The sequence below is a fragment of the Cydia fagiglandana genome, chromosome 13 (assembly GCF_963556715.1).
Source record: "Cydia fagiglandana chromosome 13, ilCydFagi1.1, whole genome shotgun sequence".
Classification (NCBI taxonomy): Eukaryota; Metazoa; Arthropoda; class Insecta; order Lepidoptera; family Tortricidae; genus Cydia; species Cydia fagiglandana.
The window spans coordinates 233352-1386784 of NC_085944.1; the positions used below are offsets into that span (position 1 = coordinate 233352).

At 39.6% G+C, this 1153433-nt stretch overlaps 30 protein-coding genes, 3 long non-coding RNA genes, 1 other non-coding gene and 1 pseudogene across 52 annotated transcripts; 16 read left to right on the forward strand and 19 right to left on the reverse strand.

Moving 5' to 3' along the window:
- Positions 1-44231: 44231 nt before the first annotated feature.
- LOC134669758 (ecdysone oxidase-like) lies at positions 44232-47192 on the reverse strand. The gene is made up of 3 exons (XM_063527390.1): positions 47099-47192; positions 46477-46607; positions 44232-45863 (listed from the first exon to the last, which is right to left on the reverse strand). The coding sequence occupies exons 1-3, from the start codon at positions 47190-47192 to the stop codon at positions 44232-44234; spliced, it is 1857 nt and encodes a 618-aa protein (XP_063383460.1).
- A 10778-nt stretch (positions 47193-57970) lies between these two features.
- LOC134669763 (uncharacterized) lies at positions 57971-59713 on the forward strand. The gene is made up of 2 exons (XM_063527391.1): positions 57971-58954; positions 59328-59713. The coding sequence occupies exons 1-2, from the start codon at positions 58127-58129 to the stop codon at positions 59343-59345; spliced, it is 846 nt and encodes a 281-aa protein (XP_063383461.1). The 5' UTR covers positions 57971-58126; the 3' UTR covers positions 59346-59713.
- A 15065-nt stretch (positions 59714-74778) lies between these two features.
- On the reverse strand, positions 74779-77857 carry LOC134669837 (ecdysone oxidase-like). The gene is made up of 3 exons (XM_063527457.1): positions 77770-77857; positions 76872-76984; positions 74779-76380 (listed from the first exon to the last, which is right to left on the reverse strand). The coding sequence occupies exons 1-3, from the start codon at positions 77855-77857 to the stop codon at positions 74779-74781; spliced, it is 1803 nt and encodes a 600-aa protein (XP_063383527.1).
- Positions 77858-93146: 15289 nt separating this feature from the next.
- On the reverse strand, positions 93147-105238 carry LOC134669943 (ras-related protein M-Ras-like). The gene is made up of 5 exons (XM_063527570.1): positions 105103-105238; positions 99323-99476; positions 97939-98092; positions 97379-97541; positions 93147-93245 (listed from the first exon to the last, which is right to left on the reverse strand). The coding sequence occupies exons 1-5, from the start codon at positions 105139-105141 to the stop codon at positions 93162-93164; spliced, it is 594 nt and encodes a 197-aa protein (XP_063383640.1). The 5' UTR covers positions 105142-105238; the 3' UTR covers positions 93147-93161.
- A 154-nt stretch (positions 105239-105392) lies between these two features.
- LOC134669942 (rab9 effector protein with kelch motifs-like) lies at positions 105393-160635 on the forward strand. Its single transcript, XM_063527569.1, has 7 exons — positions 105393-105407; positions 146884-147045; positions 155905-156056; positions 156159-156351; positions 156430-156576; positions 156801-156959; positions 157235-160635. Exons 2-7 carry the CDS (start codon positions 146889-146891, stop codon positions 158143-158145), a joined length of 1719 nt encoding a protein of 572 aa, XP_063383639.1. The 5' UTR covers positions 105393-105407; positions 146884-146888; the 3' UTR covers positions 158146-160635.
- Positions 160636-164640: 4005 nt separating this feature from the next.
- On the reverse strand, positions 164641-173737 carry LOC134669838 (double-stranded RNA-specific editase 1). The gene is made up of 11 exons (XM_063527458.1): positions 173584-173737; positions 173253-173311; positions 171951-172022; positions 171063-171170; positions 170397-170508; positions 169721-169842; positions 169192-169294; positions 167299-167430; positions 166831-166994; positions 166054-166279; positions 164641-164759 (listed from the first exon to the last, which is right to left on the reverse strand). The coding sequence occupies exons 1-11, from the start codon at positions 173597-173599 to the stop codon at positions 164641-164643; spliced, it is 1233 nt and encodes a 410-aa protein (XP_063383528.1). The 5' UTR covers positions 173600-173737.
- Positions 173738-191765: 18028 nt separating this feature from the next.
- Positions 191766-204610, forward strand: LOC134669839 (uncharacterized; annotated as a pseudogene).
- Positions 204611-206577: 1967 nt separating this feature from the next.
- On the forward strand, positions 206578-208176 carry LOC134669933 (uncharacterized). The gene is made up of 2 exons (XM_063527548.1): positions 206578-206986; positions 207224-208176. Exons 1-2 carry the CDS (start codon positions 206653-206655, stop codon positions 208147-208149), a joined length of 1260 nt encoding a protein of 419 aa, XP_063383618.1. The 5' UTR covers positions 206578-206652; the 3' UTR covers positions 208150-208176.
- Positions 208177-245983: 37807 nt separating this feature from the next.
- Positions 245984-454856, forward strand: LOC134669938 (mucin-3A-like). 7 transcript variants are annotated; one of them, XM_063527556.1, is made up of 20 exons: positions 245986-246145; positions 290976-291030; positions 293500-293614; positions 295089-295211; positions 295822-302627; positions 302715-303885; positions 311564-311781; positions 311909-312188; positions 313530-313634; positions 314291-314533; positions 315178-315320; positions 335582-335674; positions 340520-340595; positions 341000-341068; positions 344547-344639; positions 344909-345002; positions 345696-345834; positions 348521-348672; positions 350520-350848; positions 350950-351708. In XM_063527556.1, exons 2-19 carry the CDS (start codon positions 290977-290979, stop codon positions 350641-350643), a joined length of 10098 nt encoding a protein of 3365 aa, XP_063383626.1. In that variant the 5' UTR covers positions 245986-246145; position 290976; the 3' UTR covers positions 350644-350848; positions 350950-351708. The 7 variants fall into 7 exon arrangements, with proteins under 7 accessions (XP_063383632.1, XP_063383627.1, XP_063383630.1 ...); XM_063527557.1 differs by lacking the exon at positions 341000-341068 and having other exon boundaries at positions 245985-246145; XM_063527558.1 differs by lacking the exon at positions 295089-295211.
- Positions 351709-356443, reverse strand: LOC134669941 (E3 ubiquitin-protein ligase MARCHF3-like). Of its 4 annotated transcripts, none has more exons than XM_063527565.1 (7): positions 356153-356442; positions 355953-356063; positions 355778-355862; positions 355236-355375; positions 354622-354854; positions 352911-353131; positions 351709-352416 (listed from the first exon to the last, which is right to left on the reverse strand). In XM_063527565.1, the coding sequence occupies exons 1-7, from the start codon at positions 356339-356341 to the stop codon at positions 352166-352168; spliced, it is 1230 nt and encodes a 409-aa protein (XP_063383635.1). In that variant the 5' UTR covers positions 356342-356442; the 3' UTR covers positions 351709-352165. The 4 variants fall into 4 exon arrangements, with proteins under 4 accessions (XP_063383635.1, XP_063383636.1, XP_063383638.1 ...); XM_063527566.1 differs by having other exon boundaries at positions 356240-356441; XM_063527568.1 differs by having other exon boundaries at positions 356167-356294.
- On the forward strand, positions 358220-359400 carry LOC134669934 (eukaryotic translation initiation factor 6). Its single transcript, XM_063527549.1, has one exon. It carries the CDS (start codon positions 358351-358353, stop codon positions 359086-359088), a length of 738 nt encoding a protein of 245 aa, XP_063383619.1. The 5' UTR covers positions 358220-358350; the 3' UTR covers positions 359089-359400.
- On the reverse strand, positions 361104-372909 carry LOC134669935 (ubiquitin carboxyl-terminal hydrolase 30 homolog). The gene is made up of 9 exons (XM_063527551.1): positions 372329-372909; positions 371595-371767; positions 370860-371049; positions 369915-370084; positions 369346-369433; positions 368354-368466; positions 367990-368121; positions 366066-366244; positions 361104-365127 (listed from the first exon to the last, which is right to left on the reverse strand). Exons 1-9 carry the CDS (start codon positions 372597-372599, stop codon positions 364926-364928), a joined length of 1518 nt encoding a protein of 505 aa, XP_063383621.1. The 5' UTR covers positions 372600-372909; the 3' UTR covers positions 361104-364925.
- Positions 376573-411659, forward strand: LOC134669937 (GATOR2 complex protein WDR24). The gene is made up of 17 exons (XM_063527555.1): positions 376573-376910; positions 377611-377727; positions 379809-379924; positions 380400-380506; positions 380624-380837; positions 382800-382888; positions 384278-384437; positions 384762-384937; positions 385656-385869; positions 392731-392858; positions 395151-395281; positions 396421-396558; positions 396840-396934; positions 397061-397236; positions 398712-398814; positions 410256-410429; positions 410651-411659. Exons 1-17 carry the CDS (start codon positions 376811-376813, stop codon positions 410777-410779), a joined length of 2367 nt encoding a protein of 788 aa, XP_063383625.1. The 5' UTR covers positions 376573-376810; the 3' UTR covers positions 410780-411659.
- On the reverse strand, positions 411653-449851 carry LOC134669936 (ras-related protein Ral-a). Of its 3 annotated transcripts, none has more exons than XM_063527554.1 (6): positions 449709-449851; positions 437171-437257; positions 426174-426359; positions 422814-422974; positions 421202-421376; positions 411653-412489 (listed from the first exon to the last, which is right to left on the reverse strand). In XM_063527554.1, the coding sequence occupies exons 2-6, from the start codon at positions 437195-437197 to the stop codon at positions 412370-412372; spliced, it is 669 nt and encodes a 222-aa protein (XP_063383624.1). In that variant the 5' UTR covers positions 437198-437257; positions 449709-449851; the 3' UTR covers positions 411653-412369. The 3 variants fall into 3 exon arrangements, with proteins under 3 accessions (XP_063383624.1, XP_063383622.1, XP_063383623.1); XM_063527552.1 differs by lacking the exon at positions 449709-449851 and adding an exon at positions 449203-449677; XM_063527553.1 differs by lacking the exons at positions 411653-412489; positions 449709-449851 and adding exons at positions 413130-419540; positions 449203-449666.
- On the reverse strand, positions 451096-453145 carry LOC134669940 (uncharacterized). Its single transcript, XM_063527564.1, has 3 exons — positions 452675-453145; positions 452451-452570; positions 451096-452355 (listed from the first exon to the last, which is right to left on the reverse strand). The coding sequence occupies exons 1-3, from the start codon at positions 452808-452810 to the stop codon at positions 451151-451153; spliced, it is 1461 nt and encodes a 486-aa protein (XP_063383634.1). The 5' UTR covers positions 452811-453145; the 3' UTR covers positions 451096-451150.
- A 439-nt stretch (positions 454857-455295) lies between the features above and the next one.
- On the forward strand, positions 455296-475558 carry LOC134669970 (GATOR2 complex protein MIOS). Its single transcript, XM_063527616.1, has 19 exons — positions 455296-455544; positions 455803-455997; positions 456203-456346; positions 456748-456909; positions 457205-457397; positions 458412-458514; positions 458870-459020; positions 459129-459301; positions 459774-459867; positions 460126-460261; positions 460722-460902; positions 467990-468160; positions 468338-468370; positions 470353-470491; positions 470981-471107; positions 472649-472751; positions 473013-473120; positions 473874-474061; positions 474293-475558. Exons 1-19 carry the CDS (start codon positions 455418-455420, stop codon positions 474363-474365), a joined length of 2601 nt encoding a protein of 866 aa, XP_063383686.1. The 5' UTR covers positions 455296-455417; the 3' UTR covers positions 474366-475558.
- LOC134669969 (histone deacetylase 4) lies at positions 475451-603752 on the reverse strand. Its single transcript, XM_063527615.1, has 20 exons — positions 603619-603752; positions 602183-602235; positions 511537-511652; positions 506522-506593; positions 504527-504634; positions 498398-498595; positions 497991-498061; positions 497384-497532; positions 495230-495334; positions 492870-493030; positions 492304-492510; positions 491577-491764; positions 491064-491184; positions 488881-489113; positions 488199-488337; positions 487589-487831; positions 486911-487051; positions 486342-486530; positions 479214-479377; positions 475451-477129 (listed from the first exon to the last, which is right to left on the reverse strand). Exons 2-20 carry the CDS (start codon positions 602217-602219, stop codon positions 477069-477071), a joined length of 2703 nt encoding a protein of 900 aa, XP_063383685.1. The 5' UTR covers positions 602220-602235; positions 603619-603752; the 3' UTR covers positions 475451-477068.
- Positions 603753-610457: 6705 nt separating this feature from the next.
- On the reverse strand, positions 610458-613237 carry LOC134669967 (transmembrane protein 222). The gene is made up of 4 exons (XM_063527611.1): positions 613016-613237; positions 612481-612691; positions 611847-611977; positions 610458-610926 (listed from the first exon to the last, which is right to left on the reverse strand). Exons 1-4 carry the CDS (start codon positions 613147-613149, stop codon positions 610848-610850), a joined length of 555 nt encoding a protein of 184 aa, XP_063383681.1. The 5' UTR covers positions 613150-613237; the 3' UTR covers positions 610458-610847.
- Positions 613238-613654: 417 nt separating this feature from the next.
- On the forward strand, positions 613655-647635 carry LOC134669944 (structural maintenance of chromosomes protein 1A). The gene is made up of 25 exons (XM_063527571.1): positions 613655-613793; positions 614570-614690; positions 614818-614917; positions 615652-615800; positions 616271-616439; positions 616796-617008; positions 617455-617583; positions 618206-618325; positions 628532-628690; positions 629558-629665; positions 633296-633457; positions 634108-634319; positions 635236-635410; positions 636338-636592; positions 637197-637262; positions 637600-637733; positions 638636-638757; positions 640065-640246; positions 644270-644392; positions 644581-644690; positions 645255-645399; positions 645696-645875; positions 646247-646425; positions 646791-646968; positions 647493-647635. The coding sequence occupies exons 1-25, from the start codon at positions 613682-613684 to the stop codon at positions 647550-647552; spliced, it is 3663 nt and encodes a 1220-aa protein (XP_063383641.1). The 5' UTR covers positions 613655-613681; the 3' UTR covers positions 647553-647635.
- A 593-nt stretch (positions 647636-648228) lies between these two features.
- LOC134669945 (rab GTPase-binding effector protein 1) lies at positions 648229-669875 on the reverse strand. The gene is made up of 15 exons (XM_063527572.1): positions 669696-669875; positions 669517-669615; positions 667707-667844; positions 666005-666114; positions 663402-663479; positions 662718-662813; positions 662302-662362; positions 661158-661273; positions 659569-659801; positions 658161-658254; positions 656978-657153; positions 656592-656694; positions 655832-655948; positions 654447-654557; positions 648229-651123 (listed from the first exon to the last, which is right to left on the reverse strand). Exons 1-15 carry the CDS (start codon positions 669724-669726, stop codon positions 650956-650958), a joined length of 1731 nt encoding a protein of 576 aa, XP_063383642.1. The 5' UTR covers positions 669727-669875; the 3' UTR covers positions 648229-650955.
- An 867-nt stretch (positions 669876-670742) lies between these two features.
- Positions 670743-723286, reverse strand: LOC134669960 (uncharacterized). 2 transcript variants are annotated; one of them, XM_063527600.1, is made up of 4 exons: positions 722819-723286; positions 674346-674451; positions 673178-673328; positions 670743-672195 (listed from the first exon to the last, which is right to left on the reverse strand). In XM_063527600.1, exons 1-4 carry the CDS (start codon positions 723196-723198, stop codon positions 671873-671875), a joined length of 960 nt encoding a protein of 319 aa, XP_063383670.1. In that variant the 5' UTR covers positions 723199-723286; the 3' UTR covers positions 670743-671872. The 2 variants fall into 2 exon arrangements, with proteins under 2 accessions (XP_063383670.1, XP_063383668.1); XM_063527598.1 differs by having other exon boundaries at positions 674322-674451.
- LOC134669959 (uncharacterized) lies at positions 701895-706539 on the forward strand. The gene has a single exon (XM_063527597.1). The coding sequence runs from the start codon at positions 701924-701926 to the stop codon at positions 703166-703168; it is 1245 nt and encodes a 414-aa protein (XP_063383667.1). The 5' UTR covers positions 701895-701923; the 3' UTR covers positions 703169-706539.
- A 2529-nt stretch (positions 723287-725815) lies between the features above and the next one.
- On the reverse strand, positions 725816-731129 carry LOC134669859 (uncharacterized). Its single transcript, XM_063527477.1, has 5 exons — positions 730975-731129; positions 730058-730694; positions 727460-727727; positions 726792-726935; positions 725816-725986 (listed from the first exon to the last, which is right to left on the reverse strand). The coding sequence occupies exons 1-5, from the start codon at positions 731018-731020 to the stop codon at positions 725816-725818; spliced, it is 1266 nt and encodes a 421-aa protein (XP_063383547.1). The 5' UTR covers positions 731021-731129.
- A 1390-nt stretch (positions 731130-732519) lies between these two features.
- Positions 732520-740772, reverse strand: LOC134669946 (protein-S-isoprenylcysteine O-methyltransferase). Its single transcript, XM_063527573.1, has 6 exons — positions 740416-740772; positions 738246-738504; positions 737667-737776; positions 736968-737075; positions 734201-736034; positions 732520-733585 (listed from the first exon to the last, which is right to left on the reverse strand). Exons 1-5 carry the CDS (start codon positions 740629-740631, stop codon positions 735825-735827), a joined length of 903 nt encoding a protein of 300 aa, XP_063383643.1. The 5' UTR covers positions 740632-740772; the 3' UTR covers positions 732520-733585; positions 734201-735824.
- An 860-nt stretch (positions 740773-741632) lies between these two features.
- On the forward strand, positions 741633-752190 carry LOC134669947 (uncharacterized). Of its 4 annotated transcripts, none has more exons than XM_063527574.1 (6): positions 741633-742281; positions 742884-744719; positions 745626-745814; positions 747399-747520; positions 748285-748370; positions 749960-752189. In XM_063527574.1, exons 1-6 carry the CDS (start codon positions 742192-742194, stop codon positions 750025-750027), a joined length of 2391 nt encoding a protein of 796 aa, XP_063383644.1. In that variant the 5' UTR covers positions 741633-742191; the 3' UTR covers positions 750028-752189. The 4 variants fall into 4 exon arrangements, with proteins under 4 accessions (XP_063383644.1, XP_063383645.1, XP_063383646.1 ...); XM_063527575.1 differs by having other exon boundaries at positions 741634-742281; positions 748285-748394; positions 749960-752190; XM_063527576.1 differs by lacking the exon at positions 748285-748370 and having other exon boundaries at positions 741635-742281.
- A 1032-nt stretch (positions 752191-753222) lies between these two features.
- Positions 753223-766972, reverse strand: LOC134669954 (ubiquitin-like modifier-activating enzyme 1). Its single transcript, XM_063527586.1, has 9 exons — positions 766038-766972; positions 765492-765899; positions 761999-762257; positions 757168-757343; positions 756377-756598; positions 755892-756062; positions 755354-755434; positions 754695-755000; positions 753223-754276 (listed from the first exon to the last, which is right to left on the reverse strand). The coding sequence occupies exons 1-9, from the start codon at positions 766770-766772 to the stop codon at positions 753503-753505; spliced, it is 3132 nt and encodes a 1043-aa protein (XP_063383656.1). The 5' UTR covers positions 766773-766972; the 3' UTR covers positions 753223-753502.
- A 571-nt stretch (positions 766973-767543) lies between these two features.
- Positions 767544-857738, forward strand: LOC134669972 (protein real-time). The gene is made up of 15 exons (XM_063527618.1): positions 767544-767888; positions 798002-798151; positions 798426-798557; positions 807789-807918; positions 817550-817726; positions 846132-846247; positions 846433-846622; positions 847098-847186; positions 848348-848606; positions 849121-849239; positions 852970-853095; positions 853609-853738; positions 854636-854766; positions 855036-855157; positions 856312-857738. Exons 1-15 carry the CDS (start codon positions 767826-767828, stop codon positions 856397-856399), a joined length of 2022 nt encoding a protein of 673 aa, XP_063383688.1. The 5' UTR covers positions 767544-767825; the 3' UTR covers positions 856400-857738.
- Positions 801546-802537, forward strand: LOC134669764 (uncharacterized). The gene is made up of 2 exons (XR_010098975.1): positions 801546-801761; positions 801979-802537. It is a non-coding gene; the product is annotated as an uncharacterized LOC134669764 (long non-coding RNA).
- Positions 857739-857890: 152 nt separating the features above from the next.
- LOC134669981 (uncharacterized) lies at positions 857891-861229 on the reverse strand. The gene is made up of 2 exons (XR_010098997.1): positions 859412-861229; positions 857891-859308 (listed from the first exon to the last, which is right to left on the reverse strand). It is a non-coding gene; the product is annotated as an uncharacterized LOC134669981 (long non-coding RNA).
- LOC134669979 (uncharacterized) lies at positions 858760-862352 on the forward strand. The gene is made up of 2 exons (XR_010098995.1): positions 858760-858875; positions 859112-862352. It is a non-coding gene; the product is annotated as an uncharacterized LOC134669979 (long non-coding RNA).
- A 15075-nt stretch (positions 862353-877427) lies between these two features.
- On the forward strand, positions 877428-927800 carry LOC134669976 (protein halfway). The gene is made up of 10 exons (XM_063527621.1): positions 877428-877787; positions 910711-910815; positions 911812-911995; positions 914488-914613; positions 921099-921296; positions 921749-921924; positions 922503-922682; positions 923379-923537; positions 924182-924292; positions 924918-927800. Exons 1-10 carry the CDS (start codon positions 877758-877760, stop codon positions 925194-925196), a joined length of 1548 nt encoding a protein of 515 aa, XP_063383691.1. The 5' UTR covers positions 877428-877757; the 3' UTR covers positions 925197-927800.
- A 24-nt stretch (positions 927801-927824) lies between these two features.
- LOC134669974 (DEAD box protein 52 homolog) lies at positions 927825-964724 on the reverse strand. The gene is made up of 13 exons (XM_063527620.1): positions 964585-964724; positions 964272-964508; positions 962204-962389; positions 961728-961876; positions 961350-961453; positions 960960-961032; positions 955236-955448; positions 953172-953284; positions 952250-952350; positions 950713-950858; positions 943974-944054; positions 930181-930327; positions 927825-928047 (listed from the first exon to the last, which is right to left on the reverse strand). The coding sequence occupies exons 1-13, from the start codon at positions 964660-964662 to the stop codon at positions 927846-927848; spliced, it is 1830 nt and encodes a 609-aa protein (XP_063383690.1). The 5' UTR covers positions 964663-964724; the 3' UTR covers positions 927825-927845.
- A 9775-nt stretch (positions 964725-974499) lies between these two features.
- Positions 974500-978306, reverse strand: LOC134669949 (broad-complex core protein-like). Its single transcript, XM_063527582.1, has 2 exons — positions 978168-978306; positions 974500-977599 (listed from the first exon to the last, which is right to left on the reverse strand). The coding sequence occupies exon 2, from the start codon at positions 977580-977582 to the stop codon at positions 977250-977252; it is 333 nt and encodes a 110-aa protein (XP_063383652.1). The 5' UTR covers positions 977583-977599; positions 978168-978306; the 3' UTR covers positions 974500-977249.
- On the reverse strand, positions 977622-1008796 carry LOC134669948 (broad-complex core protein isoforms 1/2/3/4/5). Of its 4 annotated transcripts, XM_063527579.1 has the most exons (7): positions 1008748-1008796; positions 991155-991371; positions 988467-988649; positions 987658-988137; positions 984893-985070; positions 984724-984771; positions 978557-982587 (listed from the first exon to the last, which is right to left on the reverse strand). In XM_063527579.1, the coding sequence occupies exons 2-7, from the start codon at positions 991338-991340 to the stop codon at positions 982232-982234; spliced, it is 1431 nt and encodes a 476-aa protein (XP_063383649.1). In that variant the 5' UTR covers positions 991341-991371; positions 1008748-1008796; the 3' UTR covers positions 978557-982231. The 4 variants fall into 4 exon arrangements, with proteins under 4 accessions (XP_063383651.1, XP_063383649.1, XP_063383648.1 ...); XM_063527581.1 differs by lacking the exons at positions 978557-982587; positions 1008748-1008796 and adding an exon at positions 977622-978473 and having other exon boundaries at positions 991155-991390; XM_063527578.1 differs by lacking the exon at positions 1008748-1008796 and having other exon boundaries at positions 991155-991390.
- Trnal-uaa (transfer RNA leucine (anticodon UAA)) lies at positions 990710-990793 on the forward strand. Its single transcript has one exon. It is a non-coding gene; the product is annotated as a tRNA-Leu (tRNA).
- Positions 1008797-1153433: the final 144637 nt, after the last annotated feature.

A 1153433-nucleotide genomic window follows, 5' to 3' on the forward strand; every position in this document is an offset into this window, starting at 1 on the left:
TTGCCCATCTTATAAAATTTTTGTTTTTGCGGTAGACGTTTCGACATCATCACCGCATCATCAATGCATTTATGAAATTCAAATGTATTTATAACGATCATCGCAGCGAATAAACTCTGTGTTTATAGCCGAAAATAAGTTATATTTGTATTAATACTTTCGGTTTTTTTACTTTACTCTTGTCTATTATGATAGAAAACAACTGAAGGGAAACAGGAGAAGAGATTGAGTTGTCATGGTATAAAAATGTAAGTTTTGGTGGAGCTGAAATAAATTTATTTTAAAACAAGTTGCAGTGAGTTGTTTTAATGTGGAGACACGGTCAGCACCAGGGCCCATTTAAATTGTCTCGGATACTCTGGTCGTATTTTTCATGGCCGCCAACATCAAGTTACATTAATTTGAAGAGCTATACATACTTATATTGCTTTAGCTGGGCGCTTATAACTTGCGCCACAAGAGTGCTTGTTTTGGGGATGATTTCGTATAAATGCCTTTCATATTCCCTTTTTCTGTGAAATTCACTTTTTGATTGCTTTATGTTTGTCAGACAAGTAGATTAGGGCCTGTCGCTCGCTGTTATCATTCCGAAGGCTTACCAAGTCGAACGTACACTGACAACAGAATAATACTTAAGTGTGTATTATAGTGTCATGCATGTTGAAATCAGTTTCACGAAAGTAGTTTCGATATATGCGAAAGTACCCAACTAACATTAGGCGCTAAATTTAAGGGTTAGAAGAGATTTATATAAGCGCCTATTTACTCTTTAGGTGTTGTTAGTACTCTAAAAATAGGAGTTATAGCCGGCTATAACCCCGTTTTAACCCCGGATTGGGCACAAATTTTATCACCATAAGATTTATAACAGTGCTACAGTAGGGTTAGCGGATAAAAAAAGAGATATAAGAGCGGTATAGTGGAGCTACAATAGTGTTAATTAATTCTTTAGGAGCTATATGGGTTGCATATAGGTGACTACAAACTGTTGTAGTAGAAGAGCGCTAAATTAGTGCTGTAATAGCGTTGATTAACAACTTAGGATTTAAAAGGGTGCCAAATAAGCGACTACTACTCGTAACTGTTTGAGTAGTAGTGTAGAGCTATATAGAAGATACTTTCAGCTTTAGATGATATTAGCATTTAAAGTCAATATTTGTAACACTCAAGAAGATAATTGCACATTTTTTCCTTATTCCTGCCTGCTTTGGTTGCAGATGTTTCCATTTTGTATTATTATTTGTAAGCTTGCACTGTGACAGCTTGAAGTGAAATGTAATGGCGGATAAATAAAAGCAAATAATTATTTTAGTTCACTGATGCCGGTGTTATCTGCGGATTTATGATGGCGAAATTAATTACACTGTCAATAACTATATGTATTACTAACAAAATTTTAAAGGGCCTCTGATCCTTTGCATATTTATCTGAATATAATATTTTTTAAATTGTGGTCCACCGTATTTAATTTTCGCAAAATTACACAATATACGTGAAATCCGGTTTTAAATAAAACAATACTAACATTATGTCTATATTGAGTAAAAGTATCGATTTTTATTAAGTATTTACGTTCTAATTAACAGTTTTTGTTTTGCTTATTGATTCATCGGTCATATTAACATGGCGCTACAGGCTTAGGTTGTAAGTAAGACTCTAATGACACTATAAGATCTACTAAGGTATTGAATAACGCCCGTCTGCGACTACATGATCTATAAAAGTGACTCATAACTTCTCTTTTCGACTGTAAGTTAGACAATAGAGTTAAGAAGCGATTGCGGGTAATGGAGCTATAAAAGAGTTTTTATCGCCTGTTTAGAACCTTAAGTGAAAATTGCAGCTGCTTATTACTCATATAGATGTTAAGGTGGTAGTATTCACTTTGAGCTATAACACTAGCTGCTTAAGATCCATTATAGCCACCAAAACGGCTACTGTGGATCTTAAAGCTATACATGGACCTCTTAAAGACCTTGATGTCACCAGAGCCTGTAAGCTTAGAGTATATAGCTATTCTACAGCCGTTATATGTCTTTAGGTGATAGAATAAGTGCTAAGTGTCGCCTAATTGTTTGTTGGGTAATTTCGTGAAAAAATTAGTACCGTGAAATTCACAGTATCGCAGTGACCATGGCACACATGGTACACGTCCGCACTGCGCTGACACTTCCGCGACACTAAGTTTTCACGTCGCATTTGCACTGCGAAATTAGTTGCATGACGCTAATTTCATCAAAAAGCGTCTGCGACGTTTTTAGGTTAATAATTCTTTAAGTTTAGGTTCTAAGTCAAGTTTAGTATCATTTTCAACTAAATCAAATTTTCAACTAAAACATAGATTTAATCGAAATCGGTTCAGCGTTTGTTGCATGATTTCCCATACAATCCTACACCTTTTCTTAAATTTTTAAGGTATTTTTTTTTTGAATAAAATCTATCCTATGTCTATCCTGGGACTCAAACGATCTCTATATCAAATTTTATCTAAATCGGTTCAGCGGTTATTGATTCCCCATACAAATTTCCTCCTCCCTTTTCACACCCTTAAGGGATGATTATTGAGATTAAAAGTATGCTATGTTATTCCCTAGGACTCAAACTATCTCTGTACCAAATTTTAACTAAATTGGTTTAGCAGTTTAAGCGTGAAGAGGAAATTAAAAAAAAGTACTTTTTCATATTTTATGTGATTTTACTTCGGAATGGTGTCATTATGATATCAGAAATGAATTCGGCACCTCCGATTTATACGGAAACGATACCAAACTTGACCTAGTAGCTTAAATGATACAGATATCAAGATCAATGAGACCCCCCCTCCCCTAAAAATTTACATCAAAAATCTCGGTGGCTCAACTTCTTGAATCCATCTCTGGGTCCTAAGGACCAATCCTGCCACATTAAATCTCTTGTTCATGCAACGCCGTATATTAGCTCCAGCGCCATCCGCTACTAGACTCCCAGGCACCTTAAGGTCCAGTTATGTAGGCTCAACGGAGGATTAGACTCGCATCAACTCGGCAAATATAATGAATACAATTCATTCGCTCGTTCATTTCAAAATGAACATTCCTTCACTCGTTCACTCGCTCACTCAACGGCGAAATACGAGCTCGCTCGCAGCTTGGTTTGATTATGGGAAAAGAAAATATGAAATATGTATTAGCATGTCTGTATAAAATTTAACTTGATGATGATTATCACAGATCGACCTAGTCCCACATCACACCACAGCTCATTAAGGCTTGTCCTGTGGGTACCAGATGACTACGATAATATTTGTGATAAACACCCAAATCAGCGCCAGGATTTCCTTCTTCGTAGGAAAAGGGTCACTATTACCAACTAGGCTAGGAGGTCGACAAATAGGTACTACTCGCATCTTAATTAAGTACCTATAGCATAATTACTGCTTGTTCGGAATAGAACGAAAGAATATCAATATTATTATGTCATTATTATGAACTGTCTGCCTGTATTATTCTATTGTGTTCAACAATAGATATACGAGTACCTAATGCGGAGAGAGCTTCTCTTTTCCCGAGCTACTCATTAAAAGTGCAGTGCAGTGTCTGCCATTAAGCAAAGAGTAAAACTCGCAATTACCGTAGCTTTTAATGCAGTTGCCTACTGCTATTGCAGTTGCATTTTCTATTATTGTTGAGGTCTAGGATCCTTTCTAGGTAAAAGAATTCTGCAGGAATACCTAAGTGGATCTTCAATGAAGACTTGTTATTCAGACGAAATAAAATGATTGATTTAATTTTAAAACTGTAGAATTTACAGTACAACTTCGTGCTTTTCGTTCCATGGATTTTGTATCGTTGTCGTTGGTTGCTAAGAACTCTGTAAACGATTACTCAGAGCTTATTTAAGACATCCTTAAATATTTTCATACAATAAAATATGTAATAACTCCGAAATTGGCCTTTCAAATTGCAAAATCAAATATAATTTAGCTACTTACCTTTAATAGTTTTTTGTAATTCTATTATTATTATTCATATTGATAGGTAATAAACCTTCTTTAAAAGTACATCTTTTAACACTATCACATGTCATTTTTACTCATTTCTTGCAAAAAAAATGTTTTGTTTATTTAAACTATTTAATCATTAAGTTTGCCTCAACACCCACAGACATAAAAACCATCTATAAACTCATTCAATTGTGTACCGTATTTTCGTGCAATAAATTCCAAATTCAAAGTGATTTTCTAATGCTTAATTATGCTTGGAGGGTCAAGACTGCTGTGATTGTCATTAGACGGAGAAGTTGCAATGGCGGCCAGTGTTGCTGCCACGTTACGTTGCTGCTTTTAATTAGTCAGAGACAGACATAGTGGGAAGGAAAGACAAGTACGCTTCGTTTAATCAGCCTTTAACTAATTTTTTTGACTTTTGAAATAAGCATACCTAGTTATACTTTTATACAAATCAAAAAATATTTATTTATAAGTAGGTCTACCGTTTTACTGAGACGGTTGGTAAGAAATTATTATGGTCAGCTTAGTTTGCTGACTTTGAAGTCATCTAGATTCAGCTAGCAATGTTCAAGCTGTAGGATATTCTCAAAAATGTGGGCACATTCTCGGAAGTTTCCATTCAAAAAGATTCTTAAAGATTTTTTTCAAACAGGTATTGAAACGTGCTATTTTAAAGGGGTTAAATAAATTGCAAAGCTCCGGCTTGTTCAAAGAAAGCTATAGCACGTTAGCACAATAAAAAATGAAATTAAATACTTATTAAAAATGTGGTGTCTAAAATTGCTTGCTATAGGAACCTAATTTGGGAGATGAAAAAGCGAACACAAATTATATTATAGAAACTTTATTAAACCTAAGATCTTGCCAGTGGTAAGTTTGTGATTTAATCCTAACCTGCGAATCTGTGTGAACCTTTAACTTGATTTGACGACACCTAATTTTAGAACTTAGCTCAGTGGAAAGCCGGGCCGCTTAACAGGTCCAGAATAAAGCTTCACACAGAATTCTACTTATTTTAAGAACTAATTTATTTTTATACTAAATACTATGTACCAGGATTTTCAAATGTCTTTATCTTACTTTAGTGGTTGCTCAAAATTCTAAATTTACTCTAAACTTTGCAGCTGGCGGTGATGCCCTACTAAATTAAATCATGGAAAGGACCGACCTCAGAATTTAAACGTTCCTCAGATGCAGCGGGGTGACAGGCTGCTTTCCCCGGTGAAGCTAGATGCTGAGCTGTGACATAGAGCTCAGGGGCCGCGCACGTGGTACCAAAATGACGTGGCAGAGGCAGATGGCGTGCTTAAATTCCTCGCTCCAGGAGGTCTCCAAAACTAAATTGACTTCTAGGATTTTGAAGCTTTTGAGATAAATTACTCAACGAATGAAATAAATGAATGAATAAATGAATGAATAAATAAATCCCGGCTCCTGAAAACCGAGAAAAGGTTATATTAGCCTACGCCCTTTATGGCCGCTAGAAAAGAGATGAAACCATTTGAAATTTGGCTCACCGCACTGGTAGCTGCTAAGCCTTCTGGCGGAGCGCTCCCTTCCCTCGAGCAGGAGTCTCTCTGCAAAGAACCAAAATCTGGTTAAGAACAAACCCACAACGTCTCGCGCCATTGTGGAGTTGATCACCACGAAATTTATTTTCTACTCACTCAGTGGAGCTTCCGAAGGACTCAAGCCGTTTCCATCTTTCAGACCACCATGCCGAAAGTGTGGTCTTCCCACAAATTGGGCTCTTGCGAGCGAGTGTCCCCAGAGGGGTTCCCAAATCAAATGTGCCTATCATTCTCGAATGATCTCCAATATGGAGTCCCTGAGAGCCCTATTAACAAAAGGTAGGGTGGCAGTCCCTTGAAGACACAAATCCTTCGAAAATTCTGTCTGAATTATTTAGACAATTTCACTCCTGAGCCTAAGAAATATATTTTTACCATTTAATCTAATATTGTTTCATTCCAGAGCCACTTTGTAAGTCTGTAATTTCTATGTTTTGTTTTAAATCAAAATTGTTTTTTATCTTATAAATCATACCTAATTCATACAAAGTTTTCCTGGAGTGACAACATAAATATCTCAAGTTTTAATTATTTTTAGTCATATGACAACCCCGACAACAGATAAGCATCGAGAGGTGCATCTGAATGCAACAGATTATGCATAGAAATGCAATCAATGAGGTTTGTTTTGGACACCGTTAAAAACGTTGAAATTAGAAGAGGTATTTTTCTTTTAATTATCAATCGACCCAAAATATTTATTTCAAATTTAGAAAAATGTACTACGTTACAGTATTACTTATTAATAATATCACATATTTAGGGCAGAAATAATATCAAAGAAATCCCATATTTACGAGTATTAAGGTCCTGACATGTTTTCATTTTTGCTAAATTTAATTTTGTGAGGACTTTTCTTTTAGAAACTTCTGGCAACGATGTAAACTTCTCTCTTCCCTAGTCTGAGCCAACAAGTCTACAAGTAGATAGGTACCTACTCGTACCTACTTAATGATTATTGTCGAAGATACGAAGATACTTTCACCAGTTCCTTTATTGGCTTATAATATGATGGAGTCTAGAGATAAATAATAAATAATAATAAATAAATATTTTAGGACATTCTTACACAGATTGACTAAGTCCCACAGTAAGCTCAAGAAGGCTTGTGTTGTGGGTACTCAGACAACGATATATATAATATACAAATACATACTTAAATACATAGAAAACACCCATGACTCAGGAACAAATATCTGTATCATCATACAAATAAATGCCCTTACTGGGATTCGAACCCAGGACCATCGGCTTCGCAGGCAGGGTCACTACCCACTAGGCCAGACCGGTCGTCAAAAGAGATACTAATCATTTTACTCTGGCAGACACTAGCTAGCTGCAACGGTCTAGGGCAGCGGTCGGCAACCTTTTAGCAGCCAAGGGCCAAATAGTAGTTACTAAAGTAGACGCGGGCCGCAATTTGTTAATATTCATGACTTTATCTGACATTGTCGTTTGTCAGTATTACATACAAAATAGCCAGGGAGGCGCGCGCGCCGCAAGTGAGAGGTTCGCGGGCCGCATGCGGCCCGCGGGCCGCTTGTTGCCGACCGCTGGTCTAGGGCATCGTAATTGCTTCATGTTGAAGCAAAACATTTATAAATGGAACGTGAGGTTATTAGAAAAATGTAAGCATCACAGTAGTGGATATCCTGTATGTGGCCTTATAATGTTAACATTTAACATGAAACATGACTTTAGTTGTTATGTTTATGGTCGTTTTTAGTATTTTTTTATAGAGAACTATCAGACAGCGTTTGAGGGAATACCTACTGGTATCTCTTATGAAACATTGCGAACATTGATATTGTTACTTACAATAATAAACGCGACTTCATTAATTTAGAAAAATAATTCATTAAAATTTTGCGTGAAATTTGAAGTTGTTATATGATAAATGAAGGTAATTATACAAAGAGTTTTAACAACTTGCAAGGTAATTAAATATATTACGTAGACCATAATTAAGACAAATAACTTTTACTTTCACTCAAAGTAGAATAATTATGCGAGGATTTCTACGATAAGGGCTAAACGAACTTTGCTACCGAATGAATCACATTTGTTTTTAAACACTTTTATTTAGCTCCACTGCGTATTAAGTACCTATCTCTTTGTATTACCTATGGTGCTTCAAATCTTGTAACTTAAATTTAAACCACTTCCGGGTGTCTGATTGACCTGAAACGCGTACTTCCATTTTTCTGATGACAATACAATAATATGCTAACATGCTAACACTGATTAGGCAAACAAACACAGTTTAGGCTCATTTGAACGAGAACTTGATAGACATGCTGAGAAAGTACAGTCGGCAATAAAAGTGTGTATCAAAAATTATTTTTGACGGTTACTTGTTGTTAAAAACAGACACAATTTTACAGGGTTTTGGTCACGTTTTTTAAGCTGGTTCGAACAATGGAAGCTCGGTAAGCGTTGACAATCGAAAGAGTGCCAATGATCTGGAAGTTACTATTATCGATATACCATTACAATCCTCCGTTTCATGTCCTGTTGTAATTGCGCCCCATTTTCCCACCATTGGCCACCCCTATTTACCCCTTTTATTTGTAACATCTACAGTGACCATCGATAGACGTTATCTCGTTGAAATAGGATCTAGAATGAATGATAACTGTATCGAAGTTCAGTTGTTTGTGATCTCCGATCAATGTAGGACCCCCGTCCATATCAAAATATTTGGGATGGGTCACTGACTCAATTTAGGTCAACATGTTTCGATCCATTAGAAGGCGATTGACGAATCCAGCACCATAAAAACTAGTTTGATGTATTCAAAAGATACTTAAATACAAAATACAGTACGTAGCCATCCCCTTTTTTAAATATTTTTCGTAAAATTTAAATATTCACGATTATTTAGCAGTGGCGCTAGTGTGCACACTGATAGGCTTTTAAAAATAATTTGTCTGAGAAATGAAACAACGCTTGTGGGACATATCATTATATTCGCGACTGGCGCATGACATTGCATACTAACATAATAGGCTACATTCCTATTAGTCAAATCAGCTTCTTTTTTAGAACTGTCAAAACGATTTGCTAATATGGAATTTATATGAAAACGAATATAGTGACGTCACGGTAAATTCATCTACTTTTTATATTTCAATCAGATTTATTAAATACAAATTGTATTTAAAAATAGCTGTTATCCATGTTTTACTAATAATTATCTTCTTTATTTCGTGCACGGTTTGAAATAATTTATTTTAAGTACAGGAAACATCCCTATTATCTGAGTCTTCCCTCTATATATATATATAGTATACCTACAATACCAAAAACGACATGCTATATTTACATGGAATCTGGCATGAACATTTAGCTGGCCACCTACTACAGTACCGCTAGCGCAGATAAATTCATCTACTTTTTATATTTCAATCAGATTTATTAAATACAAATTGTATTTAAAAATAGCTGTTATCTATGTTTTACTAATAATTATCTGGTGCTTTATTTCGTGCACGGTTTGAAATAATTTATTTTAAGTACAGGAAACATCCCTATTATCTGAGTCTTCCCTCTATATATATATATATAGTATACCTACAATACCAAAAACGACATGCTATAATTACATGGAATCTGGCATGAACATTTAGCTGGCCACCTACTACAGTACAGCTAGCGCCGATAATTACAATATATCTCAGTCTTTACTGGTGACTGGTCGCTGGCGGTAACAATTCGCACATCACAGGTATTAGAACCCCACGAATGCTGTATAAGGGGTCCGCATCCCAAACACGCGCTGACACTAGCACGACCTTTGCCCTGAAAATTAATTCCAAATCAGACCCTTTATAAGCAATATCAGACCTTCATAAGCGGGATATCATAGCGGACTACAGATATAATTTCAATAGATCACGCATGGTCACAAAAATTTGAATGGAACTCCCTAGTGCCAGAAAAGAGATTTAAATTTTCAAACAGGCTAATAGTTATTTAAAGTGAACTGTGTAAAATCTAGTAGGAAAAATATAATTATGACCGTCTTGAGGTTCTATGGACAAGATTGTGTATGATAATTGATATTAGAGTAAATTGAAAGTGGAGGAATTAAAAAGTAAACTTTCACATCTCATGCTCGTTGGTGTTTCAGTCGCGTGTAGTGTAAGCGGCATAAAGTTGCATTTGATGTTCTAGTGCATAAAGTAAAATCAATTACGATCCTTATTAACTTAGTAATAAAGTCTATAACCTACAATACAAACTGCCATTACCACGGCTTCGGCGGCCGGCCACTATTAATTGATTTATTTTTATTTATTTTATTTATTTAAACTTTATTGCACAAAGTATATACAAAAATGTACAAATGGCGGACTTAATGCCAAATGGCATTCTCTACCAGTCAACCATAGGGCCAAACAGACATCTACAATTGGTGCAGAGAGAGAAATATACTTATTCAGTGAATAAAAAAAAAGCAAACTATACATATAAACTACATAAATAAATAAAATATATATGAACTTCTACATATTTATACAATACATACTATAAATATAATAATGATGGATATTATTCGAACTCTTGTTTTAGCAAATGCTTACGCAACAACCGCTTAAAGGAAAACTTACTTGGAGCTTGTCTAATATTTAGTGGGAGTGAATTCCAGAGACGACTAGCCTGGACGGCGAAAGAATTAGTCATAAAACCAGTACGGTGAGAAGGTATGGTCAGTTTGAGAACGCGGGAGGTACGCAGCTCACATCCTGGACGAGGAGTATCGAAGACGAATTTACTTTTGAGATATCCAGGAGCAGAAGGCTCAAACAGGATCGAAAATAGGATACAAAGGATCCGGAAGGACCTACGACGACGGATGGAGAGCCAGTTGAGCTGCCGGCGGTAAAAGGAGACATGATCGTATTTACGAAGTCCAAATATAAATCTAATACAGTTATTGAGTAGACGGTCTAGTTTATTGAGTGATTCCTGAGTGGCATTAGTAGTACACACATCCCCGTAATCAATTATTGGTAACACTAAGGACTGCACTAACATTTTTTTCGTGCTTACAGGCAGAAAGTTTTTAAATTTATATAGTGTTCTAAGTGTACCTGTGACCTTCCGACTTGTCTCCGAGAGTTGACTAGACCAGGAAAGGTTGGAATCTAAAACTAATCCGAGATTCTTAACCCGACTGCTCACCGGAATTACAGCATCCTCAAAAAGGATCGGAGCAACAGGTACTGTACTCAACCTAGACATTTGCCACTGGCTACCTAAAATTATGGCTTGGCATTTAGCTGGATTTACACAAATGCCAAAGCTAGCAGACCACTCGGCGATGTAATCCAAGTCAGCATTTATTGATGAGATAGCCGTGTTTATATCTTCCACGTCAACTTGCGAGTACAGCTGAAGATCGTCTGCGTACAAATGGTAAGAGCATCGAATCTTGGCGGTAATAAGATTAATAAAAATTGAAAAGAGAAAAGGAGAGAGAATACCGCCTTGAGGTACTCCAGTACTCAGTTCAGACCAATCAGATAAGGAGCGGCTGGCACGGACTGCCTGGGCTCTATCGGAAAGATATGAAAAGAACCACTTTGTGGCATCTGAAGAAACCCGCAAATGAGTAAGAGTAGCCAAAAGTAGGTCATGGTCTACCGCATTAAAGGCGTTGGAGAAATCTATCAGCACTAACACCGTAACTTTGGAAGATTCCATACCGAGTCTTATGTCCTCTGTAACTTTAAGTAGAGCGGTGGTGGTGCTGTGTCCAGACCGGAAACCAGACTGCAGCGGTGAAAGGAGACTGTTGCTATGAACAAAGTGTGAGATCTGTTTGTGGGCCGCGGCCTCTAGTATTTTGGACAGAAACGGGAGAATAGATATGGGACGAAAGTGGCTAAGTGAGCTTGGGTTATTAATTTTGGGGAGTGGGATGACAAACGCCTTACGCCAGCATGATGGGAAAACGCCAGTGAGTAGAGAAGTATTGACTATGTGAGTAATAACTGGCAAGACGCTGTCCAGAATGTGAATAATCATAAGACGACTGACTTTGTCATGGCCAACGGCCTTAGATTTAATTGATACTATAATTTTGCGGATTTCTTCAATGGCGACAGGAGAAAAAGTAAAAGGAACGATATCTGGAGAAGTAAAAGAGGCAATGAGAGATAAAGTTTTGAATTTGGTTAATGGATTGAGAGTTGATGCTTTAGAAAAATGCGAATTTAACTGGTTTAATGTAAAAGAAGAAGAATCTATATCAGGTTTACCTTTACCAATGCCAAGCGATCTCAAAAATTTCCATGTGTCAGCAAGGGATGAGTTCAAGACATTTTCGTGGATATGCCGACGCTTTGCTGCCCTTACCATTTGGTTACAGCGGTTTCTAGCAGCTTTAAAAAGACCCCAGTTACCCTCACTCCGATTCTTCTTGTATTTACGAAACGCTTTATCCCGTTTACCCATCGCCATCCGAACATCTCTAGTGATCCAAGGAGCAGGCGGTCGCTTCAGTCTCACTGCGCGAACCGGCGCGTGTGCATCAAATAACTTTAGGAGAGAGGAGTTAAAATTGGCTACTTTCTCATCTACAGTTGATGCACCCAACGCGGCAGCCCAATCAGCGATTTATTGTATATGCAGATTTACATATACAATACATTTTCCTATGATTTCATAAAGTCCCTTTTCCTGATCTTTCCCTGATTTATGCCTTATACCTGATCCGATTACCCATGCCATCTATTCATACACATATCTGTGCAGCAGGGGAGGGGGTGGGGGGGTCAATTAACGTCCGAAACACAATGCCCCATCATCATTGAACGAACGAAGTGAATGGAATAAAATACCATTCACGTCTGAATGATAGCCCTATTATTGTGGAAATCGCAATAACATTTTCATATAGTTTATTATGAATTTCGTAGATTTGTGGCTTTATTCAATGTTTGGACAGTGATTTGAAATATTTAGTTAGTAAACTGTTATCTCATTTGCGATATTTCGCAAAATAAATCTTATTAGAAAAGGAGGCCAATTCGAACGTAGGTACATTATTTATTGACATCCAAATGATGTTGCTTGTACACGTACTCGTATTCGTGTAAATGAGACTTAGGTACTTATGTACTACTTATATAACTATTTTAGCGTAGGTGTCATAAACCTTGACTCATATCCTTATAATCGTTACACACAATCACTTTATACATTACTTATTACTTAGTGGGCTCTGAACAATAATATATAATATAATAATACTACTTTACAGTATTTTTTGTTAATATTATGGTAAGATATGAGGAAATACCTTTTTAAGCGAATAATATTAAAGAACGAAAACGGTTTTATAAATCAACATTTTGCGGCACAATGCCAACCCACTATTTCTCTCATTCGCTCCCATTTATAATAAATAATAAATAATAATAAATAAATATTACAGGACATTCTTACACAGATTGACTAAGTCCAACAGTAAGCTCAAGAAGGCTTGTGTTGTGGGTACTCAGACAACGATATATATAATACACAAATACTTAAATACATAGAAAACACCCATGACTCAGGAACAAATATCTGTATCATCATACAAATAAATGCCCTTACTGGGATTCGAACCCAGGACCATCGGCTTCGCAGGCAGGGTCACTACCCACTAGGCCAGACCGGTCGTCATTTATCAAGTCGCTTTGTTTCAATCCTCTTAAATCAGCTCGGAGTCGTTAATTCTATCCACAATCCGCCTTTAATAAGCTTACGGCTTACCCCTTTTCCCGTCGCTGTCGTGAGAATCTGTGTTCTTTTGTGTTGCACTCACTTCTCGCCCGTATATATACGAAAGTTTTCGACAAATAAGCACTACTGTGTCAAATAGTAGGGGGATAGAATATTCTGTACGGATATGATGGTCGTTTTTGTCTACCTACGCGACAGCGTGATAAAACGGTGTCCGTCACTTTCTATCCCGCGGAGTTAAAAAGTAACAGTTATTTTATCACGTGGATAAATGTGCATATGCACGTTTCTAGTAAATTTGTACAAGGATTGTCCTATTTGAGGAGTGATTTTGTAACATGAACTGATCAGAAGCTGAAGTTAAAAAAAACGAATTCTAGTTCTTAGCAGTTTACCTACATTAAAAAGAAGTCAAATCGCTTAATGAAAATAGCACGTTGAGAACATAAGGATGCATTCACTCACACCTTAACATCCGGTGAAGGGGGAGGAAAGTGTAATTAAATTCTGTAAAACAAAAAGAATTCTAAAACCTATCGGATCTGTGGAACTGTGATCGAAGCTCCAGTCATTTGTTTTTTGCGTCCGTCTCTGCTACAAATCCAATATTGTTAGGAATACTATAGACCATCTCATACAGACTACGCATTACCAACTGAGATCATATTAAATAGAAAGGTTTGCAGATGAGCAGCACCGCTCAGCTCATATTCCATTACCACTAGAATGTTTAATGATATTATTGTGTATTAAGTGATCACAAAAGGAGGTGAAAGAAATAAGCAATATGCCTTATGCCCTCTTGACTATTGAGATCATTTAACTAAGTAATGACATTTTTTTCAAACGAAGCTGCCTTCAAAGAAAACTCGATCATTACGTATGCATCAACTGTCTATCTTGAGTGGTAAGACCATAACTATTAAGTGTAATGGTGGCCGCAAGCTGCCTTACATGTGTGGCGTCTCCTCTGGTCCCCTCTGTCACTGTCAAATTCGTGCCAAAATATCTCACAGATGTGGTTAGTAGATCTATTTTTACGCAAAGATTGCAACCTTCTATGAAGCGCCATACATTCCTTACATCGCGCTTACGGAGTTCCTAATATCACTTGCAATCTATGCAGCTCCTAACCAACTCTCATTAGACTTCGGTCCCCAGGTACAATACTCGCCTATAGAGTATTCTCTATTGCCCTCTCTCTACTTCCTACTCATGTATGCTCCATCTGATATGTGACCTGTGTGTTGATACTCGTATAGTTGGTTGGAAACGGCATGTTTTGCGGCCGCTGGCTACGGGTAGTTAATTGGGCCCGTAGATACACTAACGAACAGATTCCGCAAAAATGTACCGTCGCATCGTTTGATAATATCTATACAGTGTTGCCCAGCAATGTTCAGGTTGCAGAACATTCTCAACATTTTCGTATTTTGTATGAAATTGAATGCAGCAGAATTTAAGTAATCGGCGTCAAGCGACTCACAACTCAAAAAATTACGCTTGTCTGGCTGTACCCTTAAATGGCCGTCCATATTTGCAGTAGGTACCTAATAAAGTACGTCTCGCCGCTCGCTGCTAATATTTGATCAGTTTATGATTCAGACTAGACGACAGATAATCTTCGTCTCGATGACGTTTAGATAACGTTGGCAGACTTGTTTTTCTATTATGATATAAGAGGCAAACGAGATATGAATGACCGATTACCGTCGCTCATGGACACCCGCAACACAGTCGTAAGGGCGTTGCCAGAATTTAAGATGCTCCCATCTTATATTCCGGTTCAGTTACGCTCTTATCTTGATGGTTTGAAGACTTTGAAGGACGTATAGGTCCATAAATATCGCAGACATCAGTTAGTGGTCGGCTTAAAGTGTTCGTTCCACACTTTAAGCCGACCACTGACTAACAGTCCGTCGGACGTAATCGGCCGGTCAGTTGTTCGGAACTGTCAAATTTTTGTTCTGACAGGCCGATATCGTCCGGCGGCCTGTTATCAGTGGTCGGCTTTATAGTAGTGCGAGGCAAGAAGTTTCTGAACAAACGCACACAGGACCGTCAATCGTCTAAGTGGTGAAGATGAAAATTTTGTTGTACTGAACGCCGCTTTATTATTTCCTCTCATTAGCCAGGATTTTAGCGAAACAAAGCGAAGATAAATGGCTATCGGAATTAAGTGTCGCAATTAATGGATTTTGTTGGGGAAGTAATTCAATCCCGTTTGATTCTCGCTGTCAATCCAAGAGGGATCATTTAGAACTCTGACAAAGGCCGCTTTAGTCTTGCAGGCTTTTTATAAGAGTGCAAAGAGGGATCTTTTTGCATTTTGACAAGCAATTGCGAGATGGATCAAACTTATTTGAAATACGATATTAACAAATAGATTTTTTAAGCAACAAACTGAGTCAAAATTCTTTTCATTGTCTTGTTCTTTGTACCTAAAAAAGTGACGGAGTGACTTTTTGTCAAATATAAAAATTAAGTTTTTAATTTTTCTCATGGTAAAGTATTCACAATAGTTAAAAAGACATGCAATAGCACTTGATTTTTTGATTTATTTGATAGAAGACACAAATACATACAACCGTGATCTAGTAGGTACATACAAAATGACATTGAGTTGTAAGTCCGTATCCCAACGCACCTGTGCGCCTGCTACGAAACACTGTAGCTTGTGCTACAACGCCACGTAGCATTTGCTACGAACGAACCGAACGTAACCACTATGTTATCGTACTAATATTTTATAATTTAATACCTACTTTTCCTATAGATATATCACGTAAAACTTATCCATTGGAATGTAACATGTCAGCGACAATTTACTTTGGCTTTCCGCCAATAACAGATGAAAATTATAAATTATGTTATTTACATAATTATCTTATACACGGCAAATAAAACTGGCTAGACATGATATTTCAATATTTATGAAATGTAAGTAAATTCCCGCCGTTCACGAGTAAACCAAGGAAAAGTAAAACAACAGCAAAGACTAGGAACTCGATGCAGATTTGCCAAATTGTTACAGTGTCTATCTTATTTTGGTACGACTTTCTAGATCGCTCACGCTTAGGGCCGATTTCAATTTCAATTTCTTTATTGTGAGTTATATGTAGGTAATACAGATGTTCTAAAATATTTATGTCCATTATAACCTGCCTTTAAGGCGTACAATATTCTTAAACTACACGCATAATTAAAAATTTAAACTAACATAACGTCATCAAAACATAACAAAAACATACAATAATATTAATTTACAACGATACAGACGGACTGCAATTTTTATAGGAACGGCATGTCAACTGCAACGTCAGTGTGCGTGAGATGCGCGCCAACCAGCAAGACGATGGTCAAGGTCGGGTCAAAACCAGTTTAAACCATTTGTTAAGGGGCTCACTGATTAACAGTCCGCCGGACGGCATCGGCCTGTCATTAGAACAAAATTTTGACAGTTCCGAACAACTGACAGTCAGATACCGACCGGCTGACTGTTAATCAGTGGGCCCCTTTGCATTATAATCGACCTTAAGTTGCCTGTTTAAACATATTTACCCACTAAAGGTATTTATTTGTTGACGTCAAATACTTAATGATCATAAACATCATAAATGTTTCTATAATGGTGTTAGTAACAAACATGAATGTATTGTGACGTAAAATTAGGGACCATGTATGTACAACATTATAAGAAGTATAATGAGTATTTACCTGAAGTCAAATGTCATACCAAAGTCAATATTATACCTATTTTAACGAGCATGTTACCACCTTTTCTTCGAACAATATAAACTTTACGATACTAACTAACCTTTAAAAAATAATTCAAGTACCTACTTGTTTAGAAAGTAAACAAAAAGCTCAATTATTTGTGGTAAGTGCGCCATAACTCAAACAGATTTACGTCGCGATTTTATCAAACAAACTTTTATTGTATCGTAAAATTGGAAACGTTCTTCAAACCACAATACAGTTTGATAAGCCGTGGCGGTGGAGCAGCGTGTGTAATGCATACAGGGTGGAATTTCAATCTTAAATGTGGTTCGTTTATTTTTTTAAGAGCCAGATGAATCTAACCGCCGCCATACAGTGGAAGTTACACTCCCATTCTAGAACTAAATTCTGAAATAACATTAAATTTGATATGAAAGTTCAAGTCACAAGTACTAGTTTTCATTGGTAGAAATTGCAATACAAAGAATTTAGAGCGAGTAGAACTTGTACATACAAACATATACAATTTCTTGGTATTCGGAATGGCGCGTATCTCTGGCGACTCTTAAGCGGGATTTACATTACGAAATTGGTGGAGTGAAATTGATTTAATATATTCGTAATAGAAGCATTAATTTCATGAAAACAAATCTATTTTGTGCCCTGCGCGATTTTTTGGTGAAATGTCATGCAACTAATTAGTACGGTGTGCGGATGTGTAGCTTCGATGCTGATGGTCACTCCGATACTTGTGAATTTCACGTCACTAATTATTTCACGAAATTACTTTCACTAATACCGAAACTAGTTTCGTGAATCTAATTTGACACTAATTTGGCAATGTAAATCCCGTTTTAATTGGCAGATTATAAATGAGCTAATTCACTGTGCTTTGAAATAAAAACTCTGCGTTCATTTTAGAAAGCTTTAGCGGATATTCTGAACGGGTTTGATAAAATAAAAAATAAAATTACCCTGTTTATAGATACTCACATGTGTGCTAGTGAATGTGTGCACGACGTTGAATAAAAGAGCCCGGCATAAAAAAGCTTAGGTACTTGATGTGTTTACATTGTAGCGGGCTTGTGGAGACAGCTTATTTATGTTATTAATTAAAATCTCTTTTAGATTAATTCTCTTATGTTTCGCACATCATCGCTACAACCGTTACTAAAAATACTTTGAGCGTTTTTTTACAGCTAAGATATAACTCTGATAGAACATTACCTATTTAGTAATTATCAAATGTTAATAAGTAGGTAAATAATTATCAAACTAAACAATTAAATACACCTTACATCTACACTAGAATACACTCGCAGATCCATCATTGTCAGAGTTATCATTTGTGTCAGATGTTTTAAGCAGCATCCTGGTTACGACACTTGCGTTCGTGGCTGTAAAGCCCTATACGAGAGAGGATCCCTCGGCCTCACACTCAGCAGCCGAGGGATCCTCTCTCGTATAGGGCTTCACAGCCACGAACACCTTATATTACACCAAGTAATATTGATACATTTTTCGAGGAGTCCAATGTGCAAAACATTGCAAATTCAAATTGGCTTTCTGAAGCGTATTGGTTCGATGAGCTCCAACCGACAGATATCGGATTAAGGCCTGTTTCCTCTCATCGCTGAGCCGAGCCGAGCCGGGCCGGGCCGGGAGGCCGGTTCTGACTTAGCAATTGTTTAACCACTTAGATGGTTGGCAGCCTTCAACAAATTTTTTATTCAGGAAAAACAGGGTTTTGTGGTCTGATGCTCCAAACCTTCAAAAAAGATCGTACTAGGCCAGCTACGTAGTTACAATCTCTCTTGGTGTTGCGTGTGTTGCGATTCATCTGCTGGTTTGCCTTCTAATATCATTAATAATACAAAATACCTTGAGTCATGCATGTCGTATTACATTTTACACGCAGTTAACACTGGGAGCAAACTGCCTTTTATAATATAAGTATTGGAACTTCTGATTTTAATTCGTCAGCACCAATTACCGTGAGCCGCAAGGAACGTTTTCACATTGTCTGATTCGATATCCTGGAATTTTATTTTTTTGTGGTCGTATCCGACATGTGATATCGAAATTTGAAAACACTTGGTGTTAGCAGCCAAAGTCGTATCAAATAAGATGAAAACCATTCAACATTGCTAAATTAAAATCAGCCACCGGGTTACGTTTTCGACCTACTTACTTTAGATTCAATTATTAATTTCAAGTTACTGCTAATATTGTATTACGCGTTAAGCCGCAAATTTAAATCTTGTTTAAATTAGACTTGTCAGTTTTAAAGGCAGCCTTTATTTTCAGAATAGCTTTTTGTAGAGTAAAATATAATTATGTTTTTTTGTGTTCTCTGATAGGTAAGGTGCCTTATATTTAGTTGTTACTAGTTGTACTGGCTGGCTAATCGAATCAAATGTAATAATCGGTTCAATTGTTAGACTTTCCAAAAAGTATACATTTTTTCCGCAAAATATGATAATTTTCCAAAACTTTATAAAAATTATAATGAAGAAGCCAATATTCAGCGGTTTATAAAATACGAAGAATCATACCAGCGAAATGACATCATCAATTTGCGTCGCTCGTAAATGGCGGTTAATTTATTTCCCTCCAGGTAGGGTTTTTGTAGATAATCAGTAACAAAGTGGCTCGCTGTAGGGCCTGCAGATAAACAAGGGGATATTCCAACTGTTCAGCGCACGGTTGGGGCTGAAAGTTAGAAACCAGTGTAAATTGCGCTCTAGATTTCAAAATATAGAATTAATTTATAATGTTTATTTAGTTAAGAATTAGAACTAATATAATGTTTATAGTTAAGAACTAATATAGTTAAGACTCTCTAAGCAAACAATATGCATTCTACAATATTTTTAGAGACTGCGCTGTCTTACTGACTGCAACTGTATTACTGTTGCGACACTGCTGTTGCGGCCTTGACGGTGATGTAACAGTGCCCGCGTCAATCCTGCAGTAGTAACGTCGGAACAGTAATGCAGCTGCTGCCAATCCGAACGTCACCTCAAAGTTTAAACTTGACTTTCGGATCAAGATCAGATAATATCTAAATATCTTTCATACTTTTCGTAGTCACATTTCAATGGTTCGTATAGTCACATGACTCCAAGTAAGCGCAACACTCCTCTCCGTACCGGTAAGCAGGTCAAACAGCAATTTATTCCGAGGATCGTCTACTCCGTGCTTTATTTAATTCTTCGCTGGCTGCATTCACAATAGACTTGAAACTCTAATCTCGCCCTTTATGGGTAAGTTAGCCTAGGTTCCCCATAAGTTCACAAAACCTAACACATTAGGTATAGCACTAATTTAAACTTTCACGAATTTACTGTTTACTGACTAAAACAGGACTCAGTTGCGTATAAAACTCAGAACTAATTTAGTGAATAGGTATCATTTCTCTTAATTTTTAGGGTTCCGTAACTCAAAAGGAAAAAAACGGAACCCTTATAGGATCACTCGTGCGTCTGTCTGTCTGTCTGTCCGTCTGTCACAGCCTATTTTCTCCGAAACTACTGGACCAATTAAGTTGAAATTTGGTACACATTTATGTAAGTTTGTGACCCAAAGACGGACATGTAACGTAAACAAATGAATTTTAAACATGGGGGCCACTTTTGGGGGGTAAATGAGAAAAACAAAAAAAAAAAGTTTTTCAAACTATATCGTGTTACATATCAAATTTTAGAATAAACAGTCTAGAAGTAATTCAAGAAAATAGGCAAAAAATGACCATCCCCCCCCCCCCCTTTATCTCCGAAACTACTGGGACTATAATTTAAAAAAAAATACATAAAATAGGTCTTTACCAATAGATGACAGGAAAACCCATTAGAAATATGTAGTCCAGCGTGAGTCGGACCAATTACTTAGTTTTTGATCCGACCCCTACGGCTTTTTAAAGGCAATTCACTCGCGTTTCACATATGTAAAAAAATATATTGTTAAAAATTTAGTAATGTACGGAACCCTTGGAACGCGAGTCCGACTCGCACTTGGCCGGTTTATTTTGAAAGCGATTATAATATTTTAATATTCCTTACGTTATAATTTTATCGACATCAACTTGTAAGTATTAAATTCCACTTGTCCTCGCACTTTTTAAACGTCAAACCAAATTGCAACCGTCAAACCAGGGTATGGTAATCAAGGTTCACAATTCACCGGTTCTTTTAAGGAAAGGCGCATTATACGTACAAAGAACAGTAGGTACAGTAATAGTTACAAAGCTTTGTGTAAGTATAGCTTAGGTAAGTTAAGTATATTTTATAAAATAAAGGTGGGATAACAGCAGGTAGAACGTCCGGGCGCACGCGACGCTCAATCTTGATTAGACTTGGGTGCCATTGTGTATTGTATTTTAAGGTCCATGACAACGCTAATCATAAAACCTTTTTGTTATGTCCACTTTAACTGTCTTGATATTTTAAATTGGTAAAAAATCTCTTTCTTATCTTTTAAAGAAAATGTCATAAAGTAATGAGAGTACAAACTAGCTACTACCCGATTCTGATCTGTACACATAGGGACGATATTAGCAGACGTACTTACTCGTAGAGCCATTATGGATATGGAGGTCATATTTGTGTACGTGACAGGGTGATAATTCATCTCTTTCAATCACGTGGTTTAAAAAAGTGACCGTTATTTTATCAGGCGGTTAATGCCATCCCTATTAATACGCCTGCAGAGTGCTGGTATATGTATACACAGAATTTTTAGATTAGATTTTTTATCTAACGGTATAGTTTATATAACCATTTATGAACATCGTTGGTACAGAAATTTTGTAATAAATTCAATATTTTTTAAATGCCTTCATACGACAATTGAATCGAAACGTTCGTAAATCCACCTGAGCCCATCCTAGAGGTTTAATATATTCGTTTCTTGGAACTCGTAACTCACCGAATTAAGTTAGGTCTGAATTCGTGAAGAATTTAGTTCCTTGGAACAAATGGAAAGCACGTGTGGAACTCGGCACTTGACGGCACTTAACCAACTGTAAGTGCAGTCAGGGCTGCCAAATACTATGTTTAAAATGTATTTTTTAAATAGGTAATGTTTTTTTTTGTTATTTCGTTGTGATAGCTATAAAAACTTTTTATCTCAAAAGAGGAAAATTGGGCACACAGCCTGATGCAATACGCCTTTCAAAATTTTAAATCATACACTGAAAAACAATTTAGCAATAATCGCGAATACCAGTGGCGCAAGCTTTGGATACCTGAAGCCATATCACATTTTCTGCAGGTACAACACATTACGTATAAAAGAAACAAACATAACTGCAATGAATATCCCTAAAATATATTCTTGTCTACAAACATCCTGTCTTTAATTTTTTTAATGCAGTTATTAAAATAAAATAAAATATCGGTACTACTTACTTGCCTTAGTAAATTTTAACTGGTGTTCTTAGTAGTCGTTTTTACTAGCCTTTTGCCTTTAAAAATGCCTTTTTCTAACAGGATACAACTCTTAATACCTACGTCAGTAAAATGTTAAAGTGTGTCAACCCTGCGCGCAGCCGGTGCATCGCATAAACCCACTCGCTCTTAATCCAGCCACAACGGGCGCACTAAGTACTTAAAAGCCGAGAAGTACCATAAAGTCAGGTAACAACCAACAATTCACAACCAACAACTGTGGTCGAAATTCAGGTTCATTTAAAATATGTAGGTATTTAAATAAATAAATAAAATAAATAATAAATATTATGGGACATTCTTACACAGATTGACTAAGTCCCACAGTAACCAACGTATACACACGTATACGTGTGTAGTATTTACATTATTATTTCGTCATAAATGTTCACGGAAGAAAGAATGAGCCCGCCGCGCTCTTAAATTTTCTATAATGTTAAAATCCAGAGAGGAACGTAGTTCTTTCATCTTAATCTGCCGTATACATAAAAGCCGTTGAATAACCAGATTGAATTTGAAAGTTACTCGAGAATAAATTTTAAATAACTGAATTTTTCAAAGGCCGTTACGGCTGACATTTGATAGGGTAGTAATAAAGAAGGGATTTTTGTTCCACCGCGGCTTAACCTGCCGAAATAAAGCCTTTTTTTCAGCACAATAGGGAGGCAATTTTTATTTAGCGAGCCTTATTCAGCCAGGATTACATACATGGCCGGAAGTAAACTGGCTTCCGGCTAACCGGACACGGGCTGGCCACGTATTAACATCCATCCGGATCTAGAGGCGTATTCAGATTTGTAGAAAATTTAATAAAGACATTTAAATTTCGAACATCTCTAAAAAGAAAGAAATTTGACCTCAGTGCTAGTGCGAGTCGAGTTGACATTTGTAATAAAAGAGTATGTGATCAAATGTCGCAATGGTGGTTGGAACATGCGGCTCCAAAGCATATCATTATTAGTTAGAGGGCTTATAATATGTGTGTACTCGTGTGTATATCCTAAAGCAGTGTATGTAACTGAACATAATATATTTATTAGGCATTATGAGATTAAAACAATATTAGTATCACATTTTAATTTAATATCAGAATAAGCCTGCAGGCCATCATTTTAAATTATTGTATAAAATAAACAGTTGTAGTAAACTATTTATTCCCAACCGTTAACTTTTGTATAGGTCCTAACCAGACAGGAATTTTGGGAACAGTTAGGGAACATATCGATTAAGTTAACTATCGATACTTTACCCATGAAAAACAACAACAAATACAATTGTATTAAAATAATAAAAAATAAGCAAAACTTCTAAATTTTATTTAATTCTCTATTAGGATTTTTAAAATTTCATGGGTATATCATGCCGTTTCTCTTCAGCCTATAGTTCCGAATAATGTATGGATGTATGTATGTATTTACTTTATTGTACATAGAAATATAAACACGAGAAACACAGTTACAGAGTCAATTAAATACAACAAAGGCGAACTTATCCCTGAATGGGATCTCTTCCAGTTAACCTTTGAGGAAATATAACTGAATAACTGTTAGTTAATTATGCTATTTTTTACTATGTTTATTAATTAAGTAGTATGAATTCAATATACGCGATATAATTAGTTTCAGTAGTTTTATTACATATATAAACTTAATCAAAAAAATTTAAATATTATACTCGTATGAACAAATATGATTTCTATAATGTTACTTTTACTCACATAATAAATTACATTTTTATGTAGTTATTTGTGTACCAGCCAAGTAAATTAGATATGTACAGTAAAATAATTTAAGTTCCGTACCATTTTGCACCTTGTCACAGTGACAATCAATATGAAAGTGGCTATAGGGACTAGGGACCTATACCGGGTGTGGCCTGTCATATGAGCAAAAAATTAAACTGTAGGCTGTACTCCTCATACTGACCAACATTTGTTCAGCGACTTTTAAAAATAACTTGTGGTTTGATTTTTAATACACTTTAAAGTTTATTCTAAGACGCAATGTATTGCGAATTTTGTTATGTTTAAGGCGTGACAAGCAAGGTCAATCACAATGATATGGCGTGGCGATGACGTCCATTGAAGATAATATTTATTTTGTATGAAAAATAGGGAGTCTAAATACCTACTTCATAATTTTTAAAAGTTGTTGAACAAAAGTGTCACCGTTTGAGGAGTACAATCTATGTTTTAATTATTTGCTCGTGTTCCAGGCCACACCCGGTATAATGTCACTGATACTATTGTCACTTAAATATCTTGACTACATCATAATGTAAATACGACGGGTTAAACAAATAATAATTTGAAATAACAAAACTTTCTACCAAACCTACACCTAGTAAGTAAATATAAAAGAAAAAGAGAAAAAGTTACATGATTAAAGTTTCCATTGGTCAGTGTCCCAACGGGACGAGTTTCATTATCGAGGTAGGTCACATTCCATGTGTACATATACTACACTCTAAATCAAAGATATAAAATTAAGTACAATCATGGTAGGCGTCAATAACGTATTTCTAATTTAATTTTGAATATTTCAAATTAGTAATATTTTCGAAATACGATGATATTAACCACTGCTGTGCCATGCCCCTTTCGTATGATTTTATTTGATATAATTTGTATGTTTAATCTATTGTAATCTAAACAAGTATACATATTACCAAATAAAGTACCTTTGATATATAAATTATTATATGCTTAATATTTAAGTTTAAAAAAATTAGTTATGTGCTTAGGTAATTGGTTTCTTGCTCGTTAATTGGTTTCTCGCTCGTAATTCTTAACATAATCAAAAAATCGACGAAACAGTCAAACGAAGGAGCATAGCTATGGTTTTGCTATGGTTAATATAGTATGCAATAAATTGTGTACAAATATTGACTATAATGTCAATATCTAAGGACGAAAATGGGGATTATGTTTGTATAGAAAAGTGGCTCTTAAAGCTCAATATATTTGTGTGGGTTATTTTCATTTACGTTTAGGTCTCAAAGGATCGGAGTAATTGAACCACCAAAAACATAAATGTAAAAAAGGAGAGCCAAGTTCAATACAAAAATTATGCTTGGCTGTGGGGCTCGCCGCAAAAAGAATGGAGATCTAAATGAGTGCCACTGCCAAGTTCTATGCAAAATCCAAATATGTATTTATAGGAACAAAATAACATTATAAACAAGTATTAAACTCTATTTCTTTGCTTTATTGGATACCTATAACAATTGCTGTTATTTAAAAAAATGTGAGATCTTAAAGTAGGTTAGATTTGACTTGGCCAGTTTTCATTATATCAATCATTTTATATATATTGTAATTCTGATAAAACCTGGCCAAGCCAAATCTAACCTACTTTAAGATCACACATTTTTTTAAATAACAGCAATTGTTATAGGTATCCAATAAAGCAAAGAAATAGAGTTTAATACTTGTTTATAATGTTATTTTGTTCCTATAAATACATATTTGGATTTTGCATAGAACTTGGCAGTGGCACTCATTTAGATCTCCATTCTTTTTGCGGCGAGCCCCACAGCCAAGCATAATTTTTGTATTGAACTTGGCTCTCCTTTTGTACATTTATGTTTTTGGTGGGATATCAATACTTTTTGTAAAGAAAACTAGGCAGGTATTGAGATTTAATGTTTTTTCTTGTGTTTCCGCTGTATGGTTTTTACTTCTGTTCTTTGTATAATTATGTGGTGCCGCGCGCCGCCGACGACACACCGTTGGCCGGTTGTTTAGAGCGTATTACAAGTTTTTTGTATGGGGACACCACTTATTTTTTGACTAACTAAACTTTATTTTAATATAGCAAATATAATAATACATATATTGGGGTAGTTTCAAATATCTGCTTGTAACGGTTCCAACGCTACAATAAAAAAATATTTTTTTGTATGGGGACCCCCCCTATTTTTTAACTTTTTTTTATTTTTAGATTTTTTCCTACGTTTACACACAATAACCGAGCTGGATTTCAAATTTCATCCTTCTAGGTCATCTGGAAGTAGGTTAGGTTTAGGTACTTATATGTCAGTCCCAATAAAATAGTACATTTCGATGCTAGTGCGGAAGGTATGTCATTACTTCACGAGTACCGAGATATCTTGCCACGAGCCGCAGGCGAGTGGCAAGACTCGGGACGAGTGAAGAATGACATTTCCGCACGTGTATCGAACGACGTTTTTTAATACAGTTGCGAAAAAATAAGAAAAACATTGTTAATCGTACACTAAACAAAAGTGGTAACAGTGACAGCTCGGTTAGACGTCGTCTTTAAGTATATTATATCTATGGGCGTTTGGCAGCTATTCCGTTCCATTCAGTCAACTTATTAAGAACGGAATTTTCAATATTGAATATTAAAAAATAAACGTGTTATAATGATGAAGAGGTAAGTAATTAAATATGAAATATGTAATATTTTTCGTATTCTTACATTAACGGTAGGTTTTTATGCTGATTACGACGTTTAAAGGAAACTAATATTAACACTCATCAATAAGTAGTCGTGAATTGGAACAAGTATAAATTTAAAAAAATTGGAAAAGTAAAAAGCACTAGTTCGAGATAACCAACTTTCCGCACGCTAAACAGCTACGTAAAGTAGCACTTTTTGAGCAACTGTATTAAAAAATGTTTTTTTGTATGGGGACCCCCCCTATTTTTAAACTTTATTTTATTTTTAGATTTTTTCCTATGGTTACACACAATAACCGAGCTGGATTCCAAATTTCATCCTTCTAGGTCATCTGGAAGTAGGTTAGGTTTAGGTACTTATATGTCAGTCCCAATAAAAAGTGGTTTTTTTGTATGGGGACCCCCCCTATTTTTTAACTTTATTTTATTTTTAGATTTTTTCCTACGGTTACACACAATAACCAAGCTGGATTCCAAATTTCATCCTTCTAGGTCATCTGGAAGTAGGTTAGGTTTAGGTACTATAAGTCATAAGTCAGTCTTAAAATTTACGACTTTTTGACCTTCATACCTTTATAACCGTTTGAGCTAGCTTCATGAAATTTGGGCTTCTAGATATCCTTATGGATATAATTAAACACACGTAGTTTTATGTGTTTACGTCAAAGATGTTTTGAGTTATAGAAGGGTCAAAAGTGGCACCAAGTGGTTCGTGTAATATTACACTCGGCGCTGGCTAGCCAGTTCCTTTGCTTGAACTTGGCTTGACACGCTGCCGCGTGTCTAGATTTGACAACCCACTTATTTGTAGCAATTTAGTTTCATTTAGCTTGTATGTTATCCCGTGGGGCCTAAATAAATTATTTATAAAGATTCAGTCTGTAATACACCTTCGCAATATCACCCTCGCACCGAGCAATTATATTACAGGGAGCCAATTCAGATTTTACCATTAGATATAGTTACCTACCTACAATCAGAATTTACAAGCAGCGGTGGCCGAGTGGATATGAAGCAGTGGTGGCCGAGTGGATATGACTGATGGAACTGATGGACTGATGATGGAACTTATTTACGAAATATCATTTGATATTTACCACTAGCTTTTCGGTGAAGGAAAAACATCGTGAGGAAACCTGCATACATCTGCGAAAAAATTCAAAGGTGTATGTGAAGTCCCCAATCCGCATTGGGCTAGCGTGGGGACTATAGCCCAAGCCCTCTCGCGCATGAGAGGAGGCCTGTGCTAAGCAGTGGGACGTATAAAGGCTGAAATGATGATGATGGTGATGAATCAGAATTTGGCCTCAGAATTAGACCTTGAAGATCGCTCACGCTGATTGGTGCATGCGAAATTAAGTGAAATTCGTGCTTGAGATGCGCGCCAATCACCAACACGATCGTTCAGGTCGGATCAAAACTAGTTAGTTGAAAACCGTAAAAAATGTATAAATAAGAGTCCACCTCCATAATGAGTTTTCCAATGACTGCTGTGGCTGTTAAGTGTACTGTGTAGTTAGTACGGCAGTTTTGCATGGTGATGTCTAAATATGATCATTTAATAAAGTTAAAATCTCTGTAAGCCCCCAACTTTCATAATTCTGGAATATCTCTAGACTACCTATCTGGCTTGAGGCGTCGTTGAAACTGGTAATATAACTTGAAAAGGGTTCACCGTTGAGTTAAAATCGCTATCTACATAAACTGAGCCTGTAGAACACCATTCTCCATATTAATTATTATTAAAATCAAATGCTTGTTGAATTAAATGGATAATAGAAGGACTTAATTATTACTCGTATTTGGCCCAGTTATGTCAACTGCAGGTTATAACAAACAACGTTAACGCTCCAAGTTACCCGTGACTTATTAACTCATCACGCACACGGCCTGAGTGTGTTTACTCCAGATACTTCACCTAATATAGAGGGAACGATGCAGTAAATGTATATCATTATGAGGTCGTAACATACATAAATAAGTAGGTGGTAAGTAGGCACGGAAAGATAAGTACATACATATTATTAATGGAGAGATTTTTTTCTAAATAAAGATTTGTAACCCGTAACAAATTGTATGTTTCTTTTTTCTGACGAATAAAAAAGAAGCATTTTTATTTGTACAATGTGCCAATAAAATAGCCACATTTCGGGCTCGATACCGATTACCTACCTGTCATTCTGTCGAAGTAAATAGTCTCCCAGATAGACAAGAGATGCCGTCTGGAGCGTAAGTGGGAATTGATATTTACATTGTAAGATGAAAAGATGTCTCCCGCCGAGTTTCTTACTAGTCCCATATTGGGATACCCTCTTTCCATTAAGGGATTATTTTAGCGATTAGTTATGAGCTTCACAACACGCCGCCTTTCTTACTTATTTATTTTCGCAGATTATTTATTTATTTATTATATCTTATTTTCGCAGATTAGCAAAGCAGTAAATTTGTTTTAAATATTGAGTCTATCTCTGCGCCAACTATCACTAAGCAATGTGCAAAAGTGTCTGCCTCATGGTTTCATAAAATATGGCGTTTATTTACTCTCTGAAACAAAAAAAAATGTTACATGAATTCACTGACTGAAATTAAGTGATAAGTAGTGGTATTACTTTGCACTCGGAACGACGCAATAATGTGAATATAGATATAGGTAAGTCCTGTAAATATAGTTGTAATATAGTTGTAAGGTTATTCAGTTTGTATGTCTGTAATAGGCCGAAAATGGAGACACTGTCTATAGAATAAGATCATTTATGTATACTCATTTTTATACAAATAAATAATTTCATTTCAATTTCATTTCATTAAGTGGTAGTTCATAATTTGTCTTTATTGTAATTAAGGATTTATTAAATTAATGTAGTAGTAGTAATGTCACAGAAGTTCAATTATTTTCATCGCTCGAGAGTGTAACTGCCGACGTCTGAGCAACCTTTACCAGGCTTGCTTCATTTACGGGCCTCAATAACCCGACAACGCCGGGTCATGACCCCTTCCTCTCGTCTGCATGATAAAAAGATAGAAGAGATGAAAGAAAAGGAAATAATAAAGACTACAAGACTGTAAGAACATACAACTTGAGTTCTTTTCGAGACCTGAGTATTTTGTAAAGACTTGAGTTCTCGACGTTCTTAACGAGAACTCTAAAATTATCTACAAAGTTTTCTCAAACGCATTGTCTCTACAAGAAATACATGGGTATAATTACGGTAATCATCATTCAATAACGTCTTGTTTCCAGTGTTCATTTAGATATCAACCTACAAACATTTTGACAAAGTCTTTATCCGAAAGCTCGAGACTCAGTAAAGGACGCGGCTCTGAACTTAAAAGACTCAAATGTTTTTTAAGCTCCGAATCGCGTAAAACTGAGTCGATTTCTTCAAATTTCGACTCAATAGACTCGAATTCTTACTTAAAACTTATCGCTACTCCCTTTTCTAGCTAGCACGCGTTTCAAATAGCAATCTCTCTTGTTCTCTCGTCTGTTTTATGAATATTTATCAGCCCCTGTTTACGGCAAAGAATTATTAAAATGCAAGAAATCTCACGGGCACGAAGTCTAAATAAATACAATTAAGCTTCGCAACGACTTGCTTTGAGATGAGCAGCTCGAATAATCGTCGGTTTATTATCATAATTACTGTAAAACTTTAACGGGCAGACTATAGAAGCACATCTAACTTGTATTACTTATACCTACATAGTATTACTAATTAACGGCCCGTTTCGAAAAATGCTTATAAATATAGGTATTCATTTTCATTTATAAGAAGTCACAGCGGTAAGATAGCGATCTGTCCGTATCAAAAGTGACGTTTTTTGGTTGATAAAATGTCACTTTTGACACCCTAAACTACCCTTACTTACCTTGTTACCTGCTTACATAAGTAAGCAAATCTACTGTATAGTCACCTGCAATAATATGTTACACAACGAAGGCCGCAAGAATATCTGAGTCGATCTTAGTTTTAGAGCCATAAGAGCGCGGCATATATTTTTGCGGCCTTCGAAGATATTATTGCAGGTGACTGTACCTATGGAACCATAGCTTGTAAATATGTTTGTAAACTCGACTGTACCAAGGCGCTAATCTACTCCGCAGAAGCTACTCGTAAGAGGATTAGATGGACTATTCAATCTTGTGGAATCAGAGCCTGCGGCGATCCGAGCCCGATGAGGCGGCGAACGAACGGATATGAACTCTGTTTGCCTTGCTTTAATTGATATCTGAATCCAATTCAATTTATTTGATAATAAAGATTAATGGAAAGTTTATTTACAATGTTTACTGCCAGTGCTGATTTGTCATCTTCAGATTTAAATAGGTAATTTTTCTTTACTGTAATAAAGTGATCTATCCTACATAGTTACCTACTTACCTAATTAAGAATAGCACTTATTAAATTAAGAATAGTAGTAAAATACTTAAGTACACACACAATGTGTGACAAATAGTCACAATAGTTGATAAATAAAAAATAATAATTACCTATCGAGTTGTTGTCATTCGAACGAAAAGTCATGTCCTTATATTATTATAGTTTCGATCGGCGTTTTCTATGTACATATACTTAAACGATTAGTTCCTGTAAGGTTTATTTTGTAGGCAGTGAAAAATGCATAAACATAGAATTGAGATCAATTTGAAATGTTCACTTGCCGCTGCTGTAGACGGCTCAATCTCGGCGAATGCATACTTAATGCGTACGCGCTGGCGCCGCGCATATTATATAGCGGCGGAATAACCCCCGGCGATGATTAAATATTTCTGTACTTCACTCAAAGAAAATCATCATTTATATTATTAAACGGTGAGCTTTAAGGATGACTCACGTTAGACCGGGCCGCGTCCGGGCCGGAGCTTCCAGCGCTTTCTTTTCTATGACATGATAGGTGATCACGTGATGCTTTTCATTAAAAACGATGCGCCGGAAGCTGTGAGTCATCCTTTATGTACTCACATCATACCTTAGGGCTTTTTAATTCATTTTGAAAACAAAACATACACTATATCACGGCTCGATTCTGAAAATGTATTAGATCTCTACTAGACCTCAACAAGTTACGATATGGATAATTTAAAGATACTTTGTAAGATAGATATGTCAAATTTGACGTTTCCGCGATTCTGGAGGCCCTCTTGAACGATTTTGACAAGTTATGACTTCGATATCCAAGTCACATCTAGTCGATATCTAATGTAAATCTAGTTGATCTCTATATCGTTTCTAGATCTTGTGATTATCTCGTTTCCCGAATACGCGTGTCAGAGCTAGTGTGGAGCTCTCTTAAACATTTTCCCTCAAAATATTTCTTCGCTACCTGAACTATGGCATATACTGTCTGCTCAAGTCTTCTAGACAGGTAGTAGGTACGGAAAGGAATTTAGGGTAACATTCCATTTCCAACGACAGCTGCACTACTGTCATTTTTACTATGGAAATTGACAATGACAGCGACGCGTTCAGTACCGGTAGTGCAGCTGCGGTTAGAAATGGAATGTTACCATAAATTTCAAAACTATTTCGTACCTTATCACAGAGACAATAGTCCCTAATGACCTTGATTGTCACTGTGACAAAGTACGAAATGGTACTGGAATTAACCTCTTTGACTGGACAATGATTTAAATAATAGCACTAGTACATCTGACATTTATATCGTAAGTTAAGTGCTAAACTACCAAAAGCTTTAACCTTAAATAGCTAAACAACAACCACCGCACGGCTGACGTTGAAATAATTAATTTGAAATGTGGTTTGTAAAATGTGTAAAATACACATTATGAGTTAACAATTCTGTATCCGTATTAATTATTTCCCGAGCACCTGGTACAGTCAGCTGCAGAGATAATTGACCGCCTCCACTGTACAGAAGCTTATAAAAAGGTAGGGGCGGACCAACTATTTCCACGCACATTTCCTGACACTGCTGATATATTTCAAGGTAAAGTACCGAGGTCCATGTATTAAACTTCGAATAAATTATTAATTGAGAGAATAATTAATTAAGTGGAATAAAGAAGAATTTGTTTAATAAAAAAAATCCAAAGATAGTCTACCATTTATATGAAAGTTCTTTTTTTTGGGCAATAAAATTGAAAGAAATTAACTACGTTTTATACAATACCAAACAACGGGACGCTGATTATATGGACAATCAGTCAGATATTCATTTAATAAACTTATCAGCTCCAGAGTTAAACTTATTTATACAGAAACTTAATTAAACTTTGCCCACGCAAGGTATTAATTACATAGAACGATTGAATAATTAATTAAAACTTGTTTTGGTACTAAACTTTACATTAAATACAATTAAAGAAAAGTTTTACTTAAAGTAATTAATTGTTGTGAATGAGTTTACGTCGTTCTTGACTTAAGTAAAAGCCTGATTACTAAATAATTTAAGGCTCCGGTAGCTTTAAAGTTTTGTAGGAATTCATTCAGATATCAAAATGATGTCAATTTGTTATCATTCCCCCGTGCATTTTGCTCGCGCCAATACATTTAAGCCCGCTCCACACTCGTGCGCGAATCGCAGCTTCGCGTGAGTGTGGAGCAAGCTTAACGAACCAGTAAAAGCGAATTAACAAAATGATCAATTTGATATCAGAATACATTCGAATTGGCCTTCATGAGAAAACATTTTTACTTAATTATATTTTACCGTAATAATGCTATTCGTTATTCCATTACAGCAGCAATCAAATATTTGTTTTCTGTATTTTATCGCTCTCTTTTATTTCTTGCGTAAACAGTGTCTCGAATTGTTTGTGTAAAAGAAATTAAAACAAATATTTGAGAGTGTTATCGGGATATTACATCAAGAAAAACAGTCCGTCGTACGTAAAAATATAAATTATTACAGAACTGATTCGTTGAAATTTATAACAAAAGGTAATTCAAATCGCTGATAATATACCTATTTTTATTTATTGTTTCAGAATATATTCGTATCAGATACAATTTGGGAAAATATCTAGCTTAATCAAAGCAACATTATAATAATAAAATATCTAACTTATCAAACAATGTCACCTTTTTATAATGTGTATACATATAACGATAATACATTTTAACTCAGTTTATTAATTTTGCCATTTGAATGTTACAGACTGATACCTACCTAATCAAGTTGTAGATAAGCAAGTAATTATTTCGTATTTGATGTATAAATATAATCAAGTAACTCAAGACAAGAGCATGGAAAAGGGGGAACCTTCACATTTGTACATTACAGTTTCAAAGTAGGTATTTAAGTAGTAAGTACTTAGGTACATACATCAAAATTTAACTACTACATCAATTCTCTTACCTGGCCAATATCATAGAAATGTTATTCCTCAGACTGCAGACTTTGATTTTACTTCAATAAATATTTAAACCCGTCCAGACTTTACATCTCCCTAGAGTACCTACTTTATCTAGAATATCCGCCGTAAGTGCATTTCAAACCTAACTCAAATATTAACTTTATAGCCAAGCAATAAGGTACATAATTGAATGAGTTTCAAAATGTACATACAACATAGATTTTAATATGCTAAACGCGATAGAATCCTAGAGGTCAATTCGAACTAATACAATTTTATGAAATTGGTTTCATTTTGTTCCAATCGCTAGTGTGAACGAAATCTAGAAAAATCCATAGAGACTCACAATGTGTAACCCCCCTATTCATAAACGCGCTTCAAACCTCAATTAACTAATAACCGTTTGTCTTCATCTTTCATTTTAACTTATGTATTTGTAAGAAAGGGATAAAACATAATTTAACTAAATCAGGTCCGTAAAGTTTTATGAATATAAGGGAGTAAGAGTTTAAGGAGACCAAGATAATGTTGCCCAGTTTTAAAATTATCTACATGTTTCATCCCTAAATCGTAATACTATCTGCAAGCTTACTGATGTCCCAATTTACATGAATAACCCAATCCCTACTGAGCTGACTGTGGGACTAGGCTAGATCGATATGTATAAATTGTCCTATAATATTGATTTATTTATTATTTATTAAATAACAATTTTCTTGTTTCGAATGCCGCTTTGGTATGCGGGAAATCGTCTTTACCTACATTATGAGTGCACGTTATGTTACTCAATAAGTTTTCAGGCTTCAGTGGCGTGAAGTCATACTGTATTTAATTTCCCAGTGGACGGAAAGGTTACAGGAAGGGTAGGTTAGGGTATTTTTACAAGGAGAAGTTTAGTGCAGGTGCAGAGGACTAATAAACCAATATATCATAAATCATCAATGGCGCCGTCTCTTAACCGACTTCATGATTTGAATTGTACTACCCGTTCGCTTCAAGCCGTTACGTATATAAAATTTTACAGGTACAATTACTATTACCTACCGTCGACAAATAATAATTGTGTTCTTTATTTTTTAACTCTTACTGATTTTTGTGATTGTGTTAAATGTACGTAAGTAGGTAAGTAATAATAAAAGTAGTTGTAAAACTGTGGTGGCCGAGTGGATAAGGCATCAGAGGGGTAGCGTAAGTAACTGGCGCGGGAGGTAACGGCCGACTTGTAGCTACTGGTTGTAGGAGACTGCAGGACAAAGATAACAAAGTCTTAAACAGGGTTAGGCAGCAAACACTCCTAACTATTAAACCAACACCGGCGCGGCATTTTGAGTCGAGGGTGTTTGATCAAGAGTTAAACTTTCACGCAATGTTTTCACTACATTTTACTATTACGTAGTTATAATATAATAATTTAATGTAATAGTAGTGTGACTACTTAAAATCTAAATATTTTATAATACATAATTTGATTTGTTCCCAAAGTTGTGTGAACCTCAGAATTGTATACTTAATCACGAATTAAACTTGTGGACCATATTAGTTGTAGTTAGTACAGATACCTACGATTCGAATAACTAATCTCCGAGTATCGACACAGTTTGCAGACAATGCATCTCTGCTATATCCCCAGCTTGTGAACGGATTGATATAGAACAGCGACAATATAGCCTAGGGACAACATCCATGCAGTCGAGTGCCCGAGGCAAAGGCTCAATTTCCGGCTGCCCCGCCATGTTCGACGGTCTTCTTTTTATATTAATTTCGCGAGTAAATAAGTTTTTGGCAAAAATTTCATTTTTGGTACAATGAATGAAAAAATGGTTTATCGCTGACTGTACTTTTCTTTCCACAGGCAACTAATACTCATCGAGACAATTCTAAAAACCCCAAACACATTAAGGTTTCGTTGTTTTATCACAGAGTTCCTATGACCACCTCCGGTCTCCATCATCAGATCAGCTCAATGACACCATAGTATTGCATTGTCAACCGACTTACATATCTATGCAAAATTTCAGCTCAATCGGAAACCAGGAAGTGGATCAAATTTAACTTGCAAGATTTGATTACACACAGACACAGACACGGTTTCAACGGTCAGGTGAAAGTAAATAAAAGCTTGTAAAAAATAAATAAATAGCATAGGTCAGCCATTCTCAAAGTGTGTTCCGCGGAACCCTAGGGTTCCGCAAAGCCTCTGTTGGGGTTCCGCGAAAATACTTCTAATAATAAGAAAAAAACCAGCACTTCTATAGGTATATGTAGCTCTACTATGAGTTCCGTGAATGACAGTGAGAAGTGAAGATAGTGAGAAAGTTAAGGAAAATGTATGGAGTAATTGTACAGTGCCTCTACCGGTCACGTAAAGAACTAAAAATTTCAATTTGTACCATGAGTTACAAACGTTTTTACGCGAGTTTTCCATACTTGCCTAACTTCACACCTAAAACGCTCTCTTTCTAATTATATAATGAAAACTGAGCTAGAATTATTCTGCGTAAATACTTTACGCGAGTAAACGTGACAGATGTTATGGAAAAATACGTGCGTTTCCAACGTGACATTTCTGTCAACTTGTAAACACAACAAATACGCAGATTTTTCACGAATATTAATGCAATTTTCAACGTAATATGTATAAATTTATAACAGTATGTGAACTTCAAGCAAAACTTTAAGGGATAAATCAATTAATAGTTCGATAAAAGACTGATTTAGTACAAAGGTAATGAGTTATACTTGATATCATATTTTCCTATTTCTACTGCTACATTTGCGAAAATCACATTGCTTACGAGCAGTTTTTGGTTTTAGGCAAGAAGCTGATTGAAAACAACATTTCCCTGAAAACCCGGATTGCATCATGTATGCATGCGTGCGTATGCATGTAGAAGTTACATATGTATTAAGAATTAAGGCTCAATACAAGGAGCGGTACATAGACATGTTGCTGTTTTTGTTGCTGGGTGCACATAACACATAGTAAGAATATTTACACAAGAATTGCTATGTATTTTATTAAGCATTATTATCTTAAATAAAATAAAACATACAAATGTTCTGTGAGTTTATTTATTTTTCTTTACTAAGTAAGTATTATTTTATTTTCCGTTGTTCAAATTATTGTGTTTGGTAGGTACTCGTTTTTCATGTCAACTTGGTAACAGGAAATATAAAACTTTCTTCAAAAACTTTTGCTGGTGGTTCAGAATCTGAAAATTTAAAACACATTTATTGCCAAAAACCCGCTGCGTGGGTTCATTTTGTATTGGAAATGGGGCGCTTGGCACTGAAATATACTCGAGATCATATAGGTACTATAAAATTAAGATCGCTATTAAGGTCATACGTAGGTCGTAGGGTCTGTGCGGAAAGAGAAGACTCGTAGGTATAATGTATGGGCTCCCCTAAATTTCACGACTCTTCTCTTTCCGCACACTCTATTAGATAATGTTACTTAGCAGTAGGCGGTGCGGACTGAAGCGGACCATTATAATACATACCTATTTTAATATTTTAAGATTTCTTCTCATGTGTGTACTATTTTCATCAAACGTAATAAATATGTAGCCAAAAGTAGCCTGTATAATCGCGCCGTATACTTTGCTTCCTATTTTTTAACACGCAAAGTCATAATTTTAACTCGATTATTAATGATGTTTACGTAATTATCATATTTTGCAATTTTTGTCTTGAATACAATATATTTTAATTTATACATTGTTTACTAACATTGATGTGTTTATTATTTTCGTAACTATGGCAACGTCAAATCTTTAAAAATTGTAGAATGAAGGTTGAGTCAGTAACAAAGTGACAAAATTGGTCTTAGAGCATTTAATAACTGGAGTGGCCATTGAGTGCTTACTGTTAGGATTTAGGATTAGGGTTCCAAGCAGGAAAGAAAAGCTTGTTTTAACACCATATAGGTAATGTTTATTAATCTCAAGCAAAACTACATAGTAATGGCGTCTCATACGGGAAGAAAGAACACCTACATTTGTTTTATATTGACAACCGAATAAATCAAATATCATAGTCGTAGTAGTCTCGTAGGTATACTCTTTATTTTTTTGGTGACATTATTACTTACCCCTCTGCCGAAAAACACAATTGTGCAAACTTTTGTATGGACTGACATGGCTATTTGTACGTTACGTACAAATCATGTAGAAATAGCAATACATTTGACGTCCCCTCCCCCGCAAAAATCGGCAGACTGTTTTGTAAAGAAAATGACAGCGATGACATGTCCCTTCTAAATGCTCTTAGTGGATGGTAGAGGTAAGGAATACAATCTCCATGTAATTAATAATGAAAAAGTGGCCGTCAAAAACCTTAAGAGGGAAGTATACTACGTAATCATCCATACAAAAAGAGAAAACGTTTTTCCACTTGTAAATACGAGTATCTTCCATTCTCCATGATTTTTAGTACGGTATTGATACAATGAAAAACTAGGTTTATGGGTTTTCTTTTTTTCGCTACTCTGAAGAGATTTAGAAAAATTATAATAGCTGACAGCGTGCCCACTTTTTGCAAATATTCTCCCATAAAGGAGTTTTCTCATAAAGTCATAAAGGATTCTCCTTACCTCTACCCTCCATATTCACGGCTACCATCAGTATATGTAACATTACTTTCTGTGCATCTCACTTGCACTAATTTGCGAGAGCGAGATGCATAGATAGTAAATTACGTAGAAATGAGAAAATGTGTCAATTTTGTTATTTAGTTCTATAGGTGAATCCTAGAGGCGCTGTATAAAACTCCGATATAACTCTTGCTCTGTTTTATAGTATACTTAGAAAGGGACAACATCGTTTGGAGTGGAGTGAAGTTAGGTACATAAGACCGTAAAGAAACGTAAAACGACGACACACGGCACGTTTATTCACTGAAAGTAAGTGAAAAATACTCTGCCAACTGATAGTAGAGGCACTGGTCCGCAGTGACGAACGAAAATTTTTAATTTGGGGTTCCGTCAAATATTTCGCTTTCCAAAAGGGTTCCGTCACCAAAAAAAGTTTGAGAACCGCTGGCATAGGTGTTTTCACATATCTACCTAGTCCCACAGTAAGCCCAAACGGCTTGTGTGGCGGCTAGACGACGACATATATACTTGTAACGTACAGTCAGTGATAAAAGCTCGTATCAAAAATGAAATTGTATACAAAAATCTTATTTATATTATGTAACACCTTGGACCTTCGTATTGGATCTATATCTGAATCCCTAAAATCTTTTCTCCTATCTTTGCATTCCCTAATATTGTTTGTCATAATGATCAATTGTCCTAACACTCGTATACCCTAATTTTGGTTTCAAACATTACATACAATTATTAGGACAAACCAGTTCAAGTGACTTAGGACAAATGTTGTTAGGGATTCAGAAAGACACCCTTCGTATTCATGCAAATAAACGTTTCTATTCTATTCTCAATATGCTGCACGGTCGTGGTTAGCTTATTATAACTGCATCTCACCCATTTCACATGCACTCAAGTTATTAAAGGTAACACATTGTTTGTTGAAAGCCCCGCTTCATAAGCAGACATGCCACACCCACATTTTAGATTAGTTTAACTCCAACTGGGCATGGTAAACATCCAGAAAAGTAATTTAGTCGCTAGCTCAGCTTATTCAAACTCGAAACGAAACTCGTTTAATATGAATGCATTCTCTGCAAGCTGAATACCTGGAGCATGATTCAGATCAGAATTGACAACTTTGTTTTGAATTAGTTTTAATATGACCTGGGCGATGCATTTATTAATATATTGCCAAAAGACATAAACAGGAATATAAAACTAAAAGTAACTACACTTAAAATAACTAAAACTAAAAATTCAAAATACCTATCAAAATTGTTGGGGCGATTGTCTCAGTAATGGGTGCACATCTCACGCACGACTTAGAGCCCGATTCGCATTTTGAAATAGATATCTTTTAGACATCACCAAGATACGATAACGATATGTTTATGATCTAACCCGTCTAATTTGACATTTGCGCGATTCTGGAGATACTCTTGAGCGATTTCCACAGGATACGACTCAGAGATCCTATTCACATCTAATAGATATCTTACTCTATCTAACGTAAAAGTGACATTGGTTGCCCGAATTGCGCTGCAAAAGAGAACTAGTTGATATCTAAACTATAACGTATCTAGAATGGATCTAGTACGTGTCGTCTCTTGCGAATATCTTGAAGTTCGAATACGGCAGTTACACTTTATCTTGCACCACGGAAAGCCATAAGCCGCGCGTGGCGCTGTCGCCACCTAGCGGCCATATCTGTGCTGATCGTAACAGACGCGTTTTGTTAGAGAGTGAGTCTTCTGTACATAGTGCTATTATTTATTCTGTGCCTATTTCTGTTTCTTTTAATCCTTGATCATTTCAGAGCTCTGAGGCAACCCTCAGTGCAAAAATTACAAGCAGATATTTATTTTTCCCACGTGAAATAAGTAAATTGCTATAAGACAAATAATGGAAGGCGTCGACGTCCAATTACTTCACGCAGACGGATTATACATTTCCACACCGAGTCTTTCGGTGTTATATTATATTTACACATTCATCTCCACATATCACATTTCCTAAACAAATGGGTTCCTGTTGACTCAAGCCAGAGCCCGTTACGCTTCTGACTTTATTACTTAAGGTGTCAATCCATTTTCCACTAAGAGCAGCAACCGAGACTGACTGAAATAGCAAGACAGGTTCGTACGTTTCCGTGAAAATACGAAGGAAAATAGTTATGCATAACATCTGTACTACTTTCTCTGGTGCTGCAGGTGTCCCTAAAACGTGGAACGTTCAAGGTTGCACCTATTGCCGAAAAAATGTGCGAGAGCCGACTGCGCTGGTTTGGCCACGTGATGCGAAGAGACGACCACCACATGACTAAGAGAGCCCTAAATAACATCCCCGAAAGTAGGAGGGGCAGAGGCCGCCCCCCTACGACATGGATGAGCACAGTGCCGATAGATTTGAGGACGATAGGCGCAAGCTCTGACATGACGCAAAATAGAGAAGAATGGCGCAAAATGATACGGAGAGCCGACCCCAAACCCTAGGATATGGGATAAAGGCTAAGATGATGATGATGATGAATGATGGTCTTTTACCTGTACCTACTATGTATTTGTAAATGTTGAGGTGCATTAATTGACACCGCAGGATAGTCCAATACACCGTGTGTGCAGATGCAGATGTAATGTAAACAACAACAGTGAACAGACACAATAATGGCTCTAACGCTATCAAAGGGGAATAATATTTGCACAAGGTTTATATTATAAATGAAACCTACAAGCGTATTCTTATTTTAATAACAAGTTATGAATTAGATCTGGATCAGTTATGGATCTATAATATTTTAAACTTTCGCGTTTTGAACACAGTATATTAACTCACATTATAGACGGGTCTAACGCGAATTATATTCAATTACCTTGATTTACCGACGTTTCAACACAGGTTTCACTGGTCAAGTTATGGAGTGGTGAAGTTTGGATCTGCAGATTGTTTTTAAAATCGGAATACGCATGCTACTTGTTTCGTTAAAATTCTCGTAAAAACAAAATTGTAACATTATTTCATTAATTCTAGTTTTGAATTTCAAAAAAAATCAACATTTTTTTTCAATTTACTTACATATTATAATTACTTACCCTAATTTTCTTCAACCTTTAAACATTTATTAAATCGAAATCCATATTTCGTAACTAACTGATTATCTATTAACCCTCGTCAGTCAAAGGTTGGCTATCTCTAACCTGATTAGAACAAATGGTCCCCGGAGGAGCAATAACGGCTTATCAAAAGCATCCCGATTTTTTTGTAATTTGCCGAAATCCCGCTAGATGGCGGTGGTTGAAGGTACTTTATTTTACGTGGATTTAATACAAGTGGTGTAATTCCTATTGCTTGTAGAATGTTGCCAAGTTTGAATGCTCTAACCAGGACTAATACCTAACACAATTTTGAAATACGAAAAATGAATGTCTTAGTGCCACTTGTTTGGGGGTTTGGGGTTAACCGGTTAAACCGTTAAGCCAGTGTCAAATTGTACTGGTAACCATGGTAACTCAAGTGCAAGTGGCCCTCGCTATCGCTCCAGCAACATAATTCGCGCCAATGTAAATGTGTTATATGAATGACATCTGCAACTGCACTACTGAAGCGGCGCGGCGTCGTTGTTGCTGCCATTGTATTGGACCGTGCGCGTTGGAGAGCCTGCCATCTTGTGGCCTGAATCGGAAACATAATATGTGCACATGTCCATTGCCAAATCAAGGTGCTACCATCTACAGTTCTCGTAGGTACGTTTCCTTGTGCACAGTAGGTTCTGCCATCTTGTGGGCTACATCGGAAGCATAAACGTCACATTTACGCCTCGCGCCAAAAATCTGACGGCTACAATGCTGCCCCCTATAGTTCATGCACGCTGCCTATAAAGATAAAGTGAGTGACGGTATGAACGTCATAACCAGCAGTAATTCAGCTGCAGTTGACATCGGAACGCCAGCGCTACCTTAAAGAGTGTTCTCCCTGCGTGTGATGAATGTACATTTAGTTCCTAGCACGTCATTGATAATTTGCTGTTTTTAATGTGTATTGCTAGTTTCTATTAGCAGCTACAGCTACCTTGGTGTCACTTTATACAGATTGCAGAAACACATGACTCGCTCTCGCTCGCGTAACTAATAAGAACAGGAAAACAGCAGTTACCGAGACTTGAACTGCCAGGAATTTCATTATTGCTGGCCTGATGAATGGCTCAGCAGTGGGACGGCAATCCTACAGCTTTATAAAGGGAGATAATAAAAATGCAATTTTGGAAAGTTTACCCATATTTCGTAGTTATACTTTTAAACTCCATTTTTTAATCGTGAGGGGCTACCCAATGAAACATTTTTAAACAATAAATCCTAATATTGGTTAGAGAGACGATAGTATAAATAAAAGAGAGTCAAACACAAAACTGTGTTCGCGTCTTTCCTGTAGACATACACAAAAGCCCTACGAGGGGCGGCGCGCGAGGCCGTGGCGGGCCTGCTGGCAGCGGCCCGCGACCCCGGCGCGGTAGTGGCCGCGCTGGACGCGCGTTTCGGCCGTCCCGAGTAGGGCGCGTGATAACCTAGCTAAATTTTCAGTAGGCGAGAAACTATCTGCTTTAATAACTATGATAAAATCATTACCTACAAACTGTTATCTATTGTCCACAGGAGAGAAAACTGTACAATTCTGACGAACACACAAGTTAATTATTAAACAAAATAACCATTACAATTTGGTTTAAACCATGACTTTAGATATTACGTTTGTGCTATGGGCTTGTCTGTGATTCAGTTATTTACCAACCTCACTATATGAAAAGAAATCGTATTTAAATAGAGAAATCGTATTTGAAGCTTTACCTTTAGCTTTACCTTTCCTTACCTAGTTCGTTTGTTCAATTCCAGTTTGCTAACAATTCCGCGAATATGGAAATCACGCGCGAGTTCAGTCGAAATGAGATACTGAATTATTTCGGCAAAGCCTATACCTGCAAGGCTGGGTATTTCATATTCTTTCTCGTTATAAAGGAGTTGCTTTTCAAAACGTAATTGACGTATATTTTCTTTTTTGTTTCCAAGTATTGGTGTATAACGGTACCTAAATAAGTATGATGAATTAAAGTTTTGCAAGTATGATTTGAGATGAAATTGCCAACTTCTCGCTAAAACCCACTTAGCTAGTTTAACCATATATTTCAAAGGGTTATTACTTCAAACAAAAGGCTATCGACATGATCTAGAGTCTAGATCTAGATTCTAGACGAATGAAATTTGGTTGATAAGCTTGTCAATGGGCAACCCTTAATTATGGTAAAATCTTACGAGTATTCTAACGCAAATTGTATGTCACCTGAGGCACAAGTATTTTTTTTCTTTCATATCATCTCGATAGCGATATAAGGAAGCAGTTCATTGAAAAAATTAAAGAATTCATAACAGGTTTTATCGGACAAATTTATTTTTCTGCTTCGCAATTCAAGATGAAGTCAGCTACGCGTTCGCCGATGGCGATGGCGGAAGCAGCGGTATTGGCGCGGGGCAGCTCCGGCAGCGCGCTGAGGTCGGCCACGCGCAGCCGCTCCACCCCTCGCACGCGCAGCTGTTCATCTAACACAGCTCCTAGCCGCGCAGTCCCCACCGCATGGAACACCGAGTACGTCATATGTCTACAGTAGCACGTCCAGTACCCTTCGCGGTCATCTTCATACTCTGGACATCCATCAAACTTCAAGTGCAGAAGAGACGCGTTGTGCGCCTTATATTCCGGCGTTTCAGCCAGATGCTCTAGAATCGTAATGCTACGGAGCATTTCCTCTATATCTCTGTCGTCGCTCAGGTAATTTGGGAATATAGCAGGATCATCAGTAGGATCCGTGCTCTTGAGTCGTATAGTGCCACGAGAATACGGCCGTAGTACCACAGGCGATACAACGAGTAGGGCTTTGTGGACGTTAGCGGCACTCAGCTGACGAACGACGTCTAATTTCAAACCGATCGCTTGTTGAACGACGAGCTCGATGCTCTGCAACAGATTGCGGTCAATAAAGGCATTGATTATTTGCAGCGACGGGAGTTCGCAGTCGGAACTGTTATGAGTGAGTTTCCGCTGTTCAAAGTCGTAGCATTTGGTGTTTATCAGCGCGGTGGCGTCTGTCAGACCGTCGGAGGCGAGAGGTCCATCTTTTGTGGCCAGCCACTGCACGCCCTGCGCGCCTTTCGTTCCAATGACGAAAGGATTCAGAACGGGAATGCCGAGACCCGGATCAGCTTGTATAATACAGAGTGGTAAAACGTGGTCGCTCATGTTATCGCCGACAGGCAAATCGACGCGCACGGGGATCCTCAAGCTTTTCAAATGGGCGGCGTGTCCTATACCGGACAACATTAGTATCTGAGGGGTACCGATCGCCCCCGCTGAGAGAATTACTTCTTTCCTTGCGTAAAGACTAAGTTCCTTTTTGACTAATCCCAGCAAATCCAGTTTGTTTTGAGTTATGACCGTAATTCCGATTGCGCTATTGTTCTCATCCAGGATGACACTAGTGCAACGTGTGCGTTTCGCCACTTTCAATGCTTTTTTGACATCTTTGTGTGTGAGATATCCACGCGCAGTGCTCATACGTACGCCTTTGTGCACATATCCCACCACTTGAGTCACCCCAATTTGCGATTTAGCGTTTACATCTGGATTGAAAGGGATATCTAAAAGTTGAAGACTTTTAATTATTCTCGAATGCCACGAGTTTTCGGAGTCGGCGAAGAAACCTACCTTCATAGTCCCGTTGGTGTTGTGATAGGGAATAGAAGTGGGTGGTAGCTCGTCCAAGTCCTGCAAGCCCTCGTATTTAAGGAAGTACGGTTTGACGTCGTTCCAAGCCCAGCCATCGATGCAGAGATCGTCGTAATCTCTTGGATTTCCTCGCGTGTACATCATGTAATTGATGCTTGTGGAGCCGCCGAGACACTTGCCGCGGCTGAAGCGGCACGCGTTGTTATCTCGTGCAGAGAGGCAGGAGACATTATTGGGTATAGTTGGGTATTGCCAGTCTATGTTTGAACCGAGCAGTCCCATGGCAGCTCCGGGGATCTGGGGGGGTAAGAAAATAAGTAGCTATTCAAATAAAATTGTTTTAAAATTATACAGGTAATAAAATATCTGGCTAAGCTGTTTCCAAATGGGCACCCTTTTTGGCAAGCTGTTTCCCCTGTGTAACAGGTTAATAAGCCCCTAAGATATGAAGGCTGGACGTTACGAAGGATGCGATGTCATTGCGATTCATTGGTCGTTATTGAACATGCTAAGAGGAGGATGAAATGTCGGAAAGCAACTTTGGTCACTTGTCTCCAGAGTGAAACAGATTATTAAGTCGCGGTCATTCCTGCAGCTGCAGCATCCCTGCTGCGCCGTGTGCATGGCAGTCCCAACAGCATCCTTCGCATGATAGCGGAGAGGGTTGACTGTCCCTACTTGCTGCACTGTGAGGGATTGCATTCCCCCATCAGTGTTGTTTTGTTTTAAATTTTCATGTACCTACTAACCCCTTAGTTTGTAAGCTCTACTAATAAAATAAAATGTGTCCATATGTTACACGAAATAAAAATATTCATTCATTCATTCATTACACATATTTTTTGTATTTTTTGTATGGGAGCGCGATCCTTTACGTCAGTAGCGTCAAGTGGGATGACTGTAAGCTTACATCACTGAGCAGATTGGGGTCATCTCCGGCTTCCACCAGCAGGACGTCGTGGCCAGCCATGGCCAGCCGCGACGCTGCCGGGATACCACCTCCGCCAGCGCCAACCACAATGTAGTCAAACTTCTGCCCATCTGTAAGAAGGGAATGTCTTAGCTCCTTTGTCTAGAATGAATTCCTGAAGAGATCTGGGGGCCTAGCCCAGATGACAATCGTACATCAAAAACGCCTAACGAAAAGAAATAATGTATCGGGATGACAGATGCTACGAAAAGTCACGTGACTGCTTCTATACATTGGCGTATCCATCAGAGATTGTCATCTTGGAGACCTCCTGGTTTCTATGTTGTGGTATCAATTGAAATGTTCGAGGTTAGATTTGCTGGTCCACATGGATTTGTATGACACCATGGAACGTGCCCATCATTCATGACATGGTAGCATCTTTCTCTTACATGACCAAGTTACATTTCAAATGCGTCTACAAAATTCTTTCTTCCTATTTATTACAACTGACATTCGAAACAAGGTTGCGCTTGCGTTCTTTGTATGGAATTCGCCCTACTAGCGCCATCTGTAAGATGCTGTGCACGACGTTGACAGACACAGAGGAGACGCCACATACCCCTTAGGTTAACGGAACGGGGCAGCGCGGTAGCGACCAGCGCCAGACTGTCCCCCACCAGAGCCAGGAGGAACCACGGCAGCAGACGCAGCATGATGACCCTGAAGGAATATTGAGAACACTTAGGTACATTCTGACAACATCAACGCTCTTAATTGACCATGGGTTAGTTGATCATGTCTTAAGAGTCGAGAACCCGCCGCCAAATAGCCGCTCCCATACAATCGAAGTTACGCTCTCATTACGACGTAACATATGCCTTTTTACGCTTGGTTTTTTTCGTTTCTAATAAGTGTTACACACAGAAAATATAGCGGGTAAAAGCTTTGTATGTGAAATTTCTACTCGCTCTAAATTCTTTTTATTAATTCGGTATTATTTCTACTAAATTCAATTTTGTTGCTCGCTACAATTAAGAACTTTAAAAGTTCCATTGGTACCTACTATAAAGACTCGGTCGAAAGATTACCGACTTAAGTATAAAACTTTTAGAAAAATCGTCTTTCGACCTCGTAATAAATCTCGAGTCCATTAACGCGCCCCTTTTCAGTGACTTGACAAAAAAGGGGTTAACCTAAGGCTAATTCTACTTATAATTACATTTAAAAGCTTCTGGCTTTCTTATCTAAGTAAATAGAGTTATACAAACTGAAGTTTCAAAGTCCTCAAACAATACGGAAAGAATCTTTGTAGCTTGATAAAGAGGGGTCAGACATGAAAGGGTTAAGTTTGTTTGAGGTAAGATCTATGAGGCTCGGGATTTTTTTTACTTTTCATTGCATTTTTTTATTCCATTTGAATCCTGTAAGCTGTCTATCTTTGACATTTAGCTGGAGATTGTATCTTTAGTAGTCGTGCGTGGTGCGATATCATTTGATACGCCCATTTCAACTGAGCCTTCATCCTGACTCTGTATGTATATTATGCATAGTTCTAGCTATTTAGATGCAGATGTAGGAATTACGCTCACATGAGTAAAAAGTTTGTAATAGAAGTGAGAATTCTAAATTTAAAATGACACTAGAGTTAGACCAAGATAAGTCTACGACGATTTTGATAGCACACGCAGCGCAAGTGTTATTTATACATCATAATTTCATAGAAGTCTGACGCTTAAAATAACACTTGCACTGCGTGTGCTATCAAAATCATTGCAGACTTAATCTTGGTCTATCTCCAATATTTTCATCCCTTTACACTTGCTCTTTGGTGTAAAGTGGGTCGGGTTTAAGGTATTATTTCCACCGGCGTGAGGCATTTGTCAAAGACCTCATGAGGGCGTAATGAGGCCCTTTATTTTACGGCCCGTTAATGCCGACAATATTTATTGCGGAGCTAAAAATGTCGTCAGTATACCGTCGCATGCTCGTTATGTTGTTATGATGAAAGGGCGAGTCAAGCACTAGGGAGACACGCATGCTTAGCGAATATCACAACTACAAGCCATTCACTTGTGATGTCAAAGATATATACATGGTGGAACATTTCTAGAGACTGAGCTGAAAGGATAGTGCAGTTATCTAAGTGATATACAATCGAGTTATTATAATCGTAAAGCTGGATTAAAAATTAAAACAAAATCATTAAAATGTAATAAATATTTTGAATAATTTTACGGTTTAGACTCACTTGTTTCTCACTTTTCGTTGTTGAAAATATTTTGTTTGGCCCACCCTCCTGTTTCAAAGATAGAGCAAACTTTTGTAATATATCATGTTCACTTGAATGGCTTTAGGCTTTGTGGAGAATAAAGAAAACTATAAAAACGTCACAATTTTGGTCTTAAGAATTCGGGAAAAATGAAAGATATAAAAACCGGGCAAGTGCGAGTCGGCCTCGCGCACGAAGGGTTCCGTACCATAAAGCAAAAAAAAAACCGGAAAAAAATGCAAAAAGAAAACGGTCACCCATCCAAGTACTGACCACGCCCGACGTTGCTTAACTTTGGTCAAAAATCACGTTTGCTGTATGGGAGCCCCACTTAAATCTTTATTTTATCCTGTTTTTAGTATTTGTTGTTATAGCGGCAACAGAAATACATCATCTGTGAAAATTTAAACTGTCTAGCTATCACGGTTCGTGAGATACAGCCTGGTGACAGACGGACGGACGGACGGACGGACGGACGGACGGACAGCGAAGTCTTAGTAATAGGGTCCCGTTTTACCCTTTGGGTACGGAACCCTAAAAATGACTCATTTTTGGTCATAACAATGGCCACTTTTTAGGGTTCCGTACCCAAAGGGTAAAACGGGACCCTATTACTAAGACTTCGCTGTCCGTCCGTCCGTCCGTCCGTCCGTCCGTCCGTCCGTCCGTCTGTCACCAGGCTGTATCTCACGAACCGTGATAGCTAGGCAGTTGAAATTTTCACAGATGATGTATTTCTGTTGCCGCTATAACAACAAATACTAAAAACAGAATAAAATAAAGATTTAAATGGGGCTCCCATACAACAAACGTGATTTTTGACCAAAGTTAAGCAACGTCGGGAGGGGTAAGTACTTGGATGGGTGACCGTTTTCTTTTTGCTTTTTTTTGTTTTTTTTTTACATTATGGTACGGAACCCTTCGTGCGCGAGTCCGACTCGCACTTGCCCGGTTTTTTACACTTCAGCGCACCACTAAAAGTGATCGATAAGGCGGCTGATGACAAACGTGATCCTGTTTTGACGTACTTACAGTGGCCCAAAGGATAAGGACAAAGAATAAGGAATAATTTTCTAACTTACTTCACCACTACACGTCTTTTCCAAAATGCCATTAAAAATAAAAGTGAAACATATTTTCCTTTAAAATATTTTCATTCGGCATTGATACACGAACTTTGTGAAAAATATCAACAAGATCACATTTTTTTTTTCCAGACTTCTTGTAATTGTACGATGAAACAGGTGCTTTCGACATTTAAAAAAATAAGAACTTTAAAGGGTTTCGTTATTGAAACCGATACCTTCAATTTCTAAACCTGGAGTAATCCTGCAAAATGATCCTAAGACTTAGGCACAAAACTTTGGACCTTAGTTCATAATGAGTCTAGATAAATGAGTTCATTAAGGAACGCTGGAGCGGAGGTGCCCTTTCAGTCTCAACGTTTTCTAGTGTCTCGACTTACGGCCCGATCCGGATTTTGAAATAGACATCTATTAGATATATGTTTAAAATCTAACCTGTCAAATTTGACATTTGCGCGATTCTGGAGATACTCTGGAACGATTTCTTCTTCTTCGATTCTTACGCTATCTAACGTAAAAGTGACATTGGTTGCCCGAATTGCGCTGCAAAAGAGAACTAGTTGATATCTAAACTATAACCTATGTAGAATGGATCTAGTACGTGTCGTCTCTTGTGAATATCTTGAAGTTCGAATACGGCAGTTAATCTCGTCTAATCAAGGCGTCTCGAAGTGTCTTTACAAAGTACTATGCTATTGGAGAATAATCTTGGAAGGGTTCAGTTGATTGTGCTGCTGAACCCGGCAATTTATACTTCAATTTTACTGAAAAATAAGATGGTAAGGTCACAGAATAAGTAATAGTATTATCATACAGAACGGACACGCACCGCCCCGCCCCGACTCTGATTACCTCGCCCCGCGACTGAGTTCTGACGGACACCTGACGTACGCTCAGTTCGGCTAGCGACGCCGCGACGCGATGACGCAACGTTCAAAATGCCGGTGTATTCTGCGATGTACGGGTAGTACGGATACCTACTTATGGTAGAAATGAATAATAATATAGTTTTCCAAAGAGACGAAATATGTATCAGTAAATAAGGCTATACCTACTTTTGCGTAATAATAATAATATCATTTGAATTAAAACCCGTTCGTTGGATTTGTGAATGTTAAGCCAACATTTAATATTTAAAGTACCAAAGGTAACTAGACCTTCTACACAGATATTCCTCGTAAATGTTTTATTTTTAGTTTAACACTCTTTTCACAAAAAAGAACTTGTTGGTCGCGGAACATTCGCGTTTGATTTTTAAATTAATTTTAAGAATTTAAGAAATAATTATGTATGTTATATAAAATAATCAATAGGCATCAACAATACATCATCATCATCTCAGCCTATATACGTCCCACTGCTGGGCACAGGCCTCCTCTCGAGCGCGAGAGGGCTTGGGCTATAGTCCCCACGCTAGCCCAATGCGGATTGGGGACTTCACATACAACTTTGAATTTCTTCGCAGATGTATGCAGGTTTCCTCACGATGTTTTCCTTCACCGAAAAGCGACTGGTAAATATCAAATGATATTTCGTACATAAGTTCCTAAAAACTCATTGGTACGAGCCGGGGTTTGAACCCGCGACCTCCGGATTGTAAGTCGCACGCTCTTACCGCTAGGCCACCAGCGCTCATCAACAATAAGGTACATTTAATAATGGCGTGTTGAAAGTCCAAGTACGTGCAGGACTATAAACTGACAAAGCCAATTCAACAATTGGAGCGAAATAAAACATAAACCTATATTTTGTTAAACATAAACCTATATTTTGTTTTTTTACGTATTTCGGTCGAATTATGCAACGCAGCGGGCCGCTCGTCGTGTCCTTCGGCCGGCCTCGGCAAACCTCGGCTTCACCTTCCCCGCGCGCCGCACGAGTCAGCCCTAAGCCACTTACCCACACAATGACGCGTGTACAGACGTGCCGTGCACACATATAAACGCAAATGATTTTCGATGTATGGCGTGTCCGCCCTGTGGTAAGGTTTACTCGGGTAATTCCGAATGTCGAAAACTGTCTGATAATTCCGAAATTAGACTTTTATTATGATGGAATTAAGGGTGATTTTCATCTGAATTTCGGAATTATCCGACATTCGGTATTACCCGAATACACCTTACTTACCAAAATATGTACAAAAATTGACTCATTTGGAAGAAAGCGTTAAACTCATTTAGTTTATTTAAATAGTTTTGAATAAAATAGTAGTAGAAACAAATCGTCAAATCTTGGCGATAAATATTATTTCCATAGAGCTTTTAATGGACCAGTGTGTTTTCCTATGACAGCAAATCACTATATTGAAACGATTGTAACAAACTATAATCTGAAAGTTGTATTTTTATAGGTATCCATGGCACCCTTTGGTCTCCATCAAATGTTATTTTCATCGAAAATACATAAATTGGTAAATATCTGAACTAAATTTTATGTTAATTCGTTTTAATATTTACTTGCACCATTTGATATAAATAACTAGAAAAATAAATCAAAAAAAGCATTGCAATTTATATATGTTCAGTTTTATAAAATAACTAATCTATTTATACACCGTATACATATAAAAGACTCAGAGAGTTTTACTAACGTACTATATTTATCCAATACTTACTGACAGGTCAATTATCTTTATACCATCAACGTGCGGTCACGTAACGAAATAGGTCACAATATTTTCCGTTTTCCTTTACTGAGCCTTTCGTCTTCGGCCATAACGCGACATGTTGTTATTTGCGATATCAATCCTGGAGGCCGATGCTGATATCACAATTTGTTATTGATGTTATTAGGCATCCCACGTGCATTATTATTGATAATATCCATAACAAATAAATGCCTTACCAGCATTCGAACCCGGAACTTCCTGATTCGTAGGGCTACCGACTAGGATAGGAGGCCATCAAATTAGTCGATAGGTAAATAAACGTTACACTGCTGTTTACGTAGAAAACATTTTAAGAATCGAGTATTGCGACCTCAAGCTCACTGTCGATTTGGGGCTTAGTAAACGGACAGCTAGGGTGACAAATTGGATTGTCCCCAAGAAAACTGTCTCCCGAATAAAGTGGTGACATGTTTTCGTTTAAGAAGGTTATTTGCTGTGATGTGGCTATCATATGGCTATATTTATGTGTAGGTTTTTCTCATAATGGCCGCTCGCTTGCTGCTCGCTGTGGATGGCAGTTCGCTAAAGGACATTAAATGCAGAATTCGATTCTATTCGCTAAAACCAACATGCTTTACTGCGGGACCAAGGACCAACCAAGAAATCACAAACAACACGGTGACATTTTTTTTACTGTGGCATATTGTTGATAATTTTAATAAAACGTATCTTAAAACTAAATGAGAATATCTTACAGAATATTATAATATAATAATAAAAATAACATTAAAAAACGTGTAAGTAAGAAAAATATCTGTTTCTTTTCAGCGTATGTTTGAATGAATTAATTAATGAAAATATTTATTTTCAGGCAACTATTGGCCCATAGATGAATACCTTAAATCTAGCATACATATTATTACATAATATATTTTAAAACTACAAACACACAATTATTATTATGCTTGAGTTTTCCTGTAGGTATATTAAACACCTCCATATATGTATAATTAATACTATAGATACACATAAGTCATATAGGCAGAGATGGTAATAATTGTTACATTGTAAAATAAATGTAAGCTAACTTATACCTTACACCTACTTCTGTAATGCTTCAATACTGACCTTATTACACTTTATGTGAGGACGAAAAATTCATAGAACACGCATTTAATATCTATCACGATCTCATAATTACTGTAACTATACGATACTTAATACGATGACAACCACTAATTTGACAAAACAAGAGCTAAATGCCGCAGTATATGGCAACATACATCTTTTGTACCTACTATTTATGTCGTGAGGAACCACGGTCGTCTTCCGGGGGTCGGTATAAAAGGCTGACCATTTTGACGAAATCAATGGGACTGCCTTGAGCTTGTTGTTGAAAACTAAACAGGCCAATTCGAACGTACCCTGACATCACTCATCATTGGCCTTTGCGTCTGTTGCAGACTATTTATAGTGTAACATACATTACACCGCCTGGGACGGAATTAAGGAAACGTAGGGATGCCCAGCAACTGCATTATCCTCTCGCGGCTCGATTCGGGAAATGAATTAGAGACTCACTAGATATGAAATAGTAAAGATATGTGACGTTCCACGGAAAAGGGTACCTTATGGCGGCTGGCGCCGCTATTCGGGAAATGAATTAGAGATTCATATGAAATAGTGAAGATATGTGACGTTCCACGGAAAAAGGTACCTAATGGCGATCGGCGCTTACGTCGTATAGCGCCGCAATAATATTAGAGCGGCGTTAATAATAGCGTAAGCGCCAACCGCTATACCATACCAGTGGGACGTCACATATCTTTACTATATCGTATCTAGTTAATCTCTAATTCATTTCCCGATTCGCGCCGACTGTCTTATCGCACAGGAAAGGCGAGCCAATACTTGTGGAGACAGGTCGGCTGCAGGAATCTGCGGCTTATTTCAGGTTGGACCCTACTCGCGCCTACTACACCTACTACACCTTATAAAGTCCCTTGTCCCGTCTGTCTGTTTGTGTGTATGTATGTTCGCAATAAACTCGAAACTACTGAACGGACTTTATAGTGATTCTTGAGGAAGGTTTATGTGTATAATTATTTTTTTGAGGTTTTGTGTAACCCGTGCGAAGCCGGGGAGGGTCGCTAGTCAGAATTATATTTGAATCATGTTATTTAGCTAGTTTGTATAACATATTTGGTTTGACAAATGTACGAGTAGACTAGACAAAATATCTTGTTTTGTATAAATAAACTTTTTAGTTTTTAACTAGCTTTTAAGAACAGTGCTACAACCTTGCAGGGTGACCAACCCTTTATGTAACACCTTTTATATCCATGGTTTTTCGCAGGAAATAAATTAAATGAAATGAAATGACTTTGAAATCATGTATATGTAGTTTTACAGCTCCTATAATGGGATTGGGCCAAATACCACTATTTTTTTACATCTGTGGAGTCACAACATAGTGTGTTGTATACCTTATCTCATGGTAAATTCAATTAACAAAACACATTCTAGTTTTCATCAAGTATTAATTAATTGAAATTTAATAAATTAACTCACCTCTCTTAGCGAAGTTGTTAAGAATTCGTAGTGGTATTTTTTTTCAGTGGCAGGACAACTTTTGGGTTGACGCCAATTTCTTAAAAAGCAACAAAATTTAATGAAACTTCAAACTGAAACAGCTCTAGGACTCTTATTTATTTATGATAATATACAGCCAGTGTTTATAAACTACTTTTAGATACTTATTTTAGAGGAATTATGTTTTTTTGTCCCATTACTGGTTCCACGCCCATTATAGGGTATACTACTATACCTATCCTTTAGACATTCATAAAGTAAATTTATAATAAGTATATAAAGAAAGAGCGGTGTCTTCTTTTCACGATTTCTAGGTATATTGAATGGGTATAATTCTTAGGTTTTACCAAACCTTTAAATTTAAAATCCCAGTTCCAATAGCCGGCATTCTGTAAACCCGTGACGCCCGGAGCTGGAATATCGCAAATCTTCCCGACATATTTACACAGATGAAACTTGTGCCGTGTCACGTCCTCGGTCCGAGGGAATGCAGCTTTGAGGGACGCGGACGTGAGATTGGAAATCACATACTTAAGGAGGCATTTGCGGGCATGCCTAAGTATACATATTATGTAGGTATCGATCTCATCCCTGAGCACTGAACGGCTTCATTAGGTACTTTGACTTTCTTATATGTAATAATATATTTCTTAGTAGGTCGAATTCCGCAGTGAGATAACCATAACCTTCGCAGTAGGTTTGCGATATACCGTCGGCTTATGGCGCAAAATAACCTCCGAAAATATATTTATATCGATGATGTAAAATTACAAGAAAAGTAACATATATGAGGCGTATTGTATTGTATTGTATGGATACCCATACCCATACGGGTATGCCCAAATATGTTACCGGGCGAAGTTTTGGAGTCAGTATGAATATAATGGTCGTTCTTGTCTACGTGACAGCGTGATAAAACGGTGTCCGTCGCTTGCTATCCCACGTTGTTAAAAAGGCACAGTTATTACGTGGGTAAAGCTAATCCACAATACGCCGGCAGGTTTTAAAAGAGCCACTTGAATTACGTAGGCGCTTAAATTTGTAGTTTCGGAACGAATACACGTGCCATTTCGTAGTTACCTGTGTAAGCAAAGTGATTAATACTCTAATAACGCAAATAAGGAGTTATTTCACGCTGAATAACTTGTGTGCGCAGGTGATATGATGTTCGAAAGTCAATTTTATAGTTAAGACTCATTAAGACGGCGCGCATTGCGGACTGTTGGTTCCGTCCAATTCAACCGACCGATCAAAACCCGCAATGTAATGAAACTCGCATGCGAATTCTCGCATCGTCTAAATGAGCCCTTTTGGTCAAGGTTTCTGAAACGTTACCACCGGCACACGTGTAGTCTATTGTAATTACCTGCTTTGTGATAGCAAATATTTTGTATTTGCTCTTACTATTAATTATTAAGGTATATTTATTATTTTTTCTATTTTAAATTAACCTTGACATAACTTATAGGTACCTTAGGTACAATATAATATCCGATATTTTAATACAATAGTACTTATGCTTAGTGCTTTTTGGTAATGCTGTTGTAAATTACCAAACATGTTTCAAAACCCCGTAAATACACTTATAGAAAAAAACGAATTCATATTTTTAAACACGAGTATTATCCTGTGATATTTTACTAATCTGTATTTTCATAGACATAGCGACGTAGTTTTAAGGAAATAAATCACTCCATATCGGAATAACCCAATACATTTATTCTCAAGATAGCTCGGTACTCCCCTGTTGAGTGCCAATACGCCAAAGATAATTTTCAAATATTGCTAACTAAATTTTCAGGAAAAGTTCATCGTATTTGTTCTGCACGATTATTGCCAATCGTTCTGATAGTCTCGATTTCGATGCTACTTGAAACAGATGCCAATTTATGACGTAAACGACAGATTTCTATAACAGTCGTTAACTATTTAGTGCATTAATAATCCGTAATCAGAAAGAGAATGTTCCAAGGAAACTTGCAGAAGAACTTTCTCATGAAATTTTCTAGAAATTAGCGGCTATTTTGAGAATGGTTTTGCACCGCCCATTGCTACCGTTTGACGGTCGGACGGATAGAGGCCGAGACCCACATCTTTACCTACGCAAATATTTCAGTATTTTTATCAGGGCTCGGATTATTTAATGTAATAAAAACGGAGTTTTTCGGCCTCAATCCATCATCTAGAACCCTTTGCCCTGCAATTTATCAATATTCCGTGTCAGACAGTTTTTACTGGAATAAATAACGCTAATCACCGCGAAAATGTCATCTTTCACGTACAAAAGGTTTTATGATTCGTGCCTTCACGAAAATTACGGAGATATCTCTTTAGATGTCTCCGTAATGTTTAGTCAAACGAAATCGGCTTTACATAACGGTATTCTGTTAAATCCCGATTTTTAGGGTTCCGTAGCCAAATGGCAAAAAACGGAATCCTTATGGATTCGTCATGTCTGTCTGTCTGTCCGTCCGTTAGTCACAGCCACTTTTTCCCAAACTATAAGAACTATATGTGATATACTCGTGTATGTCAGCTTTAAGTGCCTATGGTCGCTCTTATCTGTGGGCTGTCTCGCTTCTCTCGAATATGGCGTCTTGATTGTAATATCGATAAATTAGTGTTCCAATAAAGAATACAGCATTAATTAATTGCGTGTTATTCCAAGTTATCACAGTGGCGACGAGATAGACGAACCAACAAAAAAAATCACAGTTTTAATTAATAACAAAGTGTAAGAAGTGATAAAGTTGAAAAAGCAAAATTGCAAAATAGACGCAGTCGATCTGCTTTTGTTTTTGCATAATGGCGGCCGCTTGACAAAAATGCAAAATCTTCACAACGTGTGCCACAATAATATTTGTTTAAAAAGCGACGAACTTGACCTTGAATTAGATGTCGGACGCCGAAATCAGTGACACTACGGACGTACGGACAACAGGATGGATTTACAAACTGTCAAAAATTGAATTGCAAGAATACTTGAATAAGCTTAAAATCACATTCGATGAACAGCAAACCGTCGACGAATTGCGACAAATATTGGTAAAATATTGCAAAAAGAAACAAAATATAAACGCGAGCCAACCCAAAATGTCACACGCACACATAACCCATTTAAATCTTCAACCATTTGATGGCACTAAATGGGAATGTTTTGAACAACAATTAGAATGCTATATTGCATTGAATGACGTGCCACAGGAGAAAAAAGTGCCCCTGTTGTTAACAAAAATAACACCTCAGGTTTTCGAAATTTTGACGTCTCTGTGTAACACAAAAAAACCTGCAAGTCTCTCTTATGTTGAGCTTACTACAATTTTGAAAAACAAATACGTACCAAAAAAGTCTATTGTTTTGGAACGTGCGACGTTCCGAAGTCGGAATCAGCTTCCAAATGAAAAAATAGAGGATTATGTTACAGAACTTCGGAAGTTAGCTAGCAAATGTCAATTCAAGGACTCCGAGGATCAATTAAAAGAAAAGTTCATCGACGGTGTGCATTCCAAACTCATTAAATTTGAATTACTAAAAGCGGATACAAGTCAGACATTAGAAGATTACATTACTTTGGCTAGAACGGTAGAAGCGGCATTAAAAGAAACAGGGCAGAAGGCAGAAGTGGAAGCTAATGTTTACTATCAGCAAACTAACAGAAACAAATCATTTCAAGGTAGACCAACAAGAGGGAAGCCAAGCATGAATAAAGCTACTAGGTGTTTCTGCTGCGGTGGTCACAATCATCTGCGTTCAGAGTGTACGCTGCGCCAAAAATATTGTTCGGAATGTGGTCAACAAGGACACATTTTTAAGGTCTGTCCCAAGAAGAAGAGTTTCAAAATTAACTGTATAGAAAAAGAGGAAACCGAGGATATCTCAGAAAACCAAAAAATGGATGAGTACCAAATGTACTATGTAAATGTAAGTAAAGTGCCTCCTCATATGTTAAGTCTTAATGTTGAGGGTTGTATGGTAGAATTTCAGCTGGATACAGGGTCTGAGGTTACCGTTATTCCATTAAAACAAAAACAAATGTTATTACCTGATAAGGACATTAAAAAATGTAATGTTTTATTTAAAAATTTTGATCAAAAGATATCACAACCATTAGGAATAATAGATAACTTGACAGTCACATTGAATAATGTAACTAAACAATTAAACAGTTTTGTAACTGAGAACACACCATGTATTATAGGGAGAGACTGGCTACAGGAGTTAGGATTATGGCCGCCCCAATTTGTAATGTCAAATGAAGCAAATGTAGTAAATAAAAATGTTAATAATGTTTCAGAAGCCAGAGCTGCAATAAAGGAAAGGTTCGCAGAAGTATTTAGTGAAGGATGGGGAAATTTTAAAGGTGAAACCATCAGCCTTAAATTAAAAAAGGATGCCAAACCAAAAAGCCTGCCGGTACGCCGAGTTCCATTTGCACTTCAAGACAAGGTAAAAGCTGAAATTTCTAGACTTTTACAAAATGGTAGAATTGAACCCGTGGAGACCAGTGAGTGGGGTACACCTGTGGTTCCAATTTTAAAGGGAGATGGTTCGGTAAGGTTATGTGGAGACTACAAATTAACCGTCAACCCACATTTAGAAGTGGATCACTTTCCATTGCCTCATATAGAAGAGATATTTAATTCCCTTAATAATGGAAAATACTTCTGCGAGCTGGACCTGAAAGAGGCGTATCAGGCACCATTAGACGAAGCCTCAAAAGATTGTACAGTTATTGTTACAGAAGTGGGCACATTCAGGTATAATTATCTTCCTTATGGTGTGAGCACAGGACCAGGGTCATTTCAGCGGCTCATGAGTAAAAAATTATCAGATATTCCAAATACTGCTGTATTTATAGATAATATTTATATTAGTGGTAAAGATATCCAGGATACAGTAGACACTTTATCTAAGGTTTTAGAGAGGTTACAACAAAGTGAATTTAAGTTAAAAATACAAAAATGTAAATTCTTTGAAAAAAGCATTGACGTGTTTGGCTTTACGATCGACAGCAATGGTATTCGGGTAAATAAAGAGAATATAGAACCATTACTGCAGGCCACACCACCCACAAATGTAACAATGTTAAGGTCATTTTTAGGCAAAGTTAACTATTATTCTCGTTTCTTAAAAGATATGGCCAGCATATTGACACCATTATATGAATGTACTAAAGAAAATAAATTCAAGTGGACGCACCAATGTGATAATGCTTTTGTTATGATAAAAAATAAGCTGGCTAACATGGATAATCTAACTCATTACGATCCTAATTTACCTTTAATTTTAAGTTGTGACGCATCAGAGACAGGCTTGGCTGCAGTAATTTCAAATAGAGACAGAAACGGGGTCGTAAAACCAATTGCTTATGCAAGTAAAAAACTGAATGAGACAGAGATTAAATATTCTACTATAGACAAGGAAGCTATGGCAGTAGTGTTTGGTGTGACAAAATTCTATAATTATACATATGGTAGGAGTTTTGAGTTAGAAACTGATAGTGCAGCTTTAGTACGCATTTTTGGCCCAACTAAAGCCATTCCTAAAATGGCGGCAAAAAGGTTGCAACATTATGCAATTTTTTTGTCAGCATTCAACTACAAAATTCGACACATTAAAACTGATAAAAATCCAGCAGATTTTTTATCACGGACCCCTATGCTAATTAATAAAAATCAAGATGCTATGCATCCTATTTGTACCGATGCAGAGATAAGTAATATTTATTACATTCAAAATTGTGAAATTAATAACTTGGACTGGAAATCTATACAGGAGGCAACCAGAAAAGATGTAACATTAGCCAAAGTCATAAGATATACCATGGACGGATGGCCTGACTTAATGATGGACAAAGAATTGTCAACCTACGGTAATAAGAAAACTGAAATAAGTTTTGACAGAGGTTGCCTTTTCTGGGGTTATAGAATCATCATACCGGAGTCATTAAGACAGGCAATCTTATTTGAACTACATAAAAGTCATTTCGGTACTGTACGTATGAAGCAGCTGGCACGCTCTTACTTCTGGTGGCCAGGCATAGATGCAGAAATAGAGAAAATCACAAATGATTGTCTTACTTGCCTTTCAGTTCGGAATAATCCCACTAAGGAGCACCAGAAGTCGTGGCCAGTGGCTCCATCTGTATGGTACCACATTCATGCGGATTATTGTGGACCATTTTACAATAAAATGTACTTAGTGGTGGTTGACAGTTATAGTAAGTGGCCAGAAATTATAGAAATGAGCTCGATAACCTCATCTCGTACGATCGAAGTTTTCAATAGTCTCTTTGCACGTCATGGCTACCCTGTCCACTTGGTACCTAACTGACAACGGGCCGTCCTTTACATCGGCTGAATTTAAAGATTTCTGTAAGCTGAAAGACATTAAACATACCTTTACTCCTCCATACCACCCTGCGACCAATGGAGCAGCAGAAAGATTCGTGGATATATTTAAAAAACATGTCTTAAAAATTAAAGAAAGCAGAGGAAATACAATCCAATCTGCAATTAACTTATTCCTTTTCGATTACAGAGTAAGACCACATAGTACAACAGGAGTGACGCCTGCTTCGCTCATGTACAATAGAGATCTCCGGTCCCGGTTCGCTCTGCTACGACCGCCGCCGGTTACAGAAAGAGCTCAACATATGTTAGAAAAGCAGAGGGAACTGGCATCGGGGAGTAGAAGCATAGAATTTGTGGTGGGAGAAAAGGTAATGGTTAGGGATTATAGGAAAAACAGACAACCTTGGATACAAGGAGTTATAGTGGAGGAATCGATTCCTAACACGACGTATATCATAGACGTGGAGGGGTGTAAATGGAAGCGACATGTTAATCAAATGTTGAATTGTAGCCTTAGTTTATTAGAATAAGATACTCGCAGGCCATCCTAGGATGTGCACGTATGTGTGATGCCAAGAGTAAACGTAGCAATAAGAATGTTATGTGAAAAGTTAACTACAACTATATAAAATAGGTTTTTATAGTTAGCGAAAGAAGTTGTAAACTTAAGTACAGTCATTTTAAGTTTATATTGTTTTAGGAATAAGTCTAGCGTAAGGTAAAATGTAACATTCCAGAGAACTGTTTAAAACTGGTGGGGGAGAGTGTGATATACTCGTGTATGTCAGCTTTAAGTGCCTATGGTCGCTCTTATCTGTGGGCTGTCTCGCTTCTCTCGAATATGGCGTCTTGATTGTAATATCGATAAATTAGTGTTCCAATAAAGAATACAGCATTAATTAATTGCGTGTTATTCCAAGTTATCACACTATATACTGTTGAAACTTTGTAAGTAGATGTATTCTGTGAACCGCATTAAGATTTTCACACAAAAATAGAAGAATAAACAATCTATTTTGGGGGTTCCCCATACTTAGAACTGAAACTCAAAATTTTTTTTTCATTCAACCCATACGTGTGGAGTATTTATGGATAGGTCTTCAAAAATTATAATGAGGTTTCTAATATATTTTTTTCTAAACTGAATAGTTTGCGCGAGAGACACTTTCAAAGTGGTAAAATGTGTGTCCCTTCCCTGTAACTTCTACAAGTTACAGGGAAGCCTGTAACTTCTACAATAAGAGAATGATAAAACTAAAAAAAATATATGATGTACATTACCATGCAAACTTCCACCGAACATTGGTTTGAACGAGATCTAGTAAGTAGCTTTTTTTTTAATACGTCATAAATCGTAAACCGCAATTTTATTATGTTACTTGCTGTTACGGAACCCTTCATGGGCGAGTCCAACTCGCACTTGGCCGCTTTTTTATATGCTCGAAATATCGAAATTACGACTTTGAAAACCACGAAAGAAGAAAATCACGACTGTGTTATTTCCGAATACTTAAAATCCGATTTTCATATGGACGAAAGCTTAAAGTTCCGATTTAGAAAAAATCCGAAAATACTTATTTTTTCCGAATTCGTCTATTCCGAAAAATCATTGACCGATCGGAAATAAAGTAATTCGGTATTCAGAAATTCCATCTTTTGTAAACTCGGAATAATGAAATTCGTGATTTTGAAAATAAGACTTAAACGCACTTTTAAGTACATATAACTTAGAACCAAAATCCGAATCGGAGCACCCCACTATCCACGTGGTCTTGTCTGTCCTACCCCTACAGAATATGTAAAATACCTACTATAAAACACACAACCTACACACACAATACCTATTATAAAATAAAATAAAAAAATAAAAATAATTTATTTCAGAAGACAGGTTCCATGATATGGCTAGTACTATGCCTACCCACTCGTACCTACACCTACCTCGTCGGATATACACCTACTCGCAATTGCAACGCGCAAGGAAACATATATTAGTAGGTACTTAAAGAGTAGTACTCCTCTGAAGATAAATTATCCCGTAACTACGCAGCACTCAACCCTTCAGGGTTAGTACACTTCACCTGACGCAGACAGATGGGCCTCAGACCGGACCCTTATTCTGATTGTCTTCATCTGATCTAAATTTTATTTAAATTCAATCCGATTATATTAAGGTTTTTTAATCTATCAAAAATGTCGTGAATATTTACATGGAAACTAGACTAGGCACATCAGGGGCAGACTTGAGCTTTTATTATTATTTATTATTTATTTTAAACTTTATTGCACATACAAAAAGTACAACAGGCGGACTTAATGCCGGTATAGGCATTCTCTACCAGTCAACCATAGGGCGAAACAGAAAAGCGTCCATGTGGGTGCAGTGAGAAATAAACAGAAAAAAAAAACGTAACTTTTGAGCGAAGTAAAATATCAACATTCTAAATACCTACTATATACATATATTAATTATGTTATACCATAAGACTAAGAGTACACTAAATACATAGATAGATATATATATATACACAAGGATATATACAAATACATATAATTGCACATGCGTTAAGGGTTACCTACCTACTAATTCCTACTGTGCCTGCCTTAGCAGGTGGTTATAAAGCAAACGTTTGAAAGTTAACTTGCTTGGAGCCTGTCTGATCGTCAGAGGGAGCGAATTCCAGAGGCGGATTGCTTGTACGGTGAAGGAAGAAGAGAGAAAACCACTATGGTGAGGAAATACCGAAAGTTTAAGAGAGCGGGAGGAACGAGCTTTTGGCCCTTAAAAGGTTAAAGTTAGCTCGATAGATTTTTTTTCATTAGGGTATTATAATACTGTATTTAAAATCATACAAAAGTAACTTAAATATATCTAAATATTAAAATATTTTAATCTAAAAGGCCTCCGCGGGCTGTACCGGGTGCAAAGGTGCCCATTATACTTGCCGCGTTACCACGTTGGATAGCGATGGCCAACCTTTGCACCAGGTACGAACCCGCGCGAGCGTCAGAGGTCCTTTCCCTGATTCTACCTGATTTTTCATTTACTTTTAGTTGCATCTCATTACCCTGCATAACATAGCAGTATAATTTTAAATAATATAGCCGAATCATCTGAGCAGCAAAATTTTAAATAACAGTATATTTTCAGAGTAATTTAGATAAAAGGTAAAATAACAACCACGCGATGGCCATTTCTACCGTCGCAAGTCTCATATGGCGTGCTATATCTTTTATCCCCTTCTAATTTCCTGGCTTCACGCTCCCTTTCAAGCGGAAACGGGCGCACCAATCAACCCGATACGATCAGCATCGTTTACGAACGAATCCTGAGCCTGTTATTTTCGGGCCATTTCCCAACTCTATTATTTGCGGCCACAAATCGCCTTATTTTGTAATTAGTGGCCGCTATCACCTGCACTCCCGTTTTCCCCTTTTGGGGTAGATGCAATAACTTAAAAAACAGATACACCACTTTCTTTTAGTTATGAATGAATCAATAAATGACTGAATATATTCACAAATCGTGAATATATCATTCACTTATATACATTTTTGTATCTAAGGGCCGGTACAGTCGGACTGCAACTTGTATGGGAACTGCACGCCGATGTTTGCAGTTGGGTTGCAGTCCTTCTGTATCGGCCCTAATATGGGTTGGAAAGTTGACAGTCGCTTTATTAAATACAAAGGAAATGTTTGTTGGCTCTGGTTTCCAGGCAGGGTATGTAAAATTCAGTAAACATCAATTTGAGTAAAGGTACCGTTTGGATTCAGACCACGCGGCAATGGCGGTACCTCAAACACAAGTGACTTAGAAAATAGAATGATCAGTTAAAGAATTTAAGGTAAATGTTTCATATGTTTGCATTGAATTATAGTTTGAGACACCGCTAATTGATTTAGCAGGGCAGTGGAGTATCTGCAATTGTGTTATGTAATCTTCAATTTTACCCCCTAGGTCCGGAAGGAGTTGATTGTTTGGCGTCTGGGGAGGCCGGGATTGTTTACATTGCTGCTCGGCTGATCGAGTCGTTGAGTAACAGGTAACTTTATATACGAGTAGCGAGAGGAGGTACGTTTTATGTTTGTTTGTATGTGTGGCTTACTAGTTATTTTAACTAAGTTTATTAATATTACCTCTATTGTAGTTCTTCATTATATGTATATACTTACTACCTATATTTAATATTTAGTACTTATAAATGCGAAAGTAACAATGTCTGTCCTTTTATCTAATACAGTTCAGCGGCTTAAACTTGGTAGAAGGTTTCCATGGAGTCCTCGGGACCTAGCCAGTATGATGATCGTTAGGGACTTAAGTAATGTATGGAAATAGTCATATGACTCGTAGTAGCATCTGTCATTCCGATACATTTTTACTTTTCGATTATCGTTTGTCTATAAACGATTGCCATCTTAGCTAAGCTTATGTTTATGTCCTACATATGACTAAACCTAAAAAAAAACCTAAAATCTATATCTAAAGAGGGCCCCTGGGGCATAGTGCCAAGGATGCTGGCAGCTTGTCCTCGCTGAATCGCAACGCTTATTCGTTGAACGAGGGCCAGCTTTTTTGTCCCCGCAGTGACCTCAATTAGCCGTTTGAACAAATCTATGAACAGACTCTGAGCTCCCGGGCCCCGAGGACCGAGGGTCTCGACACCGCAGGTATGATAGTTTTATCACGGAAAAATATCATTCTACTCTGTGCGGACGAAGTACCTACAATATAAACATAAAGCCTTTTCCGAGCCTGGCTCTCAGTTTGAACGTTCCATCGTTCGGCAATCTCGTCTTGATGGATTCAAGGCAGACAATTAGCGAAATATTTCTCGTCTAATGTAACAAGGGCGTCTATTGGCAGGCTTTATCCCGAGTTTAACGAAATTGAAGGAATCCCGCCTTGGATTAATCAAATTGCTTGGAATAATTAATGACAAGATAAAAGCTGTCTAAATAAGTATTCGGACTAGAAATGTGCCAAATAGTATTTTCAAAAATTGGAAAGTTCCCATGAAACGTTCTCGGTATTTTTTTCTGCACGTTTATGCCAATTTTTCTTAAAGTTAGTTTCGATTTAATTGATATGACAATTGAAACAATCTTCAACAGTTACGAACATTGAGTAATAATCCCTAATCTGAACGGGAACGGTGTTCTAAGTGGAAACTTGTATGAGAATTTTCTCATAACAGTTTTCAGAAACTTTGGGAAATTTTGAGATGGTCTACCATTTGGACATTGCTAATTGGAACTACGATTAGATATCTTATTATATGAGTATGAAACCTGTAAATGCTCGTGGTTTGACAACTGGATTGAAACTTTTATAGAAAAATGTCGTGATGTAATAACAGACAGAGCAAATAAATGGTAATATGGAATTAAACTCATTATATACGAAAATAATAAGGAAATACTTACTTAACGAGGGGTCGCAGTTGTTGTCCCAAGAAAGCGAAAGATTCTAAATATAACTTCAAGCTTAGCGAGTGGTTCGAAAGTGGATTTTGAACGTTGCGAGGGTTTCAAGGCACGTGGATTACTATAATTGTCACCGAGTGTAAACACAACGTTTTTCACCCCACCACGCGACGAAAATACTAACTGTAAAACTTTGCAAATCAAATAGAAAATAATATTTGTGTCATTCAAAATCAACATTTAAAAGTGAAGTTTGTGAACTCCTCAAAATTTGCATCATATCTCTGCCGTTCTTGTGGAAAAATAAAATACAACTTTATCATTATTTGTTAAAAAGAATAAAGCGTTCATGGAGCGTAAATATACGAGCTGGTGTGGGGAAGGCATAGGAATTTGTTCAGCGGGCGTAGCACGGTTCCATTTTTATCGACTATCACTATGCGCGTCCCTTTCGCACTTACATACTTGTTAGAACGTGACAGGTATGGTGACAAGGGATAAAAACGCCACCGTGCTAAGCCGCCAGATTTCAGATCGATGTTAAGGTATCGTGACTACTAATGACAATAAAGAAATTTTACGATTTAACTTACATGTTCTAGTCACTCGCAAGACACGTTTCGGAGAGCCTAGGTCTAGGTTTAGTTCGCGGCGCGCGGGTGGCTAGCCAAGAATAAACCGTAAAATTAGTTTAATGATTACTATGACGTCATTAGGGTTTTTATGTATATTGATGGACACGGTAATGAATACTACGAACATAAATTCGATAGTTGTTTTTCTTTCTTTTGTTACTCTGATAATGCAAGATAGATAATAATATGGACAAAAACTTCCAGCGAATTACAATTTTCGTGGTAATCGCTATGGATTAGAACTTAGTTTACTTAAGGTGACAGGGGAGCTGAGCCCCTTCGCAGTTTGAAAATAATTTAGGTCATAGGTGAATAAATAAAATTAAAATTAGTGCGATAAGGACAATTGCAGCTTAGGCGAAATAGCCTGCGTAAAAATCCCATCAAGAACTGAGGTTTCGTACACGACTGTTTCCTCCTCCAAAACTTAACCAATCGTAACGACATTTTGAAATCTAAGTAAATGGTAATGAAATTATCATAATCATAATTTTGTTTTTTGGGCCAATTGATATCAGTTTATAACACCATGCTTTTCTTTACGGCCCAGTTTACTAGGCCTTTTTTAGCGATGTTTGAAGTGCTCTAGCGGTAAAAAATATCAAGAAAGCAAAACAGTCCGACACAGGTATTGATAATATGAATGTATGTTGAAAAAATCATTGTTCTAGGGTCAGAACCCACGGAGGGAAGAGTCGAGAACGTTTTTATTGAGAAATGGCTACTCCCCTGTCCTCTTAAGAGTTGCGAGCGGAATGTTAATTCTACCTAGATTAGATACTGCTACTTTAGGGCTGTGAAACCTAAATAAGAAATATAGCCTGAGATAACTTTATCCCTGGATTTAATTTAAAAGGTTGTGTTGAGTTTTAGGCCTCGTGCAGAGATTTAGATGCTGATTGTCTAAATAAAAAAAATAATGACAGTTAATTTTACTTAATATTGGTGCCTTAAATGTAAAATATATATTAAGAATAATGACAACGCAAGGAAATATCGAAGTTACACCTGTTTATATTAGGTACTAATAATTAATACCACCAGACCAATAAGTCTCCTCCCAACGATATCCAAGGTATTTGAAAAAATCTTCCTAAGAAGATTAAAACCCATACTAGAAGTAGAAAACATCATCCCTAATCATCAATTTGGCTTCAGGGAACAACACTCTACAGTCGAACAGGTTCACAGAGTTGTAACAAAGATAAGAAACACACTGGAATGCAAGGAATATTGTGCTGCCGTCTTCCTTGATATCCAGCAAGCCTTCGATAAAGTATGGCATGAAGGACTGTTATACAAGTTAAAAACAAGGCTGCCCAACTCATACTACATGGTCCTTAAGTCATACCTACTAGAAAGAAAATTCCAAGTCAAATTTGGCGAAGAGACATCAAAACTGTATGACATTAAAGCATCAGTCCCACAAGGATCTGTCCTCGGCCCAGTATTATATTCAATCTACACTGCTGACCTGCCGGTCTCCGATGAAGTGATCACAGCAACATATGCGGATGACACAGCTTGTCTTGCAAGTGACAAAAAACCTGAAATCGCATCACAAAAACTACAAACACATTTGAAAGATATTGAACACTGGCTCGAGATCTGGAGGCTCAAACCCAGTGTAACAAAATCTGTCCAAATAACCTTCACACTACGCAAGGGAGACTGCCCACCAGTGACTATGCGAGGCGAACCCCTTCCTAGCCAAAGCTGCGTCAAATATCTAGGACTCCACCTCGACAGAAGACTTACCTGGGCCAACCACATCAAAATGAAAAGAAAAGAAGCAGATATCAAATGCAGGAACTTATACTGGCTAATTGGAAGACAATCAACTCTAACACTTAACAACAAACTACTGATATACAAATGTATAATAAAACCGATATGGACTTATGGAATACAGCTATGGGGATCAGCCAGCAACTCAAACTTAGAAATACTTCAAAGATTCCAGAACAAAACCCTAAGAAGGATCACGTGTGCACCATTACTGGTCAGAAATAGTGAAATACATGAATACACAGAAATACCAACAATAAAACAAGAGGTAAACGAATACTGCAAAAAGTACAAGGAAAGACTTCAAAACCACTGCAACGAATTAGCCAGAAACCTGTTAAACGAACAAGACTACACACCGAGGCTAAAAAGATGGCACATCCTAGGGCTAGACCAGAGACAATAAGCCCCCACGTAAACTGGTGATGGTGCTCAGTGGAACACCACCCTAAATAACAACCTAAAAAAAAAAAAAGAAACAAACCATCTGATTATGGCTAGAACAGCCGATTGCAGATTTAAGTTGAGAAAAAAAAAAAAAAAATTAATTCATACATTTGATTTGTGATCTTTTTTTAAAGATGGGGGACATGCACACAATAATATTTTGAGTACAGAAATCATCATCATCTTCCTTGCGTTATCTCGGCATTTATACCACGGATCATGGGAGCCTGGGTTCCGCTTGGTAATTAATCCCAATAATTGGCGCAGGCACTAGTTTTTATGAAAGCCACTGCCATCTGACCTTTCAACCCAGACACTTCACTTTCATTATCATTTGAATTTTTAATATTCTATTTATAAATAAATATAACTGGTGTGGTTCCAAAGCAGTTTTTAAATGAGAAAATCTGTACCTAATTAGGCACTTTTAGCTGAAAATTATTAGGTAGGTACTTACAGCTATTATGGCCGCGATGAAAATGTAACTACATATAACGTCGTCGAAGACAGAATACAATATGCTGAAAATTGCCATTGCCAACACTTTTAATTTCACTTCAGTTGATTTAACATATAATTTACTCTGTTTGTAAACGTACTTATGACGATTTCAAATGTACACAGGTGCAAAGCACGGAATAAGAATTCATGTACAGTCACCTGCAATAATATGTTACACTACAAAGCCTGCAAAAATATTTGACGCGCTTTTATTGCGCTACAAATAACATTTTGACAGATATTGCTGCGGCCTTCGTTATGTTACTTTTTTATTGCAGGTGACTATACCAGTTTTACAAGACTAATTATTTGGGAACATTATTTACATTATTATCATTAGTTGATATTGAAAAGTTACGCTTCGGGTTTGCATCGAATAAAGGTATCACCACACCTTATAAAACAAAGTCCCCCTCTGTGCTTGTTTGTCTGTATGTCTGTTTATTCGCGATAATATCAAAAACTACTGAACTGATTTTCATGCGATTTTCACCTATTTATAGAGTAAGTACCTAATTAAATATGTATACAAAACGCGAGAGATTTTAAAGAGTTATGATATAACTCTTTAAAATCTCTTCATATTATGAATAAAGTGAGTCTCGAAAATTTTGGTGGGTAGTTTAGGTGGGTGTTTATTAAACACCCACCTAATGTTTAATTTGATTACCTGCGCGATTCGAACTTTAAGATACGTCAATTAATAGATCTAGAAACGATATGGATTAGATGTGTCAGTGTCAAAGGTGACGTTTTTGTTTGAAGATACTTCACATTTGACACTGACATATCTAACCCATATCGTTTCTAGAATTATTAACTGACGTATGTTAGAGTTCGAATCGGGCCGTACGGTAAAGGTTTCGTGTAAATCCGTGCGAAGCCGGTGGGATCGCTAGTAACAATATTGTTCAACGATTAACATTACCTAAACATATAGTAGGTATAGTGCAGTCAAAGAATTTACGATATCCATACAACATAGACTAGGAATCCTCTAGACCGAGTTTAGAGCAATTATTTCATGCAAACGATGATGCCAAAAATGCGGGGGTGCGCGGGACGAGGTGAGCGAAGTCCAGTGCCGTGATTGGTCCGTTCAAAGACACGGACGTCACACAAAGACACTTTCGACTCGAACATGGAGTAAAATTACCGTATGCGTGCCAGAGGGGGTAGCGGGACTATGCTCAGTCTGGAGGATGTTTTGTCTGTGCCATACAATGCAGTGCGTCAGTGTTGTAGCAAGTTATTTATACAGTTGTTTTTAAATCGTTTTGTGCATATAAATACTGTAGTTCACTCAATATCAATCAGTCAGTATCCAAATATAGGAGTACCTACATCTTAACGCTAGATTATCAAGGCATTAAAGACTTAAAGAAGTAGTAAAACCTTGTCTTCAAGCAAATTCAACCGCAAATAATCGTCGGTCGAGTCTCGCGTATCACGAGTCGAGTATCACGAACTACTCGAAAATTATCTCTGTCTAAGTCACTCGAATAATGTATGATAGAGATGGATATAAACTTCGAGTTTTGATTGTCAGCAAGGTAAAGGATAAAGAATCCCTGGTAAGGGATTAGAACTTTGGTTAGAACTTTGTGGGTTTACTTAAGAGTTTGCGTAAACGTTGATTCTATTGCGGCTGCGGCTGTGTTCTGCATACAATTTTAGGGTTGTGAACTTGTGAGGGCCAAATACAGGGTGAAATTTTAACCAACCAGCCATAGCGTAGCGGCTCTATATTATAGACCATACTAAACTTTTACTACGGGACCAATTCCGAAATCGAAAAAGAAATGGGATGTCCCAGCCAATTTTTTTTTCGCGATTTCTGCATTATTCAATTTGTGTAAAAACTCCTAAAATAATATCAAAATAAATGTATGACTGTTTGTTCCTGAATAAATAAATAAATAAACAAAATAGTAAAAAAAAGTGAGAGATGCTTCTGGCGCGTTGTTTTAAAACGCTACCATTGCTGCTGACTATACATTGAGAGTAACACAATATAACGTATTCGCAATACGTCGATACGCTTTTTTATACGCGACTCCGCAACTCCGCAGTCCAAAAGGGAATAAAATAAATATGTTAGTACCCACGGAAATTGAAAAGCTTTTGTTATTTAAACGAATCGATTCTATACGGATCCTATCGAAATCATTTTATTTTCACACGACAATGGTTCGAATTCTGTGTAGCGTTCGAGACCACGAGAATTGAATAAATATAACATATTATGTTTAATTCATTTTATTTTGGAAAAATAACTACACATATGATCCACAGTTTGTAGTTAGAAACACTTACAGTCGCCATCAGATATATCGGAGCGGCCAAGGCGCTCACAAATATCTGAACACGCCTCTGTTGTCAAGGCGCTTGTTCAGATATTGTGAACGCCTTGGCCGCTCCGATATATCTGATGGCGACTGTACCATAAATATTTCTAAGTATTTGTAACTACAATTTAATCTAAAACACAGAATACTTATACTCATAAATGAGATGAATTCTGGCTACCTGTAAACAATCCTTCCTTTGTTTTAAACTTTACATTTTAAACACGTTTTTGTACCCAGAATTATTTCATTAATTAAGTTGTGTATCATCTGGCCCGCGCATACCAAGTAACATTGGTAAAGCATTGAATTTGGGCTTTATTACATGGAAATATAGTACACAATCAAATGATTTTAGAATGTTACTTACGCTTGTATTGTAAGGTAAGGTAACGGTAGATTCTTGCTAGTGTTGGTCAAGACTCCGAGTCCTTTGAGTCCTCTGACTCCTCTTCTAAGACTTGACTGTGTTTTTTAGACTCGTATAATTAAGTCGAACCTCGAGTTATTTTCGTGATTAAGTTGTTGATGCTAAAACTTACTCGTATAGTTAATAATTTACGCCTAGCATAATTGTAAACTCAGCGCGTAGGAGCCGTGTTTGTTCTCTTAGCTTACCACAAAGTGTCTTCCTCACTTAATTTAAAAAAGAGGCACCAGTGGGCCGATTATTGAATTTCGAGCGTTCGATTTCCTCACTCAAAAATCGGTGGAAACCAGCTAAATGCTAGATATGGAAATACGACCGATGAAATTGGGAATCAAGTGCTATTGACCGCTCTTTTTCAATTCTATTAGTAGAATTTAAATGCTTGGTACTGGAGATATTGTTGAACGAAATTCTAAAATCGCCCCCCAGGGCAGATACTGTTACTTGTTTAAGCTAAAAGAAAGTTAAGTCTTCGTGTAAAAGTCATGGGTTAGGTTCGTATTAGTAAGTACTTAGATAAAATCAACAAAAGTGTTGACGGAATTTTTATTTGGAGGTTGAGACTATTGAGAGTCCTTTTGAGTTGCGCTAAAGAGTCAATAAACTACGTTAAAAAGAGTCATTAAAGGACCCGATGCGGGCCTTAAACAACTACAAATTTTTTTAGTGAAGAGTCTCATATAATCGAGTTCTTCAAATTTAAGATTCATTTAGACGGCGTCCGCGACGGCGTCATTCATTTAGTTAGGTACACTGTGAACTATTGAGATTAAAAGTACCTACATCCAATTCAGCCACTCATGAAATACCGCAATGTAATGAAACTCGCGTGCGAGTTTGTCGCGCCGTCTAAATGAGTTCTTAAACTCAAAAGACGAGTATCTCCCAACACTATCTACCATTGTTACCGTAGGCAGGTCACGAGGAGACCCTGGATTACGGGTGAACCTGACTGACTAATTATCACGGAATCTGGATGCCGTAATCTTGACTGTAACGGACAGGTATAAGCTTCGGCAAGATAGTTAAGCTGAAAATGTGTAGTTATATATTTCAACATATTATTACCTATAGGTATAACTTAGGGGGACAATAATATTAAAATAAAATCAATGAATAAAATAATTTCATAAAATATTTTGATTTGGTGTTTTTAAGTAGTCCCACGCACGACTATACATTTATATTTATATAAGTAAACGAATCAACTGAAATAGATGGCATAGGTATAATATAGAAAATGTGACCAAGCCCTCCAGTAATCCGTCCTCCGCCACCGTAGGGCTTGGTTATTTTTTTTAGTAACATCATTACCAGTTTAAATAATTTAATTTCCAAAACCTATTTCTGCCTGCTTTTTACTAAACAAGCGGTCAACTGGTACATACGTATTTTTCATTTTTTTTTAAGTTTAACTACTTTTACCATATGTCTCATTAACCTTATTCTCTTTATTCATTTTAGGTCTCAGATTAGGTATTTCACAATATGAGTATAATAAAATTAAAATAAAAAAACAATACAAAATACTTATAAACACATTATAAAAAACCTAGGGCGCCGCCAGCAGCAGGGCAGGGCGCAAGCTGCCGGTGGTCAGGGTCGCAGAGAGAGGAACCGAACGGACTATCCGTGCCGTCCTCCGTCCAAGACCACCGTCTTCTGTAACTAACCCTTGATGCAGCCACCTCGCAGGAATCTCTCAAGATCATACAACGTATTGTTGTTAAGTAAAGAAACTACAACAAAAAATTTCGTTCCAGATGCTTTCAACCCTTTTTTCGCCAACTTAGGGAAAAGGGATTTTAACGGGGCGTTATGAAGCAGCATCTTGTAAGATGAAGTCAGCAACGCGCTCGCCGATGGCAATGGCGGCAGCAGCAGTGTTGCCGCGCGGCAGCTCCGGCAGCGCGCTGAGGTCGGCCACGCGCAGGCGCGCCACGCCGCGCACGCGCAGCTGCTCATCCAGCACGGCCCCCAGCCGCGCGCTGCCCACCGCGTGGAACGACGAGTACGTCATGTGACGGATGTAGCAAGTCCAGTACCCTTCACGGTCACACGAGAAATCCGGACAGCCCGGCAACCTCAAGCGCAGGATAGACGCATTGTATGCTTTATACTCCGGAGTTTCAACCAGGTGCTCCAAGATCTTAATGCTGCACAGCATCTCCTGGACATCCCGCTCGTCCGACAGGTAGTTTGGAAAAATAGCTGGGTGCTTTAAAGGATCGGCACTGGCCAGCCGTATGGTGCCGCGCGAGTACGGGCGGAGCACGACGGGCGAAGTCACAAGTATAGCCTGGTGTTGGTTTGCGACTTGAAGCTGTTGTATTATGTCCATGCTTAAGCCTGATGATTTCTGAACTTGAACTTCCAGACCCTGTATCTGCCGGTGTTCTATGAATGCATTTATCAGTTGCAGGTTTGGAAGTTCGCAATCTAAGCTATTGTGAATGAGTTTACGCTTATCGAAATCGTAGCAGTGAGAATTGAACATCGCAGTGACGTCGGTAACGCCATTGGAGGCCGCCGGTCCCCCGCGCGAGATAAACCACTCTACCATATCCCTCACGGGTTTGAATAGATCCCCGCTCCGAGCGGCGAAGCCTGGATGTACCGGAATGTACATTAGCGGCAGCACGTGATCGCTGATGTTTTCGCCTACGGGTAGGTCGGCGCGCACTGGAATGTCTAAACTATTTAAATGAGCCGCCGGTCCTACGCCAGAAAGCATCAGAATCTGTGCAGTTCCAATCGTCCCCGCTGACAGAATGACTTCCTTCCTCGCGTAGAGTCGCAATGTCTTATTTCCTTTCCTATTCTTTGTCACAACCTTTATTCCTATCGCATTATTGTTGTCGTCGAAGATGACACCGGTACACTGCGTGTCCTTCGCGATCTTCAGTACTCTCTTGACATCGTCGCGTGCTAGGTATCCACGGGCCGTGCTCATGCGCTCGCCTTCGTGCACGTACCCAATGACTTGCGACACTCCTATTTGCGAGTCACCATTCATATCGGAGTTGAACGGAAAATTTAAAGCTTTGAGACCTTGTATTATACTTGAATGCCAGGGGTTTCCAGATTCTGTAAAAAAACCTAACTTCATAATACCAGCGGTGTTGTGATGGGGGATAGAAGTAGTTGGAAGTCTGTGCAATTCTTCCAAGCCTTCGTAGCGCAAGAAATAAGGCACGATATCATTCCAGGACCAGCCTTTGATGCCTAGGTCGTCGTAATCGCGTGGGTTGCCACGGGTGTACATCATATAGTTGATAGTGGTGGAGCCTCCGAGGCACTTGCCGCAGCTGAGGCGACATTGCTGGTCCAACGAGGACCGGCAGGAGATGTTGTTGAGAATGGTGGGGTACGCCCAGTCCATATCTGATCCCAGCAGTGTCACGGCCATTCCAGGTATCTGTAAGAAAAATTAAGACAGCACTAAGACCAGGTTGCAAGTACAGACAACTAAAGTTATTTGTGCGTAAGCCAAGTCATCAAATAGGCAAGGCTGTTCATTATACATTCTACGTTATTTGACGTATTTAAGAACATAAATTACGTACGCTCCGGTTTTTTTGTGTGCTCGTGCAAATTATGCACTCGAAAGTACTGGTGAGATTACCACACTATTCTTAAATAACACTTTGTCTTTATTTTCGAATATTTTTTTATTAATTGTACTTCGCTTAATTGCCCGCCTAACCGGTCGCATGCAGTGAATGTGTTAAAGGAACATTCCCGCTTGCTACATCTATCAAAATAAATATTATAGTTGAGTTGGGAGTCCATGTACAAAGTACGCAATTATAGTTTGGTTTACGAAATCTTAAGTCACGAGAAGAAAAATATTTTCTTGTTAAAAAAATCCGTTTGTAATAAATATGCGACCTTACTAAAGTAGCTGACGTCGCCTCCAGCTTCGACCAGCAACACATCATGTCCAGCAAGCGCCAACCGAGCCGCCGCTGGTGCCCCAGCTCCTCCGGCGCCTACGATGATATAATCACTGGTGTCACCATCTGAAAAACATTATTATTATACGATTACTATGATGTATGTCCTTCTTATTATGATGTAGAGTAAATTAGACTCAATTTGATGCAATTATTGCTCAATTTAGTCTACTTAAAACTTTCCTTAGTGGCTTTTGCCGTATAGTCTAATCTACTTAAAATATGAGAATGGGTGTCGATAATACAGGGTATATCGTTAAATAGTACGACGACTTACCCCTGAAAGAACGTCGGTGTCGTCAGAGACAAAACTGCTCGAGATTCATTATTTGCGATAATAAACTGTAATAAAATAATAAAACTACCGTTTATGAAATAATAAATCTAACATTTATTTTTGAAGGAAGTACATTTTGTGTTTACAGTAGTTTCTCAAAATGACGCCCTTCTTATGCGATACATTGACGGGCCCTCTTAAATATTTCTAAAAGAACTTTTTAGAATTAAAAAATAAAAGTTAGATTTATTCTTTCATAAACGGTAGTTTCATTATTTTATTACAGTTTATTATCGCAAATAATAATGAATCTCAAGCAGTTTTATCTCTTGCGACATCAACGTTCTTTGAGGAATGAGTCGTCGTACTAAATGTATGAGAGGATTTGAAGTTAATGTTTGGGATATTTCTGCTTTTATTTTAAAAAGTTATTAATGTAATTTTACTCATTGGGTAACGCACTTTCGACATCAATTTGAAGTTTTCTGATATCTGTTTTATTTACGGAATTATAACCTGGCTACACTTAACGATTGCACCCTGTATACTGGTACCTAAGATTTTTTTTTATTACCTTGAAGTAAAGTGGTATTATAGATGTCGTCTTTGCAGTAATATATAAAAACCACCAGCATCGTAAGGAGCCACGCCAACAGGATCATTCTGAAAAGTTAGTACAATTATATTAAGTATATTAAGTTACCTTGCAAAAAAAATTACATTCTTGCCCTGAAATGCAGTATTGATGCTAATAACTGCATTGCTGCATCAAATAAATAAATCTCAGTTACTAAAACTTTGATGTGGTTTAAAAAATCTGTAACTCGAAAGCTTATGTAGATTTTAACAAAAAAATACATCAAAAAAACAAAACAAAATCTACGTAATATAATGCCATCGTTAGGTATGTAGGTAATTGGAGCGTAAAATACTTGTCATTGAGGAGTTATTTTCTGGAGGCCGGTTCGAATTTTCATGCAAGTGACATCATTTTGATATCAAAAGTTGTAAGTTTGGAGTTGCCTCCAGGTCTTCATCAGTAGTTCTGTTTCACCAATAGCACGGTTTAAGGCAGCGGTTCACTAACTTTTTTGGTGACGGAACCCTAAGAGAAAATTTACAGTAACAATAATATCCTTGCTTGCAGAACTGTAGTACCTACCTATCTCCACGTGTGATTTTGTACGCGATGGGCGCGCGGCGTCAAAAGCAAGTAATCTCAAAGAATATTATTATTATTTTAAAGGTATTGATTGTCATTTTTTTGTGTATTCTGGACAGCTAAGAAAATGTAGGTAGGTACCGTAAAATTCGTGATAAACTTAGAAAAAATTAAAAGTCAAGGTAAAGTTGTAAAATATTATGAACAATGTGTTTTGATTCATTATTTATAAGACGTATTATTATTTAGTAGCTACCTATTTATATAAGAACGGCTCCACAAAGCAATTTTTTTTTGTTTACAATAACGACGAATTGTCTTTTGTCACTCATGTCTATGTCATTCAATAAAATAAAGTGAATATTTACATATGTTTTTATTAATATAAACAAAGAGAATTTGAAATAGAGAGTTACTGTCATGGTCTCATGGTTAATTATGTAGCTACAGTATATATATACATTTACGTAACGACGACGACGACGATTAAAACTGTTATGGCTCCTCTACACGTTGGCCATACGCTCCGCCAACGCTTGGCCCATGAGTTGGCCGTGCCTTGGTCGGAACGCTACTACACATGGCCACGTATTCGTCATTTTTAATTTTAAAAAACACAAAAAGCATGAACGTCCACCCTCGACCGCGTCCGAGCACGCACTGCCGATTGGGCCACGTGTAGATGCGTACTGCAATCGGTTGGCCAATCCCTTTGATGTGCGGCCGAAAAACCGACACCGTGGCCAACTCATCGCCATCCCGCGCGCCAAAAGCCAACCGACACCAATACCCCCTCTACACGTTGTCCCAACATATTGGACCAATAGGTTGGGCCAACGTGTAGAGGAGCCATTAAACGCCATTTGACTTTGATCATTATTCCTTCACTGATATGTGTTAACTTGTTAAATATTAATATTTACGCCATCTACTCGAGAGTAGGCTGAAGGTTATGGCGCCATCACTCGAAAAGATTGCGCCATACCTTTGGCCTATTATAGTAGAATAGATGGCTTTATGGGATGGCAAAAGGAGCTATGGCGCAGCTTCAAAAGATATGGAAGGACAGGAGCATCACCCTGAAAACCAAGAGCAACCTTGTGCGCACTTTGGTGTTCTCCATATGGCGCAGAGACGTAGACCTTAAAGAAAGCCGACCGTGACCGCATTGATGTTTTTGAGATGTGGTGCTGGCGCAGGATGCTGGGAATTCCCTGGACAGCACATCGCACCAACGCATAGTCTAATAAAACATGTTCTTCTCTTCCCAGAGTGACACAAGCCTACGTCACAATAACATGGCCGATACATATAGCGGTATCGCATATTATCATATAGCGCTGTCGCATGATGACGTAGGCTTGTGTCAGTCAGGTGACCTAGAAAAGACGGGAAGAGAGTACCAGGCGGAGTATATTATTATACCATGACACCAACGTATCGATTCTGCAGGAGCTCAAGATCCAGACGAGGCTTTCTACCACCTGCCTACGAAGGATTCTGGAGTACTTCGGACACATAGCCAGGAAAAGCAGCGATAATCTCGAAAAATTAGTGGTCACTGGCAAAGTGGAAGGAAACAGACCTAGGGGCAGAAGCCCGATACGTTGGACTGACCAGGTCCGCACCGCCCTGGACACCCCCGTACACGACGCTCTTCACGAGACAGCAGATAAAAGTAGCAGTATTTTGTAATAGTATAACGACTAGATGGTCACGACCCTCAGCATTGAGGAAACCGACGCGAGGAGGAGGAGATGGCTTTAATAGTAATATTTAATGAAAGAATAAGGATCAAAGTCAAATGGCGTTCTAGCAGCTTGAATGTTCTGTTGTGGGACTCCTATTTTAGGATCAAAGAAATAATTAATCACGTAAAATTAAAGCGTATTAATATTTATTCTGACATTACAAGAATCAATCTTCGACAATTAAAGTGACACCTATATATCATTGTTGACTTAGCGGCCTGCTTCGCAGGCGGAGGTAAGCAACCGAAAAAGGTTCGCCACACTGTCGAAAGATGTCAGTAAATTTACAGTGCTAACATAATCTGGGGGCAACGCAAACGCAGTGCCCCCGCCAAGACGAGTAATGCGAAGAGCACGGGCACTACACTCACCATTACCTTTTCTCGAAGCGCTTCGTCGTTTTTTTGAACCCTCATAATTTGAGTTTGGATTATATTTATTATTAGCCACATATATTATTTTGACTAAGGTAGAGTTTGTGAAGCTTGTAGAGTTAGGAGCTTGGCTCTACAAGAGATCTGATAACTTTTTGATAGTGCGAGCCTTATGGTTTCGTCTTGGCAACATTTACATGAACATGTTTTTGGTGGGATTTACTTTGTCTCTAATAGATTTTCTTTGATACATACTCGTACTTATGAGGGACTCAGGTATAGCACGTGATCCATACAAAAAGAGAAAACATTTTTCTACTTCTAAATATTTTCCAGTTTCCATGATTTTTAATCCATGATTTAATATAATAAAAAATAATAGGTTTAGGTACATATAGGTTTTCCCTTTTTTTTAAAGTGAAACCTGGAATATTATGATGAAGCGAATGACATCAAAATCAAAGTAATATGTTAAAATTTAGTTAGTGGAAAAGTTATCTCCCAATATGGAAATTGTATGAAAAAAGTACCTTTTGTCAGTACCTACTACAAAAGTTTTATCAATACACACACATTTTTTTACTAACAAAAAAATAAAAATCAAACTAAAGTTATCAAATATAAACCAAAAATATCACAATGTTCGTGTATAAGACCCTGTGAAAATCGAGACAAAACGACCCCCCGCTAGCGCACCACTTGGCACCACTAATAGCCGACTGACAACTTATGTTTAGTTGTCTTAATATAAATTCAGGCCCATACGCATATTATGTGTGCGTGTCAGCTTAAACCCAGGAGGCGCGGCCATGTTTCTAGCCTGATGGGTGCGTAGCCAACGTGCAATCGTTGGATGCTTCGTAGCGAATGAAATGCAACTGTCACTGTCGCACTAGTATGGAAGAGTGATAGAAAGAAAGAGATATCTAAGATACGCTACGGAGTTCAATGTATGTACTTGTAATATTATATTAGCTTTGGGACAGAAAAAATGCTCATTTGAAAATTGACCCTGTACGTCAAGTGCCATTGCTCTGGCGGGGAATTTAACAATGACGAATTGACAACTAATTGCATAATTTGCATAATTTAGTTTATATTTATGCCTATTACTTTGGAAAGATGTTTTTAAACTCTTTAGACTAAAACAATATGATAGGGTGACAATACATTTCAAATAATATTAAATATCAACTTAAAAATTTGGTACTTACTTATGATATAAAATAAGCTAGAATTATGTTAGTGTAGCAATGTGATCGCCATCGATGACTGAATTACAAAAAATGGTTCCAAAACATCATTTGATATGTATGCATCCTATCGCAACTTCGCCAAATGCTTATCAGCTTGCTTGCTTTGGGATAATTTCGAAAACGTAGTAATTTTGAATATTGCTAATATATAGGTATCGCGAGTTTAACGAACTCGCACTTGACCGGTTTTTTTTAACTTCAACCCCTCAGTGTGGGGTGTCTTTGATTTATCGGCATAGGTTTTTCAAAAATAAAAGGGGTGTATAAAAGCGATTTATGATAAAGAGTTCTTAGTCTGAAAAAAACAAGTTATACTTTTCTACATTTATTGTATGTTACAACATATAAAACATAGATTAACAACAATGTACAATATTTCTGTGCTACGCTACTTGCCTAAATACAGGGGTTATGCGTTGCCATTCAAACTACATCCCTGTTACAATGGGATAAGTCTTGAAATGGCATTTGTGCTTAACGTACGTACAGTAAGCCGGTCTTTGAGTTAACTTTGACTAATCTAAAGGACGCATAGGTATGCGTTAAAACTGTTGCTGGTACGGCACTGCCACAAAACAAACAATAACAAAAAACTACAACAAAAATAAAATACTTTTGAAACATTGTCATTGTTAGAGGACATAACCAAACGGAGTAGCTAATTAACAGGCGTTCCCCTCCGTCGAGAATAGGCGTCCAATGGTCATACACATTGCATGGACTGACGTTTACCTGACATAGCTATTTTACGTATACATTTGACGTGCCCCTCCCCCGTAAAAATCGACAGTTTTGTACAGATAACTACAGACAAGGCCTCTTCGTTTGGTTATATCCTCCAAGGGCTCTTCTGCATAGTTGCGTCCGTTAGATCGGCCAGCATTGGCCCAATATGTACAGGCTTTCAGCCCTCGAATGCCACGGGGTTTGAAACTTGCCAGTCAAAAAACAACCTTAAAGTTTACAGGTTAGATTCTAATTTTGAATCTCTTCACCGACTCTTTGGGCCTCAAGGTTTAGTAAAGCTATGTGCAATGGGGTGTCGCGGCCTCTACCCTATTTACGCGATAAGAGTCCGGCTAAGCTAACTTTGCACCATGAATAGAACAAAGTGAGGGAGGAACAAAGTGAGGGAGTGTCATTATAAACGTCATACTTTCATAGAAATTTGACATTAACCTTTTGAATGCTATCTGTCAAAAGCAAGAACGCCATGCATACGCCAATATCTCTGGCTTAAGGCAGGCGTGGCTCACTCCGCGATTTCGTCGTTTTGCTACAGGTAGCTAAAAGTCCATCCGTTCGACCCCAATTATGGGGTTTGCCATAAGCCGCGCGTGGCGCTGTCGCCACCTATATAGCGGCCATATCTATGCTGATCGTGACAGACGCGTTTTGTTAGAGAGTGAGTCTTCTGTACCTAGTACTATTACTACTATTATTTATTCTGTGCTTAAGGTGGCAAATATACATCGTACTGGAAACGTTGAAGGTTACTTTAACAACGTACGCGCACTTATAAGTGTTCTTGGCGCCACAGGCACGACTTCTATAAGGGTTATTGGCATTCAAAGGGTTAATGACACTATGTCATTGCAAATGCTGCAGAGTTAGCTTGGTCCGACTATATCACACTGATACGTCCGCTTCGGTGTGTGAGCGAGACAGCGTTACGTATTACGTCTCGGACGCACACTGGAGCGGATCCGTATCGAATGTGAAGACCTTACTATCCCGGCGTTCGGCCATCAGATATATCGGAGCTGCCAAGGTGTTCACAAATATGTGAACAAAGCCTCTATTACCAAGACGTTAAAGTGCATGCTCAGCTACTTTTGCGCACCATGGCCGCTCAGATGGCGATGGCGATTGTGCAGGTATTTCTGAGGAGAGTGGCCGCTCAGATAAATCCGACAGCCGCCGGGTACCTTAACTAGAACACTTAGTCACTTATTAACAATTTCAATTCCTTTTCGTTTTAATTTATGTGCTACATGTACCGTGCGTGGGTGGTACCTACCAAGAGACGCACTACTCGCACTAAAGAGAACTTAGACTAGAGGGATATTGTCAAAGTAAATTATGTAGTCAGTACATTTATACTGCCATCTTTCGACACAAATGATTAACTTTTCGAACGCCATTTTACTTTGATCCTTATTTTTTCACTCAAATAGGGTAATTCGCCAGTAACTGGCCACCAAAAATCATAAATGAATTCTATTCACCTATAAATAGAATTCATTTTAGTATACTAGTTATTGAAGGCTCGCCAGCTATTGAAACCTTATACTAAAATGAATTCTGGCTATAGGAGAATTGAATTCATTTTTCGTTTAGGGCGGCCAGTTACTAAAAGTGGCCAGTAACTGGCGAATTACTCTATGTTAAATTTGTAAAATGTCAAAAAGTATCGCCATCTGGTCGAGGGGGTCTCCAAATCCCGGCCCGCGTGCCAAATCCGGCCCGCAGCGCGTTTCAGTCCGGCCCGCCACTAACAGCAGCAACCAGACACCATTCCCCCTGCGCAAAAGTTTCAGAGGCGCAATATGGCCCTCAAATAAAAAAGTTTGGAGACGCCTGTTTTAGAACGATGTCACCATACCTTTGGCCTATTCTCGAATTTACAAATTGTCAGTTCACACTAGGCGATGGTACTCTTGGCAGGTACTTACCCACGTTTATTAAATGCTCCCAATTTAATCCTAAGCTTAGCAAATAGTTCGGTGTCTACACGTCTACTGGCATTAGTTTGTTATTTATTGAGTTAATTAATTAGTAGTGCTCGCTACTAGATGTCGCTTATTCAAAGTTATACACACCCCATGTTAAATTTGAAAATGTTAATGTTATTTCTCCCCATAATCACGCTAGCTCATCCGATCCATTTTTTTTTTCAGTCCGTTATCATTTTAGATAGATTTTGTATGATATTATTTTTTCCTAAACCTTTTAACCGCCAGCAATTTTTGATCGAGCTGGCTCGTGTCGCCACCGACAGTAATTGTACCACGCAGAGTAAGGTTGGCATAGTTACGGGAGTTATAAATGTGCTGTAAAAACCAAATCAGATCTTTGTCTTATTTATCAGACTGTGGCAAAATGAGCTGGATATGTAATGTCTTATATATCAGACTCTGGCGGTTAAAGGGTTAAAATAGTGATGTGTATTGGGTACAACTGAAATAACCCGTATTACATTTTTATAGACTTTAACGAAAATCTATTTTTTTTTCTTTATAAAACATACCAGCAGAAGTGTAGACATCTAAGTTTTACTTTTTATCTCTTTCACTCTCGCAGCTCCAAGCTCAGAGCGAAAGAGCAACACTCAAACTATTTACTCGAATGATTTGTCAGAGATCATCATTACATATTTTTGGTAATTTCAGCCTTGGAGTGATACTTTGTGCAAAAAAACTATACAAACATAATTCATTTCTATCTGTAACACATATCTTTACCTGCTATATTGCACCAATTGTATACTAAAATGACAGGGCACTCCAAGAAATTAGAGAAAAAATATATACATACAAACATGAACGCTGAAAACAATACACTCTTTTTGTTTGAGCAGTCGTGTAATAAGAACTGTCATTTTAGTATATCTGGAAATAAAAACTAGGTTTTAAATTAATAATTTGCTTTGGTCTGACATCTACTGCCTATACATACAAACCAATTTGTTCTTATACATTAATAATAAATTATAGGAACGAAACGGTATAAATGCAATAAATATCTAAAAAATACATTTTCAATAAATCCTTTATATAGCTTACAGACTAGACTTTGGACAGAGACAAGTAAAAAACAAAGATTGGTAGTCGCCATATAAAGTTCCAGCGTTTCAATTGTTTCCATCTAACACATTCACTGCCCCCGACGCACATGTGCGAAGTGCGTTCACCGTCATACAAGTAAGCCCCGTGGCAGTGAATGCGATATTTCGTAGCAATAATTCAATACCCATAGACAAACTATTACTAAGGGTGGTATTATATCTGTCCAATATAATGAGAGAGTGACACTGACATTGGACCGGTGGAATACCACCCTAAGACGCGTGTAAAGTAGTGTTAAATAATAAAGTACAGTGAGCTACAAAAAAGCCTGGACATGTAATGAATAATTAATGAAATCCATTCATAAAGTGGCGACTGTGGCCAGACAAATTTGCAGCTTGGTGTACATTGCGATATTTTCAAGAAGCGCAACTATACGGACATTGTCAATCATTATTCTTTACCGGTCTCTGCATTGGATAAATAAATGCTTGGCATTTGTGACTACGATCAACCAACAAATACAACTACAACGGTTTTACGTCTCTCCGACTCGCTTACATAAACAAACACAACTACACATAGAGTCGGACCAAAAAAAGTCTGCAGCGGATTTGATAGCCCACGCAGTGCAAGTGTCATTTATTTAAGTTTGACGTTTAAAATAACACTTTCACTGCGTGGGCTATCAAATCCGCTGCAGACTATTCTTGGTCTGACTCTATTGACAAACTCTTATTTATGTGCAGTTTCATTTTTTTAAAGTTTTCAAAATAAGGAATCTCTTTTATTTGTTTAATTGGAAAACGACCTTAAGCCTTAGCAAATTAGGTCTTGTTTCAAATAGTTTGGTCTTGAACTTCAGTTTCAAGAAGGTTCTGTAATTTTTTATTCTATAATGTTACTTCATTTTAAAGGTCTGACTAAGGGTGGTTGTTAAGGATTGTAGTCTTAAAATAATTTCGCCTGGCAACATTATCGTTCAAACTTTAAAAAGAAATATATTCCCTTTTTTTCCCTTCTCGTATCGCAAATGTAACATGTCGGGCGCATCTCGCTGCGCTAGTTATTATTTTCGAATATTATCGTCTCGGTTCATCTAAAAGATTCAATTTCGTCTGTAAACTGTGTGTACTCATTGTGGAAGGCTAATCAGTTGAAGAAGCACTGCTCCTGCTCCGTTTCGGTGTCCACGCTGGTCCAGGTAACTCGGATTCGAGGTAAGTCTAGACGAGCCGAAGGTCTGAGAAGCCTGCGCCAGCCTCCACCGAGAGCTGCACCGTCATCTACAGCTCAGCAAGGTGAGTGCTTTTACCAATCGACCTAGCCTGTCCTAAGTTCCACGGTATATCGTTTCGTATCTCGTCTCGTATTTCGTTTGAATACAGTCCACATAATTTTTAAATATCGAAGTAAAATAATCCCATTAACATTTTTTGGTCCCACGATCCGGATAACTTGTAAGGTGACCGTGGTTATTTTCGCTTTAAATATCAATTTTCGTCAATAAATTGTTCATTGTAAAATCATAAAAACATTGGAGGGTAAGATTGAAACACTTGGCTTGGGCGTTTTTCCGTTAGTTAAACTATCGAGCGTTTGGTTCATGGACTAAAATTGTGTGTCGAATTAATTACGTTTCTGAACGCAACTTTTAGCTGTCATTTTTGACAAATTGTCAATTGAAAATCATAACCTATCATTGTTATCGAATCAAATAGTTTTGTTGTTGTTTTAGTGATTCAATATACATATTTTTACAAAATAAACATGACACTTGGTGGGGATTCGTCCGAAAGTTTCGACAAGAGCCGTGTAGGTCGGGATTATGCGTTCGTGCGGATGGAGTATATAAAGAGTTCCGATCTGCAAGGTTATTGTTCACAAGATGTAATTAAACTTGAAAGTGAATTTCATGCCTTTCAAATTGAATTGCTTTCGGCGATTCCAGCTGGTGATAGGTCAAGTGAATTAGAAATATCATCACAGTTCGAACAAATGGTAAAATCCATAAAAATACGTTTAGCAGAAATAAAACCTGAAGTGTTAAATAAAAGTGACAGTTGCGGTTCAAGTTCGAGTGTTAAATTACCTAAAATTAATATAGTTCCTTTCGATTCGAAAATTGAGAATTGGGTGTCGTTCATCCAGATCTTTGACTCGCTGATTCACAGTAAAAATATCCCGGCAGTAGAAAAACTGCACTATTTGCTGTCGAGTGTTACCGGCCATGCTTTCGACTTAATTAAAAATTACCCATTATGTGATGAAAATTATTTAATGGCCTATAACACACTAAAATTACATTTTGAGAAAAAAAGGGTGATTGCCAGTATATTTTATGAAAAAATATTAAATTGTGAGGCGGCGAAGTCCAAGACTGCATCGGAATTAGTTAGAGTTTGTCGAACCTTTAAGGAAAACTTAGAAATTTTATCAAAGTATCAATTGCCTGACAGGAACTTTATGTTATTCCATGCACTTTGGTCAAAATTAGATGTTAGTAGTAAGGAAGCTTTTGAGTTGCAACTTGAATCAAACACAGAAATTCCCAGTTATGAGGAATTAATTTCGTTTATTGAAAAGCGGAGCCAGGCATTAGAGAACAGCGTTGGTAAGTCGTTAACATTATCTAGTAAACCAGTGTATACTAAGCCAGTGTCGAATAAGGCTAAGCCTGCTCTCCTTGTGCCGCCAGTGAGCAACTGTGCTATGTGTTCCGCACCAGGACACAAATTGGATAACTGTACTAAATTTTTGGAACTGCAGCCATTGGAAAGGTTTGCTCAGGTTAAGGAGAGGAGACTTTGCATACTTTGTTGTAGGCCATCACACTCGGTTAAAAATTGTAAATCATCGGTGACTTGTGGCATCTGCAAGCGCAGACACCACACATTATTGCATTTCGAAAAAGATAAGGAGTTGGAACCAACAGCTCCGCCGACCCAAGTGGCATTGGCTGTGCATAATGCAAATGCACCAAGTTTATTCTCGACAGCTATCGTGATGATAAAAAATAAATTGAATAATTTTGTACCAATTCGAATGCTGATGGACAATGCCTCGGCTTGTAACTTTGTAACATTGAAGTGCGCTCAAAAACTTGGAATACCAATTAGAAATAATTCACCAACGGTGAACGGTGTTGGTCTGTCATCGACTGACACTTTTGGAATTGTCGATTGTGAGATAGTCCCTTCGAATGGGGACTCCTCATGCAAATTTTCGTTTGAAGCGTTCGTGCTTCCCAAGATCTGCCATGATATGCCACCAGAACCACTGAATGTGTCTTCTTGGAGGCATCTGAAGGATTTAGATCTTGCTGATCCATCTTTCCACAAATCTGGACCAATAGACATGTTGGTTAACGTCAACCTTTTCGCTGCTGCACTACAATCTGGCGTTGTCAAGGGCAACGCAGATGAGCCCATAGCTGTCCGCACTGTTTTCGGCTGGTTAGTGATGGGTGAGTGCCCTATAAACGTTAACACTTCTCGTTCTCGTTGTCATAAAGGTTCAGAAGGTGATACTCAGAGGTGCTATCTCGTGTCGAGTCTATCATTAGACAATAATATCAAGCGCTTCTGGGAATTGGAAAGTGTAGATCCTCCCAAAAATATCGTTTTGTCGAAATTAGAAATGTCGTGTGAAAACCAAATGGAAACTTCATATTGTCGCACTCCCGAGGGTAGGATGGTAGTACCATTAACTTATGTCGACCCTCAGGATAAACCCAGGTTTTCAAATTCTCGTGAGATAGCTCTCAAGCGTCTCTTAAATTTAGAGAGGAAATTCAAATTGAATCCTCAGTTTCGGACAGCTTATGTCAATTTCATGGACGACTACCTTCGTTGTGGTCACATGATGGAAGTTGATCCTCCCTTGTCGTTTAAAGGTCAACTTCACAATGTCGAAAACGTCCATGATTTATCGTTATCGTTAAAAATTCTCGGTTTGTCGTGGCTTCCCAAGGAAGATACTTTCACATTCAAGACCTCCTTGAATGATTGTCGTTGTACGAAGCGATCGATCCTCTCGGACATCGCTCGTATTTTTGATCCTCTGGGTCTATTGTCGCCTGTCGTATTTTTCGCAAAATATTTAATACAACTTCTATGGGTTTCTGGTGTCGATTGGGACAGCGAGGTTCCTATCGCTATCGCTCAAGAATGGCGTAAATTCAAATCGCAATTGGCAGAAAAGAGCTCGTTGTCCATTCCCCGTAGAATGGTTGTATCTTTCGTATCGTTACAGCTTCACGGGTACTGTGACGCCTCGGAGAAGGGTTACTGTGCTGTCATTTATTGTCGTGTCGTTCAAAATGACGGATCCGTTGTCGTGCGTCTTTGTTGCGCTAAAACGAAAGTGGCCCCACTTCGTAAATGTTCTATCCCGAGATGTGAGCTGTTAGCTGCTGTCTTGTTGTCGGATTTGATTGTCTCGTTTACAGAAGCTCTAAAAGATTTTCACACTTTTGATGATATCCACGCTTGGTCAGATTCTACTGTCGCGCTGACTTGGATTCGTTCGTGTCCATCAAAGTGGAAAACTTTTGTGGCTAATAGGGTTGCGCACATACAAGAGAACGTCCCCCCTGAAAATTGGCACCACGTGTCTGGTTCGGATAATCCAGCGGATTGCGGCTCCCGCGGTTTGTTACCTGCTGATTTAATCCAGAATACGCTATGGTGGGCGGGGCCTACTTGGCTGTCTAATCCTCAAGAATCTTGGCCACAATCTGAGATCCTTTCAGATCAAGCTGCTTCGAACGAGCAAACAATCTATAGTTTGTTCACAGACTCTAATATATCGTTGATTGACAACATCTTAAGCAGATTCTCGTCTTTACAACGCATATTGCGTATTTTCGCTTATTGTTTTCGGTTCATGCATAACTTGCAAAAATCATTGTCGAAAATCACAGATCCGAACCTGTCGTCTGCAGAAATTACGAAAGTTCTTCACTTTCTCGTGAAACATGTCCAGGAGCGAGCTTTCGCTTCAGAATTGCGGTGCTTGTTGACAGATAAGTCACCCCACTCTCTATCGAAGCCCATGCGGAAATTGGCGCCGTTTGTGGATGAGCGTGGAATGCTAAGGGTGGGCGGTCGCCTTTCTAAAGGAGACCTGTCGTTCGATGTGAAACATCCACTATTATTGCCTCGTGATCACAGGTTGACTACGTTGATCATTGAGGATTACCATCACCGGTTTATGCACCCTGGATTGCAAACATTGCAAAATTTATTAGCCCAAGAATTCTGGGTTCTATCGGCAAGAAGGGCTATAAACTCGGTTATTTCATCTTGTATGAAGTGCTTTCGCGCTCGGCCTAAAGTGGCATCTCCTCCAATAATGGGCAACTTACCATCGTTTCGAATTAATCAAATTAAACCATTTTCGTCAGCGGCAGTAGATTACGCTGGTCCCTTTGATACTTGTTTGGCCCGGGGCCGTGGTCTACGCACATTTAAATCGTATATTTGCATTTTCGTATGCACTGCCACCAAAGCAGTACATCTTGAGCTGGCCTCAGAGCTCACCACAGAGGCATATCTCGCAGCTCTGCGCCGTTTCATTTCGCGCCGCGGCCGGTGCTCTAGGCTGATCTCGGATCAGGGTAGAAACTTTATTGGCGCATCCAATATGCTCCAAGAAGTCATGGCCAAGGCTTCACGTGCAGAACAAATAAATTTCGTTTTTAACCCGCCCGGCAGCCCACATTTCTCGGGGTTAGCCGAGGCTGGTGTAAAGTCAGTAAAGACACATCTCGCTCGCGTCGTGAGCTCTCAGCGCCTTACATTTGAGGAATTCTATACCATTTTGACCCAAATTGAGGCGATGCTGAACTCACGGCCTTTGTCCCCGGTCAGCTCGGACCCAAACGACCTGTCAGTTTTGACCCCCGGACATTTCCTTACTTTGGAGCCGCTCACCATATTGCCTGAAAGCAACATGGTAGATGCGAAATTAGGTCCACTTCAGAGATGGAAATTATTACAAAAGATCCATCAAGATTTCTGGCGCAAGTGGCACCTCGAATATTTGCACACATTGCAGCAACGCCACAAATGGTTCGATGGTCAGAAAAACATTGTCGTCGGGACGCTCGTGCTCATTGTCAATGAGCAATGTAGCCCCATGAAGTGGAAAATTGGCCGGGTGATACAACTCCATCCAGGAAGTGACGGGATTTGTCGAGTTGTCACAGTTCGCACAGAATCGGGCGAACTTAAACGTCCGATAGTTAAACTGTGTCCCTTACCTTTACAAAACTAGTGTTAATTCACTATCATATAGTCATAAGTATTAATTTTATCGTAGATTTAGATTAAAGTAAAAAATATATAGTAATAGGAAAATAAACCCTGAGCCATATCGATTCTATTTTATCCTCAGTTGACAATAACAGTACAAACTTGTGGAAAATACGTTGTATTTTGGTGGGCGGAAAATGTTAAGGATTGTAGTCTTAAAATAATTTCGCCTGGCAACATTATCGTTCAAACTTTAAAAAAAAATATATTCCCTTTTTTTCCCTTCTCGTATCGCAAATGTAACATGTCGGGCGCATCTCGCTGCGCTAGTTATTATTTTCGAATATTATCGTCTCGGTTCATCTAAAAGATTCAATTTCGTCTGTAAACTGTGTGTACTCATTGTGGAAGGCTAATCAGTTGAAGAAGCACTGCTCCTGCTCCGTTTCGGTGTCCACGCTGGTCCAGGTAACTCGGATTCGAGGTAAGTCTAGACGAGCCGAAGGTCTGAGAAGCCTGCGCCAGCCTCCACCGAGAGCTGCACCGTCATCTACAGCTCAGCAAGGTGAGTGCTTTTACCAATCGACCTAGCCTGTCCTAAGTTCCACGGTATATCGTTTCGTATCTCGTCTCGTATTTCGTTTGAATACAGTCCACATAATTTTTAAATATCGAAGTAAAATAATCCCATTAACAGTGGTATTCCATCTTTGTGTAGGTAATGTGTATTGCGTCTCACATTTTGCTTAATGAGAGAGTGAGACGTAATGACATTGGACAAAGAAATTGGACAGGTGGAATACCACCCTTAGGGCACTTGAACCGAGAAATTATTAAAATTATTTTTAGCCGGCTACTCACGTTATTTTAGAGCCACTTGCACCATCCCACTAAACCGGGGTTAACCGGTTAAACCGTTAACCCTGTGTCAAATTGTAATGGTAACCATGGTAACTCCTGATTTAACCGGTTAACCCCGGGTTAATAAACGGCGCAAGTAGCCCTTAGTCGAATAATCTCTGGACATCTTATGTTATGTAGTCTTGTAACCGCCATGTTAAAATTTCGGGTGAAATTACTTTCAACGAATTAAGCTTCCAAAATTGCAAAATTTCCTCATGATATTATTTCGGAAAATTTTAATATTACCGTGGAAAAGAAATTTTTCCACTCCCACTTTCTTTATTTCTTGTGCAATTTTCGTAACATTTTCGAGAATGAAACATGATTCTCTTTTTGCTTTCCGCGTCTTGCACATTTGTTCTGTGCTCGCACTCACAGCTTGAAGGTAGCAGCGAACGGTGTCTGCGTGAAGTTAGCCACGCGTGGATCTCAGAGCAGCGAACGGTACCTGCGTGAAGTTAGCCGCGAATGGATCTCAGAGCAGCGTACACTTGCCGAACTTCCGGCGCCGGCGGTCTTTCTCTTCCTGCTGGGGGTGCTTGCGGATGATTCGGACGAGCTGTGGACAATGTTTTCATTTTAATCTAATTAATTTTAAATTAAGGACTATCTTAGAAAAATAAATTCTACCAGTTTTTAGTTAGTTGTTTTAAGTTATTTATTTTTATTTTGGATTGAATTTCGGTTTTCGTGGCCGTAGACCCTCAGATTCGTAGACGCCAATACATTACACGACTGTTTTCTTTCCAAACAGACTCTAGTTAAAAAAAAATTATCTATATGGGGGAGCAGCTACGTTTATCCCTCCCTGCCCTCGACCCTCGTGGAAGGCCTGCTCGATGTTACCGTAGCGCTGGTTTCAATGTACGGCATGTTGAGGTGAGCGAGCGAGATCTCACTATTTCATAACAGGCCGCGCAATGTACCAACTCCAGGTCACCACTACATATAGATTGTACGTCGACACACCGTTAGCGCGATGTAGACACCGCCTTGACCGGTCCAGCGTCATCTAGCGAACGTCTCGGTAAGCTGTACCTCGTGGAAGGCGCGCTCGATGTTGAGCGGCGGCTCCTTGGCGCTGGTCTCGATGTACGGCACGCCGAGCGCGCGCGCCAGCTCGCGGCCCGCCTCCTCGCTCACGGCGCGCACGTGCACCAGGTCCACCTTGTTGGTCCAGCGTCATCTAGCGAACGTCTCGGTAAGCTGTACCTCGTGGAAGGCGCGCTCGATGTTGAGCGGCGGCTCCTTGGCGCTGGTCTCGATGTACGGCACGCCGAGCGCGCGCGCCAGCTCGCGGCCCGCCTCCTCGCTCACGGCGCGCACGTGCACCAGGTCCACCTTGTTGGTCCAGCGTCATCTAGCGAACGTCTCGGTAAGCTGTACCTCGTGGAAGGCGCGCTCGATGTTGAGCGGCGGCTCCTTGGCGCTGGTCTCGATGTACGGCACGCCGAGCGCGCGCGCCAGCTCGCGGCCCGCCTCCTCGCTCACGGCGCGCACGTGCACCAGGTCCACCTTGTTGGTCCAGCGTCATCTAGCGAACGTCTCGGTAAGCTGTACCTCGTGGAAGGCGCGCTCGATGTTGAGCGGCGGCTCCTTGGCGCTGGTCTCGATGTACGGCACGCCGAGCGCGCGCGCCAGCTCGCGGCCCGCCTCCTCGCTCACGGCGCGCACGTGCACCAGGTCCACCTTGTTGGTCCAGCGTCATCTAGCGAACGTCTCGGTAAGCTGTACCTCGTGGAAGGCGCGCTCGATGTTGAGCGGCGGCTCCTTGGCGCTGGTCTCGATGTACGGCACGCCGAGCGCGCGCGCCAGCTCGCGGCCCGCCTCCTCGCTCACGGCGCGCACGTGCACCAGGTCCACCTTGTTGGTCCAGCGTCATCTAGCGAACGTCTCGGTAAGCTGTACCTCGTGGAAGGCGCGCTCGATGTTGAGCGGCGGCTCCTTGGCGCTGGTCTCGATGTACGGCACGCCGAGCGCGCGCGCCAGCTCGCGGCCCGCCTCCTCGCTCACGGCGCGCACGTGCACCAGGTCCACCTTGTTGGTCCAGCGTCATCTAGCGAACGTCTCGGTAAGCTGTACCTCGTGGAAGGCGCGCTCGATGTTGAGCGGCGGCTCCTTGGCGCTGGTCTCGATGTACGGCACGCCGAGCGCGCGCGCCAGCTCGCGGCCCGCCTCCTCGCTCACGGCGCGCACGTGCACCAGGTCCACCTTGTTGGTCCAGCGTCATCTAGCGAACGTCTCGGTAAGCTGTACCTCGTGGAAGGCGCGCTCGATGTTGAGCGGCGGCTCCTTGGCGCTGGTCTCGATGTACGGCACGCCGAGCGCGCGCGCCAGCTCGCGGCCCGCCTCCTCGCTCACGGCGCGCACGTGCACCAGGTCCACCTTGTTGGTCCAGCGTCATCTAGCGAACGTCTCGGTAAGCTGTACCTCGTGGAAGGCGCGCTCGATGTTGAGCGGCGGCTCCTTGGCGCTGGTCTCGATGTACGGCACGCCGAGCGCGCGCGCCAGCTCGCGGCCCGCCTCCTCGCTCACGGCGCGCACGTGCACCAGGTCCACCTTGTTGGTCCAGCGTCATCTAGCGAACGTCTCGGTAAGCTGTACCTCGTGGAAGGCGCGCTCGATGTTGAGCGGCGGCTCCTTGGCGCTGGTCTCGATGTACGGCACGCCGAGCGCGCGCGCCAGCTCGCGGCCCGCCTCCTCGCTCACGGCGCGCACGTGCACCAGGTCCACCTTGTTGGTCCAGCGTCATCTAGCGAACGTCTCGGTAAGCTGTACCTCGTGGAAGGCGCGCTCGATGTTGAGCGGCGGCTCCTTGGCGCTGGTCTCGATGTACGGCACGCCGAGCGCGCGCGCCAGCTCGCGGCCCGCCTCCTCGCTCACGGCGCGCACGTGCACCAGGTCCACCTTGTTGGTCCAGCGTCATCTAGCGAACGTCTCGGTAAGCTGTACCTCGTGGAAGGCGCGCTCGATGTTGAGCGGCGGCTCCTTGGCGCTGGTCTCGATGTACGGCACGCCGAGCGCGCGCGCCAGCTCGCGGCCCGCCTCCTCGCTCACGGCGCGCACGTGCACCAGGTCCACCTTGTTGGTCCAGCGTCATCTAGCGAACGTCTCGGTAAGCTGTACCTCGTGGAAGGCGCGCTCGATGTTGAGCGGCGGCTCCTTGGCGCTGGTCTCGATGTACGGCACGCCGAGCGCGCGCGCCAGCTCGCGGCCCGCCTCCTCGCTCACGGCGCGCACGTGCACCAGGTCCACCTTGTTGGTCCAGCGTCATCTAGCGAACGTCTCGGTAAGCTGTACCTCGTGGAAGGCGCGCTCGATGTTGAGCGGCGGCTCCTTGGCGCTGGTCTCGATGTACGGCACGCCGAGCGCGCGCGCCAGCTCGCGGCCCGCCTCCTCGCTCACGGCGCGCACGTGCACCAGGTCCACCTTGTTGGTCCAGCGTCATCTAGCGAACGTCTCGGTAAGCTGTACCTCGTGGAAGGCGCGCTCGATGTTGAGCGGCGGCTCCTTGGCGCTGGTCTCGATGTACGGCACGCCGAGCGCGCGCGCCAGCTCGCGGCCCGCCTCCTCGCTCACGGCGCGCACGTGCACCAGGTCCACCTTGTTGGTCCAGCGTCATCTAGCGAACGTCTCGGTAAGCTGTACCTCGTGGAAGGCGCGCTCGATGTTGAGCGGCGGCTCCTTGGCGCTGGTCTCGATGTACGGCACGCCGAGCGCGCGCGCCAGCTCGCGGCCCGCCTCCTCGCTCACGGCGCGCACGTGCACCAGGTCCACCTTGTTGGTCCAGCGTCATCTAGCGAACGTCTCGGTAAGCTGTACCTCGTGGAAGGCGCGCTCGATGTTGAGCGGCGGCTCCTTGGCGCTGGTCTCGATGTACGGCACGCCGAGCGCGCGCGCCAGCTCGCGGCCCGCCTCCTCGCTCACGGCGCGCACGTGCACCAGGTCCACCTTGTTGGTCCAGCGTCATCTAGCGAACGTCTCGGTAAGCTGTACCTCGTGGAAGGCGCGCTCGATGTTGAGCGGCGGCTCCTTGGCGCTGGTCTCGATGTACGGCACGCCGAGCGCGCGCGCCAGCTCGCGGCCCGCCTCCTCGCTCACGGCGCGCACGTGCACCAGGTCCACCTTGTTGGTCCAGCGTCATCTAGCGAACGTCTCGGTAAGCTGTACCTCGTGGAAGGCGCGCTCGATGTTGAGCGGCGGCTCCTTGGCGCTGGTCTCGATGTACGGCACGCCGAGCGCGCGCGCCAGCTCGCGGCCCGCCTCCTCGCTCACGGCGCGCACGTGCACCAGGTCCACCTTGTTGGTCCAGCGTCATCTAGCGAACGTCTCGGTAAGCTGTACCTCGTGGAAGGCGCGCTCGATGTTGAGCGGCGGCTCCTTGGCGCTGGTCTCGATGTACGGCACGCCGAGCGCGCGCGCCAGCTCGCGGCCCGCCTCCTCGCTCACGGCGCGCACGTGCACCAGGTCCACCTTGTTGGTCCAGCGTCATCTAGCGAACGTCTCGGTAAGCTGTACCTCGTGGAAGGCGCGCTCGATGTTGAGCGGCGGCTCCTTGGCGCTGGTCTCGATGTACGGCACGCCGAGCGCGCGCGCCAGCTCGCGGCCCGCCTCCTCGCTCACGGCGCGCACGTGCACCAGGTCCACCTTGTTGGTCCAGCGTCATCTAGCGAACGTCTCGGTAAGCTGTACCTCGTGGAAGGCGCGCTCGATGTTGAGCGGCGGCTCCTTGGCGCTGGTCTCGATGTACGGCACGCCGAGCGCGCGCGCCAGCTCGCGGCCCGCCTCCTCGCTCACGGCGCGCACGTGCACCAGGTCCACCTTGTTGGCCGCCAGCAGCATCGGGTACGAGTCCCTGCAATTCATATTATGTATCAATTAATTAAGGCTCATTATCGGCTCCTCTCCGTCATCATCTCTGCGCCATAAAAAGGCAGATGACGTGACTCGGATCCGGGACATTTTGATGCCTCGGGGGCTATTCATAAATTACGTCATTTCAAATTGGGGTTGAGATCTGGACATCGGATGATGGTGTCGTAGGAGGAAACGGGGTCATTCGAAGCATGGCTTTTGGATGATTTTAGGGGGGGAGGGGGGTCAAAAATCGTCAGTTTTTAAGTATTATTTAACTCCGAGTCCCAGGGATCTAAGTTGGCCAGCCAAAAACTACCTTGACGGTTTACATTTACAATTTAAATGTAATTGTTATTGCTGAGCCTTGATCGCTATATGCTACTTCCGCGTGTTACCTGTCCTTGACGCGCAGGATCTGCGTGTGGAACCGCCGCAGGTTGCGGAAGGACTGCGGGTCCGTGACCGAGTACACGAGGAGGAAGCCGTCGCCCTTCCGCATGTACTGCTCGCGCATCGCGCTGAACTCCTCCTGGCCCGCCGTGTCCAGTACTGGAAAATAATAGGGGAATAAGTTCTCACTTTGGACATACATATGACCTAAAGAATGTGGTATTGTATTTGGATAATTTAAAATAAGTCAAGGCCCTGAATTTGACAACAGACGATGAGAATCGGCGCCATGTTTTATCGTCACCGAATTGTCAAAATGTCAAAACCAAAGAATGTCCAAATCAAACACCGAATTATCAAATGACAATATTTTTAAACGTCTTTTGAAAGGGGTCCCTTTGTTTCACATAAAGTTTTAAGTCATAATCTCATAATGTATTGTTTGTCATATTATCGTTAGTCATAAAACTGAAACCGTTAAGTTTTCAGGATTTTCGTAATGTCATTCTGTAGGTAGGTTAGGTTAGGTTAGGTTTGTTTTATGGCAATCCTGAAAAGTTACGCGTTTCTGAGAAAAATCAATTATGACTTACGAAAATTCGGACAAACAATATATTATGACTTAAAACTATTTGGGAAACAATAGAGACCCCTTTTGAAAGCATAAAGTACGGATTGTAACCGTACAGCAACATCTAAATTAGCCTAATTTAGATCTAATTAACTGTGCCATTTGAACCTCATAATCTGGACTAGACTTAACATATTGAACATTCTCAGCGCCGTAGAACAAACGAAATTTCTGTTATGGCAAGCCATGTGGGCAGCAGTGTGCCGGCCGTCCACGTAAACAGGCTGCTAAGATATTTAAAAACTTTACTTAATTGGAAGCCATTGCGTCGGCACGCGACACTCACGGTTTTCAGTTTCTTGCTACGCAATTAAGTCGTGTTTGTTATTAATGAAAAACCGGGCAAGTGCGAGTCGGACTCACGTTTCTAGGGTTCCGTACATAAGTCCGACTCACGCTTGACTGCACATTTCTAATAGGTTTTCCTGTCATCTATAGGTAAAGAACTATTTTGTGTATTTTTTTCAAAATTTTACACCCAGTAGTTTCAGAGATAAAGTGGGGGGAATGGTAATTTTTTGGCAATTTTCTTAAATAACTTCGTTTCTTTTGTATTTTAAAATTATAAAAAATGCATGTCCATCTTTGGGTCACTAATTTACATATGTGTACCAAATTTCAACTTAATTGGTCCAGTATTTTCCGAGAAAATAGGCTGTGACAGACGGACAGACAGACAGACGCACGAGTGATCCTATAAGGGTTCCGTATTTTCCTTTTGAGGTACGGAACCCTAAAAAGGAGGAATTTAGTCTCACCATCGAGGATGCACCATTGCCCGTCGACCTCCGTATGTTGTATGTAGGAGTCCTCGATGGTAGGGTCATAATCCGTCACGAATAGCTTCTGGAAGAACTGGATGGTAATGGCGCTCTTGCCGACGCCACCATCACCTACCACCACCAATTTTACCTGGAAAGTCAGATAAATAAAAATGAAAGACCTATCGTAAATACTTTGTTGTTAACAACTGATTGTAAGCCTTAGTGCAAAGAGATAAGGTCAGTTAGGGGCCAGTTGCACCAACCGCAATTATCCGACCGATCAACACCACTCAGCAGTGAACTATAAAGTATTTAGTTCACTGCTGAGATTTTGCTTTATTAATTATTAAAATTCCAATAAAATTACATTTAGCCAATGATGTAATGTCAGTGGGGAGACACTCCTGGCTTCGGGCATTCTCAGCTCCGTTCGGCTCAGTATTGCTCCGAGCAATTATTAGGGTTGACACAACTTGAAGTCCTTTTACGTGCACGACCACAAATAAGAAAATGACTTGAATTTCGATAACCCTAAATAGCCTGGGTATAGGGATAGTGCCATACATTAGAAAGCGATAGCATGATTCGTCCCTGAATCGCTGTCAAACTTCGGTTTTGTAGGAAGTGTCCTTTCTGTACGGTAGTACTATTATTTATTCTGTGGTAACGGCGACAAATGGCTCGGTGCAACCGACCCTAAGTGTTCTGTCGGTATATGGGTCAAATAAAGAGTTTGTCTTTCCTGCTTCATCGTTAAGGATAACAACAATTTTATTATGATCGATAACTATTAGTACTAAGTATAGTAAGAGTATTTTATTCATAGGCACACATTTGGCTTTCCAAACTGTGATTGTTTAAAACTTTTATGAAGAAGGCGACAATTCTTAGTTGTTAGTGAATCTTAAGTCCTCTAAAGGCTAAAGGGAATTCATAAAATGAAGCACATCATTTAACATTACCACACACACACACACACATACATACACACATATTCTTCCATCTCTTACATGTGACAGTGATTTCACATTTGAAATTAAATGAAAATCTTAATTTCAGGCAACTAATGGCCCATACATAAATACCTTAAAACTACTACTTATTTGAGCAGTATACTTGGCTCTAGTGATTTCTAAAGGGTTTTGCATATTTTTAAGCACAATGCATATTTAAGTTAAGGAAGGCTCGAGCGAGAGAGGAAAATTCCTAGTATGGTGTAAATCATGCTAGTATTTCACCCAAAGCCCATCAAATATCAAATGTACAAGCTTAGGAAGAATATTTTTATACAAACACCCTCCCTTTTAACTTATATTGTATATTACCGAATGACTTGTAAAATGTACCTTTTTACCAATAAAAAATCTGTATCTGTATTGGTAGACTTTATGCCCTTTGTAATAAGGTCCACTAATGTACAGTTAGGAGTGTTGCTGTTTGTACAATAGCAGACACTTTAATCGTGGAAAGTGCCCTAGAATCACCTCCCCCCCTCCCCTCCCCCCTCCCCTCCCTCCTTCCCTTTGTTTCCCATAAAGTTTTAAGTCATAATGTATTGTTTGTCATATTGTTGTTAGTCATAAAACTGAAACCATAAACTTTTCAGGAATTTCCTAAGTTTATTCTATAGATACGAGTAGGTTAGGTTAGGTTTGTTTTATGGCAATCCTGAAAAGTTACGCGTTTCTGAGAAAAAACCAATTATGACTAACGAAAATTCGGACAAACAATACATTATGAGTTATGACTTAAAACTATTTGGGAAACAATAGAGATCCGCCATAGAAATATAATACACTATTGTTTTATTGGAGCAAAAATTTATCACTTCTACTATTCTTATATTCTACTGATAAGATGAATCTTTCACAATAGTTTTATATCATTTATTATACAGTATATTTTCAAAATCAATGGACTACTTCGACAATCATACTATTACACAAAAAAGGTGACAAAAACAACATTAACAACTACCGCCCCATTAGCCTGATGTCAAATATATACAAAATCTTCGCCAAAATTATCCTCAATAGAATGACCAAGATCCTCGACGAAAGTCAACCGAGGGAACAAGCAGGATTTAGGAGCGGATATTCAACCCTGGACCATATATATGTGGTTAAACAACTCTTTGAAAAAGCAAAGGAATTCAATATCACCCTTTACTGCTGTTTTGTGGATTATAGCAAAGCCTTCGACTCACTTGAACATGACAAAATCTGGCAAGCCCTAATAAACCAAGGAGTTGAAATCAAATACACCAGAATCCTAAAAAACGTTTATGAAAACAGCAAGGCCAAAATTAAGTTGGACAGAGAGGGTGAAGAAATTAAAATAGGAAGAGGAGTCCGTCAAGGCGATCCAGTGTCACCAAAACTCTTCACGGCTAAGACTTAGAAGAGGTATTTCGTAAACTAAATTGGGATGAATGCGGATTATCAATCAATGGCGAAAACCTCTCGCATTTAAGATTTGCGGATGATCTGATAATAATCTCACCATCCAAAGACAGACTGAACGAAATGATATGCGACCTAGATACAGAAAGCCAAAAAGTAGGGTTGTGTATGAACACTCTGAAGACCAAAGCCATGACCAATGGAGAACAGGAACCCATTTACGTCAACAACAACAAGATCGAATATGTAAACGAATACTTATACCTAGGTCAAATTATATCCCCACACGACTTGACTACGAAAGAACTAGACAGACGTATTGGAAACGGGTGGAAGCAATATTGGAACCTAAAAGAAGTTATGAAAAATAAGGAAATGAGTATGACCATAAAAAGGAAATTGTTCGATACCTGTATTCTTCCTGTTCTAACTTATGGTTGCCAAACATGGGCACTAAACAAATCCCACTACAAAAAGCTAGAAATTTGTCAAAACGCTATGGAGAGAAGTATGATGGGAAAGCGACTATCGGATAAAGTTAGAAATATAGATATAAAGAAATGTACTAAAACAAAAGATATTACTACAACAATTAAGAAGTTAAAATGGAAATGGGCAGGTCACACAATTAGAGGGAGAGAAAAGTGGTCTAAAGCAATAATGTACTGGTTTACTGGAGACAAAAAAAGGAAGCGTGGCCGGCCAACAAGAAGATGGGATGATGAGATTAAGAGCGCAGCAGGAGGTTGCTGGACTACAATAGCAAAGGATAGGGATAAATGGAAAGAGTTAGGGGAGGCCTTTGCCTACAAAAGGCATACAGATATAAAGTTAGATTAGATATATATATGTTAACAACAAAATGAAATGTACTACAAAATACTTATCTGAAATAAAGGCTATTTCAATTCAATATTTTCAAAATAGAATTATGTAAAACTGCATGGGTACTTGCAAGTCACAAGAATTATGATCATAATATTGGTTTTACTAAGTGCTAAGGGCTTGCATTTTGCACTATGTTTTAGATAATTTAGAGTAAATGCATTGAGAATTTTAGGTCATCACAGGTTAGGCAATGCTACATTAGTGAGGGCTATTTCCTGAAGAATATGACTAGGAAATATAAAACATAACTTTTTAAAATAACAAAGTATATCTTCTAGCCACCTAGAAACCTATAAAATGGTCTCCCATTCTATTTTAATTTTAATCTTCATTTAACAAATCAAAAATGCATTGAAATTGACAAGTTTTGATGTCTGAGTGGCTAGAGGGTATGGGTAAAGAAGTTAACCAAAGCCCCCATTGCATGTGCTATCAAAGCATTCAGATTGATATTCCATATTTTTATTAACTAAACAGACATTAATTGCATATCAATAAGCTTGTAAATTACTTTCAACTTTTTGAGATCAGGGCCGTGTTGCATAATAAACTACAACTAATATTACAAGCGGAACTCCTTTTCTAATAAGTCAAATTAGAAAAGGAGTTCCGCTTGTAATATTAGTGTAGTCTATTATGCAACACGGCCCTGATTGATCTTGTGGTCCGAGAGACAACTGTCAATTATTGACACCAACATTCCACATTGCTAGAGCCATAATACCCAAAGATTGATTGATTGACACCAACATTTAATTGTTATCAATATTAAGCATAAATGATTGCCAATGAAATGATAGTAATTTAACTAATTTATTATAATTATGCTTCGATGTAAACTACACACACATGCAATACAGACTTTATCTATTTTTTTTATCATCACATCCATCAGGAAAGACCCTCACACTAACATATTAATAATCCACGTACACTGTCACTTCCCAGGAAAATCGTCATGGCCTACGAGCGCTGAAAACAGACCACATACTGCAGCCAACAAGCCACCGCCACCATCACTCGGTGACTCATGTTGATATTGTTTATTTATTAATTATTGTCCTTTGTGTTGTGGCTTGATTGTTAGTGTTGAATAATAAGATAACCAAATATAGAAACAAGTAAGAATCAGCATTGCGATATACAGTGTGGAAAGATAAGTCGGGCCCTGGAGGGAAACTACCTTAAATCCTTATGCTGGCTCATTTTACTTAAAGAAGACATTCCTTTATTTTTAAAAAGAAACAAAAGTGCATTCAAAATCTTTTTAATTTTTTCTTAAATTTGGCTTGTCTAGAAAACATTGACTACTTATTAGATTTTATGGATATTTTGTACGACAGACGAGTGTAAGACCTAATGTTTCTTGGAGAAATGTTATCATAAACATTAACTGTACCGACTAGTAGAATAAAATTGCATGTGTTTATTTTTTTGAATTTTTAGTCGGTTCGAGTCCCGGGCGAGGCAAGTGAGTTTTAGAAAATCTTTGAATGCAGTTTTATTTCTTTTTAAAAATAAAGGAATGTCTCCTTTAAGTAAAATGAGCCAGCTTAAGGATTTAAGGTAGTTTCCCTTCAGGGCCCGACTTATCCTTCCACACTGTATAGTTGCAGTTCTAATTGTAGGTGGTTTAAGTACAGTCAAATCCGCTTAATATGATCACTTTTAATACATTTTCCCGTGTAATATGTTACTAACATTGGTTCCTGAAACTAGTTTTATAACAGTTAATATGCCTTTTCACTTACATGTTTTTAGAGGGTTACCTGGAATGAATTCTTCTCTGAAAGAATTCTCATACTGTATAATGTATTAAAAAAACGCATGCATGCAAAAAATACGCAAGCATAACGGGTTAGCACTGATTGACTAGCACATTATCTTTTCACAGATTAGCAGTGAAATTTTGGTATTCATTAATATCGTCAGGTGACAAGCAAAAGTCACTAAGTACTATCAAAAAATTAAAGTAACAATGTACTTTATTACACTTCTAATACAGTTTATTGTCCAATAATTTCAATGGTGTTAGTGACTTTTGCTTGTCATCCGATGATATGGATTTCCACAAAGTAACGCCTGATTCTATTTACTGTATAATGTATGAAAAAGATTAATAATACCTACTTTCTTTTAAGAATACAATTTAATTCTGAACTCTAAGTGTTCTTGTAATACATATACTGTTAGGATGTATCTTTTTTGCTGTCATAAATAGAAATACCCATTAATCATCAAGAGGAAATATCTCTCATTTGTTTCTTATTTCTTCAGTACTTCCTGCTGAAGTCTTGTAGCTGTCGTGTTAACACGTAACAATCGCAACATGGTCAAATACAGAATTTTGGACGAGAATTGTGAGTACAATGTTATCTATTAGAGATAAGATAGCGTTGTTTTTGTCGGACGCGGAATGTAATAATTAAAAAAAAAATTATAGCGTCCGATTTTTGTTATTAATAATCAAAACGCGCTACGTACCGTGGGCAAGTTCTCATTGGGAGGGCCTGGGCGCGTCATGGTCGAGCGCGCGCCTCCGATCCCAGCCTCCAACTCCGATGCTCATGGGATATTATCTGAAACGCACCACGGTATAAACAACTATTTCCTATTGGCAACTCGCAGTGACCCCACGCCCGCGGCCCAAGCACGGGTCCCGTGACGCGTTATCTTTTTTAATTATAAACGAATTACCTCATTGTCGCTAAAAGCTTTTAATGTGCGCGCCGGTGGAATTATAAGTAGTGCTCGTGATGAGGATAACGTAACTCAAGTCAACGCAAAAGGTAAAGCTTATTTTCCCATTTTTACTTTCCCCGTCCCGACCCCGTACACTGACAGATCGATATCAAACGAAGTTGGAAGGATTTTTGACATTGACAGCTGTCAGTGTCGTGATGAGTCTGTTCAAGTCATATCTTTAAAAGCTGGATTTTATTTCGTTTTCAATGCTTGCATGTTTTCAGGGGATTCCCCTGCATGTTGTGTTTTTCTGAGATGTCCATTTATTATTTAATAAAATAAATATTGAAGAAGCACCTATTTTGATTGATTGATTATCCAAAAAAGCCAAGAGCTTATACTTAAAATAATATGTAATAGGTAATAGTAATCATGTTTAAACATGATAACCTGATAACAGTCGGCGAATTACAATAAATTGTCGTGCTTAGGTACTTTAGTCCTTTTTAGGGTTCCGTACCCAAAGGGTAAAACGGGACCCTATTACTACGACTTCGCTGTCCGTCCGTCCGTCCGTCTGTCACCAGGCTGTATCTCACGAACCGTGATAGCTAGACAGTTGAAATTTTCACAGATGATGTATTTCTGTTGCCGCTATAACAACAAATACTAAAAACTGAATAAAATAAAGATTTAAATGGGGCTCCCATACAACAAACGTGATTTTTGACCAAAGTTAAGCAACGTCGGGAGGGGTCAGTACTTGGATGGGTGACCGTTTTTTTTGCTTTTTTTTTGTTTTTGTTTTTTTTTTGCTTTATGGTACGGAACCCTTCGTGCGCGAGTCAGACTCGCACTTGCCCGGTTTTTTTATCTTGTGAAGTAAGGGAAATATTTAAATATAGTTTATGGCAAGTTATTTCCATCAATAGAGAAACGCGGCAAATTTTTAAAAATGGGTTGGCCAGGGTACCGGGTTCCTATAGATACTTAGAGGATGGAAGTGGAACTAGGGTTACCAGATGACAGGAATTTTCCTGACATGTCACAGGAATTTAGGCCTTTTGTCAGGAATGGGGACGGAACACGAAAATGTCAGGAATTTTTTGAATTCATAGTTTTGTGTAAAGTACCTTATTAATCTTATTATGTACTTAAATTAATACAAATAATAAATTTAATGGGTGGCCATCGCTAACGGCTAGACCCCCCCTCCCCGTCATATCAAAAATATGAATGTCAGGAACAATATTCAGAAATCAGGAATTTTGTCAGGAAATTCTAAATGTATATCTGGTAACCCTAAGTGGAACTCTTTGAAACTATGGAAGTCGCCAACTTTGATTTTTGTTTTTAGCACTAGTTTTAATTCGATTTAATTTGTAACCCAAGTTTCTGATATTTTGTAATCCGAATTGATCACTATTATATTTTAATACCATAAACCATTTTAATATTGAACAGCATTTTTTATCTCAGTTACATATTATATTCTTCCCTAATAATCAAACATCAATCTCGCAGATCACGTCGTTAACTTACCTTACCTGTCACAGCAACCTCCCCCTGGGTACTCCGGTACTCAGCTAGGGGCTCCGGGACTCAGGTGTGAATTTATGAGCGCGCTCCATCCATCACGGGGGGCTGGAACAAATTGCACGGTGCATGCTTTAATAAGAAGCGATTTCAGAAAAAATACCGGTACCTATATCTGTCTACGTGCCTATCAGGAATAAAAAATAGTAGCAGTTGAGTATTGGTATTAAAAATAGGTCTAGTCATTTCAAAATTTAAGAAACATGTCTTATTGTAATTCAAAGTTTAAGGTATGTGAAGGTCTTAATTGGAAGGTCAGAGAGATAGAATCCTATGATAAGATTTTTTATTCAAATTAAAACTTCTCGGTAGGTATAGGTGATGAACTGATGATTGTTAAAACTGATACATAGGTAGTACATACTCGTAATATATTATAATTTTTATGTCAACTTGCCTTCGTTTTCTTATTACTCCTAAATTGTGCAACTTTTATTCCATCACGACGCCGCTAACGATGAACTAAAACTGGCCATATCATTCGTCAATCACAGCTCGGTCAATTAAGTCCATCAAATCATACGAGCGAATGATTTCGCTAGATCAAAGGCCCCGCCGTTCTAGTGCTTGCATATTAATTTTATCTACTCGATAGTAGTGATAGTAGGTACCTACTCGGTATTTCAGCTAGCCACTTCACTCATAAAATGTTTGAAACGACCTTGAGCATTTATTTGTGGAACTGCGTAATCATTACGAATAGGATTAGAAATCATTCGAATATAGGTATTCGAATGATTTCGGGATAAATAATTCAACAATTACGATTTAGATACGATTTAGTTTCAAATACCTAAAGGAAAATGAAAAAAATTATATCCTACGCCAAGATTCTAATTTGTGACTTGGGGGTACCTGAAGAGCCTATCGCCAACATCGAATAATCGTTAAGTGCTTCTGTATGCCCTCGCATAGGTATTCATTATGAAAATCGCAAGTTTTCACTATGAACTTATGTGATTAGCTAATACTTAGTTATAAGAATGACTCAAGACTAGTTCTATACTTAATATTGTATATAATCAGTACAGCCAGCTGCACATATAATTGGGGGGTATTTCCCTTGTCTAATGTTACCCCGTCATGGACCGGGTTTACCCCATTTGACAATATTTCCTACACAATATGCTACACATAAGCCATGCGTGCCTTTAAACACCAAGCCGCACCATGCATTCTGCGTGCCGCTTATCAAATTCACCATCACGTCCGTTTCCGGAGGCATTAGAACTTAAACATCTGACTTTGATTTGATATGTCTTGAAATAGGAAATCTATTCAGTTTGAAAGTCAATGTCTAATCGTGACATCGTCATCTTCCTAGAGTTTCCCGACATTTTTGTCACGCCACGACACACTTTAGGGCCTAGGATCCGTTCGGCCAACCCCAAGAATTCGCAAAGGCACTATAGTAAGCGAAAACGTACAAGGCCTTATTCCTTATTGAGACCAGTACCTAAATATTCCGTCTAGTCCGATTTAATCGCGATGTCTTTCTTCATGGTCTAATTAATCTTAAAAATATAGGTATTCCTATAGTAATGTACTTACCTTAAAATTTCAGTAGAATTTAAGTACTACCTATATAATACTAGCGACCCGCCCCGGCTTCGCGCGGGTTAACAAATTTCACAAAAACCTTCCTCAAGAATCATTCTATCGATAGGTGAAAGCCGCAGGAAAATCCGTTCAGTAAGTTTTGGGTTTTATCGCGAACATATACAGGGTGCTTCCTGTAACAGGAGCAATAAATTAAACTAAAGGCTGTACTCCTCAAAGTGACCAACAGTTGTTCAGCAACTTTTAAAAATTATAAATCCTTTAGACTTCCTTTTTAGGGTTCCGTAGCCAAATGGCAAAAAACGGAACCCTTATAGATTCGGCATGTCTGTCTGTCTGTCTGTCTGTCTGTCTGTCTGTCTGTCTGTCTGTCTGTCTGTCTGTCTGTCTGTCTGTCTGTCTGTCCGTCCGTATGTCACAGCCACTTTGTTCCGAAACTATAAGCACTATACTGTTGAAACTTGGTAAGTAGATGTATTCTGTGAACCGCATTAAGATTTTCATACAAAAATAGAAAAAAAACAATAAATTTTTAGGGTTCCCCATACATAGAACTGAAACTCAAAAATTTTTTTTTCATCAAACCCATACGTGTTGGGTATCTATGGATAGGTCTTCAAAAATGATATTGAGGTTTCTAAAATCATTTTCTTCTAAACTGAATAGTTTGCGCGAGAGACACTTCCAAAGTGGTAAAATGTGTGTCCCCCCCCCCTGTAACTTCTAAAATAAGAGTATGATAAAACTAAAAAAAATATATGATGTACATTACCATGCAAACTTCCACGGAAAATTGGTTTGAACAAGATTTGGTAAGTAGTTTTTTTTGAATACGTCATAAACCGTAAACCGCAATATTATTATGTTACTTGCTGTTACGGAACCCTTCATGGGCGAGTCCGACTCGCACTTGGCCGCTTTTTTTCATACAAAATAAATATTGCCTTCAATGTACGCTGACATCAGTGTGTTTGACGCTACTTGTCACGCTTTTAACATCACAAAATTTGCAATACATTGCGTCTTAGAATAAACTTTAAAGTGTAATAAAAATCGAATCATGAGTTATTTTCAAAAGTTGCTGAACAAATGTTGGTCAGTTTGAGGAGTACAGCCTACAGTTTAATTTATTGCTCCTTAAAGTGACATTCCATTTCCAACTGCAGCTGCAATACTGTTCATTTTACTATGGAAATTGACAATGACAGCGACGCGTTTCCATAGTAAAATGAACAGTATTGCAGCTGCAGTTGGAAATGGAATGTCACGCTGATACAGAAAACACACTGTATATTACAAATACGCAAACAGACAGACGCAGCGCGGGATTTTGCTTTATAAGGTGTTTCTCTTGTGCCCAATAGCACAGAATAACTAATAGTACTTACTACCGTCCAATAGTTGAGAAATGTCAAATCAAGCTCTTATTTTTAAGCTCTAATACCCCACCTGGCCTTATTACGCAACCACCTCTTTCAGCATCAGCTGTTAGAAAGAGCAAGCAATCATGAATGGGTACCTACCTATGGTTGTATTATAGGTGTGTTATTGTATTGACCAGTCTGTGTCATTCACCTTATGCTATTCCGGGCTTTCCGATTTCTAATGCTTGTATTAATAGACCGCGGTCAAGCGATGAACTTGACTGTGGTCTATCTCTTATATGCAGTTTATTAATACCAAAAGGTTTTTATACAGGGTGATTCAGGAGACGTGAGCAGAACTAATACTGCGCATTTTGTAAATTATAAGCAACTGTTTCGTATCAGTATTAGTGAGATTAACGTTAATTTTCTATTTGTGTTGAAAAAAAATTAATAAATTTATTTACGACATGCATGGTCACCCTAAAATTAGAATACTAAACTACCGATATTCTGTGTCAAATTGAATGTCATCACTGTCATCACGGTCTGGTTACTTTTGAAAACTCGTATCTCACTCAAGTTTGACAGTTTATTTTCTTCGTAATCAAATTCTGTCATTACAGTTAAAGAGGTTTTATGTTTATTAATTAGGTCTTGTAGGGTAACCATGATTGTAGAGAGTTAAATTTGCCCTCAGCAGAAAGTTAAAAAATAGGAAAAAATGTCGTTGTTTCACCTAAATACGACGGTGATCGATCAATTATCAGTTACTGAGTGTGCAGGATTAGTCCTACTAACCAAATAACCTACATAGCTACTGCCCGCGACTAGTACTAACATAACAGGCCAATTTGAACGTACACTGACATTAGAACAATATCTAAATGATGTCATTTAAGTAACCGTGCGTCTCGCGGCAGTGCGTGTACGGACTTGTAGGAGCGAAATCCATCACGTTATTTGAATGACATCATGTAGATGTCATTCTAATATCGGTGTTCGAATTGGCCTAAATATCCTTCCCCGGCTTTCAAATTATCTCCTTACCAAATTTCATCTATAAATCGGTTCAGTGGTTTGAGAGTGAAGAGGTAAGTAACAGACAGACAGGCAGGCAGGCAAACTTTCACATTTATAATATTAGTAGGGATCAGGGATAAGTTATTCCCAGTTTACCTTTTTCACAAATCGTAAAAAGATCCACCGATTCATCATGAATCTCATCACCTAAGTGACGCCCCACAGGACGATCCCCTAGGCGCCCGGCGGCAGGTACTAACCGGAATACTTACAGGTAGATACGCACTAAATCAAGAGGGCTCACGACTTCCCCTTATAGACTCCGCTTTATAAAATGTTTACATAATAAACTACGAAACCCTACGAGGTCAACTCACTTGTCTCAACTACACATTAAGCTCTCAATTTTAAAGATAAATTACGCCTATCTGTTATTTAATATATATAGGTATGGCATATTACGCGGTACTATGCGAGCTGCACCCTCTCAGTTTCATCGTCCATATTATACCATGCACAACCTATCCTTACATTTAGTTACACCTCAAAACTAATATTCTTATTAGTATTTCTAATTGGCCTGATAGACTCGTCTTGTATAATGTCTAGGTACAGCTCATATATTGCCGTGATGCCGCATCCCTATTGCACCGCCACGCACAATGTCCATGTCGGCGGCCGATCGTAAGATCAGGCATATCGTGAAATTCCTAGGCATATCGTGAACCGTGAAAATCTTTGACTCGTTCCCTGAGTCGACGGAGTCCCTATTTATGGGCCCCTATTTATATTTCTGGGCAGTTTGCCCTTCGGGCATCTGAAACAACCTAACAAACCTATCCTACCTATACATTGGTTTAATGTCACTATCGTCAAAACATTACACAGGAACATTACGATCTGCCTGATCTTACGATCGGGCGCCGACATCCACATTTTTGAAGCCCCTATTCTGTCAGGCAAGTGATCTGTGAAACACGCTAAGCAGAGCACGTGTCGTGTGAGGTGCAACATTAATATTGGATCGTTCCATATGGAACAAGCAAAGATTAAGTGCTCACGTGATAGTGAATTGGAAATCGATGTTGCGCGAATTTTAAGTATGCAGATATAGCAGTTTGGTAGAAGAATGATTGATTTTGGTATAGGTAGGTACCTATATGTCACATGTGAAACATTAGAATTTTCACTAACTTTAAATTAAAAAATCTATTTTTTAAATGTACGTGCGTGTAATAATTGTATTGTAATATTAGGTCGTTCAAAGAAAAAATATTGGAAAGGAAAGTAGTTAAACTTCATTGCTTATTAATTATTGTAGTTAAATATATGTAGTATAATGAGCAATTTAAAGTTGCGTCCAATCCAATGAAAACCCTAGTCCAGCGCGTAATTAGTGCGTAAATGGAGGCTTGCCCGTCGCCATGGCGACGCCCCGGCTTCCCGCGTTCCCGGTTCCCGCGCTTTTCGATCGATACCGGGGCGCGTTCTGAAACCCGCTCCTGAGCGCTTTGTACCTACTCGGGATATCGGTACCGTACGGACACATCCATTTACTTAGCAGGAGGACTCGCCAAGATGACAATCGTTCATATAAAGCGCCAATCTAAGACATTTTAAATACTACGGAAATAGTCACACGACTTTTCGTATCATCTGTCATCTCGATAAATTTTTTTCGTTTGGTTTTTGTGGTTGTTTATGTACTTGTACGATTGCCATCTTGGCTAGGCGTCTAAAATTATGATTTTGAAAAAAAATAACGAAAAAATTATAGGCTTTAGCGAGTGTTGACTATTTCGATTGCTCCAAAATCATTTAGAATAAACATAAATCCTACTATTGGAATAGGATATAAGTCATATAACCCTTTACCCAACTCTTACATGAAACATAATACCATATCACACGTACGACGAGCTGCAAAACTGCATGGACAAATTATGAATGAATTCATTTATAAGGCAGCCATGCAAATTTGCAGTTAGGGTAAAATATGGTTGTGTTAAAAGGCATTTTTTTCGAATCAATAAATATCTAGAAACATTAAACAATACAACACTGTAGCGTAAGTGAAATGTTTTTTCTTTAAGCATGTGCAGTTTTCCACTTCGGTTTTGATTTGACCCAAATCACGCAATAAGTGTTTCCTACTATATTTTATTAGTATCCGCATCCTTATTAAGTCTACCGGTACTAAAAATATAGGTACTCAAGCTAAAATCAGTTTTTTAAATTAGATGGTAACACATGACGTCACGTCATTAATATTCAATTGCCAGCGTCATTTCGCGAAGAAACAACGGGTTTGAGAGCATATCTACAGTTCATTGACCGCGCAATGACCGCGACCTTTTTATTACGTAAGCGCTGTTTAATTGTCTAGACTTTAAATTTGTTTTTTTTTTTACACAGATATCCGAATGCCAGGTCATATAAGTGGCGCCTTCAATTCATTGTCAATTCATGTTCCGATATAGTAGTATGATTCGCGAAGCAGACGACATAAATTTCAGTAGTAAAATTTACGTAACTGAACGCGTGGGGATCGTTCGGAACGCATCACGCCAGTACGCTTCCGACCGCCGCGCAGGCCGCGTGCGTCCGCCACACTTCCAGGTTCAACGCACTTGCTCAAAACAATAGTTACTGTGCTTTTGCATACGGTGAGTTCAGTGAACGAGTGTTTTAGTTTCGGTGGTGTGTCGGCAAATAGAGGGTGAAGTGAGGGGTCGGCACGTGCCGGGGTTTGCGAGCTGTCGACGAATTTAGAAAAACAGGGGTGATTCCTGTTTACCTACTAATCGTTTCTTGTACTAGTGACTTGGATATCGTGGTTTCCCGTTGTGGTAAAACGCTTCTGGTTGTTGTTTTGATGGCCACTATAATTTTTACGAGTATGAGTTCATGTCATAGCATTGTAAAAACTTAACGAGGTCTTGGAATCATAAAAGTAGACATTAAGCATCGTACGTTAATGATAAAACATAAAATTTTATTCCCGCTTAAATTTCATTTAAGGTTAAATTTAGTGCCATTTCTCTAGTTCGTTGTGTGCTAAAATAAGCTCATGCTATAAAAGGACACAATTGAATAATACTACCTACTAACGATTGTCAATGAATTATTGGATTAGAAAATTGTATAAAACTGGCGCCCAAACGTGGGGCCTAAACAAGCTAGTAATATTAAGTGGTTAATTGACATCAAAATATAAACAGTATTACCAGTATCGAAAACAAGCTATCACTGAATCCTATTAAGTGATTGTTTGACACGGTCAATACGGGTAATCCCAGTGGGGAGTCTCTTACTCTGATCACAGGGCGGACACGCCATACATCGAAAATCATTTGCGTTTATATGTGTGCACGGCACGCCTGTACACGCGTCATTGTGTGAGTAAGTGGCTTAGGGCTGACTCGTGCGGCGCGCGGCGTGGGGAAGGCGAAGCCGAGGCTTGCCGAGGCCGGCCGAAGGACACGACGAGCGGCCCGCTGCGTTGCATAATTCGACCGAAATACGTAAAAAAACAAAATATAGGTTTATGTTTTATTTCGCTCCAATTGTTGAATTGGCTTTGTCAGTTTATAGTCCTGCACGTACTTTGATTTTCAACACGCCATTATTAAATGTACCTTATTGTTGATGCCTATTGATTATTTTATATAAAATACATACATAATTAATTCTTAAATTCTTAAAATTAAATTAAAAATCAAACGCGAATGTCCCGCGACCAACAAGTTCTTTTTTGTGAAAAGAGTGTTAAACTAAAAATAAAACATTTACGGGGAATATCTGTGTCTAGAAGGTCTACTTAGTTACCTTAGGTACTTTAAATATTAAATGTTGGCTTAACATTCACAAATTCAACGAACGGGTTTTAATTCATATTATATTATTATTTTTACGCAAAAGTATAGCCTTATTTACTGATACATATTTCGTCTCTTTGGAAAACTATATTATTATTCATTTCTACAATAAGTAGGTGCCCGTTAGAGCTGAGCGTTTTTTTCCGTAAGTGTTTTTAAAAACACTTTCTTGTGCTGTAACGAAATAACAGTTTGTGGTAGGAACGACAAACTGTTTTTATAAAAACGATGACAAAGAGGCGGCGCGGCGACATACGATAACATAGTCGCGCATAACCACGCATAACGGACGCAACTATCGCAAAGCAAAACGCAGCTCTAAAGTAGCTAACACACTACCGCACCGCACCAAGGTCATTGTGGGACGCACCCATAAGTAAAAGGGAGAAAGCGATATCTCTTTCTCCCTCTTACTTATGGGTGTGTCCCACAATGACCTTGGTGCGGTGCGATAGTGTGTTAGCTACTTTAAACTGTTTTATTCGTTTTCCGATGAGCAGGGACAGATATAGGTTATCGGCTAACGAAAGAGCGAGATAGAGATAAAAACGAAACGAAACGTATTGAACTTTGTCAGGTAGACGCTAATCGCGCTTTTTAGCAGGCATTATTTTCAAAAACTTCAATGTTCGTTAGATAAATAAGTGCTCTATTTTCTAAGCATTAGGGTTTAAATTAAGGAATCTTTTAATGCGTAAAATTAAAGCAAGTAGCGAAATTGGCAAATTGGCGCCAGTTGGACTACGTTAAAAATAATTCACGACGCTTAACAAACACTCGCTAGCATCACGAATCGAGGGGCCATTTTATGTGTGACCTATCGATTTATCTTTACAAAGTACTGAAGTTAGGGGTTAAGTTATATTAGACATTTGTGAGACGATGAAAATTAGGTTTTTTTGAAATGTGAATTGCAGATCGTTTTAGTTTTGGTTTCGCGACTTGGCGGGAATTCGTGACAATAACAAACTAATGTGATTGTATTTGTCGAGTTACTCGACTTTGAGTATTGTGATAGTTTTGTTTTTATTCAAAAATATTGACCTTTTTGGATACATGTGTATATAAACTTGTGAAGTGTAGGGAACCTATACTATCAAGTTTTAAGTACGCCTGTAATGTAAAAACGCTTGCAGTCAGTCCTAAGCCTGAACAAAGTACGAAGGGAAGTTGATTGTATAATTTTGTTTTAAAAACTAGTACGTACGTTTCTAAATTCAATGCGATTTTGTTTCGTTTCGTTCGACACACACTGGGAATCCAGTTATTTTAGAAACTGTTTTTGAAAACAGTTACGTGATTTAAAAAAACGGTTACGTTTCGTTTCACGGAAAACTCGAAACGACCCAGCTCTAGTGCCCGTACATCGCACAATACACCGGCATTTTGAACGTTGCGTCATCGCGGCGTCGCTAGCCGAACTGAGCGTATGTCAGGAGTCCGTCAGAACTCAGTCGCGGGGCGAGGTAATCCGAGTCGGTGCGGGGCGGTGCGTGTCCGTTCTGTATGATAATACTATTACTTATTCTGTGCTCTGATTAACACTTCGTAGATTGCGAGAATCATCTCCAGGCTTGATTCATTGGTAGGGTGCGTAGCAACCAGTCCAATGGCTAGGGTATTGCTCTAGAAATTGGGTATTTATGCAAACATTACGGATATTAGGCTTTATTCATCACTAGAGCTCTAAAGCTCTAACATTTGAAAAATATGTATTTATATTTTTCAATCATTACCCAAAACTTTCCTTTCTTTTGTGAAATAAGTTACTACATATTTAGGGAGTATAATAAAACATTAACTTTTAGACAATAAGGGCTTCGCACAGAAGAAAGCTGTTTTATTTAATACGGTTCTTCCAATACACTTAATCCTCACAAAAAACATGCGCGATGGAGGCTACAAAAAAAGTGACACTAACCTATTTCTAAAAGCCGATTTTCGAAAATCCCGGGTTTCTTTAGGATCCAAGGATAATTATGATTCACCCCAAAAGTTCAATTATTCTCGAAAACGACCTCTTTACTCTTCGACGCCCATAGATGCGTAAAAGGATAGGCTGTTAAGGGTCGAACCTCGTAACTAACTCAGTGAGTGCCGGAGGGTCGGCGTCTTGTAGGAACCCGGCACCCTAAAGTTCTCAAGTCAAATACGATTGTAGATATTATTTACCAAATCTGTACAACTTTCTGTACTTACTCGTACTGTATGATTTTGGCTTCTGGTGGGAATTTTAAAATCTTATGCGGCGCCGATACTAGTGTTTGTACCATATGTAGGTATGTAAATATCAATAAGATTAACACGATAACTTTAAATATTCAACTTTTTATTTAATAAATGTCATTACTCGTACTTAACATATTTAGTGACAGTGTCCCCCTGCATTTTTAGGGTTCCGTACCCAAAGGGTAAAACGGGACCCTATTACTAAGACTTCGCTGTCCGTCCGTCCGTCCGTCCGTCCGTCCATCCGTCCGTCCGTCCGTCTGTCACCAGGCTGTATCTCACGAACCGTGATAGCTAGACAGTTGAAATTTTCACAGATGATGTATTTCTGTTGCCGCTATAACAACAAATACTAAAAACAGAATAAAATAAATATTTAAATGGGGCTCCCATACAACAAACGTGATTTTTGACCAAAGTTAAGCAACGTCGGGAGGGGTCAGTACTTGGATGGGTGACCGTTTTCTTTTTGCTTTTTTTTGTTTTTTTTTGCATTATGGTACGGAACCCTTCGTGCGCGAGTCCGACTCGCACTTGCCCGGTTTTTTATTCAGTACATCTCTCCCACTGATTGTTAGGTAGTTATTTATTTTTACAGTAAGTACCAAGCGTAAAAAGAATCATATATTCTCATCATATATTCCTTGTGCTGATTGTATTAAATTGGTAATTTTAACATTAAACGTTAAAACGTAGCACCAACTGAATTCTAGTTATTCAATTCCATACACATACCTACACGTAAATAATAGTAATAGGAGGGATTCCAGTTGTAACTAACCTCTCATTTTGTTATCAACAATTGAGCAATATAAAACACAGACAGAAAGTTATATAGGTACCGGATCCCTATTCGAAATCCCAGGACAAAAGGCTATCCGAACGGCACTATTCACGAACACAATCGATCAGTACAGGCAGGCCAGTCTAGTCTCCCACGATATAGGTACCCACGTACCACATACAACATACGACAACACATACTACGTACAACATTATTACCTGTAGGTATTGTAAAACCACTCAAATATAATTAACAGTGAATTTACAGTACATAGGTGCCTATGTCAAAAATTTAAAGGGCCATATGTACTGCCATACGTGCGAAAAGGTAATTCTTAACTCGGGTCGATTTAAAACACTCCCTTCTGTCGTGTTTCAATTTATCGCCACTCGTTGCGAATTTCCAACTTTTCGCACTTGTATCGTAACATACTATGAACGTTTTATGAACAGACGGCAGCCATGACTGTTCGCCATTGTGGCGCACGCCTGATTGCCTCTACTCTAATCAGGCCGTGCATTCTCATTGCTAAACAAGATCTAGTTTCCTAGCCAAGCAGCAATCGTTGATAGAAAACGCCAAACGACGACACTCAAGCCCTTTAGTTTAGTCTTAATATTGACAATAGCTTTTCTTCACTATTTTTTGAAGTCAAAAAATGAAGGCATAAAATTATTCATATTTCATGTTATAATTTTATGCCTTCAACAATCTAACTTCGGAGCCATGAGTATTTCATCCAATACATAGGTACATACATTGCACTGCCACGGTCTTCAAAATAGAATGAATATACCGGGTGTGGACTGTAATATGATAAAAAATTAAACTGTAGGATGTACTCCTCAAAGTGACCAACATTTGTTCAGCGACTTTTAATAATAACTTGTGGTTTGATTTTTAATACACTTTAAAGTTTATTCTAAGACGCAATGTATTGCGAATTCTGTTATGTTTAAGGCGGGACAAGCAACGTCAATCACAATGATATGGCGTGGCGATCAAAGAATATAATACTCACTAGGAGAAGAACGGTAGCTCCATACAAAAAAATGTCCCCAACCGTTTATACGTTTATACTACTGGCGCCCTCGATGTGTACCAATGGAACTAAAGTTGACAACCGGTTTAGCCTGGCGGGTATTGGTATTATAGGTATATAGTAATTATGTTGATAAACATATTTGTTATCTTCATATCACGAAATATATGAAAGATGCAAATTAAATATTACCCCTTGTTTGTGGTATTATCTATTGATTTAAATAAAAGGCATATTTATGTTTATAACATTGTATTATGTTTTACATATAGAAATATACACTGAAAATTAAACCCTGACAACTTAATAAAAATAGACATTAATAAAGCTCATTCACAAAGTTTTCAGTATTATACAAATAACATTAGGCATGCCTACCTATTACACTTTACACACAGATACACTACACTTTACACACGGCATTTTACACAGATTTCTAACTTGTATTCATTCATACATTTCTTCACGGTTAATTAATACGCTTTCCAGATGCGTTATGACTCGGTTCCTTCTGAACCCACTAAAGCTGTATAAATTTCACTCTGGCTGCTTCAACAGCCGTTGCTCCGCATTTAGCACATTTTCTATGTGCATTGCTGTAATCTATGTAGGTACAGACTTACAGTCTTAAGTGGTTGTACCGCTACGTTGTATTTATTATTTAAAGATTTAATAAATAAAATTTTCGTTATGAACTTTAACCACAGCAGTTGGACAGAGTCATTGACAAATATATTTTTTTATTATGGTGGGTAGACGTACCTACCCTCCATATATTTTATGAATATTGATAAAGACAGTTGGAAGCAAATATTCATTATAAAACTTAATCGCGTGTAATTAAGTTTTAAGCGTTTTAAGTCCCGTTTTATGATTAATTATGTATGAAATTCGTGATAATTTAAATCAGAGTTGGGAGCAATGTTGCTGTAGAAAAATGTTTTTATTTTTATTACTCGCAACTTTTTCTCGGAGGCCAACGCACACATAGAAGCTTCAGGCGCACACATGCGCAATTATTTGGGGACATAACTTTCTTAGGAAGTGAACAGGCCTTGGTGGCGATGGCGTCCATTGAAGATAATATTTATTTTGTATGAAAAATAGGGAGTCTAAATACTTCATAATTTTTAAAAGTTGTTGAACAAAAGTGTCACCGTTTGAGGAGTACAATCTATGTTTTAATTATTTGCTCATGTTACAGGCCACACCCGGTATACATACATAATCCAATATTTATTTATTAACAATATTTTGAAGTCCATTGCCAGTTGACAACCCCTTAACCACTGTAATAAATAGAAGTATCATCGCGCGTTTGATAAGCCACTGGAATGATCCAGCCTCCGCCCTTGCTTTGTCCTATATAAATATAATCTGAGTGCGACCTTAACCTGTCTAGTCTGGGCATACAAGTATATAGCATGTCAATATATTTACGAGAGTTTATTGGTTTTCTCGAAGGTAATACAGAGAAATAGTTAGAAACATTGGTTCGTCGTGTAATTCAACTCCCATCAAAAACATTACTTGTATAATATAATGTATGATGCAAGTCTCGCAACTCAGATCTTCTACTATTTAACTGCAAAAAAGTTTTGAGATGTAATGTTAAACCTAGTCGGTTATTTAGTCAGTACCGGGGAATGTCCACAGAACTCTACTTCCATTCCACTGACATGCCTATTTTAAAACCGTATCAATGTAAGATATCTTTATTTTTGGCCACTTAACTTGGCCAGATTAAAAAATAAACGTAAAAACTTTTATAATCACTTATGCAAAACTGGGTCGTCTGATCGTCTGCCAAGCCAGTTCCCTACAACGGAACCATTCTCGCAAAACATCGGGTTCTTGAACCACTAACAATGCAAGTCTACAGTCACAGACTAGGAATTGGACTAGACTAGCAATCTCGATCGTATGAAAATCAAGCTCGTCGAACTGTTGTGTCGACACAGTATAACGAGAACCCGATTCAGACTACAACTCGTTACGATTTTAATCTTATTTTGATACGATCTTGAGAATCACTCACACTGATTGGTGCATGCGAAATTTAACAATATTAACAAATGTTTGGCTTTGTGTATTATGTAGGTATCTAAATAAAGTGTGGGCCTCCCATAAAGTAACAGGTACCTTGCGGACATTTAGGATCGGTTGCACCAAACTGTTCGTGTCGATAAAGAGTTCGCTAAATTTTTATGTACTTATGGAAAGTTTCATAGTAAAGCGCCGGGGCGCGCCGGCTGACGTTGATCAGTCTGTCAAAATGTGGTTGGTGCAACTGGCCATAATGCGTCTAGGCTAGCAATGTGCTAAAGAGAATTATCAAAAATTGCAAAGTTCCCATGAAATGTTCTCGGTATTTTTTTCTGCACGTTTATTGCCAAACCTTAAAGTTAGATTCGATTTCTATGACACTTGAAATAAGACACCAATGCACTCATTGGTGTCTTATTACTTACTAGCTGTTGCCCGCGACTTCGTCCGCGTGGAATCTTATATCTTCAACATTTTACATCTTTAGTACCTATAATTTTCATATCAAAGCAATGTTTAAATTAAGTACTTTTTTTTTACAAGTTGTATGAAGTTTTAAGTCAAGTGGATTTTGATGTTGGTTGCTGAAATTACTTTTTTTGTATTCTCATAATAGGTACCTATGCCCTTATACAAAGATTCAAGTTCCGCATTCCGCACTCACAAAATATCTGATCTCCATACAAACTTTCAACCCCTTTCTCACCACCTTGGGGGATGATTTTCAAAAATGCTTGAATTAGTTTTCATGTTTTTTAATTTAAACCTTTTTTTTGCAAAAAGTTCAAGTTCCTGGCTTAAAATTAAATTTACACCCCAAGACGAACTTTCATCCCCTTTTTAACCCCCTTAGGGCTTGAATTTCCAAAAACGTTGCAATTACTTTTTTTGTAATCGGCTAATATGTCTTTCTAAGAAGTTTCAAAGCATTTGTAATGGATTCAAACGTTGAACCCCATTTTAACCCTGCTAGGGGATGAATTTTACAAATCGCTGAAGTCACTTTTATTGTCATCTAATAATATCCCCAAATACAAAGATTCAAAACCCGCGCTCGAAAAAATGTATGATATCCATACAAACTTTCAACCCCGTTTTCACCACCATAGGGGATGAATTTTCAAAAACGCTGATATTAGTTTTCTTGCATTTCAATTTAAAACGTTTTTACAAAGTTTCAAGTTCCTTGCTTAAAATAAAATTTGCACCCGCAGACGAACTTTCATCCCCTTTTTAGCCCCCTTAGGGGTTGAAATTCCAAAAACGTTGCAATTACTTTTTTTTGTAATCGGCTATTATGCATTTCTAAGAAGTTTCAAAACCATTTGTAATGGATTCAAACTTTCAACCCCTTTTTAACCATGTTAGGGGATGAATTTTACAAAACGCTGAAATGACTTTTATTGTCTTCTAATAATATCCCTAAATACAAAGATTCAAGTCCCACACTCGAAAAAATGTTTGATATCCATACAAACTTTCAACCCCTTTTTCACCACCTTAGGGGATGAATTTTCAAAAACGCTGAAATAACTTTTCTTGTATTTTAATAATATATCTTTTAACGAAGTTTCAAATTCCTAGCTCAAAAGAAAACTTTAACCCCATACAAACGTTCATCCCCTTTTTAACCCTGTTAGGGGATGAATTTTACAAAACGCTGAAATTACTTTTATTGTCTTCTAATAATATCCCCAAATACAAAGATTCAAGTCCCGCGCTTGAAAAAATTTTTGATATCCATACAAACTTTCAACCCCTTTTTCACCACCTTGGGGGATGAATTTTGTAAAACGCTGAAATTAGTTTTCTTGTTTTTGAATTTGATACGTTTTTACAAAGTTTCAAGTTCCTAGCTCAAAATAAAATTTGCACCCGAAGACGAACTTTCATCCCCTTTTTAACCCCCTCAGGGGTTGAATTTCCAAAAACGTTGCAATCACTTTTTTTTCTTATCGGCTATTATGCCTTTCTAAGAAGTTTCAAAGCATTTGTAATGGAGTAAAATTTTCAACCCCTTTTTAACCCTGTTAGGGGATGAATTTTACAAAACGCTGAAATTACTTTTCCTGTCTTCTAATAATATCCCTAAATACAAAGATTCAAGTCCACCACTCGGAAAAATATTTGATATCCATACAAACTTTCAACCCCTTTTTCACCACCTCAGGGGATGAATTTTCAAAAACGCTGAAATTAGTTTTCTTGTATTTTAGTAATATATCTTTTTACGAAGTTTCAAATTCCTAACTTAAAAGAAAACATTAACCCCATACTAACTTTCATCCCTTTTTTAACCCCCTTAGGGGTTGAATTTCTCAAAATCGCTTCTTATCTCTTGTACACTTTATAAATGCAATATGGTGTGCAAATTTCAACTTTCTGGCTTTTGTAGTTTCGGCTCTGCGTTGATGAATCAGTCAGTCAGTCAGTCAGTCAGTCAGTCAGTCAGTCAGGACACTTGCATTTATATATATAGATTGCACTTATTGGTGACGTAGGTGAATGTTAAATGAAACAGGTTAAGAACATTGAGCAGGTAATAATCCCTTATCTAAACGGGAACTTTCTAAGTGGAAACTTGCATGAGAATTTTCTCATGAAAGTTTTCAGAATATATCGGAAATTTTGAGAACGTTATACAACTTGCTCATTGCTAGTCTAGTCAGTAGTTGGTCTATTTCTTCAGCAATTACTTACGTCGAACGTTTGACCCGAAAGCGAGGTTAAGTCGGATCATCGAATGCTTTTCAGCATATTGCCATTTTGGTTATATGGAACTCTATTACCCGGGTAATAAGGGCGGTGGTAACTGTAGCTGCCAAAAGTGAGTGAGTGTGAGTGTCGTGTGTAACCTACTTTAGTTTCATTGTTGCGACGGTTTCACGTGCCATTTAACCATCGCAAAGTGCAGTTTAGCCATAATAGAAAAAAAGTGGAGTTTTAATGCTACGAGTTGAAGGTAGCTATTTCCTAAGGCCCACTTGCACCATCTCACTAACCCGGGGTTAAACGGTTAAACCGATAACCTAGTGTCAAATTGTACTGGTAATCATGGCAACTCCAGGTTTAACCGGTTAACCCCGGTGTTAAGGATGTATATGTAAATAGTTTTTGATAGGTTTATATTATTATCTACGTCTAGTCTTAAGCTCTTTTTTAATTCCATATTTAAATTTTGATGTATGTTTGACTGTTTATATTTTTGTATGTCAGTTCGCAAAATAAATCCATCGCATCTAGTCGACTTGCTTGGTCATTGATTATTTTCCACTCTAGCTATCGAAATTCCTTCTTCTTTACCCGGGTTAGTGGAATGGTGCAATTGGGCCTAAGAGTGCAATATTATCAGAGTTAACTTCATTAAGCGGCTCACATAAGAATAATAATAATGTAGCTTGGGCCTTGCCCCGCTGCTGGCGGCACCCTAGGTTAGGTTTTTTATAATGTGTTTATATGTATTTTTTATTGTTTTGTAAGTGTTTTTATATTTTACTTTTATATTCATATTATAAAAACCCTAGCCTAAGAAAAATGACGAATAAAGAAAAATAGAATAATGATAAAAACTTATCGAAAATTACGTGAGTGAGTCCTTTTTTAAATATAAAATAAATTATAAGAAATGGGAATATATGTATTTATATTTTAAATCTTCCGATGTTTTATTGATTAGGGCAACATTTTGCATGTCATCGGCCCTAATCAAAAACCTCAACTTCATACCTGTAACCAATAAATACAGCCAATGTCCAATTACAGTCAAAACCATTAGCACCCTGGCTTGTCGGCTGCACCGGGGGTCGTTCACCCCCCTCCCCTCCACACAATAATGAATAATATACTTTGAAATACTATTAATAAAGTACACTTTCCCCTGTACCATTCACATTGTTACTGAAAATAGACCTTATCGCAAAGATATACGATTCATCAATAGTTAGTTAAAAATTGCTGTTAGTATAGAGGGGCCATTTCTATACAACTAGACCCTTTAAGAGGGCGCGTAAAGCCAGGAAATCAGAAAGAAACAAAAAATATGTCGCGCCGCGCGAAACTTGCGACGGAAGATTTGACGATCGCGCGGGTTTTAACGTTTTTCCTCAATGTCTCTAAAAGCATACTTCTGTTTTAAATGTTGCTGGTCAAAACCCCAGGCTACATTAGCTATTTTATTATAAAATTAAACAGCTATGGTATGTAGGGTAACGATATAGGTACATACATTTGAAAATAAATGAAAAGTAGACGTTTTCGTCTCAAAACAAAAAAATTTTTTCTGTCGAGCTAACTTTAACCTGTTAAGGTTTTTCTTAGTCTGCCTTCGCAAATGTAGTCTAGTTTCCGAGTGATTTTTTTCATGGCATTTGTCCTTGAATAATACGTATATAAATTGCATTTTGCGGGAGCCCCCTCTTAAATGGTCTATAATAAGGCATAGTTTCCCCTGTAGCCAGTAATCAAGCATGTTGGAATAAACCCTGGTGTAGGGGAGTTTCGTTTGAGGGATGGTTTCAGGGTGGTCGATGCAAAAGTTTGATGTACAGGGGCTGGCCGGTGTTTGTTGTAGAAAGTTGCGTGGCCATTGTACTAGGGCGCCATTTTAACAAACCGCTTTGTAAGCAAAAATTACCAGGACTATAACAATAAGAAGCATTTAAAAGAAAATAACAAGTAACAATAAGATTTGTATTATATTTTACACGATACATCTCTCTTTATTTTCAAGAAGCAAAATAAATAAAGAGATGTGTAAAATACAATACAAATCTTATTTAAATCAAGTATTTGCATGAGTATGATTTTTTAAGTTTACCTTTTGTAACATGCCTCTCGCTAGCCATCACATTTTGACCCTGAAATTTTGTTTTTAAACATTTCAAAGCTATGACTATTTAAGTTTTATGTAAAACACTAAACAAAAAATATCTTTAAATTTTAATATTTATTCACCATTGGTCCTGTGCACCTGTAATTACTGTTTTCCCACCGTGCAGATATTTAGTACTAACCTAAATTAAATCCAGCTTTGTTTATTCAACAAAAAACTCTAATCTTAATGTATTTAACATTAAAATAAAACATGAATCATCTATTTCGGCGAGGATTTATTCGCATTTTCCCTTTTTCACAAACATTATTCAACCTACACCGCGACAGCCGCAGGATTGTCACAAACGTGAATTGAATAAAAAATACCTTCTTTTCTACGTTGTGTAAACGCCACTTTAAAATTTAACGATAGTTCTTTTTTATAAGTAAGAAAAATCACATATTTATATGAAACTTACATAAAAAACTCTGAGAAGAAGCAAATGAAAGAAACATTTGAAAGTTGTGATTGCTGATTATGCATGATGTTAAACTCGTCAACTCCCATTTCAATGGAAACTTTTCCATTTGGAAATAATCGAATCCTTCACGGCTTATTGCCTGTTTAAATCTTGAATCTTCAGTAATCATCAAGACATTTTTCACTCTCTAAGTAGCGCGAGTTCTTTTTTAGTGTAAGCACACAATAAATGTGTCATTGTCTAAGTTTACAAAAAGAGATTAGAGTATATAGGTATATATTTTTCTGTTTATTTTAAGGTACCTGTTAAAAATAACTAACTTATCTATAAAATAAAACACGATTAAGTACTAGACAAAATTAAAATACATTTATTGATTGTTATCAACTTATTATTGTAGTTTATACTATTTTTGAATTCCTAGACTCTATATTCTAGAATATGATTTACTATTACTCAGGTCTAACGTTTTAAGTGCCTATTCTAAAGTACATAATGTATAAGTTACTAGATAATACGTCTATCCAAACTTTCAAAAGGAAAGTTTCTTTCAAATCCATCTACTTCAAGCCTGAATAGTATTTTGATCAAAAATAGACAGATTAAGGGGGGCTGCCCGTCCCTCCCACTAGAGGTGAATTTAAACTTACATTTTGATATGTAAATGATGTCATTTTGCTATAGTTCGCACGTGTATTTCGCTCGTACTTGTTTGTATATGTATTGGCGCGAACGAGACGCAATGATAACATAATAGCATCAGGAGACGCTTGCAACTAACTTCAATGTTACACAGAATGGGGATGTTTAAAAAATACGGTACGAGCAAGTCGCGAACTGAATTCAATTTGCTCCCCTCGTCTATCCCCGTATGTATTGAATTTAGAATCATGTAGGTAGCAATTTGCAAGCTAAGATGCATGGTGAGACATAAGGAGCTTACCTCCCTAGGGGTGTAGTCGCAAATTTCACAACCAGTTGCTTGAACTTGAAAAATCTATCACAATATTTTACCGTTGTTGTTGGATCAAACAGCAAAAGTAGCCTCTGGTACGGTTAAAAGTCATAAGTTGTCGAAATCGTTCAAGAGGGCCTCCAGAATCGCGGAAACGTCAAATTTGACATATCTATCTTACAAATATCTTTAAATTATCCATATCGTAACTTGTTGAGATCTAGTAGAGATCTAATACATTTTCAGAATCGAGCCGAATGATCATATATTAGGGTCATACAGATCACTGTGTTACGTCTTTCCTGTAGACATACACAGAGTTAAGGGCTACAAAGGTTAATTTTCTTATTTAACCCTTATCCACGTGAAGAGGTCCTCCTTTTATTTACAGAACTATGATAAAATCATTACTTACATGCCCACAAGCTGTTAACTATTGCCCACAGGAGAGAAAACTAGTGTGTTCGCGCGAACTGCACATTTTTCTCTCCTGTGAGAGAGGAGGATCTTTTCACAGGGATAAGGGTTAAATAAGAAAATTAACCTTTATAGCCCTTAACTCTTGTGTATGTCTACAGGAAAGACGTAACACAGTGATCTGTTTGACCCATTACTGGTCATGCTTTAGCGTTAAATCGTATCGTAGCATGTAATTTCTTGTTATATAGCATAAGAAATATTTGCTACGCGCTACGAGCTACGACGTAGGTGCTCGTAGCGCTACATACGTGTAGTATTGCGTCACGCGTCACCAGTATTGGGTAAAACGTATGTAACGCGTAGTCTGAATGCGATGATCAAAATTAGATGCTTTTGTTCATTCATACAATTACATCTAACAAATAGCCGACAAGCCATAGCGACACAGTCCAAAATTTTTAAAGCGAAGCGACCATTTGCCTTGAAATGAGGCTTGTACGTTGATTAATATTTCAATTGAATTATTTTTTATTGAATTACTAATATAGTCCCAATGCGGATTGGGGACTTCACATACACTTTTGAATTTCTTTTTCTTTTTTTGAGCATGGGGACTATAGACCGAACCCTCTCGTGCTTGAGAGGAGGCCTGTGCCCAGCAGTGGGACGTATATAGGCTAAATTATTATATTATTATTTACTAATATAGTACAACAGATATATTACTCAAAAAAGTTGGAATCGCTTGGAAACCACCACAAACTTGACGGCAAATGTAAGCCCAGTGAAGACGGTCGATTTGCATGCAATGCCGTGCCGGCGTTATGCAATTTATGCACGCCGGCTCGCCATTAGGGAGATCTGTCGAGATATGGCGGGGTATAGAATATACAGGATATACAGGGTACTTTTTTGACTTTTAGCCATATTGTGCAAGCTACCTACGATATTTTAAAGAAACTTTTTTTACGTCCTTTCTTTCTTTCACTGTATAACGTAAACTTTAACCAGACCTGTATCCATCCATGTTGGCTATTGACGCAGAGTTTTTGACTTCAAAAAGTAAGTGACCCGTTTTACTAAAGTTAATATCTGAGTCTCACGAAAATTTTGTTTATTCTGGCAAACCTACTTTGTCAGTAGAGAAAACCGCGAAATTCATATTTTGCATGGAAAGGCAACCCTACGCGCCTACATTTTTTAATCTTGCCGCCTATTTTACTGACGGAAATGGCTTGCCAAACTGTAGGTACTTAACTATTTAAACATTTTTTAAGGTTCCGTACCTCAAAAGGAAAAAACGGAACCCTTATTAGGATCACTCGTGCGTCTGTCTATCCGTCTGTCACAGCCTATTTTCTCGGAAACTACTGGACCAATTAAGTTGACATTTGGTACACATATGTAAATTAGTGACCCAAAGATGTACATATTAATAGCCATAAAATGACCCTTCCCCCCTTTATCTCCGAAACTACGGAGTCAAAAATTTTGAAAAAAATATACAAAATAGCTCTTTACCTATGGATGACAGGAAAACCTATTAGAAATGTGTAGTCAAGCGTGAGTCGGACTTATGTACGGAACCCTAGAAACGCGAGTTGCCGCCTATTTTACTGACGGAAATGGCTTGCCAAACTGCATTCTGGAGGCTTTAGTCACATTTTCTTCGTACCTATTTATTTCTATTTGTTATTTCGATTTATATTAACGTACTCAGTAAGATTCATAACTTTGGACCCCTAACCTCTTTAGCCACTTCTGCTGACAGTAATCTATCTAACATTTATTGTACTTGTAGTTCAACTTGTAGTATTCTCTCGGCCGAATACCGAATATTCGGCATGACACGCGTACATTTTGAGTCACAATTATTACGAAAACTGTTCGCCAACAAAGCACGTTTGCTAAGATATATTTCTATGTTGAACAGAATTAATGAATGTAGTTAGACTCAATCAAATCAGACCCATGATGAAAATAAAATATTTAAGAATCAACAAATGCTCGAAAACGTGCCTTCGTATTTAGCCACTTTCCAAGAGTACATTTTAAATATTAAATATACCTAGTTTTTGATTAATTTTTTGTGATTTTTTTTCTTTTTAGGTAGGTGCAACAGATATTCGGTATTCGGCCGAATAGTAGGCAAAATTCGGCGGAATACCGAATATTCGGCAAAGTGGCCGAATAGGCCGAATACCGAATAGTTGCCGAATATTCGTGGCATCTCTAGTAATCAGTATGCATGACGGAGGTTCAGCAATCATACGCTACGTCGTCGTAATGACGGTTCGTTTGACTTCATTATTCTAGCCAGTGGGGAGACACTCCTCCTTTCGGCCAAACTCGGCTCCGTTCGGCAGGAATGCTCCGAGCAAATATTAGGGTTGGCACCACTTGACGTCGTTTTGCATGCACGACTACAGATAAATTAATTACTTGAATTTTGACAGCCCTAAATAGCCTAGGTATAGGGATAGTGCCAGACATTAGAAAGGGATAGCATGATTCGTCCCTGAATCGCTGTCAAACTTCGGTTTTGTAGGAAGTGTCCTTTCTGTACGGTAGTACTATTATTTTATTCTGTGTTTTAGCTAAGGGGAAATGAGATGGCAATACTCCAGAGAATAGTTCCTCTCTCTAATCCCTACCCTACTACCCATCTAGTCCATCTACCTACCTTCCTGACCACAATTTAAAATGGGGGGTTACTCCTTTCCTATTCAATTATTCGGCCTTACTAATTATTGGAGTGTTGCCGGAAAATAATTAAATAATAAGGCATGATTTTATTTTGTGGTAGCTGACAAGTAGATGATTTATTTTCAGTTTAGGTAAGGCATTGTTTAGGTACAAATAAACAATGAACAACTATATTATAGAAATAGCGTCAAGGGTGACTACATGTTACCCTTTTCTTAATCATACTTTGTTTAATTTTCATTATTTTTTTTATAAATTAATGAGCCCAATAACAGGTATCTATATCTTATAGACAATAAAACTTTATTTCAATAATAAAGGGTAAGGAAGCACTTACGACGACTTTAGACGTCCTAGATATATCCAAGGGTTAAAAGCTGATCCATCCCAGCCAGCAGACCTCACTCCTCCGTGTCAAGTGACAAACACGCTAAATTACCAAACACTCGCGCCTCGAGCCGCTCGAGACGATAACTGCCTCCCTCCCCCCCTCCCCCCCACCTCTACACCCCCTTATTCAACACTTGTCTATTCACAAAACAACTCGTCTCATATCTAGAATAACTTGAGCCCTGTAGAAGTTACAGGCGAATAGAGACAACACTTATTGTCATCTTGGCTATACTGTTTTGATTCAAACTTTATCTTAATATTAATTAAGTTAAGGATGACTCACGTTAGACCGGGCCGTGTCCGGGCCGGAGCTTCCGGCACATTGTTTTCTATGGAAAGCATCACGTGATCACCATTTCATATATAAATAAGCTCCGGCCCGGACACGGTCCGGTCTAACGTGTATCATCCTTTAGTCTCATATTTAATTACATAAACGGGTCTACCGCGATATAATTTCATTGTTTTTAACTTAAATTTCGAATTTTCACCTGAGTTGTTCCAGCTGTGGTAACGGAAAGACTAACTAACTTACTACTAGTACTAGTAGACTTTTGTAGTAGACTTTGTGTAATTAAATATGTGTACAAAACGCAATAGATTAAAGTGTTTAATCCCATAGAGACATTAAAACTTGAGACCTCAGAATATTTAGGCTAGGCTAGACTAGCAACCTATTAGTTTCATAGAACGAACCTGTTGTATATTGTAACTGACCTGTGTATCTGATCTTGTTTACTAAAACGTAATGGATAGTCCTGTAGCGCTGGCTATATTTTGAGCCCTAACTTAAAGTAATATTAAAGTCAAATTTTTTTTCGCTTACGAATGCTGTTTTAAGATGTTAATCTTACATTTTGTTTTGTGTCACAGATATTATTTGCTTTTTAAGTTATTTAATAATTTGTGGTAATTATTTTTATTTTGAATTATTTTGGAGAAAAGAATATTCGAGAGAAAACATGTAACTGTGTCGCATTTAGGATAGTTTTTTTAATGTGAAAACATAGTTTGTGTCAATTACGTCCATTGCAATCGGATACTATGTCATACTATTCAAAATTACTCAAAAAATAATTAAAGTTAAAAAAAATTGCTGACGTCGCATTTAATCGTGTCAATATGTACATTACATGTTTTTGTGTCTTATTGAGGCACAGCTTCATAAGATTTTTGATAATTTTGTTCTAACAAGCTATTACCATAACAAAAGAATATTAAGGTTACTAGAGTTCACATCTTATTAATATAAAAGGCGGGATAAATAAGAAATATGAAGTTGTGTCAGTTTCATCCACTGCATAAACAAATAATACAAAAATAATGTTCGCGTTCATACGACGCTAGCGGGTGGCTCTTAACGGGCAACGCGGGCCATGCACGGGGAGCGGGCGCGGCGGGCGCGGCGCGACCTTGGCGTGACGGTGGGTAAGGGCCTCTCTCTAAAAACCACACGTTGCGTACGCAACGCATGTTTACTTCGCCTGCGTGCCAAATTAACGCAACTTATGCAGAGTTATACTACTACAAAGAGAACTTATAAATATTGTACAATGTCACCATTTAGCAAAAGAACTGTAAGTAAGTACATCTTATTGCGAGAATTAAGGTCTGTTTATATCTATACACATTACGGTTACGCATCATATACTTGTGACAATGACAGGGAAAAGGTACCACTTGAGTAAAATTTGCTTATTAATACCGTGACTTGAGGTAACTTTCATTCTTTGATAAAAATATTATTTCTTGAACTTAATTTATATTAATGTTATCAATATTTTGATTTCTATATCTAATATCTAATCAAGTCTAACTTCAATATATCTTAATTATATGGACTAATAAATTTGAATATAATCTTTTTTTTTTCATTATAAATAGCACAAACCAGTCTTTCCATACTTAATGTCAATTATGCACATTATTTTTTTAATGTATTTTTTGTTCTTAGCATTTTTAGGGTTCCGTAGCCAAATGGCAAAAAAACGGAACCCTTATAGATTCGTCATGTCTGTCTGTCTGTCTGTCTGTCTGTCTGTCTGTCCGTCCGTATGTCACAGCCACTTTTTTCCGAAAGTATAAGCACTATACTGTTAAAACTTGGTGAGTAGATGTATTCTGTGAACCGCATTAAGATTTTCATACAAAAATAGAAAAAAAACAATAAATTTTTAGGGTTCCCCATACATAGAACTGAAACCCAAAAAATTTTTTTTCATCAAACCCATACGTGTGGGGTATCTATGGATAGGTCTTCAAAAATGATATTGAGGTTTCTAATATCATTTTCTCCTAAACTGAATAGTTTGCGCGAGAGACACTTCCAAAGTGGTAAAATGTGTGTCCCCCCCCCCTGTAACTTCTAAAATAAGAGAATGATAAACCTAAAAAAAATATATGATGTACATTACCATGCAAACTTCCACCGAAAATTGGTTTGAACAAGATTTGGTAAGTAGTTTTTTTTTAATACGTCATAAACCGTAAACCCCAATTTTATTATGTTACTTGCTGTTACGGAACCCTTCATGGGCGAGTCCGACTCGCACTTGGCCGCTTTTTTATAATAGATATTATTAATTATGTACTCGTATTGAGGTTATTTAATGCCTGTTTATTCTGATGTTTTGAATACATTTACCTTAAATAATAATTACCAACACTTTTGATAGTTCAAGCTTCTTGGATAATAATTACCTTTGGGTTCAATTGGCGTAAAGGACATTTTGGCGAAAATGAGTTATATCCACTACCGTAGCCTCAAAGGGCTTAACTGACAAAACGCCAGGATATCTTTCCAGGAGAGCCAAAAATCAGTTCTATTTTGAGAAAAAAATCAGACCTTTTTTGTTTGTTTGAATTAACTGATGCCTGTATGTGGCTTATTCCTAACTTTTTGAGGTCTTTTAAACTGATTTCTTGAATACAATGCTTATTTACAAAAATAGCATGTCCGTTACGCCAAAAAAAACAACTATTTTTAAAAAGGCGTCCCTTACGCCTCTTCTTTAATGTTTATCTTATCAGGAAAGGGCGTAATGTACTAAAAATTAAACTGTTTTAGTACCAGTTGGCGTAAATCCAACAATTTCGTTGCAATATTCGCAACTTGCATTTAAGGAACACTATCAAAATCAAAATCAAAATATTTTTATTGCTAAACAGTACAATTTATACATAAAAGAAATGTCTGGTGGAACCCAAACTAGGCTGAGCCTGTATCATGGGGCCCTGGAGTGCAAAACAAGTTTGACAATAAGATTATTATGCTAGATAACTATACTTACACTTAACAAGAGAGCATTAACTATATAATTTATAAAGTAATATGTATAAAGAATAAACGCGCATGCAACTTGTATGGTGTGTGAGCGTGTGCATGTGTGTGTGTGTGTGTGTGTGTGTGTGTGTGTGTGTGTGTGTGTGTGTGTGTGTGTGTGTTTGTGTGTGCGTATATGTAATTATGTACATATATGAGAGTTAGTACCGGCAGATCAACTGGCGAGAAGAAGAGACTCCGCATCCTCATAAGTTACAGACACGAGCCACTTTTTTACAATTGTTTTTATTTTCCAAGGGCTGATTACTGTACTTCTAAGTACTATAATTTACTTTTTTTTTCTGAAAATTTATAGAGATGTATGTATTTACTGTCAAGTTTTCCCCATTTTTGTTATTTTGGATACTTAAACGTGGAAAAGGTCGTTTTTAAGAAAACAATGTTTTTTTACACACTACAAAAACAATGTTTTTTTATATTACTTCAAGTATATTAATTAAATTAATTTTGGTAGGTGAGAAGAGATCTCTGCTAAAAACAATTGAAAACCGAAGGGGAAACATGTTGGGGCACCTGATACGTCACGATACTTACATAAAGTCTATAATTGAAGGCAGAATAGAAGAACAGAGAGGCAGAGGAAGACCGAGACGTGCATATAATGACCAGGCCATAGAGAAAATTAATGTAGTGACGTATCAGGAGCTCAAAACAGTGGCAGAGAAAAGAACCGAATGGCGAATACTCTACCGACAAGAGCTAGGCTCTTAAAAACAATGATGATGATGATTATTTCAACAGAATCACTGCTGTCCTACCATTTATACAGGGTATCCAGTAATTAATGGACAACCTTCTAACCATCGACACCTTAGGCTGGTCCAGAAAATGCACTTATAGGTTTAGTAAAAGTTTCGTGGTTTTCGAGATAATCGCACTTTTCTAATTTTGGTTCCTTGTTTCACTGTAATGATCGCTTAGGACATAAATGAAAAGATTTTTACCTTCTGTTTTTTGAAAAATATTCTCAAATAGGCCTGCTAACCGAACCGATAGGCAATACAGTTTTTCCACAGCCAAGGTGTATTTTTAGAAGACCTTAATCCAAAAAAATTGATTGTACTCTAACATTTTTAAGAAGTCTGATCGCTTGTGGTGAAAAAAAAAACGTATGGAGAACAGAGTCACAGGGCGGACACGCCATACATCAAAACTCGTTTGCGTGTATATGTGTGAACTAGGGCATGCAGTACCGGTCCCGGTACCAAGAATTTCATTTCCCGGTTCTGGGCATTGCCGGAACCGGGATTCCCGGTTCTTCCCGGTTTTCAAGGCATCTTTTGATTACTTTTAAGAAATTGTTTCTGTTAGCGTACAATCTTTATGAATGACTTATTTTCATATGAATAATTGCGTAAGAATTAATAAATGACTTATTTTATTATAAACAAAGACTTATAGTAACAGCACCAGTCATGGGACATTTAAGAGGAAATTTGGAGTATTTATGATATTTCCCTTATACATGTAAATGGTCTACCGCTTAGCGTGTTAAAATATGAAAGTCCTATCCGTCTTTCATGTTTAAGGCGTGTTGTATCAAAGACACTGCAATTAGTTTACCACATTACATGTTTACATGTTTAATTTACATTTACGTGTTTAGTTTACATGTTTAACAAATTAAAACTATGCTTTTTTTCTCCAGTCATGGACACCAAAGTTCCAGTAATGGGCCCCCGGTAATGGACGTGGATCCAGTAATGTGCCCCCTATAATGGACATTGCTCTATCAGTATAAAATATTGAAATGGGGAATAAATTACGGCAAAATAAATTCAGGAGTAAGTCAAGGTAGTACACTGGGACCTACCCAGTTTCTCATCATGATTAACGATTTGCCTAGCGTTGTAAGAGCGGCTACTTGCCTCATGTATGCGGATGACTTGAAGCTTTGCTTAGAGGTAGGACACAGCGAGGATTGCATTAAACTCCAAAGTGATATTGATGCCGTTGCTGAGTGGAGCGTGAAAAACAATCTGCACTTCAATGTTTCCAAATGCAAAGTCATGACGTTTTCTAGAGTCAAATCACCCATTACTTCTACTTATGTTCTCCAAGGGATCCAGCTTGAGCGGGTTCATGAAATCCGCCTGACCATCAGCCGAATATCCGGTATCCGGCCGCCGAATATCCGGTCAGAGAAACTATACCTACGTTTCGGTTTTTCAGGTGCGCATTCTGCAGGTTTGACCTGTTTCCTAGTAAACGTTCGCGCCCACTCATTTCTAGGTTCGAAATGAGTGCGCGTACAAGTCAGTGGAATGATTAAATTGTTTTAAAATAATAAATAAGTACGATTATGACCGTGTCTGTTTCTTAAATCCAATTTTATTACTCCGAAATCAAGCAATGTTACTATCCGGTATCTGGCCGGATAGTAAAATAATAGCCGGATAGGCCAATACCGGATAGTAACCGGATATCCGGTGCATCTCTAAAAAGTACCCACTAGTTCAGTTTAAATTGTCAAAATTTTGTAACCCTATAAATAAAGCAATGAGCACATGAGCAGGTAATGCAAGTACCTACTTAACAAAAAAAATTACAAGGAAAGTAGGTATAACTAGGTCATCCCACTTAAACACAAAAAAGCAACAATTATAAACCCGAAATTATACATAGTATGGGGGCGCGGGCGTATCTCTTACATTTAATCTCTCTCTCGCATAAATATACAATAGTTGTACATTTTTTGTAGATTAGTTGTGGGCGTAACGTACATTTAGCATTCAAAAATTTCCGATGCAAAGGGGCGTATCGTACACAAAGTTGGGAGTTACGCCAAATAGTCTCACAACATTTTTTTGAATTGGCAGATAAGGCCAAATGCGTTGGAAAACTGTGTTCAAGCATTGATTTTTCATAAGGCTTAACGGACATTTTTTTCAAGTTATCGATATGTTAAATATACTAAGTAGAAAAAAATACTGAGTATAACAGCATTTTTGCAATTTTGTCCCTTACGCCCTTTGAGCCTACGGTAGTCGTTATATACAGTTTTGTTCAGAATTCCAAGCGCTTTCGTTCTGTATAGTGAAAATTTTTATATCTCTTAAAAAGTTGCCTTTACGACCCAATTTTTGCACTATGAGCTTGCAAAAACAGCTTATCTCAAGGGGCGTAAATGACCAATTATAAATTATAAATTCATAGATATTATCGTTAAGGTTACCGCTAAATATAAATTTGATTGTAAATGACTTACATGTCTTTTGTCGTCCTTTAAGCCCTTCATTTGTCTTGATGATTTTTCATATCGTATCTCGTATGGTCAATATGGTCGTAAAGGACATATTTTACTATTGACAATTATTATTTTACTTGCCCTTTATGACCCGCCCTAAAATGTTTTTACCATAAGTATAGTATGAAGCGAACAAGGTTGTAAAGGACTTTTCTAATATTTGTATCGTTTACTACCACGAATTAGTTTCTAAACTCTACATTTAAAACAAATAACATGGACTTAGCGGTGTATAATAACAAATAAATATAGTCCGGTGGCCGGCTGCATGAAACAAACCTCATCAAAAAATAGAATATACCTACCCTGTAGAGGTACCTGACATTTAGTAGCTTCCAACGCACTTGGTCGGCCTAGGCTTAACCTGACAGATTTTGTACAAATGGCAAAAACGTTGGACAAAAATTCATCAAAAAAAACCTCATCGAAAAATAGAATGAAACTTGTATGGTAGGATACCTGACCTTGAGGACAGTAAAAAAAAAGTGGTCGGCCTCACCTTAGCCTGGCAGTTTTTGCAGTCCGACCAGATTTATTGGGTCACGTGAGAGCTACAATTTACCTGATCGAAAAATAGAATGAAACAAACGGATTATAATAGCTAAAATAAGCCTGTTGACGTATGTCTTGGTCGGCCTCACCTTAACCTGGCAGTTTTTGCAGTCCGACCAAATTTATAAAAAAAATTACACGCTTTATAAATCACAAAATTAGCAATACATTGCGTCTTAAAATAACCTTAAAAAGTGTACTAAATATCAAATAAAAGTTATTTTTAACAGTCGCTGATGTGACATTCTCATTCAAAAGGTAGGGACCACTTTGTCCTTTACCATAAAGACGAAATTTTATTGTATCTTTATACAAATAACCTGTCAGAGAGTCCTTATGGCAAGGATAAAGTGGTACCTTTTGATTGCGAACGTCAAGAATGTTGGTCAGTATGAGGAGCCTACATTTTCTTTTTAAATATACTTACAACATACCTACTCCCACACTATGAATAGACTTAATATAATAATTATGCCTCCGAATGAAATAAATACACTGTAATGGCTCCTCTACACGATGGGCCAACGCCGGCCACTCCAAGGGACGCATTTATGTGTTAGAGGGAGCAAGTAGCCGGCGTTGGCCCATCGTGTAGAGGAGCCATAATGTTCACCTAATAAGCACCCTACCCGCGTAGGTAGCCTTCCCCGCGTACGCCGTTCATGCAAAGTTTTATTTTGCCAAATAGTAAAAAACCGTTGTTGAAAATGACCCAAATTATGAATGTTGTCTCGATGTGGCATTATAATAATGTAGACGTAAACTTAATAACATGAATTTTTTTTTGTGGCAGATACATGATTTTTATAAGAAAAAAAAAGATTAAAAATAAAAGCGGTGGATGAATTTGACACACATTTGTTTGAATAACATATTATAATATCCTGTGAAGTACAACACTTCACTTACCGACTATAATTTTATTTTAGGCATTTTAGGTTCACTATTAGGTATTTATTAAATGTCATTATACCCGTGGATGAAAATGACACAAAATGCGTGTGTACGTCGGAAGCCACTTTGCTTTTACAGGGAAACAAAGAATTTCATCTCGAATATTCTTTTTACCGAATGCTGTTTAAAAAAAGAAATACCTAAATTTCTACCTAAGCAAATACCTAGGATGACACAAATTATTATTATTAGGTTTAGTGTGTGGTCTGAAAACTATATGTAAAAAATAGGCAACATTAATAATCTTATAACTTCAAAAGTTATTGCTATCGGACTAGGAGTAAAATAGCGATAAGTGGCTTCACTATACTTCTCAGACTCAACTTCTAAACTATACGAGTATGCTTTGTACTAGTAATTTATTGTAATGTATTCTTGACTAATTGCTATCTTTGTCTTTTGTATTCTTATTACTATCTTTGTCTTGTGTATGTATTAATTTTGTTGTTAATTCTCTTGTTATTCATGTTACCTGTCGTGATTGTTTCACCGGATGGTCTTATCGGAAGATCAGCGCTGGAAGTCGCCAGCAACATGCTGAGGTGAGACCATTTCGTGGCACTTTCTCTTTTTTATGTTTCTCTGTTTAGTATAAGTTTTTATTTTGTGTTTGTGCTTACGAATACAATTATTTCTTCTTCTTATTTCTATAAAAGTTAACAACAACAAATGCTACAAACTACTTATACAAGCTAAGTAGGTTGGGCAAGTCTACAATAACGTTCGGCAAGCTTCGAGAACTATATACCTTCTGCTCTGACGACCCCCGTTGTATTCATCCATTCAGGGCCTGGATCTGAAAGGGGTAGATTCTTTGCGCTTTTTGTCGCCAATCTAGGTTTCAATTTCAGCCTGTCTAAGCGATGTGGAAACGTAGTTTTCGTTTATAACGAATAACATGATTGTTTAGAAACGCTTTACGGAACCTCTTTTGTTTTTTATTTTTACCGATCTTGAGTGCCTTTTTTCCTTGGTTCTTTTAAAAATGAAAACATTTCGCAGATTTGCTCTAATGCTACACATTTTTCGTTATTTTAAAACGCAATTAAAATTACGGTTTTAGAGAATAAACGTTTTATACAAAACCCGTACAAAATGCGTTAAGGGTTTGAGCATTTTGCTAGTAACGTTTTAAAAATAAGAATCTTTAGAGATAATTAGCAACAACGAATAAGAATCTAATAACTACAACTAATCTGTGAATAACTATTAACCTTATATAATATTATTTGTAATTGACTAATATTTCCAGTCCAATCTACCAAAGCTAAATCCTTTATTATGACATGAACCAAATCCGTAACCCTTCGCCCCACACCAATAATAAAAGTCAACCCGCACACTGAGTGGCGTTTAAACACGACTGAGATAATTGGCCCGTCAGGTCAGCAGACGAAGGGTTGACCGCCGACGAATGAAGGGTACTTCTCCGTACCATAATCCTTATTATTAATAAGTTTTGAATGAGATTTTTTTTGGCTCGATTTGGAACTCTTTTCAAGCGCAATTTTTTGTCTTATTTTGGGCAGACAGCAGACGTAGACAGCAGCGATACAAATTACAAATGCAGGTCAGAGGGGCTACCGCCAAAACCGAAATTCGCAAATTGCGGGGATCTTTCTCTTTTACTCCAATGAAGGCGTAATTAGACTGACAGAGAAAAATGCCCGCAATTTGCGAACTTCGATTTTCGCGGTTATAGCCCAGTATAGAAACACGCTGCACTGTCATCTCGGCATCGGCACCCCTTTAGCCAAAAACCCTTCCTTGGTAATTTCGAACACATACAATCATACATAAATCATCATCATCATTGTTTAAACAGCATCCATATTAAGAGTGCGGCACTTCCGCAAATGACATTCATCATCATCATCATCATAGGCCTTTTCGTCTATATCAGACGATTTATGGTGTAACACCGTTTTTGATGGCTGAATAGACCGATGCGAGATCGACATGGTCTACCACAGGTCTGACAAGAGAAGTTTGCGGAAAATTACATTATGTACAATAATATTTAGGTAAGTACGATATAGGTAATTTCAATGGAAAAGCAAATCTTGAAACATGCAGTTAAAATGAGTATAAAAGGTGGCTTAGTGCGATGACTCTTAAGCTTTTACAACTCTAGCACACGAGGGGTCCTAACGGGTCCCGCAAGCTAAATATTCCCTTCCCTAATGGGGCATTAATAATAAAGATAGGAAGCGTATAAACGAGTCATAAATTCGGGCCATTTGTCGGTGTTGGGCACGAGACGGGCCAGATCAATCAGGAAGAATGATGCCAAAAAGATGCTGGAAACTCGGGAAAATATAAGAAGAAATCTGTAGAGTGATATCGATTTGGAAACTTCGAAACCCTCGTTTAGGACATTTTTTACAAAGAGGACTCTGCAGTCAACGAGGAAACGTTAATAGTTCCGCCGTGTCTTTTTGTCTGTCGGCTGTTTAGCTATATAATCCTTATAGTACTATTAGTAGAGAGCTGTAATTTAGTATGGCTATACGTATATAAGTATATCAGTTACACCGAGAAATTGTAAAATTATAACTTGAAAATATAATTGAGGCTACCCCAGTAAGTTTTTTTTTCCTATATTATGTTATGACGGACGCAGTAATACGGAACCCTACACTAAACTAAACATGGCTCGATATGCCCTATCCAGATTAATAAGCGGTTAATTACTTACTTCTAAGTCAAACTTCGATTAATGTTAAAAACTCCATCCTACGCGTTACATTTCAATTTAAAATGCTGTAAAGCTAGCAAAAACGCTTTGAAAGCTTTTTGTGCTAGAAATGGCGCAGAAATACGAGCTGTGTGATTAAATACGTCGTGTTTGTATCTCGTAACTGGGTCGGAATCCTCTTGATTGATGACACTAGATCGCTGAAGCGAGCGAAAACTGCTTTTTATGCCTGTGCTCATGATATTATAGACGTCTACAATCCAATTTCGTAAATGATTGATATTTTTCAGTGACCTCTATTATTATGATAAAATAAGGGTCACAGCTGGCAACTACAGTTGCCAAAATCATGTGAGTGGATAACAGAAAAAAGCTATACTTACTCATACTTACGTTTTTAGGGTGCTAAAAATAAGTTGAGAAAAAGATAATTATTGCCAAATTACAGTGTAGATAGTTGATTCTGCCCACAACATCGTCTGCTTGGATTGCTCGGAATGATGACGATTAATAAAAACTACCCTATGACCGTATTGTCCGTCCTCGCGCCTCAAAGGTCTAGTCATTAAAGACACCATAGATTATATAGATATTATCCTTCTTTCTTCTTTTTAAAATCCTTCTCTGATTATCTAACTTATATAAGTTATTATCGTAGAGGGTAAATGTGTCCATTGAAAATTCATGAACAAACCCCATTAGGTCCATGTAAAATTGGGTCGGAAGCATTTATATTACCGCGTTACCCCAACACTTTGTCAAACGAAGTTATCCCGAGTATCCTTCCGGTCCAATATCCCAAGCCAAAACGATTTCATAAGCATCGGCCGGCATACCTGCCGATATTGATCGTTCTAGCACAGTTTAAGGACTAGAGACAGAAAGCTAACTGCTTCTGAATATTTCTGCATATAGGTCTCCTTTTCAGCATGGACAAAAATCTAGTGGTATTGACCATTCGATTTCAAATTCTATTAGTAGAATTTAAATGCCTTAGTAGTGGAGATATTATTGTACGACATACATAAAATCGGGCGGTTGAAATTAAAAAATCGGGCCCCTGGCTCGATGATTAAATATGTATTTTTTTATTCGGTTTTAGATTTTTTTGAAAATGGCTGAGCTCTACATTTTATTTCAGTTTTAAGTTTATAAGCTCAGGAGGTCTACAGCCTACAGAGCCACTAGTTGTTATTCAGAATTATTTATGTATTCATCATCATCACTATATTTAAGTAACTCTAAATATTGTCGACTCCAAATATATACATATTTTTACAATATGCAAATGCACCTTCGATTCGGACACTTTACAGCTACGATAATACGATTGATGATATCATTTTTTGGTTCGAATGCCTTCTGGCCCCGAGCCAACAGTAATGCCTGAAGCGTCTAACTTTGAGGCACTCTTCGTAGGTATATCACAATTCGTGCTGGAGTTTTAAAAGTGCGGTTTGTAGCGATGCTACATAATTTCCTATACCAAACATGTACTTTCTCATACAATGTGACCTGTACAACATTAGTGTCGCATTTTGGACAGAATAACATACACCAGAGTATGACACTTATGTAAAACTATAATGTACCTTCTCAGCTGTAGGTTGATTAGCATATCCTGCCTCCTGGTTAACTGGTTTCGAAGAAACAAGTCTAAAGAGTATGCTACTCGAACGGAACTTGTCACCCAGATTGCGCAGAGGTTGTTGAACCAAACCTGGCTTCACGTATATCAAAATGATCCTCGTGATTTACCCTAACTGCTCAAATAGGTCACATCCTAATTTAATTAGTATTTTAGAATCATTTTCGGAATTTTTATGAAACATAAATAGTGATTATGAAGGTGTCAAAAGGTTGAAATTTTTGACAGGAGAACTGTCAGAGAGTAGACTATGCGTTTAGTTACCGCATCGGAAAGAAGGTATTCTGAATGAAACAAGGTAGAAAACGTACGATAAAAATATAATTATTAGTAATTATTATTAACCACTTAAAGTATTACAAGTATTAATGAGCATTGATATTTTTTCGAGAATCATTCGATTTAAAAAAGATTTAAGTTGGTTTGACGTTTAATGTGTTGATGTGAACCGAAACGCAACGTGTCCGGGAGGAGATGATTTCGAACTGTCACTTCACTTGGGGGGTGGGAATTGGCTCGCTAGCATTGATATCGCTCCTAATCATGTAAAGGTTGAAATAAACCATTTTCGTCTCCTTCCGCCGCCTGGCTCGGCCGGGGAGAGATTGGGATGTTAAGTTGCGCGTATCGCCGAGTGTGTGTTGTGCGCGAAAAGTGCACAAGCTACCGCGTGCGTTCCACGTCATCGGCGAGCGCAAGCATGGCCGATGGCCGTGTTTCCCCGAGCGTCGTTGCGCGCCCTCGCCTTCGTTGAGCGTCATGTTGGCGCCACCATCAAGCCGTAGGGCACGGCTTTGACCCGCGAGCCGTGTGTCGGACAGCCTTGCCGCGGTCCGACGACCCCAAGGTCTCATCGCGCGGGTCCTTCTTGCGGAACTTCCGAGCGCCGCGGGTTGTTCTCGCCCGGGCTTGCCAAAGCCGGAGCTTGAGGAACGCCCGTCGCCCACCGTCAGCGATCCGCCTGCTGCGTTAAATACCAGCGGGCCTGTGGATGATAGCTACGTTCGGTACCCGTGAGTGCACTAGACTTTTATCCTAGGTTTTGGCCAAAACTCCGCGTCTCGTCCGTCTCGCGACCGTAGAGTAAGGTTTACTATAGTGTCACCCCATAACCGCCGACAGTTTAGAGAAACCGATTGTATTCTGAGCAGCGCCCGCCCTAAAGCGGAGTGCATTGTAGTAGTTAGCGAATTGTATTAAATTGCATGTCATATATTTGGTTTTATCTTTTCAATATCCTACCAAGTTCCCATTAACCAGGTTAGAGTAACAAGAGGACCCTTGCACTCCAATAGTCCAATGTTTTACTGCGGATCTTATCCGAGGCATCACTCCCATTAATTATTTAAACATTTAAAACCTTATTATTTTTTATTCACTACAACACACTTTAGAATCTAATTATTTCTTATACACAACAATATCATTTTTATATACGACAGGTTGCAACAGTTAAAAATGGATGTATAGGTACGTTGGTTAATGGCTGAAGTTGAGAAGGCTTCTGCCTGCATCCTTTGCAACTTTTACAAGTCTTTTCTTTCACAAACTTTTCCCGTAGACCGCCAAACGTAATAAAGTGTAACCAAAAACACGTTCAATTAATTGGAAATGGTTCTGAATTTTAGCATAGTAAGTATTCAGGCATTTCAAGCTCCTGACGAAAAAGTAGTATTTTGACGAGACCAACTTTGTATTTGATTTGCTTTCTTCATAGACGAAGTGTCGGACGCCTCGGCCTGAACCCGGGCCGTTCTAGCGTGAGTCATCCCTTAACCCTCACATACCCCATTGACAGTAATGGCAATCGAACACCCCATAAACAAAAACATCATCCAAATCATCACTACTCATTACTTATTACCGAAGCCTCGACCAATATTTACATGTTGTAAAGCGATAACACGACAAGAGGGAAGGAACCCCACGAACAGTAAGTAGTTAAGGGAGCATGGGGAGCATTTCATTTACCCCCCTTGTGGACGTGCACCCCAGGGGTGCAGTAAATGCCTTTGATGCGGGGAATTCGTAGAATATTGCAGGGGTTGCATTGCGCTTTATGTGGAGATATTTTTCATTTTTCTGCTGATATTGAGAATGCGATTTGATATCGATTTATTTGAATGCAAGAAAACTGGTACCGTTCAGCAAAATCGTAATAATATAAAAGGCAGGATGATACATACCCGTTTTCCTACGATTTGTATGTTTAACCCTTAAGGCAAAGACGAGATTTTTAAGTTTGACGAGTGGCATTGTAGGAAATTTCTAAGGGAGAATTGAGTTCAACAAGTTTAATTGCTTTGAAAAGTGAGTTTATTTTCTCGTTAAGGATGAGTCACGCTAGACCGGGCGTGGGCCGGGCCGGAGCTTTTAGCGCTTCGTTTTATATAGAAAGCACCACGCGATCGCGTCATAGAAAATGACATGTCGGACGCTTCGGCCTGGGCCCGGCCCGGTCTAGCGTAAGTCATCCTTTCTACCTACGTAGATTACTTTTATCTACATTAGGTATACAAAATATTAAAAAAGCACTAACTTCTCGTACATAAGATATTTACCTACCGTCATCAGTTTATTAACAATTGTAGTTCAATCAACAATAAAATCTGCTGAAGTAAATTAATGATAGAGATCGTTGACGATTTTAATACTGGAATAAGATAATTTATTCTATATGATATAGCAGGTAGGCATTATCGTTCCCTTACGGTCCCCTTCGTAGGTATTTATAAATCTGACAAAGGCCCCATTTCATAACCGGGATAAAACTCTCATGTTCAGCTCACGGCTGAATTTATGCGAGTTATGAGAACCCACAGAGCAGAATAAGTAGTTTTAAATTGGAGCAGCATGGGGATTTTCGAAACTTATTAGTGGATTACAGTTTACTGTATTTTTTTAATAAAATAATATAAATATGTACCACCCCACACTCCTTGCTTTTTTGCGCTTTTTAGGCTTTTTGGTTGCATATTAGACTACAGATAAAATATGTTTTGTAATTCATTCATTCTCATTTATAACCGTTTTTTAAGGTTTTTCCATTCATCTGCAACATCCTCGCTATGGACCGCCTATTTGATGTAAAGATTCTAAAATGCGATACATCAAAGCATATCTATTTTATATTTGCCTAAAAATAATGCTTAACAACATTATAATTTCAAACAAAAAGTGGAAAATATAGTGCTCAGACCACTTTGCCGTTACATCAAAGCGAACCAAGAGTAACGAGATAACTCCACAATCCACATGATACATATACCTAGGTCTAGAGGTATATGTAGCCTATGTCCTAACTCAGTTATGGCCCACTTTAGTTTCAAGGTTTTACCCAACCGGCCACTTTGCTTAGATCAAGTACCTAGTTTACTTGTATCACTTTGCTAAAGTGTAATGTTATGTCTCTTCGTGGCCTTTCTTGTTTATGATTACGACTCGTCATATTATCTATGGTGTTCGACCGTTTCTTTGAACGCTACTATAAGCAAGACTTTTAGAGATTAGTTGGTAGGTATAATACCTACCTATAGGTACATAGGTATGTAGTATAGCGGTAAATTATTTTTGTTTTAGAGTCACACATAAATAATCGGTCGCTGTATTTGTCATTGGTTGTATCCAGATTTCTCCTTCGTTATAGACTTTCATACGGTTTTGACGGTGGTCATTTTGTTGACCATTGGAACGAAAAATTCCGTGACAGTTGTAACTTTAAAGGTCCGTTCTGATATGGCAAATGCATCGCTAGAAAATGCAATTGCGGTATCTTTGCCGTGATTGTCTGTATCTGTGTGATCTTTATTAGTAAATATCATGTCTGATTTTTAATTAATTTGTTGCAGATGAGATGTGGAGTTCAGTGGACGGCAGCGCGAGCGCCGGCGCCGCGCCGTGCGCGCGCGGCAAGCATTCTGCCACGTTGCTCGGAGGCTACGTCTACGTGCTCGGGGGCAGAGGGGGAGGCGGCTCCGTGCCGCTGAGGGACTTCTGGAGATACTGCTTGGGTGAGTTATAAACCAGGGTTTAGGGAGGCCTTCTGCCATTCGTGGGAGGAATGGTACAAAGGGCCAATACCTATACTTGTACTAAGCTCACTAAAGGATGACGACTCATGCTAGACCGGCCCTAGCCCGGGCCGAGGCGACCGACTCGTCATTTTCTATTATGATCACGTGGTGCTTTCCATAGGAAACGAAGGACCCGGTCCGGTCTAGCGTAAGTCATCCTTAAAGGAAACATTGGGAAGAATGTCTACATGCTAGCTAGGAAAAATAAAAAGTGAGGTAAGGCTTAGGTGAGAATGAAAGGCATTCACTGGGGTTATTTTCTGGAAATCTACATATAAAGTAACTAAGCCTACAATATCCAACAAGATAACAAGCAGCACTTAGGCTCGGGCCGTGTGAGTCGATCGAGTTTAACGAGGCTCGAGTAGACGAGAGCCGACTGGGCCGAGCGCTCCGCTGGCTCGTTAACATCCATGTTATGACCTACCCCACCCCGTTTATATTATGTTTTATACGTGTTCGATCAGGGTATATTTTTTTAACATATTTAAAATCCAGCTGATGTATGATGGCTTCGCTACATATATCATCGTAGCCATCCCCTAACACAATACAATAGAATGAGCTGCGTCTGCCAACAAAGCATATTTAAGTATATTCGGCAGAATTATACCTTCTATGTAAACTTATTTCCTGAATAAACATTGGTATACATAATACAATAAGTAAAGCCCGCCTCCATACATCAGTCATCCTGAAACAATAGGTACATACCTATTTGTCTGAAGCCGACTGAACCCATTTACGAATACGTCACTCAAGTCACAATACGTTTGGGGTATTGACATCATGTTGTTTATTATTATAAACCTCTATACTATTTTACGTTAACCCGCTCCGTGCTACCATGTCAGCTGTCAGCTATAGCGGACGCCCTTAAGGGGGCCCACTGATTAACAGTCCGCCGGACGGTATCAGCCTGTCAGTTAGAACAAAATTTTGACAGTTCCGAACAACTGACTGGCCGATACCGGCCGGCGGACTTAATCAGTGGGCCCCTATACTGAGTTTGCTGTGGGGTTTGGTCAGCAATAATTTGTCCTATAAAAAAGTATTTTTCACCACACCAGCTCGGAAAGGCTTACTTTGCACTTCAAAAACTGATAGCAAAGTTGCATTTTATTCACATGTGAGGCAAAATAAACAAATGCAAATTTTGAGTTGTTTTCTTATATTTACTGGTAGACTTGAATTGACTTTTAAATGATGATTGTGGATGATAAATATTTATAACATTCATTTGGATTTGATTTTGTTTGATATTTTACATTTAATATTTGCTTAGGGGTTGGTGCGGTGAAAAATTTTGTGTTTCACTCGGGGGCAAATTTTGTTTAACCCTCGGGCTTTGAAACCCTCGCACCGCTCAAGATTCCATTTTTCGAACCACTCGCAACGCTCGTGGTTAAATTTTGGAATCTTTCGCTTGCTCGGGTATCAATATTTAGCACGAGCGGTTAAACAACAACTTTGCCCCCGAGTGAAACAAATAACTATCTATCTAATATAAATAATCGCGAACCGGTTTAACGGTAGACCTAAATGAAATTATGCTCAATCGAAAGAGCTTGAAAAAATATCACTTTTGAATCGAGAACATGTATCCGCAAAATTCGTATTGTCGAGTATTTTGCATTTAAAAGTGAAAAAATTTCGACAAAGAATGCAAATGTTCAATTTGTTGATTGTCATTTGACAGCGTTTGTTGCGTTTAGAAACTGCAAACATGCTTACAAGTTAGGTTGGTCGTTTTTTTTTTTAAATAAAAACCAAGACGAATATTACTGTTTATTTGATGACTCCGGTATGTATAATGGTTATTATTTGCATTAAGTTTCGTTTCATATGGATATGTATACCGGTATAATTATTACATAATTTTTGTTAAGCCAGAACGTGCGATAGTCTGTTACGGCTTTTAAGACGATTGCAACACTGCCTAGACGTGATCACTATGTGACAGATGCATTATTGATGGGAATTAAAACTTATTTTTCAGTTTAAATGTTTGTGACTACAATACTAACGATGACACGGCACCAACGCGTAAAACAAATATATAAACCTATGCCGAAAATCGTGAGTATCTTCAAACCACATAATTGTTTCAACTTTCATTATTGTTTTGTTGTTGATACATAATTTCTCACATTTTGGACAAACCTTGCCACAATTGTTGGTTTATGACAATAGTTCCCATTGTATTCCATATGTGAGACCCATTACATGTTACAAAGTTCATAGCTGATAGCGCTGAACGTCTCTTTGGAAGTACTTAAATACATAGAAAACATCCATGACTCGGTAACAAATATCTCGGCTCATCACACAAATAAATGCCCTTACCAGGATTCAAACCCAAGACCTTTGGCTTTATAGGTAAGGTCACCACCCACTAGACCAGACGGGACACAAATTTTATATACAGTATACTCAGTTGTATTTATACATTTCAGAATGGAAGGAAGAACCTTGAAGGAATGTGCTTGACAAACTAAAGCGAGATGAAAGTGAACTTAAGTCACAAAAGTAATTCAAAGAAACTCTTGAGTTTAAGAACCAGTTGACTCCACTCTGATTATATGATCCAGTGTGAACCAGTGCGAACAACTACAGTGTATGGTGGACATATTTGATATTTGTGTTTTAGACTAACTTCAAAGAATCAAACTTGAGGCTTATCAGTGAATTGAATGAAGCTAATTTTTTAATAATAAGTAATCTGAGTGATGTGAGTGGATGCCGAAGACTGGGCAAAGTGGAGACGACTGAGCAGGAAAGCAGACCCCGGTGCTAGGCCGGGAAAACACAAGGTTTAAGACGAAGTAATCTCTGGAGTCAATGTAAGTTGAATATAAGATTAATATATATATATATATATATATATATATATATATATATATATGGTATATATAAAAAGATATATTTTATGCTGATTCAAATAAAAGTGTAAAATAATAACTTCAGAGTTTGACTTAAATAAATCGTCAGGTGACAACTAAAACAAAATTAATTACTGCTACAATTTCAGAGTCATAGTGAAGCTTAGTACATAGTACCAAAACAAGGTTGATTTTTAGATTCTGCACCCAAAGGCTAAAAACGGGACCCCTATTACCACATTACTAAGGGTTTAGTCTCATTTCTACAGATTCCTATCACAGATTACCAATTCTACAGATTTTCAATTTTACAGATTCCCAAATGTACATAATTTCAATTTTACAGAACTTAATTCTACATAATCCCAATTCTACATAATTTCAATTTTACCTTAGGGGTGGCCAGGTGGAACGCTGGGCCTTCAGTAAGAAGTGCATATACTTGGAAAAATTCGACCTATGCCGCTGGGGTCCGGTGGCCAAATGGCACAGGCACCAGCGGCTATAGCAGAGGATGCTGTTTCGATTCCAGCCTGGGGCACTGGAGCTCTTGGTCACTTTTTAGGGTTCCATACCCAAAGGGTAAAAACGGGACCCTATTACTAAGACTCCGCTGTCCGTCTGTCCGTCCGTCTGTCTGTATTTCATGATCTTATGAACCGTGATAACTAGACAGTTGAAATTTTCACAAATGATGTATTTCTGTTGCCGCTATACATACTAAAAAATTAAATAAAAAAAATATTTCAGACCCAATATATATTAAAGCCAATACTAGGCTGTATATGACCGATGAAATGAGTAAGTTTTTATTAATATGTTTTAAATGCCATGTTGGTGGCAAACAAGCATACAAGGCTATTAGTCACTAGAAAGACTAGATCTCTGCTGTGTTACAAATCTATACACTTTATTAGGGTTCCGTACCCGAAGGGTAAAAACAAGACCCTACTATTACTAAGACTCCTCTATCCGTCTGTCTGTAGGTTGTATCTCATGAACCGTGATAGCTAGACAGTTATAACAACAAATAAGTACTAAAAACGGAATAAAATAAATAAAGTGGGGCTCCCATGCAACAAACGTATTTTTTTGCCGTTTTGTGCGTAATGGCACGAAACCTTTCGTGCGCGAGTCCGACTCGCACTTGGCCGGTCTTTCTTAGTAGGTATATGACATTTATTTCAGTTTACTTCACTGTTCGTCTGTCTGTCTGTCACCAGGCTGTATCTCATGAACCGTGATATGTAAGTAGCAACAGAAATACATAATCTGTGAAAATTTCAACTGTCTAGCTATCACGGTTCGTGAGATACAGCCTGGTGACAGACGGACGGACGGACGGACAGCGAAGTCTTAGTAATAGGGTCCCGTTTTACCCTTTGGGTACGGAACCCTAAAAAACCTAACGTGGGTTAGATTAGGTTTTTTAGGGTTCCGTACCCAAAGGGTAAAACGTCCGTCCGTCCGTCCGTCTGTCCGTCTGTCTGTCACCAGGCTGTATCTCACGAACCGTGATAGCTAGACAGTTGAAATTTTCACAGATGTTTTATTTCTGTTGCCGCTATAACAACAAATACTAAAAACAAAATAACATAAAGATTTAAATGGGGCTCCCATACAACAAACGTGATTTTTGACCAAAGTTAAGCAACGTCGGGAGTGGTCAGTACTTGGATGGGTGACCGTTTTTTATTTAGCTTTTTTTTGTTTTTTTTTGCATTATGGCACGGAACCCTTCGTGCGCGAGTCCGAATCGCACTTGCCCGGTTTTTTATTACATACATATTTGTTTTAAGATATATCGGAATAGTACGTTTAGAGTTAAACTGGTGTACTGCCATCTCGCCGAAATATTTTTCGCCTAATTTCACTTCCCAACCAACTTATTGCAGTACTTTTAGTTGGCAAACCAATGCTTAGCATATTATTATTTAGCATAATTTTTATTTGACCACAATTTTATTTAGCAGATGTTCATTTTACCACGATTTATTTAGAAAAATAGTCACTAAGCAAATGTTTTATTATACCTAACTATTTATTGTTACATAACGTTTGCCAAAATTGAAACTTCGCATACTTTTTATTTGATCACAATTTTATTTAGTAGATGTTCATTTTACCAAAATTCATTAAGACAAATAGTCACTGAGCAAATGTTTCAACTTAGCTAACTCTTAATTGTCAAAAAACGTTTGCTTTATTTATACTTACTTTTCATAATATATTTTGATGGCTATTTGACTTGTTGGTGGCTTTTTTTTAACAAACGTATCTACATATTTCCATGGACGGGTGCCACTACGCTAATAGATTTGATGACTGTACCAACATGTTTTAGGTTAGATGACTGCAATCCCCAAGAAAACGAACTGTTGCCAGAAAAGTGGGTTAGGTTAGGTTAGAACTGCGACCCCACGAAAACAAACTGTTGCCTCAAAGGTGGGTTAGGTTAGAACTGCGACCCCCGAGAAAACGAACTGTTGCCAGAAAAGTGGGTTAGGTTACGTTAGAACTGCGATCCCACGAAAACAAACTGTTGCCAGAAAAGTGGGTTAGGTTAGGTTAGAACTGCGACCCCACGAAAACAAACTGTTACCTGAAAGGTGGGTTAGGTTAGGTTAGAACTGCGACCCCCGAGAAAACGAACTGTTGCCAGAAAAGTGGGTCAGGTTAGGTTAGAACTGCGACCCCACGAAAACAAACTGTTGCCTGAAAGGTGGGTTAGGTTAGAACTGCGACCCCCAAGAAAACGAACTGTTGCCAGAAAAGTGGGTTAGGTTAGGTTAGAACTGCAACCCCGAAGAAAACGAACTGTTGCCAGAAAAGTGGCTTAGGTTAGGTTAGAACTGCGTCCCCACGAAAACAAACTGTTGCCTGAAAGGTGGGTTAGGTAAGATTAGAACTGCGACCCCCAAGAAAACGAACTGTTGGCAGAAAAGTGGGTTAGGTTAGGTTAGAACTGCGACCCTACGAAAACAAACTGTTGCCTGAAAGGTGGGTTAGGTTAGGTTAGAACTGCCACCCCCAAGAAAACGAACTGTTGCCAGAAAAGTGGGTTAGGTTAGATTAGAACTGCAACCCCCAAGAAAACGAACTGTTGCCAGAAAAGTGGGTTAGGTTAGGTTAGAACAGCAACCCCCAAGAAAACGAGCTGTTGCCAGAAAAGTGGGTTAGGTTAGGTCAGAACTGCGACCCCACGAAAACAAACTGTTGCCTGAAAGGTGGGTTAGGTTAGGTTAGAACTGCGACCCCCAAGAAAACGAACTGTTGCCAGAAAAGTGGGTTAGGTTAGGTAAGAATTGCGACCCCACGAAAACAAACTGTTGCCAGAAATGTAGTAAACAAAATTACTACCTCAAGATAAAGATAAAAGATAAAGATAAAAAATAGTTAATTCAAGTAGGCATATTACAATGCGCTTATGAACGTCAAATAAATTTACCGGCTCCAACCGTACACCTCTGCCTCTGCCTCCATCATTGAACTGCACAAAAACATCTCGAAAAAACTACCTACGTAACGAAATAAAATGCTACTGTAATTTGTACCATGAGTAGTTGAGTACTATATTATTAGGGTATTTAGTAGTATGCATCACAATATTAGGCGAAAACTAATTTATGCCTATCAATACATTCGACATAACAATAAAAGACATTTTGAAACATGACCAACTAAATATTTTGCCATACAATAATATTGTAAATAATCATTTGCGACTTTATATATGCGAAACATTGGTTTGCCATCTGATAGTTTTGCCAAATGATACTATGGGAAAAATAGTTTGGGAAGTGATATTTTGCCATACAATTTTCGGCCACATATTAGTAAACCAGTTAAACTGTATGTTATGGATTTAAAGTTATCGGAGATGAGATAGGTATGTAACTGCCTTGATGAAGGTTTGAAGTCTTAAAGTAAATAATTACTCAATTCAAAATTAGTACCTATTATTATAATTTATTTTACCCGAGCGAAGCCGGGTTTTCATCTAGTTACCAATAATCGACTGACTGCCCGACTGAACCCGTTTAGTCAAGAGCCATAGACGATCGAAAGCCTTCATCCCTTCGCTCATTAACGTAAGTCCACAGATCGGTAACCTTAGATGGAGCATCGAAAACTACTCGCGATCATCGATCATCACGATTGGATTAGCACTGCAATTGTTTAGTATGAGATCAAGAGCGATCATTTTATGCTGACTACGAAAATAAAGGACGTGCGTATAATCCGTACATAATGATAGTCCCCACGTTGGCCTAATGCGGGTTGGATGTTTCACATATACTTTTAAATTTCTTGGCGGATGTATGCAGGACCCCTATTCGACAAGCGACGTTTGACGTATCGTGTTGATCTCCCGTTGATGTGGGTAAAATCATGAGTTCTCGAATACGTACAATGTCAAAATTTGACAATAACAATCCACAGTTAGGGTGACAAGCAAACCAAACCGAACCACCCTTAGTTTAGAGTTGAGTTTTGGTTGTACCAAATGATATTATCCACCGTTGATGGAATCAACACTTGATAGAATCAACATGCAATGAAATCAACTGTTGATTTGACGTGGATGCGAAGTCTGACAGTTGTACATGTCGAATTTGGCCCCAGGTTTTCTTACGATATTTTCCCTCACCTAATACTTGTGGTTAAAAAGTGTTCAAAATATTTTGTACAATAAGTTCCGAAAAACTCATTGGTACGAGCGAGTACATATGTAACCGCCGGATTGAATTTATAGTATTGTAGGTAAGATAAATCAAATATAAATTATAAAAGAACATATTTGTGTAATCTTGAAGTGTTAGTAAACGTTTCATAATGCGGTGTCTATGTAGTCTGTGAGCCTAATCAGGTCGAGAGCGGCTGCCGAGCTCGAATCAGCAGCTTTCCTGACGGCTCGGCAGAATTAATCGGTGGTTGCCATCTAGAAACGTGTCTCCTTGAAGTTCTTGACTCAGTTTAGCTTCGCGCTGCCTCTTTGTGTGTCTATTGTATCTGAGTTTCAGTAGTTTAATACTTAATAATAGGCTATTTAGTATAACTGTATTTACAGAATAGCTAGCAGAGGAAAGAGGAAGTTAATCGACGACCAATCAAAACGAAGATAAAACTCGTTTTCACTACAGCTAAGAAAGAAATTTGAAAAATTCACATTTAGGTACAGAATGTACAGATGTAGTGCATAATTGTTTACCATCGTATTTTCTCGGAAACGTTCGTATTTTTCATGCTATTTCAGTCGACATCAGTACTTTTTGTACCGAGATTGACTGAAATAGCAAGACACGTTCGTACGTTTCCGTGAACATACGATGGAAAATAATTATGCTCTACATCGACAATACTTAACATCGACATGAAAATACCTATAGGTACCTAATATAAAAATCAGATTCAGATATTATGGTCTATCTCGTAATGTGAATCCTGCTGAAAATCAGCTTTAAAAAATCCATAAAACTGAACAGAGATCGCTTTACGAATAATAAAAACATTTTCCGTATTTGATAAATGGGAAGTAGGATAAATAAAGACATCACACGAGTCAGCGGAGGCACAAATCCTAACGATGTCATTAGTAACGGCGACTGAACCGAGATGCCGGCCTTGCAATTATATTTATGCTTTAGAATTACGAGAGTCTTATTAAAGTGAGTATTATTTTGTTCGTTTATAAAGAGCCGTCATTGAGAATGCTATTAGTCGTATCTTGGCTTAGTTATAGGATGCGGAAGTTGCAGAAAATTCTCATGCAAGTTTCCACTAAGAAAGTTCCCGTTCAGATTACTCAATGTTCTAACTCTTTTTAACAGGATGCACAATAGTGTGTAGAGAAATCCGTAATGATTAGAGATTATTTTATAAGATTACAACAGTGATTGTTCTTTTGTTACAGCCACAGGAGAATGGGAGCGTCTAGCATGTCGCGGCGAGCCACCGCCATCCTTACAAGAACACTCTTGCACCGCACACGGCAACAAGCTTTATGTTTTCGGTGGCGAAGCTGGTGCGCTGGGCGATACGCCACTTTGGGTGTATGACACAGAGGTAACTATTTACAATCGCCACTTTTCATTGCATCTAGTTCCGGGACCCAACACGTACTACGGATTTTCAAAGATTTTCACTCGGTTTATTTTGTCATTCCAGCTCGGTTCATGGCGCAAGCTGCCCGGCCAACCGGCGCCCCCTGGACGCCGAGGCCCACGAGCCCGTGGCGGAGGGGCCGGACCTAGAGGCCGACGTGGACATTCTGCTCATGCGTTGAAGGATTGTCTGCTGGTCTTTGGTGGTTATAAGGATCTGAGGGGGTCTACTAATGAACTGTGGGCTTTTCACTATGGTAAGTTTTATAAACATAAGCACAGCTGGTCAAAAACCTTTGTTAACCTTACGGTATTCACCCTTATTTTTGTTACAGAATCGGAATCCTGGCACCAAGTACGAACAGCCAATGCGGGCCCGGCCCGGCACCGGCATGCGGCTGCCCTGCACGATGCAAGGCTCTACGTGCATGGAGGACAGAGCGATTTGAGAGCTTGTGCTGATTTGTGGCATTATGACACTAGTAAGAAAGAACATCTACTTCTCCTCCATTAATTATAGTCGATAATATTTTTTAACCCTCTGGTACTACTTTTGGATCCTAGGGTTGTTTCCGATTATTCCTTCTCCACTTCGCACCATATCGTAGGTATTTTTTTTAACTAAAACAGAGATGCCTTACTCGCGTTCGCTCTCCCTCGGTAAATGAAACAGGCGAAGTTTTCTAGGAAAATATTTGTTTTCCAGTGTCCCGAGTATGGACGGCAGTGCGCCCCGCGCGCGGCTCCCGCGGCTGGCCGGGCGCGCGCGTCGGCCACGCGGGGCTGCGCGCCGGAGCCCATCTTTACATCTTTGGAGGGGAAGTTGACGGTCATGCCTGTAACGAGTTGTGGAGGTTTCACTTCGGTATGTATACGTACCTGCACCTACTACTTTTAAATACTCTACGACAAAGCTAGTGAAAGAACTCACCGATCCCTCCAGGGCAGCGTTCATAAATCTTTGAGAAAGCTCAATTCGAATTTTTCCAAATAATTATGCATCTATCAAAAAGAGCTCAATATTTTGTCATCCTGTTACATATCGCTAAATCTCACTATTTAGATAAACAGTAAACATTAAGCTTCATGATTAGGTTTTCATATATATTTCCTGTCTATAATTTGTCTTTAATCTTCCAGCGACGGAGACATGGGAGCGCATCGTCCAGAGCGTAAACTGGCCCTCACCTCGCGTGGACTGCTGCGCGCTCCTCGTGCCCGGCGCCCCACGTCGAATCCGTTCCGCCCCAGCACCTACCCCTGTCGCACCCCGTCCAGACCCCCCCGCAAGTCTTCTCAAGGAACTTTCCCGACTATCTTCCATACATATGCGACGAGCCGCCCGCTGTAGTTATTCCGCCCTAGGCCAAGACTCCACGGAAAGCTTAGCCAACTCCCAGCTATCGAAATCCCATTCCTCATACGTCATAGAACGCTCGAGCGATGCCGGCCCGAAGGAAGCTGACGAGGCCGAACGCTTCCGTTCTGATATCTCTCGAGAACCTATCTCAGTGCCAGATTTCGCCGATATGGTCCTTCCAACCCCAGTTTTATCCCCTATTGAGGCAGCTAAGCTAGTCTATCTAGACTCCGATGAAGAGGAAGATATGAAGCGTGAAATAGAGAGCATGCGCAAGAAAGATGACGTTCAAATGCGACGCCTCGATACGCCGAAAGTTGTGGCGATTCCTAAGTCTGCATCAGTCAGGTTTAGTAAAGACGTGACTACTACCGAAGACGAGGAGGGTGAGCTGTCAACATCAGATTACGCTAGTGCTGAGCGAGTTAATAGACTATCAGGGGCATCGCTTGGGTTTTGTAATCCTCACTACTTAGGGCCTGACGTTCGAGCGTTGGCAGCATTGACACCAGATTCAGGAGTAGGCGCGGGGGATATCGAGCTGCACGATTTAGGGGAACGCCGCGCTCGGAGCGCTCAACGCAATGGAGGAGATTCCCAGCTACATTTACTACTGGTGGGGGGTCGAGAACCCCCCCATGTGGCTCGACTCCAAAGCCCCCTGTCCCTTTGGACTTACAGGCTGTTGTAGATTCGTCCGTTCTTTGTGCTAGACTTAAATATATTTTTCTTGTAAGTGAAGTTTTTGAGATGTATCGAGTGCAAGCATTGGAGTTGCTATTTTTGATGTTTGTTGTGTCATTAATTAGTTAACATAAGGTGTAAAACGTATGAACGCGGCGGCGTTCACCGGCGGGTTTCACGCGGTTTCTAAAAAATCTACCAAATCCATAAGGTAGGTAGCCGTCAAAAAGCAACTCCTAATGCAGAAGCACTGTAGGTATACTTCTAGCGACTCAAGAGTGTAAAACGCGTTTTCTTTTCATGACGTGTTGCATGTCCAAACTTCAGTTAGGTAAATATTGTTGTGTTAATTTTCTTAAAGGGTGAAGGGTATTTTAACGCGTTTTACGCTATTGAGTACTTCTAGCGTTGGCAGTAAGCCTCGTCGTAGGATAACTTAGGGATCTGTAACGTCCAATTCTTCTATTGATTAATTACACTCAAGAAGCTTATATTAAGACTGGAGTTTTCACGTACTTATACATACCTACATAGCATATAGCTGTGACATATTTTAATGAGGCTACTAAGTAGGTGTAGGTACACGGTTGCCAATGAGGCTTCCGACCACTGCAACCTTGATAGGTGCCCACCGTGTAGAAGACAATTGGTACCCAGCGATTGGTATCTAACCAAATTGTTTTGTGCCACTACCTAAGTCAGATTGGCGTTGGGCCATGGACTAGGTTATGGTCCTTGCATTGGGCCGAACCTTGAAACCTGACCGTCATAGGCTTAGTTGCCAACTGTGTTAATGTGGGTTTTATGTTGTGTCTTGTTTGGGAGAATTCCAATGCAAGGGAATTGCTACTTATAAGCCCTTTAGGGCATCCCATAATGATTCAAAGCGATAAGCTTCAATTTTGTGTAGGTAGGTAATTAATATCTGACACCCTTATATATACCCATCTAAGAATTAAAGAGAATCACCGGAGTATGAGTCGTATTTCCTTGCCCGACTTTCCTCAAATAATACTCGTAGTTCTAGGTACAAACTCCAGACTTATTATAAACCTACAATACGCTAAGGCGTAGCCAACTCAAGTATTATAAGGAATACCTCTGTACATTAAGTTGTTCGTTGTTTCCGTTGTTTTATACTGTTTTATTTGTAGATCGATATTGTTTTTACTCAGTAAGCTTGACTATGTTTCAATGTTTAGTATGTATGTATATAGTCAACATGGAGCAGGGATCTGACAATCCTTCTTTTGCTCGTTTTTGGCATTTTTAGAAAAAAAATTGGCAGTTAATATGCTCTGGCACGCCCACTTTGTCAGTAGAAAAGGGCGGCAAATTAAAAAAACCGGGCAAGTGCGAGTCGGACTCGCGCACGAAGGGTTCCGTACCATAATGCAAAAAAAGGCAAAAAAATCGGTCACCCATCCAAGTACTGACCCCGCCCGACGTTGCTTAACTTCGGTCAAAAATCACGTTTGTTGTATGGGAGCCCCACTGAAATCTTTATTTTATTCTGTTTTTAGTATTTGTTGTTATAGCGGCAACAGAAATACATCATCTGTGAAAATTTCAACTGTCTAGCTATCACGGTTGGTGAGATACAGCCTGGTGACAGACGGACGGACAGCAGTCTTAGTAATAGGGTCCCGTTTTACCCTTTTGGTACGGAACCCTAAAAATTTCGTAGCTGCCTGGTAACCTGCCATAGAAAATTTAAATTTCGCGCCTTTTTCTACTGACAGTGGGTTTTTACAAAAAAATTGGTTCTAAACCTAGATGCCACTTATACCCTGTACTTTCTTTAGCTTACATGTGCAAAATAAACTAATTAGGTAGGTTTTTAGACTTACGGTACAGGTCTGTTTCATTTCAACATTTAAGCTTAGGCAGAGCATGAGCCGGCTTAGGCTGGTATTACCTATATATTAAAATAACAATTTTATATAGATAGATTCTGTATCTAATCTCACCCATCATTCAGGCCTTTAGCATCTTGACAGATGATTTATGCAGCGTCTGTAAGCGAGGAACAACGTCTCTAGTGGCTGTATAAGCCAATGCGGGACCGGCATTTGCGACCGCATTTGTGGCAGGTGAAGCTGGGAACCATGTCGGCATCATCAGGTGGATTGTGCCTGCGCGTTTCTGATGTCAAGACTATAATAGCATAGCCTAAGTAGCTAGCCTACAAAACATTCTATACGTACCTATTTTCTATTTTGCCAATTGTGAAACGGGAGAATTCTTGTCAGTCTCAGTATCCTCGTTGACTAGACTAACGGTGGCCGCACGTCAACCGCAAGACTGATAGCGTAGTGTAGAGTGTGGTACTGTTTCGTCTGTTCTGTTGTCCGTACTTTAAGTTTGTGCACAAACTTCGATGATTCGAGGGAAAGGTGTAAAAGGCCGTCTGTTTTGTTTCGTACGTAGATGTATCCACATTTGTGATGACTTGTCCATTAAGTACAATTTGAGGTTATTAAACGTATGATGTCCACACTTTGGTTTTATTGATTCCATCTTCGGCTACGATTCATAGCCCCAAACAATAAAAAGTAAAAAAAATATTAAATGCGCCAATGATCTCACATAAGGTTACAAAGCACAGTCGTCTTGTACACACACACCTTGGGTGTTGTGTAAAATTACGTTGATTATTGCCAACAAGTAAATGTCATATTTCCTTGGCAAATTTTTGAAAAAATATCTGGTTTTCCGACATACAATAATTACATACAATTTCTACTTTTAGATTACTTTATATGAATATATTTTAACCGTATATATAAATATATTATAACCGAAAAAATGTCATATACGAAGGAAAAAATTACCAAGGCCTCCATGTTTATAAAAAGTCTAAATGTCATCAAGAATTTATGTTTATGTGTAGGTTGTGTGTAGAGTACTAAATCCGTGGGTTACAGATAGTATGTGGGTGCAAGTAAAATAAGGTTTTGAATACATTCATTTATTTCCATGTACTCATTACAAGTTTTAACGCATTGCCAGGCGTTATACTTAACCCTTTCAAAACCAAACATGCAGTCGCAAAGGTAACTCTCATGCTTTTACGGCTTATTGTATATGCGGGCGATGGAAAGGCTAAGAAATAGACGTCATTAGCCGACAATGTGTTAAGTGTACAGCTACTCTTAGGAAGATGAACTAGCTAGTCTAAAGTAGCTATCTAACGATTTCACGTAGACTTACTTCGTCTACCTTAACCAATACTCTTAATGACTACTTATAGCTATATAAAAATAAATTGAAGTCCACAGATAACTACAGATTTTAAAGATTAGTTGATTAATATTTATTTGGTCTAGTCGGGTTAAAAAAATAATACATAACATTGATCATGCATATTTTGCAGTAATTTAAATATACAATATAGAGGTATCATGACAATTTAAAGTATATTTTGATGAAAGGATTTACTAAACACATTGCGTGATGAGAACTTCTCTGTTCGTAGTCGCTTTCCTCTACAAAGCTGGAAAACGCTGGAATTGGGTACGAGCGTAGCGGTACAAAAATGTTGGCAATGAATGTGTTAATTTATATCTATTCTGTATATTTAATTTAATGACATCAATTAGAGATGAATACACGAATACTCAATATATCTCATCCACTTTTTTCATCACATTTTCAAGTCATTTTTTTCCTAAAATCCTCTCTTGCGTTATCGTGCTACGCGATGTTCACCTATATCCCCATATATACATAAGTACTGTGTACCGTGCAATTTGATATTTAAATTAGAAATATGATAGTTGATAAATCTTGTTACCAATAACTAATGAAAACTCACGAGATTCATACTCTGGGTCATTAGTGGTGTGAATATTAATATTTAGAAGAATTACTGAATATAACTTTAAGTTTTTCCATACACAGATATACAGAGAGAATGAATTTTATAATATAATATGTGGGCTTCACGGGTCGGGCGTAAAACTGATCCAATCTACAAAATAGTTGCCCACATTACTATATACCTATTTATTCAAATTGTACAGACATCTCTTATGAAGTATTACTAATTTTCAATATTAATGTTCATATATTAAAGCGGCATAAACAAAAATAATAATATTAATATGCATATTGGTATTGTCGCCGTTATTGAGAAGCGTGGGCTCGTTTCAAAGTAATATTTCCGAGTAAAATGGCGTCCGACTATTGTGTAAAGTGGATCTTTTTCGTGTTACTGCCCTCGAGGAGGGCTCGGGCAGCCTACTGCTGCAGCGGCGGGGCGGACGCGGGCGGGGCGGGCGCGTCGGGGAACGTGACGTTGAAGAGCGCGGCGCAGGCGGCGTGTTACTGCCCTAGAGGAGGGCTCGGGCAGCCTACTGCTGCAGCGGCGGGGCGGACGCGGGCGGGGCGGGCGCGTCGGGGAACGTGACGTTGAAGAGCGCGGCGCAGGCGGCGTGTTACTGCCCTAGAGGAGGGCTCGGGCAGCCTACTGCTGCAGCGGCGGGGCGGACGCGGGCGGGGCGGGCGCGTCGGGGAACGTGACGTTGAAGAGCGCGGCGCAGGCGGCGTGTTACTGCCCTAGAGGAGGGCTCGGGCAGCCTACTGCTGCAGCGGCGGGGCGGACGCGGGCGGGGCGGGCGCGTCGGGGAACGTGACGTTGAAGAGCGCGGCGCAGGCGGCGTGTTACTGCCCTAGAGGAGGGCTCGGGCAGCCTACTGCTGCAGCGGCGGGGCGGACGCGGGCGGGGCGGGCGCGTCGGGGAACGTGACGTTGAAGAGCGCGGCGCAGGCGGCGTGTTACTGCCCTAGAGGAGGGCTCGGGCAGCCTACTGCTGCAGCGGCGGGGCGGACGCGGGCGGGGCGGGCGCGTCGGGGAACGTGACGTTGAAGAGCGCGGCGCAGGCGGCGTGTTACTGCCCTAGAGGAGGGCTCGGGCAGCCTACTGCTGCAGCGGCGGGGCGGACGCGGGCGGGGCGGGCGCGTCGGGGAACGTGACGTTGAAGAGCGCGGCGCAGGCGGCGTGTTACTGCCCTAGAGGAGGGCTCGGGCAGCCTACTGCTGCAGCGGCGGGGCGGACGCGGGCGGGGCGGGCGCGTCGGGGAACGTGACGTTGAAGAGCGCGGCGCAGGCGGCGTGTTACTGCCCTAGAGGAGGGCTCGGGCAGCCTACTGCTGCAGCGGCGGGGCGGACGCGGGCGGGGCGGGCGCGTCGGGGAACGTGACGTTGAAGAGCGCGGCGCAGGCGGCGTGTTACTGCCCTAGAGGAGGGCTCGGGCAGCCTACTGCTGCAGCGGCGGGGCGGACGCGGGCGGGGCGGGCGCGTCGGGGAACGTGACGTTGAAGAGCGCGGCGCAGGCGGCGTGTTACTGCCCTAGAGGAGGGCTCGGGCAGCCTACTGCTGCAGCGGCGGGGCGGACGCGGGCGGGGCGGGCGCGTCGGGGAACGTGACGTTGAAGAGCGCGGCGCAGGCGGCGTGTTACTGCCCTAGAGGAGGGCTCGGGCAGCCTACTGCTGCAGCGGCGGGGCGGACGCGGGCGGGGCGGGCGCGTCGGGGAACGTGACGTTGAAGAGCGCGGCGCAGGCGGCGTGTTACTGCCCTAGAGGAGGGCTCGGGCAGCCTACTGCTGCAGCGGCGGGGCGGACGCGGGCGGGGCGGGCGCGTCGGGGAACGTGACGTTGAAGAGCGCGGCGCAGGCGGCGTGTTACTGCCCTAGAGGAGGGCTCGGGCAGCCTACTGCTGCAGCGGCGGGGCGGACGCGGGCGGGGCGGGCGCGTCGGGGAACGTGACGTTGAAGAGCGCGGCGCAGGCGGCGTGTTACTGCCCTAGAGGAGGGCTCGGGCAGCCTACTGCTGCAGCGGCGGGGCGGACGCGGGCGGGGCGGGCGCGTCGGGGAACGTGACGTTGAAGAGCGCGGCGCAGGCGGCGTGTTACTGCCCTAGAGGAGGGCTCGGGCAGCCTACTGCTGCAGCGGCGGGGCGGACGCGGGCGGGGCGGGCGCGTCGGGGAACGTGACGTTGAAGAGCGCGGCGCAGGCGGCGTGTTACTGCCCTAGAGGAGGGCTCGGGCAGCCTACTGCTGCAGCGGCGGGGCGGACGCGGGCGGGGCGGGCGCGTCGGGGAACGTGACGTTGAAGAGCGCGGCGCAGGCGGCGTGTTACTGCCCTAGAGGAGGGCTCGGGCAGCCTACTGCTGCAGCGGCGGGGCGGACGCGGGCGGGGCGGGCGCGTCGGGGAACGTGACGTTGAAGAGCGCGGCGCAGGCGGCGTGTTACTGCCCTAGAGGAGGGCTCGGGCAGCCTACTGCTGCAGCGGCGGGGCGGACGCGGGCGGGGCGGGCGCGTCGGGGAACGTGACGTTGAAGAGCGCGGCGCAGGCGGCGTGTTACTGCCCTAGAGGAGGGCTCGGGCAGCCTACTGCTGCAGCGGCGGGGCGGACGCGGGCGGGGCGGGCGCGTCGGGGAACGTGACGTTGAAGAGCGCGGCGCAGGCGGCGTGTTACTGCCCTAGAGGAGGGCTCGGGCAGCCTACTGCTGCAGCGGCGGGGCGGACGCGGGCGGGGCGGGCGCGTCGGGGAACGTGACGTTGAAGAGCGCGGCGCAGGCGGCGCGCGCGGCCGCGCGGCGGGCTTCTTTCTTGTTCGACGCTGAAACAACACACAAGTCTTACACCTTTGACAAAAGTCTTCAATTGACGTGCGCGGCTCCAGCCCAATTTCAACTTTCGTGCATTTCAACCAGGCTCACGTTATATCGCCTCCTCATAGGGAAAAAGCCCTGTAGTTTTACCCTGATTATAAGTCTTAAAGGAAGAAGGTTTTAAGGGGGACATATTATTAAGACACTTCACAGAACGTGAACAAACTAGGTTGAGAGATGGAATCCGCTCAAACATAAAACAAAAACTGGGCAAGTGCGAGTCGGACTCGCGCAAGAAGGGTTCCGTACCATAAAGCAAAAAAAAAAACAGAAAAAAATGGAAAAAGAAAACGGTCACCCATCCAAGTACTGACCACGCCCGACGTTACTTAACTTTGGTCAAAAATCACGTTTGCTGTATGGGAGCCCCACTTAAATCTTTATTTTATTCTGTTTTTATAGTATTTGTTGTATTGGCGGCAACATAAATACATCATCTGTGAAAATTTCAACTGTCTAGCTATCACGGTTCGTGACAGCTAGACGGACGGACGGACGGACAGCGAAGTCTTAGTAATAGGGTCCCGTTTTACCCTTTGGGTACGGAACCCTAAAAATCAATCTACCAACGGAGCGGCAGCTGACATTCACGAACATGTGGCGTCATCATACCGAGTCATAACGACTTACCGCCCGAAAAGAAATGACTAAATAACGCTTAGAGCATTTTGAACCTTATTCAATTGTGATATAACCTATATATGTAACGGTGCGTGTAACGAAGCGTTACACTATCGACCTTCATACTATTTCTGGCACCATACAAATTCTAAATTCCCTTTTGAAATTCAAATCCTATTCCAAATTCCATTCAATGATTTTTATTTTCAGTTCGATCACATACTTTGATCGATAAACATCATTTTATCTAACGGACTGTACTTCCCAAGTTTCTAAACACGACCGTTTAAGTGTGATTTTTATTAGTAAACGTAATAATTCATAAGTGCGTGCAGTTCAGTATAGTGCTCGTTTTGTGGCCCTGCACACCTTCCAGATATATATCTACATCATCACCAAGGCACATATTGTAAGTTATTTGATTTCTAACCTTCTGAGTTACGAAAGTGTTTTTATACATACCCATCTGTTAACACGTAACCTGTATTGTTACAGGTGCCTTTTTATTTAAATATTAAATACCCCTCATCGCTCTGGATCCTGACTTTCATTCCCATCATCCCCGTGAGGCTCCTCTACCTGCCCCCTCACAATATATACAGTATTATCAGTCGTACTCACCTTTACCGATGTACGTAGCACCGTCTACATCGACGCCCATAGTGAACAGCATGGTCTGCGGCTTGTCGCCGCTGATGGCCAGCTCGCGGTACTCCAGGCCGGGCCGCATGTACGTGAGCAGCATGCAGGGGTGCAGCGTGGCCGCGTTGGGGGGCAGCTCCTTGCGCTTCATGGGCGGCTTCGGCTTGGGCGGAGGGGGGGCGATGCACTCCATAGATTCTGATGTCTGCGGGGGGAAATATATTGAGAGAAATTGAACACAAGGAGGACACTTCGAACTTTGTCTGATATCAAAATTATGACATTTTGTTATCATTCGTGCATAAGATTTAGCTCCTATTTGTTCGCACAAATAAACTAGGTATATGTACCTACGAATACAGTCGCCGTCAGATATATAGGAGCGCGGAGCCGAGGTGTTCAAAAATATCTCAACACGCACTCTCAACGCCTTTACAATAGAAGCGTGTTTAGATATTTGTGAGCACCTTGGCCGATGGCGACTGTACACGCCGCGCACGAAAGCACATTTACATATTTTAAATATGAAGTTACATAAATCTTCCAGACTTTTTAGTGTCAAAAAACCGGCCAAGTGAGAGTCGGACTCGCGTCTCTAGGGTTCCGTGCATAAGTCCGACTCACGCTTGACTGCACATTTCTAATAGGTTTTCCTGGCATGGTAAAGAACTATATTGTTTTTTTTTATTTTAGACATAGTAGTTTCGGAGATAGGTCAAGATTTTGTACGTAAATTTTAATAAAATATCAACTCACGCTGTTCCCCTGCTGGCCAGTAGGCTTCAGCTGCGGCACCTTCACTCCCTCGTACTCCCACTCGGAGAACAGCTTGTGGAGAGCGAACGACGCCAGCTGGATCATGGGCAGCGTCTCCTCGGTCTCGCCGTTCGCGTTGTCACCCTCTGCAGAATCAGCATTTTCTGTATAGTAAAGTCGGGCTTAAAACTTAAAGAGAGTTGTCCAATGTCAACATTTTAATGAATATAATAGTAACATAATATTGTTTACCTACCCAATATGGGTTGCCGTTGTGACTGTATGTGTATAACATTGTATTCCATATTATTGTACTCACGGTAAACGATAAATAATTTCTAATTTATAAGGGGTAGGCACTGTTAGTGTCAAGTTTAAGGTATAAATTAGGAATTAATATTAAATGAAATTAATGATGATAAAAATGAATTGTTCCGTAGCATTGTAACATTTTTCTTGTATACTTACCAGCATTGGCGGCATTGGCGGCATTGGAGGCATTGGAGGCATCGTTGGCGAACACCTTGGCCATGCGCTTGATGATGAGGTCACGGATAGCCTTCTCGGCGGCCGCGTTACGCGCAGACAACTTGTTCTCGCCTGTACACAATATACACATTTAGTTACAAAAACAATGGGGGTTTATTAAATAGAGCTAATGCCCAAGATCTGCTGTAAAATAAAGCTGGATTTTTAAACACTGGAAATGAAATGAAAGCAATCGCATGCCACATGAAATTATCAATTTTTACTCTAGGTAGGTATAAGTTGCTAATGTTGCTATGCACCACCCACCAGATGTTTAAAATGATGTAAAGGTTCGTCAGATAAACCGGTCTTGTAATTTAGATAGCAATTAGCTTTGCTTGTTAGAAACAAAATGTAATGCACAAACATTCATTCATGAAACAATGCATATAAATTAACAATGTACATATACAGGGTGGAAAGGCACGACGATCCTTCCCGGAAGTATTAGGTCGTTTAAGTGATACAGAGCAGATTGGTAATGCTAAGAATCGTTAATTGAGTAAAAAATAAAAATACCAAATTTTCTACTTTTTAATTGTGGTGATAACCCTATAGCATGTGCACATGACGGCTAGATTAAGGATCTCCGTCGGGAAAGCTCGGGACTTTACGCTTTTTTCCGATCGTTGACAGAATCGCACTGATGTATGAATGACGCATAAATGACAAATTTACTTTCTTAGATAATTACTTTTTGCCAATATTTAACACTATCTTCTCTTCACATACGGTGTTCAAATGTTCCTCCGTGTCTTAATAATGTACGCCGCAGCCCGCACCCGAGCCCGCGCACATTGCCCATGCGATAGTGTACCTATATGCTCTTAGTCATTTCCTCCGCAGATTGTCAAAAGCAGCAATTAGCCTTTAATGTCTCATTTCGTCCGCAGTTTCACATTCCGTTTGGTACACCATATCTTTTACACAGCCCCACAAATTTAAATAACCACGAGCATCTAACAACGGCATTTTTAATTGAAGAATATGACATTAGATAAGTAAAGTTCAATGACAATTTAATTTCAAACATCAGACGTCTTGTCTATTTCCTACCACGCAAGGTTTGTTAGTTAGGTATTTAAGAAGTATTTATTAATAATAATAATAATATTCTTTATTGTGCACAATGATTGAATACAGCAAATTAACAAACATAAAAAAAAAAACTAAGCAACAACAGGCGGTCTTATCGCTAAAGAGCGATCTCTTCCAGACAACCAGAGATTCTTGATTTATTCTTAGTATTTCATTTTTGCAAGTTCATTTGGTGCATCCTACACAAGTAACACAACCTACTTGTATTTTTTTATTATTTTAGATAGTTTCCAATTATTCGAAAATAATTTTGTGAAACGGAAACTAAAACCTTTTTATCAGTGAAGGAATCCAGAGATATTTATAAGACGATTGCGTACTTTTGAGTGGTTGTCAATGTCATTTGGACTGTCGTTGTAAACAATGTTGTGGTTAGTATTATTAATATTAAGGAATAACATAACTACTTCATTCAAGTATTAAACAAGTGGAACCACTAAGAAAGCGAAAATCCTGCAACGATACTTACCGTGTTGTAAGCAGACCTAAGAATGATCTAACCAACAAATTAGCATAATTTCCTGTCGTATACTGATTGTTTACAAGTAAGTTCATTGACCCTGTCACCTGTTAGGGTTAGAACAAAGTAGTTTTTTGCACGGATGTTTAAAAGGGCATAATTTAGAAACGGTTGCCCATATTAACATAGTTTCTATGGAGAAAATATAGAGCTTAGGCTAAACAATCCCCCTTTTGCGGAAAGGATCGTCGTGCCTTTCCACCCTGTATACTGACCATATCCCTTGTAAACGTTGCCATCGAGGGTGAGATCCGCACAGAAGCTCTGCTGGTTGGCCGGCTTGTAGAATTGGTTGCCCGCCGCCTCTACTTTAAATTGCTGATGACAAAAACCAGCAGTTTACTTGAATGTTACAGGTATAGTGAATAAATCTTTCCATTCAATCCGAAACAAAGACATTCTGCATACTGCCAATTTATGAAACATATCGAAATATTCTTCATAAAAAAATCCAAGTATTAACTAGAAGTGTAGCGGATTTTTTATTCTTGCCGGATTACATTGAACAAGCCTGCATTGTGGGCCAAAACAGTAGGTTCATAATTTTAAAGCATTGGGTTGGGCCTTCCCGTTCTTCATTGGGTTAACGCGTTTTCTCGATCGATCTTACGTGTCAATTGGATTATGAACCTTAATATTATGATTTAAGGTTCGATTTAGATTCGATTGTTTTGTGTCTTAAATAGTTTGTAAAACATTCTAAGTGACCTGAAAAAGGGTAAAATATAAAATATAATTTATTACCGTGGCAAGCTGCTCGTTGGGCATCATCTCGTTGAGCACCATGAGCGCGTTCTTGGGCGTGAGCAGCTTGCGCAGAGTCTCGTTCTGGCGGCGGCGGCGCTCCTTGTTAGACACCTTCTTCACTGTTAATTAAAACAATCATAAGCATTCCATTGCGTACATCGGTCGCCATACAACTGCCACGGTTCAAACGTTTCGCGCGTCGAAATAAAGGTAAATAAACAAAATAAATACGCGGCAGACCCATTGGAAATAATGTGCTCAAAACGCGAAAGTGTTATGTTAGAGAGCCCACTGGTGAATTGCATTGCGTCGCGTCACGTCGCGTCATCGCAACGCATTTAATTGAGCATGTCATAAAAAATATGTGAACATAGAGTCAACGTCAAAGATATGGTTACATTTGGCGACAAATACAAAGGAGTAAGGTGCAAAAGTGTAAACATATCTTTGACGTCGACTGTACACATACGACGACGGTTGCAATAGAACAATACTACGCAACGCACTAGTGGAGCCGGGCCCTTTATGGTGCTTACACTGTTGTGTATATAAACCAGTATTTTTACCACCTCCTAACTTGTTCTCTAAGGTATAGGCACCCTCACTGTTCCCTCCCGTGCCAGGCTCAGACGTCATCTCCAGGTGTTCTGTTAACGACCATGTGGAGACTCACCTCCTCCCAACTTGTTCTTCATCCAGTGGGGGCGGCCGCCACCGGCGCCGTTGCCGCCCTCATTGTTCCCCTCAGTCCCTGGTTCAGTTTTCATCTCCACGTCCGTGGAGTTCTGCATTTAAAACATGATGGCTTCAATCATAACATATTTATAGGTGTATAAATTCACAATAAGTACAGCAAAGTTAGTTTGAAAGACGGTTTTAACCAATTGGATTTGCTAACACTGTTCACTGATAATTTCTAAGAATTATTGCAAGACGTATGCCTCGGCCACGCTCAGGGCGTCAGGAGCATGCGTTTCGTGGCCCTAGGTTTAGTTTAAGGCCCGAGTGGACGCTCGAAGCGGAGCGTTCGGCGGGGCAGGGAGCGTGGCGTCAGGCTCAAGTGCTTTGAGCAGTGCACTAAGGCCGCTCCTATACGTTTGCATTTGTTTAACATGCACGCCGCACGCCCCGCCCTGGCTGCACGCTCAACTCGAGCGTCCACTCAGGCCTTACATTTAGGCTGCCTTTCCACTGAGGAAGAAGTGAGGTCATGAGGTTGTAATCCAGCAGAGCCGAGAAGTTGTGCGGATTATAACCAATGTTATTAGTTGGCTCCCATCTCAGCCTCTGTGGTCCACTGATGGTCAGTTAAGATAAGAGTGTTTTTGTAAGTACGGACCTGTGGTTGAATGGGCACATTCTGCAAGTTCTGCTGTTGAGCTTGGCGGGGCTGCTGCGGCAGCGGCGGCTGCGGGGCCGGCGTGAACGACTGCTGGTTGAATGGTTGCTGCACACCGTACATAAATATGTTAGACCACACTTTCGACAAGGCTGAATAATCACTTTTGTCCTTGCTTCCCACTGTCGCCATTGCGAGCAAGACGAGCGAGCATCAAAATTCAATTATAAGTTAATTTAGTTATGGCTGGCAAATCGACATTTGCGTTCTGTGCTTCAGTTAACATTTGTTGACGTCTCTTCGAAAGTCTTATTTATTATTGAATAAACGAGAATCACGAATTCTACTCGTTAAAAAATAATCTTACAATACATAAACCAATCAAATAAACCTTTATGACTCTTTTGAGATTCCTTAAACAATTGATTTCTACTATGGTTAGCCTTTCTCATTACTAGTGAATAGAATCAGGCGTTACTTTGCGGGAATCCATATTAATTAAAACCAAAATATTACTTTGCTAATCCGCGTAAAAGATAACGTGCTAGTCAATCAATACTAACCCCATTATACTTACTTGCATATTTTTTACATGCAATTAATGTTCCCACCCTCCCACCGCAGCGATGGGAGGCGAGGATGGATGGGGATGGGATGGGAGATTGGGAGGGGAACATGTTACCGAGAACGAGGGAACGAGTTAGCATTGATTGACTAGCGCGTTATCTTTTACGCGGATTAGCAAAGTAATATTTTGGTTTTAATTTCTCATTACTCGTAAAAGTTTACTTAAGTATATTTTCTTATTCTACAATCAAATGACAATATTTGTCATGAAACATCCTCCCTTTTGGCTGATATCATGAATAATGGTAGAAAGCTACTTACTCCAACAGCGAGATTGGGGTTGGTGTGCTGCTGTCGCTGGGCCCCGCCGCCCGGCGCCGCGCCTCCCGCCAGCTGGCACACACAGCCGTCAGGCGATGCCGTCCACCCTCACACATTCACACACACACATACAGACATGCTTCACACATGTATGACTGTCAGGTAGATTAACTAATATCCACCTTTCATATCCTACCCTTATATACCACTCAGAGACCCCCCACACTAGCGTCTTTTGATCGTCAGCGTCTAGTCAGCGCTATGGAATGTTGCTGCGCACTTGTGCCAATGTTGGTCGAGCAGCAGCCATATAGTTGACTAAACAACCATGCTTGGAAGATGCTATTGTGGGATCCCTTTGATCTTCAGAAAGAGTAATTTGACATGTAAGTACTTAATGAAATTATCACATTATATTACAAATCTCATTGTTATAAATATTTTCATGAACAAATTGCTATTACGTTAGGAGCAACTAATATTATATTCAGTTCAGTGTACATTTCACTCTCACAATACCGGACATACTACACAACAAAGTCTTATACCTACTAATTTTTAACAGATGTTTTGTGAAGTTGTGAAATGAAAACAGGCAAAGGGGATGATAAAGATGTCATTTCATCTTTAAAGAGGAGCGAGGAAGGTTAGAATAATTAATGAGAAATTTCATACATCCACAGTCATACCAAAGGGTGATCTTGCATCGCCCAAACCTTCCATATTCCTATCATGTCTTTTACCCAATGAAATTGCAGCAGTTTTTTTGCATTTAATATTGAAAATTCAACTCATTTGTTGATGTTTTCAATCAAAGTTGTCAACTACAATTTCAGTGGGCTATCAAGATGCTAGGAATCTGGGTTAGCTTGTCTACTTAAGTCTAGAGAACCCCGTATGTGCACGAGATTTTGTCTCGTGATCATAATGCATTCTCAACCCCTAGCCACCCTCGGAGAGGCCCCCGCCTACATCTTAAGTGTCTCACCACAGGCCTAGTGACTCGGTAAACCCTTGGTGTGCCATTGGTGGGGGCATCATTGCAAGAGATTAAAGAGTGTTAGTTCTCATCTCACACAATGATGGCAGACAGATGCTCAAGGATGAAGCTCAGTCAGAGAGTGGCTGTTGACTTTGTGAGGCCAGTACCAGGGCTTTGGAGGCTCCACTTTGTGCTGGCAACAGATGCTGTTGTTAGCATATACATACATACAGCAGTTTATTAATAGTTATTCCATGAATGAGGTTATTTTATACATTATTGTTCCTGATTAAGAATAACTGGTAGTTAAAGATAATTACCTCTCCGGCAGGCACGAACTGACCCGGGGTGTTGAAACGACCGGAATGGCGTGTGTTATCTGGTGGAAAATCATTACATGTAATGACTTAGTTAAGGATGGCGGCGCCATTTTTGCTGCAGCTACCAGGGAAAATCGATACAAAGCCGGGCAACAGCGGCCGGTAACAAAAAACCAATTACTATGCTAAAAATAATAACTAAAAAAAATGGCATTGTTTGTTACAGCCAATAGACACGAAACTAGAATAATTTAGCAAATGCCAATCGGCAAAATGGTCTCTTAGAAAGTAGCCATGCCATGACGCATTCTTTTCAACAAAGTAAACTTACATTTGTTGTAGGACATCTCGGATTTGAGCAGCACTAACAGGCGGTGAATGGATTAGAAGAAATCAACGGCAGAATCGTTGATATCTTAACTATTTTTTTAAGAAATTCTGCAAGAATATGAAACCAAGCGGCGGACCGGATCAGTTCATTGACAGGTATTGAGAAAATGCAGTGTTGCCAGGGCTCTGGAGTCCTAAGTTACGTTTCGTTTCCCTAAAAGTCACGTTTTTGCTGCTTAAGTCACATTTTTATATTATTGTATTGCATGGGTAGGTATAGCTGGTCAAGCAAATCTTGTCAGTACAAAAAGCCGCGAAATTGAAATTTTCTATGAGACGATATCCCTTTGCGCCTACATTTTTCAAATTTGACGCCTTTTTCTACTGACAAGATCTGCTTGACCAACTTTAAATCGATTTTCAGATTCAGAAAATAATATGTTTCACAAAAAAATCGACTAACTTTATATGATTTTTCTTTTTGAAACACACATTTTCATACTTAATGCTATTTGTGATCGATTTCATAAATTTTAAGGCAAATTTTTCGCCAATCTGATTAAATTGCCCGATCGAATCAGGACGTGCGGACGCAAACGCCAATTTGGCTCGCCGAATTAAATCGCCGATTATGACCGATATTACCGATAAAACAGAGTACGGGCGCAAGAATACCAATTTGTGACGCCAGTATTTTCTTTTTGGGGCATTTTTTCTATTTAGGTGTACTAATATAATATCACCATAAATCTATTGATATTTTTGTTCCTGAAAATAATCAATTCTACCAGCAAAATTTGCACTTGATTACTCTCACGTGTGGATAAAATGCAACTTTCTTATCAGTTTTTGAACAATCACGAGAGCCTTTAAGCGATATCCAGACGGGATGAACAAATCAACTGATTTGATCAGAAATAAAATTGGCGTCAATCTCCGATTTAAGGCGTATTCAGATTAGTCAAATTTTCGCCAATCTGATTAAACTGCCCGATCGAATCAGAGGCCGCCAGAGGCGGATAGATAACTACTAGGTATACTATCAAACTAAATAACACCGTCATGTCAAGGTAACAAGTCTCATTTTGCCACGACTATTATAATAAACGTGATGGTGGATGTAACGTCAAAGTGCCAGTGTAAGTGTCAACTTGGGTGCGTTCACTGCGTTCCTAAATAATACGAATTGCAGAATTAAACTTGTCCAAAATTCGACTAGCTTAAAAAGTCACAAAAATTGCCTCATGATCGAAAGTCACGCACATGTCACACGAGAAGGCTAAAATTCACGAAAAATGTGACTTTTGTGACCATCTGGCAACACTGAGAAAATGGCGTTGTTCGTGTTGCCATCACTGAATTTAAATATATTTATGCCTTTGTATTTATTTTATTCTCAATCATTTGATTCATGATTTATAATTTGTTGGCAAATAATAATTGATAAATGTCTAAAACTTTTGTTCTTATATCACTTTTTCCATATTTTAAGTATTTTTAAACTTTCTTTGTGCGTTTTCAACATGTTTTCAACGAGTACACAATAAAAATAAAAAAAACCACCAATGAACATGCAATGAACACTACTCGTATTGACTCGTATCAAAAAGCATTCATCTGATTGGTGGAATGAACAAATTCACAGTTAGCTTAGGAATGAACAGAGAGAACAGTTTTGTTTATTGAAAAAAAAGTAAAGTTTTTGATAACTTCCTCTCGTTGTAAGTTCAATTTATTTTATTGAATGATTTATTATTTTTACACTCACAAGCTTTAAACAATGATAAAGCTCGTTTTAATTACTTCTAATTGGTGATGTCGGTGTTTTGTGACGGTGAAGACGCTGTCGATCTGTGTTGTTTACAATACATACGCCTGGTTGTGACCAGTAGCGTGTAGGTACTAGTTGAATTTGTTATAAAAAAATGTGATGCATTAGTAATCGAGCCCTCCAGAGCCAGTGTTTAACCAAAGAATCGAGTATTTACACAAGACTAGTGAGTATTGACTTAGCTTATCGTGTTTTGTAAACATTCTTGAACCTGGTGAACTTGTGGTTGGCGTAGGTGTGTCGTTAGTCAGGAAATCGTACAAGTGAATCAATTTGGGTGTTTTACTAGTCGTTTTGGTCGTTTGAATTAACTTAAGAAGGCTTTTGAAGGGGATTGGCAAGTGGGTAAAATGGTGCAAAGATAATCTCATCAAATAAGAAATAAGACTCGTTTGGCGGCTTGTCATACCAGTTTCTGACTACATAATTTACCTTGCATTACTTAGCGTAACCGTCTTTGGCTTAAAGTTTATGGGACCTATTTATATTCTTATCCAAGTTTCTGTCTAACTCATATACTTCTTGCAAAGCCTTCTGTAAATGAGAAAACTTGATATGAAATTACTGCCAAGTTTTAAATAGGTAAGTAATCAGTGTAAATAGTTGAAAACTCTCCAATTATTAATGTCAATCATCCTCCTAATCCTTTTGAAACCCTCTCAGTTTCAACTCAGAAAGGTAAGCTTATCCTATCTTATTTTCAGGACATGCCAAGCTAACAATGTCTTCCGTGCACTGTGTGGTGGTGTGGGAGTGGCAGTGCGAGGACCAGTGGATCCCACACACACCGAGTGTGGCACGGACATTAGAGAGGGCACACGCCAAGAAGCTGACCCGAGTGGTGCTGGCCGATGCGGACCCGGAGCTCAAGGGGCACTATGTCAACTTGAGGACACTTACACAGAGCTCTGATGCTAGTGGTGAGTACTTAACTACTTACTATGACAGCTAATACAATGCAAATACTTAAACTCTGTTTTTATATCCCATCAAAATTAAATACTGAAGTGACACTGATTGACCATGCAAACTACGAGGTACTACTAGTAAACTATTAATCTGGATTTTTACTAAAATCACAGTTGGTTGGAAAAATATGGTTAATCTATAAATAGAACCAGGTCATTTTAGTACTCTAGCAGAAGCCAGTCAGATATAACTGAGAACTGGCCTAAAAAAACTAAATTTTTTAAAAATAGTTACTTGATAATGTACAAAGAGCACATAATTGGTGTAACTAAACACCTTTATTACTATCTATGTTAATAATATAATATAATTGCATCTTAAAATAATAAAATGAAATGGATCTATTACAATCCTGTTATATTATACACTATCAGCCTAAGTGATTGATCAGAAAGTGGGACAAATAAATTAGTCCCCACATAATGTTCAATTGCACTTCCCTGGCTCATACAACAGACAATACTGTTTGCTTTTATAGATACTGAGTTGATTAGAAACAATAGTACGTATTAAAAGGCTTTTTTAATACAATACTATGATTCAATTACAATAAAAAAAAAAAACGTAAAAAGTAAAAGTTCACGTTCAATGTAACATTAGAAATAAGGTTATTCTCAATAAATTATTCTTATTCTTAATTTAACTAAATTACACTACCTATGTGACATTATTGTTTGGAAAAGTAGCAAAGCAAACACCCATTATTATTTATGCTCTAGTGATAAAAATTATGATTTTTTTAGCAGACTGGTAAGCCTGTTCATTATTATCTAAATTTATTTTCCGAATTATAATTAGATAAGTTTTGAGCAGGTAAGTCGATTGATTATACTGGCATGAACTGACCGCAAATTGTATAAATATATTTAGCCAGAGGAGACCTCGAACAAGATGGAAGGATGAACTCAAACTCGCAGCAGGCCCGAACTGGACAAGAGTGGCCCACGACAGACCTCAATGGAAAGAGCTAAAGGAGCCCTTTGCCAAGGGCACACTGAGCTTAGAGATATACTCTAACTCAGAACAAAGGGGCTAAATAGATAGATAGATTTAGGGAAGAGTGCCTGTTCACCATATACAAGTAAGGAGAAGATTTAAGCCATTAATTTGTTACAGAAGGCGAAGGCGGCACGGAGGCGACGTGCCGCGTGCGGCGCGCGTGCTACAGCGTCACGTCGGCGGGCGGGCGCGGCGTGCGCTGGGAGTGGGCCGCGCGCGAGGGCTACTACACCGCACTGCCTATGGAGGTACTCACAGTCATCATCACCATCATCTCCCTAGCGCTGTCCCGGCCGGCAGTTATGCCACTGCTCATGGGAGCCTGGGGTCCGCTTGGCAACTAATCCCGAGGTTTGGCGAAGGCACTGGTTTTTACGAACACGACTGCCATCTAACCTTCCAACCCAGAGGGTAAATTAGACGTTATTGGGATTAGTCCGGTTCCCTCACGATGTTTCCTTCACTGAACAGCGGCTAGTAAATATCAAATGATATTTCGTACATAAGTTCCGAAAACTCATTGGTACGAGCTGAGGTTTGATCCCGCTACCTCCAGAATATATAAATGACTATCAGAGAACCTTGTGTTTTAGGATTACGCAATAACAATCAATGATGTAAATGATGGTAATCCATAATTATGTTTGCGAGAAAATTGCCGCGCGAAGTAACTTGGTTTGTATGTATACTTGTCATAGACATGTTTACAATGTCTCGGACGAGGCATGTCTTCACAGACGGAGTTGCTATAGTCTACAGTCAAAGTTGGCAGCCTATTCACATTTTATTCATACTCTTGTCAATTTTTTATTTTTTTATAGGACATTTTTAACACAAATTGACTAAGCCCCACGGTAAGCTCGAGAAGGCTTGCGTTGCGGGTACCCAGACAACGATATATATAATATATAAATACTTAAATACATAGAAAACAACTATGACTCAGGAACAAATATCTGTATCATCATACAAATAAATGCCCTTACCAGGATTCGAACCCGGGACCATCGGCTTCGTAGGCAGGGTCACTACCCACTAGGCCAGACCGGTCGTCAATTATCGATCGACGGTCGTGTTTGTATAATTTACTCATGCCAGTACCAGTATGTGTTTGTACCCTCATACTAAAGTGTAGCTACAGGCAAAATTTAAACACTTATACTTTGTAGCAGATCTGCCCACCGGCTTTAATGTTACCAGTCCTTTGAGCTCTGTTTCTATTCTCTTTGATGGTTATCTCAGGATGAAATATGAGTACTAGTAATAGTATGTGCAGGAAGGCGTTTACGCGATGTTCTTTTAGTAATTGTTTATATGTAATTTTGTTTCAGTTCCAATGCCAACTAGAGGAAGCTTGGAGCTCCGGCGTGGAAGTGGTGTGGTGGTGCGGCTGGGCGGCGCGGCCGCGGCACATGTCGGCGCGCGGGCCGGGCGGCGCGCGGCGCGTGCTGCACCGCGCGCCGCAGCCCCCCTACCCGCTGGCGCGCTCGCAGCCCGCCCCTCCGCCGAGAGCAGGTCATTTAATTATCGCCAGTATATTGTTTTACGTATTGTGTTCCCACGATAAATAATGTAGATTTTTATAATACAATATTGTTTTCACCACACCAGCTCGGAAAGGATTACTTTGCACTTCAAAAACTGATAGCAAAGTTGCATTTTATTCACATGTGAGGCAAAATAATCAAATGCAAATGTTGAGTTATTCTCTTATGTTTGCTGGTAGAATTGACTTTTAAATTATGATTTTGGTTGATAAATGGGTCATTCTAAGTTAAGAGGTAAATCGCTTGTATGAAGAAGTGGCACAATGTAAATGTTAGTATTTTGATCTAATTATACAATATTTTTATTGAAACAACTCTTTTATATGTATTTGTAAGCTAATCAGTCATTTTTTTTAATTTTTTACCATTTTAGAAAACACCAGAGGAGATACCATACTTTTTCTATGTAATAAAGAGAGAAGGGTCTCTCCCCTGATCTCTTTAAAAACAAACAAAATCGAAATTTTGATCAGCCGTCTTAGAAATTCGAGCAAATTATTCATTTCAACAAGAATTCATACCTCCACTATACATTTTGGAAAATTATGCGCCAGGGGAAAGACGCCAGGGGAGGGACTTTTTCATGTCAAATCAGATATAATTCTGCAAGTATTTATTGTAAATAATAAAATTAAAGTATTTATATAATCTATGCATAAACTATAGTAAATACACAAATACAATTAAGCATTTATATCAATAATTTTGAAATAAAACTGACCAGGGGAGATACCACTTTCATAAAACAACACTGTCAAGTATAGAGGTCAATGATCAAAATGACTGACAATCGGAACCAAAAGATGACTGTCGCAGGGTTGGTCGTTAGTATTGAATGAAATGCATTTCTATTGGGATTAAAATGGCAATAATTAAAGCTATAAACCCAATATTTTTACATTTACATAATGGCCAGGGTAGGAGACATAGAATCTGGGGGACAAAATTTAACATAAATATTTTTTATGAAAAAGAAAAGTTTAAAGGATTTTATTAATAACATTTCAGTCAATATTTGTTTTAGTTTATGAAGTATATCACATTTAACGGATTTATGGGAAATACATCTGGATAAAATTACTGATTTATTGAAAAACCTGCAAAGGGACAGGCCAGGGGAGGGGACTTTTGCATGTTTGAGGTGCAATTGTGACAAAACTGAATTAATTAATAAATTGAAATTAACTGTATATAGAGGAAATGCAATCTTTTAAGGGAAATTACCATAATTAATTTAAATTGTTTAAGAAAAGTATGGATATGTATCATGGACACCGTTAATACCTCTTAACTTAGAATGACCCAAACATTTAATGACATTTATTTGGATTTGATTTGGTTTGATTTTGTTTGATATTTTACATTTAGTATTTGCTTCGGTTTGGTGTGGTGAAAAAATTTGTGTTTCACTCGGGGGCAAATTTTGTTTAACCCTCGTGCTTTGAAAGACGCAACGCTCAAGATTCCATTTTTCGAACCACTCGCTACGCTCGTGGTTCAATTTTGGAATCTTTCGCTTGCTCAGGTATCAATATTAGCACGAGCGGTAAAACAACAACTTTGCCCCCTTGTAAAACAAATAACTATTCTGTTCACAGTACCAGCCCCCCGCACACATATTCCGCAACAGCACACGGGATCCAGCGTGCACTCCACGGCCTCTCTAGCGTCCCTAGCGTCCACAATGTCAGTCCGCTCCGCCCCGCCCCAGACTGTGGTCCGGAGCGGCCGCAGCGCCTCGCCGAGCAAGGAACGGAAGCCTGGCTTAGCTAGACAAATCCTGCACAATTTAAATATATTCAGTGAGTTACATATGTCTAATTAGATACTGAATAGTTCAAAGATATGTATAGAGCTCGGGGTCAAAGCTCCGGGCCTTCCGCCTTACACCCCAAAAAAATTACTAATAAGTACTTCTTATTTCACCAGGTCATAACAGCAGCAAACCTGGTCTAGAGAGCCAACACAGTACCGACTCGGAAGAGCCCCGTGCGTCGCTCTCTCACGGCGGCCGGCGACACAGTGTCGACACCGTGTCGACGTATCTCAGCCACGAGAGCAAGGACAGTCTGCAGGTGCGTGTCCCTTACACTTAGTGTCGGTTAACACTCGAGTCCGTTGAGTCCTCTGCTTTAAAACTTGACTCCGGTTTACAAACTCTTTTAATTAAATCACGTTTTAAAATTAAGTATGTATAAGTATGTTGTATTGTAGTTCGGGCGATTTTCCGCAATTCGACGTCTTGCGCCTATTTTGCGTGATAGGGGGTGGGCTAGTCCTGCCAGCTCAGCTCCTCGAGGAATCCTCCTACTCAACATCAAACCTTTGATATTGAGCAGGCTGAGGTCTCTCGGGGATCCGAGATGTTTGCCCTGTATGGGGCCAATCCGCTGCATTCCAACACCACGTGAGAGGCTGTTTCTTCTTTCTAAATGCATCCACGGCATAGGGGACTGTCTGTGACACCTGTTATAAAAAGATGTCTGTTAAAAAGTCCACGGCCTGTTACACTGTGACTATGACACTGGTTACTATACTCAGTCTAACATTTCCTAGTTGAAGGAGCGCCCTTGTGAGATTGTCCTTTACGTAAGACGCTACGGCGCTTCTTAAATAAGTAGAATTCTGTGTGAAGCTTTATTCTGGACCTGTTTAAGCGGCCCAGCTTTCCACTGAGCTAAGTTCTAAAATTAGGTGTCGTCAAATCAAGTTGAAGGTTCACACAGGAATCACAAGTTCAGATTAAGCCAATAACATTCAACAGGCAAGATATTAGTATTAAATAAAGTTCTATAAAATAATATTTGTTCACCTTTTAACTCCCAAAATAGGTTCCTCCAGCAAGCGTTTTAGACACCATATTTTTACAAATTTTAATTTCATTTTTTTCTGTGCTAACGTGCTATGCTTTATTGAACAAGCCGGAGCTTTGCAATTTAATTAACCCCTTTAAAATAGCACGTTTCACATGGCCAAGATTACCGTTGACATAGGTATGTTATTTTGCCACTGTTTTGTAATTGTTGTTGTTATCTGTGCAGCAAGCGTCAACGGGCTCGCTGCTGAACTGCAGCGCGGGCAGCGACGACGTGTTCGACGCGCCGCCGCCGCCGCCGCCGCCGCAGCCCACCGTCGGTGAGTGCTACAGCTACACGGGGCTTCCAATACCATTGGCAGGCCGAAGTCTTTTACAGATAGTGCCAGCATAGGGTCTCCTCAGTCAGTCCTACGAATAAAGTATTTTTTTGATCCATTAAACCAAAAAGCCACAGAAAGCAACTAGAAACAGGGTAAACCTATTCTGGCGGCATCATTGGCCACACATTGTATACTGTTATAATATGCTTTTACCTTGGGACGCTCAGAATATGTCCCAAGGGGAATATAAAACACAAGATCATCTAGTACATAGTAGACTGTCTTTGAAACGTGTGTGAGAGTTATCCCTGAATATGTTAATAATGTAAATTCCCTATTTGTCAGGTATGGAAGGTTCTGGCGGTGTCTGCGTGTGGGTAGGAGCGGTGTCGGCGCCGCTCCGAGCCAGCAGCTGCGCGCGCTGCCGCCGGCCGCTCGGCGCCGGCGCCGCCGTGCTGCCGTGCCAGCACATGCTGCACCTGCACTGCCTCGACACACAGCTCACACAGCGGCCGCAGGTATGTCTACACTAGACACGTGTGTGTGCCAGCAGCTGCGCGCGCTGCCGCCGGCCGCTCGGCGCCGGCGCCGCCGTGCTGCCGTGCCAGCACATGCTGCACCTGCACTGCCTCGACACACAGCTCACACAGCGGCCGCAGGTATGTCTACACTAGACACGTGTGTGTGCCAGCAGCTGCGCGCGCTGCCGCCGGCCGCTCGGCGCCGGCGCCGCCGTGCTGCCGTGCCAGCACATGCTGCACCTGCACTGCCTCGACACACAGCTCACACAGCGGCCGCAGGTATGTCTACACTAGACACGTGTGTGTGCCAGCAGCTGCGCGCGCTGCCGCCGGCCGCTCGGCGCCGGCGCCGCCGTGCTGCCGTGCCAGCACATGCTGCACCTGCACTGCCTCGACACACAGCTCACACAGCGGCCGCAGGTATGTCTACACTAGACACGTGTGTGTGCCAGCAGCTGCGCGCGCTGCCGCCGGCCGCTCGGCGCCGGCGCCGCCGTGCTGCCGTGCCAGCACATGCTGCACCTGCACTGCCTCGACACACAGCTCACACAGCGGCCGCAGGTATGTCTACACTAGACACGTGTGTGTGCCAGCAGCTGCGCGCGCTGCCGCCGGCCGCTCGGCGCCGGCGCCGCCGTGCTGCCGTGCCAGCACATGCTGCACCTGCACTGCCTCGACACACAGCTCACACAGCGGCCGCAGGTATGTCTACACTAGACACGTGTGTGTGCCAGCAGCTGCGCGCGCTGCCGCCGGCCGCTCGGCGCCGGCGCCGCCGTGCTGCCGTGCCAGCACATGCTGCACCTGCACTGCCTCGACACACAGCTCACACAGCGGCCGCAGGTATGTCTACACTAGACACGTGTGTGTGCCAGCAGCTGCGCGCGCTGCCGCCGGCCGCTCGGCGCCGGCGCCGCCGTGCTGCCGTGCCAGCACATGCTGCACCTGCACTGCCTCGACACACAGCTCACACAGCGGCCGCAGGTATGTCTACACTAGACACGTGTGTGTGCCAGCAGCTGCGCGCGCTGCCGCCGGCCGCTCGGCGCCGGCGCCGCCGTGCTGCCGTGCCAGCACATGCTGCACCTGCACTGCCTCGACACACAGCTGACACAGCAGCCGCAGGTATGTCTACACTAGACACGTGTGTGTGCCAGCAGCTGCGCGCGCTGCCGCCGGCCGCTCGGCGCCGGCGCCGCCGTGCTGCCGTGCCAGCACATGCTGCACCTGCACTGCCTCGACACACAGCTCACACAGCGGCCGCAGGTATGTCTACACTAGACACGTGTGTGTGCCAGCAGCTGTGCGCGCTGCCGCCGGCCGCTCGGCGCCGGCGCCGCCGTGCTGCCGTGCCAGCACATGCTGCACCTGCACTGCCTCGACACACAGCTCACACAGCGGCCGCAGGTATGTCTACACTAGACACGTGTGTGTGCCAGCAGCTGCGCGCGCTGCCGCCGGCCGCTCGGCGCCGGCGCCGCCGTGCTGCCGTGCCAGCACATGCTGCACCTGCACTGCCTCGACACACAGCTCACACAGCGGCCGCAGGTATGTCTACACTAGACACGTGTGTGTGCCAGCAGCTGCGCGCGCTGCCGCCGGCCGCTCGGCGCCGGCGCCGCCGTGCTGCCGTGCCAGCACATGCTGCACCTGCACTGCCTCGACACACAGCTCACACAGCGGCCGCAGGTATGTCTACACTAGACACGTGTGTGTGCCAGCAGCTGCGCGCGCTGCCGCCGGCCGCTCGGCGCCGGCGCCGCCGTGCTGCCGTGCCAGCACATGCTGCACCTGCACTGCCTCGACACACAGCTGACACAGCGGCCGCAGGTATGTCTACACTAGACACGTGTGTGTGCCAGCAGCTGCGCGCGCTGCCGCCGGCCGCGTGGCGCCGGCGCCGCCGTGCTGCCGTGCCAGCACATGCTGCACCTGCACTGCCTCGACACACAGCTCACACAGCGGCCGCAGGTATGTCTACACTAGACACGTGTGTGTGCCAGCAGCTGCGCGCGCTGCCGCCGGCCGCTCGGCGCCGGCGCCGCCGTGCTGCCGTGCCAGCACATGCTGCACCTGCACTGCCTCGACACACAGCTCACACAGCGGCCGCAGGTATGTCTACACTAGACACGTGTGTGTGCCAGCAGCTGCGCGCGCTGCCGCCGGCCGCTCGGCGCCGGCGCCGCCGTGCTGCCGTGCCAGCACATGCTGCACCTGCACTGCCTCGACACACAGCTCACACAGCGGCCGCAGGTATGTCTACACCACAGACAAGACATCGTCCAGACTGAGCATAGTAGCGCTACCCCCTCTGCCACAAATATACTGTAGTCTTACTCCAATTTCGAGTCAGTGTCTTTGTGTGACGCCCGTGTCTTTAAACGGACCAATCACGGCTTGGCACTCGCTCACCTCGTCCCCCGCACCCCAGTATTTTTGGCAGCATCGGTTTCATGAAATAATTGTTCTAAACTCCGTCTAGAGGATTCCTAGTCTATGGTGTACACTAGACATTAAGCGTGTGTTTCGGCTTTCGCGACCGTTTATAGCTCACCGTCGTCTATTGAGAAACTCGGGGAGGATCAGTTGTTCGCGTGGCGAAGAAGTCTGTTAGGTGACACTCCACCTTCAGGCTTTCGGCCGTCGCGGAGCCCGGTCTTCAGTTGTCACAACCGTGGCCATTGAGGTGGGTGAGGTAAACACACTCAATGGATGGATTACTTTACCCGTGTTTACTCGGGTAGGGGCGAGTCAATTACGGACACTTTGAACTGTACGCTTTTGATATTTGGCTTTCACAGGCCTTGACGCTCGGCCCCGCCATCAAGCGTTCGCGTCTCTAGCTCGCTGTCGCCCGCGACGCTTTTCGCGGGCAAAAGCTAGCAACAGTTATAATTTAAGAAACTTAACATATTTTATTTTGTTACCCAGGAACCCTTATTCATCGAGTGCCTCGTGTGTGGCCGCGTGTACGGGCAGGAGAGCCGCGCCGCGCCGCAGGGCGAGCAGCCGGCCGGCAGCATGGCGTGGCGGCTCGAGCCCACCGCGCTGCCCGGACACGACTGCGGCTCCATCCTGGTCACGTACAAGTGAGTCACACACCGCACAGACACTACATTATCAAGCCTCTGCAAATATACCGCAAGCTAAATTTCCTCGATCATCGCATCCCGGGTGCCACTGTCGGCTGATAACTCGTTACGCAATGAACCCTCGTGGACGTGCCGCTCCGTTGGCGGGTCTAGGAACGGCAACCACCCAAACATTACTTCATAACTTGTCTCTAGGGATCTCATAATATTATAGATACGAAATGGCATCAAATCAAATATCTTATCCTATCTTATCATATCCTATAGTCCTATACCATATACCATACCTTAGACTTTTTATTGATTTGGTTCCAAATTAAAAGACTAGTCTAGCATAGCCAGCCTAGGCCTTTTATGATATTTAAACCTAAAATGTTCCCTTGCAGTTTCCAGTCGGGTCGGCAAGGCCCGCGGCAGCCGGCGCCCGGGGCTCCGTACTACGCGGTGGGCTTCCCCAGACACTCGCTGCTGCCAGACACGCCACTCGGAAGACAGGTATTGTAATTGGAATAAAATCATTTTGTTTCATAAAATATTAATTTATATCTCTCGTAGGTGCACAATTTTTGAAGTGAAAACTTCTTTAGCGGCGCTGTGCACTTTTTGTGATGGGGTAAAAATGTTAAACTCGCGACAGGTTACGTGACCGGCAGATTCGACAGATTGATAATTAGTAAGACGGACACGTGACCTGATCGAAAAACTGTTACAATGTCATTGAGTTTTCACTTCTGCCGGCACTCCCGGAGTGCAACCCGTTGTGTTTTTATTCAAATTATCTCTATTTTTTACAAAAGGACACCGGGAATTAAGCGCCTAAAGCATCCATAAAAATGTGATGGTTTCCCTCAGGTCCTATCAGCACTCCGCACCGCATGGGAGCGTCGCGTGCTGTTCACCGTGGCCACCAGCCTCACCACCGGCCGCGAGCACGTGGTCGCCTGGCGCACCACCCCCCCGCCCTCTGACGCCTCCCACTACCACACCGACGCACACAGGCTCCTAACACAAGCACTAGACAGGCTGCACGCTCTCATCAACGATCACTGATCGTCACCACACACTGAACAGGCGCTGAGCAGGCTATATCGTCAGGTGACAAGCAAAAGTCACTAATTACTTAAACAAAAATCGACCTTCTTTTAGTACTAATATGGTTCACTATAGGTATGAACTTGTGGTAGTACTTAGTGACTTTTGCTTGTCACCCGACGATATACGTCAACAACCACGTTGGTAGTCCTCCACATTTCTCCATAAAGTTCCTGCCTCGCACAGCTAAAATGTGGAATTTCCGAAATGGAATTTTCAGTATGTATTTACAGTATTTTTTACATATGTTCTCAAAGGACAGTATTGAATGTACCAGCATTCCTTATATAATTAAGACAAAGATGCCATTGCATTTGATATTTTATTTTATTTTAAACAAAGATAAGTTAACATTGAAGAGACAAACTAAAGATATGTTTATTCACTCGAAAGAAATTGCTACTGATGTGCCGTGGGAAAGATTCCCAGATTGCGAAATCGGAAATCTGCCATGGGACGGGACATCCTGTATTATTGTACGGGGATCGGTTTTTTTTCGTTTCCATAATGAAAATTACCGTTATGAAATTTCCGAGTATTGTTCAACTAAGTTAGGTACTAAACTTTTGTACCTACCAGTTTTTAATAAAATTACAGATCGGTAATCGAATAGGGACCGTGCGCGTCGGAGGTTCTGCCATCTTGTGGCCCAAATCGGAAACATACTACACGTACATTGCCAAAGCAAGTGCTACCATCTACCATTGTCGTACATTTTCTTGTGCATACTGGGGTCTGCCATCTTGTGGGCTACACGGAAGCATAAACTTTACATTGACGTCACGCGCCAAAAATCTGACGGCTACTGTGCTGCCCCCTATAGATGCAGGCTTCCCTATTGGGGTACTCGAACTGTCACTTTAGTATTTGAAGTTTGAGGCAACTATCCCTACGGAATATAAGTTGCTGTTTGACCGGTAACGATCAGCGCGCGTTTTTATAGACGCGAGTGTTTACTATTACGAAAAACTTCTCGCCCAAAAAAATAAACACTAATAACGCGGAATCTAGATTTACATACCATTACGTACAATAAAATAGTCGATCACAAGCCTCTTTATCCTTGGCGACCTGTCAGCTGCCTATATATATATACATATATATTTTAATCATGTGTATTATAGTAATTATAACGTCTTCCCATTGTTATCGAATGTTATTGTGATATTCGTCTTCCTCGTCTCTCTGACCATATTTTGGTAGCTATGTTAAGAGACTGATAGTTTATTATTATATATTTGTAAAACGCAAGTCGATTCACTGCCTTAGTTAATCTGTTTACATATTTATAATCGACTTGCTTATTTTGTAAGTGGTATTTTAGAGAATTTTAATTAAGACATAGATTTTAATAGCGTATAGTATGAATTATATTTTGTAAAAGGATATATTTATGAAAAGTTCCATTAGGAATCTTGCCAGTAAGTGCCTTTATGTTAAACTAAGTTATATTTTGATTAGATTTTAGTACATTCCACGCGATATATATTTGGCCAAAACTATCCACTATAATATTATGGTTAACCATAACAAGCTTAAGCTTTTGATCGATTGATATAGCAATATAACAATAGTAAAACAACATTTTTCAAGTTCAAGATTATTTATTGAAAATGTTATTAATTTATGGTAATTTCCATTGTATAATTAAATACATTTGAGTGTGATGACTGTGATGTGCTTTAAATTTATATACCTACACTCGCGCTTCTACATCTTGACATTGTATGGTATTGTTAGATATTTGTAGCCCTTTGCCCGTCATAGTATTTAGGCCAAAGCCGACAAAGTACCAGTATTAAATGAAATTTTACATATTCTACTTTAATAATCCATGTTATATGAAATAATTGTAGAGGTCAGGATATCCAAATGCTATGATTGCTATGAACATTTGTCTTGCTAATTTTATTAAAAAAATCCTCTTAAATAGTAACATTTGCACATCTTAAAAATTTCTAACTATGCTTTGGTTATATACAGTGTGTTTTCTGTAACAGGAGCAATAAATTTAACTGTAGGCTGTACTCCTCAAACTGACCAACATTTGTTCAGCAACTTTTGAAAATAACTCATGTTTTGATTTTTATTACACTTTAAAGTTTATTCTAAGACGCAATGTATTGCAAATTTTGTTATGTTAAAAGCGTGACAAGTAACGTCAAACACACTGATGTCAGCGTACTTGTATCTCCGTTTTAAAACTCTCGGGTCTTTCGAGCCCGGTCATTTATAAGGCGTGCGTGGGGATATATTAGCAACCTTTGTAGATATAGGTTATGTCATTCAATAGAAATTGCAAAATGTGTAATGGTTCGTGTACACTTTTACATTTTCTATTAAATCGCAATGTTTTAGTAAGTGTATGCCATAGAAGTCTTCCAGAGGCAACGAATCTTCCATATAAGCTTTACTATGTAATGAATAGCTAGGATATTTATAACTGTTACTGTTTGTAAAGATTGTTCAAAGAAAAAAATCTTTACTCATTGTCTTTTAAAATTACGCTATCAAGGTACTTCAATTATCTTGCTTGGTATGAAATGAGAAAATTAAATCCTTTTCGCCAGGGGGCGCCATAAAGCCTTCAGTAAGCAGTGCATATACTTGAAAAAAATCGACCTATGCCGCTGTGGCCCGGTGGCCGAATGGCACAGGTACCTGCCGCAATAGCAGAAGGCGCGCTGGTTTGATTCCAGCCTGGGGCACTGGAGGCCTTGGCCACCTTTTCTTAGTATATGACATATATTTCAGTTTATAAACATATGAAAGTTAGCATGATATGCACAATTTAATTGATTGTCTACAATATTATCTGAAAACAAATACTTTTGTGCTATAAATACACTGTTGGTCTATTTACTCACAGTCTCACAAATTATACCTTTTGTTTGACATAATACTATGCAATTGAAGCAAGATATGTAGTTTCCAGTAGAGACATGATGTGTCATTGTTTTCAACAGTTCTGAATTCACATAAACCTAGTGTAAAATGTTAAGATTTATATTAAATGTTTATATTATTCTACATTTAAGCTGTTTTTTGCTTATTTATCCGCCACTTAATATCTAACCCTCTTGATACGTGTTTTAAAGTTAATGTAACTAATTCTTCTTTGTCCGTGTCTCGTTACTGAGGATGGTGACCACTGACTGGGTTTTGTATCCACGTGACTAGTCTCTAACCGGTCTCGATCTCCCGTAGCAGCCCGTAGCCTTCACCGCTTGATGGTATGCCTGAAGTGGCCTTTTTAACTTGGTCGGACCATCTAGTTGGTGTGGAGCCCTGAGGTCTTTCACCTTCCACTTTTCCGAGCAACCGATTTTGGCATAAATCCACAGACGTGTTTTGATGCAAAGCTGCGAGAGAATGGACGCGCATTTGTGCGGGCCGTCCAGTTTAACTAATAAAAATATAATGATTATGTCATATTCTATTTTAAATATCAAGGCCCATAACCTGATTTTGGCTAGAGACAAAAACTAGTTGTCTGCAAATATTATGTAACATTACAATATTGCATTTTGTTAAACAACGACGCAAGCGTTTTAGAGAGCCAGAAAATATAGTTTTAGTGACGAAAGATAGTACCATACCTCTAAAATTATAGTTAAAACTGTTAAAATTTCTCAATCCCAATTATAAAGTTTAATTTTAACCCGAAAATAAGTACCTAACTAAAGCCCGTCCACGAAAAAAAGTGGTCGGTGTTACAACGACAAATTAGAAAAAAAACTAAGAAAAACAATTTCATGGGCTATTTAAATTAAAGTTTTATTAGTGTTCTTTAAAATTAATAAACCTCCTGTTTAACAAATTAACACTGGTAAAATGCCCTGACTTTGCTTCGGACTCCTTCCATCAATCTCTGTACATCACTTTCGGTCACCTTTTTACATGTCGTATCCCACATTCTTTTGAACTGTTGCTCATTTGTAGCAATTTTACCACTATTTTTCAATTTTCTTTTCATTATTGCCCAATAATGCTCTACCGGCCGGAGTTCTGGGCAGTTTGGTGGATTTGCTAATTTCGGTACAAAGGAGATATTATTTTCAGTGTACCATTCTAAAACAGATTTGGCATAATGTGAGGACGCTAAATCAGGCCAGAATATGACAGGCTCGGTGTGGTTTCTTATAAACGGCGATAAACGTTTTTTCAAACACTCTTTCGTGTAAATGGATTGGTTAATCGTACCCGTAGTAACAAACGATTTGCTTTTTTGACCACATGTACAGATGGCTTGCTAGACAAGGAATTTTTTTGCAAATTTATCAAGTTTTTTTGTTGTAAATTTTTTATCGGCATTCCCTCTTTGATTTGCCACATAGAACTGCAAACCTGGTAATTGCTTAAAATCTGCTTTCACGTATGTTTCGTCGTCCATCAAAATACAACCAAACTTCGTCAAATATTTTGTATACAACTTTCGAGCCCGGGTTTTACATAATTTATCCTTTGTAGCATCGCGATTAGGAACTGTAGTTGCCTTGTACGATCGTAAACCTGCACGCTGCTTGATTTTTTGGACATACGATTTCGATACCTTACATTTTCTGGCGACGTAACGGACAGAGAGAGAGTTGGATTCTTCTTAAAATGCTCGATTACTTTTTTTGCCTTAGTTTTATCAGCAGGACCGCGTTTTCTACCCGAACCACCTTTTCTTGAAACAGACAATCTGGACTGATAATTAGCCAATACCTTTTGCACGGTTGACTTCGGAACTTTTAATAATTTGGCTAAGTTTCCTTGCGATATACCGACATTTTGGTTGTAGGTGTACACGATCTTTTTTCGGATGTCCAGTTGGCTAGACGACATTTTATAAATGTTACGAATTTATAAACTCCAAATAGCCCTAAACGATAGTTTATTCTTCCCGCTATTTAACAATCAAAGTGACAGATGTCAGTTGTCTTTTATTTTATATATTTTTTTTATTAAATGCTGACCACTTTTTATCGGGGACAGACCTTACATGTAAAATGGGTGACAAAAAGTCCATAAAAATTGAGGATGTGTTATCAGAGCAGCAGCTACAAGAGATTGCGAGTCGGTGTGTGGGTGGTCAGGTGGTAGGCAGGGTGCTGCAGCCGGCCAGTGAGGGGTTGGGAGGCTTTCTTGGCGACCACTTTCGACTGAGCCTGGAGGTGCAGGTGAGTACAATGACTTATGACCTGGAGTGGTCGGGTGGTAGGCAGGGGCAGGGAGGCATTCATCTGACCATTTACGTCTAAGCTTGGAGGTGCAGGTGGGTTACATTTATGTCCTGCAGGTTTGTTGTATCTTTTCTGATTTCAAATGTTGAGAATTTTGGTACCTACAACTTATAAAATCTGTGCCTACAGCCACAGTAGTTGCAGATTGGACACCAATAGGTTAACTTGAGAAACGGTAGAAACAACTTTGTTTATGACTCAGGTGGATGGCCAGCGCCGTACGCTGCCGCTCTTCGTGAAATGCGCGCCGCTTCATAACGAGGGCAAGTTGGCGTTTGTACGGGAGAACGCCTTCTTCGAGCGGGAGATGACGGTGTTCAAGCTGATGGAAGATATGGAGACTGGTGAGTGTTATTCCGAATTTAATGTTTATACTAGAGAAAAAATTCACCGCTTTACCGGAAATTGTGACCTTTTAGAACCGGTCTGATCGCTGCTTCCAACTCAGCCACGGGAACCTTCCAGAAGTGTGCGAATCTTTTCATTCCTTTCCTTATGCTTACACGGCTTAGGGAGGGATTAGAGGAGGGAACTTTAGAATAGGTACCTACTTAACACACAGCAAACCTTGGTATGTGATTTAACATTTGTTGACAACACAAATGTAATACCTTCCTTACATTACGAGTATTGTAATGGTTGTTTACTCAATCGTGGGATAGATGGCGTTATGGGTCTCGGAGATCGCTTATTCTTGTCGATATTTTACGTCAAGTTAACATTTTTACAAAATGAGGGTGGCGAGAAAAAATATCCGATCCGGCGAGTGAATGTCACTGTGTCCGCGGATAAAATTATATCGAAATAATTCAGTTTTTGGTGCAATTTGGTTGTAAACTTATTAAAATCGTGTACATTCCTTATTGAAATAAGTGCATAAACGTTATCCAGACAGGGGCCTTTGAGGAACGCCCCTTATGCATATGGTGGTAACCATATTGCGTGACAAATCATATTTTGATCAAAAAAGGCTGTTACTACGGACCTTGGACGAACTTGTAAATACGGACAATCATAAGATTCGTAACTAACCGCAACGGGCTCGTGGTCCAGTGGCTCTGCATTCTTGTCAGCTCGTGATCGTCACCAAAACTCCCCAGTTCGATTCTCACCGCGCGAGTTCTTTTTGTTTTTATTTTATTTTTGTTTCTTTTGTTGTTTTCATTTCTTTTACTTGTTCTGTTTAAATACAACTAACTTCACCGCTTATTCTGCCTTTGCCAACGTATAATTATCACATAATTATAGTTATGTTATTGTAAAATTATGAAATAAGTATTTGCAATATAAGCTCAAATTTCATTTATCTCTTTACTCAAGAACCTGACTCATAACATTGGCGCCCATAGGGTACGGTAAATAGAGATTTGAGCTTGTACTCGTACTGTTTAGCCGTGTTTGTTTTAGTAAATAAGCTTTACCACATAAGACTGTGTTATTGAACATTTGTATTTTGTTGAGTTTTTGATTGGTTTGATCAGTAAAAATGGAGGTTATCTTTTGAAGGACGAGTTGATGTTTGAACTCGCGTGTAGAGGGATATGTGACATACAGACCGTAGAGCCTATGCGGAAGATACTTAGGGAAATATTCAACCGAGAATCAAGGGGCGAGTCCTCAATCGCGCTTAAGGTTCCCCAGTTTTGCGTCGACAATCCCTTGTCAGAAATAACGATTTGCGAGTGTAAATACAAAGCACTATCGGCGGCGCTCAGCGAAATTTCGGGTAGTTCGGATCGGTCAAATTTTCGCCGTATTTTCACTCGCCTCTCTCATTTGTTAGGTCGCGTTAAGATGATCATTCCCACGGAACAAGAGCATACAGAAAGACATTTAGCTATTTTGAAGGATATTCAGGACGCTTTTAATACGTTGGAAACGTTGGAGAATGTGGATGATCAGGGAGATGGGAAAATATCGGATAAGGACAAGGAGATCCTGCAAAGGTCGTTAGGGGCGGAGGCTATGAAGATTATTGAGAAATTGGAAAAGGAAAGTGTACCGAGCCAGGGTGGATCAGCGGCAGGGTCTGGCTCGGGCTTGCCGGCTATGTTAGAGTCCGGCGATAGGCAGAATGATATAAGGACCGTTCAGTATCCGCCGTTCAGGAGCTGTGAGGTGCGGCATGCACAACTGCAGCGGACGTCAACTCTCGATATAGAAACTACCAAGAGGAAACTGATACCTCTCAAAAATTGGGGTGTAAAGTTTGATGGCAAGGGCACGTTGAGTGTTAACGCGTTTTTAGAACGTGTTGAGGAGTTGAAGGACGCACGTAACGCTACAGACAGTGATTTTTTTTATTTTTTTTTTTTTTTTATTATTATTATGCATGGGTTTACTCATGGCCACAGACTAGCCGAGGCGTAGACGTGGCCTACGATGGAGCGAGCTCGCCCAGAAGGTGCCTGTTCACTCTTGATTTGAAGGTTGCCGGGTTATAAGAGCACGGAAATATAGACGCCGGCAAGGAATTCCATTCCTTGGCAGTGCGCACAAGGAAAGTAGAAGCAAAGCGCTTAGTGCGAATTGGCGGAATATCTACCAAGTAAGGATGGAAACCGGCCGTGCGTCTAAAAGTCCGATGGTAGAATGGGGACGGTGGAATGAGCTCGTGTAGCTCTTGGGCACACTCCCCGAAGTGCAACCTGTAGAATACCGACAGGCTGGCGACTTTCCGCCGATGGGCCAAAGTCTGAAGCTTCGCCGTTAGCTTCTTGTCGCCAATCATCCTCCTGGCTCTGCGCTCCACTGAGTCCAAAGCGGCGAGTTGGTATTTAGCTGAGCCATCCCACAGGTGGCTGCAATACTCCATACACGACCGGACTTGAGCTTTGTAAAGTGTTAGAAGCTGTCCAGGTGTGAAGTATCGCTTCACCTTATTTAGGACGCCCAGCTTTCTGGCCGCAGTTTGTGCTTTAGACTCAATGAAGCTGCCGAAGCCGAGGACTGAACTCAGCTCCATGCCGAGGAGTTCCAGGCTGTCGGTAATAGGTACAGATGCACCCCGGAAAGAAGGAGTCAGGTCGAATGGACTCCGTTTAGCGGAAAATAGACACGCCTGCGTTTTGGAGGCATTGAACGTGACCAGATTGTCATCACCCCACTGGGAAACGAGACTAAGGGTCAAGTTCATTCGCTCAACCATGGCCTCTCTCTGTGAACGTATATCCTCCCTGCTGTCCCTTGCACTAGCCAAATATCTCTCAACAACCGTACTGTCATCTGCATAACCTACAATGCTGGGTTGCAGCATGTCGTTAATGTGGAGCAGGAAAAGGGTTGCGGAGAGAACAGACCCCTGAGGAACACCGGCGTCAATGGCCGTGAGGTCCGAAGAGCAGCCATCAATAACTACTCTGATCGACCGTTCACTCAAGAAATCAGATAGCCAGCTACAAAAATCAGCTAAGGAGACTTGCGTGCCAAACCCTGTCAAAGGCCTTCGAGATGTCCAGTGAAACAGCAAGCGCTTCACCGTTCCTCTCGATGGCCTCGCCGCAGCAGTGCGTGACATACGCTAAAAGATCCCCAGTAGACCGACCTCGGCGAAAGCCATATTGACGGTCACTGAGCAGATCATTTGCTTCGAGGTATGCCAGCAGTTTGCCGTTAAGTACCCTTTCCATGACTTTACAGAGCATGGAGGTAATGGCGATTGGTCGGTAATTGCAGGGATCAGCACGACTACCCTTCTTGGGTACTGGCTGCACGTTTGCAAGCTTCCAGGATTTCGGCACCGTTCTTGTTTGGAGAGAGAGGCGGTACAGGCGTGTCAGTACAGGAGACAACTCAGGCGCACACTGCTTTAGTACACGTGCAGGGCCCAGTTTTATAAAGTTACAAGTTACAAGTTTACAGGCGTTTACTGGCAACACTTGCTCCGTTTTTTACAATTTGCGTTTTATAAAAGTACTATGTTACAATTTTACAGGTTACAGGTACAAGTGCCTGTAGCTCAACCATAGACGAAAATACGGGAGTTTTATAGTTTTAAACTCATAATCGAACAGGCGTTTTATAAAAAAATTGTAAATTACAAGTGTAGATTGGTACACTTGTAACAAAAACTTACATACGTCTTGAGTCCTGTAACAGCACAACAGCAGTTACTTGTAGACTCGTTTTCTGAGAGATTTGAAACTTTACTCTTTATTGTTAAGCACCAACGCCAACGATTGTGCCAGGGCATGCATACTTTTCCATGCACTGACCTTATCAGTTTTTGTTAATGTATCTGAAATATATAGTAAATAGGAAATAAAGTGACAATATGTTTGATATTGATTTTATTGACGATTCGTTTTATTTTATCTACTAGGAAATGGAAAGGGATTATTGCCGATATTTGTCGTTGATTTATTAGCATTCGTCTCTTTATATAAGTATAGTGCATTCACATTATGGTAAAGTGTACTATTCATAATTTTTGATACACGCCGTATTTATCTTTGAGCCGCTACTGAAACGATACATTTTAATGTAAGAATGTGAAAGAGTACTTATTTACATGTTATTTACTTATTACGTAAATATTTCATTAAATCTAACTTAATCTGAATCTGAAAACGGCCCAAAAAGTATATCCTTGGCATGGAACGCCGCTCTCAACCACTCGATTTTTCCTTCATTTCTGGCCATTTTTCCAGTAATTAATATTTTACAGCAAACAAAAACACATAATTTAGTAGAGAACCGAGTATTTATGACACACGTTTTTTTTAAAATAGTGATGTCCTTCACACCTGTAGATTTCACATGTAATCGAGATTGACCGTGGTTCTTTACAACTGTAATTATTTATGTGTATTTATAAAACACCTGTAGCCGTTCACAGTGCATTACAGGTGCCTGTACCCTGTACTCTTGTAACCTGTAACTTGTAACTTTATAAAACTGGGCCCTGGTATACCGTCTGGTCCATTGGCCTTATTCACGTCAAGATTCAGCAGAGCTCGGCGTACCTCTTTTTGATGTATAGCAATTCTCTGCATAGAGGAACTGCAATGAGATAGCGTAGGTGGAAGTTTTGAGCCTGCATCTAGACGTGAATTGCTCGCAAACAGAAAAGCAAACAAGTTAGCTTTCTCTGTAGCGGAGTGGGCCAGTGTCCCATCAGGTTTCTGCAGAGGTGGCAATGTGGGTCGGCAGAAGTTGGATTCGACCGCTTTCGACAGGGACCAGAACCGCTTGCTACCAGGAGGGTAGGAGGCGAGTTTGGCCCCTATTCGACTGACGTGGTCGAATCGAGCCTTTCGAAGCACCCGTTTGCAGGACTTGGCAGCTGAGTTAAAGGCTTTTTTCTTCGCGCGAACCCTCTGTGCTCCAGCTTTGGTATCGCGGGCTAGTACCCAAGCCTGGTATGCAGACTGCTTAAGAGCCTCGGCTCGAGCACAGTCCGAACTGTACCATGCTCGGGTCTTGTGATCGAGCGATAGGTCGGAGAACGGAATGAAATATTCCATTCCCTGCCGAATCACATCCGCAACAGCCTCAGCAGAACACGAGGGGTCACTTGTTGTTTCGCTATGCAATTGATTTATTTGAAGATGACGCCCTAATTTGGTTTCGAGCTAATAGGGACCAGGTGTCGAATTGGGATGAGCTGGTGGAACTATTGTTAAGTTCTTTTCAGAGGCCATATTATGAGGAGGAGCTTTTGGACGAAATCAGGCAGCGCACGCAGAGCAAGCATGAAAATATTTTGATTTACATATCTGTGATGCAAAATATGTTTAATCGCCTGCCTACCAAATTATCTGATCGTCAAAAGTTGTCGATTTTACTTAAAAATATTCAACCAGAGTTTCAACGTGCAGTTTGCAGAGATCGTTTTGCCACAGTTTCCGAGCTATCAGAAGTCTTAAGGATTGTTGAACATACTAGGGTGAATTGTGAAAATTTTCAAGAGCCCAGTCAAAGCCGAGGTTTGGTGGAACCCGATTTGGCGTTTCGTGGAAGGGAAATAAATGCGATTGCACGCAACGCGATGCAGGCCGGTCGTACCACAGGAACTATGAAATGCTGGAACTGTCGGAATACGGGACATGGGTTTAGGGAATGTCCAGCCGAGAAACAACGGTTGTTTTGTTACAAATGCGGTAAATTCGGATCTACGGTAAAGAAATGTCCTTGTTCGGGAAACGCCAATTCGGAAGACAAACCTGCCGTGGGGCTTCCGAAATAGATCGCGCTGGTAGTGAATGGCAGGATTGGCTCAAGCGTATCAATTCGTTTTTTGTATCGGGAGAAATTAACGTCATTGATACAAAGCCTCATGACAATCGTTATTATGGTTTCTTCAAGGTCTTGGGAAAGTCATTTTCGGGACTCTTAGATTGTGGTGCGCAATCTTCATTTGTTAGACCGGAATTTTATAATAATAAATTGTCCACTCTTGGAGCGCAGGCGCAATCTATTTCGCAGAAAAACTTCTCCACGGCAGATGGGACACCTCATGCCGTTGACTTTGTTACTTACTTGCCAGTCGAATTTTTAGGAAAGTACAGAGTAGTTAAATTTCATATCATGGATCAGCTGAGTCATGAAGTAATTTTAGGCATGAACTTCTTTAAGCAGTTTGGGTTGCGTATCACTGAAACTGGCGATCCTCCGAACATTCCGGACATATTAAGCCGTGAAGATTTTGAAGAGGTATGCGAGGTTGAGACAGTTCGGCCAGTCATTTCTCGGGATGAGCTGACGGCAGAACAGAGAACGTCCTTAGAATCAGTCATGCAAGAAATGCGTGAGCAGCTTGGTACGGGCATCGGCAGGACAAATTTAATTAGACACCATATTGACACGGAAAGTAGCTTGCCTGTATGCCAACGCCAGTACCCCTTTGCTCCTCCCATTATGAAGGAATTAGAAGACGAAATAGATGATATGTTAGCTAATGACATCATTGAACCCTCTAATAGTTCTTGGCGTTCTCCAGTACTCCTAGTGAAAAAAGCTTCGGGTCAGATCCGCTTGTGTCTAGACAGCAGACAGCTGAATAAAGTTACCAAGAAGGATTCGTATCCTATACCTAGGGTTTCCGTTATTCTAGATAGTTTAAGAAATGCACGCTACTTGTCTACTATTGATCTTCGTTCTGCGTTCTGGCAGATCCCTTTAGATGATATAAGTAAAGAAAAAACTGCGTTTGGTTTACCTGGTAAAGGCCTGTTCCAGTTTAAGGTAATGCCGTTCGGCTTATGCAATGCATCACAAACTCAGCAGCGTCTCATGGACAGGTTGTTTCCACCAGAACACGAAGGAAAAATATTCACTTACCTGGATGATATTGTGATCAGTAGTAGCACTTTTGAGGAGCATTTGGCGTCGCTTAGATGAGTTATTAATCAGTTGAAGATGGCCGGGTTAACTGTGAACACGGAAAAGTGCGAATTTGCCCGACCCTCCTTGAAGAATCTTGGTTATCTCGTGGACAAGGAGGGATTACGAACTGATCCAGGGAAAGTAGATGCCATACTGAATTATCCACGACCGACAACATTTACAGAACTGAAACGATTCATAGGCATGGCAAGTTGGTATAGGCGTTTTGTTGAAAAGTTTGCAATGGTGGCCGCGCCATTACATGAGCTTACTAAAGGGGGAAAGAAAGGCAAACACATTACTTGGAGTGATGAGGCAGAGGTAGCCTTCACCAGGTTAAAGACCGCGTTAACATCCACTCCAGTTTTAAGCGTTCCAGACTTCAGTCGCGAATTTTCTGTACAATGTGACGCTTCAAGTATGGGCACGGGAGCGGTTTTGTTTCAAATCGTTGGCGGAGTGGAACGGCCTATCGCCTATACTAGTCGCAAACTTACGGATCGTGAGAGTAAATACTCAGCATCGGAGAGAGAATTACTAAGTGTTCTTCATGCTGTAGAACAGTTTAGGCCATATATAGAGGGCAGTCATTTTAAGGTGATTTCAGATCACAGTGCGCTGCAGTGGCTCCATAAAAACAAAGATCCTCACGGAAGGTTGGCAAGATGGGACATGCGTCTGCAACAGTTCGATTATGAAGTCGTTTTCCGAAAGGGAAAGCAAAACATCGTGCCAGACGCATTGTCGAGGGCATTGGATACAGAGGATTTAGCCATGTTAGAAATTAGGCCAGAGAATAAAGATGGTTGGTATATGTCACAGGAGGAGAAGGTCCTCAGCGGACAACATTCAGAGGATTGGCAGCTTAGCCAGGATCGTCTATGGAAATATTTGAAGTTAAAACAGTTCCCCGACGAGAAGTTCAGTTGGAAGTTGGTAGTTCCCGAAGCGCTCCGCAATCAAGTTTTAAAAGAGTGTCATGATGATCCATTATCTGGACATTTTGGGGCCAAGAAAACGATTAATAGAGTCATCAGGCAGCAATATTACTGGCCCTCCCTTATTGGGGATGTGAAAAATTATGTCAGAAAATGTGAGGTCTGCGCCAGTCATAAATCTTCACAGTTGTCACCATGTGGCATGATGGGACGCCAAAGGGAGGTAACGGGTCCATTTCAAATTGTTTCCATGGACTTGATGGGTCCGTTTCCACGCTCTAAACAAGGAAACACAATGTTATTAGTGGTATCATGCTGGTTTAGCAAGTTTTCTTTGTTATTTCCTTTACGCAATGGTAAAGCATCCAATATCGTAAAAATCTTGGAGGAACAGGTAATATTACTCTACGGTCCACCAGATGTCATTATATGTGACAATGGTAAACAATTTGTTTCAAACCAGTTCAAAGAAATGTCCGAAAACTACAACATAGACTTATGGTACACACCCTATTACCACCCACAGGCAAATCCTACTGAAAGGGTTAACAAGGTCATTGGGACGGCTATAGCCTGTTATGTAAAGGATAATCATAAATAATGGGATAGGTACATCCACCATATAGGACATGCCATGAGAACTGCAGTTCACGAGATTACGGGAAGAACGCCTTCGTACTTATTCTTTGGCCGGGAAACCTCGGTGCAGCGGGATAAATGTAGACATTTCCAAGAGAAGGCTCCTTTGCAATGCAACAGACAGGGTTATGAGGCATATATTAAAGCAAGGGACGAGATCTACAGAGATGTTCGAGAACGACTCAGGAGAGCCTATGAAGTGAATTCCAGTCACTATAACAAACGGCGTCGTACCTGTGAATACACAGAAGGTGACATGGTGTGGTATCGCAAGAAGCTTCTCTCTAACGCTGCAAAAGACATAATGGCAAAACTGTCGCCGAAATTTGATAAAGCCATAATAGCTCAGAGGTTATCAACGGACGTTTACAGATTGGTAAGCTTACGAGGCAAGGACTTGGGAAAATGGCACTCATCTGACCTTAAGCGTATGGCATGAATCCGGGTCGGATTCTCCCGAGGAGGGAGGATATTGTAATGGTTGTTTACTCAATCGTGGGATAGATGGCGTTATGGGTCTCGGAGATCGCTTATTCTTGTCGATATTTTACGTCAAGTTAACATTTTTACAAAATGAGGGTGGCGAGAAAAAATATCCGATCCGGCGAGTGAATGTCACTGTGTCCGCGGATAAAATTATATCGAAATAATTCAGTTTTTGGTGCAATTTGGTTGTAAACTTATTAAAATCGTGTACATTCCTTATTGAAATAAGTGCATAAACGTTATCCAGACAGGGGCCTTTGAGGAACGCCCCTTATGCATATGGTGGTAACCATATTGCGTGACAAATCATATTTTGATCAAAAAAGGCTGTTACTACGGACCTTGGACGAACTTGTAAATACGGACAATCATAAGATTCGTAACTAACCGCAACGGGCTCGTGGTCCAGTGGCTCTGCATTCTTGTCAGCTCGTGATCGTCACCAAAACTCCCCAGTTCGATTCTCACCGCGCGAGTTCTTTTTGTTTTTATTTTATTTTTGTTTCTTTTGTTGTTTTCATTTATTTTACTTGTTCTGTTTAAATACAACTAACTTCACTGCTTATTCTGCCTTTGCCAACGTATAATTATCACATAATTATAGTTATGTTATTGTAAAATTATGAAATAAGTATTTGCAATATAAGCTCAAATTTCATTTATCTCTTTACTCAAGAACCTGACTCATAACAGTATATTACCTAAAACCCTCAAGATTTTTTTCATTCGTTTCCACATGAGAAAACTCTTTATTTCTATTTTCTATTAACTTGTGTTGTTAACAACTGTTAAGTATTTTAAAGTGTGATTAGGGCGAACATATGTAAAAATAAGTATTCAAAAGTGTCTCTAACGACGACGAGGTAAAGTTGGAAGACCAGAGTTTTGTCAAGCACTAAAGATGTAATTTATCTAGTTAGTTGTACGCGACTTATTTCAAACCAGCCCGAGGATATAAGTCTCACGTGTAAAAATTGCTCCATCTAACCAGATGTATTGACCTTTTACTTAGGTACATTATTTCAGGTCCAGCGCCGTGGGCTCCTAAAGCGCTATTCTACAGCGACAACGTGCTTGTGATGCCCGACCTCGCCCCTGAGGGTTATATCGTCCGAGACCATCTTCAGACCTTAGACCTATCCCACATTATGACCACTCTGGCTTCCGTGGCGCGCTTCCACGCTGGCTGTGCCAACCTCGAGACTAACCGCGGCCTCGCTCTAAAACGCCCCTACTCAATCATGGAAGACCACGGCAATATCATAGTCGAAAGCAACCTCCAAGACACACCCTGGATACACGCTGCTGCTAAACTTACCGCTAACATCAGCCGAAAATTTACGAAGTATAACTATGAAGAAGCTGGCATTTTGAAACAGTTTCTTGCGAGCTTTAATGACCCGGCAGAGAGTAAGAGCTTGAATGTGATAATACATAAGGATCTTTGGGTGAACAACATCATGTTTAAATACGAAAATGAAGTCCCGATCAATGCGATTTTATTGGATTTTCAATGCGCGCGCTACGGCCCTCCAGCTTTTGACATCGCTGTACTTCTATACCTATACGACTACATCTCGAAGCTTCCGTGAGCAACATGAAGACGCAATCCTTCGACATTACTTTAAAATCTTTTCCGAATCTCTGAACGCCGACACAAAGGCTAGACTGAACGGTGTCACCCTATTTCACAGACAGAAATTTCATAGAATGTGGTTTCTCAGAAATTCTTTTATATATTATTTGGTTCATATACTTTTAGTTCCAATATTATTGTTTCATAGACTATTTACTTGGTTGAAACATATTTCACAGAAATTCAGTTGAATGTATATTACTATCAAACTTTTTAAATTTAGAAACTTATCAAACAGTAGAGTTATGTTTCGTGTATTCTTGTTTCGTAGACACAGATTTCATAGATTGTTGTTTCATAGGAACTGTTGATATAATATTTAGTTCGAGTATTTTCTTTCAAAATATTATTATTTCAGAACTTATGCACTTCATTTAGATTTATTGAGAAGAAACTCAATGCAAAGAATTGTAATATTAGAACTGCGACCCCCGCTGAAACAAACTGTTGCCAGAAAAGTAGGTTAGGTTAGGTTAGAATTGTGACCCCCGCAGAATCAAACTGTTTCCAGAAAAGTAGGTTAGGTTAGGTTAGAACTGCGATCCCCGCAGAATCAAACTGTTGCCAGAAAAGTAGGTTAGGTTAGGTTAGAACTGCGACCCACGCAGAAACAAACTGTTGCCAGAAAAGTAGGTTAGGTTAGGTTAGAACTGCGACCCCCGCAGAAACGAACAGTTGCTAGAAAAGTAGGTTAGGTTAGGTTAGAACTGCGACCCCTGCGGAAACAAACTGTTGCCAGAAAAGTAGGTTGGGTTAGAATTGCGACCCCCGCAGAAACAAACTGTTGCCAGAAAAGTGTTAGAACTGCGACCCTCGCAGAAACAAACGGTTGCTAGAAAAGTAGGTTAGGTTAGGTTAGAACTGCGACCCCCGCAGAAACAAACTGTTGCCAGAAAAGTAGGTTAGGTTAGGTTACAAAGATCTATGATTTATTTTTTGACAAAGTAAGTATTGAGTTACTGAGCCTTCTATGAAATGTAAATATTAAGTTTAATAAAATGTGAAACAAAATTCTATGAATATGCAGGCTTGGAAACAAGTTTTATATAAATTTAATATTATAAGGAATAATAACATACGACCTGAAATTTTATGACATGAATTTCGAAACATTAATTTTCTGAACTATAAAAAATCTACAAGTACAGCTTCTACAATGTAAGTGCACTGGAAGTTGATCATTCTATGAAATGATAATATGAGAAACATTTTCTATGAAGCGCAATTCTACGAAAATGTAGTATATGAAACAACGTACAACCAGACTGAACAAGTTGGGGTACGATTTTGAAGAGCTTTTACGCTGGTTTGAAATTAGTCGCCGGTTCGGCATGGTGGTTGCACTAATATTGACCCCATATTTCCTTATGGATCCGGTGACGGCAAATGCTGCTTTTAACAATCCGTTGACGTTTGAGCGGGTGGCATTTGAGGACCGAACTCCAGAGGTGCTGGCGTATATAGAGCGCTGTCCTCAGTACGGGGACCGGATGGTGGAGGTTACTGAGGAGTTTGTCGAGAGATGTCTGCGGCACTAGTGAACTTTCCAATGAGTAATCTGAGTGGACACTCGAGCGGGTCGACCAGCGGAGCGTCTGGCGTCCATGTTTTAAACAATTGCAATCGTACGCCAGCGGCGTCAGTACACGCTGTTCAAATCCCTTGGAAGCTCGACGCCATGCTGCACTACACACTACACGCCCCGTCGATCGCGCCGCTGCACTGCACTTTTCATATTTTTAGCTTTTGTGCATAAATTGTTACAACTTTTTAAACTGCGTTTTAGCCCTATCTTCGTGATTTTTTTTCTATTGAGCGAAAGTCAAAAAATCAGGATTTGAATCGATGAAGCTTCTAGAGAAAATCCTTAAAATTGCTTATTAATTTTTTGGTGACCGTATTGAGATCTAAAAAAGCGGTGCGATTTTTCAAAAACTTAGTTCTTTGAATCTACGGCACCTTAATCAAAGAAACAACATATTAAAATGTATGCTACCTATTTCTCTATTAGAATGCGTCTAAGCTAACTTTGCACCGTTTTGAATAGAAGAATATATGTGAGGCCGTGTCTCTATTTATAATCGAAAAATTTTCATAGAAACTTCTCATAAAAGATGACATTGAACTAAGTTTTTGACGGCCTCCTAGCCTAGTCGGTAGTGATCATGCGTACGAAGCAGGAAGTCCCGGGTTCGAATCCTGGTAAGGACATTTACAAATATTTCTTCCTAAGTTATGGATGTTTTCTACGTATATAAGTATTTATGTATAATTATATACCTACCTATTATATATATCGTTGTCTAGTACCCACAACACAGGCCTTATTGAGGTTACCGTGGGACTAGGTCGATCTGTGTAAAATTGTCCTATAATATTTATTTATTTATTGCCACACTTTGACATTGCAAATGCTATGAACAGTTATCTTAGTCCGACTCTACTTAATATTATTTATTAGTCTCCGACAGATTGCGTAGCTAAAAATAACACTTGTACAAAAACCGCTCAGTTGTAAAACGTCTAAAGAACAAATAACGAGCATAGATCCGTTGTCCCTCTTCATTCATAAGACATATGAGTTCCTTGTTAAAGGTATGACCTGATTGTTATTATCGTGTGGAAACAAATTGCGGCTGGAGTCCTGAGAGCCACTCACGCGCAGGACGTCTTCCAATTGACAAGTGTTTAGGTATACATATATATAAATTTTTAACAAACGGTATCACTCCTGTGGACAATTGTTGACAATTGAAATTACAAAACTAACGAAAGACTCGGACAAATATATCAACATATAATCTTCAATAAGATGTGAGTAAATCGAATTCATTTATTAAAATTTACGTAAATTAATAGCTTATGGGCATAATCGTATGTCATGTCATTTATGCTTAAAATGTCATGATACCTACTCATGATTTTCTCAGTTACCCCATAAAAGTAAAATGTAGAAAAGTGTTTTTATTTTATAATTTTACATGTTTTATAAATGCTTATTGGTTCCAGGAAAACATTAATGCGGAAATAAAAGGACTAGCCATAGTTCAGTAAGTTATAAAGTTAAGTAAACCCCCCGCCCTGCATGGAAATATGTTTGCAGGGGTGGCCACTTAAACTCTGCAGCTTACTGGATGATACTCTCTAGCAAAATTACCTTCCTCCATGGGTTATCTAACATCTCTGAAATGTCTAGAACACCATTCTTCCGTGATGGGCTGATGGGTAAAGACATTTAATTAGGCTATATAGGTAGTAGCTAGGCATACTCCATTTGACAATAACTTTTCAAAACCAAATAAATCCACTTTTGTTATGTTATCACGCAGCAAACAGTATCTATTGCTCTGAATGCCTGTTTGTCCTCAGAATCCCTCAGACAACACTGAACTCAACACGAGACTCTTATCACAGATATAACTTACAGACGCCTGTCTATTTACCGGAACGTGTCACGCAATAACCGCATCTATTCCAACCGTTGACAGTCCAAATGCTTCAATGAAGCTACTATTTAGTTCTTCATTGATTGACAACACAAAGAAGGGTTAAGAAAACAATGATCTTCAAAACTTAGTATATAATGGTGTCTAGAATTAGCGACGACACAGTCTGAACCATTAGCAACATGGGTAAAGATCGCAGGAGCTCAGTTCGAGTAGGAGATATCTTGAACGACAGTCAACTCTGTCATATAATAAAGAAATGGGTTGGAGAAGGAAGCTGGCAGGTGGTGAGCGCGGAGCTCAGACCAGCAGCGGTGGAAGGTATAGCAGGTTTTCTCGGTGACCACTTTAGACTGACCGTGCGAGTCAAGCTGGAAGGACGGCTGGTGACTATCCCCTTGTTCGTCAAGTGTCTGCCGCTGAACAATAAGCCGAAAGCGGATTTTATTAATGAGCATCATTTTAACAAGAAGGAAATGGCGATATTCAAATTGATAGACGAAATGGATATAGAAGGTGAGTATTTACCTAAGTATTTATATCGACTTAACCCTGTCCTAGTTTAATAATATACCTAATTTAAGATCACACTAGTAATTCCACTCTCGCAATGTAGACGGTCATGTGGATTTATTTTTGAACATTTTAATAATCAAGCGATCTTACACTTAGTACAAAATTGGTAAATGATGATTTGATTGTAACTAAAGTTGAGTTTTTTATGCTGATTGCGCGATTTATATTCGGTTTCAGGTTCAAACCCGTTTGTAGCTAACGCTCTTCTCTACAACGAATCCATCCTGGTGATGCGCGACTTGACTCCCGAGGGTTACACCACCACCAACCAGCTGGAGACCTTCGACCTTCCCCACGTGCTGGTCACCCTCGCCTCTGTAGCACGCTTCCATGCCGCGTTTGCGAACCATGAGACCAATAAAGGCCTCGCTCTTCAACGCCCATACTCAATCTTAGAAGAGCATGGCACCGTCACTGTTGAGAACAACTTTAAAGACACGCTATGGATCCACGCAGGAGCCAAACTTAGCGCCAACATCATCAAAAGTTTTTCAGATAAATACAGATCCGTCCCTGATCTAGAAGCTAAATTATTGAAACAGTTTTTAGAAGCTTGTGATGAGTTAAGAGAGCACAAGGACACCTTAAACGTGGTGCTCCACAAGGATCTTTGGGTCAATAACATCATGTTCAAATACGAAAACGGCGAGCCGATAAATTCAATCTTAGTGGACTTCCAGTGTGTGCGCTACGGACCGCCCGCTTTCGACGTTAATTTCTTCATATACACCACTACCTCGCGGAGCTTCCGCGACCAACATGAGGCTACTTATCTTAAACACTACTTTGAAATATTTACAGAATGCTTAGACGTGCATACCAAGTTGCGTCTTAAAGGTTTAGGGTATGATTTTGAAGAGTTTCTCCGCTGGATAGAGTTTAGTAGAAGATTCGCAGTTCTCGGAGGGCTTATGTTGGGTCCGTACGTCCTGATGGATCCAGAGTCGGCTCGGGTGAACTTCGATGACCCGGCCACGTTCGAGAAGTACACTAATGAGGACCGTTCGGAGCCTGTGTTGGCGCATGCGCGCCGCTGTCCAGAGTACAAGCGGCGGCTGGTTGATGTAAACGAGGAATTTGTGGAGAGATACGTGCGGCCTTAGAGCCGAGTATGAAGAGTTAAAAGGTGATAATTTTATACTATTACTATATTTGTACTGTTTTAAACTGTTCTCCAATCTACGGTTAAATTATGAAACTTATTTGATAATTGAGTTATGAAACTTTAACACGAAGCGCACAATCTAGGTCATTGGTCGATTTGTACTAAGACATACCTACTAGGTAGGTATAGGTATTTGTATATTCTCAATTAGAACTTTAGAAGATGTGATGGGTAGCTAGAATGTAAATAATTTAAATTAAGTACTAATCTATCAATAATCAATATCTAAATAGCTATATACCAATGATGTTATCTATATTTTTTATATTTTAAATAGCAGCGTGTTTTAGTTGTTATTTAAAGTGGTATCTATAGTTATTAAATACACTACCTAGTAAATTTAATTATGTATTAATAGTTATAAATATTGTAGTAAGTAGTTAATCTATAGATATGTGGGTACCTAGGTATAGAGCTATTGAGCACCACTAAGTTATACGCAGTCATATTTGATGCAGTTCATTTTTCATTTTCAATAAATAGATAGATAAATAATAATTTACATGAAGAATGGCATGAGCAATAGATCAAAAAAAACCGGGCAAGTGCGAGTCGGACTCGCGCACGAAGGGTTCCGTACCATAATGCAAAAAAAAAACGAGAAAAAAGCAAAAAAAAGACGGTCACCCATCCAAGTACTGACCACTCCCGACGTTGCTTAACTTTGGTCAAAAATCACGTTTGTTGTATGGGAGCCCCATTTAAATCTTTATTTTATTCTGTTTTTAGTATTTGTTGTTATAGCGGCAACAGAAATACATCATCTGTGAAAATTTCAACTGTCTAGCTATCACGGTTCGTGAGATACAGCCTGGTGACGGACGGACGGACGGACGGACAGCGAAGTCTTAGTAATAGGGTCCCGTTTTACCCTTTGGGTACGGAACCCTAAAAAGTACAAATATTTTTCAGACGCCAGATGGCAATGGCGCTAAAACGATAAAAATTAGCCTACCATTTGTTTGTTTATAGTGTATATCTACCCCTACCTCTAACCGGTGCGTTGTGCATATGGTGTACCTACTGATCTGTGTCACAAGCCGACCTAGGGTTAGTCCATGATGTCTACGAATAATATATTGTCGTTGTAGCAAACATGTTGTTTGGTGTATGGCAGGGTTGGCAGGGGAACCTAGCTCCAGGTAATTGCGTCAGCGTCCTTACCGGGCGAGCCGAGCATATGGTGTTCGCCGATCTGTGTCAACGCGCAGCAGACCTAGGGTTGGCCCATGACCAAATTGCTATGTGCAAAAAGTTTTTTTATTGACTAATAGTAATTATTCTACAGGATAAACCTTATATCGCCTAAAAACTATAGGTACTGGTATTCACAATCGGACAAAACATGTAAAAATTAAAAGGCGAGGCGTAGAATTATGAAAGTAAGCTATAATTTATAAAAATGTATGTAGAGTACATATATTGCACCGATCTATTCGATTACTTGTATGGCGAATCGGTGCAAAATACATTTCGTCAACTACCTATATTATACGGTAAAATATCTCATTAACGTACCCTCACGATCGTTAGTTGATTATATCTAAATTGTAAGCACTTTTGCAAATATTGGTACAGACATACAACAACATAATGAATATATTTATGTTTACAAACAGTTAAAGTTACAAGTTGATAAAAGAGATACCATTATCACAAAGTATGTAAACAAATGAGAATAGCTACTGAAGATTATGAAACTTGTTTGCGTTTCCATGGAAAACCTACAAAACATGTAGCATAACACCCAAAAAGTTACCTAAAATATATTCGTGAAGACTACAAAATCATGAAGCGTTTACAAATAGGAGCAATTTTAATTGTAAAATGTTGCGCCGACAGGAGCGCTATTAGTTGCATCATAGACCATTAAATTGTATAATTTCATTTCATTTATTTATTTCATACATAATACAACAGCCTATGGCCCTTAAGACAAAATTTTTGTACATTATGTTCAGTCACCACACGAGATTGTTATGCCATTTAGGGTTCTTGCTAAATTAGAAATTCTATAGCGTAAGTATTGAACAACCAATTTAGCTAAGACCCTAAATGGCGCAACAATCGCGGACCGTGATGGATATTTTTTTTTATTATATGTATACCGGTCGTAAACGTGCATACAGCTGAAATAGGTTAAGCAGTAGCGCTTCCATGATAAATCGGTACGGGAGCGCCTATCTGCCGTGACGTGACCACAAGTTTTCATAGAAGCTCCATCTAGTAATTAAGGTAATTTCTGTTGAGGACAAACAGTTTTAGCGGTGTAGGTATCTTTGACATCAATTTGAAAATAAAACATCTAAAATATCACTCACCAATGCGCCTTCGTGACAGTTCATCCAGGCGTGTGTGGCAGCCCTGATCATATGGTCACGACTACAGCTCTCCATATCGAGAGAAAAATGTGGAATGACCAACTCCGAACCTCGCCCGGTGAGGCAATGGAGGTTTGACAGACAGATGAATCCTTGATGAATCTGATGACTTGGATGGATGTCTTATAGACTGTTTGTAACATATTTCATTACATAGTTAGGATATGGTCATAGTCAGACAAGCACTTACAAGTCTTACAAGTTGTGTAAATAAGATAAGATAAAAGATAGTTTAATTCAAGTAGGCATACAATGCGCTTATGAACGTCAAATAAACCTTTACCGGCTCCAACCGTACACCTCTGCCCCGAGAAGATTTAAATCCCCCCTCAATTGGAGGAGGGTATCCCAATATAAGACCGGCAACAAACTCGGCGGGACACATCTTTTCAAAGCATTATTACATCTTATAATTAACATGCATTACGAGTAATTAAGAAAAATACATAAGAGATACAGATTATACTTCCTAAAATTAATATACCTATCTACATATTCCATGTTGATACATTACCTACTACACAAAGTTGACATGTCGCACATTCTTTACTTGTTGTGCAAACAAATGCCGCCGCGCGCCGCTGATTCAGATGCATCTCAATTTCAAACAATAACCAAAACAAATGAAAATGAAAAATGCGGCGGTCAAAGGAGATATATAATGTTCACAATGTTGTTCATGTCCCACAGTTTGTCAAAATAAAATACAAACAAATAAAAATTATTTTTTCGTTTTTTTCAATAGACTATTTGAGTGTCTACGGCTAGGCAAAAGGTCCTCTGGTTCACCATAACTCCTTCATCGTTTACCAGTTCTTAAAATAAGTTTCATTATTGGTAATAGATACAAGCTTTTATCGCTGACTGTATAGGTACATGTTTTTCCCAGATTGCGTTGTAGACAGACACACAGATAGACAACGGGACAGGTGAATCTAAAAAATAAAAGGTTGTAAAAATACCTATACCTAAGTAGTGAGTAGTTAACGATATATGCCACCATTTACACCGTGTTTTTTTTTATTTCCGTTAATTTCAGGGGTGCATTCTTGAGCTTAAATCAAGTAACTTTCTCAAAGACACCGATATTCTAATTAACTCCATTACGGAGATAATTAATAATTTATTTTTTTCCTATAAGGCCTCTACAAGCGTGTACACTTGCCTTAGGGCCGGTTTACATATTGATTAGTGTTTAGAATGAATTCATGCATTTGCTACTAAACTTAAGTACAATTTCGGTCGATCGATGTTCGAAATGACATTGATATGGCACAGATTTAATTGTTTGGTTGAGTTAAATGTAATGCCCGTGTTACAACAACGCTATATGCTACATTTAATTACTTTTTAAACTTAATTTTTTTTTTCAAAACAAGCAAAAAAGAATATTTTTTTTGTTAATTAACTATGCCATTTAGTTCTCTTAAACGTACTTAGCCATACCCCGAAGTTAACGGAATTCAATAAAAACACGGTGTATTGATACAACGATACATTGTTGGCCGCTGCAGGACACCATCGCAAGCGCGGACTTCTGGCCGAAGGGTGTGGTGTTTCGGCGGTACCGGGGCAACCTGCCGAATCCTACACCAAGTCAGACGACGCAACGGAGCCACGCTGTTACGTCGTCGCCCAAATCTTATGTTTAATTTGTCTTTGGTTTTTATTTGTTTTTATTTGTAGTTTCTTTGTATTGTATTTTTTTTTAGTTTCACAGTGCCTTGGTTTTACTGTAATGCTGTGTTACTTATTTGACTAATAAAATAAAATAAATAATATGCGCTTTTTTCTTCGCATGTGAGTTTACCTCTTACACAAGTATTCGCCGGCCAAGCCTACGATCAGTCTACATTTCTTGCTCGAGAAAAAAGTCGATCACTCATCGCATAGCCGCTGTCGGACAGTTGCTTTAAGTCAGTCATAGTTATTTACGGTAGAGTTGCTCTGTGTAAGAAACCGAGAGTTGTCCGTATAGGGCGACACGCCGCCCTTGCCCCACTGCGTGAGTCTCCAGGGTTGATCGGTAAAATATGGCAAGTGTCCGTAGGCAATTTGAAAACAAAAATAAGACGTGCGCATGTAGTGTCCATAAATATACTATAGCAAATGTTAGCAAAAAGATTATTATGTTTTAATATTATACTAGGAATAGGTAGGTAACTATGCTAAAACTAATCTCTTATGGCGCTAATGGTTCTGCAAGTGGATTGATTTGTGCAAGATTATCGCCAAATATTTGTTTATTTATTGAAGCCAGTGTCCTGATATTTATTTTATTATTAATGTACCTAAAGTTAATTTGTATATTTTTTGATATAATAACTACTTCGACCATTTTCCTTAAATTTATCCTTGCTTAACATAATATAAGGTATGTTGTCTTAAAAATATTATTTTCCTCGTACATTCAGACATTTACCGTGTTATCTCCCATCAAAGCCCAACTTGGGACTTGTCGCAATACTGGCAAAGAATAAAACCATTTCACACTCCCTAAAACAGCACATAATCGGCAATTTGAGTTGAGCTGACAAAATATCATTCTCGAGTGTAAATACTTTTCCATCAAACTTGGACCCGGATTTATTAACAAATACGTATAATTAGAGATCAGATTTACACCGGTTTGTGGAGAAATGGACGGTATGTATAGTGAATAAAAACATGTTAGTAAATATGGCGCCTGCGAGGCAGTACTGCGCAACACACAACAGCTGGCGCGAAAGGTCTTTTTGCTACGATCAAAATAGTCACCAGTATTTTGTTAAAAACATTTTGATGTGCTGTCCTGAAAGAACAGCAACGGGCTAAGATAGGCGACGACAAGAAAGAAATAGCTAATTATAGGATATTTCCACTTCACTTTACCCAGTAGCTGTATACCGCTCGGACAGACAGGACTGAAAATCTAATAAATAATCAAAGATCACAGAAAACCGTCGGATAAAAGTCCAGCGCTCGGCCGGTTGTTGTGTAGATTTTTGAAGATCTATGTCCAGCATATAACGTCATTCGACTGATGTTATGATGCTGACGAGTGCGGCGCCCAACCTAAACGTTCGTGACGCTAGATTTTAAAAGATAGCAGTGCGCCAATCGTAATAATAATATAACCAACGAGTGCCAGGAATCCAAACATCCCCAACTCTACCCCACATAGATAGTAGAAGAGCCGGCCGCAAATTTTTTAACCGACTTGATACCACGATGAAATACACAATGGGAAACCATAAAAGTGATGCTAAGTCCGAATTCGATAGTCTGCCACGGCGGAACTTGCCGAAAGTACGAAAAAGAAGGCCACTTCCGGTGCGAAAAAAGGGGGCTGATTTAACCCATCTGATACCGAAATAATAATTATGGCAGCAGTTAGAAATTTACATGTAGACACATAAAAGCGAAGTCTGCCAGTATTTTTTTAGCCGGAAGTGCTTGGCAGACGCTCTCAAAGGTGGCCAACGGGACCCCTAATTTAACCCATCTGATACCACCATGAAACCAATTCCAGTCGGTAGGTATGAACCCTCATGTCAGGAATATATAAGTCTGCCAAGGCTATTCCTGCCGAAACACCTTGGCAGACGAGATTATGTAAGCAAGGTCGGCATCGGTTACCCTACACTAACCCATCTGATACCACCATGAAACCAATTCCAGTCAGTAGGTACGAACCCCCATTTTAGGAATATATAAGTCTGCCAAGGTTTTTCCTGCCGAAACACCTTGGCAGACGAGATTATAAGCACGATGACCATCGGTTACCGTACACTAACCCATCTGATACCGCCATGAAACCAATTCCAGTCGGTAGGTATGAACCCTCATTTCAGGAATATATAAGTCTGCCAAGGCTTTTCCTGCCGTAACACCGTGGCAGACGAGATTATGTAAGCAAGGTCGGCATCGGTTACCCTACACTAACCCATCTGATACCACCATGAAACCAATTCCAGTCGGTAGGTATGAACCCCCATTTTAGAAATATATAAGTCTGCCAAGGTTTTTCCTGCCGAAACACCTTGGCAGACGAGATTATAAGCAAGATGACCATCGGTTACCGTACACTAACCCATCTGATACCACCATGAAACCAATTCTAGTCGGTAGGTATGAACCCTCATTTCAGGAATTTATAAGTCTGCCAAGGCCTTTCCTGCCGAAACACCTTGACAGACGAGATTATGTAAGCAGCATCCGCATCCGAGGGATCCGTATTTTGGAATTATACAGATTACGGACATTATTAATAGCTGTAGGCTTATTTATTACTTTATGATTATACATATTTGTATATTATTATGTTATTAATAAAATATATTTATAATTTATTAAACCTAAACTTAATACATTGGGAATTCATTACCTGCTTACGGCAGTAGTAGGGATTAGTGGGTGAGTTCTGGCTCACTGAGCCAGGCCAACATTACAGTCCCTCCCCCTTTTTTCCCTTGTTGAGGCCCTGCAACCTTGCCTTGAACCCAAACTAATGTCATTGTAGCTCGAATCTAACCTAATCTATTTTTATTGCTTTTAAAATATTTCAATTATCTACTTTTGCAAAGTTAAATGTTGTAATCTCTATTTCGCAAAATGGAATTTTAATGTGACTTTAATGTATGTGCAGTCTACTTAGTAATTGGGTTTAAAGATATAAAAACACACATTTTATTTCCTATCCTAAGTATCCTATCCTAAGTTTATTCAAATAATATTCTGAACATATATAGTAACATCATTACTTATTCTGTGTACAGTGGAGAAAACGAATGAAATCATGCAATTTGATTTTGCTATTTTTAAATAAAGAGTAACCAAACAGTATTTTCCACAGTTATTGGTAATGATACCATCTCTTACAATTTCTCTTCATGAACATTTTATGATACCTAACCTAACCTTCCAGTTTTCGCCCGAATTAATCAAAAAATTCACCAACACCATTTACACCAACCAAATAGAAAACGGGTCCGTGTCCGAATTCGCGATCTCGAGTCCGGGTCCGCGTCCGGGTCCAGGTTCAGGTAGAAGTCGAATTCAAAATCTTGCTTCTTTTGCCAGTGGGGTAACTTGCTTAACAATCAATTAGAAAAAGACAAGTCGTCGAGGAGTTCCGTTCTGATCACCATCAGCAATACCACTTCATCAAATGCCACTGTTCTTAATGTAAATCCTTGTTTGCCTGATGAAAATACAAAAGTCACTATACAATGCCATTCAGATTTGTAGAGTTCCCTCGATTCTTTATGTGTCCCATCATTAGAACTTGAGCTTGACGAAAATGTGACTTAAAAACCTAACGTGCTTAACAAACATAACGAAGAGGACAAATCCCCAAACATGAGCTATGCGTCGTTGAAGAGTTCCATTCTGATCATCATCAGCAGTTTCACTTCATCAAATGTCACAATTTTGAATGTAAATGCTTGGTTTGTTTATAAAAACACCAGTATCACTATATGTTAGGGTGGTTCAAAAAACATTTTTTTTTCCTAAGGGGCACCCCCTTATTTAGTTACACTTATTATGTTGATAAAATACACCAAGTTTCGTAATTTATCTCAACTACAAGGGGACGCCTCACCACGTTGAAATTTTGTAAGTTGTTTGAAATCCAAAAAAAAGAGTATTATTCAGAATTTTATTTAAATATCTGGTTTCACACTATTTGCACATGTGATGTATAAGTTTTGAAGTAGAAAAACATTTTCTTTCAAAATAATATCTTTTAAATCACACTTTCAAATAATGTGAAAACTACTACTTACTTAAACATCTACGCACTCAGGTATACCAGCAATTTGGAACGCCTTATCGTGACCGGTAAAATAGAGGGAAAAAGGCCTAGGGGTAGAAGTCCCAAACGATGGTCGGACCAAATAGCGGAGGAACTAAAAATACCTGTCAGCGACGCACTCCACCAAGCTACAGAACGGGACCGATGGAGACAACTAGTTGACGGAATCAAACGGAGTCACGATCCTCAGCAATGAGGGACCGATTGAAGAGAGAGAGACATAAAGATCTAAAAAATAGTAACTTAATTTTTTTGGATTTCATACAATTTGAAAATTTCTAAGTGTTTGAGCACCCCCTTGTAGTTAAGATAAGATTACAAACTTGGTGTATTTTGTCAACATAATAAGTGTAACAAAATAAGGGGTGCCGCTTCTTCTAGCTAGAGTTTGAATTTTTCCCATACAAACGTGAACCACCCTACTACTATATGTATACCTACAAGATTTGAAGAGTGCCCTCGATTCCTCCTTAATCTCACCCTCAGAACTGGGTTTTGACAAAGACGGAACCAATCTGTATGTATATACTTACAAGTTACAACTCAACTAAAAAAAGAATTTTCAAAATCGATCCCGAAATGACGGAGATATCAAACATTAAAAAAAACCGAATTAATACCTCCTTTATAGGGTTTCGTAGTCAAATGGCAAAAAACGGAACTCTTATAGATTCGTCATGTCTGTCTGTCTGTCTGTGTGTCTGTCCGTCCGTATGTCACACCCACTTTTTTCCGAAACTACAAGAACTGTTTAAACTTGGTAAGTAGATGTATTCTGTGAACCGCATTAAGATTTTAACACAAAAATAGAAAATAAATACAATAAATTTTGGGGGTCCCCCATACTTAGAACTGAAACTTAAAATTTCTTTTTCATTAAACCCATACGTGTGGGGTATCTATGGATAGGTCTTCAAAAATGATATTGAGGTTTCTAATATAATTGTTTTCTAAACTGAATAGTTTGCGCGAGAGACACTTCCAAAGTGGTAAATTGCGTGCACCCCCCCCCCCTTTAATTTCTAAAATAAGAGAATGACAAAACTAAAAAATATATATGATGTACATTATCATGCAAACTTCCACCGAAAATTGGTTTGAACGAGATCTAAACTAGCCTCTAGACTGCTTGAGTCTCTTCAGCGATACAATATTGACTATCGGTACATCGAAGTGTTGAAGTGTTTGTATAGTTACGCCACCATGTCGGTCCGAGTCAGGAGCAGAGTGCGAAGGTGATTCTATTGCAAAGAGGTGTAAGGCAGGGAGACGTTATCTCTCCGAAACTGTATACTGCCGTAATGGAAGACGCCTCCAAGCAAGGACTTGGCATCAACATCAACGGCGAATACATCACTCACCTTTGGTTTGCCGACGATATCGTATCATCGCAAATATGCGCGCAAATAATCGCGATATGGTATCGTAGTCATGGCAAAGTCGATGGAGGAACTCAGCATGATGGTCGATGACCTCAACCGAGTTTCACAACGGGTGGGCTTGAAAATGGACATGGACAAGACGAAACTTATGTCAAATGCCAATGTTGTGCCCATCCCAGTCTCTGTTGGGAACTCGGTACTCGAAGTTGTTGACTCGTACATCTACCTAGGACAAGTAGTCCAATTAGGTAGGTCCAACTTCGAGAAGGAGGTTAACCGCCGAATCCAACTCGGTTGGGCAGCGTTCGGGAAACTACGTAATGTCTTTTTGTCCGACATACCTCAGTGCCTCAAGACGAAAGTCTTTAATCAATGTGTGTTATCAGTGATGCCTTACGGCTCCGAAACGTAGTTTTTCACTATCGGCCTCATCTCAAAATTCAAAGTCGCTCAACGAGCTATGGAGAGGGCTATGCTCGGAGTTTCTCTGCGTGATCGAATCAGAAATGAGGAGATCCGTAGACGAACTAAAGTTACCGACATAGCCCACCGGATTAGCAAGCTGAAGTGGCAATGGGCAGGCCACATTGCGCGCAGAGAAGATGGCCGATGGGGTCGAAAAGTGCTTGAGTGGAGACCACGGACTAGCAAGCGCAGCGTAGGGCGTCCACCCAGAAGATGGACGGACGACCTTGTTAAGGCCGCCGGAAGACGCTGGATGCGGGTCGCTTCCAACCGGTACGAATGGAGGTCCAAGGGGGAGGCCTATGTTCAGCAGCGGACGTCTTATGGCTGAGATGATGATGATGAACATTGTCCGTCACCCATGACGTCAGCGTGTTACGCGTTACGCTGTCTCGTCGTATCATTTTTTCCCCACCTTAAAAAGTGCTCAGCGCCGCTAAAGAAGTTTTCACTTCAATAATACAAAAACAATAATAAAGCAAACCCAAAAAGCGGCCAAGTGTGAGTCGGACTCGCCCATGAAGGGTTCCGTAGCAGCAAGCAACATAACAAAATTGCGGTTTACGATTTATGACGATTAAAAAACACTACCTACTAGATCTCGTTCAAACCAATTTTCGGTGGAAGATTGCATGATAATGTACATCATATATATTTTTTAGGTTTGTCATTCTCTTATTTTAATATAGGACCATTTATCAACGAAACCTTGCGCACTCAGTTAGTTGAAGCTCTTGTTCTTTCCAAATTAAATTATATGGATTTAGTGTATGGTCCACGTCTCCTATCAAAAACAAAGCGACTTATACAGAGGGTGCAAAATGCTTGCGCCCGGTTCTGCTTCAATATCCCACCTAGAGGCCATGTGACTCCTTTCTTAAATAAACACAGTGTTCTTAAAATGCTGCACCGTCGAAAGCTTCATCTAGCTTTCTATTCGGCATTGTAAAATACAAATCTCCGTCATATCTTTTTGAGAAGTTGTCTTGGATGTCCACTCGTAGATCACTTGGCGCACGTAATTGCAGCGTGCAGTTGGTAACTCCTCGACATGCTACAGCTGCCTTCCGTGGGAGTTTCAAGTACATGGCCACCCGTTGCTGGAATAACATTCCACCCCCTCTCAGGAACCTAGAAAGTATTATAAGTTTTAAAGCCAAACTCAAAATATTCACACTACAACACCAGCGGCAACAGGAAACTTTAAGGCATGACACTAGTTGCTTTTAATACGGCCCCGACACTATCATGGATACTGACATTACTTTGACGGAATGACGTTTTTAGTGATAGTGTAGGGAGTGTCATGAAGGAATGACGGCAAGTAATGAAGTTTATTTTAATAATTTCCGTCAGTATTGGAGTTATGTCAAAGTAATGATACTAGAAATGACATTATACTGACAGTGAAATGATGGACGATAATGAAGTTATTAAACATTTTTAATATTTTTGAAGAAATGTCAAAATAATGACATTATACTGATAGTGAGTGGAGCGCATCACTCTAATCCCTCATTCCGTCATTTAAAGTACTTTAGAAGAAGGTTTTATACTAACAAGAATCATTACTGGCATTTAAATCAATAAGTGAAGTATACCTACTCTATTATCATTGCTCTAAAGTTTATTTTCACTTGACTCTTAAGAAAAAAGGAAAACATGCAGAATACGATGCACAAAGAAAATCTCTGTCCTTTTCTAAAAGTTTCCATACATGAAATAAAAATTAAAAACCTTTTATTTTATGTTGTTTACAACAATTTAATTATATTTTTACCGGGAAACGCGAAAATCTAAATTTAGTTATCTGCCTCTTTATCGTTCGAATATGCAAAAGTGAGGATGATGATGATGAAAGTGATAGAGAGGTTAGATAACGAAATTTCGTGTTTCGCGGTAGACCCCCAGATTGTGATGGATTGTGGTAGTGGCGTCCCCTACGCAGAGTTTCGAGTAATATTCCCTATTCAGGGAAATAGAATAATATTACGCAATACTCTGCGTAGGGGGCGCCTCTAGCACATACCGAGGGCTTACCGCGTAATTTCGTTTTCTGCCTCTTTATATCACTCTTGAGTATTCGAGCGTTAGAGACTGATAACGAAATTTCGATTTTCGCATTTCGAAGTAGACCCTCTGAATTTGCTAGTGGACCCTACGCCGACTTTTGCGTAATATTCCCTTTTGCGTTTTATTTCGTGCATAGAGTTCAATTTTTTTTTAAATATGGCCAACATCCCTATTTTGTATATTCTGTATATGGCCTTATATAATAACATGTTGTAAGTATGCATCTATCCTATAAGTAAACTCTCTGGTTTATGGCATTATTTATAAACGCGTTACTGGCCTGAATTAGCTATGAATAGTTTTGATCTTCTCGTTTTGGTCTTTATCTCTCATTTTGACTTATGTATTTGTAAGAAGGATAAAACATATTAACTAAATCAGGCCTGTAAAGCTTAAAAAGTTTTATGACTAATTGAGAATGAATAGTTAGTGTTTATGGTTGAATTTTCCATATAAGACTATCCCGTTTGAACTTGCTTTATGACGGACTCTTTTTTTATACCTCCTTACTTCGAACCTCCACAGATATTGTTTTTACTAAACGTCAGGTCAACCGCAGAAACCCCGACTAGTTTTAATCAGCAAAATCCTAACCACTTTTTTAATATATAACATAATTATGTACAAGTATTAGTATTTCGGATACCCCAAAAACCTGTGTCTTAAAGTGGGCTATAATGGTTTGTACAAAATAAAACGAAATAACATGTACATTAAATTACAATGAAATAACACAATAAATTGAATATAAACTAATCCAGTACTTACGGTGCACGGAAATCTCAACGCTACGACTACACATATTTCGTCGGCTAGAAGACTTGCGTCAACTAACAAACAAGTTGTTGTGTTGCTGTTTGCGAGCGAGAAAATTCGAATATTGGCGAGAACTTTTAAATTTTAGCAGTGTTTTAAGCTGTTATTTTATATTTTAGCGCTTTGATTCACTTTACCGGATCCAAGACCGGATCCGGTGAATTTTGCCGGATCCGGTATCTTGAAAAATGTGCCGGATCCGGCCGGATTACCGGATCCGCCGGACCGGATTGCAATCCCTACATATCAGGTACCTTTTTTCTTAACCAAATTATACATTCTTACATAACAGAAGAATCCAGTAGGTACAGTCAGCGTCGCATAGTAGGTAGCATCCAAAGTATTCAAATAGTTCGGTTCACCATATAATAGGTATGTATGGCGTACCGAACTATTTGAATAGGTACTTTGGATGCTACCTACTATATGATGCTGATTGTACTCTAAGAATAGTTTAATTCCCGGTTCGTGGTAAGAATAAAAAAAAATATTTGGATACATTTTTTAACTACCAATCTTTCACACAGTCACGCACGCACGAAAAGGTTGAAACAAATAAATATTCTTATTAATTAACTATTTCTTTTTCTACATTTTTCTGGCTCATCGGGCATAGAGTTGCCACAGTACATAGTATAATTACGAGAGGTTAGAAATATTTGAATCGATGATTGATTGAATAATGTCTTGGTTTTGTGTTCTTCAAAACGTACACTACAACATAACTAAGAACGGTTAGGAAAATAATAACTTAAAATTCCCCGTGAAAGGTAATGATGAAAATACTGATAGAAATACTGATAAGTGTGTGGGGAGATTTAGGAATGTCATGACCTGACTGGACCAAACGCTGGAGCGTCATGAAATTTCATGTCATTGCTAATGATAGTGTCGGGGCCGTATAAGGTAATTACTGGCGAATATAACTACTCGTCAATAATTATATTAAGGTAATTATAATTATAAATAGAATATTTTTAGATTGAATTTTAATATGTATGTCCTAAATAGCAAGCAATTGTATAATAATAAATACCTGTTTTTATGTCCTTTCCTCACTGTAAGTAACCCAATGCGTCTGTATGTATAGTTTTGCTGTCATATCCCTTCTTTATCGCTGTCTGTTTGCGCGTGTGTTTTATCTGCCTTTTATGTAAGAGATATTTTCTTGATCTCTCCTTCACTTCTCACTTTGGTAAACAGAATAAACAGTGTGTTTGGTAACCTTTTTTAACGTTAATCACGTGTGTTCTTATTTATTTATGTTGTTTGTTTGTATCCGAATATTTGTAATGTTTTCACAGTTATTCCATGTGTTTTATGTTTGAAATGTTCTAGTATTCTCAATTGTTATTGTTAGCACCCTGTCTGCGCGGCATTGCCTTTTAGGTTATCTGTCATTTGTCACACCCGTAGGCCAGATGGCGCTGGCAGCCGCCGCATGATTGCGTTCAGTTCTACGAGGCCGTGCCGTACAGCTGCGATCGTGGCCCACCAAAATGGACTCGCCGGAAGACCAGCGCCGACTCTCGGGTCAGCATTATGCTGAGGCGAGCCCATTTCGTGGTAAACAATTTGTAATTATGTTTGTATTAAAAGCCTTGCATGTTACTTTTGTATGTACACTAAGTTTATCACGAAAAATAAAATAAATGATTTATGAAAATGTTTTTTTAATGTTTGATATCTCCGTCATTTCGGGATCGATTTTGAAAATTCTTTTTTTAGATGAGTTGTAACTTGTAAGTATATACATACAGATTGGTTCCGTCTTTGTCAAAACCCAATTCTGATGGTGAGATTTATGAGGAATCGAGGGCACTCTTCAAATCTTCTAGGTGAATGAAATGATGATGATGATCCTTCCGGCCGATTTCGACCATGGCGACCACTTCGACTCCTAGTTAGCTCGGCACTCGTGCGCCCGAATATGGCTGACATAGCCGATCTTGGAGGTGAACCTCCGCGCACATTGAGGGCACGTGAGAACACCAGCCACATAGTGGTAGTGAACGGAAGCAGGCTGGCGCGCTTTCAGATCATCGCGTTGTGTCGAGGTCAACTTTACGTTGCTTCTCGAAATCGCGCACTTTGTCATGCACCAGCCTGCGCCACTCAGGACGTTGTGCTACATATAGTAGTAGGGTGGTTCACGTTTGTATGGGAAAAATTCAAACTCTAGCTAGAAGAAGCGGCACCCCCTTATTTTGTTACATTTATTATGTTGACAAAATACACCAAGTTTGTAATCTTATCTTAACTACAAGGGGGTGCTCAAACACTTAGAAATTTTTCAAATTGTATGAAATCCAAAAAAAAATAAGTTACTATTTTTTAGATTTTTATGTAAGTAGTAGTTTTCACATTATTTGAAAGTGTGATTTAAAATATATTATTTTGAAAGAAAATGTTTTTCTACTTCAAAACTTATACATCACATGTGCAAATAGTGTGAAACCAGATATTTAAATAAAATTCTGAATAATACTCTTTTTTTTGGGTTTCAAACAACTTACAAAATTTCAACGTGGTGAGGCGTCCCCTTGTAGTTGAGATAAATTACGAAACTTGGTGTATTTTATCAACATAATAAGTGTAACTAAATAAGGGGGTGCCCCTTAGGAAAAAAAAATGTTTTTTGAACCACCCTAACATATAGTGATACTGGTGTTTTTATAAACAAACCAAGCATTTACATTCAAAATTGTGACATTTGATGAAGTGAAACTGCTGATGATGATCAGAATGGAACTCTTCAACGACGCATAGCTCATGTTTGGAGATTTGTCCTCTTCGTTATGTTTGTTAAGCACGTTAGGTTTTTAAGTCACATTTTCGTCAAGCTCAAGTTCTAATGATGGGACACATAAGGAATCGAGGGAACTCTACAAATCTGAATGGCATTGTATAGTGACTTTTGTATTTTCATCAGGCAAACAAGGATTTACATTAAGAACAGTGGCATTTGATGAAGTGGTATTGCTGATGGTGATCAGAACGGAACTCCTCGACGACTTGTCTTTTTCTAATTGATTGTTAAGCAAGTTACCCCACTGGCAAAAGAAGCAAGATTTTGAATTCGACTTCTACCTGAACCTGGACCCGGACGCGGACCCGGACTCGACATCGCGAATTCGGACACGGACCCGTTTTCTATTTGATTGGTGTAAATGGTGAATTTTTTGATTAATTCGGGCGAAAACTGGAAGGTTAGGTTAGGTATCATAAAATGTTCATGAAGAGAAATTGTAAGAGATGGTATCATTACCAACAACTGTGGAAAATACTGTTTAGTTACTCTTTATTTAAAAATAGCAAAATCAAATTGCATGATTTCATTCGTTTTCTCCACTGTACACAGAATAAGTAATGATGTTACTATATATGTTCAGAATATTATTTGAATAAACTTAGGATAGGATACTTAGGATAGGAAATAAAATGTGTGTTTTTATATCTTTAAACCCAATTACTAAGTAGACTGCACATACATTAAAGTCACATTAAAATTCCATTTTGCGAAATAGAGATTACAACATTTAACTTTGCAAAAGTAGATAATTGAAATATTTTAAAAGCAATAAAAATAGATTAGGTTAGATTCGAGCTACAATGACATTAGTTTGGGTTCAAGGCAAGGTTGCAGGGCCTCAACAAGGGAAAAAAGGGGGAGGGACTGTAATGTTGGCCTGGCTCAGTGAGCCAGAACTCACCCACTAATCCCTACTACTGCCGTAAGCAGGTAATGAATTCCCAATGTATTAAGTTTAGGTTTAATAAATTATAAATATATTTTATTAATAACATAATAATATACAAATATGTATAATCATAAAGTAATAAATAAGCCTACAGCTATTAATAATGTCCGTAATCTGTATAATTCCAAAATACGGATCCCTCGGATGCGGATGCTGCTTACATAATCTCGTCTGTCAAGGTGTTTCGGCAGGAAAGGCCTTGGCAGACTTATAAATTCCTGAAATGAGGGTTCATACCTACCGACTAGAATTGGTTTCATGGTGGTATCAGATGGGTTAGTGTACGGTAACCGATGGTCATCTTGCTTATAATCTCGTCTGCCAAGGTGTTTCGGCAGGAAAAACCTTGGCAGACTTATATATTTCTAAAATGGGGGTTCATACCTACCGACTGGAATTGGTTTCATGGTGGTATCAGATGGGTTAGTGTAGGGTAACCGATGCCGACCTTGCTTACATAATCTCGTCTGCCACGGTGTTACGGCAGGAAAAGCCTTGGCAGACTTATATATTCCTGAAATGAGGGTTCATACCTACCGACTGGAATTGGTTTCATGGCGGTATCAGATGGGTTAGTGTACGGTAACCGATGGTCATCGTGCTTATAATCTCGTCTGCCAAGGTGTTTCGGCAGGAAAAACCTTGGCAGACTTATATATTCCTAAAATGGGGGTTCGTACCTACTGACTGGAATTGGTTTCATGGTGGTATCAGATGGGTTAGTGTAGGGTAACCGATGCCGACCTTGCTTACATAATCTCGTCTGCCAAGGTGTTTCGGCAGGAATAGCCTTGGCAGACTTATATATTCCTGACATGAGGGTTCATACCTACCGACTGGAATTGGTTTCATGGTGGTATCAGATGGGTTAAATTAGGGGTCCCGTTGGCCACCTTTGAGAGCGTCTGCCAAGCACTTCCGGCTAAAAAAATACTGGCAGACTTCGCTTTTATGTGTCTACATGTAAATTTCTAACTGCTGCCATAATTATTATTTCGGTATCAGATGGGTTAAATCAGCCCCCTTTTTTCGCACCGGAAGTGGCCTTCTTTTTCGTACTTTCGGCAAGTTCCGCCGTGGCAGACTATCGAATTCGGACTTAGCATCACTTTTATGGTTTCCCATTGTGTATTTCATCGTGGTATCAAGTCGGTTAAAAAATTTGCGGCCGGCTCTTCTACTAAGAGCAGCAAGACCAAAACGGCCAAAACTCACAAGATGATTAGATAGCATGAGATGCACTTGGCTTAGGCCCGTGCATTTCATTAATACCAGTTCTCCCTAGAGCACTGAGAAAAACAAAGAACCAAATATAATATAATAATTATAATAATTTTTATTTCATTCAACCTAAAGTAATACATAAAACAAGGGGTCGAGACCTTCTAGTAGGTATAGTGTACCTGTATCAGAAAGCCTCGCTCTTCCATATTGTTAATTGGTAACTAATTAGAATATTGTAATACATTGTAATATGAAAATTAGTATAACTATGTTACATTGAGTATCTTAAGAACTAAAACTATAGAACTAAGTTACAATCTATGCGTGTGTGTATGCGTATGTGTGTGTGTTTGTGTGTGTGTGTGTGTGTGTTTGTGTGTGTGTGTGTGTGTGTGCGTGTGTGTGTGTGCTCACTTTAGTAGTTGGGGTATTACATGTATATATATACATATATATATATATATATATATATATATATATATATATATATATATATATATGTATATTTCAGTGCTAGTGTAAATTATTACATGATAGAGGTTTTATCCTTAATTACATGAATTAAGATCCTCCTTTATAAATATTAGTTATTTATATGAATCAAATTTTCAGTCTTACTGTAGTCTAGTTTGTGTAACCAGTTACAAACTATTTGTTTACATTCGTATACATTTTTCGAGTAAATATTTAGTTCCCTATTTATTTTATTGTATAAGATCGCGGATTGTACCTCATACTGTCTCCTAGCATAAGCTGATTTATTACTGGGTACAGGGACAACTCTATATTTTCGTCTTCCAATTTCTGGCCGAGGGTCGAATTTTATTGTCCTGTGAAATCGTACGATTGCTGAGACGATGTAAAGTTTACGTATGCTGAGCAGTTTGCACTCCGCGTAAAGGTCTGAGGTTGGATACCTATACTGTTTAAAGAACATCGTCGTCGTTCATAAGTCATAATTCATAATGTCATTTTGTGACAATCTAAATAGATCTAGATGATCACAAAATGACCCTATGACTAATGTACAATTGTATATAGATCATATGTATTATAATGTTAAGATACTGGACATTCTAATCGAGTTGTGTCCTCACCTTATCTGAGGATAGAATGATCGCACCAAATATGGTTTAGCCGACTTAATTAGAACTTAAGCCGCAAACAGGAAAACACATTTCTAGCAATTTGTCGCAGGGCCCTGACCTCATTGCGATGCATAAAAATGTTTTAATAATACTTGTATAGGTATACGTATGTGGTTACCGCGAGACAAAACAACTAATTTAGAATGGTGATACTATTTATATTCTAACCTGGAACACGATTCAGACGGCCTGCCGCTAACATCGAAGTTCGCAAATTCCGGGCACCTCTCTCTCTCTCTTTTATTTCATTTAACGCGTAATTAGAGAGAAATTTGCCGTCAAATTGCGAACTTCGGTGTTCGCGGTAAGCCCTCAGCACAATTTAACAAGTTGTTTCGGATTAAAACTGGTTTTGATACGACCTTGCTGTTTGTCTTTGTGATTGGCGCGCATCTCACGCACGACTTTCGCGTCATTTCACATGCACCAATCAGCGTGAGCGATCTTCAAGGACGTGTCAAAGTAAGATCAAAACCGTAACACGTTGATAAATCTGAATCAGGGCCCTGGTTGTTCAATCTTTGCCGTCTTAAATTAAAATTCGTCTAAGAAATCAAAAATCAGATTGGATTATTAACTTCTCAAACTTCTGAGTCGGCATCATTTGTGTCATATATTTCGAATTTTAACTTAACGGTCATATACATCGCTTACAATTCCGGGGTTATAGGTAAATTTTAAGCATTTTTCATGTCAAACGGGGGTTAATTATTTACATAAGGTCAAGGCTAAAGGACTACGAATAAAGACAAGTGAATACAATTTTATCCCTTATTGGGCAAAGCCAGATGAAGAGACTGCGGCGTATGCACATGTCGCAAGCGCAGCCGCAGGGCGCAGCTAGTTTCGCCACAACACCTCGTGTTACATTATTGTTTTCTTCGATGCCTCATATATTGATAGACTAGTCCCTGAAGCTTATAGCTATAATTATATACCTAAAATTTCACGTAAAAGTATATTGAACAAAAAAATTATTTTAAATTCAATTCATTTAAGATTCAATGATACCCTTGATCTACTTTACCTCACTCTCCCCTAGTATTATTTACTTTAACTAGGCTTAAAATCTCGTCTCGTAATCGTGAAAGTTTAAATCAGTGTTTACCTACCTACTACTATACGCATAGTGAAATTTAAAGGATGAGTAGCATTTGGGCAGAAGTAGACAATTGAATATTTAAAATTTCATACACAGATACATTTTTCCTTTCTCGGCATTTGGAAACAGAAAACTATTGCGGTTCTGACTTAAATAATAACTCACATTATAGAAATGATTAATTGACAACGTGCCGTATCTATTTAAGACAGCAGCAGTAACACGAGCCGCCGCACCGCCACCACAGCCCGGAAGAGTTAGGAAATAATACCTGCATTTTGAAACATAGGTACCTAATACCTACCTAAAGTTTTAGGTACCTACGAGTAAATCTAATTAAAGGTTCTTTTTATTCAAGTTTAGTTCGATTCGATTAAAGTTTTGTCAGTATTTTGATTTGGCGGATAGAAATTCCGAATAGGATCTATAGGATCTTCGTTATGAAGATATGAGAGCCCGTGGTCGAAACTATATTATTTTAATATATATAGTTTATGAATTCATAAATTAATTACCTACTCAAGTTTTCTAGGTGTATTCCTTGCAGGTGATAAAAAAATCATAAATTAAGCTATATTTTATGTGTTATTTAATAGCAGTAAAAGTATGATTAATCATAGCCACACCTAAAATCGATGGACCAACAGCTATTAAGAAAAACCACTTATCGCCGTTATCGCCAGGATACAAATCGGAACAGTTTCTCAAAACGAGAGATTGTACAGCATCACTCACCCCCCATAGTTGAACCTTAATGTCTTCACAATAAAGTTTACAAATCGTCAGTTATTTGTGGATGACGGTATATAAATCAAACATGGAGTATCAGCAACATACAACTGGATTATTGGTCGATCTTATATCCTTAAAACAAGGTTTACATTCGTTCACTTATTTGATTGTAGGTAGTATCAAATACGCTAAGTGCCGTTACATAAATGATTGTTTACGAATAAAAGGGTATGGAGTGAATATAAGTAATATAATAAATCACTTTCTAGGCGAGAGTGAGAGTGACAACGTTGACAAATAGGTTCGTTAATGGATGGCAATTTTTGCAAATTTTATGGTAGTTTTTAAGCAAAAAGCTGATAAGTGATGGGGTTTTAATACTTTCGCTGCGGCAATTAGTTGACATCGCAGTTGGCAATATTTTATTGCAATGAACTGAATCCACTGAACGTTGTAACGACTTTTTCATTGTTGATTGTGATTATAAAATATAAGAAATTATAGATTATAAAATATAAAAAATAAGAATTTTTACAAACTACTAACACAAATTGTTTCAAGCAAAATCTACCATTATTTCCAAAAACATGATACGTACAACTTGTGTAAGTAGTTTTAAGAAATTTCCAGGTTAATGTCACCCCCGGTTTTTATCCTTATTCAATCCGAGATTCCTATTCACCCCGGTCGATGGTATATCAATTATGAAAACATCACGTCTAAATCAATAACACGGAAAACACCGACTGCGTGCACGAAACGACGACAAAACTCCGTCAAAACAATGCTGCACTGTCCTTTTTACTCCCATCTTCCAAAATTGATTGGAAAGAGACAAATGCACTTTCTATGTTACTTTTTTAAAGGAGTTTGTTGAACATATCATGCACGCGATTGTTGAGTCATGACTCACGCGTCGCTTCCTTACGACATAGATTTTTATACACCGTGAAGCCGCAACATAACCAATTTTACTAAGGTAAATTTTACAAGTTACATGTTACTTAATATCAGGATTTTTTTAAATCTCTACCTATGTAACTTAGTAATAAATATCTATGTTTAATTTAAGACTCTAGAGATTGTTCGAAAAGTGTATACATGTTTATGATACTGACTATGTATTAACAGTATAAGTGTCTTGGCATCCTGCAGCTGTAAACTTATACCTAGTGTTTGTTTGAATACTTTGAATAAAGAATAAAATATTTGACCGTAATGTGGGGAACACGCTGTATTCCCTACGCCTTATAAAGCTGCATGCCGATGCATGTCTGGTGCATCGTAACGTCACTGTGACGTCATCACCATTGTTCCACAGCAAATGCAACCTAGTCTGTTTTGTTTTAGGGAAGTGGCCGTGACGGGTGTAAGATATCTGCTACAATATATATATGGCATATAGATATTAGTGCTCAAACCATCTTACAATCAGTCTAGTCTCAGTAAATTTTCCTGTAATAAAAGTAATTTGAAGTAAAAAAGTAATTTCCTGTAATGTGCGTCTTTGAAACTCCCCTTATGTTTAACGGTTTAGACTGTGCGTTCAGTATTTATACTGTATGTTTCGACTAAAGTCATAGATGGCGTACTATATCCGGCTCGAAGGACCAGTATACGATTAACGCATATTCAAACAATTAAAATACATAAATGGATATTTAAATGTAGGTAATCAATGAAACGCTGCCAATGAGTACTCAATACTACTTGCAACGAACCTACACAATCAGGTATGTCACCTGCGTGGGCGCCGCGCCGTGACGTCACCTGCGCGCGCATCCCTTATACGGTCATAGCCAGAGGTGTCATTTTAAAGTTTACAGAACACGGCGAGTAGAAGGCTTAACTCAGCCAGTATAACTTAAAGTTACAGTTATAAAATATATAAATGGAAAAAATCGGCCTTTGTCTGACTTGGGCCGAATTCAGCCGTGTCACACACTCTGTTAACCAAGCTATACAATTTTTTTTTTAAATATATTGAAACACTATTTATAAAGTTGAACATAACTGTAAAAACAAGGGGCGGGGGGAGGGATTAACCTTTTGGTAAATAATATAACTTCAATCTCTATTTTTTGTATAATTTTATTAATTTGCCAATCCTATCCTTTCCATAATATGAGCTACAAAGTCAGACTATCATATTATGGATCTCGCTACACTGGTTATGCTTTAATTTGCTTCGCTTGCGCCTAAATCAATAAGAATACAGGGACAATTGCGAGCGATTATCCTAACTGTGCTTCTCTATATGTCCGCATAATTGATCTCATCGATGGCTGTTGATTGGTCCAAATTTGAAACGGAAATCTCTGGAAAATGACATGGTGGTTTTTGCGACATTTAATTCACGAACATAATGTACCAATTACAAACAATCTCACAACATGAGGAGCTCATAGTTATTCATCATTGGCCACAGCATCTTGACAGATGATTGTTGCAGCGACAGTTTATTGAGAAGAGGTCTGTGCGCCGTCGGAGACCGGGGGTGCGGCACACCTTTTCCTATGGCTGTAAAGTCCAATCGCAGCACGACACTTCCTGCCACAAAGATCGCAGGTGAAACGCGAATCCGTTGATGGTTCCTGTGAAGCCCGAAGTCTTTTCTGTTTTAAATCATCGAGCCAGACTTCATCATGCTTCGCTATGCCGTCATGTAAGAGGTTACGCCACTCCGCTCTTTTAAGGGCTTCCGTTTCCCAGGTGTTCGGGTCAATGCCAAAGGACAACATGTCCCGCTTGCAGGAATCCTTAAAGCGAAGCAACGGGCGTCCGACTGGACGTTTGGCGTATGCAATTTCACTCAGCATCACTGCCCGGGGAAGTCTATCTGAGTCCTTACGTAAAACATGGCCCAGCCACCGCAGCCTTCTCTGTTTTAGGGTAGCAGTTATGAAATAATTTATTTATTAAAATAAACATTTTCGTATTTTGGAACTCTTAATACGAGTGAATAGTCCTGTGAACTTTGTCCAGTCATTGTATATATAGATATAGTTTTAAAAAGTATTTTGATAGGCCTGTGACCTGCCGGCGATCTTTATCCACGTGATAAAATAACTGTCACTGTTTAACACCGTGGGATAGAAAGTGACGGACACCGTTTTATCACGCTGTCACGTAGACAAGAACGACCATCATATCCGTACTGGTCGTTTCATATTTGCCTAATGCAAAACTTATCTAGTGACCTATGCATATAGATTTGTTCAATACATAAAATAAAATGCATGTATTTAACATATTTTTTAATTTTTTTTATTATATACATACATGGAAAACCAACAGCTATAAACATTTTTAAAAACTAAAATAGATTTACAGAGCCAGTTACAGGTTCTCACTTATAAAAATTAAGTAGGTATACAAAGAATAATAATATAATTACAAATCAGTTACACACACAAGTATCAACAGCACAAGCCAAGGTTCATGAGTACAGCAAGCTGCAAAACTGCATAGGCACATTAAGAATGGAATACATTCATAAAGTGGTCACGCACTTCCACCGCCGACTGCACAAAATTTCACGAAAAAACCGAAATACAAAAAAATACAATATATATATATATATGTTATTTATAATCCCGACATATATAAACATTTAACACTAAAATCTATGCTCCAATTAAATCGCAATAAACATAAACTTTAACATTAACAACATTATTCTCTTAACCAAGCCCGTCTTACCTATAAACGTCTTCAATAATTTATGAGATGCAGTCAAAATATCCTTTTACGCGACCGCATGATTTGCTATATGATCCGTCAAAAACTATTTCAAATTATACGACGAAACTCCATATGATTTCAATAAGGCTTTCGCCCTTCTTAAGACGTTTTCTGTCGTGCCCACGCGCACACTATGATCGACCGCAGATCGCTCAGATAGCAACGCGAGAGGCGTGGGCGGCGCGGAGTCTTAGTAAACAATATTAGCAAGTGACATCGTCGTTTTGGCTTGTTATCCTTGATTATTGTGAATATGAGCAATACTTACTTACTAATCAGTTACCTTAACATGTAGGTTTGTAGGTAGGTAGTCGCTTTATTCGTAGTTATATGTGAAAATCAGAAAAGATAGAGCTTTAATGCTGATAATGCTAAAAATATTACATATTTGTATTGTGTTCGAGACTTTATTAGTAATAATATAGTAATTACAACAAAAATGTTGTCGTTCCTTCGTTCATTTCATTTTATTCCAATCATTAACTAATAGCGCAGCCGGATTCACATATTACAATTTGTTACAGTTTCGATCTTATTTTGATACGAGCTTGAAGATCACTCACTCTGATTGGTGCATGCGAAACGAAGTGAAACTCGTGCGTGAGGTGCGTGCCAATCACCAAGACGATCGTCAAGGTCGTGTCAAAATCAGTTTAAAACCGAAACAAGTTGGCAAATCAGAATCGTGCTCGAGATCATTACATTGTTAATATGAATGTCTCATTATTACTTAAAGGTTGTATGTACCTACTTTTAAATAGATGATTATATGAGTAACCGATAGTATCTGAACCACATACTAATTCATTTTTAAGAGTTCTATAAACTTTTACCTTTTCTACTTTCTAAAATTATCTTTTTTTGTAATGGTCTGAAATCTAATAAAAATCTAACTTCATAGGTATATGTACTCATCGATTAAAGTACCTATTTACGTTAGTGCTTGTATATTTTTATCATCGGCACTTAATAAGTCGCCCACGTAACTAAACTGCGCCTCGATATGACTGTTAAACAACAGATAGGTCAAAGGGGTTACAAAACATATTTATTTACGACTACATATCGAAAAACAACCCAACTATAAGCTCCCAACTGCGGTCCAAAATTAACTCGAAAATCAACTTGAAATAAAAGCAAATTAAAATATAAAAAAAATATTTTGTTTCCTTAATCATTTTCTAAAAAAAATTTCTATAATACTTTAATTGACTCGAATATCTTAGTTCAGGTGTGACTATTATGTGAATGTCGGAGTTATAAATATTATCATAAATTGAAGAAAAAAATCAGAAAATACCAAAAAGAAGATTGGTATTGCTAAGAATTACGGATTGAAATTATAGGTATATCCTATCATAGCAGACCGGCCGACGAGTTTCACTATTGATAGCTTTATTTGCTGACTTTTATATAACACCATTGTAACATCTACATCTATTGACGTATTGCATTTGCAAAGTATAAGTGCTGATTAAACGATGAAAATAAAATGAAATTGATTTAAAATTTCACAACACAGTGTAAACTGTACTAAGATAGGCTACCTAAGTAGGTACATAATGTATTTGCAAGCTCCAAGACGATATTGTGAAGACGCTTGTATTATGAGATTATGACACAGTGGCACATATCCTATTGTCAGACCGGCGGGACGGGTTGTGCCGGGTATCAGGTTACGAACTTATGCTAGGCTGACATGACATGATAACTTGGAGGATTTAGAGTAAGGACATTAGGCATATATTATTTTAACCTCGTGGAACCCTGCCTGCGTTGGAATACCCAACCGCAAAAGTGCATACACACTCTATGAATGAATTCCATCCATAAAATGGGTTTGAACAAATTCAATAATGAAACAATAGCCCGTAAATTAGCACCTGTTCCCTGTAGGTAATTTCGAAACGTGTTTCATTGTACAATATTGTGTTTTTTAGAACGATAACAGCTAGGTAGTCTATTAGACTTCAACGAGCGTCACAACATTTTTAATATTTATTTACTTTTTTTGCAGAAACTTCGTGCGACCTTCTTCCAAATACGTAGAATCTAAGTATTATTTTGATAGTCTAAACATCTAGACCTAGAGCCGCCCACATCACATGCCTAAAGAATCGATATTACCCACCAATGCACTCGCCCACCGTATGACTTCATTCACTAACCTTCAATGCTATGCAAAAAAGCCGTATCCACACGATTTTTGTACTGAGATACGTTGTTTTAGCTTCAAACGTTGGGTGACGTTATTAATTTGCATTACAATACGTTTACTCCAAATCTGCCGCGAATTGCCGAACGCAGCGTCTTACGTAGGCGACGAACGCGCGAACGCGGCGCGGCGCGGCGCGGCGCGGCGCGGCTAAATCAATCCTTTGATGCACATAGAAGTGTCTTACGTAAGCGATCTCGTTGCGAACGCGGCGCGGCGCGATTTGCACGCGAATGTCGGGCGGCGCGGCGCGGCGCGGCGGCGGCGCGGCGAGAGGCGGCACGAAAAAAACAAACCGTTGTTGCAAGTGTCCTAGGTGAGCGATTTTGACGCGATGGCGGCGCGGCGCGGCGGCGGCGCGGCGCGGCGCGGATCTGGCGCGATCAATCTATTTGATTTTTAGACGCGAATATGACGCGGCTAGAGGCGTGGCGTATATAGAATTACCGGCTTTGATTTGATTAGTCGACTCCCGTTTGATTTCTTTATAGGTTTTCCTGTAATCAATAGGCACAAAACTAAAAAATATTCAAATTCGCGGAAATTGGTATAAAAGACGTAACTCCAGTAGCGTCTATGGCACTTACGATCCTATCCCGTCGTAAAGCCAATTTTTGCCAAAACGGAATTAATACCTAATAATAAGCAAATTAATTAAATAACCACCCGGGTAATTGTGTACTTAGTTTTTGAAGGCGGTGCCAAATCAAAATGCCAGTAAACCAAAATTTCAGACAACGAAGAACGCTGCACGTACTTGCATAAAAAGACATAGTTTACTCATAATTTAAATACGAATTTTCTAATACACCGTGTCTGCGTGCGGCCAAGGCGGTCGGACTCGGGAGTGTCTCCCTAGTCGGACAAGGCCGCCGCGCCGCGCCGCTTCGCTGTGGGAGTAGGACAAACCTATACGTATCAACGTTTTGTTTCTTCCTCACCGCGCCGCGCCTCGCCGCGTGTTCGCCGCGCGTTCGCCGCACCGCGCCGCGCCGCGCCGCTTCGCGAAGTGTGAGTAGGACACACCTATACGTATCAACGTTTTGTTTCTTCCTCGCCGCGCCGCGCGTTCGTCGCCTACGTAAGACGCTGCGTAAGTGGATTGACGAATAATGTTAGCATTTAATGTTCTAATGGAGTTCTATCTACATACAGTATGTAAGGAATCATGAGATTAAATTTCAATAACATGAATCTGTTTTATTAACTTAAAATATATAAATAAAATATGTATAGGTACCTACCCTACCTACTTACATAGGTACTTAGGTAGTTTGTGAGCCTTTTCATTCGAGGTTTAGGACGTTTAAGTAGATGCGTTATTTAAAAGTCATAACTATGTATAACCAATGAAATTTTTAAAAATAAAATATACGCTATTGAAAGTAAAGACGAACGCGTCTTGCAGATTGCTAATTATTTTCATACTTCTCGAAAAATGGTTCTTACCAAAAAAAATAAGAATACGGGTACAATGTATACGAATAATTAGGTATCGACTGAACGACTCAACTAAAAACTAAATATAAAAAATGTTGGTTTAATTAATGGTTGACATTTTTATTGCGGGTAAGTAGCAAGTGCGGTTTTACTTAACAATAGACAATAGGATTAGCCGTCGGGCTCAGCTCGAAAACTACGAACTGTACTATAACTTCCAAGACTGTTCTACATGCCTAAACTAGTTTGTCAGGGATAAGACCAAAGAAGGAAGTGTTTGATAGTGTATTAAGATAGCCGAAATCGATTTAAGGTGGTTCGCCTAGGTTACTCAAAACTTAACTCTCGCTAGATGGCACCACTTTTGCAAAATTTCAGATTTTATTTTTTTGTGAAATGGTCTTGGTATTTGTATACTTAAAAGTATGTTTCGCGCACTCTTTAAGTAAATATTGAACTATTAAAATAAACATTGAATACTTCATTGTGCAAAAACCACCTTTTTAATTCGACGGAGTGTTGCTGTCACGCTTTTTCCTACTATTACTCACACATGCAAACAGTGTTTCCGTGATCCTTGTAGTAGACAATTTCACACAACGTAAGTATGTTGCAATAGCGTAATGGTATGTTCGTGGAAATACGTGCAAGAGGATTGGGGTTCAAGACTGGTGCGAGTAGGTAATTTCTTTTTGTTTCTCCTTTGTGTTATCTTACCTTTAAACGAGCAATTATTAGATATATAATTATTTATTTATATATTTGGATGGTATCAGAAACGGCTCTAACGATTTCGATGAAATTTGCTATAAGGGGTTTGATCTCTTAGCTAGGTCTATGAGAAAACGCGCATTTTTGAGTTTTTATGTTTTGTAAGCTTTGGTCGGTCTCCCAGATATTCAATCTCCGCTTGGTAACGAATCCCAGAATTGGCATGCGCACTTGTTTTTACGAAAGCGACTGCCCTGACCTTCCAACCCAGAGAGTAAACTTATTTGGATTAGTCCGGTTTCCTCACATTGTTTTCTTTCACCGAAAAATAGGTATCGGTGTATAAATAGGTAGGTATCAAATGCTATTTCGTACAAAAGTTCGAAAAATCATTGGTACGAGCCGGGGTTAGAACCCGCGACCTCCGAATTGCTTTCTGCTAGGCCAGCAGCGCTTCCCCCACATACTCAGTAGGTCAAGAAATGAATGCTCAAAAAACGTTGTAGAGGGAAATGCTAGGAACACAATTTTTGATTCCGTAACTTTGTTTGGACTGGTTAGGAGGTAAACATATCAAAAGTCCCCGGCTGTAGCCCCGCTGCTGGGGGGTAGAGGGGGGTAAGAAGGTCGAATTTTTCGGTTTTTCATTGATATCTTGGAAACTTTGCGTCTTAGCGACATGACTACTAAGACAAACCGAAAGCTGATAAAATTAGTTACAAGTTTTATTCTGTCAAGTTTTTTGATATCATGAATAGTTTTTGAGATACCCGCTCTTGAAAGTTTATTTAGGGATTTTAATTTTATCTTGATATCTACGTCAGTGAAGCTGTTAGGCCATGTTTGGTATCATTTTCGTATAAATCGGGGGTGCTGAATTCATTTATGGTATCACATTGACACCATTCCGAAGTAAAACAAAAATTTAAAAATAATTATTTTTTTAAATCCCTCTTCACGCTTAAACCGCTGAACCAATTTCGTTGAAATTTGGTATAGAAATAGTTTAAATCTCGATACACGACATAGGATAGTTTTTATAACCAAAAGCATCTTTTGAGGGTGTGAAAAGTGGGGTGGAAGTTTGTATGGGGAGTCAATAACCGCTGAACCGGTTTAGATGAAATTTAGGACGGAATACATCTGTGATTTAGATGAAAGTAATACCAAACATGACTTCAAACCTTACCTTGAGCAGTATTAACCTCAGGAATTCAGTTTCGTTGACGAAGTTGAATTCCCCCCATACTCCATTTCACAACTTTAAAGGATGATTATTGAGATAAAAAGTATCTTATGTCCTGTCTTGGGATTCGAAATATCTGTATACCAAATTTCAATTAAATCGGTTGAGCGGTTTAAGCGTGAATAGGAATTTAAAAAAAAAGGTATTTGTTTAAAGTTTATATGTTTTTTCTTAGGAATGGTGTCAATGTGATACCAAAACTGAATTCAGCACCCCCGATTTATACGAAAATGATACCAAACACGGTCTAGCAGCGTCACTAATGTAGATATCAAGATAAAATTGAAAGCCCTAAATAAACTTTCAAGAGCGGATATCTCAAAAACTATTCAAGATATCGAAAAACTTGACTGAATAAAACTTGTAACAAATTTTATCAGCTTTTGGTTTGTCTTAGTAGTCATGTCGCTAAGACGCAAAATTTCCAAGATATAAGTGAAAAACCGAAAAATGAGACCTTCTTTCCCCCCTCTACCCTCCAGCACCGGGGCTACGGCCGGGGACTTTTGATATGTTCACCTCCTAACTAGTCCAAACAAAGTTACGTAGTCAAAAATTGTGTTCCTAGCATTTCCCTCTATAACTTCTTATTGCTCGGCCAAAATCAAAAATGATTACTTATGAAAGCAGAAGAATATAAATGATCGTATTAGATTTATAATTGTTACATATTTGACGTAACTTATTTTTAAAATGTGTTTTTCAATTAAAAGACACGTCAAGACTATAACTTCTACTAACTACACTTATTTCTAATGCTAAAAAAAACAAACTATAGTAATAATTGTGTTTTTCATTCATAGACAAAATCCATTATTTTTCACCACAGGAAATTTTATACACTTCTTTTTAGGGTTCCGTACTCAAAGGGTAAAATGGGACCCTATTACTAAGACTTCGCTGTCCGTCCGTCCGTCCGTCCGTCTGTCCGTCTGTCTGTCACCAGGCTGTATCTCGCGAACCGTGATAGCTAGACAGTTGAAATTTTCACAGATGATGTATTTCTGTTGCCGCTATAACAACAAATACTAAAAACAGAATAAAATAAAGATTTAAGTGGGGCTCCCGTACAACAAACGTGATTTTTGACCGAAGTTAAGCAACGTCGGGCGGGGTCAGTACTTGGATGGGTGACCGTTTTTTTTTTTGCTTTTTTTTATTGTTTTGGCACGGAACCCTTCGTGCGCGAGTCCGACTCGCACTTGCCCGGTTTTTATTGCAGTGAGGATGTGGAGATTAGGAAGAGTATAATTTCTAATTATCTTTGTAAAAATAAAAGAATACGTGTAGCCCATACTTAATAATGTATTTATGATAATAAGAAAAATTAAATAAAAATAAAAAAACAATACGAAATTCAGGTGTAACAAAAATACAAAAAGTTATGTTCCAGCATACAATGACTGGGGATCGAACCGGGAATCTTCCGTTTGCAAGCAAAAAAGCAACTGTTTGCATAACACGCCATGATAGTTCTTAGCTAAGCTGACGAACTTCTCGCTTAGGTCAATTAACTACCTGTCAAATATCAGTGTCAACAAAATTGCACTAAACATGACGGCACTCCAAATTCGAGCCGTGGTCAGCCCGGCAACGTCGGAAATAGTATGGCAACGTCGCAAATGTATCTGTACACGACATTTGTGACACACACATACGTAAAATTGATGAAAAGTTAACTATGATTTTTGCATGATTTCTGTATGAAACATTGTTTTCCTGTTAATTTCGCGCAAACGAATATTCGAAAGAAGATAAATGGGGAAATATTTGTGTACTAATAGTGTGTAGTTACTTAATGAGCTTTGATTGAATTTTGTATGAAAAGCGAACCACCTTAAGTACCTACGTTTTATGAACATCTGTGACGCCTAAAATAAATAAACAGAGATACTTAAAGATATTAAAGACTAAATTAAATGCTAATACTAAAAATAAATAAATATTTTTTTTTATCTCACCATATACGTCCCAATATTTTAGGTTCCAAGTTTCAAGCCATCAAAATCTAGATTTAAGTAAAACCCTAACCAAATACAGCAAAGCGATCCATTTAAGTGTATCGCAGACAGGACTTTAGGTCTTGCTTCAAAACAGGTTTTTAACAGTTTAAAATGCGAAGGACTCACGATGACTCATACCGCAAGTTCTAAAACCTCATCTATCCAAATAAGGTGTTAAACACCAAGGTTGTGGTCCCAATATAAACAATATTTATGACTTTTGTACTTTTGAGATTGAGATAAAACAAAACTCGCAGGATTAAGTTGTTCAGAAACTAGGTTATCAATCTTGCGACGTGTACCTATATGGCTCGAAGGCCATGGACAGGAACATAAATATAATACAATATTGTCAATGAAATAGTAATTATGTTGTTGACTCACACGCGAACCTTCTAGATTTAACAATCATATGCATTTTCCTCGAACACAAACAAGTATTCAATCATAAGAAGCGCGGTTATGTATAAACTGTGCTAAATGCTATACATAAAATGTACTTATCACTAATAGTGTCGTCATAGAAATTTATGGAATAGTTCACAATTACAAATAAGGTGATTCTTCTTGTAAAGAATTCGGTCAAGTGCGGGGTGTGTCACGTTAGCCATGTTATTTAAAATCAAATACTTATGTCTTCATGCATCTCCTCACAAACATTTCTCCGTCTCCGTCTTCATCCTGAAGCGAGTCTGAAATTGAATACTTACCAATAGGTAACTTTTTTTACTACACTTTTGTAAGAATATATTTGTTTTTATGGAGCGACATGTTCGCCCCGGTGACAAGCTCTAAAAAATAAAGAGAGAAAAAAAATCCAGTCCCGTCAAGACAGATCTTACTTCAAATCCACGAGGGTTTACGACATAGGTATTTTTATGGATCTTTAAATGTCGTATGTCCTCCTTGCATCATCTTTTATTGTTTCTGTTGGGCCCTATGGTTGACTGGTAGAGAATACCTTTTGGCATTAAGTCCTTTATTTATACATAATTGTATATCTTTGTGCAATGACAACAAAGTTGAAATAAGTAAATAAAAATATGTCACTCAATCGGTTCGCGACTGGTTCGAGCAGTTGTTATGAAAAAAAATCATTTTAGACAAGACACGATTGTGGTCACGAAATAGTCCCACCAAAGAATAAATGGTGCTAATAGCCTATTCCGTCGGAGTCAGCCATGAAAAACGAGAACGCCTCATGCGTTAGGGAGGGAGAATATGATTCGTGAAATCGTGACTCTACGGTAAGGACTCTATGCTTACCTAAGTTCTATTATCTACTCTGTGTCTTCTGTGTGCCTGTGTCTTTATCACGTCTTTACAATACTTTTATATTACATTCACACGAGCTATGTTTAATATGTTAAGTTAAGATTGAGACGATGGCTCTGTAAGCAACGGGAACAGTGCAGACCAACTTGTAAACAGTTCTTGGAATGTATGTGCCTTGATGACTCCTATTTTGGTTCTAATCGTATACAATAAGTACGTAAAAACCGCTTAATATCCAGCATTTGCATACACTTATACTTGTAACTGAGAATTTACTCTATTTATTTCAATGTGATCGTGACTATGGGTACAAAATGGCTTATTTGGTTTCCGCGATTCTACTCGTTTTTATATATTTCAATTAAACCATTTATTTCGCTCGATTTGACCCGTACCATCCCTTACAAACATACTGCCGTATTCGAACTTCAAGATATTCACAAGAGACGACACGAGCTAGATCCATTCTAGATGGGTACGTTTAGATATCAACTAGTTCTCTTTTGCAGCGCAATTCGGGCAACCAATGTCACTTTTACGTTAGATAGAGTAAGATATCTATTAGATGTGAATTGGATCTCTAAGTCATATCCTGTGGAAATCGTTCAAGAGTATCTCCAGAATCGAGCAAATGTCAAATTTGACAGGTTAGATATATCGTTATCGTATCTTGGTGATGTCTAAAAGATATCTAATAGATGTCTATTTCAAAATCCGAATCGGGCCCATAGTTACATACATTGCAAGTTGCATTGCAAATAGAAGCTAGTTACGTCCCTTTTTGTTGCATCGGTCATCCCGATCACATCCCGACGCATTTTATGTTTAGTGTTTATCGAACTACGATTGTTATTTACTATATCTATGTAAGTATTGTTTGAGGCCCGCGGTTTTAGGTTGTCTTCGGTTGCATTTAATTGCAAACCGATTTTAAGTAGCGAAGTTACTTAATGTCTAAGATCCGGCAGCGGTGTCCCGGACAATAGCATTGTCAATTGTGCAAGCTGTTTCGGCGACTATTGTCTGCCTGACCACTTTATCTGGCCGTGATACCATCGCACTAATTATTAGAAGCTGATTCTAATTTAGCCACTACCACTACTGATGTTCCGTCGGAAAATTTCTAAAATTGCGGAATTTCCACATAGAAGAAATTCGGAACCTACTCATATTTTTTATGGATAACGAAATTTTCCAGTTCCGAAATGAAAGTTTCTTTTGTTTCCTGCTACTTACTACGCCATCGCCATCAAAATTTTTAAATCGGTTAAAACTCAGTGAAAAAAAAACATTGCATTAGAAAAGCGGTAAGTACTAATACTCAAGTTATCATTTTAGGAGGCTGTAATATCAGGAGAAATGCCACAATTCGTGGTGGTATTACCACTGCGCCAGAGCAGCGCCGCTCTGAGGGCGTATTCAGACTCGTTAAATATGACATCAGTTTCTTTTTATATAAATTCATCCATGTCCTGCCTTATACTCATTATTACCAATAAATACAAAATAAACAAAAACACATAATATGGTGAATTTCAATTTCATAAGTAATTTAAACGCAAAATTTACATTAGACTGCCAAAATCAAATTATGTCCTACTACTTATTTTCGAAATGTCAGAACGATCCAGCAATATGAATATTATGAATTGGTTACGTATTTACTTACGTATGTTGTCTTAGTTATCGTATATGTTATTCACAGTTAAATATTGCAGAAACTCTGTAACGCGACATACAAATATTTACCAATCAAATTGGTATTCTATTTTGTGTCCGAATCCGCTCTAAGAACACGCGGTATCCATTTCATTCGTAATCATATTCATAAAAAGTAACTGGTAAAGAGCCGAGTTATCTCATCAAAATAAATAATGCACTTAGACTAATTAGTGGAGTGGAGAGTGGATCCGGAATGTGGCTTATATGGGATTGTATCTTTATACTTATTGACTTAATGAAAAGTCCTCTCTAAGTGGGGTTTTAATTATTAGAGATTTTAATCACAGTAACAAAGCATATTTATGAACGTTAATAATACGTACAATTACATAATTATTACAATGACACCGATACCTACTCGTAAGAAAACTTTCGAGGGACCGGCAATTTTGTGTCAATTAACCAGGTTTTCCATTCAAGCAGGTCGTAGGTACAGTTCGTTTTTTTAGCATTAGAAAGAACTTGCAAGAAGGTAAGCGATCTTGACATGTCTTTTAATTAAAAACGCTTTTTAAAAATCAATAACTATTACTTATGAAAGCAGAAGAATATAAATGATCGTATTAGATTCATAATTGTTACATATTTGCCGTAACTTATTTTTAAAATCTGTTTTTCAATTAAAAGACACATCAAGATTGTTTACCTTATTTCTAATGCTAAAAAAAACGAACTATAGTACCGTAAAACCTCCAGTCTCAACCAAAAGCTCCCAGCTATGGTCCAAATTTAACTCATCGTCCTTCAGATGTGACTTATATTTTATTTGATTTTAATTTGTAAGGCAAAATAGTTGATTACAAATGAAAATAAACATTCATACATAGCCAAAAACAACATTAGTATTGATGCTTAATTACGTATTGAACTTGTGCACCATAGTTGCAGTGCTGGACGGTTGAGTGGTTTTACGATCCCAAATATTTAGGTTCAAATTTATTTTCAAACCTTGTCTCATTTATACAGGCTGGTCAAAAATAAGTGCATTCCCGTTGCCAGGGAGGTTTTGGGATTATACTGAGCAACTTTTACTATGGGACCAAAAATATACCCTCCCATAAAAAATGGACCAGCCAAAATGTATGAATTTTTTTTCGCGATTTTTGGGTTGGTCCCATAGTAAAAGTTGCTCAGTATAATCCCATAACCTCCCTGGCAACGGGAATACACTTATTTTTTGACCATCTTGTATATAGGTGTGTTGGTTTAACAGAGGTTGCGAATGTTGCGATGGAGGTGCATAAAAGTAATAACCATTTCAAGCAGTTTCACAATGTTATAATATTCTGGTTTTTTGACCTTTGGTTGCAATGAATGAGGTTTCCCATTTATCTAGGCCCCAATTAACCAGGTTTCACTGAATAACTTTTCCGTCACCTGTTAGCTATTTGACCTGCTTACACAAACATATACATTTTTCAAAGTCTATTACGAAATTTTTACAACCTGTGTAAGTGTTTGAGTGGAGTGACCTTAATATTTGTTCATTAACCTACCTGAGTGGACTTATCAAGCAAGTACTTACCGACAAGTAAATAAAACACCTGACTGATTTAAAAACGATTAAGGTAGACGCCCATGCGGTTCGAGTGATCGTCACTGCCCTAGTAGGTACTAGTACATGTCATCTTTAAGGATGATTCACGTTAGAACGGTCCCGGTCCGGGCCGAGGCCAGTGGGGAGACACTCCTGATTTCGGTCAAACTCGGCTCCGTTCGGCTCAGCATTGCTCCGAGCAATTATTAGGGTTGACACCACTTGACTTCCTTGCGCGTGCACGACCACAGACAGATAAGATAATTACTTGAATTTTGACAACCCTAAATAGCCGAAGGAGATAGTGCTATATATTAGAAAGGGATAGCATGATTCGACCCTGAATCGCTGACAAACTTCGGGTATGTAGGAAGTGTCGTTTCTGTACGGTAGTACTATTATTTCTTCTGTGTCGAGGCATCCGACACTTCTTTTCTATAGAAAGTGTCACGTGATCACCGGTCACCTGTCATAGAAAACAAAGTGTCGGTTGCCCCGGCCCCGACCCATGCCGTTCTAGCATGAATCATCTTGTAAACTTATGTCATTAACAATAGAGGTGACGGCAGGGTGTCGACTATTGGGCAACTCGAGAATAGGACGTTTAGTCTTACCTATGCCATGTGTCGTCATGTCTTAATAAGGTATGTACCTAAATGTAACAACATTATAGCTATGATTAAATTTTCAGACCGTTTGGGTAGGTATAGAAAGCCAGAAAACAACCATTTCTTCTTCATAAATACATTATTCCTCCAAATAATTGGAGTCAAATGAATCATTTGAGGGGTAGGTATAGAAGCAAAAACGCCTAGCTCTGTCTATATTATGGACAGAGGTGTTTTCGCTTCTAATATGCTTGTGAGACCAACTGCCTTATAATACCAGTACATACTAAACTGAATGCGTGCTTCACTATGTAACAAAACAGATCGCAGTGTAAACCAGCCTTTAGGGCACAGGCTGCGGGTCACGGAGGGTTGAGGAGCCGACCGGCGCTCGCGCAGCCAGTCCGCGCGCACCTCGCTCGGACGCCGCACGCTCCGACACGACCCGAACGCGATAACACTACTAACACGCTTGTGAGCTTAACAATACATTAACATACGGTGAAAACGAAAAGTGAAGTGGAATTTAAATGGTAACGGGCTAGCAGACAGGTGAGTCTTATTACATCTAAAGTAAATAAGTCGGTTGGTCAGCTGAGCGCGACGTTACTGTCGTTACTCATTCAAAACTTTTTAAACGTGTTTGCGCATAAAAATAAGGCTTGATTCTTTGATACGTTGATGCGGCTTATTTATATTTAAATTTGAATAGCTAGTGTTAGTTGCTGGGATGTGTAGTACATATACAAGTTACAAGCAAAGAGACTGCGTGAGGAAGTTTATTGTAATTGGAGTGACATTTACTAGACCTATCGCTTCCAATGGCTCTCCTGGCTTGAGTACCAATTATAAACCATGTTAATTTTGTTTTGGAATAATCTTTTCCTTCATAATACTACTACAAAATGTACCTAGATTCACTTCACACAATACCATTTTTTTTCATACATATAAGAATCCTACTTTATTTACATGTTATTGACTTAAGTGTGACATTGACATAATCCGAACCGGCAAACTTTAATTCCTTATGGAATGTCACCTTTATTGCCTTTAGGTAGTATACGAGTATTATTATTATTACCTACCTAATTTATTTAACATGAATCTCATTATATTCTATGAAAAATGAGAGTAATTATGTAATAGTAGGTACCTAGATATTGTTTTCATTCTTTGAATTGGGTGACGAAGCCCGAAGGTATGTCGGGAGACGCTCGCTGTTTGTGTTTGCTCTCGATTGTTTGCATTCCACTGCAGCTTTGTTCCCACTGTTGTAATGTAATTCCATATTTGTACAATTGGGCCTGGATCCCAGGTAGCCCCACTTCAACGGACAGAGTTCGACGACTCAGTGACTAAACTTCAAAACAATACGGTACCTACCTCTTTAGTTATTCATATTTTTTCTACGGCCCATGAATCTTGTGTTGTAACTGGATAAGGCATGATGTATCTGATCTTTCAGTAGGAGTAGCAGCGAAAGCGCTATTATTGTTTGTCCTTGTCACTGTATCACATTTTTTTTACTCCCCAACATAAATTAGTAAGGGTTATGGTGGGGAACAAATAAATTCGACCAATCATAGTGTCGCATTGCCTATGTTTTGTCCCTCACGGAGGCACGCGTAAACTACTTCTATAGGATCCTACCTTCTATGCTACGGCACAGAATAAATAATAGTACTAGGTACAGAAGACTCTCTAACAAAACGCGTCTGTTACGATCAGCACAGATATGGCCGCTAGGTGGCGACAGCGCCACGCGCGGCTTATGGCAAACCCCAAAATTGGGGTCGAACCCCAGTTTTAGCTACCTGTAGCAAAGCGACGAAATCGCGGAGTGAGCCACGCCTGGCTACGCCCTAAATCTTTCTAAATCGTTTTTGAGAATGTTATGTGAGTTACCTACATTAATATTGAATTCTGGTTGACTACAAACTTGAACTTGGCCAGTCTGACAGAGCACGTAAATCTATCTGATACAACCTTATTTGCAAAACTGTAGGCGTTGCGCGCTTTGGAGAGTAAGATATTGATTAATTTATAAGTGACTGTGTCCAATAGTTTCCTAAAGACAGAGATGACGTCAAAAACAATACGAACACATACAATGAAATAAAAGAATAGAAGAGTGCAGCGAGCCAAAAGCGGAGTTATGTGACCGGCGCGGCGGGGAAATAAAAGAACTCTTTAAACGCTTTTAACTGGCAAGTCTGCGAACCTAGATGTGTTTTACCTTATAAGACATACAATAAGTACATATGTTTAACTTATTAACCGGTGAGCCAAATCTCTGACTCATCAGGTATCTCATTAAAATGGGTTAGCAATGATTTATATAAAATTATTTTATACAAAAGTAAAAACGCTTTAAGGTGCAAACGGGGAGAATTAAGAAATTTAATATTGGTTTAGTTGGTGGTATTTAAATCTTAGCTCACTGTCGACAAAAGTCACAAAAAAAAAGTACTACTTACTCTTGTAGATGTTTGACGTTTAAAATAATACATGCACAGTCTGAGCTATTAAAATCGCTGCCAACATAGCTTGGTCTATCATATTAACCTAACAAACTAGCCTACTTCTTGATCAATGATCAGTTAAGCCCCCAAACGACAAGTCATAAAAGCCAATACAAATCCTTAACTAACATATGAAGCAGACAAATTAATTAATCAACATAATCAGCAGCTGTATCTATCGACCTCCCACAACACCTCATCATTACTAACCACAATCATCAGTGTAATAGCCCGTGAAAACCGTAGAGCGGTATTTGACGTGCCGTGACGTCTGTTGACGCGTGTGACGTGTGTTGACGTGAGGCGTGTGTTACGATGTCAATTCAAATTACTTTCTTCGGTGAATCACTTTGTGATCTTGGCCTGAATATAACCCTTGCCCCAGTTTAAACCGAGAATTAAAAGTGATAACTCTACTATTTAATTATGTGAACCAGACTATGACATTTACGATAGTCACGAGCTGATAAAACAAGAAGTTGAATACTGCTTCCTTGGGAGAGATTACAATCTAATTAACGAAACTTGTCAATCGGACCTCTATTCGACAAGCGACGTTTGACGTATCATGTTGATCTCCCGTTGATGTGGGAAAAATCATAAGTTCTCGAATACGTACAATGTCAAAATTTGACATTAACAATCCACAGTTAGGGTGACAAGCAAACCAAACCGAACCACCCTTAGTTTAGAGTTGAGTTCTGGTTGTACCAAATGATATTATCCACCGTTGATGGAATCAACACTCAGTATGCAATAAAATCAACTGTTGATTTGACGTGGATGCGAAATTTGACAGTTGTACATGTCGAATTTGGCCCCAGATGATGGAAAATGTCAACCATAATAGATTTCAACCACCTTCCGTCCGTTTTGTCTGCGCCATCGCCAGTTGCATATACTGGAATCAGTTATGTAACGCTGCCATACATGACCCAAAAAATTTTTATTAAGCTATGAGCTTCATCACATCTGATATTTGAGTAATTCTAAGCATTTCTAGCCTGGGGTGGGGGGGAGGGTGGGGTACAAAGACGGCCGCCACCCGTCATCTTTAAAAAAAATCTATTCTGATCCTGGTGGATACTAGGGCAAGTTTGGTATCATTTTCGTATAAACCAAAGACCTAGAATTCGTTGCTGATATTTGTTTTTTTCAGTTTCATAGTAATTTTACAAGAAAAACGTAAAAAGGTGAAAAATTTGGTTGGAGATTTTTGATACGCGGAGCCGAAACTACAAAAAATAGAAAGTTGAAATTTGCACACTAGATTAAATTTATAAAGTGTACAAGAGATAAGAAGCGATTTTGAGAAATTCAACCCCTAAGGGGGTTAAAAAGGGGATGAAAGTTTGTATGGTGTTCAAGTTTTATTTTAAGCTAGGAATTTGAAACTTCGTAAAACGATATATTATTAAAATACAAGAAAACTAATTTCAGCGATTTTGAAAATTCATCCCCTAAGGTGGTGAAAAAGGGGTTGAAAGTTTGTATGGATATCAAAAAATTTTTCGAACGCGGGACTTGAATCTTTGTATTTGGGGATATTATTAAAAGACAGGAAAAGTAATTTCAGCGTTTTGTAAAATTCATCCCCTAACAGGGTTAAAAAGGGGTTGAAAGTTTGAATCCATTACAAATCCGAGTAGACACACATTTCTTATCGCCTCCCAGGCTTGAAATGCTTAGAATTACTCAAGGAACATATGTGATGAAGCTCATAGCTTAATAAAAATTTTTTGGGTCAACTTTATAACTGCTTCCGCTAATACTAATCAGTGCAAAAAAAGACATAATACACACGAAATCAATAAAAATAGTCAGTTTCTATAAAAACATCCGTACAAAGCAACCTGTTTTCTTCTTAAATGTAATATTGTTTATTAATACCATGATTACACTGTATTAACTCCAATGTTTATTTACATTTATCTACAATTGCGCATAATAGGAAGAAAGATGAACAAGATAGCGATCAAAAGATAGTAAAGTGTATTGTGCAAACAGTATACTTACTTAACTGCGTATTAAATTGAAATGGCTTAGCTACATTTGTTTTTAAAAAACGCATGGGCTTTTTATCATTGGTTAGTATCTAATTTGTTACGCTTTTTAAACTCTGTATGTTTAACTTTGTAGAAATTCAAAAAATAAATCGCCACTCATTAGTGCTTCTCTGTTCTTGGAAAGATAATTGGAATCTATTTGTGTTTGCCATATCATATTTTGCAAGTCAAATATTATTAACAACATTTTTTTGCAACTTCTACGTGTCGCGAACTATTAGTAGTAGTAGTAAACTCTTTATTGTACAAAAAGACATATTAAAAATAACATACAATTAGCAAGAAGTACAAAGGCGAACTTATCCCTTTGAGGGATCTCTTCCAGTTAACCTTTGAGTAGATGAGAGGAGAGAGTGAAAAGAGGGTGACAAATGCAGCAAAATGTACAACAAGGTACCAGAAAGATAAAGGATATAAATACATACAAAATTTATAGGATAAACATACATATATTACACAAAAAGGAAAGGGGAAAATACACTAAAAATTGGAAAGAATTAGAACGATATAAAGCAACTATACAATAGAAATATAGACAAATTAATCAGTCAAATCAGATAACCATAGCTTCTTTAACCTCTCCTTGAACGACGCAACCGATTGTGCCTGCCTGAGCGACACAGGCAGCTCATTCCACAGCTTCACTGGACGCACTGCGAAGGACTTGTTGTATCCTCGAGATTTGTGAGGAGGGATGGCAAGTGATAAATTCGCGCTCGAACGCAGACGGTGGCCACTGCCTTCAGCCAGAAATTGAAATTTTTGAGAGAGGTATAGCGGAGAAGAAGGTGTAAAAAGAACATTAAAGAGAAGAGAAAGAGTGTGAAGATCTCTACGGCGGCGGATTGGAAGCAAATTGAGTTTTTGACGGTAGTAAGACACATGATCGTACTTCCGTAGTCCGAAAATGAATCTTATACAGACATTATTATTATTAATTCTTTATTTCAGATACATTTTATTCATAGAATTAATATAGGTACGCCGCGCGTGCGTTATCGGCGCTGCGTTGCGCATTGCATGCGTGCGGCGTCAGCGTCTGTTGTAATGTTTGATAGGCTATCGCATAAGTCACACACAAGTTGTTAGAGATACATCGGACGAGATGTCTTAATACTTAGGATTCTTGGAAATTACGTTTCATACACTTCTGATATAATCTTAGACAGATACTCGTATGTTTAATTTTAACAAAATTTGTTATTTTTCTTTTATTATCAAAAGGTTTAATTAAAGTAAAACAGTTTTACAGTTCCCTGCAAAACTCTGTTTATTATTCAACGGCACTGCATCATTAATTTTTTTTTATAAAAAAGAGTTAGGTCATACTTATATTATGTAGGTATACGACCTAGGTACACCTAAGTGACCTAAAGTGTCGTGAAGCTAGGCTCAGCTCAAGTAGGTAGGCTCTTATGTAATTAGAGAATATCTACCTACGAAACAATATTAAGCTTTAACATTGTTGCGGCAAGCAAGAAGAGTTTACCCAATTTCATGGCAGATGGCGCTGCGCTGCACACATCGCGTGTTTTGACGTCTCGGCAATCTATATAAGCGGCGGCCATTGTCAAGCTTTTTATTTTTGCAATATTCTTTATCGAATTCACATGTATACGCGTTAACCTAGAATATATAATTTTATTGCAAATTGGCGTCTCAGTTCTTATTTTACATCATTGAGTTAGAGTCTTCGCACAAACATACTTGGCCAATTTCCTTTTCTTCATCCCATAATATTTTTTCTGTTATTAAAAAATAGCAACACAATAAACTTTATTCTGCATTGGGAATATGAGTAGAGTAAACTCAAATCTATTGTACTCGTATATTTAATTCTGGGAACGCAGTACCTGTCGGATTCCACGGCGAAGTGTCATGACCCACTCTTAAAACTCATATTTTGCTATCTATAACTACTATATCTGATTTTAAGTTTTGGTGAAGTTCCACTCGATTCGTCTCGCTAATTCGTCAATGTGAATATGTATAATCGAGTGTAAGTGCCTATATGACTTTTCGTATTATACCGGGTGTGGTCTGTAATATGAGCAAAAAATTTAACTGTAGTCTTCACTCCTAATACTGACCAACATTTGTTCAGCGACTTTTAAAAATAACTTGTGTTTTGATTTTTAATACACTTGAAAGTTTATTCTAAGACGCAATGTATTGCGAATTTTGTTATGTTTAAGGCGTGACAAGCAACGTCTATCACAATGATATGGTGTGGTGATGGCGTCCATTGAAGAAAATATTTATTTTGTATGAAAAATAGGGAGTCTAAATAATTCATAATTTTTAAAAGTTGTTAAACAAAATATGTTGGTCGGTATTAGGAGTAAAGTCTACGGTTTAATATTTTGCTCATATTACAGGCCACACCCGGTATTCTATTCATGTAATTCTATATGTCATTGGAGCATTTCTCCAGAATGTTTGCATGCTTAGTATGCTTACGAAAGGCGCTATATTACTCATTAGATTTTTCTATAGACGGTAACAATTCAGGTTAAAATGGTTTATTCGATCGATTTCACAGACAGCTTTTTCAAGCCGACGTATCAAAAATATATTTACACAAACGTATTTTCATTGTTTTAGAGACGTTTATTTATTCATGCATTCCTTATATTCCTCACATCTTATTTATTTTTGTATTTATGATTTAACTTGTTCCAATGTTATGAATATTTTCTATGCTATATAGGAAATAAGTACATATTAACATAACCATATATTATTTCAATTTATATCCCTATATTATGCTCCTGGCTTACGCTACGTCTTACGTAGGCGAACAACGCGCGAACGCGGCGCGGCGCGGCGAAATCAATCCTTTGATGCCCATAGAAGTGTCCTACGTAAGCGATCTCGTTGCGAACGCGGTGCGGCGCGATTTGCACGCGAATGTCAGGCGGCGCGGCGCGCCGCGCCGCGCCGCGTTCGCGCGTTGTTCGCCTACGTAAGACGTAGCGTTATAGTTAGAGTCGATATCTTTTCTTTTATTCATTCACCCATCCATCCAAAGATGATGAACATCATTACTGGGTCTTCTCATGGTCGTCTTTTTTCAATTTCTCTTTCATATCTTTAAGACGGTAGAGTCTGTGCGGAAAGAGAAGAGTCGTGGCAGAAACGGGAACTAACATTTTAAATTTTATATGGCAATCAAACCTTTGACACCGGTCTTGTAAAAAGTAAACAAACTTCTGTCATTGTATATTTTTATAACCAAAAACCGCAAGTTTTATGTATAAAATATTTTCAAAACACGATGAAACCGTACATAAAACCACAAGAAAAATTATATTTAACATTGTTCGGTTTTGTCAGCGGGAAGAAAACGGCTAAAAGCCGACTATCGACTTACAAAAAGTCGCGGAACGTGTTTCCGCTATTCACGGGTATTGATGTTGTATTTAATATTAAATAATTACCTATTTAATAAGCCCCCCTAAGTAACTTGTCTCCGGTACATAATCGGTAAGTATATTCATTCAAAATATATGAATTTTCATAAATATGCAGGTCATTCATGATCTTTAAAATAACTGACAAATAGTCTTGATACTTGCCATTTTATGCATATTTATATGTAATTTTTTTTTCAGGATTGTGTAAAAGTACCTACGGTATCTCGAATATAAGACCGCTAAGTAGGTGATATGCAAGAATTCGTAATCTACGTGCCGGATTCAAGCACATCCAGTTCCTCACATCAGTCCCTGGTTGTTCTGAAGCTAGCTCAAACATAAGTGACATTTTAATTCAGAGTTCGATTACAAAGAATAAAACTTTTTCATAAAAATATTTCTTTATTTGTAAGTTCGTTTACTAGGTTCTGTTAGTTACGAAATTATAAGTATTTCATATTTAGCAGACTTTTCGGCGAAGTAAAATATCGTGAGATGAGAGAACCGGACATATCCCAATAAGGCCTACGTACTTATGCACTATTTTTATTCATATTCATATTTATTATTCATAATGTACACATACATTACAAGTCAAGTTTACAATGGGTGAAATATATCCCCGATAGTAAAATTACAGTTCTAATGCCCAATTTCTACCCGATCTACCCGGTTTTGTATTAAAATAACTTTTGGACTGCACAGATTAGGTAGTACATAAATGAGACTCTATCTTGTTGGGTACTAAAATTACAGTTTTATTGGGCAGATTCTTAACTAGTTTTAGCAGTTTTGTCAATCGCACTGTCACTTTTTAGTATCTGAGACATAAAAACAAGAGTGTGTTTTAAAAAGAAAACTAGTGCCTGCGCTAAATCAGAGGATTGATTTGACGAGCCGACACCACCACCAGGCTCCGTCTAGTAAGCCGTGGTAAAAAACCGGAACAAAAGGGATATAAGTATCATGACCTTTAGTGTCGTACTATAATCACGTGACCAGTGTTGTCAGCATAGCAAAAACCATAAAATAGCACTGGCGCGCCCTCAAATCCCACGACTCTTCTCTTTCCGCACAGACTCTATTAATTAATATTTACACAAAACTTCTGTCTCTGATAACCGCGCGCCGCACCGCTGACTCACCGGCGCGGCGTTGGAGCATTCCTAAATTATAATATATGCTTGTTTTGCTTGATTGTTTATTTGCTGAGTTTGCCGATAAGATTATTTAAGTTTTTATTTGCACGAAAAGTAGCGGGAATCTTGTTTACATATTGTTTGTGTTAAGCTGATTCAGAATGGAGAATGCGGCATGGACCTAAAATGTTTTCAAACGATAGTTAAATCGAATATGAAAATTTCAAAATTTGCATGTAAGGCTCTCAAAAGCGGCTTTTTAACCTTCCTTTAAAATGTACAACTATTACCATTCGGCAAAGTACATAAATAATTATTGTTTCTTATTTTCCAATAACCCCGGTCGGTGTTGACGGTCGACAAGCCGACCTAACTGACTCAGTCATTATTGCATTTGCCCGTGCTCCCACGCAGCGTAGGCTTTATTATAACCAGACATGTTTTGCGGAAACAAGCTATTGATTTTTATTCACAAGACGATATACTTTTCCTGTAGCCTTACTTGAGAATTGAGACTGGCGGAAGGTTTCTTAAAGATACGGCATACTAAACGTCCGTCAACATCATCGTAGTTTTAAAATTGCCTTGTATGAAGCTGCTGTTACCTTTTTTACTTCGGTGAGTATAGTTCGTTAATTGTGGCATTAATTTTTACAAGCAGAAACGTCTGCGAACGATGCTATTAAGCTTAGAATAAATTTAAAAGTGGAAAAATTACTGTCTTGAGTGAGACTTGAACTCACGGCCTCTGGATCGATACTCCAGCGCTCTGCCATCTGAGCCACCAAGACCTCATCCCTAGCCAGCAAATTTTTCCACCATATTATAGGTCAAGGGACCCTTAGCGACATCTACCGCAAGAGTGTGTGTGTTGTGGCATTAACTTTAACCTCCCGAGACTAAATGTACATTACAATGTACATAATCGTGCAATCTAATTTGAACCTTTTATGAACCAAATAAAGTAGCATTTCTTTTGTTTCACTGCATTTTGAAACAAACGTAATTCGTTCCAATTTACATTAAGAATAAGGTCCAGAGTAAAAATATGATAACTTTATATGCTGGGTCTTATTACGAGGATAAATCACTCGAAATAAACAAAACAAGGAGCCCGCTTCTGATTTATCAATTTGCTATGGTTGGTGGTTTTGATACGACCTTAAAGATCGGTCATGATTGGTGCATGCGAAATGCAAAGTTAGACGCGTAGTGTGAGATGCGCACCATTCACCGAGACGACTGTCAAGGTGGCGCACCTGCTGGACTGGGGGCTACCGCGAAAATCGAAATCCGCAAATTGCGGGGATCTTTCTCTTTTACTCCAATAAAGGCGAAAAAAGATACCCGCAATTTGCGAACTTCGATTTTCGCGGTATAGCCCTGCACTCCTGCTCTGATTTTGACCTGAGAGATGCCTGTCAGCACCGTTGCTATTACTAGGTAACCACTGTTTACGGAAACCTCGACACGAGAGAAGAAGGTCGTATCACAACTAGATCAAAACCATAACAATTTTTAAAATTAGAATCGACCTTAAGGACATGTAGTATTTATAACTATACTTATAACTAGCATAACACAGACCACAAAACATAAAGAGATTAGTCAGTTATTTACATACCACACAAGTTATTAAAGCTGTAGGTATTGGCGTAGGTTCGCTGTTTTTCTACATCGTGTCGTCATCAACGCAACCGTCAACATGGCTTTTATTATTCTCACGTTGATTTTTTGTAACTTTTATAATTTTATACACAGCGCTTCACCATACCATACCAGACCGGTCTTAGTACTTATAAGCTTATAACATCCAAAAAAGCGCAGTTATTAGGTACTTTTTTTGGACCCGGGTATGTCCTTAAACTACGTCCAAACCAGCGGTGGTAGGTCCCGCAAGGGGCCGCCTGGTTTGCTACCACCCTCCCGCCGGAGTCAGGCGCCAAGCAGCCTTGCTGCGTTTCGTCTATGTGCGGGAGTACCAGTGCCTTTGGGGGATGATTGGCTGTCAGTTGTGTTGCATAATGCCGGTTTTTGGATTCTTGAGTGACGTCGGGCCGAGCGGCTCACGCTGGAGGGTAGCGGGATCCGAGGCACGGTCTTGCCGGTGGCCGACCGCAGGAAGTTGGGGGCCCAATTGTACGACAGCCACGTACGAGAGGCTGCCCCGCCACCTAGCGAAAAATCCTGGAATAGCTCCACCGTGCCAGATGGCGACTGGACGGGAGGACCCGGTGGGTTATTTCAGGGGGGCTCGGGCGTCCCCGCAGTCTCCAAGTGAGCTCCTCATTGTCCGGATTAGCTCAAGTGATCCAATTGGTAAACGCAACACCTCGACAGGCATTTTTTCCACCCATCCCACACTCCACAAACATGAAGTCGAAAAGGAAAAAGAATAGGGTTAAACACCGGCTGCACTTCCTCCCACTGAAAGTGCACCTCACCAACATCAGGGGGTTGCACTCAAATATCGATCCGGTCCACCACCATCTTGAAACCGAAAAACCGCACCTATTCTTTTTGACGGAGACGCAAATCAAAACCCCAGCGGACGCGTCGTACCTCAACTACCCAGGCTACTCACTGGAACATAAGTTCAGAGCACGTGCTGGGGTCTGTGTGTACGTCCGCGATGACATTTGCTGCAAGCGTCTCCGTTGCTTTGAGGCTGCCGGGTTTTCCACTTTGTGGATTATGGTTGACTCGGGCTCAGAGAAAACTCTGTATGCCTGTGTCTACCGATCGCACAGCGGAAACCAGGAGACAACTAGGCTCTTTGACCACCTTACTGAGATGGCAGATAGATAGATAGATAGATAGATAATATTTATTTCTGATTGAAAATTTACATGTTATTCTTCCTTAAAAATAGCAGAAATTCACAAAAAGATCGTCAAGTGTATACAAACAAAATTAAAAGAATAATAAAAATAATAGTAAATTGTGAATCAATAATGTCAAAAATAAAATAGAATAGAAATCAAATTAAAATGTCATAAAACTTAACTAAAACCTAAAACTATTTTGTATATAATACTAGGGCTTTCCTAGGTCATATAATGTCATATTCCATAAATTAAATTAAATGTCAACAATCAATACAAAAAACAATATGAAATAAAATAAAAACAATAATTTCAATTTAATACCAAGTAAAATTATTAATATTTGTATTGTTCACTGTACTCTTTAACAGAGTACAGCGATGTCGTTAGGAACAGTTCTTTTAGTCGGCGATAAAGCCCAACAGCGGTACCCTGCGGCTCAACTCGTATTCCTTGGGGACTTTAACGCCCACCACGAGGAGTGGCTGTTCCCGTTCAAGAATACCTGCCACGCTGGGAGGGAAGCGCGCAAATTTGCTGTATCCCTAAACCTTACCCAGCTGGTAAATGTTGCGACGCGGATACCGGATGTTACTGACCATACACCCAATTGCCTTGACCTTCTGCTGACAACTGATCCAGACAGGCACTCGGTTTCGGTCTCAGCTCCGCTAGGATCGTCCGATCACTGTCTAGTGAAATCCGTGTCGATCCACTCTCCTCCTGATCTCTGCCCTAGGGGCACGAGGAGAGTATGGCGATACGAGTCAGCGGACTGGGATGAGATGCGGCATTTCTTTGCGTCTTTCCCCTGGGAGCAGGTCTGTTTTTCTTCGGGTGACCCCTCGTGTTCTGCTGAGGGTGTTGCGGATGTGATTCGGCAGGGAATGGAATATTTCATTCCGTTCTCAGACCTATCGCTCGATCACAAGACCCGAGCATGGTACAATTCGGACTGTGCTAGAGCCGAGGCCCTTAAGCAGTCTGCATACCAGGCTTGGGTATTAGCCCGCGATACCAAAGCTGGAGCACAGAGGGTTCGCGCGAGGAAAAAAGCCTTTAACTCAGCTGCCAAGTCCTGCAAACGGGTGCTTCAAAAGGCTCGATTCGACCACGTCAGTCGAATAGGGGCCAAACTCGCCTCCTACCCTCCTGGTAGCAAGCGGTTCTGGTCCCTGTCGAAAGCGGTCGAATCCAACTTCTGCCGACCCACATTGCCACCTCTGCAGAAACCTGATGGGACACTGGCCCACTCCGCGACAGAGAAAGCTAACTTGTTTGCTTCTCTGTTTGCGAGCAATTCACGTCTAGATGCAGGCTCAAAACTTCCACCTACGCTACCTCAATGCAGTTCCTCTATGCAGAGAATTGCTATACATCAAAAAGAGGTACGCCGAGCTCTGCAGAATCTTGACGTGAATAAGGCCAATGGACCAGACGGTATACCTGCACGTGTACTAAAGCAGTGTGCGCCTGAGTTGTCTCCTGTACTGACACGCCTGTACCGCCTCTCTCTCCAAACAAGAACGGTGCCGAAATCCTGGAAGCTTGCAAACGTGCAGCCAGTACCCAAGAAGGGTAGTCGTGCTGATCCCTGCAATTACCGACCAATCGCCATTACCTCCATGCTCTGTAAAGTCATGGAAAGGGTACTTAACGGCAAGCTGCTGGCATACCTCGAAGCAAATGATCTGCTCAGTGACCGTCAATATGGCTTTCGCCGAGGTCGGTCTACTGGGGATCTTTTAGCGTATGTCACGCACTGCTGCGGCGAGGCCATCGAGAGGAACGGTGAAGCGCTTGCTGTTTCACTGGACATCTCGAAGGCCTTTGACAGGGTTTGGCACGCAAGTCTCCTTAGCAAGCTTCCTGCATACGGCATCCCTGCTGACTTTTGTAGCTGGCTATCTGATTTCTTGAGTGAACGGTCGATCAGAGTAGTTATTGATGGCTGCTCTTCGGACCTCATGGCCATTGACGCCGGTGTTCCTCAGGGGTCTGTTCTCTCCGCAACCCTTTTCCTGCTCCACATTAACGACATGCTGCAACCCAGCATTGTAGGTTATGCAGATGACAGTACGGTTGTTGAGAGATATTTGGCTAGTGCAGGGGACAGCAGGGAGGATATACGTTCACAGAGAGAGGCCATGGTTGAGCGAATGAACTTGACCCTTAGTCTCGTTTCCCAGTGGGGTGATGACAATCTGGTCACGTTCAATGCCTCCAAAACGCAGACGTGTCTATTTTCCGCAAAACGGAGTCCATTCGACCTGACTCCTTCTTTCCGGGGAGCATCTGTACCTATTGCCGACAGCCTGGAACTCCTCGGCATGGAGCTGAGTTCAGTCCTCAGCTTCGGCAGCTTCATTGAGTCTAAAGCTCAAACTGCGGCCAGAAAGCTGGGCGTCCTAAATAAGGTGAAGCGATACTTCACACCTGGACAGCTTCTAACACTTTACAAAGCTCAAGTCCGGTCGTGTATGGAGTATTGCAGCCACCTGTGGGATGGCTCAGCTAAATACCAACTCGCCGCTTTGGACTCAGTGGAGCGCAGAGCCAGGAGGATGATTGGCGACAAGAAGCTAACGGCTAAGCTTCAGTCTTTGGCCCATCGGCGGAAAGTCGCCAGCCTGTCGGTATTCTACAGGCTGCACTTCGGGGAGTGTGCCCAAGAGCTACACGAGCTTATACCACCGTCCCCATTCTACCATCGGACTTTTAGACGCACGGCCGGTTTCCATCCTTACATGGTAGATATTCCACCAATTCGCACGAAGCGCTTTGCTTCTACTTTCCTTATGCGCACTGCCAAGGAATGGAATTCCCTGCCGGCGTCTATATTTCCGTGTTCTTATAACCCGGCAACCTTCAAATCAAGAGTGAACAGGCACCTTCTGGGCGAGCTCGCTCCATCGTAGGCCACGTCTACGCCTCGGCTAGTCTGTGGCCATGAGTAAGCCCATTCATAATAAAAAAAAAAAAAAAACTAATCTCGCGGTTAAAATACCAAACTAATGTAGCTCCTACCGTACCGTGTTAAAGAAAATTTCACGTTAAAAATATCTAGCGCTCATTACGTCTGTACGGCAGGAATGGCCTGGCCATGTTCGGTAGACAGGCCTTACGGGAAAAACGCCGATCTCAGACAGGACAGGACACGGACAGAACACCACACTCAATTACACAAGAAAGCCACAAGGAGGGCTTTCTATCCTCTGTAGCCTGTAGGCGGTTGTCCCATTGCCGGTAACTAGCAACAAGCGAGGCAAGGTAAACGTCTCAGTATTCGAAGGTGCTAGTGCCTAATAGATGATATCCCATGTTATCACGTTGAAGGAAGTTTAAACATTTTAAATATACTGGGACAGTGACAAGGACTTGTTCGTCTACCTTAAGTTTAAAGCATTTAATAACCGGAGTCGCATTTTCTAAGAGCTTTTAGCAAACTGTTTTTGGATTTGCAGGATCATCTAATAACAAAAACATTCATCATCTCAGCCATAAGACGTCCACTGCTGAACATAGGCCTCCTCCTTTGGGGGGTGAATGCCATAATCGCCACGCTTGGCAGGCGGGTTGGCGATCGCAGTCGAGTACACCGAATTTGAGGGACGCTGCTGCCCGTCCACCGGTGGTCTTGGACGTAGTTTAAGGACATACCCGGGTCCAACAAAAACATTAAATATTACATACTAGTCCTTTCCCGATTATCATAACCATTCTAATTTCCACTTGTATTGCTTATAATGTCATCATATCTCAAGCAAGTTATCTATTTCCACAATTGTAGATTACCTGTTAGAAGGTTGCAACGTCGTTGTGCTTAGTGATGTGCTGAAATTTTGAATCAAACTTAGTTACTTAACTGTATGTTATTCATTAAGAAACCTAAGCGACAGCTAACATGTGATTTATTATCTTGACTACAGGGTCATTTTTGGGCCGTTAGCCATATTGGGCGAGGTGATTAGGTAGGCCATACTGAACAACTTTTTCTATGGGACCACAACCCTGAAATCCCAAGTCGTCTCCATAAGTACCGATTCCAGTACCTATTCATAGGATCAGTGAAGTAGGTAGGTAGCTACTACTCCTAAGAATAAGTAAGTATATTTTCACTGTTTAATCAATCTAACAATAAACCAATCGTTTTAATTTTACTCTATTAACTGCATGACCGTACAACAATTATGTCATTTGGTTTAGCCCATGGTTGATTGGTAGAGAATGCCTATTTGTACTTGTCCGTGTATTTATGCAATATAAATAAATCACATAATTATTATTTGCTTGTCCTTTCCCCTTTTGTATCATGTTGTTTTCTTCCATAATCCATATCTCGGTCACTCATCGTGTTATGATTAGGTACATCGTCTCTTACTTAGTCCATCATTTCCTTGGTCTGCCTGGTCACATCACTAGTTGTGTTATTAGCAGCTAGTGCATTAGTAATAATGCGCTTTCAAGTGATCGGTGTCGGTATCCTCGCCCACGCGCCGCGCCGCAGAACCGGCGGTGACGCGATGCGCTGCGCCAGGGCTTTCCACCTCCATAATAGGCATCACAATTTATTAATTTAATACCTACCTACTAATAATTGTCTGCTATAGGGTTCTATTACCTATTTGTATTGAAGTGAAAAGCAAAATAGCCCCTGTTTATTGGCGCGAATTGTTAATGTGAAGCTCCAGTGTCCGATTTAGGCCACAAACAGATCCTTTCACGGGACAGGTTTTCTAAAGTCTAAACCTAGACCTAAACCGAACCTTGACATTTGCAGAGCAACACTAAGTAAGGGTTTTTGAAATTCACGGGGTTCAAATACATCAAAGTACATAATGTAAGTGTATTTGAAACTATTGCTCGAGGAAACGTATTTGAGTACAAAAATTCAATGATATATCATACAATTAATTATTTTAGTAAATACTTTTTACAATACACTTAAACAATTCAATTAATTTTGCATCAAGCAGAAACGTCTGTCATGGATGCTATTAAGCTTAACTTATTGTGTTTTTCATTACTCTAGTTATATTGTTATTTATTTGTACCCTCTTTGTACCAGTTCTCATCGGTTTGAATATTTGTTTTAAACAGTAAAAGCCTCGTCATAACATTACCCTTGGTTTACAAGTTGTAGAAAAATAGCCTCAGCCGGAACCAAACCGACGACCTTCCATTGTCAGGTGACGAGTCACAGGCGAAACAGTTGTTTAAATATTTACAGAGACGTACAACTTGTAGGTGTCTAATTGGTTATCCGAAACCACTTTACAGTTACACTCCAAATGGAAGTTTTGCGATTATTGCGAAAAAAAGATGCAATTATTCCTTTGATGCTTAGTGACAAGAGGATACTATCATGTTGGTTCCTATTATACTCGTATCTCGTACCTACCTACTAAAATACCACCAAAACATTTATCATTGGCTCCTGCCTTTTAGGGCCGGTACAGACGAACTGCAACCCAACTGTAATAACATGTATGCTAACTGCACGCCGACATTGCAGTTGGCGTACGGCGTGCAGTTCCCATACAAACTACAGTCGGGTTGTAGTCCATCTGTATCGGCCCTTAACCCGACCGGAGATTGCGGGCTCAAACCCTGGCTCGTTCACTCGTACCATGAGTTTTTTGGAACTTAAGTATGAACCCACAGAATAGAATATCATTATTTTGATATTAATAACTAGCTTTTCGGTAAACCTGCATTCCCACCGGATTGCCTGTTTTTGGACGTTTTAACAGAGTTGTAAAGGAAATATGTAAGCCAAATTTAGCCCCGGCTTACCTATGGATATGTTTGACGCGCCGCCACTGCTACTTTGTACTAAAAATCCATTTGTATCCATGTTTGTATCATGTGACTGTTTGTGTTCGAAATAAATAAAATATATATATATATATATTGGATGCGTCGGTCCGGACCCAGACTGTGAAAGCGTGAGTCATCCTTAACCTTTTGAACGGCATCTGTCAAACCCAAGAACATCATGCGCACGCCAATATCTCCGGCGTAAGCTAGCAAATTTAAAGCGTACTGGGTGCAAACGAAACTCAACTGTCACTGTCGCACTAATGTGGAAGAGTGGTAGAGATGACTACGATACGCTACGGAGCGCTAACGATTGGCACATTAGCTACGCGCCCTGGAAACATTGAAGGTTACTTTGACAACGTACGCCATAGCACTTGAGCGTTTTTGGCGCCATCCACGGGCATGACTTCTTACGACGTCTTTAAGGGTTCTTGGCGTTCAAAGAGTCAAATTTGTGCAGAAATGTCTACATTCCTAGATCTGCATTGCTCTCAAATTCTCTGGGACAATAAGAAAACACTTGTACCTTTGATGACTCCTTTGTAAAGTGTGGTAACCCTAGGTATTGGCATCAGGTGCAGAGGAGTCTTGTCGCCACAGGATAGCATCTGACCGAAAGATGCCGTCATCACCGCACCGATCCGTATTGATCCTCTTAGGGCATGTGGCACTCGGCGGTTCAAGCGCTGCGTTTAGAACGACTTTCTGTTTTATGCGCTGGTTGGACGTTGGACTGGCGACACATATATGCGTTTTAAATTTTGATCTAGCTTCTCAATCGATAAATTTAAGTTTTCACGAGTTCAGACCTTTACCTTCCACAAAGAAGCCAGTTCGATTTTACGGGTGCATATGAAATATGCTGTTAATATGGCTTTAAGGTATGAAACTTTTTATTGTTAATTTTGTCAGGGATTAAAACTATAACTTAGTCGTTGTTTATACCAATTTCTACTTATTCACAGTCTCACAACAGTGACTGAGCGAGGCTTAGACTAGCAATTTACGTTACATTGCCGACTACTAAGGTAAACTGCATTCAAAAGTTTGATCATATACCGTAACGTAATGAAAATTGCATGCAAGTTCTTGCTAGTCTCAACCTAACTTTAGTCCTAATACCGTAGAGTTAGACCAAGTCTGCAGTGATTTTGATAGCCCAGAGTCCTAGCCTGTGCAACTTGTGCAAGTTTTATTCTAAACATCAAACTTCTACGAAATTATGACGTATAAATAACACTTGCACAGGTTGTGCTGTGTCGTTGCAGAGTTATCTTATTCTAACTTTACCAGCGTTTCCCCGCTCAGTGTAAAGCTGACATATGCCAGGGTCTAGTGGGCGAACGGATCCACCCGCGCGCGCGCCGCTCGCGTACCAGTATTTGCGCGTCCCCTTACATTAACACTAGTGCCTATTGGATCATTATTATTATGAAATTGGTGAGTCTTAAGATTATAATTGTATCAGTTGTGGGTCAAAAACTTATTAGTATATTAAAGTTATGGGTTTTTCCTGTGGACGTCATATAATTAAACGGACTTGAAAGCCTAATCTTCGGACTATCCTAACAGGCATGTTAGAATCTTATAATTTTTAAAAGTATAGGTACCTAATGAAAGTCTTCGAAAAATGTATCCAAATCGTTAAGTTTTGTAATGTCCACAGGAAAGACGCCGACTGTCCCAAACGTTTTTGACTCTTCTCCTATCAGTTGTACTTTGGTGGTGTTGTTTTAAAAATACATTTATTTGTACTATTTGTAGTTCAATTTTTCGCTTTTCCGGAAAATTATATTTTTACTTGGATTTTTAAAATGCACTTTTTGACTCAAAAAAATTACTTATACTCGCAGTACCTGTTCGTGATTTTTCCCTATTTTGTGCAAGCGGTCTGTTTAATATTTTCCTTGATTACAATGCCAAATATATTATACGTTCAGAATTTTAAACAAAACAAGACAACAGCAGATATAGAATTGAAAGTACAAAGGGAACCCTCATCCCTCTCTCTGAGTTAAGTGTTAAAATTTTACTTTCTCCACCAATAACCCTCACTGTTGAAATACGTGGCGAATGTTAGTAATTCCCAGGATCGAGTAACGTTCGTACGTGTAACCGTAACCCTCGTTTCGTAAACCAAACCGCGTGTTTTGAGACCAGCTCGGGTTGCGTGCGACCGGCTAGGCCAACTCCAAAACATCGCAACTGACAACGTGTTGAGGCATCAGAGGTAGGTGTCTAAAGAAAATCTGGAATTGAGTCATCTAAGCTTTATACTACCCAAAATTGGGCATCCAATATCCTACGATTCTTAATTATTTTCCGAAATTAAGAGATGTACTTACAAAAGTATAGATTGGTCCAGCAAACCTTGTCAGTAGAAAAAGGCGCGTAATTCAAATATTTCTATGGGATGATATCCCTTCGTGCCTACATTTTCAAATTTGCCGCCTTTTTCTACTGACAAGATCTGCTTATTAACCAACTATATCAACCTTTAATCCATTTTATGCGGATTCCATTTACGTAGTTCCATTTTATGTGGTTAATTTATTAACCAAATATTTAATTATATCTCTACGCCCAACTAGCAAAAAAGTCTCAGATTGCGCTTTTTATAAGAGTAGTGAGCTTATAGCGCTCTTATTTTTGTTTTGAACTTATCATCGCTCTTATATTAGTCTTAGACAAGCTAATACGCACTTTAGTAAGTTTAGTCTTATTACCTAGTCTTATATATGTATATAAGAGCATTTTATAATACCATTATAAGCCTCTCGCTCTTACAATAACATTTACTAAGTCTCATTGAACTTGAGAGTACCTGGTCTTATATCCACATTCTCTAAGTTCATTTGATCTTATAATAGACTTTCTAAATGCTATTATAAGAATGTAAGACTAATATCAACATGGCATAATACTATTATGAGCCTCTCGCTCTTACAATAACATTTACTAAGTCTCATTGAACTTGAGAGTACTTGGTCTTATATCCACATTCTCTAAGTTCATTTGATCTTATATTAGACTTTCTAAATGCTATTATAAGAATGTAAGGCTAATATCAACATAGCATAATACTATTATAAGCCTCTTGCTCTTACAACAACATTTACGAAGTCTCATTGAACTTGAGAGTACGTGGTCTTATATCCACATTCTCTAAGTTCATTTGATCTTATATTAGACTTTATAAATGCTATTATAAGAATGTAAGACTAATATCAACATAGCATAATACTATTATAAGCCTCTTGCTCTTACAACAACATTTACGAAGTCTCATTGAACTTGAGAGTACCTGGTCTTACATCCACATTCTCTTAGTTCATTTGATCTTATATTAGACTTTCTAAATGCTATTATAAGAATGTAAGACTAATATCAACATAGCATAATACTATTATAAGCCTCTTGCTCTTACAACAACATTTACGAAGTCTCATTGAACTTGAGAGTACCTGGTCTTATATCCTCATTCTCTTAGTTCATTTGATTTTATATTAGATTTCTAAATGCTATTGTAAGAATGTAAGACTAATATTAACATAGCATAAGAACACTGTAAGTACGTACTTTTCTGATCTTACTAAAGCTATAATAAGATCAACAGCAGCACTTTAGTAAGATATTAGAGTGATATAAGATCAAGACACTTATATCACAAAAGAGAAGATCAATATAAGATGGTTTGATCTTAAATCGTTTTTGGGAACACTATTGTTAGTATAAGTAAAGCAAGGAACCGTAATTTATTCAACATGGCCACATCATTTGTATTCAGAATGCTTAAAATACTCTAATAGTGCGCTTGAAAAATGCACCTACATCAATGGCTGACTATCAATACAAAATAAAGAAATAAAATAATTATAAAAATATTCAAATACCATATTTGAGTAGGCGCATAAAGTTTGAAGTGTAAAACAGGGTCTACTTTACAATAAATAATATTTTCCCATGTGAATACTTACCCTGAAACATAAACAGACGATGATAAACAGCACGTTATTATATTTAAACATAATTCATAAAAAGTTTGATAAACACTTACACTAATATGTTTTTGTCATGTTGCAGTTAATTTCACCCGTATATTTATACTTCACAAATAGAATGTTTCAAACCAAAATAAGCTTATTTAGGCTTACAAGATTCTAACGTTCGACCAATATAAGCCTATGTAGGCTTACAAGATACTTACGTTCGACCAATATAAGCCTATGTAGGCTTACAAGATACTTACGTTCGACCAATATAAGCCTATGTAGGCTTACAAGATACTTACGTAAAAGCGATATTAGCCTAAAGCAGCTTAATATAGTTTTGAAAAAGATTACTGTGAATGCAAACAACATTCAATTAGACTGATATTAGAACGATATTAAAATAAATACGCTTATGCTTTGTGCCCAAACCCGGGCTTATACGATGATATAAAATCAATATAAGAGCGACAAAATTGTAGTCTAGAGACTGTTGTTAGCGCGATTTTGCTAGTTGGGCGGTTACGTCCTTTTGGCATATAATATCACAGGAGTTTCTTGGAAGAATCCCTCGGCCACTTCGTGGGCGACACCAATGGTGTGTTTGCGAGCCATTTTTGCACAAATCAATATTGGGTTTCCGAACTTGGCACAAAGATAATCTTTATCATTGGTGAGAACTGTGAGCTTTATGTCGATGAAATAAGGTACACATTATAAATTAATATTTGGTATGCTTAAATCACGAAGGAATGCATAATTTGTTATTTTTTTAAGTTTACACAAGTCTATGGTTTAACTTATACAGCCACGAGAGACGTTGTTCCTCGCTTACAGACGCTGCATAAATCATCTGTCAAGATGCTAAAGGCCTGAATGATGGTTTAACTTTAGAGTTAAATTTTCAAGCCTTGAAAACTCGGGTCATTTTTACCCGACTGCGCGACGCAAAGGAGGATAATGTGTTTATATCTTATAGGAATGCTGAATGTAATTGGGCATTTCTCAGGAGGGCCGTTTTTACGTGTCCGGGGCAGTAATTGATCGAATTTACTGTTCAATAAATCTGAATTAATTTAGGCATGATCTTCAGCTTATATTCTGTCTGGAACACTATCAAATTATTTATTTATTATTTATATAATACAAGAAAAATAAATCCAAATGCCAAAAATGATGTTCGGTGGGCGTGTCCCGCACCCAGATTTTATGAAACAAAAAAATATTACTCAAGATGGGGCATTAGATCGGAGTTATTATGGGTATTCACGCATAGGGTATTAGTTAGCTTATCATATTCTTTATATCACAATAATGTGTTTGCTCAACACATTGAATAAAACCAAATTTACGATGTGTCCCGGGCTAGTGACTGATATCGGTGTAATTTACAAAACATGTCAGTACTCCTTCAAAGTTGTAGACCAGGAACTCAGTGTCTCAAACATAGTATGCTTTAGTTGTGCCTTAACCGTTGAATAAAGTAGAGGTACAGTCACAGTACAATAAAGTGATTTTTTAAATGTTTCTCCGTCCTTCGCTGGGTTTGGTCCTATGTTTTTTTGAGATCGGTGGTGCAATTTACTCCGAAAGTTTTAGTGCAATTATCGTTATGTGAGTGATTAAGAAGTCATCGAAAGTGCGTAAATCCACCATTATTACATCTCCTCTGTATCGTTCATGCTATTTCTGTAATCGCTAAAAAGCGATTAATTTTGATATCGCTGGTGTTGATTTCCCTGGTTTCGGTGGATTTTTTGACCACCGATATCAAAAAAGTGATCACTGAATTCAAATCCTGCTTTGTAAACTAGTTTGTTGTACTAATTTATCATGTCTAAAAAGTGAAAGATACGTTGTACAAACGTAAAATTATGTTCGTAAGTAAATTATGTCATAGTAGGTACACAAAATCACTAGTTCATTATGAGTAGTTTTTTAAACCAGACGTATAGACCCAATGTTTCTTTCTCTGTCTTGATATTCTTTTCCAACCAATTAAGTAAATTATGTTCGTCGTCCTCTGTATCACCGGAGGTCCTACACCTCGATACCTTTAAACATGTCAGCCATGTTAAATAAATGTAGTCAATTAGATCCCACTTCTTTTAAAATAACTTGTGTATGTAAAGTACTATGCAAGGTGAACCCAAGGGACAGGATGTACAGAACAAGGGATTAAAAATAAAATAGCATTCTAATGTCGAGATCGCTTCAAAGGCACTGAGCGTACCTACTGATCGATATTTCTAAAGGATAGCCATAGACACAAATTGAACACAGCAAATGTTTTAAACGTCCTCAATGTCTTATGTCTTTGTCAACAACTTTGTTACAATTTAGCTCAAGTGTTTGAGGGTGCTGGAGATCATAATTAATTGGTAATTGGATCTTCAAGCATTACTCGACTACTTCAAATATTATAGTTTTAAATTGACGGAGTTCACGCTTTTAAACTCTTTTATTAAAAAAATACTTGTTTTCCGTATTGCATCACATTGCTTTATAAGTACATTAAATATTTAATGAGCATTGAACACCACTCAAGAGTGTATTGTTTATCGGGTGCAGGTAACATAAGTTTTTTTTAGATGCGTGTGCGGTCGGATTGCGTGAAACAAACATCTTCTCCTTCATGGATATAATAATGCAATGAATAAATGATTATACCTAATGTGCGAATTTGTGGTCGACAATGTCGACATGTCTGAAACTCGTTTCAGGGCCACACATCACCCTATTATATGAGGCCAGTCATATAGTGTGGGATATCTTCTAGAGATGTTGATTTACAAGCCATAATTTGGTTATTTTAAAATCTTGAGTCTATATCTATTAAATTTATGTAAGCTTTCGAGATCATTAGCCTTGTTACATCGCTTATCAACAAATAGGATTGAAAAATATGATTAAAATAATTATATAATTGATATATAAAACCTAAATGTGATTTTGGTGTAAGCATTATTGAATTCGGTGACGCAAATTGATTTCAGTGCCTGCACATGATTTCGGTGTTTTTTAAATCTCAAATATCTTGAAAACTATAAGGTTCTAATGGAGGCCTCCACTACCAATATTTTTTATATTAAGGGTAGATTTTAGGAAATAAACTTGCATATTATATAAGTTAAAAAAAAAATTTGGCACCGAAGTCAGGCACCGAATGTCATCTCTGAGAATCGCCCAATTGTAAATAAAATGTATTACTCGAGTCCAAAACTGCGAAAAAATCAAGTTTTAACATAACCATAATACCTACTCAATTCAATAATAAATAAAATGTAAAATTAACGAGATCATTAAATTTCACCGGAAGACAATGTATAGGGTAATAAATGTATCAACAAAATAAATAATAATAAAGGGGGCAATTTTACAAATTTTTAAGTAATAATTTATAATATAATTATTGTACTAATGTAAATCTGGGAAAGGCCGTCTAGAAGGGTAGACCGTCTACAAGCTCTTTCGTAATTTGTACACATTAGAGCAGAAGGAGTGAAGCCCTTCCCTTTTGACTACCCATGTCTATAATAATTGTATATCCAATTTTATATACCATTAAAGTATAAAATCTATTTTATGTAACCTACACTCATCCAACGTTAACGAGGATAAGAAGTGAAAACATCATGTTTGTCCGTATTGTCACAAGAACAAGCGATACATTTGTTAAATTACAAATGTAAGTACAGTTAAATTAAATCCATACAGCCTCAGTTCCGTTAATCAAAACATTTTGCGTTACATTTAACTTTGATCGCCTTATTACGGACCGGTTTGCATATTGCCAATGTTGGCGCCGTTTTACCAAACGTGCCATGGAGTGGTACCTATACGAATTTAACCAAAGGCCTATTCCACATTGAAATATTCTGACATTTTTGAATAGCACTATTTTTCCAAAATGAAAATTTTCTTAATTACCTATGAAATTTTCCTGAAATATCCGAGTTTTCCCAACTATTTTTAAACTTTCAGCAGATTACAAATCTGTAATTTGTACCATAATTCATATCAACATTGTTCAATTTAATCAAACACTGGCCCACTATTGTCCATAGCCGTACCTTATTGGGCCAAACGTTGGGGGTTGGTGGACCTTGGCCGTGGGCCGCCAAACCAGTCGGCCGGGGTGTTGTATCGTCCACGCTGTTCACTGACGACTCTTGAACCTTATTACGAAGGCATAGGGTCCATCGATGATCAGTTAATGTTGTTAGTATGCAGCTGTTGGTTTTATAGCGATGCTATCCAGAGGCTTGCTCCTCTCAGGACTCTTCAGGAGCATTTTTCTTTTAATTATTTAAATATAAATATTAGTGAGATATGTTCTTTTGGACGGCCTACTAGCCTAGTTTGGTAGTGACTCCACCTAAGAAGCAGGTGGTCCCGGGTCGAATCCTGGTACGGGTATTAAAATATATTATTATGTTTGTTTTGTGTGCTGTTCCACTTGCGCCAGTTCTTTGCTTCCTTCCTCCAATTTGAGTACTTTCACATTTTTCGAAGATCCTCTTCCACGCAATACCCACCGTTTTTTGTTTGCGTATTGGTCTCTTTTAATGGGATTTTCACTTGGCTATTATTTTAGCCGCCCTTGAATCTGGCATTCTTTCGCCCAAACGTAAACATAAAACTAGTCGAATAAAGGATGTAGAACACCTAGGTATTAAATAGGGGATAAGTCGAACAAATCGGGCAGGCGCGCGGATGAGCAGGCATTATGAACTATTACACCCTCTACTTACATAGGAATTTATATTACAAGCACCTCGTGCCGGTCTTCTGACCTAAGCAACGTCTAATATATCTAGAATATACCTATTCGATGTAAGCAGTTCCGTTTGTTCCTGAGTTTCTGCAGTTGCTCTCTGCATCGTCAAAACAGAAATGCTTCAGATCAGATTAACACTAAAAATAGAATCAGATCTGTAACGACCATGTTCCAAATCCACAAAAAAAAAACATCTCAAAATTTGGAAAACTCACCCAATTACATTGTGCCTTAGGGTAACAGCACCAGTGGCCAGCCAGGGACCAGTGGTCAGCCTTTTCAGTCGTTTATTGGTCATAAATATCTGGTATATTCGTTAAAACAAATCGCGAGTACTCAAATAGGAGCTTTGATTCCTTATTGGTTAATACGTCACACGACAGGTGCGGTGAGGGAACGGGGGGAAGAAATATACCCGTTCATACAGGTGCTGTTTGTCGACGAGTACAAAAGTGTCATGTCCGCCATATTTTTTACTGCACGTGGTGTTCTCTTAATAGGCAAGAAAAACTATGTTTTAATGTTATAAGTTATTATTTTTGTTAATGATTGGTTTATTTATTAGTTTATCTATTAACTTGGATTATGTTTTGATGAAAATATCAATATTTCACTTATAAATTGAGGGGGCTGGCCACTGGATAACACTTTTTTCCAAAAAATCCAGTGTTCAGCTGACCTTTGGGTTATTCGTTTATTTTATTATTTTCGAGCCAATGCGACCGTTAGGACCGTTAAAGTTACATTTTCAAATTAAGTTAGGCATGCCCTAGTCAATTTTAAGTAAAATCCAGTAGTCAGCCGCATTTGAAATAACGTTATAATGCGGCTGACCACTGGAACTTCTTCACTGCACTTCGCGGATCCAATACTCAGCCATTGACGATGCTTGGTACGTCGCCGCCAAAAATATGTCCACATTTTTAAACCCTATCTCATTGAAATAATGTTCAATAGTGTATACATATTTATGACTTTAACTATACATAACTATCATTTTGCTTTTTCCTGGTAGGTATACGACTTTGTATATTAATGATAATTAGATCTGCATAGAATCGTTTCATCATTTTTTACCGAATCCTTCTTCTTCCTCGCGTTATCCCTGCATTTTTGCCACGGCTCATGGGAGCTTGGCGTCCGCTTAACAACTTTTTTAGTACATAGTACTCAACTAACAAATTTCGTGTAATAAGAATTGTATGTATGTACTTATAAGAAAAAATAATGATAATCATATTGTTGGTTATGATATAAATATAAGTGATTTTGATCAAATTATTATGAATATTATAAAGGCTGAGTACTGGGTACACAGAGGCTGCTTACTGGATTTTGGAGGCTGACTACTGGAGAAAAGTGCCACTTTTTGTTTAAACTTAATTAGACATATTATAAAGAGGATTGTTATTATTTAAATATTTTGTTTTAAAATTATGATAAACAATTGATCTAACTATGTCATTTGTTTAATTATCCGACTAATCCTGTAGAAATGCCGAACGTTCGAACTTAAAAAAGTCGTTATAAGGCTGACTACTGGTGCCTTTACCCTATATCACCCAACGAAATCAATTAAACAAAGTAGGAGGTGTCTATTGGCGGGGGCGGCGTGACTCACAGACAAACACTGAGATCACTTGTTCGATATAGAGAAATGTCCTTCCATGTATCGATACATTAGTCTTGGTAGTAACCTGTCGAACGGGTCAACTAAGATAAGATAAGGTTAAAACATTAACGGATGTCTGTTTGGTTTTTTTGTTACGATGGACATGTTTGTATTTTAGTTAGACAAAAGATCCATCGATGGGCAGTAAAGGCTGTTATTCACTGTTATTCAACTGAGGCGGAAACCAATAACATTGGTTGTTATCCACGTCTATTAATCATTTATTAATTTCGCTACCCAAAGGTAGTCTGGAAGAAATTGCATTTTTGCGATAAGACCGCCTGTTGTTTATTTCTGCTTATGTTTCTGTTTTCTTTTATTGAGGTGTGCAGTAAAGAGTATTTGTATTGTATTGTATTGTATCTACCTATTCTCCGGTCCGCAGGATTACAGCCAATGCTTTTGCTCTTAGTACTCACGCATTATTTAGTTGCTAGAGGGTACACTCTTATCTTAGCGACTGCTACTGTAGCATGTCATTTTGTTACGATATGTAGTAGGTATAATTTTTCTTTTTTGCACCATTCACGCTTGACCGATCCTATCAGCATGGCAACCGACGACCGATAGCTTGGGAACCGGTCTGCGCAAGCGCAAATTTATTGTTGCGCTTATTCCATAAGCCTTCCGACTCTTCCTACACGCGAATCACGCGATGCAGGCGATTCACAAAACATACAGCAAATTAAATATGTCGCGGTGAGAACCACTATACCCGTCTTTATCTAAGGGCCGATACAGATGGACTGCAACCAGACTGCAATTTGTATGGGAACTGCAAGGCGACTGCGCGCCAACTGCAACGTTGGCGTGCTATCCAGAAAAAGAATCAGGTCGCCTAGTATATTCTTAAATGTCTTAACTATGTAATAAGCTTTCTTTTACATCCTCTAAATCCATTATTCAAACACATTGAAAAGTACATCCGTTTAGAAATTCGTAATCTGTTTCACTTTCTCGCATCCTCAGTTTTCCGCAAAAGCAAAAATAAGAATGAATCTTGCACATGATCAAACTGCCAATGCAGTCACGTACTGACAGCATACTTAACTGACCAGTGGTGATCTGGTGATCCTTATCACGTGGAATTAAAGCTTAAAACTAGTCGAACGATGGCACAACATAGCTCTTTGTGAACTGTCCCAAGTATAACTTAACCTTGTCAGACAAGACAGTTAAACTTGAAGATGTTAACACATTAATTTTAAACAGACAAATGCAACTGTTAGCCAATATAAGTAAGTACTTTTTTTATGACCATGGATAGTCCTTCAGACATAAACATGAAATCCATAAAAAAAAACAAGTTTTCAAGCCAGGGTTGCCATACATTTTCCCTGATTTCCCCTGGCATGTCTGGTTGTTGGTCCTTTGTCAGGATTGCAGAACTTTTTTTAGAAACCTCAAATAACCCCAAGAAGCTAGCTAATAGCTTGGAGTTGGGCAGAGGAAAATTTAAGATTGATTTATTTGGTTTCAAAGGGTACTTATGCTATCAGTTACTTATCTAATGAAATCGATTTGAAAGGGCTAAATTTATCGTGTAACAGTACTTAGGTTTTGTACTTAAGTTTTTGATACGAAACTATGAATTGAACTAGACGTCACATCTGAAAGCAAACGATTACCGAGGCCTCCGGTGCCCGGGACTGGGAACGAATCTGCGTCTTCTGCATTTGCGCCGGACGCCAAAACAAAAACTGGTCTTCTGGGTCACAATCATATTTTAAAAACTAGTCATTAATTAAAGTTGCAACTTCACACAATTGATCAGAGTATTAGAGGCTATATTTTCACAAAATTTAAATTTATTCAATATTCAAATTTAATTTTAATGTCTATGCACCTCTAATATAATGCACCAAGCACGGGTGTAACACGCTTCACGCTTTTCACGTTCATAAGACATTATAGCATAAGTTGTTGTGGTATATACCTAAGTGACGATGAAACACCTACCTCCGTGCTTTGAAGTTGAAGTGGTGTTATACGATGTTAATTACGATGATTAAGCATAACGATCCTGTTTTTAAAATGAAACAAAGCCCAAGTTTATTTATTTAAGAAAAATATTTTCATGACAGTAGGCCAACATGAGTGTTATGTATGATTGTTTTCTCTTCGTTAATGCTTATAAAAAATAACGAACGGTGAGTGGAATGGTGAGGTGATGTAATCGCTGCGAAACCGACTTTATTTTAAGGACCGAGGATGTAAGAGAAGAACTGACTGAGCAATTAAATTCATTTCAATTTTGATCACCTGGAAGGTGGTGAAAGGTGATAGATACACATCGAAACAATTCATGCTTATACTTACCCACTGTACTTAAAAGTATGCTCACGATTGGTTAGGGACAGGAGCAAGTTCGCTTGTATAAGTTCGTTATAATTAATATTTTATGAATTCTATCGTTTTAGCTGTGCCGTTCATGGATTATCTTTAATTTATCTGCTCCCCGTCATATAGGTATATATGGCAACCCTATCAAATAGATATGTCTGAAGAATAGTGCTCCGAGAAGTGAATAAATCCACCATCTTGGTTCATTAAATACTTAGCATGATTTCGTAGTAGTAAAGGTTGACCTTTTCTACTGGGATCCCAAATGCAATGCATTTAAATTGCCTACCTGCGTACCTGTGTATGCGTTGATAGTAGACACAACATTCAGTTAGTGGAACTCTTGATAGCGTCCTGGTTTCATCGATCAACATAGTCGAAATCTGCAAGACCAGACGCATCCTTCAAGTATTTTGCCAAGGAACCCTAACGGCCGCCGTAACGGTATCGGTCTTAAATCTCTCAATTAAAATACAATGTCCCACTTTTATTAACTGAACACAATGCGTTAAGGAAGCGTATTCCGACACGGCCATAACATTATACCGATCTGATTGCGATTACAATCTTTGAGTATCACGGTTGCACAAATAGGTTAGTTAGCTTCAACGATACTACAAATTATACAATTAAGGGAAAACATGGAAAAATTCACCGTTTCGGCCAAGATTCGAACTTGCGATCTTCTGAAACAACGGTCCAATCGGTCAACCAACTGAGCAACCAAAGTTTACGAGAAGCATACGAATTTTCCATTCCATCCTTTTGTTTACACGTCTTATGTTTTTTATATTTCCTTTAATGTAATAGATTTAGGAAATACAGGGTGTTTGGTACATCGTTTGCCAAATTAAAAAGGCAGATAGGTTGAGTCATTTGCTATCTTCTCAGGCCTAGAAATTTTTAATTTGGTGCAAAAAAATGTTTTCACTTCTATGACAGTTTTTCGTAAATTTCAAATTTTTACTTGCGTAGTAGTAAAAAAAAACCATGGCCAATTTTGTTTTCATAGGCATGAGAAGATAGCAAATGACTCAAGCTATCTGCCGTTTTAATTTGGCAAACGATGTACCAAACACCCTGTATATATCTTCCGCATTGGGGGCACCCGGACAGGGAGCCTTTTTAATCTACAGTACTTATCCATAAAATTGAAAATCCTTAACCCTTTAAATTGTGTGCGTGTAAAGTATTTCAGGGAAAGCGGGACGCACTAGCTGAATTGAATTTAAATCATTATCATATTTTACAAATCTGAATAAGCATCAAGGAGAAACGATCGCATATCATATGATATGATATGGCCATAATGTTCACCGTTCAATGAATATTGTACTACATTGCGATAAGCGTCAGTCAATGATGTCATGTCACGCCGGTTTCCTTCATAAACAAATTGACTGATGGTTACTAACTACATGAACTAAAGTGGTGATCTAACACTGAAGTTTTGATGTAGGTGTTGTAGGTGGGTTGTTTTCTGTAATATGAGGCATTATCTATGAAAAGGGGCGTAAGCGCCATCAACAGCTTACGCCGCACAGCGTCGCGCGGCATTGTATTTATATCGAAGCATCGTTAATAATGGCTTAAGCGCCATCGACAAAAAGGTCCCTTTTCATAGATAACGTCACATATGTTTTGTAGGACTTTAACTTTTAATATGTACAAAAATCGTGGGTTCACCTTGGTTGTGTACATAGGTAATATAGGTATTTTACTATAGGTATGTATTTGTATATGTACCTTAATCTACAGTGTGGAAAGATAAGTCGGGCCCTGGAGGGAAACTACCTTAAATCCTTAAGCTGGCTCATTTTACTTAAAGGAGACATTCCTTTATTTTTAAAAAGAAACAAAACTGCGTCAAAGATGTTTTTAAATTCGCTTGTCACGACCGGGAATCGAACCGAGTAAAACTTTCAAAAAATAAACACTTGCTATTTTTTCTACTAGTCGATACAGTTAATGTTAATGATAACATTTCTCCAAGAAACATAAGGTTTTACACTCGTCTGTCGTACAAAATATCCATAAAATCGAATATTTAGTGCTCATGAATATTTTTAGACAAGCAAAATTGAAAAAAAGAAAAATCTTTGAATGCAGTTTTATTTCCTTTTAAAAAGAAGGTAATGTCTCCTTCAAGTAAAATGAGCCAACTTAAGGATTTAAGGTAGTTTCCCACCAGGGCCCGACTTATCTTCCCACCCTGTATATCGTCGACTAGTAACCATGCTGCCCTCCTAAGCTAAAAAGCGGTATTTGCATTAAGTTTTCAATGAAAATACGGCCTTTTATGGCTCCTCTACACGATGGGCCAGCGCCGGCCACTACAAGGGACAAAGCCATGCGGTAGAATGAGATAGCAATATCACTTGCTCCCTCTAACGCATAAATGCATCCCTTGGAGTGGCCGGCGCTGGCCCATCGTGTAGAGGAGCCATTAGCTTAGGGGGGCAGCATAGTATACGAGTACAAGCTTTGCTTAGTCCGGGGCTAGGTCGATCTGTGTAAGATTGAACTCAAAACCCGCCCGACCTTTACTTAATTACTTATAATATTAAAAAAGAGGGATGACAACATTCAATGATATCATGAGAGTTTATCGATAAAGCGACTTCGCGGTCTCTTTTACATACACTCAAGCGTATAAAAACGGGACATTTTATATATATAGTTTTTATACTAATGTGACACGTTTTTGCACTTGAGTGCAGATGATGTAATCGCTACACAGGACCTCTGTTGGCTAACCTTCAGATCCTGACTTAGTTTATCACAGAGGGTTCTGTTCGCGAACCTTGTAGGATAAGAGATCAAAGAACTGGGGGCCTAGCCAAGGTGACAAACATACATCGACTAACGCGAAACAAATAGCAAAAATATATGGGGATGATTGAATAATCACGACTATTTTCATACATTATTTAAGTTTCGTCTGGCCACAAAATAAATAATAGTACTAGGTACAGAAGACTCGCTCTCTAAAAAAACGCGTCTGTTACGATCAGCACAGATATGGCCGCTAGGTGGCGACAGCGCCACGCGCGGCTTATGGCAAACCCCAAAATTGGAGCCGAACGGATGTACTTTTAGCTACCTGTAGCAAAGCGACGAAATCGCGGAGTGAGACACGCCTGGTCTGGCGTCAGTTAGCTCGGCCGGTGATCGATGCGGCTAATACCGATCGGCTATTGGATAATACAAAATTAAAAATAAATAAAATAATATAATAAATTATTGTTTGGGAAAAAGACAGTAGAAAAACAAATATAAACTTATGAACTAAATACATCTATAAATAATACTAAATTAAAACTAACAACCCTAAATATATCTAAAATAAAATAAGGAATATAAAAACTACTCAAAGAGGCCTCCCCGCGCTACCCCCGGCGCAAAGGTGCCCATCACACAATTATTGTTTTGGTTTTGTATAATACACAGTTTATACATACATACAGGCTGACTAGTTAGCCCCTGTTCTTAGTCCCTGTTGTTCGTAGACTAGTTCCCCTGAATATCAAAAATGCCCCAAATTTTGCGTTCAAGAAATCTGTACGGTCTTTCTTTGCTGTTAGAATGAAGGATTCCTGGTAGTGTTAAATTAGTTTATATAAATTATTTATTGTATGTATTATGTGTATTAAGTATATTATATTAATTGTATGTAGTATATGTATATATGTAGGTGTGTTAAATTTTAGATTAGCTTTAGTGATTAGTAGCACCGCCCACAATCTCTCCGCTTTGCCTTAAGGTTGACTGGTAGAGAATGCTTTTGGCATTAAGTCCGCCTTTTGTACGATAAGTTTTCTTTTGTGCAATAAAGTTTAAATAAATAAATGATAATCCGGTAGGGTCTGATAGTGCGCGGACGGCAGTCGCGCTGGCACCGCTTGCCCATGCGCATGCGCGAGGTCAAGGCCTTGAGGGTCTGGTCCCACGGACGCATGACCCCGGGGAAAACGAAAAAAAAAATACTCTGACTCCACGGGACTCCGGGTTTGTAAGGGGAACAAGTTAACGGCGGTCAGATAACATAGGAGTTAGGACGTTTGACTTACGCGTCGGGATGTTAGAGATATGTATTTAAATATTATACTTATTACTATCAAACAGGGTCCTCATTAAAAGTAACTTTCACGATTTAGTTGGAATTTATTTTGTAAATACCGTACCTATCTATTTGCATGACTAAATTGTGTACCTACCTATGTATATAATGTTGTATATTTTGAATTACAAAAAGACTTAAAACATAAAACCATAATGTAATTTTAAATAAACTCGAGGAGTAATATCAGCGTTATCAATTATTATTACTCCCGATATACCTACATATGTATCTGCGATACGACTTTTAATTTAAAGCTTTAGCTCTTAACTAAAGTTTTTTTTTACCTGATCCTTAATCTTTAGATAAAGACTCTCAAATCTAAACATCCACTCAGATTATGTCAGATCCATGTGAGACATTGCATCAGAAGCAATGTTTACAAAAATTCTCAACTGCCTTCCTCATAACGTAACCTGATATCACTAATCCCTGTTATCTAGATGGTGACGTCACACTTCGCGGGTGGCCAGTGCAATACATTCGAAAATCGAAATTCCTGTATTTTCATCTCTGTCACTCCAATAACACAAGAGCTATAGAGACAGACGTCACAGACGGTCTTCGTTTCGTTGTTCGCCGTAGGAGCGTTGCGCGAATCCTGCGAAAAACAAAAGAACATCAAACAACACAACATCTATTAACGCCATTCAATTTCAGACCGTAACATAGCGTGATAAAGTGCATTTTTGACTAACGTAACCTAAAGGTTGCCTTAGGTTATATCACATTCAAAATAAGAGGTCATGTACACACTTATAAGACACGTGCAGAGGGCTTACCGCGAACCACGTTCGACGTGTTGCCTCTTTATCGCACTTGTAAATTTGTCCGTAAGGTTGACAGGGAGGCAACACTTCGAACGTGGTTCGCGGTAGGCCATGAGATTTAGACTCCATTTTACGGTGATAAGGTAGAAATGTTGTAGAAGCGTTTTTGTTTTATCGTAATGCGTTTTAGCTTTAAAGCGGTAAGCCATTAGCTTATCACGGAACTTCACTAATTACCCGTGAAAAAGGGTTCTTTTCAATTACGTTTTAAGGGTCATAATCGCCTTTTAACTATTAAGAGAAGCTCACTGAGTACTTAAAGGTTATTATTTTAGCCCCTACACCGGCCCTCGATTTATTCCTACACAGTTCTTTTTAACCAGCTGTAATGAAGTGGGAGATTATTCATTCAATTGAATGTTTTTTGATATGTAGGTATCTATAGTTCTACACTTACATATTCTAAAAGATAAAAGAGGAATATTTTTAATATAGTTCCCGAATAATCGAACCTAAACAACTCTAAACATGGAACTATATTTTTTTTTATAAATGGTGCCTGTGCCTGTTGCTATACTATTTAAAATCAAATCGATACCTAATTGTAGAAATTATATTAGTTTTTATTATCCATTGAAACTTATTACCTAGGTATTTCTAAGGATAAAATTAGATGCAGGAAAGGGTACCTAAGGGAAATGTTGATAGATTTTTATGCGAGCAATTAAATAATAAAATAAAACAATGTTTATTGCAACTGCTGTACAAGCTCATTTGCCGTACTTGCTCAAAGAGGATATAATCACTAGTACTTGCTGTAGTAGGGTGGGCCTCAAAGATTAATACACTTTTTACCATATACCCTTGTAATAAGGTGCATTTTTGTGTATACCTTTCATGCCAATTGTATTATAAAATTAGAAAAATAAATTGTAACCTTACGACCTTGTAATAAAGTGCATTTTCGTGTACATTAGAGGTCTGTATAAAAAAGTAGTAATAGTACAGCGCATTAATTGAAGAAGGTTCACAGGTGGTGTTTAAACGCTCCGCTGGTGCGGCTAACCGCGTGTATCTAATTCATATTTATAAGTAAGAAGACCTAAATGCAGCCAAAGTATTGACACAGTACGTTGACAATTTTTTTTCAAAACAGTATGAGCATTACGATTAATAATCTATCAAAAGTTTTGAGTGACGAGTGAGTGAAGATTGTGCCATAAAAGTGATCTCAAATAATTGAAATTATTTAGGTGACCTTTATATATTTTGATACATAATCCAATCGCTCATTACTTAATCAGTATTCGAATTGATTAAGATTAATGACAACACGAAACAAATTAGGAGTCCTAATTTGTTTCGTGTTGTCATTAATCGCGATTGTCAAAAACAAGGAATCCTCATTTTCTTTTATTTGCTAAAGAACACTAAGATACAATTTTAACTCATAAATCGAATAAACAGCTGCGAGTTTTTATATAAACGTGCTATTAAACTGGACAAATTACTTACCTAAGTAGGTAAGTGTAAAAAAAATTACATTTATAATCTGGGTCTATAAAAGCTCATAACTTATAAGATAAAACCTGTAATTCTCGCAGAATTATGAAGATAAGATAAAATAAGATAAGAGATTGATTGAAAAGTCAATTTAATTTTTTTACATTGTGTCCGCTTAGTCTCTTCATGTTGCAGGCGAATTCGCCCCCCTTGACATTTTTATTGGCGTCAAGTTAACATACTGATCCCACTTACACCGTGTAAGTGTAAGCTAATGGATGCGACGTTTCCGTCTGTCGTCCAATACTAATGCTGCTATGATTTACTATAGACCTGCGTCTGCGCAGGAGATTAACGGACCACCAACGCAGCAGGACTCTTGAGCATCGGTGGGCCTTATGTCGGAGCAATATGGTTCAAGATTGGTCAGTTGGGTAATAGGGTATTATAATGTATTTAAAATAAATTATTTTACACCATGCATGAAATAAAGCACCAGATAATTATCCGAAAAACACAGATAAATAGAAGTTATTTTTAAACACACGCCCGATTTAATAAATCGGATAGAAGTAAAAAAAGTAGGTGAGTTGACCGTGACGTCACGATGTAATGTTTCATACACGTTTCATATAAATTCCATATTAGCAAATCGTTTTGACAGTTCTAAAAAAGTAACTGATTTGACTAGTAGGAAAATAACCTATTGTAAATTGTAAGATGGAACAATTAGGTATAACTTTTCGATATTATTTGTTGACTTAAATAGGTCGGTTTTATATAATTTTAGGCTTGTAGTTACGTTGAAGGTATGTACTTAATTAATTTCATGCTATTGCAAAAGATGTCGTTTTAAAATGCGGGCGCAACTTCTAGCGTATGGCGGCGGCTAAATGCAAACGACTCTTAACAGTCTTAGCTTACCAATATATGTACATATGTAAACCATAATCTCTTTGAAATAAGCTTTAAAAAAATACAGTGAATACGTGGCACAATCGTCCGTGTACCACCAATACGCGTCAGTAACATGACATCACCTTTCCAATGGACCTATTGATTGAGGTCCATTACCGCACGTGGCTTATCGGGACACTATCGGTACATTAGTGGTGGCCTGGTGGGACCTCAACGAGGTCACGGGGACGGAACGGGACACATTGTCCCATTGCTCGTTCTAATCAAGTTGGGAAATACGATACGATCAAAGAAATGAACGCCAAAGTAGATATAAGTACCTATAGACATAAGATTGTATAAAGAGATATAATCTTGACATAGAGGCGTAAAATTAAAATAAAAGCACCTAAGTTTATAGAAGGTTAGGTAATCATTGGTTGATGTAAACAATTATTCGAATTAATATTTTAACACAAGATCTACATCGATATCTACTGTGTATTCTTTTTTTACTTTATGGTGCACAATAAAGTATATTTACTTACATACATTCATTCACCACTCACGGCAAAATAAAGATACTCACCACATAAATAAATGCATTATTGGAGACTACACTATCGAAACGTGAATTTTAATGTTAATTACTAATGCTAAATATTACTTTATTAAGTGTCTTGACTCGTATTGTGTTACTAACATAGTTTAGTTGTAAGTTTTGTGTAATACTAATAACCCTATGGACAACAAAGTCTGAAATAAAGATATTTATTTATTTATTAAACAACATTTTTACGCTTGTTGCTATGGCAACGTCTCTTGAGTCACCCTTGAACTTTGACATAAAAGTTTAATTCCACCTGAAGCATGGGTTTAAGTGAACAATAACAAAAAGTTGAACGACCCAACGAACAGTCTCGTGAGAATACAAAACAAATACGACTCATTATGCTACTCTGCGACGGGTCCGTCTTTACCACAGAGCACCTCAACTATTACCTCTCGTGGCTGTCGTGTCGAATGATCGTCTCCAAGACAGTTCATTTTTTCGGTGTAAGTGTGACGTAAAATTTACGGAGTATTTTTTTGAATTTAGCATAATTTATTTAAAATTGTAATTCTTTTTCACGTGATTAATAATAAAAAAAAAATAATAAAATTGTTTATTCATTTTAAGCATTCGTTTACATTGTACAAAGTTGGTACCTCTTTTTAACCGACTTCCAAATCCCAAAGGAGGAGGTTATCAATTCGGTTGTATGTTTTTTATTTTTTTTATTTATTTTTTTTATTTTTTATGTTTGTTACTCCATATCTCCGTCATTACTGGACCGATTTTGAAAATTATTTTTTTGATTGTATGTATATGCATACAGATTGGTCCCGTTTTTGTCAAAATCCAGTTCTGATGATGGGATCCATGAGGAATCGACGGAACTCCTCAAATCTTAAAGGCATACATATGGTGATTTTTGTGTTTTTATCAACAAATCAAGCATATACATTCAAAAACGTGACATTTGATGAAGTGGAACTGCTGATGATGATCAGAACGGAACTCTTCAACGACGCATAGTTCACCTTTGGCGATTTGTCCTCTTCGTTATGTTTGTTAAGCAAGTTAAGTTTTTAAGCCACAATTTTATCAAGCTTGAGTTCTGATGATGGGATCCATGAGAAATCGAGGGAACTCCTCAAATTTTAAAGGCATGCGTATAGAGATTTTTGTATTTTCATCAGAAAATCAAGCATTTTCATTAAAAACTGTCGCATTTGATGAAGTGGAACTGCTGATGATGATCAGAACGGAACTCTTCAACGACGCATAGTTCACGTTTGGCGATTTGTCCTCTTCGTTATGTTTGTTAAGCAAGTTTAGTTTTTAAGCCACATTTTTGTCAAGCTCGAGTTCTGATGATGGGATCCATAAGGAATCGAGGGAACTCCTCAAATCTTAAAGGCATACGTATAGAATGTTTTGTATTTTCATCATAAAATCAAGCATTTACATTAAAAACTGTCGCATTTGATGAAGTGGAACTGCTGATGATGATCAGAACAGAACTCTTCAACGACGCATAGTACATGTTTGGTGATTTCGAATTTCGATTTTGACTTGGACTGGGACCCGGACTCATACCCGGATCCGGTTCGGACCCGGACTCGGACTCGGACTCGGACCCGGACTCGGACCCGGACTCGGACCCGGACTCGGACCCGGACTCGGACCCGGACTCGGACCCGGACTCGGACCCGGACCCGGACTTGGACCGGGACTCGGACCCGGACTCTGACTCAGAGACCCGGACCTTGACCCGGAAAACCACTATGATACCTAAACTAAATAAACCACTATGATTACCTACCATAAAATGTGGGTATGATGATGCCAAACCCCTCCCGCTCAAACTCCCGTACACCGCACCGCATGCGCCGTTAAGTGGGTTAGGTTAGGTTTGAACTGCGATCCTCACAGAACCGAACAAAAGTGGGTTAGGTTTGGTTAGAACTGCGAGTCTGACAGAAATGAAATGCTACTAGAAAAGTGGGTTTGATTAGGTTCGAACTGCGATCCTCACAGAACCGAACTGCTATCAGAGAAGTGGGTTAGGCTAGGCTAGATAACTACGACCCTTACGGAAACGAAATGCTACTAGAAAGTAGGTACTGGTTTTACCTCCTTTTCTACATAGTGCACCATCTACCATAATCTTTCACCGGGCCCCATAGAAGTCGGTTTTTTTTTCTTAAAAATTATTAAGTATCAAATACCTGTATTAAGTAAGAGGCACAGCTCTTCCTTAGTCAGTAATTGAACTGTACAACAGTAATTTGTTACAATATTAAATAGAATAAAAAGTAATAAAATTAACGTCTTATAAATCGATGAACACCGGTAGCATGAAGGAAAAAGTGTCACGTTGTGGACAGATCTCCATGGTAACGTTGTGGACAGATCTCCATGGTAAAGTTACGGCCACGTTTTCTTATGACGCTATCACGCAAAATTATCGTCCATAAACCGACTTTACAGTAACCATATATTTATTTAAATCAGTTGGCAGTAATTTTGCGCTGAAATACTGCTGCAGTAATAATGCAGGTGTAATCTGGATCCGAACGTTGAGGTACAGTTGTCTAAAAGAGATCGGTTATGGCAATAAAACCTTTATTTACATTGTAAATCTGTTTTTGAATTTGTTTTCTTATTGGTGCAATAAAAAATATATTCTTAGTTACCTTCACGCAAAATGCGGTGTCTATTTTAGTATTTCTTTCCACAATAACTTATTCTATGACACAGGCTATATTTCAAGTGGTCCCAAAAAATGTCTTGGTGTCGTAATCAGTGGGCCTCGCCTAATGGCCACTAAATCTCGTGTTATCCGGACTCGGGATAAAACTAGTTGCGATATGTTAACTTGTCCCAATTTTGGGCGCAGCGGGTTTGATGTAACATGGTTCTTTGAAATTGAGTTCTTTCTTATTTTTAATTTTAATTTAAAAGTATAACCTCAACGGAAAGTTAGAAGCTATACATAAATTTAACTTTTGTACATGTGTGTCTGTGGCATCGTAACTCCCAAATGGAAAAACTAATATTAAGTAGTTTTTTTTAGTTCTAATATAGCTACTCGTATATTTAGTAAAGAGTATATTGTTTGATTTCAATTTCTCAAAATCTTCACATCGACGATTTAATCTTGATGAGATCTCAATTCTCAATCCCATGCCCTCCTCCATATACATAATTATGGTAGAGAGCATGGGATACCTAATCGTATTCCTACATTATATTACCTATTTCAAATCGGCCACTATGAGTTCTTACACCTTATTTAAAATAAATAGGTAATAAAGGTTCATTAAGGCCCTATAGTTTTTAGTTCTTATAGTAATTATATTTCGAAAATGTGTATCGCACTACATCTGCCCGATACATACTTTTCTGTGACTGACCTACTAAACCAGTTTCTTATTTTGGTGCTGTGTTTGACATTGTGTTCTTTGCGTACAATACCTTATATGGAACAAGTGTTTTATTAGCCGTGTTACTTTGAAAAGGTACTTAAACAACAACAGCAGCTGTAAATGTCCTAGTTCCTGACACAGACCCTTTAATTTTAATTCAAAATAAAGTGGCGATAATCTGGGTGTTATTCTTTGTAATATAGTGTCAAGTACTGGCGTGTTTGATCTATATTTACGTAATGAAAGTAATAATCAGTGCAATACCCGGTTATAAAGACATATCGATTGACTCGATCGAGCTGATTTTCGATATCGATCAATTGATATGCTCAGTGAATTCGCTGCGACACGACACAAACACAAATACATTTAAATCATAATATATGGGTTATAATCCTTCTAGTAGTCTGGTAACAAGTGAATCGTTTAAATAACTATACCTACTCTACTACCTACTCTACCTATCTTTATCGTAGTAGTACTTTCCTACTTACTTTTTTATCGAAGATAAAATGTAGTACTTTGTACGCGTTATAAAAACGAATCGATTGACACCTCCAAACCTCCATATAAATGGACTAAGTACTAAAATCATAACTTTTTAGGTAAAAGTAAAACCGCCAAACCCCCGACCTCCAATTTTTAAATGTCAACTTATTTAACCCTCAAAACGAGTTTCAAGTAAAAACGCTCCAAAAGCAGGGCAAGGCGTTCCAGGCCGTACGTAGCACCATACATGGACGTACATGAACATTGTAATATATATAGTACCTTTAGCGAGAAAAGGACACAAGGCTAATTGCGCAGATGAAATTATTGACTCATTGATAGATTGTGATGCAGCTGGTGCAAGTGGTGCAACTGTTCGTTTAGGCGAGGAAAATGCTTCAATTGGATTGTTCTTATATATTACACGTGGCTTGGAAGATCTAATTGCGTTTCTAAAAAACAATATACTTATACTTGGTCAAGCAGATCTTGTCAGTAGAAAAAGGCGGCAAATTTGAAAAATGTAGGCGCGAAGGGATAGCGTCTCATGGAAAATTTGAATTTCGCGCCTTTTTCTACTGACAAGATTTGCTTAACCATCTATAAAATTTATTTTATTTCTGGTTGTGTATAACGGCCTCCGTAACCTAGTCGGTAGTGACCCTGCGCACGAAGCTGGAGGTCTAACACATGAATTTTACATGAAAATTACCTAAATCTTAATTTTTTTGGGAAAAAAGAGAGTTGTCAACTTCTCTATAAATGACTTAAGTCTCTACAAAAGACTCCGGTCCCTAAGAAGATAAAAGCAAGTCTAGTTTTGACTTCATTAGGTATATAAGTGTGAGCCTAAAAAGAAAAAAAAATGGTCGAGTCGTAAAGCAGAGGACCCAAAGGACTCGAATCTTAAATAATCAACACTAGTATACTTAGTATAGACTGCTCAATTTGCAACTAAATACTATGTTTTACTATTCTAGCCATATTGTTAACAGATATAGGTATTAAATTAATTACATTAATCTATGAGCAACGATTTCCATTAACCAATTGTGTTAATCAAAGATAGGCAGTACTTTTGTGATGATCAATGACCATGCTTATCGTTCTATTATGACACCGGCAGTGACGAGGCGAAAACATGCTAAAATACCTACGTCTGACCCCCTTGCATAAAAAGTTAAATAACTTCTACGCTAGAGGTAGAGATTAGATTTCTCCACAACTGCCGTGAATGCCATATTGTCATTTTAAATCAGTCTTACGTGACATGATTACATACCTATTGGCAAAAAACCGAACTGTCAACTCATCACACCATATGGTATGTCACTGTCACATAAAGAATACATCAACATGTGGTCAAACAAAACGGCCTAAAAGGCAATTCCAAAAATGGCGCGCCGGCCGACCAATCCCGTGGCCTCGTCGGTAACAGATGGCTGACAGACAGCCCCGATTGGCTGGCGCGGCCTTAGCTGTCACAGATGAGTTATCATTGGCGGATTACTGCGAAATCTGTTTTTGTGATTGGTTGCATTACCCTAAAAGTACAGGCTGTATAAATCGCATTTATTTGTGCCACTTAGTATTATTCGTCTATTTCTAGTATTCATTTTTGTGGGTGTGCAATGCATTTTACTTATAACTTCTTGCTGGCGAGCAATTGTCAATTTTATAAATAAAAAAAAATCAATGCAATGAAACGGTTAACCGATTTTAAGAACTTATGTCAGGGGTGCGAAACTCCTGACTTCGGTCAAACTCGGCTCCGCTCGGCTCAGCATTGCTCCGAGCAATTATTAGGGTTGGCACCACTTGACTTCCTTTTGCGTGCACGACCACAGATAAGATAATCGTTTGATTTTTGACAACCCTAAATAGCCGAAAGGGATAATGCCATATATTAGAAAGGGACAGCATGATTCGACCCTGAACCGCTGTCAAACTTCGTTTTTGTAAGAAGCTTCCTTTCTGTACGGTAGTAAGTACTATTAATTATTCTGTGCTTATGTCTAAGGAGCATGCAGCTCCAGAAAACCTTACTTTCCAATAAAAAAACACATCCAATTGGTTTGCCGGTTTAAGAGCTAAGGTGCCACACACCCTCACACACACAGCGGTCAAACATCCACCCCTCTCTTTGCGTTGGGGATTAAAAAAGAATATCTACTTATCAGCGTTTTAATCGTAAACTTTTAACAAACAACAAAACTCTTAACTGATAATTGGTAGACCTTAACGTCTTTGAAATAAAGTTCCAGAATCGTTAGTTAACATTGAGGACGATCAGATGGTAGTCGAGTTCACAAGCATATTTACAGGCCAACTGTCCAAAAATATGTTTACACGCCTCTAAGCCACTGACAATAAGGTCGTGTAAATATATTTTTGTAACGTCGACTTGTAAAGATGTTTGTGAACTCGACCGTACAGCATAATGACTAATAAGATATATACCACATAATATATAAGATAAGTGTCTGTTAACATCGCCGTTCGACATTTTGCTTTATTGTTATGGCTGAATGGAAGCCTTCATGTTCACTTGCAACGTACGCTGATAATATATAAGTATTACGTACAGTATGATGTCAAGTGGTTAACATTGACCCGTTTGACCCGATTGTAATCAAGACAAGCTGTAAAAAATGTCTCTGCACTTGCAAACACAAATATAGCAAGCACAAGCAGCAAGGCACAAATATAGATTACCTACCTATTGTAAAACTGGGATTTTTCCAAAAAAACTAAAAAGTAGGTGCCTTTAAATCTAACCATTACAAAAATACGTTTTAAGCTTGAATGTTCCATTGCGACCATTTGCGACGTTAGAGTCGGACCAAGATAACTCTGCATGGTATTGGTATTTGCAATAACAAAGTGTGGATTGTCCTCTATAATTCCAAATTTCTATCAAAACATTACGTTTATAATGCACTCCCTCTCATTGTGCATTTCAAAGTAGTAGTTAGCTTAGACAAACTGTATCAGTCCGTAATAATGTTATAAGTCCTACCTATATTGAACATGTGTTTGTTTGTCCGCAGGATGTCTGAGGGTGACGTGTCGCTGATCCACGACGAGGACCTGCTGCGCCGGATGGTAGGTCCCTCAGAACAGCGGTCGTAAGAAGCACTAACTATAAACAAATATCTAGGAGCTTTGCTCGGAAAACATATAAAAACTCAAAATTATTTGACCCCGAAAGACCCTATACAGCAAATTTCATCGAAATTGTTAGAGCCGTTTCCGAGATGCCGGAAATATGTACTTCAATATAAACAAGAATTGCTCGTTTAAAGGTACTAGATAGACAATTAGATGAATGTGCGACTCCGAGTGTGCAACGCTGGTGGAATAAGGACTTTTGTTATCATCCTATGATAACACGTTACCTTACCTACAAGACGAGCTCCATGCGCTATCGTCGCTGTCTTTTCGACAGATAGCCACGTCAAATTAAGCCGAATTTGGGCAAGCTGCGGAAATAATTCGTGTAGTTTTGAAAATTGGTACAGGCATACCTTGTGGTGTCTAGATAAACATACTAAAAGTCCTCGAGGGTAGGGGGTGTGCTGGGGGTGTAGAGGGGGGTTGAAGGTACCTTTTTTCATATTTTTGCTCATATCTCGAAAATGTGTACGAATTGCATTATAATTACTTCGAACAAAAGTTTTAACATAAAATTTACTACAAATTTGGTTATGTTTATTTTTACTCTGCGATCAATACTTTAGGAGCTACAGGCTGTTAAAGTTAAATAAGAGATAAAAAATAGACGGTTTAAAAAAACGTCGTATTTTCATAATTGTTCATTATAAATAAAAATTTTAATTGAGAATAAGCAAGCTAAATGACCTGCTGATAAAATATAAAAAAGCCGGCCAAGAGCATGTCGAGTCATGCTCAGTGTAGGGTTCCGTAGTTACCCGTCCGTCAAAATAGACTATTTGCAAAAACTCAAAAACTGCTTAATCGATTAGGTTCGCTATATTTTTCTCTGAAAGTCTTTACTAAGTTTTACTTTCACGATTTTTTTCATATTTTTTGGACCCATGGTTCAAATGTTAGGGGAACTAAAGTGGAAAACACAACTTTTTTTCTTTCAGATCGATTATTTCCGAAAATATTAAGCAGATCAAAAAATGGTTCTGAAAGACCCGTATTCGTTTTAAAAGACCTATCCAACGACACCCCACACTATAGGGTGGAAGCGAAAAAAAATTTCATCCCCTTTTTAATGTACGGCAGCCACCCTAAAAAAATATTTTTTCTAATTTATATTTTACAACTTTGTCAGCGTAACTGATTTATATATTCGTGTCAAACTTAAACATGAAAACTAGAAAAAAAATATTTATGGTGGTTGCCCTACATTAAAGTGGGGATGAATTTTTTTTTCGCTTCCACCCTATAGTGTGGGGTGTTGTTGGATAGGTCATTTAAAACGAATAAGGGTCTTCAAGAACCATTTTTTGAACAACTTAATAGTTTCGGAAATAATCGATCTGAAAGAAAAAAAGTTGTGATTTACCCCTTAGTTCCCCTAACTTTTGAACCATGGGTCCAAAAAATATGAAAAAAATCGTGAAAACATAACTTAGTAAATACTTTCAAGGAAAAATATAGCGAACCTAATCGGTACAGCTGTTTTTGCGTTATGGCAAATAGTCTATTTTGACAGACGGGTAACTACGGAACCCTACACTGAGCATGGCCCGACATGCATATGGCCTATTTTTTTATATTTTATCAGCAGGTTGCTTAGCTTGCTTACTCTAAGCTAATTTTTTTATTTGTGATGAACAATTCCAAAAAAACGACGTTTTCTTAAACCGTCTATTTTTTATTACTTATTTAACTTTAACAGCCTGTAGCCCCTAAAGTATTGATCGCAGAGTAAAAATAAACATAACCAAATTTGTAGTAAATTTTATGTTAAAACTTTTGTCTTAAGTAATTATAATGCTATTCGTACAGATATTCGAGATATGAGCAAAAATATGAAAAAAAGTACCTTCAACCCCCCTCTACACCCCCAGCACACCCCCTACCCTCGAGGACTTTTAGTATCTTTATCTGGACACCACAAGGTATACCTGTACCAATTTTCAAAACTACACGAATTATTTCCGCAGATTTTTCTAATTTGCTCAGGCTAAGAGTGCCCCCATTAATCTAGGTACTATGTATACTCTACAGTTCTTGTCAGTAGAAAAAGGCGGCAAATTGAATAAATTTAGGCGCGAAGAGTTGACTTCTGATAGAAAATTTTAATTTCGCACCTTTTTCTACTGACACGTTGGATGTGTTTCATTATTATGTCTCTCATTTTAAAAGCGTCAGTATCCTACGGATACATATGACAGAATTTATGGCACTATAAATCTCCTGTTAGATAGTATCACATAAATATTTAAAACTTGAATTATCTTGATTAAACAACAAACTTATAATATGTTTGAATATCGCCCACATTGCTACGAGAAAAGTTTCAGGCGCAACAACAATACACAAAATGCCTCACCCTGAACTCAACCCTACTAACTGCATATAACGTTGCTATTCCAGTGGCAGCAGACGGAGGACTTTTCACGCAAGAAAGAGATCCGCGCGCACATGTATCGCCTGCGCGAGGAGCGTCTGCGCAACCTTTACTCCCCCGAGCCCACGCTCGATGCTAAAGGTAAATATATGTACACCACAATTTACTACAAAAATATAGTTAAAGATATTAAAAATGGATAAAATATCAATATAAACATTAGTATGTAGTTAGAAAGCTATAAACGCTAAATGTAAGCCGTCAAAGCAACCTTCATGTTCTGAATGATTTCCAAGTTGTTGTTCCAATTAATGATGTTCGTTTATGTTGGCATCTATGTTCTATGTTGGCATTCAAAGAAATTAAAAGTTGCGGTCATATCATGTGATAAAGACAGGATAAGACATCGTTTTACAAGTGTACCTAACACCAAAATGGAACATAATGGAACTTTGGTTTTATCATGCGATGAACATAAACACCAGAGGTTTATATCATGATTGCATTTTATTTATCACCTAATAAAATCAAGGTGGTGTCAGAAAAGAGCATCTTATTTTTATCACCTTGATGATCGCAGTGATGCAATGCCACATAAGTATAATAGGTATATGTCTGATACCCATTTTTATTTTGTATTGTTTTTTGCCAAAAATAGTTGTATCTTTTTATATGGCACGTCGTTGTTATGAATTCTAGTACTTTATTGTTATTTTCCACAATTATTTGATTCATGTTATTTTGTTAAACGCGCCCTTAATTTAACATATTTTAAAACTAATGTGAAAGTAGTTAGATATTTGAATAATTTGTATGTATGTAGACTTGTAGAGAATGTAGAGTAGTTATTTAGCATGACACGGCTAGCCGCTTCATATGTAGAGGTACTAGCACCTGTTACAGCATGATAAAGTTATTTTTAGTTGTAGATTAGAAAGCATACAGTTGGTGAGTAATTAGATCATTTAAATCACTTGCAAAGTATTCTGTTTATCACCGAATTTGCATATACAACGATTAATCTGAAATAATTCAATTCCACTCGGCTAAAGTGAAAACTACGTGTTTCGTTACTGTGACTGATATTAAGTGTAAGTAATTTATTTCTAACATGAGCCATTAACACCTTCACTGCGATAGGGGGTCAAATGCCCCATGCAAAGTATCTATCGTTAATTAATTTCGAATTTCGATTTACAGCAAAGGTGTTAAGATATAAATTCCAAAAAATAGGAATAGGTAATTGCTACATATTACAGTATAAATAATAGACCTATAAAATGCCTAAATTAAAATAGAGTTGAAAAGTGGCTAACCTAATATTCGTTCTTAGTCTGCACACCAATACCTACGTCTATGTAATAGGTTGATAGATAGGTAATCCGTTGTAAATGCAAATAGGAAATGTAGTTAGCGTGGTGTCCGTCGATCCCTTCTGCTTGTCTATTTTAAGTTTAAGAGAACGTTCTCAAAAACAATTATATTAACTGATTATATTATATTGACTGAAGCATATAAGCTAGATGCACTGCCACAAGTAGGTTTAATTTATGTATCGTCTATCCCTATATGTGTAGCGAATCGTGCACAGTTAGAGCGGTTATGGATTCCCCAGGTTGTGAGTTCGGAGCCCCGCGGAGCCACGGGCGCTCCTTCGCCGACCAGAGCTTCCAGTCCATCAAGAGCAAGGAGGTCCGCGACGCGGGGTCGCCGCCCAAGGACTACTACTCCGGCCAAGGTGCAGCCCACAGATTAGCTAGATGGAGCGAGGTGGCTCGCGGTCACCACACATTGGTGGACCCGTATTAATCAATGAAAGTGGAAGCACCAATTTCAGTTGATTACACATTTACGACCGGACTTATGTAAATTATAGACATAAACAAAAAAGTTTTGGTGGTAAACGTGGGTTGTTGTAGTATAAAATGGGTAAACGAATTTTACAGAAGTGTCACTTTTCTAACTTTTCTTCTTTTTTAATACTTCTGAAAATGCTTGAATGTAGAATATTGGTTCGATGCTGGCATATTTTAAACCAAGCCATGAAACATTTCCAAACCAAAAATCGGCTTTCAGGTATTTGCAAAAGTATGTATTAAGATAGCGCTGTCGATAAGCGACACTCTGGTGGAATCTTTGATAAAATGCAACTGTGTGGTCGCAAGATTTCATAAGAAAAAGAGCGCCTATGTGTGTGACCACGAGCCTTCATAAACGCTTCACAATGCGGTGTCTGTGGGAGGTCAATGACCCAACCTAACCTTACCAGTAACCAACTAATGCTTCGTTAACTGGTGACAGATGGCCAACAACCATCACAAGTTCTACAGTATCTTCTTTCTTTACAGATCTCAAGGAGCTCTCGAATGCCGGATGGAACGTGGAGTCAGAAAACAGAACGACAGACGACGGCCACACGCATGTCAAGTCCATCAACGCCAACATCGAAGGACGATACGATGTCGACGGTGGAAAGGGACAGTTCGCCGCCGTCGATCAGCATCGACAAGCCGTGACGGAACACCACGACGACCATTCCAGTTTGAAAAAGAATGAGAGCAGCTCCAACACCGCCGCCCACGAGCAGGTGGTGCGGCAGACTGACGACGGCTCACATTTCTCTTCTTCTTCAACCAAGACTTCGAGCTCCTCTTCAAAATTTCAACAGCTCTCAACGAAACAAGAATCAGTGCCATATGTTACCAAGGATGATTATAAGTCGACTCGACAAAACGATGAGATTACAAAAGTCACAAAGACAAGCGATTTTGAACAGAATTTGAGGAGCCACGACGGCGAGCTGGTCTCCAGGAAGATTGACTATCCTGACAGCAACACTAAGGTAATAATAGAAACGCGGGAACTAGCTGATGGAACGCGAGTCACCAGCACGCGGCGAGAGTACCGCGCTCCTGCCGTCTCCTCCACGCGCTCCGAGCACTCTTCCACCCAAACCAGGAGCGAGAACAAATCCTCTTACACATCTCAACATGACGTGAAGGAAACTTCAAGGAAAACTAGCGAAGACTTTGACAACAGGATCACGAACATTGTCGATTCTCAGAGAAACATTGACGACTACGATTTCAAGAGAAATTTACGTAGCGATTACTCTACCACGACACAAAAGGACGAACATGTCGAAACATCTCGACAAAAAATAAATCAGCAGCGTTATGAGAATGTTGACAGTACCGATCAACGCGAAGTGACCTCTCAAGATACTCGACGTGCATTCAACACGAACGTGGACGCCACAGATAGGAAAGTCCTGATAACTTCTCATGATACAAGGCGTGATTATGAAACAAATATTGACAAGACCGATCGACGCGACATTCACACTTTTCAAGATACTCAACGTGTCACCGATGAAAGAAAGGTAGATAACATCACAACTAACGGAGAAAGAACTCATCACGTTACGAAAGATAAGAAAGTAGACGAAGTGGTTGAGAGGAAAGTTAGTTCCGATCAATATCAGACGACGTATCAGTCTGAATTCACACAGAAGAAGATAAGCCAAGACCTGAGCCCGACGCACCAAGCGTGGGCGAGCACGCTTCGCGGTGACTCTCCTTCTCCCTCACGATCCACCACCAGGGCCTCGTCGCCAGGCAGCAGGACTTTCCAATCTAGCACTTCCTCACTGAGAAGTAGCGTCAGCCCAGACAAAACCTACAGAAAGCCTTCAAGCCGCGGCGGTAGCCCTAGCAAAGTAGACAGGTACTCACCATCTCGTACCGTATCTGACAGATACTCCAGCACCCATTCCACCCATTCAGTGACGGAGACCAAAACGAATAGATTCACTAGCCCAGACCGGAAACCACCGCAGCATACGTCCCCAAGACATAGCGCGAGTCCTGACCGCAAGCCAACTGACAGCTATCGCAAAAGACCGAGTGCCAGCCCTGAAAAGCGACCACAAGATACCACATTCAGGCCTAGTATGAGTCCTGAAAGAAAACCGAGTCACAGATCTAGTCCAAGCCCTACTGAGGGCCCCCGCTACACTAGTCCGTCTAGACCTTCACATAGAGAAGAATCTCCAACTAAGCCATACAGTCATAAACCTTATCAGCCCTACGAAACTGATTCTAATCCAAAATCACCTTTTGACCATCCTTCCCACGTCTCGTCCTCAAGACCGAGTCAAAGCCCTGATCGCAAGCCAGGGTACCAAATACCTCACTCATCAACCCGGCCGAGCGCGGAGAAATCCCCGAACGACACAACTCCAACGAGGACAAGTGAGAGCCCCGACAGGAAGCCCGGCTACATGAGACCAACAGCCAGTAGACCGACTTCACATTCGACCCCTACGAGACATGCGCCTTCTCAAAGTCCGGAGCGTAAACCTTTTGACCATACTAGGACTACGAGCAATGTTAAGGCAGACCACTATAAATTCATTGACGAGGAAACTAAAATGTATACACGCACTGATAAAACCAATATAGACTACTCAAGGACCTCTCCTGATAAACCAGTACATGGAAAGAGCCCATCGCCAGTCAGGAAGGTCCCAGGAGAAGATACCCCAGATCACTGCCGCCCTGAATCTCCATCCCGCTCCACATTGCGCACGGACTCTCGCTCGCCTTCTCCTCCCAAGGGACCGGTGACGTTCCACGATCAAGTAGATAAGACCAAGTTTGTGTCAACTCACACCACTACCACCGATGACTATTCAGTTGATAAAACTACTAAGACTGTTCGCAGTGATAAAGATACTCCAACATCGCCAAAACGCAACACTCCCATGAGAGAGCCGTCACCTTCTAAGTATGGCACATACGATAAAACTACTCCTGTGAGAGAGCCATCGCCTACCAAATATGGGACGTACGACAAAAAAACGCGACGCTCCGAAGAGTTGGAGGAAACCACAATCAATACAAATACTACAAACATTAAATATGACACTCTCACGAAGCGAGACACATCAACCAAAAAAACTAATGAGTTTGATAAAATCGAAACATCAAAAGTAGCACGTAGTAATGAAAAAGATACACCAGCAATGCCTCAAAGGAATACCCCAGTAAGAGAGCCGTCACCTTCTAAGTTTGGAACATACGAGAAGAAAACCCGCCGTTCTGAAGAAATAGACGATGTGAAACATGTCACAAAGGAAACCAGAGAAGACAAATATGATTCGTTGACTCGTCGGGAAAAAACTACTTCAAGAAAAACTCCGGAAGTGCCCAGTTCACCGACTAGAAAATCTCCTAGGGAAAGTATTTCCCCATCAAAATCACCATCTAAAGATAACAAGTACAAACACACCACTGATTTCATCACAACCGAAAGAACAACAGAGGAAATAAATAAGAAAACCATTGTTAAAGACCGCCCGCGTCAACTGGTCACCCCGTCCACCAGCCCGACTAGGAAGCCGAAGGCGGTCGAAAAAGAACCATCTACTGGTCAGAGTTCCCCTACAACATCTGTTAGTGGCTTCGTATATTTCAGCTCTCCACCACTGCAACAGACTATCGTCACAGATCTCGATGACGCTGAAAGTTACTATGAAACTATAACAACAGATGAAACCACAACTACACATAAAAGGCCAGAAAATCTTCCTCTGGAAAGGTCTACATCTCCTTCCAAGATTCCTTGTCGATCACCGTCACCTGAAAAGAAAAATTCTCCTATCAAGGAAGTCCTTCCTAGAAAAAGTTCTTTGAAAAAGCCTTCGGCAGGTACAAGCCAAACATCGCCCACTGAAAAACCGCCGTCGACTTTCAACGTATCACCTACAGTGGAAATAAAGGATGTGCCGGCACATAAAATCGTAAAGAAAGATAATCCAGATAAACCCGATGCAAGTCCTCCAGCTAAAGTAAAACCACCTTTTGAAAGAAGGGAGACTTATGAAGAAAGATGTCGCAAGATTCTCGGCATGATGGAAGACACCAACAAAACTACTTCAAAAGTAACAGTTACTTCCGATAAAACATCTTATCTAAAGGAGCCCGAATCTAACCGTAGCTCTCCAAGCGTATCGCCATGTCGTAGCCCAGGCCCGAGGGAAGGATCCCCTCTGAGACAAAATATTTACGGACAGGAAGTAACGGATACTAAGAAAAAAGTGACTGACTTCATTTCCCAAGAAAAGGACGAGCTTACCAAAACTACTCAGGTACGTCGTGAGAAGACTCCTGTAAGTGATAGAAAATCAAAAACACCATCGAGAGAAAGTTCCCCAACTAAACTGCAAGATATTATTTCTGTTAGCACTGCTGATGATAAAACAACTACTACAAATGTGAAGAAGACCGTGGAACGTGCTGATTCAGAAATGTTCGAAAACAAATTTCAATCCGCGAGGTCTTCACTTTCCCCTGTACGTAAAACTCCAGAGCGACCATCCCATTCGCCAAAGCTTGATTCTCCGTCAAAAATACCTCAACAACCCAAGTCTCGAACTACTTCGCCAGTCAAAAAAGTAACTTCTATGACTGAGACCAACACCGATTTCATTACGTCTGAGAGAGAGCAAAATGTATTAAACAGAGTGCAAAAGTCTCTCAGAAAACTGTCTCCTGAACGTAAGTCACGATCACCAAGCCGAGAAAAGAGTCCAGGCAAAACTACAACCAGCCTACATGATCTTGATATAACTACTGAAAATCTGCAAACATGTAATTCAGTCATTGAAGAAGTAAAGACGACAAAACAGCAAAACGTTATAAAAGACAAAGTAACGCAGAAGAAAACTGAAGTTGAAATTAAGGAGAAAACTAAAGAACGATCACCAAAGGGGCCAAAGGAAACCGGAAAGCCTCCGTCACGAAATGTGTCTCCTACCAAGAAACCATCGTCAGCACCGACAACTCCAAAAGCAGAGAAGAGTCCAGAAACGCCGCTCAAGGCTAGAAGTACGTCTCCGAGAAAACCCGTAAGTTCTGTTGAGCGCCCTCAATCACCTCAAGTTCTTAAAGGAGGAAAGGCCGCACCTGCTCAGTTGACTAGAAAACCAACACCTACGACAATCAACATAAAAACTGAGTCAGTATTTTTATCCGAATCAAAGAAGAGTGGGGTTACAAGACAGACTAACACTGGTAAAACATCTCCGACTAAAATACATCGGATAATTCCGTCACCTACAAGAGTACCTGAACCGGATACTAAAAGAACTCCGGCTCACAAGAATGACCTTAACAAGGAAAACGTTAGTCCTAAGAAAACTGAAGCTAAAGTTACACGAACTGCCAGTGATATGTCTATCAAAGCGAAAAAGCCATCGCCTCAGAGAATGAAATCCAAACCAGAGATACAAGTAAGTGACATGTCAAGCAAGACAACTAGACAAACTGTTACAACGAAGACACAAAAGTCTACAATCAAAGAACCCCAAATGAAGCTTGCTCCGAAGCCCAAGTCAGCAACGTCGTTAAACATGGCAACAGATGACGATGATGTACTCATCGATGTCGAGCAAGCGAAGTCATCACGAGAGAATTCTCCTGATCGCATATGTCCAACCCCAGTTAGTTTTATGGATGATGTTCAGACCCCCAGACTTCCTGATGAAGTTAGTGAACCAGACGATGAATTCCGACGAAGGACTCATCACACTATTCACGAAACTGAGTCGCTTGTTGATGATATTATTGAAATATCTGAAGATGAGGAGCTTTTCGTGAAGAGAACTCAAGACGACATAGTCGAAGCCGACGATTGCCTTTTGAGTGTTACTGATAAAGTTTCTAAATTTACAAACAAAATTGATACTGTTACCAAGCCTAAGGAAGCAGCAAAACACTTTAAAGATACAGAAAAGCGAGTTCATTCTGATTTTGTCGAAGAAAACTTGAAATCTGACGAGTGCTTGCTATCGGTTTCAGAGAAGGTAAATAAATTTGCCAAAGGCCCAAGGGATACGAGAGACAAGAGTCCAGCGCGCCGTGTCACCGATGAATATGATGTAAACACTGTTTATCAAGATGATTACACAAAATTGAGTGTCAATGACAAAGCTCATCTCTTTGTAGAGACTGCTGAAAATGTGAAATCACCGAAAACAAAACCAGCTCAAAAACTTCAGCGCCCTCATCTTAAAAATATTGATGAATCTTTGAAGAGTGACGACTGTTTACTGAGCGTATCTGACAAGGTCAATAAGTTCGTTAAAACAGCTGAACAGTTTTTGAATGAGTCACATAGCACCGAAGACAAAGAAAGGAAGATCAAAGAGCAACACGATGAAATTATGAGGAAAATTGTTGAGAGTGTAGATGAAGAGACGGACATAAAAGACACTAAAACTGTCACAAAACAAGACTCGACAGAGATACGTTTACACTCCCGAGATCAAAGGCAGGGATCATTCTCAAAGGAAACTACGTCATCCCACGCCAAAACTAAGGACTACGCCAGTCCTAATGTCAAACCGGTTGAAAGAATACCTGCAGTAAAAATAACAACTCTACGCAGTAGCGAGGCTGTGAAGAAGGCTAAAGCATTATTTGAAAATATTGCAACAACTCAGAAAACCAAGGATACTGTTGATACCAAGACTACAAAGACAGCAAAGCTAACAGATATTGGCGTCATTAAAAAATCGCCGAAAACTGATTCGACCATAGTTCTTCATCCATCTCTTGATGACGGTTTCCCAACAGAAGTAAACGATGTTCCTAACGCTCCTACTGAGACGGATACCACGGATCGTCCTTCAAGCGGTTCATTGACTCGGCCGCAACGCCCTGGTCATATTCGCGATGACAAGCCTAGAGACAGCCCAGCTCGTCTCGCCCCGCACTCACCGCAAGTCGCACGCACTAAGTCACCAATGCGACAAACAATCGAAACTGCCACTACTACGAGGACAGTTATTTCCAGGCATCCGACATCACAAAGACCCGAATCTCCAAAACCTCCTCAACCGGAAATGGAAAAGCCGCAAGAGAAAGTTCCTGGTTACCAGAGGCCTACCAAGACAAGTCAGATCCGAGATGAGACCAAAGCGGAGGAAGTAGAAGTGAGCAGCCGCCGCGGGAGCGGCAAGTTTGGTGTGGAGCTGCGGCGCACCAGCATCGAGCGCAGCACCGTCAGCAGCGAGCGGCGCCGGTCCAGCCTCGATCACCACCAGCCCTGCATCGAGGACGTCTTCGACCTCGACCTGTTGGAACAAATGGTCAGTAAGCACGCCATATGCATGATTATAATTTTTATCTGTATATTCGTTGCCAGCCTAATCTTACACTAACTTTATCCCTTTCAGTTGGAAAAGGTCGTGGGTTACGAGCAGAGGCGGCGTATCAGAGCTCAGATAAGAGTAGCTAAGAAGAAGATGGCGACCGAGCACGTAACGGATACTAACACGTTTACTAAAACTGCGAAGCATACATTTGTGAGTACTCCCAAGAACAGATCCCCTGAACGGCAGACTAAGCCCAAATCTCCAGAACAGCGCCTCAGACCAGCTTCGCCTGAACACCATTTGAGGAACAAAACTCCGGAGCTGCAAAGAGTGAGATCTCCTGAGCGGAAACCAAAGTCAGCACCAGTCAAAACAGTGTCCCCAGAACGTCACATAAAAACGGCGACACAGAAAACCGTATCTCCTGATCGTAATCATTCCAAGGAACATACGAAGACAATTTTGAACGGACATGCCAAGGAACCTACTAAAGTTTTACAAAATACACACCATAGGCCACACAGCCCTGAGAAGCCCGCTCTTAAATCCACTCCAGTGAAAACCAGAAGCCCCGTCCGCCAGCGTAGTCCAGACAAAAAGATGCGACCTCTATCACCGAGCAAAACGGCTTCACCCAAACCGAAGCCCAACCGCTTCAATGAATACGCTTCGGCTTACATGAAAAAGGTTGGTCTCAACGAAAATGACAAGCTAAAGTTCTCGGAGGTGACCAACAAAAGAACCGTTGAACAAGAAAACCAAAAAAACTTATCGCAATCTCAGAAATACGAAAGCAAAGTTACTACAAAATCGTACGAGCGTAAAACATCTAACGACACCATTGAAATGCACTTGAACGGTAAAAGGTCACCTTCACCTAAGCGGAAATCTCCAAGCCCTGTCGAAAGAATGCATCAGCGATCGCCGAGTCCCGAATGGAAGATTCCAAGAGAAACAACCAAAAAGGAAACTATAATCAAGACAACGATTGAAGTGGACAGGAAACCAAAACAAGAAGAGAAACCATCTTGGGTGACGAACCGTAACCTAAAGAAGACTACATCAGAGATGAGGACGTTCAGCAGCAAGAAGATAGAGAGTGAGAAGGTGCGTCGCGCGCCGAGCCCGTCCAAGGCCATCGCCAGACCGCTGGACGTGATCACGTCGAGCTACGGACCGGGGCCGCTCGATGCGGACGGACGGCCGCTCTTCGGCATCAAGGCGCTGAGAAATGGCGCCTCAAATTATCAAGGTAAGCATTATATGGTGCTTTGATTTGCATTGAACTTTTTACACTTATTAGGTTTGGCAATCTGGGGACATTGACAAAATTTTTAAAATGTAGGTACTTATTACTTACATAAAGATGGATAAATACTTCAATCATTATTTATTTGTCATCGCAATGACAAACTACTTTTGAAATTGTATACAGGGTGTTACTGACCATCGGGCATTAAATCCAGGGCTCGATTCTACTCGCTAAACTGAGCTACTTTTATTATGACACCAACCCCGAAATCCCGAAAAAATTTTTTACGTTTTCATACATTTTGTCTGATCAGATGTCGACGTTTTCTATGGAAAAGCCAAAAAAAATTCCCCGATTTTAAGGTTGGTCCCATAGTAAAAGTAGCTCAGTTTAGCGAGTAAAATCAGGCCCTGGAATTAAAGCCCCATGGTCGGACACATACTGTATAAGTGGCAGTACAATGTTTTTTCGGAGATTTAACTTTTCACAAGCAAAGCTGTTTTAATATAAGTGTACCAACCTTTACTTTAGAATATAACAACTATTCCCTTATATTAACGGTAGGTAACATACCTAAGAAATAATCTTCTCATTCTGGGAACCCCTTAAAGCATCTTCTCTAATTTCGATAAAACTACCTTAATGTACCCTAATAGCATTAATTTTATTTTTATAAACAATACTTTGCATTAAGAAATAAAACCGAAAACGTATAATTAGCGGTCACACATGTCAATAATGAACATGCGTGACCTCGTTACTCAGATCGGTGACAATTCCATCGTCGACACTGTTAACAGACCATTCTGAACCCTAATGCAATGTAATAAGGTCTTCCAATGGTCAAAGAGAGTTGCTGTTAGTAACCTTAATAACTGTTCGCTTGATTCACGATCACTCACTACGCATGTATTTATTCAGCCGGGTTGTATTGTCGTTGCACCAGCATAATACAATTCAAATCTTAAAGCTAACCAGCGTAACATGAGCTCTAGGACCTATAAGAACTAGTATAGTAGAAAAAGGAATTCAATTTAGTTTTACGATATTCTATTAGGCTGTTCACGCGTGAAGTTCAGTGTTTTGAATCGAGTGGCGTTTTTCGAGATTTCAAACTATATATATCTCCGCGGTCATGTCCTAGGCTATAAAACAGGGGACTAACACGTCTCACTCGTATGTTTAAAAACATTTTAATTGAGATTCCCAAAAGTTTAAACTAATCACTAAAGTCTAAAAAACTGAGTCCTCTTCAAAAACATGAGGAATCCAAAAACTGTGTGAGATTTCTCCGAAAATTGTATTTATTATCGTTGCAAACACTACTACTAAGTATGCTACTACTATAACTGCACATAATCTCATCGTACAGCGATCTTATATTTGTTGGTCCACCAGGCCGGTCAACTCGCTAAGCAATCAAAATAATCAACAGTCACGTCTCAACATCTTATTCACCGGCACGTTACTGTAAAATAGGGATTTAACTACTGAAATAAGCACGAATGTAAAATAGCACATGTGAATATATTGACGACTTCCGATTGACAGACAGTTTATTTTTCTATACGTAGACAGCCTACATTGCACTCCTCCACAATAAATTATTAATAACACATCAAACTAAAGGACTCCCTTAATGAGTACAACAACAAAACTATAGATCTAACCTAGTAATTCCCTTAAGGCGGCATTGCCTAAAAGGACGAGCCTGGGGCGGTGACGGTGTGTTCGGTGAAGAAACATTTGGCGATGGTGGCGCGCTAGGTAAAGCATCTTGAAAAATAGGCGACCCAGGTGGTGACTTAGAGGGAGAAACGCTCGGTTGAGACGCATGCTCCGGAAACACCACCATGTCTGACGTCGATCCCACCGACCGCCCGACTGAGTCCGTCCGGGTCTCCATTTCAAGACCGTCATCGTCAGGGTCATTTATTACATTAAGTTTACGAACTCTTTCATTATTAGGATTTGTACGGATATCAGGTTCTAAAGTTTCTGGAACGGGATATACATGAGACTGTCTACCCGATCGCCGCTTTAATTGATCGACATGTCTATGTACCACTGACCCATCAGCCCCCTTGACGCTATAATCACCCGACCCGGTTCTATGCACTATTTGACCTGGGGCCCATTTTTCCCCCTTAAGGTATTGCCTGTACCAAACCTCTTCTTGTAACCCTAGTTCCCTATGTGCTCCTCCCGCAGCTAACTTCTGCCGTTGCTGCGCCTGACGCACCACGGCCCTAGTGTCGGGCTTCAAAGTGTCGAGCTTGGTACGAAGACTCCTACCCTGAAGTAATATGGCTGGACTCTGGCCGGTAGTGGGGTGAACCGTATTTCTATAATATAACAAATAAGTCCATAGAGCCTTATTTACATCATTTTTTTCATAAATAGCTTTTTTGATTACTCTCTTTAGAGTTTTTACCGTAACTTCAGCCAGACCGTTTGAAGCTGGATGATAAGGTGCAGAAAAAATATGTTCGATACCGAGTCCCTGGCTGAAATTTTGCATTTCGGTACTAGAGAAAGGTGGCCCATTATCTGAAACTATTTGTTTGGGTATCCCCCACCTGCTAAATAATTCGCACAAAATGGCAATCACAGCGGTAGCTGTGGTACTAGTCATGTGGAATATTTCCACCCATTTGGACATCGCGTCAATTACTACAAGATAAGTCTTTCCAGTAATTGGACCCATAAAGTCGAGATGAATTCTGGACCATTGTCGATCCGGCCAAGGCCACATGCAAGGCGCTTGCTTTGGGGGAGCATCCGCTTGTACTGCACACGCGTCGCACTCGCGGCACATGCGCTCTACTGCCTCGTCGACCCCGGGCCACCAGACATAACTCCTAGCTAAAGCTTTAGACTTCACTATACCCATGTGAGGCTCGTGGAGCATCCGTAATACCCGATCCCTGCATGACTCCGGAATCACTAACCTGTAACCCCACATAACGCAACCCAGCTCTTCGTATAATTCGACTTTCCTATTAAAAAATGGTTGTAAACCAATTATGTCACAATCGGCGGGCCAACCCTCTCTAATGTACCTTAAAACCCGTGCCATTATGGGATCCCGGGCAGTCTGTGAACAAACCTCACCATAGTTGAGCAACAATGCCTGCTGAATAAAATGTAAGTATGTCTGCTCGGGCGCCGTCGGGCTCGTTTCTCCGCACTGGACTACCGGTAACCGAGACAACCCGTCTGCTCCATTTTCGTTTGTACGAACATACTCGATAGTGTACGTATATGCTGATAAAATCAGAGCCCAGCGTTCCATGCGACTAGCGGCCATAGCTGGTATTCCTGTGTGCGGCCCGAAAATGGATACCAACGGTTTGTGATCAGTCCTAAGTGTGAAATGCCTACCATAAAGGTACTGATGAAACTTATTGACACAAAAAATTATTGCCAACGCTTCACGGTGTATTTGAGAGTAATTTTTCTCTGCGTCCGTTAGCGTCCTAGAAATGTAAGCGACTGGACGTTCACCCCCTCCACTCTGGTTTGGTTGCGACAAAACTCCACCAATTCCCCGTGCTGATGCATCACAAGTCAAACTCAGAGGACGATCTGGGTCATAGTAAGCTAAAACCGGCGCAGTGGATAACACTGTTTTAATTTCTACGAACGCCTGCTCACAATCCTTCGACCAGTGCCATTCAACGTTCTTCTTTAATAAATCATACAGTGGTACGAGCCGTCCACTTAAGTGCCTAACAAACTTTGCATAAAAGTTAATCAACCCAAGAAATGACCGCAACTCTGTGACATTACTCGGTCGGGGTATCTTGGTGATTGCTTCTATCTTATCCGGGTCCGTCTTGACCCCGTCCTTACTTAGAACATACCCCAAATATTTAATCTCGCTAACTAGGAATACACATTTCGCAGCCTTCAATCTTAACCCGTTTTGACGTAACCGATTGAAAACTGTCTCTAACGCCTGTATATGCTCCGACACATTCTTGCCCCCAATTACTACGTCGTCCAAAAACACTTCGACGTTGGGAATTCCGCCTAACACAGTACACATAATTCGTTGGAAAATACCTGGGCTAGAAGCAAGACCGAAAACAAGCCTGTTGTATTTGAATAAACCACGATGAGTATTTATAACCGTGCAATTGTTAGACGAATCCAACTCTATTTGATTATACGCTTGTGATAAATCGATCTTTGAAAAGAAACGTGATTCGCCCAATCGAACAATTAAATCGTCAATCTTTGGCAGTGGATAGCGGTCTACTAATAATGCCGGATTAACAGTCGCCTTGTAATCCGCACAAATCCTTAAAGAGCCGTCTGGTTTGTTTACCGGTACCAATGGAGAGGCCCAGTCGGAACAGTCGACGGGCTCGATGATACCGTCGCGTAGCATGGCGTCCAGCTCGGCGTCGACGCGTGCGCGTAGCGCGTACGGCAGCGGACGCGCACGGTGGAATACCGGGACCGCGCCGGGCCGCAACTGCAACGTCGCTTTACCGCCCGTGTACCGCCCCAAACCGCCTTGAAACAACTCCTTATACCTGTCACATAAAGTTTTAATGTTATCATTTAATTTCGAATTTTCATTATTTCCACCTACATGATGACAGTTATCAAAAATCGGAATGCCTGTTTTTAATTCCACTAACCAATGTCGACCTATTAATGGGGTTTTACCACCCTTAATCACAAACAACTCTAACTCTTTCTCTGTAGCACCATAACGAACCTTGGGCTTTATCATTCCGGAAGGAGTCAGTGGTGTTCCGTTGTAAGACGTAAAGGAAGCACCTGGTGGTTGTAAAGGAATATCCTTGAAATAGGTGTTGTAAGTCTCACTACTTATGCAGGACGCAGCCGACCCCGTGTCGACTTCCATAGTCAGTGAATGATTATTAATGGAAACAGGTAATCTCACCGGTGGATAGTCACTTAAGCATAAGTGATGAAAATCTTCCTCCTGCAAGGCCTCCAACGCGCGATGCTCTACTCCGTCATCTTCCGTTTTCCCGCATAGTTGATGTAAATTAGTCCGTCTATCGCGCGACCCTTCTGCTGTCAGTTCTGGACAGACGCGACGCAAATGGCCAATGCGCCGGCACCGGCTGCACTCGTAACTCCGGAACCTGCAAGTCTGGTAAGTATGGCTGTTCGCACCGCACCCGCCGCAGTGGTGGGTGCCTCCGCCCGAACTCCGCCCTGGTGAACCACCATGTCCGCGCGATCCGCGCGTTCCGCCACGTCCTCCGTGGCCGCCAGCGTTGATACGCCGACCGTATGCCGTGGTTATAGCGTGTACTGGGTCCGCTCCCGCTCCAGCACCCTCGCCGTTAACCGCTCCCGCCGAACCGTCAACCGCAGCCGAATCTTTGATTTCGGCCTCTAAAGTCGTCGCTTTCTTAACCGCGTCCGAGAAGGTCAAACCTTCATCTTCGGCAAACAAACGTTCTCTAATCTGATCGCTTCTGATACCACATACGAACTGGTCCCGCAGATCAGTGTTTAGATTAGTCGCAAATTTACAAAAACGGGCTGCCTTCTTCAACTCCGCCACATAATCGCTAATACATTCCGTGCCCTGTCTCTTTTGCCTAAATCTGTAACGTTCCGCTAAAACTGACGGAGTCGGTTGTAAATGATCTCTGACTAATTTGACAACTGCATCGTATGTTAGCTCCGATGGTTTCTTCGGACTCGCGAGGTTCGTTATCAGCTCATACGCCTCGTCCCCGACTGTAGCTATCAATGTAGGCAGTTGATTCTCCGGTTTGATATCATTTACCTTAAAATACATTTCCATTCTTTCAATGTAAGCCGACCATGTTCCGTTTTTAACGTCAAACTCTTTTATTTTACCAATCGGCATTTTCTTGCCCTATTTTATATATGTATGGTGAGAATAAATTACCGCAAACACGCTTTTCCTTATTTCCTTTCGTCGCCAGTGTAAAATAGGGATTTAACTACTGAAATAAGCACGAATGTAAAATAGCACATGTGAATATATTGACGACTTCCGATTGACAGACAGTTTATTTTTCTATACGTAGACAGCCTACATTGCAGTTACAAAAGTAAGCCTCTATCACAAAAGATTACAGCATTCGTTGCAACCCATAGTTTTTCTCGCGTTCTGAAACTTCACTTTCTCTTGCAACTGTTGCAATGTTTCAGACCTTAGCGCCGGCCATTCGCGCGTTATACTTGGTTTGTGAACGTGGTATCATTGTCGCTGTGCTGTGGCTACTGTTTAGTTATTCTGCGGTCGTGCTACGGTTGTGTCTTTCACTGTTGGACTGGGTATTATTTATTGTTGTGCGTGGTAAAGAGACTTGTGCTATGGTGTCCCGATTTACCGTGAATTAATAGTTTCGATTTGTATTGTAGGTAAATGTTTTACAGTTATTGTTTCGTTTTCTACGGTGATTTATTTAATTACCTCAAAGTGAGGTAATTATTTTAATATTATTTACATACATATAATCACGCCTATTTCCCGGAGTGGTAGGCAGAGACCACGGATTTCCAATCAAATTAGTTAAAACTTAAAAATCCACCATTACCAATCAAATTAGTTTTTACCCACTTGACGACTGTGGTTCGTTTTATGTAGTAGGTGGTAGGTGCCTATAAATGGACCAAGAATTGTTCGGACTAGTCTTACTGGAAAATAGCTACAGAGTCTAGGATATTTACTCTTACTGTTATTTAGATAACCCGTCACCCATCAGCCTTTGGCTCAAAAATAAGTTAAATTGTTTTAAGAATAATGTTCTTACATACTTAGTTAGGTACACATCTTTTACAAAATGTCTACTACAATCATTTAACTGACACAAAATAAAATAATATTATCTTCAAGATATTCTCCTTCGGCTTTGATATACAAACGCAAAACTTTGGTAAAAATTAGGTACCAACAACAATAATGTACAACAATATGCACTTCGAAAAATTCATCAACATATTTTTGTGCCTTCCTGTATACAGACGAGGGAAGTTGTTGAAATTCTTAGAAGTCCGCGTTACGGATAACGAAGTAAATTGCTTCGTTTCAAAAGATAACGGCGACAATCTAAGCTAAGGGTCCGTTCGCTGCAATCTTCTGCACGTTCAGTGAAAGAACGGGGAAGTACCGAATAGTTTCTACCTAAGTACCTGCCTAAATTATAAAATATTTATGCACTAAATCCCGTTAGTATGATTGTGTAAGGGGCATTACCTGTCAATGACGCACCCTATTCCTTCGAAAACGTTATCTATTTAAGATAAGATCTACGCGACTTTGGATTGAAACAGTAGTGACTGGCTGTCCAAACAACACTCGGCAATCAATAGATTGAGCCTCGAGGACTGGTGAAATAGCAAACTCATTTTATGGTAAATTGTAACGCCAGAATTATCGACTTACTGCAAAGTTGTTCACTTGGCCGCTGTTTTATTGCTACTTCCATTTTAACATCTGTATGTTTGTTTCTAATAATCGGTGCCCTAACATAAGCATTAAGCATCCACTTTTCTATACAGCTAGCATGGCCACTTGAGGCACTTAGGTACTGTAGGGTATGACTATATAGCATTGAAAAACTTAACTATTTAAAGCTTGTGTGCAATGTAGGTACTTAACTCACAGGCGTTTTTCTTTACCGACCCTAATGCTGTTATTACTTCGCAGTAAAAGGCACGGTCGTCCGCCAAGAGTTCCACTCACGTAACGGAGGCGCGCCGGAAGGCGAAGTCAGCGTGACGGCGTACGCATCCGACCCGGCGGCGCTAGAGTCTCTACTGAGGGCTCAGGGCGAGCCCCCTTCAAGGCTACACGGCTTGGCGGCCATTACTACCACGAAGAGGTTCGGAGGCGACACTGGATCGAGCTATAGCGAGGCACATACGGTGAGTGACAAACGGTGGCGCTAGAGTGCCTCCTACTTACTCTGTATCTAAGTTATAAACCCAAGCCTCACTTGTACGGCTTCCATACTTTAATATGCATAACTACGAGTATTCGTTTCTTTTACAGAAAGAAGAGCGAGCAACTTTAGAACAGTTTACGCATAGCGACCGACGCGAGTCAGACACATTAGGCGGCGTCAGTATCAGTGACGTCACCAAGGTCAGAAACGACCAGAAACAGAAGATTGGCAGGATGGAGAAGACCGACAGCCAGCGGAGAATCATGGATAGGAGTGAGAAGGTCGACCGGGTGGAGAAGACGGAGAAGAAAGAAAGGAGGGAGGATAGGAAGACCGTCCGACAGAGCTCCGTGAAATCGCTCACGGAGAAGTACATTAAGAGTGCATGTAAGTTACGTTACGTTTTAATTTTTTTTTCATAATTAGATACGTAGGTATAATCGGTAGAAGCTGCTATGCGGGATAGGTAGGTATTCAAAACTATCTGATGACAAATATTTGTTAAAATAATTGCTAATTGCTATTTAAGAGCAGGTAATTTTGAACGCTTCTCCAGTTTCCCGCTTAGCTATTCTGCTGCTGACTGTAGTACAATCAGCATAAATAGTAGCGGATAAAGCAATGCGAATATAGTATCTGCCACCCAAGAATACTTTTACAAATGGGGATATATCGCGACATAATATCTGCTTTTGTCAAGTTATTAGAGAATGGAAGATGTTTTTCACGCGTAGTCTGATCCGCTACTTTTAATGCCGACTGTACACAACGCGAACAGAAGTTTTTTTTAAGAATAGAAACGTGATTTATAGGTAAAATTTGGAAATAGCAATAAATTTTCTACCAAGTTTGCTTGGTAAGTAGTACCAGTACCCAGTACCAATATTGCCGATTATAAAAAACTGTACCTACCTAATAACGTTGAATAATAGGTAAGACCAGCATAACGAAGTGCTATAAATTTTAGATCTTAATTAGACACGCATTTGACGCATTATGAGTTATGAACATGATGTCGTTTCTCTGCACCAATCATGCTGAGTATGCTCGATGTCAAAGGTATATCAACACTTTCGCACGTTATTCAGTTGTAATAAAAACCAAAATTGTATACATATTTAAGACATTGACCGTATACGGAACTCGCCAAAAGCAAACGCACGTAAGTATATCGCGTGCTAACCGCAAAATTATTGGTTCCGTAATCAACTTTCTGTCTTTAACCAATCTATTCACGAATCATTTGTTTCTAGTAAGCTCGCTTTTATTCTAACTCACTAAGATTCGTAGTAACTTTTTGAAGCGTCTATTCCACTAACTTGAAATTACGGGCATCTTTCTCTTTAACTCCCATTGAGGCGTAATTAGAGTGACAGAAAAAGAAGCCTGCAATTTGCGAACTTCGGTGTTCGCGGTAGGCCCTCTGACGCTCTGCCCTCGTAAGCCTTTATCACTTTGTCTTTAGTAAGTATATGACATTTATTTCTGTTTAAAATTTATAAATACCTAGTAAGTTTCGATTTACATGTAAGTAGTAGTGTGACTACTTAAAAACACAAAGATAAACAATATTATAATGGGATTTGTGATAATGCGTTGTATGTGGAAATTAAAAGACTGGCACAAGAAAGAAATGATTGGCGACTGCTCCACCGACAAGAGCAAAGTTATGATGATTATGATGATGATTTGTTCCCTAGTTATATTAATGTTTATTTTATTTATCAGCTGATACATCAAAGAGCGAGCGGAGCGCGTATCCGAAGGCCGGTCTGATCCTGCGCAGCGCGGGCCTGCGCGACAGCCTGTCCAGCGACTCCTCACAACACGCTGGTTGGTCTACAGTATACTTTATAAACCGTTACCAGTTAAGGTGACAGTCCATTTCCAACGACAGCTGCATTACTGTTCATTTTACTATGGAAATTGACAATATAACAGCGACGCGTTCAGTACTAGGAGTGCAGCTGCGGTTAGAAATGGAATGTTACCATTATAGACCCACCGCTTAAATGAGTCCTCGCCTGCGCGGTACGGGGGCGACGGGGAGGGACGACGTGCGGCGGCGAGGAAGGTGCGGGCGCCTGCCGTCACTCCCCGTCACCCCCCTACCGCGCAGGCGAGGACTCATTTAAGCGATCGGTCTATAAACGGAAGCCGTTTAAGAAGTGTAACAGTCTTACGGTAGATGTCGCTAGGGTTGACCCATAATATGGTGGAAAGATTTGCTGGCTATGGATGAGGTCTTGGTGGCTCAGATGGCAGAGCGCTGGAGTATCGATCCAGAGGCTGTGAAGTCTCACTCAAGACAGTAATTTTTCCACCATTAAATTTATTCTAAGCCAAATAGCATCGTTCACAGACGTTTCTGCTTGTTAAAAATTAAAATAACTTTATAAAATTTTCACAACTTGCACATGTGTAGACGTGGTGTGGGTGTGTAGACGTTTCATAAAAAACAAATGATTTTATTAAACTACTGCCCACAGGTCTAGCGCGCACGGACAGCGAGCACAGCCTCGGGTCCGTCGAGGACGCCATCGTGACCACCAGCACTGACCGCAACGGTGGCCGCACCACCACCACCACCGAACGCCACGGGGGCCGCACCACCACCACCACCACAACCACGAGAGTGGGGGGAAAGACGCAGGAGCGCTCCTTTCTTGACAGCACGACGAAGGTCACTGGAGTTCAGGATATTTTGACTAGGATGAAGAATGCTGACATTGGTGAGTTTCTTCGCGTGACTTGAATCACGCTACGAAAAGAAAAGGTTAATTTAATACAATGATTATTTAAAACCTTTATACAATGATACCTTTTTTATAGCAATGGTTTCTGGAATATCAGTTTATTAATTTGATTTTTATTACCTGCTATTAAGATAAATAACGACTTGGGTTTTAAAAGCTCTATCCTAATGGCGATTTGCCAATGTCAGAAATCAGAGCGATCATTGCTCGAAAGTGCACTGTAAAAAGTGGCTTATTATAAAACGTAAAATACCTACTTTTATTTAGTTCTCTCATTTTACCTTTGTTGATATTTTTTTAGGGACAATAGTGACACAGATTGAGAAGAAATTTTGTGTCTCTTACTGATAATAATATGTTAAGGAGATGGCCCATTATGGCTTACCTATATGTAACTACCACAAAAGTGTAGGTATGTTTGGTATACATTTAAATTCCAAAATATCACTAAAAAGTTGATTCTACCCTTTCCATATTGTGCTCAAATAATCTGAACAACTTCAAATTTTACTGTATATAGGTACACGAAATTAACGAAACGTTTATGTATGTTATTAACGAAAGTATGGTAAGTAACGAAGAACTGTTTTTGCATTAGTTGACCGATATGTTTGTTCCAGTGATCGAGCAAGGCGACACGAGCGAGGACACGGAGGCGCGCGCGCTGCTGAACAAGTTCCTCGGAGCCACCGTGCTCATGGCCGGCATGAAGAACTACGTGGCGGAGGCACAGAACCAGCAGCGGCCAGTACAGCACACGAAGGTAGGATTAGTTTAAGGCAGGATCACAACTAAAGCTGCCTTTCCAGGAGAAGATGAGCCGAGATTGATCATAATCATTTATTTTTGATTCCCACACGTCTCCACTCATCTGCGCCTCATTGGAAATGCAGCTTTATAGGGAGGGATTTAATTTCGTTGACTGGAATTTTTAACTTCTCTTGCGTACCATTGCCCACACACTTAACTGTAATTCGGTGGACCCTATGTCTTTTGTAATAAGGTCCGTCCGATGTACAATTGTACAGTAGGAGTGTTGCTGTTTGTACAATAAATTGTTGAATATAATTATGCTGATGTATTTTGTCCGTGACGAATAGGTTCCACGTTAATGTCGCTTGGCTCACTTATCTGCAAGTGTCTCTTAAACTATTTCATCATAATACTTTAAGCCCATATGTGAAAAGCTTTAAAACGGACAAGAAAATTATTATTTCACTAATCAGGACTAATCGACAAACGACAAAAAAGATATGACATGCATATGTGTCCCTATGTATGTAATTTTCTCAAATACAGACCCATGGGATGCTTATTTGGCGATAACGTTCTGAGATCTCTCAATAAACTCTATTCTAGTGTAGGAAAATGCCAACAGATGGCAGCGCACGCACCGATCGTAATCATTGTCGGAAAAACTTGGAACGTCTGAATGGAAAATAAAATAAAGAAGTGTGACTAACACGCAAGTCGATGTCCGTATAATCCCAGAATCGAGTATATTTTCCGTTTTATACAGTTTTATACAGTTTCAGTTTATTTGTATCCTTTGTCTGTTTTTTCCGCAAGTAGCACCAAAAATAAATTAAAGAATCGCTTCTATGCTTAACATAATTTTTTCGTTACTGAACCCCAAACAGAGGTATTTTTTAACATCTCATAATATTTTTTACAGTACATATGGTCCTATTTTTTCGCACTAGTGCGTAAAGTAAAATAGCACTTTTCGTGCGATGTCAAAAGTTTAAAGGGCCATGTAATGCAAAACGTTGTACGATACACATGCGAATAGGTAATTCACATTTCCTCTTTTCCGCACTTGTATCGTATCGTAAATAACTATTTCCATATAGTTCTAGCATCGATTAATTTTATTTATTTTCTATTCCAAACAGCAATGCATTAACCTTCTGTAAAAAAGCAATATGAATACAAACCCTGGCCACACCATAAAATTTCCATTCATTCGTTTGAGCACTAATTCCTATCCTGTTTTTGCATCTAAGATTAGAACGCTATAAAAATATTCAAACACAGAACGAAGTAACGCTCTTTACTGCCTATCGGTGGACCTTATGCCTTGGTAATAAGGTTTAAAATCGTTAGTTTACAACGTGGACGATGAAACTAATATGCACACTCTTATGAGGAGGGATAACGCAATAATTTAATAGCAAATGCCGTAAATCACACGGGAAGTAGACTATATTTGAAAAGGCAGACTCCGATCAAGACCTTAAAAGGGTAACGTGCTGAATAGACAAAAAACATGCAAACATGGCAAAATTGGGGTCCCTTTGTTTCCCGTAAAGTTTTAAGTCATAATGTAACGTTTGTCACATTTATATATTGTTACCTACCTACTCTGCTTACTAACTATAGCAAATAGCTTGTGATATATAGTCCAGAGAACTGACGAGAAAACTTTTAAACAGAAGTATATTTTCAGAATAATTAAGATAAAATGTAAACCCGCGTGACAGCCATATCTTCCGCCGCAAGTTGCGCGTGCCATATCTTTTGTTTCCTTCTAACTTCCTGACTTTACGCCCCCTCTTAACAGTGTGGACGATACGCACGGCGCTATCTGCTAAGGATAGCACAGGAGTTTATTTCTAGAGCAAGTAGATGGCGCGTCATGCTCTTTGTTTTATTTGCGCGGTAATTTATTACTTCACTGTAGCTTCATTAGCGGGTGTACTTAATGAAAGGAGACCTAGGTTCTTCCTAGCGTGCTAATTTCTTAGCGGATATACTGAAATAATAATAGGTATTATTTCAAGTCCCTGAAACAAAGCTTGTGTATTTAAATGAAAAATTGTGGAGTGTACTCTAATAAAAGTAGAATTTAACTTAAACATATACAAGATATATGATATACACTAGATATACAAGATATGTATACTAGATAACAGACCCGTTAAAATAACGGCTAACGTTAGAACAGGTTAGGTTTTAAGAGTGCCTAAATCATCATAGAATATTTCTAAGTTCAAAATTGAATACTAATAAGTTAATAGAAGCTTTCTATAAAACTTTTGATCGTTTATTATTTACCTAATAATTAGCATAACTCGATAAAAACCGCGCCATCATCGCTTAAAAGCTAATAAAGCCCATAACAAACCCAAAGCGAATACACATTGGCGCCCGCGCCGCCCGTATTGCCGTTTTAAGGCACGCTAGCCCGCGCGGAAAAGCGACGAAAATCGCCGGCGAAAATAACATCGGCTCCACATTTCACCACCAACCCACCTAAAAGGACCTAAATACCTAGTAAAGTCCACAGAAAAAAGGACCTTATAGACAGGGAGAGAGTTAGGGAGGCATGTGAAGATCGCTTGGATGGTGGAGGTGCTATATTGGGCGCGGTGACGTCAGAGGCGGTCGGAGCGCAGTCCACGCCGCACTCCCGCGCCGAACGCGCGCCAACCGTTATGTTCAAACAATAAAGCCATTATATATGGTATTCTTGTAGTAGTAGTGTACTGTAGTCTAGAAGGCTAACGTATAGGCTTTGGTGTTACTTCCGGATTGCGCTTTCGGCTGAAGCTTTTGCGTAAGTTCCTTTTGACTTTTTTTGAAGATTGATATTTTGATCCTTCCAGAATAACCTATATATTGTAAAAAAAAAAAACTTTCTACTTCACGATTTTGAAATTATTTCTCTAAACTTGGTAATTTTTGTGGATTTTATTTTTAACCTGAATAACATTTTATATGATATACGTAATATACCTACCGAATGTCTAATGCCGGTTTAAATTAATATTTTCCAATTTATTAAATACTTAGAACTTTTCGTATTTTTAAATTGTTGTTTTAATTACAACATTCATTTATGAAAACCTATAGTTTCATATTTTTAAATTGTTGTTTTAATTACAACATTCATTTATGAAAACTTATAGAACGTTTTACAGAATTTTCGTTGGAATTAGATAATCTCAGTAACTCTCTAACTCAGTATTTATAATTTGTCTGTCTGCCGGATTCGAACTTTAAGATACGTCAATTAATAGATCTGCAAACGATATGGATTAGATATGTCAGTGTCAAAAATGAAGTATTTGTTTGAAGAAACGTCACATTTGACACTGACATATATAATCCATATCGTTTGCAGATCTATTAATTGACGTATCTTAAAGTAAGAATCGAGCCGTGTGTCATGTGTTTGTATATAAACTGCATGTGGAATTGACGGTGACAAGTAATGTGCTCCAACCTATCCGCTCGTAAATTCCACTATTTATGACTTAGAAATTATACAGGTGATGTCCAAGAATACAAATATTACTTTAGAATACATATCGCTCAAAAAAAACTGAAAACTCAAAATATACTTTATTCATGTAGGCCTGGCAACAAGCTCTTATGAATCGTAATCAATCTTAATCTAATTATCAGAGCAATTTATTTATGTTAATATTAATCCATAATAGCATTTAACATGTGTTTCAGAGGTACTAGAGGACTATTCAAACATCATTTGACTTTTGATTTATGTATTCGAACTTAAAACTAGCATAATTACACATTCTTTAAGCTACATTGACCTTTCCTAGATGCTACTCGTAATCAAATATCATGATTACTTCTAGCTCTTCAGAACCGTCCAATACAACTACATACAACAAGGCCTCTGCTAGTCATTTATCAGGATCATAAGGATGATAGGAGCCTCAGCAGTAGATTTATCATCATCGACTCATTTCCATTTGTTACGGTGGACACTTTGCACATTGACAGGTAGATTGACTGCTTCTGAACATGACAAAGCTGCATTTAATCTTGGTATTAAGCCTTGTTTTTAGTATTATTCAGCTAGCTTCAATTTACTATTCTTGTTGCTCGCGTTATCCCGGCAATTTGCCACGGCTCATGGGAGTCTGGGGCCCAACTAGGTCTAGCTTCAATTTAGTATATTAGACGAAACTCAAAATTTTCACATTGTTTTTGAGATCTCCCTGTGTGAAGTATAGTTGGACTAAGCTATTAACTCTTGGCTCTCACAAAGACAAAGTGTGGCAATGTCAACATTAATGTCAAATGTTTATGAAAATATGACACTCGCTCACTTTGTTGTGTTCAAGTCGAATCATTTCAATATTCAGGAGAAATAAATACATGAAAGTGTACGCGTAGTTTATTTCAAATAAATAAATGAAAGTGTACGCGTAGTTTATTTCAAATAAATAAATGAAAGTGTACGCGTAGTTTAATTCAAATAAATAAATGAAAGTGTACGCGTAGTTTATTTAAATGAAAGTCTACGCGTAGTTTATTCCAAGTGTTCAAAAATCGAATAGTTCGCGACCTACGCCGCTGACATTCGGCCATCGCGTCTCGAGCGAGGCCGGTTGCGACACCACTCACTGAAAATAACTGAAAAATATTTTATTTCTAGTTTTTGTCGACCGCGAGCTTCGCATAACATGCATTCTCTTGTGCTCTTGTAGATAATTAATAAGTGTCACTATAAACTTTGCTTTTAACTAAAAAATTTTATTACAGATAAATATCTATATTACGTATCGGGCTGTATGTACTATTTAGGTACCTTATCACACACTGATTTAACGCACTTAACTATCTATAAAAACCCACCAAAACTTTTGCATGTAAGTACATACCTACCTAATTACCGTATTACTCACAGAAAATAAACAAAATAGGCATACAAGTATAACCAACCTATATAACTATCACGAACGCATCTAAATAAACTTTCCATAAATCCTATTTGACAGTAGACATACAATAGCGGTCGACTTTAATCGAAATCATAATTCAAGTCTGAAGCGGAATTAATCCATAAATTCAATAACATTCAACAACTAATTGGTTTTCAAAACTGAACCGATACCGTTACGAACAATTAGTTATCTTTTAATTGAATCTTCTAAGCTTTACGGTAGTTCTATTAACCGGAACACTTGTCATAGTTGGGTTAATATTCGTTCAAGAAGAATTCGTGGGCAGAAGTTACAACCTACATAGGTACACTATTAGCTGTACATATATTTGTATATCTATTATGAGGTGTATCTATTGAGAAAAACAAACAATAATCTAATTAGATACACTTCTACCGCTCACGCACGTATAATTCAAATTATGATGATAATTCGTACTGTCTGGATTTCGAGTCAATTATAATATCATTAGCTCATAACTCTATGTAAAAAACTCAATATGTAACAAGCAAAAATCAATGAAGCTTTGAAATTGAAATAAATTACTTAGGTATTGTAATTTAATTTAATTAAAGTACCTATACTTTACAATACCTAATATTACAACATTAGCCTCCGGACGCAAGTTAATCTATGTAGTGGTCGTTGAAAACTTTCAACCCCCTTGTTGATCTCTGTCAAAAAATTATTGAAATTCAACCGCCAAGAACTTATAATGCCTACTTGTGGAGCTCTACAATATTTGAAGACTATTCGAGTGACCTATGACCTATTCAATTACACAAACGGGTCTACCGCGATATAATTTCATTGTTTTTACCTTTAATTCCGACTTTTCAGCTGACCCGTTTGTGTGTGTTTTAGTAGACCCGTTTGTGTAATTGAATATGTGTACAAAACGCGAGAGTTTAAAGTGACCTATGACCTGTCTTAAGTTGTTCTAAATTTGAATTTTTAAGCTCTACTTTCAATCGTTTATGTCTGGCTGTGCGTTGTTTGTCAGTATCTACAGATATAACGCGATTATATTGTAATAATTAGTAGTAACCTTACTATTACAATAGGCTATAAGACTGTATTTATAATAAACTAGCTGTTGCCCGCGACTTCGTCCGCGTGGAATCTTATCTTCAACATTTTACATCTTTAGTACCTATAATTTTCATATCCAAGCAATGTTGAAATTAAGTACTTTTCTTTTTTAGCAAGTTGTATGAAGTTTTAAGTCAAGTGGATTTTGATGTTGGTTGCTGAAATTAATTTTCTTGTATTCTCTTAGGTACCTATGCCCCTATACAAAGATTCAAGTTCCGCATTCCGCATTCACAAAATATCTGATCTCCATACAAACTTTCAACCCCTTTCTCACCACCTTGGGGGATGATTTTCAAAAATGCTTGAATTAGTTTTCATGTTTTTTAATTTATTACCTTTTTTTCCAAAAAGTTATAGTTCCTAGCATAAAATTAAATTTACACGCCAAGACGAATTTTCATCCCCTTTTTAGCCCCCTTAGGGATTGAATTTCCAAAAACGTTGCAATTACTTTTTTTTGTAATCGGCTATTATGTCTTTCTAAGAAGTTTCAAAGTATTTGTAATGGATTCAAACTTTGAACCCCATTTTAACTCTGTTAGGGGATGAATTTTACAAATCGCTGAAATTACTTTTATTGTCTTCTAATAATATCCCCAAATACAAAGATTCAAGTCCCGCGTTCGAAAAATTTTTTGATATCCATACAAACTTTCAACCCCTTTTTCACCACCTTGGGGGATGAATTTTCTAAAACGCTGAAATTAGTTTTCTTGTATTTGAATTTGATACTTTTTTACAAAGTTTCAAGTTCCTAGCTTAAAATAAAATTTTCACCCGCAGACGAACTTCCATCCCCTTTTTAACCCCCTTAGGGGTTGAAATTCCAAAAACGTTGCAATTACTTTTATTTGTAATCGGCTATTATGCCTTTCTACGAAGTTTCAAAGCATTTGTAATGGATTAAAATTTTTAACCCCTTTTTAACCCTGTTAGAGGATGAATTTTACAAAACGCAGAAATTACTTTTCCTGTCTTCTAATAATATCCCTAAATACAAAGATTCAAGTCCACCACCCGAAAAAAATTTTGATATCCATACAAACTTTCAACCCTTTTTTCACCACCTTAGGGGATGAATTTTCAAAAACGCTGAAATTTGTTTTCTTGTATTTTAATAATATATTTTTTACGAAGTTTCCAATTCCTAGCTTAAAAGAAAACTTTAACCCCATACAAACTTTCATCCCCTTTTTAACCCCCTTAGGAGTTGAATTTCTCAAAATTGCTTCTTATCTCTTGTACACTTTATAAATGCAATCTGGTGTGTAAATTTCAACTTTCTGGCTTTTGTAGTTTCGGCTCTGCGTTGATGAATCAGTCAGTCAGGACACTTGCATTTATATATATAGATTATTTTACATAAAGCATGGTGCTAGAAATATATCACCAGAAGATTAATAGAGAAACGTAGACAGCAGTTATTTTTAGACACAATTTCAATTTTAAAACCGTACTAAACTATAAAGAATAGGTGATTTGATCGTGACGTCACACATGCTAGTGTTTCATATAAATTGAAGGGTTATTTACAAAAACTGCATAAAGGGTGAGTACTATTAAATTGTCGCTAACATATTCCGTTTTTTTTTTCTAGACTCTCAACCTTTTTGGTAAAACTTATTATATATATCAAAATTAGAATGTATTGGCATCTTTTATTCTTAAAAAAAAACATTCACTTGTATTTGTCTTTCAAGATGTCGTCAAAAGAAAAAAGCGTGCGCGATTTAATTTTGCAAAAATTTACTATGAATCCCTATATATCTACTTTGGAACTTGCAAAATCGTGCAATACAACTCGGAGAACAGTGCAAAGGACCATAAAAAAGCTAAAACGAGGTAAAACTACTGAAAGAAAGCAGCGAGAGGGTCATCCGACAAGAAAACGGAACAAAAAGTTGGAATCAAAGGTGTGTAAGCTGTTTGATCAAAATCCGGCTATTTCGTCCCGAGATGTGTCCAAAAAAGTTGGAACAAGCCAAAGCAATGTACAAAAAATAAAAATAAACTGCGGTATTGTTACATACAAAAAACAAAAAGCTCCGAAAAGAACGGTTGATCAGTATAATCGAGCAGTTCGACGTTCTAGATTATTGTACGCCTTGTTTGTTCAAAATACAGCAGGTTGCTTAATCATTGATGACGAAACGTATGTAAAGGCTGATTTCAATTCAATACCAGGCAATCAATACTTTTCTTCCCGCAACGTCTCGGGTCTGCCTGAATCAGAAAAAGTGATTCCAGTCGAGAAATTTGCCAAAAAGTTCCTCGTGTGGCAAGCGATATGCCAGTGCGGTATGAGAAGTTCGCCTTTTGTAACCACTGGCACAATTAACACAGATATTTATATATCCGAATGCCTAAAGAAAAGGTTGTTGCCACTTATTAAAAAGCACAATTGTTCGACATTATTTTGGCCGGATTTGGCAAGTTGCCATTATTCATCTAGAGCTATGGATTGGTATAATTTGAATTCTGTCGATGTTGTACCAAAGGGATTAAATCCGCCAAATTGCCCAGAATTACGGCCGATAGAAAAATACTGGGCAAATATAAAAACAAAATTGCGGAAAACATGCCAACCGGCCACATCATTGCCCGATTTCAAAAGGAAGTGGATTAAATGTACTAAACTTATCACAAATGATTCCGTGCAAAATTCTATGAGTCGGGTCAAGAGTAAAGTCCGAGAATTCTCACGTCGTGCTTTAGACAAACAGTAAAACGGTTTTAGCTCGCCTATTTTATCATAAACTTACCAATAATAAACATTTTTGAATTTTATTGTATATTATTGTATAAAATTTTATTCAAATTGCGACAATTTAATAGTACTCACCCTTTAACTGACTACACTGGTTGACACCTGAAACGATTAACAATGTTCTTAAAAAGTGTCAACCGCTCTAAGCAGTTATGTTGTTTTTGTGAACATCCCTTCAATTCCATAGTAGCAAATTCGTTTTACAGTTCGAAAAAAGAATTTGATTTCACTAGTAGTCAAATACCCTAATCACATGGTAAGTAAAGGTAAATGAGAGTAAAATCTCTTGCGCACTTTTCACTTCCTCAAAACACTCTCTACGCACATGTTCGCTATAAAAGAATAATCAAAGGAAATTTCCCACAAATGTCCGCGGGTCATTGATACGATCCATCTGTTTCATCTCGACTATTTATTCAAGAGTTGAACGAACAACTACTGTCACAACAGAAGTGCAAAAATAGTGAGCCAATGTACCGAACTACTGCGTACTCGAGTTCAATGAACTTGCATTTCGGACTTAAAATGATTTGCGTCACATCGTTTTCTGTTTGATTCCTTGAAATTGGTGTAATTATAAATGCACTAGCGTCTGCATGCGACTTCGTTGATGATGATTCACAAAAAATATTTCGATGTTCTTCCTCGGGTCTCAAACTATTTATCCCCATACCAAAGCAGCGGCAGTAAGCCATACAACACTTTAAGTGTGAAAGGTAACAGACAGACAGACAGACTTACTTCCACATGTATGTTATTAGTGTACTTTTGTCAGTCTATAATATTTACTTCAATCGTTGGTGTCAAAAATCCACATAATATATGCCTAATAGAAAACGCCCATTGAAAATTAAATCAAATTGTACCTATAGAAATTAGTCAAGTGAATTTTCATAGGCACGTTTGTCGATGTACAATTGTCACCTTGGCTACACCCCGAGGGCTTATTTGTACTACCAAATATATTTCATGCCTCTGCTTACACTAATACACGACAATTTTATTTTAAAGACTACGAATTTTCATTTTACTTGCACAGACATTTATACTATAATTTCGAATTTAATTGCAGCAGCATTTCTTGTGGCCACCAGAGCACAGACTGCGATGATATCTACACAGTTTTATTACGTGTACTAACTAGCTTTCTAATTAATTTAGTCAGCAAGCAAGCAAGACACGATACACTAATGGTATAACCTTACATTCAAACACTTGCACTAAATGGAGCTGGACGCAATAAATATTGGGTACCGTTTAACGGTTTAAGCTTTGCTGTTTGTTGTGGGATGACGGAACTGTTTTATATGACTAGGCATTTAGATAGTCTTTCGATAACGATATAGATCCTATAGTGACACAATGATGTCATCGGATTAACGGCCGTCGATAGTGAAACCGGCACGCTGCCATGGATCGATGGATCTATAGATCGTATTAGGTCACGCAGAAACCCGAGCGGAGTGAACGCCCGCGCTAATTTTACCGCGCGCGCGCAAGTAGGTCAGATCGATCGATCGCGATCGATACAAGTGCATCCCAAGTAATGGACAGATAGTGCAACAAGTGTATCCTCATGCGATATTATAATCTTGTCAGAAAGCTGACTCTCTTAATTCCATCTCAATATTTTACCAAAAAAAATCTATAGTCGCACCAAGAAAAGTCTGCAGCGGATTTGATAGCCCACGAGGTGTAAGTGTTATCTATAGGTCATAATTTCATAGAAGTTTGACGTTTAAAATGATACTTGCACTGTGTGGGCTATCAAAATCGCTGCAGACTTTTCACGGTCTGACTCTAAACACAATTTAAGTAGTCCCCCGAAGAAATATCGACGGTACGCTTCTTCTACAGCCTGAGTAAATCTCTACTTAGGTTTCCCTACTGTCCAAGGGTTCAAGTTCAACAATCCAGGAAAAATGTCGTCTACAGACGGTTACAACCGACCATATATTTACTAAAGAACTATTGATTCTGTGAGCTAGGCCATGTTGACAGTACTACAGTCTTGAATAATTTTACGGTTTAGACTCACTTGTCACATGTCGCGCGAGTGACTAAACCGACAAGTGAGACTAAACCGTAAAATTATTCAATGTTAATATGTCTCACAACAGTTTAAATTCGATTCCTATAGTCTACATGTATTGTCAACATGGCCTAGTTCATAATCAGTAGGTACTTTAACTGTAGTTCTGCAGATACACTTTTAATACGAGTATCTTCTGTTAACCTCCTGGTTTAAACATCCAGCATCCATTTGGCACCAATCCAACTCTCACCAAAGTTATAAACTTAATTTCTCTACAAAAACCTTTTGAATTAGAACTCTTCCGGGTGTTGTATTTAGAGTGTATTTACAAACAAAGATGTGTGAAGTGTCAAGACACAATTAAAGCTGCGCGTGCGCTTCCTGCTGCCACTGCCAACTCTAGCGCTCGCAAATTAGACACTATTTGTAGAAACAAGCGATGTAATCATGATCTCTCCGAGTAGGTATAGTATGAAGAGAGGTAGATATGGAACTAATAATTAATTTCGTTTAGTAGCACCTACCACTGTATATATATTGTATGTAAATAAATGATTTAATAAATGAAAGATTCTAAATCTAGAATGAATATTGGAAGAAATACGTAACTTTGACAGTTTTATTTACTGTTCGCTATAAAAAAGCAAGAAACCCCATAATTATCTTATATTCCAAAAAAATTTCCTAATAAAAAAATAGAATACTCCAAAATTTCCATAAAAGGTTTTTAAACATTTTAAATTAAATATGCTAGTCACCACTTTTTTCTTCTTCGTTCATCTCGGAAACTATGTAAATACATGCGCTACAACAAAGAACTAGATTTGAAACCTGTTTGTAAACATACTCCGACGTCACATCACCAGCATGATCTTGTGAAGCTTTGTTCGGGCATCCAGCGCTGGCGCGCCGCCAACCTGCGCCCGCGCATCTATCAGGAGGAACGACCTTCCTCCCTGTCTGCACTTATATGGCAGTTGGCGAGTTCCCCGAAAGGGCTCGGCCTTGTCGGACAAAGCGCTTTTTGTCCGTTTCTGCGAAATACTGAAGCAATTGAACTAATTTGTGAACAGAATCCTTGGAACTCGGAGTTTTCAGAAGACACTTGTATTGAGTGAGTTTATTGATGTGTTCAGCGTGTCTTTAAGATTAAATGGACTTGGAATTCTGCTTGCAATTCAGGGTAGTCTTTTTTATATAACAGAATAGGTACAAGATTTTCTTAAATGCATATATATGGATATTGAAGAAAACCTAGTTACCACAGAATGTGAACACAACGTGTTTGAAAGCGATTGACAGTTCGCAATTTTGCTTGGATTTATCGATACCTAGTTTTTATCGATATAATCAGACAAAATCTGGAACTCGCAGATGATTCTATCTGAAGACATGATAAGAAGACAAAAAGGTTACATTGTTAACATACTTAGCTTGGAGTATTGTCGAGACGTTAAGTATACGGTTTTTTACGTTGTATCGTAGACACACCTGCTCTCCAAACTTTAATTACTGGATTAAAGAAAGAGGAATTAGCTTCAGTAAATAATTAGGTTAAGGATATTCCTGGTTTTGTTTCTAAAAATAAAAATTGCCTATGGAATTGTTTTAACCAACAAATGCTCGTTCAACTTGATATAATAATTTGAGTCAGTTCCTACTTCAAATACTTCAATGTAGAAGTAGTATTCCGATTACGAAAGAGACCCAGAAGCACTTGTTTTATTTTTGAATTTGGAATCGTCAGTTATTACATAAAAGTTTCTAAATAGGTTGCACGATATATACAAAAATGTATACAGGAGGATAGAAATAATAACATCATAGGATAACTGGTAGCAAAATGTTTAATTATTAAACAGGTCTACACACTAGTCTATAATGTACATCTAACAATTTGTAAGCTATCTATGGGGAGAAACCTATAAGCTCATTATAGCGTCTCGTGCGCACACCGTACAGCGCACAGTCGCGCACGCATCCGTCGATTTCACGCGAAAGCTGACCACATGCAGTAGAAACGCTGACAGTTGTCATGTCATCGTGATTGTTAGATTTCTCTGTCATGATATACGCGTTCGAATAGTAATTTAGATCCGTATAGGTATTATTGTGTACTATGATATACCTAACAGGTATTTTGTAGGTACACTATTATTTTGGACCAACTTGTTAACCTACGAATCCAGGCACAGACCAATCCAGGGAAAATCCTACGAATGACTTTGATTTTTATGAGTAGAAGATTTAGATAGACTTAATCGCATGATCTTTCGTGTATGGCGTTGTTAGCTTGGACGTGAAATTTCTCTAAAACAATACAGTTTACATGACAAAGTAAATCAATACAGTTTCCAATTATGTTTGTTGTACCAACTCGCCCTAATCTGGTAGTCCCCCATCAAAGACACATAATGTGCGTATGCTAATGTTTCCCGACGCTTAGAAATTAAATTCAAGACTACAAGTAGATACCTAGGTATCTATACTAACTATGGTAAATAAAATTGACAGAAAGTGACGCTTATAACTTCAATCCGCGGGCTACAATTACAATGCAATATTCATGCAGTAAATGTTTCAGAATCAGAAGACCTTAATCAATGACTTTTATAAAACAGCATACGAGTCATACTGTGACTGTTATCAATTAACATACAACCGTGACTTTTCAAGATTGTTCTCAATTAAGTTAATTAAATGAGTCGGAAGCCAAATTGGCCAATTACATAAATTACACGAATTACTGTTTATTTCTGCAGTGCGATAGAAAGTCATGCGCCGCTACCCGTCTTTCTTCGGGCCTTAAAAGGAGATCGCTTTATGCAACTTTCTTATTTCAGGGAGCCGGTAATATTAAATATTACTATAAAAATATAATAACTTTACTAATGCAGCATTAAACTCAAGAGCAGTAAAAACGGGATACTTTATGAACATATATTATTTATCTCTCAATCCGTTTGAAATCTGTTCAAGTTCATTTCAAATGCGCAGATTTTTTTTTCGAGAAACTGTAGGATGGGATATTGGGGACTATCATAAAAGACGAATCATCAACAACCACATGCTGCAAGTTGCATGTTGCAAGTACTCGTAGGTTACGTAACCAGGTTTTTTTGGCAAACAAAGCGGCATAAAAATACAAAAACATGACAAATTCATTCCATAAGATTTTAATAGAGCGTGTTTCCCTACATTTGTTTACTAATGAGTTAATTCGTCCGTTCTAACACGATTTGTCACGAAATTAGAGCAACCGTCGGGCCAACTGACCGAATCAGTGTCGCCACGCGCCACCTCCTACAGAATTATAACAGACTTAATTGTAATGAAAATAAGGTCTATTATTCAGTTAAACGTTTCTTCCATAGATCACGCAAAAACTGATCACAATAATAATGATCGAGAGGCCGAATATTTTAACAATGTGACACGGTTTTGATACGACCGTTAAGGTGACAGTCCATTTCCAACGACAGCCTGCACTACTGTTGCGACGTTACTGTCATTCATTGTCTTGTCATTCATTTTACTATGGAAATTGACAATAATGGTAACATTCCATTTCTAACCGCAGCTGCACTACCGGTACTGAACGCGTCGCTGTCATTGTCAATTTCCATAGTAAAATGAACAGTAATGCAGCTGTCGTTGGAAATGGACTGTCACCTTAACATCGACGTGTCGGAGCAGTAGTGCAGCTGCGGTCAGAAATGGAATATTACCTTTAATCAACGTATACGCTGCTGCACCACTCAGTGTGAGCCGCTAACCCTGATTGGTGACAACGAAAAAAACTTTGTACGGCTCGGATCGACTCGGCTGAAGTCATGACACGACTCCAGGTCGTAACGAAATAAGATCAAAACCATATCAAATTATTGCAACAGAATAAGCTTCCGCGTCTTCCACAGATAACACAAAAACTGATCGTCAATTATAATGTAGGAGGTGATAATAGGTATCGCATGCGCGTGCGATCATGCGGCAGCGCTACCGTTCCGGTGAGATGCTGCATTCGATTGGACCGCTTTGTGCGCTATTAAAAAGTCCGGTTGTAAATGTGTAAGTATGTAGCTTGTTGAGGTTGAGCATGTGTTCCATATAGGCGGGAAAGGACTAATTTTTATTTTATTTTCGATTGGGAATTTATTTCGTACAACGACGACAATGATACCAAGGAGACAACCGTCTATTTTTAATCGACTTTTATAAAGGAGGTGGTTCTCAATTAACTTACTTAATGAGATTTTCATAGTACCTATTCCTACTTACAATGTTATGTTTTTTTTTTTCGATAGAAATAGTGTGAATATCTTCTTTTTTCAATAACTCAAAAACATTTAGATATTTTGAGCACTCTTTATATCGCACCTAACTACAGTTTTCAAGTAAATACCGCTCAGACTTATCTATATGTAAATGTATATACGTGATAAAAATAATTTTAAACAGAATCAACAACAGAATATTCAAACCAGATTAATCCTTTGCATTCCTCGTGCCTTCGTCACGGTCCCTGTTTGAATACAGAGACAATCCGCAAATTCCCGAGTCTATTATTAAACCGCCCGGATGAACCACAGTTTACTACTAACATAAATGTTTGAAAATTTTAAAATAATCTTTATTCATCAGGAATACAGATTATAATAGCTTGAAGTGTCAGATTTATCTGTGATAGAAATTAAGCCGTTAATCGACTGCACTTTCTCGTGCTTATTGCAAAGCGATCAGTGATTAAATAGCTTCCATTGATCAAGATATAAATAGAGTGATTATATAAAAACGTTTTGCGATTAAATATCAATAAATTGAGAAATCTGTTTACTTTGTATGGATCTCTTTTAAATCGAATTCATTTGAAGCTCACGATTATTGAACGTGATGTTAATTCAGACGTTTTCGCGATTCATTATCACTCGATTATTATTTATCTGCTCGTGACATGAAGTTCGAAGTTTTATTGTAAGATGTTAAATCCTAGGTTCAAGAAATATATCGCGTTCGGAACGAATGCTGCAAAGAATTCGAAACATCGGGATGTATTTTCAATAGTTTTATTTCATGAGTAACTATCGCGGTAATCGAAGACAATATTTTCACTGATAAATTAACTTTACGTATAGATATATTATATTAGTTACACTTTTCGTGTAATTTCATTAAATTTAGTATTTATAACGTGACTTTTACATCTAATATTGTTTCCTCAAAAGTATCATAAGCTCAAGAGCTAGCTGTTAACTAAATTTAACTTTTAGTCAACATAAAGAACTTTTAGAGAAAAAATGACATGGATCTATAGACAAGTTTTTTTTGGAGAAAGAGATGTCCACCAATACTTAAGAAATCTTTCTTTTTGATTTGTTTAAAAAATGTAATATAGCGTCTGTCCAAGATGTAATATTGTCAAAAAAAGTAACTTTCGCAAACGTCAGTTGAGTGGAATGCTTCAGTTACAGCAACAGTAACTACATTTAAATACTATTTAACCTAACAAACACTGAATGGCACGTTCGGCACGTTATTTCGGTGGCGGTTGGCCTGCCAAGCATCTGTCCCACTGATCTTCTGCAGCCCTAATTATAGCGGCCGGAAGACTGGAGAACATTGACATACTGACATGGTGTCTTCTGGGATGTTGGTTCAAAGTAAAATTACGACAATATTGTAACAAAATGGGGCAACTAAACTGTCTGAGTAAATTTTTCTGTCTCTTGTTTCGGAGGATAAACGTATCCTCTATATATCTTTCAGATAGAAGGAGGAAGGATAATCTAATATTAAAATTATGTATTTGAAAATATATTCGCTTGTGTGTGTTTTCGCTTCATTTCAAACATCATATTAAAGATAGAATAAACTTCGAAGTGCAATATAATTCCGTGAACTGAATTCGTTACAATCCCCTCATGTAAATCCGCACAGTTTAATTCGGACCCCAAAACGACAACGTCAACAACTCAGACTCACTACCTAATCACCGTAAACGACAAGCGATACATGTCACCTGTCACGACATAAACACGATACAGAAACATAAGGCGTATCATGCTGAAGTCGTATTTTCGAAAGAACACCTGTGGATGTGTTATGCAATGTGAACTGACTGAGTCATTGCTTGGCGTTTAACGAATACAAACTGTGTATTGAATTATACAGATGGTGTGAGTTACGGTAATTTGTGGTATAAACTATAAATTGAGTAAAAACGTAAACAACGGGTAAATTTCGTGTCCTTGATTGTTTGAAAAAACGTTTCAGTTGACTAAATATTTCCCTGTAACCATAAAATAAAAAAAGTTACAATTTACCTGAAGCTTCTTCATGTAGAGTTCTTCATATTTAGAACAATCCCATAAAATATGTAATAGGAAAAAAATCTACTTAATTACCTAGTTTAGTAGTAAGTAAAGTATCGTTATTTCTAAAGTTTTACCCACCGATATTTAACGCAATGTTTCATTTAACTAAATTTTCATAGTTAAATGTATCATTGTTTGAAATATCTATAGAATACTTTAAAAATTACTGTACATTGCTAAACTTGGTAGGATCAACCGTAGATTTTTTTCGTAATGACAGCCTCATCGTTAATTAGTCGTTTTCTATTTAACTAAAATACATGAAGGACGTAATGAAGCCGACGAAGTTGCGGAAGCATTAGGTATCTTCATTTATTTAATCTCAATCATAGATGTGGTAATATTTGCACCGTATATTTACACTGTTAATGTAGTTAGTAAACAAACTATCATCATTCATCAGTATTGAGCATTTTTCTACTTTACACGATGACACTTAACAAATTCTTGCGAAAATAGCATTTGTTTATGTGTCGACAGCTTTGCCAAAAGATAGTCCCGCTCTAAAATGTACAGGGTAAACCAACTCTTTTCTTATTGTGAGTACCGAGTACTCTCCAAGTCGTGTCATATATGTAGTTAATTTAAGTCATAAAGTCAGTACCTACTACGAGAATAATATTTATCGATTTCGAAACTTCGGGGGCAGATTCAAGTTTATTTTATGCGATCGTAAACCTAATTGCAGCGACACGCATAATGTCCAATCGACGACGATCAGTTAAGACTATTAAGAGTGATGCTGTAAGTATGGACTTAGTGTCGCCGTGGGATCTGTCGCGTCACTATGACATGCGTACGCGCACGATGGACGGATCTTGCCATTTCTAATCCAAATTGCTTCCGGTATCCATTATACAGCCATCTGTAAGTATATAATGTAGGTATGTGTTTCTTTTACAGACGAAGAATAAATAAGTACCTACCTATTTTGCTAAAATGCACCGCTAGGTATACCGGTACCGCTTTTTGCAAAGGAGTTAAACATTAAACTTACGATATCAAAATTGCAAATTGTTATCTACTAAATCTAGAATACTTTATTTGGTGTAAAACATAAACGTTTGGGGGAGGCCTTTGCGCGCATAGCGCCATGCAATTAAATAATTTATATATTATTATATTATTATATATAAATTATTTAATTGCATGGCGCTATGCGCGCAAAGGCCTCCCCCAAACGTTTATGTTTTACACCAAATAAAGTATTCTAGATTTAGTAGATAACAATTTGCAATTTTGATATCGTAAGTTTAATGTTTAACTCCTTTGCAAAAAGCGGTACCGGTATACCTAGCGGTGCATTTTAGCAAAATAGGTAGGTACTTATTTATTCATTATTTTAATCATAATTAAAATGGTAAAATTCACTTTTATTAAAAAAAAAGCAATTAATATACATATTTCCTAATAGACAGCTGTAAGAGTAAAATTATTACTTATAAATGTTTATAAATAAGTGGATAAGTAGCATGTTACCTGTATATAATTAATTGTAAATATTGTAACGTTATTTTAAATTGCATGAAATAAGGGGCTATATTATTATATTATTATAAAACATAAACCTTAACCTATAACATCTTATTGTAATATCTAAAATCGTCTACCGTTTTATAAATCTGACCTTTTTTTGTCTAATAGGGCTATATTTTTGGATACATATATTACCTATATACATTATCTCCGTGCTCATTGCGTCTAATTTCATTTCATTTTAATCGTAGTTCCGCCTAAATGTAGAGCAATTTATTTTCAATCTACAAGCGAAAATTATAGAGGACATTATACGTACTTATACCAACATCATTATGCCCGACAACTAACAATTTGACCTACGCGTGTGTCCTCAATATTGTACACATTTAGTTTACCTACATATTTGTATACTTGACTTCTAAATAACCATAGTTCAAACACCAACCCGAGACATTTGGGCAGATGATATATTTGAATTGATGATAGTATTGACAGTATCAATATTACCTCTACTGTCATCAGAGTATGTAGCACGCGGTTGAATGAGTGGTTAGGAAATCATATAGGACCTACCTACCTATATATGTGTACTTGTGTAGCGTGTCAATTGACAAAAGATACATCAATATTTGCTCATATGAGGTTATAGGGTTTGAAGTCTACAGTCATTTTAATTATTATTACTCCGAGTCCGTAACTTGACTAACACTGGCTTGAATAGAATAAAGTAAGGAAACGTCAAATTCATAATAATTATCAACTTTTATTTCTAGGTTAGATACCTATTAATTTCAAAATATTAATGAATAATCATGATTAACCAGTAGGATAGATATAGAGGTGTAGGTTATTTATGTAGGTATAACTCAAAAAAAATATTACACATTAGCTTGCACAACGCACCGCTGCTCTGTTTCGGCATCGCATTGAAACTGAAAAAGCTCACATCGGCTATAAACACTCCATTATGAAAAGATTATAAAGTACGAACATTACAACACCCGCCAATGATTCAGAGGGCTATGAAAATAGACGAAACCGGCCTCAGAACAAGGTCTTCCCGTACTACAAGAAATACTACGAAAAGATAACAGAGAAAGAAATTATCGTGACCTTATTTTAGCGAATAGCGAAAGTTTATTAGGTTTTTGAGAGCTATAAATTACAAAAGATTTGTCAGGGTTATATATTATGTAACTTTCGCGACGCAGTATTTTTGTTTTAAATACATACGACGGAAATTACAGTTCAAGACGTATTAATGCGATTTGGCAACCTTGATTTTCGTAGACCCGAGCCAGAAAATCGAATAAACTTCATTTCATATTACTGTTTGTTAAGAAAAAAGATGTCGCAAGTATATTCGTTTTAAATGTTGCAAGTTTCATATTATAATTAGGTAACTAAAACAAATTAATAAGATTATGTCTCGTTTAAGTCAATCATTTTGTGTAAACATCGTATAAATTTAAATCAGGTATATATTTAGTTTCGTTTAGAGGTTTGACTCTGATCTCTTGCTTAGACTTTTTACCGTCACTTTCGAAATATCAATAATGTGTTTATTTTGTCTGGCAGGTGCAAGAAACAGTCCGAACGAGCGTAGTCAACCAGCGAGCACAGGACTTCGATCCCGACCACTGCTGGGACGAGCGCGTGCTCAAGAAACATGTATGTAGAACTCATACCTCTCTCTGGTCACTGCCTTAATTGTGGTTGAGGATCGTGATCATGCCATGAGTTGCCTCAATCGGCTTGTGCTCATCTCTTTCTTCTTCGTCTTCTTTGTCGGTCTCTCAATACGAGTAGTACCTAAGGATCGTGGCCATTTGGTTTTGCAGTTCCTGTGATTTGTCTCAATCGGTCTCGTTCTTCTGTAGCACTCACCGCTTGATGGAGTTTGCCTGAGGTGGCCTTCAACTTTCATCTCTTAAAACTGAGAAAATTTAAAGGAAGTTGACTCCTTCAATGACGTTTCCCCTTCCAAGAATTCTATTTTAAAGAGATTTTTCTCAAATAAAATAAGAAAGTGTTGGACTGGAAAACCCAATTTCCAGTTGGAAACCAAACGCTTGAAACTTACGTGTCTTTTTGAATGAAAAAATATTGTACGTTTGCCAAATACATAGTCCAAATTCTGTTACATTTCCTGGGAATTTTAATATAGAATTTCTTTATCTCTTTTCCATTCAATATGAATTTGTGGCATATATTATTTTGGAACTTTGAGAACACCAAGGTCTCTTTAGCAATTCATGGACAATAGTGGATAGAAAAATCTTAGATTAATATTTTCATATCAAACTATACAGACATTGGGCTAGGAACCCTTGGGTTGGGCAAGGCCCATAAAATCAATAACATCTATTGGCCGTGCGGCGCCATCCTCTTCCAAAGACTTTACTGCGTTCCTGATTTTGGTTTAGATCGTTTGCCTTCCCCGAATGAATGTTAAATCTCTCTAGCCCTAGAAAATTGCCCTGTGGTAGCCCGCAGCGGCTGCCCAGAGTACGCTTAGTGCCTATATTTTTTCTCCTAAGATGAGAGGAATTAGATCTTACCTTTTATTTGTCCATGTTTCAATGAAGCTAGACGCTTCCGTCTGTAAGATAATGGGGAATTAGCGAGCCGTGAAGAAAGCCACTGCAGCGCGTGCTTAACTAGCTTTCGCTTTCGATGCGCGCGCAGCGCGAACTAGCCGTTACCAACAGGGTTGGCACATTTTAGCGCTTTCCTGTTTTATCCTTGCTGCCCCAGGCCACAGGACTCATCTCATGCGCTAGAGGGCTATTAGTCCCTACCCAGCTTTTTGTTTCATGTCATTGTGATTTAAATTGCAACAGTTTCGTAAAAGTCACCCTGCCTTTTACGATAGTGAATATCGTCTGAATCAGATCTAGTCCAGAGGGAACTGGAAGAAAACCGATAAAATAGGGATTAGTCCGATTTCCCCGCGATGTTTTCTTTTACCATATATCAACTGATACCTAAGTATTCAATGATTAGTAAAAAAGCCCTGTGAATACATTTGCGTATGAATTCAAAAGTTTACAATCATCACTGGGCTAGCTTGGGTACCTAAATACTACCTATAGCCCAAACCCTTTTGTACAAAGAACTGTGGTCAGCAGTGTGACACATAATAATAGGCCATCAATAAGTTAGAAGCGACAACCCTAGTCCTGTGGGCAATCAGCCGAGTCAGCGGACCGAAACATCGCGGTCGCTAGCTCAATGCAGGTGGACTGCACCTATTTTTTGCCACCAGATCAAATGAGATATCACATTCAAATTTTAAGTTTTGCTCTGCTGACAATTCTCGTGTAAATCATCAAACTGCCCCTCTTGGTACTAAATTGTAACCCCCATAAATTTTGTTTTAAGGGATCAACCATCGAATCTACTTTGTACCTACCTACCTAATATTAGTAGTATTTACTTAATATTAGTAGGTAATATAATTAGCAAAATCGGAAATATAATACGTATTTTTTTTATAAAGCCAAAAGACCTTATTAATAATGCTGAAAGCACTAAGTTTTGAATAATGAATAAAGCGTAGTGGCTAGTTAGCTTATTTATTCCACAGAACAAGTCTCAGAAGCGACAAATTGCATCGGCTGGAAAGTGCCGCGGTACAAGCGACGAACTGCCGCGGCCGCGATACAGGCCTCGTAGGCAAGACGTAGACTAATGGTAACATTCCATTTCTAACCGCAGCTGCACTACCGGCACTGAATGCGTCGCTGTCATTGTCAATTTCCATAGTAAAATTGACAGTAATGCAGCCACCGGTTAGAAATTGAATGTTACCATTAAACGGCTATCGCTACGTAGCGAATGAAACGCAACTATCACTGACACTCTAGTATGGAAGAGTGATAGAGAGACACAAAGCGATTCGATGTCGAATCGCAAGGGATCGTCACCAAATCGTACCAAAGGACAATGTAGTAAACCCCAGCATATAAAATTTAATGCTAAGAACACCGTCATAGGGCCAGAACTCTCGTATTTGGATACTTAGTAGCGCTACCCCCTCTTAAACACGCGGTAATTTAACTCCATTTTCGAGTAAAAGTGTCTTAGTGTGACGCCTTTTGAACCGCGTTTTGAACGGACCAATCCCGGCACGGGACTTGCTCACCTCGTCCCCCACACCCCAGTATTTTTGGCAGCATCGGTTTCATGAAATTAATTGCTCTAAACTCCGTCTAGAGAATTCCTAGTCTATGCCTACATCGCTCAGACACAGTCGGAAAGAAGAGCTTCGCCCCTTTTCGGGACCCTATTACTAAGACTCTGCTGTCCGTCCGTCCGTCCGTGACAATCCAAGTCCGTGAAATTTTCACAGATGATGTATTTCTGTTGCCGCTATAACAACAAATACTAAAAACAGGATAAAATAAAGATTTAAGTGGGACTCCCATACAACAAACGTGATTTTTGACCGAAGTTAAGCAACGTCGGGCGGAGTCAGTACTTGGATGGGTGACCGTTTTTTTGCCTTTTTTGCATTATGGTACGGAACCCTTCGGGCGCGAGTCTGACTCGCACTTGCCCGGTTTTCCCACGGGCGCGCCCGCGCTCGCTCGAGTCTAGTGCCGCCGTGGGAACACATGCGCCGTGCGTCCATCCCGCTGCATGTGAGCGTTTCACTCGTGTAAGTCCTCGTGTGAGCTTATTAGCTTTCTATGCAAGCCAGTACCTAATCGTAGCCGGTGGGCACACTTGAAAAACTAACGTACGAAAGCCTACCCACAACCACATATACTACGTATCTACTTTACATAGAAGTTTGCTGCATAAAATACACTCATGGATAAGAGGAACGCAAAAAAAAGGTTAAATACTAATTAATTGCTAATTTTGTTAAGTTTTATTTCTAAGTTTAATTACTAATGGTGCTGTAATTCATTAATTAAACCTTTTATTTGCGTTACTAAATATAGCCTCCTAAGGCCCAGCCATACAAATGAAAAATGCAAAATTAGCCACAGAAATTTGAACCTACAGTGCAGGAAATAGAGTTGATTTTACGTTGTTGAAAAACTGAACGAAACAGAGCAAAAGCAACTCTGTTCCAATCGAATATGATTTAAATTTTTTTGAACTGAATAAGTACTATTGGTAGGACCTTGGGCCTTAGGAGAATAGTTAGCCAATGTGGCTCTTTCGAGGTTCCTATTTGCTTGCCGTTATATATATTACTCAAAATTCACAAAATAAAAACATTATGCAATTTACTGTAGTTTTGTGACAAATTCGAACCCAAAACTCAACTACATAATTCAGTCTGTATCCTACTTATCTGTTGCCAAACGTAACGTAATCCTTTAAAAACAATGATCTAACTACGTTCCCCACATTTTCACACGTTTCGTTAATTTAGCGCGCCCTGCAAACCGAGACACATAACGACCTGTAACTGTTGCTGTGTTGTTTCGGCTTCCGTCGTCGCCTCTATTTTTACGTGCAACGTAAATACCAGACTAGTACGACGACACACTTAACTGACCGAAAATAGACTTTATCACTTTGCAATAAGGTACCGTAAAATCACCCAACTATATGGTCCATTATATGTATTACAACTACCTATTTATTCACTATGGTCTACCTAAAGGTTTAATTTTACAAGTATGTAATGTATTTTTTTGTTAAATCCGAGTTATTTATATTATTTATGAATATGTCTTGTCTAATACCTAATAAGAAATTCGTTATCAAATAATTTTTACCCATGAACAATAGTTATTTACGATACAAGTGCGGAAAGTAGGAAATTCGCAACGAGTGGTGATTAAATCCACACGAGTTGAGAAATCACACGTGTATCGTACAACATTTTACAATAGGTACATATGGTCCTTTAAATTTTTACATAGGCACGGAAAGTGCTTCTTCCCGCACTGGTGCGGTAAAGTTGCACCATATAATGTAAAGATACAGTTTAATTTTGAACCATAGTTAATTGGGAGCATTTGGATATATTTGGTCGTTTTACGAAACGCAAAAGGTCAGTTAACTGTGTCAACGAAGGTACTGACAGCAACACATTTAACTGAGCATAAACAGACCTTATCTCGTAGCCATAAAGTTCAAAAAAGTGTTAACTGTGTGATAAGTATATGGAGCGCTTGGAAACACCATTATTCGATGGAGAGTATTTCCGGCGCGCCCGTTTCCGATGCGTATGCGACTGTGAACTTGATACGCTGAAGTTCACAAGGGCATGGCACACACGAAAGGAAATGTAGTCAATATCAGCATATTATTCTATTTACTTACCTACTTCGTGTTGAAATTAACATCAGGCAGCGTATAAGTAATACGCTCTAAGTGGAAACGTGCCCCTGAACGTGAGGCAAATAAAATTATATTTGAATTATGATTTGTTGTGTTGTTTGTCCATCAGTTTACCACATAAGAATAAGCAGACATTTACGTAAATAATTGTTTGTTATTGCTTTACAAAATAATAGATAATAATGTAAAAAAAATACAATGTTGCAGTTGGAAGAGTGCACCGACTACGAGCAGCGGCGACGCCTGCGCGCACGCATACGCACACTCATGGCCGAGCAGGAAGGTGAGCTCTTCCATTCTAACACTTTACTGCTTGCTTTTGTGTAAATGAGTTTAGATTTCAATTTTATCAAGAAGTTGTTTGACTTGGAAGTTCTTTAGACTACACACATTTGGAGACTCACGGCCTTGCACAATGATGATCTCCTATTTCATTACAATGAAGTATGAAGTCATTACATTTACCCTTATAAAGAAATGTTATTTACACAACACAATCAGCCAGTAATCGATACATAGAACATAGACTAGTAGAACAGGCCGTGTCAATACGATGTACTTAAAACACGTAGAACCCAGAACCCAGATGGATAACATTCTGCATGAATGCTCGGTCAGTTCTGCTAGCCGTACAGACAGACACAAAAATACATTAAGCATTCTATTTTTATTTCCATTACATTGTAGCATGCGCGAGCGCCGTGACGGAGGCGCTGGCGGCGGCCGGCGAGGCGCCGACGGACTCCGAAGCGCGCGGTGAGTCTCTTCTACTCCCGTTGCTGCAGGGCCTGCTCGGCGGCGGCGGTGAGCGCCTGCTCGCCGGGCTCGGCGCGGCCAGCGCTGACGTCGTCGCCGACGTACGCCGCTCCCTAGGCCGCCTGCGGGCAGCCCTAGCCCCGCCCGCGGCTCACCCCCAAGCACGCGCACTCCTTAACCTCACTGAACGTCTAGAAGAAGCCCTCGATGCCGCTGACCGCCTCGATGGCTGCAAAAAACGCCATCGACGCCGATCACGCGCCGCCAGACATACCGTCGGCGTTACCCATGAGGAACTCGAAGAAGCGCGCCGAATGGTAGATAGAGATCAGCTGGCGCTTGCGCCCGAACCGGTCACCTCTGCTTTGCCTTCCAGCACCGCGTCAACGGCCTCCGTGCCTAGCGTAGATACCTCGACCCCCGAACGGCGGCAGAGCGTCGAAGAAGAAGTGAGTTTCCATGAAGCGGTGCCGGCGCAGCAGAAGCGAGCGCCTATCGCGCACTCGGTCAGCTACGAGGCCGCACCCGTTAGTCGCGACGCGCAGGTAGTAGAACGCCGCGCATCGGGACCCATTAGTCATGAAGAACAGGTAGTTGAACGCCGAAGTTCTGGTCCACGTAAACCGGAATTCCACCGTCACTCTATAGCTGACGCGCCGAAACCAGTCCAAGCAGCGCCAGCGCCCGCACCCTTGCCTGCTCCTGTCGCCGCTCCACCTCCGCCGCGACCTCTGTCCAACACTAAGAGCGGCATAGCTAGAATAGCCAATAAGTTTAACGCCCAGATAGAACGAGAAGCACCGCTGCCCATCCGTCGTGTTCCGACGAGGCAGCAGCAACCAGTAACCGCACCTACCGTGCACACGCGTCCTCAGCCGGAAGAACGAGCATACCGCGCTCCTCTCTACAAACCTCTTCCTCCAACGTACAACTTTGCAGCACCGCCGCCCGCTGACGACTATTCTAAACCGCTGAACCGGTTCAGCAGCAATAAGAAGCTGCGTATGAAGCGTGCCAATACCATAGACATCGGTAAACCACTCACTGGATATCGACTCGATAGCGACACGGATGACGACGTGCCGCGACGCGGCCCAGCCGTGCCCGAGTTCCGCCCACAAACAGATAATGACAGGAAATTCTTAGCTTTCATGAAAAAGAACGAAGAGAATGGAAACGGGCATGTAAATTGGAGCAATAGGTTCGGTAACATTAAAAACACCTTCGAGAATCGTGAGGACCGCAGCAGGTCCTCCAGCTCGTCCTCTGCCAAGCGGTTCTGGCAGACGACGGAGGAGGCTCCATCCTCTCAAGTCAGACCTAGGAAGGTGTTAGGTGACTTTAACTCGGATAGACCCCGTGTACCCTGGGCGGCGGAACGAAGGGAAATCTCCCCGCAAATCCCACATTCACATCCGCCTCTCCCGCAGGCACCACCGAAACAGTCTCACTACGCCCCGCCCCTGCACCACCAGTCACCACAAACAAACCACTATGTCTCGCCTGTAAACTACCAACCCCTACCACCACCGCACCATCAGACTCCTCCCCCGCACCACCAACCCCCGCCGCCTAAGCCCGTGCATCACCCACCCATACCCCAATCCCCAACGAAACCTATCGCGAAACCATTCTTGTCCAAACCGATCCCCGTCAATCAGTTCTCGCACGCCCCAATGTCCGCGTTCAAACCTCCTAAAAAGATTACTTCTCCGGTGTCACCATCGGCCCTCGTATGGGTTCCACCGTCGGCCAATCAGGCACCAGTCCTGTCTCCTACAAGCGACACTATACCCTACAGCCACAAGCAGGCGCCGAGCCCGCCCGTGCCTTCCGCGCCCTGGGTCCAGGCAGTCGAGAACAAACCGCGCAGAGTGCTCAGCCTCGCTGCCAATAAATTTGAAAACCCCTCCCCCCGCTCTACTCAAATGTCCCCTCAGAGAGATAGGCCCTACGCCTTCAACCCGCCCACACCGCCGACTTACGCGCCCCCGCCCACACAGAACTACCCGGTCAAAGCTATCCCGAGCCAGAACGACCTGGCCGCTCCGGGTCTCGTCCATCGCGTCGGCAACCGCCCGTACGAGGACAACTATGTGCCTAAGGTGGACGCTCAAAAACTGCAGATAGAGTTTTACGAAAAACAGATCCGCGAGAAGAAGCTTAGGGAATCGATGAGCAATGGGCACTACAAGCCGCAATCACAAACCCAGGTACAACCGCCTCCATATACTGTGACCGACTTCACGCCCGCTAATGTAGTTTCAACGTTCGTGCCGCTCCAGCAAACGCCGGATATAGAAAAGGCGAGGGCACATAAAGTAGACTACTTGCCTGATGTCGTGCTTAACGAAGCCCATGAGCCCGCTCCCGCGCCAGCTGCGCCCCAGCATAGCCACTACGCGCAGAAACCGAAAAGTCCATACACACACAGCCAGCAGAACGGCACCCACAACGGCGACGTTGCTTACACAAACGGGCACGGGCTCGATGAAGAAACCACAGAGCACAGCAGCGTAGTAACTCGCGTGATGCGCGGCCCGGTCGGGCAGACCGCCACCGTGACCGCCGGCGCGCGCACCCGCCACGACCCGCGCGGGCACGGGCCGCACGCCAGCGCCGCTGACAGCCTCAAGAACTCCCTCGACAAGATCCCGCGCCACCCGCGGCGGGACAGCCGCGCGCAGGTACGGCCGGCCCCTGTACAGCCCCAGTCCTCGCTCGCCCCCTCGCCCCGCCCGCCCGTCATCAAGTCGCCCCTCTCCCCGAGCCCGCGCGAGTTCTCGAGCGAGTCCGCCGCGAGCCGCGACTCGAGCCCGGGCCTCAGCCAACTCAGTCGCTCGGGCTCGTGGCAGCATATCACCGAACGCCGCAGCCCCGCGTCACCTCGTCGCGTAGTCGCGCGTGCTAAATCCATGCACCTGCTCGCCGTGCCCAAGATGTTCGAAGGCGGCATCCAGCCCGAGGCCCTGCCTGACAAGAAGCGAACGGTGGAGGCGTACTTCTCCGGGCAAGCGAGCTCGACGACCGTGGGCGCGCGCGCGAAGGTCCGCGCGCGGCAGAGCCAGGGCTACGGGCTGGGCCGCAGCCGCACCATGCCCAGCGTGACTGAGCTGCAGTTCCTGGATGAGAGCAACGCCGACGACGCGTTCGAAGACCTGGTGTCGGCGCTGGCGTAGCCACACATTCCACTAGACTAGGCGGGAGACGAGAGACGCGCGTGAGTCGTGTGTGTGTGGGCTGCCTGTCGCTTGTGTCGCTCCCCGCATGCCCCCGCACCGTGACCGTCGATGTACATATACATACTCGCAAAATCCGTAACATGTCGACCGATGCCATTTCACCGTTTCCAATAACCGTGTTAATTTGACTAATAGCTTAAGTATCGTATTGTTTTGGCTGTTATTGTTTTGGAGATGCCCTTAGATTTTGCCGAGCCATTTTTGGCCTTGACTCTAATCTTGTTTTCCGTTTGCAGAGGAAGAGGAAGTAACGACTGTGACATCGAGCGAGCGGAGGAACTCCTCAGAGAAAACCGTTAGCAGTAGCACCACCACTAAAACTTCTAAAGGTCTGTTACATACTTTTGTATCTACTGTAGTAGTGTGTGCATGACATGTTACATAGCGATCCTGCCAACTTAATCATATAGGTTGGTACATTTTCATCAGACTTGTACGCTGGTTAAAAACGAATTATAGCAATCGCATTCATGACTTCTTGGTCTTTATACACTTGCCATTACACACGAATAATTCGACGTCTTCACTCACATCTCAACCTGGCTTTTTGCACTTTGGTGTGCTGCATGACAATAATCTGTCCGTTCTTGTGTTCCAGTGATCGAGAGCATGACGCGGCCGGCTCCCAAGCCCGTGTCGCCGTTCGCCAAGTTCCGACAGCTTGAGAAGCAGAACTCTACCACCAGTCCCAAGTAAGCATCACCCCCACTCCTAACCCCTCACTTTAGAAATCCCCTCCCAATTGGCTACAACTGCCGCAATAGGTGCCTAAAACACTTGATCTTATCGTAGATATTAAAGTATATTTAATTTATTATTTATAGTAGTTTGGCTTAATAAATCTATATTTTATTTATTTTTTAGCAACCATATCTGTGGATACGGATAAGGAATAGGTACACGTAAATATTGAATTAATGATATGCATTTATAACGCGTTATAGTAGCTTCATTATAATATTTATAATCACTCGCTAAGGCTGAGTGCACACGGATTGTTTAACACCTGTACAGTTGACGAAATAACATAAGTAAACAAAGGTTTCAATCACTTAAATTATATTTAGCCTTTGTCTGCTCAGAACGCGCATTATAGTCTTAGTATATTGGGTGATTTAGACAGAATAAAGAATTAGTTTCTTTCCATAGCATGTCTAACTAAATTATAACCTCAAAAATAATAATTTTATAGGTTATAATTTCGCCAGACAGAAAGCAGAGATAGAAAGCAACATGTTTATCTTGTTTTCATCGCACAATTATCGGGACAATCATACGCGTACCAACTGTACTTAACCAAACCATTAGTTAGTCCATCCTAACGTACACGCGTCGTGTAAATAATGTCACCAAAGGGCTCCAGACTAACGTTGCGTCCGTTATAGCTCGCCCAAGTCACCGCAGAGCCCGGGCTCTCCGTCGCAGCCCCTCTTCAAGTTCACCGACCCCGCGCTGCAATGCAGCGCTCTCACTATTAAAGAACGGTTGCTGCAGTGGTGTCGTGACAAGACTCGGGACTACGAGGTACACGCCGGTTCCTGGCAACTGGGGGTTATAAGCGCTCTGGTTGTTTAGGAGGACCCCCCGCACACCCCACTTTTACACAGGCGAATGTATATAGCTGTAACGCAAACACGTACATATAGTCAAAATAGATATTTAGATAAGCATTTCACCTTCAATTGAGAACAATTTATCGCAAATACTCGTAGAAAAACACAATTTGTTTCACTCGCAATACTCGCACTTAGAAATTATTAGTACTGTTCCATGTCTTTTAGGTACTGGTGCAAAGTACAATTCAGAAACAACTGCACACTATATAAATCACTGGCACAATCACTAAGGCAAAATATAAATTCAGTAAGAACTTTAATCCATTGGATCGTTTTCGACCCACTGAACCCACTGACTCCTACACATTGAAATTAGTAAGTAGGGGAGTGAGCCTGTAACCAAAGGAGTGTGGGTGGAAACTTCGAAAGCACCCAATGATCATATATGGGTTAAGGACTCAAGGGAAAGGTATTTTTTTGTAATAAGTGGTTAAAACTGACCAAAACAAAAGGACCCCGCAGCAAACATTGGGAAAAAGTGGTTTCAGTTAAATCTCACGAAATTTTAGTATGATGTAAATTCGGCTCTCCTGATTATTTTTTTGTATGGGCGTAACTCTCTCAGAAGTATACTTTTAGAAATAATCAATGTAATTGTTTTGTACAAAATATATGTGTTTGTTAACCATTTTTACGTAATTCCTCCTCTTGACAGTTGGAGGCTTCACCTTATAACGGCAGTAACTGTCAGTGCGTGTCATAACAATACATCGATTTTAGAAAACATGTCGCGGAAATAGAAAATTATATACTTGATTATTTCAGAAAGTATACTTCAGAGAGAGTTGTGCCCATACAAAAAAAATATTAGGAGAGCCAAATTAACATCATACTACAATTTCGTGAGATTTAACTGAAACCACTTTTTCCTTATGTTTGCTGCGGGGTCCTTTGGAGTTCATCCCGTATGTTATATTTGTCCTGGCATTACGAACGAGACGCTACGTCTGTAACGTACCATTCAAAACAACAACATGATCTGACAATATCATTCTGTAGTTTTACGACGTTCAACCAATCTAGTCGGATATGCAGAGTGGGGGGTGGGGGGTCAGGAGTCGCCGGTAGCTAGAGCATGTCCCGCGCACGCGATAACTCGCCGTCACAGCACGCACTCACACTTGGGGTTGCCAGTTGTCGAAAGAAGCAAAAATTTATGTGGGAACATATATTCTGGCAAACCCAGTTTGTCAGTAGAAAAAGGCGCAAAATTCAAATTTTGTACCATCGCGCCTACTTTTTCAATTTGCCGCCTTTTTCTACTGCCGGAAATGGCTTGCCAGGCCTTGCAAATGAATGCCTGAAATCACCCTCAATCCTGCAAGAGCGGGTCCTCCAGCTCCAGCATCAACACATCATTGAGATATAAGGTCCACCGATGGTTGGATTTAAGGTAGGCCGAAGATGAAGCAGCGCATACATTACTCGTGATACACTAAACTGTACTTTTTTCGATAAATTGGCAACCCTAAAGACAAGCTTTCCGTCGCTTTATATGGCTAGTATTTTCTTACTTTATCCATGTATCACGGTATTTACTTAATTGTATATATATTATCCATTCATCCGTAGGGACTTACTACTTCTGAGCGTTTTAACCTAGTTAACAAACAAGCACACAATTAAAATATTCATGTGACCGATATTTTAATAAAGAGTTACGTTTTGTCAAATACCTAATTTGTTCTCTAATCAAATGAAATTAACAGCCTGATACTGATTAAATGAGTGTGGATATTTTTTTCAGATAAATCTTTCGTTGCGTATCATTATCTTTTTTACTGTTACATATCGACTGTAACATGACTGAAGGCCTAACATCCAGCCCGATTCAGTTAACAACTTGTTATGGCTTTGATCTTATTTTGATACGACCCTGAAGATCGCTCACGCAAAGCCGTGCATGAAATGCGCGCCAATCACCAAGACAGCCGTCAAGGTGGTATCAAAACCAGTTTAAACACATAACAAAATGTTACATTAGAATCGACGTTAGGGTGAAAAAGTGAGTTGTCCGTGTGATCGATACTTTTAATGTCGTCGAGTTCAAAGCATGAGCCCAAAGAGTGTAAGTACTGTTGCTGTGTGAACAGTGCATGGTGTTCTTTGTCTTGAAATAGATTTATCTCATTTTCAATATTCCCCGGTAGGTAGGTACTCGTACCTACGTATTTTCAGTTTTTTTAGGTCTTTGAAGACGTCTGTAATACATATTGTATCAGATCATATTTCACATAAGCAGCCGTTTATATCTACCTATACCTACCATGATGTGATTTAGATATCCGCCAATAGTTAAGTACTGATCTTTTCAACATGTGTTTTATTACTAAATTAAAATGTCCTACCATCCTACCCAACAGCCCCATCTAGCGTTAAACACGTTATCGACAAAAATATGAACATTCCATGCCTGAAAATAAACTAAAAATAATGCCCCAATATAAACAACCACTCGCTCGAAAAAGGCTTTTAGACGTGCCCGCCGGGTAGATAAGGTACATTCATATGAATCGTCCCATCTGTCCCACCCCAAGTAGGGCAGCGTTTACGTGGGGCGGGAACAAATGGGAATAAACCCATGTTTTGCGCAGAATGTGAAGCTGGAGAACTTCTCGACGAGCTGGGCGGACGGGCTGGCGTTCTGCGCGCTCGTTCACCACTTCCTTCCCGACGCGTTCGACTACTCCAAGCTCACGCCGGAGAAGCGTCGCCATAACTTCACACTCGCCTTCAAAGTCGCCGAGTAAGTAGCTTATTTATCCCCTGACTTAAGGAACACATCCGCGATAAGGCACCACTTCACTGCAAACGCGTCCGGTCCAAGCTCACTCCAGATAAGCGTTGCTACAACTTCACGCTTGCCTTCAAAGTCGTCGAGTAAGTAGGTATTTATTTATTTTAAACTTTATTGCACATACAAAAAGTACAACAGCCGGGCTTAGCGGGCTTAGGTAGCTTGTTTATCCTCTCATGTCTGACGTAAAGAACACATCGCCGATAGGGCACCACTTCATTCCGAACGCGTCCGGTCCAAGCTTTTAGGTACTGGGGAAATGTCGTCAAAACGTCACGCTCGCCTTCAAAGTCGCCGAGTAAGTACCGCTAAATCTTGTTTGTATAGTGCTCCCATCAGTTCTGACGAATGGGACACGCCAATAGCGGATCGTTCACGCGAATGTAACTAAGTATAAGTACTTAGTATGCTTTTGCTAACAAAGGCGTTCACAAGAACTTTCGACCATCTCATCACATAGCACAACATAGTGCCACAACTATACAAATAACACGGAAAAAAATAAGCTCTAGCAAAGTACCAATTTGGCTTCGTTAAAATTTATTCAGTTGGATACAACAAAGACTTATTTAGAATGCGGAATAAAGCTCTGTAATTGACAAACAAGCAATTATTGCTAAACGTTCTTGGTTGTTTTAACCAAGTACTAATCTGTTTTCAAATAATGCCTTAGTCAATATAAACGCGTGTTATTTACTCTTAATAAATTTATTTGCGTAATTTTACCAACTTACGTTAACCTAGTTGACTTCTTTGATTTTAACAACGAACTTTGCAGGCTCCCTCCGAGCTAAGTCACTCGGTTGTAAACAGCAAAACCTTATTTATTTCTAGCCATTTCATTTTCTCAGTGAAGAAATAAGATTCTATCAGATACAACAGTTCGCAATTCGCAAGCCAATCTTCGCAACACGGTACTGACCGATGACTCATTGACAGTCCGTCAATCGTCAGCACTGACCAGTCATCACATCAACAAACGCGCAGTATTTCAGGGCTTGATGTCACCGCCAACACATATACTACGTTCTACACTCAAGACCAATTGAAACGTGTAATTTTATATAGAAATTGCCTAACAAATTTGCGTGGTCTTGGGTGTAGTCAGCGCGCGTGTCCGCCCACTCATACGCAGCGCATCCGCGTCGGAAACGTCTATTTTTGACCGCAAGCGAATCATTTATAATTTATAACTTGTAAATATCAATCTAGAAACTGATTTGAACTTTACGACCTGACGAATCCGGGAAGGCCAGTTTTGGTTCGCAGAATTTTTTTTATTACATTAACACCGCGTGTTTGTTGCATTATAAACTAGGATTCCCAGAATCGGTGTTGAATCTATAATTGTAATATTTTAAATTGGGATAAATTGTAATACAAATACGAGTAGGCTTTGGCTATGCCGTCATTGGAATTTCCTGCCTCAATTTCTATTATACTTACTTAGTAAATTATTTCTATCTTAGCAAATGTGCCCTACCTATCATGCATCTTTAAAGATCAGTTATTTTCCTTGCATCTAGATTCTAGATTATGGGCAGTCAAAAAGCTTTCAAGGATGTTAGGCTTACTTTAGACGTCATCCTTTTCTTCCTGATGGTATTGTCCCAGCTTTTTGCCGCGGCTCATGGCAGTCTGGGGTCCGCTCAGAAACTAATCCAAAAAATTGGCACAGTCACTACAGTTATTATGAAAGCGACTGCCATTTGACGCCCCAGCCCAGAGGGAAACAAGACGTTAGACATGACATGACAATTTAGTCGTGTAAATAACGATGTTTATTCTGTTTCCAGTGAGAAGGCGGGCATCTACCCCCTGCTGGACGTGGACGACATGGTCGCCATGCGCAAGCCGGACTGGAAGTGCGTGTTCACGTACGTGCAGTCCATCCACCGCCGCTTCAAGGATGAGCGCTGACCGGCGCTTACGCACGCTGTCTTTTTGGCCACACTTACGTAAATTAAAATAGAGTCGAAATTCGCACCGCAGATAATTGGATTGATAGTCGTGCGAGGAACGTTTCGAGGATTATAGAATGGATATAATTTTTGGTACGTCTATTGATTTAATTGTCTTTGGTTTAATAAAAGAAAAAAACTGTACGCAAATACCTTCTATTTGCGTGTCGATAGTATACGCTATGCACAAGACAATACTTTTCACAATTTCTGAATTGTAGGTATACTTATCTATGAATATTTATGTGCAAGTGAAGAAATATAGGAATAGTGATGCGAGTACTATCGATAAAAATGATATCTGTGGCCAAAAATATAGCGTTAGTGTTAAATATAAGTAGTCGAACGCTAAAGTCACAAAAGTATATATTTTTTTGTATATCGAAGTGTATATTTAGAGTCCAAAGAGCGTATGTTGTTATCGAATTGTTTGTTTGTGTTAATGTTTGTCAAATGTTTATTAAGTCCGCCCAGCTCGTTGTATCTCCAGCGCCGTCTCGACAGTCCTATTTATTGTAATCTCAAGATGTATGTGATTTTTATATTAGCTCGTAAGCTTGACTAACTGGTATGAGTACCGACATCGTAGGTTAGTCCGTAGATTTTTATACATTTGATTTTCACCTTTGCGATTGGACCCCTGATTGCAAGGATCGCTTTGACTTATTTATCTACATAAGGAAGTAGTATCCTCGCGTCGCTCAGGCGTTCATTTCAACGTCAATCCATTAACTTACTACTTGAATTCATTCATTATCATTACAACTTGACTTTTATTAATAATCGCGGCTTAAATAATCGCCTACTGATTTTATCAAATATACTTGGTCAAGCAGATCTTGTCAGTAGAAAAAGGCGGCAAATTTGAAAAATGTAGGCGCGAAGGGATAGCGTCTCATAGAAAATTTGAATTTCGCGCCTTTTTCTACTGACAAGATTTGCTTGACCATCTATAGATCATATTATATTACAATAATTTATAAGTTAATTTATATTGATATAAAATAAAATATTATTAACAAAATTGTTTGTATTATTTTTATTCAGTGGTTATACATGCATCATCATATCTTGTTTTGGAGAAACGGATCAGCACTATTATTGAGAAAATGACACAAAACGCGATCGTGGAAACTATGAAGTAAACAAATTTCGCTGACATGTCATTAACATTAAATTAAAGTTTTTTGCTGCAATTTTGCATATACGTGTGAATAAAACAGTCCACAACCCTATAAAGTCCCCGCAATGTGAGCGCTGAAATGTATTTCGATTTTTTATCTAATCTAAAAATTTACATAACTATAAGTTCAGCTTCTTAGAAGTTTATTTTTTATTTCGCTACCTATATTCATTTTTTATCCATCGATATCGATAAGTATCCAAAAATATTGCCCGTCACTATTTGTGGCACAATTTTTAAGGGTTTGGTAGGACTATTTTTAAAAGTTACCCATAACACTGTATTTTTGGAGGATCATTCAGGGATCTGGCAAAGCAAAGGGCATGGCGACCATAAACGGATCAGCGACATTCGTGCTCCTGTCGATCGTCGGCGGGTCGTCGGTGCGCGCCAGCAGCCTCTCGTCGTCGTCGGGCGGCGCGTCGTCGGGCACGTCGTCGGCCAGCAACACGCGCACGTGCAGCGTGCTGTCCCGCCACGCTTGCCAGGACATCTGGTGCTCCTGGATCTTGAGCAGGATCCAGGTCGTTAGGAGACCGTTTAGGGCGCCTATGAAAAACGCTAGTTCAGGATTAGATTGTTGTGGTGTTCGCGATTATACAAGGATCGTGTTCTAGTAATCGTTATACCTAAGTTGTATAGACAGTTCGGAAAACTGTGGATTTGTTGACGGAGAAAACGGAGGTGTATGTTACGGCGGGACACCTAATACCTGGTGCTATTTTCGAGTGATGCTTATACAGGTATAGGTACCTATTTATGACTGTTGAAAAATTATAAACTGAAGCGATGTCACACGGAAGAAAAAGTGTCGAGAAAGAGAAAGTGGCTGAAATCAAACCGGCTTCTTGAGCATTCGCGGCTGACGCCAAAAGGGCCCTTTATCTTTGCAAAGTTTGCATAAGTTCGGGTATATATTTGGACAGGTACTGCCGAGACCCGATTCGCCTAGCGGGCGTCAGCTGTAAATGCTGAAAAAGTTAATTTCATTCCAGCCTCAAACACTCGGTCACTTTATTTCAATTTATAGGTGTCACCAATACCAATGATACCGATGAGAAGCGAGGAGAACAGGTTGGCGGCCAGCGCGGCGGGCCCGCCGGCGCGGGCGCCGGCCTGCAGCGCGCGGTCGGCGGCGTGCAGCGCGCGCGCCGTGCCCAGCACGCTCGCCGCGCCCAGCGCCGCGCCGCGCCACGCGTCCGCCGCCAGCGCGCGCCCGCGCCCGGACCGCGCCCATTCGATTAGAGAACGCATCCAGGACCATCTGAATCGTTATACGTGATTATAGGCGCACCGCGTTATTTTAAAGCTGAAGGCTAATCGCGTGCCATTTGATGCACCGTTTGCTGCTGCAAAATAAATCGAATCAAATAAAATGATGGCAAGTTATTTTGAATAACTTCCTGGCTAAGTAGGAGCTAGCTAATCTATCGCATGCGATTATTGATGACGTTTGAGGAAGCTATTTACGCGCCAATATTAATAGTGTGGTCGATCGCATGTGCATCGATACGAACGGCGCGTTAAATCCTTCCAAGAGAAAGAGTTTGAAGAATAAACTAGGGTTCTTAGGGGTTTAGGGGGAGGGAGGGGGGGTCAAGAAAATGTGACATATTGTGACATGGGGGAGGGGGGAGACACAAACTTTGTGACGTCACTTTAACTTCATCAGTAACCGAAAATTTATTTAAATTATTTTATTCTCTGTACATTTAAATGACAAGTTTTTAAAACGAGAATCGTTTTTATTCGTTTAATTTTCTTTCCTAAGCAGTTTTGGGTTATAAAATTACTAATATTTATATCGTCAAAAATATTTTGATAAAATATTAATAATACTTAGGTACTTACTTAATTCGATTTGGCGATTTCGTAGAAAAAATGTGACGTCACACTAGGGGAGAGGGGTTTGCCAAATGTGACCAAGTGTGACAAGGAGGGGGGGAGGGGTCAAAAAACCTAGAAATTCGTGTGACGTAATTAATGGATGACCCCTTACTGGTGGCACTAACAATGGGCTTTTTTATAGAAAAAATCTGAAGTGCAGAATAGATGCGACTTTCTATAAACTCTAAAGGCTACAGCGAACATCAAATTTCGCATTCTTTTGGTCGATTTCAGCAGGCACCATAGTGATGGAGTTGGACTTTCTTCGAATTTTGATTTTCGCAGTAACCCAAACTATATGTATAGTTCCTTTATGCCCAAACCCAGACCTGCGGGCGCAGCACGGTTCCATTTTTATCGACTATCACTATGCGCGTCCCTTTCGCACTAACATACTTGTTAGAACGTGACAGGCATGGTGACATAAAAACGCGACCGTGCTACGCCGCCTGGAAGTCTTGTAAAACAAAGCCTGATGAATCTGCCTGCTCATGATTTTAATTAATCCCTGTTTAATTGCATATTTACCGTAAGTGCTGATCGAAAAGTTAACTAAAGTGACATTTTGTAAAAGTTGTTGAAATTAACTGATATACAGGGTCATTTTTGGACCGTTAGCCATATTGTGCGAGGTGATTAGGTAGGTTATACTGAACAACTTTTTCTATGGGACCAACCCCGAAAACCCAAAAAAAATGTTGGCCTTCCCATAGAAAACGTCGACATCCACTCGACCAAAATGTATGAAACGGCCAAAAAAATTTTTACGATTTCGGACTGGTCCCATAGATAAAGTTGTTCAGTATGGCCTACCTAATCAGCTCGCACAATATGGCTAACGGTCCAAAAATATCCCTGTATTTGTACTTGTGACTCCTGGTGACCACGTAATGGTGCCGGCAGAGCTCGCAGTAGCTGGTGGCTGCCTGCAGCAGCCAGCGCTCGAGACAGGAGCGGTGCACGGCGGCGATGGTGCCGCGGCAGCCGCAAGGGCGCTCCAGGCGCTCCGCTGATGCCCCGCCGAAGCAGATGCGGCAGATATTCTCTGAAGCTAGGCTGCCTGCTACGCTGCTCACTTCTTTTGGCGCTGACGGCGAAGCCTACAGATAGTTTTTGTATTAAAAATGGGGAAATTATTGTTCTAATGGTGATATGAGTTCGTAAAAAAAACGACTTTAATAAGTTACTTACACTTAAGTATTAGGTACGAGTATACATATATCATTAATGCAGCGTACAAATCATAATTTTTATGATTGCTGTTAACATTTCCCTTGCTGCAAGTCAGATAGGACAGATAGCATAGATAAGTAGATTTCAGGGGCGTAAGTGACTATATGGTGAGGCAAAGTGAACAAAGTGCCTCCGGCTCTTGGCCCGATTAGTGCCCTAATTTGACGGAGAGGCCCTGAGCATAGAATCCGATTGCCCTGGTTCGACTTGGGATCTGGTTACTGGTTTTCGACTTATTGACTTTTTACCTGTTTAGCAAGAAGGAGAGCGCAAACAGAACCGAGTATAGAGCGCGAGCGCGCCGCTCCGGGCGGCGACAGCCCCCCGGGCGCTGTCAAAGAGTCCGCTACCACGCGTATCCGTTCTCTGGCTTCTTCTGTATCTGACACTGTTAAACCAAATTGAAGTTATTCAACAACAACATAATCTTCACACAGTGCCAAAGACAGTTTGATGCTAAACATTCCTAAACCAATGTGCCAGCTTCTCTCCGGTCGTCCATCAGATTTGATTGACATAATATCTAGGGCTAATGCAAGTCATTTAATACCTACACCAATATTAAGGGCTTAGGTATTACACTTTACTTATCCTGCTTTAGGACAGCGAACGATAGGCCGCGACGTCGGCCCTGATATCGGGCCAAAGGATCATTTTCCGTTTCACGAAACATTAGCACATCGTTTACAATATTTCTTGATGATTGATCAATGTTACTTGGTCGGCCACGATGGTAAGGCTCTCGACGGCAGGATAAGGTGGAGGTATAATAAGCTCTTAAAGTACTTACCTGGTGTGCCCATGCCAGCAATGTAACGGCATGTGATATCGGTCTGCTGCGCTGAGCTACGCAGCTCTCGCTCAGCGTAAGGGTTCTGAAAAGTAGTTAAGTGTCATCATTATTAAAACTGCTAGAGTACCTGCTACTATAATACTAGACGACACGTTTTGTTGTTGGTACTTACGGGAACTATCGAAGAACAACTTGAGGCAGACATGCTTACAGTGACACCGCTTTCAGAATGCGCAGGACGCCAAAACATCAACAGAGTTCTCCCTTCGCCTACATGACATTCCTGCAGCACAAGTTACACGACCACTTTTAAATAAGGCGCCGCTTTGCATGGGAAGAAACCGTTAAAAATTGCCAGGAGTGAAAACTTACTCTTAAAATATTACCGTAACTGCAAGTTCTATGAAACTGAAAATTGGTGTGTTGAAGAGCCTGCTGGATTCGCGGCTGATACGTCACATGTGATAACAGTGCCTGTCTCAGACTTTGTACATTGTTGTAGGTAAATGTAGTAATGTCATTGGAGTCCACTAAACAATCCAATGTTGCAAATCTTCGCATTTTACATTGTGACTGATCCTTTGTAACTCATTGATTTTGAAAACATTTTTGTAGCTTTAAAATACACATGGTGGCCGAGAAATGGTGACAGTTTATTGTGACAATGTCAGACATATTTTGAATTTTTCATGTAACCCCTTGGTTTGGCACACAAAATAAATTGGAAATATTCCCAATATTTCAATCAAAATATATTTTAATATATATATTAATGTAAAATAATATAATTATTTTGTTCGAAAAGAATTTTATGATCCTTAACTTTTGCAATTTTATGGATATACCTACTTTGGCCAGGGACTGTCTTATTTCAATCATAGATCGAGATAATTATACTGTCTTTTTCTTACGCTAGTACTAGCACCCAAAAAAAGGGATGAGTATAGTATTTTCTTTTTATTTACTGTTGGCTTTGCCAGACTATATTGTGTTGAGTTGTTTTCGAACGTACCGAAGTTTGCTAGTAGCTTTTGCACACAGTGTTGCCAACTTGGCATAAATGATGCCAGATCTGGCATATTTTCACTCGCTTTGGCACTAAAATTTTCCATTTAGCATCTGGCATATTTTTTAGCATAATTTGGTCTAAGCCAAGTTTGCACCAACTTGGCAGCTACAATATGCGCCATCGCCTTATGTGGTTCATATTTTCATATGAATTTTGACTTTTGTGGACGGATGGACGTCAACGGACTATATAAAGTTGGTAAATCAGATCTTGTCAGTAGAAAAAGGCGGTAGGTAATTTTGAAAAATATATGTGTTTTAAGTGTCTAGTCAAGTGATATTTTAGCATTTTTAGAATAGGTGTTTACAAAATATTTGGCATAATTTTGGCATAATCTAGACATTCATCATCATCATCATCTCAGCCATAAGACGTCCACTGCTGAACATAGGCCTCCCCCTTGGACCTCCATACGTGCCGGTTAGAAGCGACCCGCATCCAGCGTCTTCCGGCGACCTTAACAAGATCGTCTGTCCATCTTGTGGGTGGACGTCCTACACTGCGCTTGCTAGTCCGTGGTCTCCACTCGAGCACTTTTCGACCCCATCGGCCATCTTCTCTGCGTGCAATGTGGCCTGCCCATTGCCACTTCAGCTTGCTAATCCGGTGGGCTATGTCGGTGACTTTAGTTCGTCTACGGATCTCCTCATTTCTGATTCGATCACGTAGAGAAACTCCGAGCATAGCCCTCTCCATAGCTCGTTGAGCGACTTTGAGTTTTGAGATGAGGCCGATAGTGAAAGACCACGTTTCGGAGCCGTAAGTCATCACTGGTAACACACATTGATTAAAGACTTTCGTCTTGAGGCACTGAGGTATGTCGGACGAAAAGACATTACGTAGTTTCCCGAACGCTGCCCAACCGAGTTGGATTCGGCGGTTGACCTCTTTCTCGAAGTTGGATCTACCCAATTGGACTACTTGTCCTAGGTAGATGTACGAGTCAACAACTTCGAGTACCGAGTTCCCAACAGAGACTGGGATGGGCACAACATTGGCATTTGACATAAGTTTCGTCTTGTCCATGTTCATTTTCAAGCCCACCCGTTGTGAAACTCGGTTGAGGTCATCGAGCATCATGCTGAGTTCCTCCATCGACTTTGCCATGACTACGATATCGTCGGCAAACCGAAGGTGAGTGATGTATTCGCCGTTGATGTTGATGCCAAGTCCTTCCCATTCCAGGAGCTTGAAGGCGTCTTCCATTACGGCAGTAAACAGTTTCGGAGAGATAACGTCTCCCTGCCTTACGCCTCTTCGCAATGGAATCGCCCTCGTGCTCTGCTCCTGTACTCGGACCGACATGGTGGCGTTACTAGACATTAGTCTAGCATTTTTTCAAAATCCCAGTTGGCAACACTGTTTGCACAATCTGTGGACTCTACTGTCAAAGTGACGTGTGCCCTTCAACGAGTGTTTTTCTCATTTCCCTCCCCACGTGAAGATATATAATCGTTGTGAAATAAATTGAAATTCAAAGTTAATCGCGCATCTAACAATCATGGCAGTCCGTGTACAATTCGAGAATAACAATGAAGTGGGGGTGTTTAGCAAATTGACAAATTCCTATTGCCTCGTTGCTATCGGAGGCTCAGAAAACTTCTACAGCGTGTTCGAAGCCGAGCTCGCAGAAACGATTCCCGTGGTGCACGTCAGTATCGCGGGATGTCGTATCATCGGCCGGATGACCGTAGCCAACAAGAACGGACTTCTGGTGCCAGCGGCGACCACCGACACAGAGTTGCAACACATACGCAACAGTCTGCCGGACACAGTGAAGGTGCAGCGTGTAGAGGAGCGCCTCAGCGCGCTCGGAAACGTCATAGCGTGCAACGACTATGTGGCGCTCGTGCACCCCGACCTGGACCGCGACACAGAGGAAATTCTCGCAGACACACTAAACGTAGAAGTGTTTCGGCAGTCTGTGGCCGGAAACGTTTTGGTCGGTTCATACGCCGCGCTCAGTAATCGCGGAGGCTTAGTTCACCCTAAAACTACCATACAAGATCAGGACGAGCTCTCATCTCTCTTACAAGTTCCGTTAGTTGCGGGTACAGTGAACCGAGGCAGTGATGTAGTAGCAGCGGGGATGGTGGTTAACGATTGGTGCGCGTTTTGTGGCATGGACACTACGTCGACAGAGATCTCAGTGATTGAGAGTGTGTTCAAACTGAATGATGCCAAGCCTACAGCCATCACCTCTACAATGCGTGCCTCACTCATTGACAGCATGTCCTAGGACCTGCAGGAAATGCAGCTAACTATGAGGTCCACTTGTCATTCATAAATAGCAATGCCCTGCTAAGCCGAGTGTGGCGCTCTCTCAAAAGAAAATGCATTGCTAATTTATACTTTAGTTTCTATAATTGAGAGTTCCATTTTCAAAATCATTTGTTTTTGAGATAGCGCTTTTCGGCTTAGGAGGGCAGATCAGTTCTGTTGTGTTTTGCAAAAAAAAGATGCTTATTGAAAGGTGTTCAATAGAAGTGACCAAAAATGTAAACATTGTACATATAAGGCATAACCTCAATTTTGATTTGAATTGTTTAAAATTTAAACTTAAATAAACAAAAAAAGGTAATATCAGATTTAAAATTAAGATGCATACATTATAAATGTAATAAATCTAATTTTAAGGTAAATTAAGAAGTAAAAATATTGTTTTGTTTACATTTTTACAACTTCTAATGAAAGTAATGTTATGACAATTGATACCAAGTAGTTGTGCTATCCCAGAGTTGCAGAGGATCTTATGTGATATGTTTATTCAATTTTGATAAGTGGTGCACCTTTAAAACTGCACAACAGATTGTGCATTCATGCACTGGCAATGTCCCTCAATTTACATATGTGTATGTACCTATACATAAGGAATAAATTGTAAACCTTTAAAATTGTTTAATTTTTATCACATCTATTTTGACATCATATTTTCTCTTAGGGTGCAATCACAGGTAATGACCTAATGCAAATGCAATTGCAATGGCTGCAATACATTAAATTTCGTTTATTTTACATGTTCACTGCAGGAGGGGGTTGAAAGACTCCATACACAGTATGATTAATTAGTTTACAAGTTAGACTAATTGCCGCAGCGAAAGTGTTAACACTAAGGATCAATAGACCAGGGGCAAAGCAAAGTGTGAGGTTGCCAAATGCCAGGCAACTGGCATTGCTTTCATGGGTTGAAACATTGATCATAGACAGAGTAACTTCTTCTTCTTATCATGTAAAGGGATCATAACTAGATAATATTTTTCCAATATCTACCTCTAACCCCGGGGATAGGTCTCATGAGGTCTTCTGCATGATTCATATACAGTGTTATTTCCCATTTTAAGAATTTAAATTCAGCTGAATAATTTGAACTTGAGCCACATTTCAGTCTGAGTAGGATTTTTGCTAATACATACCACCATACTAATACTAATTCATAAAAATACTGCTTGTGTAACCACATAACCTAAAATAACAGTTGTGTAGTTGTTTGTAAACATACATGACTCATTAGGATACCACCAAACACCACACCACTTGCCAAACTGTTGCACCATGGTGTTAAATGTTCATTCAACTTTGGCTATCTGTATTACCCATTACACAATATAATAAATAAATAAATTACACAATTTGAAACCTTTCAATGAAATATTAAAATTGCACAATAAGCTTATTGTTTTATTTTTTGTTTATGACTCTTATTGGTCAAATGTAAACTGCTAAAGTGGCACTTTTATGAATCACCATTTATTATTAACATCAAAGTTATAAAACTTATAAATTGTTCACTCTCTACTCTACCCCAAAGATAATTAAATCACTACGTTTCTCTACCCCTCAAGGTGACGACCCTAATGCCAAGTACATAGGTACACATAAACTGTTATGACATACAATCTCATCTCAGAGTAACCTACTTAATACTGGAAGGTGCATGGGGAGTACCCCCCTCATTATTGGCGAGAAATAACGATTCAAGTTTAACCCTTCGAACGCTACGCCTATCGTGTGCGGCGTGTCATCCTGAACCTTATCGTAACGCGTGGAGGTTGATGTTGGGCTGTAGCCGCGCGCGTCAGTTGACGTCAATGGCGGTCAAAGAGAGAGTTATCAAACTCCAACGAGCAAGGCCAGCAAGGGTCATCTCTATTCTCTAGTATATTTATAATTGCTAGCTTGTACCAATATTATTAATGTTTGAATGACATGAGAAACGACAGCCTAAAGGTTAAAGTTTTATAAATAAAACAAGAGTTCCTTATAATGATAAATGTAATTTTATAAACATGTCTACACCGGGCCCGCCTGGCGAGCCTCTACAGTTGCTCTGGAAGCCTCTTCCTATCAATATTACCACTAACGGTGCCGGATTAGACCGTGCCATGGACGCCATGGCCCTGAAATCCTAACAAACCAGATTGTCTCAATCCGGCACTGACCACAAAAGGACAATTACTTTGGTTTTCAAGAGACAAAATTTTAAAATAGAGATAAGAAATTTTTTGAGTTTTTTAAAGTTCTTTCATAATTACCAATCAATTAGCTTAAAATTAAACAAAGGCACAAACATTTTTAACACAATCACAAATCATACGAACAAAAGTTTAGTATTTTCATAAGCACTTCTAGAAAAAGTGATCGTATTGCACTCAGCGAGTCTATTCAGGCATAAAATGACATAATATATTCTTATAAAGTTTACATGATGAAACAAAATTCAAAATATTACTAGAAGTATCATACAAAGATGCATAAGTATTATGCAATCTAAATATCACGATGGGAATCTATTCCTAAGACATATAGCTATAACTATGTGCGTATAGTCACCCAAAAATACACATCTGGAGTCAATAGTTAAAACGAGGTAAATGCCAGAGCTAAGTACGATACAGGGTTATTAAATTCGTGAGACACCCTAAAATGTATTGTGGTAACTTGCCCACGGAAACTTTGGTTAAAAAATATTATACAAGATGTGCTAAATGAGTAGTAAAGCAATTTAAAATACATAACACAACATTGTTTAGAACATACGAATTTTTCATACAGCTTGGATACGGTGACACCTGCCAACACAATACAATTTTGCGTTTTAACCCGTAGAGAGCGCCCCAATATCACAGTAGTATGGAGTTATGACACGTGTGATACTAGGGCGCTCCACGGGTTAAGGTTATAAATTGTATGGAGATGGCAGCTGTCACCGTTTCAATCTGTGTGATAAATGTTATAGCCATTAATAAGTTAAATATTACATGAAAGTTAACATCTAAAACGTGATACCCACGTTTCCATTTACACTAGAGATGGCACTTCGAATATGCAAGTACTGCCGGGCTAGCACATGACTGGCGCGACAGTATCTCGTCCCTCTTTTAGTAACATAGTTAGAAAAAGACGGTAGTCTATCTCGCCGCGAGATACTGCCGCGCCAATCAAATCATGTGCTTGGCCTACAGGTACCTTAATCTACTACCTCAACATTCTGCTGTGTATAGTTAAAATTATTTGAAAAGAACATAAGTTACACATGAAGCGAATAATCATTTGCCATCGTATTTTCTCTGAAACCTCAGTACTTTTAGTACTGAGACCGAATTAAATAACACGTTTCCGTGAAGATACGATGGTGAAGAATTATTCACTACTGGCGTTATTCATGAACGCGTTACAAGCCTGAATTAGCTACCTATAAATCGTTTGTCTTTATCTGTCATTTTGACTTATGTCTTTGTAAGAAAGGGATACAACAAAATTTAAGTAAATCTGGCCCGTAATGTTTTATGAATAAGGGGGTATATCTGTACAACAACTAACAGTAAACCACCTTGCTTAGCTTAGGATCTAATCTACGTCAGATAATTTAAACTATACCACCAAGTCCTTCTCTTTCAAGTCTTTACGAGTGAAAAGGATGTACAATACAATACAAATGTACAAGGGGACATTCAGTTAGTATTGAGTAATTCTACTAGTGGAGTTTTCTAATACATACAATCTTTACATAATTTATGAGTCAAAATGTTTAGTATTTCGGTCAATAGCTTACGTTACGATGATACAAAGTTTATCGTTTAGATAATGGACAGTTATTAAAAAATTACAACCAGGCGGCAAGTACACCTACTGTAGAAAAACAAGACCGGGTTAGAGCTGTTACACACTAGCAGCGACCGCTCGGCGTTTTGCCGGCGGCGCCATACTAATCGGCACGCCGCGCCACGTGGATATTTTGTATAGAAACGTTGAGAAAACACGGGGCAAAAACGTTAGTGTGTACACGCCCTTAGGGTAGAGGTACTTGTAGGCATTATGCATTTTTGCCATTTGGGATAAGTGACCGAGTTCAACTTACCCTCGACCTGTATTTATAGAAGAGGTGCACTTGCCTTATGTAAAGTTAGGTTAAAACTTGTCAAAAGCATTCGTGCGAGCCGATATGTTCCGAGAGTAAATGCAGTAGAAAATACAGTCAGTAGAAAACTAGAGAATGAAACATCGTAAATGCAAACACCAGTAGGAAATTAACCTTTTGGACGCCAATGACCGATATATCCGCACCGCAGGTTCAACGCCAAAGGCTTACTAATCGGTCAATGATCACAGAGTAAAATAGACCTACGTGCACATGCATAAAGTTCAATTTCAGTTTTGATACTTCAGTGATGTGGCGTCCGCTTGACAGCTTTTGTGTTTGACACGGCGTCGAAAAGGTTAAAGATACCAATTCTTTATAAACAGTAAAATCCTTTGAAATTGAAGAGTGTGTTGTGTTTCAAATCCTTCTCAGTCCGATACATTTTGTATAGTTAATCTGACTTTGTGTGAAGATTACCAGTCTATCATTCAATTGTCTGTGGTAGAATATAGATTTATTTATAAGGACGAATCAGATCTGATAATACTGAGTCGTAATCTACATCAAAATGGACAATTACAGTCAAACACGAGACGAAAAGTCAAAATAAAAATGTTAATATTAAAAGATTAAAAAGCAGGAACTATAGAAGATCTCACAGAATTATAAATAATTCATTCATCAAGTAATCTGAGCTCTAAAAGCATTTATTCAGCCTACAAGCAAACATTCAAACAAGCAACATAATTTTAAGATTTAATGGCTCTCAGGACCCTAAAACGCTTCAGGCCAAATATAAGTAGTATTTTCAGTAAAATATCACTGATATTATTGGTCTAAAATACACTGTACATAAACTAACAACCAGCTAAACTAATAGAAATGCGTAACAATCGAAACAGTGCCATCTATTGTAGGACGGCACAAACCCTTTTTTGATTTTGAATTTTCTATTAATTCAGATGTGTGTGACAAAAACCGGAGTTAGTCACGCCAAGTATGGCTCTAGATCTAAGTCAAATCCAAATTATATACTCAATGCTTTGAGCTTAGTATACTTAAGCTGTGTGTTAATTTAGTAATTATCTAATTATATTTTAAATTATGGCAATTGGCTTAACAATTATTATAAAATTGGTTGATTTTGGAATCAGGATCAAAAGTGCAAGATTTCTTAGATAAACAGTAGATTTACATTATTATTAAGATTTGTTCTAAAACTCGTTTTGACGACTGTACAGACAGGCGACACAAAAGTCATTTCGAGTTCATATTTTAAACAAAACAAGGACATTTCAACATTTGTATTTTTAAACTCTTGAGTTTATGCCAAACAGGAAAATTGTGTAGTTTGTCAGGGATAGACCAACTTTTTCAGTTAAAGTGTGGTTAAAGGGACCTTAATAACGATATAATATTAACGTCATTATCAACGAAGTTTAAATTTAAGAGCCATCGGCGAGGTTCCTTTTCATTGATAACGTCACATATTATAAATAAAGCAGTCGCAAGTCGCAAAGGCTCCATATACCAACCATAGCCCACACCGTTAACTGACAGTTAGTAAACCTTATTACAAAAGGCATAAGGTCCACCGATGAACAGTTAAGTGTGGTGCCGTTTGTACAAAAGTTGACTCAGTACGGACCGAGCGGTCTACAATTCAAACGATCAGACAAATACCTAGGGAGCGCAAACAAGGAGCTCGCATCAAATCATATATGATGCGTATTCGCGTCGAGCGACGCCGGCTGCTGGTGGTGCTGGTGCGCCGGCGTGCTCGGCGCGTGCGCGTGCGCGTGCTGCGTGCGCGCGGCGTGCGTGGGCGCGCGCTCGTAGAACAGCATGTAGGCCGCGCAGCGCAGCACCTCCGTGAGCGACACCTCGTGCACCAGGGTGTCCGACGTGTACCACCATCTGAGAACGTTTGACGATCATTAGATGAGTTTACATAGAACTTATCTGTGGCCCTGCGTATTTAGTTGTTTGTAAATCTCTAAACCATTAAGCTACTATTAATTAGTTAATTACACATAACACCAAATAATTTATTTGCACAAATAAAAAGGTAAGATAAGAAAAAGGGCTTTCCTTAAACTGAGAAATTAGTGTTACACAACATTTGACACAATCAATAACCAAGTCCTCACTGGTATCACTGCCAAACGAAATGATGTCTTCTGATCGGGTCTCTATTGTTTCCCAAATAGTTTTAAGTCATAATGTATTGTTTGTCCGAATTTTCGTTAGTCATAATTGGTTTTTCTCAGAAACGCGTAACTTTTCAGGATTGCCATAAAACAAACCTAACCTAACCTAACCTATCTACAGAATAACCTTACGAAAATCCTGAAAAGTTAACGGTTTCAGTTTTATGACTAACGATAATATGACAATCAATACATTATGGCTTAAAACTTTATGGGAAACAAAGGGACCCCCTTCTGATCGTATATTGACAGTTATTAAATATCTTTATAATCAGGGTTGCCAAACAAGTGGGAGTCAAATGGACTCGACAAACTTTTCGTATGACTCCCAACTCAATCGAATATATCGCCAGCATAAAGTGTCTTTATTAGTATTAATTATACCTGTGTGTTTTAATATTAATTTTAATTGTATTTTAACACTTATAGGTATTATTGTGATATATGGTTATTATTGCTTTTTTATTTGTGATTTTATTTAAATTTATCATGTATGGATCATAGTTATCTGAAATAATGTATTTTGATTTTTTTGATTTGATTTTTAAAAGCCAAATGATAACGGCTACCTCTATATTTAACGTAAATCAGATATTAGGTATTTTGTGAGTTTCAACCCGCGCATAACTGCACAGCAAGCCATACCTGCGGGCCTCGAACCCGTTCCCCCGGCGGTAGGTGGCGAAGTGTCCGGACCTGGGCCCGCCCACGTGCACCACGACGGCCGCCAGCCGGTACAACGCGCGGGAAGAACCTTCGCTCTGCTCGGCCTCCGCCAAGCTCGCGCGGAGCCGCCCGCCGCTCATCAGAGAGACTAGGTCCGTCTGGGAACATTTGTTATAGAAATAGAAATCATGTACTCGTGGCGATGCGAATGGGGTCCCTTTGTTTCCCATAAAGTTTTAAGTCATAATGTATTGTATGTCATATTATTGTTAGTCATAAAACTGAAACCGTTAACTTTTCAGAATTTTCGCAAGGTTATTCTGTAGATAGGTTAGGTTAGGTTTGTTTTATGGCAATCCTGAAAAGTGACGCGTTTCTGAGAAAAACCAATTTTGACTAACGAAAATTCGGGTAAACAATACATTAAGACTTAAAACTATTTGGGAAACAATACATGCCGGTATTTAATCGAGGAAACGTTATGAAGATAAAACTAGAGAATTAAGGCCAGAGCACACCGGCTGCGTTCATGTAGACCGTCCACGTGCCGTTGCGTTAAAATATCGAAGCCGTGCACGCACATGACACGCAATCAGAGCAATCGCAATCCGTGGTAGAACCTCAGTGGGACACACAACAGGGCTAATAAAAATACAAAGGGCGAGTTTAACCTCGTGCCGCCCAAGAAAAAAAACGCAAGATCAGCTAAACGCCCAGTGTGCAATATATGAGCCATAATATTTTGAAGTCGTAACTGCCCACGTACATCAACTATTTTTTTTTTGCAAAAAACTTGAGCAGGATTTTTTTTATTTATTTCTGGGTATATGTGAATAAAAATGAATACAGTAAACTGAATTCCACCTTCGTATCTTTTGTTCATTTAAATGCACATTGGGTTTTTGATTGATGTTATAAGTAATATAATATATTTTTTAAATCAACTTTAAGGCACGTAATAGCGATAACGTAGCCTCTGAATATTATTATTCTGCTTAAATAATTACATAATAAGCAACGTGAGACAAAAATAATTAGTTTTTTTTTATTTTAGTATTGGTATTTTTATGTATGTTAACATTCATTTATTTGACACTGAAATGCTTTATAACAAGGTCTGAAAAATAGTTAATAAACTTCCTTAACATAAAACTTAATATCCTTCTTAATTATATATAAGTTATAGTATTTTTGCTGTGTTTCAGTATGACTTTCTTCGAAACTTTATTTTTCACTAAGACTGTAAATATTTGGTTCATCACCAGAAAGTTGGTATTCAGGATCACAAATTTTATCATGTGAAGGCAAAAAGTCTTCCAGCTCGTATTCAACATGTAAATCATCATGCAGACCCAAAAATAAACTATCAAAAAAGAACCTTCAGTTGTAGGTTATATTATGTATTTTTGTAACAGTAGCGCCCAGTGTGCAATATGATAAACATAATCTTACGATTAAGAAAAAAATATATTTATTTATACCTTTGTGCAAAAATAACAGTATATTTCAATAAAACAAACATTTACGATGTTTTTTATGTCACTCTCTAAACGAAAAGAGCCATGATTAATTTAATAACTCAAGATTATATACCCATGTGTCGCGCATGTTTGAATAATTGCGGAAGTACAACACTTGTGTATGAATATCTGTCAAACGTCAGCTGTCAAAATGGTCGCCACTGAACCGATCATTCACGACCTCTCGGTAAATTCCAATTATGCGCGAAAATTTAAAACTGACATCTGATAAACTTTTATGTACAGCGTATTGCACACTGGGCGTTTAGCTCTGAATTTAATTTCTAAAGTCTGGGCAGTTATGCTGAGTCTCACTTTGTACAATGTATTGCACATTGGGCGGCACGAGGTTAAATTTCGTGCTAAGGCCACGCTTGACATACCGCGGGTGGCGGGGCCTGCGTGTAGGGCGCCATGGCCACGGTCTCGGGGAAGGCGACCAGCTCCGTGCGCTTGCTGAGCGCGCCGCCCGCCCACTCCACCCGCCCGATGTGTAGGCAGAGACAAGCTGGTAACTGAAAAAACAAACAAGCCAAACGTCTTGAAAAACGAACTTCGATTTTTCGTATAAATAAAAATCCTTCAAAATTGGGTAAGAAAATATCCTGTTCGTGTCATAAGTGTCATCGTGTTATGACACCTCAATCAATTAAATCGGCTACCCCGACACACAACACATACAAAATGAAAAAACTTGCCAAATTAAAAAATTAAAAAGAAAATTTGCCGAAAATAAAGGACTGGTACCTTTCCAAAGTTGACGGTACGGATATGTTGCGTGTTAAGTGGCGTGTCGGGCGAGCATTTGTTACAGCGGACACCTTTCACCATCTCCGGAGCCGTAAACGCACGGAGTAACCCTGGAGAAATAACATTAATGTAAAGAGAAAGTTCAAGATATTTGTAGAGTCATATGTACAGCAAGAGCATATCTTTTCTGAATCTAACTACTGAATACTACTGAATTTGCGTCATATAACAAGACAGATTTTTGTACCGAGACTGACTGTCTTGCTATTTCAGTCAGTCTCGGTACCTACAAATAGTTATTTGTTTTACAAGAGGGCAAAGTTGTTGTTTAACCGCTCGTGCTAATATTGATACCCGAGCAAGCGAAATATTCCAGAATTGAACCACGAGCGTAGCGAGTGGTTCGAAAAATGGAATCTTGAGCGTTGCAAGGGTTTCAAAGCACGGGGGTTAAACAAAATTTGCCCCCAAGTGAAACACAAAACATTTTTCACCACACCATTCCGAAGCAAATATTAAATGTAAAATATCAAACAAAATGTAACCAAATCAAATTCATATGAATGTTATTAAACATTTATCATCCAAAATCATCATTTAAAAGTCTATTCTACCCGCAAACATAAGAAAACAATTAAAAATTTGCATTTGATTACTTTGCCTCACATGTGAATAAAATGCAACTTTGCTATCAGTTTTTGAAGTGCAAAATAAGCCTTTCCGAGCTGGTGTGGTGAAAAAGTACATTATCTGAACTAACATGACAAATACGACCGTTTCCGTGAAAATACAATGGAAAATAATTATACACTGCATCTGTACATTTACGAGTGCATCAGACATGGCATCAAGCTCCCAAGAGGTTTATCACGAGCCGTTAAGGCAAGTGCAAGACCTAAGACGAGTGATGATTTAGTTTAGAAAGTATGATCATGAATTTATCAGATTATTTTGTTACATGAAATATACTACCAGTCACGCCAACATACCAGCAAGACTGTAGGTGCCTGTGTTACCGATGGCTGCGTTCGCCATTGATAGCGAGATGCTGTCAAATTTGTCATACCGGATCGGACTCTGAAAAACAAAAAAATCTGTCTAATAGTTCTTTTTTTCAAAGTTCTACTTTGTCCTATCGTCATCATTCTCTTGTCCTTGTCCCATTCACTTGGGGTCGGCGCAGCACGTCTTTCTCTTCCTTACCTCTCTGCCGGCCGTCATCTAATCATTCACTTGCGTTCGTTTCATATCATCTCTCACACAGTCCATCCACCCTTTCCTCGGTTTTCCTTTCCTCGTACTTCCCTCGTACGACAGGGTGGCCTGACCATAATTTCGGGGACAAATGTTTACAGACCCCAAAAAAGTTTTCGATTTTATAAAGAAAAGTTTTCCATAGTTCTTCTTACTGTAGTTTACTGTTTCATGTATGTTTCTGTGTTGTTTCCTTGATAAATAAATAAAAGTGAATACCTGCCTTCCAAATGAGGCAAAAAATTTACAACGAAATATTTTTAAGTGATCGTCAGGCGTATATCGGGGAAGGATAATTGGTTACCTTGGTGCCGCACACAGTGCACTGCAGGCGGGAGGCGAGCGTGCCGCGGAAGGGCGGCGCGGGCGCGGGGCGCGCGGGCGCGGCGGGCACCCAGCGCCGCCCCACGGAGCTGAGGTGGCAGAACGACCGCGACACGCCCTTGGCCAGCCGGCGCGGCGCCGGCGCCTCCTCTGGCATACAAATATAATATTTTGTAAGGAAACCTCAACTTCAATCAGCTGTCATACTAATGCGGTTCAAGATAATTACAATCGCCCAATCGGCCCATAGATAGCTCTGCTTACACCCAGTATACCGTTTCAATACGGATTTTCGATAAAGACGATAAATACTTGATGGTCTAAGTATCCTTCGTTAACTTCCACCCGGAAGAATTTGATGAATATAATTTGCTTAACAATCAAATGAATCGCCAGACTAATTCGCGTCGTCAGTTGCGTTCGGGTTATCATAAACAGATCAGATTTACCAACTGTTGCTTTTTCAATGCTTGAATTATAGTTGACAGACAAACGAAAATCAATATGTGCAGGTAAATAAGATTTGAAGAGTTTCCTAAATTCTTATCCAGTCAACATCAACTATATGTTTACATTTTTCGCCTTATTACAAAGCAGTAAGGTGCAAAAGTGTAAAACTATCAATGACGTCGACTGTTCCCCAGTACCATCACCCAAACTGTTAACCGTATGCCTATTGTAATAAGGTCCACCATGGTCATGGTCATGGTTGTGGTAAGGTCAGGTTAGGAGTGTTGCTGTTTGTACAGTCACCTGCAATAATATGTTACTCATCGAAAGCCGCAAAAATATGTGACACGCACTTATAGCTCTACAAATAAGTTCGTGTCATATATTTTTGCGGCCTTCGTTGTGGAATATATTATTGCAGGTGACTGTACTGCATTTTCTTGCCAAATGTGCCGCATTGTAATAACATGATCACCCGGGTCAGGGTCCGCTAGAGCAGGCTCGTCCGCGGCCGCGGACTGCGGCCTGGCGGCCGCGGGGCCGGGGGTGGGCGGCGTGGAGTCGGCGCGCGCGCCCGGGCCGGCGGCGGGCGGCGACGCGGGCGACGCCAGCGCGGACCAGGCGCGCCCGCCGCCCAGGCCCAGCGCGTCAGAGAGGCAGCCCGGCTGACAAAAAATTAAGAGTTAGGCCGATAGGGTCATACTGGTCACAGTTATGTTTGTCAAAAATTACTAAGCACACTAACGTCAATGTGGAGAATACAGGTGCTGGCAGCCAGTCTTGCATCAAGCCTTCTCAGCTTAGTAACGAAAAAAATTGTGGTTGTAAAAGTATAATTAATTGACAAGTCACAGGCCCAATCATCCTGCTTTTGTACCATACTGGCATTAAAATGAGAGATCAGTTGAGCCAACTGCAACAATCAAATTTTCCTTTTAAAAATTTCATTTTCGGTACCAGCTTTTAATACTTACTTATCAAGACAATTCTAACAACCCCAAACACAATTAGGCTGGGTTGTTTGTTTTATCACAAAGTTTCCATGGCCACCTCCTGTCTCCATCAACAGCTCCATGCCATCAGAATATTGTATTTTAATCCAATTTACATTGTATGCATAATTTCAGCTCAATAGGAAATCTAACTAACAAACATACTAAAATGGCAAGTTAAATAAAAGCATGTAAAAACAAAGTAATCCCTCTTGTACCTTCTTGGACATGGCAATGGTCTCCTCCTCAATGCAGGAGAGCAGCACATGCAGCAGCTCATGTGCATCCTGCTGGTCGGCCGGCACCACCCAACCTGCTGCCCTCAGGGCTTGGAGCACTCCCAGGGGGCACACTGGTGTGCCGCGGGCTGCCTCGTGAGTGCCATTCACAACTGTGTAAAGTTATCGTGAAGTTGAAGTGTTTTACCTATTACCAAGAAGTTATGAGTGTACTTTGTAGCTTTAGCAGCAGTTTAGGTTAACACAAAAAAATATCTACTATACTACACCTTGTACAACTTCAAATCTTTTTATTGTTATTTATTTTGTGATTTAACCTGTAGGCTTATCATACCTGCTCTGTGACAGTATCACGCTTCATGCTTGTGAGATAGACAACAGACAAACAGAATAAATGCTTGAATTTTAATTAATATAGTGTAATTAGATTCATATAAAATGTTACAGTTTATGCACCAGCTTCTTCAGATTTACCTTTTCTTAAATAAACTGAACACAACCATTTAATAAAGGCATAAAAAATATTTTCTAATATAAAACTCTACTTAGTTTTAGTTACTTCATTAACTATGATTTTCATAAGCCTTTAGCATAATGGCTGAAACAATGCTAAGTGTAAAATTATTCAAATGAAGCAGGTTTAAACCTCACCTTGAGATAAAGAAAGTGATAACAACTGTTGCATGTTAGCAATCAATCACACAAGTGCAAACCTTCAATGACGGTGTAGAGCGTGGTGATCATGCTATTGTGGCTATCGGCCTTCGCGTACTTCTTCAGCCAGTCGATGAACAGCGGACAGGCCGCCAGCGCCTGCAGCAGGGTGTTCAAGAAGCACGTCCGGCCCAGGTTCTGGAGCCCCGCTATCTGCCCGCGCCGCTTCCGCATCTTCGGAGCACCCCCTGGGCCCCACAGCACGAACGCACCCACCACCACCGCGGCGGTCAGCCCCGCGGCCACCAAAATCCTGTCCCCGCTATCCATTGTGTCGTTATTCGGATAGCAGGCGAGCACAATCACATGTTAATTTTAAATACACATTCGAGTTGCATAAATTATTGTAGAACTCTTTTTAGTCTTTCTTGATTTTTGAAAACAATGTCGTCCAAGAAAATCGCGATTTCACATACTTTTCAATATTTTTTCTTCCATAATTTTTTGACGTTTGGTGTGCAGTGTTGCCCGCACAGAAAAATACGAAACAGGTTTTCCTAAAATTTTGGTAAAAAAGAATTTAGTGTCACCAATAATGATAAATAAAGTATCCTATTCCTAAAAGTGCGAGGGCACCCCCAAAGCAACACATCAGTATATAGTCTCCGACTCCACATTTCAGCCTGATCATGGATATGGCGCAAGACATATTGCTTGATTGACAGATTACTATTATGTATGACTGTAACTTTTCTAATATTTGAAAACAATATTATTTAACGATAATCCTTTTCCAGTAATAGTGAAAATATTTTTTTCACAGCTAAATCACTCACTTCAAAAAATAAAGTTCTGCTTTCCTGATTTTTGAAAGCAATGTTCACCCGCGGGAAATTTGTTTGATATCACCAATATTGATATAAGCAATATGCAAGGCCAAACGTTAAAATGGTAATTAATACGGTTACAATCAGGCACCTATCATAAACATTAAAGGTGGACATGTTTAGATTATAACAGGTTTATCAACTGCTCTAGAATAATCATTTATAATTTAAAACTTAGAAATCAACATCAAAGAGAAATCCTTTTACACCCTTTACAATAATTTCAATATATATTTTGACGTTTAATGTCAAATAGATCATAATATCAAAAAAAAATTATATTTTTTTCTAATCGCAACTTTATTCGTTTTTTAATTAGGCCCCATAAACACGAGAGCTTTTTCAAAGCGCGTTAAAAAAGCGTTTGAATGACACAAATAGATATAGCGGTGGCGCTTTTTATCAAGCATTGGATTTTCGACTTTAAGCGTTGGTCATTAAATCGAATTTAGCGTGTAGACACAGAATAAATAATAGTACTGCCGTACAGAAAGGAAACTTCCTACAAAACCGAAGTTTGACAGCGGTTCAGGGTCGAACATGAATCTAGGATATACCTGGATCTGGCATGAGTGGTGGGGGTAACTGACAGAACGGCATAGTCTTATGTATCTTTCAGTAGGAGTAGCAGAGAAAGCGGTATTATTGCTTGTCCTTGTCACAGTCTCACTTTTTGTTTGTTCCCCACCTTTTTATTAGTATGGAGAATGGTGGGCAACAAATGAATTCGACCAATCACAGTGTCGCATTTGCGTATGTTTTGTCCCTCACGGAGGCACGCGTATACCACTTCTATGCGATCCTACCTTCTATGGGGTCAAATCTTGCTATCCTTGAATGAATGAATGAATGAATGAATGAATGTTTATTTGCTTCAAACAAGCGTATATATAGGTGTTACATTTTGTTTTTGTACGATCCTTGTTTTGCCATGACTGGCGTACAAATATTGTTTGTACTTATACTAACTAAATTGACTATGTACAAGAATAAACCGAAACTTATAGACTACGATTTTAATTTTAATTTCATGCAATTCATGCAATTTATATACAATAATAATTCTCCAATTCGATTTTATAAAATTAATGAATAAGTAGTACCTACAATTGACAAATATCTAACATTACAATTTACATTTGTTTATGAATTCATCGACAGAATAATAACAATGTTCAATTAAATAATTAAATAATTTCTTCTTAAAAATATTAAAAGCCATTTCTTTAAATGTATCTGAGAGAATATTAAATATCTTAATAGCCATACAATATGAATTTTGTCGTGATAACGCTAGATTGGTTTTCGGTAAGTTTAACTTAATCCGATGTGTCCCTCTTTTAGAGTTAGTGACTCTTACATCAAACAGTTCCATATTTTTCTTTACAAAGATACACATTTCAAACACATATAAACATGGAAGTGGCAGTATACGTTTGGATTGGTAAAGTGGCTTAAAACTTCTAACACACTATCGCACCGCACCAAGGTCATTTAGGGACGTACCCATAAGTAAGAGGGAGAAAGAGATATCGCTTTCTTCCTCTTACTTATGGGTGCTTCCCTCAATGACCTTGGTGCGGTGCGATAGTGTGTTAGCTACTTTACAGTGGTCTAAGAAATCGGCTCCACATAAAGTGCGGATGCATTTTTTTTGTATTTTAAAAATTATATCAGCATCCGTCGTCCGTCCTTTTCTAATATATGGCACTATCCCTTTCGGCTATTTAGGGTTGTCAAAATTCAAGTGATTATGTTATCTGTGGTCGTGCACGCATGAGGAAGTCAAGTGGTGCCAACCCTAATAATTGCTCGGAGCAATGCTGAGCCGAGCGGAGCCGAGTTTGGCCGAACTCAAGAGTTTCGCACCCGGTGTGTCTACACGTGTTAAAAAAGCGTTTGAATCCAGACGGACAGAAAGCTCTCGTGTGAATGGGGCCTTCGGATAGTTACATGAGGATCAAGGCCTGTTCACTTCCTAAGAAAGTTATGTCCCCAAATAATTGCGCATGTGTGCGCCTTAAGCTTCTATGTGTGCGTTGGCCTCCGGGAAAAAGTTGCGAGTAATAAAAATAAAAACATTTTTCTACAGCAACATTGCTCCCAACTCTGATTTAAATTATCACGAATTTTATACAATATTAATCATAAAACGGGTCTTAAAACGCTTAAAACTTAATTACATGCGATTAAGTTTTATAATGAATATTTGCTTCCAACTGTCTTTATCAAGGTTCATAAAATATATGGAGGGTAGGTACGTCTACCCACCATAATAAAAAATATATTTGTCAATGACTCTGTCCAACTGCTGTGGTTAAAGTTCATAACGAAAATTTTATTTATTAACTCTTTAAATAATACATACAACGTGTACCGCTACGTACCACTTAAGACTGTAAGTCTGTACCTACATGGATTACAGCAATGCACATAGAAAATGTGCTAAATGCGGAGTAACGGCTGTTGATGCAGCCAGAGTGAAATTTACAACTTTAGTGGGTTCAGAAGGAACCGAGTCATAACGCATCTGGAAAGCGTATTAATTAACCGTGAAGAAATGTATGAATACAAGTTGGAAATCTGTGTCAAATGCCGTGTATAAAGTGTAGTGTATCTGTGTGTAAAGTGTAATAGGTAGGCATGCCTAATGTTATTTGTATAAAAGGTACTGAAAACTTTGTGAATGCGCTTTATTAATGTCTATTTTTTTATTAAGTTGCCAGTTGCCAGTTTTCAGTGTATATTTTTATATGTAAAACATTTTTTAATAAATAATATATATAATGTTATAAACATAAACATGCCTTTTATTTAAATCAATTGATAATACCACAAACAAGGGGTAATATTTGCATCTTGCATATATTTCGTGATATGAAGATAACAAATATGTTTATCAACAGAATTACTACCTACCAATACCCGCCAGGCTAAACCGGTTGTCAACTTTAGTTCCATTGGTACACAAAGAGGGCGCCACTAGTATAAACGTATAAACGGTTGGGGACATTTTTTTGTATGGAGTTACCGTTCTTCTCCTAGTGAGTATTATATTCTTTGATGAGGATGCATAGTGAGGATGTTATTCTATGATTATGAGCGTGTGGAGAAAATAATTATCTTTTGGCAACACTGACAATTTCCTACGTTCGGAACTCTATTAACTATTGAGTTAAAATCAAAAAAATTATAATATATTTTATTAATTAAAATACTTTCACGATAAAATAAAAAAAACCGATAACATGTAACATAACATTTTTAGATTGAGCGTAAAGTTTCTACAAAGAATTATCGCCAAGAATTATAGCCAAAGAGAATATAATCACTATGATTGTAGCTTCCGAACGTCGTAACGTCAGTTTAAAAAAAAAGTGAAGATGAAGTGAAGTGATTCAAGTGATTTTTTTTCTATCAGTCCGTCATGTCAAGAAGATAGACGGAGACGGAGCGGCAAGATACCTATTTTTTGTGTATAAATGCGGAATCTTATCATTTTAGCTATAGTCCTCAACCTGAAGTTGACTCTAAAGCTCTGTCACCAACCCAACAATGTGCTGACGAACATGTAATCCTTCACAGGAGCGATTGAAGACGACTGGAATATGAGCTGAATTTCAAGAGTAGTGTTATTGTTTTTATGACCCAAAAATGATTCCATCAAATACCATTTGTGTATCGCAGGAGGGCCCGGCGAACGCGCTGGCTCTTAATAAAGATGCCTCTCAAGTGGTCATTGCTGGAAGAAACGGTAATTTAACTAATTTATTTACATTCCAAGACATGATAAAAACACAGCATGTTGTTATTTTTGTACCTGCAGCAGTGAATGATATTGACGTTTTTAATTGTTACTTCCAAAGTTAACATTTGTTAATTTATTATTGCTTTAAAAAAATCAATGTTAAAAAGTATTGGTTGGTGTTTAAAGCATGTTGATAATAGTTTGTTAATTATTGACCTAATTAAAGTTTATCAAACTATAAATTGCTAACAATTGAACAGTGAACATTATAATGACAATGTATTGAATCAATTTTTTTGCCATGTGCTGCTTTGACTACTTGCTACTATAGCAAGTTAGATTCTGCCAATATTGAAGTGTAAAATTTTGCAATGTGATATGGATATACTCTGACCACGCTAACTTTGGTCAAACTTGGCAGTAAGAATAAAATTGCATACATATACCTGTAATAAACTTCATACTTGATATTATTATAGCACTTGGGATGTAAATTTAGACTCTATATTCTATTCTATTAAGCCCTTTTATTCTGAGTTAGAGTATGTCTCTTGTGTGCCGCTTGGCCAAGGCCTCCTCCTCTGTCGTGGGCCACTCTTCTCCAGTACAGGCCCGCTGTGAGTTTAAGTTCATTCTTTCATCTTGTTCGAGGTCTCCTCGAGACTCTAGGGAGAATGTTAGGTTTGACGAATTATTTATGTTTCAGTGTTCAAAGTGTTTGCTATTGGTGAGACGGAGTTTACAGAGGTGTGCAATCTACGGGTCGGCAAAAACCTAAACCTCAACTTCTCTTCCATTGATGTGGCTTGGAACTCTATTGAGGGTAAGCTGTTTTTCATATTGTGAACATATATTTTCTACTAACCCTTTATAAGGCATAAGGATGTCAGGGATAAGCAATATTGAACCCTATCAATTTGAAATAAAGTTCTAAATTAGGTGGGAAATATATTCCCTCTGCCTTATAATATAAAGGCTTTACTTACTGCTAAAATATTGACTCATTCATATTTATGTAAAAATATTATTAAAAAGAGATGGTATATAAAACTAACACAAATAAAATAAATTTAAGGCATTGCAATTAAAAGCTTTTGTTTCAATAACACAGTAATCTTATGAAAAAATATATATTCACTTCTAATTCTGCCAATGGATACCCATTCTACAGATTAACAAGATAATTTTGATTACCTATGAAACATTTATTTATTTATTTAGCCTTTTACTCGGACAATACATTTCTTAATTCCATTTTTTTTTGTGTGTCCGTTTGCCAGGTGGCAAAGGCCTCCTCCAATCGTTATGTTGTTGTTGTTTATTTCTTTATCTTAAATGAACCTAAGAAACATGAATGTTAGAAAGTAAAAAACAAAATATGAAAAGGATTCCTATTAGAATTTAATTCCCAGAAAGTAATGCAAAATTCAATCTTATGTCAATGTCATAAAGACACTTTGTCTAACGTTATATAAATAAAGGTAGACATATTTAGAGCACAGCCATTAACCCACTATTGTATCTCTAACACTGACCAAACATTCAGTTCACACATTAGTTTATTTAATAGCTTTTCTGATAAGAGCTCCTCTTAAAACATTATGGTAATGTGCATTGGGGTAAGTTTGAAAACGGGGTAAATTTCAAAATGGCTAAATATCTACTAAACCGGAAGCACTTCTTCTTCTTCTTTATTAGGTGCTATATAATGCTCCAAAGCCTATGTATCACTGCGACCATTCCTGATCTATTGTGATCGCCACCTACTACAACTCTCGATCCAACCCTGCAACTTCAAACAGCTGCAGGATCCTTTTGGTCTCGAGAGACTTTACCTCCTCCGGGCGCAATATGTGTCCGCCCAAGATTAGGTCACGAGTGGAGCATGCCACGGGCTGACCCGTACAAACGCATTGTATTTCCTGTGTTGCGACTTTTTTCTCGGCATTTAAAGCAGGCGATTATTTTTCTGTGCGTATTTTTGACCATTTGTCATAGAAAAGGAAACTCTTATACCTTTAAATCTTCAGAAACTTCGCGTTTGTACGGGACAACGGTAGACAATTTCATGGAATGCTCCGAGTACGCATTAGGCAAGGGCACTCTGTGAGGATGTGCAAGGGCGTCTCCTCTGCCTCCATGCAGAGTCTGCACCGCCCTATGTCACGTTTCCCCATTTAGGCCGCACTTCTTACTTTAGCAACACTTACGCTACTACCATCATATATTGGAGCGGTTGAGGTGCTCAAAAATATCTGAACACTCACTCTCCCGCCTTGACAGCAGAGGCGCGTTCACATATTTGTGAGCACCTTGGCCGCTCCGATATATTTGATGGCGACTGTACAACGCTTGTCATGGCATCTTGCATTCTGCTAGAACAGAGAGTGCTTCTATTTTAGTAGACATTAGCAATATCTGCCGGGCACTCACGGTATCGCGGGGGATTTTCCCTCATCAGTGTGCGCTGGCGTAGTGTTGCCATATGGAAGGATTAAATGTCCTGATAAAAATCCGGACATCACCCTAAAAATACGGACATTTCTTGTAACAGAGATTTGGCTGCTCGCTGCGGTGTACTGTATCCTGGATTTACCTTTCTTTTTCCCTACGCCCGACCCCATAGCCCCCTCCCCGCGCGCGCACGTCCCGCGCCCGCGCCGCATCGCATTCGTTACGCAGTATATAAGGTAAACATTTTTTTTGTAAGGCCATTCCTAAAAATCCGGACACTTACCAAGTCCGGCCGCAATCCGGACAAAGGGTCAAAAATCCTGACATGTCCGGACAAATCCAGACGTATGGCAACCCTAGCTGCGCGTAGCAAACCCTGTTCAATGATCTGCACTCCGGTATTATACAGATTCTGCTTTAAAATTAAATATTTAACTATTTTTATTGTAGAAAACACGATAGCCACTGCTGCTACCAATGGAGCTGTCGTGGTGTGGAACCTCGGGCGCTCCGGGCGCTCCAAACAGGAGCATGTGTTCTCTGACCATAAGAGGACTGTTAATAAGGTATGTAGTTCGCAACTGAGTACACGTAAGAGTTAATAATTTGGAATGAACCTAGTATTATTTGAAATTATCATGGCAAAATTAATTAGGTTCTAGATAATCTAAACCTGTGTGCATCAATCGTAAGCGGGGACTTATAAGTACGTATTTCATAATTCATAATTCTTTATTGCAACCATGGTACATTTAGAGTAGTAGTTCAGATCGGACTTATAATTATCCAATAATTACGTCACACGAATTTAAGGATTTTCTGACCCGTCCCCCCTCTAATGCTTCGAGGTTGGTCTCAGCTCAGAGCATTCAAATTTATACCTTAATGTAATTGATATAGGAAAAAATATGAATTGAATGTGCTCTGCGCTGTGTTCCGCGGGTTTGCGCAGGCCTATCATATTGTTTGAATAGTATTACACTTTAAAAGTTCATAAAACTTGACTTTAAAAGTTTTTTTAACTATTTCCGTGTTTTGCAGGTGAGCTTCCACCTAACGGACCCGGCACTGCTGATATCCGGCTCTCAAGATGGCACCATGAAGTGCTTCGATCTACGGATGAAGGAAGTCGCCAGAACTTTCATTAGGTAAATGTTTTGGCTTCTGCTGAAATTTGGCATAGTTAATTACGTTACAGCCCAATTATACAGAAAAGTACAGCCTGCAATAGCTTGCTTTAAAAAAACTCAATTGTCCTTTTCCAGTAATACAGAATCAATCCGGGATGTCCAATTCAGTCCACACCAGGCACATACATTTGCCGCCGTGTCCGAAAACGGTTCTGTCCAGTTATGGGACGTACGTCGCTCTGAGCGCTGTGTGGTACAGTTCACCGCGCATTCTGGACCGGTGTTCGCCTGCGACTGGCATCCTACTGCCCCTGCGTTAGCCACGGCATCGAGGGATAAAACCATCAAGGTATATACCAGGAACCAGTACCAGTATTGGGACGTTTTTAAGCACTGCCTGGTGGGTCGATCAACTATTTCTTGTTGTTATTCTGTCCCATCAGCGAGGAGACGATAGTAGCATAGTTTCTTAGAAGAGCTGCTGTACCATGATCTACAAACGTGCTTAGATGTCCCATTATGGAAAGGCCTTATAACTACCAAAAAAATCAAGTTTGGTTCATTTAAATAAGAAATACTAGTTATATAATAAATATTTTAAGAGTGACTCAGGAGACCGTAACCATGGCAACTAGTGACAAGAAAAAGTTGATTCACCCTGGTACAGTTCACCGCGCATCGCGGGCCAGTGTTAGCCACGGCGTCGAGAGACAAGACCATCAAATATTTACGTTGTACATCATCAATAAATTGTGAGCTTTTTTATCTTTTATTTTAAATGGAAAAGTCGAAAAGTCGAAAGTGGCCGAAAAGGGCTCGAGTGGATACCACGGATTAGTAAGCGCAGCGTAGGACGTCCACCCACAAGATGGACGGACGACCTTGTTAAGGCCGCCGGAAGACGCTGGATGCGGGTCGCTTCCAACCGGTACGAATGGAGGTCCAAGGGGGAGGCCTATGTTCAGCAGTGGACGTCTTATGGCTGAGATGATGATGATGATGATTTTAAATGGTTGTCATCTTTGAAATCCCAATAAAATGCATATTGATACGATTGTGACTAAACATTTCGCACTTATCATTATCACCCAGAAACGAGGTCCAGCACAAAAATACCACTCGCGTCCGTATTTAGTCTCCGTAGATCTAAATAATCAAACACCTACATTCCAAAACCCACCCAACACCTTTGTATTTACAGTTCAAAACCACTCGGCTAAAACTATAGATAAGGGTCATAGTTTAAATCGGTCACAATAAAGACAAACGCGTACGATTTTGAATCTTATATCCTTAACATACGACTCAAAATATAAAGTTAAATATGTTGATATAATTTGCATAATCCAACAAGTGTCTGCGGAAAGTAGGTCGCGATAAGCGCCTCGTGCCATCGTCCACAGCCAACTGATATAACGTAAGCCTTATTGCGTATACATAAGGTTCATCGATGGCCAGTAAGTGTCGGTGTTAGTATTGTGAAGTGATCGGTCAGTCACCTTGTATACTCTATTGTCTAGCCTGACGAATCAAGGGCATGTACTTGTACATGAGTAGGTACGTCTGGTAGGTAAATGAGTCTGAAAGTATGATATGATACCCGAGCCTCGTGTCCAACATCCGTCATATTTATACCCAGCTACGCGCAGTATTGATCGCTTTATATTTTTATTCTCTCGTTGGTTTTTGACGCTTATCTGTTTGTCTATGTGATGGCTATCTATTTTGCAAAACGAAATGTGAATATTATCCAGCTATTATATTGAATATCTAGGAACAACATTGGCATATATTGTTGGCTTGTTGTTATTTTCACATCATAAGATCATTATGGCTCTTCTACACGATGGGCCAACGCCAGCCACTCCAAGGGACGCAGCCATGCGGTAGAATGAGATAGCAATATCACTTGCTCCCTCTAACGCATAAATGCGTCCCTTGGAGTGGCCGGCATTGGCCAACGTGTAGAGGAGCCATTACATTCATTACACGGTATATGTATGTACATGTCCAGAGCAGTAGCTGTCAATTAGTTTTAAAAGTTTCAATCAAAAGGTTTTTTGCTTGAAAACGTTACCGCCTTCGTCGCTTATCGTAAGGACGTAATTTGCTTGTATCTTTATACCCTGCAAGCGACAATGTGACCTTTTTCCTAAAAACGACACATTTGTCTTAATGGGGTATTAAACCATTAATAATTAATTACTAAAACTAATTACAATGAAGTAGATAATAACATCGTGACTTAAGTTTATTATTATTTTGTTTTGAATCTGTCTTCCTTTTATCTTAAGATGAGTAATTGTTTCAGGTGTGGGACATACACGGGAAGCCTACACTAGAGCACACGATATACACCATCGCGTCCGTCGGCCATGTCAAGTGGCGCCCACATCGCAAGTGAGTTCGGTTGTCTTCGAAACCAGGCTGGCTGAACTGATTTATAAATGACGCCTTACTTAGTTGGTTTTACTGGGCATTTGCCGTAAATGGACAATTATTGTGCCTCTCTAGCTCTTTCACGAAACCTCATCATCACAGGCCTTTCCGTCTATTGCAGACAGAGGTTTATGCATTGCTGTTTAGACAACGGGTTTGGTAACTGTGGAGGCCAATGTGTGAGCGGCACAACCTCCCACATTTTTGGCAGAGAAAGCTCATGCCATTTGAGGTTCCAGGCCCGGTTTGCTTTCGGCGACACCTGCTATCTAAAGCATTAAACCAGGCTTGGTCGCATAGCCTTCTCCCCTCCACAACACGCTTGCGCCATCCATCACGGTCTTCAGCTAAGGCTTCCTAAGCATTGTGGTCGATTTCAAATGCAGACATGTCTCGCTTAACATAGTTTTTAAAGCGCAGCATCAGTCTTCCAAGGTTCCTGCAACTGCACCAAGCAAGACACGTCGAGGTAGTCTAAAGGGTTCCATCCGGTGCACATGCCCCAGCCACCGCAAGCGTCTCTGTTTGAGAAGAGCGGCAAGACTGGGCAGCTGTGCTTTTTCAAGAACCCTCTGATTGGTCACTTTGTCCTGCCAAGTTATGCCTGAAATGTTGCGTAGACAACACTTTTCACGAAATCTACCAGGTTTCTAATAAACTGCCTCCGTTAGTGTGCACGGAGACCCTAAGTATAGTTCCTAGCCGGCACTCAGTAACCGAAGTGCTGTACTTTTTATGCAGGTGATTATAGCACGTGGCACGAGCGGTTTTACTTAACAATAGACTATAGGATTAGCTCGGGCTCTATTAGAAACCTACGAACTATTACTTCTTTGCTACTGAACATCCTGAAATATTTTGTATACAGTGTGGAAAGATAAGTCGGGCCCTGGAGGGAAACTACCTTAACTCCTTAAGCTGGCTCAGTTTACTTAAAGGAGACATTACTTTATTTTTAAAAAGAAACAAAACTGCCTTCAAAGATTTTCTAAAATTCGCTTGCCTCGCCTGGGACTAGAACCGACTAAAAATTCCAAAAAATAAACACTCGCAATTTTATTACACTAGTCGATACAGTTAACGTTAATGATAACATTTCTCCAAGAAACATAAGGACTTACACTTGTCTGTCGTACAAAATATACATAAAATTTAATATTTAGTACTCAAGATTTTTTTAGACAAGAAAAATTGAAGAAAAAGAGAAAAATCATTGAATGCAGTTTTGTTTCTTTAAAAAAAATAAAAGAATGTCTCCTTTAAGTAAAATGAGCCGTCTTAAGGATTTAAGGTAGTTTCCCTCCAGGGCCCGACTTATCTTTCCACCCTGTATAATACTCGTCATTTCAGACACCACGTAGCATCTTGCGCTCTAGTGCTAGACTGCGCCGTCCACGTGTGGGACGTACGTCGCCCCCACGTTCCCCTCGCCACGTTCGCGGAGCACAGAGACGTGGCCACGGCCGTCGCCTGGCTGCCGACGTTAGACGCGTTCCTGTCCACCAGCCGAGTGAGTACTCTACTGTACGTGTGGGACGTACGTGCCCACGTGCAGCCACGTGCACAGAGACGTGGGCACGGCCGTCGCCTGGCTGCCGACGTTAGACGCGTTCCTGTCAACCAGCCGAGTGAGTACTCTACTGTACGTGTTGGACGTACGTGCCTACGTGTAGCCACTTACACAGAGACGTACTTAAGTTCCGAAAACCTCATCGGGATGAGCCGGGGTTTGAACCCCCGACCTCCGGATTGAAAGTCACATGCTCCTACCACTAGACTACCAGCGCTTTTAATTCATGATATAGGTTCCTAATATAGTACATTTTGTCCGTAGGACTGTTCCCTATACCGTCACCGCTTCAACGAAGCGGCTCACCCGGTCCTGTGGGCCAACCCGCAGGGCGTGAGCATCTCGGCGCGCGGCGAGCTGGCCTCCGCCGTGCCCGAGGCCCCGCTGCCCCCCCTGCCCACCGCCCCGCTCCCCGACGAGAGGCACCTCCCCGGCTTGGGGTGAGCACCGACCCCCACGCTAATAGTTTGCGTCCGCTGTGCCGGCAATTTTTCGTACATTTTCAGCCGATACACAATCGTGAATTTTTTATACAATCGTGATATAATAGAGAGCATTTCAGTTGAGTAGTAGTAAGGTACGAGATTGAAAAGTTTGATTATTTCACTATTGTATACAATATTTTTTCTACGAGTCAATAAAAATAATACTTTAAACTAGTAGAATCATATAGGTAAATAATCCAAAAGTATACAGCCAAGATACGTGAGCAGCCGCGATACCTTCATACTCGTCCGCGCCCCCGCCCCGGCCGCCACAGCCCGGCGGGTTGATCAAGGACATTTTCTCGTAACTCATGAGGCCCTGGTACTTGCTCCGCGCAAAATTAAATTTTCAGACAGTTTTTTTCTCGATTTTGGCCACCGTAGTCTATGGATGTTGCAATGTTAAGGGTGTCGCATGCGAGTTTCTGACTTATGAAGCAATTGTTTATTATACAACTATGGTTTTGTTTCGTCCTCTTGATCGCGGCGAGCTGTGATTGGTCAATTTCATTATAGTCGGTTATGCCGTTTCGAAATGAATATTATAGTCGAGTTGGGACCCTATACATTAAAAGTACCCGATTGCAGTTCGGTAGACGAAATTTTAATTCAACAATTATAGTCGACGAGTAGAAAAAATCGTATTATTTTTTACCAATTGCCATTTATTTAGTCGCAAGCAGCCCCGCGCGGGCTCGCTGACGGCGGCGGCGCAGGCCACGCTGGAGCGCGCTTTCCCGGACGGCGCCGCGTCCGTGCTGCGGCGCGCGCGCGCCCCGGCCGCGCCGCTCGTGGCCTGCGCCGCGCTCTACCGCACGCACGGCGCGCGCCCGCACGAGCTGGCCACGCACAACGCCCGAGTGGCGCGCGCTCACGACCGCCACATGGTGAGTACCACCTGGCAGCGCCGCGCCGCGCCCCGGCCGCGCCGCTCGTGGCCTGCGCCGCGCTCTACCGCACGCACGGCGCGCGCCCGCACGAGCTGGCCACGCACAACGCCCGAGTGGCGCGCGCTCACGACCGCCACATGGTGAGTACCACCTGGCAGCGCCGCGCCGCGCCCCGGCCGCGCCGCTCGTGGCCTGCGCCGCGCTCTACCGCACGCACGGCGCGCGCCCGCACGAGCTGGCCACGCACAACGCCCGAGTGGCGCGCGCTCACGACCGCCACATGGTGAGTACCACCTGGCAGCGCCGCGCCGCGCCCCGGCCGCGCCGCTCGTGGCCTGCGCCGCGCTCTACCGCACGCACGGCGCGCGCCCGCACGAGCTGGCCACGCACAACGCCCGAGTGGCGCGCGCTCACGACCGCCACATGGTGAGTACCACCTGGCAGCGCCGCGCCGCGCCCCGGCCGCGCCGCTCGTGGCCTGCGCCGCGCTCTACCGCACGCACGGCGCGCGCCCGCACGAGCTGGCCACGCACAACGCCCGAGTGGCGCGCGCTCACGACCGCCACATGGTGAGTACCACCTGGCAGCGCCGCGCCGCGCCCCGGCCGCGCCGCTCGTGGCCTGCGCCGCGCTCTACCGCACGCACGGCGCGCGCCCGCACGAGCTGGCCACGCACAACGCCCGAGTGGCGCGCGCTCACGACCGCCACATGGTGAGTACCACCTGGCAGCGCCGCGCCGCGCCCCGGCCGCGCCGCTCGTGGCCTGCGCCGCGCTCTACCGCACGCACGGCGCGCGCCCGCACGAGCTGGCCACGCACAACGCCCGAGTGGCGCGCGCTCACGACCGCCACATGGTGAGTACCACCTGGCAGCGCCGCGCCGCGCCCCGGCCGCGCCGCTCGTGGCCTGCGCCGCGCTCTACCGCACGCACGGCGCGCGCCCGCACGAGCTGGCCACGCACAACGCCCGAGTGGCGCGCGCTCACGACCGCCACATGGTGAGTACCACCTGGCAGCGCCGCGCCGCGCCCCGGCCGCGCCGCTCGTGGCCTGCGCCGCGCTCTACCGCACGCACGGCGCGCGCCCGCACGAGCTGGCCACGCACAACGCCCGAGTGGCGCGCGCTCACGACCGCCACATGGTGAGTACCACCTGGCAGCGCCGCGCCGCGCCCCGGCCGCGCCGCTCGTGGCCTGCGCCGCGCTCTACCGCACGCACGGCGCGCGCCCGCACGAGCTGGCCACGCACAACGCCCGAGTGGCGCGCGCTCACGACCGCCACATGGTGAGTACCACCTGGCAGCGCCGCGCCGCGCCCCGGCCGCGCCGCTCGTGGCCTGCGCCGCGCTCTACCGCACGCACGGCGCGCGCCCGCACGAGCTGGCCACGCACAACGCCCGAGTGGCGCGCGCTCACGACCGCCACATGGTGAGTACCACCTGGCAGCGCCGCGCCGCGCCCCGGCCGCGCCGCTCGTGGCCTGCGCCGCGCTCTACCGCACGCACGGCGCGCGCCCGCACGAGCTGGCCACGCACAACGCCCGAGTGGCGCGCGCTCACGACCGCCACATGGTGAGTACCACCTGGCAGCGCCGCGCCGCGCCCCGGCCGCGCCGCTCGTGGCCTGCGCCGCGCTCTACCGCACGCACGGCGCGCGCCCGCACGAGCTGGCCACGCACAACGCCCGAGTGGCGCGCGCTCACGACCGCCACATGGTGAGTACCACCTGGCAGCGCCGCGCCGCGCCCCGGCCGCGCCGCTCGTGGCCTGCGCCGCGCTCTACCGCACGCACGGCGCGCGCCCGCACGAGCTGGCCACGCACAACGCCCGAGTGGCGCGCGCTCACGACCGCCACATGGTGAGTACCACCTGGCAGCGCCGCGCCGCGCCCCGGCCGCGCCGCTCGTGGCCTGCGCCGCGCTCTACCGCACGCACGGCGCGCGCCCGCACGAGCTGGCCACGCACAACGCCCGAGTGGCGCGCGCTCACGACCGCCACATGGTGAGTACCACCTGGCAGCGCCGCGCCGCGCCCCGGCCGCGCCGCTCGTGGCCTGCGCCGCGCTCTACCGCACGCACGGCGCGCGCCCGCACGAGCTGGCCACGCACAACGCCCGAGTGGCGCGCGCTCACGACCGCCACATGGTGAGTACCACCTGGCAGCGCCGCGCCGCGCCCCGGCCGCGCCGCTCGTGGCCTGCGCCGCGCTCTACCGCACGCACGGCGCGCGCCCGCACGAGCTGGCCACGCACAACGCCCGAGTGGCGCGCGCTCACGACCGCCACATGGTGAGTACCACCTGGCAGCGCCGCGCCGCGCCCCGGCCGCGCCGCTCGTGGCCTGCGCCGCGCTCTACCGCACGCACGGCGCGCGCCCGCACGAGCTGGCCACGCACAACGCCCGAGTGGCGCGCGCTCACGACCGCCACATGGTGAGTACCACCTGGCAGCGCCGCGCCGCGCCCCGGCCGCGCCGCTCGTGGCCTGCGCCGCGCTCTACCGCACGCACGGCGCGCGCCCGCACGAGCTGGCCACGCACAACGCCCGAGTGGCGCGCGCTCACGACCGCCACATGGTGAGTACCACCTGGCAGCGCCGCGCCGCGCCCCGGCCGCGCCGCTCGTGGCCTGCGCCGCGCTCTACCGCACGCACGGCGCGCGCCCGCACGAGCTGGCCACGCACAACGCCCGAGTGGCGCGCGCTCACGACCGCCACATGGTGAGTACCACCTGGCAGCGCCGCGCCGCGCCCCGGCCGCGCCGCTCGTGGCCTGCGCCGCGCTCTACCGCACGCACGGCGCGCGCCCGCACGAGCTGGCCACGCACAACGCCCGAGTGGCGCGCGCTCACGACCGCCACATGGTGAGTACCACCTGGCAGCGCCGCGCCGCGCCCCGGCCGCGCCGCTCGTGGCCTGCGCCGCGCTCTACCGCACGCACGGCGCGCGCCCGCACGAGCTGGCCACGCACAACGCCCGAGTGGCGCGCGCTCACGACCGCCACATGGTGAGTACCACCTGGCAGCGCCGCGCCGCGCCCCGGCCGCGCCGCTCGTGGCCTGCGCCGCGCTCTACCGCACGCACGGCGCGCGCCCGCACGAGCTGGCCACGCACAACGCCCGAGTGGCGCGCGCTCACGACCGCCACATGGTGAGTACCACCTGGCAGCGCCGCGCCGCGCCCCGGCCGCGCCGCTCGTGGCCTGCGCCGCGCTCTACCGCACGCACGGCGCGCGCCCGCACGAGCTGGCCACGCACAACGCCCGAGTGGCGCGCGCTCACGACCGCCACATGGTGAGTACCACCTGGCAGCGCCGCGCCGCGCCCCGGCCGCGCCGCTCGTGGCCTGCGCCGCGCTCTACCGCACGCACGGCGCGCGCCCGCACGAGCTGGCCACGCACAACGCCCGAGTGGCGCGCGCTCACGACCGCCACATGGTGAGTACCACCTGGCAGCGCCGCGCCGCGCCCCGGCCGCGCCGCTCGTGGCCTGCGCCGCGCTCTACCGCACGCACGGCGCGCGCCCGCACGAGCTGGCCACGCACAACGCCCGAGTGGCGCGCGCTCACGACCGCCACATGGTGAGTACCACCTGGCAGCGCCGCGCCGCGCCCCGGCCGCGCCGCTCGTGGCCTGCGCCGCGCTCTACCGCACGCACGGCGCGCGCCCGCACGAGCTGGCCACGCACAACGCCCGAGTGGCGCGCGCTCACGACCGCCACATGGTGAGTACCACCTGGCAGCGCCGCGCCGCGCCCCGGCCGCGCCGCTCGTGGCCTGCGCCGCGCTCTACCGCACGCACGGCGCGCGCCCGCACGAGCTGGCCACGCACAACGCCCGAGTGGCGCGCGCTCACGACCGCCACATGGTGAGTACCACCTGGCAGCGCCGCGCCGCGCCCCGGCCGCGCCGCTCGTGGCCTGCGCCGCGCTCTACCGCACGCACGGCGCGCGCCCGCACGAGCTGGCCACGCACAACGCCCGAGTGGCGCGCGCTCACGACCGCCACATGGTGAGTACCACCTGGCAGCGCCGCGCCGCGCCCCGGCCGCGCCGCTCGTGGCCTGCGCCGCGCTCTACCGCACGCACGGCGCGCGCCCGCACGAGCTGGCCACGCACAACGCCCGAGTGGCGCGCGCTCACGACCGCCACATGGTGAGTACCACCTGGCAGCGCCGCGCCGCGCCCCGGCCGCGCCGCTCGTGGCCTGCGCCGCGCTCTACCGCACGCACGGCGCGCGCCCGCACGAGCTGGCCACGCACAACGCCCGAGTGGCGCGCGCTCACGACCGCCACATGGTGAGTACCACCTGGCAGCGCCGCGCCGCGCCCCGGCCGCGCCGCTCGTGGCCTGCGCCGCGCTCTACCGCACGCACGGCGCGCGCCCGCACGAGCTGGCCACGCACAACGCCCGAGTGGCGCGCGCTCACGACCGCCACATGGTGAGTACCACCTGGCAGCGCCGCGCCGCGCCCCGGCCGCGCCGCTCGTGGCCTGCGCCGCGCTCTACCGCACGCACGGCGCGCGCCCGCACGAGCTGGCCACGCACAACGCCCGAGTGGCGCGCGCTCACGACCGCCACATGGTGAGTACCACCTGGCAGCGCCGCGCCGCGCCCCGGCCGCGCCGCTCGTGGCCTGCGCCGCGCTCTACCGCACGCACGGCGCGCGCCCGCACGAGCTGGCCACGCACAACGCCCGAGTGGCGCGCGCTCACGACCGCCACATGGTGAGTACCACCTGGCAGCGCCGCGCCGCGCCCCGGCCGCGCCGCTCGTGGCCTGCGCCGCGCTCTACCGCACGCACGGCGCGCGCCCGCACGAGCTGGCCACGCACAACGCCCGAGTGGCGCGCGCTCACGACCGCCACATGGTGAGTACCACCTGGCAGCGCCGCGCCGCGCCCCGGCCGCGCCGCTCGTGGCCTGCGCCGCGCTCTACCGCACGCACGGCGCGCGCCCGCACGAGCTGGCCACGCACAACGCCCGAGTGGCGCGCGCTCACGACCGCCACATGGTGAGTACCACCTGGCAGCGCCGCGCCGCGCCCCGGCCGCGCCGCTCGTGGCCTGCGCCGCGCTCTACCGCACGCACGGCGCGCGCCCGCACGAGCTGGCCACGCACAACGCCCGAGTGGCGCGCGCTCACGACCGCCACATGGTGAGTACCACCTGGCAGCGCCGCGCCGCGCCCCGGCCGCGCCGCTCGTGGCCTGCGCCGCGCTCTACCGCACGCACGGCGCGCGCCCGCACGAGCTGGCCACGCACAACGCCCGAGTGGCGCGCGCTCACGACCGCCACATGGTGAGTACCACCTGGCAGCGCCGCGCCGCGCCCCGGCCGCGCCGCTCGTGGCCTGCGCCGCGCTCTACCGCACGCACGGCGCGCGCCCGCACGAGCTGGCCACGCACAACGCCCGAGTGGCGCGCGCTCACGACCGCCACATGGTGAGTACCACCTGGCAGCGCCGCGCCGCGCCCCGGCCGCGCCGCTCGTGGCCTGCGCCGCGCTCTACCGCACGCACGGCGCGCGCCCGCACGAGCTGGCCACGCACAACGCCCGAGTGGCGCGCGCTCACGACCGCCACATGGTGAGTACCACCTGGCAGCGCCGCGCCGCGCCCCGGCCGCGCCGCTCGTGGCCTGCGCCGCGCTCTACCGCACGCACGGCGCGCGCCCGCACGAGCTGGCCACGCACAACGCCCGAGTGGCGCGCGCTCACGACCGCCACATGGTGAGTACCACCTGGCAGCGCCGCGCCGCGCCCCGGCCGCGCCGCTCGTGGCCTGCGCCGCGCTCTACCGCACGCACGGCGCGCGCCCGCACGAGCTGGCCACGCACAACGCCCGAGTGGCGCGCGCTCACGACCGCCACATGGTGAGTACCACCTGGCAGCGCCGCGCCGCGCCCCGGCCGCGCCGCTCGTGGCCTGCGCCGCGCTCTACCGCACGCACGGCGCGCGCCCGCACGAGCTGGCCACGCACAACGCCCGAGTGGCGCGCGCTCACGACCGCCACATGGTGAGTACCACCTGGCAGCGCCGCGCCGCGCCCCGGCCGCGCCGCTCGTGGCCTGCGCCGCGCTCTACCGCACGCACGGCGCGCGCCCGCACGAGCTGGCCACGCACAACGCCCGAGTGGCGCGCGCTCACGACCGCCACATGGTGAGTACCACCTGGCAGCGCCGCGCCGCGCCCCGGCCGCGCCGCTCGTGGCCTGCGCCGCGCTCTACCGCACGCACGGCGCGCGCCCGCACGAGCTGGCCACGCACAACGCCCGAGTGGCGCGCGCTCACGACCGCCACATGGTGAGTACCACCTGGCAGCGCCGCGCCGCGCCCCGGCCGCGCCGCTCGTGGCCTGCGCCGCGCTCTACCGCACGCACGGCGCGCGCCCGCACGAGCTGGCCACGCACAACGCCCGAGTGGCGCGCGCTCACGACCGCCACATGGTGAGTGAGAGCTGGCAACGCCGCACTGCGCCACGCCCGGCGCTCGACACTCGTACAGATACTTTTCTAGGCATTCTAGCTCTTCCTTGTTCACGATTAGGTTTATATAGTGCTTTTCTCAAACGTTTCTTAACCCTTTGCCTGCCAAAAACGTCAACTGACGCACGCGTCAGCCCAATATCAACCTTCGTGCATTCCGACAACGTTTACGATGACGAGTCGTACCCGAGAGGCGTGGCGCTCAACTTCAAAGGGTTAAAACCAATATTTTATAACCTAAAAATTCAAAAGGTAAGTATATAACCAGTACTTCGCTTTAAAAGTTCAAAAGGTCTATAAATGTTCCTATGTTTAAAATCGCGATTACTCGAAATGTTAATATGAATGACTAGACATGTTCTTTTCGTTGATGTAAGATGTTGTCAGGTGGGTCACGTGTGGGACGTGGTGCGCTGCGTGTACAGCTCGCGCGCGGCCGAGGCGCGGCGCGCGCCCGCCCCGCCGCCGCCCGCGCCCCCGCCGCCCGCGCCGCCCCAGGCTCGCGAGCCCTACAGGTGACGTCACACACACACACACACACACACACACACACACACACACACACACACACACACACACACACACACACACACACACACACACACACACGCCGCGTGTACCATCGCCCACAATGTTCACTGACAGATCGTAAACCTTATTACAAAAGGCGTAAGGTCTACCGATGGACAAATTAAGAGTGTTGCTGTTTGTACAGCTCACACAGACACCGCATTATAAAGCGTTTACGTAGAGCACGAGATCACTACACATACGTGTAATTTTACTTGTATTGTAAAATGCTACGATTTGAGCACGACCGAGTTGTAAGACTTACACCATCCCACTAACCCGGTGTTAAGAGCCCATCAACGTGCACACTAGCGCCACTGTTAAGTAATCGTGATTATTTGAATTCAATGAAATATATTTAAAAAAAGGGGGCCATTTAATTACCTTTTGAATACATCAAACTAGTTTTTATGTTGCTGGATTCGTCAATCTATGTACTCAAAACAAAAACGGTCATTTTAACTTTGGACGCACGACACTGGATCACTAACCCAGTCTCTATAGTAACAGCAGGAGCAGGACTAGTCCTCATTAACTAATAATTGATTGATCACCGTCGTATTTAGGTGAAAAAACCACACTTTTTCCTATTTTTTAACTTTTTGGCGAGGGCAAATTTAATTCTCTACAATCATGGTCACCCTACAAGACCTAATTAATAAACAAAACCTCTTTAACCGTAATGACAGCATTATGATTACCAAGAAAATAAACTGTCAAACTTGAGTGAGATACGAGTTTTCAAATGTAACCAGACCATGATGACATTCAATTTGACACAGAATATCGGTAGTTTTAGTATTCTAATTGTAGGGTGACCATGCATATCGTAAATAAATTAATAGCTTTTTTTTTTCAACACGACTCGAAAATTAACGTTAACATCACTAATACTGATACGAAACAGTAGCATATAATTTACGAAATACGCAGTGTTAGTCCTGCTCACGTCTCCTGAATCACCCTGTATATATTATATTTGTCGGAACGTGACTCTAGAAGGACGTATTGCAGCTTTACAGTTCATAGTTTTAGACGCCTGTATAAAGTCGATTAGCAATGTTTGGCTACGTATTACTTGGTTGTACCGAAATTCATAATGTTGCGTAGAGAGTAACGCCGTCTATTGGCGTGTTGTTGAACTAAGATGACGGGTTGGAACGTCAAGTGGTTTAACTTGGGTGAAATTCGGTACGAGGTGGCGGTTTTGTAGTTATGTTGGTAGACCGGTCGAGCAGGTTTGCCAACTTGACTTCGAGGCGGGAGCGGTGAGGCTCAGCCGGCAGAGTTGATCGGACTGTGCGAGAGATCGGACGTTAGCCAACGTCGTGCCTAATTCGCCACGTTCCTGAAGGCTTATAACCATTTAGCTAAGTGTTATTTTGATTTCTTACGTGTGATTAGGAGCTTACCTTTGTAAAATAAAGAGAAGAAGTGTTGTTTTGAAAAGATGTGATGTGTCCCGCCGAGTTTGTTGCCGGTCCCATATTGGAATACCCTTCTCCAATTGAGAAGGATTTAAATCTTCTCAAGTCAGATGTTTAGGGTTGGAGCCGGCCTAGCTTGACTTGAATAAAGACCTGAAAGATTTTATGTGATCCCTTTATTTGAGTTCAATCAAAATACATAATACACAATAGTGATTAGTTGGGCACTGGTATGGTATGGTTAACCAGTCCGAAAGTTTATTTCATGTACTGGTAGCATACTGAGTTAGCTGTGAAGTACATATATCATCGAGGTACTGCGCCCACTACCATCCTGCACACCCATGCCCTCTGTCATATTAGATAGATAAACACTTTATTCATTTCCACAATATACATGGTAATTACAAAGAGAGATTTATTAAACATTCACATGCAGCTTAAATTAAAAGAAAAACTATTATAATTTAATTACACGATATGAACAAAAAAGGGCATAACCATGTGTCGTGACAGAGAATTGGCGCTGGCTCAGCATGATGATGCGGCAAGCCACATCGCTGATATTTTGCCAAGACCTTACATAAGGTGCAACGCTTTATGATGTACCTTATATATATTAGTATAGTAGCTGAGTGTAGTCTCGGTGGTGGTCCAGTGTATTGAGTTCGAGTCCACCCAAGACAGTGAATATTCCACTTTTAACGCATTCACTGCCAGGGGGCGTGGCATAGGAACAAACTTGTATGACGGTGAACGCACATGTGCGTTGGGGGTAGCGAATGTGTTAATTATTATATTTGATTATAGTGCCGTAGAAGAGGAACCGATGGAGGAAGTAGAAGAATGGGCAGAGAACCAATTCCACAACAGCGGAGTGCTAGGGCTTCCCACACACAGCATCTACGTGCCACCCTCCCGACTACTGCGCCGCGACGATGGTAAGATTCTCATTAGATATATATGTAGTGCAAACTAGGGACACAGATTATATAATAGTTCTTACGAACAGATACTTATCTCTCAAAGAAAACGCAAATACCTACCGTTTTGATACCTAAACAATAATACAATAGAGTGACCTTCAGCGCGCCGCTCCCCGCACCGCGCGCACCAGCACAACGCTAGGGTTGCTGACGCTTAGAAATGATAAACAAATACCTACTTAAACAGCGGAATGAAATAAAAGAAAGCTAAATCTTAAAATGTATCTAATATTCCGTTTATGAGTTAGTGTTTGCGAAATACTAATTTTAAAAGGTCATATGTCCCTGCAGTAACCGCAGTGTTTACGCCGTTTTATAAACCGCGCAATGATCCGAGCAAGAATTTAGTTTTAAAACTTCGTGTAATTTAAAACCAAATAGAGGTTGATGTTACACAATAAAGAAAAATAATAGAAAACCCATGAATATAGGTAATTAATTATAAGTTAACCAGAGCATAAATGTGTAAACTTAACTTACTGTCTTTAAAATAAACATTTCCCAATACCTAAATTAAAAATTTGCTACCAATTCAAATATATAGATATCAAACTATACATTTGTCGTAATAAACACAACATGTTTCACTAAAGAAATTCAATTGTATCTACGTAACTATCGTAAAAATTGACAGTGCGGCGCGCGGTGACGTGCGTGCGTGAGCGCGTGTGGCAACCAACTGGCTTGCTTATCTACCGTGAACGGGAGCAGATTCGTAGGTATTAATCCGAGCTCGCGCGGAGAGTTCCATAGGCCTGCTAGGGATTTATTTAAAATTGGCTTTAGCCCGCGACTTCGTGTGCGTATAATTTGTAATTTGGGTAGCTTGTTTTTTATCCGACCTGCTTTTTTACAAAAACTCATTGGTACCAGCTAGGATTTTGATTTGAATCCGCGACTGCTGGATTGAAAGTCGGACGTCAATTCCACTCGGCCGCATGATAATTTACTCGTTGTATAAGTGTTGTATAATAAATTAATTACAGTCGAGTGTTGTATAATAAATTCATTACAGTCGAGTCAGGAGGTCTATAGACAAAATATGCAATTGTAGTCAGGTCTACATAAGCACTATAAAAATTGTTTGTGCACAGAAACAGCGGGTTGGGTGTCGGCCGCGTCAGCGCACTACGTGGACGTGGAGGCGGCCAACTGGACGCTCCCGGAGGAGGCGTTCCCGCTGCGCGCGCCCGCGCACGCCGTCACCCCGCCGCCCGCCGACGACCACGCGGGTGAGCGAGACACACTGTACACAGCGCGCGGGCGCGAGCGGGACACACTACACAACTGGACGCTCCCGAAGGAGGCGTTCCCGCTGCGCGCGCCCGCGCACGCCAGCACCCCGCCGCCCGCCAACGACCACGCGGGTGAGCGAGACACACTGTACACAGCGCGTGGGCGCGAGCGGGACGCACTACACAATTGAGCAAAATCAATATTTATTAAGACCGATCGAATCGAATTATCAGATCAAATCTCACTGATGAATTTCTACATTGCCCCCTGATTGTAGGTACTATGGCGGGCGGAGCGTCGCCGGGCGGCAGCACGTCCACGGGCTCGGGGCCCGCCGCGGAGCACCCCTACACCCACCAGACCTCCGTCCCGGTGAGTGAGTGATCCAATAAAGGTTCAGTTTTTTCCTTTTGAGGTACGGAACTCTAAAAATCGCAGTTTTAGCGTCCTCTACTGGCTCTGAGCATAATAAAGTGTACCATTCCTATTATCCTGCAGCTGGAAGACACGTCGACGTCCGGGTCGGGGTCGGAGGGCGAGCTGTCGGTGCGCGCGGAGGCGCCGGTGTCGCGGCCGGACGCCGCGCCGCTGCTGGCCGCCGCGCTCAAGGCGCACGCGGCGCTCGGCGACGTGCAGACCGCCGCCACCGTCTGTCTCGCGCTACAGGAGCACAGGTAACTTTGTTAGGTCTCGGCAGGGTCGCCATGACTCTGACTGATACGAGAAATTGGTTGTGTACTGTTGCTCGCCCGAATGGCTCATGGTTACTCTAATGTTGACATGGACATTCAGAGGTATTTTTTTTTCTCTGTAAATCATTCTATAATATATGTCGGAGTGTGACTCCAGAAGAACGTATCGCAGCGTTACAGTTTTACAGTAGTTAAAGACGCCTGTATAAAGTCGATTAGCAATGTTTGGCTACGTATTACTGGGTTGTAACGAAATTCATAATGTTGCGTATAAGAGAGTAACGCCATCTATTGGCGTGTTGTTGAACTAAGATGACAGGTTTTGGAACGCCAAAAGGTTTCTCTTGGGTGAACGTAGGCACGAGTTGGCAGTTTTGTCGTTATGTTGGTAGACCGGTCGAGCAGGTTTGCCTACTTCACTTAAAGGCGGGAGCGGTGAGGCTCCGAAAGCAGACTTGATTGAGCTGCGCTACAGATCGGACGTTAGCCAACCTCGTGCCTAATTCGCCACATTTCTGAAGGCTTATACCTGAAGGATTATTCTGAAAGCTTATAGAATCCAACGTTCTTTGACCATTTAGCTAAGTGTTTTATTCCAAGTGTTCTGACGTGTGATTAGAAGCTTACCTTTGTAAAATAAAGAGAAGAAGTGTTGTTTTGAAAAGATGTGTCCCGCCGAGTTTGTTGTCGGTCCCATACTGGGATACCCTTCTCCAATTGAGAAGGAATTACATCTTCTCGGGTCAGAGGTGTACGGTTGAAGCCGGCCTAGCTTGACTTGAATAAAGTCTTGAACGATTTTATGTGATCCTTTTATTTGAGTTCAATCCAAATACACCCCAATAGTGATTATAGTAGGCACTAGTATAGTTAACAAGTCCGAAAGTTTGTTTCATGCACTGGTGGCATACTGAGTTAGCTGTGAAGTAATACATTGAGATACTACGCCCACCCGCCATCCTGTACACACCACATGATGCGCCCTCCGTCATATATATAAACGCCTCGATGGAAATGCATAACTATAACCTACATTTGGACAAACACCCCGATGAAAATACTGTTAACCCACACACAAAAGTAATTAATTCCACAGCAAAATAGCATTCTGTTGTGCAAATCAGAAATTTAGGAAGATTTTTTTTTTTGTGGGACGATTAAAATTATTTCTTCATTTGATGACCAGTCTGGCTTAGTGGGTAGCGACCCTGCCTGTGAAGCCTGGGTTCGAATCCCAGTAAGGGCATTTATTTGTGTGATGACACAGATATTTGTTCCTGAGTCATGGTTGTTTTCTATGTATTTAAGTACATATTTACATGTAACATATGTATATCGTTGTCTGAGTACCCACAACACAAGCCTTCTTGAGCTTACTGTGGGACTTAGTCAATCTGTGTAAGAATGTCCTATAATATTTATTTATTTATTTTATTTTTTATTTTAACTGTTAACAGATCGGATCTGTTCCCTTACATCGACGAGGCGCTACAGGAGCAGTGGCTGCTGGGTTATATCGAGTTACTACATAGGTACAAACTGTGGAATGTCGCTACTGAGGTGAGTCTTGCATATTGGTCGGATATTGAATTACTCAGGCCTTTCATTTTTATTTGACACCCTTGGCCGCCTAAGCCGTCAACTGACGCGCTTTTATTCGTATATTCCGACAAGTATTACCACGCGCCGCATAGGATAGGCGTAGTTTTCAAAGGGTTAAGATTTGGAATTGATTGCATTATTTGTATTGATTTACTAGTTTTTCTCAAACATGCAATATTGATGTTATATTCCTTATAATAGGCTGCGAAGTATGACGTTTCAGGTGCGGCTAGGACAAAAGGTCGTTAATGGAATTTCATACACATCTTGCAGGCCTAGGCCGGCAAAGTTCTCTTTTTTAATTTTCATTTCACAGATATTTGTGACACAGCATCGTGGCATTCATCCATTAAAAAAAACTAGAGGCAGTATTTGCTTTATGGTTCGTAATGACACTCTGCCACTACGCCTATAAAAAATACGCAATACGCCTATATAATTTGCAGTTTTATTTGTATAAAATCAATATGAATGTGAGTGTTAGGCCCTATCTTCGTGTGTCGCAGCGGGGGTGCGCAGGGGAGGGTAGAGAGTGGACTGTAGAATTCTCATAGGTAGCAGAGGATGGAATGAAACACGCAGCTGGCTTATTCAGATGCAGGAGGGTCGAGGTTGGAGAGGTTCCTTTTTTCTTCTTTAGTTGTTTCCTGGTCGGCTGCTGGCTTTTGACTGACGCGGAGCGGGGCGATGTACCGGCTTTTATAACCACCTATTTTATGCGCCTCGTCCCCCGCTCCCCGCGGGGCGCGCATGCGCGGATCGTGAGAGATTGGCGCATGCGCGCGGATCACCTATCTACCTATCTCTCTCTAATTAGGGAACCTCTCTTTCCTCGGCCCTCTGGCACTTATTTATTTATTTTATAAATACATTTTATTAAACTGACAAGTCTTATAAGCTATCCTACCTAATCTATTCTTATTAGGCTCTAGCCTATCTTAGTAAACTTATTGGAAAGGCGCAAAGTGTGTGTCGCCCTCGGCGACCCACACTTTGCCCCCCTCGTTAAGCAGAGCTACGTAATGAAAAGACAATAGGGTAATATTTTATTATTCACAAATTTCGAACTTAATCTAAATTATCACTTAATGAATTTACTTATCTAATTACATTGATGACTGGGACGCGCGTCGTGTACATTTCTCCCGCCGTCGCTTCGCGAACCTACTGGTAGCACGACGATCTTCTTGGTCGGCCTCCTCAGCACGTGTCCCTTGCTCGTAGAGACGTCCACGACTCGAACCACGCCATCCTTGCCTGGGTACGTCTGCGTCACTATCCCACGCGGCCATGTGTTGCGGGGGAGGTTGGAGTCGCAGATGATCACGACGTCTCCGACGGCCGGGGCGACTCCTTCGTCGTAGGGCTCCCGCCGGTGTTGGAGTAGCGGCGCGTACTCGCGGACCCAGCGCTGCCAGAAGGTGTCGGCGAGCTGCTGGGCGCGCTTCCAGTGTTGTCGCGCGTTGGTGTCGCTCTCCTCGAAGGTGCCGGGTGCAGGTGAGTAGCAGTCCGGCCCTAACAGGATCATGTTCGGGGTCAGGGCCGGCGGGTCCTCTGGGTTCACGGCCACGTAGGTCAGCGGTCTTGAGTTGACGGTCGCCTCCGCCTCCGCCAGTAGGGTCTGTAGGGTCTCGTCGCTCGGGTACTTCTCGTGCAGCGTAGCCTTCATCGCTTCCTTGACGGTGCGCACCATACGTTCCCACACGCCCGCCATGAATGGGGCGGCGGGGGGAAGAAAGCGCCAGTTGATGCGGCGTGCGTGGGCGGCGTCTCTCATCGCCTCCGCCAGCTCTCGGTGTGCACCTCTGAAGGCGGTCCCGTTGTCGCTCCACAGCTCTGTAGGGCACCCGCGCCGAGCAATAAAGCGGCGCAGTGCGTTGATGGCGGAGTCGGTGCTAAGTGAGACGACCATCTCCAGGTGTACGGCCCTCGACGTCATACAGGTGAACAGCGCGACGTACCTCTTCTCTCTATGGCGGCCCACTGTGACTTCTTGCGGCCCGTAGTAGTCTAGGCCTGTGTAGGTGAAGGGCCTAACGTGGTGTGCTAGGCGCGCCGCTGGCAGGTCACCCGTAGATGGCGCCGCGGGCTTCGCACGACGCAGTCGACGCCGTGGGCACTGGGCGATCACTTGTTTCACTGTCGGCCTTATCTTCACTATGTGCACGCGCTGTCGTAGATCGTTGACCACTATTTCGGTGCTGCCGTGATGTAACTGTTCGTGGACGTGAGAAACATATAACTTCGTATAGTGATGTTTACCGTGTAGCACTATAGGTCGCACTGTCTCCTCTTGTAAGTCGCCGGCCGCTATTCTGCCCCGTAGACGTATAATGTTGTCTTCGTCCATATATACGCTCAGCTTGGCTAGTCGGTCGTCCTTGTCTGGCGCGCGGCCGCTCGCTATGCGCCCTCTCTCTTTCTCGTAGCTATCTTCTTGTGAGGCGCGTATTAACAGCTTCTCGGCGGCACTTAGGTATTTGGCTTCTAACACTAAGTACTTTTTCTCCTCTGGCGACGATGTGGCGGCGATCTTGGCTGGCACGCGTGTGTGAGTGGCGCGCTTATTCCAGGCTCCGTCTTGTGACTCGTTTGCGCGCGTTCGTTTGCGCCTGGCCGCCGCGATAAGTTGTGTCGCGGGCCGGGCGGGTTCACGGGGTCGAGGGCGCACGAGGTCGATGAACTGTAGCACGCGCGCGGTCGCTCGTAGTAGTCGCGTCCACTTGGAGAAGCGCTCGAACTTAGGTATAGCTGCGTGCTTATCTAGGGGCACGGCAGCTGTCGCGGCGCACGTCTCCTTTTCTTCACCGGTCACGGGAACTTCGACTTTATTCTCACGGGGCCAAGTCGATTCTTAATTGTACAGGAACGACGGGCCTACGAACCATCTGTGGCTCGTATCGAAGTCAGCTGGGGTGGCGCGGGTCGCGTCGTCGGCTACGTTGTGTGCTGTCGGTACCCATCTCCACTCGTTTTTCTTAGTGTGATCTTCTATCTCGGCGAGTCTGTGGGCCACGAACGTCTTGAATGTGCGAGGCTCGGCGCGTATCCATGCTAGCGCCGTGCGAGAGCCGCTCCAGTATGTTTTTGAAGCGATCTCGAAGTCGTGCTCTTCTATCACTGTTCTTGCTAGCCGTACGCCTAGGACGGCCGCTTGTAGCTCCAGTCTAGGTATGGAGATAGGCTTCCTCGGTGTGACGCGGCTCTTGGCGGCGGCTAGGGCTATCTTCACTGACCCGTCGGCCCTCGTCATCCTCCAGTATACGGCGGCCGCGTATGCTTCTTCACTAGCGTCGACGAAGGTGTGCAGGTCGCGTACGGTGGCAGGCGTCGTGATAGGTGAAATTAGGCCGAGCGGGTCGAATATTGACATGATGATGCTTAGGGCTTCTCTCTTCGTCGGTGGCCGGAGATCATTGATCACCTCGGGCTGAGCTCTTCTTGTGTTGAGGCGAAACCGGATGCTATCTTCGTTCGTGTCCCACAGCAGGCCGAGTGTTTTTTCTATCTCGCTCCCGCCGATAGGGACTGTGTTTCCCTCTCGCTCTTCGCTGCCGACGACGTCCCTTATTGCTTCATATTCGTTTGTAGCCCACCCACGCAGTTGAAACTTGGCTTGTTTGTGCACATGATCGACGTCTCTTGCTACTTGTCTCGCCTCTTCTATTGTGTTGAAGCTCTGGAGATAGTCGTCCATGTAGTGGTTGCGCTCTATCGCTCGCGCAGCCTCCGGATACTGTGTCGCGTGTTCTCGTGCGTTTCTATTTTTGATGTATAGAGCGGTGCACGGCGATGACGACGCGCCGAATATAACTGAAGTCATGCGGTATTCTTCTGGTTCCCCCTCGCGGCGGTCGCCCCTCCATAGGAAGCGGAGCGCGTCCCGGTCCTCCTCGCGTATCTTGATCTGCATAAACATCTCTTTCAGATCAGCTGAGACTGCGATGCCGTGTTGACGAAACTTCATGATGACGCCGGGCAGCGATTGCAGAAAGTCTGGGCCCGTATGTAGCATGTCGTTGAGGCTGCGGCCGTGTGAGGTGGCGGCAGCATCATGGACCAGTCTTATCTTCGGCTTCTCTGGGTTGCAGACGGCGAAGTGAGGTAGGTACCACGTCCTTCCGCTAGGCGGCGTGGTCGCGCGCTCGGCGTAACTTGAGGTAAGTAGGTTGTTGACGCGCTCGTTGTATTGTTGTTTCAGGTTGGCGTCTCGATCCAGCTTCCTCTCGAGCGTGTGTAGCCGCTTCAGTGCGTCGTTGCGATTGTTAGGTATTGTTTCTTCTTGATTGCGCCACAGTAGCCCCGTCTCGAACCTGCCGTCGGGTAAGCGGCGGCTCTTCTCTTCTAGTATGCGGAGCGCTTGTTGCTCGGGATCGCTGCTCGGTCGCCTCGGCTCGATCGCTAGGGACTCGAGAGCGAAATATTTCTTCATTGTTTCTTCTATATCTTCAGTTGACTTGGCCCGCGTGAGGTGCGCACAGCAGTACGCGATCGGCTCCGCTCTAGTGGTGCGACAGCCGTGAAGTACCCATCCTAGTAGGGTTCTTGAAGCGACGAGTTGATCGCGCCGTCTTCTTCTTATTTCTCGCGACACGATTAGCTCCCAGTTGTCTTGACCGATGAGTATTTGTGGGGTTGCGCCGCGGTAAGTTAACTTGTGCTTGAGTCCTCTGAGATGTGTGCAGCCTTCTATCTCGCTCACACCTATGGATTGTGTGGTGAAGCCCAGACTGCCGACGGTATGCGCGTTTGATATGCGCTGCTCCTGCCCGCCGTACTTGTTGCGTATGTAAACCTCGACCCTCCTGCTCTGATTGTGTTCCATCTCTTTTCCTCCTACTCCCTGCACCCACATTGGTTCGGTGGGGCCGTCGAGCCCGAGTGTGTCCGCCAGCGCTGAGTCGATAATTGTCACGGTGCTGCCTTCGTCGAGTAGAGCGAATGTGTCTGCTTCCGCCCGCGGGCCGCGTAGTGTGACTGGTACTATCTTCAGGTAGGCGCGTCTTGTTCGTGCTGTCGCGCAGGCGATCTGGTTCACTGCCGAGGCCACGACTTCTTCAGGTTTGTGTGGTGGGGGTGGCTCGGCAGCGGCTGCAGCGGCGGCCGCGGGTGACGACTTCTCGTGGTGTAGTAGGCGATGATGTCTCATGGGGCAGCCTTGCTGGCCGCAAGGCTTCGCTCGGCAGGCGAAGCGTCGATGTTTGCTGACGAGGCACCGGTAGCAGATATTGTTTTTCTTGGCCACCTCCCAGCGCTCGTTCGTGTCGATCTTCATAAATTGCGGGCACGACGGCAGTTGATGCGTAGCGTGTTCACATAGCGGGCACGCTGGCTTCTCTTCTTTTGGCTTCTTATTTGTCTCGACCGCGGCGGCGTACGTTCGCTCGGGCTTCTTTCTTGCGCTTCTTACTTCTTTATTCTCCGTTGTATTCTCAGGCGGGGCGTAAGGTGTGCACTTGTCGGCTTCATTGTTCAAAAAGTCGGCAACTTTCTTGAGCTCGGGCGTCTCTCTCTCGTAGCCGCGTAGTCGTACCATTTGTTGCGAATTATTGGCGATAATTTGTCGACTATCGACCGCAGTAGCTCCGGGTTGTAGAGGTACAGCGGTTTCTTCAATATCTCGATAGTCATCACAGTGTTCGCGATCCGGCTGGCGAATATGCACAGATCGCGCGGGTTGTCGGTGAGGCGCGGCAGTCCCTTAATCTTCTCCAGTTCGTTGATGAGTAGAGCGTCTGGTCTTCCGTATCTTCTTTCTAGTGCTCGGATGACGTCCTCGGGATGTGGCTGGCTAATTAGGAGGGCGCTGACGGCCTCCGCGGCGACACCTTTCAGACTTCTTCTTATACGGGCGACGTTTTCACTTGCAGAGAAACTGGGCGCGGACTCGTTGTACGCGGCCTTAAATTGTAGCCACTCGGTGCACAGGCCACTAAAGGTCGGCAGGTCGGGTATGTACTTCTTGTAGGACTTGCTGGCTTGAATGGCTTCTGTGAGGGCGGCGGTTAGCGACGACACGTCCATCGCACGAGTGTCTTCGTATGTATCCGGCCGCGCGCGACGTCTAGTAGTGCGCGCGGCGGGCTCTTGCGTTTCTTCTATATGGACGGCCTCTTCTATCTCTGTCGCTTGTTGTGGTCGGCGATTGAACCAGTCGGCGATGCGCTGCGGCGCGAGGTCCTCCTCCTCTTCTTCAGACTCCTCTCTTGATGACACCAGTTCTATTCTTTCTTGACGTATTCTTGCTAGTTTGGCTTCTGCTTGTACACGCTTCACCTCTAGCTCGGCCAACCTCTCCTTGGCCTCCAACTCCGCGAGGAGTCTCTTGCTGGAGGCCTTAGATCGGTGTGACCGAGCGGGCTTCGCTGGTTGTTTCGGTGGTGGCATCAATTGGGTGGGGTTGCGTTCGACGATCGTGTTGGCTAGGCTGGCCGCAGGCGTAGCTTTGATGCCCGACGTGTCGGCGGGGTGGACGGCGTTGCTCGGCCCGGGTTGATTTTCTGGTCTGGGACGCGTCTTCCTGATGGCGCCCGTACCCGACGATGCAACTGTGTCCAGCGTCTCCGCTGAACCCAACGTAGCGCCGGTGCCCGACGTAGTGCCGGTGCCCGACGTGGTGCCGGTGCCCGACGTGGTGCCGGTGCCCGACGTAGTGCCGGTGCCCGACGTGGTGTCGGTGGCGCCGGTGCCCGATGTCGTGCCTGTAGCGCCGGTGCCCGATGTCGTGCCTGTTTCCCCGGAGCCCGGAGATTTTTCTGACGATTCTTCATCTTCTTTGCTGTGGTTGTTTCTTGTTTTCGCCATCTTGCTGTCTTCTTGCTTCAGAGATCCGGCTTCGACGAGGACCAAACAATGTGAGTGTTAGGCCCTATCTTCGTGTGTCGCAGCGGGGGTGCGCAGGGGAGGGGAGAGAGTGGACTGTAGAATTCTCATAGGTAGCAGAGGATGGAATGAAACACGCAGCTGGCTTATTCAGATGCAGGAGGGTCGAGGTTGGAGAGGTTCCTTTTTTCTTCTTTAGTTGTTTCCTGGTCGGCTGCTGGCTTTTGACTGACGCGGAGCGGGGCGATGTACCGGCTTTTATAACCACCTATTTTATGCGCCTCGTCCCCCGCTCCCCGCGGGGCGCGCATGCGCGGATCGTGAGAGATTGGCGCATGCGCGCGGATCACCTATCTACCTATCTCTCTCTAATTAGGGAACCTCTCTTTCCTCGGCCCTCTGGCACTTATTTATTTATTTTATAAATACATTTTATTAAACTTACAAGTCTTATAAGCTATCCTACCTAATCTATTCTTATTAGGCTCTAGCCTATCTTAGTAAACTTATTGGAAAGGCGCAAAGTGTGTGTCGCCCTCGGCGACCCACACTTTGCCCCCCTCGTTAAGCAGAGCTACGTAATGAAAAGACAATAGGGTAATATTTTATTATTCACAAATTTCGAACTTAATCTAAATTATCACTTAATGAATTTACTTATCTAATTACATTGATGACTGGGACGCGCGTCGTGTACAATGAACTTAATAAATAATACATTCTATAATTTTATAATTTTAACTACACAAATAAAAACATTTAAAATATTTCATCTAAACGTTAGCGGTGAAAAGGTCTACTCAAACACGCGTAGTTATATTTTTTTAATTGTTATGGCGGTAAAGTTGAAAAATATTCATTCTGTTTTATTGGATTTATGGTGCGTTGTTGATTTTTTGACTTTAATATGAGTTCCGACGAAATAATGAAATTAATATTAATTGTAATCGTAGGTGTTGGAATTGGTAGCGGAAGCAGAATTGATTCTAAATAACTTGCTGCCTCTGCCGCCAAGTCAAAGACGAAGTATGTATATGGTAGCTTATGGCAATTTTATTATTAGAGAAACTAAGAAAAATGGCTTACAGTTTATTAGAAACAGTTTTGTGGCATATTTTAAATGAATGTAACTACAAATTCGTCAACACTGTGGAAATTATCGGGGGGCACGGCAGTGCCCCCGCCAAGTCGAGCGCGAAGCAACACTGCCGTACCATCCTTTACTGGAACCATTTCGCCGCATTTTCAGGCCCCTATTTGAGAACCTCTGGATAAGACCAGAACGCAGAAATTTTGGTCATCCAGTAAGCTATAATCACATACTTAAAATCCAAAATTTCAAGTCTGTAGGTCATTTAGTTCCGAAGTTAAGCGAAAGCAAAGTTTCGCATTTATGAAACTCACTCATGATCATCAGAATAGAACTAGTACTTCCCATAAACTCAGAGAGCTGAAATTTGGTACAGAGTTAGGGTTTAATGGCCACATAAAGGGAAAACCTAAAAATATTGCAATATCAGTCACGTTTTAAAGATCTAAGAACTGCATAAGTAAGTTTGTAATCCCATATAAATATATGATATTACAAAGTTACTGTCGCCGTTCCTACAAATAGTAGGTAAAGTAAAGTAAGGGTACACTACGATGTACGATGTGAGTATGAATGAAGATATGTTTAGTTATGATATGTATATACATAGTATGGGTATGAGTACCCGAAAAGAAGGACTGCCTACAAAAAGAGATGAGATCCCATCAAAAACATTACATGTAAAAAGGTGCAAGTCTCGCAACGCTTTTACTACAAAAAAGTTTTGAGAGGTAATGTGAAACCAAGTCGGTTATTTTAATCAGTGCCAGGGGGTGTTAAAACCGTATCAATAAGATATCTTTAATTTCTAATACGTATAATGACTTGGCCATCGCACGGCTGCATAATGACAAAAGGATCATCGTCACCTATTAAAAATAATTCTAATTGAACATAACGCTAGCGCTAATTGCAGTTTGAGCATTACACATATTTACGAGTACGGTACGAGTAAAGCATTATGTGCGATTGCCAAGTCATTATATGATGATTAGTGACGGATTACTGATTATTAATTAATTATTAGATTTAATGAATGGGCAATACGAAAAACTGTTGCTACTGTACAAAAATCAGAACCGGAAAAAAAGAAAAGAAAGATTTTCAATAATAAAAAAACTACTCCTAAAAAGAAAAAAAATGTGTTAAATAAGAAAATCTAATAAAATAAAACAATATGCCCACGTTTCTACAAAAAAAAGTGAAATCCCAACAAAAACATTCTGTAAAAAACTAGCCAAGTCTCGATGGAGCTGCTTTGTTTATCTCTAAAAAGTAATGAAATCTAGACAAAGTCGTGCCAAGACTAAGGTTCCTTACTGCGATTTCTTTATTATTATAGTTAATGTTGTGTGACTTGGCCGTTGAAGGGTACACAAGGGTACAAAACCAGGTGCTCCATGACACCATTGCACCAATCTGCCATTGCACCAAAAAGAAGTGTTTGTTTCAGGCTCGCCCATACATAAGTATTATTGAAATACGCAGCTTTATCAAGCCTACAATTGACTGGTTATTGAATCAACGTTTTCCAAGTGGCAATTTTCCATCGTCAATGGGTAGCGGTTCTGGCGACAGATTGGTGCAATGGTGTCATGGAGCACCTGGTTTTGTACCCTTGTGTACCCTTCAACGGCCAAGTCACACAACATTAACTATAATAATAAAGAAATCGCAGTAAGGAACCTTAGTCTTGGCACGACTTTGTCTAGATTTCATTACTTTTTAGAGATAAACAAAGCAGCTCCATCGAGACTTGGCTAGTTTTTTACAGAATGTTTTTGGTGGGATACTTATTTACTCCATGCATAAAGCAACGATGTATGTGAAACATGATATCAACATGAAAGACTATGTAAACTTATGTGACGAAAACGACAGTCAGACGGATACAAGGCGAAAAAATCAAAGATACATGAAAATATACGGGTAGTAAAAATACACGACTCGTGTAAAACATACGCGTGAAAATGATATAGGTACGTGTTGGTTATATTTTGGGTGTAAATAGTTTACTTTTTTTTTCTATAAATAAAACTTGGGTTTCGTGGATTTTTTATTTTATTTATTTCATTGTATGTTTGAGAAAAGCACTATACATACCTCGGCGGGAAATGGGGTTGCCCGCGCTCAGACCTATCCGGCCTCGCTTCGCTCGGCCGTCTATATGTCTTCGGCCGGCAACCCCTTTCGTCCCGGCCTCTGTAGTAATGTACTATTACTGTTTATTTTATTTTATTGTTATTTGTGAACAACTCTTGCGGGCTTACAGGTGACCTCAAAACGCTCACAAAATAATATCAAATATCAAATATCTTTATTTTGCATAAAATACTTATGGTACAAAAGTAATATAACATAAAATACAAATACAAATACAAATATCTTTATTCAGTAATAAAGGACACAATTTTAGCTTACATTTTAGTTCACAACTATAATTATAGTTTAATAACCTTGTCACTAACCCCTCCTACTTACTTAATTACTTACTTACCTAACCGTAACATAAACACCCCCTGTAGATTTACCCCTAAAATATGGCCATGTGATAAGTAATAAACCATAGAATTACGTGCATCAAGTTTCAATCGTTAGAATATTAGATGGAATTATGAATGAAATATGCGTCTGAAGAGGACATCAGTACTACAAGGTATTTCTTTTTATTTTCTGTGTTTTGTAATGAAAAATGAGGCTTATACTAGGCAATAGGCATACGGCTAGTCACAACCTTAGCCGCTAAGTGCAAAGATAATAATGAGTGTAATGACATAGATACCGCACAGTTCAGTGACCAACCCTAACCCCTAAGTCGTTAGAATAAGGTCTACAATTGGTCAGTTAACTGCACTAGTATTAAAGGTTACAATAAAATATATAACATTTTATGATTTTTATAAATGAAGTAAGCTACATCTGTTCTGTTCCCCGTACTAGTATGAAACTGTATCACGGTGGAAACAGGAAAAAAATTACCATACATTTTGGATTGGTCCTTCGAACCGGATAGCGTTGATCCTTAGAATTGGTCCTTCTAACCGGATAGCGTTGATGCTTAAAATTTGGTCCTTCGAACCGGATAGCGTTAAATCTGAAAACCGGATGGCGTTATCACATTCACTGCCCCCGATGCACATGTGCGTTCACCGTCATACAAGTTTGTTCCTAGGCCACGCCCTCTGGCAGTGAATGCGTTATCCTTAGAATTGGTCCTTCTATCCGGATAGAGTTGATCCTTCGAACAGGATAGCGTTGATGTTTAAAATTTGGTCCTACGAACCGGATTGCGTTGATCCTGAAAACCGGATGGCGTAATCCTTAGAATTGGTTCTACGAACCGGATAGCGTATATACTCTGAATTGGTCCGTCGAACCGGATAGCGTTCATTCTGCGTGCTGGTCTCTTGAACCGATTATATTGTGTTGACATCGAGTGTCACTTCTCAACTTTTTTGCGTCTTATGTAACTCATTCGTGCCTACAGGTGATCCGTTGCGCGTGGCTAGGCTCCGTTCGCGCACTTTCCCAACAGTCCACCAGTATAGCGGTGTGCTGCGGCCGCTGCGCGCGCCGCACAAGACCGCACCAGCCCTGCGACCGATGTCATGCGAGAGGGAAGGCGCGATCTGCACCCGATCTTTGTGCAGTGTGCCACCAGGTGAGACAGCAGCACAGTTTGTCTCGCTCCCCCAGCAGCCCACTAGCATCTCGTCGTGCTGCGGCCACTGCGCTCGCCCTACGAGGCCGCATCAACCTTGAGAGAGAATCTTTGAACACCTGTGTGTGCGTGGGGATTTTCTTCAGGCCGTAGTCATCTTTCTGAATATATCATCTATTTCAGTTTACAATTAATATCTATTACTTCTTTCGTGTTCGCAGGTGGTCCGCGGACTATACGCATGGTGCCAAGGTTGCGCGCACGGCGGACATTTAGCACACATGCGTCGCTGGATGGAGACACACCGCCTCTGTCCCGCGGGCTGCGGGCACCAGTGTCAGCTGGGCTGAACTGTACTAGATTAACCATGGGAATTAAAGAAATATATGAGTGGCCTAACTAGGCGTAGGCCTAGCGGCCCCTTTTCCCACGGCCTCGCACAATGGGGGCCTCGAGCGAGCCAATTTATATTATTATCTTGGGAATACCATAGACTAATAATACTAGACCGGCAATCCCCTTGACATGCGCGTAAACAACGCTGCTTATCCTCGTAGACGACATCTACCGTCAAGTAGCGGATTTATCAGTACCGGTACTTGATACTAGATGTATCAATCAGTCATGATTAAACTTGGTGCTATTATTACATAATTTTAGTCAACCCATTACATTGTGGAGACATAGGCATGCTTCAAAATTAACTCTCATCTCTTTGGCACGAGCTGTTTTCAGACGTTGATTTTGGACTAGTCACATCCTAGTCTAGCTTTATTAATTGTATGTATTTTCTATTTACATGTGTAAATAATTAGCGGCAGAAGGCAGTTGTAGAATAACCGTGATTTCATCATTGAATTTTTGTTAATGGAAAAATTGTAAGGTCAGCTTGGGAAATTTGCAACTATGGGGCAAATGCAACTACTCTAAAAATACAAAGTGAGTCTAAACTAAAGGCTAGAGCCACTTACATTTTTGGCACAGTTTTGCCAGTTATAAAAGAGAGTTTACCCATGGGTCTCTGTATATAGACTTATTTTTTTTATTTTTAGAAAAGTTTCATTTGTCTCATAGTTGCAATTGCCCCGGCTAACCTTAAATAAGATCACATCGCAGTCATAATATATAAATAAATAAGTAAGAAAAGACGTAAATAAATGTTTTAAAAATGTCAATTATTTGTACATACTTTTATAAAGGAATAAATAAATCATACGACAATGTTCATAATTTGTTTTATTAACATATTTACACTTTTTATATAAAATTGCTCTAACATTCTTGCCATTGACTGATTTATCAAATAATTATGTAAAACATAATGTACAAAAATATAATCGCGAATCTGACATACTTATTTAATAGTAATAATGATTAAGTCTTAAAAAAAATTATCCAAATCGTTAACTTTCGTCAATGTCCACAGAAAAGCCGTTTCCCTGAACTTTTTTGACCCTACTGCGTTGAGCGTTGGCTTTTCTGTATGGGATGTGACAAACTGTTTTCAAAAAGTAATAATCAGGAGTGAAAATAGCTAAGCGAGAATCGTAATTACTTTAGTTAGAAAATTCTTCACATGCTATAGGGTGGTATTCTATCTATCCAATTTGTTTGTCCAATGTGTATTGCATCCCTAATTTTGCTTATTGAGAGAGTGAGACGCAATGACGTTGGACAATGAAACTGGACAGGTGGAATACCACCTTTAAAAATGAAACTGTGTCAAGATCATTTCAAAATTTTCGCCGCTTAGCTAGTTCTAGTGCAGACTGAACTCAGAGGCAAATGTCGAGAGTCAGACCAAGGTAACTCGGCAGCGATTTTGATAGCACAGACTGTGCAAGTGTTATTTAAACGTTGTATTTTCATAGAAGTTTGACGTTTAAGATAACACTTGCATAGTCTGAATATCGGACCGGACTGGAGATGTTTCGTGGGACTCAACAGATGACACAACATTGTTTATGGCAGGCGCAATTCCTCCTGGATCGTGGCTGTGGTAGCTCTTCCTCGATCCCCGCTTTCTGCCGCGACAGGTCCCGAATCAGAGTCAAGAATACCTGTGGGTTAAACAACGAAGCAAATTCAAATATTTTTGTCTGCGAGGCCTAAATGTTTTGAAGAAAACTGGAAGGTAGAAGACCCATCTGGTACCTATAGTCTTAAATTGTCCCGAGGATTTAAAGGTAATGTTCTCAAACGCGGCTTCCATGTTTTTTAAATTTCCGTTCACTGCTTGAGAAGTTGAGTTCGAAACATTTAAAATTAATAGATATACATATTTGCTCACATTACACACCAAGCTCCAGTTCCTCTCGCGTTGTCAATATTACATAAGCTGCACAACACAAACACATTTATCAGAGCACCCAAATCACACGTAAGCTTCCAAGGAGAAACCAGGCGTCGGCTATAATAATAGCATGGCCGGGTGCAAGGAGCGGGCACCATTGTAGGTGAAATGCGCCGCATGCGTCCGCGCCAGTTAGCGTAACTCATACTATTTTTCGTTAATCCGCTCACCCGCTCCGTGCAACCGCGCCACCTAGCGGACGCCCAAACAATTTCCAATTATTATAATACGAGACAATCACTATCATAGAGGCAGGGGGCAAGTGCCCCTTGATGGAAAATCTTCCAAGTCTTGTTGGAGCCATATTTTAGTGAAATGTCTGAGGAAAAGTAAAATAACAGACGGAGTATTGCAAATCTGTATATTTCTGCTGTCTTTTCATCCATTACATCGTGCGTGCCATACAAGTATAACAACTTACTCTACCTACGCTAGCTATAGCTATAGGAAATCGCACAACAGACGCCAGGACCGCGCTTACTTAAGCCTGCACAACACTCATACATATGAGGACATTTTCTGTGTTTTCATCAAATATTTATATACGAACTATTCTGCCAGTCAATCGCGGCAAAAAAGTGGAATTTAGCGCTTTAACTTACGTTCATATCCCAGAGGACCTACCACCAACATTGAAAAATCGAAAAACGTTATCTACCTCTCTGTCGCTCAGGCGGTGTCTGTTAGAGGCGAAGATAGAGTTAGTCCAAGAAAAGTCTGCAACTATTTTGATAGCACATGCAGTGCAACTGTTATTTTAAACGACTAACTTCTATAAAATTATGACGTATAAATAAGACTTGCACTGCGTGTAGTGCGTGTGCTATCCAAATCGTTGCAGACTTCTCTTGGTCTAACTCTAAAGATTTTAGATTTTTCAATATGGCGGTGTAGACCATCAGATACTAAAATCAGTCCGATGGGACAATTCTCTAACCAATCGTAATTTTGTACTTAAAATAACAGATCGGTCAAACAAATTGTGTTAATCGAACAATTATGGGATATAAAAACAGATAAAGATACCTATTAAGATAACTACATGAAAACTTAATACAGTTGTACAGATTCAACTCGTAAGAGCTGACTACATATGAGTATGAAAATATTAAGATTACGTTCCAACTCTTTCATCGAATGGCTTAATTAGTACCTTTACAATAATGATACCTTCCTGCATTTTACGGCTCATTTACAATGTATAGAATATAAAACAACAGGCATTATAATATCGATTAAGTATTGGCAGTAGCAGCGATCGTCAGGCGAATTGTCGTATTGTAATTTAAGTCATCGGGAAAGGAGCGTTGTATTAGACGCTTTTAACATAAGTTATTGTTAACTAAAGGTGAACTTATTTAAGTGTAAGGCCCGAGTGGACGCTCGAGTTGAGCGTGCAGCGGCACGGGGCGTGCGGCGTGCATGTTAAACAAATGCAAAAGTATAGGAGTGGCCTTAGTGCACGCTGCTCAAATCACTTGTGAGCCCGACGCCACGCTGCACGCCCGGCCGAATTAAGCTCCGCTCCGAGCGTCCACTCAGGCCTTACACTAAGGCTTATTACGCGAATATGTCCGCTTTAGTTTATAATAATTAGTAAAAATCGTGAAAGTTTCAAACAACATTAACACCAATCAGGTTAAAAAGTACCTTTTAATCATATTATGAAAAATATTGACGCATTAAAAGAGGACTGAAGACTAAGTATCTACCAGTCAACTTCAACCCTTAGACCACCAAAGAAATCTACTGACCAAAGTGCATTCGTGCATAGGCGTCGCGTTGAAAGGATTAACAAATTAGCAATAAGATAAAAACACTGTTTTCACTAAGTCTCTAGGTATTGGGTTTAACCAACTCTCCTTTCCCGGACCCTCATTATTGCTATAAATGCCTTCTGGCATCGAGTGGACGATCTTAAAGATAAACAGTAATGGCATTACAATATTCTTATACCCTCCCTCCCAAAACACTGGACCACAAACGTATTCCAAAGTTACATTACATTCCAAACACATATATGTTGTATATTGATGATACTCCCTTTTTCCTAAAGATAAACACGTTATTGCAACATAAGTGATAGTTAAAACGATTATTTTGCCATAATGAAACTGATTTTAACCGGTTCTTATAACAATAAAAACCGGTTTTGTACTACCCTTCAACACATCTTGGAAAGCGTTACGGCAGTATTTTGTGGGGAAGGGTCCAGTCTAGGGATTGCAATCCGGACTGGTTTTGAATCCGGCCGGATCCGGCCGGATTTTGGCCTCAATCCGGCGGATTCGGCCGGATTGGTATTGCGGATAAAAAATTCATCAAGTCACGTATTTTATCATGTTTTAGCGTTATATGCGAAGTTAAGGATATTTTTTAATGGATTAATAAAACGGGTGTCTTAACAGGAGACCTAGGCTATCCGAAACATGTCGCGCGAGTGACTAAAAACAAGTGAGTCTAAACCGTAAATTATTCAATGTTAGTATGTCTCACAACAGTTTAATTCGATGACGGCTGTTTTAAGTTTCAAAAATCAACGTTTTCATTACTTAACCACAAATAAAATCTTCTTTTTCTCTTAAAATATCTATAGCCCAACCCACATTTCCAACAAAAAGGTGCTCTCAATTCAACCATTTTAGTTTTAGCAAACAAAATCAATAAACATGTATACCTATATAAGTACATTTAGTAGCATAATAATAACAAAATAAAAAAAGAAAAAGAAAAATAAATAAAGAGAACAAAATAACATATAAATAATAATAATAAATAAATATCCTGCCCCGCTGCCGGCGGCACCCTAGGTTAGGTTTTTTATAATGTGTTTATAACTTTTTTTTATTGTTTTGTAAGTGTTTTTATATTTTACTTTTATATTCATATTATAATTAACCTAACTTAAGAAGAAAAATAAATAAAGAGAATAATAAATATTATAGGACATTTTTACACAAATTGACTAAGCCCCACGGTAAGCTCAAGAAAGCTTGTGTTGTTGGTACTCAGACAACGATATATAATATACAAATACTTAAAATTAAATACATAGAAAGCAACCATGACTCAGGAACAAATATCTGTGCTCATCACACAAATAATTGTCCTTACCGGGATTCGAAAACCCAGGATCGCGGCTCCACAGGCAGGATCACTACCCACTGGCTAGGTCAGACCGGTCGTCAAAAGTCAACATATATTTCTCTATTTAATTTTATAAATATTTATTCATTATATTTTAAATGCAGGTAACACTTATTATAAGTGGGCTAAAATGGTTTGTACAAAATAAAACGAAAGAACATGTACATTAAATTACAATGTAACAACACAATAAATTGAATATAAACCAATCCAGTACTTACGGTGCACGGAAATCTCACGACACATATTTCGTCGGCTAGAAGACTGGCGTCAACTAACAAACAAGTTATTGTGTTGCTGTTTGCGAGCGAGAAAATTCGAATACTGGCGAGAACTTTTAAATTTTAAGCTGTTATTTTATATTTTAGCGCTTTGATTCACTTTACCGGATCCGGTGATATTTGCCGGATCCGGTATCATGGAAAATGTGCCGGATCCGGCCGGATTACCGGATCCGCCGGACCGGATTGCAATCCCTAGTCCAGTCCATAGCATCAACGTTCGTTGATCCATTGCAAACACCCCAAGCAGGCGAACATACATACAAGTACACTAGCAATATCCTAACATACATTTTGTAATAAAATAACGTGACATTGACAATTCCAGCTCGGTTTTCGGATACTTCATTCATTATCATAAATGTGCACAAACAATGTAAACCGAGTAAGTAAAAAAACGGTAGTTTAAAGGAAAGTACTGCTTATTGAGTTGTATTTTATGTGGTAGGATTTGTAATATTCACACGATTTAACAATATCTAATTAACTGCGTACAACACTGTAAAGCAATCAAATCGGTCCGTTTGTATGAGAATTTACATATAAAGTGACGTATTTTCATTACTCTCAAGTGTAGTCTTTGTTAACAAATTGTCAAATCACGTGTTATACTAATGGCATTAAAATTGCATTGCTCGCTATAAAACATAGTTTGAGGACATTTATATATATGTATCTGAATGAAGTACATTAATTCGAATTCATACATTTCAATATCATATATTTCACTTAGCAGTCATCTAAGTAAATTTACAATTTTACACTGTATTTGGCAGGGATTGTAAAAACATCATCCTTATAATAATTAGTGTGAATACTTCAGGCGAAGGCGAGGTAAACACAAAAGTCTAGTTACTAGTAATTTAAGGATTTTATTAAAGCATTTTACAAAAAACTTAAAGCAATGTGTATACTATGTTTATGCTTAGTAGGACTTCTGTCTTAAGAAAATCATAGACATTGTTGGTCCATTTTTTTGTTAAATTCGTTGTTTTTCTAACTATTGCGTACCTCACCTACGCCTTATCGTCTCGTGAAGCTTTAATCTATTGATTACATAATTCATACTCTGTGAGCATTTTACACACTCGCCTCGACTAAGAATAAGCCTTATATTATTACATTTAAGGTTCAAATTGCATTGACACGTATTGAAAGTATAAAACAATTGAAATATTTGAATATTTCTAAGAGTTTTGACAGTTATCTAAACTGTCTTATATAACTTTGTCGAGGCAACATTCAGACACTCAATACATTTAGCACTTACAACATAGAAAATAAATACAAAACATATTTTAATAATACACTTGCTGTGTATGGTGATACAAAGGTACTATTGCAAGGCGTTTTCTATTTCTATGATATCTGTGAGTAATTTATTGTCTGCATAATCCCAACTTATCCCAAACTTTGCCATATTATAACACAATCAAAGACAATTTAAGTATGTTTTTGCCCGTAAAATACATATTTTACAAGCCTGACTGAAGATTATTTTGTGTATAAACATGGTACTATTAGTTACTCTGTGGTATAAATTCCTTTGATCGAGCTATATGCATACATTTCATCAGAATTGCCATTTTAATGATATCTAGTAGTGGAGATGAGCATTAAAAATCCATAATAATAATTTAAACATTATATAATTTACGCAAATAATTATTAATAATAGAAGAGGTGTGAAGTCTAAATAAATCGCAAAAAAAGGCCCGTACATTATGCGCTAACTGACTAACTCTGGTTATCAAAAGTTGGCAAACAAAATATGACATCGAAAAGTGCTATATAAACCCGACTATCAAACCTGGAGGCACGGTTTTTTGTTAATCTTTACATCTCTTCTAAAATCCATAATTCTTTAGTTTTTTACAATTTGAGTAAACCTAACCACGAGTTCAAAAAGCCAGCACCAATACGGGCGAGTGGACCAAGCCTTTGCATCTAGCACAGTCGATAATACACTTTATTACACGGGGACAGGGCTCAATATGGCCCGGACCAAATAATATCAATAGTGAAACCTTGAGTTGCATTTGTTTATTTTTATACCTTACATTTACAGGCTTAGGACTATGAAGTTCATTCTCGCAAAAAGTCAAGTCTATATGCAGTAATTGTTCTTTTTCATTTTTGACAAGTTGTGTTTATTTTTTTACAGAAACTGGTTTTTTAATGCAAGCCCCCTTTTGGAAATTTTGGATATATGTATGTCCATTTTTAGAAAATATATCTTTTGTTGAGTTATAAAGCCTGATTTCGGGGAAAACCTTTTAGAAAATTTACCTTCATAGTCCTAAGCGACAAAACCAGTGACGGCGGGAAGAACCAGATGTCTAACAAATCACACTTACACCAAATCTACTCAAACCAAACAATATTCACAAAACAGTTCTCTAACCTCATATATTTCCGTACATTTGGTAAGTGTGTAGCTAGCTTATAAAAATGTCAATGCAAAAGTACAAATATGCGTTCATTATGTTGACATAAAGCGATAAGTACCAGCGGAAAGCTCAGTCGAGTATTTAGGACTGTATTAACCCTAATAGAGGTTATGTCAACCTCCATTGATACCATCGCACAGTTGACTGACCATTTTAAACTTTATTACAAAGACAGAAGGTCTATTGATGCTCAGTTGTGTTGCTGTGGTAAAACTGAACTTTCAACTGGTAAACTTAGACAAAAAACGCATCGGTCGTTGCACGCTTGGTATGATATGGACCTTACGTAAGACTATACATGCTATGTGTATGTGTATACGCAGTTTTTTATTCCGTTTTCATGGTATTTTGATCAAAGTACTTAATAATAGTTTTAGGTCTTTTAAAAAGATAATTAAAATCACATAACTCAGGTTTTCAGTTGATGCTATAATTTTTCTAATTCCACGGATGGAATATGATTAAAATTAAAGTGATAGACAGAATAACCTATTAAATCAGTAAATTTAGCTTTTCGGAATATCTTAAAGTTAACGCTACAGGTATTCATATCTTGCATGACAAAGCGCACAAAATTATCTAACACCGATAATATTCCGAGAGTCATACGTCAGTTTAGCGTTTGTTTTCTAGCAAGTATTATTAACTGTCTGTAGAACTATTAGACGCCCTATACCTATACCAAACGTGCTCGCCCTCAGGTACTACCATTAACACAATCAGCTGGCCACAACGACCTTATTACCAGGCCACAAGGTCGACAGTTCCCTTAGAGGATGGCGCACTTGATCCTCTTCCTCTTCTTCTTGACCTCGTCGCCGCCGGCGCGCGAGTCGTCCGACTTGCGTGACCGGATCTCGCGCATCAGGTCGAAGAACACCTGGAAACGAGTACCAGGTTTACCGACACCGACAACACAACCAAGCCACGCACACAACCATACTTGGTACGAGTTTCTCGCATAAGGGCTGATTTAGACGGCGCGCGAACTCGCATGCGAATTTAGTTACATTGCGGACTGTTGGTGACGTCCAATTCAACCCACCGATCAAAAACCGCAATGTAATGAAACTCGCATGCGGGTTCTCGCATCGTCTAAATGAGCCCTAATGGCTCTCCTCTATACTATCGGCGATGAGAGACGATCACTGGCGGGCACGATAGTGTAGAGAGAGGGCATGCGCATCAGTTGACGTCTTTTGACAAAATCGTAGGCGAGTTTTTTTATATGAATGTAGACCGTCGTATAGTGTTATACAATTGTTTTTGAATAGTACGAGTAACTCGTGTCATAAAGCTGAACGATTTTAGTAAAATGGGAGGTTTTTAAATGAGATAAGGATGTTGAACCCCAAGTGGCCCCAAGTTTAATGTGTGTTGTTATTTTATGCGTAAAGGCAAAAACAATTTTAACCACGTGTACCTATACATACAAACAACATCAACAAACTCAGTACCGTTTAAGCGGCGCAAACAAATAAAACCCATTAGGTGCCCCGCCACCGGCCAAAATGACTGGTCAGACAGACCAAACTATAGGGAATAAATAACCTGCGGCAACTGTACTACCGCTTAAAATAGATCTAATAATACTTTGTATTTATTTTACTAGGTTTTTCTGTGACAAAAAACATTTCTTATTTATGATTTTTATGAAGTGACACGAAAATATTGTATTTATAGGTAGGTACTAATTTAATTTATTTATTTTTTAATTCTAATGTTCCTTTATGGAAAATGTGTATAGTTTTAATAAAAATAATCAAGAAAATTGTATAAATTAATCTATGACAAGATTGGATCACGTCGATAAGGCGAGGCCGATATGACAATAGGGGTCAACGAACTCATATTAGCCACTAATGACGATGTGCTGAATAATTTCGCAATAAATGACACGATGGTTTATTAGTGAGCAAGGACGTGGGACACGAATTTTTGGTGATATATAATAATATATATGTTAAGTAAGACATAGTAAGGCTGCCTTTACAGTTTCCTCTGAGGCGGAGATGAGGGGAGACGTGCGGGAATCAACCAATAGCGTTGAGAACCGCTCCGTTGGATTAGGGTGACTGCTATACTCGTAGTTATTGGCCACTACATAGTAATTGGCCGCTTTTATCAATTGGCTTGTTTCTTTCTTGTAATATCGGGATGCTCGATGGGGGTGTATTTGTAGCTGGTAATTAATTAATACCAAATACTGGGTCTGTTAACAATTATTTATTCTATTAAATGGTAAGAGAAACACCTTAGTCGTACACTGTCTATTCCCCAAGAGAGAGAGGGCGGGGGGGAACAGCGTTTAGTTACCACACTCTCCCCCGGCACATTTAAAAAAGAACACTTAACTTACAGCGAGCACTTAAATTAGACTAATTACTTGATTTGTTAAGAGCGGCCAATTACTATGTAGTGGCCAATAACTATAGCAGTAACCCTAGAACCAATGCAACTAAACTCTCATTTGCGTCTCAGTGGAAAGGTAGCTTTATGTCTGTTCGTATGTCTCGCCTAGCCTGATCTTGCGTGTGTTACCTTGTCGACGTTGTCCCTCGTCTTGGCGGAGGTCTCGACGTAAGGCACCTGCCAGGCCGTCGCCCGCTCCCGGCACGCGTCAAGCGGCACCCGCCGCTTCTCCGCCAGGTCGGACTTGTTGCCGACGAGCAGGAAGGGAATGTTCTCGGCGTTCTTTACGCGAAGGATCTGTTCCCTGAAATGGTAGGAACGTTCTATGAGTACCTATTTAGAACATTCTTATATATGTGGGCGGCCGATCGTAAGATCAGGCAGATCGTAATGTTCCTGTGTAATGTTTTTACGATAGTCACATTAATCCAAGATATAGGTAGGATAGGTTCGTTAGGTTGCTTCAGATGCCCGAAGGGCAAACTCCCCACGATATGCCTAGGAATTTCACGATATGCCTGATCTTACGATCGGCCGCCGACATATACACAACAACTATGCCCCACTATGGAAAACAGTTACTGACTGGCCCGTTGGCGACATTTTGTTTTACCAGCTCTGGCTGCATATCTGCAGATTCAGTTGTAATTCATTACAATTGTATTAAATGTCTTAATTTATGAAGCCTATTAAAGCCGCCTCCAGGCCTTCACATTGAACGCGAAACTAGCCCGCATTCGCATACAAAAACGCACTGCACATTGTATTTACTACGTACCTAATGCACACAAGGAGCTAGCAAATCTTTCGCAAACTGGCGAGTCGGCCTGATTTGGACGCACCTTTAGAAAAACTTCAAACTCATTACGATAGCCCACGATGCCAACTATCTACTCGCCGTACATTTAATGTATTTGTGATTATATTACGTCCGGCATGGCCTGATTCACGTAAACTATATTAAACTCACGATGTTGCGGTCAACCACAAATTTGCAACGTGACACCGCAGATATGCCGTACGTATTGACCGGTTTAGAATACTACGGTTACGGATCGTTTCATGTCGATTGCTACAAACTACAAACAGCTCGTGACATTGTGTCTAAACCAACAAATAAGTAATGCAAAACTTAACAAATAGATTGTATGAAAATAAATGACACCTCCAACCCCGTTACCCCGTTACAGCCTACAAACATTTTTATCACTTAAGTGGCATTGACAATTATTTGTAGGGTCAAAACATGTGTTCAGTGTGCAGCACTGATTTTTTTTTACTTATTATCATCAGGACTCGAAGCGCGAACAGCACTTACCTCCTATACTATACTTACTACTATACTTACTACCTCCTATACTTACCTCCTAAAAAATTAAGTACCTTGTACAGTGTCTAGGTAGACTAACACACAGGTTCAGTAATAAACACACTTTTATATACGAACTGCAAGACAAAATTAAATAATCCACGGAGCTCCTACTCATCACCATCATATCAGCCCTTTATCGCCCACACAGGCCTCTCTCCTAGTACGCCACTTGTCACGGTTCTGAGCTAATCTCATCCAGAAGTGAGAGAGAGATGTCGTCCACCCAACGAGCCAACGGACGCCAGGCGCTTCTTTCATTTGAAAGCGGCCACCATTCGTTAATATTTTAGTCCACCTGCCATCACTCTGCCTAGCGACATGTCCTGCCCAATTCCATTTTAGTTAGCTCCTACTCAGACTGTATATTACCTGAACTCTTGCGTGGCGTCAAAGCTCTCGGGCTCGGTGATGGAGAAGACGCAGAGGAAGCCCTCGCCGGACCGGAAATAGTTATCCCGGATGGCTGCGTAGTCCTCCTGCCCGGCTGTGTCTAGGATGTCGATCTGGACTTCTTCGCCGTCCAGGACAACCTGCAACGAGAAGTAAAATATATTAAGAAGCCTGACGATTAGGCATGCGACTTCCAAATCAGTGACCCCTTTTCGAATAAGACACGGATTTAACCCCTAAAAGGTTAGGCCAGTCAGGTCAGATGGCAGATGCTTAATAAATGCCTGCCTGTGCTAATGCTTGGGGTCTGCCAAGTCACCTCAGCGTCATCAGCTACTGTACATAAAATGTTACTATGAAAGGTCCAATCTCCCGTATGGCCTTGCCAGACCTCCAGATATACGGGTCCAAAACATTTGAATAAGCGGTCTTAGTGCAAAATTATCGTGTGAAACGGTGAACTGTTCGATTCCCTATAGCCCCTATGAGCAGCCAATTTGTATCATTTGTCGACGATATTTAAGGTGAAGATATATCATGGCTTCTATCTCAAATACGTCTAGTGCATACAATCGTTCTAAAGTATTTAACCGCATGAGTCTTAAAAGGTATTGCATGTCGTCTCATAATGCAATCCGATATCTTGACACGAGAGGATCCGAGAAGTTTCTTAAACTCGTGAGCTCGTGACAAAGCACCGAATACAATCTTTAGGTAGAAGTTAATATTTCTCTGCTTCTTAAGGAAAACGGTGTAGGTTGAAAGAACTAACTGTGCAATGATAGGCATCATAAACCAACCATTGACATTTAATTTTACGGTTTTATATTTGTATTTTAGTTACAACGCGCGACATTCAAATTACGTCACTGGGACTCAGCACTCTCAGTGCTCGAAAATGAGAAAACTAATGGGCTCGCAGAGGGACTAGGTACCGTAAAATTATTAGTGTTTAGTTAAATTACACTAAAGAATTTAAATTTGATAATCCAAATATCCATTGACATTTTAAGTTCAAAAAGGAGAATCATCTTCTTGCATAAAGACTTAAAATTGTAGGAACAACAACAGTAAAGTTTACCCCATATGTAATGTATCGTATGGATGGATCGTATTATCCAAATGCTGCGAGAGGCACTAGGCCAAGGCTCAAGCCACTGACATTCTGTGCCATTTGCTAACTAGACTTTACTTACAGAACAATGGGTTATATTTCACGCTTTGCGTGTACGACGCGATTAACGTTAGTTGAGTGTCTAACTGATGGAGTAGTAATTAAACAAAAGATTAGATCTGTATTCACGACGCGAGGGAGGTTTCTAAGAGTGTTAGTATTATTGGTTCAGCCTATATACTATACCTCCCACTACTTTATACATTATACGCATAAGAGGAGGCTCTTATGCATTTTAAGTTTTTAATTAAATTGATTCGCACTAAGACTAAGTCTTTATTTTTGTTTTTTACTATCCGATGTTGCGTTTTTCTTAGACTCATATTATTAGTTCATTTGTTGTCATCCCGTTGAAAATCGCATAAGGGGCTTCTTCTGCTAAAAATCTTATAACTCACTTCATCTGTAATTTAATATCTAATTAGTCGAAGTTCATATACAAATACATCAATATCCCATGTTGACACTTGACAGCGTGTCGTGCCCGTCAATCAGACCGGTGCTTGCGCAAGAGTCGTGCCAGACGGTGACAGTTGCGGTTGCCGATAAAAACTCCAGGACGTGACAGCTTACTGCACTGCCTTCATATTGGAAGATAACATAACAATTGAATACTGTAATGATGCAAAAAAATAAGGAAATGTAACAAATTCTAGAAGAGCAATTTAATACCAACCAGATTTCTGAATGCCAGCAATGGGTCCTATACACACATACATTACATAGGTATCTACTAAAATGTCCTAATATGTAATTTTAGACTTCCGATAAAGAGTCAAAGCCCAAAATCCAGAAAATCTGTTAAATATTGGAAAATTTACAAACATCTAACTAAATAAATCGGGAATCGTGCAGATTGAAAAAGACACGAGTGACGCATCTTGCTCATTTCCCTCGATTCTTGCTTTGGTAAAATGTGGGAGTTTCATAAAGTCGGATCGGAAACAGTAATTTTCTAAAATTAATGTTAGCATTGTTGTTAGAATAAAGAAAACTAGGGGCAATTGTATCGTCTCTAATAGCTAGCTAGAACATTTTTAGGGTTCCGTACCCAAAGGGTAAAACGGGACCCTATTACTAAGACTTCGCTGTCCGTCCGTCCGTTCGTCTGTCACCAGGCTGTATCTCACGAACCGTGATAGCTAGACAGTTGAAATTTTCACAGATGATGTATTTCTGTTGCCGCTATAACAACAAACACTAAAAACAGAATAAAATAAAGATTTAAATGGGGCTCCCATACAACAAACGTGATTTTTGACCAAAGTTAAGCAACGTCGGGAGTGGTCAGTACTTGGATGGGTGACCGTTTTTTTTTTGCTTTTTTTTTTTTGCAATGTGGTACGGAACCCTTCGTGCGCGAGTCCGACTCGCACTCGCCCGGTTTTTATATGCGCTTTAGGTAGGTATCTCGAGATTGTGTGTGTTTTAGGATATTAGAAATAAGAAAGCTAAATGAATAAAACATGACCACACCACACTTAACGATTTCGGGCTGCAGGCACTGTCCCTGGATTTGTCTACAAACATGTTTTATTGTAATTCACATTAACTATTAATCTTCCACTTAACAAAGAATTCTTACACAAGAAATTATATTAGCACAAATAGACCGTATTTCTCCACGATAAGGTTTACAATAGGTTATTTCATTGTCTTTTGCTACAACTGGATGATAAATAGAGCTCCACCGTAGCTACAGTGGCGCCCTTCGTTACTTCCCCCTGTATGATTCCTTATTGAATACTCCCGTAACTATGACTTGACGTTTTCTTTGAGAGAACACCTTATTTCCACGTTGTCCTGTAGGTATAATAGTTGATTTTATAAGAAGACGGAGAATAAACCTTACAATTTAGAATACATAGCAGGAGCTCAGCTTGAGTCTTTTTATCAAGCAAGACATTTATCGAAATTTATCGTTTAATGTCAAGCTCATAACGTATAAGATTTTATAACTAATTGTAAGTGAATTTTCATTTGCAATATTCTTTGATTGCAAAATTTGATGTTGCTTCAAGCACAATTTATCAGCTTAGCTGGAGAGTTGACTGTAAACTTTAATGTAATAATCTTCAGAACTATTAATCACACCGTCGACTTACCCCAGATAAGTATGCCGTATAACGTTATGGAATGTACATAAGCAGAGTAAACTAAAGTACCTTTTTCCTATAGCTGTCGGCTTTAGTAGGCTCGTAGTCTTCAACGAACTCGTCATACATGAACTGTAGGGTGAGGGCGGACTTGCCCACGCCACCCGAGCCCACCATGATGACCTTGTGCAGGGTCGGCGCGGGCGCCGGCTTCTTCGACATCTTGGCGGGGACCGGCCGCCGGAAACGGGACGCCTGCAACACACACATTAGGTTAATGAAAACTTTTATTAATATGATACCTACTCATACAGTTATGGTTGTTTTTAAAATATTTTTAAACAGTGCCTACTGTCAACTCTTAAAAGCATGGTCAAGGTTACAATCGTATAACTGCAAGCTCTCACGAAACTTCCAATATAAGTACAATTTGAATACCTAGGATATGTCATACAATTCATACATCGTTTCTGGATTTCGTCAAATCACTGGCGGAGGGGTAGCGCTTCAAAGAAACTAGAAATGTAAACATTTAGAACCAACTCTTACTCTGCTGCTTGACCTGTTTCGATGCGTTGATATTGAAAACAAACTAGCGATTCAACTTAGTCGCACATAAAAAGTTAAAAAGATAGTTAACTTGTCTAGAAGAACCTGGTCAAATGCTAAAGATATGATCACCTTTTTACTTTGACCACAATAAGACCAATATAACAACACTACACTCCAAACACAAATCAGAAGTACACACAAATAGTTACACTGTAACACAATAAATTACACTGAAATACAATAGATTTGAATAAATATCACGAGAGTTGTAACTTCAAACACTTGTGAAACAACAATGCGGCATCCCCTACAGTGAGTGAGCAATACGACTGAGATGGATTAGTCATCGGTGATGGTAACCTAATGCGTATTGTTTTTACGCTGGTTAAGTACACACGTCAGTTATCGCACGTCATAAAAACTAATTCGTGACGTCATGATCACTGCAACGATTTTGGAAGTAGGTAAAATTGACTTAGCATATGCGACCCGGGTCGGAAAGAAGAATAGGTAATTTCTAGCCTCCTGGGCTATAAAGACGAATGTATTCATAGATCATTCATCAGAAACAGCTCAGTAATTCTTACGCTACGATGGAACATAGCACACAAATACATACGAGGACTGCTCACATCATAACCCTTTCCTTTGCCGTACTACCTATGGTAAAAAATATTAAAGACTGCAACATTTAAGTCCCTTAATAGTTTTAATGTGCCCTACGTAGGCACTTCAACCTATCCTCATCGACTAAGTAGCAGTCATATGAGCCATGCCATTACCGCTTTAGAAACATACAGACCGCATTTCAGCTGCAACTCATATGAATATGATTACTTTGTCTGAGCAATCGTAGCGCTTATCACAAAATGCTTTAAGATTATCATCATAAAAACGCAACATTTAAAAAAACTGTTAACTGTCATTATACAATAGGTCCATAGCCGTTACACGAACTCAATAAATCAAATCGTACAAAAACTCCGTCAGCGCGTAGGTTTGATCGTTATCATAACCTAAACACACGTAACATTAACAATATAATAAAATGACAATCGTCTGTTTGTCACAGCCGTGGGTTGAATGGCTACGTTTTTACATAATTTACATGCCCCCCCCCCCCCCACATATGGCGTCTTTCGAGCGTCGGCGTCTACAATTATATGGCAGTGTTGGCAAAAAATCAATTCGAATTGACGATTGACGATTGAGGATTGACCGATCAATCCGAATTGACGATTGACGATTGACGAAACTAATTCTAAATCTACTGATTGAGGATTGACGATTACTAATCGTTAATTCGAATTGATCGGTCAATCCTCAATCCTCAATCGTCAATTCGGATTGACGATTACTTTGTATGTACCTACCTAATGTCCTTTTTATTTAGGCCATTTTTCGAAACTAGCCAAATACGTGCAGCGGTGTCTGAGTTTACCAAAGGTTCCGAAACATGTTTCCGACGGCAATATGAAGGATATTATGTCCTTTTTGGAACATTTTCAGGACTTTCCTTGAAATTAACCAATAGCGTTCAAAATCGATATCTGAGGTGCCCAAAGGTTTCGAAACTTGTTTCCGAGGGAAATATTGAGAGATACCCTTTTTTGGGACATTTCTAGAAATTACCCGATTGCGTTTAAAATCGATATCTGAGGTAACCAGAGGTTTCTAAACATCTTTTCAACTGCAATATTGAAAGGTGTCCTGTTTTGGGACATTTTAGTGACATTCTTTGAAAGTGACTGCTTGCATTCAAAATCGATATCTGAGGTGCAAAACATGGTTTCAACGGCAATATTTAGATTCTACACTTTAGCCGCGCACTTACTTTACTACCTGCATTACGCCACCCTGCTGATAACAAGATGCGTTCTAAAAACGTACGAGTGCGAAAGAGATAGCATGATTCTAATCCTTTTATTGTTCTAGTGGTGTCCAGTTTGAGTCTAGTAGAGATAAGACATTCGGTCTTCAACCCTTGTTGTTTGTTGGTGTGTTTGTTTTAAATTGGACTGTGGATATTCTTTTGGCGTTGGCTTGTTATACGGATTTACTTCTGGACTGTTTCATACGATTAACTTGGCGTGACTTTGAGGATTGGACATCGCGGTTGTTCTTATGGTAAGTAACATTTACCAACTATTATTTGTCGTAAAGGTTAACATTGAATATCTATAGGTACATTTTTTTATTCTAGAACAATGTTATGTGGGTTTAAAAATTTCACTTTGTTATTTTCGTGTGCAAGATTAATGGATAAAAAATAATTATGAGAATACATCTGTAAGATAACTTCTATACGATATTCTATGTCTATCTCTATATGTCTAAATCAATAAAAAAATATCATATATCGGGCTCGCTTCGATTTCATTTGATGCTTGTAATGTTTTTATGACAGATTGTTATTGTGAGATAAATGAATAAATAATATCCATAATAACAAGTAAAGTTCAATATATAAAGCCTTGCCAGTATTACAGTGAATACCGGGGGATATCCCGATACTTACTGTAATACTCGCAAGGCATTCAATAAAAATAAATCATTCTTTTGGGCAACCTTTGGGCACCTCAGATATAAATTTTGAACGCAATCGGTTGGTTTCAAGAAATGTCCCAAAATGTCCCAAAACAGGGCATCTCGGAATATTACCGTCGGAAACATGATTCGGAACCTTAGCGTAGGTAAAGAGTCATTTCTCGGTATTGCCGTCAGAAACATGTTTCGAAACCTTTGGGCACCTCAGATATCGATTTTGAACGCAATCGGTTAATTTTAAGAAATGTCCCATAAATGTCCAAAAAAAAAGGAAACTACGTCTGTATTGCCGTCGGAAACATGTTACCTACCATGTGAAGTGAACCTTTGGAAATCTCAGATATCGTTTTAAAGTGCCAACGAATAATTTAAAAAAATGTCCCGAAATGGAAGGGACATCTTTCGGGACCTATGGTCGACATCGATTACGAATATGAACGTAATCGGCCAATTTCGAAAAATGTCCCAAAAAGGGACATCAGTCAATACTGACATCAGGAACATGTTTTCGAACCTCTGGGAACCTCAGATATCGACTTTAAGTCTAGTAAGTCCCAAAAAAGGACACCTTTGAAAAGTAATCTTAGGGACTATGGTTAATCTAGATTGAGAATTGATTTAATCCGAATTGAGGATTGATGCGTTAATTCCGATTGATTCAATCGGATTGACGCGTCAATTTGATTGATCAATCCGGATTGATTTAGTTCAGATTGATGCCAACACTGTTATATGGCCAACGTTGACGCAACGTCGACGCAGCGTCGACGCAACTGCGCAGCGACGTCATTTTCCATAGCGCTGGAGCGACGCCGACAGACGCCGACGCTCGAAAGACGCCAGATGTGGGGGGGCCCTAAGGTAAGAAATGTCTATTATATTCTGTTCTATTCTATATCTTCACGCTAACGAAGTTTCAAACATGAAAAACACCGATATGGTTTGAGCTTAAATTGTTACGCCTTACCGAAGCTCAAAAGCCTATACTCGTATCTCATCGAAATTAAGTGTAACTAATAAATGCCTATAGAGGAATCACTTTCATAAACTTAAACATTCCTCATCCAATTATGACTGTTAATTGCAAGGAAAACTACCTGCAATATTAAAACAAAGCAAATCAAACCGTAATACTAGTAACTGTAGGTCCAGAGTTCGGGGCTGGGGACAATTGCTTTAGATTGTCGCGGTTTTCCGATTGAGGAAAAGAAGAAATATAATTGCTAGATGCAATTAAATACCTAATGTGAATTATCATTACGTAATAACAAACGTAACGAGATATGTATTTTTAGATACACATGTTCAAAATGTAATAGGCAAGAATTTTGCTAACCCACACGTATCGTACCATTACCAGACCATTACACATTAACATAAGCGCCTTGGAAGAGATGACGTTTTTCTATCGCAGATGTTCCATCACAGATAATTATCAGATTTAAGGAACTATTTAAGTATAAAATTTACTGTTACTGTCGAGGCTTCCATTCACCGTGCTGACCGGACATCAACTGAACATATACATGTATATTTGTAATTAAATGACCGACATTAAATTGACCGGTACATGACAGGACAGTATACAACAGACAGCTCGACGACTCCATGAGGTGTTCCCAGGCGGTCGCCCATCAAAGTACTGACCTCGCCCGGCTTAACTTCGGTGATCGGACGAGAACCGGTGTATTCAACGTAAAGACAGACTGAGTGAATAGGTACATACATTCGCAGACGAAGAAAGATAAAGGGTCGCAGAACTGTCCTGTTTTTTCTTTGTGCAGTGCACATAGCAAGGTACCCAAACAATGCGCAGCGACTCGTGACACAACTGACATGCACAAGTCATTAATAAGACTACAACTAGACAACTGATCATGAATCATGAATAAATCTTATAGCATCGAAATAAGACCTACAAAGCAGAAAGGGCTGCTCGTGCAACGGTTCAGATGAAGAAAGATTATTGAGCATAAATACACCTTATCGCATTACATTAAGGTTCACATTTGATAATTTAAAGCGCTAAGGGCTGCTCGTGCGATGACACAGATGAAGAAACATAATTAAGTACAAATAAAGTAAACCTTATCTCGTAAAAACAAGGTTTATATTTCATTATTCCGACGTGCTAGCGATGGTATCGTCAATAGTGCGCCGTCGTGGTGAGAACCATGAAACAACCACGTTCGCATATTAAACCTTTTTGATCTCATGCATATAATAAAAGAAACCCTACATCTCTAATTAGGTACATATGCAACGGTTCCTTGCGATCTTGCTTAATCGTTGATACTTGTAGGGGACTTTTTCTTGCTTACATACATCACTCGAAGCATTATCAATATGTATATCGATAATATTTTGTAAATGGCGGTAATAATATAAATTTTAATAACCTTTAATGAACTCTATAAAAATCCATATATCGATAAACCTTCAGCGAAGGTTTGTGGCATTTCGATGGTTGCCTTTGAAAATGGAAAGGATGGCATTGCTACATTTTGCTTCGGCCTCGGGCGACGCATCTCCAATAGTTATAACAAAAATCGCTACCAAAAGGAAAAGAATTTACGAAGCTCCTTACACCATCGTTCATTGTATTGTACCGTCAGCTGCAGAGAGAGTTGATCCCAGCAAACAAATTTCTACGAAGGGGGAAGGGGGTCAGTTATCTCTGCAACTAAAGTTGTATCCAGACGAGACAATTTATCGCCAATCTGATGAAATGCTCCGATCGAACATCAGGGCCGTGCGGACGCAAATACCAATTTGATTCCCCGATCACATCAGCAGGTGCGGACACAAAAATGCCAATTTTCATAGTAGAATGCAAATTGGTGGTTTAATTTATGTACGTGTGGACGCTAGATGAGCTTGACCAATTATTTTCCTGAACAAATCGACTGATTTCGTTAGTCCCGTTTGGATACCCCTTAATACGAGTTCCGAGTAGTAGCTAGGGAAGCCCTACTCGCCAAACATCTCAGAGCTTGGTGCACGACGCAATGCGTACTGCCTATCGCTTCCTCAAATTGAAAATTGATTCGGTCGGAAAACTAATATCTTTCGCGTCATATGCCTTTCATCCCTACGCTCTCATTAATGCCTCAGCTTACTTCTACGATATATCTTAATTTATAACGCTAACCCGTTGATGCAACACGACAAATACTGTGACGAGTGACGACATAATAAATGGTGTGAAGACAGACGCCGACAGAATCAGATAGCGACTACGCTTGAAGATGTTATCTGCCGTGATCGCAACGCAACCGCAGAACAGATAAAACTAATACAGTGAAACCTGGATAAGTGAGATCTCAAGGGACGAGCAAATTTGTCTCACTTAAAGAGGTTTTTCACTTACCCAGGCTCCCAGTTAGCCAGGTACAAATAAATTTCTGTCTCATTTACAGAGGGCTCCATTAATAGAGGTGAAAATAGAGTATATTTCAGTTATAGAGGTGGTTAATAAGGTATTAAATTATCTTTAAAAATAAATAAGGTAAAATAATCCTTGTCCCTAAATATTTTTAAGTCTGTTTAAATATTTCTTTGTATTTATTTTAAAGTATAGATAGATAGATATTTCAAAATTAAATTAAATTTGATACGGACTTCATTGCGTATTAGAAATTTAATAAATAAAATTTATTTTTTCGTGTTACTTATCAAAATTTCAGCTTTCGTTTCGATAGTTTTAACTAGGTACTTACATAAATTAACTAAATCAAACTTGAAGTTGTTTAGACACAATTAGGCAAATGCGGAATTTGTGGATAGACTAAGAGTTAGTAAGAATACGGAAATTGTTCAATGAAGTCCAAGTTAGAGAGGTCATAGATTGACGTTATCTCAGATACATAAGTCAATTCCCTATAAAATTCTAAAAAACAATTAGGAAAATGTAATCTTATAAATATAGTCTCAGTAAAAGAGGTAAAATACACTCTCTGTCTCAATTATAGAGGTAAATGTGACTATAAAATCACAACAACGAATCCCAGTTATAGAGGTTCGTTTTTTCTCAGTAACAGAGGTAATTCAGTGCTAAAGTGTCGGGACCGCACCATGAGTCCCAGCTATAGAGGTTTCTCACTTATCCAGGTCCCACTTAACCAGGTTTCACTGTAATATATCACGCAGACATCACTCCCGTTTGTTTATTACATCGTTAAATAAATAAAAGTAGAGTTTTTGAAGCTAAGAAAGCTTCTAAACGAAATACTAAACCGACTTCCCCTTATAGTTTCGTCATATCTGTTTGTCCGTCAGCCGTACACAGCCGTTTTAACAGGCAACGATATTTTAATGAAATTTTGATCATAGTGCATGTATTTTGTGAGCCGTTACTTAGTTTAGAATGCGTGGCCCGATACTTGGCCGGTTTTTTGCATAGAATAAAATTCCTTAATTTTTCATGTCATAATGTGGAGAATGCCACCTGTTTCATAAATACCATTCATGAAAATGGACTGGGTATTCTCGACGGTATGTTAGAACATGTAGAACATACAACATAAACATGCTACTTTGCCCTCTTTGCACTGCCACTTTTCGTAGTTGGCTCGTTGGTTGGTTTCGTAGTCGATCGTTCTTCGTTTGAAATTAAATACGGGCAATATGAAATTGGCAAAGTTATGGTAAGGTCAAAGCGTTCACCTTGTAACCTCGCCACTTTCACTAATTCGACACGCTCGCTTGAGGTCGCATTGTTGTTTTCAAATAATATCAGCACTTGTAAAGGGCTCATGTGAATGAGGGCGTAAAATTGCGATATAAACTGCAATCGAAAAGTAACTACCGAAATTTCCATACAATATTTCCGGTTTTCATTTAAATACCCAGTATTTACTGAGCAAGATCGCTACTTTAACTTTACTACTAGTATGTAAGATTTGGCATATTTCATGAGCTGTAGGAAATTCTATACTGTCTGAATATTAGGAAAGCCGACGGGAAGCTAGTTTTATGGACGCCCAAACAAACATCTTCAGCCGGCGGAAGCAGGCAGTCATCAAACTTTGCCAACGGAACTAGTTACTAGCATCGAGATATCTGTGACCTTGGTCGTGAGTCACGGTGACTCGATTAGGCTCGGAGCATTGACTCATTCAATAATGAGATTAGCTGTTTGTGCCAATAACCACTAATATTTCAACTATTGTAATTGGAAGTTCGTTTGGCGAACTCAAGGCTCGATTTAGGTATCTGCCTAGGTACAGCAGGCCTATTGCGCGAAATGACGCATTATATATCATATAACACGTAACAAAATAGGTATGATCATTGGTAATGTGGAAAAGACCGCCTATCAGGTGAGACCGTCTAAATCCTTTTCCGTCGCTTCAGACTCTAACGTTTGTACACATACTCCACTTTACTGAAGATTGGTAGCGCAGAAGAAGTACGGCTCTCCCTTTCGGATGTGTCTGTAAGATATACAAATACTAGAGTTCTTGCAGTAATATGACGGTCTTCCCAGCAATCAATTGTAGGTATATCCGGTCTTCGCCACATTTCGGATTGCGTTATGCTCAAAGAACGATACATTGTTTGTGTGTTGCCAACGTTACGGGCGTTAATGCATTGTGCGAAACTTTCGTTCACGACATTTCAGTTTTCACTTTTTCTTTGCCTCTTTTGTTAGTGAGGGGATGCGTCACAAATACGGTTTAACAAAACATAAAAGCTTTGTACACACAATAAGTAGACGTTCTTGTGAGGAGAGACTTTTCTGAAGAGATATTCCAGGGGTCGGACAAAAAGTGCGGATGACGTAAAAATGACGTAATCTTGCACACAGGATGATGTTTGAGTTTATATTTAAACTTCCGTGTCACGTACCTCCAAAAATGGAAAATTGCCACAATATTCGAGTAAAGATGACATTTAGAGCGTTTTCTTATACATTAGTAAATATAAATTTTAGCTTAATATAATCGTGAAGATACAATAGCTATAACAATAACGAAGTCAATTTATTGTTCATCTGATTGACAATGTGTCAGTCAAAAACGTACTTACTCATTTCAAGTGGCGATATCGTTTAATAAAGAGGTTGATAAATGATAAGTGATAATTGTTTATGAAAATCAAAAATACTATTTGAAATCATCCTATAAGTGGTTTGACGTCATCCGCACTTTTTGTACGACCCCTGGATATTGCATTCTGACGTATCTTAGAATGCGACTATTTCTCGCCGTCGCTCTGACAGTTGCCTTAGGATTCCAATAAGGCATTAATAAAATAAAAATCTATGTAGGTAATAGTGCTTATAAATAAGGCTACATATGCTAAATATGTCTTTAACGCCTATCGATTTTTCTAGCAGACCTAAATAGCAGACAGTTAATCACATTTGCCAACGACCACGCTTATAGTTTTAGAACATCCAGCTTAACTCAGACCTCCATTTCTATATATTTTCTACAAACCCAGGAGTCATACTAAAGACAAACAATAATATCATATTTAGCAAAATGTCTAGCGAATAGACAGAAACCTTCACCTAGCGGCGATTACCTATGATCGATATTCGCGTGATGTACCGAAGTTATAATTCACATTACGAAAATGTATGTTTAATAGTTACAGTAATCGAGCGAATGAGGAAATGTTCACTTTTGTGTGCAAATATTGAATTAATTTAATTAGAATTGACACGAAATGCGTGCAGTTATCTTTATCGGCTATCGGTAGTCTATAGTTTATTGTTTTGTGTAGGTATGTTAAATACCTTTGCGATGTTAAACTCTGAATGCTGATACGTAAAAATTAAAATACATTGTTTTTATTTAACCCTCTACAACTTTAAGAAATATAATTGCGAATTTTAGATGTTTTAGTTCAATGTCATCATCATCAGACTTATGGAAGTAACTGAGAAAGTTTGAATATAAATATACACAAGATTGTAGCAGAAGTTAAACCAAAGGGAATTCTTTAAAATTGTAAATAGCCCAATGGAAGATTGAAGTGGCAAAGTGATACACTTGCAGCTGTATAAGAAAATCTATAGGTATCAGTTTTGATCGATCATACCATATGGTAAACATTTTACTATTGTGCCGTCTGAAAACAAATAATTTTACACCATTGAACAAGTTAACATGCCACGTTATACACAACAACTGCCGGAAGAATTGCAGAATCACATTTAAACAGGACCATTCTGATGGCTCCTCTACACGATGGGCCAGCGCCGGCCACTCAAGGGACGCGGCCGTGCGGTAGAATGAGATAGCAATATCATTTGCTCCCTCTAACGCATAAATGCGTCCCTTGGAGTGGCCGGCGCTGGACCATCGTGTAGAGGAACCATGAGACGTCCTAGTGACGCAGACCATGACTCCTGCTGGAGAGTGGATAACAACACTAACAGACCCTGAAAACATATGATGGTTGCGTTAGTCGTGTGATAAAAACAAGACTACAGTCTGTCTCTTTCTAACACTCATCATTGATTATGTGACACGAACTGTAACTAGTAAATGGTGTGTGCATTTATCGGCAACTAATCGGCTTGACCCGATCAGAAAAAACATAATATCTTTATAGTATTTACAAGCGATAAACGTATTAATTAGCTTCGGCTCTGACGACACGATACAACATCATCAACATCGGTAACATATTATAGTGACAAATGAAATATCAGCTGCTCAAGCCGATTCAACGTCAATAATTGCGGTAGTGACCATAAGTGCAAATTCTCAGGAGTTAGTTAAAAGTTTTGTATTCTGTAAAGAAATAAAACTCATGCAGCCTATAAGTTGGTAATGGCTCCTCTACACGATGGGCCAGCGCCGGCCACTCCAAGAGACGCAGCCATGCGGTAGAATGAGATAGCAATATCACTTGCTCCATGCTCCTCCTAACGCATAAATGCGTCCCTTGGAGTGGCCGGCGCTGACCCATCGTGTAGAGGGGCCATAAAACAAGTGTCAGAGCCAACGTACCCCGCACTTGGATGCGCAAGCTCCCATGTTGTCGTAGACCCCGAAGTAGTCCGTGAACTTGGCGGCCTCCGAAGACTTCTGAGGATTCTGCAACACGGGCTTCGGTCACGTGAGGCCAACGGACAACGGTGGTCACTATCACTGTGCTTGTGGTTATCTGTGGTCTCTGTTTTTATGCGAAATCAAGCAACAAAAAATAAATAAGATATAAGGATTTTTTTCGTGGATATTGTCGTATATGCCTGTCGCTTGTCATTCCTTACCAATATTTATTAAAGAATCTCAAAAATAAGCTGAACACGTAGAAGGCAAGAACTTTCTCTAACTGACTCTACTTAAATAAAATGTTCTATTTCGGAAGTGTGCCCCTTACTATTTTCATGTACTTTTCAAAAATGCGCATTTGGTACTATTTTGCAAACTATATTGTTACTTTAATCTCAGGTTAACGTAATTTTGTCTGACACAGGTTTGAAACAATGCCAAGAATCCTAACAAAAATCTCATCAGACATTCGTCATCCAGTGACTGATAACGTCACTTAGTAACCGGCAAACAATATCTAAAAATAGATGAGGCGATGTCCGTGTTATACGGACACCATAAAGGCGATATTCGAGTAAACTGCCGTTTCATTATCACTGGTAAATCGAAAGTAAAAAGATATGATTGTTTCAGAGCAAAAGCCGTCGAAGGATATGTAAATTCGACTTTTGTGCTAAAGTGAACTGTATTACAACCAAACAAGGTGCCTTTTTAAATAGTTCAATTATTAACAAGAGTTTTGATCATTTAGCAGCTGTAACTATATGTACAATGTTAAAATTAGCATCATAACAGCGATCTGAAATGCTTTCGGAGCGTTTTGAGTTGCCCCATCGCGCACCGAATTGTTTATTGCAATGGTTGTGAAAAAGTTATGGGATTCTATTATTCGCTATAGAGCGGAAAATTGACCAATATTCAAACATAATTCGAAAAGCGTAAAACGGAAGCCAGGTTCGATTTGTTGCTATGTTTTCGTGCATTTCAAGGGCCCATTTTAATAAAAATATTTAAGTACTTGATTTTTTTCACCATGTTTTCGATTGGTGAATAGATAGGATATACTGTACATTATGAAATCCGCACGATCTCCCGATCAACTCGGGAAATCCTTCAAGCATTACGAAAGATTACAATCTTATCTAGATTCCGATAAGAAATCGTATTGCATGTAATAAAATTTCATAACAGCATTCTATAGGCTCGCCTACTGAAGCGCGACGCGAACAAAACTCAAATATGCTGTCTTACCATCACTGTCTGAGCTAATCGCCTCTTGAAGACCAGCATAAGTATGAACTCTATAATCTACAACTCTCTATACCAGTGGGAGTCGGCAAACCGCGGCTCGCGAGCTGCATGCGGCTCTTCGAAGGTACAATTGCGGCTAAATCATTCAATAAACTTAAAACTGTAACACCACTACTAACGACATCCAGTGACGAATAGCGGAACTACGTCATTAGGGCCAACATATGTCAAGAGATGGCGCTGGCGTCGAAATAGATCTCGCGAACGCTTGATCAACGTAGGATCCATAAGAAGCCCTTGCCAATTTTGTACGCTATCTTTGTTTCTTCGAATATAACAAGTGCTGACGGTTACCCGGCTCACTTATTATACACTTCCGCCTTTCCCCTAAATCGATGCGATCGGCTCCCGACCCATCGTTTGGTGGTTGGCTTAGTTACATTCTGTACCGTAATTTGAGTTACTTTCAATTATAAAAAAGTAAAATTAGTCTGCGTTTCACTCGACACCACTCCACTCCTGGTTACAACTGGCGCTCAACGTTCGGCCGAATACCTCCAAGCTGGCGGAATCCGGAAGCGGACCTGCGGCTACACCCAAAACAAGACCTATACTGAGAGTGGGATTGAGACCGCGGAAACTTCACGGACCTTCCAATACAAAGAAGATGGAGAACATTTCTATGTCTACGGAGCAGCTACAGCAGTTGGTGACGTCACTTACGGCCGCAGCTCTTCAAGCCGCAGCTGGCGGTGTCAGGACTACAACGGCATCATTTGCTAACGTGTCATTTTCCTATGACGGCACTAGGGAATCTATACGCTTGGAAGAGTTTTTATCAGCCGCATCAGTATATAAAAAGGTTAATGGCATGTCGGACGAGGCTGCTATTATGAGCCTTCCTCTGGTGTTGAAAGGTGAAGCTTCTACGTGGTGGCAAGGAGTGAAAGATAATATTACCTGTTGGACCGACTTCGAGGCAAGATTGCGTCACGCTTTTGCACCGAAGATATCTGGCGTCCAAATATTCCAGGAAGTATTTTCACGCAAGCAACCGTCGGATATGCTGACAGAAACGTTTATCGCAAAGAACAGAGCCCTGTTGACCCAGCTACGATCACCGGGTTTGACAGAGGAATTACAAATAGATGCTATTCATGGTCAGTTGCACATTAATATTCGCGAGAGAATACCACGTGACTCAGTGATGACATTCGACCAGCTGCTAACTGCTGCTAGGAATGTTGAACAGGTGCTACGTGAGAAGTCTTCATCAGTTTTGTGTAAAGACCAATTCGAAAAGCAAACTGGGCAAACCAAAAAGAAACAGCGCTGTGAGTACTGTCGTGCTACGGGCCATACCGTTGAGGAATGTCGAAAAAGACTGAAGCAAATGGGTGAAACACAACAACCTCCTAAAGAGATTAAAACGGAGTCTACCCAAGCGCCGTCACCAAGTATGTCGACTCTCTACTGCTACGGATGTGGAATGCCTGGTTACACACGAAGCAAATGCCCTAAGTGTCAAGAAGCTCAACCAATCAAGATGGAGAAAACTGGGTTTTGCGCGCTAGACATCAACTTAGACGCCCGCCCGAGAATGCAGGTGGGGATTGCCATCTTTGATGTTATTGGCACAGCATTTGTCGACCCCTGCGCTAAATCCAGTGTGGCTTCCTATCAACTGTACAAGTGCTTAAAGCAAAGACAATGTAGCTTTGCTCGACAAACTGCTAATATAACCATGGCAGACGGCTTGAAACGACGAGAAGAAGTCTTGTCCATTACAGTGCCAGTCAAAATTTGTGATCGGAGTGTACCCACAACCTTTGTAGTACTTCCACATGCTAAGGAAAATAAAACGTTGCTGGGTATGGGGTTCATAGAAGATGCAGGCATGGTCCTCAACATACCTCAGCGTTCCTGGAATTTTGTGGAACGTCCAGGAGTTAATTATGATTTCATCGTGGAAGGACCTGATAGCGTATCATTGGCCCAGTTTGAGCCCGACTTACACCCAGATGTCGTGTCTAGGCACACCAACCCGACATACGGTTATGAACCCAAGGTTGCAGCTCATGATACATTTGATGGGTACGTACCGGAGCCACACCATATGGATTATATGTTCGCGGATGCGGTAAAGGCGATTGAAGAAACCGAAGTTACCCTGTCGCCAAATTCTGAAGCGCTATTCACGGGCTACACTGCTGATGACATTGACCTGTGTACATTAGACATCGGGACAGTCAAAATGGGAACTCTGAATGATGAACAGAAAAGCCGTATAGAAGGGGTCATAATGAACAGTAAGGAGGTTTGCCTATTTAGTAAGCAACCAACGACGTTGATTGAACACGCTATCGACACAGGCGACCACGCACCAATAGCTGTACCACCTTACCGGCTGTCTCCAGTCCGAAGGGAACAGTTGAAAAACGAGATCGACAAGATGCTCAGCGAAGGTATTATCCAACCTTCATCTTCACCATGGTCTGCTCCTGTTATATTAGTGCCAAAGAAGGATGGGAGTCTACGCCCTTGCGTCGACTACAGAAGGTTGAACTCCATCACCGTACCGGACCTCTACCCGATGCCACGAATTGATGACCTTCTACGTGACGCCAAGCCGACTCTATTTATGTCCACACTTGACTTGCGCTCTGGTTATTGGCAAGTAAAGGTGCGCGAGGAAGACCAGAACAAAACCAGCTTCATAACGCCATTCGGAATTTTCAAATTTATTCGAATGCCTTTCGGACTACGGAATGCTCCTGCTACCTTCCAACGGCTTATCGACCGGGTCAAGGTATTGGTAGGAGATGTGAGAATGCTGGCGTACCTGGATGACTTAATAATACTGTCCGAATCGTTCGACCAACATCTTGAGGATTTGGATAAAGTGTTGAAAGTGCTGAAAGGGAATAATCTGTCTATTAACCTCACTAAATGTCACTTCTGTTGCGATTCTATCAAGTATTTAGGTCACTTGATCACCGCAAGCGGCTTACAAGTGGATCCCTCCAAGGTGGAAGCAATTACTAGTCTACCACAGCCCAAAACCCTCAAGCACTTACTATCCTTCATACAAACCTGCTCCTGGTACAGACGCTTCATTCCGAACTTCTCCAAGGTCAGCGAACCGTTGACGAGATTAACAAAAAAGAATGCTCAATGGGAATGGAAAGAAGCCCAGGAGAAGGCTTTCAACGATTTGAAGTGTCACCTTACTTCTGCACCAGTTCTGAAGCCAGCAGATGAAACCAAGCCGTATATAATTAAGACCGATGCGAGCAACTACGCAATCGGAGCCGTCATAGTCCAGGGGGAGGGAGAGGACGAACACCCGATTGAGTATGCTAGCAGGCTATTAACTTCCGCAGAAAGAAATTACAGCACCACGGAGCGAGAAGCACTCGCCCTAGTTTGGGCACTCAACAAATTCCGCGGATATATTGAAGGTGGACAAGTAACATTAGTTACGGATCATCAAGCGCTTAAATGGCTATTAACGATTAAAACACCCACGGGAAGATTGGCACGTTGGGCTTTAATTGTGCAAGCGTACAACGTTACGATTAAGTATGCACCAGGAAAGACAAATGTGGTTGCCGATGCTCTGTCCAGACCCCAGTGTGACGCTAATAACTCAAGCAGTTGCGAATTATGCACCATTGTGGTAGATATGCCTGCACGCAAACCTTCTGAAATACGCAACGAACAGTTGAAAGACAAACATATAGCTAGAATCATAAAAGCGTTAGAGACGGAAGGCGAAGATGCTATCTATTGGGGCGGCAAAGGATATGTATTGAATAGCGGTGTGCTCTATAAATACAATCCAGATGAAAATAACGAGGATGCCCAATTGTTGGTTCCCGAGCACGAATGGAAAAACATTCTGGCGGCCTATCACGACGATCCATTAGCAGGTCATTACGGCGCCGATAAAACTTATCAAAGGATATCGTGTCGGTATTACTGGAAGGGTATGAGAAGATTCGTAGAATCATATGTGAAAACTTGCCTAATGTGTCAACGCTATAAACCAACAAACCTAAAACCTGCTGGACTGCTGCAAACCACCGCAGTCAATCAAAGATTCGAAAGTCTAGCGTTCGACCTGTTCGGACCCTTGCCAACTTCAGAAACAAATAAAAACTGGATCCTAGTGGTGGAGGATATAGCAACCGGATGGGTAGAACTGTTCGCACTGGATACAGCCAGCGCGGAAGCATGCGCCATGACTATGATAAATGAAGTTTTCCTTCGATATGGTGTTCCCAGGCGCATTCATAGCGACAACGGATCGCAATTTGTTAGTGCTGTTATGCAGAAGGTCACCTTTTGTCTTGGAATTCACCATACGTTCACCCCTGTATACCACCCCGCTGCGAATCCCGTAGAGAGGAAAAATAGGGATATAAAGACTCAACTTGGCATCTTGGTGCAGGACAATCACAGGGAGTGGTCTGAAAAGCTTGCGTGCATAAGATTTGCTATGAACACAGCAGTGAGTCTAGCGACAAGCCATACACCAGCCTATCTCACTTTTGGCCGCGAACTTCGATCCCCCGACGATGTCACACACGACCTAAAGCAAATTGTGTTATCTGAGAATTTTGTGCCGGCCATTACTCCGAAACTTTTATTACTGGCTGAGACGCTAAAGCGAGCCCGACAACTCCGACAGGACAAAGAAGAAACTCGGAAGGAACAAGCTGACAAAGCAAGACGGCCTGACCCAGGATATAAAGCCGGTGACTTAGTGCTTGCCGATACCCACGCGGCCAGCCGTTCCGCCCAAGGAGTAAGTAACAAGTTGATGCCACGCCGAGATGGACCTTATGTTGTGCAATCTAAGCGAGGCGCGACATCGTACAAACTGGTTAACCCTAGCGAACCCGAGAAGGAAGTGGGAACCTACCATACTTCAGCACTAACCCCATTTAGAGGGAATGGCCCAACCTTACCGGAACCTCTACAGCCTATACGGAAGAGAGGAAGGCCTAGGAAGACAACCGCCAAAGCTACCAACTAACGAATATAAGAATCAATGTCCATCCTACTCGCCGAGACGTCTTCGTGGATAGAGGGGGAGAATATGTAACACCACTACTAACGACATCCAGTGACGAATAGCGGAACTACGTCATTAGGGCCAACATATGTCAAGAGATGGCGCTGGCGTCGAAATAGATCTCGCGAACGCTTGATCAACGTAGGATCCATAAGAAGCCCTTGCCAATTTTGTACGCTATCTTTGTTTCTTCGAATATAACAAGTGCTGACGGTTACCCGGCTCACTTATTATACACTTCCGCCTTTCCCCTAAATCGATGCGATCGGCTCCCGACCCATCGTTTGGTGGTTGGCTTAGTTACATTCTGTACCGTAATTTGAGTTACTTTCAATTATAAAAAAGTAAAATTAGTCTGCGTTTCACTCGACACCACTCCACTCCTGGTTACAAAACTTAAAAGTTTTTACTCCACTAACAGCAAAATTTGTGATTCTTTGAGATTCCTCAAACTGTTGATATCTACTGCAGTTGGCTCTTCTCAAAAATTTGCCGACCCCTGCTCTATACTAGTGTGGGACAGAACTTGGGAGTCTTGGGACTGAGGCTCAGTTTTAAGATACTCTCGCTTAAAAGAATGTTCCGAGTTTGTTGATCTGGGTTGATGCTTTTCCGGTTCCATTAATACATACTTTGCCATTAATTTACAAGGTTCTTAAATAAGCAAGTAGAGAAAATCATTGCTGTTGAAAGATTGTGTTATTTAGGCTATGAAATTATATATTTTCACGTATATTATACAACTCATTTTGACAACTGGTATAAACATTATTAGTCTTTTATAGAAAGAACTCAAGCTTAGACAGTGGAGTGGACATGTTTAGAAATCCAAAGTCTAACAATACACCAGTAAAAACTAACAACTGTGTTAATGAAACCACACTGACATTGGCTTGAGGTGATGAACTCTAAGGGCAACGGCTATACTCAACCTTTTTTATGAGGGCCACAAAGATGGTTTTGCCTTGTAGCCCGAATGAATTTAGCTTAAAGGTGATAGGATGGCAAGGATCTATACCCGAATCACATGGTGGGCCACCTAAAAAAGCCCGGCGGGCCGCAGGTCGAGTATCGCTGAGCTATGGGAATGATCTGTCAAGTGGAAAGTTTAACGACTACCCTGGGAACTGACGACTGGAGAAACCTCGCAGCTGTGAGAACATCTTTTGTCTCCTCCCTGTTACGACATGTTTGTAAACTAGACCAGTGACAGTTGAAATGAACTTAACGAGTGTAAAATTAGCTTGCCATGCTACTGACGATGGCAGTAAGGAAAACCACTCTGATCGTGGGAACTTTATTCGTGGTAAACCACTGAAAAGAAAGCTTGTTGCATAGTATAAGTCTAAATCTAAATTATACTAGCATGAAATCTCACAGAAAATAGTCAAAATATGAATGTATATTGTTAGAGCTCCAAGGAACAACACATTTGCTGTGAATGATGTTTATGTATTTTACTTAGGGCTTTAAAATTGCTGACTACGCGTTTGAACCTTATGTTTTTTAGAGCTTGCATATGAAATTGGATTGGATATTCACATGCTCTTAAAAATACCGCCAAATATCTCCAAGATAAGATACGGACCAGTAAGGACCATATAAAGGAATCAAGTTTTATGATAAAGAATTTAGGCACACCTTGTAGTTTCTCAAATAAAACAGACCAACAAATCTACGGTTTGCCCACAGATTTCACGGTACGCTACAGATGTATGTTGCTCAGTATAACGACCCGCCGTTTCGTTGCTATCACTGCGTTTACAAACACATCTAATCGCGATATCTCGGCAATCATCATTACATCGACATCGCATGTGCGCACGTTACATATAATTGAATGACTAAACGCCGAAGACGTTGACATTTACACTCGGCTGGCTGAGAGAGAGAAACGGAACGCAGACGTAAGAAATTAAGGATCAAATGTGACTTACTGCCGGTTGTGCCCAAAGGGTAAAAACGGGATCCTATTACTAAGACCCCGCTGTCCGTCTGTCTGTTCGTCTGTCTATCCGGCTGTCTGTCACCAGGCTGAGTGACCGAGATAGCTAGGCAATTGAAATTGATCACAGATGATGTCTATCTGTTGCCGCTATAACAACAAATACTAAAACCAGAATATAATAAATATTTATGTGAGGCTCCCATAAAAGAAACGTGATTATTTGCCGTTTTTTTTGCGTTATGGCACGGAACCCTCCGTGCGCGAGTCCGACTCTCACTTAGCCGGTTTTTTATGATATAGCAGACCAATCGCCTGAGAGCAAGCAATTTCCGTCGCCCATGGACACGTGTAATACCAGAGAGGTTTCAAGTTGCCGACCTTTAAGATGGGAGCACGCTGTTTTCTAGAAGATTTGAAGGTCGTACCGATCCGGAAATATCATGGGCACGGGCGACAGTTCATCCCACAAATCCACAGTTTAGCTGCACGAATTGCACCAATTAATATAAAACGCAACAAAGAAATTCACACAGGCTGCCTAATCACTAAAACCACTCTCTTCCAGACAACTTACGGATGTAATGTGTGAACAAAAACGTTGACATTTCTAGTTGACTGGGTAGAGAAAACGATGTGGCGCGGCAAGAATAGCAATGAACTCAACTTTCATGAATTATATGGAAATGACGATAAGTGCCTACTAACAGTGTCACTCTTAACTGAACAATGAACATTAGAGGCCATAGGCACATCACATACCCCGGTACCATTATCAATGTTGAAATTCATTGAAAATAAGGTTTGGTAAAACTATCTAGAGTAGCAAATCCTAACTTAAACATGGGGTTCGTTCTTCAAAAAAGGAGGTTTTTAAAGGGTCGGCAACGCGCATGTAACATCTCTGGAGTTTGTTGGCGTCCATAATCTAAGGTGACTGCTTAACATCAGGGGGGCCGCATGCTTGTTTACCATCGACGTGGTATATTTTATTTCGCTACCCATCCCCAACCCAACTTCGCCTGATAATTTTTTTTTAAACATGAAAATATGCTAAAACTTATTCCAAATCTTAAATGTTGAATTACGTACTAAGCGCCTATGACAGAATTTTTAGTAGAACTACATAAATGATTTAATGCTAGTTAAGGCGAAGTTACGTACTAAAGGCGAATTTATGGTACATAGTTTTGCCAACCCTTATTTTCAATGAATTATTAAAGGAGTTTCGTATCATTCCAGAAAATTAAAAATTGCCTAACAATACATATATTATTTGGTAGTTTCTTTGCTAATGGTACTTTTATTACTTGTAAACAAAAACATAAACACAAGGCAAGAGAGTGAAATCCGTGTACTAAACTGGCAATTACACTGCTATTCATTGTGAAAGGCGATCAGCGGCTGCTATTACGCGAGTGCGATTATACGTATTAATATTCCATCCACATATAAGTGAGGCAGAGCATGCAGTTCACTTTTCAAGTTTTTACTTTTTATAAAAAGCGAAAACAGGTTTTTTTTTAATGATATAGGAGGCAAACGAGCAGGCGGATCGCCTGATGGTAAACGGTCACCGTCGCCAATGGACACCCGCAACACCAGACCTGCTGGCGTGAGTTGCGTTCACTCCATACATCTAGCGCGACTTCAAGTATGAACTGGCCTTTAGAATCAAAACTAAAAGGAATAAAATATTTTTGCTTTTCTTACAAATAACTAACTTTTACTCGGGATTTTGCCCCTATAAAATGATGGTTTCAGTGATCATAATTATCCTATGTCCCAGGACCCAAATATCCCAATTTCTACTAAATTGATTCAGCAGTTTTAGATTTTAGTGTGCAGAAGTAACAGACAGGTGGAGCTAGTTTCGCATATTGTCATCTAGTATGTACCCACAACACAAGCCTTATTGAACTTACTGTGGGACTAGATTGACATGTGTAAAAGTGTCATATAATATTTATTTACCTAAGATTTTTCTAGAATCTTTCTAAGTTTTATAACTAATATATCTCATGAAATAAATTACATTTAGAGTTTCAGAGTAACTAAGCCTTACATTTTTTTTTTTGATTAGTTACTTCTTACAGTTGTTATCCTTGATTAAAAAATAACATCTACAGAGGAAAACCCCTTTAGTCTCACTTTTATCTATTACAGGTTTCCTGCAGCTATTTAGTATTTACACATGTACAGTCAGCAGCAGAAGTTGCTAAGCGGGCGGGGTGTTCACAATTACCTTGACACGCTCTTATTCCCTTAACGATAAAGTCGCGTCAAGATCATTTTGAACACCTGGCCCGCTTAGCAACTTCTGCTGCTGACTGTACCCACAAATTTACACTTGCACTGCACTGGCAATATAAATTACAACTGAATTAAAACACAAAATGTGACGAAGGTCATTAATTAAGGCAAAATGCAGGGAACAATTAAATAAAGCGAGATAAATGCCAAACTAGTCTTTGCACCATTGACATAAGAGTTCATTTTACCTGGCTGGTGTGTATATACTGAACAAAGCCCCGTTTGTAGCCTTGTGCCATATAATCATTTGAATACATATCCATCCTTTCTCATTAGCATTTTTATGATTAACACAGATAATGCTGGATGAGTCATAGTTTACAATTAATGTAGTTGTAGAAGGTAATGGGTCATGAGAATGGGTTTACTTTAGATCTAATATCTGGGAGACCGAGCTTTGCTCGGAAAACATATATAAACTCGAAAATGCAGGTTTTCCCAGAGATAAGACCTAGCTAGATCGATTTATGGCTCCCAAAATATCATATAGCAAATTTCATCGAAATCGCTATTTCTGAGCTGTTTCTGAGATACCCGAAATATATACATAAATAAACAAGAATTGCTCGATTAAAGGTATAAGATTTAGTGCAGTTGACATTAGATCAGAACAGCCAATATGTTGACAAATATTAGCCTCTATTACAAAGACGTTAAAGTGCATGTTTAGATATTTTTGAGCAAGTTGGCTGCTCCAATATGTCTGATAGAAATTGTACATGTCAGGCTCTCAAATAAAAGTAGGTATAGGTCTCATATAAACACCCCTTAAGACTATTGAGTACTACAGTTAACTCAGTATGGAGTAGTTGAGTGCCCTATCCTCCTAGGTCCTACAAGTTTTAGTTTTAATTTTTGAATCAAGAACCTTGTCATATTTAATAAAAGTTCCACTTTTTGTAATAAGACCTTTATAAGAGCCTTTGGACTCAGGAGATATAATATACTATATAGGATGATGTTTGCCATTTATTCATAATATAGTATAGAAGAATAAGTAGATAGAAGTTGAATATGGTTATTGATGAAGCATGATTACTATTTTTACATGATTGCTACATTTAAGGTGTAAAGTCTAGCATTACATATAATGCCTTGATCGTCAGTCAGATGGCTAACCAAATGGCAATTATAGCTATCGTGATAACATCAACAATGCAAACACAATTCAATAGTGACATAGCTGTAAACAATAAGAGAAGTAACACAAAGATATGTTACTTTGTGTTTTGTCATATCCTAGCAGTGAAGATTAGGAGCCAAATAGCTAGTTGTGTTGTTAATATACCATTACTTAAGTAACAAGGCATTCGGACTAAAAATAAAATCAGAGTACCACAGAAAACCAAACAGTGACACACAGCAGTCCACATTAATTTAAGTTGACCGTCACCTCACCTTCTTGTCACACTCCTCCAGGAATGTGGTGGACAACTGATAAGCTAGCGCAGAGAACATTTCTGCACTCGCACTCTGTCTCCCGTCCGCAGGAGGCGGTCGAGAGCCGACAGTTCCATAACACTAGCTACACCAACCACACCATCAAGGTGCAACGCGCCAAAACAAGGAAACACCTTGCTGGACTATTACACGACGCGATAACCGGCAATTAACAGGAAAACTCCCTCGACAAGAGCGTGAATCACGGGCGGTGACTCCGACGCCTCTTCACGACCAAGCCACGATCGATCTAACTGTACAACGCGCCGGAGACGAGAAAATCGTAGCAATCCCACAAATTAGGCCGAGAAAAGTGCGCCGGCACGTGAGAACTGCAAGACAATGCACGAGAAACTGTGGGAGAGCGAGAGGCGTTGCCATCATAGTAAACAATCACGTCACTGACCCTAAATACGGAACGGCGATAAGCCTCCATATGTGTAATATCTACTGCTCAGACTCACCTGTACAAGAAGGCGGCTGCTGCGCGCACTAGAAAGACACGGGTTTTAAAGTCTAAATTATTTTATTTCACTAATTTCGACACGAACGATCACACACTCATCAGTCACATAAAACTGTCAAAATTTGACGACCACAGACATGATAGAGGTGACGACACGACAGCCTGGCACAGAGCACGCACAAAATGTTTTAAAGCTGTGTTCCAATCACGGACGTAGAGAGTAAACTGGATGGCGGACATTGGCCAAAAAGTGTGTCCACATGAGAAGTCAAGGTTGGCCGTTGCATCTCTTTCTAATTAGGGTGACCATACGTCTTATGTATGTGGGATATTAGGATAACTTTGAATATAAATGGATAGTTTGGCCAAGATTTTTTCTTAATCGTGCATAGTTATATTAGTAATAGAAATCTTACTGTCTTTTCGCCTGAAAAGGGATGGATATAGTTTTTTTCTCTTCTGTAAAACGCTTCACACAACCTTAGGTACTTAATTTAGTTGTTCTAAAAGCTGTTCTAAATGGTGTGCTCAAATTACGGCACATATGCAATTAAAACTGCACGAGGCCATGCGCTTGGCGGGGAAGAGAACCCTATGGAGGAATCTGGTCTTCAACAGAAGGATATGATGTCACGATCCTCAGTATTGAGGGACCAACTGAAGAAGAAGAAAAGCTTTTACTAGTAGGCGTAGGTCTAGAGAGGCTACCTCGAAACCAGAAATTCGCAATTTGCGGGGATCTTTCTCTTTTACTCCAATGAAGGCGTAATTAGAGTTTGACCAGCGAGTGGCTGCACAAAAAAAAAGCGGCAAATTCAAAAAATCTTTAACTGGTAACACGAAGCATAGTGCAAAAAAAGTAATTTGATACTTGGTAATTCATACGTAATTAATTTTTGTTTTGATTAGTGACTGACTGAAGTCTGCAACGTAGCAGACTGTAAATTTAATACAGTAAACAGACTGAGGATATCGTTGCAATGCAATTATAACCCCTGGCTTCTAATTTAGCCCACTTAAAAATTAAAAATATGATTGAATAGTTATCATTATTATCAGAGATACTAAAAAACGAAGGAACGAATTGTTAGTAGACTAATCAGTCAATCATTACAAAAATATGTAGTAAACATAAATATCTCATATGACATTTATATTTTTGATAGGATTAAAAATTACTTTATTTGTGTTTTATTTTGAAGTTTTGAACTCGGGTTAATTACAGGCGATTATTTATTAAGCATAAATATTTCCCTTGTGCTATTAAAGTAAACCTTCACAAGGGAAATATTTATGCTTCCCGTTGTACTTATAAAGTTAGTAATAATAAAAAGTCACATATTGTATAATGGAGCTGAACTGAAGGTAGGTGAAAGAAAACACAATTTAGTTTCAATCTACTTTTAATATTGTTAGTTTATAAAGAAGGTGCCTATTTATTTAAGAATCATAATCGAAATCGGATTCAAGAAATTCAATTCCTGACAGAGAACTATCACTGTCATTGTCACTTTCCCGAACTTCTATTATGAATGGAGCTAGTTCAGTGTCTGTAATGTTGTCCTTAGACTTGTATTTTCGTTCCACATTTATTACATGGTCTGTACTTTTTTTCCAATCTTCCGGGGTAATCATTGCAAAACATTCTCGGATCAAGTTTTCCGTATCTGAACCCGGTAGCCCCACATTTCTGCTGGCTATTTTTCGCTTTGTGAGGCTCCATATCAACTCAATAGCGTTTAGATCGCAATGGTATGGAGGCAATTTAAGGACCTCATGCCCATGCTGCTTCAATAACTCCTCTGCTGCATATATGGGACCAATTTTATTTTCCTCAACGAGGCACATCAATTCCTCCTTTTTGAAACACTCTTCATATGGGATATTATTTTCCCTTAGCCATTTTTGAATATCAGCCTTTAAGCTGTGCATGGTTGGAGGCTTATTTATTTGTGTTACATGGTAACTGGCATTGTCCATAACAATTACACTGGGCTCAGTCAAATTTGGGATTAACATTTCTCGTAGCCACTTTAAAAAATTAGAACTGTTCATGTCATCATGATAGTCAGCTGCTTTGGATTTTGTGCTAAAAACAAGCAAAGCATTGGGCACAAATCCTTGCTCTGATCCAGCATGCACTATAATATGCCGCTTACCCGAGGAAATTTTTTCAACTAAACCGGAAGTTGAAGGCCCTTGCCATGACTTCTTCGGTCTGTAATTTTGATGGACATATGTCTCATCAAGATACACAATATTTTTTCCTTCTTCCCGTTTTTTATGTATAGCTCTAAGAAACCTTTGCCTCCACCCAGATATTTCAAACTTTTCCATGAGGATGGAGCGCTCTTCTTTATTTTTTTTAAACTCAAATCCGTTCTCGTGTAGTATTTTCCTCAGTGTTTCACAACATCCTGAGAATCCTATAGATTCTTTCAAATCCGCATGTAAGGCTCTTAGAGTAGGTACCTGCTTTTTGACGCAATAAAACTCATTAATTTTATTACGGATGGCTGACACATCAAAATTGTCTAAATTTGACACAGTTGGTGGCCGGGGTCGTTTTTTCCCTGGCGTATTCCATTGGCCTTGGTTAATAGAACCCTCTTTTTTAATTGTGCGTAGTGTACGAATGCTTGCACCTGAAAAAAAAACAGTTTTAACAATAGGAATTTTAACAAAAGAACACTAAAATATTAATAAACCTAGATGTGAAAATATAGATTATTTATATTACCTGTCATAGTAGACACTTTCTCTAAATAACTTGATTCTGATGCGTTATTATCAATAACATTCTTCAGTTCGCTTGCTAGCTTTTGAATAGTTTCTCTAACATTTTCGTCATCTACGCCCGCTGTAATATAAATAAATCATAAGTTTAGTAATACAAACAAATGTTCCTATCTCGTAAATTAAATTTGGTACAAGAAGCATCAACATTGTTTGATAATGACTTACCGGTCGCCTGAATGATTTCGTCCAATATTCGCTTCTTTTCTAGTAATCTCTCATTTTCGTCGTGTCGAACTTGATTATAGTTACAGATTATCGTAAATAACATGCTCCTCACACTGCTTCTAATCGGTTTAGCCATTATAATACGATATAAACTATAAACTTCCGTAACGAATGAACTAACATGAGAATTTGAGAATCTAGGTTATGTGTAAACTCGTTTGACAATATTTTTGACACTTTTGACAGCTAAAATTATTGCCATATATAGAATTCTCTAAAAACGCTTGTGCAGCGACTCGCTGGTCAAACATATGTTTGCAAATAAAAACTCACATAAATGTGACACAAATATCAATATTGTTTGGTAACAGAAGCTGTCAACATTTTGACAGTTGTTTGACACTTTTGACAGATAAAATTGTTGCCATATGAAGAATTCTGTAAAAATGCTTGTGCAGCGACTCGCTGGTCAGACTCTAGAGTGACAGAGAAAAATGCCCGCAATTGACGATTTTTGATTTTCACGGTAGCCGTTCAGTGACCACGAACATGGTCGATCGTCTGGAAGATGGTCCGCCGTAACGTCTGTCAAGAACACAGGTATGAGTGAGAGAGATTGAGAGACAGATATGGTGACAGAACCAGAGGGTCTACTGTCTACTGCGAACCATGTTCGACGTGTTGCCTCTCTGTCACACTTACGTACGAATTTACAAGTGCGACAAAGACGCAACATGTCGAAAGTGGTTCGGGGTAGGCTCTCAGGACAGTGGGGGAATTACATACAGTCTTTGCCGCCTTAGGCCCCAAGCCCTACATAGCAAGCACTAGCCGCCCCCCCTTTCTCAGCACCCATCATATAGACTGCTGCCCAAAATATCTGGCCGCCCTAGGCCCGGGCCTACTCGGGCTTAGGGCAAATTCGCAACTGCCTCAGGGCTACAACCGCGAAAATCGAAGTTCGCAAATTGCGGGGATCTTTCTCTGTCACTCTTATCACGCCTTCATTGGAGTAAAAGAGAAAGATCCCCTCAGGGTCGCGTGGGTCCGCTACGCCTGCTTGCTATAGTTTTTAACTAGGACGCTTGTCACTGGACCATAGACACCGAAGTTTGCAAATTGCGAGCATCTTTCTCTGTCACTGTAATTACTCCTTTATAGGAGTAAAAGAGAAAGATGTCCGTAATTTCCGAACTTCGGTGTTCACGGTGCTAGGCCATCTGTGCGAAAAGAGAAGAATCGTGAAATGTAAAGAAACTAGTGATGTGCCGTTCCTAGCAAATTTTCCAATGAGGTTAAATTCCCAGTAACGTTTCTGGTATCGTCCCAAAAGTCAGTAAATTACTATTTATATAAATATATAGATTATATAGATAAAGTTCTATTTTTCTTTTATTATCAATGTGTTTTTTTTTATTATTATAACAATGCATAAATGTGTCTGTATTGTTTAAGGACTTTGGATTTCAATTTTGGCAATTATTTATTCAGTATTGGCTCTCATTTCACCAATTTAAACATGCCGAAATAAATACATACCTATTTATATAAACTTACTTAAGTACCTAATAAGAATTGTGTAACACTGATCCTCATCGTTCCGACATCATAGTCACCCTAATGAGTTTGACAATGTTGTCTTGTATTTTTATCGCAAAATGTAATAATTGTGTCTTCCTTGTGAAACAATATTCCACAATTAGAAATTCTTTCACTCCCACAACCTTTAACGCAACATTTATTCACTATTTTTAAGAAATTTTGCATTCACGTGTTTTGATAACATGTCATGACGTTAGGGATACCAATTAACATTCAAAGTTTCTACAATGTCTACCATACCAAAATTAATGTTCTTTTTTTGTTGTGCACATGCTTGGTTAAATCAGTTAATAATATTGACATCATACTTATTTACAAATTTCTTAAAAGATATCAGAACCTTACTCAGAATATAGCACTTAAATAATATAAGAAATTATTTAATTTGAGTAGTATATTGATATAAATACTACCACAATGGTATATTTTTAACATTGGCAACATGTGCGAGTGAGACACCGCGACCCACCTTTGCTATCTCAAGTGGACCGTTTTCTCTAGTCTGGTACGAACGTCTTTCTGACTCGGTGATAAAGTTCAATTTAGTATGGCAAAAAAAGTGACAGCGCAGTCCATCTTATAAGTCCATGGTTCCAATTAGTTTGACCATTTGGGTTGACCTGAAGAACAGAACGAGACAGAAATATATCTTGCTCTTCTAATTTGTGTACAAATCATGTACAAATATTATATCTCACCCCGCAATTCACTTATTAGTGGTTCATTATCAAGTTGCAATGTTTGCATTTCATTCCTTAGTATACGTCGTAAGTTGTACGTTAATGTAATGGTGACGTGCGTAGTATGAGTGAGTATTATATTCTTTGGTAGTATGTAAAACGAACATAATTATACCTATTATACTTACTTTACTCTTTGATATTTATCATGACTGCAACGATAACGCACGTGTTTTCGAACATACCCTTTAGATACGTTTAGTTTTGTCTGAAATCTTCACTGTCAATCTGTCAATAGTTATCATTGTTGTCAAGTTCATTGATAACGTTTAGCGATAACTAAACGTTTTCAAAGTCGATTATTTATTTTTGTGTCATAAAACTCATAAATATTTTGTTTTTACAATTTAGATAAAGTAAAAAATCGTTGTCTTTGTATGCGAGACGAACCTTGAAGGACTATGATGGCTGGTACTAAATTAGATGTTATTTGGTCCCCTGTTCACTTGGATAAATTTATAATATGGGGTCCAGACATAACCTTATACGAAGTTGCTCGATTAAAAGATATCGAGAAAAAAACTGCCTGTAAGTACTATACTGCCGTTTCATAAAATACGAAACGAACTCAGTACAGACTGAGCATTATTTAACATTCATTAAATAATTTAAACATAATGCGTTTTATAACAACATTTATAACTTAGGTACTTATACTTTTCTTTATTTATATCATACACCCACTACGCAAAAACACGAAACGCGTTGTGTCTCGGTGAAGAAATTGTTTATTTATTTTTTTATGTACTACATACAAATATAATATATTGTCTTTGGATTTTTTAGATACTCAAATATCTTCAACTCGTGGTGCGACCGTGCTCGCGTCGCAGAGTGCGAGCGGCGTGCGCTGCGTCGACATCAGCGCTATAGCGGAGCAGCCAGACCCCCTGCTGGCCCTCGGACACTCTAACGGCAGAGTCTCTCTCACAAGTCTGAAGCAGACCTATGATCCTTTAGGGCTGGTTGGCAGAGAATTTGGTAATCATTAAAAGCTTTACATCTGCCGCACCAATCTAGTAGTTTTATGTTAAACAAAAAATATATATTCAGAATATTTACTTTTTCGTTATTCATTTCCTTTATGGAAGTGAAGTCTAATTTAAACCTTGACCAAGAAAGGAAATAGGTATTATGGTTGATATTTAGAGTGTGAAGTATATTTTAAAATTATTCATGTTTACAGTTCCCAGGTACCCTAGGCTGTGCAATTCAGTATCATGGAGCCACGTGGAGACAAATCTTTTGAGTGTAGCTCTGGAGAAGCACCGCAGTGACCACTGCATCCTCGTGTGGGACGTCAACCGGGGCTTGCTGCCTGACGAATCAAGTATATTACATTGAGAATATCAAACTTTTAAATAAATTAACTTAAAAAAATATATATCCTACAATAGAGGTCTTTAGATTTGAAGCATTCTTAACCAGTCAACAATTGCACAGATGAATTGTATATCTACAAGCTTAAACATATTTGTATGTGACTGTTTGTTTCCTAAATAAATAAAAAATGAGTTGGAGGCAATACAGCAACAAATTATATCATAAAATAATAAGTTTTTAACTGTTTTAATTTAGTGACACTGTCGATTACTAACATCAAAATTTCATACTGAGTGCTCTTTTGTATACCTACTTATGTTTCTTTTTAATGTTTTGTACAAAATATTTTACATTACCTTTGATGAACAGTCATCAAGTCATAGAAATAATCTTTTTTGCATTTTACAGCAATAGAAGTAGCCTCGCCATCCACATCTTCAGAGCCCGCCAGGCCTATTGCGGAGATGGGGCTTTCAGAAACCTGTCACAATGTTTCTTGGACCAACTCACCTGACAGGACCCTGCTAGCTTCCATGAACATGAAGTATATCAAAATATTTGATCTTAGAGGTAAGAAAATGTTTATTTGAATCAATTTAGTCACACTAATAAAACAGAGATGACTAATCCCCGTGTCATACTTGTAACCAAAATACTTTCTATTGTCATAGTCGACATCTAGTGTCAAGTAGCGGATTTATCAGTACCGCTATTTGACACTAGATGTTACGAGTGTCACAACATACAAAGTGAATTGGTCAACATTTTACAACTAATATTACAAGTGGAAGGAGTTCAAAATAGATAGAGGACTCGCAATTTTCACTCATTATGGTTACTTTTTTATTCTTTTTTTTTTGTTTAGACTTATCAAACAAGGCAGTAATGGTAACAACCACCCGGCATTGCTACGGCGCGTGCGCGGACCCGTTCAGCCCGTGGCAAATAGCGTCCCGCGGCGACGGCTGCGTCTGTGTATGGGACGCAAGGGCATTCGACCGCCCGCTGCTGACGCTGTCCGTACCGTCGGCGACCAAGATACAGTGGTGCCCCACACGGTAAGTAAACACACTACAAATAATATCCCATGGTAATGGTTGCGTCTGTGTATGAGACGCGGGAACTTTCGACCGCTGCTGACGCTCTCCGTCCATCTTATTACCCCGAGTATGGGACACTATGGCCCGTGGCAAATAGCCTCCCGCGGCGACGCATGTGCGTATAGGTCATGGGGCGCAAAGGCTTTTTCACCTCAGCAGCTCGAACAAGGGTACTTTGCTTTTTAAAAACAGTGAGCAAAATGCGATTTTGCTCACTGAGTGAGACAAAATGACATTCAAGTGACCTTTATAGTCAAATGTCATTTCAACATGCGGGGTCTAATACAAGTTCGATATACTTGGGTTCTATTATCTCTGTCCCTCTAGGTATGTTCTCACTGCTTAGGGTGAAAAATTTTGTTAACTACACGAGATCAAAGTTATTTACATCTCGTGCGCTTTTGAATCCCTTACTACGCTCAAGATTCTAAATTAGATTCACTCGCTACGCTTGTGAATCTATTATAGAATCTTTCGCTTGCACGGGACTCAAAATAAGCACTCAAAGAAATATCAAACTTTGATCTCTTGTTGTACAAATAACTATTGACTGGCCGCTGCTGACAGTGCTGACGCTGTCCGTACCGTCGGCGACCAAGATACAGTAGTGTCCCACACGGTTAGTAAACACACTATGGCCCCCCCCACATCTGGCGTCTTTCGAGCGTCGGCGTCTACAATTCTATGGCCGACGTCGACGCAACGTCGACGCAGCGTCGACGCAACTGCGCAGCGACGTCATTTTCCATAGCGCCGGACCGACGCCGACAGACGCCGACGCTCGAAAGACGCCAGATGTGGGGGGGCCCTAAAGCCCATGGTGCCATACAAGAAAGTATATTTATTTGTAATAATTTGTGAAAATTACAAAAATAAATGCGTGTGTAGCGGTCACTTGTATTTCCTCACCCATTTTAAAACTTTACGCGTAGACTACGCAAATAATAACCTAAGTATTTTTGTTGCGTTCAGACGAAATCTGCTAATGTCCCTCCAGCGAGATTCGACCACGCTTCGACTCCACGACATACAGCAAGCCAACAACGACTACAAAAACGGACAGCCTACTGACCTGGTAATATGAACCTTGTTACTATGAGATCAAAGTCTATTTATGAATGTCCTGCGTTGATAGCTTTACCTAGAGAAGTTAAACTATGTTTTGAAGTTTGTGTTACACGATAAACACATATTAAATTTATAAATAAATAAATTAAAAAAATTTAATCACTAAGGTCTAAGTCTGATAACCCGTTATTGTAATAATTTATTTTATTACTATAAGAGACTGTTTGTTTCTATATAAAGAAATTAAGCATCAGCTTACGCTATGAACTCGTTTTCTCATGATAACTTCAGGCGTTATTGGCGTCAAAAGTGTTACCAGTGTAGTAGTTGTCTCGAATTTGTACCAAGCCATGTTTTTGTAGCAAGCGCCAGCAATGGCAGTGGAGGCGGAGTTAGAAGAGTACAGCCGAGGAGTGTCGGTGATAGAGCGAGACGTAACACCCGGCTGCGGGAGACTGGCCAGTTTCAGTTGGCATCCAGCTCATGCCGTCCGAACTCTATGCGTCGCTCCAGGTCAGGATCTAAATATTTAAATTAGGAATAATGCCGGCCAGATACTAACTATGAATATTTGTCGATGGTGTAGACACGAAACCAAGCTTAGTTTTGCTTCTGAAACAGGCACGATAACGGACTACACGGTATGCGAGCGCGTCACGTGCTCGTGGGGGTCCGGGCTCGTGTGGTCGGCGGGCGGCGGAGCCCTAAAGTTGATGAAGGACGACTTCTACGAGGCTATAGACGACATCTCCTTCAAGATGAGGAGGCGGGCGCTGACCGACTATGGACTCAAGGTCGGTGGGATAAGGTCGATGTTACTAGTTGGTGTGATTGGTGTGGAGAGCCTTAAAATTCCGGCCGTTGTCTCCCGTAGTACACGAACTTAGAAACATTGCATGTACTCATTGCATGCTCTCCATTGGAGCTTCATATAGCATAAGATGATATTCTAAAATAATGAATAGAATCAGGCGTTACTTTGCGGAAATCCATATTAATTAAAACCAAAAAATATTTACGCGGATTAGCAAAGTAATTTTGGTTTTAATAGAAAATGCAAAAATAAAGAAAAGCCCTAAAACTGTATTGAAAAGTTTGTGAATAAAAATGTGGATATGTCAGTCAGTAGTGTCAGTACTTAAGTTGTTGTTTCTTAATAGTAAAACAATATGTTAACTACTTTATAGAAACATGGTATTTCGTTTCTAGAGTAAAAAACTGTTTATTTCGATTTTGAAGACGAGTGAACCTTTATGTTGTTTTTAGCCAGACATGTGGCAGAACGCAGACTTGGCCGATGACGAGGCTCTGGGTGGACTGTGGCACTTCCTAGCTCTTAGCAAATCTCTCGTAGAGGACGGTAAGGCGAACAAGTTATATTTAATAATTATTTCCATATTACATAACGTGACCTTATAGAACGGTAATCTTCCGATCGATGTTCGGATTATTTTTTGTTTCATTGTATTTTTCTGTCAACAGATTATAAACCTTTGATAACAGATAGGGAGTTCAGTTACTTTTGAGACCCTCCTAAAAATCTGATGGTTTAATATTGAATCAATTAAATGCATAGATATTTTTCTACAGGAGACCGTAACACATGTCCCTATTTCAGGCTGCATACGAAACAGTCCTTGGCGACACCCAGGAGTATGCACGGTGCTCCGAGCACCCGGGGACGGGGGCTACCGCTCCGAATTGGTACCCTCACTTCTACCCGACCTGCCCAGCCGCCGTGTTACATTATATCGGTAAGTCACCCTGTATTTTAAATGTTCAGTGTCGTTTATCAACTATTTGTTTCCAGCGGATCCCATGTTGTCGAGACCCTTAGGGCTTATTTAGACGGCGCGCGAACTCGAATGCTATTTTAGTTACATTGCGGACTACTGAGGTTAGATGAACTCAGTCGACCGATCAAATAACGCAATGTAATGAAACTAGCATGCGAGTTCTCGCACCGTCTAAATGATCCCTTAGTCACGAGGAAACGAGGAAGGATAAACTCCGTATTTTAGTGATAAGATGGAGGTTTTACAATTTGGTGCCGTGACCATGATTTTTAAAAAAGTGATATTAAAATGTTTCATATATCTGTAGAAGTTTTAATGACAACAAGGTGGTTATGAATTGGAGAATTTTGTCCCAGATGCCGTCACTATAAACATTTACCGCGAATATCAAACATCGACACAATGATATATTTATCAGGAGTGCAGAACGAACACGTGCCTTACAACTGTGCGGCTGGGGGTGGGGGTGGGAGAACGCGGGCGCCGGCGTGGAGCGCGCGGAGGCGGAGGGCACGCCGTGCCGCGCCGCCGCGCTCGCCGCCTTCCACCTGCGCCTGCGCACCGCGCTCGACATCCTGGCCCGCGCGGCCGCCCCGCAGGTACACTACCATACCGGCCTGTACAACCTGAATATGCATAGCGCTGTGTCGCGTAACTAAGTGTAACTTTATAGAAATCGCGCACATTGGAGAGTCTGCTTCCTTGTGACTTAATTCTTAACCGTTTGAACATCTTCAATGGGATATAAGGGAATGAGAAAATGTATATACGTAACGACTTTGGAAATAAACTATTTTCACGTAAATCAAGTATCTTTATATATAAACGCGAGCCGCTTTAACGGTAGACCTAAATGAAATTATGCTCAATCGAAAGAGCTTGAAAAAATATCACTTTTGAATCGAGAACATGTATCCGCAAAATTCGTATTGTCGAGTATTTTGCATTTAAAGGTGAAAAAATTTCGACAAAGAATGCAAATGTTCAATTTGTTGATTGTCATTTGACAGCGTTTGTTGCGTTTAGAAACTGCAAACATGCTTACAAGTTAGGTTGGTCGTTTTTTTTTTTAAATAAAAACCAAGACGAATATTACTGTATATTTGATGACTCCGGTATGTATAATGGTTATTATTTGCATTAAGTTTCGTTTCATATGGATATGTATACCGGTATAATTATTACATAATTTTTTTTTAAGCCAGAACGTGCGATAGTCTGTTACGGCTTTTAAGACGATTGCAACACTGCCTAGACGTCAAACCATTCGGCTTTGGGGTGTTTTGAATTACTAATTTATTCGAAAATACGTGATAAAAACCTGTTAAATAGTGTATTGTGTGTGTTAACAATAAAAAATAGTCACCGAACATAGTGCAAAGTGCAAACGCCATCGTAACGTAACGAGATTTGAACTTCAAAGCGTTCCATGGGAGTATTGTGTTTAGTATTCAAAAATTCGACCTATGCCGCCGTGGCCCGGTGGCAGAATGGCACAGGCACCTGCTGCGATAGCAGAGGACGCTGCTTTGATTCCAGCCTGGGGCACTGGAGGCCTTGGTCACTTTTTAGGGTTCCATACCCAAAGGGTAAAAACGGGACCCTATTAAATACTAAGACTCTGCTGTCCGTCTGTCTGTCACCAGGCTGTATCTCAAGATCTCATGAACCATGATAACTAGATTAACTAGACAGTTTAAATTTTCACAAATGATGTATTTCTGTTGCCGCTATAACAACAAATGCTAAAAACAAATTAAAGAAATATTTAAGCGGGGCCAATGCAATGCTAGGCTGGATATGACCGATGAAATGAGTAAATTTTTATTAATATGTTTTAATATGACATGTTGGTGGCAAACAAGCATACAAGGCTGTTAATGCCGATGGTAAGTGGGAGTTTAGACTAGACCTCTGCTTCTCCAAGGGACTCGCATTGCTGACCGGTTACAAATCTATTACACTCTTAAAACATTTAAGCGGGGCCACTGCAATGCTAGGCTGGATATGACCGATGAAATTAGTAAATTTTTATTAATATGTTTTAATATGACATGTTGGTGGCAAACAAGCATACAAGGCTGTTAATGCCGATGGTAAGTGGGAGTTTAGACTAGACCTCTGCTTCTCCAAGGGACTCACATTGCTGACCGGTTACAAATCTATTACACTCTTAAAATATTTAAGCGGGGCCAATGCAATGGTAGGCTGGATATGACCAATGAAATGAGTAAATTTTTATTAATATGTTTTTATATGACATGTTGGTGGTAAACAAGCATACAAGGCTGTTAATGCCGATGGTAAGTGGGAGTTTAGACGAGACCTCTGCTTCTCCAAGAGACTCACATTGCTGACCGAGTAAATTTTTATTAATATGTTTTAATATGACATGTTGGTGGCAAATAAGCATACAAGGCTGTTAATGCCGATGGTAAGTGGGAGTTTAGACTAGACCTCTGCTTCTCCAAGGGACTCACGTTGCTGACCGGTTACAAATCTATTACACTCTTAAAATATTTAAGCGGGGCCAATGCAATGCTAGGCTGGATATGACCCTATGAACCTATTAGCGAGTCCGACTCGCACTTGGCCGGTTTTTCTTAGTAGGTATATGACATTTATTTCAGATGTACTTCATTGTCCGTCTGTCTGTCTCATGAACCGTGATAGGCCTAGGCAGTTGAAATTTTCACAGATGATGTATTTCTGTTGCCGCTATAACAACAAATACTAAAAAGTATGGAACCCTTCGTGCGCGAGTCCGAACCGCACTTGGCCGGTTTTTCTTACAATAGTAGGTATATGACATTTAAGGCTCCGTCACACAGGCGCGTTTGGCGTCGAGCGTCACTATCTGTGTAAGATGACAGATGCATTATTGATGGGAATTAAAACTTATTTTTCAGTTTAAATGTTTGTGACTACAATACTAACGATGACACGGCACCAACGCGTAAAACAAATATATAAACCTATGCCGAAAATCGTGAGTATCTTCAAACCACATAATTGTTTCAACTTTCATTATTGTTTTGTTGTTGATACATAATTTCTCACATAATTTTGTTACTTGGACAAACCTTGCCACAATTGTTGGTTTATGATAAAAGTTCCCATTGTATTCCATATGTGAGACCCATTACATGTTACAAAGTTCATAGCTGATAGCGCTGAACGTCTCTTTGGAAGTACTTAAATACATAGAAAACATCCATGACTCGGTAACAAATATCTCGGCTCATCACACAAATAAATGCCCTTACCAGGATTCAAACCCAAGACCTTTGGCTTTATAGGTAAGGTCACCACCCACTAGACCAGACGGGACACAAATTTTATATACAGTATACTCAGGTGTATTTATACATTTCAGAATGGAAGGAAGAACCTTGAAGGAATGTGCTTGACAAACTAAAGCGAGATGAAAGTGAAGTTAAGTCACAAAAGTAATTCAAAGAAACTCTTGAGTTTAAGAACCAGTTGACTCCACTCTGATTATATGATCCAGTGTGAACCAGTGCGAACAACTACAGTGTATGGTGGACATATTTGATATTTGTGTTTTAGACTAACTTCAAAGAATCAAACTTGAGGCTTATCAGTGAATTGAATGAAGCTAATTTTTTAATAATAAGTGATCTGAGTGATGTGAGTGGATGCCGAAGACTGGGCAAAGTGGAGAAGACTGAGCAGGAAAGCAGACCCCGGTGCTAGGCCGGGAAAACACAAGGTTTAAGAAGAAGTAATCTCTGGAGTCAATGTAAGTTGAATATAAGATTAATATATATATATAAATATATATAAATAAAAGTGTAAAATAATAACTTCAGAGTTTGACTTAAATAAATCGTCAGGTGACAACTAAAACAAAATTAATTACTGCTACAATTTCAGAGTCATAGTGAAGCTTAGTACATAGTACCAAAACAAGGTTGATTTTTAGATTCTGCACCCTAAGGCTAAAAACGGGACCCCTATTACCACATTACTAAGGGTTTAGTCTCATTTCTACAGATTCCTATCACAGATTACCAATTCTACAGATTTTCAATTTTACAGATTCCCAAATCTACATAATTTCAATTTTACAGAAGCTTAATTCTACATAATCCCAATTCTACATAATTTCAATTTTACCTTAGGGGTGGCCAGGTGGAACGCTGGGCCTTCAGTAAGAAGTGCATATACTTGGAAAAATTCGACCTATGCCGCTGGGGTCCGGTGGCCAAATGGCACAGGTACCAGCGGCTATAGCAGAGGATGCTGTTTCGATTCCAGCCTGGGGCACTGGAGCTCTTGGTCACTTTTTAGGGTTCCATACCCAAAGGGTAAAAACGGGACCCTATTACTAAGACTCCGCTGTCCGTCTGTCCGTCCGTCTGTCTGTATTTCATGATCTTATGAACCGTGATAACTAGACAGTTGAAATTTTCACAAATGATGTATTTCTGTTGCCGCTATACATACTAAAAAATTAAATAAAAAAAATATTTCAGACCCAATATATATTAAAGCCAATACTAGGCTGTATATGACCGATGAAATGAGTAAGTTTTTATTAATATGTTTTAAATGCCATGTTGGTGGCAAACAAGCATACAAGGCTATTAGTCACTAGAAAGACTAGATCTCTGCTGTGTTACAAATCTATACACTTTATTAGGGTTCCGTACCCGAAGGGTAAAAACAAGACCCTACTATTACTAAGACTCCTCTATCCGTCTGTCTGTAGGTTGTATCTCATGAACCGTGATAGCTAGACAGTTATAACAACAAATAAGTACTAAAAACGGAATAAAATAAATAAAGTGGGGCTCCCATGCAACAAACGTATTTTTTTGCCGTTTTGTGCGTAATGGCACGAAACCTTTCGTGCGCGAGTCCGACTCGCACTTGGCCGGTCTTTCTTAGTAGGTATATGACATTTATTTCAGTTTACTTCACTGTTCGTCTGTCTGTCTGTCACCAGGCTGTATCTCATGAACCGTGATATGTAAGTAGCAACAGAAATACATAATCTGTGAAAATTTCAACTGTCTAGCTATCACGGTTAGTGAGATACAGCCTGGTGACAGACGGACGGACGGACGGACAGCGAAGTCTTAGTAATAGGGTCCCGTTTTACCCTTTGGGTACGGAACCCAAAAAAACCTAACGTGGGTTAGATTAGGTTTTTTAGGGTTCCGTACCCAAAGGGTAAAACGTCCGTCCGTCCGTCCGTCTGTCCGTCTGTCTGTCACCAGGCTGTATCTCACGAACCGTGATAGCTAGACAGTTGAAATTTTCACAGATGTTTTATTTCTGTTGCCGCTATAACAACAAATACTAAAAACAAAATAACATAAAGATTTAAATGGGGCTCCCATACAACAAACGTGATTTTTGACCAAAGTTAAGCAACGTCGGGAGTGGTCAGTACTTGGATGGGTGACCGTTTTTTATTTAGCTTTTTTTTGTTTTTTTTTTTTGCATTATGGCACGGAACCCTTCGTGCGCGAGTCCGACTCGCACTTGCCCGGTTTTTTATTACATACATATTTGTTTTAAGATATATCGGAATAGTACGTTTAGAGTTAAACTGGTGTACTGCCATCTCGCCGAAATATTTTTCGCCTAATTTCACTTCCCAACCAACTTATTGCAGTACTTTTAGTTGGCAAACCAATGCTTAGCATATTATTATTTAGCATAATTTTTATTTGACTACAATTTTATTTAGCAGATGTTCATTTTACCACGATTTATTTAGAAAAATAGTCACTAAGCAAATGTTTTATTATACCTAACTATTTATTGTTACATAACGTTTGCCAAAATTGAAACTTCGCATACTTTTTATTTGATCACAATTTTATTTAGTAGATGTTCATTTTACCAAAATTCATTAAGACAAATAGTCACTGAGCAAATGTTTCAACTTAGCTAACTCTTAATTGTCAAAAAACGTTTGCTTTATTTATACTTACTTTTCATAATATATTTTGATGGCTATTTGACCTGTTGGTGGCTTTTTTTTTAACAAACGTATCTACATATTTCCATGGACGGGTGCCACTACGCTAATAGATTTGATGACTGTACCAACATGTTTTAGGTTAGATGACTGCAATCCCCAAGAAAACGAACTGTTGCCAGAAAAGTGGGTTAGGTTAGGTTAGAACTGCGACCCCACGAAAACAAACTGTTGCCTCAAAGGTGGGTTAGGTTAGAACTGCGACCCCCGAGAAAACGAACTGTTGCCAGAAAAGTGGGTTAGGTTACGTTAGAACTGCGATCCCACGAAAACAAACTGTTGCCAGAAAAGTGGGTTAGGTTAGGTTAGAACTGCGACCCCACGAAAACAAACTGTTACCTGAAAGGTGGGTTAGGTTAGGTTAGAACTGCGACCCCCGAGAAAACGAACTGTTGCCAGAAAAGTGGGTTAGGTTAGGTTAGAACTGCGACCCCACGAAAACAAACTGTTGCCTGAAAGGTGGGTTAGGTTAGAACTGCGACCCCCAAGAAAACGAACTGTTGCCAGAAAAGTGGGTTAGGTTAGGTTAGAACTGCAACCCCGAAGAAAACGAACTGTTGCCAGAAAAGTGGCTTAGGTTAGGTTAGAACTGCGTCCCCACGAAAACAAACTGTTGCCTGAAAGGTGGGTTAGGTTAGATTAGAACTGCGACCCCCAAGAAAACGAACTGTTGGCAGAAAAGTGGGTTAGGTTAGGTTAGAACTGCGACCCTACGAAAACAAACTGTTGCCTGAAAGGTGGGTTAGGTTAGGTTAGAACTGCCACCCCCAAGAAAACGAACTGTTGCCAGAAAAGTGGGTTAGGTTAGATTAGAACTGCAACCCCCAAGAAAACGAACTGTTGCCAGAAAAGTGGGTTAGGTTAGGTTAGAACAGCAACCCCCAAGAAAACGAGCTGTTGCCAGAAAAGTGGGTTAGGTTAGGTCAGAACTGCGACCCCACGAAAACAAACTGTTGCCTGAAAGGTGGGTTAGGTTAGGTTAGAACTGCGACCCCCAAGAAAACGAACTGTTGCCAGAAAAGTGGGTTAGGTTAGGTAAGAATTGCGACCCCACGAAAACAAACTGTTGCCAGAAATGTAGTAAACAAAATTACTACCTCCATCATTGAACTGCACATCTCGAAAAAACTACCTACGTAACGAAATAAAATGCTACTGTAATTTGTACCATGAGTAGTTGAGTACTATATTATTAGGGTATTTAGTAGTATGCATCACAACATTAGGCGAAAAATAATTTATGCCTATCAATACATTCGACATAACAATAAAAGACATTTTGAAACATGACCAACTAAATATTTTGCCATACAATAATATTGTAAATAATCATTTGCGACATGTTATATATGCGAAACATTGGTTTGCCATCTGATAGTTTTGCCAAATGATACTATGGGAAAAATAGTTTGGGAAGTGATATTTTGCCATACAATTTTCGGCCACATATTAGTAAACCAGTTAAACTGTATGTTATGGATTTAAAGTTATCGGAGATGAGATAGGTATGTAACTGCCTTGATGAAGGTTTGAAGTCTTAAAGTAAATAATTACTCAATTCAAAATTAGTACCTATTATTATAATTTATTTTACCCGAGCGAAGCCGGGTTTTCATCTAGTTATAAATAAGAGTCACCGTGTAATGTAAACTTTTTTATATGAGTCACAGCTCCGCGTAGTGGCCCTAGCTCTAGCCGGGCTGAGCGAGGAGCGGCTGTGGCGCGAGTCTCTGTCCGCCGCGGCGCCCGCGCTGCCGGACGCGTACCTGCGCGCGCTGCTGCACTTCCTCGCCGCCTCCTCCTCCGCGCAGCAGCACGCCGCGCCGCCCGACCTGTCCGCCGTGCTGGTCAGTACACTGTGTTATGACTCACAGCTCCGCGAAGTGGCCCTAGCTCTAGCCGGGCTGAGCGAGGAGCGGCTGTGGCGCGAGTCTCTGTCCGCCGCGGCGCCCGCGCTGCCGGACGCGTACCTGCGCGCGCTGCTGCACTTCCTCGCCGCCTCCTCCTCCGCGCAGCAGCACGCCGCGCCGCCCGACCTGTCCGCCGTGCTGGTCAGTACACTGTGTTATGACTCACAGCTCCGCGAAGTGGCCCTAGCTCTAGCCGGGCTGAGCGAGGAGCGGCTGTGGCGCGAGTCTCTGTCCGCCGCGGCGCCCGCGCTGCCGGACGCGTACCTGCGCGCGCTGCTGCACTTCCTCGCCGCCTCCTCCTCCGCGCAGCAGCACGCCGCGCCGCCCGACCTGTCCGCCGTGCTGGTCAGTACACTGTGTTATGACTCACAGCTCCGCGAAGTGGCCCTAGCTCTAGCCGGGCTGAGCGAGGAGCGGCTGTGGCGCGAGTCTCTGTCCGCCGCGGCGCCCGCGCTGCCGGACGCGTACCTGCGCGCGCTGCTGCACTTCCTCGCCGCCTCCTCCTCCGCGCAGCAGCACGCCGCGCCGCCCGACCTGTCCGCCGTGCTGGTCAGTACACTGTGTTATGACTCACAGCTCCGCGAAGTGGCCCTAGCTCTAGCCGGGCTGAGCGAGGAGCGGCTGTGGCGCGAGTCTCTGTCCGCCGCGGCGCCCGCGCTGCCGGACGCGTACCTGCGCGCGCTGCTGCACTTCCTCGCCGCCTCCTCCTCCGCGCAGCAGCACGCCGCGCCGCCCGACCTGTCCGCCGTGCTGGTCAGTACACTGTGTTATGACTCACAGCTCCGCGAAGTGGCCCTAGCTCTAGCCGGGCTGAGCGAGGAGCGGCTGTGGCGCGAGTCTCTGTCCGCCGCGGCGCCCGCGCTGCCGGACGCGTACCTGCGCGCGCTGCTGCACTTCCTCGCCGCCTCCTCCTCCGCGCAGCAGCACGCCGCGCCGCCCGACCTGTCCGCCGTGCTGGTCAGTACACTGTGTTATGACTCACAGCTCCGCGAAGTGGCCCTAGCTCTAGCCGGGCTGAGCGAGGAGCGGCTGTGGCGCGAGTCTCTGTCCGCCGCGGCGCCCGCGCTGCCGGACGCGTACCTGCGCGCGCTGCTGCACTTCCTCGCCGCCTCCTCCTCCGCGCAGCAGCACGCCGCGCCGCCCGACCTGTCCGCCGTGCTGGTCAGTACACTGTGTTATGACTCACAGCTCCGCGAAGTGGCCCTAGCTCTAGCCGGGCTGAGCGAGGAGCGGCTGTGGCGCGAGTCTCTGTCCGCCGCGGCGCCCGCGCTGCCGGACGCGTACCTGCGCGCGCTGCTGCACTTCCTCGCCGCCTCCTCCTCCGCGCAGCAGCACGCCGCGCCGCCCGACCTGTCCGCCGTGCTGGTCAGTACACTGTGTTATGACTCACAGCTCCGCGAAGTGGCCCTAGCTCTAGCCGGGCTGAGCGAGGAGCGGCTGTGGCGCGAGTCTCTGTCCGCCGCGGCGCCCGCGCTGCCGGACGCGTACCTGCGCGCGCTGCTGCACTTCCTCGCCGCCTCCTCCTCCGCGCAGCAGCACGCCGCGCCGCCCGACCTGTCCGCCGTGCTGGTCAGTACACTGTGTTATGACTCACAGCTCCGCGAAGTGGCCCTAGCTCTAGCCGGGCTGAGCGAGGAGCGGCTGTGGCGCGAGTCTCTGTCCGCCGCGGCGCCCGCGCTGCCGGACGCGTACCTGCGCGCGCTGCTGCACTTCCTCGCCGCCTCCTCCTCCGCGCAGCAGCACGCCGCGCCGCCCGACCTGTCCGCCGTGCTGGTCAGTACACTGTGTTATGACTCACAGCTCCGCGTAGTGGCCCTATAGTCCGTTTTTTTTAGCATTAGAAAGAACTTCGCAGAAGTTCGCTTGTGGTTCTAAATCTGGCACTTTTAGCGGTAACAATTTGAAGTAAATTATATGTATTGACCATGCTACATTAGATAATTCAATAATTATTAACAATTAACGAGCCTGATAAAAACTGCACGCTTCCTTCTGCGGAGTTCTTTCTAATGCTAAAAAAAACGAACTATAGCTCTAGCCGGGCTGAGCGAGGAGCGGCTGTGGCGCGAGCAATTTCGAGTATGTTCCTGACATGTATATCTCACGATTTTGTTCTTTTACAGAACGAAACAGAAATGCGGCTGGAAGACCGCGTGGCTTTCGCCTGCATGTACCTGTCGGACGCGCGGCTACACGAGTACATACAGCAGAGCGCCGAGCAACTGGTACAGAGAGGCGATCTCGCCGGCATCCTGCTCACAGGCAAGTTTTATACAAGCTGTACGCACTTTTAGTCGATATCGTGTTGTCTGCTGAATAGTGCCGACTGAGTTGCAGCCCTAGTGTGTATAATGTTCTTTTGATGAAATGGTAAATAAAACCAAATGTTACCCACATATTCGAAAGCTCGCGCAGATGTCATATTTAGTAAAAAATTCTTTGGGACTACGAAGGCAATGTCGCTTTAGAAACATTTCAAAGCATATTGCTAAGTGATTAGTTAATAATAAACGCACCCTGAAAATACTTTACCTATAAAGTATAACATTTTCAACGTTATATGTGGTCAAGCAAATCTTGTCAGTAGAAAAAGGCGCGAAATTCAAATTTTCTATGAGACGATATCTCTTTGCGCTGACATTTTTCAAATATGCCGCCTTTTTCTACTGACAAGATCTGCTTGACCAACTATAAATCTTTTTTTTCGTCATATTTTTTTAAAATCTATTTCAATAAGATATATTTGCGTAGGCATGGGAGCTTCTGGCGTGACACTGCTGCAGCGCTGGCTAGAGAACACAGGAGACGTACAGTCAGCCGCGCTACTAGCGGCTCGCTGCCTGCCCGCGGACCTCATACCCACGGCTTGGCTCGACAGGTACTCTCTCATTTCATATTTATTCCGTTTCAGGACCAGGCCAATAGTATGTAAACAACGTCGTTTTCTTTAACCCTTTAGTCCGTAGCGGCAACATACTTACCATCATACTTATACGGCACACCCCGCACGCACAACTGTTCCTTTGCTATCACATAAAAAATATCAAAAATAGAAAATTGGAAAAGTTACATATGACCCTTTGTAATTGCTTTACAAATTTTTGAACTGACAATTGTATAGATGGCGCCATCATAGTTTGCCCTTTTTCCTCATAATAAATCTCATAGATTTGGCTTAAGGGGCTGGCATCCAGGGCATAAAAAACCATTTAAAAAATTGACACAATTCTAGGGATTGACAGGGCCAGGTATGCTGAGGCCATCTGCTAAATACTTCAGCCGGCCAAGACCATTATCGAAACCAGAATTTGAATTATATCCTTTTAAAATGTTCTGTTATCATTTCTACTATTTAGTTTACTAATTGTGAAAGAGTAGTATAAAAATGCCAGTGGTTTGACGGTTGTGTAGAAGTACCATTACGCTCCGCGATTGTTGCGACATTTAGGGTCCCAGCTAAATTGGTTGTTCTATACTTACGCTATAGAATTTCCAATTTAGCCTGAACCCTAAATACTGGAGTCAGTTATGTAACGCTGCCATACATGACCCAAAAAAATTTTATTAAGCTATGAGCTTCATCACATCTGATATTTGAGTAATTCTAAGCATTTCTAGCGTGAAGTGGGGGGGAGGGTGGGGTACAAAGACGGCCGCCATCCGTCATCTTTAAAAAAAATCTTCTCTGATCCTGGTGGGTACTAGGGCAAGTTTGGTATCATTTTCGTATAAACCAAAGACGTAGAATTCATTGCTGATATTTGTTTTTTCAATTTCATAGTAATTTTACAAGAAAAACGTAAAAAGGTGAAAAATTTGGTTGGAGATTTTTGCTACGCGGAGCCGAAACTACAAAAGATAGAAAGTTGAAATTTGCACACTAGATTACATTTATAAAGTGTACAAGAGATAAGAAGCGATTTTGAGAAATTCAACCCCTAAGGGGGTTAAAAAGGGGATGAAAGTTTGTATGGGGTTCAAGTTTTATTTTAAGCTAGGAATTTGAAACTTCGTAAAACGATATATTATTAAAATACAAGAAAACTAATTTCAGCGTTTTTGAAAATTCATCCCCTAAGGTGGTGAAAAAGGAGTTGAAAGTTTGTATGGATATCAAAAAAATTTTCGAACGCGGGACTTGAATCGTTGTATTTGGGGATATTATTAAAAGACAGGAAAAGTAATTTCAGCGTTTTGTAAAATTCATCCCCTAACAGGGTTAAAAAGGGGTTGAAAGTTTGAATCCATTACAAATCCGAGTAGACACACATTTCTTATTGGCTCCCAGGCTTGAAATGCTTAGAATTACTCAAGGAACATATGTGATGAAGCTCATAGCTTAATAAAAAATTTTTGGGTCAACTTTATAACTGCTTCCGCTAAAATAACAATCCCGTGTGGTGACTGTACTGATTGCAGTTACCGCTGTATCCTGGACAGCTGGCAGCTATGGTGGGCGCGCTGCGCGCTCGATACATGGGTTTCACAGAACGATTCCAACGCAGAAGGCGTTCCTAGACAGGTGAGATATGGGTCAAATAATTTTGTGTTATCTTTAAGCTTGCTAACTTTATTACCTTTTAACGTTATACTCGATTGCTGCTTACTGATAGCTTCTATTATTTACTTTTCGAACATAGTGAAAAAAAGTTGTAGGTAATGGATTAAATGCTTTTTATCAATCGAAAATCAGAAGTCAGTCCATAATTTTGTAGATTGATTAGAATTATTAGAAATATGTATAGTGTACATTCCTGTACCTAAAGATTGTTATGTTATGTAGGTATCAGTGGCGTGTACGTATTGCGGCAAGTCGGTGGCGGCACCCGCCGGACAGAACCGCCCGCGGCCCGCCTTCGCGAGGCTACCTCCGCCGGCTGCTAAAATGAAGGTAATATTATATTGTTTCTTAGGTTATGTATGAAAAACCGACCAAGTGCGAGTCGGAGTCGCGCTCGCAGGGTTCCGTACCACTATGCAAAAAACAACAAAAAAGTTACGTTTGTTGTATGGGAGCCCCACTTAAATATTTATTTTATTTTGTTTTTAGTATTTGTTGTTATAGCGATAACAGAAATACATCATATGTGAAAAATTCAACTGTCTAGCTATCACGGTTCTCGAGTTACAGCCTGGTGACTGACAGACGGACAGCGAAGTCTAGTAATAGGGTCCCGTTTTTACCCTTTGGGTACGGAACTTTAAAAAGTATTTGCGTCGTCATCGGTTTGATTATTGTTGTACAAAAAGTTCTATTTTTGTTTGTATAAGAGGGGAGGTCTATGTTTAGCCGTATGACGTCAACGGGCTGATGACAATTGATGGCCCTAGAGTATAAACATGTTTACAGTTGGTGCCGTGACCAGGATTTTATATTGCCGTGACCGAGACTTTATATTTAATCGAACTTTGTATTAGGACATAATCGGAACGGTGTAAATTAAGCTATTTATGACTTTATTAATACCTCGCTTCGACTCGGGGCCAGTCGCATCGACCACATTTGACAGACTGATCAACATCAGTCAACAGAGAACTATGAAAACTCCCATACAATAAAATTTAGCGATCTCTAACGATATGAACAGTTTGGTACAACTGACCCTTAGAACTTCACTAAAGTAGGTCTCCATGTAACTTGCAGCAGATCTCGTCGTGCCCGAACTGCCGCAAGCCGCTGCCGCGCTGCGGCGTGTGCCTGCTGCACCTGGGCACGGGCGCGGCCGGCGCGGGGGGAGGCGGCGGGGCGGGCGCCAGCTTCGCGGGCTGGTTCTCGTGGTGCGTGGCGTGCCGGCACGGCGGACACGCGCACCACATGGCCGGCTGGTTCAAGTCAGTCCGATACACGTTCTATTGTTATAAATGTCTAAATATTTATTCTTCCATCGGGCGAAAAGGATGATTTTGACCGAGTGAAGTCAAAATCTCCGTTTCCTCTTGAGCGGAAATGATTTCGTTAGTTTTTGGTTTTTTTTCTAAATGGCAGACCCGTGAGGGTTTGAGAAGTGTACTCGAAGCGACTAGATAAATATATAATCATAATGTTACTTACTATGTTGGCAGGGAACACTCGGAGTGTCCGGTCAGCTCGTGTTCGTGTCGCTGCAGCTCGCTCGACGCGCCCGACCGACACTAGCGCAAGGTTTGTTTTGAACATTTGTTTTGTTGTCAATTGTTTTATGAAAATGGTGAAGATTGCTATCGGCGATTTCTATATGTTTTGCACAATACATATTTTGATATTTACTTTTGATTAACCTATTGAATACTACGCCTATCGTGTGCTGCGCGTTATCATGAAAGTATCTGAATCAAAAATATGCTGGTAGATAAATAAGAAAACAAAAAAAAACTCAGAGAATTTATTTTGTATAATCACTCGTATATAAGTGACTCGTTTCTAGTCGATACTTGTCCTAGTTGTTTTTACCAAATGCGTAATTAATCCCGTAAAATGCCCGTGCTATAACAGAAGCATTCCTTTTGTATTGATTACATCTGGTGACAATATATATGTTTTGTTCGAATCATGTCATAATTATGTTATTTTTAGAACGGCATCTAATAAATTATAATTATTGGTACCTGAGTCTATATTTTTCTACGACTCACACTAAATAATATGTACGAAAACAAAGGGGTCTAATATTTGTCAACATATAAAAGTAATGTTTTTTTTAGAACTACGAATTATTTCGGATTGATCGAAATCATATAAAATTATTTTAACTGTGTTGCGTTGATAAATCTTTTATCTTTATTTTATCATAGTTTCCATGTCTGTCACCATACAAATTTTATACAGGGTGAAATTGTTAACTCTGACCATACTCTGAGGGGTGGATATGGAGGTCATACTGAACAACGTTTACTGCGGAGCCTATCTACCTATTCACCCCTGAGAGTTTGGTCACAGGTATCAATTTCACCCTGTATTTGTAGGCAAATAATTGAACTATTTTTATACTTAGGTAAGCTTATATTTTTGTACAAAACCCTAGGCTAAGTTTGTGCTATTCTGTTAAGTTTTTAACTGCCACTATATTTTAGAGGAAGGGAAGATGGCAATTTATATTGGATAGTGTAGTTTTTTTTATAATAAAGAAAGCTTTAGTAGATTGTGAATGTTTTTATTCAATTATCTGTAAATACACATGAATCTGCTGATCTGTCCAGTATAAGTTTGCCATCGTGAGACTTATTTATAAAAACAAAATTACATTTAAAATAAAAATGCTCATATATTTCCAAATATATATATGTATATATACATTTATTAAATAATTATTTCATCTGTATTCCAATTTAACAATAAAATTCTCAAAGACACAACATTGTATTATTTAACGTACAGGATTGGATCCTACGGCCGACGCGACGGCCGAACACAGCGCGCCTACTTCACTCGCCAAAAGGCAGGGGCTCCATACACTTGGATCCAAAATCGGATCCACATGTATACAAATATATATACACGTCCGTTTTACTCACAAGTCTTTCCAAAAGTTCCACAACTCTCATTACCAAAATACAATCTATGGTTCCTAAATATCTGGGTCTAAGTGGATGGAGCCAAACAGCAGACTGCTTGGGTGTTTCATTTGTTCTATAGAACTGGTATGTTTTGTCCGTAATGTAAGCTCTATTAAAAAAAAGATCTATAGAACATACGACGTACCCCCTAGAAAACTTAGTACAAGAAAATATGTACCGCCATTGGAAAATTATCTGCCCGTCTGTAGCTTCAAATTTGACAATTGTATTATGACTATGAAATTCAGCGCCAAACTACAAATAGGTATTGCACATTATCTTTGAACAGCTTCCTGCACAAAGGATCCTCCAAAAAACGTCCTTTTGTGCAAGTTAGTATAGTAAGTCCCGATTTAAATTCATGCCTAGTGTCAGTGTCGATACTATTCGGTATAGCAGGACTCTACAAATCATAGACTTTGATACAAATCGGACAATTTAAAACACTTTGACAAACAACAATCGATTTGTACAACTTCAACTCATCACAGAGACAGAAATTCACAGTAAACGTGAATAAAACCGGCTACTCGGTAAGTAGACGAATAATTTATTAGAAATTGAAAGTTTACTATCTTTGGTATAGTAGACAAGTGAAGAGTGGCAAGCCCCAGGGGCACAGTGAAAGGAAATGTACATTTCCGCAACAAGAAACTTGAGTATCTTTTTCATATAAATATATAAATTTTTCAGCACGCCCACGAGGGTAAATATATAACATTCATTTAGGCAATTCTCTAAACGCCGCCTACTATATAATTACATTACCTACTTCGTAGATTATTCATATAAAACATTTCTTCCAAATATTGATATTTTTTGTACAAATTATCATTTTACTACATTTTAAAGCTTTCAAATTAAGATTTGTCTTAATTTTAACACCTACACACGTATCTATAGCTTAGCTAATTCATTATGAATTATACATCAAATAGACAGTTATTTAACGTAACTACAAACATCTCGCCTCGAGATGGACATTTGGCAGGACACATTTCGTTCGTAAAGTTCACAACGTCACATAAACATCTCGCGCTCGGCGCGCACGCACGTCTAACGTCGATATACTCTCAATTATATATATATGTACAACTTCCATAAATATACATAAATTCTTTACTTATCGAGCGCAAAATATGGTCACTAGTTCTGGGTATAAATAAATAGGTTTATCAGTACTCTCCTGACTGTAGCGCAGATTCGAGGAGCCGCGGACTGGCCCTGGCCCCAGGGTCGCTGGGGCCTCGAGGGCCGGCGGCGGAATGTTAGCAGTAACTGTACATACATGTTCACGCACCAGGGCTCACTTGCCCTCGTCCTGCTCCATCGGCTCTTCCGACACCGACCGTGATGAGTCTGGCGAACTGCAAACGAAAAAAATATACAGTCAAGGTATTTAGTGTTTCTTCTTCTTCCGACTCCTCTTAAAAACAAATTTCTCTCTGTAACTGTAAATTTGTAAACACACTAGGTTTTAACGCCAGTTGCGTCTTTACATGGCGACCCTGCCATCCTGTCCTTACAACAGGCATATTCCACCTTAGACTTGTAGAATGTAAATATAATGCAATAGAGAGTAAATGTGCCATTCTCAATCAAAATAGTACTTATTGTCGGTTGTTAATAAGGGGCTATCCAGGTGTACCCTTATTTAACCGCCAAATTTTTTGCAGAATTTTATTATACAGAAAATTATTCATAGAATAATCGAATCGCAGATTTTTATTACAATTAATTCTGTTTCTTCGATTATTCATTTCAAAGAAACATATTTTGTAACTTGATTAAACTTCAGAATATTCATTCAAAGATTTTTAAATAAAATAAAAGACTGACTGTAGAATTATTATTCATTGAATATTATTTGTGCGACACTACAGTTCACAGAATATTAATTTCAACGATTATTATTTTACAAAATTACCTTTCATATACTCTTAGTATTCATTGAAATTGCTAAAAAAGGAGTTTAGGTTACTTTAGAGCTGCAACCTCTAAGAAAACGAACCCTTGCTGGAAAAGTGGGTTAGGTTAGGTTAGAACTGCGACCCCCAAGAAAACGAACTGTTGCCAGAAAAGTGGGTTAGGTTAGGTTAGAACAGCGACCCCTAAGAAAACGAACTGTTGCCAGAAAAGTGGGTTAGGTTAGGTTAGAACTGCGACCCCCAAGGAAACGAACTGTGGCCAGAAAAGTGGGTTAGGTTAGGTTAGAACTGCGACCCCCAAGAAAATGAACTGTTGCCAGAAAATTGGGTTAGGTTAGGTTAGAACTGCGACCCTTAAGAAAATGAACTGTTGCCCGAAAAGTGGGTTAGGTTAGGTTAGAACTGCGACCCCCAAGAAAAGGAACTGTTGCCAGAAAAGTGGGTTAGGTTACGAGTAGAACGGCAACCCCTAAAAACGAATTCCTTCCAGAGAAGCAGATTGCGTTAAATTAACGACTAAGTAAATAATATTCGACTAAATGACTATTCTGTATATAAAATTTTGGTGAACTGTATTTATAAGAAGTGACTTTTCTACAGATCGATGATTCTGTGAAATGAGATTACATGAACAAATTGTTCTTGAAACAAAACTAATGTTTTAAATTTTTGGTGAAACGTAACTAATCCGAACTAAATTTATTTAAAGTAAATATTCTATGTAAAGATTATTTTGCGATTTGAAATTACTTGAAACATTTTCTGTGAAACGAAAATCTGCAGAAAAATTGACGGCAAAATAAAGGTAAACCGCTAATCCATATAGCTTCAATTTGAAATCAACCTTATCGACAACCGACAATGCGGTACCTTTTGGTTGAAAACGTCACAAATACTCTCTCCAGGTGTCAGGGGCGTATTTACCCTAGGGCCATCCGGGCCATGGCCCGGGGCGCCAATCCGCCAGGGGCGGCATATGGGCCGTATAGCGCCCCTCGCGAATTGCATTTTGTTTTTCTTCCTTGACTTCTGGGGCGGTGAAACGTATTGGCCCGGGGCGCTAAATTTCTAAATACGCCCCTGCCAGGTGTGTTGTGCCTGGGGACCGAAATCCAGTCGGTCAGGAGTTGTATATCTAGTAACAGACATTCGGAACTCCGTAAGCGCGATGTAGAAAGTGCTAACGCCATCTGTCGCAATCTTGTGGCACGTTGCCAGTGATCTTCTGGCATTGACTTATGGATTCGTCGATCGTGTATTTAAGAGTGGTATTCCATCTGTCCAATCTCATTGCGTCACACTCTTTCATTAAGAAAAATGTGAGACAAAATACACATTGGACAAAGAAATCGGACAGGTGGATACCCTTAGGGTCGGTTGCACCAAACCGTCTTTCATCGTTTTAGCGTTCGCAAAATTTTATCGTATGGAAAGTTTTACAGTTCTCTGCTCCTTGACGTCGATCAGTCTGTTAAATGTGGTCGGTGCAAGCGGCGCTTAGTCTTGCGGTATGTAGTGTGTACCTGGGCTTGGCGTCGGCGTGCGGGTGGTGCATGGACAGCGTGGCCATGGCGGCGGCGGTGTCGGCGGCGTCGCGCTCCGTCTGCAGGCGGCCCAGCCGCGCCGCCGCCACCGCGGGCCCGGCTTCCAGCGCCGACATGCCGATCAGACTGCTGTATCGCTTTATCTGTAATTCATTGTACTTTGTTAACACCGATGTTTTTAATGCAATTTTTTATATCTTAAATTAATTTCATGATTTCTAAGAATACATTTAACTGTCTCTTACAGTTTCTGATTATTACGCCTCATTCACATAAAATACTCCAGAGTATAAAAGTTACATTATGACCTATAATTGAGAGCATTTCCCAGCGTACAATTTAATAATATTTTTTTAATCGATAAAGATGTTTTCTCTTTATTGTTTTTTGAATTATTATTGATACTTGATATTAACGAAATTGCGTAAGAATGATCACACAACAACAGTATACTGACCGAGGGCCAGTGCGGCGCCTGTATGGCGAGCGTGTGGCGCAGCGTGTCCTGCGCGGGCGCGGCGGGCACGCGCGCCAGCTCGTGCGCGGCGGGCGGCGCCACGCGGTCGCCCAGCAGCGCGCGCACGCACTCCTGCGCGCAGTCGCACATGATCACACAACAACAGTATACTGACCGAGGGCCAGTGCGGCGCCTGTATGGCGAGCGTGTGGCGCAGCGTGTCCTGCGCGGGCGCGGCGGGCACGCGCGCCAGCTCGTGCGCGGCGGGCGGCGCCACGCGGTCGCCCAGCAGCGCGCGCACGCACTCCTGCGCGCAGTCGCACATGATCACACAACAACAGTATACTGACCGAGGGCCAGTGCGGCGCCTGTATGGCGAGCGTGTGGCGCAGCGTGTCCTGCGCGGGCGCGGCGGGCACGCGCGCCAGCTCGTGCGCGGCGGGCGGCGCCACGCGGTCGCCCAGCAGCGCGCGCACGCACTCCTGCGCGCAGTCGCACATGATCACACAACAACAGTATACTGACCGAGGGCCAGTGCGGCGCCTGTATGGCGAGCGTGTGGCGCAGCGTGTCCTGCGCGGGCGCGGCGGGCACGCGCGCCAGCTCGTGCGCGGCGGGCGGCGCCACGCGGTCGCCCAGCAGCGCGCGCACGCACTCCTGCGCGCAGTCGCACATGATCACACAACAACAGTATACTGACCGAGGGCCAGTGCGGCGCCTGTATGGCGAGCGTGTGGCGCAGCGTGTCCTGCGCGGGCGCGGCGGGCACGCGCGCCAGCTCGTGCGCGGCGGGCGGCGCCACGCGGTCGCCCAGCAGCGCGCGCACGCACTCCTGCGCGCAGTCGCACATGATCACACAACAACAGTATACTGACCGAGGGCCAGTGCGGCGCCTGTATGGCGAGCGTGTGGCGCAGCGTGTCCTGCGCGGGCGCGGCGGGCACGCGCGCCAGCTCGTGCGCGGCGGGCGGCGCCACGCGGTCGCCCAGCAGCGCGCGCACGCACTCCTGCGCGCAGTCGCACATGATCACACAACAACAGTATACTGACCGAGGGCCAGTGCGGCGCCTGTATGGCGAGCGTGTGGCGCAGCGTGTCCTGCGCGGGCGCGGCGGGCACGCGCGCCAGCTCGTGCGCGGCGGGCGGCGCCACGCGGTCGCCCAGCAGCGCGCGCACGCACTCCTGCGCGCAGTCGCACATGATCACACAACAACAGTATACTGACCGAGGGCCAGTGCGGCGCCTGTATGGCGAGCGTGTGGCGCAGCGTGTCCTGCGCGGGCGCGGCGGGCACGCGCGCCAGCTCGTGCGCGGCGGGCGGCGCCACGCGGTCGCCCAGCAGCGCGCGCACGCACTCCTGCGCGCAGTCGCACATGATCACACAACAACAGTATACTGACCGAGGGCCAGTGCGGCGCCTGTATGGCGAGCGTGTGGCGCAGCGTGTCCTGCGCGGGCGCGGCGGGCACGCGCGCCAGCTCGTGCGCGGCGGGCGGCGCCACGCGGTCGCCCAGCAGCGCGCGCACGCACTCCTGCGCGCAGTCGCACATGATCACACAACAACAGTATACTGACCGAGGGCCAGTGCGGCGCCTGTATGGCGAGCGTGTGGCGCAGCGTGTCCTGCGCGGGCGCGGCGGGCACGCGCGCCAGCTCGTGCGCGGCGGGCGGCGCCACGCGGTCGCCCAGCAGCGCGCGCACGCACTCCTGCGCGCAGTCGCACATGATCACACAACAACAGTATACTGACCGAGGGCCAGTGCGGCGCCTGTATGGCGAGCGTGTGGCGCAGCGTGTCCTGCGCGGGCGCGGCGGGCACGCGCGCCAGCTCGTGCGCGGCGGGCGGCGCCACGCGGTCGCCCAGCAGCGCGCGCACGCACTCCTGCGCGCAGTCGCACATGATCACACAACAACAGTATACTGACCGAGGGCCAGTGCGGCGCCTGTATGGCGAGCGTGTGGCGCAGCGTGTCCTGCGCGGGCGCGGCGGGCACGCGCGCCAGCTCGTGCGCGGCGGGCGGCGCCACGCGGTCGCCCAGCAGCGCGCGCACGCACTCCTGCGCGCAGTCGCACATGATCACACAACAACAGTATACTGACCGAGGGCCAGTGCGGCGCCTGTATGGCGAGCGTGTGGCGCAGCGTGTCCTGCGCGGGCGCGGCGGGCACGCGCGCCAGCTCGTGCGCGGCGGGCGGCGCCACGCGGTCGCCCAGCAGCGCGCGCACGCACTCCTGCGCGCAGTCGCACATGATCACACAACAACAGTATACTGACCGAGGGCCAGTGCGGCGCCTGTATGGCGAGCGTGTGGCGCAGCGTGTCCTGCGCGGGCGCGGCGGGCACGCGCGCCAGCTCGTGCGCGGCGGGCGGCGCCACGCGGTCGCCCAGCAGCGCGCGCACGCACTCCTGCGCGCAGTCGCACATGATCACACAACAACAGTATACTGACCGAGGGCCAGTGCGGCGCCTGTATGGCGAGCGTGTGGCGCAGCGTGTCCTGCGCGGGCGCGGCGGGCACGCGCGCCAGCTCGTGCGCGGCGGGCGGCGCCACGCGGTCGCCCAGCAGCGCGCGCACGCACTCCTGCGCGCAGTCGCACATGATCACACAACAACAGTATACTGACCGAGGGCCAGTGCGGCGCCTGTATGGCGAGCGTGTGGCGCAGCGTGTCCTGCGCGGGCGCGGCGGGCACGCGCGCCAGCTCGTGCGCGGCGGGCGGCGCCACGCGGTCGCCCAGCAGCGCGCGCACGCACTCCTGCGCGCAGTCGCACATGATCACACAACAACAGTATACTGACCGAGGGCCAGTGCGGCGCCTGTATGGCGAGCGTGTGGCGCAGCGTGTCCTGCGCGGGCGCGGCGGGCACGCGCGCCAGCTCGTGCGCGGCGGGCGGCGCCACGCGGTCGCCCAGCAGCGCGCGCACGCACTCCTGCGCGCAGTCGCACATGATCACACAACAACAGTATACTGACCGAGGGCCAGTGCGGCGCCTGTATGGCGAGCGTGTGGCGCAGCGTGTCCTGCGCGGGCGCGGCGGGCACGCGCGCCAGCTCGTGCGCGGCGGGCGGCGCCACGCGGTCGCCCAGCAGCGCGCGCACGCACTCCTGCGCGCAGTCGCACATGATCACACAACAACAGTATACTGACCGAGGGCCAGTGCGGCGCCTGTATGGCGAGCGTGTGGCGCAGCGTGTCCTGCGCGGGCGCGGCGGGCACGCGCGCCAGCTCGTGCGCGGCGGGCGGCGCCACGCGGTCGCCCAGCAGCGCGCGCACGCACTCCTGCGCGCAGTCGCACATGATCACACAACAACAGTATACTGACCGAGGGCCAGTGCGGCGCCTGTATGGCGAGCGTGTGGCGCAGCGTGTCCTGCGCGGGCGCGGCGGGCACGCGCGCCAGCTCGTGCGCGGCGGGCGGCGCCACGCGGTCGCCCAGCAGCGCGCGCACGCACTCCTGCGCGCAGTCGCACATGATCACACAACAACAGTATACTGACCGAGGGCCAGTGCGGCGCCTGTATGGCGAGCGTGTGGCGCAGCGTGTCCTGCGCGGGCGCGGCGGGCACGCGCGCCAGCTCGTGCGCGGCGGGCGGCGCCACGCGGTCGCCCAGCAGCGCGCGCACGCACTCCTGCGCGCAGTCGCACATGATCACACAACAACAGTATACTGACCGAGGGCCAGTGCGGCGCCTGTATGGCGAGCGTGTGGCGCAGCGTGTCCTGCGCGGGCGCGGCGGGCACGCGCGCCAGCTCGTGCGCGGCGGGCGGCGCCACGCGGTCGCCCAGCAGCGCGCGCACGCACTCCTGCGCGCAGTCGCACATGATCACACAACAACAGTATACTGACCGAGGGCCAGTGCGGCGCCTGTATGGCGAGCGTGTGGCGCAGCGTGTCCTGCGCGGGCGCGGCGGGCACGCGCGCCAGCTCGTGCGCGGCGGGCGGCGCCACGCGGTCGCCCAGCAGCGCGCGCACGCACTCCTGCGCGCAGTCGCACATGATCACACAACAACAGTATACTGACCGAGGGCCAGTGCGGCGCCTGTATGGCGAGCGTGTGGCGCAGCGTGTCCTGCGCGGGCGCGGCGGGCACGCGCGCCAGCTCGTGCGCGGCGGGCGGCGCCACGCGGTCGCCCAGCAGCGCGCGCACGCACTCCTGCGCGCAGTCGCACATGATCACACAACAACAGTATACTGACCGAGGGCCAGTGCGGCGCCTGTATGGCGAGCGTGTGGCGCAGCGTGTCCTGCGCGGGCGCGGCGGGCACGCGCGCCAGCTCGTGCGCGGCGGGCGGCGCCACGCGGTCGCCCAGCAGCGCGCGCACGCACTCCTGCGCGCAGTCGCACATGATCACACAACAACAGTATACTGACCGAGGGCCAGTGCGGCGCCTGTATGGCGAGCGTGTGGCGCAGCGTGTCCTGCGCGGGCGCGGCGGGCACGCGCGCCAGCTCGTGCGCGGCGGGCGGCGCCACGCGGTCGCCCAGCAGCGCGCGCACGCACTCCTGCGCGCAGTCGCACATGATCACACAACAACAGTATACTGACCGAGGGCCAGTGCGGCGCCTGTATGGCGAGCGTGTGGCGCAGCGTGTCCTGCGCGGGCGCGGCGGGCACGCGCGCCAGCTCGTGCGCGGCGGGCGGCGCCACGCGGTCGCCCAGCAGCGCGCGCACGCACTCCTGCGCGCAGTCGCACATGATCACACAACAACAGTATACTGACCGAGGGCCAGTGCGGCGCCTGTATGGCGAGCGTGTGGCGCAGCGTGTCCTGCGCGGGCGCGGCGGGCACGCGCGCCAGCTCGTGCGCGGCGGGCGGCGCCACGCGGTCGCCCAGCAGCGCGCGCACGCACTCCTGCGCGCAGTCGCACATGATCACACAACAACAGTATACTGACCGAGGGCCAGTGCGGCGCCTGTATGGCGAGCGTGTGGCGCAGCGTGTCCTGCGCGGGCGCGGCGGGCACGCGCGCCAGCTCGTGCGCGGCGGGCGGCGCCACGCGGTCGCCCAGCAGCGCGCGCACGCACTCCTGCGCGCAGTCGCACATGATCACACAACAACAGTATACTGACCGAGGGCCAGTGCGGCGCCTGTATGGCGAGCGTGTGGCGCAGCGTGTCCTGCGCGGGCGCGGCGGGCACGCGCGCCAGCTCGTGCGCGGCGGGCGGCGCCACGCGGTCGCCCAGCAGCGCGCGCACGCACTCCTGCGCGCAGTCGCACATGATCACACAACAACAGTATACTGACCGAGGGCCAGTGCGGCGCCTGTATGGCGAGCGTGTGGCGCAGCGTGTCCTGCGCGGGCGCGGCGGGCACGCGCGCCAGCTCGTGCGCGGCGGGCGGCGCCACGCGGTCGCCCAGCAGCGCGCGCACGCACTCCTGCGCGCAGTCGCACATGATCACACAACAACAGTATACTGACCGAGGGCCAGTGCGGCGCCTGTATGGCGAGCGTGTGGCGCAGCGTGTCCTGCGCGGGCGCGGCGGGCACGCGCGCCAGCTCGTGCGCGGCGGGCGGCGCCACGCGGTCGCCCAGCAGCGCGCGCACGCACTCCTGCGCGCAGTCGCACATGATCACACAACAACAGTATACTGACCGAGGGCCAGTGCGGCGCCTGTATGGCGAGCGTGTGGCGCAGCGTGTCCTGCGCGGGCGCGGCGGGCACGCGCGCCAGCTCGTGCGCGGCGGGCGGCGCCACGCGGTCGCCCAGCAGCGCGCGCACGCACTCCTGCGCGCAGTCGCACATGATCACACAACAACAGTATACTGACCGAGGGCCAGTGCGGCGCCTGTATGGCGAGCGTGTGGCGCAGCGTGTCCTGCGCGGGCGCGGCGGGCACGCGCGCCAGCTCGTGCGCGGCGGGCGGCGCCACGCGGTCGCCCAGCAGCGCGCGCACGCACTCCTGCGCGCAGTCGCACATGATCACACAACAACAGTATACTGACCGAGGGCCAGTGCGGCGCCTGTATGGCGAGCGTGTGGCGCAGCGTGTCCTGCGCGGGCGCGGCGGGCACGCGCGCCAGCTCGTGCGCGGCGGGCGGCGCCACGCGGTCGCCCAGCAGCGCGCGCACGCACTCCTGCGCGCAGTCGCACATGATCACACAACAACAGTATACTGACCGAGGGCCAGTGCGGCGCCTGTATGGCGAGCGTGTGGCGCAGCGTGTCCTGCGCGGGCGCGGCGGGCACGCGCGCCAGCTCGTGCGCGGCGGGCGGCGCCACGCGGTCGCCCAGCAGCGCGCGCACGCACTCCTGCGCGCAGTCGCACATGATCACACAACAACAGTATACTGACCGAGGGCCAGTGCGGCGCCTGTATGGCGAGCGTGTGGCGCAGCGTGTCCTGCGCGGGCGCGGCGGGCACGCGCGCCAGCTCGTGCGCGGCGGGCGGCGCCACGCGGTCGCCCAGCAGCGCGCGCACGCACTCCTGCGCGCAGTCGCACATGATCACACAACAACAGTATACTGACCGAGGGCCAGTGCGGCGCCTGTATGGCGAGCGTGTGGCGCAGCGTGTCCTGCGCGGGCGCGGCGGGCACGCGCGCCAGCTCGTGCGCGGCGGGCGGCGCCACGCGGTCGCCCAGCAGCGCGCGCACGCACTCCTGCGCGCAGTCGCACATGATCACACAACAACAGTATACTGACCGAGGGCCAGTGCGGCGCCTGTATGGCGAGCGTGTGGCGCAGCGTGTCCTGCGCGGGCGCGGCGGGCACGCGCGCCAGCTCGTGCGCGGCGGGCGGCGCCACGCGGTCGCCCAGCAGCGCGCGCACGCACTCCTGCGCGCAGTCGCACATGGCGGGCAGGTCGTAGCCGCCCTCCAGGGACAGCACCACCTGCACATAGATACATAAATAAATAAAAATAAAATAAATATTACGGGACATCTTACATAGATCAACCTAGCCCCAAACTAAGCAAAGCTATTATAGGAGCTAGGCGACGATAGACATACTTATATACATATATACTTATATGTGAGATCCTATAATTGGCTCTGTGTCACTATTGATGTAGTTATTAGCATAGTTATAGCTGTTGGTTCTCCATGTAAATAAAATAATAATAATAATAATAATAATACATAGGAAACGCCCATGACTCGGGAACAAATGTTTGTGTTCATCACACAAATAAATGCCCTTACTGGGATTCGAACCCGGGACCATCGGCTTCACAGACAGGGTCTACTAGTCTACTACTTCCTAGAGCTTACCTTGCCGTTGGCGAGCTGCATGAGGTCCTGCGTCATGTTGGCGAAGCAGGCGGCGCTGACGGTGTAGCCGCCGAGCGGCGCGGGGTGCCCGGCCGCCGCGTCGAACCCGCACGACACCAGCACCAGCTCGGGGTCGTACTCCTGTACATAACAACATTTCATTTAAGTTACACCATAACGATATCACTTTGAGTGGTATTCCATCTCTCGATATCTTTGTCCAATGTGTATCGCGTCTCACATTTTACTTAGTGAGAGAGTTAGACGCAATGACATTCGACAAAGAAATTGGACAGCTGGAATACCACCCATAGTACATTGAACCTCAAGTGTATCCCAGAGTAAAGCAAAAATCTCAATGGTATCCAATGGATAAATTTTAATCAAGTATTACCAGCGGAAGCTTTTTTAGAAGTCGTCGTGCCGATGGATATCGATGTTTCGGTGCTCGTAGAAGATTATCAGAGTTAGGGTCTCCCCAGATATATCGACTCGGAATCGGAGAAAAGCTTTATGTCAGTCTGTGTTGTTACGCGGCCGATGCGAGCCGAGTCGAACGACCACTTTTTCGCTCTTATCGCGCAGACCTAAATCTTTTTCCTATCGGCTTTTGCCGATTGCGCGTCCAGATATCTGCGGAGACTCCCAGACAGATAGTCTACCTTGAAATAGGCTTACCTTGGCAATGGGCATGACGATCGACCGGAAAGCAGCCAGATATTCAGCATCGCCGAGCGGCGGGCTGAGGCCGGACGCCCAGGCGATGTTGACGTTGAAGCCGAGCCCGGCGCCCGCGCCGCACTCGGAGGCGGCGCCGGTGCCCGGGAAGAAGTTCCCGTCGTCGTGCCGGTGGATGCTGATGTACAGCACGTGCGGGTCCTCGTAGAAGATCTGCTGCGTGCCGTTGCCGTGGTGGACGTCCTGCCGAATACAAATGTATGTTAGTAAAACGATCTCCAATGTTTTGAATGGAGTTTAGAATGTCATCACATTGTTGCGTTTGTAAATTCTTTGTGAAAAGCAAAGCCTATGTATGGTCGTGATTCCTAATAGACATTCGATGTACGAGTTAGAATTTACAAGCGCAGTAACAAAAATTCAGCGCTTTACTAGAGCGATTCACATTTTAAGGAAGAAGGCAATCAATTAAATTGGCAGCTTTGGTAGTGAAAAATACGACTAAGAAGAGTTTCGCTTGGCTGACTGAATAATTCCATTCTTATACGTCTTCCATTGAGGACGCCTGTACCTGAAGGTATAAAGACTGACGATGAAGGTATGTATTTACCCAATCGACGATGAGTATCCTCTGCAGCCGCAGCCGCTGGTGCAGAAGCCTCGCGGCCACCGCTACAGAGTTGAAGAAACAGAAGCCCATCGCCTGGTTGGGCTCCGCGTGGTGCCCCGGTGGCCTCACCACCGCGAATCTGTACAAATACACAATATTAAACAAGGCATTCTTTAAATATGTATTACGTTTTGGTGCCGTTATATATTTGTGTCATATAGTCATTGGCAAGCTCAGAAACCAAAGTGATAAGAGTAACTAGAGGGCGGCGTATGCACCTCGTACCCTAAAGTGTCGGATTATAGAAACCGCTTTTAGGACGGGGCTCTCTATAATTTTTGACCCGAGAAACTCAGCTAATCAGCATTTTTGCAAATCGGATTATATGATCTTTGGCCTGCCGCATCTTGCGAAGATCGTGCTGTGAGGATGGAGTTGCGATATTAGTGTTCCGTACAAAACTTTGTTCACGGAACACTTATGGGATCACTTCGGTCTTGTTTTTTTTGGTAATTGATTTGAGTCAAACGGTCTTCGTTAGAGATACGGGCGGCTGTTTGCTCTTTGTTTCAGTAAGAGCTGTATTGGTAATGGATTGCGGTGTCTGTTTAGTGGTTTTGGGCAGGTTCCCACAATAGGGGTTGTGATAGTAGGAACAGAGTACAGGACTGTGGGCACTCACCCGTTCCGGAGCTCGCCCCTCGCGGTGCGGGTGGCCAGGTCGAGCACGGCGCCGGCGGCCATGCGCGCGGCGGGGGCCGTGTGCATGTCGGACCAGGCGGTGTCGGAGTCCACGCCGAGGCCGCCGCACGCCAGGCGCACGAGCTGGCGCGGCCCCGCGGCCCCGGCGCGCCGCCCGCCGAACTGCGCCACGTGGGACTCCAAGTGCACGGACTGGAGCTCCTCGAGGGTCGCCTGCACAAAATGTACAACTTGGTTTAAATGCATAGGGCTTACGAGTAGAATGAGGACGTTTATTTTTTGAATAATTACACTGTACGTCACGCGAGGTTGTAATAGTTATTTGTACAACATGAGATCAAAGTTTGATATTTCTTTGAGTGCTTATTTTGAGTCCCGTGCAAGCGAAAGATTCTATTATAATCTAAATCTAAAATAATCTAATTTAGAATCTTGAGCGTAGTAAGGGACTCAAAAGCGCACGAGATGTAAATAACTTTGATCTCGTGTAGTACACCAAATTTTTCACCTGGACAGTGAAAACATTCCTATTAGACAGACTTTAAAAATGTAATCCTTCTTCATCACATAATACCTGCACTCATATTTTCTTAAGATATATATTTTTGAATTAAGTTTAATTACCACAATCGAACACAAAAACGAAACGTAATAATAAATTTCAGTAAAATAATATGTACATATATATGGAAATAACAAACATCAACTGACACTTCAATCGACAACTTTAAAAAAAAAACTTTGTAAGATTTGGTCCGAATTGCGGATACGTACAGTCAAGGAATTTAAATTCCGACCCATTTCGTACTTTGTCACAGTGACAATCAATTTGAAAGCCGCTAGAGACCTCATACGGTTGTCACTGTGACAAAGTACGAAATGGGTCGGAATTTAAATTCCTTGACTGTACTATTTGTCAACTATGGTAGAAATTCTTAAAAGTAAAATAATTAATTTTGCGTGATAATCTGTGTATTTTTTTAATTAATTTTTTTATTGTACAACAAAATACCTAAAGTATAGTATTTTATAAGTTTTTATCAAATCTTAAACTTTATTTTTATTTATTAATTATTAAGACTGCAAAACAGCGTCAAAACAGTGCCAGCATCAAATAACAGCGTCGAGCAAAAAGGCAGTCACCGTTTAGTCGCTAGCGTTCAAATCTCTTGATAAAAAAAATTATAATAAATGTAATTATTATCCCAAAGAGTATGTTTACAACGAATCACCCTTGAAAATCTGAAATCTTTTACAATATAATAAATACACTTATGCAAAGTTGTATCTAAAACGAGATGAACGAGTGTCAGCGTTTAGTAAAATTTGTATAAAAAAATCGATGCTGAAGCTATAATATCGAGTGACTTTGAAAGCCAGATAACTGGACTACAACGAATCAGCCTTTTCCTAATTTTCTTCTTAAAGGCAACAGAGAAATTCAATCGTAAATGTAAACTTTCTTAAAATTTCCATACATCCGCCATATCTGTCAAAATTCTCCTTTGATTCAGATGCCCGGTGGGGCTCGTCCGAGGCGGTCGCGTACCCAGGCGTCCCATTTTGACATTTCGTTTTGGCATATATATATATTGACAGAAATTCATGTCCGTATACGAATGATGATACCAGTGAAAAACTGTGTTCAAAATAAATAGGGTAAATAAATAATGTCACACGACGGAGGAGAGTTTTTTTTTTTGATTTATTTTTGTGTGTTTATCTGTATTTGGTATGTAATTCGACATAAAGAGACCATATACATCTCTTAGTAATTGTAATACGTTAGATTGAATTGTTAGTTTTATTTTATAAAATTGTTGATGTTATTATTTTTGCTTTTATGTAAATTCAATGTTGACATGTAAAAGTGCCCTTGTGGCCTATTTGCTGAATAAATGTTGATGTTGAGTCATTCAAATTTTGATTTATTTTTATTTGTGAATAAAAATAAATCAAAATTTGATTGATGAAATCATAATACTTAAAAATCATAACAAATTATTTAAAAAATATATTAACACAACCAAATCAGTGTAATTCGTTTCTTCCTAATTCACTTAAAATTTAAAAAGTTTGAAGATTTTTTTTTGTGCTGGCATTCATATTACGTCATTTTAAAAACATGACATAATGTCAATATACTAGATAGACAATTTATACCTTGCGCGGCCTCGTGCGCTCGGTGCGCGCCAGCAGGCCCGTCTCGCACAGGCGCGCCCACACCGACTGCAGGCGCCCGCCGTGCTCGGGGTGCTGCGGCGCGTGCGCACCACACGCACACCTATATACAAATAAAAATTTGTTAAAATTGATTTCGAAAAAAGAAAAATTAGAAAATTTCTTAGGAAAGGAAACATGTATATTCTCGTGGAAAGATACGATAATTTTAAGTACGGTTACAATTAAGCGAATAAAAATAAAGGAAAACTGCGGTAGCGTCAATAACGAGCTAACAACCGGAGACTTTCGAAGAGCTCGACTCGACGTCGGCACCGCTGTCTGCCAAAACCCTGCCTAACCTTTCGCCGGCGTGGAAGATCTCTATAGTAACGTAACTTGTTACGGGCCACTTGCACCATCTCAGTAACCCGGGGTTGACCGGTTAAACCTGGAGTCACCACGGTTACCAGCATATCGACACCGGGCTACCGGTCAGGTAAGTCCCGCACTCACCCGTGCTTGAGCATGAGCGCGTCGTAGGCGAGGCCGGTGGCGGGCGGGCGCGCGCCCACGAGCGGCGAGCTGAGCGCGCGCGCCAGCGGCGCCGCCGCCACGGCCGCGCGCCGCGCCGTCAGGTCGATGACCTCGCCCTCCTCCTCGCGCAGCGCCGCCGCCGCCGCGTCGTGCGCGCGCGTCAGCACCTGACACACCACATCCACTATCATTAACACATCCGCACGACATGTAAGCACTCACTTAGTTGGGACTAAGGGCCAGTTGCACCAGCCCTAGTAAGGGTCGGTTGCACCAAACTTCTTGTATCGTTAAAGAGTTCGCTAAATTACTATGTATGGAAAGTTTCATAGTAAAGCGCCGAGGCGCGCCGGCTGACGATGATCAGTCTATCAAATGTGGTTGGTGCAACTGGCCCTAACAGACTGATCGACGTAATGCAAGTTATCGAAGTTGTAGAGGCGTACCGACGCGCCGTGGTGCAAATCTAGTGAATGCAAATTGCACGCGAATAATTTGTTAACGCTCGTCTTTTCACAAACGGCTTGCAGGAAGCACGGTGCATTCGCTAGATCTAGACGTCTGAAATATTATAGAAACAAGAACTCATATCTATTAAAAAACTAGATATAAGACAAAAAGCCGTAAAGTTTATAGAAAAAATAACCTGCAGGTGAGTAGTAAGTAGGGTGTGGGACACCTGTGTTTAACAAGGTGAGTGACTAACCGTCTTCCGTATCTGGTCGCGCAGGTAGGTGTGGGAGTGCTGCAGCGCGGGGTCGCCGAGCGGCAGCGGCGCGCTGTGCGTGCGGCCGAGGGGCCGCGCCGGCGGCCGCGTGTGCGCCGCCGACACCGCCGACACCGCCGCGCCGCCCGGCGGCGCCACGTAGGGCTCCGCCTCGCACACGGGCGGCAGGGACACTGACACCATCACCTGGACAAAAGTTTCATTACTTACTAAAAAGGCTTCTGAAAAACATTTCTGTATAAAACTCTCGATTACATCTAAAAGCGATTATTCTTATTTTAAAATGTCAACCAAATTTATGCAATTGAGCAATATTTTACGCGGTCCCTGGGGCTTAGTGCTTGGTGGCGTAATACACTACAAATATAGTCAAAATCAAAAACCGCTATAAAAGTTATTGTATCCTACCGACTGCGCCAAATGATATTACCGAGAAAAATGTTTGGCATGGACGATTGGGACACTAACTCCTATCGGGCGCTTGGTTCTTCCTCACATTGCAATATGCACCTGCAAACAACGTAGTAATACGAGTCCAAGTATACCTGCGGGACAGGAGCGGGCGCGGGCCTGCCGAGTGAGATATTCGGCATGGAAGGTGAAGAGAACAGTAACTCTGGTCGAGTGCTCGGTTCCTCTTCCTCGCGGATTGGCGCGGCCGTGCACGCGCCGGTAGGTGAACCACGCGGCGAGCTGCCGTCGCAATCTGTACCCAAAGAATGTAACGTTGGAATTCAAATTTCATTGAACGTTAACAGCATTAGAGTAGTTTTTAACGCGCGTAAGTATGCCTAATTGCAATTAATCCAAGTCGGAAAATTAAGTAGTATAATCTATACTTTGGCAAGTATAAAAAAGAAAAAGGTGGCAAATTTTACAAATGCGCAAAATATTGACTTTCCATAGAAAATTTGAATTTCGCGTATTTTCGACTGACAAAATATTTAGTTTTGCCAGAGCTACAAATAACAAAATCATTTATAAGTGAATCATAAGTATGACTTGAGTTTATATGGTGAAATATTAACTTTATTTACAATGTTATTGGTCAAATTACACACGCATACAACACATATTAGTATCGTGTCAAACAAAATTATACATAGTGCTGTTAATTATGAACACATTAAAGATTATCTTATTTATTTCTAGCTGCAATATATTGCAGTAAACAACTTACGTACTGTACTTTAGTTTAAACATTTTCGCAGTACAGCTTAGGAAAGAATGACTAATTAAAAGGGATGCCTCTAACTAACCTAAAGATATAGGTATATGAAGTTTTTAAGGAGACTGATTCTTTATTGTAGAAATAAATTGGAAAAAATTAAAATGGAGGAACAAGGTAAGAGCAGTACTCACTGCGGTGCTTGGGCCGCGTCTTGAGCGGACGCCGCGCCAGCGACGCTCGATGACGCGCGCCTTGAGCCGCATTTTCAGCATGTTGGGCCCGACATTGTAACTTACGTCCTCCACTAATGTTACTTATATGATTGTGAGGGATGGTAATGGTGTTGTACTCACTGCGGTGCTTGGGTCGCGTCTTGAGCGGACGCCGCGCCAGCGGGGACGCTCGGCGCTCGATGACGCGCGCCTTCAGCCGCACTTTCAGCATGTTGGGCCCGACATTGTAACTTACGTCTACCACTAATGTGACTAATGTGATTGTGAGGGGTGGTAACGGTGTTGTACTCACTGCGGTGCTTGGGCCGCGTCTTGAGCGGACGCCGCGCCAGCGGGGACGCTCGGCGCTCGATGACGCGCGCCTTCACCCGCACTTTCAGCATGTTGGGTCCGACATTGTAACTTACGTTTACTAATAATGTTACTAATGTGATTGTGAGGGGATGGTAACGGTGTTGTACTCACTGCGGTGCTTGGGCCGCGTCTTGAGCGGACGCCGCGCCAGCGGGGACGCTCGGCGCTCGATGACGCGCGCCTTCACCCGCACTTTCAGCATGTTGGGTCCGACATTGTAACTTACGTTTACTAATAATGTTACTAATGTGATTGTGAGGGATGGTAACGGTGTTGTACTCACTGCGGTGCTTGGGCCGCGTCTTGAGCGGACGCCGCGCCAGCGGGGACGCTCGGCGCTCGATGACGCGCGCCTTCACCCGCACTTTCAGCATGTTGGGTCCGACATTGTAACTTACGTTTACTACTAATGTTACTAATGTGATTGTGAGGGGATGGTAACGGTGTTGTACTCACTGCGGTGCTTGGGCCGCGTCTTGAGCGGACGCCGCGCCAGCGGGGACGCTCGGCGCTCGATGACGCGCGCCTTGAGCCGCACTTTCAGCATGTTGGGTCCGACATTGTAACTTACGTCTACCACTAATGTTACTAATGTGATTGCGAGGGGATGGTAACGGTGTTGTACTCACTGCGGTGCTTGGGCCGCGTCTTGAGCGGACGCCGCGCTAGCGGGGACGCCCGGCGCTCGATGACGCGCGCCTTCACCCGCACTTTCAGCATGTTGGGTCCGAAATTGTAACTTACGTTTACTACTAATGTTACTAATGTGATTGTGAGGGATGGTAACGGTGTTGTACTCACTGCGGTGCTTGGGCCGCGTCTTGAGCGGACGCCGCGCCAGCGGGGACGCTCGGCGCTCGATGACGCGCGCCTTCACCCGCACTTTCAGCATGTTGGGTCCGACATTGTAACTTACGTTTACTACTAATGTTACTAATGTGATTGTGAGGGGATGGTAACGGTGTTGTACTCACTGCGGTGCTTGGGCCGCGTCTTGAGCGGACGCCGCGCCAGCGGGGACGCTCGGCGCTCGATGACGCGCGCCTTGAGCCGCACTTTCAGCATGTTGGGTCCGACATTGTAACTTACGTCTACCACTAATGTTACTAATGTGATTGTGAGGGGATGGTAACGGTGTTGTACTCACTGCGGTGCTTGGGCCGCGTCTTGAGCGGACGCCGCGCTAGCGGGGACGCCCGGCGCTCGATGACGCGCGCCTTGAGCCGCACTTTCAGCATGTTGGGCTCGGACGCTGTTAGTGCACACACCATGCTCAATGCAATGCTCACACTGGTTAATGCTATGCTACAAGTTACTAGCAGAGAGTAGAGAGTTGTATACATACTCGTTAAAATTTAGACATTTAAGATAAGCTGGTTGGTATGGAGAAAATTTCTATCGATTCAAAGTCAGATTAAACGTGATTACTGATAAGCGTTCTATTTTTTTTATAAGATTAATACATTATTACAACTCTATACTCACCGTTTACAATATGTCTTAGTCCTTAAATAACAAAAAAAAATATTTTTAAAGATGTTAAATAAAAAAAATTTTATAAATTATTAAAATTTGTCGATTTAAGGGCTAAAACAATTACACAACATATTCCTTGTATTCTAAATATATGTTTGTTTTAGTAGACACATAAAATATCTACATATGAATTTAGTTCTTGTCAGATCAGAAGCTCATTTTAACTCAGCATCTAGTGCGTTATTGACTCGTAAATTAGTCAAAACTGCTTTATTAATGTATTACAATCAATCTTATAACTCAATTTTATAATTTTTATTCAAAATATTAGTAAGTACTTCACACACGAAATCGAATGCGTATTAATATTAAACACCTACGAACGTCTAACGGACGCTCAGCACAAGGAATTTAGTACATTGACAGCAATATAATTACGCGCGTGCGATAGAGATAGGGAACCAGCGGGTCAATGTACGGAATTCCTCGTGCTAAGCGTCCTTCCTTTGATATTAACTTGATGCTTTTCAAACTTTCAGTCGCTTCACTCCAGTATGAATATATAATTTCTAACCCTACACTTAATAATGAAAACACGTCATTTTGTGGTGAAATGTATATACCGATTTACCCACATTTATTCGACTTAAATGTATTTTTCACCACACCAGCTCGGAAAGGCTTACTTTGCACTTTAAAAACTGATGGCAAAGTAATCAAATGCAAATGTTGAGTTGTTTTCTTATGTTTGCTTGTAGAATCGACTATTCAATGATGATTTTGGATGATAAATATTTAATTACATTCATTTGGATTTGATTTTGTTTGATATTTTACATTTAATATTTGCTTCGAGTTGGTGTGGTGAAAAATTTTGTGTTACACTTGAGGGCAAATTTTGTTTCGTCGGGCTTTGAAACCCTCGCAACGCTCAAGATTCCGTATTTTGAACCACTCGCTATGCTCGTGGTTCAATTTTGGAATCTTTTGCTTGCTCGGGTATCCATATTAGCACGAGCGGTTAAACAATAACTTTGCCCCCTCGTAAAACAATAGTACATTTCGATGCTAGTGCGGAAGGTATGTCATTACTTCACGAGTACCGAGATATCTTGCCACGAGCCGCAGGCGAGTGGCAAGACTCGGGACGAGTGAAGAATGACATTTCCGCACGTGTATCGAACGACGTTTTTTAATACAGTTGCGAAAAAATAAGAAAAACATTGTTAATCGTACACTAAACAAAAGTGGTAACAGTGACAGCTCGGTTAGACGTCGTCTTTAAGTATATTATATCTATGGGCGTTTGGCAGCTATTCCGTTCCATTCAGTCAACTTATTAAGAACGGAATTTTCAATATTGAATATTAAAAAATAAACGTGTTATAATGATGAAGAGGTAAGTAATTAAATATGAAATATGTAATATTGTTCGTATTCTTACATTAACGGTAGGTTTTTATGCTGATTACGACGTTTAAAGGAAACTAATATTAACACTCATCAATAAGTAGTCGTGAATTGGAACAAGTATAAATTTAAAAAAATTGGAAAAGTAAAAAGCACTAGTTCGAGATAACCAACTTTCCGCACGCTAAACAGATACGTAAAGTAGCACTTTTTGAGCAACTGTATTAAAAATAACTATTACGCATCACTCTCACAGATCTCTCATAAACGAAATAAAGCGTGCATATTTTATCGTTTCTTGGGCGAATTCGAAACCTATTTCTTATTTATTGTATGGCGGTTACACACCAGTTAAAAACAAGATGGGGGACAGCGACTGAGAGTGTGGAAAGCAAGTGAAACATGAGCAACTGACCAGTCTTCCTGAGCGGGAAGTCGTTGGGCGAGGGCTGCGGCGCGGCGTTGAGCGCCAGCGGCAGCGGCGGCGCCGCCAGCCGGTACGGGTGCGTGGCCGCCGCGCCCGCCGACGTGATGGACTCGCCCGACGACGACTTCACTATACCCCTGCAACCAGAATAACGATTATATTCAAAAACAATAAAAACAAAAATAAAAAACCGGGCAAGTGCGAGTCGGACTCGCGCACGAAGGGTTCCGTACCATAATGCAAAAACAGGCAAACAAAAACGGTCGCCCATCCAAGTACTGACCCCGCCCGACGTTGCTTAACTTCGGTCAAAAATCACGTTTGTTGTATGGGAGCCCCACTTAAATCTTTATTTTATTCTGTTTTTAGTATTGTTATTGTTATAGCGACAACAGAAATACATCATCTGTGAAAATTTCAACTGTCTAACTATCACAGTTCGTGAGATACAGCCTGCTGACACACGGACGGACGGACAGCAGAGTCTTAGTAATAGGGTCCCGTTTTACCCTTTGGGTACGGAACCCTAAAAACTGGTAGGTACATATAACGAGAAATACAGAAAGGTTGGTACAATATGTTAGATCTAACTTACCAATTTCTGTAAGGAGATCCAGGAACGGTGCCGTTGGCATTCGCCGCGGCTTGCTTCTTCTTTAAGAACTCCTGAAAACAAAACAATACATTAAACATAACAAATACAAACATTTACCAAAAAGTGACCTTACAGCTCACTTGAGAATTTTTGAAAATTCGATTTCTCAATTGATTAAGAGCATTGTCTCCGAAGAAGGCGACAATGGAAGTTGAGATCCATCTCACGCCATAGCTTTTAATTATTTTTTGCCTTTAACGCATTCACTGTCAACGTTTTCGTAGCGCTACACTAACCGAGCGTTTTCCCGCTTTGTAGAGGAAACCGACTATGAACAAATCGCCCGCCGAGCAGGTTTATGTGTTAATTAAAATTTAATTATAGTGGTGGTAGTGTATTGAACTGACCTGAAGCTTCTGCTTGACTTGCGACGAGGCATTAGCGCTGTGCTCATGCTTGTCCCTCTTCCGCAGCAGCTCCACCCTGTCCCTCTCGTGCCTCTCCCGCGCCTCCCTCGCCTCTCTCGCCTCCCGCGCCTCCCGCGCCTCCCGCAAGGCCGCCTCCTCCATCTGCTTCTGCTGCTCCCACAGCTGAAACCAAACAGGCTATCAAGCCCTAGTTACACGTTTTTTGATCTTAAAGTAACATGTTGCAGACTATTAAAGATGGATCAATTTATGCATCAAGCGGGCTTTATACGACGAAAATTATTGATCCATCTTTAATAAATCTAAAAATATACGAAGTAAGTTATTAAAGGCTATCGATAAGAAGTACGCTACTTCAAATTACACTTTTCAATTTAAATGACAAGTAGAAACGAAAACATAGTCGTACTTAGATTAAATGAATCAAAATTCAGCACTGAGCATTTATAATGGTGTATCGTGATGACGACCAAAATTCATCGACAGTCATTACACAAAATAATCGATTAATGATAAGTACCTAATGATGAAGGTAACGCCACACCCACACGATTTTATCGTAGCCCTATATATTATTATATTTATTATATACGAGTGCTATTTTATACTCGTATTGTCCAGATTAATGGCGTACCTTTAACGCAGCACTTATCTTATTTCACGCCCAACATCAAAATGACTAACAGACAAATTTTGCGATTCAGAAACACTGTTTCTTTTAACTTTATATTCATTAATAAATATGTCGTAATCTGTTTACGACGATAGAGAAGCATGGCGGGAAACAACGAAAAAGGCCGTACAACTACCTCAATGACCACGACTGCTCTGACAAGAGTATCCGACTAAGAAGAAGAATCTGGGTTTACAACAGTTATAAACGTTATAGTGTAAGTTTGATTGGCTCAAATAAGTAGCAAATGCGTCATATTGGATTAGTCATCAAAATAATATACATTCTTGCCATTTTGCCAAACTAACTACACGCCATCAATTTCAATATTTATCCGTGTTTTGTATGGTATGACTCGTCTCACAACAATGCATGTTTTGCTCAATATAAATGGTCTCCTATACTCAACTAATACATAGTCCAAGTCTCCCAACTATAGATTAAGTCTCACTAATATTTATTTGAAATGATCTATATCTGAAGAGAAAATTTTCATTAAAAAAAAATTACTTTGGTATGAATACTTATAATAAATTACAAATGAAATTGTGGGCTTTAGTTACCTATACTATTGCACTAATTATAGTTGTGTGTTGTGTATGTTAGTTATTTTGCTTTATATTATTAAAAGGTACCTAAAGTTGACGTCTAAATACCTAAGCGTGACATGACGGTAGAATTACAATTAACAAGTAATTATCAGTGACCATCGCGGCATGCAGCTGCGATCCTCTCAATGGAACAAAATACTTTATAATTATTTGGTAAATCAATGACAAATTTAGCAAGGACAGAGATACCATTGAAAAATCGAAAAACAACTACTCAGAATGTTTATTGACCATTTGTGAAACTTATTTCAACGGGTTAAGGGCTACAAGGTGTCAACTGTTTATACAAAAATATTACACACTGTTATTAAAGTCCCAAACCGGTATTTTACGAAAACGTATGACTTGGACATTTCAAGTTTGACTAGTTTTACCTTAAAAGATACACGTTTACGTAGGTAAATACACATATAACAGGTGTGAACCTAATTAACATTTTGGTAAAGACGATTCAGGTTTATCCAGTAACAACAATAGAAAAAAAAATGGACCAAGAGCATGTCGGGCCATGCACAGTGTAGGGTTTCATAGTTATCATTGTGTCAGAACAGGCCAAACGGGGGCTATTAGTAAAGTATATTGTACATGTACATTACAATCATAAGGGACTAAAGGAGTACCTTTTACTATCTTAGTAAAGAAGATAATATTTTTTGCAATAACTCAAAAACGGCTGGACCGATCATGTTCGTTATAGTTCTAAATGAAAGTATTTATTAAGTCTCTGTTTCACAATTTTTTGGACCCAAGGTTCAAAAGTTAGAGGAGTGGGGGACACATATTTTTTTTCTTTCAGAGCGATTATTTCCGAAAATATTATTCGTTTTGAAAGACCTATACAACGACACGCCATACACATGTATGGGAGATATCCTAAAAAAAGTTTTTTTTTTGTACTTATTTTTTATTTTACCGTTCTGTCGCCATGCATGATTAATGTACTCGTATCCATGCCAAATTGCACCTTTCTAGCACTAACGATCACGGAGCATAGCCGCGGACGGACGGACATGGCGAAATTATAAGGGTTTCTTAAGTGACTACGAAACTCTAAAAAGACACACCTACGCAAATACAAAATAACGCGCACTAACAAATTCAACTGTTTTTCAATTCGTTCAAGTTATTAACGATAACTTTTTACGCATAATAGGTACACATAATGCCTTTCAAAGTATCACATAATTGGCATTCTAAAGCGTCTTTTTCTCTTTGGAGGTTACGACATGTACCTAAGCGTTCGTTCACTGCACTAGTTTACTATGACTGGTCAGGCGCAGCGCCCTGCTCAATTATCTAATTCACACGACATTGCTGCCCGCATCTAGCATAATTTGAGCCCTTTATCCATAATAACTGTGGATAATTGTAGGCCATTCTTTGAACCGGTACTCTATGGCGTGTATATGTACAATTACAGCCCTGGAGCGGGTTAATGAATGATGTAATTGCTGATTGCGTCGCCATTCAGCTCTATTTATAGCGTGACACCGGCGGCCGCGCTCTGCCAAACATCGACTTCCAAATATTCCTCACTCTGCCAATTATGCGGCTATGCTTTAAGGCGACATCGATTTCAAAGGGTTTTGTTTATCTTTCAAATGCAATTCAGTCTTTCAAATAGAATAAAGAAGCCAAATTGGTTGAAGAGGATATAGCAAACTGTGTTTCATAACAAGCCACAAGCAGCTGAAACTGTAACTGCCCAAAAAATTCGCAAAACCAATGATTTCTACTAAAGTTTGCCGAGCCCCGGTCAAAAGAGAAGAGGGTCTTCAGCGTATATTTCACATGTCTAGACATAGGACTCGCATATATACAAGACATAATTAATTGCCAATAGTCGTCATGTACTGGGCCCGTGCCTATGTCCTCAGAATTTCTTCGTAGACCGCACCTCTAGTTTAAAATTACATTTCATGGATTTTGAAAAACTCATAAATATATGCCAGACTGCAAACATGTACGTCTGAACAAACGCAACACCTGGGCTTCAAAAACGTTGAAAGACACAAAGATATCAATAGTATTCCGGCGTACCTTCCAGTTTAGAAAATAGACTAGCCTGACAGCCATCGAGTGATAAGCCAATTAGTTTCCCATCGGCGAGCGCTGGGGTAATGACATACTTCGCTGACGGCCAAACATCTCGGTTTGTTTTTGGCCGGACTATTTCTGACTCCCGTATTTTTATTTCTGATTATGAGTTGGCAATGCGCAGCGGGCTTCTGAGAATGACCGAGCTGGGAAACTAACAACTTTTAACTAATAACTTTTAGATTGGAGTAAATATGGCCGACACTGAGGTGTCAAGCTTAACCAAAGCAAGCCTACCACTGTAGGTCTGTACTGTATTAATTAGAAAGGGACTGGTATCTCGCAGACGAGATACTGTCGCGCCACTCCTCTGCTAGGCCTACAGGATAAATGCTAAGATGGTTGGCAGAGAGATATCGAAGCGCATAGTTCTCGACTTGTTTCTACTTACTCGTTACCTATTCGTACTCAACTAAATCGGTAGCAACGGCTTCTAACTACTTATAGCTCTCAACCTTTGTTCTTTCGGCAGACCAAATAAGCGATAAGTGAACTTCAAATCGAAAACAAAATAGTCCATAAAAGAATCTTGCAAAACCCAAAGATGGGCATTAGTAAAATCACGAATAACTAGCAGAAACTAAACTTATAAAAGAACAATCACGAAGTGTCATAATGGTATACTTACATAATTTCAAACCCCTGTCATCGATTGGTGACATGCGTATGTAAATGTCTCACATTTGTACGATATTCCGGTGCGTACATAACACAACGTAACCTTACTGTATACGGCTGAATGCATAATGAACGACGGTCAACTCCGTGACCCTCATTGTTGTCACGGTTATTTTAGGCGTACTTATTTAATTTGATACTACTTAGCGGCCCGCCCCGACTTCGCAACAACCAATTTGCACAAAAACCTTTACAAATTATACACCTAAACCTTCCCCAAGAATCAATCTATTGATAGGTGAAAGAGGCGTGAAAATCCTTTCAGTAGTTTTTGAGTTCATCGCGAACATACAGGGCCCGATTCGGATTTTGAAATAGACATCTATTAGATATCTTTTAGACATTACCAAGATACGATAACGATATGTTTAAGATCTAAAGCCTCGCATTCACACTACTACCTTGTAGGCCGCCTCGTAGTCCGCCTCGTTGGGTAGGATTGTGTATGGGGGTTGCGGACTACGAGCCGTCCTACAAACGGCTAGACGGTAGGACGGCTCGTAGTCCGCAACCCCCATACACAATCCTACCCAACGAGGCGGCCTACACGGTAGGAGTGTGAATGTGGGGCTTTACCTGTCAAATTTGACATTTGCGCGATTCTAGAGATACTCTTGAACGATTTCCGCAGGATATGACTTAGAGATCCAATTCACAGCTAATAGATATCTTACTCTATCTAACGTAAAAAAGTGACATTGGTTGCCCGAATACCGCTGCAAAAGAGAACTAGTTGATATCTAAACTATAACGTATCTAGATCTAGTACGTGTCGTCTCTTGTGAATATCTTGAAGTTCGAATACCGCAGACAGACAGACGCGGTGGGGGACTGCGTTTATAAGGTGTAGTGATACGACGTAGTCTTATCAGATTTATAATATCTACGTTATTCTACAGGGTGGCTCAACAATACGTTGACAAGCATTATAACTGCGAGATATTGTTGATCAATTTAACTAACGTTTGCGTTTGTGTTTCATAGCTAAAAGAGAATATTTTGAGAATAACAGGTACCTATATTTTGTTTTAGTTAAATGATTGATTTTTTAATCACATTTTGTAATACTTGTATCGCTTAATTTAATTGTATATGTAGGTACATATATAACTCTTGGCCTCACAAAACGCCATCACCGATAATCCCATGCCATTTGTAATAAATTGCGGCATTTCTCTATTAATTGAATTAGTTAAATACTACTACTTAGGCAGCAATTATATACAATCGCATGTCATTTGTTGCAACGTTTTTGTGCGGATATATTTTTTAACGAAGAGCGTACGCCGCGCCGTTACTACATTTTTCAAAACTGTCGCCGTTTCTTATTCGAGTGAATTGCAAATAAATTGTACGTAATTAAGCGCAGTTAAGATGTGATTAGTCTTAACTTAATTGATTCATTTGTGTTACGAATATTAATTACGTAAATTGTATTGTATATATTGTGCTTAATTCGTACACACATAAGTCTATAAGCATACGCAAACACACTTAATTTCGTGCATCTAACTTAAATAGTATACATAGAAATGTCTTAACTGTGGTAACTCAATGGAATCAATTAACTTTAGACTAACTACAGGTGCTTAACTATGTACAATTTTTTTGCAATTCACTCATAATTCGACACTTTAAACTCTCGCGTTTTGTACACATATTTAATTACACAAACGGGTCTACCGCGATATAATTTCATTGTTTTTACCTTTAATTCCGATGTTTCCGTGACCATAGCTGGTGCAACTCAGCTGAAACGTCGGAATTAAAGGTAAAAACAATGAAATTATATCGCGGTAGACCCGTTTGTGTAATTAAATATGCACTCATAATTCGGTTTGCATGACCATAAATAACTTGATTTAATTCGATCATAAATAACTATAGCCGGTCAAACAACTGTGTCAGTAGAAAAAGGCGCGACATTCAAATTTTCTATGGGACGATAGCCCTTCGCGCCTACATTTTTTCAATTTGCCGTTGTTTTCTACTGACGGAAATGGCTTGACAGACTATGATAACTAAGCTAGTATAGTGTTGTATATTCACCTTGAGATGGTGCCGCAGTTGCTGCTCGTGCTGCTCGGCGAGCTGCGCGCGCTGCTGCTGGAAGTGCTGCAGCAGGATCTCCTGCTGCAGCTGCTGCTGCTTCTTTAGCTGCAACAGACCACTCTTTATGCTTCACTGAACAAGACAAGGCAGGTGCCGCACCAAACGACTTCAGATTCAACAGAAAGCTTTTCATATCAAACATGAGCACTCATAGTGCTAGATGTCATTATTTGAGCGTCACAGCCTGGCGACAGACAGACGGACAACGGAGTGTTAGTAATAGGGTCCCGTTTTTACCCTTTGGGTACAGAACCCTAAAAACCGATTGTCAGTGAAGATTGTTGATGTTAGTATATAACTACAGGTTAACATATGTTAACACATGGATGATTGTGTATGACAACTTTTGACAAAACCTCAGTCATGTCCATTTGGGAGTCACATGTTTTTGATTTGATGACTTTCACGAGTTACGTCATGTTTCTTGCGACTGCTAAATGGGCATAGAACTATATTGGGGTTAACAAGCTTACACGTGAATCATTTTGAGGATAGCGATATCAAGTAGGTACCTATTCCTTATTGGAAACACTCGTATTTGAAGAACCTACTTGGAGTACCTATATTCGAAAATAAGGACAAAGTCTAAGCCCATCGACTTGTCATGAGACATAGCATAGGAGTGCCACCTAAAACATCAAATTCTAAGTTTATAGTGATACTGCTACACTTTGTTGCTGCCAAGTCGGTGTAGTTAGACGTTTGTCTAAACGTGTTCTTTCAATATTAATGCATCGAACGAACGACACGGTAATGACTTCATATTATACAAGTCCCTAAACTAAATAAAACCCCTGATAATTTGGCATTCAGATACACATAGCCCTATTCTCGCAAAAAAAACATACAGCACCATAAGACGGTCTCTTTTCTAAGAGCCCAACATAAAAGCTTGCCATCCTTTGAGTTGGTATTTTCAGTATCAGACATGTAGATATCGGCGTGAAGGCCGCCTAGTATTCCTAGCGTTATGTAAACCCAACATGTGTCGAACATTAACCATTCAAACAGCTATTTACAGATGCCAATATCACAAACACCAGTACGAGTAGAATTCGCGGTTGTTAATATTAGTAGACGCATTCAACTATACAATGCCGTTTTGAACCAAAGCACATACAGAGTTTAAATATAGTCCCAGATGAGTCCATATTTAAAATTAGAATGATTTAATTATGCATGCGTATACTAACTATACTTCTCGCGTTGAATGACGGCCCCTTATGACAGTTTCTTCAAGTCTCTTTTGGCTGGGCTTGGTTTAAAAAAAAATTTGGAGAAATATGTTTTTACACCATTTTTATTACTTTACATTTCCAAATGAATGAATGCGTAAAGGGGCCCACTGATTAACAGTCCGCCGGACGATATCGGCCTGTCAGTTGTTCGGAACTGTCAAAATATTGTTCTAACTGACAGGCCGGTACCGTCCGGCGGACTGTTAATCAGTGGGGCCCCTTAACTTCCAAAAAATGTGTACAAACATTTTACGTGACAGTTACGCCATATAAAATGAAACTGTCATTATGCACCATCATTCGATACGAGAGGTATAAAAGGGACTTTATGTCGTTGCAATAAGGGTTAATTGTCCACAATGTGGACGTGGGTCCTGTGCACGGCACCAAATTGTAACAGGCTTGAGCTCTAGTTGAATGCGTTGGGAAACACAGAGATACAGTGTGATTTATATTGAAGGAGAACTTTGAAGATGGCACTGTTGTTGTAATACAGACAATCATGATACATACATACATGATTAATTGTTACCATCATATAAAAATGTAATTATCATTAGAATTTACACAGCCCAAGGTAATGAAGAGAAACGTGATTTAGTCCACAAAATGGACAGATATAACACGTGTATGGCCATAACTTTAAAAGTTCTCCTTAAAAATCATACTGCAGTAGTATGTAATGCAGACTCACTTGTAACAGGAAACTATTTTCTAACGTTTGTTTCGCTCTCTCCGCTATATGGTTCTTTCTTGGGCTCTGATTCTACAAAGAAGGAAACATATCACATGTAGGACAATCCATCATCCGACCACTCGCGTGGTAACTGTTTAGGAGAACATTTGAAAGTACTTGTCGTCAGCTAAAGTCGCAAACCTCGTAACTCTATTTAAAGGACAGTATAAGGGATATAAGGGATTGCAACCTTAGCTAACAATATTTAAAGTTGCAGATTTCCTAACACATCTGGAGGAGTTACGAGGTTTGCGAAATTAACGACGTTATGTACCTTTGTATAATGAAGTTATAACATATAATCTTTGAAGATACGGTGCTTCAAATTTCGATAAGAGTTCATTATTGCCCCTTACAGATTGGAAATCAATCCTCTCAATCAATTATCAAGGAAAATCAATCTTGAATACAAATTATAATATAAAAGCGATCCATGCCATTGATAATCAAATTTAGAAAGCCTATTCATTTTTCTCTATTTATTACGTGTACCTAATCTGAATCTTAATTTGCCTTGAAATTGAACATCAAAACAATAAAAAATTATCTGGCAAATAATAAGGAAAGCCTTTTTAGTCGTTTTCCGGGTGGTAATGAACCCAAAATGCCAATATTGCGAATTAGAGGCCTTGGCGGCTGTATGCACTAGCACCGTGGCAGAGATCCGCGTGCGCATATTTCTGTCGACGTGTATTTCGGTGGGAAACAGAAATGGCGGCGTGCCACGAATAACGCGATTGATGCGCGTGGGCATCGCAAACAATGCGGGGCTCTGCGACTTCTAGCGGATATGCGGAAAAATTATATAGCATATTTATAACAACTTTCTTCACGCTTAAATGAATTTACAAGAGCGCCTAATAGCTTTACGTGCCAAATTGAACTGACCACGTCGGTTTGAGTTACTTTACTAACTCATGCGCGTAAAGTTATGCGCTTTAGCAATAGGTTTGTTTCGCGAACATTCTTGATGACGTATTTTAGGTCAAATGGAAAATTCTATCTAAAGCCGAAAACATGTTTATGCTATCTATCGACAAAATCTTCTAGCTGCAAAATTTTGATTAAAAAACTATTGATCAGTGACTAAATATCGGAAGATATTTATAAAACTTTAGATCTGTAACATTTTTCTACTCTCACAATTTCCCAAATTACTTTTGTCATTCTTCTTCTTCAACCTAGCGTTTTCCCGGCCTAGCGCCAGGGTCCTCTTTCCTGCTCAATCACTTGTGTTGAATGTGTTGTGTCATTAGAAAGGAAAATATATTTTTCAACCTCCTGACTTATATCTAAACACGCCAAAGCCACGTGCGCACCCGGACATTCGATTGCGAATAGCTGAGATCGCACCGCTCCCGTTTATATTTATTGAGGGGCCGCATCAACATTGGATCTAAATTTAATCCCGCACACTGTAAATATAAATACCCGGCGGATGGACGGAGTTATACTCGTACCGTTGGGTTCGGTTATTAATACCGGCCGCGGGAATCTTTATAAATATACGGAGAACAAGATGGGCGCGGTGGAAGGTCGCGGAAGTCTTTGGTGCGACACGTGGAAGTTGAAGTTTGCCCTAATTCTCCGTTTGTCGGATTATGTATGATTTGAGCAGAATTTCTGATGGGTACACTAAAAAATTAAGCGTTATTAACAAAATGTCCAAATATAGTCCCAAAACTAATAGTCTAACTTTATACAGACTTCAAATAGAGAAACGTGAAATTTCTACGAAATTAGGACGTTTATTATATCAGTTGTACTTGTCAAGGTTGCCACTGACGAGCCTTCCAACAGTCCAAATAGGCTAGGCGTGGCTGCAATCCAAAATCGGTATCCATAAATGTCAAAAACGTACAATTTTTAATCTTAAGATGCCATCCATTTGGATGAATCCATTGTAACGGCATCCATTTGGATGGCTCGTCAGTGCTTTACGTTAACTTCGGCGCATTAAGACAGATAAGAATTAATAACTCGGTCCGATTATTTTTGACAGAGCAAAGGCAAAGTATACAGTGATATTTATTTTAGAACTAGTAAATAACGGATAGGCCTAGTCAAAAAACCGCTTTCTAAATTTTGAAATCCGCCTTTTTAATGGTATAACATTAAGATAAGCTCCTTGGAACGATGAATAACTATGTAAATGTAATTCAATTGGCAAGACGGTGAGTTTTTATTTATGTCTTTTAGGTGTTCCTTCATTAATTTTCCGTTTTTACGGAGCCTTAAATATAGGTAACTAATTGAAATTAACGCCAGACTAGAATTTTTTGACGTACCTACACTTTTTTGTGTTCCTAACACAATTATGTTCATGGGATTTAACATCGGAAAAAAGTGGCGGTACAACGGCTGTTGAAGGAAGGGTGGCTGTCTGGCTGATTTCATTACGGTACCTATTATTTTTTCATGTTTCGTTTAGCTAGACTACTTTTTAAGATGTTTTCCCAGACCAAGTACTTATCCAGGAAGGAATATAATATGTAGGTTAGGATTAAACTCTCATCTGATAACTTTTTAACTTACAAAGAAGATACTGTCCTGAAGGCGGCGGTCACTTATAGGTAATAAATAGTACTTCTGCACATTTCTACACACGCAGCGATTTACACATTTATAACCTCATCATCATCATCATCACCATCATAATTTAAGAGCTTTGCTCTTGTCTGTGGAGTAATCGGCACTCATTTCTTTCTTTCATTTATAACCTATGTAACTTTAAAGCGCTATGGAAGATGGAGACGCTAATGCGCATTAGCGCCAACGTTACATCGACCGTCGAGACGCTATAGACCGACCGGTTAAATGAGTCCTCGCCTGCGCGGTACGGGGGCGACGGGGTAGCAGTGTTGGGCATTCAAGAATAAAATCATTATTTGAATAAGAATTTCTAAGAATAAAATCACGTTGATTTTATTCCCGTCAAAATTATTCAAATAATTTTGGTCGGGAATAATTCGTGTGTGAAAAAATTGAATATGAATAATCTTATTCTTAATCAAATGAATGTAATCATGATTTTATATTCTAAATAATATTCCTGGATTAAAAATCTAGTCTGAGTGCCGTTTAGACGTTACGTATAGATAGAGGTAAGTAATAGTAGTTTCTTCTCTATTATACCTATTTTTATGGAATAAAATCTTACAAATTTAATTTACTGTCACATAGTCTTGGTATTGGTACCCGTATTGCTTTTAATGTGATAACTAAATCATCAGGTACAATTCAGCTGATCTGATCGGGTGGTGGATAGCGAAACTCTTGAATAGCTCACTGTACCTAAAATAATGTAACAAATAAAAAAAGGTGTTTTTAAAGGTATGATGAGGAATGGCTCGATATTGCGTATTCCTATTTCTCCCAGCCGGGCACAAATGTGAATAGGCGCTTCATAAAAATCATTCCCATATGCCTCATGTATCGCGGCGGTCACGGATTATTACGCGGGGCAGGAATAAATGGGGAATACACTCATGATTTTTTTCTGTTTTCGAATTATGATTAGTAGTTTCAGGGTCCGAGTTACAAGAGTTAGACCAAGAAAAGTCTGCAGCGATTTTGATAGCCCGTCGCAGTGCAAGTGTTATTTTAAATGTCAAACTTCTATGAAATTATAACGTATAAATAACACTTGCACTGCGTGGGCTATCAAAATCACTGCAGAATTTTCTTGGTTTAACTCTACCGAGACTTATGGTGTTTTTAAAAGTTCTTCTGATATTTAATATTTGCATTTATTATTAGACGGAAATGAACACTAGGTATTAAAATCGTTTGACACACCGCCTGCTGCACGTGTTTTGCATATGCTGACAATTCACCACGCCACGACTTAATCCTATTGTTGTTGCCAATGAGTAATAAATGACGGTCTCAAGTAGAAACAAACACGCCAAATAATATAATACAATTCATGCTGCGACCTGCGACTTTTTGCAAATCTAGCGATAAGCGTAGGACTCTTTTTCTTACCTGCTGTAATTTACTATCTCATTCACTTTCCGTAGGTGTGAAAGAAATAGCATGCTTAAGAGCAAGGGTTATAGGTTGGTAGGGATAATATTTAAATTACTAGCAAAAGGCGCATATGTTTAGCAAGTGCTAACAAAGAATTCAACAACCACGACTTAAACCTATTGTTATATATATATGTTGCCAAATAATACTACATACAATTCATGCTACAAATCTAGCGATAAGCATCGGACTCTTTTTTTATCTGCTGTAATTTACTTTCTCATTCACTTTCCGTAGGTGTGAAAGAGATATTATACGTAAGACCTCAAGGCTTAAGGTTGATAGGAAGAATAAACTAAATATGTACTTAATACGCAAAGGAATATACATTGAACCATCATAGAATATCGTAGTTTACTTTCTATGTAGCTTCATTATCAAATTTTCATCAAAGGCTCCGAAAAAAATTTACCTTTCTATCAAAATAAAATATTTTTACGCATAAAAATCAAATCAATCCGACCATTGAAAAGAGGGGTGAAATTCATTTTACAAACTATAACCAATTGTACTACAAAAGTTAGCTTAATTCAGAATAACATTTTAATTGAATAAAACGTTATTTAAAATAATACTACTACTGGAATAATTATTCCGTGTTTTATTCTTAATTTAAAATAAAAGTGGCATGATTTATTCACTTTAATTTTATTCTAAAATAACGAGTGCAAGAATAATTCTTATTCAAATCGATTGGAATAAGAATAAAATTTCTGTTTTTATTCTTATTCAAGTTAGTTTTTGCCCAACTCTGCGGGGTAGCACGACTAAGGGTGGCGGGGAACGTGCGAGCGCCGTACGCCTGTCGCCCGCACCTTCCCCGCCACCCTTAGTCGTCCTACCCCGTCGCCCCCGTACCGCGCAGCAGAGGACTCATTTAAGTGGTCGGTCTATGTGCTGAGGGGTATCTTATACCGTAGTTCTAGTAGGGATGTAAGTACCTGCAAGATTTGAGAATGAAAGCTGGCCTCGGCGGCGGGCAGCCGCGGCGCGTGCGGCGGTGACGGCGTCGGCTGCGGGGAGCTCTCCGCCGCGCCGGCGCCCTCGTGCGCCATCTCTGCAACAACGATAACACAAGGTTAAGACAACGGTATCCATGGACGTTGGAGAGAAATCGGATTATTTGGACATACAACAATCATTAAAAAAACAACTTGTTACAGTCAGCAGCAGAACTTGCTAAGCCAGGTGTTCAAAATTGACACGCTCTTATTCTCTCAACAATATATTCATATTCATTTTCAATAAAGTCGCGTCAAGATCATTTAGAAGTGGCCCGCTTAGTAACTTCAGCTGACTGTATACAGGGTCCGAATTTTCTAAGTGCGCTAGCATTACATACATTGGTTTTTTAGTGGTACATTTTACATTGAGCGGATGCCCCGTAGAAAAGAAAAACATAACTTGGACCCTAATAGTTACTATCATAATACGCGTCATGTCGCCAACAATAAGTTAGCTCGGTGTTTTATGCCCCAGTTAACATGTATTTTGTGATTGTATGGTACCTTACCTACTCGTAAGCCAGTGCTTACAGTATGTAAAAGCTAAAGCTATATCAGTATATAAAATATAACTATGTACGCTGACATAATTGGATCGACTTTGTAGGTCATCTATTATACAGCCTTCATTTTCAAATCTGTCATACGAGACAGTGTTGAATATTTAGAGGCGTCTGGCTATTTCTGTCTTTGGATAACCCATTATTTGAAGAAGTTAAAATATGCCTACAAAACAATAGTTTACATAATTTTTGCACTTATAAGCTCACAAAAATATCTGATACAATATTTTACTACAAAGTAAAATCTGCTACACTTAGTTAAACAAACAAGATATTTAAGATCTTTCAATGGTTAACGCCTTTTAGCATTAACTAAGAGATATTGGTGGCCACTAAGAGAACGAGTATAACACGTAGCACGCCCCACTTAGCTCTCCAAATAGCCACCTCGATCCAAAACTCAGTAATCGAATATCTATTTCAGGTGACAGTCCCACTAACTTGAAAAAACTTGAAATTCCAATCACATAACAACAGTAAAAAAACAGCAAGCCTGCTTCCCCATTCCCCCCGCATGTAGGTCGCAGGGAGGGGGGTCGGCGGGGGTGGGGGTGCTCCAGGTCTATTTCGGGAGGGCTATATTTGGAGCCAGGGCCGGCCGGGTCCGCCCTTCGACTGTAACCTTAGGCCTAAGTGAGTCTAACGGTGTAGCTGAGGCTTTTGTGTTGGGTCGTGTAAAAAGTCTACAATGTTATATTCTTTCACGTTGATTTATTGTTGGTTAACTTGGCTAACCCTATGCTTCCTTTGCCTCTTTTATCTATCGCTCTGGAAGCATATTCTGAGGTGCAATACTGACCCCCAAATGACTATACGCCATCTCCTTGATTAAATCCGACACCAAGAAAAGTGTGTACTCCCATCTCAAAACTAGCAAGGCATTTTCAACCCCTCTGGTGTCGCAGGTGACCATGGGCGACAGTAACTGCTTACCGTCAGGTGATTTGACTGCTCGCTTGCTTCCCATATCATTGAAAAAATCACTCGTAAATAAGTAAAATACAAGTCGATGGGTTTGAATAGAATAATATATGACACAAAATATTAATATTGACAGTCCTGATGCCTTTAACAGATCAACTAATCAGGTTATGCTCTCAAAAATATACCCATCAATTCGGCGTCAATCCGCACCGAGACAAATTGCCTATCCCATCAAATATTCACAAAATATGCAAAAATAAAGTCCATTAGGGACTTTATTCCGGTTTTGAAGACCTCATTAAACGTATTTCTGGCTGACCCAGTTATTGAGAAGACTAAGTGATATGAATTTAGAGCGCCTAATTTGAGATTGATGTGAGCGACGCTAGCTTTAGTGTCAAATAATTTTACATTTTGGGTGTCCGCTACATCTGACGCGCGAGTGCACACAGCGGGCTAAGGGCTGATTTAGACGATGCGAGAACTCGCATGCGAGTTTCATTACATTGCTGGTTTTGATCGGTCGGTTGAATTGGACGTAACCAACAGTCCGCAATGTAACTAAAATCGCATGCGTGTTCGCGCGCCGTCTAAATCAGCCCTACGCACGCGGGTGCAATTGTTGATAAAATACGTCACACACATAATACGCGTCAGGGCCCCATTTCTCGAACGATATTAGTCTAATATCATTAGTGTCATGTCATGGGGCCCATTTTCGAACGGTATTAGACTTATATTATTAATACACAATCTTTCAAATCGTATGGGTTACTATGGCAACACACTAATAATATTAGACTAAATAACACCGTTCAAGAAATAGGCCCATGGTCTATCCATACGACTTGACAGTTCGTGGACTAATAATATTAGTATAAGTGATAAAGATAAGATAAGATAAAAAATAGTTTATTCAAGTAGGCATATTACAATGCGCTTATGAACGTCAAATAAACCTTTACCGGCTCCAACCGTACACCTCTGCCCCGAGAAGATTTAAATCCCCCCTCAAGTGTGGTATGACATCTGTCCAATATTCTTGTCCAATGTGTATTTGGGCCCCAGTTAGCGTCGCTCATACTATTTTTCGTTAACAACCGCTCCGTGCAACTGCGCCAGCTAGCAGACGCTCTAATAGGTTGCGATTTAGGTATACTGAGAGAATAAAAACCATAACCTAACCTAACCGGAAATAATATTTTAATTTCACGCAAAAGAATAGGCAGTATCAGTAACTGACCGATAACATAACGATAAGCTTATCTCAAGACTATACTGTATTCTCCGTAAAATTCGTTTAGTGCGTAAAATATTGATACGAGTAGGCTTATGTACTCCTATTTCCGACTGGTTTTATTACATTATTTATTTAATACGCCAAACTTCAAGGCGAACGGCTAGAGCAGGAGTTTGATTTATAACTGGTATAAAATAATAAGTCCGCAATAAAAATGTCCGGGCGCGTAAACACCGCGTAGCGCTACGGGCTACGGCGTAGCGCCCTCTACGTTGCCACGCGCTAGCGTCTCAAGTCTCAACTTGATTTTTATCTTACTGATTCGAACTTTAAGATACGTCTGTCAAGAGTGGCAGTGAACGTGTTAAAGGTCGGATGCGGCTTCCACTTAAGGGTTTAATGTCGCTAACTAAGGTATACCAATGTATATCAATGCAATCATTGAAATTTTACTACTATTATTACGATGGGTAGAAGTATTTCAGTATCATGGTTCGACATGCTAAAAAGTCGCATTTATGCAAGTGTGAGGGATTAATATTTTCATGGAATATATTCTTTATTGATAGAAACAAAGAAATAAATTAACAAACATAATAAAACTTACAAAAACTATAGGTAAAAAATTTGCCCCAGATCGCCGTCAACGGGCAAGGTGCCCAGAAGGCTGGCCGTATTTCCCCGCTGTATAGCGATGCTAATACGCTGGGCGAAATAGTGGCCAGCCCTCTGGTCACCAGAAGCCTCTATTAAGCGCGCCGACAAGTCTTTGTACAGTCGACGCGCACTTGGCCCCCACGGCCCCAAAGTTTCGACACCAAACGCCGCAAATATGTAGCTGCTTCCCAGAGCGGCATATTTGCGGCGCTTGAGGCTTTCGGCTGAGGAAGCCGCAGCGCCAGCAGAATCCTTGGTGCTTGGAACATGGGACGGTGCCAGGGTATCAACGCAGGTAGCGTCCCAAACTAGCGGCCGACCCATGTTCCAAGGCACCAGTGTCATTCCGTCGGGCCTCTTGCCGTCATCCCTGGCCAGACCGCTGGGCTCGAGGACTGCAGGTACTTTGGCACTAACAAGAGCCCGACGGAGGACATCATTTATGCTGGCATGGCGGGGGATCCTGCCAGCGCTTCGAACACATGAGAGGCCATGGTGGCCAAGAATGTCCACCGTGGTGCCACATTGACAGCGATGTGGCTGATTGGTAGATGCCCCTAAACGTAAGCTAGCTGCTAGGCGGAAGGTAGTGTTGTCGAGAAAAGTCCCAATGTTTGGAGAGGGTAGCGCCTGCAGCCACAGACCTGACTCCCACTCTGCAGTCGCAAGGAGACGAGCTCGGTCTATCGAACTAGGTGACGTATCTAAAAGGTTTTTCCGTACTAGTTGACAGAGCGGCTCGTCCCACTGCCTCTGCGAGCAGGGGTTTTCAGGCAGGTCTGTGTTGGGACAGGTTATAGACCAGACGTTCTTGGCCTCGGAGCAGTGCGCGGCCTCCATAGATCCAATAGAAGGACCTAGTATTTTCCCTATAAGGCTTTGAGCACCATGCACCGAGGACAAGAACGCAGGTAAGGATACACAAGAAATTTTGCGGATGCCCAGGCCGCCAAACCTAATGGGTAGGCTAGCCTGGGTCCAAGACCTTTCGTCAAAAGAGATGTTAAAGATGGATGTGAGTGTTTCAACGACCAATGTATCTAATTTTGAGACCAAATTGGGGTGTTTCCAAAGATGGGTTCCGCGAAGAATATACGTGAATTTTGGAACGAAAAGGCAATGCTTAATGATGGAATAGGCTGAATGTAGATTAATTTTGGCCAGGCGGTGTGATGTCGCTGTAAAATTTTGAATTTTTGAGTCAACGAAATTTTCAAAGGATTGGTCTAGGACGGGGCAGCCAAGGAGGTGAAGCGATTCTTTGTTTACAATTTTGATGCCAGGGGCGAGTTGTCTAAAAAGGTTGATTGTATTGTCCTTGTCCGGACAGGAATCTGTAATAAAAAGTTCGCACTTTGAAAAATTTAGTGAGAGGCCAATTTCTTTCAGGTCTATGTTAATTTTTTTTAAATCCTCGAGGACGGAAGTCGCTTCGCCGCCGAGGGTCCCGTCATCTAAATACCATATGTTCAATTTAGAATTTAGTTCCTTAATTAAAGGATGTATAGCGAGGCTAAAAATTGCCGGGCCGAGCGGGTCGCCTTGTTGACAGCCTACAGAGGATGCCAGAACGTTACTATTATATAATAATTTTGTAGGCGAATTATAGCATTGCCAAAGGAATTTATAAATCAAAGGAATTTTGTCTTTTATTTGGGTCAACAAGGCGCCCCGGTCTACGGAATTGAAGGCATTGCAAACATCCACCTTCAGCAGGACCTCTCCTGCATTATTATTTTCATTGCACTGAATTAATTTCTCTTACTTTTCTTCTTGCACCATTTTTATTAAACCTCTGTTTAGCCCTATGGTTGCCTTTAGGCGTTAAGTCCGCCATTAGTATTTTGTTGTATTTTGTGCAATGAAGTTTATTTATTTAAACTTAAGACAAGTTCAGTTACGTATTCATTAAAAAAAAATACTCCATATTTTTTATTATTCACTGCCAACGTTTTGGTAACGCTACGCTCGTAGCCCATCCCAGCGTTTTCCCGCTTTGTAGAAGAAAGCGACGGACAGAAATCCCGGCACTCGATGTGTTAAAAATTTAAAACTATAATACCTATACTATAGTCAAGCCGGCAGGTAACCTGTTTCTAGGATGTATTGGCGATGACTAGCGAATCATAAATATTTAACGACTTCTTTTATGATAAAATTGATAAATAATTGTATTCATCCTTGGCATTCTTCGCGCCCTAAACCTGCGCGATTTACATAATAAACCAATAATAATGTAATGTTTTTATTATAGGTATTAAATTAATAATGATTAATTTGTAAACTTTTAGCTAAATAACTATAAACCAAACACAAAGATAAAATATTAAACTTGCGAATTGATTTACAGTGCGACCAAAGTATAATTGAAATAAAATGAAACTAAACAATTTCCATGCAAAATTGTTGCTATGTTTAAGCATTTTACGTCAGAAATGAATGAAGAAAGGAGCGCCCTCATTTATTTTCTACTATTTTATGTAACACTGGAAATCTACAAACAATCTAATCGAAAAATAACGATCCTTTTCGAAAAGAGAAACAAGGCTGCCAGCGCTTACGTAAAACAAACTTTTTTTATTCAATACTGTACAATTTGATCCATCAACAATGCCCCCTCCCCCCGCGATAAAAATAGAACATCGGCTTCGGCGCGACAACTGAAGGACGCGCCCCGCCCTCTTCTACCCCTCCCTTTCCCACCACCCGCTCCCGCTGCGGGTGAGAGTGAAATGGGAAAACAAAACGCGAATTACCGAGAGTTTTAAAAATAGAACACTCACGCGAACCACGAAACGTGCTGCGTCTAATTTATTCGCGGAAAAAAGCGGTTTTGTGGCGATTTTTCGAGTATAGACATGCAACGGCATGATGGTGCAATTCTTTGTGAAGCCTGCTATTAAAGCTGCCACTACACCGCCCCTCAGAATAACTCGATATTTTTTTTTATAATGTAGGACATTTTTACACAAATTGACTAAGCCCCACGGTAAGCTCAAGAAGGCTTGTGTTGTGGGTACTGAGACAACGATATAAATAATATGTATATAAATACTTAAATACATAGAAAACAACCATGACTCAGGAATGTATCATAATACAAATAAATGCCCTTACCAGGATTCGAACCCGGGACCATCGGCTTCATAGGCAGGGTCACTACCCACTAGGCCAGACCGGTCGTCATATATAAAGTATAATATAAAGTATTGGAAAACCCGATTACACTATATTAGCTACCATCAAAATGAAACATATGTCCTTCCTATTCCTACTACTGACACGGATTATAGGTACGCAACGTTATGACTTTAGAGATGAGATGGTAGGCTGGAACCAAAAGGAGTGTTCTTGTCGCGCATCTAACCCCAACAGAACTAGCCGACTACCACAAAACTAAAATTTGAAGTAGGTACTATCTCCGTCTCTATCTCTCTTGCAATAATGTAACGAAAGGGACGCAAATAGGTAGCCCCTGTGAAGGCAGCGCTATCGGTCACGTACGGAACAAACGAATATTATAAATTAAATCGGTATCATGGTGGAACGGATCGGAGTGACTTGAAGAATTTCTTCGACTAATGGTCTAACGGGACGGGGCGTGACCCAAGGGTTCTTTCACATTAAGCCTTCGGTTTCTTTCTTGCTCGAAGCAAAGAAAAGTTTGCGAAGTGCGTGGTTGAGAAAGTGCAACCAACGACGCACGTCTGTACTCAGCCTAAGATAACCATACTACTGCGAGCACTGCAAGTCTCGTTGCACTGCTCGATTTCTCTTAAATTAATCTAATCTAATAAATTAATCATGACATCATGACGACTGCAAATAGTATCCGGACGTGTACATATCATTGTGCTAAGAGCCTATGTACAAAAAGCTGCGAAATTGCATGGACAAATTATGAATGAATTCATTGATAAAGTCGCCATGCAATTGATGAAATTTTACGGCTGATTGGACAGAGGAATACTAACGTGTGAAATGTGCGAACGGCTTTAGATAACCATACGGCTGCGAGCACTGCAAGCCTAGTGGCTAAGTGCACGGCGCGCTAATGCGCTCGCTGGCGCGCGCCCAACTCGATTTTCGCGGGTTTCGGTACAAAGGCAGATCATAAAGTTGTGACGACTGCAGGTGGCATTTCATATTGCATCTGTGTGTTGCAAGAGATGAAACTGAAATTTGAGCAAGATTTCAGGGTTCATGTGTTTTTGTAACCAATCAGAAATCAACCTTGGTAGAAACTACCACAAGCGACATAACTATTTGAGATGTGGGTAAACCAATGACCAATATCGTGTCCAAAACCCCACACGTTAATATGAATGATAGGTACGAGCTCAAGCTAGAATCCTTTAAATATTGGCGTTCAATTGGTAAATACTCACAAATTTTATTTCTTTTCAAACTAACTTGCTATTAGTCCATTTTAAAAAATCCACATTATATAAGTAATGAGCCTTCAAGTCTGTGCGGAAAGAGAAGAGTCGTAGAATCGGTAGAATGTATTGGATCCCATACATTTCACGACTCTTCTCTTTCCGCACAGGCTATACTTGTTTTGGTACTCATAAAACGTTTAAGTACCGTAAAATCACCTGTACTTCAACTGCGACCCACGAGTTCAACAAGTAAGTACGTTGAGACTCTTTTATACTTCACCAATATTCTTGTTTAATTTCTACCTTTTGTGAAAATTTTGCCGTAGAACTGCGTCATTCAAATATTGACAGCTAAATAAAGATATACGAGTTAGTTTTGGACCATAGATGGATTCTTTTGGACCTAAAGTCGGGGATTTTATGGTACCCAAATACAAATAAATTATTTTAACTCCTTCCGCGTCCAAAAAAACAACAAATCCTCCAGGAACACCGTCTATTTCGACCATTAAATCCGTTCCATTTCCAAGTTCTATTTCAGTTGGCGATGCGTCCGCTATTTCCATCGAGCTATATGCAGCCGCGGCGGGAAACATTCTCCATTTTGGAACCCGTTTGTTTGGTTTATAACTTGCTAGCCCCTCCCCTGCACGCGACTTCGTGCGTATAAGACTTGGATTCCCGTACTACTTTGCACTAAATTGCATATAGGGACCGTGCGCGTTCGAGGGCCTGCCTGCCATCTTGTGGCCTGAATCGGAAACATATGTGCACATATACATTGCCAAAGCAAGTGGTACCATCTACCGTTCTCGTATAGATTTATTTTGTACAAACAATCACGCAACAATATAGTTCCCTTAAAACTAAATTACGTTGTAACAAAGCAAATGGAACTACCTTTTTTGGAAAACATGAAAGTCTTGAAACATGAATGACGCAAGTAGGTACCTACACTTTTTGGCAATGCTTGTTGACAGGTAATGCAATGGCGGGAGAAAACCGTTTTGTTTGATGTTGTGTTTTTATTTTAAGCACCGTTTCTGCGAACTCACTACGGTGGAATTTTGTTGTTGCGTGTTGCCAGTTTTCATGTGAACCTGTGTCACCGGGTTGGTCTGTGACCTGTGTACTGTGAAGTACAGTCAGCATCAAAAGTAACGTATCTGATTATGAGGCAAATCTACCATTATTTTATAGCTTAACAATGAGAGATATATTTGTCTATTACAAGGTATACCCGGGTGAGACCAGTTTCAACGAGTTGGAAGGACGGCCCAAAAAATACAGTAGGTACTTAATTCGCACTAACTTTCAAGTATTTTGCAAACCCGATACACGGCTCGATTCTGAAAATGTATTAAATCTCTACTAGACCTCAACAAGTTACGATATGGATAATTTAAAGATATTTGTAAGATAGATATGTCAAATTTGACGTTTCCGCGATTCTGGAGGCCCTCTTGAACGATTTCGACAAGTTATGACTTAGATATCCAAGTCACATCTAGTCGATATCTAATGTAAATCTAGTTGATCTCTATATCGTTTCTAGATCTTGTGACTATCTCGTTTCCCGAATACGCGTGACAGTGTCCCACTGCTGGGCAAAGGCTTCCCCTCGTTAGCTCCACTCTACCCTGTCGTTTGTACTTTCCCGCCAATCCGGATAGAATGCGTCCAAGTCGTCCCGCCATGATCTGACTTTTATATTACACTGTAATTAAAATATCCCTTCTACTCCAAATCATGAGCATCATATCGGCCGTAACCAACAGTACTGAGAACCTATGTAACCGACAACAAATAGTTAACAATAGTGTGTTTGATCGGGCGCCACGTGGGAGTCCTTGATCGCAGGAAAGCGCCGGGAATAAGCACGCCAACGGATTTTATGGGCTCCGAAATAGCGCGCCCGACTTAGAACGGCGGCGGCAGCAGGAACGGACCGGCTGCGATTGCTACTGCGTTTTTACTTTCATAAATTACCTTACACAAACTAAAAGAAAGCAGACCTAATCATAATCATAATCGTTTATTGCCAACCATGGTACATATGTTGTTATAGATTATTGAAGTGTCACATGGACCCTGTCCTGTCGGGCATAGCACGTATTCTTAAAGCTAGTTCTTAAAACTAATGCAATGGGGCGATAACAATTTTGCCATTATAGATGTTGATCTTCCAGATGTTGATCTTTCCACCTACACCCACCCTGTTACGTCTCCTCATCGTAATCATCTTCCTCGCGTTATCCCGCAGTGTATATATATATCTCCTATCTACGTATAATTAGTATCAATACCGGTTTATGTTTGTGATGTGAAATAATGTTAAACGTTAAAAATTTTAAAACAAAGCCGCTTCATTCTCAATTCCCTCGTAATAAACGAATTCACCAGTAAATAATATATGAATGGTTTATGTAAATTCCGTGTTTCCGCGGTCACACCTGCAAACGCTATTATCAGCACCTTTCTTCGGTTATTAATTATTATGTATTACAATATCCTACTATATATTTTAAGTTTAGATCATTCACCTCCGTGCGAATAGATTTGGATGCAATTTGGCAATCAAATCAAATAACACATAGTGCACTTTATATCTCGAACTTCACCTTCTATTAGGAGCTGAAAGAGCGGTAGAAATAAATAATCGTCATGTCATGTCATTACATGGACCGTTGAATGACTTCTAAGCAAACAAAATTACTGGCAAAAGCTAAATTCATATAATAATATATGAGTAGGTACAGTCACCTGCAATAATATGTTACTCTTCGAAGGCCTCAAAAATATGTGACACGCTCTTATGGCTCTACAAATAAGATCGTGTCAGATATTTTTGCGGCCTTCGTTGCGTAATATATTATTGCAGGTGACTGTACATGTTTTAAGTAAATTCTCGCTGTGCCATTTCCTCAGCACGAGGCGACCCCGTGGCCGCCGTTATCATCGCCTTTCATCAGTGATTATTTTTATTGAAGTGTGAAATGCGAGTCTGAATAGATAAACGATATAGTGATAATGAAAACGTTTTTAGTCTATTTAAGGATACTAAGGATAGGTACCCATTTTTTATTGACATTTTATTGTTTGATTATTCCTATATCTATCGGTAACATAGATATAAGAATGTGAGAATTAGATTTATATCTAAGACCCATAGTCTAATAAAACATGGTCTTCTCTTCCCAGAGTGACACAAGCCTACGTCACAATAACATGGCCGCTATACCTATATATAGCGCTATCGCATATTATCATATAGCGCTGTCGCATGATTACGTAGGCTTGTGTCAGTCACGTGACCACGAAAAGACGGGAAGAGAGTACCAGGCGGAATATATTATTATACCATGTCTAAGACCCATCAAGTAGGAACAACGCAGCGCTGCAATGGTAAAGATCGCAAGATTTTGCAGTGCATAGGAGAAGTCTGTCTTGTATTTAATGGCTTTACTAATATGAGGACTCTTATCGAATGATTAGCAGCCAACTCATAAAAGCGATAATGATATGCATTAAGGGATCGACTAAAGCCTTCAACATTTATAGACGCGGGTCTATTGCGAATTTATTTTATAATTACCTTTATTTACTGACGTTTCGACACAGGTTTCACTGGTCGTGGTCGCGGCCAACTGATGTCCCAGCAAAAGCCAGTGTCAGTTAGCCGCGACCACGACCAGTGAAACCTGGGCTATAACCGCGAAAATCGAAGTTCGGAAATTGCGGGGATTTTTCTCTGTCACTCTAATTACGCCTCCGTTGGAGTAAAAGAGAAAGATCCCCGCAATTTGCGAATTTCGGTTTTCGCGGTAGCCGCTCTTTGTCGAAACGTCGGTAAAAAGGTAATAAAATATATTCACGATAGACCCGTCTATAAATGTGAGTTAGAACGCGAAAGTTTTAAATATTATAAAGCCTTCAGAGCGATTAATATGGCGCGGCTTCTACCACACCAAGACAAAGTTCCATCAAAAGACCTGAAATACCCTCGTTAGCAAGAATAGCGCGAGAAAGTATCGACCAGCTATTATAGTCCAGCAAATGGACTCTTTGTCCGGGTATTTTTAGAACAGGTCTCCGGTTATTTCCATGCATTATGCATGGCTTGCCGCGGCTAAAATTAAAGCGCCTAAAGGGGACTGGCTGCAGTTGGTTGTATGTTATATTGTTAGAGCGTTAGGGCAGTTCGCAGGATTGTAGGGAATTGTAAACTTGCTGCTGCAAACACTACAAGTGCAAGAAAAAGGTAAAAATAACTAGGTATAATAACTAAATCACTTTCTGTGCCTGCTTTGCCAAAAAACAATGCGCCCTACCTAATTGTCGTAAAGTCAGGTTATAAGTATTTATTTGTACGTTCAGGAAAACGGAGCAATTCTCAAATGTCATTGAAAAGAATGAGTTATTAATTAAATAAATAAAGATTACAGGACATTTTTACATAAATTAAGTCAAGTCAATGTATGCTGCATGCTGGCCACTCAAAAAGCAGCACGAAAATAAGATACACTGCGCTGAAATGAAAATGCTCAGATGGGCAGGCGGCGTTACGAGGCTTGACCATATCAAAAATAATTATATAAGAGGCAGTTTCAAGGTGAAACCTATCCCAGAAAAACTCATAGAGAGCCGATTAAGGTGGTATGGCCATGTGATGCGACGACCACCAGAACACATGACCAAAAAAGTCCTGGATATGGCTGTTGCAGCTCGGGGACCAGGGAGACCCCTGACAACCTGGATGGCAGTTGTAAGAAAAGATATGAAGAATGGAAATCTAAGACCAGAGACGACCCAGGACCGACCGGCCTGGCGACGCATGATTAGAAGGGCCGACCCCAAGTAAATGGGAAGGAGCCAGGCAAAAGAAGAAGAAGTCAAGTCAATGTAAGTTTTACAGTCAGTTTATATTTTATTGACAGATTTTTGTAGGTTTGATCCTTTTTTTCCTAAATTACGTCATACCTATTATTTTCCCCAATTGTTAACGGACTTTGAATGTTATGATGCTTTCCTTATTTGTTGTTGAAATCCTGGTAAGGGCATTTATTCGTGTGAAGACCGCGGATGGCGCGGATATTTGTTCCTGAGTCATGGGTATTTTCTATGTATTCAAGTATTTACAAATATATGCAATCATATATCTTGTTGTCTAAGTAACCACAACACAAGCTTTACTGAGCTTACCGTAGGACTTATTCAAATTGTGTAGGTAATAATGTCCTATAATAATTGATTTATGTATTTATTTTCCTTCCCAGTCTTCACTTTAAGTAACACAACAATTAATAAAGGCATTTACAATCCTAACAAGCAATTTCCGTCGCAACAATCTTTCAATTACCCGCAATTATAAACCTAGGCGCGCGCGCACCGCACTGCGCCATTTGTTTATGCCACACTAATTTACAAAAACCATCGGAGCAAGTGTCGGCTCCCGATTTAGGCGGCTATATTTAGATGGAATGTGCGCCGTTTATAGAGCAAGCGGGGGACTATTCGCGGCAGGTCCACAAAAACAGAAGGGGTAACAAGGTGGGAACAAGTGGGTAACGGAGGGTGAACGTTCTATTTTAGAATAGCACTTGTTTGTTGGTTTAACTTTTATTGTTAATTTAAATGTATCTGTTTCATCTAAATGTTTATTCCGGGATCCTCAGATAACGGGCAGAGCGTTTAGAAAAAGGAGAAAGTGTGAATTCAAAATCGAAACTGGCCTTAGTGACAGGTTTGTGACTATACCTACAGGCGTATTGGATGTCATTGTGAAAAGTGAAATTTCTTTAACCAAATACGTCATTCGTCATTCCGTCCAACCGTTATCGGAAACAGATCGAATAACTAAAATTCGCATAAGCCTGCTGGTTTGCTTCTGAGGGTACCTGTAGTATCCAGAGCATCAGAATCTAATGTCTAGTTAATTGTAAAATAATCACCAAACAGTATTGTTATCGTAAACACATAATTAGGTATTATAGTAGTAGTAGTAGTAGTAAACTCTTTATTGTACAAAAAGACATATTAAAAATAACATACAATTAGCAAGAAGTACAAAGGCGAACTTATCCCTTTGAGGGATCTCTTCCAGTTAACCTTTGAGTAGATGAGAGGAGAGAGTGAAAAGAGGGTGACAAATGCAGCAAAATGTACAACAAGGTACCAGAAAGATAAAGTATATAAATACATACAAAATTTATAGGATAAACATACATATATTACACAAAAAGGAAAGGGGAAAATACACTAAAAATTGGAAAGAATTAGAACGATATAAAGCAACTATACAATAGAAATATAGACAAATTAATCAGTCAAATCAGATAACCATAGCTTCTTTAACCTCTCCTTGAACGACGCAACCGATTGTGCCAATCCAATCCAATTATGATATATCTCAAGATTACAGTGTGTAATGATTATTCATTATTATTTCAAAACTAATTTAAATCATTTATTTGATAACAGCAGATAGTCTTTTGTAAATGAAATAAAGAAAAAACAACATAAAACTTAATACTAAATACTTAACCTACCTCTTTCGTAGATATGGTAGCATATGTGTGTTGCAATATATCAGACAACGTTCGCAGTCCTGTGTGATGCTAAAAGTATACATTTTATTATTTTAACCCTCGCTCTCGCATATATAATAAAACAAACATTTTCAATTAATTTAATGTTCATTTATCGCCGCTATCCGCTTTATTTTTACGAGTATAACTCCAAGTTTACATCAAATAGCTACAATTAGCTAATTCAGCAGAGAATTTACTTGTGGCGTATTTGAAATTCCAACTAGCTACGAATATAAATAAACAAGTAGTTAATTCAACAGCAACAGAGGCACGTGAAATAGCACATTCTACTTGCACATACAAATATATTTACCGCAGAATACCTACATGGCAAGTGCGAAAATAACTCGTATTTTCATTTTCCTTATATTTTATCGCGTGTTGTTTTACACGAGCTAAAATTAACTATGCGCAATTATTAAACACATATGTATAACTGCAGGTTATTATTACTCACTCAAATCGGTATTGAATGTTTTTATGCGACCGAATTTGCGCTAATGTTAATCAATAACAGTTTTGAATGGTTCACTAGACTTATATCAACCGACACCCTATCATCAGTTACCAGTGAACAAGATGCATGTAACTGCGTCGCAATATCGAGAGCTCGAAAACAATACAAAAGGTAATCACGGTTCATATCCCGGTCGATATAAGTCTAATGTTAATCAAGTCAGTAATTTAGTTACTGGAAAAAGTGCGATCACGTTGGCTAACTTACTTTACATACGCACTTGCCACGCGTCTGGTCTGATTTTTAGACACAATTTCCTTACTGTCATAGGGTAAGGGTAAGCATAAACGACAAGTCAGAACGAAAGTTAAGTCGCCCTTGAAGCCCCACAGAATATATTTTTGAATTTCACAAGTGTAAATCTCTGCCTATCCCTCCAGGCATAAATATGTAGTTAGTGAATTTTAATAGCTGTTTATGGAGCTGGGCCACGTGCGCTCCAAAAGCCCGTTCACTTTGTACGAGTATTTTTAGCGATCTATTCCGGGCCGTGATTCACGGCGCTAATTGCCGAGATCATATACAAAGGACGTGCCACGCCTTTGTATGATATAGCTTCTTTCTTTCTGCGGTTTTATTCCGGTGACTATACATTTGGTATTTAGTCTGTGGGATTTTTTATGATGACATAATTCTGTATCACTTTCTTTTATTTAATATTTCTTGCATGAAAAAACATCGCACAAAAGGCGGACTTAATGCCATAAGACAGAGGTCTTTATTGCCAATCAATCTTGGGGCAAAACATAAAGCACCATTTTATGAGATATAAATTGTTTCCTGTTCTATTCTACGTATTAATTTTTGTATTTCGTTCACACCAAATAAATGATTTCTATTTGTATTTAAAATATAACAGGCAGGACAACCATCAACATTTCCTTCACACTAAAGAAGTATCTAAGTATTAAATAGTACATTATTGTCGAGGCTCGGAAGGAGCTACTTGCAGGCTGAGGATTCGTTTTAAACGGACGACCTTGGGAGTCCGTTTAATTGAATCCGAAGCCAGCAAGTAGCCTTCCAGCCGAGTCATATATAGTGCTTTTCTCAAAAATGGTGCAAGAAATATAAATATCATAGAAATATTTTACAAAAGCAACATTCTTACGTATATATTTTCACAGAACAAAACCCTTGCCGCCTTTTTATTTTTTTTAATAAAAAATTGAAGTGTATTTTTCTGCCGAAAATACGCCAACCTATTTGAGACAGCTAAATAGTCGCAGTACTAATCATCTGTTTGGCTGTTTAATGGGCCTGTGCCTTCATTTGATATGGCCATTTCAACTTTTAAAAAGTTTGGAACTCGACAAATAATGGAATTTGTATGCAACATTGCAGTCCTAAAATCGAGACTGCAATGTTTTTAACTTTTTAATTTTTGACTGACCATAAACTCCGCGCTTCGCGACCTATTTTTTACACGGCAAAGTCGACTTTGACGTCCATTTTTGAGAAAAATACTTTTTTAATACAGTTGCTCAAAAAGTGCTACTTTACGTAGCTGTTTAGCGTGCGGAAAGTTGGTTATCTCGAACTAGTGCTTTTTACTTTTCCAATTTTTTTAAATTTATACTTGTTCCAATTCACGACTACTTATTGATGAGTGTTAATATTAGTTTCCTTTAAACGTCGTAATCAGCATAAAAACCTAATACCGTTAATGTAAGAATACGAAAAATATTACATTTTCATATTTAATTACTTACCTCTTCATCATTATAACACGTTTATTTTTTAATATTCAATATTGAAAATTCCGTTCTTATTAAGTTGACTGAATGGAACGGAATAGCTGCCAAACGCCCATAGATATAATATACTTAAAGACGACGTCTAACCGAGCTGTCACTGTTACCACTTTTGTTTAGTATACGATTAACAATGTTTTTCTTATTTTTTCGCAACTGTATTAAAAAACGTCGTTCGATACACGTGCGGAAATGTCATTCTTCACTCGTCCCGAGTCTTGCCACTCGCCTGCGTAGTAATGACATACCTTCCGCACTAGCATCGAAATGTACTATATTTATAACACCAAGTACAAAATTTGCAAAAAATACCTATACACGTTCAATAACACCCAATTATCACTTTTTATAAACGCTTATAAATAAATCGAAGGACATTTTGACTCTAGTTATCTATTCAAAGTCCGGTTGACGACAGTTTAGTCTATTAATACTAGCAACCAGTTCTAATCGTACATTTCGCGATATCTTTTTGGAGTATAGGCCTCATGTGTTAAGTCCGCTCAAACCCCACTGGGTTAGAATTAACTATTCATACAGACGAGACGTATTATGGGACACTGGTAGGTAAATAATAAAATAGGTAACTTTTATAAGCGTTTTCTTATACCTATCTACTTACTTTTACGCTCGTTAAGTATTGTATAAAGTTATAATAGGTAATATATCCAATTACCTAAGAATGTAATAAAAATACCAACTACTCGTTACTTACATAGCTTGGCTAAAAAACTAAATTACTCTCGAGGCGTGGAATACAATTGACATTCCAACCGAGTGAAATACTATTGTTTTTCTCAAAAATGCAGGTGCAACTTATTACTTATTTGATTGATTGATTGATAAAAACGCTAGGTCGAAGAAGAAGAAGAATGCAGGACAATAAAAATTAATACATCCGAAAAGTTATAACTTTTGATGACGATATTGACACGCAATATCTCATTTCCTTGCAGTTAGCGTATCATATCTCAGCGGCAAAGATACGATAAACTTTTTATTAGATATCTCAATCGTTACGTTGCTGACGAACATGGGCTCTATCTAATCTATTAATCCTATACACACGCGCACGCTCCAATGTAATTTTTACAAATTTCTTCAAGACAAATACTCGGTAATTGTTTCGATTACTGTTTTGAATGATTCACGGTTAGGGCTGATTTAGACAGCGCATCAGCGCACGAACTCGCATGCATGCGATTTTAGTTACATAGCGGTCTGTTGGTTACGTCCAATTCAATCGACCGATCAAAACCCGCAATGGTATGAAACTCTTATGCGAGTTCTTGCATCGTCTAAATCAACCCTTAGTTTCAATGGACTTATAGCCCATCCAACATACCCCGGTCGATACAACTAGAGTTGTATCGTAAAAGTAAAATAAACTAATAGAACTCTACAAGAACAAGTATTGTTAAGGTTTTCTGTTTGTCTTTGGGCATACAGCAAATAATAAAAATGTATGTAATTGAAATTAATGGACCTTTTCACAAAAACCTCTACTTTTATTTTATATTAAGTTTTTTTGGAACTACTATTTATCACGTCAGATCACGTCATTATGTCAAATGACGTTAACTAAACAAAGCATATAAGAAGTGTAAGAACTAGTAATGGCGATTAATTACGTCGCCTAGAAAAACATTTAATGCAATAATGAAGCAAAGAGTAGTTTTTCCATAAAGGTGTTATTATCGAATTATCAGGCAAGACAATAAGCGGACTGCTTCGGAAAACTACCATGGCATATAATGACTTGCATGCGTGTCTATTTATAATATAATGACTCGCATCGCATGCGATTCATATTCTATTTATAACTTGTTTTTGTAATTATAATTAACTGCTCTTTTCCATATGTTTTCAGTGCAGAATAATTACAACTAGCTGATTGGACACATTGAAAGAAAATATTTCTCACAGCTAAAAATAACTATCAAGTAACGTAAATAAATAAGGCAACGCTGCAGACAACATATTTTTGAAATGCATTTTTTAATTTAGGCTGCCTTTCCACCGGGAAGGAGATGAGCGGTGGAAGCGTGCTGGGCCCATAACCTGTTGAATCTGGGCGTAAAGGAAACTATGATGATCTATATGAAGAAGTATATTGTCGAAGAAATAGGCACTGATAAAAATTTAGGCTATTCAGCAGAAGGGTCTAAACGAATGTGTCGGCATCACGCACGCGAACAAAAGCTGTATATAACAAACAAAACACGCTATAATTAGCTTTTATAATAATTAAACACATTAAAAACGTTAGTTACAGTAATTAGCATGAATAAACTTCCGCCAAAAGCTATTCTGGGCGCAGGAAAACGACCATAACAATAACTGCGCGTTATCGAAGCTAAAAATACAAATCCTGGTTTGTAACGCTTCATGGTGTTATACTCGAGTCTGTTCAGTTCAGAGGTTTATTAGTGACGTGGACATGTTGTAAATACTGTACGACAGAAGTTTCGGTTATATCATATACCGGTCCGGTCGGCCGGTCCGTCACCGTAAAACGCAAGCTCCTTGTGACACTCCTCGGTACGGAGTGAAACATGTCGAGCGTTTTTCGACTTAAAAAACGTGAGTGACCCGTTTTCAATATATTTAATATATCATATATATATAAAAATCATGTTTAGTCCGAAAGTTTGGTTGGCGCGTCGAAACTGTATTTTTGATAGTGTCCGTCCCGTGTGTAGTGCAGTTTCGGTTTCTGCATAATCGTGTTTTTAACTGAAAATTCGGTTTCAGCTGAGATTGAGCAAAAATCTGGTACTGTACAGTTTTCACCAGATCTCTGATGACAGCGAGATCTGACCGACATCAAATGTCTATTTGACTCTAATGTATAACAATTTGGGCAGCAACATTCCTAGTTATTGTACAATATATGATAAAGATATACGCATACCAAAACATATTTACATACATATTATTCTTAGAAATTATTTGAAAAACAATCTTTTATCGCGGTTCATAACAGTGTTGATTAATTAAATAGTTGATTAAGCAATGTTTACATTGGCCGGGTCAGAGAACGATGATGCAGCGAGTGTGTACACGTGACGCACCCGGACACTTCTATTTATAGAAATAATCAGTATGAATCTGCATAACCAGCATTATTCACGTGTTTATCACGATTCAAACAAGTTGCAAAGGCTCATAAATTATACTCATTTCTATAAATATTACCATCATAAGGAAATTACAAGTAGCATCTTATAGCTACACGTTACAATTTTACAACTCAAAGGCCGCGGACTAGACGTGCTGAAACTGTATTTTCGATAGTGTCAGGCCGAAGTTTCGGTTTCGGCTGGTTACGGTTTCGGTATATCAAGTTTAGGCCGAAAGTAGAAAAAAACCGAACCTTCGTTTTCGCAAAAAATCGGTTTCGTTCGGACACTAGTAATTTTTGTGTGTTATTGAGCATTTAGGTTATATATCATTGGATATTTATAGCTTATCAACAACGATTAGATAAGGAGACAATTTCGATTCCCTTATCTTGTGTAAGCTGTCCCATTATAACTACATATTAGGTACGTATGTATAAGGTACATTTAAATATGTTGTTGATCATATTGAGTACGTGTAAGTATATTTATAAAAATAGTATTGAATAAAGTATTTTATATTTACTTCGTAGTTGTAGATCGGGACAAAAAGGTCACCTTTAAAAGATATTGCTTTGGTAATAAATCTTGTAACAAAAGAATTATGTATTTTCTGACGTAACATTCTATTTTTATACACGTTTTTTGCTTGGATTGTCATACTTCTTTATAAAATTTGAAGATACTATATGTATTAAAAAGAAGAAGATAGACATAATTATGTAATCGCGAATATTTTATTGGAACTATAAAAGATCAACAATTCCACTATACATTTACGAGTCAGGAGAGCAAAAACCCAGCATGACTTTAGATCGCAGGTTCAAACTCGTTTCAGGCAAATACTCTTTTAAATTCTTATTTATTGGAATTCCAAATAAAAATACCTATTTTCAGCGTTCATCATTATGTTGTAAATTGAGAGAACGAACTTTCACGTTCTATAAAGAACAAAAATTACTTCACGAAATAAATGTCAAAGGGTAAATTTAAACCAGCAAAGAGTTTATTTTTAGTCCTAATCAACAGACGGTATTTTGTATTTACGAGTTGTGTAACCATCACAAGTTAAATATAGCGGGCGACGCCCATTGGCTGCCCGTCGCATTTTATATACCAATAATTGGTTGGTAGGACCTGGGACGTGCTTAGTAATAAAAACAGTCAATGTCCTTCTGAAGTTGCGTTTCTTTTATTTGCAGGCAACGAGATTTTATTGAGATATTCGTATCGTATGTTTTTGAAAAGCGATATATTATCTACTATTCTAATGATATAATAATATCTTGGCGTTTTTGCTAGATTTTCAAGTCACGGTAACGTCAACTAAAACTAATTCTTTATTTTATTGACTACTAAAAAGTAAAACATCAAAATGACAATACACAAATCGAAAGTATGTTTTCTGTTTGTAAGGCTAGGTCCACATATTACGATGTGTATGTTTCATGCTGACGGTCAAAGAGATAATGTTGGCTATGCCTAGTGGTCAAATATATCGGAAAACATCCTTTATTAATGTGACAACTTACTTGCACCTTGCACATCAACGTTTTTTATTTCATTCTAACGCATCTCTATATTTGGCCATTAGGAGTCTTTATTCTTTGTTCGTCTGCACAATGGTCACCACTAAATATAGAACGTTAATTTGTTCGATGCCTTTATTGACAAACCAGACGACTCTCGCGATTAAACCTGCCATGAGCACAATCTTGGCTTTCTATAAATTATAGGACATTAACAGTCTTCATTATTCACTTGTCGTGTGCAACTCCATTATCAAGTGTAGGATGGTCACCTCTAAATATAGAACGATAATTAGTTCGATAGGAAGTTTGTTGAGAAACCAGACGAATTGAATAAATAAAATTACTTAACATAAAATAGTTACTTCCATGCTTAAATAGTTATTGCTAGGACTTTAGGGAACTTTTGGACCTGATGCGATTGCGAGATTTTTTAATTACTTTGTATTAGAATAACTCGCATAAGGGCAAATGACAAAGTGTGTTGTGTAAAAATATGGGTGCACACATCATACTCAAAAATATGTCCCATTGCTGTTATGTCAGCGAATTAAGAACTATGGGACATATTTTTTAGTAAGTTATATGCATTATCACGCACCCATATTTTTACACTTGATTGTACATGTAATGACGACCCCTTTTGCTGATTTATAGTTGTACCCACCTGACGAAAGCTACGTTTTGAAATTGAATTATTCAACCGTAAAATTAATTTTACATGTTTAAGAAAAGTTTTACAATTCTATTAGCAGTCTTTACATGTTCACTCATCTAGTCTAACCCCTTTATCAACGGTATGATGGTCACTACTAAATATAGAACGTTAATTTGTACGAAGTCTAGAGGTTGAATTAAACTGCTATTAAGACAATCTCGGTTAAGAATAGTTAATAACGATAGACACACGCAGTCTCATTTTCATGCGTTTACGAAAACTGTATGTACTGTTTAAAATTTTGCTCTTCAAATCCCTCCCCAATGTCACTATATATTTTATACAAAAATTATACTGGTATGCTGCTTAAGGAAAGTTATATCCTTAAAATAAATGTCAATAAGACATTTTTTTGTGATCTTTTTTCTATCGATATAATTTTAACCTTTTAAGGTTTTGGTTAGTCTGCCCTTGCGAATATAGTCTAATTTTCTTATGAATTTTCAAAAAGTTAAACGTTTTAAATCGGTACAAAATTTGCGTTAGCTCCCTATTAAGCGGTAGCATTGTCATACTGAAAATATGGGAATTTCACTGTGTGTTAACTTCTCTTACCTCATATGTATCTTAGTTACATGATCATTGCGATAACTAAACCGCCCGGTTTTGCGCCTTATTATATTAACATACAGTCCAAAAGTTGAAACAAGTGACTGGACTAAGAAGTAAATACGCAATTAGTAAGGCAGTAAACATTTATGCGTATTTGGGTCAATAAATGGCGCAAAATTGTCAAAATTGTGTACCTTTAGGTTGCGAGTAGAGCCCGGACAGCAATGGCTTACCTGGAAAAAACAAAACATAAGAATAAATATAATACGTTAATTATCAGACAAAATCATCCAATAACTACGATATAAGTAAGGCAATAGAGTCGAAGCTAGCTTTGCAATGTCAAAGTTTAACATATTTTTTAATGAAAATATTAAATCCCTTGTATTTGTCGTGTCTCAAAATAACTAGTTTGTACAAAAACTACATTTTGTAATTTTAATATTATATAAAAATAGAGTTCAAAGAACTCATATGAAAGAACGGATATGATATCCTGTAAAAAACTGCTAAGTATCTATAAAACAATTAATACTGGAAAAACTGGATTTAATTCCAGTTTCCTTATTTCTTGTTAACAGCAACAAGAAATAAGGAAACTGCAAGAAACCTTTGAGCAGAGAAAAAAAGTATAATTGTACAGTATCGGATAATTATCTCATCCGGCGGGGTCATCGGCCTTCCGGCGCAATCGGTCAGCTGCTCCGAGGGCCGCGGTTGTGTTGTTTAGTTAGTTGTCTGTATGTCCAAACAACAAGACAACATACATGTTTCATCATTAAATACGAGTGACATCTCTGGGATTTCAACAAGTGGAAAATGAATGTAGAAAACTTACAATGATTGAACTCTTCAAATGTTATACGCGCGCAAGTAAATCGTTTTATCAGTTTATTTTATATGTACGTATGCAATTAAGTCACTTATTAAAAAGAGTAAAAATGAGGAATCAAATAACAGCCAACCTCAAATAAAGCCAATATGGCTCCAGTAAAAGAATAACTCATCGATGAGGCCTATTCCAACATCGAAAATCTTACATTAGATCTTACTGCATAAAAACCCTGCCTGTGCTTGGTTGTCTGGATCTCAAATATCTAAAAATGAGACCTAACATACTTTATTCCAAGAAACCCAGAATTATATTGACTTTAGAGACACTTCTATAAAACCAGCACAATTGAATGATAATATGACACAAATAAACTTAACACCATTTTACCGGGTTCAAGAACCGATGCTGGCCATCGAAAATCATTGAATAGTACCCTTATTACAATGACTTAAGATTTAATAGACAGGCAACGAGTTCTCAAGTCACTTGTGCCGGTGATCCCGTGTACTAGATGCACTTCCCGCTGCCCCACATAGCAGGCCAGTTGGCGCCGCCGCTGATTGGTATTGGCAGGTCGTTTTTCATCATTTGACATCTGCGTTGTGGACAACGCTGTACAACAATCACTACTTACGGCATAGATCAACAATGTAGGTACATCTATGGCCCGATTGCCTGTCAAATATAAAAAAAAATGCGACGAAAATTTTCGTTGGAAGTATTGAATTCAGAAGTAATATGAGATTAACCCTCTGCCGCCATGCAATTGGGTGGTTTAATTTAATTTCAGTTTTGGCAGTGTAATACTACAGTGTACAATAACAAACGACTCCGCAGCAAGTGTTTAAAGCGGTTGCCCGCGATGACCTTGAGGTGCACCGTGATAAATGGCACATTAGCATACTTCACCTCTCTAAGTGGGCGCATTAGCATTCCGGCTATTTATAGCCGAGTCAGATATTATTTCTTTGAGCACGAAATTAGAAGCCAGGCGTGGGTTGCCTCGTGAAAAATGGATGGTTCTTGACCCTTTTGATCATTGTTCAAGATACTATACAGATGGTTATAGAAAGACTTCGCTTTTCTAAATAATCTTTGTAAAATTTCTTAATAAATTGCAAGGAAACTAGGCTCTATTCTGCTGCTGTTCCTTAATTATTTTTCTATGTTTTTTTCTTCCAGCCTGTCGCTTTTGAACGCTACCTTTCGTTTTTCCGAGGGTGGAATCTGGTTTTGGGTTGACTTTGCTAAATACATATTTGAGATAAAAATCTGCTTCGTGACAATTTCTAAAGGGTTGTTAGTAAAGAAAATTTAACCGTATATTAAAATATACAGGAATTTCGCTGTTCTATATTTGCTCGGATACGTTTTGTTGAAATCCTCAGGAACCTTAAAGAATATCATATTTAGTCGCTGACAAAGCTTCTAGGAACGGGCTTGGAGCTAAATCTGCGAGTTTTCCTCCGAGAGCCTTGGCCTGGGCCCGGCCGGGGCGGCTGGGTTGCACAACTGCACTATTCTCGCGTCACCTTGCACCACCGACTGTTGCGACACACGGCTAACTGCTTGCTGATTTACTGCTATTTTCCGTTTCGATTTTGGGAAGGGAGAGCCCTAAGATTGGTACCAGTAGGTCAGGTTTAGGTTTCTCGAATGTTTGCAAAGCTTAAGCTTATACGTTAAAATAGAGACATTGGTCTGTACTGTATGAAATGATTTTTATTTGTTTCGTTCAATTTTAAATCAAAACAAATTCAACTTTAATTTCTAATTCCGTTGATTCAAATTCGATTAGCAATTTTCCTTGTATGGTGGGCTAGAGGTTATACGTATCTATGATATGTTATTATAATTGTTATATGTAATGTAAATCTTGTATAGGAAAATAAAAGTTTTCTAAATATAACTACACCTACAACTTAAATCATAATTACACAAACAAAACTTCACGCGGGCAGAATAGTGGCGTCGCCTCGTCTGCCACGGCACCATGTCCCATCCACCGAAAAATATATCAAATAACGACTACAAAAAGTCTTATCACTCCCACAAAGAACAATTAGTACTGTTCACATAATTTTTAACGAACCGCGCCGGTGCGGCGACTTTCTGTCTGCGTAATGCTGGTCACGGCACCAATTGAGTTCTGGATTAATATTGTTCCCGTCAATTAGCATAAACTTCCATAAAACTTAATGAACGCAGCGCAGTTAGCACAAATTACAATGTATAGCGGATTGCGCTGGCGCAGCGGCGACGCCCCGTCTGCGGGATCGCGGTCAAGGTGCCCGGGTGCAGGCTCACTAGCATTACTATAGGCTTTAAAGCTAAATCAGTTTTGCTACTTAATGAAGTATAACTATATACATGAAGTATTTGCAAATAGAAGGTGTAAAAAGATGAATTTTAAAATAATCAAATTTCACGACTAAAAATCGTTCATAAAGCGAATTTACAAGCTCACCGACGTTATGTAAGTTTGAGTTATTTACGAACATCCTCAAATCCCGCTGGACTGCAGGACACACGCAATTCTGCACAACTCGACTAATGCAGCCGTTTGTCAAGCTGCGTGTCATTGTTTAGGCTCGGGGAGAGTAATGATCTCTCGTGTTACTGCAGTCAAGAAGGCAACAGTTCCATAATTCAAATCAAAAGTTACTTAAAGAATTTCGAAACGATGTGTCTATGCGTTTATAGGCACGGCATTTTTTGTATGACAACTCCTCAATTTAAAACTTTTAGTACTTATTTTGCAATCTTAAACTACAGGTAAGATTGCAGGTCTGCAATAGAGATAAAGATGCCTTTGTGATGTGGAACAGTTATATTACTAAATATTGATAGTGTCCTTTAAATATAGGTTGTTCGATAAATTATAGCTAGTGAAAATAAGTGACAGTTTAAGGTAGCATGCAGCGGGCAAAATGATTAAAATGCACAATATGGGTAGCCCTTACCTATAGTAGTTAAAATATTAAATATAACCTCTGAGAATCAACACGAGAAGATTCATATCAAGGCCTCATTGAGTGGACTAGCAGCGCACGCGCAAGGCCCTCGTTACTGTCATCGGGGACACCCGATTTACTCACACATTATTCACATGCATTTATACTTTACACCTAGGTCCTAGGTGATAATAATAGAGTCGTTACAACGCCAGCCCTGTTTCGCTGGTAATATTAAAATATGTCAATTTCGGACACGTCACACAACGTTTGCTTTAAAATGAAGCTCAAAAACTCAGGGACACAAGAAAAAAAATACAAGCATAAAAAGTAGAGTAGGGTATTAATAATAAAGGTCATAAACACACAGAAAACATCAGTTTCCGCTGTTCCTGAAAGTCGGGGATACTCGTATACTGGAGCCCAAATTCTGGTTGTGAATTATATTTTATATCAGCGAAAACCACCAATGTTTTACTCGTAGTATTCATCACGCCAAAGTTCTCCTTTAAGGAGAAATACACGTAACTTGCGGGGGCAGAGAAGGCAAATAAATGTTACCTAAATCTGACCCTTAATTATAAAAACTAGCTAAGTTGGTATGTTGGTATGGTTTTAGTCTTTAGAGTTTAGACGAACGGCCATTAAAGGTACATGCATTGTTTAACAAAAGTAAACGTAATACTATGTACAACATGAATAGATGACACAAAACCCCTATTGATTAGACAAGCGACACACTTGCGGCACATTACACCTATTGTTCGAGATAAAGCGGCCGCTATTTATAGAAGGCGAGATAATTCGCGTCCGCGTTATCTGTGCGAATGAAACTGCACGGGAAAAATCCGACAGAGAGCTGCTTCAGTCGGTTGCGTTACTTGAACCTACACATTGAGAGGGTTATTTCCAGTGTTCAGAACAGCATGAATGCAGATGTAAGCGGGTAAGAAAGGTAGCGTTTTAACACCTTCCTAACACCATATAAATTCATCATCAGTTTTCTGTCAAAACTAAGGATCATGTTCTATTCTTGGGGACCAGGTTATTTTATAGGTATGCATTAGATCTGCGCCATATGCATTTATCGGGCAAAGTTACGAGGCTTTGAGTTCGAGGCAAACCTTTGAGGCTTTTGGCCTTATTTTGCAAGTCATACAAATTAGAGCAAGCTTCGTTTCACCATTTATTTCAAACCATGGAAATCAAAGAATACACAACACTTGTACATGTTCCATATCAAGTGTGAAAGCAAATTTTCATACGATGATGATCGCAGAGTGTGACATGACAACTACAGTTCGTTGGTGCTTCATGCAAGGAAAAAAAATTGTAAAACAAAGTGCAATTCATACACATGTTAGTTAATTATGATAAAAGCATCGACGTAGAAACGCAGCGGCGGACTGGCTAGCACTTCACTGGTTTACCGACCAATGCGCCACAGGCAAACTATGTCTGAAATATATGTATATCCATGTACGGTCAGCCAAGAAAGTGGTTTAGCATTCCACGGGCTGTCCCGTACAAACGCATTTTATTTATTTCCTGTGTTGCTACTTTTTTCTCGGCATTTAAAGCAGGTGATTATTTTTTTGTGCATATTTTTGACCATTTGACATAGAAAAGGAATCTCTTATACCTTTAAATCTTCAGAAACTTCGCGTTTGTACGGGACAACGGTAGACAATTTCATGGAATGCTCCTTTACCACTTTTCGACTCTATCATCTGATTGATAGAGTCGAAAAGCGGTAAACCACTTTCTTGGCTGATTGTACTAATCTACCAGTAAACTACTTGATACACAGACCCAGAGTTCCTAACTACTGGAGCGCGCTGGAAAATCCCTCGATTCTATTTTTTGGTTCTTTTGGTAAAAGAGTGTAGGTTCTTTACCAAGAAAGGATAAAACAAAACGTATTTCTTCTCAATTAATGACTCCTGAGTACAAAATATAAGGTGAATGTAATTGACTATTTAAGAGCTAAATCATCTCTAAGTATAATTCCAACCATCTAACGTCCTTGGAAGCCAATAATCTAAATTTAGTCCATTTATACCTGAGAACCGGATCGAGTATGCATTTATTGAGCAGCACCATTCATCTTGCGATGCCAACATAAACATTCGACGCTCGTTACCGACATATCTGATGCAGCGAGCCAGCACGCCAAATGTAATGTACGAATAATCGTAAATAATACGACTTGAAGATGGCTTGATAGTAACGATAGTGTTAAGAGGATGGTGGACGACGGCCTTGTAGCAATGAGATTACACATACAAACGTTTTAAGTAACATTTAAAAATGTGAAACATTTTTTTACTTCATATATTCATTGCTAAGAAGCGACGCTTTAAATAATCATCACTCACTTCTTGCCAACATACCTATCACAATGATTGTGTGTAAAGGGTTAAAGTATTTAGGGGCGGCACGTTGGCACCCACCAGCAATTACCCACCGGCCTCGTCCAGCCGCCAACCCAAACAAAACCGATAAATAATTATACGTGATTTACGACGCAGCAAATAGACTGAGGCAAGTGAAAGAGCCGCGACCAAGACCTTGGGGGGCGCGGGAATTTAAAAATAACCGCTGGTTGACGCGTGTGATGCAAGCGAGTGGTCTGAGACGTGGTGTCTCCTGATTATATTGGACACACTCACACATTTGTGTCTGAAGTCCAGCCTGAGATATGCCAAAGTATCTCATGGAGTTTTTCATACAATCAAAATCAACCACAGGTAAAATTCTTGGGAAGCACGAGGTCCTAATTATCCACGTGGACATAACCCAGTACACGTGGGTGAGGACAGCGTTCATTTTAAAAAGGTTGAGACGTCTGTGCAAGTTTATTATATCATTGGCCAGTACATTTGTCTTCGCGCGTAGTGCACAGGAAATGAGACATGCCAAAGATACGCTTGACAATTTTCGTCAACAGTTTGTATTATGTACACTTTTCATTCAGCTTTGTGTATTTTCGTGAAAAACTCGCCGATTAGTCTAGAGATAGTGCATAATCATAGAATTATGATGTATGAATGATGGGCCCAGGCCCTGGCCAGCGTCCAATCAGGTGCGAACAGATCTGAAGACATTTGGACATCTCTAATAATACATCGAGCTGATTATAGCCCCACCAGAATAGCCGCGAGCATATAGACACACTGACAGACGGCCCAACGCCATTTATGGGAGTATGTGGATATTTTTGAACTCGGTTGCGCTTCTATTTCAGAGCGACGTAAATAACTTGGTGGACTTGCCTATAAAATAACAATTATTTATAAACAACAATAAAATCTTAGATTATACATTAATATTGGAGAGTGACGCTGAATGCGTAATTGTTCATGGGAGCAGTAATATTCTCTTATCAGAAATGAAGCCTCAACATTTAAAGGAACTTTCTTTGGTACTCAGTAAGTAGGATTAACTCAGACATGCCTTCAGGCTTCGTACATCAAAGCTACGAGTACATAAATTGCTATTACAATCACATCAGTTAACATTGTAATTTCAATAATGTTATTGCTTTTTGTTATTGAATCAGAGAGTGCGATTTTGGTCAAAATGTAGCTGTTTTTGAAAACGTCCTCCCTTTTAGTCATAACGTTTACTATCGACAATAATAATATTAATAATTCAAAACGGGTAAATTCTAAAATCGCATATCTAAGAGAGAGCACGTACGAGTGCACGGCCGGTCAAGGCGGTCATTATAGAGGTTCCAGATAAGTGATAAAATAAGTGTCACTTTTTAAGACCACGCAATTGAAAAAGATCGACACTGTAATAGACCACACCACCCTATCGTACCTTTACTGCAGTAGTCAGTTCCTGACTTGGCGATAGCGTTTTCAAGATTTTATACTCGTAGAGATATCGAGCCAAAAGTCGTATAAATCGGCGGCGCCACAATCAAGCGGGACAAACAAGCGAGATGGGCCATAATTCACGCAGGCCGAATTGACGGCAGTTATCCCGACCGTAAACCGCGGGTTAAGAGGCCGCGCCACTAATTCGAAAGAGATTTACTGAACTAAATATAGCCATTAGAATTGCGATTTGGGGTTGAGTTAGGACTCAGCAGAATCTACAAGTTGACGACTTGAAGAAGTGACTTATCGGTACTAAGGCTTGATTTAACCTTAAAGACGTTAGGTATAACTGTTGCCGCCGTGCAGGTCAGGATTTCGACTCAAATAAATACTTCGATTCGTAGTGAACTAATATCATCTTCTAAAAGGTACTGCTTTACAAGGGTAATTGGCAATTACTGATTGCCATAAAGCCATAATGGTCAAGTACAGAATTTGGTTAAAGTTAAGTGGTTGAAATTTGAGAGTTTCATCTACAGTTCGCTACTACATACTCGTAAGTATTTTGACTTTTTTCCAAATTCCAAATTATTTATTTGTTTGACATAGGTAGGTACAACAGTAGGTCTTACATATACATATAGTAAGTAAGTATCACTATGCTTCGCCTTATGGCATACAAATAGTTACAAAATACATGTAGCGTAAAACTTAATAATATAAAGTAATACATGACAAATCAAAAGGTTATATAGTTTCCACTGTCTGACAAAAAATCTTGTATTGAGTAATATGCTTTAGTTACTAAAAAATCATACAACATTTTTTTAAATTTTTTTGATACTTGAACTTGATATTGATAATTTGTTAGAGGTAGATAGATGCAAAGGAGTCAAGGATACTTGCTGTTATGTAAATAGATAACGTCACTTTTATCTGTAATCAAAAACATCTCGTTTTAGTCATTTGTCTTTCAGTCGGATCTTAGGAAGAGTTTCTCAAACTGTTTCGGTATCAGTGTAATTTTGAAGCCGAACTTTAAATAGCTGTTCTGTTTGTGATTATGAATATAGGTACACAACAATCGACACCTAATATTTAATATGCACGTTATTCTCACAAAGCGAATGCAAACAGAGGATTTAATAGCTCTCCGGTTGGCTTGTGTGTGACAGAATTAGCAAATTTAGTGCAGCGAATAGAACAAGTGTGCCAGTAAACTGGCACACTGGGTAGCAGCCACTAGAAACAACTGAATATCTAGTTCATTCTGCACTGCCGTGCTTATTCAATTGTTAATATACCTTGTTATCACAAGGTAAAGTATACGTTCGAACACAGAAGTATTAATATCATTCTGTGAATAATAAAATGTGAATGTGTCATGAGCTCCGTGCATTTTTGGGCTAAAGAAGAGAGAGCGCGGATGCTTGCCTTCAATTCTTGCTGGGAACTGTCCAGTGTACAAGACGTGGCTTGGTTTTCCTGTGAGGGTTGTAATGTATGTGCATCATCGTCTTAGTCAAGCTCGTAACAGTTTACATTGTATTGCACAAGGATGAATTAGCTCTATATAAGCAAGGTTCATTCTCGACCCCATCGTCACTTGGGTGATATTGTGTTGTGGTCAAACTAAGTAAAACGTTAGTAAAACCTATGGGTAACAATGAATCCTATGTACGCCGCTTGGACTATAATGACAGATAAAATAACACCCCATTTTTCAAAACTTGTTTACTAGTTTCCTCCCTTTTGGCTATGTAGTTCATATTTGGCTACTTTCCTACTAGTTGACTAGTTAAATTGTGGTCAAAAATAACTGCTATCTATATTTTTATAAATTTCAGTGTGAAATAATTTATTTTAAGTAGAGGAAAGTACCCAATTCGTAAAGACCCTCAAATCTACGCAATAATAGTAACATACTAGTGACGCACATCCGCCGCCCTTCCGCCCACCGTAACACAACGTAAACAAACGTTGCAAAATCGTTACACTAGCTTCCCGGACCAGTGTAAGTGACCTTGTGCTCCGTTACAACTATGCGTATTGGGGAAGACCTTTTAATGGTTTCTGTGAGACGATGTGCTTGGAAACTCGACAATTAATGAATACAACAACGTCAATGTGTAAATATAACTTTACCCCTTCTTCTTTTTTGTCGGCATCACATTACTGAGGATCGTTGCTACATGGTATTGCAGTAGCTGTGATTTGTCTCCGTCGGTCTCCATCTTCCGTAGCCCTCACCACTTTGCCTTTAACCTTAACCCCATCTTCCTAAGATGTCTATCTGTCATCTTTCAAAGATGTCTATATATGTACAAACATCAACACTTTTAACTGTCCATCGGTGGACCTTATACCTTTTGTAATAAGGTTTATGAAATGTCAGCTAACAGTGTGGGCGGTGGTACAAACTTGCAAGACTTCTCTGCCTTCTATTCATTGCACTTGACCGAGAAGAGATTAGATTCGTCCATACCTACTCAACCCCACTGTTAACTAACAATTGATGATCCTTCCGGCCGATTTCGACCAAGGCGACCACTTCGACTCCTAAGTTAGCTCGGCGCTCGTGCGCCCGAATATGGCTGACGTAGCCGATCTCTAAGGTGAACCCCCGCGCACATTGAGGACACGTGAGAACACCATCCACACAGTGGTAGTGAAAACCTTAACCTCTAGCCGCCCATGCGTCAAACCTTGCCAAGCAAAATGAAATCTTGATTTTGTCAACACAAAGTTCAAATTAGAATGGAACAGGAGACCTTTTAATGGTGTACCCTTGTTTTGCCGACAAACTTTTCATCGAATATTATTTCATCGACAACGATTCATCGAAACGTTAGTAGTAGTAATATTGTTTGGCGTGATTTTGTTTCATATACTATTTATTTCCATTTTTCTTACTGCGTATAAATACTATTCAACGAATATTACTTGATCGCTGATTTGTTTCAAATTATTTTAATTGGCACAACTACTAAACATTGCAATTCATTTGTTCGACGTATTACTTTAATACATTTTTATATGTCGTACTACTCATTTATACATTTTTCTGTTGTAACAAAGGTTTCAATTAGGTTAGAACTACGACCCCACACAGAAACGAACGGCTTTCAAAGTGGGTTTAGGTTAGGTTTGAACTGCGACCCCACACAGAAACGAACGGCTTTCAAAGTAGGTTTAGGTTAGGTTAGAACTGCGACCCCACACGGAAACGAACGGCTTTCAAAGTAGGTTTAGGTTAGGTTAGAACTGCGACCCCACACAAAAACGAACGGCTTCCAAAGTAGGTTTAGGTTAGGTTAGAACTGCGACTCCACACAGAAACGAACGGCTATCAAAGTAGGTTTAGGTTAGGTTAGAACTGCGACCCCACACAGAAACGAACGGCTTTCAAAGTAGGTTTAGGTTAGGTTAGAACTGCGACCCCACACAGAAACGAACTGCTATCAAAGTCAAATATTACATAGTGACATAATTTTATGCGTAGTAAATTGTATTAAATGCAATCCAAAATGAAATAAGAAAACCCGTAACGAAATACCACGATATAAACTATATACGAAATAACTGGAGTGCCAATTAAAAGTCCCAGATTTAAATTTACTAGTATCAATTCTTCGACGCAATAACTTGTCGATGAAATGAAAATACTTGAAACGTTGTCTTCGAAATAACATTCGATGAAATGTCTGTCGGCAATTCAAGGGTAAACCCCTTTTAATAGGTCTCTGGGCGGCTAGAGGATATTACATTAGGTTCACCAATGGCTAATTAAGAGTATTACTGTCAGTACTTAGGAAATCAAGGCGGGTGACATTGAGATTGAGTGACCTAGGGATCCTAGGGGTGAATGCTAAAGACGCTGGTTCCTGACCGGCCTTGGGCACAGCTGATCACTTTTTATTCCATGACATTCATGACATGACATGACACATATTTAAATTCAAAGTGAGGTTTGTAAAGATGAATTTATAGATATGACCAGTTAATATGTATTTAATATTGCTCGAACACTGTTAATGACACTTATTTTGACAATGTGGATTCGCATATAATTTGAATACCTAACTATTATTTTCCGTTCATGAATAAAATATTTTTAGCACATTAACTAATACTAGTGTACAAAGTTCAAATACAATGCAAATGTAGAGGTATTGTATCGGTAATAATTCACACCTATACGCGGCAGTGGGGCCTGCCCGGCGGCTACGGGATATAAACCTTACATTACGAGTACCTAAATAGTTACGAGTATTAACGGTTGATGGTGACATAAGTGTCAAATAGTATCAAAGATTAGGTCACAAAAATTTACATTTTCGACATCTCAAGTGCGATTATAGTATGCAAACAAGCACAATTTAACAGATAATCCAAACAAACGATTATATATGACTTTCTGTTTATACTCCGTTTAGACAACTCACGCGAGCATGTCACGAACGGACGGAGTCAATACTAAGTGAATCGTTTGTTTGTGAGGCTTGTATGATAATGATAAGCCAAAGGTCCACCTGTTGCGTGCCGCTCGAAGGAAATGGTACTTTGTGAGTATTGCCTTAGTGAGTATACTCGTAGTTAGGTCGTTTTTGGTTTGGCGCTGACCGATCTTAGGTTATCGAGCTTGTATAAGGTGCTTGCGTTTTCCATGATTGTGATAAACACGGTACGTATGTTGGTTGGAAATCTTATTTTGAGTAATGGCTGATGCTGACTTTTGAAGTCGATTAGATTTCGTTTCGGCTGAACTGAATAGAAATTCCTAATACGTCGTATTTTCATTCAGACGCAAGGGAATCATTTGACAATAACCGCAAGAGATTTATCAGTTGGTTTCCTATGAAGGAAAACACAAACATCGTTTGGGAACCAGTTAACATCTATTAATAAATTCAAAGATGTGTGTAAAGACACTTAACTCTAGGCTAGTAAACCTAAAACCAAGCGTATTAGGGACTACGACCATAGTCAAAATAATATTGTCTGGATTGAGGCCTGCACCCGTAGTAAAGATGATGTCAAACTAAGGTCCCACAAGGAAACTCCTCAGTTGTAACTAGAGCTAGAGAGAAGGACTGAAAGATTCCGGCTTAACAACGCACATAACCATCTAGCATGAATGACTGTACGTATAGTGGGGAAGATTCCACGCGTAAACCTAGTTACGATGACGGAATATTATCGCGACAGTATGTGTCGATAGTCCAAGCGACTTAGATTGCAGTCTGATAACAACAGATTTAACCTATTTATCCATCCAACCGTATCTGCAACTGTCTTCTTTAATGCTCTCAATCCTATACAATTATACATACCTATCGTATCCAATATTTATTAGGCTTATGTTTGCTGGCCTTGAACTGATGATTTGACCGCGGAACATTTTTGATTGAATGGAATGTCACAGAAAAGCAAAATATTGAAAACACACGTGCATTACATACCTACTGTAAATACGCATATTAAATAAATATTACTTCATAATACATTTACAAAACTACTTCGACGCATATCTGCAAAATGACTGCAGTCCTCAGAATTAAGCAGGTACACCCAGCTGTTTTCTCTGTACTTTCCCTGGAATTTTGCAGCTTGCTTGATTTGGCATTAATTCCTTTATAACATTAATCCAACTCTGTTACCATTTTGCATGAATTTAAACAATTTTGTTGACTATCAAATAAGGTAGCCAAACAAAGTTATAGCTAACAATTTCACAAATATCACGGCTGCTTCGATTAGAATACGCTGGGAACAGACAACTGACACCAACACTGGCAATAATGTCGCATCAATTGTGATCAATTTAGTGCGGCGGAATCTTCCACGTGCACATAAGCCCGTAGCAGTAAACTAATCAGGGCGACCCATTAAGGGAACTGACTTTATAAACCTCACTGCCTTTTATGGGGTTGTTTATGACACTTTCGCTACGAACGAACCGCATGGTTAGTAGACGAGTTTGCATCGAGCACGCAAATACTATCAAGGAAAATACCAAACAAGCTTAAACGTGCTGCCTTATCTAAACAGAATCTCATAATCTGTCTGTCTATCTAGTCAGATTCATTGATGCGATCGAGATATCCAGATATTAATAAGAGATAAACAATCAAACGCGATTAACTTTCTGAACACCAGCACTTTATTAATCCGGTCTTTTCCTAAGATTACCCAGCTCCTCGGTCTGATCTAGTGACGTAACACTCACTGCCTGCATCCAGTTCGGGACCGGAGTGGACTGATCCATCTTCCTGCCCACATTGTGACAATTGACGCACTATAAATGGGACTGACCTCTGCTGTGACCAATCCACTTACATCATACGATACGATACGATGCACTGGACTGAAAAGTCTGTCTAAAATGTCTGGGTGATATTGCTCTTTAGCACTAGTTTAACTTAATTATTCTTTTACCGGTTTTTCGAGGTGTAAAATAAATCAAGAGTTTTTGTATTGTAGCTGCGAAACTGCATGGAGCAATTATGACTGAATTTATTGATTAAGTCGCCATAAGTCTATCAAGGTACGGAACGTACACCTGCGAAAAATTGGATTATTAGTGACCACAATGGGAGCAGAACAGCATCATCGTCTGATAAGTCCCGATGGTCCCGGGTTCGAATCCTGGTAAGGGCATTTATTTGTATGATAATACAGATATTTGTTCCCGAGTCGTGGTTGTTTTCTGTATACATATGTAAGTATTTATATATTATATATATCGTTGTCTGAGTACCCACAACACAAGCCTTCTTGAGCTTACCGTGGGGCTTAGGGCAATTTGTGTAAAAATGTCCTATAATATTTTTTTTTATAAGTCTCCTAATGACAAAATTCGGTTTAAAAATCGTAAGGATCAGTTACGGTTTGTTTAAAAAAAAAACAGCAAACAACAAATAGTTTTAAAAGTGACGAATGATGCAATACTTCTTCTCATACCTAAGACAAAACAAACTATTAGGCAGTGCTTTCTCAACCAGCCCTAGTATCAATGAAAATTACCCCTTATAGAGATTATCTACAGAGGCAGCCAAGTGTTTTCTCATTATCGTATTTTCGTATTGAGGTTAACCGACTTGACTATTTCACAATCTCTAAAGTACACCATGGAATCGTTACATTTATTGCGTCTCGTCTGTCTGGCGCATTGGGAAACGTTTAATGGTCGCAGTAGATTGTCGCCAACCAATGGAGGAGCTATTTTTAGGCAAGTGGCACTTGAGATGGAGACTAATAAAGTCTAATAACGTGTCAGGGGGGTCTTCTTGGCCAGACAAATTTTTGACGCAGTATATCGGTCAATAAGGGGATCACTTGCTTAAGTCATCAAGTGTGAAATATTTGTTATGGCGTGATCGCAACCTCTGCAGACGTAGCGCCCACCTGCGTTATTTTTATATAAATAGTTGATATTTCATATTAACATAGTATATAGTGTGTAGTGTAGTATATATAGTGTTATATTTTATTTAGTTTGATTTATTTATTTAATTGTAGATATCTCTGTTTGGCCCTATGGTTGACTGGTAGAGAATGCCATTTGGCATTAAGTCCGCCATTTGTACATTGTTGTATATATTTTGTGCATTTATTGCACTTGTTTAAATAAATATTTAAACGCGAAAGTAGTTCTGTCTATCTGTTACCGCTTCACGCTTAAACCGCTGAACGCTGAACCGATTTAGATGTAATTTCGTACGAAGATAGTTTAGGGCCCGGAACATAGGATCGTTTTTAACTTATTATTAATCATCATCGTCATCATCTACAGCTACACAGACGAAGTCTCGGGCATAAGCTAGTAAAATAGCGTTTATTATAAAAGTCTGCTAAATCTATCAGACCATCCATAATCGTTTATAATTTCGTTATTTCGACATTTGTCTTTGTTACAAAAACAATAAAATAAATAGGTAGGTAATGCTAAGATTCACAAATAATGCTTAGACTTCAATAACCGATGCAGTCATCGACAAGCAATAACAAGTCTATATTTAGCCGTATAAGCTATAAATTATCGGAGCTAATAACGTATTTCAATTAGGCTTCGTCACACACTTGAGACTTGAGTCTATTTGTGTGATGGGCATAAAGGCCCATTTACATGGTGCGAGTTTCTCGCACGTTTTGGGACGAGAAATCGTATGACATTATCGTATGCAATAATCGTCAGGCGATTATCGAATAAAAATGTTTACACTCATACGAGAAATAAAAACTCGCCTACGATTATGTCATGCGATACTCGAATGGCGATTATCGCCAGGCGAAATAGTTTACATGGGGAGCTGCGTTCTAGGGAGATATTTGCATACGATTTCTCGACTCGTCTAAACTGGTTCTCGTATGACATTTTTTCACGTACGTGCGAGTATCGCACGAATCGGTGCGAACCGATTTTCGTACGAGTTTTACCTGTCAACTTACGTGATTAGTTACTAATCTTTTCACTATACTGTCAATATTCTTAGTAAATATTTCTTGTTTCTTTCATTATTTTGAATTTTAATATATTTTAAGTTGCATTTACGAGTATTTTAATATTGGCTCTTGGCTGAAGTAACGTGACGTTGCTTTTAAGAAAAAATAATTTGCCGGGAAACGACAACATTACTCTGAGGGGTGAATACATAATTACATAATGTAGTTCATACAAAAGAACTTTTACCTACTCCATAGTAGGTTGTCATAAATTTCAAAGAGTCATAATTCGTCAATGTTTTCTATGGAACAAGCAGATTTGTTTTCCGCGATTTCGGGGTTGGCTCCACACTCCACAGTAAAAGCTGTTCAGTATGACCTACATAATTCACCCCCCAGAGTACATTGGTCAAACATCACAAAATACACTAGGTATGAAAAGAAAAATATTGTTGTGCGTTTTGGCTATTAATAAAACATTTTAAATGTCCCAAAAACGCATAAAATTGGGACACCAACAAATATGAACTCGAAAATCTCGAAATGCGATTCTCGCATTAAAATTTTGTTTACACGGAGACATCCAATCAGCAAAGGCGAGGCGATTATCGCTCCTTCTAGTACCATATCGTACGTTTAGTTTACATAATACTATATTTTTCCTCGTGCTACGATAATCGAGCGTTCGAGGCGAGAAAATCGCACCATGTAAATGGGCCTTAACGGCTGGTAGAAACATCAAGGAAATATAAATAGAACTAAATTAAGAGCATGTATGACAAATTATAACTGAAGATGGTGAGAAGAATAAACGGTCTTTAAACAAAGAAATGTTGTGTTGATTGATTTAAGAAGATGTGTTATTTAACTCATAAGCATAAGAATTAAAGATCTTAAAACGTAGAAGAAAACTTCGGAAAAACAGACCTGAGGTTCTAAACGAGTAACTAATAGTAAGCAAGAAAAAACATTTATATGATTAATAAGTAATAAAAATAATAACCATAGTAATTAGATGAGGGAAAGAGAAACGCAAATTTGAAAGTTACCAACTTTATTCACCAACTCGACATATCGATGACGTAAAGTGATTTATCAACAAAACACAAATAGGACTATTAAAACTAAATAGATTCACAGGCATTCATCTTTAGTATTTAATAGAACTAATAGCGCGACCATTAATGTTCGCAGTTAACAACAGTATACAAATAAACAGACTTGGAGATGACGATGACGCCATTTTGAATTGAACGTCCATTTTGGCAGCACACGTTTACTGCAAATACGTGACAGTAGAAGCCATATGTATAATAAGTTAATAACAACCGGTCGGTGGCGCGATGTCGATGTATGGAAATCGTGAAAAACAACTCCGGTTTGTAAGGTGATTGTGGCGTATATAGTACATATAGTAAACATTTTGAGGAAGAAACACCAATACCTACTAAAAACGTGAGCACAATAAAAACCCTTGTCTTTTGCCTTAAAGTAATATCTATTCTTGCATAGCTTTGTCATGCATATTTTAAAATTGTGAATATTTAATGCTCCTCTTGACTTTATCGATTTCAGAATTTGACCTAATTGTGGAGGTTGACTTAATTGTGGAGGTATCAGATTAATGTTTACCAGAAATGCTTACTTACTCTTTTAATTAATTGCCATAATAATGAATGACGTGGGTACCGATAACCTTTTATTTTTTGCAGAACTTGGACTATTTTTAACTTTCCACTTAAAAGCCAAGCGTCAAATATTTACGTAGGCGTCATGACGCGGCATGAAGTAATCGTTAAAATTAACGTGACTACTAAGTTTAGCGGGATATTTATAGACTAATTAGATATGGTATGCACGTTACCTGTCGGGGTTCCCCGCAGAAGTAACATGAAAATTGCGTGAGTGCTCTAATTTCTGCCCACGCGCACAAAGGTCGCGGAGCACCGGCGCGCGCCGCTTTTCTCCGATAAACCTAACATAACCCACGCCTTCATATTCATACTCCATGAAACATCGACCTTTTTAATGTTAAACGTATTTTTCTTGCTTGTCCTTGGATCGGCAATGTCACTTCAATGCTATGTAGGTACAATACATAAATAAAACTTATAAGGTTCCGTTCTTGTGATTAGTTACTGGTTAAAATCAAAATAGAGATTGCTGATGTCTAATTGTATTTACTAATCAACAGTATTCCTGTTAGCTATATATTTTGATTAGTTTAGTTTCTAGAAAGACGAACGATAGCGGAAGCGTTTGCGGAAGTCTATAACGTTTTAGAGACAAGGCTAAGTTTTTGCGACATCTTCTGACTAGGAAACGAGAATAAATAAACGTGCGTCTATGCGTAACGAACAGCATAGCTTTTACAACAACAATCACACAGATTTTTTTAATATCATTATTGTGGAAAAGAAGTACGAGTCTGATGGTAAGTAGGTTGTGATGAAGTTCTACCTTTCGAGGGTAACCAAAGGATTCAGCGTGTTGTAACCTAAAGACACCCTGAAGAGAAAATTGCAACACCATCGATACAGTACATACTTAACAGAACTGTCAGTCTTCCGAATACCGTATTATACCCAAAGCATAGCACAAAGGATGGATTGTAATAAGTAACGTACGTCATTTGTACTCGTATTTTTCTACGATATTGAAGATGATGAATGAATGTGGTTTTGTACAAGCGATTTAAACCAATCTTAATGTTTTTCAGAATTGTTTTTCCTTGTTAATTTGAACAGGAACTAGTGCAGCTAGGTAACCAAACGTACAGACGTCATTGCGGTTTTCAATTAATGCGTTTCAACTTTAAGTGGTTCATTGCAGGATAACTCATGAATGAATGACCGAGCATATTTATAATTATGCAATGAATAATGTAGAAGGTGCTAGCCTTTGTGGCGTCTGTTTATTTCAATTGTCCTGTAGAATATTATATTACTAATGATTATTTTGATGCTAAATAGAAGGAAATAACAATTGTATTCATACTTTTCTGTCAGACGGTTCAACGATATGAGTAAATTCTTATGGCACTAGTTGACAAAGCAAAGCAACTTGACAATTTTAAAGTACGTAAACATAATCTCAAACAAAATGTGAGACGTTTACAAAAACCCCATTTTCAATAAGGACGATTTCTGACAGCTTCAATATATCGCAGTAGCGCCTCAAAACGGTAAACATAGTCAATTAGTCAAGAAACATTTGAAAGAGTTCATTAAAATCAAAACGAAGTCGCAACATTATGAGAAAACAGCAATACCACAGAAATAAAACAGTTCTAGTCGTAAAACTAACACAAATGAGTTTTTGAGTGTTAGTTAAAATTGTAAAATCAATGAAAAGCCTGGCGATAGCGTCTAGACTCAGCCGGCATTTATTTCGGGCTGCGCGTGCGTCATTCGCAGCTTCTCCTGACGTAACTTGGAGAATAAAGCAACTTCGCGCGAAAATACCGTCTCTTTCATTAATGATTTACATGAATTTATAAAAAAACTATTGTTGCATAGTTGAGCAAACAACACTGAACTGTCATACATATGACGAGAAATGAAAATATCAGTGAGACTGTCTTGAAAGCCGCAACCGGAACAAATGTAGAGCATAAATAAATAGGGGAGCTGTCCAAAACTAACTTCCATCAGTTAAATCCGTCTGATAAGTTGGCCGGGTCACAAAATCTAAAAGAAAAATGGGAGCTCTGGAGTATGCTGACAGTAAGGATTTATACTTACAACCCAGGCTATATCCAAAGTGTTTACATATACCTAATAATTGTCTACAGGTGTAAGTCGTATACGCCTTGCTGTGTCAATAGTCATGAAGGAGGGGCATAAAAGAAGAAAATATTCATATTCATGCTTAATTTACATTATTAGTAAGTAATGATCTTCGCCCGTCTGACTTCTAAGAAGCCTCTGGGAGGGAGAGAAGAGATCAAGTGTACACTCGTACGTGCCATACTACAAAATTGCCGCTTGTCTCTCAGCACTGATAAAATTAACCACAACGAACCTTAAGGTAATAAATATGCGATAAATGGTGTTGTTAAACGCAGCGGGTCAGTGGCCGGGACGCCGGCGTGTCTCCCAGAACCAGTTTGCGTAACGGGCACGGAACCAGGTCAATAGCGATGGGGATAAATCTTAAATACTGACGCGAAATTGACGATTCATCAATTTGACGGTGGGGCTGCGGCTCGTTGCAAGAGATGTTTCAATGGTAAACCTGCTTTCAACACTTGTGGAACTTCGATTTGCAAACGTTAACCGGGTGGTAAACGTGTTGGGCAAGCCGAAGTTACTGAAGCATCCTGTTTCGAAACAGGATGAACTCCTCAATTATTTCACGATATGCGAACTTAATGGAATCGAATTCAAAGGGCTTCGTATCTGGTAAACTGGAAGTACATGTCAGAATCATATTTTAGAGATAGGTCTAATGGTCTTAAATAGCAATTTTTAATATTTGCAAGAACTGAGGTATGCCGCGGTCTGGTGAATTCGTTGAGATAAGACATAATGTATGTCAAAATTAGCTTTTCCTAAATGTTGCCAATGCAAATATCTCTCTATATATTTCTCTTTGTTGGGAGGGACTTGTTGAGGTTAACATTGAATCGCCAAAATAAAGGGAGACTACATTCCATTAGTGATACAATGTTATTACGTTGAAATTAGATTTAATCACTAGCTTTCATTGTTGTGTTCGCGAAATTGTAACGATATCTGATTTTAATCAACATTTTATTGTTAATAATACCCACAATATGACTGGCTCAAAATGTTTCTCGTCCCAATGACAAAAGAATTGCCAGCTGAAGGTCGTTTTGGGTGTTATTCAACCCTGCAATTGTGCACATGGAGAGAAACAACAAGTGTTTGAGAACAACACAATATGCAAATGAAAAGGCGGTGTTTGTGCTGCGATGCCGAAAGAGTTTTGCTGATAACAAGTTTAAAATACACTTCAACGTGATAATTTAATCTTTTACCAGAACTTGTAGTATTTACATCATTTGTTTTGCTGGTCCTTCTTTTCAATATTTAGTTGGAAGGAGATTATTAAAGTTTGTCGACTTAACCCAGCATTTTCGCTACATACCGGGAAATTACTACGACGTAGCGCTACGACCGTAGCCCAGCGGTGAATTGAATGTGTTGTTTACAAGTTTCCATTTTTTTACCAAATTTCTCCAAACACATTAGACCAAGTCGGACCAAGCTAACTTCTGCATGGCATTTGCAATAATAATGCGTGGCCATATCATCATTAATGTTAAATTGATATGAAAATGTGACGTTTATAATGGCACTCCCTCACTTTGTTCTATTTAAGTCGATGCAAAGCTATCTCAGAAGGACTATGTATTTTGATAACCAAACTTTTTCTAAAAAATATGCTCACAACTCACAATGCGATATTAATATTATATAATGTTATCTGCCTAATTGTCTAGCACACTTTTCAAGACGTAAACTTGTGAATTCAAAATGAAACAAGACCGAAGTGATCCCATAAGGGTTTCGTGAGCAAAGTTTTGTACGGAACACTAAACGAGATTCACTCTTGTTAAGGGCAACCTACCAAACTTATGCTTCGTCTATTATTTATTGATTTAATCAAATTATTTTGAACCATCAACCTTGTGACCTTATGTGCCACGCGAGCGCAAACACGTTTTTGCAACAATTTGCAGTTTTTTTTATGTAGGTATGGATTTAGTATAATTTAAAAACAACTCATGCTTGCTGCTTCGAAAACAATTTTGTTTTTAAATTCAATCCATTTTGTGTTATAAACAATTTTTTACCGTATCTGTTTTATATGGCAAAAAGCGATGTTTATTGTCAAAAGTGACTTCTGAACTACGGCCAAAAATTTTCAGAAAAACCTCCAAGTGAGTACTTCAGAAAAAACCCAATATTAAACATGGCCACAAATTGTAAATACAAAACTTGTAGCAACCGTGGTGAGGTTGTTTACTCACAACTTGTTTTCCCACTAGCCACCTAAACCAACATCGACAATCCGCTAAACGTGTTTCACTTTATACCTACTTCTCAAAAGGGGAACTGGAATAAGTTCTGTATTGACATTATTGTAACAGTCTAACTTTAGTGTCTTAGTTGTCAATCTCCGATTATTGAATATCATATTGCGGTGTCATCGAGTTTCCTTGTGAGTTGTCGCATTTTGACTGCAAGCAATTTTCATTTGGCCTTTTCTTTTCATTTTAAGTTATTGGTTTTACCCCGTCAACCAGTTCTAATCAATCTTGCAATAAAAACTCCTCTTTTAATCTACATTTAAAAATGAGCATTGAAGGAGCGTTATTTTTATGAACCACTACTTGAGGTTTTAAGGTTTTAACGTAATGTTTTATTATTTCAGTAAAGTTTTTGGTATGTTACAGATATAGTTAGTTGTATTTGCTGAGTGATAACACTATCATACACGCAATAGCCTTTGATAACTAAATCATTAAGGCTATTACTGTCATGCTTACAGCAGTCTGCTTCTTGGCATCATACTCTGGGGAAAATACAAAGTTTGGTGACTTGACATGTCGGAGCTATAAACAACGGAGATGAAGATGTATTCGTGTCGTGACAACACATCACGAATTCGCGACGGTCGGTATCGAGCGAAGAAAATGATAAGGCAGAACGCGGATACGAGATACACACAATTACACGCCGTGCGGACGACACGCACACACACGCGCGACCAAAATAGCATCAGATAGCGCAAACACCAACACACACGAGTGTGGGACTCGTCAGTGAACTGTAATAAAAACATGCGTACATAGACAACTGTGCTATGAATAAGACAGAAATTGAAATGGAATCACGATCGCGCGATCTGTTTGCGTAGCCGAGTTAACTGGTCCCGATTCCCCGCTACTATGTATCTGCGGGCGCAGTAGAGAAAGCCCGGACGGGCCTCGAGGATTTGCATATTGCGAAAAAACTAGGCCTAGATCTGGCAACAATACGCTTGTCCGCGGACCTCTCGAGCCGGCCCAGGACCGGTTCCGTCTAGTTCCAATTATAGGACCGTGCATCGGAAGAATGTGGATCGATGACGACGGAACGGCGAAGGATTGCGGACTCACCTAAATTTATGACATACATGGCCTGGGAGCGCTCGATCCGGCGAGCGTGCTCCACGGCCTGGTAAAGTCCTCCGGAATCCACTTTAGACACTTTATTGAACTAGAACACAAACAGGATCCACTGCGTGTGACGCGGGCATCTCATGCGGCACTGCACTGCGCGAGCGCGCGTTCGGCTCGCTGGTCGGACACTGACTGACTGACGCCCCCTGCGCCCGCGGCGCCGCCGTTCACTATAGTGTGATTGAGCCCGACGAGTAGCGTATCCGTTTGTTTGTTTATTGACAACGGAAAATCTGCACTCCAAACACAAATAAACTCACGTTAGGGCTACTTTACACTGAGATGCTTGAGAGGAAGGTATAGGCCAAAGATCCCACGAAACAAAATGTTAAATATCGGAAACAGACCCATTGGTCCAATGCATCCTATCGGAAGCAGTACCCGAGGGTGAATATGCAACCAGGATAAACACTTATCACTAAAATTATTAGCTCCAGTAACTCTTGTTGATTTCTGGAGCTACCGTCAGTTCTAAATTTTGAACCACCCAAAAAAGATGTGTTCTCCTTATTGTAAACATAGAAAGGCTGAAATCTTACACGTTACACGTTACCTCTGCGATTTATCGAAACACTGTTTCAGCTAGGGAGGCCTCTAGCGCTCTCTAACTAATTCGTCACTTGGTTCTGACGTAAGTTGCCACGGATTACGTGGCATAGCTGACTCCCGAGATCGCGCGACTTTGCCTCCGACCACTAAATCATTTTGAATTACCTACAAGTCCTAATGCAGACAGATTAAAACTGTATTGCCTTAACAGAACGAGATATTATCGCAATATCTTGTTTTGTTAACCTTGATAATAAGAGTTTCCTTCTATTTTGAAGACATTACAATACTTAAAAACTCAGTGACGTGACGAAAGAACTACAAAGGCGACCGTGACCGAAATATGATAACAGACGGCTTTAATTGACGCCCTTCAGCCAGCCATCCAAGTAATTAGCGATTTATTTCAGCGTTCCAAAATTTTCTGACAAAGGCCTTTGTCGGCACCTGTTAAAGGTATTTCGCTGGTTGTGATCACCTGATGACAGGCTTGCCCGGGACTCCGTCCGCCGCATTCTCGGAAAACAAAAACCACAGTAATGAGCGCGGTGGCCATTTAATGTAAGTAAACGATTTGAGGTGAACAGGTCAACGACACGAGAAATTACTACCTAATATCACACTTGCGTGGAAATTATGTACAGTCGCCATCAGATATATCAGAGCGGCCAAGGTGTTCACAATATCTGAACACGCACTCTAACGCCGTGACAATAGAGGCGTGTTCAAATATTTGTGAGCACCTTGGCCGCTCCGATATATCTGATGGCGACTGTACCTATAAACTGATACAACTCATGCATTTATGATGCATTGTTAATATTAGCCGCAATAAAAAAGGTATACGTGACAGTAACCACGATCGAGGCAAGTTGGAAATGTTGAAATACGAATAAGGTTACCTGTTGCAGGAAAACATGATAAAATATTAAGGTACCGGGCGGTCAGAGCGACAAAAAGTGTGCCGAGCGCGGCACGTGTAGCTGAGGCACGGGCACGGCTCTTACAGAGATTTTTGCACGTTTAAATAGATGGGGGCAACGAACTTTTTAGGAGGCGTTAAGTTGGCCAGGCATAAGTGATTCATCATGTTATCAGCAAAAAAGCTCACAGCTGAACAGAACAAGCCTCCAATGATTGCTATAAATAATTATAGTTTTTTGCCACACTCATCCAACGAAGGCCCGCAACCTTGTGGGACGCATATCCTTGCCACGTTTTCGATTACACTGATTACCATTTGTAATGACGTAAGTGAAGCTAGTATTAAGAGGGCGTCGAGGAGGGTAAATTTTCAGATTCTGTCAAATTACCCCATTTCACACACAAACGCAGCTCACACACATTACCTCAATTTACTGGGACAGGTCAGTGACCCCTAATGTTTTTTTAAAGGTGCTGTTTCGAGTTTAGTGTTACGGACCTTCTTTGAGGAATTTAAACTGTCAAAGCTTTCCTTTGTGAGAAGACAGAGAAAAATCACTTTTTATATATAGCTTTCCTTGTTTGTTCATGTCATGTCATAGGTATGTGACGTATTAGGTAATTAATTATTTTCGTTGTTGACTTTTATTTGTATTAAGATAGGTACAAACGGCGACGCTCTTAACTGTCCATCGGTGGACCTTATGCCTTTTGTAATAAGGTTTACGAACTGTCAGTTAACAGTGTGGTCATGGGCGATGGTATGCGGTTTGTAAACATAGTCCGAATTTACCTACTCGAAAAAAGTGGACTATATCTAAAATGATCCCCTCATTAGTTATAGGGCTTGTAATGTTTTTTTACAACTAAAGACGCTTATTATATTTCACTTATAACTTAATTGATAATAAGGCTTTAAAAACCTCTAATAAAATTCAGGTACTACATTACTACATTTATACTTTTGTAAGTCAGTAAGTGATGCTTATCGGGAAATCAAAGAACTCATAATTACCTATATAAAAATAATTAAATTTACTATTTCGTCTCACGTTCAATAAGGCCCGGGGCCGGGCCTTGTCACCCGCACAGACAGAGGGCCTTTTTAGCCCAAGTACAAGTTCAAGAATAACAGAGAATATAGTAAGTATAATTTAGTTTATTTATCTCAATTATACAATTTTCACACAGGTAAAATGTACATACATTTCAGCTTGTAGGTACTTATCATATAACGATCGTTTTTGTTATAAAAAAATATTTATTTATTACACTGTGCTAAACATGAGAACAATATGTTATAATCTAGTTCCTTTTTATCCTATTCAGTTCACATACATTGTTCGTGGGTAATAAGGCCTACAAAATTTCCCTTTAGGCCTTATTAATTTTTATCCTTCATCTGGAATTAATTACGCCTTAAATTTAAAATGGTATACAGGGTGGAAAGATAAGTCGGGCCCTGGAGGGAGCCTTAAATCCTTAAGCTGGCTCATTTTACTTAAAGGAGACATTCCTTTATTTTTTAAAAGAAACAAAACTGCATTAAAAGTATTTTTCTTTTTTTATTCAATTTGGCTTGTCAAACGAAATCTTAAGTACTAAATATTAGATTTTATGGATATTTTGTACGACAGACGAGTGTAAGACCTAATGTTTCTTGGAGAAATGTTATCATTAACATTAACTGCATCGACTAGTAGAATAAACTTGCGAGTTTTTATTTTTTGGAATTTTTAGTCGGTTCGAGTCCCGGGCGAGGCCAGCGAGTTTTAGAAAATCTTTGAATGCAGTTTTGTTTCTTTTTAAAAATAAGGTATAATTAAGGTAATTTCCCTCCAGGGCCCGACTTATCTTTCCACCCTGTATAGTAAATTAAGGCCTAGATTCATTTGATTGTTGGCATTTTGTTTTATAGTTTCGTGTGATCCACGATGACGCGCTGATTTAGTAAATCTAACCTTTAATAACATGGCAATACAAGTCAAGGCACGCGTTTTCGTGAATGACACGATCTATACTTTGCATTTGTAATAGGTACAAGATTGTAATATAGAGTGTTTGTTACCTAACTTACTAAAACAGTCGATTCCAGGTATAAGACAATTTATTCTCAGAAGAATATACATACCTATACAAACTTCAATCTTTATTTTATTCTGTTTTTAGTATTTGTTGTTATAGCGGCAACAGAAATATATCATCTGTGAAAATTTCAACTGTCTAGCTATCACGGTTCGTGAGATACAGCCTGGTGACAGACAGACGGACGGACGGACGGACGGACAGCGAAGTCTTAAGGGGCCCACTGATTAACAGTCCGCCGGACGGTATCGGCCTGTCAGTTGTTCGGAACTGTCAAAATTTTGTTCTAACTAACAGGCCGATGCCGTCCGGCGGACTGTTAATCAGTAGGCCCCTTTAGTAATAGGGTCCCGTTTTACCCTTTGGGTACGGAACCCTAAAAACCATACCATGTTGGTTCGGAACCGGGCCTTGTTACTTGCACTGACAGTTGAACACTGACTTGAACAGAAGTTCAAGAATAACAGAAAATATTACCGGGCCTTATTAGCTTTTATCATGAATTAATTTCATCTTCAATTTAAAATGGTCTATAGTAAAATACGGCCTACATGAGTCATGGAAAAACAAATTGTATTTTATTTAGAAAGTACTTATATGTTGTTCATAATCTTCAGTAAGCTGACTTCTAAGAGTCTATCTATTATAATTAATGTAGATTGACAGTTTACTTAGCAAATTGTACTTTTATACCTTTAGGTTTTATGTCGGAAGTATTTCAGCCAATTTGTACTGAAACAAGCATTTGAGCGTAATTAATGATGTTTACTGATTGTAAATCTTAAATATACCTATTATGTAGGGCACTTAAATTATTTTAGCGGACCGAGCGGATATGTATGTTTGTAGACCACTTATTTATTTAAATAATTAAATTGTAATTCATTCAAAAAAAGGTTATTAAATGAGGGATATAGATACCTCACCTACCTTATTACAAAGCATTACAAAAATGTCCAAAGGCCAAAGCCACGCTGATAAGACATAAGACCTCATAAATACCTATAAATAAACGTTCACTGAAAAAACTTTAAGGCAGAAATCAGAAATTTATTTGCTAAAAACATGGTCATTACAAAGGTATTTACAACAGAGGTATTGAGTTTCACATGCTTTGTCAGTAAAGACATGCAAATATAAACACTTATTCTAGTCTAAACTATTTTTACGAAACCATAATCAATACATTTAATTACATAGATACTTAATAGCTACGGGCAATTTCATTTCTCTTCAGGAATTCGTTAACAGAATAGAAGCATTCTTCTAGCAACCATTGCGAAAGTTTTCTTTTCAGTTCCCTTAAAGACAAGTTTTTGAGACTGTTCGGTAGAGCATTAAATAATCTGATGGCCATCGGATAGCAACTGTTCTTAAATAATTTCGTTTTTATTCTCGGCAAGTACAAGTTATCTGGGTAACGGGTATTAAAGCTCCACACATCACTCACCTTTTTAAATAGGTTTGGATTTGTCTTTACAAAAATACACATTTCATAGATATACAGTGATGGTAATGTTAAAAGTTTAAGCTCTTTGAATAAAGGTTTACAAGATACATGCTGTCGTACATCACAAATATTGCGTATGCATTGTTTTTGTGCGATAAAAAGTCTATTTATATGCACCGAGTTACCCCATATTAAAATCCCGTATCTAAGTATTGAGCAAATGTAGCCATGATATGCTTGAATAGCAGTTTGTCTATCTGTTACTTTAGTCAAACGCCAAAGAGCATAGGCAAAGCTGTTTGTTCTTCCACATACTTTGTCGATGTGCGATTTCCAAGAGCACTTATCATCTAAAAGTATTCCAAGAAATGGCACTTGGTTATTCTCTACTAAAGGTTTTCCATCATATTCAACTTTTAGGTCCTGTTTTTTGCCATATATGTTGTGAAATTGCACATAAGTAGTTTGTCCTTATTAAGTCTACTTTGGAATCCATTCTCAACATTCAGCTCAGCGACCATTCCTGGACCCAAGCATCCCTACCCATCCGTCATGGTGGGCTAGGGATCAGAAAAATTTCTAGTGTATCCTTGCCAGCTTTTTTGTCTTCAGTCCACAGCTCCGCAAGTCTCATAGGTAAAATCCTACGGGGACTCCCCTCAAACTATGAGACTGCGGGCTTGGACGAAGCCAAGAAAGCTTGGTCAAGTGCTTGCCCGAACAAGGATTTCCCGACTCTTCCAAATTGCCAAAGGAGCTGGGATGACATTATGTGCCAAATTTCAGTGAATTCCCTCCTAAGCCGTAGCACAGGCCGCGAACGGGCCAGACTACTGGCTTCGGCGTCGAGGGAGTCCGGTGATTGGCTCCGGGCTTATCCTTCACCGAACACCGGAACCTTCCTCACGCCGGACACTCTCCGCATCGCGACCTGTCTTCGGCTTGGAGTCCGCGTTTGTGCTCCACACAGGTCTGCGGCAGTGAAGTCGACGAATTAGGACACCACGGGCTATCCTGCCAAAAAAGTGCTGGCCGCCTCTCAAGACACGCCGCACTGAATGACATAATCCGCCGGTCTCTTGCATCCGTCAATGTGCCAGCTCTACTGGAGCCAACTGGCATAGCGAGAGACGACGGCAAGAGACCGGACGGCATGTCCCTGGTTCCTTGGGGTTTGGGAAGGGTGCTAGTGTGGGACGCTACCTGCGTAGACACTCTGGCCCCTTCCCACCTGACGGGAACCAGTAACCAAGCAGGTGCGGCGGCTAAAGCGGCCGAAAAGCTAAAATCCCAGAAGTACAGGGGTCTCGGCCCCGAGTATATTTTTATGCCATTTGGGGTTGAGACCCTTGGCCCGTGGGGTCCTAATGCTGTACAGCTTTTTAAAGAGCTCACAAAAAGGCTTAAAGACTTCACTGGTGACCCAAGAGCTGGCAGCTTTCTCGCTCAACGTATTAGCTTAGCAATACAGCGAGGAAATGCTGCCAGCGTCCTCGGCACCATGCCAAAGGGGCCCAATTTCCTAGACATTTTTTAATTATATTTTATTTTATTTAGTTTTAGTTTTTAGTTTTAATTTAGGTTTATTTTATAGATAAGTTAGTTTATTTTTATTTTTAACGTTTGTATCTGCCTTATAATTAAATAAACATACAGTAGTTTTATTTATATTTACATTCAAATTATTACATTTAAGCCATTTAATTATTGTATAAATAGTATTGTTTATGTCATTATTATATTCTTCATTATTATAATTATCATTAAGGGGTACTATCAAAGAAATGTCATCGGCAAATAAGGTACAATCGTGATTTGATACATCAGGTAAGTCGTTAATATAAATTTCTGATAAGTAATTATTTTTCGTTACTGAGTTATCGTTTTGCACCGAATATCAATGAAATAAAAGCACGTTGTTATTTGATAGATACATTTATATAATCGTCACATGAAACCAATATAGGTACTCGTAAACCATACCACTGCGATGGAAATATCGTTCTTTCAACTGATAATATAGCCACAAAAACTCGCTGAGAGTGCAGGTCGAGTCTTGGTTTCAATTTCTTGATGATATATCATTGAATTAACTTTCAAAGCACGTGATAGCTTTCAGAATAGCAACAAAACTAGTTGAAACTAAAAATTTTATTGCTGATATTATGTGAACAACATTGCTTCGTCTTCATAAATAAAATTTTAATAATTTATATTGTTTACGTTAAAATGTGAAGAAATTTGTTGATAAATTGTCTATCTAGTATATTGACATTATGTCATATAGGGTACATCGCCAATTACTAGCCACCCCCCAATTACTGGCCACTTAATTTGATTTCTATTTATAGGTGAACAAAGTTCATTTTAGTATATAAGGTACGAAAATCCAATTATTAGCCAGTTTTCAATTACTGGCCACCTATTCCAAAAATGAATTCTATTTACAGATAAATAAAACTCATTTTCAGTATAAGGAAAATGGCCAGTAACTGAAATTTATCCACAACCCACTCGTTCAATAACTGGCCGCCTCTTACAAAAATGAGTTCTATTCACCTATACACAGAATTCATTTTAGTATAGGTGGCCAGTAATTGAAAACTGGCTAATAATTGGCGATGTACCCTATGTTTTTAAAATGACGTAATATGAATGCCAGCACAATGAAAATTTATTCCAATAAGATAAAACAAATCTTCAAACTTTTTTAATTTTTAGCGAATTAGGAAGAAACTAATTACACTGATTTGGTTGTGTTCGTATATATTTTAAATAATTTGTTATATTTTTAAAGTATTATGACTTATGAATAAAAACAAATCAAAATTTTAATGACTCTGGATCTCCGTGTGACATTATTCATTTACCCTATTTATTTTGAACACAGTTTTTCACTGGTATCATCATTCGTATACGGACATGAATTTCTGTCAATATATATGGCAAATTGAAATGTCAATTTGGAAAAAGCATGTACGCGTCCGCTTCCAACGGCCCACAGCGGGCATCTGAGGAGAAGGAGAATTTGACAGATATGGCGGATGTATGGAAATTTTACGAAAGTTTACGTTTACGATTGAATTTCTCTGTAGCCTTTAAGAGGAAAAATAGGAAAAGCCTGATTCGTTGTAGTCTAGTTATCTGGCTTTCGAAATCACTCGATTTTGTAGCATGAGCATCGATTTTTTTATACAAATTTTACTAAACGCTGACACTCGTTCATCACGTTTTAGGTACAACTTTGCATGAGTGTATTTATTATATTGTAAAAGATTTCAAATTTTCAAGGGTGACTCGTTGTAAACACACTCTTTGGGATAATAATGATATTTATTATAATTTTTTTTATCAAGCGATGTGGACGCTAGCGACTAAACGGTGACTGCCTTTTTCGCTGATTTTGCACGACGCAGTCTTAATAGAGGTGATACTAAAGAAGAACTAATTGTAAACTCATATAAGTAGCAAATAGAACCAGATCATAAAATCTAAAAGCCAAGACTTGGAGACAATCGTGCAACTAAAGTGACAAGCGCTCGCATCGTCTTGACGCTTGCAATACATAAACCAACTTGCCTGACTAGTCCACATAACATCGCATATATTCAATTAATCATAGCTCCCCGAACACGTCAGTCCCAATGGAACGACTAAAAACTTACGTAGGCGTAATCTATATATATAAATGCAAGTGTCCTGACTGACTGACTGACTGACTGACTGACTGACTGATTCATCAACGCAGAGCCGAAACTACAAAAGCCAGAAAGTTGAAATTTGCACACCAGATTGCATTTATAAAGTGTACAAGAGATAAGAAGCAATTTTGAGAAATTCAACCCCTAAGGGGGTTAAAAAGGGGATGAAAGTTTGTATGGGGTTAAAGTTTTCTTTTAAGCTAGGAATTTGAAACTTCGTAAAAAGATATATTATTAAAATACAAGAAAACTAATTTCAGCGTTTTTGAAAATTCATCCCCTAAGGTGGTGAAAAAGGGGTTGAAAGTTTGTATGGATATCAAAAAAATTTTCAAGTGGTGGACTTGAATCTTTGTATTTAGGGATATTATTAGAAGACAGGAAAAATAATTTCAGCGTTTTGTAAAATTCATCCCCTAACAGGGTTAAAAAGGGGTTGAAAATTTTAATCCATTACAAATGCTTTGAAACTTCGTAGAAAGGCATAATATAGCCGATTAGCCGATTACAAAAAAAGAGATTGCGACGTTTTTGGAAATTCAACCCCTAAGGGGGTTAAAAAGGGGATGGAAGTTCGTCTTCGGGTGCAAATTTTATTTTAAGCTAGGAACTTGAAACTTTGAAGTATCAAATTCAAATACAAGAAAACCAATTTCAGCGTTTTAGGAAGTTCATCCCCCAAGGTGGTGAAAAAGGGGTTGAAAGTTTGTATGGATATCAAAAAATTTTTCGAGCGCGGGACTTGAATCTTTGTATTTGGGGATATTATTAGAAGACAATAAAAGTGATTTCAGCGATTTGCAAAATTCATCCCCTAACAGGGTTAAAAAGGGGATGAAAGTTTGTATGGGGTTAAAGTTTTCTTTTGAGCTACGAATTTGAAACTTCGTTAAAAGATATATTAATAAAATGAAAGAAAACAGATTGCCGCGTTTTTGAAAATTCAACCCCTAAGGTGGTGAAAAAGCGGTTGAAAGTTTGTATGGAGGTCAAACATTTTTTCGAGTGTGGGACTTGAATCTTTGTATTTAGGGATATTATTAGAAGACAGGAAAAGTAATTTCAGCGTTTTGTAAAATTCATCCCCTAACAGGGTTAGAAAGGGGTTGAAAGTTTGAATCCATTACAAATGGTTTTGAAACTTCTTAGAAAGGCATAATAGCCGATTACAAAAAAAGTGATTGCAACGTTTTTGGAATTTCAAACCCTAAGGGGGTTAAAAAGGGGATGGAAGTTCGTCTGCGGATGCAAATTTTATTCTAAGCAAGGAACTTGAAACATTGTAAAAACGTTTTAAATTAAAATACAAGAAAACTCATTTCAGCGTTTTTGAAAATTCATCCCCTAAGGTGGTGAAAAGGGGTTGAAAGTTTGTATGGATATCAAACATTTTTTCGAGCGCGGGACTTGAATCTTTGTATTTGGGGATACTATTAGAAGACAATAAAAGTAATTTCAGCGTTTTGTAAAATTCATCCCCTAACAGGGTTAAAATGGGTTTCAAAGTTTGAATCCATTACAAATGCTTTGAAACTTCTTAGAAAGACATAATAGCCGATTACAAAAAAGAAGTAATTGCAACTTTTTTGGAAATTCAATCCCTAAGGGGGCTAAAAAGGGGATGTAAATTCGTCTTGGGGTGTAAATTTAATTTTAAGCTAGGAACTACTTTGGAAAAAAAGGTAGTAAATTAAAAAACATGAAAACTAATTCAAGCATTTTTGAAAATCATCCCCCAAGGTGGTGAGAAAGGGGTTGAAAGTTTGTATGGAGATCAGATATTTTGTGAGTGCGGAATGCGGAACTTGAATCTTTGTATAAGCCCCATAGGTACCTATTATGAGAATACAAGAAAAGTAATTTCAGCAACCAACATCAAAATCCACTTGACTTAAAACTTCATACAACTTGCTAAAAAAGAAAAGTACTTAATTTCAACATTGCTTGGATATGAAAATTATAGGTACTAAAGATGTAAAAAGTTGAAGATAAGATTCCACGCGGACGAAGTCGCGGGCAACAGCTAGTTGCACATAAATGATAGATAAATATCCTTACGCAACTAACTTAAATCGTAGCGTACGGTTCAACTTGTAGGTATTTGCATCATCATCATAATTTAAGAGCATGGCTCTTGTCGGTGGAGTATGCGCCAGTTTTCGCGGTCCTCGGCCAGGTTCTTTAGGTCCCTGTAAGACACGACATTTGCTTTTGCTTTTAGTTGTTGTGTATAGCTTGCTCGTGGTTTTCCTCTTCCTCTCCTAGCTTCGATTTTGCCTTCTAATATAGTTTTAAAGAAAGTGTCGTGTCTTATCAAGTGACAGTAGGTTTCTCTTCTCTCCAACGATTTGCAGCACTTCCTCGTTCGTTTTTTTTCTCCGTCCAACTTATTCTCTCCATTCTTCTCCACAACCACATCTCAAAAGCCTCCAATCGTTTTCCAAGGTATTTGCATAAGTTTATTATATTTGACATTTTTAGCGTACGGATCACAAAAATTGTATAACACTTTTCTGGGGTCTTTAATTGTCAACTTAAACTCATACGATCCAAAAGTATACATAAAGGAGCAAACCAAAGGCTTTGAAATACGACTTTTGTTAATGAAATAAAATAGTATATAAAAGTACACAAATGTTGCTGTGTTGCTGATCCACTAGATATTTTTGTTGATGAAACATATTTTTCTGCTAATAAATATGAGAATATATTGCTAATCGATAAAATTACAGGTATACCTACTGTTGAAGAATATACCTAAGGTTACACATACTCTCGCAGTTGCTTAATATATTTACAAGTATAGCGGTTATACGATCCATCAATAAAAAAAGTCGTGTCAGATGTTATGTATTAGGTCGTGCTAGGTACTCGTAATATTGCAACATCCGTGCGGCAATTTGAATAGGATTATTAAGCACCTTTCAACAAATTTAAAATCACAAGAAATCTAAACAAAAGTGTAACCGGACCGGAGTATTAAATGTCAAAGTTGAATCACAGGTTCATTTTTAACCGTTACGCGTAAGCGCGTAACCGCGTGTGTCACCCGACCTCGCTTGTTGCCAAAATGGCGGGTCACTTCGTTCCGGACTAGTCATACCTATCTCCAGAGTTTGTATCAAAACACTTTCGATTCAGGGTTATATTTACAACTTGTTGGCTGTAATAACCGCTTCGATCCGCGGCGTCGGCGGGACTCAGCGAAGTGTCGCCGAGTTAATATTTTATTGTGGAAAGTCTCTCGATGTAACTACAATAAACGTGTGCTGTGTTTCTCACACAAATATAGCATTTTGTCGATATTTACTGTTTCTATTAAGGTTTCTATAAAATTTTATTAAATCACGGCTGCTGTGTTCAATGATACCAATAAAAACCAAAACATGGTTAAATTACTGACAGTAAAAAACAAAACTAACAAAATCAACACATTAGACTAGACATATTAGAGCTAGCTATAAGCTCAAGAGCAATGAAATAGGGCCATTTAGTATAGATATTTCCAAATAAAGTGGCTAGTTTCCATTGCTTTTAAGTTTAGTACAGTAAACATAACAGCTAGGTAGGTAGTACGGATCGATGGTAAACTATTCTGGGCACTCTATATTTGGATTACGACGTAATTAAGCCCAAAATAAAACCATCTGCTGGCCACACAACTGTCGAAAAAGAGTTACAATCGAGAGCAGTTGTACGTATATTTGTTGTAGAATTCATATTTTACTTTTTTTATCACAAGATTTATTGCAGAGTTCCAGACCGCACCTTTCTTTCCTACAATCGTCTGTTAAAGACGTTTGAGACCTATGCTGATGACCATTCTATATACAGTCTAATATACTGCCCATCAAGACAATTACAACGAGTCCAAAATTATTCAAACAAGGTTTCAGAAACAGAGATTCTATTCTGTGGACACCGACGTCAACAATATTATATATAATAAGCATATTGCATTGTAAATTTAAAATTGGAAAAATTACTGTCTTGGTTGAGACTTGAACTCACGGCCTCTGGATAAAAACAAACTTGTAAAAAGTGCGCATTTCCATTGCTCTCGACTAATATGTATAACACAGTTGCTGCGCAGTTCCTTAAATAGTACAATTCGGAGTGAATCATATAGTTTTGGTAGATACGAGTAACACGTGCTGGCGGCGTGTAAGGCGAGAATAACTGGTTTGAGGGACTTGCGCAATTTGAGCAAGTTTGCAAGTTTTGGAGGTTCTCATGTGGCAATTTAAACATGTGACAGCCTCCAATAACCCCTGTAGGCCTGCTTGGCGCGACAGTATCTCGCGGCGAGATAGACTACCCGTCTTTTTCTAACTACATTAATAAAAGAGGGACGGGGAGCTGCGATGTGCTTCGAGTTCAAAAAAAAATTCTTACGAGTAAAGGCATGCTTTGGCCTAAAAGCCTCGAGTTATAGTGACTCGACCCAGATATATAACAACACTGGGTGCGATAGAATCATATCACGCGGTTCCATTTTTATAACAGTCAACAAAACGTACCGCTAAACATAAAGTAACTCCAAGTATGTCACATTATTCATGTTACCAAAAACATACATTCTTGTTGATAGCATTCCAGTCCCCGAGAAAGCCTCGAAGACCTAGAAGAACGTACCTGAAACAAATAAAAATGTTATTGTTTTATCCCATAAATAAAAGATAATAATTTAAGATAGCTTCAACTCAGTATTAAAATTATAAACAAGATCGTGAGTTTATACTTATTATATCATACTTATACCATACTTTCGTCGTTTGGATGAGATGAGATTGGATTGGATTGGATGAGATTGGATGAGACTAGACTAGCCCAGGACCGGGATAAGTGGGATAAGTGGCGTACACGAAGAGAGGCCTATGCTCAGCAGTGGGCGACTGAAGGCTAGAATGATGATGATGATGACTTTCGTCCTGAGAAGTGTGATTTTTTAATCTATTCGAAACCGAAATCAAAAGGACTCTAATTAAAGAGCTAGGCTTCAATACTATTATATACTTCCATACCAATTTCGAAGAATCTATCTAAAATAACAGTATAAATCTATCTAAAATAAGAGAATAATAAAAACCTTTTTGGTGCAATCAAACTGTCGTTCACGGCATGAAATTAGGTTAATGGCCGAATGCGTTTGCAACCTTATGATTGTTTGGGTAACAACATCAGAAAATTAGATCATAACACAAACCAACATTCAAGACGAAAACCAGTACTGGAAGGCCCGGTTCTTAAACTTGCCTACTTTCTAAATTTCATACTTTGATAAGTTAAAATGGGTTCTAATTTTGCGTCCATGTTTGCTATTAGCATAATACACAAAGCAACTATGGGCCTTTTTTGGCGCAGGAACTTTGGGGCTGTCCATAAATTACATCATCGTTTTTTGACGATTTTTACCCCGTTTCCTCCTACGTCATGCTACCATCATCCGATGTCCAGACCCCTAATTTGAAATGACGTAATTTATGAATAGCCCCTTTACAATAAGATTTCCGTCCTTGCGACTCCCAAAGACAGGATACATTATTATTCACATGTTGTTATATCATGTGACTTATGTTATAACAGTATTAGCTTGTTATGGACGGAAGCTAGACTATTACACAAAGTGTATGTAGTGAAAATCTGAGTATATAATCATTGTTTTATTTAACTGCGGAGTGTGGACTGATATGATTTAGTTTCATATGGTTTTATTTTTAGACTAAAATTTGCCACACTATTCGACCGAAAATTCCGGACGGATAAACCTTCTGAATCTACTGACATGTAGTTCATTACAGGAAAAGAGTGCTGTGCTCGTAGCCTAGCGCTAAGAGCGTATGACTTTCAATCTTGAGGTTGTGGGTTCAGACCCCGGCTCGTACCAATAAGACTCATAAGATTTTCGAAACATAATGATTTCATTTCATATTTAATAGACGCTTTTCGGTGAAGGAAAACTTCGTGAGGAAATCGGACTAATCCAAATCAGGTCAGATGGCAGTCGCATTCGTAAAAACTAGCGCTTACGCCGATTCTCGGGATTAGTTGCCATGCGGACCCCAGGCTCCCATGAGCTACAGAAAATAAAAAAAACCGGACAAGTGCGAGTCGGACTCACCCACCGAGGGTTCCGTACTTTTTAGTATTTGTTGTTATAGCGGCAACAGAAATACATCATCTGTGAAAATTTCAACTGTTTAGCTATCATGGTTCGTGAGATACAGCCTGGTGACAGACAGACGGACGGACAGCGGAGTCTTACTAATAGGGTGTTTATATACCCTTTGGGTACGGAACCCTAAAAAGAAAACAACCGCAAAGTAGCGTGCTGTTTACAAGTTATATTGCGTAAGTCGCGTGCGACGCGACGCGACGCCGCGAACTTGAACTCCACTCAAGGAGGTGTTTGCTTTCTTCGTCATCTGTATCGATTACAGAAATTAACGATTGTTGTTATAGAGACAATATTGTATTGTTTCGCCTTTGGAATCTAAGCCACTGAACAGTAGAGTATATACAAGTTAAGTTATATTGCGTAAGTCGCGTGCGACGCGACGCCGCGAACTTGGACTCCAGTCAAGGAGGTGTTTGCTTTCTTCGTCATCTGTAATACCGATTACAGAAATTAACGACTGTTGTTATAGAGACAATATTGTAGAGTATAAACAAGTTATATTGCGCAAAATCACGTGTGGCGACTCGCATCAGCATCTGTCACCCCGATACATTTTTGAAGTGAAAACTTCTTTAGCGGCGCTGAGCACTTTTTGAGGTGGGGAAAAAATGATAAACTCGATACAGCGTATCGCGTAACGCGTAACGTAATGCTGACGTTATGTGTCACGGACAATGTTATTCACCAAAGAACTTTAGTCATAACGTATCATAATCAGGTCAATTATTTAAAACTGGACTTTTATATTAAGCAATAAAGCTCAATGTTCTAATCTTCTAATCTTGTACGGGCTGAAATACGAGGATCTCACAGTTACATTCTAACTTTATATCACTCAAATATAATTCAATAAAGCTACAACTTGATGAAAACTAAAGTGTTTCAATAGAAAGGAGGATGGGTCAATTACACATAGTGCTGCAGACATTTTGAACTAGTCATTGAGTTTTCACTTCTGTCGGCACTCCCGGAGTGCAACCCGTTGTTTTTTTTTCTTTTAGTTTGGCATTTGTCGATGTACGATTGTCACCTTTGCTAGGCCCCCAGTAAAGTGTATACGTTGTATTGCGTCAAGTCGCGTGCGAAGCGGCGAACTTGAACTCGAGTCAAGGAACGCGTCGTTTGCATTGTTCGTCATCGTCGTTCGGTATCGATTACATTACAATACCGATTACCTACCTCAATCGAGCTCATAATTCGGACTCAAGGGTAATAGTGGCGTGGAGTAAACAAAAACTGGATATTTTCATTTCCAATTGGTGAGAATAGGTAAAAAAAAATGCGGGAAAATTGCGGGTCACTTCTGGATGAAATTAGCTCAGGACCGGGACAAGTCGCGTACTAGAAGAGAGGCCTATGCTCAGCAGTGGGCGATAAAGGGCTGATATGACAATAGGTAATAGGTATATCACTTATATCATGTGTTTATTACTTCTCATCATCCACACTATTAAATAACAATTTGAACCTTAGTAGTAGTACAAGCACGCAAAATACATATATATATATATATATATATATATATATATATATATATATATATATATATATATATTAGGTGCGTAATTGATGGTGGAGCTTCATAACACACAAATCAAAATTACATACATACATTCGTTACCGTAAAACTATGGTCCAAAACTACCACGAATATCTTCTGTTGGTTGTGATTATATTTGATTGATGCAGTTCATATATTTCATATGCAATATAAAAATCATAGATATAAACAAAATTTTTATTTATACATAATTCGGTATTGAAGTAATGGACCATAGTATTGGCGCGTTCATATTTAATTGATCGGTTTAATTATACACGTAATCAGCATGACTTTATATTTTAATCATAAATTGCTTTTTTACGATTCATACACAGTTACAATTTCCTCTTTGATTTCCACGAACCTGTCGGGTCTATTTCTAAGCTCCGGACAGATCAATGATCGATCGAAGTACGCCTGCGCCTGGGCATCAGCTGTTATTTCTGTTTCCGGCTCCTGAACTTACAGAGTAACAAGTTCATACAACCGTGCGGTGCTGCCCACAAATATGTGCAACAAATGTATGAGGCTTACTCTGTAAGTTTAGTCCTTTGAGTTTTCTTTAGTGATTCATGCAGGGCAATCCCGGGTACCAGACTGTGGGTTTGCGTCAATTCGGTCTAAATATACAAAATGCTTAATCATCCGGTCACTGTCGCCAATGAAAGTCTGAATCCTTGGTATATTTTGTATTTCATCTGTTTTGTCTGACGTAAATTCGTTTTGAAAATTTAAACAACGAAGCAGGCAGTGGCGTCGTGAGTCAGGCTATGAGATCTAAAATGAGACGTCTTGGCAGCTTTGAACGGGATACAGCACCCAGTGATTCAAGTTTTTATTTGTTACACAATATCACTAAAGCACCACCATACCCGCCATTTTTAGGGTTCCGTACCCAAAGGGTAAAACGGGACCCATTACTAAGACTTCGCTGTCCGTGCGTCCGTCCGTCCGTCCGTCCGTCCGTCTGTCACCAGGCTGTATCTCACGAACCCAGTTAACGCATATATTTAGTATGGAAACCGCCTTTAGGAACATTACCGTTCAAATTCTCGGGCCAAATTAGCACACATACAAAATTACGCCTACATTTAAATAAGACGACGCGTTTACAGAGCCTGTAATCAAAGCTGGTAAACAAAATAATAGTCATCTTTATTACACTAATGGTACATAGCTAAGTGTAGATGAAATGCATATAATGTCAATAACTACCAATCAGCGACATTAATCCGCTAATAACCTTCTTGCTGTACGTACTGGCCGCTGAGAGTTTGCGGTTCATATTTGATTAGAATATGACTTGGACAGGGATAGGTTTATGCCATACATTGAAGAACCAGTCAAATAATTCACGTATAATAATTTAATTCAGATTAAAAGATAACTAGTTAAAATGTTGTTATGAAATGACAGACTAACTCAACATAAGTAAATATATCATTGTTGTATAAATGTATTCCGCTATAATAAGTATTTTGTATATTTTATTATCAATTTGTATGGCAGTGCGAAGTCACGTTCAGGTATAGTCTGTCCGTTTTTCTAAGATCAAGTACGCCATTGTAAATGTATGGTAAACTTGATCTTAGAATTCGGACTGGCTATACAGCCTGCAAAATTTACATGGGTACACGAATCGGGTCAAAAATATTTGAATAGGCGCAGTCACAATAAATCCCCACTTTCAGTTCCAATGGAAATATTTTATATAGCCGTCAAGCAAGTTTGTCAGTAGAAAAAGGTGCAAAATTAAAATTTTGTATGGGACCACGCCCGTTCGCGCGCTTACATTTTCTAAATTTGCCGCTCTTTTCTACTGACGGAAATGGCTTGAGAGAGAACCTACATATATGTGACGGTAGAGGGTGGATTCGAATGATCAACATTTTCAGATAATGTGTGTATTTGTTAAATTAATTCAGTGGAAGTGTTTCTACATATAGGAGACCGGGTATGATTATCTCACGAGTTATATCTCATGAATAGAACATATTCTAGATATCTTTCCAGGCCTCCACTTAATTTCATGTCTCTCTAATTGGACAGCTTTTTTCCATAGTTCTCTGCGAATGGCATCTTGTGGGAATCTGAATGGAAAGTAATGTAAAATGATAATATCAAATTTGATTATTAATTTGAAATAATTAGGTAGTTTTTTTACAGCTCCATCTCATGAAATAAAAAAGGAAAATACAAATCTGTAAGAAAGAATTCATTACTACATTTATAATTATATAGAAAATACCTAAACCAAGCACAAGTTAATAAAATAGTCTACTTCATTTGGCATAACACCATCCCTATTATCCTCGTAATTTAAAAAGTCCTATGTTGTTATGAAAGTCGTATGCAGTTGTTACGTTTTAGCTTAGCTCGGTAGTATTGAAAACAAATCGTCATGTTTATTCCAAATTTTACTGAAGTTATCTGTTTACTACAAGTGAAAAGTGATTCCACTATCCTTGGTATAAACTAAAATAACTTCTTCACTACTTCACGACACATGAAGACATTTTTAATTACAAAAAAACGTTGTTTTTATAAATCAATTTAGCCATCCGTCACTGACTGTCATCTCGGACGAACTGAAGTTGCGAATCGAATAGTTTGTAAGCACCGCCTACAATCGAATAGTTTACGTTGGGTCATAACTGAGCGGACAGAATACTTCCATGTATATCAGTTCGCTGCACGAACCGTGATAGCTAGACAGTTGAAATTTTCACAGATGATGTATTTCAGTAGCCGCTATAACAACAAATACTAAAAACAGAATAAAATAAAGATTTAAATGGGGCTCCCATACAACAAACGTGATTTTTGACCAAAGTTAAGCAACGTCGGGAGTGGTCAGTACTTGGATGGGTGACCGTTTTTTGTTTGCTTTTTTTTGTTTTTTTTTGCATTATGGTACGGAACCCTTCGTGCGCGAGTCCGACTCGCACTTGTTTTAGGAAAATTAGATACCGCGACTGCCTTAAATTAAGAACTTAAGAAGAATGGGGACGACCGCTTTTCGATGCAAACGTAGTCCATATTTTCCTTCCTGGATGTTGAATTTATCTACCTAATTTAATGGTCCCCATATAGACATCAGATCCTAAAAAACAAACCTGATCAACTGGATACCATTAACAAAAACTAGTTACTGGCCTAATAATATGTTTCCTTTTTCTTTTTTTTTTGTGTCACCATACATCTAACTTGTGCATGGTTGAAACAATTTTATACCTACCATCATCGCTACTTTCTTTCCTTTTGTAAACCTTATCGCAACGAAATAAAGACTACAATTGGTCAGTTTTAGTACCTATCCGAACAAACAAACCCATAAATTTACCCGCTGACTAGGCCTAAGGTTGTTCCAATCCCACCCTTTCACCTTTGTCGAATAATTCCACCCTCACGCGATCGCCGCGTGACCTTTGACGCATTCTGATATCATCTACTTATTCGACAAGCGTGACATTTTCTTACTGTTTTTTCATAGTTTCATCTACATTTCTGAGAATTGGGGACACACCCATTCAGGGTAACAGAAAGCTTGGGTCTATAGTCGGCATGATGGACTAACCCCGGCAAATCTGAAGGATAAACCTATTAGCTATGCGGTGAAATGAGATAGAAATAAGGGCCAGAAATATCAACCACAATTGATGAATTGATCGACAATAGAGACAGGTTTGAGCGTATCACTTCCAACTTTCCCATGACACTTAGAAATAGAAATACCTACTCTATTTGGTGTAAAACATAAAACTTAACCTATAATACATCTTATTCTAATATATTTTAACACCAAAATGGATGCCACTCAGCATATGCCGATGACTAAGATACTTAGTCATGGCGCTGGTTTTCAGGGCAACCAGGGAAAACACAATAAAAATTAAAAATATAATAGAATAAAACCAAGCTAACGTGTGGGAGAAAGTGAGTTTAAACTATTAATAGACAAAACCAGTACCTATATAAGTAATCTGTGCTTTAACACGTTCGGCCCAGCAACGTTTTATAACGTCAATATTATATCATAATAATAGACACAACGTCTATTGACTTCAACTTTAAATGTTCATTAATTCGCACTACGTCGTATAACGCCAGAAGCCCTTACTATGACCCTATTAGTTAATTCCTGTGCCACAACGCTTACAATTATCAAATGCCTACCGCCACAATTTATCAAGTTTTGTCAGTATTTTGTGAACGACTTTGACACACGCACACATGACTACATTCACACACACAACGTTCATTCACGTTGCCCAAGGTGACGGTGCACCCCGCAGTAGCCGCTGTGTGCCGCATCGGAGTCCGCTCATGTAATAAAACAAGGCATCTCTGAAACTGTTTGAAGACTTTTCGTCCCGAGAAGGTTCGCCGGACCCCTTTAGTGATGACGGGGAATACGGTACCGATGAGGATTATGATTCAGGACCGGGGACTTCTTCAGAAAGTGACAGCTCTGTAAGTTACACGCGACCTACTACTTCAAAACCACCTACATCTAAAATCGAAACTTCGGCTTCAAATGATTCAGATTCTGGCGATTCCATTCGTTCTGGAAGCATATTTAATTTACGCACGACACGTAAACCCACCAAAAGGGCTAGAACTTCGTCGGCTTTCAGTACAAATGCGGCTGAGGCAGATACCAAGTCAATTGAATCTCTTCCTGGATTGCCTTTAGCGGTTGAATTTGAAAATAATATACTTCGTGCATCACAGTCACCTGGAGAAATGGAGAATATACCAACGCCTCCTCTTTCACCACGAGCTGCAGAGAATAGTGTTTACCAACAAAACTTCCGTGAGACACAGACATATTAAATATATTAAGAACGGGTCACTCACGTATTTTAAGTCGAAAAACGCTCGACATGTTTCACTCCGTACCGAGGAGTGTCATCAGGAGCTTGCGTTTACGGTGACGGACCGGCGCAGACTGCGGGCCGCAGCTCTCCGCGCCCGATGACTCGGCGCAGGCGCCGGTGGCGGCAGGGGGAGCGAGAAACTACCCTCGTTTATGGCATTATTGTCAAATGATGGGTTGCACACAACACTCACTACGTCATTCGCTAATGGTTCGTCCTCACTGTCCACCGACGTAGTACCCAAAACAGTTTTCCAGCTTGTAGGCACTGACCAACCACAATCACGGTTAAAATTCGGATGACGACTAATTTCGATAGCCTCCCGTACTTTTCGCTGAATCACAAACTTTTCTTTCGCCAGCACGGTTACCTTATCGAAACGTATATAGTGAGTCGAATCCGAATCCAATACGTGTTCCGTCACCGCAGAGCCCCGGCTGTCCCTGTTCTGTTGGAGTGAAACATGTCGAGCGTTTTTCGACTTAAAATACGTGAGTGACCCGTTCTTAATATATTTAATAGTGTTTACCAGCTTCCTTTTTTGAACCTGCCACCTGTAGAGGGCATGGATCACTCATCACTACCAGTTTCTTCACCAGCTGCAGAGATACAAGGCCGCTTACATCATACTCCTAAGCCTACTTTAGAGGAGGTGGCAAACCTCTAGGTAGAAAACCACTAACCGCTGACTGTCTCTCCTCAAACGTCAGACTTCCTAGACGTTGTTCTTAGGACAATATAAACTACACACTATATGCGACAAAACGTTTATAGGCGTCAACGTGCCGAGACGTTGTGTACTAATTTAATACTAAAATGTTGACTACGTAAGGCACAACGTTATTGAACGTTAACGTCTTTTGACGTTTGTGTCGCATTTCAAAGTAATCAGGTTTGTGTGAAGAGCAGAACGTTTTTCAACGTTCAAATTTTTTGTATGAAAAAATATTGTGTCGTAAAGTGAGCACCTGATCATCGCGGCGGTGGGCCGAACAATTAGAGAGTAGGTGAACATACTTGTTTGTAAACTTGAAACAATTTTTGAAGAAATTATAATACCTAATAACATCTGGCACCGTACGTCAGCTCATGTGTTGGAAGTTTGAAGATCAATTAAATACTTTTTATTCTTACTTTTAATAGTTGCACTTGTGACTTACAATATCCCAGAAGGCTTCAGTAAGGTTAGTAAAGGTCACGGCGGTTGTCATGCCCACGCGTCTACGATAAGGATAACAGTGTGACTGCCGAAAGGGCGACCGGTGGGCGAAAGCTTAGGAAAGGTCAATCGCGTCGCGGACTAATGTAATTGTTTTAAACTTGTTGAGTTGACATTTTCTTTTATTACAATGTTTCTTATGTGACAGGAATAGGAGACCGCACCTGCCTGTGATTATTTTAAGATAAACGCTTGACGACAACACTGTCGACCGCTTCTCTATAAAAACGTATCGATTTTCCATTGTTACTTAGACCTATAAAAATCGTTTTGAGGAATAATTCCTAGCAAGCTGAAAATCTTTTGAATACCTTATATTTGGTCCTAAATGCGTGTAATCCGAGTTTGCGCAATCCCATGAGGTGTACAAATTTTTGAAGTGAAAACTTCTTTAGAGGCGCTGTGCACTTTTTGAGGTGGGAAAAATTTTTTAAACTCGAGACAGCGTAAGACGTAAGGCGTAACCCTCTCTTTCTACCGCGCGGCGAAAATGTATGCCTGAGCCTGCTGTTTCGTTTAAGCGGCGCAGGCCACGCAGGGTGCTTGCGTGACGTCACGTGTGACGGACATTACGGACAATGTCATTGTTTATTTCTTTTTTGATTTAAATGCCATCTAGTGAGTTTCCCTTAAACTGGTATTAATATAACTGTATAGTACTCAAAGTGATGTGCTTAGGGGTTTCAAGTAATGCGACGAAATAACGCTAGATGGCGTTAACCTCAATTATACATAGTGCTGCAGACATTTTGCACTAGATGGCGCTGTTATTAATATTTTGAGTTACAATGTCGTTGAGTTTTCACTTCTTCTTCCGGCACTTCCAGAGTGCAACCCGTTGTTTTTTTGTCCTTTTCAAATTTTTTAGTTGTAGCTCGAAAACGGGGTTTACCCTTGAATTGCCGACAGACATTTCATCGAATTTTATTTCGAAGACAACGCTTCAAGTATTTTCATTTCATCGACAAGTTATTGCGTCCAAGAATCGATACTAGTAAATTTAAATCGGGGACTTTTAATTGGTACTTGAGTTATTTTAAATATAGTTTATATCGTGGGATTTCTTTACGGGTTTTCTTATTTCATTTTGGTTTGTATTTAATAAAATTTGTCACGCGTAAAATTATTTCAATTTGTAATATTTCGTTATCGGAACTAAACTAAAAGCAGTCACGTCAGTCGACTCACTCTGTGCGATTATAGCCGTTTATTACTGTATAGGGTGGCAGGTCGCGGGTAGGGTTTTAAAATAATCTAAACCTACATTGAAACCCGTTCGTGTCTGTGTGGGGTCGCAGTTCTAACCTAACCTAAACCTACTTTGATAGCCGTTCGTTTCTGTGTGGGGTCACAGTTCTAACCTAACCTAAACCTACTTTGAAAGCCGTTTGTTTCTGTGTGGGGTCGCAGTTCCAACCTAACCTAAACCTACTTTGAAAGCCGTTTGTTTCTGTGTGAGGTCGCAGTTCTAACCTAACCTAAATCGACTTTGATAGCCGTTCGTTTCTGTGTGGGTCGCAGTTCTAACCTAACTTAAACCTACTTTGTAAACCGTTCGTTTCTGTGTTGGGTCACAGTTCTAACCTAACCTAAACCGACTTTGAAAGCCGTTCGTTTCTGTTTGGGGTCACAGTTCTAACCTAAACTAAACCCACTTTGAAAGCCGTTCGTTTCTGTGTGGGGCCGCAGTTCTAACCTAACCTAAACCGACTTTGATAGCCGTTCAATTCTGTGTGGGGTCGCAGTTCTAACCTAACGTAAATTTAAAATTTTTACAACAGAAAAATATGTATATAAAAGTGTAGTACGACATATAAAAATGTATTAAAGTAATACGTCGAACAAATGAATTACATTGTTTAGTAGTTATGCCAATTGAAATAATTTGAAACGAATCAGCGATCAATTAATATTCGTAGAATAGTATTTCTACGCAATAAGAAAAATTGAAATAAATAGTATATGAAACATAATAACGCCAAACAATATTACTAGTACTAACGTTTCGATGAATCGTTGTCGATGAAATAATATTCGATGAAAAGTTTGTCGGCAAAACAAGGGTACACCCGAAAACGGTACGTCTGACGGAAAATTTGCTCTAATCATGATGAAAATTATCTGAGGAACCGAAATGTACTTTCGTATGAACTGTTAACTAATCTTAGTGGACCTCATGTATTTGCCTCAGTGGACCTCATGGTTTACGAATTTTTACGTCTTACGGTTACATTCCTGGCAAAAAGTATGGGATTTGACATTGACCGTCAGTTTTGTAACGATTGCTAACCGGCCGTTAAAGGTGTTCAATTAATCGAATTCCTTAAATGAAATCGTCCGTCGAGCGATGCTGTCGGTGGGTGTCCCGTGGCTCCTGGAACCACCGGGACTGTCTCGAACAGATGGCAAACGACCCGACGGGTTGACGCTGGTTCCCTGGCAGAGAGGGCGGTGTCTTATATGGGATGCAACTTGTGTTAGTACATTTGCTGCATCCCATGTAGGACACACCGCTAAGTCGGCAGGTTCGGCGGCAGAGACTGCCGCCAAAAATAAGCGACAGAAATACTCTGCCTTGGGAGCCACGTACGACTTCGTGCCCGTCGCTGTCGAGACAGGTGGGCCCTGGGGACGGGAGGCACGAGAGCTTTTCAGGGAGCTTGGAAAGCGCCTCAGAGAAAAGGGGAACGACCCCCGTTCTGAGTCATGGCTTGTCCAACAGGTCTCCATCGCCATACAGCGGGGTAACGCTGCTAGTGTGATGGGGACCTTTGGACCCGGCATGGTTCAGAACGGGTTTTAGTTTCTTAAGTTTTATACATACATAATATGTAAAATTGAATAAATCACCATCGGTTAAGTGAAAATGCCCAAACACTACATCGTACGATACCGTCGGGGACCCCGCAGCTATTACACGAACCAACTGAGTCAACAAATCCACAGTCTCAAGCGTTCTAGAAAAGAAAGATTACTAGCGACAATATATTATTCAACAGAGTAAACAGCTTATTTTACCGATTAACACATGTTTACCCATTTTAAATATTTAAAGAAACTTTTTAACAGGTTTACTCTCGTTGTACGAGTGAGTGATACAAACAGTATCATGCAAACATTTTTTTAATAATTTAATTTGATATAAACAAACTTACAATGTATTGGACAACCAAGGTATATGTTTAGTTTAGTTTATAGATCTCTCAATACAATTTTCATAGTTAATGTAAAAGAATACAGAAGCAATTACTTATCGTATAGCGAGCCAGGATACAAAAGAAAGCAAAATAAATAATTAAATTACAATTGATGTTATTGTTATATACAATGGTATATAAATATATCACATAATATTAGTAATGTCAAAATATTCAAATAGCAAATTATACAATGTCAAAGATAATAAATGATAATAATAAAATAAAAACCAATTTTAATATAGTACTACAGACAGAGTACCTATCAATAAATAATTTAAATGTTTAAACAATGTCAGACATGTCAAATGATTGGATGGAAAACCAAATACATTATTCCACGTTAAACTTAATTTTAACAGAATTTCAACTTTTACCATTTCTTACTATGATTATGTACATATTTCTTGTATTATTTTATTTAGATAAGTAAATACTCTGTATTTGCAGGCCACAAGTGTTTTGTACAATGCCAAACGTCGCTTGGTTTCACAGAAGACAACCATGAATTAATAAATTGTCAGACTTTCTGTAAAACAATATCTTATGTACCTGTAATCTTAACACTGAAGTTTCAGTTGTTAACCAAGCGGAAATCGGATCGAAATTCAAAAAGGCATGAAAAGGAACCAATAAATACCCTGTTTTTTTGTCACCGCAGAGGTTGATAAAGGTTGCCACTGCCATTTTCTACCTTTCGTGTGACTAGCTGACTACACACTAAAGGTAGAAAATGGCAGTGGCAATCGTCTTGTTTGTTTCCTTAATATAAACAGGCGATCTTTCCTTTTCGGTTTCTTTGGGATAAATCGAAGTCTACATTTTAGAGTACGAGTGATGTGAAATAGGCTATCGATATTAAAGAATATTACGGTTACACTAATCTGTATTTAATTAATCACTGATGTCCTCGATATACATATTATGTTTCGGAGAGCCAGCCTAAGACCTCACCGGACAGAATTTAAATTGAGAGAAAATTTTATCTTTCGACTTGATTGCAACTCGTTTTTTCTTCGCCGTTATTAGGTACTTATTATCTCTTTTTGCGTTGCAGTGGCGGGGCATTTATAGAGCTTAATTGATTTCCATGGCTAACATAATTTGGACCAAGAGTATACCTATACAACCAGACTCCGATTTGCGATGAGGGCCGATTTTTTTGCGGTCTTGTTTTTCGTCACGTTTTGATATTTGGTGATTTTGAAGAGCTTTTACGAAATCCCAATTTGGGACAAAAAATGTATTTAATTTAATGCTTACCTTTTGGCATCGCAGGGGCTGTTGGCGTGAGCGGCATCCTGGCAAGCAGTTCAGAACAAGTACATCACATCATCACAAAACACAACCTCCCACTCCAGAGTCGAAATCCCCTTAACTCAAATTAAAACTTTAACCGATTTAACTCCAGGTACTTTGAAAATCTAAAGCTATACTTTAATTAGAAGTGTTCGCAAATTGCCCTTATTCGTAAATCTTTCAATTTTCCACCCGCTCTATTCGACACACACACGCGGGCGACCCTCGCGCCGTTCGGAACCCGACTGAGGGGTGGGCACCCCGCGTCCAACAACAAATTATGTAAGGGTTGTGGCTATTTTGGGAGCGAAGCGCATTCGTAACCTGTCTTTCACATACTAATAGTGATACATAGCTATTTGTGTCTAGTTAAAGTGTTGGTGGTAATCTGGTAATTAATTTTGTAAGCAAGCTCGAGGACATTTATTTTCACTGTTTATTAAAGGCCTCCTTTAAATCCTAAGGGGCATAGGACATTTTTATTTGCGAACAGGTGGTAGTTTTGATATTTAGATGAACTTAAGTCCCACAGCAGTTTTTATACATTCAAGTATTATAAATTTTATTGTCGCCAAGTGAAATGGTCCATTATGTATTTATAACAAGAATTAAATGAATCTAAATCTGAATTCGATCGATTCGTTAATTAATAAGGAATCAACTTAATACCAAATGTTCAGACACACGTTTAACTTACTATAAAATTTAACATAAAGGTAGGGTACATCGCCAATTATTAGCCAGTTTTCAATTACTGGCCACCTATACTAAAATGAATTCTGTGTATAGGTGAATAGAACTCATTTTTGTAAGAGGCGGCCAGTTATTGAACGAGTGGGTTGTGGATAAATTTCAGTTACTGGCCATTTTCCTTATACTGAAAATGAGTTTTATTTATCTGTAAATAGAATTCATTTTTGGAATAGGTGGCCAGTAATTGAAAACTGGCTAATAATTGGATTTTCGTACCTTATATACTAAAATGAACTTTGTTCACCTATAAATAGAAATCAAATTAAGTGGCCAGTAATTGGGGGGTGGCTAGTAATTGGCGATGTACCCTACAACTGAAATGAAATACATAGACAATTGGGGACATTATCTTCTGTGTCAAAATCAAATAACACATCTTAGAAAAAAAATAATATTTAATAAAATAAATAAAAGAAAACACATTTTTCTGTCAATGTTATACAAACACAGTTGTTCACATTGTAATACAAAACTTCTACTCCGTCTCATTTCTTTGTATAACATTTATTTGTATTGAAAACTAGTCCCAGACATACATAGATAGCCTTACATAAATATTCATGCCAATGCCAAGTTTCATGTAATTTGAGCATGTCGTTTTAAAATGAGAACGTAACTTCAATTGTATCGTGTGACTCTCATATAGTTTTTTTAGCATTAGAAATTAAAAGACTACGAGATCGTGACGTGTCTTTTAATTGAAAAACGCTTTTTAAAAAAAACAGTCACTCTTACTTATGAAAGCCCAAGTACGTAAATAATCGTATATGAATCATAATTGTTACATATTTGCCGTGACTTATTTTCCAAAAGGTGTTTTTGAATAAAAACACACGTGTCAAGATTGTTTACCTTTTTTCTAATGTTAAAAAAACGAACTATAGCGACAAATAGCAAATAAATTATGGAAAATAGAAACCAACTTTGGATCTCCATTAGAATCACAAATGGTTATTTATTACGAATCGAATGTTCGTCAAAAAACAAGGCGTTTCCCCATAAATTTTACAAGACCCGTATGTTATTATATAAAGCGCCCACGCCCATTATTTACTTGGAATTGACTAGTAAGGGCTTAGAGGATATAACCAATGGAGACGCCATGTCTAAAATTTTCGGTACAAAATAGTCTGCCGTTTTTTGCGGGGGAGGGGCACATCAAATGTATAGGTACGTCATGTCCGATAAACGTCAGTCCATACATATGGTTGACATGTGGTTGATCATTGGCCGCCTATTTTCGACAGAGGGGAACGTCTGTTAATGGCGGCTCCATTGTTAATTACTCCGAGAGTAAGGGCGAGAAGGTTACGTCGTATGTATTATCAATATTATCATAATACTTCGGTCTGTATAAATTGTGAAAAAAATACAAATGATGTAATACCTAAAGCATAGCTCTAGGTGGGTGTAACACTGGTGAAATAATTCAACTACCACGTAAATAAAAAATGCTGAAATGTTAAGTCAGAATTTTTTTATTTATTTTCTATGACATAATACAAATGTAATAATTATCTTTAGTAGGTAAATGTACAATGTATGTGACGGACGCTAAAATCGGTTGGCTAGAAAAAAAATTCAAAAACCGGGCAAGTGCGAGTCGGAGTCGCGCACGAAGGGTTCCGTACCATAAAGCAAAAAAAACGGAAAGAAAATGCAAAAAGAAAGCGGTCACCCATCCAAGTAGTGACCACGCCCGACGTTGCTTAACTTTGGTCAAAAATCACGTTTGCTGTATGGGAGCCCCACTTAAATCTTTATTTTATTCTGTTTTTATAGTATTTGTTGTTATAGCGGCAACAGAAATACATCATCTGTGAAAATTTCAACTGTCTAGCTATCACGGTTCGTGAGATACAGCCTGGTGACAGACAGACGGACGGACGGACGGACGGACAGCGAAGCCTTAGTAATAGGGTCCCGTTTTACCCTTTGGGTACGGAACCCTAAAAAATGAACAAAAATCATATTAAATGTTTTTGTTCCAAATAAACTATGAAGTTTAGATTGCTGAAATTTTGCAAAAAATTACTAATGTACACACCATCCATAAAAAATACAAGCCCTAACCCAAAGGGGACAGAATCACTTAAGTAGCTTGTCCTACTGGCACGGCCTTTGCGAACTTCCTGCCGTATTCGAACTTCAAGATATTCACAAGAGACGACACGTACTAGATCCATTCTAGATACGTTATAGTTTAGTTATCAACTAGTTCTCTTTTGCAGCGCAATTCGGTCAACCAATGTCACTTTTACGTTAGATAGAGTAAGATATCTATTAGATGTGAATTGGATCTCTAAGCTCCTGTGGAAATCGTTCAAGAGTATCTCCAGAATCGCGCAAATGTCAAATTTGACAGGTTAGATCTTTAACATATCGTTATCGTATCTTGGTGATGTCTAAAAGATATCTAATAGATGTCTATTTCAAAATCCGAATCGGGCCCTTCGGCGTTCGCTGTAGGAGTGTAGGCTCTCTGACAACGGGGCGCGGTTGAATTCATAATTCGACCGTGCAAATTCAACGTACTGCGTAGATTTACCGCGGCATTTGTATAAATAGGTAATAGTTACATGGCAGTAAAGTATAAATAGGTTAAGTTGCGTAACGAAGCCATTGTGATGGCCATCGAGACTGACGCGAGGGTGTAATGAATGATTCCGGTTACGCAACCACGGTAACTTGAAATAACAGAATATATAGTTCGTTTTTTTAGCATTAGAAATAAGGTAAACAAACTTGATGTGTCTTTTAACTCTTTCAATTCTTGGGATTTGTTGCCAAGCGGACCCCAGGCTCCCATGAGCCGTGACAAAATGCCGGGACAACGCGAGGAAGATGATGATGATGAGCCCTGGTCTTTTAATTGAAAAACACATTTTAAAAATTAGTTACGGCAAATATGTAACAATTATGAATCTAATACGATCATTTATATTCTTATGCTTTCATAAGTAATAGTTACTGATTTTTAAAAAGCGTTTTTCAATTAAAAGACATGTCAAGATCGCTTACCTTCTTTCAAGTTCTTTCTAATGCTAAAAAAACGAACTGTAGGGTTGCCGACATTATACCGTCGTTCATACACTTAACGCATTCACTGCCAGCGACCCGCTAGGCGGGTTCTCTGTTCGTAGGCGCCTCTTGCCATGTTTTCGGCTACGCTCGTAGCGCGTAGCACGCGCTGGCACTGAGAGTATAGATAGTGAACGACCGCTTCTCCGTACCATCGCCCACACTAATTAACTGTACATTGGTGGACCTTAGGCCTCTTGTAATAAGGTCCACCGATGTACAGTTCAGAGTGTTGCTGTCCCCATTTTCCTCCCTGGATTTTAACATTATGGAAAAAATATATATACAAACACTTAACCTTATAATTATAAAACAAAGTCCTCCGCCGCGTCTGTCTGTTTGTATGTATGTTCGCAATAAACTGAAAAAGTACTGAATACATTTTCGTGCGGTTTTCACCTATCATCTGAGTGATACTTGAGGAAGGTCTAGGTGTATAATTAATTTGTTAAGGCTTTGAGTAACCCACGCGGGTCGCGTCTCAAGTTTATTGTATATGAATATGGGGCTGTCCATAAATTACGTCATCGATTTTTGACTATTTTTGACCCCCCCCCCCCATAATCATCAAAAAATCATGCTTCAAATGACCCCATTTCCTCCTACTTCATGCTACCGTCATCCGATGTCCAGATCCCCCCCCCCCCCCATAATTTGAAATGACGTAATTTATGAATAGCCCCTATGACCCATAGATATAATTTTTGAGACGCTCAAAGCCCGTCACAGACGGAGCAATAATATATCGACAGATACTGTAAAGGGGCCCACTGAGTAACAGTCCGCCGGACGGTATCGGCCTGTCAGTTGTTCGGAACTGTCAAAATTTTGTTCTAACTGACAGGCCGATGCCGTCCGGCGGACTGTTAATCAGTGGGCCCCTTAAGATACCGACATATATCTTGCCATACGCCAACGATACCAAAATATATATCGCTCTGCGTCTAGCACCTACATTGTGAGAGAGACGACATATACCAAAATATATCGTAAAATACTGAGCTGTAACATTTTAAGGTAGTCTGTCAAATAGTACCTAATATACGTAAGATGCCGTACCAATACAATATAAGTCCTCTTTATTGCACAACCTCAATAAAACATTTACACGCATGATAGACATAATACATATGTCGGCGGCCGATCGTAAGATCAGGCAGATCGTAATGTTCCTGTGTATTGTTTTGAGGATAGTCACATTAAACCATAGGATAGGTTCGTTAGGTTTCTTCAGATGCCCGAAGGGCAAACTGCCCAGAAATAGGAGCCTCGCCTAGCGGGGCTCCGTCGACTCAGGGAACGAGTCAAAGGTTTTCACGTTTCACGATATGCCTAGGAATTTCACGATATCCCTGAGCTTACGATCGGCCGCCGACATATACATGAAGACAGAATCTAATCTAGTATCTTACGATATCCGCAGATATATTATCGCCCCGTCTGCGACGGGCTTTAGTTCTCGAAAAATAAGTAAGCTAAATAAGAATTAATGTGTCATGTCATGTAAACTCTAAGTAATGTTGGTAACGATAATGTAAAAGGTAACGTATAAAGAATTCATAAATAATGTAATAAAGTCATAAAGTACTTTAAGAGCCATACTCGTGGATCCCCCCTACGGCAACGTAGCCAGTGTTGCCAGTGTACCGAAATAGAAAATGCGGAGATTGCGATTTAAAATCTCCTCACGTTATGCAATTGAGTAGTCATGCAATTGTCATTTCATTATACAGCCTGGCAAAAAAGAGTAGAAATTAAAAAGTGGCAAGTGGCAACACTGTAGTGTCGTCCCTTTCAAATCAATTTATATAAGAGAACGGGACGACAGTGACGACACTGCAGTGTTGCCACTTCTTAATTTCTACTCTTTTTTGCTAGGCTTTAGTTTATTAAAAACTTGTAAGAAAATCAATAGTTATAGTAAATTTACCTAGATGTTAAAAACTACCGAAACGGTCGAAACACGATTTTTTTTTATGTCGAAGCCTGTCGAAATAGAATTTCAGCCAGACGCTATTAAATACAAATATAACAAATTACGACAATCGAAATCTCTGTCGAAGTGTTAAATTTACATTAAATAAAAACCCCTACACGTTATGCAAACAAATCCATTTCTTTAGAGCCTAAAATCTTTTCCAAAATGATGTAAGTATGCATCATTTTGGAAATGAGCTGACAGACTCTTCAAAGTGCTGGATCAATTTTTGACAATTAGCTAAGAACCATTGCAAGGAAAATCGCTTTCACGTAAAAAAACCGCATCCAAATCGGTCTATAAGTAGATCCGTTTAAGAGCTACGATGCCACAGACAGACATTGGCGTCAAACATATAACAACCTCTTTTTGCGTTGGGGGTTAAAAACAAAAAAAACCGGACAAGTGCGAGTCGGACTCGCCCGCCGAGTGTTGTTATAGCGGCAACAGAAATACATCTGTGAAATTTTCAACGGTCTACTATCACGGTTCATGGGATACAGCCTGGTGACAGAAAGACGGACAGTGGAGACGGAGACTTAATAATAGGGTCCCGTTTTACCTTTTGGCAGTGTTGCCAACTCGGATTTTGAAAAAATGCTAGACTAATGTCTAGGTTATGCCAAAGTTTTTTGAAATATGCTAAAAAAACTACTAAAATGTCACTTGAAATTAGACACTTAAAACACATACATTTTTAAAATTTGCCGCCTTTTTCTACTGACAAGATCTGCTTGACCAACTTTATATAGACCGTCGACGTCCATCCGTCCACAAAAGTCAAAATTCATATGAAAATATGAACCACATAAGGCGATGGCGCATATTGTTGCTGCCAAGTTGGTGCAAACTTGATGGCTTAGACTAAATTATGCTAAAAATTATGCCAGATGCTAAATAGAAAATTTTGGTGCCAAAGCGTATGAAAATATGCCAGATCTAGCATCATCATTTATGCCAAGTTGGCAACACTGCCTTTTGGGTATGGAACCCTAAAAAACGTGGAAAGACTTGTACGCCAGTGCACATGGCAACCCCTCCTGGAGGCTCGCCTTCCACGCCCAGCTGACAGATCGATGCGCCCAAGGCCACGGCCGGGCCGCTATCGATTCCGTATAAATAGCACCAGCTACCCCCCACCCCCTCTCCCTAACCCCCCACCCCCTAGGGTTGTCCGTTCCCGGAATCCCCGGTTAACCAATGAGGCCAATCCAACGTACATTTTGACATCTAAATTATGTTAGTTTGTTATTCGCTCGTGCTTGTTCGTACATGTATTGGTGCGAGCGAGACGTACGGACATAGGATAGCAAACAGACGTCATTTTGATGTCGGAATTAAAGTACGAATTGTTCCCTATTTGTTGTGGGTTTTCGTCGAATTGTAATCGCATTAGGCATTGTTGTCGTAATGTTTTGTTTGGTAAATGGACGGAGGTTCCGACTGTGTTATCCGCCGGCACCCTCTTTAAGATGTAGTTGGGCGTAAATTATGTTTGAATTGCGTTCTGTGAACAAATGGTGGAAAATTCTGGGATGTTGATGGTAACCACTTTTCCTATTGAATAGAATAGAACAGAATAGAATGTTTTTTATTCGTAAACAACTGTTTAGTTGTTTGCTAATACTTAGACAATAGACATACCTACATAAAAAGAACAAAGTGAGAATAAAGTGTCATGAAATGGCCTCATATCAGCATATTCCTTTACTCGTACTGAAGAAGTGGGGTCAGTTACGATCAATGCAAGGCCCCTAATGGCCTTCATTGGAACAATTAAAATGACATTTTCTCAAACATGCAATGAAATATTGATGTTATGTTCCTTATAATAGGCTGCGAAGTATGACGTTTCAGGTGCGGCTAGGACAAAAGGTCGTTAATGGAATTTCATACACATCTTGCAGGCCTAGGCCGGCAAAGTCCTCTTTTTTAATTTTCATTTCACAGATATTTGTGACACAGCATCGTGGCATTCATCCATTAAAAAAAACTAGAGGCAGTATTTGCTTTATGGTTCGTAATGACACTCTGCCACTACGCCTATAAAAAAAAAAAACAAAAAACAATGTTTGCTATAATTTGCAGTTTTATTTGTATAAACTCAACATGAACTTAATAAATAATACATTCTATAATTTTATAATTTTAAATTATAAATTTAACTACACAAATAAAACATTTAAAATATTTCATCTAAACATTAGCGGTAAAAAGGTCTACTCAAACACGCGTAGTTATATTTTTTAAATTGTTATGGAGGTAAAGTTGAAAAATATTCATTCTGTTTTATTGGATTTATGGTGCGTTGTTGATTTTTTGACTTTAATATGAGTTCCGACGAAATAATGAAATTAATATTAATTGTAATCGTAGGTGTTGGAATTGGCAGCGTAAGCAGAATTGATTTTAAATAACTTGCTGCCTCTGCCGCCAAGTCAAAGACGAAGTATGTATATGGTTGCTTATGGCAATTTTATTATTTGAGAAACTAAGAAAAATGGCTTACAGTTTATTAGAAACAGTTTTGTGGCATATTTTAAATGAATGTAACTACAAATTCGTCAACACTGTGGAAATTATACTTATTTACTCCATGCATAAAGCAACGATGCCTCTGTAGTAATGTACTATTATTTTCAACACGGTCGATTGATCTTGATCCATTAATGATTTCTTTTTTGCCAAAAAACTTCTCTTCTTATTAAAAGAACGTAAGAGCCGGTTCTTTATCATATAAAGCTAGCTAAGCTAACCCTCAGCTAACCCTCCATTCTGCGTGGCCTGACACGCATTTGGCTGATTCGTTTATGTTAGAAATAATTTGATGGTTCCAAATCCAAGTCCTAATAAAAATATGCCGAGAGGGTCTTTACTTGGTCCGGGAAAATTTGTTCAACCGTTGGTAGATTATCAGCTGCTTTGAAGGGATTACAAGCTTAGTAGGTACTTACGGGCGTACTAGAGGTAAATCTCCTTGTAATGGCAGGATAAGGGCGTCGGCAGGCGTGTCTCACTCCGCGATTTCGTCGCTTTGCTACAGGTATCTAAAAGTACATCCGTTCGGCCCCAATTTTGGGGTTTGCCATAAGCCGCGCGTGGCGCTGTCGGTAGTTTGATGTATTCAAAAGGTACTTAAATACACAATACAGTCCGTAGCGGCCCCCTTTTTAGGGTTCCGTACCCAAAGGGTAAAACGGGACCCTATTACTAAGACTTCGCTGTCCGTCCGTCCGTCCGTCCGTCCGTCCGTCCGTCCGTCCGTCCTTCCGTCCGTCCGTCCGTCCGTCCGTCTGTCACCAGGCTGTATCTCACGAACCGTGATAGCTAGACAGTTGAAATTTTCACAGATGATGTATTTCTGTTGCCGCTATAACAACAAATACTAAAAACAGAATAAAATAAAGATTTAAATGGGGCTCCCATACAACAAACGTGATTTTTGACCAAAGTTAAGCAACGTCGGGAGGGGTCAGTACTTGGATGGGTACGGATCCCTTCGTGCGCGAGTCCGACTTGCACTTGCCCGGTTTTTTAAATATATTTCGTGAAATTTAAAAAATCACGATTATTTAGCTGTGGCGCTAGTGTGCACTTTGAAGGGCTCTTAAAAGAAACAAAGGCTTTTGTTTAACAGATTAGGGCCCGAGCTCGAAAATATCATTTGAGAAAATGTATACTATACCGTATAATATACATAACAGTGCGATGGCCTCCGCCGCCACGTGTGAGGTTACACGTTCCCGCAATTAATTATGCTCTTTCTCAGTAGCTTGCAATTTCTTCCGCATATTTAATAACATAGTTCAAATTCCGGTTCGCTTTATATTAAGGGCTAATTTTGTTCACAGTTTTATTTCGTCACCTTTACAAGTTGTCCTCATTGCCATTATGGTTTATGGTCCACTGTCGTCTGTTCCTGGACCTGTTTCATCGACATTCCTATGTGGTCGCCTTCTTAACTCATCCACATTCCTACACAGACCACATGGTAACTCGTCACCATTCCTATATCGCCTCAGCACTCTATTGTAGAAGATAAACGAAGTTAGCACTGTGGACCGTAACCCATAAACTCATAATCATAATCTATGTACTTAACAATAGGTAATCCTACCATGTAAAACGTTGTCATAATGAAAATTTTCCGAATGATGGTTGACAAAGTAACTCATCTGCGAAGTTAGTTGGCAAGTGAAATTCGGACAACATAACTTCGGTGAAAAGGTACACCATTTTATACAAAACTGTACAAATAATCTGTGGCTTGATTGAAATCAGTTTTCTTGTAAGTATAAGGTATACTCGTAGACCACAGCAATTTAAACCTAGTAGACCGAGCTTTGCTTGGAAAACATATAAATACTTAAAAATGCGCGTTTTCCCAGAGATAAAAGAGTCTTATTTTCCAGAGAAAACGAGAAATCTTATAATAAAACGCTAGATCGATTTTTCGCCCCCGAAAATTTCATCGAAATCGTTACAGCCGAGATCCCTGAAATAGACAAATATATGTACAAGGGGTCATCCATTAATTACATCACACGTTTGGGGGGAGGGAGGGGGTCAAGAAAATGTGACATATTGTGACATGGGGAGGGGGGAGACACAAACTTTGTGAAGTCACTTTAACTTCATCAGTAACCGAAAATTTATTTAAATTATTTTTTAATACAGATGCTCAAAAAGTGCTACTTTACGTAGCTGTTTAGCGTGCGGAAAGTTGGTTATCTCGAACTAGTGCTTTTTACTTTTCCAATTTTTTTAAATTAAACATGTTCCAATTCACGACTACTTATTGATGAGTGTTAATATTAGTTTCCTTTAAACGTCGTAATCAGCATAAAAACCTACCGTTAATGGAAGAATACAAAAAATATTACATATTTCATATTTAATTACTTACCTATTCATCATTATAACACGTTTATTTTTTAATATTCAATATTGAAAATTCCGTTCTTAATAAGTTGACTGAATGGAACGGAATAGCTGCCAAACGCCCATAGATATAATATACTTAAAGACGACGTCTAACCGAGCTGTCACTGTTACCACTTTTGTTTAGTGTATGATTAACAATGTTTTTTCTTATTTTTTCGCAACTGTATTAAAAAACGTCGTTCGATACACGTGCGGAAATGTCATTCTTCACTCGTCCCGAGTCTTGCCACTCGCCTGCGGCTCGTGGCAAGATATCTCGGTACTCGTGAAGTAATGACATACCTTCCGCACTAGCATCGAAATGTACTATTATTCGCTGTACATTTAAATAACAAGTTTTTAAAACGATAATTATTTTCTTTCCTAAGCAGTTTTAAGTTATAAAATTACTAATATTTATATCGTTAAAAATATTTTGATAAAATATTAATAATATTTAGGTACTTAATTCGATTTGGCGATTTCGTAAAAAAAATGTGACGTCACACTAGGGGGGAGGGGTTTGCCAAATGTGACCAAGTGTGACAAGGAGGGGGGGAGGGGTCAAAAAACCTAGAAATTCGTGTGACGTAATTAATGGATGACCCCCAAGAATTGCTCGTTTAAAGGTATGATTCCAAGCCAAGTAAATTTAAATTATTCATCGGTAAGACGTGATTAAATTGATAAGAAATTAGGTGCGCAATTACGAGGTTTAAATAGTGTAATTAAAAGGTATTAATATACATCTATGTAATTAAAATTATACCACTGACGCTAGCTTAACTACTACTGTACTACTACTTATACTAGTGTTAAGGCGATAGTTGGACGACCGCTTCTCCATCCAAACGTATTTCCTCAATGGATATTGATATTACGGTAAATATTTTTACACAATTAATTGTACGAGTATATTAACCATGTCTATTCAATTCAATCCCCCTGTGCCTCTATGCCCCTTCGTTTGACTTATATTTTTTATCGAAGCTAATATGTGTATGTACACGGTGTAACATGAGGAAACCGAATAATTTTAACCACGCATTTCTGAGGTCAAAAGAAGTAAAAAATGTAAGAGTTTAGGTGAATTTCGCCAAAAAATTTTTTTTTTTTGTTTTGTTTTTTTATTTTTTGAATGTATTTGTACATAAAAAATAAATGTTATTGGTGAACCTGTCACTTAAAATTGATTTTTACATTTTTTTTCGTAAAACCTACTTTTTGCAAAGTGTTACTTGTCACTTTTTGACATCAATTAATAAGGATATTTAGACTACGTCCCATAGCAGCAACATCACCATCAAAAAGGCCTTTTACACTATGTAACAATTAAACTTGTTTTTTTTTTATTAATATTATCTCTGAAACTAGGTGAATTTCAAAAAAGTTTATAGGACATTTTTGTCTCTAAATATACGCTATATATAGGAATACGCCGTTAAAATTATTCGGTTTCCTCATGTTACACCGTGTATATTGCTTGTTGATAGCGTCGTAGCGCCGTGCGCTTGGTGATAGCGTGCCATCGAGTGTTAGGGGCACAGAACACAGTCTTTACACCTACCAGGGCACCATAGCCTAACGACAGTAAACAAGCAATTACCACCGCTGTTGTGGCTCCGGTTGTTTGGTTACGAAGGTCAAGGCCGGGGGGAGGTGGGCGGGGCGAGCTCGAAATAGAGCCGGTATGTCAACACACGCCTACGCCCCGGCTCGGGGCGTGATCCGGACAAATTGCGAATATTCAATATCTTCCCGGTTGTTGTTAGGCACCGTGGAGACTTTTAACTAGGGGCTGCCGTCTCTATATTCGCCAAACCCGGACAAAGACTTTAAAAAACCCGGACATTTGGTGTAAACCGCAATTTTTCCCCGGACGTGTATTTATACGGTTTTTGTGCACAATAATGCCGGTGCTCGGAGACTTTTAATTAAATTCAATAAGGTGTCTCCTCACATACAAACTGTCCCCCGTATTCCCCAGACGCTTTGAAACCCCCCTCCCCCCGGAAGGTCTTTAAACTAATAGGACCAATCCTGGGAAACCCGGAAGGATGGCAGCCCTACTTTTAACTGATGTTGGGTAATAGTAGATTGTTACCAAGTGATGAAAGGTTTTATCCGAGTTAACGGGACCCGGACGGTATCGGCCTGTCAGTTAGAACAAAATTTTGACAGTTCCGAACAACTGACAGGCCGATACCGTCCGGCGGACTGTTAATCAGTGGGCCCCTTAAAACACTCTACTTTTGATTTCGAATACGAGGAAAGTAAAATACATTTGTATTAATATAACATGATTACATGACTTAAGTATAAACTTTTTATAGTATTTCCTGAGGGTACTTACAATTAACAACCCCCCTATTGGAGAACCGTCCCACAAATCGAAAACATTATTTACTTAACATGGGCACTTTGCCGCTGTACAAAGATTGAAATGCCGACTTTATGAACCGAATGAAGAAAATTCAAATAGGTCCAGCCGTCTTTGAGAAATCAGGGAGCATTGTGTTAAATTCAGTATACCCAAAGGGTAAACCCAGGACCCTATTACTAAGACTCCGCTGTCCGTCTGTCTGTCTGTCCATCCGTCTGTCAAACGGTCACCGGGCTGTATCTCTGATCCGCTACTTGAAATTCACAAATACTAAAAACAGAATATAATAAATATTCAAGTGGGGCTCGCATACAACAAACGTGATTTATTGCCGTTGCGAGTCCGACTCGCACATAGTTCTGTTTGATAAACTTTCCATTATAGAAAGCATATTAATGAAAACTGCAGAATGCAGATATATCACTCCTGCCTTGCACACATACACATCTTGTCTATGTGCGCGTTCGTAGTTCGTATGCAAATATTAAATAGATACGTTTATCTATTCGCACATGCGATTGACTTTTAACCTGATATATTCTAATCTTACGGAGTTTGTACCTAAAGAATACATACAAATTAAATGTCGAATCTAATAATTTCACTCGATACTTATCCTAATAAGGAAATCGACAAAAATATTACATGTCACCATACAGAATTGTTATGCCATTTAGGGTTCTTGCTAAATTGGAAATTCTATAGCGTAAGTATTGAACAACCAATTTACCTAGGACCCTAAATGGCGTAACAATCGCGGAGCGTGGTGGTACCTACCTATAGGAAAAATTTCGTTTTATTACAGTATTTGCAATAGAAAAGCATCTAGATTGAAGTAAAATAATATTAAAAACAAAGATTACATTTAAACACACAAGTTTAGAAAAGTTTAGGAAACACATAATATTCATAATAATATTTTGCGTTAAGTAGGTACCTAGTACATATATACTTATCATGTATCTATTATAGTTTACCCCGCGGAAAAGTAAATAAACATTACACAAACCAAGCTGCGAGCTCTATATGATTGATTATTTATATGTATGTATATAATGTTTATTCTAATCATCACCTACGGCTCAGTTCACTCCATTGAAACTAACTACGCTATAAACTACATACGAATTAAAAATAACAATCAAGTTCATAATTCCGAGGAAAATCTCCTGATACGGGGAAATATGAGTCAAGTGTACCTATACTTGGTACATTTCCTCGCCTTTATAATTTTCCAATAAGTACTTGCACTAGAGACCATTAAATCCTAGACAATTCGCCGGCTTTTTACCTCTATAAATTTAAACTTGTAAACCTGAAACAGTGGCGTGGCGGGATAAAGTTTGCATTCAATTCAATAGAGCCACTCAATCACTCCACAATCCTCGAGCCTCTCAATCGTCTACTCTCAATTGCTCAAAGGTTGACTGGAAGAGATAAGTTAAGTTTGCCTTTGTACATTGTATACTTTCGTTTAATTGTATCTTAACCTACAGGCTTACATTATTTAAACATGATATTTTACAACGAAGTTTACAAGTTGTGGACAGATTTGCGTAGGTCAAAAGATGATTCGCCCACATACGCAGATTGACAGTCTATATTCTTTGTTTGTCTACTCGTGCACTGAATGCAGGGTAATGGCTCGGTCGGGCTAGGTATCGCTAGGTCACTGCGTGAACTAGGTCTCCCGGGCTCCGCTCCGGGACCGGGCCGGGAGAGCTTCCTAACGCTTGAAGAGCCGGGGCGAATTATGTCGTAAACTTGGTTTTGAAAATTACTAAATCACTAAAAGGCCGGCGTCACTCTGATGGATAAAGTCAAGAACGAATATGTCAGAGGCAGCTTTAACGTCGCTCCTATTAACGAGAAAGTTGTTGATAAACGCCTTAGATGGTACGTTCATATCATATACAAAGACAACCCGAAGACCATATCGTCAAAACAGCCATATATTTGCCGACGACGAAGCGTGGAAGCGGAAGGCCCCCGCCACTTGATGGACGACGGTCCAAAAATACCTTAAAGAACAAAATATCGACAAGAACCTAACCAGGAACCGTGCCACCTGGAGGCTTAGGACAAGGAAGGCCGATTTTGAGAGCGCTACTTTAAAACCTGTTAAATTATCTATGTTGCAAACTTGGTAAAACTTCCTTCAGCTGTAGTGAATAATCCTTTCCCATCGCATTTTCTCGGAAACGTTCGTATTTGTTATGCTACTTTATGTAGTTCTAATACTCTATTAACTACTGCTGGTGTCTGAAAGAGGTTTTTCCACTAGAGCTAACATGGTCGCTTCTTTATGGTCTGCCACCATGCCTGTCACGTTCTAACAGTGACGCATGACACTACTGGCGACAAAAAAGCGACCATGCTACCGCCGCAGTACACGTTATGTTGGTTCACCCAATCGCTTAACTTGGAATGAACATTAGTAACTTTATCATTACATATGCAATCTTGTTATGTAGAGCATAAGGTTTATATTTCGAAACCTTAAGCTAGGATGAAGAGTAACGTGATCCTACCACTGCATAAGCAACCCTGTTGTGTACAGCACAGAGTTTATAATTCAAAAGCGTGTGACCAGGGAACAGTCGGGATGTAAGGATGTAACCTGTATTATTGACATCGTTAGTCTTCTCTTGTTCACTGGAAACTGAGAGAAATTATCCAGTTGAATTGAGAAGTAATTACGAGGTATGAGAAATTGTAATAAATAATACATTTTAAAATGGATCAAGGTACCTACTAATAAAGCTTGTAATTGTAATTACATTTGGTATTTTGCCTTCAAGGAAGGAGTTCTCATTTCGTCAGGAACTTTATTAGCTACAAGCTGTCATTAGAGGTTAAATTATGAAAAAAAAAACTGGCGCTGCGGGTGTCCATGAGCCACGGTAATTGCTTATGGCGATTCGTCCGCTCCTTTGCCTTCTATATCATAAAATAAAAATAAAAACTTAGTGTTAAAATTAAAACATAAGATAAGAAATCATCTAAAGATAACATTTCTTTAAAATGGTTTTGTAATTATGACGTCTACTTTCCGTTCACTGCGATAAGTATATCTAATCCATATCTTTTTAAATAATCACTAATTTTGTGGGAAACCCATAGTTAAGATTACGCATGACATGATTGCGCATTTTTATAAGAATATCAATAAAATCTCTATTAATCATACTTTGTAGGGTTCCGTACCTCAAAATGAAAAAACTATATCGTGTTACATATCAAATGAAAGAGCTCATTTTGAGAATCTCAAAAATATTTTTATTGTAATTTTAAAATAAATAGTTTAGAAGTTATTTAAGAAAATAGCCAAAAAATGACCATTGCCCCCCTTTATCTCCGAAACTACTGGGTCTAAAGTTTTGAAAAAAAAAATACAAAATAGTTCTTTATCTCTCGCGTTTCACGTATAAAAACTACATTGTTAAAAATTGGGTTATGTACGGAACCCTTGGAACGCGAGTCCGACTCGCACTTGGCCGGTTTTACACACAATTGGGACGATAAGTGCGGTGTTTGCCTTTTACCAGGGCTCAGAACCGGTATTTAAAAAAAAAACCGAAATAGCGCAATATTATGAATTTTTATATGTTGATTACGTAGGACTGAATCATGTAATAAAGTAACGACTTTGTATCATAAGAATATCCCATTAAAAATAAAATAATAATCCAAAAAACAACAAAGAACGTAATAATACCTGTATTTTTGTATGGAGCAAATACCGGTTTCCGACGCCTGCCTTTTACCGATTGTCGTTTTTAAATCGTATGCCTACACTATAAGCGTAGTATATGTATGTAATGTATGATACACACACACACACACACACACACACACACTTTTAATAAGTAGAAGATGAACATGTAAGTTCTATGGCGGGCTATGGCTGAGGTAGGTATCACATAATGTACAGTCAAGTGTAAATATATGGGTACGTATAACTTACTCAAAAATATGCCCCATAGTTCTTAATTCACTGACATAAGAGCTATGGGACATAAATTTGAGTATGATGTGTGCACCCATATTTTTACACTTGAATGTAGCTAAGATTCCCACCGAGCGGCTGGAGTCGAGCCGCGCCGGATTTTCAATGTGCCTATACATTATGGCTCCTCTATACGATGGGCCAACGCCGGCCACTCCAAGGGACGCATGCATGAGTTAGAGGGAGCAAGTGATATTGCTATCTCATTCTACCGCATGGCTGCGTCCCTTGGAGTGGCGGCGTTGGCCCATCGTATAGAGGAGCCATTATGTATGGTAGAAGCGATGGAGTCCGACCAGGGGGCCAACCGCGAAAATCGATGTTTGCAAATTGCGGGCATCTTCCTCTGTCACTCTTATTACGCCTTCATCTGAGTAAAAGAGAAAGATGCCATTTGCAAACATCGATTTTCGCGGTAAGCCCCCAGAGCCGTTTTCGTCCGCGAGGAGCCGACTGGCTTGTTGCGGCCGTACAAATGTGTAATGCGCGCAAATTATTGTTTACATATGAGGCGTAGCTTTTTTTAGGTATCAAAGAAGCAAGGCCCAGGTTTTTTAAAAGCTTTGGCTTCTCCAGAGCCACAGTTACAGGTTCATTTATATAAAAGATCATCATTTCTGGACTTACCTGTTTTTGGTATGGAGTGGCCCGGATTGTCAGCCATAATCCAAGTAGCCTTCCTGCAAAAAAGATTAAAATATAACATATTTTCATTTTAAACCGAATTTCATGGTAAGCAGCAGAACTAGATAAAAATATTGAAAGCTACCTGACTGTAACTCTATAACCAAAAAATATAGTATGTTCAAAGGGTCTCTATTGTTTCCCAAATAGTTTGAAGTCATAATGTATTGTTTGTCCGAATTTTCGTTAGTCATAATTGGTTTTTCTCAGAAACGCGTAACTTTTCAGGATTGCCATAAAACAAACCTAACCTAACCTAACCTATCTACAGCATAACCTTACGAAAATCCTGAAAAGTTAACGGTTTCAGTTTTATGACTAACGATAATATGACAAACGATACATTATGACTTAAAACTTTATGGGAAACAAAGGGACCCCATGTTCAAAACATGGTACTCATATACTACTAAAAACCATATAGGTACACGGTTAGGAGCTTACATAATAATAAGTAAAACCGTAATTTGAGAAAATAATATTTAACCTCACTCGACCCAAGCAAATTTTTGCACTTTTGAATTTGGAACTTTCTTTTATTTCTATAAGAGTTCATAACTCAAATTTAATTTGTACTTGTCCAACGGGGACTTATAAGGATAATATTATAATCATTCAGCCTATATACATTCCACTTCTGGGCACAGACCTCCGCTCATACATGTCAGGGTTCGGGCTAAATTAATCATTCTGTTGGTGCTTGGTGTAACATTTAAATATTTTTGCATACTCGATAAATGAATTGATATTTCAAAACATATTAAATATTGCCAAACTGATACCTACATTTAATTATAAACTCAAATCAGGTTTCTACAAAATGCTGCTGCAATAAACACATTGTAAATCAAAAATTATGGAATATATTTGGATGTTTGATTTACATAATTTATTTCTAAAGATATCTGCAGAATGTGTAAGCACAAGGTATTAAGAAACATAGGAAAACCTCCAGTGTTTATTATAAACAATAAAAACTTCCAAAGCATTGTTTATAAATCGGTAAAGGCCAAAATGTCATCAGTAATGTTGGTAAACACATTTTTATCACAGCCAGTGTGCAAACCTTTATCTTTACTAGTTGATATATTTCAATACACTGCTCATAAGTCAAAGAGTTCTACTTGGCATTCGATTCAACTTGATCCACTTTTTAGAACTAAATTCTTATTGGTTTGTGCTCTGTAATGTGTGATTATGAATGTAAAATCAGGAGATGAACTGGTTGCAATATATCTAATAGAAGATAAACAAACGTGGTTCTTCACGCTTATTTTGCTACTGCGAAGTCTTGAAACAATATTAACGGTACTTTAAAAAGATACATTAATAGTTTTCAAAGGTAAACCCTAAGTAAAAGACACGATAGGCACACTGACCAGCTGGACCCCCGAAATCTGCTCCGGGAACGTATCAAGAACAATCACTATTTCAGTCTTCCACACGGGACTCTGACCATTTTCTCAGCTAGGACACGTTAGCACTTTTACATTTCATTTACCACGTGAAAAACTACTCCTCCAAAACAAGCTGGAATGTTTTGGCCAGAAATTTTGACGTAGTTAGTTCAATTTTCCTTGTCAAAAAATTAGAATAAGTTGTTTTCGTTGACCTATTATGCAAATTTACTTGAATTTTGATTGAACAGAATAAATCATACTAGTTTCTGATTGGAGCGGTGACGAAGACAACAAACATTAAACCAATAAGATCGTTGAATCGTTTTGATGAGTCAATAAAAATTTACGTGGAATTTTCTGGGGAGTTGCGCGAACGCAAACCCATCGCGAACCCATGCGAACCGCAGCCGCCAAGCTCAAATATTTTATGTTTTGATTTTTTTATTACCAATATTTCAATAAATATTCATGTATGCTCCCGTAAAGTATTTACTATTCAGGTTTTCTTTTAACAATTAAGCCAAGCGCGCACCACGATTTTTTGTCGCGCGATAATTTAGTCGCAGAAATGTAACGTATGGGTTTATATGGCGGTGCGCGCATATGCGACAAAAAAATCGCAGCGATTTTAAAATTGTGATTTGTTACATTTTTCTGCGACAGCGCGCGACGCGATTGTCGCAAAGTGAATTGCAGCATACGAAGCTGTATGGCCCCGCGCGCACTGCGATATTAAAATCGCAGCCGGGACCTCAGTCGGCATTTCGCTCTCCAAGCGTCAACATATCGGAACCTGCTTCTCCAATGGAGTTACAAGATGAGACGCTAGATGTTGACCGTTTAATTATAGAAATAGAAGGAGATCACCTTTGTGGTATAAATACTCAGTCATACAGCGATTGCATATTGTTTCACGACAAGCGACTGGTACGACATCCATGTCGAGAATGAACAAATCGTCGACTTTTTCATCGCAGTGCGCGCACTGAATTTTCTGCGATAAATTACAGCGCGATTCTAAAATCGTGTCGCAAAAATTAAAATCGTGGTGCGCGCTTGGCGTTAGGACTGAAAATTACCGTTTATCCGAACGTACACTCAGTTCCTGCAAGCCGTTCCGAAGCTATTCATTTTCGACGTATTCTAACCATAGTGTAATAATGTATTTTGATAATGTTATACTTACTTAATATTAATGATTTTTTTTATTTTAATCATTTAGTTAATTTTATTTATCAAATTGTTTTCTTTAACAATATAGGAAAAGCCAGATGATTTACACTTTGCTGCTAGTTTAATAAAATAGTTTCAAAACGTTCGTCTGATTCTATATGGATTCTATTTGACTGACGTTTATTTTTGACATTTGACGTGATATGACAAGACAGACACTACGACGTTTTTCTGACGATGAGTAATCTCATTGTTAGCTGAAACAAAATAATATTACAGTTCTCCAAAGATGTTTTCGTCTATATTTGGCAAGCGGCGCTCGTCACCAGTTGAAGACGACACGCCACCCATACCTGGGCCGAAGGTTGGAGACAGTTTCGTTATAGTAAACCCATCGCCACCAGGGGGAAGTTTGTACCCAAGTGTGCCTGGCGCTGGAGTTCCAGGGTATCCTGTGGCACCTTCTCGGCCAGCTCCTCCGGCTCCAGTACATAATCCCAGTGTAGAAAACTTCCACTATCTGCAAGGGGTTCCTTTTTCGCTCTGTCGTGAACTTCAAATGGCGAACAATAAGGATGCATTTGCAACTGAAATCAGCGATCTCTTGGCTTTTCTAACGAACAAGGTGAACATAAGCAGCTACAACTACGATTTCTCAATTGAAAAGAGTGTTTTGAAAGAGTGTTAAAATGGGATTATTGTTTCCATTTGTTATATGTCTGAAAAACCTAAATTTTAAGCAGCTTACTCGATTTGTTCACATTATTGATTATTAAGTGATCCCTTCAGAAGAACCTAATTAATTCATTTTAGTGAAGGAATAAATGTAAAAAACCTGGATAGAAATGGAATTTAATGTTGTACTCTCTATATGCTGTCATTATGATATTTGTGTACGGATTTGCTTTAATATGGTAATAAATATTTAAACATTTATATTGTAATATACTGCCTAAAAATATTGTTATTATATGTATGATTAGGATTGTAGAAAGATATTTAGGGCTAAAATGATAGCAGTAGTAGTAGTATAACATAAGAAATAAAGACAGGTTATGTTTGTTAAACTTTTAAGATTGTTACATTAACCTTTTGGCCGCCGGACCTAGTCCGCAAAGACGTTCACTCACACGCCAGAGCAAATTTTAAGTAAACAACTAATAAAAAGTTTAGGGATTGCAAATAGTGATATCGATATTTACAATTTATGGTAAAAATCTTTTTATTTTAGCTTTGTTCTTATCCTGTTTTAATTTAATTCCAAATTGCCAAAATTAAACATATGTTTTACACCCGAAAATGTTTAAAATATAGGGATTTAACATAAAAAACAACCACTAAACAATGTCGATTCAAGACGTGATATCGCCGCACTAGGCTGTACGAAAAGTCTTTTATACAAGACAACGGCGCGCATGGACTGCCCGCAGTGCAGATCGACAAGGACTGTTTCCGCGCGGATCAAGTAATAATAGTCTCTAGGTCAACGGCGTAAGCGCTTGTCGGTACGTAAACTTTATTGGCGTAACGTTAAAGCTGCGCATCATGTGTCGATAAAGTCAATATACCGGAACTGTTTTAGTGAAAATTACACGTGGGTTGAATTTTTAATGAGTGAAGATATTATTCCGGAATTAGACTCTATCATTATAATTTCAGTTTGGTTTACATTAACATAGGTAAACTCTTATCAAAAAAACGTTCAACGACTTGTTATAAAAAAATTACACATTAACTTCAATGTTATAACAAAAAACTAAAGTCTGATAAACAGGTATGTCCCTGTACCACTCTTGTGCGAAGCGGTCGCTGCGGTGTATCCCTTCCCACTAAGCTATAAAATAACATCAATTATTTTTTTTATTTATCTCTTCTGCAATTAAATAGTCCACAATCTACAAGGGCAAATTTACTTGTCTGACTCTAGTTTATAGAACTAAAGAAGCTGCCTGAACTTTAAATATAGTTATGCCTGTCTGACTCTCGTTCTACGTATTCTAGTAAGTAGTTATACCTACTATTCGTTGAAAAAAATTGGCGATTAACAAGTGTTCAAATACTTAGATAAAAACATATTTCTGACTTTATATTTACTTTACAAATTCCCATATCGAGTTAACATTCCCATCCCTAGCTGTCTTTTATACAAGACAACGGCGACGAGGAACATGAAAAATGTTGAAAATTGGAGCAATTTTTTTAAATGCCTTATTATAAAAGAAGGGATTTATATAGCGGCTTAAAATGCAAATAAATGAAAAAACAAAGACCTTAAATATGAACACGAGTGTAAATGAAATTGCAATTGTTATTATTTTCACATTAACTCAGTGGTTGAATTTGTGTCTTGTATACAAGACGACGGCGCCAGCGTATCGTTCTATCGTTGTCTTCTATACCGGACAACGGCGGTCAAAGGGTTAAATCTTGGAGCTCCATAGCCAAAATGGTAAAAACGGAACTCAAATCACATGTAATAATTTCTACAATATCTATAATGATTAACCTTAATCAAGGCAAATAATGTACTTGGATAATGCAAGCATCAGCTTTACAATTTTGCATTTGTTTCAAAATCTATTTTGAAGAAAAGATATGAAAACATGTTTAGCATAGTATTAAATATAAAACTGCAGTTAAACTAAATCAGTTGCAATGTAAGTAAGACAGGGAAAATGTAAAATAATTAAAATTAAACTCTCATTTTGTTACACAATTAAAACCATGTTGATATTTATAAACTGCATAGTTAGCTTGAACAGAACAAAGTGAAGGAGTATCATTATAAACATATTTTCAGAGAAATTTGACATCAATGATGACATTGTTATTGCAAATGCCATGCACAGTTAGTTTTGGTCCGAGTCCTACTCTAAGTTTTGTTTGAATTGAATCATGTATACTTCAAACTACTATCAACATATCGACAGTGAAATACCATGAGCTCCTAACTAACATTTTTAGTAATACACATTAGGAGATCATGGTACTTCACTGATGATATTTAAAATTTGTGTTAAAGTTTTCACCACATTGGTTGTTGTAGTCTCCTATAGTCAGTGTCTGATCTTCTATTTGTCTATTGGATACTTTCCTGTCATCAATAAATATATACACCTAATTTATTTCTAGGAAAACTTGCCAACATTGTAGTATTTTCATGTTGGTTAATGATATAAGGACATAAACAAAATAAAAATTGTTGCCTTGGTCTTTATTTGTTTTGATGTCAAATTTGTTAATCTATGTAATCTGATAATGGCTTTAATTTTAAACTCAGAGCCTAGAAATTATAAGTCTTGTAATCTTAAGGTATTGTATTTAATTGTATATAAATAAAATATTATTTTATCAAGATTTGCAAGAAATTATTTCTTTGTTATAGGTTCATTACAAAGAGAAACCATGTTAACTAAAAAAATAAAGAGTGCCTGTTAATTAAAAATATACTGTATACATAATTCGTTGACAATCCCAAACTTAAGAACGAGGAAGGGTGTTCATCCTCACACCCTAGACATTGTTTTTAAACTAAGAAAGGAAAGAGGAATTTCCTGCTGCGGACCCTGTGGAATGAGCTCCCTGTCGAGGTTTTCTCGTGAGGGTGCAGTATGGGGTTCTTCAAAGAACAACTTGACATAGATTAGGGTTTGAAATAAAAACCGAAATAGAACACAATATTTAATCAGACTCATTGCAAGACAAACATGACAGTGACAGTCCAAAGTGTCCAAACATCCGTTCAATCAACAAGTAACAAATAAAACATCAATAAAAATAAATTATAAAATATATTCCTCTCTGTAGTCTCAATTCTCATAGTGCTTGTTAATTTGTTATAGTCATTGTAACCAGAAAGTAAATGTCATCATTATAAATGCTCTTGAAATGGAATGATATGGGAGTGATTTCCAATTTTATTTAAAAAGTTACAAGATGTGGTTTTACACATTGGGTAACATACTTATATTAAACTTTTATTGATATTATATGGGGGCAAGGTAGTGCCCTTCCCCCCTCTCCCCAAATTCGAGCTTTAATGAATGAATGAATTAGTTGTTAATATTAGAGAATAATCGCCTGTAAACACATAACGATTAAACCCTATAGGTTGGCAATATGATGAGGACATTTCCCTTTAAAAGAAGCGAATAAAGTACTTACTGTTTGCCTACTGTAAGTACATAAAATTAAGATAAATTATACCAAAAACACCCCTTATTATATGAGTTAGGTACGCCTATTGTTAAATAGGCCTGTGTACTAAATGATTTTCTAAAGTGTACCAAAATAAAATATAATTTAACCATACAAATTTGCACCACAAACTTACTAATCCTAGGGAATGGGATTGGATCTCATCCTATATCATATCATAGTTGTAAAAATCACATAAATCATCAGTTATCTCCAAACGTGATTTAGTACGGTCGCCATCAAATATATCGGAGCGTCCAAGGTGCTCACAAATATCTGAACACGCGTCTTTTCTCAAGGTGTTAGAGTGCGTGTTCTGATTTTTCTGATCACCTCGGCCGCTCTGATATATTTTAGTCCTGACACTTCCACTATTTATCTGCTACCTTACAGGTGAGGCAATACCAGGGGTGCGAAGCTCCTGACTTCGGCCAAACTCGGCTCCGCTCGGCTCAGCATTGCTCCGAGCAATTATTAGGGTTGGCACCACTTGACTTCCTTTTGCGTGCACGACCACAGATAAGATAATCACTTGAATTTTGACAACCCTAATTAGCCGAAAGGGATAGTGCCATGTATTAGAAAGGGATAGCATGATTCGACCCTGAACCGCTGTCAAACTTCGGTTTTGTAGGAAGCTTCCTTTCTGTACGGTAGTACTATTATTTATTCTGTGGCAATACTAAAAACACCTATACTTCATCTGAATTATGCATTGTATAAAAGTGGTGCACCTTAATAAAGAGACACTAACTATTTAGATTTTCCGATGCATTTTGGAAAGGAAAACTTACTACACCTATATCCAGAATTAGATATTTCATGCAATTCACACTTTTCAACTGATTTGCAATTCACACTTTTCAACTGATAAACAAATTCAAATTTTACATGTGGAATTTGAACCTAAAGTGTAGGAAATAGAGTTGATTTTGGTTTGGGGATAATTAAACGAAACGAAACAAATACAATTGTATTCCAATAGAAAATTATTTAAATTTCTTCGATTTAAATATGTAAAATAAGTAGGACCGTGAGTATTACGAGGTTAGATAATTTGGTGGCCTTTTCTTCAAATTCATTATTATTTTATTAGGTATATTTTTTTTTAAGTAAGCGCTGGTGGCCTAGCGGTGAGAGCGTGCGACTTGCAATCTGGAGGTCGCGGGTTCGAACCCCGGCTCGTACCAATGAGTTTTTCGGAACTTATGTACGAAATATCATTTGATATTTACCAGTCGCTTTTCGGTGAAGGAAAACATCGTGAGGAAACCGGACTAATTCCAATAAGGCCTAGTTTACCCTCTGGGTTGGAAGGTCAGATGGCAGTCGCTTTCGTAAAAACTAGTGCCTACGTCAAATCATGGGATTAGTTGTCAAGCGGACCCCGGGCTCCCATGAGTCGTGGGACTCGTGGCAAAAATGCCGGGATAACGCCAGGAAGAAGAAGGTATATTTTTTTTCAAACTGGTTTCACTTTATTCAATCTCTATCCAAGGTTGATCTCGTGGTATTTTATGCACTATCTATTTCTGGACACAGTGTAGCTAATATGTATATTCATCTCGCGTCGACTGATGGTCTCTATGACAGGTCATTTTTATTTGGGTAGCTCTAACCATACCATCACATAAAAAAATAGGTACATTGTTAAAAATTGTGTAATGTACGGAACCCTTGGAACGCGAGTCCGACTCGCCTTGGCCGGTTTTTTTTTTAAATTAAGACCAACCTATACATACTCAAAAGAACTGTTATACGGAACATGTTTCGACGCGAGAGAGGCGGATGTGGCCGAAACTCCACTGTGAGGAGACCCTGCTAGAAACCGTAGACATCTATATGAGAGCGGCGAGCGTGCAGATGAATGCGACGATGATCACGAACGGCAGCCATGTCTTTACGAAGGCTCCAGGGCTGAAACAAAAATGAAAAGTCATATGGGGGCAAGAAAAATAAAATTTTGTTGACTTTTGGAGTGAATATTTTCTAAGTCTTCACTAAATTATAAAGCGCCCTTAAGAAACCATAATGTTGTTTTTAAAGACTTATCGAATGACGTGCCACACGTTGCGTTTACTTTTTTTTTACATTTAAATTAGAAATTACGATAATAACTCCGTCGGTCTGTTACCTCTTCACGCTCAATACGCTTAAACCGCTGGCCTGATTTATATAAAACTTAGTATGGAGATAGTTTGAAGTCGGAGGTAGAAGCTAAAGTAATAAAGACTAGACTTGAATAATAAATCATACAGTACGTAATTGTAATCAGTTATCAACTAATCAGCAGACGTTATAACAATAGGGGCCACGTCCTTGTAACTACGGGGCAATTAAAATAAATAGTAGCACTTTCATAATGGCGTAAATACATTCTAATTTAGACCGTAATGTTATGTGATAAAATACATAGTAAGTTAACTAATTAGATATTGATTGATTTAGGTTTATTGAGTTCTGAAGTTTACTATTTTCTGTTATAAATGTAGATTCAAAAGTAATGATTGTAATGAATGACTTACAATAATGTAAAAACACTGATTGTGAAACATCAGCAAGCTACCTCAGAAAATAAAAAAATATAGAATAGAAGTAAAAAAATGCCCTTAAATGACTTGTCGGAAGCCATGTTGCTCAAAGGTCACATATCAAACTCTGTACACTTTGCCGGGGGATGACAAATGTGACTTAAACACAACTTTTTTCTACTTAAGGGAGGTAGCCCACATTTTTATATACAAATGACTGGCAAATCATGACTGTGCCAATACTGTATCGCTACCAACCCTAGGACGCAATTTAAAGTACAAATTAAAATGAACATGTTTGCATACCTGACATATTTAGAATAGGGTATCATGTAGAAGGCCAGCTTCACCATATTCCAGTTCTTGCAGCCGCCGTAGCTCATGAGGTTCAGCGCCATCGCCACATGAGAGTGGCAGTTGTCGTAGAATATGATATGCTGAAATTTTTATAAAAATATATATTTAAAAAAATATTTGGATAGACACTCAATCATGCATCAGTAGCATTACAATTTTTAAGTCTGATCAGTATTATAATTATTTTGTTGGAAATTATTTAAAAAATTGTAAAATATACAGTTTTGTTCAAAAAAAAATATTTTTGCATTCCATTTTTATAAGTAGGTATAGTCATTGTAGGTCCTGTATTATTTAAGTAGCTGTAGGTTTACTTACCTAATGACTTAATGGGTTTTAGCCAGTGTATTGTGTTTCACTCAGAAAATAGATCATGTCAAGAGGGTCATATCATGAAAAATACTATACCACATGAAGTACATATTAAACATAGTGAAGCTGAGAGATCCTTCATTATTTTATAAAATTACTTTTAGGTTAACAGCCGGATCCACACAGAGTGAGCATCCGCGCGAGGAAGTTGCCCCGCATGTATGCTCGCTCTGTGTGGACTCTGCCAATGATAACAAAATTCATAGCTTACCATTCTCTTTTTATAAATCTCTGAAGCTTTGTGAACAGCAGCATCCCATCCAGGTTGCCCATTGTGAGCCTTAGCCGGTGTCAGCTGCCAGTACTTGGTCGGGTTCCCGAACGCCATCAGGTCTTCAGACACAAAGTAGGGTCCAGCAAAGTCCCGGATCACCCCGCTGGATGTGCAGATACCCATGTGACCAAGAAACGGGAACATCCATCTAGAAAAAGTAAGTTAAATATAGTTTATATACATTATAATAATCAAAAAACTTACATTTGAAAACCATAATGTTTGTCAACATACATACAAGCCAACTTCGGGACATATTGGATAAGTGTAAAAAAGCTATAAACCATAATGCAATTTTAAATAGACTCAAAACCAGAACACAACATGTGCAAATAACTTCATTGTTACTTAAACTTCATTCTTCTTTATTTTTGTAATAGCAAATAAGTTGAAAGAGATTAAGTCCTTGCTCCATTAAAATTATTTAATGAATTAAAACGTAGTGAATTAACTAGAGGCTTGTGATACTTACGTTAAAACCGGAATGGGAGTCCAAACTATACAATATGGATAGCGACAACGTTCGTGGTCAATAGGATCCATCAGGACGGCTTGGTCGCGATCACTCAAATCTACTTGGCTTTCCGGGCTGCGGTCAACATTCATGCCTGACTCCCGTACTGAATAGCCGCGTGAATAAATTTTCTTTCAATTTATAAACAAGAAGCAACACCAGTCAATAAATAAAATCAAGTAATTGAACTTTGACAGCTCCGTTCCGTTTCGTATTTCGTATTCGTATTGGCAATTTGGATAAATTACTAAACTTGATTCAAAATGATTCGTTACAAGTAAATTTTACAAGAAAAATGTTTTTAAATTGGAACAAATTTTTTATAAATAAGTATTTGTGATAGGCATATTACGTTCTGTAGGAAAAAAATATATTATCATGAGTTGTTTTTTTTTTCTATTCGTTTTCGAACATGTATGTATGCTATCTATACATATATACATAATTACGTGATCGCAAAATGGAACACACCTAGTTTTTACCACTGGCAACGTCAACGGTAAAAAAAAAGTTACATTCTTTTGACATATATTTTGTGTCAATGGTGTAGACAATGTTTGGCGCTTTAATTTCGTGAATTGTGTATTTTCTATTTACGTGGGCATACATTTATGATCATCCAAGATGCCAGCGTTCCTCAAGTACATAGACATGGAGAATTTCAAGTCCTACCGGGGCCAGCACCGGATAGGACCTCTGAAATCGTTTACAGCAGTAGTTGGCCCCAATGGATCAGGTACGTTTTGTGGCCATTAACATTTTGTAAACAGCGTTTAGACACAAAACAGATAGGTACAGAAGTCAATCACATGTATGTACTTCACTTTTCATACCTACGCTCGGCGGTCGCTCTAGGGTTGCGAAGCGAACTATGGCTTATGCACAAAAAACTATTGTGGTAGTGGCACTCGTATCTATCGTATCGTATCTCGTATCTAGTCGTTTGATTTATTGTTGAAGATGAAATGGGAAGAATGGAAATATATATAAATTAATTATAACGCCGAGCTAGCTCCAATTTTTTATTTGTAAATATGTATACATAGTTTAGTTTTAATTTTAATACTTAGTTTATTTATTTTGTTAATACTGTTTTGCTTTAACAAACTATTTCTCAATTAATAATAACTAAAATATTTAAATTTTAATGTCATTGTTAAACTGGTAGCTTAAAAAACGACAATTCACCGTTTATTGTTGAATTTAAAAATCCGTCCATTGATCAGTTATAATTAACTTTTTTTTTGTTTCTCAATTATTCCACAAAAAAGTTCACAGACGCGTGTCTCAAGCGGATGGCACTCGCGCTTGCAGTGGTCCCAACCGGTCCGAGATATCGTGTCCGTGAGCAGTGTCTATGTGTGCGTTGCTCGAGCGCGCTTTGTATGTAGATTGATTTCTGTACCTATCTGTTTTGTGGTTTAGACTCTAGGAACTAAATATTTGGTTTAGTTTACACACTTATTACATTTAGTCGCATCGTAGTACGATTGAACTGATGTATCTTTTTAGGCAAGTCTAATTTTATGGACGCCGTCAGTTTCGTGATGGGTGAAAAGACATCTTTGCTGCGTGTGAAGCGCTTGAGCGACCTTATTCACGGTGCTTCTATCAACAAGCCTGTCTCTAGGAGGTGAGTTTAGTCTCTTTTACTTCTTATCTCATCACAGGTTTCATTCTCTTGTTACAATACAACTCATAGTTCGCCATTTTTTTTAGCTAAAAGCGAACTACATCTAAACTTGTTATTATTTCTCCAGTGCTTCGGTGACGGCTACATTTGAGCTTGAAGATGGAACCGAGAAGCAGTTCATGAGATCTGTTATTGGACAGTCATCGGACCACAAAATTGATGGCCAAGTGAGTTAACATTTATAATTTTGACAACCGGTCTGGCCTAATCAGAGGTTACCCTGCCTATATATTGATAGTCCTGGTTTTGAATCGTGGAAAGGACATTTATTTGTGTAATGAGCACTATTAACAATATTTAAGCTTTTTAGATTATTCTAAAGACTACTGCAGAGAACAGTAAGGATAAAAATTTCTCTTCATCATTAATTTACTATTCAAAGGTTCACATTATTCTTATCTATACTTGAATTAAGGAACCATTCCTTCAAGTCTCTTTTGGCTGGGCTTAATTCAAAAAATAATTGAAGAAATAATATGTGTGTACAATATTTTTATTACAGAGGGTGGTGTTCCATCTATCCAATATCTTAGTTCAATGTGTATTGCATCTCACATTTTGCTTAATGAGAGAGTGAGACGCAATGACATTGGACAAAGAAATTGGACAGGTGGACCCTTTAGCATTCATTTCTAAATTAATGTGCTAAACTTCCAAAAAATGTTTATTAACATTTTACTTGACCGCTACTCCATATAATAATGAATTGTCATAGGGACCATCATTAGACTATAAAACTTAAATAACCCATGAGCACTCATGGTACCCACTTGGGTACACCTGGGTTATTTGATTTGATTTTCTACTGTAATGTCTGTAACTTACTGAATTAGAAATATAGTGGTTTCCCAAAAGTGGGTCTATGTAGGTAGCTAATGGGTTAAAACAACTTGTTGCACAGTCAGTGTCGGTGAGCAACTACTTGGCGGAGCTGGAGCGCCTGGGCATCAACGTGAAGGCCAAGAACTTCCTCGTGTTCCAAGGTGCCGTTGAGAGCATCGCCATGAAGAACCCTAAAGAGAGGACTGCGCTGTTTGAGGAAATCAGTGGGTAAGATGTCATCTTGATTTTGTAATTTATGTATGGAAAAAAATGGTAAACATATTGCTTCAAGCAAGATCGTACCTGGAGCCCTTCTGAATCACCATTAGAGTCACTGACCAACTGAGCTACTCTGAGTTTCTACTTGAATGTTTACACATTTTAGAGGTATTTAGCGACATTTAGTACTAATGCCTCTGTGAGCTGTAGACCAAGAGAGCCATTTAAAAAATTTCTAAAAACAAATAAATCTATTTAATTATTGAACCTGCTCAAAAAAGTTCACGAGAATTGGTTGAGAATTGCGACCTGTAGAGGAGAACATCCGATCTGGACATACAGAAGCATTTTTGTCCTAAGCTGAAACGGAGACCTTCACTAACGCTCGGTCAGTTAAAGTACTGTTTCAAGTAATTTTGGCAAAGCCCCTTATAAATAAAAAGATAAAAAAAAAGCCAACAAACACTGCTTCTGTTCAGATCTGGAGTTCTAAAAGAACAATATGAAGCGTGCCGCGCAGAAGTGAACCGCGCAGATGAGGAGGCGCAGTTCAGCTACCAGAAGAAGAAGGGAGTGGCCGCCGAGAGGAAGGAGGCCAAGTTTGAGAAGGAGGAAGCTGAGAAGTACACCAGGCTTAAGGAGGAGCTGGTGAGTTGTAAAGACTGGCACATATAACAGTAAATAAATGAAAATCGACCTTTTTTGGAACTACTACGGTTCAACATGACTTGGAACTTGTGGTAGTAATTAGTGAGTTTTGGTGGCCATGTCACTTTACAATATAATATCTGGGAGACCGAACTTTGCTCGGAAGACATATAAAAACTAGAATATATAAATAAATATACAAGAATTGCTCGTTTAAAAGTATAATATTCTAGAATTTCTAGATTTATGATGTTTGAGATAGAAATAATTGAAAATATGATAGTGACATAACAAGTATTACGATTTACAACAAAAGTGTCACATAAGATCTAGATTAACTTACATTTACTTCACAGCAAGAGCAAAAGGTAGAACTCCAGCTCTTCCACCTCTACCACAACGAGAAGGAGATCCAGAACCTGGAAGAGGATTTGCAGCACAAGCAGTCGGAGCTGACCAAGGTGGAGAAGAAGCGGCAGAAGGCCGAGGACTCGCTCAAGGAGAAGAAGAAGGAGTCGGGCACTGTGCAGCGGGAGCTGGCCAAGATCGAGCAGGAGATCAGGGAAGTGGTATGTTCATTCTTTCAATAAGTTCATTCATATGATACACTCAAACATTCAATAAGTTCATTCATCTGATACGCTCATTCAATAAGCTAGAAGTTAACTGGTCAAATCACCACTGTTGCTACATCGTTGACACACGACTTGGACAAATTGTACAAACCTTTGGACAATGTCAAATCATATCTGTATCTGCCGTTCCCTGACCATTTATTTGGCCTGTTTGTTATCTATACATAATACGTTTTATAATAGTATTATAAAACAAAGTCCCTCGCCGCGTCTGTCGCAAAACAACAGAACGGATTTTCATGCGGTTTTTACCTAACAATAGAGTGATTCTTGAGGAAGGTTTAGATATATAATTTATTAAGGTTTACCCGTGCGAAGCCAAGAGGGGTCGCTAGTAGCAAACAAATTAGGGTAAAATAAAGATTTAACTGTGTTCCCAGGAAGCGGAGATATCGAAGAAACGTCCCACGTTCATCAAGGCCAAGGAGCGGGTGACGCACACGCAGAAGAAGCTGGAGAGTGCGGCCAAGACTCTGGAGCAGGCCCGCAAGGCGCACGAGGCTCACCAGGTAAAATCTAGCCAAGTTCAGAGAACTGGCGACGCAACGGCCTTACACGAACCATTTAGAGCCACTTTAGACCTCTTAAACATTACGTGAAATAGAACTGTCAAATCTTTTATGATTTTCAGATAAAATTGTTACTATGAATGCATTTTGTGGCTTACCAATGAATCTAACTTTTTGTAATTGATTTTAAAATATTTGTAAGTGCAATATACAGTCTGATAGTAAATAACCTTATTAAAAACTTATTAAACATCATCAACATATGAATATTAAATCTAGATTAGCTAAATTTTGTCTTCTTCATCACTATTTATTTATTTATTTCAAAACAAGTTAAACAGCATAACAGTAAAAATACCAAACCACTGCTAACTTAAAGATTAAAGATTACTATTCTAAAACGATCGTAAGTATGCATCGACTATAGTCACAGAGGGTGGTATTCTATCACATTTTTCTTAATGAGAGAGTTAGACGCAATGATATTGGACACATGGAATACCACCCAGAGTCGCTATAACCTCCATACTTCCAGAGGAATTCGATGATATTGGTGGCACTTCCGCACTCTCTGTGTAGAGTTGGCTCGGTGTAACTGCTGAAATGCTATTGATGTTGTCAGGCGGACCTGCGCAAGCTAGAGGCGGAGCTGCGCGCGGTGGAGGAGCAGCGCGCCGCGTGGGAGCAGACGGCGCCCGGCTCGCAGGCCGCGCGCGCCGACGTGCACCTCGAGGAGGCGCAGGTGAGTCTAACCTGCGCAAGCTAGAGGCGGAGCTGCGCGCGGTGGAGGAGCAGCGCGCCGCGTGGGAGCAGACGGCGCCCGGCTCGCAGGCCGCGCGCGCCGACGTGCACCTCGAGGAGGCGCAGGTGAGTCTAACCTGCGCAAGCTAGAGGCGGAGCTGCGCGCGGTGGAGGAGCAGCGCGCCGCGTGGGAGCAGACGGCGCCCGGCTCGCAGGCCGCGCGCGCCGACGTGCACCTCGAGGAGGCGCAGGTGAGTCTAACCTGCGCAAGCTAGAGGCGGAGCTGCGCGCGGTGGAGGAGCAGCGCGCCGCGTGGGAGCAGACGGCGCCCGGCTCGCAGGCCGCGCGCGCCGACGTGCACCTCGAGGAGGCGCAGGTGAGTCTAACCTGCGCAAGCTAGAGGCGGAGCTGCGCGCGGTGGAGGAGCAGCGCGCCGCGTGGGAGCAGACGGCGCCCGGCTCGCAGGCCGCGCGCGCCGACGTGCACCTCGAGGAGGCGCAGGTGAGTCTAACCTGCGCAAGCTAGAGGCGGAGCTGCGCGCGGTGGAGGAGCAGCGCGCCGCGTGGGAGCAGACGGCGCCCGGCTCGCAGGCCGCGCGCGCCGACGTGCACCTCGAGGAGGCGCAGGTGAGTCTAACCTGCGCAAGCTAGAGGCGGAGCTGCGCGCGGTGGAGGAGCAGCGCGCCGCGTGGGAGCAGACGGCGCCCGGCTCGCAGGCCGCGCGCGCCGACGTGCACCTCGAGGAGGCGCAGGTGAGTCTAACCTGCGCAAGCTAGAGGCGGAGCTGCGCGCGGTGGAGGAGCAGCGCGCCGCGTGGGAGCAGACGGCGCCCGGCTCGCAGGCCGCGCGCGCCGACGTGCACCTCGAGGAGGCGCAGGTGAGTCTAACCTGCGCAAGCTAGAGGCGGAGCTGCGCGCGGTGGAGGAGCAGCGCGCCGCGTGGGAGCAGACGGCGCCCGGCTCGCAGGCCGCGCGCGCCGACGTGCACCTCGAGGAGGCGCAGGTGAGTCTAACCTGCGCAAGCTAGAGGCGGAGCTGCGCGCGGTGGAGGAGCAGCGCGCCGCGTGGGAGCAGACGGCGCCCGGCTCGCAGGCCGCGCGCGCCGACGTGCACCTCGAGGAGGCGCAGGTGAGTCTAACCTGCGCAAGCTAGAGGCGGAGCTGCGCGCGGTGGAGGAGCAGCGCGCCGCGTGGGAGCAGACGGCGCCCGGCTCGCAGGCCGCGCGCGCCGACGTGCACCTCGAGGAGGCGCAGGTGAGTCTAACCTGCGCAAGCTAGAGGCGGAGCTGCGCGCGGTGGAGGAGCAGCGCGCCGCGTGGGAGCAGACGGCGCCCGGCTCGCAGGCCGCGCGCGCCGACGTGCACCTCGAGGAGGCGCAGGTGAGTCTAACCTGCGCAAGCTAGAGGCGGAGCTGCGCGCGGTGGAGGAGCAGCGCGCCGCGTGGGAGCAGACGGCGCCCGGCTCGCAGGCCGCGCGCGCCGACGTGCACCTCGAGGAGGCGCAGGTGAGTCTAACCTGCGCAAGCTAGAGGCGGAGCTGCGCGCGGTGGAGGAGCAGCGCGCCGCGTGGGAGCAGACGGCGCCCGGCTCGCAGGCCGCGCGCGCCGACGTGCACCTCGAGGAGGCGCAGGTGAGTCTAACCTGCGCAAGCTAGAGGCGGAGCTGCGCGCGGTGGAGGAGCAGCGCGCCGCGTGGGAGCAGACGGCGCCCGGCTCGCAGGCCGCGCGCGCCGACGTGCACCTCGAGGAGGCGCAGGTGAGTCTAACCTGCGCAAGCTAGAGGCGGAGCTGCGCGCGGTGGAGGAGCAGCGCGCCGCGTGGGAGCAGACGGCGCCCGGCTCGCAGGCCGCGCGCGCCGACGTGCACCTCGAGGAGGCGCAGGTGAGTCTAACCTGCGCAAGCTAGAGGCGGAGCTGCGCGCGGTGGAGGAGCAGCGCGCCGCGTGGGAGCAGACGGCGCCCGGCTCGCAGGCCGCGCGCGCCGACGTGCACCTCGAGGAGGCGCAGGTGAGTCTAACCTGCGCAAGCTAGAGGCGGAGCTGCGCGCGGTGGAGGAGCAGCGCGCCGCGTGGGAGCAGACGGCGCCCGGCTCGCAGGCCGCGCGCGCCGACGTGCACCTCGAGGAGGCGCAGGTGAGTCTAACCTGCGCAAGCTAGAGGCGGAGCTGCGCGCGGTGGAGGAGCAGCGCGCCGCGTGGGAGCAGACGGCGCCCGGCTCGCAGGCCGCGCGCGCCGACGTGCACCTCGAGGAGGCGCAGGTGAGTCTAACCTGCGCAAGCTAGAGGCGGAGCTGCGCGCGGTGGAGGAGCAGCGCGCCGCGTGGGAGCAGACGGCGCCCGGCTCGCAGGCCGCGCGCGCCGACGTGCACCTCGAGGAGGCGCAGGTGAGTCTAACCTGCGCAAGCTAGAGGCGGAGCTGCGCGCGGTGGAGGAGCAGCGCGCCGCGTGGGAGCAGACGGCGCCCGGCTCGCAGGCCGCGCGCGCCGACGTGCACCTCGAGGAGGCGCAGGTGAGTCTAACCTGCGCAAGCTAGAGGCGGAGCTGCGCGCGGTGGAGGAGCAGCGCGCCGCGTGGGAGCAGACGGCGCCCGGCTCGCAGGCCGCGCGCGCCGACGTGCACCTCGAGGAGGCGCAGGTGAGTCTAACCTGCGCAAGCTAGAGGCGGAGCTGCGCGCGGTGGAGGAGCAGCGCGCCGCGTGGGAGCAGACGGCGCCCGGCTCGCAGGCCGCGCGCGCCGACGTGCACCTCGAGGAGGCGCAGGTGAGTCTAACCTGCGCAAGCTAGAGGCGGAGCTGCGCGCGGTGGAGGAGCAGCGCGCCGCGTGGGAGCAGACGGCGCCCGGCTCGCAGGCCGCGCGCGCCGACGTGCACCTCGAGGAGGCGCAGGTGAGTCTAACCTGCGCAAGCTAGAGGCGGAGCTGCGCGCGGTGGAGGAGCAGCGCGCCGCGTGGGAGCAGACGGCGCCCGGCTCGCAGGCCGCGCGCGCCGACGTGCACCTCGAGGAGGCCCAGGTGAGTCTAACCTGCGCAAGCTAGAGGCCGAGCTGCGCGCGGTGGAGGAGCAGCGCGCCGCGTGGGAGCAGACGGCGCCCGGCTCGCAGGCCGCGCGCGCCGACGTGCACCTCGAGGAGGCGCAGGTGAGTCTAACCTGCGCAAGCTAGAGGCGGAGCTGCGCGCGGTGGAGGAGCAGCGCGCCGCGTGGGAGCAGACGGCGCCCGGCTCGCAGGCCGCGCGCGCCGACGTGCACCTCGAGGAGGCGCAGGTGAGTCTAACCTGCGCAAGCTAGAGGCGGAGCTGCGCGCGGTGGAGGAGCAGCGCGCCGCGTGGGAGCAGACGGCGCCCGGCTCGCAGGCCGCGCGCGCCGACGTGCACCTCGAGGAGGCGCAGGTGAGTCTAACCTGCGCAAGCTAGAGGCGGAGCTGCGCGCGGTGGAGGAGCAGCGCGCCGCGTGGGAGCAGACGGCGCCCGGCTCGCAGGCCGCGCGCGCCGACGTGCACCTCGAGGAGGCGCAGGTGAGTCTAACCTGCGCAAGCTAGAGGCGGAGCTGCGCGCGGTGGAGGAGCAGCGCGCCGCGTGGGAGCAGACGGCGCCCGGCTCGCAGGCCGCGCGCGCCGACGTGCACCTCGAGGAGGCGCAGGTGAGTCTAACCTGCGCAAGCTAGAGGCGGAGCTGCGCGCGGTGGAGGAGCAGCGCGCCGCGTGGGAGCAGACGGCGCCCGGCTCGCAGGCCGCGCGCGCCGACGTGCACCTCGAGGAGGCGCAGGTGAGTCTAACCTGCGCAAGCTAGAGGCGGAGCTGCGCGCGGTGGAGGAGCAGCGCGCCGCGTGGGAGCAGACGGCGCCCGGCTCGCAGGCCGCGCGCGCCGACGTGCACCTCGAGGAGGCGCAGGTGAGTCTAACCTGCGCAAGCTAGAGGCGGAGCTGCGCGCGGTGGAGGAGCAGCGCGCCGCGTGGGAGCAGACGGCGCCCGGCTCGCAGGCCGCGCGCGCCGACGTGCACCTCGAGGAGGCGCAGGTGAGTCTAACCTGCGCAAGCTAGAGGCGGAGCTGCGCGCGGTGGAGGAGCAGCGCGCCGCGTGGGAGCAGACGGCGCCCGGCTCGCAGGCCGCGCGCGCCGACGTGCACCTCGAGGAGGCGCAGGTGAGTCTAACCTGCGCAAGCTAGAGGCGGAGCTGCGCGCGGTGGAGGAGCAGCGCGCCGCGTGGGAGCAGACGGCGCCCGGCTCGCAGGCCGCGCGCGCCGACGTGCACCTCGAGGAGGCGCAGGTGAGTCTAACCTGCGCAAGCTAGAGGCGGAGCTGCGCGCGGTGGAGGAGCAGCGCGCCGCGTGGGAGCAGACGGCGCCCGGCTCGCAGGCCGCGCGCGCCGACGTGCACCTCGAGGAGGCGCAGGTGAGTCTAACCTGCGCAAGCTAGAGGCGGAGCTGCGCGCGGTGGAGGAGCAGCGCGCCGCGTGGGAGCAGACGGCGCCCGGCTCGCAGGCCGCGCGCGCCGACGTGCACCTCGAGGAGGCGCAGGTGAGTCTAACCTGCGCAAGCTAGAGGCGGAGCTGCGCGCGGTGGAGGAGCAGCGCGCCGCGTGGGAGCAGACGGCGCCCGGCTCGCAGGCCGCGCGCGCCGACGTGCACCTCGAGGAGGCGCAGGTGAGTCTAACCTGCGCAAGCTAGAGGCGGAGCTGCGCGCGGTGGAGGAGCAGCGCGCCGCGTGGGAGCAGACGGCGCCCGGCTCGCAGGCCGCGCGCGCCGACGTGCACCTCGAGGAGGCGCAGGTGAGTCTAACCTGCGCAAGCTAGAGGCGGAGCTGCGCGCGGTGGAGGAGCAGCGCGCCGCGTGGGAGCAGACGGCGCCCGGCTCGCAGGCCGCGCGCGCCGACGTGCACCTCGAGGAGGCGCAGGTGAGTCTAACCTGCGCAAGCTAGAGGCGGAGCTGCGCGCGGTGGAGGAGCAGCGCGCCGCGTGGGAGCAGACGGCGCCCGGCTCGCAGGCCGCGCGCGCCGACGTGCACCTCGAGGAGGCGCAGGTGAGTCTAACCTGCGCAAGCTAGAGGCGGAGCTGCGCGCGGTGGAGGAGCAGCGCGCCGCGTGGGAGCAGACGGCGCCCGGCTCGCAGGCCGCGCGCGCCGACGTGCACCTCGAGGAGGCGCAGGTGAGTCTAACCTGCGCAAGCTAGAGGCGGAGCTGCGCGCGGTGGAGGAGCAGCGCGCCGCGTGGGAGCAGACGGCGCCCGGCTCGCAGGCCGCGCGCGCCGACGTGCACCTCGAGGAGGCGCAGGTGAGTCTAACCTGCGCAAGCTAGAGGCGGAGCTGCGCGCGGTGGAGGAGCAGCGCGCCGCGTGGGAGCAGACGGCGCCCGGCTCGCAGGCCGCGCGCGCCGACGTGCACCTCGAGGAGGCGCAGGTGAGTCTAACCTGCGCAAGCTAGAGGCGGAGCTGCGCGCGGTGGAGGAGCAGCGCGCCGCGTGGGAGCAGACGGCGCCCGGCTCGCAGGCCGCGCGCGCCGACGTGCACCTCGAGGAGGCGCAGGTGAGTCTAACCTGCGCAAGCTAGAGGCGGAGCTGCGCGCGGTGGAGGAGCAGCGCGCCGCGTGGGAGCAGACGGCGCCCGGCTCGCAGGCCGCGCGCGCCGACGTGCACCTCGAGGAGGCGCAGGTGAGTCTAACCTGCGCAAGCTAGAGGCCGAGCTGCGCGCGGTGGAGGAGCAGCGCGCCGCGTGGGAGCAGACGGCGCCCGGCTCGCAGGCCGCGCGCGCCGACGTGCACCTCGAGGAGGCGCAGGTGAGTCTAACCTGCGCAAGCTAGAGGCCGAGCTGCGCGCGGTGGAGGAGCAGCGCGCCGCGTGGGAGCAGACGGCGCCCGGCTCGCAGGCCGCGCGCGCCGACGTGCACCTCGAGGAGGCGCAGGTGAGTCTAACCTGCGCAAGCTAGAGGCCGAGCTGCGCGCGGTGGAGGAGCAGCGCGCCGCGTGGGAGCAGACGGCGCCCGGCTCGCAGGCCGCGCGCGCCGACGTGCACCTCGAGGAGGCGCAGGTGAGTCTAACCTGCGCAAGCTAGAGGCCGAGCTGCGCGCGGTGGAGGAGCAGCGCGCCGCGTGGGAGCAGACGGCGCCCGGCTCGCAGGCCGCGCGCGCCGACGTGCACCTCGAGGAGGCGCAGGTGAGTCTAACCTGCGCAAGCTAGAGGCGGAGCTGCGCGCGGTGGAGGAGCAGCGCGCCGCGTGGGAGCAGACGGCGCCCGGCTCGCAGGCCGCGCGCGCCGACGTGCACCTCGAGGAGGCGCAGGTGAGTCTAACCTGCGCAAGCTAGAGGCGGAGCTGCGCGCGGTGGAGGAGCAGCGCGCCGCGTGGGAGCAGACGGCGCCCGGCTCGCAGGCCGCGCGCGCCGACGTGCACCTCGAGGAGGCGCAGGTGAGTCTAACCTGCGCAAGCTAGAGGCGGAGCTGCGCGCGGTGGAGGAGCAGCGCGCCGCGTGGGAGCAGACGGCGCCCGGCTCGCAGGCCGCGCGCGCCGACGTGCACCTCGAGGAGGCGCAGGTGAGTCTAACCTGCGCAAGCTAGAGGCCGAGCTGCGCGCGGTGGAGGAGCAGCGCGCCGCGTGGGAGCAGACGGCGCCCGGCTCGCAGGCCGCGCGCGCCGACGTGCACCTCGAGGAGGCGCAGGTGAGTCTAACCTGCGCAAGCTAGAGGCCGAGCTGCGCGCGGTGGAGGAGCAGCGCGCCGCGTGGGAGCAGACGGCGCCCGGCTCGCAGGCCGCGCGCGCCGACGTGCACCTCGAGGAGGCGCAGGTGAGTCTAACCTGCGCAAGCTAGAGGCCGAGCTGCGCGCGGTGGAGGAGCAGCGCGCCGCGTGGGAGCAGACGGCGCCCGGCTCGCAGGCCGCGCGCGCCGACGTGCACCTCGAGGAGGCGCAGGTGAGTCTAACCTGCGCAAGCTAGAGGCCGAGCTGCGCGCGGTGGAGGAGCAGCGCGCCGCGTGGGAGCAGACGGCGCCCGGCTCGCAGGCCGCGCGCGCCGACGTGCACCTCGAGGAGGCGCAGGTGAGTCTAACCTGCGCAAGCTAGAGGCGGAGCTGCGCGCGGTGGAGGAGCAGCGCGCCGCGTGGGAGCAGACGGCGCCCGGCTCGCAGGCCGCGCGCGCCGACGTGCACCTCGAGGAGGCGCAGGTGAGTCTAACCTGCGCAAGCTAGAGGCGGAGCTGCGCGCGGTGGAGGAGCAGCGCGCCGCGTGGGAGCAGACGGCGCCCGGCTCGCAGGCCGCGCGCGCCGACGTGCACCTCGAGGAGGCGCAGGTGAGTCTAACCTGCGCAAGCTAGAGGCGGAGCTGCGCGCGGTGGAGGAGCAGCGCGCCGCGTGGGAGCAGACGGCGCCCGGCTCGCAGGCCGCGCGCGCCGACGTGCACCTCGAGGAGGCGCAGGTGAGTCTAACCTGCGCAAGCTAGAGGCGGAGCTGCGCGCGGTGGAGGAGCAGCGCGCCGCGTGGGAGCAGACGGCGCCCGGCTCGCAGGCCGCGCGCGCCGACGTGCACCTCGAGGAGGCGCAGGTGAGTCTAACCTGCGCAAGCTAGAGGCGGAGCTGCGCGCGGTGGAGGAGCAGCGCGCCGCGTGGGAGCAGACGGCGCCCGGCTCGCAGGCCGCGCGCGCCGACGTGCACCTCGAGGAGGCGCAGGTGAGTCTAACCTGCGCAAGCTAGAGGCGGAGCTGCGCGCGGTGGAGGAGCAGCGCGCCGCGTGGGAGCAGACGGCGCCCGGCTCGCAGGCCGCGCGCGCCGACGTGCACCTCGAGGAGGCGCAGGTGAGTCTAACCTGCGCAAGCTAGAGGCGGAGCTGCGCGCGGTGGAGGAGCAGCGCGCCGCGTGGGAGCAGACGGCGCCCGGCTCGCAGGCCGCGCGCGCCGACGTGCACCTCGAGGAGGCGCAGGTGAGTCTAACCTGCGCAAGCTAGAGGCGGAGCTGCGCGCGACGGAGGAGCAGCGCGCCGCGTGGGAGCAGACGGCGCCCGGCTCGCAGGCCGCGCGCGCCGACGTGCACCTCGAGGAGGCGCAGGTGAGTCTAACCTGCGCAAGCTAGAGGCGGAGCTGCGCGCGGTGGAGGAGCAGCGCGCCGCGTGGGAGCAGACGGCGCCCGGCTCGCAGGCCGCGCGCGCCGACGTGCACCTCGAGGAGGCGCAGGTGAGTCTAACCTGCGCAAGCTAGAGGCGGAGCTGCGCGCGGTGGAGGAGCAGCGCGCCGCGTGGGAGCAGACGGCGCCCGGCTCGCAGGCCGCGCGCGCCGACGTGCACCTCGAGGAGGCGCAGGTGAGTCTAACCTGCGCAAGCTAGAGGCGGAGCTGCGCGCGGTGGAGGAGCAGCGCGCCGCGTGGGAGCAGACGGCGCCCGGCTCGCAGGCCGCGCGCGCCGACGTGCACCTCGAGGAGGCGCAGGTGAGTCTAACCTGCGCAAGCTAGAGGCGGAGCTGCGCGCGGTGGAGGAGCAGCGCGCCGCGTGGGAGCAGACGGCGCCCGGCTCGCAGGCCGCGCGCGCCGACGTGCACCTCGAGGAGGCGCAGGTGAGTCTAACCTGCGCAAGCTAGAGGCGGAGCTGCGCGCGGTGGAGGAGCAGCGCGCCGCGTGGGAGCAGACGGCGCCCGGCTCGCAGGCCGCGCGCGCCGACGTGCACCTCGAGGAGGCGCAGGTGAGTCTAACCTGCGCAAGCTAGAGGCGGAGCTGCGCGCGGTGGAGGAGCAGCGCGCCGCGTGGGAGCAGACGGCGCCCGGCTCGCAGGCCGCGCGCGCCGACGTGCACCTCGAGGAGGCGCAGGTGAGTCTAACCTGCGCAAGCTAGAGGCGGAGCTGCGCGCGGTGGAGGAGCAGCGCGCCGCGTGGGAGCAGACGGCGCCCGGCTCGCAGGCCGCGCGCGCCGACGTGCACCTCGAGGAGGCGCAGGTGAGTCTAACCTGCGCAAGCTAGAGGCGGAGCTGCGCGCGGTGGAGGAGCAGCGCGCCGCGTGGGAGCAGACGGCGCCGGGCTCGCAGGCCGCGCGCGCCGACGTGCACCTCGAGGAGGCGCAGGTGAGTCTAACCTGCGCAAGCTAGAGGCGGAGCTGCGCGCGGTGGAGGAGCAGCGCGCCGCGTGGGAGCAGACGGCGCCCGGCTCGCAGGCCGCGCGCGCCGACGTGCACCTCGAGGAGGCGCAGGTGAGTCTAACCTGCGCAAGCTAGAGGCGGAGCTGCGCGCGGTGGAGGAGCAGCGCGCCGCGTGGGAGCAGACGGCGCCCGGCTCGCAGGCCGCGCGCGCCGACGTGCACCTCGAGGAGGCGCAGGTGAGTCTAACCTGCGCAAGCTAGAGGCGGAGCTGCGCGCGGTGGAGGAGCAGCGCGCCGCGTGGGAGCAGACGGCGCCCGGCTCGCAGGCCGCGCGCGCCGACGTGCACCTCGAGGAGGCGCAGGTGAGTCTAACCTGCGCAAGCTAGAGGCGGAGCTGCGCGCGGTGGAGGAGCAGCGCGCCGCGTGGGAGCAGACGGCGCCCGGCTCGCAGGCCGCGCGCGCCGACGTGCACCTCGAGGAAGCCCAGGTGACTCTAACACCCAGTTGCACCAACCATATCCAGCAAAACTCACTAAGTACTATCAAAAAATTAAATTAACAATGCACTTTATTATTACACTTGTAACACGGTTTATTGTCCAATAATTTCAATGGTGTTAGTTAGTCACTTTTGCTTGTCACCCGACGATATTTAACAGACTGATTCACGTAAAACACCAGTGAACTATGAAATTTCCCTTGCAAACAAATGTAGCGAACAGTGACAGATGGTTTGGTGCAACCGATCCTAACAGTGTTTTCACATTGACGCGATATGTAGGATGCTAAAGTGTCATTCTATAGAACTTGCTAACTATGAAAACAAAATTCACTAGTAAATTCATCATTCAGAGGCAATTCCAATATGGCGTTTTGTTTACATAGTTAGCGAGTTCCATAGAATGACACTTTACAACCGCGAACTAAAATAAGCAGTTGGAGTCTTATGGGTCAAAATTCTTTTAGATGCCTTGTTTTTTGTCCCAAAAATAAAGTTGCCGAAGTGGGGCTTTTTTTGGGGTGTTATCTTCGAGCGACACCGGCTTCCGACATGTCGGAAGAGAAGAGCCCAAGCGATATCTTATCGTACAAATCATTCTGCCTTTCTTGCGGGGAGAAACGTGCACACAGTCGCACTTTTCACTCACTACTTACATATAAAGATCAATCTGTTATTGATTTGTTGGTTACAGATCCGCGAATACGAAGAGCTGAAGATGGAAGCGTCGCGACAAGCGGCTCGCTACCTGCAGGAGCTGGACTCCGTGAACCGCGAGCAGAAGGCCGACCAGGACAGACTGGATAATGAGCTGCGCCGCAAGGGCGAGCTTGAAAACAAGCACACGCAGAAGGTATCTACTACCACAGGATAAATAGTACTACCCTACACAGTGGCGGATTTGCAGTCTTTGCCGCCCTCGGCCCCAGGCCCTATAGCCGCCCCTTTCGCAGCAGCCATCATATTGACTACATTTTAAGTTATTTCTTGTTACCATCAGCGAAATTTTGTGTCACAATTTGCCACCCCTAATTTATTGCTGCCCTAGGCCCGGGCCTTACTGGGCCTAGGGCAAATCCGCCACTGACCCTACAGCAATGACTCTTCCTACAAAACCGAAGTTTGATAGCGATTCAGAGACGAATCATGTTCCCTCTCCATCTCTTTCGGCTATATAGGCAGTTGTGATGCTACTACTAGGAATATGAGCCATAATTTGCACTAGGGTACAGTGAATACTAATGTGTTTTTCAATTTTGGCTAAATACATCTACTGTCCAGGCGGCAAGGTTGATTATTGAAGAGCCGGGAAATTTAAAACTCAAACGTTTTCTCTCGATGCTTATTTATCCTATACTAACAAAATATCGATGTGGACTGTATACATATATTGACCTATCAAATCAAAAACAAATCAAATATCATTTATTATCAGACAACTAAGGCTCATAGATACATACCTTACAAACTAACATACATACAATAGTAAAATCTTACAAGCTAAAAAACTAAGCTATAACTAGGTATGCGCTCGCGTGTATAGCATAAGTACTTAACTACTTAGTACTTAGTCTAATTTGGACATCTACACTGCGTGGACTATTTCGCGCGGTGGCTCACTGTATGTGGACGGTGATCCTGTGTAATATTTCATATTATAACATTTATATCAGGATCTCCTTTACATGTAATCATTTTCTAAAACGCGGTATGTTCGCAGGGTCACGAGAGAAACGAGGCAATGAAGCGCGTGGAGAAGCTGAACGAGCACATCCGCAGTTCCGAACAAGCGCTCGAAGAGCAACGCAGGCTGCGGGCTGAGTTGCAGGTACATTTGAATTATTATAATAGTTGTTGTTGTAAACCTTATTGAAAGGGTATAAGGTACTCCTATGGTCAGTTAAAAGTTTTGGTACACTAACGAGTATAAGTGTGTAAGTTATTGAAAAGCAACACCTGCAATCTAGGAGGAGCCTTTTGGACACCAATGACCGATTTATTTAATCTTTTGGACACCAATGACCGACATATCCGCACCGCAGGTTCCACGCCAAAGACTGATTAATCGGTCACAGACCACAGAGCAACATAGACCTACGTGCATATGCATAAAGTTCTATTTCAGTTTTGACCCTTCGGTGACGTGGCGTCCGAGTGAAAGCTTTTGTGTTTGACATGGCGTCGAAAAGGTTAAAGCTTCTCGGGTCAGAGGTGTAGGGTTAGAGCTTTATTTGACGTTAATCCTGAAGAATGGCCAGGTCCAAACCAGAAACTGTAATAACGACAAGTAGCAATTAAAAACATTGTATTATGTGTAGAGTTAAAGGTGACTCAGCTTAGGTAAGAAAGCACATCAAATTGTATGAAAGCATCTCATAACAATCAGTCAGATTCATATGATATGTATTCTCATTTCTTTTATTGATTTTATTTTCTTTTCCTTTTGTAAGATTTGATATGTTTTCTGAAAGAGCTACGTATTTGTGATTTCATGTACAGTCAGCGTCAGAGAGACGTGACCCCCCTAGTATCAGTATAGAAACTGTACAATAATTTCGTCATCACACGTAATGTTTGCGTAGCTGTGTGGTTTCATAAGCGGACTTAAGATCCTAAGAAACCGGGTTCGAGACCGATCCAAAGCGTTAGAATCTTTTTGGTTTTTTCTTTGTTTTGTTAAGTTCAGAACTATTGGAAACTAAATACGGGTAATATCAAATATTATAGTAGAAAAAGGAAAAAATAACATAAAAACAATCTTAAAAACACTGTATTTTATTGGTATTTTATCTTTGCATAACAGCTGCATTGTAAACAACAATATTATAGTGTGAGTTAATTAAAATTGTGGTATGTTACATAGGCTGCGATTATAGCTGTCTTAATAAGTAATAGCAAGTAATAGGAGGGAACCGGAGGGGAAATCCCTAGGATACTGTCTATTGAATATAGGCTGGTGGCTGTATATTGTCTTTGCCTTACACCATCAGAATGACTGAGTCATGAAAGTCCAGACAGGATATATTTTGAATGTCGAATCGCGCGTGATTAGTAGTTACTAATATCTATTATGCAGTTGCATAACAGATAACTATATATAAATATTGGGTTTGATTAATAATGGGTATGTATAAAACGCGAAGATATTCTAACCTTGCGAGCCATTAACTACGTTTCAGAGAGAAACAGCATGTTATCGGCCAGCGATAACAATATTCATCTCCTGTCACGTTACCACAATTTTAGGAAACACAACACTTACCTACTCGTATACCTTGTTTTTAGCATTAGAAAAAGGGTTAACAATCTTGACAAGTCTTGTTATGGAATAACGCTTCTAACAAAAAGTAACTATTATTTATGAAACCAAAGTAATGTAATACCTATATATCCTTGCTACATAACTGTAACATATTTACTAACTATAACTTATTTTTCAAAAGTGTTTTAAATGTAAAGACACGTTAAATGCTTCTCCCAATCGAAATCCTAATATTTTTTGGCAAAACTAAGACGATCGTCGCGATGCTTATTAAACAAACTTATTTTTTTTGCTGGTTTATAATGGTGTATCTGGGCAGCGTGCAAATGTCTTCTGACAGTGCTAAGAGATGACCCCAAATGTCTCAGCTGTTGAGCGAGTTGTAGTAAATGGAGCGTCGGTATGAATTTGCACAATACTACGGTGCCGCTGAGATTCCTCTGTGTAGGCAGAAGGACGAGGGCCTTGCCGATCTTCTTTAAAGTCACCCGTTCTTTCATACCGCCTTAGCCAATTTGCGAACCGTGTTCCTCTGCAAATAAAAAAACACAATTTAAACTTAATAGGTCTATTAACAAAACATGGCCAATGAAATGGAGTAAACTCTAAATAACTCACCGCTATTTTCATTTCTCGTGCAATTTTTTTAATACTCTGGTTTTGTTCCCGAAGCACTACAATTTTCGATCTCATAAAAGAGTTTAATCGAACCATTTTAAAACTCAGTTGACACAAGTTTTCGGACAAGTCGAGAATAATATGTAACAACGTTACTACTTCGGCACACCTAGAATAGACGTAACGATGACGGTAATGATTTGCGGCGGATGCGAATTATTACAAAGTTACCCTAAAACTCAATTGTAATTTAAAAAATGCGAAACGGGATAATCATACTAAATTCAACCTAAACACATATTTAGTTAAAGATGTTATTACTCACTTTCGGATTCGGATATGAGGGTAGAGAAATAATAATAAACAAAGACAAGACTATATTAAGTATCTATGACTAAGACAAGGACGCATCGACATACGAGTAACTTCCACCTCTACGATTTGACGATAGTGATTCTTATTTTCGCAAGTAATAATATGTGTTCGGTGGCTCAATGGTATAAGTGACGGACTAATGTAAGAACATGATGTAGTCTTAATAACAGCCGCGAGGTCCGAGGATCGATTCCCAACAACGGTTGGAGACAAAAGGGAAAAATGACTTTTTGAAATAATATGATGCTTGATACAGCTGTGGCGATGTTGAACTAATGTTTCGACGTTGCCGTGTGAGCTATAGTTTTAAAATCAGGGGGGTCACGTTTCTCTGACGCTGACTGTACATATATGTTTATTTTTTAGATCAAATTCTATAAAGTTATGTACTCACTGAGTATAATTGCATGAATTCTATAGTAATTTAAATTCTATTTTTCTTAATTACTCGTAATGCATGTTAATTATAAGATGTAATAATGTTTTGAAAAGATGTGTCCCGCCGAGTTTGTTGCCGGTCCCATATTGGGATACCCTCCTCCAACTGAGGGGGGATTTAAATCTTCTCGGGGCAGAGGTGTACGGTTGGAGCCGGTAAAGGTTTATTTGACGTTCATAAGCGCATTGTAATATGCCTACTTGAATAAACTATTTTTTATCTTTTGTACCTACGAGTATGGCCACCAGTGCCGCGCAGCAGCCAAATGATTTTAATACCTTCATTTTGATTAGTTATTTATGAGGAATATCATTCATACAACGAAAATTTCTGTTGCTATAAACACATGGGGGGCTATTCATAAAAATCATAAATTACGTCATTTCAAATTAGGGGGGGGGGAGGTTTGGACATCGGATGATGGTAGCATGACGTAGGAGGAAACGTAGGAGGAACTTGGTCATTCGAAGCATGATTTTTGGATGACTTTAGGGGGGAAGGGGTCAAAAATCGTCAAAAAACGATGACGTCATTTATGGACAGCCCGTGGCGCCTATTTTGTATGTAGGTATAATCAGAAAATCACTAATAGTATTAGCTTGTATTTTACATCAGCCCTCGTGGATCAAGAACTTCTGTTATAGAACGTTGCTTTGGCAAAACTTCCCGATAAGGTGTGAAGTGTCGCTGGTTCGATTTTTTTTTAAACTCGAGGTTTGATGGAATAGCAAAGTGATGAATACAAGCTCTTTTTATATTGATAGGCGGACGTTGGCTCCTGCCGCAGCCGCGCCGACGAGCTACAAGCGGCGCTAGAGGACGTCGCGTCTCAGCTCGGAGACGCGCGCGTCGACAAACACGAGGAGGCGAGGAGGAGGAAGAAGCAGGAGATCGTCGAGAACTTCAAGCGGGAGATACCCGGCGTGGTGAGCTATGTAGCTACTACACTACTTCCTTTTACTGACACGGTCGTTTCGTGCAGCCTTAGAGTCGGATGCACCACACCGTCGGTCCTTGTAAAATTTTTTTTTTACTTGTATGGGAAGTTTCATAGCCCACTGCTGACTTGTTGATCAGTCAAGTGTGGTTGGTGTAGGTTCAACTGGCTCTTAAGGTTGTCGGGCAACAATAGTGCTGACGAGCTACAAGAGGCGCTAGAGGACGTCGCGTCGCAGCTCGGAGACGCGCGCGTCGACAAACATGAGGAGGCGCGGAGGAGGAAAAAGCAGGAGATCGTCGAGAACTTCAAGCGGGAGATACCCGGCGTGGTGAGCTATGTAGCTACAGATGTAGTGCATAATTGTTTTCCATCGTATTTTCACGGAAACGTACAAACGTATCTCTCTATTTCAGTGAGTCTCGGTACAAACTACATCTGTACATTCGTTCGCCCAATACTATATTGTTGCCATGTGTTGTTACTATATTGTTGCATTTTACGTCAAAAATGTGACAGTTACGTAGGATGTGGCGTCCTCAATAACTTTCTACAATTTTTTGTCGGACTTAGTGTATAGGGCGAGCCTGCCATTTCATCGCAACATTATAATCAGTATACCCAATATATTGCCTACAGTATGACCGCATGATCAACATGTGCCAGCCCACCCACAAGCGCTACAACGTGGCCATCACCAAGGTGCTCGGCAAGTACATGGAGGCCATCGTCGTGGACACCGAGAAGACCGCTCGCCGCTGCATCCAGGTCCTCAAGGAGAGGATGTTGGAACCTGAGACTTTCCTTCCACTGGACTATATTCAAGCTAAGCCGCTTCGTGAGAGACTTCGGTAAGTCTTGTCCTGGCAGGGCCGTCATGTGAAGGGCGTAAAGAAAAAACTGTTTAGAAGGAATATGTCTTCGGCAAATACAGTCAAGGTATTAAACATCGACAAAGTGCCAAATTATGGTTACTTTATTACCCATACATCAGATTGTGTATTTATTTTTCTAAATTCGAAATACGAACAAATCTTAATTAGGTTTTATTTGTTAACCGCGAATCGGCCGCCCTGACTACCTACAGCTACACGTCCTGACATTATCTAGTTATGTCCCTTTTTACACCTTTTGAATTCGCAGTAAATTAATCCTAATATAGTTTGTCAAATGACTGTCTTATTTCAATCATAGACAGATATAATCATACTATCTTTGTCTTACACTAGTACTAGCACCCAAAAGAAAAGGATAAGTATAGTTTTCCTGGTTCAGTAAGAAAACTGACAAATTGGTTTGACCAACTAAGGCACTGGTCCCACCGCGAGCTAGTAAGCTATGAGCTATCGGCTATAAACACGAACAAAAGATAAGCACTCCCGTGTAAATAAAAGAGACACGGCGATATTTATAGCTCACCGCTGGGCGAGTAACTATAAATATCGCCGTGTCTCTTTTATTTACACGGGAGTGCTTATATCTTTTGTTCGTGTTTATAGCCGATAGCTCATAGCTTACTAGCTCGCGGTGGGACCAGTGCCTAAAGGTTTTATTTGTTAACCGCGACTTGGCCACGCTGACTGCCTGCACGTCCCGACATTATCTTGTTGTCCCTTTTTGCACCTTTTGAATTCGCTGGAGAAATTAATCGACTTAAGACTTTATTTGTTATTCGCAACTCGGCCACCCTGACTGTCTGCACGTCCTGAGACTCGTGACTCGGCCATCCTACCTGTTTCCACGTCCTGACGTTTTCTTTTCCCACAGCGACATCCGCGAGCCGAAGAACGTGAAGCTCCTGTTCGACGTGCTCCGCTTCGAGCCGCCGGCGATCCACCGCGCGGTGCTGTTCGTCACCAACAACGCGCTGGTGTGCGAGACGCCGGAGGACGCCTCCAGGGTCGCCTACGACCTGGACCGTAGCAAGAACAGCAGATACGATGTAAGTGCACACATTTACAACTAGTACTTAAAGTTGGAACATAAATAATTAAGTTGTTCACAGTTAAAACAAGTTTTAATTTGTTACTTTAGTGGGCTGTCGTTACGCAAGTTGTTGTAAATAAATGTACTGTTGAATTTCGATAGTGAACAAAAACTAATAGAAGTTGTGTTACTGGTCCAAAATTATTCCTCTCTAAACTGACCTTCCTGCAAAATCTACTACAAATTAAAATAATAAGGGGTCATCCATTAATTACATCACACGTTTAGGGGGAGGGAGGGAGTCAAGAAAATGTGACATATTGTGACATGGGGGAGGGGGGAGACACAAACTTTGTGACGTCACTTTAACTTCATCAGTAACCGAAAATTTATTTAAATTAGTTTATTCGCTGTACATTTAAATAACAAGTTTTTAAAACGATAATCGTTTTTATTCGTTTAATTTTCTTTCCTAAGCAGTTTTGGGTTATAAAATTACTAATATTTATATCGTCAAAAATATTTTGATAAAATATTAATAATACTTAGGTACTTACTTAATTCGATTTGGCGATTTCGTAGAAAAAATGTGATGTCACACTAGGGGGGAGGGGTTTGCCAAATGTGACCAAGTGTGACAAGGAGGGGGGAGGGGTCAAAAAACCTAGAAAATCGTGTGACGTAATTAATGGATGACCCCTAGTAACCCTATTTTAAATTTTGTTTTTTATTTGACCCTATGATTGATTGGTAGAGATTGCCTTGAAACGTTAAATCCGCTGTTTATACTTTATTTGCGTTATAAAGTAAGCAAAAAAACATGTATTTACAAGTGTGTCTCCTATTAGATCTAACACAGACATTTATGCCTATTTGTAGAGAAATCTCTCTAAAATCTTATATTTTTTGTAACGTAACATAACAACTATAATCTGTGGCACAGGCACTGGCGCTGGACGGCACATTCTACCAGAAATCCGGCATCATCTCCGGCGGTTCCCTCGACTTGGCTCGCAAGGCCAAGCGCTGGGACGAGAAACACCTCTCCCAACTCAAGGCCAAGAAGGAAAAGCTCACTGAAGAGCTGAGGGAGAGCATGAAGAAATCTCGCAAGGAATCCGAGTTGACGACCGTAGACTCGCAGATACGAGGATTGGAAGCGAGGCTGAAGTATGCGCAGAGCGACAGAGATACTACGGTAAGTTTATAAATGTTTTCTACTGAATTCTTCTTGGCTCTAGTAACATAAACCCTGGTAGGAGAAGCACCTCTCTCTTGACTCAAGGCCAAGAAGGAGAAGCTCACTAAAGAGGTGAAGGAAAGCATGAAGAAATCTCGCAAGGAACCCGAGTTGACGACCGTAGACTCGCAGATACGAGGATTGGAAGCGAGACTGAAGTACGCCCAGAGCGACAGAGATACTACGGTAAGTTTATAAACCGTTTATTGCTAAATTGTTACGGACTTAAGGGTGGTATTCCACCTATCCAATTTCTTAGTCCAATGTGTATTTCGTCTCACATTTTGCTTTAATGAGAGAGTTACACGCACTGACATTAGATAGGTGGAATATCACCCTAAGTTTCACAAAGTCTGAACGAAAACTAAAATGTAAAAGCCGGCTGGGAATGCAAATTTATCAACAATATAATAAAAATATAACATCTTACGTACTGTAGAACTTCGACTAATATATTTAAACAAAATTTTCAACCACAGAGACGCGCTCACACCCTAATGTCCAAGCGATCATTTTGTAAGTGAGTTGTGTTGCAAATTTAAACGGTTTATGTTTGTTACAGTTGAAGCAGATCAAACAGTTGGACGCAGAGTTAGCTGAGCTCGAGAGGGCTATGGACAACTTCGGAGTAAGTGGCTCTTTTTATTAGGGTTCCGTATCAAAAACGGTAAGAAGGAACCCTTATTTTTATTATACCAGTAGAATAATTTAAACTTCTGCATGTATTTAGAATTCATCAAATATTCCTTGTTATTTGATGACGGGTTGTTTAGAAATAGTAAAGTCAATGTCAAATATACTTTATTCATGTAGGCCTAGTAACAAGCACTTATGAATGTTTTACATAATAAATTATCTTAAGCTAATTATCAGAGCAATTTATTAATGTTAATATTATTCCATATACTATTATAGTACACGTTGTCATTCGTTATATGTTACAACTGTATTTTTTGTACTTTTAGCCTCAAATCGAAGCGATCGAGCGTACCATCGCCGCTCGCGACGCCAAGATCCAGGAGGTGAAAGAGAACATGAACAATGTGGAAGATGTCGTCTTCCGCCGCTTCTGCCGCGACATAGGTGTCGCCAACATACGGTAATGCCACTTTATATTAAGAACGGGTCACTCACGTATTTTAAGTCGAATAACGCTCTCATAATATATGTATTTAATATGCCTTTGTCTCACGGAATCTTTGTTATTAAAATGGCAGCTTATATTTAGGTTGTTTTAGCAGAAAATTTGTACATGAGGCCGAGCCACACCGGCTGCGTGTGCAGCACGCTGCGTGGCGTGCGCTGCGTGACGCGTACGTGCACGCGCACGTCACGCACACGCATCCGGTGTGGCCTGGCCTTTAATAGGGGAGGAGATGAACATATTAGGCCATGTTGAGCAGATTTTGCTATTGGGCCACCACCACTAAAACTACATTCTGATTCTTTAAAAAAAACAATGATATATCTGCCAAAATGTATGAAACAGCATTTTTTCGCGTTTTCGGTGTTAGTCTCATAGTAAAAGTTGCTCATTATGGCCTTTAATGTTCACTTCGTAAAATATAGCTATAGTTCGTTTTTTTTAGCATTAGAAAGAACTTGAAAGAAGGTAAGCGATCTTGGCATGTCTTTTAATTGAAAAACGCTTTTTAAAAATCAATAACTATTACTTATGAAAGCAGAAGAACATAAATGATCGTATTAGATTCATAATTGTTACATATTTGCCGTAACTTATTTTTAAAATGTGTTTTTCAATTAAAAGACACATCAAGATTGTTTACCTAATTTCTAATGCTAAAAAAAACGAAGTATAAATGTTGAAAAACATCCTACATGTTTTGACGTATTAATCCTCTAATATATTATTGATCGAATTTTTATATTATTTATTTATTTATATATTTATGATTTATAATTATCATTGAAATGCTCTAAAACACTTTCGACTTCGTAACACAAACAAAGTTCGAATACAAATTGGTTATAAACTTATAGTCAGTACGAAGAGCGTGAGCTGCGCGCGCAGCAGGAGCGCGCCAAGCGGCGCATGGAGTTCGAGGCGCAGATCGACCGCATCGCGTCCAACCTGGAGTTCGAGCGCTCGCGCGACACACAGAGTGAGTATACCACCATCGCCTTCTCTTTCTCACTTTTTAGGGTTCCGTACCCAAAGGGTAAAACGGGACCCTATTACTAAGACTTCGCTGTCAGTCCGTCCGTCCGTCCGTCTGTCTGTCACCAGGCTGTATCTCACGAACCGTGATAGCTAGACAGTTGAAATTTTCACAGATGATGTATTTCTGTTGCTGCTATAACAACAAATACTAAAAACAGAATAAAATAAAGATTTAAATGGGGCTCCCATACAACAAACGTGATTTTTGACCAAAGTTAAGCAACGTCGGGCGTGGTCAGTACTTGGATGGGTACGGAACCCTTCGTGCGCGAGTCCGACTCGCACTTGCCCGGTTTTTCCCTCACCAAGCACATGGCTGAATCTCACAACATTTTTGTAAATTATTTATTTATATTACAAGAACGGTTTACACCAATTACACTTGCAAAACACACTTATACTCAAGTAACAGGGTAGAAATTATTCTTCAGTTCTTTCACTCACTCATAAGGCCTTTATACATTAAGTCTGCCATTTATTTATATGCATTGTATTGTTCAAAGTGATGGTGCAAGACCAAAATTTAATGTGGGCAAGGGACATTTTGCGAGGCCCTCTGGTGGCCGAATTAGGTATAAATCACTGGGGCGCGAGGCCACTCGGACCGCGAGGCCGTAGGCGGTAGCCCACATCGCTCACGCCTAACGCCGCACCTGGTTCAGTAAAGTTTAACACATTCAACACCAAGAACCCGACTGTCGGGTACACTGTTCGTAGCGACTACGCGCTACATACGGCGAAACCGTGGCTACGCGCTACGAGCGTAACCCGTAGCACTTAGTGGTAATGAATGTGTTAAGTACGATTACATGCATAAATTACCTTCTAGTGTAAAGAAATTTGAGCTCCCGCCGTGTGTTTTTCTTTGTAAACGATGCCTCTCATGGCCACAAATGTTTTTTCAGTCACTTGTCACATTATATAGAAATTTATATTTTCATTTACAAGTTATTGTTATTTCTATTTTCCTATCGGGTGTACTTTCTGAAGCGGCAACTTCATTAAATGAGAACTATTTTTAAGCCCGCACCTCGATCTCGATCTAAGGAGGAGGCCTATGTTCAGCAGTGGACGTCTTATGGCTGAGATGATGATGATGATGACCTCGATCTAGCACCTACGCCCATATCGACTTTAGTTTCGTTTATTTGCATACGTCTATTAGATCGTTTCATGTGAACGTAGCTATGGAGACACCTGCAGTTTGAAAATGTTTTATAATTTTAAAAATGATATTTAACTCGATAGAGAACGTAACCCGGTGGGAGCGCACGGTGCAGGACGGCGAGGACGAGCTGGAGGCGGGGCGGCAGGCCGAGGCCAAGCAGCGCGCGGACGTGGACCGCGAGCTGCAGCGCGCCGAGGCGCTCAAGGCCGACCGCGCCGAGGCCCGCGCGCGCCACGACAAGGCCGAGGAGGACGTCAACAAGGTAACCCGGGGGGAGCGCACGGTGCAGGACGGCGAGGACGAGCTGGAGGCGGGGCGGCAGGCCGAGGCCAAGCAGCGCGCGGACGTGGACCGCGAGCTGCAGCGCGCCGAGGCGCTCAAGGCCGACCGCGCCGAGGCCCGCGCGCGCCACGACAAGGCCGAGGAGGACGTCAACAAGGTAACCCGGGGGGAGCGCACGGTGCAGGACGGCGAGGACGAGCTGGAGGCGGGGCGGCAGGCCGAGGCCAAGCAGCGCGCGGACGTGGACCGCGAGCTGCAGCGCGCCGAGGCGCTCAAGGCCGACCGCGCCGAGGCCCGCGCGCGCCACGACAAGGCCGAGGAGGACGTCAACAAGGTAACCCGGGGGGAGCGCACGGTGCAGGACGGCGAGGACGAGCTGGAGGCGGGGCGGCAGGCCGAGGCCAAGCAGCGCGCGGACGTGGACCGCGAGCTGCAGCGCGCCGAGGCGCTCAAGGCCGACCGCGCCGAGGCCCGCGCGCGCCACGACAAGGCCGAGGAGGACGTCAACAAGGTAACCCGGGGGGAGCGCACGGTGCAGGACGGCGAGGACGAGCTGGAGGCGGGGCGGCAGGCCGAGGCCAAGCAGCGCGCGGACGTGGACCGCGAGCTGCAGCGCGCCGAGGCGCTCAAGGCCGACCGCGCCGAGGCCCGCGCGCGCCACGACAAGGCCGAGGAGGACGTCAACAAGGTAACCCGGGGGGAGCGCACGGTGCAGGACGGCGAGGACGAGCTGGAGGCGGGGCGGCAGGCCGAGGCCAAGCAGCGCGCGGACGTGGACCGCGAGCTGCAGCGCGCCGAGGCGCTCAAGGCCGACCGCGCCGAGGCCCGCGCGCGCCACGACAAGGCCGAGGAGGACGTCAACAAGGTAACCCGGGGGGAGCGCACGGTGCAGGACGGCGAGGACGAGCTGGAGGCGGGGCGGCAGGCCGAGGCCAAGCAGCGCGCGGACGTGGACCGCGAGCTGCAGCGCGCCGAGGCGCTCAAGGCCGACCGCGCCGAGGCCCGCGCGCGCCACGACAAGGCCGAGGAGGACGTCAACAAGGTAACCCGGGGGGAGCGCACGGTGCAGGACGGCGAGGACGAGCTGGAGGCGGGGCGGCAGGCCGAGGCCAAGCAGCGCGCGGACGTGGACCGCGAGCTGCAGCGCGCCGAGGCGCTCAAGGCCGACCGCGCCGAGGCCCGCGCGCGCCACGACAAGGCCGAGGAGGACGTCAACAAGGTAACCCGGGGGGAGCGCACGGTGCAGGACGGCGAGGACGAGCTGGAGGCGGGGCGGCAGGCCGAGGCCAAGCAGCGCGCGGACGTGGACCGCGAGCTGCAGCGCGCCGAGGCGCTCAAGGCCGACCGCGCCGAGGCCCGCGCGCGCCACGACAAGGCCGAGGAGGACGTCAACAAGGTAACCCGGGGGGAGCGCACGGTGCAGGACGGCGAGGACGAGCTGGAGGCGGGGCGGCAGGCCGAGGCCAAGCAGCGCGCGGACGTGGACCGCGAGCTGCAGCGCGCCGAGGCGCTCAAGGCCGACCGCGCCGAGGCCCGCGCGCGCCACGACAAGGCCGAGGAGGACGTCAACAAGGTAACCCGGGGGGAGCGCACGGTGCAGGACGGCGAGGACGAGCTGGAGGCGGGGCGGCAGGCCGAGGCCAAGCAGCGCGCGGACGTGGACCGCGAGCTGCAGCGCGCCGAGGCGCTCAAGGCCGACCGCGCCGAGGCCCGCGCGCGCCACGACAAGGCCGAGGAGGACGTCAACAAGGTAACCCGGGGGGAGCGCACGGTGCAGGACGGCGAGGACGAGCTGGAGGCGGGGCGGCAGGCCGAGGCCAAGCAGCGCGCGGACGTGGACCGCGAGCTGCAGCGCGCCGAGGCGCTCAAGGCCGACCGCGCCGAGGCCCGCGCGCGCCACGACAAGGCCGAGGAGGACGTCAACAAGGTAACCCGGGGGGAGCGCACGGTGCAGGACGGCGAGGACGAGCTGGAGGCGGGGCGGCAGGCCGAGGCCAAGCAGCGCGCGGACGTGGACCGCGAGCTGCAGCGCGCCGAGGCGCTCAAGGCCGACCGCGCCGAGGCCCGCGCGCGCCACGACAAGGCCGAGGAGGACGTCAACAAGGTAACCCGGGGGGAGCGCACGGTGCAGGACGGCGAGGACGAGCTGGAGGCGGGGCGGCAGGCCGAGGCCAAGCAGCGCGCGGACGTGGACCGCGAGCTGCAGCGCGCCGAGGCGCTCAAGGCCGACCGCGCCGAGGCCCGCGCGCGCCACGACAAGGCCGAGGAGGACGTCAACAAGGTAACCCGGGGGGAGCGCACGGTGCAGGACGGCGAGGACGAGCTGGAGGCGGGGCGGCAGGCCGAGGCCAAGCAGCGCGCGGACGTGGACCGCGAGCTGCAGCGCGCCGAGGCGCTCAAGGCCGACCGCGCCGAGGCCCGCGCGCGCCACGACAAGGCCGAGGAGGACGTCAACAAGGTAACCCGGGGGGAGCGCACGGTGCAGGACGGCGAGGACGAGCTGGAGGCGGGGCGGCAGGCCGAGGCCAAGCAGCGCGCGGACGTGGACCGCGAGCTGCAGCGCGCCGAGGCGCTCAAGGCCGACCGCGCCGAGGCCCGCGCGCGCCACGACAAGGCCGAGGAGGACGTCAACAAGGTAACCCGGGGGGAGCGCACGGTGCAGGACGGCGAGGACGAGCTGGAGGCGGGGCGGCAGGCCGAGGCCAAGCAGCGCGCGGACGTGGACCGCGAGCTGCAGCGCGCCGAGGCGCTCAAGGCCGACCGCGCCGAGGCCCGCGCGCGCCACGACAAGGCCGAGGAGGACGTCAACAAGGTAACCCGGGGGGAGCGCACGGTGCAGGACGGCGAGGACGAGCTGGAGGCGGGGCGGCAGGCCGAGGCCAAGCAGCGCGCGGACGTGGACCGCGAGCTGCAGCGCGCCGAGGCGCTCAAGGCCGACCGCGCCGAGGCCCGCGCGCGCCACGACAAGGCCGAGGAGGACGTCAACAAGGTGATCCAGGCCTAGGGGACGACTCATCCTGCACTACTTTACTCTTACATTTTATTATATACTGCGACAGAAAAATAAGTTTTTGGCAAAAATTTCATTTTTGGTACAAGCTTTTATCGCTGACTGTACTTTTCTTACGACAGACGACTAATACTCATCGAGACAATTCTAAAAACCCCTAACACAATTAGGTTGCGTTGTTTCATCACAGAGGTCCTATGGCCACCTCCTGTCTCCATCATCAGATCAGCTCGATGGTGCCATAATATTGCATTGTCATCCGATTTATACATGCATGCAAAATATCAGCTCAATCGGAAACTGGGAAGTGGATCAAATTTAACTTGCAAGATTTGATTACTGACCGACACACAGACAACGATCAGGCGGCCTAGCACGGTCGCGTTTTTATCCCTTGTCACCATGCCTGTCACGTTCTAACAAGTATGTAAGTGCGAAAGGGACGCGCATAGTGATAGTCGATAAAAATGGAACCGTGCTGCGCCCGCAGGTGAAACTAAATAAAAGCTTGTAAAAACCGTCTTTTAAAGGCGCTAAATAAGCTTTAGCTTTTTTAACTTGGATTCGATTATTAAAACGAGTCGCCTAAAATATGTCTAAAAGAAGTTAATGAGGTATGTAATACGAATCCACGGAAAGTTCCCTGTGGCACACTTGAACTTTTATACAAGGCTTTATATCATTTGCCTCCTATATTTAAAAATAAAAACAGGCGTCAAAAGTTTGAACATCAAACTGGGTCCTAAAGCGACTCGACCAAGAAGTAATTGACGAGCTATGTAATACAAAATAATCCCCTAGGAATAGACTATTCTTTTTAAAACACAAGGTCATTGTGAAATGGTGGAGATGCTGGGATGGCAGTGTGGCATAATTTTTCGAAACTGTCTTTAGACCGAAGTCTTTACATTTTTGTCGCGTATCATTCTACCACATAGGTCATCAATATGTGCAGCCAATATGTTTAAAACTTACTATATATTTTGTTTGCAGGCTCGCAAAGACCTGGCGTCCATCCAAAAGGACATCCAGAGTGTTCAGAAGCAGATTACCAGCATTGAAGCGAAGATCGAAAGCAAGCGCAGCGACCGGCACAACATACTGCGACAGTGCAAGGTATGCTATACGGGACACGGGAATTTATTGGGCCCCGAGGGAACTAACCTAAGTCGCTGTTATAGTTGATTTTGCTTGAAGTAAATATCAGATCTGAAGAGATCCGTTATATTCTGTCGTTGAATTTCTGTACTTTATGTGAACTCGTTTTAGAACAATAAAGTGATGTTCTCTTGTTATCCATACAGATGGACGACATAGTGATTCCGCTTCTGCAAGGCAGCCTGGAGGATATAGGGGACCATGAGTCCGACCCCTCCTCCTTGTCCACGACCCAGCAGTACAACAGGGATGCCAGGTACACACGCTCTTAGCCGGCTGATCCAATGCACAGCGGATTATCCTTCCCTTTGGTCTTTAACTTCATGTACTCACAATAGCTTAGGGTGGTATTCCACCTGTTCCATTTCTTTGTCATTGAGTCTCACTCTCTCATTAAGCAAAATGTGTGACGCAATACGAATACACATTGGACAAAGATATTGGACAGATGGAATACCACTCTTAGACGTCAGTTCAAGTCTGTGAGAGTATAGCAAAAATCCAAAATATCCAGATGTGCATAATTGTTTTCCATCGTATTTTCTACGTTCGTATTTGTTATGCTTCTTCAGTCAACCTCAGTACTTTTTGTACCGAGACTGACTGAAATAGCAAGACACGTTCGTACGATTCGGTAAAAATACGATGGAAAATAATTATGCACTACATCTGTACTAAAATCTTCTATTTGTCTATGTGTTCTTACTTATTTGAGCGATAGAGAGGCATATAGTTAAACAAGATGTTTGGCGATAGGCCTGGTACTTTTCTGTTTACAATGTTGATAGGGAGAGACTTTTAAATCAATTGTTTTGTTCAGTATCCGTGTGAACTACCGCTCGCTGTCGGAGTCCCTCAAGGAGCTGGAAGAGCCAGACGAGGTGAAGCGCAAGGCGGACAAGCTGCAGAAGGCCATCAACAACCTGCAGGCCACAGTTGACAAGATACAGGCGCCGAACATGAGGGTAACTTACATGTTTAATATTCTGTAGCTAAACCGGCAACAGCACATTGTCTGTTCTACCTATCCGCCCGTATATGACACTCAAATTTTATTTAAAAACCTAAGACATAGTCTTTCATGACACTACTTAGTTTTGTAAAGCACAGCGTAACATCATTGAGAATTTTTATATATTTTTTTATAAAACATAAGACACGAATCAATAAATGTTTTCGATTAGAGATCGGCAAGTAAAAAAACATTATTTCTTCTGTCTTATTCATTTTCTAACACTGAAACTAATTTAAACACCCACAGGCCATGCAAAAGCTAAACGAAGTCCGCGAGAAAGTGAACGCGACCAACGAAGCGTTCGTCGCGGCCCGCAAGCGCGCGCACCGCGCCAAGCTCGCCTTCGAGAAGGTCAAGAAGGAGCGCCACGACAAGTTCATGGACTGCTTCGAGCACGTGGCCAACGAGATCGACGCCATCTACAAGGTTGTTAGCTACTTTATCATTATCATCTTTTACTGTCTAATCTCGGCCTCGCAGTTTGGCTTTCGGCCTCGCAGCTTGGCTTTCGGCCTCGCAGCCAGTACTCGTACAAAGCAGGAGTAGTGAGAGCGATGGCTCTCTCTGCCAAAGCTCTGGCAACTGGCAAGACGGTTTTGGAAGACATCGCAGTGCACACGGTGGTAACACACATCGCAATCTTATCTTTTTAAACTTGTAATGGGCAACATTACTATATGGAAATTTCTGTTGAAATTGACTTGAGACGAAGATATGATAAGTCATGCCAAAGGTTCATTCTTGTTTTAAATGTGTAAAAGTCCAACAGTTTGTGGTAATTTGACCTTTCTTTCCAGGCGCTGGCAATGAACCAGTCAGCCCAAGCGTTCCTCGGGCCGGAGAACCCCGAGGAGCCCTACCTGGACGGCGTCAACTACAACTGCGTGGCGCCCGGCAAGCGCTTCCAGCCCATGTCCAACCTGTCCGGCGGGGAGAAGACGGTGGCCGCGCTGGCGCTGCTGTTCGCTATACACAGGTTAATAGAGATACTACAACTAGGTAGACGCTCCAAACATTACCATATCCTAGCAAATCAAGCAAAAAAAGCAAATAATAAAATACATTGAAAAATATATCCGATTGAACACCAGAGAGGCAAGTACTTGATGGCGGTGTAATATAACACGCCAAACGGCGCATCCATGTGCCGTGTCACTGACGCCTCGGGGGTAAAATTTAGTTTTGTGAATAAATAATGCTAACCTATAAGTGGGGTGTTTTTCAGTAGATTATCATCAAAAAACTATCGACGTCAAATGCCTTCTTTGGCGTCGTTGTCACGATTTTGCGTTGACGTCAACTGCCGTCTGTGGCGTTCAAATGATTTGTCGTATTTTCCAGCTACCAACCGGCGCCATTCTTCCTCCTGGACGAGATCGACGCGGCGCTCGACAACACCAACATCGGCAAGGTGGCCTCCTACATCCGCAGCAAGAAGGGCTCGCTGCAGACCATCGTCATCTCCCTCAAGGAGGAGTTCTACGGCTGCGCTGATGCACTAGTCGGGATCTGTTCAGAGGTAAAGGCGATTTCTACAAGTAGCAGTGCCCGGAGCCTACCGTGGATAACGAAATTTCGGTACCTGCCTCTCTCTCTGATCTTGCATATTGAAATTGTAATATCGATTTTCGTTTTTTGCGGTAGGCCCTCAGGCATAAATCTCGATACTTTACTGACTGAGACCTTACAAGATTAAGTGCTGGTAGGTTTCTAGGTGCACCGTTTTCGGGACTTGTGTACGAAATATAATTTCGAAATTTACCTGTTAACTATGTTACCTGACATGTACCTGTTTTTCGGTAAAGGAAACCTGGGTAGAAATACAAAGGTGTGTGAATTTTTAAATTCACATTAAGATAGCTTTGGGAGATGGAACTTTATCACAGGTCTCACTTACAATCAGAGGTTTTATGCACCACAGGTCCCCCCTGGTATATTGGTTTGTGGTGATGGGTACCTTACAAATTTCTTGTTAGCAAAAGTAGAGATTTGTTATTGTCTGGATTTTATAAAATTACTAATGTATACATTGTTTGTTTCCAGCCGGCAGACTGCCTGGTCAGTGACGTGTACACGCTCAGCCTGGAGAAGTACGAGGACTAGAATACATACATTATTCTTTATTCATCTATTGACATTTCATTCGTAAAGTTTAAGTTATGACATACATTCAGTTTTGTAATAAATCGTGTTTTATTAATGTATCTAACTCAGTCTAAAGAGCTTTGCTGCGGTGTTTACAGGCTTGATAGATAGGTAGCAGACAGAGTTACTTTCGCATTTATAATATTACTAGCAACCCGCCCCGACTTCGCACGGGTTACAAGAAATCTTAACAAATTTTACATCTAAACCAGGGGTCTCTAAACCCCGGCCCGCGGGCCAAATCCGGCCCGCGACGCGTTCCAATCCGGCCCGCCGACACCCAAAGCGAGTGCCCACTGTCCGGCCCAAGCTCCAGGGGTTTCGCATTCATTGAGAGTGGAACTGTTCCTAACAGCAGCAACCAGACACCCGCCCCTGGCGCAAAAACTGACGGTTGCCCGCGCGAAAGTTTCTAAGGGACAATATGGCCCTCGGGTAAGGAGACCCCTGATCTAAACCTTCCTCAAGAATCACTATTGATAGGTAAAAACCGCATGAAAATCCGTTCAATAGTTTTCCAGTTTATCGCGAACATACAGATCGCGGCGAGCTTGTGGAGTCTATGAGGTTTTTGTCCGTTTTGGAAAGTTCAAAATTGAATGAACAATTAGAGGATATAAATGAAAAACACCAATAATTCTTATCGACCTCTATTATGTACAATAGAACGTTTTATATTACAACAATAAATTATAATTAAACATATAGTTAGATAAACAACAGCCACATTTCCAACTAGCACTGTCAGATGTATAAACGTTTGAAACCTAGCGGCGTAGCACGGTCGCGTTTTTATCGCTTGTCACCATGCCTGTCACGTTCTAACAAGTATGTTAGTGCGAAAGGGACGCGCATAGTGATAGTCGATAAAAATGGAACCGTGCTGCGCCCGCTAAACTCAGTCGGGCAAGTGCCTTAGCGCGTCATAGCGTCATCGACTCATCGTGAACCCTATCGTAACGCATTAAATAATATATCGTCGGGTGACAAGCAAAAGTCACTAAGTACTATCAAAAAATTAAAGTAGCAATGTATTTTATGGGGTCCCTTTGTTTCCCATAAAGTTTTAAGTCATAATGTATTGTTTGTCATATTATCGTTAGTCATAAAACTGAAACCGTTAACTTTTCAGGATTTTCAGGAAGGTTGTGCTGTAGATAGGTTGGGTTTGTTTTATGTCAATCCTGAAAAGTTACGCGTTTCTGAGAAAAACCTATTATGACTAACGAAAATTCGGACAAACAATACATTATGACTTAAAACTATTTGGGAAACAATAGAGACCCGTATTTTATTAATATACAATAATTTCAATGGTGTTAGTTAGTGACCCGACTTTGTTTGTCACCCGACGATATACAGATGGAGGCCCTTCCAATGTGACCGCTGGACCATGGAGGCACTGGCCCAACTAACTTTGAAATAATAAATCACCCACGTACACACGTGTTAATAAAATGGTATATGCTTCTTTTTTGACATCGTTCAAAATATAAAATGGACATAAGCTATGAGACATAAAAAAATGCTAGTTCCAGAAGTAGCTAAGCGGATATGGTTAGCAAAATTTTCTGCATACACTGATGCACAGTAACTCAAACTTGGAGCATCTGTTATAGTTTTTTCCCATTTGTGATTGCTAGGACACACATGAATGAAACTACTTATCTGTGATTTCGCAATTGAATTGAAGGCTGAATAATTGAAATCAACCAAAAACTGTGGACATCCCCAAGATGTAAGGCACGGTAACAATGATGTCATCGATTATATCTGCCCTACAACTTACTAGCTATACTGCAAAACGTAATCCAAGACCAAAAAAAGTAAAACAATGTTGCCACTTTTTACTAGCGCGTCTTGTATTTACGTAAAAATAAATAAATAAAAGTACTTTTTTAAATCGTAGGAGTAAAACTACTAATAAATAAATTATCTTAGCGTGTATTTATCAAAACGATTTTACAAACAAATTATTGCAGTGGCAACATTGTCTTACTTTTTTTGGTCTTAAATTACGTTTTGCAGTGTAGGTACAATCAGCAAAATAACTAAACGGGCGAGGTGTTCAAAATTTTACTGAACACAAGTTTATTAGAACACAAGTCTTTGTATTTTGCGGTAAAAAAAAATAATCAAGGGGAAGGGTGATCGTTTTGAATCGAATAAAAGCATCCATAAATAATTTTTAACACGTCGTCCGTTCAGCCGCTTCTTATGCTGACTGTAAGCTTCTTTATAGACATAAATGACAGCAGACTTAAATAAATACTTTAACATTTATATACTCAAATGTACAATTTCATTGACGCAACACATTTAAACAACAAAAATATCCATACGATACTAATATACTATAGATTTTAATCTATTTACAGTTTAGAATTTTTTGATAGGGTGTTATTACACCTGTCCAATTTCTTATGTGTATTTGCGTCTCACATTTTGCTTAGTGAGAGAGTGAGACGCAATGCACATTGAAATTCAAAATTGGATAGGTGGAATACCAACCCAAGACCATAAATCTATCAACATTATCGCGTGAATGATTCCAATATTACAAAAGACAAGAGAAAGAGACGTCGACCATCTGTTATTTGATTTTCTACCTTAACGTAGTAATTATAAAATCTATATTACAAGCAAACTGAGCGGCGTGTGTTAAAATATCAACTTATTTATCTTAAGGTAGAAAATTAAATATATAAATCTGTTCCACAAAGTAGAATTTACCTGTTCGCAAGCTAGAGAATTTTATTCGTCTATAGTTACAAGTTATATTTACAAATTTGAAGTAGGTATATCGGTTTTAATACATACGGTAGGTAATCTATATACTACAGTTTATTTTAGGTCTTATTTCTGTGTAACTGAGAAATAGGATTTGAGTTCAAATGAACCAATTAATTATGTATCTAATATACATAATTTAAGTGCTGGAACCTATTTTTTTATATTATAACTGGCTTTGTTTAGTATGAACAACGATCAAAACGATATACTTTTGGTATTAGAGTTGAGCAAAATTTTCACGGTATCATTGTTGGAAACTAAAGTTGTAAAGTTTAATAGGTGTAGCAGCATCCAGACATCGGCTAGTCTGTAACAACTTCTTTGTATCGTAACTTCCCCAAAATATGATGCCATATCGGAATGAGACGTGTGTATAGACATAATACAGCGCAAAAGCGTATCATTTAGTATTTTCGGGACATAGGAAACTAGGATCAGTGCGAAAGCTAGGTTTAAAAGCCATCTCAGACCATTCCGGGTATATTTGCGACTATTTTGTTTAGGTAACACGGGAACCATTATTATTTCGGATAAAGGCTATAGTCTTCAGTAGGGTAGTATCCACCGATTAGTCGGGCGAGTGCGGCGGCGCGGTGCTGAAGTAGGGCGCGGTGTCGGGCTGCAGCAGCGTGCGGCACACGGCGCACACGCGCGCCGGCGCGCGGCGCGGGCCCGACGGCACGGCGTGCGCGGTGCACGCCGCGCAGTAGATGCGCCCGCAGTGCCGGCAGTGCACCTGCAACACGTACCGTGTCAGGCGGGGCTCGTTCCGCAATTTCGTCGCGTTGCTTTGGTATTAGCTAAAAGTACATCCGTTCCACCCCAATTTTGGCCGCTAGCTGTAAGCCGCGCGTGGCGCTGTCGCCACCCAGCGGCCATATCTGTCCCGATCGTAACGGACGCGTTTTGTTAGAGAGTGAGTCTTCTGTACCTAGTACTATTATTTATTCTGTGATCGTGTCGACTATTTACATCGTCCAAGTGTTTTAACATATTCTTGTCCCTCGTTGCCGTAATTACGGTCCCCGGTAAACAATTCATAAAACCATAATTTTATTGTAGGTACCTATTCAAATTTACGGGACCCTACAATTTTCTAACGAACTGTGTTTTTTTATTTATTTAGGAAACAAACAGTCACATACAAATATGTTTAAGCTTGTAGATATACAATAGGCATGTTGACATGAATCGCCAATATATAACATGTTATGTTTTTACCATAGCAGGGAATATTAGAATGCTGAAAATCATATTTTGCAAGTGTAAATATGCGTAATAAATTAATTAAAAATAATCTAAAGTATTTAAAATAATGCCCAGTATCACGTGACTGTAAACGGCAATCGGAGCGCGTGACGTCATGACATGAGAAACACCACAGACAAGTCGTCAAACCTGACCGTAATACATACGACACCACCAAAGAGTTTGGATATTCAAAAACTGTATGTATTTTTTATTTCGACAATAGACATTTATTACGTACAATAAATATTATTACATGACATGAAGTATATAGGTATTTATTTGTTATGAAATAAATAAAATGTTATATAATACGATATTTCACCAAAATCTTTTTAATAATTTGGCTGAATGGATTCCTATCATTGCCACGTTGGTTGTCGGAAACAAAAAAACTAAAATTTAAAAAGTTATTTTTTTTATTTATTTTTTATTTATTATTATTTAAAATAATACATATCACTTACAGACTATATAGTCCAACGCGTAATAAATATTACATATTTATAAAAAACTAAACATTATTAACAATTTTTAACAACACATAAAAAAATTTACAATATCACAAATAACATAGTTGGCGGCTTGTAGCTTCTGTGAACTCAGTCAAGGTGCAGTTAAATAAGTCTACTTTAGTAGATACTTCATTTAATATTAATATCGCCCTGACAGTAGGTGAATTGGCCAGTAAGTTGGTACGCGCGGTAGGGCGAGCAAGCAGGCGCGGCGCACGCCGTCGAGGTCCTTGAGGCACCAATAGTCCCAGTGAGCCCAGCACTGTGGGGTTATGTATCTTACCCCTCAACACCTTAAAAGCGTATGTGGCCAGTGCTAATTTTCTTCTGACTTCTAACTTAATGTATCCAACCATACCAATGACAAAAAGTGTCGGGTACATCAACGGGTAAAATGGATATATACCATAGTTTTTTAAGTATAGATGCCTAAGGAATTTGTTCTGTATCTTTTCAATTAACATTATATATTTGGTTTCATGTGGGTTCCATATGATCGCGCCGCTTTCTAATCTACTCCTAACAAGAGCGTTATATAGAGCTTTCACTGCTGCTGTATTGCGGAAGTTTTTGGTCTGGCGTAGTATGAAGCCTAAGTTCCTATAAGCTTTTTTACAAATACCTATAATGTGCGTTCGGAAGGACAAGTCAGACTCAACAAGTATCCCTAGATCTCGTACGGTTAATACTCTCGTAGCCAGTTGCCCTCCTACGTTATACTCGTATTGGAAGGGAGAGAGCGCCCTACTGCATGTCATTACGCTGCATTTCGACAAATTAAAATATAATTTATTTATATTGCTCCAATTTACTACTTGTTGAATATCATTTTGTAACTTTTAACAATCATTTAAATTATTTATTTTTAAAAACAGTTTAACATCATCTGCAAATAGAAGACAATTTGCCTGCTGTACTACGTCGGGAAGATCGTTGATCATAATTGTGAATTCTAATGGTCCCAAATTGCTCAAATTGTTATATCTGCGCCCGCTATATTTTCATTCAAAATTTTAGTTGAATCATAATAATTCATCTTAAATTGTAACTGTAAGTGTTTTTATGTGAAATCAGTTATTGTGATTCATTTTTGAAATGTTTTTATCATCGCTGAACGTAATATGTATACAAATAGTGCGCAATTAACAATATCATACAAGTCAAAATTCGTAACTGCAACGTAAGTATCATGTAACAAATATTTGTTTTATACTCTAGGGTCTTGATTGTTGTTCTTTTACACATAGGCACTGCATAAGACATGTAAAACTTGTTATTCATTATTTTAGCTTATATATTTACGCAATACTTATCTTTTAGAAAGAAAGATAAATTAAATACTACAGGTTTTGTTCTACGCTAGGACTGACATTTTGGCAGCAGTTTGTTTATTTATCTGTTTGTGACGTCACGTGACAGCTTGGAGCGTTTAGGCTCAAACTTTAAACACTAAACTAATTAAGCTCTATTTAGTGTTTAAAATTAATGAATAAAAATTTTAAATATTTTTTTTAATAATTATCTGTCTATCTATAAAAATTATAAAATGAATACAGTTCTAAAAAATTGTCAACATGCCTATAAGACCTAATAGTTTCATTATACAATAAGACCTATAGTTCAATGTGGTACTATATTATCCCCAGGCTAACGGAACAGGATAATAACATAAATAGTGAATCCACTCAAGTTTACACAGAATATGAAATTAACTTTTTGAATGCCAAAAACAAAAACACCTACAGGTGTCGTTACTAGTCGTGCCCACCGCGCCGAGGATCACTATTAGTGTTAGGGCGAACGCTGTCAAAGTAACCACACTTACTATAGACCAACCGCTTAAACGAGTTCTCGCCTGCGCGGTACGGGGGGCCGGGGAGGGCGACGCGCGGGGCGGGGGCCCGGCGTCCGCCCCCCACCCGCGCGCGCGCGGTACTGCGCAGGGATGTTGCGAATATTCGCATCCGCATCCGAGGATGTGAGGCTTTAAATATCCGCATCCGCGGATGTCAATAAATCTGCATCCGCAACATCCCTGGTACTGCGCAGGCGAGGACTCATTTAAGCGGTCGGTCTATAGTAGGGTTTACATAGCTCGCTTACGCCCGGTTAATTTTTCTGTATTCAAAAATCCTTGTCACTTTGACATAAAGTGCCCATGTCGAAATACGAGTGCAACGTCGAGTACTAATACTTCTTATATACCTTATATGTATTTTTGTAATTATTAGTCCTTTGAACGCTTGTCATTGTTTAATTTCAAAAATAAATATTGTAGCTGCAATATGACAGATACCTTTTTCTTGCTGTTAGGCAGCTGCACGTGGCACGTGGGGCACTCGGAGACGTCCTCGTCGTGCTGCCACCGCACCTCCGTGTCCGCCTCGCGGATCCGTTGCAATTGCACCTACATACAGAAAATAGTTATTTACGATACAAGTGCGGAAAAGAGGAAAATCGAAACGAGTGGCGATAAATTAAAACACGACCGAAGGGAGTGTTTTAAATCGACACGAGTTGCGAATTACCTATTCGCACGTGTATCGTACAACGTTTTACAGTACATATGGCCCTTTAAACTTTTGACATATACACGAAAAGTGCTATTTTACGCATTAGTGCGGGAAAATAGGACCATATGTACTGTAAACGTTATTATCTGTTTTAGGGTCTCCCCAGATAGACGCGCATTCAGCAAAATCCGACAGGAAAAAAATATTTATTTATTTTATTTATATGAGCCTAGAGTGTCCCACTGCTGGGCAAAGGCCTCCCTCCTCCCTTTCCACGCATCCCGGTTTTGACCCGTCTCCCACCAGTTCCTATCAAAGGCGTCAAGGTCATCTCGCCAACGCCGTCGAGGTTTGCCGCGACCCCGGGTTTGATGTGGGACGCAATTGGTTGCTGTTTTTGCCCACAAGTCATCCGGCATACGGCAAACGTGTCCCGCCCAGTCCCACTTCAGCTTGGCGGCTGTTTCAGCTACGTCGGCTATTTGAGTTTTGGAGCGTAATACAGTATTTTTGATGCGATCGGTCAACTTCACGCCGAGAATACTACGCTCCATGGCGCACTGACAAACCTTAAGGTTGGATTTCTGAGCTTTTGTCAAAGACCAAGTCTGAGCTCCGTAGGTCAGGATGGGAAGAATGCACATGTCCATGAGCCTTCTTTTTAAAGATATAGGGAAATCTCCCTTCATCTGAAAAGGAAAAAGTAGCGAGCGAATAAACCGTCGACGTCGGTAAGCGCCGGCCAATGCGAGCCGAGCCGAACGACGACATTTTCGCTCGAATTTTGCCTATTTCGCGTCGACATATGTGGGGAAACCCTTACAGCACAATACCTGCTGTACTTTACTGCCGAATATATGTACATTATTGCTAGCGCCTGACCGAAATTTAAGTTTCGGCATGCATATCATATTTCTTCCGAAGGTTCGGTTCAATTTTGGGTTTCGGCGAAAAATCTGGTTTTGGTCGAACGCAAATTATCGCCTAAGGACGGAAAGAAAAGTCACTGTGTACAGTGTGTACTGTACTTGTATATAAATCATGTCTTTCACGAAAACGCGTGCCTTGACTCGTATTGTCATGTTATTAAAGGTTAGATTTAAAATCCGCGCGTCTTCGTGGATGACACGAATATATAATCTGTGATAGACTCGAAGACCATTGGTACCTGTAGCGACTGTGAGAGCCGCACGAAGTCCTGTTGCACTTTCTCGCTGTTGTCCAACTCCTGTTGGAGGGCAGCCACGCGCTGCTTCAGTTCCGTGCGCTCGTCTAGGAGGCGTTTCTGATGACAAATCAATGAGTACATAATTTAATACAAGTACACTAGGGCTTCGATAATCCGAATCCGAAAAAACAACCCTTGTTCGGACTCACGGAGCGTTTGGATTTTAGTATGTTTAATATAAAACATGAGTAATTTCTGATACAATATACATAATACAATATAATGAGACTCCAATTTTACAAAAACCGGACAAGTGCGAGTCGGAGTCGCCCACCGAAGGTTCCGTACTTTTTAGTATCTGTTGTTATAGCGGCAACAGAAATACATCATCTAGACAGACGGAACTTGGTATTAAACAGCGTCTTTCTTCCATCGTCCAATGTCGTATTGTCACTTTCTTTGGACATATTACGCGGTTAGGCAATACATCTGTGGAACGACTTGTAGTGCAGGGAAAAGTCGAAGGCACAAGGCGCGGGAGGTCACCAATGCGTTGGTCAGACCTCCGCTCCATGAATGTACAAGGGCTACAGTACGGGAGGAATGGCGACGGATTGTGAAGCTTATTGCCACCGGCCCTGATATGACGACCACGACCACTCTGACAAGAGTGTGACGACAAAGAAGAAGACAAGACGGACAATGGCGTCTTAGTAAAAGCGGGAACCTTTGGGTACGGAACCCTAAAGATAAAACCAACCTTATCATCTAGCAACGCCGCTATTTGATCGGTGGACGTCCGCAGTTTTCCTCCTAACTCCTGCAGCTGTTCGCGCTCCGTCGCCAGCCGGTCCAACTCCTCTCTGCGACACACAAAAAAACATTTAATAAGAGGACTTAAATGCTGCATTTGGTGTACATAGTAAAGTAGGATAAATTGGATGCTCTTCTCCAACGCTGCTGCAGGCTCCTCTCGGCCTTCTCGCGGCATCTCCCAGCTGTGCTTGGTGATATACCTGGTTTGTCGCAGAGCACTCCTGGTCTCCTGCAGTTCGGCCTCCTGCCAGTAGAACTGTTAGCTCTGCTCCAGCGCAGCTTCAGGTCCCTCTCGGCCTCCCCCAGCTGTGCCTGGTGAGGGTGACATACCTGGTCTGTCGCAGGGCGCTCCTGGTCTCCTGCAGCTCGGCCTCCTGGCGATGGAACTGCTGGCTCTGCTCCAGCAGCTGTGCTCGCAGGTCTCGCTCGGCCGCCAGCGCCTCCTCTCGCCCGATCTGCACGCAGATCAGCTTCTCGCGCAGTTCAAGGCTGTACAGTTGCAGATCCTGAGAATGAAAACGACGTTGAAATTATTCAGCCTTTAAGAACAATGGGACACAAAATATGGTTGCGTTTTAGAGACGCCTCCTGTCCACATTGTGGTAAGGAGGAGACCAGCTTACACTTACTAGCAGAATGTACTATGTACGCGGCACCGCGGTATAATACATTCGGTAGAGACACACTAGAAGAAAACGAACTAAAGGACGTCGAACTCAAAGATGTCCTTCTGTTCTGCAGGAAAACAAGAAGATTTGAGGAGAATAGTGTGGGAATGCCGCCGGGACAGTAACCTGCAGCTCCAACTCCAGGGAACCGGGCTGAATGAACGCGACAAGCGATCGACAGCCCGCCTGCTTCCGGCCGGGCGTCCCTACACTACATCTACATCTACATGGTTGCGTTTATTGGATTAACATTATAAAAAAACTATCCAAGAGCTCAAGCAGACAGCAGAAACAGAGTCATCATCATCTTCGTCGCGTTGTCCCGCCATGTTGCCACGGCTCATGGGAGCCTGGGGTCCGCATGGCAACTAGGTAATCCCAAGAATTGGCGTAGGCACTAGTTTTTACGAAAACGATTGCCATCTGACCTTCCATCCCAGAGAGTAAACTAGGCCTTATTGGGATTAGTCCGGTTTCCTCACGATGTTTTCCTTCACCGAAAAGCGACTGGTAAATATCAAATGATATTTCGTACATAAGTTCCGAGAAACTCATTCGTACGAGCCGGGGTTTGAACCCGCGACCTCCGGATTGCAAGTCGCACGCTCTTAACCGCTGGACCACCTGCACTTTTCAGGCAGTTCCACCCCCGCCTACTTCGATCACTATGCGTATATCATTAGAAGAAAGATGATGAGATACAACAAAAGGCAGCTGTATCTATATTCCATCAAGTTATTTCAGCTGAATTTCAATCACAATCACATTTTAACTCCGTCATAATTGAATGGAAAAATTCTGCAAATCTGCACTTTCACCGTTTAGATACAAAATGTGTGACTTACATCGACGCTGTCGGGCAAATCGATAAACTCGTTCTGCATCTCCTCGGCTCTCTTCGTGAAGCGCCCCACCAGCATGGCGTTATCGCGCTCCAGGCTGGAATTACAATATATTATTGCCAATCGATTCGTAATGTTAAAGTGATCACATGATCACACGGCAATAATAAGCTTAGTAGTATTTTTTTATAAACCAAAGAGACTTGCGAAGTGCCAGAGAGCTATGGAGAGGAATATGTTGGGGTTAAATTAAAGGATAAATGTCGCAGTGCCGACATAAGAAAAAGTACCAAAGTTAGAGATATTCTCACCCACATAGACTTGCAGACATGGAGGTGGGCAGGCCACACTGTAAGGTGTAAGATCGAAAAATGGAGCCAAAGAATTCTTATGTGGCACCCAAGAGACGGGTCAAGATCTAGAGGCCCACAACTCAAACGATGGGAGGATGAAATAATAACTACTATAGGACCATTCTGGACAAGACTGGCCAGGCAGAGGAATATTAAATATATGAAGCTTTTTACACTCTGGGAGAATATATGAATATGAACGACGGATCGGAAAATATGTATTAGTTTTAAGTGTAAATTTTAAATTTTTTCCCTAGGTTAAGTTATATTTTAAGATTTGTCACGCCCTAGCAGGGTCCATGCTGTACCTTATAATGTTACAAAATATGTTAACACCTTGTAATACCATGGTTGGCATTCAATAAATGATATGATATGATATGAAATACTGAAAAGCTGCTGAGCTGAAGGAGTTTTCAGTATTGGAAAAAGTAGGTTTTTTTACTTTGCTACATTATCTTAACCGGTCTACTTTGCGTAATTTTCATGTCCAAGTATATCATCCTTACCTGCAGGTAAACTAAAACTTAAATAGGAAAAGTTTTCTCTGTAAATCTGCCCTTTTTACATACAAAGTTCAAAGCAAAGCTCTTTACAGAACGGAACAAATAATTATGGCATGATGATTATGTATACCTGTCCAGTTTCCTCTGCAAATCTTCTTTCTCCACAGTCAGATTAGTAACTTGTTCTAAGGCTCTCTCCGAGGCTTGCTTGGCCGCGGCGGCGCGCGCCTCCAGCGCTGCCTTCGCGGACTCCACAGCCTTCTTCAGTTCCTCGAGTAGGGCTGTGCTGGAGGTGATTGGATGGCAAGTATTCCTGCTTGTTTAAATAGGAAGTGTCTTACCTGTCAAGTTTTCTCTGCAACTCTTCTCTCTCCACAGTCAGATTAGTAACTTGTTCTAATGCCCTCTCCGAGGCTTGCTTGGCCGCGGCGGCACGGACCTCCAACGCCGTCTTCGGAGACTCCACAGCCTTCTTCAGTTCCTCGAGTAGGGCTGTGCTGGAGGTGATTGGATGGCGAGTATTCCTGCTTGTTTAAATAGGAAGTGTCTTACCTGTCAAGTTTTCTCTGCAACTCTTCTCTCTCCACAGTCAGATTAGTAACTTGTTCTAAGGCCCTCTCCGAGGCTTGCTTGGCCGCGGCGGCGCGCGCCTCCAGCGCTGCCTTCGCGGACTCCACAGCCTTCTTCAGGTCCTCCAGTAGGGCTGTGCTGGCGGCCCGCTCGGTGTGCCACGAGCGGATGGTCTCGTCGTGGATGGAGCGAGCGCTTTCGAGCTCTTCGGTTGCCTGTTTGGTACGGAAAATGATGTTAGTCTAATTTACAATACATAGGTAAATAAATCTTTCTTTGAATCTTTAACCAATATAAACCTTAGTGCATTCCGTCAATTACGATGACGCAGCGCACACGATATGCGTGGCGTTCAAAGGATTGTTGTACAAACCACTTTCTTTATGTAACTATGACTTATTATGTACATATTTGTGAGAAAAGGATAATTCATAAATTAATTGAGGTTTGTATAGTTTTATGAATGGGGCTATTCTTCACAAATTACGTCATTTCAAATTAGGGGGGGGGGGGGGGGTCTGGACATCGGATGACGGTAGCATGACGTAGGAGGAAACGGGGTCATTCGAAGCATGATTTTTTGATGACTTTAGGGGGGGGGGTCAAAAATCATCAAAAATCGATGACGTAATTTATGGACAGCCCCAATAGGTATAAATGTACACACTCACCAACTTTAAGGCGTGTTCGAGCATGGCGGCGCGGTCCCTGGCCGCGGCCGCCTCGCGCTGCTCGTGCACCAGCTGCTTCTCGTAGTTGGCGCACATGTCGCACGCGCGGCCGCCATCTTGTGGACTAACACCGTACATGTGTACACTCACCAACTTTAAGGCGTGTTCGAGCATGGCGGCGCGGTCCCTGGCCGCGGCCGCCTCGCGCTGCTCGTGCACCAGCTGCTTCTCGTAGTTGGCGCACATGTCGCACGCGCGGCCGCCATCTTGTGGACTAACACCGTACATGTGTACACTCACCAACTTTAAGGCGTGTTCGAGCATGGCGGCGCGGTCCCTGGCCGCGGCCGCCTCGCGCTGCTCGTGCACCAGCTGCTTCTCGTAGTTGGCGCACATGTCGCACGCGCGGCCGCCATCTTGTGGACTAACACCGTACATGTGTACACTCACCAACTTTAAGGCGTGTTCGAGCATGGCGGCGCGGTCCCTGGCCGCGGCCGCCTCGCGCTGCTCGTGCACCAGCTGCTTCTCGTAGTTGGCGCACATGTCGCACGCGCGGCCGCCATCTTGTGGACTAACACCGTACATGTGTACACTCACCAACTTTAAGGCGTGTTCGAGCATGGCGGCGCGGTCCCTGGCCGCGGCCGCCTCGCGCTGCTCGTGCACCAGCTGCTTCTCGTAGTTGGCGCACATGTCGCACGCGCGGCCGCCATCTTGTGGACTAACACCGTACATGTGTACACTCACCAACTTTAAGGCGTGTTCGAGCATGGCGGCGCGGTCCCTGGCCGCGGCCGCCTCGCGCTGCTCGTGCACCAGCTGCTTCTCGTAGTTGGCGCACATGTCGCACGCGCGGCCGCCATCTTGTGGACTAACACCGTACATGTGTACACTCACCAACTTTAAGGCGTGTTCGAGCATGGCGGCGCGGTCCCTGGCCGCGGCCGCCTCGCGCTGCTCGTGCACCAGCTGCTTCTCGTAGTTGGCGCACATGTCGCACGCGCGGCCGCCATCTTGTCGACAAACACCGTACATGAGTAAAGGCCGGGAAATAGGGAATTGCCGGTAATTTGCTATTGTTTCGATCGTCCTCAAAATAAAATGATGATTATTCCATTACGCTAAAGGTAAGTAGTGGCAAAGAGAATACATAGTATAGAGGGGTCCTGTCATAGTAAATTTTGTAGTCAAAGTAAATTTACTGCCATCTATCGACACACGACTAAAACTCAAAATGAAAACGTATAAAATTATCAAAAAAAAATTATATATATGGATAAATGACTTTATTATTTTTATATCATTTTGACCCATGTTCATTCACTGATATCTATGTGTTAAAATTGTTAAATATGAAATGGTGTCGTCACGCCGTCTAGCCGAGCATAGGCCAAAGGTGTGTGTGCCATCTATCCGAGAATGACTTTTTCTTGATTTCCGAGGCCCCTTTTTTTCCTTAGACTTTATTCATCTTATACGAAGTTACATATGTATTTGGTAGTGGTACCTTTGCGTACGACTCAAGCCTAGACCAGAAATTATATTCATAATTCCATTACAGACGCCTCAACTCGCGGTACTTCAAAATTAACCTATAATAAAGTGTAATATTCCCTCGCGTGTTTAAGAAAACAAATATTACAACACCGTTAAAGTCCGTGCGGAAAGGGTTCCCATACATAGACTCTACCAAACTATCTATAATGGTCGCGGCTACGCACTAAAGGGGGCTTCTGATTAACAGTCCGCCAGACGGTATCGGCCTGTCAGTTAGAACAAAATTTTGACAGTTCTGAGCAACTGACAGGCCGATACCGTCCGGCGGACTGTTAATCAATGGGCCCCTTAAGAATAAATAAAGAACAACAATGAATCAAATTGAAATTTGTTTTGTATAATCGCTATTAGATATTTCGGACCGGCCAAGATGTGCACAAATATCAAAACACGCCTCTATTGTCAAGGCGTTACGGTGCGTGTTTAGATGTTTTTGAGCATGGCGGCCGCTCTGTTATATCTGATGGCGCTGTATCGTACTAACCAGGGTCTGTCCTCGTGTCTCCACTCGCGTGCGCAGGCGTGGGATGGTTTGTTCTACTCCTCTGAAATGTAAACAGCCATATCGTCAGGTGACAAGCAAAAGTCACTAATTACTAAAAAAAATTCAATCAAAAATCGACCTTCTTTAAGTACTAATATAACCATACTATGGATATGAACTTGTGATGGTACTTAGTGACTTTTGCTTGTCACCCGACGATATTAAGAAATCAATTCGCCTCAGGCTCAGTATTAACTTGTCAATGAGGAATGGGGAGGTAAAACGGCAAAAAAATGCGCTAAAACACTATTAGCTCACCATCATGGTATCTTAAGTCTTTACAATAAGGATTAGTTTAGAATATGTATTTATGGCATGGTAGGTAAATTTGTATGTGGTAGATGTATTATACTCACGAGTGCTTCCTGTAGTTGTGCGTCTGTCTCTCGTAGCTTATTCTTGAGCTGACTGATCTCCATCTCGCAGCGCTGCAGGTCGCCATCTTCCGTGGGCTAAATATTATGACAATCATTGTAAGAATTAAATGTACAAGAATTTGTATACAAAATATCCTAATTTAGTCAGAATTTCGATACTCTTTTTGATCAGCTTTGACTATTTCTAAGGTGTAAGAGTGAAAAAAAATATTTTTCCTAAAAAAAAAAATATTTGGTTGGACTGCATAAACTGCCAGGCTAAGTTAAGGCCGACCAAGACATACGCCAACAGGCTTAATTTAGCTATTATAATCCGTTTTATTTTCATTGTATTTTTCAATGAGGTAAATTGTAGGTAGCAGTTACGTGGTACCATAAATTTGGTCGGACACAGGAACCTGCCAACATAGGATTTTACTGTCCTCAAAGGCAGGTATCCTACCATACAAGTTTCATTATACTTTTCGATGAGGTTTTTTCTGATGCATTTTGGTACCACTTTTTTGCCATTTGCACAAAATTTGCCAAGTTAAGCCGCGACCGACCAAGAGTAGTTGAAGCTACTAAAAGTCAGCTAACCCCACAGAGTAGGTATAGAAATAAGAAACCATTTCAAGTCAATCAGACACTAAACTGGTTAAAACGAGTAAAAGTAAAAGTTACCTTCTTCGTCTGTTCGTCCTGGTCGACGAGCCGGCGCGCCAGCGAGCGCACCAGCGTGGCGGGCGCGATGCTCACGTCCTGCCAAAGAGCGCGCGCGCGGTCAATGCCCTCGCTCAGGTCGCCCATGAGCGAAACCTCGCCGAATTGACTAGACATCGGGAGATCTCGCTCACCGGATTACACAAACTTTTGTAAGTATATCGGAACACACAAGTCTAACAACACATTTTGAATCTACCCGTCCCACCCCTAAAGTAGGTACTGGCTTTAACGTCGAGACGTATTTATATTTATGCGATATAATCCGTTTAAATTATCATGTATTTTATTAATTTAGAAATAACACAGTACGCAATGTCAACAGTTTTTCAAATAATTTTCTTTGTGCACAAACATGTTTTGAGCTCACGTTTTGAAACAATACAAAGTGTTATTATCCGTGTCCGCCCCTTAAAGATAAGACGAGATTACCGATAAAAAATTAATTTAAAGTTTATAACCGTAACGCGCTAGACATAATTTCAGTTAAATATTTTTGTAAAATGCCACAATAAATAATTTATTTCCACCAACGGATTAAACAGAATTTATAATTATTTTTATCTTTTAAATTTATTACCGATTATTCATTTTGCACTTATTCCGTGTTGCATCTCTGCTTAATATCGCAAACTAAAGTGGTCCACTAATACTTTAAATGATTCAACTTCTAACATCTCACTAAACCGAAAAATCACAAATTTTAAAACACATACAAAACATCATAAATCGCTTTCATTTATGTGCTTGCTATTTTTTTTAATATGTACATAACTACTTTAACCACAAAACAAATACAGAACATATGGGAAAATGTCGATGCAATAGAAATGCTGCGCGAGCGACAAGCAACTCACACTATGTGTAGACTCGTCTATATATACAGGGCGAATTCTAAGTGTTATTGAATATTTTGTAGAACTAAGACACTATCGAGTACATGTCGGGAGGTGCATTTTCTCAACGCGGCCAAATCCATCTGCAGGAAATTCAGCACGCGAGCGCATTTTTCAAACAATATAACACATTGTTAACTTCACAGACAAAACAGCGATTGCTTTTAGTTTTAGCAATCAAAAGTAGATAGGGTCAATTTCCTACGGTTAAAAAAAAGATAGGTTAGTACTCATGTAGGTTCTGAATTTTCCGCAGACGGACTTGCCCGCATTGACCCGTGAATCTCCAATATTATTATTTGATAACAAACTGCTAAGATTGGAAAATTAACGGTTTTTAAGTTAGCTTTAGCTACCTATACTACAAAGTTAAGTTCAAGGGTGTTTGTTTGTCGTGTGACTCGTAAGTAAGTACAAACTTATTTAGGAAAGGATTAAATGGTAATAAATCCGCCTGTACACGTTTGTCGAAGTATCGGTTGTATTTCGGTGCGATAAGAGTAAGGCTGGTGCACACTCATTTTAAATACAAAATAATATTTAAAAAACAAATTTCCTTATCCCGAAATTTGTGGATACTACAGCAGTTCTTCTGATTTTGCCTTTTACTCGTAAATACAAGTTAAATTTGCTTCCAATGTAGATTTGTCTTAAAATTGTAATCATTTGATATACAGCAAATTGGTACATTCAATGTTTTAAACTTATAATGAAAGAGCTCACGACAATGTTTTACTATAAAACAATATTAATCATTTAAAATAGGTATATATTTTGACACATCAAATCACACACATCGAAATAAATAAATAATACAGCTACCACTAAAAAAACTTTGTGCCACCATCAAAAATAGAACTTATAGTATAATATAAAATTCTAAGTATATTTTTTTAAGTGTGTTCTCGCATTCTAATATCGCTCTTTTTAATGATCCAGTTCCGCTACCGAAATTAGCATTTGGTGTGTAAAGTATATAAGTGCGTTGCGATAAGCGGCGTTCATTGATAAGGCGTACGTGTTCAGCTGGTGCCGATAACAATTAGCAGTAATTGGCTGAGTCAGCAGACGGTAGCGGTCACAGCCACCGGCGACAAAGAGGTATCGTATTTGAGCTGATTTTTTTTTATTGGCGTGGCGTGGTTTGAGTCACGGAGGTGTTTTTGTCTATTAAGATACGCTCATTAAACAAAACTAAAACATAAGCTTTGGAAGGATAAACTGAAGGAGAGGAGAAATATGTACCTTCATATTTTAAGTGCGAATATTTCCATTATATTATATTAAGAACTTATAATATATTACGAACGGGTCACTCACGTATTTAAGTTGGCCCTGAGTGACCCGTTTAATATGTTTAATAGGTCTGTGTCACACGGAAGTTTTGTTATTAAAATATTTCCCTTCCTTCAATTTTTCCTTTAATTAAAAAATATGAATTAAATATGTAGGTACCTATAAATTAGTCGTTTAGCAAGGCCGTAGGAGGGAGACTATTCAGATAGTTTCCGTTTTTGATGCTTAAACACGATACATCTTACGCGCTTATCACACTGATGATTTCTCTCGTGGCTCCGGCGTCTAAACGTGACAACGCTAGGTGCGTACATAGTCCCACGCACGCCGGAGCGACGAGCGGATTCGCATCCAATGTGAAGCCCGCCATACCTGTTGATGTTGTTGTTGCTGCTGCAACCGCAGCTGGTGCTCGAGCTCCGCGCACCGCACGCGCAGCTGCCGCGCCTCTTCTGTCACCGCAGACGACGCTGACACCGTCTCTGTAAGCAATCATCACGTCAGGCTGAAAGGTTTTCACACTATCCGATCCAATATCGGATGGAGGATCCTACAGCAACAATGTCGGCATGGGCGCCGGCAGCGGGGTGCAAGGGGGTGCACTTGCACCCCCCTGGCAGGAAAGAAAACACGTAGGAAAAAATACAAAAGATATTTTTTTTACCTGACTGCGCCAGCATTATTATGTTATTGTTTGAATAAAATTGCATATTAAGTATTTGTTAATAACATTGACACGTACTTAAATGACGGCATCGAGTGTTTCTATTACACATATCACCTCCCTGAAAGTAATCCTGGCGGCGCCCATGAATGTCGGGCCACGGAATATACAAACAGCAAGACTCTGAAGCTTAATTGTCTATCGGTAGACCTTGTGCCTTTTGTAATAAGGTTTACGAACTGTCAGTTAACAGTATAGGCGATAGTACTTGCAACGGCGCGCTGTGGATGCTTGCGGTCACGAACACTACAGCAAATAACATTATGGCTCCACAATGATGTCGAGCGCTGCGTCATGGGTCCCTACGATCTTGAAAGCATCACAGGCCTAACTATTCTGAGGCGCGTCCACCTTGCATAATATTCTTTAGAAAAAATCGACATTATACAAGAGACTATACTTCTAAGTTTCATCTACATTGAGAAAAAGCCTGTGCCCAGGGGTGGGAGGTAAGCACATGGCCTATTCATGCTTTTTATTGTATATGTACTTACTTTCTGATCCCCAGAGGAGGCAGAAAGATGGCAGCATTGTGGCAAACACAACTTACACAGCTATTTTGTTAGAACATCAGCCACTGAATGCAGCCAGAGAGAAATGTTATCACTTTCAGTTAATTAGGATCAACGCGCATTCGCTCATTATTCTAATTAGGTATATTTGTAATATAAATCAGATAAATTAACCCTATTAAACGATATGCCCATAATTGTGTAATTTGCAGGAATAGTACACTACTGCAAAAGCCAAGAAATAGGATATAGCTGGCAGAGTAAAAGGCTGGCAATTTCTATTCTAACCAAGAATTTTAAAACCAATAATAGCCTAAAGGGCCTTAGCCAAATATGTAGTTTTATGAAATTCCAAGGCGTGTATAATTAAATGGAATGGATGGAGTATAAAATAGTAAGTCTATCCGGACCATAACATCAATTTAAGTTAAATTTCTGGGAGACAGAGTTTTGCTCAGAAAACGTATAAAAACTCAAAAAATCGCGTTTTTCCCGAGAAAAGACCTAGATAGCAGTGGCGGTGCGTCCATTAAAGCCGATTCCCACCGGCTTGCCTGTTTTTGGACGTTTGAGCAGAGTTGTAAAGGAAATATGTAAGACAAATTAGCCCCGGGTTGCCTATGGATATGTTTGACGCGCCGCCACTGCTAGCTAGATCGATTTTTCGCCCCTGAAAACCCCCATATAGCAAATTTTATCAAAATCGTTAGAGCAGTTTCCGAAATCCCCGAAATATATATAAATAAATATACAAGAAGTGCTCGTTTTAAGGTATAAAATTTACCCTCATCCTCAATACAAGGAGAAACTCCAAGCACGGAATGAAGATGTGACTCACCATTGACAATCAAGTCCAGGTTGAGGATGTGCGACTTCTGGTTCTCCGCCAACGTCTGCAGCTGGGCCAGCTCCTCGCGCAGCCCGAGCACCTCCGACTGCAGCTGCTCACGTTCCTGTTGCTGGGCCCGGAGCTCCTCTGCAATTTGCATCAAAATAAAGGTAACTGTTATTCATTCCCCACACGCTAAGCATATACTGCCAAATGTGTGTTTAAAGTAATTTCAATTGTTATTAACTCATTCAATTTTAAACCTGGCTCTATTAATAATATTAATAGAACCAGTTTATTAACTCATTCAATTTTATACCTGGTTCTATTAATAATATATAATATTAATAGAACCAGGTTTCAAATTGAATGAGTTTTCAAAAACAGACACAGCAATATGCTAAGTACAGCATTATTAATTATGAAAACCTAAACAAACTAGTCTATAAAAACTGGGACAAATTCTGTTCATGAAGTTTTTACCTGATAAGTTCACATCATGAATTCTGTTTATATTTCAATGTTTTTAAATATTTATACCTTTTTTCACCTTATTGCATTTCATTTCAAGAAATGTATGTATACATATTTATGATCTCAACTGTATCTTGACTAAATATAATACTTATACTATTTGCTACCTGTTATGTTAGACATAATAACTATTGTTGAATGCACTATTATAAAATCTAATATTACACATTATTAAAATTGTAAAAAAGAATAAACATAAGGAAACATTTACAACCTCCACCATATATATTAACTCACATTACCAGTGCGCGACCACGACCAGTGAAACCTGTGTCGAAACGTCGGTAAATCAAGGTAATTGAATATAATTCGCGTTAGACCCGTCTATAATGTGAGTTAATATGTATTCAAAACGCGAAAGTTTAAAATATTATATCTCCACCATATATTGTTATCAGTTAAAGCTTATTTGTATTAGCAGTGATTAACTGACTAAACTCGCAAAAAATATATTGAATTACAACTACAGCTCTAACAAGGTCAAGGTATCAAGTGAACAGTTGCATAAAACATCTTAAAGATATAATATTAAATAAAGAATTTACTTTACTTTATTGTCTTCAGTTACTGTGATAGTTACTCATGAAATAAAACTATTGAAGCTGATTATAATGCATGTATTGAATTCATACTACATCCCGACGTATCGAACCGTTTAGTGTTCGTGGTCAACGGGTGACTGAGGAAAAACTACACTGAAATGTCGGGATGTAGTATGAATTCAATATACACAATATAATCCGTTTCAATAGTTTTATTTCATCTTACATAATATTAACTTCTGAATAGGAAACATGGTAAATAAACTATTTATAAGGCAAGGGTACTGTAAGATGGCACACTTCCGAGGTATGGTTAATAAGTACAACACAAAGACAAAATACAACATAAACAAAAAAGTTTAGAATAGTGAGTTTCATTTTGAACAAAAGTAGGCATTTTATGCTTTAAATTAAACCATCAGATTTATGTTGTAAACTATTGTAAAGGATTGATAGAATTGATTTGTATGTTTCCAATACAAAACTTGGTGTGTATGATTGCTGTAAACATGACCTACTTTATTAACTCTGTTAAAACATTACACACACAATATCATGGGTTGTAGCAGACTATTATTTTCTACTAAGAACTGACCTACACTATTCTCATGTCAACACAAAAATGTTAAAAGATAAAACACAACATCAGAAACATGCACCAATCTAGGACAAGCTATCAAAATAGACAAATTATTAGCATAGTAAGAGCACGACCCGCGCCTGTTACTATGAAGTTTACGAACCTTCCTTCTGCAAGAAAAGTTCTTTCATTCGGGCGCGCTGGACATTAAACTCTTCCTCCAAGCCGCGCCGAGCCTCCTCCGCCCCGCCGCTGCTCTCCACTTGAAACAGAAACACCACTCAGCCTCCAGCTGAACACAAGACATCCTCAAATTAGGTCTAAACCAACTCAACAACACACCTTTCGATACTTCGTTCGTGTCGTCCGACATCCTGTGAGTCACTGCTCTCGAGCACTAGTTAACTAAACCACTGAGATCATCGCAACTTGAGCATTATAGAACCTAATTAATGGATCATATATAAGAAAACAAAGGTAAGACAATTAGACAAGATGAAAAATATTCACGTATTTGACGTTTTCTCTAAGTGACGTTTACGGTTTTTTTTATTCCATCACTGTAAACGGACTAAGATTCTTTCCGCAAACAGCATAACCCGTGTAAGCCACGGATTACATTAAATTTTATAAAAAATGATTATCAAAAATTTTATTTCATAATTTTATTTCTTTTTCAAAAATAAGGGTATTTATAATTTTTAAATTTATACAAAAACTGCCAGTGTACATAATTTGATTCTATTTTATGAGCTGTGAGTGTACACGTTGCTTAAATTACAGGGACAATACTCGGCTAGTGCATGAGAGTTGCCGATACAAAAAATCATATGGCGCTATTTTTATTTTGTTGCGTGTTTATTTACTTTATTTCATGTTAAAAAACAATGATGTAGTGAGTGATTAGACTGATATAATTAAACTTCGAACCAAAGATTCGAACATAGTTATAAAATATTACCTAAACATGAAATAAACTTTGCCTGATACATAAAGGCAGGCGTTCACAGCTGCACGTACAGAGCACGTAATAATTTATTTACTATAATATTTACCTATTCCCTATTCATACTCTGCGGGTAGGAAGCAGTGCAACTTGTATGCTGATAGTAATAGGCATAAGTGAGTATTATATTCTTTGGTGCTGACGCACGTGGCATCCCACAGTATGCACTAAAACGTAGGTACCTAGTGATTATATTCTCTTTGGTATGCACTTCCTCTTCTGCCATGGCGCCAAAGTTAACCCGTTCGGCCGTTTGCCATGGGCCATGGGTGTGACCTTACTTGATTTTCTATGGGTGTGATTGGTGTAACCTTGGTGTGACAGCGGGATTTTCGCGGATAGTTGGGCCTATAGGAGAATGGGTTAATAGGAAAACAACACAATGTTTAAATAAATAGTTTTATTTGGTATATTTTATTCGCATTTATTTTATAATCACAAAATACCTTTGATCTATTACATGTGCTACTAAATAAATAAATTTGAATCATTTGGTTCAAACAAAATCGTCATTTTGGTGCTTTTTAGTTCACAACTGGTTCTCTACAAATAAATAATAATTAGTATTGTATTGTATTTTTGATCGCTTTTCAAGTAAGGTTTTCTATAATTTGTTCATTCACCGTAAATCTATAGAGAGACAGAAAATATCACTTGAAAACCAATGCATTATGGGCGAATCAACTTTTCGACCGACAGTTTTGTTTGAGTGTCTCTTGCGTTACTCCAAATGTCTCTGGAGTTACCAAGGGCTTCTAATATACCTACATAGTATTAGTTTCTAATTTAATATTTGGGCCTTGAATGTTTTAACATACACCACAAACTTAAACATAAAAGAGCCATTATTAAATTTAGTAGTCAAAAAGTTGATACGCCTTTATAACTAAATTGCCATGATAATACATTCGTCAAACCATTTTGTATAGCGCCACCGTCTATCTCTAGGCAGCACTTCATTTGTTTGTTGGTGCGTCCACACCGAGGCAACGAATATTATCGGGTTGAAGTATTTTTAATTTTTTTGACCTAGCTCGGTGTGGACGTAGGTACCTTTTAATTTCTCGAGTTCCAAATAGATGGCGTTGACGTCGCCTTACAGTTGTAGGCACACGTAAGACACAAATACTAGACCAACATAAAATGAAGCGGCACCATAATGCCTCAGGGGCATTCGTAAAGGCACAGGCGTATCACAGTTAAAAATGTCTTTATTTACAGTCCAAGAAACTACATTTACTAACACCGAAGTTTGCTCGTAGAATAAAACCTACGCCACTACTCTCTGTCTCTTTCTGTATTGCCTTGAAAATAGCGACTCTGGTATTTTGACTTTATTGGAATCCCCTGGTAGGTAGAAAGAGACAGCAAAAGTGAGTGATTTATTACAGTCATATTTTTGCCTCAATTTTTGTTCTACCTGCAAACTCCACTGTTAGATATTCCAAGCTTCTCGATACACTCCTTCAATAGAAATGCAAATTTCGAACCGTCTCAAGATGGCGTTGATACGCTAAAAGCCTTGCTTGGCGTTCCTGAACTTCCTGCCGTTTGGCGCGTCCTCGAGACACGGGACCTGCACGATGTTGAAATAAATATGTCCCATGAGTTGCGAGGCCGACGTGTTCGTGTGTTTGAGGCAGTCGAAGAGCATGTCATCGCATGTGCAATGTGATTTGCTGTACAAGGAGTTGTTGGTGAGGTTGTAGCGGCTGGAAAAGGCGCGGACTTTGGTGGGGCAGAGGTCGTGGGAGCGGCAGCAGCGGTCCAGGCGGCGGTCGGCGCCTAGGTCGTGGTAGTCGGATGCTATGTCGCCTGTGCCGCACCATTTTGTGCCTGGAAAGGTAAAAAATCATTTAACTTTCAATATTTTTTTCACTGCGTATCAAAACATACGGTACCATTGCCCATATTGTTAACGGATGTCCACCGATAGACATTTAAAAAAGAGTATTGCGGTTTGTACGTGTGCTCCGCTGCCATTTCTCGGACCTATTGCGCGAATTGTTAGGTATGTACCTACTTTTTCCTAAGTATGAATGATACATATGATTATAGCATATGTAAATATGCATATCATACGTGTTGTCAGTGACATTATGAAATTATCAACCACATTTGAATATGACCTGTGACCGCACGCTTGTGGTTGCCCATGGTCTTATGATCTATTCAAATTGTGTTGAAATCAGCGTACTAAGTGTGTGCAATAAGAATTTACTTATCGCTATCGTACATTTTATATGGTGATAATTTTAGTGGTTGCTGCATCTGATACACAATGGCCTCAATGTGGTAATCTCAACATACATACTGTACATACAGCATCTAGGTATATCAGGTATATGCAGATGATGCAAGTTTTGAAAATAAAACATGGAGACGATATCCATCGTAAAATATAGATAATTATTCTATCAGTGTACTATAGTAGGTACATACATACCACGTACATACATAGAGGTACCTACTTTTCTCCTAAGGCTGCAGCTACAGTTATTTATCCTTCCTACAGTCAATATGTACGGCATGTACAGTCACCTGCAATAATATGTTGCACAACGAAGGCCGCAAAAATATCTGACACAGTCTTATTTGTAGAGCCATAAGAGCGTGCCACATATTTTTGCGGCATTTGAAGAGTAACATATTATTGCAGGTGACTGTACCCATTACACAACGTCTTTCCTTCAAAAATCTTTTTTTGTGCTAGACACTATATGACAGTTCCATTAGGGGGTAGCTTTGACAGAAAATTTAGTCTATCAGTCTATCATTTTGGTATCTGAGATATTAAACACAGGCTCCCTCTACCCACCAGGTATGATCCCCTGCAGTAGTGTAAGGGGACTTCCCCCTAGTAGGCCAGCATGGGTCCCCCCATTATCCAGCCGAGCGCGCGCTGCTCCTCCCTCCCGCCATGTTTCGCCGCGTGACGTCACGTGTGGGTGGACTTCTACTCCTTCCACCTGAAAGAAAAAGGAGTTAGTGAAAATTCCAGGAATTTCTAGAAGGAACATCGTGAAAGATTTTGTCATACAATAGCCTATGAGCTTTAAGGCCTGCGCACACCGGCTGCGTGTGAGTGTGACGGGACCGTGCGGCGTTGTAGTATACAGATCCTTATGAGAGATGGCACACCACTTGCGTGACGTGTGCGTGTGCGGCGCCAACATTTTAGCGCACGCGCACGTGCATGTCACGTACACGCAAGCCGGTGTGCACAGGCCTTTATGGGGTAAAGTTTCATTCATTAAAATCGGTATTTGGAGTGCAATGGCCTTGATTTCAATTTCAAACATTTTAATACCACGTCCTTGACAAACAACCATGGCCCGCCTGATCGTAAGCGATCACCGCAGCCTATGAACGCCTGCAACACCCCTGGAGTTGCTGTTGTTGTGGACATGCGCGTTGCCGTCCCGTCTCTTTAAATACTTGTACATTCCTTTTTAGAAGAAACCCATACTGTGATCCCTCGAGAACTACAGTAAATACTTAGAAACAACTGACATTCGATTATCTATAAAATTATAAAAATTGTGAGACCTTTGGCCCACATATCTCGCAATATTTGATCCCTTCAAGCGCCAGGACCTCTAGAGGGGCTACCGCGAAAACCGAAATTCGCTAATTACGGGGATCTTTCTCTTTTACTCCAATGAAGGCGTAATTAGAGTGACAGAGAAAAATGCCCGCAATTTGCGAACTTCGATTTTGGCGGTTATAGCCTAGAGCCAAGGGAAACGCCCGGTCTTTGTCCGTGAATTTCACCAACCTAGATAGCGCCACTTGCACCATCACACTAACCCGAAGTTAACCGGTAAAACCGTTAACCCAGTGTCAAATTGTACTGGTAACCATGGCAACCCCAGGTTTAACCGGTTAACCCCGGGTTAGTGGGATGGTGCAAGTGACCCTTAGAGAAAGAGATAAAAAGAGGGAGTAAAGCGTGGAGTCACCTTTTTGCGAAGCCGAGGCGTTACCTGCTGACACTGGCTCATGAGCTTGATCATCTGGCGGAACGTGATGCCCAGGGGCCTGTTGATACGGCTCAGTTGGCGTAGCAGCCGCTCCGTGTCTTCCTCGTCACTGGAATTAAAGACAAACAATTTGGTAAAGAGACTGTCATTATTAGGTCAGGTTCTGACAATTTTTGGTTTCTAAAGCTATAATGACCGATAATCAATACCGTAGTAGATAACGGAACGAAGTGGAGGAGACAGATCTCCATGACTGCGAATAGTGATGATTCGCACGTTGCACGAGTGGGCGAGCGGGATGTCGCTATATACGTTTATAGTGCTGTCTCGCTCACACTCTGAAGGGGCGTGCGGATCCAAATGGTGTGATATTAAACTTCTCAACCTACAGACAAAGACGACTCTTTCTGCGGGGTTCTCTCGAAAGTAGCTCAACAGCTGCTTTCAAGGGGATACAGATACTTTCTACTCAACGGAATGTAAAACGGTACGTCCAGACTGTATAAAAGTTCTTAGTCCATTCCATTCACGCTTTTGTGAATCGATCTACTATACTTACCGCAATACCAACTTGCAACTGATGAGGTCATAATGCTATCTCTTTCACTCTTGGTTAATCTGAACCAGGGTAAAGGAGATAGCATAATGATACCAGTCGTCAGTTGGTAATGCCTTACGTACCTATAGCAAAACGAGTAAGTCTACATTCAGCTGTAGCCGCTGTAGGTAAGTACTCGTAGTTATATCACTATCGGGCAATGCTAAGGTCATTGTCTCATTACCGGGATGACGTTCGTTGCGTCAGCGCCGCGCCAGAGCCGGACCGGACCACTTTCTCTGGCCGAGTTCTAGTGTCGATGGTCTGGATATGGAAAGTATGTTCGATATTTGACACCTTTTACTGTGCACTCATATGTACTATATGTTGACACTTATGTATCCACTATGAGGTCAACTACTTTTGCTATGGGACCAATATCCTATGTAGAAATCGCAAAAATGGCTTTCCTTAGTACTTACCTAAACAGCGAAAGGTATATGGGGACAGTTATCCTTTTTCACGTTTTCAGGATAAAGGATGACTCACAGGTCTGGGCTATAACCGCGAAAATCGAAGTTCGAAAATTGCGGGGATTTTTCTCCGTCACTCTAATTACATAGGTACACCTTCATTGGAGTAAAAGAGAAAGATCCCCGCAATTTGCGTATTTCGGTTTTCGCGGTAGCCGCTCTGGGCCGAGGCATCCGTCACTTCGTTTCCATAGAAAGCATCACGTGACCACCGGCCACCTGTCATAGAAAACGAAGTATCGGTTGCCCCGGCCCGGACCCGTCATCATCCAGTTCATCCTATATCCTGAAAACGTGAAAAGATTTAACTGTTCCATAATATACGTACATTTTGATGTTTACTATGGAAAGTCATTTTTTGCGATTTCTGCATAGGATGGTCCCATACCCATAGCAAGCAAGAAGCAAGACATTTTGATGAAATTTGCTTTACCTATGGGTCTTATTCAGGGGCGAAAAATCGATCTAGAATGAGATCTTGAGATTGATAGCTCAAAATCTCAAGCAAAACGCGCATTTTTGTGTTTTGAATGTTTACCGAGCAAAGCTCGGTCTCCCAGATATTTGTTCTTTAACAGTAGCAGTAGCAAGTGCAGAAACTGTCAAACATTACATGTCCATTCTCTATCTATTACGATAACGCATTTGTCGATCTCCGCTTGGATAAGTCTCGCGTGCGCACACGCCGTCACGAACACCGTGTACAGACACAAAAACATCCGATATAAATAAGTAAATAATTAAATAACACATTTAATCCATACTTATATATTATATTTTATATTTTTATATTATAAATGCGAAAGTGTGTCTTTCTGTCTGTCTGTCTGTAATGTCTGTTACCTCTTCACGCTTAAACCGCTGAACCGATTTAGTTGAAATTAGGTATGAAGATAGTTTGAGTCCCGGGGAAGGACATAGGATACTTTTTATCTCAGAACTCACCCCTTAAGGGGATGAAAAGAGGGGTGTAAATTTGTATGGGCAATCAATAACCGCTGAACCGATTTAATTGAAATTTGGTATGGAGATAGTTTGAATCCCGGGGAAGGACATAGGGTAGTTTTTATCCCAAAAATCTCCCTTTAAGGTGGTGATAGGGTGGGAGTTTGTATGGGGAATCGGGTAAAGGTACCAGTGCTCAGCCATGCACCAGTAGTCAGCCTTTCTTGCCTATTTTTGGCTGTAAATAATAAAGTTTATCTAATTTTCATGTGAAAACTCGGTAATATTATACATTGATAAGCTATTCATTGAAAAATATCTTAATTTTTAAACGAATACTCTACGATGATCCACAAAAAAATTTCAAAGTGGTGGTGTCTTCTGACATGAAAGGTTAAGAGATATGCGCCATTTTTTTTGGAATGTCACATGGTATTTTGATAAGACGATAGCAGCCGAATTGTGATTTATTTTTAAAAGAATATGGACTGCTTCACCTAATTAATACCTAAACTATCTGAAAAACGTAAAAGATTAATATTAATCCATGTGGAAATAACATTTTTATGGCGGTTGACTATTGGAAACTACTTTTTTGTACAAAATCCAATAGTCAGCCTCCCCTGGCTGACTACTGGGTTTGAAGCAGTAATTTTAAAAAGGTCGTAAACCCAGAAGTCAGCCGGGAGAGGCTGACCATAGGATTTAGGATTTGTTATTATTTTAAAATGAAGTGTAAGTAGTTAAATCAAGCCCCTTTAAAAAAATACGTTATTATGAATTAATTTGATTGAAATACATTAAAAACCTAGTAGTCAGCATGTGGCTGACCACTGGACAATAAGCTCACTCTATTCGAACCCACTAATCAGCCATTAGAATGGGATGGCTGGGCATTGGGTACCTAAAGGCTGTGTATTGGTATACAGGGGGCTAATTACTGGCAAAAATGCCCTTTTATTATATTTAATTAAATATTTCCAAATGTTGAATTCAATTAAGTTTATTATTCTTTACAAAAATTAAACTTTATTAAATTCTTGAACAGAAAAAACATTGATAATACCTATTGGTCCTTAAGTGTGCAAATTATACGATCTTGAACATAGAAATTTCGTTATAAGGCTGACTACTGGTGCTTTTACCCTCGTTAAAAAGCAGATTGGGTAAAAATAAGCTAACCAAATTACTAACTCCACGCAGACGAAGTTGCGGGTAGCAATGCACGTACGAGAACTTTCCAAAGTTGCGAAACTTTCCACATGAGAAATTCTCGGTAACTTCTGAGAATGTTCTCGAGAACGAGAATTTATTTATTTATCGTAGTTTATATCATGAATATTCACGATAGTTTAGGTGTAGTCCTTACCCCCAGAAAATTCCGACTTTTGGTCGTCCGCTTCCGGTCAGAAAAACGTATGACAGCCCGGCCAAATGGTCAGACTTAGGTGGGGGGTGCTCGACCAAATGTCATAGAGGGACCCTGGCAGTTTTTGACGCCGCCATTTTTTTTCAATATGGCCGACATTTTTTTTTAACTTTTTTAATTTTGTCCTAGCGCGCTGAAATTTTGGTCACAATTTTGGAAAAATGCTACAATTGCGGGAAAACTGGCCACTTTTATTTTGTATGGCAACTTTTAAACGGTGCATGATAGGTGGGGGGTGCTCGACCAAATGTCATAGAGGGCCCCGAGACAAAACAAACTGCATAAAAAAAAATCAAAATGGCCGACTTATTTTTTAAATTTTTTCAAGTTGGTCCGAGCGCGCTGAGATTTGGCATGGCGGGAGATAGAGGCCTCTAGATTCTAATAAACCTAAAAAAAAAATTGGAAAAAATTGTCGAAAGTCGAAATGTTCTCTGATATACAGTGAGAATTTAAGCAACTTATTGGTAAATTTATCACATCAACAAAATAGCTAACTGTAATAGACAATAATATATGCATAATAACATTTAGTTCTAAGTTATGCCTATTTAAACTTTATTTCAAGTATATTCTCTTGTTTAAACAATAATTTCCATGTTGCAGGAATGTTCTGAGAACATTCTCGAAAACGTTTCCGCTTTTTGGGAATGTTCTGCAATTTGTACATTGCTAGTTGCGGGCAAAAGCTAGTTCAATATATTAAGAACGGGTCACTCACGTACCTATTTTAAGTCGAAAAACGCTCGACATGTTTCACTCCATATCGAGTAGTATCATCAGGAGCTTGCGTTGACGGTGACGGACCGGCGCAGACGACGACGACGGAGTGAAACATGTCGAGCGTTTTTTGACTTAAAATACGTGAGTGACCCGTTCTTAATATATACTTAATATATTTTATATATATGTCTGTGTCTCACGCAAGTTTTGTTATTAAAACATTTAATTATTAATTTAGTAATAGGCATATGTGAAAATTGTGGAAGAAAATGTACTTTCTAACTTTCCCAAGACAGGTCAAGTTATGGAGGTAAGTAGGTAATAAGTATGATTTATATATGTTATAGAGGTATGTGGAAGGTTGGAACGGAAACTTTCTAAATGGAAACCGTGCATGAGAATTCTCTCATGAAATATTCCAGAAATTTTGAGAATGTTCTGCAACTTGGACATTGCTATGTATACCTACGATGTCAAAGTATAGCCTTCACGTTTTCAAGTACCTACGGTTTATATTTGTATACAGGGTGATTCATGAGACGTGAGCAGGACTAATCCTGCACACTCAGTAACTGATAATTGATCGATCACCGTCGTATTTAGGTGAAACAACTACACTTTTTCCTATTTTTTTACTTTTTGGTGAGGACAAATTTAATTCCCTACAATCATGGTCACCCTACAAGACCTAATTAATAAACATAAAACCTCTTTTACGAAGAAAATAAAATGTCAAACCTGAGTGAGATACGAGTTTTCAAAAGTAACCAGACCGTGATGACAATGATGACATTCAATTTGACACAGAATATCGATAGTTTAGTATTCTAATATTAGGGTGACCATCCATGTCGTAAATAAATTAATAACTTTTTTTTTCACCACGACTAGAAAATTAACGTTAACCTCACTAATACTGATAGGAAACAGTTGCTTATAATTTACGAAATGCGCAGTGTTAGTCCTGCTCACGTCTCCTGAATCACCCTGTATAGTATGTAATCTATTGTAGGTAAGAGAAGTCGTAGAATATATTGGATCCATACATTTCACGACTCTTCTCTTTCCGCACAGACTCTACCATACCATAGAGACGTTCACGACCTATCTCAAATACGAGGCTAAGTCTGGTACAAAAAGTAAAGTATTAGTAATATAAGTATATCAGGCACCTACTGGTAAGTATAGTCAGACCGTAAAAAGTCTGCAGCGATTTTGATAGCCCACGCAGTGCAAGTGACATTTTAAACTTCAAAGTCGTCATAACTTCTATGAAATTATGACGTATACATAACACTTATACTGCGTGGGCTATCAAATCCGCTGCAGACTTTGTTTGGTGCGACTATACTAACTTTTCAATAACATGGTGGTGTGCTCCAAAACTTCAAAAGTGACTTCTCGGGTAAGTTTTTTGTTGTTGTTAGTTTTAAAACTAGTTTTGCAAAGACCTCAACGAAAACCATATTTTAACTCACTTGACTAAAAAGTTGTCTAGTCATATCAACCTTGTGTTTAATTCTTCACATATCGATCGCAGCAACAGGTGGGAATTAAGTAACTCAATAACGGGGAATCGAGTTCAGTGGGTTATTGACATGCAAACGCTTGATAAAGAAAATGTCTGTGTCACAGAATACGGCGTGTTATGGAAATGCATTGGTCAAGGGTGGGGTAAGCCATTCTCCAGATTTGTGCCTGCGCGGCGTCTAAACTCCGTCATACTTATCATACTAAATGTATGAAAAGTTTGATGCAGCTGAGGCTGACCGCAGTCATATAATTTCAAAACGACCCGGGTAAGGTATAGTAGAGCCGTAGAGCCTTTAAAAACGAAAGTGTACGACTGAGCCAGAACGGCTTTCCATACAAACGTTTTCCCATTTTCCTCTCTGGATTTTAATATAATGTAAAACGTTACACAAATCTGAGTAATAACCTATGTCGCTTTATGTTTGCTTATGCTTTGTGAGGTTTTCTGCGTTCGTCACTTTCTGAATTCGACATTTAGCATTAAGTAATAGTACAATGCCTGGGGACTATTTTGACGATCTTTTTGTGAAATTCTTAGTATTAAATTTGATCTGTATAATAATCCAATATTACTATGGAATAATATTAACTTCAATAAATTGCTCTGATAATTAGCTTAAGATAATATATTATTATGTAAAACGTTCATAAGTGCTTGTTACTAGGCCTACATGAATAAAGTATTTTTGACTTGACTTTGACTTTGACTAGATTTAAGTTAGTTTAATAACTAATTTCGTTTAGTAGTACCACTGTATACATATATTGTAAGTAATAGTACATTGTAATCGTATTCCTGCATGAACGATAGATACCAGCAAAGACCAGAGCGGCTACCGCGAAAACCAAAATTCGCAAATTGCGGGGATCTTTCTCTTTTACTACAATGAAGGCGTAATTAGAGTGACAGAGAAAAATGCCCGCAATTTGCGAACTTCGATTTTCGCGGTTATAGGCCAGTAACCAGATAGATTAGCTGTGCGACATACGGTTGCTTATATCATTTTTTTAGGAGTTAATTATTCACAAATTAGCTATTCTTTCTCCATGTTCATTGAGTGATGTAACTTCCGCTCTGTTTCCATGTCTTATTCGTTATGCATAATTAATTAACTAACTTTCATTCGCGTGCGGAACTGTCTTACCACATTTGCCTATCACTGACATAACAGTGGTTTATGGGTGGTGTGGCGATATATATGTCGGCGGCCGATCGTAAGATCAGGCATATCGTGAATGAAACGTGAAAATCTTTGACTCGTTCCCTGAGTCGACGGAGCCCCGTATTTCTGGGCAGTTTGCCCTTCGAGCATCTGAAGCAACCTAACGAACCTATCCTGCCTATAGATTGGTTTAATGTGACTATCGTCAAAACATTACACAGGAACATTACGATCTGCCTGATCTTAGGGCCACCCCACATCTGGCGTCTTTCGAGCGTCGCGTTCGGCGTCTACAATAATTCTATGGCCGCTGCTCGACGCAACTGCGCAGCGATGTCATTTTCCATAGCGCTGAGTGGCCTGAGTGGCGCTGACCAGACGCCGACGCTCGAGGGACGCTAGATGTGTTTTTTTTTATATATTTTGTTATAGAAAATTTTAAAGAAAATATACAATATTTAGTACCTTAATCTAATGTTTCGCCAAACTGTGACGCATGTGGGGTGGCCCTTACGATCGGCCGCCGACATAGTGTATACAAGGTGATAGGTGTGTTACTTGTTATTATGTGCTCTACCTGATGATACCTATTGATTGCGAAGCGTTTTACAATGAATAAGTTAAGACTGACGCAAAAATTTAGTTTTTAGGGTTCCGTACCCAAAGGGTAAAACGAGACCCTATTACTTCTTCTTATTCTATTCTATTCTATTCTACAGTTGAAATTTTCACAGATGACGTATTTCTGTTGCCGCTATAACAACAAATACTAAAAACAGAATAAAATAAAGATTTAAGTGGGGCTCCCATACAACAAAGTCTTGGTGATTTTTGACCAAAGTTAAGCAACGTCGGGCGGGGTCAGTACTTGGCTGGGTGACCGTTTTTAGGGTTCCGTACCCAAAGGGTAAAACGGGACCCTATTACTAAGACTTCGCTGTCCGTCCGTCCGTCCGTCCGTCCGTCTGTCACCAGGCTGTATCTCACGAACCGTGATAGCTAGACAGTTGAAATTTTCACAGATGATGTATTTCTGTTGCCGCTATAACAACAAATACTAAAAACAGAATAAAATAAAGATTTAAATGGGGCTCCCATACAAAAAACGTGCTTTTTGACCAAAGTTAAGCAACGTCGGGAGGGGTCAGTACTTGGATGGGTGACCGTTTTTTTTTTGCTTTTTTTTTTGCCGTTTTTTGCATTATGGTACGGAACCCTTCGAGCGCGAGTCCGACTCGCACTTGCCCGGTTTTTATTATATTGAATTGTTACACGTTTTTACAAAGGCAAATGTCATGTCATGAAACAAATCACACGGAAACTAGACTATATTATATTCGCTAGGGCAGACTTTAACCAAAACCTTAAAAGGTCAAAATTTGCTCAAATATCGCGCTGGCACCTAATGCTAATTTCCATAAGCTACGAACTCCACGGGATCTGAAATGTAATTAGGTAAGGAGAAATAAATTAGCTATTGTAATGAGTCAGTTTAATCTTTATGTCCTACTTGTAGTAGGTAAATAAAATTGGTCCTTCAAGCCGGATCTAATCAACTCCGAGCTAGATTTGCTCAAATGCCCATTAAGAATCATTAGATATGTGTATTACATGTCATTGTGTATGTGTGTTTCAATCATCAATCGAGCAAGTGTTCGATGAATTGATCGCCAAATTCAATAACTGAGTGTCGTTTGTAAAATGACCTATCGAATCGAACACCATATGAGCATCCCTATTAATACTATAAATGCGAAAGTAACTCTGTTTATTTGTTACCTCTTCAAACATAAACCGCTGAACCGAATTAACTAGATGAATTTTGGTATGAAGATAGTTTGAGGCCCGGGGAAGGACATAAGGATAGTTTTTATCAATCTTCGCATCATCATAATTCTACGCATACGAAGTCGCGGGCAAAAGCTAGTGTTCTTTATATTCCTTTTTATTATACCTACTGTCTGACAGCTACATAATAAGATTTCGCACGGGTAGTTATAGGTAGATTCGATTTTTACACACTACAAAAAAATTAAGCTTTAAATTATTATACCAACTAAGACACAGCTATCATATGTCTTCTTCGTTAATAGACATGCACATGCCTCCTATTCATTCACATATTCTGTTTACATAGCTATCTCTTTCATCATTTTCATCATAAACGTGAGCTCAAAACATGTCTGTTAACAAGCAACCTCTAACTTATTACGATATTTGTAAAATGCGAGATGCCAGAAACAATCTATTCGTATTACAACATCTGGCACAAGGTTGACTGCCCTCGGTACCCTCACCGCTGCTTAAATTCGGTGTCTAGGTAGATAGATAGATACCCTAATAGCATTTTCTTGTAGGGATTTTGTTGGGCCTTTGTTTACGTATTAGTTGGGCAACCGTTATATTTGGCCGTACGATTTGCTGGAGGGCCCTCGACAAAGGCCCTCCCGAAGATTCCCAACAGAGGGCCATTAGAGTAATTTTTTCGTTGGGCCTATTTAAATAAATCATACAATTATTCAACGGTGGTGGTTTTGGTTGGGCCGTGGTTGGGCCTATACACATTTGTTTGATGGTTGGTTAATTGTTACATTTGGCCGTACGATTTGCTGGAGGGCCCTCGACAAAGGCCCTCCCAAAGATTCCCAACACAGGGCCATTAGAGTAATTTTTTCGTTGGGCCTATTTAAATAAATCATACAATTATTCAACGGTGGTGGTTTTGGTTGGGCCGTGGTTGGGCCTATACTCATTTGTTTGATGGTTGGTTAATTGTTATATTTGGCCGTATGGCTTGCTGTAGGGCCAACTGCAAAAAATAAAAAAGGGCAATTTTTTCGTTGTGCTTCTGTTTGCAAATTCAACAATTACCCATCGGCAAGTCAGGTAGGTCGGTAGGTAGTCGTGCACCAGGTTGAAGGCCCAACACAGCTTGTCCCACAAAGGGCCAACATTGTAACTTTAACGTTGGGCCTTGTGTAGGATTCTTACAATACTACCGTAGGTAAATAGTTGTGTAATTTATAGTGGGCCTACAGTCTTAATTATGTAATGGGCTTTTGTTTACGAGTCCTACAGTTGCCCTACGTTAGGTAAGTGGTTGTGTAATACGACGTTGGGCCTTTGCTGATAAATATTACAATTACACTACGGTAGGCATTGGTTGTATCCACATGAAGGCCCTAGGCAGCAGTTGTTGTTAATCTTCTCTGTATCGTTCCAATTTTAGTATATGTACTGCCGAAGCAAGTACACTTACTATACACTCTAATTTGTATATATACTAACCGCACTTCAAAACTTCGTAAGCGAGATTTATGTTATTTGAGATTTAAATTGAGAAAATGTTGGTAAAATACAATTTTTTAAATTTATGTATAAATTTTATAGTTATTGCTATTAGATTTATATGTTACTTTTAAAAAATATTATGATTGTATCCGGAATAATCGAAAAAATAACTATAACTTCGATGTTTGGAGACAGTAACGCCATCTAGTGACGCCACAAGCAAACTCAACTGGTATTGTTGGGCATCAGTACCACAGCCAATGTTGGTAAGTGCGATATTTGTGCTCACTGGGCCAACGAATGTTATCGTTGTTTAGCCACCGGTACCAAAATACACAAAGGCCCATTGTTAGGCGTCAGTGCCACAGCCAATGTTGGTAAATACGATATTTGTCATCATTGGGCCATCGGATGATATCTTTGACTAGCCAACGTTACCAAAATACACAAAGAACCATTGTTGGGCATCCGTGCCACAGCCAATGTTGGTAAATGCGGTATTCGTCACCATTGGACCAACGAATGTTATCGTTGTTTAGCGAACGGTAGCAAAATACACAAAGGCCCATTTTTGGGCCTCAATGCTACAGCCAATGTTGGTAAATGCGATATTTGTCGTCATTGGGCCATCGTATGATATCGTTGATTAGCCAACGTTACCAAAATAAACAAAGGCCCATTGTTGGGCATCAGTGCCACAGCCAATGTTGGTAAATGCGATATTTGTCATCATTGGACCATCGGATAATATCGTTGACTAGCCAACGTTACCAAAATACACAAAGGCCCATTGTTGGGCATCAATGCTACAGCCAATGTTGGTAAATGCAATATTTGTCGTCATTGGGCCATCGGATGATATCGTTGATTAGCCAACGTTACCAAAATAAACAAAGGCCCATTGTTGGGCATCAGTGCCACAGCCAGTGTTGGTAAATGCTATATTTGTCATCATTGGGCCATCGGATGATATCGTTGATTAGCCAACGTTACCAAAATACACAAAGGCCCATTGTTGGCCATCAATGCTACAGTCAATGTTGGTAAATGCGATATTTGTCGTCATTGGGCCATCGGATGATATCGTTGATTAGCCAACGTTACCAAAATAAACAAAGGCCCGTTGTTGGGCATCAATGCTACAGCCAATGTTGGTAAATGCGATATTTGTCGTCATTGGGCCATCGGATGATATCGTTGATTAGCCAACGTTACCAAAATAAACAAAGGCCCGTTGTTGGGCATCAATGCTACAGCCAATGTTGGTAAATGCGATATTTGTCATCATTGGGCCATCGGATGATATCGTTGATTAGCCAACGTTACCAAAATACACAAAGGCCCATTGTTGGCCATCAATGCTACAGTCAATGTTGGTAAATGCGATATTTGTCGTCATTGGGCCATCGGATGATATCGTTGATTAGCCAACGTTACCAAAATAAACAAAGGCCCATTGTTGGGCATCAGTGCCACAGCCAATGTTGGTAAATGCGGTATTCGTCACCATTGGGCCAACGAATGTTATCGTTGACTAGCCAACGTTACCAAAATACACAAAGGCCCATTGTTGGGCATCAATGCTACAGCCAATGTTGGTAAATGCAATATTTGTCGTCATTGGGCCATCGGATGATATCGTTGATTAGCCAACGTTACCAAAATAAACAAAGGCCCATTGTTGGGCATCAGTGCCACAGCCAGTGTTGGTAAATGCTATATTTGTCATCATTGGGCCATCGGATGATATCGTTGATTAGCCAACGTTACCAAAATACACAAAGGCCCATTGTTGGCCATCAATGCTACAGTCAATGTTGGTAAATGCGATATTTGTCGTCATTGGGCCATCGGATGATATCGTTGATTAGCCAACGTTACCAAAATAAACAAAGGCCCGTTGTTGGGCATCAATGCTACAGCCAATGTTGGTAAATGCGATATTTGTCGTCATTGGGCCATCGGATGATATCGTTGATTAGCCAACGTTACCAAAATAAACAAAGGCCCGTTGTTGGGCATCAATGCTACAGCCAATGTTGGTAAATGCGATATTTGTCATCATTGGGCCATCGGATGATATCGTTGATTAGCCAACGTTACCAAAATACACAAAGGCCCATTGTTGGCCATCAATGCTACAGTCAATGTTGGTAAATGCGATATTTGTCGTCATTGGGCCATCGGATGATATCGTTGATTAGCCAACGTTACCAAAATAAACAAAGGCCCATTGTTGGGCATCAGTGCCACAGCCAATGTTGGTAAATGCGGTATTCGTCACCATTGGGCCAACGAATGTTATCGTTGTTTAGCGAACGGTAGCAAAATACACAAAGGCCCATTGTTGGGCATCACTGCCACTGCCAATGTTGGTAAATGCGATATATGTCATCATTGGGCCAACGAATATTATCGTTGTTTAGCCAACGGTACCAAAATACACAAAGGCCCATTGTTGGGCATCTGTGCCACAGCGAATGTTGGTAAATGCGATGGTGGGCCAATACAAAATTAACGTTGGCTACGGAACGAACCTCATCCCAACGTTTTCCCTACCGTTGGCACCGTGGGCCCCAACGAAAATGCTACTAGGGTAGATAGATAATTTCTTTATTCATACCCACAACATACACGGCATTGAAAAAGTACAAGACAAGAACATGCAAAACAACTTAATTACTAAAAACTATTACACTAAAAAATCATGAAGCCATGTGTCGTGGCACAGAAAAGGCGCTGGCTCAGCATTGTGATGCGGCAAGCCACATCGCTGGTATTCTGCCAGTACCTTACATACAAATATGCAACGCTTATTTAAAAAACAGTTGGTACGAGAAATATAAGACAAAAAAAAGCTACTGTGCAATTTGTGTGTGATGTGTACATTATTGTGTGAGTGTATGTGTGTGTGTGTATCTTTGGACATTTGGTAACGTTATAGTATTAAAAAGTGCGGTTGGCTAAGTAAAAAGTAATTTAAGGAGAAAAAGAAGGGAGCAAGAGTGAGCTTAAGGCATATGCTATTTAAAATTGTTGCTTTTGTTGGTTAAGAAGTTGAAGTCGATGTTTTATTTTGAAAGTCGCTTTGCTCTTAGGTAATTATTATGGAATCTAGAATCTAGTTTGGGACTAATTTTAGGCTTTAGAAGGTTGACCGCTAGGTTAACTAGTGTTTTAGCTTGTAGCTAGCAGAATATTTACGCCGGCTGATGTCTTTAGAAACTCTTTTGGTAGGTACCTAAATATAAATATCTCCTTATGACGAATCTGTCAAAAATAGAACGAATGTTAATGTAAAATTCTGCGAAAAAACAGTCAAACCTCCTGTATTCAGTCGGTTAAAAAAGTCGTCGATGCGCATCTGTAGAGATTATAAAATACAAAAAAAAAACAACGGGTTGCACTCCGGGAGTGCCGACAGAAGTGAAAACTCAATGACTAGTCCAAAATGTCTGCAGCACTATGTATAATTGACCCATCCTCCTTTCTATTGAAAAACTTTAGTTCCGAAATTGCTGGCCAGTAAATTTGTAGCGTTAGTTGTTTGAAATTCGAATAGAAATTGTAAAGTTACCTTGCAGACCGCATCTAAATATATTTGGTAATGATATTACGCTACGTACTGTATTGTGTATTTGTGCACGCGCGTTGATGGGCTCTTTAAGTCTAGGCAAACACTCTATTTTCTGGTGTAGTGAAAAGAAGGATATTTCCATTTTGAAAGAATATATTTTCGCTACTTATAATAGGTACAGTCAGCCAAGAAAGTGGACTATCACTTTTCGACTCTATCATCTGATTGATAGAGTCGAAAAGTGGTAAACCACTTTCTTGGCTGACCGTACTTACCTAGGACATAGAGAAGTGCCCGATATTTTTCCATGAGATAAAATTTCGTAATTTTGAAACGTTCAGTCGGTCTATACATCTATCTAAGTTATTTATTACTTAAACTAGTACTACGTTCGTACTCGTACACACACCTATTTAAGATTTTTAGTAAAATTAAAAATAATACAGGTAGGTACCTAGGTACCTAATACCTAAGTATCTACTTAGTGGAAAATTGTATCGTAATTTCACCACAATATTTTTATTATTATAAAATGAAGATAATTTATCTCAATAGCTTTAGAAACTCAGGAGCGAAACATGATCGGCATGAAGTGAAGCGCGTCGGCGAAACGCCGAGAAAGCCAGACCTTACAACCATTGTCATTACGAGAAAGCTGTAACAATCGTCTACACGTCTAATTAGGCGATGTTTACTTTGCTAAGTGCCGTGAGAATTGTAAAACTGGGTGCTAGTTACACTGACATTACTTAACTATACTTGGTCAAGCAGATCTTATCAGTAGAAAAAGGCGGCAAATTTGAAAAATGTAGGCGCGAAGGGATATCGTCTCATAGAAAATTTGAATTTCGCGCCTTTTTTTACTGACACGATTTGCTTGACCAGCTATACCTACTAGACGTTTTCATACTGACTATGACTGGACCTTGAAATTATGGAAAATGTAATATATATAATAGTACCTACCTACGGACGGGAACCGCAAACCAATTCGCATTGCGACTGCGGTAGCATTACTGGTGCAGCGTTGCAGCAGCGGGAAATGGACGATGTCAATGGCAATTCCTTCAAAATGACTGGAACCTTCTTTACACAAGTACAATGCGGTAACGACAACAACGCAAATCATCAAGGAAATTCACAGTAGGTAATAGGTATAAGGGTCAAACAGAAACCTGTGTTACGTCTTTCCTGTAGACATACACAAGAGTTAAGGGCTATAAAGGTTAATTTTCTTATTTAACCCTTATCCACGTGAAAAGGTTCTCCTTTTATTTGGTTTGACCCTTAACATTGCTCATTTCCCGCTGCTTTGCTGCAGTCTCAATCCGAATATATCACCATTAAAGGGTTATTACACCTACCTTAATGGAAATAAACCTTGGACCCGGGTATGTCCTTAAACTACGTCCAAGATCACCGGTGGACGGGCAGCAGCGTCCCTCAAATTCGGTGTACTCGACTGCGATCGCCAACCCGCCTGCCAAGCGTGGCGATTATGATGGCATTCACCCCCCGAAAAAGGGGGAGGCCTATGTTCAGCAGTGGACGTCTTATGGCTGAGATGATATGATGATGACACCTACCTTTTCCCAGGATACTTTCTGTCATTTGTCTACCAAGGGGCACAGGGAAAAACGTTGTCCTCTGAACGGAAATCGCCCTGCAAAAAGGTAGACAAAATAACCCCTTTAGACTGAAAGCGAGTGATCAAACAAAGTTAATACGTTTACACTTTCCCATTGTGCGTTGTGTACAGATTGGTAAACAGCAGCTCTCCATGTGTCGCAATGTGTTAATTGCCATGCGATGAGCGCACTGCGATACGCGGAGCATCGTAATTTGAGGCTGGACAGTACGATCGTTTGTTTACACCCCAGTGGTGGTAAACAGGTGGAGTTTGCCGCGACCACGACCAGCGAAACCCGTGATGGAAATAAAGGTAACAAAAGCTAAGCTAGTTATTGATTTCGTTTAAATATGTTTTAATATTTATGAGTTAAGTGAAAGTTTTAAATGTTAATATATTTTAAAATGGTTTGCAATCGGCAAGTAGGTGTATACCTACCCTCAAGGAGTAACTGGGGGCAGGAGGAGTAAGACAAAAGACAAAGGAAATATTGTTCCCTGCTATAATTATATCTCGTATTCTGCAGTACATTTTGTATCATAGTTACAGTGTATTGTATTGGATTCACAGGGGAGTATTGTCCAATTACATGAACGAGCAGTGTAGTTTTTACAATCTTTGAATAAGATTTTCCAATTTTAGGGTCAACTAACTAGATTAGTTCATAGTAAAATTATTGGCGAAGGGTAGATTATTCGCATTGCATCTTACGAGTAAGTGCGACCTCCAATGAGAGTAATGTCAAATCCATGTCGCATGGCGCTGTTGTTCACGGAATAACACTGGTCTCACGTGTACGCAGTCTAATAGTTCGCGAAAGATCAATTTGCGAACAATCTCTACAATAAGGAACCACGCCCGGTGATTTGTGTACAACTACGAATTAAGGCCTTGTAGTCGTTCGTTGTTTTCTCCGGACAGCGGACCGCGTGTTACGCAGGTTACGCTACTACGTCTAGCGGGCGCAGCATGATGGTTCCGTTTTTATCTCCTGTCTGTCACTATTCACTATGCCGGTCAGTTTCGCAATTATATTTGTTAGAACGTGATAGGCAGGGTGAGACAAAAATGGAACCATGCTGTGCCCGCAGTTAAGGATGACTCACGCTAGACCGGGCCGGAGCTTCCGGCGCTTCGTTTTCTATGGAAAGCACCACGTGATCACCGATCAGCCGTCATAGAAAATGACATGTCAGACGCCTCGGCCCGGGCACGGCCCGGTCTAGCCTGAGTCATCCTTTATGTATGTTATGTGGCTACCGACTGCTAATACTCGTACTCCCATGAAAACAAGACATCGTCGCATAACACGGACAATTGTCCGGTGAAAACAACGGACGTATAAAAGCGGCCTAATGATTTCCCGTGATATATAACCTAATGGAGGTCTCCTACCTATAAGATAGATCGGTTGTGCATCGAAAGAAACTAATATTTACTATTTAATACCTAAAGTAGAATTGAGAACTGGTGTCACGTGTACGCAGGCTAATAGTTCGCGAAAGAGCAATTTGCGAACGATCTCCACAATAAGGAACCACGCCCGGTCCTTTTATACGAGCTATATAATGATTTCCTTTAACGTGTCCGGTACTAGCTGTAGGCAGGCGTGCGTATAAATAAGCCACTTGCTTAATGTAGCTAGCTGTAAAGTTACTTATAAATGCATCCTTCGGAAGTCAAGACACTTTCCTATAATCACTATTTGACAGCAGGGACAGGATAAACTTTAACGTTTTACGGGAAGCAATTATTAACAACTAATGACAATAATGACAACGCATCAGCGGATGTCGGATGGAAGTGCAATTTTAATGCTATTAAGGAAATTGAATGACCTACTGAAGATTAAATAGCTATACCTATACCTACATATCGATTACTTACAATGTACCGTTGGCATACATTACTTAGTTATAACTTGCCGACTAAATATATTATCTACTAATTAAATGTTTACTGTTTAGTGATATTTATATTATAGCGGTAAATTTATATCTCTTAAGGGGCCCACTGATTAACAGTCCGCCGGACGGTATCGGCCTGTCAGTTGTTCGGAACTGTCAACATTTTGTTCTAACTGACAGGCCTATACCGTCCGGCGGAATGTTAATCAGTGGGCCCCTTTAGGATAAAAATGTATAAGTAAAATGACGGATATATATAAACGATTAGTTACCTAAAGGCTTGTTAGATTAATTTTTTGAATGAAGATATTATTCATAAAACCAGATAAAACTTAGCAAACCTCCGTTAAATTTCTCTTTCGAATATCCGCCATTAGTAGGTAAATATTGCATAACGCGATCCTGCGCTCGCGCCGATGGCGGCGCGGCAATTTGTTCAATGATCCAATCAGCGACCAGCCCTCCTCACGCGACTCTTCTAGAATGTTAATGACCACAGGACCTATGATTTAAAGAATAACTCTATGAGTCAACTGAGGTAAGTAATAAAATGTAAATTCTCATTCGTCATTTCACGTGGATTCCATCTTAAAAAGGCCTCAGTTATAATCTAAATACATCAAGTAATCTTCGTACACCTATTTAGCAAGCATGTATGTACAAACTTTGAAATAAATAATTATTTTACAATCGGTAACGTTAATAGTTTTAACCACCCAAGGCTAATTAAATGAAATCCAAATAATTAAAAGATTTAAGTAAGTTTAAGTAGGTAGTAATTTGTAACTAATATCCTGACAATATCAATAAATAATATTCAACGTCATATATTCGAGGACTCCAACAGGTTATGGGCCAAGTACGCTTGCGCTTCTCAAACATTTGGAATTCTAATGTCACTTCATCAACTGATAACCTACATAGCTTCTCACCAAGATAACTATGTAGCGAATTTTATAGCACAGATGTGCATTGTGTTATTTTTTAAGCGTTATAACATAATTTCATACAAGTTTGACATTTAAAATAACACTTGCACAAAAAAATCGCTGCAGAGTTATCATGGTCTGACTCTACTTACCTACCTTGACAACAGCTAGTCTCTTACTCTTCAAGTTTTCAATTTCATGTAAGATGTCTGTCAGCGTTCTGCGGGCCAATAACGCTACGTCTTACGTAGGCGAACAACGCGCGAACGCGGCGCGGCGCGGCGCGGCGAAATCAATCCTTTGATGCCCATAGAAGTGTCCTACGTAAGCGATCTCGTTGCGAACGCGGTGCGGCGCGATTTGCACGCGAATGTCAGGCGGCGCGGCGCGGCGCGGCGCGGCGGCGGCCGCTTTCGCCGCGCCGCGCCGCGCCGCGTTCGCGCGTTGTTCGCCTACGTAAGACGTAGCGTAAGGGTTATTCCCAGCATCCAATCTTATGCCAATGACATAAAGTTCACCGGCTTCTAATATACGAGAGACTCACTAAAAATAACTTCTTTTTGTAAATCAATATCGTACAATATAATTAGTCGGTTCTGGCGCTCGCCGGCCGCTGCCGCGGCACGCTCACTTCGCTCGCTCGGCTTCGCGCACTGTTTTGCTCGCAGTTTGTAACGTAGCACATTTTTCTAAATTTAATATAAATATTTTGGGTCGATTGATAATTAAAAGAAAAATACCTCTTCTTATTTCAACGTTTTTAACGGTGTCCAAAACAAACCTCATTGATTGCATTTATTTGCATAATCTGTTGCATTCAGATGCACCTCTCGATGCTTATCTGTTGTCGGGGTTGTCATATGACTAAAAATAATTAAAACTTGAGATATTTATGTTGTCACTCCAGGAAAACTTTGTATGAAGTAGGTAGGATTTATTAGATAAAAAACAATTTTGATATAAAACAAAACATAGAAATTACAGACTTACAAAGTGGCTCTGGAATGAAACAATATTAGATTAAATGGTAAAAATATATTTCTTAGGCTCAGGAGTGATATTGTCTAAATAATTCAGACAGAATTTTCGTGGGATTTGTGTCTTCAAGGGACTGCCACCCTATTACCTTTTGTTAGGGCTCTCAGGGACTCCATATTGGAGATCATTCGAGAATGATAGGCACATTTGATTTGGGAACCCCTCTGGGGACACTCGCTCGCAAGAGCCCAATTTGTGGGAAGACCACACTTTCGGCATGGTGGTCTGAAAGATGGAAACGGCTTGAGTCCTTCGGAAGCTCCACTGAGTGAGTAGAAATTAAATTTCGTGGTGATCAACTCCACAATGGCGCGAGACGTTGTGGGTTTGTTCTTAACCAGATTTTGGTTCTTTGCAGAGAGACTCCTGCTCGAGGGAAGGGAGCGCTCCGCCAGAAGGCTTAGCAGCTACCAGTGCGGTGAGCCAAATTTCAAATGGTTTCATCTCTTTTCTAGCGGCCATAAAGGGCGTAGGCTAATATAACCTTTTCTCGGTTTTCAGGAGCCGGGATTTATTTATTCATTGATTTATTCATTCATTTATTTCATTCGTTGAGTAATTTATCTCAAAAAGCTTCAAAATCCTAGAAGTCAATTTAGTTTTGGAGACCTCCTGGAGCGAGGAATTTAAGCACGCCATCTGCCTCGGCCACGTCATTTTGGTACCACGTGCGCGGCCCCTGAGCTCTACGTCACCGCTCAGCATCAAGCTTCACCGGGGAAAGCAGCCTGTCACCCCGCTGCATCTGAGGAACGTTTAAATTCTGAGGTCGGTCCTTTCCATGATTTAATTTAGTAAGGCATCAGCGCCAGCTGCAAAGTTAGAGTAAATTTAGAATTTTGAGCAACCACTAAAGTAAGATAAAGACATTTGAAAATCCTGGTACATAGTTATTTAGTATTAAAATAAATTAGTTCTTAAATAAGTAGAATTCTGTGTGAAGCTTTATTCCGGACCTGTTAAGCGGCCCAGCTGTCCACTGAGCTAAGTTCTAAAATTAGGTGTCGTCAAATCAAGTTAAAGGTTAACACAGAATCGCAGGTTAGGATTAAGTCACAAACTTACCACTGGCAAGATCTTAGGTTTAATAAAGTTTCTATAATATAATTTGTGTTCACCTTTTTCATCTCCCAAATTAGGTTCCTATAGCAAGCAATTTTAGACACCACATTTTTTACTAAGTATTTAATTTCATTTTTTTTTTTTGCTAACGTGCTATAGCTTTCTTTGAACAAACCGGAGCTTTGCAATTTATTTAACCCCTTTAAAATAGAACGTTTCAAGTTCACCTAACACACTCCTCCTCGCTTCGCTCGTCGTCGCACCTATCTATTCCGTGATTGTAAACAATTAAAATATAGTGGGAAATTGTGCGAATGGTTAGAAAACCAATTTTGGAAAATTAAAATAATGGGAAAATATGCGAATGGTTAAATATGATTTCGAAAAAGGATGCGATCGAGAAAAAGTAAAATGGTAAAAATTGCGAATGGCAAAAATATCAATATGGAAAAAACGATTTTCGGAAGAGACAGTACACACTCTATTGCATGCCTGTAAATACTGGGAATAACCCCATTCGAGAGGTTGGATAAGTGCCATAACTGGCATATTATTCGTAATCACGACTTTACGTCATTGTCAAGGGCTTTGCGATGTAATGGAGAAACACACAGTAGTAGTAGTAGGCTTTTTACAGTAGATATGGTGCTACTTTACCTTGCTTTGCCTTAAGCCAACCACTGACTAACAGGCCGCCGGACGATATCGGCCTGTCAGATAGAACAAAAATTTGACAGTTCCGAACAACTGACCGGCCGATATCGTCCGGCGGACTGTTAGTCAGTGGTCGGCTTTAGTGCTATAACTACCGTAAAGCCAAGTAACTTTAGCCCTTGAGGGTAACTTTGGCCATTGAGATTTACTCGGCCCATGTTACATTATTGATTATTGCACTATAATTATGGAAATATGTCATGAGATTTGTTTTAGCTGACCTTTGATGTTTTTGTTTTTTTTATTAGACCCTTTTAAATGAGGTTTTCATGTGGGTCAAAGTAACCCGAGTTTACGGTACCGCTATACATGCGTATGTCGAAAGGTAAAGTTAAAGGGCCATACATATGTATTGTAAAACGTTGTACAATACCTACACGTGCGAAAAGGTAATTCGCACTTGTATCGCGTACTATTTTAGTTTTTATATTTAATGGCGAACTAGTTACAGCAATGAAGTGCAATGCACAGGGCATTGTTGACTTTGCTCGTAGTTAGCATCGTTAGGCAGTCGAGAAAGCCGGGTCACTTCATTTAGCAGTTGCGTCTGAGTTCGAGTAATTGATACACCTAGTAGACATAGATGTTTGCTATTAAAATCGTTGCAGACATATCATGGTCTAACGCTAGACACCTTCAGAAGCCCCGGCGCCCATCGGCATGGCATGGCAAGGGATCCTTCGGTATATTTACCATTTACCCAGGTGTCCTCATCACTCATCAGGTATGCCGATGCGTCCTCACACTCACAGTCTTCAGGCATACCGAGATTGCCGAGGTATGCTTGGGGATGCCGAGGCATCCCTCAACCGTCCTCATACATATTACATTACATATACCATGCAAGGTGTCCATAAATGCTTAGAACACCTGACATAAGACACCTATATGCCTGAGAACGCCTGATAGCCTCGGCATTCCCAAGCATTATCTCGGAATTCCTGAGGACGCCTCGGCATGCCTCTCGACGTACCTTTAGAACCATATTAGCCTTTAATATAATTCCACTATAAATAATATTCTCCAACAACATTTTAATGTCAAACAGGCCAAGAAAGCGAACAAGTCACGTGAGGGGTCTGCAAATAGTTGCCAGGTGACCCCCAGTCCCGTTCTGAGGCAACCTCATCCTCGAAGTACTAAACAACGCTCTTAAGTTAACTAACCATCGGAGGACCTTATTGTGTTTTGAATACGGGTTACGAACTGTCAATTAACAGCGTAGAAAAGAAGATACAGAAACACATTCACCATTGATAGGCCTTATGTCATGGTTTTAAGGTTTATGAATGGTTAGCTAAGTGTCGACGATGGTACAATTGGTCCCGAAAATACACTTGTTATCCAATAAATTATATTACAAACGCTATCACCATTTCAATTTGCAGTGTAGACAGTTACGAGTAAGTGCGTTTGGAAAACATCTTAAGGAAAAATAAAAAAAAAAGGTTAGCTACATGTGTTTTATAATTTTGCATCTTATAAAATGTAAAAAACTCTTAAATCGAACAACGGAGCGGCAGCTGACGGTCATCCGACGATCCTGGACATTCGGATAGCAAGGTTGAATATGGTTTCGTTAGAAAAACTTTGTCATACATAAAATAATAAATTGTATAGATTTCATATTTGTTTTTGTAACCATGTCTAATGACATTGACAGTTACATTTTTGACAGGTTCGCGAACTTTTCGCGAATACAATGAGCATTTCAAGAATAACCAAAACTTATCTTTATGCAATAAATATTTACTACATAGTTTTTTCTAACTTTTAAAATAGAATACTGACGCGCAGCTTTGTTTACACGAGTATATCATTAGTTAAAATGCGTCAATGGCATATAACTTAGCCCTTAAGTAGGTGCCCTACTAAAGGAGATGGGGGCGTAGATAAGTAAGTAAATATTCTTTCGAAAATTAACGAATACATATATTATTTCTAGACTTTCTAGAGTCTGTGGTCTGTGGGGCAAAAGAAGAATCGCGGCTATGGGGGAAACAATACCTAAGTACATTATTTACGTATAATAAGTTTATGACTCTTCTCTTTCCGCTACGACCTGTATTGACAGTGACTTAAGTTTAAATGTAGGTACCTACTGGGACGTGAGGAACACTCTGATATTCTTAACTTAACTTAGCCTTACACTCGTATGCATAAAGAAAATTAACTAGTTATTTGTAAGGAACATCGACCAAAATATCTTCATGTGACGTCGTCGCAGGCATAAGCTACCTAAGTAGCTATAGGATACCTACATCCATAGATTTATTCCTACATCTAGATTATCTAAGTGTCAGTCAGGCGTCGCTTGATGGGCTAACAATCGGCTCGGCAACGCTCACCCGATCCATTGTACGACGCATTGTGTCGTGCAAGTAATGCGAGTTCTTTCGCGAATTTGTGCTGTTATTACCAACCGAGTAACTAACACGAGTGAGGCGAAGTTCTGAGGGCCGTGATAAACGAAAATCGGTACTTCATTAAACGACCTACATGTTATCCAGCAAGAGTGTAGCAGGTGTCTGCTATAGACTGAGCTGAGACTAACAATACTTTACACTTCTTACGGTAGATGTCACTAAAGTTAGACCAAGAATAGTCTACAGCGATTTTGATAGCATACGCAGTGTAAGTGCTATTTAATACTTCATAAGTTTGACGTTTAAAATTTTCACTGCGTGTGCTATCAAAATCGTTGCAGATTTTTCTTGGTCTAACTTTACTAGATTTAATTTACAGATCTCGGGGGTCATATTAGATTGGTTATCTTGAAACATCTGCGCCCGGGCCAGCAATGAGAATAGCACGTATCTTTCGCGAATCGTCGTGTGAAACGGCGATTTATTACGCGATCACTTTTAGGAAACTTTTTTTTTTGTGTCGATACGTCGGTAAATCAAGGTAATTGAATATAATTCGCGTTAGACCCGTCTATAATGTGAGTTAATATGTGTTTAGTTTAGTCTAGTAGATTCAGCAATTATTGTTAAAACATTCAAGTCACTCAATTTAAAGAAAACGGAAGACTTATGGGGAACATCTGTTAGAGTCATTAGTCATGTCTTGGACGTAATAGCGCCTTACTTAGCCGTAATTTATAATATTTCAATTTCACAAGGCGTCTTTCCAGATCTTATGAAATATAGCAAAGTCATACCTCTTTTTAAATCGGGTGATTCGAGTGATATGGCTAATTACCGTCCAATATCAATACTTCCTGTACTAAGTAAAGTTTTTGAAAAGTTAATGTTAAATGATCTACTGGGTCACTTCAACAGACATACTTTACTTACAAGCAATCAGTTTGGTTTCACAAAGGGCCGTTCCACGACCGATGCTGCTTCGGTACTTATTAAACATATTTATGATATTTGGGAAAATTCTTGTGATGCAATTGGCATATTTTGTGATCTTTCTAAAGCATTTGATTGTGTGGATCATGGAACGCTCATTTTGAAATTAGAACACTATGGTCTGTCAGTAAATGCCCTAAACTTTATGTCTTCTTACCTTAGCAACAGAACAGAAACAGTTGTTGTAAACAAAACCCGGTCTAGCGGTACTGTAGTCCAATTAGGTGTGCCACAAGGTTCTATTTTGGGTCCATTCCTGTTTTTGGTTTATATAAATGATTTGCCATGTGTAGTAGAAAATCTTTGTGAAATTGTTCTTTTTGCTGATGACACATCATTACTTTTTAAGGTTGATCGTAAATCTACCGATTACAGTGTAATTAACAGCACACTCGTTAATGTACTAAACTGGTTTACTATGAACAATTTGCTTCTTAATGCTAAGAAAACTAAATGCATTCGATTTTCTTTGCCGAATGTTAAACCAGTCGATACTAAGATACTTTTGAATAATGAATGCTTAGATATGGTAGATAAAGCACTGTTTCTTGGTTTAACATTGGACAAAAATCTACAATGGAGTCCTCATATAAGAACACTAGCAAACAAATTAAGTTCGGCCGCTTACGCTGTGAGGAGAATTAGACAATTGACTAATGTTGAGACAGCTCGCCTTGTTTATTATAGTTATTTTCATAGTGTAATGTCATATGGTATTCTGGTTTGGGGCAAAGCAGCTGACATACAGACTATATTTGTCTTACAAAAGAGAGCCATTCGTTCTATATATAATTTAAGGGTGCGTGAATCATTAAGAGAACTTTTTAAAGAAATTAATATTTTAACTGTAGCTTCCCAATACATATATGATAGTATTATTTATGTTGTTAAGAATCTAGACTCCTTCACTAAGAATTCTGATGTCCATAACTATAATACTAGAAATAAAAATAAGCTTGCTATCAGAAAGTTTCGTGTTCGTAAAGTACAGAAGTCATTCGTTGGGCAATGCATTCATTTTTATAACAAGTTACCTGAGGATGCTTTAAGATTACCCTTTCCAGCTCTTAAGAATTACTTAAAAAAGTCATTGATGTTGAAGGCTTATTACAGAGTCGAGGACTACTTGACAGACAAACATGCATGGTCCAAACCAGAAACTGTAATAACGACAAGTAGCAATTAAAAATATTGTATTATGTGTAGAGTTAAAGGTGACTCAGCTCAGGTAAGAAAGCACATCAAATTGTATGAAAGCATCTCATAACAATCAGTCAGATTCATATAATATGTATTCTCATTTCTTTTATTGATTTTAATTTCTTTTCCTTTTGTAAGATTTGATATGTTTTCTGAAAGAGCTACGTATTTGTGATTTCATGTACATATATGTTTATTTTTTATATCAAATTCTATAAAGTTATGTACTCACTGAGTATAGTTGCATGAATTCTATAGTAATTTAAATTGTATTTTTCTTAATTACTCGTAATGCATGTTAATTATAAGATGTAATAATGTTTTGAAAAGATGTGTCCCGCCGAGTTTGTTGCCGGTCCCATATTGGGATACCCTCCTCCAATTGAGGGGGGATTTAAATCTTCTCGGGGCAGAGGTGTACGGTTGGAGCCGGTAAAGGTTTATTTGACGTTCATAAGCGCATTGTAATATGCCTACTTGAATAAACTATTTTTTATCTTATCTTTATCTTTATCAAAACGCGAAAGTTTAAAATATTACACTTTTAGGTAGTTTAAAAATGATATGGAGAAATCTACATTTTTTTTTTCAAAAATTCTGTGTTGTAGAAGCAGGCAAACAAGCTATATGTAATTTAGCGTTCCTGATAAACGGGGACGATTTTTAAACTTTGAGCGCTCCATATCGTCACTCAAAAATCTGTGGTGTGTGGAAAACGGTGAAATGCTATTTTTGGAATACGAGCGATAGTAATTGGAAATCTAGTGGTATGTGGTATTGACCAAATCGTTAATTTTATTTGTAGGTAGAATTTCAATTAGTATCGCGGCTGGAAGGCCCACATCACAAAATTCACAACAAAAGTCCTGAACGAAGCGAAAGCCGACATAGTTTAATGAAAATGATATGTAATAAGTACCTACCTAATGAACTTGATGTATGTAGGTAATGCAGTCAAGCCATTTTTATAAATCTGCAACTATGCCGTATTTTAACCACGTATTCCTGAGGTCATAAGGAGCAAAACATGTTATACGAGATTTGGTGTATAAAGAAACCTGTAATTGTAAGAGAAATTGAAACATAAAACGTCACATATCCCATTTGGTGGGCAACCACCAGCCGGCGAGGAGAAATTTGAATGTAGCGAGGTGAAATTTGAATGTAGCGAGGTGAAATTTAAATGTAGCGAGGTGAAAATATGCATTGCACGTTCTTACTCCTAATTTGCTCGAGGGGATGTGCTGGCATGTAGTATGTACCTACTTACGAGTTCATAAACATCTTCACAAGCCAACGTTCCAAAAATATGTTTACCTATAGGGGTCCCTTTGTTTCCCATAAAGTTTTAAGTCACAATGTATTGTTTGTCATATTATCGTTAGTCATAAAACTGAAACCGTTAACTTTTCAGGATTTTCGTAAGGATATTCTATAGATAGGTTAGGTTAGGTTAGGTTTGTATTATGGAAATCCTGAAAAGTTACGCGTTTCTGAGAAAAACCAATTATGACTAACGAAAATTCGGACAAACAATACATTATGACTTAAAACTATTTGGGAAACAATAGAGACCCTTACTATATACTCTCTCTCTAACACACTGAGAATAAGATAAGTAGTGTAAATATATTTTTAGAACGTTTGCTTGTAAAGATGTTCTGAACTAGACTGTACCTACAAAACGACATTGTATCATCATCATCATCATCATCATCTCAGCCATAAGACGTCCACTGCTGAACATAGGCCTCCCCCTTGGACCTCCATACGTGCCGGTTGGAAGCGACCCGCATCCAGCGTCTTCCGGCGACCTTAACAAGATCGTCTGTCCATCTCGGAGTTGACTGCCGTCATTGGCGGTCGTGTCCACTGCAAATTGTGTATTTATTTAATCATAACAATAAAATAGTAACTGTGTCAAATCAGTGTCAGCACTTTTTCATTAAACTGCGAATCTCCGCGTGAGTCATATCGGCTGTGTAATGGGTACAATTTAAAAACGCAGCGATGAGTGGTAATGACGCTTTTAACAGAAGTTCACGGACTCCGCGAAGTCCCCCTCCAGAAGGAAGACCAGCTATGGAAACCACCCCAGGAACCCCAGTAGCAGCAGCACGAGCCGAGGCACCTGATGTAGTTTCAACCACTGAAATCCAGAAATGGATTTCCGAAATTGAAAAGCGCCTTAGTGAAATTTGCACCATTGCAAATGATGGTAAATTAAACTCAGACCAAAAACTGAGAATAAACACGCTAAGTAAGAGCGTATTAGGAGGAATCTCGCAATTGGCTGTACAATACCAGGCGGTCAAGCAGAATTTATTACTTAGCCAAGCCAAAGTGAATACCTTGTCCATGCAAACAAACATCAGCACCCAGCTATATGAACTCAAACAGTGCATACAAGAAAAAGCAACAACCGAAGAAAAACAATCGTTCGCCGACATGGTTAGGACCGGGAAAAGCTCGACTGTTGTGCCTACCAAGTCAAGTAGTAGCATCGCAATTTACCCTGCCGACAAAGAAAAATCCAGTGAGGACACCAAAAACCTGATCCAAAACTTAATTAAGCCCGAGACCCTGAAACTTCACGTACGTGGTATGAGAAAAACAAAGAACGGTGGAGTCATAATCAGCACCGAGAGAAAGGATGACCTTGAAAAGCTTAAAGCATCTCAGCAGCTGCAGCAATCAGGACTTAAAGTGGAAGATACCACCAAAAGGAGACCGAAGATAATCATCCTAGGAGTCCCGACAAATATGTCCGAAGGAGAAGTGTTCGATTGTATTTTTAAACAAAACATTGCAGACTTACAACCAAATCTCACTAGGGATACATTTATGTGCTCAGTTAAACTTAGTCATAAATCTGGAAAAAAGGACTTATCCACCTGCAACTACATCCTAGAATGCACAGCTGAAGTCCGACGTATGCTCATACAACAACAACGCGTTTTTATCCATTGGACATCTTGCCCAGTACGAGATTTCACTCTCCTGACCCGTTGTTATTTATGCCATTTATACGGCCATTCGGCTAAATATTGCAAAGATACAGAACCTACTTGTGGACATTGCGGGTCATCAGGCCATGGTTTTAAGGAGTGTCCAAAGCAAGCTGAACCCGCCAAATGCGCTACGTGTCTGCGCTTTAAAAAGCCGGCCAATCATAAAACCGGAGACGACCAGTGCCCAGCGAAGAAAAATGCGCAACTTAGGTATATAAATTCTATAGATTATGAGGGCGCCTAGAGCGCCGCGTTTCAACGTCATCTGCTGCACATATCAACAAAAATGGATAACGCAACCAACGTCTTGCTTGACGATATTGAGGCCTCGTGTGAGTATGAATCACTAGTGTGCGACCCAGATAGATGCTCGACGCTTGTCAATACTTATGGTTCAAATTTAAAAATACTTTTACAAAATATTAGAAGCCTAAACAGTAATTTCAATGGACTCTTAACTTTACTAAGCTTAATAAATTCTGACGTTGATATAATTGTATTGTCAGAGTGCTGGATTACCTCCAACCAAACGATCCCTCAAATAAACGGCTATAATTCTTACGTAAGTTTAAAAACCAACGTGTTGCAAAATGACGGTGTCGTGTTCTACATTAAAGAAAATATAAATAATGTAACTGTGGAAGAGCCCGATATATTTCTAGATGCAAACTGCTTAATATTAAAAATAGGAACTGATACGGCTTTAGTAGGCATTTATCGCTCCCCCTCGAATAAAAACATAAACAACTTTCTATTGTCCCTTAATAAAATTTTATCGCAGCTATCGATATTTAAAAATGTATTTCTTATGGGAGATTTTAACATTGATATCAAAAACGGCAACCAAGATCGAAACTCTTTTGAATACTTAACTCAATTAGCTTTTCTTGGATATCTTCCTTCTCACCTCCGACCAACTAGAGAAAAAAATTGTCTTGACCATGTCTTTGCAAAGTCTAAACTTGCCTTAAAAACTTTAGTGCTCCATAGTAGTTTAACTGACCACAGTTCATTGTTACTGTGTATCCCTCAGTATTACCAAAGAGCCCCTAGTCAAGTCATCATATCTAAACTGGACAATAAATCAGCTACCCGTGACATAGAAAATCTTGATATGACCCCTATTTACCAAGCGACAGATGCCAATGACGCCATGGAATACTTAGTCTCATCTTTAACACGAATTATAGAAAATAACACAGTGACTAAAAGTATGTCACGCAAAATGAAAACTATTAAACCATGGATAACCCCCGGATTGTTACGATGCATTAGAAACCGTGACAGAATGCATAAAAAACTGGCAAAAACTCCAAATGACACAATACTTAAAACAACATACCAACGTTATCGAAATTTTTGTAATAATTTGTTAAAAAACCTAAAACGACAACATGACAAAACAGAAATAATAAAAGCAGGACACGATAAAAAGAAATTATGGAAAGTCATCAAAAACGTAACAAGTATGAGTAATATGAGGTCGACGTCTCAAGCGCTTATAGCTGACGCTATAGACGCTCGGCAGACAGTCAATACAGCAAACAATTTTTTTGCGAATATAGGTAAAACGCTCGCAGAAAACACAAATTGTTATTCTCAATTGCCTACCTCTCAGAATACGACCCCTTACCGTGTGATAAACTCTAACTCCTTTGTATTAACTGATACGGACGAAGCCGAAATTGATAGCATTATAATGACTCTCAGAAATGACTGCGCTACTGGTATTGACAAAATCCCTTGTTCTTTTATAAAACAACATAAAAAAATCTTGACCCCTCCACTGACCCACCTCTTCAACTTGTGCATTTATACAGGCGTTTTTCCCAAAATTCTAAAAATAGCTCTCATCAAACCAATCCACAAAGGTGGTGATAAGAGTTGTATTAATAACTATCGCCCAATCGCTATCTTGCCATCTTTATCAAAAATATTAGAACGTGTAATATCTAAACGATTTGTTAAATTCTTAGACAAGTATAAACTCCTGGCATCATCACAATATGGCTTTAGAGCAGGGCTTTCAACGAACGACGCAGTTCACGATCTTACAGATTATGTTGTTAGACAGCTTGACTCCCAAAAAAAGTGTTTAGCTATATTCCTGGACCTGGCTAAAGCTTTCGATACTGTGACAATTCCAACACTTATTGACAAGCTGGAGTACATAGGAATAAGAGGTCATCCTCTAAGAATTTTTAAAGATTATCTTTCTGATCGAAAACAACGAGTTTCGATTGAAAACCATATAAGTGACGAACTCCCCATTGATTATGGTGTCCCACAGGGAAGTATTCTGGCCCCATCCCTTTTTCTGACGTACATAAATGACCTATGTACCCTCCCTATTCCAAATGGTAGAGTTATATCCTACGCAGACGATACAGCCCTACTCTTTAACGGCGATACCTGGACTGACGTTTTCAAAAACGCGCAAGTAGGTTTAAACCTAGTTACCCGCTGGCTAAAAACAAACGCACTAACATTAAATACGGAAAAAACAAAATATATCACGTTCTCCTCAAATATATCTACCCAACCGTCCGATAACATCCACACTTTAATAGCACATAATTGTCCAGATCCCGACACGTCGCGTGTAAACCTTTGTCCTTATAACTGCCCAAAACTCAGTACCACTAACAATATCAAGTACCTGGGTGTTATTATCGATCAGCATCTTAACTTTAAAGCACACATCGAATCTCTGACATCTAGAGTTAGAAAATTAATTTATGTCTTTAAGAACCTAAGACATGCGGCAGATCAAACACTTATTAAATCAGTCTATCTTGCACTTTGTCAATCACTGTTAGTATATTGTATCACGTCCTGGGGAGGAGCAAACAAGACAACGATCATCGATTTAGAAAGAGCTCAGAGGGCAGTTCTCAAAGTTAGCACTTTCCGTCCCTTACGTTATCCCACGACTCAATTGTTGACCGAGTGTAAAGTTCTGAGCGTTCGACAGTTATTCGTCTTGAACACTGTAGTAAAAAAACATTCACTCATACCCTATAACCCCCAGATCTTATCTGGCAAGCGACGTGCTGACATAATTTGCACCAAAGATTCATTCCGCACCGCAAACACACGTAAGTTTTTTTGTTTCCTCGGCTCTTTCCTTTACAATAAATTCAATCTCCTATTGAATATTTACCCAATGCCCAGTAAAGTCTGCATAAAAGCGGTACAAACGTTGCTCATTGGCAAGGCGTACGAGGACACAGAAAGACTACTAGAAATAGTCACATAGAAGTTAAGAAAGATTTATATGTGTGTTGTACAAACTAATTGCTAAGTATGTCACCACTTAACGTTCTAAAGAGTAGAATATAGTCATAGTCATATAGTTTATTGTTATTATAAATAAATAATCATCTTGTTTGGTAAGCACTTCCCCACTTATACACTGACCTACAAAACGTGCATACCTAAGATACAAGTAAATGTTTACTTAGTTTAGGTATTGTTCAAATTTCCATTAGAGTTTAGAAAATACATATTTGTATCGGTATTAATATTGTTAAATTGATCTGTACCTATCTTAACCTGAATCCATGAATTACTAGTATTTAAGTATAAATTGTATAATTACCATTGTATAAATCAAATTAGCATAAGTTTTAATGAATAAAAATATTATCTTATCTTATCTTATCTTGTGGGTGGACATTGTATATTTACCTATAAAGGGGCCCACTGATTAACAGTCCGCCGGACGGTATCGGCCTGTCAGTTGTTCTGAACTGTCAAAATTTTGTTCTAACTGACAGGCCGATACCGTCCGGCGGAGTGTTAATCAGTGGGCCCCTTTAGTTTTTATTATGTTCATTCATTCATTCATTTCAGCCTATATACGTCCCACTGCTGAGCACAGGCCTCCTCTCATGCGCGAGAGGGCTTGGGCTATAGTCCCCACGCTAGCCCAATGCGGCCCAATTGCTATAACTGACAACAGCCATGTAGCTTGAATTATCTTTGGTTATTTAATTTATACTTATATAGCAATCAAGTTATTCAGTCGTTACTTTGCGGATATCCATATTATTTCAACGGAACATTAATTGCAAGTAAGTGTAACGGGTTAGCGATTATTAACTAGCTTATTACATATATTGCGGAAAACCAAAGCAATATTGTTATTTTAAAGCCCTCTAAAAATCAATAGGTAGGTAATCAGAAAAAAAGACGATAAATATGAATGTTAGGTAAATATAACTATGTAAATAAATGATTACTATTGGTTGTTTTTCTTTAAAAAAATTATTACTTTTTAGAATAATTTAGCTAAGTATTAGAGTTTAAAAGCTTGTGACTCAAATTAAAAGTCATTGAATGATTGAGATTGTAACGATTGATTTATAATGTTAAGTACATTGTAACTTGCATGGTAACCTGAATTAAGGTGCAAGTGTTATTTGTTTCCTCGCACTTTTTATTATGTTTATTAAAGCATACACATAATTACTTTCTTTAGTTGAAAGAAACAAACATTGATAAATACCGCTCCATATAGGGTAAACTACGGTAGCATGGTGACTTTTCTACTATTGAGTGCCATTGAATTTTTTGAATTATTTGCCCGCCTTACTTTTCACACTTATTTTTCTACATAATCAAAAATATATGTGACTCACGTAATTTATACTGCTATGGGGCGATTCTCAGAGATGACATTCGGTGCCTGACTTCGGTGCCAAAATTTTTTTTTAACTTATATAATATGCGAGTTTATTTCCTAAAATCTACCCTTAATATAAAAAATATTGGTAGTGGAGGCCTCCATTAGAACCTTATAGTTTTCTAGATATTTGAGATTTAAAAAACACCGAAATCATGTGCAGGCACTGAAATCAATTTGCGTCACCGAATTCAATAATGCTTACATCAAAATGACATTTAGGTTTTATATCTCAATTATATAATTATTTTAATCATATTTTTCAATCCTATTTGTTGATAAGCGATGTAACAAGGCTAATGATCTCGAAAGCTTACATAAATTTAATAGATATAGACTCAAGATTTTAAAATAACCAAATTACGGCTTGTAAATCAACATCTCTAGAAGATATCCCACACTATATGACTGGACTCATATAATAGGGTGATGTGTGGTCCTGAAACGAGTTTCAGACATGTCGACATTGTCGATATTGTCGACCACAAATTCGCACATTATAATAATTTATTCATTGTATTATTATATTCATGAAGGAGAAGATGTTTGTTTCTCGCAATCCGACCGCACACGCATCTAAAAAAAACTTATGTTACCTGCACCCGATAAACAATACACTCTTGAGTGGTGTTCAATGCTCATTATAAGTCATTAAATATTTAATGTACTTATAAAGCAATGTGATGCAATACGGAAAACAAGTATTTTTTTAATAAAAGAGTTTAAAAGCGTGAACTCCGTCAATTTAAAACTATAATATTTGAAGTAGTCGAGTAATGCTTGAAGATCCAATTACCAATTAATTATGATCTCCAGCACCCTCAAACACTTGAGCTAAATTGTAACAAAGACATAAGACATTGAGGATTGTTAAAACATTTGCTGTGTTCAATTTGCGTCTATGGCTATCCTTTAGAAATATCGATCAGTAGGTACGCTCAATGCCTTTGAAGCGATCTCGACCATAGAATGCTATTTTATTTTTAATCCCTTGTTCTGTACATCCTATCCCTTGGGTTCACCTTGCATAGTACTTACATACACAAGTTATTTTAAAAATTGACTACATTTATTTAACATGGCTGACATGTTTAAAGGTATCGAGGTGTAGGGCCTCCGGTGATACAGAGGACAACGAACATAATTTACTTAATTGGTTGGAAAAGAATATCAAGACAGACAAAGAAACATTGGGTCTATACGTCTGGTTTAAAAAACTACTCATAGTGAACTAGTGATTTTGTGTACCTACTATGACATAATTTACTTACAAACATAATTTTACGTTTGTACAACGTATCTTTCACTTTGTAGACATGATAAATTAGTACAACAAACTAGTTTACAAAGCAGGATTTGAATTCAGTGATCACTTTTTTGATATCGGTGGTCAAAAAATTCACCGAAACCAGGGAAATCAACACCAGCGATATCAAAATTAATCGCTTTTTAGCAATTACAGAAATAGCATGAACGATACAGAGGAGATGTAATAATGGTGGATTTACGTACTTTTGATGACTTCTTAATCACTTACATAACGATAATTGCACTAAAACTTTCGGAGTAAATTGCACCACCGATCTCAAAAAAACATAGGACCAAACCCAGCGAAGGACGGAGAAACGTTTAAAAAATCACTTTATTGTACTGTGACTGTACCTCTACTTTATTCAACGGTTAAGGCACAACTAAAGCATACTATGTTTGAGACACTGAGTTCCTGGTCTACAACCTTGAAGGAGTACTGACATGTTTTGCAAATTACACCGATATCAGTCACTAGCCCGGGACACATCGTAAATTTGGTTTTATTCAATGTGTTGAGCAAACACATTATTGTGATATAAAGAATATGATAAGCTAACTAATACCCTATGCGTGAATACCCATAATAACTCCGATCTAATGCTCCATCTTGAGTAATAATTTTTTGTTTCATAAAATCTGGGTGCGGGACACGCCCACCGAACATCATTTTTGGCATTTGAATTTCTTTTTCTTGTATTATACAGTATGTAAACTTACTAAAACCATTTACGCAAGCCCGTAAATGAATCGGTCACACTGAGCAACTTTACCTATGGCACCAACTCCGAAAACGTGAAAAAAAAATAAAAAAATTTGGTTGTTTCATAAATTTAGCATTGAAATTTTCTATGGGAGAGTCAATTTTTTTTTCTCGATTTCGGGGTTGGTGCCATAGTAAAAGTTGCTCAGTGTGACCTATTATTTAATGGGCTTGAGTAAATGGTTTTAGTAAGTTTACATACTGTATAAATAATAAATAAATAATTTGATAGTGTCCCAGACAGAATATAAGCTGAAGATCATGCCTAAATTAATTCAGATTTATTGAACAGTAAATTCAATCAATTACTGCCCCGGACACGTAAAAATGGCCCTCCTGAGAAATGCCCATGGCGAAAAGTCAGTTTAAAAAAACACCGGCACAACAATAGGTAATATTAATATTGTTTTCACCACACCAGCTCGGAAAGGCTTACTTTGCACTTCAAAAACTGATAGCAAAGTTGCATTTTATTCACATGTGAGGCAAAGTAATCAAATGCAAATTTTGAGTTGTTTTCTTATGTTTGCTGGTAGAATTGACTTTTAAATGATGATTTTGGATGATAAATATTTAATAACATTCATTTGGATTTGATTAGGTTTGATTTTGTTTGATATTTTACATTTAATATTTGCTTCGGGTTGGTATGGTGAAAAATTTTGTGTTTCTCTCGGGGGCAAATTTTGTTTAACCCTCGTGCTTTGAAACCCTCACAACGCTCAAGATTCCAATTTTGGAATCTTTCGCTTGCTCGGGTATCAATATTAGAACGAGCGGTTAAACAACAACTTTGCCTCCTTGTAAAACAAATAACTATAATATGGCCCGTACTGTCCGTAGCTGCCTGAAAATAAATGTTATTTGATTGTATCTACGTATAGGAAACAACCTTTATGTTACGCGTATTATGCCGTGCCGTGGCCGTGACGTCACAGCAAGCAGCAGATGGTTGCAGTATCTGCAGCGTACAATTTTATTGTTAGACTGTGAATATTATCGCCCTGCACTGCAGTTGGCCCCTGTTTGTATTGTGTAGGATATTGTGAGCTTTTAAGCTTCCTACCAGTCTTACTACATTCCTACACAAATAAAAAAAAATGCGCATGGATCAAACGCTTAGCCTACTCCAAAATACTGGCCATTCTAAATAATATTGTATTAGATTAAACTTAAAAACTTATACTTAACCTAATAAAATAACATACCTACATATTTATTTATAGTAAAAATACCATATAACCTTCTTGAATTAGAACCTAAAAATAGGACAATATCGAAAACTGATTAAAAGTCAAACTTCAACTCAAGGCAAATTATAAACCGCTGGACAGTCACATGGATAACCAGCTATTACACCACATGTCTACGTAGATCACAGCTAATTGTCCATAATACCCCACGGCTACGATATATCGATCTTATTACTTAATTTTTCAGCAGCGTGGCACCCGCCAGCTGGGACCTTGGCCTTCTCCATAACCTATTCATATTTGTAAAGTTACACACCAACTTAACATACAATACAATACGACACTTGGAAACTTTGATGTCAAAACATAATTCCATAATAAATATATATCTAGTTATGGAGATTAATTTTGTCTTGAGCAAAAACGCGTGGTAAAATTGTTATTGTTAATTGTATGAAGTTTTTTTTTCCTTGAAAGAATACTAATACATGTTTTGATATATCCTGGTTATGGCGTAATCTACGTGAATATATTAAATATATAGTAACCGATCTACAGCACATTTAATTATATTTCCAAATTTTTCTAGACTATATTAATTAAGTAAGAAACTTACAGTGCAAAACCTCTACAATTCAGAAATACAACAGACATATTATTATCTCTCTCCTAAATCCAAATGTTAAAGATACTGAAGGCTTTAAGGGGCCCACAGATTGCCAGTCCGCCGGACGGTATCGGCCTGTCAGTTAGACGCAAATTTTGACGGCTCGGAGCAACTGACAGGCTGATATCGTCCGGCAAACTGGTAATCTGTGGGCCCCTTCAATCTGTCTATGACTGAATTGCAGAACTGATATTTTTATTCCCATTTTTCTGGACGGACACAAAAGACGCAACGAACGCATACTATATTAACGTTGGTCACGTAGTAGACAAGGCTAGATTGTACGCAGTGGGTACCTTGGCCATCGGCAGCCGAATAAATCTTTAATGCCTTTGTTCACGTGGCCGAGTGTGAAGGGCTAAATTAATATGCCCTTTACCTACATTCATGGCCTTGCACTTGGAGAAGGGACACCTAAACATGTTCGTTTTAAGCGCTAGTTTTCATGTTGTAAATATAAGAAACCATGTAGCATGTAGCTATTGTAGGACTAGTCAACTCAATGGTAATGATTATCATTATACAGTAAAGAAAAAGTCTATTGTTTAAAACTTTTTGCAAAAACCAAAGGTTTTTTAAGTTAATTAATTGTTTGTGTTTTTACCAAAAATGTAATATGTATGAGACTTCTTGGAATACTTACTTTAATTTATTATTTTTAATCAAATTAGATTTATTAATTTTCTATAAATACTTAAACAAGTTGTGTTCGTTTTACGTAATTAAATTCCTAGCTTTTTTTGGACAATACATTTTGCTACCAAAAAATCTGAAACAATATGTATTGCCAGCCGGGGTACTTTTAAATTTATTTCAAATTTAATTAGGGTCGACCACGAGCATGAATTATTCCAGGCATTGCAGGCCCTGCAATGCCATGCAATTCATGCTCCCTGCAATGCAGGGGTCCATAGGCTTCGGTGACCGCTTACGATCATGCCACCGACGTGGTATTAAAGAAGTAGGTATATTTTAGATTCTTAGATTTTTTATTTTATTTAATGATTACATTGATGACGTTATGTAGGTAATATTTAAACAGCGGAACTCGGTAACATTTAAACAGTGCTCTAAGAGGAACTAGGAAACACAGAAGGACTAACGCAGTAAGTAGCTTAAAATGCCAAAATTTCGAAAGGCAGTTTTGAGTCATACAAGGCCGAGCCTTGCTGACTCAGCTGAAATATGAATGCTCGTCACCCCATCTCTTCCGAATCCGGTCTGTCGCGTAATAAAATGTCATATGACGGACGTGCCATTTATTTTGATCTGCACGCTAGTTTCTATTAAAGGTACACTGAGGTACACAGAAGGTACATTTACATATGATTATAAATATTTTGATAAGGTCCACCCGCCATCCTTACGCTCACTAAAATGTCGTGTGATAATTAATTGTCAGAATTTGAGTTTTTTTTAAAGATTTATGACGACGACAAGTGGTAAAATGTGACCATGAACCCGCTCGAAAGTCCCCCCAGCTAGAGCGTCCTTGTAGCAATTAATCATAGCAAATATCGTGCGCGTGGAGCAGGGAAGTCCGGCGGGCTATAATCGGAACCCCAGGTTGAGATTGATTCAGCGAGGCGGATCTTGGCCTGTGTCTTAATGTGATAGGATTGTTTAGCACACAGGGATTATACCCACATGTGTATGTCACGACGACAAGTGGTAAAATGTGACCATGTGCCCATGAACCCACGCGAGAGTGCCCCCTAGCCAGCGTCCTTGCAGCAATCATACATGTCGTGCGCGCGCGCAGGGAAGTCCGGCGAGCTATAAGCGGAACCCCAGGTTGGTTAAGATTGACTCATATAGCTAGAGGCGGATCTTGGCCAGTGTCTTAATGTGATTGTTTAACACAGAGGGATTTTATGTATATTCTGTAATCTTCTATTCTAAAAAATATCTAGTAGGCATAGGTATACAATCCACCTTGACAATTTAGTCGGGTTCGATATTTCTAGACACCTTTCTTGCTTCGACATATTTGTTGGAGATTTCAAGGGAAAAGGCATCGCATCTTAAGTTGAGGCAACTCACATCGTCACATCATGGTACTGGCCAGTTGGTTTTTGGGTTTCCGGTTTATACTAAGCCAGCCAGCCAGGGTGTCAATGGGCAAATCTTTAAAAAATCTAGATTGCTACTATAATCACATAATATTACAAAACAAACCATTACAGCTATGTCACGACCGTTCTTGTAGAAAACGTCGTAGACCTATTTGTCTTTGATGCTACCACAAATAGATAAAATGCCGGCAATGCGATCGTATCTACATAACCACCACACAACTAACAATGATTGAACTCCATTATGGAGGAGTCCGCGTCATTTGAAAAGTATACATGCAAGTTCTACGTAATAAATAATAATATATGTATATACCTACATATGTATAAACATATACATGGAACCTGCTATTTTATTTAAATTTGTATACTGAAGTTTTTTTTATAGATTTGGGACTTTTTATGTCATTTCTACTTCACGAGCTCTTTCGATTATAACATGAGAAAACGTGTCAAAATTTTTATATTACCATTCTGTTACCAATTTTTACAGACATTAATTCTTCTAGAATAGGTAGGTACATTATTTATTTTTGTAATGACTATGACACACATAGAAATAGAAATAATTTTATCGTGATGAGGTAGGTACCTAAATTCAACTAAAACCATACAAAGATATAATTAATTTCGATTGTAGGTTTCGTACCTAATGCTATTGTCACTAATGGCACTATAATAAGCTATATTCCATTCCAATCGAGTACACATCGGTTACAAGGCCCAATGATAGACGGATGATTTGTCAACAGCTAGTTGGTGGTTAATTTTATACTTTTATAGTCGCCTAAAAGATTATTTTACCCACATAGGCCCTTATTCACCAAAAATACCTAATTATATTACAGATCGTACTAAGTACAATAGGTAATGCATTATTCTGACTTTGGAAAACGATTAGGTACTTAAGGGGCCCTCTGATTAACAGTCCGCCGGACGGTATCGGCCTGTCAGTTAGAACAAAATTTTGACAGTTCCGAACAACTGACAGGCCGATACCGTCCGGCGGGCTGATGTTAATCAGTGGGCCCCTTTAGAATTAGACCAAGAAAAGTCTGCAGCGATTTTGATGGCAGGCGCAGTGTAAGTTTCATTTTAAACGTCAAACTTCTATGAAATTATGACTTCTATGAAAATAACACTTGCACTACGTATACTATCAAAAACGTTGCAGACTTTTCTTGGTCTATCTCTACACTATTTACATACACTATTTCTTAGAAAATGTACGATTACTACCTACATATTAAAAACCCTGTATGGTGCGTTGAAAACCGCAAATTACGGCCAACATAGAGATAATAAACATTACTTAGGCTTGCAAAACGTATGCAAATAAAAATCGTAGGTAATCGATGTGCAGTTTGTGCACGCTTGCATTACAAAACGCTTGCGTGTCACATCAACGTTCAGAAATTATCGTTTGACGACTTCGATTGGCGATAAACATTAAACTGTTTCACGCGATCGGTACATTATATCGATTAAACACACTTTTATAAAACTAATGGCTCCGCCATATTGAAAAAAAATACAATAATATTTATTAGGTAAGTAATTAACGAAAATAAGGATATCATTACCTAAGATCTATAATTGCCTTACAAAATTTCACGAGAGAGTAGGAGAGAACCCAGTTCAAGCTGCAATAGAAAAGCTTTGCTCGCACTCCTCAATCAGTATATTTTTGTACTTAATCTGAAACAATGTAATCTAAAACGATGCCTCGTTTGCAACCATTGAACTTCATGTTTTGTAGTCAACTTCAAAATCGTCTTGGAGATTGGCGCGTATCTCACGCACGACTTTGACTACACGATGGGCCAACGCCGGCCACTCCAAGGGACGCAGCCATGCGGTAGAATGACATAGCAATATCACTTGCTCCCTCTAACGCATAAATGCGTCTCTTGGTGTGGCCGGCGCTGGGCCATCGTGTAGAGGAGCCATGAGGTGTGAGGGATCTCAAAGGATCAAGGTCGTATCAAAACCAGTTCAAACTATAACAAATTGATGAGTCTGAATCAGCCTCTATAGTTCGTTATTTTTAGCATTAATTAGAAAGAACTTGCAAGAAGGTAAGCGATCTTGGCATGTCTTTTAATTGAAAAACGCTTTTTAAAAATCAATAACTATTACTCATGAAAGCAGGAGAATATAAATGATCGTATTAGATTCATAATTGTTACGTATTTTAAAATGTGTTTTTCAATTAAAAGACACATCAAGATTGTTTACCTAATTTCTAATGCTAAAAAAAACGAAGTATAGAGACAGATAGAACAAAAGGAACCTACTGCGCAAACGCAACGCAACTGTAAGGAAGCCGTAATTACGAGAAAACTTTAATGATAGACAATAATTCCGCCTTAATCATTATTATATAAAGGGGCCCACTGATTAACAGTCCGCCGGACGATATCGGCCTGTCAGTTAGAACAAAATTTTGACACTTCCAAACAACTGACAGGCCGATACCGTCCGGCGGACTGTTAATCAGTGGGCCCCTTTACTTGCATACCTATTTATATTAACGCAAGCAATCAACATATTAATACTTAATTATTAACAAGTTTTAATCGAATACAACCCGTTATTTTAAATTACCTCGTCTGTCGTGTTTGGAAGTGCCGAATTAGAAAATGCGGTGTAATTATAGATAGGTAACTAAATTATACTGTGCATTTAAAAACGAAGTCTTAGTAATAGGGTCCCGTTTTACCCTTTGGGTACGGAACCCTAAAAATGGATAGTGTTTGTGAGTCAAGTAAACTTGGAAGACTTAGTAGATTTATTTTAATTGGATAATTTCGATAAAGTCAGTAAACCCTAAAGGAAGCTGATCAAGGTTATTTCATATTGATTGTATATTTTTACGACATATCTAAATGTGTTCTATAATTTATAACGTGTATATTGGTATTACTAATAAATGACCTTTGCTTAACGTAGGTAAAACCGGTAGTCTAGCCAAGTGGCAAATGGTCGATGGAAAACGCCAATTGAAACTTAAATAGTGAATGGAAATAATCACGTGACTTTTCGTAGCATCTGTCATCCCGATAGGCATTTGATGTATAGGTACAGTCGCCCACACTGTACATCGGTGGACCTTATGCCTTTTGTAATTAGGTCCGCCGATGTACAGTTAGGAGTGTTGCTGTTTGTACGATTATCATCCTGTCTAGGCCCCTGGAAATATACCTAATTCCGTTCATTGCTCAGCCGATGCCTCGTTGCTTTGACTACTTATCGGCTCCATGTAAGAATCCTGACCGGGTATGAGCGAGCCCAAACGGAGCCAATTCATTCAGCATGTATTGTGCGGCGTCAATTGATCTGTCCATCACGCGAGATAACTGGGCTCGGATCAGTATCGCATTCACAAATCAAGGCGAACTTGTGAGCAATGGGTGACAAAATCTAACCACCGATGAATGACCACTCATAAGGAGTTTTTCCAACTCTAAGATAGGTACTTCAAGTGTGGGGTCGTGGACATACCAGGCAACATTGAAGGATTTGAACGGCATTTAATACGGGACCAATAGGCTTCGGTGTCTAATAAAAATATGGCTGCCTTATAGAAAATTTCTAAACCTAATGAATTGCCCAAATGGTGATTTAGTCGGCAATTTCCCCCGCATGCATTGTGCGGCATCAATTGAGTTGTCCAACACGAGATCAGCTCGGCTCGGATTAGTATCATGTTGTTCAGAAATCACAGCCAACCCATATAACCATTCCAGTCGCAGAATCATCAAAGTGGTAACTAAATGTCAGATGTGTCGTAACAGAGTCCACACAATGTGTCTAGAATTGTTTCGAAACAAAGTGTCGTCGCCGTGTGTACACTTTTCCGTAACAAGGTGTCGACACATTTGTGTGCACTTTGCGTGCGGTTTGCGACTAAATCTGACAGCAAATTTGTGACAGCAAATGTCAATATAAAATACCTCTTGAAAACCAAGGTTTGTCAAACTACTATTAGTGTCTCGTGTGCTCGTAAGTAATTCTAGTAAGTCATCGTGGGCGATGCAAATGATAATAATCGACCAAAACCATATAAACACCCAACACCCGTCAACCTTTTACAGAAAAGTTTTTAAAGAAATGCAATAAGCTACTTAGGTCAGCCAACGAATGCTCAAAAAAGTTGTAGAGGGAAATGCTCGGAACACAATTTTTGACTCTGTAACTTGGTTTGGACAAGTTAGGAGGTGAACATATCAAAAGTCCCCGGCCGTAGCCCTTGAGCGGGGGGAAGAGAGGCGGCTTTGAAGGTCCCATTTTCCGGTTTTTCGATTATATCTCGGAAACTATGCATCTTAGCGACATGGCCACTTATACAAAATGAAAGTTAATTTAATTTGTTACAAGTTTATTCGGTCAATTTTTTCGATATGTTGAATAGTTTTTGAGATATCCGCTCTTGAAAGTTTATTTAGGGCTCTCAATTTTATCTTGATATATCTACATCAGTGAAGGTGCTAGGCCGTGTATGGTATCGTTTTCGTATAAATCTGGGTTGCTGAATCCATTTAAGATATCACATTGACACCATTCCACAAAATTAAAAAAAATCTTTTTAGGGTTCCGTACCTCAAAAGCAAAAAACGGAATCCTTATAGGATCACTCGTGCGTCTGTATGTCTGTCTGTCTGAATACACAAAATAGTTCTTTACCTATAGATGACAGGAAAACCTATTAGAAATGTGCAGTCAAGCGCGAGTCGGACTTAATGTACGGAACCCTTAATACGCGAGTCCGACTCGCACTTGGTCGGTTTTTTTAAACTCCTCTTGACGCTTAACCGCTGAACCGATTTCGTTGAAATTTGGTATAGAAATAGTTTGCGTCCCGGAACAGGACATAGGATAGATCTTATAACCGAAATCATCTTTTGAAGGTGTGAAAAGTGGCGTGGAAATTTGTACGGGAAATCAATAACCGCTGAACCGATTTATATTATATTTGGGATGGTCTACATCTTTGATTTAGTTAAAAATGATAAAAAAACATGACTTCAAACCTAAACTTAAACAGTATTAACTTCAAGAAGTCAATTCTGAATTCCCCCCTACACCTCATTTCACACTTTTGAAGGATGAATTTTGAGATAACTTATTATGTCCTGTCTCGGGACTCAAAATATATGTGTACTAAATTTAAATTAAAACTGTTCAGCAGTTTAAGCGTGAAGAGGAGTTTAAAAGAAAGTAAGTTTTTATGTTTTTACTTTGGAATGGTGTCAATGTGATACCATAACTAAATTTGGTACTGCGAATTTATACGAAAACGATACCAAACATGGCCTCGTAGCTTTACTGTTGTAGAAGTCAAAATAAAATTGAGAGCCCTAAATTCTTATTACTTGACCAAACTTGTGTAGAAGGAAAAGGAAAAATAAAAGTCTTCGGCAGGAATATAAGACACAAATATAATTTTTTTTTGCGTTACTATTTCAATCATCAAATATAAACATACCTTGATTATATTATTCTAGTGAGATCCTCACAGATAAGCAAAAACATTTACTTAAAAAATTACAAGGTCGAAATGTCACGGAACTTGTGAGAGTAATACGTGAAAAATAAAAACTTTTATGACAAAAAAATCTGGACACAATTTAAGAAGCATCCCATTGCGTCGAGGAATCATCTGTATTTTTGCTTGTTTCATTACCTCCTCGCTTCTTTTTTTGTCCTTTGTATTCTGTAGCAATTTGTTAGATCTGAAAATAAAGATAACTTGCGTCGTCACGGATGTCGATTTATAGGTTTTAGGGAGTGCAGAATTCGAAAACGATGATCATTTTATAATCCAAGATGACGGCTACGTATTTTGTCATAAAAGTCGTCATGAATATATATCGTTTTATAGATTTTAGGAAGTGCCGATTTCGAAAATGATGACCAGTTTGGAATCCAAGATGTGTGCCGTGCACTTTGTCATAAAAGTCGTCATGGATATCGTTTTATAGATTTTAGGGAGTGCAGAATTCGAAAATGATGACCATTTTGGATTCCAAGATGTCTGCCGTGCACTTTGTCATATAAGCCGTCATAGATGTTGATTTATAGTTGTTAGGAAGAGCAGATTTCGAAAATGATGACCATGACCAACAAAACGACATCCATGTCGACTTTTAACATAGTGCATGGCCGCCATCTTGGATTCCAAAATAGTTATTATTTTCGAAATCTGCGCTCCCTAAAACCTATAAAACGACAGCCATGACGACTTTAATGACATACTGCATGGCCGCCATTTTGGATTCCAAAATGGTCATCATTTTCGAAATCAGGGCCCCCTAAAACCTATAAAACGACACCCATGACAACTTTTATGACAGTGCATGGCCGCCATTTTGGATTCCAAAATGGTCATCATTTTCGAAATCAGGGCCCCCTAAAACCTATAAAACGACACCCATGACAACTTTTATGACATAGTGCATGGCCGCCATTTTGGATTCCAAAATGGCCATCATTTTCGAAATCTGCGTCCCCTAAAACCTATAAAACGACATCCATGACGACTTTTATGACATAGTGCATGGACGCCATCTTGGAATCCAAAATGGTCATCGTTTTCGAAATCCGCGCCCCCTAAAACCTATAAAACGACACCCATGACGACTTTTATGACATAGTGCATGGCCGCCATTCTGGATTCCAAAATGGCCATCATTTTCGAAATCTGCGTCCCCTAAAACCTATAAAACGACATCCATGACGACTTTTATGACATAGTGCATGGACGCCATCTTGGAATCCAAAATGGTCATCGTTTTCGAAATCCGCGCCCCCTAAAACCTATAAAACAACACCCATGACGACTTTTATGACATAGTGCATGGCCGCCATTCTGGATTCCAAAATGGTCATCATTTTCGAGAGCGGGGCCCCCTAAAACCTATAAAACGACATCCATGACGACTTTTATGACATAGTGCATGGCCACCATTTTGGAATCCAAAATGGTCATCATTTTCTAAATCTGCGCCCCCCAAAACCTATAAAACGACACCCATGACAACTTTTATGACATAGTGCATGGCCGCCATTTTGGATTTCAAAATGGTCATCATTTTCTAAATCGGGGCCCCCTAAAACCTATAAAACGACATCCATGACGACTTTTATGACATAGTGCATGGCCGCCATCTTGGAATCCAAAATGGTCATCATTTTTGAAATCTGCGCCTCCTAAAACCTATAAAACGACACCCCTGACGACTTTTATGGCATAGTGCATGGCCGCCATTTTGGATTCCAAAATGGTCATCATTTTCGAAATCGTCACTCCCTAAAACCTATAAATCGACACCCATCTCGACTTTTATGACAAAGTGTTTGGCTACCATCTGCATGCAAGACATTTCTATTATTTTTACGTACAAAAATGGCCCCCTGTCAACTTCCAACCGAGATTTAATCGTTAATTTATTCGATTAATGTTCAGATTAATTCAATTTCAATCTATGTTATGTCGACTAAACTAATCGTGATTAAAATTTGAGGATTAACTTTTTTATTCCATTAATTAGTCGAATAAACAGTTAATCTAAGTCCCATCTCTGACCACGTCATTTTTACACTTTGAGAATATCTGAAAACAAATGAACACAAGGAGCCATTTTGCAAATCCAGTAACTTTGTTATTACTTTTGACAGCGCGTGTCATGTGTCTACACAGAGTCGACACAAAGTCGAAACATTTGCGACTACTTTGTGACTGCAATATTTCTCAGCCTTAAACCATATTTATACATCATAATTAACAAGTTTCGTAGTATGTAAAGCGTTATTTCTGTTATTTAAGTATAGTATACGCATCGAAGTACTAAAAATGCATCAAATAATATATTTATGAACACAAGCACTGAGAAGTAAACAATTTCATTTCCGGCTAAACTAAAACGATGTGGTGGCGCGTTGATTATATTACACTTAGTTTATCAAATCACTCGAGCAATTTAATTCCCCATAATAATTTAAGTCCTATTGTAATATAAATGCAAACAATATATAATTACGTCTTGTAATCCGTTTTAGAGATGGCGTATTAATGTCACTTATTTTTATTTAACTATTTTTCCATCTGACAGTTTCCATTTGACAGGAACGAAATGAACGAATGAACGAATGATTTTGGCATAAAGTAGTCGCAAACTAGTAACAATGTGTGCACACGGCGACCACACTTTATGTCACTTTGTGTCATGTGTCGACCCTTCCCCATTTCTGGTAACTGTGTCGACACGGCGACGACTCTGCGACTGGAATTGTGACCGAAACAGACGGTGTCGACACAAGATGTGTCTACACCGCGTCGTAACGGCGACTGGAAATGGTTGTATGGGAACATACTTATGAAGTTGAGATACGAGCGATATCATTCCTGACCTCCAATGAGTATGAATGCCAGTGCCGGGGCAACCGTAGAACTCAATTCCCACCGGCTTGCCTTAGTTCAAATAGTTCAGGACTTTTCCTATTTATCGTGAACAAAAGGAAAGCCAAATAGGTCCGGTTTGGCTACAATATTTTGTTTAGTCCTCATAGTTGGGTGTTGGTTAGTATTATGAAAGTTCAGAGTCTGAACTTCAGACACTGTTTGTTGTGTACTTATGTAGAGTCGGTGTCATAAACAACCTCCATGTGATGATAAGTACCTATAGTAATCATGAGCGTCATAATTATACACCACGGGCACAGACCTCAACTGAGAGTTTGGCCTATGTTAGTCGCTACGCTACCCCGATCATACTCGTATTGTTTCAAAGATGCTTTTCTCACCGTATATACTAAGAAATATTATTTCATAGGTATATCTACCTAAATAATTATAATCTACAGATTTTTTAGACTCTTTTTTATGTTTTTATGTTACACGAAAATAATTTAGGAAGTTTGATGTTTTATATATAAGGTTTACTCGGGTAATTCCGAATGTCGAAAACTGTCGGATAATTCCGAAAAGAGACTTTTATTATGATGGTATTAAGGGTGATTTTCATCTGAATTTCGGAATTATCCGACATTCGGTACACCTTAATAGGAATACACCTTAACGTCTTTCAGGGCAAATGATTAGATGTTTTTCGAGTTTTTCGAAATTAGTAATAAATCCGCATTTGCAATCTTTTGCAAAATACTATCGGAAATTGGTTTTCGAAAACTAGGAATACTTACAGGGTCTCGATGAGCTCGCAATTCAGCAACAGCTTCTCCGGCCCCAGCTCCACCACGGCCACCGTCTGGTCGTAGTAGTAGATCATCCTCAGCGTGTCGTTCCCAACCCTCCTCCCCGTATACGGCTTAACCCCAGCCGCGGGCCGCTCCGAGTCGTCCGACCTTGCCCCCACACTCCCGACCAGCCCCGCCAGCGACCATCCCGCGGGAAAACTCAACGCAAACGGCTTCGCCGAAGCGCTCGGCGGCGAAGACACAGCAATACAACAAATAACAATAACAGAAACTAAACTTTTTAATATATTGTCCGCCATAGGCGCGCCGCGGGCGAGCGCTTCACGCGCGGACCTCACCGCGCTCACTAGCCTCCGGAATGACATTTTGATTTTTTTACTTAACTTTTTAATTTGCGTTCGTCCATGGCGCGTGCGAGCGGCGCGGCGGTAGGTCGAGGACTGAGTGCCGCGGCCACTTTCTTCGTGACGCGTGCTGATGAATGAACTTGGACGTTTCACTTCGCGGCTTAGATAAGGTAGTAAGTCGAACACTTGTGTCATAATAGTCCGCCTTTTGTACGATAAGTTTTCTTTTGTGCAATAAAGTTTAAATAAATAAATAAATAAATAATATGTACTCGTACAATGTTGTGCCGAAACTAATTTCAATTATCTTTTGACCACGGCGCAATTGATTAAAAATTATTGAAAGTTTGTACGAAACCCTAGGTGCGCTAAATAAATTCACACTTCACACTTGACCGGTTATTTGTTAAGTGAGTTGTTAATAATCAATATCATTAAATTCATTAAGTATAAATAATGATCTTTATTAGTTTCAAGAAGCAAGCTATAATGAAATAGCTCATCTATAGCGCGTTTTTTAGCATTAGTAAAAAGGTAAACAATTTTGATGTGTCTTTTAATTGAAAAACGAGTTTTGAAAATAAGTCACGGCAAATATTTATGTAACTATTATGAATCTAATACGATCATTTATATTCTTTAGCTTTCATAATAAGTAAGAGTTACTGATCTTAAAAAGCGTTTTTCAATTAAAAGTCATGTCAAGAAAGCTTACCTTCTAATGCTAAAAAAACCGGGCAAGTGCAAGTCGGTCTCGCGCACGAAGGGTTCCGTACCATAAAGCAAAAAAAAACTGAACAAAATGCAAAAAGAAAACGGTCACCCATCCACGCCCGACGTTGACTCCTATACAGCAAACGTGATTTTTGACCAAAGTTAAGGGTCAAAAATCACGTTTGCTGTATAGGAGCCCCACTTAAATCTTTATTTTATTCTGTTTTTAGTATTTGTTGTTATAGCGGCAACAGAAATACATCATCTGTGAAAATTTCAACTATCACGGTTCGTGAGATACAGCCTGGTGACAGACAGACGGACGGACGGACGGACGGACGGACGGACGGACGGACGGACGGACAGCGAAGTCTTAGTAATAGGGTCCCGTTTTACCCTTTGGGTACGGAACCCTAAAAACGAACTATAGAAAGATATGTCTAGTCTAGTGTGCGAGAGAGAAATCTTGTCCTGTATAGTCATATGACTTATTACAAAGTTTTTGTTTTGTTTTTGTAAAAACCTTGGCGTACGAGTATTTTCTTATTTAATAAAAGTTAAAAGTTTTTATAAAGGTACCTGTACGGATATGATGGTCGTATTTGTCTACGTGACAGCGTGATAAAACGGTGTCCGTCTCTTTCTATCCCGCAGAGTTAAAAAGTGACAGTTGTTTTATCACGTGGATAAATGTGGGTAAAGCGATCCATAATAGGCTTGCTGGGGTAAATATAGTAGGTACTGGAAGGAGGGAGACGACTGTGCGTCTTCTATTTATCCCTTCTTTTTCCAAAAGATAGGTGCAAAAGGCCAAATTTCAAATCTTAACCGCTGACGATCAAGCGAACCGTACACTTGTTTGCCAACTATGTAGTATAAAAATCGGGCAAGTGCGAGTCGGACTCGCGCACGAAGGGTTCCGTACTCTTCCTCCTCGCGTTATCCCGGCATTCTGCCACGGCTCATGGGAGCCTGGGGTCCGCTTGACAACTAATCCCATGATTTGACGTAGGCACCAGTTTTACGAAAGCGACTGCCATCTGACCTTCCAACCCAGAGGGTAAACTAGGTCTTATTGGGATTAGTCCGGTTTAAGGGAGGGTCCGGAAGGGTTCCGTACCATAATGCAAAAAAAAAACCAAAAAAAAAAAACGGTCACCCATCCAACTACTGACCACTCACAAAATCACGTTTGTTGTATGGGAGCCCCATTTAAATCTTTATTTTATTCTGTTTTTAGTATTTGTTGTTATAGCGGCAACAGAAATACATCATCTGTGAAAATTTCAACTGTCTAGCAATCACGGTTCGTGAGATACAGCCTGGTGACAGACGGACGGACGGACGGACGGACGGACGGACGGACAGCGAAGTCTTAGTAATAGGGTCCCGTTTTACCCTTTGGGTACGGAACCCTAAAAATACACTATAAAACCCGGCTATATGAGTAAGAAGTTACGTGGCAATGAAGCCTCATAAGTTTGACAAGTTCACTTTATTAGATTACGGATTGTCGGTGTAGGTAAATGTTATTCTATGACTATTAGTATTAAGTATTAACCCGTACAATGCATAACTATGCCTGACTATAGGTATATAGAGTTCAATGAACTAGGATTAGTTCATTATCGATAAGTACCATCGTTCACAGAATGACAGAAAAGAAAATATCTACTGTCAGGCGTGGCTCACTCCGCGATTTCGGTATGGTATAAGTAGGTAGGTATAAGTACATCCGTCCCACACCAATTTTGGTGGCTATAGCCATAAGCCGCGCGTGGCGCTGTCGTCACCTAGCGGTCATATATTTCCTAATCGTAGCAGACGCGTTTTGTTAGAGAGTGAATCTTTTGTACCTTACTAGTACTATTATTTATTCTGAGCCACTGTCGAGTTTAAGGTGTTAACTAAACAAAAACTTTCACTTCCTCACTTTATTTTCATCTTTACCATCTTCCCTCATGAGTTTGAGCAGCCAGCCATGCGAGGACAGCGGAGTAGCGAGCAGAGGTCGCATGCCGTCCGTAAGGGCCACGGCGATGAGGGCCACACGCCCTTCTTGGAGAACTACCACCGGGCATCCAGAACTCATCTGCAAGATAATTTACTTCTTGTTCAGGGTGCCGTACTGTCTGGAGAAGGCAACTGTCGTTTGTTTATGTCGAAATCCCTACAAAAAAGTACCTACCATCCTCGTGAGAATCTTCTACAATTACCTTTTACCCACTTTCCTCGTTTAAGTACCCTTTTTCTAGGTTCTGTAGTGTGGACCCGAGAGCCTAAGTAGGCGTACTAAAATGTTGTAATGTGGTACATGTATAATTAGATTAAGCATGCGGCTCCCAAATTACAGATCGTGTTTCGAATCCCGGCTCATACTATAGAGTTTCTCGGAACTGATGTACCTACTTACGAGATATCATTTATATTGATATGAATGTAAGTATCAGTTGCTTTTCGGTGAAGGAAAATATCGTAAGGGAACTTTCATATAGGTACCTGATAAATTAAATGGCATCTAGCTCACATCGTCGTGAGAAGGGGCTTAAACATATATTATGTATTTTAGATAGATAGATTGCCAGCTAAAATTTGGTTCAACGAATTCAATTGATCAATTAAAACCCGCAATGTACAGTCACCTGCAATAATATGTTACACAACGAAGGTCGCAAAAATATCTGGCACGATCTTATTTGTAGAGCCATAACAGCATGTCACATATTTTTGCGGCGTTGGGAGAGTAACATATTATTGCAGGTAACTGTAGCTATATTTACCTATGAAATATTCCATGCGATTTGGTGCATGCAGATAAGTAATAGAGAGACCTAAGGCTGCTTGATGAAAAACAGTATTTCTTTTAAATACTTATTCAGGAATAAATGTATACTAACCCTGGTGTGGTTTGTAGTCGTTTCATTCACCGAAAAACACATGGTAGTATCGTTTTCTGCTATTCCGTACATTTCCTTGCACTTTTCTCGACCAAGCTGTTTAGCTGGCGATGCAGTGGCTGTCATCTCGAAACCAGTCAAATTCTATACAAATAAATAATCTTATTAAAACTGCTAGAGTTAGACCAAGAAAAGTCTGCAGATTTTTTGATAGCCCACGCAGTGCAAGTGTTATTTTAAACGTCAAACTTGTATGAAATTATGTCGTATAACATTTGCACTGCGTGGGCTATCAAAATCCCTGCAGACTTTTCTTGGTGTAACTCTAACACTTAAATTCACGCTTAAACCGCTAAACCATGGTATAATAATATACTCCGCCTGGTACTCTCTAGGTCAGGTAGGTAGGTACTCCCGTCTTTAATAGGTCACCTGCATGACTGACACAAGCCTACGTCATCATGCGACAGCGCTATATGATAATATGCGATAGCGCTATACATATATAGCGGCCATGTTATTGTGACGTAGGCTTGTGTCACTCTGGGAAGAGAAGACCATGTTTTATTAGACTATGCGCTAAACTGATTATTTCTTAATAATAAACTGCCCACCCAGATAATGAAGCCCAAAAAAATAATAAGTAGCTATAACCTCAAAGTACTTACTTGCCGCAAAGACCAACTATATATTCTCCCATCCCCATTCCAAGTCCTATTCTCCATCATCCCAATCTCCCCTCCCTCCACCCCCGGCTCCACCCTCAACAGAGCCAAGCTGGGAGCATTCGTACCCACCATGGATAACCAATTCAGCTTCGATTGGTTGGATGTGGGGTGGAGGTAGATTCTGGAGACTTGGTGGACGGTCCCGTCTTTCAGAGGATCTTTGGCGCCGGCTACTATTGAGTACGAGTTGTCCGTTGTTTCGTTTGATCTGAAAAATTAGTACAGGTGGTTATAATTAGGAAGAGGAAGTTAGACCAAGAAATGTCTGCCACGATTTTGATAGCATACTCAGTGCAAGTGTTATTTATACGTCATAATTTCATAAAACTTTGACGTTTAAAATAACGACACTCTGCAATATTATGAAACAGAATTTTATTACCGTAACATCGGGGTACTTTAGCCCATGGGGGTTACTTTGTCCCAAAACGAAAAAAAGATTGAACTTCCCGTCACGCTGCACGTCAGGACCTATCGATGTATTTCGCGCTATTCATCGATAGATGACCGTATGGGGCGGTGGGTAGAGACAATTTCACGTTAACAACGCTGATTGGTCAGTCCATAATTTCGGTCACAAGTTGTTACCTATAAACTACGCGATTCTATAATGTGCAAACTTTTTCTCGAAACAAAGAAAGCAAATAAGTTTAAGTGTTTGATTGTTATTAATCGTAACAGATATGTATCTAGGATCCTAATGTGATATAAATCATAGAATTTAAGACATTATTGTGAGAAGTATATGTTATTGAAAATCAAAGTATTCTTTGGCTATCGTTTTCGGGTTTCTTTGACCCATGGGAAAACATTTCCTTCAGAGAGAACAGCGACGCAGATATAGTCTCGCTTCATCTACTGAAGCTCTCATAACGGCACGAGATCAATCTGCTAACTAAGAAGACAATTTACTATCGAGGCAGGTTATAAATCGCGATCCCAGGAGCAGCAGCCAGTGGTTCGTCCTGTGCTGGAGCACTGGATGAACCACAGGCTCAGGTTTCAAAGACAGATTCTCTAGATTGTAATGGAATTAATGAAAACAAAGATAAAGAACATCTGCCGCATAAGTTTAATATCTTATAAAATGATTATCAATTTTTAAGACTGATTAGTTACAGTCGACTGTTAACTAGGTGCCTACCTAGTAAAATAATTCTATAGGAAAACTAATTTTTCATATGATAATTATAGTTATACACGTTAACTATTTCTAATGATTATGATCGATAAGTTTAGAAGGTTATTCTGATTGTTTTGGCAAAGTTTTTATTAAAAAAACCATCGAGGTGATCATGTTCGTGCGAGATAATATAAATATGTATGAACAAACGAGAGCGCCCGAAATACAATCTCGCCGGCCACCCCGATTAAGAATGATCTCGCATCGGACGGCACTAGCGACAAAGAACCCACGCGTAATAGGACCAAAGTTCTATGAGCATCTACCCGCTGATTTAAAATTCGAAACATCAGACGAAACATTTAGGCGCAAACTCAGAAACCTTTTATTGAATAACCCTATGTACTCCGTTAAGGAATTTTTCGATCTTACTTTTGCATAATTTTAAATTTTATTGCCTTATTACAACTGACATATTTCTGTTATTAAATATTTTTATGCTAAATCACTCATCATAACGAAAAATTTACATATATTTTATATTTATATTTCTTGTGAATTCTACCCTGACGATCCTTTTTGGGAGATAAAATATTAAATTATATAATGGTTTATGGAATTCTTGCATGTTAGTTTTTAGTTTTTGACGATTGTGATGTAAATTCTTATAATTTTGGCTTAGGCAAAGTTGTATTGTAATTTATTTCATGAAATAAATAATCTAATCTAATCTAATCTAATCTAATCTAATCTAATCTAATCATTTTTAATAGATTTATTACTTTGTGTTGATTAGTTTGCTTTTTTAGTGTAATAAATACAAATGAATCTTACTACTATGTCCTTATTTGATATACATGTGTATTGTGTAATAAATTTAAACAGCTTTCTTTGCGCTTTTATTGCAAATCGTTACGGTGTACTCAATGAAAAATCGATGGCCAAAGAAACCCGCTTGAAAGCGCAACTTTGGCTCAAACTTTGCGAAAAATTAAAAAATATTTAGAGGTTGATTTATTAAGTTTTACGTATGTGCATGAGTTGATTATACCCACAATTAAATACCTATGACTATAAAAGTGTCATAATGCGATTAAAATTGAAGTGCTCAAACGAAAAGTAAAAAGTATCTTGATTTTGGGACAAAGTACCCCGATGTTACGGTACTTAGTTTGAATACTGGCTAATTACATTTCCTTCATATGTAAACGTTTATAAACTAGACATTAATTCCTCTCGGCAATTCTAACACAAGCTTTAAAAAGTGGGAAATGTAGGAATTAAACTTGATAGACAATGAAGAGTTGTATCCGGCTCGAACGACCATGTGTAAATCAGACTTTTTTTGTCTTTGCAATATGGTCTACCAATTCCTAGTGCGGACGATGGTACTAATTCTTAAAAACCATACTTACGAGTTGCTATAAAAGGGTCCCAACACGTTAACACAGCTAGCAGCCGTCAGCACCCAGTGCGAAGACAACACCACACCTCCACAAGTCTGCGCTGTCACATTCCCAACCGTCTCGAAGATGGCCGCCAAAAATGGCGCGCTTTCTGGATACTCTTTTGATACATTACTTTTTAAAACCATAGACTCTATAACTCCATTTTGACTTGCATTGGTAAAATAATTAAGATTAATAAAATCAGGATTCTTTTCTGTAGAAAACTCAGCTTTGCTTCCATTTAACGCCATATTTTTTAAAGCAGCTTCAGACTCCAGAGCATCTTTGTTTTCGGTCACGTTCTCTGAATAAATATGCTCAATAGAATTGGGTCGCTTCTCGATTGAAAACTCATTCGACTCTTGAATAGAGTTGTCTTGAAACCCGACATTGTTTAACGATTCTGGAGACAGTTCTTGAAACTTGTGACTTTGATATCGCGTTGGCACATGAATACGTTGCAGTTTTTCTACCGAATCTTCTGTCAATTTCAGTTTTTTGCCGATCACTTGCAAGATTGGCGCTGTTATAGTCGAATCACATGGGACTCCAAGCAAACCTGGTTCAAATGTATGCAGCGTAGTGTTAATAACATTATTGAAATCTGCAGAAGATTAATCACTTATTTAACGACTAGGGAAAAAAAAAACAAAAATTACTGAAATAAGAAAAAGTGATCAAACCCTCCGGCAGTCGAGGCCGGAATCGAATAAAACGGCGTTTTCATGATGACTATGATTCACGATGTGACCTGAACTAGACCACCCGATCACGCTGGGCTCGGCTTGGTCACTTTTTTTAAATATATGACATCTATTTCAGTGTATAACTTATTTAACAAGTTTAATGATATTTAATGAGACAATATACAGTTAAAGAATTACCTGGTAAAGAGTCTAGTAAGAACAGTAACACAACCGCTTTGGCCATTTCGCGAAACGCTATCAATGTTTGTGGCTACACAATGGTTGTTGATGTTACAATGTAGCTGGTACAGTCAATACGCACAATGTGACGTTAGTAATGAGAAATTAACTGCTCAAAAATGGATCTGGGCCTTCCGACACCAAATACCGCCATGCTACACTCTGCCCAAAGCCGTTTCGACGGCGCCGAGTTCGCTAAGGCCTTCATATATTTCATATCTTTTATGTGGTCGTAAAGGTTTTTCAGATGTTTGGTGTTCAAAAACCTTGGTTGTGTTGTATAGAACAGAAAAAATCGGTCTCTAAAAAATACAAAAAGATGACTAAAAATTCGGTCAGGATTCTAATCCCCATACAAGAGGTTAAACGTCATGAATGAAATTGGAAAATTGCTGCTAATAAGGTAGGAAAACATAATCAATACCTAAATAATAGAAAAATAAGTAATTACGGAAGTGATATTAATCCTATTATACTTGATATTAATGCTAGGTCGTGATTTAGCACGCCTGTAAAGTAATAAATGAAAGTGGGAAGCGGAAGGTAATGAATTCCACAGTCCAACAATCTGGGAAGTAAAGGAATCATTACCTACCCTTTGAACACCACGCCTATCGTGCGCGGCGGCGTGTCATAGTGTACCTTATCGCAATGCACGAAGGTTGATATTGGGCTGTACCCGCGCGCGTCAGTTGACGTCTTTACCGGTCACAGGATTAAAAGCACTCGCAGTCTTACATTCTGTAGCCGGGATAAACGCTAAAGATGAGAAAGTTATAACTCGTTTTTTTTAGCATTAGAAAGACCTCCACAGAAGCAAGCGTGCAGTTTTTATCAGGCTCTTTAATTGTTAATAATTATTGAATTATCTAATGTAGCATGGTCAATACATATAGGTAATTTACTTCAATTATTACCGCTAACGCTTTACGAATGTACCCGGAAAGCTGCAGTCCGCGACGAATGGCGCCGTATTAGCAAGATCATCACTCATCGAGATTTACAATGATGACCACGACCACTCTGGCAAGAGTGTACCGACTAAGAAGAAGAATTACCGCTAAAAGTGCCTGATTTGGAACCACAAGCTTACTTCTGCGAAGTTCTTTCTAATGCTAAAAAAAACGAATTATAGACTTTCGTACAAATACATAAATTTGCATGTGTAGGACTAAGACAAAATTTGCGGATGGTTAATATGGTAAATCGAACGGTCTATGATAGTCATTTTCAAATTAGTTACGGTTTTCTGACTCACATTCAACGTAAATTTCGAACCTGCACGATTCGCGAACCCATTTGTACTTCTCAATTGCGAATGCATGCGTGGCAAACCCACACATACGTGAAAAGATTGGAACAATTTACATATATTCATACAAATGTTAAATCCCCGGGAAAGAATATTTTTAGGGGAGATCTGAAAGATTAGACAAGTTAAAACGAATTGAGATAGTAAAGAGTATAATGAATAAATTTAAAATAATAAAAACCATGTACGTATTCAGTCAAGCGTCAATTTATTAGTCTTATTTCAATTAATATGTAATTAACATATCAGACATTCACAACCATTCACATACATGCTTATTTTAGTAAGTACGAAATATTTACAATTCAGTTAAATGAGAAAACTTTATTTAATTGAATAATTGGCAATATGGCTGCACTAAACTCTTCACTGTGTGACAAGTAACGGTCAAAACAAAATGTGCCCAAAATCGGAACTGGCCAATTGTCAAAATTACTATAGTTGTAGTGAACAACTAGAGTATAGAGAACTGTGAAATTAATACAAAAATATGCGCCAATTTATACCTTACTTTAAAGAGCCAATCATTGTATAATCTGTTAGCCTCTGCCTCTACTTATTTATTTGTTTCTGTGATAGTTAATGGTTAGGGAGGCGAATAGGGGAATTTTCGGCAATACTCGAGGGTGGCAGTTTAAGATATGAGAGATACCTTAGACCTAATAGAACAACCTTGTAAAGTATTTAGCTCTACATATATGTAGTGACGCGCGCCTAGGATAGACGATCAGATTAGTAAAAAAAAATGGATAGTCTGAAATACTGGAGCGCGTCAGATTAAGATATTGGGGGTTGATTTTAGTGTTTAAAGACTAAATTTAACTAATCTGACGATAAGTCCTTGACGCCGCCGAGTTATAGGGTCGCGAACTTGTAAAAAAAAAACGTTAATCCGGCATTCTCGAGCGCGATTTTTTTATTTTTTATCTTGAAGAATATAATCTAAAACTTACTAAAAAATACAAAATCTGCCGGTTTCCGCATGACCGGAAGTGTGGAGGAGCCATTTCGTCTTCCTAAGAACGCGTTGCGGCATATAAGTCGCGAACGATACATTTTACACCAAAAAGAGTTTAAATAAACAAAAAAGGTAATTTTATTTTACACAAAAAAGGTCTCTTTACATTTTTGTCCAAAGTTAAAACTTTTTGACTTGAAGCATCATAAAAACTCAAACTCCCGGTTTTTTGAGTATATCTCGAAAACTGAGGGTGTTAAAAAAAATTGATATGAAATAACGATGATTAAATTATGTGACTTTTATTATATCTCAAAATTTTTTTTTTCTAAAGTTTCTCGACAATTTTCGTGGACTCGGAAAAAGTTACGCGTATCTGTATACAAAAGTATTATTAACATGTACAGTTTCATGTATGTATATTATTCAATAGCCTGTTGATCCTCAAATTGTTTTTTGGACGTACCGTAAGCAAAACGAAGTGAAGAATTGAAGCAAAAAAGAGGAATTTGCCATAAACATGTAATACAGACTGAGCGCTTCGCGGAAATATGCCGTCCTACCAGTATTTTTCCTTTATTTCGCAACATTGATGGTGGGGAAAGAAGCGGTAGAAGGGAATTAATTTTCGGTACACCCTAATATATATATATGTATATATATGTTTATGGTCCCCTAACGTAGACCTATGTGCCCTCAGTATGACGCCGATTGAAGAGAGAGAAAAGACCCGATGGTATATTTCTCGAATGTACAATTATAATCCAATTTTTATATCATTTCATTTTTTTATACAATAAATAATACACTTCGTACTACATTTCATCTACATTTACGTTGGTTGTATCTATCGCTTTATTGTCATTCTTAAATTCCCCGTTTTATCAAGCAGAAAGAAAGGAAAAAAAAGAAACCAAAAAACCTTTTTCGGTCAGATTAAGAGAACCCACCAACATTTTTGTCAGATTAAAAAAATATGCTTTCAGGATACCGAGATAAACCTCCCCTATGAAAATCTGACGCGCTCGAGTATTTCAAAAAACTTTTCTTTTTTGCATTTTCAAAAATTCATCGTAACTTATCGTCACGCCGAAATCGTCCGTTTTTTTAAAGGAAGCTTCCTTGGGGCCTACTTAACACCCCTTCCGAAAATCTGACGCGCTCGAGTAAATTTTTATTTTTTGCATTTTTGACTACTTTATATGCCTACCCCCACCACGCAAACCGGCAGATTAGTATACCGTTGTTATCAGAGGCACTCGGGCCATACGTAGTATGAATATCTGACGCGCTCGAGAATGCCCAAGTAACTGTTTTTTTTAACATTTTTGAAAAACCGTACACGCCAAACCCACCGCTACAATGGTTTTTGCCATACGAGCTTTTCTTTTCCAAATTATTTTATCTTTCGATTTTGATAGGTCTCGACGGCGCCGTTGAATTACGCCATTTAGCTACCTCGCCTCCCTAACTATAATGTTTTATGTGCCATACGATTTCTGAGATGAATTATCTACATAATGATATTAATAATATATGCTCTGGTGGGGCTATTCATAAATTACGTCATTTGAAATTAGGGGGGGGGGTCTCGATATCGGATGATGGTAGCATAACATAGGAGGACACGGGGTCATTCGAAGTATGATTTTTGGATGATTTTAGGGGGGGGGGGGGGGGTCACACTTTAAACATAAGATATATAACTTACTACTTACACGTTTCTGTCTACTATACAACATATTTTTGTACATTCATCGAGACAAATGGTAACGTTGGAAATATAAATAGACTTTGACATAACGTTAATACTGAATATGCTCTTATTTACAAATAGTACAGTCAGACTCGATATCTTTAATAACTCCTAGTAAATCTTACACACATGACACATTAATTGAGTTACAAGAAACATACTTCGACTAGATATTAATAGATAATATTCTGTGTATTTGGTAGATAATATTTTGTTCGAGTTATTACATAAAAAGTGAAGAAATATGCTACTTTAAATACATACAAAATACTATACATGATGTAATGGTAAATAATGTATAAATACATATACTCGAGTACATTCTCTAACATACTTATGAACACAAAAGTATTGTGCTATACAAAACGCTTTTAAATGCAAGTTTATGAAAATATAACATATACAAAACTAATAGTCACAGTATCAGACCGATAAAGACCATAGAGAAATGGTAATGAGCTTTAGAAAAGTTCTTTGCCTTTCGTGTTTTTTTGGTGACAGAATTGACTAACGTTGAACTACATATTTTAATAACGCGTATCAAGTGAATCTTTCTATTGTTTATAAAGTCTAAAGTAGTAACGTTAAATTGTTGTTTTCCTCTTTAAAATTGAGAAAAATCTGACAACGATAGGTAGGGGAATATGACGAGTGTTAAAACACTCGTAAACTCGTGCTAGGTAAACCTAGCAATTCGTACAGAAACAGATTTCATGTGATTTAAAAGTCTATTTGACACGCTCTGTATTTACGCAACCTCTTATAATTTCACATCAATCTCCTCAATAACTCCTCTGTTTTACCTTCTCCTCCTCATCAGGGTCATACCCTTTTATAAAAGGTAGTCCAGTCCCAACGTCCCGACAATACCTCTCGTACTGGGGGCCGAAAAAGGCCAGGAGCGTCAGTTCTTCGGCCTCGACGCGTTCGCGGAAGAACAGCCACGAGGCCAGCGTGTATAGCACCATGCAGATTGGGTTTAGAAGTGTAATCTGAGGACAACAACTCTTTCTAAATTCCAGCAAGAAACTGATTTTCACAACAAGTCTCTAAATCATCCGAAAACTTCAGAAAGTTCTATCATGATTCATGAAGCTTTGAAACATAGAGGTACAATAATATAGAGATGACACGGGGGAGGGGTCAAACGACCGAACGAGATGCACTTATGGAAATTTCAGTAGGAGTAGCAGAGAAAGCGGTATTATTGCTTGCCCTTGTCACAGTCTCACTTTTTGTTTGTTCCCACCAAAAATTTTGTATGATTTATAGTGGGCAACAAATAACCCGACAGAATTACGTAGATTGTTTTTGGTATGTTGTTAGGAATGTTAAAACGTGTTTTTAATATTGTCGCTTTTAGTATGTTTTGTCCCTCACGGAGGCACGCTTATAGCTCATCTATGTAATACCTATTAGCCCTATTAGGTCTATGCTTTGAAATAATGCTTTTGCTTACAATGTGAAATGTTGCCACAACAAACACTGCAGGCGTTTTTTTGTGTCTACTTTTGTGGCAAACTCGGCCCTCTTCGGCTTAGCATTGCTCCGAGCAATTTTTAGGGTTGACACAACTTGACGTCTTTTTGCGTGCACGACTACAGATAATTACTTGAATTTTCACAACCCTAAATAGTCGAAAGGGACAGTGCCATAAAAACATTCTCCGCACGTGTGAAAGTCAACACCGACATTAGCAAATTCGCCCTGTGCAAAATTGCAGGAAAAAAAGTATTTTTTCTGTACGGGGCTATAACCGCGAAAATCGAAGTTCGTAAATTGCGGCCATTTTTCTCTGTCACTCTAATAACGCCTTCATTGGAGTAAAAGAGAAAGATCCCGCAATTTGCGAATTTCGGTTTTCGCGGTAGCCCCGCAGTAGTACTGTTACTTATTCTGTGGCCTCAGTTAACTAAAATAGGTACCTGTGTGCCGATGGACCAATAGAACCAGCCAACGTAGCTCGGATGCCGGCACAGTGCGTACACGCCGTGCGTCACTAGCTCGTGGTCCGGTTTCTTCACAAACTGCACCTGGAATTATTGTCAAATGTCATATATGAAATGCACAATGTACGCAACTGTAGACTCTTCACAAGACACAGTGAGATAGGCGAGAGACTGGACCACACACACCACACACCACACCACAAGCCCACACGCGGGTAGTTCGAAAAACTCTTGCAACTAGTGAACATCACCAGAGTCTGATACCCACAGACATAACATCCTCCAGACTGAGCATAGTCGCGCTACCCCTTCTGCCACGCATACGGTAATTTTACTCCATGTTCGAGTCGAAAGTATCTTTGTGTGACGTCCTTGTCTTTGAACGGACCAATCACGGCACGAGACTTCGCTCACCTCGTCCCGCCCGCATTTTTGGCATCATCGGTTGCATGAAATAATCATTGTTGCATTGCTCTAAACTCGGTCTAGCTAGAGGATTCCTAGTCTATGCTGATACCTAACACATTCTACATGGTAAATTTCATCAAAATCGGTTCAGTCACTCAACCATCAAATAGCATCAGACAAATTCAAATTTAGAACACTGGCTAGGCATTCAGATTTTTTTTTGCAGAAACTAGCATAGAAGCTAATTGTTGTAAAATCCAAACTTACGGTGTGATTAAAGTTAGTCTTGGCTGTGAACATGGCTGACTTCCTCAGCAGCTCACCGCTGATGCACATGAGGAAACCTACTGACGACAGCAAGAAGCATGTCTTCATTTCTGAAAATAATAATACATATTATTATTCGAATATCCTGTTTTTAAAATTTGATTGATTTTAAGGTAGGTAGGGAAGCCAACTAGTTAAAGTAAGTCACTATTCATACAATTCTTAATATAATACAATATTTGTGAATTAAAAGAATTTTATGTTGCTTAACAATTGAAGGGATGTTTACAAAAACAACATAACTGACTACACTGGTTGACACCTGCAACGATTGACAATGTTCTTAAAAAAGTGTCAACCGCTCTAAGCAGTTATGTAGTTTTTGTAAACATCCCTTCAATTTTTTACATACCCTTACCTATATATCAATATAAATCATCATAACCAGCTTAGATTATCCGAATATAAGTCCCACTATTCTGCAAAGTCCTTGTATCATTGTAAATGCTTTAGGGTATCTCAGTACATTAAGGTTTCCAATTTATCATTATAGCATTCATTAGGCCATTCTTAACTCACCAGGAAAGAAGTAATACTCCACAGCCCATTCTGTCCAACTAGCCACAGCAGCCAGCCCATACTGCAAACTATGATTCAATATGAACGAGTCAACGGATAACGTCCGAGGGTTCGTCAGTGCCACCGCCATGAACTCCGAGAAGTGGAAGAAGGTCAGCGCCATGATGTAGAGGCCGAACACTCGCCAGCCAGAGTCAAAGGTGCTAAGGTGGAGACCGGTGGCAAAGGCGGCGCCAAGAAACGCTGATCTGACGGACACCTGCCAATATTTAGACATATTCAATTTTATACAAAGTAAAGATACAGCATGAAAACAAATATATTAATACCTATAGATGTTCCAAACACTAAAACTCAGGTAGATTTTCGGTACACACCGAACTTGTTGAAAAAAGTTGGATCTAGTGGTGTCAGATACAGAATATCAAGTCATTTACTTAATTAGAATTTCTATTAAATTAAGCTCCTGATATTCCCCGTACTATTTTGTTTACATACATATTATAAAATCTATTCTGAACGCTTATTGATTAACAAAAGGTCCAGAATTCAACGAAACAACTGAGTCTGCGTCTCAGGAGTGTAGACATTGTTTTATTTCTTTCGAATTTTAGATTCAGTTTCAAATCTTTGTAAATAATGTTTAGGGAGAAACCATCTGTTTTTACTGCTGTTTATATTTAACCTCGTAAGTCCCCGCGTACTTGTACAAGTACAAATTAAGGATAGCACTTCAGACCTGACATTTTAACCACGTAGATGGCGTAACTGCCTAATGTACTTACTCAAGTACAAATTTTTCATTTCCCATTTACCGGGTAGTTTTTTTACAACGGCAACACTGACACGGTCATTCTCATTCTATAATCTATGGTCAATTTCGCCATGTTAGACAGGTAAAGTCAACTGTCAGTGTCAGTGTCATTTTTTCGCAAGATGGCCACATAGTCAGGTCACTGGCCAGCACGAGGTAAAATAATCGGTTTATATTCAAGTAATCACTTGTTTTTTCTGTTGTTATACGAATGTATTAGTATATTTAAATAATAAATATTGTAAAATAAACAATATTTCAAAGAAACCTGTATATTTAAGGGGGTTCGTGATTGGTCAAAATAATTTGTACTTACGGTAGTACGTTCGGTCTAACTTACAAGTTTTTTTTTTCTTATTCTAGCGTTTGATGAAAAGCAAATATTTCAATTTCTCAATGACTATGACTTCAAGGACTCTGATAATGAAGATATGTTTATATCTGAACCCGACCAAGCATCAAATAGGGACTTTTCTTCGTTTTCGGAATATGAAGATGGAGAAATAGAAGTTGCAGTACGCGGACGTGTATCTAGTCATCGATTTCAAAGTGCTCGTGGTCAATGAGGTGGGCGTAGCCGTGGTAGAAGCACAAGTGCACAAGGGCGAGACGTGGGAAAAGTGCAAGGGATAGGCCTGGAGATCTAGTCTAGGCTTTGAACACCCAAATCCAATCTCCTTGGATGTAGTATAGTATTAAAATAATGAAAAGAGGTTTTTTAATTCACCTTTTTATAAGAAGAAGATTAGTTATGTTGTAATAAAGTATTTTTATTTTATTTTACTGATGTTTAGAGAAAATATATGATTTAATTTTAATATTAAATAAATTCTTTAAGTTTTTTATTATACTGTGTAAAAACCTAATGTACTCACACAAGTACAAAATATTTTCAAAAATTTCCTTCATAAAAAGGTGCTATACATAATAAATATACCATAAAAATACTGAAAATAAAACCTCACTTCAAAAAATCTCTAAAATCGACATCTTTTTGTCTCGGTCTGAAGCACTATTCTTGGTTTGTACTTGGTATAGTACAGCCGGCAGATATGACTACTGCCCTCGAAAAAACACAGGACTTACGAGGTTAAGTATTCTTGAGCTTTTTGGGTAAGTTAAGCAAGTGTAATTATAGAACTATGGTTAAAAAACACAAATTGATATGATCACAAGTCAATAGTATCAGTAAGAACTCCAATAACGAAAATACATCATTCCCTCTGTGATGAGATACTTAATAAAATAATACTTAACTATATATTGCTTTAGTCTAGAACTAATTACTCTCTACCTATCTAAGTAACAAAAGACCTGCTCCATAAGCAAAAATATACTAATTTAATAAGTTCTTACCTCATATATGAAGCCCCTGTAACAATATCTGAGAATAAAGTTAAATAAACAGAAGTACAGCCCCGGGCCCCAGTACGTGAGCGCCCACAGCTCCGAAGAGAAGCCCAGGATGCTCCCCGAGAAAAAAGATATCGTGAAAGTAGAAGCACAAACTAAAAAACACAAAATTGCTTGCTTTCCGGCCGGATGGATGTTTTTCCATAAAATCAACTCCATAGTCGAAAATTAAATTTGGCAACGTCTTGAAGTGTTAATAGAGTATATTATTTATATGTTTGTTACGTTTTAGAGAGCATATTAATACTAGAATATTATCAAAAATTACGGAACACAATTTTAATCACGATTCACGACTAATTTGACAATTTTGACAGCTATTATACGTCAATGTCAATGTCATTCATATGTCATTGTAAAGGAGCTTTCGGATATTAAGCCCCCTCCAGACTATGCGCGTGAATCGCGGGCGAAGCCGCGAACGCGAGTGTGTAGTCGATTTCGCTGTCTGCGAAAATCGACGCCACACTCACGTTCGCGGCTTCGCGCCGCGATTCGCGCACGAGTGTGGAGGAGGCTTCTTAAATCAATTTTCTACTGTTTTTTTTTTGTTTTTTTGCTTTGTAAATAATGTTTAGGGAGAAACATTTTCTACTGTTTTATTTTTAAGATTTGAGTGTTAAATAAAACTTAGTTTTTTTTAATACATCTTGATTACTTATTTGAATACTTTCAAGCACACAATTTTATTCTTTCAATGATATTAATGTCTAATTCTAGTCAAATTTATATATCATAAGTTAAAACTAAAGCCCCCTCCAGACTCCGCATGAATCGCGGGCGAAGCCGCGAACGCGAGTGTGGAGTCGATTTTCGCAGACGCAAAATCGACTCCACACTCGCGTTCGTGGCTTCGCCCGCGATTTACGCGCATAGTCTGGAGGGGGCTTAATATTTCCGAACATACCCAAAATTATCGCTGTGTTGTAAGACTTAAAAACTTAGAAATGGAATTAAATAATTACTAGAAAACACATCTTCAGAGCTAATATATCTGTTCTATTACAATTTTTTTATTAAATATAACTATTTTTTGTCAGTATATTGTTTGCATCGAAAGTGTGTACTTACTTTGTAACCATAACAATAACGGTTCACGTCGTCATGGCAACACACCATTTGACAGTTCAAGCGCCGAGTGTGTTTCCGTTGTAGTCGTCCTTTTTTCGTAATTTTGGTGAAATAATACTATTGGCTATTGAAATAACAGGCAAAAATATCATTGCTCTTATTGGGTGTGTGAAATAATAACAAATATTAGCGTTTGCATATTCAAACAAAACAACAAACAACTTTTATTTCAATTTCAAAAACCATTATCTTTACCATATCTTTACGGACTTCGTATTTATTCAAATTACCCAAAACAGTTGAAGTGAACGTGCTAACGTATCATTATATTAAAAAGTTTAATTAACGGTGATTCGGATAAGCTTATAATTAAAGTGGTCGTAAATTGTTTAAAGTTGTTATTAACTGACGTAATCAGGCCGTGACTTCATCGGTACATGCCGTCGGCTTTTAACGAAAGTGGTTTCCTTGTGGGCTCGAAATCAGAGCGGCGATAAAGGGGAAACTTTCAAAAGTGATTCGCAATTTCCTATCCGAGTGAGCGGGGAGTGGATGAGTTAGCAAGTTCGGGAGTAGCGGAGCAGGCGAGCGTATTTTCAGTGAGTGATCGGGATAAAGTTTTTGCCGATGTAATTTAATTAAATAAGCATGAACGACCCGTGGGACGTTAAGTCCCGTCAAGTCGGGCAATATGTGTCCTGTATGAAGATAAATGGAGTGCCACTGCTGCCACCACTTGTGAGTAATAACTGTATTAAGCTTAAATACCTGTAAGTTCGATAAAGCTGCAAAGACTGTGACCGAATGTTATATTACAAAGTGTGTACATAGTAAGATTTCAGCAACAATTGTGTACCACTCACTAAATCACAGTTAGAAATACTTGTGTGGGATATTATGATGATATGATGTGATGGTTACATCGCTTTTCACTGAACATGATATTAGGTTAGCAAAGAAAGTTAATCAATTCTAAATTTAAGACTCCAATGTGGTTTTAAGTTGTGCCTGGGAGTTGACGGGTAAAAGGAACAATCTATTCTGGTACCTCTGTACTAATTCATTTAGTCTTTTTATCTGACTATGTTTGTATATGTTTGGTTGCCTTTAAACACAACATATTAGCATCAGTGTTGTCTGGGGTACTTGAAAATGATTAACCTCTAGCCACCCAGAGGCCTATAAAATGGTTCCCTATTTCATTCTAATTTGAAACTTGGTATGTTATCATGTCTGGGCAGTTAAAGGAGTTAAAGGACAATAGAAATCCATACCAAACTGGTTGTATAGCTTTATTTAACTAGATTAAAGTTTATTTCTAAAAATTGCTTAATTTCTAGCTCTCCAAAGAATGTCGGAAAGAAATGCAATATTACAAACTTCTTGCCAAAGAAGTTGAGAAACGGATAGTGGATCTAAAAGCTTATGTCAGCGACAGTGAGGAAGACTCGGCTCAGGACAACACCGACGCCCCTGAGTTGCTACAGGACTATGAACAGCCACATGACCATGTTCAACAAATCCTACAAGTCTTTGACAGTAATATGACAACATTTAGAGAAGACAAGCTTGAAGAAACTTTATCCGCTTCTACAACCAACACAGACAGTAATTCTCCAGACTTGTGCAATACTGTTTCTTCCAGTAATGCGTCATACAGTCTGCCAAAGTTCTCAGTAAATAGCCTCCAAAATGAAATCAGCAACAGCATGGACAAGATCAATAGTTCACAACACACACCACAACCTATTGAGCCTCCTGAACGAGATTGTAACACTACTCCTAAGAAAATTACTGAAGTAGAGAAATTAACTGATGATGAAATTTCTTTTGATGGCAAAAAACCAGAAAGAGAAATAGTAGACTTGTTAAGGGTTGAATTTGACATTAGTAAAGTAGAACCACTTTTATCTGGTGTTTTTCCAGATATGACAATGACAGATGGACCTGCATCTCTCGGTTCTAAAAGTTTTACAGGCTCTTTAAATAATATTCACAGTGAGAGTGTCAAAGATGCAGCTACTTTAGTTCGTCAAAGTTCCTACACAGTGCTAAATCCAAGTCCAATGCTTTTAGCTCATTTAAAAGTACAATCTCTGAGCACTGGAGTAGAAGTGACCTCTATTTCCATGAGCGACTCACTATCAAACCTGAATACACCAAAAAAACGAAGAAGTTGGGACTTAGAGTCAGCTAAAATCAAATGGTCATCCATGGCTCACGAGCTAAAGCAAAAAACAGCACAAACTAAACCAGTTGATAATAAGAACCTTTCTAAATCCTCAGTTAAAAAACCTCAGCAAACTCCAAACAGATCTAAATCTGTATGTGAAAAGCCGAGGCGACCCAGCTTGCCTGGCAAAGCTCTGAAATCAGAACCTGTTCAGAACCAGAAGACTAAAAAGTGCACTCCAAGTCCATATGCAGATACAAATTCTACAAACGTAAAAGAACTAAAAGCAAATAACAATACCCAACCGTCACCAAAGAAACTAATTTCAGAATGTGAGGATCCAGCGACTAAAGTAAAAGAGTTATACGAAAGAATACAAAATCAGCAGCTTCTACAGATGGCAAACTTAGTTGAAAAGCAAAAACGCGAGCAAATGTTACTACAGCAAGTTTTCGACGAGCAAAACAGCATACTTTACAGACAACTGAAAACTATATGTCCTAAATCGCCCGTCGAAGCGAAAGCCGCGTGGGCCGACAAAGTGGACCGAGGACCCGTCAGTTTGAGTCAATTAATAAACCACAAGTCACCAGACTCTTTAACAAGCACTCTAACCGACACCCACAATAATTTAAACAAGTGTGCTGAGGTTTTGAAAATGAGTAAAGATATCAGTGGTAGTATAAAGAAACAGAACCAACCTGGAACTCCTACAGATGGAAGTAGAACGCGTACTCACTCACCAAAAAGGACGAGAACTTCGAGAAAACTTAGTTACGATACTTCGTCTTCGGACAGAGAGTTTGAACCGATATTGACCGATCGAACGAACGATACGTTGGCGGGGCTGAACGTGACATTTACTTCTGATAGTGATGAACCGACTTTCATGGAAAAGCAGACGTCTAAGCACAGTGCGGTGCGGAGCGTGGAACATTCTGTGAAGGTGCCGGCACGTCTTTCACGTCCCGTTCAATCCAGGTTGCCGCCAACGCCTGAGCAGGTAATTTTAAGCAAAATATCATCTAAAATCTAGCTTTCCAAATCAAAACTTCGAGTGTAAAGTTTTGTTTAAATTCTTATTAGGTTTGAATGGAGAAATAAAGTGTTACATGACAACTTTTGGTAAAAAATCTTTTGACATGAAATAGTACACAAAACCTGGAGAAACTAACTACAATTTTAAAACTAGTAGCAATCATTGTAAAATTATGTATTTTGAGAGTAGTAAATTGTGTTATAAAGTTCATAATTTCTGCTCAGTGACCGTCATTGCTTCCACTGCTTTCAATGTCCGAGTGCTTCCCACACCCCGCACTAGCATTTTCTAATCCTGATCCTAAGTATTCCTGAGTTCCTGACCTACCTATAGGTCATCATCATCATCATCATCATCTCAGCCATATGACGTCCACTGCTGAACATATGCCTCCCCCTTGGACCTCCATACGTGCCGGTTGGAAGCGACCCGCATCCAGCGTCTACCTGTCTAGGTATCCTGCCTATTCATCTTTTATCTGCAAATATGAAATAAAATTGGTACATCAAAATTTTGGTTATAGCACTCGCTGCTCTTCTCTTTCGACTACTAAGATGTTTCTACTCCGATTTCTCATTTAAATTGCAGTTTCTCGGTCATACTCACATTTTGTTTTTACGCTTTACCGAACTCAACATTGCCGTTCGAACGATTTGCTAAATACTTCTTCACGTTTTCCATTCCCTTAATATCTGTAGGTAACATATGTATTTTTCGGGAATAGTAACAATTCTTCTTCCTACTCATTTTAAAAGCAATTCCTATTTTCCGTCCTCCATCCTTTCCTTTTCCTGTACCATCTCTATTTCAACCATTTGCCACAATTTTATGTACAATCCCATTCACTGCACCGTGTGGTGACGGTTATAGCTGGCCGCGGCCTCCACCATAGTGGCACACGCGAAGGGCTACCTCGTGCGCCGGTTGCTCCGTACTGAGAGGGTCCAAGCCACCGTCCAGACGATCAAAGATGCGCTGCTCTGTGCGCTGCAAATGCACCAGGACAGAGCGGGGATCAGGGGAGCTGATGTAGACTTGCACCGGCGGCTTATTCAGCAGGTAAGAAGTGGAGGAACTTTTAAGTTTGAGCAAGCTACAATATAGGTGCTCTGCTGCTCTGCTTTGTGCGCTACAGATGCATCAAGATATCGGGGTTCACATATGGACAAAGCAGGTGACACTTATGGTTTTAATATAGGCTTGGGATTTTTGGAATGTCATGGAAATGTTAAAAAATGTAGATTGTTTAAAGGAGACACAGAACTCGCATTTTCTAAATAACCAAGTGTTGAGAATTGATTCTCAAGGTAATTTAAGCCTTTATAAGGCAGAGGGAAATATTTCCCACCTAATTTTGAACTTGAACTTAAAGTGATAGGGTTAATATTTGCATAATTCCTGACACCCTTATGCCTTATAAAGGGCATTTTTTTTATTTGTTAATTCAAGATTTCTCTAACATGAGATTGTCTAAAATTCGCAAATGCCAGTTTGTTAAGAGTTGATTCTTAAGGAATTAGTTTTACATCCTTCAAGACTAAGCTCTTATTTGTGAATCTCCAAATCTCGTTCTCTTTAAATTGGCAACTGTAGCTATGTTATAATCGAATATACCTAATATTCGATTGTTCAAAGTCCCATTGAAAGCAGCCGTGTGTGAAAACTGCTATTTGTATTGTCTGAGTTCGCTTCGCTTGCCATGGTGTCCAAATGTCGAAGTTGCACTTTATTTTATTTTATTATAAGGCGGTCTAGCATGAGTTGCGTTCTCGCGCGGGAGTCTATACTTAAAATCGCGCTAGATGTATGGAGTCGCGCGCCAGAACGCAATTCATGCTAGCAGGTCTCACATAAATGGTCATCATACAAGGTACAAGTACCTAGACACCAGTGGCGGCGCGTCAAACATATCCATAGGCAAGCCGGGGCTAATTTGGCTTACATATTTCCTTTACAACTCTGCTCAAACGTCCAAAAACAGGCAAGCCGGTGGGAATCGGCTTTTATGGACGCGCCGCCACTGCTAGATACACTAGTACCAGAATGTCTGGTTTAATTGAATACGATACCTACTGTCAGATTTTCAGAAACATATTTGATTGTCGAAAGTCTAAAGAATCTTCATTCACAAAATGCCAGATTTCCAAATTATCATGTAGCCATCTTTAAAATCTAAGATACACTCTACACTATACATCCCTTTTTCAATAGATTATTTTATTTAAATGAGTTTTCCGAATAGGTTCAAATCCGGTGGAAGTAGACCGGTTACCTGATTGTTAATATGAAGAAGTCGATCTAAATCAAGAGTATGTATTTATATGGACTCCAACATTCTTTTTATTACGAGGTAATATTTTGTTTTATTTTGTTTGATATCTGTCCCTCGCTTAGACATGTAGGTACAGCCAGCTGTACTGCAGTTTATTTATTAATTTAGTCCACTTTATATTAAATTTCTTACTATAAAATTAAAATCATACGAAACTTTTTCGGGTGACTGCATGACGGTGCCGAACAACGACGGTGCAGCAAGTTTGCATTTTGGGCTTTTTGAAATTAGGAAATCTGTCATTTTTGGATAGAAAGCTTTCATTTAGTAGTAGGAATATTTCTAAAATGATAAATTTATCTGCAAAACAGATCACGGCTGCTTGTTATTCACTCCACGACACATTCGTGGCAAGTACGCCGGCGGAGCGCTGCGCCCTCATCGCAGCGGACCGGGAGCGCCGCCGGCAGAAACCGACCCGGCCCTACAGAACGTAAGTATTGTACAATGCTTCTACTGACAAGATTTTTATGGTGATTATGGATTAGTCTAAGGCCTAAGTCTGCAACGGGACGGGGCGTGCGGCGTGCGTGTCAAACAAACGCAAACGTATAGGAGCGGCCTTAGTGCACGCTGCTCAAGCCACTTGTGAACCCGACGCCACGCTGCACGCCCCGCCGAACGCTCCGCTTCGAGCGTCCACTCAGGCCTTAGGCATAGGAACCTACAGCAGGCCCCTATTTCACCAATGTGACAGGTGCGACAATTCGACAAGTCTCATTGTTGCTGACGTCACAGGCATCCATGGGCTACGGTTATCGCTTACCATCGGGCGGGCCGTATTCCTGTTTGTCACCATCATTGTATAAAAAACTTTATTATATCGGCAAAAAACAGGTATTTCTCTTGTGATGTTTATGATGACAATTGTCACAAGATTTCAAAGAACTTTCGGTAATTCTTGACAGCAAATGAGTTCTGTGTCGGAATTTCGTGACAATTGTCGTATTTCTTGTGACAATTGTCATAGCTTCGCAAAATAAATACTTATTTACTGGCGATATAGTGTTTAGTTTTTTTTTTAATTAACATTTCGGTGGCAAACGACCACACCGCCCGTCTGATGGTAAGTGGTTACCGTAGCCTATGGAGGCCTGTGACGTTAGTAACAGTGATGTCGACAAATGCGACATTTGTCACGTTGGTGAAATAGGGCCCTGGTCTTCCAGTTATGTTAAAAGTAAACTTGTGTGTTAGGGACATAATGTCGCAAAGCCACAGCGGCGCGTTCCCTGCGCGCGTGCCGCGCTCCAGCGCGCACTCGATGACGCAGTCCCACCACGGTAACGCACACTAAATGTTGCCAGGTCAGCGGAGGTACGATGCAATTTTACGCGCAATGTTTTCGGTGGCGGGTTTTGAGAGTTATGTAGCATTTAAGAAACAGCGACTGGGATGTAAAGTAAGGACGCTAAGGACAAAAAATTCGTACCTTCGTGAAGCAGGGCTAGTTTTGAACGTTGCCTGTAGAAAAAATGTTTGCGAATGCTGCCAGTGTTAGTGCATGTTTATTTTGCTATCTGTGAAGCCCCCTCCATACTCGTGCGCATATCGCGGCGCGAAGCCGCGAACGTGTGTGGAGGGGGCTTGGTGCAAAGTATGCACAAAACGTGTCGTTTATAAGGGCGACCACTAGGTGGCGCGGTTGCACAGGTCGGGTGAGCGGGTCTACGAAAAATAGTATCAGCAACGACGCTGTGTGCGCCCGCTCCGAGCACCCGCGCCAGCTAGCGGGTTGGCGGCTAAGTGCCTAATGTGAATGATTGATTAGTTAGCTTTGTTTTGGCTTGGCTGTTATTTTGCCTGTACGTATTTCGTATGTTTTCGTTTTTTGCTGCATTTACACGGTGTATTTTACAATTATAAGATAAGATAAAAATATCAACAGCACAGCAATATAAACATCTCATTCTGCAGCATTTTTTTATTGTACAACATTGTACAATATTGGTCTAAGGCACTGCTATTTTTTGGCACAATCATGTAAATGCAATTAGATTGTAGCGTTTGTATATTAGGGTGGTATTCCACCTGTCCAATTTCTATTTTGTCTCACATTTTGCTTAGCGCAGAGAGTGAGACGCAATGACACTGGACCAAGATATCGGACAGATGGAATACCGTCTGTACGTAATGTGGTTTGCATGAGCTTTTATACCTAAGAAAGATATTTCATTACGCATAAGTTCAATGCGGGTATAAGTGTAGACTGTAGCTGACCTTCACATGGGGCCTGTTTACACATAGATTAGTTCATTGCAAGTCCATACATTTGCTACTTGCATTTAGTGACAAATGTATAAATCATAAACTGTTACTTCCAACAAACACATCGTTATTGATTGAGGAAAATGTGTCAGTCGGTGCGGAACTAGATGAGTCGTAGAATGTATGGGCTATTCCATTCCGCACACACTCTAATTCTAAGACGATTTTGTGCTTCGAATTTGACAGCTAAACGAGATGGCGCTGTAGAGCTCCGTAACTCTGATCGTCAAAAGTTGACGTTTGACAATTCAGTGACTACAAAACATGGCGCAGTACAGCGCCATCAGTTTCCGCGGTCAAAGTAGGGGGACTTATTTTTAGATGTTAATACCTCTTTATTACAATCAATAGAGTAATTCGCCAGTAACTGGCCACCCTAAACTAAAAATGAATTCTATTCACCTATAGGTAAACAGAATTCATATTGGTTTCAATAGCTGGCCTGCCTTAAATAACTAGCCGCCTTATACTAAAATGAATTGTGTTTATAGGTGAATAGAATTCATTTTCGGTTTAGGGTGGCCAGTTACTGGCGAATTACCCTCTTTGGTTGTAGAATTCTTCAGTTAAGTCAGTGACGTTTCATTATATTATTTATCCACAGAGACGTTTAGCAGCACGAAGTTGAACTCGCGCTACATGCCTTCCCCGCGCCGCCGCCCGTGGCGCTGACATCGCAACCTGCCGCGATGCTTCTCGCAACTCTGCTTCCCTGGTACCTAATAATGTCTACTTGGCTATCATTAGTGTTAGGGCGTTAACACATTCGCGGACACGAATGCTATAACAGTCGCGTAGTTTTTTGTTTCCTTTCGCCTGTGACACATGACGTTGAACGTGTTGACACTTTGAACGCCTATCGTGTGCGGCGCGTCATCGTGAACCTTGCCAGAATGCACGAAAACTGATATAAGGGTGTAGCCGCGCGCATCAGTTTACGTCTTTGGCGGTCACAGTTGAGATTTTTGTTCGCCAAATGCATTGAGATTTGGGTGCGTAGCTAATGTGCGTTAACGCTTCGTAGCGAACGAAACGCAACTCACTGTCGCACTAGGTGTGAAAGAGTGATAGAGATGACTACGCTACGCTACGGAGCGTTAACGACTGGCACGTTGGCTACGAAAAAATTGAAAATCGTTAAGTACTCGTATCTGCTTCTCTATATGCTCTTGCATTTTCGAACTTCGATGTTAGGGCCTCTGATTACGTAAAACATTCAACTTTCTTATTCAGCTGATAATATTGCATTATTGTTTTTGAGTGTTTTATTGTAACCCAATTTGTATTATTTATAGACTATTTTATCTAACAAGGCTGATGTTGATGTACATACATTGTCACAAAGAAATGTCACATAACAAATGATGAGAATTATTCTCAATTTCTCTCATCGAAACAATATTTTTCTAAAATTATGAATATTCCAATATTGAACTTTAATTACAAGTAATAAGTTACAGCTTCTTTAATAATTAAGTTGCAAGACTGTATAAACATGTATTTTTCGTATTCCAATAATCTTCGACGTCTCTCTATTATTATAAAAACATAATCTTAGACGTCTAATAAAGCATTTAATAAATAGTATGGTTGTAAAACGTTATTCCATTTGCGAAGCTTCCAAACGTAACGTAACGTGCCTGGCCTAACGCACGAAATTGCACGAATTGTAGTTTTATTATGCTCTTAAAAAAATACACACATTTTTTTTGTATGAGCAGAAAAGTGTAATTTTTTTAGAAGTGCTCTTATTCTCAATATATCACAAAATTAGACCTAAAATTTGCCTTAATATTAATAAGAGGTACCTTATTGTGATTTGGTGAAACCAAAATTCGTCTTAGGCTTTTGGTAATGATTGTATAATCGTATTGCACTATTAGGTGAAGTCAATACGGGTGTTAAAAGTTAAGTGTGGCTACGGGATAAGTGTGACTGACTTTGGGGCATGTTTACACATGGATCACCCCCTTTTTCATATTTTTTTACTGGTCTGATTTAGTATGTTTTATCGCTTTCTTAAAAAATAAAATGACAAAGGCAAACAATTCATAGCATTAATTTAGGTCAGTAATGCGTTTGTGAACAACGCCATTAGTATTTATTAACCCCCTTATTCATAAACGTTTACTAAAGTTGACAAGCCGATAATAATCGTTTGTCCCTTTCCATCATGGTCATGGTCCTGGGTTCGAATCCCAGTAAGGGCATTTATTTGTATGATGATACAGATATTTCTTCCTGAGTCATGGGTGTTTTCTATGTATTTAAGTATTTGTATATTATATATATCGTTGTCTGAGTACCCACAACACAAGCCTTCTTGAGCTTACTGTGGGACTTAGTCAATCTGTGTAAGAATGACCTATAATATTTATTTATTTATTTATTTATCATACCGATACGTCGGAAAGGGAGAAACGATTATTATCGGCTTGTTAACTTTAGTAAACGTTTATGAATAAGGGGGTAAGAGTTCATATTTGCCCCTAAAAGCAAGTAGCAAATGTGTTAACTCGCAATAAACAAACACAGCCACACTTTACCGTATTGACTAATGCAGCGGTCGGCAACCTTTTAGCAGCCAAGGGCCAAATAGTAGTTACCGAAGTTGACGCGGGCCGCACTTTGTTAATATTTATGACTTTATCAGACATTGTCGGTTTGTCAATATTACATACAAAATAGCCAGGCAGGCTCGTGGGCCGCAAGTGAGGGCCGCTTGTTGTCGACCGCTGCTTTAAAGCAGCTGTTGGCAACCTTTTAGCAGCCAAGGGCCACGTAGTAGTTAACGAAGTTGACGCGGGCCGCAGTTTTGTAATATTTGTGACTTTAGCAGACATTGTCGTTTGTCAATATTACATACAAAATAGGGGAGGGAGTCCAGGGAGGCTCGCGGGCCGCAAGCGAGAGGTTTGCGGGCCGCTGGTTGCCGACCGCTGGACTAATGTAAACGACTGTTTAAAACAAGGTCTTGTCATTTTATAATTTTTATATAACTCCTAGATCTGAGATTTCTTAGCTTTTATTGTCAAGTAATTGTTTTTTTATTTCTTTCAAGTCACAATGTTTAAAATGCAACTAATTATCTAGTCATATATTTTGATGTATCTTTTGAATACCACAGTGGGATATTTTAATTTCTTTGAGGAACATCATGCGCCTAGTTATTATATTCATTATCTTGTAATTTTAAAATAAACAGGAAATAATGCCAAAATGTTTTTCTATGAGCTTGCGTGTATGGAACTTTTTTAATAACTTGACATGTACGCCTTTACGGTTTTGGATAACCCATTTAAATGTGAACCCCCTAAAAAGTGAGATTATTTTGTAATATTATTGTGAAACAATTCTGCAATAAAGGTAATTAATGAAAATGTGTAGTTATTTTTTAGCCAGGAACCTAAAAGTACCATCAACATATAGTCGCACCAATAAAAGTCTGCAGCGAATTTGATAGCCCACGCAGTGTAAGTGTTACGTATACGCCATAATTTCATAAACGTTTGACGTTTAAAATGACGCACTGCGTGGGCTATCAAAGTCGCTGCAGAGTTTTTACGGTCTGACTTTATCCATCACAGCAGTTTTTCAATATCTTTAAGACTAGCAAATGTTGGTATATGTCAACTGATAGCTCTTTAAAATTTTTGTTTCTGTATTTTTGTCCCAGGACTTATTAAAACATGTCTTTATCTACAATTGTTTTCATTACTTTTATTACAGGAGTTTATCGGTTCTTACTGTGATTCTCGGCAGTGATACGAAAAAAAAAACCAACATTTTTACTGTTTTTTATTTGTTTTCCATATACAGACCCTTCCGATTTCAACATTAAAAATATCCGATAGATTTGGGGGTACGTAAATCATTGAAGTTCACATAAAATTATTAAAAAAAATACAGACGCGGTCCGTGACGTTCACAAATAATGAACACTAGTTCTATAAATATATGAAAGTTATTTTATAATAGATATTAAGCGCGGTCCAAGCACAAACGAGTAAAACTTCACACTATTACACTATGTACACGCGCCGCCACTTACTCAATTTAAAAATCCGCCATCGCAAGCGGGAATTATGCTTTTAAATGCCTCGTGTGGTTGCGGACCTCGCCCGCTCGGCCGCCCAGCTCGCGCTCGCTAGGGCAGTGTGTAGCGCACGTAGGGGACCTCCACGTCTTCTCCGCTCTCATCATTGCAGCACAACTCGAATACTAGAGCCCGCACGTGAGGTTCCAGCTTCTTGCGAGACACGCTCGCTACCACCTCCGACATGGGCAAGTTCAGTCTCTCGGCACATTTCTGCTTCAGCATGAAGAACGAATAAAGCATGCACACGCCCTGCGACAGCATAGTAATCTCCAGCTTGTGCTCATTCTTGAAGTAATCTAGGAACTGCTGAAGGGTCACCTCGCCCTTGACTTCGAAGCGGTCCCAGAGCGTCCACTTCTTGTCATAGTACGTGTTGGTCGGGGCCGCGATTGGTTCAGAGAATCCGAAGAACGGAAGTGCCAAGTTGACGAAGCCGTTCTTGAAGACATCGAGAGTGTTGAAGCCTTGAGCGAGCTTGTAGAGTTCGAGGCAGACGAGTCCGGCGACTACTGAAGTTGTAGTCGCTATGGCGGGGATGATCTTTCCGGCGATGAGCTTAGAGCGATGGCGGTCAGCGGGCGGGATCTTATAGTTGGCCGCACGCAGGTTAGAAGCTGCTACAATAAAGTCCATGTGGAAGTTAGAGTCGTCATCCTTCTCGAAGTCGAGCGGGGTGATCTTAAGGCCGCCGAGGGTGGAGGGGTGTGGCAGTTCCTTGACGAGCGACTTGGCGCGGTCCACGTCCGGCTCGTCGTTGTTTTGCTGGAGCTGGGCGTCGGTCACGGCGATCTTGATGCCGGATTTGGGGCTGAATTCTGGTACCTGAAGAGAATATAGTAAAAAAATATATATAATGAAAATCTGATACCGGTACAGCTGAACAAATTGCTACTAAATTCCATATCAGGGCTTATTAAAGTGGGGTACACGAACCTACAGAGTTTGAAAATGCTAGTTCATGATAAAGGGATCATTTAAGTAGGAATTTTACGTAAAAACTCCGTAGTGATATTATTTTTGATCAATTTTGATGACATGGAGAATGGGGAGTTCTGCATAGTGTTAGTGATTAGTGGCAGTTCTCATTCGCAAAGCTAAAATACAAAAACAGTCATAAACATAGTAATTATAATATATTTATTTATTAATAGCGTCAATGACCCTCGTTGTTGTTGTAGGTGACTTATTAACACTTGGGCATCTGATTAATTTACTATTATCGCCTAAAAAGTATACTCACAGGTACTTGAGCGGCCATCTGCGCGATAGCCTCCCTGTCGGTATTATGCGGCAGGCCGTACACGGTGGCACGCAGGTTGGCCGCGGCCACCACGTAGTCCAGGTGCAGGTCGTCGTGAGGGTCGAAGGCCAGCGGCGCGGGGCAGCGCTTGGGCCCCGACCAGAAGGGGGCCCCGGAGGTGGTCTGCTGGTCCGGGGGGAAGTTGTACAGCAGCTGCTTGATCTGGTTCACGTACTGCGCCTCCCAGTGCAGGCGCGCCCACGTCACGCAGTCCGCAAACGTGAGGGGCCGGTCGTTTATTGCGTTCTGGAAAAAATATAAATATTAGCAGGGGTGCGAAACTCGGCCAAACTCGGCTCCGCTCGGCTCAGCATTGCTCCGAGCAATTATTAGGTTTGTCACCACTTGACTTCCTTTTGCGTGCACGACCACAGATAAGATAATCACTTGAATTTTGACAATCCTAAATAGCCGAAAGAGATAATGCCATATATTAGAAAGGGATAGCATGATTCGACCCTGAACCGGTGACGAACTTCAGTTTTGTAGGAAGTTTCCTTTTATGTACGGCAGTACTATTATTTATTTTGTGATATTAGTAAGTATATAAGGGTTGGGAATTGGAAATGGCAGCCCCTGTGTGATGTAAAGTGACTTACCTTGACGCTCTCGATAGCCTCAAGAGGCTGGCTGCCCGGCAGCTTCAGAGTCCGCTCCTCCCAGTGAGGATCGGCCAAGTACTGAAAACAAATAAAACTATTGTAGGAAGATCACAAGAAGGTTAAGAAAGTTGCCACATTACTCTTCGTCTCCCGTGACACCGTGCTCAAAATTTTTTTGGTTAGCCTGTTGTGGTGTCCCACTGCTGGGCAAAGGCCTCTCCCCCTGATTTCCATGACTCCCGTTGTAGTGAAAATGAAAATTTTAAATCTACCTTAAAGCTGGTCAATATTTGGCTGGCCAACTCGGCAAGAGCCCACTGCAGTTTAAGGCCAGTTTGAAATATAGTTTATTTTATTCCGGACAAGAATAACAGTATGAGGATTCCCTACTAATGTTACTCTTGCCCCAGCGTTTATCAAACCCCATCTAACCTTACGCTTTCTGATTTAAAAGAATTGCTAAAAATATACAAAAGTTGCTAAAATGTATGGAAGAAAGTTGCTAAATTTAGCATATCTCAAATTTGGTACTGACCTGGGCAGCATGTTCGGCCGCCTGCCGGAACAACCCCTCGAATTCATCCCGAGCCCACTGCAGCGTGTGCTCGATGGCGTTGGGGAAGTTCTTCAGGGTGCAGATGGGGATGCTCTTCTCCGGGGGGTCCTGGGATGAGCTGTACGACTCGGTGAGGAAGGGCACCACGACCTGAAATAACAAGAACAGATAAGTTATTAGCTAAATGTAATACAATTGTGAAGACACAGTCCACCATCCAGCTCTTCAAAGTAGTCTTTCTAGAAGAAACTTTCAGTCTAAGCCGAAGACCTAGCTTAGATAATTATTGCCCAGCATATTGCCTAACTTATCTTAGCGCCTTACTTGCACCATCTCAGTAACCCGGGGTTAACCGGTTAAACTGTTAACCCAGTGTCAAATTGCACTGGTAACCATGGTAACTCCAGTTTTGACCGGTTCACCCCGGGTTAGTAGAATGATGCAAGTGGGCCTTAAATAGTTACCTGTGTATTGCCCTTGGTCCCAAGCGTACCACTCTCAAGTAACGGCTTCCTGTAGTACACACAGCGCCTGTCCATGTATATACGCGCGTCCACATTGTCCAGAGCGTTGGCTACTCCGTCTAACTCTTCAAAGAAGTGGTCGTCGTATACGGACTCGGTCTCGGGGCACACTCGGTTCTCTTGTGCGAGCACGTTCATTGATGGGTTCATGCGTTTGATCACCTGGAAATAATGATTGGGTTATTATATTGGTCTAGAAACATAAAGGTAAAGTTGTGTGCAAAATAAAAGCAGTGCATTCATACTAGAGTAACCAAAATGACTTTCGTTTAGATAGGTCTTGGTTGACAATTATCAAAGCATCAGCGAAGCAAACAAAGCAAGCAGTTGGAGAAAAACCAACAACAAGGTTGCATGCGGCGGTAGTTTACGATAAATGTGGCTCTAGTGAAAAAGGGTAAACAAGCCCCCTGTAAGCATCCATTGTAGCCCCCAAGATGGCAGAATCTACTCTGCACAAGAAAATATACGTGAACTGTTGAGGGCAGCACTTGTTTTGGCGTGAAGTGTCAATGTAAAGTGTCATTCAATAGAACTTGCTAACTATGTAAACAAACCGCCATATTGAAACTGTCACTGAATGATGATTTCAGTATGACGGTTTGTTTACATAGTTAGCAAGTTCCATAGGATAACACTTTACAGTTTATTTTTCACACTGCACAAGATGGCAGACCCTCCAAAGCGCATGGTTCCTATCGAGCTTTTTTCGCTAAGCCGGCGCTACTCACCCTAGCCGCAGTACTAGACTTGGGTTTCTGCACATCGTAGGGGCGGAACAGGAACTGGCGGTTGAGGTTGCTCTTCTCGATGAGGTCCATGTCGGTGACGGTGACGCGCCCGCCGTCGGCGCCGACGCCGATCATCGCGAAGTTCTTCAGGAGCTCGCAACCGATGGCGCCAGCGCCTGGTGGACAAAGTGAAAAATTAATACGGTATGACATCAATTTATTAATTTCCGCTGCCTAAAGGTTGTCTGGAAGAGATCGCTTATTAGCGATAAGATCGCCTGTCGTTTACCTGTATTATTTGTGTTGTTTTCTGTAATGTGGTGTGCAATAAAAAGTATTTGTATTGTATTGTACGACATGCCACAAAAACATTTCATTTCAAATTGGCGGCCAAGACGTCACACTATTGAGGACATAAGCTTAATTTCTTATCGTGACTGTCCGACGTCAGTGCCAGACTGTCCGATGGACTTACTTATGGCACTGATTAATAACACTAGACCGTCAATCCCCTTGACATGCGCGTAACCAACACGCTGCTAATTTTCGTAGTCGACAACTCGCCATCTAGCGTCAAGTAGCGGATTTAGCAGTACTGCTAGTTGTTACGAGTGTCGCGACATACAATTTACAACTAATATTATAAGCGGAAGGAGTTGAAAATTGAGTAGGAATATATGTAGTAAGAAGTCGCGGGAGGACATAGGGTGGTATTTATTAATCATCATCATCAACATTCCATGCAGACGAAGTCAAGGGCAGATAAGTTTCAAGTCGTGAAGTAAATCAGGATTTGAGACTATTTTACTTATCGTAGTTGTCGGTATACGATTTTAATATTAATACTTAAATTACATAATCATATAATCAAAGCTACGCGTTGAGAATGAAACGAATCGCAATCATAACATTAGCCGCAAACAGGATTACATAAACCGACCAAGTGCAACGGCGTAAGGTTTCACGCGTTACGTTTTGCGGTAGCGATATAGGTATATTCTTGGTTTATGTTCAAATGTTAGATATGAATAACTCAACATCTCAAAAAGCTTAAGTAGCTCAAACAGCCGTTAAACCAGGGGTGCGAAACTTCTGACTTCGGTCAAACTCGGCTCCGCTCGGCTCAGCATTGCTCCGAGCAATTATTAGGGTTGCCACCACTTGACTTCCTTTTGCGTGGACGACCACAGATAAGATAATCACTTGATTTTTGACAACCCTAAATAGCCCAAAGGGATAGTGCCATATATTAGAGAAAGGGACAGCATGACTCGACCCTGAACCGCTGTCAAACTTCGTTTTTGTAGGAAGTTTCCTTTCTGTACGGTAGTACTATTAATTATTCTGTGGTTAAACTCAAACGGGAATAAGGATGGTATTCCACTTGTCCAAGCTTAAAAAATGTGAGACAAATGCGTTCTTCGAATTGGACAGCTAATGTAGATGACCTAAAACAGATCCGAACATTATGCGGTTACTAGTTTCCAAATGTTGACGTTTAGTTTAACAGAATTATAGGCATCGTAAATGGCTATTTGGACCCGTGTAATAATATTTGCTATTAGCAATAGGGCAATGATCAGGAACCGAATGCACAAAAAATATGCAGCTGTATAGTTCCTAGTTTTGTAACTGAGCCCGAGCTAATCCTATTGTCTATTGTTAAGTAAAACCGCTTGTGCCACGTGCCACAACCACCTGCATAAAAACCTGCGTAATTCGGTTACTGAGTGCCGGCGAGTCGAACACTACAGTACCAGTCTAAAATGTGTCATCGAGATGCGTAACAAAGGCGCGTTATCGGAGAGCGCACCTACACTGGTTTTTTGAGCGTTGGACTAGCCCGCGCTCAGGTGCCAAATAGAATGAGTATGACCCTTTTTTGCAGGTAAGTAGCACGTGCGGTTTTACTTAACAATAGACAACAGGATTAGCCGCCGGGCTCTGTTACAAAACTACGCACTATACCCGCCATTCACCTTTCATTGACCGTATATTTTAAAAATAGCCAAGGCCGTTACGTCTAGCCGCTAAATATCTAGCTGCTAATAAACATACTATGCAGTTAGGGCCTTTTAGTGCTAGAATACCTATCGGGTAACATCGTTGTGATACTTATCGGTCAATGATTATGGTGACTAATGATAATATTAGCTTTGTGATTGTGGTGATATATGTGATATGAAATAATGAATTAATTAGAACAAATCCTTCATTATTCGAGGACTTTTTGCTATCATGAATATATAAAAATTATAAACCGAGTTATGTTTATCATTCGTTTATTAATTTATTTAGTCACACAGAACCGATATTAATATGCATTGAAAACTACGAAAAGTCGAAACGTCTTAAAAATAAAAGTGCATTTATTTTGCGAAAGGAAACGAATGATATTGATATCCTTCTGAAGGCAAGCAAAGCACATGCCGGTTTGTGGCATTTGTAATTTTTGTATCGAAAGTATAACCTGCCTTTCTTTGTTTTATCTTTACATTTAAAATAGTTATTTACGATACAAGTGCGTAAAAGAGGAAATTGGAAACGAGTGGAGATAAATTAAAACACGACCGAAGGGAGTGTTTTAAATCGACACGAGTTGCGAATTACCTATTCGCACGTGTATCGTACAACGTTTTACAGTACATATGGTCCTTTAAACTTTTGACATCGCACGAAAAAAGTATCGCACTAGTGCGGAAAAATAGAACCATATGTACTGTATAAGTAATACATACACGGTGTAACATGAGTAAACTGAATAATTTTAACAGCGTATTCCTGATCATATTTAGAGACAAAAATGTCGTATAAACTTTTTTGAAATTCGCCTAGTTTCAGAGATATTATTAATTTTAAAAAAAACAAATTTTTATTGTTTCATAGCGTAAAAGGCCTTTTTGATGGTGATGTTGCTGCTAATGCTGCTATGGGACGTAGTCTAAATATCCTTATTGATAGATGTCAAAAAGTGACAAGTTACACTTTGCAAAACGTAGGTGCTACGAAAAAAAAAAGTAAAAATCAATTTTAATTGACATGTTTACCAATAACATTTATTATTTATGTACAAATACATTCAAAAAATGGAAGAAAATCAAAACAAAAAAAAATTTTTTTTTGGCGAAATTGACCTAAACTCATATTACATTTTTTACTTCTTTTGACCTCAGAAATGCGTGGTTAAAATTATTCGGTTTCCTCGTGTTACACCGTGTATAATAATCTTAGTTGAATGCGAGGAAGCAATCAAACAAAGCAAATCGCCAGTTTGTTTTTATAACATCCACTGATAGAAGAGCATTCACAGGATGATAAGATAACATTTAATTGGAGTACCTATCTTTTCTTTATCACATATTACGATCTATGGGGAGATGAAATGTTTTCAGGGTACCCAAAGGGTAAAAACGGGACCCTATGTCCTAAGACTAAGTCTCCGCTGTCCGTCTGTCTGTCACCAGGCTGTAAACTCATGAACAGTGCTTAGCTAGACAGTTGAAATTTTCACAGATGATGTATTTCTGTTGCAGCTATAACAACAAATACTAAAAACAAAATAAAATCAATATTTAAGTGGGGTTCCTATACAACAAACGTGATTTTTTTGCCGTTTTTTGCGTAATGGTACGGAACCCTTAGTGTGCGGGTCCGACTCGCATTTGGCCGGTTTTTTCTTTTTACAAGGTGGTAAAATGTTTTTGGTGGGATATATTAAAATTAAAATCACGAAAATGTAAAAATTATTAACAGGAACTCTATGCTATTAGGGAAACTTTTTAGCAAGCCTATCTCGAAATGGTTTTGAAATCGATAATGATACATTTTAGTTTAATACAATATTTATATTGTGATAGTTATTCTTACTACTTAGGTACTTAGCTAACTTTGGCGTCAATTGGTAAAAAAAATATGATTCGATTGAAATAGACCGTGTTATATACGTCAATAAAAAGTAGGCGAGCAAAAAAGTGGCCTATATACCCGCAGTCGTTCAATCCTTGCATATTTTAAACACCAGTGCCACGGCTCAACGGCTGTATCGATCCTAGTCGAGTCACGCATACCACAATAATATATTAATGGGATGTCTAGTCATAATTCATTGAAAGCCAGAAATCTATCAATCCTCTTGAAAATCTAGGCAGTGAGTATTAGGTCAGTATAGTATAGTAACTATCACATTTATTACGTAAAATGCTTAAACACATCAACAATTTTCTGGATCTATATCTGAATCCCTAAAGTCTTTTCTCCTATCTTTGCATTCCCTAATATTGTTTGTCATAATGATCAGTTGTCCGAACACTAAAAACCCTAACTTTGGTTTCCCTAATTACTGATTACTTATCCTAATGTTATTGAGCATATTTTCTTTTATGCGAGGGTCGCAGTTCTAACCCTAACCTAACCCACTTTTGTGGCAGCAAGTTCTAAAACCTAACCATTTTTTAAAACCTTACAATATGGAACATAATCGTTATGACAATTGATCGTTAGGGCATGTGCCCATTAGGACAAACCAGTTAGGGCAAGTGACTTTAGGACAAACGTTGTTAGGGATTCAGAATGACACCCCAATTTTCTATGGAGATATTGGAGATTGCTTAGCACCATTTTATTTCACTTCTACTCTCTCATGTCGCGCTGTAAGGAAGCTTGTATGATCTCCTGGACCAGATTTCCCGAAATTATATACCACATCGGTGGCAAACAAGTACACGGCCCGCCTGATGGTAAGCAGTCACCGTAGCCTATGGATGCCTGCAACTCCAGAGGTGTTACATGCGCGGTGCCAATATAGCAATAAATAGTATACATATTCACTTACCAACAACAAAGTACTTCAAGGATCCCAATTTCTTCTGGAAGTCCCGTCCGAACACAGCAACCTGGCCATCATATCTCGAGCCGGTCGGTTTGCAATTCTCCTCGGTCAAGGCTGAGCGGTCCTTAGGCAGGCACTCGATGGCGTCCAGGTACAGCCATTGGACGATGGGATGGAACTTGCCGGAGCAAGCCTTCATCACCTCCTGGGCAACTACGCCGCCAATGGCTGCGTTCATCGGGTTCAGGTCACCAGCGGAGACCTGTAAATATGTATGTTTATTTTAGTGTTAATGCCTACTGATGTTATAAATGCGAAACTTTTTGTCTATCTGTTACCTTTTCACTTTTCGCTAAAACCACTCGACCGATTTAATTTAAATTTGGTAGAAATTGAGATAGTTTGAGACCTGAGGACGGACATAGGATAGTTTTTACCAAATCATCATCATCCTACCCTGACGTAATCGCGCAACAAGTCAACAACATATATAGATCTGCAGTCTTTTGTTGATAAACTCATTTCATTAGTATTGAGTGGATCATTTTAATCCATATTAATTTTTATTTTTATTTATTTATTTATATAGCCCCTTAGACTGGGTGAGAGAAATTTGTATGTTGGTTGCTGTCTTCTATATCTATAGGAAATCTCTCAACTCAGTGTGCCTGTTGGCAAAGGCCTCCTCCAATAGCTTCCATTGTTTCCGGTCTTGGGCAACTCTTCTCCATTTTGGTCCCGCAGTGAGCTTCAGCTCATCCTCCCAGCGCATTTTTTGTCGTCCTTGACTTCTTTTGCCATCTCTTGGATACCAGTTTGTCCATATTCATTCATTCATTCATTCATTATTTATTCATAAAACATAATATTTTACATGTCAAATAAGGTAGGTACATAGACAATTTGTACATTAGGTCTTAGGTAGATAAGTATTTAACTATCAGGTAAGCAAGTACTTAAGATTACTAATTTATTTATGCATGTGTTGCATTATTTTGTGAGTAAGTTTGAAAACACAGTTCATAACTTAGATCTAAATATTTGGGTCACTACACGCCTCGACAAATTCGTCAATAGTATAGCAAGCAAGGTTTATGAGTAATGTTTTTAGGCGATTTGCAAATACAACGTCGCTTTGTACTAATTTTATCTCCACAGGTAGTGAGTTATATAATCTTGCACCCGTGACACCGAGCGACCCTCGAGTTTTTGCAAATCTGCAACGCGGCACGACCAAAACATTACTTCGCCGGGTACTGGAATGAGTAGTATATGTGTTCAGGTTTGCTCTCACATATTTGCAGGCGTTCAGTATATATGCGCTAGGCAGGGTGATGATTTTCGACTCCCGAAAAAGATCCTTAGCGGGATAGTCGTATGCCTTTCTCATTATAATTCGAACAGCTCGTTTCTGCATCCTAAAAGCCCTGTCTCGATCGGCCGCGGCCGCATATTAATAGTATAACCATAAAAGTATCTGTTACCTTCTCATACCCCGACTCATTGCGTTTTCCATTTTCGAAAACTTTTGGCTGTGGCGCGGAACAATCATTTCATGACACGGCAGCCATGCCATGCGTCATAGAATATGATGACACTCCTCCCGTGTCATACGCCACACGTAAAAAACATTGATGACACGGCAGGCGTGTCATCAGCACCGAATCGGTTAAGTAATGACTAATGAATCATTGTTGGAAAGTACAAAAACGATTATATTTTTAGAAATCCACCCCTTGGGTAAGAGGCCATACGTGGACCAAATTCAACGCGTGCAGATACATGTTATACATTCATCAAAGGCCAACTGAGTAGGTAATATTTTGACATGTTTGCATAACCGATAATGTGATTGTTGGGGTGATGGGGTGAAACAAGGTCAAGTTCATGTACTCCTCCAAAGGTCTACTTATAGTCATGATTTATGAAAGTAATATTGTACAGTCGCCATCAGATATATCGGAGCGGCCGCCGACAAATATCTGACATCTTGTACAATTGAGCAGCATGAGCAACCAAGGTTCTTGACATGACTTTATTTCTAAGAGAATTAACATGTGAGTAAGTTAATATTGTTATGAACACATCACCAAATTAGCTAGGTATTTCAAACACACAGAACCTATAAATTTTTAGTTTAGCGTATAATTACTTAATTTGAAATTACCTCCGACGTTTCGACGTTTCGAGGCCGGCAGTTTCCCCGTGGTCTCGAAGAAACCGTTTCCGTAAATAATAACGAATAAAAATCGTGATAGTTTAAATACTTTAAATCAAAGACTTCCAAGGAAGATTTTGTTTTGTACCTGATAGAAACGTAGAATTGTAAAATGTTTATTTTTTATTTAGTATAAATACATGGAAATCATGTTACATAATTCATAAGGTCAAACTTCAAAAAATTCCCAATATCATCAGATTTGGTTTCATATATATTCCCTACCTGGCTAGCAACAGTTTTTTTGGAGATCATTGATTTGCAAAACATTGTTCAACTTATACATCAAGACTTTGTATTTTGACTTTTAAATTTCGTGTTAACAAATTTTAATATATAGTTCATGTATGTAGTTTTAAATCTATCTCTTCTTAAATAGTTTGTTGCATTGCTTTAATGCATTTACTAATCATCAATGCCATATTTAAATGTGGTGATTCTTTACCTGTACCTATTTTCCATGGTTGAGACCTTGAATAATAATTACACCTGCATAGCCATAATTATAGGCCTTTGCTTACTAGCTGCATGATTCATTTCTGTATTAAATATTTATTACTACACCAGCACTATTTATACATAGTATTTTGAAAAAAAAAAGCTTAATTTAGCAAACATCATGAGTTCCCCAAATTCTAAAACCAGTAAATGGTTTTTAGACACCCTTAAATACCATTCTACAGCACTCCATACCACTTTTTTACCACATTGTGGGTATTATTTAAACTACTAGACACTACAATAGACCTATTATGTAAGGTTATCTATAAAAAGTCTGAAAACAAAATCATACCTTGCAAAATGTATCCATAAGCTCAGTATTGATTTTCAATGATTCTCCATTTTCACACTATGGGGTTGAACAAAAAAATAACTGGGTAGGTAGGGTAGGTAGCCTAAAGAATTTGGCAGTTATCACTACAATTAATATCATAATTATCATATCATCATATTTTCTGGGAAACATCGTATTTGTCATGCTACTACAGTCAACCTCAGTACTTTTTGTATGGAGACTGAAATAGCATGTCATGTTCACACGTTTCCATGAAAATACAGTGGAAAATAATTATCTGTTTGTTTCTAAATGAGCATTGTTAGCTTGAAATCTTGTTTTAAGGTCATTAATGTCATTATTTATAAACCTATGCCAAATTTGAGCTTTCTAAACTAAGCTAAGAGCTATGGACAGATGGATAGGCAGATAAACAGGCATGCTGCAACTAGGTTTCTAAAAAAATTCTGGCTTTTGTAAAACAAAATAAAAACAAATCCTACCTTGCAGAATGTCTCCATAAGCTCAGTATTGATTTCCAATTCACCATGCTTGTACTCTGGATCAGCTAAAATGCCCTTCAAGTAATCCATGAACTTGGCAGCATCAGCATTACTCCAGGGCCTCGGCAGTCTACCCTCGTTCTCCTCAAACTTGTAGAGAGCAGCAAACCCAAAGTGCAACTGCTGCGGATAGTCGAACTTGCCAAAGTCCGTAATAACAAACTCCGGGTTCTTGAAAGATTCTTTTAAGGATTTAAAGGCTAGTTTCTTGGGCATCTTGACTTGAGTCACAATGCCGCCTCGCTCATATTTGGAGAAGCCGCTGGTGTCTCCGATGTTGAAAGTGTATGGACCCAGGACTTTGATCTGGCGCGGCTCACAACCATTTAATTCTGTCATGCCTTGGACCTGTTGACAATTATATATATTAATCGATATTTAACACCAATCATAAGTAAAATAGGATTTACACATCAATAGATTACATTCAGTATACTGTCATTCTTATTTGTGATTCTTACAAGTTGGGTTAAAAATAGATCTAACCTCACTGAAAGTGACATAGTCCCCATCTTCCAGTCCATGACGTGTGTCGTCCAGACAAGTGACCACCCCCTGCTGGTCGTTCGTGATGGCGGCAATCATAGCCGACACCGGATTCTCACCGTTCACATCGCGAACTGTAAACTCTTCACCAAAATCACAGAACACTCTAGAAAACAGGCCCCTCGTGTCCGCGATAATCAGCGCTATATTATTAGCGTGAGTAATAGCTGCTACACGCTCCTGTTCAGCCCAGGAAGCGCTAGTGAGAACCACCACACTGAACTTGCGGAGAAACTCTTCCGTAAGAGCACCCGTGTACGCCGTAGTCGGCACATAGTGATTTAACTCAGCTAGCTGCTCGACTGAGGCCGTCGCACGGTTCCGACCTATCGTAGCCTCCGACAAGTAGAACTGAGAAGATAAATCCGAGATTGTGCAGTTACGGTCATCGTGAAGAGTCACCGACTTCACACCGCCGAGAATCACGTTTTTTGCGACTTCCACGCCCAGGCCTCCCAAACCCGATATTAAAACGTCGGAATTTGCCATTCGACGCATAGCATCGTGGCCCAGGACGTATAGCTGCCTGGAATATAGGCTCTCGTCGATTTCATCTTCCATGCGCGTTCCATTGTTCGCCATTGCTGAAGAATTGGAACGGGATTCTCCTGTGTTTAGCTTCCGCTTTTTCGCCGGGGGGTCAACGGAATTATCGGCGACTTCAGCACTAGACATCGGGCACGAACGCGCACAATTTTGCCAGAATTTTGCTTTGCTTTTACCAAGACAATCAGGAAAATTAGCCTTCAAACTATTGAGAGCGACATTCGCGCTTCGTCAGAAGATGGACCGCTTGCTTACTCACTGTCTTGAAGTTAGCAACGAATAACGTGGACAATATTAATAAGAAATGAATTATTTTTTGAATGTTAAGAAATGAAGACTTTCTTTTCTCTTTGCATTTGGCAGAAATATCTCTAAGTTCAAGGGTCTAATAATATTTTATTTTGGATTTTGAAAACTGAATTCGCGTTTGCATCAAATTACAATTATTACTGGCAGCACCGTTTACATGGTTTTTTTTTTAGTAACTTTGACACGAATGCTTCTTATTTTTTTGGAAGATGCATTCGATTCGATTCGATTATATCTTCAGCGGCCAACAAATTGATTTTTATTTTCATATAATTTGTATTACAGAATGAATTTGACTGACTGACTAGATCAAGACTAAATGTTCAGTAATTGGCATTTTAATTAAATTGGACTATTTGGACTAAAGTGTTCGCACAGCAGATTTATACCAATGTGTAGAGTGTAGAGTGCTACTGAGCGTAGACTGGTAACAACTAAAATTAGTAGAAGCAGAAAACTAAACTTTCTTCGAAGGGAATAATTGAGAGTTATCGATTATTGGCAAAACTGTAGGTACTCAATTTTTTATTAAAAATAAAGTATTTATTTGTTTACTAGCAACACTAGCCCTTAGTTGTCAAATTGTCAATTTTCCATCTGCGGCTAATTTCAGTGCGGTACACTTCAATTTGTTTCGATAGAGATAGAATTTTCAAGTTCACGAAACCCGACCAGCCATTCTTGTTTCGGTCTCGAGCTCGTCGCGTCCGCTGCGCTTGACGCTCGTTTATTTTGTTATGCGATGTCGGGAGTGAAAGGAGTTCTGTAACGCACGAGTGTTTTCATTAACCGTACTGTTTACAGCATGATTGTGTAAACTGGACTAGACTAATGTCTGTTGTTTGTTGAACGAATTATCAAGAAAACGTAAACATGGTGCAGGAATTCGTGTCTCCCGTGAGGGTCCACAAGTTCCCATTCGAAATGGTTATGGCTGTAAGTAGTCTTGGTCATATAGGTAATCATATAGTTAACACAGAAAACACGACTTGTGTATTAAATAACAAAACAATTGTCTGCAGAGATATCTTCTTGAGTATCTTAAACAGTTAGAATGTTGTTGGGCCATAAAGGGGCCTATTTCTAACTAGACATCCTTGTAAAACAATAAATTGAACCCAAAGCATTATGTCTGATGAAATCAAATGAAGGAAATTGCTACATAAATTACAGGAAACTGTGTTGTTTTGACACATCTTTTATCAAAATCACACAAATTGCTATTATACAGAGGTGTCGTTATTATTATTACTGAAGTGCTAGGTATTATTAACAGCATTAACTTAGTTCTAAAAGCTAATATTGAATAAAACTAACAAACATTAAAATAAACAACCATTCACACAAAGGTACAATTACAACTAATTTATAACACAACAAACTTGTTTAGGCATTAAAACATATAAAAAACTTGTATACACACAAATTATATGCAAATGAACAGTGGTTGTACACGCAAGTTAAAGGTAAAGTAGATAGTGCCCTTGACCACATTCCTTACCTTTATGATTTACAAATCAGTAATTTGTGAATTTATATAGATACTGAACTGATTGTGCTAGCTAGTTTTTTTTAAGCTTTGTATCTACTGAGTATTTACACCTTGGTGTGTTCAGGTTCAGTCGCAGATAAACTACCAAGTCTACCAACTATGTAGTGTTCAATGAGTACCCGACACACTTGCATTGAAGCATTTATCAGGCACAGGCTTTTGAACCAAAAGAAATCTTAATTGTCTGTCATTTTATGAAATATAGACAATGGGAGTGAGTTAAAGATTAACTAGGAAAAGATTTAGTTTAGTAGTGCCACTGTATCTTTTTGTAAATGAATGCTTTATTTGTTAAAAAACGAGTCGGACTCGCGCACGAAGGGTTCTGTACCATAAAGCAAAAAAAAAACTGAAAAAAATGCAAAAAGAAAACGGTCACCCATCCAAGTACTGACCACGCCCGACGTTGCTTAACTTTGGTCAAAAATCACGTTTGCTGTATGGGAGCCCCACTTAAATCTTTATTTTATTCTGTTTTTAGTATTTGTTGTTATAGCGGCAACAGAAATACATCATATGTGAAAATTTCAACTGTCTAGCTATCACGGTTCGTGAGATACAGCCTGGTGACATACAGACGGACAGACGGACGGACAGCGAAGTCTTAGTAATAGGGTCCCGTTTTACCCTTTGGGTATGGAACCCTAAAAAGAAAACTAGGGAAAGTAAGGCAAAAAATGCTAAGAACAAATTTAGAAACACAAATCTAAACTCTGGCCTTCTAATAATGGTTACAGATAAAAAACTTCAATCAGGAAATATCTTCTTCTTCGTCGTTATCCTCACAGCTGAGGGTCGTGACCACCATAAGTAGCTCTGTCTATAAGAAGCCTCCAGGCTGCTCTGTTCTGAGCCTGAAGAAGTGCGGACTGTGTGCCACTATTAATTGCCTCCAGGAGTGGATCCGTCCAGCGAGTTGGAGCTCTGCCTCTACTTCTTGTTCCCTCGACACGGCCAATCATTATGATTTTCTCGAGGTTGTGTGATTCTCGTCTCGCCACGTGTCCAAAGAAAGAAAGAGCTCTCCTCAAGCAGGTTACAGAGAGAGGAGTGAGGACTTTTAGTTGGCTTCGGATTGAAGCATTGGTGCGGCGTTCAGTCCACGACACTCCCAGCATTTTACGCCAGCACCACATCTCGAATGCGTCAATCCTATCCCTTAGCCTAGCTTTCAGCGTCCATGTTTCGGAGGCGTATAGGAAGATAGAGAATATGAGTGTACGCATTAGTTTAACTTTTGTACTGCGGTAGATGTTGCGATTCCTCCATATCTTCTCTAGGCGCGTTACTGCCGCCTTTGCAATCTGAGCTCGACGTACCACTTCGCTCTCGCAGTCTCCATCATTACGAATCAAAGATCCCAAGTAAACAAACTGTTCTACAGACTCTAGTTCGCGCAACTCGAACGTTCTCTGGGATTTTCCCGCTCGGTCGACAAACATCAGTTTGGTTTTGTTCCGGTTTATCCTTAATCCGTACTCCACACTAACGGATTCCAACTTTTCCAGCAGTTCCGCTATCTCACTTTCGTTTGCGCCAATGATAGTGGTGTCATCAGCAAACCGCAAGTTGTTGATAAGGTGACCACCGACTCGGATACCACCCTTCCAGCCTTCCAACACTCTGCGCATTATGTGCTCGCCAATGAGGTTGAATAACTGCGGGGAGAGGATGCAACCTTGTCTTACGCCACGTTCGGTTTTAAAAGAATGAGACAACGTATCATCGAGTCTGACTTTCGATTGCCCGTCAGCATAGAGGTTCTGCACTAAAAAGGTCAGGTGTTCCGGTACTCCCATCTCCGACATGATTTTAAACATAACAGCCCAACTGATACAGTCAAACGCTTTAGCATAGTCAATAAAACAGAGAGCCATTGGGATGTTAAATTCGCGCACTTTCTGTATCAGTTGCCTCATATTCAAAATTTGCTCCCGAGTTCCTCTATTCTTCACGAATCCAGCCTGCTCTCTAGCTATTTGTCAGGAAATATAAGTATAATAAATAATTATTTTATATTCTAACACAGAATCAGCTTCAAACGCAATAATTAGTTTATCCGCATCATCAATTTTTATTCCAAATCATGATTGGTCTCTTTTCAGTTTTAATGTATGTCCCATGATTTAAAATGTGTACTAATTAACAAGACAATAAGAGTCACAGTCAATGATCTTTTTAAAATATTCATTATTGTTTCGGCAATAAAAGACAAGGTATTTAAAGATCTCAGAATTATGCCAATAAAACAATAAGTATGATGTATGTATTTCCATAATTAGGACAATATGCTGACTTTATAAGTGATTATAAAGATTTGAAAATTGAAATTATGTAGTAAATTTTAAATTACATCATTGTACACATGTTTCCATCTCAGTCTAAGGATGGTATTCCACCTGTCCAATGTCATTGCGTCTCACTCTTTCATTAAGCAAAATGTGAGACGCAAATACACATTGGACCAAGAAATTGGACAGGTCGAATACCACCCTAACAAAAATCCAACTTAATGATGTAGTATATGTGCTTGTTTACAACAAAATCAGTGGTTGAAAGTAAAGTGATTAAGCTGTGTACAAACAAACTACAAATACACATTATGACAGGAAGAAAATATGCAGGAAAATACTTCATAAATATTGCACTTTATATTCGATGACATAATTCTACAATATTAAGACAAACAAAGCATTCATCAAATCATCACCTGCAATAGTATAGAATAGTATGTTATAGTATAGAAATAAATTTCATATCTTTAGTTGATTGCTTTTATATTTGTGCAAATTGTGCATAAACATGCCTGCATTTCATAATCCTTAACAAAATTTTTAAGTAAAAACAGAACCAAGAGTCTCATCTCCATTTGGATCTTAAAATAATAAACAAAATATCTTTGCATTTCTGGATTTTAAATATTCTTTTCATTTATTAGAATCTTTAAATATTCGAATAGTCTTTATACCTATTGTTAAAGCATTTTTACTGCACATACTTGCAAAAAACCTGCTTAATATTCAGTGCATCGAATTGCAATAATTTAACTTGAAAGTCGGCATCCTTGGTCCGACCAAGCATGCTATAGGTATAAAGCTGAATCGTGTTTTTATTGTTACCAGAGTAAAACAAGTAGTTTATTATTTACAAGTGGTTATCTTCGTGTAAAAGTCCATTGTGAGGCTTTGATAGATGCATTTTATGGCTCCTCTACACGATGGGCCAACGCCGGGCACTCCAAGGGACGCATTTATGCGTTAGAGGGAGCAAGTGATATTGCTATCTCATTTTACCGCATGGCTGCGTCCCTTGGAGTGGCCGGCGTTGGCCCATCGTGTAGAGGAGCCATTACGGGCCTAGGCCAGCCAGCATGACAATCGTGAATCGACATACGCCAAACGAAGAAAAGGATTAAGTACAGCGTTTTCTGACACTAAGTTTAGTGTTAGTAGAACACAAGCGTACACAGCGCGCCATAATGCACCTGCCGCCTTCAAAGTTAGGATAATTGTAACTGCCTACGAACGTAGTAGATAGCAATAATGCCAAACATATTAGAAGATATTCAAGATACACTACTTTTGTAAGTTAACTTTGCTTTGCAGTTTTAAATACTGATGTTTCAGAATTATCTTTTATGTTCTATTTTGCTGCATTTTATAAATATACTCTGGTCTCGTGCCGCATAAATGTGACAGTGGCCTTTTCTCTAACCTTTTTACCGTTGATATGTCATCGCAATAAGTATAGACAGCAGAAAAAGTTGCTAATCGAACGTAGCTTTCCAACTGGTCTACATTATCTTATCTATAAAGGGTCTAGCCGCAATCCCACAGTGAAACTGCCCCTGGCTGAAATGTACTTATACCTTTCTTAGGCGCGTTTATTTGTCTTATTATAAGATATCGTTTTACCAAATTTCAAGCCTAGAATTCCCTTGGTTTGGCAAAAAAAAAGTTAAAAAAATTAAAACTATATTTTTAAGCTTTTATAAACAAGTTACAATCTTGAGTTTTTTTTTTGAAAATGAACTACTATTAGGTGCATGTAACATCCAAATTTCAAACCAATAGAACCACTAGTTTAGCTCCAAAAAAATAAAAACGATTTTATAAAAAAAAAAATTCAAGGGGATTCTAGGCTTGAAATTTGGTAAAACGATATCTTATAATAAGACAAATAAACGCGCCTAAGAAAGGTATACATTTCAGCCAGGGGCAGTTTCACTATGGGATTGCGGCTAGACCCTTTGCGTCCAGATCATTTCAAATCCTTCGCCCACTTAACTCCTTCACTGCTTACCATACATATTAGACACAAACAGATAAGCAGCGAAGGTAAACCAAAGTTGAATACACGTATTAGGTTTGTAAACACTATGTGTCGAAACGTGAGCGTGACCGCGTATGACCATGGCCATGCGAGGTGTTTTGCCAGACATAATGTAACATATGGATATGTAATTGCAAGTTACAATATTTATATCCTTATAGGTAACTTAATAAATATGTGTTAATTTTCACGCCTAATTAGTTTAGTGTTGTTACGACTCGAGTTCATGAATGGTCCTAAAATTATAAGTAGGTATGTATTACATAGAACAGAAGTAATTAGATTTCTATTCCTCCCTGACCCTATTGGCTAACAATAGTAATCCATAGACAATCGTCTAGATTACGCAGCGAAACCTAACCCGGCTAAATGAACCATAAACCGTCAATTTCACTGCCCATAAACGGTGTGGAAATCGTCAGCCGCCATATTTGAGCCACAGTGCAGATATTTAAAAATTGTGACAGTGTTTTAACACGTTCAAATTATGTTACATTTAGTTACTATTTTATACTCTACAGTCAGCAGCAGAAGTTGCTAAGCGGGTGAGGTGTTCAAAATGATCTTGACACGACTTTGTTATTAATAGCATAAGAGCGTGACAAGGTAATTTTTGGCACCTCGCCTGCTTAGCAACTTCTGCTGCTGACTGTACTAATATGATGGTACCGCCATAAGTTAAGCGGACCCCCCAAGTTCTCTCTAGCCGTGGCAAAAAGCCGGGACAACGCGAGGAAGATGATGATGGTATATGATTGATATGATGGTATAATGTTTGTAATACAAACTTAAATGACGCACATATTATGTGACAGAGTAGAAGGAAAAAGAAAGTATTAATTTAACTAGAGATTTATCTGTCGAAGTCCGTTCCGCATCAGAAGTACCTTTTGATGCTAGAATAATAAAAAAAAAACCGTTATAAAAACAAACACAATTTGATGCGACAAAAGGGACATGTTTTAGACCTCAAACACTTCAATGTTTCTAAATGACGTTTTTTTTCCTTGTAGAAAACACGCAATAAACAAGATAATAATTTTCTGTCAAGTATTATATGAGTATGATGACTGTTCCTAAATTGAGGATAATGGCAGGACGAGCTAAACCTGCCTATCTTCGCACGGTATTACAGACCGGTTGTACAAGCTTCGGTCACAACCGGTCTCAGACCGTGTAATCATTCGATCAGACCAACCAAACCAGAGTAACCTGACCTCCAAATGTATTACACTTAAATACGATCTGGGAGAACACTTGTACCGGACTAACGTGCTTAAATGATAAGCGTTTGGATTTACAATACAGCTGTCAGGACACGTGATAAGTTGATAACATAACTTGTTAGTAAACATGAATCCATGGCGTGTTAGCTACAATATACTAACCCTATTTCTATGCCCGGTTTTGCGCGATTTTCAAGGCTGACGGAAGATTGCGCAGGATAGAGACAAATCGAAAATTTCGTCATCTCGCTCTCTGTCGCTCTTGCATATTCGGAGAAGAGGCATTTTAGACAGACCAGACAAACGAATGAACGAAATAGTTCGCGGGAGTCGCTTAAACGTGTCAGAGGTCAAGGACAATTTTGGTAGGTTGCGCCGTGAAATTTGTTTATTTGTTTTCCCACAAGAGTTACGGGTTAAAAGCTTGTTTTAATACACACTGAGCGAGGCCAAAAAGAAAACATTGAAGTTCGTAATTTCGTCCTTAATTCATCAATCATTGAATTTTCTAACGAGAAAATAAGTCTCTTTTTAAAACTTAATTTAGCCATGAAAGTATTTGTCTTTGTCTTAATTACAACATGTTAAACATGTGTATGGTGTTTGGTATATGCCTACCATATCATCATACTACGATCCTGACTGATAGACCCTGGCTAAGAAAGCGTCGTTCGTAAGTACATATAAGGAATTCGCAACGTGAATCGTGACCTCAAATTGCGTCTGGCGGCTGGCCTGATAAGGAAGTCGGCAGTTCAAAAGAAATAATTGCTTAAATATTTTTTTGCTGCGACATACGAGTGCCGTATGGGGTATGAGATGAACAATGTCGCGTGTATTCAATTTAACGACAATGTTTCTTATTTGATTGTCATTGTGGTGTCTCCTCTGTCATTGTTAAAGTTGAGCTACTTACTTCCATACAAAGAGTCCATCCATAATCTCCATTGTCCATTACGTGAAGGCCGTGAAGCGCCATATACTCCTAAATTGCGCTAACGGAGTTCCGAATGTCGGGTGTAAATGGTGTAATTAATACAAGCCATAGTAAATTCTATATAATCAGACTTTGGTCGCCAGGCACAACACCCGCCAGGAGGCCCAGGAGAGAGTAACTATATTGACCATCCCTACACCATTATATCAGTCGAAAAGTACACCGCTACACCGCCTACCCAAGAAGGATCTTTACGACGATCGATTGCATGCATTTTCAACCGATGACGGTGTATCCAATTGGGAGCCTTTAGCAAAATGTAATTTGCATCTAGTAGATAAGTCTCTTAACCTATGTATATTAGGCAGTAAGCATCCCGAATAAAATAAAATAAAATGTCCGGTATCGTGTAGTACCTAAACCCAAATGTTTGTGAGAAACTTTACAGCGGTATTCGCTGCCATAACGATGGAATTCGGTGTTTACGTCTGGCATTGCAACACCGTTACGTTAGAATCTATTTACTGGACTTGCTAATTATAACTTGTTGAGTCTGAGTACTGTAACGTGCACACTGTTAACTGACAATTTTACCAATTGTAAAGACATTAAGGTCTCAATTAAGAATTTTTTGCTTAATAGGTAGTTTGGTACGACTGTGATGTCCACAGCAATCGTTTAGGTATTTCAACTTTTTAATATTTCATATCACTATACCTGCTGAGTCGGGACCATTTCGTGACCATGATAGTATTACCTGTTGTTTTATCTATAAGTTTTGTCACGAATAAAAACATTCTATTCTATTCTATTCTAAAATATTCGTACCGAAAAATTTTCTCATATGCGAAAATCTGAAAACTTCCTTAGATATATCAACATGGACTAACTAAAAGCCAGAAAAAGAACCCACATTTAATTTTTTCATAGGGTCTTAAGTGTAGTTAAAGACAGAAAAAATACGAATGTCTCTAATTCTAAATCCCATACCATTCTGTCCACCGGTTACAGACCCAGTAATATATCGCTTAAGTTTTTCACGTTGCGGTTGTTCCCAGCAATATTTCCAGCCTAAGGGTCTTTTATACCAAAGCTAACAAGGCAAAAGCCTCACAAAGTCGTTGACCCATACGTCCAAATTTGTGAAATACCAAAATGAAACATTCTCACGTAAATTTTAACTTTAACAGCAAGTCATAAAGTTCAGAATAACACAAAGCAGAGGTTATGATGGGTCTTTATGAAACGGACGGAGGCAATCGGTCATGGCAAGTGAAAAATACGCGCTTCCTACCAATTCTATCTGAAACTGCATCTAAAATGAACCTTGAGTATTACGAAATACGCTGCAATTTGCTATGCAGCTCTCTAAATCGCCAAATTGATTAGAATACCGACACAAAGACAACGATATCGAACGTCCGTTTGGAAATTGTTAGCGATTTCGAAAGTTATAAATCCTGTTTTGGATTTCGCCGAAATTTAATGGTAAATAAATACCAAACGCCATTAAAATAAGTTTTGTGAAATTTGAACTTTATCATTGAAACAAGAAAGTTTAATATACAATGATGAATTTGAAGAATCCTTTTCGTTATGATCATATTACCAATATCACCAGGGATCGGCTACCGGTATTTTTTGTATGGGGTCGAAAACGGTATTCTTTGTTTGTTTGTAATTATTTCATTTGTAATTGGGCAAGCTAATAATACGAAGTTAATTTGAAACACGAAACACTTGCACAGTAGTTTGGTATAACTTTTTATTCTTGTCAGTACCAGCGTCAGTAAACTTTTGACTTTTAACCTTTAGATTAAAACTACTGTGATAAACCCACACGCATTTCCGCAAAAACAACACCGATAGTAAACAAATATACCGAACTAATATTCTGCCCGGACCGTGTAATCTAACCCCATCTTCAGCTTTGAGAGTCCACAGCACGGGGCATCAACTCCTCTTCTTCCTCGCGTTATCCCGGCATTTTGCCACGGCTCATGAGAGCCTGGGGTCCGCTTGACAACTAATCCCATGGTTTGCCGTAGGCACTAATTTATATGAAAGCGACTGCCATATGACCTTCCAACCCAGAGGGGAAACTAGGCCTTACTGGGATTAGTCCGGTTTCCTCACGATGTTCACCGAAAAGCAACTAGTAAATATCAAATGATACACTCTACAAGCTGCTAATTTAGTCGACACTCGACACTGCCTTACCTCAATCTTCTTACAGTATGTAACTCCTAAGGGCCGCCATACACGGACTGCTTTAAGCAGTCATTGCCGGCAGCTTCAAGCGGTCGCCCTTGGGTGATCTGCAGTTTCAATACAAAATCGTCATTCGCAATACACGAACCGCTCAAGCAGTTGAACTGCTTCGGGCGGTTGACTGCGCGGTGAAATATCATCATGCGGTTAAGCTGCAAAAGCAGTTCGTGTATGTTGATCACTGGGTTACTGCTTGAGCAGTCCGTGTATGGAGCATGTTCTCTAAGAGCATGTTCGATCTTTCGTATTTCGCGGATTATTTTTAATTTTGCGATAACTTATCAATTGAGATTAGCATGTGTTATTGGCGAGTCAGTACAGTATGAGACACCTTACAAGATACCAGTGTATGAGTGTAGTCAATTGTCTATTTGTCTAAATTCCTAAGTCCCCTTACGGTAATCTCAGCAAGTCCGCGCCGAGCCGGACGCGCGCTATCTATCAATTGGCGCGTGCGTGGGAATGTGACTGCGCCTGCGCTGCACGTGTGGCTCGTGACTGCGCCGTGCCGTGCGCGCTCATGGGAAAATTCATATGCCGATTTTACCATACATGGCCCAAAAATAGGTCGACAAACATTTTGGTTAGAAAACGTCTCTAGAATATCTTAAAAATATTCTCCTTTAGCTTTTTTAAAATTACTACATAACAATATTCTGCTGTAAAAGTTGTCAACGTGCTTTGCCACTATGTAGGATATAATTCGAAGTAGGTACACTAATATAAATAAAGAGATGGTTTTCAGGCTACCGTAAACCTTCTCAACCATGCATGGAATATTATTTAGGAATTACGTACATACGAGTACTAGTTTAGTTGAAAGTCACTGTTCTTTCAAGCCGGTCAATGTTTGGCGTAAATAGTTATGTCGAGCAAGTGCTGCCGATGCCGTTTTCTACGAACTAGCAGGCTTTCCACTGAGGCGGAGATGACAGGAATTAGTTATGTGGAAATCTACCAATAACAATGGTTGTAATTCAGCGGAGAGAAGAAGAGGTGTTAGTGTGAATGGTTCCAAGTTTTACAACCACTCATCTCCGCCTAAGTAGAAAGGCAGCCTAAAACAGTCATGTACACGAACGGAATTTAATTTTGAGTTTAAAGTGCGTGAAACTATTCAGTGACTATTCACCTAATTTAATAAGATAATCGAATTATAAATTCACACACCAATAAACTTAAAGCGTCTAAAACAGCGTAATATGCCCCAGACTCCGAAATCGTCGGAATGTTCCTAAACTTTGTAAATATATCCGAAATAGCTCCGAGCGAAACTACTGAAGGTAAATAAACGAAGTTTGTTTGTGACGTTTATACGCTCAGACTGTGAGTGCTTGCATTCCTGAGCGTGTTACGTTATTGTTTAAAATCGCATGTATATTTTAAGCAGAGACTATAAAAGCAAATTTTCATACAATTTTAACCTTAACAATATTAGAACTTTTTTAAGGAACTCTTATATCGAGGACAGCTATACCCAAATTCAAATAATTGATATTTTCGAGACCAGCCATAGATAATGTCACAAACATCTAGACTTCTGGAGTGCCACGGGTTTATCGGGATTAATATTTCTTAGTTTAGTTCTTAGTTGTAATTATTAATTAAACGTCTATTTCGATCTGACATTACTCAAATTCCGATACAAATTAAGTAGGTACTATTATACTTTCCGTTGCTGGACTCTCATAAGGCCTAAGGGCCACTTGCACCATCCAGGGTTAGCCACTTACATTTTTTTGAATTTATGCAACATATGCAAGTTTCCTTTGCTCTAATTTGAAACTGCTCACATAATTTTATGTCAATTTGTTGAGAAATCCAACATGTAGAGGAGAACAGCCAGATAGGATAGAAATACGAAAGCATTATTGCTCGTTCTTTCAATTTCAATTGCTCAAGCTTAAACGGAGACGCTTCTCGCTCGCTCGCTGAAAGACGAGCCAAATTGTCTCTGATTTTTTTCCAAACATCCATAAACCAAAGGCTTTGTTAAAAGACACCAGCTACCGTAACTCACATTCTCCATTCTAAATCGAACAGTTTAATAAACCTTGAACCTTGCGACATCCGCGTAAGGTTCGTATTTGTACAATTGTTTTGGCACACTTGTCCAGCGTGACCTAAATCGCGAGATGGCGAGGGCGAATGTCGCGTGTCGCGGGCGACCTTTTATCGCTTATCGAGCTTGAATGAAATGGAATCTGGATCTTTGGTACATATTAATAAACGCTTAGATAGCTGATATGATACTACTTTCATGTACCAAAGATTTTTTTTTCACTTAGTAGATCGTTGAGATTCTTATCGTTAACTGCGATGTGGTTAACATTCGATTGTACTTTAGCTATCTTTACTGGAAAACCAATGCGTTACTATTTCATTAACCGCCTAATACCTCAAACTTCTCCTGGGTTTAATACTAAAGAAGGTAAACTAAGCAGCAGAGGTATTACCAAAAGGGGCCACGGTTGTTGTTCGGAGCTGTAGTGAGCCCCAATGTATACTCTAAACGTTGATTTTATGTTGTCAAAGCCTGTGTATAGTGAACGTATATAGGCTCGGTTTGTTAACATATTGATCGTCTTCAATAACCATCTTTTCGTATTTATAGTTCTAAAAGGAAACTTTAGAACTTTAAGACTTCAGCTGTCAAACAAACTATTAAAGTAACGACACAATAAAACTGAACTGTTTGTTTTTACTCAACCGTTTGATGGCTTTAGTACGCGGAAATAGGAAGCTAATTTATTAAAGCAGTTTTTGTTCCTAGTTTTTATTTGATTTTACCCATTTCTTTGTCTTCATTTGATGTTCGCGTGTCGTGACAGAGGGACCGGCTTGGGAGCTATGTGACATATTAGTTATTTGACTGATGGCAGATGTCAAATAGATAAAGTTCACATTATCACCTAATTTTATAGTAATACTTAGTGATAATTGTAGATAAAGTACAGTCACAACTAATACCGGTCCCATATTGGAATATGCCCACCTATAATTTAGGAGGAGTTAGAGCCGGTGCAGCTTTAGCTCAGTTTAACGACAACGCGGACGAAGTCGCGCGCAGAGGCTAGTAAGATACTACGAGGGGTCTCTATTGTTTCCCATATAGTTTTAAGTCAGTTTGGTTCAGGAACGCTTAACTTTTCAGGATTGCCATAAAACAAACATAACCTAACCTATAGTTCGTTTTTTTTAGCATTAGAAAGAACTCCGCAGAAGCAAGCGTGCAGTTTCTATCAGGCTCGTTAATTGTTAATAATTATTGAATTATCTAATGTAGCATGGTCAATACATATAATTTACTTCAAATTGTTACCGCTAAAAGTGCCAGATTTAGAACCACAAGCGAACTTCTGCGAAGTTCTTTCTAATGCTAAAAAAACGGACTATAACCAATCTATAGGATAACCTTACGAAAATCCAGAAAATTTAACGGTTTCAGTTTTAGGACTAATGATAATATGACAAACAATACATTGTGATTTAAAACTTTATGTGAAACAAAGGGACCCCTACGAGTAACAATCAATTAAGTGTTTTGGTCAGTTTATCTTACTATGATAACCTCAATGTTCCGATAGATACGAATTTGCAATCGGCGAAGCAAATCGTGAACCCTAGAACTAATGAAAGTATTGAAACTCCTACCTCATTTTACGAATTATGATACTTCAAATATTGAATTCGGGTAAATTAGTGACATTTTAGTTTTATCACGTTTGTGTGTTGACGTTGGCGAAAACTAAAGTAACGTAATTGTTTCCATTCTCATGATCTAAAGTGCTAGCGATTCTGAATAGAACGAACCAAACAATTAATTCTGCGAGATATAAGATTTCAACAATAATTTGAAAAAACAGTTACATTCTTGAAAATGTGACGCTAATCAAAGTTTGCTTTTATACGCACAGTGCCACGAATGAAACGCCCGCATTGTCAACAAATGTTTTGTCCTCACCTTTAACTATGTCTGCCACTCAATAATAGCTCTTCTGTCATCCTGATAAGGTTTCTACCCATTTCTACATGCAACTATAGCTCTTATAGCAATATCATCATAGTCGTCATAGATTCCTCAAAGAGCGTATCTTGGAGTGACGTTATCAAATGCTGTCAGAGCACAATATTCTCATCGCACCGCCAACATACCGTTACCATTTTGGTTTCTAATTTTACAGTAAATAAGCTTGCAGTCCTCCCTCCTGATAGTAAGCGGTTACCTTAGCTCTAGTCACTCTCAAATGCTTGTTGTTGAAAATTAACTTCAGAAGATATATTTTGAGGATTAAAATGATGTTTGTGTCAGACGATCGAAAGGGCTAAACCTACTGCATGCTGGTTGAATCCACAATTCCACATTATATTGAGTGTTTGAACCCTTCCAAAATTGACAACACCGCTCTGATTATCTGTCCTTATAAGTGCCTGAAGAAGTCAGTATATACAGTTAGTAGAAGAAATAACTAAGCGGGCGAAGTTTCCAAAATGATCTGAGAGCCTATCGCGAAAATCGAACATCGAAATTTCGTCATCCGCCTTTTCGTCTTATATTCCAGCGATAGAAAGGCCGGCATTAAGTGGTAACGAAATTACGATTTCCGAAACAGAGCGGAGCGTATCCATTTTGCCCACCTCATCCGTTAAAGTGCGTTTGCTGCTGACTGTACCTGCAGAAGTCAATGCTTTCCCTAACTCGAATGCTCGCTTAGTGACGGGAATTACAGTGCAGAATATTGTTATCTTGGAACTGTTTTGGAGTTCATAGTGACCCGTATCACTTGTCTTCCGCAGTCTTTGTCATATCTGTTTCTGTTCTAGATACAACTCGGTGTTCTAGTTCGAGTCTGACTTTCAAGTGTCTTTTCAAATTTTGACTGCACAGAAACACAATCGTTTTTAGTGTTCCGTACGAAACTTTGTTCAAGAAACACTTATGGGATCACTTCGGTCTTGCAAATTGGGTTTTATTTGTGACACTACATAAACAATACAGCACATAAGTATGATAAACAGACAATAGAAAGGTTTTGCTGAAATTTGCAAAACCTGTACGAAAGCACTGCGCAAATATTGTTACTAATGTAATTATCTTATCACCCAATTTACATTATAGTTTCGGTGATATGATATCTTTTATTTACTGGCTAGTTGTTTTTCTATTGTTAGTGATACTTCACAAACTAAACAAAAAACACTGTTTATTCTATATGTTATCTTCAACTTTGTGACATAATTTTACCCTCGGAAATGGGAACGGTTTTTGGGGATAGGAATTATTTGGGGGGAACAGACGTGACGCCAGTGTGATAACCGCCTTAGTTGGACTTTTCGAGGTCACGTTGAAAAAATCCATTCAGATAGTAAAATTTATGCATATGCTGACATTGCTGACCTTGTTTAATTTCAAGTTTTCATAAATCTTTTCCTTATATCTTTTTTTTAATTTTACCATAAACATTATTTACCATTTTAAGCTGCGAACCCTTTTTCCAAATTGGATTCCATAAGATATTCCAAGCACGCGCCAACAAATCCTCGACGGCTATTTGCTCGTTTTCATAATAAAATGACGTAAAAGAAAGCGCCCTCGTGCCAATGTCAAGTGCGGTGTCGTCATTGCGTCATAGGGTGTGGGAGGCGTGACGTCACAGATCCCCATAAGAACGGCTATTCGCAAGGCTCCGCTATGGCTGGGTGCGATTGTGACGCTGCTTCGCATTAGTTTGTTTAAAAATTGTGAACCTCCTGAATGGACTCAACGGGTTCAAATTACGCCTAGATTCTAGAAAAGTGATTCGAGTTTTATAATTATTTAGGATTACAGAGGGTCTTAAGCTTATCACTCAGCTGTTCGCTAATAAAGTTTTACGAGCCAGCGATTAAGGCAATTACGCTGTCTTGGAAGTTGGGGTGTCGTTTGGCGGTCGGGAAATAATATCTACTAATCTGTGACGCTTAGCGTTGTGAATGCTCAAATGATTACCAGAATGTTGCTGGACAAAGATGTACCTACAATTTTCTGCAACGATGCCCTTGGACTTTACAATGACCCAAAGGCCTGGCTTACCAACATATTATTATCTTATACTAATATGAGTTAGTCTATTAGCCTGCTATGTCCTTACTCCTCGGAACAATGCAATTTATTTCCTTTTTCATGTAAAAGCTTTAAATTGCCTCGGAGAAATAAATTGCTCGCATTTGAGCTTTTGTAAATATTGGGTAGCTTAAGGGGTTAAAAATATTAAAATGATAAAATAACAAGCTTTTAATTTGAACTCGAAATTCCGGAACAACCCTTTATCTGCATATTCCGCCCCAATTTTTAAGTGATCCTTTCAGCTAGCGGTATTTGATATGCAAAATGATGATTATACAGCGGGGAACCTGAGTTTATGAATGAGCCATGAATTTATTACAAAACATATTTGTCAGGCCTTTAAATGTAAATTTAATGTATACTTTATCTTTTAAGTATATGTTAAAACTAAACAGTAGATTTTCTGTAGCTAAAACAAGTCATGTATATTGTATATCGTAGGTAAGACGCACTTACCTCTATTACAATATTTGTTTTGGGTTGTTATAGTTACCTTATATTGTTTATATTACTTGAATAAAAAAGTGTTCATTTTCTGTGTCAGAATTTGTAATGATTACAAATCCTGACACAGAAAATGAACACTTTTTACACTATGAAAAGAAACAGGCGAACGAAAAAATATTCTTGAACAGAATATTATTTTGTCGTTTTCGTAAACCAATAAAATGCCTATTCATTTTGTGTTAGCTATCATGTTTTATTTATGTGACCCGAATTAGAATAGGTACAATAGGTGGCCATGTCATACGTATGACGTACGTCGGTCTATTAATACGTACAGTCTAACAACAATAAAAAAATAGTAAGACGTTAGGCGTCAATAACTGTTTATTACTTAATATTAGTTAATATACCCTCTCAAGTTTTATTTATGTAGCGGGAAAAAGGAAAACTACGTCAAAGTAAAAAACACCTATATCAGTGACATGAAATAGACTAAAAATGAACACCAATGACGTATGAAGAATTTAGAATAGCCCTTTCTCATAAATGAACAAATGAAAGCTCCGGTAATTAATCAAGTGTATTAATGAATGAAGTGAATATTTGACGTCACAGCGTCTATTAGCGTCAGCGAAGCCCCGCAGGGCTAATCGGGAGCCAAGAGGCGCGTGGGTGCTCCTTACTGGGTGACGTATGACTCGAATGTTAGGTCAGATTTAATTTAGACCTAAGGGCCAAGGATGGTGCCCTGAGGTACTCTAGTATTCTCTATTAGGGGAGTCTTTTAAAACGTTTATGCAATAAAGCTTCTAGTAAAGGTCCATTAATAATTTTAGCGGGATGTCTCATGGATTGCAACAACCAGACACATACATACCAAGCTATACACTAGAATCTAGTGACTAGATATTCAGTTTATGCCAACTTATTAAATTAGTATAGTACATGTTTTCGGTATGATGTGCAGATTCAAAATGAGTTCATGTTTCATTATATGCATAGTGCTAAGGGCCAAGGACGCTGCCTTGAGGTACACTTGCTTCACTTCTAGGCTTCTAGGGAAACAAAGACGTAATGAATATTCAATACTTATTGTGTCAATAGCTTCTTTAAGATCCATTCGTGCGTATAATCACACAAGACATCGTTGCACACACGTTGAGATAGCATGATGCAAGTAGACGTTGTTATCGAAAGGCTGGGTCGGTGCATGTTCACCCTGAATTAGCTCTAATGGGAACAAGGTTTAGCGGCTTCCTCTACTATCGGTTGCCGTTCGGGCGTGCGAAAATGCACGTGCACGCTGCGACACTGCAATAAGTAACGCTACTTGCATATGAGTATTGAAGTACGTACATATATTTAAGTCCTTACTCTCGAAAGTTAAAGCCGTGACGATATTTGGTCAATAAACGATATGTATTTGTATTTACATGATATAGAAGACATACCATCAGACGAGTCTCCTGATGGTAAGAAATTACCGTCGCTGATAGACACCTGCAATACCAGAGGGGTTTGCAACTGCGTTTCCGAAATTTAAGATTGGAGTACACTATTTTCTTGAAGATTTGAAGGTCGTATCGGTCCGTAAATACCGCGGGCGACAGATGACGTAGCTGAAACTAATTCAGATACATTGAATTCTAAAACACAATTTAAACTGTAAAACTTCGCCTTATCTCGGCGGGTTTGGTCTACACATTTAAATACTAGTGCAAGTCAAAACTTAGAAATTAAACAACAATAATCTGTATGATTTGTCGCTGTGACAATCGAATTTGAAGGTAAGGGTAGAAATCGGGTACGGGTACGGGTAGATATTCAATATTGTGATATCAAAATGCAGGGCTCTTTACAAGCCGTCAAATAATTTTGAAATGATTCGTTCGTATAATGTAATAATATTACAAAACATTCGCGTGTTAGGTATTTTCGTGCAAAATACGATAACATATAATAAATAATACTTTAATAAGGCTTCTCTCGGTACGTATTTCGCTAGCCAAAACGAAGCAGACAATAAGCCTATTATGGACACGATCAATAACAAAGCGATATCATTGTGCTGGTACAAAAGAGTCTTGAACTCAATGGGAATTCTATGCTCCTCATTCTGGGCGGGTTAAGTATGAACACTATGAACTCAAAACATGCCTCGAAATAAAAAATAATTTTCGGTTGCATTACGAATTATGCTATACGTATACGTAACTCAGAGGAAGATTATTTAGGATATACAGTTGAATTGAGCTTATGTTGTGCAGAATAGGGAACTCTATATGTATCCGCTAAATGTATCAAAAAACAACAAGAAAATAAAATTCGAAAAAAAATATCACATCACGTCCTGCAACAACAATGATGATGGTTGACTCGCGCCTTTATGATAATGATGCTCCTGCCCGATTTCGGCTACACTGGCTACAGCGACTATGTGCTCTGGAGTAGGCAATTTGTATGAAGACTGCCAGCTCTACGCATTCACGTATCTATGCTTTTAGTTTATAAAGGATCTGTTGAGTAAACAACACGAGTTATTCCTTTTCCCAAGGGACAGTAAACAAGTCTTGTGATATTGTGAACTCAAGGATTACACATGAATGGGTCAGAACACTCAGAACTCAAACAACAATAAGATCAATATTCCACTAGATTTGCTAAAAGGAAAGTTGGGTTAATAGTAGGTTTGAATGTTTCTTAGTTTAAATGGACTTGAAGACGTGTGAAAGTGAACGAAGTTACTTTGAAGTTAGTTTAGTTGACTTGAACATTGTCGTTGTCGCTACACATAATTAAAATATAAATAAGAATTTTAGGTTTGAATGCGAAAGTATAGGGTTATACAAATACAACGATCAAGCGGTTAAACTGCATAATGGTAAATGTAGCGCTGGCAGCCTTCATCCTATAGAATAGAGTATACCTACAAGCAAATTTTTACAAGATACGATTACGAGTCTGTACTCGTCCTCTGTAACCCTCTGTAGGATTTGGTACTAGTGAGTGATGCTGATGCAATTATCCATCAGTCCATTCGTATTACTTAAACTACTTGCCTCAAATAATTGCAATAATTTGCACAAGAACAAAATGCCCTCGACCGTAATGTAACCATAAAGGATATTCAAATATTTTCTCCTTTAGGAATGTCAATCGTTTTAGTCTAAAATATATTTATTTAAGAAACGATGACACGCTTTTAAAAGGTGTCTGCTCCGTATCAAAACATTCAGTCTAAGTGGGGTGTTAAATAAAATCAATGTCTGAAAGCACTTGTTATCATAATAAATAAAGGTATCATTAACATAATTGCCCGATACAGGCTTTGTCGTCGACTGTTCCATGTTTTACGTTTTACGTCTTGAAAACATTGAATATTTTTTTAGTCATTTTTCTATTCTGTGTTTTAGACGCTGATAGATTGGCGGGCGGGTAGACACTATACAGCAGCAGCAGGCAGGCGTAGGATTCGTGTTGACGCAAAAAAATGTTAGTTCTAAAAATAGGTTCCCGTTTATATTAGCTTTCGTTTTTAGCAAAATATATAATGTCTAATGTGTTGGTCTTTGGGTTGGGGACCTCCTTGTAGAAAGCTACCTATCTATGGGTGTAAGAAACCTACCTACAAACCTAACTCTCTCTCTAATCTTGTATAGTGACCATACGACTGACACATTTTAAAAGCCATTCCAGAGTAGGGTTGCCATATGGAAGAATTAAATGTCCTGATAAAAATCCTGACATCACTCTAAAATCCGGACATTTCTTGTAACAGAGATTTGGCGGCGCGCTGCTCGGTGTACTGTATCGTTGAAAGAAATATTATTGTTTTCGTTGATTACTTACTAATACTTTGTTAACTTTGTAATAAATAAAATATATCACGTAAACATTTTTTGATAAGGTCATTCCTAAAAATCCGGACACTTGCCAAGTCCGGCCGCAATCCGGACAAAGGGTCAAAAGTCCTGACATGTCCGGACAAATCCGGACGTATGGCATCCCTATTCCAGTATTCCAGAGCGACCATCGGCTATCGATAATTTTTCATGGTTTTAACCTTATTACAGACATGGGTAGTATAGTCTCAGAACGGCCATCGATTTCCGATCGGTCCCTCGAGTCGTTAAATAAGATTATTGCCCTATCATAATAATCCGATTTGGTGGCCTGGACGATGGAAAATGTAATTTAGTGCTCTAGTAAATTAATGAACGTTTTCGAACTAATATGCTCGAGTGGAAGACAAGACATTTCATTTCTAGGTATATTAAACTTTTAGTCGTGTAATTTGGATTGTTATCTGAGTTTTTTGAGACTTATTGTTTTTGTCTACCTATATCTATGATCATCTTTGGTCCCTTGACGACAATAGTACAATGTATGTAACTTTTTTACAAACACAAAAGGTTCACCAATGATCAGTTCAGACAGTTAAAACAGTTAAATAGAGAAGTATCAAATTCGAATTTAAACATACGGGTGCTGTGTCGAAATTCAACAATGAGTGCCTAAAATTAATGCCAGCAAAAGATATATATAAAGTAAATGTTGCAGAATTCAATTTACGTCAAGGTTGTCTCGGAGAATACAGCTCGGAAGAGCAGAGGCTTGCAGGAATTCATCTAAGGAAATGAAATTCCGCAACAGTTCTCTCAAATATAACGCTATACAAACATTACAAACTATACGTGTGGATTCTGAACCTTCTTGTTATGAAAATAGAGGTTAAGCATTGTCTGGTTGCGGGTTTTGTAATCTCGATTTCATATCCGCTGGCGAAGGCCGGACGTTCGATTATCGAATCAACCTGGTTGAATTCTCGTTCCTTACCGGGCGTAGGAGACTTAAGGACGAAATACACTCAAGAGAACGGGTCGCTTTGTATGAAAATGTTTGTCGGGATCAATTCATTACCAAACCACATCACGATAGTAGTATAGCACCACATAGATTATGCACAGATTATGTTACGAAAACCGGGTAGCACGTAGAGTCACGAGTCACCTTAAGAGTCGGACGTCGCGTCAAATTAGTAACTAAGTACATTAATGACGGACTTAAAATTATTATGTAAACATTTCTTGTAAGTATTATGGATCATCCTTGAGTTAAGTTGTTGTTCTGACTAGATTCTAGGCGTTAAAATGATTCGTTGTCACGAAAGGTCTAATAATAACTAATTGAGATATTGATTATATGTATAATTATACAGTAAATGAGAGCTGGGAATGAGATGAGATGTAATTAGCATTGTTATTAGTTTGTTGTAGAATTGTAAGAAATAATTGAAGGGATGTTTACAAAAACAACATAACTGCTTAGAGCGGTTGACACTTTTTTAAGAACATTGTTAATCGTTTCAGGTGTCAACCAGTGTAGTCAGTTATGTTTTTTTTGTAAACATCCCTTCAATTCTAGTGTAATAGTATTCTAATTCTTAGCCATTTGAACACGCAACTTCATGGGTCCTTCGTTAGAACTGTAGAACTTTGGTCTTGTGGGCAAGCCGACACTATTATAGACTCTCAACCATCCGCTGGATGCCCATCTTGCAGCGTTGTACAGTTATTTATAACCGGAGTGGCGTACGAATGGCTCATCAAGATACGTTGACACAGGATCTTGGTCGTGAGCATTTTACTGGGACTCCGTTGCTGCGAATGCCGAAGGCGTTCTTTAATAAGGGCCAAAGCAGTCTCGAAGGTAGCGTGTCATGCGACACCACACGCTGGCCTTTATGGCTCTTCTACACGATGGGCCAACGCCGGCCACTCCAGGGGACGCATATATGCGTTAGAGGGAGCAAGTGATATTGCTATCTCATTCTACCGCATGGCTGCGTCCCTTGGAGTGGCCGGCGCTGGCCCATCGTGTAGAGGAACCATTACAACCTCCACGCCCGGAGCAAGGTGGAAAAATCCCGTGCCACCTTCTCGGCTTGCCGATTCTAAGTTATACCCCATTATTAATAAGATGAGATGACAGATGTAACGTTCTTAAACTTATTAATTTTAACTCTTTAATGAACCATCACATTTATGGTAACATTCTATTTCTAACCGCAGCTGCACTACCGGTACTGAACGCGTCGCTGTCATTGTCAATTTCCATAGTAAAATGGACAGTAGTGCAGCTGTCGTTGGAAATGGACTGTCATCTTTATTCAGCAAATTTAGCGGGCGGTAGTAATAAAGGCACGCGACACGTTCCATGGAATTGTTCACAATCGGACAGTTGAACCCAAGGTTGAGCTGAACTGTAATTACAGTGCGCTGTCCTTTTATCTGACTAATAGCCCTCGACACGAGCGTGGGAAGATTAACAACGAGTAGTAAAAAAGTGTAGAGTGTTGTATTTGTTGTACATACATATTATAAATGTACTTACATATTTAGAGATAATTCCGTGGCCGCCGGGCGTGTGTTCTAAGCGGTTATTGACGTGATAAGGGGTTGTGCACAAATCACGCGAGGTGTTTTCGGCTACTTTTTGAACCCCCCTCCCCCCTGGAGATATTTGATGAGGATTTTCGATACCCCCCTCCCCCCTCCGTATTTTTTTGAATTTTTTTCATTCGACCTAATTTTAAGAAATATTGTTTTGTATATAGAAAATCTTGTTTATTTATCTATTGTCGTTAAATAGAGTCGCTATTTTGAAGTGCAGAGTGAAGATTTATGTTTAACGAAACCGAGAAAAGTATCTACTCATGTGGTAGGTGTTTTTTTCATAGTTTCGGTCACTAGCAAAATACACGTGAGGTTTCCGTATAACATACATAACAAAAAATCCTTAGATCCTGACTTTTAATTCGTAACGTACATTCTAACCAGAATTTGTGACTTTCCATCAGAGAAGGGTCCTAATGCAAATGGAGCATAAGGACCCTTTTGGCAAGGTACGCCACATTTTTCATCCACAAACCACCAAGGTCGTATTGGTCAAGTGTTCCAAAAGGTCTCAAAATTGAATCTTGCCCGTAGCGGTAGCGTTGATTTCTTTTTCTTCAAATATTTGTGGTATAGCTTGCGACGTATCTGCTAAAAAATAGTTATATTATAACCGATTTTGTTTCTGCTTGATGATCCAAATCCAAACAAAGTGAACATTCCGAACTCCGCAGCTATTCTTAATTAGTAGGGCAAATGGCGTCTGACCTATGTCTGCGGTTTTATTAATTCGCTCAGCTAGCATTCCACTTTTTACCGAGAAACGTATCGAAACAAATTAGCAATTGGGCTATTACTATTATTGAGGTTGAACTTAATTTTTTTACTTTGACAGTAACATCACCGATCGAAAACTTGATCTGCCATATTTTATTCAATAGGTATATGTATAAAAAAATGGTTATTATTTTTTTTTATTTATTCAGAGCCCACTGTGTCCCACTGCTGGGCAAAGGCCTCCCCCCTCTTTCTCCACTCGTCTCTATTTAGTGCAATATCTGGCCAGCCTCTCAAGAAGGAGTCCAAGTTATCCCGCCATCGCCGACGAGGCCTGCCGGCTCCCCGGTTAGACTCGTGGGGCTCCCACTCTGTGGTTAACTTGGCCCACAAGTCGTCCGGCATTCGGCAGACATGACCAGCCCAGTCCCATTTTAACTTGGCCGCTTTCCGAGCTACGTCTATTATTCGAGTTTTAGAGCGCAGCGTGGTGTTTCGGACTCGATCCCTTAATTTTACACCTAATATGCTGCGCTCCATAGCTCTCTGGCAAACCCCGAGTTTGGACTTCTGAGCTTCCGTCAATGACCAGGTCTGAGCACCGTAGGTGAGAACTGGAAGTACGCACATGTCCATGAGCCTACGCTTGAGTGATAGAGGTAGGTCTCCCTTCATCAGGTGTTTCATTGACCAATAGCTCTTCCAGGCGTTTTCGGTGCGTCTTTGGACTTCTTTCTCCTGTCGCGCCTGGAAAGAGACTATTTGGCCAAGATAAAGGTATTCTTGGACATATGCGATGTGTTATCCGTTTATCTCGATCCTACGTTTTGTGCTGTTTGTCATGACCTTGGTCTTTGACATATTCATCTTCAGTCCAACCTCGAGGCTTGCGTTGCTAAGGTCTTCTAGCATATGACGTAACTCGGATGAAGTTGAGGAAAACAAGACTATATCATCGGCGAAGCGAAGGTTGGTCAGCCTCCTCTCCCCGACAATCAAGCCCTTCTCTCCCCAACGCGGTGCAAGTTTTTGGAACACGTGCTCTAAAGTGCTGGTGAAGAGCTTCGGCGATAGCGGATCTCCCTGTTTAAAAAAAAATGGTTGCTCTATAAAAATATTTATTTATTTATTTATTTTAATCTTTATTGCACGATACATGAAGGTACAAATGGCGGACTTAATGCCTTAAGGCATTCTCTACCAGTCAACCAATGGGTCAAACCAGAAAGATTAAGTAGGTGCAGTGTCTTTAAAGTAAATTAATTTGTCTGATCAGCCAAAATATATATCATCATCATTAACTTAAGAGTTATTCTCTTGTCGGTGGAGTATCTTCCAGCTTTCCCTATCCTGCGCCAGCTCTTCGACTTTTTGGTACGACACGACAGAAAATATATAATACAGCCAATTTTGTGTAGTCTGTAATAGCTTTCAGTATTTTTTGATGATTTTTTATATCACAGATACCAGTTAAGAATCCTTTTGAGTGTACAATAACGGTTCTGGTCACAAGGTCCACACGGATCCAATTATTTTGCCATCATTCTTAGAATTGACGCAGAACTAACAGGGATCCGCAAACAACAAACCCAGTCCACCTACAAAAGAGCTCATATCCACTAAAAACCATAGTTCTTACATCATTTTCACAAGATGTTTCAAATAAAACACATCGTTAAAGTGTTTGCGTTTCTCGATGACAGTTCGCAAGTTGGCAAACTAATCTAAGTTCTAGTCGAGACAAGTGGTAAAGACTCTTACAAAACTGAGAGATTGGTGTAGTAGTAATCGTCTTTGATGAAGGCTCAGTCTCAGTGTCAAATATTTTGGTCGTTTGATCTGGCACAAAAAATAACGCCAATAATATATAAATGTGTAAATGGAAGCCAAGATCAATATTTAGGATAACCTTGCCGACTTCACCGGCAACATAATAGTTTTTTTTTATTTATTTATTTAAATATGAAACAAACGGTCATACAAAAAATATTGTTACAGTTTCTTCTCTTAATCTAGACCTATAGTTTCCATTTTTATTAAACATTTATTTATATAGAAGCACGAAAAAGTACCTATCTTGGCTTAAGTTCAGCTGATTAGTAAGAGGTTACACTGAGTTTGCGATGTTAGATTGCGAATAGTGATCTAAATTGAGTGCCGAATTCTGTGGATAATCGGTTCAATTTGTTTTGCACTTCTTAAATTTTAATTGAAGTCACGTCATCAGAAATCGACTTCCGAGTTCCGACTCTGTTCTGTAAAATATACGGATTGCTAGACTCTTATGTATTATTGATGACTTCGATTCGTGTCAGCACAGTACATGTTTCGATTTATGTGAGGATCGGCACGTGTCATACTACTCCATAATGTATCAAGTCAGATTATTTTTTTATTTTACACGTGTATTCTTTATAAAGCAGACGTCGCGAATAATTTATTGGTGTTGTATGTAGGGCAGTTTTTCTTCGGTACAGTTGGAAGATAAAACTACGCAACCAATATGCTCATAATCTCGGACCGTTTAAAAGTCCCACGGCTGGACACAATGTCTCCTGTGACTATAGAGTCCCCATAATTTACTAAACCAATACGGATTGGAGAGTTCACACACAATCTGAATTTATTCGCATTTATGCAGGTTTCCTTACGATGTTTTCATGTTCGATTTCGATACAAACTGATCGTGCAGAATTGCAGTTGATTTTCAGCACTTCGTCTGCTGTTGCGCTGCGTTTGTGTAGATGGTTTTTACTATATTAGGTACCTATCGAAAGACAAAACTGCAAGTATTTTACATCATCGTCTATACTGTTTACTGACAATTCATAAACCTTATAATTATAACAAAGACATAACGTCCACTAATGAGCAGTTGCTGTTATAGTAGCTGCAAACCAAACCGAAGACCGGGGTCATATTACAATCTCTCTCGCTCTACGTACGACCACGCGAGTGTGAATGAGAAGTCCTACGACCCCAGTCGTACGTTTGGTTTGCTGATAGTATAGTACCTAGATCATACCATACCGCTGTGATTTACCTTGAAGAGGATTTTCCTCATGTCGCTTCCTCCATGAAGTTGGTAAGTCGCAGTTGCCTGCCATTATCTAAATCGATCGAGCCATATGCTCACTTCCTGACTTGTCACAGCAGTAGGTGGTGACAGTATTTTGACTTGTGTGTAACCATCGTCTTCATATGCCGCACCTATTACACAGACTGCTTCTCGGGGTCTCCACAACGTTCGTCTATAGAGGATAGTGTTAGTGCCGTATGGAATTTTCAAGTTTTAAACGTAATTTGTATACTATCTCGTTGAGCCCACAAGGACGTATGCCGTGGCATTTGCAATGATGTCATCGTAAATGTCATATTTTTTTCTCCCCCCCCTCCCTTTTTTTATTCAATTAGCTTAGACATGGCTTAGACGGACTCTACTTCTAATGTTCCTGTAGTCAAATTATTTATTTATTTATTACTATTATTAATACAAGAAATAACCTTACTATCTAATTCAGTTCCCTGCAAAACTGTTTACACAGTTTGTCTGCAGGTGCGAGTCTCTGATATAATTACTTGCATACGTAATCAATGTAAAATATTATAAAAAATATTTAGCTGGTTTTTACCTAAGGCACTGTTTGCAAGTTTTATGCTAATTCCTAGTCGCATATTTTATGCAAAATTTAAGTAAAAATACTGATGTTTATAATTTATAGTGTCCGACCGAAACATGTTTTTTTGCCGAAACCGAAACCGAAACCGAAACTTTTGTAGACTTGTTAAAATCGTTGAAAAAATGTCATAAAACCCCTTTTATATACACATATTATGGGGCTGTCAACACCCAATATCCTTGAAATTGATGTTACTTAAGCAGTTTTTTAAGAAAATTACTTGAGTTACATCAAGATAATTCTGCAACATTTTGATAACACACGCAGTGCAAGTGTTATTATAAACGTCAAAGCTTCTATGAAATTATGACGTATAAATAACATTTGCACTAGTCGCACTGCGTATGCTATCAAAATCATTGCAAAATGTTCTTGGTATAACTCTATTCATTCGTCAGTCAAGCTAACATGTAGATACAGGGTCAACCAAAAACGTGAGCGCAAATTTTTTGTTGACAATATCGCAAGGCCGGATACCAATCTTCACCTGGGCCTAAAAGTCCGAATTGCCCTAGTGAGGCGAACTTTCATGCGAAGTCAAAGCCCTGCTTGGCTTCAGGATAAAAAGTTGAGCACAGACTCCAACCAATGTCCATTGTATTAAAAAGCGAGACCGCAGGCCGAGCATGGCGCACCGAGGCGAAAGGCTAAGCTGAAGTAGAGGACATGTGGAACACAAACCAATAGTAAATTGAGGTAAAATCACTCATCACTCCGAAACAATTAGACAGTGTGTGCGTTATAGGTATTGACAGCCTCTTTTAAGACTGCGTCGACCGTCGCCCTGATTAGTGGAATTGTGTTTTATAATAAACCAATTAATTTCTGTACCTATACATGAATCAGTATAATATGTAGGTATTAATATTGTTGTCCTACTTAGGGTCGGTTGCACCAAACTGTTCGTATCGTTAAAGAGTTCGCTAAATTTTTATGTATAGAAAGTTTCATAGTAAAGCGCCGGGGCGCGCCGGCTGACGTTGATCAGTCTGTCAAATGTGGTTGGTGCAACTGGCCCTTATTCTCCAACTTTTAGTCTTATTCCGAAGTACCATTTCGTAAGTTTCGGCCCGGCCGAAAGGTTCGGCCGTTTTTTGGCCGAAACCGAAACTACAGCCGAAACATGATTTTTTGGCCGAAACTGGCCGAAACCGAAACCGAAACCGAACCTTCGGTCGGACACTAATAATTTATTCGTGTTGAAAGCATATATGATAGCCTGCAACGTTTCATTATATTAGGAATGTATTAGCCATCAACCGATTGCAGTTGCGCAATGATATGCAGCCGGGCTGTGAATAAAACGCGATTAAGTGTCGTGTTGCAGGTGCACTCTCAATGTCAGTCGTGATTTGAACGGAAAGGATTACTTTTTTACATTTATGAATGATCGGATTGGACTTTATCGTTGCTAGCTATGGATCATACTAAGTAATGCATTTACTAGAACTTATGTACAGATAGCTGCATCCCGTTCTTACTTTACAGGTCTGCAATGGATACTAAATTTTGCCCAAAACTCAATAAATTTAAGTTAATTTGACAGCCTTTTGCTACAGTTTAATCGACTAAGGCCGTTTTCACATTGGATGGAGTTCTGGAGGTCTGCCGCGAAAATCGAAATGTTGTTATCTGTATCTCTATCACTGGAATATGCAAGAGTGATAGAGATGTATGAGTCAGTAGTATGACTGATCGCAGTAGGCCTTCAAAGGTACGAGTATAAACGGTACAGTGACCTGCAATAATATGTTACACAACAATGGCCGCAATAATATCTGACACGAACTTATTTGTAGAGCCATAAGGGCGTGTCACATATTTTTGCGGCCTTCGAAGAGTAACATATTATTGCAGGTGACTGTACATCGCTTTATCTCGCTTTATCTGCACAGTTCGATCACACACCGGAGCAACATGCGGAATCTCAACTAAACTGTGATGCATGTTGTACACACTCGTTGAGAGCCCCCGAGACAGGCCGAGGACGAGTGTGTACATGCTGCTCCCTTCTTATCTCGCTATTAGTCGTTCCGTCTCACGCTTCTCCGATTGGATCGGAGCGGTGCCGAGCAGTATACCGTCTTTGCCATAAGGGCACACGGGGCCCGTGCCCAGGGCCCCCATCCTCAGGAGGCCCCGAAGGACGGACAGTAACAGCATATTTGATTACCCATAATAATTAGAAGATCATAGTTAGTTTAATTTGCTTTCTTTACTTTCCAAAAGGGCCCCAAATTCTTATGTGCCCAAGGGTCCCGACATAGCTTAAGACGGCCCTGGTGCCGAGACTCTCGGCGGGGTGCTCCCGTCAGCTGTACAGCCGACATGATATCCACGAAAGACTAGAGTAAAATTCTCTTTACTGCCGATGCCGTTTTAGTAGAACCAGAAGAAACAGTAAATACCAAATGTCATGCCTACATGTCTAGAATGGCCTTGCAAGTTCGGCGTTGCGTTGAAACTGTTAATTACCTTATCAACTGTTAATTGCTAGCCATTAATGAAGCTGATAAGGATTCCGGGACCGCACGATCTACTTAATTGCCTATTAACTCTTCTTGAGATTACACCTTCGAATGTTCATCTGTTTCGATCAAACTATACAATACTCTTTATTGCACACCTCATAGTAGAAATACATACGATTGATAAGAAAAGTTGTCACATTGAAACTTGCTGTTTCGTTATTTTATAATATTTTTAAAAACGCTGCTCGAAACAAATTTCCTGTTTAATTTTCTCCGGCAGACTGAAGGAAATAGCGGCCTAACAAGTGACCTTCTCTGTATAACTAAATATGCAGCCAACCAAAACCTATGATTTGTTTGAGTTCCGTACCTCAAAGGGAATAAAACGGAACCCTTATATTATTTATAGGATCACTCGTGCGTCTTTCTATCCGTCAGTCATTTGTTTTGAAACTATTGGACAAATTTTGATATAAGTCTGTAACCCAAACAAAATTTTGTGCTCACAACTAATACTACTGAGCTCTGTGAGCTGAAGACCTCGCAAACATACGAGTATATACATGGCTTCGCCATTTGGAAACATGTCCCCCATTTGGAATCGCCAAAAAAATCTACAAAATTATCGAACCTACTCACCTGTTTTCACGGGTAGGTATTGTGTCTATTAAGTACGACCTGTATAGTGGTGACTAGCCACTAGCCAGACAGACTTACTAAACACATTTTGGCCCGAGCTGAAACGTGGACCTTTTCTTTCACTTGTTCTGACTGATTTGTAAACCTTATGTACCTAATTGCAATAAGGCTTATGAATGATCAAGAAATCAATTCTTTCTTTTATTTTGTCTACAGGCATATGAGCGGCGGTTTCCGAACTGCCCGCAGATCCCTGTGGTCCTGGAGTGCGTGATAACTGAAGATAGCTGGTCCGAGGACGACTCCCAGCGAGACACCTCGCGCCGTTGCCAGCTGAATGTCGATGCGCCGTATCTCTTGAAGAAGGTACTTGTTATATGTTGTACATTATCCATGGGCATATGAGCAGTCAAGTGTAAAAATATGGGTGCTCATATCATCCGTCTCAAAAATATGTCCCATAGCTCGTATGTCAGCGAATTAACAACTATGGGACATTTCTGTATCTTCATAAGTTGTCTACACCCATATTTTTACACTTGCCTGTACATTCCTTCCATCCTAGCTTCCTACGGTATATTTTCTTCCTACGGTAGGTTTTCAAGAACTCTGATTTGTAATCCCAACTCTTTGTCCGCAGATGGTCGGCGTCGACTACATCTATTTCATCCAGAAGAACCACCTGGACCTGAAGGCGCGAGTGCTGGAAATCGAGGCCACCAACGAGTCCTTCGCCAACAGGGTCGTGGTGTTGGAGAAATGCCGATATTACGTGAGTACTTGGTAACCTGATCATCATTATCATCATATCAGCCAGAGGACGTTCACTGCTGGACAGAAAGGCCTCCCCCAGAGAGTGCCACAACGACCGGTCTTGCGCCACCCGCATCCAGCGGACTCCCGCGACCCGCGAGTAACCTGATAGATTAGGGAAATCGAAGCGGTATATGAAGAGAGCTCATATAAAAGAATCAACTTTGTAGAGCTTGTAACCGGACTAATCCAGGCTCTTTGTTGCCTGACAGTATAATTGAGACGTGCTTACCTGCTTATTTGCAATGAGTGTGATCGAACATTCGCTGTGAAAAGTAGCTCATTTGCACCGCTGCGTGAGTTACCTGTGAAGGCATCAGCGACGCTCTCAGAAATAGAAAGCAGTAGGTGAGTGGCTATAACTGAATGCGCCAGGTCTTATCGTAGGTGAGTTGTATCAATGTATATAATAGTACCTAGGCTAGAGCTGAGTAGTCGGCAACTCGGCAGTAAAAACTAGTGCGAAAATTCTCGAAACATGACAAGGATTTAATTAAAGTAAAGCAGTTTTGGGTCTGTCAACTTTTCATTATTATTATTACATTTTTACTCATTCGACATTAGGTATTAATTGAAAAATAACGTTAACATTTCCCGAATTGCACGAATTTTCCAAGATGGTAGCCATCAGCTATTGCAAACATTTGGCACGCAGCAATTTCTGCGAACGTATATACGAGGAATTTCGCAAGGAGCCGGCCTGGAAATCGCTTTGCGACACTGATGTTTGAACGTTAATACATGGCAGTTTACATTTTACGTTAGCTTCGAGGTTGCATTCACCTAGTTGGGTTTAATAAGCTTTTAAGTTGTGGACAATTTTATTCGTGTTTTGTAGACAAATATTATCTAGTCTGGCTCTCCATAAATGGCAGTAACAGTAGATTAATATTTGGGGTAACATTAATAGTTAATGAATAACAACATGATTCTTTCTGAGTACTTTATATTGGAACTTAGAATACCTAAAATATATCCAATAACCCAATGTTGCCTCCATGCTTACAATGTATGTAGATATTTACCGTAGCACGTTAGTAATAATCTTGAAGACACTAAATCACAGCATCTAATTCGATTTCGTAAATTCAGGTACATACTTCAGATGGCATTAATTCTAAAACATTTTAGGAATCACGTACATATCTTCTAATGGGATTTATATTACGAACGTTTGCCTGTACTTATTGCTATAAAAGACAATTCCTAAAACGCTGCGATTTATCTTTAAGGGCTTAAGCGTAGGTTTTTTAAGATTCCTGTAAATCTCTCTCCCAGGGCTTACACGATAACATTTCTTGCTGACATTATCTAAATAGTCTTAAGATCCAGGATATCCGTTTCTGGAACTTTTGCAGTAGGACATTGATGCAAAATGGTTTATTAAATTTAAGTCTGATCTATATATGTAGGTTAATAATTATCCAATGTATTAGGTAAACTTCTCATCCCATTCGCTCCAAAAGAACACATGGGCATGATGGGCAGTTACAACAACACATTATTATCCCTTAAATTCAGTAGGGATAATTAAATATTGATTTTTAGTTTTTTTTACCGATAAGAGTGTTCCACTGTTCCACACGCGATCTCCGTTTTGGTCTTCCTCTGCCACGAGTTTCATCCTGTGGCTAGTTTGGTCCAGCGTCCCGGGTGCATTCGGCGGACATGCCCTACTTTAGCTACTAAAATGCGCCTTTACTTTTATGAGAGCACCAGGTGTGTTGACCTACTTTTGTTTTACCTATTCCGGCTATTCCATCTAAGTAAATTACTTGACACTTGTGGATTATACACAAAATGTTTTATGTTATCGCAAAATAGCAAAAGGAGTGTAACGCGATGGTACTAAAATAAACTTAAAAGGATAGAAGAAGACATTATAACTTACCTTTCCAAACCCAAAAAAAATCTTATAATTCTAAGCGTCTTCGAGGAATTGGGAATTCTACTCGAAAAAATATCGGAAAAATTGAGAATTACCTCATTTTTTCGCTTAAAAATAGCGGATCAGTACCAGTACCATTTCAAGAGCAACGTCTGACATTGGCGATCGCTTTCCACATTGCATCACGACCCGATAACAAACGTAACTGGCTGGAGGAAGCGGAATAATGCATCCTGTGACTTCATAATTCTCCGATGTGCATCGCATTTTAACGAACTAACGGACTTGCAAGAAAGCATAAGAAACCTTCGACAAGACAACTGGGGCTGGCATGTGCCTATTTACGCATCTGGTGTGGTTAGATATGCCTTAAATTTTACACCCCTAAAATCTTAAGGTGCAGTTCGCTCAGACACAGAGTTTTTGGAAAGTCGTAGTGCATTTTTAGATCACAAAAATTTAATTAGCAATCTTAAAGCTTCTCTAACCATGGGACTTCAGCTACTCGAATACTGAGTTTTTTGACTTTCGCTCGATAGAAAAATATCTCAAACATTTTCATTTCATTCGTTTTAATAATAGGAAAACCTGATAAGATACGCAAAGCTTCCCCTGTACTAAAAATACATTTAAAACCCACGCTAAATGAAATCCAGCAAGTGTAGACGTACCTTAAGAACGAGTTCAGATATTTTTAGCACCCTAACAGGCTAACACCCACTTAACAGGGTGTTAACTGCTTTAAAAATTAAATGTGTATGATTTACGCTAGAGTGCCCGAGATTTACGACCATTCCAGAAATAAACGCCTATTTTCAGGGAAAACAAAAGGATGAAAGGATTCAGCTCGATGGAACGCGTGGGAGCACTAAAATAAAATACTACTGGGTCTCATGAGCCTATAAAAGGGTTTTTTGTACGATTTTGATCCCTATTTCTTACGTCTTTAAGTCCGTACGAATGGAGCTCGCTATTTACAATGTGACTGGACATAAAAATATAAAGTTGGTACTTGGGTTGGTTGGTTGGTGGTTGGTAGTTGGTACTATAGGTAGGGGAAGACCGGGTAATGGGAGTCAGCGGGTAATGGTGGTCACCCACACATCTCCAAAACTACAAACACTAGAAATACGTTTACGGGCGTTCCCGCCCCCCTCTGGCCCCGCGCTAGCGCTGCGACAGCGCCGCGCCAGTATGGCGACGGCATCGGGATTAAGAGGTGTGTTTTGTTTTTGCGGCTCGCCGATGTAAATTTTTACGTACGCAAAATAGACGGTAAGTACTATAATTATTGATGTACTTATATGTGACTTTTTTATGTCTTTACTTGTGCATTAAGTGTACCGATTTCATAGTAAAATCTCGCGTGCTGTTAACACGTATCATGTGTTAATTTTTTTTCTTCATAAAATACTTGTGGGTAATGAGGATCAGGTGACCCCCATTGCCCGCAATGTAAAAGGTATAATATAATTTGTTATTTTGGTTTCAGATGCCGAAAGTACGAGTCAGAACTACCACAAAAGCTTCCTGGTCTTCTGACACATTGGAAAAAGCAGTGAAACTTATAGAAGAAGATGGATTTTTGTATGATCCTCATTACCCGCAAGGTGACCACAATAGCCCATACCTCTGTGCAATGGGAGTCAAAACAGTTAATTTTTGTAACTTTCATATTTGACGACCGGTCTGGCCTAGTGGGTAGTGACCCTGCCTGCTAAGCCGATGGTCCTGGGTTCGAATCCCAGTAAGGGCATTTATTTGTGTGATGAACACTAATATTTGTTCCTGAGTCATGGGTGTTTTCTATGTATATAAGTATGTATTTATCTATATAAGTATATATATCGTCGCCTAGCACCCATAGTACAAGCTTTGCTTAGTTTGGGGCTAGGTTGATCTGTGTAAGATGTCCCCAATATTTATTTATTTATTTATTATTTATATTTGCCAAAGATGATTAGTAATGTGACGATTATTGATCTCAAATAATAGTCAATTAAGTAGATTTTGTTATGAGGCGGTTGCAATAAAGATTTCGTTTCATTTTATTTTTTTATTTTAATTCTTGCTTAAGTGATCCCCATTACCCCTTTCTACCCTACTTTTTTCAATCGCAGGCCGTAAAAAGTTGGATTGGACACAACCGCCGTGTCAGATTTCCGTTTTTGTGGTGCACAGTCAACAATTGGCGGGAGGTCGCACAGGACCGAGAAAAGTGGCGCTGACTTGTGTCGGAGACCAAGTCTCATTTTGGATCGCTGAGTCGACGGAGTAAGTGGTGTAAAGTCGCCTGTAATAATATTTTAAACAACGAAGGCCGCAAAAATATCTGACACGATCTTATTAAGGGGCTACCCGCGAGGTTTTCATCGATTTTTGATAAGTTTTGAATGTCCTTTTTTTGCACTACAGATAGAATTATAAGACAAACGGTTATCGGTTTTTCAATCTTTTATCTCCCGTTTTGTGCACCGGACTTTGAAAGAAATGAATACTATGTTTTTTTTATGAATTTTTTAAACATTGTCTAAAATAACACTTATTTCGTATCTAGTTTCAGTGAAGGATCTTACACGTACGAAATCTACATATTTGGGTTCGCACAAAAGTTATGGCCAGAAAACCAGTTTTTAGCCTAAAATTGTTCAATATCTGCCAAATGCCAGATGCCAAATATCTCGAAGACAACGAACTTTGAAGTAAATATTTACTAAATATGGTATACTATATTGCTTAAAGCCGTTACCGCCGCTGTTAATATAATAAGCTACAAAAAAACATAAGAAATCTAATGGATTCAGATCGAAGGTCATTATCGTTGGGTAGCCCCTTAATAGAGCCATAAGAGCGTGTCACATAGTTTTGCGGCCTTCGAAGAGTAACATATTATGACAGTACCTCAATTCTCACTTGTTCAGATTTCAATAGCCTTCCCTTTTCACTTTTAGAAGCAATGGTTCGGATGGTCAAAAGAAAATTGACGTTTGAGGAAATTAGCTGATATCAGCGTATATTTCTTTACACTACTACGCGCAACTATGTGATATTTTAGTACTCTTCTAACGTATTGAATGGATTTTATTCTATCAACAAAGTCTCTACTTAAGGTTCTCATTCGTATTCAGTGAATAATGTTACAATGTAATGTTAAGAATAAATCAGGAATAAAATCAAAAGTAATAGTTAAGACTATCGTGTGCTTTTATACTATCTTATGTTTTAGTACGTAATGAAAAGAGATAGATCTGCGCTATTGGTAAAAAAACTAGCGAACTAAACGAGACTAAAATTACGAACTGCAATTGCCCTAATTTGTCCAATCTATCATTTTAGTACAAAATTGGTAATTATTGGACGACTGGTAGAAAACTCGACAGGATTTACGATTACGACCCTGTCGCTTTAACTCATTTTCATTCATTTCATTTCGTTTATTCATTCATTTACAATATACATTGTGTTTGAATAACAGATATTTACAAAATCAATAACTAAATTTAAATTTTAGACATTATTTGCGAGGACATACGCTGTGTTAGGGAGATACGGCACCACGTTCCCGAGGATATATTTGCGCAACAATGTGACAGACTGACAGAGTTAAAATCGAGATTAATAAAATTGAGCGCGTTTTGTGAAAAGCAGTAGCATTCGTTGTGTAGCATTTAACTCGAGTCACTTCAAATACGGGTCACTTTACGGGGACATTTCATATAACTATAACAAATGATAAATTTCAGCGATTAAGGATTTTGCTCTAACATTTCTATCTTATCTATTTTAATTGTTGCAACAATTAATCTTATCGCCAACTTGGTATTGACAGAAATTCAGAATGACTTGAAATAAACAAACTCCCCTATTTCCGCTTTCTATCCATGCCAGGGCCGCCTAGATTAATTGCACAGCTGATAGCAATGATAGCTTTGAAATGATAAGATGTTTACACACGACGGTAGCGCTTAGCGTCTCGGCGTAAGTCAATACTGATTGTAAACATGCGTTTGAAGCAATACGATTTGTCATTGAACATGAATTGAAAGTTGGGTCATACCGTTTTTATACGTCGGTGGCAAACAATCATGCGGCCCACCCGATAGTAAACAGTCACCGTGCCTATGGACGCCTGCAACTCCAGAGGTGATTTAAATGCTCGTTGCCGACCCTAACACTCCGCACCCTCGTTGAGCTCTGGCAAACTTACTCACCGGCAGGAACACGACACTACGAGTAGGGTCTAGTGTTATTCGTATTATACACGTTTTTAAGACCTGTTGCTAGTTGTGTGCAAGTTAAACCAGACCATGCCACTATGACTGCCACTATGCCAGACTATGTTATGTCTAGAAGGGACTACGTCAAATATGGGCATTGTTCCTGTCAAATTTTGGGGTTGCCGTGCACAGAATCATAAATTTCCGAGTGACAAACGATTTGCGTTAGTCCCCTGCGTAGTTACCTATAAGTATAATACCTATTTACTGGTAGTTTTTTGACCCTCCCAATTCATATCATGAACGGGATTTGTGTAGTGTACTTGTTTGTCATATGCGTAAAAGAAATAGGTGCATCACGAATGTTGTGGAAATTCCCCATAACAAAGCACGAGTGTAAAAAATCACAAATGAAAATCATTGTTGCCGCAGACTGACGTTGACGGATGGCGTAAAATTCGACGCTCAACTTCAGATGGATACAAATGGATATTGAAAGATAAATCTACGTTTTTGTTCCTTGGGAAGGCGTGAAGTTGGGCTTTTAATGTTTTCTTGAATTTGGCTTTGAACCGATTAATATAACAATTTGGAAATAACCCTGGTTGTGATAGAGGCAGACCTATAAGTATTTTATGGGTTTCAGCGGGGTTGGGGGATCTTGATCAACACGGGGAATAGTGGAGAAGGAAGGGAGGGAAGGCTCAGCGGTGGGAAACAACTGGGCTAGGTATTAATAAATTCGAAACTTGCCTCCAAATTGACGAGAAATTCTGCTGTAACTGTTCTTAACAAGACTGATGTGACTATGGGGATTTTAAATCAATTCATTTTTGTCTTGTGGACTGCGTAATTATGGTGATTATAAAAGGCAAAGGAAAAGGTGAATGGACTCAGCTTAATCTCTTAATACAAATGTTGTGACGAGATGTTGGGACATGGAGACACATATGAGTAAAATAAAATAGCATGCTGAGTCAACGTCAAGTAAAGTAACTTTGGTGCAAAGCGAAGTTAAATTAAATATAATTACATCAAATAAGCGATTCGTACCTACTAGTTTAAAATACAGTTCCCCTGTTCAAATAAGCAAAATTTACATATAAAGTTGTTTTGAAAAAATCTTATTTTGTTATAAGTTTGTTAGCCTGAAACAGCTGCAGTAACACGAAAGAATTATTTCTACTCCGAACTCTTTCCAACTTTGCCAAAGTGATAAAAGTTTCTGATCTTCAAACTTTAGTCGCTCGGGAGCTCAGCACAGATAAAAAATATAAATTATGACTTGAACTTCGACAGGTACATTCTAATCATATTTGACAGAACGAACTGCACATATTATATTATGCTGGCTCTGCTAATATTTTTGTGTGCAATATAATATCAAGTTTATGTCAGCACAAATTATGCAGATTAAACCGTAATACAGTCAACAGCAGAAGTTGCTAAGCGGGTGAGGTGTTCAAAATTACCTTGACGCGCTCTTATTCTCTCAACAATAAAGTCGCGTCAAGATCATTTTGAACACTTGGCCCGCTTAGCAACTTCTGCTGCTGACTGTACCTATCTAGTTTAGAAATAAAAATGTGTTTGAATAGCTGCTTCTGCTGTACAGATAGCAGCATGGCTTAAGTAGGTATTCAAATTATCTGAACACAAAGTAACTTTGTTGTTCAGATTCAGAAAATACGAATAATCCAAAAAATTGCTCATTTAGCTACTTATGCTGCGTGTAAAATACCGCTGTTTCGCCCACGTACAATAACGATAATTTGCAGTCATGAAAAAGTCTATTATGACATCATCATTTCCACAAAATCCACGGAATAATTTTGTAGTTTCCAACCATGCATAAATGCAAACATAGGCGGAGCTGACCCTAGGGACAGCAGCTAAAGTTGTATATTTTTAGGGTTCCGTACCCAAAAGGTAAAACGGGACCCTATTACTAAGACTTCGCTGTCCGTCCGTCCGTCCGTCTGTCACCAGGCTGTATCTCACGAACCGTGATAGCTAGAGATTTAAATGGGGCTCCCATACAACAAACGTGATTTTTGACCAAAGTTAAGCAACGTCGGGAGTGGTCAGTACTTGGATGGGTGACCGTTTTTTTTTGCTTTTTTTGTTTTTTTTTTTGCATTATGGTACGGAACCCTTCGTGCGCGAGTCCGACTCGCACTTGCCCGGTTTTTTATGAATAATAAGAGCCCAGCATGCGAGTATTTTGTGGATGTTTGAAATTAAAATTGCAGTTACAGTCATACACATTTAATAATAATTTTGTTAGCTACGTATGTTGGGTGCGAAATCACTCAACATGTACGAACGGCGAAATAGTCCGAATAAAAGTTATGATTACTTACTGCTGTGGCGCATCGACCCGAAGTGGTTCTTGGACTTCTTGGTCTCCGACATCAAATACTGCCATGCTACTGTGGCTAAAGCAGTTTCTGTCCAGTCTACTGCGCCGAGTTAGCTAATAAGGTCTCTTTGCACTTCGTCTCTCCAGCTAAGCGGTACCTATAGGGCGTCCAGACGGTATATTTCTTAGTGTTGTAAATTAACACCCGAAAAACAGACCGAAATACAGCTTGACTTTGAAAACGGTAGAGGTTTTTTCCGACGGAAACTGTAGTTTTATAGCTTTTCAAACGTTTTGTTGTTTGACCCTATTTCAGTGACCTGAATGTGACAAAGGGTTTTGGAGCCCCTAAACCGCTAGCAAAAGCATTCTAAAGTGACATATACCCTCTTCCAATTGAGGGGGGATTTAAATCTTCTCGGGGCAGAGGTGTACGGTTGGAGCCGGTTTAGGTTTATTTGACGTTCATAAGCGCACTATATATGCCTACTTGAATAAACTATTTTTTATCTTTTTATCTTATCTTATAACACGAGTTTTACGAGTTTTACTTTATATAAACTTGAAGAATTACCCCCTTATTCATAAACGTTTACTAAAGTTCACAAGCCGATAATAATCGTTTGTCCCTTTCCATCATACCATCATTATATCGGCTTGTCAACTTCAGTAAACGATAACGAATGTTAGTGTTTATATATTTTAGAAAAGTATTGTTCTCAGGTACACCCAGAGAACCCGAACTGGACGTGTTTCGAGCAGAGCGCCCATCTCGACGTGACGAATTTCTTCGGGCTGGAGAGTACTGTCGAGAAGATCGCCATCAAGCAGTACTCGGCTAACATTACCAAGGGTAAGCACACTAAACACTTAAGAACCTCCTATACAATCAGGCCATTTTTTACTTGGCGAAAAGGAAGCGATATGTTGAGATCAGTATGTCATCTAATTGGAAAAGTTGTACATAAATAATGGATGCTCCATGGATTTTACAACGCGCCAAGGCATGAAATGGCTTAATGAAAAGCCTCTAAATAATCGTTGCTTAGTAACAATTTTGTTAACATATCCCAACTAACATTAGGCGCTAAATTTAAGGGTTAGAAGAGATTTATATAAGCGCCTATTTACTCTTTAGGTGTAGTTAGTGCTCTAAAAATAGGAGTTATAGCCGGCTATAACCCCGTTTTAACCCCGGATTGGGCACAAATTTTATCACCATAAGATTTATAACAGTGCTACAGTAGGGTTAGCGGATAAAAAAAGAGACATAAGAGCGGTATAGTGGAGCTACAATAGTGATAATTAATTCTTTAGGAGCTATATGGGTTGCATATAGGTGACTACAAACTGTTGTAGTAGAAGAGCGCTAAAGTAGTGCTGTAATAGCCTTGATTAACAACTTAGGATTTAAAAGGGTGCCAAATAAGCGACTACTAACTGTTTGAGTAGTAGTGTAGAGCTATATAGATGATACTTTCAGCTTTAGATGGTATATTAGCATTTAAAGTCAATATTTGTAACACTCAAGAAGGTAATTGCACATTTTTTCCTTAGCCCTGCCTGCTTTGATTGCAGATGTTTCCATTTTGTATTATTATTGTAAGCTTGCACTGTGACAGCTTGAAGTGAAATGTAATGGCGGATAAATAAAAGCAAATAATTATTTTAGTTCACTGATGCCGGTGTTATCTGCGGATTTATGATGGCGAAATTAATTACACTGTCAATAACTATATGTATTATTAACAAAATTTTAAAGGGCCTCTAATCCTTTGCATATTTATCTGAATATAATATTTTTTAAATTGTGGTCCACCGTATTTAATTTTCGCAAAATTACACAATATACGTGAAGTCCGGTTTTAAATACAACAATACTAACATTATGTCTATATTGAGTAAAAGTATCGATTTTTATTAAGTATTTACGTTCTAATTAACAGTTTTTGTTTTGCTTATTGATTCATCGGTCATATTAACGTGGCGCTATAGGCTTAGGTTGTAAGTAAGACTCTAATAACACTATAAGATGTACTAAGGTATTGAATAACGCCCGTCTGCGACTACATGATCTATAAAAGTGACTCATAACTTCTCTTTTCGACTGTAAGTGAGACAAGAGAGTTAAGAAGCGATTGCGAGTAACGGAGCTATAAAAGAGTTTTTATCGCCTGTTTAGAACCTTAAGTGAAAATTGCAGCTGCTTATTACTCATATAGATGTTAAGGTGGTAGAATTCACTTTGAGCTATAACACTAGCTGCTTAAGATCCATTATAGCGGCCAAAACGGCTACTGTGGATCTTAAAGCTATACATGGACCTCTTAAAGACCTTGATGTCACCAGAGCCTGTAAGCTTAGAGTATACAGCTATTCTACAGCCTTTATATGTCTTTAGGTGATAAAATAAGTGCTAAGTGTCACCTAATTGTTTGTTGGGATATACCGGGTGTGGCCTGTAACTTGAGCAAACAATTAAAACATAGATTGTACTCCTGAAATGATGACACTTTTGTTCAACAACTTTTAAAAATTATGAAGTATTTAGACTCCCTATTTTACTTTTATTTTATACAAAATAAATATTATTTTCAATGGACGCTATCGCCACGCCATATCATTGTGATTGACGTTGCTTGTCAAGCCTTAAACATAACAAAATTCATAATACACGGCTAGGTCAGTAAATGAATGCTCAAAAAACGTAGAGGGAAATGCTAGGAACACAATTTTTGACTCCGTAACTTTGTTTAGACTAGTTAGGAGGTGAACATATCAAAAGTCCCCGGCTGTAGCCCCGGTGCTGCGGGGTAGAGGGGGGTAAGAAGGTCGAATTTTTCGGTTTTTCATTGATATCTTGGAAACTTTGCATCTTAGCGACATGACTACTAAGACAAACCGAAAGCTCATAAAATTAGTTACAAGTTTTATCTAGTCAAGTTTTTCTTCTTCTTGAATAGTTTTTGAGATACCCGCTCTTGAAAGTTTAATTAGGGATTTTAATTTTATCTTGATATCTACATCAGTGATGCTGTTAGGCCATGTTTGGTATCATTTTCGTATAAATCGGGGGTGCTGAATCCATTTATGGTATCACATTGACACTATTCCCAAGTATGACCAAAATTAAAAAAAATATATTTTTCTCCAATATGCTCGGAAATGTTCACCTTATTGTAGCAAAAATAGTACGGGAAGTTATCCGTTAATGTCAAACTCTAATTTTAAAAAATCAAACTATCGCTGTCCTGTTCTAGCGGACGGGAAGTAAAAAAACACTACAGTAATAACTTATTACTGTAGTGTTTTTTACTTTTTAATAATAAAAAACGCAAACAGCCAATTATTATTGCCGCGAGCCGCTTCTACACGACCCGATCAGCTATCATTTCACGTGTTTGATCGTGCAAATACTGCTTAATAAAATCAAAGATTATTTATATATTTTTTTTTTAATCTCATCCGTGTTCATAAAGCTTATATAGTTTGTCAATGGACTTTCTCATTTCAAACATAGACAGAAAGAATCATACTATCTTTGTCTTACACTAGTACTAGCACCCAAAAGAAAAGGATGGGTATAGTTTTCCTGGTTCTTACTGACTGAAAAATTGGTTTGACCAACTATATTGCACAATTATATTGAATGAACGAATATTGAATGGTACTGAATGGCAGAATAAGTTTGTGCCTTTAACTTTTAAAAATTAATTAAAGAGGGAAATTGTTTTTGACATTTTGGATGTGAAGGTTTGATTTGATGCTTAAATAATTATAATTTAACCTATTTCCTCGCATGTTTGGAGAAAAGCACTATATATGCCTCGGCAGGAATAGCAATTCGTGGATTCGTCTTCTTTGTCGGACTCCGCTTCGCGTCGTCCGACAAAATCGAAGCTCATCCACGAATTGCCCTTTCCCGGCCTCTGCAATAATGTACTATTTAAAAATCCCTCTTCACGCTTAAACCGCTGAACCAATTTCGTTGAAATTTTGTATAGAAATAGTTTCAGTCTCGACACAGGACATAGGATGGTTTTTATAACCAAAAGCATCTTTTGAGGATGTGAAAAGTGGGGTGGAAGTTTGTATGAGGAGTCAATAACCGCTGAACCGGTTTAGGTGAAATTTAGGATGGTATACATCTGTGATTTAGATGAAAATGATACCTAACATGACTTCAAACTTTACCTTAAGCAGTATTTACCTCAGGAATTCAGTTTCGTCGACGAAGTTGAATTCTCCCCATACTCCATTTCATAACTTTAAAGGATGATTATTGAGATAAAAAGTATCTTATGTCCTGTCTTGGGACTCGAAATATCTGTATACCAAATTACAATTAAATTGGTTGAGCGGTTTAAGCGTGAAGAGGAATTAAAAAAAAGAAGGTATTTGTTTAAAGTTTATATGTTTTTTCTAAGGAATGGTGTCAATGTGATACCAAAAATGAATTCAGCACCCACGATTTATACGAAAATGATACCAAACACGGCCTAGCAGCTTCACTAATGTAGATATCAAGATAAAATTGAAAGCCCTAAATAAACTTTCAAGAGCGGATATCTCAAAAACTATTCAAGATATCGAAAAACTTGACTGAATAAAACTTGTAACAAATTTTATCAGCTTTTGGTTTGTCTCAGTAGTCATGTCGCTAAGACGCAAAGTTTCCAAGATATTAGTGAAAAACCGAAAAATGAGACCTTCTTTCCCCCCTCTCCCCCCCAGCACCGGGGCTACGGCCGGGGACTTTTGATATGTTCACCTCCTAACTAGTCCAAACAAAGTTACGGAGTCAAAAATTGTGTTCCTAATAGCATTTCCCTCTATAACTTCTTATTTCTTGGCCTAGGCGTCTTTGAATAACCTTTAAAGTGTATTAAAAATCAAAATACAAGTTATTTTCGAAAGTCGCTGAACAAATGTTGATCAGTATAAGGAGTACAGCCTACAGTTAAATTTTATGCTCATATTACAGGCCACACCCGGTATATATAAATTCAAGTAAAGTCCAATTAATTAAGGTTAAGTAGATGACAGTTTCTTAACAAATAAAAAATGCGTTATGCTAACGTTAACAACAAAGGTTACCAATGACCATTAATTTGCAGTACCTATATATGCAAACACGACCAATTGAAATTTAATGCATTTTATTCAAAACGAGCGATATTTTTTCCCGCGACCTTGGCTCCGCCAAAACCGGCAGACATCTTGTAATTCACATGCCGAAAATCTAGACACGCGTTAAAGTGAGCGTTAATTATGACGTCCTATCGTAGCCGCTATGACGTTTATTCGAACGTCATGTGGTGCAAATAAATGTGGACTAGACACAATAACAATGACAACTAAAGTGAATTACCTATTGTGGTTTCACTTTTCACTTTTGTGTTTTTTAGGGTTCCGTATGCAAAGGGTAAAAACGGGACTCTACTAAGACTCCACTGTCCGTCTGTCTGTCAACAGGCTGTATCATGAACCGTGATAGCTAGACAGTTGAAATTTTCACACATGATGTATTTATGTTGCCGCTATAACAACAAATACTAAATAGTACGGAACCCTCGGTAGGCGAGTTCGACTCGCACTTGTCCGGTTTTTAAGGATGTGACCTTGTAAGTAATAGACAGGTGTCGTTTATTGTGTGTGGGTTTTACTCGAATGTCAATTTTATCCCCTAAGAGAGGCAATATATAGGTAATATATTTTCCGAAAAAGCTTGAACCCTAACCTTGTCGAATACTGCCTTAAATTATATGGGGAAAAATGGTAACAAGTGAAAAATGTAGGTATGCCTTCACACTATGACTTTTGATCACAATTGAATCGTGCATTGACACATACACATAATTGGAACGACGATCTTTGATTATGATCAATTTATCATAGGATTTAGAAGGTCGTCATCGTGATTGGGCGTGTAAATGCGACCTATACGTGTTCGATAAAAGGTCTGGAATGGTGTAACTATTAGTAACTAAAAGTGAATTCGTAACATAACTATCTTTTGCTAGTTGCGCGTTTTGAGCAGTAAATTTATAGTATTCGATATTACGCTTCTTTAGAGGAAAATTGTGGCGTTCCCTGCCTAAAAGAATCCTTATGCTACATGTACATTAAAGTGGGAAAGCCGTAATTGTGCTGTTGGTGTTGTCGCTGCCTTATAACAGTAACATTAAGGTATTATAATGCCTGATGGGAACAGTCTTGTCATATTTCTGGAATCACAGCTGTCGTGTAGAGATTTCGCCTCTAATAATCTATACGCATATAAGTATACTATAAAATGCCTCACAATCGATATTAAACTTTCGTGAGACATATTTTAAATTGTTTATACGACAACGGTTTCGCTACGGTTTTTTAGTCGCTATTGGCTACAATAATAGCGACTAAAAATTCAAGTGAGTGAAACCGTTGTCGTATAAACAATTTAAAATGCCTCACATTAGCTCCCCAAATGTAGTTGAATACAAGTTTGAATGTTTGTGCGGGATTTCCTTATTGTCAATCAATCAGGTGAGAAGGTACGATTAGTGTAACCCTTGAAATTAGTTGTAGATTATACGTGAGAAAAGAGAATACCCTTGCCCGGCCTTGCCCATCAGATCAATGGCGCTTTTCATGTCAAGAAAATAATTTTCTAATAGACAGGTGGTCACGCCTTGACCACACCACTCACGGCAATAATTGCTTCATAACATATTTGGTTTAAAGTAATTACCGATAGAACGTGAGCGAAGTAAAAAAATATAAACCCTCGATAAATCGATATTCTGAGATTTTTATTTATCAAAGAAAAATTTGCGAATATCAACGAACATTGATATCCGGTGTATACAATTACAACAGCACCTCTAGCACATCTTGCATCCGCGACTTAGACCGCGACTCGAGTCGCCATTTCCGCGGCTGTCAAATCTGTCGATTTCCATAGCATAACTTGTACCCGCGACTGCAACAGCCGCGTAGAGAACTCAAAGTCGCGGCGCGACTCGTTAGTGTTACCCGGCGAAATCAAAGTCTAAACAAATCGATATTTGCAAGTGGCAACACTGAATCGGAAACCAGGGATGCGCTAAATCATTCGTTCTTTGGTGGTAAAAAATCTAGTTTTTTGTCGATGGTTAAGTTTTTCCTGTCAAAGCCAAGGAACTTTCAAATTTTGTCAACATTTAATTACGGGAAAAAATATGAAAAAATGTAAGTAATAGAGCCTTATATACTTAATATTGATAATATTCCTTAAAATATATATTGTTTAAAAATTTCTGTTTAATAAACCTTTAAAATAAAATATTTTTGTTCTCATATTCCTGTTGTAAATAGTTTTTTTTTTTCAGAATAAGTTCAGCATTATCCTAGACACGATTGATATCCCGGCACCCAAAGGAAAATATTATTAACAGGAACGTGCCAACAGGACCCGAAGTGGAGATTCAGGAAAAGAAACACACTAGGCAAGCTTGTAGGTTTCAAACGCCGAGCTGTCCCCTTTTCTAAATTAACTAAGATGTGAGAAGCGCTACCGAGGAAGTGAACTATTAATAATGACTCTAATGGTTATAGCGTACCTATCTAAGCTGCCACAGTAACTCTCAAATAAGTTTCATATAGTTTTTCTTGTGCCAATAATGGATGGCATGTGTGTGTACTGTGTACCTAACTGTTTATGATTTGACAAATTGATATGAAAAGCTTATTTCATAGTCCTTGATGAAGTCATGACCATATTTTATTGTCTTGTTTACAAACCAATTTTCTTTCCAGGGTGATATTTAATTGTCCTACGCCGCATGTCGAAGAAAAAGGAAGAGAGAAAATACTTTTCAAGGGTAATAAAGAAGATTCTTACAATTTCTCTATAGTGGTTCTAGATGTTAATATACATATATTAGGTTTAATAATAAGAAGTCGAATATTGCAAGAATATATAAGGCAAAGCAATATACTATTAATTTAAATATTGTTTTTTTTCTCTCCTGTATATTTACCTGAAAAGAAACAAAAATAAAGTAGGTAGGTAAGTACCTAGAACTCCTAGAAGCCATTATTAATTAGCTCCCCAAGGCCCACTTCATACCTAATGTTGACAGCAACATATCATAGCATGATCGTATCAGGCCCTGTCAAACATGAAGTGAAACATCTAGAACACGGGTATGTTTTAGAGGAGTTTCAATATGGTAGACCATATGATAACCGTACCTATGCTACCTACGCAGACTATGACATGAACGTAATGACTCCTTCAAAATATTGTTGGTCGGCTCGGTCCAGTCACGTCACGGTATGGTGTTGGCAGGGGACGGAATGGTTTAGTGGGAGTTGACTGATATTTCATACAAAGCATGATTTTGAGCCGGACATGATCCTGTTATAGCCACGTATTACATCATTCTGTTACAGTACGATGCAGCGGGCACAGGCCACATGTAGGTATGTTTTGTTGAAGTCGAGGAAGGTTCCAAACGGTACCTAAATAGTAAGAGATTGTTGAAATTAGACATCTAACCGTGATCCTAAATATTACTACTAAGACTATGGCTTACTTACTAAGTCGGATTGTTTGTTTTGAACATTTGTACCTACCCACCTCATCGGCTTCATTTATGTACAAGTAGGGTTTCTGGTTTCTCGAACTTTTTAATTTCTCGAGGCACGGGAATTCTCGACCAAGATTTCTCGAGTTTCTCGAGTATCTCGAGAAATTTTGAAAGCTCCAAAAAACACCATGTTATTTTTTTTTGCTTTTTTACAAATCAGACTCGTAGGAATCGTAGGTGAGATCAATAATCAAACATATGGTACATTTTTAGACACCATAAATTACACTTAATAATAAAAAATACAACAACAAAAAAACTATAGGTGCAGGCGTGCTCACCGGCGATCTGTTATGCTATAGTGTATTTCTTTAGGTAAGTATTCAACAAAATGTAAACAAACCACAATATGGTATTTTATTAGGCAGCAATATTCAAGTCAATAAATTTAACTCAAACAAACAAACTAAACTTACAGAAGTTTTACTACTTACTATGAATTACTCGTACTTACTCAATGTAACAATAAAGCTGCTAAAATTATAATATTTTGCTAATAGAATATATCGGGATGATTTGATTTATCAATAGTAATTTAGTTTTGTAATATTTGTTATTACACTTATTACATGGTCCTATAATTTATCTCGCATCATATTATCGTATTGTACTCTTAGACAAAAATTTATTACATTAAAACAATCATAAGTACATAGGCAAAGGGTTAGGTAATACATGTGTGGTCCTATAATTCGTTACAAAAAAAATTTAAGCGTTTTTCAATAAAAAGACACTACATGAATGTCTGTCATGAATCATGAAAGTTTCAAAACATGATAATTGGTTAAAGCTAGAACGATAGGGGACGGATCAAGGTAGTTTTTTATTTGGTTGGTAATAAATGTTTTAAGTAGGTTCCTACCTGAAAATGTAAAAAAAAACATTGTTTATATTTATTTAACTACCTAAAGAAATACATTATAGACACATCATGTGATATACGCGTGTTTTCTTTTTACTTATCACAAGAGATTTATTTCTCGAGTTCTCGAGGCATTGAATATTTTTTTCCCGTCTCGACTTATGACAAATTTCTCGAGATTTCTCGCCTCGGGAATTCTCGAGCAGAAACCCTATGTACAAGCAAAGCGGCCTCCGTTGTTAGGTTGATGAAAGTTTGGTGTAAGGAAGTCATAGGATTACTTTTACAAACTTACAAACCTGAATTGAAATTTAAAAATCCTCCATATGTACCTAATTACTTAATTGAGTACCTACAAGCTAGCTGTTTGAAATTAAAGTTGTAAACATGATGGGTGTGTTGTGGTACTTGTAGGTATCACCGTGCATAATCGATATAAGAGTGCGTAAAGCGCATTTAGTGATTGTTCCATACTTCCTTATTCCTTAGGGCAATAAGTAATTATACAAATTATATTATTGCATAATATATCAAACTTGTTTTTAAGTTATAATTATCATGAGTTTAGTTAAAAAAGTACAAGCAAACCACCCGCGAGAGCGAGTCGCGTTATAAAGTCGCGTAGACTTCGACTCGCGGATTGACATAAAGACGAGAGAATATTTTGTCTCTAAATAGGCAGTTGTGCTACGGATTTTAGTTCAAAGTCGCGATCGTTGTCATTTTCTGACAGTGACACCTGATCGCGAGTTTGTCGCGGCTCTCGCGCGTGAGTTGTGCTGCCAACACGCGACAAGCCGCCAAGGCGCGCCGATCTGTCACTTCTCACGCCTGTCGCGGCCAGTTGTGCTAGAGGTGCTGGTGTTGTTGAAGTATAAAATGGAGTAGGATGGAGCCAGAGGTGTAAGTAGTTTAAAGCTTGAAAAATCATGTAAAACAGTTAAACCTATACACGTTGTAGGTTCGTATACATAGAGCAAATCCTCAAACGTCATCTTCTTTCACAGGCAAGGAGCTGATCGAGGTATTCATGAAGGGTGTTGAAGCCGACGGCATCAAAGACCTCCAACCTTGGAACCCTGACGACCCGGCACACAACAGGGAACTCAGGCGCATTGTCTCCAGAAATACGGAGCCTCTGTCACCAAGGACCACGACCGAGCCGCAGCGACAGCCTAAACCAGGTTAGTCTGATCTTTTTATTCCCCATGTCAATGTTGGGAAGACTGGTATATGAAATTTATTAAAGTGGTGTCGCTTCGATGCCGTCTGGCGCAAGAAAACCGACTGCCTCGCTGCTAGGCAAGGTGCGCGGGAGTGGCAACAGCATTTTAAGCATGATGCCAATAAGTTTGATTGTCCTCTGATGTCCAAATGAGCCAGAGGACCAAATCAATTTTATATATTTATTATTAGTAACTAACATGTAGATTAAGTAGATTAAGTTCAAAATATGTGGACCTAATGTTGTCTAGTAATAAATACATTCATTCATTCATTCATTCATTCATTCATTCATTCATTCATTCATTGGGCAAAAACTCTCGTCTTTATATACGTACCATCACGCTATACACGATTGTTGCGACATTTAAGGTCCTAGCTAAATTGGTTGTTCAATACTTGCGCTGCAGAATTTCCAATTTAGCAAGAACCCTAAATGGCACAACAATCCCGTATGGTGATTGTATGACGCTCAAACAGTTAAAAAGGAAGAGCCTCACTTCTGCTCTACCAACCTTCTGTAAGGAGTATGTACACAAACGAGATTTCTTTACTTAGAGAGTCATGCACAGGTTTGCACGACGGATCCGAAATGTATGGGTAGATCCGCGGATCAGATCTAATTTCATATATTGTTAGCGGGGTTTTGAACGTGCCCTAACTGACAGCGTATGTCATCGAGCCACTCTCCGTCAAGATGGTTTTCCACGAAAGGGACAGGAGCGTCGGTTTATGCATTGTCGTAGATTCAGTCCAAGAATAAATCGTTTACTCAAGACCTAGTGCGTTTCCCTGTTATTAATATGTCGGATTCGGATTCATCAGATCCGGATAATTTAATACATTTCGGATTCGGATTGCAAACCCTGCACAGGTGTCTCTATGCTAACGCTAGTGTCCTCTCAAGGGCAGACCCGACCCTCATTCGTATGCCGGCAACTCACTATATTTCCTGGTTTGTTTTTTGCGTTGCGCAGCATTTTCGTTTGACACATTGAGGAAAATATACGAACGGGCGCAAAGCTGACACGAAACAAGGCACTAACATTGTATAAGGTTACCTTCAAAACCGAATTTCAATTCTTCTTTATCTTCTTTGGCTGCCATCATGATTATTTCACCAATGTCAAAAGGGTGCTCATACTTTTAGGAAAGGGACAACTACGAGTAGGCTTTACTGGAATGGTTAAATTTCAATTTTAATGAAAGTTAATGAATAGCAAATGAATTCTCATCTAATTAACGCCATATTTCGAAGTTCTGTAACCCAGTTCGAAACGGGCCAAGTGGTCATCGTACTGAATTCAGACTTCAGACTATGTATCACTGTCCAATTGGGACTATACGTTTGCTTAGGCAAAAACTAGGTTATCGGAGTCGGGAAAATTGTGTCAAACAAAAGTCAAGAAAGCGGTGATTGATCTCTTTTCTTGACCGAGGGTAGGAAAAATACTAAACTATATATTTTTGTTGGAGAAAAACTAACTTGTCACTGGCACTTAGCAAAGTTACTAGTAGTTTTTTTTCGTGGCAGACAAGCATACGCGATGCCTTTTGAACGCCAAAGACGCACGCGGCTACAGTCCAATTATATATATGTAAATTTTCGAGCATTCTGACAAGGTTTACTCTGACGTGCCACACACTATAGGAGTAAAAAGTCCATACCAAAAATAAAAAACTAATGAATTCACTAATAATGCCAAATGGAACTGTAACAAAGATATAAAGAACTTTGGGTTAATAGATTATTCGATCTACTCGTGTTAGTTATTTACTAAATAATAGGTGGTATTATTCGTCTAACATGTAACCATTATGTTAATATGGTCACCTAATTCTACTGAAAACTGGTCAGCTAGTTTTCAGCCATTGAAAGTTTAATGAGACCCCATTCCGCTATCGAGTCACCTCATTCTGTCTGTCCATTTGAAAGAACGTTTAGAAATGTATTTAGACGACCGGTCTGGCCTAGTGGGTAGTGACCCTGCCTGCGAAGCCGATGGTCCTGGGTTCGAATCCTAGTAAGGGCATTTATTTGTATGATGATACAGATATTTGTTCCTGAGTCATGGGTGTTTTCTATGTAATCTGTGTAAGAATGTCCTATAATAATATTTATTTATTATTATTATATATTAAAATGTGAAGCCCTTTGTGAATTAATTAGTACCTAACTACTTATTGGTTTACCGTTTAACCGAGTCGGTTGGTAAGAGGTACATGCCTATTCTCAAAAGTTTTCAAGTGTATTAAACTTTCCAAGTTGTAATCCACGCATGGTATCGATCAGGTATTCCGCCCACGCACAATTAAGGACATACGCGAAGGTTGTGGCCGTGGGGGCTATCACCTGGCACTGGGTGCCACGTGAAAAATTAAGTTGAAAGAAAATTAGCTAATTAAAAACTATTATATTGATGAATTAATTTTGTTTATATCGGACAAACAAAAACAACACATAAACAAAAAAAATTGTTTTGGTGCTTTCCGTTATTTTTTAATTAAAAAAAACATGTGAAAAGACATGGTTTAAACTGTCAAATTCAATGGTGTAGGTAGTGTAGTTATTGTCCAGTCTTTTATCTAGACTAGATAAGATACATAGAAACAGTAACTCATCAACAGTCCGTGTTCGTTATACAAACATGCCTTCCGCATCTCCGCACTGCAGCAATATGCGCATCCGTCCATATTGTTCTAGTTGAGACAAAACAGAACCTATTGTGGTATGAACACGCAGACTAGGTCCCAAGTTCTAACTAGTTATTGTTTAACAAGCTAGCTTGTTATACACGTTACCTAACAAGTACATCGCCAGAGGTACCAGTATACGTTTGATCTGACATTTATAATTGCAGTTCCGGTTCTCTGGGTCTCTTCTTCTCAGGAGCTAACGCAAAATTATTGTAGTTTTTATATTCAACTAGCGACCCGCCCCGGCTTCGCACGCGTTACACAAATCCTTAACAAATATACCAAAACCTTCCTCAATAATTTCTCTATTGATAGGTGGCCGAACTTGGTCTTAAAGACCAAGACCAAGAGAGCCAAGAGAGTCTTTAAGACCAAGTTCGGCCTGGCCAGCCAGCACATTCGGGCCCATAACAGGCGTAATCCGTAATTTTTTGAGGTCGCCGTCATCGAAATCGATGAGGAGGACTATATATATTGATAGATGAAAACCACATGAAAATCCGTTCATTAGTTTTTGAGTTTATCGCGAACATACACACAGACAGATGCGACGTGGGCTTTGTTTTATAAAGTGTAGTAATTGTTACACGTTTTAATCCGACGGGCAGCTGCCGTGTTGCTGTCAAATAGTACTCCGAAATCTTTAGAGCCACAATATGGATATTTCAGCTACAGTCCGGGCAGTTACAGTTAGTTAAATATTAACGCTAGACGCGAATGAATATTTAAGCGAGAGACCGCGCTCGTATAATGAGGTGCCTAAACTAAATGGTTTTCGGCTTCGCTAGGCGCATGTACCATTGAATTAAATTATGCTATTTACCTACTTAGGTACAATGTGATGTTTTTGTTTGACTTTATCATGAGGTGTTTTTTAACTTAATAAGGTGGAATTTCAGAATTATCATCATATAAAAGACTTATTTTTTTTTATTTTTCTAAAGAAAAATAAATAATAAATAAACGATGGGCCTTATTTGGTGCACCTTATATACGATTCATACTTAATTAATACGGAAAAATTGTTGATCAAAATATTCGATCCGGAGGAAAATAATACAATAAGTAAATTGTAAAACTCGATTCGCGTTGGACCTTCGTTTTTTACGGTCATTCTAATTAAACCCCTCATCATCTAAACCCGATAAGTCTGTACGTCTGCCTGTCCTAAGTGTACTCGTTCACTGACCCCCCAAAGTGACCTCTATAAAACTGATTACCGTGCCATGTTTCAGGTTTTATTGTTAATAAATTACGTTTCTTTTTGTTTGTATACATTTTGGACAGTTGGCATTAATGCTTTGTGAATATTTAAGTTGTGGAGCCGATTCTGCGCTTTATAATTTGATTAAGTTTAATCCTGTTTTGTTTCGATCACGACCTTGACGCTCCCTGTCCATTGAAGCGGAGCGAGGTAAAAATTTTTTCACCACACCAGCTCGGAAAGGCTTACTTTGCACTTCAAAAACTGATAGCAAAGTTGCATTTTATTAACATGTGAGGCAAAGTAATCAAATGCAATTTTTGAGTTGTTTTCTTAAGTTTGCTGGTAGAATTGACTTTTAGATGATGATTTTGGATGATAAATATTTAATAACATTCATTTGGATTTCATTTGGTTTGATTTTGTATGATATTTTACATTTAATATTTGCTTCGGGTTGGTGTGGTGAAAAATTTTGTGTTTCACTTGGGGGCAAATTTTGTTTAACCCTCGTGATTTGATACCCTCGCAACGCTCAAGATTCCATTTTTCGAACCACTCGCTACGCTCGTGGAACCTTTCGCTTGCTCGGGTATCAATTAGGGATTGCAAATCCGAATCTATTTTACAAAATCCGGATTTTCGGATAATTTTCACGCCGAAATCCGAACTTCGGATAAAATCCGGATTTAGGGAATGTTTTCTTGGTACCAGGAATAAATAAAAAAAAACGACTTTCTAATAAGAAATTAGTCTTTTTATTTACTGTAATAGTCTTATGCAGTGGCGTAGCTAGGTGGGGGCGGCGGGGGCGGCCCACCCGGGTGTCACCCATTTAGGGATGATTTGGTTTCATGGTGGTATCAGATGGGTTGATGTAGGGTAACCGATGGTGACCATGCTCACATAATCTCGTCTGCCAAGGTGTTTCGGCAGGAAAAGCCTTGGCAGACTTATATATTCCTGACATGAGGGTCCATACCTACCGACTGGAATTGGTTTCATGGTGGTATCATCATCATCATCTCAGCCATAAGACGTCCACTGCTGAACATAGGCCTCCCCCTTGGACATCCATTCGTACCGGTTGGAAGCGATCCACATCCAGCGTCTTCCGGCGGCCTTAACAAGGTCGTCCGTCCATCTTGTGGGTGGACGTTCTACGCTGCGCTTGCTAGTCCGTGGTCTCCACTCGAGCACTTTTCCACCCCATCAGCCATCTTCTCTGCGCGCAATGTGGCCTGTCCATTGCCACTTCAGCTTGCTAATCCGGTGGGCTATGTCGGTGACTTTAGTTCGCCTACGGATCTCCTCATTTCTGATTCGATCACGCAGAGAAACTCCGAGCATAGCCCTCTCCATAGCTCGTTGTGCGACTTTGAATTTTGAGGTGAGGCCGATAGTGAAAGACCACGTTTCGGAGCCGTAAGTCATCCCTGGTAACACACATTGATTAAAGACTTTCGTCATGAGGCACTGAGGTATGTCGGACGAAAAGACATTACGTAGTTTCCCGAACGCTGCCCAACCGAGTTGACCTCCTTCTCGAAGTTGGACCTACCTAATTGGACTACTTGTCCTAGGTAGATGTAAGAGTCAACAACTTCGAGTACCGAGTTCCCAAAAGAGACTGGGATGGGCACAACATTGGCATTTGACATAAGTTTCGTCTTGTCCATGTTCATTTTCAAGCCCACCCGTTGTGAAACTCGGTTGAGGTCATCGAGCATCATGCTGAGTTCCTCCATCGACTTTGTCATGACTACGATATCATCGGCAAACCGAAGGTGAGTGATGTATTCGCCGTTGATGTTGATGCCAAGTCCTTGCCATTCCAGGAACTTGAAGGCGTCTTCCATTACGGCAGTAAACAGTTTCGGAGAGATAACGTCTCCCTGCCTTACGCCTCTTTGCAATGGAATCGCCTTCGTGCTCTGCTCCTGTACTCGGACCGACATGGTGGCGTTACTATACAAATACTTCAACAATTCGATGTACTGATAGTCAATATGGCATCGCTGAAGAGACTCAAGCACCGCCCATGTTTCCACCGAATCGAAGGCTTTCTCATAGTCCACAAACGCTAAGCATAATGGCAAGTTATACTCTTCGGTCTTCTGTATAACTTGCCGCAGCGTATGGATGTGGTCTATGGTACTATAGCCTTTTCGGAAACCGGCTTGTTCGGGAGGCTGGAAGTCATCAAGTCTGTGTTCGAGACGGTTCGTGATGACCCTTGAGAACAGCTTATAGACATGGCTCAGAAGCGTGATGGGTCTGTAGTTCTTCAATAGGCTATCACCTTTTTTGAAAAACAGCACCACCTCGCCTCTATTCCATGTTTCAGGCGTTTTGCTCTCGGACAAGACGGAATTAAAGAGCTTCTGGAGGACTTTAAGTACCGGTGTTCCACCCGCTCTCAGAAGCTCTGAAGTGATTCCATCTTTGCCCGGCGCCTTGTTGTTCTTAAGCTGCTTCAGGGCCATCCTAATCTCCGACAGACTGATGCCCGTACCAGGGACAGGAACCGGTTACCTTAACCGGGGTTTTTCATAAGGTTATTTTAGAAGCGGTTCTAAAAACCCCTACCATAACGGTAACCGTCTGAAAAGGTAACACTTTGATTCGGTAACCGTATCAGATACGGTTAACCTCTGTTACCGGTAACCGAAATAAAAACCCAGTGTTACGGTTACCTCATTATAAGGTTTTTGACCAGTTCAAACGATTGTAATCTTTACGCACACTTAAATTCAACTTGTTATTGAATAACCGAGGTTGGCATGGGCGGTCTATGAAGCCAGCACAAACAAGTTTTTTGCCGTTCCTTTGTTTATCTTTATACCTACCTGTGTGGTGTGTTATAAATCTATAATTATAAATCTTATTATCAGATCTGGGGGACCTAAGGTAGGTGGGTAAGTTTTATTTATTTATTTTATTAGTTTTAGTTTTAATTTATTTAGTTTATATTAAAATAAAATAGATAAAATAAATGTAATAAAATAAATAAAAAAATTATATTAATAAAAAAAAAAAGAAAAAAAATTTAATAAAACTAATAAAATTAATAAAAAAATAAATAAAATAAATAAAATAAATAAAATAAATAAAATAAATAAAATAAATAAAATAAATAAAATAAATAAAATAAATAAAATAAATAAAATAAATAAAATAAATAAAATAAATAAAGTAAATAAAGTAAATAAAATAAATAAAATAAATAAAATAAATAAAATAAATAAAATAAATAAAATAAATAAAATAAATAAAATAAATAAAATAAATAAAATAAATAAAATAAATAAAATAAATAAAATAAATAAAATAAATAAAATAAATAAAGTAAATAAAGTAAATAAAATAAATAAAATAAATAAAATAAATAAAATAAATAAAATAAATAAAATAAATAAAATAAATAAAATAAATAAAATAAATAAAATAAATAAAATAAATAAAATAAATAAAATAAATAAAATAAATAAAATAAATAAAATAAATAAAATAAATAAAATAAATAAAATAAATAAAATAAATAAAATAAATAAAATAAATAAAATAAATAAAATAAATAAAATAAATAAAATAAATAAAATAAATAAAATAAATAAAATAAATAAAATAAATAAAATAAATAAAATAAATAAAATAAATAAAATAAATAAAATAAATAAAATAAATAAAATAAATAAAATAAATAAAATAAATAAAATAAATAAAATAAATAAAATAAAGTAAATAAAGTAAATAAAATACATAAAATACATAAAGAAATAAAATAAATACTCCCAAGGTCGTCCGTTTAAAGCTAATCCTCAGCCCGCAAGTAGCTACTTCCGAGCCTCGACAATAATGTACTATTAAATGTAGCAAACCAAGCAACCGATAATAAAGGTAACCTTAACTGAATGAAAACCTCTTAAAAACCCTTAACAAAGATAGGGTTACCGTTTCAATAAGGTTACCATTATAATCAGGTAACAGTATGATAGGGTTACCGAATGATAAGGTAACCGAATCGATTGGGTTACCGAATTGATAGGATTAAGCGTAAAGAGGGGTTTTCCGGTCCTTGGCCCGTACAGCTTGGCTCTTGGATCTCTTACCAAGCTGTCAACGGGCTTTGCGATCGAAGTGTATAACTTTCCATAGAACCTCTCGATCTCGCCTAAAACCTCCGCTTTGCTCGACGCTATGCTGCCATCTCCCCGTTTCAGCTTCGTCAGCTGGCGTGATGGCGTGCTGGATGGTGGTATCAGATGGGTTAAATTAGGGGTCCCGGTGGCCACCTTTGAGAGCGTCTGCCAAGCACTTCCGGCAAAAAAATACTGGCAGATTTCGCTTTTCTGCGTCTACATGTAAATTTCTAACTGCTGCCATAACTATTATTTCGGTATCAGATGGGTTAAATCAGCCCCCTTTTTTCGCACCGGAAGTGGCCTTCTTTTTCGTACTTTCGGCAAGTTCCGCCGCGGCAGACTATCGAATTCGGACTTAGCATCACTTTTATGGGAAACCATTGTGCGGAAAATATGCGGCCGGCTCTTCTACTAATCCGGCATCCAGCTTTTATTGCACGAGCCTGCCGCGCGCGGAAAAACCAAGCCACGGTGACGCCTGAGCCAAACATCGAACACTCAGTTTAACGTGAAGTCACACAGACACCGCGCTTGTCATGAGGCTGTTCAAGGCCCAAGGCCAGGGAGTGAGCCAGGCAACCCCCCCTCTACCCGCTTGACGCGTATTTGCAGTAATCAGAACATTTTAACGGTGCAAAAGGCAATTGTATAGTAGTTTAACAAAAAATCCGAAAATTCGGATTTGGGTTTAAAAATCCGGATTTAGAAACGGATTGAAAAATTGGCGGATAATCCGGATTTTTGAAGTTCGAATAATCCGGATTGCAATCCCTAGTATCAATATGAGCACGAGCGGTTAAACAACAACTTTGCCCCCTTGTAAAACAAATAACTATTATCACGCTCACCGCTATGCTGCCTCGATCCGCTTCAGTGGACTGGCAGCCTAAAGCGTGTCATTACTTCATAAGGCATCTCACGGGCACTCAAAATTCCATCTCATTATTGGTGCACGTAAGTTGCCTAATGACAGACGCCAGAATAAGAGGAAAACCTTATCAAATTGTTCAGACAGAATCAGCTTCGGTTGCTTACTCGTGTTGAAAAAGGAGCTATTTAGCGAATGACTATGAATGAGGATAATCTTACACAAATTCTCGGGTAAGCTATCGCATTAGGGTAACTCAGCGGCAAATACCCCACGTGTATAATTTATACACGTGTATAATTTATACATTGATTTATAATCGAAAAAAGGATATTTAGACAATAAATATATCTGATTTCTGATAGACTTATAAGTACCATAAGCTTTGAGCAGCATATTATATTGTTACTTTTATACAGCCAGTAAACTTTTAGATCATATATTGACTCTCTGTAAAGACCATGGCGCCACCACATAAGCCTTACATGCCTTTTGGCATTAAGTCCGCCTTGTACGATACGTTTTCTTTTGCAATAATTATATAAATAATATTTTTAATACAGTTGCTCAAAAAGTGCTACTTTACGTAGCTGTTTAGCGTGCGGAAAGTTGGTTATCTCGAACTAGTGCTTTTTACTTTTCCAATTTTTTTAAATTTATACTTGTTCCAATTCACGACTACTTATTGATGAGTGTTAATATTAGTTTCCTTTAAACGTCGTAATCAGCATAAAAACCTATCGTTAATGTAAGAATACGAAAAATATTACATATTTCATATTTAATTACTTACCTCTTCATCATTATAACACGTTTATTTTTTAATATTCAATATTGAAAACTCCGTTCTTAATAAGTTGACTGAATGGAACGGAATAGCTGCCAAACGCCCATAGATGTAATATACTTAAAGACGACGTCTAACCGAGCTGTCACTGTTACCACTTTTGTTTAGTGTACGATTAACAATGTTTTTCTTATTTTTTCGCAACTGTATTAAAAAACGTCGTTCGATACACGTGCGGAAATGTCATTCTTCACTCGTCCCGAGTCTTGCCACTCGCCTGCGGCTCGTGGCAAGATATCTCGGTACTCGTGAAGTAATGACATACCTTCCGCACTAGCATCGAAATGTACTATTTTCCCATGCAGTGCGTTGTTAGGCATTTCCACTTCTACGCATCTCGCACGTACAATACTTAACTATAAATAACCTTCTAGCGATATTATAGCGATTTTTTTTATATCATAGGGTGGTATTCCATCTGTCCAATTTCTTTGTCCAATGCCATTGCATCTCACTCATTACTATACACATTAGACAAAGCAATTGGAATACCACCCTTACACACATTATTTAGAACCTGATTTTTTCCTCGATCCATGTATTAAATATACAGCTAAATTAAAAAAAACCCTCCAGTGAAAAAATTCACAACGAAGTGCTCTCGGAATCTATAATTTAATTGTATTTCTAATTGATTGAACAGGCACAGACACGACTGATCATTGTGAACTGGCCTGGCCGCTTTTGTTTCCAATTTAATTAATAAGGAAACCCGTCCACCACAGTTCGTCTCTTTTCTAGACGTGTTTATTTACAGCATAATTTAATACGAGGTAATTTATGAAACAAATATTTGTTTCCATCAATCAAATTACCTCCAATTATAAAAATATTCATGAAAATTTAAGAACCTTTAAGCACAAACATAATGACACAAGTATAGCCATTAATATATATTTATGAAAATAAATGGTTACTTGCCACTTACTTATGGTTATGTGTGATCAGTTGTGGTGCTGTTTGCACATTTTATTGTAATTATATTATTATGGTATTTAACCCTTCCATTTCCTTTACCCCAACCCTTTTAAATTTATTTTTTCCTTCCCACCATCCTTACCGTCCCTTCCTTGTTCCCAGGTCCTTCAACTGGTTTGATAATATGCGACGACACAAGCTCTCCAAAATCAATTGATAGATGCCTTAAGCGGAACAGCATGTCCAAAACTGAACACTCAAGCACTTCTAGTAAGAATGTTCCTAGTGGTGCTAAAACTGTTAGCAAACTACAGATATTCAAGCGGAAAAACAGTAAGGCCAAGCAATCAAGCAAGGCAACATTATCCATTGATGAAATCACAGTCAACCCTATAACTTCTAACAGAACGATACAGATAAGCAATAACGAATTTAAAAATATTGAGGAAAATGCTGATAAACCAATGAATGCAAGCAATGATACCATTAACAACAATAACGTTCAAGCAAGCCAGTCAAATTTAAAGTCTGAAAAGGATACTGCTAAATCGAGAAAAGCCAAACTATCCCTTAATAATGAAAGCAGTAAAGATACTAGTACAAGTACAAAAAGAAGAGCAAGCAAGGCAAGATTAAGCCTTGCCGGCAAAATTGAAAAAGCGAACCGAGAGAATAGTTCAAAAACAGTCTTACCTAAAGTGGGATCTGCATCTCATGAAATCACTGGTACCACGAGACAAGTTAATAGAGGGAGATTGTCTCTTGCCGATTCAGATGATAGTCTAAAGAATAATCTCGAAGCCAATGAACGCATACACACTGATACTAATAAAACTAGACGACGGAGTAAATCAAAAACTTTCACAGAGGAAGTTAGCAACACAAATGAGGTTTTCTCTGATGTGGATAAACACATTAAGCCAACGTTTATATACAGTGATGAATGTGTATGTACAGATCAAAAACACGCTAGCAAAATAACAACAGAGGAAGTAGAATTATATTCTAATATAGTAGGACCGTCCAGTGAGAATCACGTGAGTGAACATATTAATACTAATTTTGATGTTTCAGAACAAGGTACTGTTTCGTGTAATAATAATGCTTTATTTGCTTTACTTTGTGCTGTATTATCAATTTTAATTTTTTTGATATGGGTACGGTCATAATATTTTTTAATATCGTTTTAAGTGTAAATAAAATGTAAAGAAATTGTTTCGCAAGTACCTATATATTTTCTTTTTCTTTTTATATATAGCTTGTCCTTTATTTTTTTATGATGTAAAAGAGAAAGGCTTTATGGCTATGTATGTTTTATTTTATGTTTTTTAACTGCAAGTATGTTGTGTGTTTTTTGTACATCATATAAAATTATGCGACAATGAAGAAAATAAGATAGATTCAAAAATTAGCTAAAATTACCGGCCTATTTAGAAGTACAATTTGTACGTTATCACACACACGCTACGATTTTTCTGGGTTTATATATAGCAGGTCTATCGAACGTATGACCTGTGGCATTTACAGGAATTGCTATTAACAACCGCCTATCATGTAAACCAGTTAACAAATTATCTCCATGTTTGCGTTGTTGCTACGACTCCAGATCAAGCTACATTAGTCGTGAGACGAGGTAAAGGTTGCATCGCAGTTGCACAATGTGCGTCAGGAGTTCCATTTATGTATTGTAATTCCAAGTAGGGATATATGGAAAAACGTGTACAATCGGCGAAAGTTGTTACGCAAAATAACAGTGTTGAAAATAACGGAGAAAAGAATCTTCCTGATATAAACGTATCACTTGTGGGAGCCCTGCCCGTATGTCACAGGCGTTTTTCTCAGAGAGCTTTTGACGTAGAAAGCAGAAAATTTGGAATAGGTATAGCAACTATTTGCCCTAAGAGATTAACCTCTTGTAAACTCTATATTGCACATAAATACATATTTAAAATAACATACAATTAGTAAGAAGTACAAAGGCGAACTTATTTCTTTGAGGGATTTCTTCCAGTTAACCTTACAGATGTCTGTGTAAGATAGGATCCTGACCCAAATTTTAGTCATCTTATTGAATTTTTTTCGAGGACGAGGTTTCCTGTAGTTTTAATTTGATATTTTAAACCACCACACGGCACAGATGTGAAAGGGGTTTGGGGCAAAATCGTATAATATATTTTATTTTAAGGAACAGTAAAGGGGGTTGAATGAGCCAAATTATTTTTTTATTCGCAGCATTCAGTTCACTGCTGTTTTTGCCGCTGACAATACACGAAACGTCAACATCAGTATTCCCAGATTCCTATATTCAATTAATTCACCGTTGGTTTTGAATTAAAATGGTAATGGCTAGCGTGCGAACAAATAACGACTTTTTGCCGCCGACATATGGTGAAAATTTCAGGACTATACATGTGCTGAAAATGCGACATGACATGTTATTCATGTTGACGTGAAGTGCCTGGGATACCCGAGATAATCTAGATATTTTCCGTAAACTATTTGCCCATAGCTTTGAAACTGTTGGGGCGTTGACGGAGGTATGTATGCGTACAAGTATTTTACATTCGGAACGTTAGTCAAATCGGGGAGTTGGCAGACCCCGCCGGCGATGGCGGGATGAACTAGACTCCTTTTTGAAGGAGTGGCCAGACACAGGAGAGGAAAGAGATCTCTGGAGAAATTGGGGGGAGGCCTTTGCCCAGCAGTGGGACACGTAAGGCTCCAAATAATAATATAATAATAATAACGTTAGTCTATCGTTAGTGTAGAAACTGGTTTGTTTTAAACTTGCTATAGATTTATAGTCTCGCCTTTCTAATATTAGTCAAATATTAGAAAAATTTACTGCAGACGAGATATAAACAACAATAATCCATACTCAACTGTTAATAAACGCGAGATCGAAGAACATTTGTATGGTCGAATGATACAATACAAGATAATAACTTGTCTTAGCAAAAGTAGCTTAAGGAAAAACGTGACATATCTTAAACTGGTTATAAGTCTTTGGATATGCAGGTAAAGTTTTAAGTACATTTTGTGACTTTTTTATGAACAAAAAACTAAGTCTGACTGGTTTTAGGTACTTATAGTATTAATCTTAAATCTTTTGTTTTGAAATAAAATTATAAGGTGACTGAAGTTAAAAGAGCTAAAACTGTTAATATCTGAGGTACGTTTGTTCAGATAATTTTTAAGAAATATATTTCCTCTTATTTTAAACTTAATAAAAATTAGAACCTCTTGAACCTAACGAGATTTGAACGACGATCTCTTCTGGAATTATGGTTGAGTTAGTTGAGTTACTCTATAGTCTCTATACCATCTAAGCCACCAAAGTTTGTTCGACCCTGGCTAATCTTTCCACCATAGACAACATCTTGATTTTCTGTATCGGTATAACACCTGTTAGTTTAAAACCTTAAAGTAGATCTAGATATAGTCAGACCGTAAAAAGTCTGCAGCAATTTTGATAGCCCACGCAGTGCAAGTATCATTTTAAACGTCAAACTTCTATGAAATTATGACGTATAAATAACACTTAGGTGCACTGCGTGGGCTATCAAATCCGCTGGAGACTTTTATTGGTGCGACTTTATTATTTGTATAGCTATAGGAAAATACGATACGAGTATCTAGACATTACAAGGTTTTGACAATACGCCAAACTAGAACCCCTTAACATTCAACCACTGCACCCCTACGATTCATGCGACGCAGCGACTCAGCCTTGAACTTGCTTGCTTAAGAGCCAACAGGAGTGGTCATTTCTCCATACAAACGTAGTCCTCGTTTTCCTCCGTGGTTTTTGAAGCTAGAGCAATGATTTTTTCAACACAGATTAATATTGTCAATATCTGTGTCGGACCGTTTTGCTTTTTTTGATATTTTTGTTTTTTAAGGCGCTAGAGCCCTTCAAAAATGGCCAAAATGGCCTAATTGACTATGCCGCAATGAGAGGCGTGGTATTCAAAACTGATATCAATTAGCCAAAAAAGCAAAACGGTCCGACACAGATAATTTCATAATCATTTAGATTTCCAAATTTGGTTACGATTGGTTAAGTTTTGGAGGAGGAAAAAGAGGACTACGAAACCTCGATTTTTGTCATTTTTACGCAGGATTTTTCGCCTCAGCTGCAGTTGTCCCTATCGCACTAATTTTAGGGGCGGAGTCAAGTTTCTAAATACGTACACAGCCAGAAAAGTGATGGGCAATAGTCGACATTTAATGTCGATAATCTAGTGATGTAAGAAGTTATCGATAAACCGTCTTGTGTGAAAATATCTAGATCCTCCTAAGACACAAGGGGTTTTGCGTTGAGAGGGAGCACATTTTTGTAGTTACATAGGTACAATCTATTTTGAACTTTTTGATTCTAATATTTCAAATAGAAAATCATTTATTTACAAACAATATATATACAGTGGTACAACTAAACTAAATTAATAACTAGCTTAAATCTAAAATAGGCCCCTACCAACCAATCATTGTACCAAGGATGCTGGCGGCATTTCCCCGCTGTATCGCAATACTGATACGTTGTGCGAGGTAGCCGCCAGCTCTTCGGTCACCAGTTACGTCAACCAGACGCTTCGCGATTTCTGCGAACAACTTACGCGCGCTGGGACCCCATGGACCTAGAGTTTCAACTCCAAATGGTACAAAATGGTACTCTCTACCGAGGCTTTTATATTTCAGATTAGAAATCAAAATCAAAAAATATTTTATTGCATGGTTATGGGTTTACCAAATTTTTAGGTACAGTCACGCTCCGTAATTGTCAAGCAATTTAAGGTCCTAGCTAGGGAATGCAATCTCGCACCAAGATTGGCGATTCGAGATCTCGCACGAAAAATCCGAATCGAGATTGGGTGTTTCGAGATCTCGACAGTCAGATTTTCGGGATCGAGATTAATATCTCGACGAGATCGAATTTGACAAAGTAACTAAAAATGTGTTATTTTAATCAATAATCTCTAAGAATTCCATAGATATAGACATCGTAAAATCGGGCGTATCGAGATATTCCTAGGAATATAATGAAACGCCGACATTTCATGATCTGCCTAGCGAACACCAGCCATTTTGCGCAAACCTCAAGGTGTGATATTCTGATATTCCTATAGTCTATAGGCAAATTAAACAAAAGTCGTCTCCTTCACGATTTTCGTCGACATCTCTTCTAAATACCTAAAACTGGTATGGAATGGACGTGTTCCTCGTGGTCTCCAGAATATGAATAAACCGGTTTTTATTTTATGGAGGGGTGGGGGGACGTGTCGAAAAAAAGGAAGGAAAAAGTGGGCGGCCGACCAGCATTGATATTTGTTCGTCTTTAGTCCTATGGGACCGATCGGTTCGTGTGAGATGTCGTTTGAAAGAGTATTAAACGTGCAATTATTGTTTTATAATAACCGTAGTCATGACTGTAGTCATTTACAAAATATTTAAAATATATGATTTTTTACCGTGCATGGATGGCATAAGTACTGACAAAACATGCGTCTAACTCAATACATTATAACTTTACCGCAATTAATGTTATTATAAAATATACGAAAAATTTCATTAGCTTTCCAAAAACATAAGTTTTATTGATGTATGATATTATACATAGGCTACAAATATAATGACCACCAAAAAATACATTGGTACCCAATAAAAAATAAAAAAATCATGCTTACCAAAAAAAATTACTGAACACCAAAAAAATAAGGCCTAAAATTACAAATGTACCACCATTTTAATTACGACTGCACTTCAAATTGTATTCGAGTACCAAATATATTGAATGATTACCAAAAATCATTAATGATCACCAAATCTTGAAGACCAAATAAATGAGATATTTTCACCTAAATAAACCACTATGATACCAAAAAATTTATACATATTACCAAATAAAGTAAAATGATGCCAAAATTACTAGCCCCTCCCGCTCAACCCCCGTACCCCGCACCGAATAACTTAGGCAGGCATACTGAAATGCTACTAGAAAAGTATGTTAGGTTAGGTTTGTACTGCTATCAGTTAAGTGGGCTAGGTTAACACTGCGACCCTTACAGAAACGAATTGCTACTAGAAAAGTGGGTTAGGTTAGGTTTGAACTGCGACCCTTACAGAAAAGAAATGCTACTAGAAAAGTGGGTTAGGTTAGGTTTGAACTGCGACCCTTACAGAAACGAAATGCTACTAGAAAAGTGGGTTAGGTTAGGTTTGAACTGTGACCCTTACAGAAACGAAATGCTACTAGAAAAATGGGTTAGGTTAGGTTTGAACTCCGACCCACACAGAAACGAAATTCTACTAGAAAAGTGGGTTAGGTTGGGTTTGAACTGCGACCCTTCCAAATAAGAAATGCTACTAGAAAAGTGGGTTAGGTTAGGTTTGAACTGCGGACCTTACAGAAACGAAATGTTACTAGAAAAGTGGGTTAGGTTAGGTTTGAACTGCAACCCATACAGAAACGAAATGCTACTAGAAAATTTTGCTTTGCTTTAATAGGATAGCAAGATTTAAAAATTTGGTTATAATTTTACATTAAAATGGAGTTCTAATTTTGGTGGTCATTTACTATTTTTGGGTTTACAATTATTATTTTGGTATCATTTTATTTAATAGGATAGCACGATGTAAAAATTTGGTTATCAATTGACATTAAATTGGGGTTTGAAATTTGGTAATTATTTACAATTTTTGGGTTAATAATGATTAATTTGGTGTCATTTCCTTTAATAGGATAGTAAAATGTAATAAAATTGGTAATCATTTCACATTAAAATGGTGTTATAATTTTGGTAATCATTCATTATTTTAGGGTGGTAAAGTAGATTTTTTTGGTATTAAATTTTATTAAATCTGGTGATCAGTTAAATAGCAGCCTTATACATATAACAAAGTAATGATGAATTTTGTTCCGTCACGTAAATGGCGGGCGACCGACCTCAACTGATCATTATTTCTCGGGTTCTATTTTACTGATCAATTGGTGATGCATACCATTAGAAAGAATATTAAACATACTATAATTGGTTTCTAATAACCGTAGTCATAACTGTAGTCATTTACAAAATCATTGAAAATATGTATATGATTTCTCGATCAATTATTTTACAATGCGCCCGCTATGAAGCTAGGAATATCAAAGAATGCATTGCTCTGATGGATCTGCCGTCTCTTTCATAAGGAAGATCGTGATATGCCTGGGTTAATATTAGATCAGGAAATGGTGGCGTTTCATGATACGCCAAGGATTACGATTTTACGATATGCCGCCGACATACTACTTATTTAAGGTACCTCATGTTATATTTTGAAAATAACAACAACAAATTAAATATTTAACATAAAATCAATTTTAATTTTTACTTTACTTCTATGAAATGCTATCGATGTTAAACCACTATTTTAAACTACCTTTACTTAGAAACTGCGTAACAATAATAGAGCTAAAGCCGGACACATAATAGCACTGCCTGAACAACATGAATCTAAGGTCATATATTACTTAAAACAAAGTATTTCACTTTCAGTCTTGTTCGAGATCTCGAAAATATTAATCGAGATCTCGACCGAGATTGCATATATCGAGATTTCCTGTCAACTAGGTTAAATTTCGAAAATACGTGCGAGATCTAGCGAGATCTCGAAATTGCGAGATCTAGATTGCATTCCCTAGTCCTAGCTGAATTGGTTGTTTCATACACTTACTCTTACTCTATAGAATGTCCAATCCTGCCTTACAAAGACGTTAATATTTATATTTGTCATGTCTATACTTCGTTTCTGAGCATTATTGAAAAAAAAATACTTGATACTAGTATTAACCACTAAGTACATAAATAGGGTAATTCGCCAGTAACAGGCCACTATTAGTAACTGGCCACGCCAAACCAAAAATGAATTCTATTCACCTATAAATAGAATTCATTTTAGTATAAGGTGGCCAGTTATTGAAACCTTATACCTACTAAAATGAATTCTGTATAGAGGTGAATAGAATTCATTTTTAGTTTAGGGCGGCCAGTTACTGGCGAATTATCCTATTCGATATCGAGTTCCCTAAACGTAAGCCGGGTAAGTAAAAAAGTTCAATCGCAATAGGGTGATTAGTCAGTGGCCACCCCAAACCAAAAATAAATTATATTCACCTATAAATAGAATTAATTTTAGTATAAAGTGGCCAGTTATTGAAGTTATTGAAACCTTATACTAAAATGAATTCTGTTTATAGGTGAATAGGATTCATTTTTAGTTTAGGGCGGCCAGTTATTAAAAGTGGCCAGTTACTGGCGAATTACCCTACTTAGTAGTAGCAGTAACAAAAAGTGGCAATGCAAATTGCAATCAGTGAGGTGCGCTCCAGCGCGAGTACGGGCGCACCGCACGCGTCTGTGTGCGTGCATTACACATACAAATACAGTCTCTCACGCCGCGGTTACGCCCCGTCAGAGCGACGGGTATATTCAGCTTGAAATCTCAAAATTGACTTTTAGCTCAGCTCCCGTTTCGTCTTAATTACACAAAGTTCTATTTGGTTTGGCGCGCTACTTCAATTGCAACTTCGTCGAAATGCGGCTTTGCATTTTACCACTAACCTTTGCCATTTGATTTTGAACCCTAAAACGAATAGTAGAAAATTAATTTTGTATTTAGTTTGAAGAGCTCTCATCTGTATTTCGAATGCAGCCTTGCATGTCTATTCCAACCTGTGATGGTGTTCCAAAAGCTAACTGCAAAATTAAATGCAGCCGCATTTAATGCTCTGTTGACCAAGTACTACAGTAGTTCCAGGCGTCATCGACTCGGCGATCGGCGCTCGAACTCTTTGTCTTGTCTGTTGCTGAAAGAGAATAACTGGCTCAAGTAATTATACTCATTAACATAAACATCGGGTCATAGTTACCCTGGTTCCTCTAAACATGAGACTCTCCTATACTCTTTAAGCAATCCAAAAACAAGGCGTGCGATTTCATAGAGCATAAACCGACAAGGTTGCAACTATCATATGGCATGTAGTTTGTTAGAACTTTTGCTTTCTGTGGAACAAAGTCACAAAGTGAACATAATCACTGACGAATGGTCCTTATTGCTACGTTATAAGATCTACCGATGTAAATTGCGTTAGTGTTAACACTTATGAAACTGAATGGTTATCGCAATGGATATTGATGCGTATTGGCAGTAATGCTAGGCTTTAGTGAAATTATGATTTAGTAGTGAGGTTTGGCAATGGCAAGTGTTGGCTTGTTGACAGATGATAACAGTAAATTTGTGAATTATTCGTATTTTGTTTTCAATTGTATCTATTGCCTAATTTGGTATAATATCCAAGTAGCAGAGAGAGCCATGGGGCTGAACTGTTTTTCTCTACGGCAGCAAAGCATGCGCTATGAAGGACAGCCATTGGCAAAATCTTTATACAGTGAGCAGCAGAAGTTGCTAAGCGGGTGAGGTGTTCAAAATTACCTTGACGCGCTCTTATTCTCTTAACAATAAAGTCGCCTTAGATCATTTTGAAAACCTCGCCCGCTTAGTAACTTCTGCTGTTGACTGTACAACGGAAATTGCGGTGGTCGGGTGGATTTACTCGCAAAGACAAAGTGTATACCTAATCATCAAACTAACCGAGTCACCCTGCCGTGTAATGCGGAGATCCGAAGGCCATGTCGTGTAAAAGTGCTTTTCCATTGCTGCACATGAAAGAGGGAGAGGTAGACCGCTGACTATCTGGAGGACGAATGTTGAAAGGGACATTATGAGCTCGGTATAACTCCTGACGACGCTTATCAGCGGAACAAGTGGCGCCTCAAGGCTAAGAAAGCCGACCCCGCGTAACGGGAAGTGGTGAGGAGAAAGAAGAAGATACAGCCATGGAGAGCCCCATGCGCCATCAGTTCAAGACCGAGTGAGGAATTTCGAGATTCGACGTTGCACCAAGACGTGTGATATATTACCAAATTCAATGGTGTTAAGTGGGACGTGGTCAGGCAGACTGGACCAAAATGTTAACGGGTTGGTGGTTGATGGCCACTTTCGGATGAAAGGAACGCCTGGCGTCCGTTAGCTCGATGGTCCGACATTGGAAGATTGTGGGTAACATCTGGATGAGATAAGTGGCGTACTCGAGAGAGACCTATGATCAGCAATGGGTGATGCATGAATGCAATTTATATTTTGACCAACACAAGTGTACCTACAATAAGCAATTATCTTTGTAGAAGCCGTAAATATATCGATAATTTCGAAACCAACTATAAACTCAATGAAACTATTGCTTTCCTGCCAATACTGGCGTTGATTCATATCTGATCGGATATAATTATACATCACGTGTGGAAACCGAATAGTGAACATGCACGTGTCGGACGCGGCTCGTTACGTCGATTACGTGCCGGACGCGTTACGTGCTCTTCCCGTTACAATTTCGCATTAGTAATTGGGTATCTAACATTATTGGAGGATCTTAATACACAAATACACGCTCCACATTTGATTCCTTCCGATCAAGTGTTTTTCCGATAGCATCCAAATGGCCGCTGTGGTAATTCACAGGACAATTCCAACACAGAGGCGATAGTAGGCCTTATTGGGATTAGTCCGGTTTCGTTATGATGTCCTTCACCGAAAAGCGTCTGGAAAATATGAAAAGATATTCGATATTTTCCTTGAATTTAATTAAATTCGAATAAACTAATTGGTACGAGCGCGTTTGAAACCGCGACCTTCGGTTTTAAAGTCTTACCTCTAGACTACGCTTTCTCCCACTTAGCTAAATGCTAAAATTTATGATTCCTCATCCGATTTTAATCTAGGTATTCTAGGTACCTACTTGAAGAATGCTTTCCGTATAAATCTAGAGCTAAGTATGAATAATTTATTCTACATACAGGCAAACTTTTTACTAATGCGAGTACTTAATGCAACAGCTTAAACGTTGCGGCAATACGGTGCCGGAAGAATTACGCCTTTTCTTTCAGTCCTCTTTTTACATGAATAATACTTAATAAAGACTTTCTCTTCCTAATTCTGTATTTCAGTGTAAAGCTTGTATATTTTCAGTCGCACAATGGTCCTCATATAGGTAGCCTCCCACGCGGTTAGTATGTAATGTAATGAGAACGTGGGCGTCATGTTAGCGGCACGCTTTGATTCGATGTGGCTGCTTCATGAAGCTAAATACTTTCCCGTAGGCGGGATGCTGTGCATTCTTCAGTAATGTGAAATTGAAGTCTTTCCATTCCATTTGCTTAAGGTACCGTACATGTCCGTACGTGTACGGTACCTTTAGCATATTGCTATTTTAGTGGGATTATATCAATGCAGTATTTCAAACATCAACAGATTTTTCATCTTGACCCGATTCGCCCTGTGATCCTATTCGCCTCGTTCTACCCTGAACGGTTTTTTATGCGGTTTTCACCTATCAATAGAGTGATTCTTGAGGGGTTATGTTATAATTTGTTAAGGTTCCGTGCGAAGCCGGGGCGTGTCGCTAATCTTTTAATCATTTTGAACCGGATTAGAAAATTTTCGGTTAAGAACAACCGAACCCGATCAAACAGAAAAAAATATAGGTACATAGCAGAATGTATAGGTATGTAACTTCTTCTTTTTGACCTTTGAACGAGTCTTCATCTTCAAATACTTACCTACACAATACAGAGGAATGCTCTTCATTTTAAAAATATTGTTAATGTATTTCCATTATCTTTGAAGGGCTTTGTCCAATGATATTATAATTTATAAAACAAGAGTCTACTTGTCGATTTGTTTTCGCATATAATGGCTGAATGATGAATTAAAATAATCATCAAGCTATCTATAAAAATATGCAGTCAACGAATGTCTATTTTATATTTTTTTTGTGAACTCTGAATGCGTGCACTAAAAAGTTACTCGAAATCACTCACTTAGATGATGATATAATGTGCTTTTAACCTAGGAATACATAAGTTATAGTTTATTGTACAATTTCTCTTTTAGTTGGTGAATACATTTGAAACGTAAATAGCGGCTTGTGACTGACCCACCGCAAAATTTCGAAACTGATATGAAGAAATTCTGAAACTTTTCATATTTTTGTATCTTAGCGATTATAAATTTCCATTTCCAAGACGGAAGTATTTTTAATTACCTGTGATAATTCGTTGGAATTCCCGAGAACATTTCCACCTTTTTAGAAAGCTTTCCGATAGGTAGCTTTCTGTAGGAAACATTGTGTTGTGGCAGCGGGAGGGAACTAACGCTAAGTGCATTTTGCAGTAACTGAACTAGGGTTTCTGCTCGAGAATTCCCGAGGCGAGAAATCTCGAGAAATTTGTCCTAAGTCGAGACGGGAAAAAAATATTCAATGCCTCGAGAACTCGAGAAATAAATCTCTTGTAATAAGTAAAAAGAAAACACGCGTATAACACATGATGTGTCTATAATGCATTTCTTTAGGTAGTTAAATAAATATGAGCAGTGTTTTTTTTTTACATTTTCAAGTAGGAACCTACTTAAAACATTTATTACCAAACGAATAAAAAACTACCTTGATCCGTCCCCTATCGTTCTAGCTTTAACAGATTTTCATGCAGTGTCTTTTTATTGAAAAACGCTTAAAAAAAATTAACAAATATCTATTACAAAACTAATTTACTATAGATAAATCAAATCATCCCGATATATTCCTGTTAGCAAAATATTACAATTTTAGCAGGTTTATTGTTACGTTGAGTACTTGAGTAAGTACGAGTAATTAATATTACGTGGTAAAAGTTTTGTCACATTGAGTTAAATTTATTGACTTGAATATTGCTGCCTAATAAAATACCATATTGTGGTTTGTTACATTTTGTTGAATACCTAAAGAAATACACTATAGTATAACACATCGCTGGTGCGCACGCCTGGACCTATAGTTTTATTTGTTGTTATATTTTTGATTATTAAGTGCAATCTATGCTGACTAAAATGTACCATATGTTTGATTATTGATCTCACCTACGATTCCTACGAGTCTGATTTGTAAAAAAGCAACAAAAAAAAATAACATGGTGTTTTTCGAAGCTTTCAAAATTTCTCGAGATACTCGAGAAACTCGAGAAATCTTGGTCGAGAATTCCCGTGCCTCGAGAAATTCAAAAGGTCGAGAAACCGGAAACCCTAAACTGAACTAGAGTTAATACGATTTCCCTCTTCTAAGTAGTACCTGACTATAGACAAACGAATTCATAGACACGCAAACTAGTGCAAAAAATCTGGAAATTAGATGGATACAGATAGCGCTTTACGACGACGTACATAGATTTTGTGATAACATACTTAAATAAGTTTTTGGCATTTTTCGCTGACTGTACTTTTCTTACGACCGACAACTAATACTCATCGAGACAATTCTGAAAACCCCTAACACAATTAGGTTGCATTGTTTCATCACAGAGTAGGAACTCTGTGATGAAACAATGCAACCTAATTGTGGAGACAGGAGGTGGCCATAGGAATGGCCACCTCCTGTCTCCATCATCACATCTGTTCGACAGTACCATATTATTGTATTGTCATCAGAACTACATACAGCTGCCAATTTTCATGACGCTACGACCCTTGGAAGATGGTTAAATTAGTTACCTTAGATTCCATTACATAGTTAGTTACATACAGGTCGAGAGTTCCTATGGCCACCTCCTGTCTCCATCATCAGATCAGTTCGACAGTACCATATTACTGTATTGTCATCACAACTACATACAGCTGCCAATTTTCATGACGCTACGATCCTTGGAAGATGGTTAAATTAGTTACCTTAGATTCCATTACATAGTTAGTTACATACAGGTCGACACCTTAGATTCCATTACATAGTTAGTTACATACAGGTCGACCTAATAAAAGCTTGTTAAAAAACGTTAACGCTTGGCAACCTAAACTCTTTTAATATCCCATAATACCAATTTATGTACAGTCGAGTTCACAAACGCCTTTACGAGCCAACATTCCATAAATATATTAACACACCTTTAAGACACTTGACAATAAGGTCGTGTACCTACATATATTTTTGGAACGCTGGCTGAAAAAGATGTTTGTGGACTCGACTGTACATAAATTGGTATTATGGGATATTAAAAACAGCGCTAACGTTTTTTCAATTATGCTATCACAAAATAGATTTTCGATCGATAGAATAGATCGTCTCGAATAGATCCTCATAAAGCGCCAAATATAATATCTAATATTTGGTACACAATTCTCAAAGAGTATCGGACTTTATCGGACTAAGTGGAAATAACCCTGAAACATGGCGAATAATTTCAACGTTCGCCACAAAGCCGCCTGTGACCCATTTCTCGGCACGTGGCTAGTTCTCAAGTCGAAACAACGTGCTGAACTTACTGAATTGATATTCAAAGCCCTGTATTATGTATATCGACCCGTATAGATTAATGCCTACTAGACATGTGCGCCGCGCCGCCGCGCCGCCGCCGCCGATGATTTTTCCACGCCGCCGCCGCCGATAGATTTGACCGGCGTATAATCGGCGTGGGAAATTTTGATACCTATCGTGTCTTATTCCATATTGCGTAGTGAGTAGATAATGTCATAGGTATAATTTAAAGATCCTTATGATTTTTCGCTTATTATTTGCCAGTGAAGCATATTAGCATCATTTTTGTCGTTGCGGTGTTAGCTGTGATAACGATTTAGCGTTAATTTAAACAAGATCTTGTTTCTGGATCTCAGGTTATTATGTATTTGATATTTTATCGTACACCTTTTTTGTTGAACGCACAGAATACAGAATACAGATATTTATTGGCAAAAATAAAAGTACATTTTACAAGTCACAATAAAATACAAATTATACAAGTAATAAAACAATTATAGTTCAATAAAATAACAATAACAAACAATCATAATTTTCATTTCACAGTGTTGGGTTAATGATCTTCGTATTTTGTTTTACATCAATAATCTCTTCATTGTCAATTTAATCAGTGAACTAAAGTCAAGAAAATAGTAGGTTCATATCCTAGGACATAAACATGCTATTTTCTTTTTGAATCTCCTCCAAGCTGTCACCACGATTATAATTGCGTATTTTATGATTTCTCGTATGATGCTGGTGACACGCATGAGGTTTATCAATGTCATCATGTGATAGATATGCTTTGATTTATTTATCACATAATATACAATTTCATTTAAAACACATTCACACACACACACACACACGATCAATTCTTAGTCATTTTATGGTGATTATCAGCTTCTTTTACTTAGTAATATATCTTCTTGGTCGCATCCATCATGACTGATGATCGTGGTTGGTGGGTTTTGTTCGGGCACGAACACACTCTCGCCATCGATTCCGGTCCATCGCTTTCCTCACCACGTCATAGAATTTCTGAGATGGTTCCTCGCCTTTGAGTTGGTCAGTCCATCGTGCTGGTGAACGGCCCCGTGACCTTTTGCCATCAGTATTACCAACATCGATTAACCTTTCCAAACTTTCGTCTCCCCTTCTCATTATATGGCCAAAGTAACTTAGGAAGCGTTGTTCACAGATTGTGGACAATCGCACTTTCACTTCGAGTTCCAACAGTATGGAGTGATTCGTGCGCTTAGCTGTCCATGGTATTCTCAGCATACGCCTCCAACACCACATCTCAAAGGCATCGATCCGTTGTTTCTCTCTGCTTTTGATTGTCCACGTTTCGGCTCCATACATAAATATTGGAAATACAAGGGCTCGTACAAGTCTTATTTTAGTGTTTCTGGATATTCCCCGATTACGCCATATTTTCTGAAGCCGCGTCATGGCATCTTTAGCCATTCCTATGCGCCTTTTGATCTCCGGAACACAGCTGCCATCATTACATACCTTTGACCCCAGATATACGAACTCATCAACAGTGTCTATACCCTGGATTGTAGGAGCTGCAGACAGGCGGCTGGCGCGATCCACAATCATCAGCTTGGTTTTGCTTCGGTTGATTGCAAGACCTAACTTCCCGCTCTCGACCTCCAGTCTGTTGACAAGTTCTTGCATGTCAGATATTGAAGATGCCAAAAGGACAGTGTCATCAGCATATCTCAGGTTATTAATTCTCTTTCCACCAACAGCAAACCCTTTGTGCCATCCTTGAAGAGATTTACGGACAATATACTCGCCATAAATGTTAAACAACATTGGTGATAGTATGCATCCCTGTCGGACTCCTTTTTTGGTCTGGAACATTTTGGAACATTCTGGTCCAATTCTAATGTAGCTTCTGTTGTCAGTATACAAGTTACGAATTAATCCTATGAGATGCTCCGGTGCTCCCATCTCTGTCAGTACAGACCATAGTTCCCCCCACTGCACGCAATCAAATGCTTTTGTGTAGTCAATGAAACAGAGAACAACTGGATTGTTGAACTCTCGACTTTTTTCAATAATCTGTCTTATGTTAAGCATTTGCTCGCGAGTGCCCTAGTAATATATATTTCAATCAAAATTATAAAAGTCAGGTTAAAGCTTTGTAATAATAAGCTATACATAAACAATTATACCTACTTATAGGAACTTAAATCACCAAATATCATCACTAAGCTAGCAGTAAAGAAAACAAAGTAGACCTTAATATTCTATAAAACGAGACATTCCAAAGACATTCTTTTGAGCGAATCAACCTGCCAGAGACGTTTACTTTCGAAAACTTTATTTTATTTATTTATACATTTCTGTTAAACTTCAGTTCAGACAAATGTGAAGTATTCATCATTATATCGTAACAAATCCTAGGTGAGGCGACAGTGGCTGGGAAAAGTCAATATAGATTTAAGGCAACTTAAAGTTTTCTTTTGTGTTTTATTTGTATTTCGCTTAAAAAGTAAGTAAAAATACTGCCTAAAATATAGCGTTTTAAAGTATCCTTATTAATTTAATATTTAAACATACCGTTGGTAACCGTTAGGTTGGTATTGATAATAAATGGTTGCCAAGTGACATGCTGGGATATAATTTTCGGCAATAATTTAGAAAACACACATAATATGCTTTGTATAGCCTAGTAAATACTCAGAAGGCTTTAATGTAGAGTTTCAACAGCCACGTCCTCATGCAGTATCAAAAATTATGCCACGCCGATTTCACGCCGATCACGCCGCCGCCGCCGGTCAAAAAATCATCGGACGCCGCCGCCGATGATTTTGCCATCGGCGCACATCTCTAATGCCTACGTCTAGGTTTAGTACGTTTACTGCGCATAATTTCTTGTGATTTATGGCGTCAATTCATAAAAGCTTGTCAAATCTAACCCCTTGATAATCGTTTGGCCTTATCCGTTCATTTGACATTAAAGTTAGAAAGTGACACAATTAACAGAGGTTTGCTAAGTTATATGAATACCCTCCTTTCGACATTAGTCTTGCCCAAAAATGTCTATCACATCCCTTACAATAGCACGTCAAATTTACTTTAAAGAAAAAGTGCCGCATAAAATTCATAGGCGTCCTTGGCGCCATGTTTAGAACAACTCACTAATGCCTTTTAGTTGGCTAGTTTCACTGCACTGCAGCCTCTGCGTTAGTGGTTTTATATATATTCTCTGACCACGCGGCCTTTTTAATACGGTAACTGCCTTGTATCCGTGTAGAATTGTAGATGCTACCTTTGTTTATAACTAAGATATTTACATTAAGTTCCTTGTTACAGACCAGTACACGCTCGACAGCGAGTACATCAAGCGATACCTCGGAGAACTGACGCCGATGCAAGAATCCAGACTTCTGCAGCTCAGGAAGTGGATCGCTGACTTGCAGAAGGGGAAGGTAAAAAGCTTGACCACTTTATTGGACACAACATTTTCCTCGTTCTAGTAGTTATACGATAGTTTGAGAGCGTTTTCACACTGTCCAATCCGATATCGTATGTCGAAACGACCACAAAGAAGCAAAAAGTAAAAAGGTGCATTTTATATTTATATATTAATTTAATTATTTGTTCTTTACCCCAGGTACCATCAGATACTACACTCCTCCGATTCCTCCGCGCCCGTGATTTCAACGTGGAGAAGTCCCGTGAGATGCTCTCCCAATCCCTGCTCTGGCGCAAACGGCACCAGGTCGACCGCATACTGTCGGAGTACGAGACACCGCAGGTCGTGGCGCAGTACTTCCCTGGAGGATGGCACCATCACGACAAAGGTACAGCGCTAGAGACATGCTTTCTCAAGGTTTCACTTCAACATGGAGGAGGCACGCTGTTCTCCCAATCCCTGTCCTGGCGCAAACGGCACCAGGTCGACCGTATCCTGTCGGAGTACGAGACGCTGCAGGTCGTGGCGCAGTACTTCCCTGGTGGATGGCACCATCACGACAAAGGTACAACACTGAAGACTTTCTCAAGGTTTCTCTTCAACGTGGACTCCCGCGAAATGCTCTCCCAATCCCTACCCTGGCGCAAACGGCACCAGGTCGACCGTAATCCTGTCCAATTACGAGACGCCGCAGGTCGTAGCGCAGTACTTCCCCTGGGGATGGCACCATCATGACAAGGTACAACACTAGACAGATGCTTTTTCGAGGTTTCACTAAGAAGATAGCTAGCTACCTTGCTCTAAGATTCTCGTTTTAATATCAAAGTTTCACTTTGTTTGAATCATTCATACCTATATTACAGACGGACGTCCGCTATACATCCTCCGACTCGGCCAGATGGACGTCAAGGGCTTGCTCAAGTCCGTCGGGGAAGACGGCCTCCTGAAGTTGGTAAGTCGTTCAGCTAACCCTATTGTATAATGTAGTTTGAAGCCCGAGGAAGGACATAGGATGGTTATTATCAATTATCATCGTTATCATCATCATCACACGTAAACCAAGTCTTGGGCAGAAGCTATTAGAACTATAGCCACCAAGTTACATAACGTAACAATGAACAATGTATTTAAACGGCTGTATTACTGCCACGGCTGCTAGATATTCTTATATGGTAGTGCTCATAAATACTTACAGACAGACAATTTGACTATAAACGCAGAACCTTACCGGCTGCTTAACGTATAAACACACTAGTTCATGTTTAAATTATGCTTGAAACCGTAAATAATACCGACATTACCTGCCATGGGTACTCTTAATAACTAGTACGTTATATACCTACATCACGTACAGGTAAAACTGGTTTTAGGTCTCTAGCTACATGCCAATCATATAACACTCGTTAAGCAACTAAATCGCAACTGCATTTATTTATTTATCTACCGTGAAGTACATTAAATGACCCAGTTGTGCAACTAGCATCAACTTATTTATGATAATGATTTGATTTTAATACGCTCTAATGTAGATTCATTGTAGGATTATGATATGAGTATGAATTGAGGCTGTGAAATTGCACAAAAAATTATAACTACTCTACTACTACTACTAATTACTCTACTAGTAATTATAGACTCTGCAGTACACTACCAACGATATCTTGATACTTGGAACGTTTTCTACATACTTAAAGTTAAAAATCTGCCAGCAATTTAATTCACAACACCATGTAAAATGCTGTTCTCATTACTGAAATACAGCAGTCTTCTTTGAATGAAAATATCATTGATTGAGTGACATTGACCCAGAAATTAAAAGAAATATAAATATTGTGCATCAGACAATATTTTATTTTTTAACATGCTATCTCACATAATTGTTTTTAAATGTATTTAATAAATATAGACATAGGATCTGAAATAATAATTATTTACGCATTTCTGTTTCCCTGTATATTTCATGATAACTTAAGGTGACAGTCCATTTCCAACGACAGCTGCATTACTGTTCATTTTACTATGGAAATTAACAATAACAGCGACGCGTTCAGTACTAGGAGTGCAGCTGCGGTTAGCAATGGAATGTTACCATTAAAGCTACTTGTATTTCCAGACGCTTCACGTGTGTGAAGAGGGCCTCAAACTGCTGGAAGAAGCCACCCGCTCCTCGGAGCACGCGGTCCAGTCCTGGTGCCTCCTGGTAGACCTGGACGGGCTCAACATGAGGCACCTGTGGAGACCTGGAGTCAGAGCTTTGCTGAGGATCATACAGATCGTCGAGGCGAACTATCCTGAGACTATGGGACGGGTGCTCATTGTGAGAGCTCCGAGAGTTTTCCCGATTTTATGGACGATTGTCAGCACGTTTATAGGTGAGCTTCGTTACAGTTATGATCGCCTGGTAGATACAAGCTTGGACTATTTCAATATGCGACATTTGTAACGTCATTTAAGGATTATATTCGCGTAACCATTGTTAGAATCTATGTAGATGTCGTGGCCAGATCATATAATTTGATTACTTCATGATATTGTTAAGTAAGGTTTATCTTCACTTTTTCCGACTGAACCGAGCAATTCTAAGATCTAAGAGCGTACTTAATAATAATATTTTTTACAAAAATAAAAGCTTTTTCCTAATATTATTCATAAAGGCAATTCTTGAGGCAGGTGTTACCTAAGCTCTTTTATAGTAATATGTTGCATTGTGAGGAAACCAGACTAATCCTAATAAGGCCTAATGTCAACAGTTGTTTTTAGGTCATGGTCAGAGATTCCAGTTTTTTATCAAGCATGTAACGGAGGTGGGATCTCACAGATCTGTATTTACTTCCTTTCTTAACTATCTTACTTCCTTAATAAATAACTTACTTTCCCCAATTCCAGATGAGAACACCCGCAGCAAATTCCTGTTCTACGGCGGCAAGGACTACCTGCAGCCGGGCGGCTTGCTCGACTACATCCCCAAGGACCTCATACCCGACTTCCTCGGAGGGCCTTGCAAGGTACATTCACCACACGGGATTGTTGTGCCATTTAGGGTTCTTGCTAAATTGGAAATTCTATAGCGTAAGTATTGACCACCAATTTAGCTATAGTATCCGCAGAATTAAGTGGCGAGCACGGTCATAAATCATCGGAATCATGCTATCTCTTTCGCACCTGCACGGCCTTATGGAGCGGGCCGTGCAACAAGAGTGCAGGTAGCGGTAACAACAATAGTGACGTTTATGACCCTGCTCGCCACTTAATTCTGCGGATACTATAGGACCCTAAATGGCGCAAAAATCGCGGAGCGTGATGATACATTCAATACTTCAACTCTATGCAAATGTTCAAATCGACCGTGGTTTATGGTGGTCCCACGCTGACTGATATATAACGTTATACCGGGTGTTGCCTGTAACAGGAGCAATAAATTAAACAGTAGGCTGCACTCCTCAAACTGACTCAACGTTTGTTCAGTAACTTTTAAAAATAACTTTTGTTTTGATTTTTATTACACTTTGAAGTTTATTCTAAGACGCGATGTGTTGCAAATTTTCTTATGTTTAAAGACTGACAACCAACGTCAAACACACTGATGTCAGCGTACATTGAAAGCAATATTCATTTTGTATGAAAAAGAGGATGTCTAAATGATTCATAATTTTTAAAAGTTGTTCATCAAAAGTTTTGTAGTTTGAGGAGTATAATATACGTTTTAATTATTTGCTCGTGTTACAGACAACACCCGGTATAACATTGTGTGACAGGTACAACTGATAGTCAGTCTATTGCATGAATAAAGAAATATTCATTCATAGTATTGATAGAATTTTATTCTATTGTCCCTGTTACATGATGTTATATTATAACAGCCAGTGTGGGAGTAGTGTTCGAATATGAAAAGTAATGTAATTTTAAAACGGGCATTTAAATACTTGGTTGTTTACATTCGGTTGTTAACTACACTACAGTCAGACTATAAAAAACATGTCACAAATCCATATGAAGTGATCCGTTTTCATTACTATTGCTTTTGAGTTGCATTTTAAATAAGGATAATTCTTCTAGCGGGTGATAATATGATAGATCTCATTTATGCAATACCAGTATGCAAATTTTACTAAATAATTACATGTTGTAAGGGGTTACGTTAAAAGAGTGTTATGTAACGAAATAATTTGAATTTTCTTACCCCTTAAGAGACGTAAAAGTTTAGGTAATGGTTTTACCATTCTTTGTTACGTACTCAAAACGGTCCGAAGTATGTTAAAAAGATTTTCTCAAATAATTTTCAATGGCTAGTATATGGTTTCATGCTTAACTCAGAAGCCAAACCAGTAAAACTCCCTTGAACTTGTTACCCTATACAGTTTAGCTCCGCAAAGCAGCAGTTATTTTCTCATTTATGAAGTTTCCCGCAACAGGAAATATAATAGTGAGCCGAGTCTATTGTGTTATTAGTAAAGTTTGAGCTGAAACGTGGTTCGCGGCCTGCGGGTCGGTATTACTTGGATATTGTTTTAATGTTGCATAAGTTTAGTAGGTATTAGTTTATTAATTATTAACCCTTCGTATGTCTAAGCCCTGATAAGGATTTTAATCCGAGCGCACTGATCAGTGCTTAGACAGATGAAAGGTTAATGTATCTACAGATGTCAACTACCACGCGTAAACTATCCACGAACTATAAACATGGACTACGAGGGACGAATATAACAAAGAAACTCAGATAATTGTCTTTTTATCAAACACTACGGGTATTAGAACTTTGAGGAACACAAATTAGGTACAAAATTAGAACACCGTAAAATTGCCATGAGACTAAACATATTAAAACATTTATTTTTAAATGATTAAAACTCGCGGTAGATATTGAAGTTGCAATATTTGAAAAAAACTACTTTGAAAAAACCCCGTATTTTGTTCTGCCAATCAAAAGAAAAATATGTAGGGATGGGATGCACTACAGAGTTACTGACTTTGAGTAGTAGTGTAGATACGATAGTAGATACGAGAATTTTTCAAAGTTTTGACGATGTGTTTCATACCGTGTCGGAAATCTCTGCTCAATGGTGAGTCCGCAGCGGAGAGCGGTACACGCGCATAAATATATTTTGTTTATTTAATTATGTTAATATATCTTGTGTTATTCGCCTCGCAGTCGGACATAGTAGACGCCTCGATGAACGTGCCTCATCAGTATTACGACTACGTGAGAACTACCCATACTGTATACTCGTCATACTTGTGCTCGATCCTTGTATTGTCGCTAAGTTTAGTACTTACAGTTCACTACACATTTAGTCATATTTGTATGTCTGTCACCACTCTGAAGTGATGGTCACCTAAAGTCACTCACTTGTGCGTTACTATAGAAAGTGTCACTCGATATACATGTTCAATTATTCACTATATGTAAGCTAAGATACAGTAAGTTAAAATGCATTATATTTTACTATAGAACCAGCTAAATTCATTTCTAAGCTAGACAGATTGGTTCACACTTAAATTAATTACACGGAAATCATTCATATAAAAACAACCTTGAACTTTTTACATATAAACTTGAAAGGCATTATACAGCTAGACATGCGCAAAATGTATCACTGAAAAGAAAATATTAATATGCATCTTTCGTAAGCTGTGAAGTACTTCACTCTTTTAGTTCAGAAGTTCAGTTTAGTTCAGTAGCTCAACAGATCCATCATCCATCTATATCAAAAGTATTGGTTTCATGTCTCTCATTCGCGAATATATTGAGTTGAATGAAGAATTTGATAGATAATTTCATTCAATATGAATCACTCAAGTAAATTAATTTATGAATCGAAGGTTTAACATGGCGTCCTTGTCACTCTTTAAGCGAATGAGCAAGTAAATGAACAGATTTTTAAATTGAACTGCTGAAGTAAAGAACTAAATGAATCCGCGCTGAACTAGTGAATGAAAGAGTGACATCAAGTGAAGTACTTCATTTGAATCTTTCATTCGCGAACTACTCATGTCTATAATACACTCTCTCTACCTAGGGCTAGCATAGTTACTGTAGACAATACCCTCTGGAATAATGACAGGTTTGTGTAATTTTTATGCGATTAGGCCCACTTGCACCATCCCACTAACCCGGGGTTAAGCGGTTAAACCGTTGACCCAGTGTCAAATTGTACTAGTAACCGTGGTAACTCCAGGTTTAACCGGTTAACCCCGGGTTAGTGGAATGGTGCAAGTGAGCCTTAGTGAGTCTTGTCAATATACAGGGATGTACAAATCGATTTGTACAGTCGTTATCAGCGGCGACCATCCCAAATATTTGGGGAAGCAGTCCATGCCCCCATACTATGACCACCTTAGCTGCTCCGATATGACCGATGGTGTCAATCAGGGATGACAATGAAACAAGTGCTTATACTCAGGGCATACCCGTATTACCAATAAATAGCTTGAAGGTAAAAGCCACAGCCTTTGTATTCTGCCCTACAAAGATATCATAGGTCATTTGGAAACTCATTCAATTGTTAGGACATTTTCGCTCTAAGGCCAAATTCAGATGCATAGTTAGTGATTATAACTAGTCTCAAACTATATAATTTTATTATTTTTAACCTTATCCGACATCTTATCTGGGTTACACCAACTACTATGTATTATAGTCACTAAATATGTGTCCAAAACGCGAGAGTTTAAAGTTGCCGTTATGTAATTGGGATATTCTTACCTGCTTCTTAATCCTCATCCCCACATTTCCAGAGTTTCGTGCACGAAGGAGGCCTGGTGCCGAAGAGTTTGTACGTGAGCGGCGCCTTCACCGAGCGCGACGGAGACCCGCTGTGTGAGGACAGCATCTACCGCTCCGTTAGCCTTGGGAAGGGCCAGGTGGGTATTTGTGATGTATGTCTTTTAGTATTTAAATTAGTGTATATTATACAGACATACATACTCATTCGGCCTCGAATGGCTGATGCTAGTTTGTTTACATTATTTTAAATACTAAAAAATAAATTATAGGTAACGTTTTCAACCAAAAGGTTCAACCAAAGGTCACATTGTAGGTTGTCGTTTTCAAATTGAAGCTATATGGAAATAGCATCTTATTGACAAACGACAATAAGACCCTTTTGATTGGGAATGGCACATAGAATTATGGTTATTATAATTAGACATTTAGTGCGTTAGTAATTTGAAAGAAAAAAAGCGTAAATAAATGGTACTTAATGCTATTAATTAGATTTGTCCTTAATTGTATTAAACAATTTAAATCAACATCATACACTAATTGGAAATTCACTTCGTTGTTTTGTAATTTTACATACACTTACTTCAAGTATGTACATGACCAGAATTTGTGTTCAAAAATGGCTGTAAATGCAACAACGCCATCTATTGCAGGTTCATGAAGTGATCGTGAACAACAAAGACCCGCAGAGCGTGCTGACCTGGGACTTCGACGTGCTCCGACACGATATAGCGTTCACCGTGTACCGCTCGCCCCACGACCTGGAGCTCGACGATCCCACAGGTAGCTTCATGCTTTTTACTAGTCAATTATACTGATAATAAAGTTTATCTTTAATCAAATTTCGACATATTTTGCGTATGGAGTTTCGGTTTTCTTCTAAGGGGTTTGAACTGTTCCTACATCTAATAGGCTCATCATAATTATCACCAATATGTTTGCATGTATGTTTTTTTTTAACTTTATATTTATGTGAGATGATGTTAACATAAATAATAGTATCCTAAAATTAAAACTACCTACAAAACTGAACTAACATTAAAATAAACCTACTTAAAAATTAAACAACAATAGATAAAAAACCGGGCAAGTGCGAGTCGGACTCGCGCACGAAGGGTTCCGTACCATAAAGAAAAAAATAAAAAAAGGAAAAAATGCAAAAAGAAAACGGTCACCCATCCAAGTACTGACCACGCCCGACGTTGCTTAACTTTGGTCAAAAATCACGTTTGCTGTATGGGAGCCCCACTTAAATCTTTATTTTATTCTGTTTTTAGTATTTGTTGTTATAGCGGCAACAGAAATACATCATCTGTGAAAATTTCAACTGTCTAGCTATCACGGTTCGTGAGATACAGCCTGGTGACAGACAGACGGACAGACGGTCGGACGGACGGACGGACAGCGAAGTCTTAGTAATAGGGTCCCGTTTTACCCTTTGGGTACGGAACTCTAAAAATACCTACCTATGAAAAATACCCCAATTATGCCATCGGGCCTCTTTACTCTATAAGCATAAAATGTACTTATACAGTAAAGAGTATACGTACCTTTACAGTTTGGTGCCGTGACCAGGATACCTTGCGGTAGTAATGTCTTAATTGACAATCAACAATATACTACCTCATTGTTTGAAAATGTCATACATACTTAGGTTACCAATTGAATGATATTTTGCAGTGGATTGCACCGGCGCTGGCACAGGGACTGAGGAGGGCCGCTCGGCGCTGGCGCGGCAGGACTGGCGCGAGGGGGAGCACTACCACAAGGTGGAGCACACGCTTATCGCGCACGACGGAGAGAGCATACAGGTGATTACATCTTTAGTCGTCTGCTCTTTAGGGTTTGCTTCTTATGCACTCGCTTTGGCAACCGCTGCGGCGCAATACAATCACGTACTGTAAGTTGACTTAACTGCGTACGACCTTCGCGGTTATTTATTAAAATTGACTTAAAAATACGCTTTAGCGCACATCGCCACGGTCGCCACAAAGTATTAATAAAATAAAGTAAAATAAATATAAATATATAAATATTTGGAAGCTTATCTTTTTTACCCGTGATGTGATGTGTCCGCCAGGGGTCGCACGTGATGCTGGAGCGCGGCTGCTACGTGCTGCAGTGGCGCTGCGAGCTGCTGGACCACGCGCCGCGCGCGCAGCTCATGTACTTCCACGAGACGCTCGCCTCGCACCACTACAAGTCAGTTCTCTCTACATATTACCCCTGGGATGTGATGTGTCCGCCAGGGGTCGCACGTGATGCTGGAGCGCGGCTGCTACGTGCTGCAGTGGCGCTGCGAGCTGCTGGACCACGCGCCGCGCGCGCAGCTCATGTACTTCCACGAGACGCTCGCCTCGCACCACTACAAGTCAGTTCTCTCTACATATTACCCCTGGGATGTGGTGTCCGCCAGGGGTCGCACGTGATGCTGGAGCGCGGCTGCTACGTGCTGCAGTGAAAAATGATAATTTATATTATGACCATCCATCAGACAGATACATCAGAAATTTTGCAATAAGGTTCCGTTTGATATAGTCCTTGAGGTTCGATTTAAATTTTAGTGACTACTATCTGTAGTCTGTAAACTTACCGAACTATAGTTTACCTGCGAAACGTACATACATTTAACATAGCATAAAAGACAATCAATCGGCACATCATTAATTACTTATTTATTTTACTTCTTAGAAAAACTTACAGCTAGAGTAACAACATAGGTAATGACATAGAAACAGTGAGCCAATTACAAGTTCCCACAGGTAGAACCTTACGATCCTCACGTACAGATGGTACGATCTTCTCTCTCTATTATTTGGGCGTTTTCTAAAATAAATATCGAAAACCTGATTCTCCCAGATCCTGGTGTTTTTGGGTTCTTTCAACTCAGAATCACTAGCATATTCAATTCTGATGATAAAATAAAATGTCCCAATAATTTGTATGAAAATTGTACGTTCCACTACGTCATGCACATACAAGTGAAATTTTTTTTCATACTAAAACTTGACGTAATGGAATGGACATTTTGGGACATCATTTTTTAATGGTAGGATGGAGAATGCTGTCGATTTTGAGTAGATTGAGCCCAAGAACGTCCAGATTTGAAAGAATCAGGTTTTCAATATTTTAGAAAACGCCCATTTACGACTCTTTTTAGGCCCACTTGCACCATTCCACTAACCCGGGGTTAACCGGTTAAACCAGGAGTTGTCATGGTTAGCCATACAATTTGACACTAGGTTAATAGTTTAACCGCTTAACCCCGGGTTAGTGCTGGAATGGTGCAAGTGGGCCTGACTCTTTTAATTTTAAGTTTACATCGTCATAATAAATCTCACCTACTTATTCCCCAGGGGCTCGATGTCCAGCCTGCAGTCTGGCGCTTCCGGGTTCTCGTGCCTCAGCACCAAGTCCGCCGCCAGCTCCTGCCCGTCCCGGTGATGCGACGTCCCCCCCGCCCCTGACGCAGAGGCCTAGACACCAGGGGGCATTCACCTAACGTGTGCCCAGTACAAACACGATATCAAACTCGTTAGGTTCTTTCTGCCTGATCTCCTGCAACAACGTAGACTCTGACGGTGACACACACGGGGGAGTTTTAAGTGGGGTCCCTTTGTTTCCCATAAAGTTTTAAGTCATAATGTATTGTTTGTCATATTATCGTTAGTCATAAAACTGAAACCGTTAACTTTTCAGGATTTTCCTAAGGTTATTCTATAGATAGGTTAGGTTAGGTTAGGTTTGTTTTATGGCAATCCTGAAAAATTACGCGTTTCTGAGAAAAACCAATTATGACTAACGAAAATTCGGACAAACAATACATTATGACTTAAAACTATTTGGGAAACAATAGAGACCCGTTTTAAGTACCTCTCCAATTAGAGCGAACGTTCGTTGACTCAAATGGAGCCTACGGTTTAATGTGTGTCATATACGAAAGTGAATTTTATAGTAAGTTTTTTTCTGCTTGGAATCACCAGCCGGACTCGCGCGACAGTATCTCTCCCGCGTGATAGACTACCCGTCCCTCTTTAATACAGTTAGACTACTCGCCTTCTTCTAACTTCTTCTTCTTCTTCTTATTAATTATAGATGGGGGTCCCTCTTAGGTGATGAGACGCTGTGCTCAAGCTTCAACTTAATGAGGCCTAGACCGTCACAGTGACGCACACGGGGGTACTTACCTCCCCTTTGAGAGCGAACAAACTATGCCTCAAATGGACCCCACGGAATTAAAGAATGACTCACGTTAGACCGGGCCGTGTCCGACCCGGAGCTTCCGGTGCATCGTTTTCTATAGAGAGCATCACGTGATCGCCTGTCATGTCAAAGAAAAATAAGCGTCAAAAGCTCCGGCCCGGACACGGCCCGGTCTAACGTGAGTCATCCTTAAGTCTGTGTGCGTCTCGTACAAACACGAATTTTCTGAATATTTTAAGTGAAGAAATTTCCTATTCCTGCGATAAAAGGATTTAAAAAATCCTTAAAGAAAATGTCTTCAGTAATAACGCAGGTAAATCGCGTGAGAAGAAAAACACTGGGGTTTGAACAGATGTGGTTCATAATAATTTTCCATCGTATTTTCACGGAAACGTACGAACGTGTTGCTATTTCAGTCAGTCTCGGTATAAAAAGTACTGATGTTGACTGAAGTAACATGACATACTTAACACTCTTTTAAGGGGAAGTGTAATTCTTATCTCAATAAGTGATAATCAAATCCAGAAGCATTCTAGAAAAAGGGTATCAAATTTGTTCACCCATTTTACGAGTTTATACTTAAGCAATTATGTTAGTGAAATGTAGAATTTCGTGTATTTGGCTATTCCATTACGCACGGCTTTCTAGCTATAAGTAGAACATAAATGTTAAAAAATATGTATTCAATTTTCAACTTTATTCCATTGCAATAAAGTGATAAATGTGTATATATTTTTGACACGTAGTAAATGAAATAGTATCCATGTTGCATACATCCTACACTTTACATTCGATGTATCGTTTCATGATCATATACTTAATAAAAAAAAAACAGAATTATAAATGCACCAAAAGCAAGTACGTTTTTAACTCCCCATTGGTAAAACATTGCATTAAGGGCCACGCCACACTAGCGTCTTTTGAGCGTCAGCGTCTAATCAGCGCTATGGAAAATGACGTCGCAGTTGCGCCAGCGTTGCGTCGAGCAGCTGCCATAGAGTGGACTAGATGCCGAGGCTTGGGAGACGCTAATATGGTGGCTCTTAAGAGCCCATCAACGTGCACACTAGCGCCACTGCTAAATAATCGTGATTATTTAAATTTAACGACAGGTATTTAAAAATGGGGGCCGCTACGGACTGTATTGTGTATTTAAGTACCTTTTGAATACATCAAACTAGTTTTTATGTTGCTGGATTTGTCAATCTATGCCTCCAAAGTAAAAACGGCCGTTTTTGTTTTGAGTTCCTAGATCGACGAATCCAGCAACATAAAAACTAGTTTGATGTATTCAGAAGGTACTTAAATACACAATACAGTCCGTAGCGGCCCCCATTTTTAAATACCTGTCGTTAAATTTAAATAATCACGATTATTTAGCAGTGGCGCTAGTGTGCACGTTGAAGGGCTCTTAACCTCCTGAGTCCCTGCGTACAATTTTTTGGACACATTCCAAAAACAAAACAATCGCTTCTGGGTCTCGGGAGGGTAAGTTGAGGTCAGCTAATTGTGAATGAAGCCAATGAATATATTTATGTGATGCTAGTCCGTCTGAGCTAACTTTGAACCGAATTTGGCACAGCAAAAGTGTAGCGGTGTTGTTTACGTCATATTTCCATACTTTGACGTCTATAACGGCACTGCTACAATTTGTCATTGCGAAATCTGTGCAGAGTTCGCTTGGTCTGACTCTATAAGTAAATGGTCTTTATAGTTAGTTTTTTTCGCATTAGAAAAAAGGTAAACAATCTTGATGTGTCTTTTAATTGAAAAACACGTTTTAAAAAGTCACGGCAAATATGTAACAATTATGAATCTAACACGATCATTTATATTCTTCTGATTTCATAAGTAATAGTTACTGATTTTTTAAAAGCGTTTTTCAATTGAAAGACATGTCAAAATCGCTTACCTTCTTTGTGCTTCTTTCTAATGCTAAAAAACGAACTAAAGTGTAATTAAGACACAAACAAATTAAAATTAGATCTTATTCTAATGGACTTAAGGAAACCCTAAATTGTCAGGTACCAAGATATATTATAGCAAATATCGAAATGCATTTTACAGTACATCTGGTGCTACATTACGACACCAGGTGCTATAATAAGCACATTACGTAACTACGTCGAAAATTGAAAGGGCCATATGTACTGTAAAACGATGTACGGTCAGCCAAGAAAGTGGTTTACCACTTTTCGACTCTATTATCTGATTGATAGAGTCGAAAAGTGGTAAACCACTTTCTTGGCTGACTGTACGATACGTGCGAATAGGTAATTCGCAACTCGTGTCGATTTAAAACACGACCGAAGGGAGTGCTTTTAAAATGTATCGTAAATAACTCTTCTCGACCTGATACCATACATAATTTGTATGGGAGCGGCACAATGGCCAGCTAATTGTGTGCATTGTACAATAACAAATACATATGATTAGAATACTTGACTTATAGTATTTTAGGTTGTAGCTAAATGAAATTTTAGAGTAAGCAATAAATATTAGGTGGCTGAGCTAAGGGATTATGATTAATAATTACTTAAAGTCCTTTCAGCTCAGTGCCCTAAAATTATAGTAGACAAATAGAAAATTACTCCTCTACAAAATATTGAAATGGAATTGAAAATATTAAACACAAATCTATATAACTACTTAAACATTAAGTATTACTAACACTATTTAACTGAAGCGGTCAACCGTTTCAGTTAAAAAGTGCATTTTAAATTAATGTAAATGAAATATATGTATATATAAAAACATATAGAAAAATAATAAACAAAGAATGACAAAGGCATACATTGTCCGCGGTTGAATTTGAACTAAGATTAGTTTTTTTTCGCGCCGTAACTTTCTAAATACAACGTGCGAGATATATATTTTTTTAATGTTACTGTATTTATATTCATGTGATTTCAATCTCTACATCCTCTTTGCATCTTTAATTGCACCAATAAATAAGATTCACTAAGGGTCAGTTGCACCAAACCATATGTCACCGTAAAAACGTTGGCGAAATTGTTGTATGAGAAGTTAGTTCACGGCTAATTAATGTTGATCAGTACGTCAAGTGTGGTTGATGCAACCGGACCTATGAATATCATAATCAGTAAGTTAAGAGTAACAGACGAATGATGAATACGTATAGGGTTGCCATATGGAAGAATTAAATGTCCTGATAAAAATCCGGACATCACCCTAAAAATCCGGACATTTCTTGTAGCAGAGATTTGGCGTAGCTTGAACGACGCCCATGCGGCGCGCTGCTCTCTGTGGTGTACTGTATCGTGGATATACTTTTCCCTTTCCCTTCGCCCGATCCCGTAGCCCCCTCCCCGGGCGCGCATTTTATTTTTATAAGGCCATTCCTAAAAATCCGGACACATGCCAAGTCCGGTCACAATCTGGACAAATGGTCAAAAATCCGGACGTATGGCAACCCTAAATACGCATGAATTACTCGCATATTTCCGCGCTGTTTGAATGGAAATTGTTAAATGAGGTCACCACAAAGGTTGTTATTACTACTTATTACATTATCCAATTAGAATATAATGTCACAAAAGCGTGACAAAACTTTCGACCTTTCGGAAAGTGTTTAGCAAAATGATTCTTATTACAAATAACTAAGGCAAATATTCGCATGCATGTTTACAGTGTGGAATAGAATTCTGCCGTGAGCCTTATCAACAGGGCTCTTATATCGTTAAATAAAAGTGCGATTACATTTTATGCGAAACTTGTAAACCCGCGCGATAGGAAATGTACCGTTTCGTCATTTTACCATATTTTTTGAAATGTTGAAACATGAAGTATCAAAACAGACGTAAATTAGAGATTGAGATGATTATTTTTTTAGAAATTCATCGAAAATTTCCTTACCGAGGTAAAATGATAATTATGATGTATGTATAAATATGAATTTATGTAATTATATAATTATTTAGACAGATATTGGAGGTGGAGCTCAATCTAACTTAATTCAATTTTAGATCTTATTAAATCAATAAATTTTAAATGATTAGCTTAATTTATAGTTTATAAGTTTATTTTGCAATACACGAATATAAGTTTCATAGATAAAAAATAAGAGAAGAATATTTTTAAACAATATCAGATTGTATAACAAAAGAAAAAAACAAATAAAGAGTGATATTATCTGTGCCAATTGTTAATGGCCGTTGGTAGCTTCTAAATTTGAATTTTAAAAAGTAATTAAGTAGATAAATAGATTAGACAATGCATATATCGCTCAGTTTCAGTATTTATAAGAAAAATGGGGTACAAAAATCGTGTAAAGAGTGTACGGATAAAACATAATGGAGAAAATTATCACTATTTTAGGTCTATCCATAAAACTGCAAATATTAAGTATATAAAATCTAAGGCCGTTCCGATATTTTCAACTTCAGCCTTTAGCTTTGATTTCTGTTGAAATTTATATGTAGATATTAACTTCGACCTTGTACCCATGCGATAAGGTTTACGTTACATAGTTCACTGTGTATAGTTCGTACTATTTTATTTCTGTATTCTGTTTTATCCAAAGCGTTGTTAGTTTGGAGTAAAAATGGTATATTTTTAACCATTGCTGCTTTAACAACCGAATCAACTGATATTAAAATGGGCAACTTTAAGCCCCCCCCCCCCCCCCACATCCAGCGTCTTTCGAGCGTCCGCGTCTACAACTCTATGGCCGCTGCTCGACGCAACGTCGACACAACTGCGCAGCGACGTCATTTTCCAAAGCGCTGACCAGACGCTGACGCTCGAAAGACGCTAGATGTGGGGGGGGCCTCAGAACAGTGATATGTTGTCCAACCTAGCAACGCTTAGTCAGTTTTGCCTACCCTATGATCCATAAAAGTTAGATATCTACTAGTTTTGTTAAGTGAGGAATAACTTAAAAAGTCTTATGTTCTCCTCAAATCTAATTTGAAAATAATCTTTAAAGCTTAATCAATAGAATCGAATTTCGGTTAAAAATTGATTGATTTTTAACTTTACAGGAATGTAAAATGCAAATTTTAGGCAAAACTGAATGATTACGTGTGGCGTAAGGAGAGTATCTCAATATTTGAGGATGTACATTCAAACTAATCAAAGATATCGAATTGCCAATATTTTATATATACAATATAAAAATATAACATTTGTAAATAGCCATGAAGTTTAATAAATATCTAGAAGTAATAAGAAAGAGTTTAAATTAAATCTGGTAACACCTAACCTATATTGAGTTTGGAAAAGCGAAGGCCTAATGATAAAATATGGGATATCATTGCAAATTGTACTTTAATGCTGTACGTTACGGTTCAATTCTCAATGTTGTTGAGTTGTGAGTGTTGAAATCAATTATTTCGCAATTAATCAGTTTAATTGGTGGGCAGTGGATATTAATTGATTTCCATACCACAATTACTGAAGGGTGACCTATTACAAAAAGGATGCTTTGTATCAAGCTAACTCTTTCGAACGCAACCTCTTATTGGTCTTTAGAATCTTAAAATGAAATGACATACAAATGAAAAATACTTAATTTGCTAGTGGAATTTGAACCTATAGTGTAGGAAATAGAGTTGTTTTGTTTTGTTTGAGAAATATACGAAACTAAACAAATGCAACTCTGTTCCAATAGGACTTTCCAAATTTGTTTTAAATATACGTCTAAGGCTGAATCAACTTTTTCTTGTTAATAGTTGCTATGGTTACGGTCTTATGGGTCACTCTTAATATACTAGTTTTTTTCGCATTTAAATGGACCAAACTTGAATTTTTGGTATTTATAAGGTCTTTCCATAATGGGACAGATGTCCCATTATTGGTAGATACCAAGCACCTTTGTAGAACATGGTACAGCAGTTCTTCGAACAATAAACTGCTACTATTGTCTCCTAGCTGATGGGATAGAATAACAACAAGAAATAGTTGATCGACCCATAAATGTTCGTATAGCTTTGATAGCCCACTGGTATTTTTATTTCATTAAATAACATCCCTATATTCAAGGAAAACTTAAAAAAAAAAAAACGTTAAATCGACTGCCCGAAAGTTTATATTGGGCTATAGCCGCGGGCGTCAGTTGACGCCTTTAGCGGTCAAAGAGCTCTCCAACTTTCTCTGTTTCTGTTATCACTATCATCCATGCACAATTTCCGAATACCACACTAACATCGATAGACTTACACAATCCGTGCAAATAATAACCAGGGGCCCATAAATCGATAACAGAGCTAATTTCATCGCAATCTGCGCGGATTCGATTACTCGTCGGGCCCGAGTTATTGCCGCTATATCTTTACGATGTTGATAAGGAATGCTGACAATTTTACGCTTTGCGTGCGGTGTATAATGAATCGTTATGCAACGAAATTGTAGCCACGTTTTTTAACCAACGATAACTATACACTTAGCTTCCCTCTATGCCATGGGTTCTCAAAGGTACACAAACCCCAGGGGCTGACCAGCGATCGCATAGGGGTTGGCGACAAGCGAGAAGTGCTGTTTTTTTCGTCATGTAGATCGTGGCCGCCTGAGCAATGATAGGGGTAGGTAGGTGAGGGCCCTGTTTCATGGTTAGATATCAATATCAACCTGTACTATGATTCTTAGATAGAAGTTTATAAACCAGCTGCCGGGTCACGTTTTATAAAGCCTGTAACCTATAATCAAATTCACTGGTTCTCTAACAAATAAGTACCTTTAACAATTAGAAAGAGAGACAAACGATAACCAGGTCGCACGGTGGAGGTTAAAGCATAGAAATGCAGCATTTGACGTTACAAAGTGTAAACGTATACTCATCAAAACTGGCAACACTGATCAAATAGGCAACGAATCTCGCATGACTGTAACACCCCTGGAATTGCAGGCGTCCATAGGCTACTTACGATGACTACTTAAAACCGTGGGAGCCGTATGCTTGTTTAACACCGACGTGGTATAAATGAAATAGAGAATATATAAATTTAAAAGTTATCAATCTTGTGTCGTAGTTTTACTAAATAAAAAATTAAGCACCCCTACTTGCAAAACCGTGTTTCGTTTTAACTCTTAGGTAGAGGTGTAGACGGTTTGGGCCGAGTTTTACATAAACCTTAGAGCCTGAAAACGAGCGCCTTGCTTTTCAAATCAAACCAATGTAAACATTCTAAAAAGCACTTTATCACAAAGCAATAAAGTTTATTTCCCGTAATTACATTGTTCAGGTGCAAGCCCTACTTACGGTTTACAACCACATTGTTCTGACCGTGTATATTTTCATTGCTTGCTCGTACACAGTAAGTCCAACCAGCGTACTATGACCCCAAACAACTATAAAATAGTTCGTTTCACATCTATACTAAAGTTGTGGCTCGTGCAAAGGAAACTCAACTTTCTACAGTTAAGTTACGATTCATATTTGAATGTCATCTTCCAGAAGCGAATAAAATTGGCCGCACGGCGCCTGACGCCGTTGACACTTGAATATGATCTGTCAGTACTCTAAAGAATGTTCAGATTCCTTTGTCTTAAGCAAGAGTCGCCCTGACGTTTTTCTTGCAAGCAGTATGCGACGCTGTCACTTAAATATGAATTGTAACAACTCCGTAGAAGGTTCACTTTCCTTTGTCTCCAGTAAGACTCCAGCTTTTGTTATACATCGTACATGTATTATAATGGTTCCATGAGGCTTGACCTCGCTCCTTGGCGAGCTATAGTAATGAGTGAGCTGAATATTTAGCATTGCGGCGATAGCGCCTCGCTACAGGCTGTTAAATGTTACATTCATCATATTAATTATTAACGGCTCGAGGTGACCGCATTTGCTGAACAAACGTCTCTTTCTAAGAAGTAAACAAGTGTTATAGTGGTATTCGATTTGCCTTTTTAATTGCAGCAGGTAGAAGATTACGAACCTGCATGAAAAACCCTATAAGTATGGCGATAATTTTCTGCACATTTTACTGACTGAAATAGTTTTTATTTGGGTATGGTGACCGGCCGAGACGAAGCCCAATGCTACTCGTATGATAAGCCGGATACACATTAGCGAGCCGTAACCGTAACCGTTGCATGTACTGTAACCAAAAAAAAATAGGTGTACATGGTTCGCAGGTTTGCAGTTACGGTTACGGCTCGCTAATGAGTATCCGGCTATATGGGTAGCCCAAATTCGCTCATCTTTTGATACAACGCTGACAGACAGACGCGGGGCCCGATTCGGATTTTGAAATAGACATCTATTAGATATCTTTTAGACACCACCAAGATACGATAACGATATGTATTGTTTAAGATCTAACCTGTCAAATTTGACATTGCGCGATTCTGGAGATACTCTTGAACGATTTCCACAGGATATGACTTAGAGATCCAATTCACATCTAATAGATATCTTACTCTGTCTAACGTAAAAGTGACATTGGTTGCCCGAATTGCGCTGCAAAAGAGAACTATAATAGTTGATATCTAAACTATAAAGTATCTAGAATGGATCTAGTACGTGTCGTCTCTTGTGAATAGCTTGAAGTTCGAATACGGCAGGTGCGACTGTCAAAGAGAAGCTATTCTTAGAAGTCTCTACGACCATCAGTCTGAGGAAACCGATGCAAAGAGGTGGATCAGGGTTCGAGCTTTGACTATGACCACTTGCTATTCAGTTCAGTACGGATACGAGTATGATGCTCGTTCCTGTCTACGTGACAGCGTGAACAGAATCAGAATCAGAATCAGAATTGTTTATTTATTGATAAGATAGTCTCCGACACTTTCAATCCCGGGGTTAAATAGTGACGGTTATTTTATCACGTGGATAAAGGCAGCCATAATTAGCCTACAGCTTTAACCCTTTCCCAGGCCGCACCAATCTACAGAAAAATCCAAATATATTCCAATTATATCCAGCTTTGATGATTCATTTTAAGACAAGTCAAATTTTCCGAATGTGCAATCTAATTTGAATCTTAAATCGGATTGCTAAAGTTGAATTTCTAGTGGCGCGTATGTGGTCGACAAATCGTATTATGCCTGGAACAGGGTTAAACTTTATATAGTTCCTTTGTCTTCGCGGTTTTTAGTAATTAGAGACAAAGTATGAAAGTACCTCTAACATTGAGACTTTCTCCCCTAGTCTCATCTTTGCATTATTAAGCTTCGCTAATAATTGAGAACTGAGGGAGGCATGTCTGTCTTTCTGTTTCAGAGTCTGCTGTCCGAATTTTAGCCGGCATTCTTTATAGATCACGGTTAGCCAGCAATTATATAGCTAGGCTTTTCTTTTCCTATCAGGGATAAGTGTAAAGCCACACGGCAGTCTTCTTCTTCTCCGTCGAATTACTCTTGGCAGAGAAATCGTGGTCACGTTGAACGACGAACGATTCTACGCCAGTTCTCCCTGGCAGATGCTTATCTGGCAAATGTGGTGGGTTATTGGTAAGGGCTTTTATCTGATCCGTCCAACGCATTGGGGAAAGTCACGCGGCAGTAAGGCATTGCATTTTATGAGATTATTTTGTCAAAGCAGACCAGATGAGGAAGGTAGAAAACTGTTTCCAGGTGGGAAATTTCTCAATATTGCAAACTTTTCGTCGGCACAAGCGTCTATTTGACATCAACGAGTTGCTGTTACCTAGAGGCAGGCCGCTTGCTTGTTTGCCACCGAACCGTTACAAAAACACCGAATGAATAGCTGACTCATGTTTTTGCGCCGCGGGTTTATTGTAAAAAAAAACTGATGATAAATCTGCTTAATTGTAAGTTAAGATAGTTAAGTTAGTTCGTCGCTAACTTATCTGATTTTGGGGTCACATGGTGTGGAAGTGGAAATATAATTTTAATAGTAAATAAGTAATTTGACGTTCATGGTAACACATCCACATTTTTTGTTACTGAAAAGTTTGAAAAGTTAGATTGATCCGGTCCGAGCCCGCGTCTATCTTTGTCAAAATTGTTTATATCTATCTAATTGAGCTTTCAAAATATTTACTTACTGACGGAAATACCACAAACATTTATTGGTGACATTAGGTTTTGACAATTTTTACTCGTACCTATAAAAAAACTATTCTTCTTCTTTTTCCTGGCGTTATCCCGGCATTTTGCCACGGCTCATGGGAGCCTGGGGTCCGCTTGACAACTAACCCCATGATTTGACTTAAGCACTAGTTTTTACGAAAGCGGCTGCCATCTGACCTATAAAAAACTATTGAAACAAAAAAAACATGGCCCTGAAATTTATATCTAGAGCCTGTGCTGAAAGAGAAGAGTCGTAGAATGTAGACTCTATGAGAATCATGGAGAGAAATACAAGCTTAGGAAACATTTTGATCATATTATTATAATTAAGTGCCTACGAATTTGTATTAATTATTTTATTACCAATTCGTTTCTAAAACGAAAATTAACATTGCGATCCTTATTTCAGGCTTTTTTTTCATTGTTATGTGCGTGGTTATATTTTAATCATAACATATTCATGTGATATACATGTGGTAAAATATGATATATGAAAAAAAAAATGCTATTGTTCACTTCACTTAACTAAACTGAACCGTCTACTCCGTCCACGCAAGTCTACCGCCAAGTTCTACTTGAAGTGTGGCGTGGCCATGTCACAACCCGAACTTAGCGTGTTTGGAGCCAAAAAGAAAAATATTTTAAATTGTTAAAGTTTGAAACCCAACCAACGAAGGACCACAGTCCACACTAAAACCGAACTGAAAAAAACTCACCAGCCCATTTGCGATAAAGATCTGGAGCGTAAAAATCGGCACTAAACACGTGGATATCGTGACGTACAACGACACGAGCCGGGGCGAACAAACTAGTTTTTCAACCATAGTTTGCTCATACCGCTCGGGTCGTCCCTGTCACCAGTATGCGCAGGAGTTGCGGGTCGGCTCGGGAGCCACGCGCACAGCTCACGCACCGACGGAATACTGCTAGAAAATTGTGTTTGCGCAACTGTTTTCAGAAACAATTGTGAAGGAGTTTTCTAACTATTACTTTTGTAATGCCGCGGTCGTATCGCGACTGGGGCTTTATCGCAAACGGCTGGCGAATCGCATTCTTTCCGGTTGTGTAGGTTGTTGTAAGACAAGGGCATATAATATGTTTTGCTATTTAACTTTGTGATATAAGTTCTATTAGTCCTTGTTTTGTCAGGACGTAAAACTACAGACGCCTTTTTCAAAAATTTCTCACGAACAACATCAACATCTTGGATGCGGCGTCAGCATTGCTCCTGGCTCTATTCTCCTGGGTTGTATCCAAAGGAATGGTGGTTAACAGAACTGTACATCGGTGGACCTTATTACAAAAGGCATAAGGTCCACCGATGTACAGTTAACAGTGTGGGCGATGGTGCATTGTATCTAAACTTTTTTGGCATTTTAGTTTAGTCGAATCAAATCATGGCGTACTTACCTAGGCAACTTGAATTTGATGATCCTATGATAAGGGGATTGGGCGGGACACGTCTGCCGAATGCACCCGGAGCGGTGGGCCAAATTGGCAACCGAATGGGCATCACAGTCACCACAGATTAGCCGGAGCAGAGGCAGACCAAAAAAGAGATGGCAGGAGAACCTCGTCGCATTTTGCATCGGAGGGAGAGTGCATCGAATCGTGGCTAGCAATGCACGCACGAGAACTTTCCAAAGTTGCGAAACTTTCCACATGAGAAATTCTCGGTAACTTCTGAGAATGTTCTCGAGAACGAGAATTTATTTATTTATCGTAGTTTATACCATGAGTATTCACGATAGTTTAGGTGTAGTCCTTACCCCCAGAAAATTCCGACTTTTGGTCGTCCGCTTCCGGTCAGAAAAATGTATGACGGCCCGGCCAAACGGTCAGACTTAGGTGGGGGGTGCTCGACCAAATTGCATAGAGGGACCCTGGCAGTTTTTGACACCGCCATTTTTTTTCAATATGGCCGACTTTTTTTTTTACTTTCTTAATTTTGTCCTAGCGCGCTGAAATTTTGGTCACGGAATCTCGGGGTCCCCTAGATACCTATGAAAAAATTTTTTTTGGAAAAATGCTACAATTGCGGGAAAACTGGCCACTTTTATTTTGTATGGCAACTTTTAAACGGTGCGTGATAGGTGGGGGGTGCTCGACCAAATGTCATAGAGGGCCCCGAGACAGAATAAACTGCATTAAAAAAAATCAAAATGGCCGACTTTTTTTTTTAATGTTTTCAAGTTGGTCCGAGCGCGCTGAGATTTGGCATGGCGGGAGATAGAGGCCTCTAGATTCTAATGAAACAAAAAAAAATTTGGAAAAAATTGTCGAAAGTCGAAATGTTCTCTGAAATACAGTGAGAATTTAAGCAACTTATTGGTAAACTTATCACATTTACAAAATAGCTAACTGTAATAGACAATAATATATGCATAATAACATTTAGTTTTAAGTTATGCCTATTTAAACTTTATTTTAAGTATATTCTCTTGTTTAAACAATAATTTCCATGTTGCAGGAATGTTCTGAGAACATTCTCGAGAACGTTTCCGCTTTTTGGGAATGTTCTGCAATTTGTACATTGCTAATCGTGGCAGAAGAAAGGGAATGCCTCCGCCCAGAAGTGGGAAACAAAATAGGCTCCTATATTATGGTATCCGACTAAATCGAGCAGTTAGTCTGCCTGAGCTGAACAAAATCAATTAAGTTTAACATAGTTCGCGGCGTGTTTTAAGAATGATTTTAACATGTCTATCAAGATGCAGGCTGATACATAATTGAAGATTGGATGTGCCTATAAATAAGTATTTATTATTTCAGAGCTAGTTTCTACATAAAAAGTCCGACTTGTCCCCACTAAGCGACGTCCAGCAAACACAAGTGGCGACCCACATACGGAGGCGATCGGCAGCCTTTATCAATGTTGATAAACTTAACTGCTCCGTACAAACCTTTACTTAGCCGTGGAGTAAGTAGGCTCTTACGTGGTCATACAGGGAAAAAGAAAAGCTTCCTGTGGATCTTTTTGCTACATGCAGTTCAAGATAAGTGTCAGTGCTATGGACAGGGGTGCGAAACTCCTCCCTTCGGGAAAACTCGGCTCCGTTCGGCTCGGCTTTGCTCCGAGCAATTATTAGGGTTGACACAACTTGACGTCCCTTTGCGTGCGCGACCACAGATAAGATAATTACTTTTTTTTTTAATTTATTGAACAATAAGCTAAATAAAGTAAATTATTATTACAAGACCCATCGTGGGCAAAACCTTGAGGAGGTTTGTATGCCGATGGGGAGTTCGAGAAAATAACATGACAATATACATATCTATCTTATACTAATTAAAATTCTTAAAATATGTAACTAAAGTCGTTAGATTGTAACAAGTGCGTCTTAATTACTTTTTTTCTATTTTTCCCGTTTACATATTTTAATCTAGTATCTTATGGCAAATCATTTAATATTTTAGGCAATATATATGTATACAGTCTAGTGCCATAAATGTTCTTATGTTTGGGTAAACAATATTTGTTTTGGCTCTGTAAACTTCTTAGTTTTGTACATCTTATATATTCTTTTAGTTTATTAACATGGTGATATTCTTCAGTTAGTATGGCTAGTTTACATTTATTTTGAACTGGGAGTATATTACAGTATTTGAAAAGTTGTGCGTAGTCTGTTTCGTGTTTCTTTTTTATATGCTTAGTGTACAATTGTCTTCAGTAGTCTTATCTGTAGGTTATATATTTTTTCTATATATGTTTTAAAGGTTCTGCCATATGTACTCAGAGCGTAACCGATCACAGAGTCAGCCAGGGCTAAGTACAGCATACGCAAGGTTTTGTACGGTAATTTGTACCTTAGGGTTGACATTTTACTTAGAATTGCTCTTAATTTATCGCACACATAATTAATATGAGGTCCCCAGTTGAATCTATGGTCGATTATGAGCCCAAGATACATGTGTTCTGTGACTACTTCGATTTTATCACAGTTACAGTTTGTGATAAGTATTATGTTGGTGCAAGCAGCTATGTTGGTGTGCAAACACAGTAATGTCATGAGTGGTTTTATTGTGAGCCGAACGAATATGCATTATTTTCGTCTTTTGCGCGTTAATTACTAAACCGACGTCGTGCGCCCATTTGCAAAGGGTGTTGAAGTTAGATTGCATTGTGCGCTCGGCGGCCGCTATGTCACGGTCGGCTGTGACAATGCATGTGTCGTCCGCGAACTGATAGACAGAGCCCTCAGTTATTATGTTGCACATATCATTAACATACAGCAAGTACTCAGTTGGGCCGATTATGGATCCTTGTGCCGTGCCTTTTTCGGTTTTTATTTCGTCACTGTATGTGTTGTTTATCTTTACTCGTGTGTGTCTATTTTTGTGATAGTTTTTCAGCAAGTTAACTAAAGGGCCCTGTATACCGCTCTGCTCTAGTTTGCAATACAACGTTTCATAATCTAACATTTCAAAAGCTTTGCTAAAATCAATGAAGACAACGAGTACATGCCTTTTTTCATGCATGTGCACTTGAATTTCGACAACCCTAAATAGCCGAAAGGGGTAGTGCCATATTAGAAAGGGACATCATGATTCGACCCTGAACAGCTGTCAAACTTCGGTTTTGTAGGAAGTTTCCTTTCTGTACGGTAGTACTATTATTTATTCTGTGCTATGGAATGTATATGTATTTAGTATCAGTTACTATAAGCATAGGTACAGTCAGCATGTACTCGTAAAGTAACGGATCAGATTACTAATAATTAAAGTTTACATTCTCTAATGACTAGAAAAGATAAGTATGCGTCAGAACTAGGGTTTGCAATCCGGATCCGAAGTATATGAAATTATCCGGATCTGGATCCGGATCCGCGGATCTTCCCATATATTTCGGATCCGTCGTGCAAACTCTAGTCAGAACAATTAGACTGTGACAGATACTGGAAATTTGGAAGAGTATTCCAGGGTGGTATAGATACTTTACCAGGCGTGTCTCACTTCGCGATTTCGTCGCATTGCTACAGGTAGCTATAAGTACATTCGTTCGGCCCCAATTTTGGGGTTTGCCATAAGCCGCGCGTGGCGCTGTCGCCACCTAGCGGCCATATCTGTGCTCATCGTAACAGACGCGTTTTGTTAGAGAGTGAGTCTTCTGTACTTAGTAGTGGTACTATTATTTATTCTGTGACTTTACTGAATATGTAATGTACTTACTCACAACTATGAACTGTCATCATTTTCTTGCCCTCGTCCCATTCACTTAGGGGTCGGTGCAGCACCTCTTTTTCTTTCATACCTCTCTTTCGCCCGTCATCCCATCATTTACTTGCGTTCGTTTCATATCATCTCTCACACAGTCCATCCACCTTTTCCTCATTTTTCCTCTCCCTTTACGGGAAGTAAATCTGCCTTCATGTAAAAATAAGTATTCATTATTTTATTTTATAAACTTATTTGAAGTTGGTAAAGTAAGCGACCTAGGTATTATATTATGTAGATGAATGGGGACAACTGAACAGTTTTCCAACGCCAATGTTCGGTAGGTAGGTAATATGATTAAAAAAAAAACTTTATTTAGCTAAAAAAACCGGGCAAGTGCGAGTCGGACTCGCGCAGGAAGGGTTCCGTACCATAATGAAAAAAAAAACGGAAAAAAATGCAAAATAAAAACGGCCACCCATCCAAGTACTGACCACGCCCGACGTTGCTTAACTTTGGTCAAAAATCACGTATGTTATTGTATGGGAGCCCCATTTAAATCTTTATTTTATTCTGTTTTTAGTATTTGTTGTTATTGCGGCAACAGAAATACATCATCTGTGAAAATTTCAACTGTCTAGCTATCACGGTTCGTGAGATACAGCCTGGTGACAGACAGACGGACGGACGGACGGACGGACAGCGAAGTCTTAGTAATAGGGTCCCGTCTTACCTTTTGGGTACGGAACCCAAATAATAGGGTCCCGTTTTACCTTTTGGGTACGGAACCCAAATGATAGCAAAAAATGAATGAATGAAATGAATGAAATAAATCAATGAATGGTATCAAGGGATTGGGAATCAAACTATTAATACATATAGGTACGTAAGTTTTTATGAAACTATCGATCGGTGCGCGAATCCGAATCTCTAGTGTTTTTTTTGCGTAAAACAAGACAAGACCTAAGTAAGGTAAGTAAGTACTTCAGTTACAACTGTATTAGATTTAGGAGAAAAAATTTAGTCCAACTAAGGCAACTAAATGGAATACAGGCTAAAAACCGCTGTGTACGTAGAAGCACGGGTCAAAACTCTGTGTAGATGGCGTAGCCTCACTTGACGTAGCGTGTCTATTGTTAAATACGCCTTTGAAAAACGTAGCGGCAGTGTCACACATTTGGAACTCACTTATACATTGCAGTAAAGTAATCGGCAGGCGAAGATACATATAATTTTCTTTGTGCGAAGTGCAAGTAGAAGGCAAAAACTTACTTTTTGTTGCATTTTAGGGTTTCTTACCCAAAGGGTAAAAACGGGACTCTATTATATACTAAGACTCCGCTGTCCGTCTGTCCGTCTATCCGTCCGTCTGTCTGTCACCAGGCTGTAACTTGAGAACCGTTATAGCTACAGTTGAAACTTTCAAAGACGATGTATTTCTGTTGCCGCTATAACAACAAATACTAAAGACAAAATAAAATATTTTTTTAAGTGGGGCTCCCATACAACAAACGTGATTTGTCGTTGTTTGCGTAATGGTACGGAACGCTTCGTGCGCGAGTCCAACTCGCACTTGGCCGGTTTTTATGTCGATCTTCTCTAAATTTATCTTATCACAAGAATATGTATTAACCTATATAGATATATTTTTTGAAATTTAAAATCTTAGGCAATGGGATTGTGGTGGCGATTGGGGAACCTTCCTACGTTTCACCGCTATTTCTTTAATTTAATTTGACTCTTTTTGTTATTATTTATATACATATTTAGATTTATTTTGAGAAGAAATCGTAACCCTAATCATGTGGTTTAATTTAATTTCTATATTTTGTAACAATACGGACGGACGTAAGTAGGGCCATACATACTTCTAAAACCTACTTTACTGTTGTTATGGGGGACTTATTCAACGCAAAGTTGGGCAAGAGAAGCGGTGATGAGTTGAGAGTGGGGCAATTTGGGTATGGGCAACGGAACCCTAGGGGTCAGAGGCTGGCCGACTTTCTGGAGAGAGAGGAACTCTTCGTGATGAACTCTTTCTTCCAGAAGCCGCCTCACAGGAAATGGACCTGGATGAGTCCTGACGGTTCCACGAGAAACGAGATAGACTTCATCATGACCGACAAGAAACGGATATTCAGCGATGTCTCTGTGATCAACAGGGTAAAGACCGGTAGTGATCACCGAATCGTAAGAGGCTCACTGAATATCAATATTAAACTTGAAAGGTCCAGCCTGATGAAGTCTACGCTCCGACCTACTCGAGCCCATGTTCAAAACCCCGAAAGCTTTCAACTCGAGCTCTCTAACCGCTTTGCTTGCCTAGAGAACTTGGCTTCAGTGGACGAAATCAACGACGGGCTAGTGGAAATTGTCCACACAGTAGGGTCTAAGTTTTTTAGACCCCGCCGTAAAGATAGACCTCAGAAATTGACCGAGCAAACCTTAAACCTCATGGCTGAACGACGCTCGCTACAGTTGCAGTCTCCCGATGACGCGAAGTCATATAGGCAACTCAATAGACGTATATCTAAGTCCTTGCGACATGATCTGCGTCTCTTTAATACTAACCGTATTAAAGAGACTATTGAGCGAAACCAAGGCTCCAAAGTGTTCGCAAAGGACAAGTCTATTGGGCAAAGCCAGCTGACGAAGCTGAAACGGGAAGATAGCAGCATAGCGTCGAGCAAAGCGGAGGTTTTAGGCGAGATCGAGAGGTTCTATGGACAGTTATACACTTCGATCGCAAAGCCTGTCGACAGCTTGGTAGGAGATCCAAGAGCCAAGCTGTCCCGACATTATACCGAAGATATCCCGGACATCAGTCTGTACGAGATTAGGATGGCCCTGAAGCAGCTTAAGAACAACAAGGCGCCGGGCAAAGACGGAATCACTTCAGAGCTTCTGAGAGCGGGTGGAACACCGGTACTTAAAGTCCTCCAGAAGCTCTTTAATTCCGTCTTGTACGAGGGCAAAACGCCTGAAACATGGAATAGAGGCGAGGTGGTGCTGTTTCTCAAAAAAGGTGATAACAGCCTATTGAAGAACTACAGACCCATCACGCTTCTGAGCCATGTCTATAAGCTGTTTTCACGAACCGTCTCGAACACAGACTTGATGACTTCCAGCCTCCCGAACAAGCCGGGTTTCGAAAAGGCTATAGTACCATAGACCACATCCATACGCTGCGGCAAGTTATACAGAAGACCGAAGAGTATAACTTACCATTATGCTTAGCGTTTGTGGACTATGAGAAAGCCTTCGATTCGGTGGAAACATGGGCGGTGCTTGAGTCTCTTCAGCGATGCCATATTGACTATCGGTACATCGAAGTGTTGAAGTATTTGTATAGTAACGCCACCATGTCGGTCCGAGTACAGGAGCAGAGCACGAAGGCGATTCCATTGCAAAGAGGCGTAAGGCAGGGAGACGTTATCTCTCCGAAACTGTTTACTGCCGTAATGGAAGACACCTTCAAGCTCCTGGAATGGCAAGGACTTGGCATCAACATCAACGGCGAATACATCACTCACCTTCGGTTTGCCGACGATATCGTAGTCATGGCAAAGTCGATGGAGGAACTCAGCATGATGCTTGATGACCTCAACCGAGTTTCACAACGGGTGGGCTTGAAAATGAACATGGACAAGACGAAACTTATGTCAAATGCCAATGTTGTGCCCATCCCAGTCTCTGTTGGGAACTCGGTACTCGAAGTTGTTGACTCGTACATCTACCTAGGACAAGTAGTCCAATTAGGTAGGTCCAACTTCGAGAAGGAGGTCAACCGCCGAATCCAACTCGGTTGGGCAGCGTTCGGGAAACTACGTAATGTCTTTTCGTCCGACATACCTCAGTGCCTCAAGACGAAAGTCTTTAATCAATGTGTGTTACCAGCGATGACTTACGGCTCCGAAACGTGGTCTTTCACTATCGGCCTCATCTCAAAATTCAAAGTCGCTCAACGAGCTATGGAGAGGGCTATGCTCGGAGTTTCTCTGCGTGATCGAATCAGAAATGAGGAGATCCGTAGACGAACTAAAGTCACCGATATAGCTCACCGGATTAGCAAGCTGAAGTGGCAATGGGCAGGCCACATTGCGCGCAGAGAAGATGGCCGATGGGGTCGAAAAGTGCTCGAGTGGAGACCACGGACTAGCAAACGCAGCGTAGGACGTCCACCCACAAGATGGACGGACGACCTTGTTAAAGCCGCCGGAAGACGCTGGATGCGGGTGGCTTCCAACCGGTACGAATGGAGGTCCAAGGGGGAGGCCTATGTTCAGCAGTGGACGTCTTATGGCTGAGATGATGATGATGATGATTTTGTAACAAAATGCAAATCACTTTAATATTAAATTAGTGATGGGCCGTATCCCGTATTCCAGTTAATATTAAGTATCGATATTTTATTTTAATTATTAATGTAATAAGCTAATAACTTCTCATAATTATATATGTATGTACTGTATATAAGACAAGTCTTGTTAGAAAGTGCGGACAAGACAATTGTTATATTATTTTATTAGTCACCGATAGTAATTCATTACGACATTGTTATAAAAAGGTAAGTAAATGTAAAATAATTATCTTTGAGGATCATTTGCTTTGTTTACTAAGCATTTTATAGTTGTGGTTAATTTTATTATTTCTTATATACAATTTAAAAATGGCAACAGAATATTACTAATATTTAATTTTATCCAACACATTTGTATATTTTCAACTGAACAAAAGTTATCTGTTGGTGCTATTCTCGTCTATAATAAAATAATGTATATAGAGGTCGGCTCACAAGCTGACCGCTGACCGGCGTTATCACCGCCGCACAACCAGGGAATCCGGATACCTGCGCCGAACCGACCGACACACATCCATCTCCCTCACACCAAGCACTATGCCCTAGGAACCGGCACCCAATACTCAACTGCCCTTTTGTTTTGCGCTAACATAAGAAACCCTTTAACCGCCGTCTCGCTCTTTAACAAGCGTTAAAAGAACAAGCACGCTAACGCGTCGACTCGAAACTTACGCAAAATACGCAATAGCACACTGATAACTCGCATTCCGTCTCTCTCGCTCATCGGCAAGCGCTACACCAGTATACGTATACAAGAGTGGTGGTAAACTATTCGCTTTTGTGTAGTTTTGCCAAGTCGGGGACGGTCCGAATTAGACCGACTACATGTGGTTTGTTGTGCGAGTGTCAAAAGTGTCGTGAACTTGTCGATTTAGCGCTCGAAAGTGTGTAAGTGTATCGCGTTTTGTATAAAAAGTGTGTAAAATGTCAGATGTTGCGCGGCGCGAGTGGCGCGGGAACGCGGCATTTTTTAGATTCCGATAGGATTCGAAAGTTGAAACCTGCATGTTTACGAACGATGCATTTGTACGTGTTTAAGCGTTAATTTTAGTGCGAAGCTGTGATTATTTTTATCGTGGAAAATCGTGTGACAATATGAGGCGTGCCGGATTGTGTATTTTTGACGTGAGTATTTTTGAGCATAATAAAAATATTTTTTATGAGAGTCATTTTAAGTTAACTTCAGAAGATGTACAGTGAAGGGATTGGATGATTTTTCTTTTAGAGGGGAAAAATATTCTAATAAAAGTAACAAATAATCTTTTGTGATATAATTATAGGTATGTTGGCTTCCTGTGTCTAAAAATGTTTGTTCAAATATAACCGCTATCAGGGTGCGTGTATGAATTTTTCTGACAGAACAAAGAATTGGCTCCATCCCAGTACATCTGTAACCGTCAAGCATAATTACTATACTATACTAATAATAAATTCAGTAAAATAACGGTTATGGTAATAGGAACAGCAGTTTATGTATTTGTTTACCGCTGACACAATTTAATGTTCAGAACAGAGGGAAAATAAATTATTTAAAATATAGGAAAAATGTTGACAGTGTGGACACTTAAGTATATGCCATTTAAAAGGGAGTTAATAAAAATAGGATAGGATGTTTTAATTATAAAACATGCGGTTTCCGCTAAAGCACTCCAAAAATAAGGAAATGTTTTTGGTGCATTTATGTGTAACTTACGACAGAGTAGGTACACATTAATATGATTTATTAATTATTTAATTATAAGCAAAAATGAAGTCTGAGGTATTAACTATCACTCTATAACTCATAGTAGTTAGGTAGTTTAGTTTAAACTTAAGTATCATTCTTCTTTACTTAAATTATTTCTGCTTAGTTAAAATATTTCAACAAAAGCAGTTTTAAATGACGCATCATCTACGCAAATAATAATATGGATAATTTCAATTTCGAGCAGGTAGTGAGGTGAGTCAAATTTAACAGAACTCATCTAAGTATAAATACAACCAACATAACGTAGGTATTGTAGGTAAGTACCTACATAATTTAATCGTCTATTCATCGGAGGATATAGAAGCTGTGATGTCGTTCCGAGAGGCTGAGTAACAAATTAACAATACACAATGAATATACGTAAATAGTTACTCGTGGCTCTATTCCCTTTGATTCGCTGGTCAAGCTGGATTTTTTTTTATATAAATTAAGTACCTAAGAAGTACATTTTTCTAAAATCCTGCACTAAACCAACTGTTTTTGTTTAGCCCAATGTTTGACTGGTGAAAAACCACGAGGCGTTAAGTTCGGCATCTGTACTCTTTTTTTTGTTGAATTGTGGAATAATTTTAAAATTTTTAGGGTACGATATGTGCCTTATTTTCTTTTCAAAATTCACAGAAGATGAATCACCTTTCTTACATGGACAAGTTAACAAAAACTTCAACACCTATCGAGTATACATATCAAATAAATTTATCGATATCGACATTCATGGAGGTAAAATCACTTGTCGAAAATGAGTTTTTTTACTTTTTTTTTCATTAATCGATAACGATCGTTCGTTTTATAATCAATATCCCATTAGAATATTAACGCAGTTTAATTGTAATTAGAATTGTTCGACTATTCGTGCGTTAACTGCGATGTTGCTGTATTATTACACGGAACGTGATTATATTCCTACATGTAAGTTAACGAGTCAAGATCACGTTGTTATCGGCCAAAAAGCTATTTTGTATAGAAATTCGTGACTTCATCGATACCTACCTAACAGATGTTTGAACTGTTTCAATTCATTGCTGCAATTCACAAATCTTATCATAATTTCAGCATAATTGACGGACCAGAATAACGATTGCTTCGAATAAGTTTAAGCTAAGGGTAAAAATATAATTGATGGAACGCTTTACGAATTAGGAATTTACGAATATTAGCTATCTCGTTATTTTGATAGCACCTGGCGGTCTAGCACTAGCATTCGTTGCGTTCTCGCGTGCGAGTCCATACTTCAAGTCCCGCTTGATGTATGAAATCGCGCGCAAGAACGCAACTCATGCTAGACCGCCAGATCGTCATAAATTTACCTGGCGATAGCTTGCTAAGTTAAATATAATCTATTAATAACCAATACACATGATGTGACTCAAGTTCTAATTATAATAATTTTCAGTATTGTTTACCTTTTGACATCACTCATTCATCATTATTCTGTGACATCATATCGATGTCATTGAAAATATAGTCCTTAAAAACAATAAGAAATATTTATGTTACTGTAGCGAGGTCATTTTAGAATAACAAAATAACTTATTACAATAACAATAGCGGGCAAGGCCCAAGCTGCCAGTGGTCAGGGCCGCAGAGAGAGGAACCGTCGGACTATCCGCGTCCAAGACTACCGCCTTGTGCATCTGACCCTTAATCTCTCGTTTTTTTTTAGCATTTGAAAGAACTTGCAAGAAGGTAAGCGATCATCATGACCATGTCTTTTAATTGAAAAACGCTTTTTAAAAATCAAAAACTACTTATTACTTATGAAAGCAGAAGAATATAAATTATCGTATTTCATAATTGTTACATATTTGCCGTAACTTATTTTTAAAATGTGTTTTTCAATTAAAAGACACATCAAGATTGTTTACCTTATTTCTAATGCTAAAAAAACGAACTATCTTAGGTGTTGTGTTGGTCGAGACTCTGTGCGGTGAGATCGTTCGCTGAGACGACTATCGGAACAATTGATCGTCGAATCAACATCTCACATGGTGGCTATCAGGGTTGCTCATACCTAGATTAAAAAAATAAAACACACCATTATACAATAGTAAAGTTAATAGATTCTACTTATGTAATTTTTTTATCACACAGGTTAATGGATAAAAAAATCCTTTCATACGGATAATCGGAACTCTAAACTTTAAGTATTTTTTTTACACGAGATATGTAGTGTCATATCTTATTGTTTTGTATGCATATAATATTTTTTACTTAGTACACTATTCTTAGTTATATTCACTCCACGGTCAAACAGGAGCTATCAGAAATAGAGTTAACAGGGAAACGGATGGATATGATCAAGCTAATTGGGATAATTGAGTAACAGCGGCCATCGCTATTACTAGTCCGAGCAGACACTTGCGTGCTATCTGCCCCAACATCACACAGACATGTATCCAGTTAGACCATCTAAAAATAATATTATGCATTTGGAAGTCGTATCAATAGCCATTTTGTCTATGTTAGCACATGAGTTAAATTACATTCTATTCCGAATTATACAAAAAAAGGTTAAGTATATCTAGATTATTTTCTAGATACTTGTATTTTTACATGTATTAGAATTAAAAAAAACAAAATCAGATATCAAACCAAAGAGAAAAAAATAATACCTACTTATTATCGATAATTTGTGGCCCGCCACTAGTTCATATTAAAGTGACGAGCCGAGAAAATTTCGGGTTAGATTCAAATGATAGGCACACATTTCTAATGTCTGTAGTCTGTAGGTACACAGGGCAATAAACGTGCCTAAGTAATGTTATCTGTCCTAGATCGAACACACCTGTGGTGATGAGGTTTGTAATTAGTAAAACACAGATAGGACTAGGTACAAACAAATTGATTGTGCCGTCGAGAATACAGAGCCAGGTGTGGTTTTTATACTGGGGTTGTTAACCCATTCATGGCCACGAACCGCCGAGCGTACACAATACGCCAGGCCACCATACAAATCGTTTTTAGCTAAAACGCATGACTCAGCTTATGGGTCTCGAGCCTGGCGCGAACGGTAAATAAATCGCCGCTTATGAAGCCGGCCAGTTGGACAGCATTATGCAACATTTTTACTAACCACCGATTTTCTGTGGATATCAAAAAAAGAAACTAATTATTGCAGTTTGTAGGAGTGAATATTTTTACTTTCTACAAGCGTTTAATGTCTGACCAAGCTAAGTTGGTAGCAAATTGTATAGCCCAGCCTGTGCATGTGTTAATTTAAACGTCATAATTTCATATATGTATGACATTTAAATTACACTTAGGTACTCAGCCTGTGCTATCAAAATCGCTGCCAACTTAGCTTAGTCTGATTCTATTTAACTTGCCGTGTTTTTTGTTGTTGTTTTTTGGGGCAAATCTTGGAAGTTAAATTAGAACAGTTTCCCGATTTAGATGAAATTTTGCATACGTATGTAAATCGAATGACAATGCAATATTATGATGACATGGAGCTGATCTGATGATGAAAACAGGAGATGGCTATGGGAACTCTGTGATAAAACAACGCAAAATACGAAATCACTAAACAGCACAGGAGGAGTATAAAGTCGCCAACGAATAAATCGTGACTAAATAATATTTTCCATGTTACTCCAAAATACATCTCTAATTTTCAACAAAAACAATATTTAAGAAAAAAATTAGAAGTCTGTTATTAAATAGTTACGCTAATGCAAGTTAGTCATATTTAGTTTAGTAATTAGCATAGTATTAAGCATGAAGGTATAAACATTTAGGTATAATTGGGTGTATTTCATTCGCCAACAAACTGTTTCGCAGTTTGGCGAAGTTTTGTAATAGTTTTAAGTGTTTTTTGTTTATTAGCAATAAATTAAAAAAAAAAAAAAAAATAGGGGGGATGGGATGAATCACATCTTGAACTCTTGTGACAAATACCACATGAAAGATAATACCGTCGCCGCCGTTCGGATGCATTCCTTGTTTATTGTCCAAGTGTGTCCGATAAGCTTACACCTGGTCGGTCATTATCTTTGTTTTGGTAAACGCTATTATATTAGTAACAATAGAGAACTTAAAATGTATTATAGTACTTACTCTCTAATCTGCCGTAGGAACCACGATGTTTGAAAAAATTTGTAAATATTTGTCACAAACTATTTGTTATACAATACATATTAGTTAGTGGTGACTGTTTCAACCGCCTTGTTCTATATTGAAACGAAAAAAAAATTAACTTTAACATCATTGTTAGTAGGTAATTGCCTAAGATACAATACAACGATCACCAAATATAATGACATAAAAGTACAGTGGGAAAAAATCCTCGTTGCCTTACCCCTCATACAAAACAAAATATTATTATACTACGGCTTGGTTCCTACAAATTGTTGCTTACCATCATCCAAACAGTAATCAGTTGTAAAATGGTACAATATCAAACAGCTTCAACATGAAATAAGCTTTAAAACCAGCCAATAAAGTTTATTTTAGCCTGCTACGGAAACATTAGCAGTTTTTACAAGTAGCGCCAGGCCACGGTGACCCATACCTTGAGCCCTGTCAATAACTTCTGAAATATATATATTTATTGTATTTTTTCAATATAGATTTTTCTGTTTGCTTGCATCGCATTATGTATCTAGAATTTCAGTATATTTACTATATTGGACTGATAGTAAACCAAACTTGAATATTCGAGACCCTGTTTTCATTTAAAAAAAACGTGTTTATAATTTTTATCCTAATATGCCTTATAGAAGTGATTGTTAGCTTATATGTTACTTACGTTATTACATCAAATTACGTTTCGTTTAAGTTTAAATCAGAATTTATTCAGGACTCACATGTGAGTCACTGGCCCTGCGGAACTGTTTGAGCATGACCCATACGCTGAGTCGCTGGCCCTGAATGGGTTAAATCGCCGGCAACCAGTTTTGTACAATATCTCAGATGTAATAAAATTACGAATTTATGAGGGTTTAAAGTTGAAACAAGCTTTTGTGCATTGTGTATTTTATTGCATCCTTGTGTGATTTTGTGATGAGAGTGTTACGTAACGATTTCCTAAATCAAATTTATGGTTGGTCCGAAATGATAATGCTTTTTCAATTTTTTTTTCTAATAACTTAAGTTAGAAATTTAGTTTTTTTATGACTTAGTTTACTATAGAACTATAAAATGTTAGCTGTATATTGTGTACCTATGTATATTTGATCCTACAATAAACTTATAAACAGCTAACAGTTTGCTGTAAAATGACATTGTCAAAATACATTGATAAAAAAGAAAGCTAACTAAAAATATTTTTATAGACAAAGTATATTTAAGTATATACCATAGTTACTGGAAAGAAATGATTTCATTTCATTCATAAATAACAATAACACGAGTGTCACAAGACACCCATCTACATGACATGAATTCGCTGTCAGCAATCATATTACGCCGTGATTCAATTATCTCGTTGACCGACGAACGCGATGCACTCGTCCTAATTACCAGTTAATTACTTTACAGTTAACACTGGTAGTCTATTTATAAACGACCAACGTTTTATGATTTGTTCTGCGGATACACTTTTTGTTTTTTATCGATAAAACGATGTAGTTTATGATTTCGCGTCACTTTTTTTCTTATTTCTCTTTGAAGTTTTTTATTGATCGTTAATTTTTATTTATTTCCTATTAACTAAAAACATAGAACAAGGGACACCAAAGAATAGACGCCAGGGATGAATCACGGTAAAAGTAGGCCGGAAATGAGATGACCGGAAGACTTCAACATTCTCAAGAGGAGAGGCTTTAGATTTGCCCAGCTGTGGGACAGTAAAATAAAACAAAAATAGGTAATAATCATAAAGTGATTACGATTAAAACTATTTTTATTATTCTTAAAGATAAAACAATTTTACCAATTAGCGTAGCATCTGCAATCATTTAATTAATGCAGTATCATTAAATATGTTAATATCAACTAATAATAGACTGGCCAATCCCTGAGTGTAGGTACTAAGTTATGTAACACTCATTACCGCTAAGTATCTCCGCCAATAGTCGTGGTAATTAGCTAAGCGTACACAAATAAATCTGCTAAGTGAATTACACAGTCAGTATCTTGCCTTGAAAATATGTAGGTACTTAATCAAAAAGTAGTTTGCATTTTATCCGCCCTTAGCATAGAGATTATTACATATAACAAATACATTTCTGGGAATTTTCAGAAAAAAAGTATACCATTTACCTAATACTCACCGCTCACCTACATAATATATTTAAGTAGTTCATCAATGTAGCTAATCACTAACAATAATTAATTATTAAATTATAACTAAATAAAATAAGCTACGCGGCTTTTAGTTTAATGTGTAACGATAAAAAAAAACGAACAAAAAACAAAAAGTAATGCTTATATCGCCACGATAAATTATCTGTCATCATATATTCGTATAACAAATGTCGTACTAAGTGAGTATAATATGTCAGTTGTCGGTTTCAAACAAAAATGTATTTTTATCGACAAAGTAAGTACCTACCGTGACAGCAATTTGAAAAAAAAACTGGTTTGGTAATTAAAAGGGTATTTAAAACCTACTCTATTATTTAGATTCTATTCTATACAATAGTAAATTACAGATTATTTATAGTGAATACAATAGAGTTATTTATCGCCAAGGTTGAGTCTTTCAATTAACTATAACAATACCGTTACAATTGAGAATTATAATCGATAATATTATTAAATTGCACAACGGGACTTAATCGCGTACCTATTTAAAATTAGTGTTTTATAATCGATAAATAAACAAAACTCTCATGAAATGATTTTGTTTATTTTTTATAAAATCTACCGGATCTTATTTTGACAATAAGTAATTTGGGCTTAGTTGAGTCTACCTGTGACCACGATCTTAAAAGTCACGTTCCAACGAAAACTTAAAAAAAATCCTTATAGATACTTTATTTACGTATAGGTACATAAATTACATGAAGATGACTGTACCAACATAACTCACCATTCCTAAAGTTCAAGTTAAAAACGGCCAGTTGTGAAACAAAAGAGTATTGTGTGTGTTTCGCAGAGTGCGACTGACGAAGTATTCTACCATAAATACATTTCTATAAAGTCTTATTTCTATATGAAAACCGTAGTCACATAAGTCGTTTCAGCTTCAGTAATACCTGTTCATTGGAAACAATCGGCTCGAAACGAGCGAGCGCACGTTATAATTATAGTAACTCGATATTAAATGTGTTGTAAAAACTAGTGCTCAACAGTAGTTCACATGGCTATGCAGTTGGCTATTGGCATTAGATGATGAAATACTTTTTATTAACTATAAATAGTTATTTGTTTTACAAGGGGGCAAAGTTGTTGTTTAACCCCTCGTGCTAATATTGATACCCGAGCAAGCGAAAGATTCCAAAATTGAACCACGAGCGTAGCGAGTAATCAAACCAAATCAAATCCAAATGAATGTTAATAAATATTTATCATCCAAAATCATCATTTAAAAGTCAATTCTACCAGAAAACATAAGGAAACAACTCAAAATTTGCATTTGATTACTTTGCCTCACATGTGAATAAAATGCAACTTTGCTATCAGTTTTTGAAGTGCAAAGTAAGCCTTTCCGAGCTGGTGTGGTGAAAAAAAGTTTATTAAATTCTGTCATAGCTGTTGTGCATTGGTCATTAAAAATCCATAGTGTAATATAGATACCATGACAATATCGTAAAAAATATTGATCGGTTAAAACTTGACATGTTTATTATTAATTAGCGTGTTAGTAACATTTCACACTAACATGTTAACTAAAAATAATAATATTAGTCTATTATACAATTATATACTTACCGTTGATCTGCGTTGATCACAGTAAACAAGTTGTCTGTTAAACACAGAGAGTACACACTTGTACATTTTTTAAATAAAAAAAAACACAACGCAATTGTACATTACGTATTAAAATAAGTATAAAATTTTACATGATGTTTCTGAATTTAACATATACATAAACGATAAATGAACAAAGAAATTGTAAACATAATACATATGTACAAACATGACTCATAATATCTTTTACAGTAACAATTGCAAATAAATTCGAGTCCAAAATATCAATAATAACGTTTCTAAAAATAAAACTGCTGATATTTAGTTGTTCCAACAATTATATAACTAGAATACAAAGTATCGATACGTATTTATTACAGTTGCACGTCATTATTCAATTCAAAGCACGTTTGACTGACGATGACGGTATTGACGGTTGTTAAAATACTTGCCAAAATAATCATGGAGAACTTATTTACTTAGACTAGAGTACCTACTATGTACCTACCTTTGAATAAGTACTTGTACAAAGGTATTATTATGTATATAAGTAATTATATTTAATGATGTGGTGAAAAATATAAGATCATCTTTAAGCTTATAGCAACACACATGATACCTACTCACCTTGCCCAAGTCGCTCACAACTCATATTGGACATATGTTGACAAAACCGCTTTAAGCTTTCAAATATTGACCACCTCTATGTTTGCAGATCGCATCAAAATGCGAAAAGCACGTATTTCTTTCACGAATAGGTAATTATGCTATTTTAGACCTATTTACTCATATGTAGACGGGGCGGGTGGCTAGTTACCGTAAAACGGGGTGAGTAGGTTTCGCGGGGAGAGTTGGGTTATGAATGGGGAGAGAAGGTTTGAGAGGGGGGTGAGAACTGCTACAAAAATAATGTATTCCAATTTAAAATGGGGCTATAGTAATACGCATAATAAAAAAAATCGATCCAACAATCTTCCAAAATCACCTTTGTATGAAAAACCCTCTCACCCCAAATACGAGGCACTACGGGGTGAGGTGAGTTTTCCTCTTTATCGTCAAAGCTATGAAATGGAACTACCCAAAATAAAATACAAACGTCCGAACCACTTATTAATTATATACACCATTCAGTTTCCACATGTAAAAATAAAATTTTATCGAGGTTTGAAAGTCAAATTTCACCCAACTCACTCCATTTTACGGTACTTATATATACAAGGTACTGGTAGGGCCGACCCCCAACGAGGGGTAAACAACTAAACATTTGGGCAATCGAACAGAAGTTACGATCTGTTTGTCCAGTCGACAATGTCGACATTACGTCAATTTAGGTCGCCGAAGGTTTTCCTTAGGAAAACACTCCACCCACGGATCATATATTGAAATATGGTCCGTGCTCCACCTAAATATTGCTACAGGTATGTAAGTGGCTATAATTGTAAAGTTAGCATCAAAAGTAGAGGATCTTCAACTGGGTCAAACATTTGAAGAAATTACAAAATCAAAAAAATATCTTAACGGTTCTGTCAAGTAATAAAACTATTGAAACGTATTATATCGCGTATATTGAATACATACTACAAACCGAGATAAACGTACTGGTGCTCGACGCGGTCCCAGTACATGTCATCTTGAAACTCAAGTCATTGTCAATAGAGCAAGGTGTCATCTATTGGGCATTAGCATGTCGAGCACTAGTACGTTTATCTTACGTGTACAAACGTCTCAAGTGTAAAATTTAACCCTCATTAAAATATAGCAAATAGCAATTGACTACAAGTGTGCCCACTGCATTTTTCTTCTACCTAGCGTTATCCCGGCCTTTGCCAGGGTCCGCTTTCCTACTTGCCCACTGCATTATTGTCACGTATTGTACAGGGACATGTCACCAGCAGTTTCAATAGCCGTTATTTAATAGGTATTTGTTGGCACCCGGCGAGCACGGCGGGCGGTCCTTGTAGGCGATAAAAAACACCCAATGAACACCGATCAAGACCTTGTCGGGCTATGCTCAGTGTAGGGTTCCGTAGTTACCCATCCGTTACAATAGGCTGCCTTCCTTCGACGGAGCTATTAGTGGGTATTATGTAAGTATATTATAATAAGCAAAATTAAGCCCCTTCGTAGAACCTGTGACGTCACAAGAGCTTTTTACTAACAAGAGAAGAGTTGCGCGAAAACTCAACCGTTGACACAACTGAAACCGATCATGTTCGCTATTTCATTGAAAGTCTACGAAGATTTACTTTCACGATGTTTTTGTTTCTAGTACCCTACGGAATCCTAAAAACGACTAATTGAACTTGAACAAAAACTTCTTGTAGGTATCGATGAAATGATAAACTTTCGTAGCAAAAAACTATCATTCCGATGGAAGCGTACTTATACTGGCTCTTTCAAGTTTTTTGCAATGATAGGTCTGTATTTTTTTCTTGAATTCAATCTTAAGTTCTTTCTTTCTTTCTTATCTAAGTACCTATTAACAATTTGTAAAGTCTCTGAAGTTATTTTAGGAAGTTTTATGGTCAAGAAAATATGTTTTACAAGGAACATGATGTAGTCACGATTATTGTTTATTGTTTGACATAATCGTTAAATCTGCTTGACGGCGCGAAAAACGAATTTATGATTCTGGACAATGGTTCCTAACCTTTGCAATATTGTTGCGCCCGTGATTGCGTTTGAAAACTAAGTTTCACTTCAGCAGCTTGAACAAAGATACTTCGCTGCTTAAAAACAGTGAGCAAAATCTCAACACGAGATCAAAGTTACTTACATCTCGTGACTTACATATTTTGATTCTCATGCTACGCTCAACAAACTAGATTAGATTCACGAGCGTATCGAGCGATTATAGAATATTTCGCTTGTACGGGACTCAAAATAAGCACGAACAATATCAAACTTTGCTCTCTTGTTGCACTAATACCTGACTATTAAACACCCAATTTAAAATTAATCTAAAATAGAACAATACCAATACATGTCAAACACGTTCACTACTTCAGTTAGTGCTCTTTTCGAATACCGTAAAACGGGGTGAGTAGGTTTCGCAGGGAGAGGTGGGTTATGAATGGGGAGATAAGGTTTGAGAGGGGACTGAGAAGGGTTTTTAAGGCTACTGCTACAAAAATAATGTATTCCAATTGGGGCTATAGTAATACGCATAATAAAAAAAATCGATCCAACAATCTTCCAAAATCACCTTTGTATGAAAACACCTCTTACCCCAAATACGAGGCACTACGGGGTGAGGTGGGTTTTCCTCTTTATCGTCAAAGTTATGAAATGGAAATACCCAAAATAAAATACAAACGTCCGTACCACTTATTATATACACCATTCAGTTTTCACATGTAAAAATAAAATTTTATCGAGGTTTGAAAGTCAAATTTCACCCAACTCACCCCATTTTATGGTAATTGAAATTAGAATATGAAGATTTATAGGGTTTTCTGTATTTTTTTGAAAGCGTATTAAGTATTCTACAGGAAACATTGAAATTGTCTTATATACCATGGTGCTATATAGACCAGCGGTGGAACAAAAATGGGTTTTGATAACATTAAAGTTTTTTCTTTTTTGATATGTTATTGTAAGCATGTTAAATAACATTCATCTAAAAAGTTAGAAAATTTTAGGTGGAGCGTTCGGCCATATTTAAATTTTCAATTTTTGCTAAATAACTATGTAAATATAAAATTAAAGTTACAAAAAACTTTAACATATTCAATAACACTTTAATTTATTCACAATATTCGGTTTTTAGAAATCTGGAACAGCTGCTTTCTGGTGTACGTAAAAACAGGAATTATTATGTAAATACAGAATTAGAGTAGCTGATATTGCAAAATTACGATATTATCTATCAACTTAGTATACATGTAAAAAGTTAGAAATGTAGACAATGTGCTTGTCTAGATATTGATTTCTCGTTAAGCAGTATAGCCAATATTGAATTAAAGTTTGTAGAGTTAATATTACACGGTCATAATAAAGATCTTACTTCTCACACAAAAGATTAGAAATATAAAATCACGGCGACACTAAATACTGATACGTAAGTATGCATTCCGAGCTTATATTAAGTTACATTTCAAACGCGCGGCGTTTGCGCGCGCCGCGCTGTGCGCCGTGGCAGGAGGCAGCGATCGACGGTCGCGGGCTAGCGGTTAGCGCGGTGCCCTTAAAAATACGCAAAGCGTTTATAAAATTATTATCAATGGTAAATAGTTATTTTACACAGTACACTAATGGAAACTTACCTTCCCTTATTTATTTCTATATGTACTAGGGATTGCCCGCGGTTTCGTTTACGTAGAATTCGTTATCGTGTTAAGTATAGAAATAATAGATACATTTGAAAATTATTTTAGGTGCATTTTCATACAGATAACTACCCTTGTTAAAGTATTCTTCAAATTCAATACACAGGTGTCATTTCAATATAATTTTGCTTAATTTGGCGCTTTTAGGTTATAAATGACTAGCGACATACATTTTATAAGAGCGATCATCTCCGATAATATTTACTTTATCATAAAATCAATTTCAAACTAACGTTATTCAATATTTATCATTTTAAAGTCAATATTACCAACCAACTGATCCAATTTACCTACGGTAACAACTCAAAATTTGCATCAAATTAAATGCCACTTTTCTTATCCGTTTCGAACAATCAAGAGGGCCTTTACGAGCTGATGTGGTGAAAATTTTATTTAACCTTCGTCCCTTGAAACCTTCACTACGCTCAAGGTTCAACTTTACGAACCACTCGCTCCGCTCGTGGTTCAATTTTAGAATGTTTGAATTTGTGAATGTGCTTCCTGCCTCGCACAGCCAAACTGTGGAATGAACTGTCCGATACGACCTTCAAACCTTCAAAGACCCCCATCTTAAAGGTCGGCAACGTGCTTGCAACCCTTCTGGTGTTGCGGGTGTCCATGGGCGGCGGTAATCGCTAACCACCAGGTGATCCGTCTGCTCGTTTGCCTCCTATTTAATAAAAAAAATTGTTTCGCTTGTTTGGGTATCAATATTAGCACGAGCGGTTAATCAACAACTTTTCCCCTTGTAAAACAAATAAATAAGGTAGGTGAGGTGCAGGCATATGAGGCCCGGCGGGTAACAAGGCCCAGCATTCAAAAATAGCAGTTGCTCCCTATTATTCCCAATTATTCTGAATTTCTACTTGTTGCTAAGAAGGCCCACTGTCAGTGCAGGTAAAAAGGTCTAGTCCCGGGCCTTATTGAACGTATGAGATGAAATATTAGATTAAAATATTTTAAGATAATTTTCAATATTTTTAATCTCTTATTAATAAGGTCGATTTGAAGAAACTTCTATGAAATTATGACTTATAAATAACACTTGCACTGTGTGGGCTGTCAAAATTGCTGCAGACTTTTCTTGGTCTAACTCTAATATTTTTTAACTTGCTTTATTGACCTAAAGACGTTTTAAAGAATCAAAAAGTCTAATAACATTGAGGCACTTATACTTTTTTAAGGCAGTAACTAATTACAAGTGACTTTTTTTTGTTAATACATAGGTCGGTGGAATTTCCATGTTTGGCGGTCCTCCGCCTTCTCTTTGACAGCCCGATACGACACGACGTTGATCTTTTCCTTTATTTGATCCATGTACGCTCTCCTTGGTCTTCCCCTCTTCCTGTTTGCTTCAACTTTCCCTTCTATGATATTTTTGATAAATTCGTCGTGTCGTATCAGGTGCCCAAGCATTCTTCCTCTTCTGTTGTCTATAGTTCTTAACAAACTCCCCCTCTCTCCTACTACATAGGCCACACTGAATGTTTTGCATTAAATTATGAATTGTATATTTAAAAAAAATACAGGCTTTTGATTATGGAATGTGACAAATGTTGGCGACAAATCGATCGTCTTTTGTTTTTAATGGCTTGTCAAAGTAAGTCAGTGCGTTGAACGTGGCTTTAACGCGAAAATATTTTTAGAGCTATGATTTTGTTATGATTTTAAAAGTTCGCTTACTCCGCAAGAGTGTAGTGCTTGCCTTCAAAATGCTTTTGGGATTGAAGCACCACATCAGAGCATCGTGAGGCGTTGGTATGGTGAATTTAGTAGAGACAGTATTATTCTAGGTAATGATTTTCGTGATGGTCGACCGTCCACGGCGATCATTCAAGGAAACGTGGCTACTGTGAGACGACTCATTGAAGAAAACCCACGAATCACCTATGACGAAATTTGAGGACAATTAGGGATAGGTTCAGACAAATACAAAAGATTTTACAAGAATATTTAAAAGTCAGGAAGCCTTGTTGTCTTTGGATTCCTCACGAATTAACTTCAGTCCAAAAACAGGTACTTTTTGACTGGTGCCGAGAAATGCTGCGTAAGTATATGCAAGGAAGTTCAAATGCTGTATATAACATCGTTAAAGGAGATGAAACCTGGATTTACTGCTACGATCCGGAAAAAAGGCATTAGTCCAGTCAATGGGTCTTTCGAAGGTGACAGGAGGCCCATACAAGTTCAACAAGCCAAAAGCGTTGCCAAACATTTTGATCGTCTGTTTTTTTTAAACGCGACATTTTTGTACCGTACTTTTAAATAATAAAAGAACGTTAAATACTGAGCAGTACACTACCATTTGTGTGCTCGCAGTCATTGAAAAAGACCGCGAGAGACGACCGAGAAGCCGCATCCTCCTGCGTCATAATAATGCGTCCACCGATACCGCAATAAAGGCAAAAACATTTTTTAATTACGAAAACGTGGAAAATGTCTCTTATACGGATTATAATCCAGACATTGCACCCTGTGACTTCTATCTATTTCCCAAAATTAAGGATTTAATTTGGGGTTTGACATTTAAGACCCCGGATAAGGCAGTTACTACGTTTCATCACCACGTCGAAAAATTGCAGTCAAGTGATTGGGCCTCATGCTTCCAAAAATGGTCCGAGCGAGTGAATATATGTGCATAGAATGTAAAGGGAAGCATTTTGAGTATTATTATGGTTATAAATGGTTTTATTCAAAAGTTACGGAAAAATTTTAGTATGCGTAAAACCTCTTCGTTAGTTTTCTTTTCTTTTACGATAGAATTGCGAAAAATCGATATTTTGCAACAAGTGACGAATTTTAAAACACGGTCAAAGGGAGTGTTTTAACGTGCTTATTATAGCACCGGTGTCGTAATGTAGCACCACATGTACTGTAAAAATTATGTTAAAAGATAATACTTACTGTTACGAATAAATATTTATACTGTAAAAAAATATCCCACCAAACACATTTTCATGTAAATTTTGTTGCTAAGACGAAACCATAAGACTAGCACTGTCAAAAAGTTGTCAGATCTCTTGTCGAGCCAAGCTTCAAACTCTACAAGCCCTAACTTCACTAACTCTACACCTTAGTCAAAATATGTGGCTTGACTGTTTCGCTACCGCCACATGGGCATAAGGTGAAAAATTTATTAAATTCATTATTTTTAGGGTTCCGTACCTCAAAAGGAAAAATACTGAACCCTTATAGGATCACTCGTGTGTCTGGCTGTCCGTCTGTCACAGCCTATTTGCTCCGCAACTACTGCACCAATAAGTTGAAATTTGGTATACACATGTAAGTCTATAGCCCAAGGACATACATGTAAAGTAAATAATAGAAATTCAAAAAAAAATATATATATATCAAATGAAGGGGCTCATTGTAAGAATGTCAGATATATTTATTCATAATTTTAAAATAAATAGTTTAGAAGTTATTTAAGAAAATACGCAAAAAATGACCATTCCGCCCCCCCCCCCCTTATCTCCGAATCTACTGGGTCTAAAATTATGAAAAAAATACACATATTAGCTCTTTTCCTATAGATGACAGGAAAACCTATTAGAAATGTGCAGTCAAGCGTGAGTCGGACTTAAGTACCTAGTTTTCCGATCCCTACGGGGTTTTAAAATTGTGTAAAGTACAGAACCCTTGGAACGCGAGTGCGACTCGCATTTGGGCGGTTTTTGTATTATACTTACATACAATAGTTCTTGTAGAAACGAAACGGCCAAGCCACTCACTTTTGGTGTAGAGCTAGTAAAGTTAGAGGGCTTGAAGAGTTAGAAGCTTAGCAAGAGATCTGATAACTTTTTGACAGTGCGAGCCTTATGGTTTCGTTTGGGCAACATTTTACATCAAAATGTTTTTGATGGGATTTCACTTCTTTTTGTAAGTTGTTTATGACAATCTTCCATCCCCTAATTTAAAGGGTTGGGGGTGATTTAATATTAAAAATCCTGAAATAAGTATCTGGGGGCATCTGTTACACAATGTACTTCTTACTGATTCCCCATATAAACCCTTCACCCCGTAAGGGTAAACTTTGGGGTTGAAATCTGCCTTCACCCCGTAAGGGTAAACTTTGAGGTTGAAATCTATTCTATATCCTTCCCCATAACAATACCTATCTACATACCAAATTTCAACTAAATCGGTTCAGTGATTATTGATTTCCCATACAAAATTAAACCCCATCTTCATCCCCTTAGGGATAAAATTTTTTTGAATTTATTTGTTGTTTGTGTACTAAAACTATCTTACATACCAAATTTCAGCTTCTTAGAGGACTTCAGGAAGTACCCGGTATTGATGATCATCAAGTGAGTGAGTCAGTGACGAAATCGAAGTTTTTAGATATGAATAAAATCTAAAGTATAAGAGCTATGCAATTGATATGCTTAATAAGTCCGAGAACTTTGTTTATCTGGTATAATCCAACCCCAAGTTATGAGGGTTCCAAAAAACGACAAAGCGCTTCGAGAAAAGGTAGATAGTGCCCTTGCGCTTTTCTCGTCTTGGCGGGGGCACTGCCATGCCCCCAGATGTTAAAGGATGAGACTACTGTAACTAATAAAGATTTATGTTTAGTTACCTACTATTTTCGCGTAAAATAGACAATTTTTATATCTTTAGTTATTAAGACCCAAAATAATTATTTTCACTTATTATAAATAAATCCTCCTGTTATGAAGTATCAAATATTGTTATTTGTATATGTATAACTCTTAAGTTAAAAACAATAAAATCTGTTATTACCTACTGTCAAAATGATTATTTTTTGCGGGATTAAGTAATACTCTGGTAGTGTTCAATAAGGCCCATAATAGGACTTTTATAAAAGGTATATTTTCCAAGAGTATCGTAATATTATTATAACTATTTTGGTATAATGAAGAAACTTAAATAAATGAGAAACCTATTTGAGTGAGTTTTTCATACTTCATGTCCTGTTTATTAAAAAAAAACCATTTTAATTTAAGGTGAGGCATACGTATTCCGTGTGGGCCGTATAGGCATATACGGCCCACACGGAATATACAATAAGGTAAGTGAGGCCACTTACCTTATTGTATATTCAGGATGTATACCGTGTAATATTGAGCAGTTGGTTTATAATATACATAATATGATGATAATGATATTGACGTTGAATAGGACAGGACATGACAATAGGAACCAGAAATAGGTATAGTTGGTCAAACCAATTTGTTAGTAAATAAAAACAAAAAACTATATTCATCCTTTTCTTTTGGGTGCTAGTACTAGTGTAAGTCAAAGATAGTATGATGATTCTCCCAGTCTATGTTTGAAATGAGACAGTCCTTTGACAAACTATGTATAGTTTTATCATTTATCAAACATTACGCAGATACCACAGACTAATAGCCCCTACAATCACATTTGGCAACAAACGCATAGCTCACTACCCCGTACCTCGCTGTAATAGTGCATGGTCTAAAAGGCATTTTTCATTTTTGGCACCATACTTATATAACAAAGCACACAAAACCCTTAATATAAACAACATTAGTAATTTTCAATTAAAAAACAAAATTAAGATTTGGTTAAAATCATTAAGTTATACTGAAGCAGAAGAGCTATTACGATGCGTGTTCTAGTACATACATTCTAAAATAACCAGACACACACGCGCGTAAACACACAGAAACACACACATATTCTAAAAATCAGACACAGAATACTCACACACGCGCGCGTACACACACATCACAGTTTCATCTGTCTTTAAAATTAATTTTAATATTGTTAATATGTCATATAAAATGTCTAACATTGTAACATTACCTACGCTTGTAATTGGGAAGGAACTGGCTCTTGAGACACAGGGAAACCTACTTTGAGAGCCAGGAACCAATGTTATGTAACAACTCAAAGTTGCAATAAAGATTATTTTATTTTATTTTATTTTATTTTATAGTAAAAAATAGTTGTGAATATATTGTACATTTTTATTACAATATTAGTCAAGATAATGAAATATAGCTGGTCAAGCAAATCTTGTCACTAAAAAAAGGCGCGAAATTCAAATTTTCTATGGAACGATATCCCTTCGCGCCTACATTTTTAAATTTGCCGCCTCTTTCTACTGACAAGATCCGATTGACCAGCTGTAGGTATTTTTACTTAATAAGATATTTTAATTTCACGTAATGTCCGCATATAATTTATATATGTGCACGGTAAACAAACAAATGAATGATAAGAAAAGACAGACAGTGCTACTGAGCGGGAGGTGGGGCGAGGGGCGAGGTATAGGTAGGCTATGATAGGCTCTCGAGCGCCGCGCCGGCGACGGACGGACCAGCGCGGCGTATCTATGAATTTCGCGCCTTTTTAACTAGATTTTACTATTACAATGCAAGCTACACACAGAAATTTCTTACTTTCCATATATACGCTGCATATATTATTTTATAGTAATAGACTTATTTTTACAGACTCTAATTCAATATTAGATCTTATAGGACAAAAAACGCATATTAATTCTAAAGCATATATCTTATTCTTCTAGCTTTTTAGCTTGCCTATTAACTTATAAATTTAGATATGTTGTTGTGGATTTATTAAACTTTAATTCAATATCGACAAAATAATAAGCTAATTGTAGTTTGACAAAGAAGCACGTTAAAAAAATTTCTAATAATTTTACATTATAAAGCGTCATACATATTATAAACAATGGAACTTAAACATTGCACTTTAATTCAATATTAAAAAATCATTACTAAAAATATATAAATACCTAATTTATATCTAACGCTCGTTCTAACTTTTCATCATATATAGCATATATGCTTAAAAATATGTCCTATATCAGATAAGTATCACTTTTTCAACTTTAGAATTATCAAAACTTTTCGTGCAAAAATCCGGTCCCACTATTGAGCTAATAAGTATATTTCGTGTTCTATGCATGTCTTAAAGTTAAAATATCATAAATTATTTATTTGAACATTGGCCTACGTGGCAGTATCGGACAAACAGCACCAAGGTCTGACTATAACGCAATCTCTGTTTGAGAAGCTTTGCTAATGTCATCTCGAGAATAACAGATTACGCCTGTCGTTACGAAAATGAATAAATACTTGTGATAAAAAGAATAGATAGTATAGAGGGGTCCTGTCATTGTCAATTTTGTAGTCACGGTACATTTACTGCCATCTATCGACACACGATTAAAACTTAAAATAAAATTGAAAATGTATAAAATAATCAAAATATGTTTACGGATAAATGATTCTTAATTTTTATTGTTCCATACTGACCCATGTTCTTTCATTGATATGTGTTAAAATTGTTAAAAAACAGTTAAAAACCAAACTGTCGTTAACGCCATCTAGCCGAGAATAGGCCAAAGGTAATGGCGCCATCTATTCGAGAATGACTTTTTCTTTGCCGTCCGAGGCACGTTTCTTTCTTAGACTTTATTTATCTTATACGAAGTTATATATATCTCTGCTTGTGATAATGATAATGGTGGAGCATATACTGTGATATACTGGGTCTTCGTTAGTACTTTGGTAGAGAAGATAATCTTTTCTTTGTTGCTTAAAGTTATTAAAGGGCCTAGTGAAGTACCTAACAATCATTTATAAAATCGTGACTTTTCGTTTCAATCTGCTAGGTGATACATTTAACTTTTTTAACGGCAAAACAAATTGCGCGTTTGTTGTGTATAGAGTTTATATTGCGGCAAAAACTGTCTGTTTCATGAAACTATTTTCAAAGTTAATGCCACCACCCTCCCGATTAAAACTCCATTCGTCTGGCCCTTTATCAATGTACCTACATAAAGATATATAATAAATTACCACAAAATATAAAGGAAGAAAAGAAAGAACATTTTATTTTTAAGAAAATTAAAAGAAACCCTAATAAACAAAAGCTACTACACTGTCGACAAATATTTAAATGATAAGTTTTAAGATGTACCTATTCTACTAAGATTACAATTTTACATTTTTATTTGTATTAGGTATAAGTTAGGTTAAGTAATTGCTATGCCCTTGCAGGGCTCATGTTTGAAACAACTCATTTGTTATTTAATACCCATATGTACAACATGAATGCAAATAAAGAACTTGAAACTTGAAATACTTAACTAAGTATGTTACCAGTCTCATTTTAATTATAATAAGCTCCATCTGGGTTCACAATAATGATTATACCGAACATGTGTTTGCAATGTCTGTCCGTGATTCTACGATGATGTGATGAACATTCCAGGCAAGCCACAAATGTTATCAACGTACAGTCAACAACAAAAACCTATCAACAGTAGATTGTTAACCAAGGTCATACCTTGGTTAGCAATCGAGGATCATGTTCAATCGACGTAGTTTGGCGCTCGATGGCAGTAGTCTGGGAGCCTACCGCTATCAGCGAAGTTTGTAAATTGCGGGCATCTTTCTACGCCTTAATTAGAGTAAATTAGAGAAAGATGCCCGCAATTTGCAAAATTCGGTGTTCGTGGTAGGCCTCCTGAGACAAAATGGTGCCTTTCATCCGCGTTAAAAAAGTCTAATTTTCATTTTAAATACGAGGATTTTATTGGTCTATTTTGCGTAAAACATCCGTAGTTAATGAAACCATTATTGATAAATCAAGTCATGTCACCGACGAAAACAAACCACAGATAAAGCCGGGAGCGATAACAATGGAAACATCCTTCTATAAACAGAGCCACTGATGGAAATATTCATAATGCATTACATTACAGTAGAGGCTACTAAATAGAGACTACTGACAACCACCAGTCCGCTGAAAATCGGCGCCATAGCGACAACTTAGCGGTAGGTACATGCTTCCACATATGCAACTAATAAAAAAATATACGTTGGTACCGATTTAAAAAACGAATTCCATTTATTCCTTTTGCAGATGTGTGTACAAAATCTATGACATGTTTATAATCAGTTTAGTTTAAAGAGGTCTTGTTATTTCAACTATGTCTGTCTTGTTATTGTTGTTTTGCGCATAGGTATGAAACATTTTAGCCTTTTAGCTTTGTGCGAATGTGCGTATGAATACTGACATGCACTTTTTTTGCTATTTATGACTTGAAAACACAATAAAGGACTTCCGTGACCGCTGTGGTAGGCACAGGAGTAATGAAAACATTTAAGGCATCTTTTTATTTAATGGGTTTTTCCAAAGTTACGAATAGCAGCCGTTAACAGTTACCTACTATTTGCAAATAAATAAAAATAGCGCCAGTGGCGTAGACTGCAGTTGCCAGTCTTCTCAACTTACTAGTCTCTGACTATAGCATAGTGAAGATAGGTATCGTGTTATAAATAGCGCGGCTTTGCAAACACGGGATTGTATTGTGATTATTAATGTACATAATGCATAATAAACCTATAATGTTTATCTACCACGTGTCGTCGTCGCTGAGGTTAAATGACTAAAATTATAATAGGTAAATAAGTAAGAAGGTATTTAATTTAGGTAGGTTACACAAGTTTTCTCTCCTGTGGACTATAGTTAACAGCTTGTGGGCATGTAGGTAATGATTGTATTATAGGTATTTATCCAAACCGGAAAGTGACAACTTCGTTTAGTGCAGCGGGCCGAAAGTTGACGTGTTCCAGCCTGAGGGCAGAAAAGTTATTTTTCGTAGGCCGTACGCATAGTCATCGCATTTATCGCAGTTTCTCAGCACTTGGCAGTGTAAGCAAATACAATAGCTGAATAGTAAATTATATGGGACAAAAAATAGATATGTCCACCTCGTGACGTAGTGTACCTATATCACGGCTTGTGTAACATTTTTGACAGATACTATACATAAAACTGTCACATTAAATCGTCTTTAACAATAACATATTATATCGCTAGCCGTGTCATGCTAGCAACTACGTTGCGTCTGAATATTTCTGAGAAGAATTGTTTCAAAGACGAAGACGAAACATTCAAGTAACACTTCTTTCACACCTTAATAGCTTACATCTTAATTGCATCAGCTACTCCTACAGATCTTATAACTGTGTTTTCTTTTCTACTTCGGATCCCTTTTTAGGGTTCCGACCCAAAGGGTAAAACGGGACCCTATTACTAAGACTCTGCTGTGGGTTCGTCCGTCCATCCGTCTGTCACCAGGCTGTAACTCACGAACCGTGATAGCTAGACAGTTGAAATTTTCACAGATGATGTATTTCTGTTTCCGCTATAACAAATACTAAAAAGTACGGAACCCTCGGTGGGCGAGTCCGACTCGCACTTGTCCGGTTTTTTTGAGATTTTATTTAATTTCAATTTGTCACAAAACTTTAGCTGTACCCCTAAAATAATAACACATTATTTTAACTTGAAGCGTCTATACTTATCAGTGACGTAAGGCCTCATAAGCTCCAGGCTTACCACGCCAAATATTTCAGCACGATAAGATATAGCGGGATATCACACGGTACACATACAAACATGACATTATATTTATATTATATTATTTGCCGTCTATTTTTAGCCTTTTATCTGCTTGCGGTGCCGACGTTCTATTGTGATGTACATTTAAACGTGGAATATTTGAGCTCTATTTAAACTTAGGCACTATAATCTGCGTCACTTGCACCATCCCACTGACCCGGGGTTAACCGGTTAAACCTGGATGGTTACCAGTACAATTTGGCACTGGGTTAACGGTTCAACTTCTTAATCCCGGGTTAATGGGATGGTGCAAGTGGCCCTTTATTATTTTGTAATTTTAAGTTATTTTTATTTATTTATCGTCTTAGGTTAGGTATTTTTATAATATGAATATAAAAGTAAAATATAAAACCACTTACAAAACCACTTATTTTTATTTATTGTTATTGATGGTGTTTTATGTTTTTGCACCTATTATATTGAATAAATTTACTTCTATCACCACAAAATCTGTGCAGAATTTTCTCGATTCGACTCTAATCGCAAATCGCAAGTTCTTCAATGTTTAAATAATTACTAGCATACATAAATTGCATTTGCATGTGATTAAGTCGGGTCATCACCACATGTGGCGACATATGTTTCGCTCCAACCTACATTTAACAGTAAACGTTAGCTGAGCAATAACATGCCGACTAATATAAATAGAATTAGCACTTGTAGCAATTTTATTGGTGCGATGTTCCGGTGTAACACATGTGGTGTTTATAATTCGATTTGATATCGAACTAACTTTTCGTGTAAGCGCATAGTTCGGAATGGTTCGGAACCCCTAGCGTAAATTTCATTCGATATGGAAAGTCATCTGCAAAGATACGAGTAACTGACGTGTCTACTGATTCATGGTTGTCCTTAAAAAGTGTGATACCTACTTACTCTTGACAATTTCTGTTGAATTCCAGCAGAAGCGCTATCGTGGTCGCATTTTTATCACCTGCCATGCCATGCGTCACTTTCGCACTTACATATTTCTTAGAAAGTGACAGGCATGGTGACAAATGATAAAGAGTCGACCGTATTAGCCCTACAGCACATGATAACGTAAATACATTACGTGTTTTTTAGCATTCCTTTGTTTATGGTGATAAAATATTATGTCATATATGTTATCTCAGAGAGCTTGCTTTATTTTGGTGTAATATCTATTAGTGCAATGGCCGTAGGCCTAAGAAGCGCTGGCTGGACGTCGTGATAGCAGTCAGGGAAGAGAATAATCTCACACCTGAAGATGCCGCAGACCGGGCAAAGTGGATAAGACTGAGCAGGAAAGCGGACCATGGCGCTAGGCCGGGAAAACGCTAGGTTAAAGAATATTTATTAGTACGATGGACTTTCTGCTCTTATAACTGAGTATTTATTACACTATTTTCATTGTATGTTAAGTACCAACAGCTGCGTTTAACTGAAACAACTGGCTATATTCCAATACTATCTAAAGCTAATCATATTCTCTCACTTATGTCTGGTTCTGGACTCATCAGTTATGTCTGTTTCTGTGAACCTGTCAATCCTGCTACATGACGAAATATGGTGGATATAGAGCAGTCGTGCAATTGAATCATTACTTATGATCTTTGTAGAGTCGTGTTTGTAAATTATGTCGAGGCATAGGGTAATAATGTAATAAATGAATGTCATCATAATATTCAACTGTCACCGGTATTTCATAAGTATACCAAAGGGCCTAATCGATCGTGAGGACATGGTTTTAATATCAATAGCTTCCAAGTTGTGACTCCCACTTCCCAATATGTACTTATGTATGTTCCCCAGGGCTCTATTTACATTCCTTTCATCTAAATCAGCGGTAGGCAACCTTTTAGCAGCCAAGGGCCACATAAAAGTTAACGAAGATGACGCGGGCCGCACTTTGGTAATATTTGAGACTTTAGCAAACATTGTTGTTCTTCAGTATTACATACAAAATAGCCAGGGAGGTTCGCGGGCCGCAAGCGAGAGATTGGCGGGCCGCATGCGGCCCGCGGGCCGCTGGTTGCCGACCGCTGATCTAAATCGATGAAAACATTCGGGGAAACCGACATCTCTTCAGTGGACATTACGAAAGTTAACGTTTTAAATCCTTTTTTCTAAGACTTTTATAAAATTCTTTTTAAGAAAATGATGTCCACAGGAAAGTTGCATAAGTTTAACCCGTACTAAAATAGTACATTTCGATGCTAGTGCGGAAGGTATGTCATTACATCACGAGTACAGAGATATCTTGCCACGAGCCGCAGGCGAGTGGCAAGACTCGGGACGAGTGAAGAATGACATTTCCGCACGTGTATCGAACGACGTTTTTTAATACAGTTGCGAAAAAATAAGAAAAACATTATTAATCGTACACTAAACAAAAGTGGTAACAGTGACAGCTCGGTTAGACGTCGTCTTTAAGTATATTATATCTATGGGCGTTTGGCAGCTATTCCGTTCCATTCAGTCAACTTATTAAGAACGGAATTTTCAATATTGAATATTAAAAAATAAACGTGTTATAATGATGAAGAGGTAAGTAATTAAATATGAAATATGTAATATTTTTCGTATTCTTACATTAACGGTAGGTTTTTATGCTGATTACGACGTTTAAAGGAAACTAATATTAACACTCATCAATAAGTAGTCGTGAATTGGAACAAGTATAAATTTAAAAAAATTGGAAAACTAAAATGCACTAGTTCGAGATAACCAACTTTCCGCACGCTAAACAGCTACGTAAAGTAGCACTTTTTGAGCAACTGTATTAAAAATGTATTTTACCCATTTGTCCATTTGTTAGTCAGGATTACGGCAAGTCAAATAAAATCTTGTAAAAAGGACCAAAATAGCGTTTGAACAAGACACGACACTCGACAAGACAATTGAGCCGTCCAGTCGTGCGACGATTATCCAATAGCCACATCCTCTGGACGCCAGCAGACCCGGTTAACTTTAGACCAGGGACGTTGGCTTTGTCATCTGATTACCAACATTTGGAAATGTGACATAACTAGATGTAAATAAAGCGAAAAAATAGAGCGTTTAATAAATTAATAGGTAACTTAAAATCAAAGGTAAATAAATATATATATAACCTTTTTACACAATTGATTAAGCGGCGCCGTACAATAAGCTCAAGAAGGCATAATTTATGTTGTGGGTACTCGTACTCGGACAACGATATTTAATTATTCATAGAGTTAGACCTAGAAAAGTGTGCAGCGATTTTGATAGCCCACGCAGTGCAAATGTTATTTATACGTCATAATTTGATAGAAGTTTAACGTTTAAAATAATACTTGCACATCGCTGCAGACTTTTCTTGGTCTAACTATGTTATACATACTTACAAATAGGTCAAAACAAACTTTAAATAATGTATATATGTCACGTGATTTTTCGCAGCAGCATCTGATCGATATATTAATTACTTTTCGTTTGCTGTTTGTCGATGTAAGATTGTCGGCTTGGCTAGGCCCCTAGCCCAGACCGGTCATCGAATATAAAATACCTTCCGGTATACCTACATATAAAATAGGTACTGTCCTACTTAAAAAGTTAAGATCTTTCTTAACCACTCTTTCTTTTTTTCACTTTCTTTTTTTTTCTTTTTTTTGCTCTTGCAAAAAAAGTTAATTTAAGTAGCTCATGTCCTTCATTTAAGAGATTAGCAGCGAAATGTGCCAGACAAGCGAGGTAGCATGGCAAAAAATACAAAGTCTTAAAACTCTTAAAATACAAATGCAATGCATACTTGATGTATCTAGTCTAGGTACTAGTTAATACAACATTTATAACTCAGGCCTATGAATAAACTCCTAACAGGCTTTTATGTTACTTAGACTTAGTTATCTGAATAAATACATATTATTATAATAACAATTTTCCATCTTCTTTATAATCGCGCCGACCCGACCTTAAATCGAATCCCACGTATTTTTAGAGACGATATTTATTACAAACCTTCACCTGAGTGTTTACGCTGTGGTTATTTTTACTGGTGTTATATCGTGTTGCCAATTCGAATTTACATTTTGATATCAAGATGATGTCATTTTGTTATCATTCGCATAGGCCCCGTGCATAAACTATAGGGGGCAGCATAGGAGCCGTCAGATTTTTGGCGCGAAGCGTAAATGTGTTTATGCTTCCGATGTAACCCACAAGATGACAGAACCTACTATGCACAAGGAAACGTACCGACGAGAACGGTAGATGGTAGCACTTGCTTTGACAATGTACATGTACACATATGTTTTCGACTGAGGGGGCCGATTTTTGAATTTCGATCGTTCGTCATTCGAAAATCGGTGGAAAAGGGCGAAATTCAAATTATTGAAATTCGAGCGATAGAAATTGGGAATCTAGTGGTATTCACCACTCGTTATCAATTCTATTTGTAGAATTTAAATGCCTAGTAGTGGAGATATATTGAACTATATACAAGAACACTGATTTAAACTTTCACGATTATTAAACATTATCAAACTGCACAACGGGACTTAATCGCGTATTTAAGTTTTAAGATTTACCTCCGACGTTTCGAGGACGGCGTTGTCCCCGTGGTCTCGGAGAAGTGGAGTCTTCTCCGAGACCACGGGGACAACGCCGTCCTCGAAACGTCGGAGGTAAATCTTAAAACTTAAATACGCGATTAAGTCCCGTTGTGCAGTTTGATAATATATACAAGAAATCGAGCGAAGCGCTGGTGGCCTAGCGGTAAGAGCGTGCGACTTTCAATCCGGAGGTCGCGGGTTCAAACCCCGGCTCGTACCAATGAGTTTTTCGGAACTTATGTACGAATAATCATTCGATATTTGCCAGTCGCTTTTCGGTGAAGGAAAACATCGTGAGGAAACCGGACTAATCCCAATAAGGCCTAGTTTCCCCTCTGGGTTGGAAGTCGCTTTCGTAAAAACTAGTGCCTACGTCAAATCATGGGATTAGTTGTCAAGCGGACCCCAGGCTCCCATGAGCCGTGGCAAAATGCCGGGATAACGCCAGGAAGAAGAAGACAAGAAATCGAGCGATCGAAGTTCAAAAAAATCGGCCCCAAGGCCACAAGATGGCAAACCCTCCAACGCGCATGGTCCCTTACCTATATACTTATGTACAAAAAGAAGTAAAAGCGAATTGCACGCGCGAATGACAGCAAAACGACGTCCTATTGATATAGGAATGTTCGTTCGAACTGGCCTCCTTAGATGTAATTCTAATGCCAACTGGGAATCGAATAAATTCATACCAAGAATTTATTACGGAAGTGAGACGTTGATAAATGATTTTTTGTTTCAATTCGTTTAGATTCAACTTCTATTTACATATCCTGTATCTCCTGTGCTGTCATGTGTATGGAAGCATGTTTCGTCATTAACACGTTCAATGCGGTAGGGGGTCGAAAGACCCTATACAAAGTATGGTTAATTACGAGTTATACTAATTGCCGCAGCGAAGGTGTTAAGGAGTTGTTTAGATGTGCGTGAGATCTTAGAAGAACCTTCGTAATTTAGAAAAAGACTTCGGTTATCGGCGGTAACGTACGAAGGTGATACTGCTGTTCTGCTTTTTTAATAGCTGATAAAACTTTTTGAAGTTATCGTAAAAAGTTAAGTGGACAATTAGCATCAACATAAAATAAACCCTAATCTAAAGGCTCTTAAATTAAATTTCGCTGGATAACTATATTGCGATTAGACTTATTGTCATAATTTAAATAAAATGGAATCAGAATTAGAATTTCGACCGGAGGTAAATTTGAAAACAGAATGTCATCTCACCATGTATCGCTTCTGGAAGAAATTATATAGAGCTGAGAATACCTATCGCATATTGGATTTTCTTCGATCATACAATCAGACGTGGCACGCACACGCATTAAAAGACGTATTATTACTGGGAGTGTCGATGGACGAATGAGTAGAGGGCGTGCACTCAGAAGATGGACAGATGTGGTCCAAGACGTTACCAGGACTTCACTCCAGGCAACTATACAAATGGCTGAAGATCGAACGGCCTGGAGAGCAGTGACAGAAAGAATAGCCCAATAAAGTCTTGAAGTTTATTAAAATATTTACAATTATCGCTCTTCTTAAAAGTTGCCGCTTCCTTCACAAAATATTTATAAACATTATATACAATTTCCCGCGATTGACTATTTACACATATACCCATTTTGAAACGTGTCTCCATTAAAATCAATTTAAAAAATATCTAATGAAATAATAACGAATATATTATGGTGGTATTAACTGCTCTATATAGTTCAAGACGAGAAAAACGACTGCACTCTTTGGGTGTTGGACTGCCACTAATTCGTCAACCAAAGTAATTGAAACTGTCATTTTCTATTACACGATTACGTCCGATTATAGCCGAGACCCGAAGGTTCTTCTAAGATCTCACGGACTTCTATTTGCCTTTCGTGTGTTGTAAAAGATTTGGAATAGGTAGATATTTTTGAATCATTAATGATTTGATTGAATATATTCTTAGCCGTACAAAATAAGATGGCGTCATAACTCCTCTCCTTTTTAGGGTTTCGTACCCAAAGGGTAAAAACGGGACCTTATGACGAAACTGCAGCAGCTGAGTTTTAAACATTTTAGGTAAATATACCCGTGTCGCTAACGGAAGCGGCTCCTAAAACTAGTGCGATAAGGACAAGGCGAAAAATCCTGCGTAAAAATCTCAAAAATCGAGGTTTCGTACTCGATTGTTTCCTCCTCCAAAACTTAACCAATCGTAACCAAATTTGGAAATCTAAATGATTATGAAATTATCTGTGTCGGACCGTTTTGATTTTCTGGCTAATTGATATCAGTTTTGAATAGTACGCCTCTCAATGCTGCATAGTCAATGAGGCCATTTTGGCCTTTTTTGAAGGGCTCTAGCGCCTTAAAAAACAAATAATATCAAAAATTCAAAATGATCCGACACAGATATCGACAATATTAATCTGTGTTGAAAAAATCATTGCTCTAGCATCAAAACCCACGGAGGAAACAGTCGAGTACGTTTGTATGGAGAAATGACCACTCCTGTTGGCTCTTATTACTAAGACTCCACTGTCCGTCTAGCAGTCTGTCACGAGGTTGTATCTCATGAGCCGTGATTTTACAGATGATTTATTTCTCTTCTGCCACTATAACAACAAATACTGATAAGTACGGAACCCTCGGTGGGCGAGACCGACTCATATATACTTGTTTTGGATTTACGGGTGTCCCAAAGATCAATCCTACCAATTTTCATGCAAGTATTAACACAAATTACTTATAGCGTTTCTTGGCATACTGCTAGCAGCTAGCACTATAAGTAGTACTACTTATTTATTATCTACATAAATATTCTGTTTGTATTGCCTTGCCTTACCAGGTATCCCACACATTTCATATACTCAATATCCGTTCCTACTGGAATTAATAAGAACGAATCCAAAAATATATCCTTTTTCCTACTTCTATAAATTAAAATGCAGCTAGGTATCTAAACCACGAGAACCAAACGATAGCGCGTTCTATTCTACAGACAGAGACATCTTCCGGAGAATTGGTGAACTAATAAAATGATTATAAACACTGATGTACAGTCAAAATTACAAAAGTAAGAAATATAGGTAGGTACCTACTTAGGTACCTTGTGGTGTATATGTCCGAGAAACTTGCCCAAAAGGAAAAAGTTTATGAGTAAAATAACGGTACTTTTCGATACTCGAATACGCATCGTTTTTAAGTCACATAATATCATATTTATCTTATATATCTAGTTGGTACCCACAATACAAGCCTTTGTTGGGCTTACTGTGGAGTGGCCGTGGAGGATTGTCCCTGGTCCCATAATATAATTTATTTATACAAATATATAAATTAATTTTATTTTTGCTACAATTTATTAGAAATCCGTATTCTCTGTCATTAAATTTAGTAAATCACATAAAATAGGAGTCAATTACCGTTCTAAAATAATGCTCCGAAATGTTTGACTTGGCAGAAAACCAAGCGTCTGAAACTCTGAATACATGTTGAAAATTAAAAAAAAAAAGTTAGTTGGCGGGAATTGGTTATGTATTATGTTCTTTCGCTTTGCGACAATTTCGTGGTGTAAATTGCCGTGAAAAATATAATTTCTTTTCCTCGCAATCGAAGTGAAAAGCAGAGTGTACAACAAGGGCATAAATGTCCCTCTAGCATCAAAACCCACGGAGGAAACAGTCGAGTACGTTTGTATGGAGAAATGACCACTCCTGTTGGCTCTTATTACTAAGACTCCACTGTCCGTCTGTCTGTGACGAGGTTGTATCTCATGAGCCGTGATTTTACAGATGATTTATTTCTCTTCTGCTGCTATAACAACAAATACTGATAAGTACGGAACCCTCGGTGGGCGAGTCCGACTCATATATACTTGTTTTGGATTTACGGGTGTCCCAAAGATCAATCCTACCAATTTTCATGCTATTAAGTATTAACACAATTTACAGCGTTTTTTGACGTACTGCTAGCACTATAAGTACCTAGTAGTACTTATTTATTATCTGAATATTCTGTATGTATTGCCTTACCGGGTACCCCACACATTTTATATACTCAATATTCGTTCCTACTGGAATTAATAAGAACGAATCCAAAAATATATCATTTTTCCTTTACTTCAATAAATTAAAACGTAGCTAGGTACCTAAACCACGACAACCAAACGATAGCGCGTTCTATTCTACAGACAGAGACATCTTCCGGAGAATTGGTGAACTAATAAAATGATTATAAACACTGATGTACAGTAAAAATTACAAAATTAAGAAATATAGGTAGGTACCTACTTAGGTACCTTGTGGTGTATAGGTATGTCGTATGTCCGAGAAACTTGCCTAAAAGGAAAAAAGTTTATGAGGAAAATAATGGCACTTTTCGATACTCGAATACGCAACGTTTTTAAGTCACATATTTAATATCATATTTATCTTATACATATATCTAGTTGGTACCCATAATACAAGCCTTTGTTGGGCTTACTGTGGAGTGGCTGCGGAGGATTGTCCCTGGTCCCATAATATAATTTATTTATACAAATATATAAATTAATTTTATTTTTTCTACAATTTATTAGAAATCCGTATTTTCTGTCATTAAATTTAGTAAATCACATAAAATAGGAGTCGATTACCGTTCAAAAATGCTTCGAAATGTTTGACTTGGCAGAAAACCAAGCGTCTGAAACTCTGATCACATGTTGATAATTTAAAAAAAAAAGTTAGTTGGCGGGAATTGGTTATGTATTATGTTCTTTCGCTTTGCGACAATTTCGTGGTGTAAATTGCCGTGAAAAATATAATTTATTTTCCTCGCAATCGAAGTGAAAAGCAGAGTGTACAACAAGGGCATAAATGTCCATTTTTACCCTCGTCTACTATTTTGGTCGTCTTACCTTGGCCGTTACGTCTAAAAATTGCCTTGTATAAAAATGGGTCACTTTATGCCCTTGTTGTACAATCAACTATATAGAGTCTGTTCGGAAAGAGTCGTCGTGGAATCTATTGGGCCCCATACGCACCACGATTCTTCTCTTCCAGCACAGACTATTTCATAAACGTTTACATAAACCCCCTTATTCATAAACGTTTACTAAAGTTGACAAGCCGATAATAATCGTTTGTCCTTTTCCGACGTATTGGTATGACGGAAAGGGAAAAACGATTATTATCGGCTTGTCAACTTTAGTAAACGTTTATGAATAAGGGGGTTAATCTTTGTTAATTTTGCCGCAGGCGGCGCTATGGTGCTTCGTGGTGTACCTGCTGGGACACATGCCGACCATAGAGATGAGAGTGGACGAGCTCGAGCAAGCGGCACAGAAGTACAGGAGTCCAGAGGTCAGTTCTATTGTTCTCCAAAAATTTAAAAAATATGGACCATATGTTGGCGCCACCCGCGAATTAGACTACCCGTCTTTTTCTAACTGTATTAATCAAAGAGGGACGGGTAGTCTATCTCGCGGGCGAGATACTTTCGCGTCAGTCATGTGCTAGACCGGCTGGTAGACCAGGTAGGTAGATACTAAAGTTAGACCAAGATAAGTCTGCAACGTTTTTGATAGAACACGCAGTGCAAGTGTTATTTTAAACGTCACACTTTTATGAAATTTAACGTATAAATAACTCTTGCACTGAGTATGCTATCAAAATCGTTGGTGACTTTTCTTGGTCTAACTCTATAGTTCGTTTTTTTTAGCATTAGAAAGAAATCCACAGAAGCAAGCGTGCAGTTTTTATCAGGCTCTTTAATTGTTAATAATTATTGAATTATCTAATGAAGCATCGTCAATACATATAATTTACTTCAAATTATTACCGCTAATAGTGCCGGATTTGGAACCACAAGCTTACTTCTGCGAAGTTCTTTCTAATGCTAAAAAAAACGGACTGTAGCAGCCCTCTTGATTGAGGCGCTGCAGTGTACCTGCTGGATTATTTTCCTTCCCACGTTCGATCTTCACATATTCAAGACTAATTTGTTACGGGGATAAATGTAACTATTTCTTTTATGGTCACACTATACCCTCCTAAGGCCCAGCCATACAAATGAAAAATGCAAAATTTGCCACAGAAATTTATACCTATTGTAGTTGATTCAGCGTTGTTCAAAAACTGAACGAAGCAAAAGCAACTCTGTTCCAATCGAATATGATTTAAATTTAATTGAACTGAATAAGTACTATAGGTAGGACCTTGGGCCTTAGGAGGATACTTTGCGATCATTAAATATGTCACCATACCCTTTGAACGCCACGCCTATCGTGCGCTCATCACTAACAAAACCTGGACAATTTTAATATTGATTCTGAATTATTCTCATAATTTAATTTCCAGCCAGTACCTGCATCCACACCAGCACCCATATACCCCAAGCCCAACATGAAGCTGGGGAAGTGTTTCCACTTGGACCGTTCCCAGTGCCCCACCAAGGAGTTGCGCTGTGACACCGTGGACCCTACCTCTGTGTTCTGCTGTGACGTGGACAGTTTCACGCTAAAAGAAGGCCTCACTGCATACAGTAAGTCCTTATTTTCTTAATAGCCACATCTTAATACCAAATCCCAAGCCATATAAAACTGGGGATCTGTTTCAACCTGGACGCAGTTCTCAGTGTCCCGCCAAGGAGTTGAGCTGTGACACCGTGGACCCTACTTCTGTGTTCTGCTGTGACGTGGACAGTTTCACGCTAAAAGAAGGCCTCACTGCATACAGTAAGTCCTTACTTTCTTAGCCACATCTCCCCCACATATCCCAAATCCTATATGAAACTGGAGATCGGTTTCAACCTGGACGCAGTCTTGTGTCTCGCCAAGGAGCTGCGCTAGGAAACCGTGGACCCTACTTCTGCGTTCTGCTGTGTGGATAGTTTCACGCTAAAAGAGCGACTGCGTTCAGTAAGAGTAAGTCTAATATAACTCTTTTTTTCTTCTCTATCTATCTGGTTTTCCACCGCCAAAGAACTGCGCTATGGCACCGTGGTCCATACTACTGTGACACCGTGGATAACTTCTATGTTATATTGTGATTTGGACAGTTTCACGCTGAAAGTGGGCTTGACTGCTCATTCTTTTGTTTTTCTTTTTCATTACTTATTTCTCATCTTATTCTTAGTCATCAAGAAACTACACTGTGTTACTTACCGTGGATCCTATCTCTGCGATCTGGTGCGATGTGGACAGTTTAACGCGGACCGCTAAGTTTGTATTATTTGAATGCCAATCCGATATCGAACCTGATTCCTATGACAAAGACAGATAGAGAGCACCCTGTGGCATGAAGTATGCCTTTTTACATTAATTTCTTAGATGTATAAACCTGTAAATACAGAAAACACATACTTTTTACTTCTATCCGGTATCTTCGACGATTGCGACAGACACTCTCACGTGGACGAAGTCGCGGGCAGAGGATACATTATAATAATGTAATCATAGATATCTTGTTTGCAACATCACAGTACCTTCTGTTGTCCATCTGCATGTAACGACCGCTAGGTACGGCGGTTGTTTATCTCCGAATGCCACATGTTTGTGTTGTCTCTGTTGATTACTAAACAGACGATAAAGACAAAACCAATATTTGTCTCTGAGGAAATCGAGTGAACTGGGTCAGGCTGACGACCGAATACTGTCGTGGTATAAGAAGGTTGTATGAGGCATGGGGTAGTTGGCTGTTATGGTGTTTTGTAATGTTGCTGTGCTGTGGTTGGATGAGTAATTATTAAAATGGCTTAAGACGCAATAGGTTCAGAGGACTCCCACAAAAACTTAATAAGTACCTGTCTATATGAAAACTGTATTTATTTATTCTTGTTTTTATGTACCTTAAGTGAAGATATTTTCGTAAATTCTAAGGGATGCATTTTATACCATAGGTATTATGTTTTTAACGAATGTCGCCGGCGCACTGTTTTGGCAGACAAATACTGAATCTCGCGGAACTCAATAGGAAGTGATAAACTAGGATGTTTATTTATTAAATAAATATATATGTACTTAAAACATGTTTGATACCTACTTTGTACTTTGTTTAGGGAATTATAAATTAAACATCCCTATCCTGCAAGAGTACCTATTAATACATGTTTCAAAGACGAAAACAAAAAAATACAAACAGCTTGTTAAGGAAAACGGACTATACGTACCTACTTATTAATCCGCTTTTCTAGGAAGCATCTGTAGTATGGAAATACGAGGAAAAACAATGTTATCATAATTTTACTAAACAAACTGAATAAAGGACGATTACATCGCAAATAACTGTAGGTGTATTGTACATAAATAGAACTCACTTACTATTAGTAGTGTCTAGTAGTGCTAATTGTGCGTAGCTAACTAAATATGTATTGGTGTAATGTTATGTAAACAATATAACTAGCACTTGTATTTGCATTACAAGAACGGACGTACTATTAGATATGCACTAATGTACACGACTCGGTACTTAGACCTTGGCCAAGCTAACTTTGCGCATATATCCCTAAAGCTAAAAGCTTTATACTTGACGTAGCATAGCACTTGGCATGAAAACTTAGCGGTTGTCGGACTCTAGTTAATGTATTAGCTTAAGGTTTTACGGTCAGACAAAAATACGCTAGCAAGTGCACAAGTAAGATTAAGTATGCGTATAACTCTTGAGAACTTACTGTAATAAACTCTAAAATATATCTGGGCATTTTCATTTAACTTGTACTTTCAAGCGCGACTTAATTAAGGCGTGTTTCAGTAACGTCTAACCATTACATTTCTGACAAAATGTATGGGATTTGACATTGACCGTCAGTTTTGTAACGATCGCTAACCGGCCGTTAAAGGTGCACAGTTAAATGAAAATGCCCATCTGTCTGTTTTATCTGCTAACACGCACACTCCTGAATTTTCAGGAGGCCACCGTGCGTGTCGATTTAGCGAGCGTAATTATAGCGTACTAATAAAATACCTATTTATAGTTAGGTACATCATGAAATTATAATTTTTACACCACATTTACCAACAATTTCTCCTGTTACAGTGAAACAGAACATCACAAATCTCCACGTGTTGAACGCCACCATAACGGAACTCGACCTTTCCCAGTCCGTGTTCCGACGACTGGCGTCCATGGCGCTTACTGACGGGAACATCGGACAGATTGTCGGTAAGTTACCAAAACAGAACATCACGCCACGAACGCCATCATCACGGAGTTGGACCTGTTGCAGTCCGTGTTCCGAGTGTTCCGACGACTGGCGTCCATGGCGCTTACTGATGGCAACATCGGACAGATTGTTGGTAAGTCACCAAAACAGAACATCACGCCACGAACGCCATCATCACGGAGTTGGACCTGTTGTAGTCCGTGTTCCGAGTGTTCCGACGACTGGCGTCCATGGCGCTTACTGATGGCAACATCGGATAGATTGTTGGTAAGTCACCAAAACAGAACATCACGCCACGAACGCCATCATCACGGAGTTGGACCTGTTGCAGTCCGTGTTCCGAGTGTTCCGACGACTGGCGTCCATGGCGCTTACTGATGGCAACATCGGACAGATTGCTGGTAAGTCACCAAAACAGAACATCACGCCACGAACGCCATCATCACGGAGTTGGACCTGTCTCAGTCCGTGTTCCAACGACTGGCGTCCATAGCGCTTAGTGAGGGCAACATCGGACAGATTGTTGGTAAGTTACCAAAGCTAGAGTGGTATTTCAAGGTCCAATATGTTGCGTCTCACATTTTGCTTAATGAGAGAGTGAGACGCGATGCTCATTGGACCAATAAATTGGACAGGTGGTATACCATCCACAACAACATAACATCTGTCAAGAGGTATCAGACGATCGATCAAAATAGTTCTTATTAGAATAATTATTTTCTCAATGGTCAGTTAAGAGTAGGTACTTTGGTAGGTACCTACTGCTACGAGTATACAATACTAGCTAGAATTATTTTCGGACAGTGTCGAAAGCATTTGAGTGCGTGATTCACTTATATTTATATAAAAAGCATAATATTATATGGATCACATTTTATTCCACGCATACCGCAGCCCGTGAGAAGGAATATGAAGCCACGAACGACGGTGGTAAGTGAAATACCTTAGCTGTTGTGCTCTGTAATTAACGTTATATCTGTAGTTAAATGTGTATTTAGACGTGAACAACGAACGACCTACAAAATTTAAGAGCCCATCAACATGAACACTAGCGCCACTCCTAAATAATCGTGATTATTTAAATTTAACGAAAGATATGCAATCTATCGGCCTAAGTTAAAACGTCCGTTTTTGTTTTGAGCTCATAGATCGACGAATTCAGCAACATAAAAACTAGTTTGATGCAAAGGGTACTTAAATACAAAATACAGTAAGGTAAAAGTACGCTTCACCGAACGCTCTGAATCCGTCCGTATCACCGAATTTCTTCTATTTTAGGCTATAAGTCGATTACTTACAGCTGATATTTACTTGCGTATTTTTTTTTCACGAGTTAAATACCTGTCCCTTCCATTAGGCCCCAGAGTCGGCCAATTTGTGCCGCAGTTGGGACGTGGCAATTGATCGAAACAGGTCGTCGCTGCCGATTGCCACTTTGTATGAGCAACCTTAAAGAAATCGTTAAGAAGTTGCGTATATTTCTTAAGGCCATAAAACCTTTTAAATTTATTTCTGTGTTTCAAAGTATGGTTTTACAGTGTGATTACCTAATTAGTTTGTGTATTTTAGTAAATTTAACTAATTTAGTGTAGTCATATTATCAGAAATTAAGCTTAATGTGAGTTCGGTGATGAGTACACCGACAATTTAATTGGAAGGTATTATCGAACAGCGTCCGAAATCAGGAAAAGCGTATGTTTTTGAAATTATTTTTCTAGTGGTTGATTACGAACTATTTAGATTAACTACCTAATTTCACAAATAAATTAATGTATTTGTAATTTTATGAGCAATTGCCGAACAACAATAACCTATATAGATTATTATAAAACTGCGTTTGGCAAGACTATTATCAAACAATAATTTTAGATATTTTACGCCAGTATTAGCGAGAATTTTATACATGTACGGTTTAGTAATGGATTCAAGTATTAAATTAATTGATAGATTTGTAGTTATACCATATTGATTACGATTTAAATAGTATTTTCAAAATCTGTTCGCGAAATAGGTTCCTCATATTTTCCATGTTTCGTTCACCGAACGGCTGTTCGGTGAATGGTACCTATGGTCTCTGCTACCGAACTCATATTTGCGTTGACCATGCTTCTATTCGACGTTCATTAGAATATCATCCTTATTATTATAACGACAAGGTCTATATTTATATGTTTATTTTTTGTGACAATTATTTCAATGCCAGCCCTTCTCAAACTTTAGACATACTTATTGGACGCCTGATAATAGTCTCGGAATGTGGACAAAAAAACTCAATCTGATAATAAAAATAATAAAGCAATAATATTTTATACAGGATGGTTCAAACCTAGACGTCCAACATTTTTTTTAGATTCGTCTCGTCGTCGTCGTCATCTCGTCGTCGTGGGGCGATTTAAACTTGACTTTTTAAACTTCAAACTTTTGTTATTTAACCTTCCCTAGAAAATGGACGAGACAAAATGCATAAAAGAGCCAAATTTTTTTATACATATACGTACATGTTCTCGGGGGAGCCTCACCCCTAGAGAACGCGTCCCCGGGTGGCGGATAGGGGGTGCCCTGCGGATGTTCTTTTCAGAACATAAGCGGGGCTGGAGGGAAATAAAATACCTCCCGCGGACCAAACAGGCCGGAGAAGGAAACTCCGTCAACAATACTTCCCCCTAGTCTAGGCTGCTTAGACATCTTCTGAGTTAAGGCTGGACTGGGTGCTGTGCGTTGGGCTGGAGCGCACAGAAATGCGGCGGCGGATGAGCTTCACGGAGCCAACGGCGGCGTTATGGCCCTCCAGGAGGGCCACAGTCTTGGCGTCAGGTGGCAACCGGCCGGAAAACACATAGCCAAACAAAAACCTCTCCAAATACCATGAAAGTACACCAAGAATTAAATGCTATAAAGGTTAGGGCGTCCCCCGTAAGCGACGGTCAGAGGCTATCAAATGCGAATGGAAATGCTAAGGCGTACCCTGTAAGCGACGACAGACACTGCGCAAATAAACTGCGCATAGCTACATGGAATATTGGTTCCCTGACCGGACGTAGCCAAGAACTGGCGGAAACCTTACAAAGAAGAAATATCAATGTTTGCTGCATCCAAGAACTAAAGTGGAAAGGCTGTAAATCCCGTGACATTGGTAGGGGTTACCAACTTATATACAACGGAACGACAACCAAGAGAAACGGAATCGGCATTATCCTGGACAGTACACTTAAGCAGAGATTGATTAACGTAAACAGAATCAGCGACAGGTTGATGTGCATCAAACTAGCCCTGGATAATGGCCCTGCTTGGAACATCATTTCTGTATATGCCCCACAGATGGGCTGTAATATAAGCGAGAAGGAGGAGTTTTGGGATGACCTGGATGATCTCCTGCAATCTCTGCCCAAGGGGGAGGGACGATTGGTGGCTGGCGATCTAAATGGCCATGTGGGCCATAAGGCACCACCAAATTCAAATATTCACGGCAATTATGGCTACGGGACCGTAAATAGCCAAGGCACCACCATAATGGAGTTGGCGACCCAGTTCGATCTTCCCATAGTAAACACGTATTTCAAGAAAAGGGAAGAACATTTGATCACGTACAAGAGTGGAGGAAAGCATTCCCAAATAGACTACTTCCTCTGCGATAGATCTTTTTTGAAATACGTAAAGGACTGTAAGGTTATCCCTGGCGAACCTCTTACAACGCAGCACAGAATTTTGGTGGCCTGCCTCACTCTGCCGAAATGGTTCGCTAAGCAAAAAGTGCAAAAAAGCCGGCCACGAATAAAATGGCAAGAACTGTCTAATCCCGTAGGCGATATAGTCAACAGTAAGATAATAGAATATCTAAAGAACGATATAAGCGAGGCTCCTAACAACGCTAGCACAATTTGGCAAAATTTTCACAATTTCTGCACCGTTACTGCTAAAACCCATCTGGGAATATCGAAAGGCTTACTAAAAACAGATAAAGACCCAAAATGGTGGGACGATAATGTAAGGAAATCACTTATAGAGAAAAAACATGCATTTAAAGTCTGGCAGAACACGGGGTTGGACTGTGACAGAGATACATATAACATCCTTAAGAAAAAGGCGAAGAAAATGGTCGCTACCACAAGAGCCAGTGCCCAAAATAACTTTTACAAAAAACTTGAAGATGCTACAACCGGAACCGAGATATTCAAGCTAGCTAAATGCCGTAACAATGCCACTAAAGATATTAAACACAACAAATATATCAAGGATAACTCTGGAAGGCTCTTGACCTCCGACGGGGATATAAATGGTAGATGGCTCGAGTATTATCACCAATTGCTTAACGAAGAATTTCCACATAACAAGCTTACACCACTTTTACCCATCTTGGGACCTGTCCAAGATATATCAATGACGGAAACTAAGATCGCCTTGTCCAAAATGAAGAACAGGAAAGCTACCGGACCCGACGAAATACCAATCGAAGTGTGGAAAAAAACTGGGTTACCAGGGGTACAGTGGCTCACGAAGCTAGTTAACACAATATTTCTTAGCAAACACATACCAGACATGTGGAGATCTAGCAATCTAATACCATTCTACAAGAATAAGGGAGATGTGGCAAACTGTGGTAATTATCGGGGCATTAAACTCACTTCGCATACCTTGAAACTGTATGAAGGTATACTCGTTGACCGACTTAAGAAACTGATTAATATAACACCGAACCAATGCGGATTCAGTAGCGGAGTGAGCACAATAGACGCAATCCATACGGTCAAGATCTTAATCGAGAAATACAAATCCAAGAAACAGGACCTTCACATGGTATTTGTTGATCTTGAGAAGGCCTTCGACCGTGTACCACGAGAACTCATTTGGCAGGCATTAAGAGCGCAAAACATCCCAGAACATTATATAGAGGCTATACAGGACTTGTACCGGGACATAACGACCCGAGTCGTAAGCCCTGCAGGCGTCACGGGTGACTTCGAAGTTAAGGTTGGTGTGCACCAAGGCTCGGCACTAAGCCCCCTACTCTTCAACATAGTCATGGACTATTTAACTAGAGATTTACAGAAACCCGCACCATGGACACTGTTATACGCGGATGACATAGTCTTGATTGCCGAGTCCCTCCAGGACCTACAAGCTGAATTAAATGGGTGGGTAACAGCCTTAGAAACACAGGGACTTAGAATCAGTCGGGAGAAAACCGAATATATGTTCTGCCACTTAACAAATACAGGGCTAGGTACCACTGCACCGCCGTGTATCGAAGGAGTCCCACTCAAGCAGGTGGAGTCGTTTAAATATCTGGGATCTATAGTGTCACCGCAGACTACCGCAGAGAAGGACATCCAGCACCGAATCTCATCAGCCTGGCTTCAGTGGAGATCACTCTCTGGTGTCTTATGTGATCCCCGAATACCTATAAGAACTAAAGGTCAGATCTATAAACAAGCCGTAAGACCAGCGTTGTTATATGGATCAGAATGCTGGGGTTTAAGGAAAGCTGACGAGCAAAAACTTCACACTACTGAGATGAAGATGCTGCGCTGGGCGGGCGGCGTCACCAGACTTGACAAAGTACGAAACACCTACATCAGAGGAACATTTAAGGTCGCTAACGTCAGCGACAAATTGGCGGAAGGCCGCCTACGCTGGTATGGCCACGTCATGAGACGTGATGAAAGCCACATGACAAGAGCTGTACTAAACATAAGGGAGGGTAGCCGAGGCCGAGGACGACCCCTCACAACTTGGAGCAGCACCGTTAAAAGAGACATGGAGGCAGCAGGCATAGATAAAAGTATGACAGCAGACCGCATAAAGTGGCGGAATGGTATAAGGAGGGCCGACCCCAACTAGAGATGGGAATAATAATGGCCAGGAAGAAGAAGAAGAAGATACGTACATGTTTGATAATTGTTGCATACCTACCTATTTGGGATGACTTATTTTTCAAAAGTATTTATCAATAAAAAAGACACGTCAAGATCGCTTACCACCTTTCTAATGCTAAAAAACAAAGTATAGTAGGGATTTAATACTGAACTACTAAAGTTTGGGCACCACTCAACACCATATTTTCATACAATTATTTCCTAGTTCGGTAATGCGGCCTCCCTATTCGGTATAATGTGCAAATCACGTTTCTTAGTTCGGTAAATGGTACAATCAAGGAAACTGGAAGAAATTATTTTAAAAATATTTTTAATATACGTCCAATCATTTCAGTAATTTATAGTTATGTTCAAATGAGGACAAATTTATCTAAGTTTCAATTTTAGTATTGAACATATTCGTATGCAAATACCAGAACTAATTAAAAAAAGAAACGTAAGTCTAGGTCTTAAGCATTCGGTGAAGCGTACTTTTACCTTACGTAGCGGGCCCCCTTTTTAAAATACCTATCGTTAAATTTAAATAACCACGATTATTAAGCAGTGGCGCTAGTATGCGCGTTGATGGGCTCTTAAACAGTCGTTTTATAAAACAAATGTATTCGTTACAGGTCAGTTCCCAAAACACTCGTCAATAGCCTGCCTCAACATCTCCAATAACAACCTGACGACGGCCAAACTGCCGACCACGCTGCGGCCGTTCGCCTACCTCTTCAACCTCACCGTGTTGGACGCGTCCGCGAACAACCTCACGGAGTTCCCGCTCAGCTTGGTGCAGAGTAATCGGAAGATTTTCATAGACATGTCAGGTGAGAGTTAAGGACTAAGAGAAGTGAGATGAATAGCAGATCTCTCTGTTCTTATAATTCATACTTTCGGTACAGAATCTCTACTTTTGTAAATGTGAAAGTATCTGTATCTGTCCGGAGCAGTGCCGAGACTCTCGGCGGGAGGCTCTCGACGAGTGTGTACATTCAGAATTCTCTTCCGCGAATGCCCCGGCTGTGTAACTGGAATGAGTCATAATCAGTGGCGGATTTGCAGTCTGCCGCCCTAGGCCCCAGGCCCTGTAGCCGCCCCTTTCTTAGCACCTACGATATTGACTATATTTTGAGTTATTTCTTGTTATCATCAGCGAATTTTGGGTCTCAATTTGCCGCTCCTAAATATCTTGCCACCCTAGGCCCGGGCCTACTATGCCTTAGGGCAAATCCGCCACTGGTCATAATATACTTGCTTACAAATGTTTATTTAATTTCAGGGAACAACCACATGCCGTGCAAAGAGTTCCAAATGGCCATGGACAGCAACAATTCGCTAGTGACCTTCCTGAACTACAACAAGACGTATTGCGTGCGCGACATACGCTTCAACGACATGCAGTGGTTCCAGGAGAAGTCGTTTCTGCAAATTGACCATCTTAAAGTTCAAAAAGAGGTAGGTAAATGGGTGAATACTGAATATAGGTAGTATTTTTATTGTTACTCGTTACCAATGGTCACATTCTTCTGGACAACTCTGGACAATTCCGATTTTATGTAAGGTTAAAGTACCAGTGCTCGACACCGTAATGCCCAATAGATGACACCCTTCTGTGAAATTTATTGACAATGACTTAAGATTGAAAGTGGCATCTACTGGGACACTGTCGGGCACTCGGACGTTTACCTTAGTAGGTACGTAACTACTTTAATTCCATGACTAAAATATATGTTATATGTATACTCTGGAACACCTAGTTCGTCAGTAGAACGAGGCGGCAAATTTAAAAAATGTAGGCGCGAAAATTAGAGTTGATATCTAATAGGAAATCTGTTAAAATTGCGCCTTTTTCTACTGACAAAGTGGGTGAGTTGAGTATTGTTTCCAACGGACTTGCTACACGAAACTACAATTGTTTTTGCCATTTTGGCTAGCGAAACCCGAAAAACGGAATTTTCGACATAACCGATGTCTTTTGTCAGGGCCTTGAATCTTTTGTAACGTCAATCCACAATCACTAATCTTTTCCGCAGCTAACTAACATCTGCCGCAACATCAAGCCTCTGGACGCGAACTGCACTTGCTTCCTGGACAGACTGGAGCTGACGCATCTGGAGTACATGGTGACTGTGGACTGCACGCAGCGGCATCTCAAGGTCATGCCGACGGATCTGCCCCCGAACACTTGGAAGCTGAACGTGTCTTATAATAACGTAAGTTTAATTTTACAGGCGTGGTACTTCTCTGTTGTCCGTGCGGAAAACGTCAATTTTCGGGCCGCTGCGCTACGAAGTTGCCGCTTTCTGACTCCGTTGAACAGAAAAATGGTATACACACCTCGGGCAGTCAGATTGTACTGTTACGAGTAGGCTATTTTAAACGCGATAAGCGCCTGTTTCAACAGTGATACACACACACACACACAGTTTTGAGTGATTATACTGTAAAACGTAATTCAAGACCAAAAAAAGTAAACAATGTTGCCACTTTTTACTAGCGCGTCTTGCATTTATGTAAAAATAAGTAAATAAAAGTACTTTTTTTAAATAGTAGGAGTAAAATTATGAATAAATAATTTATCTTAGGGTGATTATTTATCAAAAGGAATTTACTATTTTACAAACAAATTATTGCAATGGCAACATTGTCTTACTCTTTTTGGTCTTGAATTACGTTTTGCAGTTTAGTGTGTTTAGTGCGGGTGTATACATTTGCTGCTTGCGTTTAGTATAGGCAGGTATAGGGTTGCCATACGTCCCAGATCCCGCAATGTCCCTGTTAGATGCTTGGTGTCTCGGTGATACTCACAGGAGCAAAATGAAAAAAAAAAAAAACACGCAACCCTATTACCCATTTTGAAAAAGAAATGGATATTATGATATTTATGATGATGGTGTTGTCTTTTTCAGATAACGAGCCTAGAAGCGGTAGGCGACGACCCGTCATACGAGCTTCTCAAGCAACTCATAGCAGACCACAACGATATAGAGAATATTGGTCCGCTGGAAGGGACCAAGTTTGCTGACAACTTCATGCTGTTCTCCATCACGCACAACAAGCTGAAGAATGTAAGTCTTATTGCTTAGAGTTAAGGTACATTTTAGAATGTGAGTCTTACTGTCTTGTGGTAAGGTTCATTTTAGATGTAAGCAAGTCATAACAGACCACAATAATATAGAGAATATTGGTCCGCTGGAGGGGACCAAGTTTGCTGACAACTTCATGCTGTTCTCCATCACGCACAACAAGCTGAAGAATGTAAGTCTTATTGCTTAGAGTTAAGGTACATTTTAGAATGTGAGTCTTACTGTCTTGTGGTAAGGTTCATTTTAGATGTAAGCAAGTCATAACAGACCACAATAATATAGAGAATATTGGTCCGCTGGAGGGGACCAAGTTTGCTGACAACTTCATGCTGTTCTCCATCACGCACAACAAGCTGAAGAATGTAAGTCTTATTGCTTAGAGTTAAGGTACATTTTAGAATGTGAGTCTTAATGTCTTGTGGTAAGGTTCATTTTAGATGTAAGCAACTCATAGCTGACCACAACGATATAGAAAATATTGGTCCTTTGGATGGGACCAAGTTCGCTGACAACTTCATCTGTTCTCAATCACGTATAACAAATTGAAGAATGTGAGTCTTATTGCTTAGAGTTAAGGTACATTTTAGAATGTGCTTCTTGCTGTTCTAATCATTTGTTTCATACAGATCCACACGTACATGCTGTCGAACATGTTCGACAACCCAGGGTCCTACAACACGTTCCTCATCGGCGGCAACTACATACACTGCGACTGTAACACAGAGAAAGTCATCAAAGTGAGTGCATCTCTTTCTATTTAGTAATGTATGATGGAGGCAACAGGTTTCTCACTAGCAGCAATTACATACAAAGCGACTGCAACACTGAGAAAGTCATCAAAATATAATTTGTGAGAGAGACGGTATCGAAAAGCTGATACCTAATGGCTCCTCTTCACGTTGGGCCAACGCCAACGCCAACGAGGGACGCATTTATGCAGCATAAGTGATATTGCTATCTCATTCTACCGCATGCCTGCGTCCCTCGTTGGCGTTGGTGTTGGCCCAACGTGAAGAGGAGCCATAAGGGTGGTATTCCATTTGTCCAATATCTTTGTCCAATGTGTATTGCGTCTCACATTTTACTTAAAGACAGAGTGATACGCAAGGACATTTGACAACGTTAAACAGGTAGAAAACCACCCTAATCGGTAAGGCCTCTAAAGTGGAGGTCAGGGGATTCAATCTAGTTCCTACCTACCAATGAGTTTCTTGGTCATTTTCAAACATCATTTCATACACTCTAGAACAATGAAATCTGGAGACATTAGAGAATTTTAATACCAAGTTTTTTAGCGTATAATAGTAACCCTTCAATGTAAAATATATGTAAGTAACTACTATAGTTTTTCTTTCATTTCAGCCATGGCTAATAGAAGTCTCAAAAACCATCCTCGATTACAAAGAGCTTTACTGCGAGGACAACATGGGCCCAGTAGTCGAACTAAAAGAATTCCAAGTCTGCCACACTCCGAGAGACTGGACCGACTATATCTACTACATTATCACTCTAGAAGTCTTAATTCTAGTGCTTCTAATTAGTAAAGTATCTTATGATTACTGGATTTTCAAGACGGCAGGATACTTGCCCTGGCCGGCTAATAAGATGCCACGTCTGCCCTGTGATTGGCTGTGTGAGTGACGCGCTGGTTGGTGGATATTGGAGCGATGTGATTGGCTCGCGCGTGGCGGGTTCATGCGCTTTGAGTCTGGAGTCTCAGAGGTTTAAATTCGCCAGTCAAAATACGACCTTGAAGATTGTTACATAGAATTTAATTTTGATTGTCATTGCGGACGCAATATCGCGTCGGACAAACAGAATGGAGCATAACTGCAGTGTGGTTGAATGACTTTTATAACGTTAGAGTGCGACAGACTACAATGAAGTTATTTGGGTGTAATCTCAAAAACAGGACAGTATCTCATTTGTGAAAGACAAGTGCACTGTGATGGACTTATGCTTATTTTTTGATACCATTTAATACAGTACGTTTTTTTAGCATTAGAAAAAGACTACCTAAGCGATCATGACGTGTCTCTTTCATTGAAAAACGCTTTTTAAAAATCAGCAACCAGTATTAGGTACTGAACGCAAAATAATGTAAATAATCGTATATGATCATAATTGTTACATACAATAGGTATTCGCCGTGACTTATTTTCCAAAAGTCAAGATTGTTTACCTTTTTTCTAATGCTAAAAAACGAACTATAGGTTTCATGGATTATTTAATGATGATTTTAGCACATCACAACACAGCATGTGTTGTGATGTGTTTTTCGATAAACAAATGCTGTATATTGAACTTTTTTTATTTTTTCGTGTTTTTTTCATGGACTGCTTTATATGGCTTTATGCTGCATCTAGAGATAGCACATCAGAGATCTATTGTGTATTAGTTAGGTATGTGTAAAATTGTGTCGAATATGTAAATTATGTGTTGTTAAAATCTTTGTAAAACTATATGAAAAATGCGTATAATTTTGATCAAGTGTAGCTTTATGAAAAGCTAAATTGTAGCTATTATTTATACAAATGTATACAAGTATACCGAATAAAACTTTTCCATGGTCCCAACGAATTTGAATCTTATGTCAATACGGCAAACTTTTGCCATTATTTATTTATCGTATGGCATGGCATGCCATGGAAAAATTTATTCACTATATCTGTAACAATACATATATGAAAAGACGATGTACATTAATTTCGAGTTTTAGAGCGGTTTCGCACTACGTCCGATCTAGTGCGTAACTTACCATAGAAATAGTTCTATGGCTACTACAGACCATATTTTCACGGGTTCGGATCGGATTCGGATCGGACGTAGTGCGAAACCGCTCTTATTGTAATGATAATTTTGGGTGTAGTAATGTGACTTTATTGCCAATGAGTCTTGTATCATAGGTAGGTATATTTTTCGCCTTATTACCAAGGAGTAAGGTGCAAAATTGCACCCATTTTTGACCTCGTCTGTATGTTGTTAACAAAATAATCGTACATCTTATTTTATTACAAATATTTACCGCCAATGGTCAGTTAGTGTCCGTCTAAGGGTGGAATTTCATCTGTCCAATATATTGTTCCAATGTCATTGCGTCTCACTCTCTCATTAAGCAAAATGTGAGACGCAAATACATTTTGGACCGAGAAATTGGACAGGTGGAATAGGTACTACCCCGTTAACGAGTAGTACCGACTTGAAGATAACATAGTGAGGGAGTGTCACTATAAACGTCATATTTTCATAGACACTTAGTGATATGTTGCAAATGCCACGCATTGTTAGCTTTAAGTCTTTCTGTCAGTGGGCAGAAATGTGACAACTTTGTTACATAATTCAATCTTACAGTGCGTTATATCAGGCGGTCTAGCATGAGTTGTGATCTCGCCCGCGACTCCATACATCAAGCGCGACTTCGTATGGACCATAGACTAGGAATCCTCTAGACCGAGTTTAGAGCAATTATTTCATGCAACCGATGATGCCAAAAATGCGGGGGTGCGCGGGACGAGGTGAGCGAAGTCCCGTGCCGTGATTGGTCCGTTCAAAGACACGGACGTCACACAAAGACATTTTCGACTCGAACATGGAGTAAAATTACTGTATGCGTGGCAGAGGGGGTAGCGCGACTATGCTCAGTCTGGACGATGTTTCGTCTGTGGTATGGAATCGCGCGCGAGAAGCGACCAATGCTAGACCGCCATATCTACTAGTAACTATAATAGTAGTTATCTAAGAAGAATTTAAACAAAAATGTATGTCTAGGTCAAATATCCCATCCATTTCTGATGTAAGTTCTTAATCTAAGTCTATTTTTGTACTCAATATGTTAATATTTGCTATTTTTGGACCAATCATACTGAAGATTCTAAGAGGCTAAACATTAACTTTCACCTAAGATTTCACTTATTGTTAGCTTAAGTTAGGGCTGAAATAGACTGATTGCAATTCTCAATTTTCCGTATATTTTTTCTGCAGTTGAAAATTAAATGCACTCAGTCTGTTTCAACTACAACCGTTTTGAAATATTATTGGAAATAGGTGCCATATTGAAAAATATACACTGAATTTATCATTATTTTTAGATGTTTATCTATTAAAAAGGCTATAGTTATTATGTATATAAATGCAACGAAGACTGTATATTTTGTATGGGTTTAGTTTTATGTATAGAATATGACCAATAAAAGGGTTGATTTTATAATTTTGTTTGATTTTTAAATAAAATAGTAAGGTAGTTTTATATTTTTTATTTTTGTTGATACACCTTATACATTAGAAATGTATTTAACTTTTTTTACGAACTATAGTTTTCTTTTTATTCTTTTTCATAGTGTTCACCTTATTTTTGTTTTTCTTGGCCATTTTCATTTGTTTCTTATTCTTCGGTTCTCCGTTCTCTGTCTTCTCTATCTTTCTTCTCTTGGCGTTTGTGTTTTTATCTTTAGTCTTGTCCTCTTGTGACTCCTTGTCATTTTCTAGTTTCCTCCTGTTAATAAATTATTCATATTAATGTCAAGCATATATATGTATGCATATTTGTTAATAGTTTAAAACACATCAATGCTTTGTATTTGAAATATGATTGATGGCACAGTAAGGCGACCTTTAACCCTTTGTGTCACAAATTTTTATTAATTATACAATTTTTTGTAATAAAAGCGTGCAGTAGTGTATGGCTTATGATTATGATGTCTAAAATAAGGGAAAATACTTTTTAGTCAATTTTGAAGGGGGTGTATGTAAATAGGTGGTTGGAATAGATGACCACCAGGACGAAAGGAGTTAAGTGAAAATGTTGCACGTTGGTTAAAAGTTGACATTTTATAGTGACTACAAAACACGTCTATTTCATAGTCCATATTATATATAAATACTTAAATACATAGAAAACAACCATGATTCAGAAACAAATATCTGTGTCATCGTACAAATAAATGCCCTTACCGGGATTCGAACCCGGGAACATTTATTTATGTGTATAAATAAATATATATACAAGAATTGTTCGTTTAAAGGTATATAGTTGTGTTTGCTCAGAGCATAAAAAGGTCAACCACGGCGGTGCATGAACAAGAGATTTCCTTTGGCAGGATTGGTCCTTAGGACCCAAGGATGGAATTAAGAAGTGGAGCCACCCAGATTTTTGCTGCAGGTGGGGGGTGGGGAGGTTTTTAAGCGTCTGCGACGTCTGAGGTTAATAATTCTTTAAGTTTAGGTTCTAAGTCAAGTTTAGTATCATTTTCAACTAAATCAAAGTTATAGACATAGATTTCATCGGTATCGGTTCAGCGTTTATTGATTTCCCATACAATCCTACACCTTACCTTTCATTTTTAAGGTATTTTTTTCGGAATAAAATCTATCCTGTGTTCTACCTCGGGACTCAAACTATCTCTATACCAAATTGTATCTAAATCGGTTCAGCGGTTATTGAATCCCCATACAAATTTCCTCCTCCCTTTTCACACCCTTAAGGGATGATTTTTGAGATTCAATGTTTGCTATGTTATTCCCCGGGACTCAAACTATCTCTGTACCAAATTTTAACTAAATTGGTTTAGCAGTTTAAGCGTGAAGAGGAATTGAAAAAAAAGTATTTTTTCATATTTTATGTATTTTTTACTTCAGAATGATGTCATTATGATATCAGAAATGAATTCGGCACCCCCGATTTATTCGAAAACGATACCAAACTTGGCCTAGTAGCTTAAATGATACAGATATCAAGATCAAGTTGAGAGCCCCCCCCCCCCCTAAAAATTTACATCAAAAATCTCGGTGGCTCCACTTCTTGAATCCATCCTTGGGTCCTAAGGACCAACTCTGCCAAAGGAAATCTCTTGTTCATGCAACGCCGTATGTTAGCTCCAGCACCATCCGCTAATAAGATTTGCTAGTAGCAAAGAGAATAAAGTCTATAGAGACGGATTGTCAAAGTAAATTATGTAGCCATTGTAAATTTACTGCCATCTTTCGACAGAACATAAAACTTTCAGAACGCCATTTGACTTTGATCCTTATTCTTTCACTGATATGTGTTACCTTATTAAATATTAACGCAATTTACTCGACTATAGGACAATAGTCTTAAGTCTTGCTTTGTACAGATACTAACACTTTATGGGCTTTGCCTGAAATAAATGATTTTATTATTATTATTATTTGTATGTCTTTTCCATATCTCGGGACCATGGGGTCCCGGACCTTTGGGAGGCGTACGTGGGGCCGAAGCCAACAGCGCAGAGGCCCTTTAAGACACTTTAATCTAAAAGCAAGGGATACACATGGCGGATACCATCCCCGAACGCACAATGTGATACATCCGGAGATGGTCCCCGCCAGGTGCAAAGACTATTGCAGTTATTATTATAGGCCAAAGGTATGGTTCCATGTTTTCGAGCGATGGCGCCACTACCTTCAGCCTACGCTCGAGTAGATGGCGTGAATATTAATATTTAAAAAGTTAACACATAGCAGTTAAAGAATAAGGATCAAAGTCAAATGGCGTTCAAACAGTGTTAATCTTCTGTCGAAAGATGGCAGTAAATGAACTGTAGCTACATAATTTACCATGACAGTAACTCTCTACTTCAAATCCTCTTTGATAGTAGGTACTTACTTATCTGGCCTCTTCCCCAGAATAGTAGAAATCTCGTCTCTCCTCGGAGCCTTTTTAGCAAGTTTCTTCCTCTTATTAGGGTTCTGTTTGAGCGCCAGCATGTAGTCGGGAACGGCGCAGCCCGACTGCTTCATCACTGATGCGATACTGGAATGTAAGGCGTGGGTGGTAGAGTTCAAAGTTGTGTGGCAAACGGTAAGACGTAGCCTAGCTACATTACTGATGCGATACTGGAATGTAGGACTTTGGAGGTAGAGTTCAAAGTCGCGTGGCAAACGGTAAGACATAGCCTAGCTACATTACTGATGCGATACTGGAATGTAAGACGTATGTGGTAAAGTTCAAAGTTGTGTGGCAAACGGTAAGACGTAGCCTAGCTACATTACTGATGCGATACTGGAATGTAAGACGTGGGTGGTAGAGTTCAAAGTCGTGTGGCAAACGGTAAGACAGTCTAGCTACATTACTGAGGCGATAGTGGAATGTAAGGCGTGGGTGGTAGAGTTCAAAGTCGCGTGGCAAACGGTAAGACGTAGCCTAGCTACATTACTGAGGCGATACTGGAATGTAAGGCGTGGGTGGTAGAGTTCAAAGTCGCGTGGCAAACGGTAAGACAGCCTAGCTACATTACTGATGCGATACTGGAATGTAAGGCGTGGGTGGTAGAGTTCAAAGTCGCGTGGCAAACGGTAAGACGTAGCCTAGCTACATTACTGATGCGATACTGGAATGTAAGGCGTGGGTGGTAGAGTTCAAAGTCGCGTGGCAAACGGTAAGACAGCCTAGCTACATTACTGATGCGATACTGGAATGTAAGACGGGGGTGGTAGAGTTCAAAGTCGTGTGGCAAACGGTAAAACAGCCTAGCTACATTACTGGTGCGATACTGGAATGTAAGACGGGGGTGGTAGAGTTCAAAGTCGTGTGGCAAACGGTAAGACAGCCTAGCTACATTACTGATGCGATACTGGAATGTAAGACGTGGCTGGTAGAGTTCAAAGTCGCGTGGCAAACGGTAAGACGTAGCCTAGCTACATTACTGATGCGATACTGGAATGTAAGACGTGGGTGGTAGAGTTCAAAGTCGCCTGGCAAACGGTAAGACAGCCTAGCTACATTACTGATGCGATAGTGGAAGGTAAAACAAGGGTCGTAAGGTTTAAAATCGAGCAGAATTAGTAATCCTATACTCTGTATCTTTAGGTATTTAGATAAAAGTAAACAGAATCGACCTTCAAATGGCTCCTTAAGCCAGTTAAGGGTAGATGAAAACATTACATGATCAGATAATGTAGGTTAAAGTCAGGTCGTTCAGTGACTGATCAAGGCGGTTTGTTGGTTAACCATTAAATGTTATAACTACCCGAAAATTTACAAATTGTATATTTTTATTTAAATACTCAAAGATACACCCCTTTATTCATAATCGTTTACTAAAGTTGACAAGCCGATAATAACCGCTTGTCCCTTTCCGACGTATTGGTATGATAGAAAGGGACAAACGATTATTATCGGCTTGTGAACTTTAAGTAAACGTTTATGAATAAGGGGGACAGACTATAGCAGGGGTCTCCAATCTTTTTTAGCTGAGGGCCATATTGCGCCTAAATTTTCGCGCGGGTCACCGTCATTTTCTGCGTCAGGAGATGGTGTCTGGTCGCTGCTGGTAGGAACAGTTCCACTGTCAATGAATGCTGAACCCCTGGAGCCTGGTCCCGCGGGCCGGACAGTGGGCACTCGCTTTGGAACGAAATGACTGAAAAATTGACATTCGCATTTTTTTTTAAACCCTATTTAAAAAAATGGTTTTCGGTTGAAAATGATGTAAGAATAAATAAAATAATTTGGCCAAGTCCGAGATAGCTCGAGGCATTTAGTGTTCCGTACGGCTACCATCAGTTTGGCATTGACATAAACGATATCGTGAACGTAATTTACTTCCTATAGGTATATCTCTTTCGCACTAATATGTCAGTACGAGCGAGATGCATAGAAAGTAAATTACGTTCACGCCCACGGTAGCGTTTATGTCAATGCCAAACTGATGGTAGCCGTACCGCTCGCATCGTTACATTTTACAGAGGTTGTTTGCCTGTTTTTAGGGTACCGTATTCAACTACACACACAGAACAATAGTACAAAGTGTCTAAGTGCGAAGGCCGAAGGCCGAGCTTTAGCAAAATGTCATCGCTTTAGCACAGAGCAATAGTACAAGTGTCTAAATGTGAAGGCCAAAGGCCGACCTCCGCGTAGCCCGAAGGCCCGAAGCGTCCAGGATGTCAGTGCTTTAACACAGAACAATAGTACAAGTGTCTAAATGCGAAAGCCGAAGGCCGAGCTCCGCGTAGGGCCGAAGGCCCGAAGCGTCCAGGATGTTAGTACTTAAACACAGAACAATAGTATAAGTATCTAAATGCGAAGGCCGAAGGCCGAGCTCCGCGTAGGGCCGAAGGCCCGAAGCGTCCAGGCTGTCAGTTCTGTGTTTAACCACTGATATCTTGCAGGCGTCGGGCCTTCGGCCCTACGCGGAGCTCGGCCTCCGGCCTTCGCATTTAGACACTTGTATTAATTACCTGTGTTTAGAACTGACCTCCTGGCTGGATGCTTCGGACTTTCGGCCCAATGCGACTTCAGCCTTTGGATTTTGCGACTTAGACACTTGTACTTAAAAATACTTGGAAAAGTTACGGGAGGCGCGCGTCTGTCGGACGCTTCGGATCTTCGAATCGCTCCTTCGGCCTTTGCATTTAGTTAGATTCTTGTACTATTGCTTTGTGTTTGAATACCGAAGTCGAGCATCTCGCGAATGCTTGATGTTATGATGTATTATAATAATTTAGAGTAAGGCCAAGCGCGCACCACGATTTTTTGTCCTGCGATAATTTTGTCGCAGAAATGCAACGTATGTGTTTATATGTTAGTGCGCGCATATGCGACAAAAAAATCGCAGCTATTTTTAAATTGTGATTTGTCACATTTTTCCGCAATTGTTCGCGACGCGATTGTCGCAAAGTGAATTGCAGCATGCGGAGTTGTATGGCCCCGCGCGCACTATGATAATAAAATCGCACCCCGGCCGGTCCTCAGTCGGCATTTCGCTCTCCAAACCCCAACATCTCGGCACCTGCACCTCCAATGGAGTCTCAAAATGAGACGCTAGATGTTGACCATTTAATTATGGAAATAGACGGGGATCACCAGTCATACAGCAATCGCATATTAAAGACACGTTTCATGACAAGCGACTGGTCGACTTTTTCATTTTCATCGCAGTGCGCGCAGTGAATTTTCTGCGATATATTACAGCGCGATTCTAAAATCGTGTCGCAAAAATTTATATCGTGGTGCGCGCTTGGCCTATAATACCTTAAAATGTAACATAACTCCTTCAATTTGAATTTAGAACTCATTATTATTTTTTATTTGATTTTGTTTCTAGTTCTATGCCATATATATAGACTTTAATATTATTTAGAACTGCTAAAAAACAAGATCGGCTTACTTTAAATATTTCGTCAATTTTACCTTTGTTTCTAAAAAACTGTGATATTTAACTGTCATATAGGTACTATTTATTAATGTCTTCCAAAATTATTTTCTCGTAACAGGACTGAGGGGCTACCGCGTAAACCGAAATTCGCAATTTGCGGGGATCTTTCTCTTTTACTCCAATGAAGGCGTAATTAGAGTGACAGAGAAAAATGCTCGCAATTTGCGAACTTCTATTTTCGCGGTTATAGCCCTGAATCTTGTTGCTCACCGATCCGTTCAAAAATATACATAAGTACTGAATATAATTAATAGATATTATAATTATACAATTAATACAGAAATGTAATGGTACTTAATGAAAAGGAATATTGTGTATATTGTTTCGACGAATCAGATACTCTCAATAAAATCTATACATGAGGCCAAAGCTGTTCATAAATATTAAATGACTTTATTATCTCTATACGCCTTACTAACTCTATGTGTCCTATTGTGGAAAAAAAAACACAACGACAGTCAAGAACGGAATTCTTAATTTGAATTTTTCAGATTTTTGAGATGCTAGTCCATTGCTTGGAAAGCCCGTTCGAAATTGAAACTTATTTGCAATATAATAAGGTCGTATTTTGTAGATCTCTCTCATACTTATAGTAGGCTATTAAGATAAAATTAAATATCCCACAAAAATAAGCAAGCAGAATTAAACTTTATGTCAAAGACATAAGTCATAAATTTCAATGCCAAAGTTTTAACTAAGGATGTTTCTCGCCTAATATGAATTGACCAGTGTAAGCATCAGTTAGCTAGCCCTAAGCAACCAAAGGTCAAGCTGCAGTTGAAAAACTAATAAAGATAAAGTTAAGCTGATAATTTTCCCGCCGTCTCCATGCTTCTTTAAGTTGGGTATTGACTGGTCAGCTGCCTGTTAGCTATAGTTTTCGCGAAAATCGCCAGGACAGAGGTGAAAATTTTTGTATGAAAACTTGCAACTTTAAATGCATTTTTTGACGCAACTATTGCAGTCTAAAATGAAGTCAAAATCAGTCCATCGACTCAATTTTTTGCAAGCTTTCTAATGGTACCCCACACGATTCTTACAAATGAAAAAAGTTTCAGCCTACCCCTCTCAACCCCCTAAATTTCCCCCTTTAATAAGAAATAAGCAGTTTTGACTTATTCACAATATGAGTGGTGGTAATTGCTATAACTGTTCCAAATTTTAGGTATCTATGTCAAACGGTCTCTGAGAAAAACGTATTTAACTGATTTGCAAGACCGAAGTGATCCCATAAGTGTTCCGTAAACAAAGTTTTGTACGGAACACTAAAAATGTAATATAAAATTTTTCAAAATAAGGCTTATTAAAAGCAGAAAAAAATAAAACCTGTTTATTTGTATGAAACTGAAAAATAGGTATTTTATTATAAGAAAACCGTTACCGATTCCGCTTTCTAACCTTTAGAATATAATATTTCTCCTACTTAATAATTATTGAGAAAAAAAAACCGACTTCCATGGGGGCCGATGAAAGATTATTGTAGATGGTACACTATGTAGAAAAGGAGGTAAAACCACCCACTTTTCTACTAGCATTTCGCTTCTGTATAATGGCTCCTCTACAGGATGGGCCAACGCCGGCCACTCCAAGGGACGCAGCCATGCGGTAGAATGAGATCGCAATATCACTTGCTCCCTCTAACGCATAAATGCGTCCCTTGGAGTGGCCGGCGTTGGCCCATCGTGAAGAGGAGCCATGAGGGTCGTAGTTCTAGCCTAACCTAACCCACTCCTCTGATAGCAGTTCGGTTCTGTGCGGATCGCAGTTCGAACCTAATCAAACCCACTTTTCAAGTAGCATTTCGTTTCTGTAAGGCTTGCAGTTCTAACCTAACCTAATTCTTGTTCGGTTCTGTGAGGATCGCAGTTCAAACCTAACCTAACCCACTTAATGGCGCATGCCGTGCGTTGTACGGGGATTTAAGCGGGAGGGGCTAGTAAGATTGGCATCATCGTACTTTATACTTACACTAATTTTATGGTAGGTAATCATAGTTGTTTATTTAGTTAAGGTATCATAGTGGTTTTCTGCGTCAAGGTCCGGGTCCGAGTCCGGGTCCGAGTCCGGGTCCGAGTCCGGATCCGAATCCTGATCCGAGTCCAGGTCCGGGTCCGAACCGGATCCGGGTATGAGTCCGAGTCCGGGTCCCAGTCCAAGTCAAAATCGAAATTCGTAATCACCAAACGTGTACCATGCGTCATTGAAGAGTTCTGTTCTGGTCATCATCAGCAGTTCCACTTCATCAAATGCGACAGTTTTTAATGTAAATGCTTGATTTTATGATGAAAATACAAAAAAATCTATACGTATCCCTTTAATATTTAAGGAGTTCCCTCGATTCCTTATGGATCCCATCATCAGAACTCGAGCTTGACAAAAAGGTGCCTTAAAAACTTTACTTGCTTAACGAACATAACGAAAAGGAAAAATCGCCAAACATGAACTATGCGTCGTTTAAGAGTTCTGTTCTGATCATCATCAGCAGTTCCACTTCATCAAATGCAACAGATATTAATGAAAATGCTTGATTTACTGATGTAAATACAAAAATCTCTATACGCATGCCTTTAAGATTTGAGGAGTTCCCTTGATTCCTCATGGATCCCATCATCAGAACTCGAGCTTGACAAAAATGTGGCTTAAAAACTTAACTTGCTTAACAAACATAACGACGAGGACAAATCGCCAACCGTGAACTATGCGTCGTTGAAGAGTTCTGTTCTGATCATCATCAGCAATTCCACTTCATCAAATGCAACAGTTTTTAATGAAAATGCTTGATTTTCTGATGTAAATACAAAAATCTCTATACGCATGCCTTTAAGATTTGAGGAGTTCTCTTGATTCCTCATGGATCCCATCATCAGAACTCGAGCTTGACAAAAATGTGGCTTAAAAACTTAACTTGCTTAACAAACATAACGAAGAGGACAAATCGCCAACCGTGAACTATGCGTCGTTAAAGAGTTCCGTTCTGATCATCATCAGCAGTTCCACTTCATCAAATGTCACTTTTTTGGGTGTATATGCTTGATTTGTTGATAAAAACCCAAAAATCACTATATGTATGCCTTTAAGATTTGAGGAGTTCCCTCGATTCCTCATGGATCCCATCATCAGAACTGGGTTTTGACAAAAACGGGACCAATCTGTATGCATATACATTCAATTATAAATAAATATGTTGTATTGACACTAAATTATCATTAATATACCGTTAAACTATTGAAAATAAAAAATAAAACACTAAGAAAAATGTTGTTTTGTACTGACTTTTGACTGGATTATAAAAAAAAACGGGCACCTACCGAGATAAACTGTTTACTATTTTCCACTGTTTTTAAGTAGGAGAATAATATTCTAAAGGTTAGAAAGCGGGATCGGTAACGGTTTTCTTATAATAAGATACCTATTTTTCAGTTTCATACAAAAACAGGTTATATTTTTTTCTGCTTTAAATAAGCCTTTTATTTAAAAAAAATATGTAACATTTTTATCCTTACATCATTTTCAACCGCAAAGCATTTTTTTTAAATAGGGTTTTTAAAAAAAAATGCGAATGTCCATTTTTCAGTCATTTCGTTCCAATGTGCGCGGGCCGAATTCACACACGACGGAACACGTCGCGGGCCGGGGTTTGGACACCCCTGAAGTATAGCAACAGATGTAGTGCATCCACGGAAACGTACGAACGTGTCTAAGGGCCAGTTGCACCAACCACATTTGACAGACTGATCAACGTCAGCCGGCGCGCCCCAGTGCTTTACTATGATATTTTTCTCAAAAATGTCTAAAAATAGGTCGCGAAGCGCGTAGTTTATGGTCAGTCAAAAATTAAAAAGTTAAAAACATTGCAGTCTCGATTTTGGGACTGCAATGTTGCATACAAATTCCATTATTTGTCGAGTTCCAAACTTTTTAAAAGTTTAAATGGCCATATCAATTGAAGGCACAGGCCCATTAAACAGCCAAACAGATGATTAGTACCGCGACTATTTAGTTTTCTCAAATAGGTTGGCGTATTTTCGGCAGAAAAATACACTTCTATTTTTTTATTTTAAAAATTAAAAGGCGGCAAGGGCTTTCTTCTGTGAAAATATATAGGTAACAACGTTGCTTTTGTAAAATATTTCTATGATATTTATATTTCTTGCACCATTTTTGAGAAAAGCACTATATATGACTCGGCTGGAAGGCTACTTGCTGGCTTCGGATTCAAATAAACGGACTCCCAAGGTCGTCCGTTTAAAACGAATCCTCAGCCTGCAAGTAGTATAGCTACTTCCGAGCCTCGACAATAATGTACTATTCCATACATAAAAATTTAGCGAACTCTTTAACGATACGAACAGTTTGGTGCAACCGACCCTAACTGTCTATTCTATTATGTCCTTCGAGGCCCCCTGAGAATGGGGGCCCTGGGCACGGCCCCGTGTTGTTATGGTAAAGGGTGGATGGATGCACGACATCTGTACTGCCGAGTTTAGAATAAATATTACTTCATGATAATTTTATTAGTTCACCAATTCCCCGGAAGATGTCTCTGTCTGTAGAATAGAACACGCTAGCGTTTGGTTGTCGTGGTATTAGGTACCTCGCTGCGTTACAATTTACAGAAAAAGTGAGTGCAACTAAAAGATTCATGAAATAATATTTTTGGATTCGTTCTTATTAATTCCAGTAGGAACGAATATATGGATGTTTCCTGGCCCCTGTTTCACCAACGTGACAGGTGCGACGAATTGTAAAATCACTGTTGCTGACGTCACAGGCATCCATGAACTACGGTTACCGCTTACCATCGGGCGGGCCGTATTCCTGTTTGCCACCATCATTGTATTATTTAAAAAAACTTTATGATATCGGAAAAAAACAGATATTTCTCTTGCTAAGTTTATGACAATTGTCACAAGAAACACTACAATTGTCACGAAATTCCGACATATAACTCATTACCTGTCAAGAATTACCTACAATTCTTCTAAATCTTTGACAATTGTCAGAAACTTCGCAGGAGGAATGTCTGTTATTTTCCGATATAATAGTTTTTAGTGTTCCGTACAAAACTTTGTTCACGGAACACTTATGGGATCACTTCGGTCTTGCAAATCAGTTAAATACGTTTTTCTCAGAGACCGTTTGACATAGATACCTAAAATTTGGAACAGTTATAGCAATTACCACCACTCATATTGTATATAAGTCAAAACTGCTTATTTCTTATTAAAGGGGGAAATTTAGGGGGTTGAGAGGGGTAGGCTGAAACTTTTTTCATTTGTAAGAATCGTGTGGGGTACCATTAGAAAGCTTGCAAAAAATTGAGTCGATGGACTGATTTTGACTTCATTTTAGACTGCAACAGTTTCGTCAAAAAATGCATTTAAAGTTGCAAGTTTTCATACAAAAATTTTCACCTCTGTCCTGGCGATTTTCGCGAAAACTATAGCTAACAGGCAGCTGACCAGTCAATATCCAACTAAAACAAGCATGGAGACGGCGGGAAAATTATCAGGTTAACTCTATCTTTATTAGTTTTTAAACTGCAGCCTGATCTTTGGTTGCTTAGGGCTAGCTAACTGATGCTTACACTGGTCATTTCATATTAGGCAGTAGTTTTAACGAGAAACATCCTTAGTTAAAACTTTGGCATTGAAATTTATGACTTATGTCTTTGACACAAAGTTTAATTCTGCTTGCTTATTTTTGTGGGATATTTAATTTTATCTGAATAGCCTACTATAAGTATGAGAGAGATCTACAAAATACGACCTTATTATATTGCAAATAAGTTTAAATTTCGAACCGGCTTTCCAACCAATGGACTAGGTATCTCAAAAATCTGAAAAATTCAAATTAAGAATTCCGTTCTTCACTGTCGTTGTTTTTTTTTTCACATTAGGACACAGAGTTAGTAAGGCGTATAGAGATAATAAAGTCATTTTATATTTATTAACAGCTATGGCCTCATCTATAGACTTTACACAATATTCCTTTTTATTAAGTACCATTACATTTATGTATTAATGGTATAATTATAATATGTATTAACTATATTTAGTACTTATGTATATTTTTGAACGGATCGGTGAGCAACAAGATTCAGGGCTATAACCACGCAAATAGAAGTTCGCAAAATTGCGGGCATTTTTCTCTGTCACTCTAATTACGCCTTTATTGGAGTAAAAGAGAGAGATCCCCGCAAATTGCGAATTTCGATTTCGCGCTAGCCCCTCAGTCCTGTTACGAGAAAATAATTATGGAAGACATTAATAGTATATGACAGTTAAATATCACAGTTTTTGGAAACAAAGGTGAAATTGACGAAATATTTAAAGTAAGCCGGACCCGGACCCGGACCCGGGTATGTCCTTAAACTACGTCCAAGACCACCGGTGGACGGGCAGCAGCGTCCCTCAAATTCGGTGTACTCGACTGCGATCGCCAACCCGCCTGCCAAGCGTGGCGATTATGGCATACACCCCCCAAAAGGGGGAGGCCTATGTTCAGCAGTGGACGTCTTATGGCTGAGATGATGATGATGAGATGATAAACGCTACCGTGGGCGTGAACGTAATTTACTTTTTATGCATCTCGCTCGTACTGACATATTAGTGCGAAAGAGATATACCTATAGGAAGTAAATTACGTTCACGATATCGTTTATGTCAATGCCAAACTGATGGTAGCCGTACGGAACACTAAATGCCTCGAGCTATCTCGGGCTTGGCCAAATTATTTTAAATAATACAATGATGGTGGCAAACAGGAATACGGCCCGCCCGATGGTAAGTGGTAATCGTAGCCCATGGATGCCTGTGACGTCAGCAATAGTGACTTTACAATTCGTCGCACCTGTCACCGATGTGAAATTGGGGCCTGTACTTAATATGCACGAAATAAAGCACCAGATAATTATTAGAAAACCATAGATAGCAGCTATTTTTAAACACAATTTGTATTTCATAAATCGGATTGAAATATAAAAAGTAGGTGAGTTTACCGTGACGTGAAATTTTTCATATAAATTCCATATTAGAAAATCGTTTAGACAGTTCTGAAGGCTGACAAAGAGAGTACATGAGCTAAGCTGCTGAGTAGCTAAGGCCCACTTGCACCATTCCATTAACCCGGGGTTAACCGGTTAAACCAGGAGTTGCCATGGTTAGCCATACAATTTGACACTAGGTTAACAGTTTAACCGCTTAACCCCGGGTTAGTGGAAAGGTGCAAGTGGGCCTAACTCACTACACCGTGCCTATAGTTTGACAAGCCAGAAAAAGGTGGCATATAAAAATCTAGTGTGGAATAGAGTAGTATAATGAATCGGTTCCCTTATAACTAATGGGCGGACGACGGATGCAATATACGTCAAAATCATGTCAAACTTCTCTTCTTTTGCCTGGCTCCTTCCAATTTACTTGGGGTCGGCCCTTCTAATCATGCGTCGCCAGGCCGGTCGGTCCTGGGTCGTCTCTGGTCTTAGATTTCCATTCTTCATGTATTTTCTCACAACTGCCATCCAGGTTGTCAGGGGTCTCCCTGGTCCCCGAGCTGCAACAGCCATATCCAGGACTTTTTTGGTCATGTGTTCTGTTGGTCGTCGCATCACATGGCCATACCACCTTAATCGGCTCTCTATGAGTTTTTCTGGGATAGGTTTCACCTTGAAACTGCCTCTTATATAATTATTTTTGATATGGTCAAGCCTCGTAACGCCGCCTGCCCATCTGAGCATTTTCGTGCTGCTTTTTGAGTGGCCAGCATTCAGCCCCATACGTCATTGCTGGGCGCACTGCTGCTTTATATACTTTGCCCTTGATTCTTTATTCTTCTTGATTGTAATTCTATGGAAGTTTTTTCTGGAATTAAACAATTTCATTTCATTTCATTTCATTTCTTACTGGCGTTCTACTATCACAGAGCATACCCGTGAGCTCTCTCCACTTCATCCACCCCGTGTTTATACGATGGGTAACATCCATGTCTATTAACCCATCATCACAGATAATAGAACCGAGGTATTTGAAGTGGGAAACGTTTTTCAACACATGGTTTTGTAAGAAGATACTGGCGCTATTGTTGGTGGTACTGAAATTACAATGCATGCACTCAGTCTTCTCTTTACTCACTCGCAGACCGGCTCTCTCCAGTGCACCTCTCCATCTCTCTACCATGAGTTGGAGGGTACTGGGGTCTTCACTTATGAGTACTATGTCATCAGCATAGAGGATGTCCCAAGGTGGGGATCGTTGTAACTGTGCCGTCAGGTGGTTCATCACGAGGTTGAATAAGAGAGGACTAAGTGCGGAGCCTTGGTGAACACCGACTTTCACTTGGAACTCTTCGCTTAACCCAGCGGGGCTTCACACTCTTGTAGTAGCGTCTCGGTACATGTCCTTGACGACGTGGATATAGTGCTCTGGCATTCCGTGTGCTCGGAGAGCTTGCCAGATTAGTTCCCTCGGCACCCGGTCGAAAGCTTTCTCTAAGTCAATAAATATCATGTGTAAGTCGGATTTATTAGCTCTGTATTTTTCCATCAGGATTCTGACCGAGTGTATGGCATCGGTTGTTGATTTGCCCGTGACAAATCCGCATTGATTTTGAGACACGTTAGTGAGTTGAAGCAGTCTTCTGTTTATTATCCTTTCCCACATTTTGAAGGTGTGTGATAAAAGCTTTATGGCTCTATAATTGCCACAAAGTCTAATGTCGCCCTTATTTTTGTAAAATGGGACTAAGAAGCTTCTTCTCCGTTCATCAGGTATACCATCGTTCAGAACTCTGTTGAACAGCTTAGTTAGGAACTTGACCCCTTCATCTCCCATTTTCTTCCAGAACTCGGCAGGAATATCGTCCGGGCCAGCGGCTTTATTGTTAGACATCAACTTGATCGATGCAAATACCTCCTCAGGTGTTATACATGGTATTGCACCCTCTATAGCTGGATACTCCTGGGGATCCTCTCTTGGAAAAGTTTCATGAAGTAATTTTGAGTAATATGCTTTCCATCGGTGATTGATCTCCTCGTTGGATGTAAGCAGCTGGCCTTGTTCGTTTTTAATAAACTTGATGCATTTTGTATCCTGACTATTCCTGTGTCTTTGTTTCGCGAGTTTGAAGATATCTTTGTCGTTTGAGGCAGCCTCCAGTTTTGCGTAAAAGTCATCTTTTGGCTTGCGCCACAGCACGCTTTGCAGTTCTCTTTACAATTTTGTATATTCCCAGGTCATGTTGGTCTTGTGTAGCCTGCCATTTCTTGAATAGTGTTTTCTTGACTTCCAACTTCTCTTTGACCTCTTCGTTCCACCAGCTTGCGTCCTTGTTAATGGCACCTTTGGATACACCGAGATATTGCCTGGCTTTTTTGCCACAGTATGATTGGAAGTTACTCCACCTTTCATTGGCCGCTCCCTCAGTCTCCACTGTCGTGTGAATATACTCGGCAACGTCTTTGCACAGTTCGAGTCCTTCTTCCCTTTCTAGTTTGTGCCAGCGGGTTTTAACTGATTTGTCTTTTTTCACCTTGGTTGGCCTAGGAGTTACAAATTCAGCCACTAGTAGACGGTGTTGTGAGGTTAAAGGCTCTCCGGGGATAACCTTGCAGTCTCTGAAAGTTTTTAGTCGATCACGATCTGCCAGAATGTAGTCTATCTGACTGCAGGCTCCGCCGCTTTTATAAGTTACAAGTTGTTGTCAAAATCATGTCAAACGATATACGTAATTAAAATTGGTTTAAATAAGACAACATGATTTTGACGTATATTGCATCCATCGTCCGCCCATTACTTATAACCTATTTATTTATTTTATCGTATGGCGACACTCCAACCCCACTTACAGCTTGGCAAAAAAGAGTAGAAATTAAAAAGTGGGAACACTGTAGTGTCGTCCCGTTTTCTTATACAAATTGGTTTGAAAGGGACGACACTCCTGTGTTACCACTTTTTAATTTCTGCTCTTTATTGCCAAGCTGTATGCCGGAAGAAGTTGCACCGTCCGTGCCCGGTTCTTAGGCGGTTTAAGCGACACTATACTGCCCTGCTAAGTCAAAAAGCGCTATCTCAAAAACAAATGATTTTGAAAATGGAATTCTCAGTTATAGAAACTAAAGTATAAATTAGCAATGGATTTTCTTTTGAGATAGCGCCACTTGGGTTAGCAGGGCAGTATAAGCGACCCAAGTATGAGGCCTGGCGTTTTTACAGTTATAATGTGTATAAGAATAAGACAATTGATTCACCTTCTAAGATTGGCGACGTCGTCTTGTGTGAAGAAGGTGATGGCTCGCCCCTTCTGCCCCGCCCTGCCGGCGCGACCGATCCTGGAAGCCATACACATTTTATACGCGTTCGCTTACGCGTTTTTTTTACGCTTCAGCGTCGCTTGAGTGGACGCTCGGAGCGGAGCGTTCGGCGGGGCGTACAGCGTGGCGTCGGGCTTCATATTCATATTCATATTCATATATTTATTGCATCCATGGTAAGTACACAGGTGTTACATAGGTAATAGTTGTTTCACATGGGCCCTGGTAGGACACGGCAATATTCTTAAATCTAAGGATTGAGTTTGTATGTATGTAAGTACCATTAACAATGTCTAATTTCATTTTAAATTAATAAATAGTTGTAAACATTATGTAATTTTTAGGAACGTCAATAGGAAATTATCAAATTATATGTCAATAAAAATAATAAGATTAAATATTCATGCTTAAAAAAAATGTTAGGTACAGTTTATGTCAAAATATCAATAGGTATATAATGTTAATTTAAAACTAATTTATATAATTCAAAATTGAGTCATGTCTAATAAATATACTAAACTACATAATAATTACATTTCATCTTCCAAAAAGTCATTCAGATTGTAATAGCATTTATTGATTAAGAAGTCCTTCAACTGCCTATTGAATAGCGTGTCTGATGTTTGCATTTTAAGGTCGTCGCTGATTTTATTGTAAATTTTGATTGCCATCATGTTTGGGCTTGATTTATGTAGCTTTAGTACAGAACTTATGGGTGGCGCCAGGTTATTCTTAAATCTACTTTCGAAACGTCGAGGACGGTCGGCAATTTTTGGGAAGAATTCCGGGTATTTCCTGACGAACTTGCAGATTTCTAAAATATAAATTGATGTCAACGTCAAAATTTTGTATTTAATAAAGTAAGGTCTGCAATTGTCGGAGTATGTAGTATTGGCTAGTATTCGTACACACTGTTTTTGGAGGACAAATACATCGTTTATGTCAGTACTGTTTCCCCAAAGAATTATCCCATAATTGAGCCATGAGGAAGCATAGGCGTAGTAGGCAGTCAAAGCGCATTGAAAGTTGGTAGATTTTTTTAGTTCTCTAATGACATATATAAAGCTAGACATTTTGTTTTTGAGCTTATTTAGATGTGATTTCCAGTTAATATGAGAATCTATATCTATTCCAAGAAGGGTAAAAGCGTCTACACACTCTAGGGTTTGTCCATTGAATGATATATTTATATCTAATGCGTCTTTTTGATAAGGCCTGAACTGTATAATTTTTGTTTTTGTAAAATTTATGTCTAAGTTGTGGTCAGTGAGCCAGTCTGTTAGTTTGGTCAATGTATTATGAATGTCACTTTGGAGGTTTTGATCATTTTTGCATGACATTAACACAGAAATATCATCCGCAAAAAGTACGCACAAGTCATTCAGGATCATTGGGAGATTGTTTATATAAATTAAAAATAATAAACAGCCGATACAGCTTCCTTGGGGAATTGAGTGTTCGACTACTTGAACCTCCGATCTTACGTAGCTGATCATACCTGTTTTATTGTCATTGTGTTGTATCTCGACATATTGTTTTCGGTTATCTAAATAAGACGTAAGCCATTTGTGCGCGGTACCCCTAATTCCTATTTCATATAGTTTGTCAAGCAGTATTTTATATTGCACCCTATCGTAAGCCTTCGACATATCTAAAAGAACACCAATTGCATACTTTTTTTCGTTTAAAATATTATATACTTCCTGCATATATTTATAGACGGCAAGTACAGTCGATCGGTTCCTGCGAAAACCGTTCTGACTATCGTTAAAAATGTTGTACTTTTCGCAGAACGAGTTTAGGCGTTTACACATGGCTAATTCAAAGATTTTTGAGGAAGTAGGTAATAAAGCAATCGGCCGGTAGTTATTAGGATCGGTCTTAGGGCCCTTTTTGTGGATTGGTTTTATGATGGATGTTTTTAGTTGATCGGGAAATATTCCATCAAAAAAAGATTGATTAACCAGCATATAATAAGGCAGTGTCAATTCGTCAGCGCAGCTCTTTATTAATTTCGGCGGTAATTCGTCGATGCCGTAACTATTTTTGTTTTTTAGGTGACGTATAATTCCATTAATCTCGCGCGGCTCGACCGGTTGCAGATACAAAGTGTTGAGTGTGCGGGGTCCCGGCCGCCCGCGCGGCTCCTCTCCCCCGGTGACTCGCCCGACTGATGCAAAAAATGTATTGAGTGCATTAGCGACCTGTTTCGGGTCCGACGTAAGATTTGTGTGGATCGCAAGTTCGATATTATGTCGTGTTTGTTTAGCAATTTTGTTGGTGCGTTCTTTTATTATCCTCCACATTGTTTTTGAAACGTTCTCGGTTTTTCGCATTTCTGATATGTATTGGTTCCTTTTTGATTGTTTGATGGCTCGCTTAAGAAGTTTTCCGTATTGTTTATAATGTTTGATAAGTACCGGATTTTTTGTGTATGTGACTAGTGTTTTTAGGAGTCTTTTGTTATTACACGATTTTTTTATTCCCTTTGTGAGCCAGTTTTTCTTAAACTTTGATTTTACATTTATTAACTTTTTTGGGATGCATCGATCAAGAATTTCCTTTAATGTGGTTTCAAAGATGTCATAATTTTTATTTATGTCATTGTTCGTGTCAAGTTTTTGTGTCCAATCTATTTTTTGTAACTCTAGCTTAAATGTTGAAATATTTTGTGAGTTAAAATGTCGTTTGTATATTTTCCACGGGATGGTTTCTTGTTTCTGCTGTTGAAATGTAATGTGTGTATTTATTATTGTACCTTTATGATCAGAAAAACCGAGATCACGCACGTAAGTATTTAAGGTTTTATCTTTAAAATTGGTAAATATCAAGTCCAAACAGGTTGACGAGGAGTTTGTAACACGCGTTGGTTCCTTTATGTATTGTTTGAAGTTGTATTCTAACATGCAATTCAATAAGGTTGAGGTATTTTTATTTTCCTCTAAAACATTTGTGTTCAGATCACCGCCAAAAATAACAGATTTATTATTATATTTTTTACTTAGGCATTCTAGGACGAGTCTTAATTGAGTATAAAAAATATCATTACATTTATTGTTCCAATAAATTACTACGAGGAGAACATTTAATCGAGTGAGTTCTATCGCGGCGATCTCAATAACATATTCTATAGAATAATCCACGATATCCTTTCGTTCCTCGTACTGCAGGTTGTCTCGCAACAATATGCAGGCACCTCCGCCCGCGTAGTTAGTCCTGCAGTATGATGAGGCTAGCACGTATCCCGTAATGTTAATTATTTCGCTTTTTTCTTTCGATAGCCAGGACTCAGATATGCAAATGGCTTGATACTCGTTGTTATTGGATTCGATAAGTGATTCTAGTAGTGGTATTTTGTTATTTAAGCTTTGCATATTTTGATATAGTATGCTAAAGTAATAGTTTTTTTCGTTTCTAAGAGGTGGTGTTGTGACAAAATAAATTAATATTTTGCTCGTTACGGTCTACGGTAGTGGAGAGGCTCGAAGTGGCGTGTTCTTGTGAGCAGGCGGAGCTGGAGGTTTTGCTGATATCGTGTGTGGCCGAAGAGTAACTCGCGTCCAACTGTACTGGTTCGGTTGGCTTATATTTCTTCCCGTTTATATACAGGGTGTTATTTCGTATGGTAGCGTGGTTCCCCTTTTCGCGTGCTTCGCGTAGGTGTTGCCTTAGTTCCTGCCGGATTTTTAAGCCCTCGTCGTTTAGCACTTCTGATACTGCGAGTCCAGTGCGCCTAAAGTAGTGTGCATTTTCCAAAACGTATTTTTTCATACGCATACTTAAGAGTTGTATGATCAGAGGGCGGCGGTGTCCGTTTTTTCCCACTCTTTTAACGGATTCTATAAAACCGTTTATATTTATGTTCATAATATCGCTAAAAATATAGTCGATTCGTAGGCATAAATCATTTTCGGTTTCGTCGCGATATTCTTCCACTCCGTACAGTACAAAAGCCTTCAGGTTACTTTTTTCGGGAGTTGTAAATTTTCCGTCCAATCGAGCCTTTAATTCAAGTATTTCGCCGTTCAATTTTTTATTGTCGCTTTCTAATTTTTCTATCGTTTTATTTGTGTTGTGTAATTCTTGGGCAATTCGTGTTTGTTCCGTTGTAATTTTGTTGTTCTTTTGTATAAATTCTTGCTGAAGTTTCGATATAGCCGTGTTTATTTCGGACTGAATTAGTTGTCTCATGTTGTTAAGAATTATGTCATTGTTTTTGTTCAGTTTTGTGTCTAATAAAGTGGAAATCCCGTCGATTGTCAAACCTTGCTGGCCCTGTGGCAGCTGTTGGGATGTTAAGGTATTACCTAAGAAGCTTCGGTCAGATTCATCGTGAGTTATGCGAGTTTGCTCTTCGCCCTGATTGTAGTCTACTGACATATTTATCTCATTTAAAGAAGAAGTATCAAAAGTTTTCCTTACCGGAGTACTATCGTTCTTTCGACGAGTCGTTATGTTCATGCAGGAGGGACAGCGCCAAGTACTCTTTAGGGCCTGTTCATTGCTTATATAGTAGTCCTGGGTCATCCCAAGACACGCGTAGTGATAGGTGTGTTTGCAGTATACGCATTTTAACAGTCCTAGACTGCTCTCGATCAAATTGAGGCATGCATAACAATTCATTTTTGCTGTTTTCTTTTTTGTGTAGCTTCAATTGTAGGCCTAAAGTTACGGCAAGTGTTTCGCTAATGAGTGGGCGGGGCTTAGGGCATGTGATTAGAAGATAAATAGTTGTCTCGCTCTTTCTTGTGCCTAAGTCCTGCGCACGGTTTGTGTGTCTCGTTTTTTACTTCGACCGAGGTGATGAAGTTTAGCCGATAGTGTCTAGATGGCGTTATAGTAAAAGTTATTCAATAATATGCATTTAATGTTATTATTCATGTATTTATAACACTTATTTTATATGTTTTTTGTTATTTCGATGTTTCCGGTTATGCTTGGAATTTTTCTTAGGGCTTATATATTTTTTTCCAGCAATTGCAATAATATATGAGTGTAATACAATTACAATTTTTTCAGCCGTATTTAACGGTGTTTTGTTGAATTAATTGCACTTACTTTATTTGGATGTGTACAAGTTTTGATTCGTGTCCTCAGTAAAATATAGGTTATCACTACAGGCTCTTGAAGATGGATTATTTTTATATAGAACAGGATCCTTATTTGAAGAGTAGAGTAACGGTTTCCTTGGTCAATGTCTTCGTAGATTTTAATTATTTATAGCACTTTAAAAAACAGTTTAACACTTTCACTCGGTGGTTGCACATATTATGACCATTGTTCGTCAGATTTTCTTCGCAATTTGTGGATTAAATAATTTTAATATTTTTTTCGGAACGAGAACGGTATTTACTTCGACGGCCGCGCCATCTCAACTCTTCAGCGTGCACTAAGGCCGCTCCTATACGTTTGCATTTGTTTAACATGCACGCCGCACGCCCCGCCCCGCTGCACGCTCAACTCGAGCCTCCACTCAGGTCTTACACTAGGCCTGAGTGGACGCTCGGAGCGGAGCGTTCGGCGAGGCGTACAGCGTGGCGTCGGGCTCACAAGTGATTTGAGCAGCGAGCACTAAGGCCGCTCCTATACGTTTGCATTTGTTTGACATGCACGCCGCACGCCCCGCCCCGCTGCACGTTCAACTCGAGCGTCCACTCAGGCCTTACACTAAGGACCATCGCGGAGGCTAATGACCACCATAGTTGGCCACTGGGCAAAGTTGCATTCGTTGTTCGTAAATTACGATAAATGACATTTAATGAGACGGGCCGTGTTGCATAATAAACTACAACTAATATTACAAGCGGAACTCATTTTCTAATAAGTGAAATTGGAAAAGGAGTTCCGCTTGTGATATTAGTTGTAGTTTATTATGCAACACGGCCCTGATTATTATTATTGTCTTATTTTCATATCACTTAATTATTATTAGGTATTTTCTATTTTAATTTTATTATATTAAATATCTGTGAGGCCGAGCTTTGCTTTTAAAACATATAAAAACTCAAAATGCCTTTATAATGACCTTAGACCTTATGCCTTTTGTAATAAGGTTTACTGTCAATTAACAGTGTGGGTGATGGTACAGTTGAGTAGCTCTTCTATAGTTCGTTTTTTTTAGCATTAGAAAGAACTTGGAAGAAGGTAAGCGACTTTGACATGTCTTTTAAGTAAAAAACACGCTTTTTAAAAATTAGTAACTATTACTTATCAACGCAGAAGAATATAAATGATCGTATTAGAATCATAAATGTTACATATTTGCCGTAACTTATTATTAAAATGTGTTTTTCAATTAAAAGACACATCAAGATTGTTTACCTTCTTTCTAATGCTAAAAAACGAACTATAGTCAGACGCCTATAGTTATTCTAATTCGTTGCCTGTGTAAGCACAGTATCAATAATAGTACTACCGTACAGAAAGGACACTTCCCACGATTTCGAAGTTTGACAGCGATTCGGGGACAAATTATACCTTTCTAATGTATGGCACTATCCCTTTCGGCTATTTAGGGCTGTCAAAATTCAAGTGATTATCTTATCTGTGGTCGTGCACGCAAAAGGACGTCAAGTGGTGCCAACCCTAATAATTGCTCGGAGCAATGCTGAGCCGAACGGAGCCGAGTTTGCCCGAAATCTGGAGTGTCTCCCCACTGGTGTAAGTGATGGCTCACCTGTGTATATAGGCGATGGCGGAGGGAGGGAAGTCATAGTTGATGACCAGGTTGACGCCTCGGAAGTCGATCCCACGACCCATGAGCTCCGTACAGATCAGCACCCACACGCGTCCTACGCGGAAGCTACGGACTACGTTGTCACGCTGAAAAACAAAGTGTTGTCTTCTTATTATAAGGGTCACTTGCACCATTCCACTAAACCGGGGTTAAGCGGTTAAACCCGGAGTTACCATGGTTACCAGTACAATTTGACAGTGGGTTCACGATTTAACCGCTTAACCCCGGGTTAGTGGGATGGTGCAAGTGGGCCTAAGCATACTAGCGACACAAGTTATACACCTAAACCTTCCTCGAGCATCACTCTATTGATAGGTGAAAACCGCATGAAAATCCGTTCAGTAGTTTTTGAGTTTATCGCGAACAAACATACAAACAGACAGACGCGGCGACTTTGTTATATAAAGTGTAGTGATACATATCTTGCCCTGTTAGCACAGAATAAATAATAGTACTAAGTATAGAAGACTAACTCTCTAACAAAACGCGTCTGTTACGATCAGCACAGATATGGCCGCTAGGTGGCGACAGCGCCACGCGCGGCTTTTGGCAAACCCCAAAATTGGGGCCGAACGGATGTACTTTTAGCTACCTGTAGCAAAGCGACGAAATCGCGAAGTGAGACACGCCTGGACATGATTAGGTTAGGTTTTGACTTTTTCATAATGTGGGCAACCGATAATTTCATGATTGCTACATCATGAAATGGTCAATTCTAAGATCTGGCCACGACATATACACTTACACTTACTGACGTGGCGCAGCGACCCGAAGTGGATCTTGGCCTCAGAGGCCCTACCGCGAACCACGTTCGACGTGTTGCCTCTCTATGGCACTTGTAAATTCATACGTAAGTGTGACAGGGAGGCAACACGTCGAACGTGGTGCGCGGTAGGCCCTCTGACACTAACACGACATACACGATACGACACATACAGACAGGGTGGCTAAAAAATAAGTGCACTGCCGTTGCCAGGGAGGTTTTGGGATTATCCTGAGCAACTTTTGGCGACAACGGGAATGCACTTATTTTTTGGCCACACTGTATAAACAGAATAGCCGAGAAAATGTATAGTTCGTTTTTTAGCATTAGAAATGAGGTAAACAATCTTGATGTGTCTTTTAATTGAAAAACTCATTTTAAAAATAAGTTACGGCAAATATGTAACATTTATGAATCTAATACGATCACTTATATTATTCTGCTTTCATAAGTAATAGTTACTGATTTTTAAAAAGCGTTTTTCAATTAAAACACATGTCAAGATCGCTTACCTTCTTCCAAGTTCTTTCTAATGCTAAAAAAACGAACTATAAGATCTGGCCACGACATATACAGGATGGCTAAAAAATAAGTGCATTACCGTTGCCAGGGAGGTTTCGGGATTATCCTGAGCAACTTTTGACGACAACGGGAATGCACTTATTTTTTGGCCACACTGTATAAACAGAATAGCCGAGGAAATGTAATAAATACCTGCGTCTGAGTTCTGTCAGCATGTATGACGTCTACGTTGATTCCGTCGTATATGAGCTCCTTGAAAAGCTGCTTCGCTCGATCTTTGCTCTGTACGAACACTGAAACAACATACAATTGATAATTTCATGAAATTATTGCGACAACATGTAACGATCACTATAAGAGCCACGCCACACTAGCGTCTTCCGAGTTTCCATAGCGCTGACTAGACGGCGACGCTCAAAAGACGCTAAAGTGGGGTGGCCCTATAATTCGTTTTTTTTAGTATTAGATGAACTCCGCAGAAGCAAGCGTGCAGTTTTTATCAGGCTCGTTAATTGTTAATAATGATTGAATTATCTAATGTAGCATGGTCAATACATATAATTTACTTCAAATTGTTACCGCTAAAAGTGCCAGTTTTAGAACCACAAGCGAACATCTGCGAAGTTCTTTCTAATGCTAAAAAAAACGGACTATAAGTTCTGGCCACGAGTGCCACGACATCTACACTGTCTACTATCGTCCGCACTCCAACTAAGAATATGATAATTAGTGTCGAATTATCAGTCGAATTTACACTCCGCCATAAAATATAGGGAATTTTCGAAACTGAGAAGTGAATATTTTAATATTCTTTATAAATATTTTTATACAGAGTCTCTCAAGTTAAGAACACGTCAATATTTTCCGATTATTTTGTAAAAATAATAAAACCGGACAAGTGCGAGTCGGACTCGCCCACCGAGGGTTCCTTACTTTTTAGTATTTGTTGTTATAGCGGCAACAGAAATACATCATCTGTGGAAATTTCAACTGTCTAGCTATCACGGTTCGTGAGATACAGCCTGGTGACAGACGGACGGACGGACAGCGGAGTCTTAGTAATAGGGTCCCGTTTTACCCTTTGGGTACGGAACCCTAAAAAGAGCTACAATACCTAGGACAGGAGGTTTCAGTCCTTGCTGAACTAGTTGTCTAAATGCCACCAGTTTCCCGTTCTCGTTGCCGCAGTACAATAGTTCTTGGTCCACAAGGTTAGTGGCTGCATTTCTGTAAAAAAAAATTACCATCATATTATCATAATAAATATTGTTGGAAGTATTCTTACAGAATACAAGTGACATTAAGCCCGAATACTATACTGCGCTAGCCCCATAATCCACTAAAATCATCTCTAACCAACATAAAACTTAAATCAAGAAATATAATAACATACCTCTGTCCCACAGTAACATTAATAAGCCCCCTCATGTGATGACGGCACCATTGCGCCACAGCGGGTGTATGCGTGGCGCTGAACATCGCTATACGGCGTTGTTTGCCGCCGCAGGCCACTAGTATCTGCTCTAACGTAAAACTTACCATATATATAGAAAGAAAGATAGAGAGAGTAAGCAACATACCTCTGTCCCACTGTAACATCAATAAGCCCCCTTATATGATGGCGGCACCATTTCGCCACAGCAGGTGTATGCGTAGCGCTGAACATCGCTATACGTCGCTGTTTGCCGCCACTACCTACTCTAATAGTCTCTAAGGGTAAATGACTGATTTCTGTAGAGAAAGAAAGATTCAGCAACATACCTCTGTCCCACAGTAACATTGATAAGCCCCCTCATGTGATGGCGGCACCATTTCGCCACAGCGGGTGTATGCGTAGCGCTGAACATCGCTATACGGCGCTGTTTGCCACTAAAATAGTCTAAAACCTACTATAATCATTGTAAAAAGAGAGAAAAAACAACATACCTCTGTCCAACAGTAACATTAATAAGCCCCCTCATGTGATGGCGGCACCATTTCGCCACAGCGGGTGTATGCGTGGCGCTGGACATGGCTATACGGCGCTGTTTGCCGTCTCAGGCCACTAGTATCTGCTCTAAAGTAAAACTTACCTACTCATAGAGAGTGAGAGAGAGCAAGCAACATACCTCTGTCCCACAGTAACATTGATAAGCCCCCTCATAGATTGGCGGCACCATTTCGCCACAGCGGGTGTATGTGTGGCGCTGAACATCGCTATACGGCGCTGTTTGCCGCCACAACCTACTCTAATAGTCTCTAAGGGTATATATGGCTAATTACTGCAGAGAAAGAAAGAGCCAGCAACATACCTCTGTCCCACTGTAACATTAATAAGCCCCCTCATATGGTGGCGGCACCATTTCGCCACAGCGGGTGTATGTGTGGCGCTGAACATCGCTATACGGCGCTGTTTGCCGCCACAATCTAGTCTAATAGTCTCTAAGGGTATATGACTGATTTCTGTAGAGAACGAAAGAGTCAGCAACATACCTCTGTCCCACAGTAACATTGATAAGGCCCCTCATGTGATGGCGGCACCATTTCGCCACAGCGGGTGTATGCGTAGCGCTGAACATCGCTATACGGCGCTGTTTGTCGCCGCAAGCCGCTAGTTTCTGCTCTAACCTAAAGCTTACCTACTCATAGAGAGTGAGAGAGAGAGCAAGCAACATACCTCTGTCCCACAGTAACATTGATAAGCCCCCTCATGTGATGGCGGCACCATTTCGCCACAGCGGGTGTATGCGTAGCGCTGAACATCGCTATACGGCGCTGTTTGCCGCCACAACCTAGTCGAATAGTCTCTAAGGGTATATGACTGATTTCTGTAGAGAACGAAAGAGTCAGCAACATACCTCTGTCCCACAGTAACATTGATAAGCCCCCTCATGTGATGGCGGCACCATTTCGCCACAGCGGGTGTATGTGTGGCGCTGAACATCGCTATACGTCGCTGTTTGCCGCCACTACCTACTCTAATAGTCTCTAAGGGTATATGACTGATTTCTGTAGAGAACGAAAGAGTCAGCAACATACCTCTGTCCCACAGTAACATTGATAAGCCTCCTCATGTGATGGCGGCACCATTTCGCCACAGCGGGTGTATGTGTAGCGCTGAACATCGCTATACGGCGCTGTTTGCCATTAATATCATCTAAAAACTAACTATCGTAAAAATAGAGAGAAAACAACATACCTCTGCCCAACAGTCACATTGATAAGCCCCCTCATGTGATGGCGGCACCATTTCGCCACAGCGGGTGTATGCGTAGCGCTGAACATCGCTATACGGCGCTGTTTGCCGCCGCAGGCCGCTAGAATCTGCTCCATTTGCTGTCTAAAGTCGGACTGCTCGTCGGCTGAGCCTTCGAATAGCTTGTCGGCTTCGTCGATTATTAACCAACGGACTCTGAATAAAAAAGAGACTTGTTATGCGTGTACACTAGAGTTGCAAGTGTCCATAGGCTGCGGTGTTCGCTTAACATAGCGCACTCTTTTTTCCCCTCCTCCTCCTTGAATCATATTCCTCATAGCTGAGGGTCGTGACCTCTATAAATTACTTTTCGAACGATTGCTTTCCACGTGTTTCGGTCTTCGGCAGTGTGAATGGCCTCGTAAATTTTCTTGCCGGATTTGTCACTGATTTGATCAGTCCACTCTCTCTTACTCTCCCTCTCTCTGACTCTTTTTTACTGGTGTGTTAAACAAAAAGTTTGTAGGTATTGAAAGTTATTTGTAATTTTTATAGCCAAATCGGTTGGGATTCGTTATATGATAATTTATTTATTTATTTAATCGTATGGCATAGTATGATAAACAGAGAACAAACAGTTATAAAATGACATAATTATATATCTTGTGATCGATATAATACGACGATTTGATATTTACCAGTCGCTTTTCGGTGAAGGAAAATATCGTGAGGAAACCGGACTAATCCCCAATAAGGCCTAGTTTACCCCCTGGGTTGGAAGGTGAGATGGCAGTCGCTTTCGTAAAAACTAGAGCCTACACCAATTCTTGGGATAAGTAGCTAAGCGGAACCCAGGCTCCCATGAGTCGTGGCAAAATGCCGGGACAACGTGAGGAAAATGGTTTTGAGTATACAGATATTTGCAATGAATTTCAGTGGATTTCTAATGTCAAAATGGGGTTGGCCGGTCAAAGTATTAAGAGCGCTCTTACAAGAAAAGTCGAAATAATGCAAAATTGATGATACTAGTCGACGAAATTCAGGACTTTGTGCTCCTTATTAGAAACAATGAGTACTTGTTCCAGTAAAAGCGTCTTCTTATCTTTTTAAATATCGTTGTAAATATTAGAAAAAGGACTTATTAAATAAGTAATGAATTTTTTTCTGATGGTCGTTTCCGAAAAACCGCGTGAAGCACTGTACGGCAAGCTTTTATTTGGAAATTTTGAGAAGTTTTCTCTGCTAAACCTGGCTATTTTGTATTACTAATACCCTGTACTTTAAGCATATCAAACGATATTTTTCCTACATACCTTTGAGAAAGAGAAAATCAAAGTAAAACGAACTCAATTTTCTCTCCGAAACAAGTGTCAATTTCTACGAAAATCTACTTAATATCGAAGTCATTTTCATACTCAAGCAATCTGCAACGTTTGCTTATACTGTTGGTATACATTAGTGTTTATGAAATTCTACTATAATTTTTTGGCAATTTTTTGAAAACTACTCTATATTACCGATGACGCGCGCTCACCAGCTCAGTGCCGCGGCAGAGCTTGTACAGGCAGGACGTGTGTCGGTCGGCTCCGCACATTTTCAACGGCGACGACGAGGTTTTTTATCATTGTGTGCGGCGGGCGCCGTGTAAAACGCTATACTGTGTGCGTGTAAACCGCAATGAGAGACTTTGATCCTAGCACTGTTTTTATAGTATTATAATTTATAATGGTACAGTTTAATAAACTACCGGACAGGATTAAAAATATTTGAAACGACCTGACATTCTATATGTATTTATTTGACTCAAGATAGTACTCAGGGTCTGATGATGGAGCCGGAAGGTGGTCACCGGTACCAATCAACCATGCAACTAAACCACTTCGTGTTTGGGCACGTTTGATTCGTCACAACAAGATCTTTGACACAAGATAGTACTCAGGGTCTGATGATGGAGCCGAAAGGTGGTCACCGGTGCCAATCAACCATGCAACTAAACCACTTCGTGTTTGGGCTCGTTTGATTCGGCTCAACAAGATCTTTGACTTAAGATAGTACTCAGGGTCTGATGATGGAGCCGGAAGGTGGTCACCAGTACCAATCAACCATGCAACTAAACCACTTCGTGTTTAGGCTCGTTTTATTCGTCTCAACAAGATCTTTGACACAAGATAGTACTCAGGGTCTGATGATGGAGCCGGAATGTGGTCACCGGTACTAATCAACCATGCAACTAAACCAATTCGTGTTTGGGCTCGTTTGATTCGTCTCAACAAGATCTTTGACACAAGATAGTACTCAGGGTCTGATGATGGAGCTGGAAGGTGGTCACCGGTACCAATCAACCATGCAACTAAACCACTTCGTGTTTAGGCTCGTTTTATTCGTCTCAACAAGATCTTTGACACAAGATAGTACTCAGGGTCTGATGATGGAGCCGGAAGGTGGTCACCGGTACCAATCAACCATGCAACTAAACCACTTCGTATTTAGGCTCGTTTTATTCGTCTTAACAAGATCTTTGACACAAGATAGTACTCAGGGTCTGATGATGGAGCCGGAATTTGGTCACCGGTACTAATCAACCATGCAACTAAACCATTTCGTGTTTGGGCTCGTTTGATTTGTCTCAACAAGATCTTTGACACAAGATGGTACTCAGGGTCTGATGATGGAGCCGGAAGGTGGTCACCGGTACCAATCAACCATGCAACAAAACCACTTCGTGTTTGGGCTCGTTTGATTCGTCTCAACAAGATCTTTGACACAAGATAGTACTCAGGGTCTGATGATGGAGCCGGAATGTGGTCACCGGTACTAATCAACCATGCAACTAAACCAATTCGTGTTTGGGCTCGTTTGATTCGTCTCAACAAGATCTTTGACACAAGATAGTACTCAGGGTCTGATGATGGAGCTGGAAGGTGGTCACCGGTACCAATCAACCATGCAACTAAACCACTTCGTGTTTAGGCTCGTTTTATTCGGCTCAACAAGATCTTTGACTTAAGATAGTACTCAGGGTCTGATGATGGAGCCGGAAGGTGGTCACCAGTACCAATCAACCATGCAACTAAACCACTTCGTGTTTAGGCTCGTTTTATTCGTCTCAACAAGATCTTTGACACAAGATAGTACTCAGGGTCTGATGATGGAGCCGGAATGTGGTCACCGGTACTAATCAACCATGCAACTAAACCAATTCGTGTTTGGGCTCGTTTGATTCGTCTCAACAAGATCTTTGACACAAGATAGTACTCAGGGTCTGATGATGGAGCTGGAAGGTGGTCACCGGTACCAATCAACCATGCAACTAAACCACTTCGTGTTTAGGCTCGTTTTATTCGTCTCAACAAGATCTTTGACACAAGATAGTACTCAGGGTCTGATGATGGAGCCGGAAGGTGGTCACCGGTACCAATCAACCATGCAACTAAACCACTTCGTGTTTAGGCTCGTTTTATTCGTCTTAACAAGATCTTTGACACAAGATAGTACTCAGGGTCTGATGATGGAGCCGGAATTTGGTCACCGGTACTAATCAACCATGCAACTAAACCATTTCGTGTTTGGGCTCGTTTGATTCGTCTCAACAAGATCTTTGACACAAGATAATACTCAGGGTCTGATGATGGAGCCGGAAGGTGGTCACCGGTACCAATCAACCATGCAACAAAACCACTTCGTGTTTGGGCTCGTTTGATTCGTCTCAACAAGATCTTTGACACAAGATAGTACTCAGGGTCTGATGATGGAGCCGGAAGGTGGTCACCGGTACCAATCAACCATGCAACTAAACCACTTCGTGTTTAGGCTCGTTTTATTCGTCTCAACAAGATCTTTGACACAAGATAGTACTCAGGGTCTGATGATGGAGCCGGAAGGTGGTCACCGGTACCAATCAACCGTGCAATGAAACCACTTCGTGTTTAGGCTCGTTTTATTCGTCTCAACAAGATCTTTGACACAAGATAGTACTCAGGGTCTGATGATGGAGCCGGAAGGTGGTCACCGGTACCAAACAACCATACAACTAAACCACTTCGTGTTTGGGCTAGTTTGATTAGTCTCAACAAGATCTTTGACACTGAAGATACACAAGGTTTGATTATGGAACTGAAAGGTGGCCATGGGTACCAGTCTATCATGTAACTGAACTACTTCGTGTTTAGGCACGTTTTATTCATCTCAACAAGATCTTTGACACAAGAAAGTACTCAGGATCTGATGATGGAGCTCGAAGGTGGCGACGCGACGGGTACCTGTCTATCACATAACTGAACCACTTCGTGTTTGGGCTCCGTGTTTGGGCTTCGTGTTTGGTTTATCACCTAGTGTCAAAGATCTTGTTGAGACGAATCAAACGAGCCTAAACACGAAGTGGTTTAGTTGCATGGTTGATTGGTACCGGTGACCACCTTCCAGCTCCATCATCAGACTCTGAGTATCACCTAGTGTCAAAGATCTTGTTGAGACTAATCAAACGAGCCTAAACATGAAGTGGTTTAGTTGCATGGTTGATTGGTACCGGTGACCACCTTCCGGCTCCATCATCAGACTCTGAGTAACACCTAGTGTCAAAGATCTTGTTGAGACTAGTCAAACGAGCCTAAACATGAAGTGGTTTAGTTGCATGGTTGATTGGTACCGGTAACCAACTTCCAGCTCCATCATCAGACTCTGAGTATCACCTATATAGTGTCAAAGATCTTGTTGAGATGAATAAAACGAGCCTAAACACGATGTTGTTTAGTTGTATGGTTGATTGGTAATGGTGACCACCTTCCAGCTCCATCATCAGACCCTGAGTACTGTCTTGTGTCAAAGATCTTGTTGAGACGAATCAAACGAGCCCAAACACGAAATTGTTTAGTTACATGAGAGACTGGTACCCGTGACCACCTTCCAGCTCCATCATCAGACCCTGTGTATCTTCAGTGTCAAAGATCTTGTTTAGACGAATCAAACGAGCCCAAACACGAAGTGGTTTAGTTACATGATAGACTGGTACCCGTGGCCACCTTCCAGCTCCATCATCAGACCCTGTGTATCTTCAGTTTCTTGTAACTTGTTTCTTGTAAATAAGCGAGTACCTATAATTTCTTTCGAGTAATATACGTTCATAAGTACGAGTATGGGGCTATTCATAAATTACGTCGTTTCAAATGGGAGGAGGGGGGGAGGGGGTCATGGACATCGGATGATAGTAGCATGACGTAGGAGGAAACAGAGTCATCCGAAGCATGATTTTTGGATGATTTGAGGGATGGGGGGGTCAAAAATAGACGACGTAATTTATGAACAGCCCCTATGTACATTTGCACTGCATTTAGTATTTTCGTACTTACCAAATAACAGTTTTAGGACTTTATAAGTTAAGTACAGTTAGTGTTGTTATGGTTGATTTCAATATGCTTCGCGAAGGATCAAGAATGTTTAATCCATCATTGTAGTGCGAGTGTGGTAGAAGGGATCGGAATACTGAGCTCGCACGGCCTGCCGCAGCGCGTAAAATACCTAAACTCGCTCAACCCCGAAATGTAATAGCACTCTTAAGCAGATGGCGACATCATAGCTTGCCGCGTCAATCCCTAGAATTGTGTCAAATTTTATGTTTTTTTAATGCTTTGGATGCCAGCTCTTTAAGCCAAATCTCATAGAAAAAGGGGCAAGCTATGATGGCGCCATCTATGCAAACCTTTGACAGTTGCCAACCCCATTGGTACTCACTTGTCAAGGGAAATATTCACGTTATCCCTGTTAAGTAGGTAGCATAATCTGTTTGGCGTGCTGATAACTATATCTGAAATATAATAAAAAAAATACATAGGTCCGTGCTTTTACTTTTAATGATGACCTTTTTATTACTTTATCTGTACTTACTTTTTTTTTGTAGGTTTATGTGTTTTTTTGGAATTTTATTTAATGACATGTTCCGCTGTTATTTTATAATTTTTATGTGTATGTTAGTTTGTAAGATTTTGCTAACACAATATCATATTGTTATAGAAATAAATAAATGAAAGTGTGTATGTATGAAAACTGCATTTGAGTCAAATTGCAAGTCTTCTTAGGGCACTCAAAATACAATTAAAAATGTGGTAATTGCTATATTCTCACCGCTCCTCCTTATAGTGGCCTCCCGCTCTTTCACTTTGCTCTCCTTCATGTTCCGCACAACGCTGCATCTTAACTCCGTGCCTTCGCTCAGCCGGAGCGCCTCCCTGTTGGAACAAAATTGAATCTATCTCACTCTCACAAATATATATAATAATTCCGCCTATATACGTCCTACTGCTGGGAACAGGCCTCCTCTTATGTGCAAGAGAGCTTGGGCTATAGTCCCCACGCTAGCCCAATGTGGATTGGGGATTTATATGCAACTTAATTTTGGCTGTCAAGGTGGAGTGGCTGGTATCCTGGAGTCATGAGCTCGAGTCTCAACCAAGGCAGTCAATTTTTCCATGTTTCCTGTACTTCTAAATAGTGCAAACCCACCTGTATATCTGGTGTGCCAGCTCCCTGGTGGGACAGAGCACTAGGGCCCGGGGGTCTCCTTGTGGGGCTCCAAGTGTGTGCAGGATGGGCAGGAGGAAAGCACATGTTTTGCCGGAGCCGGTTGGGGCACAGGCTAGGATTTGACGGTCCTGTATATTAAACAACTTCCTTTAAGGCAAAAATCGGGCAGAATGGAAAGCATACATGAAGACAGACATTAAATAAGGTATTTTACTGTGAAATATGCGTTCTAATTACTTTTATGTAAAATCCTGATAGTGTAGTGTGTGTCAATCTCTAGAATAATAATATATTTAAATTGAATCCAGTAATTGTAATGCTATATGATAAATAAATAGTGTTCAAAATTAGAAGTTAATAATGTTATATTGACACTAGTTTTAATTCAGTAGTGTTTTTAGGCATTAGAATCTAATGCTACATGATAGCCAAATTTTGTATAGGCAAAAACTAACCTCCATCATACAGGGCACGGCCTGCCTCTGCACCGGAGTAGGCTCATCGTACCCACACTTCATCACTGTGTCCACAAGTGCCTGTTTCACATCGTACTTGGTCACAAGCTGGGAGAAGTCTTGCAGAGCGGCTGGGACGTGACGACCAACCACTTTAATGCCATGTTCGTTGCGGAAGCGGTTATGCTGGAATTTATAGAGAGCTGTAATTACTAAGATTGCATCGCTACTGAACCTCTGGTGCCTTTGACCAATACACAATTAAAATAAATAAATAAAATAAAATAAAAAGCCTTTATTGTTGATCTTAGTTTAAATAACAAAAGTTTTGTAAGTATGCCTCTTATTATTACTAACAGAATTTACTAACTAATATACTATATAAACTGTTATACTATTTTATTCATGTTTATCTATTATTATTAATTATTTTTATATTAATTTTATAAAAAAAAAAAAAAAAATCGTGGATTAAACGACTACTCGAGTGGCGACCATGGGGGGAAGAGCGTCCCCAAAGTAGACCCAAGATGCGTTGGGACGACGACATCAAAAGGACTGCGGGGAAGAAGTGGCTTCAGGTTGCAAAAGACCGTGACCAATGACGTAAAATGAAGGAGGCCTACACCCGAAGGGTAGAAAAAGGCTAAAGAGAGAGAGAGAGAGATAATTTATTTATTTTTTAAATTCGGCAAACAGTAGTTCTTCTTCTTCTTCTTCTTTATTAGGGGCTATATAAGGCTCCAAAGCCTATGTATCACTGCGACCATTCCTGATCTATTGTGATCGCCACCTACTACAACTCTCGATCCAACCCTGCAACTTCAAATAGCTGCAGGATCTTTTTGGTTTCGAGAGACTTTACCTCCTCCGGGCGTAATATGTGTCCGCCCAAGATTAGGTCACGAGTACGCATTAGGCAAGGGCACTCTGTGAGGATGTGTAAGGGCGTCTCCTCTGCCTCCATGCAGAGTCTGCACCGCCCTATGTCACGTTTCCCCATGGTGTGCATGTGCTTATTTAGGCCGCAGTGCCCGGTAAGCACCCTTACCAAGTTGCGCAGTTGGTTCCTAGACAGCGCTAAGGCGTTCGAGGACGCCTTTTTGCTGAAGGCCTTGATAAGCGCTTTGGAATGGTTCAAACCTGTTGTTTCTCTCCAGAGTTGAATGGTTTTGTAGTGACAGTAGGTCTTTAGGGTGAGCCGCGTTAGGCTTTTGGGGATACCACAAAAGGGCTCAGGACTGTAGTTCTTCCCCTTAGCCCCTGCTCGCGCGAGTTCGTCGGCCTTCTCGTTTCCTACGACACCCCGCATGCCCCGGGACCCAACGTAGAACAACCTTGTTCCTGGCTCCAAGGTTGTTCAATAGTTGCCTGCAGTTCTCAACCAGCCTGATGTGGTGACATCGGAGGTTAGGGCTAAGAGTGCCGCCTGGCTATCCGAATGGATATAGATAGTATGGTTGCCGTAGTTGCTTTGCAGATTGATTGACGCACATTCCAGAATGGCGTATACCTCTGCCTGGAATATAGAGCAAAAACGTCCTAGGTTTAAGCTGATACTTTTCCTAGGCGCTTCACCGTATACTCCGCAGCCTACTTCAGATCCGGATTTGGAGCCATCAGTGTACCACCTCAGGCTTCCTTCTTTCCACTTGATTTGACTGTTTGACCAGTCCTCCCGTTTGGGGATTTCCACTGAGTAAAGTTTGAGTGGACAAAATTTGGGTGACATAGTGTCGGATGGCATCCCAAGAACAGGAATATCGTACACTGATTCCTTAAACAGTCTCAGAGTTTGCGATAACCAATTACCTCTCCTCGAGTAAACAGTAGTTACTCCTCAACTTATCTTCCGACAAAGGCCTCCTCTAAAGGTCGCCATTCCATTCTATCCCTTGCTGTTCGAGTCCATGTTGAACCTGCTATTTCCCTGATATCATCTTAAACACATTAATTGTACAGACGTAATTAGACAGAGAAAGATGCCTGCAATTTGCGAACTAAAATTTTCGCGGATATAGCCCAAATTTGTCACAGATTTTCTTAAAAATAACTTGTTAATACTAACCTCTTCGATTTCTAGTTTCTTAAGCAAATCCTCCGTTTTCTCCTTCTTCTTCTTTTTCCTTTTTTCTCCCACTTTAACTCCTTCCAACAGTTGTAGTTCCTTCTCATCGCCAGAATCTACATCACTCGCTTCGCTGCCGGCGCTTAAGTTCTGTGTATCATCTTCATCCTCACTGGGCAACTCCTCCTTAATCTCCAATGCTTCCTCTTTCTTAACCGGTGAAGGCTTTGCACTTTGCTAAAAACAAACAAGTGTAAATATAATTTTATCAAACAAAATTGAACACGAACGAGAGGTTATAAGTGCAACTTACATTGTTTTTTACGCCTAAAACGCGTTGTTTGAAGGTTAGACCTTTGGTTAGTTTCTTGAATATATCGTAAGCGTCCATTTTATCAGTTTTAGTGGTATTTTAATAAAACATTTCAACAAAAATCCACGTGCGAGTATTATTGAATTTTATTGAATTATGGAATGTGTCAGACGCTGTTACTGTCAATTTCAAATGTGACATCTGTCAAGATGCACCGAAGCTGTTTAAGTCATATGTTACGCGGCCTAAACACTCATAATAATTGTAAATAGGGTATTGTAAACAAACATATGCAAACGGTCGTATTTTTTTTTCATGTTATTCCAAATTAAAATATTCTCTTAAAACAGAATTAATTCCTTGGAAAACAGTTACTAATTATTACGAGACTTTGTACCATCAGTGACATAAATGTTGACTTGAATAGTTTCTCTTTATTCCATTTTACCGCGCATTTTAAGGCGCCAAAAGCAAAACTTGTGAAAACGAAAACTGTCAATAATAACAGGGTCAACAGGTTAAAAACGAAATAAAAGCTTGTTAGTGTTCTTTTATTTACTGCGAAATATCAATTTAATATTTATAGATGGTCAAGCAAATCATGTAAGTAGAAAAAGGCGCGAAATTCGAATTTTCTATGAGACGATATCCGGTCGCGCCTACATTTTTCAAATTTGCGTCCTTTTTCTACTGAAAAGATCTGCTTGACCAAGTATTATTTCAGGCTTGGTCATTGGCGAAATAATAATAAAGTTCAATAAGTAGCTATTTAAAATTACGAATATAAGTTTTGGTTCTTATTTATGTGAATAATTTGATTTACCTACTTACTTATATTTGAATTTCTGTTGTAGAGTCTGTGCGGAAAGAGAAGAGTCGTGGCAGAAACGGGAACTAACATTTTAAATTTTATATGGCAATCAAACCTTTGACACCTGTCTTGTAAAAAGTAAACAAACTTCTGTCAATGTATATTTTTATTAACAAAAACCGCAAGTTTTATGTATAAAATATTTTCAAAACACGATAAAACCGTACATAAAACCACAAGGAAAATTATATTTAACATTGTTCGGTTTTGTCAGCGGGAAGAAAACGGCTAAAAGCCGACTATCGACTTACAAAAAATCGAGGTACGTGTTTCCGCTATTCGCGGGTATTGATGTTGTATTTAATATTAAATAATTACCTATTTAATAAGCCCCCTAAGTAACTTGTCTCCGGTACATAATCGGTAAGTATATTCATTCAAAATATATTAATTTTCATAAATATGCAGGTCATTCATGATCTTTAAAATAACTGACAAATAGGCTTGATACTTGCCATTTTATGCATATTTATATGTAATTTCTTTTTCAGGATTATGTAAAAGTACCTACGGTATCTCGAATAAAAGACCGCTAAGTAGGTGATATGCAAGAATTCGTAATCTACGTGCCGGATTCAAGCACATCCAGTTCAGATGAAGATAGTTCTATGAGTGTCCCTGGTTGTATTGAAGCTAGCTCAAACATAAGTGACATTGAATATTTTAATTCAGACTTCATTACAAAGATCAGATTACAAAGAATAAAACTTTTTCTAATAAAATATTTCTTTATTTGTAAGTTCGTTTCCTAGGTTCTGAATAAAACTTTTTTTAATAAAATATTTCTTTATTTGTAGGTTCTTTTAGTTACGAAATTATATTTCATATTTAGCAGTGACTTTTCGGCGAAGTAAAATATCGTGAGTTGAGAGAACCGGACATATCCCAATAAGGCCTACCTACTTATGCACTATTTTTATTCATATTCATATTTATTATTAATAATGTACACATACACATTACAAGTCAAGTTTACAATGGGTGAAATATATCCCAGATAAAATTACAGTTCTATTGCCCAATTTCTACCCGATCTACCCGGTTTTAATAACTGTTGGACTGCACAGATTAGGCAGTACATAAATGAGACTCGTATCTTGTTTGGTACTAAAATTACAGTTGTATTGGGTAGATTCTTAACTAGTTTTAGCAGTTTTGTCAATCGCAGTCACTTTTTAGTATCTGAGATATAAAAACAAGTGTTTTAAAAAGAAAACTAGTGCCTGCGCTAAGTCAGAGGATTGAGTTGACGAGCCGACACCACCACCAGGCTCCGTTTAGTAAGCCGTGGTAAAAAACCGGAACAAAAGGGATTCAAGTATCATGACCTTTAGTGTCGTACTATAATCACGTGACCAGTGTTGTCAGCATAGCAAAAACCATAAAATAGCACTGGCGCGCCCTCAAATCCCACGACTCTTCTCTTTCCGCACAGACTCTATATTACTTTTAGCAGCATGATTCTTTCAGAAACAAAAGCAGGGAAAGTATTTTGTTGTCGTACACGTCGTACTAGTAATAATCTCACGATTTTTCTTAATAATAATTCGAAGACTTTGCTTACCTGCTTTAACCCTTCGACGCCATGTCAAACACAAAAGCTGTCACTCGGACACCACGTGATCGAAGTATCAAAACTGAAATTGAACTTTATGCATATGCACGGTAGGTCTAAGTTGTTCTTTGGACTGTGACCGATTATTCCGTCTTTGGCGTTGGACCTGCGGTGCGGATATATTGGTCATTGGCGTCCAAAAGGTTAAACTACTATGAGGGAACGATACGATAAGCGATACGGTTACTAAGTGACAATAAATAAAATAATTATATATAGGTATACCCTCGTATAAAACGCTAATCTGAAACCGCCCTAAAACTCCCAAGTGGTGGATCTTCGTTCAGGGGTGACTATTATTACTTATACCCATACCATTGGCTCCCATACCTACTCTTTCCAGGATTCTTTTCATCTTCGGCGGCTGCAGTACCACAGAATAAATAATAGTACAGAAGACTCACTCTCTAACAAAACGCATCTGTTACGATCAGCACAGATATGGCCGCTAGGTGGCGACAGCGCCACGCGCGGCTTTCCCCAAAATTGGAGTGGAACGGATGTACATTTAGCTACCTGTAACAAAGCGACGAAATCGCGGAGTGAGCCACGCCTGGCAGTACCTAGATAATATCTCATTTACGATACTAAAACCATTATCAATCTTATTAGAGTAAGTATTGTAATTTTAATCATGGGTTATAGTTTGATCTAGATCCTTTAGCTTACGAATTATGAATTCGGCTACCACGTGACACGTGTCAGGCGTAGGCTAGTGTGGGGCCACAGGACATTGATAATTGTTATTAAGGTTTGTATGTTAAATTAATACCTATTCTTTATTTGTTATAGATATGATCCATAGAGACTCACTTAGAGATAAATTTAAGGAAATTGACATAATGACAGTGCACTGTCAATACATTTATGAGAATATTCTGTATGTACATAAAAATATTGTAAATTTTAGGAAAAATTGTGAAATCCATAATATTAATACTAGAAATAAACATAAGTTCGCAGTGCCCTTCACTCGGCTCCATAAAATCAAAAAATCATTCATGGGTAATTGTGTAAGATTTTATAATAAACTTCCAAACCATATTACTGAATTATCTATTAATAAATTTAAGAATTATGTAAAGCGTAAACTTATTTCCAAAGCTTATTATACCACACAGGACTACATGAATGATAATAAAACGTGGGATTAATTGTTATTCGAAATGATTATTTATTTATTAGGTATATTTGATTATTGATGAGGAAATGGATATTCCGATGTAATACTATCTACTTGTTTGTTACTTATGCTTTTTTTTGACATTTAGATTTTATTCTAGAAATTCTAGACTAGTATTTTTTTATACAATTTTTTTTTTAATGTTTGACGATCCTTTTGTGCAATTCTTAGTGTTAAATTTGACATGTATAATAATCCAATTTTATTATGGAATAATATTAACATCAATAAATTGCTCTGATAATTAGATTAAGATTAATTACGATTCATAAGAGCTTGTTGCTAGGCCTACATGAATAAAGTATATTTTGATTTTGATTTTTTTGATTTTGATCTGTCAGTGTTAAAAGCGTGTAAGTCTGACAAATCTAAAAAAAAAAATTAGGATTTGTCAGAGTTTCATTTACCTATAACAAATTCACAACCTATATTCGTCTAAATTAGAAGAGGACAAAACATGGACAACATAGTTGTTGTGTGAAAGTTAGTGTTAAAAGCTACTTTGAAGCTAACTTTGAAGGTACTTATTAAATATCATTCGCTGGTAGCAAACTTGGATTTGACATACCTCTTTTCGTTGATATATCTCTTTTCGTTGCTAGTGATTCACAATAGCATACCTACGTATAATTTATTTTAAATTTAACCAAAGAAATTTATGTAAGTAATATTTACTCACGAACATAATCCTCAACATGTTTTGGTCCTTCGAGCCGGATAAAATAATTCCGATTGTAATATACAGATAGTTATGAGAGACGGCACACTGCTTGTGTGACATGCACATACGCGGCTCCAATATGGCCCTAAGTCCAAAATTACATGACATAGTTCTCACCGTAACGAGACAGGCAAAACTTGGGCACAGTTTTCTGGTAGAGCCGAGGTAAATTCAATGGGAACTTAAAACGCTTAAAATACTATAATTGAAGGGGTGTCTAAGGGGTTAAAATAAAAATACAATTCATCAATGGAATCACTGCGAGTTTATTTTATACCTTTATTACACTCAACTGTTATTCTGAGAATTCAAACGCAGATTTCAGTAAAGGAAATCTAAAATCACTTTTAAAAACAAGTCTGAAATGACAGTTTCGTTTTGCGAGTCAGATTCAAAGATACTTATAGTACTAAGTTTTCCGACAACTGATATGTGCCAACTGCCCGAGACGATTCCTTATTCACATATATCAACAACATCAAAACAAGTAAAGACACTCATGCGCAGCGGCTAGTGACACCCCTGAACACCTATAGGGTTGTCACTCTAACCTCCTTAAGCCTTAAACTGCGGCCACTGAGCGTGGAGAATTTCGTTCATTGACCTTATATTATGCTTACTCGCAATAATATTGTAGAGACTCATGTGTACAACTTGTATTTGAAAGCTTTAGTAGTAGGTGAAATACACAGATACCTATATGGTAGTTCATCATAATCATTTACTACGTCACACTTCTGACCTTCCTTCCCTAGGCCTTCTCTCTTAAGAAGATTTTGGCTAAGTATACTACATAGACACTCTTTTAAATTTTTTCGCATATGTATAAGGTTTCATCACGATATGCCTTCGCTGAGGAGTATCTGACGAATGGAATTCCGCACATAGCTTCTGGTAATCTTACTTGTATGAGCCGAGGTCCTAACCGAGACATCCGTTACCAAAAACAGGTCAATGTACGACATTATTCGTGCCCAGTGATCGCACTTAAATCGATGTGCGCTCTATAGCCATCTTACCGCAGTTACTTATGTTAATAGAACAATGTTTCCAAGTGTAATGGCTCCTCTACACGATGGGCCAGCGCCGGCCACTCCAAGGGACGCATTTAAGCGTTAGAGGGAGCAAGTGATATTGCTATCTCATTCTACCGCATGGCTGCGTCCCTTGGAGTGACCGGCGCTGGCCCATCGTGTAGAGCAGCCATTACACTTGGAAACATTAACATTAGATAACTATCTGTAGGCACAAAAGTTATCTAATGTTACCATTGCACAGTGTTGGGCCACAAAAGTCAACTGCGGTGTAGATGCATGCACAAAGCAGTTATGAATCTCGAAAACATTGGTCTGACATGACTCGCATCTCACGCCTGAAATATCTTCACTAACCTAGTCTCAAAACTAGCCCAAAGATGTCACCAGCCGCTTCGCCCACCTCTTTAAAATCGATTCCATTACAATCTACAACAATAGTACTTTAAGTGTCTTCACCGACTGAATAGATGTTTCAACTTACAACAATTTAGAGAAGCCTAACTCGTACGCGGCCGGAGCCACCACACCTACCTACTTACTCGATCATACACGACTATGAAACATTTCTGTACACCCCACATCCGAACCAGAACTTTAAAAGTATAACAAAACTCACTAACTAAACGTTTAACACATATTTTCTTCTTTGATCAACGATGGCAAACTATAACTTTTACAATATAACACAATATTAGTTTAGGCTTATTCGGTCGTCAGCGCTTCGGTTTTTCGGTTAAATCAGAATAATATTAATTAAAGAAAAATCTTTGCCGAAACTCCGAACCGCTCGCGATGCTTAAAAAAATCGATGCTAATAAAAACGCAGATCGTGCATACATTAAATTACGAAAAAAAGAAAAATCTAATCCTAAGTGTGTCAGCAAAATATAGTGCAGTTAAAATTAGAATTGCCACTTAATTAACTTTGACATATAATTGTTATCTCATAAAAAAATATTTCTGTGTATAAAATGTTCACCCGAGTATAACAAGAGGTGTTATTCTGTTAAAAACCAGGCTCGCTACTTTCGGAGATGCGATTTTCTTAATATCCGTAATTGTCCGTTCCGAAAGAGGTTTAACAGATTTTTTAAAACTACTGGCAGTTTATTTTTGAACACGAAAAAACCAGCATGTGACATTCCGAAGGCGCTGACCTTAATTTTTAACCCAATCACACCAAGCTTTATTTTATCTGTAGATAAAAAGTTACTTCTAGCAATAACTGTGAGTATATTGTATGTCATAAGTGTGTAAATTGTAAATACATTTATATATTGTAAAAGACGGGTAATCAACGATGGTTGCTCGGCCGGGGAGTACGTGAATCTATTCCTTAGTATATAATACTTATCAGGTATTTATATAAAAGTTGTAAGTGCACTTTGATTTATGGAACTACATTTTAATGTCACTATTCACTGAAGCCGCAGATCGCCGCCTACACTCCAAAGCAATAAAAAAGGATCACCTCTGTAAACACTTTCATACAAAACGACCAATTTTTATAGCTTTCGAGTGCACTTTGGTCTCCCGAACTGATCAGTTAAGGAGTAGGACCAACTTAACATACATAACATGAAAATAATACTGAAACTATCGAAATAATGGCGACGGCTGCCGGCTGTAACTGTTTAATAGATTATATAAAGTATATAACTATAATTACTGAGGTACTTACGTTGGCAGATTGGGAACTATTGCTTTAACTGTATTATTATAATAAAGTGGAAGATACTGATATAACATTAAAGCTATTGATTCAAGAGTACACCGACTTTGGAGAAACAATGAAAAACAACAATCTTGCAACATGATATTAGAGAAGGCTCTCAGAATTAATATTAATAATTGTTAAGGTGCTTTACACTGCGTTGACTGCTACGTCTGACATTCGAATGCATCAGTTGACACAATGTAAACGTACCCTTATGTCAGTTGTAGAGCATGCGGCGAAGAGAGGCAAACGATTGTTAATAACCACACTGATTTGATATTAATTTGTTACCACTTTATGTACATCTCGCTCGCACTGCTAAGTGTAGATGAGATACATTGTAAGTTATGTCAAACAATATCAAATTTTAATATGAGATTAAAAGTTCGTCTACCGTTAGCGGTATTGGTACCCATGCCCATTATTTATTATTAAGCTATCAAATAAAACAATGAAGTCGGTATATTCTCATGTTGACTTCCACTACCCTGGCCGAGCAACTGAAATATTTCTATTATCTATTGTAGGTACTGGGTCATCTGTATCTAAAGGGGTTATTACATCTAACTTCCCACAGGAGACTTCCTAATTTTCACGTTTTCGATTTCTCGAAAAAAAATCTTAACATTTTTTTACACGAGTTAAGGAAAAGAAAGGTTTGTTGGTAGCCTTTTTTTATTATAATTTATTGGTTTTTGTTCTGAAAAAACTTGACAACGTTTCCTGTGAAGAGTTAAATGTAATTACCCCTTAAGTCCGGTCATACAAATAATATGGGCCGGCTACTTTAAAGACAGACGATATACTATTGCATTTTAAACATGGAAATGGTCAACAAAAATAATGTATGTATGGGAAAAACTATGTAACAAGTGCTATAACTTAGTTTGGCATTTACAATATATTATATTGTATTAGATAAATATTTAAATCACGTATATATTGACTTGTCCTGGAGACGCTAAATGTAAGTAATACATTAAAATTATAAAGTAGTTGGAGGTAATACTTAAAATCGTTAAGACGTATCCTAAAACTGTTATTTTGTGAATCCGTTTGTGAACTTGTATGTTACTGATATGAATATTTTAATGATATTTAGTTTTTAATCTTATTTTAAGTTGCATTTTTGCGTTAAATGTATTTTTAGCGTAAATTGCATTATTTTTATATTTTATCGTTTATAATTACGTCGCTAAGAAAACAAAAATACTTGCTGTTTCATTTATGTTTGTTTGTGGGGGTTTTTTATTTATTATTTTGCAGGCGATTTAAGACTAAAAAGTCTACTGGTCAAATTGAGCAAAGAGATAAAAGCCTTATTAAATGCAGATTCCAATACACCGTGAAATTTTAGTGGTTGTTTTCCCGCGGCAGGGCGATTTGCTATCGGTAGTACTTTCGAATTATGATAGACAAACTTATAAATAAACTGTTTTCCAAAAAAAAAAATTACAAAAAAATAATCTAAACTCGAACAAGCGAAAAACAATAGTAACACACTAAAACTGCAAGTCGACGACAGTTCCCGATATTGTAAACAGATAAACAAATAAACAAGCACATGTTACTTTTTTAAACTGTGTAACAGGCTAGAGTGCTTTACTGTTTGACAACTGAAAATAAAATTTACTTAGACTGTTCCTTCACGATTAACAGTTGAAATAAAACCTTTTTATTAGTTTGATGATTGCCATTACGTTGTGTGAACTTTGGTAAATCGAATAATTACATCCTCTTCGCTTATTAAACTAATGTGATAACAGATCCTGTCAATGTCATCACTGCTATTTCTGGTAAAATGGATCGACATTACGAATATTCTAATTTAGAGTACGTCGCGATGGTGCAGCTGTACGCTAGGGCTAACTACGACTCCCACGCCGCCCGGAGACTTTACGCGGAACCGGACCATTTACAGTCGCTGCGTCTTCGGGGGATTTTAAACCCCCAAGTTCCACACGGACGAACAATTGTCGCCGCAACACAGCGGCTGCTTAACCACGGGCAGTTTCAAACGCCAGCACATGCACAGGGCAGAGGTGATTGTGTATTGAACGTGGCGGAATGCAGTTCGAACAATTATTGCGGTATCGGGAAGTTTAAGTGTTTGTTTAAGTTTTTGATCATTAAAAGCTTGATCTTAACTTGTTATGTTTACTTTTAAGGATCTGCAAACTAACTGCACGTAAAATGTGTGAAGGTAAAATAAATGGAACTACTTTTTAGGTTATTTTGTTCCATTCACTCAAAAGAATTAGGTAGGTACTACTGCAGTGCTACTACTGGTGTTAGGTCACTTTCGAGTTTCGTTCGACACATTTATAAATCTGGCATTTCTTAACATTATTTAAAAAAAAGATTACACATCGACTGTATATCGATAGCAGAATCATTTCGTTGCGGGAAAACAACCACTAAAATTTCACGGTGTATAAGCTTAAACAGAAGATTCGAGCATTTTGATATTTTTAGGAGGTACAAAAACTCAAAAAAAGTCACAAACCCGCTCGATCTTCTCCGAGCGAATGTAAAGCATTTACTGAGCCTATTATGACGCCCCCACAAAGTATCCCAAGTATGGTATCTTACATATTTACTTAGTAGGCTATTGTAATAGTTGTACTGTTAAGAAGGCATCTTGTTGTTGTTTTGTGCATTACCCTACTTAGTAACACAGTCGGTTTATATATTTCATTAGTAAACTTAACAAAACTCAACTGGCAATGCGAAATTATATCGTTAAAATCAGAGGGCGATTTTATTTTAAGTATTACAAAAGTTTCTCACTTATCGACTTACTATACATAAAAATGCAGTATTTTGGTATACATTGCAAAATATCAAACGTTTTTATCGTTTCGCTGTTTTTTTTAAATAGATTTCGTTCTGGTTTTGAATTTCATAGCTGCGGTCCCGTTTTTTGCCGACACATATCCAAACTTAACGCAAATTCACATTTAAGACCTAATAACAATCACAAACGGCTGTCTCCGAAATTGATGTAGTACGCAGCTGTCAACTGAGATCAAAATTTCGAATTAAGAATTCCAAATAGGTGGGAAACTACAAAAAAAAAATAACGACGTCAACAACCTAGTTTACAAACAGCCAAACCGATAAGAAATAATTGCACAGCGAAAACAACAAACACAAACACTAAACGTTATGGAAAGACTACGTCTAAGTTTCACTATCAATAAATCCATTAGTAGAATAATATATAAAAATCCTTTCCGTTAATGATTTTATCTATTTTACCATTTAGTTAATAATATCACGAGGCTTCTATTCCCAAATGATGCCACGATTTACGATGTAATTTCTAACTTATAAGTATTTACAATTCAAACTACCCGCTTGTTGTCTCATCTAAGCTTCGGCTAATGATTCTTGTCCGAACGAACCGAACTGAACGCGTTTAAAACGAAATTACTCTCCTATACAGCCAGTATCTGTAACATTGAAATAAAAATTAAAAACAAAATAATATACTTGAGGTATTACGAAAAAGGAGGTATATGTGTTGTAAGCTGGGGATGACCTCAAAAAATTAGAAAATGATTATTTCTGAAACGGGTGAACCCTGCTTTCTTTTGTTTAATATCTAAGCTGAGGTTCAAATTACGAAAATTAAATGTATAACTAAGTATTTGGATAAATACCAAATAACATTCCATTAAATATAGTCATATCACAAAGTACGAATATGTAACATTCCGAAAAAGGAAATAAAATACAAAATCTAAAATTAAAATTCTTAACTCAAGTTATACTATAATTGGAAAAATAAATGCAAAATCCTCGACTGACGAAGATGAAATTGTGCATTGATTGAAAATTGATGATCTGATCTTTACTGACGATTCACTTTCAGTGACTGATATGTCGGCTTTTAAATTCATAGGTATAATCACGGAAGAAGATACTGATTAACAATAATTTGGATATGGCACGATACCTAATTTTATTTTTAATTTTTCTTTAGATTTTTCAGAATGTTTTATTCTACTGGAAATAAATGCATATTGGCATATTTATATCCCCTTTCTTTGGCTTGTGAAATATCACGGTGTTATATATTTTCCTTGAGGTGTCTTCGTACATATTATTTTGTGATATGTTGGGAATTCGCCTGTAGTTCCTGATAGGTTTAGTTATCGTTCGCCAATGTACACCCTGAGCAGATATGTTTTAATTTCAGACGAAACGGTTCCTAAGCAATTTCCTATAATATCATTAAATAAGTAAATAAAATATTTTTTTTACAATCTGCAGCCATCTTATGGTTATCCTAAGATTTTTGAGAATAATATAATAATAATAATCTAATAAATTTTCAATAACGTGACGTCCGCTACGTTGGTCGACATTTAAATAAGAACCACTATACACTCATAGAGAGAAATCCGAAATTGGATACAGATTAAATATAATTCTATTAATACCTAAAACTACGTAATTTATTACAGAAGAAACGCTTTACTTTTACATCATGATTTGCAATCATGCACACGTATACGATCGTCGAACCGAACCTTTTCGAAGACCCTCTCGCGGCGTGCGTGCCTCGCAACCCTGTAAGTCTCGGCGGCGGCTCGTCCGCCAACTGCCCTCGCCACGCCACACAGTCCACGCCGCGCTCCTCGAAACCTTCACCAATACTTAATGGCATGAAGAAGAACGAAGGCACGGCTACTTGATGATACCATTAGAATTGAAGCCAAACGCACATAGATTACACATATGTTTCAATTAGACATTAATTTTGTACTTTCGAAATCAGATTCTAAGAAGTCTTTGTTTTTTACTCAACATCAACATTTTTAATCTAATTTTTTTGGTTAATTAATTACTATATAATCTGTATTTTTTAAATTTAGATTTTGGCGTTCCGAAAAAGTCGCTTTAAAAAATATTTTCTTTGCATTTTAAAAATTACGGTTTAAAATTTGTACGTTCTTTTTTGTACAGTTAGCGATTCTAATTTGACACTAAACATTAATCGAAAAGTGATTTAAAAAAAACGTTCTTCTTTTACAATACGGTTGGCATAATTTTGGCAGTACTAGAAATATTAATACTTTAGTATTGCTCTGGATTACATTGTCATTTTGAACACTGTTTGAACATTTTCACTAGAAAATGCCAGTAACTTTAGTACTGTTACATTATAATGTCACAAAGCGAAGTTCGATCGTCGAAGCGTACACTAAGCGAGGCCCCGCGATGCGGGCACCCTTCGCCTTTCATTAAGCAAGGGCGCCCACATCTTGAGGCGCCCGCGCGACAATACTGTTCATGTAATTTTAAAACTAACGTCAATATTTAACTAATTATAATACGATTAATTAATAATGCGGCAAAGTCCTGCATTGTTTTGGCATTGTCCGTTATATTGCACATGATGCTATCCCTTTCGTATCCGCGTCCATTGTACCTCGCGCCGAATGCGAGCGGGTGGGCCCGAGCGCAGTCGTGCGAGGGTGAAGTAGCCACCGATTTAAGCCATGGTTTGTGGTCATTGAAGGCCAGGGGGTAGCTGGGGCGCGTGGTCGCTGGCGCCCAAGTCGAACAGGTGGTGCGGGGAGGGCGCGAGCGCGCTCTGCAGCGCCGAGGTCTTCAGCAGGCGCTTCAGCATGCCGCTGGAGCCGCGGTGCTGCAGACTCTTGTGCGTCGTCAGGGAGTTCTTAGTCCGGTACCTTCGGTGGCAGAACTCGCACACGTACAGGGTGTCGGACTGCTCGTGCTTGTCTTGGAAGTGTCGCTTCAGGGAATAGTAACAAGAGAATGTCCGGCGGCAGTACGGACACTCTTGTGGCTCGTTGATCCCGCCGGCGGTCGGCGGGGGCATACGGAGGGGCGGTACAGCTGAAACATTAAAGACAGTTCTATTATACCGCTCCGTTAAGCCATTCGGCTGGGAACCGAACGGCAAAGCTCTCAGACAAGACTATAAAAGGAGTATTAATTGAAAGTTACTGTTATAGCAATTATTAATAATGGAGAATGTATGAGGTTATAGTAATAATAATAGTTATTATTATAATACTAATAATATGCACTGTACACATTGACTAACTACACAGTAATCACGATTTTTTTATTCAAATCTTAGAAAATTCTCTCAACCACAATGACACAGAAACACGTGATAACAAAATGATAGAAGCATGCTTCAAGCAACACAACAACGTCAAAACTGCGAATCTCGATGGGAGAGGGCACTCGGCTCAGGATATTAAACAAATTGAAAAAAATAATAAAAGAAAATATTCCCAAAAAAATTTAAGTGTCAAAAACAGTATCGTATATTTTAAACGTAAACGGAAAAGGAACCTTAACCCTAGCTTAAGACTAAAACGGTGCATGATTATTATTAGAAAGTCACTGTTAATGAGTTAGCGTCTTATCCTTAGCTGCTAAAGCTATGTCTGACCTGGGAGTGCGGTGGTATAGGCGAGGTTGTTCTGATGGTTCTCTTTGCTAGAACACTGCCGCGCGCCGCGCCAACTCCGTCCGAGTAGTCACTAAAAAAACCGAATCTGATCGGTTTCCCCCGGCCTCGACTTGTGGTAGGTGTATATATGGGTCATCAGGGAGTTCCTCGAGCAGTATACCCGCTCACAGATGGTGCATCTGTACTCCTCCTGCCTCTCGGCGTGTTTGTCGGCAATGTGTCGCTTGAGCGACGCCTTCGAGCATAATACCTTCCCGCATAGCGAACACGAGAATAACTTTTTACCTGCAAACAGATCAAACCAAAAAACAAATGTGGGGAGGTCCCCAAACGCGTTCGAAAAATAAACGTAACCTAACTGGGATTCCATTGTTCATTTTTCAAAATGCAATCGTGTGAAAAAATTAATTGAAAATAATTGTTCCAGAAAATAAAAAGTGACTTAAATTATAATAAAATAAAAATGTAAAGTAGGTAAATAAAGAATAAACAGAAATGATGGCGAAGCTGCATAGTGGCTGGTGAATAGTGTTAAGGGAAATAAAACACCATGCAGAAAAGGCGGTACAGAGAATCGAGGCTCGAAAATAAATGCCAAGCGTGACACGTTAATAAAAACATAAAACAGTGCACAGCCAAGTACAGTCAACACTATATATCGAAGCTCCGGGGATACAACTCAATACACGAAGCGTACAATAAATAATCACTACGGGTGAAGCGTGAGGATCTAATAAAACTGACGATATTATTTCAGTATATTTGTTTTTATTAAAAACGCCATTATCATCAATATTAGGATTTATGAAGTTCGGTATAACGATTACAATTACATTTTATGAGTAGTTACTTCAAGTATTTTATTTTAAAAGTAAAAGAAAGAAGACTATTTCGTACATAAGTGGTGTCAATTTGTGTTATCTTTTTGAAAAGTGCAGCCCATCATTTGTTTCATAGTTGCCAGACATTTTACATTCAATTTGGCGCGTTCACAAATAGAATTTATTTAAAAATGGAAGACAAAATTAAAACTCCCCATTTTTGGCACATTTCGCTTTAACGAAAACGATAAATATGGACTGCATTACACAGATGCCAATAACAAAAACGTAAGGAGATTAAAATAATAATTTAAAAGAAAAAAAATATAAAAATTTCAATACAACAACCAATAAATTAATTTAGATTCCTTATAAAATAAGTAAAAACGCCAACAAGAAGTATAAGAACACATTGATAAAGACGCCCGCCGCGCGGGGAAATTATGTACCTACACGAGAAGTAAAATAAAACAGGTCACAGAAACAGTCTTAATCTTGCTAAGATCCTAACTAATGTAGTTTCGACAGGGATGTGTTCTGCTCCTTAGAACACGGTGTAATTCTCGCCCTTTAAAACCATGGTTTTCCACCCTCCAATTTTGAGATCACAATTTTAATTTAGCTCCAATATAAACCGAAACAAGATTCTCGAATCACAAGTGAATATTCAAAAAACCGAATTTTAGACTCGTCGCATTTCGAAGCGATATTTTTTATAAAATTAGTAATTTTAGTAAATAATTGTACAATTTTTTATCTACAAATACGCCTAATAGTGTACAATTCAAACGCGTACTTAGTCTAATCAGTCTATAGCGCTTATTAATTTTGGCAAAAGTTTAGCGTTCACACGCCCTTTTCTCTAAATAAATTCATCACGTTCTTTAAAGACATAATCAAAGACCAAATTACCGTACTGCCTCAGCAGCACATCCCTGTAATCATAAATAAACATGTAGACGCTATTATCTATGTGAATTCAGATAAACCTTAATCCTATGTAGTTAACTAACGTAATTCCCAAACCCAAATTAACAATAAAACCTAGTACTAAATTACTAGAAAAAAAAACAACAATTCTACCGTTTACGTTTCAAAAACTTTGCAAGTTCAAGCAAATAAAAACTTAACATTTTCCTCACACACGGAATGTCGCGAATTTTTAAAAATTTTGATTCCGTTTTTTTTTCCACGTCCTTAAATTTTTTCTAACAAGAACATCGTTCCAATTTTAGCACCAAATCTCTAGTCTTCCAATTCGTTAAAGTATAATATAAAGCCTACTACATATAACTAAACGAATTGTAATGGCTAAGCTTTTATGTATCTAGCAATAACAACAGAACCTTATAACATATAGCATTAAATTTACTTTAGGAAGCCTCTCATACTTGTTAGTAGAAGTATAAAGCGTCGTCCCGACTACAGTACTCGTATAATAAGACGTGTTTCCAACACTACTTCTAAACTTTAGAAGTACACGCAAAATATGTCTTTTTCATTAAAAACACAATAGTTATGTAAAGCAGGCACTAATAATTACTTAATGTGTATATCGTTACAATAAATAATGTGTTTATGTTTAAGAATTTCTTACGGCTAATATAAAGAAAATACAACAATAGTATTTAACGACATTACGTCGGCGAAGTGATGTATATTCAACTAGGAGTAAACACAACTAGACATTAACACCACTGAACTTGTCGGGCTCAAAACTTTTACACTACTTATACATATTAGTATTCTCTAAGTATATTTTCTCAAACAGTCGTTAAAATTTGCTCTTAAATACACGTGCTTTAAAGTACACGTCGATAATTTGGCGTTTCTGTAGTCTAAGAGTTTCGAAGCCCTGCCTTAGTACAATTACAACTATTTATATGGCAAGCAAAAAAATCGTTAAAATTGATCTCGAAATATTGAGTCAGCGATCGACACTGTCAAATTTAGGAACATTTAACACTGAGAGTTATTAAATTTATTCTATTTCCTATTATGTAGTCAATATAATAATGTGTGATGTATTGTAATTACAATTGTACAAAACAAACAGGAACAAAATACATGTATTGTTGTCAATGTACGAAGAATAGATGTATAAAACTATAATAATACGTAAAAAAAACACTACACTAAACAAGGAAAAACGCAACAATAATAATTTGAAATGAACACAAGTCGTAATAAAAGTTTAGTTTGATATAAGTAACTAATTCTGACTAAACTAAAACATAACTATGTAGCCATAATAATCATTCCTTCATAAATGGCACCTCGATATTCACTTCGCAAAATGTTTTTGCATTGATTTTAAATTATATTTCAAGAAATAAAGACTCACTGGTGTGGCAGTGTACAATTAATAGACAATAAAATTAAAATAAATCTAAAAAAGAAAGTAAAACAAGAAAAATTCAAACCGAATGAGTAAGCGAGCAATAAATATTATAACGTTACCTTATTGTGTATGTGTATGTCATTAAATATGTCTATTTCAGTATTGTTGGGTAAAAGTCCGGTATTATTAGTGACCTGTGCTTTCTGCGGGTTGAATTTAGTTCAAAAATAAACCCTTTTTACTTTGTCTTTCTGCTGGTGCTATGTTCTGAATTCAGTCTTACGGATAACAAAATCACCTAAAATTAAAGTGAATTTGAAAAGCCTCATAAGCCAATTATATAATTGTGTATAATTTTTTTAAATAGCATTTTAGTAATCTCGTATACATATTTAAGAGTGAGATCATGTAGGTAAAATTACGGAATAAATAAATTGCAAAACGCCGAAAAATGAACACAAGGTTGAAAACAATATGCCTCTTTAGTTAGTTTACTTACACGAACACGGTTTCTTTTTTTAATTTAAGCCTAATATATAAATTTACAGCACCAAGATATTAATCTTTTCTCAAAATATTTTTTCTCTTCGCCTTATTGTCACACATTTAACATAGTGTATAATTCAGGAATAGTCACATACCGCAGTATTGCACTGTGGGCGCGGTCCCTCGGGCCCGCACCCTCCCTTGTAACATTTGGAATGTCAAAGGAAGCTCTCGGCTTCATTGTGATGATAGTCACTGTCATGGTCACAAACACAACTACCAAGTTCAAAGTTCCGATCGAAAAATGTGTATAAGTAATAAATCTTAAAATAAAATATCAACGAATATCAACGAGACGTTTAAAAGATATAAAAATAAATGTGTTAATTTTTTGTTTAGACGTTGAATTGATCTTTGAACTTGTAGAAGTCTATGTTGTGGTGTTGGGACGCGATGGGATTGATTTTGGCGTCGACGTTGGAAAGGTTCTGGGGCTGGAGCTGCGGCGCGCCGGGCGCGGGCAGGGGGGGGAGCGGCGGCGGCGGCGGCGGCGCGCCGCGCTGGCGCCGGTGGTAGATGCTCTTGTGGTTGTTGAGCGAGTTGAGCGTGCGGAACACCTTGTGGCAGAGCGAGCAGCGCGCCGAGTGCAGCGGCTGCAGGTGCTGCTGCTCCGTGTGCCGTTTGAGCGTGAGCCGCGTCGACAGCAGCTTGCCGCACACCTCGCAGCGGTGCCCCGCCCCGAGCGGGCCCACTGCCACACATAACAACCAACATTAGCGCATTAGTCAACATACAGCCCGCCCACTCGTATCCAACACCACTGCGACCTGCGCTCCAACGGGTCCCATTTTGAAGGAACCAATTGGCACAATTAGTACCACTTGAAAATGTGGTTAATTATTTGCTGTTGAAATTGTATTGTAGAGGCAATTCAACGTGTTTAAAAAGTTCGAATTTGACTAATGCGCTTCTTTTTTGTAAATGGAACGTTGGTGGTTATGTGTGTACCGATCATAGATGTCCCAATTGGTTCCAGAAAGGCAAGACTGCGCGAGTGTGCATCGACCGTGGCTCGAGCGCCGGGAAAAAAGCGGCAATCCACGCTCGCGCAGAAGCGATTTACATTATTAGTAACGATAAATTATGTATACATATAAGATAAAGACTGCAATGCGCATGCAAGTACAAAGTGAATCTATGCTATTTACATACAAGTGTTAGGAACATATCGCGTTACATTTTTTTAAACTTAACAAAGGTACGGGCAAGAGTATGGCTTTAAGGTGGTTAGGATGGCAGTTTTGTTTCGTCGAATGGCAACGTTTCGTATGGCGGGTACGCGGGGCGGCGGAGAGCGCGGGGGGCTCGCGGCGCGCGGGGCCGTCAGTTGACGGGGTAGAACGGGCCCTGGCCCGGCGCCGGCGCCTGCTGCTTGCGGTGGTAGATGGACTTGTGGTTCCGGAGGCTATTCAGGCTGGAATACACCCGCCGGCATATGTTACACACTGGCTCGCGCGAGGGGCGCATGTGAACGTTCTGAATGTGGCGTTTGAGCCGCGTCAGCGAGGATAGACTCTTGTTACACGGCTCGCATCTGTAATCTTCTTGGGGGGTGCGGGCGCCACCTGGTCACAACACAAGCTGTTAGCCCCATCGAAGCTTCGAACGCACTTTTAATGCACTCTCCATAACGTAGCCTCTCTTAAAGCACCGCCACCCCCCTTTAAGTCTGATGATAGCCATCCGTCGAGTCGTATAAAGCGGTATTAGTACGCAATGCATTGTTCTCTCTACCTAACCGTCCTACGGTGCTTACGGTGAAATGAGTGAAATCAGTTTTACAACAAACTGACGCGCCCGGCTCAGTGCAGTTTCGAATATCTCGAACAATAGTAATTCTTCAATGAAATCAAATGTTTTTTTTTAAGCTGACACCGCGATAGCGTTACTAAAATTCCATTGTCCAATCTTGAACGTTCCGAATATAATTTGACACAATATTTTTCCCAAGACAAGGTGATAATGGGTAATACGAGTTTGTTTTTAGAAACATTACTGATTCATGGGATCCTCCGTGATTCTACTGACACGATCTTACAACGAACTAAGATTTTCAAAACTATTACATTCGAGACGCTTGACATTCTTAGGACGAGTGCATTTATTTCTAAGTTTAGTTGCAAATGTTTGTATATACATTGTTTTTGTAACTATAACATTTTACAGCCAATTGGGTCAAGTGCGTGATTGACAAAATTCTTACCATTAACCGTGAAATGATTTGAAGGAAGTAGAAAGTATAAAAAAGAAGAAAGATTCAAAATAAAAGAAATTTGCGAATTAAAATTAAGAACAAAACAACCTAATCCGGAGAAGGGAGTGAGGGATGTCCTAACACACAGTGTTTTAAATCACATCTAGGAAACAAGCTAGCATATGTTCATAAACTATGGTTACAATACAAACATGCACGTCGCATTGCGTTTTGGTTCAATGATCAACGACTTCCAGAACTGCCAACAGACAGGAACCAAAACTTAATAAGTATAGTCAATACATACATCGAACCAGAACACAAAAAAGCTAACATTAATATTTATACAGATCACAGAGCACAAAATGAAGACATATACAGAGGTTAAAAGGTTATAGGAGATAGGGATATCATAAGTAAAATACATAATAATATTTATGTCACGTGATAATTGCCTCATACATTTTGTAAAAATATAAAACCTAATAATGATATATAAACCTAATAATGACAGAGCAGAGAGGAAGCGGTGATGGTGGCATACGACAGACAGTGCATTAAAAATATCGTTTTTTTTCAATATATGTAGGTAATGCATAAAATAAACTTGTTGCTAGACAAGCCGCGACTCACCTTGGGAAGTGCTCGCCATGCCGTCGGGAGCCAGCGGACTCTGCAGACCTGAAAACACGATATCGACATTGCATTCATCTGTACCATGCTTCGTCTTTATTCTAGATAGGGACTATCACAGTATCAAATTCACAAATCACATACTACGGCAAACACTAGTTATAGTTACCTTGCAATGATGGGTGTTCCGTGAGTGCCGTCATATTGAAGTTGTAAGGATTAGAGGGCGCGAATAGTTTGGTGTCCGCCGGTTGTAAGAAGGGCGACGGCGGCAGCTGATGGGGCGGGGGCGGTGGTGTGCGGTCGTCATTTTCGGCTGAACTACCGCGTGACGGCGGGCCCCCTCCCTGAGGCACATACAAAATAGGCATTTTAGTCTTTGGTGTCTTTTATACTAATCTTTAATGATGCTAAAGCTTTGCTTATATTAAATGATTTTAAAGGGTAGAGTTAGACCAAGAAAAGTCTGCAGCGATTTTGGTAGCCCACGCAGTGCAAGTGTTATTTATACGTCATAATTTCATAGATGTTTGACGTTTCAAATAATACTGGCACTGCGTGGGCTATCAAAATCTGCAGCACTTGGCTGTAGACTTTTGTTGGTCTAACTCTAGTTACACAGTTAATCTAGAACTTAAGGCAACTTGCCTATCTTATCTCGTTATCTAAATAGCTGAACTACCTAAATTATATTCTGTCATATTCTGATTATTCAGTCTTCCTGAATGGAGGCAAATTAAAAAAGTTATTTAGGCAAAATTAAGACTTCAACTATCAGACTTGGTATTCCAATTTAACTTTGGCGAACCAACTTTTCACTAAGTGAAAAAAATATTCTAATGTTCGTACTTCGTACTTCCCAGGCTCGTCTGTTGTTGAGAAAGTAGGTACGAATATTATATATAAATTTAAGGAATCTGCAAATCGACCGAGTGTTAAGTTTCCATTCACAATGTTATTGATCTCTTTTACTTTAGGAAACCACGAAACTTCTCTTGAATGAAAGGTACGCTCAAAGAATTTAATTTCAGTACCTACCATTTCGTACCTTATCACAGTGAAAACACACGATACCTTACTACCTACACATTCACGGCTACCATCAGTTTGGCATTGACATAAACGCTATCGTGAACGTAATTTACTTTCGATAGGTAATTTACCGTTTACTCGTACTAATTAAATAATAATTCTTTCTCTTTTTTTTGTATACTTAGAAAGGGACAGTATCGTTTGGAGTGGAGTGAAGTTAGGCACGTAAGACCGTAAAGAAACGTAAAACGTGAAATACGGCACGTTTATTCACTGAAAGTAAGTGAAAAATACTCTGCCAACTGATGGTAGAGGCTCTTACCTATCTTGTACTTTGTGACAGTGTTTTGTTTTAGGTCCCTAGCGACTTTAACATTGATTCCTAAATGATACCTTTCTAAATAAATTAAATGTGCTAAACTTTCTGAATCACCTAAATCACGTACACAGTAGCGAGAGGAGAAAACCTTTACTTTATGTTTTCCAAACTTTAAATTCGTAATTCGATCATTTATAATACTTTTACAGCAGCAAGCTAATGTTTCAGTTCTAGAAGCTCAGGCATTAAGATTACCGAGTATCTAGCACTAGAATCCGTACCCGGAACCGCTTAGTGTCAAATGGCACGCCGATTGTGTTCAGGTGACGAATTATCGGGCAGTTAGCTTTGCTCTAGTGCCCGAGTCGGGTTAAGTTCTTAATGTGTTGCCTAAAGTCGCAATTCATGTAATCACGTGACAAAATGGGCGACTGCGAGACACATATTTTGACTAAGTAATAAAACTATTTGGGAGTAGCGCATCCTTAGTGCTAATCGGGTTAAAAACTTTTTTATGAGTTAAGATTATGCGACTATTCGGAGATATCATAAAACAAATGGAATTTCAAGCCTAATTTTCGTATTTAAAGTCCTTAAAGGCATGTTAGAATCTTCTACTCCTTAAAATTTGTAAAATTTGTCATAGAAAAATGTGTGTAAATCGTTAACTTTTGATATTCTGAACGTTTTTGAACGTTTGTCATGGGTTTGAACACATGGAAATGGAAACGCTTGTTCCAAAAGCTTGGTGCTGACGAGGAAACGATGTAAATCCTCAACAGAAAAAAATCCCACTATATTGTCATTGTAACGGTCACGTTGTCAAAGTAGGTATGTGACTATTTGAGATTCTAAAACTATAAATAAGACATAATTAAATAACTAACATGGTATGTGCCTTAAATTCGATGCCAAAATGACAACGTCTGAATTTCTAAATCTTTTTCGTTTTAAATATGTACTCATATCGATAATTCTTTAGTTATTTCAACATCTTCATTAAGATATTTCCTGGAACCTAAAATAAATATTTTCATTTATCACGGAACTAAATAAGACGAAAGCCAAGGCCGAGGCCCGTTAATACCAACATATAATGTTTTCGTTACTACGAGGAAATAATTCCGTTTCTATTTGGAAATAATAATTTCAGGAGAGAATATCTTTAATAAGCGCACGAATTGATGAAAGCCAGTTTTATGATTTCATTAGGTTTAAGTACGCTAACGTAATTTGCGTAACTGCTGTGATTCCGCGAATATTTGAACTAGTACCTACTAAGTAACCTTCACCTGTACAGTTGAATTTGAACTCAATACCTACACCAATACTAACTTCAAGTTCTCAATTGTAAATTTTAACTGCAGGTATCTTATAAATCCGCTCTTTTATTGTAAAAAAGAAGTAACGTTTGAATAGTCTATAAAAATTGTTGAAGCAATAATTCTAAAATCTAAAGATAAATGTTCAAAATTGTGCGTTAACTTTAGACCTCGGTCTTCCATTGACGCCGCACATATTTATAATTGCACGCAGTGGCATCAACGGGAGACCAATGCCTAACTTCGATTTTACCAACTCACGAGTGGTCTGTGATGCGGCGGCGTGTCATCCGTACTCCGGTCTATATCAGCGTTGGAGCTGCATATCATGTCCAGAGGCTCATTCTTGACCTCATCCATAAGTCTCGGCGACGGCGAAGAGCTACTATTCGATATCCCGTTCCCGTTGTTCCCAGGCTCATGGGCTCTTGTGTTGTTGATGATCGAGTGGTTTTTAGTCGAGAAGTCGGCTGCGTGAATCTGTGTTTCGTTGTTGTTGTCGTGGCGCGCGCGCTTGATGACGTCAGGGGAGTTGTCAGCGGAGCGGGACATGCGGCGGGGAGGGAGGGAGACTCGGCGCATCATATGCTGGATGCTGGAGTGCTGGGGGTGGGACAGGAGTGCTTCTTCGAGCTTGTCGGTGTAGGAGGGGGTGTGGGGGTGCGCGTGCGCGGGGTGCGGGGGTGGGGTGTGGGGGGAGGCGGCTGCGGCGGCGGCGCGCGCCAGGCTCTGCACCAGGGGCTGTGGAGGAAGCCGAGTGTTAAGAAGTGCATTAATACTTTAACCTGAAAGAAGTTTGTTGATGGTGTTACCCCTGATACATTTTGAACTATCAGCCACCCGGCTAGAAATTTGTGTTTTCTTTTACATAAAGTTTTATTATTTTCACTGGAGTCCGTCGAAGCTACTTGAACAGATCAAACCCAAATGCAGCCAATAGAGATGCCTCTATGGCGAAAAAACAGATACCTACTCAACGTTCGACCAAAGCTGGTGCAATTTTTGCAATCTTCCTTCCCTAAATAAGTGTGCAACTTTTAGAAACAATTTTGCCAATACGTTGTACTTACCCCCTGAGCATCATCGTTCTGCGTGAGCCCGGAGACCCGCAGCACCTCAGCGGTCTTGAGGAAGGAGGAGAGACTCCGCTGGTGCACGTTCACCTCGCCGTGGTAAATGAACTCCACGAGGGCGTGCAGATCCGTGAAGGCCACGTCTTGGAGGACGATCACTGGGTGTTTGCATGGTGTTGACTGGGGGAGAGAAAATTTATTAGAACTGCCGGCCTAGCCAAGATTACAATCGCTATCGCTTCGTCAACGAAAAGCATTATGTCTCTCTATCACTCTTCCGTATTGGTGCGACAGTGACAGTTGCGTTTCGATCGCTACGGAGCGTAAGCTATCGGCATCTTGGCTACGCGGCCTGGGGGCCGATTTTTGAAATTCGACCACTCGATTTCGTGTATTTCGTTAAATGATATCTCCCCTACTAGGCGTTTAAATGCTACTAATATAATTGAAATCGAGTGGCCAATACCACTAGATTCCAACTTTCGATCGCTCGTGTTTCAAAAATTAGCATTTCGCCATTTTCCACCGATTTTCGAGTGACGAAATCGAGCGATCGAATTTCAAAAAAATCGGCAACCTGGTCAGATTAAATAGTCTTAGTTGCACCATCCGCATTTGACAGACCGATGAACGTCACCTGGCGCGCTTCGGCAATTTACTATGAAACTTTCCATACAATAAAATTTAGCAAACTGTTTAAGAGCCAACAGGAGTGGTCATTTCTCCATACAAACGTACTCCTCGTTTTCCTCCGTGGTTTTTGAAGCTAGAGTAATGATTTTTTCACACAGATTAATATTGTCAATATCTGTGTCGGACCGTTTTGCTTTTTTTGATATTTTTGTTTTTTAAGGCGCTAGAGTCCTTCAAAAATGGCCAAAATGGCCTAATTGACTATGCCACAAAGAGAGGAGTGGCATTCAAAACTGATATCAATTAGCCAAAAAAGCAAAACGGTCCGACACAGATAATTTTATAATCACTTAGATTTCTAACTTTGGTTACGATTGGTTAAGTTTTGGAGGAGGAAACAGAGGAGTACGAAACCTCGATTTTTGAGATTTTTACGCAGGATTTTTCGCCTTGTCCTTATCGCACTACTTTTAGGTGCCGCTTCCGTTAGCGAGACAGGTATATTTACCTAAAATATTTAAAACTCAGCTCCTGTTTCGTCTTAACGATGACAAACAGTTTGGTGCAACCGACCCTTAGAAGTCTTAGTGCTATGTGGGTAGCCGGTGAAAAAAATAAAATTTATTTACTACGTCCACGTGATCGATTTATATTACAAAACTGAGCCATTCAAATTTTAACAACAATTTTTAACGTTTCCGAAAAATCAATACTAAGAATTTTGATACGTCCTTGAAGATTGCTCACACTGATTGAGGCACGCGAAATCGAAATCGAATGTTTAAAAATCGTTATAAGTTTAAATCAGTGCATGACACATTGTTTTGCTGGAATCGGTGTACCAGAGTTCTTGTCAGTAAGTTAATTATAATGTTGGTTTATTTATTCGTAATATTTAAAGCGTAGGTATAATTTTAGAATACTTTCTTTATAATAAATGATTAAACAGAATTTTATAAAATTACCCGTATGCATTAAAAACCAATGTATAATTATACACTATGACGTGATACATGAATTGTTTTTATGCCATTAATTAGGTATGTTAAGTAATTAATTTTAAGATACATTATGTACCTATTAATTTAAATTATGGGTGCTTATGCCATATTAAAATGCAATATCAATACAGGAAGACAAAATTATCATATTATAATTGCCATATCACTACGACACTCTCGAATGCAGATCAATATTTTAACAAATATTACTTTAATACTTATGTAATATAAATGGTATATAAGCTAATTGTAGCGATGGATATGTCAATATAATTTTAATCGATGACTATAAGAATATAGTAATGATATATTTATACATAAATTAGTAACCACAATCAAATTCAATATAAAAATAAACTTGCCTTACTTTTTTATTTATTACCTACATCATAATAAGAATTGATAACAAAATACTTAAAAGTATTATAGGAACTATATACCTAGTTAAATGTAGTATCTAAATTCTGTAGCGATCAAAGAAAAATAAGTGAATTCTAATTTCATTACATTAGATTCGTTCATAAAATCATCCATAACTAATTTTCCACAATTACACAACATTGTAGTGTGTATAAGCGGATGCGTAATTTCGCCCAAGGTTGCCAAGTCAGGTTGGCCGAGTGGTCTAAGGCGCCAGATTTAAGCTCTGGTTCCCGAGAGGGAGCGTGGGTTCGAACCCCACACCTGACAAAACGTTATTACACTTTTTGATTTTATATTTTGTTGTTTTGAATTTTGTTACGTTTTATTTTTATTTAATGATAGTCATATAATTTAAATTAATTTATAGTTAATTTATTTTTTAATAGTTTGTTATTTATTATGAGTACATATTAATACGCAATATTTTTTTACGGTACCTACCCATAAAGTACGTATATCGATTTTATAAAAATGTTTGACGGTTTGTTTTTAAAAAGCAAAATAATGTATACCGGCTGTGGCCTGTAATTTGAGGAAATAATTAAAACATAGATTGTACTCCTCCACATTTTGTTTTGGTTGATAAATTTTATTAATTTTTTTTACTTATCTCTTGAAAAATACTTACTTTTAATAGCTCCCTAAAATACGGGCTGCAAGCCGAGAGCACTACCCGGTGCGCCTTCAAACTCTTCCCATCACAGGCCAGCGTGACGTCCACAAAGTCCTCATCATCCCGAAGGTTCTCGAAAGCGCTGGTGATGCTACTCTGGTAGTTGTTCCACCGCAGGCAGAAGTGCTGCGTGTCGGCCATTGTTGTGGTTAGCGAGTCATGTGTGTGCGACCTGGAAGGATAGATGGCGTTAGTGTTCGTGCTAAAAAGTAAGTTGTTTATGTCAGGATGCCGGTTTGTTTCGAGGTCACTTTTTCTTTTTGATAGGGGGCGTGCATGACCGGTAGGGGGCAGCAGGAGCCCCCTGATTATTGCCCACAAGATGGCAGAACCTACAATGCACATGAACGTGAACTATAGAGGGCAGCACTTGCTTTGGCGTGTCAATGTGTTTCCGTTTCAAGTCACAAGATGGCAGACCTTCCAATGCGCAAGGTGCCTATAGGTATGATATGATATAAATTTAAATTAAATTTCCTTAATCATAATTAAAACTTAAATAGTGCTATATTGGCAACATTGGTTTTCGTTCACTGATTCTACTTACTGTATTTAAGTTCTTCCTGTCTGTATGAACGTCAAACCACTTAATATTTTTATGCAATTAATAAATAAAGTGTAACTAAACATCATTTACATATATTTTCTTCATTTCTGTTAATTAATTTTCTTTTACTTTTTAGACTTTCTTTAATTTATAAGAAGTAGGCTCTGCATGATAATGTGTGATGCATAATCAACAGAACTTAAATGTTTATATTATGTAAGTATATGCAGTTTTAATTTTATTATATTCTTGTAATATTATGGGATCCAACTTAAACCACGAATGGCGCGTTATTTGATAAAAATAACCAGTCGATACGGTATAGATTGGATTAAATCGTACGTATGTCATTCCTATTATATTCGTAGTTGGCACAAAACATAACATGTTTATCATGCTACTTTCAAAGATAAGCTCAAGAGAAACCGTTATCAAAAGACTTTAGCACAATATGGTCAATTATTATAATAGAAATAAAACAACAAAGATTAAAAAAACGGGTCAAACGTGATAAAAACGTCTTGCATAATGTATCAATTGCTTATTAAAAATGAATAATGATTTTGGCCTATTTTATTGCAAAAATATTGTCGCGATACTATTATGAAGACAGATAAGTAGGTACTATTATTTATGACAGCTACAGATGTGGCTTGAAGGACTATGGTGCCCTCTGAACCTTATTGCTTGACAGCAATTTTTCAATTCTATTTCAACTCTTTGATCTTCATCATCATCAACTTAAAGAGCTATTCTCCTGTCGTAGAAGTATCTATGTAGTATGTTCTTTTCAATTTTAAATTTGAGGTTTCTTCGAAATCAAATGACAACTAGGTATACGCGCCATTTTTAATCGAAGTCAGTATGTCTTATAGTGCATAAATAAATTTAAGCACGCAAGCTCTTTGTTGCGTATAAATAATGAATAATCTTACACAAACAAATAAAAATTACGGGACCATATTGCACAAATCACTACCAACTAGGCTAGGAAGTTAACACGGTTGGCAACTGTCAAAGGTTTGCATAAATGGCACCAGCATACGTGTTACCTATTATTTATTTATGACAGCTACAGATGTGGCTTGAAGGACTATGGTGCCCTCTGAACCTTATTGCTTGACAGCAATTTTTCACTTCTATTTCAACTCTTTGATCTTCATCATCATCAACTTAAAGAGCTATTCTCCTGTCGTAGAAGTATCTATGTAGTATGTTCAATTTTAAATTTGAGGTTTCTTCGAAATCAAATGACAACTAGGTATACGCGCCATTTTTAATCGAAGTCAGTATGTCTTATAGTGCATAAATAAATTTAAGCACGCAAGCTCTTTGTTGCGTATAAATAATGAATAATCTTACACAAACAAATAAAAATTACGGGACCATATTGCACAAATCACTACCAACTAGGCTAGGAAGTTAACACGGTTGGCAACTGTCAAAGGTTTGCATAAATGGCACCAGCATACGTGTTACCTATTATTTATTTATGACAGCTACAGATGTGGCTTGAAGGACTATGGTGCCCTCTGAACCTTATTGCTTGACAGCAATTTTTCACTTCTATTTCAACTCTTTGATCTTCATCATCATCAACTTAAAGAGCTATTCTCCTGTCGTAGAAGTATCTATGTATTATGTTCAATTTTAAATTTGAGGTTTCTTCGAAATCAAATGACAACTAGGTATACGCGCCATTTTTAATCGAAGTCAGTATGTCTTATAGTGCATAAATAAATTTAAGCACGCAAGCTCTTTGTTGCGTATAAATAATGAATAATCTTACACAAACAAATAAAAATTACGGGACCATATTGCACAAATCACTACCAACTAGGCTAGGAAGTTAACACGGTTGGCAACTATCGAAGGTTTGCATAGATGGCACCAGCATACGTTTTGCTAGTTTTGTTCTTTGAGATGTGGCTTAAAGGGTGGATGCCATAAAAAAAAAACATCCGTAAACGATTTGTAATAAGCTTAGGTACCTATATGCTGTCGCCATCTATAACATAGGTACTTCAACAGTCCAATCCCATTGTCCAAAAAAAATATAATTCAGACTTAAATAATTAAATCTAAACAATAACGCAATTGTAAGTAAATACCTCGAAAAGTAACTTCATTGACTTCTTTAACAAAAATACTGAAACTTTTAGTTTTGTAAGGCATTTGAGTGGATTCCTTATGAAACAAATGAAGGTTTTTTTATTGAATCCTATAAAAGTGGCCTTTGTTCTAAGCCTCTATTGTAAGTCCAACTGAAAGACACATGAACAAACAAACAAAGAACAAACTGGTGGTTAAAAAAAATATTTTTATTGTTTTTCATTTAGGGCGCATGAGATTCACCATTGAGGTTACATCAACTGAGTCGATCGATCAAACAACCCAATGTAATCAAACTCGCGTGCGAGTTATCGCACCGGCTAAATGAGCCATTAGGTATTTCGTTTACTTATTAGGTAAGTAGGTAGGTACCTAACGGCCCCATTCTAACTTTAAGATACGTCAATGAATAGATCTGGAAACGATATGGATTAGATATGTCAGTGTCAAATGTGACGTTTCTTCAAACAAATACGTCACTTTTGACACTGACATATATAATTCATATCGTTTGCAGATCTATTAATTCACGTATCTTAAAGTTCGAATCCGGCAGTATATATGATAATACTATTACTTATTCTGTGTATATTTAAATAAGGGCAACGAGTTTTCAGCCAGTAGGTATATTGCCAAACTAACCCGTGCGGTGCTAGGTTAGAAACTACTACCCTCAAAAAAGATTTACTTTTAAAGGCCTGTGCACACCGGCTGCGTGTGCGTGATGTGCACGTGCGCGTGCGGCGTTGTAGTATACACATCCTTATGAGAGATGGCACACCGCTTGCGTGACGTGTGCGTGTGCAGCTCCAATATTTTAGCGCACGCACACGCACACGCAAGCCGGTGTGGCTCGGCCTTAACTCTGTCAAGCTTGAATAATGTAGGCGCGAAGAATCAACCTTCTATACTAATTTTGAATTACGTGCCACTTTTTACTGACAAACTTGGCTTGCCAGAGCATATTTATGTTTATATAATAATCGTCATTGTCAAACGTTTGCGCTTAACAATATTATTGCCGTAAAAAGTAAAATAAAAGTAAACGCCCTTAATTACGCGACAAGAGCGCCTGTTGTTGCTTAGCTCGTTATGTTAATTATAATGTATTTAATATTGTTATAATTGTGCACAATAAAGAATATTACTACTACTAATACTTTAAAAGTTAGCAGTGGCCGTACCAAGTATGTGTAGTTAGTATGTGAAGTGTGTTTCACCCTTAGAGAATTTAATAACTGGAGACGCCTTAAGACTTACTCCTCTGCCGAAAAACTTGCACACTTTTGCAAACTTGTATGGATTGACATGGCTATTTGTACGTTACGTACAAATCATGTAGGAAATAGCAATACATTTGACGTACCCTCCCCAAAAATCGGCAGACTGTTTCGTACAGAAAATGACAGCCATGACGTCTCCAGTTAATATATCGTCGTGACAAGCAAAAGTCACTAAGTACTATCAAAAAAATAAAGTAACAATGCACTTTATTACACTTGTAACACAGTTTATTGTCCAATAATTTCAGTGGTGTTAGTTAGTGACTTTTGCTTGTCACCCGACGATATAATAGTCGCACCAATAAAAGTCTGCAGCGGATTTGATAGTCCACGCATTGTAAGTGTTATTTATACGTCATAATTTCATAGAAGTTTGACGTTTAAAATGACACTTGCACTGCGTGGGTTATCAAAATCGCTGCAGACTTTTTACGGTCTAATTCTAGAAATAGCAATACATTTGACGTCCCCTCCCCAAAAATCGGCAGACTGTTTCGGACAGAAAATGACAGCCGTCTCCAGTTACTGAATAAGGCTTCATCTGTCAACGGTCAGAATATTTTGCCCTACATACGCTTCCTAGAACTACCTTGTCTATAGTACGATGACGATTCTCGCCACTTATAATGACATTTAAGACAATTTGAGCTAGACATCGGACCAGATGCCTTCCGTCGCTGAAATCTGACCTTATCATTGTCTCTGTGTCATTGTGCTTTTGTTGACAAACTTTCCATGTCATGACAAACGAATATATGCCTTAACACGTAAGGTATAAGATGCAGGTGGGATTGGAGAATGTTTGCAAGGAATGGAAGAAATTGATAGTTTCTAAGGCATTTTTTAAACATAGTGTGGTAATGACTATGTTTCTTGGGTGGCCGTAATGAAAGGTATTCTCTCTTTTACCGTAGGTACTTCTATTTCTTCTTCCTCGCGTTATCCCGGCTTTTTGCCACGGCTTATGGAAACCTGGGGTCCGCTTGACAACTATTCCCAAGAATTGACGTAAATAGGCACTAGTTTTTACGAAAACGACCTCTCTGCCATCTGGCATCTGACCTCTTTACCATACTTGAGGCTAAATTAATCGTACAATCATATAATCTCGTTTTCATAGATTCTATGACCCTCATAGAATATTAACAATACATAACAAACTTTTTATATTTCATAAAATAATGAATTTATGTTCCTACTTGAAGTTTCAAAGTACCTACCTAATTAAATTTTCAATGACTCACACAAAAAATAAAGAAATACTTAAGTCGGTTATATTTCCAAGTTGGATAGGCGTTGTAGGTAAAATTGTTACATGAATAAGATTAAGTATTTGCATATGAAAAATATTATAATCTATAAAGGAGGAGCTATAGACACAACCATACCGTTAACACACATTTAGTACCTATGTATATCTAAGCTGAAACTCGAACTAGCTCAATAGAGCTTTAGATACCTAGGTGTTCTATTGGTTAACCATTTAACCCTTTCAATTTTAACACGTCCACAAAAGAAATTAAAGGAGCAAAGAATGACACGCCGCATCGTTTTGCTCTACTATTCAATCGGATTGAAAAGATTTACCCTACTGTAAATATTGGGCTAAGACACAAGCGGACGCGATAACGTTACCCATCCATTGGCCTTGGCTCACGACATTAACCTATCCTCGGTAAATATGATTCTATGCTGGGTATACCAATGTAATGAATTCAAGGATAACTAATACATTTTAACATTTCCTCTTTCCTAAATCCACATTAAATACCACGAATCGGTGAAGGAATTTAAGTTAAATATGTAGCTAATTACACGATTGTTATATGTGGTCATAAATCAGATAGGTATTGAATTTAAGGTAAATATGTAAATACAGCTAATTATTACACGATCGTTATTTATGGTCAGAAATTAGACAGGTATTGAATTTTTGTAGGTGCATATCCAAACTTGATTCAAAATTAGGGATTATGCGATGTTTATGCCATTATTGTTTCCACCTAGTCGCGATTCTACACAATATGAATTCCACGCAGCTGAAGTTTATCACATGCGTTATTCCTCACAGTCATTATTTCAACACAGTCTTGATTCTACCTAGTAGCGATTCTACACAATATTTATTCCACACATCTGCAGTTTATCACATGCGTTATTCCTCACAGTCATTATTTCAACACAATCTTGATTCTACCTAGTAGTGATTCTACACAATATTTATTCCACACATCTGCAGTTTATCACATGCGTTATTCCTCACAGTCATTATTTCAACACAATCTTGATTCTACCTAGTAGTGATTCTACACAATATTTATTCCACACATCTGCAGTTTATCACACACAAATATATTATTATACAATCGTCGCAACTCTTATTAATGTTCGACATCGGTCACATTTCTGGTAAAAAGGCACCTTATATGAGTATTTTTTTAATAATAAGGGATTAATACTAACTACTAAGAAACAGTTTTCATATCAGAAATAAACTTCACTGGCCGCAGTGGCCTCTTGTCAAAGCCATTGTCTTGTTTGACGTTATCGCAATTGTTCACGGATCAAAATAAATTAATTTCTATTGCTTAAAGTTACTAAAACCGGAAAAACTTCTTCTTCTTCTCAACAACTTCGAGTACCGAGTTCCCAACAGAGACGGATGGGCACAACATTGGCATTTGACATAAGTTTCGTCTTGTCCATGTTCATTTTCAAGCCTACCCGTTGTGAAACTCGGTTGAAGTCATCGAGCATCATGCTGAGTTACTCCATCGACTTTGCCATGACTACGTATCGTCGGCAAACCGAAGGTGAGTGATGTATTCGCCGTTGATGTAGATGCCAAGTCCTTGCCATTCCAGGAGCTTGAAGGTGTCTTCCATTACGGCAGTAAACAGTTTCGGAGAGATAACGTCTCCCTGCCTTACGCCTCTTTGCAATGGAATCGCCTTCGTACTCTGCTCCTGAACTCGGACCGACATGGTGGCGTTACTATACAAATACTTAAACACTTCGATGTACCGATAGTCAATATGGCATCGCTGAAGAGACTCAAGCACCGCCCATGTTTCCACCGAATCGAAGGCTTTCTCATAGTCCACAAACGCTAAGCATAATGGTAAGTTATACTCTTCGGTCTTCTGTATAACTTGCCGCAGCGTATGGATGTGGTCTATGGTACTATAGCCTTTTCGATACCCGGCTTGTTCGGGAGGCTGGAAGTCATCAAGTCTGTGTTCGAGACGGTTCGTGATGACCCTTGAAAACAGCTTATAGACATGGCTCAGAAGCGTGATGGGTCTGTAGTTCTTCAATAGGCTGTTATCACCTTTTTTGAAAAACAGCACCACCTCGCCTTTATTCCATGTTTCAGGCGTTTTGCCCTCGGACAAGACGGAATTAAAGAGCTTCTGGAGGACTTTAAGTACCGGTGTTCCACCCGCTCTCAGAAGCTCTGAAGTGATTCCGTCTTTGCCCGGCGCCTTGTTGTTCTTAAGCTGCTTCAGGGCCATCCTAATCTCGTACAGACTGATGTCCGGGATATCTTCGGTATAATGTCGGGACAGCTTGGCTCTTGGATCTCCTACCAAGCTGTCAACGGGCTTTGCAATCGAAGTGTATAACTGTCCATAGAACCTCTCGATCTCGCCTAAAACCTCCGCTTTGCTCGACGCTATGCTGCCATCTTCCCGTTTCAGCTTCGTCAGCTGGCTTTGCCCAATAGACTTGTCCTTTGCGAACATTTTGGAGCCTTGGTTTCACTCAATAGTCTCTTTAATACGGTTAGTATTAAAGAGACGCAGATCATGTCGCAAGGACTTAGATATACGTCTATTGAGTTGCCTATATGACTTCGCGTCATCGGGAGACTGCAACTGTAGCGAGCGTCGTTCAGCCATGAGGTTTAAGGTTTGCTCGGTCAATTTCTGAGGTCTATCTTTACGGCGGGGTCTAAAAAACTTAGACCCTACTATGTGGACAGTTTCCACTAGCCCGTCGTTGATTTCGTCCACTGAAGCCAAGTTCTCTAGGCAAGCAAAGCGGTTAGAGAGCTCGAGTTGAAAGCTTTTGGGGTCTTGAACATGGGCTCGATTAGGTCGGAGCGTAGACTTCATCAGGCTGGACCTTTCAAGTTTAATATTGATATTCAGTGAGCCTCTTACGATTCGGTGATCACTACCGGTCTTTACCCTGTTGATCACAGAGACATCGCTGAATATCCGTTTCTTGTCGGTCATGATGAAGTCTATCTCGTTTCTCGTGGCACCGTCAGGACTCATCCAGGTCCATTTCCTGTGAGGCGGCTTCTGGAAGAAAGAGTTCATCACGAAGAGTTCCTCTCTCTCCAGAAAGTCGGCCAGCCTCTGACCCCTGGGGTTCCGCTGCCCATACCCAAATTGCCCCACTCTCAACTCATCACCGCTTCTCTTGCCCAACTTTGCGTTGAAGTCCCCCATAACAACAGTAAAGTAGGTTTTAGAAGTATGTATGGCCCTACTTACGTCCTCATACATAGCCTCTACTACTTCATCATCGGAGTGTGACGAGGTCGGTGCGTATACCTGAATGACCTTCAGCGAATATCTTTTGGATATTCTGAGTATTAGGTATACGACCCTGCTCGACACACTGTCGATGGTTATTATGTTGTTTATGAGGGACTTGTGAACGAGAAACCTGACACCACCTTGGGACTGTTGGTCGCCCTCCCGGTGGTAGAGCAAGTTACCAGACTTCAGGGTTGTCGTGTCCTCCCCCTCTCTACGGACTTCGCATAACCCTACAATGTCCCAGTGTAACCTGCTCAGTTCCTCTTCCAGCTCGCAGATCTTTTCGTCAGTCCTCATAGTGCGTATGTTGTGTGTTACCAGGGCCAGTCGTCGTCGGGGTGGGTAGCCGGATCTTTGCCGGAGATTCTTAGCACCCCTGACCCCGCTAATGCCCTGACCGCTACCATAGCCAGAGCACCGGGGGTCGCTGGAACCTCGGGGCCGTGGTTTTATTGTGCTCTGCATGATGGGGGGTGAATGCCATAATCGCCACGCTTGGCAGGCGGGTTGGCGATCGCAGTCGAGTACACCGAATTTGAGGGACGCTGCTGCCCGTCCACCGGTGGTCTTGGACGTAGTTTCAGGACATACCCGGGTCCTAGGATACTAGGGTCTAGGAGTTACTATTACAGAATCTCGAAAAGACAGATATCACTCATGAAACTCATCTGCTTTAGAAAATAAAATCTTTGATTTCGCGTTTTAAGTTTTTGTTTCTTACGATACGCCACTGTATTGGTTTTACAAAGAAATATGCAAAAATGACAGTTTTGTTTTTATTTTTTACAAAAATGTATATAACAGTTTTAGCTTCTAATAACCTCAGGAATGTGCTGTTAAAGTTATTCGGTTTCCTCCTGATACACCGTGTATAACTTTCGCCACGTACCCCAGGGTAACCTTTCTTTAAAAAAAATCGCTACGTTTTCGTGAATAACTGGGACGATTACAGGTGAAGACCTGTGCGACAGCATAGTGTCTATCTCTTTCTTACTTACTTATAAGTACGTTAGTGGGAATAGATCGAAAGTATAAAAACGTTCAACTTAGTAGAGCTGATCTGCTTTTTACTGATATCCGTGGATAGGTAATATTGTCCGTATTGCCTCCATCTAATATTTCTCACCCAGCAAATACAAAAAATAAATGGAGTTGTGTCATCATCATCATCATAGGCCTTTCAGTCTATTGCAGACTATACAAACAGTGTCAGGCAGGGCGACAACGTTTTTCATGGTTGTATAAGCCAATACGGGAGCGGCAACCACGACCGCAAAACTGGCAGGTGTAGTGTGCCCGTGGCGAACACATGTCGGGCTGATGACGCTTGGCTCGCTTACTTGCCAGTGTCTTAAACCAAGCGTCATCGTGGATTTTACGACCATCGAACACCAGTTTGCGCCACTTATCTCTGTCCGCAGCAAGCTCCTCCCATTTATGAACCGGGATGTTGAAGGAGTTCATGTCTCGCTTGACGCAGTCCTTATGCCGTAGCATCGGCCGACCGACACTTCTCTTAGCATCAGCTATGGCGCCAAGCAAAACACGTCACGGCAAACGAGAAGGTTGCATTCGGAGTTGTGTAGAACCACATTAATAAGAGTTGCGACGATTGTATAGTAATATATTTGTGTGTGATAAACTGCAGATGTGTGGAATAAATATTGTGTAGAATCACTACTAGGTAGAATCAAGATTGTGTTGAAATAATGACTGTGAGGAATAACGCATGTGATAAACTGCAGATGTGTGGAATAAATATTGTGTAGAATCGCTACTAGGTAGAATCAAGACTGTGTTGAAATAATGACTGTGAGGAATAACGCATGTGATAAACTTCAGCTGCGTGGAATTCATATTGTGTAGAATCGCGACTAGGTGGAAACAATAATGGCATAAACATCGCAAAATCCAAAATTAGCTGTCACTGGTCCAAACTTCAGCAATTTCATTTATTTGCTAATCCATTTATTATCTCAGCCTAACCAGTCAACCTTTGGGTCAAACAAAAACTTGTAGCTAGTGCAGTTCACAATTTAAGTAGGTAAATCTGTTGTTTTTTTGTTATATTTTATCTGTTACCTTAATGGTTACTGCTTTTACTTTATTTGTTATGTATACTTTATGTGCTATTTAGAGGCTATAATTATTCAAAGTTATATTAATCACAAAGTTAGTATTTCGCACTAGTAAATAGTAAAAATTTGACAACGAAATTGCAATTTTTAAATCAAAGCCTGTGGTTTCAAATTTTAGGACGATACCTATATTCTGATAATACCCGCTATCATCTCATCGTTTATACCACACCGAGATCCATACGTCGGATGGCAGATTGCCCTCCATATAGTCCATATTATCTATCTGACCATCCATCTTTGTCGCTTCTTCAATGGTTTTGTGCCTCATAATTAATGACACGGATTTGGACACCTTATGTATTTGTACCATGTTTTTATAAGGTCCGTTAAGGTCTCTGTATGGAATAGTATTGGTTCTATTCCAAGGGTTGATTTTTTGAAAGAATGTAATGAAACTACTCTTGAAAGTCTTATTTATAACGCCCAAGTGCTTGACAGTTTAATTTCGATAGTTGACAACCAATATTTTCAGGGGTTCGCATAAAGAGTGGCAACTAATAGGGCAGTGTCAAGTATTAGGATATAATTGTGTTTTGTTATCATTATTAGATTGTACGCAGACAGGTATTTTAAAATCTTTAATACACGATAAATTATGAAATTATCTTCTTCGTCTTTCTCGCGTTATCCCGGCATTTTTGCCACGGCTCATGGGAGACTGGGGTCCGGTAGACAACAAATCCCAAGAATAGACGTAAGTACTAGCATCAATTATGGAATTATTAATTATCTAAATGACTAGTTTTGTCAATGACTGTGTGAATTATATAGCCTGATGATGATGATGATCATGATATTGTGTGAAATATGTACCAGCCTACGTGGCAAAAGATTATACTTATATAGATTAGTTAATCTATAAATTTATCTCGTTTTAGGCCTTTTACAAAAATGTATTATTCTAAACTGATAACAATATTTATAGTCTACAGTATCTATTGATGGAGATATAATGCTAAACTATTTATTATATTCTGCACTATCTATGGTCGTTGTCGTAGGCTTGGTTTTACCTTTGGTTTCTACTGGACTATAGTTACTTAATAGTCCTAGTAAGAAACAGACTATAAAGTAACTATAAGGGTTCCTAGTTGACAACGGAATCCTAAAACAGAGTGCAATTTTTATCCTATTAATGATCCATTTTCACGGAACGATAAAGTTTTGCTGACTTGACGAAATCTCACGAGTAGAAGCAGTTTGGACTGAACGTAATAAAGAAATAGACTGCCGTATTCGAACTTTCTTTCAAGATATTCACAAGAGACGACACGTAAGATCCATTCTAGATACGTTATAGTTTAGATATCAACTAGTTCTCTTTTGCAGCACAATTTGGGCAACCAATGTCACTTTAAGTTAGATAGCGTAAGATATCTATTAGATGTGAATTGGATCTCTAAGTCATATCCTGAGGAAATCGTTCAAGAGTATTTCCAGATTCGCGCAAATGTCAAAGACAGGTTAGATCTTAAACATATCGTTATCGTATCTTGGTGATGTCTAAGAGATATCTAGTAGATGTCTATTTCAAAATCCGAATCGGGCCCAGATACTCTGACATACTCGTATTCTTTTTAAATATTTCAGTTTAGTGTAAATTTCATGTTTCAATTTACGTGACGTAAGGCTAACGCTTACGCTAAGTGTCATTTTGTACGGGATTTTTAGTTTCCAAAACGTCCCGCTCGGCGCGCTGTCAAAATCCCATACAACAAAGATTTAACGCTAACGCGAACTCTTGTCACGCTATCGAATGAAATTCACACTAGGGGCTCTGGAATTATTATTCTACGAACGACCTCCGGAAGATAAACATCCACAGATTTGTCCACCAGTCTTATGACAGATTTGACGGACAAGTATATCCCTAGCTAATTCAAATAACTGATAAATTTATCAGAATAAATTGTAGTTAGACGTACCAGCTTGGACGCTTTGACATTGTGATGCCCGCGTTATCGCTTTTTTTGGTCGCATTTTAGCATTTTATCGAAACCTAGGCTACTGATAGCTTATCAAGCACAGTTTAGGTTTTGGTGACTAGTTATATAATATTGTAATATATTTTGTTAATGTAATTAAAGAAACTTAGACGAGAACTAGGATTGAATGCATGTAAGGCATTTGTGAGATCAAAAAACCGGGCAAGTGCGAGTCGGACTCGCGCACGAAGGGTTCCGTACCATAAAGCAAAAAAAAACGGAAAAAAATGCAAAAAAAAAACGGTTACCCATCCAAGTACTGACCACGTTGCTTAACTTTGGTCAAAAATCACGTTTGCTGTATGGGAGCCCCACTTAAATCTTTATTTTATTCTGTTTTTAGTATTTGTTGTTATAGCGGCAACAGAAATACATCATCTGTGAAAATTTCAACTGTCTATCACGGTTCGTGAGATACAGCCTGGTGACAGACGGACGGACGGACGGACGGACGGACGGACAGCGAAGTCTTAGTAATAGGGTCCCGTTTTACCCTTTGGGTACGGAACCCTAAAAAGCAAAGTATTTTGCTAAAAGCTTACGACAAATTTCGTTTTCTATCGATGCTGTTTTTGACTTTACTAAAACAACTTTTAAATGTAGGTAAGCGATTTCATTGAGTCTTAATAGCTGCTGAGAAAAAACAAACTGCATATTGTTTTCGTTTGCAATAGTTAAAATAGATGGCGCCACTATTATACTATTTAGTCACCAAAAACATTTACAGCGCATCATAAATGCTTCTTCATAAGCTTTTATAAATAATTTTAAATCTCTAAGTAATATTATTAAAGTGAAACTTTTATTCTATTGAACTGATATTTGTTATTCTTTATTATAATTTATAGTTATTGGCCACTTATTTTAATTGCTTGTAATACAACTTGACATGTGAAAGTGGCCTTGTAGCCAATTTGCTAATTATATTTTTGAATTTGAGTTTACAACAACAGAAGAGAGCTTACTTAATTAAAAGGGAAATGTAGATATTTAAATAGTTATAACATTTTGACTTGCCTTTCTAGATAATAAGTTTTTCCGAACATAACTGTGTCACTTCAAAAGTTTTAAATATCATTAACACTCTTTTATTTCCCTTCGTATTTACTGGTTAAAGCTATAAAACAATTTTAATTCGCATTCACTCGTTCAAGCTATAAGTAAAATAGGTTTAAACCTCACTTCAAGTATTCTAAAAACTTATTATTAAATTTGCACACTGAATTTAGCGATGTTGGCACAGTTGTACCGTCTGCATACACCTGAGTACGTTAGAATACTGACGGCAAATATACAGATGCATTAAGTATGTATGAAGTTGATACACTGTTATTTCCTTTTGTTACTAAGAACAATATATCTACGCATATCATGGCCTTGTTAACCATGCTGAAATAATGTACAAATATCATCGAAACTATAATATTTATCTAAGAAACAATTGTCTACTTTTATACTGTAGTTTTTCAAGTGTTGAGTAACGCTTCAATGTGACCTGGTTTGAAATTTTGCTGAAAATATTAAAATCAACAGTTCAACAAATCTTATTCAAGGTTCTTTATAGTTAAGTATTATTACCTATTAGGTAGCTTAAGAGCCCTTCAACGTGCACACTAGCGCCACAGCTAAATAATCGTGATAATTTAAATTTAACGAAAGATATTGAAAAAAGGGGGCCGCTACGTACTGTATTGTGTATTTAAGTACCTTTTGAATATATCAAACTAGTTTTTATGTTGTTGGATTTGTCAATCTATGCGTCCAAAGATAAAACGGCCGTTTTTTGTTTTAAGTTCCTAGATCGACGAATCCAGCAATATAAAAACTAGTTTTATGTATTCAAAAGGTACGTAAATACACAATACAGTACGTAGCGGCCCCCTTTTTTCAATATCTTTCGTTAAATTTAAATAAATACGATTATTTAGCTGTGGCGCTAGTGTGCACGTTGAAGGGCTCTTAAGGCAGGTTGTGTAAAGATGGCTTCAGTTTTTAAAGCGAATAATTAGTTTGTTGCTAACTGGTAAAAAGCCTCCGAGATATTAGTTCGTCACTTGGGAAATATTGCAACGAATATTTTTAATTTATAAAAATAATCTGCCTTTTATCTTTTAGTTATTAATTAGGTATTAATGAGTAATGACAAGTTTTTTCTTAAATGATCCACCGATTTCTTCTTCTTCCTCGCGTTATCCCGGCATTTCGTGGCGAAATGAGAGCCTGGGGTCCGCTTGACAACTATTCCCATGATTTGACCCACTCATGATTTGATTTGAAATGGTCGACCGATTTAAAAATCGAAAATAAAATGAGTATGCACTTGTGATCTGCGATTGTGTCTGTGAGTTTTCTTTAATTCTAACATACACATTTCCTACTTTTTTAACTTTTCGTCTTAAATTATTTTTTGACCATTTTGCATTCCAAAACTAATTTTGCCAACCCTGATGTAGTTTGATAAGAAAGAAGAAAAAACTATTTGGCTTGGCACCGACTTTAAACGTTTCAGTTGCTAGCGCATATATATATATATATATAACATGATAATAATTATGTTATTATATTACGTACCTAATTTTAACATTTAAGATCAAAGAATGCATTCTAAAAAAGGCAGTTGTAATAAATGATTTACGTACTCTTAAATCTAAAAAAAAACTAATATAATTTGCTGTCCAAACCTACACAAGTCTCCACCTAAAATCTACTCAACCGTATAGAGTAGGTATCATAGCATAGCATGTCGCAGTTATTAAAGCTGATACCATTTTATAGATGTTGTAGCGCGAATATTTCGTTTTTTATCGGCGGAGTCTAAAAAGTTAGGCTTTATCTAGCTTAGTGTCAGTGCTATCAACGTTGGGTGACCTAGCTTATCGCCTGTCTTCATTAGCTCGCAAAAATGGCTGATATTAGCGGCCACGGAGTTCCGTAGCTGATCTGTACCTACAGGACTTTAACTGAGAATTTTATGGTTTAATTCAGGGCGTTCGCTAGCTGGCGCCGTGGCGCGGTTGCACAGAGCGTTAACGAAAAATAGTATGAGTGACGCCAATTGAGGGCCTACCGCGAACCACGACAACAGCCTTTCTGTCACACTTACGTACGAAATTACAAGTGGAACAGAGAGGCAACACATTGAACGTGGACGCGGACGCATGCGAAGGATTTTACCTACAATGGCACTCGCGTGCACCCGGTCCGTGTACCAACGACAGCTAATGGACACCCTTACAATGGACATTCGTTGGGTAAGTATTGATAACCAAATTAGCATGAACCCTAGTCAATGTAAACTCCGTGTTTCAGACTTAGCGATAGCCTCAATAGACGTTCATATAACTTATTTTAAGTAAGCTTTTTTTAGCTTTTAAACCGATAATCCAGTGTCAAATTGTACTGTACATCATTTCACCTGTTAACCCCGGGTGAGTGGAAGGTGCAAATGGCGCTTTAGTCTTTCAAAATATCTCATTAGCCTCATCTCCAAGTCTAATCTCCAAAAATGTAAATATTCTTTAAAAATAAACTTAATCTGGGGTTATAAGTGCAACGACGGCTGATAAAATATTTAGGCTTTCGAGTTCTATAACGTCGGTGTGCATTTAGCGTAAACACGCCAATAGTCGACATGTTAAGATCCAATATTCGACACCTTGCTATGATATTATGATTGAAAATGTCGATTATTGGAGCTGTGTCGGGCACTGAAGCCTCTTTGTACGCACTTATAAACTAAATGATAGTTATTTGCTTTACAAGAGGGGCAAAGTTGTTGTTTAACCCGAGTTAATATTGATAGCCGAGCAAGCGAACGATTCTAAAATTGAACTACGAGCGTAGTGAGTAGTATATAGGCATTGGGATACACTTCCTTTCGGGCAAACTCGGCTCCATTCGGTTTAGCATTGTTCCGAGCAATTATTAGGGTTGGCACCACTTGGCGTCCTTTTGCGTGCACGACCACAGATAAGATAAAGACGAATTTCGACAACCCTAAGTAGAGGAAAGGGATAGTGCCTTACATTAGAAAGGGATAGCTTGATTCGTCCCTGAATCGCTGTAAAATTTCGGTTTTGTAGGAAGTGCCCTTTCTGTACGGTAGTACTATTATTTATTCTGTGGTATAGGACGAACGCATGTATGGAGGTCCAAGGGGGAGGCCTATGTTCAGAAGTGGACGTCTTATGGCTGAGATGATGATGATGATGATAGGACGAACTTCTTAATATGACATAATTATAGAATTTTAGTGTTCTTGAATATTTTTGCTTACTAACCCAGTATTCTACTATCTAAGTGTACCTAGATTTTTTTATCACAGTTTTATTTAGGTACGGTCTAATCATGACATAGATAAGATACGGTTAGTTTCTAGGTGTTCTGCATTGCACATATATCATAGTTTGTTTGTAAAAGAGATCAAGAGTTTTTTTATTAGGTTTTTTATTACGTACCCAGAGTAAAAAGATAATATATATATGCAGTGGTTGGGCCGTGAAGACCAATATTACGTTACTTTTATACACGGTGGACAAAAAATAAGTGCATTCCCGTTGCCAGGGAGGTTTTGGTATCATACTGAGCAACTTTTACTACGGGAAATCCCCGAAATGAATTGAATGAAACAGCCAAATTTTTTTTGCGATTTCGGGGGTTAGTCCCATAGTAAATCTTGTTCAGTACAATTCCGAAAACTTCCTGGCAACAAGAATGCACTTATTTTTGGCCAACCTGTATATAAATATAAAAAATAAAAACCTGTATATATCGTCGTCTTACTAGACCCAACACAACCCTTATCAAGCTTAGTAGGTATGGGACTAGGTCGATTTGTGTAATAATGTCACATAATTTATTATTTATATGGGAAATAAAATCTAAAGGTCTGTGTACAGAAAACTAATAGATATAGATACCTACTTACCTTTATAATTTTGACGAGCCTTAAGCTGGTTCCGTTTGCAAAATCTGCAAAAGAAAATATTTTATTAGCATATAAACAAAGCACACGAGATAACATATATTATAGCTTACTATCTGTAGAATCTAACGCGATATGTTAGTGATAGTACGTTTATGTCAACATTTTTGAAGATTGCTTGCATTTTTGGCAAATTATCTAGACACGCGGCAGCGTGTCAAGCTCAAGCCAAGTTCAAGCAAAGGCCAGTCAAATCTAACCTACATTAAGATCTCACATTTTTTTAAATAACAGCAATTGGTATAGGTATTCAATAAAGCAAAGAAATAGAGTTTAATACTTGTTCATAATGTTATTTTTTTCCTATAAATACATATTTGGATTTTGCATAGAACTTGGCACTCATTTAGATTTCCATTCTTTTTGCGGCGAAGCCCACAGCCAAGCATAATTTTTGTATTGAACTTGGCTCTCCTTTTTTACATTTATGTTTTTGGTGGGATATTATAGGAAGTACAAATGTATAGTGCATAATTGTTTTCCATCGTATTTTCTCGGGAACGTTCGTATCTGTCATGCTACTTCAGTCAACCTCAGTAGTTTTTGTTCCGAGACTGACTGAAACAGCAAGACACGTTCGTACGTTTCCGTGTAAATGCTATGGAAAATAATTAAGCACTACATCTGTTTATTACTTCACCTACATAGAGCTCAATTTTAACTGGTTTTGATACGACTTCGACGTTTGACTTGGTGAATGGTGCGGATTCTAAATAAATAAATGTTATAGGACATTCTTACACAGATTGACTAAGTCCCACGGTAAGCTCAAGAAGGCTTGTGTTGTGGGTACTCAGACAACGATATATATAATATACAAATACTTAAATACATAGAAAACACCCATGACTCAGGAACAAATATCTTAGTCTGTTCGAGGTACGGAAAACGGTGAAAAATATAGATAATACTCCTAAAAATACGTGTGATACCTCATTAGATTCGTAATGATGTCTAGAAAAATGTATTCGAAGCGTGTATTAGCACACAAAAAATTACAAAAGTTATTAAGAAAAAAAGGGAGAAAAAAGTAGAGTTGTCTAATTTCCCAAATATCTCAAAAAGTATTAATATTTAAGAAACCAAAATTAATATTATAAAAGAGGAGGATAATTCCAATCAAACATTCCATACTTGCAGAACTGTATCTCCATTATTTATACTTCTTTTTCAACGCTGAACACAGCCCTCTGTGCCTCATTTTCGGGAAACGCGCGCGGCGTGAAAAAGTGATTACGTAACATTAAATATAATTTTAAAGGCATTAAATATTCATTGAAAAATTTAAAAAAAATATGGTGTATTTAAAATATGTCAACAAATGTAATACTTGTAGAAATTTATCTTAAAGTTATTTTTTCAACAAGTTAGGCAATTGTTAATGAACAAAATTTTCTCGAAATTCCTTTTTCATTGAAAACGAATAAAAAATGTAGAAATAAGTATTGAAAAAATTTTGTCGCTTTCTAGAGCCTTTCTCATATACATGCTTAATAAGATCACTTTATAAAAGTTTTAATAAAGTTAATAGTTTGCTTAACGTAACTACCAACTAGGCCAGACCGGTCGTCAATTCTGTATCTTTAAATTCATTTCGCATGCACCAATATATAAACGTAAGTGATCTTAAAGAGCGTATCAAAACCGTAACAAGTTGTTAAATCTTAATCGTACTCCTAGTCATTTAGGGAGAGAAAGAAAGAACGTATAACTAATTTATACGGTGATTCGGACTTTTAAGATACGTCAAAAATTGGCTAAAGTAACGATATGGATACGCTGGTGGAAAACAAGCATATGGCCCGCTGGGAAGCGGTCATCGTCGCCTATAGACGCATGCAACTCCAGTGGTGTCAGATATACTCGTAGGTAGCTATATTATGGCTTAAAATAACGCCTAATGACACATTTTATGTATGATATTGGTATCGCAGTTCCTAATAATAAATGTAGCTTCTTGCTGATTATTCCTCACCGTACTTTTTGTCTATAACACCCTTTATACTGCGTACATATATAAAAAGGTTTCCAAGTACAAACTATAACCGAACAAGCAACAGTTGTACATAACCCTAAAACATGCGAAGGCAAAGCACATAGCGGAAACTGGGTCATTACATAGCGTCGTATACTCCCGGAAAACCCGAATCCTCACATTCTATCCCATATATTATATCTCAGGTAATATGTAAAGGACGGACCAATCACGGCAAAGGTCAGAGTTGAAACGGCCAATGGGCGTCCGCTATTTGGAATGCAAACTATGTAGGCTTGATATGAAAGTGAAAGGGCCAATCGCGCGCCTAGTTCCGACGTAGTGGTGACGTATATGTGTGAAAATAGAGGTGTTCATGTGTGGGTTATGAATGACGGCTACGTGGCGTACGTGTTACGTAATTGACGTTCTGAAACTAAGGGATCGGCTTGGGATTAATCTTAAGGCATTAGGAGAGATTAGGGGCGTTCGACACAGTTTTATTGTGGCTCGTGACATTATCAATGTAATGTGACTAATTACCTATTGGAGTATCGCGGAATGAAATAGCTGAATTTATTTTTTAGTGGACAACAATTAGAATAGAATAGGGAATAGAGAGCGTTTCTTAGAGGCAAAATAAAAGAAGAAAACAACACGTAACATAACATATAAGCCACGAATTCGTTTTCGGCGACATAATATATTATTGTCATATCACAAACTATATATACATGTGATATTAAAGCCCCTAATTATTGAGGCATCTCCCAGAGAATTTTAAATGTCGTGGATTTATACAATATATTTTGGCTAAATATGTAAATATAATATATTTACACGAATTACTTTTAAATACTTACAAAAGAATCAAATAAGTGGTCTATGTATTATTTTTTATCTGATGTTGAAAATATTAACAATTTTGTTGTAACAAATAAAAATAAGTACAACGGCTGAATTAATTCCTTAAAGCATTCTTTATCACCCAACCAGAAAACAGAAAATTTCCGTTATACCGAATCCTTCAAAAAAAACTATGTGCATATCGTTATAATATAGACTAACTAGCAAACCGCCCCGGCTTCGCACGGGTTACACAAAACCTTAACAAAATATACACTTAAACCCTCCTCAAGAATCACTCTATTTATAGGTGAAAACCGCATGAAAATCGGTGCAGTAGTTTTTGAGTGTATCGCGAACATACATATACATAAACAGACAGACGCGGCGGGTGACTTTATTTTATAAGGTGTAGAGAAGTTACATCAATCAATGCAGATACTAAGTAATAAAAGAATAGGTAAAAACGATTAACTTATTGCTTACTAAGTTAATTCAAGTCTTGGTAAGCAGTTTTAGTAACATACTATAATAATAGATGACAGTGCGTCTAGACATTATGTCTACATGTAGACAATAGATTATTGTTTTGACTAAAAACGTGAACTTAGCACCTAAATCATAAAGGCAATTAAATACCCAATAGAAATTCTGGTTATAGTTGATTTTAATCATTAAAATGTATTTATTCATCGAAATAAGTAAAATTAATATTATACTACCTGGAAGAGATTGCTCTTAAGCGATAAGACCGCCTGTTGTCTTATCCAAATTCTCTTTGTTTATGTTTTGGTACATTTATTGTAACCAAATAAAGGAAGCCACCGCCTCTTCCAAGCTACATCAAGTAGTGAGGGCTACTTTGGACCGCAACCGATGGAGACAGATTTTTTTTTTAAATTTATTTAGTTGTATGTGAAGTCCCCAATCCGCATTGGGCTAGCGTGGGGACTATAGCCCAAGCCCTCTCGCGCTCGAGAGGCGGCCTGTGCCCAGCAGTGGGACGTATATAGGCTGAATTATTATATATATTATTTGTATCTCCTTTTTTGGAATCACGGGCCTGTAAATCCCGGTTTTTTTTATAGGCTTGCGTGGGGACTCAGATCCAACACGTAGAGGCCCCTTGGAGAGTTTTTATGTCATGTAGAACGCCTGCTGGAACCCGTTCACAGGTGCAACAATAGACACCCATGAACCGGTCTCTTATTATTTAGAAAACCAACAGTCATATAAACATATCAAAAATACAACGTACATGTAAGTACAGATTATAAATGTTGCGAAAGTCCGCATAGCTCGCGCGTGAAGAAAGGATCTTGTTCTTTTTACGTGATGTCAAAGTACGATTATTTTTATTACTACCTACAAGAAGAAAGTAGTTCTATTAATATCAAGCTTAAAAAGACGTAAGTTACAACTTGAACCTTTTTATTTTCACCAGTATACCTTTAAATATACGGTGGAAATTTCAACAACAATTGTCTTTACTATACAAACGTACGGCCGTTTTTGAACTTTAAGATACGATTTTTTTAAGAAACGTCACTTTTCACTGACTGGCACTGACATATCCGATCCATATCGTATCGTTTGGAAATTTTTGACTTACCTTATAGTTCGAATCAGGCAAGTAGTCCCGATTTCCCGCTCTGGATGTTGACATTTTGGAAAATAGTGTTACATAATCGGATATATATTAACCACAGCTATGTATTATATAAAATGAATTAGAATCAATTGTTATCGCAATAAAATTGATAATTGATTGTTAATTAATTTTTTAATATTGATTATTACTAATATTACTGCTCATATACTTACTATTATTGACGTAGTTATTTAAGTTACATTGCAAATTTCTCCGCGCTCCTTATGTATTATTACATATTTACTAGTAGATAAAAAACTTCCTTATTACTGTAATGTCCTATAAGTTCGTCGACCCGTACGATGCCCTTCCTTGATAAGCATTCCACTTAAGACTATTTTTTTAATAAAACGTTTGTACGATCTGTTAAAAAAATGAAAATTATAAAGTATAATAAATGTAAAAAAAATGAAAAAAAAAACTGACTGATTTTGTGATTTTATTAAGAGTAGGGGCATTAAATTGCTCGTTGTTTATGGAGTTAGAATAACATTTCTATTCACGGCTTATGATTCATCCTGTATTCATCATCATCATCATCTCAGCCATAAGACGTCCACTGCTGAACATAGGCCTCCCCCTTGGACCTCCATACGTGCCGGTTGGAAGCGACCCGCTGTATTATAACTTTCAAATCCTGCAGGCGTAATATGGATGGCTTTATCCACATGATAAAATAACTGTCTCTTTTTAACACCGCGGGATAGAAAGTGACGGACACCGCTTTATCACGCTGTCACGTAGACAAGAACTACCATCATATCCGTGCTGTGCATATTAATTTAAATATGCAACAAAATCTCTATCACGCGAGAAATGTAGGTATGTCAGCCCTTATCAGTAAGCCTTGGCCAAACGGACACTGAACCTAACCACTAGATATGTCTAACGCAAACAAACAGAAAAATGCCATGTTAGTTGTGGCAACACTGTATCAAAAACGTATGTGACACGGGTTTTGTGGGGACTTAGGCTTGTTTTGACGGGGTACCAGTATACGAGCTCGGCATTAAAAACGCGATAACGAAAGTGCAATAAGTTGTAGTGAAGTGCGTTATATATATCGATGTTTGTTACTTGTTTAAAAGAATTATTTCTGACTTTGGTTTTACTCACTGAAATAGGAGTCACGCATAATCGCATATAAACAATTTAGAAGAAATAATGTATGATACTTTGAGGTATGATTCTTATTACCTTTTTATGAAGGTTAGCTTGTCTGATATGAACCAAGTTTATTTATGTATCAAATATTTGTTAATAAATCTAAGTTTAATCGAATTTAAACTGTTGTGAGACATACTAACATTAAATATAAGTTTGTCATGTAATATGTAAGAAACAAGCTAAGCTAGCGAACATAAATATTAGCATAAAGAATATAAGATAAGAAATAAACTTCAAAATGTTTTTTTACGGTATAACATCAATTTTCTCAAATTTAGAGTTAACAAGTATTAACTATCACGCCAGTCACAACATCCACAAAAATTTGATAAGTTATCGATAAAATCTTGTCAACGATATCGATAAATTGTCAGCCCTAACCTAGGGCACGCCTAGATAGCAGCCAGTGCAGGAGATTGCCGTTTTCATATCGAAAGATAACGAGTACTGAATTATATTAGATTATGATAAGGCAGATCTATTTAGCCTAAAATGATAGTGCCAAAATCTTTGTTTATGTAACCAGAAATATTTTTTACTGGCGATTTTAATTTTGAAAAGCTTCGTAAGCTTCATAGGGATTGCTTCGAAAGCGCGGTAAATTTGAAAATGGCAAACTATACCCCCGTATTCATAAACGTTTACTAAAGTTGACAAGCCGATAATAATCGTTTGTCCCTTTCCGACGTATTGGTATGATGGAAAGGGACAAACGATTATTATCGGCTTGTCAACTTTAGTAAACGTTTATAAATAAGGGGGTAAAATCATACTTATACTACTGCAACGCTTACTAAGACAACTTTTTTATTATTACTTCTTTAGTACAGTAAATAAAAAAAACCCTTTTACTGTATTAAATAGATTTTTGTTATTTTCAAAATAACTCCCATTTCGAAATTCCAATGTGCTTAATCATCGTAATTGTTAGCGAATTAAAAAGCCTTATTTAATTTATAGTATTTTTAACCCAATTTGCAGCAACGCTAATACCTATCTTATAGTTATCATATTATTAGCTAATGACATTGAAATCGTTGTCAATATTAATTTTAAGGCAAATTGCGATACTATAAAATAGATTTTTACTTTCTTTAATTCATTTAAAAACTATTCACAGAATCGGCACGACTCATAGGTTATTTTAACGGTAATTTCAATTACTATACTTAACAGTTGAAATAAATAGTACTTATTAAAGAGTCTGTCTACTTGCTCACTAGATGGCGCTTCGTTGTAATTCAAAGTTTCTAATATGTATTTAAGCACAAATTTTTATAAGATTTAATAAGAATAAGAAGAGATGTAGGTACCTAATCCCACACCAAATACTTAAGAGCCAACAGGAGTGGTCATTCCTCCATACAAACGTACTCCTCGTTTTCCTCCGTGGTCTTTGAAGCTAGAGCAATGATTTTTTCAACACAGATTAATATTGTCAATATCTGTGTCGGACCGTTTTGCTTTTTTTGATATTTTTGTTTTTTAAGGCGCTAGAGCCCTTCAAAAATGGCCAAAATGGCCTAATTGACTATGCCGCAATGAGAGGCGTGGTATTCAAAACTGATATCAATTAGCCAAAAAAGCAAAACGGTCCGACACAGATAATTTCATAATCATTTAGATTTCCAACTTTGGTTACGATTGGTTAAGTTTTGGAGGAGGAAACAGAGGAGTACGAAACCTCGATTTTTGACATTTTTACGCAGGATTTTTCGCCTTGTCCTTATCGCACTAGTTTTAGGAGCCGCTTCCGTTAGCGACACGGGTATATTTACCTAAAATATTTAAAACTCAGCTCCTGTTTCGTCTTAATAATAAGACGTACATCCCACACCAAATGATAAATGCCATATGTCAAAAGAATGTATTATTAGTTAATATCAGACCTGCCGGATAAACAAAAGTAAACACACTAGTGTCGCGTAAGCAAATTGTAAACAAACGAAATATTAATCTTAGGAGGAAACGCCTACTAATGTTTACATAAACTTTGTCAACTAAATATCCCAGCGATGTTTTAAATTGAATTCTTATAATTATAAGTGTAAATAAATAATAATAATAAAATGTTTATTTTCTAATTAATATTCACAAGGGTACAGTTTTTACTGACCTCCACACTAGGCAAGGAGCTTGACAATTTAGAATATTTACTATCTAAAAAATATATAACAGTAAAGTTAATAATTATAAAGTATTTCAGTGAAACTATTACAAAACTGAAATTACACTAGTTTTATCATTTAGAATGTATACAAAGCTAGTGTTTCAGATTGTTCTAAGTTTATAAATTATACAGATGTCTATCACAATGAAAAACGAACTGTGATCAACTCTGGACGACGTGAGATTCGAAAACAGGGGGACGATTTTTTAATTTTGATAGGTCGATTTCTTGTTCTCTCTACTATACTATCTCCACAACTAGGCAAATAAATTCTACTAATAGAATTGAACGACTGGTCACTACCACTATATTCCCAATAAATATCACTCGTATTTCAAAAATAGCATTTGCCCGTGTTCCACAGTTTTTAGAGTGACGAAATTGAGCGCTGGCAATTCAAAAATCGGTCCCCAGATCTTTAGATTGCAGGATTTGCAGGTCCAACGCGCTACCGATTCCGCCAGCTGACCTACGGTCTTCTTGACCTCGGATCTTTTCTTTTAATCCAGTTTAACTGTTATTATTTAACACAGATACTCGGTTACCATTATTTTGATGTAGTATGCTAGGTTGAATCCTACTTCGTGTAACTTTGCGAATAAATTTAATATAGGTAATACACATCTGCGGGCGCAGCACGGTTCCATTTTTATCGACTATCACTATGCGCGTCCCTTTCGCACTTACATACCTGTTAGAACGTGACAGGCATGGTGACAATGGATAAACAGGCGGCCGTGCTACGCCACCTGCAATGAAAAGTTTGTTAGAAGTTTGCGAGATTTAAAAATTATAAATCAGATTATTTTAAGTTGATATTAGTTAGAAAACTCTTTATTTACATAAACTAATTTTTACCCAATCACAGAATTCATGACATTGACATAATTGGTACTTGATTCATAACGACACGAATTGGAAAGTGCTACCGAATTTTCTCAGAACCTAAACTGGATTGTCACCACCGACCAATGGAGAATCCGGTGTGCAATATATTCGGGGAAGCCTTGTGTGTTTGTGTATCTGTCAGCGAATTTATCGTACGTGTGATTCTAATGCATTTAATTGTGTAATTTTATTGTTTGGTTTGAGAAACAACGCTGATTCATCTGTGTAGGTGAATATCATTAGATGAGATGGCCGAATGGGCTAATAGAATTTGCCAACGATTGCGTCTGGTTGTCTTAAATCACACTTTAGTATCTACTCTTAAGTGCCTACTTAATGATTTCCTGTGTAAAAAATATAAATATAATATACAGTGTGGCTAAAAACTAACTGCATTCCCATTGCCAGGGAGGTTTTGGGATTATACTGAGCAACTTTTACTATGGGACCAACGCCGAAATCGCATAAAATAATTTCGCTGTTTCATACATTTTGGCTGGTCCATTTTCAATGAGAGGGTAAATTTTTTCGCGATTTCGAGGTTGATCCCATAGTAAAAGTTGCTTAGTATAATCCCAAAACCTCCCTGGCAACATTTAGCCACCGTGTATATATATAAAAATATCAACGCAACTTACTAGAGTGCAAATGTTTTTAATGTAGTTTATTCATACAATATACTACTTGTTATCGTTTCTGTCCTATTTTGCGTCGACCAAAAATCAATTAAAAAGCTTTTAAAAACAAACATATTTTACATACATTTGTTTTCCAGGTAAGAAGATATTTATACTAGAATTATAGAAATATGTAAGTATCGGCCTGATTCGAACTTTAAGATACGTACCTAAACAATTTGCTAAACATATGACATGGATCGGATATCTTAGTGTCAAAAGTGACTTTTCTTCAAACAAAAACTTTCATAACTTACTTATCTTTAGTACATTTTTGACGTAGCTTAAAGTTCGAATGTTAATTAAAATATTTTGTTGATACTATTTGATTATTTTGTTTATACTTGTTCTGTTATGTAATGATGTGTTGTAATGTTAAGTGTAATTTTTTATTATTTTTTTCCTCTTTTTTTTCTCTTTGTCTGTTACTTGCCTATTTTTTTTATGCCACGAATAAACTATTTCTATTTCTATTATATGTAAAAACACTTGACTTGCAAATAGGACTATACGTCATTTGACGTAATGTCAGAAATTTGCTATAAGCATTTATTTACGCAATTATTAGGCCTACTATGTCATAGGATATTTGCTGAATAGGCAAATTTCTAGACAAAATATATACTGCAGGCGCCTATAAATTAACTGTTAATTTAGTTATATTAATAAAAACTTAAGTTTGCTATTTGCAAAATTATATTTACAGCTGTATTCGAACATACGTCAAATACTAGATATTGAAACGATATGGATCGGATATGTCAGAGTCAGAGCGGCTACCGCGAAAACCGAAATTCGCAAATTGCGGGGATCTTTCTCTTTTACTCCAATGAAGGCGTAATTAGAGTGACAGAGAAAAATCCCCGCAATTTGCGAACTTCGATTTTCGCGGTTATAGCCCAGGAACTGTCAATGGTGACGTTTTTGTTTGATCTTCACGTCACTTTTGAAACTTGTTTGACGTGTTATACTCTAAGTTAGGTAGCTATATGAACCGATTTTCACTTGCTTTTCGGGACATACCTATTTAACATTTAATAATACAGCGGCGGCGTCAATGCTGCTACTACAGTAATGTCGCAACAGTAAAGGATGACTCACGATAGACCGGGCCGTGTCCGGGCCGGAGCTTCCTGCGCATCATTTACTATGGAAAGCATCACGTGATCACCTGTCATGTCATAGTAAGCGCCGGAAGTAAGCGCCGGAAGCTCCGAGCGTCCGGGCCGGTCTAACGTGACTCATTCTTAAGACCGACCGCATACTTAGGTACGACACAAGCGATGACTTCACTAAACCTAGAGCTATTGTTTGCTTCCTAGAACTTATTGACGATCAAATTAAAAATTATTGTAATTCGTAACTAGAGTCCTTTAATGCGCTGATAAATTATTATCCTCGTGCCGCCCACCATACAAAATTATAGCCAAGGAAATTAGAATCCTTTTGTATTTTCAATTGGGTTGAATTTCATTTGTTCGAAAATTTTACGAGACAAATGAAAAGCTGCCTAATTTGTTTTTATTAAGGTTGCCATTCCATCGAAACTGATTGTACATCCTAATATACATTGGGCGGCACGAGGTTATGGATGTAACGTCTAATATTTGTAATATTCCTATTTCTTTCAGTATAATTGTAATCTGTAATTTAGGAAAAAAATACAAGCGTGAGACAAAATAACTTTCCACCACTGTAAGTGATGAGTAAAATGAGTTTGTTTCTTATCGCCGTAAAAAGAGTAGTAGACTCTTGTCGGTGTAGCTCTCTCCATTTGACTCTATCCAGGGCCGCCTCCTTGATTTCCTTATACGACATTACAGCTACCTTTTCTTTTATTTCTTTTATTTTTTCTTATACATATACACATTTCAAATCTGATAGACATATGGAAGTGGTTGGTCCTTCGAACCGGATCTGACTTGTGACCTATGACTGGTGAACTAAACCTAAAATAATAGCAATTTTATTAATGCTATATACGAGTATATTTGACGTCACCGATAACTATATTAAGTGGTACGACACTTTAGCACTCATAATAATCCTATAATTTCTATATAATCATACCTAAATGTATGATGATGCGTATGTGGTACCTATGTAATATGTTTTAATTAACATGTAAATTATATACAGTTTTCATTCACTGGTTTTTACATCAGGAAAGTCTTAGGTATGTCCCATGTTGAACTAAAAATATTTTTGATGGTAGTAACAATTTACAATAGGTATCTATAATATATATTGAACGCCATTGAAAGGGTGAATTAACTTCTATAATTAGGTAATATATTACTTTTAAATAAACCAAGCTACTAAATATATATAGCTACGTATTACAAACGGAAACGTGAGTTTTTGGTAACTCTAGAGAAATTCTTGCTTGGTAACACCAGATTTCACGTATCTGGTGTTACTGTCGGTCTAAAAGTTAATTCGCCCTCTTATATTATACGTTTATTTATTCGATTTATTTATATGAGCCGAGAGTGTCCCACTGCTGGGCAAAGGCCTCCCTCCTCCCTTTCCACGTATCCCGGTTTTTACCCGTCTCCTACCAATTCCTATCAAAGGCGTCAAGGTCATCTCGCCAACGCCGTCGAGGTTTGCCGCGACCCCGGGTTTGATGTGGGACCCAATTGGTTGTTGTTTTAGCCCACAAGTCATGTGGCATACGACAAACGTGTCCCGCCCAGTCCCACTTCAGCTTGGCGGCTGTTTCAGCCACGTTGGCTATAATACGTTAATATAATTTAATTTCAATTAGTTAACAATACCGAATATCTATTTAGCTACGTTTATTAAATGTGTTTTTCGCTCCGTATCCTGTAGTGCGTCAGAATGTCTAGCGCTCGATGTGATAAAGAGTATACGCGCGCAAAAGTGTCTACTAAATGACCACAAACTATTACATAGTACACTAAACCAAGGTTAAAACCTAACCTAAAGTATTTGTATTTGTTAATTAAATTATTTGCTGAATTGTATTATCGATGACCACAAAATATGGTCAATTCAAATTCAAAATTCAAATTCAAAATTATTTATTCATGTTATTTACACACATAGCTATACACAACAATAAACATACAATGATTACACATAAAAACAACATATACACATTAAAATTGACAAATAGATATAATACAATAATATATTAGTTTATTTTTGAACAAAAAGTTAAATAGTCTTTGTTTTGTAAGCTATGTTTAATTTTGGCCGTATTTACCGGTATTTAAACATCATCTGTTTGTCGTTAAATAAAAAAGAAACTGTTTCATTAGATTATTTCTAAAATTCAGATCATTTATTTTTAATGATACAATATAACGTTCTCTAAGTATATCATATAAGTCTATAAGATGGAGTCCTAGAAAGTAATTGGACCCATTTAATATTTAATGTAATAGGAATCTCGACACCTGGTCAAGGCGGTAGGTCAAATTTTGCTTTATTTGCAAAAAGGAAGAGTCGTTAAGGAAAACCGTGGCTTTTACGACCTTTTGTATAATATTAAGCAACTATTGTTCCTATCGCCAAAGGAAGTAAATATAAGTAACAATTTTAAGTATAAGTACATCATAATTAACTACTTTTAGTGGCAAATACTATATACTTGGCTATTTTTTTAATTAGGTAATTAAATCAATGCTAGTTAACTGTTTATTTTTTTATAAGTCAAGCCTAAGTAGGCCATATGCATGTTTATTTTGACAAACTATAAATACAATTACTGCGTGATTGTACTAAAATAATTAGATTTTTTTTAATCAGGCTAATCAATACATTTCTGCATTATTTGTACTGACGAAGAATATGTTTGCGAACGTACCTACTGCGAAATAAAATGTTTACTAATTAATGTTGAATTTAGGTACATGTGAACATCATGAACTGTCACTGTGAATAGAGCGAAATAAAGGTATCGTTCCGATTTATGGTAACATTCCATTTCTGACCGCAGCTGCACTACTGGTACTGAACGCGTCGTTGTTATTGTCAATTTCCATAGTAAAATGAACAGTAATGCAGCTGTCGTTGGAAATGGACTGTCACCTTTAACCAGCACTGCTGCAGCAGTATTGCAGCGCTACATAATGTAGCAATAATGTAGCCTACATTACTGCTGACTTTGACATTTGCAGGAGTTAGACCAAGAAAAGTCTGCAGCGATTTAAATATACCTATTTTTAGATGATGAGTAATGGTAAAACACTTCTGAGTGCCGCTGTACTTCACCTTTTCCTAGTTACCAATACCTAAATTTAGGTTGTTCACTGATAAAAATGGCATAACAAGGAAACTATTGCTGTTCATTTATTTACGTACCTATATTAGTATTACAGTTATTACTATATTCTAGAATTTTGCTTGTTATTTATCCTCCGAAGCTACCTATTTAGGTTTCGATGACGTCTAAATAATTTCCCTAATAGGTTACTAAATTCGTCTTATTAAGAAATAGATAAGCCAAGAAGATGATTATTAGTAGAGAAATGTACTTGTACTTACTTGTAAAATGGTCATGTAACTATGAATCAATGTAACAAATTTTTTCACATTTATTCAAATAAGAAATACATGTAATATAAACAAAAAAAAACAATTATAAACTAAAATTAAAAACTACAATAAAGCTACAACTAAAATAACTACTAAACTAAAATAGCCTATAAATAAAAAACTGGCTCCAACTCTGTGCCTTGGGGCAGGGTGTAACAAATTAATTTATTTTCTTTATTTATTTTTAAACTTTATTGCACACAAAAAGTACAACAGGCGGACTTAATGCCGTTATAGGCATTCTCTACCAGTCAACCATAGGGCGAAACAGAAAAGCGTCCATATGGGTGCAGTGAGGAATAAACAGAAAAAAAAACATGGCTGCCACAAATGTCAAAATTGATGTTTCTGCCCGGATTTTTGACATTTTGTGGCAGCAATGCTGGTCTAGTCTGAATCCGAACGTTACCTTAAGTATTTGCATTGTCACGGTCTCGGTTGCGTTGTCACATTCTCACCTAAGTTGACAGTATCTTTTCTGTACCCCCAGTGTACATTTCATTCGATAGCGTGACGTGACATATATTTGCGTTAAGTGTCATTTTGTATAGGATTTCGAGTTTCCAAAACGTTCCGCTTGCGCACTGTTCAAAAATCGTAAAAATAGACATAATAGTTAGACCGTAAAAAGTCTGCAACGATTATGGTAGCCCACGCAGTGCAAGTGTCATTATAAACGTCAAATTTGTATGAAATTATGACGTATACATTACACTTACACTGCGTGGGCTATCAAATCCGCTGCAGACTTTTATTGGTGCAACTATAACGCTAACCACACTGAGAGAAAAGGATAACATTACAAAAATAATCTGTGAAGTGAACGGTCGATCAGAGTAGTTATTGATGGCTGCTCTTCGGACCTCATGGCCATTGACGCTGGTGTTCCTCAGGGGTCTGTTCTCTCCGCAACCCTTTTCCTGCTCCACATTAACGACATGCTGCAACCCAGCATTGTAGGTTATGCAGATGACAGTACGGTTGTTGAAAGATATTTGGCTAGTGCAGGGGACAGCAGGGAGGATATACGTTCACAGAGAGAGGCCATGGTTGAGCGAATGAACTTGACCCTTAGTCTCGTTTCCCAGTGGGGTGATGACAATCTGGTCACGTTCAATGCCTCCAAAACGCAGACGTGTCTATTTTCCGCAAAACGGAGTCCATTCGACCTGACTCCTTCTTTCCGGGGTGCATCTGTACCTATTGCCGACAGTCTGGAACTCCTCGGCATGGAGCTGAGTTCAGTCCTCAGCTTCGGCAGCTTCATTGAGTCTAAAGCTCAAACTGCGGCCAGAAAGCTGGGCGTCCTAAATAAGGTGAAGCGATACTTCACACCTGGACAGCTTCTAACACTTTACAAAGCTCAAGTCGTGTATGGAGTATTGCAGCCACCTGTGGGATGGCTCAGCTAAATACCAACTCGCCGCTTTAGACTCAGTGGAGCGCAGAGCCAGGAGGATGATTGGCGACAAGAAGCTAACGGCTAAGCTTCAGTCTTTGGCCCATCGGCGGAAAGTCGCCAGCCTGTCGGTATTCTACAGGCTGCACTTCGGGGAGTGTGCCCAAGAGCTACACGAGCTTATACCACCGTCCCCATTCTACCATCGGACTTTTAGACGCACGGCCGGTTTCCATCCTTACATGGTAGATATTCCACCAATTCGCACGAAGCGCTTTGCTTCTACTTTCCTTATGCGAACTGCCAAGGAATGGAATTCCCTGCCGGCGTCTATATTTCCGTGTTCTTATAACCCGGCAACCTTCAAATCAAGAGTGAACAGGCACCTTCTAGGCAAGCTCGCTCCATCGTAGGCCACGTCTACGCCTCGGCTAGTCTGTGGCCATGAGTAAGCCCATTCATAATAAAAAAAAAAAAAAAAAATCTTAATCCGGGGACAAAGAGAGTCAATTAATAGGAACAAATTGACTTTTGCAATTTCTATTAGTTCTTGCAATTTCTATTATCTGTTTGTTGAAATTTGATTTAGGATTACTGAGCTGTTTGTAGAAATAAATAAACTTTACAGAAATAGTGAAACGTCTATAATTATTACTGAACTTCATTTTTTCCCCCAGTACAGAACTTTTTTTAAGTTCCTGGTTTAGTTTAGGTACTAATGATTTTTAGGGTTCCGTACCCAAAGGGTAAAACGGGACCCTATTACTAAGACTTCGCTGTCCGTCCGTCCGTCCGTCCGTCCGTCTGTCACCAGGCTGTATCTCACGAACCGTGATAGCTAGACAGTTGAAATTTTCACAGATGATGTATTTCTGTTGCCGCTATAACAACAAATACTAAAAAGAGAATAAAATAAAGATTTAAATGGGGCTCCCATACAACAAACGTGATTTTTGACCAAAGTTAAGCAACGTCGGTAGGGGTCAGTACTTGGATGGGTGACCGTTTTTTTTTTGCTTTTTTTTTGTTTTTTTTTTTGCTTTATGGTACGGAACCCTTCGTGCGCGAGTCAGACTCGCACTTGCCCGGTTTTTTTTCTCTCAGTGCACGCTATCGAATGATATTATCACTAGGGGTTTCTGTCCATAAACAAGTTTAAAGTTAATAATAAATATATCGCGTTCCCTAAATTTATCCTAAAACTCGCAGCTATTTTGGTCACTTGGAGCCTTATATAAATATTTTTCTGCAAGTTAGTTAGAATTTAGATCCCTAGGCCGTCAGCCTAGCCGTTATCTAGGTTCAACGGCTGCGGCCGATAAAAACGCGATTGCAAATGTGTGCTTAGCAAGCGGGGCTTCATTTTTATGTTGTAAATAAAGTTTATAAATGACACATGGGGCCCGATTCGGATTCTGAAATAGACATCCAATAGATATCTTTTAGACATCACCAAGATACGATAACGATATGTTTAAGATCTAACCTGTCAAATTTGACATTTGCGCGATTCTGGATATACTCTTGAACGATTTCCACAGGATATGACTTAGAGATCCAATTCACATCTAATAGATATCTTACATTGATTGCCCGAATTGCGCTGCAAAAGAAAACTAGTTGATATCTAAACTATAACGTATCTAGAATGGATCTAGTACGTGGCGTCTCTTGTGAATATCTTCAAGTTCGAATACGGCAGATGGACAGATGCGGATGATACTCAGGTTATAAACTAAAGTACAAACAAATAATTATAAGCTATTGACGACTGACGACCGATCTGGCCTAGTGGGTATTGACCCTGCCTGTGAAGCCGATGGTCCTGGGTTCGAATCCCAGTAAGGGCATTTATTTGTGTGATGAATACAAATATTTATTCCTCAGTCATGGGTGTTTTCTATATATAAGTATGTATTTATCTATAGAGTGTGCGGAAAGAGAAGAGTGTAAGAATGTATTGGATCCCATACATTTCACGACTCTTCTCTTTCCGCACAGATTCTATTAGTTATGTAGGTATGTATGTCGTCGCAAGTTGAAGACGTGGGTTCGAATCCAGCCTCCCCCACTGTCACGGCTACTTTTCTTAAACATTAAAATCGTGAATTTAAGCTTCGTTTCTGGGCTATAACCGCGAAAATCGAAGTTCACAAATTGCGGGCATCTTTCTCTGTCACTCTAATTATGCCTTCATGGAGTAAAAGAGAAAGACCCCCGCAATTTGCAAATTTCAGTTTCCGCGGTAACCCCTTTGTCATACAAGTGAAAAATATATTTGCAAATATGCCAACAGTCTTAAGAAATATAATAGGTAACTAAAAAGGATTATGACGACGAAATCAAGTAACCATTAGAATAAAAAGGTAAAGCGGCCCGAATCGAACATTGGAATGCGTCAAATATTACGTCTAGATACGATATAGATTACATATGTCAGTGTGAAATATCGTCGGTGCGAATAAAAAAATCACTATGTGCTTTTTTACGATTTTTTGATTTTGGCATATTTGAATTCTTTTTTAAATTTCGCGTCGACCCACATAAATATTTTTGTTATATCTTTATTAGTTTTGAAAATAAAAATTCCGCTATGTGAACACAGAACAACATTTGTCCAAAAAAATAACAGAACAGAAACAAAAAAATTGCTATGTGATTTTTTAGCACATAACGATATTAAATGCCTTGTTTTCCGTCGAGGGTGATGGCGATAATGTTGCACATGGCGATTTATTGTAGAATGGATTACCCGACATAGACCTTAAAATCCGCTATGTATCATCTATTGTAGAATGGATTACCCGACATAGACCCTAAAATCCGCTATGTATAATCTCTCGTACTATGTTACTTTGGCAACAAATCGCTGTGTACAAACTTCACACATGACGATTTTAATGAACCAAATTTAAGTCGCTATGTAGCAAAATTTGGTTAAAATAATAATATTGTAAAAAATGACATATAAATCTGTTTATTTTCTTCATGAGTATCATGTAAAAATCATTGATCTATCAGAAAAAAAATACAGGCGCAACAAATATATTACAAACAGGAAAATAAACAGTTATTTTTGTCTCCTGAAAAGTAGCTTAAAAATACATGGCGATTTTTTTATTCGCACCGACGATATGACGTTTCTTCAAACAAAAACGTCACTTTTGACACAAACATATCTAGTCTATATCGTAGACGTATTATTTGACGTATCTTAAAGTTAGAATCAGGCAGTAGATGTTTAGGAAAATGTAGTTAGGCTTGGTATTAGACTTTAATTCTAATATACAGGATGTTTGGTACATCGTTTGCCAAATTAAAACGGCAGATAGGTCGAGTCATTCGCTATCTACTCATGCCTAGAAAAACAAAATTGGCCATGGTTTTATTTACTGCTATGCAAGTAAAAATTTGAAATTTACGATAAACTGGCATAGAAGTGAATAAATATTACGCCACATTAAAAATCTCTAGGCCTGAGAAGATAGCAAATGACTCAACCTATCTGCCGTTTTAATTTGACAAACGATGTACCAAACACCCTGTATTATCATTACCATTTTGTTTAACACATTAGCACTGTGAAATGCAGTGCAGTCAGTACAGAAACACACTACACCAATGAAAATAGTAATCTTCGTAAACTAGAGTGCATTGGTCTATGAGGGCCTACGCATGCGTAGAGTGCACTACGATGCGTAGACGCGTAGCGGTGCGCGTGGGCAAGCTTGTCTAGCCTATGCGTATAACTATCCGCGAACCAGGCAGACGACCGGGGGCGTACAACTTCTCATTCACGCTGTGGTCACGGCAAGAGTGACACGCGTATTCGGGAAACGAGATAATCACAAGATCTAGAAACGATATAGAGATCAACTAGATTTACATTAGATATCGACTAGATGTGACTTGGATATCTAAGTCATAACTTGTCGACATCGTTCAAGAGGACCTCCAGAATCGCGGAAACGTCAAATTTGACATATCTATCTTGTCGAAATCGTTCAAGAGGACCTCCAGAATCGCGGAAACGTCAAATTTGACATATCTATCTTACAAATATCTTTAAATTATCCATATCGTAACTTGCTGAGGTCTAGTAGAGATCTAATACATTTTCAGAATCGAGCCGTGAGAGATATATTGATATGATTATGGTTGTCAGTTTGATTTGCGTTTAGTATTGAAGCATTGGCGAATCATACACTTGGGTACCTACTATACAATGTGACATGCGCTTCTTTCAAGTTTCTTGTGTGAATATAATTTAAGTTTTATAAGTGGCCGAAAAACAAATGAAGATTGATATTTAGTAGGTACCCTTTTAAAAATGACTTCAAGTGACGCAAAAATAACTGTCAATAGACCTACAATACAAGTGTTATTGAGTTTATTGTGGGGTCGCTTTGAGTAAAGATTGTCTAATTTTATCTTGTCGACTACTTAGAGCCTATTTTATATATCTACCTTTTGGCATTAAGTCCGCCATTTGTAAACTTTTCTTTATTTTTGCAAAACAAATTATAAATAAAAATATCAAGTCAACACCGTAATTTCAGAGTTACGTCTAAAATTTTTTTTTTTCAATATTCCAGTCTAATTTCCATAGCTGAAACTCTCGTGCGGGAACCAATAATATTTTCTTGAGTTAGTTATACTTCGCAGGAAACCGGAGCTAGGTTTAGATTTACGTAGATTACGGAAATATAAAACATTTGCTACGGCTCTTATAATATTTTCGTTCGAGGAAGATGTTTAACCGACTTTAAAGGGGCCCACTGATTAACAGTCCGCCGGACGGTATCGGCCTGTCAGTTGTTCGAGACTGTTGTTGTTCTAACTGACAGGCCGATACCGTCCGGCGGACTGTTAATCAGTGGGCCCCTTAAGAGGAGGTTCTTAATTCATCGGGATATTTTTAGGATTCCGTACCCAAAGGGACCCTATTACTAAGACTCCGCTGTCCATCTGTCTGTCCGTTCGTCTGTCCCCAGGTTGTAACTCAAGAACTGTCTAGTTGAAATTTTTACAGATGATGTATTTTGTTGCCGCTATAGTAACAAATACTAAAAAAAACTAAAATGAATACTAAAGGGGGGCTCCCATCCAGCAAACGTGATTTTTTTTCCGTTTTCTGCGTGGTGCGCAAGTCAGACTCGCACTTGTTTTTAATGTTCCCTGATTTCTGGAATAGAAGTGGGTCAACTCTTCTTCCTCGAGTTTATGCGGCTCATGGGAGCTTGGGGTCCGCTTGACAACGAATCCCAAGGCGTAGGTAAGTACTAGTTTCTACGAAAACGACCGCCATCTGACCTTCCAACCCAGAAGAGAAACTTATCGGGATTAGTCCGGTTACTAAGAATAACACACATGGCACAGTCGAATGTAATATTAAAAAGCATAGTGATTAGGACGTTTTCTTAATAACTTGTTCATTTGCTTTTAAGAAGAGCCACTACACACACACACACACACACACACACTCATTACTGGTATCAATCCTTGTGTTGAAAATTACAATATACTTTAGTTTAGTTTATTGTTGTTTAAATTAAATGTTTATGTTTAATTAAAATTAAAATAGCAACGCCACAATCTATACGCAATTCTGTAAAAATGTTTATAACAATCTGTAAATAAAACCCTTATTAACTACCTAAGGAAGAGCGGTGTCTCCCAACACAGGCAACAATTTGCTTACCGGGAGGATCATCCCTTAGATCAGCGGTCGGCATCCTGCGGCCCGCGGGCCGCATGCGGCTCGTGAAACTGTCACTTGCGGCCAGAGCGCCGCCTTGGCTATTTTGTATGTAATAGTGACAAACGACAATGTCTCATAAAGTCATAAATATTAACAAAGTACGGCCCGCGTCACCTCCGTTAACTACTATGTGGCCCTTGGCTGCTAAAAGGTTGCTGACCGCTGCCTTAGATCATAATCTTTGTGCATTTTATCAAATAAAGTATTTTGTATTTGTACTAGGTAAAGTGTAAAATTGTTGACAAAAATCAGAAGATCAAGGAAGTTGGTTATTATTCGTAGATTCTTTTTGTTCAAGATTACAAGTTTTATTCGTTTCCTAATTCTTTCGAGTTGCGCAAAAATGAGGCCACGTGGTTTAAATAATAACGCTGGTTTCTGTTGTGAAAATGAATACATACTAACCCCCTTATTTTAATACGTTGGAAAGGGACAAGAAACGATTATTATCGGCTTGTCAACTTTAGTGTTTATGAATAAGGGGGTAAGTATGTACCTTTCGTGAGTAAAAAAACTAGTAAGCCAGTAAATGTATTTATAGACTATTAAAGATGACTCACGTTAGACCGGGCCGTGTCCGGGCCACGACAGGCGATCACGTGATTTTTTCCATAGAAAACGATGCGCCGGAAGCTCCGGTCCGGACACGGCCCGGTCTAACGTGAGTCATCCTTTACTATTTACTAATGTAGTCTCAAATATAAATAAATAAATATATATATATATATATATATATATATATATATATATATATATATATATTTAAAGTAATATTTGTGTCATTTTTACAACGTTTGAACTCGCTGAACTCTATTCCTTCTGATAAAATTTATGTTCGTGTAACTTCTTAGAATAAGCTAGATTAGGTATTTCTCAGACACTATGGAATCCAACTTAGGCAAATAAACGGAAATATTAGTTTAATATTTTAGACTTATTTGAAACGCTTTCTACTAGTTTTATATGAATAGAAACTCGTATTAGTACCTATAACCACTTTAGAAGAACAAATATAATACAAAAAGAATTAACTATAACACTTTTCGTACTTAAAATTTCGTAAAAATCTACCTCCTAAAAATACTCTACGCTCGAAGTGACATTGAATTAAATTAGGATGACAGCTCAAGTTTCAGAAAGCAAGTCTTCTTATATTTATTTTATATAAGTTGGTACTTAGTTGGTTGTTGTAATGAAATAAAAATTTTAAAGGCAAAAATGCTGTACACAGTCTCTCTTTTTTATAGTAATTTAAGTTCACTGAGCTTTTTACAACTATTTAATAAACCTGCGGGTTAATAACTTCTTTATTGAATGAACTTAGAAGTTTGGCCTGTTTTAAATTTATTTTGATTAACATATAAAATGTATAGGTAGTTTATTTAAAATTACGAATAGGTTAAGGCTATTAATAAAGTTATTAATTAGGTATTACGTAATTTGGCTAATTTACCTCCTAACTATTTTGGCACACACGTCGTAGGTATGTTGTATGTGTAGTGATATCTTGCGTTCTAGTTACAATATTTTAAAGTAGGTACTTAATACTAGTCAAAGTGAAATATAAAATCAGCACTATATATGTAGTGTGATATTTAACAACAAAACTTGAAACTTGTCACACGTGTGTAACGGTTTTTTCAACAGGATTCGAATTACAAACGTCAATTTCCATTTAAACTAATTTGCAGAAAAATAAAACATCTATCCGGCCAACCTCTCCGTTTAAATCCCACGGAATTGAATCATGGAGTGAAAAATATTTTTGACAACTTTTTTTAGGCCGCCTGAAAATGAAAGTGGCATAGACTGATAGAGTTGTGTTTACCTTTTTTTGTGGAGTGCCTATAAACTACACCGTCTATTTTTTAACACCGAACACAATTTTTTTAGACACATTTTTCAGTTCACCGTACACTCGCGAATACTCAATATTGTCTTTTTTCACCGACAAAGTTTAATAAAAAAATTTAAATCGAATACGTTACTTTATTATTTTATACATGTTGTTACTCGTTGAGATTCACATAGACACTGAGTAAACTCGCGACTCGAGTTATGAACTGTTAGTCTGTTACGCTCTTAATTGGTACTCTAGAAAGAGATAGATTTTTTTGCAATAGCCAGTTTCATAGCTCTAATCGCATTCGACTGATAAAAGTAGCGATTAAAAAAATAGTCTCTGTTCTAGCACAACGCGGCGTTGTCCCGAAATGAGGTTATCCATTTTTGTGCAAATAATTTTTATCAGGCGACCTTGCTCCCAGCTATCGCGAATTTGGCTAGGCCGATAAACTTAGCCTAAACTCACCTTTAAAAAAAAAACAATCCACTCACTGACCACTGGTGTTAGCACGTTTGACAGCGCGCGTGCAGGTGCTGCACATAGTGCCGGCCGCTGCCGACTAACGTTTCGGCGCTTACGCAGCCCCCCGCCGAAATACCGCGAAAAAATATGGCGGCAAAAACTGAAGGGGTGCGCTCACCGTTTCTCTGCGAGGCTGTATGCTAATCCATCGTGTGCTCGGGCCCTTTTTTCCGGGGTGAGGGTGGGGGTGCAATTAAAAACTCGCGCGTGCGTGTGGGGGCGCGATTAGAAAGGAGACGGCGGCGGAATGAGTCTGTCACCGTTTTTTACTTTTTTCTAGTCTGGGACGGATGCTGAATCGATGCGCGTCTGGATGCGATTCGGCAACTTGCTAATTTCCTAGGAAGCGCGCCGGTTAGCGGCGGCACTAAACTGGACTGTAACTATTTTACGGGAAACTATGACTTTTTCATGCTCTTCAAACTTTTTTTACGACTTTTACCTAATAGGGGTATACAAATATTTACATTTCTCAGACTCTTTTTTTTAAATAATAAATAACCTTTTAAATGGTAAATATACTGAATAAAGCTTTATGTAAACAATATTTGAATATACGCACCTACACACAAATACACATACTCGTACATACTTATATATAGGTACCTTGTTAAACTATAATACAAAACCAACATTTACCATCACTACAAACGATTCTAAAATCAAAACTAGTCCCTCAAACAGGCTCCCAACAGCAAACAAAACGGTCGAAGAATAGATACAAAATTCAAAAAAGGAATTTAGTCTAAGGCGACAACGGCGCGGCTGCAACGGGCAGCGCGCTGCAGGCTGGAGTCTGCAGGATTGTGCTCGCGGTCTGCGCGCGAAACGCGCGAATGTGATAGTGCGGGGAAAAATACGCATGTGTCGGGCGTTTATTTTTTAATTGATGTGGACAATGTTTTCGGTCTTTGATTTTCTAAGGGTGTATCTAACCCTTAAATCCATTATGGGGCTATTCATAAATTACGTCATTTCAAATTAGGGGGGGGGGGTCTGGACATCGGATGACGGTAGCATGAAGTAGGAGGAAATGGGGTCATTTGAAGCATGATTTTTGGATGATTATAGGGGGGGGGGGGGTCAAAAATCGTCAAAAATCGATGACGTAATTTATGGACAGCCCCTATGATGTAGATCTACCTCGTATATTTTGATGGCCCGTTGCTCAATTGAAATATACGTACATACATTTAAGAAAATATATTTTTATATTTACTTTAATCATGCATTTAAGGGTTAAGCACATGAATATTAAGGTGAAATATAAATAGTATGATATAATATAAGATAAGACTAAGATAAAAGATATTGTAAATACAAAAAGAACACAGATATACATATATGTTTATAATATATATACCTAATTATATTTTGTTTAACTGAATTTGATAGATAAAAGTTTTTTTTATAATTTTTATTTACAAGTTAATTCTATATTAACGTTATTGATTAATAAAGTACGTGATTATTTGAATATCTAAATAATTATATTTTAAACAGTATCCAATAAAAAATGCTAGAATTAATAACATTAGTATCTAATCTATCGTGTAATATCTTTAGCTAAGTGCATAGTTCTGCAAGATATTTAAAGAAAACCATTTTATCGGCTTATTATTATCATAATCAACCGAACATAAAATAATCGAATGATAATCGTCTAAGTTCTTAATTTGAATTTTGCGACGCAACGGTCCGATGCAACTTTTTAATTTATTACTTTTAAATTATTTATGCAGGAGCATCTAATGTGGAGGTCTCGGCCCACTTGCAGCCGCGCTGGCCCTCGCGGCCAGTACCATAGATTATCATAATAATAGCTAACTTAAGAAGGGTCAAACTAATTGTTCGCGAGAGAAATTAAAAAAAAAATAAGTCGCAAACTTGTTGAATATTCAAATCTATGACTTGAAAAGGATTAAAGATTTCTGTGAATAGAAAAATAAACTTCCGGTTCTGTCAAAATACTGTAAGAATTTCAATGTGTAATATAAATAGAAACAGTTTTCATTGTGTACTTATTATTGTAGTGTGAGAGTGTAAACTTACCTTTGCAGCAGCCGCTCACTCCCAAAAATGATAACAACAAAAAACAATCAACAAAAACTTCAACAAAGTCACAAGTCAATGTCCGCCGAAAGCCCGCCAATAAAAAAAATTCGTAAAAGCGCGACGCGAAAATTCAGTCCGAGCGAACTCCGTCAACTGTCCGCCGAGCACACACGCACGTGAGAAGTTTACCGAACTTGGGAAACTTTAGCCACGCGATAGTTGCGCGCCACGCGTTCCAAACTTAAAAATTTCAAATTCTAAAAAATCGAATCTTTGCACCGGACAACTAATTGCGCCAATTATTATTTTTTTTATTTTTAAAGTTTTTTTTTGCGGAGGCGTCCACCCGTCCGGTCGGGTCCGGCCGGTCTGCAATATTAACACGAGCGGCGTCCACCTTTTGTAATGAAACGTTCACACATGCTTCCGCATTACCGTCCCGATGCCATCAATAATGAAGCCGGGCGGGAAAAAACAAAACGGGGCACCTCTCCCGACGAGGCGCCCGCCGACACTACAGCCTCCTCGTCAAAGATCAGAATTGCATATCTGGGTTGCGTTAATGAGCGGGGGGAGGGGGTTTTAGGGGGTCGAAAAAGTGGCACCGCTCGCGCGCGAATATAAATTCATCGCCAAAAAATCATTACGCGGGGGGTGGTATTACGGGCTGGCGCTCGCTGCGCGGGTTCGTATAGTTTTTAAATCGCGCTCTCACTCGACGACGCGGCGCCGCGACGGGCGGACCCGACCGCACTGGCATGGACCCACCTGCACGCTAGTTAGCCCTACACTATCACGCATGACCATAAACAAACTTAAACTTCCAAGACGCCCGCTGACAAATTAAGAAACAAAACACGAGCGATGAGCGCGGGAAATGGATTGATTTTTTTAGAGAAAGGGAAAAAGGTTCCACGTGTATGCAAATTCCTCTTTTCGGCGACGATCGTAATCAATTTGTGCGTAGAAAGCGGTACTTCCTCACGCACACAGCTACGCGCCAGTGTGCGAGTCAAATTAAATCTAATACAAAATTGCGTTTTATGTTCTCGCTAGTGCGTGTAGGTGTGTGTGGGGTGTATGCGAACTCGCGGGGTACACTCGGCGGCACTTAGCACTAAATAATTAGGAAGCATATTAGTTTGCTAATTACACTTCAAACTAAAATAACTAGCAAAATCATTGACTTAAACAGTATATAGGTACTATTTGGAAAAGTTTACCACGTCGTAGTTTAAATATCTACTTATGTAGGTATATTAACTAATTATAACTAAACAAGGCATTTATTAAAAAAAAAATGGCGAACATTACGCGTGAAACGGATCCAAAATAAAAATGTGTTAATTAAATTAAAATATACCTAAAAATAATGACACCGAGATTATTAATAATCAATAAACGATTAAACTATTTGTAAAACTATCCCACTTCTGATTTAATAATTACCTTTGTATTTTACAAATTTACAAACATATAAGTAATAACTAATTAAATATAATTAATTAGGACTAATTATTTCTTAAGTACGTTTACTATAATACTAAATAACTTAAAACATCATAAGAGCAGATACAGTCAGCATCCCATTACGCATTAGCACATATTGTCCCGACTGTACTTTAAAACCCACACAGGCTTAATGTTAAAAATGAATTACCAACACAGCAGAGCGCCCCCCTGCTACACTCATTTTCATTTCGATGTTTTTGGGTTTTTGCGCAGGCACCCACCCCCGGGGGGCTAGCCACCCCCGCCCTATGAAAATAGGATATATTTTTATGTTTTATTTGCCCGGAAGCCCGTAGCTTAGTTGCATGTTTATTAGAAGTTTTTATTAGTAGAAACAATGCGGTTTTTTGCCGGTACGCGATGATTTGCGATGACAATTGTATAGGCGGTTGTCACGGCATATTTGTTTGGCAACGTTTACTATTCAGATTGGAGATAGGGCTAAATTTGGTACCCAACTTTCTTTTTTACATAGTTTTTTATACGGCTGTAGAGCACAGAATAAATAATAGTACTAAGTACAGAAGACTCACTCTCTAACAAAACGCGTCTGTTACGATCAGCACAGATATGGCCGCTAGGTGGCGACAGCGCCACGCGCGGTTTATGGCAAACCCCAAAATTGGGGCCGAACGGATGCACTTTTAGCTACCTGTAGCAAAGCGACGAAATGGCGGAGTGAGACACGCCTGCTACAGGTTAATTCGAATGTATACTGATCAGAATGACATCTTACTTACCCCACACTAGCGTCTCCCGAGCGTCGGTGTAGTCAACTCTATGCCCCCCCCCACATCTGGCGTCTTTCGAGCGTCGGCGTCGGTCCAGCGCTATGGAAAATGACGTCGCTGCGCAGTTGCGTCGACGCTGCGTCGACGTTGCGTCGACGTCGGCCATAGAATTGTAGACGCCGACGCTCGAAAGACGCCAGATGTGGGGGGGCCCTATGGCTGCTGCTCGACGCGACGTTGGCGCAACAGCGCAAGGACGCCATTTTCCATAGCGCTGATTAGACGCCGACGCTCAAAAGACGCTAGTGTAGGGTGGCCCTTAATTATGTCACTCAGATTTTGCGCTTTCGGTCGTATTTTCTCTGTACAGTCGCCATCAGATATATCGGAGCGGCCAAGGCGCTCACAAATATCTGAACACGTCTCTATTGTCAGAGCGTTAGAGTGTGTGTTCAGATATTTATGAGCACCTTGGCCGCTTCGATATATCTGATGGCGAATGCACCTACACTTATTGGTGCGGGTGACGCACGATAACTAATTGAGTTCATTCAGATATCATTCTGGTGTAAGTGTAATTTCGAATTGTTCGTCTGGTTTTTGGTATTTCTTATATTTAACGGCCTCCTAGCCTAGTCGGTAGTGACCCTGCCTACGAAGCAGGAGGTCCCGGGTTCGAATCCTGGTAAGGGCATTCTTCTTCTTTTCGTGTCGAGGTTCCATTTTGAGGGCATTTATTTGTGTGTTCATCACAAAATGTTTGTTCCTGAGTTATGGATGTTTTCTATGTATGTATATATAAATATTTATACATAGACATACATAGTATTTAGTATTTAGTTTTAGCTGTTAGTTTTAGGTTCTGTGTAAGTATTGTTTTAACATTGTTGTATATAGAGGCTTGTTATGAAAATAAATTTTATACATAAGTATGTGTATATTATATATATCGTCGTCTAGTACCCACAACATACGCCTTATTGAGCTTACTGTGCTGTGGGACTAGGTCGATCCGTGTAAAATTGTCCTATATCTTCTTCTTCCTCGCGTTATCCCGGCGTTTTGCCACGGCTCACATAGGAGCCTGGGGTCCGTAAAATTGTCCTATATAATATTTATTTATTATTTATTTATCTTTGCTATGGAACTTGGTGCTCCAAATCGGGAGTCGTGGAGATTAAGGGGAGAGGCCTTTGCCCAGCAGTGGGACACTCAAATAGGCTATTAAAAAAAAATTGATATTTGGGCTGTCATCTTTATCTAGACTCCGTAAATGCTAAGTTATTATCACCAATTCTAGGAAACGTACTTCCTAGAACTAGTCTTTTAATCAAACAGAGATTTTAATCATGACGCAATTCTTAAATGCATATATTTTTATCCCATTTAAGCATAGCATACCTATCTCGAGTACGCAGATATATGATTCCAATTGCGTCTTTACCTAGTCGAACGCTCACACAAACTTGATTATCTCATATTTTTAGAAGAGGTACGAGTAGACAGAGACAGAAGGAACGAAGGACGAATTTATTGACATAAAAAATAGAAATAGAAATAATTTATTCGTAAGTAGGTACAAAATAGAGAAGAAAACCTTATACAAAACCCGCGAAAAACTTATTTTTTTAACTTTTAGGTGTTATTTTAGGTATTGCTAGTAAGGATAGGGATGCTGAATACGCAATAATGTGTCAACCCACATCCATTTTGATAAGATATTCGGTTAGTACTAACCAAAAATTTACAAATTATTTTTTTACTTTTATTTAAATACATAAAGATAGACTTATAGAGCTAGCTAGCTAGATATTCAGGTTCAGGCCGAGAGTATCACATGATCACCGATCACGGTGACCGTCGGACGGGCCCGGACCCGTATCGATCTAGCGAGTCATCCTAAATACTAGCAGCCGTATTCGAACAATGAGATACGTCAAATACTAGATATTGAAACGATATGGATTAGATATGTCAGTGTCAAACAAGTGTCAAAAGTGACCTTTTTCGTTTGAAGAAATGTCAATTTTGACACTTGTTTGACACTGACATATCTATTCCATATCGTTTCAATATCTAGTATTTGACGTATCTCATTGTTGGAATACGGCTGCTGGTTATTCCAAAGTCTCGTCTCTCGCTCTCGCCACAAAGAGAATACAGCCAGGAATGTCTAAAGCACTCCCCTAAAATAAAACTAATAATCCCGGCGCGTACTCACCCCCAGGCTTTGCTTGTTTTGCAGCAGGACGAATATAACGATAAGTTGAATTAATATGTGCATTTTTGCTAAAAAACTGTTTAGCTCTTTCCTATTTTTAGGGTTCCGTACCTCAAAAGGAAAAAACGGAACCCTTATCTTATAGGATCGTGCGTCTGTCTGTCTGTCAGTCCAACCACCCCACCCCCTTATCACCGAAACTACTAGGTCTAAAATTACACAATATAGTTCTTACCTATAGATGACAGGAAAACCTATTAGAAATGTGCAGTCAAGCGTGGGTCGAACTTAATTACTTAGTTTTTGATTGGACGGGTTTTTTAAAGACCACACAAAAAAAATACATTGTTGAAAATTGAGTAATGTACGGAACCCTTGGAATGCGAGGCCGACTCGCACTTGACCGGATTTTTTTTAAGGCACCGTACGGTTTAAAGTGACTGTCCATTTCCAACGACAGCAGCACTACCATTAATTTGACTATGGAAATTGACAATAACACCGACGCGTTCGTACGCAGTGCAGCTGCGGTCAGAAATGGAATGTTACCCTTAGACTACAGCATTACGGCAGCAATATTGCAGCGCGATATTACTGTCGGCTGGATTGCTGCGGCAAATATAAATGGGCAGCAACATTGATTTTAACATTTTCAACTGTAATGTTGTCGACAGTAACGTTGCCCTGCAATACTGCCGCAGTAATGCAGCCGATTACATTACTGGAGTGCCTACTTATAAATGTCAAATATAATATAAATGTTTTGATAAAATTACCTTTTTGATATTTCCTGCAGTGATGCTGACTGCATTGCTACCGTACATGTACCTACAGTCACCTGCAATAACATGTTACACAACGAAAGCGAAAGCCGCAAAAATAGCCATAAGAGCGTGTCACATAAGCGGCCTTCGAAGAGTAACATATTGTAGCTGACTGTACAAAATCTAGCTAGCCACATTAATTTGGACGTTTTCGGCAGCAGCAATGGCAGTCGGCAGTAATGACGCGTTGCATTACTGATGCAGTAGTTCTGGTGAAGTTTGAATTCGAACGGTACCTTTGATGTGTGCATTCTTGCAAGAAAAAGTTAATTACTAGAACTTTCGAGTTTACAAAAATTCTAATCTTAAAAAAATGGATCTTGGTTTGTGGCTTACCAGACACCTCTTGTGCACCTACTGTATTCTTAATGATTAGAATTTATTTTTATTCTTATTCTTATTTGTTAGTCTAAGCCTAGCATTAGACCCATCTCAGCAGATAATTTTCGATGGGCTTAATTGTTGACGAAAGATCAAAAGTCCACAGGCTCATTGTATTTAGACGTTAACTTGATGGATCGTTTGCGGAGCACCCCGGCGCCTCCGATTCTCGGTATCGCGGCTGTTTAGCTGAAAGAAAGCCACGTGAAAGCGTGCTTTACCAGGAAGTTGATTGTTTAAATACCAAAATACAACCTGGCGAACAGATCAATTTATTTAGGGGAGATCGAGGTGAGTTGTGACAGAGGATAGTTGTGACATCGTTGATTTTTTGGAATCGATTAACTAAAAACAAGGTCGCAATAGAGCGCGTTTGTTAGTTCAAGTTACGAGCTAACAAACGCACACTGTTGCGAGCTCGCTAACAGTCATTAAGCAGGCCACTGACGAGCCTTCCAAATGGATGCCGTTACAATGGATACATCCGAATGGACGGCATCCTAATATTAAACATTGTACGTTTTTGACATTCACGGACCGATTTTGGATTGCAGCCACGCAATTTGGACTGTTGGAAGGCTCGTCAGTGGCCACCTTTAGATTCCAAAAAATCGACAATGTCACAACTCTCCTCAGTCAAAACTCACCTCGGTCTCCCCTACTTAATTAAATATTTTGATTTGGGTATAAGTAGGTAAGTCAGTGTTCGTATAGAACTTTGTAGTTACTTCACCTACCAATATCTCACACAGCCAAACGATTAATAACTAATTAGCTACCTAATTACTGTGTTTTTTATTTTCAAAACTTTCGGAAAGTTTCGGAAAAAAAGGGAAAATGGATTTGTTTTGCCAATTTTCTTAAATTTGTTAACTATTTATCATAAAACCATTTAAAAAAATTCTCACAATGGACCCTTCTATTTGATATAAATATGTTTAAAATTATTTTATTTACGTAACATGTCCGTTTGCCCGTCTTAGGGTCACAGACATATATGTGTACCTAATTTCAACTTGATTGATCCAGTAGTTTCCGAGCAAATAGGCTGTGACAGACGAACAGTCAGACAGGCGCCTCAGTAGTTCTATAAGGGTTCCTTATTTTCTGAGGCAAGGAATTACATAATAAGTTATAAGTATTTTACAAATTCGAATTTATAGTACCTAACTAACTATAATTTTATCTATATCTAGTATAAAATTAACTTCAAAACTACAATTATATAACAGTGACTTTTTCTATCGCAAACAATCTGAACACTTACAAAAGCCAAACAATATGCCAAGCCTAGGGTTGTCGCCTCGCGCCCTGACCGTGCCGATTAGCCGTGATTCGCAGCCCTACGGCCACCCTTACCAAACCCCAGGAATTCATCGCATTCTGGACATTCACTCTGTAATTTACGTGGATAATAGACATGCAGTTTGCAAGTTGGTTTTGAACTTTTCGGACAAGTGGCAATTGTTTCTGAGTTTTTAGCACTATTTTATTATAATCGGGCTCAAATGATTTTATTGTTAAATCCTACACCTTTTTAGTTAGGTAAATTCGTTTTAGACAACGTGCCATAAATCATCTCATATAATAAAAGACTTACATATATGTATTACTTAGTTTAGTTAGAGGATACCCCAAAAGTTTATGTTATTATTTAGTAATTCTGTAGTGCGGTCACCACGATACAGGCCTAGCCTAATGTCGGACTACTGAGTATGTAATTTTATCTTTTTTCTTTTATCTTCTGACGACCGGTCTGGACTAGTGGGTAGTGATCCTGCCTGTGAACCGGTCCTGGGTTCGAATCCCGGTAAGGGCATTTATTTGTCTGACCAGCACAGATATTTGTTCCTGAGTCATGGATGCTTTCTACATATTTAAATATTTGTATATTAATATACAGGGTGATTCATGAGACGTGAGCAGGACTAATCCTGCACACTCAGTAACTGATAATTGATCGATCACCGTCGTATTTAGGTGAAACTACCACACTTTTTCGTATTTTTTAACTTTTTGGTGAGGGCAAATTTAATTCTCTACAATCATGGTCACCCTACAAGACCTAATAAATAAACATAAAACCTTTTTAACCGTAATGACAGCATTATGATTACGAAGAAAATAAACTGTCAAACTTGAGTGAGATACGAGTTTTCGAAAGTAACCAGACCGTGATAACATTCAACTTGACACATAATATCGGTAGTTTAGTATTCTAATTGTAGGGTGACCATGCATGTCGTAAATAAATTAATAACTTTTTTTTTCAATAGCACTAGAAAATTAACGTTAACCTCACTAATACTGATACAAAACAGTTGCTTATAATTTACGAAATGCGCAGTGTTAGTCCTGCTCACGTCTCCTGAATCACCCTGTATATCGTTGTCTGAGTACCCACAACACAAGCTTTCTTGAGCTTACCGTGGGACTTTGTCAATTTGTGTAAGAATGTCCTTATAATATTTATTTATTTATCTTTTAATTAATTTACGACTTGAAATCACTTGCGAACTTAATTAATATCCTACAACCCTGTATTGTACGATGTACAATAAGTAGTAATAATGCCAAGGACCAAACACTATCAAATTTCAGTTTGTCACGCACTATGACAAATACACATGATAAAACCACTAAATAACACTATTAATGGGTAATTAAAAAGGTGCTTAAATAGTTAAGAACCCAAAACGGTTGTCCGAGATTAAGATCATAAACACACGTTATTAGGGTTGTAACGAGCACGCTATTTAAGCTATTAGTCGAGATTGACAACCCTGGCGGTCACCCTCCTTGGCCGTCCCTTGGACGTATGGACATTTATGCTATAATTTGTCTTTAAGCATAGATTTAATGATGTTTGGGGGTTTTTGAACCTATTATTAAACGGTATCATGTTACTTTTATAGCATTTTTAGTTTAAGATGCGACTACGATTTAATTATACTCGTTTTAAACAACAGATTTTTAAGATAAATATTTTCTTGATCAACCTATGTTTTTTATTTTTTTTTACTCGCGTACTTTTATTTGTCATTTAAAGGGTCGTGCACACACCTTTAAAACCCTAACTTATAGTTGTCAAGACAAGTCTTTAGTCTATTCCCCAAAAAATAATTTGTGCATTCACGCAGTATCTTTTTGGCGATTTTACGATACTTCGTGTAATGACCACTTAAAAAATATTGAATGAAATACAGTGTTGCCAACCTTATTTTAAATGTCATCTCTGACAAGTAAGTGAACCATAGACAATTTTTTTTTTAAATTTCAATCATTATTTTCCCTCCATTTTTGCTACTTCTTGAATCAAAAAAATTGTTAAATTTTCAATTTTATTTAAAAGTATGTGCTTGGTCGTAGAAAAAGTATTGTATGCAACGTTGTTTAACTGAGTCAAAAAAATACTCGTGGCGTCTTTATTAACAATTTTCGGCTTCGCCTCAAATTGTTACTCACGCCACTCGCCTTTTTTGAGCTCTCTTAAACAACGGTTGCAAAAAATACTATTTTAAAATAAGTGGCACTTTGTAGAGTCCTAGAGTATTCAAATACCTATTTAGGGTTTAATAAATACGTAGGTATTTTTACATACAACAATTATATAAGAGAGATTCTCAAATTGTATGAGAATACCCTTATGTTACTCCAATACAGTTTACTAAGAAAGTGGTAATAGCAAAAGTAGTTTTATTGAGTTAATTATAAAGCTATCAATATGTTTGATACCCACAATTTAGATTGCCTTGTCAAAAGCCGCTAGCAGAGTCCTAAAGTATTCAAATACCTATTTAGGGTTTAATAAGTACGTAGGTATTTTTACATACAACAATTATATAAGAGAGATTCTCAAATTGTATGAGAATACCCTTATGTTACTGCAATACAATTTACTAAGAAAGTGGTAATAGCAAAAGTAGTTTTATTGAGTTAATTATAAAGCTATCAATATGTTTGATACCCACAATTTAGATTGCCTTGTCAAAAGCCGCTAGCTGGAATCAATAGGTACTACTGTAGTCTGAAAATAAAATCATCACTGATTTTATACAACATAAGCCCCAAACTGCATGCAGTCCAATAATGTATACATTATAGCATGTACAGTAATGTCGATGTTCACCACTCATTACCCATTCCCGGCCGCCACCCGAACGTCCGGTTTTTTGCACAAAAAAACTATAGTTAAATACAACATCAACATATTAAAAATAAAATAATATTGTCCGGGTGGTGGGCGGTCCCCGTAATGCGTTCGTAGTTTTTCCAATAATTTCGACCATTGGTGGAAAAATGACTTCAACCATTCTGTGCGTGTGTGCGGGATTTTTATCTCTTTTCGTCAAATCATTAACGCCATTGGCCGTTTTTTGTTGTGCATTTTATATGAGACGCATTAAATCGCATTGTTGAAGTACTTTGCATTATTAATATTGCTATTTTATTATGAACGCGGTATTTGGGACAATTCAGTACTCTTTTTCACAAAGAGATTTTTCCATGTCATTTTGCATTTATTTTAGTTGATGGTTAATAAAGGACCGATGAAATATTACTATGTTTTTAACTAGAATATGCGGAAAATATATGAGATTCGTTTATTATTACTTGCCAGGGACATACATAACTATCATTACCTATGTACAATACATTATTTATTATTTCCATATGAGCGCCATACTGCCCTATTAGAACTTTAAGTTACGCCAATTAATAGATCTAGAAACGATATGGATGTGTAAAAAGTGACGTCTTTGTTTGAAAAAACATCACATTTGACACTGACATATCTAATCCATATCGTTTCTAGATCTATTAACTGACGTATCTTAAAGTTCGAATTGGGCCGACAGTTGTCCTAGCACTTGGCAAGAAAACATAGCGTAGTTGACTCTATGAAAAACATCGTCTCTATCATCAGCTTATCTTTTTTCATACCTAGACGAGATGAAATTAATTTTGTAAGCAAAATTTTTACTTTAATATCATGTTATGCTGATGCTTGATATAAATCTTAAGTACAATATTAGAAGTATAATCCGAAATCATCCCTGACTCGCTATTCAGGTGATGAAATACTTCAACTTACCTTAGAGCGGTTTCCCACTGACGACCAGTTTTTTACAGGATCCCGTTTTAGTAGTATAGGTGCAAATATAGTAATTTTCACACGAGTATTCTGTTTGCAGGATTCTGCATGCATACTACGGAAAACTAGATCCTGCAAAAATCCGTACCCGCAAAAAAATGGACGTCAGTGGGAAACAGCTTTTACCTTACCTCTGAACGTGCAGAAACTGGGCTCCGACTTTATATGTACTGCTTTTCATCCATTGTCAGTAGTGTTGTTAAAAAACTAGTCTTGAAGCCTTTTTAACCTTAAAGACTTGCAAAGCTTGAAGGTTCAAGCTTTGAAGACTTAAATGCTACAAACCTTATAGACTTAAACCTCCAAAGCTTAGGAGGCTTTAAAGCTTGAGGCCTAAAGACTCGAGGATTCTGTGCTCGTAAGCACCAACGCGAACAAGGCTTCTAGACTCAGAAGTCGCGACTCGGGTCTTGTAGTTTACGCCTCGAAGCTTAAATTCACAACACTAAGGGCCGGTTGCACGAAACTGCCGGCCTAGCCAAGGTTACAATCGCTATCGCTTCGACAACGAAAAGCTTTATGTCTCTCTATCACTCTTCCATATTAGTGCGACAGTGACAGTTGCGTTTCGATCGCTACGGAGCGTGAGCGATTGGCATCTTGGCTACGCGGCCTGATCGTATCGTTAAAGAGTTCGCAAAATTTTTATGTATGGAAAGTTTCATAGTAAAGCGCCGGGGCGCGCCGGCTGACGCTGATCAGTCTGTCAAATGTGGTTGGTGCAACAGGCCGCGTAGCCAAGATGCCAATCGCTTACGCTCCGTAGCGATCGAAACGCAACTGTCACTGTCGCACTAATATGGAAGAGTGATAGAGAGACATAATGCTTATCGTTGTCGAAGCGATAGCGATTGTAACCTTGGCTAGGCCGGCTGGCCCTAAATGTCAGCGATGGATAGTTTCAGCCTATAATAAAATCAAATTACCTTTTTGACAGAAGATAATTCTCTGCACCTGCAACAAGCAAAAATACACGTAAAAATGATGATTTATTGTCAAGTTCATGTGTACCCCTTTCAAGAGTGCCAAGTCAGTGCAAACTTACCGTGGTCGCAATGTAGTAAATTTTATATTGATTCAGACAATTTAATTTAACAGGAAAAAACGCTTTCGTTAAAAATAAATGGCGTTTATACGTAATATCTTTGGCATACTTTTATGTAGGTATAATATCGCATGGACACTCATTGCCTATCGTCGTTATAAAATACAGCCGTTAGTCCCAAGGACGTACACTCAGACCAAACACAAACATCCAGGTTGGTACAGTTGTGTCTAAACCGCACTAAACTCAACTATTATGCGTCCAAATCTCGCAAGTGCAACACGACGCGCGCGCAAATTACTATACATTGCGCGTATTATGCGAATCTTGAATGAGTTGCGCATGTCAAACGCGTAATGTAAAGGAAACTTGCGTGTACGCTCGCGGCGGTGCTTGCTAGATCAGGACACACCTTAACACATATTTGATCAGATGCCTTTCTGCCAATCGAGAATTTTGAACGAATATTAATACAGTTTTGCACGTATACGAATCTGTCATTGAAGGGTTTTAATATGAATATGTTTACACAGAGAAAAGGATAACAAAAACACACTTAGAATTACAAAAATAAACTTAATACGGGGACAAGGAGAGTCAACTAATAGGAACAAATTGACTTTTGCAATTTCTATTAGTTCTTGCAATTTCTGTTATCTGTTTGTTGAAATTAGATTTAGGATTAGGTACTGAGCTGTTTGTAGAAATAAATAAACTTTACAGAAATAGTGAAACGTCTATAATTATTACTAAACTTAATTTTTCCCCCCCAGTACAGAACTGTTTTTTAATTCCTGGTTTAGTTTACTAATGATTTATCTCTCTGTGTATGCTTGTATAATATCCAAATGGTTCTAGGACAGATTTTAATTCTCAGGTAAAATACTTGTAACTGGGTTAAATTTTTTTGATAAATCGTCGTCTAGTTACCACAATATAAGCCTTATCAAGGTTGGACTAGGTCGAATTTCGTAAGAACGTCATATTAAGGATGACTCACGCTGTCACGCTAGATCATAGAAAATGACATGTCGGATGCCTCGGCCCCGGCATGGCCAGGCCCCTGTTTCACCAACGTGACAGGTGCGACGAATTGTAAAATCACTGTTGCTGACGTCACAGGCATCCATGGGCTACGGTTACCGCTTGCCATCGCGCGGGCCGCATTCCTGTTTGCCACCATCATTGTATTATTAAAAAAATTTCAGAGATAAATACCATTTTTGTTCTGCAGAAGCGGGCTATTCGAGCAATATATAAATTGAACCATAGAGACTCACTTAGAGATAAATTCAAGGAAATTGACATAATGACAGTGCACTGTCAATATATTTATGAGAATATTCTGTATGTACATAAAAATATTGTTTATTTTAGGAAAAATTGTGACATTCATAATATTAATACTAGAAATAAACATAAGCTCGCAGTGCCCTTCACACGGCTCCATAAAATTAAAAAATCATTCATGGGTAATTGTGTAAGATTTTATAATAAACTTCCAAACCATATTACTGAATTATCAATTAATAAATTTAAAAATTATGTAAAGCATAAACTTATTTCTAAAGCTTATTATACCACACAAGACTACATGAGTGATAAAACAACGTGGGATTAATGGTGACTCGAAATAGATAATTCAATGTATGTACTTCTTTGTTAAGTTTTATTGACATTTGTTATTGACATTTAGATTTTATTCTAGAAACATTCTAGACTAGTATTTTTTATACAATTTTTTTTTATGTTTGACGATCTTTTTGTGAAATTCTTAGTATTAAATTTGATCTGTATAATAATCCAATATTACTATGGAATAATATTAACTTCAATAAATTGCTCTGATAATTAGCTTAAGATAATATATTATTATGTAAAACGTTCATAAGTGCTTGTTACTAGGCCTACATGAATAAAGTATTTTTTGACTTTGACTTTGACTTTTGAAACTTTATGATATCGGAAAAAAAACAGATATTTCTCTTGCTAAGTTTATGACAATTGTCACAAGAAACACTACAATTGTCACGAAATTCCGACATATAACTCATTACCTGTCAAGAATTACCTACAATTCTTCTAAATCTTTGACAATTGTCAGAAACTTCGCAGGAGAAATATCTGTTTTTTTCCGATATAATAAAGTTTTTTTAAATAATACAATGATGGTGGCAAACAGGAATACGGCCCGCCCGATGGTAAGTGGTAATCGTAGCCCATGGATGCCTGTGACATCAGAAACAGTGATTTTACAATTCGTCGCACCTGTCACCGATGTGAAATTGGGGCCTGGTCTAGCGTGAGTCAGCCTTAACACCTAAACCTAAGGCTTTCTAAAAACCAATATCCGAACTCAATTAAGACCTCATTAAACAAAATCTGAAACCAATCAACAAAAAGGAACCGCGCTCAACGCACATTTAATTTTTAAATTCATTACGCACAACCCAATAACATAGGAGACAATATAAGGCACAACCGACGTTGAAAGTGGAATTTAAATATGTAAGGAATTAGGAGAGGGGAAGGGTGGTGGGCGGACGGGGGAGGGGGGTTTTCAAAACTAGAAAGAGATGAACACGCGTTAGTATCGCGATCTGTGTATGGCGGGGCGGGGTAAGTGGGATATGTTAGAGGGATGCATCTGAAGATATCGTCGGATATAATAACTTTTCCATGAAACCTGAACTGATGAAAGAGGTTGTAGGTACCGATCAAGTAGCTTCGGATTTTCTGGTCACACTTGTGCAGCACTAGAAGCTGCACATACACAATACAATACAATTAATTGCACACCTATTTACAGAAAACAATACAAACAATACCGAAAAGAAGAGGATAAACAACAGGCGGTCTTATCGCTAAAAAGCGATCTCTTCCAGACAACCTTTAGGTACTTAGTAGCAATTTTGTCTCTGTTCTTATTATTGCTTCTGTTGTTTTTGTTGTCCCATCAATGATATGAGTCAATTATAAAATATAAAGTGTACCTAAACTGGACCCTGCCAATCAGCGCTCGACGTTCAAAATGCTTCTGCAATGCATATCCAAAACCCAACTTCATCAACAGTTTTTTTTATTCTTTGTCAACTTTGATTTGGAAGGAAATTTATTATCTGGAATCGTCCCCTATTCCAAAATTAGCTCTCAAATCCCAATACTCCATCCTATCCCGTCTTATCCTTGGAACCAACTCAACCAAGAGAGACAACCAGCACTCGTCTTTGTATCAGCAGAACTAGGGTACAGAGCGTCATAATTATCTAGACCGAATATCTCAAGACTTGTCCGTGGAGTGCATCTCTCGTAACACACACGCAGGCGCTGTAATGAGCGCGCGCGGGGGGTAGTTAGACAATTTTACTGCGCGCTCCGTTTTTTGGGAGAAAGTCGCTAGGTGTGCTCACATAGATTATGTATGCGTAGATTGCTTCCCATTCCTTCTTACGATGAGATATAAATTATCGCTGAGTTTCGGAACTAGGAGGCCAATTCGAACTTTAAACATTTAACATCAAAATGATATGTAAATGATTTCTTTTTGTTATTATTCGTCTGTACGTATCGCGCGCGCGCGACGCTTGAATGATAAACCAATGACATCATAGATACCTAACATTGTAATGTTAAATATATGTTTAAATTATTATAGGTTTATTTAATGCGTGCATATTTTGAAAATAAAATACCTGTTGCGTGTAATATTAATGCCATAAAACAACTAGATATGAAATCAAACTATGTAGCTAAAGGGATTATACAATACAATATTTTTATTTTGTTACGTGATATGTTCTGTTTACTTACATCGTTTCATTTCATGACTAACTATCACGGTAACCGATAGACTATTGCATTAACACAATTAATCAAATCACAATATTTAGGTACACATAGGAAACGATCCACGCACTGTTCGTACGTAATTCGGATTTGTCGCGTCTGCACCGCGTACTCTATGGCAACATCTGTAGGCGCGCACAAATTTGCATATGTCGAAATAATTTAGGGGGTAACACGACATATCTATACTACGTCTAATGTGCGCGTATTGGCAGACGAGAGTAGGATATTGCGAATGAGATGAGACCCTTCTTTTCGTACATTTTCTAACTTTAACGACTTAAGGATGAATCACGTTAGTCCGGGCCGTGTCCAGGCCGGATCTTCCGGCGCATCGTTTTCTATGGAAAGCATCATGTGATCACCTGTCATGTCATAGAAAGGTAGGTAAGCGCCGGAAGCTCCGGTCCGGACACGGCCCGGTCTAACGTGAGTCATCCTTTAAGCGGATGATAATTTATTTAAATGTATGATACCTTAATAGCTTCCGCGACTTTGTCTGAATGGTAGGTATTATTATTAACGTTAATCAGGAAAAGGTATAATATGATGATGATAAATAAGAACTATACTGTCCTTTTCCGACCCTCAAACTATCTCTATTAATAAATCTGTTCAGCGGTTTAAGCGTGAAGAGGTAACAGACAGGTAGAGTGACTTTCATAATTATAATATACATATACCGGGTGTGGCCTGTAACACGAGCAAATAATTAAAACATAGATTATACTCCTCAAACGGTGACACTTTTGTTCAACAACTTTTAAAAATTATGAAGTATTTAGACTCCCTATTTTTCATACAAAATAAATATTATCTTCAATGGACGACATCGCCATGCCATATCATTGTGATTGACGTTGCTTGTCACTCCTTAATTATAACAAAATTCGCAATACATTGTGTCTTAGAATAAACTTTAAAGTGTATTAAAAATCAAAATACAAGTTATTTTTAAAAGTCGCTGAACAAATGTTGGTCAGTATGAGGAGTACAGCTTACAGTTTAATTTTTTGCTCATGTTACAGGCCACACCCGGTATAAGTAAGGCTTATTTACTTCCTTGTAATCATAATTAAGAACTTACAATTTTTAATCTTCAAAAGGAAATTACGCGATCAATCTGGCAATAAAACCTTAAGACAACCAACAAGGTCTACACAAATCCAAAACATCAAATTGGCGTATCGCGTATCTCATTTGAAATAATAAATCATTCCATGAATCTGGCTTAAATGTTACATAAAAAGATCGCCAAAGCTAACAAGCCTTTTAAAATCCCATAGCACCTTACGTCAGACTGATATACAAGCCTTTTAAAATCCCATAGCACCTTACGTCAGACTGATATACAAGCCTTTTAAAATCCCATAGCACCTTACGTCCGACTGATATACAAGCCTTTTAAAATCCCATAGCACCTTACGTCAGACTGATATACAAGCCTTTTAAAATCCCATAGCATCTTACGTCAGACTGATATACAAGCCTTTTAAAATCCCATAGCACCTTACGTCCGACTGATATACAAGCCTTTTAAAATCCCATAGCACCTTACGTCCGACTGATATACAAGCCTTTTAAAATCCCATAGCATCTTACGTCCGACTGATATACAAGCCTTTTAAAATCCCATAGCATCTTACGTCCGACTGATATACAAGCCTTTTAAAATCCCATAGCACCTTACGTCCGACTGATATACAAGCCTTTTAAAATCCCATAGCACCTTACGTCCGACTGATATAAAATTTAAATACGAAGTAATTCGAAATGGCGTTTCTGGGATACTGTTCTTAGGATCAAAGGAAATTTTCGCTCATAATATTCTTGCAAAAGTGTACGGTGATTCTTCGGAGTGCTCTGATTATACTTATATGATATAGAGATGTATGGCGTCGTTAAGTTTTGATCTGATTATATTAACTGAGAGATGTCGCACGTTCGGTTATACCGGGAACGGCCTGTAACACGAGCAAAAATTTAAACGTAGGCACAGAATAAATAATAGTACAAGGTACAGAAGACTCACTCTCTAACAAAACGCGTCTGTTACGATAAGCACAGATATGGCCGCTAGGTGGCGACAGCGCCACGCGCGGCTTATGGCTTTCCCCAAAATTGGGGCGGAACGGATGTACTTTTTAGCTACCTGTAGCAAAGCGACGAAATCGCGGAGTAAGCCACGCCTGACGTAAGCTGTACTTCTCAAACTAACCAACATTTCCCGGGTTCGAATCATGGTAAGGGCATTTATTTGTGTGTTCCTGAGTTATGGATGTTTTCTATATATATGTATTAGTATTTGTATATATGTGTATATTATGTATATCGTGGTCTAGTACCCACAACACAAGCCTTATTGAGTTTACTGAGGGACTACGTCTATCTGTGTAAGATTGTCCTATAATATTTATTTATTTATTTGCTCAGCAACTTTGCCAACTTTTTAAAATAACTTGTAGTTATTTCGATTTTTATAACACTATGTTTATTCTAAGACGCAAATTTTGTTATGTTTAAAGCGTGACAAGCAACGCCAAGTACACTTTTGTCAGCGTACATGGAAGGTAATATTTAATTTGTATGAAAAATAGGAAGTATAAAGACTTCATAATTATCAAGACTCGCTGAACAAATGTTGGTTAGAGGAGTTTACAGTTTAATTTATTGCTCGTGTTATAGGCCACGCCCGGTACACTTAGTCGTAATTATGGAATAGGAAATAACACTACTGATACAATACAATTGTGTCAGGAATTAGATTTATTAAACTGAGAGAAAAGACTTAAAAAAAAAGAATATATTTATTTATTTTTTATCTATTCATTATTTGAGAGAAGAGACGACAAGTTTCCAAAAAGTCAATATAGTCGTACCAAACAAGGTCTGCAGCGGATTTGATAGCCCACGCAGTGTGTTATGTAAACGTCATAATTTCATAAAAGTTTGAAGTTTAAAATGACACGTCTTGCACTGCGTGGGCTATCAAAATCGCTGCAGACTTTTTACGGTCTGACTATAGGTATTAGACAATATTACATAGACATAGTCTCATATTAATAAAGAAATATAGATAGAAGAGTGTTATTTTGTAATTTTTTCAAATCCAAATGAATGTTATACAAAAGTAACTTAAATATATCTAAATATTAAAATATTTTAATCTAAAAGGCCTCCGCGGGCTGTACCGGGTGCAAAGGTGCCCATTATACTTGCCGCGTTACCACGTTGGATAGCGATGGCCAGCCCAGAATATACAAATTGATATGCGGTAGTACTACACTGTAGTTATATGAAAAGGAAAATAACGAGAGCCCTTTACTGAATTCAATGAAAGTGTCCAAAAATGGAGTAAAAATCTATTTCGAGCGTTAAACCTCCTCGAACAAAAATAAAATCCATTCGGCGGCTAAGCTGTCTAAAAAAATAACCTGCAAATATTGGCCTTGAATTTTTACGAATTTTTATTTGACCGTTGGAAAGCGAGAGTGAATTTTAGCTAGCTCCGTGAATGCAATATTTTTTAGTTTCAATTTTAGAAGCATTTAAATATAGAACGAGTCATGAATGGAATAGTTCTGGTCTTTTATTTTTATTGCATTGATATTTATTTGGTGTTTCGATTTTTTACAAATTCGTTACTACTAACATTTCGTAAGTACAGTCGGAAGCGAAAATTGTTAAGCGAATAAAATATTTGTTTTATAACATACTTGGGTAAATACTGTCTTAAAGCATAAAATCACGCATCTGAAAGACTTGACTAGCTATTATTGCTGTTGACTGTACTTAAATCCTCCTTATTTTTCAGTCAAGTGTAAAAGCGGGGATAAAGGACAATTTTTCTTTCTAGGGCGATAATAGACGCTCTCGTCATAAGCGTTGCATTTGGTTGCAGATTTTATGTGCATACTAAGTTGGCTACAGCGACCCTAGGTTACGAAAATGGTAATTTATGGTTCGTAGGACAAAGCGGGAATTTGGTGTATTCCCATCTGTCCCCGCCTTTTGTAACCGACAAGAACGAACGAATGGGAATGAATTCTATGAAAATACCTATTCTTATTTGTACCCGGCGGGGACAAGTGGGAATACACCCAGAATTTGTATTTTTATGCTTATGCTATGACGCCAAAAATTTCGAACGTTTGCTAATAATCAAGTTATCTTTATTTTAGGCTGGATGTTAATCTCAAGGCGGCGAAACAATTAAGTAAAAAGAAGTACGAGTATGTATGTTAAAACAATAATACTTCACCTTTATAGTAAACGTTTTCGTTATCTACATTTAAAAAAAATATACTTGTTAGTAATGTATTATCATATGTAGGTACCTACTATAGTAACAATACTCTAAATAACATACTGATATTTTAACCTACCTAATCAAAATCTTTTAACCTATCACGTTACATAACTTTTAACCTAAGTTCGACATATAAATTATCAAAAATTCTAACGCAATCTAAAATTACCTTCATTTATTTTCCTAGAAAACTATAGCATCAACCCAACAATACTTACTCGTATGTTACATTATCAACACCAGTGAGGACCCTCTACTAATTAATCCATACAACGCACACAAACAAAAAAAATAAAATTAATAATTACCCCCACCCTATAGTTCGTTAGAAAGGGATAATGATAAAAATGTATCGTTCTCTCCGCGTGCCTCCCGCGAATTTTTCACCCCCATTTAGCGAGATTCGATCCCGCAATCAGGGGGGTGGGGGGCATTTTTTGGGCCCACCCCCCTCCATCGTAAATTGGAGCATATAATTTTTATTACAGTGGCGTCGTGTGTGCGAACTGGGAACTTATCATGAGGCTTAGTTTCCGAGTTAGGGTTAGGGTACGTTCGCTGTGAGTTGAGGAACGTTCGGATGGAAGTTATAGTAGACTCCGGTGGAAAAGAACTTTTGTTTCCGATACCGGAATACGTGGAATGAATTTATAGTTAGTTTTTAATTAATGCTAGATTTACTACCTACATACGATACCTACATACCTAATACGAGAAGAATAGCAACGACGTCATAGGGTGCTTTCCTACCTACTAGACAAATCGGTTTCTTTTTTAGAACTGTCAAACGATTTGCCAATATGGAATTTATAGGAAAAAGATCAAGTCACTATTTTTTTTAGTTCTATCCGATGTATTATAGAATTAAGTGTTAAATAATATGCAATCTATGTTTCTCTAATAATTATATAGCTACCTCGCACAACGTATCAGCATTGCAATACAGCGAGGAAATGCCGCCAGCATTCTTGGTACAATGCTTCAAGGGCCTATTTTAGATTTAAGCTAGGTAGTTATTAATTTCGTTTAGTAGTACCACTGTATATATCTTGTATGTAATTAAATGATTTTTATTTCGTGCATGGTTATGAAATAATTTATTTTAAATACAGGAAACATCCCTATTACTAGCATTCAAGCTAGGATTAAACTTCAAACACTTAGCTTCGCGCTATAATCCACTACCCGGGAATTTAAAAAAACCGCCTCTATTTCCCGGGGTTGGGGAGACAAAACCCCAGTTTAGGAATTAGAATGCACGTCAGTTGCCTCCCCCGGGGCATTCATAATTTACGAGTTGCATATGCGACCTGATAAATTAATCCTGGATTGAAACAAATGGGTTATTTTTTTAAACTGATCGTGGTGAACTCTTTATTGATTTTGATTTCTGAACATCATGGACCTGTGTTCTTTTTTTCATGGATGATCGCTATAATGCAATACGGCAATAACAGCAACTCAATTTTTCAACAATTTTGGTACAAAGTTTGACATTTCGGACTTTTTACATTTCCAAGTTTTATGTTTGACTATAGGTACATCTCTGTTGTATTGTAGAACTTATTTGAATTAATATTTTTATAATGTAATGTTTACACAGGTATTGACTGTTGTGTTTATAAATGTTCCAATGTATTTTGCATTTCAGTATGTGATATTGATGTCACTGTAAATATTGTATTGACTAGTAAAAAATACCTATATTTTTTTGAATTTTCATTTTGTTAATTTTGAATCAAGGAAATTGACAGTACTGCAGTCACAACCGGAATGTAACCTTAAAAGCGTCATTCTTAATTGATTTGAAACCACGAGAGCTAGCTAATCTGCAAGCGTTTCTATTGAACGCCTAATCGTATTTGTGAACTCCCCTCTAAGGGAGAACTACAGTTATCTAAACCACAGATTGCGAAATACATTAAATAGATACTCTAGTGTCACACAAAAGCGTCCATCAATAATAGTATTTTATGCAACCGTTGTTTAAGAGAGGTCAAAAAAGGCGAGTGGTGTGAGTTAATGAAGACCCCACGAGTATTTTTTGAATCAGTTAAACAACGTTGCATACTCGTACAATACTTTTTCTACGACAAATCGCAAGACAGCTCGCCTTGTTTATTATAGTTATTTTCATAGTGTAATGTCATATGGTATTCTGGTTTGGGGCAAAGCAGCTGACATACAGACTATATTTGTCTTACAAAAGAGAGCCATTCGTTCTATATATAATTTAAGGGTGCGTGAATCATTAAGAGAACTTTTTAAAGAAATTAATATTTTAACTGTAGCTTCCCAATACATATATGATAGTATTATTTATGTTGTTAAGAATCTAGACTCCTTCACTAAGAATTCTGATGTCCATAACTATAATACTAGAAATAAAAATAAGCTTGCTATCAGAAAGTTTCGTGTTCGTAAAGTACAGAAGTCATTCGTTGGGCAATGCATTCATTTTTATAACAAGTTACCTGAGGATGCTTTAAGATTACCCTTTCCAGCTCTTAAGAATTACTTAAAAAAGTCATTGATGTTGAAGGCTTATTACAGAGTCGAGGACTACTTGACAGACAAACATGCATGGTCCAAACCAGAAACTGTAATAACGACAAGTAGCAATTAAAAACATTGTATTATGTGTAGAGTTAAAGGTGACTCAGCTCAGGTAAGAAAGCACATCAAATTGTATGAAAGCATCTCATAACAATCAGTTAGATTCATATAATATGTATTCTCATTTCTTTTATTGATTTTATTTTCTTTTCCTTTTGTAAGATTTGATTTGTTTTCTGAAAGAGCTACGTATTTGTGATTTCATGTGCATATATGTTTATTTTTTATATCAAATTCTATAAAGTTATGTACTCACTGAGTATAATTGCATGAATTCTATAGTAACTTAAATTGTATTAATTACTCGTAATGCATGTTAATTATAAGATGTAATAATGTTTTGAAAAGATGTGTCCCGCCGAGTTTGTTGCCGGTCCCATATTGGGATACCCTCCTCCAATTGAGGGGGGATTTAAATCTTCTCGGGGCAGAGGTGTACGGTTGGAGCCGGTAAATTTATTTGACGTTCATAAGCGCATTGTAATATGCCTACTTGAATAAACTATTTTTTATCTTTTATCTTTTATCTTTAATCACTTTGAAATAAAATTATGAATTTAACGAATATTTTTCATTCAAGAAATACCAAAGAATGAAGGGTACGGGCGGGAAAAGAATGAATGAAATAAAAAAGAAACATGTTTATGGTTCACTCATCTGTCAAAGATGACAATTAAAATTAGGTTGGCAACAATGTATTTCATACAATATTTTTTAAGTGGTGATTACACGAAGTATCGTAAAAGTACCAAAAAGATACTGCGTGTATGCACGAATTATTTTTTTTGGAATAGACTAAAAACTTGTCTTGACAACTATAAAATGGGGGTTTAAAGGTATGTGCAAAACCCTTTAAATGACAAATAAAGGTACGGGAGTAGAAAAAAACATTAAATTATTGCACTAATTAATAGTCTACCTTGGCTAACTCTGCGTCACAGGACGCGTAGCCAACGTGCCAATCGTTAACGCTCCGTAGAGTATCGTAGTCATCTCTCTCTATCACTCTTCCATATTAGTGCGACAGTGATAGTTGCGTTTTGTTCGGTACGGAGCGTAAACGATAGGCAAGTTGGCTACGCAGTACGCACCTAGTTCTTGAATGACGCTTCGCTTGAAGATAATTAAAGTGTGCAATTAGGAATCCATCGCGGAAAAATATGACCACCTTTGAGCAATATAGCGGCCGCATGAATGTACCAAATAGTAAAGTTAGCGGACTGGAAAATACGAAAAGCTGTATTCAAGTTTTAACCGGTATAGTTACCGTATGATTTTTTGCATGGCAATTGCCTTAGTAAACGTAACAATGTGAAAAACACAATTTTGCGTAAGCCTCCTTTCCATTTTGTATCTTCTAGTACCATAAAATGGGGTGAGTTGGGTGAAATTTGAATTTCAAACCTCGATAAAATTTTATTTTTACATGTGAAAACTGAATGGTGTATATAATAAGTGGTTCGGACGTTTATATTTTAGTTTGTATTTTATTTTGGGTAGTTCCATTTCATAACTTCGATGATAAAGAGGAAAACCAACCTCACGCCGTAGTGCCTCGTATTTGGGGTGAGAGGGTTTTTTGGATGGATTTGAAGATTGTTGGATCGATTTTTTTTTTATTATGCGTATTACTATAGCCCCATTTTAAATTGTAATACATTATTTTTGTAGCAGTAGCCTTAAAATCCCTTCTCATCCCCCTCTCAAACCTTCTCTCCCCATTCATAACCCAACTCTCCCCGCAAAACCTACTCACCCCGTTTTACGGTAGTATTTAATCTACGCCTACACTGTCCCCCGGTTGTCCACAAACAAATGTTCCAATTACGTAGAGAATGACGCACGGACAGATTTTATATAAAAATGGATTTTAGAACAATGTCTGAAGCCCCGCAGAGCCTTTTGTCGCATTGAAGGGGTAGCCTGAAAAATGTTATAATTTGTATTGATATTCTTAGGATTTAGTTTTTAGGGTTCCGTATCCAAATAGTAAAAACGGGACCCTATTACTAAGACTCCGCTGTCCGTCCGTCTGTCTGTCACCAGGCTATAACTCGAGAACTGTGATAGCTAGACAATCGAAATTTTCACAGATGATGTATATCTGTTGCCGCTATTACAAGAAATACTAAAAATAAAATAAAATAAATATTTAAGTGGGGTCCCATACAACAAACGTGATTTTTTGTTGTTTATTGTGTAATGGGACGGAACCCTTCGTGCGCGAGTCGACTTGGCCGGTTTTTAGGTATTTTTTGTGTCCTGCTTGACAGTTTAAGCAATAAGTAAGCTTGCTCTAAGGTTTGAGAGAATCCGTCGGTGGACCTTATTACAAAAGGCATAAGATCCACCGATGGACAGTTAAGAGTGTGGGCGATGGTACTTACGTATACAAATTAGTAATAAATAAAAAATATAATATTTTTGAGACGATTTAATTGATCTTCGTATTTTAACAACTATAGTTTCTGAATTGGTAGCCTATACGGATATGATGGTCGTTCTTGTGTGACAGTGTGATAAAACGTTGACTGTCACTTTCTATCCCGCGGTGTTAGAAAGTGACAGTTATTTTATCACATGGACAAAACCATTCATGATAAGCTGTCTGAAAAAGTTTGTACCACACCAGCTGGCCAGTAAAGGATTTCTTTTTTCTTCAAAAACTGATAAGGAAATTGCAATTTACTTGGGTAAGTATCAAGAAGGTTTGAGTTGTTTCCTACTGCCGTATTCGAACTTCAAGATATTCACAAGAGATGACATGTACTAGATCCATTCTACATACGTTATAGTTTAGATATCAACTAGTTCTCTTTTGCAGCGCAATTCGGGCAACCAATGTCACTTTTACGTTAGATAGAGTAAGATATCTATTAGATGTGAATTAGATCTCTAAGTCATGTCCTGTGAAAATAGTTCAAAAGTATCTCCAGAATCGCGCAAATGTCAAATTTGACAGGTTAGACCTTAAACATATCGTTATCATATCTTGGTGATGTCTAAAAGATGTCTAATAGATATCTATTTCATAATACAAATCGGGCCCCTAGAGTCGGCTGGTAGAATTGATTTTTGAATGGTTCTGATTCACTCGATAGCAAAGTTTGTATGACCGGTTTAACCCTCATGTGTCGAAACTATAGATCTTTAGGTAAACTATTATATAGGCAGATAATAGAAACTTTAAAAACAACATATTAAAATGATTAAACGAGCAATTCTTGTTTATTTATATATTTCGGGGATCTCGGAAACGGCTGTAACGATTTTGTAGAGATTTTTGCTATTTGGGGGTTTTCGGGGGCGATAAATCAATTTAGCTAGCGGCGCGATTCGGAAAGTGAATTAGAGATTAACTAGATACGATATAGTAAAGATATGTGACGTCCCACGGATAAAGGAACTTATGGCGGTTGGCGCTTACGATTATTAACATCGCTCCAATATTATTGCGGCGCTATGCGACGTAAGCGCCAGCCGCCATAAGGTACCTTTTGTCGTGGAACGACACATAACTTTACTATGTAATATCTAGTGAATCTCTAATTATTTTTCCGAATCGCGGCGATAGCCGCCATAAGGTACCTTTTGTCTTGGAACGTCACATTTCTTTACTATTTCATATCTAGTGCATCTCTTATTCATTTCCCGAATCGAGCCGTAGGTCTTATATCTGGGAAAACGGGCATTTTTGAGTTGTTATGTTTTCCGAGCAAAGCTCGGTCTCCCAGATACTTTAATTAAAGTTATAGGATGTAAATAACACATTTATTTCAATTTCCAGCATCACATGAAAATCTATTTTAATTGATAATTATTTAAACAAAAACATCTCATAATAATGCTTTCGTAGCGCGTAAATAGAGTTCAATCACCCTAATTTGAACCATATTATGTTGAAATAAAAGCTACAATCACCCACGCAATTTTAGGATACATTATCAGTTACTTCAAAAAGAGCGTATGTGACGTATATTTTGAATAGAAAAAGATACTTTTTACAAGTAGCAGTATTACGTACTACGCCGTAGAACCGCTACGCTAACACAATATTTGTCCTAACCGCTAGAAAGAGACGGGGATACTCAGTAAGAGACAGAAATAGACACGTGGAAAACGAAGAGGCTTTCAGGCCAATTCGAACGTATACTGATATAAGAATCACACTTAACTGATGTCATTCAGTTATCGTGTATTTCGCTCGTACTTGTATTGGAGCGAGCGAGACGCGCTATAATGAAATAATATGATTCAAATATTATCCTAATGTCAGTGTGTTTGAATTGTTAAAGTTTATCTCATTTAAGCATGAAGTGCACTGAGAGAAAAATCATCATCAGGAATTAAAAAACAGTTCTGTACTGGGGGAAAAAATGAAGTTTTAGTAATAATTATGGACGTTTCACTATTTCTGTAAAGTTTATTTATTTCTACAAACAGCTCAGTAATCCCAAATATTATTTCAACAAACAGATAATAGAAATTGCAAGAACTAATAGAAATTGCAAAAGTCAATTTGTTCCTATTAGTTAACTCTCCTTGTCCCCGGATTAAGTTTATTTTTGTAATTCTAAGTGTATTTTTGTTGTACTTTTCTCTCAGTGTGTGAAGAGGTTTTAATTGTTTAAAAAAAATGTTTATTTCAGATTTTTTTGGAAGTGATTGTAGTCTTGGAAGCGCTGGTGACCTAGCGGTAAGAGCGTGCGACTTTCAATCCGGAGGTCGCGGATTCAAACCCCGGCTCGTACGAGTTTTTCGGAACTTATGTACGAAATATCATTTGATATTTGCCAGTCGCTTTTCGGTGAAGGAAAACATCGTGAGGAAACCGGACTAATCCCAATAAGGCCTAGTTTTCCCTCTGGGTTGGGAGGTTAGGTGGCAGTCGCTTTCGTATAAACTAGTGCCTACGTCAAATCATGGGATTAGTTGTCAAGCGGACCCCAGGCTCCCATGAGCCGTGGCAAAATGCCGGGATAACGCGAGGAAGAAGTCTTTAAGTTTTTTAGGCAGCCGTCTGACCGGCAATAAGCCACGAGTGTTATCGCGGGTATTTTAAATTGACACCACAATTTGGCACGAGGAATTTCTGAATTATTATAAATCTTCTTTTTTAAGGTTCCGTACTTCAAAAGGAAAAAACGTAACCTTTATAGGATCACTCGTGCGTCTGTCTGTCTGTCTATCCGATCATTCCCCATTTTTATCTCCGAAACTACAGGGTCTAAAATTTTGAAGATACAAAATAGTTCTTTACCTATAAATGACAGGAAAATCTATTAGAAATGTGCAGTCAAGCGTGAGTCGGACTTAATTACTTAGTTTTTGATCCGACCTCTACAGGTTTTTAAAGATATTTCATTCAAGTTCCACATAAAAAATACATTGTTAAAAATTGAGTAGGTAATGTACGGAACCCTTGGAACGCGAGTCCGACTAGCACTTGACCAGTTTTTTTGTGAAAATATTTATTTTTTTCTTTAAAACTGGGGCCTGGGTCAGGCTCTACAATTCCAAAAAAAATTGGTAACAAGAATTTAACACTATCCGTAGGATTAACCACTAAAAGGCTCTAACCAGCCAACCGCATTGAAAAATTCCTTCCTCCTTTTGAAGTCAGTTAATAAACTAAAGCATAAATAAATCAACGGTGAATTCTCTCCCGTTTTTACTCGAAATTTGATAATATGAGGAAGCATGTTGAATAGAATAAACACGGGGCTTCCTTGACCGACTTTTCCGACCCAATTTCATTCGCAGGCTCATCACAAATTATTTAAATCAAATTTAGTATTCTTATTGTAACGACAACTTTGTGAAAAAAGGTTCAATTGGTACTTCGAATAAAGGAAATTGAAGTTATTTTAGGAAATGTCAATATTTTGTGTGCAGCGTTGGAATAAGCTGGCTCTGCGTAGACCTTTCACTTAGCGTCATCACTAGCATCAGGGTTAAGCGGTTAACTTGATCTGGTAACCATGGTAACTCCAGGTTTAACCGGTTAACCCCGGGTTAGTGAATGGTGCGAGTGGCTCTAACCGATTAAACCGAGTTACCATGGTTACCAGTACAATTTGACACTGGGCTAACGGTTTAACTGGTTAACCTCGGGTTAGTGGGATAGTGCAAGTGCTAAACAGAGCGGAAGTTGACACTTGACACCTCTACCTTTCATAGTCAAATTGCTATGTTAGTTTTTTTTTTTTTTATAAAATATGGCTAGTTCTTACGGTCTTAATATTTAATTAAATATTGTATTCTGTCACACTTATAGCTTTTAAGCTTTGTAAAAGAGGGTCATACACATTTTTTAGCGAACTCGTTCGCGTCTTTCCTGTAGACATCGCAAATTTAAGAGAACCAAAAGCTAATTTTTACGCGGCACCTTTACAGGCGGAATACATTTTTTTCAGTGCTTGAGACTCAAATAAGAAAAACAGGATATCCATGTAAGGTAGAAGTACTAGTGCTCGACGCTGCACTAGTATTCGACATGGGCACTTTATGTCAAAGTAACATAGGATAGAACGGCGAAGATTTTTCTGTATTCAAATTTAATCCTTGTCACTTTGACATAGAGTGCCCATCAGTGGTGGCGCATCAAACATATCCATAGACAAGCCGGGACTAATTTGTCTAACATTTTTCCTTTACAACTCTGCTCAAACGTCCAAAAACAGGCAAGCCGGTGGGAATCGGCTTATACGGACGCGCCGCCACTGGTGCCCATGTCAAATACTAGTGCAGCGTCGAGCACTAGTACTTCTGCCTTACCAGAGTCGTTAACTTTGATTGTATTGTCCACAGAAGTGACCTTTTTCTAAAATGTGTTTAACCCAAAAGTACCACTAAAGCAATCAAAATAGTCCGTAAAAACTATCCCTAATATTTATCACAGAACTCAAAGAAAAGCTAGCGCTTACGCGTACTTTTAACTCCAAAAGGTCTTATGTATGCATTACTTTAATATGCAGTTATTACCATTTCAGAGTAAGCTGGTAGCAGAGCGCTCACTGGAGCCCTTCGCCCTTGGGGCTATAATTTATAGCTACTAGGGCAGCCCAGTCGAGTGTAGCCTGGTTTTCCTTTGCCTAGCGAACGTATGAAAATGATCACAAAAACCAGTCGCTGCCCCAATATTACAGGGCTATGTTTCACTTTTATCGACCTGAAATTTTAACATTGTCATAGTGACATTAACGGCCCAATTCGAACAGTACAGTAAGTCGAAACAGTTAGTCGAATTTCAACTTTCTTGAAAATGTAACATAGAACCCTGTAATATTGGGCCAGCGCAGTATCTACTGTGCAAAAGTTGTTACAGTACCTATGTTAAGGATGACTCACGTTAGACCGGGCCGTGTCCGGGCCGGAGCTTCCGGGGCTTACTTTTCTATGACACGACCGGTGATCACGTGGTGCTTTTCATAGAAAACGGTGTTTAAAGTTTGACTTTACACACCTAGGGCAGTAAACTGTCCCAGATCACATGTAATTGTCGGCCCAGGCGAAGCCGAGGTCGACATACATGTTATCTGAGGCTTTTTTATTTACTGGTTGAGGTGTGTATACTATTTTTCTGTTTAACGAAGTCGAAAAGTGGCAACTTTGTTTAGCGCAGCGGGCCGAAAGTAGACGCTTTCTGGCGGACACCAAAAATAATTGATTTTTCGTTTATTTTTGGTACACTGGAATATTCTACAGCCGAAAATATTATATAATAATAATAATTCAGCCTATATACGTCCCACTGCTGGGCACAGGCCTCCTCTCGAGCGCGAGAGGGCTTGGCCTATAGTCCCCACGCTAGCCCAATGCGGATTGGGGACTTCACATTCACCGAAAAGATATATTTGTTAATGTCCACGCCCTCAGGGACTAACAGCCAATTTACTATTAATTAATTACTAAAATCGGTCCAAATTGTAATAAGCGGTGTTGTGCTCGATAATGCTATCATAGCGTTTTAGGCTGATGCTGGCTTATCCTATTACGAGGATAAATTTCATGTTTTTTACTACCATCCGAATATTATGTTACAGTGTAAATTATTTGCTTTTTTATTAGTATTCTATATCATTGAAATTAGATTTTTATATTGGATAAATAGTTTAAAAATGAGAATGTTTTTTAATTATATATATAGAGAAAGACATTTGGCACTAAGTGCACCTTTTGTTCATTGTTTTTTAACCCTTTACCTACGGGTGTCAACCAGAGTTGCCAGTAAGGCAACACCGCTGCAGTACGGGTGTCAACTATAGTTGATCGAAGTAATGGTCGTGTTCAACATTTTTTTAAAACAAAACGAGACCTTGTGGCTTGGTAATAGCGGTCACATTATGCACTGTGATTAGTATAGATACAAAGAAAAAAATATCATAATATTTCGGTAGATGGTTCTGACATAAACATAATTTTAAAATTACCGCTTTTTTGCTGGCAACTGGAGTTGACACCCGTACTGCAGAGGTGCTAATAATTGAATTCAATATGGCGGACAATAGTGTTGTTTTCAAATTTCATCAACTTGTTGTCGATATGAGAGTACGGCGTGGGAGTGTTTGGAGTGTTTTTTACCGTTTTTGGTTCAAATATTGGAATTTAACATATTATGAAATCATTATTAGGTACTATTGTACCTAATAATAATTTCACCACAATCATAAATTGTTAAATTTCAGTTTTACAATTACTAGGTTATCGATATATCGACAAATGTGTCGATAGACGCACATCACTATTTTCCATAAGTGGCAAATTGTTTTAGTGCAACGTTTTTTGTGATTGTTATTTATGCATTATTTTCATAATTATCGTTATTTAAGTGTTTATTTGTGTTAAGCATATTATAAACTAATGTTCTTAAAAGTAAACTTGTAAGATCCGCGAGTAGTAACTTAAAAATCTTCAATTCCTTAGTGACTGGTATATTGCTTGATAGCAGAAAAAATTGTGAATATTATTACTCCAAGTGATTATTTATTGATTAAACACATTATACTTATTGTGTGTGTGAAGTTTCAAGTATGTAGCTGTAATACTTCAAAAGTTACAAGTAAGTGAAATTATGCCTAACCGCTGACTCTCGCCAAAACATGCCCGTATTGGGCGGTGACGGAGCGATTCAATAGCCCGTAGGTAAAGGGTAATATAAATAAATCAATATTATTCTCTTTTTTTAATTTTGGAAGAAAATCTTTAGGGATACCCAAGATAACTTTGTAATTAATGTTTATTTTTTGTGGATGTTTTACGCACCTATATTTACGTACGAATAAAATATTATTGTTAAATGCTCAGCAAACCAACTCGAATGCCTTTGAATTGCTAAAATTCGCATTCAAACACAATAAAATAAAATCTCGACGGAAATATGCGTGTGTTTTCACCGCTCCCGTAACTCTGAAAACATGCCTACTACACAAAACAAAGCTCAAAAACAGAGCAACAGAATAACTTTCTAATGACAAATTCGCGCACAAAAATCTAATTCACGCACGGGGAGATGTGGGGGGTGCCCCACATTACACCCCCTCCCCCCACATACACGCAATTTTTGATCAATACTTAAAAATTAACCCAGCCTCCGGTAGTTTTTTAAATTACTGCGCATGTCATGTTTTTTAATCAGACCCCTTTGTGACGCCTACATCGGCACACATGTACAGATTGTATGTGTTCTTGTGACATCATGTGATTATACATTTTTGTTCGATTTCGTGTTTTGTAGGAAATTATGCGAGCGATTGATATTGGCAATGTGCCGGTAGCTGTGCGGGGTTCTGCTAGCCTGGTACATTGAAATCGAAATAGGCGCTCGATGAAGTATTTTTATAGGTATTTATTAAAATAATTATGAAATATTTACTAGCGGGTACAAATAAATCGGTCCTAACTTTAAATCAAGATTTTATCAAACAATGCTACAACTTTTTTGAAAGCATTATATCGAAAAAAGCGATTGTTTGATCGTTTGAAAAGAGTTAAACGTGAATAACTTACACGAGTTCGAAAACTGTATACATTTTGAACTGAATACTTAAAAAAATTAACAACTGGAACAATAATAACACGTGCAAGGCCACGACCTAGCGGCTACAATTCCTAGGTTTCCTTAGCATTGATAAGAGAAACCTGATTCAGTAAAATATTTTATTATATTTAGCAAATTTGTATCTACCATAAAAATGTCAAATCTGCTTTAAAATAAAGTTGGTAAGTAATAAGTACATACAGTGAAACCTGGTTAATTGGCACCTGGATAAATGGAAAACCTCAATAATTGCAACCAAAAGTCCGGTCCCGGTCCTTTGAGACCCAAAGGCCTCTATAATTGAAATTTTGAAACCTCTATAATTGCAACTTAGATTTTAGTGCTTTTCGTAATTTTGCCTCTATAATTGACCACATCGCAACTTAAGGCCTCTATAATTGACACTGTGCTAAAAAAATCCGTTATTTTTGCTCTTGTTTTTACCTCTATTATTGAAACGAGTCTTGCTTATTACCTCTGTAATTGAAATAATGTAGTTGTATACAGCAGAAACAATATTTTAATAGCTATGATAATTTTATTTATATCTCCATCCAGAATTTAATTGATTTATTGAGTATCTATCGCAGCCTGTAGTAGGTGAAATAGTTTTGATCAATAAATAACAAAATATGCTTTTTCTATTGTAATAAAACTTTCTTCTACAATTCAAGGGAATTTTTTAAACCCAAATGATAAGAAAATAAAGTGGTAATTAATGTAGTGTAAAAGTGCAAGTATAGACGGAAGCAATATATATGGAATGTAAGCGTGTAAATCTACTTAAAATGGTTATTTGCACCTCCACAAAAGAAGTTTGTCAGAACGCAACCTCTATTAATGAAAACCTCTATAATTGACACAACGACTTTTTGAACCTCGTTAATTGACACGACCTGCTTAAATGAAAAACCTGGTTAATTGACAAAAATTGGCCGGTCCCTTGAGATTGCAATTATCCAGGTTCCACTGTATATAAATCTACAAGAACTTAAAATTGTATATAATTATTACCTAATTAGGCACTTAGAAGTAAGTGCCTTGTTACCTACGTACCTAAGTACCTACTATTTTCTGATTTCATTATACGTGAGATGTGTGTAAAGGTCGACTACCGTACAAAGTATCAACGCTATTAAATGATATCTAGACCTTATATTATATAGGGTACCTAGTACTGGAGTCAGTTATGTAACGCTGCCATACATGACTCAAAAAATTTTTATTAAGCTATGAGCTTCATCACATCTGATATTTGAGTAATTCTAAGCATTTCTAGCGTGAAGTGGGGGGGAGGGTGGGGTACAAAGACGGCCGCCATCCGTCATCTTTAAAAAAAATCTACTCTGATCCTGGTGGGTACTAGGGCAAGTTTGGTATCATTTTCGTATAAACCAAAGACGTAGAATTCATTGCTGATATTTGTTTTTTCAATTTCATAGTAATTTTACAAGAAAAACGTAAAAAGGTGAAAAATTTGGTTGGAGATTTTTGCTACGCGGAGCCGAAACTACAAAAGATAGAAAGTTGAAATTTGCACACTAGATTACATTTATAAAGTGTACAAGAGATAAGAAGCGATTTTGAGAAATTCAACCCCTAAGGGGGTTAAAAAGGGGATGAAAGTTTGTATGGGGTTCAAGTTTTATTTTAAGCTAGGAATTTGAAACTTCGTAAAACGATATATTATTAAAATACAAGAAAACTAATTTCAGCGTTTTTGAAAATTCATCCCCTAAGGTGGTGAAAAAGGAGTTGAAAGTTTGTATGGATATCAAAAAAATTTTCGAACGCGGGACTTGAATCTTTGTATTTGGGGATATTATTAAAAGACAGGAAAAGTAATTTCAGCGTTTTGTAAAATTCATCCCCTAACAGGGTTAAAAAGGGGTTGAAAGTTTGAATCCATTACAAATCCGAGTAGACACACATTTCTTATTGGCTCCCAGGCTTGAAATGCTTAGAATTACTCAAGGAACATATGTGATGAAGCTCATAGCTTAATAAAAATTTTTTGGGTCAACTTTATAACTGACTCCGCTATAGTATGTATTATTAAATTACTTACCTACACATATCTTTTAAGTCACACTTAGTATATTTATTATGACAAAATGCTATGGTAATTACTATTTAAGGTGATAAGTAGGTTCCAGGAACAAGGAAGGCACACAAATTAGCCACGCGGAAGCAAGTACTCCGTCAAGACCTTGTGATATTTGTATCTAGAAGATATTTCTCATTACCATACCTACGCGTGTAATATAGGTACACAATCATAAACAAAACGAATCCAAACGCAATCCCAAATCCTCAACCCTCTTGAAAACGAGAAAAAACCGACAAAAGTATTTTCATTATCTAAGCCGCGTCACAGCCTCCAAAACCGCCTGCCTACCCGTATATTCATTTCCGTTCTGTACTGTTAATACCGCATACTTTTAACTGTCTAACTAGGGGGTAGCCCCCCTGCCCCCCTCCCCACACCTCACTACTTACACGCGGTAGGCACAACTTTTATAATACTACGTACTCTCGGCGTTTTTAACGAACCCCCCCACCCACCTGCCACGCATACCGAAAAATACGCAGGGTGGGGGGATGGTTAGAAGTGAAGTGGCAGTATTTTGCGTATTTTTAAATTATTCTACATGCGGGCTGTTTAGTTCGGGATTCGGCCGCGGTTTTTGATGTTTTGCTGAGTATTGATTAGGGTAGATTAGAGCTGTATTCACCTAGATTCAGATTTTTTTTCTTAAAACATATGGCGCGATTCGGGAAACGAAGTAGAAATTAGAGTACTAGATATGAAATATTAAAGATATGTGACGTTCCACGGCAAAAGGTACCATTTCCCCGGCTAAATATTGGAGCGGCGTTAGTAATAGCGTGAACACCAGCCGCCATAAGGTACCTTTTGCCGTGAAACGTCACATAGGTATCTGTACTATTTCATATCTAGTGAATCTCTAATTCATTTCCCGAATCGCGCCGATAGTATTTTACATGTCAAATTTGGTTGATATATAAAACGATAGTAATTTCAGAAAATGGATTTGATTTTCTTGTTATTCAGGGTGGCCCAAAAATATGTGGAGATTTTTTTTAAATGTGATTATTGTTCATAATTTTTACAAAACTTTTACATATACGTATCAAAGCTAAGGGAGAATGTTTTGAAGATAATAATTATGTTTGGTTTCAGTTAAGGCTAATAATTTTGCTATTTAGGTTTCCATTTAGGAATATAGTTGATCTAGTAAAGTTATAACACTTTAAACTCTCGCAACTCTGCTCTCTCTCTCTCTCTCTCTCTGGTGCAACTCAGCTGAAACGTCGGAATTAAAGGTAAAAACCGGGCAAGTGCGAGTCGGACTCGCGCACGAAGGGTTCCGTACCATAAAACAAAAAAAAAAAACAAAAAAAGCAAAAAAAAAAACGGTCACCCATCCAAGTACTGACCCCTCCCGACGTTGCTTAACTTTGGTCAAAAATCACGTTTGTTGTATGGGAGCCCCAGTTAAATCTTTATTTTATTCTGTTTTTAGTATTTGTTGTTATAGCGGCAACAGAAATACATCATCTGTGAAAATTTCAACTGTCTAGCTATCACGGTTCGTGAGATACAGCCTGGTGACAGACGGACGGACGGACGGACGGACGGACGGACGGACAGCGAAGTCTTAGTAATAGGGTCCCGTTTTACCCTTTGGGTACGGAACCCTAACAATGAAATTATATCGCGGTAGACCCGTTTGTGTAATTGAATACTACTTAGTAAAGTTAGTTTCTAATTTATTCATTATTATAACATGATATTGTTAACAGATAACAGAATTGGAAATATTATTCAGTATTAGGCAAATTTATGCTCATTGCGATAATCAAGTTCCCTGATTTACTTTATTACTATGTAATATTTCAGGTTGTTTATATTAGAAACGCGTTATGTATTAAAATAATTACATCCCCTAAATAATTGCAATTAATTTTGGTTCAATTATTGTAACTAATTGGTCAATTAAGAACCTAAAAATAGAGTAGGCAGAAGTGGGTAGGTGTTTATGATTTGTTTTTTATAATCATATCTATATTAAGGTTTGACCTTTATACAAACAACAAAATGATTTACTCGAATGGACTTTATAATTTTAAATTCATTTTTAATCGCAACCTAAAAATAATCCAAATGCAGAAGGCGGTAATTTTGGACACGGCGCGTATAGTACGTCGATTCCTCACTCTGCGGCCCTGACCACCGGCAGCTTGGGCCCTGCCCCGCTGCCGGCGGCACCCTAGGTTAGGTTTTTTATAATGTGTTTATAATTTTTTTTTAATTGTTTGTAAGTGTTTTTATATTTTACTTTTATATCCATATTATAATTAACCTAACTTAAGAAGAAAAATAAATAAAGAATCCAAATAATATTTTATGTTTATAAACGCATACGTTTTTTACGTGGTTAAGTAAACAGAAATAATTAATTAAAAAAAACAACTTTAAGTTAAAATATAAATTAAACGGTTTTTTTTCATAGAAAAAATAACGAGCTGTCATTGGCTTCCAGAAATTGAACAATCAGTTAAAATTTTGACATTTCAATACAACTTTAACGGCAGTTCGTTTGGTTCGGAAATTAACCTGCGACCCTAGCCAAGATGTCAATCTTTGATAGAAAACGCAAATCAAAACTTAAATAATGTATGAAAATAGTCACCTAACTTTTGTCATCCCGTTTTTTTCTAGTCGTTTGGCGTTTGTCAATGTACAATTGCAATCTTGGTCGTTTTATCATCATAACATAAGTGATATCTTCGTCCCATCAACTATACTTGTTAATTGTTATTCATATAATCTCTGTTATAGCTACAGTACCTCTTGATACAACCCATGGCGAAAAGCATTGTTTATAAATTTTTTAATCAAGAAATATATATAATAAAAATAAACATTTACGTATTAACTTTACGTTTGGAAATATTTATAATAATAATAATTTAGCCTATATTATACGTCCCACTGCTGGGCACAGGGCTCCTCTCAAGCACGAGAGGGTTTAGGCTATAGTCCCCATGCTGGCCCAATGCGGGTTGGGGACTTCACATACACCTTTGAATTTCTTCGCGGATGTATGTATTTGTGTGGAAATATGTATACCTCTGTTAAATTAATTTATTGCTGAAACGCAAATAGGTAATCTGCAATAGTAGTTTCGATTTCAACAAAATGCATAGAACGTTAGCACTTGATCAAACATGCGGACCAAATTCAAAAGAATATTTCAAATTTATTTTCAAAGTGACTTTCAATTAAAGTTATTACGTATAACAATCAAGTTTTATGAAATATATTTTGTAGTAAGCAAGTATATTTTAATATATTTTAGCGTATATAACAGGTTAATATTTTTACATATTTAGTACTATTAAAAATGTAGGCGCACATATATAGAAGTTTTGAATTCCGCGCCTTTTACTACTGATAAACTGGGGTTGCCAGAGTATATTTTACTAGCTTTTTTATTACTAGTATTTCGCAATGTAACTCGATATTAAAATCTAATCTGTATACAATTAAGTTTCTTCGAATGACGTGATAAAAATATGCCAATGAACGATTTTTTAAAATTTTACAGTATAGTAATTATTTTATTAAAACAGTCAGTTATGATTATTTTATTGTAAATAAAATAAAATAAAAAGCCATTTTTATACATATCTTATTTTAAATTCAGAGTCAAATAAAAAAAGAGAAGTATAAAAATATTCTATCCAACAAAATAGGAACTAATAACTCTTAAACTAACCATAAATCGCCTAACATTACTATAATAAAAACAAAATAACTACATCTTGCAAGAAAAACCCCTATTTTACAACCACGAGCGAGCAAATATAAGGTAAAAAAAATACCAACTTACTTTTGCTTTCACTCAAATATTTTCCTTCTTTTTACGGTCTTATCCTAAAGAAACAGAGTTGGAAATGGTATAGCTGAGAGCTAGCAAAGGGTAGAGAATATTTTTTTATAGATTGTAACATTATAGCACTCATGCCTGACACGGCAGTTTGATATGACAGTCGCTTGCATTCAGTTACATTGAAAGACGCTTTCAACTCAAACAAATTTCTACTTTATTCAGGGATTATTAAGGTTTATTTTTCATGTGTAATTAACATGTTTAAGTTGGTTTCCTGTTATTTTGAGGCGATGTTCTGCTGTTAGGATGTAACTGACTATTCATGTCACTATCAAAATATGGGGGCGGAGGCAGAATGCGTAGAGGTACTTTTGACATCGATCTTATTGGGCCTATTTGTTGAAATCTAAAAACATATTACAAGTAGGTAATTACTTTTATTAGCTTCACTGCTAATATATGTATTTATATATGTGTATGTTTATATCTTGCAACTTAAATTTCAACTCTTCGTAGTATCAGATTGTGATGAAAATCACTTACAGATATCACATTTTTTACACAGTGTCTTATTACTGTTTTACTAAACTTAATAGCTACTTCTAGTTATACTACAGGGAACAAATATAATTATTTTATTATATTCTTATTAAGTAGTTTCTGATAAAGTATTTTTTTTCCTTTTAGAAACTGAAAAACTCTCTGGTTTGGAAAACTGAAAATAAAAGTAAGGGTCATTTTTCGTACTTGTTTAATTATTTTTGCTAAAAATCGTACCTAATACCGATAAAATTATGTCTGTTTATAAATGTTATAAACAAATATATTTCCTGATTATTGTTTTAATACATAGTTAGATCGTCTGGTATAAGTCCTATTAGAATGTATTTTTTGTATATTTAAAATGAAGTCTCACAGCCCAATCTAACCATGTTCTGAGCTTATAGGGCGAACTATTTCGGTTGATGCTAAAATTACGAAGTTAATTTACCCTAAAATATGCAAATAAGGTCGCGTGAGCAGGCGCTCGGGCGAAACTATGCTTCGCATCTACCCGAAATAAACTAGCTAACATATACAATACCTAGGCATCTATTCATACACATTTTTAAAGCCTTATGGCTTTATTTTTATACAATACTTCCTACAAGTGTCAACTAGCTATTAATCGTTTGTCTTAAGGGGCACACTGATTACCAGTCCGCCGGACGATATCGGCCTGTCAGTTAAACGCAAAAGTTGACAGCTCCGAACAATGACAGGGTGATATCGTCCGGCGAGCTGGTAATCTGTGGGCCCCTTAAATCTGCCATTTTGACTAATGTTTTTGTAAGTGAAGGATACAACATAATCGGTGTATTTTAAACATTTAAAATTAAACAGGTTTATTGAGTTTTGTACTTAGTTCTACTTACTAAGTACCTGAAATGAAAAGGTATTAAAATTATAATAGGAAAATTCAACTCAAATATATAATTAATACCAAATCTCATCAGTATTATTTCATATTTATATCACAAACATACAACAATATAATAGTTATATCCGTCTACTAGCGATGTGACGAGTCCACTTTTTTTCGATTCGAATCATTCGAATCGATTCGGCCACTGATCCGAGTCGAAATTCGAACTGACTCGACTCGACGGTTTGCGACTGCGTGGTTCGCGACAAGGTCACGGGCCGCGGAGCCGCAAACGAGTCAAGCGGCAGTTGTTGTAAACAGAACCTTCAGGACACCGAATTAAGGTTTATTTTTCAATGGCCATACTACCAGTGAACTCGACTCGGGATGGCGAATCAAGCGGCAGTTGTTGTAAAAAGAACCTTCGGACTACTGAATTAAGGTTTATTTTTGAATGGTCATAGTACCAGTCAACTCGGATTGAAACGCCGAATCAAGCGGCAGTTGTTGTAAAAAGAATCTTCGGGCTATCGAATTAAGGTTTATTTTTGAATGGCCTTAGCGTAGCATTGACTCGGCTCGGAGAGTTGGTGAATTGGCGATTCATTCGCCGAGTCAGCGGATCGGATACCAAGTTACCAGTCAGTTTAGTGGCCGAGTTGATTCGGATTGCCAATAGTCTTGATTCGAATCAACTCATCTGTAGGTTGATTCGGATTATTCGAATCAGATAACTCGACTCGCCCATCGCTACCGTCTACGATAATACCGACCATACTAAGTCGAGTTGCAATAAGCGCCTGCCGTTTTCATCATAGCAATAAATCGCAGCGCGGCGCCATACATCGCCACAAGGCGTTGGTCTGATAGCTTGCGTAATCAGCGAATTGGCAAATGGTTTTCTCAGGCGTTTGATCACACAGAACGTTACGCGCGAACGCTAAGTATGTTGAAGTTGAGATCTTTAAGTCTCCTAGTAGTTTAAACTACTCGTAATGTAAGAAATACTTTAGTTAACAGTATTATGTAATCCTTAAACTGTACGATTTAAATGGTCGGAAATTATTATATGATTATTAGTTTTAAATGTAGTTTGTTTCAAGAACTCTGCTGCAAAACAGCGCCTAGATATATACTAACCCCCTTATTCATAAACGTTTACTAAAGTTAACAAGCCGATAATAATCGTTTGTCGCTTTCCATCATACCAATACGTCGGAAAGGGACAAACGATTATTATCGGCTTGTCAACTTTAGTAAACGTTTATGAATAAGGGGGTAATAAGTTACTAGAGTTCTAGAGTTAGACCAAGATAAGTCTGCAATGATTTTTATAGCACAGGTAGTAAAAGTGTTATTTACGTCAAACTTCTATGAAATTATGACGTATAAATAACACTAGCACTGCGTACGCTAACAAAATTGTTGCAGATTTTTCTTGACCTAACTCTCTGAACATTTTCTATAACATACTGTGAGCAGATATGAGTGAGTTCGATCGCTATTTCAGCAGAGATGTATCCATATTTTAAAGATATCGATATAGTTAGAAAGCACACCAGAATAGTAATCGCCTCTTTAGTCAATAAAGCCCCAACGTTTCTCTGCAGTCCTAAATAATAAATTTGATTCGTCCCCGATTCGCGTCACACAAACATTGGAGTAAAACAATTTATTACAAAATGTAAACAGGAAGAGCGTATTTTCATTTAGAATACGAATGCCCCCCTCCCCCCGCCATAGACGAAAATACCCGGTTATGATTAATTCCGAATGCGGCGCATTGATCAAGAAACCGGCTTTTTACTCCAAACTACCCATCTCACCCCCCCACCCTCCGTCAGAGCGAGACTAAGCGCAGCATCGCCCCTCTCACTCTAAAACAAAGATGCTAAAACTTCTTTCGCTAGTATGAAGATTTTAATTTCATATTTTTGACGAAACGGTTCTAATTTTACTTCCTCATCACACCCATTTTCAACCTTAATTTGATTCGCTTAAGGTTTGTTTTAGAACGGTCAGAACGAGCACTTGCTTCCATATTCTAATTCCGAATTAGTTTTCGAAGTGAAAAGATACAGTCCCAAGACTGTGTGCGTTACCAAATAAAGAATGAGCCTTATTTAGAATACGTCTAAGTCCAAAATCCTTTGTCGGTGCGCTTGTAAGAAATAATTCTCCAGTTGTACCCCGAAATTAGTCGAATGAGGGGAAAGGGGTTCATACGATGGGTGGTTTTAAAAGAAGAAGGCAAAAAGGTGGGGATAGAAAGATGCGCAAAGACTTAGTTCCCGCGGGGGGGTGGGGGTGTTATAAAATATATAATTCTATACTTACAATACTTGTAAATACGGCACGCGGAAGTAGAGCGCGCGGGGAGAGTTGATACTTGCGCGGGGCGGAAGTCTTATGAGGCACGTATTTAGGTTATGATAATTAATGTGGCTGAGCTTTGTTATAGCTTTGGTGATCTACCAAGGAGGTATATGTAATTAAAGATGAAAGAATGCGTTGTTTTCTTGGTAGTTTAATGCGATATTTAAAAATGGTTTTTACTCTATGGTATTTTAGCAAGGTGGATTCTACCAATTGTCTTTTGACTTGTAGATATTCGGAAGTACGTGATCAAATATAAATGATATCTAAAATAATCTAAATCATGTCATTTATTTATCATTCACGCGTGTATTTCTCTTGTACATATCCGTACATGTATTGGCGCGAGCGAAACGCATGGGCGAATTGTAACAAAATGACACCATTCAGATGTCAAACTGTATGTTTGAGTGGCCCTTCTTGTTACTACTACTAATGCAACATTTTCGACATATTTTATTTCATTCAATTACTTTTATACTTAACGTAGGAATTAGATACTCATAAAATAATTTAAAAGTAATGAAAAAATATTTATTTTGTTAATACCATCAACTAATACCTACTTTCTTCAACCTTGTAAAAGTAAATTCTTACTTAATTATTCCTAACTAACTTAAGATACCTATCATTTTTACGGAAACGGTAAGGAGCAAGATCAGCATGAAAATCCAACCTTAAAAATATACTAAGTAAACTATCTTATGATACCTATCATTTTAAGGAAACCTAAGTATAGCCAAATCCGCACGCAATGCCAAGCTTAACACGTGCCGCGCATGTAAACAAACCGTCAAGTATCAACTACACTCGGTCGGCGTAGGCCGCTACATTCGCTGATATTTAGTCGCGAAACGGGATGTATTATAAAAGGCGGTAGTTGTTTAAAATAAGAGCGGGCGGGGGCGATGGCGCGGCGGTTAAGAGGGCGGCGGTCGCAGGTTCGATTCCGGGTGAAATTTTTGCATGTCGCGTTTTTGATTGGCAAATAGAGGGTGGTGATTGATTTAGAGTGTGGTTTGAGAGATATGCGATGAATTCTGTATAATTTTAGGTTATTGGGGATCTTGAAAATGAGAAATCTTTATTTTTTGGTGACTTGATAGTTAATAATTAGTTTTTTCTGTTGTAATGAATTCCCTTTGAGGAAACTGTTTAGGCTACTGTATTATTCATTTTAATGTAGTAATAGTCATAGTCATAGTCATTTATTTATAATATTTTAAATATTACAGAATAAAATAATATCTATATCTAATTATCTAATTAAGAACAGATAGAAGCCCCTTTTAAAGTTAAAAAAACTTTTTAAGTAACCTAAAGTAAAGTATTTATTAATTGTTAACTGCGTACATATTTAAGATGTATAAAATGTAAATCTACCCTTATTAGAAGTTAATTTTTTTATTTGAAACCAATGATTTATCTCAATATTGAAAGGTCCGAGATATCTTGTATTGAAGTTTTTTTGCTAACCTTCATTCTTTTTTGCATTTGTTACTTACTTTCTTTCAAAACATACATCAGTTCAATGTATCTAATGGCTCCTCTACACGATGGGCCAACGCCGGCCACTCCAAGGGACGCATTTATGCGTTAGAGGGAGCAAGTGATATTGCTATCTCATTCTACTGCGTCCCTTGGAGTGGCCGGCTTTGGCCCATCGTGTAGAGGAGCCATAAGGTACCTACCTTGTGCTCGACGCTACACTAGTACTTCTACCTTGTAAAAAACTTATATTGCACCGAAATTCTGAGATCAATTCGAACGTACACTGGCATCACAATGACATCTTACTGATGTCATTCAGATATCATGCATTTCGCTCGTACTTGTACGTACATGTATAGGCGCTAGCGCGACGCAGGATAACTAAATGACATCAGTCAGATATCATTCTGATCATCCTTTTGATCATCCTTGAGGTTGACGAATCGTCATCTAATGGTGTGGATAATGATACAGGTTTCTAAAATGCACATTTTTACATAGTCGTATAACTTTGCGACTGTGTAAATAGTTAGTTTATGACATTAACTAAATGTGATTCCTATAATATAATGACCGACATTAAAATACGATTGTGAGTTTATGAAACAGGCTGAAAGCATTAAATTAATAAATTATTCAAGTACACTGCTTTATGATGTTACCAGGAATCGCATGTTACGGTGTTTGACATTTAATTACGAATAAAACGTAATTTCGAAAAGCACTAGAAATGAGGCGAAATAAAATTCCTTTGTTTTTAAGATATGTTCGAAATTTAAATATCATTAATAAATCGACATTGACGTTATTAATAACAATTTCACAGATAATAAATTTGTTTAAAACTCATACTACCCGTAATTTGCTGTTATTGAACACATCATGGATGATTTGTGATTATGTGTGCAAATAAAAAAAATAAAAAAATATTACAAAAAAATGTCTGCCTAAACTAACTTAATTTGCCAAAGTGAAGCTACCTATGTTTTATCCACTCATTTCGCGTGGTTCTTAGTAAAAAGTTGTGTAGGGGGGCACTAGCGCCTACGCCGCTACGCCGCTACGAGCTACGGAGCTACGCCGTAGGCCCGAGCAGGGCCATGCTAATGTTACGTCAGGAGATTTGGGAGTTTTTGGTAGGATTTGGTAGAATTAAAGTTTTTGAAATGTAGGTTTTGTTATGTTACTTAGGTCATAATGATATGGAATGAAATAAGGAGGTTTTGCAAGAAATGAATTAAAGTTTTGACATGATGGGTAGTAGACTCGTTCAGATGTGTGCGTGTGTGTTCATTTGGTAGTTTTGGTAGGGTATGGTAGAATCATACGTTTTTTTAAGTTTTTGTTGTATTAAGTAATGTGGTTTGTAGTTATTAAAGGTCCATTAAGTGGTCAAACAGTTGTGTTATTATAATGAAATTGAAATATGGTACCTAGTAAAATTGGCAAGATGGCGATTTAGCCAAATGAAGCACAATAAAATTATACTTATGGTCATATTATTAAAAGTTGTACATGCACTATTCTTCTGATTTGGTGATTTTCATGTTATTTCTACTAAAAGTATTTTTTATCAAGATTTTTTTCCATTCCATTACTATTATTCATAGACTTCATACAAAATCTAACGAAATGGAAAGAAAAGTGTATGGATATTTTGCTACACTTTTGTTTTCCTATTACGATCAAAAGAGCTCGTTATTTTGATTAAAAATAACATACAAATTCCCGAAGTTAAAAAAAATGTAGTGTACATTTTTAAACAAAATGACCTAAATACGCCATTGCCACAAGTACCTAACAGCCAAAACACAACCAGCGCAAAAGTCAACCCGCGTATTGATTTTTAAACCAGCATCTTATCCCCAACTACTCCGTTTCCCTTTAATATCACCCTAAAAACTTAAAAGTTCATTAGCCCGACAACCCTGCCTACTATCTTGCACGTTCCTAAGACGGGGCCGAAAGGGGCCACCCCCCACCCCAAGGGGGGGCGCGGAAATATGAAGGGAGCGCTCATTTATCAATACACACTGAGACTGTTTCTTTCTCTAAGAATTGATTATATTCTGGTAAGAATATTGATGGGGGGTGCTCGAAAGTTTTCCGGCTTAATGGGGGGGTTGATTAGAGTTTTTGCCCCCCTGACGTTTTCTCTCGTATGGTAATGTGCTCATGTATTTGGTAATGTTGTCGTGATTGTCGTGTATGAGCTTTTAGTTCTAACGAAATGAAGCCTTATAAAAGCTTAGCTGGTTAATTTTGTTTCATTATTTCTGATATTTTTATTTAGGTAGCTAACATAACATAAGCTTGGATAGCAAAATCTTAAATATAAATTATTTAACTATCAGTGTATTTACCTGTTTGGTTGTCACTGTGTTGGTTACATTATGGTGATGTTATTATGAAACTCGCTTTCAGCTCATTTTAATAACATATTGTAATGCCTTTCATTATGTAACAGTCACATAAACTACTAGTTTTAGTAATAACATTTACATTTCTGTCTGTGAAGCCGATGATCCTGGGTTCGAATCCCGGTAAAGGCATTTATTTGTGTGATGAGCACAGATTCAGATTTGTTCCTGAGTCTTGGGTGTTTTCTATGTACATATTTATGTATTTCTATATTATATATATCGTTGTCTGAGTACCCACGACACAAGACTTCTTGAGCTAACTGTGGGACTCAGTCAATTTGTGTAAGAATGTCCTATAATTATTTATTTTTCATTCACATCCTTTTCCATAAACTACGTCAATCTATTTCTACATTAGTACGTCATATTACCCATGTATTCCATGTATATTTTTGTACTAACCCTCTACTAAAATAGCGTCACGCGCAGCTAATTCAGTCCGACTGTACCGTGACGTCAACACGAGTGACGCTCCTATACGCTTTACATTCTAGAACTGTCACAGAACGCATTTATAAGCGTGCGTACGTTGGGACATTTGAGCTTGGGTATACAGGGTGGCCAAAAATAAGTGCATTCCCGTTGCAAGGGAGGGTTTAGAATTAGAATACTGAGCAACTTTTACTATGGGACCAATCCTGAAATCGCAAAAAAAGAAAATTGGCTGTGTCATACATATATACCTCATTTTTCAGTCCCTTAAGCTATATATATTCCAAATTACATCTTAATCGATTCAACGGCTTAAGTGTGAATATGCATCAGTACCCGTACAGTCACCTGCAATAGTATGTTACTCTCCGAAGGCCGCAAAAATATGTGACACGCTCGCTCGTATTGCGCTACAAATAAAACCGTATCAGATATTTTGTGTAAGATATTATTGCAGGTGATTGTACCATGAGTACAGTACAGTGTTCGCGATAAACTCAAAAACGATCGAACGGATTTTCATGCGGTTTTCACGCATCGATAGAGTGATTCTTGCGGAAGGTTTAACTGCCGGATTCGAACTTTAAGATACGTCAATTAAAAGATCTGCAAACGATATGGATTAGATATGTCAGTGTCAAAAGTGACGTATTTGTTTGAAGAAACGTCACATTTGACACTGACATATCTAATCCATATCGTTTCCAGATCTATTCATTGACGTATCGTAAAGTTCGAATCCGGCAGAAAGTCCCCCGCCGCGTCTGTATGTTTGTTCGCGATAAACTCAAAAACTATCGGATATTCATGCGGTTTTCACGCATCAGTAGAGTAATTCTTGAGGAAGGTTTAAGTGTATCATTTGTTAACCCGTGCGAAGCGGGTCGTTAGTAACTAATATCAGAGATATATATAACTCCGTATAAGATAAATAAAGTCTCAGAAAAAAACGTGCCTCGGAAATCAAGAAAAAGTCATTCTCGAATAGATGGCGCACACACCTTTGGCCTATTCTCGGCTAGATGGCGTTGACGACACCATTTGATATTTAACAATTTTAACACATATCAGTGAAAGAGCATGGATCAGTATGGAACAATAATAATTAAAAATCATTTATCCGTAAACATATTTTGATTAATTTATACATTGTCAATTTTATTTTAAGTTACAATAGCCCTCTATACTAACTATTCTGTTTGCTAATATCATGTAGAGAATCGGAATATGACATAGAAAATTTATGTGTGTGTATTTTCTATCCCAGTTAGCCTGGTAGGTACTCGTAGGTGCTGTAACAACGTGTCAGTTTTTCTGACACACATAAAACACAGCATTTTAAACACGACACATGATTATGTAAATAAACACACGTGTGCTCGCACTTCATTTAACCTGTTCACTTTCTTACCTTTTCCTTGGATGTAAGAAACCAAAGATTCATTGTTTGTTTAAGATGTGTAAAGTTTAAAACAAACACGTTGCGAATTTGAGAGCTAAAAATAACGCCGTACGGGTCTAATATTATTTTTCACCACACCAGCTCGGAAAGGCATACATTGCACTTCAAAAACTGATAGTAAAGTTTCATTTTATTCACATGTGAGGCAAAGTAATCAATTGCAATTTTTGAGTTGTTTTCTTACGTTTGCTGGTAGAATTGACTTTTAAACGATGATTTTGGATGATAAATATTTAATAACATTCATTTGAATTCGATATAGTTTGATCTTGTTTGATATTTTACATTTAATATTTGCTTCGAGTTAGTGTGTCACTCATTTTTCGAACCACTCGCTTCGCTCGTGGGTCAATTTTGGAATCTTTCGCTTGCTCTGGTATCAATATTAGAACGAGCGGTTAAATAACAACTTTGCCCCCTTGTAAAACAAATAGTTTAACTAAATCAGTCCCGTAGTTTTATGAATAAGGATTTACTTAGTTACTAACTGTAGCAGGCAATATAATAAAAATATATTAAAAACACGACTTAGCATCAATTTGAGTAATAATTACCTGACAATTAATTCCCGGCTACCACCAAACATCAGCTCCACCGATTACAGCGACATCTACATGTCAAACTCTCGGCCATTTCTTATTTCCTTGACTTCACATCTCTACTAAAATAAATGGCTCTATGCTCAGAACTAATCTGGCGTCCCCTCTAATATTCATACATTAATTTCCGCACACACAATCAGGTTGCGTGTGTATGTGTGTGTGCTTTAAGAGGGATTGCTTTACGTAAGAATTGTTAGGGGATGTCTTGAGAAATGTTTGTGGAGGTTGGAAGAAATTTGAAGGAGCGCTTTTGGAAAATTTAAATGAGTACCTGTAGGTAGTGTTTTGTTATTTATGATGGATGAATAGAAAGAGATTCTGAATAGAGTTTGCAATACTTTCCTCGAATAAGATTGTAAAATTAATAGCAAGTATGCGTCTTATATTTTGAAATTTAGACTTTTTTATGCTTTTATAAAAAATATTGGTATTTGAGAAACACTACATATGAGATATGGAATGGACCATAATATTAGGTAGTTTAACATTAGTAACAAAAAGTCCAAATATTATTTCTTGTATAACTAATAATTTTACAGAAAAACATATTCTGGCCGTCACTATGTATTTATTATTTATTTATTTACTTATTTTAATCTTTATTGCACAATACATGAAGGTATAAATGGCGGACTTAATGCCTTAAGGCATTCTCTACCAGTCAACCAATGGGTCAAACCAGAAAGATTAAGTAGGTGCAGTGTCTTTAAAGTAAATGAATTTGTAAACAAGACTCTATATGAATATAAACTTACACATATACTTAATACAAATAGACTTACATTAACATAAACATTATACATATTTATGTATTTGATGCTACTGTAGGTACTTACGGTAGGACATTCGGAACCCCTGTCTTGAAGACCGTCGACCACTTTCGTTCCGAATCTGTACTTACGTATCGGAACCCCATGTCTCGACGTCCGTGCGAGGGGACTTGATCCCACGCGGATCTGGGTCACTGGGCAAGCGTGTGGCCGACATGGGTGATGGCCGTGTCACTGGTTAGCTGGTTAGGCTTTTGAATTGGGAATAATTAGTTTAAGCTTTTAATAGAAGCATATATACGTGGACTTAATTTTGCAAATGGGAACTGACTCCACAAGAAAAAGTTGAAAATCGAACCTAAATTACAGAATAAATAATAGTACTAGGTACAGAAGACTCACTCTCTAACAAAACGCGTCTGTTACGATCAGCACAGATATGGCCACTAGGTGGCGACAGCGCCACGCGCGGCTTATGGCTTTCCCCAAAATTGGGGTGGAACGGATGTACTTTTAGCTACCTGTAGCAAAGCGACGAAATCGCGGAGTGAGCCTGCCTAAGTGTTAACTAAAACATAAAATTTCCGTTTGCAGATTATCACTTACTTACCTATATTGTATAGTGTCGCATACTCGCAGTAACGAAGGTTTCTTTTGTGGTAGTTAGTATCACAGTACTCTAAACAAAAGTTCGAATCATCATTGTGTTCTTCCTAGCTTTTTGTCAAGGGCTCCCGATTAGAGTGTAGGTTCCCTTTGTCAAGCTTTATTGAGCTTACTGTGGGACTACATCGATAGGTGTAAACATTGTCCTATAATAGGTATGTATTTATTTGATCTAATTTTAATACCTGTCGCAATGACTAGTTTTTAGATACCTAGATTGTTGGTTAAAGTTATTAAAATGAAGTTTTGCATAGGTTAGAACTATTTTGAGTACCTAAATTACACACATAAGTACATAAACAATTTTGATGATGATGATGTATCTGGGTGTCCGAGGGTGACAATCGAACATCGACAAAGTAAAAGTCAAACGAAAAAAAAAATATTGCAATGACAGATGCTAAGAAAATACAGAAAAACGTGGCTGATTTTTAGGCAGCAGGTTAGAGATTTTACATAACTCTTTAAACTCAAGACTAAAATCTTGAGATTAATTATCAATCGTTCCAAATACTACAACGCTGCCAAAAACCCGGATATCAAACGGAAATACGTAACAGAATTACATAATTTAAAAACGTGTGCTCCACGGAATTGCTAGCGGGAACATTTTAGGTTAAAATATAAGGATCTTGCATAAGAAAACGGAGAGGGCGCACACCCCACTGTATCTCCGTTTTTAGTATTTTAGTAAGTTCAGGGGGGGAATTACCCCCTCGGGGTGGAGGTGGCAGGGGGCAAGATGTTGATGTTTCTTAGTTTTATATTACTGCTGTACTTTATTATTTGTGTTAGTGTGTTTGTGTTTTATTTGGAGTGTGAGTGAGATTACGTGATGGCACTATGCAGATGTGGGTTTTATGAAACGGGTGTTTTTTTTATTTGGCTCGTAAGGGCTGGGGGTGTAGTGGAATCGGTTTTAGTGCAGGATGGGTATTGATCTGGTCGGATGTGGAGTTTAGATTTGGTAATTGCTGAGCGTTTTTTGCCGGTTTAAAGTGTTTTTGATGCGATTATAATCGAGTTGATAAGCCTTCTGTATGGTGGTAAGCTCTGTTCATAGTATTTGGCTAGATACATATATGATGCCTAGGACTTTCTTGGTACCCAAATAAATCAATTTTATAGGACAATCTGACAGTAAGCTCAACAAGGCTTGTGTTGTGTATACTAGATGTAATTATATATATGCATAGAATACATCCATAACTATTTCTGATAAACACACAAATATATGACTTACCGGGAAATCAATCCGGGATCCTGCTTCCCAACCTACGTAATTAGTTAAACTGTAAGGACATAATAAAATAAACATTTATCAAAGTTTTGTTTCCAATAATTTATGTCAACAAATTAAATGATGGTCATTCAACGCAGAGAAAGTCGCAGGCAAATGCTAAATTTTTAGTAATATATATAATTATATATGTACGCGAATAGATTTTTAAGGATTTTGGTCTCTCTGATAATAATTAAGGAAAGAGACCCTTTTGACCCTTGGCCCGTGGGGTCCGAACGCGTCTAGCTTTTTTAAGGACCTATCAAAAAGAATAGCTGTCGCCACAGGTGACCGTAGATCTGGCAGCTTCCTCGCACAAAAAAATAAGTATTGCGATACAGCGAGGAAATGCTGCCAGCATCTACGGCACCATGCCGCAGGTGGATATTTTTTTGTAATCATTTACTTTAAGTTTAGTTTTATTTATTTTTAGATTTAGTTTAAGTTTTGTAGGTTAGTTATTTAATTATGTTTTTTTAAGTATGTATATTAAGTACGTATGCACTAATAGGTATTTCTTTCACAAAATAAATCACGACATTAAGGAAATACTTTAAATACAGGAAAACTGCTAATTAGTAATTAAAGGACCCGGGTATGTCCTTAAACCACGTCCAAGACCACCGGTGGACGGGCAGCAGCGTCCCTCAAATTCGGTGTACTCGACTGCGATCGCCAACCCGCCTGCCAAGCGTGGCGATTATGGCATTCACCCCCCAAAAAAGGGGGAGGCCTATGTTCAGCAGTGGACGTCTTATGGCTGAGATGATGATGATGAGTAATTAATCCACAGTGAAAATGTGTAGGTAAGTATTTAAATGTGACTAAACTGATTTAATATGCCTGTAGCCGATATGTAGGTCCTATGCCGATAAGAACCTACGTGGGAGGGAAAGCTAAAATACTAAAAATAGGTACCTCGGATTTTAACATGACCTAACGAGTTACCAAGCTAACTCAAAATTTATTACCCAGATCATAGCTTGTTACGACTAACGATTACATGGGTTCTCGATTCAATTCGAGGTTAAAATAAGTTATGCGTGCTTCACACTTTTCAAAGCATTAAATCTGTAAACACAGCATTTTGAATCATATAAAAGACTTCTGTTTATTTGATATACACGTCAAAAATCCGATTGGCACGACCTAAATGGAAGCGGCGATGAAAAATTGAAAAAAAAAATGGATTTCCCACAAAACGGTGCGCTAAAAAATTCGGCGTATTTTTACCGATCTTTATTGGCTTTTACGAGCAACTAGTGAAAACGAGAGTGGCTGAAAAAATACGTCACTATTCCTATCGTGCGGCGGAAAAAAGAAAAAATGGCGAACGGCCGTCGAGAGCGAGAGTTCTATTTTCAAATTGCTCGCGCCGTCGGCGTTTTTTACTTTTTTTTACCGGTTTTTTCGGACATGTGTTGCCGGTGGAAAAATGCCGATTCAGAAGTGTTATTAGTTTTCATTCACTCCTTCACTCACCTGTGCCGCTGTGTGTTCATCTGAAACAGAGAAAACAACCGCCCGTTAGTTTTTTTTAATGAGAACAAAATGTATTAACCTATTTTTAAAAAATTTCATAATATATTTTGAAGAACCATGTCAGGTAAGAAATAAGTAATTTCAAATTTGGAATGAACCTAATTTGGAAATAGAATTTAAGTTATAAACGAAACAAATCGTTCATAAACTCTTATTTTAGGAATAGAGATTTCTAAGAGAGTCATTATGATGACATAATTTGTGTAAGAGAGTTAATGCCATTTATTTAAATTACTTCTCACAGATTGCTCGAGATAAAGTTTTTTCCGTTTGAGGAGTTTATAAGAGCTTTTTAGTATTGTTTGTAAACCTTTTTTGACAATTAGAAAACAAAGCAATTTCTTAAGTAACGTAAGCGGTCATCTTTTGTTTGTTTTGTTTAGTTATTGCTTTGTTTTCATTAAATAAAAAAAAAAGAAATACAATCAGTTTTTGTAGTTTCTCTTTTATAGATAGGTACCTACTTAGTATATACTTAGTTTTTTATACTCTGTTTTTTCTCCTTTGTTTTGCGGCGCATTATTGTTGGACCTGATGGACGGACTTAGCAAAAGTCAATAAGGTAGGTACACATATGTACCTACTTATGTTTACATGAATAATTCTTAATTCTATTTTTTGCTGGCCTTCTAAATGAAAACGTTATTTATTTAAAAAATTATATGACTTTTTAAATACTCGACTCCACTCCCGACGCTGTGCCGACGGCGGAGTAAAGACCTTTTCTTTTTGCCCGCTCCCATTCATTGGCCGATTTGCCGTTCTATTTTTGAATATTTCCAACTTTCGCGCGCTACTTACGGATGCGTTTTCGAAATGGAACAATGCGTTCCAATTTTGAACTTATTTTTAACCGACTTCCAAATCTCTAAAGGAGTAGCTTATCAATTCGGCTGTATGTTTTTTTTTTGAGATGTTTGTAGCCGTTTTAGTAAGTATTTGAGATCAAATTATTATTTTACTAAAGAAATTTGTACAAATTGTCATTAAAGTAACAAAGCTTAATTGCATAATTCATTATGTACTTTAATTATGTTAATGAAATTACATATATGAGCTATTTTCAAGATAGATTCGTAAATATCATAGGTTATAGCAAAAGATATATTAGGTAATAAAACCATCGGAAAGAAGTTGGATCTAAGAAGAAAAACTTTTCTCACTAGATCCATTTTGGATCTATCAACTGGATCTAAAGATAATGATTGTTGAATTTAATCACATATCTTAAAATAGAGACATCTGAAAAGAAGATGCTAGTATTATAGTAATTATAATGAAATCTATTGACACCATGAAATGATCATGCAAATTTAAGCTTTTTCATCAGCGCCGCTAGTTCTATAATCGATTGCACCACGGAAATACAAATTATTAGTACCTCTAAGGTTATTAAAATGTGATAGTGTCCATTTATCACGTATAACAAAAATACATTTATCAAAAGCACATTAATGTATTCATTAAGCCCAAAAACTAGCGCTATTATTTTGACAAGTCAAATTAAAATTATTCCGCTCATTCGATTATGAACTTTAGGGTGTACTGATTAAGTTTGAAAACGCTTTGGGTTTGTGTTTTCAAATAAAAATAAATAAGAATCGTCAGTGCAAAATCGCTGATGAGGCATCAGGGGTAGAGCAGTGGCCATTTTTAGTGGTGGCCATTTTGAATTTTAATATGTAGTTGATAATGATGGGTAGGCAATTATTTATGGCGGTTTTATTTATTTATATATATTTATTATATAATTTTCCATATTTTTACATTACGATGATAGAGTCGGACCAAGAAAAGTCTGCAGCGGATTTGATAGCCAAGTGCAAGTGTTATTTATAGGTACAGTCATACATTCATAGAAGTTTAACGTTTAAAATATCACTTGCACTGGGTGGGCTATCAAATCCGTTACAGACTTTTCTTGGTCTGACTCTATATGGGCCCGCATATCTAAATTTTGAAAGCGTTTATCTCGGAAACTATTCAATCTACAGAGACAGTTCTAATCTCGTATTGTAGAAAATTTACACGCTTATTCGAGAAACGAGATAATCACAAGATCTAGAGACGATATAGAGATCAACTAGATACACATTAGATATCGACTAGATGTGACTTGGATATCTAAGTCATAACTTGTCGAAATCGTTCAAGAGGACCTCCAGAATCGCGGAAACGTCAAATTTGACACATCTATCTTACAAATATCTTTAAATTATCCATATCGTAACTTGTTGAGGTCTAGTAGAGATCTAATTCATTTTCCGAATCGAGCTGTTAGTCTTCTTTAAAAGCGTCTGAGGAAGGTACTATCAAAAACTAGTCCTTTAGGGTTATAATCGCCCAAATCTAAAAAAAAACCGAAATTTTTCGATATTTGACAAAGTTGCGTTCAGCGATCGAAGTCACCATCTTGTATTATTCATTGGGCCAACATCACACGTCTGCAAAAAATCAGAACTACCGGATTTAAGGCAAACGCGAAATGTATAAAATTACTGTAAGTATTAATAACAGAGTGTTCAAAAATACACTGTGAAGTCTTTTGACTATAGATATGCAAGAAATTATTCCAAAAAGGTGGAAAAGTTCTCGGAAATTTCACATGATACCAAGGAAACTTTCATTAGGGAAATGGAAAATTCCGATTCCCACACAAAAACATTTAATTATTAAATTTAATTTTAAGTTTAGTATTAATGATCAAGGGTTTACGTATGAAATAAACAATTTTTATTATTTCGCAATTTTGGAAACTTGACCCAGGGTTTGGCGAATGCTTATTAAAAATATATTCAGTTACCAAGCACACACGGTTCATACGTTCCAATATTAAACACGATATAATTATATGAGGAAGCCTTTATTACATAAAAAATCTTTCCCAGATTTAAAATATACTTTAAAATAAAATTGTTCATCCATTTAAAAACGAGCGTCCATAATGATTACGGTCCAAATGAGCCTATGTGCCGCACACATACACGTGGATTAACTTGTACATAGAAAAAAGTAAATAGTGATAAAAAAGCCACATTTTATTATGAGCCGATTGGAGTGTGTGTATCGGTTGATACGGGATGTTGATTTTTTTGAGTGTAGTTTTTAAACAGAAAATAAATTATAATTGATTTTGTAAGTATTGGTTAAGTTAAGAGTAAGGTGATAAGATTTAAAATACTAATTAATGTTGGAAATTTAGCTATGATTATTATATACAAAAATATTTATAATAGTAGCCAAGAATTAGTTATATTTAAATTAAAAATACATTTATTGTACGTGAGTGTTTGTATAAAGTTTCAGTATTGTATAAACTTAGTAGGTTAGGTATTTAAAATCTGAGAATTAGTAAGTAAAATGTAGCGATATATTAAGAGGTATTATGTTTGAATTAAATTACAAAAAAAATCATTTCCATTATTAAAAATAATAACAAAGAATAAAAATTGTGTTTATAATTTAATTAATAGTTAGTTTATATCTTTTATTTTCAATTTAGAATTTTTGAATTTTATTCGTTAGTTTATCGTATATAAAATGTACGCAATTGACTACCAACAGGATGCATTCAAGTATCACCAATTGCATTTCCTATTAAATAATATTATCACAAAAAAAGATAATTATAATAAAACAATAAAAATCAGGACATCCTGTGCATACGGAAAAAGCACTTGTATTAGTGCGTACGCACACAATCGCGTCTGTGTGAGTTAACTACCGATGTGTGCGTATCGAGGTCACATGCAGTGTACACCGAGACGCGGTAGTGACGCAACCTGTGAGAAAAAACAAAATTATCGTTTCGAGAAATTGGAAAGTCGATTTTGTAACGCGATGACGCGTTAGGTTAAAATTGACATTTGATTGCATGTTACAGTGTAAATATTTTTACGCATTTTAGCCACGAATTGCCAATGACAGTTATGATTATTATGATACAGCTTTAATATTCCATGGGGAAAATTGGGATGAGGTATATGCTCATGCTGAGGCTGGTCTTTCAAAAGTGATGATATGGTTACAAACCAACTTACTTTCATTAAATATTAAAAAAACCAATTACATAACTTTTTCAATTCTAAACAGTACACAACCGGATAGGATAAAACATAATTTAATTGCTCACAATTGCATTAATCAACAAAATGATACTTGCTCATGCCCCAATATCAATCATGTTACCTGTACTAGATATTTAGGTGTCCATATAGATCAACTACTTTCTTGGAATCAGCAAAACGAAGTAACTGCTAATCGAATAAGAAAGCTGAACTGGTTATTTAGATATCTTAGGCATGTCTCAGATAAGGAACTATTAATATACATATATAAAACGCTAGTACAATCAATTATTCTCTATTGCTTACCTGTTTGGGGTGGTACTCATAAAACTAAACTCATAGCACTTGAGCGGGCGCAACGATCTATCTTAAAGACACTTCTGGGTAAAAAAATAAGATACAGCACTGTCGACGTTTACCGTGACGCGGACGTGCTTACAGTGCGACAGCTTTACATACTAAATAGTGTTCTCAAGGTACACAAAACATTAAAAATTGATAATAACTTAATAAAAAAACGTAATCCACATTCGGTAGTTAATCAACTTCATACAGCTAAGACTTCTTTTGCACGAAGACAATTTTATGTATTATCAATCAATCTATACAACAAAGTGAACAGGCTAACGAGCATTTACACAAAAAGTTATGGAGAGTGTAAAAAACTTTTATCAACTTGGTTAAAAAATAAAAACTATGATGAGACTGAATCACTCATAGAATAGATAGGATAGGTAAATAAATTATGTAACTGTATAACGGATGGTACGGAACAAGGGACGTTTATGCAAACGGGTAATTGTTTAGGATATGTACTTTATTTCTTACTTATTAATCACGCTAATGTTTGAATTCGGTTGTGAGATACAGTTTGTTAAACATTAGTGTAAAAATATGCATGTTTCAACCCTAGCTAGTAGATACTTAACTGTTTTGTAGACCACTTGGGTAACCTACTGTTATGTCTTTTTCTTATATAATATAATACTTATGTAATTAGTTAACAATAGTATTTAAGATTACCTTAAGTTATAGGTTATTTTATTTTTAGCGCTGAACCCTGTATGAAAGAGCGAATACCTCCTAACACAAGTTTTTAACTTAAAAGGAGGATTCGGCACCTATGTCTTTAAACGTGTGTTAAAAATAAATAATTTTGAATTTTTTGAATTTTTTGAATTTTTTTGATTATATAGAAATATGAATAGAAATACAGAAAAAATGTACTTAGTTTTTTTTATCTGAGTAAACTAAGTCATTAACGAATCAGTCAGTTTCAAAGGCATGGGAGTCTTAAGTAAATATTTTTCAATAACGGACCAACCTAGTACTGCATGACATTTGCAATGACAGTGTGGATAATTAAACTTCTATGAAAATATGACGTTTATAATAACACTTTATTCTATATACACGCTACCTATGATACAATTAGCTTAGGACTGTAATCCATGGTTTTACTTTATTTTTCCTAGGGCCACCTACACCATTCCACTAACCCGAAGTTAAGCGGTTAAACCGTTAACTTAGTGTCAAATTGTACTGGTAACCATGGTAACTCCAGGTTTAACCGGTTAACCCTGTGTTAGTGGAATGGTGCAAGTGGCGCATAAACTACTATCAGCACCCCAAGAACGGGATAAATATCGTTTTTTTATTGTATCGCTGTAAAATTGTCACAAAATTGTTTTGGCAGATTACTGCACTTGATTCCAACATGTTTTTGAGTGCACCTGCCAATGCTTTCATATTTGGAGGTCTCATCTAGTTACATTGACGAGCGAAAATAACCTGAATTTCCAGTATGCTGACTACAATTATGAAATAAAATTTTTATAGCTCAATTTTGTTGTTTTTAGTGAGTTTACGACTGTGTTTTGCCGTATATTTTAAGTTTATGTATTTGAAAGTGTATCTCGATTATGCCAAATACGTCGAAATAAGTTTAAATAAGCGCTTTGTAATAACTTTGAATGACAATGAGTAAATGAGAAGATTAAGAACATAGGTACTCCATTCTTTTAACTGCACTTTTCAAAATCCCATACAAAAATAGACATATCGCAAACGCGAACGCTCTTCACGCCATTGAATGAAATTTACACTAGGGATTCTGTTAGCCTCCCAAGATCCAAAAGTAATTCTTTTATTTTTGAATTTTCATTTTAAAGAATGTATAAATATATTGAATAAAAGTCAATAAAAGTATGTATGCACGAGGTTAAAACAAAATTTGACATTATAACTGCACATCATTCAATTCGGTACTCAGCCAATTTACGAAATGTGTCAAATAAATCTCGCTGACGGGTGTTAGTCATCTCGCGCATTCATCTTGTTTAATGCTGCGCCGGTTGCGGTGAAATTTAGGTCAGCCTTTAAAGCGTTATTGTTTTGCGATGTTAGGCGTTCGGTTCGTATGTAAAGTTCCGTGATAAAATCTGGGTTCAGTATAAAGAGTTGAATGATTTGTCCAAACAATTTTTGTTGAATGTTTTTTTAGTATCGTATGACTTGACATACATCTGTAGCTGTTTGTTGAGAATGTAACTGTAAATGTGCATCTTATTACCCTTCTTGCTAATAAAATAAATGTTTCAAATAAAATATGAAATGTGTTACGGATAAAATTTACGTGTATCAAGTTATGAATTTAATGTAAATTTATTTAATAAGATAAACATAAAAAAGTCCATCTTAATTTGACTGAACAATATTTCGATTTATGATTTTAAATTACCTTATATCAAGTCAGTACAGTCAGCAGCACAAATTGCTAAGCGGGGTATGGGTTAAAAATTACCTTGACACGCTCATATTGCCGTATTTGAACTTCAAGATATTCACAAGAGACGATACGTACTAGATCCATTCTAGATACGTTATAGTTTAGATATCAACTAGTTCTCTTTTGCAGCGCAAATCGGGCAAACAATGTCACTTTTACATTAGATAGAGTAAGATATCTATTAGATGTGAATTAGATCTCTAAGTTATATCCTGTGGAAATCGTTCAAGAGTATCTCCAGAATCGCGCAAATGTCAAATTTGACAGGTTAGATTTTAAACATTCGTATCTTAGTGATGTCGAATCGGGCCCTTATTCTATTAACAATACAGTCGCGTCAAGATCATTTTGAACACCTGGCCCGCTTAGAAACTTCTGCTATGTGTAGAAATAATATGTAGCTCTATTATGTTATACTTTTATACATGAGAGCTACTGTTAAACAGCCAGTTAATTACTAGGATATCCTACCAATTCAAATGGCAAATCTAATTGCACGGCTGACTGATGCGCCATTTAATTTATAATTCAAATCTAAAAAGCTATTTAATTTAGTTCATTAGCGGAAATAGCCAACAGCACTTGTGCGTGTACTCTATTGCCCAAAAATGCAGGCCTTGTCGCAACAACACATTAAAAATTGACAATCGCGGTGTTCGTCTAGCTGGCAGGTCTAGTAGACAAAGCTATTTTATTAAATATATTTTTTGATACTTTAGCTTTTTCTTTGGTTTTAATTAGGGTTTGCAATATGATAGAAAAAAATCGTAATAAAATAAATAAAAATAAATAAATAAATAAATCATTTATTCAGGTGAAATAAACCCTATTTTACAGACGTTTTTCTTCTTCTTTAATAGGTTTTGCTTTTACATAATTTCGGTACCAATATCATAATTTTTCCTCAACAAAGCAATCTTATGTAAACTTGACAAAAGCAATGGCACTTTGTTTTTTTTTTATAATCAATTTGTAGCCAATGTCTAATATTAGTGAAAGAAGGCTGACAAAGAGAGTGTATGAAGGAGAAGTGGAAGTGGGAGTTGGAAGGGGTAGACCTCGGCGGACTTTTTCTGATCAGATCGGGGAAATCCTGAAGAAAGGCCAGGTCAAGAGCACCCTAAACCGGCGAGCGTGTATGAGGAATGTTATGAATATGAAGGAAGCGAAAGAGGTATATCAGGATCGTAGCAAGTGGAAATCCGTGGTCTCTGCCTACCCCTCCGGGAAATAGGCGTGATTATATGTACGTATATGTATGTATGTATGTCTAAAATTAACACTTGCTACTATTATCGCAAAACAACAATGAACGCAATATTTTGCCAACACTCCCAACAAAAAAGTCAACAAGACCTTAATAATGCCATTTAATCGAAAATCGTCACGAGACAAGTAATGAATCGATATTGATTGCATAAAATCAGCAATTGCAGTGAACCTGTTCGCCTTTATGCGCCGGCGCGGCTTGTCAAAATAGCAACTGCTTCATACTAAAAAATATTTAAGATATATTCATTATCATCCAAAATAATACCTTAATACGTAAGGCATTAAGCTTATTTTTTAACTGCGGTGGTTCAGTGTTTATGACGATATTCTGCTGTCAAAATGAGAGGTCATGTTCACATGGCTCTGAAGCAAGTACACATCTTTTATTATTATTTTTTGATTAATGTGGAGCCGAAACATGTTTTGAATAATGTAGGTAAAGTAGGTAGTTATAATCGTATATTCAAGTAGGTTATTACATTATAGATTTAAGTTGTGTTAGCAAAAGGTAAACAACGTTTTTTCTAAGTAAATTATTGTTTGTAACTGTGGAAAAACCCATTAGGTATGATCATATTAGTCTATTTTATTTTCCTTAAAGTGTTAAGGGGCCCACTGATTAACAGTCCGCCGGACGGTATCTGCCTGTCAGTTAGAACAAAATTTTGACAGTTCCGAACAACTGACAGGCCGATACCGTCCGACGGACTGTTAATCAATGGGCCCCTTTAAGTGAGATTTCATCGTTTATGAAGTAATTGGTGGTTGAGGTTTTTAAATAAATTGCGGTCGTAATAGTACAGTATTTCAGATGCAATCAGCCATCGGTAACCATGCTAAGTATGACGTTACTCCAAGAATATACAGGAATGTATGTGTCAACCCATTTCTCTTATTAAAATCTATATTTTTTGGAATATAAAACCTAAATCAAAGATAAACTTTAACAAGTTCTTATATTCTTTAGTGGCCTACCATACAAGAAAAGTTGGGAGGCAATTTTGAATCAATGGTATTAGAAAAAAATAATAATTGGTTTATTTGAAAATCGAACGCCATAAAAAGAAAAGCCCCTCTCTACTCTCTTCCATTTAATAGTGATTAAAATTTTATTATAGTAGTACTAGTATTAAGACATATATAGTATCCCTGATTGTTAAATCTTATACCAGCGCTCCATATGTGTAATATTTCTAATTTTCTATTACGTAAATAAAACAACATAAGTTTTAGAAACGAATTTGCATAATTTTGGAACACCGTGCAGAAAAAAGATTAATGCAGGAGTGCTGCACTTCATGTCTGGCTTTCACAACCTCGGGCCATAAATGATGTTAACCGCCCGATGACGGTTAATATAATTGGCTTTGATGATTATCCGCCTTATATTTTTGTGGGTTTGAACGTTCAAAATGACAACGAACATTACTTTTAAAAATTACAACAATTATCGTGAACCCTGGCATTTTTATGGCGAATGAGTAATTTATGGACAAAATGACTCTTTACGTAGTGAAAAGGTTGAAACCTGCAAATGTCTGGGTTAATGTTGTAATAATTCTACTATAATACTCAAACGCTGTAAACGCTTCAAAGTTATGCGTACAATATAATTTTATGCTATTCTTAAGACTAAAGTGGACGACCACCCCGAAACCGTTCTACCATACAAACGTATTCCCCATTTTCCTCTCTGGATATTAAGCTTGTTGAAAATATTTTGAACCAATTTGATGTATATCCTCTTCTTAATTATTATAAGAGTTAGGAGCATTTAAAAATATTTTTAAATTTTATTTTTTGCTCCTAGTTCTTCTAACTAATAATCAAAATATCGAAAATATCAAACGAAGTGGCATAGCTGTAGCTAATATATATCAAATTATGTTAAAATATTATCCAAAATATAAACATCCAGAGAGGAAAATGGGACCTACGTTTGTATGAAGAATCGGTCGCTCCTTCCTCTTAAAGCAAGTAGCGCTAACTTAAAATAAAAGCAGTAGGGCATCCGCGGCACTTCTCCTTGGGCTTAAAAAAAAACCAAGACGTTCGCCCGACGATGCGTGCTTATTTCAGCAATTGACCTAAATACGCCACATGGTCGCGCTGCATTAACGCACGCCGTCAAATTGATGTACGGGTAGCTTCATTGTGTGCGTGATGTGTGAATGTATGCTCAGCTTGTATTATTTTGATTGTAGGGTTGGAAAAAATAATGCAATTATGATCTCATTATTAGGCAAATCGTATTAGTGATATTTGTGTTATTATTTTTAGCATCGCATTGTTATGTTGTCTTAATATAGGTGAGATATTCGATGTTTTATACTTACATTATAATATAAAATATATATATTATAAGATAAATATACATTAAATAGAGCAATTTGTAGTTTTTCTTCAGATATTTCTTAGAACCTCTTTAATATAGATGATTTCTTAAAATAAACGTATGTATTTATTTCAGGACAGTTCTCCATATTTTTTTTCTTTATGTTGAAGATCTTTATGCCTAAATGATCGTATAACGAAACTGTAACATACTTAACATTTTTTTTTATTTTTCGTGCTAGTCTCTGAAATTTCTATTGTACTTATTTAGCTTTCGTCTAACTATATTGTAAGGGCTCGATTGGTCCAAGTTAGATTTATTTACATTATCTAACTAGTTATATTAATTAACGAAAAAAGTTTTTTTTCTGCAAACTCTACGTCCAATGACGGGCAATATTGAATTGTGGCGCTATCCATGTGTGCGTGCCTCACACATTTTTTGATCTCTCCATTTTTATTTGCATGTCCGCTTGTGTGCGTGTAGTGCACACTACAGCGCACGCACACTAATTGCGATAGCTACTTCATTTAAATTTCGAATGACAATCGCCCGGTTGCGAAAAGCACGTAAGTAAGAATTTTAAATTATTTCTTAACCGCTTAGGAAATTTGCATTTTATAATGAGTGCGCGTTGACTTTGGCATTTGTATGGGCTATGAAAGTGTCGTGAGGTTTTTTTATTGCATTTGCGTTTTGGGAAATATGCATTTTGTGCAAATGCGTTAATTGTGCATAAGCTCGTACTTATAATTAATTATTATTCTATATATTATTATATCCTAACTGAAACTTTGACCATGCAAGTAACTTTTCACAAATCTTATTACAATCAGATAAATCTTGTAAATCTAACGTATAAATTGAGTGTTTAAAATAATTGTGTTTCCATTTTATCCACAAGAGAGGTAAATAGAGCTTTTATTATATTTTTAAACGTAGGTTGTATTAATCCAGTAAGATGTAAGAACATCAACATTTATCTTACAAAGATCGCTGAGTAATGTGTTTTTTTTTTAAATCGAGTGGGTTTTATAACGTTAAAATAACAGCATAATCGCATTTAATAAGATCATCTTCTTAAATGCAAAAGAGGCTCAATTAACTAATTAAAAGATAATGGGAAATCCGAAAAGTCTCCGAGCGATTAAGGGTCAGATGTTTGATGCTTAAGAAGTAAACAGGATGTAAAGGGAAGTGCGCTTATAAATACTTTAGGGAAAAATAAGAGTTATTTTGAGATTTTCTAAGAATAATTTTATAAAAATACAGAAAAATTATGAAATGATTTGAAATTTTATATCGGTATCGTGCTTTCTGAATGAATTGTATCGTTTCTTGTAGCATTTTAATTGTAGTATTTATGTGTTATATTGTTTTGTATTGTGTTTTTTCTGTGCTAGAATTCTTATATAGAATATGAAACACCTACTGACATGACATAAATTTATTAATTTCCGCTACCTAAAGGTTGTGTTGGAAGAGATCGCCTTTAAGCGATAAAACCGCCTGTTGTTTAACCTCGTCTTCCTGTATTATTTGTATTGTTTCCTGTAATGAGGTGTGGAATAAAGAGTATTTGTATTGTATTGTATAATAATTCGTAGTTCTTCGTAGTACAATACTACTACTATTGTACTGTTGTATTGATTTCTGTATTAAGGTTTGGAATGAAAACTATTTGTATTTGTACAGTAATAGTAGCATGCTATTAAGCATACAGTGACACTAGGCAGATATATTTGTTTTAGATTACACTATAATGTTTACTGATTTAAATAATAAGTAGATATTGGCCAAAATATAATAACAACGTCAAATTGCAAGTATTGAAAAATAAAAAATAAAAAAACACAATACGCAAATAACTACATTTCCCAGTTACCCCATTCTACCACCCATAGCCAATTCACGATAAACGGCCCATACAGCCGGACATTACCGCCCTCATTTTTATTTGGGTACATAGACGAAAAACACCCTTTTTTTACACATAACACACATACACCCTGTATGGCACATTATGTAACTGGCAGCACATAAATTGGCCGACGTCGATAATTAGTGGATGTTTTTTAAAACGGAATTCGAAATTTGAAATGGTGTTTTAAAATTTTAAATTGGATAGTTAATGAATGCATTGTGGAAATGCTGTGTTTACTATATGGGCGTGTGTTTGTCTGTCGAGGCCTTTATTAAAGTATGGGACAGCGTGCTGTTGAATAAGTGTATAGAGTACTTGTACTTACTCTTATAGTTACAATACATGTACATTGACGACCGGTCTGGCCTAGTGGGTAGTGACCCTGCCTGCGAAGCCGATGGTCCTGGGTTCGAATCCCAGTAAGGGCATTTTTTTTGTATGATGATACAGATATTTCGTCGCCCCCATGCTAAACTAACATAACTGTAAAAAACACATTTTTGAGGAGAGCGATTTGAAGCTCCTAAAATTTCCATTTTGTCTTTTTTGAAGTAGTCGTTGCAGTTGTATTGATATAGTATACACACAGTGTTTTCAAAATGCATGTATTACATGATCAATTTGTCAGATATGCATTATTTTATTGGAATTGGGAATTACAGCACATTCGCAATTTTGCATCTCCATAGATAGCAAAAAAAGGATAAGATTTTTCACCATAGTGAACTCACGAAAGTACCACTTTCGCAAATTATAAATCCATTTAAAACATTTGGACCGAGGTAAAGTGACGAAAATGACACTTTCGTGTGTTTACTCTGGTGTATGTGAATGCTTCCTATTCATTTGTATAGAAATTGAGTTGCGAATCTGTATTTATTTTTGATTTCAACAAGAATATTTTACATAATCAAACACTTATAAGCAAAAAAGAAAAAGTGGCAATACTGTAGTGTCGTCCTTTTCAAATCAATCTAAGAAAAACCTGACCTTACTACAGTGTTGCCACTTTTTAATTTCTACTCTTTTTTGTCAGACTTTATAACCATTACCTGCTTACTTGACAAGGCCTTATAATAATTATGTACATCCAAGTCCATCACCACCTAGAATCTGTGCAGCCAACCATTGTGTTTCTTATGGAGACGCAGATATCCTGCCCGGCAGACATTGCATACTTATTAAATATATCCCGGCTATACACTTGAACACAAGTTCATGAAACATGCCGGGATATGTAGTGTATGTCCGGCAGGATGTCTGCTGTCACCACCTTGATGCCTATGTAGACAGCTATTGACCTGTCAGTTCTGTGGGTGTGCGTGTGCGTAGACTACAGTGGCCACACTCACGTCTACGCGTGCCTGTACAGGTCTTACGGTGATTTTGGGGGATTTCAACGCCTACTACATTGATTGGCTTGGGTCCTGGTCCGCCGACCACGCAGGAAGGTCTGCTTACGAATTGTCTCTGGCCTATGAACTCTCGCCACTGGTAATTTCCCCCACGAGAAAACCAATACCATACAAGCTCTCTACTAGACCTTCTGCAGACCACACGTCCGGACGGATATTCCGTCTCAGTGTACGCGCTTCTCGGTTCTTCCGATTACTGCCTCTGGTTTTTTTTTATAAAATTATGTTCATCCAATCACTGTCTAGTCCGGACACTTGCACCATGCGATCAACCACGGCCAACTAGCTCACGACGCGTACGGCAGTATAAATCAGCAGTTTGGAACGGACTGCGTGAATTCTACGCGTCGCGTCGTACCCGTGTAGGCAGCTCTGATTCACATCAGAATATCCTGCGCAGCCAATATCCCCGAGACAATACTGGTGGTTTTTTGGGGCATCAACAGCAATACAAAAATGGATTGTTTCATTCCCAATTCGGTAATAGGTGTGGGAGCAAAGAGACGTCCTTGGTTTAACCAGCCCTGTAAAGAAGCTACAGTTTGCAAGCAAGCCGCTTACAGGGCTTGGACAAAGGCCGTAGCTAATAAGGATCCGAACGTCTCCGATGTGAAACGCAAATTAAATGCTGCCTCGAGGTCCAGTAAAAAAGCCATTATCAGAGCCAAATACGATTTCTTTGGCAGGATTACTGAAAATCTAGCGGGCTACCCAGTGGGGAGTCGCGCGTTCTAAGCACTTGCCAAAGCTGCCGAAGGAATTTTTGCCAGTCTTCTTTACCACCACTGCGAAAAGCTGACGGTGCTCTGGCTCACAGTGTAAAAGAGAAAACCGATCTTTGGTACTCTTTTTGCCTCGAATTCTGCCTCGAATGACAACGGTAGCTCCGTGCCGCCCACCATCCCGCGGTACTCATAGAGTCTGACCAGCGAGTCGTGTCACAAAAAAACGTGGGAATTTCAATAAAAACTGCACCTGGCAATAAAATTACTATGAAAATAAATGACAGTTTGAAACTGACAGCTTATGTGATAGGAAAAAAAGTTGCCATATAAAGAATTAAAAAAAAATAGCTTGTGTCACGACTCCCTGATCAGACTCTATGTTAGAAATCTCTATCCCCCAGAGAGATATTCGGCGGGAGCTGCTATCTTTCAACGTTTATAAGTCGAGCGGGCCAGACAGCATACCAGAAGTTGTGTTTAACACTTCCAGTGCCAAAGCGCCCCCGTCCCAATACAAAATGAACAGTCCCAAACGCACAAGCGGTATTGAGCCTCGGTATTAAGTCTAAGGAGAGACTTTACCTCCTTGTGTGTGTCTACCGCTTGTACGATGATCTATGCTCTGAATAATAGTTTGACATGATGCCAACGGCCAGCTTCTATCACCGCACCCCTCGCCGTCGGCAGGGTGTTCATCCTCACACCCTAGACTAGTAGCTAAATGGTCGCGCACTGTGCAGTTCAAGAGATATTTCCTCCCGCGGGTTCCGGCTGTGGAACGAGTCCGAGATCGAGCTTTTCCCGATTCTTAAAAAACCGGGCAAGTGCGAGTCGAACTCGCGCACGAAGGGTTCCGTACCATAATAAAAAAAATCGAAAAAAAATGCAATAAAAACGGTCACCCATCCAAGTACTGACCACGCCTGACGTTGCTTAACTTTGGTCAAAAATCACGTTTGTTGTATGGGAGCCCCATTTAAATCTTTATTTTATTCTGTTTTTAGTATTTGTTGTTGTTGTTGTAGCCGCTATCGGCTACAGAAATACATCATCTGCGAAAACGAGAAAAATAAAAATACCTTGTAGCTTTGTTATACCGATCGAAAGGCTTCAATGTGAGAATTATTTTTTTGGTACAAGGTATTTTTTTTCTCGTGTAGCGGGTTCGATTCCCGGTTTAACCATGAAATTATTTAAAATGCAATTCAACTTGTTTTTTTAAATCGAAATAATGTCTTCTTTCAGTAAGATGTTCATTTACAATAATTAAGGTACTTTTCCTCCAATGACGCGATAATTTTTTTCCATACTTTTTTTTAAAAAAAAAATTAAAAAAGTATGAATGCAACTTTACTAAGTTTTAAAAATAAAATGAAGTCTTCTTTCAGCAAAATATGCTATCTATGATATTTAAGGTACTTTCCCTCCATGTGGCATCGCCGTGGGACGCCCTGTATATATCGTTGTCTGAGTACCCACAACACAAGCCTTCTCGAGCTTACTGTGGGACTTAGTCAATCTGTGTAAGAATGTCCTAGAGTATTTATTATTTATTTATAGTAGATTGGGTGACCCAATGTATGTGATGATGATGAGTCTGAATACAAGTTACCGTCAAAAGTATTTTACGATACAAGTGCGGAAAAGAGGAAATTACCTATTCGCACGTGTATCGTACAACGTTTTACAGTACATATGGCCCTTTAAACTTTTGACATACACACGAAAAGTGCTATTTTACGCACTAGTGCGGGAAAATAGGACCATATGTACTGTAATAGTACATTTCGATGCTAGTGCGGAAGGTATGTCATTACTTGAAGAATGACATTTCCGCACGTGTATCGAACGACGTTTTTTAATACAGTTGCGAAAAAATAAGAAAAACATTGTTAATCGTACACTAAACAAAAGTGGTAACAGTGACAGCTCGGTTAGACGTCGTCTTTAAGTATATTATATCTATGGGCGTTTGGCAGCTATTCCGTTCCATTCAGTCAACTTATTAAGAACGGAATTTTCAATATTGAATATTAAAAAATAAACGTGTTATAATGATGAAGAGGTAAGTAATTAAATATGAAATATGTAATATTTTTCGTATTCTTACATTAACGGTAGGTTTTTATGCTGATTACGACGTTTAAAGGAAACTAATATTAACACTCATCAATAAGTAGTCGTGAATTGGAACAAGTATAAATTTAAAAAAATTGGAAAAGTAAAAAGCACTAGTTCGAGATAACCAACTTTCCGCACACTAAACAGCTACGTAAAGTAGCACTTTTTGAGCAACTGTATTAAAAATAACAATTGAAGGGATGTTTACAAAAACAACATAACTGACTACACTGGTTGACACCTGAAACGATTAACAATGTTCTTAAAAAAGCACTCTAAGCAGTTATGTTGTTTTTGTAAACATCCCTTCAATTTTATACACCCTTCTATTGCCGACTCTCCTTTGCGTTTTATCAATCTTTGTAATGAGCCTAAACTAAATGTGTTTATGTTTTCCCTTCAAAGAGTTCCCTTGGCTATCATTCGAGTGCATTAAGCTTAGTAAAAATGTGGAAAACGTAATTTAAAAAAACTGGACATGTGCGAGTCGGACTCGTCCAGTGAGGGTTCCGAATTATTTATTATTATAGCGGCGACAGAAATACATCATCTGTGAAGGTTTTAACTTTCTAGCTTCCACCGCACGGTTCATGAGATACAGACAGACAGACAGACAAACCCTAAAAATGGTTTGTAATGAAATGAGTAGTGGACATAACATAAATTAAAAGTCGCTCATTATACTGGTTCATTAGATATTGGGCCGAATGCTCACCAATGCTTTCCAAGCAAAGATAAGGAATAAGTACACAACAATAAGTAACGGGTAACGGCGCGATTCGGGAAATGAATTAGACATTCACTAGATACGAAATAGTAACGATATGTGACGTTCCACGGCAAAAGGTACCTTATGGCCGAAATAATATTGGAGCGGCGTTAATAATAGTGCAAGCGCCAACCGCCATAGGGTACCTTTTGCCGTGGAACGTCACATATCGTTACTATTTCATGTCTAGTGAATGTCTAATTCATTTCCCGAATCGCACCGTCAGCTACATATGTCCTTATGCATACATGTATGTATTCTTATACATACCTACGTATCAACGAAAAATTCCTCTAGTGTTAAAGACGGCTATTTGACTAGTTTAGCTTGAAGGGCGATGGGTCTTAGCGAAAAAGGTCCTAAGTATTCACATCACAATTTTTTATAGGATACGTACTTTTCTTTTTTTCTTTTTAATTATAAATAAATTCTGAGATGTGTCCGTACCTAATTGGAGCATTCCATGAAATTGTCTACCGTTTGTCCCGTACAAACGCGAATTTTATGAAGATCTGCAGGTATAAGAGTTTCCTTTTCTATGACAAATGGTTAAATATATGCACAGAAAAATAATCGCCTGATTGAAATGAAAAAAAAAAGTCGCAACATAGGAAATAAAATGCGTTTGTACGGGACAGCCCGTGGAATGCTCCAATTGCACAATTCTGGCGCTTACGCCCATTTGACTAATTTACATTGAAGGGCGAAGGGTCGTGTCTGGTAGTTCTAAGGCGAGGGCCCTTGAGGACTCATAGGTCCGAAGGGTGTAGGGACGTCAGAACAGAAGAGATTTTAGTGGTCTGTGACCGGTTTTGAACTTTTTATTTTAATTTTTTTAGCTATATTCGGTTTAGGAATAAAATTTGCTTTCGGGATATTCCGATTTGATATTCCAACATTTTTAAATAGGTATGAACAAGAAGTAGGAAAAACACTGACTTTTGCTCTAAGTTTTATATTACGGTTTCGTTCCAACATTTCTTATTAACTTAAACAACAATAGTAGGGGCCCGATTCGGATTTTGAAATAGACATCTATTAGATTACTTTTAGACATCACCAAGATACGATAACGATATGTATAAGATCTAACCTGTGAAATTTGACATTTGCGCGATTCTGGAGATACTCTTGAACGATTTCCACAGGATATGACTTAGAGATCCAATTCACATCTAATAGATATCTTACTCTATCTAACGTAAAAGTGACATTGGTTGCCCGAATTACGCTGCAAAAGAGAACTAGTTGATATCTAAACTATAACGTATCTAGAATGGATCTAGTACGTGTCGTCTCTTGTGAATATCTTGAAGTTCGAATACGGCAGTAGTTTAAGTATGTAAACCCTAACATAGGTTGAAAGCTTTTTAAAATAAAAATATCCAAACAATTTCACCGAAAACCTCCACAAATTCCACTTACGCGTTCGATTTCAAACATCGAACTATCATCGTGTGCTAAACTAGTACAGATTAGAACAATGTATGTGTGTGTACGCTAGTTCTATCGATGTGTGCGTCTACCCTTCCTTGACCTACAGACGGCGACTATCATTCTAGGTCAGGACCACTACACACACTATACGGAGCGTCCGTTTTACCTTGACCCCCCCTGCCTCTATTTCCCAACCTAATATAGGGATACCCGCGTGCATTTGAATAGAGAAGCCCAGTTCAGGTTATATTGGACGTGTGATAGTGACTAGACGATCCGTAGACGGCGGCGGCGGTTTTCTCTTCGAATTTCAAACGCTTTGTGGCTTGTTCCATGTTTGAAATTGGGTATAGTTTTAATTGGGGATGTGGATTATTCTAATCAGCCAGTCTCATGTAAATTAAATGGCGGTTTCGTGTTGTTTTCATTACGTATTAGGAATTTGTTTGAATAGATTTAACACGTTCACTGTGGGATCGACATGCGGTTAAATAATGGGGGCTTTAAGGACTATTTTATAGTAAAATTATACTGCTTTGTGCAGGGTAACGATATACAACTGAACATAAATGAAAGCTAGATATGTTTTCGCGATAATTTTTTCTACCACGCCTATATTAACTTTTTAAAATTTTGGTTTCTGCTTTTGCATATGTATACTTAAAAACTCCAATGTAAAAATGACAATTCTGCATTGTTTTCTCTTTATTTTACCATTTTTTTGGCATAATTGATTTATTATATTCTTGCCAAATTTGCAAAGCCTCGGACGGACAGACGGACATAGCGAAACTATTTTGAGGGAACTCTAAAAAGGGAGCCAGCTAAAACTAGTCTGATCGTCGACGGGTAATCGTCCAAATCATGAGGTTAATTCGAATTTACATTTTGACATCAAAATAATGTCTGTTTGTTATCACTTGTCCGTGCGTCTTTCTCGCGCCAACGCTAATAGGTACATGTTGAGCAAATACTAGCAAAATGCATGCACGAATGATAATAAAATGACATCGATATCATTTAGATATCAAAATACGTAAGTACGTTAGAATCGGCCTCCTTTCTGGTCCCTCTAGCTTCGATTTATAATTTTTATACTGTAAAAAATTATATATGGTGCCACTTTCCCGCACTACCTACGGCTCGATTCTGAAAATATATAAGATCTCTATTAAACCTCAGAAAGTTACGATATGGATAATGTAAAGATATTTGTAAGATATGATAGATTTGTCAAATTTGACGTTTCCGCGATTCTGGAGGTCCTCTTGAACGATTTCGACAAGATATGACTTAGATATCCAAGTCACATCTAGTGTAAATCTAGTTGATCTCTATATCGTTTCTAGATCTTGTGATTATCTCGTTTCCCGAATACGCGTGCTAGTGCGAGAAAGCGCGCTTTCCGTGCGTATGTCATAATTTAAAGGGTCTACTCGTGTCGATTTAAAACACTGCCTTCGGTCGTATTTTAATTTATCGCCACTTTTTTTGAATTTTCTCTTTTCCGCACTTGTATAGTAAATAACTATTATTTGTAATGCTACAAAAGTGATTCGTTGTTTATCTATGATGCGGGTTCGAAACGTATCACTTTCAATTTTCAAGTGATCATATGTGACTTTCCACGGGTAAAGGTACCTTATGGCGGTTGGCGCTTACGCTATTATTAACGCCGCTCCAATGTTCTTGCGGCGCTATGCGACGTAAGCACCAGCCGCCATAAGGTACCTTTATCCGAGGAACGTCACATATTTTTGTTTGTAACGCCCGCAACATTCTAAATAAAAAATAATTTTTATTCCACTTCCACAAACAAGAGGAAGCAAAATTTGAAAAACATGGAAAAAAAATCGCTTGCGCTGGGATTCGATCCTCAGACCATTGTCTCCTTAGTCAGAGCAGCGTTAGAGAGCCTTCCGCCCTCTTCTGTCATTACCGTCACTTGTATCTGGAAATTGGAGCTGTTTGCTGTACAACTTTACATAATACCATTCCAATTAGCTGACCAAGGGCGGGTTTAAATTCAGCAAGCTGTACCCGCACCCTTTTCATTACTTACACAATTTGTTGCATAATGTTTAGATAAATACTTACCTACTTACTCCATATACCTAAGATGGACTAATTACCTATTTAACTATTATATATTATACCTAAGAACCGATGTAAAAAGTAATGAAATAAATGCATTTGTATTTGTATTTGTATTTGTACATAATAGGTTTAGAATCTCTGATTCTGTAATCTTCTAGGCTCCAATGTTATCTGGAAAGAACTTGTAACTTGATCCGACTCCATTTATAATTTTATAACATAAAATTATCTACTCTGCTAGGTACTGACTAAATGGTACATTCAAATTTAGAACGGACGTACTATTTTTCGAATTTCACGTCTTTCGAACTGCACCGTTCACGACGCTAGGATTTGCCAAAGTCAAGGGTTGGTATGCATCGGGGTGAATGACCGCCGAAACGCAGCGCGCACAAGGTCACGCACACTAGCGCGTGCACACATAGACGGCCGGCCGTGAAATTAGAAATACTAGTGCTGTGGCGAGCCGATCGCAGATAGATTATCGATAGTTTGCATGGACGGTTACGGTTAGGTTTTGGTACAAATTGAACAAATATGAAGTTGTTATACTTGTTCTGAGGCGAAAAAGTGTAACTTATGTAAAATAAAAACCGCTAATTATTTTTAAAATCAGGAAACAAATATAAACGTTTGTGAGTACTTTGTAATAAAATTGGGATAAACATAATAACATTAATAACTGCTTCAGGCCAACCAAACTTCGCATATTTATTAGTAAATAATGCGTATGTCTTTTTTTATTCAGATAAATCCAACCTACATCTGAATCAAAATCCTAAAGAAAACAATTGCGCTGTAAAACTAAGCGTTATTTAGAGGTATTGTTCTCACAATAACAATTTAGTCTGCAATTACCATTGTTCACTCACAAAGGTTAATGACAATTAAGGCGCACTACTTTCAGAGTCATTCGATAGTTCAACGACCCCCAACAATGCTAAAGAACCGAAATTTGTTTACTTTGAATATGCAATGTACGTTTAATCCGGCCTGGCTGAATTAGCGATCGTTCACCGACCAATGCAAATGGCCGACATGACTTAGCATGAAAAATTACCAAGCGAACCTTGTAACAACGCTCATTGGAAAAACATCCTTGTGCTGTGTGACATAAGATTGAAAATAGTTAATTCGCTGTGAGACATGTGAGTTTCTAGAAAACAATGAAAAGTTAGTAACCGAACCTTGTAACCATTGTAAAATTATACTTATGCGCTTCGATATAAGATTCAAAATTGTAAATTTGCTGGAAGACATGTGAGTTTCTAAAAAACAATTGATGTAGGTATCTACGTTGCCTGGCGCCGGCCTATATTGCACATTTAAACGGTGTTATTCATTTTAGATATTTAATCATAATATTTTGGTGTTATTGATTTCGCTTTGTCTGTTACATGGTTTCAACAACTATTTTTTGAGATAAAATGTTTTTCTTGTGAAATTATTAGTAAGCAAGGAAAAAAGAATAGTAATTTTCAAGAAAACAAATTCAATGTAGGTAACCCTTTCAGATTAAATTTACATTTAGATACAAGAACCAATAAAGCAGTTACGTTTTATGGCTATTTTATTATTCTAAGCATCGCACATTTGACTACACTGTGTTTCGCATATAAAACTACATATACGCTAGTGCATTGCCAAATTGAAATTACCATCGGCTTAGCATTTCACTGGCGAATTCTTGTGTAACCAAAAGGACAGATTGGGACACAGCTAAATACTGTTACTTAGTAATGAGATCGTAACATTGCTTAAACTGTCCAAATGCTTGTGTTCGTACATATTTTTATTACTCTACCGTAGCTATTTCGCAATTTCTCGAGGTTATAAAGCTAACAGTTGGTTGATATCAATTCAAAGAAATATATGCCTACGCGATTTCTTTAACAGGACTAAAAAATCCTACTATGGCTATTGTGTTTTCTAGATTACTAATAATGGATTAGTACTCGTAATATACTCGTACATTTAATTTTATGGTTTATATTTTAGACATTTATTGAAGTTACAGGTCTCTCAATATTTCTGCTCATTTTTACCGACTATATTGTGCTACAAAGGTCGACCTGTTTGTAAGCGAGTTCTATCGACTAAGTACTCGTCTATCGATAGACATCACATCCCTAAAGAGTCGTTGCACTAGGGAGTGACTAATTTCAGTTTCACTACTTGTTTGCTTTGAGCTCTCGTGGTTTATTTTCGTAACGTTATGCTGACGTTACGTACTATACGTATACATACACACATGTAAATAGACGCGTATTTATGAAAATTTATAGCGTTTGATTGGCTTGAGAGATCTGTGTGTGTATGTGTGTGATACTACCTATTTGTCATTTGTTTGCGAGTGGTATTTGCATTTATCATTGAATTTATTCGTGATAAACTAATTTACTACTTATTTGTTTAGTAGGGACCTACATGTTACTAGCGTACTTCCTTAATTTAAAGCATTATTACCTGTTCAGACTTAAATTACCTACAGTAAAAAATCTTCTTAATGGGTCAAACAAATCACTGTGTTATGTCTTTCCTGTAGACATACACAAGAGTTAAGGGCTATAAAGGTTAATTTTCTTATTTAACCCTTGTCCACGTGTGTGTTCGCGCGAACTATATATTTCTCTCCTATGGGCGATAGTTAACAGCTTGTGGGCATGTAAGTAATGATTTTATCGTAGTTCTCTAAATAAAAGGAGGACCTTTTCACGTGGATAAGGGTTAAATAAGAAAATTAACCTTTATAGCCCTTAACTCTTGTGTATGTCTACAGGAAAGACATAACACAGTGATCTGTTTGACCCTAATCTTAATCGGTTCAGCGGTTTAAGGAATAAATAATCAGATAGACAGCCAGATTTACTATGGCATTTATTCACTTAGAAGGTAGTATCTATATACTTTAGTCTTAACTAAATCAAAGAGGCCAATATAATCTTTCATTTAGAGATCAAAATGACGTCTAAATGACGTAATTTTTGCTATCATACGCCCGTGTTGCGCTCGCGCCTATACAGCTACGGACAAATATGAGCGAAGTGCACACACTAACCACATCATGTAGATACTATTTTAATATCGTATGTACGTTCGAATCGGCCTCGAGATAGTTCTTTGTAAATTATGCTCAATTTGCAAAACATCAAACACAACCTGTCGTGTCCTTACGGCCGCCATTTTTGCCTTGGACACGCGGAAACGATTTAACGCCAACGGGCGCCCTTTTTCCTTTACCGACTGTTGAAAAAACTTACGGTTGATGTTAGGAAAAATTTTTGTGAGAGGTTTATAGGTCCGAAACTACTACAGTTGAAGCATTTTATGTAACAATTTATATGACGACTGTCTAAAAAACGTGCAGTCGTTGTTAGGAAATATACTTGTGAGAGTACTCGTAGAATAGGTCCGAAACTATTACAGTTGAAGCATTTTATGTAACAATTTATATGACGCGGGCCGCCATTTTCCTTTACTCGTACCGACTGTCGAAAAAACGTGCAGTCGTTGTTAGGAAATATTCTTGTGAGAGTTAAATAGGTCCGAAACTACTACAGTTGAAGCATTTTGTGTAACGATTTATATGACGCCGGCCGCCATTTTCCTTCACCGACTGTCGAAAAAACGTGCAGTCGTTGTTAGGAAATATTCTTGTGAGAGATATTTATAGGTCCGAAACTACTACAGTTGAAGCATTTTATGTAACGATTTATATGACACCGGCCACCATTTTCCTTCCTGAATGACACCCACATTTGTTGTTAGGAAATATTCGCGTGAGAATTGAATGGGTCCGAAACTACTACAGTAGAAGCATTTTCTGGTTTCCGCCCGGAAAACGTCAAATTTCGGCGCAGTCGAACAGGAAAATAGTATTAACTAATTTATTTAGACTTAAGATAGGAGTCCGTGGGCAACCCTACCTCTTCTGCAAGGAAGAGTCAGCATTGTATAAAAAAAATGGTTACCAAACCTAGAGCATTTAAAATACAACTCGCTTTTTGGATGCCAAAAAATATCTCTAAACTAATTTATTATCGCTTGGCATCTTAGTGGAAAACACCGGACAAGTGCGTGTTTGACTCGCCCACCAAGGGTTCCTATAGTATTTGTTGTTATAGCGGCAACAGAAATACATCATCTGTGAATATGTTAACACTCTAATGTCTATTACAGTTCATGAGATAAAGCCTGTTGATAGACAGACAGACGGACAGTGCACTGTAGTGGAGTCTTAGGCCCACTTGCACCATCCCACTAAGCATCCTGGGTTTAAGCGGTTAAACCGTTAACGCAGTGTCAAACTGTGATAACGATGGTAACTCCAGGTTTAACCGGCTAACCCCGGTCAGTGGTATGGTGCAAGTGGGCCTCAGTAATAGGGTAAACCAAGGGGTACGGAACCCTAAAAAGATCAACATAGTATCCACTAGCTATACCTAACCGCTCGATGCGTATATCGGCCCGCCTGGTCATGGAATAGTACAACGACATTCACATTGGCTAGGTCACTAACGATTCCTAGGATGTATGCGTCATCGTCAACAGACAACGAAAAGCTTTGTGTCTCTCTCTTTCATATTAGTGCGACAGTGACAGTTGCTTCGTTCGCTACGTAGCGTCACAGAATAAATAATAGTACTAGGTACAGAAGACTCACTCTCTAACAAAACGCGTCTATTACGATCAGGACAGATGGCCGCTAGGTGGCGACAGCGCCACGCGTGGCGTATGGCTAGCCACCAAAATTGGTGTGGAACGGATGTACTTGTTGCTACTTGTTGCAAAGCGACGAAATTGCGGAGTGAACCACGCCTGTGCCATGTTTATCAAAAGCTTGTAACTTGTAATACAAGTGGAAGTCACTTTTTAACAAAAGCTGTCAAAAAGGGACTTCCGCTTGTATTACAAGTTACAAGCTTGTGATAAACAGGGCACTGGTAGCGTTAGCGATTAGCATGTTGTCTGCGGAGCCAGGGTGCGTAGCCAAGGTGACATTCGCTTGCGCTACAACAGCGAAACGCTTTGTGTCTCTCACTCTTCCATATTAGGGCGACAGTAACAGTTGCTTGAGCGTAAACTATTGACGCGTTAGATACGCACTACGGTGGCTGAAATCGAGAAAAATACTGTTTAAAAATTGAATTTAGCAAGGAGCAAGTACCAGGGCCTCATGAGTTACGCGAAGGTGTCGTTGACCAGCTGTTTCTTGTAGAGTATAGCTAGCTGTTCTAAAATGGTTGATGCTAATATTGCTAATGCATACCTATTGGAATAGTATAACGACATTCATATTGGCTAGGTCACAAACAATTCCTAGAATATGCGTCAGCGTCAACAGACCATTGAGGTTTTTATAAACTATTCGTTTGCTTGACTGCGTAATTAGTTCTTTAGTAAATCTACAACACGATGAATGTGTAATATATTGAATTCTTTGATACTATATAATAAGTTCAATATCTCTTAAACATAGCTCTTACTTCAACCTAACTCGTTTTGCCTTGAGACCTTTACAAACTCGTTACTCAGCCAAAAGCATTATATCCGAACCCTCATGTACCCAATCTTATCTCGATGCGTCCAACAATTAAAAGCAAAACCAGTAAAACCTAAACTTAAAAAAATACTACCTAAGGCACTGTCTAGCTCACCTTCGGAAGAATAAAAAGACGACTCCGTTGCATTATTTCAGTCACAAGCCATTTTGAACCGTGTCCCAAATAACTTGGAGTTTAAAATAGCTCGAAGGATAATACAACAGCCGTTTAAAGGCTATGAAAATGTAGTCTTAACTCGTTGGGGAAGAGTTTAAAATCATTTGACGACGTACGTTTTAGTGGTAGTCTCAAGTCCAATCGTACCTAAATAAGCGAATAGCTACTTTAAATCTATAGGTTTAAATTCTAAATTCGAACGCAGACTGCTGTATAACTAATGACGGTTTGAGTCTAGTGGTAAACAGCCAAAATGCATCGAGTTCGTTGAACTCCGCGCAGCCAAGGACAGCGCATTCCATTTTTAAATTTGACGCTAGCGCGCCAATAGAAGGCAGAATCTAAATAGGCCCGCCATCTTGAATTTTCGCGGGACCGTTTTTTTTTATCGCGGTTTGTTTTTTTTTTAAACAATGGCGTCGACGTGTATTATTTTCGGCGTAATTAGGGAGCGGTAACGAGTTGTCCGTTCGTTAGGTTTGTTTATAAAATAATAAAGTTTTCGGTTCGACAGTTGAGCTTTATGAGAAATTTCTTTGTTATCATAATGATGGCCGTGCAGAAAAATAGTGGCGTAATTTTTTGGAGTTTTCTCGGTTGAATGGACTTGAATTGTCCTTGATTGTTTGCATTGAGATGAGAACTACCTTCGTTCTAAGTCATTATAGTTGCGTGGGGTTATTTTAAACCCGTAGAGCTATTTTAATTAAGTAACATAAGGTCTAAATAACCCTTTGCAATGTACCATTAAATAATTATTAGTTTTTTTTAATAACGTGATTTATTTTATGATTTTTAAAGGTACTTTGAAAGTAAGTTACTTCGTATTTCGTATTAAAAAAAATCTTCATTTTAACGATATTGATTACGTTTTTCACTTAGGTATATTGTTTTTAGTTTAGGCAATTTTAGTATATTATAGTGTGTAGAAAAACCATTTCCATCTGTAGAAAATACGGCAATTTAAAACCAAATGTGCGCGAAAAGTTGTTGGCCCTTAGAAAATTTTAATTTCGCGCCCTTTTCTACTGATGAAGTTGTTTGAAAGACTGTTATTTCTATTCAATCTCTTTCGATCCTAATAGGAGAAAAAAGTGTCCCAAGATTATTGTTTCTATTTCGTTACATACTACTTATAATAATATGGTAACGGAATGGACGGAGCGAAAAACATTATGGAAATTTACGGACCGTTTTCCTCCTTATTAAGGCTCGTGGTTTTGAAAATAAATAACACAAAAATGTTAAAATTTTAACAAAACGTGTAGGACCAGTACCGTTTTTACCATAAGGGCACACGGGGCCCGAGCCCAGGACCCCCATCCGCAGGGGGCCCCGAAGGGCAGACAGTAACAGTATAATTGACTACCCATAACAAATAGAAGATCATAGTAGAAAATTAGAAATATGTTAGTTTAATTCGCTTTCTTTACTTTCCAAAAGGGCCCCAATTTCTTATGTGTCCAGGGGCCCCAGCATAGTTTAAGACGGCCCTGGGTAGGACTTCAAATAAATTGGCCCACATGCAAAAATGTAGATACAAATGCCTATGTAGAATTTTATACAGAGCCCCAAAAAGCATTAACATTGTAAATGAGTTCGTTTAGGTTACAGTTAGCCCAGACAGACGGACATGCATCGCGGCCCGGGTTTGGGGCGATTACCATTTTGATGCGATCGTTTTAGATTACATGCCCTTGGTGTGTTCCGCGCTTAATGGAGTTTCAATTCAATTGTTATTTGTTGCTATTGCTATATTGTTTTGTTATTTGTTGCTATTGCTATATGTAAACATAATAATTAAATTAAACAGAACTATTAAAGTCAACGTTGGGCTTTATATATAGGGTGCTACCTTATAAGGTGACAATAATATTACATTATTTACAATAAACATAGTGATTTTTTTTTTAGAAACATTAGCTTAGAGTATCTTTTAAAGCTCTAGGTGTCGAATTATATGTCACATGTTGCATTATACTGATTTTTTTACAGTTAACATGTATGTATAATGCTTCCCTTTAAAAAATATATTTGTTATATTTTTAGCTTCTAATCTAAGTTGCGTCACACAAAATACACCTTAGTTCCAAATTCAGTTAAAATATACCTTACAGTTTTCGATCAAGTGTGTCTGTGAAATGCACACAGACAGCATAATGAAACTATAAGGGTTCCGTTTCTGCCCAGTATAGTTACGGATCCCTAACATAGTAAATGGAATGCAGCAGGCCTTTTTGCATAATCTAAGGTCATATAAACGCTGATAAGGTCTACCAAGTAACTACCACCTATTTTAATTCTCCTACTCACTCCCACATATCGCAATACAAGCACATTTAATTACTTTATCTTTATGTGTAGTGTCCTTTGAGAATCCGGAAATACATTAAATTTGCTATAAATGTAAGATGAAACAATAATAAAAAACCGGGCAAGTGCGAGTCGGACTCGCGCAAGAAGGGTTCCGTACCATAATGTAAAAAACGGCAAAAAAAAACGGTCACCCATCCAAGTACTGACCCCGCCCGACGTTGCTTAACTTTGGTCAAAAATCACGTTTGTTGTATGGGAGCGCCAATTAAATCTTTATTTTATTTATTCTGTTTTTAGTATTTATTGTTATAGCGGCAACAGAAATACATCATCTCTGAAAATTTCAACTGTCTAGCTATCACGATTCGTGAGATACAGCCTGATGACAGACAGACTGACGGACGGACGGACGGACGGACAGCGAAGTCTTAGTAATAGGGTCCCGTTTTAACCTTTCGGTACGGAACCCTAAAAATGGATAAAATGCAAGAACTAACATAACGTTCAAAGACATCACCAGTCCAATTCAAATTCAAACGTACACTGACATCCGAATGCTATATGGCCCGATACGAACGTTAAGATACGTCAAATATTACGTCTAGATACGATATGGATTAGATATGTCAGTGTCCAGAGTGACGTGTTTTAAACAAAAATGTCACTTTTGACACTCGGATATCTAATCCATATCGTATCTAGACGTATGTAATATTTGACGTTTCTTAACGTTCGGATCGGGGCAATCGGGCCGTTAGACCAAAACTGCCATTAACAAAGTTGTATGGCAGTTACGACCTTTTGTGAATTATCGACGCAAGCGCAGCTGCCAGCGAGTTTATGGCGCTAATAAAAATAATTATTGCTACACGGTAGCTTGGTAAATAATTACTAGGTCAAATATTTACAGGCTAAATACAGGTTTTTGACAAAGGTTTTAAAGCTGGGTGTTTTTAATACTGTTTAAGATTTTTTTTTTGGTAAGTAGTCCACTAAAGTAGGTTTTTTTTTATGTAAAAAGCAATTGTTAGGCATATTAATGCCAAATAGGCAATTATAACTACGCAATGAAAGCCTACGCAATCTGGCTGAAACGTAGCCAAAAAGGTATTGTAATGAAAAATCGCGTTAAACCCGATAATAACATTAATTATGATTGAGTATTTCATAAACCTCAATAATAATTCATAAACCATAATATAATAGAAAGAATATTAAGACTTAACACCAGCTACAAAATATTCTTTAATCCGTAGCAAGTGTAGCAACCTACAAAAATTATAAAATTTCTTTCCAATAATAATTTCACAAATCCAGTGACCGTTATAATTTACGCAAACGTAAGTCCATAATTAAATTTAGAAATAGAACACCGTGTTTAGAAATAGAATCTGAGTGGGCAGTTTGGTTTTATCAATGAATTCTATAAATATGTAGTATGAATGAGTGCTACAACTCTCGTAGCATAGATTAGGTCTATGCTACGACTCGTAGCGTAAGCCTATGCTACGGCGTAGGCCTAGAATGGCGTAGTATGCTGAGGAATATTTTCTAATACCGCTACGCTGGCCCAATATTACAGGGTTCTTTCTACGTTTCACTTTTATCAAACTGAAATTTGAACACTGTCATACGTAGTGACATTAAGTCGGATTTCAATGGGGTTGGCCGGTGGAAGTTTTTAGCAGATGGCGCCATCATAGCTTGCCGTGTCAATCCCTAGAATTGTGTCAAATTTTTGTTTTTTTAAACCCTGGATGCCAGCTCTTTAAGCCAAATCTCATAAAAAAAGGGGGAAGCTATGATGGCGCCATCTATGCAAACCTTTGACAGTTGCCAACCCTATTATCTTGAAAATGTAACATAGAACCATGTAATATTGGGCCACGTTTAATATTTTTAAACCACGAAAAAAAAAATTCGATAGAAAATAGCATTTAAATGTTAATACACGCACAGGAAGAGATTATGAGAGATTATGATGGTAATCACAGGTAGGGGTTTAATCTAGATTTGTTATGAAATGAAAATTAACTGACAATTTATTTTGCCCAAGTCCACATTCATCGTAGTCTCCGCTCCCCTACGGTGTATGACGTCACGCATGCATACTATTTATAAGTGCATCTGAGTTGACAACTGCAGGCGCATTGGGTGCTACCCGTTTCTTGTATTGCAATAACATTTTTTAACGGGTGTAGTCTAGTTACACGCGTATTCAGGAAACGAGATAATCACAAGATCTAGAAACGATATAGAGATCAACTAGATTTACATTAGATATCGACTAAATGTGACTTGGATATCTAAGTCGTAACTTGTCGAAATCGTTCAAGACCTCCAGAATCGCGGAAACGTCAAATTTGACATATCTATCTTTTCGAAATCGTTCAAGAGGACCTGCAGAATCGCGGAAACGTCAAATTTGAGATATAGTGCGTCAAGCAAATCTTGTCAGTAGCAATGTAAAGCAAACTAAAGTAGGGCAACACTCAAAGAGTAGTATTGCGCTAAGAAAAGCAGCAATGTACAATGTACATCGAACCAAAACTTTTTTTTCCGCTGAGCGCGCCTTGTCACGTACGTCAATTGAAATTGTCACTCGCGGATTCTCTATTGAAAATGTTTGAAATTGTTATTAATACGTATGGACGGACAATTTAAAAGCGGTGTGTGATGTTGATAAAAATGATTTACTAATTTGAAGATCTCAAAATAAAATTGTAAGTGGACTATGCCGTTAAACAAGAATGTATGAATTAATGAATTCAGCAGGTAGATGTCATACTGGATTTTCATATTTTATTAGAATTCTCAGTTGGCACTGTAGGCATTGTAGGCACCTTAGCTTTAATTAAGCACAGTCTTATTTAATATATTGGTATTTAATGGTGACACAGCAGAAATATCTCTTGAAATAGAATCGATTCAGAATGTAAACATTGTAAACCATTTGTAAACAAACAAGATGATGGCTGTCATTCGCGATCCACATTCAACAGATAAAACACAGATGACACGCGATTTTCGAATTATTCGAACACAGTGTTGCTAACCCGCGATTTTTCAAATTTGCCGCCGTTTGCTACTGACAAGATTTGCTTGACCCAGTATATCTATCCTACAAATATCTTTAAATTATCCATATCGTAACTTGTTGAGGTCTAGTAGAGATCTAATACATTTTCAGAATCGAGCCGTTAGTATATTTGCGATGCTGGTGGTCGTAGATTTAAATCTATTAAATTTTAAGTCCCTAAGTACTCATTGCAGTGCATTTAGTACTATTTGAAAAAAAAAATATTTGTATTGAAAAACTTCACTTGAGTTATTATAACCCGGCAACCTTCAAATCAAGAGTGAACAGGCACCTTCTGGGCGAGCTCGCTCCATCGTAGGCCACGTCTACGCCTCGGCTAGTCTGTGGCCATGAGTAAGCCCATTCATAATAAAAAAAAATAAAAAAATCAAAAATAAAGTAGCTGTAGATAAATCTTGATAGCGCGAAGTAGCCAATAGAACAGCGAAGCAATTGAATGTGTGAAACATTTTATTTAAAGTTACACTATTCTTTTTTAAAATTTATGTAATTTCTACAACTTACTAGAATAGAATTAAATACCTTGTTATAAGTCTCTGGGCGGCAATAGGATAAAAAATATATTTTTTAAAGATGTTTCATACATTTAGTATGAAATAAAAAAAAGAAGATTATTGACGGAGTTTAGACGCAGGCACGAATCTGGAGAATGACGTGGGTGGTCTTACGGTAGTAAATACGTTTAGATGCAATTGGTATGTAGCAAAGAAAGCGCATCGCGGCAACAAGCGCTCGGATGGAGGTCAAGGCGGCTGCAACTTTCGAAAATGTAGGGTTGCCACTTCAATCTAACAGGTCAATCCTATTTTTAGTTATTAGATCTGTTTCCAATATGATACTGATTTGTGACGTGTTTGGTTAAAAAAATGTCTCTTTTGACTGAGAAATCAGTATCATATCATATTGGAATTAGATCTTAAAACTAAAACTCGAATTGGCCTATAAGTCTGCTGTATTACAACCAATGCTATTGGTTGAGTCTTCTTATCTCCGCTCATCTCTGCCTCAGTGGAAAGGCAGCCTAAGACTAATGCTGCTTACTACGATATATTTCTGATAATACGCGTTAAGAGGAGGGATTCTTTGCATATTCCTTAGAAATACGAATAACATTATTTCAAGTATTTCCAGAAGTTCGTTGTACATACAGCAACACTCCTAACTATACATCGCTGGACCTTATTACAAAAGGCATAAGGTCCACCAATGTACAGTTAACAGTGTGGGCGATGGTACAGTAAACATTTTAATTCATCAAACAGTCATCACACAGGAATTTCATTATTATAATTTGATAATTATCACTATTTTAACTTCATTTAAATAGGGGTTACACTCAAATAAAAATGCCTAATTTACTGACAAAAAAACCCTTAACTTCTAGCCGCCCAGAGACCTATAAAAAGGTCTCCTGTTCCATTCTAATTTGAACTTTGTGTTGACAAAATAAAATTTCATTTTGCTTGGCAAGGTTTGACGTATGGGCGGCTAGAGGTTAAAATAATGTAAATTGCCCTAAAACATAACGTGTAGATGAACCATTAAGATAAATTTAATTTGGGAAATATTTTACAGGCCCAGGTCGGACCGTGTGACAACCCCGCAAGTAATTACTTGAAAAAATGGTTTGACTGCTTCCTCGAAATGTTTAAACTCGTATTTAGGTAAGCTAGTCTTTATAAAGACATAAAATCTTAATTCACTTAAGGCCTGTGCACACCGGCTGCGTGTGCGTGACGTGCACGTGCGGCGTTGTAGTATACAGATCCTTATGAGAGATGGCACACCGCTTGCGTGACCTTATTTCACTTTAACTTGAACCGATTCGAACTTTAAGATACGATATGTATTAGATACTGCAGTGTCAAAAGTGACATTTTTGTTTGAAGAAACGTCTTTATTGACACTAACATATCGCTGGCCCTATACAATATTACAGGGTTCTATGTTACATTTTCAAGATAGTTGAAATTAGGCTTAATGTCACAATAACAATGTTCAAATTTCAGTTCGATACAAGTGAAACATAGAACCCTGTAATATTGGGCCAGCGATATCTAATCCATACCGTATCTAGACGTAATATTTGACTTATCTTTAATTTCGAATCGGGCCGTGTGGCTAAACTTAATTGTGCCAACCCTATCGCCCCTCCCTAATTGTCCTTGCACTGCGCCGGCTTTTGTTATTTATAGCCGAAAACACAAGCTACAAGCTTGTCCGCATACTGTGCAAGGATATCGTTAGTTCCCACATTCTTGGATAGATGGCGCTGTAACGACCTCGTGAGGTTCTGGATCACGCTGTCGGTTATAAGTATAAAGGTGGCCACTGACGAGCCTTCCAACAGTCCAAATAGCGTGGCTGCAATCCAAAATCGGTCCGTGAATGTCAAAAACTTACAATGTTTAATATTAGGATGCCGTCCATTTGGATGAATCCATTGTATCTAACGGCATCCATTTGAAAGGCTCGTCAGTGGCCTGCTTAACATCGTTCTAGTCCGATGGCGTACCAAAAGCTCCGTAACACTAGTTCTTTATTTTATAATTATAAATGCAATCTTTAACACCAGCTAGGTTAATATGGTCGCCTTTTTATCATTTATCACCGTGCCTGTCACGTTCTTACAACTATGAAAGTGCGAGAGTGACGCATGACATGACAAGTGATAAATATGCGACCGTGATATCTGTGCAGGCTTCTCTTAATAATTGTTGACCTTCAATTTCTGCGTCCACTCATAATAATTATAGATATTATGCTTATAGAATACTAGTACCTTCAAAAGCTACAAAATATTATTAAGTATGGATAGTATGGATTAGTATGGATATGAGAAAAAGGCAATGTTATTATAATTTTGATAAGATTTTATAGTTCGAATGCCAATTTGGTAGATTCATTAAAACAAATTAAAGCAATTGTCATCGTGACAAACAAAAACTACATAATTCCACTCATACAAAAAAAAACGCCATTAAAAGACCCTTCATTTATTTTACCTATAACCTTTAAATGTGCATTAAATTCCATAATAATCTCCAGCCAAATTGCACACTCAATGACTAACTTGCAGACTGCAATAAAACAAGACAATGATGCGTGTGCGCAACTCTAAAGCAAAACGTCGTAAGTGCATTGAATTTACATGTGACTTACCATTTTCTGGTATAAGATGGTTGTATAGGCCGTTTGCAAACCCCAAGGTTGTCTCGGTACCTTTTCCTTATGCAGCTAGCTGCGTCTACGCAATTTAAACAGGAATAAAAGGACGTATGTGTGTTCGTAGTGTGTGGGATATACGACCTTTTGATATAGGTGAGTTTGTAGTTTCAAATGGATAAAATAGCTTGACAATAAAATGAACAAATGTGTTTTTGATAAGCAATGCTTGAAGGTGAATAAAATGGATTGACGATAATATGTGAGCTTAAGAAAGATTGTCTTGCTGATATGCTTTTTACGTATAAAGATAAATTAAAATTAGGTGTAGCTCATAACTAACAGTATGTATACTGTGCTTCTAAACTTAAAACTATTATGTCTTTCTTTATATAATATTGGGCAAATCGGAAAGATGAGAGAAAGCATTTGCCCAGCAGTGGACATGTTTTGGTATATACCAATTAAGCCAGACTACGTAAATCTATCTCTTTCCACCGTATAACCGCGTCCTGTTCCAGCCAGCACAAAAACTTACATGACACTAACATCTACAGGGACATGTAAAATGTGTTTTTACCTACTAGTACAATAAACAGGGTGTATCAAGTAATGTAAGTTTCAAGCACAAAATAGAGTCATAAAACTGCCCAGTAATTCTAAGAAGGCGTAGCTTCATGCGAGCATGTCGCTTTTAGGGTTCCGTTTGGGTTCCAGGCACAAAATAGAATCCCAAGCAAATTCATTTGATACTTATCGGCCACAGCAGCACAAAGCCATTAGACGACCGGTCTGGCCTAGTGGGTAGTGACCCTGCCTATGAAGCCGATGGTCCCGGATTCGAATCCCGGTAAAGGCATTTATTTGTGTGATGACACAGATTTGTTCCTGAGTTATGGTTGTTTTCTATGTATTTAAGCATTTATATAATAACACTAATTTTGTATAGGATTTTGAACAGCGCGCCAAGCGGGACGTTTTGGTAACTAAAAATTTTATACAATATGAGACTAAACGCAAAAGCGTACGTCACGTCACGTTATCGAATGAGATTTACACTGTTACGGCACTAAGGAAATAGCTTCTTGATTCACTTCTTGTTCCGTTGAATGAAAAACCGGGCAAGTGCGAGTCGGACTCGCGCACGAAGGGTTCCGTACCATAATGAAAAAAAAAACTAAAAAAAGCAAAAAAAAAACGGTCACCCATCCAAGTACTGACCACTCCCGACGTTGCTTAACTTTGGTCAAAAGTCACGTTTGTTGTATGGGAGCCCCATTTAAATCTTTATTTTATTCTGTTTTTAGTATTTGTTGTTATAGCGGCAACAGAAATACATCATCTGTGAAAATTTCAACTGTCTAGCTATCACGGTTCGTGAGATACAGCCTGGTGACAGACGGACGGACGGACAGCGAAGTCTTAGTAATAGGGTCCCGTTTTACCCTTTGGGTACGGAACCCTAAAAATGGACTGTTAGAGTGAGTCGCAAAAAGTTTGTACATAGTTAAGCACCTGTAATTATAGTCCAAAGTTAATTGATTCCATTCTGATACTACAGTAAAGCCATTTCTATTTAAGTTAGATGCATGAAAACGCAATAGACTTATATGTACTGTACGAATTAAGTACATACAATAAATATAATACAATACAATTTACATAGCTAGTTAATTTTCGTAACACAAATGAATCAATTACCTACTCTCTGAGATTTTATTTTGATAGCTATTGTTCCTTGATTTTTATCTATTTTTCTGTACTACGCAATTTTCAGAATTCTATATTTCTTTTCTTGACCCTCGCTGTAATTATTATTATTATTCCAACTTTTTACTGTAAGTATTAATGAGTTATTCTTGCTTGTTGTTGTATGTATCCTACCTTGGACTTATGCTTGTACCTATTGTATACCAATTTTCAGTTACATGTATATTTTATGAACCTCCAGGTCTTTTTAGTATTAAAATTTATGTGCGTATTACGCACCTCTAACATATCTATGACTGTATGTGTTCTGAATAAATAAAATAAAAATAAAATAAAAAATTAACTTCAGACTAATTAAAGCTTCTTAACTGTGCTTAATTATAAGTAAACATTTTTTGCAATTCACTCGTTAAGCCGACCACTGACTAACAGTCCGCCGGACAATATCGGCCGGTCAGTTGTTCGGAACTGTCAAATTTTTGTTCTAACTGACAGGCCGATACCGTCCGGCGGACTGTTAGTCAGTGGTCGGCTTTAGTCTTAAACAGAACCCTAAGGGAGGTCCTACTCGCTCTTAACCGCAATAGCCTGCAGGGCTGACGCACCGGGCGGCCTTCGCGCCACTATTTGATTACGGAAGAGCCCTTTCTTAGATCCAGCCATGGACTATCTTGTGTAGACTACGCATCGGGCCACACGCACTTCAATTATTTTGTGGTGTGCGTGCCACGGCCGCTACAGACCATCGCAAGCGCGGACTTTTACGGCCCTATTCGAACTTTAAGATACGTCAGCTAATAGATCTTGAAACGATATGGATTAGATATGTCAGTGTCAAATGTGACGTTTCTTCAAAGAAAAATGTCACTTTTGACACTGACACATCTAATCCATATCGTTTCAAGATCTATTAGCTGACGTATCTTAAAGTTCGAATAGGGCAGTTAGTCGTGTTTCGGCGGTTTCGAGGCAACCTACACAATCCTATGCCGTATCAAAATGAAGTTTTGTGAAGCATTGTCCTTAACAAAAAATTGTAACTTCTTGTATAAGTAATAAATAACTAAATAAAAATCAGCGTAACATGTACAGTACGCTTTGTTTACTACACACACTAAGTGTAGACTGTGTGTAGTTTTTCCCTTTAATTCTGTTTTGGAATTTATTCTTTTTAAACACTTTTATGGAATCCTTATACTTATCTTGCCCCGAGTAAAAAAAGAAACTATGTAGGTACCTCTTACCCCACATGAGCTTATAGCTTGCTATGACATCGAGCTTAGTGGGGATTCTGTTTGACTACCTCGTTTATTTTTATATATTTAAATAAATATATATTCATTCATATTAGTACTAGAACGCAATGTGTAATGAGCACGCGTCTTTTATGCGCCGTTTAGCTGGTAAATGATCTATAGAGCCGACGCAGGCGCGGCTGATTTTAATAATACTGGAATACTGCATAAAGAATGTGCAGTTTTTTAACTACTGGTACTAGTACACTTGGCTAACCTTCGTTGTACCTTATATCTTGGCAATAAGGTTTAAGAATGGTTAGTTAATAGTGCAGACGATGGTTAGTAAAGTTCTACTTGGTGCAATATAATATATCAGTTTTACTTTTGTAAGCATTGCTTATGCAAAACTTATGCCACCGATAACTATTAAGTTTAAGCGTGTATGTAATATACCTTTACCTAAGTATTTTATCCATAAATAAAAAAAAAACCGGAATCCAAAATTTACCTTAATTGACCTTAAGGACTGCTTCACTAAAACATTTACAGTATGCCCGATTCGAACATTTCGAACTTTAAGATACGTCAACGAATAGATCTAGAAATTATATGGATTAGATGTGTCAGTGTCAAAAGTGACGTTTTTGTTTGAAGAATCGTCACATTTGATACTAACATGTCTAATTCATATTCAAATATGAATATGAAATATGAAATATGTCTAATTCATAGTTTCTAGATCTATTAACTGACGTATCTTGAAGTTAGAATCGGGCCGATAGACACCACACATTCTACAGGTTCGGTATATCTATCATTTTTGGAGTTGCAAGCATCAATAGGCTGCTGTAAGCGCTTACCATCAGCCTTGTTTGCCACCGACGTGATGGCTCCTCTACACGATGGGCCAACGCCGGCCACTCCAAGGGACGCAGCCATGCAGTAGAATGAGATAGCAATATCACTTGCTCCCTCTAACGCATAAATGCGTCCCTTGGAGTGGCTGGCGTTGGCCCATCGTGTAGAGGAGCCATGATATAAGAAGGCTCCTTGAAAAAGTCTATCAACCTGAGAGCGAGACATCAGATATACTCAAGGCTAGGTTAACAAACCGTCACAATAACGTTTACTTAGATGGGATAGATAGCTCTTTCTTATACGTCTTAGAGCTTAAAAGGCGTATGTATTTTTAGTATGTATTAGGTAACAGTTTCATTTGGGTTTGATGCTAAGTCGAGACAACGCGCGTTTCTAAAGCACAAGTCAATTACTAACGTCAAAGACATATATAACTTCGTATAAGATGAATAAAGTCTAAGAAAAAAACGTGCCTCGGAAATCAAGAAAAAGTCATTGATGGTGCACACACCTTTGGCCTATGCTCGGCTAGATGGCGTGACGACATCGTTTCATATTTAACAATTTTAACACATAGATATCAGTGAATATATATAAAATAATTTATCCATATATACACATTTTTTTGATAATGTTTACGTCTTTATTTTAAGTTTTAGTCGTGTGTCGATAAATGGCAGTAAATAGTAGTAGTATAGTAGTAAACTCTTTATTGTACAAAAAGACATATTAAAAATAACATACAATTGGCAAGAAGTACAAAGGCGAACTTATCCCTTTGAATTTACAGTGACTACAACATTTACTATGACAGGACCCTTCTGTACTATCTAATCTTTTTGACTGTGACTCTGTTCAGAGTCAATACAATACTTCTTTCCGATTGGTGCAAAGGCTCGGGAGCGTAGCGCATCCCCCTATGCACCAATTAGATATCAAATAGGTTGAAACAATTCCTTACTGCCAAGGAAGGAGCAACGGTGTAAGACTTTCCACACCAGACGTATGTATTTATGTAAAGGTTCGTTAACTTCAGGAATACCGTACGACGGAAAATAACCTTTCCAGCGGCTGGCCTTCGGGCCCGAACGATCAACCCGGCATACATTAGAATTTATTTACCACGTGTGCAATGAACCCCAGATTAGCTGTCATTGTTATAAAAACGTATTCGATTTAAGGATGACTCGCGTTAGACCGGGCCGACTGTGGGCCGTGTCCGGGCCGGAGCTTCCGGCGCTTACTTTTCTATGACAGATGACAGCTGATCAGGTGATGCTTCTCATAGAAAACGAAGCTTCGGCCCGGACACGGCCCGGTCTAACATGAGTCATCTTTAACGTACAAGCTCCGTGCATTTTTAGCTGAGGAAGCGGGTTGCGCTGCAGCTAGTGGGGAGACACCCGTGACTTCGGGCAAACTCGGCTCAGTTCGGCTCACTCCGCTAACCAGCATGGCTCCGAGCAATTATTAGGGCTGACACAACTTGAAGAAATCGGACAGACTATTCCAGAGAGTATGAAGGAAAAGTTTTGCGTTAGCTCGCCATAAGGTAAGGGACATATTATATATAGCGGTGTACGTCTTTCAGCTGATAATTGTTATCCAGGAAATCAAACTGGAAATGCAATTATCTGTCCACTAAAATTACGCAAGGGTGCATGCAAGATCGTGGTGCAAGAATAACGCTGCCTTTCCACTAAGGCGGTAGTAGCCTGGTCTCAAATCCAGAGGCTCAACAAATTCACACATGCGACTTATGCGGCAAGAAGTGCCGTGCAGTGATAAGCTTGTATAGCCATAAGTGGAAACTGGAAATGCATTGGCCGTCTCGACTGCTCTTGGCACAGCGTTGCAACAATCGTCCGTCAGGGATGCAGTGGCCATTGACGATGATCACTAATGGCTCCTCTACACGATGGGCCAACGTCGGCCACTCCAAGGGATACATTTATGCGTTAGAGGGAGCAAGTGATATTGCTATCTCATTCTACCGCATGGCTGCGTCCCTTGGAGTGGCCGGCGTTGGCCCATCGTGTAGAGGAGCCATAAGGCAGAGATGAGCGGAGACGAGAGAAATGATTTTTAAAAAAAAATGTGGAGGTGCGAAGGGAATCTGGTTCTGGCTGAAAAACAGCGCTGAAGTGTCACCCATGTGGGCGGGCATATTCAGCATCATGCGGACGCCAATACCGTTTGCCACATTATTTAGAAATAATTATAACTTATACTTAATATTATTACCTATAGAATAGTTAGTTTAAGTTAGTTTAGTTTTTTTGTACTTTTTTGTGGCAATAAAGCATTTTCATTCATTCATTCATTCAAAACGTGCAGGACTCAACGCAAGAAGGAAGCCCAACAACGCAAGAACAACGAAAGACGCAAGGAAGGAAGTGCAAGACGCAAGGAGGAAGGGTGCATTGGTTGTTATCAAGTGAAACAGAGAAAGAGATGTGGATGATTCCCGCATTTCTCTTCTTATCTCTGCTCATCCTCGTCTCAGTTAAAAAGGCAAACCTTAAGCTCCTCAAAAAAAACCGGCCAAGTGCGAGTCCGACTCGCCCACCGAGGGTTCCGTACTTTATAGTATTTGTTGTTATAGCGGCAACAGAAATACATCATCTGTGAAAATTTCAACTGACTATAGCTAACGCGATTCATGAGATACAGCCTAATGACAGACAGACGGAGAGACGGACAAACGGACAGACGGACAGTGGAGTTAATAATAGGGTCCCGTTTTTACCCTTTGGATACGGAACCCTAATGAATACAGGATCTACATTTCTATAACAGTTCTATACCTAGGTATAAGATTTGCCATTTTTCTGATAGAAAAAAAAAATGTTTAAATTACCTACTTAACATTTCTATGATCTTTGACATTACTAAACTTGTGTTGTTTCCAATATCGTGCATCATCTAATTTAGTAACATGTTCTTGATAAATAGCTCTCAAATTGGATGAATGGATATGACTTTGGTCTAGTCTAACTGATATACAACCAATGAAACTATAGATGGGTCATCATTTCAATATTTTGCGGAAAAAAATAATAAAATACAAATAAATATGTGGGGACAATCTGCCGTTAGATAGAGTAAGATATCTATTAGATCTGAATTCGATCTTTAAGTCATCCTGTACAAATCGTTCAAGAGTATCTCCAGAATCGCACAAATGTCAAATTTGCCAGGTTAGATCTTAAATATATCGTTATCGTATCTTGATGATGTCTAAAAGATGTCTATTTCAAAATCCGAATCGGACCCAATCTTGCACAAATCGAACTAGCCCCAAACTAAGCAAAGCATGTATTTTAGGTACAAGGCGACGATATACCTGCGTAGATATATATATAAATACATACCTAATTAGATAAATAGAAAACATCCATAACTCAGGAACAAATATTCCTGATAAAAATAAATAAAATATTATAGGACATTTATTACACAAATTGACTAAGCCCCACGGTAAGCTTAGCTCAAGAAGGCTTGTGTTGTGGGTACTTAGACAACGATATACGAGTATATAATATACAAATACTTAAATTATTGATAAACAACCATAACTCAGGAACAAATATCTGTATCATCATACAACCCGGAACCATCGGCTTCATAGGCAGAGTCACTACCCACTAGGCCAGACTGGTCGTCAACAAACACTCAAATAAGTGTTCTGACCGGGATTCGAACCCGGGACCTCCCGCTTAAACAATGTTGCCACGACATTGTTAGCTTGCCGCCTACGAAGCAGTTTATTACAAATATTTGTTCCAAAGTTATGGATGTTTTTATGTATAAAATTATTTCTATGTAACTATATACTATATTATATATGTACGAGTATATCGTTGTCTACAGTACCGACAAGCCTCAACAGAAGCCTTATTAAGCTTAGTGTTTGTGGGACTAGATCGATCTCTGTAATATTGTCTAATATAGTCGGACCAATAAAAGTCTGCAGCGGATTTGATAGGCCACGCAGCGTAAGTGTTATTTATACATCATAATTTCATAGAAGTTTGACGTTTAAAATGACTCTTGCACTGCGTGGGCTATCAAAATCGCTGCAGACTTTTTACGGTCTGACTCTAATATATTTTTTATCCTAAAGGTTAAACAAGTCAATCAAACTTTCAGTACCCCTAGTGTAAATGTCATTCGATAACGTGACGTGACGTATTTTGTAAGGGATTTTAAGTTTCCAAAATGTCCCGCTTGGCGCACTGTTCAAAATCCCATACAAAATGAGCCATCGCAAACGCGTACGACCGTCACGCTATAGAATGAAATTTACACTATGGGTTAATTCAGAATGTTTTTCTTCATACTCTCACTCGGTATGAAAGTATCGTGTGAAAGAGATGGTAAATTTTATTGTTTTAAGTGTATGTACACTTGTAGGTTACTTGAGCATTTCACTTTGCACGCAAAATTTCTTTCTAGCGACATGGATACTTTCGACTTTAGAAACATATTTACAAGCAAACATATTTATATTATTTGACATTATTGCTATTTGAATATTCTGAAATTGCTAATATTTTGTGATATATTTATATACCATTGTACATAGCTACTTTTCAACTCTAATATCAATTGTAATTTAATGATTTGCTTTCTTTTGTATCCTGACGATCGCTATACGATAAGTAATTGCTTATGTATTCTTTTACATTAACTATGAAAATTGTATTGAGAGATCAATAAACTAAACTAACTAAACAAGCCAACGTTCCAAAAATATTACACAAATGCTGCGTATGCTATCAAAATAGTTGACTTATCTGCAGTGGGGAGACACTCCTGACTTCGGGCAAACTCGGCTCCGTTCGGCTCAGCATTGCTCAGAGCAATCCGGGTTGACACAACTTGAAGTCTCTTTGCGTGTACGACCACAGATAAGACAATGACTTGAATTTTGACGGTATCGTCTTGGGTCGTCCCATTCGTTTTTCGTCAAGTTCTTAAATTAGTCATATTCTGCTTTCGTCACTCATTCTACATTCGTTCCAATCGTCGGTGGCTTTCAATGTAGAATGAGTGACGAAAGCAGAATAGGACTAATTTAAGAACTTGACGAAAAATGAATGGGACGACCAAAGACGATACCATTTTGACAACCCTAAATAGCCAAAAGGGATAGTGCCGTCATTTAGAAAGGAATATAATGATTCGACCCTGAATCGCTGTCAAACTTCGGTTTTGTAGGAAGTGTTCTGTGTTAACTGCTGGTCTATCTCTATTTACTTTTATTTATTTTTATTTTTCATTAAGGTTAGTGTCAATACAGTCTGTACTGTATGCGCATTCTTACGATTTTGCATCCTGTGTCCTGTAGGAGAGAGTTGCGCGTACGCAGAGTTATACAGCAAAGCTTTACGGTACTTTCAGCTTCAACAGTGGTGGAGCGGTTGAAACAAAGCGCCAAAAGTATCTACTACTTTGGAATTCTTTCCCAAATAAAGAAAAAAAAATAGTTCGCATTCAAAAGTATTTTTTACAATCAAATTTTTCTGTAGAGACATCTCTTTTAAGCTGTTAGGGAATGGTAGATTAATGTTATGGTAGATTGACGCGGAGTGTTCCGCTTTTGATGCCTATAAGGTAAACGTACTAGTGCTCGACATACTGATGCTCAATAGATGATACCTTGCTGTCACCTCTATTGACAATGACTTAAGTTTCAAGACGACATGTACTCGGACCGCGTCAAGCACCAGTACGTTTATCTTACTTGCTGTAAACTCATGTTAATTTTTAAATCAAATCATTATAAAGATTTTTTTTTTAAATAATATAGTTGTTATTAAAATGAAATGTTCTAAAACCTATGTAGACCTATTCGAAATTGAGGCGCACCAAAAGATTTGCAACAAATTAACTGTTTCAAATTTTAACTCTTAGTTACAATTTTATTATTAGAGATAACGCTATGATAGAGTCTGTTGCCGTCCAATACATTCAACGACTCTTCTCTTTCCGCAGACTCTATTTATTTATCAATAATTATTCAACACCCGTTCTCAATTTTTGAACTTTTATTGTTCTTTCAGCCAAATTTCACTCCGCCAAAATGGCGACGCGCGCGCTCTTAGTAGGCTTCAAAAAAGAACAAAATTCAAGATGGCCGACTTTCTCGCCAGTGCCTAGCGCGTGACGTCACAGGACGACGTGTCCTTGCGATTATTTCTAGCTTTATCCTTATCCTTTTGTTGGCATTTCTTCTTTTTGTGTTTAATAAGGGGGTTAGGGGACTGGGTGTGGTGAGCGTGATTTTGGCTTCGTTCAGTGTAAGTCGCTTATAAGCATTTATATTTAAATTGGACATTATTTAACTAGATATTGAAATAGAGGAACTTAACTTAAATATAGAAGTTTTATTTTATTCTTATTTATTTTATTTACAGAAACTGATGTGTTTAAACGTCATATTGTGCTACGCGAAACAACGAAAAATAAGTGTGAACGAAACGGGTAATAAATATAAAAAAAGTGTTCCGTGAACAAAGTTTTGTACGGAACACTAATAACGAAAATAAATAATAACTACTTACCAGATGAAATGAACAGAACAACAGGAAAAAAGTCCAAACAAAGTTCGTAAAAAATAAAAATAAAAAAAATAAATCACAACACGACACAAGGCACTAGAGTATTTTGAGAAAATCTTGTTTTATTATTATGTCATTATTGAGATTCCTGAAATTAAATAATTCACTAAAAATAAGACACTGGCCGCCACCACCGATAATTTGATCAAAACGCCCGTTAGACAAAAGGATTAAAAATCGAAATCGCTTAAAAAATCGAACGTGCGATCCGAATTCAAATTAGAATCCTGTTAGCGCGCGACGCTTCGTGTTCATTATTTGAAAAAATATGTTGAACCGACGCGCCAACAAGACAGGAAGGGCTTCACTTCCTAGTGATGTAGACAAAATTATTTTTTAAAAGTCTGGAACGAGCGTTTTGAGCCAAAAAATCTAACCTATCCTAACCCTGGCGGACGGGCGACTGGCGGGCGCGTAGGGGCCGCATTGCCAAATATTTTTTTTGCATCTCGGCCGAATTATGCACTTGTATGCTACGTTCCCTTCATTGTAGTGGTGCGACATGTACGTATTGGGCATTTTTATGTTGTGTGCGTGTGTCACTCACACATAGTGGATCGTCGAAAAATTTGTATGTGCGCGTAGCCCTTTCGGGTTATTTAAAAAATCGTTTTGTTATGTAAACATGAGTTTTTTTTTAAATATTTAGGTGTTGGGTATTGGGTTCAACGGCCGAGTTTTTCGGGAACTGACTAATTCCGGTTAAAGGATCTGTTTTGACTTCTCGAGCAGATCTGCTCGCGCGCAGCCGCTATCACGAACTGCGCTGCATTTTGGAATAGATCGCATATTGTTTTTTTCTAATGCGTGAATCACCTTTATGTGTTAGTTGTAGGTGACTGGTAGGATAATGAGCTCTTTAGTGGATATACACGACTGTTTTTTATACTTTAGTTGTATAATTATATCGATTTCGGTGCTGAGTTTAGCTACAACAGCGTTGTAGCTACCTAACTGCATCTTACTGTTTCTATCAGCTAGCTAGATGTACATCAGTGTAATATATCCTACTACATGCATGTTTTTCATAGTTTACTGGGTTTAGAAGGAGAAAAAACCCACCAAACATATACTCTTCTCGCCCAAATTCAAGCCCAGGAACGATCACAAATTTGTCTCGCTCCTGCGCGTACTCAAACACTTTAAGAAAAACATTCTTATAGACTCTTAAGGGACGCACAGATTACCAGTTCGCCTGCCTGATAATCGCAAAAGGTGACAGTTCCGAACAACTGACAGGGTGATATCGTCCGGCGAACTGGCAATCTGTGGGCCCCTTTACACACAAACAGATACGAACCCTCTGCCGTATTCGAACTTCAAGATATTCACAAGAGACGACACGTACTAGATCCATTCTAGATACGTTATAGTTTAGATATCAACTAGTTCTCTTTGGCAGCGCATTTCGGGCAACCAATGTCACTTTTACGTTAGATAGAGTAAGATATCTATTAGATGTGAATTAGATCTCTAAGTCATATCCTGTGGAAATCGTTCAAGAGTATCTCCAGAATCGCGCAAATGTCAAATTTGACAGGTTAGATCTTAAACATATCGTTATCGTATATTGGTGATGTCTAAAAGATGTCTAATAGATGTCTTTTTCCTAATCCGAATCGGGCCCTCTATTTCTTGAACTTGAGCCATGAGCCATGACAGTCGGAAACGACATAGCTGTAAATAAGGTAAATGTAGTCAAATCCGTCTCTGGGAAATTCCATACACGAGCGTACTTTTTTTTTTTTCAACCCTAGCCAATACAGCACAGCTACTTTTAACTGCTGAATCTAATAGAAATTGCTGCTTTGTTGATGAAAAGAACAAACTTAATTGTAGCTAGGTATTTTTGTTTAAAATAAAGAATCTCCCGCAGATGGATGTGGCTGCATTGACCTACTTGCACACTCTAAAGCTAATTCAGTGTCTTTCAGTTTGCTTTCATGGTTACGAATTCTTTGACGAAACTTCGTGCGTTATACCGCGCATTTTAGTATGAATGTTAATCTCATTACGGCACCACAGAAAAATGCCGAGATCGAGGAGTTAGTGGCCGAACCCAAAATTCACTAGAACTTATTGAGTATTGAGAGGTGAACATACGAAAGCATTTTGGCCTAAGCTGAAACATAAACCTTCGTTTCGTTTGGTCAACTAAACATTATTGCAACTTATTTTACCCGAATTTGAATTGTTATATTCGTTTCATATGTTCTTTACAAAACACTCTTCAAAGTAATCATTAATGTACCTAATAAGTCACGTTGTTGCATCGGGTGTGAGTTGCAGCAGGTTTTCTCTAGCTCCAGTGTATAAAGCCCCCCCCCCCCACATCTGGCGTCTTTCGAGCGTCGGTGTCTACAATTCTATGGCCGACGTCGACGCAGCGTCGACGCAACTGCGCAGCGACGTCATTTTCCATAGCGCTGGACCGACGCCGACAGACGCCGACGCTCGAAAGACGCCAGATGTGGGGGGGCCCTAAGTGCAGATGGCAACTGTTACTTCGGCGGTCGGCAACAAGCGGCCTTGGGTATTTTGTATGGAATATTGACAAACGACAATGTCTGATAAAATCATAAATATTAACAAAGTGAAAGATACTACTTCGGTAACTACTATTTGGCCCTTGGCTGTTAAAAGGTTGCCGACTGCTGGTTTAAATGTAGACTTATAAACTTTTAGAATTGTATTCCTCTGGACCAGTTTTATTATTTCGCGATAAAACTGTAAAATTTTATCTATGTCTATTTTGTAAAAACATGCCATACGATTAAATAAATAATTAATGTATAAGCACAGAATAAATAATAGTACTACCGTACAGAAAGGAAGCTTCCTACAAAACCGAAGTTTGACAGCGGTTCAGGGTCGAATCATGCTATCCCTTTCTAATACATGGCACTATCCCTTTCGGCTAATTAGGGTTGTCAAAATTCAAGTGATTATCTTATCTGTGGTCGTGCACGCAAAAGGAAGTCAAGTGGTGCCAACCCTAATAATTGCTCGGAGCAATGCTGAGCCGAGCGGAGCCGAGTTTGGCCGAAGTCAGGAGCTTCGCACCCCTGGTATAAGTCATTAACTAGCCATAGATCATAGATTTTAGTGCGCCTAGACTACTATAATATAAACACAATAGAGCATAGCTCATTCTCATTACCATAGATAGCAATGTCGTCTAGACTACGACAAATTACCATAGATATTTAATACAGACGCATCTAACAATGCATTAGTAGACAGAGGAGAATCTATGAACCTACTATTTGTGTCCGTAGAGTAACTTCATACAAAAAGGTTTACCAAATATCATGCTAGATGGCGCTGAAGCAGCCACATCGATTCCTACATTTTGCTAACAATAGTTTTATCTGAGTTTTTTATATAAAATTCGGGAATTACTTTTCATTACTGTATTTGAGAACGGTAAGACAAAGCTGGCTTGCCAGAGTATAACAATGCATTAGGAAATTTTATAAGCAAACCCCGTTTTAATCCTTGGAACGCGAGTCCGACTCGAACTTGACCGGTATTTTTTCTCTTTAGAATTGGCCTAATATTTCTTAAAAACATATTCGTCTACGGTAGATGATATACCTCTTGTATTTGAATATGTTCTTAAAACATTACAGATTTTCTCTCACTGTTGTATTTAAATTTTGTATGTGTGTGGTTAAAAATCAAGGATTGCACCTGGGGTATGAGCAGAAAATATAATTTTTGAAACAAGAGCTAGAGTAATAAAGATAACTAAAAAATTGCCCAGGTGGTTAGGACAAGAGGTTTGAACATCTAGCATCACCAAGGAGGTGTTTTGGCCGAAGGGTGTTATGTTCTGCGGCCGACTCCCTGACACAGCGGGGTTGCGAAATGCATTGCAGCCATTGGGCCCGAATCGGATTTTGAAATAGAATCTTTTAGACATCACCAAGATACGATAACGATATGTTTAAGATCTAACCTGTCAAATTTGACATTTGCGCGATTCTGGAGATACTCTTGAACGATTTCCACAGGATATCACTTAGAGATCCAATTCACATCCAATAGATATCTTACTCTATTTAACGTAAAAGCTGGTAAAAGTGACATTGGTTGACCGAATTGCGCTGCAAAAGAGAACTAGTTGATATCTAAACTATAACGTATCTAGTACGTGTCGTCTCTATTGTGTGTGTTTTTAGTTTTGAAGAAATATTATATTGTATAATATGTATGTACGTACATATTACTCTATGCTAACCTATGCTAGTGTTAGTGTTATCTATGGGTCAATAGTTGCCTGAACAAAAAGATATCATTTCATTTCGTACATCCCGTAGGTATATCAACTGAAAGACACATTTAAAAATTTTAACGACTATCTAATTCACCTTGACTAAAGCTCAGTCAGTGCACACACGCGCAGCCCTTGAAACCTACAAAGCCCTAATGCAATAAAGATATAAATAGCTTGGGACAGCCGAAGGTCGGGGGGACGCGCGTAGGACACAGGTGCCGGTAGTAGCATAGAACAGGGGCCTATTTGACTTGTTGGGATGGCAGGTTGTGACGTGACTATTGAGTATTTTTGTTGTGAAATATAAGCTGTTTGGAGCTATTTGGGAGGTAAAACAAAGTTTTCTACCTTTCGCTAAAGTTAAAATATAGTTCTTAATAAATAATAAGCAGAAACAGTTTAATACCTTCGAATAGCAAAGGTCACAAGTACAGTCGCCATCGCGCCATTGGAGCGGCCAAAAGAATCTAAAATATGTGAACATAATTTGTTTGGAGGCGTAACGCACATTTTATTGTTATTTTTTTGGCGTAAAGGACATTTTCCTAAACTACTGCATTTATTGATATTCAATTAATTTTGTGTAGATGAAGTTATTTAAAAGGTCTACATCTAAAATTCATGTTAATAGGATGAGTACCAAGTTTCTAAATTATGATTTTAATGGGATTTTGTTTTTTTGCACCCCTCAAAAGTAGACATTTGTCCCTTACGACATTTCACCGAAATTTTCACCGACGATATGCACTTTAACGTCTTAATAATAAAACTTTGGTTTTTGTTCTGATATATTTGTGGTGTATGCCGCTCTTATCTCTGATATCTACTACCAAAACATGATCTGTGCAACATCTTAAAGGCCAGCAATGCATTTACAATGCCTCTGGTGTTAAGGGCATCCATAAGCGACGGTAATTGCTTACCATCAGGCTATTCGCATTCTTTTTTAGGGTTCCATACTTCAAAAGGAAAAAAACGGAACCCTTACTCCTCAACCCCTACCCTGACCCCTTTATCTCTGAAACAACTGGACCTAATTTTTTTTTAAATACACAAAATAGTACTTTACCTATAGATGACAGGAAAACCTATTAGAAATGTGTAACCAAGCGTGACTCGCAGCTCGATTCTGAAAATGTATTAGATCTCTACTAGACCTCAACAAGTTACGATATAGATAATTAAAAGATTTGTAAGATAGATATGTCAAATTTGACGTTTCCGCGATTCTGGAGGCCCTCTTGAACGATTTCGACAAGTTATGACTTAGATATCCAAGTCACATCTAGTCGATATCTAATGTAAATCTAGTTGATCTTTATATCGTTTCTAGATCTTGTGATTATCTCGTTTCCCGAATATGCGTGTCGGACTTATGAACACTTGGAACGCAAGTCCCACTCGCACTTGACCTTTTCATAAAAAATCCTTTACGTGAAATCAATGTGGCACAAATACGCGCTTTTTTTATGAAATTATTTATCACACTGATTGTACCTACAGCACTGCACGCTTACGTAAGTAACCTATACGGCCCATATTATTATTTGCGGAGAATTAAATTATTTAGTTTTATTTTTTAATATTTAACTATAACACCCACTATCCCCAGTTATAAATCAATTTTCAAAACCATAATTATATGATTAAAAATTCGAACACTTGCCTACCTCTTTAAGCTAATAATATCATATTGTTACAAACTATACATATATGGTGTCCCGAAACCTCATCAATAATTTAAAATACCTCATCAAAATTCAAATCCCAAACAGCGTAGTACCGTCAAAATTAACACGTTATCTTTTAAAAAAAGATTTAGTTCGATACGAACAAAAGAATATGTCCCGCGCCTGCTCGATGCATTTGTGTGCCCGCATAGATTATGTAGCCCTAAGCTTAGGATTAATGTTAACATTAATTTGAACTTTAATACATTGGTATAAAGTTGAGAATGGAAGAGGAATGCGCTTAGGTTAGCCTCGTAGCCTAAAGTTCAGTTTAGAACTAATGCTAAACTGAATTTTAGAGCCTAAATAATATAGCACAGAATTGAAAATCAAAGAGTAGGTACCAGGATATTTGTTTATGCTAGAGGTAGATGTGCTATGTTTTTTGTAGGTAGGTATAGGTATTAAGGAATTCAAATTCAAAATTTGTTTTGAAATATGATCACCGATATATACATACTTACCTATATATTTTGTAATTTTAATTATTATTTTTTTACTGAAACTACAAAATACAATTTTCCGAAACATAAGTGTGTAAAAATGTCAGTAGGTATATAAATATTTTAAAATAATAGGTATGTTTGCGGATAATTACAGGTGTGGCAATTAAACACTTTAATATTAAAATTGGAACATCGGTTAGGTTAGGTTAGTTAGGTTAGGTTTAACATCTAGCTTCGCATGCACAGCATGATATTAATAAGATACTAAATATTACAAATTTTACGCAATTATCCCACTTTCACATATCCTCGCATCCAACTCCATTACAAATATCATCATCATCATCATTTCAGCCTATTTACGTCCCACTGCTGAGCACAGGCCTCCTCTCATGCGCGAGAGGGCTTGGGCTATAATAGTCCCCACGCTAGCCCAATGCGGATTGGGGACTTCACATACACCTATGAATTTCTTCGCAGATGTATGCAGGTTTCCTCACGATGTTTTCCTTCACCGAAAAGCTAGTGGTAAATATCAAATGATATTTCGTACATAAGTTCCTAAAAACTTATTGGTACGAGCCAGGATTTGAACCCGCAACCTCCGGATTGAAAGTCAGACGTCATATCCACTCGGCCACCACTGCTTTTTCAACCATTACAAATATAATTTTACAGAATACGAACCTCGCTTTGAAATTCAAAATTGGAACCGCGGTTACATCTAACTGCGCAAGCGACGCGTGGGCTTAGATCGTAGCTCGGGCTGTTGGCCCCGTGCCCTTGCGAAGGACGGGCCGACCTTCGCTAGCTAGGGTTATGGCAGGGCTTGGTAAACAATTTAAGACAAAGGTACTTTAAATACCTATTATACAGGCAAAGATAAAATATAAAAATAGGTAGGTACCTACTAAAACCTTTAACAAATGACGCAAAACCAAATTAGCTATACTGTAATATATATTTTTATTTTGTCGTCGAATTTTTTTTTTGACAGAAATTTTCTATTCTGTACAAAATAAACGCCATTTTACTGTATAGGTATATGAAATTTTCCTGTGACTTACGAAAATGTATAGGTTCTTTTTAGATACGGGACAAGTTTTAATTTAGTATTTATTCTACCTAGAATGAGGGCTTCAAACCAGCCAAATTTCACCCACATCTAAAAAAAATGGCAGTAATATGAAAACTGATTTAAAGTCTACAATCTGCGGAAGAACTAGGAGTATCGTTTAAATATTAGTGTCTTTTATAATACAGGGCCGTGGAGCCTAAAACCAGGAAACCTATTCAGAATAGTTTAACCGAAATATCATAAATGCATAACCGTTTCATAACAAGAATATAAAGTTTGAATCATCCTCCAGATAAAGAAATTCAAAGTGATGGAGCCTGTGGTACTTACTCGTACCAAGTAAAAAAAGCCATTTACGATACGCTTCCATAACATACGGCGCGATTCGGGAAATGAATTAGAGATTCATTAGTTATGAAATAGTGACATCCCACGGGTAAAGGTACCTTATGGCAGTTGGCGCTCTCTGCCAGAGATCCTTTGCCGCCAATCACGCAACACTCACGAAACTAAAACATCCCGCGTCTCCCTAGCACTTCGCGCTCGAAAATTATTTGAATTTGGAATCGGAAATCTGCCGCCTGGACACCCCTGGAGAAACGTCACATCACAGTCGTGAACAAGCATAAATGGATTGTTTTTATAAAAGTGACATTCCATTTCCAACTGCAGCTGCAATACTGTTCATTTTACTATGGAAATTGACAATGACAGCGACGCGTTTCCATAGTAAAATGAACAGTATTGCAGCTGCAGTTGGAAATGGAATGTCACTCTAACCTGTAGATTCTGCAAATCAAGCATACTTGTAACGTAAATTTTGAACTAGACTTTATAAGATTTGATTTGAAAGCTTTTTTCGACTTGTCTATAAGAGTGTCCAATTGTTGGGCAAAAGCTCCCCTCTTCTCCCCCATTTGGTCCTTTCCAACTTACCTACACTCTAAGAAATACATTTTTTTATGACTAATTTTTTTAATAAGTCCTTCATTTCATCTACTGCAGTGAACATCTAAAAAAACATTGTGACGCGAATTAGGACGTTGCGCGGGAGCACGCGATCGACGATCATACACACACATACACACACACACACACCCATGCACGTCCATACAACCATTTATTTAGAGTCTATCAGGGGTTTTCGACCCCCGAACGATGACCGCACCCAGACATGCAACTAAATACATACATATAGGACCATGCAACTCATACACGTGTGTATTTATGATGGTTGTGTGACCGATTTTTAGAGGCGTGTATCGTAATTGTCCCGGTGCTCAATCTTAATTTTAATTTAGTAGTGAGAGACTTATTTACCTCAGTTGTTGTAATATATAATTTTTTCACATGAAAAATACTTATAAACTTGTATAGAATCGTCCATAACTCAGAAACAAAATAAATGTTTGTGGTAAACACACAACTAAACACCCTTGCTAGGATTCGAACCTGCGGGACCTACTTCTTATATTTTAATAACTGCCGTTTTCGAACTTCAAGATATTCACAAGAGACGACACGTACTAGATCCATTCTATTTAGATACGTTATAGTTTAGATATCAACTAGTTCTCTTTTGCAGCGCAATTCGGGCAACCAATGTCACTATTACGTTACATAGAGTTAAGATATCTATTAGATGTGAATTGGATCTCTAAGTCATATCCTGTGGAAATCGTTCAAGAGTATCTCCAGAATCGCGCAAATGTCAAATTTGACAGCTTAGATCTTAAACATATCATTATCGTATCTTGGTGATGTCTAAAAAATATCTAATAGATGTCTATATCAAAATCCGAATCGGGCCCTAAGGCCATTTCGAACGTAGGTACACTGATGTCACTCAGTTATCGTGCATTTTTCTCGTACCTACTTGCCCGTCCATCTATTGGCGCGAGCGAGACGTACAATAACTAAATAATATCATTTCTGATGATTCTGCCAGAAAAACCATGGATAGATTGTGTGAAAGAAGACAGAAAGAGGAGTGTGTGCTGAGGTGACGAAAGATAGAGGAGAATGGAAGAGAAAAACATGTTGTGCCGACGCCACATAACGTGGGACTTGGGCAGCAAGAAAAAGATACGATTCTGCCGGTCCCTAAATAGAGGGTAGAATAAACAAGTTAGGTACTCACCTAAAACTAGCGATCAAATATCACAAAAACATAACAAACTGCGTCATCGGAATATTTTATCAAATGTTCCTAATTTCTGACGACTTCTAGAAAATCCGTTTTGGCACCTTAATTTCTACTTTTTTCACAAGCAAATAAGTCTTTTTAAATATTAATTCCGCCAAACTACCCAACTATTGTCCAAAACTATAGCCATTGTCCACAAATTCGTCAGTAAGTATCAATAACAATCTTGTTTTTAGTATTTTCTCCGATTTTCCGCCATTTTCAGAACGAACTAGGTAACTCAAATAGCTGTCGTACTTAATCCAATACAATCGAGTTAGTTTTGGACCTTCAGTAGTTAGTATAGGTACTTTAGACTATAGTTAAGGGGTTTTTCAGCGTACACTTTTGGCACATAACACTATTATTTCACAATGATTATAGTTACTAAAACTGAGATGCAATAAGTCCGTCAGAGTCGCGGGTAACACGTACTATGAGTTTCGGCAACTGTGAGTCACCTATATGTGTTCGATGGTATAGTTCTATAACTAGACATAGTAGCTCAATAATATTACCTATAGATTAGCAATGACAAAAGCGGCACTGAAATAATTGCTGTACCGATGACGATGATCACTTTACCTATATACCGGGTGTGGCCTGTAACACGAGCAAATAATTAAAACATAGATTGTACTCCTCAAACGGTGACACTTTTGTTCAACAACTTAAAAAAATTATAAAGTATTTACATACTTAGATTTCCTATTTTTCATACAAAATAAATATTATCTTCAATGGATGCCATCGCCACGCCATATCATTGTGATTGACATTTGCTTGTCATGCCTTAAACATAACAAAATTCGCAATACATTGCGTTTTAGAATAAATTTTAAAGTGTATTAGAAATCAAACCACAAGTTATTTTTAAAAGTTGCTGAACAAATGTTCGTCAGTATGAGAACTACAGCCTACAGTTTAATTTTTTGCTCGTATTACAGGCCACATCAGGTATATTTATTTCTATTAAATTAAACCTCGATAAGGACAAATTAACCGAAATTAATAATAGATATTTTAGACATCAGGAATTCCGGATACAAAACGGTCAAAACCGATCACTAACCACATTCAATTTGCCCTTCGACCACGAACTCGCATCATTTAATTTTGAGTTATATTTACAGGGCATTAAAGTTTATTTTAAAATAGTTTGTTGGGACAATTGTTATGTTATCTTTTTAATCTTTAGATATTGATACATTTTTTGGTTAGTTTGAAAAGCTCATTCTGGGTAGGGTAAAATGGTAAATACGAAATCACAACTTGGCTCTAAAATAATGTTATGTTCCATTCTGTTACGAAATGCCATACTTTTTCGTAACTCACTGGAAGACTTTTAGTACATACCTGCGGTGAAATTGCGCATAGGTAATAGCTAGGCCTAATAGGGGACTTTATCTGTCCACCAACATTTATTAAATCCCTAATTTCCATTATAAGTTAAAAAAATTCTACCCTAAAAATAAAAATCGGGCGTTATTAAATGGCAAGTGCAATCAGTAACCATTATTTTTGTCATTTCAAAACATCTTATTTGAGAACCTAGCAATAATGCACTACGATTGTCAATGTCGAGAGTACATCGACACTTTCAATGTCATGACAATATTATATCACAAAGTATTATATTACAAGTATTTGTCATCAGAAAATTACTAAAATTTGAGGTTTCATCTGAAAAGCAAATGAGTAAATCTAATACGGGCGATAAATTAAATCGGACATAGTATTCATTAGTCTAATCATGAAGTAAAAGGTTTTTTTGAGTTGCAGTTCATTACGACCCCATAATTAATTTTTTTTAAATTTCTCAGCAGCAATGTACTGTAAACATGGTTGCGGTACCGAAATGTCAAATGTTCATTAGCAGTACAACAATAGCATTTACAAACTTACCTATCTGGAGGAACATTCACAATACATGTTAGCATTACACTGCGTTTAATGTTTTGTAGTTATTTTGGTAGATAAAAGTACTACTAGGCGTATTAAAAGATATTAAATCTTATTTATTTATCATGTTCATCAACAAGAAACTGACTTCATTTTAATCAGTCACGATGACAGCACTTGACGTGATTATTTCTAATCTGAGCAATAGACAAGCACCTTTGATAGCACATCCTTTTTGAAAATTCATCTAATATCAGTATTTCATAAGTGAATTTTGTGTATTCATTTCGTATTTAATTTGCCTGATTTTTTATACCAGGATGGCGGAAAATAAGCATACGGCCCGCCTAATAGTAGTTGTACAGTTATTACCAAAATTATTTCGAGCATTAACTAAACCCGTTAAACCTCACAAAACTTGGTTGGTACATTGTGTGAAAACGTGGCAAACTCTTTGGTGGAATTGCAAGTTTCTTATTTTTAGATTCAATAGTAATCGTATGTTATAAAAATGCCTCTTTTAACAACTTTTACTGCTCCTGAATTAATGGACATGATTTTAATTTACGGTGAAACACAAAGCTCGCGAAGGATTGCCCGTAACTGGAAGGGTGGAGGGGGCAAAACTAAATTCAGGTTTCTCAGAATTTGTATCGTTGTAAATTGTGTTTATGAGTTTTCTTTTTTAGTTGGTTTTCTTTGGTAAGTATTTCAGCAACTTCAGTACATTTCAGTTGTAATTTCAATGGGTCGTTATTAAAATAAATGATTGCTTTAATAAGATTTTTTGATGTAATTTGATTTTAAACTAGGTAGTCATTTCGTCCGATAAAAAACATCATACTTATTTATTATTTACCCACTCATGACAGTTAATGACATTACATACGCAATAAGAGTTTTTGAAAGTAACTGTCGACGAGCGTTTAACGTGAGTGTGTTTGCATTACATTGCGGGCTGAATTATTTTGTATGGACAAAATTATTGTTGCAACTTTAAGTAAATGTTATCTAATTACCTTTACTTTGTCCTATACTAACCACCGTTAAGAGATTCGCCCGTATTAGATTTACTCACTGTATTATGAGACAATCTTATACGATATGAGTTATAGTTAGCCCTACTATAGGAAAAAGCTCAATTTGGTACTAGACTTCTTTTGGACTTGGATTTAGAAAAGAGATATACATAAATAAGTACGTAAAAAATATCCATAATTTGGGAACAATTATCTGTGATAAACACATTACATAAATAAATGGTACCAGAATTTGAGCCCGGTTCCTTATTAGATCGGGAGAGTTAAAATTCAGAATGGAATTTATATTTAAAAAAAAAAACATTTCTAACTGAGTTTCTTTTGTTTACCGTAAAAATATAAACAATCAGCCACTTTCAGAGCATGAAAAATTAAAATATTTTTTCTAACTTCTATTCTGTCCTTACAAACCCAGTAGCAGTCAATCTTTAAATTTAATATTTTATTTATTTCATGAACAAACTTATCCAATTTTTTTTTTAATAAATCTGAAACGCTGTTTCCTAAGTAGGGTAAACGTGCCTAATATAAAAACAAGAGTTATAAAATTTCATGATAAATCATTTAAAGTATACATTTGCATTCCAGTTTCATTGAAAATACCGCTACAATTGCCATAGCATATTTTTAGTTAGTCAAAAACGATTAAATTATTTGTAAACAATATTCACAAAGGCCCCATTGACAACATCCGCTACCAAAATTCGTTTCAAACTATAATTATAACTAACCAACATAACCTACCTCACTAAAATGCCCATTGTCACGCTGTTGAAATACGACTACTTCTATTAGCACTAATGTTTAGGCTAACCTAAGTGCCATTGAGCGACATCCGTTACCAGAACTCATTTAAATAATCATAACATAGATAAATAGAACGATAGATTTATTGAAAACCCGACATATTACAGGCCAGTCTAATTTTTTTTTTCAAGAATTAATTCCCAGCTAGCTGGAATCGTGTTAATACCTCCATTTGGTACTAAATTAGTGTAATCCAAGCTTGCTCCATTCCAGGAGTTGTGGATTTTTTTTTACCATTTTTCAGTTTTTTGCATGTAGTTCAAAAACGGTACGTCCGACGGAAAATTTTCTTTAATCACGATTAAAATTGTCATGTGAAAATCCGAACCCAATGGCTGTTTTGACTTTTGGTCTACAGTACGGATATGATGGTCGTATTTGTCTACGTGGCAGGATGATAAAACGGTGGCCCTCTCTTTCTATCCCGCAGAGTTAAAAAGTGACAGTTGTTTTATCACGTGGATAAATGGTATCGTCTTGGGTCGTCCCATTAGTTTTTCGTCAAGTTCTTAAATTAGTCCTATTCTGCTTTCGTCACTCATTCTACATTCGTCACAATCATCGGTGGCTTTCAATGTAGAATGAGTGACGAAAGCAGAATAGGACTAATTTAAGAACTGGACGAAAAACGAATGGGACGACCCAAGACGATACCGGATAAATGTGGATAAAGCGATCCATAATAGGCTTGCTGGTCATCCGGCATAGCATACGGCGGCGGGAGTGTAGTGTAAGTTGCTAATCATATAAAATACTCATACTATTTCGTGACTTAGAGGAATATTTTTAAGACATACGGTGAAATTGCGCTTTCAATATTGTACAGTCACCGGCAATAATATGTTACACAACGAAGTTCGCCAAAATATCTGACACGATCTTTATGTGAATACGTGTCACATATTTTTGCAGCCTTCGAAGAGTAACATATTATTGCATGTGATTGTACAGAATAGGGTACAGTTATTTATCAAAAATGTAACGAAAAAAATTAGGACAAAAAAACAACGGGTTGCACTCCAGGAGGGTCGGCAGAAGTGAAAACTCAATGACGCACTATGTATGATTGAAGTTAACGCCATCTAGCGTTATTTCGTCGCATTACTAAGCACATTACTGTTAGTATTCGAGTTATATTACATAGTACCAGTTAGAGGGAAACTCACTAAATGGCATTTAAATCAATAAAGAAAAACTCAGTGTAACAGTTTTTCCATCAGGTCACGTGTCCGTCTTACGTCTTACGGTCACGTGACACCTGTTACGAGTTTAACATTTTTTCCCCATCACAAAAAGTGCACAGCGCCACTAAAGAAGTTTTCACTTCAAAAATCGGCCCGTTATGGCTCCTCTACACGTTGGGCCAGCGCCGGCCACTCCAAGGGACGCAGCCATGCGGTAGAATGAGATAACAATATCACGTGTCATCCGGATAACAGTATCATCCGTGATCACACCTCGACCGGTCAGAGCCGTGGCGGTGGTGTCATCATAGCTACTCGTAAAGAACTACCCGTCACCCCTCAGTTAGAGTATCAGTCCTCTGCTGAAGATCTTTGGATTACACTATCGATGAAGGATAACAATAACAAACTGATAAGGGTTCATATTTGTGTGTTGTATTTGTGTAAACAGAATAACGGTAACACTTTTTCACAGCAGTTATCAAATTTTTTAAGTAACCTAAGTGTAATAGTATCTAATAACCCCGATGACAAATATTTAGTGGTTGGTGATTTTAATATGAGTAACATTATATGGACTGGCGGCGGCTCGTCTATGATTCCGTCTAATTATGTTACCGCTGATGAGTGCAGTTTAATTGACGATTTAAGCATGCTTGGTCTACTTCAATATAATGGTGTTTTCAATCAATTTAATAAGTTGTTAGATCTCGTCCTTTGCAATGATCTTGTCTCTGTGTGTGAATGCCCTACCGCCCTGGTACCCATTGATCCCTATCATAAGCCCATAATAATTCGTATGAATTTTTCAATGACGGACCCCTTACATTCAGCTCCTCAGGTGAAATTCTTTTATAATAAGGGTGACTACGAGTCTATTAATAAGGAGTTAACATTAATAAATTGGGAAGAGGAGTTTTCTGGACGTACTCTTAATCAGTCACTTGATTTCTTTTACGAATCTTTTAAGAGGTTAAGGGATAGTTACATACCTAAAAAGAAAATTTATTCTGATTCGTATCCGGTATGGTATTCATTAGCACTAAAGAAGGTTCTAAAAGAAAAATATAAATACTTTAAAAAATTGAAGAGATATGATAATATATCCGATTTACTTTCATTTAATGTTCTGAGAGACAGGGCGCATAGATTGGAGCAGCACTGCTTTGATATATACATGGAACGTGTGGAATCGAATATAGAGAAGTCCCCTAAGCAGTTTTGGGCATTTGTTAAATCTCGTTCGACTTCAAACAAAATTCCTAGTTGCTTGAAATATAATAATAGGTCGGTTAACAATGGGCCAGACATTTGTAACGCTTTTTCTGAATATTTTACTTCTACTTTCTCCTCGCTAAATGTTCCACCTCAGGTAAATCATAGTACGGGTTGTGTATCCGGCTTGAGTGGTGTTGAAGTGAACCCGAATATGGTCACTAGAATACTACTCAACTTGGATACAGCTAAATCTGCTGGCCCAGATCAGTTACCAGCTCTGTTTTTAAAGAACTGTGCCAAGGCACTTGTCATACCTATCTTCTCGTTCTATTATTTAGACGCTCTTTAAAAGAATGCACAGTTCCTGATATTTGGAAATCAGCCTTTATCACCCCTGTTTATAAAAAAGGATCTAAAGCGGATATAACTAATTATAGACCTATCTCTAAGTTATGTATTTTGGCCAAGGTTTTTGAGAAAATTGTTTATGAACAAGTATATATTTCACTTAAACACTCATTTATCTTAAATCAACACGGTTTCTTACAACGTAGGTCTACTATTTCAAATCTTGTGTTATTTAATGAATATGTATCTAAGGCAATGGATGACGGCTTTCAAGTTGACGTAGTCTACACAGACTACAGTAAGGCCTTCGATAAAATTGACCACCGGTTATTAATTTCTAAACTTGAAAATATAGGAATCAATGGAGATCTACTGAGATGGTTCACATCCTATATTGATAATAGATCTCAGGCCGTAGTTGTCAACAATTACATGTCAGGGTGGGTAACGGTTCCAAGTGGAGTCCCCCAAGGATCTTTACTGGGTCCGTTACTTTTTAATATCTTTATTAATGACATTGGGAACTGTTTCACCTACTCTAACCTACTCTGCTTTGCCGATGATATGAAAATTTTTATAAAAGTAAAGTATCCCCATGATTCAAGTCTCTTACAGTCTGATTTGTTACGTCTAGATGAGTACTGCCTAGCTAATGGGCTTGACCTGAATCCTTCCAAATGTTTCTCAATGTCATTTTCGCGCAAATATAACCCAATTGTTACTTCTTACAGGCTTAAGGGTCAACTTCTTGTCAAAATACCCTTTATGAAGGATCTTGGAGTCATCCAAGACTCCAAACTGCTATTTGATAAGCATATTGATAGTATAGTAAGCAGTGCATATAGGTCATTAGGCTTCATAATGCGTAATTCCACTCACTTTAAGCAAGCAAAAACATTGAAAGTGCTATACTGCTCATTAGTCAGAAGCAAGCTGGAGTACGCATCTCAAATATGGAACCCCTGCTATTCTACATATACTGAAAGAATAGAACGTATTCAACGTAAATTCATTAAATTTCTGTGTTTCAAAACTAAATCTCCTTATAGCTCATCTAACTATCTATCTATTTGTAAAAGACATCACTTAGTTCCACTTCAAAAACGGCGGGAAATAGCTGACATAACTTATTTACTTAGTATCACTACTGGTTTGGTGGATAGTCCTGAGTTACTTTCCAATATCTCTTTTAATACTCCCACTCGTTGTAAAAGGTATTATCCTCCTATTTCCGTTAAATTTTCATCGTCTAAATACAGACAAAATAGTTTCTTGTCGCGTGCGAGTAGAGCTTTAAACAATCTGGCAAACCAATTAGATATAGATATATTTAATTGTAAGATACCTTTGGTTAAACATTATTTGACGCTAAAATGTTTTGATTGAGCATGTGTAATAAGTATTTGTTTGCTACTTTTCTATTGTATTTCTGATTGTAGGTGTTTTTTTTTTTAAATATTGTCATTTTTGGATTGTACTTAATATTTACTGTAAAAAAAAAAAAGAAAAAACTCTTATGTTGTGTGTTGCTGTGTCCGAGCGTCGACACTTTTCATTCAAGTAAATTTGAATGTACAATCTGTAGCTACATGTGTGATCCTGTAATTGGCTTTCCATCTCTTATTAATGTGGCATACTCTGTATAGATAGCTGTTGGATCTCCATAACATAAATAAATAACATAAATAAATAAATAAATCACTCTAACGCATAAATGCGTCCCTTAGAGTGGCCGGCGTTGGCCCATCGTGTAGAGGAGCCATTAGAATCGCATGGACACAACTATTCCTACGCACACTACTCTAATGTTTAGACTTTAGCCATAACCTACCGCACTGCCCGCGTGCTGTTTGACCTTGATCGACTCCGGTTACTTACCTACCTAGATGAGTTTGGCACACACATTGTTTTACGATTACGTACATGTGTGTGTGTGTGTGTAGCGGTAGAGGTATATGTCTTTAAATGTATAGTCGTCAGATATATCGCGGCGGCAAAGGTGCTCATATATTTGTATATCTGAACACGCCTCTATTGTCAAGGCGTTACGTGCGTGTTCAGATATTATTGAGCATCTCTTAGATATATCTGATAGCGACTGTAATATCTATGTAGTATACGGGATGTTTCTTTAACGATTGGCCATACTTTGCGAGCTAAATATACATAATAATATTTAGGTGATTCTTTTATCATTAAATTAAATTTCGAAAATTCCATGTGCTCCGTGAAGAAAGTTTTGTACGGAGCACTTATATTTGGCTGATTTTTGATATTTATATTTTGTCTATAGCAGCATTTTTTTGTGTTATTCTTAGTACCTAATTTATATAATTATGTACTTCCCTTAGTTGTTCAATACTAGTATAATTCTAATTCTTGAATATGATCATGGGAATTCAAAGTTGTGCTCAGATCATTTTGATCAAGCCGATCGCTTCGCTAGTTCTGCGGCTGAGTGTACATACTATTTATTAGAGTAATATGTATTGGTTCCCTTATACAACTCTTCTCTTTCCGCACAGATCCTAATCGAAATTTGTCAAGACATAAAACTGTAGGTACCTATTTGAATGTAAGGTTTTTTTTATAGGTTAGGTATTTGAACTACTGCGCATTGACAACTTAAAAACTAATGACCAAATTTTGTGATCATCGCAAAAATAAAACTCGCTCTAAAACCGGTATCAGACATATTACCTAAACAATGGACCTACCTCAATGCAACCCGCGCTAGCCAACTAAAAATGGGTCTAGTCAAACGCTCGCTTGACCTTCGCTCAACTTTGGACGAATAAAATAGCATAAACGTCATTCGACTTCTAGCGAAATAAGCCATTTTAAAATAGGAACACGAAAACATCGGCCGTTGACATGGATTCCACAAATTTTATACATGCCGGCGGACGAAAAAAGAACCAAGTCATTTCTATCTTTTTAAAACTATACGCGGCGCCATTTTTGAGCGTTGGCGGCAAAATGTGACATGTTTTTTTTTAATTTAAAATGTGGATAAAATGACGAATACATCATTTCGGTCATTATTATATGGTACTTACGGATAAGATGTAATCGTTAAATCATTTTTTTGGACGTAGGTGATTCGGCCATTAGGTCATTGGCCAAATAATGTGCATATTTTTTGTTTTGCTCATATTTTTTAAGTACCTATGATACCTACTGATGCATAAATAAATAATAGTTTCAAATGATTTATAGTGGTTTTCTTATGGTAGTTGTCATTGAGTTAAGTCAAATTTAACTGTCTTAATGACATTGGCATTTGAAATAAGACACGTAGGTGACTACTTACATCAACTAATCGACTGAAATATTTAACCCGACTTTGTATCATTATTCTATCATAGGTTTTTTATTAGATATTAAATCAAATATTTTATATACAAAGAAAACACAATTTTGTACCTATATCACATCACCTTTCTAAAGTTTATAAAAAAGGTCCCCTATACCATTCTGATTTGAATCTTTATTTTTACAAATCAAAACTGTATTTGTCTTGGTAATTTTCTTGTTTAAAATAAAATCCTGATCTTTTTGGGCTCTTCTAACTCAGAATCATTAGTATTTCTTTAATCGTGATGCTAAAAAAATGTCCCGAAAATTTGTATGGAAATTTGATTCCACTACGTTACGTATAATACGTACGTACGTACGTACAATAATTTTACCTATAAGTGAAAAAAAATCACAGTAAGACGTGACGTAAGAAAGAATGCTGACGATTCTGAGAAGAATGAGCCCAACGAAGTCCAGATTTCTAAGAATTTGGTTTTCAGTTTTTTTGGAAAACGCCCTGTCACTACTATCACTGAAATAAATATTCTAAATAAATTAATAATTATTAAATTTTTGTGTATCTAACAAACATACCTACAATATTGTACAATTAATTACCTCTTTTCTGAAAAATGGCGCGAATTTCAAAACCCCAGGGGTTTAGTCTTTATACAAATGACGCACACAGGCGGATTTTCCTAAATTTCTGGCCAAAAGTCCAATGTACGAAATCAACGATAATAGTCACGTGACTTTATTTTTTGTATCTGTATCGTTCCTAAGATTTAATGACAACCCTCTTAACAATTTAAACGAACGTTTTCATAACTACCCACATTAACGAAGTATCGACTT

Coding starts and splice junctions, on each gene's coding strand:
- LOC134669970 (XM_063527616.1), top strand. CDS start 455,418: ATGATGGCTGGTACTAAATTAGATGTTATTTGGTCCCCTGTTCACTTG. Junction 459,021..459,128: donor AACTCTATGCGTCGCTCCAG/GTCAGGATCTAA, acceptor CTTCTGAAACAG/GCACGATAACGGACTACACG. Junction 460,903..467,989: donor CCCGCGCGGCCGCCCCGCAG/GTACACTACCAT, acceptor TATGAGTCACAG/CTCCGCGTAGTGGCCCTAGC.
- LOC134669976 (XM_063527621.1), top strand. CDS start 877,758: ATGAGGCGTGCCGGATTGTGTATTTTTGAC. Junction 911,996..914,487: donor AGAAGGCCTCACTGCATACA/GTAAGTCCTTAT, acceptor CTCCTGTTACAG/TGAAACAGAACATCACAAAT. Junction 921,925..922,502: donor ATCTTAAAGTTCAAAAAGAG/GTAGGTAAATGG, acceptor TCTTTTCCGCAG/CTAACTAACATCTGCCGCAA.
- LOC134669945 (XM_063527572.1), bottom strand. CDS start 669,726: ATGTCGGACGACACGAACGAAGTATCGAAAG. Junction 658,255..659,568: donor TTGCAGAGAAAACTTGACAG/GTAAGACACTTC, acceptor TTGTAATTCCAG/CCTGGAGCGCGATAACGCCA. Junction 651,124..654,446: donor TGCCTAACAGCAAGAAAAAG/GTATCTGTCATA, acceptor TACGTGTTGCAG/GTGCACTGCCGGCACTGCGG.
- LOC134669941 (XM_063527565.1), bottom strand. CDS start 356,341: ATGCGAAGATTTGCAACATTGGATTGTTTAGTGGACTCCAATGACATT. Junction 354,855..355,235: donor CTCTCCTTCTTGCTAAACAG/GTAAAAAGTCAA, acceptor AACTATCTGTAG/GCTTCGCCGTCAGCGCCAAA. Junction 352,417..352,910: donor GCTTCTCATCGGTATCATTG/GTATTGGTGACA, acceptor CGTTTTTCATAG/GCGCCCTAAACGGTCTCCTA.
- LOC134669938 (XM_063527556.1), top strand. CDS start 290,977: ATGTCTGAGGGTGACGTGTCGCTGATCCACGACGAGGACCTGCTGCGC. Junction 295,212..295,821: donor GGACTACTACTCCGGCCAAG/GTGCAGCCCACA, acceptor CTTTCTTTACAG/ATCTCAAGGAGCTCTCGAAT. Junction 314,534..315,177: donor GATGAAGAATGCTGACATTG/GTGAGTTTCTTC, acceptor TGTTTGTTCCAG/TGATCGAGCAAGGCGACACG.
- LOC134669933 (XM_063527548.1), top strand. CDS start 206,653: ATGGGTAAAGATCGCAGGAGCTCAGTTCGAGTAGGAGATATCTTGAAC. Junction 206,987..207,223: donor AGACGAAATGGATATAGAAG/GTGAGTATTTAC, acceptor ATTCGGTTTCAG/GTTCAAACCCGTTTGTAGCT.
- LOC134669943 (XM_063527570.1), bottom strand. CDS start 105,141: ATGACGCGCCCAGGCCCTCCCAATGAGAACTTGCCCACG. Junction 98,093..99,322: donor GCAATGGTGCATCCTCGATG/GTGAGACTAAAT, acceptor ATTATTTTCCAG/TACTGGACACGGCGGGCCAG. Junction 93,246..97,378: donor TCGAGCGCGCCTTCCACGAG/GTACAGCTTACC, acceptor CATTGTCCACAG/CTCGTCCGAATCATCCGCAA.
- LOC134669972 (XM_063527618.1), top strand. CDS start 767,826: ATGGTGCAGGAATTCGTGTCTCCCGTGAGGGTCCACAAGTTCCCATTC. Junction 807,919..817,549: donor CTCGGCTAACATTACCAAGG/GTAAGCACACTA, acceptor CTTCTTTCACAG/GCAAGGAGCTGATCGAGGTA. Junction 853,739..854,635: donor GGAGCTCGACGATCCCACAG/GTAGCTTCATGC, acceptor GATATTTTGCAG/TGGATTGCACCGGCGCTGGC.
- LOC134669838 (XM_063527458.1), bottom strand. Junction 170,509..171,062: donor ATGTGCCCATTCAACCACAG/GTCCGTACTTAC, acceptor TTTTAAATGCAG/AACTCCACGGACGTGGAGAT. Junction 164,760..166,053: donor TGCTACGTACATCGGTAAAG/GTGAGTACGACT, acceptor GTGTTGTTTCAG/CGTCGAACAAGAAAGAAGCC.
- LOC134669942 (XM_063527569.1), top strand. CDS start 146,889: ATGTGGAGTTCAGTGGACGGCAGCGCGAGCGCCGGCGCCGCGCCGTGC. Junction 156,352..156,429: donor ACTGTGGGCTTTTCACTATG/GTAAGTTTTATA, acceptor TTTTTGTTACAG/AATCGGAATCCTGGCACCAA. Junction 156,960..157,234: donor GTTGTGGAGGTTTCACTTCG/GTATGTATACGT, acceptor TTAATCTTCCAG/CGACGGAGACATGGGAGCGC.
- LOC134669837 (XM_063527457.1), bottom strand. CDS start 77,857: ATGATCCTGTTGGCGTGGCTCCTTACGATGCTGGTGGTTTTTATATAT. Junction 76,985..77,769: donor TAATACCACTTTACTTCAAG/GTAATAAAAAAA, acceptor AATGTTTTTCAG/ATGGTGACACCAGTGATTAT. Junction 76,381..76,871: donor TGGTCGAAGCTGGAGGCGAC/GTCAGCTACTTT, acceptor TTTTTCTTACAG/ATACCTGGAATGGCCGTGAC.
- LOC134669935 (XM_063527551.1), bottom strand. CDS start 372,599: ATGGATAGCGGGGACAGGATTTTGGTGGCCGCGGGGCTGACCGCCGCG. Junction 366,245..367,989: donor CGCAGGCCCCGCCACCCGCG/GTATGTCAAGCG, acceptor AAATGTTCCCAG/ACGGACCTAGTCTCTCTGAT. Junction 365,128..366,065: donor AACGGGTTCGAGGCCCGCAG/GTATGGCTTGCT, acceptor AAACGTTCTCAG/ATGGTGGTACACGTCGGACA.
- LOC134669937 (XM_063527555.1), top strand. CDS start 376,811: ATGATTCCATCAAATACCATTTGTGTATCGCAGGAGGGCCCGGCGAAC. Junction 380,838..382,799: donor CGAGGGATAAAACCATCAAG/GTATATACCAGG, acceptor TAATTGTTTCAG/GTGTGGGACATACACGGGAA. Junction 384,438..384,761: donor CGTTCCTGTCCACCAGCCGA/GTGAGTACTCTA, acceptor TTTTGTCCGTAG/GACTGTTCCCTATACCGTCA.
- LOC134669859 (XM_063527477.1), bottom strand. CDS start 731,020: ATGGCCAAAGCGGTTGTGTTACTGTTCTTACTAGACTCTTTACCAG. Junction 727,728..730,057: donor GGACCCTTTTATAGCAACTC/GTAAGTATGGTT, acceptor CTAATTTTTCAG/ATCAAACGAAACAACGGACA. Junction 726,936..727,459: donor ATAGTTGGTCTTTGCGGCAA/GTAAGTACTTTG, acceptor TTATTTGTATAG/AATTTGACTGGTTTCGAGAT.
- LOC134669948 (XM_063527579.1), bottom strand. CDS start 991,340: ATGGCCGACACGCAGCACTTCTGCCTGCGGTGGAACAACTACCAGAGT. Junction 985,071..987,657: donor CGCCGCATCACAGACCACTC/GTGAGTTGGTAA, acceptor TATGTGCCTCAG/GGAGGGGGCCCGCCGTCACG. Junction 984,772..984,892: donor GGAACACCCATCATTGCAAG/GTAACTATAACT, acceptor TCGTGTTTTCAG/GTCTGCAGAGTCCGCTGGCT.
- LOC134669940 (XM_063527564.1), bottom strand. CDS start 452,810: ATGGCTAAACCGATTAGAAGCAGTGTGAGGAGCATGTTATTTACGATA. Junction 452,571..452,674: donor CGAAATCATTCAGGCGACCG/GTAAGTCATTAT, acceptor TTTATATTACAG/CGGGCGTAGATGACGAAAAT. Junction 452,356..452,450: donor GAAAGTGTCTACTATGACAG/GTAATATAAATA, acceptor TTTTTTTTTCAG/GTGCAAGCATTCGTACACTA.
- LOC134669974 (XM_063527620.1), bottom strand. CDS start 964,662: ATGGACGCTTACGATATATTCAAGAAACTAACCAAAGGTCTAACCTTC. Junction 955,449..960,959: donor GTGAATATTTCCCTTGACAA/GTGAGTACCAAT, acceptor TTTTTTATTCAG/AGTCCGTTGGTTAATAATCG. Junction 930,328..943,973: donor GACGTCGCCAATCTTAGAAG/GTGAATCAATTG, acceptor CTTACATTCCAG/TATCGCATCAGTGATGAAGC.
- LOC134669944 (XM_063527571.1), top strand. CDS start 613,682: ATGCCAGCGTTCCTCAAGTACATAGACATGGAGAATTTCAAGTCCTAC. Junction 633,458..634,107: donor AGCGGGAGATACCCGGCGTG/GTGAGCTATGTA, acceptor TATTGCCTACAG/TATGACCGCATGATCAACAT. Junction 638,758..640,064: donor GCGCTCGCGCGACACACAGA/GTGAGTATACCA, acceptor TTAACTCGATAG/AGAACGTAACCCGGTGGGAG.
- LOC134669758 (XM_063527390.1), bottom strand. CDS start 47,192: ATGCTGCGTCTGCTGCCGTGGTTCCTCCTGGCTCTGGTGGGGGACAGT. Junction 46,608..47,098: donor CCGTTCCGTTAACCTAAGGG/GTATGTGGCGTC, acceptor CCCTTCTTACAG/ATGGGCAGAAGTTTGACTAC. Junction 45,864..46,476: donor ACCCCAATCTGCTCAGTGAT/GTAAGCTTACAG, acceptor TTACCCCCCCAG/ATCCCCGGAGCTGCCATGGG.
- LOC134669946 (XM_063527573.1), bottom strand. CDS start 740,631: ATGGAGTTGATTTTATGGAAAAACATCCATCCGGCCGGAAAGCAAGCA. Junction 737,777..738,245: donor GGAGTATTACTTCTTTCCTG/GTGAGTTAAGAA, acceptor TATTATTTTCAG/AAATGAAGACATGCTTCTTG. Junction 736,035..736,967: donor ATTGGTCCATCGGCACACAG/GTACCTATTTTA, acceptor TGTTGTCCTCAG/ATTACACTTCTAAACCCAAT.
- LOC134669934 (XM_063527549.1), top strand. CDS start 358,351: ATGGCAGTCCGTGTACAATTCGAGAATAACAATGAAGTGGGGGTGTTT.
- LOC134669960 (XM_063527598.1), bottom strand. CDS start 723,198: ATGTCATTCCGGAGGCTAGTGAGCGCGGTGAGGTCCGCGCGTGAAGCG. Junction 673,329..674,321: donor CGCCTCGGCTTCGCAAAAAG/GTGACTCCACGC, acceptor TTTTTCTTTCAG/GTGGAAGGAGTAGAAGTCCA. Junction 672,196..673,177: donor ACTGCAGGGGATCATACCTG/GTGGGTAGAGGG, acceptor TTACCTTTCCAG/GCACAAAATGGTGCGGCACA.
- LOC134669947 (XM_063527574.1), top strand. CDS start 742,192: ATGAACGACCCGTGGGACGTTAAGTCCCGTCAAGTCGGGCAATATGTG. Junction 744,720..745,625: donor TGCCGCCAACGCCTGAGCAG/GTAATTTTAAGC, acceptor TGACGGTTATAG/CTGGCCGCGGCCTCCACCAT. Junction 748,371..749,959: donor GATGACGCAGTCCCACCACG/GTAACGCACACT, acceptor ATTTATCCACAG/AGACGTTTAGCAGCACGAAG.
- LOC134669763 (XM_063527391.1), top strand. CDS start 58,127: ATGTCACACGCACACATAACCCATTTAAATCTTCAACCATTTGATGGC.
- LOC134669949 (XM_063527582.1), bottom strand. CDS start 977,582: ATGCCCCCGCCGACCGCCGGCGGGATCAACGAGCCACAAGAGTGTCCG.
- LOC134669969 (XM_063527615.1), bottom strand. CDS start 602,219: ATGGCTGACAATCCGGGCCACTCCATACCAAAAACAG. Junction 492,511..492,869: donor CGCCCGCTCCTGTCCCGCAG/GTATACTTGGAC, acceptor ACTTTTGTCCAG/GTGATGGTGTCAGTGTCCCT. Junction 488,338..488,880: donor AGGGGCGAGCTCCGGAACGG/GTGAGTGCCCAC, acceptor GTATTTGTACAG/ATTCGCGGTGGTGAGGCCAC.
- LOC134669954 (XM_063527586.1), bottom strand. CDS start 766,772: ATGTCTAGTGCTGAAGTCGCCGATAATTCCGTTGACCCCCCGGCGAAA. Junction 755,435..755,891: donor CGGCCGAACATGCTGCCCAG/GTCAGTACCAAA, acceptor ATTTGTTTTCAG/TACTTGGCCGATCCTCACTG. Junction 754,277..754,694: donor AGATGGCCGCTCAAGTACCT/GTGAGTATACTT, acceptor TATTCTCTTCAG/GTACCAGAATTCAGCCCCAA.
- LOC134669959 (XM_063527597.1), top strand. CDS start 701,924: ATGAGTGGTAATGACGCTTTTAACAGAAGTTCACGGACTCCGCGAAGT.
- LOC134669936 (XM_063527552.1), bottom strand. CDS start 449,262: ATGTTCTCTGCGCTAGCTTATCAGTTGTCCACCACATTCCTGGAGGAG. Junction 422,975..426,173: donor CCGACAGCTATAGGAAAAAG/GTACTTTAGTTT, acceptor TTCTCGTTGCAG/GTTGTCCTGGACGGCGAAGA. Junction 421,377..422,813: donor GACGCCACGCAAGAGTTCAG/GTAATATACAGT, acceptor CTACCATTTCAG/GGAACAGATCCTTCGCGTAA.
- LOC134669967 (XM_063527611.1), bottom strand. CDS start 613,149: ATGAATGTTGACCGCAGCCCGGAAAGCCAAGTAGATTTGAGTGATCGC. Junction 612,692..613,015: donor ACTCCCATTCCGGTTTTAAC/GTAAGTATCACA, acceptor TACTTTTTCTAG/ATGGATGTTCCCGTTTCTTG. Junction 611,978..612,480: donor AGATTTATAAAAAGAGAATG/GTAAGCTATGAA, acceptor TAAAAATTTCAG/CATATCATATTCTACGACAA.